At 39.7% G+C, this 1101907-nt stretch overlaps 2 protein-coding genes, 3 long non-coding RNA genes and 1 other non-coding gene across 10 annotated transcripts; 4 read left to right on the forward strand and 2 right to left on the reverse strand.

The window, feature by feature from the left end:
* Positions 1-33587: 33587 nt before the first annotated feature.
* lmbrd1 (LMBR1 domain containing 1) lies at positions 33588-116400 on the forward strand. The gene is made up of 16 exons (XM_003215503.4): positions 33588-33744; positions 37750-37926; positions 50469-50529; positions 58151-58248; positions 59937-60004; positions 70397-70485; positions 71611-71684; positions 85668-85793; positions 86275-86427; positions 93833-93897; positions 94693-94795; positions 95990-96094; positions 99201-99350; positions 101423-101501; positions 113137-113228; positions 115033-116400. The coding sequence occupies exons 1-16, from the start codon at positions 33679-33681 to the stop codon at positions 115150-115152; spliced, it is 1626 nt and encodes a 541-aa protein (XP_003215551.1). The 5' UTR covers positions 33588-33678; the 3' UTR covers positions 115153-116400.
* On the forward strand, positions 112140-112271 carry LOC134295797 (small Cajal body-specific RNA 15). The gene has a single exon (XR_010002403.1). It is a non-coding gene; the product is annotated as a small Cajal body-specific RNA 15 (non-coding RNA).
* A 40370-nt stretch (positions 116401-156770) lies between the features above and the next one.
* Positions 156771-159845, forward strand: LOC134295570 (uncharacterized). The gene is made up of 2 exons (XR_010002199.1): positions 156771-158481; positions 159629-159845. It is a non-coding gene; the product is annotated as an uncharacterized LOC134295570 (long non-coding RNA).
* A 29227-nt stretch (positions 159846-189072) lies between these two features.
* LOC103280302 (uncharacterized) lies at positions 189073-191122 on the forward strand. The gene is made up of 2 exons (XR_010002330.1): positions 189073-189528; positions 189663-191122. It is a non-coding gene; the product is annotated as an uncharacterized LOC103280302 (long non-coding RNA).
* A 39970-nt stretch (positions 191123-231092) lies between these two features.
* adgrb3 (adhesion G protein-coupled receptor B3) lies at positions 231093-909145 on the reverse strand. Of its 5 annotated transcripts, XM_062969067.1 has the most exons (32): positions 908943-909128; positions 905014-905782; positions 885746-885997; positions 669713-669823; positions 656825-656986; positions 651995-652159; positions 645805-645969; positions 641199-641363; positions 627160-627261; positions 626591-626697; positions 607457-607651; positions 580180-580248; positions 576078-576186; positions 553751-553897; positions 552297-552372; positions 541996-542098; positions 523620-523663; positions 401441-401567; positions 399785-399888; positions 396984-397086; positions 299732-299882; positions 298605-298674; positions 294771-294837; positions 288917-289002; positions 281866-281964; positions 281311-281482; positions 270783-270878; positions 264949-264988; positions 262431-263074; positions 246540-246575; positions 235839-235943; positions 231093-232564 (listed from the first exon to the last, which is right to left on the reverse strand). In XM_062969067.1, exons 2-32 carry the CDS (start codon positions 905765-905767, stop codon positions 232373-232375), a joined length of 4818 nt encoding a protein of 1605 aa, XP_062825137.1. In that variant the 5' UTR covers positions 905768-905782; positions 908943-909128; the 3' UTR covers positions 231093-232372. The 5 variants fall into 5 exon arrangements, with proteins under 5 accessions (XP_062825137.1, XP_062825138.1, XP_062825140.1 ...); XM_062969068.1 differs by lacking the exon at positions 246540-246575 and having other exon boundaries at positions 908943-909145; XM_062969070.1 differs by lacking the exon at positions 281866-281964 and having other exon boundaries at positions 908943-909131.
* On the reverse strand, positions 508159-523612 carry LOC134295700 (uncharacterized). Its single transcript, XR_010002331.1, has 2 exons — positions 518665-523612; positions 508159-511510 (listed from the first exon to the last, which is right to left on the reverse strand). It is a non-coding gene; the product is annotated as an uncharacterized LOC134295700 (long non-coding RNA).
* Positions 909146-1101907: the final 192762 nt, after the last annotated feature.

A 1101907-nucleotide genomic window follows, 5' to 3' on the forward strand; every position in this document is an offset into this window, starting at 1 on the left:
TATATTTTACTGTTCTTTGGCTGTTCCCAAAAGTGAGGAAAGACCTTTGCCTGCTCTCTAAGCCAACTGAACTACAACAGAAAAAATATCTGATACAAAAAGTAGGCCTGTGACATGATCACATTCCTTCTATTATTCGTTTTAAAAACATCTTTCCCCAAATGAAGAAGCCAGTTAAAAAGTTGTCTGATGTATTTTCATCTTTTGATTGGCAAATAAAGGTATTGCTCTTTTGTGGATTTTATTGTATTTTGCTGCATGACCAACACAACTATTCCTGAATGTGTTTCCTTCTTCCCATGGAGCTCAAGGCAGTGTACGTGACTTCTCTCCCCCCCCCCCCCCAATTTTGTCCTCACAATATATCTCTATCTGGTAGGTGAGTCGGTGTCTCAGATTGTCTTCTGATATTGTTGTTGTTATTGAGCCATGACACCCAACCCTCCCACCCCCGAATCAAAGATTTCTAGAACATAAGACATCAAGTAAATAATAGGATTTTTTCTTTTTATTAAAACATTTTCCACAGACTTGGAGTTGCGAAACGCCAAAGTGCTAGAGGTTCCGGAACTGACCCAGCAGCAGCTGTATGCTGTAAACTGTGGTGGAATCTCTTTCTATGGAGGTTTTTAAAGAGAGGCTAGATGGTCATCAGTTAGTGTCTTGTGTATTCCTGCATGGCAGGGGATAGCCCTTGTGGTCTCTTTCAACTCGATGATTCTCTAATTTCAGAGGTGAAAACCGAGACACATGTAGCCAAGTAGCATCAGAATCAGAGGCAGTTCAACCACCAGGCCAACTAGGCAGTTGCCTGTGGCGCCATCTTGTTGGGGGCGCCATTGAGGCAACTCCTGTCTCCTGCGGCCTGCCTCCGCAAGGTATTGAACTGTTTTTTTCTGTTGATTTGTTGTAAAACATGACGTTTTAGTGCTTAATTTGTAAAATCTTAATGTAATTGGATGTTTAATAGGCTTTTCCTTAATCCCTCATTATCAAACATTTTCGCTTATCCAACGCTTTTATTTTTCAGTGATTGGTTGGGGGGGGGGGGGCAAAATTCTGTTCACCTACACTTGAAAAATACCTAGGGCCGGCTCTGATCAGAATATGGTCAAGATAGCAGAGGTTATTCCTAATGAAGAATGAACTAACTAGGTAATGCTGAGGTAGCTTGCTTTTGCCTGAGCCTACTAAAAGACACAAGATTCATTCCCCTTCCATTATTCCTCCCAGCTGTGTAAACTGCATGCAAACTAGTTTTGAATTTTTAACTAAGTCTGCAGCAATTGTAGTAAGCGCATGAGAAAATAAGGAGATAAAGAAACTAATACATTTTTATAGCAGCTTGAAAGGTAAGATGACAGGGGATTAACCAGGACTCTCCTAGTCCAATTAGGACTGTTGTAGGATATGGTTCAGCACTACAGTCATATTGGATCTCATCACATGGATGAGGCCCAGGGCCATGATTTGCCAGCCTTTGCAGTGAATCATGGTAGCAATGGAGCAGCAGTGGGACAATCCTGCCCCAGCTGCCAGCTGATGTTTCCCCATCCTACATGGAGAAGTGTTGCCACTGTGCCAAAACCCTGTTGTTCCTTATGGAACATAGGATGGCCTCTGTGTTGGTAGCGCTGTCCCAGCATGCTGCCACACTAGTTTGCCCATGGAGCCCCACTAGAAGTCACCGTACACTGTTTGATGGGTGGCATGGGGCTCAATGGGCTAACTCAGGCAGAAGCATCCGACGGAGCTTCAATTGCCCCATGTGATGAAGCTGTATAATACATCAGTTCTCTTCAGATGAGGGAGTTGTTGGTACCATTTTCATTTCCAGCTTTCTGTTATCTAGAAATGCATTGCTTTGGGTATAAAAAGCAATGTAATCACATATTCACACATTCAGGTGTTTTAAAGGAAAGGCAAGTGATAATGGCGCATTGAATGTGTCAACACACTTTATGGTTATCCTATGGTGCAGATGTTTATCCCACACATGCCAGCACATCTCATATCAGTCCATGGACCAAAGCCTGAAAATCTTCAAAAATATGCGGGTTACCTTTTTGCTGTAAATGCATCCATTTTTAATAACCAACAGTGTGAAAAAACAAAACCATTGCAAACAAGCACTATTAGGCTTGTTTTATTTGCATGCTGCTGCTGCCAGGCATCATTACAGCTCCAGCAATTTATATTAAATAAATCCAATTTGTTATTACATAGCCTAAAATCAGAGGCGGTCCAACCATAAGGCAAACTAGGCACTCGCCTGTGGCGCCATCGTCCCGGGGGCACCATTGTCCTGGGAGGAGGGCACCACTCTCCGCCTCTTTCTCCTTCGGGCCTCCCGGTGGCTGCGCTGGGCCTTCTGTCCAGTGCAGCTTGTCTTCGCACCACGCAAGCCCACCTTTGGGGCCTTCAGAGATTGTGAGGTCTGTGGGAACTTGGAAGCTAGGTAAGTGGGGTTTATATATCTGTAGAAGGTCCAGGGTGGGAGAAAGAACTCTTCTTTGAAGCAGGTGTGAATGTTGTAATTAATCACCTTGATTAGCATTTAATGGCCCTGTGGCTTCAAGGCTTGGCTTCTTCTTGCCTGGGAGAATATTTTTTTTGGGAGGTGTTAGCTGTCCCTGATTGTCTACTGTCTGGATTTCTTCTGTTTTCAGAGTGTGTTCTTTATTTATTGTCCTGATTTTAGAGGTTTTTTTTAATACTGAGGGCTATCTGGGTTATCTAAGTCCACACTGCCCTATATCCCTGTTCAATGTTTAGTGCTAAATTCGCAAATATAGTAATTCCTACATAACATGACCAAGTATTGAACTGCTTTTTCTATTGATTTGTTGTGAAACATGATGTTTTTGTGCTTAATTTGTAAAATCATAATGTAATTTGATAATGTAATAGGCTTTTCCTTAATCCTTATTATCCAACATTTTCGTTTATCCAACGCTTTTCTTTTTCAGTTATTGGTTTGGGGGGGCGCCAAAATTCTGTTCGCCTACACTGGAAAAATACCTAGGGCCGGCTCTGCCTAAAATGCACCACATTTTATCATCTAACAAATGCACCTATTGCCCTTCAACTAATTCTATGAATTTTGTGAATTGCCATGAGGTAGACAGTACAAAATAATAGTTATACAGTATTCTGTATCAAACTGTAGCTTGCTTTTATTGACCTCCAGAGGGAAAAAAAATAACTGGTGGCTAGTAAGATGAGAGTGGAATGTGTTGCTAATATTGTGCATGCATATAAATAAAACAATTTAAAAACCTTGTCTTGGGGTGGGAAAAGGTAATTGCAGGATTTGATATTCCATGCCATATTTCAGTACCAGACAGAGATGGAAGAACCAGATTCAGCGGTATTCCTGGCCTTCCGTTACATGGAGCTAAAATCTCCACGTGCAAGAAAATCTGAACATTGCTCCATTCATGTGCTGTAAACTGACCTACTGGACTACACCCACAACAGATCAATGCCACCAGTAAGGCTGTTTATATGGCTATTTTGAGGATCCTAGGAACTTGTAAACTAATATACTATGACAGTCACATGTGTTGCATATCATCTTTGAGATAATGTGATTGTTTGGCTGTTTTCAGTCAAATTAAACTAACAATAATACCTGAACTTTTTAGTTTTATGAAGTTGTTTGATCTAATATACATTTTAGAAATTTTAGTCTAAAAATCACCTCCCCAATTGTTTTATTCATGGGTCATTCTGAGTGAAATATCTTCTATCTCTATCTCTATCTATCTATCTATATCTATATCTATATCTATATCCATAATAAAAGTGAAAACCCGTACGTGTGTATGTGGCACGGGTGTCTGTTCACACAGACAGCCTCCGGCCTCCACAAACAGGCTACAGTTCCCAGTGCTGAGAAGCCAGCCAGTCACTCTTTTCCACTGACATTGCGGTTACAGCAAGTTCCATGAACATGTAGCCCAAACCTTGCCAATGTCCTCCCCAAACACTATGGTCCACCACCCAAGGAATGCTTTCATTTGGGGATCATTTCATCCTAGATTTTACATTTTCCTCCACCACAGGCAGGCATCCCAGGGTTCTCCATTGCTGCGGAATTTGCATGACCCCGCCTACTGCCCTTCTCTTTCAAATCTGCACACCAGAACTGAACAGCAACTAAACTTAATGGAGGAGTTTGGGGGATTGACCCCACATGGTGGAAGTTGTAGTTCACCCTGCATCAAGTCAGAGCACTGTGACTCCTACTGGGGAATTTAGAGGAGTTGTAGTTCACCTATACCCACAACACTATGAACCCAAACAGTGATGCTCTGGGCCAAACTTGCCATGCATACCTGATATGCCCAGATTTGAATACTGGTGGGTTTGGAGGGGAATTGGCCTGGACATTTGAGAGTAGTAGGTATTGGGATTTATAGTTCACCTACAATGAATGAGCACTCCAAACCCCTCCGATGATGGACCAGGACCAAACTTGGCACACAGAGCCCCCATAACCGACAGAACATATTGGACAAGTTTGAGGGAAAGGGAGTTATAGTTCACCTGCATCCAGAGAAACAGTGATCCCCACCGACAGTGGACCGGGACCAAACTTCACACAGAGAAGCCTCATGACCAACTGAACACACTGCAGGGGTTTGTGGGAATGGGCCTTGAATCTGCGGGTTGTAGTTCACCCGCATCCAAAGAGCAATGAACCCAGCCAACGACGGATCTGGATCACACTTGGTACAAAGAACCAAAATGGCCAACCTTGAATACTGGCAGGTTTGGGGAGGATTGACCCATGATTCTGGGAATTGTAGTTCACCCACTCCAAACTGAGAATACCTAACATTCAAAGACAAACAGTGCCTTTCTCAAATGACCCGGGCACCGCTGGGTCCCCAAGCTAGTTTATATATAAAAACAAGCCATGCATTTCTTTGAGTAGAATGGCAAAATGCAAGAGCTCAGTCTGATCCAAGAGAATCTAAAAGAAGCATAGGCCTCTTTTACTCTCTCCCCCACAGCTTTGCTTCTGACCTTTTTGAATGTCTGGGTGCGGAAATGGTAGTGACACCCAGGAGACATTGGCATTGAGACAGCATTGGTGCTTTCCCTTTTCCACAAAATGACTCTCAACTTATCCATGAATCTATCAAAATCCATAATTTTGGCCACAAAGCCTTCCCTCAGTTTATACATGAAGTCGACTTATACATGATACATATGGTATACGTAAAGTTACTCCTCTATCCAGGGTTCATTGAGATCTGCGTTCTTGTGGGTGGGTGGGTGGGCGGATTGATAAGAAAGAATTTGGAATATGCTCATCAAATAATAATTCCTAGGATTATTTGGCAGAAGTGATGAGAGTTAATCAGGTATAAAACAAATATGTTTTATACACGTGCATTTAATCTACTCAAAACAAGGAAGTAGGAATAATCGCATTATAATTAAACCTTAAACTCTTTTGCCACAGTTGCACACAGGAGCACTTAAGCACTTAAATCAATGGCCTTCGAAATGCCTGACGGTACTGGAGAGGAGCCAAATCCTACAAATAGTGTCTTCTGCATGTTTTGACAAGCATGCAATCAAGACTGACAAACAAACGGATGCTGTACTTCTGCAGATCCGCCTTGGTGAGACTTTGTGTCTTTTTCTGTCTTGATGAAAACAGCTGTTTGGCGACTCAGAAATCCTGGAAATCACTTTCCAATCCACAAGTGGGAACTGGGCTATATCTGACAAAGCCAAGAACCGTTCTTCCATTTCCAAGTGATGCTTAAGTGCCATTTCTTAGTTATTCTCTCTCATGATCAAAGCCCTTCCCACATATTTTGAAAAGCATTCTAGACAATATCATGCAATCTTGACAAGGCTTAGATAAAACTTGAAACCACACTATGGAGTAATGTTCATCAATATAAGTTAAATATAAGATGGTGTGTTTTACCATCTTGTCTATGCATTATCCTAGGGCTGCTTTCTCCAACCTTGTGTCCTCCACATGTGCTGCATTATATGTTAGCTATGGGAAACAGGATTAGTAGTACAACACATTTGGGGCAGGTTTCAGAGTAAAAAAGACTTATGGTTTCATTCTAGGGCACTATAAAATGATAAACCAAAGTGAATCCACTGAAGGGTGCAATATCCAAATCTGTCAGTACCTGCCCCCTTTATCATTTAGGTTGTTTTTGCAGTTTTGTGAAACTCTTTTGTACAAAGTCTCTTTGTAGAGATTTATACCAAAAATATGAGTACAGTGAGCCCCTGGTATCCACTGCGGTTCGATTCCAGGATTCCCTATAGATATCAAAATCCATGGATGTTCAAGTCCCAGTATATACAGTGCCACAGTAAAATGGTGTCCCTTGTATAAAATGGCAAAATAAAATTTTTCAAGCTGTGGATGACTGAATCCATGGATACAGAATCTGTAGATAAAGAAGGCTGACTATATATTATATAACATTAGGATTCAGAAGTTAATTGCAGTCAATAGGATTTATTTGGATTCAAGATCCATTCATAATAATTCAACCAACATGCTGTTAACATGGCAAAACTTCAAATTTAGAGATTCCTCCTCAAAACCAAGGCAATTATGTTCTATTTTAGCAGAGAAGGAGCTTTTAAATGATCCTCTTAAAACCTTTTCTCTCAAGATACACCTCTAGGAACATTCAAATCAATTCCCATTAGGAGCTGGAGTAATTATACAGCACAGAAACATAATGTGTGAGACCTCTGCTGGGCAAAGCATAAAATACCCCACATTCTTTATGCTAAATTCAAAATAGGACTTGTGATTGTGTATATATAGTGTTGCAATAAGGTAGCAGGTTATTTCTCAGACTAAAGGTGCTGACAACTCAGATGCTAAGTTCCAAGGAGGGTCAAGTAAGCCAAAGACCACTAATCTGAAATGACGGAACAGGACTGTGACACAATCACTTGGCAAATGATATACTGAGAGTATTACCAGATATGTTCTCTGGGTCAGATAGTCCAGGACTAAGAAACAAACTCACCAAGTTGAAGACAAGTCACACAGGTTCAATACGACAAGAAGGATGCAAGTATAAGCAATTTGTTTCAAAAGGTGCAAGCATAAACATATAAAGAAATGCAAGACATCTTATACAATTCAGACAGCTATGCAGGCTTCCAACTCCCACTCCTGATTGGCTGAGAAAGAGGCCTGTCAGTATTTGCACTGGAATTGGCTGGGGATTCCCTTGACGTCACAGCATACAAGCGGGGATTTCTATGGCATGGAGAATGTCAGTCGGGGAAGAAGCCACTCCGCTACAGTGAAGCCCCAACTCAAACTTCCAGTGCTGTGTGAAAGGTGTAAAGCTCAAAAGACAAAGATGCCAATCTTAGGCAATCAAGGATTTGGCTGTCTGTATAGAAAGTTAATGAATGCCCATAACTGCCCTGAGTCCCTACGGGGAGATAGGGCAGGATATAAATCAAGCTTTTTATTATAATATTGTTATTATTATACTAAGCCCACTCTTCTGTAGCAGTGGCAGACTCTCAGCCTCAGGTTAATATCCCGAGCTTATCTTGCTGGTAAAGAGGATCATCTATATTTACATACATACAGTGGTTCTGATAGCTATCTGGCTTGGGAAATAGCTGGAGGGATTTGGCCAACATCCCATTTCTCAGATTATGTAGACGGGGGCATGAAGAGGTGGCTGTCTCCAAGTTACTTTCTGATACATATAAGGAACAGTTTGTACATATAATAAATTGATATAGTACACAATGAGAAAGATACAAGTTACACAGAAATAATCAAATTGATACAATTTATTAAAGGATTATATTTGGGAAAGTTTGGGCGGTAGAGCTATAGCTAGGTTCATTTCTGATCCTCTAAATCTTTGGAATTTCACAACTTGAACCTCTGGAAAGAGTTTTTAATAAAAAGGAAAAATCATATATTTATTTGTAGTCTCTTAATAAACTATAAATCTTGGGGGGGGGGGCTCAATAACAGTTCCATATATTCAGATTTTTCTTGCTGGTAAAATCAATCTCTTTGTAAACCTTTACACACTACAGTAAGGTTACTCACACCCTCCTTATATTTACACAATGCTATGGACATGCCATTATTGGAGAGTCTTTTGATGGGTTCCTGCAAATTGATTCACCACCAACCTATCACCGGTATTAAAATGTGTTCAGAACTGTTTTAAGTTAGTGTTTTTAATACAATTGCTTGCTTAAACTTATTTTTTGAAAACGTTGATATTGTACAACCCTTGTATCTGTGGGACCAGGAAAGGCAATTTCACTTACCTACATCTTTAAAAAAATTCTCTGTAGATGTTTTGTAGGTTCCCCAGTGTGAATCTATTGTATGCTTCCACCAAGGATGATGATAGAGTTACTCCGGAGGACCTAGAAATGCTAGAGATATTCTTTCAAGGCATTTACTAGGTCCTCTAACATGACACTTTGAATGAAAGTCATTCAGTTCAATAGGGTTTGCTATTATCTGCTGTTTTACATTTCCACAGTACATCCAGGACGATCCTCTATGTCTGGACTCATCTCATGAGGTAAGACCCAGGACCATGGCACTAGGTAGGTGGTAAACAGGCAGTGGGTATGCACAACTGTATGATAGAGACTTTCATCAAAAATGCAATCCTGCTACTGTGCTGGCTTCCACTTCAATGCGATAAAGTCCTAAATATATAAATTTAGATATCAAGTGTGAAACTACTTGTAATTCATAATTCAGCCTATGTACCGATCTACTTCTCTCTAGTTCAATGAGACTCCAAGGACGGTGAGCATAGCCTGTTGAAGAAAGGCACCTCTATACATTTTATTTCTATGCTCTGTTATAGTGACAAGTCATCTGAATCAACAACAATGCCTCTAATGAAAACTTGTCCAAAATGATGAATTAACTGAGGGTTTAGTTTATTGATCTATTAATTAAAATTTCAGCCCTATGGAAACTCTTTTGTGTCATTATGTAATCTAATTTTTTTATGATTTTTGAACTGTGATCATGTCATCTTTTACACAGTCACCCCAACATCCACTCCCTGCATTCCACAGACTTAGTAGCCTAATGCTGAGGTTCAGATCTAATAAGTGATAAAATAAAGAAGGCGTAATTGTCCATGCCTTTATCCATGCCCTGAATGTCTTTTGTATTATACCTGAGACTATATCATAAAGTTAGTGCACAGACAATGATTTCCTATTATTATGAAGTGCTAGGCATCTCTCTGTTGCTATGAAAGAAATTCAATGAGCTGATAACAATGAGATTGTTTAGGGGTTGAGACACTCCCTTTCTGCATTCTGCATTTACACATCACACACTTCATGCACACATATGCAATCTGAAATTCATTTTGCTAGACAAGAAGTGGTGTCTGTTACTAAAACTGAGGGTTGCTGATCCTTGTATGCATAAAGTCAGTCAATTGTGCTGATTTCTACTTTTCCTCTTAGCCATTTTCTTTTTTAATGCTTGCTGAGATTGGAAGGATGTGTGCTTTTCCAAATGAATGGTCAGGTTGCTCCATACAATTTGACCTTACCCACAGGGTATGTTTAAGAAGGTGAAGAAAGAAAAGGCATGGGCTGTTCTCCAATGACTGTTTGTTTCCTATCCAATAAGAAAAACAACTTCAATAGAAAGAAGATACTGAACACTCCACCAAAGGCTGGAAAATTATACATTTCTAAGGTCCAAATAACTTCATAGTTGGGTACAGTTTTTAAAAACTTCCACAAACAAATCCTTTATTGAAAAGTAATAAAACAGCTTTTAAAAATTATTGAAAGAATACATTTAATGATGCAAGCTCGTGGCCTTTAAAAAACCACTCTTCCCCCATTTTCATCACTATCGGCTCTGTACTGTATTCACAACAGATCTGGCATATGAACCATGTGATGTTACTTTTACATTACTACTGAGTAAAGCCACAACCCTGTCACTTTAAAAGCAACAAAAATATTTCACTGCAAAAGTGAAGTTGTCCCTTATTAAGTTCTAAATGAAACCTAACCTGGGTATGACTTGGTTATCACAAAAATGATTAATCACAGGGAACTACCAGTTTCCATCTCTTACCTTTTGCAATATATATCAAAAGATCTCATCCTATTTAGAAGAAAATGTAGCCAGTAGATCACAGGAAGACAAAATTGTCTTGAGGACCTGCAAAAGTGTTTTATCCTTACCATACATGCAGAAGGAGGAACCGGTGTGTGTTTTAAGCCTCCTCTAGACATTTGCTTTACAACTTACTTTACATACTTTTAAATTCTTTATTATAAGCCCCTACATTGCCCTCTTTCTATAAGGAACTGAAAACCTGGTGGTTCTGGCAGGTCTTTGAACAAGATTAGTTTCAGTGTTCAACAAAGCAGACACTATTCACCCCTTGGCCCTATGATAGGCTGATGTATAAGTCTTTATCTACCCCTTATAACTGGATCATGTCTGCCTCACAGCCCTGACTACTGGTTCTCGATTCCTTGATAGAACGTACTGACTGAAACTGAAACTGTGCCCATTTTAACTGAACTGGTTTTAGTTTTTGATATGATGTTGTTTTATTATGTTTGCTATGTTCAAGTTGTTGTATGATGGTTCTGACAATTGACTGTTTTTGCACACATGTTGATAACTGCCCTGAGTCTTTGTGGGGAGATAGAGCAGCATATAAATAAAGATGATGATGATGATGATGATGATGATGATTATTATTATTATTATTATTATATATCCTCTGAAGATGCAGCCGAAACATCAGGAGAAAATAGTGCTATAACATGGCCGTAAAGCCCAGAAACCACACAACTACCCAGTGATTCCAGATGCAAAAGCCTTTGGCAATATCTTTTTTTTCAAGCATTTGACTTTATTTGTCCTTAAGAACGTCAGAAAAACATTTTCATTAATCCAGATGCAGAAAAGGGTGGTCACTTTCGAAGGCTTTGATTCTGACAAATTACCTGCCAATTTTCATAGTGGACTGTTGTGACTTTTTATTTTTGTGGCAAATAAAAGTAATTTTGTAGTGCTGCATCTGATGGGGACAGGGACAAAGTGCCAATGTGTTTTGTCCCATCCCTCACATGCGATGGGGGAAGCAAGAAGGTCACATGGGACACCATGAGGCACCCCTTGCGACTGCTGGTGAAATGGCACCCTCCACACACACACATGTAAAGAGGTACCTAGGATCGTCCAGAGTTTCAGTTAGATTTAGCTGGACTTGCAAGTCCACAAATGGTCCATTAGGTATACTAGCAGATTCCATAATCACTCCTCAGCTAGACTAGTGGGCAACTGGACTGGCTTTAAGTTGGTACAAAAGACAAAGAAAAAATAATACCAGTAGTGTCACTAGGATTGGTATCACCCAGTGTGGTAACTCATGGTGTCACCCCTATGGGCCTCCACATATACCATACCAATCATATCATAATATTGTAGCTGATCTATCAGAATCTTCAAGCATCCATCCTCCTGCCCCTCCTGCATCCTAAGATTGTGCACATGTATACAAGGACAGACACACATACACACAAACACAGTGCCCGGTTCATTGTTCCTGATGCTGCCCAGAGATTACAGCAGGAGTAGCAACAGCGAAACAAGTCCAGCCAGCAAGAGAGCCAGGAAAGATCTAGGAATTAAAATCTGAATGGGAATCAAAACATGCTACAGAAAAGCATGTGGGAAAAATACAAGTGGTTGTTGTTGAAGATTGTTTAAAGAAAAGAAGAGATGTTGAATGAGAGGAGGCAAGGTGGAAAAATTAACCCGAGATGGGAAGGACTGAGGTCTCCTCCACCAGCCTTCAGTAAGTTGAGGGATCAAAGATGGCAGTTCAGCATTATTTGCTACTTTCCTCCCCAACTTGACCACCACTCTCCCAAGCCCCCATGGTTGGTTTTACCCCCTTTGATGATGTCACCTTATTGTGATTCTTGTTCTTTGCACCCTGCAGTGACGCTACTCACTAATACTAACACATTTATGTCCTCAATAGGTTCAGACTTGGGCTTTGGAAGCAGTAGTGCCTAGCACATTGGATTGCTCTGGTTGTTGATTTATTGCAAAAAAGAAAATGTTTTAAGAATTACAATATTTGCAAAAATCAATTTTGTTTGTAGGTGTTTCCACAATAAGTTATATGGCACAACTCTCATGGTTAATTCAAATGAAAGTATCTCTATAAAATTTATCTTAAAGTTCTAATAATCCTTTGCTAATTATCACTTTTCTCTGCTGTTTTATTGGTAATATAGACTTTTCCTGTCCTATTTCTACTCTTAAAATGTTGATGTAGGGACATGTATATTCCATCCTATTCCATCAAACTCAAAAAAGAGCAATGATCATGGTGGACGCTTTTTTTAAAAATCCATAATATGTTTGGTTTTACAAAATGCATAATTAATTACCCATAATGATATCAAGGGAACAATTTCCTCATGGTGATTTAATATTTATAAATTAATGATTAGAAGCACAAGGATGCCAGATTGGCTATGTATAAAAATAATTGGGCAGATTTTATTTTTATAAGTAATAATGCAGAGCAAAAACATTCATTTTCCACAATACCAATTTTCCTTTCCAAATATGCTTTGTTACTGAGGCAGCTTTCCATTGTTGTTGCAATGTAATGTAAATCTTGCTAATTACCAGGCTCTAACAATGAATCTATGTCACTGGGGTGAAAAAGCTCTCCCGGATTTTAGTCCAAATTGTACAGAGCTATCTAAGACAGTAAACTCATTTTTGGACTACAGTTCAGTATCTAAGATAATTCCTTTAAATTTTGGACTAAACCTCAGAGCAAATGCACAACTTCACTGATACGGAGTTCTTTAACCATTGCTGGTATATAGATAGCATTGAAGTGTAGCTAGCAGTACTTGCTTCTTCTGATGGCTGAGACCTGACTTGGAAGAAAACTGCCTGGAAAGGTGTGCACAGGCATTCCCTGGGTTACAAACACCTGACTTACAAATTACTCATAGCTAAAAATGGGAGTGAGGCAACATGAAATGAAAGAAATCTACCTCCCGAAAGGGAAATTCACTCCTGAAAGAGTTATCATGGGGAAAAGGTGTCTGCACTGAAGCTTTAGCACCAATCCTTGTTCCCACAACCAAAACCAGCCCTAGGTAATTTTCAAGTGAGCAAGCAGTATTTTTGGTGCCCCCCCCCCAAAAAAAAAACAATCACTGAAAAATAAAAGGTAAAAGGTAGGGGTGAATAGAATATATGTGTGTGTGTGTAACACACACACACACACATACATATAGTCCCTGCATATGTGTTTCTATGTGTGTGTGTGTGTATTATATATTATACATAGACATACACACAATGTGGAGAATATGTGGTAAGGTAGGGAGCCACGGTGGAGGAACCTTCCCGGAAGAAGGCCTAATAATAATAATAATAATAATAATAATAATAATAATAATAATAATAATAATAAACAAAAAAACAGTACAAGAAAGCCACACTACAAACTAGAGCTGACAGCTGGCACAACAAAACATTGCATGGGAAGTTCCTTGACAAAATTGAAGGAAAAGCTGATAAGGAGAAGATCTGATTTTTTGTCTGCTCTTCTTTGAGGAGTTTCTGATTTTTGACTTCAATCAAAGCAGGTTCTTCACTTTGCTTTACATATTCTGCCAGGGCATGTTCTTCTTCTTTGACTGCTTGTTTGACTTGTAAGAGTCCTCTGCCCCCTGATCTTCTAGGCAGATATAGCCGGTCAACATCACTGCGAGGGTGCAGTGAATGATGAATGGTCATGAGTTTTCTTGTTTTTCTGTCCAAATTGTCCAATTCTGCCTGTGTCCAGTTTATGATGCCAGCAGTATATCTTATGACAGGTATGGCCCAGATGTTTATGGCCTTGATGGTGTTGCCTCCATTGAGCTTGCTTTTGAGAATTTTTCTGACCCTTTGTGTGTATTCTTTGCTGACCACAATTTTCACATGTTCATGCTTGATGTTGTCCAGCTGTAGTATGCCCAGATATTTGTAGGCCTCTGGCTGGTGACACTTTATTGTTTGGCCATTAGGCATATTTATGCCCTCACTTTCAATGATTTTTCCTTTCTTCAATGCCACTGTCGAACATTTGTCTAAACCAAACTCCATGCTGATATCAGTGCTAAAAATTCGGACAGTGTTGGTCAAAGACTGGATTTCAGTTTCTGTTTTCCCATACAGCTTCAGGTTATCCATGTACATCAGATGTGAAATTTTGTGAGATTTCTTAGATGTTTGATAGCCGAGATTTGTTTTTTGTAAGATTGTTGACAGAGGGATCGTGGCAATAATGAAAAGCAGAGAGGACAATGAATCTCCCTGGAAAATTCCTCATCTGATGTTAACAAGTCCATAGCTTTCATTTCCAACAAACAGTTCAGTTTTCCAGTGCTCCATCATGTTTTCAATGAAGGTGCCAACGTTTTTACAAATCCCGATGGTGTCCAGGCACTTGATGATCCAGCTGTGTGGGAGTGAGTCAAAGGCCTTTTTGTAGTCAATCCACATCATGGTGGTGCCACCTTGACGTGGTGGGGGGCTTAACCACTCCAATGATGACTGAGGGCTGTGCTGGCGGTAGGTCCAACCAAGCCAGAGAGGCCTCAGCTGAGGAGTGGAACTAAGTGCACCTAACCCATTAGCATTATGGAGAATCAAACCAAAATGAAGTCTATACTGGCTCGGTCGTCGCCCAGGATAAAAAGGACCGCGGTGGACGCTGCTGATTCTGGACATCCATCGACAAGTGAGCTACGGAATCAAAATACAAATGAACAGTCACAGAAGCCGCAAAAATATACAATGCCAGAAAACCGCACAATTATTATTATTATTATTATTATTATTATTATTATTACTATTTTCTAACAAAGACTGCTGGGATCTCATCAAACCACAGCTCCCTTGATTCCATAGCATTGAGCCACGGCAGTTAAAATGGGGTCAAACTGCATTAATCCCATAGTGTAGATGTCCCCAAAGAGAGAGAGAAAGAAAGAAGAGGCAGAGCTCTATGTCAAAGGGATGGATAAACTGGTTTTTGCAGATGCTGTGTGTTTGTACAAAGAGAGAAGTCATAGTGTTTAATAATCAGGTATGTTTAATGATAAGTCTTGCTACAAACCTGTCTGTTGGTTTTAAGTGACCCATGCTTTGCTAGCCTTGGCTTCAATGTGCTGATTTTAATCCTTGCCTACTCAGTCAGGTTGTTGTAAAGTGTATTTTAGTATCTGAGGGAGAGAAAGCAGTTCCATAAATCTGGGCTTGTTTGAAAAGTGTGCAGCATGGCAGTAACCACTGTCCTGGTTTTGGAGTGTTTTAATGGTGGGAGCCAGGTTTTGTTGATTTTCAATGGTTTATATACCTGTGGAATAATGTCCAGTGTGAGAGAAAGAACTCTTGTCTGTTGGAGGCACGTGGGAATGTTGCAATTGCCCATCTTGATTAGCATTGAATGGCCTTGCAGCTGCAAAGTCAATCAGGGAGGGTCTCTGCATAGAAGTCTGTTGGAAATGAGGCAAGTGGAGTGTATATACCTGTGGAATGATGTCCAGGGTAGAAGAAAGAACTCTTGTCTGTTGGAGGCAAGTGGGCCATTGGCCAGATTGATTAGCACTGAATAGCCTTGCAGCTTTAAAAGCTGGCTGCTTCATGCCTGGGGGAATCCTTTGTTGGGAGGTGTTAACTGGCCATGATTGTTTCCTGTCTGGAACTCGCCTTTTTTTTTTAGTGTTGTTCTTTATTTACTGTCCTGATTCTAGAGTTTCTTAAATACTGGTAGCCAGATTTTGTTCATTCTCATGGTTTCTGCCTTTCTGTTGAAAGAGGAACACCTCCCAACAAAGGATTCCCCCAGGCAGGAATCAGCCAGGTCTTGAAGCTGCAAGGTTTTTCAATGCTAATCACAGTGATTAATCACACTTGCATCCAACAGATAAGAGTTCTTTTTCCTACCCTGGACCTTTCACAGGTATATACATCTACCTTGACTAGTTTCCAACAAACCTCACAACCCCTGAGGATGCCCTGAAGAGGTGGTGCCCTGAAGAGGTCGGGCTGTGGCAGTGGTGGCGACAGAGAGGGAGGGAGTCTGCGCACACGCACGCCCCTCCCTTCCCCTCTTCTCCAATAACGAGGCCTGGAGTTTGCTGGCTTGCCTGCCCGCATGCACAAAACTGTTGCAAGAGCAGGCTTCCTTTCCAACTCCTTCGCTTAAAGCGGGGCAGGGAGCCAGATCAGGAGGAAGAAGCCAAGCTCTTTCTTTCTTTCTGCCCCTTAGTCTTCCTTTTCCCTCCCGCCACGAGTGCACGAGCAGGCCTCCCCCTCCCAAATTCCTTCCCAGCCGCGAGCAAGTGCACACATGCTTACCTGTGGGTGCCCACGTGTGTGGGGAGGGGGAGAGGAGGAGGAAGCAGCGCAATGGCACCTTTTCTCCAGGTGAGGATTTTAAAAAGGGGGGAGGAGGGAAGAAGAAGATGATAGGGGGGAAACGGTGCGTCTCTGATGTTATGCGAGACTGCGAGGAGGAGGCAGGGGTGTGCACACGGGAGGGGGAAGGTGAGGGGAGGGGGAAAAAAGACAAAAAGAAGCTGCTCATTAGGGCACCTGGATGCTCCTCAACTGCGCCCCATAGAGGATGGTGCCTTCCGCAACCGCATAGTTTGCCTACTGGTTGAACCGCCCCTGTGCACAACTCACCTTTTTCAAAATTCAATTCTCAAAAGGACAGAAAATGAGGTGAACTCTTCTTAACTGGGGTGCAGACAGCAAAACAAACACAACAGTGTGGTTAACCCTTCCATATGCTATTCAAAGCTCTCTCTCTCTATATATATATATATGTATGTGTGTGTGTGTGTGTGTGTGTGTGTGTCTGGAGTTACATGTAAATAATATACCTGTTCTGACTTACATACAAATTCAACTTAAGAACAAACCAAGAGAACCAATATTGTTCATAACTTGTGGATTGCCTGTATTTTTGAAACAGATCTTTTTTGTTTTGGAAAGATAAGTGCCTCTCCAGTGCTCCTTGTATCTTGTTGTTTTTTGCTACATCTGCATTCACTCGTTGTGTTTCCTTTTTGGGGTGGGTGGGGTGGGGAGAGCTCTTTGTAGTGATTTTGTGGATACGCATTACAGCACTTCTGAAATGTTTTCTTTTTAGTACTAATGGTTTGCTCCAGTGGGCATGGTTTGCTCCAGTGGTCTATGATTTGAAGGACAAGTTTTTAAAAATCTTTGTTATAGTCATAGAGTTCTAGTGTAAAACTCCTATTTGACTGATGCTGTATAGCACCATAACTCTAAGAAACATGAAAGAGAAAAGAAAATACATGGCTATCATGTCTCCTCTCAGCCTTCTCTTCTGCAGGCTAAACATGCCCAGCTCTTTAAGCTGCTCCTCATACGGCTTGTTCTCCAGACCCTTAATCATTTTAGTTGCCGTCCTCTGGATGCTTTCCAGCTTGTCAACATCTCTCTTCAACTGCAGTGCCCAGAATTGGACACAGTATTCCAGGTGTGGTCTGACCAAGGCAGAATAGAGGAGTAGCATGACTTCCCTGGATCTAGATGTTATGCCCCTATTTATGTATGCCAAAACTCCATTGGCTTTTTTTGCCGCTGCATCATATTGTAGGCTCATGTTTAACTTGTTGTCCACGAGGACTCCAAGATCTTTTTCACACATACTGCTGTCGAGCTAGGTGTCCCCCATTCTGTATCTTTGCATTTTGATGTGACTCAACACAGCAAAGTAGGTGAGATGAATGTTGCAGGATGGGAAGATATTGATGGGGTTTACTCATTAATAACTAGTGATAAGAAAATCAAGGGGGCAGTGGCAGACAAGCAGCTGGGTGCACATAACACCATTGGTTGCAATGCTCATTTGCTTCCTGGTATGATAAAGTCCTTAGTAACTTTTTACAATCAAGCGGAGATCATTTTAATATTTAACCTGAAATGCCACAACCTCTGGATATATTTGCTCCAACTAGAGGCACAACAACTGTGCAAAGATATATTTTAGATTCTTATGTATGCATCCTTGTCATGTGATTTCAGCTCCACTAAATCGTGAGCTCTGGGCCTGGAGTGCCTAGCTTCCAAAGGATTGAATGAGACACAGATGGGTTGAAGACAAAATTAGAGGTTTTATTCTCAATGACCAGAGAGGATGTCAGTGGAGACAGCATTCCAAAGAACTGAAATACCTTAGTGTAAACATACAGAAATATGTATTACACTTTAACAGCAGTTTGAAACAAAAGGACTTTTGTTGCTCTGACTGTCAATTAGTCCAGATCAAAGCAGGCTAGAATATGCAGGCTGGTTGGCTGGGATGCATGGTTGGTTATTGATGCAGATTGGTCTCTAGGTTCTGAGGAAAATTTAATAAACTATCATTGGTATATTTGAAGGCTTGTGTCTGTTTATTGAACCAACCATGAGAGGGGCGAAATTGGAAAGGAATGTGGTGGGGCAAATCATAGTGGGCTGAAATGGATCTTAATATTCCATCTCCAGTTAATACAATGGGTCCCAGTCAGAAGAACAAAACGGTGTTTAGGATGCTGGTCTCATCAATGGAAGCCCCAGGGAGAAGTCCAGTTTGGTGACAAGAACAGGGACGTGTTCCCAGGAATAAATCAGTTCAAGTTTAACTAATTTACAACGTTGGTATGAGGAAGTGAGGAAGTGCCATCAGAGGGATGATGAAGCAGCTGCTCCCCCTGTGGCCAGAATCGAACATCCCCTCAGGAGAAGGTTAAATTGCCTCTGCATCTGTCTGTCTGTTGTCTCTATCTCGGTTCGATGTGTTTATGGGCATTGAATGTTTGCCCTATATGTACATAATGTGATCCGCCCTGAGTCCCCTTCGGGGTGAGAAAGGCGGAATATAAATACTGTAAATAAATAAATAAATAAATAAATATCTGAGACGCACAGGAAAAAGGCCCCTAGGCTCCTGCACGAGCCCATTTTTGTTGCTTCCCCCGAGTCTCCCAGTGTATTGTGAAAGGATTATGGACACTGGGGAATTGTTTACTGAGGTCCAAGGTAAAAGTAAAGGACACAAACATATCTGGGAAACATAAATGCTGTGACATTTTGACTCTGCTTTAAAAAAATCCCCCAACTTAACCCTCAAGGATTCAGCTTTAGCTACAAGATGCCAGGGGAACAGTATCTTCTTCCCATACTTCAAATACTTTGCCTGAAAGGATATCACTAGTAAGAAGTGAAAGAGGAGAACATGGGTCCAGTTCCCAATTGAAAATTATCCTGTACAGTTTTTTTAAGGCACAGGAGAGCATGCATAATCATTCTAAAATCTCCAAGGAAATATCAAAGTGTCATGTGCCATAAGTATCAGAAGAAACCTAACTTTGTGAAATCTGTTAAAAGCCAAATGATTTTGGAAAACGTATAATGACATTGCAGCCCTTGGATACACTCAGTTGGGGAAGAAAATCACATAGTGCCATAAACTCAAGCACTCCCCCACATTCTCTATATATGTCTTTGTCTGGTTTTGCTTAAACAACAAATTGCTGTGGCATTTCCTTTGAATTCTGAAAAATTTACAGTGCTTTGAATTGCAATTAGGGCCAGATATTCAAATGGTCTCTCATGACTGTAGGCATACATACAACATGACAATTTGGTGGGCCTTCCTTTCAAGTAAAGGTTGACATTCCAAATTCTATGTGCTTTTTTCAGTGATTTCATCATAGTTCTTGACTCCTCTTTACCTGCAAAGAAAAGGTGTGCTTCTAAATCTGTTGTTACTCCACTTCTATGTCTTTGACTCTGCTAGAGGCAGGCAGAAAAACCCATATGGAAATTAAGAGGCAAAAAAGAGCAGATGTGTGGGTGGGCATATATTATGCGTTCCACGATACAAAGTGTCTTCTTGCAGCCTTAAATGTGTCAGGAATGGATAGTTGTAGAGGCTGTAAATTCTTTCTCTTCCAGCTGAAGGGGAAAAGTTCCCAGTGGCCTGACTTTTTTTCCTTTGGTATTTATTCTCATACTAAAAACCTGGAGCATCAAACTACTGGAAGATTTTTCTTCGACAAAGCTGTGATGTACAATTTTTGTGGCAGGCGAGAATTTCCATGGTGTATATTCAGAAAAGCAGTTATTCCTAAAACTTATGCTGCCACAGGAAAACAGTGATGATAAAAATTAATCCAGATCAAAGGCATTTGGACATTAATTCACTTTTGTGCCCCTTAATTTATTTTCTTCCTCTTCCAGCAAATGTTCATGTAATAGCTTCAAATGTGTACATTCCTTATCTACTTAGGTTCTCCACAGATTTTGAAACTTTTCCTTTTTTGGATTACAAATCCCAGAATGTTACTTCTACCATGGCAATTGGAATATGGCCAGGCTCTGAGTCTATGTGCGTATGGGCAACCTTTAACATTTAGAATTGGCTATTAGGTATTACTAATTAGGATTGGCTATTAATTCTCTGTAATACCAAATCATAATATTAGCTTTTAATTTTGAAAAAGGCTAGGCTCCCTTCTTTTGACATATTATATCTTTGAATCCACAACACTAGGTCTTTTATATGCATTTTCCAGAAAGACTAATCCCAGTCTGTTACATCAAGCAATGTCTTTCATCTGCTAAAGAGCTATTTTGGCAGAAAAATTAAGACTCATGCTGTAGTTTGATGCTATTATGTGATGTGGGCTTTTTATCTCTTAAAGATAGCTAAACTTGCAATATCCTAAACTGCTAGATCAATAATGGCATAATATTTTAGTTGCAATAGTTTAATGAAATTATTCTAATTTATAGGTTAATCGTTTCATTATTTTTGTTGTAGAGTTGGATTTTGTTGAAATATGTATACGTCTCTGTGTGTGTGTATGTATGTATATATATATATATATATATAGAGAGAGAGAGAGAGAGAGAGAGAGAAAATCCTCAAATCACCTCAAGTAGAGCTTTGATATAGCTTTATCATCTGATAATTTGATTAAGATACTGATTTAGTGTAATATGATTGCCAAATAATATATTCTGGGGTAGCTGTGTTGGCCAGATAGCATGATAAAATTCACAAAAGAACAAAAAAATTAATTGCCAAGCAAAAGGCACAAAAAAACTTAATGCAAGCTTTCAAATGCCTTTCAAGCTTTTGGTACCTTTGGTTGGCCATTTAATGCTTGCTGAATTTATAAGACATGTTTATAAATCATACAGTAAAATAAAGGAAAAGTGGCAGTGCTGGAGTCACGTACGTACGTTTTGAATCAGATGTGATTTCTGTTGTTGTTCAATTTGCTGGAAGGCATTTCAGTTTAGGCAGAGGCCAACTCTCCCTGTTTTAGACCATGTGGGGATGGAGACAAAGGAGAGCAAAATGTAAATCCCATTAGCAGCAGTAAAGCAACTCCTCTTGGGATCCATGATGTCTGTGGGTGCATCTACATTGTAAAGTTTTAGATTGTAAAAAGGTTTGACACCACTTTAACTGCCATGGCTTAGTGCTTTTAAAGGTTTTACTTTTACAGGGTCTTTAACCTCCTCAAAAGAGTGCTGGTGCCTCATCAGGCTACAATTTCCATGATTCCATAGCATTGAAACATGGCAGTTAAAGTGGGGTCAAATTGCAGCAGTTCTACAGTGTAGATGCACTCTCATTCTTTTGTGAATCCATAGATACTTTCTTGGACAGAGAACACTGGCTCTCTAGTGATACTGTGATGAGGAAAGGGGTAAGATCTCTCCAAAGGATCTACAATCTCATCACATGTGCTTATTGTGCTCATGTCTAACAAACATCTACTTGCTTTGCAATACTCACAAATCATCATGGACATTTTTTCACAACGAAAATTCTTTCTTGACCTTGTTTCATTTCTGTCCTATTCAATTCAAAAAATGAGCAGTGTTTGATTTTCTAGTCTTGTTCTCATACTATAGGAATGAAATATTTTATGCACTGTTTAGGAATCTTCTTTTCTTGTTTGATTTACATTCCACCTTTCCCACCATATAGAATCCAAGGTTGAGTACACTATAAATAGATAATATGTATAAATATGCAGTGCATTTAGCAGCTCTGCAAGTACCGGCAGGTCTTTCATGTTGTGTTGTTGTTTCATGTCTGCAAGTCATTTCTGACCTATAGCAACCTAAAGACAAACCTATTACAGGGTTTTCTTGTCAAGATTGAAAAACATTGCCTTGCTATCAAACAGAGAGAGTGTATGACTTGCTCAAGGTTAATGAACAGGGATTCAAAACCTAGTATCCAGAGTCATAATGCTTAATCGCTACACCCCACTCGCTTTCTCACCCCGTCCTCTATAGCTAAAGTCTGTATCTAAAGGGAAAGGAATTCTTATATGTGTGGTGTTTCCACAGTTAGCTTTAGTGCTATCAGTCACAAAACACTGTACCACTATTCTGTTTTTTCTCCCTCAATTCTATCCTATCCAATTTCTCATTGATCCGCTCATTTGGGCTTCACGCAAATCTACCATTTGCCAAAATATATGATTCCGTGCTTTTCTTTTCCATTCCTGGCCAAATAGCTTAACCATTGCTTTGTCCCATCAAATGAGATCTGCCCAAGGACTGCTTGTGGTTTCTTGGTATCCATTTCATTAGTCGACATGTCCATTAGTTGTCTTTTGTTCGTGCTATATGCCCTGCTCATCTTCTTTTCCCCCCTCAATGTGTGAGTATAAATAGAAAAGACATAGGAAACAATGAAAAGGGCAAAAGTAGGTCACAAACGGAAGACAAAATCATCTGAATTCTGTGGATGAGGTAAGATGAATTTTTGAGCAAGTCTCATCAGGAGGATCTTTGGTCTAACTTTTATTTCCAAAAAGTAAAGTTATATTATTATGATCCTACTTTAATTGCTATGGCAACATTCAATGGAATCTTGGTGCTTGTAGTTTGATGAAGCAATAGAGCTTGCAATAGAGCTTGCAATAGACTGCAAACAATATGATCCCACAATATCCAGCCATGGCAGTTTGAGTGGAATCACAATGCTATAACTATATAATGTAAAAAAAGTCACTATACTCTGGTAGCCCTGTTGATCTGAATATAAAAATGTTGTTTTCACTTTTGGACAAAATCTTGATCATTTCACTATCCCTGCAGTGAAACCACAAAGCTATTTGAGATTCTATCACTTGCTTTGAAAGATCATGGGTGGAGCATCAACATAGAAAATAGCTTTCTGTATTGACAGCAACAAATAGACCACTTGAGATTGAAGCAGGGCATGTTTCAAGACAGTATGTTCCTTTTTCAAAAGAGGCAAGTGAAGGGTATAACTTTCACTAAGAGTATCATGTGTATGTACACATATTTCATAAGGCAGAGTTCTTAGATCAGATCTTTAATTTGTGGCAAAAGTCCATTCTCTGTTTCACAAGTTGAGGATAGTCTTCCTGGTCTTCCTCCCAACTGCATGCAGTAGAAAGGGGAATTGTCAATCAAGCAATGCAAATTATATGTCTGATATTCTAGCCTGACAAGATCAGAGATGAAGAAAAATGCAAAGTCTTATTTGCATCACTAAACTGCCCAGTCTAGAGAAGCACTTTTGTGCACCAAGATATTTCACATGAGGAGCTTCTCAGTTTATTCAGGTAAGATGAGACAGTTTCACCAACTTTTACTGGCCAGCTTTGTGTAACAGATCAACATTTAGTTTCTGAATACACTTGCAAGACAACACTAAGGACCTCTTCACTCGTTGCTTATTTTCGGTAGCTTGACGGTATTGTCAGCCTTCAGCCATGGGGCTTGATGGCTCCCATCACAAACCGGATAACTACTTCTAGGATGGCTATGTGGCTGAAATGCTGCTGCCGCTGAAAAAAATGGCAATGGCAGACAACGGCATGCTCTTCGTCTTTCCACAATAAAAGATGGGTCGAGCCGCCGAAAAAAGGGCTTCCCCCCATGTGGTGACAAAATGGGGCATGGGGCGACAGGTCCCAACACCCCTGCATGACTGCGTATGGAATGCAGTGATCTGGTACATCTTCGGTGGCACTTGCATACATATAAGAAGCATTTGGAAATGGGTAATTCTACTCATGCCTAGGGAATTCTACTCATAATTCTACTCATGCCTAGGGAAATAGCCAAAAATCCCACAATTGGAGTCAGACCGAATTTATGCATCCCAGATGGGAAGACAGGACTTGAGAATCCACGGATTTTGGTATCCACAAGGGTTTCCAGGAACCAAACCCCAGTGGGTAATGATAGCCCACTGTGTGTTTTATCAGATCATCTAGTGTTGTCCTTTTAGTCTTTTGTCAAGATGCAGCCAGTGAAGAAAACCATAAAAATATACACCACCTTGCTGTATATTTTTCTTTGTAGCAAAGCAAACATTTTTAGATACTAGAAGCAGCACTGTGTCATCTGTGCCATGAGTTCTGTCCAGAACTCCTAAGTAGTTTTCAGGTATTGGAGATGACACTGACCTATCATCAGCATTAAAGTAAGATTTAACTGCGGGTCCTGCTGGCTTCCCTTGATGGAATTGGTTGCAAATGCTTATCTCTTCCTTCGCCTGAGGCAGCAAACTGTTTTGGGCTGCCCTGAATGATGCTATTAATCAGTTGGATAGATGTAACACTTTTGAAGATCATATAAAACTAGGAAAGGAACAGAGAAAAACAAACAAGCAAAATGTGATCACGTCACCTCATAGGAATATTTATTGTACAAAATATTAAAAATACGACAGCTCCTCAGTTTTTAAAAAAAAGATAATTCACTAGAAATACGATATAGGTATATGAAGCTATAAAAGCTCTTGAAAATGCTAACAGGCAACAGCTGTTCGCTGTTCTACACAAATATAGAACAAGAGGGCACCTGATGGATTTAACAAGTTAACAAAATGAATGTTTTAAAATGACATAATAGACAGCTGATATGTAACTTAATGTGCATCTGGAAATTAAAATATCCAAGAGTATACATGAGAGAAATGGCCACAGATTGCTTCCATTATTCAAAAATGTTATTTCAAATATACAATATACGTTGTCAGGAAACTTTCCTCTCAAAATGATATAACATTAAAGTGAGTTTTGTTCAATGAAGCTTCAGTCAGATAGATATAATAGGAATATGAGGGGCATCTTTATTGTCTTTGAGCCTTTGAAGTTCAAGAATGCAGAATTCCTGATTCTGATTAGTTACAGCTTGTGCTTTCCCAAAATCTGGAAACGAGCATACATACAAGCATGTATCCATAATCATTTACAGTGACTGAAAGCAGTGAACAAAGAGAGAAAGGGGCTTCTTCACTGTTTTTCTCTCCTTGCCTTCCTCTTAAAGGAGCAAATAATCCAAACATGAATAAAGCATGTATTAGCATTCAGCCCTTCTGAATGAGGAGGAATGAGTCTTTGATTGCAGCAGAGCATTTTTTTTTTTAGTTCAGTTATACTGTGGCTGCAGGTACTGAGGCTGAGGAACCCCAGAGGAGAAATTGGGCCTGGGTCCCATCAATGAGATGGCTAAGCCTTCTACTTTTAAGCTAGCCAAGCCTTGGCGTTCTTAAATTTTAGGCCTTTGTGCCTGTGACAACCTTGGCATCTCTAAAACCTGGCCCAAACATAAGACACACTGCTTACCTCTGGGAGTGCAATTCTTAAAGCTAGCACACCAATGCAGGAATAAGCCTGGCAAAGGATCCCAGACAGGTGACAAAGTGCCAGGCTGCAAGCCAGGGAGTTTGTACTTTCAAATGTCTCCATTTGGTGGGATGAAGCGGTTCCTGGATGCAGACGTTCTGGTCCAGCAGTGTAAGAGTACTTAGTTCAGCTGCAGGCATCACTAGAACAAATTACTTACTTGACTTGCCCTGTAGGCTCCCACCACCCGCCTGAACACCACCTTTATGTTCTTATTTCCAGGCACAACTATTTTGTTCTTCCTTCTCCTACTTCTTTTATTGATCTTAACTTAAAAGCAAAACAGAATTTCTCCAGATGGTTGGCTCTTTCTATTACAGCATATACAAGCCTCACAACTCTGCAAGCCCTTGGCTTTTGATTTCAGATCAGCTGGCACTGCTCAGAAGTGCAGTACTAACTGAGTATTGTTGAAGGCTGATGACAGTGGAAGTGGGCTAAGTATGAATCCATGCATGATGTCCCTTTCTACCCATAAAGTAATTTGACTACTTTAACAACTTTCCTTCTCAAATATTTGGAGGTGGAAGGGGATGCAGATTTCCCTGAGCCAACACCATTTCGAATCCCCAAGGCATTCAAAACCAGCACTTACTTGCTTGCTCTCTTCTGGTATATGTTCTGATGCCATATATGTCCCAGGTAGTTAGCAGGAAAGGTGAGTTGGATGTGGTCCTGGAGTAGGAGAAAAACGTGCAAGGATAAAATCAGTCCTTTTGGAGACAACTGTATTTTATTGTTGCATAACATTTCTACAACATTGCTACAGCAAACCAGACTATAGGAACTCATAAGATCCTAAAGGCATTAACAGCATGCCTTAGCGTACATATCTCCTATTAGCTTACGGTCTTTTAATAAATGACAGAACAAGTATTTGTAGAGCTGTCTTTGTGTTTTATTGACATATATAGTTACACAAATTAACTGTACTGCACCAGCTGCTGTGGACAAGAAAGAATTATTGATTGCTTCAATTAGCAGGCCTGGTAATCCTGCAGGATGTGCACCAAGAACATCAACTCCAGAATACTCAACGAGAGATGCTCCTGTATTTCTATCATTATCAAGAAATTCAGAAAGGAATGTCTTCTCAGCAGATTAACATTATGATGCCACACTAATCCATTTGCACTCGGGACCTTGTATGACACAGGCCCATTGACTTAATTGATAGATGAACAATTCCACCTTGTTCTAAATCAGTGGTTCCCAACCTTTTTTTGACCAGGGCCCACTTGACCAGGGCCCACTTTGAACAGGGACCACTTTGACCAGAGACCACTCTCCAACTTTAGTACCAAAAGGGTTACGAATCAGTTTTTGGTCAACTTTAGATTTGGTCTGGTTATTTGGGGTGCTGGTTCAGAAAATTGCATTGGATAGACCACATCAGCTCTAGTTTCTGTTACAGAACATATGCTACCTAGTAGTTGCCATCTGCTCGCCCACAGAAAACCATATTTAATAATCTAGAGCGCGGTCCATCCAATGCAATGGTCAGCTCTGCAGAAAGGAGTGGAAATAAAATAAAATAAATAAAGAGGAAGGAGGTTTGCGGCCCAGATTTTTGTTCTTGCAGCACACTGCTGAGCTGCGGCCCACAGGTTGAGAACCACTGTTCTAAATCAAGAAAACCAAGAAAACCTGATTTATTCATTATTGTGAATGAAGCCTACTCTCCAATGAATATGTGCTGAAAGAGAAATAGCCACAAGAGATTTCATATAAAGTTGATGGGGTGTAATATTCTGCCAGTGACTTATGTGGAGTGTGTGGTTTCTGACAGAGAGGAAGAACGGAGCCAGCCTAGTAGTTGTGTGAGACCATTTTCTGAAATTATTTCTCACTGGTTCTTTGGGTAGGATGCTGTACCCAGAAAATGGAGAGTTGGTTAGGAAGTACTGTCCCAAAGTTGGAAAAAGTAGAATTGCTAGTGCAGCATGGAAGGGACAAATAGCCATTGTTAATTGCTTTGCATTGAATTTGCTAGTTGCTTTGCCAGATTGAATTGTTAAATTGCTGTTGATTCAGGCAACTTCAGAGAAGGGAGCGGGAGCCAAAGTGTCAGTAAAACAATGGGCTTCACATGCAGCTCTGTAGTGTGTGCAGCCATTCAAATGAAGCCATTCAATTCAAGGTTAGCTTCTGACTGAGAATAGAAACTACCTAGCTAGATAAGATAAGGTCTCCAGTTGCAAGTTGAAGGAACAATAGCTTTATTGAGATTTGCAGCACATGCTCAGTCGGTCTGGAAGGGGGTGGAGCAGGAGGAGAAGTGAAGTGAGTGTATGTGTGACTTAAAACTTCTCTGTACTGCTGACATTTTGTTATTGTGTGTGGTACTTACCTGGCTTGTTTCAGAGAGCCAGCCCTTAATTACTCTGCAGAATAAATTATTGTAATCACAAGACTCTCCTCAAATGCTAGTCTTAATTGGAAAGATAGGCTAGGAATATTTAAGGCATGGTGCTTTAACAACACCTAAGGCCACATCATCTGCTTTGAACAGGAATACATGGCAGTGTGGACTCAGATAACCCAGGACAAAGCAGATATTGTGGGATTTTCTGCCTTGATATTCTGGGTTATATGGCTGTGTGGAAGGGCCCCAGGACACAAAGTGAGATTAGAGAGACCATAAATAAAAGAGAATTTGCTTAAGGCCAAATCGAAATCATTTATTAGCTATATGTGTCAAAGTAACAACAAATTTAAATCACCATTAGGCCAAATAAGGTTTTGGTTAGATGACTAGGGTAAGATATATCTATTATTAAGGAAACTAGATAACTGAGTAGAGAATACTTTATGAGTTAGAGGACTGATAGGGGCCCCTTCTACACTGCCATAGAATCCAGAATATCAAGGCAGATAATCCACATTATCTGTTTTAAACTGGATTATATGAGTCTAAACTTCTATATAATCCAGTTTAAAGCAGATAATCTGGATTTTATATGGATGTGTAGAAGGGGCCAGGGATGTAGTATGTAAAGATCTGTCACTTAGGAAGGGGGTGGATGGGATAATGAGGAACTGTAAATAGTGCTTTGTAAATGTATTATAATATTGTGTAGTCAATTGTGACCCCTCCCCCCCAAAATAAAAGATAGTTTATAATCAGGGAACTTATAGTTTTGCCAAGGACACCAGGCTGGAATAATATAATAATAAGAGTTAAATCTTGGATAATTTGCAAAAGGGACCAACAACCACAACAATGAACGCTTCCCATATTAAATCTGTGTACATTTGACCAAGTTTTGCCAAGTTTGAGCCACGCCTGAGCTAAGAATTTAATAACTGTTAATTGTTTCCTACTCCAGTCAATGGCTCTCAGACAAAGGAACTGTAAGGTCTTTGTGTAAGGCTGGGCTGAGGAAAATTTACATTTCTAGGCTTTAGGCTAATATATATTTATTACAATTTTGCCCTTCTCAAATTTGAAATATATTATTTTGCCTCTCTGCATCACCTTTGACACACATTTTTCTGTTCCCTTGATGCTGATGCTAGATTCTACTAAAACATCATCCATCAGATAGTCTTTCATAAACATCCCAAGCCCCATTTTGCTTCCTTTTCCCCTTGTCGTTCATTTCCCCCCTCTCCCTCTCTAACTACCTAACCCATAATCCCTTCCCTTGTGCCAGATTCCCTATCCGGGCCCGGGCTGTGGCGCAGGTTGTTGAGCAACCAGCTGCAGCCAGCTGGAACAAATCACTCTGACTAAGAGGTCATGAGTTCGAGGCCAGCTCGGAACCCGCGTTTGTCTGTCTTTGTTCTATGTTAAGGCATTGAATGTTTGCCTTATATGTGTAATGTGATCCGCCCTGAGTCCCCTTCGAGGTGAGAAGGGCGGAATATAAATACTGTAAATAAATAAATATCCTATCACCTGTATCAACCCAACCCCCAGTGGATATGGAGATCTAGATGGTCTCCCTCCTTCAATCCCTCAAGGGCAGCCTGACTTCCGCATGGTATGGGTCCCCAGGCTACTCCTTGAATCCCATTCTGTTACCCCAAGAAATTCCATATTGGGAGGCCTCTGCTTGTAGGGGTACCTCTCCCTTCTATGGTCACCTTATGTGTGATCACACATTATCTATTACTTCTTTCTATTATTATTTGTATTGATGTATAAATGTGAAGCAGGGTGACCCTGTTGTGAACTCTGGCCAGAAATTCCAAGACCTAAGTGACCCAGGTCGCCCAGGTCATTATCTTTGCCGAAAGGACTTCCATGCATCCTACACAACGGACAATAGACTGTTAGCTTTTCCTCCCCAAGCCTCGGAGAGTTGGAGACCAGGCCACTTGGGAAGCTGAAAGCTCTTGGACATGTTAATCATTTTTCATAAAGGACATTTCCTCTCTGCGGGGAGCAGGGAATGTTGCAGCCTTCCCGACAATGTCATTTCCCCTTCCCAGGAAATCGGATCATCAGATCCCATCAAAATGTCAATATTACAGCTTCTGGCACAATGGAACTGGCACTGACCTGCCCGACTTGTTATTTCAAAACTTCATTTCAATTATCCAGATGGGCTGAATGACTCCCAGCTATCACCCAGATCCACTTATCAATAGGGCCCAGGAAGGGCCAGGTAAATCCAATCATTAAACAAATATTTCTCTTTGTACTGCTGCCATGCCTCCCCAACCACCATTGGCTGAGAGGGAGGCAGCGTCACAAGCAAGGCTCAAGCTCTCATTGGCTGAGATGCACCAGCCTCCAGCTATTCCTCCCGGCTCGCTGATGTCAGGGGATTCCTGACCAATCACAGCAAAGTCAGCTCGGGGAGGCTGGCACAAGAATTTCAAATGAGAAAACTGTATAAAAGTGCATGTTTTACAGAGTTATGTATCTCAGCCTATTTTGGTGAATTATCATGGGCTGGCATCACTTTCAACTGAAATTAAATAAAATCCTCAGTGGCTTCTGCTTCAACTTGGTGAGATCTGTTCTGGAATATTGGCTTCTTTTCCTCATCAGGCTTAACCCACAGCGGCTTGGATCTCACTGTCCACTGCTGCTCTAAATTGCTCAACAACAACCATATCTAATGTGCAATAAAAACTAAAATGAAAAAAAATGTCCACCATTTTCTCTTTTCTGCTACCTCTGCTTTCTCATTATAGTCAGTTCTCGGTATCCACCAATTCAACCACCCATGGCTGGAAAATATCTCCCACCAAAGGAAAAGGAAAAGAAAAACTCCCGTTTACCACAACATATAATGAAACTTTTTCCCCTTCCACTCAGCTGAATAAAATCCCACATTATCTGCTTGGAACTGGAATATATGGAGTGTGGACTCAGATATTCCAGTTCAAAGCAGATATTGTGGGATTTTCTGCCTGATATTCTGGGTTATATGGCTGTGTGGAAGGGCCCTTTAGCATCCCATTTCTGGCTCAGGAAGAAAGATGGTTGCATCTCAACTTTTCTTTCCTCCTTTTAGGAAGCTGCCTGATCCTTTTCTCACTGGGAAGGGATTCGTCTCATTGCATTATAGGAAATATTTTTTGAGTGTAGTTATTTATTAAGTAGGTTAAAGTAATGGAGAACTCAAGCGTGTGATTTCATGTAGCTAGAAATAATATCTGGGGGAGAGGGAACAGGCACCATTTAAGTGGGAAAATATTTTTCTCATGTAATCTTTGGAGTAAATATACCTTGCCTGAGAAAACTATAAAAATCCTGGGTTTGTCATGAAGCTTTCCTTCTACATAAACAGTCTCCGACTAAAGTGCCTTTACAATGGGAGTGGTTGCACTGAACACATGTTTTATTAACTCACTAATGCATTTTTTCTTTTATCCACCTATAAAGCCATTAAGGGTCTTTCCACACAGTCATCTAACCCAGAATATCAAGGAAGAAAATTCCAAAATATCTGCTTTGAACTGGGTTATCCAAGGCCTCTTCCAGACAGCTGTCTTGATATTCTGGGTTATGGAGCTGTGTGGAACGGCCCTCGGTTATCTGAGTCCACACTGCCATATATTCCAGTTCAAAGCAGATAATGTGGGATTGTATTCAGCTGTGTGGAAGGGCCCTGAGTCCACACTATCATATAATCCAGTTTAGTGTGTGATTTTATACAGCTGTATGGAAGGGCCCCTAGACCCCTTCCACACAGCTGAACATAATCCCACATTTTCTGCTTTGACGTGTGGACTCAAGATTACCCAGTTCAAAGCAGATATTGTGGGATTTTCTGCCTTGATATTCTGGGTTATATGGCTGTGTGGAAGGGCCCTGAGATGAGTATTCATTTACTCAGTTTTATCTGAGTCCACACTGCCATATAATCCAGTTCAGTGTGGATTTTATACAGCTGTGTAGAAGAGGCCAATCCTAGAGGATTAATGCAGTTTATGTGCCATGGCTGAAGGCTACAGAATTATAGGAACTGTACAGAAAACCTACACACACTGATAGATACTTTCATAAAAACTCCAACCATCACCCAAGTCAAAAGAAAAGAAAAGAATCAAATTAAAGCCCTGGTGAACTAAACCAACTAAACTGGGCTCTACAGGCAATGGATACTCCACCATGGACATCAGAAGAGCTACAAGGCCAAGAACAAGCCAGGAGAGTAAAGACAAAGATGGGAAACTGTTCTTACTATACATCTAGGGAGCCACTGACTGCATAGGCAAGCTGATGAAGAAACACAACCTACAAACTATCTACAGACCTACCAAGAAATCCAACAAATGCTACATTCAGCAAAGGACAAGAGGGATCCTTTCACCTCTGCAGGAGTCTACCGTATGCCATGTAGCTGTGGACAAGTTTACATAGAGACCACCTAATGCAGCATTGCCCAAACATGAATCAAGGAACTTGAAGTCAGGCATAGCAGAGCACTTCATGAACCAACCTGGACACAGAATATTATTTGAGAACACAGAAATGCTGGACCACTCTAACAACTACCATGACAGACTACACAGAGAAGCCATTGAAATCCACAAGCATGTGGACAATTTCAACAGAAAGGAGGAAACAATGAGAATGAACCAAATCTGGTTACCAGTATTTTAAAAAAATTAGAATCAGGATAGTAAATAAAGAAAACAGGAGAAATCTAGACAGGAAACAATCGGGGCCAGTAAACAGCTTCCAACAAAGGATTCCCCCAGGCAGGAAGAAGCCATAAAGCTGGCATGGCCATTAATGCTAATCAAGGTGATTAATTACAACATTCACACCAGCCTCCAACAGACAAGAGTTCTCTCTCCCACCCTGGACCTTACACACATATACAAAACCTCCCTTGCTCAGTTTTCCAATATACCTCAAAACCTCTGAGGATGCCTGCCATAGATGTCAGGAGAGAATGCTTCTGGAACATGGCCATACAGCCCGGAAAATTCACAACAACCCTATAGGAACTGTAGTTTTGCAAGATCTTTAGCCTCCTCTGCCAAAAAGTGCTGGTGCCTCACCAAACGACTTGCCCCATAATTCCACAGCATGGAGACAAGGCAGTTTTAGTCTTGTCACATGAACTCTGCAGCGGAGATGCACCCATAAATTTTTGCATCCTTGAAAGTTTAAAAACTAAATTGGCAGCAGCCGCAAGTAATCCCACCCCTCAAACGTGATAGGCTAGCTGCTTCGCCTTCGCCTTCCTTATTACAGCCTTAATCCACGAAGCCAACCAATCGCCTTCTTTGATTTCCCTCGGGGGCGTTGCGGCGTTGTTTTACAGTTCCTATAGAAACCTAGTTCGGGTTGGTTTGACGTCACTGCTGTGGCCCCGCCCAGTTCGCTGGCCCCTCCCCTCTCCCTCCCACGGCGGCGCCGTCGCCTCCTTGCTGCCCGGGTTGTTGCCGGAAGTTAAGATGGCGGCCTTTACCGCCCAGACGGATCTGGTGACGGGCTGGTGCCTCTTCGGCCTGGCCTTGCTGGTAAGGAGCCTTCCTTTCAGAGGCCCAGTCTCCCTAATAACTCCCTTTATGTTGTCTGATGGGACTTTATGGGTGGCAAGGGCCTAAATGGGTTCTTTCTACTTAAGATGGTTGGGCTCAGTATTGCGCTGTTCTTAGCAGGCATGGGCAAACTTCGGCCCTTCGGGTGTTTTGGACTTGAACTCCCACAATTACTAACAGCCTACCGGCTGTTAGGAATGGTGGGAGTTCAAGTCCAAAACACCCGAAGGGCTGAAGTTTGCCCATGCCTGCTATATAGCCTTTCTTTTGTGTGAGTCTTTAACACCCAGGTGAGTCTGGAGTTGTAGAACTTTAAGCCCGGACTCTTACACTGCACTTAGACACCACTTTAACTGCCATGGCTCAATGGTATGGAATCCTGGGGTTTGTAATTTGTTGAAGGCACCAGCACTCTTTGACAGAAAAGGTAAAATACTTGTTGTCGAATTCTTTCATGGCCAGATTCACTGGGTTGCTGTGAGTTTTCTGGGCTGTATGGCCATAGCAGAGCACTTAATGAACCAACCTGGACACAGTATGTTTTTTGAGAACACACAAAAGCTGGGCCACTCTTAACAGCTACCATGTCAGACTACACAGAGAAGCCATTGAAATCCACAAGCATGTGGACAGTTTCAACAGAAAGGAGAAAACCATGAAAATGAAAAAAATCTGCCTACCAGTATAGTAGAGTCTTGCTTATCCAACATAAACGGGCTGGAAGAACATTGGATAAGCGAAAATGTTGGATAATAAGGAGGGATTAAGAAAAAGCCTATTTAACATCAAATTACTTTATGGTTTTACAAATTAAGCACCAAAAATAATGTTTCACAACAAATCGACAGAAAAAGCAGTTCAATACGCGGTAACGTTATCTATTAATTACTGTTATTTACAAATTTAGCACCAAAACATCTCAATGTATTGAAAACATTGACTACAAAAACATTGACTATTAAAAGGCAAACTGCATTGGATAATACAGAATGTTGGATAAGCGAGACTCTACTGTAATAAAAAATTCTAAAATCAGAACAGTAAATAAAGAGCAACATTCAGAAGACAGGGAAATTCCAGACATGAATCAGCCAGGGCGAGCTAATACCTCCCAACAAAGGATTCCCTCAGACAGGAAGCAAGCAGCTAGACCATGAAGCTGAGAGGCTGTAATGCTAATCAAGGTGGCCAATTGAAACATTCACACCTGCCTCAAACAGACAAGAATTCTTTCTCCCACATTCCACAGATACATAAACCCCACTTGCATAGTTTCCAATACATCTCACAACCTCTGAGGATGCCTGCCATATAGATGCAGCTGAAATGTCAGGAGAGAATACTTCTGGAACATGGTCATACAGCCCGGAAAACTCACAACAACCCAAGGCAAAACAGCTATGTACAGTAATGTAGTTTAACTGCATTCTGAAATTGCATGATATGGCAGTGTGGATTGAGGCCTGAGATTGAGAAAGTGTGACTCACCCAAGATCAGGCAGTTGACTTTATGACCGAATGCAAATTCGAACCCTTGTTTCTCCAGAGTTGTAGTTCAATGCTTAAATTATTACCTCGTGCTGGCCTTCCCTTTATGAGTAAATAATTGTGTGTCTCAGTTAAAGCAGATTGTCATTATAATGGAATTGGCCTTTCGCTTAAAAAAAATCCTGAAATATAATCTGGGCTTCTTTGCCATTGGGGCAGGAAATCCATTCTAGGTTTTACTCTGTTCTTCAGAGAGCAGGCATGGGCAAACTGCAGCCCTCCAGGTGTTTTGGACTTCAACTCCCACAATTCTTAACAACCGATAGGCTGTTAGTAATTGTTGGAGTTAAAGTCCAAAACACCTGGAGAGCCGAAGTTTGAATTGCATTATACGCTCAGTATAGAACCATATAATGCAGTGCAATATAGTTCAAACTGCATTATATGGTTGTAATCTGACCATATAATGCAGTTTAAACTGCACGATTTGGAACCAACCAAAGATCCTGTATCTGTTTGGAAATAAGGGTCTGCACCTTGGCTACCTCCTCCAAAAGTCTGACTGAAACAGGGTCCATAATACCACTAGCATGGAAACTGCTAACCACCACTAACTTCATGTGCTTGAAATGTGGGCAGCATTAATCAAACCAACCAGAATATAATGCTGTTTCCATATTTTGAGCTGATTGCATAATCTAGAATTCTCAATTAGCGATCTAACAGATATTAAAGAGCTGGAATTCATTTGTTGTTACTGCCAACCCTTGGAAAAGTCCAGTATGGGTGGGCGGAGGGGAGGATATTTGGATGAGATTGAGTACATTTATTTTCTTGATATGACCATCACCTCCAAATATTTTATCATTATGTTTGCATGGTGTACCTGTAAAAAAAATTTTCAGAAATGTGAAACAAATCAGGCATTTCAAGATGGAGGGCTGGCTGGTGTGATCTCAGATCTCCTTGTCCTCTCTGCTTTGCCAAGCATACATCAAACATCCCCATAGGAACTAACTGCACTCCATGGGGAATGTATTTTCCAGTAATGTTTAATATTTATTCATTTAAAGTTACGGACTGTGCAGTTTCTTTCAGTTAATTGGCTAGAACTTTTTTATAAGACTTTGTGTGCACCTACATTGTCGTGGCTGAATGCTAGGGGAGTTGTAGTTTGCTGAGGCATCAGCACTCATTGGCGGAAAAGGCAATAGAACTTGTAAAAACCACAGCTCCCATGATTCCACAGCATTGAGCCATGGCAGTTAAAGTGGTGTCAAGATGCATTAATTCTACAGTGTAGATGTGCCCTTAGTGTGATTCATCACATATCACTGCATTTCTTTTAATTTTGCAATACATGACAGCTATATTCTTCATAGTCTCATTTTACTAATGGGGATCTTCAAAAGTATACCTACTAAGCAGATAATCCAGCTCTACTCCAAAACAGAACCTTAGTTACTGTATCTCATTGATCCTTAAATGTTAACCACATGATTTGCTTTGGTTATTTATGTCTTGGGTATCATTCCCTGGAGGAAGTTCTGATCCTCTTTCTTATGACTGTTTAAATAATAGTAACCATATTTTCTTCCATGACCAAAACATAGTTCCTGTAATAATAAAACCTCATGGTAAAATTCTCTGTGTTCATTAAGAGCAAATGTGAAAGTCAGTCAGATGTAATAGATGAAATGTTGTACTTGGAGAAGGGAGGCTTGACTTCACTTTCCTCCCAGACATAAATCTTATTAAGTTGTATTGGTCAACTGCTGGTTGTTACATCAGAGAGTTAAAAATAATGGGATTACTTTGCACAAGACTTCCTGAACTTCTGACAAATGTGGCACCTGTATAATTTTGCAAGTATAACAGTTCAAGGGGGCCTTCAATAGATCATTCACTCCCATTGTTTGTCCACATCAACACTCTTTTGTAGTAAAACTATAAATTGAGCAAGTATGACCAATTTCTTCATGCATAAGATTATTAATATATTCTATATAACATTACTTCAGTTTATGTGTGTCCAAGATGTATATGAAACATACATGGATTTTGTGTTTACACTTGGGCCCCATCTCCAAGATATCTCATTATGTATATGCAGATATTCCAAAATCTGAAAGAAAAGACCAAAAACCAAAATACTTCTGATCCCAAGCATTTCTGAGAAGAAAAACTCAACCTGTATTAAAATTTACTAGATCAAAATAAAATTAATAGATAAAGCTGATTAATTTGGAGGCGTGTCAATGTTTTATGGGCTGAATCTACTCTTACAAATAGCGATTACTGTACTGTATTTTTCTAACACTGAGCTGCAAAGTACAGTGATTTCTAGGGGAGTAATCTCAATAAACTGGAGCACAATTCAAAAGCTGTTCTTAGTCTGCAGGGAGTTTTCCATGAACTGTTTTGAACTGGTATTAAAATATGTCACGATTGTGTCTTTCATCAGGGTTGTGGTAATCTGTTTCTCTTTTCTTAAAGGTTATCCTAGCGTTTTGCTGGGTTTATGTCCGCAAGTACCAGAGCAGACGGGAAAGTGAAGTAATTTCCACTATAACATCAATTTTTGCTCTGGCCATTGCACTTATTACATCGGCACTCTTACCTGTGGATATATTTCTGGTTTCTTATGTGAAGAACCAAAATGGGACCTTTAAGGTAGGTATTGATTACCACTTCCTGCTATAGATGTCATGTAATCTCTTACAAAAGTAATTTCTGTTCCTGGATATGTACTGTGAATTCTTCTATTAAACACCCTAAATATCAAAATCCTGAATCCCTTGAAGTACAATCCTAAATCCTGTTACTAGCAAATCAACCTATTTGAATGATAGGATTTAATCATATTTTTATCAATTCAGTGACACATATTGTCAAGGACAGAACGCCACGAGATTCAAAGTAACAGAGTTTATTAGGTTACAGAACTCAAAACAAGCCCGTAAAACACAAGGGCCAGGCAGTATTTGCCTTTAGGAGCAAAAAGGGGCAAAATAAATGTTCAAAAGATAAACCGGATTAAACCGGAGTTTAATCTGGGTAAAAAACAAACTGCTTGCTTCAGCCTGAATATAAACAAAACGAGAGCCAAGAACAAAAGATACAAAGAATGCAGCTAATTGGCAGCAGATTCCTCTCTGCTGCCAACACAGTGTTTACAGTAACTTGCGTCGCTCCCACACACACACAGCAGACAGGATTTTCCAGCACGAACAAATCAGCCAGGGAATGCAACAGTAGAGTAGACCAGTTCCGTTCCGTAGTTCAAAGCCAGAAGCAGACGTTTGTAGTTTTCCCAAGTCCAAGAAGGGGATGAAGCCAAGCCGTGGTCAGTTCAGTCCGGGTATTCAAAGCAGGAGATGGCGTCCGTCAAGAAGACGACGGAAGGTCAAGCTAATAAGAGTAAGCACAGGTTTGCACAAACAAATGCCCACACAATCCCTCCCGCCGTCTGACCCTGGATTCCAATCAACTTACGTCTCAGCACAGGAAAGCACACAAGTCTTCAGGGAAGCGTCCCACACACACACGGATCCCAAGCATTTGCCCAGATTACCTTGCCCAACGCAATTTGCAATTGCTCCCAAGCCCCATTTTATGCCAGTTACAAATCTTCATCACTGTCAGCTGTCCTCCTTAACCCGGGCGTTTCCTCATCACTTTCCTCGTCAGAGCTGGAACACCTCTGACTACGCCCAGCAGCATCTCCAGCTGTGGATCCCGTCCCATCCCTCCAGCTAAGCCATGGATCTGATCCTGAAGGTCCCCATTCATCTTCTGCCCCATCATGGCCAGTGGCACCCAATTCCTCCCTTACCCGAGTCCAATCCATCTCATCCTCCTCCGAGCTAACCTGCCCCTCCTCCATTCTCTCCGTAAACCCCTCGAAAGACTCTTCATCAGATGGTGCTGCAAATATGTCTCGCAGTCTTTTTCTCTCTCGCTCCTCGAGAGTATCTGACTCTCGAGGAGTCTTACGCCCACGCCTGTCAGTAACAGAGCCACGAGGCTCAATCATAACACATATTTTCTAGATAGATTACAAAAAGCTAATACAATGAGATATGAAAAAAATGTAGTCCAACAATGACAACAGAATATATGAAAGCAGGTTGTGGAGGTGTTTCAGTGTTGTCACCCATAGTGAGACTATTACCAAGGAAAACCTAATTGTGGTGGAGAGTTTATTATAGTAGAACTCTCATTGCCAGTAACTGATTTTTGGGGAGAATCATCTTTAATAACTACCCCTAAGTGAAAGCTTAAAATTTTTTCTCCCAATTTTCCCTTATTCCAGGTCTTATTCCACTACCAGAAAACATCAATTGACTTTAGTCATCATTAGTCCTATACAGGATTTAGTCTGGTGTCAAAACACCTCAGAAATGCTAATAATTAAAATGATGAGATAGCACCTTTATTTAAAGCAAATGTGATGATTGCAGAACTTGGTAGCAGTTAAATTCACTCACAAGGAAAACTTAGAAATCTCTTTAATGGTAGGTTACTACTATACAGCAAAGTTACAAATGAAGAAAATGTGGACAATTTCTCAGTTTCAGTCCTCAAAACCCCACCCCCTCAGCTCTGGAAAGTTCATCCAGCCTTCAGGTTTTTCAATTTACAGATTTGATTATTTGCAGATTCAATCAGTATATTCTCTCTAGCAAGCTCTACATCTTCCAGAATAACTATGGTAATCTTCCGACAGAAGTTGAATATATAGCTGTGCTGGAGGACCTAGAAATTCTTAGAGAAAACACTTCTATATACATTTATAGATCATCAGAAACAATTGGAAAAGTTGCACTGGAGAACCTAGACATTCTTAGATAAGTGTTCCCTCAAGTAAAATAAAGAGTTTGTTTTATTCTCAGTTTTTCCACTTTCACAAGGATCCTGCTCCCCAAATCCTATTGAATGTGAAGAAAGGACTGTATTTATCTACTATAACTGAGGTCACTATAGCCTTAAGAAGCTCTCTTTGTTAAAGCAATATATCTTGCATAACCAACCTTTAGCAAATACCCTATGTAGTTGCACCTTTAACTCAGTGAATGACTCAGAGAATTATTTGCTCTCTTTATTCTCTAGGAAGGGTTGTGGTTTACTTAAATACATTTACATCTTCTCTCAAGGCTTCTTCTTCAGTTTTTGACACAGCAATCACTCTCTTAGGCCCCTTCTATACTCCTTATATACCAGGATCTGATCCCAGGTTATCTGCTTTGAACTGGATTACATGCGTCTCTACTGCCAGATAATCTGGGATAAACAGATAATCTGGAATCAGATCCTGGGATATATACTGCAACCCAGAAGGGACCTTAGAAGGGCAACAGTTCTTTATTGACAACCTGTATTTTTGCTCTACTTCTGCTTTGCTAAAGTAATTTCAGACTTTGCTTGGGTCTTCCCTGAACATCTGTTGCTCTTAGTGTTGTGACTGCGCCTTCGGGGATTATGGTTGATGGGGATGGAATTCGAAGAGGAAGAAAAAACCCTCGTGATGAGGGTTCATTGGAGGAGTTACGCAGGAAGCGACTTAGAGAACTATATGGGGGATCTTCTGAGGAAGATTCAGATGGGGAGATGGATGCTGAGGAACAGGTGGTGGCTGGGGAAGCGGGCACTGAATGGGCACAGCCACCGGAGATGTCTGGGGATTTGGGGTCTATGGATACTTCTGAACCTGGGGTTTCTGCAGGAGCTGATCCCAATTGGGATGCTTGGAGAAGGGAGGATGGTTCTTTAAGTGTTCATGGGGCTAAGTGTGGGCAGGATGATTGGGACTCCGACGAATTGCTAGGTACTCCAGAACCACGAGCTCTAGCTGTGTGGAGCTCCGACTCTGAGTAGATTTGGGACACCTGGTGTTTGGGTGTGAGTGTTTGGTCACCCAGGAGGAAGGGGAATAAAATGGGAATGTTTGGCCACTGCACTTTGCGTGTGGCAAGGTGTTGCTGAGGCGCCATTGGGATCTCTGTGTTTCCATGAAGACTGGACTTGGACTATGATTTGAATCTACTGTTATCATCTAGCTTGGCTCTCGCTGTGTCTTATCGTGGACCTGTTTTGGATGACTGCACCCTCTTCAGACCTTGGATCGGAATTTGACCTTGCTACTGCCTTTGTGTGATGACTCATGGGCCTTGTAGTCCTGCTCAGGACATTGTAATTCCTGATGAAGATGAAAACTTGGGTTTTTTACCTTCCCAGTCTGAACTGGATTCCTCTCAGCCAGATCTTTCCCAGGCAGATCTGGGAACCTTGCACCTGCAAGAAAGTTGTCTCCCAGAAGTATGTCAAACAAGCCCAGAGCCTACTTCTCCCGTATTCTTGCGCCGGGAGTTTTGTAAACAACAGAGAAGTTTAGATTCAGCTTCGCGCAGGAGTGCGAGGATTGCAGCTAAGAATGTGGCCAATTAAGACTGCTTCTCGTGAGAATCTTTGGGGAGTCTCACATCTGGTCTCAGAGTTAGCTTTCGGTTCTGATTCCCAGAGAACTGCTTCGGCGGGAAGCTAGACTCTATTTAGGTGTTTTACCCGCGTAGTAACTTCGCGGAGTCAATTCGTCAGCCTACGGAGCGAGTTGTGTCTGGACAGCGCGCTCCGGTTCAAGCCTCGCTCCTGCTCAAGCCTTGCCTTGCTATCCAGCCTTCGCCTTGCTTCCCAGCCTTTGTTTATCTACGGACTTTGCCTTGTTTCCCAGGATCAATCCTTGCCTTGTTCCACGGATTTATCAAGTTATTCCACGGACCTTGTTCTTGTTCTTAGTTACCTTGTTCCACGTTCAAGCCTTGTTTCAAGTATCAAGTTATTTCCTAGCCTCGCTCAAGTTTCATGGACTAAAGGACCTTGTCATCTCCCCTCACTTTGCTTGGCAAAGTGAGTGTTTCGGTTATTGGATTACAACTTTGGACCTTAATATTTCTTATTGGACATTGCTTTTTTGGACTAATTCTGACCTTTCCTGAAAGGTCTAATTCTGGACTATTTTCTACACTTGTTTTTATTAACTTTATATATTCCTACAATAAAGATATTAGATAGATTCTGGCCTCTGTGTATGGTTATTGGTGCTCTGCAGCCTGGGTCGTGACACTTTGCCCTGTGATTGATGACTACTATCGGCTTTTGACTCCTGGCTTGCTCTTTGGACACCGCTGTTATCTCCTGACCTGACCTTGGAATCCCGGACGACGTCTTTTCACCATCCTTTTGGAGCCTTCGGCTTTATCCACATTGTGGAAGCAGTCTACTGCATTCTTAGTTTGTTTGTTTGTTTCCTGACCAATTTGGTGTTTTCTTTTGGGAACTGTTCCTTTGAAAACTACAGAGCCGGCTGGCAGGGCTTGGACTCAGAAAGTGCAGTTTGCACTAAGTTTGTTTAGCTTTGTTTTTACCTGCTTGTGTTGCTGAATTATATTTTTGTTTGAACTGCTCTTGAAGCACTGATAGTGAAGGGTTTCAAGGTTTTTTCTGTGTTAACATTACTTTTTGGCTTATCTGCTGAATAAACTCTATTTTTGTTCGCTAATTGGCGTCTGACTCTTGACACTTACCGATATTTCTGGTCCTACCTAGTTTCCTTTCTGAATTCTTTTTTATTTCTTTTCCCCCATTGAGCTCTACCTTCTTGTTCATTTATTTTAGTCTGTCTGTTGTCAGTATGGAATTATTCCAGCCAAGCTCCACCCAAGACAGTCAGTCAGTCTAATAAATTAGTGGATTTTAATGAGTAGAACTTCACAGACACATATGCATACACACATACTGGTACACAACTTTGCACCGCCCCAAAATCCAGCCGATGGAAATTTACTATATGTGTAAGGTGGACACCTCTGCTCTAATATAAGCTGTTCTTTATATAGCATGCGCTATAAAGTGGGAGTTCATCTAGATTTCAGTCAAACTGGCATTTTAACATTGCCTATAGTGTTTTTTTGAAATGACAACTGAAAAATAAAGGGTTAATTGTAAAATGAGATAAATGAAACCTATCAACACATCTTTGCCTGATGCTGAAAAATTATCAGTGTAGATGCCTAGTAGGAAGTGTGTTTGTCAGTAGCGCATTTCTTGAGGAGGACATTGCAAGTGAGAATGCTTTGTTTATTACAGTCAACTACCTATGGTGTTTTAGCGGTGTGGATGGGTTCATATAGGAAGGAATGTTATTTCAGATATTCTATTGCTTTATGAAATGCAATGGCTTTCCTTCTTATTGCATGCCCAGTTTGAAATGTCATGTTCAAAATGGTAATACATCATATTCGCCCTGGATATGAAGTGTGAATCAGTGTAGGCATCACATGTTCATATTTAGAAGTTCCAGTTCTTAACCTGAGATCTGGTGTGGTAGAGAATTGGATTACAACTGTGGTGTTCCGCAAGGGGAGCATTATAAATATGAATACTTGGTGTTTTTTGTTGTTGTTGGAACACACTTTCTCCTTCTACTGACCCTTCTTGAGGGGAACAGAAGCAATAATTTGTAAACTTGGCAGGATGTCTTGAAAAATGTCTCCCTGAGGCGTATGTAACTGACTGGCTGAAGAGACTCATCAAGTTCATTGACCACCACCCTTTCCTGTTGGTTCATGTAGGAACCAACGATACTGCAAGGCATAGTCTTCAAAAGATCAGAAAGGATTTAAAAGCTTTTGGAAGAAAGCTAAAAGATCTTAATGTACAGGCTATCTTTTCACGACATGGACCAGGAAGGACGAGAAAATGTAGAGGTGAATGACTGGCTCCACAGATGCTGTCAGAAAGAATGATTTGGCTTCCTGGAGCATGGTCTGCTTTTTCAGGAAGATTGGCTTCTGGCATGGGACAGACTGCATCTTACAGAAGTTAGAAGTAATGTTTTTGCTGAGAGACCCACAAACCTAATCACGGGACTTTAAATTAAGTTGTATTGGGGTGGTGACAATATCCTTAGGAACAGTAGTTTATCAAGGCCTGGAGGAAGCAATCCAAAGCCTAAGAGAGGGTTGGACAAACAGAACAAGTGCCAAGTAGCGAGAGGACAAAAATCTCAAAAAGCTATACAATAACGTACAAAGCATGGGAAATAAACAAGATGAACTGAAGCTTCTCGCACAACACAACAAAAAAGTTATGAAGTAATAGGCATAACCGAAACCTGGTGGGATGTCCTATAATTGGAGTGTAGTAATGGAGGAGTACAACTTGTTTCAGAAAAGCAGACCAAACAGAGGAGGGGGTGGAGTAGCATTATATGTCAAGGATGTTTACAGTTGTGAAGAGATGCAGGACTTCAAACCTGGAAACCTAAAGTGGGCGATTTCAACTGTTCTGATATTTGTTGGAAAACAAGCTCTGCCAAGAGTACAATGTCCAACTAATTCCTCACTTGTCTTGCAGACAGTTGTATTGTCCAGAAGGTGGAAGAGGCATTAAGGGGATTAGCTATTCTAGATCTTACCTTAGCAAACACTGACGACCTGGTAGATGGAGTAGAAGTGGTGGGATCCTTAAGTGGGAGTGACCGTGAACTCCTGGAGTTTATGATATAGAGGAAAAGGAAAACTAAGAGAAGTCAGACATGCAGTCCAGACTTTAGGAGAGCTGACTTCAGGAAGTTTAAGGAAATACTGAGTACGATTCCATGGACAGGAATACTAAAAGAGAAGGGAGTTAATAAAAATGGGAGTTTCTGAAAAGTTAATTACTGAAGGCACAATTGCAAACAGTGCCAGCAAGAAGAAGAAGAAAAAAGAGAAATCTAAAGAAACCAGAATGGATGTCCAAGGAACTTTCAACTGTGCTAAGATTTAAAGGAGACGCGTAAAGAAATGGAAAGGGGGGAGGGGATCACCAAAGAGGAATTCAGATGGGATAACCAATACGTGTAAGGAAAAGGTCCAAAAGGATAAAACACAAAATGAGCTCAGGCTTGCCAGAGAGATTAAAACTAATAAGGGATTCTTTGGTTATTTCAGTAGAAAAAGGAAGAAAAATGAAACGGTAGGGCCTCTATGTGGAGAAGGTGGTGAAATGCTAATGTGATAGAAAAAAGGCAGAACTAACACCTGATTTGTCTCAGTCTTCTCCCAAAAGGAAATCAGTATTCAGCCTGAGCAATATGGGGTGAACAAGGCAACAGGATATGCAACTCAAAAAAGGTAAAGAAGTAGTCAAGGAATACCTGGCTCCACTAAACAAATTTAAATCTCCAGGGCCAAATGAACTATATCCAAGAGTATTGAAGGAACTTGTAGAACTAATTCAGAACCCCTGGTAGTAATCTTTGAGAATTCTTAGAGAATGGAAGAAGTCCTAGTAGACTGGAGGACAACTGTTGTCCCTATATTCAAGAAGGCGAAAAAAGAGGGCTCAACCAATTACCATCTAGTCACCCTGATATCAATATCAACAAAGATTCTTGAGCAGATCATTAAGGCGGCAGTCTGTAATTTGCAATCACTTAGAAAAGAATGCTATGATCACTTAAAGTCAACATGGATTTCTCAAAAACAAGTCATGCCAGACTTATCTAGGGTTACAAGCTTGGTAGATGCAGGGAATGCTGTGAATGTAGCATATCTTGATTTCAGTAAGGCCTTTGACAAGGTTCCCCATAATCTTCTTGCAAACAAACTAGTAAAATGTGGACTAGAAAATATTACTGTTTGGTGGATTTGTAATTAGTTAAACCAGTGAGCCCAAAGGGTGCTCACCAGTGGTTTCCTTCACCCTTGAAATAAGTGACTAGTAGAGTGCCATGGGGTTCTGTCCTAGGCCTAATGCTGTTCAGCATTTTTATTAATCATTTAAACCAGTGTTTCCCAACCTTTGAGCCTCCAGGTGTTTTGGACTTCAGCTCCCAGAAATCCTAGCCAGCTTACCAGCTGTTAGGAACTGTGGGAGCTGAAGTCCAAAACCCCTGGAGGCCCAAAGATTGAGAACCATTGATTTAGATGAAAGTTTAGAGGGCCTGCTTATCAAGTTTGCTTATCAAGCAATCCCAAATTAGAAGAGACAGCTAGTACTCCAGAAGACAGGATCAGAATTCAAAATGAATTCAACAGATTAGAGAGCTGGGCCAAAACTAACACAATTAATTTCAACAAGGACAAATGTAAGATACAATACAGTCGGAAAAAATGAAACGCACAGATACAGGATGGGTGACAACAACAGTACATCTGAAAAGACTCTTTGAGTCTTCATGGACAACAAGTTGAACATGAGCAAACCATGTGATTCAGCAGCTAAAAAAGCCAATGGGATTTTGGGCTGCATCAAAAGGAGTATAGTCAAAAGGGAAGTAATTGTACCCCTCTATTCTGCTTTTGTCAAGCCTCACCTTGAAATACTGTGACCAGTTCTGGGCACCACAATTAAAGAAAAGTTTTGACAAACTGGAAGATGTCCAAAGGAGAGCGAATAAAATGACCAGAGGTCTAGTGACGATGCCCTATGAGGAGTGTCTTAAAGAGCTGGGGATGTTTAGCCTGCAGAAGAGAAGGTTGAGAGGAGACATGATAGCATGTATAAATATGCAAAAGTATATCATAAGGAGGAGAGAGCAGGGTGTTATCTGTTGCCCTGGAAACTAGGACTTGGAGCAATGGGCTGAAATTACAGGAGAGGAGATTCCACCTGAACATTAGGAAGAACCTTCTGACTGTAAGAGCTGTTCAGCAGTAGAACTCTCTGTCTTTGAGTGTGGTGGAAGCTCCTTTCTTGGAAGCTTTTTCAACAGAGGCTGGATGGTTATCTGTCAGGGGTACTTTGTGCTTTTCCTGCATGGCAGGGGGTTGAACTAGATGGCCGTGTGGTCTCTTCCAACTCTATGATTCTATGAAAAACGGACAGCTAGGCATTGGAATTGTTTTAACTCTGTTGATATATACTTTTAATATATGTCAACAAAAAGTCACCCTAATTTGTAAGTCAATAGCAGGTTTTACGACCAGAATTATGGATTTTGAAATGACCTGTTTGATATGTCATTCCATGGAGAGGGAAAAGCCATAATTCCGTGTTAGGAGCCAGGTGTGATTTTAGTGCCTGGGCGTTTAAAAAGACCAGAAGCAATGCCATGGTAAAGCAGATACTTCTTTTAGGTTCTTCTGGGATGAACTAAACTCTTACCATTTGCTACTCAGAGAAAGGGATGGTTCCTTTTTTTATAAGAGTTAAGGCACAGTACTCACATTGGTGATATGACTAGGTGTATCAAAGTTGCAAACAACCCCTGCAAAATTCTGGTTTACTGCATAAAATTATCTAAGAAATCTTAGCATTATTTAGAGGAAAATATTAAACTGCCAGTCAAGCTGGGAGAATAGTTTATCAGGGAAGCTTTTATAATCCTAGCTTACTTATATTACAACTGCAAATACAAGATTTGCTCTCCTTGTAGTGTTAAGAAATGTTGCTTCCTATAAGCAAGATACTGACTTGCTGCTTTTTCCTGTTCTGTCTTAATCTTACAGTGTAATGTTCATTTTCAGTAAGGGTATAAATATTCCTAAATTGAGTTTAATTCCAATAACCTGTTAATTCCTATAGCCTGTTATATGAAGTTTCATTTCTAATGTATGAACAGTTATGTTTCCAACACTGAAGTTTGTTCCCTAGAAGTTTCCTTGGTAAAATCAAAAGAAATTTATTTGGGCTATACTGTGCCCCATGTGTTTTTGTGTTATTCTTACTTTTAAATCCTCTTTCCTAGAAACATTTTCAGAACAATTTATCTTGAGAACACGGAAAGGCAAAGAAGAGATTTATATTTACGTAAAAAAAGCAGATAAGCAGTACAGGTTTAATAGCAATAAGTCCAAAGGCAAATTAGGCAGGACTAGAATTTCAGGGATGTGAAATACTATACAAAAGTATGTATGTCTGTTTAGATAAAAGTTTTAATACATCCAGGTCTGCAAAGCTAGACCTTGGAAAAATTACTGTTTGGGCCTAAGACTCCTGGTGGTTTTCATGGCTGAGTACCTCTTAGATGTCACTGACATTGGAAAAAAACGCTGAAAAAACCCCCACTTCTCAAGCATGCATAAATTTTAGGATTGCAAACGCAGCTCAGTTCTGTGCATATTGTTTAAAATGTTAGCCCTTGCAAATATCTCTGAACAATAAAATTTGCAATAGCAGCAGTGCCTTTGGACCAAACAAAAACGTCCAAAACCTACAAAATAGGATTACGTTTATTAGTGCAACTCCAAATCATAAAATACATTATGCAAACTTTCAAAACTTTACTGGCTTTCTTACCATGCAAAGATCTTAAAAACCACACAGGAGAAAAAATGTGGCTGTGTTAGTGTGACAGACTTTTTTTCTACCTCAAAAATTTTAATTACCACTAGCAACAGAAAAGTGACTTTTCAAAGGAAATTCTGTCTTTCTCTGCCCTTTGTACTTGGACAAGAAGGGAAGAGACCTCTTCTTGCATTGAAATCTCTCGATGGCTCCATTTTGACTAAATAATGGAGTGATACCAGAGACGGAATATAGGCTAATATTGTCATTTTTTTTCACCAGTGCAATGTTTTTAACATCTTTGCCTGATGAAGAGGCTGGTAAAAGTTTGACTGCTTGTATAATGTGTTTTATCTTATGGAATTGGGCTAATAAAGGTATCACAGCTTTGGGAATTTTTATATTTTGCTGCATGGCCAACATAACTATCCCTGCAGAAGTATCCTTGAGCAGGTTTCAGATCACCTTTATCAGTGTTGCTATGTTCTTAGATCTTCATTTATTACAAGGTGCAGCCTTTCTTCCATCAGCAAGGAGTTGTTCTAGGGTGCATTGTGGTGCAGTACTTTTCTTCCAACTACTGCTTTGCCCATAAGCTTTGCTATCTTTTTTTATTAACCCCCTTTTTTTGTTGTTGAACACCATTTGATTTATGTTCTCTAAGGAGATCAAATGTAGGGGTTAGTAGGATGACTAGATAAAAGATGAGAGGCTACAGAGATTAGTGAAGCAATTTCAAATTATATTGTTATATTTAGCATTTGTTCTAAAATATCCTCAAAGAAAACGGGTTTTTAAAAATTAAACAATATAAATCAGATTTTTCTGTAAATCTATTTTATGCAGGTTTTGGAACGTTCTGGTTTCTCCAATGTATTCTGTATGCTTTCTAGTGTGTTCAAGTCGTTTGTCAGTTCTTCAGATGAATGCATGTTTTAGAATTGTCCACTGTAATCTCTGGTATAAAATTTTTCAGCCATGTCATTCTTTGTGTTGTTTCTGACGAGTAACTGAAAATAGAACCAAGGTTTTTTCCCCGACTGATCATTTTGTCTTTGAGACATAGTACAGCATGACAGAAACAATTTTCTATTGGCTTTTTTAAGTCTTTGGGATTTATTGCTGGATGTCACCAGTTCCTGGCTCATTTCCATATGACAAATTGGGGTTGAGGTGTGTTCTGTGTCAGAAATAAAATGTATTATTGTTATCATCATCTTCAGGCTTAGAATAACTCCTTTATACATAATACTAGCTTTGCCCGGCCACGCGTTGCTGTGGCTTATGCTTTCAGAGTGTTGTTCTTTATTTACTGTCCTGATTTTAGAGATTATATTGTTCTGTATTATTATATCACAGTAATTATTACATATTATATTTATAATCTTATATTATCTGCTTAGAACTGGATTATATGAGGCCCCTTCTTCACAGCTGTATAAAATGCACACTGAAGTGGATTATATGGCAGTGTGGAGTCAAGATAATCCAGTGCAAAGCAGATAATATAAGATTATAAATGGGTTATATAGCTGTGTGGAAGGGCCTTGAGTCTACACTGCCATATAATCCAGTTCAAATCTGATAATCTGTATTTTATAGGCAGTGTGAAAGAGGCCTGAGTGAGGCCTAACTCTGCCTGTCTCCTGGGCTGAGTGGGTTGCTAGGAGACCAAGTGGGCAGAGATTAGCCTTCTAACTGGCAGCAATTGGATAAAAACAATTCTTCCTCTCCCTCTAATTAGGACTTTATTTTTCTTTTCTTTTTGTTGTATGAACGTAGAGGCATGGATGAGGGGTTGTGCTGCCAAGTTTAGTGTTTCTGGGATGTGTAGTTTTGTTGTTTTGTCCTAGGCCAAAATTTCATTACCCTTATATATATATAGATGTAAATGGAAATTTAATCTAATAGTTGTGTTTTTCTTCATTTGTCAACATATTCAGGACTGGGCTGATGCAAATGTTACAAGACAGATTGAAGACACAGTTCTATATGCATATTACAGTGAGTAAAATAATGTTTTGAATTCTTGTAGAGATGTTTCCTGCTTTTCGTGTGCTTTCAATTACTTTCTGTTTTAAATTTGGTTTATTTTTGCTGTTTTCTTTGAGAACTGGAGATCTTTACATCCAACCCAACATTGCAGATAAGAATATAATAAGTTCCATTCATCTTGGGGTTGCAATGATGGCATACTTTGTATTTGATATGAATTCCACAGTGAGAATGTAGCTCAATAATAAGTTGCAGCCATAATGAAATGATTTCTCAGAAATTGCTTTTTGTCTTACACGTGGGTCCAGGTTCTGATTCTAGTTAGATACACTCACAGCCCCAGTGGAATAGGAAAAAGTGGGCACTTTGGTGTGTCTGTCCTTGGGAGCCTCCCAGAGGCTTCATAGGCATCAAGTAATCCTTAAAAACAAAGAAACAAAAATAGAAATGGCTGCCAGTATACTTTTAGTTTTGGGGGGAAAAAGTTAAATAGTGTTGTGGGCAGGGAGAGGGGAGCTGTAATTTGTCCAAAAGATGAGTTAGTGTTTCTTGAGACTCCCGAGAATGACAATTATATACCTCCTTACCCAACATAGTTTGGGAAGCCAGAAAACAAGTGGTCTGGAGACATTGTGGGGTACCTAAAGACCCAGGCAATTGTGCAGCTCATCTCAAGAAGTGTAGAAAGATGGGTGTTGTTTTGTTGCATTTGGATTGTGTCATACCATGATCATGTGACCAATGAGGCATTTCAGGCACTCTTAGAGTTCATTTGGTCACTGTAGATCAGGAGCAGGTTTGGAGACTACAGTTGACCCCTCCACCAGAATTGCTGCAGATCACCCTGCCAAAACGTGTGTCCTCACTCCAATACATACATACATACATACATACATACATACATACATATATATAGCACAAAGTCAGAGGTGATGGATTTTCAGGAATTGAAAAACATGTGTAATAGTATTTTGAGAAATTGTTTCCTTATTCAAACATATGCTGAGCATGATATTCAGAGATGTCTGACAGTATGTGAGCAGAGTTGCTTCTGGATTTCAGTATCCGTGGCTAAATAGCCATTTCGTTTTGCAGTGTTTACATTTTGCTTTCCTGCCAGGTAAAGAAGCTATTTATGTAAATGGCTCTTCCAAGCTGAGCAGATGATATTTGGTTCCAGGAAGGGAGAAAAGAATTGGCTGCAATTTGAATGAAGTATACTTCAGTGTTATATTGAAGAACGTGGGAGACCTCAGTCTGAGCATAGTGAAGGTTTATTGACTTTCACTGACTGCTTGGATAGATTCTCCTTACTTTCCAGTATTTGTGGGAAAAGATAACTGTTTCTGCATTTGGGCCGCCTGTCGGATAAGCTTAGAAGCTTAAAATATGACACTCATACTTGCAGATGTAAGTGAAGTTGTAAGTAAACACCTCCTTGGTACTGAACCAGTGTTTCAGTATTTTAAATTAAACATTACTTCAAGGAGTTTTCAACGTCTATGAATGCAAATATCTAAAGAGATTTCATGTTTTCCAAAAAGTGGGTACTTTTGATATAATAAACTCCTTGGATTCTTGCATAATACTGTACTATTTTAAGAGGGCAGTGACTCAGATGTGGCGGCCAGGTAGATTGCTTCTCTATGCAAATCTGGCATATCTGCATGAAATGTAAGGCTGAATCATTTTTTATTGTGGAGAAGAAAGAAAGAGCTGCTGTTTGCACCTCTGTTTTAGTCCTTACTGCAATAAGGAAGAGACCACTGAGCATATTCAGTGATGACTGTTGAGATGGGGATTACTTACTTGCACATATGAGGAGTCTCCTGAGGATATAGAAACCATATCCTGTTCGGCAGTGGAACTCTCTGCCCCGGAGTGTGGTGGAGGCTCCTCCTTTGGAGGCTTTTAATCAGAGGCTGGATGGCCATCTGTCAGGGGTATTTTGAATGAGATTTTCCTGCTTCTTGCAGGAGGTTGGACTGGATGGCCCGTTAGGTTTCTTAAAGTCTTATTTAGCTTTCACACACTCGGTAGGTTTACATGTAACAGATATCTTGAAATATCAAACTGCGGATCCACTTGCTGAAGCATTTCTTTCCCTACAGAGGCCAACTAGATGCCCTCAGAAATCCTCTGATTCCAGTTCCTAACTTAAAACCAAAATTATAACATTTTAAAACTACATTATTCTGGTTTACATTTCAGCGAATCCTAATATTGTCAGTCCTGTGTTCTCATTCTTAACATGCGAATAATATTAGATCTGCTTAGTCTTTACTGCAGAATATATAAGTCCATAAAATAATGATAGATATCTAAATTTCTCAGTTTGATTCTTTCCTGAAAGCAAGACCTAATGATATAAATGGATCTAAAAAGTTATAATTTCTGCATTAAAATGTGCATATTGCCATTAAAGATTTTTCGGATGTAAAGATTTAAAAAATAAAACTAATGGGCCAGTGCTTTTACTTAAGCTAAAATGTCAAAATAGAGATAAAAGTGTTAGAAGTACTCCTAAGCAGTTCGTTAAGCCTTCTGTTCAAGCTGGGGAAGCGGGGTAATGACTAGGCTGTGGTGAAAAGGCCCATACCTGCATCATGAATTCTTAGATCACAATTTTTTTTAAGAGGGTTGTTCTAGGGGGCGTATGATTTAGCAGATTGTCCATAGCCAATAAGAGCTCCGGCTTTGAAAGTTTCTTTTTGGACTATAGAAACTCTGTGCTGAATTGGACAAAGAAAGATAATTTGTTGAAAACAGAACCTTCCCATTCTCTTCATTGACCCCAGAAATGTTGAAGGAAGTCCTTATGCTGGCTATAAAAGCTTATTAAAGTTGCATAAAATAAGATTAGAAATTATTCCACTGAAAATGTTAAAATACTGCTAATTTCTGCTAAATAGAAACACTGAGATTCCCTATCAAGAAAAAGGGGAACAAAGTTGGAAACATAGCTTTACCTAACCCACATGACATATCCAATACAAGTGTTATCATAAAAAAATAATTTTTCCTCATTCTAGAATCTTTCTCCTTGATGCCTAAATTCAGTTTTGTCTAAAATTTTACATAGTTGTATAAAAAATACATATATTGTGGGGTTGGTCATAAACAAATACAATTTTTAACGTGTTCAATAAAATACATTTTCATTATACTTGGTGTTACTGTCCCTATACAGTATTTGCATTCTGGAAATATTGCTTGGGTGAATGGATACCTTATAAATCCATATGACACAGCCATAGATCTTTCAATGAAATTGTCTTCTGTGTCTTTAGACATCAACATAATTTGAAGATTAATATTTAAAAGCATTTATATTTCTCTGAATGTTGTGCATGCCCAGCCTAAACATTTTAGACTTTTAAAGTGATGTCCCCATCCATATATTGCAGTGTCATTTCTTTTTTGATGCTATTACCTCATGAAAGACAGAATACAAAAATGGGAAATCTCATTTTCTGTTGAAAACAGGATTTTTTTAAATGAAAGCCACATGTAATTTTCTACTTTTAGGGGCATTATGAATTTTCTTAAAATATGGAGTTTGTTCTTTCTGTTTTGAAGAAAATGTTTTGCAGTCCCTAGGTTGAATGCTGTTGCATAGATCAACCTCCAGATGGTGGTAATGGTTTGAATATAGACAACAGGCATATATTACCAACCATTCAAAATGTCTGATTAATGAGAGAGGTCTTAAATAACTCAAAGGCATTGAATTCTGACTGATCTTGGAAGCTAAGCAGGGTTAATACATGCTCAGTACTTGTGTAGGAGACTGTCAGTGAATACCAGGTGCTGTAGGCTGTCTTTCATTGGAAGGAACTAACACAACCACCTCTTAAGTGTTCCTTACCTTGGAAAATCCTATGAAATTGATAGGGTTGCCGTAAGTAGGCAGATGACTTGAAGACACCTACAAGCACACACACACTCACTATTGGGCATTCTGCTTTGAATTATGCCATGAGTTAGTATGATGACTACTGAAATACATGATAGTATGAATGAGAAAGCTAAATATTACTTGGATAGTAAATCTTGTTATGGGTACATGTGAAAGCTGATGTGAAGATTTTAAGGAAATCTAAAATGGCCAACTGTTTCTGTCCATTTTAGACAGCTTTTCATTAGACAGCGTCTCATTTTCAAAGAACAAGTCCTGATTTTTAGATGAAGCTAATAGTTTAGTCTCCATGCTTGTGCTTATATTATATGCTTTTTAGTTGGTTGTTAGCTTATGGTGCCCACATTTAATAGGGTTTTCGTAGGCAAGGAATAGTCAGAGGTGGCTTTGGCAGTTCCTTCCTCTGAAATACAGCCTACAACTGCTAGTTGTTGGTGGGTGATCTCCCATCCATCTGATCTTGGAAGCTAAGCTGGCCTTCTTAGCTTCCAAGATCACAACGGGCCAGGTACCATTAGAGTCTTTAGGCCCGTTTAGTATGTATAGAAATCAGCTTTTTAAATGGATTTGTTATCACTTCATTGTGCCAAAAGCTGCATGTGTTATTGAGGATTATAGTGCTATTTAGTTGTTTTGAGAAACAAGAGATGTGTTTTGTAGTGGGGTTGTTTCATGGCCACTGGTTTAAATAAACATTTGTGAAAGAATCAGACTTGAATTATTTACTGTGTGGAAGAACTCTGCTGTTTTCAGTTGGAAGAGGAATCATGTTCACTGTGGACCTCTCAATACTGCTCTCTGTATATTTGGAGTTTCATTTTTATAGGTAATCCCCCGTACTTTTCAGAGTTAGTGTGGACTCTGTACTAAGAGAAGTTTAAGAGGTGGAAAAAGTTATACTCAGTAGACTTTCACAACTTGTTTCCTTTGCTGTATAGGAGGAGATTGACCCTCTAACTGGTGGTTTGAATTTGTGTTGATTTATCTAGGAGACTTATTTGAGTCTCTGGGAAGTCTACGTTTGGGAGTCAAATCCAGGAACCTTTTGCTCTAGTTGTAAAATTAAGTTTTGTATGATGTCATCTTTACTGTATTTAGAACTTTTGCTTTAATGTGATTAGATACTTAATAAGATGCCTTGTTGACTGAAACTCCAAAGATACTTAAGGAATCAGTTATACATTTAAGCTTTCTAATCAAAGATTAATGTAAGTTCATAGCCTTGTATATATTATTTGGCTTTACTTATATATATAATCTTAGGGCTTATTACATCTAGTTAATGAGAACAGCTTAATATGTTTAAAACTTATTGACTCTTCACAAGTCTTCAAGCACATCTCTGAAACCAAATGAGTTTTGGCTGAAAATACTAAGTTGTTCATTTGGTAAGATCAAACAAATCAGCTTGGATGATAGCATAACATTTATTTAACATTGGATTATAGCATATTGGGAAGCCAGACAATTGGAATGCTTAAGCATATTTAGCAAATATTTTATGTGAGTGTGTGTGTGTGTGTGTGTGTGCGTGCGTGCTTTTTTTTTTTTTTAAAAAAAACCATTCCTTTCCAGTGTGTACATTTTCATTGACCTTCACTCAATGCAGAATCTGTAGAAGCAACTGCCAAGGGCCCACTCCAGTCCACAGTTCTGCATATGTTCTCATGTGCCTACAGGTCTTGTTTAGTTGTTTCAGTCAAGGGGTTGGGTGGGAAACCACATAGACCACATATCCAAGAACCAGTTCTTGGGTAAAACTGGTTTTTTCATTAAAATGACTGGATCACACTTGAGGATAGGAAATCTCAGGGTGTATTCAAGAGACTGTAGGCAATTCTGGATTATGAACAGAATATATAAAAATATTATTGACTAAGGTAAAGGTAAAGGTTTTCCCCTGACGTTAAGTCCAGTCGTGACCGACTCTGGGGGTTGGTGCTCATCTCCATTTTTAAGCTGAAGAGCCGGCGTTGTCCATAGACATCTCCAAGGTCATGTGGCCGGCATGACTGCATGGAGCGCCATTACCTTCACACCGGAGCGGTACCTATTGATCTACTCACATTTGCATGTTTTCGAACTGCTAGGTTGGCAGGAGCTGGGGCTAACAGTGGGCGCTCATTCCGCTCCCAGGATTTGAACCTGGGACCTTTTTGTCTGCAAGTTCAGCAGCTCAGCGCTTTAACAAGCCGTGCCACCAGTTTAGTGACTGCAGCATCTTTTTTTTCTAACTGGAGCTTAATCTTATAATTTTAAAAACCCCACCTTTTTATTCTATCAACCTGACAACAGCATGTTTTATATGAGGCAGATATCATTTCTAAATAACCTTTGGTAGAGATAAGTCAAAATGATTGTAGAACAAGAAAGCTTTGTTCTGTGGATGAAGTGCAGTGTGATCATATCTGGATTTCTTACATGGTCACCAGTGTTTATTTTTCTTTATTAAACACACTGCTATGAAAGGTTTCACACTTGAAAAAGATTAGACTGAAACCTCCTTTGGCATTGTCTGTTATTTCAATAGAAATATATAAGTGAACCAGATATTCCTTTCACTGCCTGAACTTAAAACACAATTGTTTATGGGACAAATTTCAATGATTGTTGATTGTTTGAGAGGGTGTTGTACTAACTTCTAGCTGTAGGGCTGTAGCAGTGTAATACTGGTAGTTGTAGCACAGAATTGTTTTCTCTTGTTCCTTAAGAGTTTGTTTTGTTTAACAGTATAGCTTCTAGGTTTATTCTTAATTTGAAGTTCCAAGCTGCCACCTTGGAAGTGTTCAGGAAGAGCCTGAAAACCTGGCTCTTCAAACAGGCCTTTGATGAAGTACCGCCCAGTGTTCGCTAAACCCTGGTACTAGCGGGTTCTTCTGACCAGTTGTACCTGTTGGTTAACTCCCTGACATAGCCTCAGTGTCCACCCCAGTCTAAGGCTCTTCCCATGACCTTGTAGCACCTTAACTTCCTTCTTGTTTACAAGTTCCACTCAGTGCACATTGCCCAGCTCATTTTATGTTTTTATTGCTGCGTTTCTCAAGTGTTTTATAATGATTGTGATTTTAATGCCTTTTAAATTTATTTGTGTGTTTTTGTATTTGATACTATTGTATGTTGGTTTTATATCTGTAAGCCGCCCCGAGTCCCTCTGGGGAGATGGTGGCGGGGTACAAAAATAAAATTATTATTATTATTATTATTATTATTATTATTATTATTATTATTATTATTATTATTATGTATTTCAGATGGCTTCTTTTTCATCTTCCCTAGAATGTTCAATGATGGGATTTACTCTAGCTTTTTCTTGGGCATAGAAAAAACCCTGAAATGAACTCCAGATGTCTATATAACAACATTTGTTGGCATCAGTTCCATGTTAGTTATGCCCCTCTTTCTCTCTTCCCCCTTCTGCCTTTGTTCTTACAACTAATTCTGTTGTGTGCTGATCCTATAACAATGATGTTGCCTTTAGTTGCTTTCATGTGTAAACCACTGGATATATTGGTGGCACTGAATTAATATATTGCATGTTTTGTGCCTTTTGAGGGAAAGCTAAAAAATCCCACTTCAATGGATCTTCAGGGCTTTTGGGCTGATACTCTATTACATAAATAAAACAATATTGTTGTGGTAGTGGTTTTAAGTTCTAAACCTCATGGGAAGAAAGGTTCAGGACATAACTGTATTTTCATTTCTCCACTTTAGCACTGTATTCCATCATACTGTTCTGTGTATTCTTATGGATACCCTTTGTCTACTTCTACTATGAGGAGAAAGATGAAGATGATGCCAACACATGTTCAGTAAGAAGCCTTTATTTATTTCCATGACTGTGTGTGCGTGCGTGCGTGTATGTGTAAATATATATGTGTGTGTGTGTGTGTGTGTGTGCGCGCGCATATCCTTGTTTTAACACTTGTTGCATTATTTAAATTGTCAGAACAGACAAAAGTGACATAGTATTACCATGAAGTTGTCGTAAGGAAGAAACTGGTTAGGCATGTAAAACATGCATAACCATGTAAGAAACTATTTCAGATTAAGTACAGCCCCAAGTAGAGTAAATCATGTGAACCAGTTGAATTTGTTTGAGGCCATATTTCATTTAATATATACATTCTTGTATACACTTACAATTGCAGTCAGGCCCAAAATACTACCTGTCCTGGTTGCAACCTGATATTGGCACTTATATTCATGTGTTTACTTGCTTAGGATAACCTTGTGGTAGAATAATGTCAGATTTGTCTGTTTTAATACAAGAGGTTTTCTAGGGTTTCAAACTGTGGTCTTTCTCCATTAGTTATAACTTGATGCTCTTAATTGTAAATATCAGGACTTGAACCTGAAACCTTCAGTATGCAATAAATGTCTGTAGAAATCTCTATATAGCCAGAACATAAATGCTAGTCCTTTTATAGCACTAGAACACTCATAGTCAATCTGTTTCTTTGCCCTCTTGGCAAGTTCATGTTGAAACAGAAACCTAAAGAAACAATTCAGTAAACTACATTTCCTTTATACTTTACTGCTGCAGTGTTTTCAAAGACTACTTCTAGGGGAAGCAGCTGGAGAGGCCCTGCTCTCGGTCCCACCTGCCTCGCCTTCCCTGGTGGGAACGAGGGTCAGCAGGGCCTTCTCGGCGGTGGCTCCCTGGCTGTGGAATGCCCTCCCCAGTAGTGTTCGACAAGCTCAGACTCTCCTAGGTTTCAGGAAAGCTGTGAAGACATGGCTATGTACTCAAGCATTTGAGGAGTAACATCTGAGGTCGATATGACATGAATTAAGGGGTACGCGAAGGTGTTAGCGGACAAATTTAACTATATATGCATTTTAAATTTTATAATTCATGGTTTAATAGAGTTTAATTAGAGTTTTAATTAATGCAATACTGTTTTATTGTTTATGGATTCTTTTACTGTTTTATTGAATGTATTTTGGGCAATATAAGTGCCGACTGTTGTAAGCCGCCGAGTCCCTCTGGATGAGAAGGGCGGGGTAAAAGTGATGTAAATTAAAAAAAAAAAATAAGCAGCTGTGGCCACCATATCATTTTCATATTCTATGCTTCTGTGAAACTGTGTATAAAGGATTCTCATCAGTGAAATAGTAGAACAAGAGCGAGAATAATGTAATACATTAAATAATATTGCCAATTCTCATTTTGAGCAGTAGTGCCCCTGGGACAAGAAAATGAAAGAGAACTAGAAAAATTGATATTAAACTGGTTGAAATAAATAAAATTACTATTTAGGGGCTAAAGCAAGAAAATCAACTGTAAGAGAGATCCTGTGTCATACTGGAAACAAATGTAAATTTTTTGGAAATGATTCTAAAACTTCAGCTTCTACAGAATGAAATCAAGATTCTTGAAATGAATTCCAATGTAGACCAATTAAGCTTCTTTGATGGGAAAATTGTGCTCACTGCATGAATTAGCACGAAAAGATTATACGTATTTCTGAAATCGCTTATTACTTTAATTTTACAGCAGGTTCAAACTGCATTGAAATACACACTTGGGTTCCTTCTGGTTTGTACTGCTCTTCTGATAATTGGGTAAGTATTTGCATGTATGTATACAAGTGTATTAGGATATCATTCTTAATTCAAATTTTATATACCTGCCAGAATGACACATCCTCACCTCATCTCATTCTGCCCCAAATAGAACGTCATACTTTATTCAGTTAATTTACTTTGACCAGAAAAATAACATTTTCATTATTTAATACTCATGATAATCTTACTCCTACCTTTTCCCTGATCTTCCTCTCAACTTCCTGTTTTCTTTTTCATAACTTTCTTCTATGACATCCCATTTGCTTTCTTCATCATCCCATCCTTGAGTTTGATTAAACAGACTTCTAAATCCTAATGAACATATGTTCCTCATCTAAGCACAAATATAAAATAAATATTCAGAGATGACTCTCTCTTTGTTACATCCCTTGGGAACTTCCCAGAGGAGCAGTTCACCTATTAAGTAGGATCCCCCATCAACAACACCAATTTTTCAAAAACGGAAGGAGGCTCCTGGCTGCTTCTATGCCTTTTCCTCCATTTTGGAACAATTTTAGCAATTCATGTGACACTGGGACACTTGCAGGCTGAACACTGGCACCAGGGCCACCCGTATTTGCCTATTTCTGTGTACATTTGTAGAATTGGTAGCTGAATAGAGTTCTGCAAACATTGACTGGCTTTGCCAAAGTTTATACAGGCAGGATGTTGGAAATAATCTCCTTCCTGTATAAAAGTTTCTGAAGAGATCTGTGGCTTATCCATATAATTCTTAAAGTCACAACATAGTTGATTTTCTGCCCTCTGTGAATGTGGTGGGGGAACTCGTCTGCTCATAGAAGAGGTTCTCATCAGAGTTGGTGATACATGTTTGTTTACTTCCTCTATGAACCCACGCGATCTCTGAGATCTTCTGGGGAGGCCTTCCTCTCGCTTCCATCTTCCTCACAATTACGTCTGGTGGGGATGAGAGAGAGGGCCTTCTCGGCTGTGCTGCCCCGACTCTGGAACTCCCTCCCCAGGGAGATTAGGTTAGCTCCCTCGCTACCCTCTTTCAGGAAGCAACTGAAGACTTGGATGTTTCGGCAGGCCTTCAGTGAGACAGTCATTAATTAATCAGCCCCAGATGATTTTTAATAATCTATCTTGTATTTATTATGTCCTTACCACTTATGTGTTTTAAATGCAATTTTTTTATCCTTGTACTGTTGTTTTAATTGATTTTAACTGTTATAATACTTTTGTTTCATATTGTATTACTGTTTTATCTTTTTATATTGTGATTTGTATTATGTTGTTGTTTATTTGTCCTTTTGTTGTTTGGGCCTCTGCCCCATGTAAGCCACCCCGAGTCCCCAGGGAGATGGTGGCGGGGTATAAATAAAATTTTATTATTGTTATTATTATTATTATTATTATTATTACTTTTTCATGTTCTTTTGGCTCATATATTTTATTTATTACTGGAGGTGGCCCTTGGTATCCACTGGGGTTTAATTTCAGGTCTCCTTGAGTGTATCAAAATCCTTGCATGTTCATGTCCTATTCAATAAAATGGTGTAATAAAAGACATCTGTTATATAAAATAGCAACACCAAATCCTGCTTTTTGGATTTTTTTTTCTTTTTTGTGTGTGTGTGTGCGGGGGGGGGGGGATTTTTTGATTATTGTTTGACAGCATAATCATAATTTGACAATAATGATTTGAAAAGGCTTACGTTTTTATAGTACGTTGAGCATCCCTTCTGGAATTTTGAACTACTCCAAAATGTACACAAAAATATAAAAATAGGTTGTGTTTATAAGGTGTGTGAAACTTTTTAAAAACGATTTGCGTCCCATCTCTAAGATATCTCATTATATACAGAGTTGCAAATATACTCATATAAAAATCTGGAAAAATCTGAAGCATTTCTAGTCCCAAGCATTTTGAACATAGTATATTTAATCTGTATATGATAAATGAGAGCCAGAATAGTGTAGTGGTTAGAACACTGGAATACAGCTCTAGAAACAAGGTTTTGAATCTCCACTCAACTGTGGAAACTCACTGGGTTTGGGCAGGTCACACTCTCATCAGAGGAAGGCAAAGGCAAATTACCTTTGAACAAATTCTGCCAAGAAACCTCCACCTTGGGGTTTTCATAAATTGGAAATGTCAGGAAAATTGGAAATGGGAAGAAAAAAATATAGTGTTTGTGGAGGGAGAACCTTCAGTGAAGCAGCTGGTTTTGTACCACCACCATAACCTCAGTAGGGTACCATAGATGTGGGCATAAGGCAACTCCACCTCTTGCTTCTGCTGGTATATTAATTTCTTGGGTCACTCCCACCAATGAACCTGAGAGTGGAATGGAAGAAGAGTGCAACAATAAGAAGAGAAGCTAGGTGCTCCCTCCTTTCTTTTCCTCTTCCTCTCTCTCTTCGCATGTCAGAAGCAGGTCGAAGAGAAGGAAGAAGGAAGGCAGAAAGGTGCTGGTGACAAAAAGTTTCAAAATTTGAAATAATTTGTATTTTCAGATAACGTTTGCTCAACCTGTATATGGTACCTTTCAGCATGTCAGTGAGATTTCATATCTGCAGGAAGTTATTTGAATGCCCACCTATTTAAAAAGATCTTCTATGTGATGGATGGGATTCCATATGAAAAACAGACTTTAAGGTTATAGGGAGAAACCTCAGTAACATTCCTTTAAATTTTCAAAACTCTTCAAATATGGATGTAGTTGTCATTGTTTCCACAACCAATTGATGCGTTTGCTAGATGAATCTCTGAATGGTAGTTCTTATATACAGTTGAATAGCTGTTCTCTTGTATGATACACATGTGTGTATTTTAAATTATACTTCATGTTTAGTAAATGTTTGATGCTAATTTTATCTCTATTTAATCCTTTTTTGCTGTTGAATCTGGAGAGAGAAATAAGTCAATATTTGAATACATCTGACTGTTACTTTGATTTTGTATGTTGCAGAAAAGATTTGCTTGACAACCATAGTGTTACTTTAATCATGAAGATCTCAGATAAAAACTAATATGTTGTTTAAATTGGTGTGCTACAATTGTTTAATGAAGCAAATACCTTTGGAGACATATGTGTTGGTTAAAAAGTATCTTATAAAAATTCATCAGTTGAAAACAACAGTTTTTGTTCTGTTTTTACTAACATGATAAGAACTTACAGATAAGCCTTGCTAGGAAGTTCACTATGATATTATTACAAATACCTTCATAGAGAAGAAATAGCCTTCATGGGATAATATCATCTTAAAAGCATATCACCATATATAGATTATCTGTAAAACAAACTGCCTTTAGCTACCTTGAGAGACGCCCATTATTTTCCACATACCTTGTCTTCCTTAGAATTTAAAATACTTGACCCAAATAAAACTGCACACAGAAATGTGCAGATGCTTTTATCTTAATATAGCTGTTACGTCTTGAAATGACTGCAGTTCAAAGCACATTCTTGCTTGAAGAGAACTACTGATCCTGCTGTCTATCACTAGATATATTCTTTCAACTTTTATGCTATTTATTAGAAAAATTCCAATTATTTTGTAACACAGTTATAAAATAACATAGTTTAAAATATAGTATATCTAAAATCAACCTTAATACTAACAAATTTAAATAAAATATATTAAAAACAGTATTGAATTAAAATCCGCCATGGCACTACATTTCTGTGGTGGTAGGATTGCATTCTCCAGTGAGGCAAGAGGTTATGCTGATGGTAGTGCTGCTAATAGGTTTCTCATATCAGATAGGCTTTTGCCAAACTAAGAGTACATTTGCACTAAAGTGCGGATGTATCCTAAATCTGCCAAAAAGCTATGGAGCAGCAGCATTTGGGGTAGGGGAGGAGGTGGCACATGTGAAATATGTCTCTGAGATAATGGCAATGCTGCCATAACTAACACTTAGGAATACTGTGCAAAAATAGGCAAGGTAAAAAAAAGACTGGGTGCCCAGAGAGGAAGACAGCCTTCCCTTCCTGTCACACTCACTTTCACTCTTTCTCTCCACAACACACTAATACACACACTCTTCTCCCCTTGGAGGCTCACCCTTTACACAAAAGAGGGGTGTATGGGAAGGGAAAGGGGGTACATTTGAGATGGGGGCGGGGAGAAAGCTGAGAGGCAGATGAAGAGAGGAGATCTCCCCTTCCTCTTCTCTTCCGGAGGCAGAAAGTGAAGGAGAGACAGAAAACATTTGGATCCCAAAAGGGTTGACCTTGGTCAGGATGAGATGGTGGATGGGAGAGAAAAAGTGTATCAATTAGACCCCGCATTGCCTACTCCTGATATACAATCCTAGAGTTGGAAGAGACCTCCAAGGGGCATCCAGTTCAGCCCCCCTTACATGTTGGAAGGCACAATTAAAGCACTCCTGATAGACAGCCTCTGCAGAAAAGCCTCCTGAAAAGGAGACTGCCAGGCAGCCTATGCCACTCTCCAGGAAGTTCTTCATAATTTTTTCAGTCAGATCTCTTTCTCTGCCATATGAACTCATTGCTCCCTTGTGCACTGGTCTCTAGAGCAGCAGAAAGTCGATTTCCCCCCTCATCCTCAATCTTGAAACATGGTTCTCATGTTACTTCTCAACCTTTTATTCTCCCAGCTAAACATCCCAGGATGAAAGGAGGAAGGAAAAAGAGAAGGGAGGAAAGAAGAGAGGGAGGAAGAAAAGGAGGGAGGGAGAAAGAGGGTGGTAAGGAAGGGAAGGAAGGAGGAAACAAAGAGAGAAGGAAGGATAGGATGTTGAGAGAGAGGAAGACCTGAGAAAAAAAAGCCAAAGGGACCAGCATCTGCCCCCCAGGTCTAGGTTTGCCCATACCTGGTGTAAATCTGTATTTAACTGCTTATATTTTTATTCTGTTGTGTTGTTGTGTTTTGGCATTGAATTCTGCCAGTTTTGTAAGCCACCTTGAGTCCCTTCAGGTGAGAAGGGCGGGATAGAAATGATGGAAATAAATAAACAAATAAATCCTGCCTCTGGAACAGATAAACAACCACAGATTTTTATCAATGGGTTTACTGCAATTTTGGAATTTGACAGTACCTAGGTCTCTGACTTGTTTCCCCATCTTTCCTAGAGAACCAAAAACTCCCCCCCCCCCCAAGAAAACCCAAACCATTGTCACTTTCTTTTGATGGCAGGAAAGAAAGTAGGAGTGATCAGGCAGCATGCTCATACTTGGTGTAGCAAACTTCCCACAGATTGTTACGTTTCAACGCCACTAAAATCTCATCTGTGCTCTATTGCCTACTTTTCAGATATTGTGATGAATTCTCTGTATAAACAAAATTTAATTATCTATCATCATTTTCCTGTGCTGTTTTGAAGTGTGCTATGACAAAGTAAGGCTGCCTCCTCTAACAGAAGCTGCTCAAGCTCATTAGTGTAAATTATGTGGGCATTGGCGACACAGCTGCTTGGACAGATTGTCATCTGAAATGCTTGCTTTCAGTCCACTACAGATGCATACCTGCTCCTTTGACATACATTCCTTCATTTTAGTCCTGTATAACTGTCTGTGTTTGCTTTTCGTTGATGGGGAAGAATCCCCAACTGATTTCTACTAACTTTTTCTGAAGTATGGTATAACACTGTTCAGATGTTGAAAAGTATGACATTATTGCCTGGTATTTTTTAAAGATTTATCATTATTAATCCTAATTTGAATTAATAGTGAATTATATGAAAACTGTCTCATTTCAATAACGTATTTCACAAGTCCTTAAATTAAATATTATTTCTATTATTTTTTAAAAAGCTATCAAACAAAACACATGTTAATGGTGGACCTTGGTCTATTAGTCATTCTTAAATTTGTTGTCCAGCATCTCTTTGATCCTAACAGTAATCTGTTTTCAATTCTGTAGGAAATATTGTTAACTGTATATTAAAACTGTATATAAATCAACATTTTTAAAGTCTACTAATTCTTAAATGCATAACAGGAAATTAAATCAAAAGCAGCCAGTATTGGATCTTTACGACAAGAGCTTTAAATAACTTGATAACAGCCAGACTGGAACTAGGATTGGTTCTCTGTTACTGTATGGTTCCCCTATTTGGAATTCTGCAATCAATAATCATTTAATACACTACATTTCAAGTTTCTCCAGAAACTAATGGGGCTTCCTAGATGCGTGCCTTACGTCGATCTATGCACTGAGACAGGTCAAACCTTAGCATAGATGAGAGCTATAAAATTCTAGCTGCATATACATTTTCAAGCAGACCCCAATAGCTATATTCCCTCTCTGTTATCAGATCATTTTATTTTAGAATTCTATTCTTTGATTTTCAGAAAGATCAAAGCAATTGACCTGTCTTTGGAAGCACTCTTAATGCTCACAAATGTGGAATCCTGAAAGTCAGTCAAGAGGAGACTTTTGGATCTTGACTTCCATAATCTGAGTCTTGCAGCAAAGACAACCTGTTCCCCTACCACATCATTAATTCCATACAAGCGTAGAGTCATGGTAGCATATCTCCGCATTTTGAATAATGCTACTTTTGTGACTGCAAGCTGTAATGTGCTGCCATGAGTTCTTTTGGATGAGAGATGTAAAAAAGTGGAATGTTCCAAAAGGGTTTGTTCTTGTGACGCAGTCTCTGTTGAAAAACTTTATCATTCTTTGTTTGTTTGCCCCAAATATGATAATATATGGATGAAATACAGGAATTCCATTTTTTCACAGTGTTCTCAATGGCAAGGGTGTTATAAAATGCCATATCTTCTGAACAACACTGATGCATTCTTTTGTGAGTCTGTTGCAAATTTTATCCTTGAGATTAGTAACTTTTAAGTATGTTTTCTTTTTATCTGTGATTTCCTCTTGTTGTATATATCTGTGTTATATGCCAATTTTATTGTTGTATGCCAATAAAGGCTGTGTGTGTGTATGTGTGTGTCAGTAGCATGATATGATTAAAAGTAAAATTCTGCTGCCAAATGAACATGTATCCGATAGGGTTGTCCAAATATTCGTTATGTTTCTCGTTTCGTAATTATTTCGGATTGTTCTCGTTTTTTGAAACGAGTATTGAAACGTTTTCCCTGGGCGCAACTGGCAATGTAATTCGAACCATCATTGGCCCATTCTCTAATTGTTTCTTAAAATTTTCGTTAATTTTTTTCCTTCCAAATTTTTTTTTTAAATATTTTTAAAAAATTATTTTTTATTTATTTTTTTTGTTTCTGCAACCTAACATGAATGGGAGCCTAGCACAGCCTAACATGGCCGCTCCCTGGCCAATCAGAGTCTTCCACGATGGCTGCCAAAGGTGGGGGCTAGTGTCCTCCATGTCCACGTGGAGGATCTCTATAAAAATCCCCAACCGCAGCCGACCCAAGCCATTCTGGGTTGGGATACCGAGGAGAGAGGGTGTTTGGCGCGTGCTGGGAAGCTGCTGCTTGCTTGTTTGGGGGAGAGAGGGCTAACTGGGGGTAGAGTGTTTCTGTTGTTGCTGGTTCGATATTGTGTTTTTTTGGGGGGAAATTGGCTGGGGGCTTGGGGCACAGTCCTTGCTGTGGCTGGCTTTAGGGAACTTTTTTTTCCCCAAAGGACGTCTGCATTCCAGCAAGTGCATTGCTTCCTTCCCGCTCCGTTTGTAATCCCAAGCCCCCGGGCTGAGTGTTATTGCAGCAATCACAAAGACACACATTGTTTTCAAACCTAAAGGGTACATTGGAAGAAATAGTTTCCAAAGGACGTGGGGCACCCGCCAAGGCATTGCTTCCCTCACGCTCCATTTCTATTCCCAAGCCTTGGGCTGAGTTTTATTTCTGCAATCACAAAGTCAGACATTGATTTGATTCAATAGAGGGTCCACAGCAATTTATAGTTTCCAAAGGACGTTGCCAATCCTGTCAAGGCATTGCTTGGCATGTGCTGCATTTCTAATCCAAAGTCTACACAAGTAGAAGAGGGACTTTTACAGTGATAAGAACCCAATTGAACAGGAAATAAGACTTTCAAACCAGGAACAGGTTTCTTCAAATATTGAAAAATAGTGTATTATAAAAAGTTATGAAAATTCGCCAAAAATCATAGGAGACAGGAAACATTTTGCAATTTGTTGAGCAAAGAGTGTGGAATGTGTTCTCCCACTGTACCAAATTTGATGAGAATAGCTCAAGAAATGAGGGCGGGAGACCCCCAGAAAAGTCCCCCCCCCCGGTTTCCTGTTTTTTGGCGATTGCGCATGCGCGTCCGCCATTTTAGAAACATTTTAGAAACATTACGAATTTTCAGAAATATCCGAAAATTTTGGGTGAAACATTAAGAAATAATTTCTATATCGAAGAGCCGGCACCCCCTACTTTAGAAACGAGAATTGAAACATTTTTTCCATCGATCCGAATCTGGAGAAGAGTCACTATTAAAGAAAATGTGAAACCGAGAACCTGTCTGTGGAGGTCATTAGTGCAGACATAACTTTAACTTGACAAGGTAGAGCCCACCCGTAGAGGCGAGGTGGAGTTGTGGGCGGTGAGCTGCCAGTCAACCATGTGGTTGCATGCAATGATTCACTTGAAAGAAGAGGTTGCAAATTTCAACAGGAGAAAACAACCCCTTTAACAAAAAATACTCGGAACCAATTAATGAATTACCTGACATGTTTTCTGGCAGAGAATGACCCAAAACTACAGAGCATTCGAAATGTTCTGAATGAGTCAACTTCAGCAACACAGATTTCTCAGTTCAATAATTTTGAAATGACAAATACCATTAGAGCACTGCTTCTTAAACTGTGGATCCCAACCCCAAATGGGATCTCTTTAGCTCAGTGTTGGAGTCCTGAAAATCTGGCAACAGTAAAGGGTTTCTGAATGCTATTGAGACATTTACACGAATCTGTTAGCAAGAATGTTCATCGTTTACAGTGGTCTCAGAAGAAAATGCTTTAGCTGTACTTCATAAAAAGGAAAAACTGCCTGTTTTGCAAGCCTTGCAAATAGTAATTTGTTATCAGTAAATGTTTGATATTTATACCTATTTTATAAATCTATATACCCAGGGTCTCCGGTGGCTCAGTGTGTTAAAGCGCTGAGCTGCTGAACTTGCAGACCAAAAGGTTGCAGGTTCAAATCTGAGGAGCAGAATGAGTGCCCGCTGTTAGCCCCAGCTCCTGCCAACCTAGTAGTTCGAAAACATGCAAATGTGAGTAGATCAATAGGTATCGCGGGAAGGTAACGGCGCTCCATGCAGTCATGCCGGCCACATGACCTTGGAGGTGTCTACGGACAACGCCGGCTCTTCGGCTTAGAAATGGAGATGAGCACCAACCCCCAGAGTCAGACACGACTGGACTTAATGTCAGGGGAAACCTTTACCTTATACACCCAGGTTTTTGTAAAGATTTCTTGGGGGTAAAGGGGTCACAAATGGAATTTGGGCATACTCTGCCAGATTAATGGCTACAACAAAAGCCTTTATTGTAATGACTAGGGTGAAGATGTTTGGACAGCTGCTAGATGGAAGGAATCTTCCACATTCATCAGACACAACAAAGTGGACAAGTTCAGATCAAATCAGTCAGCCTTTGAGAGAACAGTTTTGCAAATGATGATGAAAAATAACAATAGTCAGGCCTTGTCCTGGAGAAGATGGCTTGGGTATATCCCATGTGTAGTGGATTGCTCCTTCAATCTGTATGGAAATGAGAGATTGATCCTTACTGTGAATGGTCATCCTAGGGAGGGTGTGAGAGTAATCCACACCCACCCAGGGGAAGGGAATCATCCGGGAGGGAAAACATTTTCTATCTATTCCACCATTGCTCAATGCATCACGGATCATTAACGCTATATGATCAAATTGAGAGGAGAGTGTTTGAGGAGGCACGGGTTACAATAGACTAGAATTCTTCTGATTCCTGCCTTAATCAGGTTGGCATGAGGTGTTAACCCACATGTACTGGATTGCTCCTTCAGTCTCCTAAGAACGACTGCTCATAGTAGGTATTAATCTCGTATTTGCTATTACTAGCTTGAATCATTTTTGGTCAGGTAATAGTTTAATATAATTTAATATTCTAAACCACAATTGAACTGTTATTCAGAAGTTTTAGTTTTGTACTCTTCAGCTTGTCTTAAAAGGTCTAATTTATCTGAAGCTGTGCTAGCCTCGATAAATTGTTTACATTCCCAGTCTTCGCCTGTCTTTCTGCAAGGTTCCAATAAGTCATGAATCCATTGTATGATAGTATAGAATCAGTTTCAAAAAATGGGTTGAACAGAGAAACAACTTATTGAAAGAAAACGAATTGCTTTTCAATTTAGCGAAGGTTCTTGAATTTTCCATGTAATGAACTTTGCTCCCAACATCATCCCAATGTATCAGATCAAATGTTTGGAAGATAACTTTCAGAATAGAAATTCTCATTACTTTTTCTTATTGCAGAGCCTTTGTTCCACTTGATATTCCCCATAAGAAAAATTCAACAGAATGGGAGAAAGTGAAACTTCTGTTTGAAGAGCTTGGAAGCAGTCGTAAGATATTCTTTTTTCTACAGATAATGAGACAAAACTTATTCAAAGTATTGGCTTCTTTTAATGTGTTGTCTGATTTTCTTGCTAAAAAAAGCCACTGTATTTTGAAATAAGTGCATGTTAATTGGTAGAAAATGTTTGAATTCTTTATTTAAAGGTAATATTGGTTGACAAACAGAGAACAGTGATTGCTTTGTCCTGCTTGTAATTAAAATGTCATGAATTGAATGTCTTACATACAGTCTCCCTCCACACACACACACACACACACACACTTGTGGGTGTTAGGGGCACAGAACCCCTGTGAAAGTAGAAAAACTCATTATATCTCTGGGAAATGCAAACAACAAATACAGATGAACATTTCTGAATAAATATTTCAGTAGATTCAATTTTTGTATTGAAGGCCTGTACTTAGACTCAGGATCATTCTATGTGTGTGTGTGTATTTAGTGAATTATACTGCTGATTTTTGGACAGTTCCCAAAAGACAAGGAGGACTTACTGAAATACACGAGTGGTCAAAATATAGGAATCTGATATCATAAGGAATTTACCACATCAAAAATTCTGATAGTAATCTTACACAACAGCAACAATAAAAATGCTGCTAGACTGGAATGGGCAAAGCGTAGCCCTCCCAGTGTTGCTGGTATGTAGGTCTCTGCATTCCTCACCACTATCTGTGATGATTTGGGCTGATAAAAACATATAAAGAGCCCTAATTTCCCATCCCTGTGCTATACTGGTGCTGACATTGATTTAAAAGCTTCATAACAGACTGGAGAATGTATAACCCTTGAGGTAGTGATGGAACAAATCTTCCATGGCAATGGGAGCCCAGTTTCCCTCTTAAGATCATAATAAAATACTCCTTTGCTTATGCTAATGTGTTGCAGAATGGTGAAATGTTGTCAATATACATGTCAATTCATTGTCCTTGATGGGTAATTTAACAATTTCTACTTTAAGCTTTTATTGTGTGTGTGCGCGTGTGTGTGCATATGCATGCATGCATTCACTAAAATAGCTTTCTTAAAATAGATACAAAACAAAATATGAAACTTGGGTTTAAAGTGTTCTTAAATGTATGTTTCATTTGAATTTCTGTCATTTTACTTATAGATGGTTTGGCAGCACTATCATTCTCTATAAGTTCTTTAACCCTTATTGGAATGATGGCAGCGATTACTTATACAGTAAGCATCCAACTTCTTATCTCTATTTTAAAATTTGTTTCTATTCTAACAATATGCAATCTTATCACATCTTAATTCAGAGATACAGGTAGGCAATCTGGTGTTCTCTAGATGTTTTGGGCTCCAGTTCCCATTAACTTGTAACCTATCTAATGGGTGTGAGTTATGGAAACTATAATCTTAATCATCATTATTTTAATTCAGGAGCAGCCTCTCAGACCTATTAACTAAAGGTATCTAAACGAATGAATGTACAGTTTCATGAGTTTGAAAAGTTTTTTAAAGTGGTAGTAAATGTTTATTGCAGTTTGTCAAAAGTTTGCATACTAGCTGACAGGAGTTTTTAAATGAATTGTGCAAATGTGACTTGTCTTCCTGACTCAACACTCTAGTCAGCAGAAGTTTCATGCCATCTCTAAGTCATTGTGTCAGAGCCTGGGGATCTGATGTGGGATTACTGCTATAGATCTTTGTATCCTAAATATTGAACTTCTCAGCATCTTAGCCAAAGTCTGTTTCTAATTAAAAGTCTTTAGTATAAGAAGCTCTATTCTCTTCCAAAATCTTTCCATTATTATAGCTATAATAGTTTATACCTCATCAAAATAACACATCAGTGCACTAGAAAGCTAGTCACTAAGTGGCAATTGCACTTCTTCTTAACCCCTCATCTTTTCACCCCACCTAAGCTTTTTTCTTGATTCTCATTTTGATGAGATAACGTATTTGAAAACACTTGAATGACTAAAATGACACTAGTGTGGCACTAGAACAGTTTATTTTGATGCATTCCCATTGAGTGAATAGGAAATTTCCATGCATTTGGCCAACTCATATGGATGTTCACTATGTATATATGTATTTCCCAAGTGGGATGGGATTCCACAACTGGAAATTGGCTTCTGAGTATGGGAACAGTGTCATACTACCAATTAGTCAATGTATTTAAGTGTATGTTTTTCCTTTGCTGTGGTAGGTTTCTTTTGTGTATATTCATAACTTCTTTGACCCTTTCTTGTGAACCCAGGCCAATGATTCTGTTTCCTTTCTGTGAGGCTTTCTCTTAATTTAATGCCATAATCTAATCTTCTTTCAGAAGTGGGCGGTATTTTATTTGACACTAAGAAATGGGATGCTGTGACAGGTGGATCCTTGATTTTTTCCAGTTGTGCTCTTTATAGGATATCCACCGTATATTGTGGGTTGTGGGTTGTTGATGGAACCTTTTAATTAGCTTCCTAAAATCAACGTCTGAAATTTAGAAAACCATTCAGTTAAATTTGTGCTCTGCACTTGAGTTAAAGGAATTTCTAAATGTACAAGTTTTTCTTAAGAATGCTTGATTCTTGTAGAGTTGCTGCACATAGCCTGCTGCATTGGATCGTTGCAGCATTTAACAACATGTACATAAGCTCTACCTGTGTCTGATCTTTTCATACACATAAATTATAAAACTGAGTATTTCCTATGGTGACTTAGTGGAACTAAACTGTGTAGTGTATCTTTTTTAAATTTAGAAAAAGGAAATGTGGTCCTAAAAAGTGCCACAAACCTATGGCTGTTTATATCTGTTGCTTGCTATGCTTATAAGAACTCATTAATATAGTTTGCATTTAAATGATTTTATATAGCCTTGGGTAAAAACAGAGATGATGGCATCTTTTCTGTGTTGTTATTTGAAGTCAAGGTAGGTTATTAAACCTCTCATGACAGGCACATTAGCTTGAGTTACTTTATTTGGGATCTGTTGTGGATAACTATAATTGACACTATTTCCCCCCAAAGATTTGTATTTGCATCTCTGAGTTAATATTGTTGTTTGATTGCTCTGACTTTAAGAGAGAAAAATGAAATGGTGTATTCTCTGGGAGATCTTTTGTGAGGAAAGTTGATGAGATTGTGTCATTGGTGAGAGGATGTGATCTCAAATCAGTGAAGAGTCGCTTTATTTCCAGGTCTTGGCTCACACTGCAGGAAAAACTTTAGTACTGATAAGCAGAACTTATCATTTATCTTTCATGATCTTTTACAAGTTTTTACATGTAGCTCATTACTACATCCTGAATTTCAATGTCCTTCTCTTTTCAGTGTTCTGTGACTTTCTTAGTTTTTTTTTTTAAAGAGGTGCTTCACTTTTCTCTATTTGTTTCCCTGTCTCCCTCATTGACTCTTGTAAGGGAGACATGAACGAAATTATGTAAAAGCAAAAACAATAACTCTGCTCAGGTTGAAAGTCAAATGGTTTGTTTCTCTGAGCACCTGTGATGTTCCTTATTCCATCTATGATTCCAGGCTTCAGTACACCAGAAACCACCACTGCTAAATAACTGCTAAGCAACACAGATGAAACTGCACTTTACAAATAAAGATCCAAGAGACATTGCCTCACATTGACTCTAACAGTCTAGCTACATCATGTGGTAAAGCCAAAGAAGAGCCTAGCGAAAGAGAAGAAAGCAAAGGAGAATGGATTTCCTTTCTTGGTTTTTAGAACCTTTGTAATACAGTAACCTCACGTAGAATTTTTCCCACATGTGACAATTTTGCAGCCTACCTTCCTTTAACTTTAATGGCCTGTCTTGAAGCAAATCAAAACCTAATTCACTGCTCTCATGTTCACAGGCTCCCATATGCTCCCAAAGAGACTTTTTGGGGGCTAACCATCTACACCACCTCTGTACTAACAGCACCTTTTTAAAGTAATCAGAAAAAGGGACGTCTCTTCTAGAGACATCCAAGAATAGCCATTTACTTTTTCATTGAGTTGCATGGTTGTTCAGCAAATTTAACATAAAAGATACTGGATTTTTAAAACAAAAAGTAGACTTTGGATCACATCCGTCCTTTGTTTTGTTTTTCACTTTCGGTAGTCAATGTGGTTTCTGTACATTTCCTGAGTCCAATAATATCTTTGGGGGTCTGGCTTTCTTCCCCAAAATCAGATACTCTGTCTTAACATGGATTTCACTCAAAGAGACATAAATATCTTGAGGCTGTAGAAAAATCTTAAAATTCCACTTATAAAACAGAAAACTTTGTAGATGGCTAGCTAACTACAGGGCCCTCCAAAAAGTGAATGAGGGCTATATATGACCTATTGACTTCATTTTGTCCATCTTCTGCTCTTGATTTTCAGCTCACACTAAACAGGATTCATATGTTCCTATAGTGGTCAGCCCTGTAACAGCCTGTTCATAAAGACTGACTTAGAGTTTTTATTGACCTAAAGTCTTTTGCAAAATGAATTATTTGAAAGCATCATTAGAAAAATTTTTAAGAGTAGTTACTTTTGCTATAAGTACTCCTCTTAAAGATTTTACACTTTACTGATGCTTTTACCAAAACTCTGTTGATCAAGAGGAATTAAATGACATGAAGGAAATGTGAGGAAAAACAAGTTGGGAGAGGTGTAAATGCACCTTCTTTATAGCTCTGGGAATGTTCTAATTTTTTATGGAGTTGCCTTAAATTGATGCTTTTCCTTAGAGGTTTGCTGAAATATAATGGGCAGGCATCGACTTGGAATCGTACTTTAATTTAATCTCTTGTCTGCCAGTAAAGGATAATGCTACTTGTAAGCCTGTGTGATATCTGTGCTGCACATCTGCTGCTTAAATGGAGCTCTTCAATCTTTGGACTCTAACCTCTTTGATTATGTTTCTTCTGTAGAGAGGCGTAGAATCTTGTAGATTCCATCTGGTAGAGTCTTTTTTTATCCATTCTTTCTCATGCCTGGCAGCTTGCTTGTATCTCTAGTGGTTATTTCTGCCTTGTGAGAATGTAAAGGCACTATAAAGTAAACAATAGCAAGAAATGCATCTATTATTGCACGTTTGTATTTTTGCCTCATATTTTACATACAAGGGCACAGTGCTTGTCCAAAACTACACTATTAGTGATACGCACCGTCTTCACTTAATAGTAATAATTTAATATATATAACACAAGATTAACAAACAAACATGGAGAAAGTAGGGAGGGTTAGAGAAAGACAATGGAAAGTGAGAGCAGTCCAAATGTGAATTAAAGTAAGAAAATGTTGTAGGATGAGAGATAGCGAGTACCACTGGAAAATCTTTTGGAAGGTTGTATAAGAAATATAGCTGTTCAGAGAAGACTGGGTTTGGTTACTTCATTGAAAAAGAAAATGAGACCTAGCATCATATGTGTAATAGAGTTGCTAAACATGGAAGTCCATATATTTTTAAAAGAAAGGGGGAGGAACTGCCACTGGTTAAATGGGCCCATTGCTACTCGCGCTGTGAGACCTCAGGTGGCGGCACGCTTGTGTCTTATTAAATACAGTAGAGTCTCACTTATCCAACACTCGCTTATCCAACGTTCTGGATTATCCAACGTGTTTTTGTAGTCAATGTTTTCAATACATCGTGATATTTTGGTGCTAAATTCGTAAATTTGTAAAATCATAACCTAATTTGATGTTTAATAAGCTTTTCCTTAATCTCTCCTTATTATCCAACATATTCGCTTATCCAACGTTCTGCCGGCCCATTTATGTTGGATAAGTGAGACTCTACTGTATTTAAATAAATGAAAAGCTTTCTGTACATCTTTGCAGAAGGCTCTTCTTCTTTGTGAAGTGCGGTTGTTTGCGAATGGCAGCATAACATTCTTTGTTATGAATGTCCCCTCCTCCCCCGTGTAGCCAAATAGCTTTCATAACAGTTTTTTGACAAGTTTTCAGTAGCAAACCACTCAAGATGAGATCACACTGCCATTATTCTACTGCAGTTTGATGTTTGTACGTGGAAAATTTGGGAGATTCTTGGGGGACTTCAAGGAGGCAAAAAAGGGGTTTGAGGCTGAATGTAGCCCTTGAGGTACACTTCACTACCCTTATTTTATATTAAGGAACTGGATCTTTCCATTTTACTCTGTTATTCTGATTAAAATAAATATCATTGGCATGTTTTAAGATCTGGGCATTTTGAACAGTGCAGCTTTAATATTTATGAGCTATAATCTTCATTGCAGGCTAGCCATAGCATTTAGAATTTTGTTTATTTTCCTGTTAAAGAATTACTAGAGTAGCATAGCTGAGACACCCTGGATTTTATTCATAGCTTTTCCACTGGCAGTACTACTTGTGCATTGTATACATCTTCACTAGAGGGCAGGAGTAGGCAGCAAATATATTATATCTTAAAAGCATCTTCTTAGCTTTAGTGGTTTTAAATATCTAAAATGGGATGTGAAACATTCTTAACAGATGATTTCCGTTCAATGTGAAGCCAACAGTTATTGTTAATTAATTAACAATTAATTGTTTGTAGGCATTACTACTACACTGCTACAACATTGTTAGTTATTTACAAGTACTGGAAGAAAAAAACCATAAACACTATAGTTTCAATTAAGACTAAAGATGGGTACCACCATAGGAAACATAATTTCTTAAGCTCCGCATCTGAGATGCTCAAGCAGCCTTTTGTTATCAAGCTTTGATGAAGAATGAGTCAGGTTGTTGGAAGAACTGTAGCTATGACTTGTTAGCTTTAGTTTTGGTAACAAAAGTACAACACAATCAGGATGACATTAGCTCAGAACGTCTGAACAATTCCTGCCTTTAGTGTAAGTTAGTCTTAAATGTTAATTAAATGTATTTTAACACATTGTCAAAAATCTATTGCTGCTAAATTTTTGTTGTTATTGGTTCCAATATTGAATGAAGTGCATTTTGGCATCTTTGCTGTTGACCAGAGCCCATATCTAACTTCTGCTCGCTCTCTGTAGGGAAGAGCCTGTATTGTAGGCTGTTATTTACTATCGTGTGTGCAAGTGCATGCTTTATATCTTTTTTATATGACTGTGAAGATTTTATATTTTATTTTATGAATTTCTCAGCTTTGATTGAAAGATGTGGGAGGATTTCAATACATTCCAGAGAACTCTTTGAGAAACCCAGCAGTGTTCAAGTTTTCTGAAATGAGGTCATCATAAAGCAACTTGTTTGTCATGCAATTACATGCTTAAAACATCAAATACATGGAGAATGGTGAACATTAATAGGTGTCTCCAGATCCTTTTTATCAAATCTGAATGAGGGTGTGGGGCCGAGAGAGAGAGGCTAATCAAACAAGGTGGAGCAGGGAAGCAACGTTTGGTTTGCTGTTAAATACGACCTCTTATCAAATGAGGTCTTCAGATTATTGCCTGAACTCTGTCAGTCCTCTAGCCTTCAAAACTACTTAGAATCAATGATTAAAGCTGTCATGAAGTATAGATATGATTTCATGACAAAATGTCAGTGTACAGAGTGAGGGTGAAGGATCCAAAGAACTTTCATTTCAAAATAATGCCATTAACTATTTGTAGGGTTTTATTCCACCTTACCACCATGAGCTAAAGGCAGAGTATCAAAGAAATAAAAAAAACGGTTAGAAAACCGGGAGGCTTGAGCCCATGTTGGGCCTGCGCAGCGCCCTGCAGGCCTGTTGCTGCCGCCCGTGCGAGGGCTACCCCGGCGTCAAGGTCCAGGACCTCAGTAGCTCCTTTCGCGATGGGCTCACCTTCTGCACCATCCTCCACCACCACTGGCTCGACTTGCTATGAGTAGACCCGCCCCTCTAGGCCTCAACAGAATCCCCGGGCTTGCCTAGGCACAGCGGCCGGCTGTGGGGGCTGCCCCTTTCTTATTCCTGGCGCATGGTGGCTCGGGGCTGTTCGGGAAGATGGCGGCAGCGTCGGGGGCAGGAAAAGGTGTGAGCGTAGGTGCGCCCGTTGCGAGGTGGGGTGGGGATTGTTCTGTCCACCCGCGGGCTCGCTTTTGGCGCAGGAGTAGATGGTTTGTTGCCTTTTTTTGGGTTTTTTAAGCCCCCTTTTAGGTTCCAGCTGTGATTTTTTGTTGTATGAACCTTGAGGCAAGGCTTTTGTGTCGTGTTGTCAAGTTGTGGTTCTGGGGCATATAGTTGTGTTGCTATAGTCACGGCGCAAACAACTTTATCCTTTTATATATACAGTAGAGTCTCACTTATCCAACACTCGCTTATCCAACGTTCTGGACTATCCAACGCATTTTTGTTGTCAGTGTTTTCAATATATCGTGATATTTTGGTGCTAAATTCATAAATACAGTAATTACTACATAGCATTAATGCGTATTGAACTACTTTTTCTGCCAAATTTGTTGTCTAACATGATGTTTTGGTGCTTCATTTGTAAAATCATAACCTAATTTGATGTTTAATAGGCTTTTCCTTAATGCCTCCTTATTATCCAACATATTCGCTTATCCAACATTCTGCCGGCCCGTTTATGTTGGATAAGTGAGACTCTACTGTATATAGATATAATGTATATATATCGGGCATGGGGAAATTGTTTGACGCATTGCATTTTAAAATTTGACAGATGGGCTGGGCTAGTGGCAGATGGATGGAGAATGTTTGTGTAAACTAATTTTAAAAAAAGAATAAATTCCTATGCCCTTCACATATCTCTTTTGTAGTGTTGAAACAAAAGGAAAGAAAGAAAGAAAGAACACAACAATATTTAAAATGAAGAACAATTTTAACCAAAATAAAGTTAGCAGTATTTCAGTGAAAGACCCTATGTGCCATCCAGTTCAACTCCCTTCTGCCATGTAGGAAAAGCACAGTCAAAGCACCCCCTGAGCAGTGGGAGGGAAACAGGGTTTTGGAAGCAAGCAAGGTGAGGGGGAAAGGATCTGGGTGGCGAGGAAGGTGAGGAAAAATGCTTTTAGTTTAAAGTGGGGGCAAGGAAAAAGGCTTTTGGTGGCAAAGCAGGCAAGGAAAAAAGGCTTTGGGTGGCGAGGGAGGCGGGGGAGGAGTAGGAAAGAGGAGGGAAAGCTTGGAGGGGGGAGAGGAAGGAGGGAAGTGCGGCCCCCCTCAGTATGCTTTGCAGAGCCCCAAGAGCTCCATGGAGCACACTTTAAGAACCGCTGAACCAAAGAGCATTGGTGGCATAGTGCCTGACCACAACACTGGACACAAATATTATTTATTGCAGCAGTTCATTCTCAATGACCTCTGCCTTTCCTATTTATTTATTTATTGCTTATGTAGGGCTCTGAAGCCCTATTCTGACCCACAGGAAATATTATGTAGACATCTGTTTGACTTCTGAAATTGTAAGCAGTAAGTTTGGATGTTCCTTGATATATATATTTTTAATGAAACTGCAAATTTGCAAGAAGCTGACTCCCATACTACATTGTGCATGTCTGTATAACCAAGGAATATACCTTGTGTTGCCTTGACATAATCACTTATTCATGCCAACCTTTTATTTGTTACACTGATTATATACCATTTTACTTTACTGCAAAACTTGCCAGCTTAATTTATTGTTTCAACAAGGGCTAAGAAAATACTGCCCTTTGTCTTCATTATTTGTATTGGTCATCAGGCCACCTTTTGTTCTTATGCAATGCAGTTTGTCTTCTGTGTTGACAGAGTAGCATCTATTTTGCTGATGGCAAACAGTGACACATGCAGATATGACACATGTCCTAGTTTACTGTTACAGATGAAAATTTCAGATTCTACACTCATTGAAGTATTTTCCTTCTAGCAAAACCTTGAATCAAAAGGTCAGTACAGAATGCTTGCTGGAAGACTTGCCCTTCTTTTGCTCACCGGAAGCAATATACTGAAGCTCCTATAGCACTAAGTTGATAGCAGTGTGGCTTCATAAGTTGGCAGTAATTTAATTTTAACACATTTTCATATTAACCTCTGGGCTGGATGAAAAATAACAAATAATAAAAAACATCAGTCACTGATCACATCATCTTCTTTAATTTTATAGTTCCTGTGTCCTAAAGATAGCAAACCTTTAGAAACTCCCCATGCATGCGTCTTGCCCACATAATCACATCCGTCTCCATTCTTAACTTTGCAGGTATTACTTCCCATGGGCTTCCTTTGTACAGAAAGCTGCTTGTAGAAGAAGTATAGTACAACTCATATGGGTAGTCTCCTAGGGATTTTTGGTAGAAGACCTCATTTGGACTACATGAGTACAAGAACATTATCTAGATTGTGCCATATTAATTATGTCTAAGAATTAAATCCTTTTACAAATTTGCCTTTGTGACCAATTGAGGTTTGCTTGTCTAGCTGAAATAATACTTTCTTCTGCTGAAATGGGAAGATGTTTAATTTTGTTTTCTAAATTAGTTAAGAGCAAAAGAGTATTGCTGTATCAAACTAAAGGTTTTTTATACCCCTTCCATTCTTTTGATGCTAAAAGTCATATCCTTCGCTTTCAGAGGAGTTGTATGCACCCTTTCTTCAAGGTGTTGTTCTTACATATTATATTCTAATTGCTCAACTGCCTTGTAGAATTGCTATTAAAACACTTTTGAGCAACAGAAGCCATTTTCCCACAAAAATATTATTTTGCATCCTTTTCTGAATGTAAAAGCAGTATACAGGAATCTTTGAACACCTTCTAGGCACCACGAGTTCCCATTCATATATCTATATATATAAATGAGTGATGGCATCACGGCGACCGACAAAATAACAAAACTACAGGCCCTCCAACCTCGAAATTTGACAACACAACCCATCATCCACACCTCTAGGTTGATACAAAAAAAAGAAAAGAAAAACGAAGTCCCAATTAGAGGGAGAGCAATAATTGTTTTTATCCAATTTCTGCCAGTTAAGAGGGCTAATCTCTGCCCACTTGGTCTCCTAGCAACCAACTCAGCCAAGGGATAGCCAGGGTTCAGTTAGGGGACAGGCAGACTTAGGCCTCAGGCCTTTCCAAGGATTATCTAATTTGCACTGGATTATATGGCAGTGTAGACTCAAGGCCCTTCCACACAGCTATATAACCCATTTATAATCTTATATTATCTGCTTTGCACTGGATTATCTTGACTCCACACTACCATATAATCCACTTCAGTGTGCATTTTATACAGCTGTGAAGAAGGGGCCTCATATAATCCAGTTCTAAGCAGATAATATAAGATTATCAATATACAGTAGAGTCTCACTTATCCAACATAAACAGGCGGTCGGGATAAGTGAATATGTTGGATAATAAGAAGGGATTCAGGAAAAGCCGATTAAACATCAAATTAGGTAATCGTTATACAAATTAAGCACCAAAACATCATATTATACAACAGATTTGACAGAAAAAGTAGTTCCATGCGCAGTAATGCTATGTAGTAATTACAGTAGAGTCTCGCTTATCAAACGTTCTGGATTATCCAACGCATTTTTGTAGTCAATGTTTTCAATATATCGTGATATTTTGGTGCTAAATTCATAAATACAGTAACTGCTACATAGCATTACTGCGTATTGAACACTTTTTCTGCCAAATTTGTTGTCTAACTTGATGTTTTGGTGCTTAATTTGTAAAATCATAACCTAATTTGATGTTTAATAGGCTTTTCCCCTTAATGCCTCCTTATTATCCAACATATTCGCTTATCCAACATTTTGCCGGCCCGTTTATGTTGGATAAGTGAGACTCTACTGTACTGTATTTACAAATTAACCACTAAAATATCACAATGAATTTAAAACACTGACTACAAAAACATTGCTTATGAAAAGGCAGACTGCGTTGGATAATCCAGAACATTGTATAAGCGAATGTTGGATAAGTGAGATTCTACTTTAATATGAAATAATTACTGGGATAGAATAATGCAGAACAATATAATCTCTAAAACCAGGACAGTAAATAAAGACCAACAGTCTGAAAGCAAGGAAATTGGAAATTCCACAAAGGAAACAATCAGGGCCAGCTAATACCTCCCAAGAAAATATTCTTCCAGAAAGGAAGCTGAGAAGGGAGTGAAGCACTGTGTATTACCAAAGTCATTATTATTACTATCATTACTATTATTATTATTATTATTGTGTTGCGGTCAACCATGAAAATGAATACAATCTGGCTCCAAGTATCCAAAAACATTAAAATCAGAATATATAAAAATTAATGTCGTATAATGAAACAGAACAATACAATCTCTAGAATCAGAACACTAAATAAAGAACAACACTCTGAAAACAGGGGAATTCCACACAGGAAACAATCAGGGCCAGCTAACACCTCCCAACAAAGTATTCCCATCATCAAAGTCTGGCAAATCCTCTGTTTTCTCAGGGCCACAGACAGTAGAAGCACATAAAATATCACAAAGAACACCACTCTGAAAACCAGGGAATTCCAGACAGGAAACAATCAGGGCCAGCTAACACCTCCTAACAAAAAATTCACTCAGGGAGGAAACAGCCAGACTTTAAAGCTGCAAGGCCATTACATCCTAATCATTTTTCCTAATTGCAGCATTCATACTTGCCTCCAATAGACAAAAAAAAATCAGAAATATTGTATAATCACAACCTTTAGGAAATAATATCCCCTGATGGTGCAGCATGTTAAAAGCGCTGAGCTGCTGAACCTCTGGACCGAAAGGCCGCAGGTTTGAATTGGGGGAGCGGAGAGAGCCCCCACTGTTAGCCCCAGCTTCTGCCAACCCAGAAGTTCAAAAACATGCAAATGTGAGTGCATCAATAGGTACTGCTCCGGTGGGAAGGTAATGCCGCTCCATGCAGTCATCCCACATGACCTTGGAGGTGTCTACGGACAACGCCGGCTCTTCGGCTTAGAGATGGAGATGAGCACCAACCCCCTGAGTCAGACATGACTGGACTTAATGTCAGGGTAAAACGTTTACCCTTTACCTTAACTACCACCAATTCCTCAATACTTTATTTCCCATACCACCATACTTCGCCACAGCAATGCGTGGCCGGGCACAGCTAGTATTTTATATAGTACAATCAGCCCTTCGTATCCATAGATTTTGCATCCACCAATTCAACCAACCAAAACTCAAAAATACTTTTTAATCCCTCCCAAAACCATTGATTTTGTTATTTTATATAAGGAATGCCAATTTACTACACCGTTAGATAGGTTGGGACTTGATTATTCCTGGGAAATCCTGGAAACAAATTATAGTGGATACTGAGGGCCCTGTACCTGTTTTTAGTTGAAGAAAAAGAAATAAAAATTTCTTTTAGTGAGGGGAAACACCTGCATAACCATAATAGCACAGGAAGAGTATGATACTAAAATATATATATTATATATGTGTGTATGTGTGTGTTTGTATGTGTATGTGTGTGTGTATGTGTTTGTGTGTATATATATGTATGTATGTATGTGTGTGTATGTATATGTGTGTGTGTGTGTGTGTGTGTGTGTGTATATATATATATATATATATATATATATATATTAGAAATATAACTCCTGAAATAAAATCTAGAAAAACGTCAGCATTAAGTTATAGTATTGTTTATATTTTAAATCAGTTCTGGAATTGAATGTGTGTATGATTTTTTTTCATTGTGGATTTTAGCTGTTACTAAAACATAACAAGATCATATTAAATCTATGTAATTCAACATTTCTGTAAATGACATTATAATTCCTTTTGTACCAAAGACCAGTTGGCAGCCATTCGATTCTGTACTGGTTTCTCCTTCTGAAATGTTTGACTGAGCAATATTGACATCCATGATCTCATTACCTGTTATCTGAATGGTTGATACCCTGTTCCCTCCCCCAACGTGTGGAAGTTTATTTTTCAGTTTCGTGTCATCATACTGAGTCTGAAGCCTAAAGTGCCCCCCCCCCCCCCCGCACCACTATTTGCTAGTTATGCTTCAAAAATGTTTATTTTTTTTTGTTTTCATTATGTTTGAACAAAGGAATTATGGCTTAATGCAGTCCATGCCTTTGGCATTTGCAAATACCTCTTCAATCTGCTTTTAAAATCATACATTATTTTTCCGTTCCTCACACACTTGTGTCTCAAGGTTTTCATGGAAAATTGTTAGTACTCAAGCATAGTGCATACAATTTCCCCCTTCTAACTAGATCTGGATTATAGCAATTTTCTTTGTTTTTACTTCGATAGTATGTGCATTGTAAATATACCTTTTCCCCCATTTCATAGGCTTGATTCAATGAATTCTACAAAGTATGCCAATATTACTTGCAAAAATTTAACTTTTGGTGGGCTTGCTTCCAGCAGTTTAGTAGGTAGTAACAAGAGATAGGGCTTTCTCTCCAGTAGCTAAGATTTGAGAATTTGACCTGCAAGTCTAATTTGTGTCTAGTTAAAACTCATTTCTTTTCCCAGACCAATTGTAATGAATAATATTTTTTCTGCTGTTTTTTAACTGATTTTTGTATTTTAATTGTGCATATCTTGTTTTGTAGCTTCAAACTGGTTTTATAAATCTATCAAAATAAACCTGAGATATTAATACTTCAGGTTTTTAAAAGTTTCATTTCACTTCATTGAAGCCTTTGTAATTTTGTTCAAAACTGCAGCTCTCTGGCTTGTACACTTTAGCAGGTAGACGACCATAAATAATGCCTTGTTTTTTCTTTTTTTGTTTCCTCTGCACTGCTCTTATAATTTCACATTTGCTTGCCACCATCTCCCTCTCAGTCTTACAAATTAGACTGCAGTTCAGCATGTAATCTTCTGTGTGCAGTAGGTTTTTTTCAAAACTAAAAGCAATGATACCTCAAATTGACAATTTTTCTTGTTCATATACAGCCTTTTCTGGGAGTGTAGGCTCAGTGCTCATCTATCCCTTTTTAAAAACAAAAAAGTTACATTTTCATAGTTGAGGAATTTGATAAGTGTTTTGTGGCTGGGTGGAAATTTCTACAGAGATAGAAAGCTTTGAATGCGATTTTCCTGCTTCTTGACGGGGGTTGGACTGGATGGCCCACAAGGTCTCTTCCAACTCTATGATTCTAGGATTTTACGTCCAACCTCTCGTACTTGGTATTGCAGCGAGATAAATTTACATGGAATAAGAGTTAGCATTTGACTAAAATATTCTGAATGTTTGATCTGGTACACTGATTAATGTCATCCATCTTAAGATCATTAGTTAGAACTAATACGTTCAATTAACGCATTCTTATATTTTTCCACAGGCTTATGGCATGTCAGCTTTGCCTCTAAACCTTATAAAGGGGACAAGAAATGCTAGTTATGAACGCTTGGAAAACACTGAAGATATTGAGGAGGTGGAACAAAATATACAAAGAATTAAATCCAAGGTTTGATGCTGTTTTGAAACATTATTTGGTTCTGTGGTCTGTCAAACTCATCTAATTTGTATCAGTTCTTGTCAAAGTAGTGAGAGGGGGTATTCCTCAAAATTAGGTATTATCTCAGTTAAAGAAATTGCAAAATCTGAGTGAAAGCTAAATGTAAATCTTCCCATTATTGACTGTTAAGCAGATTCTTTTTTAAATAAAATAGTGATGGCATTTTTTATACATGGCAATATTTTTATACATGCGTGAGGGTCGAACACACAAGTGTTTGTTTACTTTGGATTGGTAAAACTTTTTAGCTATGATAACTGGGCCATCGCTGATCAGTTAGAAAATTGCTTGCCCAAGCAGAACAGTGTTTTAAAATGACACTGAAATGAAATTAGAACTGAATTCCAATCCTGTAGCTTTTAACTGAATTAATTGAAATTCAATTTCTCATTCTTTTGGTTTACAAATCCTTGCCCTCCCAACCTATTAGTGCAAAGATGGTCGACCGTTAGCAATTCGAGAAAGGCGCACATTGCAGCAACTTGAAGATAAGCTAAGAGGTCTTCGAAGGAGAGGACGTCGCCTGGAATATATTGAGAAGAGCTGTTGGACGAAGTTCTGTGGAGCCATGAGGCCACTAAAAGTAAAGTTCTTTTGTCTTTAGCATTTCAGAAAAACAGTCTGGGTGTACTAGTGTCTTCCTAAATTCATAATTACTTAGGAATGGAGGATGAGAGCTAGTTTGACTATCCTCTTCTGCTCAGTGACTCCAGCAGGGAACTTCAGCAGAAAGACATCTTGAAAGATTACTAATTTTGAAATCTCAAGGAAAAAGCAGATGAACCAAAATGGCCCTTTATTCATTCAGGAGAAGAAAATCTAACACCCAATAAACTCTGTTCATCTTCCTGCCCCCTAGCCAAGCTTTAAGTTCCTTGTAATTTCTCCCTGCTCCTGGTGAAGCTTTTATTTCCTTGTAATTTCCATTCTGACTGTTGCTGAAAAGGGAAAAATGCTAGCCACTCTGCCACAGGTAGAACTCAAGTTCTGGTGCCTACTTGCAAAACTTAGGTGCCTTCCTTTAAAAAGGTTGTCAGCCTGTTAAAACTCTCAGGGCCTATTTTCTATAATTGATCGAGGAGTGATAGCAGCAGCAAGGTAAAAATGGAGAACTTACACCTGGCTGACATACCCTCTACTTCAGAAGAAGTTAACACAGTTTCTGCCAGCCTCGTTCATAATTTCTTTTCACCAGAACACCAGACAGTTCAGCAATAAGTAATAGGTTTATTAAGAAAATAATATACAGTAGAGTCTCACTTATCCAACATAAACGGGCCGGCAGAATGTTGGATAAGCGAATATGTTGGATAATAAGGAGAGATTAAGGAGAAGCCTATTAAACACCAAATTAGGTTATGATTTTACAAATTAAACACCAAAACATCATGTTAGACAACAAATTTGACAGAAAAAGTAGTTCAATGCACAGTAATGCTATGTAGTATTTACTGTATTTATGAATTTAGCACCAAAATATCATGATGTATTGAAAACATTGACTACAAAAATGCGTTGGATAATCCAGAATGTTGGATAAGTGAGACTCTACTGTATCATCGAAAAGGCAGTTTCAAAGATGAATAGGCAATAGTCCAAAAGTCATTCTAAAATCAGCAGACTAAGCAATCACTAAGGTACAATAAAAAACCAGACTAAAAGCATTTTCAAAGTTATATCCATAAGCTTGGTATTCTTGAGTGTAACCAATAGCAGTGAGCAACTCTGAATATGAATTCAAAATCCCAAAAGGTAAAAACAAGAAACCATAATCCAGGGGTTTCAACACTTAAAGCAAAACTAGATTCAAAGGCTCGAAGACTTGTACAATAGCTTAAAAACTTGAACCAAGAATTGTAATCCAATCAAGAGGCATTAATCTTAAACAGGAAAGAAAGATACATTACCAAAGACCAGAACTACTCTAACTTGGAGCTCCCGAGGCAGGTGACTTGACCCATGAAAATCTAACCTTGATCTCCCATTGAACATTTTCTCAAAACGCTTAAGAATTATAATTCTTACCCATGATATCACCTTTTCTCACACCTGGGTTCCTTTTACTTATGTTTCAGCCTCTGGGAACAATCTCTGCTTTTCACTATCACTTTGTAAATGTAATTGTTGAATTATAGGCAGTGCTTCTGTCTCTTCCACATTTCTTTCAGAGCCAATCCCTGACAGACTCTCATGAGAACCACTTTTTGTTTCTCTAACAACAGATCTAACCAAAGCATTCCCATCATCAGGAGGAACACTTTTGTTTCTCCCCACAGAAGTCACAGGGTCATAAGTAAAAACCTCTGACTCCCACCAAAAAGTCCCCCTCCTCATCCACAGAGACTTCACAGGCCTCAACAACAGTTTTGCTCACCAAATTTCCAGGGCTCAGGAAGAGCCCTTCAAATCAATCACTTCCTGCTTCTGAATGTCCTACATATTTCATTCTAAACATAGGAAGCACGTGGCATCCAGATATTGCTAGATTGCACATACCAAGTCAGTGTTGAGGGATGCGTGGAGCTTCAGTGCCAGGGCAATGGGGGGCTGCCAGTCCCTACCTCTGCTTTATACCCAATTTTTTGTATAACAAATTGGGGAAGGATTTACTGCATATATTTCAGGAGAAAATTGAAATGCTCCTGTAAGTCAAGTAGATTTGCTTCTTTTTTATCTTTTGGGTTCTTATTTCTAAAAGTAGTAAAGGGAAGACAGGCTCTAAAGCACCTGACATAACCAGACACTTCATATCTGCTTGTATTCATTCACCTGAAAAATCTAATTTATTTCTTTGTAAAGGCTAAATTTCATCTCAGTTGCAAATTACTACTGCCAAGTATCTGCCCATAGAACCAAATCATGACCAAGGGACTTCAGTTTAGGACCCATTTTCTCAACCTTCGTAGACACTTAGAAAGGCAAATAAATGAACTGATAAATTCAGTGGGGAATAATTTCAAGACTAGATGTTCAATAACTTTGGCTATGTACTATTATTATTTTAGGCCATGTCATTCTGTATTAATATCTTGGAGCCCATAATCCACTGCTTATTTCCTTTTGTCCATTTCTAATGGATATGCTTTTTAAAAATGCATTTTCTAGATAAATTGCATTTTCAAAATAAGGTGTTTTTAAACCCTTATGTGCTTTTGCCTATATATATATATATTTTAATAAAAATACAAACAATCTTGAATCTCAGCTAGGGAAATAGGAGAGCCAAAAATAGATACCAGGAACACAATTCTTCTAGAAATTCAGCATCTGCAGAAGGCTGGACTTTTTCTACTGTCCTTTGAAACCATAGTTAAATTTTGATGACCTGTCCACCTGGACAGTAGAAAATGTAACAATTGTCCACAAAGTTTCTGCGCTTTTATTCAACAAGTGGCAAGGAACCCAAAGCTAACAGTGGTCTTCTTCTGTAGTCATTGTAGTGAAAATCTCTGCTTGGGGAGTCGCAAAAAAATCCCGAGCTTCAACTCTCAAAGTGTGGAAAGTCTCCTGTAGTCATACTATGAACTGCTGCCACCTTCACATTCATTTTAGAGTTTTCTTGCTTCAGCTGGAAGATCAGATGAAACTGGTTTCTGAAAAATGGAATGAAAATTATGGTCTCAGCTGTTTCCCCTAGTACTTACGTAGCAGTAGTACAATTCTTAAAGGACATAGCAGCTAATAGGATGGCCATGCACTGCTTACACCCAAAAGACCACTGTAGATGCCACTTTTATGCTACATTGGTTCCCTACAGTGAGCTCTCCTATTTGGAAGAACATGCTTTGTTCTTCTGCCAACACAATTAAGATCAAAAATAGACTAGTGTTCCCTCACTTATCGCGGGGGTTAGGTTCCAGGACCACCCGCAATAAGTGAAAATCCGTGAAGTAGGGACACTATATTTATTTTAATATTTATACATTATTTTAGTAGTTATATACTATTTTAAGTTTTTATCAACCAATTGTGTGTCGATAAATCACCTCCTTCTCCTGTTGCCGCTTGGGCTCCTTTTCTCTCCCTTTGGCTTCTCCTTCCTCTCTTCCTTAGACTGTAAATTGTAATTTTTTATGATTTATAATAGTCTTTTAGAGTTTATTCAAAAACCGTCAAACAGCAAATCCGTGAAAAGCGAACCGCGAAGTAGTGAGGGAACACTGTACACTGAAGTAGCAGCCATATCACAACCACATAATATTTCAATAACTTCATCCGGAGGAGTTTGGCTAAACCATATTCTTGACAAATACTTTCACAATACATTTTAAATCACATAATGGTAACAGTAGCTTTGTTGATGAAGCCTCTGAAGAAAAGTGCTTAGCCAATTCCCTCCTCTTCTGAGAGGGCCCAATTAAATCTCTGGTTGAGGATTCCTCTATTGAACAGGTACTTATTGGTACTTGGAGTGAAGACTTTTTAGTGTTTACAGTCCAACACCAAACCCTCTAAAACAGTAGTTACTCTCACTAACACATCTTATTGATACACCAACAAGATATTCTTTTTATCCTTTCTCCTTTAGTCCCAACTCCTAATCACTTCTATGGCTTTTATCAACTACACAAGGTGTACAGATTTTACTATGAAATGGAATGAGGAGGATAAAATTATAGGAGAGAGGAAATTACAAAAACATGTTTCCTTATTTTTAAATGCTAGGAGGTGTTAAGCCATTATTAGATACTTTTGTGCTAAGTCAAAAGAAGCCTTTTGTGGAAAATAATATTGTTCCATTTTTATGAGATGTTCCTTTCAGTTGACAAGATGTGAAGAAGTAGGGTCTGCTTATTATCTAGATGGACTACAGGTTATTAAATAAATAGTTAGGGAAGCTCACCAATCAACATTACTTAAATTAATGCACCTTTGGAAAAAGGTTAACTTTCTATTAAGTTTATTGTGCATTTAGGTCACTATGTTTGAAATACATATACAGTATTATAGATACACTTCATTATAGTTCTGCTCTTCCACAGTTGAACAATATTAGGACTTAGAAATTTAGGTAAAAACAAGATGTAGAAAATGAGGGTACTCTAATGGAATCGAATAGAAAACAATGACCCTGTTCTTGATTCTTACCCGAAAGTAAATTATCTTGATTTACTTGGGAACCAAGTCCCTCAAAATGGAGTGCAGTCAGTGTCAATTGTGTAGCGCCATAGGTTCAGATTCTATTTAGCAACTGTATAAACTAATTTAGAAAGAGGAGCAAGATTTATGGTTGAAGTTACTTATAAAATGGGACAAATAGTGGATCAAACTAAGACGACTAGACAGCTGGAGAAAGGTTTGAACAGACCTGTAAGATGAACAAATAAGCAACAAATTGAATTTAGTTTTGGAGAAATATCAACAAAGAAGTAAAGGTATGCAATAGAACATAGAACTAAAATACACATGTCACTAGGGATACCAAATTTAAATAACTAGTATTCCACCTAAAAAGTGCTAAAGGTACACTGCTGCTTTGTAATGTGGACTGTGTAGCCAAGAGCCTTTTTACACATTCAAGTGTAATTGCTGCCAGAAAAATGTTATTGCATGCTAAAAATGTCATGTCCAAAGGTTTGCAGCTTTTATGCAACTGATAACTAGAAGATGACTTACAGTATCCTGATTGCTTGTGTTTGGAACACTGTGGTGAAATTTTGCTTGCATACTGTATGACCTGAACTTGCACTAACACACTATTCCAAAGAGGTAAATACTCCACTTTGTCAGCACAGATTTCTAAGCAATATGTTGTTGTTTTTTCTTGTCAAGTAGGCTTTGACTATGAATGAGAGACTTCTAGAAGGTCCAGTGCTCAATAGATTTTGTAAATTCCAAACTGTGCCTTCCATTATTGAATCAATCTATCTTGGATTTCCTACTGCCACTTACTTTACTGAGCATTATTTTTCCAAAGTACAACAGTCTCGGTTTAGCCATTTGGTTTCTCATGAGAGTTCATGCTTGATTTGTTCTTAGTCCCATGTATTTGTATTTTAAGCAGTCCATGGCATCCATACAACATTCCTCTAATTTTCTGTTTCACACCTCTTTTCTCTGTGTCTAAATTAACTTTTCATATATGTTCATCATCAGATAGGATGTTAAAATTAAGTTTTGCTTCCCTCCTTGGTAATTGGAGACCATCCTGTTTCTCCATATTGAGTCCTGACAGTGGACTCTTGTAAGCAAAAAGTTGTGACACACTTGTTTCCTGTAGAGTAATTCATAGCTTCTTATGTTCTACACAATATATGTTTTAGATTTGTTTTAATCTATACATGTTTGCAATTACTTTTCAGAACCTAGCTTACACTTTTAACTCCATATGCGACAAAAGTTTTCGCTTAAAATATTGAGCATTACTTTATTTCATGGGAGATTAATGTAGTTGATCATTATTATAATCCCTAAGCTTCATTAATTCACTTGTTCAGTGGATCTCAGAAAAGATAATATCTTTCCACTGTACTTTTCAGTAGGAAACATCTCTTCCTTTCCCCACTGCTTTCTGAACAATGACAGACATTCTTGGGAGCCATATATGTTTGAGCTGCGTTACATAATAATAATAATGATAATAATGATATTCTGATTTATAAACAGTTGAGCATTTTAATCACTATACTTAGCTCATTAATAGACTTGTAAATAGAACCTACATTGAGCTCTAATTTTCTTATTAAATAAATAAATGTTTCAATTGCTCAGAGATAATTGCTTTAAAAATCAGGATTGCCAACAAATGCCGAGAGTTCATTCGCTATGACATATGAAACGCTTTTAGATTTGTTACTGACCATTGACCAATCATATTGCATAACTTTACTGCTTAAGATAAGATGCATCTACACTGTAGAACTAATGCAGCTTAACACCAATTTAACTGCAGTGGCTCAATGCTATGGAATCCTGGGGGCAGAGCCAACCCTAGGTATTTTTCAAGTGTAGGTGAACAGAATTTTGGCGCACCCCCCCCCAAACCAATCACTGAAATATAAAAGCGTTGGATAAGCGAAAATGTTGGATAATAAGGAGGGATTAAAGAAAAGCCTATTAAACATCAAATTACATTAAGATTTTACAAATTAAGCACCAAAACATCATGTTTTACAAGAAATCAACAGAAAAAGCAGTCTCGACTGCACCCCTGTATGTTTTGCGCCCGAAGCGACCGCTTAATTCGCCTCATTATTGGACCGGCCCTGCCTGGGGGTTGTAGTTTGGTGAGGCACTTGCACTATTTCATCAATACTTTGTAAAAATACAATTCCTATTATCCCATAGCATTGAGCCCACGGCAATTAAAGTGGTGTCACACTGCATTAATTCTGTAGTGTAGATGCACATGTAGATGCTTAACATTTTTACACACTTTACATGGGCAGTCTTTCTAGCATTCTCGTGCATTTGTATGGAATTGCTACCCATTTCTATTTGTCTTATTCGTATGGCCCCATTTCCATTTCCGTCTGCTGCTTCCGGCTATAGGCCCTGCCTGCCGGGCGTACAAGCGTCGAGCACCCCGCTCTTGGCTGTGTGCCCTGCCAGCCAGGACCTACAGCCAAGCATCAAAAATAAGGCAACCAAATTGCTACCATTCCCCCTTTTTTTGTTTCACTGCTCTATGATCCAGAGGGGGTTGTACCATTCCGTGCCATCCGAATGGACAGAATGGTACAAAAACATGAAAGAAACAGATGAAATGGTATTTGGGCCCAACTCTACTTTCTAGCTTTGTCTTCTTGCTCATTCTTATTTTGGGTGGGATTAAAATCAGATTCTGGTATTGATGAAGACCATGGATGCAATATTTTGTGTATGTTTGTGTGTGTTGGGTGTGTGTGTGTGTGTGTGTGTGTGTTTGGGGAACTTTTTACAGTAGACTTCCCAAATTCCTGTTATGGACTTATTACAGGGCTTAAGTAGCAAAATAGTTTTGGGAGAGTTGCTAAGTTGTTTTTTTAAATATTCTTTGTCTTTTTCAGATTGTGTGGGGAGTTTTCTTCATCCTTGTGGCCCTGCTCTTCACCATTTCCCTCTTCTTGTCAAAGTATGCATATAGCATGTGTGATATTTTAAAAGTTGGATATGTTATTTCAGATTTTAAGTTAAGAATCTATACCAGCCTTTTAATGTGATGTTAGTTCTGGTTTAACTTGGTGGATTGTGTTTGCTTGTTCACCCCCTTCCTCCAGTGCCCTACCACAGTAAGCAGTCTTGTGGCTTGAAACCAGAACTCAACAATCAATTAAGTAAATTGAGATTAACAAGTTAGTAAATAAGAGCTCACATTTATCTTTTCCATATTGCAATGCATAGCTCTCTGAAACAAGCAATTGCTACGCTGCATATTCAGTTCACAATAATGTTTGTGTGCATTGAAGTGTAATATTTGGTGTAAAACATGCATAATTGAAAACTGACAAATTAAAGAGAAATGTGTGGCTGTTTCTTGACTGTAGACACATTTCTAGCAAGCCATTCCTGATTTGCTTGCAGGGTGGGTGGCTAGCTGTTACCTATAAAAAGGTGACTTAGAATTTGCAAGGGTGAAAGCACATTAAAATTGAGAAGTATGCTATGTGCATGGAGAAGAAGCATTGTTATGTAGGAAATAGCATTTGAGATGTATGTAGAAGCTTGAATCTTTGCTCCTGCAGAGCTGAAAAGATGGAATGAGTATTGTTTTAGGTAGGTCAAGTACACTGCATAAATAATATAGAAATTTCCCCAAAATACTGATATTACGTTTAAGAATATAAAGTTCTCTGTGGAATAGATATGTGAATAAATGCAAAGTGAAAGAGAGGAAATAAATCAAAATTTATTTCTGAACTTACTACAGCTTGGATAAGGCCCTGCATTCAGCTGGGATAGATTCTGGATTTGTCATCTTAGGAACTAATTTGACCAACCCACTGAATATGCTGTTACCAGTTCTACAGACTGTAAGTAAAAGATAATGGAAACAGATAGAAAAATATTACTTGGAGGAGGGGGGATATTTTTTTACTACCATGAGACTTCTGTAGTTGAATTCCGTAATAAAGTGCTTATGTTTAATTTTTAATACTTCCAAACATGTTTATTTTTTTAAAAAAAACACACTGAGGATAGTGATTTCTGCTGTTAGTACATCAGTAAGTATAACTTGGTACACTGGACATTTCATACTTAATTTTTGTTTCTGGGTTTTGTACTTCTTATGAGGCTTGCAGACATTCCACTCCACTTTGGCTTTTCCTCGTTTTATTGTGTCACAACCTGTAATTGAAATCGATGTAATTGTTGTTACCTCTTGATGTACCCAAAATACTCAACACTATAAGATCAATAATATTACTAAGATAGAAGAAAAAGCTAAATAAATAAAAGCTAATTTACACTTGGTGTATGTGAAGTGGCTATTAAATCAACTTCAGGTTGTTAAGATAAAATATGGAAGAGTTGACTATGACAAATACTTCTGCAAGAAACTAGATTTCCTATACTATTTCATTGTGTGTTTTGTGGTTATATACCACTTGGGTATTATTTTCTGATAAACAATATAGAAATTCTGCTTATTGAAAAATAACAAGGACTTAGTAGGTTTCGTTAAACAACATGCTAGAACATTTTGTGGTTATAAATTGACCAGAATGCATTCTACTCATTTCAGAATGAAATTTGTAGATATATTTTATTCCTTTTTATTTTATCTAGATAAAAGAAAAGTGTTGGAGCACTAGATATTTCTTTTGTTAAATGCAATGACCATCCTAAGCCATTTTGATTGTCTCACTTAGAGTGGGCCAAATGAATGAATATAAATGATAACCTGATAAATTTACACTTAACGTAGATTTGCCACATTCAGTGAGTCTTTTATAATTGGGAGTAACAATCGAAAGGATGTAAAGGTACTAAAATGTTTCCTTCTTGAAATTTGCATTCTGTTGCTAGACAACTCTTTGACTGTAAGACATGCTATAGTTTCCTTTTTTGTCTTTAAATATTAAAATGTAATGAAACTAATATTTTTCTAATGCCATTTATTTTACCATTGATGTTTTATTTCATATTATGATCAAAATTTTGTCATATAATGACAAAAAAGTAATATTTTGGTCTTATTAGCCCTTCATTTTTTAAAATTGTAGGTGTTCCCCCTTGATTATATCCTCATTACTACTATCATCATGTATTTCATATTCACTTCAATGGCAGGAATTCGAAACATGGGAATATGGTTCTTCTGGATAAGGGTAAATAATTTTTATGTCCTTTATATTTTGCCTGGTTTCAAGGAACACAATATGTAGTACAATGCTGTTTGATAAACATGTTCTCGGTTATATAAATCAAAATATAAAAATATGTAGAGGAAATACATAGAACTATGTAGTGTTCTTAAAATGCTAACTAGATTACTACTGTACTGTACACTTTAAGACAATAATATGCAAAGGGATATTGTAACACCTTTGGAGACTGAGATAAAGAAGTCTGTATCATATGATTTCATAGACTGAGCCTGCTTTATTACATGCCAACATTTATGCTACATACGTCTCTCATGCATACTCAAAGGTGCTACAGTATCTCTTTGCACACTGATCCAGACTAACGTTTCTGTGTCTTTGAATCAAGTCAACTATAGAAACTTTCAGGTACCACATATTTGTGAGGCTTCCTCTCCATTATGGGCCTCTATTACCCATCCCATTATAAGTGATCTTTCCATATTTATAATGTTTCAGATGACACACTTGGTTCTTTATATGGTCACGTTTATATGGTGACGTTTTTGTAACATGTGGTTCTTGAGTAATGAGGAATTTTCATTCTGATCCATGTGTACTTTAGGAGACAGAGGCTTGTTATAACTAACACTTTTACATTCTAGTTTTTTTTTTTTTAAATAATCAGTTTGGCCACAAAGTGTCATTTCCCCCTGAAACGTTCGCTTACATATTCCTAAAGCACTACATATTAGCCTTCAACTGCTTTTTCAGCACTCACCAACTTGTATTCCTTCAGGGGCTCTCTGATTTTGATAGCCTAATCTCATTTCCTCCCCAGAGACATGTTAGTGCATTGTTCTTAAATTTTAATTGAAGCTGCCTGCCCATGTTGAATCTGTACAACTCCATACTCTCTAACTACTGCTAGTGATATTGCCTTGTAGAAGAATTTTGCTATAATGCCAAGCTCTTAGCTCAGTTATACTATAAGATTTCTCTCTGCCTGAGCAATCTGTCTTCAGAAAAGAGAAAATGTTAATACATACAAGTGGACTAAGCTTTTGATTAAGACATTGAAAAATTAAGGCATTAGCGCTTGTATTTCTTCCATGCATTTGAAAACCAAGCTTCTCTCAAAAGACTGTCAGTTCTCCTCCGTTGGGGTATTCTGGAACAAACATTGAGAGCATCCATGTGGAATTGCCTCCTCTGCCTTCAGCCTGGAATATGTCCTGAGTAACCTAGAGACCAATTTGTATGAAGAAGATGAAAGGAGCTCGCTGTGTTTAACCTGGAAAAGAGACATTGAAGACGCAATATGAAAACCATTTTCAAATAATTGAAGGGCTGTCACCTAGCTGATGGAAGAAATTTGTTTTCTGTTGCTTCAGAGTGACTTGAACCAGCAAGTTCACATAACAAAAAGAGGATTTTGACTTTATATTAGGATGTGCTTTCTGATGGTATGACCTGTGTGACAGTGGAACAGATTACTTCAGAAAGTGATTGACTTTTCTTTGTTAATGGTTTTTAAACAGAGTGGGATGTTCATTTACTAGAAATGCTCTGGCAGGTGATTAGACCTTTGATAGAAGTCCCTTCCAGCTATATGGTTTCATCTCCCTAGAAAATATGAGAAAAGTCTGTAATAAAATTATTTAATGGAATCCTTACCTGCAGCGATGAGAAATTAAATGAAAAGTATCTTACATCTCTTCTTATTTTTGATGCCCCCAATACACACACACACACAATTTGTACTTCTTTATGAATCCCAGACCTTATTTGTGCTTAAATTCATAGAATCATAGAATCATAGAATAGTAGAGTTGGAAGACACCTCATGGGCCATCCAGTCCAACCCCCTGCCAAGAAGCAGGAAATCGCATTCAAAGCACCCCCGACAGATGGCCATCCAGCCTCTGCTTAAAAGCCTCCAAAGAAGGAGCCTCCACCACAGTCCGGGGGAGAGAGTTCCACTGCCGAACAGCTCTCACAGTGAGGAAGTTCTTCCTGATGTTCAGGTGGAATCTCCTTTCCTGTAGTTTGAACAAGCTTGCTCCCTCCTCCCTATGACTTGCCCTCACATATTTGTACATGGCTATCGTGTCTCCTCTTAGCCTTCTCTTCTGCAGGCTAAACATGCCCAGTTCTTTAAGCCGCTCCTCATAGGGCTTGTTCTCCAGACCTTTGATCATTTTAGTTGCCCTCCTCTGGACACATTCCAGCTTGTCAACATCTCCCTTCAACTGCGGTGCCCAGAATTGGACACAGTATTCCAGGTGTGGTCTGACTAAGGCAGAATAGAGGGGGAGCATAACTTCCCTGGATCTAGACGCTATACCCCTATTGATGCAGGCCAAAATCCCGTTGGCTTTCTTAGCAGCCGCATCACATCGCTGGCTCATGTTTAACTTGTTGTCCACAAGGACTCCAAGATCTTTTTCACATGTACTGCTGTCTAGCCAGGCGTCCCCCATTCTGTATCTTTGCATTCCATTTTTTTCTGCCGAAGTGGAGTATCTTGCATTTGTCCCTGTTGAACTTCATTTTGTTAGTTTCGGCCCATCTCTCTAGTCTGTTAAGATAGTTTTGAATTCTGCTCCTTTCTTCTGGAGTGTTGGCTATCCCTCCCAGTTTGGTGTCATCTGCAAACTTGATGATTGTACCTTCTAACCCTTCGTCTAAATCGTTTATAAAGATGTTAAACAGAACCGGGCCCAGGACAAAACCCTGCGGCACATATTTTACCTGTAAAATATAGAGAATGAAATACAGATCATATCCTGTGGGGAGAGTCAGCATTATGTAGTTGTTTGAGCATTGGACTATAACTCTGGAGATCAGGCTTCAAATTCCCACTTAGTCTTGAGCAAGACACACACTCTCAGCCTCAAAGGAAGCCAAAATATCTTTCTAAGAAACCCCTGTCATCAGGTTGCCATGGGATAGCTTTAATTACTTGGAAATGACTTAGCAGCAATCTTAAAGGTGTGTAAGCTCTCTTTAACCTTGGAAAGATAGCTTAGACATATTTTTAAAACAAATAGCACCTTCTAAAAAGCATGTTTGGTAAAATTCAGGTTTGAATTTGAAGCCTAGCTCATACTAGCCATTTTGCTTTTAGCTGTACAAGATCAGACGGGGGCGGACTCGGCCTCAAGCGCTTCTCTTCCTGTGCATGATACTTCTGTTGATTGTTCTTCACACCAACTATATGATCTACAGTTTGGCCCCTCAATATGTTATGTATGGGAGCCAAAAATATTTAATTCAGGTAAGATTTCTTTTGTGGGGCAAGGGGGAAGTGAAATATAAACACACACCTCCAGGACAACACCCTGAGGAATATCCTTAATTTGCTTGCTAAAAGTGTAGGCTGAAGGGATTTCCACAGAACTTGGCATAGAACTGGCACATAATATGATGTCATTGTTCAACTTGTTTCTGGCAGTTCTGTCATACCATCAATTGAATGAAACCCCAAATTTAGCCTATCCTTGAAGGCATTGGGTTCGGCTCAAGTGCCAGCAACCTAACAGTAAGTTAACCTACAGTAAATTAGAAATCTGCAATGAGGCTGCCAAAATTCTGGTCTTAGGATAAGCTTGTGTAACTCTGTGTTTTTAGAATAATTCTCATAATTTATTTTGTTTCTGCTATTACGCAAATAGCTTTGACCTGATGCAAAGAAGTGTATTAATTAATGTTTCTTACCATAATCCAGTGTGTGACTGTGCACTTTAATGAGCATCTCTGCAAGCATAAGGACTGCTGCATACCTTTTGTTAGAGAAATAGGCAACTTTTAGGGCTATATGAATGCCACCACATTTTGTTGATGTGATAGAAAAAAATGCATTTCTGTTTTCACATAAAGCAGATGGAGATTCTGTGCTTTGTTTGAAGCCAGATTTTACTACTGGGGACATGATTCAGCTTCATGGCATGTACTCTTAATCCACATTGTTGTAGTGTAAAAGTACAGGTTTTGTGAAAAGAGTGGTAGAATAGTTGGAGAAGTGGCAAAACTCAAACTTGGGCAGAGTGTATGTGATTCCTGGATCCCATGTTTACCTGCCTCTGCCCTTTAGGAATGATTTGGGAATTGTTGCCAAACAAAGCCCACCTTGCTTAAGAAATGTGTATACATGTGAAGCTTGCAGTATGTTTTACTCACACCGTATTATGTAGATATTTTTGAAATGCTAGCAAGTGATAAACACAACTGAATACATAAGCATCCTTTAGGGACAAGTTGGTGCAAAAGATATGTACAGACATATGTATGGTTAGAGAAAAAAACAAGCAAGTAAATACATACAGAAAACATGAAAGGATAATCTGGAGATACCCTTTTCTCTATCCTACCTCTTTCAGACACTTGTTTGTTGGAAACAAGAGATATGCCTTCTTTGTGACTGCTCCCAGACTTTGGCGTTTGGCCTCCCTTCAGTTGCTGGTCAAAACATTTCTGATGGGCTTTTAATGCTGTGGAGTGCTGTTTAAATTGTTTATTTTTTTATTAAAAAAAAAGCTTTCAATTTTCATTTTTTCTATTGCTTTTAATATGCAGTGTTTAAATATGCTGTTAGCAGGAGGACCTTGTTAATTCCTAGACATTATACTTCTTTAGGAGTCTCCTTGGTCCTTCAGTGTGACTCTGGTAACTTCCAGCTGAAGTTGTTCATTTCAATAGGGCTTGCTATTTATTATGCTGACTAACACACATTTTGATGCCTCAAATGTTAGCCCTGTTTCTGGGTGTATCTGACCTGCTGATTCCAAAAATAGCATTATTTTCCCACATCAGCTCTAGTCTTTGATACTCAGAACATATGTCATCTACCAGTTGCCATCTGTATGCCCATTAAAAAAAATCATGATAACCATATCTTAGAAACTAGAGATGGTGTGGTTTATCCAATGCAATTTTCTGATTCAGCACCCCAAATAACCCCAGGAACAGGCCTAAAAATCAAGATACCAAGAATAAATATTTGTGAGTGTGTGAGTGTGTGTGTGTGTGTGTATGTATGTGTGTGTGTGTGTGTGTTGAGCTGTGTTTTCTATAGTTTTCAGTTTCCACAGTACATTTGGGAACATATCCCATGTAGATATAGGCATTGTACTGTAGATGGTTTTGAAGTGCATTTCCAATGTGAAATGCTGACATGGAATGCAATGGCAATATAGTTGTGCTAACTAGACAGAATCCACGTATCAGAGGAAAATCAGGGAGGATCTCCTGTGGCCAGAATATGTGACAAAATAAAATAGATGATCAATCTGTAGCATTAATATTATTACTGTTATATGATTAATCTTCAGTGAATATATTTTTATGCAGAACAACGTGACCATTGATGGACACCTGGCAAATATAACAACATGGGTAGCTAAAGTTTGCGATGCAGATGCACCTGAAGGTAAGACAGTTCATACTGAGCTCCACTTCAGGATCAGAAATAAGATACGCAATTTCCTTGCATTAAAGCCACAAAAAGTTGACTTAATTTTGCCAAATTCCTATCTTAGTATTTTTAATAGAGAACATATTAAGGGATGGCCAAGTTGGTCATGTAGCAAAGTAAAACAAAATCCACATTTTGGCCACCCAAAATGCACAAATCCTTCGTACAAGTTTTCAAAACTCTGTTGGCTCCTTCATCAGGCAAAAGATGTTTAAAAATCATACATGAGAAGAAAAGTGACTGTGTTTGAGTCACAGACCTACATTTTGTTTCAGATACTGTTTCTGTTGTTATTAAAAATGTTATCCTGTGACAACATCAGATACAAAATCTAGACGTGTCTCTAATGCAGTTGTTTTTCTTCCTCTGTGTGTTTTAAAACATATTTTCTCGATGAAGAAGCCAATAGATCTACAAAAGCTTACATAAAGTATTGTGTGCATTGTGGTTGACCAATAAAGGCATCACTTTTCTGGAATTTTCCATTTTTTCATAGAGAAGTGCCTTAATGTGTTTCATTTCTACTAATAGATGTCAGAATTAAAGCAGAGTAATTTTATCTTTTTTGTCTTTCACGTAATTTATTTGTAAAATGAGACACTTGGTATAGATTGAAGGCAAATTAGACAATTGACTGGCTTTTGGAAACCAGACAAAAGTACTATTATTATGACTGGTGAGGCATCTTCCTATTTTGCAAGGTTGGTCTAGTGTCCATTGTTCTCAAATAAATTGTCAGGCTGTACTACTTATCTTTTAAAATATTTGACATTCATGCCTTCAAATATTTTTCTAAGAAGATAAAAGGCATAATTTTTTCTCATTTGTGCTGACAGACTTGTGAACACAGTACATCCCACTGCAGAAGTCCTGCTGTTGTCAATTGATAACTTCTCTAATGCTACAGCATGTGTTTCTATGTAACAAACAGCCAATTCTTTTGATGTAGGTGTATAAAGGTGCTAAGTCTGAGCCATCACAATTATTTTGAAGGCTGTGTACCAAATGTGTGAAATAACTAAGGAAATTTCTGGAAAAGATGCAACTTGGTCTTTGAAAGTCCTCTCGTATGTGAAAATGAGATTGCAAACTTATAAGATGAGGAAGACAAAATTGGATGGTCGTTAAATTATCATAAACACTGGAGACCTTCTCTGTCTTTCTGTCTTTGTTCCTTTCAGGAGAACAGCTCTTCTAAAATTGTTACTTTGTTTCTATTTTTTCTCCAGTCTAGGAGTGGGTTTTTAATAAGAGGTAGTTTTTAATGAAGTTGTATAATTTCTCTGATGTCCTATCCTGCAGTTGTGGTACTTGTAAAATCATTGCTATCCCTTGATCCATACAGGTGATTGCCCTTCCATACAGTCAGAGACCATTTTTTTAAAAAAAGTAAAATTGAAAAAAAGTTTTACATAAACATTAGACCTAACAGAACTAAAACTACATTGCTATAAAATTCATGGAATTTCTTCTATAAAATTAGTGTGGTTTCTTGGTTTATTTGCTTATTTTATGCTTGCAATCATGGAACAGAAATGATAATTTGGTAATTAATTGGTCCACTTATTACTTTTCCTATCAGCTTTTGAGAAGGAATGAAACATTGTTGATATGAATGAACATTTAATAAAAGACACTCTATAATCAATTTTTAATTTATTGCTTTGGCTGTAACTATTTTTGCAGCTAGAATTTATTCATCTTAAACATTATTGATACAGTCTGCTTCTCTATATTATAGTCATTCAGTGGGGTTTTATTTGCATTCTTTCAGTATTCCTGGTTTGGATAAAAAATGTATTCGCCTTCTTGGTGATACTGTCAGGAGGGCATAAAAGCATTTCTGACATGATTGCACTTGACTTCCAGTTTCTATAGAAGACTTAATAAAGGAATGACTGAGTGAGAGATGTTGTTATGGTTACTAAATATCTAAAAATAAGTTCTAGGATAGGGCTTCTTAAAATTTTTCCACTGGTGACCCCTTTTCACCCAAGCAATTTTACACATACATAGGTATATAAATAAGTAAAAAAATCAAACCTTTACTGATAATAAATAATAAATAAATTTATATTTTAAAACAATTCTTTGGTGTACATAAAGTTTTGCCATTTCTTAAAGACAAAAGAATATTTGCGCACTAATGAGATGGATGTACCTGTTTATCTTCACATGAAGAATTAAATCTTGGCTGAATATTTGATACTGCAGGATGTGAAGCACCTTCAACATTTTTCATGGCATGCTGGCATGCTTGGTTTGCAGCCTCACTTGGCAGAATATACTCTGTTGGCTCTCCTTTTTTCCCTCCTGAGTCGGGTGTTTTAAGGCTCCATATCTCCATCTTAAAAGGTCCCAGGCTGCACAGTGTGTGCCTGAAATTGGACTCACACCCACCTCACTCTTGTTCCCATCATGGTCTGTTCACATGTATCTGGGCCAGTGGTTCTCAACCTGTGGGTCCCCAGATGTTTTGGCCTTCAACTCCCAGAAACAGCTGGTAAACTGGCTAGGATTTCTAGGAGCTGTAGGCCAAAAACCTGGGGACCTACAGGTTGAGAACTACTGATCTAAGCAATCCATATCATTTCCCTCCCTCTACAAAACAAATAGATCAGGCACGGGCAACTTTTTAACCTTGGGGTCGCATTGTGGGACAAACGGAGAGGGCTGGGCTGGGAGGGAAGGCAGCCAAGCATGTGCTGCATGGGATGGACCCATGAGGGAGAAAGCCTGGGAGAGGGTGGGCCCGGAAGGAGGCAGGGCAGGGCCTGGGTTATTCTCAGGTTTTTTTCCTAATATAAACATGGGGCTGCTCACCCTAAGTCCCTTTGGGGAGAAGGGGTGTGTACAAATAAAGATTATTATTATCATTATCATTATCCTTATGCCAGGAGGAAAATGAGACATATAGCAACTACCCCGATCCTCCTCCCTGATCCTCCTCCACTGCTGTCCTCAGCATTATGCTGAGAGGAGGGCAAGACAGGCGATAGCCAAGAGCGCTCAGGAGGGCTCTCAGCTGCTGTGTGCCTTCCTCAGGCCATCCTCTCTGCATAAGGATGGGGCGCTCACACTGTTGTTATGCCAGGAGGAGGGCGAGACATGCAGTGACTGAGAGTGTTTCATCAGGCTCTCAGCTGCTGTTTGCCTTCCTCCACTGTCCTTTCTGCATAAGGATGTGGCAGGCCACCGTGTCCTTATGCTGGGAGGACAGGAAAAATAAAAAGGGCCTGAGGTAGGCGTCCAGGGGGCCGAATCTGGCCCCCAGGCTTTAGTTTGCCCATGCCTGAAATAGGTGGTATTAACCCACAGGCTACAGGGAAATTCTTGAACTTTTAATGGCAGATGACCGAAGTATTTTACTCAATTGAGTGTGGTGTAGGAATCCAACTTAGTGTTTTAGAATCAGAATTTGAAGGGATATGTTTCTGAAACTGAAAAGATAGCCATCAAGCAAAATCAGTGTTTACAAAGCTTGCTAAAAAAAGGCAGGCTGGTTTCATTTTTTTTAAAAAAAATAAAGTACTTCTAAAGCATTTGCTGCTTGTTCATGTAAATGCCTAAAACAGCCATTAGATGGCAAGCTACACCAATATTTCACTACCCCCTCATTCAGTTAGGGGACCCCAAATGAGGTTGCAACATACAATTTGAGAAGCTTTGCTCTAGAGCAGGCTTCTTCAACTGTTGATCCTCCAGGTGTTTGTGTTTCCAACCCCCAGAAGGCCTAACCAGCTTGTGCAGTGGTCAGGAATTCTAGGAGTTGAATTCCAAAACACCTGAAGGGCCGCAGGTTGAAGAGGCCTTATCTAGAACATAAGAGCTGTGCTGGATCACATCAAAGGCCTGTTTACTCCAGCATCCCGCTTTCCACATTATTAGCTTATTGGTAATGGAGTACAGCCCTTTCACATTGTTTCCAAACAACTGGTATTCAGAATGCTGTCTCTATCTTGGAAGTAGAATGTAGACATGATAGCCTTATCTTCTATTAACTTTAAATTTCACCTTTGAACTGTTCCCATAGTTGAACGGTATGCTGTGTTAGCATTTAATTTGGTCTGTTTTTAATTCCCAGATATCACTTTGGTTGAATGAGGATTTTATAGGTGAGGAAGAAAAACATTCCTGTGTTCTTTCTTCAAGTCATAAATGATTTTATGCAGCTATGGCATGTCCCCTCCCCCTATACATCCTTATTACCAGTCTAAAAAATACTGCACATGTACTCCTCTAAGAGTTTCCAGTCCTCTGATTATTTTGGTTTCCCTTTCTCATTTTCCCCATCTCAAATATAGCCTTTTTGAGAATCAGTGAACAGAACAGTGCAGAGCACTGAAAGTGTGATTGGAACATAGATTTGTATAAGGGTATTTTGATACTGGCAATTTTATATTTCATTCTGGTCCTAATGACACATGGAATGGAATTTTTCTGCAGCTGTACACTTTGTTGACATTTCCATTGAACAATTTACCACAACCCTTGTTTGGTTATGTACTGTCACTTCACATCCCATCAGCAAAGTTAGGATTCTCTGCCACAATATTCAGTTTGCTGACTTCTATCTAACTCTTCCATTTTATTGTCAATTATCCAGTTTAGCCTCCGTTGAAACTCCCATAATACATTTTCATTATTACTACTATGCATAATTCGATACTATCTGCAAACCTGACCACCTCGCTGCTCGCTCACAATTCATTTATGAACAAGTGAGACTTCATGCTTTCTTTGCCTGGAAATTGTTGCCATAGATCTACCAGGGAAATTAAGTAGTCTGTAATTTCTGAAATGCATTTCTAAAAATAATGTTACATAGATTGTACGTGAATCCGTTGGTACGAAGGCCAGTTTTATGGGTGATACTGTTCTCTTAAATGTCTGTTATATCTTGCATGACTATCCAGACCTGGCTTGATTTACTTATGCTTTAATTTCTCAGTAGGGATTGAAACTTCACCCCTTATGACTGCTACATTTGGCACAGTTTATATACATCTTTCTGGGAAAAGTCACTTCAGGCTTCATTTTCTGCCCTACATCTTCCAGCTAAGCTTCTGTCTTGAGGTCACTGCCAAGGTCTTCTAAGAGCACTGCTACTCAACATGGTGCTCCCTGGGCTGGTTGCCAGCCCCTGAACCATTGGCTCCCAGTCCCGGAACGTTTCCAGGAAAGAAAGAAACAGTTGTACCCAATGGGCACAAATTTAGTGCCATTCTCTAGCACACTGGAAAGTAGTAATTCTCGGAACATGTTTTGTCACATGTTTAATATATAATGTATTTTATACAAATCTTTCTTGGTAAATTTTGTTTGTCAAATGGGCTCATCTTGTTTAGAAAACATTTTGCTTGGTTTTGCTGCAAATATACACTATGTTTTAAATAATTCAGTCTGAAGCATAAATGTACAGTGTAAATTAATAGTTCACTTTTATTTTTCCTTAGAGAATATAGAGATGTGTGTGTGTTTCTTCCTCATGCATAAATGATGACTGTAGTTCAGAGAGTCTCAGGCCACGATAATGTAAGTGACTCACAACAAGCAGTATAACAGCCAAGAAGGGAAATGTGTTTTTCAACTGAGACAGAAGAGAACAGGCTTCCATTGGTATTATCACTCGAGGGGTGGCAAACTCTGTAGCAGTCTCTAACATGGGTATTGTGTCTCTCAATAAGTATTGAATATTCTGTGTATTGAAGCATTGCTATAAGAAGAGAACAAACTATTATGACAGTATTACTGCAAATCTTTTATTGTGAGTGCATGCTTGGGGAGGGAGTTGACAAATTAATAACATTGAGCATATCCTCCAAGCTTAAATGCTCTTGGTAGTGTTGAAAGGAAAACGATGTTTTCCCCTACAATAATGAAACTTCGGTCTATTCGGTTTGAGGAATAAAATTACTAGTTGTTGTAGACTGCCATACCTTTGGTCAAAGTAGTGTAAACATGTTGAAATGTTCAGACTACTTTGACCAAAGGTCTTTAATGGGCAGTTTTCTCAGCATTAAGTTGACACATATCCTAATCAGCAGCAGCACTCATGCTAGTGATAACTCTCCTGTGATAACTCATGATGTCACTCCCATGGCCCTCCCCCCACATTAGCTCTTATTACAATATTGTTGACAGAATGGCAGAAAAATTGGCAGAATCGGTGATTATACAAAAAAAATCAGAAGCAAATAAAAGTTGCGCATGCTTGTAGCACATGCAAACAAAACCATGTGATTTGAAGCATCATTGTAATTGGCTAGTGATGTCAGCTCTGACTGGATTGCATATGCATTAGAGAGTTTGGAAAGTAAAGTAGCATAGAGTCTTACCCTTATTGATGTAGCATATGTAAGGCAAGCTTATGAAAAACATTATTGTGATTATATCTAACTATAAGAATATTTTTATTAAAAATGAAATTCTGCTGAAACACTGTACACAAAAATAGATGGTGTGATGCACCATATGTATGCCTCTGATGGTTTTGCTTGGTGCACTTCATAATACACACACACCAAATACATAACTGCCTCCTTATTACTGCCATTGATATTAATGTTTATCTTCTCACCTCTGGGGCAAGGTCCTTAATATGTGCTTGTGGATTTAGATAATACATTGGAGGTGGCTTAGGGCATGGGTGAATTGCCAGTCTTATTCTATAATGCTCTATGAAATGGCTTTGTAAGCCAATTGGTGACAGCCCTACAGATGCCACATAAAATGTTGAGTGATATGTGTTTATTATCTGTTCCCATTTTCAGCTCATTGGCCCATTTGGCCAGGATTTTCTAGTGGTTTCTGTAAGTTTTGAGGCAATTTCTGTGCCAAAAGATCAAACCTATTATGTACCTAAATTATTTTATTGTCTTTGAAATACTTATTGGTGTGCTTTTTAATGGAAGACTTGGGGTCTAAACTGTATTGTATAACATGATGTTGAACAAATGGAATTGTCTCCCTAGGGAAAGAAGCAAAGACATCATAAGTGAGGCATTGAACTAGTGTTGCATTTCATTATAACATTTCTTGAAGGTCAAACAGGTCCAAAATATCTGCTATAATTTGTTTAGTCAGATTACCGTAGAGAGCCATCTGTAGGTCTGTTCATTGCTCTTTAATTCAGGTGAGCAGCTGGAGGGGTTACAGATGGTGCTGAAAAATGCGCTGTCCTGATCTACTAATTAAATGTTTTATTTCCTCTTCTCATGTAGGATATAGTAATTGATTCAGGAGGTAATCTGTTTCAAATCTAAATTAGATAGTAACCTATATTTATTTTCTAGAAATTTCATTGATAATTTCTTTGTCCCACCATTCAGTTCTCAAAAGAATCTACAATCTTACAACTTCAAAATCAACCAGTGCTCCAAAGGGCAAAAATAAAGCAAGGAGAAAAGAAATGCACATTACAAGGAAAGATTTGAAATGGCTCAAAAGCTGTTGGGAAACATGGTATTCCAAATACTTGACAATGTCATAAATGATAGAAAGGAGTCCCACAATCAAGGTGGTGCAACCACAAAAGCTTAGCCAATCTTTTAGCTTAGTTAATCTTTCTATAACAGATATTGTTTATTTTTATGCCAGCATCTGACAAAATAGTTCTGGGATAGTCAAAGGACAAAGGTGTACTTAGACCATACCACAGAAATTTTTATTTTTGCATGAAGTTTGTAATACATCTAGGATTCTGAAACTACTCAAGAAAATTAGTCAGGAGTTCAGGGGATAGCTGGATTGGCTCATCCACAGTCTGGACAATCAGAGAGCTCATCTCTCTTTTGCTGTATTAGAAAAACAATAATTGACAGCATGATCATAGCTGATGCAATTAGCCGGGCCGGGCTGTGGCGCAGCTGGCTAGTAACCAGCTGCAATAAATCACTACTGACTGAGAGGTCATGAGTTCAAAGCCCGGGTCAGGTTAAGCCCCCGACCATTAAATAGCCCGACTTGCTGTTGACCTATGCAGCCCCAAAAGACAGTTGCATCTGTCAAGTAAGGAAATTTAGGTACACTTTATGTGGGAAGCTAATTTAACTAATTTACAACATCATAAAAAAACTGCCAGCAAAACACGAGGAAAGGAATGAGGAAGTACAGCCACTAGTGGACAGTGAAGCAAGAGCTCCCCCTGTGGCCTGAATCGTTAAGCTGGAAAAAAAAAAGTTAAATGCCTCTGTGTCTGTCTGTTGGCATTGAATGTTTGCCATATATGTGTTCATTGTGATCCGCCCTGAGTCCCCTTCGGGGTGAGAAGGGCGGAATACAAATACTGTAAATAAAACAGAGCAGGTGACTTCCATAGGACCAGAGACCACATTCTGCTTGGGTGAGCACTTATGAACAGGATGTGCTAATTTTCTAGTGTAGGGAGAGTTAGACAAATATACGTCTTTGAGTAGACATATTTCAACAGCTTGGTAGAGGCCTGGCAAGGCTACCATACAAAACCACCTTCTTTTCTCCCAGGCCTTTCTCAACTTCTTTTTTTTTTTTTTTTAAAAATGGCAGTAATATATTAAGAAGAATAAAAGTTGTCTCTCTTTCAATGACATTTTGCTAGTAATTCAAAGAAGGAGTTGAATGTGAAATAAGGTCTAGATTCAGTTTTAAAATGTGCTTCAGAAAGTTAGACGTTTGGAAGATTAAGACATGATTCATAGCAGTCTAAAGCATTTGCTGTTCCTTATGAAAACTTGCTTTAAATAGCTTTTTTTGGATTTAGACTCCTAAGGAGACTGTATGTCAGATCACAACTCCCTTGGACTTGTTCCTACAAAGTCATTGCATCTTTTTAGAAGAATTCTGGCTGGTGAGAACTTTCCTCTCTAATTCCTGCTGGGATTCTTTCCCCAGCAGGCATAGCCATTTGTTCTTCCTTCCACCAGCTTCACCTGAAGACCATCTTCATTTTTGGCTACCCGTTTAAGATTATAATATCTTGACCTCTATCACAAAATCTTTTATTTTAGCAATTCCAAGTATTTCCCTATATATGTTTCTAAGCCCACCAAATAATACTTTACTTAGAATCTCCACCGTTGAGTAGTTGTTAATATTAAATGTATTATGGTGCAGGTGAGGGACATCTCTGCAATGGCAAGATACGAACTAGGCAACCAAGGACCTTTTCAGATTAATATTTTAGGTTTTCCAGAGCTTTTTTCTATTTATGTGATGCATCACTCTTGAGGTTATTACGGATTTCCATAGCAACAGTTCCTTACTCTTTGGCTCTCCTTTGTTTAAGTGAGAGAAAAGCAGGTAATCAAGTTGACTGTCTTCATGGCTTGTTGGTGGGGGAGGAGAAAAGAGACTGAAGGCCATTGTTTACCATGACAGATCTACTTCTGAAACACGGATGCTTTGAGCGGTATATGAAGCATATATCTGAAGCTGCAGACAGCTTGTCAGTGGTTGATATTTAGTTGTGGGAGTGGGTGCTTTTAAGGTCTGTTGCATGGAGACAGCTTTTAAGGCTCTGTAAGACACCAAAAGAAAAAATAGCCATGGAGGAAAGAAGAATGGTTGGCATTGGAGCAAACTGAACAAGACTACTTTCAGACTAAGGAATGATCTCAGGCTGAGTTAAAGAAAGTCTCCTTTTGCCTAGCTCATTTATGTTGATTATGTGTGATGTAATAGGTTTAACCCCTAACCCCAATGAAAGAGTATATGAAGACAAGGTCTTCATTGGAGGTACATCAGAAGTGATGGAAAACCACGGTGGTACATTACCTGAAATTTGGGGCAGAGACTAAGGGATTCGGAGTCAAATCTTGAAATTCAGTAAGTGACTTTGAACTAATTAATCACTCTTAGTCTACCAAGTTTTTGAAGCTGTTATAAGAATAAAATGGGTGGAGACAGAGAGAAAGGGATGTTAGAAATTTTAGATTCCTAAATTACATTCCTCACTTGACATACCATGTTGAAATGTCACATCACCATCCCCTTGCTTTTTGCCTCTAAGCACATCCTGACACTGAACATGGAAGAGCTAGGTTCTCTTGTGTTTTCCCCTCCCTCACTGTCTTTAATAAAAAAAATTACTGTGACAAAATCAGAGCTCCTTTCACTAATTTGTGAATAAAGATAAAGCTATCAAGCACAGCCTAGATGAATTTATTCTTGGGAGTATCAGCAATACACAGTGGAGAAAATCAGGCTGTAGCAGCTCAACAAATAATGACACCAGTTTGGGTGGGTATCAGTTTAATGTAAATAGCTTCACTTTTGTCTAATGCTAAAAGGGATAGTTAACATAGTTGATAATAAATAAAGTAGCTGACCAACTAGATTTATTGCCACTTGCCAGCAAGATGTAGTGGCATGTGAAACCTAAGGGACATGAATCTGATCTGGGGTGGGGACGGCAGTTTTGATCCTTCCCTAAAGCCTGGAATGGTAATGAATTTCATTTCCTACTGTCAAAGTGAGCACTACATCTTTGCTGTTGTTTTCCCTTCCATAGAATTCTTTTAAATAGAAGCAGATGTACGTGTTAGCTTGGTTTCTAAAGCCATTTTAGAAGATTTTTTCCCCAGCTGTAGTCTGTAAATAACATCTTAAATCCTTTTGGAGGACCAAGAAAGTAGAACCAGTGAAGTCATTTGGCTCTACTGATACTATCCTCCTAAATTAAATGGTAGATGAACAAGGTCCTGTCTATGACATATAGCATAGCCTTACTACTATCTGCCAACAATACCATTTGCCAAAACTGAAAATTCCTACCTTGAAAACAATTATATCAGAGTAATGTTCGTATATGAAATACGTTCTGTGTTGAACTTGTTAAATATAATACATCTATATTAAGATGAGTCATTTGCCATTATTTCTATACATTTGTTTACAGTTGTTATGTACATGGATACGTTCTCATCCTTTCAAGCAGGACAAAATATGTCAATACTTAGTATGTGTAAAACCTTCACAGAGCTGTTGATAACATGGAGACTCCCGAGTTTCTCGCCTTGCTCAAAATCAACTGGAGTATAGCTTATGAACCAAAATGTATAGAACCACATTTTACCTAAAATCCCTCTTAAGGGGTTTAGGGGCATTTGCCATGGGGGTTTTTTTTGGAAGGGGGGTGAACCATTTTAGTCTAAGACATTTTGTTAAATTGGAAGTGACTTCTGGTTATTTCTTATTTTTAAAAATGACCTATCCTGGGCCTAAAACAGCCTGGGGTGGATTAAAAACATGGCAAGAATACTCCCATAACATTGTAGGGGAATTGGGGACCATGTTTTGGTAGTGGCAATGTGACCCTCCAAGTTCTCCTGGGGGACATATGCAGCCCTCTAGCCTCCCACAGTTTCTCGCCCTTCCTTTAAAGCATGGCATGGAATACGTGATTTTCAATATGTTTTTAGCTCAACTTTCATCAAATCCAAGTGGTCAAGCATGGTAGAAGTTGGAGCCGATCAATGCCTGGAAACTCACAAGTTCCCTCTTCTTGTTTCAACAAGGTGTATCCATCTCATCATTTCAAGCAGGACAAAATATGCGTAAAAAAATTGACTAGTTTATTGATTATCTCAATTCCTGTTTTCTGTCCTTTCAGATCAGTGTACAGTTACTCGGACTTACCTATTCCTTCATAAATTTTGGTTCTTCAGCGTTGCATATTATTTTGGCAACTGGGCTTTTATTGCGGTAAGCTATCTTATTTGAATGCCATAATAAAAATAGCAATGGTTTTATTTACTTTGTTAGAAGTATTCTTATTTGGATGTCATCAAAAATCCAACTTAGTGATTTAATATAATTGCAGCTATCAATTGTCCCATTCTAAAACTATTACAGTAAAACCCCGCTCGTTCGAGCCCCGCTCGTTCGAGCCTCCGTGCAATCCGAGCAGGTGAACGGGGAGGGCCGCAAAGGCCCTCCCCGTTCACCTGCTCCCTGGCGTGCGTGTTGCTAGGTAGATAGCAAGCTACCTAGCAACATGCACGGGGCACTCGCCCCTTGGGAGGTGGCCCCTGCGTGTTGCTAGGTAGATAGTAAGCTACCTAGCAACACGCAGGGGGCACCTCCCAAGGGGCGAGCGCCCCGTGTGTGTTGCTAGGTAGCTTGCTATCTACCTAGCAACATGCACGTCCGACTCCTTCACCACGCCGGGGTGTTGCCGCCCCGGCGTGAGGAAGGAGCCGAGGCACGGGCGGGTGGGTGGGTGGGTGAACGGGGAGGGCTTTTGCGGCCCTCTCCATTCACCCATCCGCCGAACGAAGGGGCTTTCTTCCTTTGGCGAAGACTTGGAGCCAGTGAAGCGGGAGTCACTTCCCTGGCTCCAGGCCTCCACCAAAGGGAGGGAGAGCCCCTTCGTTGCGGGGGTGCTCCCAACCGCGGGGAGGCCTCTCCGTGGGGACCAGGGCTGGATCAGAAGGCGCTGCAAACGCCTCCCGGTCCAGTCCTCGTCCCCATGGAGAGGCCTCTCCATGGGGACGAGGACTGGATCGGGAGGCGTTTGCAGCGCCTCCCGGTCCAGCCTTCGTCCCCACGGAGAGGCCTCCCCATGGGGACGAGGACTGGATCGGGAGGCGTTTGCAGCACCTCCCGGTCCAGGCTTCGTCCCCACGGAGAGGCCTCTCCATGGGGACGAGGACTGGATCGGGAGGCGTTTGCAGCGCCTCCCGGTCCAGGCTTCGTCCCCACGGAGAGGCCTCTCCATGGGGACGAGGACTGGATCGGGAGGCGTTTGCATCGCCTCCCGATCCAGCCTTCGTCCCCATGGAGAGGCCTCACCACGGTTGGGACGAGGGCTGGATCAGGAGGCGTTTGCAGCGCCTCCCGATCCAGCCTGCGTCCCGCCTGGTAATCCGAGTTATCCGGTTGACCGAGTTGAGGTCCGCCCGTTTAACTCGGACTACCGGGGTTCTACTGTATTTGCATATTCCTTCTGCTCAAGTGTGTCAAGCTTATTTTCATTGAGGGCCACATCAATCTTATCATTGCCTTCAAATGGCCACTGAATCCATTGATGGAGAAGCTGTGATACAGAGGGCCAACTATGTATTTTTAACATAGTGATTGGTGCTCTTTAGCTTTTATCCAATTTGGGTCCGCAGATGTTATCGAACGGCAACTTGTATATATATATATTATTATCCACCATGTGGACTGGGGATAATGGGACTTGCAACCTAGTAGCACTTGTGCTCTGAGGTTGAGGAAAGGTTAAAGGACATTTTAAAGTCAGACATCATATCCACAAACCTCGTCTCTGAATTCAAACCCCAGTATCCTGACTGAACAGAAAAAACTGCAGCCTTCCAGATCTCACTGTATCATAGCTCCCATCAGCTTTGGTCTAATAATGAGGAATATAGGAGTTGTGATCCAGCATCTGTAGAGCCACATAAAATGACATGGCAAGTTGGATTTGGCCTGCGGGCCTTGAGTTTGACACATGAGCTTTAGCTGATGAACAGTAATACATTATATTAATTTAAATTCACAGGTCTTCTTGTTTGGATTAATTGTGTCGTGTTGCAAAGGAAAAAAATCAGTCATTGAAGGTGAAGTGGATGAAGATGATTCAGACATAAGTGACGATGAGCCGTCTCTCTATTTTGGTTGAAAAAAACCATGGTCCCAAAGGTTAAAGCCCACCGTGTAAAACTGTGAAAATGTTATTTTGGTTTGGACTTTTGCCAATGTTAAAGAGGCCAAGGGATGTAAAGCAGAATTGGGAATTTAAGAATCTTACTGTTTTATAGTTAATCTAGCATGTACATATACAGTCACAGAAGAGCTAACTATATGAAGGAATGATTAAAGAATATTATATTTTGGGTGTACACTCTGATGTTGTGATGTCATTTAAATTACCTTTCCGTTGGTCTGGTTTTAAATTACATTATGCCGAGTTTCTTTTGGCAAGCTTAAAAAGAATGAGTGCAATGATACTTATATCTTAACTGAAATCAAAAGTTTGATATTGCCAATGCTTATTGATATACAACAAGTGTTAAAAATACATCTGACACTAACTAATACTTAAACTGTAAGAAATACTAGATGGGAAATATTTTCCACTTCCATTTCATATGCCAGTACATAGAAATTGGGAAGTAGCACTCATATTTCCTCTATCTTCCAGCCATAGGTGGCATATAACCACAGTGAAGGATCCCAAATACATTTGAACATGGATTTCCCCATAGATCTGCCATATAGAGCATGCTTTTTGCATGATTAAGGAGACCCTGATTGAGACAAATTTAAAAGATCTTTTATATACACGTTAGCTCTGGGTCATTTTAAGCTTGGTGGGACAGAAAGGAGGAGGGGAGTGGAAATACATCTTGCCAAGCGTCATGAAGAATGTGGTGGAGAATAGATTTCTGGATGGGCCCTTTAATATATCTTAATATATCCAGATGTGTATGTAAAGGGAAATAGTAAGGAAAATATTCCTTTTTTCTTCCATTTTGAAACTACCATCTCTGCATGTTCTGCACCAACAGCTACTACATGCTATTGGAATTCCATGTTCAGAAGCCCAGGCCAGTAAGGCTAGCGGTCAGGAATTCTTGAAGTTGTAATTCAATGTTTTGGGTACCCATCCTTGGAAACCATTGGTATGAATTAACAGTACTTGAATTTTTAAAATATGTTGGCTGTTAATCACATAGATTACCTACTGTTCTATGTTCATTGTAATTCAGCTTAAACATACCAGATATTTTGAGTTGATTTTTTAAAAAGTTGTTGCGATCTGTCCATTTTCATTTTGTTCAAAGTTATAACTAAATGTAATATATAGATATTTAAAATCATGCAAGAATTTTCTGTATCATTTTGTAAAATAAACTGATTGACTACATAGAGCTTTGAAATATTCTTGCAACTTCAAACATTTTATTTAATATTCATTAAATAAATTGTAGCCAGAATTGAACTATTTTATGTTTTACACTAATTGGCAAACAGTGCCCTATAAATAGTAAATTCTGGCACCCAGGGATATATTGTATTAGCTAATAGTGTTTCAAGGGTGTAGGATTTATAGGAAAAGATATCTGTTATATTTTACTGTTTGTTTTTATATGAGCCAATTACTTATTCTGGAATAATTTTCATCTCTGATTCATCTCACATTTGTTGTTATCATTCTCTATGGCTTGCCTGAAGAAAACCTCTTAATTGCAATTGTTGTATAGGTCTATCTCTGTGTCAGTTATACAAATCTAAAGACATTTTTTTTAAAAAAAAATCTTAAAACTAGCATTAAGTCATCTCTTAAATAACACAGTAATAACTATCCTAAGGTAAAATGTTTGTACCCATAGGCTTACGATAAAATTGTACAGTAATAAGTTCACTCAGTGTTATCCCATCTAAAAGTGATGCCCTCATAATCTTATATGATTTGCCTACTTAATGTGAAAAATAATGTGTATTCAGTCATCAAAATTCATCAGCTACAGTCTTGATAATATAACTATCATCTTTTTATCTGACAAAGTGCACTCTATTAATTTTTCTTTTGAATGATAGATCAGGATTGTCAGATATTTCAAAAACATATTGTCAAATATTATTTTGGGGTTTGTATTCAGGCCGGAACAAAAAAACAGAGATATGTGTTCTTTGACAACAGAAGTAGTTTTTTATGATGAATTTCAAAAATACCTTCTGTTGAAGGTTTTATGTGCATTAATATATGCATTTATTGTAATATCATCTATTCTAACTGGAGCTAATTATAGGGAGCAGGTAATCGCCTACAAAGTCTAAATGGTTTGGGTCCTGCCTATCTTTGCAACTGCATTTTCCCTTATGAACTGGCACGGACCCTAAGATCTTCCAGGGAGGCCCTTCTCTTGCTCCTGCCACCATCACAAGCGTGGTTGGTGTGGACGAAAGAGAGGGCCTTCTCGGTGGTGCCCCCCCCCCCGGCTATGGAACTCTCTCCCCAGGGAGATTAGGTTAGCACCCACTCTGTCTACCTTGCATAGGGAACTTAAAACATGGATATTTCAATGCACATTTGCAAATGATTAGGCCCCTGTCTATGACTGCTCAGATCTAATTAACTGTCAGAATGAACTCAGCACTTTAGCCCTGGCCCTACAATTTATTTTTGCACAAGCCCATGCCCAGCCCCCATCCTCTAATTCTTGATATGCTCATTATAGTCCCGGTTCTGGTTAGTGAGAATGGTTTTGATTTATTTTAATGATGTTTTTATACTTTATTGTTTTTATTGTTTTAATGAGCTTTGTTATATGTTTATTTGCATTTTAAAGGTGTGTTTATTGATTAACTCTGTTATTATTGGGCTTGGTCCTGCTTGTAGGCCGCCCCAAGTCCATTTGGGGAGATGGTGGTGGGATATAAAAATAAAGTTGTTATTATTCCTTAAGGAGACAGGTAGCTAGATTGAGTGTGCCTGTTGAAGGTAGCACATGCAAGTTGCCATCTCAGTTGTGCAGGTCCCTTAAAACAAAATACAAAGTAACAAGAGTTTGAATTAGTCTTTGTCATATCCGTGTAATTATACCCACAAAATGGGTATGTTGTGATCTGCCACTGAACAATGGTGCATCTAAAATTTCTCTTTTGTGTTTTGCACTGCAGTGAGTATTGAAAAATGTTGCAATCACAAATTGGGGGCAGAGGATGCTTCCAGAGAGAGCCCACTGTTACCACTCAGAAACCATGGAAGTAATCAAGTTTTCCATTATTTTCCCCCTAACAAATGGAAAATTTAGGAGAATTGCAAATGGAAAATTATGACAATTGATCCCTTGCAAAAAATAATTTTGTATATAAAGTCAAATCCTTAATGTTTAAGCTCTTTCCGTTGAAAAGGATGAGAAGAGTAGTCATGCGGTAGAGCTCCCTTACAATGTATTCTTTCCACAGCCCTATTTGTCATTTTTCTCTAAACAAAAATGGAGAACAAGGCATCTCCTCCCTGTTTGTGTTCATGAGGAAGTTTTGAAAAGGTGAAGTGAACATGGTGACAGCTTCATGTGATTGGCTGGCCTCTATTGTCATGGTCCGAGGTTGTGTAAATCCTGTAACCAGGCCATTCGACTACATGGTAAAAACTAAGGTCTGGAAGGAGTTGAGCTGGAATAGTAATGGTTTTGGTTTTATACAGTTTGAACACTACAACTTCCTTTCGTTCATTTTTTTCCCAATATAATAATTTTTATTTACATACAACTTACAGTGAAACAAAACACAAAAACAGTGAACATTTTACAGACATATAACCCCACCACCAAGGCCTGAACAGGTATCCTTTACCATATAATTCATAAATCAACCATTAAACAAATGTCATATCCAAAATTCTTGACCAGCAAGATTGTATTGTTTTCCTTTTTCACTTTCTAGAACATATTTAATAAAAACTGACCAGTATAAATCAAAATCAGATCTATTAGTTTCCCCCCTGAACACTCTCATTTCCATTGATAGTTTATCATTTAAGGCTACATTCCATACCTCCCCATACCATGCTTCCAGTGTAAGAATGGTTTTTCTTCGTGTACTCTGTGAATGCACACTAATGGAGAACGCTGCGCCTGCGCAGGCTCCAACGGATACTCTTCCAAGCTAAAGTTTGAAATTTGGCGGTAACCCCGCCCCTCTTCCCGGAGGGTATAAAGGGCGCCCTCCGCGCCCGCTCTCCAGTTCCTTTTTTTCCGCCGCAAAGCTCACTTCGGACTCTTCGTTCTTATGTCAACCACGCGCTTTAAACGGTGCACTCAGTGTGCCGCTAAGATTCCAGATTCCGACGGCCACGCTAAGTGCCTTTTCTGCCTTGGCGAAAGCCACGTCGTCGGTACCTGCCGTTTTTGCCTGGCCTTTACAGCTCAGGCCAGAAGAAATAGAGCTGCGAGACTCCGCGCAGCTCTTTACGAAAAAACTCTTGCTCCTGAGGCTTCTACTTCCACCTCGGCCTCGATGGCGTCCAGGCCTGCTCCGTCGGTGTCATCTAAAACCTCGAAAACCTCGAGACCGCGACCGACCAAACCGCCCTGCACGGTGACCACCGCTACGGTATCCACCCGATCGGGCAAGATGGGCCCTTCATCAACTTCGAGTTCGGTGGCTTCGGCCATTTCCACTCGATCCCGCCTGGCTGCGCCGCCATCTTCTTCCGCCATGAAGATTGCCTTCAAGAGGGCTCAGGAGGAATCCAGACGGGCTCAATCTGACTCGGCAGCTGTGTGCCCGATTCCCCCGACGCCGGGAAAATCGCTGAGGGTCGCGTCGAAACAACCCCCAGCAAAGAAAAGAATGATCCAGAGGTCGTCCTCCTCAGCGTCTTCGAAGAAGGACGTCCCCTCCTCTGGGCCTTCCTCTAGGAGATCCTCTCCTATCCAACCGGCACAATGCCTCCGCTCCTCTTCCTCTCCTCATGGTCAGTCCTCGGATGTGGACGCTCAAGCCTCCCCCGACCGGTCGGTCAGGACGGTTATTAAGGCTCCCCAGCCGGCACCATCTCGTCTTCCGGCTCGACAAGAACTCTTTCCCCCGGCTCAAACACCTGAGAGGGGTAGACAGATGACGCGCTTAGCCCGCGCCGCCCAGGCCTCCGCGTCCAAGGGCGTTCCTCCACAGCCGGCTCTCCCTGCTCCTGAGGTTATACCTCATCAGGACTCTGTGCTTGTTTCTCCTCCCCGGTCCCCTCAAGGGCCCGAGGAGGATGACCCCGATATCGAACGCCCCGAGTCGATACTCTCCGCCTCTGTGGTTTCTCTCGGTCTCGACCTCTCCCCGCCTCACGACGCCTACGAGGTCGACCCACCTTCCCCGACGGATAATATCCGGGCTTTCTCCGACCAGATGGTCAGAATGGCAGACGCTCTGGGGATGGAAATTAAACAAACTTCAAAGGCTGTTACCGACCCCGTTTTCAAGAGGGTTCAAGCCCAAGCCCCGCCGGCCACCTTGCTGCCTTTTCTTCCATACCTCCTGGACGTCATCCAGGCATCTTGGAAGACTCCATCTTCGATACCTCCAACCTCTAAGAAAATAGAGGCCTGGTACCGAACCGATGACGAAGCCTTGGAATGGCTCAAGCATCACCCTGACCCAAACTCCATGGTGGTAAAGGCCTCCCAATCGTCGGGTCGACAATCCAACTCCCCGGCCGACAGAGAGGGCAAACGCTTCGATGCGGTAGGCCGCAAGTTGTACTCCGGTGCTCTCCTCCTTTGCCGCATGGCAAACTACGGGGCCTGCATGGGCGCTTATCAACAGATCCTCTGGGAGAAAGCCCAACCTTTCTTCGCCAAACTTTCTGACGAAGACCGGTCAGTCCTTTCGACCCTCCAACAGGAGGCGGACTCTCTCGCACACCACCAAATTCAAATGGCTAAGCATACCGGTGATACCGCCGGAAAAATGATTGCCCACGCGGTCGCGATCAGACGGCACGCATGGCTTCGGTCCTCAGGACTCTCTTCTTCCTCTCGACAAGTGATCGAAGACCTTCCTTTCGACACCCAGGGCCTTTTCAATTCTGGCACTGATGACAAACTTAAGTCCAATCACGACTTCAAGATTCTTGCAACAAAGTGCGGGACCGATCAACCTCAGGCTCAGCGGACCCGATGGTTCCCGCAACGGTACCGTCGCTACCCTCAGCCTTTTCGTCACCAGCCGTTTCGACGCTCGTCGAGCTCGAGTCACCACAGTCATCACCAACAACCTCGCCGCCAGCACCAGGTCCCGAAAGGTCGGGGCAAAGGTCCTGCAGCTATGCCACAACCCCAACGTCGGGCCTGACGCCTACTCTCTCGGGGATCTTTCTATCTCCACTACTACTGCCACTACCATGCCGTTCCTAGGCCCCGACCAGATCCTTCCTCTCTGCTCTTTCCTCGACCGCCTAGCTCCTTTCTACCGCGAATGGGAGTCTATCACCTCAGATGCCTGGGTTCTTCGCATTGTCAGAGACGGCTATGCCTTGGAATTCGAAACTTTGCCACCCACGGGTCACATCCTCCACACCGACCCTTCACCGGAAATATGCGCCGAGGTCGACTCCCTTCTGGCGAAGGGCGCAATCCAGCCTTCTCCTTCCGAGCAGGACACTCGAGGTTTCTTCTCGAGATACTTTACGGTTCCCAAGCGGGGCGGAGGCCTTCGGCCTATCCTCGATCTACGGGCTCTAAACCTCTTCATTCTGCCTTCAAAATTTCGAATGGTTTCAGTGGCCTCCATCCTCCCGATGCTCCGACACGGAGACTACTTCGCCTCTATAGACTTACGCGACGCGTATTTCCACGTCTCGGTGCGTCGATCCCACAGACGCTTCCTTTCCTTCAAGCTCCTGGGACAATCTTACCAGTTCACAGTTCTCCCTTTCGGCCTCGTCACGGCCCCAAGGGTCTTTACAAAGGTGGTCGCCGTGGTGGCAGCGCACCTCAGGAAACAGGGCATTATGGTCTTTCCTTATCTGGACGATTGGATGATTGTCGCGTCCGATCCCTCATCCCTTCAAAACCATGTCTCACAGACTCTTTCTCTCCTGCAACGGCTGGGCCTTCAGTTGAATGTCTCAAAGTCTCAACTCCTCCCAACCACAGAAATCCGTTTCATCGGAGCTCTCTTCAACTCCATCACGGAAACCGCCTCCCTACCGAAGGACAGGTTCCTAGCCCTTCAACAGCACCTTTCCCTCCTCCTCCGCAACCGCAGGATCCGGGCCCACGCGGTCCAAGTTCTCCTGGGTCACATGGCCTCCACGGTCATGGTTACTCCTTTTGCCAGACTACGTCTCAGACCTCTCCAAAGATGGTTCATAGACTCTTTCAAACCCCATCGGCACCCGAGCTCAATGTTTCTCACGGTACCGAACCAGGTTCGCCTCTCCCTTCGCTGGTGGCAGGACCCAGCGAATGTTTGTGTGGGACTTCCCTTCCATCCCTCCCTTCCGTCAGTCACCATCACGACCGACGCCTCCAATTTTGCGTGGGGAGCCCACATGTCGAACCTCACCGTCAGGGACCTATGGTCCACCCAAGAAAGGTCTCACCACATAAACTTTCTAGAACTGTTATCAATCTTCAAAGCCCTCCGGGCGTTTGCTCGCTTTCTTCCCCGCAAGACCGTTCTGATCCAAACGGACAACGTAGTAGCCATGTACTACATCAACAAACAAGGGGGTACGGGCTCGAGAAAACTCATGGCTCTCTCGATGGACATTTGGCTATGGTGCATAGCGAGACACATAACTCTGTCGGCAGTTCACCTTCCGGGGGCTCAAAATACTTTAGCAGACTCTCTAAGCAGAATAACGACCTCCCCCCACGAGTGGCGTCTCGATCCCGAGATCCTGAAATCCGTCTTCGACGATTGGGGCTGGCCAGCTCTGGACCTTTTTGCCTCCCCCTCGAACGCTCAACTTCCTCGATTCGGAGCGAGACTACCTCCATACTCGACTCCGGGCTGTCTCGGAGACGCGTTTCTCCTCGACTGGACTCTCGAACCCGTCTATCTTTTTCCTCCCTTCCCTCTCATCTCGAGAGTGATAGAGAGACTCTATCTAACACCGACATCGGCCATCCTGATCGCCCCTGCATGGCCATGCCAGCCGTGGTATCCCACGCTGCTCCGGATGTGTGCGGATCCCCCCCGCACCCTCCCAATTCTCCCTCATCTACTATCTTCACAGAAGGGACAGGTTCTCCACCCCGACGTCCCGTCCCTGCACCTGACTGCCTGGAGGATACTTCCTTAAACTATCTCCACCCAGACCTGCAGGCGATCCTCCGCGCTGCTCACAAACCGGCCACATCGAAAGCCTATGCTTACAAGCTGGCAAAATTCCAAACTTTCCTTCGGGACCGACGCGTCGATCCCGCCTCTACTTCGATCCCGCTGGTCATGGACTTTCTACTTTCCCTTGCGGATCGTCAACTTTCTCTGGCCTCGATAAAATCCTATCTCGCTGCTCTCTCCTGGCATTTCCAACGTCAGGGACAACCCTCTCTTTTTTCTAACAACCTCATTAAGACCTTCCTTCGAGGTTACAACAACTTGCATCCTCCAGTCCAACCTCCGACTCCCGGATGGAGCCTCGAACTCGTCCTTTCTCAACTAGCTTCAGCTCCCTTCGAACCTATGGCCTCTGCAGACCTTCACCTTCTCTCTTGGAAGACTGCCTTCCTCATCGCTATCACCTCTGCCCGCAGGCCTTCGGAATTGGCTGCTCTCCGGGTGGACGAACCCTACCTTCGTTTCCACCACGACAGGGCTGTCCTTCGCCCGGACATCACCTTCCTACCTAAGGTGGTCTCTGCTTTTCACCTGAACCAGGACATAATACTTCCTGCTTTCTTCCCCAATCCTTCTTCTTCTCTAGAACGGAAACTCCATCTCCTCGATGTCAGGAGAGCCCTCCTTTTCTACAAGGACAGGACTAAGGACATACGTAAGTCACCTAGACTTTTTGTGGCTTACGCTACCCACAAACTGGGCGAACCTCTTTCTTCCCAAAGACTCTCACACTGGATTGCTCAGACCATTGAGCTCGCTTATCAGCTGGCCAAACGCCAGCCCCCCTCTTCGATCCGCCCTAGATCTACAAGGGGCCTTTCCACCTCTACGGCCTTCCTGAGGGGCGTCCCTCTCGACTCCATCTGTCGAGCGGCTATCTGGTCCACTCCATCCACCTTTGTTTCACACTACAGGATGGACTCAAAGAACCTCAAGGACTCGGCCTTTGCCAGGTCCGTCCTTTCCTCCTGCCTTACCTAATGTTGTTGCCTTACTCAAAACCAGTTTTCGGGTTTATCCTTCTTACAGGCTGACCGTTGTCATCCACCCCGTTTGTAATCGATGTGCTCAGGGTTTCTTTAACATAGTGCTTGTGTACTATACTTACCCACTGCACTGAAATGTAATTTTTTCTTTGAATGCTTCTCCCTCTGTTTTTCAGAGAATGACTTTATGCCTACCTCTGTATTTTCTTACAGACTTGCCCACTTACTATGTTATGATCGTGTTCTGGATCCTAACACAAGGATCGGTTTTATTGCACTATATGCTATTGCATCGCTTACTTCACCATTGCATTTGCCTGTTTTTTTGCACCTTGTGCTCAATAAATGTGTTTGGACACTAGACTGGTTATCGGGTTTGCTATCCCACCTACCTACACCTTAGCTTGCTAGTCTCCATTAGTGTGCATTCACAGAGTACACGAAGAAAAAGGACAGGTTGCTTACCTGTAACCGTGTTTCTTCGAGTGTACTCTGTGAATTCACACAATCCCGCCCTTCCTTCCCCACAGGCAAACCTCTCCCTTTCTCGCTGCCTTTGCGGCGTAGGAACTGGAGAGCGGGCGCGGAGGGCGCCCTTTATACCCTCCGGGAAGAGGGGCGGGGTTACCGCCAAATTTCAAACTTTAGCTTGGAAGAGTATCCGTTGGAGCCTGCGCAGGCGCAGCGTTCTCCATTAGTGTGAATTCACAGAGTACACTCGAAGAAACACGGTTACAGGTAAGCAACCTGTCCTTACTATCTTCCAATTCCTTGCAATTATAAGTCTCGCCACTGTAAGTAAAATAATCACCAATTCTTTCTTTTCCATTTCTAAATTCAACTTTGTGGCGTCCATTAATAATGCTAACCTAGCATCCGGAGTGAAGTTTAATCCTATAATGTTACCTATTTCTATAAATATGTTATTCCAAAATCTCTTCAACTGGGGGCATTCCCACCATAGATGAAAATATGTCCCTTTGTACATGCCACATCTCCAACAGAGGTTACTTTGCTTCCTATCCATCTGGTGTAGTTTAACCGGTGTGGTATACCACCTCCATATGACTTTGTATACATTTTCTTTTAATCTTATTGACAAATTCTTAACTACTCTCCACTTTAGAACCCTTTTCCAATCAAGATCCATCAGAGACCCCAGGTCTCCTTCCCAGACCTTTTCTAACTGCTTCAGCCCTATTTCTTCCCCTATTAATCCATTGTATATTTTCCTAATTAATCCTTTCCCTGAAGTTTCTTGATTTTTAAGTTTTCTTAGCCATTCTTCATATTTATTCAGCTTTCTACATCTGGGATTTCTACCTAATCAATCCTTTTTCCAATTATATAGCTGTTGCCTCTCAAACCAGTTCAGCACACCTTGTTCTAGCTTGTTAAAGTTGCCTATTGAATTTTGTATCCATTCCTTCCAAGAAAGAGCAGTTTCCAGCTCCACTAATTTTTAATTTTTAAATTTAATTCTCAGATCTTCTGGAAAAATGTCCAGTAGAACTATTGGGGTTATAAGAGAAACTCCTGGAAATATCTTGTTTCTTAACTTAGCCCATGTCTCCATAACCTCTTTAGCCAGGTTGTTTTTACACCCCTTGATTACTTTGCCAGTTTTTGACAAGAAAAACATATCCCCATAATCTCTTTGCCAACACTTTCCTTCCAGTTCCCGCCAGATTAATTTAGGTTCCGAGGGCAGCTTAAACACTCCCTTTATTTTATGTGTCTCATAATAGATTTTTAATTCTGGTATTCCTAATCCCCCTAATTTCTGTGGAATATACCATAAGCCTCTCGGTAGCTGAGATCTTCTAGTTCCATTACAAAATTCATTAACTAATTTCTGCCATTTTTAAAGATCAACCTTGGTAATTTAATAGGTAACATATTACATAAGAAGTTAAATTTAGATAATAGTTTCATTTTAAAAATTGCAATTCTACCAAACCATGAGAGATTATTTTTTTTTATATTCCAGTATTCGTTCTTGGATTTCCCTAAATAGTCTATCAAAATTTAATTTTTTTAACTCTGAATAATTTACAGGTATTGTAACTCCTAAGTACTTAATTTTGCTTCTAATCTTAACCTTAAATTGATCCATTATTTTCTCTTTGTCTTTTCCCTCCAGGTTTATTGTCATTACCTCCGTTTTCTTCCAATTCATTATTAAATCTGTTATTTTTCCAAACTGCTTTAAATGTAGATTTATCCAGTCTAGTGCCCTATCTGGATTCCTTACGGTCAAAAGTGTAGCATCTGCAAATAAGCTAATTTTGGTTTTATTGTCCCCTCCCATTCCCTGTATCATCTTATCTTTCCTAATCGCAGAAGCTAATAATTCCATAACTAAAATAAATAATACCGGGCAAAGAGGACAACCCTGCCTTACTCCTTGTTTAATACTAAAAGGTTCAGTACCTGAATCATTAATTATGACTTTAGCCCTGGAAACCCTCTCCAACACCATATTTTTAATTAGAGATTTTAACACTACCCAACCTACTGTATCAAAGGCTTTATATATATCCAGTGCAAAAATGCCTACCTGAGCTTTCTCGTTTTTGGCATTCTCTATAATATTTATCACTCTATGGACCAAGTCAGACATTTGTCTTCCCTTAACAAACCCACATTGGTCTGAGTTAATATAATTCTCAACAAAATTCTGTAATCTATTGGGCAAAATTGCCATGAAAATTTTTGCGTCTTGGTTAATTAGAGAAATAGGGCAATAGAGTCTAATATTAATTTGTCCTTACCAGGTTTGGTATCAATATTATCCTAGTATGTTTCCTTGAATTTGGTATGGGTTTTCCCCTCAATATTTCATTGAATAATCTCTGTAATTTGGGTACTAGAAATTCTATATAGGTTTTATAGATTTCAGATGGCTTACCATCTTCGCCTGGCAACTTACCCTTCCTTAATTTGTTTATTGTGTCTTTAATTTCCTCTTGTGTTATAGATTTCTCCATTTCCTTACTGTGTGTCTCACTTAATTTCTTGCCTAAATTTTGTTCCAGATATGTGTCCAGCTCGGCTATATATACTTCTTTCCCTCTATACATATTGGAATAGAAATCCTGTATTGCTTTGATTTTATCAACCATTCTGGCACATAAGATACCATTACTATCCTTGATACTTCCAATCTCCCTTTTTTCCTTTTTTGTCTGTGCTATTTTTGCCAGCAGTTTTGAGCTTTTATTATTAAATTCAAAATAATGTCTGTTTGTATACATCATGTCTTTTTTAACTTTTTCTATATCTTTAGCTTTTACTCCTTCTTTAATCTGGTAATATTACTTATAATCTTCAGATCCTTTGTTAACAAGTACCTTGATTCAAGATTTTTTATTTCACCTATAAGTTGGTTCTCATGTTCCCTTTCCTGTTTCTTCAGTATACCTGAATATTTACTAAACAATCCTCTTAAAACTGCTTTCATTGCATCCCAAAGCACCTCATATGAAGGGGGTTCCCTTTCATTCAGCTCCCAAAATTCTGCCCATTCTCTTAAAATATTTTCCCTTATAATTTTTTTATTAATAATCTTTATGTCCATCCACATTCTTTTTAGTGACTCATAGTCAATTTGATATTTTAATACCATATTCACATCTCAGTTGTCACTTACAGAATTTAAATTTACATTGACTTCTTTAACATATTTTGTTAGGGGTGGTGTTATGAATATATAATCAATTCTTGTGAATACCTTATGCACTGCTGAATAATATGTATATAGCTTTTCATTGCCTTTCATTATTCTCAATACATCTTTTAAATTGTAATTATTAATCAACTGTACAAAGCCATGTCTTGCTTGTAAATCCCCTCTCTTTTTCCTTTCGTTCATGTATAGAAAGTAAATGAATAGAGCTATTTGCTAATAAACTTGTGTATGTACCTTTAAGTCAATTTACAGCAATCCCATAAATTTCATAGGATTTTCTTAGGAAAGTAATATTCAAAGGTGCTTTTGTCAGCTCCTTCCTTTGTAATATAGCCTACAGCAACTGGTTATTCCTTGACCGTCTAACATCAGAGTATCTACCAAGGCTGACCCTTAGTTTCCATGACTGGTTGGGATCAGGTACCTTTAGGGTATTAAGGCCAATGCCCTATGCCTATGCTAAAATTGTTTTCCTGGTTGTGTTTATATTTATTGTCTGGTATAAAGTTTAATTGACATTTATTCCAATTGTCCTCACAATTATATATGGAACTTTGTTTTTCCTGATCTCATTCTGCCACTGTAGTCTGTGGAAGACAGATTATGCCTTTTGACATGGCCATTATTTTGGAGCATTGTTATGACTGCACAGAGATTGGGGTGGGCATGTTCTCTCAGTGTCATATTTCTAAGACACATGTGCTTCTTCTTTCAGAGCCAGTTGGCCTTTAATTATTATGTTCATTTTTTCTTATTTCCTTCCTCTTAGAGTGCGTCAGCATTTCTTTCCTTTCATATCAGGATTCTGAGACGCTTTATCAGAATTTCCCAGAAATTGTGTTTTATGCATTTGCCCTGCATTTTAGAAGAAGTATACCACCAAACTATCAAACACTGGGGGGAAATTTCGTATGAAAGACACTAGATCCAAAAGTCATACTTCAAGCAGCATAATACTGGTCCTGTTTTTTTGGTTCTAGCAGTATTTTGCTGCTTAAAGAAGATATTTTAGGTATTTCATGCAAGTATTTTTCTGCCTATTCACATTTGGTCTGCAAGTTCAGCAGCTCAGCGCTTTAACACACTGCGCCACCACCAGGGGCGAATAGATCAATAGTGTGCATAGTGTAAATAGATCAAGAGGTACCGCTCCGGCGGGAAGGTAACGGCGCTCCTTGCAGTCATGCCGGCCACATGACCTTGGAGGTGTCTACGGTCAACGCCGGCTCTTCGGCTTAGAAATGGAGATAAGCACCAACCCCCAGAGTTGGTCACGACTGGACTTAATGTCAGGGGAAAACCTTCACCTTTACCTTTACTATTTTTCTGCCAGAAGTTTGATAATGGCAAATGAAACCAAAACATATATTCATCCTGCAATGTTGTCATAAAATACAACATGTAAGAACCTATTTCAAGATTGTAGGTTTTCTGCAAGTTATGAAATTCATAGTATGTTCTGGTTTCATAAATACTGCTCATAACAGCAAATGACTAGAAACCAGTTCTTATTTCTGTTGTGTCTTTTTGAAGGATATTGATTGTATTTTTAAAAATACGTATATTTATACTTGGCTACCTTTTTCTATAGAAACTGATGGCACAGAATTTTAATCGAATGGAGTGTTCAGTTTTGCCAAGATAAAGAATAATGCATATATAATACCCCACGAGAATGAAGCTGATTCAAACTTTATCTTATAATTCACAAGTGAACACGTTTCCAAACACAATTGTTCATTTCAGAGTTTGGAGGAAAATTATTTCAGTGATTTATTATTCTGTTATATGTATATGGGGAAACAATCTATCTTTTGCATACATTTTTGAAAGGGAGCGGTGCTTCTACAACATGTAGATGTTTTTGATTGCTTGCTGACATGTCTGTGTAAATTTAGAATAGCACTAATGGAGCCCCCAGTGGAGTAATGGGTTAAAGCCTTGTGACTTGAAGGTTGGGCTGCTGATCTGCAAGCTGCCAGGTTCGAATCCCACCTGGGGAGAGCGCGGATGAGTTCTCTCTATCAGCTCCAGCTCCATGTGGGGACATGAGAGAAGCCTCCCACAAGGATGATAAAACATCCGGGCGTCCCCTGGGTAGTTTCTTGTAGTTTCTCAAGTCGCTCCTGACACACACAAAAAATAGCACTAATAGGGAATAACTGCAAGGTGTGCAATGTTATGTTTTAGTTTGCGTTATTTAGCAAACTTTTATGCAATTTCTGTGTCTATACATTTTTATTTTACAATTATATTTCACTTCCAGCAAACTCAGTGGCTTTTTTGACTCTTTATGCTCACACAAAAGCTGTAGCCAAGCTGTAAGACTATGAGTGGCTCCATGTCCACAAGTGAGTTTCATGAATCAATGGGAATTTCCATGTGGATCTTTTCAGTCGTTATCCAACATTTACCTCCACTGTGCATAGTCTCTTAATATGTACCTTAATATGTACCCAAGAAACACACCCTCCTGATCTCAAGGTACAACAAAATCAAAACATATGAACATAAAAATATGTAATAAATTATATAGATAAAAACAAAGCAATATAAAAAAACTTGCACAACACAAATACAGAACTGGCATATAGTAGCAATAGAATGTAAATAAAAACTCATTGACTGAGTAGACCTGCTGGAAAAGATGGGTCTTCAATTGCGTTTTAAGCTTGGACAGTTCGTTTAGCTGTTGGAGCTTTTCTGGCAGGTCATTCCACAGTCGTGGGTAGCTGATGAAAAAGTCCTCTGGGTGATGGTGGCCAGTTGGTTTTCTGGGTGGTTGTAGCAAGCATCCCACAGAGGACCTAAGTATCCTAAAGGGCAGATTGTGCGGGAGAAGGCGATCCTGTACGTAACCTTGGACCCAAAGCATGTAGGGCTTTAAAAATCAAAACCAACACTTTGTACTTTGCCTGTAAACAAAAAACTTTAGTTGAATGTTCTATCTAAAGTACTTCCACTCTTTTGCATTCACATTTTTGTATCTGAATGGCTTTTAGGGAATGTTGATTTGTGACAAGTTTTAAGTCTAATGGCCGGGCTTTAGCACAGCAGGTTAATCATCAAACTGCAGTAAATCTTGCCAACCAGAAGGTTGAGAGTTCGAAGCCCGGGTCAGGGTGAGCTCATGACCTTTAGCCCAGCTTCTGCCTACCTAGCAGTTCAAAAACAAATGTGAGTAGATAAATTGAAACCGCATTAAGGCGGGGAGGTATTTAAGCTCGGCATTTCGATCAGAAAAAAAGGAAGTTTATGAACAAAGAAAGCTCTTCGACAGGGAGATGGAGCGACAGCATCCCTCGACGGCCGGAAACAAGCACAGCCTCCAAAGATGCTGAAAGATGGGAAAGCCTATATATACCTCTATCCGTTGTCTGTCTTATTGTTATAATTGGCATTGAATGTTTGCTGTATCTGTGTTCTGTGATCCGCTCTGAGTCTCCTTCGGGGTGAGAAGGACAGAATATAAACACTGTAAATAAAATAAATTATGACAAGTTTGTTGTATCCATAGAAGAGCATGACAGAATATGACAATTTTATTGTTTATAACTGTTCTGTGATCAAATTTGCTCCCTTTTCCATAAGAGACGGCTGCAGGTAATTGACTGAAATTAATAACCAGAAACAGTGTAATATTTCCATTTAAACCCTTGTACACAATTATCCATGGTCTGCTGAAAATACAGATCCCTCTGGAATGATTTTGCACCACTTAATCAAACATAAGACATGATAAAATTTGGTCAAAAGTTGAGAGTGAAGGGTGTTTGTGTCGCAGCAATCATTCTGCTAGATGTAAGAATGCTCTTGGAGCCAACTGTAAAGAATGGGATGATAGGAAAGCTCATGATACAGGGTGTACCAAAATGATGAATCCAATTCCAAAGCAGTATAGCAAAACTGCAATGGCAGCACGTTACAATTACGCAAAAAGTTTCAAATGGTTTAATGAGTTATCAAGTTTAACCATTTTGAGCCACAAACAAATCTAAAAAACTACTCTTCAAATTGAGAATATCTCATTAGGCCTTATGGTGTAGGATTTCTGTTTGTGCCCTGGGAGAAAAATCTAGTAAAACTCATTTGAAACTCTATTCCCCACACTTTCAAATGATAAAGAGTTTTATTCAGGGGAAGTTTGTGGTTGCAGAGATATAGCAATTTCAATGTGTGTCATATTTTTGAAACGCCCTATACAAAAAATACTGTTTGAATAGCATAACAAAATTTTGGCAATTTCGGAGGAAGTCCAATTCCTTAAAACCGTTTTGAGGTGCTGAAATCAAGACCTTAGGAAAGCTATGGTCCTTTGGGAATATTTTTAAATTGAACAATTTTTCAGTCACAACTGGTGCCTCTTCAAACAAACAGAAAACCTTGCCTGCAAGTGTTACCACATTTTATGCACTGATCATGCTTCAAATAAGCCTCTGATTTATCTTGTTCTCACTAATTCCTGTTTTGGGCTAGTCAGTATTGAATAAATCATTAGTCAACCTATTGATAAATGCATTAACCCTGGGAAGAATCATACCTTTTTTAGACAAAATGAGATTGGATGAAGAATGAATAAGGGGATACAGATTACAAAATCTTCTGAATTTTAAGGGTCCTTTAAATGTTACCTTCTTAGAGTTGTTTCTGTGATCAGTGTAATGTTTAAATGATCCATCTGAATGTCAGACCTCTGGGATGGATCTTTTTCCCAATTGTGCCAGTGTTCAGCAGTCCTTCAATTGGGCTTCACTAACAGACTTATGATATAACCAGCCATCAGTCTATTATTATTCAGTGTTGGTCACTACCCTCTTTACCCTGAAACTATTGAAATACTATAGGTATCCCATCATTGTTAAATGTTTGTCTTGGGAACAAGATAAGACTATGCATTTAGACTTAAACCGCTTTCAGTAATTGTGAATGTTAAAGGACTACAAAGTTCAAAGAGGACACATGCAAACAATAATTTTCCATGCTATATAGTTCTTCTACAGAAAGTTAATAAAAAGTTTGTTCCGATATCTATCCCTTAGTGATGATTAACAATAACTTCTATTTTTTAAAAAAGTCTTCCATTCTTCTAAACTAGTGGTTCTCAACCTGGGGTCCCCAGGTGTTTTTGGCCTTCAGCTCCCAGAAATCCTAACTGTTGGTAAACTGGCTGTGATTTCTGGGAGGTGTAGGAAAAAAAAAATTGCGGATCCCAGGTTGAGAACCATTGTTCTAAACTCATAACTCCTAAAAGTTTGTGTTTAAGTATTACAGTTAACAATGTAACATATACATTTATTCTAATAGCTTGCATTTATGCCTTTTCTATACCTAAAATCAGTTGTCTCCATGGTATAGCTGGATTGTAACTCCAACATAAAAATTAATATATGTTATTAAATCAAATGCTTTTTTCTCCTTTTAATTAGCATTGTAATGTAACAGTAAAGTATATTTAATAATCATCCTCAAGATTCAGGTGAACAAAGAAACAAATCCTACTTCAAAACCATTTGGTTAAACCTTTTAAACCCATGTTAATCTAAATTGTACTTTAATCTTAACATGCATTCTCCCTCCCCCAATCTGGCAAAATACAGATTTAGGTGGGCATCACATTTAATAGTACGTACATTAAATATGCTTTTGCACACCATTTTCCTATCTTAATCTCTACTTCGATCCTTAAAAAAATACCAATATCCCCCTCAGTCTCATGCCCAATTTCTTTAATCACAGCTTCACCGTTTTCAGACATAATTTTCATACTTCCAGTGTTCTCAGTCATATCAGACTGATCTTCAATCATTTGCTTGTTAAGCTTTTCATCTCATGTTGATATTGTCCCACGTTACATGGACTTCTTCATTTTCTTTCTCCTCGCTGACACCATATCTTGCTGTTCTAATACATCCAAATCTTTTGTTGATTCAGCTCTTGTTCTTCATTGTTGATACATCTCTTCCTTTTCACCATCTTTACAGTCCTCAGTTGTTCATAACATATCCTGTTCTTTAGATTCAATTTTCTCTCTAAAAGACTAACAAGTATTCTGACATTGAGTTTAACATTCATCTTAATCCTCTCAGTTCATCAAATATTACTTGATGAAAAGCTACCCCTGTTATGTGCAGAGTCCCCCTCCCCTTCTTTTCTTAAGGCGGGCATTTCTCCACATCCACCACTTTCTTTGCAGAGATTTCTTGACATTTATATAAAATGGAACAATATTGACAAAATGCTTTTATATACTTTAGTTTTCAATTATTATTTCCTATCCCTTCTATAATATTAGAAATGTTTTATTTTCCATTTCTTTCCTCAACATATAAGTCTATTGTTCATCATAATTCCCCCCCCCCCTTTTTTCTGTCAGCATAGATAATTGCCTTTGCAACATCCTGATTTGGTTGCTAATCAGAATTCTATTTCAAAATTTCTTCCTTTTCATCTCATCAAAAATCAATTGAATCTTCTCTTTTCTCTTTCTTTAACATTAAGAATTATGTTGTATGAAACGTTCTCTCAAAAAAGCCTCACTAGTATCCCAAACCATTCTAGCATCAGTATTTTTATGCATGTTATTTATTTTAAAAGCCTTCAACTTCTTGCAGTTCCCAAACACCTTTTCACTTTATTTATTTATTCATTATTCAAACTTATATGCCGCCACTCCCCTAGGGCTCGGGGTGGCTTTGTCAAAAGTATTTTCAGTGTTTGAATTTTTTTTTATTTCTCAGAATCAATTACAATAGATTGTGACCCAGAAAGTCTTTGGTAAAATTTTCACTTTAAATTTAAATCCTTGTTACCGAATTTTTGAAGACTGAACCCTCTCCTTTGAAAATAATCTATGCCTTTCAGAAAAATATGTATATTCTTTAGTATGATTGAATTTTTGTCTCTTGTATCTACCAATTCCAAACTCAATTAAGTCAAAGAAACATGCCTTTGATACCTTAATATTCTTTTGTGAACCTTTGTCTTGAGTCAGTGTCACCCCATTCCAGACTCCCATCAAATACCAATTTTCATATGAAAAATCCAGCATTATGTTCAGAAAACTGCTAGAAGATTTTCATGACAGTGAAACCCAGTTACACTGACCACATATTGTGAAAGGGGCCCAGATCAATTCTGTGGCAGCCAAATGCCACAAAGAGCTGATCTGGGGTAACAAGGGCAAAGCCACTTTAATGTGGCCTTGTCCCACATTAACCAAAGTTGGGGGATAGCCCAAATTTGGAGAAGCCCTTGACTTTGAGCCCGTCTGAATGGAATGGAATCAGCCACAACTGTTCTCACTGCCATCCTGTGCTTCATGGGCTCAGGGTAGCACTTACCATCTCTTCCATGTTTTCTGGGTCCTATTGGTCAGCTGTCGCCTAGAGTGATGGGGTGAGAAAAGAAGGGGGACAGGATGAATTGCCCCCTCTTCTCCCTGTCCCTTCTCCCATTGTCCTGTCTGATATCACTGCAGGTGACAGCCAGCAGGTAGAACCCACAGAGGATGGGAGAAGACAGTAAGAGTCCATTTGGCACTGCTGGGTGGTTAAGACACTCCCTTCTCCACAGTGGCCAAGGGAGTGGCTCTCTGACCTATCCCTCATCAATCTTGTGTACTGCACACTGGATTGGCCCCAGGACAGCAAGTCTGTGTAGATCCACCTGGTATCTCCATTTTTATCACTACATTACTATCCTCCCATGTGGTGGTGGTGATGATTGCAACTTCAGCCTGATAGCATCAACACATGAACAAATTGATAATCCTTTGGTTTTTTTGGTGTCCCTCAGCATCATCCTCCTCTCCATCTTTATCCACATGATACCACTTAACAGAAGTTAAGGGGGGGGGGGAGAGAATTAACATTATTTTGTCAACAAGGAACAGTTATTAAAAAAACATTTACAGTCTAGCTTGGAGGTACTATTCAGCTACATTAGATTCAAGTGTCAGTTTAAGAACACAGATATGTATAGACCAGGTAGTCAGAAAAAGTAACTTGAATGGCTCAAGTTTATCAAATTTATGCATGCAATGTATCTATAGTAGCAGCTGTATTATTTCCGGCCAGCATAGATGCTCCCTACGCATGAAGAAAAAAAGAAGGGGGGAGGGGAGGGGAGGGGAGAGGCGAGGAAGGAAAGGAAAGGAAAGGAAAAGGAAGGCTACATTGGATATAAATGACTGATGAATGAGAGGCAAACAAAAATAAATTGGAATGGGAAAAGAAACACTCTGGGGAAGAAACTCCCCATCAGTTATGATGACACAAAATCCTTAATGGAAAACATCTAAGGTAGAACAAACATCTTTTAATAAGAAAGTGAGAAATTCTGTTAAATTAAGGTGAGATATAAAGAAAATAACGAGAAGGTTGATTTTTTGTTCTCTCTGGAAAAATCTGTTCTGTTTAGGATATTGAAGGGGAGAAAAGCATAGGATTGGATCAAATTTTGCTCATAGAATAGCTTTCAATCATTAAAGAGAAATGGGAGAGAAGGCAAAGAAGACATAATAATCTTTGCCATGTTTTGATCACAAAGATTTATAGGAACTTTCATCCAAAATTACCGGTAGTTCAATGTGCCTGCCTGGTCTGCCAAGCATTTCCAAAACCCCAGAAGCTGCAGTTTCCAGATAATAGATTTGAATGTTTTCTACGTAATAACCCTGTCATCCCATCCCCATCCTGTCTTGCTTTGGTATTAGTTGCTCCTAACCTCATTTTAGTCAAATGTTTGGTCAAGCACCGAAGCAGAAACAATCAATTTCAAGTTGGATCTGACTTACTGGGGCCGGGCTGTGGCGCAGCTGGCTAGTAACCAGCTGCTATAAATCACTACTGACCGAGAGGTCATGAGTTCGAAGCCTGGGTCAAGTTAAGCCTCCGACCATTAATAGCACCGGCTTGCTGTTGACCTATGCAGCCCCGAAAGACAGTTGCACCTGTCAATTAGGGAAATTTAGGGACGCTTTATGCGGGAGGCTAATTTACAACACCATAAAACTGCCAGCAAAACACGAGGAAAGGAATGTGGAAGTACAGCCACTACTGGACGGTGAAGTAACAGCTCCCCCTGTGGCCGGAATCGTGAAGCTGGAAAAATGTTAAAAATGCCTCTGAGTCTGTCTAATGTATGTTGTTTGTTTGTTGGCATTGAATGTTTGCCATATATGTGTTCATTGTAATCCGCCCTGAGTCCCCTTCAGGGTGAGAAGAGCGGAATATAAATACTATAAATAAATAAATAAATAAATAAATAAATAAATAAATAATACTGACAATTACTGTGAACTGGAGCTGGGCAAAGTGGAACTGTGAGCAGAACTTCCTACCGTAAGGAAGTTTCTGGGGAGATGATGAGCAATTTCTTGTCGCTTTCTCACTTTATGCCAGAAAGAAGTGGTACTGTTCTGAAGTAGTCCCACAGATCTTACCTTCAATTCCAAATGCTTTATGATGAATCGTCTTGAAGATCTAAAGAGATGAATGCTATGAGATTGCCCCATCAATCTCTAGGCAAAGCCTGTCAACTGAGGCCATTAAAGTTCCATAGCAGGGTCAAAAGTCAGACTGGTGGCTGTCCAGATATTAAATGGTAGCCCCATGCACTTAAATCTAGAGAAGGACTACTGTTTCAACAATCATCTCATAAACATGGCTATGACATTTATATCTGAGACAATTTGCTTTATTTTAAAAGAAAAACAAGAACTTCATGTTTCTATTCGTCTCATGCCACAGTTTCTTTGCACGTGGCATTTAACACCTCCAGCTGCTCTATCTTGAAGGCATCCAGTAGCACGGAGGAGTATAAGAGCTAGTTTTCAAGCAATTATCCAGAGCATTTATTTCCTTTAAAGAAAAAGGCTAATTGAAACTAACCCAAACAAAGAAAACAAAACTGATCCTCTAATGCTTCAGACTGTAAGAGAATTTGAAGTGACAGTCTCAGAGTCAGTCTGAATACTCGCAATGCTGCTTGCAAAGTGGAGTCTAAAGCCTAGGTCTTCTAGTAGAGGCAGTATCTTTTTGCTGCATAAACTGGTTTTATTTGCTTGTCGGAAGAATCTTTGATCCATGCGCTATATTTTCATTTGAAGTAGCAACACAAAATTCACTATTGACAATCGAGGTCTTAAGTTAGTATGTTTTAAATGGCCAAAAGCCAGAAATTTATTTTAAATCCTAAAATAAAATAAAAAGTATTGAGCAGTGTATCACTTGGAGGTAATAGGGTATATAAATTGTTAATTGATTGGACACTGTCAGTTGTTCTTAAAACAACTTCACTTAAGAAAAATTCTCACATCCCTCGCCAACTGGTTCTCTGGCCAGCTAAGACAACATCAGCAACATGCAGTGCGGCATGGGGTAGACAGGAAAGCCGAAGTTGGGCAGTCCTCAGCTTCTGTGGTTCCTTTTCCCCATCTCTCCTGCTTCCCATCCCACCCTATTTGTCAGGAAAGGGGAACATGTCGTTCTCCTGAAGTTTTGTGACTACAGAACCCATCAACCTTACCCATCAACCACCATACTAGTGGCAAAGAATTATGAGAGTTGGAGTCTACACTGGAAATTTCACACATCCCCCCTCTTTGATCCATAGCTTTGGAGTTTTATAGACATAGAGGGGCATTGGGAATGCAGAAGAGGAAAATTTTCTTAGTGAATTTGCACATGTTCATTTATCTTAGGAGCCTTCAAATCCATGCAAACAGATAACTGCCAATGTCATAGGTTTAAATTATGTATTTTCCTAAACCTTTGGCCCATGCTATTTGCATTGAGGCAGGCTTAGTTAAGATTAGTTTTGTTTCACATAATATTGCCATGTTTTATATAACACTGAAAAATAGACTCTGTTTGATGTCTCATAATGCTTACTTCCCCATCCGTCCTGAGAATACATGTTCCATTTGCATTAGTCTGACTGGCGGCCAGTCTTCTCATAAAAGTTACATTGTCCATTTACGAAAAGAAAACTGGGCTACTGCCAAGCCAGATACCCAGATGGTGTTTTGTCCCTGTTTTCCATGAAGGGTGGAGTCATAAATAACAGCAGTGTAGGAAGACAGAATGAGCCAAATTAAATCCAATCTTTCCCTCATTATATATGCTCATGTTCAGAAAACTAAAGAGAGGCAGCAGTTTTCAGTTTTCAGAACCGCCTCTTGGGGAGAAAGGCAGGAGAGAAATGACTCATACACCTCTAGGAGAAGGCTCAAAATGAATCTGTTAACACAGGGTTAGTGTCATAAACTCTATAGAAAGATTGGGGTGAGTAAGGCAGAACACAGAAAGGAGACAAGCGTCTGTCACGGTGCCATTCCAGATACAGCTCTGTCTGAAGGTGTCAGCTCTGGGTTTTAATCCCCAGTCAACCACATCATCTCACTGGGTAGCCAACCTCTTTAGGCTTACCTACAAATCAATTATATGGATAAACGTGCAACCAACTGTCAAGCATTCCATATGTTGAAAACCATAGCAAAAATTAAATGTAATAAAAGATTTGCTCAGGACATCAAGTACTGTCTTTGTAGAGTTCAGAGTAAGTGAGGTTGCCAAGACCTTATGGTGGCTATAATACTGGAAACATGCCTGTGAATACCACTATGTGTGTCTTGTGGTTACTGAGGCCAGCAGGATTAAAGAAGGATCATATAAAAGTTGCAGATCTGCACATAGAGATGCTTTTGAACACCCAATCCCTGTTATTTTATCGTGTGCTCTTTCTAAATGCTAGAATTTATTATAGCTGATACGCTTCCAATATCCTAAACATCATTAACTTGTAAGACACAGGGTAGGCCTAGGGGCCTCTGTGAGTCAACTGATTCTGAAGAGGGCTCTGTGTGTCAAAAACGTTGGGAATCACTGATCTAAACCAAGTACAGAGAACTACACAGATAGGTGTTTGCATCTGTGTAGTTCTCTGTACTTGGTTTAGATAAGTGATTCCCAACGTTTTTGACACACAGAGCCCTCTTCAGAATCAGTTGACTCACAGAGCCCCCTAGGCCTACCCTGTCTTACAAGTTAATGGTGTTTAGAAGTAGTGTTACTGGGGGGGAGGAAGAGGAGACAGATAGCAAGGGAATGTAAATGAAAGAAATATCTAAACAATTGTGCAATTTCCATGCAATGAAATTGTATTTTCAAAACTTAGAAATTTACCATATTTAAATTTATTCTCAACTACCACCAAATACACGTTATTGTTAAAACTTGGCCATACAGAAAAGAATTTTTCCAAAGTTCAATAAATCAAATCATTTGCCTTGCAACAGATCTAGAGTACACTATAGTGCAACAGTAGGCCTGAACTGAGGTCTACTTTTTGTTTCTTATTCTTTAATTTCCTTCATTATTCCTAATCTTAGCTTAGATATGGGGGGGGGGTGGCATGAGAGAAGCCTCCCTGCAGGATCGTGACACATCTGGGTGTCCCCCTGAGCAATGTCTTTGTAGATGGCTGATTTTTTCACAACCAGAAGTGATTTACATCATGCAACCAAACAAACACCCTTGGTTCGCTTCTGACATGATAGATAAATAAATAAATAAGCTAAGATTAGCCCTACCCTGTCCGCCTTCCAGACAGACTTGAAAACTTGGATATTCCAATGTGCCTTTGAATAATAGTTTAGCTACTGATAGGTTTGCCTAGCCCTAATTTTCTGTTTTGAATCTCCAGCACTTTATCTCCTGTTCCAACCATACAATTTGCAATTGCACTCACCTTTGTTCTGCTCCCTCAATTCTGAACATGCCCACTATTTTATTGTCTATATTTTAAATTGTGTCTCTTTTTAATTATGTACCTTGTTTATACTGGGCTTGGTCCCCTTGTAAGCTGCCCCGAGTCCTTTAGGGGAGATGGTGGTGGGATATAAGAATAAAGTTGTTGTTTATTTTTATTTATGTTATTTTCCTGAAGTGGCTGTGGAGCCTCTGGAAAGTGCATGCGGAGCCCTTAGGACTCCACAGAGCATAGGTTGGGAACCACTGGTGTAGATCATAACATCATTATGCATAGATATTAGCTACCTTTTAATTGAAGAAACCTTGAAAGAGCTTGTAAACTTTATGGTTTATTATAAATATAGAAAAATCAGTATTTTTCTTCTTCTTTTTTCTTATTTTGGATTGAAACGGTGTACCATGCAGTGTAAATCTGTGCCTGGTAACTTAGTTCCATCCTGTTAAATAGGATTTTCCAAGGTCCAGCTTGATGTATTGGTTTGAGAATAGGACTACACCTCTGGAGAACAGGGTTCAAGTCTCTGCACATTGAAACCTCTACCCAGAAAGCCCAATGATAGGTTTGTGTTAGTGCTGCTATAAAACTATATATTTTACTAAAATACACTTCAGGGAAATTTTGATCCATCAATGTAAACATTTTTCAAACACATTCTAAGATTTAAAGGCAATAATGCTTATAATAGCTCCCATTAAAATCACAAAATCAGTTTCCTAGCAACATTTTCTCCTCCCTTTCCCCCATAGCCCTTTCTTTATATCTTGTGCTTAGATTTTAGGCTCAAAGACTATGCTCTATTCACACTTGTGAAAAGCTGTGTATGAACATCTTTTAAAAACCCAGCTTTCAATACGTTAGCTAGTGACCTCCGAGGAAGCCTTACATTCTGGTCAATTTAACGGGCTTTTTTTAAAAAGGGCCATAAAGTAGAGTTGCCATGGTGATGAATTTATGTGGATTTTTGTAGATCTGCTTACATTTATAGAAATCAAACCAAATTGCTTTACTAAAATTGACTTTCCATGATAATTCACACTGGATACAACACAGATGTGTCTTTTCTGCCTAAAACATGATGTCAGGTAACAGCTTTTGGAGGACTCTTTATGTTTTTGTTCCTCAGTACATTCTCTTAACTATCGTAAAGTGATTTTTAATCTTCTAGGGATCTACAAGACTAAAATACAATAGTAGAATTTAAAGATCAGCTAATAATGCATTGTGATCCCTGTTCACAAAATTCTCAGTTTATATTATTTCCAAGGTTTGAAGACTGAGCAATGCAAATAAGAGGTTCCTATGATCCAGGTTAGTTCAACAAACTACAACATGTTCCGGGTGCGGCATCATGGGTTCCGGGTGCGGCATCATGGCGACCGGTAGTGTGTCCTGAGGGCTCTCAGGGCAATAGACTCTTCATTGACCGAGCGGGGGTTGGATACACCCCTAACTCTGGACGGATCGAGTTCCGGAGGCAGCCAAACCACCGTAACCCGGTCGAGAGACCCAGAGGTCGCTCTCCCTCAAGGGGAGTGACCGAGAGGTCTGGCAAGGGTGGTGGTAGCAGGTCTGAAGAGATCAGACGGGACGAAGTGGCCCGAAAACGGTCGCCGGCCGTACTTCCCAAATTTGGGAGAACCTTGGCAAAAAGAAATCTCACAAGAAAGGATCGATGCACAGTGTCCACGGTTCTAGTACCGGACATAGAAACGAAGAAAGAAGAGCAAAAGAACGACAAAAAAGAACAAGGTATGCTACTCTCCTCCCAAGAGAACTCTCTTAACTCTTAACTTCCCTAATTGACAAAAGAAAAAGCAATAAGGGACGGGAAGGAGCGAAATTTTGGTCAATATAAGCTATAATCTATATAAGAAAAATCGCTGACCAAATTAGAAGAAAAAAGACGAAATAAGGCCAGACTCATTTATTGTACGGAAATAATGCTATATATATATTAAAAAAAAAACCTACTTGGAGGATTGCCAGGCAGGAGGAAGAGAAGCAGAGGTTCGACCTTGAGGCCGGATTGTTTGGTCTAGAGGAGTGCTGACGTCACGGAGAAATCTGAGTCCCCGGATGGATGTGAGAGAGCCGGAAGGGGAGTGAGCCGGAAAGAGAAACAGTGGAAGAAATAAAGAAAAGAGGAAGTAAGGAAGCAAGGAAGTACCCTAAGACTCATGGTAGGCCAACCATAGAGTCCTGGCGGACTGAGGAGTTAGGATAAGCGGGAGCCTGCGGAACTCGGAAAAGCGGAGAGAAGGGAGAAAGAAGTGACAGGAGAGGAGAAATACGTAAGAGCCTGTGTCGAGGACGAGAAGTAGACGACTCGACGGAGAGGAGAGAAGTGAGTGATAAGAGGACAGTCGACCCAGGCCCAGGCGGGAGGCGTGCGGAGGGAGACGGAGGGAGACGAGGACGAGAAGCAGACGAAACCGGCGGTGCAGCGGACGGGGAGAGCGAGGAAAGGGAGGAAGGGAGGTGAGAATCGAGGACGAGAAGCAGACGGAGTGGGGCCAGTGGAAAGAGGAAACGGTGGAAGAGAAGAAGTATAAGAAACAGACTGAACGAGGAAAAGTAAATAAAAGAATCTGGTCTGGAGTGGGACGGAAAATAGATAGGAGGGATAAGGAGGGAATAAGAAAAGACTCTATAAAATGATAACAAGAGGGGCCAAGTAGGGGAAGAGAGGAGGAGGGTAAGAGAGAAGAGGAGGAGGAAGGGAAGGGAGGGGAGGAAAGAAGGGGAGGAAGGAAGGGGGAAAAAATTGTGATTTGGATATATACATCATTTTTATCTTCTAACACAGCAACCCTATACAGTTTACCTCCCCCCCCCCCAGACTAAGTGTGACACTTGGGAAAAAGGGGTAGTGACTCTTTCTCTGACTTTTCTCTCCCCCATAACAGACAAATAGGATCAATTGGTTCAGTAGAGGAATATTGTTAACGATTTAACATTTAAATTTGCCCAATTGATCGAGGAAAAAACAAAGAAGACAGACCACCAAATAAAGATGGCCACCCCAAAAATGAAGATGGAGGATAAAAAATCTGCCTCAAGGAGAGGATCAATTCCAGAGGAAGTAAATTTGAAAGATGTAATGAGAGAACTCCAGAGAATTGTTGATAATCAAAAAATATTTCAGGATCAAATGTTAACAATGAAGAAGGATCTAACAGAAGAATTCACAGAAATGAAAAAAGAAATGAAGGGTCTGCAGGAAGATATCAAAGAGATTAAAGAGGACAATAAGAAACTAGAAAAAACACAAGACAATTTCAAATCTAAATTAGAAAAATTGGAATTAAAGAGTGCCAAATTAGAAGAAAGACAGGAAATTTTAGAAAGGAAAGAATTAGAGTATCAAATAAGAATAAGAAGCATAGTAGAAGAACCAAAGGAAAATATAAAACAAATTGTTACCCAAATTCTAGCAGACCTACTACAAATTCAGGATGAAGAAATGGAGAATAGCATAGAGAGAGCATTTAGAGTTACCACTAACTTATCTAAGAGAAACAAAGTAGCTAGAGATGTGGTGGTACAGTTTGATAGAAGGAAGATAAGAGAAGAGGTATTGAGACTTAGTAAAAAAAACATTATTAGGTTTAAAGGAACAAAAGTAACAATTCTCAAAGAATATTCATCAAGTTCGATGCAAAAACGGAAGAAATACCTCTTCCTCACGGAAGAACTCAAGAGACGACAAATTAGATTCAGGTGGGAAAGAAAAGAAGGTATTATGACCACCTATAAACAAGAACAACATTGGATTACAACTGAAGAAAAAGCCAAGGAATTTTATAAAATGATAATGAAAGAAAAAACGAAACCCAACCCAACCATCAGCCCACTGGAAGAAGAACGAGAAAGAGAAAAGAAAAGAGCGAGAGCCACCTCCCCAGAAAAACATACTACCAAACTCGGATCACAGCCGCCAAACCTAATAGATTTAGAAGAACTAGAAGGAAAAGAAGACTAGAAACAAAGTATGGAATTAAAATGTCACTCAAATAATATTAATGGATTAAATTCACCTAATAAAAGAAATAGACTATTCAATCATCTAAAGAAGTCGAGATTTGATTTAATCGCCCTCCAAGAAACTCACATCAGCCATAGACACTCCGCACTGTTATCCCAAAAAAGATTAGGTATAGAATTCTCTTCCTCCGCTAGGGAAAAAAAAGGGTGGGTAGTCCTATACATCAACGAGAAATTAAACCCGTCGCCAGCCTTTAAAGATGAGGACGGCAGATGGGTGGGCGCAAAAATCAGGCTACATAACCAGACAATTCTAATTTGCAACATATACGCACCAAACGGTTCCAAAACAACTTTCCTCGAAAATCTAAAAAAGGAAATAGAGGAGCAAGAATATGACGATTTGATAATCTTAGGAGACTTTAATGGAATAATCGACCCAGAACTAGATAAAAAAGGAGACTCGTTAAAAGCAGAAAGGAAAAGGAAAAGAAAATTAAAATCAGGAAAACTGCCAAATAACTTCAGGAAGGCATTGTACGAATGGGAATTAAGAGATGCATGGAGGTCTCATCATGAAAAAGAAAGAGATTTTACCTATTTTTCGAGCAGACATTACAGTTGGACCAGAATAGACATGCTTTGGATGACCCCCCCCCACTGATCCTCAAATTAGGAAAAATTAAAATTCTTCCCCGATATATCTCGGACCATTGTCCAATAGAATTCATAATAAATAAGACACGGAGAAACTTTAATTGGAGACTAAATGGAAATCTTATCAAAACAGAAGAAGATATAAAAAACAAAAAAATTCTCAAAGAATATTTCGAAATAAACAACACAACAGATGTCCCCCCACAAACAATCTGGGATGCGAGCAAAGCATATATGCGTGGACATTTTATCCAACAAAATGCCCAGAAAAATAAACTAAAAAACGAGACAAAGAATAAAATATATGAAGATATTACTACAAACGAGAATAAATTAAAACAGGAACCAAATAATGAGAAAATAAAACAAGATCTGGAATCACTGAAAAAACAAATGACCTTCATAGATTTAGAGGTAATAGCCAAAAAATTGAAATTTCTTAAACAAAGAGAATTTCAAAATGCTAACAAGCTGGGAAAATGGCTGGCCTGGAAAATTAAAAAGAAAAAACAGGATAAAACTATAATGGAAATAATTTCGGATGAAAATTCATACACATCAGAACAGGAGATAGCGGCCGAATTTAACAAATTTTACAGCAAATTATACTCAAAAGACCATATTAGAAAAGATAAAATAGGGGAATTTCTTAGTAAGCAAAAACTAGCGAAAATATCAGAAAAGCAGAGAGAATTTCTAAATAAAGAAATAACGGAGAAAGAAATCCTAAAAGTGATAAATAATATGGAGTGTAACAAAGCTCCCGGGCCGGATGGACTGAATGGACTATATTACAAAACCTTCGCGGAAGAAGTGATCCCATTTTTAAAGAAAATCATGAATGATGTTTTGGAAAATAAAGAACTACCAGACTCTTGGCGTTATGCCACGATAACAGTAATTCCAAAAGAAGGTCAAGACCCCAAAAATGTTAAAAGCTATAGACCCATATCCTTATTAAATTCGGATTATAAAATATTTACAAATATACTTGCAGAGAGAATGAAGAAATTTCTGATGGAATGGATAGGAGAGGAGCAAACGGGTTTCCTGCCCCAAAGACAAATGAGAGACAATGTGAGAGAGATCATAAATATAATTGAGCATTATGAATGTATAAAAAAAGAAGAATTGGCTTTATTAACAATTGACATGGAAAAAGCATTCGATAAGTTAAATTGGGATTTTTTCAAATTATTGATAAAAGAGTTGGACATGGGATATAAATTCACTCATGCGATCAACCAAATTTATAATAAGCAAGAGGCTAAAGTAAAAATAAATTCACTCGAATCCCAATATTTCAAAATTCAGAAAGGAACAAGACAGGGTTGCCCGTTGTCTCCTCTCCTGTTTATTTTTTCGATAGAAATTTTACTAAACACAATCAGAAAAGATCCCCAACTAAAAGGCACTAACATTAGGAAATACAACTACAAAATCAGGGCATTTGCAGATGATTTAATCTGCATAATAGAGGACCCAATAAAAACAATGAATCTATGGCTATCCAAATTTAAGGAATTCGAAGAAATCACAGGACTAAAAATAAACATGGATAAAACTATGATATTAACCAAAAATATGACAGATTCCAGACAAAAAGAGTTGACAGAAAAAACGGGTATCCAAACCAGGAAAAAGATCAAATATTTAGGTATATATTTAACGGCTAAAAACTCTCAACTCCTGGAAAACAACTATGATACCAAATGGAAAGAAATTAAAAAAGACCTGGAGAAATGGAAACAGCTTAAACTTTCGTTACTAGGGAGGGTATCAGCAATAAAAATGACCATATTATCAAAAATGACATTCCTGTTTCAAAATATTCCAATCATAAGAAGTAATCAAAGATTTAAAAATTGGAACAAGGACCTGAGTAAATTTATTTGGATGGGAAAGAAACCCAGAATTAAAAGAACATACTTGACAGACGAGAAAAAAAGAGGGGGATTGGGTCTACCTAATCTCCAGCTTTACCATGACGCATGCGGATTAACTTGGATCAAAGATTGGGCCACACTCCAGAAAACGAAAATTATAACGTTAGAAGGGGCGGATTTAAGATCAGGGTGGCATGCATACCTATGGTATGATAAAAAATTAATAGAAAAAAATTTCGGAAATCACTTCATTTGATCCTCGTTATTGAAAATTTGGGACAAATACAAAAGAAGATTTCATTCGAAGACACCACTATGGATCTCACCACTTGAAGCACATCAGAGAAAGGAATTAGGGAGAGAAAATTGGCCAAGATATAAAGATATTTTAATTAGGGTGAATAATAACTATAAGGTAAAAAGCCAGGAAGAATTGAACAATCAATTCACAAATATAGGTTGGTTCCAATATATTCAGATAAAAGAATACTATAACAAAGATAAAAATCTAGGATTTGAGGACAAGGAAGGTTACTGGGACATGATCATGAACTCAGAAAGAAAAACGATATCAAAACTTTATAAAAAACTATTAGAATGGGAAACAGAAACTGACCAAGTCAAGGATTGTATGTCAAAGTGGGCAAAAAATTTTGGAAAATCAATTCAATTAGCAGATTGGGAAAAAAGTTGGAATACAAGGCTCAAATTCACTTATGCAACTGATATGAAAGAAAACTGGGTCAAAATGTTTTATAGATGGTATTGGACACCACAGAAAATTGCTAAATTCAATAAGAAAGCATCAAATAAATGCTGGAAATGTGGAGTAGAAGTTGGGACATTCTACCATTGTTGGTGGACATGCAAAAAAGTGAGAGCCTACTGGAAAGAAATACATTGGAGAATCCAAAAGATGTTGCAAATTAGAATTGATCTGAATCCAAAATATTTTTTCCTGGGGATGCTAGACATAGATAAAGATAGAAACAAGGAAATCTTATTTAATTACCTAATCACCGCAGCTAGAATGAATTTGGCCAAACTTTGGAAGGATAAGGAGATGCCGGGGATAAAGGGATGGATAAATAAAGTCTGGGAGATTATGAGTATGGACAAATTAACATATTTACTACAAAATAACCACGGCAAACCGATGAAACAGACAAATTGGGAAATGGTCAAAAACTATCTGAGGGAAGAAAAATATAATGTGATTATTTAGAATAGAGTATAAGATAAGAATTATAAAATACCGAATTAGGTGTTTTAAGACGAATCTATAAAGTAGAGACACCAGAAAAAATTGTCCGAAGGACTACAACACGGTTTAGAATTAATTAAGAATTTCACAAGATACTGTGCAAAGATGGAAGTCTATGTTATTTTAAGCCGGTGTGGTGGTTGGGTTCCTCTGTGTTTGTTTTGGTTTTGTCTAATATTACTCTGTTATTATCCCAATTCCCCATTTCCCCCTTACTGTCACGTGTTTAGGTATTTTCGATTTTCTTTTTTTATTATTACTTTGTTTGTTAAAAACACCAATAAAAATTAATTTTTTAAAAAAACTACAACATGGAGCAATGGATTCAAGCTGTTGGGGGAAAAAAGATTCCACTTAAATGTTAAGAAAAACTTATTGATGGTAAGAGCTGCCTCGGTTTGTGGTAGAGTCTCTTTCTCTGGAGGTTTTTAAGCAGAGGCTGGATGGCCATCTCTTTGATTGTGTTTCTGAATGGCAGAGGGTCAGGCTGGATGGTGCTTGTGGTTTCTTCCAGCTCCATGATTTTGCTATTGAAAAATTACCCCTAAACGATGGCCTTGACATGAATTCCAAAGTCAAATATGATTTTTTAATTTTACTTTTTATAAAGTTGCACAATTCTGAAAGCGTTGTATTCACTGTCCCCACCTTTTGCCTTATTTCCAGTAAGGCAGAAAGACTATACATTCCAAAAAAAGATTAACTTACTTTGGATTCAACTGATCCATAGACTATTCAGATTCTCCTCTCATTTTGCCATTACTACCATTGGTGCATAAAGAACGGCCTTCCATGCAGATCCAGAGGAGGCTTGCAGGAATGGGTTTTCCCCTCTACAAGTGGAGCAGATAACAAGACCACATTGCTTTATAGCCCTCAGGATGCCCATTGAGAGATACTTGGGTTATACTGTCTATCTGCACAGTGCCCTGTATAGTATACTGAGAGTTTGTGCATCTATCCTAAGATTAATTTAGAAACAATATAAAGCTCATAAAACAACACAAGGCCATTTTTGCTTCTTCTGGGACCTTCATCTTTCCCATCTGGATGAAAACTTGAAAGACCAAGGCACAATATGGGTCATTCAGGATAATCTTCAGGCAAGCACATTTTTTATTGATTAAAATATTTATGTACAACTTCATATCAAAATATTTCAAGGCAGAGTGGCACAACAAAAGAATTTAAAATAATGTTATTATTGTGCAGCAATGTGAAATAGTATAAAGCTTTTGAATGGTATAAAGCTATTTCAAGCCATTTATCGACTATGCTAATTTGTGGCATTTCACCATATTGTTACGAATCGTGGGGCACATTTGTTAAGGTATCAGATTTAGCCCCCAAGTTCCTGGCTCTGTAGAGATCACGCCAACATGCTATAGGCTTAACTCTGATCTAAAACCAACAGCCTTTAGATCATTGGAATAAAATACTTTCATGACTAGAATGGGAAATGATTGTGCTGCTTTAGAAAAAAGCATTGCATGGAATTAGCATGGTGGATTAGACATGGGAGTTGGCTTCAAACCCCAAATCACTGATTTTCACATCCATTCTCTGCAAAATGAGTATTTCATTGGCCTGCCTCACAGTTTCATTTTGAAGATGAATGTTGTAAGGATTCTAAAGGACTCTTCAGGCTGAAAGAACTAGAGACATAACCAGTGAATGCTATACTTTAATTCAGTTGCTTGCTGTGACAGTGTGATAAATTTCAGGGTCAAAAGCTAAGAAATTACAACTAATGCACTTGTCTCCTGATTATTGACAAACAGACACTGCCTTAATGTGGTTCAATTGCTTTTTTGCCTGTACATTTAGGCAGCAGGAACAGCAGGAGAATATAACAAAGGCTTTGCTGCAGGTCAAGTGGACCAGAATTCTTCAGAAGTTGGACATTTTATAAACACAAAAATAGCCATCTCCTATTTGACACAACGTCCCAGGACCAACATTTGCACATGTCATGCTCAAGAATTGGTAAGCTTCAGTGAGACCAACCACTAAAAATAGCCCCTGTCCTGTGGTCCCGTAATACAATACCCTAGTATTTCCATCTGCATTTAATAAGTGGACCTGGAAGTTGCTATTCTGATTTTTTACAACATCCCAAAGTGACACTAACCTTCTGCAGGCATTCATATGTTTGTTTGTTGGCCTGGGGAGGGCACTCCCTAACACTGTTTCAGTTTTTCAAGAACAGTTCTAATGAATCTTGTGTCATTTCTCTTTTCCAGCTGCTTCTGAAGTATCCCAGTGTCTCTTTTCTCATCTCACTTTTCCCATTTGTCCTCAGTTTACCCAATTGTTGCAAACTGAGTTTAAAATGCAAAAATAGCTTGCATTCCATTAACCTGAGGAGAGATGGGTGACTGTGCCAGTCTCTGCTAATATGCCTGTTTTTCCTCATTTGTAACTTTCCCCATCTTGACCACATGCTGATGTCACTTAGACACTTTTGCCCTTGTCTGTGAAACACTGGAGGAAATGAAATGGGGATGTGGTTGTAGATATAACTTTTTCATGTCAGGAACAACTTAAGAAACTACCCCTGATGGCGCAATGGATAAAACCCTTGTGCTGGCAGGACTGCTAACCAACAAGTGGTTCGAATCTGGTGAGCTCCCTCTGTCAGCTCCATCTCCTCATGTGGGGACATGAGAGAAGCCTCCTCCAAGGATGGTAAAACATCAAACATCCGGGTGTTCCCTGGGCAATGTCCTTGCAGACGGCCAGTTCTCTCACACCAGAAGCGACGCATAGATATAACTGTCAGCCATGGATATTCTCATTTATCTGGAAACTTACCAAATCTTTGCACTGAGTGGGAAGATCTACCTAGGGCTCTGTAATGATACTCATTTGTTTAGTGCCCTGAAGTTATGTTTGGAGACAGAGTTCCTCTGAGTGGGAAGTTAACTGTCCTTTAAAGGAAAAAAATTGAGAAAGATGACCTTCAAACTTTGGCTTTTGGCCAAGGAGTGAAGTTCTCTTCCACTACAACTTGATAGGGAGAAGAACGCACATTCTTGTCCTCTCTTTGTACTAAAGCAAGTTCCTCAAATCCATTCTCTCTTGCTCTTGAAAGCTGCAGATTCTGTCACACCTGGTCTGGTTCTTGGAAACAAAAATCAGGGTCAGAAGTGTGTAAATAAAAGAGATTAGTTTTGCAGTAAGTATAATTCAGTTCTCAGTGGCTTCTACTTAGGTCATTGGAGGAAAGCAAATTTTACTGCCAATTGATGCCCCAAAAGAGAGAAGAAAAAAATTTACACCTCACCTCTGACACTGTGTTCATCCCCATTGTATATTGGTTTACTAAAAGCTGAGACTTTTCTTTACAGGGGAATAATTGAAGAAAGATGCCCCATCATTTTATCTTTGTTCTACATGCTACAATACTGCAACCCCAGAATCTCATTTGATAAAATATATAGAATAATTGCCATTTGGCTTCTACCAGCTATTAGTGGAAGAGTAAATAAACACATAATAATGAGCAAAAATTAACAAGTAAGCAATCCACACTTAAATGAGCTCCCAATAAGCCCATGTGTTGTCTGAAATAGGCTCTTTCGAATTTCATAGCATATACTGATTTTCTCCTTGCTCATGTGGGCAACTGCTGCTAATTTCCAGGCTGCTACTAATTAGCTATTATAATAAATTTCCATAATGATGGCCCAAGAGTACTCTTTCATTTTGGAACAAACCTTTTGACCTCAATATAAAGATAAGCATTTATCGCTATATTCAGATATAAAGTAACACACTGCATCAATAGTTCAATTCAATTTTAGGACAAGAAGTCAAGATCCTTTGGGAACAAATTTATCCACAGTCAAATACAAAAGTGGTGTTAAGTGTAACTTCCAAAGGGACACTAGTATCTACTCTATCTCTGTTCTTTATGCCAAAAAGCACAATTTCTGTTCATTAAGATTATAACCCAGTCTTTGAGATAAATTATATGTTAATGTCTGCAATATTTTTTCCATTGATTTGGCAAAAAATGTGACTGTGAGAAGGGCATTTATGAATGGATGACTTCCACATAGAAATATGGTTCATAAATGAACAGGACTGTAAATAGCTGCCCCAAAATACAAGAATACCTTTAGCTGAGAGTGCTGTTGGGAAAACTACATTAGCCAAGTATGCCAGGGCACCAAAGGGAGCCAGCACCTCATTTTCCCTATAAATTTAGCAGATTGCTGCTAGGGCCACAGGCATTTCCAGCCCCACTAAGTAAGCAAAGGTTAAAAGGTATGTGTTTTCACATTACAGAAAGAAAAAAAGAGTACAATCTAATAACAATACTACTGTACTTAATAATCCACCTCCCCTCCCAGCTCAAGACAAGATACAACATAATTAAAACACACAGATAAAACACAATACCATTAAAATATAAGGATAAAATTAAACATCAATACTAATAAAATGTAAAATTAAAATTCATTGTTTAAAAGTGATTGGGTAGGCTTGCTTGCTCGGAATCAAATCTCGTTTATTTCAATGGAGCTTAGTGTAGATCCCCTGTGTTTACAATGCAGCCTGAGTCATTTCTTTCTTCCTTCAGATTTAGGCTTTTGTCCACCAAACCAGAAAGCCATTGCCAATGAGCACATTGCATTACAGCACTTGCTGGTATTGGACATATCAATTTCCCCTGTGAATTATCCCTTTCCCCTTAACGTTTCGAGCTGTGCATTGAAGTCTTATGCCAAGCTGCCGGGAAATATTTCTCCCACTGGTGTCCCTATGCTTTACGTCCATTGATCTAATTTTACAACCAACATCACAGCCAATAACTAGAAGGCAAGCTTTTTGGGCAAATTGCCAGTTCATGCAATGGAATGACTTAAATGCAGAGATGTTAGAATCATTTTTAAGGATTGTATTATTGCTTAGGTAGAAGATGACTTTTCTCTGTGTGTGTCCTTTCCACACTAATCCCAAGATATTTACATATTTTCTTTAATTCAGAAAAAGAAATGCCACCATCACCCTGACACACCCTTTTGGAGGAAATCCACTGTATGCAAGTGCCAATTATATACTATGTTGCTTGAAACTTTGTCCCAGATTAAAATTTGTGGCCACAGCATTTTAGTTTGCTTTCTGCTCAGTGAACCGAAATCGCTTTTCCTGTTTATCATTAACAGAAGTCTGGGACTACAGAGGAAAGTAGAAAACATGTCTGATGGTGACAGTTGCTGATTTTTCTCCAGAAATTCACACACAACCTGCAATCTTGCCATTGCAAATATTGATTTTTGTAATATTGCTTTGCTGGAGTCATACATTTGTCATGTTTTTCTTCTTCTTCTAGAGTTAGATATTTACTGGAAGATAACTATCACAGATAAGTTATGATGGTTGGTCTTCCAAGGACAATAAAAAAGAAATATGTAGCTTCAGTAATGACACTCTGTTTTATTATGATTTTGTTCCCCTTAAAGAAAAGGAAAGCATTCAAGGTAAGTGTGAAGAATGCACTTTCAACTGAGGTTTTGTTTGTACTGACATCTGTCATCTTTGGACATGTGGACACTGCAAATATCCATGACAGAGTAGGCTTCACTGATCTTGTCCTGAAGTAATTTGCAGTATCCAAGTTTACATCACCTCTGGGCAAGCTAAGAGTGATAAAGAAATCATTCTTTATCCGTGTTAGTTTCCCCATTGCAACAGTTTTGCAAGCTGAAGAACATAGTGCCTCTTTCCAGATTTTGGAAACCATTGGGCTCCTGCTACTCACCCTGCCTTTATCCAATGTAATCCCTTCCTGGATTGAACCTCAGGGTGACCTGTCAGTGGTTCCCAAACTTTGGTCCTCAGGATATTTTGGATTTTATGTCCCAGCACACCTGGCAGTTATTTAAGCTGGCAGTGGTTTCTGGGAGCTGAAGCCCAAAACACCGGGAGTACCAAAGTTTGGGAGTACTGTGGATGAGCTGGTTCATGGACCTGTTGTGGTGAGTTGACCACCACATTAGGCTTGATACAGACAGACAGGTAGTTTAACCAAAAACACAAGTGGAAATTTAGAAAGACACAGCTAAATAATACTACTACATCAACCACAGCCTCCTAAAGCCATAGTCTACTCGTTCCTGCCTCTATAACATCAGGTCCCTATCCCCGTGTTAGCTTTTTCCTATCCCTCTCAAATCCAAACCCTCTCTGGCATTTTACAGAGATAAACTTCTGGTTTCTTTCTTACAGTTCTTCCCAGTAGACCTCCTTTCATATCATTCCCTGAGTTGCTGTTGGTTGCCTTGAGGCAGTCTTGCCTAGCTTCTCATTCACATTTGCTTTGAGATAATATAAAACCACAGCACTCTTGATAGATTGCTACCCAATCTTTGCTTTGAAGCCTCCAATGAAGAAGAGTTCACCATTCTTTAAGGCAATAGACTTCCAATGTTGAACAGGTCACATAGTTAAGGAAGTTATTCCAAAGTTTAAGTGGAAATTTAATTTCTTATAATTTGAATCCATTGATTTGTATTCTAGTCTCTGGAGTAGCAGAAAACAAATTTGCTTAATCTCCTATATGACATTCCTTCAGGTGTTGAAAGATAGCTATCATGTCATTTCTATGTCTTTGCCTTCACAAATTGGATTCAGCATTCCTGTGACGTTGGGTGATTCAGCATTCCTGTGACGTTGTGAATCAATGTAGTTTCACACCACGTTCATGGCCATGGTTCAATGATATGGAATCACAGGGGTGGTAGTTTGTGAGGCATCAACACTTTTTGGCAGTGATGGCTAAAGACTTTGTAAAACTACAACTCTCATGATTCCATAACATTGAGCCATTGCAGTTAAAGTGGTGCTGAACTGCATTGATTCTACAGTATATAAACTGTCACTAGTAGAAATGCAAGGGTTTTTCTAATTCCTCTTTGTGCTTAAGTGCCCATATGTTCCCTGAAAAGATCCTGCTCCAAAGCATTGCAATTGGGGTGGGGGGTAAAGAGAGAGATGTTGTGGGAAAGGGAGCTCTATGGAGATTTTCTAAAATTGTTTCCTCATTCTTCTACACTGGATTTCAGTTCCTCTTGTTTAAAAAAGAAAACTTTGGTCCCTGATTCAAAACCTTTTAAATCCATGGGTGATTGTTAAATGTTCTCAAAGTTTATATGACATAAAATGCCCACTTTTTTGTTTTTGTTTTAACTTGTAGGGGGGGAAAAGCTGTACATAGGTAAGCATTCTCAACTGTTGCCTGAAGTACTACAGACTAATCTACTACAGGACTTTGAGATTCTATCTACTCTCTCAGTTAAATATGAATTGATTAGAAGCTCTTATGAATACACTTGACTAACACAGTTACTGTTGTTTCTAGAATAGCACTTAACATTTTCTTCTTTTTCTTGACCTCTTGCAGAAAATTACACACATATTTCTAGTGTTTTTGCTTTGCCTTACAGATATTTTTATATGACAGTTAAGTTTGCAGAGGATTTGGAGATACTTTGGTGTTGTATAGAAAGAAAATATACATTTTTTTATGAGAAATGAGCTTTTGGACACTTGTGTGTCTCCACAGCCTAGGGAAAGTATTCCTCCTTCTCCTCTGCTTGCACACTCTGTGTAGTACAGATATTTCTGTTCCACAACTTTTGTGTGTAATTTAATCAAGGTTGCACCACATCAGTAGCCATTAAAACCACTGCAGGCTTTGTAGGAGTTCTCCAAGGTGCTGAAAACAATTCCTAACTAAGTTCATCATATTGGATATGTCTCAATTAAAAAACATACATATCCAACACCTTGAATAGATTTTGCACCCCACTGACATGAGAGTACTGCAAGTGCCTCAGACCCTGGCATACCTTCTATCATTCCTTGTTCAGGTTCAGATATTGTCTTCTGCATATACATTCAATGTACACTGAAGTGTAGAAGGGAGTTTCTAACAAATGTCCAGTTCAGACAATCTATTCTGTCCTTTGTCTTCTTCTTTTCCTTTTTTTAAAAGCAGGGACTAATTTTTGGGTAGCCCTGTCTGATCATGTTTTTGTATTGCTCATGCATACACATGGGATTTTGATAGGAAGTGAACTGGCCCTATCAGGAAAAAGTTCAGAGTTGGTCTAAAACAATATCCATCCATCAAACCATTTATTGCTCTTTTATAAAGCAGCTATTTAAAGAAAAATCCTTTTCTTGCGGTTTCGACTTGATAGCGATTTGACAATGAAAAAAATCTTTCTGAGATTAGCTATAATGAAATAGAAATCAAATCCCTGATATCTACTGACTGATGAGATATATTTTCAACAGTTGTGGGTGTATTTTTATCCATTTACCCAGCTGTCTTTTTTTTTTTTTGAAGAAAAGCAAGTTAATTGCCTAGAAACTTGGGAAAATCTAAAATATGGCAGCCGACCCATTCAAAAATGCTTTTCCTCATGTATCCAACATTAATATTTTGCTCAGGGCTATAGTAGTACCAAAAAGGCATCAGAAAAATCCAGGTCGGTGTGTTATTTTTGCAGCTCAGTCAATGGATTTAGTCATCCTGAGCTGACTGGTGCGGTGATGTGGAAGGAATGCTTTAAAGCAACATGTTGTATCTTCTGGGGTTTGTGTGTGTGCCAGTTAGTAGTTGAGGCCACAGATGTACTGCTGCAAAGCATTCTTTCTATCTTTCCTTTTGTGCATATGTTTGTGTGTATGTGTGAGAGAGGGGGGCAACTTCTTTCATATTTGACACAATCCCATTCTTTCTTCTCAAAAGCACACAATAGGACTTATTTTATATCTAGTCTTTTTTAAAATTGCAGAATTGAAATTTAGTTGGAGTTGTAATTAGGTTTTAAAATATTCATTCATGTGTTCTTCCTGGGTTTTTTTTTATCTTCCTTAAATCCCAGTTCTGGCTACAACATTTTATTCCCACAGCAGAGGATAGCTTTTTTTCTGTCCTGGGAGTTTCCATTACAAACCATGGTAAATGTCACACATCAGTACGTTGTCCGAGATAGCCATTTTGGGTGACTTCATGGATGGGAAGTTATGCTCCCCCTCTATTCTGCCTTGGTCAGACCACACCTGGAATACTGTGTCCAATTTTGGGCACCACAGTTGAAGGGAGATGTTGACAAGCTGGAAAGCGTCCAGAGGAGGGCGACTAAAATGATTAAGGGTCTGGAGAACAAGCCCTATGAGGAGCGGCTTAAAGAGCTGGGCATGTTTAGCCTGCAGAAGAGAAGGCTGAGAGGAGACATGATAGCCATGTACAAATATGTGAAGGGAAGTCATAGGGAAGAGGGAGCAAGCTTGTTTTCTGCTGCCCTGCAGACTAGGACACGGAACAATGGCTTCAAACTACAGGAAAGGAGATTCCACCTGAACATCAGGAAGAACTTCCTCACTGTGAGAGCTGTTCGACAGTGGAACTCTCTCCCCGGGGCCGTGGTGGAGGCTCCTTCCTTGGAGGCTTTTAAGCAGAGGCTGGATGGCCATCTGTCGGGGGTGCTTTGAATGCGATTTCCTGCTTCTTAGCAGGGGGTTGGACTAGATGGCCCATGTGGTCTCTTCCAACTCTACTATTCTATGATTCTATGATTCTATGATTCTATGATTCTATGGTATCATCACTGATCTCATAATATAGGATTTCAGCCAGTATTCAGGGCACAACTGGATGCAGAAGCAGAAACAACAACTGCAAAATATTGCAACGAATGAAACAGAATGTCTCCAGCATTTAGTAGAAATATTGGTCTGTCTGAAGGAGCCTAAAATAATTGTTTGAGTCCAATCCATGTCCATAGGTCATATAAAATATATATCATATATGATCTCCATGAATGAGTCAGGGACCCTAGATCTGGCCCTGAGTCTGTGGGGAAATGAAGTCCCCCTCTCCCTAAACTTATCTTTTGTAAGTAACGTTCCATTATCCTTTATATGAAACCTGAAACTGATTAATAAATTCTGGTCAGGGTCTGTTTAAATAACACTTGATTCAGATTAAGTTCTGATTGCATCAACATTTCATCAAGATAAGTGGTGCTAAGGGATAGGGCCTGCAGGACAGAAGAAGGCACTTCATTAATTGGAAGAGGGACACTCCAGTCTCATTATTTGACTGCTCCCAGCATGATCACACTATAGACAGCTAGACATCCCTTTGGCTTTCCTGCACAGTTTCTTCACTATATCCCCATTGATTTGGATGAAGCCACATCTTAGGAGGGCAAAATAGCTTCATGCACAAATATCTAAAAATAAAGACTATGGTGCTGATCCTTGCTTTAAAAAAGTTCCAGCAAGTTCCATTACTTCCACAGTGAATGAATATTACTTATTCAACACTAAGCCAGTCCCAGATACTTCACACTATTTCAGAAATGCCTCAAGACTATATGGCAGCTGGGAAAATCCATTTCCCCTCCTTTGAGGAGTGTCAAATCACATAATTCATTCATATCAGTGCTAACTTTTTTAAAAACAATGTACAGTATGACCCTCATGTCTGTGGGGGATCATTCCAAGACTCTACACAGATACCTGAAATCACAGATAACAGTAAACGCTGTATTTTGACTATGAAGCATATAATAGACAAGTACTGGAGGAGGATGAATGGCCCACAAATGGGAGTATTTGTCCTCTGGTGCTATTCTATTGTATGCTGGAGAACCTAGAGAGGCCAAAAACTCTTTGGGGCAGGGGGGGGGGGGAGGGTGAGTTGGAACTGGGGAGCATGGACTCTGTGAAACCATGAATATAAAATCCATGGATAACAAGCTAATTCTGTAAAACTTTTGAGAGAACCAGTGCAATGTAGTGATCAGTACATATCTCCCAAGTAAATATCACCCATTGAACTGTTCCATCTCTCATAATTTCTCATTGCGTTTAGCAGACACCTTCTTTTTTGTGTCCTCAAGCTGAATTGTTAACTCAATCAGGAACTCATTTACATGCTTCCACACTGCATTCCGGGGTTTTGGAGGAGAAACAAAGAATGGACTAAGACTTTAAATTAATTAATTACATCTATTTATTTTTTTTTCTCACCATAGGGAAACACCAACCAGCAATGAAATCAGAGGGAATCCCCAGCCAACATGAGCCTGGGTTTCAGCCAATCAAAGCAAGCCATGATATTCCAAATGGCTGTCAAAATGAATAAATATTCTGTATATGTTTCTGTAGGGTATGTTGGATCTTTGAGAGCATAGACTGTATTCTGACATCCTTTTGGGCCTGAAAGAATAAAATCTCTTCTTTTGCCTTCAACCTGACTCATGTCCAGATTTGACAATTGGTATAGTGTAGCGTGCCAGGCTCCAGACCCATGATCTTAGCAGATACTAAAATTTGTTGTGGATAGCTAGGACTGTGGATAAAAGGATCAGTGCCCAGTGAGCACAAGCTAAACCGAATGGGCCAGGGCAGAGAAACACTCACCAGGTTGAAGACAAGCCACCGATGTTTGCCTGGGCATGGTCGACTGTCTCTGCCGGACGATGGTGAACAATAAACACACTGACAAAATAACTGTTTGGGTAAACTGGCCACAACATTTTATTGGTTACAGGAATGAAGGGTTGGCTGCCCTGCATGGGCATTGCTGCCTGATCCAAACGAGTCACGGCGCAACCGACACCTGGCCTGGTAGTCGGTCTCCAGCGCCACCTGGTGGTACCTAAAATATCCCCTCCCCCCTGATGCCAATGAAAAGGGGGGGGGGTGGAGTATTTTACGAGATCCGAGACCCATGTCACACGCCAACAACAGTTGTGACAAAACAATGAAAACATGAATACATGCAGGGTGGGCGGGATGGCAAGCTGCAACCCCGAATGGCTGCTGTTGAGCTTCTCGGGGGCGGAGCCTGGTGTGGCCCCACCCACGGAGGGGCGCTGACCAATGGCAGCCTGGGAGTGCTGGCCTGCCATTGGCCAGCGGGTGCTGGCGGCGGGAAACATTCCCGCCACGCCGAGGGGGCTTCTGGGAACAAGAAGCCCCCCAGCCCGCCGCCATGATGGGAGGGAGGGAGCACCCTTCCCAGCAATCTGCACGGCCCGGTGAGTCGGGCCCTGCCCTTTGCCTGGGCATGGTCGACTGTCTCTGCCGGACGATGGTGAACAATAAACACACTGACAAAATAACTGTTTGGGTAAACTGGCCACAACATTTTATTGGTTACAGGAATGAAGGGTTGGCTGCCCTGCATGGGTCCCGGATCAATGATCTGACAGCCCATTGCTGCCTGATTCAAACGAGTCACGGCGCAACTGACACCTGGCCCGGTAGTCGGTCTCCAGCGCCACCTGGTGGTACCTAAAATATCCCCTCCCCCCTGATGCCAATGAAAAGGGGGGAGGGGTGGAGTATTTTATGAGATCCGAGACCCATGTCACACGCCACTCTCCTTGCCGCCAACCCTACCTTCCGTAGCCAACAAAAGCGATAACGTGAATAACGATGTGTGTAACTGACAACGCTCCCCGACATGGATACCGATTAACCCAACAGTGGGCCGCGAGGCGCTGCCATGCAGCTATCCGACGACCTGAGTCCTATCCCGCCTCGCAGCTTGATGCGCGAGTCCTCATCAGTCCGTCCAGCGCTTAGGGGGTAATTTCGCCTTCCTGTGGCGGCCACGGCGCTCGGTTCCCCCCAACCGACCGCTGCTGGATGATGCCATCTCTCTCCCATTGACTGATCTCCTCGACTCACGGCGGCGCACCTGAGGAAAAGGAGGAGAGGGGCCGGCAGACCTCGTAGCCTCCAGGAGAAGGCCGGGTCTGATGTATGATGAGTAAGCTGCCGATTTCCACGTCCCCATGGCTTTTTTGATGTCCACTGGCACACCTCCCACCGCTGCAGTGGTGGCTGCTCCTATCCTGAATGAATGCCCTCCGTACTCCGCAGTGGGAAGGCCCAGGCCTAGTAGGGCGCTGCGGAATATTGCCATGAACTGGTACCTAGATAGTGGGGTACCATTGCGATGGATGAAAAGCGTTCCCGGGGATGACCTACGCATGTGTAAAAATTCAGAGAGTGCCCTGACTGGATATAACCGCCCCGGTTCTAACCCTTGGATGTTGAGGGATGCCCCTCTTCCCCCTTGATCAGTCTTGGATTGCCTGATCCGAATAACCAGTGAATTATGCCTGATAGAAACATCCCTGAGCTGTAGTGCCCTCCCAGAACCATCGGACTTGGAGTCGGCCACCACCTCCCCTAGTCTCAGTGCCCCGAAGAAGGCTGTGGTATAAGCTGCTGTGAAAAGTTTCACCTCATAACGTGAAGCGCAGATTCCCTTCAGTGACGAGATGAGCCTGCTGAGAGTGTTGTAAGAGAGGGGGCGTCTTCCATCTTTCTGCTTCGGTGCCCGCTTGCTCCATCCTCTCAATAACTTCCTTGTTCGGTAGTCATTGCATGGGTCCCCCCATCCTGCCGCTTTGCTGTGGAAGGCAATGCCTGCCAGTTGCCGCCGCATGGCGTGTGCTGAGACGTTGGCCCTCCTCTGATGAATGATGAAATGTAGCACCTCGTCCTCGCTGGTTGGCCATCTGCTGCCGTACCCCGCTTCCAGCCTGAATTTGATGAATGTAGTCATAGCTGCACGGTAGGCCCTCCTGGTCGCGGGTGCAATGGTTAGCATCAGTTCTGACCAGGCTTCTCCTCTCCAAGGGTCCACAGCTCCTGTGGGAAAATGGTGGGCTAGAGGTCTGCTTCTGGTGCTAGCGACCGAAACCTGTCGTCCTGGAAACGGGACAATGCATCCGCTACTTCATTGTGAACACCTGGAATATATTGGGCTAAGAAAGTGATGTTAGCTTCCAAGCAAGTTAGTACAAATTGCCTTACAAGCCTCATGACCCTAGGAGATTTAGATGTTTGTTTGTTGATGACCCTGACTACAGCCTGATTGTCACACCAAAATCGTACTCTCTTGTTCCTGAAGTGGTCGGTCCAGGTTCGCACGGCCACTAATATGGGAAAAAACTCAAGGAAGGTGAGGTCCCGCAGTATGTTACCTCCCACCCAACTGTCCGGCCACCTGGCCGCGCACCAGTGCCCCTGAAGAAATACTCCGAAGCCGCTGCTGCCTGCCGCATCGGAGTGTACCTGGAGTTCATTCCCTGGCTCCCATCTTTCTTGCCAAATGGCAATACCATTGAACCTGTCCAAAAATTCCAGCCATACCCTCAGGTCTTCCCGCATTCCTTGCGTGATTCTGATACGGTGATGCGGGGCGCTGATCCCTGCAGTGGCCCGCGCTAAACGGGCACAGAAAGGCCTCCCCGGTGACACCACTTTGCAGGCAAAGTTGAGGTGCCCTAAAATGGCCTGTAATTCTTTGAGCGTGACCTTTTTCTTGCCGATGGCCTCGCCCACTAGTCCTTTTAGCTTGGACAGTTTGTCTTCAGGCAGGCGGGATACGCCCAGAATGGAATCTAATTGTATACCTAAGTAGGTGATACTTGTTGAGGGGCCCTCGGTCTTTTCTTTCGCCAATGGTATGCCAAAAACCATGGTCATAGCCCTGAAAGTCCGGAGAAGGTGTGCGCACTCGTCGCTGTCCCTGGCGCCCACAAAAAGAAAATCATCAAGGTAGTGAGTAATAAACTTGGAACGAGCAAAAGTACGTGCCACCCATTCCAAAAAGGAACTGAAGGTTTCAAAGGCAGCACAGCTGACTGCGCAGCCCATAGGCATGGCTTTATCAAAATACCATTTCTCATTAAATTTGAATCCCAGCAAATTGAAGTCCGCCGGGTTGACGGGGAGTAGCCTGAATGCGGACTGGATGTCGCATTTTGCCATGAGGGCGTGTGGACCTTTCTCGTGTACTAAGTTGACAGCTTGGTCAAATGAGGCGTATTTGACTGAACAGAGCTCGGGGGGGATGGCATCGTTGACGGATGAACCTTTTGGGTAAGATAGATGATGGATAAGGCGGTATTCGCCTGGCGCCTTCTTGGGCACCACCCCTAGCGGGGAAACTCGAAAGTTCACGAGAGGTGGCGCCTGGAAAGGTCCTGCGATCCTGCTTGCCTCTAATTCTTTGGCAATTTTGTTGCAGAGGACCTCGGGCATTTGCGCTGCCGATTTTAAGTTGCCCGAGGTGAATGCGGTTCTGGGACCTACTGCTGGTATGCGGAAGCCGCGGGAAAAACCCTCACGTAAAAATGATGCTGCAGCCTTTAAGGGATACGCCTTCAGCCATGGCTGCATGGCAGTGAGGCGCACTGGGGTGAAAGCCAGTGTCCCGATAGAGTCGCGGGAGTTACTTGGTGCGAGCGGAGCTGCTCCCGTTGGATGCTCCACCTTCTTTCCTGAAACCGGGCTGGGCACCAGCCCGGCCTGACCGAAAGGGCTGCCCGTTGCTGCCAAACTTCCCGCAACTCATCTTGGTGTGGTTTCCTGAGCAGTATTCACAAACATGGTTGAAGCGGCAGCGTGCCCGTTGGCATTTTCCTAGGTTGAACTCCCAGCACACCGCCCGCCTGCTGTCCTTTCTGCCCCAGCCTGACCTGCCCGCATCTGACTTGCTTTTTATGCTGGGGCCGACTTCGGTGAGCCATATATCATTATTTTTGAGGTCCCATCTAACCCTGGCGCTCTGGGACGCTCTTTTTCTGAAGGCCTCATCATATGCAATGGCCGCTGCCTCGCCTGCCATCCTCCTAGCCTTAACAACCGTCTTTTGATGATTCGCAAGGTGCCACGCCCGGTCAGGAAAGGACGTGGCCACTACCCCAAGGTATTCGGAAAAACCAGCCATCCAGTTAACAAAGTTCTGTTCCACCGGCTTATCCTTCTCCCCTTTTCTGCGCCGAATGGCTGCTGTTGAGCCTCTCGGGGGCGGAGCCTGGTGTGGCCCCGCCCACGGAGGGGCGCTGACCAATGGCAGCCCGGGAGTGCTGGCCTGCCATTGGCCAGCGGGTGCTGGCGGCGGGAAACATTCCCGCCGCGCCGAGGGGGCTTCTGGGAACAAGAAGCCCCCCAGCCCGCCGCCATGATGGGAGGGAGGGAGCGCCCTTCCCAGCAATCTGCACGGTCCGGTGAGTCGGGCCCTGCCCTTTATTCAGTTTGGCCAAAAGGGATGTACAAGCAGAGGCTTCAAAATGTACAAGCAGAAAACATAAAGAGAAAGCAAGACGTCTTATACAGTTTGACAGCTATTCAAAACTCCTGCTCCTTTCCCTGATTGGCTGAGAGTGCTGCTTACATTGCCACCTCCAGGTGGGGATTCCCTTTTGTGGGGAAATGACAGCTAGGGGTTCGCTGGCTGGAAAACCAATCAGCTGGTGGAACACCTTCCTGGAGGAGGTGTCTTCCACGAAGACAATGTTAGGGTTAGATCACAGATGTTTCTTGTATCAAAGGAAGATTCACTAAGCCTAACACATAAATAGAATGCCATAAAAAAACAAGCCAGCAAGAGAATAAGAGTATGTCCATATACAATAGAGATAATAGCAGACTGAATTCTTTTTAACCATTCTCACTTGGCCATTCAAACCCACTGGGTGACACTTTCTGGGTCTCAGAGGAAGGCAATGGCAAACTCCTTCTGAATAAAACTTGCCAGGAAAACACAGTGATAGGGTTGCCTTAGGCTCACCATAAGTTGGAAAGGGCTTAAAGCTGCACAATAACTTCACCTTTCCAAATCCCACAGCTAGAATGTAACACAATTAACAATCCAGAGCAATTGGGCAGAATGCTAAACTTTCACAAAATCTGCATTAATCTTTTAATCAAAACCCAGCATTCTGTCCCCAGATCAATTTGTGGACAGAAGATTTACTGGAATGAATGTCATGCTTCCCTCCACCCTCCCTTTAAATCTGAAACTTAATGATGGATTAAATCATTAACACAAAGTTTGGGGGTTAACCTGTCTTTAAAAAGCAACAACCAAGAGGAGATTTTTAAATCAGAAGAGCTGTGCTCTTGTTGGTTCAGTCATGAATCTGAAATTGAGCTTCAGTCTCCTAAACTTGTTGATACATATATCAAAGCAGGACTTGGAGGTAAAAGTTTATGACTGAAGTCAAGCTCAGTTAATTGCTACCCAATGAGCTGAATCCTTAATACCCCGCAGTCAGCTTTAATACATGGCTAAAGCTGATTAATAAATAGAAAGGCTAGACAAGCAGCTGATGAAGGGGATTTTTAACAAGCGAGTGGAGGTGTGCCATGATTGGGGCTTTCTATCGTAATGATTACTCCTGCATTTGAGGTTAATTTGAGAAAGGAGAACTTACCTGAGAATTCCAGTTGCTAGAAATAAAACACTCTTTTCATTTTCTAACTTTTATCCCATCTAGGCTGAAGAACTGGAGTGCCTCCCTTGTTTGTAATGTTTTAGTGAATGAGGGTACTAGAGAACCACAGATGTTGCTTTTACATAAGACTTAGAGTGCATCTACAATGTAGAATTAACCCAGTTTGACACCACTTGTACTAACATGGCTGAATGCTATGAAATCCTGGGAATGATAGTTTGGTAAAGTCCCAGCCCTGTTTGGCAGAGAAGACTAAAACTTTGCAATACTACAATTCCCAGAATTCCTTAGCATTGAGCCATGGCAGTGTAAGTGGTGTCAAACAGTATTAATTCTACAGTGTAGATGCACTCTAATTCTTAGCTAGATGTAAAATCCATGGTTCTGTGTTCCTCTGAGGCTGAGTGTCGTCACCCAAGGCTACTCAGGAGATTTTCATGACTGGGGAGGGATTCAAACCCTCCTCTCCAGAGTAGTAGTCCAATTCTCAAACCCTTACACCATGCTGGTGCATGACTATAGATAAATAGATTAAAGGCATGATTCATTTTACAGTTTTCTTGCTTCCAAAGTCATGTCTTCTCATCGCAACCAAGTGTCTGGGTGCCATTTGAATCATGTCAGCGGCTGCACCTAACACACACCCAGTATATATGAGACAGTTGGTTTTGTTCCTCTCCTTACATTTTTTGCCATTTGAGTGGCATAACACTTGTTTCATCCACAAAAAGCTATTGTGTGCCTTCCTTTTATAGAACACCCACAGATCCATTGTCAAGTTGTTATTAAACTTTGGGACTTTAAAACCTTGCATTGTTTATGCAACAGGTTAGAACCTTTTCTGTTCTCTGAAACTTTTATTGAGTGATGTGTGCCTGCTTCTATTATTGTCTTTTTATGACTTTTCATAGCTTTTGCTGCTAACAATTCTTTATTCTTTGAATTATTTTGCTTGTGAATATTTATATACCCTTTATTCTCTAACTGAAAGGATAGCTAGCTATTTTAATATCCCTTCTTTCTCCCAGTAGAGTCCACAAAGTGGCTTATGATGCGAATTTACTAAAATCACTTCCAACTTTTAAAACAATTAAATTACATTTGTCCTTTTCTTGAATGTGTCCTCTTTTTCAGAGCTAAAATTTATATCTGGGTAGATTCCTTAAATGCTCTGGGTTTTTTTAAAATAAGGTCTGGGCTGGATGAAATGGACAACCAGGGAGTAGAGCTCTGAGAAGGAGGGAAAGGAACATAAAAGATTAAATAAAGCAGGTAGAGAAAACTCTTCCATAAATGTCAGCCCAATGGGGTTTACAAAGTGACTTATTGGCTTCTAGCTGGGACAGGGCTACCACTGCCATTGTCTATGTAATTGTTATGCAGTCTTGTACTATATCCCATGCCCTCATCCCATGGTTGCAACTTAGCGCTTATCCCATTCCCTTGCCCATTGTTTACAGCCTGGCCATGTTTACAGTAGCTTCCTGCCAGATGAGCGCCATTTTAATTGAATTTTAAGTTGTTGTTTTATATGTCTATTTGTTTTATTTATTTGCATTTTATATTGTGCTTTATTATGCTCTGTTTTTAGGCACTTTTGTGCCATGTGTAAGCCGCCCTGAGTTCCTTGGGGTAGGTGGTGGTGGGATATAAGAATAAAGTTGTTGTTGTTGTTGTTGTTGTTGTTGTTTTATTATGACACAGCAAACAAGATAGATATGCTGGATTTCGTATCACAAAATCACAAGTCGAACACTTCTCAAGTGTCTAGGACTATGTGATGTATTTTCAGATGATGCATGCAGATCCCAGTAAAGTGGTCTTTTGCAGTTGGCAGATTGTAATTTTGTCAATGTCTATTGTTTCCAAATGCCGGCTGAGATCTTTTGGCACGGCACCCAAAAGATCTATTATTATTATTATTGTTATTGTTATTATCTCAGTTCCAGTAGTTATGTCACTCCACCCTATTTTAATATCGCTTGGCTGGCATCCCATTCAATATTTCTGAGGAATAGAGAGGTGCCAGAAATTGGGTCCCAATTCAAAATGCTTCAGGATCTCTTCAGTTACGATGCTGCATGGTGTAAGCATTGCCAGCTTGCAGGGTGTCCTTCTCTGGATGTCTTCAAGAAGAGGTTCTACACTCAGCAGGGGGCTAGACTTGACGGCCCATAAGGTCTCTTCCAACCATGGTTCTATGATTCTAACTTCTAAAGGGTTATTGTGGTCTGTACCCTATCTATGTTTGAAGCCATTATTTTCCATCAAGCTTTGATTAGTGTAGCTTGACCAATTTTAGTTTAGGGATGTTATCACTAGGTTTGTTCTCACATATAGCAAACATATAAATCAATAAATATTTTAAAAAAGGCAATAAGTAACTTTACTATTTCCCCCTACTTCAAGAAAGTCCTTTTTTAAAAAAAGATTGTTTGCAATTTGGGACTTATATGCAAAGTTCAGACGTTATTGATTTGCATAGAAAATAGCATTTCCCGCATGGATAAATTATTTTTAATGCAGAGGTATAAATTGCTGTAAAAATATACTATTTTCAGTGGAAATCAACTAGTTGTGAACTTTCCTATTTCATCATCTTTTTGCAGGAATTTATATCTCTTTGAAATAATATTTCTATGCAGAAATGCTGTTTTCAGTTCAGAAAATATGCACAGTCATGTGGAAATTTTGTGAAAATTAAGTCCTGAACTGTTAAGATTCTCAGTATGGGATTCTTTTCATCAGAGTTTCTCAACACTCAAAAACATGTTTGTTTATCATTTTTTGAAAAACATTTTAATTTATTCATCCTTATTTTAGTTAAAAACAAACAAGATCTTATAAACAAAGCATTTTCACACCTGATCTAGATTGCTCTTAAGTATTACTATTTCATTCCTTATCTTGTAAGAATATTCAAGAAATCTATAGGTGTATGAATTCTCTAACTACCTTAGATATATATATATATATATATATATATATATATATATATATATATTGACTCAGCAGACTCCCATACAAATATTATCTAGATTTGCATATCATTAGCTTCAGCATTGGGTCAGTGCTAATTATTTAACACAAGTCACTCCAAGGGTTCAAGATCAGAGAATTAAAACAGGAGTGCTGTTCGTAGAAGGGATCCATGACCTTAAGGTTATCAGAGAAAACCCATAGGCTTATAATAGAAGATTCAGAGACTTGATGTCTTGGTGCTTTTTTTTTAATGGAGACTGGAAGAAACACATTACACAAATCTAAAAGAGGAATATTTTACAACACATCTTTCCACATGTCTAAATGACAAGGTCACCTTTTTCAGGGCCAGTTTCAGAGATGAGAAAGCTGGCAGCAGTGTTTTATAATGTTTATCTATAATATACAGATTGGCTAGGCGGAGGGGTGTGAAAACATGTAGGCTTAGAAGCAAGCGCTTTTAGTCTCTTGGGCTCTATCAGTTGTCTGAATGCAAAAAGCCCTCCACGTATGAGCTTATGGCTGCTGCTTACACACCCACACAAACACACCGCAGCCTCGGAAACATAAACTTATTGTTTCCCCACCTAAATTCAGGCACAAAAATGATTCCCCTTGATCCCCATCTGGGTAGGAGGATGTGACCTGCATTCCCTCTTACTGGTGCTTGAAGTGGCTGTCAGTGGCTCTTAAGCAATTATCATCAGTTAAGAAGTTCTGCAAAACACCCAGAGCTCAGCCACCTCTTTAGTTTGCACAACAAAAGAGCAGGGCTATGATTATTTAATCAGAATTTCTGTGTGGGTGTTCTGGACAAAAGGGATACAAGAACCTTAGCTAAAATCAAATTGTTCATCTTTTCTTCCACTGACAGCCTAAAGCCTAGGATCCTCCCGCACTACTGGTCTTTTCCTTCCCTGTAGATGATAAAATCGCTTTATAAAACATGTACATCAGGTCTGGTTGACAGAGATACTTTCTCCTCCCCATGTATGCAGTCCTTCACATCATCTTGGCGTATAGGGATGGGGAGGATTAAGCCTTCCTGGCCAACTGTTTGAGATTGTGCTTCCAAACATAATCCAAACGCAGCATTGCCCAAACACAAATCAAGGAACATGAAAGGCACTGCAGACTAACTCAACCAAAGAAGTCAGGCATAGAAGAGCACTTGATGAACCAACCTGGACACAGTATAATGTTTGAGAACACAAAAATGCTGGACCACTCTAACAACTACCATGTCAGACTACACAGAGAAGCCATTGAAATCCACAAGCATGTGGACAATTTCAACAGAAAGAAGAAAACCATTAAAATGAACAAAATCTGGTTACCAATATTTAAAAACTAAAATCAGAACAGTAAATAAAGAACAACACTCTGAAAACAGAGGAATTCCAAACATGCATAAATCAGGGGCAGTTAACACATCTGAACAAAGGATTCCCCCAGGCAGGAAGAAGCCAGGCCATGAAGCTGGCAAGGCTATTAATCCCGATCAAGGTGATTAATTACAACAGTCACACTGACCTCCAACAGACAAGAGTTCTTTTTCCCACCCTAAACTTTCCACAGATATATAATCTTCCCTTGCTTGGTTTTCCAATATACCTCATAAGCTTTGAGGATGCCTGCCATAGATGTGGGCGAAACATCAGGAGAAAATGCTTCTGGAACATACAGCCCGGAAAATGCACAACAATCCATTGTGCTTCTTCTGATTTAGCTGGAAAGCATGGCACAAAGGAACAGCACTGTGGTAGCAAGTGTACAGTAGTATATGTGGTCATGGGGAGATAGGTCCCCAATGGTGAGCTCAATGGGATGGGGACAGGGTTGGGGGGACGGAGTGATGCATGTGGACTGCAATGGGATGGTTGATTGTCACTAGTTGGTAGCCTTTTGCCTGCTGAATAAGATTTTTGTACTGGTCTCTAGAAGTTAGACATATCAGATGGAATAGTTGTTCCTGAATGTCATCAAGACTTGGCCAAACCCATTGGGTTTGGCAGGCATTGTTCTTGTATTAGTTAGAATTTTAAAAATATTCCGATGATTCACCATCCATCCTGGTGCATTGAGGATTCGCTTTCAATTGAAGGTAGATAATGTGTTGTCCTGTCCCCTCAACCTCAGTTGTAGAAAATTCCAAAAATATGCAGGGGTTAATTTTCCACTTCTGACTTGATTCTCTTAGTTTTTCTCAAAGATCTGAGCAATGGATGGGGATGGACTCTTTCCTGTGGTGTTTCACCTTTGATCGCCATTCCTTCATGCTATGCTAAACCAACACAAAAGCAAGCCCCATTATATTTAGGTACCTAGATAAAGGAGTAGGAATATCTGATATTGGACGTGCTACTGACCCACTCATCTACCAAATCCCAGAGCCTTTGGCTAGTCTACCCATAAGATGTGTGCCTCAGAAACATCATGTCACTGACATCATGTGAAAAATGGCAGATAGATAAAAAGGGTCAGTTCACATATGCATCATGAATACCGCTGCTGTTGTACAGCTGTTGCAGAATGTAACAGCTCATCTCCTGATATCTCTAAGAAGAAAATATAATCTCCAGCCACAATCCTAGTTTGGATCTCACAAACCTTGTATGACAAACTTTCTCCATATGAATTTTGCCTGTATTTAAGTTTCTGAATCAATTTTCAGTCTTCTGCTGTTTGGTATTTCTTCCATGAAACAAAGAGAAGAAATTGGTTGTTTGTGTCAGTGCTAGAGGGCAGGAGCACAAATCTTTTGTTAGCAGCTTCTGTATTGTACAAGTAGTTCCCCAAATAGTTTGTACAATGTCACAGTTTTCTTCTCTGAAGTAGCAATTTTTTTTATAAATGTGAATTGACCTTTTCTTGTTTTTGAAAAGGATTTGGTGAGATACTTACTATAATGATTCGTAAATGTTTGAATATTGTGTAGCTATATTTTATGTCATGAAAATCTTTCTAAAGTCTTTCTAAGTAATATGAAAAAACAGCCAATTAATAGTGCTTCCAAATTCCCTGAACAGTGGAATTTTGTTTAAAAATCAAGCATTCCACTCAGGACTCATTTGCAATGCTGACTAGATTGATCCCTCCCTCCCTTTCTGAAAGCAGGTCTCCTGCTCCTGTAAAAGCTGAGATATTGGTCAACATGTAGAACCATTATTCTGTTAAACCTTGGGTGATGCTGCAATGAAAAGCTAGGGCTGACACTTTCCTTTTCTTCCCCAACATGAATGGGGCTAGCTGGACTGGAGTAGGACTTTAATACTTTAAGCCCCAATCTGCTTGTTTTTTAAAAATGAAAATATATGTGGAAGAGAGCTTTATATTATTTTGGGAAGTTAGCAAGTAGCTATTATTGAGGTAGAATATAACATCGCTACAGTCAATTAATGTTAATGGACTAGGCTGGCTTGGCTGTACCTGAAGGACTTCCAAATATGTTCTGGGTGGAAGCATGTGGCCACTACCAAAAGCCCATACTTTCCAATTGAGAATGACTTTCTCCTTTTACCTGCTGCTAAACTGAGTGCAAACTATCCTTTCATTTTATACTGACTTTAAGCAATGGATGTAAGATGAGTATGAAAAGAAGAACTGGGAGGAGAAAGAGAAATCAGGATATATTTTTAAAAGCAATGGAGAATATAGCCAAATTGGGACAGTTGGAGAGCATGATAGTCCTTTGAGCCAAGCATTTTCCAGCTTGCTTTATTTTATTTTTTATTGCTTGCCAATCAAAATTAGTCAAGTTTTCTAGCAAATTTCAGCAGCATAGCAGGAGCAATGGGTATCTCACTAGAAGCGAGAGACTGGGTGTCTCTGTATCTGAAATTCTGCCAGAGCTTTCCACTTTTATGACAGGTCTTACCCAGACATTATTCTAGACTGATTATTCTCAAGGTCTTCCATCTTCTGGCCCTTGCCTGTCAGACCCCATTTTTTTCATTCAGAATCACAGCTTATAATAGAAATGTCTCAGTTCTTTAAAATGATTTCTTCTGTTTAAAAAGAAGAAGAAAAAGGGGAGAGAGGAAAAAGAAATATTTCAGGTTACCATATGTGTTTATCCATTCAGTCGCTTCCGACCTCATGGACCAGCCCACGCCAGAGCTTCCTGTTGGCTATTGCCACCCCCAGCTCCTTCAAGATCGAGTCAGTCACTTCAAGGATACCATCTATTTATCTTGCCCTTGGTCGGCCCCTCGTTTCCTTCCATTTTCCCCAGCATCATTATCTTCTTCAAGCTTTCCCATTTTCTCATTATGTGGCCAAAGTACTTCATCTTTCCTTTAATATCCTTCCCTCCAGTGAGCAATCGGCCTTTATTTCCTGGAGTATAGACTAGTTGGATCTTTTTGTAGTCCAAGGCACTCTCAGAATTTTCCTCCAAAACCAAAGTTCAAAAGTGTCTATCTTCCTTCACTCAGCCTTCCTTATAGTCCAGCTCTCACATCCATAGGTTACTATGGGGAATACAATTGCTTTAACTATGCAGACCTTTGTTGCCAGTGTGATGTCTCTACTCTTCAATATTTTATCGAGGTTGGTCATTGCTCTCCTCCCAAGAAGTAAACGTCTTCTGATTTCCTGGCTGAAGTCTGCATCTGCATAATCTTGATTCCTAGAAGTACAAAGTCTGTCACTGCCTCCACATTTTCTCCCTCTATTTGCCAGTTATCAATCAGTCTGGTTGCAATCATCTTGGTTTTCTTGATGTTTAAGTGCAACCCAGTCTTTGCAGTTTCTTCTTTCATCTTGGTTACAAGGGTCCTCAGCTCCTCCTTGCTTTCAGCCATCAAAGTGGTATCATCTACATATCTAAGATTGTTAAGTTTTCTTCCAACCATTTTAACTTCAACCTTGGATTCAACAAGCTCTGCATGTCACATGTGTTCTGCATACAAGTTGAGTAGGTAGGGTGAGAGTATACAACCCTGCCGTACTCCTTTCCCAATCTTGAACCAGTCTATTGTTACTTGGTCTGTTCTTACCATTGCTACTTGGCCATTATACAAATTCCCCAGGCAGGGCCAGCCCTAGGTAATTTTCAAGTGTAAGCGAACAGAATTTTGGCGCCCCCCCCCCCCAAACCAATCACTGAAAAGTAAAACTGCTGGATAAGCAAAAATGTTGAATAATAAAGAAGGATTAAGGAAAAGCCTATTAAACATCAAATTACATTATGATTTTACAAATTAAGCACCAAAATATCATGTTTTACAACAAATCAACAGAAAAAGCAGTTCAATACATCGTAATGTTATGTAGGATTTACTATATTTGTGAATTTATCACCAAACGAACTGGGATATAGGGCAGTGTGGACTCAGATAACCCAGTTCAAAGCAGATATTGTGGGTTATTCTGCTTTGGTATTCTGGGTTATATGACTGTTTGGAAGAGCACTGAGGGTCCTTCCACACAGCCGTATAACCCAGAATATCAAGGCAGATAATCCACATTAACTGCTTTGAACTGGATTATATGGCAGTGTGGACTCAGATAACCCAGATCAAGGCAGATATTATGGGTTATTCTGCTTTGATATTCTGGGTTATATGGCTGTGTGGAAGAGCCCTGAGGGTCCTTAGGAATCCCTAGGAATTAAAAGGCCACCGAAAGGGAATCTGGCCCCTGGTATTAAAAAAACCTCTAAAATCAGGACAGTAAATAAAGAACAACACTCTGAAAACAGGGGAAATCCAGACAGGAAATAATCAGGGCCAGCTAACACCTCCCAACCAAGAATGCCCCCAGGGAGGAAGCAGCCAGGCTTTGAATGTGCAAGGCCATTACATGCTAATCAAGCTGGCCAATTGCAACATTCACACTAGCCTCGAACAGACAAGAGCTCTTTCTCCCACCCTGGACTTTCCACAGATATATAAACCCCACTTACCTAGCTTCCAACAGACCTCACAACCTCTGAGAATGCCTGCCATAGGTGTGGGTTAATCGTCAGGAGAGAAAGCTTCTGGAACATGGCCAGGCAGCCCAGAGACCTGGCCTCGAGGGCAAAGGCCAGGGTGCGGCCACAGAAGGAGAGGAAGGCCACACCTGGGCAGAGGGCGCTGCGGATGGAGGACTAGGAGGGAGGCCCAGGAGCAGCCTTCCTCTCCTTCCGCTGTTTTGTCCCCGCTGCCTCCGCCTATTCTGCCTCCTCCTCCTCTCAACGGCAGTGACTTCCAGGGAGGGGGAGGAGGTCAGAGGGCGCAAAGAGGGCGGGGGAGCCAGGGAGGGGGAGGGAGGCAGGCTGCGTCCTTCCGACTCATGGCACCTTCCGCAACTCCATAGTTTGTCTAATGGTTGAACCGCCCCTATCCCCAGGAGACAGACATGGTGACTTGGTATCCCCATATCACCAAAAATTTGCCTCAGGTTACCACAGCCATTTTTTTTTATTCTGTTCTAAAGGTCTGATCTGCTGAAGATAGGCCTCACTGAGCATATCAAATTCTTTTCTTGTAATTGGGACATTAATATTTCTACTCTTTCTCGGAACACAGATTTCAATTAGTCTCCACCAGTAATTTGGCCGGGGGGGGGGGGGAGGTTGCCAGTTGACAGCCAGGTTCTGGCAGGCTGGAGTAGACACCACACAGAAGACCTAAGTGTTAAAGTGAGAATGATTGTATATAGAGTTGTTTAAATGTAATTGAGTCATGGTCGTGCAATGTGTGCTGGAGATTGCATCATACATTGTGTGCTGCTTACTATGCAAGCGTGTAAAGGGTTAAACTTGGATTGCATCAGACAGCAGAGGATGAGATAAATAGCCCTCTACTTCCTATTTTTTCTCTCTGTCCCTTCCCGTGTGTGCCTGCGTGAGAGCTGTGTATTGTCTTGTGAGATTTCCATTTGTAAGTAAACTTTTGATAGATAACTGAAGACTGCAGCGTCGTTATTTTTCCAGAGCTTCCTCGTCAGTGACTTCTGCTGCGTGTGTGCCTAGGAAACCCCTCTGACACTAAGTGTGTGGGGCAGATTTTATGGGAGAAGGCAATCCTGTAGGTAACCCGAACCCAAACCATGTAGGGCTTTAAAGGTCAAAACTAATACTGTGTACTTTGTCTGGAAACTAATTGGCAACCAGTGGAGTAACTTTAATAAGGGGCAATATGCTCACTTCTAGATGTTCTTGTAACTAGTCTGGCTACCATAATTTGAACTAACTGGAGTTTCTGAACTTGGTACAGATGTAGCTCAATGTAAAGTGCATTGAAGAAGTCCAACCTTGAGGTTACTAGTGTGTGCACTACCTTCTTAAGGTCCTCCAAATCTAGGAAGGGGCGCAGGTGGTGTATCAGTCAAAGCTGGTAGTAAGCACTCCTGACTGTCCCATCTACTAGTGCTGACATTAGGAGAGACCGATCCAGGAGTACTTCCAAGCTGCAAACACAACCTCCACCCCCAGATTAGGAGCCTTGATGGCAAGCACCTCTGTCTTATCTGGATTCAGTTTCCTCACCCAGTCCATTACCTCCTCCAGACATTAATTCTATCCTTAACTGAAGCTGTTTTTGAAGGCATAGAGAAATATTTGGGTATCATTGGTGTATTGATAGCACCCCCATGTCTCTGGATTATCTCTGCCAGCTGCTTCATGTAAATATTAAAAAGCACTGTGGAACACCACATCACAGCTGCTCCTTTTTTGAGGAGCAGCTATCCCTGAGCACCACCATCTGGAACCTTCCTGAAAGGTATGACCAGAACCACTGCAAAGACAGTGCCTCTGATTCCCATCCCCTCCAGGTGTTCCAGAAGGATACCATGGTCAATGGCATCAAAAGCTGCTGAGAGATCTAGGAGCACCAATACCCCTTGTCAGTATTAAGACGGAGATCATCCACTAAGGCGACTATAGCAGTTTCAACTCTGTATCCTGCTCTGAAGCCAGTTGGAAATGGGTCAAGGAAGTGTGGGTCATCCAAGACTGCTTGGAGTTGGAGGACAACTGCCTTCTCAATTGCCTTGTCCCAAAAGAAAGGTAAAAACTGCTCTATAATTATTAAGGTTCAGGGGATCCCAGCAGTGGTCTAACAATAATGTAATATCTGTGAGAGTGCAGACTTGTGAAATATGCAGTGCTAATGGTCTAAAGATCCCCAGTTCCAGAAATAGTTTCCTCACGGTTCATCCATCTATGATTGTTTGCCTCCCACTTCCTCTTTTAGAGTAAAAGTACGTTCCCCAAGGATCTGGGTTTCTGGCCAGAGTGGCTAATTAGCTTATTTGCTTCTTTAATGTCCTAGCCTGGCAGTGCATTTCAAACTATCGGATGCTGGGGTTGGCATTTGTTTTCGCAATATACCAGGAGGATGTACCATATTTGTGCCCATTGGCTAAAATTGCTTCTTTTTCTGGTAAATTAATCTAATGACTTGTAAACAAGCAGTAATCAATGGACTCAACTTTGAGTAGCATTATTTATTTATTGTTTGTTTGTTTGTTTGTTTGCTTGCTTGCTTGTCTGCTTGCTTTCTCTTACTAGGAGTACCATTCTCTCCACCTTCTTGCTGGGAACGGACAATGTGAGGAAGTACTTTTTATCCCTAAAATCTCTATATAGGGCAATATTTTTCCTGAACATAGCATGACCCTCCATCGACCTCTCAATTTTTAAAATGCAGAGTATTCATTTTATGTGGAGATGGGGGCAAGAAACACAAGATTTTTGTATTCTATTATCTATTTTATTTTGTTTTAGCTTGGAAGAAGTCAGCAATGCCATCAGCCAACAAAAAAACAACAACAAAGCCAGTGGACCTGATGGGATTTCTGCTGAAATCTTCAAAGCGGGTGGACCTGAGCTGATACAACAACTCCACCAGCTCATTGAAAAGGTGTGGATGACCGAGAAAATCCCAGCAGACTTCAAGGATGCCACCATCATAACCCTTTTCAAGAAAGGGGACAGAACAGACTGCGGGAACTATCACGGTATCTCCCTTCTATCCTCCGCTGGGAAAATCCTCGTAAGAATCCTTGCAAACCGCCTTCTCCCTGTCTCAGAAGACACCCTCCCAGAATCCCAGAATGGCTTCCGCCCCTCCAGAGGAACAGTGGACATGATCTTCACTGCACGACAGCTCCAAGAAAAATGCAGGGAACAAAACCAACCTCTGTACATGGCATTCATTGACCTTGCAAAGGCATTCGACACAGTGAATCGCAGCGCTCTCTGGACCATCCTCCAAAAAATCGGGTGCTCTGACAAATTTGTGAACATCCTGTGGCTCCTCCATGATGACATGAAGGCAACAGTCTTGGACAGCAATGGCCCCCAAAGTGACCCATTTAAGGTGGAATCAGGTGTCAAGCAGGGATGTGCTATTGCCCCTACCTTATTCTCCATCTTCATCGCTATGATACTTCACCTTGTTGATGGGAAGCTTCCCACCGGTGTGGAAATCATCTATCAGACAGATGGCAAGCTATTCAACCTGAGCAGACTGAAAGCCAAAACCAAGGTCACCACAACATCTGTTATAGAACTCCAATATGCTGATGACAACGTAGTCTGTGCGCATTCAGAAGAAGACCTACAAGTCACTCTAAAAACCTTCGCAGAAGCATACGAGAGGCTCGGCCTCTCATTGAACATCGAAAAAACCAAAGTGCTCTTCCAACAGGCACCAGCTAATCCCTCTGCAATGCCAGGAATACAACTTAATGGTGTAACATTAGAAAATGTCGACCATTTCTTCTACCTTGGCAGCCACCTCTCCACAAAAGTCAACATCGACACTGAAATACAACACCGCCTGAGCTCTGTGAATGCAGCATTTTTCAGAATGAAGCAGAGAGTGTTTGATGACCAGGACATCCATAGAGAGACCAAGGTGCTTGTTTATAAAGCCATTGTCCTCCCAACCCTGCTCTACGCCTGCGAAACGTGGACGGTCTACAGACATCACACAAAACTCCTGGAGTGTTTCCATCAGTGTTGCCTCAGAAAAATCCTGCAAATCTCTTGGGAAGATAGGCAGACAAATGTCAGTGTGCTGGAAGAAGCAAAGACCACCAACATTGAAGCGATGCTCCTACACCATCAACTTCGCTGTACTGGCCACGTTGTCCAAATACCCGATCAGCGTCTCCCAAAGCAGTTACCCTACTCCGAACTCAAGAATGGGAAACGGAATGTTGGTGGGCAGGAAAAGAGATTTAAAGATGGGCTTAAAGCCAACCTTAAAAACTGTGGCATAGACACTGAGAACTGGGAAGCCCTGGCCCTTGAGCGCTCTAATTGGAGGTCAGCTGTGACCAGCAGTGCTGCGGAGTTCGAAGAGGCACGAATGGAGGGCTTAAGGGAGAAACGTGCCAAGAGGAAGGAGCGTCAAGCTAACCCTGACCGAGACCGCCTTCCACCTGGAAACCGATGTCCTCACTGCGGGAGAATATGCGGGTCAAGAATAGGTCTCTTCAGCCACCTAAGAACCCACCCCCAAGACACCAAGGATGGAAGACAATCGTCCTCGAACTACGAGGGATCGCCTAAGTAAGTAAGTTATTTTGTTTTATTCTTGTTTTCTGTGCCACTCCTTCAAAAATCTTACACAAACTTGCAAATGCCCCCGCTTTTGGAAACTGTTACAGACACTTTAATTTCTCTTTAGATTTAAGTGATAAGCAAATTCCTCTTTGGATTGAATCTCTTTTTTAATTGCTGCAGGAACAGAGAAAACTTTTTTGTTTTGTATAAAAAGTATTTTTCATAACACACTAGTAGGTCTCTCAAATTCACTGCACAACAGCTCAAAAATCCCTATTACAGATGGTCACAAAGAGAGCCACAGTTTTACTTGATGTGAGCACAGTAAAAATGCCATGGTTTCCCTTGATCAAAGTTTCATGGAAGATGTAATCTGTTTAAGCCTTCTTTAAGTGGAGGTAGATATATTTTTGGAGTCCTGGAGGATGAGATTTGAAATCAAAACACATTTAGGGGACATTCTCCATCCTTGCTGTTCAGCCTCTACCACCCCACATTCTGTAACACCCACAATTCCTTGCAGAGAGTGCATGACTATTAAATTCTTATGAGTTTGTAAAACAGAGGCATTTTATTTGACAGGAGATTTGACAATGGGGAAATAGATGAATATTCACAGTTTCCTGCCCTCTCAAAATGTTGCTAACATCAGAGGTGGATTGTTCACTGCCAGCACCACATAGAGAGACTCAATGAGAGCTTTTATTCTCTGACCTGTTTTTTATTCTGCACAATGTCAGAAGCAATAAGGCATTCCCCACATCAGATGGTTGCTTGGTTGCAACACATTCAGTTCAGATTACGAAAGGGGAAAGAGAGCAGAGATTAAAAAGACCCTTACCATCTAAGTTGCATTCTGGCAACATGTGGCTTTGAAGTTGAAATTGTTCGACCTGTCATAGCTTTTCTGCTACATTATTTGAGCAGTCCTAGATATCTTTAAAACCTGAAGAAACATTGAAATACTAATAGGTGCTACCCCCACTGCCATCTCGAGATGGAGCACAGTAGCAATGGAAGATACTAAACATGGGGAAATGATTTCTTCAGTACATCTCTGGGCAGGGGTGGCTGGTGGCAACCCCAATGGTAGTGGAGCAACAAATTGGTTCTGCTGTCTGATCTGCATATTTAAAGATCTATGAGGTGCTGAATTTATGTTCAGAAAAGTATTCAGAACCTTGGATAGCTCTTTCAATTCTTAATTAAAACCCAGTTCAGATCATTTGTTGCACTGACATCTGAGTCACCAGCCACTACTGACTTTGTCACAGGGCCCAGCAACCCCAATGTTTATCTTCCAGAAATGTTGTGTAGCAAATGGATCAGGGTTTATTTCTTACTGAAGATCACTGAAGAAAAGTGTTTTCTTTAGTCTATGATGTTTCATTCTTGCTGTGTAACATTTCTCGACATTATAAAGTGGGAGGATGTAGCTTGGTTGTGCTGCCTCCTCTCATTTAAAAGTTTCCAGTTCCTTTTCTTTTGTCATATGTTTTCCAGTTTTATTATTTTTACACCGTGTTGTGAACTCATCTTTAGTCATACTTAGAGTAGATCTAATAAAATCAAAGTTAGCCGTGACTAATCTGTCTCACTGGTTTCAGTATATTTATGCTAAATACACTTATGGCAACATCTGGATGGGGAAAATGCCCTGGAAGTTCTGGGTTTTTTTCCACTTTTATTTTGGAAGCCCACATGGCATTTCCTTCATCCCAAAGTTTTTCCTGGGTGCTGCTGACATTAACAAGGATTTTTCATTCCCAATTCACAAGTCAGTTTAAAATAAGCCAAAATTTTCTGTAATGAAATGTATTTGTACTTGTCTCGTATGTTTCTAAATTCTCAGAACTACTTAAGATGCCCACTGCAAGTAAACCTAGTTATTGTTTCCAGGACACAGATTCAACAAAATCCAGGGCAAGATGAATGCTACCAGTAAAACAAAATGATTAATGCTTAATTACTGGATAAAATTGCCAAAGGAGTTTGAATAGAACAGCAACAGCAGCAATTGCTCAGTGGAAATTGGTGAAAATCAGTTTCTGAAACGTGGCATGAGACTGGATATAATAACATATGTTCAATGGGGAAGCAGGAGAGGGAAAACCTAGAATATTTCAACTTGTGAATAAGCAGCCACAATAAAACCAAAAAAGAATTAGAAATTCTCAGTATTTCAAGAGTTATTTTTCTGGGTTGTTGTATGTCTTTCGGGCTGATATTTTTCTATCTGGTAGTGCTCTAAGTTGGGATGTTAAACAATGACATTGCATTATATGGCATTACAGGAATAATGAAAGGAAGAATTGCTCCTAGTGTCTTGCGTGTTTCCACATTCTCAGAACTAGTTAAGATGGTCTGATGAGGAGTTGAAAAAAGGGGTGAGGAAAGGGAGGTGCAGAGATGACAATGAAAAACTAATATCTCTGTCGTCCTCTCTTCATTCATCCATAAAACTTGTTTGCAAAGATGACACAGGTAGAAATCAAATCTTGTGATTTGCTAAAAGGCAGACTGCTATATAATTGTCTCCTATCAATTTGATACTTTTTTGATGAGCTTTTATGAGCACTTTCTTTTTGCCTCATTCATTTGAGCAATTTTCTTCATTTCGCTTCAGATATTGATAATCCCAGAGTGGCAAAGATACTTGGTTTTTATTCAGTTTAAAGAAAGGTTTTCCTACCTCTTGTGAGCTGCAGAAAACTACAAAAAAACTGCCCTATGATTCCAAGTGAGAAGGGGCTGTTTGTATATTAAAAGGAGATATTTAAAACATTCATAAATGGGAGTTGGAACCAAACAAAAATATCTAACTTATGCTGGAGGAAGAGATGCCAATGCATAAAAGCTGGAAACAATTATGGGATGTGTCACATTGCTCTTATCTGATAAAGGGAAATTTGAGCTTGGATTTTTCCAGGAAATAAACATGTCTTAGAGAACTAAACACCTTGCTTTCATTTTAATGCTATCTTATGCTCATCATTCCACAACCATCCAGGGATTATCTCATTGATTACAGAAGAGTTTTATGTAAGACACTCACAAGAGCTGTCCCTTATCTACTGAAAGTCTTGTTAGATAAATATATTAAAAATAGTCTGTCGGCAAGGAATGTTTCGATGAACTACAAAGGCTTGGTCGATTTTTGAAACTTAGCACAGTAACTACCATATGAACTTGGAGAAGAGTATAATGGTAGTAGGTACTGTGAATTTAATAGACACTTAACATCATTCTCTGTGAACAAATATACAAAATATATCAAAATTATAGGTCTAAGATCTGTGAAGAATGCTTGGAAAGTATGCACAGAATTGCACTTCTCTACATATACTTTTAAATTTCTTGTGATTCAAAATATTATTCATTACTTGAGAGATGAAGAGGAAAATCACCTGAGGGTGACTGAGGAGTGAAAGACTGCCACACTGGCAGGCAGGGAGATCTACTGTCAAGCTGGTATCTGGATTTCTAGAAGTCCCTGGGAAAGGACAATAATGATAAGTATACTACTAGCAATCGTCTGATTTATAACAAAAACCAAAATGGCATTTCTTGGGTGCCTTGGGACTAGATGTCCTCCTGATATGCTCAGATCCCGCTTTGCACTCCCTCTTATACTTTTGGATTCCCAACACCAAAAACTTTGATCCTGTATGGCCAATAGCCATGAGTTGTAAAAATTGTCATCTGGCTCAGCTCTTTGCTACTTCCACTCTCATTGTGGTAAACCTTGATGAACATGAAGGAAGAAAGGAGGAAAAGCCACCCCAACTTCTGTCCTGGCTTCAGTAAGTCAGAAGGTCTATGGATATAGCGCACTCTTTGCTGTGGATTGTGCTCTCACACTAGATAAATAGGATTGCTCTCCACATACTTAACATTGTCTGTTCACTCTGAGATTCTATCAGTGCAATACTTGCAGAGTCCTTGTTTGGACTAAGACTTGCAGAATCCACCATCAGTGTGAAACTTCAATTCACCATCAATATGTAACTTTTCCTAGCTTTGAATCTTATACATGTTACTCAGAAATAATTCTTGTCATGGGCTTGATCTCTTAGGTAAATGTGTTTAACGCTACAACCTTAAATGTGATTAAATCATGCCCAATGAAACCAGCAAGGTAACATATTAACCAGACATTATAGGAAATAAATGTCTTCGGAAATATCTAATGATAGCTTTATCTGAGAACTGTGGTATTTCCTTTTTAGCATTATTTACAGTATTCTTATATAGAATAACAGTTGTCTAGAGCTCAGGACCTCTTGGACATCATGGAGAAGATGGTTTGGAGATCTTTGATTTAGGGATTTCTTCCCAGTCCAGCACAGAGATTTACTTATTAGAAGTATCAGTCAGTCCTCCTCTTTGCAGATTCAACAATTTATTGGAACTCTGTCTGGCTGCTTCTATGAAGGGACAAATCTCTTACCTATCCTGATTGGGGTTTCTGAGGCTGAGCAGACTTCTGGGAAATGTAGTTTAGGGCAAGGCCTTTTGAATTCTCTACATTGGGTTCCTTGTCTTCCCAAACTACATTTCCCAAAATTCTGTACTCTCTCAGTCTCTTTCCCAGTGAACTCTATGTTCTCTCTGCTGCTTCCCTCTCCTAATGGCGAGAAGCCATTAATTTAAAGAGGAAAGACAGCCTTTTTGGCTTTGCTTTGCTTGCTCACGCTGAAAATGAAACTGACTTTAGGAGGCTTCCGAGATTTACAAAATTCAAACGAAAAAGTATTGGGTAAGTTTTCATTCTTAAGTTTTTGGTGCAGACCATGCCTGCGCATCAGATATCACATCATAAGTAATAATTTAACGAATTTGATATGATTTACAATGAGTAACAAAAAATTGCATGCCCCTAACAGCTAGAACTACACCCTCTAAATCAGTGTTTTTCATAGAATCATAGAATCATAGAGTTGGAAGAGACCTCATGGGCCATTCAGTCCAACCTCCTGCCAAGAAGCAGGAAATCGCATTCAAAGCACCCCTGACAGATGGCCATCCAGCCTCTGCTTAAAAGCCTCCAAAGAAGGAGCCTCCACCACAGTCCAGGGCAGAGAGTATCACTGACTCTCCCTTTCAACCAACTCTCCCTGAAACCTAAGGTTCCAGAAAAGTTTGCTAGGGATTCCTCAGAACAAGGCAAGGCAATTTTTTAGCAGTAGATGCAATCATGAAAAGGGTTTCTCCAAGGCACAATAGCTGAAAAAGCTTCTCTAAACTATACTGCTCTCCTAGGTATAATGGAGATCCCATGATTCAACTACCAGACCAGTTGGTTCTATGCCTCAGATGATGGAGGAGAATGCAATTTTGCCTTTTTCCTCAGGCAGCAAAAGATTTTGGGAAGACCCTATTGATCTTACTGTATACTTATTAAATGTTTATACTCCACCCAATATGATGAAATCTCATGGTGGCTTACAAATAACACTAAAATGGGTCAAACAGGTAGTCATTTTTCTTGCCCCATTTGGGTTAGTATAAATATTATATGAAAGTGCTTATTTTAACCTCCATGCAGCCATTCAGTAAACAAGAGCATATGAATGACAACATGGAGGCTTATTCAGATTGTTACTTGCAAAGACATTTCAAGTTCTATTGGATTTCTTCCTGCCAGTTACCTGAGCCATAGTTTGTAATTTAATTAATTACTGTCCAATCTCTGTCACTATAGTTTACTTTATTAAGTTGGACAACTGCTTTTCCTTAAAAGATCAGCTAAATTCCTAGAGTAATAGGAAACTGTGTAACCTAATCCAGACCCTTATAAAAGGAATATCATGTTCTTTTTTCACAGACTATCAAGGATGCTTTTTTTCAATAGATGCTCTGTGTTTTATTCAATTGGAAACTGAACTACCACAACATTTAGAACTTTCAGAAGGAAGACTTTAAACTCCTTAGGTCTTATGTCACAAAGGTACATTACAAAAATTGTGTTTGTCTATTTTTATTTCCTTAGAAAAATAAATTGATCTCTCTTGTAGGAGTCATACAATGTACTGCTTGCAATTTGGTGCTCTCTTGTGCAGTTACTAATGCTTAGTGAGATTTCATGAGGATTTAGGAATATCCCTTCAGTCTGAAAGGGATATTCCTGAAAGGGTTGAATGGCAGACCGCATGCTTTGCATGCTTAAGGTCCTTAGGTTTTACCTCTGGCAACTTTCAGCAGGGCTGCCAAAGACTTCTAGCTAAATTCCCAGAGAACCATTTGCAGAGTATAGTCATGTCACTTCTCACTCTTCTCTTCACCAAGCTGAACATACCCAGCTCCTTCACCTTTTCCTCATTTGTTTTTCTCTCCATACCTCTTATCACTTTCTGAACGTGCAACAATGTCTCTATATCAACACGAGGCTGCCAGAACTGAATGTAGTACTCCAGATTAGGTTATTACATCCCTCATCTTAGAAGCTATGCTTCTATTAATGCAGGCTAAAATAGCATTTACATTCTTTGCTGTAATATTATACTGCTGATTCGTATTCAATTTATGGCCAACAATAATCCTGAAGTTCTTTTTACATGCATCCCATGCACTGAGCCACAAATCCCCCATGATATCTGTGCATTTGTTTTTTGTGGTTTAAATGTAGAAGTTTGAATTTCTTTCGATAGAATTTAATATTCTTAATTTCTGCCCATTTTTTTTTAGTTTATCCAGGTCCCTTTGAATTCTGTCCCTATATTCCATAAGCTGCTGAACTTGCAGATTGAAAGGCCACAGGTTCGAATCCGGGGAGCAGAGTGAGCGCCCTCTGTCAGCTCCAGCTAGCGCCAACCTAGCAGTTTGAAAACATGCAAATGTGAGTAGATCAATAGGTACTGCTCCGGCAGGAAAGTAACGGCAGTCCATGCAGTCATGCTGGCCATATGGCCTTGGAGGTGTCTACGGACAATGCTGGCTCTTCGGCTCAGAAATGGAGATGAGCACCAACCCCCAGACACGACTGGACTTAACGTCAGGGGAAACCTTTACCTTTACCTTATCATCTAAGTAATAAATAAAAATGTTGAAGAGTAAGAGTATAAGGATCTTATCATGCTTACCTTTTTTAGTGTCCTAAGACACTAAAGGGATGGTGGATTGATGGATGGGCACACTGCCCATCACATGATGTCACTGGACTTCCTGTTGAAGCCCCACCCCCAACGGGAGTGGATGTATTGTAGAACACTTCCCTCCTAACACAGGAAGGCTTCAGCAGTGTACAGTTTTACTGTCTCTCAAGAGAAGTTTCATGAGGGACAAATCTACACTGTAGAATTAATGCATAACTTCAACTGCCATGGCTCAATGCTATGGAATCATGGCAGTTGTAGTTTTCCAAGGTCTTTAGCTTTCTCTGCCAGAGTGCTGGTGCCTCACCAAATGACAAATCTCCTGATTCAATAGCTTTGAGCCATGGTAATTAAAGTAATTTTAAAGGGTACCATTTCTAGTATAGATGTACCCAAGAAGGCTCAAGCCTCATCAATGTGATGCAGAAGGGACTCTAGCCTAGAAATTGAAACAGACTGTAAAAGAGAAGCAGAATATATGAGTATGTCTAATGAAAGCCATGCAGTTGAGGGAACAGAGGGAAGATTTCTATTGCAAAGAAGTGAGACAGCATTGAGAAGGAAAAAAGAAAGGTAAGATCATCAGGATGCCCTCCATTAGGCTCATTAGACAGATAATGTATGGCTGCTGTTCCTCACCAGGATTTGGGGGTGAGTAGGTGGGGGTGAAAATGTTTCTTTAAAAAAAAGCCCTGTGTTTTCCAAAAAATATTGTACTGTGTCTCGCCAATATCTGTATTGGCGAAAAGAGAGGTTTACTTCCCACATGGAACTTGCTCGGCTGGCAAATAGCACCAAAAGAATATCTTCCAGAAAGCATTCAAATGTGGTGGCTGTATGTGCTTTCAAATGCAAAAACCCTCCCACTTGCAAAAACATGCATATTTGCTTTGGTAGATAAATATCCCAACAATTTATTCCAAAATCCACAGTAAGCCAATACATTCATGTGTTTATAAAAGCAGAAATACCCACACACAAAACAAAGTGTTGCACACAGCTTGACTCGTATTCATAACTTGACTCATATTCAGGTTTGAGCTTGGCGATCAACTCAGCAGGTAGCCTTTAGCTAATCACAGTGGCTCTCTACCTGGCCTGTTAGGAAAATTCTTGCAAAGGTAAACAGGAGCAGTAGTGCAAAGCATGACAAACAGCAGGGTGGTTAAGGAAATAATTGATATAGTCAGCCCTCGACATTCACTGGGGTACACAAAAGTGAAAAACTGCAAATAATGAAATCAGTATTTTCTTTATTTGTGAGAACAATTCTCTAGGAATTTCTAGGTTTTCCAGCATTATTCTATAGTCATCTTCTGCTGGAAACTGAACATAGAATCGCATTGAAAGACCTACGGATTCCTCTAGAAGTGTTCTCTTTAGAAATTTCTAGGGATCTCATCATACAGGTGCCCTCCTCTATTTTGTTCCAATTCACCAGCAATCACCAGGGAAATGGAAGGTGTGTGTGGTGTCTCGAGAGACCCATGCACCCTCCCTGCTTCTCCCATCATATGGGGGCATAGGGGCAAGACACATAGCCCCCATCCCTCCCCCCATCAGGTAGGGGAAAGGGTGGCAACGCGCATGGCCGCATTGTCCTTTCCCCCATCAGATGGGGAAAAGGCCTGAAAAACATGGATAGCTCAATTGGAGCTATCCAAAAGATGATTTACCTCCCTTTATACCGCTTCACGGCCTGTGTCATGTGATGGCGCTCGGTAAGCTTCACGGCCAAAGATGAGCAAGGGGCCAAAACCTACTTGTGTGATGAGGTCATAGGTCTTCCAGCATGACTGGAGGAAGTTGTCCATAGAGTCATACGGGAAGACCTAGAGATTCCTATTGAAAATATTTTAATCAAATCTGTGAATAATTAAATCCACAAAATTCAAAATCACAAATGTGGATAGATAAATATGTGCTTTAATAATGCTTCCCAACTTCTTTAGAAGAGGATGCTTCCACAGCCATTTAAGGATGTTGGAAAAGACTGTGGTTGCTGTGAGATAGCCAGTTAGCATTAGTTTCCCATGCTTTACCAAGCATTAACTTAGTGTCATAGATTTGTGTAGCAGCAATGTTTCAGTGATGTTCCAATGGCAGCTCTGGGTTGTGTGGGGTGGAGTTATCCCTGCATACTAGCTAACGAAGTGAATAGGAAATTGCTTGAATCTGGGGATATAGGCCACCTCCTTACACCTGTAAAATTGCATTCACTTCACTAAGAATTATATCAATATAATACCTCAACAGGGTCCCAACTGTAGTGTCAACCAGCTCTAGTCTTGCCAGTTAATACAAGCACCTTCCTTCATAATGGGAAACAGGAACAGCATTTCCAAGCAAACAACATGTTCAAGTATGCATAAAGATTATTACCTTTGAGCTCATGTTCAAGTAATGGACAATCTTAAAGACAAATAATCAGATCAAGTCTATTTTCACATGAAAAAATGTAGAATTTGACAGAAAGCACACGTGACTAAATCATATTCTGTATAACAAGGGAAAGTATTAAGCATAACTGTGAACACCTTTGTTTGTATATCTCTTTGGCTTGCAGCAGTGGAAACAGGTGGGCATAATCTCCCCTCTCTGTTGCAGCCCAGTGTACAGCCCTAAAACCTACTCTAGAAGACTAGAGGCATCCTTATGTGTTTTGACTATGTTGTAACCTGCTACGAGCCACAAGGAGAGGCAAGTAAAAAAATAAAATTATTGTCATCATCATCATCATCATCATCATCATCATCAAAGAGCATTGATTGGTGCAATGGGAAACAAAAAAGAGTAAGAAAGTCTTATCCATTTTACAGCTGCCACAAAAAGAAGACTGAGAAAGGCATTTATCAACAGAGTGCAGGGTGAAGGATTTTCTTTTTGACAACCTTATTCTTCTACAATTCTTCTACAAAGGGAGTCTTTCTGGACCTTTAAATTAAACTCTGTATTCCGCAAAGGGCTGAATGATAGGATTGATTTCACCTGTTATCTTTAGTGAGTAGAGTATTTCAGTTCACCATACAAGCCATAGGGCACTTGCAACTTTGAAAAAACACAGAGCCCTGCAAGAGTAACAATGTGTAAGTCAATTGTATTTTTGTAAACTCTTTTATGTACTAGATTAAGAATTGGAAAACATATGGGGTGTGTATATATATCTATTTTGGTATAACTATCATAGTTACTATTAGTATGTACCTATGTTTATGTTTAGAAATTGACTACATTGAAAGGCCTTGAACTGAAGCAGGACCAAGCAAGTAATTAAGATTAAAGAGACAGCAATATATCCGCAACATACCGTAGAAGATTCTGAGAATCACAGTAAGAAGAAAATTGCCATACATCAAAAGACTGTTTAAGATCTCACATAAATATCAACAACCTGAAGAAGGACTTCCCGAAATGAGGCAGTGTACCGGGATTACTTGTTGTTGCATAGTTTTGTTTATACACACACAACAGCTGTGGACTGTTTTCCGTTGAGTTTGATGTATGCTTTACTTTATATGTTACATAATAAGGTTGTATAATTGTATATATACCATATTTGTGGACTGTTTTCGGTTGGAGATTTATGTGTGTTTTGCTTTATATGTTTCATAATAAGATAGTACCCAGTTGGGACTGTAAAGAAAATACTCAATAATACTAGCATACCATAATACACACGTTAAAACCTACATGAGAGTATATACATTTAAGTTGTTTTTTTTAATATATGTATACCATTCTTATAGCAAAACAGAGACTATCCCTTGATGTACCATCACTTCTGTCTTGCCAGTGTGTGAAGACGGAGAGAGGAGTCTATTTTCAGGAGTTGTGTGTTCCCCTACTGATTGAAGAAAGCAGCGGGAAGCAGTGGAAAATGGAAGAAGATGGGGAAATGATGTGGAATTGCTGCCCATCCCCAAAGATGGATCTTGTTGGGGTAAATCAGGTCCCCACTCTTAAGAATGCTTTCCCCTGCTAGCCTCCCCTTCCCCCCTTTCCTTCTTCCCATGGGATAGTCCCTAGAGAAGTCATGTGAAATCTCCCACCCTATTCTTGGAGGAAATCTGTCTCTCTTTTTTTACATCATTCATCACCTATTTCCTATTCCTCTCTCAACAACCTGTTGTGGCAGAAAAGGGGTTGTTATTGGGAAATAATCAATTTCATCACACGGAAGTCAATTTCATCACATGGGGGTCACAGATAAACTCAGAGAGAACAGCCAAGTCTAAAAACAGGGCTGGTGACACCACAATCCTTGCTAATCAAAAGTCCTGGAGTTTTACGTATGCCTCCAAGACTTGGATCCAGTGCCCCAAACAAATTCAAGCACCCGATATCCTTAAGATAAGCAAGGTTAGACTTTATTAGTATTTGGATGGGATACCATCTGGGAGTGCCTAGGTTCTCCAGGTAGGATTAAGAAAGAATTCTTCCTGAAACTTTGGAAAGTGACCACTGTCCAAGTTGACAATAATGGGTGGATAGACCAATGTTCTGATTCAGAATAAGTTCCTACAATATTATGATGTTGAGATATTATTATTATTATTATTTGTATTTATATATTGCCTTTTCTCTCCACAAAGGAGTCTTAAAACTGCTATATTGAGTTATGTTGAATATAAAGGCTGTAGAGACAACTGAAATTTTAATAAAGATTGGCCTGATGGCTTTTGCTTCATGGTTGTGCTCATTGTAACCTTTCTTTCTACCCTCAGAAATTGTTTAATAAACTACCCTGTTTTCCCCAAAATAAGACAGGGTTTTATATTAAATTTTGCTTCAAATGATGCGTTAGGGCTTGTTTTCAGGGGGAGTCTTATTTTTCCAAATTGACTTTTAAAAAAACTATAGCTAGTTTATCATGATAGGTCTTATTTTCAGAGTAGGTTTTATTTTGGGGGGGAAAGGGTATTATTTCAAATAACTGTTGTTGCCGATTATCATAAGTCTTAATGAAAAATGAAAGCTTTTAACGTGTTTATTTCAAATGTATTTTCCCTTTGAGAAAGGTATTAACAATAAACAGTTTATTTGATTTATTATGCGAGCATTTATCCCAAATTGTTTTAGGGATAAAAAAGAAAATGTGAACATTATTTAACTACTCCACTAGAAATAGACAGTTTAATTCTGCTTGAAAAAGCTTGTTCAGTGAAACAAGGTAATTCTTACACTTAGGGCATACTCCTGTAATCAGAATCCACTGTTTGATGTGTTTCCTTTCCAGCAAGCATTTGGGAATCGATTTTTTAAAAAGAAAAAAGAAAGCTCTCTTTATGGTGCTGTACTATTTTAAATCTTTGTTTTAAAGGAAGGCATTAAATGGTTTTAATCATGTTGTTTCTTAATACTGTTCCAATCTCAATTTTGCATGTTTTGATTTTTTCACTGTAATTTTCTGTGTTTGTAAACAGCCTTGAGTACCAGTGTGTGAAAAAGGTGAGATATAAATAAAATGGTGGATGGATGGAGATGTAGCTAGGTCAATGGTTCTCAACCTGTGGGTCCCCAGGTGTTTTGGCCTACAACTCCCAGAAATCCCAGCCAGTTTACCAGCTGTTAGGATTTATGGGAGTTGAAGGCCAAAACATCTGGGGATCCACAGGTTGAGAACCACTGAGCTAGATGCATGCTTCCTGATGCAGGATGTCAACCACTTTTTATATGGATTTTACTTCTGAGTAGATATGTAATAGGTTGCTCTGCTAATATCAAAACCTAGAAAATTTTATGCATAATTTATGTTTTCAAGAAATTGCTGGAAGCACTGATTTTTCATCTTTGTTGTCATGCATTGTGTCTCTGGACACTGCAGCTTGCACCAATGATTTATTTTGTTAATAATAACAGAATTGTAGAGACTGTCAGATGCAATATCTGTGCTGTTTCACATTTAATGAAATTCTTTTGGAATGAGATTTTTTTTAAAAAATAATGTCTACTAATTAAGCCAACATGTCTAAAACATCATTTAATCAATTCATAGATATGAATCTTGATAATCTCACACTATATCACATGCAGCACTGGCAGTGCTGTATGTGGTACACATTGACAGGGTCTCGTGCTCTGGAAACAAATTGTGCTGCATGTGTTTAGTATTATTATTTGCCTATTGTTTTTTATATCCATCTTATCATGGACTTTATTATGACCTCATCAGATGGGCTAATTTGCCTGTTGTACATTGCTTGCTTTCCACTTCCGTCATGGAGCCCATTACACAACACATATGTACTTCTGCCATGGATCTGTGCTGAAAGAGGAGAGCAAGCTGGGGGGGGGGAGTGGTGATGCTTCCCCCTGTGGAATAGGAGTCAAGGTAAGGTGGGCAATGTGGGGCATGGAGCTATGGGTCTCCACACACCTCACCAGGACCTCATAGTGAAGCCATGGTGATGAGATCCTTAGTCACCAAGGGGCATGTGATACAAGAGAGGGCATCTTTGAATACAAATCTTGTCAAGTAGAGAAAGTAGTTGGGGTGGGGGGAGAAATATCACAGTGATTATGTGCCCCCTCACAAAAAAATGAGGGACCTTGAAGAAACGGTCAGCCCCCTCCCCCAAATTCATAGAGGCCTAAATCTGCTTTCAGTGATCTTGCTGAGACCACACTGCAGATCCCCCTGAACTAACATGATCTAAGCCATGATCTACCATTCATAGAATGCTAGCCTTAGAAGTATCTGCTGAGCAAATAGCTTCAGGTGAGTAACAAGAGAGACGTATGCTGTGTTTTTCAAAAGGAAGGTGGCGAGGAACAAATAGAAAACAGGCTTTGAAAGGAAATAAAATGACCTCCAGGATATTGTTGAACTGCTGATCACAAACACTTGAAGAATAAAATGCCATGCTGTATTTTTTAGAGTTTCAGAGCCATCAATAAGTCAGCCTCTTAAGTGACTTGGTGCTTGTTGAGGGCCTTTTTAGGAATACACTGCTAGAAGGATGGGGGAGTATAAATAGTGCAACAGAGCAGTGTGGGGAGACATCACTTTTTAAACTGCACATTAGGGTATATTTTCTTGCAGTGCAGAGGACTTCTACTAAACTATGAAAATGGTCTAATGATAATTCACTTCTGTATTAATGACCTGTTGGAGTGATAATTCTCCTTTCCGTCTGACTAGCAGAATGTGCTGCTCTGATCTATTTTGGTTCTAAGGGAGAATTCCTTTCTATTTAACATGCACAGCCTTGAAATGAGATTGATGCTTTGCTGCTGAAATTTATGTAGACCAAGACTAGGAGCTCCTTAGAAGTCCTTTCTTCATAGAGCAGCTGCTGTGTAATACATTCATTAATTTGGAGTGTTGCTTTTTGTACTATAACTCCCAGAATCCATTGGCTGGGGCGATATGGAAAGTTTTTTTTAAAAAAAGTTGCTGTGAAGGAGGCACTCGGCAGACCTGGCTTGAAGGCAGCCAATCACAGGTCAGAGAGGCTCTGAAGACAGGCTTTGAGGAAACAGAACATACCAAAAGGCAGAGGATTGCTTCTGTGAGATGCAGACAAGGTTTTGAATTGGCACTGACAGGGTTAGGTTGACACAGGCAGGACTCTGAACAGACAAAGACAGGGATTCCACCTCCTTGATGGGGAATCTCAGTCTAAATTCTTTGAGAGAACGTTGAAAGAGCTGCATATGTTCAGCCTCCAGCAAAGCTAAATAAGAAGCATTAGGGTAGCCATTTCCAAACATTTGAAAGACTGCCACATAAATGGCAGAGCATGCTTATTCTCTTTTGCTCCAGTGCGGGAAATTACTTTTGAGAAGAATGGATGTAATGACTTGCTGAAGGCATCCATCACTGAGCAGTGATCGGTTTATGCTCTAGATCCATCTGGGATGCCATTTGGCTGCCATCCCAGATGGGGTAGAAATTGTGGGGGAAGAATCAGCTGGGACAAACACTTTTTGATCATCTCACTACACGGGCTAATCAACTCATTGGAAGTTGTCGGCATTGCCATCAAATTTATCCATTTGTGCATTTATTTGGTTATTGGTCTATTTATTTAGCGTATTCAAACTATTCATACCCTTCTGTTCAGCTACAAAAACTCCCAGAGCAGCTTACGAATCATTAATTTGATCATTCTCTGCCCTCGGGACTACCATCTAAATGAGACACAACACATAGGAAAAAGGAGGTGGTGGGATGAAGTCTAGGGGACACTGGCTCTTGGTCTTTCAGCTGAGGCTATAGCAGAGACTCTCATTAGCCTCTGGTGCCAAGCCATGATGGAACTATGCCGGTCTGCTCATTTTTCTTTCAAAATCCAGACCTTTGTTGGACAACCTGTGTCCCTACAGTTGTTTTGGACTTCAGTTCCCAGAATTCCTGATCATTGGACAAGCGGGTGATGACTTTGGGGAACTGGAGTTCCAAGCACCTGGAGGACCACAAGTTGTGCACTACTCATCCAGACCAATGCAGCTGTTTATGACAAATTATTTGGGTTCTTTGCTCCAGATGTAACTTTTACATCTCTATTCCTCTGCCTCTCTTGATTTCAGACATCCACTGACTGAATAACAGTTGAATGATTCTAGACAATTAGCATTGGGGTTGTCACCGTTTGCATTACTATTACTCATTTTGCATTACATTTCACATCCTTACCCCTATACTTGTGCATATATGTCTGACTGCTGAGCCTATATTCCATGTGTCTGATGAAGTGGGTTGCAACCCATGCAAGCTTATGCTGAATAAAATTTATTATTCTTTAAGGTACCAGAAGAATTTCTGCTGGAACAGATTAACATGCCTATCTTCCTGGAATGCTCAACTGGTAAGGAATGTGTTAAGTTGCTGCCAGTGCTTCATCTCTGTAAATATTCCTCTCACCTCCTTACAGGTCATACCATGTTTCCCCAAAAATAAGACAGTGTCTTATATTAATTTTTGCTCCCAAAGATGCACTAGGTCTTATTTTCAGGGGATGTCTTATTTTCAGGGAAACAGGGTACATGGACGTGGATATGTTTACAATACTCATATGCAATGGTACTGTTTTAGGTTAAGAACATTGTTGAAAGGGAGTTTTGAAGAATTTGTCAATGCCCATATGCTTCAGAATACATAAAAGATAGAACTTCTGCACACTTTCTAATCTCTGAGCTCTGAAAGGTGACAAAAGGTAATGTTCACCTACTGATTGCAAGATTGTAGTGGTTTCTCTTTCTGCTTTTTTTCTTTTTGAAAAATACCTTCACGACCTCTTGGGCAATTCTTTTATTATTCTGGAGCAAAGCAACAGAAGCCTGCCAACAGAAAAAAGTGCTTTGAAAAAAGTAATAATGACATTCACATTGTAACTTATTTTTGTATTTAATGGCCTGGTCAATCGAAATGGTTTTAGGTTCTCAGGCAACTCATTTCCATGGGTGAAACATAGTGTTTTTTCACCTACTATTTATGTACGACATTGACTCATATGGAATAGTAGCTGTTTCATAGATTTATAACCTTTGCATATTGATAGCTGTAGACTTTTGGTTTTAAGGATGTTAATCAAAAACCACTATCATATTCCATTGCTCTGGCTGGTATTATTATATTTTAAATTCAGTAAATAAATTACAGGCTATCTATTTGCCATTAAACTCAGACAGATCAAAGGAAATGAGACTTTGGTTTCTATAACAGTTATGTCAATATTCTTATTTAAAGTGTACATTTTTCTCTTCTGTTACATAAATCTATATATTTAATTATGGTTTCACTTCAATTGGTGTGTTATCTGATGAACCAAAATAAAGACTTAATAGAGAATTTGGACTTGGTCCACCAATGACTTTGCTCAATGGCTTTTGAGCAAACACCTCAGATTTCTGTTTTTCTTTTGCATTTGAATTCACATTTGTGCATTGATGTTGGCAAGATTTGTTCATGGGTTGACATCCAAAACATTTCATGCAAATCTGGAGTTGATCAGCAAACTTCAGGTATTTTTTTGCAGGAGAAGGAAGGTGGGAATTAATAGTGTTGAATCGTTTTTTTGCAAATAATTGCACTGGAGAACCTAGAGATTCCTAGGCAGAATATATTACTCAAATCCACTAATAATCTAATTTGCATAAACTAGACCTGCAGATGTGAAGGGATGACTGCATTTGTTTGGTGGATCCAAAGGAAACAAGATAAAACATGGTCGGAAAAAGACTGAGTCTGGGAAATCTCAGGCTTAGTAGTATGTGAGATCCTAGTAGTAGTTACATGATAGAACACCATGACCAGTGAAATAATTGCTTATTGACAGCCAAAGTTGAAAGGAAGTCATTTTACCTTTACCCAACCTTCATATTGGGGAACATATGCTGAAAAAAGTGGCAAGTGTTCATCTGCTCTCATTTATTTGGCTCTGTAGAAGAACACAAGAGTCTCTGGTATGCAACCATAAGTACAGCATGAACTGTTCTAATCTGAATGTGTTTGAAAGGAGCAAATTGAGGTAGAAGGTTTCTTTCTGGGTAGATTTAAAGTACAGTTTTTCTCAGGGCTTGTTTTCATTCTGTTTCTCCTACAAATCTTCCAAAGTGTCCTGCAAAGGTCTAATATGCATGACTGAATGAGTCTTTACTGCATGCCAAACAAACTGAAGTTATTTCAATAGCTAGAAGATTAGACAAGACAATAACATTTCCAAAGGTCATACCCAGTACTGCAATGAAGAGTGAAGTTTGCCCCAGTATTTTGCCTTTCTAGGGGCATGCTACGAAGAGCATGCACCTTTCTGTTGCTAAATAAAGTTCTGAAAGCCATAAGTCTTGCTATAAACATGTTCACCTTGTTTTTATTGGATGCAAATTGAGCTCTCCTTGTTTGCTAAGAAAATAAGAATGCAAATGGTCCTTTAATGCTCTGTTTTTGTAGGTTGGGTCTGAAAGCTTTTTGGAGGCAGAAGCAGGACAAAATCCATGACATGTTAATAGATTTGAAAAGTACTTAAACATGCCTCACTTTCCTGGGTTACAGAAATCAAATCAAGGGTATGTCAATGAAACTAAGTACTTTTATCCCACTACTGACAGATCAGCTTGAATTCTCAGTCTGTACGTGCTATTAAATAGATTGATTTCAGCAGTACAACAAGAGCAGGAAGATAGAAAGAAAAGTGTTTGGGTCAAGAGAACAAAGAAAGCAAATCACTGGGGCGCATCAATTAGCAGTGAGAGATGGTGGGAGAGGAAGGCAAGGAAAAGCTGGAGAACCACATGGGACAAGCCCTGACCTCCCTGACGCCTCCTCTCCAACAGTTTTAATGGGCCCAAGTATTGTGGATGCTTTTAAAACTAGCTGCAGTTATTCGATGAATAACTTTTGATGATGAGATACCCTTTATTTAATGGGCAATGACAGACAGTGGTTTTGGGACACCATCCAAGTTCACATGAGTGTCCAGAGATAATGCAGTCAGCAACAGAAAAGTTAACAGTGTATGAGAAAAGGCCTGTATTTGTGAAGCTGGAGTTAAACAAGTGGCCTTGAGGATTTTTAAGTAGATACAATTTGCTTTCTTGAGAGAATTGCTGCTGCTTTATAAATTAGCACTGTGGGTCTGAGTGCTTGCTTGCTGCCCAAGGCACAGCATGCATCTATGAATAGGTAGATATCAAAGTGCCATAAAGCGCCCTAGCATTTTCATTGCATTTCATGTAATAGAACGTGCCCAGATCGTTCCATGCCTCATCGAAAGGGAGACCTGAACACAAAGCATAGGGGCTAGCAACAGATTCCATTTCTATTTTTTTATATAGAGGAGCAACCTAAGACACCAAGCTCCTCTATAACAAATAATAATAATAATAATAATAATAATAATAATAATAATAATAATAATAATAATAATAATTATTTATTCTTATATCCCACCCCATCTCTCCGGAGGGACTCGGGGCGGCTCACATGGGGACCAAGCCCAAAACACAACATAAAATACAACAGCAAAATGCATTTAAAACATATAAACATATAAAACATGGAGTCTGCCTCTAGCCCCTGTTCCTTTCTGCTCTTACAGAAGCTACCAATATTCTCTGTAATCCAAGAACTGCTATGATAAATTTAGCATCTTCTCAAGAGTAGGAGCATGAAAGACCTTTGGATCAGAGGATGACACATGTTGAACACTTTGTAGATCTTAGTGCAGAAGAATACTCTAGGAACAAAACATGTATTATACTCAGTGAGTGGAAATTCACAGCCCTTCACTGTCTGCATTTCTTCTCATTGGGTGTGCTGTCTAGTGCAGCAGGAAACTACAACAACATTTTGTGGGCAACACAATCCCCATTCTTGTAGCAGAGGATGCCTGGTTTTATGATAGGGACAAAGATAGAGCAGAATCCAACAATGATGAACACCCTCCTTAACTCTGTGTGCAACTTCAACAGCTCCCTTACTCTCGGGTGTATTTATAAAAGAGAAGAATCAATTTCTGGGAAGAGAACTGAAATGAAAACACCAGTGGCTGCACTGCCATCCAGTCTGTTGCCACTGCAGTAGCAGAGAACACTGCAGCACCATGGAGAGCAATGGTGGTAGCTCTCCATGGTGCTGCAATGTTTAGGAGAACCACAGAATATGATTAAAGCACAAGGTTAAATCTCTCCTCCTATTCTTGCAGTAATAGGAAAGGGATAGAAAAGAAAAGAGAATGTGGCAACAGTTTTGCTAGTAGGGATCATTGTGGTGGGAGCTGCAACAATTCTGTCACTATAGTGTTTGTGTGTTTGAGAGAGCGAGGTAGTGACTGAGTGTTCGGGGTGCAAAATGTTTAACCTTGATTTGTTCTGTTACATCTCTGGCTGAAGTCTGAAGGAAACTATAGTGATCACATACACTGCATTTATTTCTTTATGCCATCTATAATGTCTAATCCAACCTGAGATACAAAAAAAGTGACAGTTTTAAAGGTCCCTAACTTTAAAAAATGAATTATTGCAAACACTTGAAAGGGGGAAAATGCCATAAAACATCAATCATTGGTTTTTGCAGTGCCTTTTGGAAAGAATTGTATGTGTGTGTGTGTGTATGCATCTTTTTTATTATTATTTCTCTTCGGCTGGTGAAATTTCAGGCTCTTGTTGAATTAAAGCGCTTAATTGGAAATAGACTATTTTCATTAGCTTTATAAAGACTGCTCAGGGGATCTATTGTAGAATAAATTACTCTCCTCTCTTCTGAGCCGCAAATTTAAACATTTCAGTTTCACCTTCAAATATCTCAGCTTCAATCATAAGCTTGTGCCTGCTACCCCAATCACGTTTAACCTCATTTTTCTTTGTTTAAGGAATCTTTCTCTCATAGGAAACATATTGTACCACCGCCATCCCCTGCCACAACCTTTTTTACTCACATACAGCTAATGAAGTGATGCTGTGCAAGAAGTGACAGATTACTAGTTTGTAAAAAGTAAAGCTTTGGAAGCAAGAAAAGATGTGACAAGGGGCAGTTCGAAATGAAAACACCAAGCAAATGTACCAGGTTATAAGAAGTCGGTCCTATGGCAATAAGAAGGAGCTGGAGTGATGGACATAGTATCATAGAATCATAGAATCATAGAATAGTAGAGTTGGAAGAGACCTCATGGGCCATCCAGTCCAACCCCCTGCTAAGAAGCAGGAAATCGCATTCAAAGCACCCCCGACAGATGGCCATCCAGCCTCTGTTTAAAAGCCTCCAAAGAAGGAGCCTCTACCACGGCCCGGGGGAGAGAGTTCCACTGTCGAACAGCTCTCACAGTGAGGAAGTTCTTCCTGATGTTCAGGTGGAATCTCCTTTCCTGTAGTTTGAAGCCATTGTTCCGTGTCCTAGTCTGCAGGGCCGCAGAAAACAAGCTTGCTCCCTCCTCCCTATGACTTCCCCTCACATATTTGTACATGGCTATCATGTCTCCTTTCAGCCTTCTCTTCTGCAGGCTAAACATGCCCAGCTCTTTAGGCCGCTCCTCATAGGGCTTGTTCTCCAGACCCTTTATCATTTTAGTCGCCCTCCTCTGGACGCTTTCCAGCTTGTCAACATCTCCCTTCAATTGCGGTGCCCAAAATTGGACACAGTATTCCAGGTGTGGTCTGACCAAGGCAGAATAGAGGGGGAGCATGACTTCCCTGGATCTAGACGCTATTCCCCTATTGATGCAGGCCAGAATCCCGTTGGCTTTCTTAGCAGCCGCATCACATTGTTGGCTCATGTTTAACGTGTTGTCCACGACAACTCCAAGGTCTTTTTCGCACACACTGCTGTCAAGCCAGGCGTCCCCCATTCTGTATCTTTGCATTCCATTTTTTCTGCCGAAGTGAAGTATCTTGCATTTGTCCCTGTTGAACTTCATTTTGTTAGTTTCAGCCCATCTCTCTAGTCTGTCAAGATCGTTTTGAATTCTGCTCCTGTCTTCTGGAGTGTTAGCTATCCCTCCCAGTTTTGTGTCGTCTGCAAACTTGATGATCGTGCCTTCTAACCCTTCGTCTAAGTCGTTAATAAAGATGTTGAACAGAAACGGACCCAGGACGGAGCCCTGCGGCACTCCACTTGTCACTTCTTTCCATGATGAAGACGACGCATTGGTGAGCACCCTTTGGGTTCGTTCGCTTAGCCAATTACAGATCCACCTAACCGTAGTTTTGTCTAGCCCACATTTTACTAGTTTGTTTGCCAGAAGGTCGTGGGGGACTTTGTCGAAGGCCTTACTGAAATCCAGGTAGGCTACATCCACAGCATTCCCTGTATTGACCCAACTCGTAACTCTATCGAAAAAAGAGATCAGATTAGTCTGGCATGACTTGTTTTTGGTAAATCCGTGTTGATTATTAGCAATGACTGCATTTGTTTCTAAGTGTTCGCAGACCACTTCCTTAATGATCTTTTCCAGAATCTTTCCTGGTGTCGATGTGAGGCTGACCGGACGGTAATTGTTTGGGTCGTCCTTTTTTCCCTTCTTGAAGATAGGGACCACATTCGCCCTCCTCCAATCTTCCGGGACTTCTCCTGTTCTCCAAGAACTCTCGAAGATAATTGCCAGTGGTTCTGAAATAACTTCCGCTAGTTCCTTCAATACTCTTGGATGTAGCTGATCTGGCCCTGGGGACTTGAATTCGTTTAGAGCGGCCAGATGTTCCTGGACAACTTGTTTCCCTATTTAGGGTTGGATTTCCCCCAATCCTTCGTCCATTCCATGTTGCTGAGGTTGAAGATGGCTTTCTTTTTGTGAGAAGACCGAGGCAAGAAGGCATTGAGCAGTTCTGCTTTTTCCCTGTCCCCTGTCGCCATCACCCCATCTTCTCCTTGCAGTGGCCCTATCACCTCCTTTTTCTTCCTTTTTCTACCAACGTAAGCAAAAAAACCTTTTTTGTTGTTTTTTATGTCCCTGGCAAGCCTGAGCTCATTTTGCGCTTTAGCCTTGCGAACCTTTTCCCTGCAGATGTTGGCTATACGTTTGAATTCTTCTTTGGTGATTTCTCCCCTTTTCCACTTTTTGTGCATGTCACTTTTGAGCTTTAGCTCAGTTAGAAGTTCTTTGGACATCCATTCTGGCTTCTTTGCACTTGTCTTATTTTTCTTCTTTGTTGGCACTGTTTGCATTTGCGCCTTGAGTATTTCACTTTTGAAAAACTCCCATCCATCCTTAACTCCCTTGTTTTTTAATACTGGCGTCCATGGAATGCCGCTCAGTAATTCCTTCATTTTTTGGAAGTCAGCTCTCTTAAAGTCCAGAATGCGTGTTTGACTTGTCTTAGTTTCAGCATTCCTTTGTATTGCAAACTGTAAGAGCACATGGTCACTTGCCCCTAAGGATCCGACGACTTCAACTGTATTGATCAGGTCTTCCACATTTGTTAAGATTAGATCAAGAGTTGCTGATCCCCTTGTTGCCTCTTCTACTTTCTGGACCATAAAATTGTCTGCAAGGCAAGTGAGGAATTTGTTGGACTTTGTACTCTTGGCTGAGTTTGTTTTCCAGCAGATATCGGGATAATTGAAATCGCCCATGACTACTATATCTCTTCTTTGTGCCTGTTTGGTCAGCTGTTGACAGAAGGCTTCATCGAGTCCTTCATCCTGACTTGGAGGTCTGTAGTAGACACCCACGACAAGATCTTTTTGAGTCCCGGTTCCCTTGATTCTTATCCAGATGCTTTCAAGCTGGTTTCCCGGATTACAGTCTTGCATTTCTTCTGCAACGTAACTGTTTTTGACATATAAAGCTACTCCCCCTCCTCTCCCCTTTGTTCTATTTCTGTGAAAGAGGTTATAGCCCTCAATGGCTACATTCCAGTGATGGGAGTCATCCCACCAGGTTTCAGTGATGCCTATGACATCGTATGTGTGGTGCTGTGCTAAGAGTTGGAGTTCGTCTTGCTTATTTCCCATGCTCTGAGCATTGGTGTAAAGACATGTAAGCCCCTGTGACCTCCCCTTGAGCTGTTTATTTGGGATTATTGTGCTTTCCGTACTTGGTCCTTGCTGTGTTTGTGCAGCCCTCCGTTTAGCCTTTCGACGGTTCCCTGTGTTCATGGGTAATATAGTGTTTGCCAGGCTGTTGTTCCCCTCCCACAGTGGATCTAGTTTAAAGTGCGCCTGATGAGGTTTGTGAGTCTGTGTGCAAAAAGATGTTTTCCTACTTTTGTGAGATGCACCCCATCACTTGCCAGTAGTCCATCCTCTTGGAAGAGTAGACCATGGTCAAGGAAGCCAAAATGCTCCTCTTGACACCATTTTCTGAGCCAGTTATTGACCTGTACTATTTTTCCGGCCCTTGTAGAGCCGTGTCCTACAACGGGGAGGAGGGATGAAAAGATAACATGTACATTATACAGTTTTAGCTTTGTTCCCAGAGCTCGAAAATCATTTGTGATCTTTTGAAAAGTATGCCTAGCGGTGTCATTGGTACCTACATGAATCAACATAAGGTGGGGAGGGTGATTGGGCTTTAGGAGCCTGCTGAGCCTCTGAGTAATATGGTGTATTTTTGCCCCCGGGAGGCAGCATGTTTCTCGAGCCATCCCATCCGGTCAGGGAATGATGGCTTCCGTTCCTCTAAGGAGAGAGTCACCTACTACCAAGACCTGTTTCCTTTGAGGATTGACAGGGTCCCTTTTGTGCAAGACAGTGTGTATGTCCCCTGAAGAGTGTTCCTGTTGAAGTGAATCATGTAGGTGTAAAGTGTTGTCCTCCTCCTCAACATCCCCAGTGCATTCATCAATGACAATCCATTGAGATACATCCGAGAGCCCATTACTCTCCCAAGGATGTTCCTGTTGCTCCTGGTCTACGATTGGTGATGGAGCGTTTGCATGATTACATAAGTGTGAATGTGGTGATGCACTGTCCCCATCAGGGCTATCCCCTGCACATTGATCAAGGGTGGCCCACTGAGTGGTATCTAAGAAACTGTGGTCCTCCACAAGATGAGTTTCCTGATTGTATGTTAATGATGTAAGAATTTCAAATCTGTTGTGTAAATCCAGCTGAGCAGAGGAGTTCTGCGGAGGCTGCCTGGTCCTATGTCTCCTTCTATGGGTGACCTCCTTCCAAGCCTGAGGGTTGACTACCTGTGAGTTGATCTCCCCATAAGGTTCCTGATCATGGTCATGGTGGTGTTGGTGTGATGCAGGTTGCAGATCTACAGCAGAGTGTTGTGCAGTGTCCAAGAAGAGCTCGAGTGCCTGAATGTCCTTAAGGGTCTTAATACGGTGCTCGTATTCATCAGGAAGAAGTCTCTAGTTTTCTTTTATCAGAAAACCATGTGAAAAGTTCAGGGTTAGAAAAACATGGGAAACCACTGGAGACACATTTCAAAAAGGAGTGGATGAAATCCAGCATCATAGAAGCACAAATCAGCTTGTCCTTTCTCTTACCCAGTCAGTATCATGTACCATGCCCCTTACTGTCTGCTTTGGATAGTCCCTTTCCCAACACTTTAAAACAGTTTATGAGACTACACGGAGAGGAACTACATGAATAAGGAGGAACTACTGCTAATCCATTGATATCTGCAGAGATCTGGGCAGAGGAAGCTGTCTTGGACTGAATTAAAACCATTTGCCCATTTCTCTCAGTAGTGCTTGCACAGATCAGTAGCTCTTTAGAGTGATTTTCAAGAAGAAAAATTTCCAAGTCCTACTTTAATATGACAGAGACTAAAGATGGGAATTTCTACAGAAATAAATAGAAAAGGGAAAATTGAGCTATGTCCCCTATGCCTAAAGAAACGAATGGAGAAAGTAGCAGGCTTAGATCCCACAGCCTGGAGCTCTAACTGTAATATCAAAAGAAGGGAGGCAGGCAGAGTTTCCCTTTTGGTGCTGTCTAAAACAAACTCCAGCATTATTAATATAAACAGTGCCTGCCTTTGATTATCATGTTATTTGCCAATAAAGAATCCAGTGTGTTTCATCCAGGAAAGGAGTAAACTGGATGTTATATTTTCAGAAATAAGGGGGGAAATCTGCCTTTCTTGACAGTCAAAACAGTATCTGTATTTAAAACATCTGTTCAGATTTCTCCTTCCCATTATTTATTTATTTTATTTATTTACAGTATTTATATTCCGCCCTTCTCACCCCAAAGGGGACTCAGGGCAGATCACAATGCACATATACATGACAAGCATTTAATGCCATTAGACAATACAACATATATAGACAGAGAGGCAATTTAACATTCCAGCTTCCGGCTTCATGTGGGTATGCTTGATTCCAGCCACAGGGGGAGCTGTCACTTCACCATCCACTTGTGACACCGAGTCCTTGATGGAGTACTTCCTTATTCCACACACTGCTGGAAGGTTTTATGGTGTCATAAATTAGTTAATTGCCTCTCCGCATAAAGCAGTATGTACATTTCCTACTCAACAGATACAATTGTCTTTCGGACTGCATAGGTCAACAGCGAGCTAGACTATGAAATGGTTGGGAGCTCACTCCAATCTGGTCTGAATTCGAACACGTGACCTCTCATTCAGTAATGATTTATTGCAGCTGACTACTAACCAGGTACACCACAGCCCAGTCCATTCCCTTCCCAAAACTCTGATCTTGCAGACACTATAATTTTAGCATTGTTACCATTTTTTCCTCCTATCCCACCTCATTCAGAGCTGACTAGGCCAATCTGGCTGGGGAATTCTGGACTTGTGAACCACAAAGCGAATCTTTCCAAGAAACATCTTGCTGGAGTTCTGGAACTCTTAAAAGCTGGCATATTTTGAGACCCCCTGATTGTCTTAATGAAGGACTTTTACTAGTGTTGGCCAGCAGCCTGCTGGGGCATCACTTACGCCTGTGGCAATTAGAATTGCTCAGTTGCATAACATCCATATCCAGTATGTTGTGTCACTATGCAGCAGAGCTGACAATATGACAAAATCAGGACAGGACTGATGTACAATGGAATTGATGCACAATGGACTGAGAAGCATTGGGGCTTAATGCACAATGGGACCAGTGCCCAATGGACTGATGAGCAATGCACCTGATTTGAATCACATTGATTTTAATGAGCACTAGGCACCAATGTAAAGCAGAACTCTTGACAGTTTCCCATTACACATCTTCACAATTCAGTAACTAGGTTTCTTTGTGTCTCTGCTATATGCTTAAATATGTACAAAGATTCATAACACAACAGGCTAAATGGGATTGTGGGAATTGGTTTGGAATTTCAATGGTGAGCCCACACTCCAAGTCTACGGTATGGCTTGTCATTGCAGGGGTGGGACTGTTAATGACACTGGCCAGGTACTAGTCTCTGTACTGTTCAGAATTTTAAAGTCATTTAAACACATGCTTTTTGACAGAGAAACATATTTGCATGTTATCAAAGCCTCAGCACAGGTGCCTTTTGTGAGACATTGAAGGCAATCTTGCTGAATCTTGTTGCCATTGTTCTGGTTGGAAATTTTAATGAGCAACAGTTTCAGTAATTCCAACATGCCCTTGTTTTATCAGAGGGTGGGACTATTCCTCCTCTCTCTTTTTTAAATTCTCCCCTAGGAAACAGTGATTGCCTTAGGAATCCAAGTCTTGTACTTGCAGTAATAAAAAAAAACATACATGAGAAAGTGCATATTAATCTGCCTACTCATTCCTCGTGGCATTGTGGTTCTTCTTTTTCTTTAAACAGTAGGGTAAAATGTTTCTCACAGAAAGAAGTACCTCCTGATGGAGCCATTGACGTCACTTTTCATATTAGTCTGTAGTGCAAGGAACACAGAATATGGCTTATTAATGCCAAGTCCCCCTACTTTTAAAAATAACTTTTATTTAGTTTTTTTTTTAAGAATGAAGCTAGTAATTAAGGCTTTTCCACCCATGTGGGTCAGAGCTGGGAAAGATTACCACTATCTCCACTGATGGCTGGTAGTTTCTATGTCAGTAGGAATAATGACTCTTCCCTGGATTTTAGTCTGAACTTTTAAGAAGCTGTGCAAGACCTTGAACTCTATGCCTCCCAAACAGGTTAAGCATTTGGACAACTTCTTCAAAGATTGGACTAAAATCTAGAATGGAAGCTATTGTTGGCATAAGGTAAGAATTCCAGATTCAGCTGGCTTGTTATAATTGGTCCGATTAGCTCAATTTCTTCCGTAGCTGACATCTCACCCATGACCTGTATGGCTTTGCTGAGCTCTGCCATTTGTGCTGTGCTATAAATGCTATAAATGCTGTAATTGCAATAATATGTGCCCAGGGCCACCCTAACTGACGTCATGGTCACAAAGCCAAATCCCGAGAACATCCTTGTAGGTAACAAACCATTTTTGTCTACATCCTGAGTGGATCACAGAATTACTACATATGTTTTAGATATTGTTCAGGTGCACTTTGTCTTTTTCTTCAGTGTGCTGACATTCTATAAAATACTAATACTTGAAATAAACTCTAGCTATTCCAACCAATGCTGTTAATAGGTTGGACGGAAGGAAGTTTCTTTGGCCCAATTTGTTGTTTGTTGTCTCTTTGCATTCATGGCCAGTTCTAGGGCTTATGGTCCCATCCAGGGCTGTAGCCAATTTTTTTAAGGTTTTTTTTTTTAAACTGGTTTACTCATGAATTTTAACTGATTATCCAAATCCCTATGAGTGTCCACTGAAGTTTATCTGTCTTGAGTGTCCACTGAAGGTTATCAATGGAGCCTGATTTCTAAATTATTTTGCATTATGGAACTACTCTTCATGATTCGCTAAAAAAAGTTTTAAACACCCCCATCCCCAATTTTTTCTGGCTATGGCCCTGGGACTCCCACCTGTGAGGCTGATACTTCAGTTATAACCAACCCTGCCAACCACCACAAGTTCTACTCCACCTGGAGGATGCTGGAAGTTGCTCCCCCCCCCCAAGCAACTAATTTATCCAAACCCCTGCCTTGATGTTCCCCTTTCTTGACAAATCAGTTCTACTAGGGCCTGTGGGCCCCCAGATGTTTTGGCCATCAACTCCCAGAAATCCTAACAGCTGGTAAACTGGCTGGGATTTCTGGGAGTTGTAGGCCAAAACCCCTGGGGACCCACAGGTTGAGAACCACTGTACTACGTCATACTGAAGATATAGCTACATTACATAGTTGTAGCAGTATGATACTCCTTTAATGGTCATGGCTTTCCTATGGAATTTTGTGATTTATAGTTTGGAGAGTGGTTTAGGCATCTCTACCAGAAAACATTAATTCAAGAGAATGCTGTGGAACACCAAACTATAAATCCCAGAATTCCATCAGATGGAGTCAACGCATTTAAAGTGTGGTCAAGCTGCTATAAGTACACTGTGCAAACACACTCTGACTTCAAAAAGCCTTAGACTGTGTCTTTAGTGACTTACAGATACAAGAAAAAGGATGTGCACCTGATATAGATGTTATTTAAAAAGCTAAGAAGACCTTAGCTTGGATTTTTAAAAATTCCAACACTAACTCATTTATAGCACGTTTCAGTGATGGATTAGAAACAGAGATGAGTCACAAAAGGAAAAACTAACTATACAAAGAATTAAAGGCCATTAATGAGGGCTCTGTGATCGGACCACTTGATGTCTTTTAAAGGATGTTTTAAGACTGCTGTGAAGATAATGGGAGTAGCAGGCGAGCAATGAGCGAATGGCTTTAGGCAATAGTGTTCAGGGAGAGAAGAGTATCACTTCAAACATGAAGAGGGAATTACTTTTTTGGGCCACAAGTCCCAAAATCGCATAGCCTGTATGATCACAAGTCAAAATGGCTATGGTTTTGGGGAATTGTAGTCCATAAAAACCTTTTACCCATTCCAGTACTATTAGTAGCTGAGCCGGAGAAAAGAATTGGCCTGATAGAGGTGCTACTTGTCATTCTCTCATCCTCCTCAGTTCCTTGTGGCAGAAAAAAATGGCCTTATTGTGTGCCATTTTAATTGAAAGTAGTGTGTGTGCGCGCAAAAGAGAAATTTAAACATACATTCTTCCAATGTTCCTCTTTTGAAAGTATTTACTTTTGCTTCTGCTCTTGAGAAGATTTGGTCAATATGGTGTTCTTAAAACATATATATATATATATATATATAGGCACATAGAATCTCAGCTGGTGCTGTTACATTTCAACACAAACGTACAGATTGATCCTGACTATACATGCACACAAGTGTTTTTGGTAATGCAAAGATGTCAGCATTTGTCTCTTCTCTCCCTCCCACATGCATCTGGAAGGGAAAGTGAGCATCATGTATACTTACTGCATTTGCATTCTCATAATATTTCACCCAACCATATTATACATATTTTATTTAGGGTTGCTAACTTAATTGGTAGATTAATTAACTAGAGCTTTCATTGATTAATCAGTGGGGAGCAATTTTAATTAGGGAGGGTAAATTTTAATTGGTGAGGCTGAAAGTTAACAGCACATTTTTGTGTGTGCTGCTGCTGTATTACTATCAGAAGGATTAAAAATTGAAGTATTAAAGACAGCCTATTCTTCTAACAATAAGCAGTGGCTTATCTCAAATATCCACACACTTCAGCAGGGCTGATGCAAAGTGTTAAGCCAAATGAATCAAAGGACAAGTATAGGATATCATCCTCCCTTTCATGTACGCATGTTTGTGAAGCTGATAGCTGGAACTTACTTCAACAGTGTCAATGGGATAGTGTATTGTCCTTTCCCATTGATTTCTAAGACATCAGGTTTGCATGGGGGGGGGGATAGATTGGTGAGAGCATAAACAGCTCTTCCTAATAGAAGGTGATGACGTACTGTTGACTAAGGCCCCATTTACACTGCCATTTAATGCAACTTAAAACTTCATTATATGGTCAGTACTGTATAGAGTCATATGATGCAGTTTAACTGTACTGAACTGTATTATATGAGTCTACATTGACACTATATTGCAGTTTCAAACTGCATTATATGGTAGTGTAGCTGGGACCATACTTTGCCTAAAGCAGTGGTTCTCAACCTGTGGGTCCCCAGGTGTTTTGGTTTACAACTCCCAGAAATCCCAGCCAGTTTACCAGCTGTTAGGATTTCTGGGAGCTGAAGGCAAAAACATCTGGGGACCCACAGGTTGAGAACCACTGGCCTAAAGGGTAGGGCTGAGTCTGTACATCATTCATCACCCTAAATCCTATTATTTAGTTTCAACTACAGTGAGCCTATTGAATCAATGGGAGTTAGCTAGCTACGTGTTAGGATTCAAACCATTGCATATTATCAGTGATTTCAGATTCTGAAAGCTTATTCTAAAGGCAAAGCCCACAAGATCTTTGGCAATGCTAAATGATTCACTATTAAAAAGACGTATTTTAACATATGTGCTCATTAAAAAAATAATTTCTACTATTATTACTGAGATGCTTTTAAAACTATTTTAAGTTCAGCATATTGTAATTGCATGTTAATATTTATAATTTACACTGGTTTTTACTGCTACATGTTGGTCCCATAATTTTATTCATTGATTGCAACAAAAATAACTATGAGAAATATATCACCACAAGATATGTTATGCTTGTTTTAAGCCACCTTAGATTGTTGTTCTTGGAGATAGAAATGCAAAAAATCAAATAAAATCATATGAAATCAATAAATGAGATAAATCCTGTCATTTTCACTATTTACTTAAAAACACAGGACAGCTATGGTCATCTTCTGTTTTCAAAACATAGTTATAGATGAAGTGGGAACCAAATCTACAAAGGTGAATGAGGATGGGCAGGGGACATGAATCATAGAATCATAGAATAGTAGAGTTGGAAGAGACCTCATGGGCCATCCATTCCAACCCCCTGCCAAGAAGCAGGAAATTGCATTCAAAGCACCCCCGACAGATGGCCATCCAGCCTCTGCTTAAAAGCCTCCAAAGAAGGAGCCTCCACCACAGCCCGGGGGAGAGAGTTCCACAGCCAAACAGCCCTCACAGTGAGGAAGCTCTTCCTGATGTTCAGGTGGAATCTCCTTTCCTGTAGTTTGAAGCCATTGTTCCGTGTCCTAGTCTGCAGGGCAGCAGAAAACAAGCTTGCTCCCTCCTCCCTATGACTTCCCTTCATGTATTTGTACATGGCTATCATGTCTCCTCTTAGCTTTCTCTTCTGCAGGCTAAACATGCCCAGTTCTTTAAGCCTCTTCTCATAGGGCTTGTTCAGAGCCAGCCCTAGGTATTTTTCAAGTGTAGGCGAACAGAATTTTGGCGCCCCCCCCCCCCCCCCAAACCAATCACTGAAAAATAAAAGTGTTGGATAAGTGAAAATGTTTGATAATAAGGAGGGATTAAGGAAAAGCATATTAAAAATCAAATTACATTAAGATTTTACAAATTAAGCACTAAAACATCATGTTTTACAACAAATCAACAGAAAAAGCAGTTCAATACCTTGTGGAGGCAGGCCGCAGGAGACAGGAGTTGCCTCGAAGGCGCCCCCAACAAAATGGCGCCACAGGCAACTGCCTATTTGGCCTGGTGGTTGATCCGCCTCTGGGCTTGTTCTCCAGACCTTTGATCATTTTAGTTGCCCTCCTCTGGACACATTCCAGCTTGTCAACATCTCCCTTCAACTGCGGTGCCCAGAATTGGACACAGTATTCCAGGTGTGGTCTGACCAAAGCAGATTAGTGGGGGGAGTGACTTCCCTGGATCTAGATGCTATACCCCTATTGATGCAGGCCAAAATCCCATTGGCTTTCTTAGCAGCCGCATCACATTGCTGGCTCATGTTTAACTTGTTGTCCACAAGGACTCCAAGATCTTTTTCACATATACTGCTGTCTAGCCAGGCATCCCCCATACTGTATCTTTGCATTCCATTTTTTCTGCCGAAATGAAGTATCTTGCATTTATCCCTGTTCAACTTCATTTTCTTAGTTTCGGCCCATCTCTCTAGTCTGTCAAGATCGTTTTGAATTCTGCTCCTTTCTTCTGGAGTGTTGACTATCCCTCCCAGTTTGGTGTCATCTGCAAACTTGATGATCGTGCCTTCTAACCCTTCGTCTAAGTCGTTAATAAAGATGTTTAACAGAACCGGGCCCAGGACGGAACCATGCGGCACTCCACTTGTCACTTCTTTCCAAGATGATGACGGTGCATTGGTGAGCATCCTTTGGGTTCGTTTGCTTAGCCAATTACAGATCCACCTAACCATAGTTTTGTCTAGCCCACATTTTAACTAGTTTGTTTGCCAGAAGGTCGTGAGGGACTTTGTCGAAGGCCTTACTGAAATCTAGGTACGCTACATCCACGGCATTCCCTGTTTCGACCCAAATCATAACTCTATAGAAAAAAAAGATCAGATTAGTCTGGCATGACTTGTTTTTGGTAAATCCATGTTGACTATTAGCAATGACTGCATTTGTTTCTAAGTGTTTGCAGACCACTTCCTTAATGATCTTTTCCATAATCTTGCCTGGTATCGACGTGAGGCTGACCGGACGGTAATTGTTTGGGTCGTTCTTTTTTCCCTTCTTGAAGATAGGGACTACATTCGCCCTCCTCCAATCTGCTGGGACTTCTCCTGTTCTCCAAGAACTCTTGAAGATAATTGTCAGTGGTTCTGAAATAACCTCAGCTAGTTCCTGCAATACTCTTGGATGTAGCTGATCTGGCCCTGGGGACCTGAATTCGTTTAGAGTGGCCAGGTGTTCCTGGACAACTTGTTTCCCTATTTAGGGTTGGATTTCCCCGAATCCTTCGTCCATTTCATGTTGCTGAGGTTGAAGATGGCTTTCTTTTTGTGAGAAGACGGAGGCAAAGAAGGCATTAAGCAGTTCTGCCTTTTCCCTATCCCCTGTTGCCATCACCCCATCTTCTCCTCGCAGAGGCCCTATCGCCTCCTTGTTCTTCCTTTTTCTACCAACATAAGCAAAAAAGCCCTTTTTGTTGTTTTTAATGTCCCTGGCAAGCCTGAGCTCATTTTGTGCTTTAGCCTTGCGAACATTTTCCCTACAGGAGTTGGCTATATGTTTGAATTCTTCTTTGGTGATTTCTCCCCTTTTCCACTTCTTGTGCATGTCTCTTTTGAGTCTTAGCCCGGTTAGAAGTTCTTTGGACATCCATTCTGGCTTCTTTGCACTTGTCATATTTTTTTTTCTTTGTTGGCACTGTTTGCATTTGCGCCTTGAGTATTTCACTTTTAAAAAACTCCCATCCATCCTTAACTCCCTTGTCTTTTAATATTGGTGTCCATGGAATGCCACTCAGTATTTCCTTCATTTTTTGGAAGTCAGCTCTCTTAAAGTCCAGAATGTGTGTTTGACTTGTCTTAGTTTCAGCCTTCCTTTGTATTGCAAACTGCAGGAGCACATGGTCACTTGCCCCTAAGGATCCGACCACTTTGACTGTATTGATCAGGTCTTCCACATTTGCTAAGATTAGATCAAGAGATCCCCTTGTTGCCTCTTCTACCTTCTGGACCATAAAATTGTCTGCAAGGCAAGTGAGGAATTTGTTGGACTTTGTGCTCTTGGCCGTGTTTGTTTTCCAGCAGATATCAAGGTAATTGACGTTGCCCATGACTACTATATCTCTTCTTTCTGCCTGTTTGGTCATCTGCTGACAGAAGGCTTCATCAAGTTCTTCATCCTGGTTCGGAGGTCTGTAGTAGACACCCACAACGAGATCTTTTTGAGTCCCGGTTCCCTTGATTCTTATCCAGATGCTTTCAAGCTGGTTTCCATGATCAAAGTGTCTGAAATTATGCTTAGTACAAAGAATGTGGACAGGGAACAAACATTCAAATACCTGGAGGCCCAAGGTTGGGAATCACTGTCCTAGGCTTTACTTAGCCATACTCCAAAACAAATTCCTTCCCTAGAAGTATTTGTAAGCCTGCCTAGCTCCTTCAATGCTATGCTTCTCCCCCAAACAGACCATAGAATAGCACTGGAGAACCTAAAAAGGACCACAAACAGAAGTGCTGTTGCATGGTATGCTTTCAACCCAAGTATAGTCGAAATATAAGGTTTAATTATCCACTGTTTCAGGTATCTACAAGTGTGTGTATGTGTCTTGGATCATATCTCCTGAAGATGTAGAGGTCATACTCTATATAGTGTCCACTACCAGAGGTAGTAGATATCTCAGTACCAGTTCCTCGGTAAGGTACTAGTTTATGCTCATGTTCTGCTGATGTGCAGACAGTGTGGGAACAGAATATATAAGCACTGGTCTCATCCAGTATTACTTTTCTAATATTCAGTAGCTTGAATATGAATCATGGGGTGAACTTCCAACACAGAATACAAATCTAGGTGCTACACCAATAACAGTCTTTCCTGAATACTCAGTAAACACACACCTATGATTCTATGGTTCTACCTATAAAGTCAGCTCCGTTGCTCTTGTTTCTGACTTCCATATGTACATCTAAAGATCCAAACAAAGTAAAGATGCCAATTATGTGCCCTCTTTAGATGTTATTGAACTTCAGATCCCAGCATTCCCCTTTATAGTGATGATGGCTTCTGAAAATTGCATCCAACAACATCTAAAGGCCTCATGATCCCCATTTGATATACAGTGGATGAATTATTATGGTTCTTCTCTTCTTGATGTGGCAGAAAATGAATATTCTTTCACAATATTGTCCATGGGTTTGATGACCCAAATGTCACAGAGGAACTATCACCAAGGCATTGAATGTTTGCCTTTTTGTGTGTGCTTAGAATCTGCCCTGAGTCTTCCCTGGGAGATAGAGTGGCCTATAAATAAAGTATTATCATTATCATTATCATTATTATTTTGCACAGAAATACATGGGTTTGGGGTGTGGGAGTTTGTACTAAAACATATTTGCTGTACAGGAAAAAAAGATTCCTATACAGAAAACAGTGTTCTCTGTGTTGCAAAAGGTTTTTGCACAGGAAAAAACTTTTCTTAGACAAAAAACCTACATGTTTTTAATGGGGAAGAATTCCTCTGCAACATTTTGAGATGTCTGATTCCTTGGAGAAAATTGCACACATTTTTCTGCTGGTGTATTATTATTCCTGATGGTTAATTTTCCAAACTCTCAGGAAACTCTTTTTTTACTTGGGAAAGAATAATAACAACAAGCATATTGTATACATGTACTGTACAGTCTGTAAAGAGGTAATGAGATGAACCGATATTGAAGAAAGGTATAATTCTTTAAACTCTTATTCATTGCAATTTGTTATCCATTCTGGCCTTGTACAAAAAGTTCTATCCACTCCATGTAAGGATAATTGAATTTGGTCTTGCACATTTACCACTGAAAAAGACTTTGAGGCTTTCTACCACCAGATTAAAAGACAGCTTATTCTTTCCTTCCGAATAGTGCTGAAAAGCAAGACTGAGTCACAGATGCATGTACTCTTCCTTTTGTTACTTCCCAGCTCTCCTTGATGAACATACAGTCACCAACTGATGCACGTGCATAACCTAACCAGTTCTCATTCAACCAAAGTCATACATTTTAAAAGATCCCTGTTTTATAGATGAAGAACAATTTCATCCTCGTTCTGCAATGACTATGCTCACGATCAATTTACCTGTTTCTGGTATTCAACAGCCAGCAGAAGGCTGTGGGACAGATTTTCACACAGAGCTCACTGATTCATTGTCAGATTTGGCAGAACGTGGGCAGCTAGTCTTGGCTACTTCCCCAGCGCTTCCCTGTGAAGAGACAAAAGCAGTCAAAATGATTTGCTTGGCTCTCCAGCCTTTCCACAAATTCACTTGATTTAGCACAATCAAATGCAAGCCTCACACTGGTCTGGATGTTGGTACTTCATTTCTAAATATATTCCCCTTCTTTCAACTCATTTAAGCGAGAATGTATGTATCTGCACACAATTTTATCTATCTTTGTGTCTGTGTAGGGACCTGTCTGTGTAAGAACCTAATGAAGAAATAATTTCAAAGGTCCCTGTACTTATGCCAAACTGCAAGACTGGCACAGGATCGGCTCAGAGATTGGGCAGAGTCCCTGGTTGGCGCTCATAACTTGACAGCAAGCCAAATCAGTCTTAAAATGACAGGTGGGCCCCATCAATATTTTATGTTGTATTGTTGTTGTGGTTGTTGTGACATCTCAGTCATGTAGCAGAAGCACACAGGAACACTTTAGGCTAGGACTGGGATGACAGGTCAAATGTTATCAACCATGTCACCAAAGATTTATGTATTTCATGACATTGGACAAACCAACTTGGGTTCTTTTTAAAACATTGTGCTAAATTATGTTTCTACTATATTAGTAAATTGAACTTTACCTTTTCAAGTAAAGGTAGCATTTTGCATGCTTTTGTTCAATCTGTGTGCACACACACAAATACAGAACCCAGATATAGCAAATGAATGATAGTTGAACTTCAGGTTAATTTAAATCAATGGAGAAATATTTGTCCTGACAAGTCCTGTTAAACGCCCACAGGACAACAATGGTTTGTGAATCAGTGCTTTAATCTTTAGTCTACAATCCTATATCTACTGATATATGAATAAGGAATTTGATGGGTGGAATTTAGGTTTAGTCATACATACAAAATCAATGAAACTGGTAGGCATTTCAGTGTATCTGCGTTACATATGAAAAAATTGAATCCCATCCAATTGAAGGAACTGTAGAGCAGGCATAGACTGTAAATCTGTTCTGCTTAGGTCCAGTATCTCCTCTTGCAAGCTGTTCTCTATTTTCTGCAGCTCAGCAAACTGGCTGAAAGTTGACTCTGTTGTGTGGCTGTATCTCTGTCCTCTCAAGTCAGGATTGCCAATGGACCAGCCACCAGAATGGGCATGAAGAAGTCACTGCTTAAGTATGCCAGTGAAGCATAATTGTCTACAAACATTTAACAGAATTTGGTTATACATACTATTGCAGACACAGAAAGAATGTCATTTTATACCTATAAAGTAAGCTGGTGTTATTCTCTCCATAACTGGACCTGATCATCTACCACCTCATCACACAGCAGTTTTTTGACCCCTTAAGCCTCCTCAGCCTACTAAATGCCATCATATAGCTGAAGTGGTGACGAAGCATTGCAAGAAGCTTCCTCGCCAACCATGGTGAATAAATCATTTTTTAAGTAGCTCTGATGGAGTTACCAGCAGTTATTGGGCTTTCCCCTCAGCTGATGGGAGAAGGAGGTAGGATGTGTGGGTAACTGCAAGGCGCTGTTTGCACTTCCGTTTCCTCAGTGATTGTCACAAAAACGTAACAAAAGAGAGGGCGGGGGGTGGGTGGGTTATCAATATGATGAGGTCATAGTGTTGGTAGCTACAAAAGTAGATGAGTCTCTGCCTGCTCTGATGATAAGAAGGTGAAATGTTTGCATTGCTTTTCAATAATTCTACAAAGCTACCTCTAGTCAAGGCTGCATTACATCCATGAAGGCAAATGATCATCTATTTGAGAGCCACTTATTCATAGATTCAATGTCCATGGTTACACTTTACCCACACGCCAAAAACTCCTTCCCGGAAGTGTTTGTGGACCTCTCTAGGCTCTCCAGTTTGATTCTATGGCATGCTTCCAGACTAAGTATAGTAAAAATATAGGCTTTGCTTTTATCCACAATTTCAGGTGTCCTCTGCGTATATGGAGCCCATACTATATTTTTCCTTGTACTCATTTCCAGGTTCCAAGCTATATCTGTCTATTTCCATTTGAAGAGGCCAATCCCCTTCTTGACCTTGTGGGTACCATGTTTTTTATTACCTTTTGTTCCTGCTTCCCACATGCCAAAGAGAGGGAGTGGTCTCTGTCTTCATTCAGATTCCTCACTGAAACTAAGATGGTCTTATAACTGACAAGAGTAACACTGGAGACAAAACATAAGCCTGTGATTCTTACATTGTCACTTTTTATTTTGTATGATTTTAGCATCTTTGTCTGATGAACAAGACAGTGAAACTTTGAAAGGTTTCATGATGTTTTTTTTTTTTTTGCATTTTAGTTGGCCTATAAATGTATCACTCTTTGTGGCTTATGGATTTTGTTGTATTTTGCTGTATGGTCAACACTGCAACCTCAGTATATGTCTTCTTAATCTATAAACATCTGCTATAAGACACATGTATAGGACTTCTTTCCTAGTGCTATTGATTGTAATACAAATTTCTCATTGGTTTACTACTACTTCAAACCTAAGAGTTGATGTTATACAAATATGATCATAATAAGGATGCCCCTAGCAGAAACATACTACAATTGGGCCTTAGGGGGAAATAGATCAGTGAATGGTCTTGCTAACTTATGATGAAAGCTACAGTAAATAAATCTCAGTTTGGATGGGAGCCTGCTTAGGGACTCTCTGCACATTGCTCTGAGTTTTACAAAGGAAGAGTGGGATGCCACTATCATGAATAAGGAGCCTATTGTGTTTGAAGAGGCCTGATACATTAGATTCCTATTTGGTCATGACAAAAGTTTTCTCCACTGGGCCAAATGCAGGTTGTCTGGAGTTAGTCTATCAATAACACCAGTGCCTATATACAATCCCCATCAGAACCAAGAGATTTACTTGCTATTGGTTTGAAGAAGAGGGGGTGATTAATATTATTTCATTCCATTTCACAAACATCCTTGTGCATGTGTACTGAGTTGGCAATGGACAGAAGAAAAACAGATTGGAAGGATCAGAATGGAATTATAACTTCTTAAAAAATAAATTCCAGCCATAATCTTTTATAGTTTCATCTCCAGTCCTTCCTCAAAGTATTTAGCCTTGGCTGCATTTGTCATTTTTATAAGTAACTTTTTACTTATAGTTTTAAGTCAGTATTATGCAACTATAGATGTAGCTAAAGCCAGTTACAGTTATCTCACAAAAGATATGAAGTTATCTTCAGAATGGTAGGTAAAGGTAAAGGTTTTCCCCTGACATCATGTCTAATCATGTCCAACTCTGGGGGTTGGTGCTCATCTCCATTTCTAAGCTGAAGAGCCGGCATTATCTATAGACACCTCCAAGGTAATGTGGCCAGCATGACTCCATGGACTGCCGTTACCTTCCTGCTAGAGAAGTACCTATTGATCTACTCACATGTGCATGTTTTCAAATTGCTGGGTTGGCAGAAGCTGTGGCTAACAGTGAGAACTCACTCTCTGGATTCGAACTGCTGACCTTTTGGACCACAAATTCAGCGGTTTAACCTCCTGCACCATCAGGGGCTCCCCTTCATCATGGTAGTCATATTATAACTTAACAACACCTTAGCTATTGCCAAGAAAGAATGAATTGCAGTGAATATATGATGGTAAGGCCCTGTCTAGTGGTAAATGGAGCTGGAGGACTTTCACAATCCTTTTGTAGTGCCTAAACTAGGGCTATATAAAATACATAACTTGTCTGATACACATTCATACCTGCCCAACAGGAATGTAGCCACACTCTTCATGATCTTCCTCAAGTTATTGCATTAGAGCTCAAGTAGGCAAGTCTGAAATGGAGTCATGTTTTCCCCAGGCACTCAGCATCAGGGAAACGGACCTTTGCTGTGTGATTTCGCAGTTTATAAATCTGTAGTTGGATGCGGTTGAGAAATTCATGATTCATTTCCACAGTGATAGTCTCATTAAAGGCAGGCTTTCCATTTGTGCCCACGTACCATTCATGTAGATTTGAAATGTTATTGCAGAAACAAAATCCAATAGAGATTTCAGCTAAAGCTATTGTGGAAGAAAAACCACCATTGGAATATGACAGGCATGACTTCTGGAAAATGTTTTATAGTAATTTTCAACAGGACAAAAGGGAGGATGCAACACATTAAGCATGAACAGGTTTTATTTAGCATAACTTTTCATGGACTTCAGCCCACTTCATATTCATTCCTTATACAGCCCTATCATTAGGCAAAGTTAGATAACTGATTCAGGCAGCAGATTTTGGGTATTATTGAAGGGCAGCAAGCTATTAATTATTTAAAATAACTATTATTGAATGATTCGATCCTGTCTGAACTTGGATGCTAAGCAGAGTCAGCTAGTTAGTACTGGGATGGGAGACTACCAATGAATACCAGGCCTATTGTGACAGACCCCCTTCCAGGCTGGCCCTGCAGTTGCAATCTTTGGCTCCTGTCACTCAACTTTCCCAATTTCCCTTCAAGATCCGTCCTTGGATTGGGTTCTTCATCCTCAAGATAATCTCTATGTGGAGCAGTAGATGTGTTGTTCTGTGGGTTCATAGTGTGACGTGTGACCAGATCTCTATCAAACCTAATAAGAACAGCCAGACACAACTGTAAAATAAATAAATAAACAATCAGACTTTTTATTTATACACTTTTGATCATACATTAGTTCCCAAATTCAGTATTTAATCATTCATAGCTATCTCAAATTCTACTCAGTTCTTCCCCTTGCTCAGCTGACTGTCCTGTCTCTACTATAGCTTTTCCCTAAGTCATCTCTTCCATATCTTTCTACCATTTTTCCTATTTGCCCTCTGTCTCAGTTTGCTACCTTTCTCCCCACAGTACCACCTGGGATTGTCTAGCTTCTCTCCTCGAAGTTATATTTCAGAAGAAAGAACTGGCCAAACCTGGTCTGAGTATCCCTTACCTAAGAATTCATGGGTTTTCTGTTTGGATACACACACATGTACACACTACTAGCAAGAGGAAGAGGCGTTTGAGAGATTTTCTGCATCTAGCACAAAAATAATATGGATTTCTTTGAGTACTATTGCCTTGATGTGGGCATGGGATCCTAACTCATCTAGGTTAGGTAGTAAAACATCTTGAACCTTGTCTGGGATCTTCAAATAGAGTAGGAATTGCCAGATCAGACTTTGATAGGATGAGGTCGTGTGTAGCTCTTTGCAAAGTATAATGAAGGAATTGTTGAGGAAGAGACATTTTATAAATTAATGTCCCTCCTACACTAACAAACCTACTACTGGAATCTCCTCCTAATGGAAATGCCTCATTAGCTATCAATTAACAATGGTTCCTAGTCAGAAAGTTCAATTAGTATCCTGTTCCTAGGCAGCCTCTCCAATCTACACATTTTTGAGCAGAATGCATCAATATGTCCAAAATTTGGAAGTGATGGGGTATCATCATCAAAGCTATTGTATGAAAAGGCAGTGAATTTATTTGTGTAATGTTCCCTTTCCTAGCAGTAGGATGGTGTCAAGAAATACAGTGATTTCTGATGCTTCTACTCATTTCCTCCCAACTGAAAATTGGTATAATGAAATATGGTTGAGAATCTTTATCCTCTTATTGAAGCTCTTTGTATAAATGATGCTTTAAATAGGCTTTTGTATTTCCTGGGCCTGTGAATGGAATGATAACTGTCTTGTTAACTAGAATGTAGATTTTTAAAATGTCTCTCAGGGGAAGTGAAATTAGCCGTCTAAAATGGATGTCTTCCCCTTGTGTTCTCCCGCTCGGCCCCTGGATGGTGCAGTATATACTCTCTCAATGTGAGTGCAAATCTGCTAAGATCCCAGAAGGCAAAAGACAGAGGCCCTTGAAATTCTTTGAAAAAAATACTGGGAAAGTTTTCTGCAAATGGTTTAGAGGGCATAGCGGGATGTTATCAGTGCAGCCAATATGCCATTGTCTCTTGAGCCCTTGCCCTCAGATATGGATTAAGGACGGTCTCAGCTCACTTTTTGGCAGGATGTAAAAGGAGTGAGAGACAACATAGCCAGGTTCTGTCAAGTGGGTAGGCTTCTCTGTTTTTCTTTTCTGTTTTTCTTCAAGCTTTTCATTGGAAAAAAAAGCTTCCTCGCGGCCCCTCTATCCACATAGATATGTTCCAAGATCCCCATCCCATGGATATCTGAAACCACGGGGAATATATTTTTTTAAACTATACTTGGGCAGGAAACATACCATAGTATCACACTGGAGGGCCTAGAGAGGCCTGGGAAGAATATTTTTTGGAGCATGGGTAAGAAAACTATAGACATAAAATCCATAGAAAAGGTGGTTGCACTGTATTTATATGAGGTAACACGGTAATCCTCAAAAGATGTAACTTTGGTTAGGAATTCATTGTGAACTTTATGTTAAGTTGAGATAAATCTCTGGTAATTAGAATTGAGCTGTTCCACAATATCTGTATTCAGCAAGGGTTTGCCATGATATGACTACATAGTGACAGCTGCACCTCAGGACTAATGCTGATGAGTATCTGACTCTCCCAATGGGCATTGGTGCCCTGAAATGTGTTTTTGCAATTCCCTGGAAGCTGAGTATGCATAAATTTATGTAGATTCTGATGCAGAATCAGCCATAACTTCTTGTTGTTGGTATTGTTCATATACACAGGCTTACAATCTAATCCAGTAACTCTAGTCCTCCAGGTGTTTTGGGCTTCAGCTTCAGCTGTTTTGTTCTATGATCAGGGATTCTGAGCATCCAAAACACCTGGAAGACCAGAGATCTAGCCTATTACAGGAAAGATATATTTATTTTGCATGAAGAGAAGATTGATGTTGCTTGAAATACTGCAAGAAAACTTCCACACATGCAGAAACGTTGCCTTTAAAAATAGATGATTGGTAGAATCAACCAGGACCTGTTACATTATAAAACTTTATATATATCAAGCTACATAGCACTACAAAACCTCTTTATTGAATTGTAACAGATGTGTAACCAGCAAGTGCATTGGTGCCCGATGCTCATGAGGACCAATGTGTTGTGCATAGGGACCAATGCACGTGGGTCCTATTGAGCACTGGATTTGTTGGGCAGCAATGCACCTCAGGTACCTGGTTAGTTTTGCTATGTAGCAATGTAACAGCAGCTGTCTACTGGATATGAACATTATGCAACTGCACAATTCTAATTCCCACCTATGAAGACTTAAGTCCCCAACAAGATTCCAACAGAAAATGTCATCTCTTAAATACCAGATGTTTTCTGAAAAGCTGATTTAACAGCACTCTTCAGTAACTCAGAAAGCACAGAGTTGTTTGAAAAAATGATTCCCTAGCTGAACCTTCTTGATAAACACAACCTTTTTCTTGTATAATGATCTATAACTTAAACTCTCCACTCATAGAGATGGAATAATGATAATACTCAAGTCAGGCAAAGACCTCATTGCTGAAGAATTGTACTATCCAAGAATCCAGACTTCCTCCCTAATGAGGACTACATTTCTAAGAAAAAACATCTTTGCCACAAAAACAAAAATAAATTTCTGCACTGTCTGTCCAAAGCTTTGTCATACCATATGGTCAAAGTTTTTCTAGCCAGAAACAGACACAGGCATGAACATGCTTTAGGAAGCAGACAATATTATGCAGGAACAAGCCAGAACAGGTAATTACTAGTTACCTGTAATTAATTCAGTCCTCTAATAATGAAGACATACCTAGCTCACAACACATACTGTCATTAAATGAGAACAAAGTTACTCCTTTCAATGTAATTGTAACTTTATGAGATAATTTTACAGAGCCCCAGGACATGTTTTTAACTTGGGGGTGGCATCAATGTTGACAGGCAGGTCATTTATTCCTGTTGATATATTGCAGATATGTTGTTACAAAACAATAAAGACACAAAATATGTTACACTAAAACAATCAACACAAAATGAATCTTGTAACAATATGTGTACTATGAAAGAAATAGCCAAATAATGATAATTTAGTAGATATCTGAGGAAGGCCAATATGGTGAAGTGGTTAGAGCAGGGGTCCTCAATCCTTCAGACTGTGGAGGGGCCGGATTATCATTTGAAAAAAAAAATACAAACAAATTCTGATGCACACCGTACATGTCTTATTTGTAGTGCAAAACAACAACAACAAAAGAACAATACAATATTTAAAAATGAAAACAATAGTAAACAACATAAACCTATCAGGATTTCAATGGGAAATGCGGGCTTGCTTCTGGCCAATGAGATAGTCAAGTTAATTAGGATTGTTGTTGTTGTGTGACTTCAAGTCATTTCAGACTTTGGGCGAGCCTAAGTCTAAAATAATTTATTTATTCATTTACTACATTATTTATTACATTTATATCCTGCCCTTCTCACCTTCTCACTCCAGAGCAACTGTATGTACATACAATATATTATATTATTAGCATAGGACAATATTAGCATTATATATTACTATATTGAACTATACCACTATACTGTAATATTATATGTAATATATAACATATAATTAATATTATTATATGGTATTATTAGTATTATATTGTATGAAATGATAATATTATTATCAATATTATATGTATATACAATATATTATATTATTTAAAATGATATAAAAATATTCTATTATAAATGAGGGCAGGGGCCAGGTAAATGACCTTGGAGGCCGCATCCGGCCCCCGGGCCTTAGTTTGGGGACCCCTGGGTTAGAGTGTCTGTCATTTAGCCATTCAAACTCCTTAGGCAAGTTTCAAAAGAAAGCAAGAACACCCTTTGAGAGGCAACCATAAATTAGAAATGATGTGGAAGGCACACAACAACAGTAATATATATTTTTGACCAACAATTCTTGAGATGGCTCAACATCTTGGAGTCTTGGTGGTCCAATTTTGCCTGATCATTTTGTAGGATGGTTGTGCTCAGCCCACCTTGCTATATCTTAAATGTTTAGCTAGTTTTGAGAAATGGAAAAGAAAAATGCATGTTTTTACAAACCATAACCACTATGACAAACTACTTAAGGAGAGGAGGAATATAATCACAGTGGCAAACTAGTTAGATTTAAATTTAAATGTCCAAGCTCCACATATGTCCTAAATCATCATTGCTGGAAACCTGTAGAGTCCTTATGTCTTCATAAGTGGACTTCTGCAAGAATTAGAATTGTGTGCAGTTGAATAATATCAGTATCCAATGAGCCCTGCTTTTATGTTACTAGGTAGCAGAGCTCAGAAAATGTGCATTGCTATGCACACATACTAATGTAGTGTGTGTGCACTGCACACCAATGCCTAATGCACATTGATGCATAAGGCATATCAGTGTTCACGACACAATAGTGTGCAATGCAGTTATGTGTATTTCTCAATGTCCCATTATGCATCTCTGCAATTTAATAAAGGGGTTATATCTATTATATCTATCTATCTATCTATCTATCTATCTATCTATCTATCTATCTATCTATCTATCTATAGCGATACACACACACACACACACACACACACACACACACACAAATATAATGTGCCATATAGGATTTTGGTGCTTATTATTATGACTGGATCTTTGCCTTGACATTTATTTATTTATTTATTTCCAGCATTTATACCCCACCATTCTCACCCCGGGGGACTCAGGGCGGCTCACAACAGTTGGCAACATTTAATGCCAAGAACATAATAAAACAGAAACAGTACGTATCATCAATTAAACCTATAAAAATACATCATTAAAATACATTATAACAATTAAAACTTATATAAATTAGATCCATTTGTCTAAAAACCTCATGCTTCATCCTTCAATCGGATCATGTCAACATAGGACACTTATGAGACTTTATTTTTTGTTCTGTTCACATGACTATAAATCTATGGAAAAATCAGCTGAGGTCAAAAAGTCAAGACCTTTAAGCAGATCAAAAAGGTACAAAGAAGAGTGTTATGAGATTAGTCTAGATGGCTCCTGGGACCTTGACAAGCCTTCAGTTTTGTGATTCAGATATACTCAGAGAAACACAGTGCAAATGCTGCATACATCTGTTGAGAGGGAGGCAGTATAGGAGGAGGAGAATTTAAACATGAAAGCCAAATTGTTCTGTGGTCTCCCCAAAGGACACTACATAAAACAGAAATGCCTAACGTATTTAAATATTGATATGCATGTTAGCTAAGCAATCTGACTCCAGTATCCAGAGAGAATTAGACCATCGATACAGATTTATATTCAAGTAGGGAGGGAATACTGTGCAACACCAGGGGTGATGTAAGTGCTCAAACATCTTTATATAATTTTATTTAACAAACCAGAAGCTTACATTTATTGCTGAGAAGTCCAAGCTCTAGCTGCAAGAATATCCCTTTCTCCCCAAGAGATGGTGACATTTTTTCAAGAACATAATGCTACATCGTACAAAAATGGATAATAACTTTGAATCTCAAGCTGGGTAAAGGCTTAATGAGAAATTTTACACCCCACTAGCACTGAACCGAATCTCAACCTTAAAGTCCCATGCAAGGGCTGCGTCTGAAGTGTATCCCATTGTACCACTCCCTCAAACGTTGAAATAGTTCTGCTCAGAAATAAAAATTAACCAGTTAAAATCAATTATGTTGCTAATTAAGTTCCAGTATTCTAACATAAAGGGGCAACTTCAGAAAAACACTTTTGTTAAATACTAAAAGTAATTAGGTTGGACTTTCAACACTTAGTTTACGAATTAAGACAAAGATTCAATTCAGTGCTAGTAAAGTGTAAAAGTTCCCATTAAGTCTCCCGCGCAACCCCAGCTTGAGCTTCCCTGGTGCATTCCATGGCCAGTCTCTGGTTTGAAGTACAAGAGGTTCCCAGGCATCATCCAGCTGTAGTTTTTCATTTGGGAAAAAAGATCTCTATTCAGTAGGTGGGAAGTCCAACAAGCCATCAGTAGCAATGAACAAACAAGTACATACATTGGGATATTAAAGGTTCAAACCTATGTATTTCATCAGCAGTATTCTGGTCTAAGAATGAAATCTGAATACTTAGCCCTCCTGAGTTCAATGGAGATTGTTCTCAGGTTTAGTGAGTACAGGATTGCAGTCTAAAAGGAGTTAACTTTGACTGGTTTGTGTTCACACATTTGCAATGAAAACAAGGCTGGAGGTGAACTGTGTGGTCTGATGATAGCACAGGCCCATGAAAGATCTTGGAAATGTCCTAGAGCCCATTTACATTGGCACCTAAATATGGGGTTGGTCCAGAGCATTGCTGCATAAAACTGGTCCTGGATTTAGCAAAAATGTTTACAAACTTTTCTGAATTGAGGAGTGGACTCCAGGCTGTTCAGTTGGATGGGACCCAGTTGGTTACCTTTAACTTTGCTATTGTTTGTCACTACATTATTGGCCAAAGAGCACCTGGCTATCACTGGGTATCTTTGCTCACAATAGCAAAGGTGTCCACTTGACTTTGGAAAATGAGGGGAGAATGAGGGCCAATCCCCCTCTCTTACAAAGTTTGGGAGGGCACCTTTGCTCATATGATGTCCAGGAGATCCATGGCCACTGATGTGGTAACAAACAATAGCCCAGGTAAGTTCCATCTACCTTTCTCTGCTCAGGTAAAATTGAATGCTGATAAAAGCCGATTTAGACAGTAAAACTGGTTCAGATTTGAAGTGGTCCAGCTATTCACATCAGCTCTGAAGTATGTGACTTGGAGCATTCCCTGACTTCTGCTAACATGGGGCAAAACTGGGCTAACCGGTTTTACCATGTGTTTGTGGTGCTCCATAGATTGGTGGATATCAAGGTATTACTTCCTGGAAAGGAACACAAAGTGTAATTGGGAAATCAATCAGATCCATGCTTTTTCTTGAAAGCAACGTAATGCTGTTAACAATATTCTGATAGAGATATGTGTACTTTGCCGCACTGGCCGCCCATGGAATTCCTATCCAGCAAGAGGTGAATATGCACATGTCCTCTTCCACAAATATATTTTTTCCAGGTTTCCAGGTTTTCCAGTAGAACAGTCCCTATAAACAGAGGCTGGATGTCTATCTCTCAGGAGTGCTTTGATTGTGCTTTTCCTGCATAGCAGGGGGTTGAACTAGGGACCCCAGACATAAATGATGCCTGCTTTGGAGCAGGTTCAAGAAACTCGCTACCAAGTGGGTTTAAGTCCCCACACCCTTGGGAAAAAAAGTAATTAAAAAAACAGGGTTTACCTGCTTTGCCTCAAATTACTTCACTTTTACCTGACACGTTGTTTGGATGCCTCAGGTAAAAATCCGACAAGGACCGGGATATGGGTCTTGTCTGGAAGGGCCCTAAATGGCCCATGTGGTCTCTTCCAACTCTGTTATTCTGTTTATATTATCCTATAATGCAAATCAGGTACATGATACAACAACTCATAACATATTCTTTATCATATCACCTCCCATAGCCTCTAAAGGAAAGAATATACCTAGCACAAAAATGTTTTGATTGTGGGGATTTATTAACAGAGCAATGGTATGCTGAACTGCTCTACTACACAAGGTTGGTTGGCAAGAAGACTACAACATGAGAAAAAAGTGGTGTGGAACAATGAAGAAGCTAAGGCGTTCCAGTTCCAAGCTCCCATCCTTCTCCCTGATCCTTCAGGCACCTTTGCTAATATCAACAAAGTGCCCTGTGATAGACAGGAGCTCTCTGGAAGTCTGTGACTGTCTGCCACAATGATGTTTTTATTTGTGTGTGTGTGTGTGTGTGAGAGAGAGAGAGAGGAGCCTAATCCATCTTCTTTTCCATGCATTGCCAAGCACAAGGAAAAAGGGACGAAGGCACTGGCCCATGTGGACAGTGGACCAGTTCACTTTGGAGTTGGTTATGTTGTCCACGTTCTGTTTGAAATGTGGGACTGCCCAGAGTTTTTCCAAAACTCCAGAGCATTCCTTATCTTTGTGTTAAACTGGTTCAACCTGTTTTAACTTGTGTTAAGAACTGGAAGTCCCTGGACATCGAGTGGATACCCAGGATCAACTTCTACTTTAGGTTTTAGAGCTAATGTGGTCAAGCAAGGTAGTCCTAAGCAATTTCCATCAGTTTTAGGCTGTTAAAGGTTTGCATTACGCAGTTTCAGCTGGCCTAGTTTCAATACAGCAGGCAGTCTTTGCAACTTAAGACTGAACTTTTATTTTATATTTTACTGCTTTAAAAAGCACCCTTTTTAGGAAACATCTTTCTACTGTCAAAGATGATACTTTTCTAGGTTAGTATTAAGCCAGCCAAATAAATAATTGAGAGCTTTGTAATATGACATGCTTTTAGAAAGCCCTACAAATATTGAATATCGTGTTACTATATTATAACTTTGGGCGGGGGGGGGGGGGGGGGTGGAGTAAAGTCAATGATTGTCAAAGTGGAGAAGTAAGTGCAGTGGTTTTATTTTCTCCTAATGAGCTACTCAAATAGCCGTCAATGATTTGAGAGCTGACAGTCCAGTCTGTTGCAAAATGATCCACACTGTTATGAAGTTGCAATTCTATGGATTACTGCCACTGTTTTTGCAGTTTCCAGGTGCAAAGTAGTAGCACATACCCAAATTTGTGGTGATAGCATGATAGTATGATGCCATCTATCATGTCTATTCTGTCTAAATTTTTCATTGATGATGTGTGTTTATGTATATATTTATTCTGTTTTATTGTGATTATCTGTGCTTGGCCTCATGCTATACAAAATCCCAGAATACTTGTAAAGTATCTACACAAACACAAGATGGTCTATGTACAAAGAAAATATGTCCAAATAGCATATACTAAAGTTCCCCGTACAAAGCTCAATTTGGTAGTACCAGACAAAATGAAAAAAAGTTATCCAAGTCTGATATTGGTTCCAATGTATATAGGCTTCAGGGAGACATCATCAATGAAAATATCTTCCAAACAAAGTAAACAGACGGTTGGTCATGTTGCTGTATACTGGAAGGAAGAAAATAATGATGGAGCACCATTCTCAAGAAAGTCTTCGCAAGTAAAGTCCAAATAAAGTCCCAAGTCTACAGGGGTTCCTGGGTATTTTTGTACCCTGTTTCGGGTCCATCATTATTTTCTTCATTCCAGTATACAGCAACATGACCAACCGTCTGTTTACTTTGTTTGGAAGTATTTTTCATTGATTATGTATTCCTGAAGCCTATATACATTGGGACCAATATCAGACTTGGATAACTTTTGTGTTAGAGCTGTTGCTCTTTTTCATATTAGCCGCCCCTAGTCCCTGCGGGGAGATGGAGGTGGGACATAAAAATAAAGTTGTTGTTATTGTTGTTGTATTATTATCTCCATGGCATTTTAGTCATTGTAGAAACATCTAGTTATAGTTGCTACATCCAAATAATTTCACATGCACCTCCACTTGTTATTCATGATGGAACATGTGCTAATAGCACACAAGGAGGGCTGATTCTACTTGAAATCTCAATCATGGGCAAAGGATTAAATAATATGGTCTTGATTCACCTCCCCTTCTATTAGCTTTTTTTTTTAACAAGCAAGGGATAACTATATGACAAATTTCAAAATTATGTCATCATTCAGGGAGTATAAAAAGTTAGTCAGTAGCTGCATCTAAAATATCTCTTAAAGATCTGCAATTTCCCTGATGCATTGTTCCAACCAATAGACATCATGGATGAGATCCTATATCAAGTTCGCAATTTTGTAAATGTAGCTATGAATGACCTAAGAAATCAGTTCCTCAGCTCCCAGCTTAAACTCTATGGATCCACTTTGTGTGATGGTTGTCAGTGGTTGGTCAAGTGGGATGCTTCAAAATGAGGCAGCCAGCCCTCTTCCACCACCAAAGTTGTAGTGCAATGAGGAGGAGGAACAGTGTTGCTTCTCCTGTGGCTCAGGGGTAGAAGAAGACTGGAAATATCATTCCCAAGTACCCCACTAGACTGTGCTGCAGACTTCTGTTAGATGGAGTGGCTCCCTGAAGTTCAAAGTGGGATTCAGGGGGCATATATGATTGTGGCAATAGTGTTGCAATTGTGAATACATAGCATCATTGAATACAAGACTATAACTACAATGTTAGATGCCATCCCACAAGTATCCAATGTATACTTGACATGGCCAGTTTCCCACCTTGTTCACCATCATTCTGTTGCCATGGTTTTCCACATTAAGTTTGACAGGCACATGGATAGAGGCACACTATTCACCTTCAAGGCTACATTTGAAACCTATTAACCAGCTTGGATGTAACCCTGCAGAGCTCATGTGGAACTGGCATAGCCTTCAAGAACCCAAGGTCACCTTCATGTCAGGATACAGTGTTAGAGCAAGACTTTGTGAATGGTACTTAAAATATCAGGTAATATTTCTGAAAAATGCAGTATGAGAAAGAATAAGGGAATGTCAAACAGCCTCTTGGCAGTATTTGCAAAGGCATAACTTTTCCTACCCAAGGAAGCTTTAAAAGGAGGAATGATATCTTTCAGAATGATAAGTGCTAAAGTATTACAGCTAGACAAAGTATTTTACATTTGAATCAACTTTTCCTCATCAGTATATTTTCATTTCACCACGCAGGCCAGTTGGATAATATATTTATTCAGTACTGCCTTTTTTACATACTATAAAATCTGATTCATAATACAAAATATTGGGTAAAAATCTTAAATTCTGTCTGAGGTTAAAAGGTGATTTGCCATCGTCTTAGGTAGTGGTCAGATATCCACTCATTGCATCTTTTTATGGAACATATTCATTCTTTTTTCTTGCAGAGAATCATGCTGTGTGTACCTCAGTCCTGAAGGAGGTCATCTTTTAAAAAAGAGATGATGAAGAAGAGATGATCTGAAAATTACATTGTAGGATCGTGGAAGTAAAAGGAGAATTTCTCTCAAACACGATGCATTGAAACCTGCACAGTGTTTGTCTAACAGTTGTCTTGCTGCAGCAAGATGGAAAAGCATAAGATTTACATATAACAAAACTAATGTAGTAATGCCATGGCAAGTTCAATTTACATTGTATGTTTAGATTAGGAAAAAAAATAGAACAGCTATGCAAACCTATTATTACATTTGAGAAATCATTAGTCTCAAAGGAGTAATAACAGTATGCTATTAAAATTCCGAACACATTTTCAGCTTTTGTGTTGTTAAAGAAAACTTTATAAATATGCAAATTTCAGATCAACAAATCCAAAATAAAATGCACTGAAAATACTGATATGTAGACAAAAGTTTATTTACACCATACAACATTTTAAATATTTTATACACAGCTGCAGCAGGAAAAGCTACTCTGAGCTTCCCAGAGAAAACTGCAATAATAAAGATGTGAAATATATTATTCATATAAAAGTGAGATTATTACTTTATTGCATTTAAAGCAATGAAGAATGTAGCTCAACAGACATTCATTTAATGACGACAAAACTTTGCTTTTTTATATTATAAAGTAAAAAGTGTAGTAATGGCCAAACAGACTGTTATAAACTTTAAAAACTGCATAAATATATACATTGTGCTTCATGGTGAAGTTTTTTGAAAACTAAACCAGATGAAGCTGTTACAACATGAACCGTTGCTTGAGGTTTATCTATAAAGATTTACCTTACAAATCCATTCCACGGGTACTTACAAGACACGATGGTAAGAATTGTACACCTGGGCTCTCCACTAGGTTGGCTAGTGGGAATATATCATACGAAAAGAAACCACTGACAGTTTGGCACATGAAGGGGCTGACAAGCCCTAGTCGCAATGTTCAAAGAGGCATGTCAGGCTCCCCGAGTCTCTGGAGTGTCAGTGCAAACAAAATTGTTCTATATTTTGCTTTCGATTCAGTTTGTTTCGCCTTTCATTAAACCTCCGTTTGAAAATCACCTTCTTGTACATCTAGAGGCAAGTTCAGACACTTCTCCCATTCTGATGGTCTTAGTTCTAAAGCATCTTTTGCCTCTGAATCTAATACATTTATTGTGGTATAATGTTGGTATTCACTTGTGTTTTTGAAACTGTCCCAGGGAGCCTTGCTGGATCCTGATGGATTTTCCTGGGAACATGAAGAAGAGGGGGAGGGCGGAAGGGAAGGACAAAAAAAATTAATATTTAAAATCCTATTTGGATCATTCGAAACATAACAGAATATACTGATCGAATAGATAAAGTCACATTGGTTGTCAGTGAGATAATTTTCTGCAACCCTTTCTATAAGCTATACCAGAAACCTTAGTTTGGCATTCAGAATTGCAGCAGCAGACTTGGAACACCGTAAGTCAATGACAACTGTACCTTTCGTTGAACTATCCTGGAAGAGTAGATAAATATATGGTGTGATTGGCACTCCCTACTGCACTGAGTAAACCACAGGTTTCACATCTTGGTGGATAATTATGGTTGAGAATGTGCTTGAGTTAGTAGTGGGCCATGAAAGAAGAAAGGTCAAAAACACAATTGTCAAAGACACTAGAAACATCCACTGAAGGCACTATATCAATATAAAGAGTATAGGCCTTTGGTACTTTAGATTAATTGTATATGTGACTCTTGAATTAGAAATATTTCTTATCTATGAGAACTTTAGAAATTCATCCCTTGCCTAACAAAGCCCTATGAAATTCATGTGGTCACCATAAGTTGACGGGTTATTTGAAGACAAATACCCACCAAAGACTCTCCTCATCTAGGGCCTTGCAGATCTGACAGACCCTTTTTTCTTTCTCACCACAGTCTTGATATTTCACTCTTCCTAGATATGTCTGAGGTGAAATCAGCTTGTTCTTGAAAAATTGAAAGTATTACAAAAGCAACAGCTTGGTATCAAATCCAAAATACTCCATAGTATTTGCTCAGGAGAAGAACAAGAAGGTCTCTCATCCTATTGTATGCATAAAAGCTTGTCAATCAAATCTTTCTTTATAACTGCTGGTGGGACAATATTTTGTTTCAGGGAAAACTTGCATTCCCTGAGTATAAGATAAAGTGAGGCAAGCACCTAAGGCAGCAGATACTGAGAAGAGCCAGGAAGGAGAAAGCAGTGTCTTACATGGCTATGCTATGTCTCCTAGACAACCTTGTTACTTTCAGCTGCTTTGCTATATCTGGACAAATGGTGGCAGGCATTCTTTGGGATATCACAGGAATCTTCCGATGGTCTCTGAAAGTGATGTTATTGCTGTGCATTCAGAGACAGGCATTTCTCTGCCACTCTGACCACTCTGTACTAGCCAGGAAATGGTTATATTAGGGAGTCAACATTTTCCTTATATATTTCAGATTTCAAAATTAATGGCAAAAATATGTAGTATGATTTTACATAGGATTTTTGCTACATTAGAACAGTAAAGACAAATATCATTTAAGTAAAGGAAACATTAAATATTAAATAACCAAGGAAAAAGGGAGGGTTTGTTTAAAACTGGGTGGTCCATGGCCAGTACAGAATTCCAGCCTCCATAACAACTGATGCAAGTACAATGGTGCAAGTTAATTTAATTCACTATAACTCATCAACAAACTGTCACTTTATAAATAGTAAAAATAAAGTATGTCCACCAGTTATAATGTCATTGCTTCTCATGGCAGCAAAAGCAGAGCTGGTTAAATGAAGGGGCATCTATACAGAAGAATTATTACAGTTTGACACCACTTCAACTGCCATGGCTCAATGCTGTGAAACCGAGAGAGTTGCAGTTTACAATAGCATTATCCTTTTCGACCTCAGCAAACTACAAATTTCAGTATTCCATAGCACTGACCCATGACAGTTAAAATAGTGTCAAATTACACTAGTTCTCCAATATAGGTGCACCTAAAGAGAAAATATTCAGCTGGTGAATCAACAGAATCAAAAAAATTAGAGGAGACCTTTCAGTACTTCCCTTTGTATAGGGAAGCAATCAAGTACATAAATTTAATAAAGTGTCTTGCTAATCTTGAAGATTTTCTTTTAAGATGGAATTCCTTTTAAATTCCCATGGAAATGGATAAATATGTACATAATGAAACTTCTTTTGAACATGAAGCCATGTGCCATCAAAGCTGATTCCACACTGACAGCTGGGAGATATGGAGCCTATTTCAGTCTCATTTAAAATGTGGTAATTTGCTCACGGTGCTACTGCAATAAGCTATGAATTGCTCCCTCCCCCTGTTTCTATTAAATATTTGTCTTCAGTGAATTTTGATGTCAAATATTTGTACTCAGGGTGACTGGTTTACCGTTAAGACTATCTGACTTGAATATTGGATAGCAAAAACCAATATTTACAGTTTTTGGATTTGATTTGTGTTCTTTTAAAAACTGCAATCCTGCAAAGGTATTCATGTACTTTATAATCTGGGAAGGACAAATCCTTGGAAAATGAAGGAAATGAGTTCTAGGATACACATGTTGTGTGCAGAGAGTTACATGCCCCCCACCTAAGCAAGTTCTCCACTTCTGTCAGCCTCTGCATGGCATACAATAATGCTAAAATTTGATAAAAAGTAGACATTTTGTATGTTTGATTTGCATATTTGTACACAATTTCATTTCTTCATATTTCCCCAGTCAAGTTTAAACAATGTATTTAAATCTACACTCTACAACTAATGTACAGGGTGTTTGAAAAAGGACTCCCAAGTTTTAATGTGTTTTAACTTAAAACTAGGGAGTTCTTTTTCAAACACCCTGTATTTTAATATTTGTTCCATGTATTTTGTATGTGTATTTTATAGAAATGGGTATTTTATTGAATGTACTTTATTATGACATTTAACTGTATTGTGTCCTGCCTCGAGTCATGAGGAGAGGCAGGTAACAATTATTATCATCATCATCATCATCCCTAATCCATAACTGTTTTGTATTTCTTTTGCATTTTTCCTGCCAATTTTTTATACAGTAGAGTCTCACTTATCCAAGCTAAACGGGTCGGCAGAACCTCGGATAAGTGAATATCTTGGATAATAAGGAGGGATTAAGGAAAAACCTATTAAACATCAAATTAGGTTATGATTTTACAAATTAAGCACCAAAACATCATGTTATACAACAAATTTGACAGAAAAAGTAGTTCAATACGCAGTAATGTTATGTTGTAATTACTGTATTTACGAATTTAGCACCAAAATATCACAATATATTGAAAACATTGACAACAAAAATGCATTGGATAATCCAGAACCTTGGATAAGCGAGTCTTGAATAAGTGAGACTCTACTGTATATTCTCATTTCACAATGGTACTCATTTAAATGGATTTTTTCAATACTCAAAATATAATATATGAAAAATACATTAGAAGATGGCATAGTTATAAACATATGATAGAAATGATACTTACCATACTTCCTGATTTTGGTACATCTCGAAATCTGTCTAGTGTTTGAAATTTCTGATTTAATTCCTGAAATAATTCCATGTGCCTCTTCCTCGTATGCATGACCTTCTGCAAAATGAAATATGACTGCTTAATATTGTATAATGAATCATGGAATAGTTTTAAAAGAACCATTATTTCCCCCAACTTAATAAAGCAAATTGAATATAGCTAGACTCTTTCCTATAGACAGAAGGAAAGCAAATCAATTCTGCCACCCTCTATTTGATATTTGTAATGCACTTTTTGGATATAGAGCTATGCTCCCCCCCCCTTCAGCTCCTTCCTGAATTCCTCAAATCACGATTTCTTTTATGATGCTGCAAATGTGGCTGAATACAGCAGCCTGTATTCATAACATTGTGAGCAGACAAAATTGTTTGTCAGTTAAAACCAATTTTGAAAGAGATGAAGTAAATGGTTCTCCACCCCTCTCCTGGGGGAAACTCAGAATTTAATAGTTTGAACATGAAATATCCAATTATCCTATTTGTTTCTCAACTGAATGCTCTCTGACTGGAATATAACATTCAGAATTGGTACTGTGATCAAAAGCCAAGTTATCATTGGCTTCTTACAGAAAGTCAGAGTGTAAATCTCCACCCAGGAGTATCTTGGCAACTACCCTGATTTAGTGGACAAGAAGGCTAATGTGACTGTGCCTGCATTCAACAGGACAACTTGATCCAGACCAAAGGAAGTAATAGTGTCACTAGTGTTACTCTATATTGGCTTTGGTCAGATCTCACCTGATACTGTGCCCAGTTGTGAGATCATGGTAGAAGAATTATTTAGAAAAACTGGAACGTATCTAGAAAAAGACAATCTAGATGTTCAAAGGTCTATCAAGAGATGATGTAGGATGCTTTAGTTATGTATTCTTGCATAGCCAGAGGCTGAGATAGATGGCTCCCTCTGGTGCATTCCAAGTATGATTTTACCCTATAATGTTAGGTCATGTTGAAAAGAAATGATATTGCTAAAGTCAAACACTGAGCTTTGCGGATGAATGGGCTTTTGAACTCAAGTCTCCACAAACTCCTGTGTTCAAGTCTAGTAAGCTGACCAATATTAGGTCTAAATTCATAGTTGTGAGATGGTAGCAGTTTGTATTCTAGAAATGTTGTTAGCAATTTACTGGTCAGTTTTATCTCTGGCCAGAAAATCATGAAAAGAAGAATGTGGGCTTCCCCCCTCCCCCCACACTTTATGGTCAAGTAATGTAAAAGTACATAGAACAAATAATCTGGTACTATTCTAAGAAATTGGAGCCCCGGTGGCGAAGTGTGTTAAAGCACTGAGCTGCTGAATTTGCAGACCGAAAGGTCACAGGTTCAAATCCCGGGAGCAGAGTGAGCGCTCACTGTTAGCTCCAGCTTCTGCCAACCTAGCAGTTCAAAACATGCAAATGTGAGTAGATCAATAGGTACCGCTCCGGTGGGAAGGTAACGGCGCTCCATGCAGTCATGCCAGCCACATGACCTTGGAGGTGTCTACGGACAATGCCGGCTCTTTGGCTTAGAAATGGAGATAAGCACCAACCCCCAGAGTCAGACATGACTGGACTTAACATCAGGGGAAACCTTTACCTTTATTCTAAGAATCTGTGACAGCACTATATGCATTAGAACATGTCTGCACCAGACAAAACCATCACAGATTTGTATCAGCTTGGACAGGCAGCCTTTTCTAAAAAAAGGATTTGCATCTATTGTTCCATTTTGCCAAACTACTCCTGATACAGTTCGGCAAACACCAAACGTCCAGGTCTTTTCCCTTTTTAAAAAATTGGAACAGCAGTCACTTATCAATTGGGAAGACCATAAATGAAACAGATGTTCCTTCTCCAGAGAGAGAAAAGAGTTATTTGTGAATGTAATGATTGAATTTATTGGATAAAATCTCTAAAATATTGCAGTAGCCAGCTACTTGCTTACAGAACAAATGGGCAGAACAGAAGCTCCACATGTTGCTTTGTAATTCAGTTTCTGTAGAAAGGGGGGGGGGGGTATACTACATTAAGGAAGGTTGTGGACTATTGCATGAAAATCCATCATTACAAAAGCTATAGAGAAGCTAAGCTTCTATTAATACAAATTCATAACCTATTGAATAGAACTCGTGCTTCATGGACACATCAAGGACTATGTTCAAATCATGAAAAATTCTGCAGAAGCAGCATTAGATCAAATCTAGCAGCATGGTCTATCTAAAAAGTATTTCTTCCAGAGCAGTGCAGAGAAATTGATTCTGTTGTCCAGCTTCTCTGTGAAAATGGTTTCACAGATTTTTCAAAATGCCTTTCTATCTACCTTGATGCATGCATGTTCGTATTCATGTACATTAAATGAAATATATGGGGCCATCAGCCTGTCTCCCATGATGGACACTTTGATCAGAGTTATCAGAAGAGCTGTGAATTTGAGGAAGTTTCTTGATAATAGATTAGATTTCTTAAACCTTGAAGAAATAGCTGCATGAATCACAATATGGGCAATAGAATGTAGAAAGCAATTATAAACCAATTAACCTCGCAAGTATTGTGAGGAGAGAACAGGAAATAGTTTTTCAGGATTCAGTGAGTTCTTTCTTGCAAAGCTTAATTTGCCTAAGAGATAGTTGACCTAGATTTATAGAGGAAGTCTTGCCTAAGCGACTTTCTAGAGATTTGCAAGATACTAATCTTACAGTTGCTAATGCAAGGTGGCAAAGTCAGCCCCCTCTTCATTCACCCTCTTGCACGCACATGTGGCAAAAAACTGCTTTCACTTCCAATTGCCCTCTTATGGAGGAAAATTATTTAAAAAAAAGACTTGTAAGTATATCAATGATTGGATTGTGGAAGAAAGGCTAAAAACTTAAATGTTGTCATTGAAAACCTTGGGACCTTCCCTGAGTAAATACAGTACAACATGGCTGTAAGGCTAGCCCACTTATAGAGGATACTTCAAAATAAATCTTATTGATTTCAGTGGCAGCTAAGTGTGCTTAGCTGGCTAGAACAGTAAGCGGGTAGAAGTGATACTGAATGCTTTTATTTATTTGACATATTTATTTATCACTTCTAAGCCTGTCAGTGTTCCCAAAGTGATGCACAACAGATAAAAACAGATAAAATCAAGATTTAAACCTACCCCCCCCCCCTTTTTTTAAAGTGGACAATTTAAATACAATAAGACCCATTTGTCTATGGGGGATACACTCCAAGGTCCCTATGGATATCCGAAACCTTGGATAATAGAAAAACCTATAATTTGATTATACTTGAGCTGGAAGCATATATAGAATTGCACTTGGAGGATCACAAACACTGCTGGGAGGGAATATTTTTTAGAGAAAGGGTAAGTAAAACTGTGGATACTGAATCCACATGTAGTGGGGTTGTACTGTAGTCTCCATATTCTGGTTTTACAGACCAAAACCATCTATATAGTGCCGAAGACTTTAATGGCTGGAATCACTGGATTGCTGTGAGTTTTTCGGGCCATCGTTATATGTATATGCTGGAGATTTCACAACTCAATCACAGGGATAACAGCAGGATACAAATAAATATATCATCAGCATCATCTTGACTCATTGAGACAGAATACCAAGGAGTCTCCAGCCCTTTTGAGAGAAAAACAGACTCTGTGTGTGCATTTCATTCTGTTTTCCACACTTTAGGTAACATATATATTGGGTAAAGCTGTCTTTCTGCACAAAAATTATGTCTTTTTCCTATTTGTGAAGCTAAGCACAAATACAGCTAGCCCAGGCTCTGAAGGATTGGCAAATCATATAGGCGTATTCCCTGGAGCACACAAGTTATGAGTTGGAGGATTGAGTCCATCTTTCTTATAATGGCTTCAGTTTACAGATAAGTGCAATTTTGTCTGTGTCTACTGACAAGAAAGTCTTGTGAACTTTAATGGGAATAGTTGTGTATAGGGTTGTACCCCTAATACAGTTCATGTGTGGTAGAAGCTGCTTCCTTTGAGGCTTTTAAACAGAAGTTGGATGTCAAACTGTCGGGGGTGCTTTGATTGTGCTTTTCCTGCATGGCAGGAATGAAAACTCATGTGGTCTCTCCCAACTCTATGATTCTATGGAAGGAGCATTTCTTTCATTTCCCTTCCCTTCCCTTCCTCTCTTCTTTAACTACTGATAAACCCCTAAAATCCTCTCCAAAGGATTGGTTAGGGGAGAGTGGAGTCTTTCTGCCCATAGCAGGGGAAGCGAGGACATGGGAAATGTCCTTAGTTACGTTAACTTATCTCCGCAGTAGCTCCTCACATTCCCACTCCTTATTTTCCAAAGATACTCTCTGGGATTCTGGTATCTGTAGAGAAGGAGGGGAGACCCCAGAAACATTTTTTTCCATGGATTTTCTTAAGTCACTTTATCTGAGGATCCAAATCAACATATTCAATATCTGTATTTCATTGGTCAAATAAATCCTTTATGGCAACATGTGAACACCTCACCTCAGTAATAAAACTTTGCAAAACAAGCAGCAGTTAGTAATTTGGCAAAATGTGCATAAACTGATAATAAATAACTGGATGACAGATATGAGAGAACAGAAGGTTTGGATGTGTGCAATATAATCTATATTTCATCAGATACTAAAATCTGCTTGCTTGGTGATAAGGTCTCTTCGAATCAGTTGCCATAGAGAGCAAGATTAAAAAAATGCACTACACTGAATAGCTGATCTTGTAAATGGCATCATGTGACTCACCAGATTTGCTCAGTGCTATGATTATATAATTTCTCCAACTATATTTAAATATTTTAATTGCCTTTTGGTAGCTTCATTTAGCTGTTAATGCATCATGATCTTCTTACTTAGCATATGCTTTGATTAAATCTGCTAAGTAGATTTTTTTTTTAAAAATTAATGTGATAGTTTTATGGGATGGGGACAGTCAAAAAGCAAGTGCAACGAGGACCAGTTACTCTAGAATCTGAAGTCCTCCAAATCATACTTTCACCTGTACTTTAGTGAATACAAGATATTTGTACAGAAGAGAATTAAAGGCAAATCAACAACAAACAGATGGAAATGAACTTGTGCCTGCTGGCCTTGCCCCCAACATCTATACCATGTGCAGCAAAAGTGCTGGAAGTACTGGCTTCCATGTCAGTGGGTAAGTGATTCCTGTCCGACTTTTAGTAAGAACTTTGAAAGAGCTATCCAAGGTACTACACCCAACCCTAAACTAGATTCGGCACCTTGGATAGCTCCCAAACAGTTCAGGAGTAGATGTTGCTGGATTGTAACCTCTATTATCCATATCTAGCAGGTAATGGTGAAGTATCATAGCAGTGCAGTCCAACAACTGCTGAGCAATTTGTTTTTTTACACAAATCAGATATACTGCTTGTTACGCTTTCCCTAGGGGTAACTATTAGTTGCTAACTAACAGGCTGTTAACTGGAGCTAGTTACAGGGAGCAAACAATGCCTCTACTGAAGCAGCTCCACTGGCTGCCGACAAGTTTCTGGTCCCAATTCAAAGTGCAGGTTATGACCTATAAAGCCCTAAATGGTTCGAGTCCTGCTTATCTTTGTGACCATATCCCTACGAACCGGCGTAAACTCTAAGATCTGCTGGGGAGGCCTTTCTCTCACTCCCACCTCCGTCACAAGCACAGTTGGTGGGGATGAAGGAGAGGGCCTTCTCAGTCGTGGCCCCCCGGCTCTGAAACTCCCTCCACGTGGAGATCAGATTAGCCCCCACCCTGTCCACTTTCCACAAAGACTTGAAAACTTGGCTTTTCCAACGTGCCTTTGAATAATGGTTTAGCTCATGATCATGGCTGCTCAGCTCTAATTTAATGTTTTCTCCAGCACTTTATTTCCAGCTCCGGCCCTATTGCTCTGCGTTTTGTACAAGCCTTGCCCTTCTCTCTCATTTCTGAACATGCCCACTTTTTCCATCACTGATTTGATGTTGATTGGTGTATTTTATGATGTTTTTACTTTTTGGTTTTTAATTGTTTTAATTATATTGTTTATTTGTTATATATTTTAATTATGTAACATTGAATTCCTTGTTTTATGCTGGGCTTGGTCCCCATGTAAGCCGCCCTGAGTCCCTTCTGGGAGATGGTGGCAGGTTATTATTATTATATATTATTATACAGGAAGGGAAAAGTCCTTTGGTCTACACTTACCCACTTGCCACTTTTCTGTTTCTGAATCAGTGCATTAAACAAAACTCACTTATTTTATCCACACTTTTCTGAATTTGGGGGTCCAATTTTCCAACGAGCAATGCATATATTAATTAATATAATGCACCAGGGAAATTGTAAAAATGTCTATATTAGTAAACAGGAATACAGGCTCCAAGATACTGTATTTGCACATAACTCTGTAAATGCAGTTCTGCACCTATCCATATTTTTGCAGCTATCAAGCCCTGGTAGGGGCTCCTGCTGTTTTAACTTACTAGCAGGGAAGGCAAGGAGAGGGAAAACGATTTAGAACATGTAGAAGAAACTGGCCCAGCTTAGTTGAAGAGGAAGGCACAGGGGTGTGCTCTAAAATGGAGTGCAATTGTCCAGAGCAGCCAGATATGTAAGATCGGAATTGCTCCCCCCCCTTCTTTGTCTGTCTACATATACAAAAGGCCATTAGGACAAAAATAGAGGTTCTTTCTATTTGTCCTAATGTAATGTATTAGGAAAAAGAGAAAGCATATGAAAAGGTCCCATTCCATTTTTCAACAAACCACAATTTAGCAAAACAAAAATAAGAAGCTTCCATTGTCAGTAAATTACCTTCATTTAGAACAACCTATTTCCCCCACATTCTAATGTGAGAGGCACATTCAATGGGGTAGGAAATGCTTCCCCACTATACAAAGCACTACTTTTATTTCATTTGATGTTATTTTACTTTAATTCTGTCTGGCATTTTCTGGCTCTGAGCATTTAACTAGAACTCACTTGACTGTGCAAATAGAAACCCTTATTTGGACATAGGACATTTTAAAATGCACAACATACTAGAATTTTCATTAGGGCCATAAAACACTCCACAACTAACACAGTGCAAGGGTTTTTTCTTCTTCCAGAAGCTGGGGGTGGATTAGGATGCCAATTTCTGGCTAATAAAAGCTTTACTGTCTTAATATCTATAACAAGTATGGGTATAGCTCTTCACTCATCTCTTATGCAACACTAAGTGCTGTTTTGGTTACACTGGTCTTTTTCTTTTAAGAAAGGATTATCTTAATCAGCAAATAATTGGAGATGTAATACTGCTAATGCCCTTAACACATACATTTTGAAGTTGTCCCATTGTTGCCTCTTTTGGGGTAGAAGTAATTAGATGGATAAATGTGGTGCTGGAGAGCTCGTTAATATTTAGAGAAGTGCATGTACTTTGAATTATTTACTTGTGTCTTGGAAACTAACAAAGGGCCAGCAGACAAGGATTTTTCATGCCCTCTTAACTGCTAAAAGATTAATAGTTTGATATTGGAAAGATAACTTTTCCCCTACTGCTAGTCGATGTACCAACAGCATTTGCAATATTTGAAAGAATAATATATAGACAAAACCGACAAATGGACTTATGTTTGGGCATTTGATCAGTTTTTATAGAAACTTATTAATATTGTTGTTACTTCTTTGTGTTTTCATTTTTCAGCTTTGTTATATTGCAATATTAGAGCATGTAACTGAGAACCTTCCTTGTGTACTTGTATCATGTATTCAAAATATATGTACAAGGAAACAGGCACAGATTATTTTGCTCCTTGGAAACAATTTGAGAGAAGGTATGAGGATTAAGAGAAAGGCTAGTATACTGGTAGATTCACATAGTTTGTATAAATGTATGTCCATGTGCACATACCATCAAGTTGTCTGTTGATTTATGGTGACTCCATGAATACTCAAAAGGGAATTCTGTCAGTTCTTTACTCTAAAATATAGCCTACCTGGTATTTGTTGATAGTCTCCATTTAAGTAATAAGAAGGGTGGACCTTGCTTAGCTTTCAAGGTCAGATGTAATCTGATGCCTTTAGGGTATTTAGGCCATAAAAATGGTTGAGATTATGCATCACCAGATTATGATGCCAGGGTGCCATTGCTGTATTATGTTTCTGGCCAAAAAACTATCTTTTCAACCTGGCAGCATCCCAACCAAAGGGTTTTTGAGGTGCTGCAAATTGGGGACTCTGAGAAGTGACATCTGCAGTACTTTCCTATTTGAGGCGCACATTGAGAACAGCCAGCCGGAATAACCCTTGTTGTTCCTGCCATACTTGCTTTCTCCAATGTGTCCCCCAGCAGGGAGAGCACTGCAGTTGATTTCACATCCCATTATCCTAACTTTTTGCAGCAGTTCAGAAACTCATCACTTGGGGTGCTGGCAAACTGAAAAAAAAAAAAGGTTTGGAAGAGGGGTCACATTCATTCATTCATAGCCATAAATGTACATATATTCCAAAAGTTACATAATCATAAGATTAGTTTATGATCTTGGAACTGTAGAACAAGGTGCCAGCCATTCTGTATTCAAAATTTGTATGCATACCATGCTCCTCCCTTGACTGGATGGCAATTCCCTGTCACTGTGAGCTAGATGGGACTATTTATTTCTTAGCTTTGATGGATTTTAAAAGGAGCCGTTCAGGAGATTTTGCTAGGCAGTTTTTAAACATCATTTTTCTCTGGGAAATTATAATGATAAACCACATTCTTCTCTCAAAGGCAAGAAAGCTGGTTCACGGAATATCTTGCGCTGCTCTGTGCCCATGCACATTAATATGGATGGTTTTGCAAACTGCCGTTAGTACATGCTTCTCAAATGATGATAAAGTGGTCCTAAGTGTATATTGCCTATGCAAACATGGTGAGGCTTCAGCTTCACAAGAGGAACACATAATTAATTATATCAGATAGTTAACTTGCATGAACAGGAAGCTCATGCATAAGCCAAGATTCTACAAATCATTAATATTCCACTGAATAGACAAAGAAATTCTGCTCTATGTAGAAAGCTTATTTCCTGAAAATAAGGGCTTAGGCTCAAGTTAGCTAGATGCTAATGCTATATAGTATATTTCATCAATCTGAATATTTTTTCATAATGAGAAATTGTGTTTACATTTAAAATAAAATACGATTCGCCTGCACCAGGGAATAGAGAACCTTTGGCTCTCCTGAGACCCCACAACTTCATATTGACTGCTATGGAATCCTGCAAATTTTTGATTAGGGAAGACCATTTAGAAATCTCAGCCCGACATCTCTAATGTCTCATAAAAATACACCCCCTCTACGCTAATTCCTCAAGATGTGGCCATGGCAATTAAAATGGAATCAGATTGCTATAAATGTGTAGTCTGAAGAGGCCTAAGATGTTTTGGAGTATAACTCCTACAGTCCAGCATTGGTTGCACTAGATTAATATTGCTAAGATTTTTAGACCAAAATTTCTGAAGGAGCATGCTTCCTAACACCTAACCTTCAAAAATCAAGTACAGTTGGCCATCTATAGCCTTGGATTCTGTATCTATGGATTCAACTATCCATGGCTTGAAAATAGTAAAAAGAAGTTCAAAAAGCAAAGCTTGATTTTGCCATTTTATATGAGTGATATCATTTTGCTATACCACTGTATATGATGGGAGTTGAGCATCAATGGATTTTGGTATCTCCAGGGAGCTATCGAGCTAAACCCCAGCAGATGCTAAGGACCCATAGTACAGACAGTACAGGCAGTCCCTGGGTCACAAACAAGATAGATTTTGTAGGTTTGATCTTAAGTTGAATTTGTATGCAAGTTTGAACAGGTACATTTTTAAGTGTAACTCTAGCCTCTTTTTAGTTTTGGCTAGTATAGAGAAGGGTTCAAGATCCCTGTAACATTTGTTTTGTTGGCTGTGCGACTGTTCAGAGGATTTCAGCTCACTTTCTGTCCCTGTGATAATTGGATTTTGAAAATTTTAGGTTGTTGTGGAAATAAGGATTGATGATAAAGCTTCAGTAAAGACAGCCTTTTCCTGAAATAACTCTTATAGGAGTGAATTTCCCTTATGAGAGGTAGATGTCCCCTCACTTCTTGTAGTATCACCCCCATTTGTAACTAGGAGTCATATATAAATTGGATGTTTGTAACTTGGGAGATGCTTTCTGCAAATAAATATCACTCACCATACAGCTTAAAATAGCACCAAGGGAAATGAATCTCCAAAGCAAAAACTTAGGTGCTGCAGAACAACGTCTTATGGAGAAGAGAAAAACCACTACTGAATGAAAGAGGACACAGCTTTAAGAAAAGTGGGAGTCCCAGAATAACAGGGAATGGGAAGCAGAACAAATGGACTAATAGGAAGTGGAGCCCTGGATGTATATGTCTGCATGTCCCTCTGTGTATGCATTTCTCTTTTTCTCCATCTGTATGTCCCTCTGTGTATGCATCCCTCTTTTTCTCCATCTTACCGAAAGCTTTTAAAAGTATCAACATCTGGAAAAGTGCATATTTCAAGGAACACTAAAAAGGAACAAATTTAGCAAGGCATCAACATTATATACTTCAGCACATAGTTTAAGTGTTTCCTCGTGTTTTATAAAAGCTGTCTTAAAAAAACTTCTTCAGCTTCACCTTGCTTTAAATTAAGCACAAGCTAAAGTAAGTAAAAATAATATAGGGAAACTTACTTCAAAGTCGAGGTCAGAATAACGTGATTTTCTTCTCTATTAAGCATTAGGAGAAAAAACAAAGACACAAACAATTGCATATTAGTTTGGATGAAAGAAATAGTATCTATTTCTCAACAGAGTTACACCCTTCATCATATTTTTAGTTTAACCTTTCATGGAACATTGGGGAGGATCCAGACATAATCAACCTATGTCCTATTGCTTTAAATGAATCTAACATGAGTGTGAAAAGGCATAAATCTTATTCAGTGTTTAGTGGAACCATCTGCTTTCCCATTGTGCACTGATCTGACAAAAACAACAGAAACAAGAAAAACAAACACAAAATAAAGAACCACTTTCATCTCTATACAACGAGTGCTCAGAATTTAGTGAAACTGATAACTTAAGCATGGGTTTGCAAGCCTTTGGGCATCCCCTTGTCATGCTAATCCTTCTGAATCTGGGCCTTCTCAGTGCAGACATGCTTTTGGATCAAGGGTAATGCTTTTACAAAAAGTATAAGAGGTGATACAATTTTTAATTTAAACCAACCATAGAAACCTGGTCATTGTTGGCCACACATAGCACTGGATATCATCTGACAAGGAAGCCTTTCACTGTTGGCTAAATATGACTCATGTACAGGTTTCAGTCATGTTTTGGGGGACACAAACCTAGGATTTAGTGGACAGGCCTTCAGAAGAGACTGATGACTAAATGATGTGGTCTGGGAGACAACTGTGTGGCCAAATTAAATTTCCTACAAGCATATATGTAAATATTAATGAGAGCAAATGGTAACCAAAGCAGCTAGAAGACTAACAATAAGTTTAACATTCTATGTGCATATTTTATACTACTTAGAAAATTCTGGTCCATTTTAAAACTGATGAACACCAAGCACAGGGAGAAGTGACTATTCATCTGATGAAAACAACACACCATAAAGCTGGGATGGAGATATTAGAAAGAAATTAGTGTCAGGAGAAGCAAGCTCAGAGTGCACACATGAATAGAGCCCCTCCAAAACATGTTGGACACTTCTTAAATAAAACATAGGCACTCTAGAAAAACATATTCCTCCCCAGTGAAGTTTCATTTATTTATTTAAACATTTTGATTCTAAGTAGAGTTCTCTACGGCAGCTTGGGCAGTAAGTGAATCTGTAGCAAAGTACTTGTAAATAGGAACAATATTGAAAAAGTAGAGAGTGAACTGTAAAACAATGGTATTGTTAGCACTTGTGTACACAAGATACAATGGGACCTGGGTATTTGGTTCCAGGACTTCCAATGGATACCAAAACCCATGAATGCTCAAGTTCTGCTATATATAATGTTGCCATAAAACAATGTGTCTTTTAAAAAATGGTGAAATCAACATATGCTTTTTGGAATTTTCTTGTGGGGAGCTGGATATTTTCATGATGCAGATAATTTAATCCATGGATATAGAATCTTTGTACACTATGTTGAATTTTGTTTCTTTCAGTGTTGTGTTACTATGTAACTATTTCATCCCTTTACAGTGTCCAGTATCTTGTATACATTTGGTGGTTGCAAACGCAGCAAAGTTCATTTCTGTTCTAGGCTGCAACACAACAAAATGTGCCAAAGGCAAGAGGATTCATGTGAATACTTCTGCAAGGCACCATAATCACTAACCTCACTTTTACTGGCAGCAAACCACAATGAAATAAATACATGAATACTTGCCCCTCAGTGTATCATTTTATTGCTGCCAGAAAGTTACTCCTTGAGACCTACTTAACATTGAACACCTTCAAATTTTGCTGTACTCACTCTCCAGTAGTGATATTCAGAAGAATTTCTGAAATTCACAGATACTCCCTGTAACAGTTTCCCTAGTCATACTCTCAAAAAGAATTCAAAAAGGCAAATAGGTGCATTGATCTACATCCACAAATTTGCTGTAGTGATTTTCATCACCACCAGAAGCAAAGGGTCTTAATGGTCCAGTTAAGCTATTCCAAACTACTTTGAATAAAGGTAGGAATAACTCATAATCATAAACCATTGGCATGAGCATTAATCCCCCCACCCCAGGCCATTACTGTGAAGGGAATAGCAGATGCTTTAAGGCTATTATTGTCCTCTATGATATCACATGTGGAAAAAAACTGAAACACTTGGACCTTTCTCCTTACAAACCCTGGCTTCACTACCCTATTGCTCTCAACTATTCACAGGAATGCAATTTTATACTGCAGTCCTATTGATTATGTTTAGTGAAGTTCAGCATGGTGTCCTCCCAGGTTAGTAAATATCGTATTTAACCCACTGAGTTATAAAAGACTTCGCCCGAAAAGCAAAGCCTGAGTTTTACTCTCTCTTTTTTGATTGACTAAAGAGGACATCTAAGAACAGTCCACCAAATTCAGATGAGGGTTGGGGTAACTGAAGAAAGTTGAACAAAGGAAGAATATGATTTTACAAGATAGCGATTTTATGTGGAAACAACAATATGCTAAAATCTGAGCATCAAACCCATCAGATCTGGCTTTATGGCCACAGAAAGAAAACAGCTGATTGAACAGTTAAGTAGGTAATTAACATTGCCATTTAAGAACCATCACACAACAATAAATTTGTTTTAATTAAATTACAGCTGCCATTCAATTAAATATTTAAAGATGATGTCAGCTGAAATCTGAGCTTCAGGACATGGACCACAAAGTGGTCAGAATCCATTCTGTCCTGTTCCAGCTTATGAGCAACACATGAGTCCTGTGGCATTTCATGATGTATGTGGAGAAAAGTGTGATTAGGCTTACGTGCCCCCAAACCATTAGTGTCTGCTTAAGCTTTACAGTAAAAATGAGTTAACTTTCATACTGCGCCAACTTCACTGCAGTGCAATATGTTTAGATAAAGGCCGTGGCTGGAATGCAGCAGATGAAGTGCACTATTCTCTGAATGCTGTGACTCAGAAAGAATAGCCATGTTATAACCCAACATGAGCTGCATTTTATTCTGCAGCAAAGCAAGGCCAAGTCTGTGTATTTTGGCTTTTATAGTTGCACCTGATGAGACAATTATCTATGAAAAGAAATCAATGGAACAGTCAATCCTTTGCTTCAGGATTCCAGACCTTCCCCTTTAAATAGACTGGGTTTTTTTTTTCAAGAAAAAGGTATGTTAAACTACAACTCCCCCCACTCAAGGGGAGCCTATGCAGGTCCATTTTGTTGCACCAGGAAGGATCAAATTCCATTGGTGAATGGTGCCAATATTTTCTCTTGTCCACTTGGTTAGTGGCTGTGCAGTCTCATTTTAGATGATCTGGGAGGGGCATGATGCTATTCTGGTTTTGGAGGTAGGAGTTTGGAAAGATGTGGTGAGATTATATGCCCCAATGGTACAGTTGTTGGTCATGTATTAAAGAAAATACTCTGTTTGTCCCAAAATGGCCCAACATGTCTTTCCCTCTCATTGGGGAAAGCTTATTTTCTGAGGATATGAACTACAGTAGTTTGATGTTGGTGTGTGAATGGCATTGAATGTGATTAATCTACAAATAAACTCTAGAGGCAGAGAACTCCTTCACTTTACCACCTAAAGGGAGAACTACTAATTAACCCACTTAATAACAACCCACAATTTCTAAAAAGTTACAAGTAGGGCTGACCATAGAGATGGGTGAATTGGATGTTCTTTGAGTGCATTTGTCTAAATTAGACACAGCAAACCAATATAATTTACTACAGAATCATCTGGTCCCTTAGATGTTCTTGAGCTGCAACTCCCAACACCCCTGGTCATTATACATAATGACAAATGCTGCAAGTTGCCATTCAATGACATGTAGAAGGTGGCATATTTTTAACTCTGTATAAGTCTTGACTTATCATTCAACCATTGACTCAAGGTTCATTGAATGTGGGACTCGCAACTGGATTTAGACCAGATGAATTAAGACTAACAATAAACTATGGTATGTTATTATGTGAGAAAATCTGGTGAGCCTTGGGTTCATGTGTTAGTTTCTGGCTGCAAGGAATTAAAAGTTTTCTGAGTAATAGTGTTTTGACCAAACTGGGGCAATTCGTCATTACCTTTAGCTGTGACTTAATGAGGCAAACTTATTGCAAACCTTTGTTTATCTAGTTAGCTTGTTCTAAAAAACTAAAGCTAAAGTTAATCGCCATTTAAGATCTGATAAGCTGCAGTTAGTTGAAATGGGAAGTGAAAACATGAGAAGTGAGGGAAGTGTGTACAAATGATTCAGGCCTGATTCAGGTAATGATGACTCACACTTGATTGATATGTCTGGAGCAGTTGCAAAAAATACTGCATATTTTGCGTGATTTTGGTTTCAGTATATTTTCAATAGGAAAACAAAAAAAAATATGGGAAGACAATATTGAAAGAATCAAAATAATTGTCCTACATTAGGGGAAAGCTGGAACCATTTTTTGATATTTATTATTTACTTTAAATTCGTGAATCCATAAACATTTGTGTATAGTGGTGGTGGCAACTTAGCACCACTGAGTTTGGCATTTTTTTAAAAGTCAAATGGTGCATAGAAATAATTACAGAACTTTATGCCACCTTCTATTTCCAAAGGAAGTAGAGCTTACTTAAAACAACACAACTCAGGAACCTATTGTTTGGGAATGTCGAGAATGTCATTACTGTCACAGTATGGCATGCGCTTTGATGGTAGCTCAGGGAAGCTAATACATACAACTAACTTCCTTGCTCATTATTGTTATAGGAAGCAATTGGACAATGTTAACTAAAAGTACTGCTGGTTAAAATGATACATGTCTATTAGTGAAAAGAGGAACCATATCTATACAGTTCAGTAGTCTCGGAGTTTATTCGCATGTTATAATGTAGGGATGTAATTCACTAGGAGTGTTCTTGGAGGAAGCAATAAGTAATGTTAACCATTTATTCCAATTGCAAGAATTTAATCAAAATGTTGTTTTCTCTATGCAAAATAACTGTGTAAATTTTATGCAAATTACTCATGTATAAGCCTAGAAATTGTCGTTTAAAATTGCCCCCCAAAATTTGGGCAGAATTATACATGAGTCAATATAAGTAGTGTCCCTTAATTATTATTTTAAAAACCATCCCTTTCTCTGAGTAGAGTGGGGAAAGGCAAGAGCGTAGTCTTTCCCATGATAATGCAAAAGAAGCACTGATCCATTCAATCTTTCCACCATGGCTCTGCATCTGGCCTTTTTGAATGCCTAGGCAGGGAAATGGCAGTGTCAAACAGGTATGGTTGGCCTCCTGAGCCAATGCTAGTACTCTCCATGGAATAATCTTGAATTTACCTACACGTTATACCAAAATTTCATAATTTTGGTTCCCAAATCTTCCCTCAGCAGTATATACGATAAGTTCTGAATTTCAAAGATTCTAATTAGTCCAGTTTTTTTCTCACCAGGGTTTTACAATACTAAAAAGAAAAAAACTGTTTGTGGGTTGTTTTGGTTTTTTTTTTATTGGTTTCTAAACATTTTCAAATATACTTTTTATCCCATTTACAGTGTTCCACATAAAAGGCAAAAGAGATCATGCTCTGCAGTGAAATCCCTGGAATTCACTAGAGAATTTGTGTTTTGAATAATGCAAGCAAATGAAAGAAGTGTTAGCCCCCCCCCCCCCAAAAAAAGAACATGATTTAATAAATAAGGGGCCATCATACAGCCTGAGTCATCTCTAAAGGCAAAGAGAATTGTTGGTGACTTTGGGAAAAGCAAAATGTCAAGACTAATGTAGACAGAACAGATACACAAGCAAATGGCTGAATTAATAAAATGCAACTGAAAAAAGGGTAAAAGAGCTATCCAGATCTTACTATAGGGGAAGTATTGGATATGAGTAAACACCCATTAACAACAGTCATTAGGCACCTATTAAGGTAGTTGGTGTTCAAGCTGTTCATTAAGAATAATAGCACAAAAGTAAGAAAACAGTAACTCATCTTGAATTTCAGATGAGAACATTATCATTAGTTGATTTGAAGGATCAAAAACTGGTCACAGACTTACTACAATATCTGGTTGTGCAAGTTGTATGAGACTGTGGGAGAGAGCAGGGGAAAATGAAATCTATTCACATTCCAACATTGACAGAAGATGACCTGATATCACTTTTCAGCTTTTCTGTTTCCTTGGTTAAATGATAGTGAGAAAGCCCAGATCAACGCTAAAAACCCCATATGCTGAAAGCAGACACAGGGGTGGGGAGAAGCAAGATGAAGAAAACAGCACAAGGAAAGGAAGACTGCAGCAATAATTCATTTTGAGTCAATTTGGCATTGAACTAATCATGTAGAGCTTTCTCTGTATAATTCCAGAACAACTTTGAACTCTGTTCGCTGGAGGACGAAAATAGAACAGCGCTGAAGGATAATTTTTGTAAACCAACCTGCATTAAGCTGCTGGCAGCACGAAGATGCAGCTCCCACCCAGTGACTAATGCAATCCCTCTCCTTCAAAGTAAAACAGGCTGGATGATGCCTACTGTGCTCCAAAGTCTAATCGGCAACCTGATTAAACCGGTTAAGACAGTGGTCAGGACACACAAGGCATTGCAGGGGCTAATTGAAACAAGTGATATAATGTTCTGGAGGAGCTTGTATCTATGTTTCCATTTATATAAATCCTGATTAGCAATAGTTCATAATTTGCTCTGAGAGTAAACTTGACATCCAGCCCCAGAGCAGATTTCCTTTCCACTCCAGAAAATTAAAGGGGGAAAAACCATCTATCCTCTTTTGCCATTTTAGAGATTTAAAACTGCATTTGGACAGGTGATTTGCTTCCTCACAACTTAAATATCCTTTAATGTGCCTATCTCTTTCTTGGGAACACAGCTTATGTGGACTGAATATAAGATTTGCAGTCTATTAGTCACTAATATAGGCTAGACATAGTGGAGCGATGTGGCATGAATGAAAATGCTGCACCTCTTGATGGCTGGAAGTTACTTTACTACATGTCTGAAATATATATGGTGGGGGTGCACCAACTGAAAACTTATTGGTGCCACATGGGAGAGTTCCACTTGTTTACACAAGAGACTACAAACTAATATTTTAGAAATGATTAAGTTTGGGATATAAGCTGCAGTAAAAGTCTAAAGCTGGTGAATGATGGCAGTCAGAAAATCTATGTTCTGTCAGTCTTTTAAAAATGTTTCAAATAAATACAAACATCAATCAAACTGGATTTTTGTCATAACATGCTTCCACAATTGCTTTGAAACTTGTCTTTTTATTTGAATGCACCATATATTATCCATTCACTTTTTATGTAGATAGAATTTAGATAGCATCATTGACAATGCATTGCATTCCTGTGTCTTCTGTGTTGCCCTACCATCTATTCTCTTTGTAACAGAATGCAGTCACGACACAGTTTTCTCAAAATGAACAGGGAATTTGATATTGAGACTTTTGTGGGTACAGTGTCCTTAATCAAGTGCTTCCGGTTTGCAGTTTTAAAGTCTTATATTATTTCCTGCAGTTTTGATGTGTATTTATAGTAAAAAAAAATTATAGGAAGAAATCAGTATTTATAGCCCTCTGTTATCCTACTCTACAATAGCAAATGGGAACTGACATTGAGGAGTGACTAGGAAAGGAGATTCAAGGAATAATTACTAATCTATTCAAAACCAGTCCTTCAACCATGCTTACCAGAAAGCAATCCAACAGGAGCTTTTAATTAACATCAGAAAAAATTCTTTGCTAAATGGGTTGGCTTTATCAATAGAGATATAATGAAAGGTGTATGGAACCATGCTTTTAATCCCACTCCCAGCTAATTGTGCAAAAGCATGCTTTCATTCCTGGTAAAGGGCTCTAATGCAGAAGGACTGATGACTGAGAACAAGTAAATGACTCAAAGGTATTCATACTGAGTGTGATTATCCTGAATAACAGATTCTGATTGTAATTGCATGAATTAAGAATGGATTTCTGAAGTGCTCCTTGTATCTTCATGTAACCCTATTCCTGAATGCATTTGGTATCAACTATCTTATCTCTCTAAAACCTCCCAGTTACTCGCTTCTACATATATACAACCCATCCTTTCAGCATTTTGGAAAACTTATTTACAAATCCCTGAAGTTTGACATATAATTGATTTGCATTCAGACATTGATCTGGTGACGTCTGAACATCTAAAAGCCAAGTGTTTGTCCGCCTGTGTGTGTGTATGTGGGGGGGGGGGGGGGCGGCAGCAGCTATCTGATTGCTTTATGTCCCTTACACACTGCATTAATAATAGACAGAACTACTGTATTTACTCGAGTATAATGTGCACCTCAATTTAGAAGGTGCACATTATGGATTTGCCATTGAATGTACTGTGGCCAATGATGCAAACATAGTGCCTCAGGGAGGCAGGCAACAAGAATGTTGCCATTTGGGAAGCAACCATCCCAGATATGAATTTGGGCTTCGTAATGAAGGAAAAAAAAAGATTTTGTTTCCATCCATCCCAATGCTAAACACCTTTGGTAAGTTTTATTTTTAAAGAGAGCATACCTCCAGGGAAATGTGCTTGATTGCAACCTTAATGTAGTACATTTTCACTTTGGGGGTTCCTTACTCTACACTTTTGATAAGAATGAGCTACTGTTTTTCCCTGAGGATGTCTGGGTACCTTAATGCAAAGGCAGTGAGCAGAGACCTTCTTTCACTTTTCTACATTATTAAAAGAAAGATATACACTTAATTTGGAAGCACCTAGCAAAAAAATCTGCATTTCTTTCAGACTTTTCACCCTCCTTTCATTTACGAATCAAAAACACGTGGGAAGTCACTGCTTAAAGTAATTTGCTTTAAATGAGAACAGTTGTCTGTTTGTGCTCCTTCAAAGCACAACCCGGTTCAAAGGGATGCAAAATGATTTTGTCAGGAAAACTGAACACTTTGAACTGAAGAAGTACACTCCAAGAGATTTTCTCTGAAGCCAAGGAAGTTGAACCAGCTTCAATCTGTTGAGATGGAAAATGGCCAGATGAGAGCAAGCTTGTAAAAAAAACAAAAAACAAAAAAACAAAAACAAAACAAAACAAAAAAGACAGACAGACAGTCACTGGGGTTGTGATGGATGCTAGAAGAACTTCCTAAGTTTTTAATTAAACTACAGTTGACGGATAATAAAATATTATGTTTGACTGACACTTATACTTAAAACCAGATGGAATGCAAAATAATGGCTTGTTCTTGCTATTGCCTCATTAGGACTATTCCCGAGTCTTCACTTTGACCTGTGAGCTTCGTGAGGTAGAGATGAATATACTCCAAGCATCAAAATAGAGGTCATTTTCAGTTACTTCAGGTTTTTTGATGAACCACTTAGTTCTCAGGTAGTGAATTGAACTGATGTTTTGGACAACCACATATATAGTCAAAATAATAGGGTTCACTCTCACCCTTGGTTTCAAGTACCTTGGGGAAGGGGTTGGATGTTGAATGCATTCCATGTGGATATGGGGATGATACTGTGCACATTTTGAAACATAAATGACTAAAACTCTACTCAACATGGAAAATATGTAAATTAAGTTGATTGCACTTATCAGAAAACATGAAATGAAAAAATGCACATGAATTTCCAAGTGACCCTTTTGCCCAAGTATTAAGTAAGTTGATGAGGTGACAGGTTCAGTTTTCAAGATGTCTCTTGGGCTACAAAGAAAAGGTGGGAAAATGTTGCCTAAAGTAAAGATGGGTAGATAACCAGATGAATCGAGTTATTGAAATGCAGCATGACTTTGGCTGGGAACCAGAAAGGGATGTGATAAACTGGCCAAGAGAGCACTCATTAGACTGGAGCGCTAACTGGTGTTAATTGTGGTGTGCCAGAAAACCATTGCCTCTGTTCAACCTACTGTCAATGGTCTATAATTTGTGGAAATAATTGAGTTCTTCTGAACCAATATAACTTCTTGCAGATTGGAATCTACATTTAGTATTTCCAGTTCGTTAGTTGTTTTTCATATCTGTGGATAAATTTTAGATAGATCTGAGTGGATTCTGTGACAGTTGCTTTACACAGCCCTGATGAAATCTGCTCCTGGTGATTTATTTTTCCCAAGTGCTTTGAGCGCAGCTTTTACATCACTTTCAAAAATTGTAAGTTCATGTTCAAATGGTTCTTCCTTAATGAATCTGCCCTCCTTTTACCTCTTTTATATTATATTATTTCAATTAGCTTTCAAATTTTACTTTATGATGTATCTTCCTGCTGGTGGTAGAGCATCCTCATTCTTGCTTTAAATTTCCCTTTCATTTCTTAGATCTTGTGGAAGATGTCTTTTGTTCTTCCTTTTCTTCTGTCATCTTCTATTTCTCTACACTGACTATTGTAGTATATCTCTTTGTCCCTGTGCACACATTACAGAACCATTGCATTCAGGGTTCTGACCCTATTTTTGTCACCTTTTACTTTTGTGTCCCTTCTGTCTCTAGAGGTTTGAAGATTGTAATCTGTCATTAAGTAATTTGGGGTGGGGGGGGGGGGATTGAGGATTGTTGCATTACTCCCTGGCTTCAGTTCAGCATTCTCCTGGCTCTCAGTTAATTAAGACTCACTAGTGTAAATCTATTTTTCATTGTCTTTAAATTCTACATGGATATTTTTCAGACTGCTTTGGCACAATTATTAGTTTAGTGTTCTTTTTTTTAGTTTTACTCTAAATTTTTATATTCCTGGTTCATGTTTTGTGTCAAACTCCGCTCATGGTCTTGTTTTTGCAAAGAGAATTGAGCTTCATTCTCTTCCGTTTCCTACTGTGCAATCTATTTGATATCTATATTGACCATGAAGTGAAATCCATGCATATAATTGACTTTGGTTGTCTGAAGAGTGTACTGATGATAAACAAACTGTTGGCCTTGCAAAAATCTAAAAGTTACTCTCCTGCTTTATTTCTTATCTCTAAGCCAAATTATCCTACAGTCTTTGGTTCTGGAGGTTTTCTACTTTAGCATTAACAAACAAGGCTGTATTGGTGTGTAGTCAATTTCTTTCTGGACTGCAGCATAGAATCATTTTCTTCCACTTTTGCTTTTCTAGTTAGAGCATAAATTTGGTTTATAGTTATATCAATGGATTTTCCCTGAATTCTAATTGATATGTTTAGACCGATTTGTTTATATATATTCCTTGATCTCTTCTTACTACTATTACAATCCCATTTATTCTTAGATTTTCATTTCTTGAGTAAAACACTGTATAATAATTGAACTCAAACCTTCCCAATCCCATCCACTTAGCTCAATATATTCATTCATTTGTCTAAAATTTTGAGTAAAAAATAACCAGCCCAAAACTGGGTTGACTTATCCACAGTGAGTATAATACTTAACTCTAACCAAAAAAGAAACCCTTCCCTTCTCTGAATATAATGGCAAAAGGCAAGAGCTTAGCCCATCCCCAAAAACCTAAAAGAACTACCAATTCCTTCTTCCCTCTCCACCGTGACACTGCTTCTGACTATGTTGCAAGCTTGGCTAGAGAAATGGTGGTGGCAGTCGCTAGGGGTGCCTGGACCCCTGAAGTGGCATTGGCACTTTCCCGTCTCCATGGAATAACCCTCAACCTATCCAAGGGTCATATCAAAATTCATAATTTTGGCATCCAAAACTGCCCTAAACAAGAGATATATAAGGCATTTAAGGCAGTTTTCTAATCCCAAGTATTGTAATGTTTATGCATCCAATTTCTTCATTTACATGCCTTGGTTCGCTTGATTCATGTTTCCACATTTCTCTAATAGATTGTGCAGCTTCAGACTTTCCTTTCAGCTGTGAGCATTGCAGCAGTTGTTTGTCCTTTCACTTTAAGTTCAGTTGCATCATAAGTCACAACACTGCTCATAGCTGTTCTATGCTATGCTCTAGGAGCTTGTTGAGTGCCATCCTTCTTTGGAGTTACATTTTCTACTGCTAGCTCTAGCTTTATTTTGGACTGTATCATCATAGGATTTTCATGGTAAAAGACATTCAAAGAGGATTTACTAGTGCCTCCTTCTGTGCATTACTAACAAGCACTAGCTACAGTGCCACTGATGTCTCGGAGAGATCTGATGCCCAGTGTTACCCTCTACTACTGCTGCTATCCAATAGTTTTTTGGCACATGTGGAGACTATCACACTGGGAAGGGGTGGGGTGGGGAGAAGCGTCATATTACCATGTTGTTATGTCCCATAGTGTTGTAAAGGACATCCTTCCATTTCTCATTCCTCTTCACACATTGTCTTTTCTTGCCAGTTTTACCACTTTATCCCACAGGCCAGTGTAGTCCCCTCCCATTTCATTTTTAAAAGAAAAAAACTTTGGGAAATAAGCTTATGGGATACTTGACTTTCCCCTTTGATCCTGCTACTCTAGATTCAAGCATCTGACTTTAAATATGACACCACTTGAGGAGAAACCTGACTTTCCCCACTACTCTGCAATAGACCCAAGAAGCTAATCTTACACCAGACACCACTTGGAGGGAAACATGACTTTTCCCTGTGTTGGGTTCAAAATGTATTCAATTTGCAGAAAGACTGCTTTGTATTTCGCACTGAAGCAATGCATAAGGCAAGTGAAGTTAATCCAAATATGTCTATCCATATTAGCACGGTCTTCCAGCAGCACCATGAGAATTGTGATAGTATCTGACTTCATATAGCAGTAATGTCTATCTTCCCTCTGTTCATGGTTCTTAGGGTGCGATTGAACTATTTATCAGGACAGAATGGAAATGAATTTCCAATGACTAATATTATAGAGAATAGTTATAAAAATTGACCTACATTTTCTGCAGCTGGGGTAATTCGGCAAGGTCTATTTGATGCTTGCAGCAAAAATACAGGATCAAAGAAGAGGCACTAAGAATTCATCAGATTCTTTTCTGAACTAATATTTGATTGCTCCAATATTATCTGTTTCTGCATACTGAAGCTGAAAATGTTTTGAGTATATAAACCATGCTCAGAAAAGTAAGACACTGATCAGAATCCCCATTGAAAATGGCAACTAGAAAGTCTATTTATATTACGGTAGTTTAGTAAGTAATTCTGAAGTTAAACAATTCCCTTAATTACCTTGGCAATCTTTCCTCGCTTTTATTATGCATTCAACAATCCATGGTATTGCATTTTCAGATTTTAAAATTGATGAGTGGAAGCCACAAATCACACAAGTGCCCTTTACTGACATGACTAATTAATTACATGGAAGTGATGATAAAATGGCAATGTAAATTATGCAGAAAGCTATCATGATAGCAGAGGTTATGATTAGAATGAACATTGGGGAACATTGTTTTCTGGCATCTGTTCAATGCCATGTTCAATGGTGGATTCTGCCTAATGGAAGCACTTCTCTTTTCTGACTTGTGCAAAGGGGACCAGAGAACTGAAAATTCCTGCAGATGTAATGAACTGATCCAGAAATGGTACTAATGGGCCACCAGTATACTATACTTGTTTCATTTAAATGAAATGAAATTGGTGAAAAGTCTAAGGCAGGCCTGCACAACATACAGTCAGATGTGGCCCACAAAGGCCTTCCCTGCAGCCCATGGATGGGCCTGGGCTTCTCCTTTGCTGGCCTATGTAAAGGACAGGCTGGTAAAGGAGATGCCCAGGCCCTTTGTCAGCTTGCCTGCCTGCTGAGCAAGATCTTGTAGCTATTGCCAGCAGGTGCACTGGTGGGTGAAGGGTCACTTGCTTGTACACCTGCCAGCAAGAGCTGTGGGGCCTGCCTCTCTCCTCCCCAAGAGCTATATCTATGGAGACTTGCCTTGCCCAGCATGGGAACAGTGCGAGGCACAATATTCCCTTTCACAGAGAGGAGGATGGCCCGCAGAAAGGGGGGAGGGCTGTTGGCCCTTTACAAAGGCTAAGTTGTGTAGACCTGGTCTAAGGTCCAAACCCAATAGAATTATTACTGCTTGCATGATGATCTGGTATGTAAGCAGTTTTATTTTTTGCCCTTTGTGCAAGGATGAGGTGGTGGTGAGGAAAGGGGAAGGCTACCAGTTCTGAACCACCCTTGGAAGCAAGAACTGGAGATCTCTGTATTTCCCCTCCCTCCAACTGTCACCATTGACACCATTACCATCTTTGACTCCACCATATATAGAATCTTAGCCTCCCCTTTCTTGTGCTTGTAGTGCCATTGTGGGTACAGGAAAGTCGAGAACCATTTGCTACACTTGTACTCACAAAGGTCCTAAGGTTAGTTAGTGTTTGAAAAAAGTAACCGTTCCCTTTTACATTATTCAGTGCTCCTTACTCCTAGGTAAGTGTGCACAGAGCTAGAGTCTCTAACATTTATAAATATGTAAAAAAGTATTTGACATTGATATTAATGTTTTTTAAAGTCTCGGCCAATGAGCAAAGCAATATCTCCCTTCAAGTTACTAAATATTATATAAAACATTAATGAGCTTTACAACCTCTTTTTAATGGTATACCATACTTGGGAATTGAGGGTCAGGATCACTGGGTAGTATGAGAGGTGCAAAACATAGAAAGTTGTCTTCTACTGAGACAGACCACTGGCCCATCGATCTTACTGCTTTATGGCATAGGCTCTCCTGGATTGGCAGGACCTTTCACATAATGTGGCTTTTGAACACACCACTAAAGTCTTGGAAGCACAAGGCCTAGGCAGAGCACTAACATTCACCACTTTGTTGCTGTTTTCTCTCAATGAAAACTTTAAGCTTATACCTAGACAAGGCTGATCAAATCCACAAACCAGTTGCCACCATCTCATGGCATAAGGAATAGAATACGAGAACACAAGGTGCCATAAATGATAAAATTATTATGTGTCAGAACTGATAGTCTTGCCTCTGAAGGCAGCCAAAGCAACAACCTGTCATTCATTAGTCAACATGACAGTAGCAAGAAATCGGCATACTTCTGTAGCTATCCACCAGGTACTGACACATTATCTCCAGAAAATAGCTTTGACATTTTTACCCATTTTGTTCCCAGAACACCATTACAAGAGACATCTTGTTTTATTCACTTTCTGACATTATCTGCTTCTGGACCTTGGCACTGAGCACAAAACTGCATTCTATAGTCAGTCTCTTTTTGTGTCCTCTAGGCCTACAGGGTAACCCCAAACAGTTAGGAATGTTGTCACCTAGCAACACTTGCCCTAACAGCCACAAAATATGATTGCTGTAGTTAAGTGGTAGTGAATTTTAGACAACCCCCCTAATTATTCCAGGCACCCAGATAGCCTAAATTGTATTGGTCATCTGTACTGAAGCAGACTCATTAAATGAATGATTAAGTAGTGAATCAATCAGCTCTGCATTTAAAGGATCTACTATAGCTAAAATGAACAAATTGGGGCCAGGGTATCCCCTTCACAAAGGGGGCAGAATCATCATACTCAGATTATACAAATCTAAATCTTCTTCCTACAGCTGTTTTCTCTTGTCCTGCTGGAGGATACCAAAGACCAATTTGCCCCAACACCCCACTTCTAACCATGACTAACTAAATGCCTGCGGGAAGTCCCTAAAAAACCACATGATGGCAATGGGACTCTTTCAGAGTTTGCTGCCCCAAACTGATAGTTTAGTGGCCTGGTGCCTCTGGACTTCAGAAGGTAGACAACCTTGATGATTCTGCCCTCCATGAATTTGTAACATATTAACGGACCACACTGATATGGTTGATTCTGTAAAACCTCTCTCATCAGATCAGTGTCCTACTAGAAGCATGTTGATTACTACCTGGTCATATATGTGGTCACATACCAAGATATTCCATTTTTTGCCAGTATGTGTGGGAGGTAGGTGTGTCATATTCAAGAATCGTGACTATCTCTATTTAATATTTTTAGAAAAGAATGTCACATGCATTAGTTTCTGTAATACTGACCTCCAAAGAACTCATTGATATAGTTGATCCAGTTTCACTCCTTGCAAGTCCTGTGCTATCATCCAACTCTGAAGCCATGAAATTCTTCACTGCTGTGCGAGGTTCAAAAGACAAGTTCTGCATGTGTTCCTGGGTAGGGAGATGTTGATCTAAACTCATACTGAACTGGTCCATTACACTGGGGCTCATACTAAATTCAGGATTAACTTTATAGTGCAAAAGCCTTTCATGAGGCAAAGTGTCCATGCCTATATTCAACTTGCTGTCATCCTTCAGAGATGCCTGTGTGTTCATGGAGCCTCTGGGCATGACAATATAATCACTCTCCATCATTCTGTCCTGAGGGTGGACCATGTCCATATCTGCACCTCTCAGGTTGTCATCCGTACATAAATACACAGTCCGCCGCAATTCTGAGTTGTCCTTTTTCAGACACTGATTGGCCAGTTCGCTCATGCTCATGGGCATATGCATGCCTCCTGACTGCTGAATGATAACTTTAGAAATTATATTCCCAGGCAATGTTGAGTAGCTCATTCCTTCTGGGCTTACTGCCTTCTCCTCTTCATCGTCGTTCAGGGAAATTCTAGAAAGAGTTCCTGTTATTGTTGCTGCTCGACATGGTCCAATGTCCTTATGGAGAACTGGAAATTAGAAAGCAGGAGCACACACTTTTAATATGCCCAGGAATGGGTGTTTTTACTCTGGCTGCAAGTATGTTGTCATCCCAATTGAGGATAGCAGGGCAAGTTTAAACTATAGATGTGCAAATAGAAGTTCTCTAGATGTAGCTCCTAGCAGCCCTATCCAGCATAGCCAAAGGAAAAGAATGCTAGGAATTACTGCCAGGCAACATCTGAGATACTTAAGTAGCTCACATGTATTTTAATTGATGTAATAATACTGTACCAGATTATATCAAAGAAAGTTTTAGCATTTGAGTTTATACAAGGAGAGAAAGGATAATCCTTAAGGAATTGTTCTTTTTGTTCTTTGTAATGGCTAAAATTAATAAAAACCCAGATATTACAAATTATACAACTACATAGAGGTATTCATGAAGATTACTATTTTATTAAGACGTATGCAGTTGCCTTTCCATTTTCAATTAAAGAATAATATTTTGCCTTGAAGAAAGGATATGCATGAAGTAGGCTTGACCATTTAAACTCTCCTTACAGCGTAGTACTTAACTAAATGGAAAAAAATCCTTTTTAAAAAAATGGAAGCTGGTCATTACATTGCTTCTAAGCCACATGTCAAAATCACTTCACCCAGTCACATTCTATTAAATCTCTCATTTAAAAAGTCAAATTAAATCCCTTAATTTCAACACAGAAAGTCTGCCCTAAACTATCCTCTTTTCATGTTGAATATTTTAGCTTCTAATTATGAATCTTTCAAAAAGGAATACTACATTTACGTGACCATTAGGGAGTTATTCTCAGTTCATACGTTCTGTCCACCTGGTGTTCTGTTGCCACCTGGGAGCGGCAATAGCAGCAACACAAGCATAGTTCATGGAGGGGATTGAGTGGTGCACCATTTGGACAGTAGACTAGTATGTATCAGACCCAATCCACAATCCACACTTGCCCGGAATACCCCAAATTTTCCCAACATGAGGCCAAACTGGACTAATCCTGTTTCACCCATGATACTTACCAGAAGTGCGGAAGCGTCATGGGAACTGCCAGAAATGAACTCAAGATGAGTCTGGGTTATAATATTCATGTAGATGAGAACCTAGGCCCTTTCTATACTGCTATATAATTCAATTCAATGCAGATAATCTGGATTTTATATGGCAGTGTAGAAGGGGCCCTAGTTTAGCTGCATACAGGAACTGTGATGCATGTTGATTGGATATCATATCTTACACGAAGCCCACCCCCAGTCTGATATATATAGGGATTTTAAATTGGAGGTATATCACGCCTTTCCCTTTTGTATGATTTGGGGGTGATCCCTTCCCTCATGTTGATTGGGCCCCCTTCTACACTGCCATATAATTCAGATTACCAAATCAGATAATCTACATTATCTGATTTGAACTGGATTATATGAATCTACACTGCCATATAATCTACTTCAAATCAGATAATCTGGATTTTATATGGCAGTGTAGAAGGGGCCTGGCTTGCCATGCTCATAAAGATTTCAACCAATTGAGCTTTCAGAATGCTCTGCTAGTAACAATGCCTTCATTTTCTTATATCTATTTTCCATATCAAAATGTATTTTTGGATATCAAGTATTAATAAGAATTTAAAAAGTTACTTTTTGGATTAAAACTTCAATGTGCATCGTTCAATAAATTATAGTTATTGAGAGTCTGGAAATAGTAATTTAAAAATATACTTTCCTAAACTCAGATTGTATATCCGTTTCAAAAATGTATAACATGTTGTAAAATAGCTAGGTGTGCCTGAATGTTTATTTGTCACTTAGAGGTTATAATAGCACATTAACTTTCATTTTATTTTTCTGCATTTACATAATGATATGACCACCTTACCTGACCGACAGGCAATGTCCACATCTTTTTCAAAATCTGTCTGTAACAATAACAAATAAAAGCCAAATAAGACAACCATTATTAGTCATCAGCTAAAAGTCAAACTAGATGTTGAATGACACACATAGCTACTGCTTGCTCCTTCTTATCAGGGCTTAGAAATGTTATTCTTCTTGACTGCAGCTGCTTAAAGCCCTCATCCAGCAGATCTATAGCCTGGGGGAAATAAGATCATCATGACTGGTCATGTTGATAGGAGATTAAATCCAAAAAAGGTAACTTTCCTAACTGCTCATAACATCTAATATAAGCAATACATGTATCTTTTGACATCAATGCATCATTACATTTTTGTACAAAGTAACAGAAGGATAATGCTGCATTAATAGCATTTAAAAGTCTTTATTGTATATAGTTGATGTTTCCTCAAATATATCTAAGATCTTATTTTTCCATTCTTATAGCCCAGAGTAGGGGAAACTGTGGTCTTTCAATACTGTTGAAGTGTAACTCTCATCTGCACTGACCAGTAGCCATACTAGCCAGGTCTGGCAGGAGATGGAGTCTAAAATAATCTGATAAACCACACGTTTCCCAGTTCTGGTAAATCCCATTGTCAACTTAATTACAACAAAGTGGGAGGAATTATGTTGACTCTGAGCCTTATTTATACCTAATAGAGTTCCATTACTTAAACTGACACCCTTATAAAGGGATTTATAAAAAGGATTTTGTTCTTGTTGAATTATGTGGCCTGGATCTGAGACATTTAGCGTAATATATTTTGTGGATAATTTCTTCTATTGAAATCAAATTACAAATCATACTGTGTCCCAGTGTTTGATATATTTTATTATGGGATTGCTGGAAGGTCTTTAAATGTTTGGAAATCAATGCCAGAGGGCATATTTTATTAACAATATTGTAAAATTAAAACATGAAGTAACTGGTAGAATGGCAACAGTAACTTTAGATGGCAAAAGAACAAAATATCAATTAGAAATTCATATATTATTTGTTGACCCCTAATGATGAATGCAAATACTGTACAGAAGAGAGAATGAAATAAATTCCTTGTATCTACCTAACTGGGTTTCCTGGTATATTTAAAAGTAGTGCCTGCTAACTTTGGAAATGCTAAGATGGCTTAGCAAGATGCAGGAAAAATTAGGTTGTATCTACATTGTAAAATTAATGCAATTTGACACAATTTTAATTGCTGTAGTTCAGTGTTATGGAATCATGGGTGTTGTAGTTTTATAAGGTCTTTAGTCCTCTCTGTCAATGAGGGCTGGTGCCTCATCAAATTACAAATCTCAGGATTCCATTGCATTGAACCATGACAAGTAAAGCGGTGTTAAAGTACATAAATTCTACAGTGTAGATCAAAGTTTCCCAAACTGTGTGTCATGACATATTAGTGTGTTAGTTGCAATGTGTAGGTGTGTCATATGATTATAATGAGAAACCTCTGAGTCTATGTGAAATAAGGAATAAATCTTATATTTGTAAAAATATATAAATAAAAACATTTCATGAGATATGTTGTCTCCCAATACATTTCAATATTACGATTTATGTATGTGTCTGTATAATAATATAATAATAATAACTTTATTTTTATACCCCGCCCCATCTCCCCGAAGGGACTCGGGGTGGCTTGCATGGGGCCTTGCCCGATAAAACAATCAAATATCAAAACACAGCAATAAAACAGTTATCCAATAAAAACATCAATTACAGTAAAAACAATCGTTAAAATCAACATAAAACATACAATATTAACACTGGAGACTAATTCATAGAACCCAGGCAAAGTGCAACATGTGCCAAAATGGGCCGAAATGGGGAAGGTAATTTCACAGTTGAAATGGACAAAGTGCAATATAGCATTGGCAACACCTCGAGAATGGGGTATAATAGTATAAAATGGGCAGATAGATCAGTCTGACACCAAATTAAGTATCAAAGGCCTTTTGAAAGAGCCAGGTTTTTAAGCTCCTACAGAAGGAGAGGAGGGTAGGGGCCTGCCAGATCTCTCTAGGGAGCGAGTTCCAAAGCCGGGGGGCCACGACGGAGAAGGCCCTCTCACTCGTCCCCACCAACCGCAAGTGCGAGGGTGGTGGGAGCGAGAGAAGGGCCTCCCCCGACGAGCGAAGAGAACGTGCGGGTTCGTAGGGGGAGATGCGGTCTCTAAGGTAGGTGGGTCCCAAACCGTTTAGGGCTTTGTAGGTGATAACCTGCACCTTGAATTGGGCCCGGAAAGTAAATGGCAGCCAATGAAGCTCCTTAAACAGAGGCATTGAACGCGCCCTGTAATTTGCTCCGGTTAGAAGCCTGGCTGCCGAACACTGTACTAGTTGTAATTTCTGGGCCGTCTTCAAAGGCAGCCCCACATAGAGCGCATTGCAATAGTCCAGTCTAGAGGTAACTAAGGCATGGACCACCATGGTCAGATCAGACTTCTCGAGGTATGGTCGCAGCTGGCGCACAAGTTTTAATTGTGCAAAGGCCCTCCCGGCCACGGCCGACACCTGAGCCTCAAGCGTCAGCCCCGAATCCAGGAAGACCCCCAAGCTGCGGACCTGTGCCTTCAGGGGGAGTGCGACCCCGTCAAGCACAGGTTGCCACCCAATACCCCAATCAGACGTACGACTGACCTGGAGGACCTCTGTCTTGTCGGGATTGTCTCAGTTTGTTCACCCTCATCCAGGTCAACACAGCGGCCAGACACTGGTCCAGAATCCGAGGGGCTTCCTTGGATTTAGGTGGAAAAGAGTAGTAGAGTTGGGTGTCATCCGCGTAGAGATGGCACCGTACTCCAAAACTCCGGATGACCTCTCCCAGCGGTTTCATGTAGATGTTAAAAAGCATGGGGGACAAAATAGAACCTTGCGGGACCCCATAGGTCAATGGCCAGGGGTCCGAGCAGGTGTCCCCCAGCTTCACCAACTGGGAACGACCCTCCAGAAAGGACTGGAGCCACTGGAGAGCAGTACCCCCAAGGCCCATCCCAGAGAGCCGCCCCAGAAGGATACCATGGTCGATGGTATCTATAAGAGGTTGATTTGATCTCTGGTTGCTAGTAAATCTGAATTACTGTGTTGTGAAATGATGCATGTCTAAAAAGGTTTGTCACAAACAAGAAATGTTTGGAGAGTTCTGGTGTATATGCATCCTTAAATACATGGGTTATGTTTTTATACATTTCTGAGAATGGTATAGAAATAACCACAGAGGTATTACGACTGTATTTGCTTATAATTTCTGCATGTGTGCATACACATGTGCTGAGAACTTTATTCCCTGTGTCGATGCTAACTTAAACTGAAGACTGACTTATGAAGCTGTTCACAAATAGGTTTATCAAATGGTAACTTTATTCCCCTTAGAAATGGATGACTGTGGCTTGTATCTTATTATAATGCAAAGCCCATTATGCTGGCAGTTGCATATTTTGGAAGTTAGGACAAAGGAGATGTCCAATACAGTGTTCATGGTGCAACTGTTTGCACAGCTTTTTATACAACCCATTGCAAAACCTCTTGTGAAACTCCTTTGGACAACTGCCTGGGGAAAGATATCACCAAGACCATTGCCTGTGGGACTTCTACTCTAGCAGCACTGCATTGGATTTTGGCATTGGTTTACAGGGGAATACCAGGCAGATTTTCAGCATAAGCAAAAGAATTCAGCAGAATAAAGTCATGCTGTTGTTGAGGGCACCAGAAGAAAATTTAGTTTTATGATTATGTGACACAGTCCTGTAATTCTGAATTTGTACTGCCACAAAAGACAGCAATAGGGATATTCCAACTCCCTGCCAATGTTGCTGCGTTCGGAATGAGTTCTTATAACAAAACTTCCACACATGACATTCAACATAAACTTAACAGCGTAGACACAAATACATAGATAAGCAATTTTTTAAACTACTGTTTTGGCAGCATTTTCAGTGGTGTGCTGTTTATTCAGAAGGCCTCACTCAAAAGACTTTCAACTGTTCCATTGTGCATTCACAATGTGTACAAGTAATTGGTTGTTATGCAAAGCCTTGTTAGAGCAATTTGCCCACTATTAGTGCAGAATTCTAAGGGAGCTGCTGGGATTCAGAAGGCTTGTTCTCTACTGCAAGCCTTCTAACTATCTATACAAAGCATACCATCTGCATACTCATTTCTGGTAGTCCCTCGTGATACTTATTGCAATGTTCCAAGCTACTGCAAAAAGTCAGTGTGGAGTTGGCTTGACTTTAAATTCACTGGAACTTTAAAAATCCCACATTCTTTGGGCTAAATAACTTAGTTGTTCCTTTTTATAGAGTTGAGCTGTCTTGTCTCTTACATCATTCATATATACAAGCTGTAATTCTCTTTGATGGATCTTATCTTTGAGAAGTAAAGAATAAATTGCTCCTGTGTTATCATACCTTTTACTCCGATTCCCTTCAGTTGGAAAGGCCTTAATAGCCTATCTCTCCTTTGATTCTGTGCTTGGCCCACTGGTGATCTCAAATGTCCTTGCTTTGTGTGATGTTACGCCCCCATCAACCTCCACCCTCAAAGGCAGGCAGACAGGAATGGGTCTGGGCCCTGTGCAATTTCTAGCCAACTTTGCCACCTATGTCCTCAATAAAACAAACTGGGTTCCTTGCATGCTACACAATTATTCCACTGCAATTTTATTGTAAATACTTGAAAACATTCTATAGAATTCTGGGGCTTGTAGTTTGGTGAAACACTGAATCTTTCTGTTTAAAACACCCCTCTTTGAAATGCAAATCCCAGGAATCCATTGGATGAAACCCTATAAGTGGAAGTGGAACCACAACACTGCATTTATTTAGTGTAAAAGGGGTCTTGGATCACCCATAAATCACAGAAGTGTGTTTCATAAATTCTCTTTAAGTCTTATCGAGTAGAAGCTACAAAGGAAGTAAAGTGTTTGTATGTGTTTCACCTATTTGCCTCATTTCTTCACCCTGATATCTAATTTTAATACTTCAAAAGCTCGTGGATTTTCCATTTGACTGCATACTTTGAAGAGCTAAGAATCATTCCCTTGTGCTCCAGATCACTCATTCATTCTATGTGCCCAACTAAAAGAAAAAAGCAATAATCATCAGGCTAGATATCGAAGCAGACAGTTTCTCTCTTCCAGTAAAATCCCATAGAACTTGGAGCTTCCCTTGAAGTTCAAGAACTGAATGGTAAAACCAAGATGCACCGCAGATGGCAGATTCTGGCCCTGGAGCCTGGCAGAAAGCTAGATAGCATTGGAAAATCAGTTACCGAATGGGTTGGTTTCTATACAATAAGTTGGAAGAGTACATTTAGTCTTTCTTGTCAGATAGTAAATCATTTAAAGATGGCTCTGGCTAGTTGGAGGCTTCTTCACAATATATAAGCTGATTTTGCCAAAGTAAATTTTCTGGGATTTTTTTTTGAAGGTTAGAAAAGCATTAGCCTGCATATGTTGTGTGGACACATATGGGCTAATGCAACTCTACATTGCATTGTATGGCAGTGAAGGGCTGCTCTAAATTAATCTTTAAATGAGATATTCAAGGTGTTGAACCTATCTTAGAAACTAGCCTGAACACGTTGAGTCCTTTTAAAGTTGAGGCATAAAGCTGGAGCAGATTCAGCACTCCACTGAGGCATCAGGACAAACAGCTACCACACACACACATATACACACCACCAAATGATGATGAACTTGTATTTTGGTTTTCCGCCCCACTTTTATTTAAAACTGTACATACTTGCTATGCTTATTATTTGGTTTCAGGTGTGCATCCAGAACCCCTGAAGAAGGGTAAAATAAATACTAACCATGATCTGTGCATGTCCATTTGGAAATGAACTTGAAGAATCTGCATTGATTGGGTCTTGGCAGTTTCTTAAACGACATCTAAATGCATCTTGAACCTGTAAAGAGAGAGGAAGCTTTCAGCATATCTGTATCTATATCTCTAAATATGAAGATTAAAAATGCAATAACCACAATACTTGAGTCATCTTAATTTTTTCCACTCAAATGAGGTATTGTATAGAGTCAGCATATATAATGCTATTTGTGCTAATGCAGTGGAATGAATTACTGCAAATGAGATGGTATCACAATTATATCATACAATTTTATATGTGATTACTCAGATTTAAGCCTAATTGAACTCAACAAGGTTTACTTCCAGGTAAATGATTATAGGATTACATCAAAATCTGATTTGTATAAGCCATCCAAAACGGCTTTTTAAAACAACTCTGAGAGAAGAATAAATGCACTCAGCCTTAATAAATGTTGTATTTAAGACTACTTGGAAAATTATCAAGAAGATATCCAGGGGCTTATTTCCATATAAATGAACTGGGGTCTACAGCCCAACAGAAAACAGAGTACCACAGCAATGGCACAATTGTAGTCAATAACGAAAGAACACAACAGCTCTATGGTAGTCCTATAAGAAATACAGCTGCCAAAAGCAATCTGCACACTGTGTTCTCAAATAGCCTTTGAACAAATACTGAACAATAGTTTTTTATACCCAGTGCTGTATTTTGTTATTTTCCCAATGTCATCATCAGGAGGGCACCCAGTTTTAAGCTGAAATCCTATACTTACATATCTCAGCAGTGCTTATTTCTAACTAGATATTCATAGGATTTCACTATACATTGAGTATATGGTGAGATTTGTCCATAGAGCATTAAACTGAGAATAAATGTTCTTCCTCCCAGTAAACTTGAAGCGTTTGAATTGAAGAGCACACCACTATCCTTTACTATCCTCTAAAAGGGTACCCATCTTGAAGTTTTCATAATTGGCAAACACATTTAAATGTTACTGATTTAATTGATTAAAAGACAGATGGTTTATCAACTTAAAGTGTAATTAGCTGACAAGCCTAATCAATCTGCAATGAAGAGATGTTTTTCATACGCACCAAGGATAAAGCAAAATGGTTTTGAGAATCTTAAATTTAGACATTTGTATAGAAACAGAATGTGCAACTGGTGTGTACCAACACTGATATTGGGATTAGTTCCCCAAAAATATGATCTATTCAAGGCAACTGCAGGAGTGGGAGAGGAGGAATTTTGCCTTTCTACAAAAGGGGATTTACTCTTCCAAAAGTAATTTTCCTTCAATCCCAAATTGCTAGCACTACAGAGATGGAGGCACTGAACACTGTACACAACTAGCCTTTATATTTGCGGTGGTTCCATTCCTTAGGAAGCTTTGACTGCTCCATTTCTCTCAGTACCTAAACTGTCTTTCTGCTCAGCTGAAGCTTGGAGCTATTGCAATGCTAAAAATTTGGGGACAGACATTTTGATGGGGCAACACTGCACAAGTCCCCTTTGGTACCTTTCTGTAGTAGCTGTCTCACAAATTCACTTATCCCATCTCATTTGAATAAAAGTAGGTTTCCAACAGCCAGCACCAACCCTATTACTTAGCAAAGTGAGGTGGTTTATACGTTGAGCACATCATTTTGAAACACCCTAAATTCTGAGTGTCATGAAAAGGTGCCTATTGCAAATTACTTCATTTGCTGTTGTTCTTATTTTTTCAGCTATTAGGCAGTGAACACACTATGTCTTAAAAACCAAATATCCAGAATAACTAATTCCTATCTATGATTAATGAAGAGCTTGAAATGAAATTGTTTCACTGTATTGATTACTGTATATGCTCATGTGTAAGTCTAGAAATTTTAGTAAAAAAATTGTCCCTCCCCAAATTGGGTCGACTTATCCATGGGTCAGTGGAAGTATCACTTCTCTAATCTTATTTAAAAAGGAGTCATAACTGAGTAGAGTGGCAAAAAGGCAAGAATTAAAGTCTGTCCTGCGAGAACGTAAAAGAAGTACCAGCCCTCTCCTTTCTCTCTATTGGCTCTTTCTTTTCCCTGCAGAATGAACCTCAGTTTATCCATGAGTCATATCAAAATCCATAATTTTAACCCCCCAAATCTGCCCTTGATTTATACATGAGATTGATTTGTATACAAGTATATACAGTATGTGTCAATAGCTACCCCCTTCAGCTGAGAAAAATGTAACATTTTAATTTGTAGGTTTACAGCACTCATTACCAGAGCTTGGAAATAACTAGTTTAATTGAATTTAAGACAGTTTGCTTTGCTACACTGTGTAGGTGGTGATCTCAAGAGGAGGGAGGATTTAGATCACTAGAAAATGGAGGTGGGAAGAACTTGAACTTGGGGTTCCAGCTATTCCATGGAACAGCATTATACATAGCAGCTCATGCTTCCTGGATTTAAGGGTTCATTGTTGCAGAGAAAAGGTTCTGCATACCTCGGAGATTCTCAAAATATTTCAAATTAGATATTCTCTATTCACTAACTAAAAACCACTTTGCAGCCACTTGTGAGTACACTTTAGTATTGTGGTGAATGACTGCTCTCCAATTGGAAAGTATAGTCTATTCCATTTCTTCCCTTTTCAATTCAAACAAAAATATGCAATATTTGAAGGGCGAGTAAACAGCATACAGGTGTGAATGTGTGGAGGGAAGACTGAAAGAAGTGGGATATACAGTAGTATTAACCACTCTTAATTGAACAAGCTATTATTTTTGTTCTATTCATATATGTCCTGTCTTTCACCTGATAACAAGACTATATAGAGCTAACAATATATTCAAAACAATGCAAGTTAAAACAATTCAAATAAATATAAGATTTAACCTCCCCAAATAATGTATAATTTAAATAATTAAACGTTAAAAGTATTAAAAAGCAGCAATGTATGTGCCTCTTTGTAAACACATGCATATATCCAGAGAGAGAGAGAGAGAGAGAGACCGACCTTTAAAAGCCTTGAAAACAAGCCAACACAGTATTAAAACCTAACCCTTGTCAGTTTATAAAAGGCTGGTGGCACCAAAATGGTTTAACCTGATGATGGAAAGAAAGCAAGGAAGGGGTAATCCTGGCTTTTCTAGGGTGGGATTTTCAATGTTTGGGAGCAGCCACCAAGAAATGACTCTCATCTCCACCAAATGAGTTTGAGAAGGTGGTAGGACATAGAGAAGCTCTTGATGATCTTAGGGTTCTAAAGGGAGATATGGTCCTTCAAATAATCTGGACCCAAACCATATAAAACTTTAAGAGTCAAAACCATCCTTTTGAATGTGCCTGAAAATGAACCAGCAGACAGTGAAACTGTGGTAACAAGAAAATTGCTATTAGATCACATGCTTTAGGACAGCCTTCTTAAAGCTGGTAGTTTCCAAATGCATTATACTACAAATTACACCATTGCCAGCAATCAATTGGATTGCAGTATTTATAGTACAATACATCTGGAAAATTCTAGGTTGGAGAAAACAACTTTAAAACTGTAAAAACTGCTAGTTTCATGGAGCTAATAATAACATTATCCATTAGGGGATGACAAACATACAAGTCTCTGGAAATCCCATATTTTCTTTCTTTTCTTTTCTTTTTTTAAATACCCCCCCCCCCCCAAAACCTAATGATTTCATTAGCTCTATCATACCAAATTAAAGTCTGTTTTCCAACTTTAAGAATGAATGAATTTCCCCAATTCCAAGTATCATTAATTAATTAATTTTTCAATCTCACATTATAAGCTCTGGATGTTGGGTATACCTCAAGAAAATGTTTCCTTCCCATTTTATTGAGTGCCATTCATTGTGTACACATAGCCTTTTAAATAAATTCTGTGGAAGCCTTATTGATGAGACAAGTTGAAGTTTATTTAATATGCTGAACTATTTATACCTTGCCTTTCCATCTTAAAAGGACAAGAAAGGTGATCTAGTTCAGTGGCAGGACACATCACTTTTTGGCAAGTCCTAAAAACAAATGAAGAGAAAATGCCTTCTGACAGAGATTTCAGAGAGACAATCCTGAGCTAGAGACAAATTGTCTAGGCTGGTATAAGGCAGATTCCTTTGCTTTCAAGACTCACAAAGTGACTCAACCTTCACTCCAAAACAACAGTGCTGCTTAGAACAAGTTCTACAGAAAGAGATTTTGGAACAAATTGCAGCACAGCAGAACCTCCTCACTAAAAATGAAAAGACAGAAAAAGAAGTCACCAGAGATAGATAGATAGATAGATAGATAGATAGATAGATAGATAGATAGATAGATAGATAAACCCTATCTTCCAAACCAAGGAATGCATGGCACAAGGCCAATAAAGCCTTTTGTAAAAAGGTATGCTCTAGCTCTGATGCCACAGCTAAGAAATCCCAATCCTGCATGGATACATTCCATGGCAGGGGACACAAGAGAGGGCTTCTAAAGGTGAGCAAAACTTCATTTTCAGTTAATAAAAAAATAAAATCACTAATGTGCTCTAATTTGTTTATATTTAGGATGTAAAGGAGATTGATGCAGAAGATCCCAAATTGTCTATTGAGTCCCAGGGCTTTGAGTGTGTTACTTACAAAGGTTTGGATCTTAATATCTGTGAATTGCACCATGTAATTGTGAATAAAGTTCTCCCTCCTTCTTTTGAGAGCAGAGCCTCATCCTTACTATCTATAAGGAAGACAGGTAACATATGCTTCTTTCTGTCCTGGGAATACCATATCTATTTGACTTTAATTCCATAAAGGGAGCAGGGTATTCATTTCAATTTGTTTTGAGTAATTTTCCTAAATTCTGAAATTTAACCTTCAACTATGGAAGTGTGAGGCTTAAAAAAAATACAGGATCAAGTGTATTTGTTATCCATACTGATGTTCTTCTCAATGAGCAGGTAGGTATGCATGGCTTGAGTCAAATACCCAAGTTCAATACTATTTAGTGCAGTGGTTCCCAACCTTTTTTTGACAGGGACCATTTTGACCAGGGACCTCTTTGACCATGGACCACTCTCCAACATTAATACCAAAAGGGTTACGAGTCAGTTTTTGTTCGACTTTAGATTCGGTTTGGTTATTTGGGGTGCCGATTCATAAAATTGCATTGGATAGACCACATCAGCTCTAGTTTCTGATACAGAACATATGACATCCAGTAGTCGCCATCTGCTCACCCGCAGAAAACCATATTTAATCAGCCTGGGCATTATAAGAGGGTATCGCGAGACCAGTCGCTCTCGTTGCAATGGTGTAGTAACGGTGAGGCTGCAGACCATATTTTAATTCTTACGGACCACAAGGTTGGGAAGCACTGATTTACTGGCTTAAAAGCTCAAAACATTGTTTTAGACTAAGCTTGAAAACAAAGAACTAATCTTGAAAACAAACCAGTACGCAGTAATACGCAGTTTCAAAGTAACACTGCCCATGTACATCCTTATCCTGCTAATCACCTATGACTGCATTTTGAAGAAATTAATTTTCAGACTTTTTTTCAGAGATAGTCACAATCACATCTGTCTAATCTGGCAGTTGCTGTGATGTGATAAAAAGTAGTCAGGCTTATCTTTTCCAGAAAAAAAATGCAGTGAGTGAACAAACCTAAGCTGGTAAAAGAGACTCATAGATATTGTGACCACCTGACTGTTCAAAGGTAGCGAGGGGTCCGATAGTACGGTCGGCCCTTCACATTTGCAGGTTTCATTTTTGCAGATTACAAATTTGCTTACTATATACTTGCTAAGAATCTCTGGATCCACCAGCCTGATTCTGTGGTCAATATTGCCAGACGTTAAACATAGAGTCATGCTGGAGGATCTAGAGATTCCTACAAGAAACGTCTCTCTAAAAATTTCTAGATCTTCCTGCATGATTCCAGCATATGTTAACCACAGAGTCATGCTGGATAATCTAGAGGAGTGGTTCTCAAAGTGTCTCCACAGAGCTCTTGGGGCTCCACGAAGCTTACTAAGGGGCTCTGTGCTTCCCTTCTCCCCTCCAAGATTTCCCTCCTCTTTCCTGCTCCTCCCCACACCTCCCCAAGTTTTTTTTTCCTCACCTTCCTCACCATCCAGATCCTTCCCACCTGCCACTTTGCTTCCTTTCAAAACCCTATTTTCCTCTCTCAGGGAGTGCTTTGTGCTTTTCCTGCATGGCAGAAGCGAGATGAACTAGATGGCCTCAGGGGTTTCTATTATTATTATTGTTACTACTACTACTACCACAATAAAGGCTGGGTGGTTGGACTGGATGGCTTCTGGGGTCTTCCACTGAAATACTGTTAAGCTTGTGTTGGTTACATTTGTTCTTCCTTTTAAATATTGTATTGTTCTTTCTTTTCTTTCTTTTTTTAAACAGTTTTTCCATATCTGATATGTATACATTATATATAATATAATATAATATAATATAATATACAAACATTTCTTGGAGCTCCACAAGAAACTGATGCTTCAAAAAGGGCCCAGTGGCTGAAAAAGTTTGAGAACCCCTTTTCTAGATAATTCTACAGAGGTGTTTACTCGGATAACACAAATGTGTGTTTTTTTATTTGTAGTTGTTCCACTTTCATGGGCATTTGTAGGTCCTCTAGCATGGCATTGTGGCTAACCTCCAGCAGAAATTGACCACAGAGTTGAATTGAAGGGTCTAAAGATTCCAACAGAGATATTTCCTCAGCTAAGAAAATAGTGTGCTTTGTTATTTAAAGATTTCCCATTTTCCTGTGCCCCTAACTTCAGTAAATGTGGAACGATAATTATATCTGCAAACTAGTTAAAGGTAAAGGCTTTCCCCTGATGTTAAGTCCAGTCGTGACCGACTCTGGGGGTTGGTGCTCATCTCCATTTCTAAGCCGAAGAGCCGGCGTTGTCCGTAGACACCTCCAAGGTCATGTGGCCGGCATGACTGCATGGAGCACCGTTACCTTCCTGCCGGAGCGGTACCTATTGATCTACTCACATTTGCATGTTTTCGAACTGCTAGGTTGGCAGGAGCTGGGGCTAACTGCGGCCGCTCATTCCGCTCCCGGGATTTGAACCTGGGACCTTTCGGTCTGCAAGTTCAGCAGCTCAGCGCTTTAACACACTGCACCACCACCAAGGGCCTACAGAAGTATATACTGAACTAAACAGATGTTATCTATGAGGATGGGAAGGAGAAGGGAAATACTGGCATTTTGGTCTTTGTTTGCTGGCTTTTACCAAGAGGTTAAGAAGACCAATAAAACAATTGTCCACCTGGTAAATATTCCCCACAGGTGCACAAAAGCATCATGTGGGAATGCTGAGTGAGAAAGTGAAAAGGAAGCAAGAAGGAGAGCTAAAGAGGGAGGGAGGCAGAGAGCTCTTTGTGATCTGAGCTCCCTCTCCAGAACAATGGGATGCTGGAACATCTTAAATACTCCCTTGCCTTCCCTTTTGCTTTCTTCATATTGCTACATTCAAGCACAGATGATATTACATTCCTTTAAAGCATCTCCTTGCATCTCCCTCCCCCTGCCTGGCATGAAGCGGCAAGATTGTCTTGGAGCCAGACAGAGCAAGAGAGACAGATGTGCTGAACGTGCGGGTACCAAGGAAGTGGTTTCCTTAGCAACAGTAGCCAATTCAAAGCGCTCACAAGTTGCCCTCTCTCCTCACATGTATCTATCTGTGTGTGTGTGTGTGTGTGTGTGTGTTCGTGTTCAGTTTATTCCATGCAATTCTGATATGAAGGAGACTGTAGATTTAGAGACTAGCAAAAGATCAAATGAAAAATACGCACCCCAATCATTAACGACAGAAAAAAAATAAGTGAAAGTAAATGAGTGCTCCTCCTTTCATCATCAATCTTCAGAGTTTGACATTGTTTGAATTAGGTTTAGAGTAGGCTGTGTTCATATATGCCATCTCTCCCTCAATCTCACTACCTCTCCCCTCCTCCTGTTTTCAATTTCCTTACAAGTGGCATCCACATGTAATGGGAAAATCATGCTTTAATATATTGGTGACAAATGTTTAGTGCTCCAGATGTTTTTGGACTAGAACTCCCATAGTCTGTTATAATTGGTTATGTTGGCTATGGTCATGGGAAAAATGTGGGTCAAATAGAGCCGGAAACAAATTTCAATGTCGTTTGGCTCGAATGCAGCAGAAAATGCGGAACCAAAGTAGAAATTTTGGACAACGTATCATGTGATATCATGTGAACTACATGAGAGGTGAATAATTTAAATGGATTCTTGGATACTCTAGTAAGAATATTCTGGTGGGATAAAGAAGGAAAGCAATCAAGAATGTTAGTCAAGGAATTTGAGACGATTGAGTGATTTTTGCAATGTTGTAAATAGACTAGAAGCACGTTTAATCGTTGTAACCTTAAAATATCTAATATTTTGAGCACAGCCGCCTACCTTAAATGCTATAGCTAGATTCTTGCTGGTACACAGCACTAAAGTAACAGCCTGTTCTGGAATTGGTTGCAGTTTTTTCAGACATAAGCAGGGAAGAAGAGATGGTAGTAGAGCTGATTGATCCAAGTCATTTCTCCAATGAATGGCTTCTAGGGGAGGGTTGCTGAAATGTTTTGAGGGCTTACTTGGGCAAGTGCCTATCATATGGGATAAGCAACTGTTCGAGTCACCTTTTCTAGGGCACCTTAAGTTCCAAGGATACCCCCTGGCAGCCATTCATTGGCAAAATATGTAGCTTAGCAGTCCTTTCTTCAACTGTGCAGCTGTCAATATCCTTGGTGGATGCTTTGAATCACTGGTTGAAGCTTCAGGTTGGGTCTACTATATGTCTTTGCTGCCTTCTCAGTATGCAAAAGGCGAACAAGAAGCAAAACCACCTCACCTGAGGCTCTGACGGGAGAGATGCATTCAGATGTAGAAATCTGGCCCAAGGGGGTGATCTGGTTGGGCTTCCCCATAGTAAGAAGCACTAGGGTGCCAGGATTTGTTTTCAGCACCAGAAACAAGTTCAAAAGCCTTTCTCTCACAAAGAGTGACACTTGGCTTTTCCCTGAGATTTCTTTGCTATAGCAATTTAATGTGAAGAACAAAGGAAGGCTTTTGGTTATTTTGATTTTAAACTATTGTGTGTCAAAAAGTCAAACCACCCTGAGATCTTTTAGAACGTCTTAATTTACTTGCTGTATGCTAGCTGTAGATGTCTACTTAGAAACAAGCCTCACTGAGTTCAATGAGATTTAATACCAGGTAAATGAATTTAGGCTGACATCCATTTAGGTACTACGATAACTGTAAAGTGACTTACAATCACATAAAAGGGAATTGCAATGTTTGTATTCTCAGAAGGGGAGCAGAGATGTAGCCAGGTCTCCAGGATCACTGCAAAAATGGAGGCTTCAGCACAGTCCTTGTGCAGTCATCCCAATGCATAATGTACAATATGTCCAGATGCACAATGGGGCATGCTGTATATTGGGGCAGGTTGAATATCACATCAGGGCACATTGTGCCTCAAGACTTGTTGATGTGTGAGAGCTATTTCATTATCAACACTAAGTGAACACTGTAAAGATCTGAAAGACCTGTATCACCTGGCTCAGTTCTTTGAAAATTTAGGACAAGGTCATGATATTCATCTTTCTGGATCTTAGTACATTCCATCCCATTCCGACAACTTTATAAATAGGTTTTATACTTGCTTTATACCAAGAAAAATCAGTGATAAATTCACCACAAAGACTGTACCTCACACAACAACAAAGCTGTCACATACTTCTGACAACATTTATGAACTGGCAAAGCCTCTGAATATTCTTTAACTAACAATCAGTCAACAGGCAATACACAGTAAGACACCTCTTTAAGTGTTTTCAAATCTCCTCAAAATACAATTTTCCTCATTTTGCACAAGACATATTTTGCTTTAAACTTCCATATCTGCATAAATCTGTTGTCTTTTCCTTTTATAAAGCTAAGCCCAATCAACATAATGGCCACAACAGAGTAGACCCATTGATCACCAGGACTCAAGGAAAGCATTCTATGCCATTATTGCTACAAGTTCACAGAATAAGACAATATGTATATTTTCTAGAGGTATGTGTTATATATATATATATATATATATATATATATATATATATATATATACGCACAAGCCACTAGCAAAAATGCACACATTTTCTAGGATAGACCAAAAGAAAAAAATACTTTTCTCATTGCAGCTTAAGGCAAAAACATACGTTTAGAAGGCTTTCCATTTGTTGCATAAAAACAAATCAACCCAGGATTTACATCCCTGAAAAGATGCCTAAATTCTAAATTCTGCGTATCCTGCATTTCTGTAAAATTTCATAAGTTACAAAAAACAACAACATTGCTCCCAGTTGTTAGTCTCAATGGGAGCTTTTTAAATCAACCCTTATGTAAATTCCATGGAACTTGTGTAAGTGTTGACTAACCAAGATCCTTTTAATTCCGTGCATCTCCTCTAGTTGAGAACTAACAATTGGATGTAACAATTCACAGAAACAGTTTCTTACCTCTCTTCGGAGAATGCAGTGGACCATGACAATGACAAAACCCTGCAATGAATCAAATACGGCAAAGAGTATCTGAAATAATATCGATCGTTTGTCGGTCATTGCCAGAACAGCAGACATCCAAGTGAGAGCCAGGAGAGGCAACACAACACAGGAACTCCAAAGGGATGCCCTAGACAAGGACAGAGAAAAAAAAAAGAAAACAGCAACAACCATGTTGTAGAGCCACCAGTTGACAAATACAACCTTATCTTTACAGAGATATATCTATAGAAATCTTATTTAAAGATGGCAACTTGTTAGTTAATGTGAAAAACCAATGACAAATATCAAAAATATATAGATATATAGATAAATAAGAATGGATTGCTTATTTTCTAAACATTAGCAACAAATGGAATTAAAATGTGTGGTTGCCATTTCTTTTTTTCTTTTCTTTTTAAAAATTAACTCTTTTCAGTATTAGCCATCATTATTTTTCATCACTGTATAGATTTTTTTTCACATGCACTGTATAAGATTTGTAACAAGAAGATGTAAATGATTAGGACTAACATGGCATTACTGGCGGTGGTGGCTGACAAAGCTGTTGTTGAAACTACTCCACACTTGGCACATTTGAGCGTCAAACCGCTATGAGGCTCACTCATCTGACTGCAAACAAACAGAACACCCACAAAAAAGAACAAAATATTGAATTGTTGTCACCAAAAAAAGTCGCTACTGAAATTTAGCTTTTTAAATATGACGTCATGCAAGAAAATAAAATAGCAAGTAGACTTATTCAGGATGAAATGCTCTAACTTATCATCAAGCTCTGTTTTTATCATACATTGTTTGTTTAACATTTATTTGTCTTTTAGAAAAGAATTAATATTATTTGGAGGACCACGGCTTCATTTCATGCAATTTGTCAATTTAATTTCTTTTAAAGTCCCCCATTGTTCAGAGATTAATGTCAATTGATAACACAGATGTAAACAAGCACGTGCGAGTGTAAGACATATGAAGTGAAATTCCTCTATTCAGACCATTTAGAAAATCCATGTGCCCATGGTCATTTCAAGAACAAGGCAGATTGGTAGAATGGGTCACACATCTCTAATTGAATCAAGAAACGAAGATGGAAAATCTCAACTTGTCAAGTTGGTTTAGTCACTGTGCCAGCAATATTACGGAATTGACTGCAGGAAGTCTGATGTAATATTGAGCAACCTCTTTCTTGGTTTGCTCTGAATTTATGTTAGGTCTGGATAGAGGGTTGGAAATGTATGGAATTCAATGAAAATATTACTTCAAACTAGAAAATTACACATTGAATCTCATTTTTAATAAAACACAGTACACAAGCATTAAGATTAACGCACACACACACACACTTTTCACTGGAGAGCACATCACAGCATCTAGCAACTGATTCAGTATTTCTCCTGTATTATAGCAAATGCACAGCTTCACTATTGCTGTCTTCTATCTATCCTGACAATTCCTCTGTTGTCCAGTGATAAAGCAGAGTGAAAGAGGTTTTTTTCCCCTAATGGATAGAAGTAACTATTTTTACATAATAAAATGGGGGCTCATGTACTTAAGCAGAAAAAACAATTTCTTCCCCAATCTGTTCATGACATCCAATACATCCCAAACTGCCTAAGGCTCTTTTTTAAAGTACATGTTAAAAATAAAGGCTGGCCATGTTGGCTAGGTGGCAAATTCTGGGAAACGTAATCCAGAGCACTAACATTAATAGGGCCCCACTAATAGGACTGATAGTTTTGGAAATGTTACCATGTTTCCCCGAAAATAAGACCTCCCCAAAGAATAAGACCTAGCAGGGGTTTGGGGGGATTGCCAAATATAAGGCCTCCCCTGAAAGTAAGACCTAGCAACTAAGGCTGCAGCAGAGTTCCATTGGGAAGCATGGCTGCAGGGCAGAAGCAGCACTCATTCATACACCGGAGGGAGGGAGGGAAAGTGCTTGCTTTCTGTGCCTTGCCTTGCCTTGCCTGTCCCCCAGCCGAGGCTTGAAAAACCTTCCGTGGCTGCTACTGCGCTGCCGTTTCTTCCTTCCTTCCGTCTCCCTCCTGGCCATGCTGCCTTGCTTCCCAGAGGCTTCTGATTGGCTCCTGGAGCCAGGGCAAGGGAGGGTGGGAGGGAGGGAAGGAAGAGGGCTTTTACTCCTTAAAGGTACAGGACGCATTGGGATTCTCCTCTCATCTTCCTATCCTATGCCATGAAACTGATTATTTTATACTATTATTCTATTGCCATATTATTATCATCATATTCTGTTACTATTATTATATCCCATTATTATATTATCCTATTAATATATTTTAAATCATTATATTATATTTTTCTATTATTATTATTATATCATTATATTATTATTCTATTATTATTCTATTATATTTTCATATTATTATATTATTATTCTGTTATTATTAAATTCCATTTCATATTACCCTATTAATATATTTTATATCATTATATTCTATACTATTATTCTATTATATTATCATATTATTATTATTTTATTATTAGCATATTCTGTTATTATTATTATATTCCATTTTATATTATCCTATTAATATATTTTATATCATTCTATTCCATTCTATTATTCTATTATATTATCCTATTATTATTATATTATTATGCTATTCTGTTATTATATCCCATTATTATATTATCCTATTAATACCATATTATTATCATTTTCTGTTATTATTATATCCTATATTATATTATCTCATTAATATATTGTATATCATTATATTATTATTATATTATCATATTATCATTATAGTATATTACATTATTCATCATTCATGACTACATTGAAACTAGAATAGAGAGAAATCAGCGTGGAAACCTTGTGAAACCTAAATTGCAAGAGGTACCATAGATTGTTGTACATGTAAATAATGGTAGTAACAAGAAATTCTTGATAGGATTCATAGTTTGTCTGGTTATGCTGGTTTGTGATGACAACTACTTTATAGTATATAATAAATGTTCATTTTGTTGTTCAACAATAAATGTGAGCTCTTCTTCATGGAAAAATAAGACATCCCCTGAAAATAAGACCTAGCGCATCTTTGGGAGCAAAAATTAATATAAGATCCTGTCTTATTTTCGGGGAAACAGGGTAATACTTTGTCCTATGTCAAAAGCACAAAACAAGAATTTAGAAACTGAACATTTGAACAGAAGCACATTACTCTTTCTACCTAGTGTAACGGCACAACTATTTGGATGACCAACTAAGAGAACGATTTGAATTCCTGCTAGCCAATGGATATTACACATTTCCCACTGTATAATATAATAATATCTTATTTAAATAGCAAGACCTATTTTTCAGGAATAATTAAATCCACAGTTAAATATAATGAATCAAATTTATAAATCTCAAGTGAGATAAAATAAATTGCTGGGGAAAAGGGAGATCTCCCTTTCTCATCAAGATGGCCATCCCTGGCATAATCCTGGAGAAAACAACATCAAGACTTTTTAAAAAAAGCTGATAAAAATTACTAAAATCAACATAATAATGTTCAATGTTTCTTTTTTCTTTTTCACAAAGAAGGGTTATCGCAAATGAAAGGTCTCGTTTTACATTCACGTCATTTTTTGGACAAGTCTCACAGAGCAGTAGATAAGATTTTTTTAAAAAAATAAAGTCAGTGTAATACAGTGGTTCTCAACCTGTGGATCCCCAGGTGTTTTGGCCTACAACTCCCAGAAATCCCAGCCAGTTTACCAGCTATTAGGATTTCTGGGAGTTGAAGGCCAAAACATCTGGGAACCCACATGTTGAGAACCACAGGTATAATATATATACAGCCCATGAGAATATAGGTTAGCTATTTCTACCTCATGGTACTTTCAGGGTGATGATCCACTGAATTGATCAAAACTACATTTACTTATTCACCTAATTTGGAAGCATATCTCATAAAAGAAAATGGGGCTCAGTTTTGAGCAGCTTTGTATAGAACTACTTACACTAACCAATTGTTTGATGCCATATTATCTATAAAGGTTCACTGTAAGTGGAGACTGGTATCTTCCTCAATAAGGAATTTTTTCATATGAATAGTTTCTTCTTACTCTAAATAACATGGCTCCAAACAATTGTTCTGTTTTTCAGACTTTGATTAGGGGATGGCAGGTAAAAGGTAAATATTCCAAGGCCTATAAGTGTTTAATGCCCCAACCAGTTGAACTGAATGAAACCACACAGAACAGCTGTGGAGCCGTTCTGCAACATGGAATTGACAAAGCTGCCTTACAGGTGCTAACTCAAGTAGCCATTTCTGTCAGATGCAATAGCAGTTCCAACAATTGTAATTGCTGTCATCTTAAGAGTACTAAATTTATTGTGGCAGAAATTTGCATGGATTAGAGCCCACTTCACCAGACTTATAAGGGCATTATATTTAGTTGGTAGGTGTGCATATTCGTAGGATTATGGATGTGGGATAAAATGACAACAATTATGATATTCTCATTACAAGAAACAGTAATCGGCAATCTCTTTGATTAAGAGATCTATCTCGGCATGTTAATACAGTGTGCTTTCAATAATGTAATCCTATCAAGAACAGTATTAATAATGGGCAATGAAATTCCATGCTGCATAAGCCAGCCAGACTTCACTATACATTTCACAAGGAGAGTACTTGAATGGATTTCAAACAAGTGAAGACCTACAGTATGTTACAGACTTCAGAGGTCTAGGAGAAATACCAATTTTACATATATTCTACTTGGCTTTCCATGAGTTTTTGTTTAAGTCTAACATGACTGAGATTGACCTAGTAGGGGCAACCCATTTCTTTAAAGATAAAAGTAAAGCTGAATTATATATCCAGTGTAAGTCCTATTCACTTCAGTGGGATTGATTTTTCAAGTACAGACTTGTGTTTTAAGTATCATCTTCTTCCTTTTGCCATTATAAAAATGGGTTTTGTTATATTAATTAAACTATCTGTAGAGTTATGTCTACTATGATCAGGGTTTTATTTATGGATAGGGATGAGTTCAGGGAGGTCATTTTTTTCGAAACACTCCCTTCCTCCTACAGACCCTTGCAGTATGTTATATACACCCAAAGCTCCATAGGAGGTGGTGCAGGATACTGGAAAGAAAAGGAAACAAACTGCATTCACATTTTTTCCTTCTGCGAATGGGACAACCTATGGAATCCATACTCATTTGGGAAATTGCCTAGTAGCCATGGAATTCCAAGTTGGTGAAAGAAAGCAATTTCATGTGGATCGATGTGGCTGGTAGAAGAGTGATGGAGCACTTAACTGCTCATCCACACCTCCAGGAGAAAAACCAAACCCAGAGCTTGGAAGTATTAGCTTTAGTGCTAAAACTTTTTGTTGATGTTAACTGCCTTCAAGTCAGCTTCAACATATAGCAAGCCTACGTATAAGTGGCCTCCAAGTCACCTTATCTTCAACGGCCTTGCTCAGATCTTGCAGACACAGGACTACAACTTCTTTAATTGAGTCTTCCCTGTTTCCCCGAAAATAAGATATACCCATAAAATAAGCCATAGTAGGATTCCTAAGCATTTGCACAATATAAGCCATACCCCGAAAATAAGACATAGTGATAGATGTGGCTATGCAGCATACTGGCTCGGAGTGGTAAAGAAGATGGACAGCCCTTCACATCTTCTCCATCGTGACAGCTGCTATTTCAGAGGTTACCGGAGAAGTGCAGGCAGCCCCATCAACAAGGGTTACATAAAATCACTGACAGTGTTGTTGCCAATGTACACCAAGAAGGTTACATGGATAAGAACTGTTCATTTAATGAGAGCTCTATTGCTCGACATGAAAGATTGGGGCCAATGGTTCTAAAGTAAATGGAGTCACAAGAAATTTAGGATGGAATTCCAGTTTTGGGAAGTTATGACAATGTTCCAGAAGAAGACGACTTAACTATATTTGAATAAATGTAGATTGTTGTACCATACTTAATAAAAATAAGACATCCCCTGAAAATAAGCCATAGTGTGTCTTCTTGAGGAAAAATAAATATAAGTCAGTGTTTTATTTTTGGGGAAACATGGTATCTATGTGAGTCTATCCTTCTTTTCCCACTGCCTTTCACTTCACCAAAAATTATCATATTTTCTAGTGAAGAATTGTTTCTCATAATATAGCCAAAGTATGATATCCTCAATTTAGTCATCTTGGCATCTAGGGAGAGTTTGGGTTTGACTTGTTCTGGGGCCCATTTATTTGCCCACCGTCTCCACAGAAGTCTCCCCCAGCACCTGTCAAATAAGTTGATTTTCTTTCTATCAGCTTTTTCCACCACATTGTACAATCAATCTTTTTAAAACAGTTAATCTTTTAGTCACTCCATTGGCGAAAAAACTAGAATGACTACAATGACTCAAAATTGTTACCATCTTCCAAAGTAAACCCTTCCCCTCTTAACTAACTGGAATAACAAGAAATTGTAATTTTTTTTTTAAAAAACTCAACATTGGTGAGTTATGACCAAAAGAGTGAATTTTAAGTTTGTCACTGAACATGTTTGGGGATGTATTGGGGATAATGGATTAAATATTAACAAATTTGTCAAGAAAGCTACCATATGAAATGTGGTATTCTACTCTGTGTCTACCACCACTACCACCACTAAGGCCATCCATTCTTATTTTTGCAGCCAATTTTGCTGACTTCTTGCAACTGTTTCAGACCTTTCCTTCAATTAAAGAGACATTCCACATATGGTATGGCTACTCTGGACTGTACCTCTGCTGCGCCTATCACATCCCATTGAATGTGATGTATTTCCGCTCACAGGTCCCATCTATAATGACCATTTAATGCAGTTTCAAACTGGTATTGAAGAAAGCAAGTTCTCTGTACAAATAATTACACAGGAAATCCTGGAACCAGTTTGAAGCTTAGATGGTGATTACACAAACCACAGAGCACATTTTCTCACACAATTTTATGGGAGTTTGTTGTCTGGCCACTGCAGCTTGAAGATAGCTTTGAACTGCATTAAATGGTCAGTGTTGATGGGGCCATAAAAAGAACAAAGTTCTCCTGCTTACCTTGTGATCACAGACTATGACTACAGAAAGCAGCAGTTAGAACTACATTAATTTCAATCTTCCAGAGATATGTTACTTGCTGGGTTATAAACTGATATCTTGCAGTCTTATTTGTACACACAACCAGACCTACCTAACCTTCTTAAGCTATCAACATTACATGTAACTCTGAATGTCCATCCATACCAAATCTTTCTGGATTTCCACAAATCAAAAAGTTTGATGTGTTGAATTATTACTTAGACTTCTGAATGACTTAATAGAACTATATTTAATACCACTGTACTTGTGTTTTATTATTTCACTGTTGCTCAGTCACATTCCCTCAGGGTAATGTGATGGCAGCTTTCAAGATGAATAAAATCAGTTAGATTATTAAACTAAGACAAAAGTTTTACAATGCAATCAAATAAATCCATATTTGGTGAAGATAATATACAGAGACACAGTGAAAATTGAAAATAAGTAATAGATCTTCCATAGGCCTGGGGGGAAATCCCAACATCTGCTTACCCCGCTCTGTGTTTGAGCTTTTTATCTAGGATTCCATCTCTGGAAACAAGTTTATTAAATACCAGAATGCCAATCACCATGTTGACCTGTTAAATATAAAATAAATAGACACAAAGAGGCATTCTTTTAGTGAAGATAAATGACATTCACTAATTTCAACAGCTTTGACATCATTTTTTGAAGTATGAACAACAGCACAATAACAACAACAGGCTGAGTATTCTGACCCAGCAGTTACTTGGCCTACAAAAAGAACAGATGCATGGATTCATCTGAATGTAAATATTTATACTATATGATGCTATACATAAGTAATGTAGCCAAGGTACACCTATGAATGCAAATGAGGACCCCACAAACCACATCAGAGTATGATACTTGTTTGCAGGCACGTCTTACAACTGCTGGATAGCTTTCAAAATCCTACACAGGACAGATACATTCTAATCCTATTCAATTTTGATGTATGTGCAGAGTTTTTACAGAACAAAAGATTAGGAAGGTGGGAGGATAAGGCATAAAGCAGTAGGGTGCTTATTGGGAAGATCATACCCTAGTAGGGATTCTCTGTGGGTGTATCTTGCAGATGTGTGGCCTCTATGTGCAATATCATGGGATCTACAGTGACTCAATTCCTTTCTCCCCTTTTCCCCTGGAGATTTCCATATCACCTGAAAATCTGGACAGTTGAGCAGACAGAGAGGAGAACCCCTTCCTTCTGGTTCTGCCAAAAGAAACAGTTCCAGCAGCCGAACCATCCTACTGGTTTCTGGTGAACAGCCAGAATTTGTCATTGCACACAACATGTCAATGATGTTAATAAACGTCTGGCTAGACAGAGGATGACAAGGGTAGATATAAAAATACTTTGTAAAATGGGCTTTCACAATCAGAGACTTCTTAAACTGAAGTATGCCTGTACTTATGTATACACAAACATACTTATCTGGAGAGAGCCTGATGTTTTGACCAAGTCAGGATTGATTAATACAGGCAAGTAGCTTAATCAAGCAGGTTCATCATGATGACAATCAAACTACCTAGATTAATTTTCCTCATTGTTTGGGAAGTATTGTTGCATTTGGCTCTCACTTAGGATATTGAGTGTCAAAGTTAAACAGTCACTGAATTTATGAAAGGCAAAAGGCACCCACTTCTGACAAGGGGACGACTGATAAAAAGTGGCACTGTTCTTTTTCATATGGATTACTGGAGTGTATAAGATAGTTAAGGATTATTCCTTGTGTAGTGTCTTAGTTAAAAAGAAACCAGGCACAAATATAGATTCTTTGGGGCCTGAAAGTGCCTCAGAGCCAATAAATATATGGTGGGTTCAGCACCAAGTCAATTCACTTCAAAAGGATTAGCAAAACTGGGAGGCAGATCTGCATTCAAAATATCCAGAGGATCAATAGACATGTAGTCAGCATTCTGTGCATGTGCACAAGTGGGAAAAGGAGTATTAAAGGCTTCTTAAAATGTTGGTGCCTTCTCTTGGATTTACTGCTACAGAGGAAAGAAGGAGGAAGATAGGTAGGTTTGCATCCTTTCTTGCTTTTCCTGCTTTCCTGAATTTCACCTCGAGGTGACCCTCTCTCCCCATCCCTAACAATCAGTTAACACACCCTACAAGAACTCACAAAGGAATGGAGTACACACTAGAATTTCAATCTAATGATAATGCAATATGGCTGGAGTCCTAAAAACATTTACCTGGGAGTAGACACCCCAGCAAATATAAAGCAAAATAGTCTTTGAGAAACATGCACTTTCTGGCTTATTAAAATCAGTAGTCACATTCAGATTGGACAGGAAGGTGACCGATGGCTGCTTCTACCAGTGGACATAGATTGCCACAGAGGCAGTGATAAGATTATGTTGAATGAATCCCTTCCTGGATCCTGAATAACAAATATCTGGGTGGACAAATTTTCCCCTTTTGGGGTAATGTCCTGGAGCAGGTGGTTGCTGAAAGTCTCCAGACTCTCTTTGGTGGAACTGGTATCCAGGAAGCCTGGACCTCTTGTTTCACCTGAATCTCTCAGAGGTTTTGGATGCCACTGATCCTTTTGATCCTGATTTGGGAGTTGGTATACTGCTTTGTTAAGGGTGTCTTCTTGCTTGGATGGTTAGTTCCAGAAGACAGGGTTGCTGTTGAACCTAGCAGACTCTTCAGTTTGTGGTTTCCAAGAGGTCAAATGTATCCCTCAGTTCAATTTACAAATATATGAAACTGCTGAGTAGAGTTTTAGACTACAGGACCATCCCTTCACATTTGTTGTATTTGCAGGGGTGCAGGAAAATTGCAAATGAAAAAAAAAACAACAACACTTATTACCTGAGAGGTCTTCTCTCTAGAAATCTCTAGGTCCTCCAGCACAACTCTATGGTCAACTTCTGCTAGAAATGAACCACATAATCTTTTCCCTGGGAAAGTTGACTATAGTGTCATCCTGGAGGACCTAGAGATTCCCAGAGAGATCAATTTAATCAAATCCACAAATTTTACATCATCAAATGCTTTGTTTCAACTGTATTTACATCATTACACTGATAACATGGAGCTCCATTTTTCAGGATGCACACTGGATGTGTGCTGGTGTCCCTGATACTTCCCTGTCTGGGTAGGGACAATTTACTTTTAGTGGTCTTTGTTCTGGCAATCACAAGTTTAGAATACTGCATTGCAGTAAAGTTACCTATGAAGAACATTCAGACAGTGCTCATAAAGCAGAATGCAGTAATCAGATTAATCAGATGCACCCCAAAGTGCTTGTTTCATTGTGACCTTGCCCATGATTTGGGATTAACACAGGCATTTGCAAAGGAGGCCACGTGGTGAGCCTGAGCAGGCTGGGCAAGGCAGACAGGGAGGTAATAGGGAAGGGGGGAGGCTGAGGGTTGGTGTGTGGAGGGGGTGAGGGAAGTTGGTATGGGAGAAGGAAGGCTGGGGGGGGGCAGTCAGCATGGGGGGGAGGGTTTCACACGGGGTTGCTTGCTTGGTTCCACGACTGCCTCCATGCCTGAGCTCCACCCACAGGGCATCAGCAGTCCTGGAAAGAGATTCTTCCTGGCCTTTCTGGCCTGTGCCTTGGCTTCCACTGCCATAGGATTTAGCTGCTCCTTGCCAGCACGCTCCCCTTCATGACTTCCACTTCTGGAGATGAAGAAGGAGGCTCTTCTTCCACCTCTTCTTCCTCCTCTGTCTCTTGCTTCCTCAAGGGCAAATTCCCCCTCAGAAAGAAGAGCAGGAGGGGAGGGATTGAGAGCCCTGCGCAGCTACATGTGCCTGCAGGGCATGTTAAATTCTCATCTCGGTAAATGGCTGCCTAGGGCTCTCCCTGAATCCCTTTCTTCTTGCTGCTGCTCTTCTTTGGGCAGCAGCATGGGCTGCCTCCTGAAGGCATGCTCTTCAGGGAGGGACTCCAGTGTCCTCTGGTTAAGTCAGTGCACCTTCCTGGAGTGGCTTTCCGAGGTGAATTTGCCCTTGAGGAAGGTGGCAGTAGCAGAGGAGGAAGTGGAGGAGGGGCCACCCAACTTGTCACTGGGGCGGAGGCCCAGAAGAAGGGGAGAACACTGGTTCCGTGCATGCTGGCGAGGAGCAGCTGAGTCCCGTGGCAGTGCAGGCCTAGGCACAGGCCAGTAAGAGGTTCGGTCCGGGCTGCTGCTAAGGCTGCATATGACTGCCTTGGCCCTCCTCTCAGCATGAAGATGTGGTGATCTGCAGCATTCTCATGCTGATATAACAGTAAGAGAGAGGAGAGCCTGAGAAAAGAGCCCACGAGCCTGGGTTTGCCCATACCTGGGTTAACATCTGGGCCTTCTTTCAACTACAGTAGAGTCTCACTTATCCAAGCTAAACGGGCCGGCAGAAGCTTGGATAAGCGAATATCTTGGATAATAAGGAGGGATTAAGGAAAAGCCTATTAAGTATCAAATTAGGTTATGATTTTACAAATTAAGCACCAAAACATCATGTTATACAACAAATCAACAGAAAAAAGTAGCTCAATACACAGTAATGTTATGTTGTAATTACTGTATTTACGAATTTAGTACCAAAGTATCATGATATATTGAAAAAATTGACTACAAAAATGTCTTGGATAATCTAGAAGCTTGGATAAGCAAGGCTTGGATAAGTGAGACTCTACTGTACTTCACATACTAGTGTCAATGGAAACAGCCTTTTTGACTGTGGGGTTACCTGAGGAACTCTGCCCTGTGAAGAATTGGCCCTGATATTATATTTTCAGCCATTTGATGAGATGTAATTGATTAATTTTTAAATAGTGGCCATATGCCATTTGATTATTCCCAATGGTTGTTCCTTGGTATTGTTTTATTTTACATATTGTTTCTCATATTTTTAGTTTGAACAGTACTTTAGTTTTAAATTTAGATTATGTTTATGATTTAATTGTAAGACACGATCAGTTTTTCTTACCAAAAGCATTTCAGAAGATTAATTATAATACTACTACAGTAATAATATCACATTGCTTCACAAAGTGTGGCTGTGGACCGCTGGAAAGAAACTTTCACTCCTTCATGAAATTTATGTCAGGAAGCAATCAAACTGCCTACAGATGAGAAAGGCAAGACACTTCTGTCTTGAGAAAGTCACATGATCTTCAGCTCTTTTGTAAGGCAGTCAAAATGTAAACACACTATTTGCAAATATTTTCAAAGATTGGACATCAATGTAATTTGTTCATACTAACATCCTAGGTATTACTGTCCACACAGTGACACGATCACATTGATGGAGGAAAGTAGTCCTGATAATTTAGATACATTGTAGGGATATCGATTGGGTGGGGGAATGAGAGCATTGCCCCAAATAGGAATTACATTGACCAATTTCTATCATTGCAGAGAGTGAGACATTCAAATTTATGTTTTGAAATCTTTTATCTGCTGTATTGATATTCTCTTGCTCCTTTTTCTTTGTCTATACTTCTTTGTATATTCTGTACTTCTAAATGCTTGACTGAAGTTTTAAGTTCTTGCAATGCTACAAATTTGGGAGTAGAAGGAAAAATTCACTGAAGCGGGACATGATATTTATTTGAAGGGACAATATCATCATCCTTCCCATCTCAATAATTACACCCTTGGCAAATTGGCTCCCAGTTAACTCCTGTCTGGCTTCCTATCTTCTTCCTAGGATGTGTGTGCAAATAGCATACATTTGATTGAGTCTAAGGAAGCAGTTTAATACACTGGTTGATTATAATGTTTACATCATAAAACTGAATCCATAACTGGGAGACTGGGGTACTTTATGAGAGAAACTGGTATTAATAATCAGAATACTATAAAGGCAAAGGGGTGGGGAGTGGAGATATAAAGAAAGGAGGGAAAAGAAAGAAAAAGAAAACTGGAAGTTTTGTTACAACTGGATTACTCTGTAAAATGCAGCATTTGTTGTCAGTGGAACAATGATTTTTGTGACAAAAGGAACTGCAGTTACCAACATATTCTGACAAAATTTTCACTATATGTTTGTTTACTTTGGAAGAAAGAATAGCAAACAATCTCAAGAAACTAATATAAAAACACAGATTGGACATATACTAAAAGACAGTATCACTCTGCAATGCTGCCACCCATACACATTTACCTGGGAGTAAAACTCATTGAGTTCAACACAATGAGACACTTCTAGGTAGATATGCATGGAGTTATGTCTGCATATTCACCCCATTTAGCAGAAGACTAATCAACTTAATACTGCTTTCACAATTTTCCAGATTAAAATTGTCACACTAATTTACTAGCCACTTAGAAACTTAGATACATATATATTACTATGGCTACTTAAAAGACCGAAGGTGAGTTCAATGTTTACCAGGACAACGGCAGCTGCAGGTCCAACAAAAGCATACAGGAGTCCTCCTTCAAGAGACAGCCAGCAACTGGAAAGGACATGAGAAAAGAACTAATACAAATTAATAAGGTGTAGCATCTCTATTTCTGTTTCTCTTTTCTTCTCTCTCAAACTATGAATTTTCAATAACCCTCACTCTTTGGCATATGAAATGTGTAAGATATTTTGGGAAAACCCCAGAAAACTTACATTCACGACACATGCTAACTGTTGTAATTCTTTTTGTAGGATATCTGGAACTTTTGAGAAGATAAAGTTAATTTTACTTTTTATGCTTATTCAAATTTTAATGTTTATATCCTATTTGTTTTAATTTCTAAGCTTTGTTTTCAAATGCTTATTCGTTTAAACATGTATTTTAGCTGTGTGATGCCTAATTTGTTGTAATGTTTCACTATTGTCTTTTGTTGATGTTTAATGTGTTATTAGTAGATTTATGGTTTGTTTGTTTTTGGTCGCACTTTACAGCATTGAATGTTTGTGGCTGTATGTTGTGAATCACCCTGAGTCCTCATCAGGTAGATAGGGTGGGATAGAAATAATGTTTTGTTTTATTATTATTATTATTATTATTATTATTATTATTATTATTATTATTATTATTATTATTATTTTATTATGACACAGCAAACAAGATAGACATGCTGGATTATTATTATTATTATTATTATTATTATTATTATTATTATTATTATTATTATTATTTTATATATATAATCCCATGCCTACTAAACTATTTAAAGGTAACAGAGTTTCAAAAATAAATGTATGTAATTTATATTATTTATTTATATGCCACCTTTCTCCCAATCTCTCATATCAAATAATTAAAACAATGCAATTAAAAACAAAAAATAAAATTATTCTTAAATATACAAAAGTGAATCAGGTACAAAAATAGTGCATCCAGCTTAATTACCTCCCTGAAAGAAATTACATATTAAAGCCGTGCCTGAATTAAAAAAAAAATTATGTCATTTTAATTTAGTGCTTTTCCAGTTATCAAACTGTGACAGAGAATAAACCTGCATTTTTTTTAAAAAAAATTTCGTTTTTCAAGGAGGGGGACTCTACATAGAAGCTTTTAAAACTTTTTGTCTTAAAATTACCCTGCTGATTTCAAACAACCCACATTGTACTGAAAGCATCTTCTAAGGATTGTAACTAATGCTTGGATGAGAGGAAGGTAACTCATAGAACCAATCTTTTTAGTCTCCCTGTTTGATCCTGAAATTCATTTTCATAGGATTGTGGGAAGAAAGAGCTCTCCTGAACAGTGTGGACTGCGCATATAATTGCAGTGTAAGAGTGTAATTGCTCAAACTTCGACATAAAGAGCTTGCAGTAATGAAACCCTCCCTTCTCAGTTTATGGTTATGCCCCTTTTCCTGTGGTCCCATGCCAGACAGTCCATAATCTTTAGGAGACCCACCCTCTCTAATCCCTCTGAAAAGGATTCAGGGTATGCCTAAACTGCCGTCTGTTTGTACAACTACTAGGTATGACCCAAATATTCAAATCCAATTGCTTGTCCCACTGGTATGGGCCCAATGAATGAAGTGCTGAATGGTAAATTAATTCACCCTCAGTGGGACTAGTAATTGGATTTAAACCAAAGTAGCATTGAGAGATTAACCATGTAATCCTATGGCAAGTCTTCTCAAACACAGTACTCCTGGAGTTCAGTGAGGCTTTCTCTCAGGCACCTGGGTATAAGTTTGCAGGATGAACACATTGATTGAAATAGTTTTCTCTTGATGCTTCATTAATAATTCACTGTTCAAAATACTTTATGGAACAGACACTAAAGGTATGAATAATTTGCAGTAATATTAATAACTTTATGGAATATGGGTAACACATTCTTAAAATAAAAATAGTACTCTGCATTTCTTAGGGATAGAAATCTTTCATTATTTCACTATAGTAGCTTTCTCTCAGTTGCAGCAGAACATGAATATTACTCCATAGTATTCTCCCTGTATTCCAACATTTTGACATGTGGCACAGGAATTATTCTGCAGAGAAAAGTACAGGATTTTGAAGGTGCATGTACACATACAGATTGGATTTCTGAACAGCAGGCTATTCCTGTGCACAAAACACACTTTCTGCAGAGAAGAAAAAAGAGAATTTTACACTAAAAGTGTATTTTTAGTTTCTGCAGAACAGATCCTGTGAAACATGTCAGGGTTTTAAATACCAGAAATAAGTTATGCAGAATTCTTGCTGGCCCACTATTTCTCCTGACTGGAGTTCCTGATTGTTGGGCAAACTGTTTTTTTGATCTGCAAATGAATAATTGTGAATATTGTTTCTATTCTTGATCCAGGTGTTTTTAGGAAAAATGTGTGGTGTCCTTTACTTTTCGGGAACTTCAGTTAATTTGTCCATCATTTGGGGAAATAATCGGCAGGATGATTAATAGGCCTTCACTCACTTTTCATCTAATGCTAATGAAACTTCCTGAACTTCTTTACATTGATTCTCAGCTAAGGCAAGAAGGTAATATGGATACTCAGACGACGGGCTTTTCATCCAGATAGCACAAAAACCAAACCTTGTTCTGTGTTCCTCAATGCTGTATCTCTAATGGTGCCACAACAGAGTAAATAGTGCCACAATCCCTATCAACCTATGAAACAACCCTGTTTCAATGCTGACATGCTGACATTATTAGACCTCAAGGCATCGAAAGTGCTGCTTAGCTGCAATAATTCCCACCTAATGGTAATTCTCCCCTATCAAATCTTGTTGTCTTTCCATCTTAAGTCCTGTAGACCCACAGGACTGGTTATATTGAGGTTTAGGCAGCAGATTTTGAGTGTCATGAAAGTTCAACTAATTGTTGGTTGTGTTCTTTGTTATAAAATATGTCTACACTCAGAGCTGGGGAATGATTTTTATGGAGTTTTTTGGCCTCATGTGTCACAAAAACATCACTAGTCTCTTGATGCTCTACTGCAAATCACACACTATTTGGGGCCAAGTTCTGGAGTTCAGCTAAGATACCTCAACAATTTTGGTGCCTGGATCTTGTCATGAGCAACATATTATAATGTAGCAGATTATTGCCACTAAGAAAAAATTTCCCTCCACTGGACTTACTTAAAAAAATTTCACACCAGTGCAAGTGGGAAAGCAACATATTTTCCTCCTTTCATTTATTCTATGTACAGTGTTCCCTCACTTATCACGGGGGTTACGTTCCAAACCACTTGTGATAAGTGAAAATCTGCAAAGTTGGGATGCTAGGCTTCTCCTTAGGAAGGAAGTATAAAGAGGGAGGAAGGGAAGGAGGGAGGGAAAAAAGAGGCAGGGGAACATGGTGCTGCCTCCTTCTACTCCCACTGCCGTTTGGGCTCCTTCTCTGCCCCACCGCCTGCACCCAACTGAGACCACTGCCACTGTAAATCATATTTTTAAATTATTTATTATATTATTTTAGTGTTTATTAAAAAACTGCAAAACAGCGAGTCCACGAAAAGCGAACCGCGAAGTAGCGAGAGAACACTGTATTCATTTTATACCTTCCTGGCCTGGGAAGCAAAATAGTTTATAATAATTGAAAATCAAAGTTTAGCTAAAATTGTGTTTTGCAAAAATACAAAACACAGCAAGAATATTTAGAAATATAAGATTAAAATCAATTTAAAATATGATTAAAACATAATTGACAAGGTACAAGATAAAAACATTGCACAGTACTTTGAGCACTGGTCTGAACAACAAAAGTGAAAGAAATTACATGTAAAATAAGGCATATCACTGGTGTATTATTACAGAATGACTTACTAGTTACTGGTTCCATATCCTTTTGTCTTGGTAAAACCTATTGATATTGCCACGACTAATGCTGGTAAACCTGTAAGAGAAGCCCTGGTAATTACTATTTTTAAGCAGATAGTGACATAGGCTTTTGATAGCTTTGATGCAAGGTTACACATTTATCTTTGAAGTTCTAAATTTAAATATTTTTTGGCTAAAATTGGAAAATACAGCTCTGCTTCAATAATTTATCCAGTACAGTGGGCCCTTGATATCAATGGGGCTTGGATCCAGCCGTCCATCTCCTCTCACACACACACACACACATCCCGCCCAATACCAAAATCTGTAGATGCTCAAGTCCTTTTCTATACAATAGCATACTAGAATAATGTCTTTATATAAAATGGCAAAATCATGGTTTGCTTTTTGGACTTTCAGATATTTTTAAAAATATTTTCAATCTATAGATGGTTGAATATATGGATATAGAATTTGTGGCTACAAAGGTCAACTGTAATAATTATTTCTGGGAGCCATGACACATATTGCTCCTTTCATCTGGATGGCAAAAAAAGCAACAAAACAAAGCCATTGTATCATGTTAGCCCCATAAAGATTATTCTCAAATGAAAATAACCTTTTCATCAGCATAACACAAATTCATCCTTGCCCTACAAGCAGACTATTGATACTTGAGAAGACCTTCAGTCATTCTGCTTCTACCCTACTATACATCATCTTGATGTTGCTATGAGATAGTATAGAGTGAATAAACTGCATGAAGATTTGGTGTATTTTGTTAAGGACTTTCTATTTTAATTTATTTTCTTTCTTTCTTTTCTTTCGTTTTTGAATTGATGTCCTTTAATAGAACATCTGCTAAAAATGATAAGTTACAGTCTGATAAAATATCATAATTGATGGCCATTCATCATCAGCCATATCGAGAAGCAGATCAATAGAATTAAATTATATCCCTGATTGCCATTCTATAGGAGATAGCCCAGCACTAATATCCAGTTTAGAAACAGTAGTGCAATCTACTACTGTCAAGATTATCAAAACAAGCATTCTTTCCCAAAGGTTAGCCATGCATGAAACATTAAGCTGAACAACAACAGAGAAATCTTAGCTGAGTCATAGGAGCTCACCCCATCCAAGGCATAAAAAGCGCTTCCTTATGAGCCGTGTCCTAATTTTTCCAGTAACAGCCATGTAAGACTGCCAAGCCTCTGTCAAAACCCAACAAAATGAAGCTAAGAAGAAGAAATGTAAAAATGCGGTGGTCGTGGTACAGATGCCCTGTAGAAAAGAGAGAATGATTGTACTGATTATTCAGTATTAGTCTATTTATCAATGTTACAGTTCAGTAGTATGTCTTTTACTACAGAACAAATAGTGCCTTTACATCCAATAAAGCTTAAATATTATGCAGACTCTACAATGTTACTCAGAAGGAAGTCCTTCTCTCCTCAGAAGGTCTTACTTCTTTATAAATGCCTCTAAGATTGCAACATAAATATAACCATATAGGGTTCTTTGCACTGTATTATAGTACTACAATTCCGCTTTAACTGCCATGGTTCCACTTTACTGAATCCTAGGATATGTAGTTTGGTGAGGTACTTAGAATTTCATGTTTGCCAAATGTATTACTGGAATTTAAGGGAGTATACTAAGTCTCTCTAGAAAAGGAGAATAAGTATCTCACCAAACTACCAGAAGCCTGTATGATGGATCCATGACATTCAAAGTGGTATGAAGGTAATGCCATTGTACAGCTGCATACAACAAATAATGGAATGGGAATGTGTTCATAGGTCTTCTGTTCAGAATGTGCCTTCAGACAAATCTTCTTTTAAGCTGTCTATATCTCAAAGCTTTCCTTAACACATTTATGGCAAAGAATATTGAGAACATAGCGATCCGTTGGCCTGCTAGTCATTCCTATTTTTAATCCTTGGGTTTTTTTTTTCAAAATTTCCAGCTTTTTCTGAAAGCCTTCCTGCCTGCCTTGACTTTGCAGGCAAGAATTTGAACACCAATGTGTATAAATTGGTATGCTTGAATACTCTTTCCACACACTGGATATTTGTTCCACCAGGTGTCTGACATACTCTCTTGCAGGGTACAAGGAGATCTCAATGTGAAGTGGAGCTCCCGGGTGTTTTTGAGGCAGGACAATCTCTTGGGAACTATCCCTGTACTCTACCGAATCCTTGGTTTGGCTTGTTTCAGCATGAACCCAGCCAAAAGGGACACTGTGACATATCCTTCTCTCCCTCTCCCTCTACGATGAAACTGATTTTTTTTTTTTTTTTTTAGCAAGAAGGCTGTTTTGTTCAATTGCCATAAGAACATCAAGCCGCTCTGGTTCTTGCAGCTCTCAAGTGTTTATTGTGAGTGAGAAATATAGCAGCTTAAAGAGCATGTTTCCTTTTTGGTCTTCATTTGAGCTATCAACCCTTGCGAAACATACTTGGCACAATAGCTGTAGCGCATTTTAGTTTCAGAACAAAACACAAGCAAACAAACAATCCTAATTGTATGTTTTCTCCCCTTTATGTGGACACATTGGAAGTATAAATTGGAACTCCAGGGGGAACACTAAGCTTCTTTCTTTATAGAGATTTTGATGCAAATTTACGATGCACTGCAACCCACAGGAAACTATATATTCAGCTGCTTTATCTGTCTGTCTATATGCTGAAGTTTTGGTTTAAGCAACATAAAATCCTCTGGAGTTATTTGGGTTATTGTTCCTATATATGTCAACTGTCTAGCACCTGAGAAATGCTTTGAACCTATTGACAGAAAGCTTTCTACTGACACTGTACGGCTTAATTAAACTTGACTTATATGGTTCATATAAGTGAGTTTGACTTTTCTGTGAAAGTAAATTATGATCTATCATTCCCTGCTTTCCACTCAGTATGGAGCCCTAGAAACCGTTGGATTCATAATACATGGGATGATATAATAGCACTCTAGCATCAAAATAATGCTATAATTTTCAGGATTCGCTACCCAGTTCACATTTCCCAGCAGTAAACACTGTTCTGCAATGAATAATATACATTTTGAATTATTACCAGATTTCTTCCTTCTTTACCCACAACTGTGTGCAGGGAGAGTTGGGTTTGGCTATTATGTTAATCATTTAGCTCAGGGGTGGAAAATTTATGAGTCTTCTCCAGCAGTTAGCTAGTATACAGCTCTAGCTAGTATAGACAATGATGAACAACCATGGGAGTTACAGTCCAACAACATCTAAAGCAGGGGTCCCCAAACTTTTTAAACAGGGGGCCAGTTCACGGTCCCTCCGACTGTTGTAGGGCTGGATTATAGTTGAAAAAAAAACCTATAAACAAATTCCTATGTACACTGCACATCTCTTATTTTGAAGTAAAAAAACCCAAATGGGAACAAATACAGCCTCAATGTTAATCATAATCATAATAAAATAATAAAGAGGGTTGGAAGATACCCCTTAGGTCATTGAGTCCAACCCTCTTCTACCTTTGTGCACCAAAAGCACAAGCAAAGCACCCCTGACAGATGGCCACCCAGCCTCAATGTTGTTAATAATGATAATAATAATGCATCACACAGCCCTAAATGCTTGGGAACTTGTGATTTGTGATACGAAATCCAGCATATATATCTCGTTTGCTGTGTTATACTGTGTCTTTGTGTCAATAATAATAATAATAATAATAATAATAATAATAATAATAATAATAATAATAATAAGAGGATTGGAAGAGACCCCTTGGGCCACTTAGTCCAGCCCCCTTCTGCCTTTGTGCACCAAAAGCTCTAGCAAAGCACCCCTTGACAATTAATTAATTAATTAATTATTAAATAATAATTAAAATACCATTATAAACAAGCAAAGCTCCGGAAGGTGCGCACCGGGCAAGGGAGGAGGCGGGGGCCGGATAAATGGCTTCGATGGGCCGCATGTGGCCCCCGGGCCTTAGTTTGGGGAACCCTAATCTAAAGCATCAGAGTTGCCTATTCTGATTAGCGTAATGGGAATAAGCAAACCTTGTTTCCCACCATCTTCCAACTCTGCTGTGAGAAAATGCCATATGAACTAGATCAACAATTAGTAATTTGAATGATGGGTTGATCACAATAAGACAACATCAAAACATAAATCTATCTTTTTTAAATGAACTGGCTTATTTAAACAAAGCCTAAGGTTCAGGCAATATGACAATTATTTATTATTTATTATTTATTTACAGTATTTATATTCCGCCCTTCTCGCCCCGAAGGGGACTCAGGGCGGATCACATTATATACATATAGGGCAAACATTCAATGTCCATATACACAATGCCCTGTGGTTAAGTGAAATGAGAATTAAAACATCCTGGATTCCTCTTTGCAGATGTGCTGGAAGAGAAGGGCACAAAGGCATGACTCCAGGGCTTGCGTCTCATCTCCCTTATGCTAAACTAGGGTTCAGTGTGATGCCTAAATGCAGCCACTGGGAGCTCATGTGGTGCAAAGGTTTATGCATGCAGATGCAAAAGCAGAATTGGTGATTCATTCATGTAAAGAAGGCTAGTTCAAACACTTCATTTTCTATAGTTTTGAATCAGCATTCAATCCAATTCCACTGAACAGTGCTGCTTGACTTCCTAAACCTAAATATGTAAAATGATGCAGCTTCCTGGAGCATTTGTATAAAACACAACATGTTACAATACAAAGAGGAGAAATTATTCCTAACCATAAGCAAAAACACTAGAACAATAAAAATGCCAAGGTAAAACCATAACAGTTCAGTATCACAACACACGCAAACAGGCTCAAATTAATAACATATTTCTGTATATAACACAAAAAAGGCCTATTCCAAGATTCACTAGTCAAAAACCACAATTTCAAAATAAGTGTTTTCCAGAAATACTAACCTTCCTGTAAATCATAATGAAACAACACAGTGGTCTGAAGTGAAAACTGGATGGAAGATCTATGCACCCAAATTCAAATACCACAGAAATCCTCTGGACTAGATGATGTAGCTTCTAGGAAAGCATGCAAAAGGCAAAGCAAGCCCCTTTGAACAAGGAGAACTCTGTCCCTGTCCTCCATCTGCCCTGTCCCCCATCTGTCCTGATAGAAGCCTCTCATTTCAGATATGTCAAACATGTGGTTTGACGGTCAAATGCCAAAGCAAATTTGAATATCCAAGGGTGCTTTTTTTGATAAACATTTCTGTAAATGATTTCATTTTGATTCCCCTCAAACTGGGAACAAATGTATTGTCAGCAGCAATTAATGAGCTATACCTACAAATACTGGCAGTAATCTGCAAAAGTTATGGGACTAGACAAGGAAAAGATCTATAACATTGTTGCTATAGTTCTTCATAAGCAGCCATAGTAGGTGATGTGAAATCTCATTTTCCTAAATTAATCTTTATGTTTTATAATTCCAGCATATCAAATCACCATTTTAATTATTTTTTATTTGTTGCCTGACTGGTTGGAATATTGCAATATAAAAGCTTGTTGACACAAAAAATGGTTTTGAAAGTCAATCAAAGAAACAAAAATCCAGTTCATGTCAAGTATACTTGAGCTATTAAGATTACAAAGAACAAAAAGAAACCAGCCTTTAGATGAAACCCAGGGGGCAGATATTTATGATAACATAAAAGATGTGTGATTTTTTTCTTTAAAAAGTAAATTTTAACGACAAAATGCTCATTCCCAGATTTTATCTTTGAGAAGTATGTTTGAAATCCACTCCTATGTTTGATTTTTTATCAGTAACAAAAACACTCTTCTGAATAAGTATTTTGAAGATAATTAGTATATACCATGACTTCAAGCTCTAGAATTTCATAAAGCTAAAGCCTAATGTTGGTTATTAAATGGGAATGACACACACATATCATGCACACCCCCTTTTAAAAATCATTTGCAGCCAATTTCTTTCATTTCATTGTCCTGAGGCACATCTGTTTTTGGGGAAACTCAGGATTGGATCCTGACACTTTCTCAACCTTCAGAGGAAAAGGAAGATTCTTGTTTCAATTCCTGTTCTATGTAGAATGCTTCAGAAGACCCAGGATAACACACTTACCCTGAATTTAGCTAGATTAAACCTTAGAAATCTTTTCCAATGGAAGAGTCATCACACCCTTTCAGATCGGACTAAAAAAAGCAAATGATACCTCTCAAAGAATTGTGTGTAGAAATCTTTTCCCACTTTTCCACTATTCTAATGAGGCTTATGCATGAAGAATTGCCCTGCCTGACTTACCAGGCAGGGAGGTTGCGGCGGCTGGTGCACCTCCCCTACCATCCTCTCTCCAGGGTTCTCCTTCCCAGGAGGCCCTGCGCCCTGTGCTTTTTGGCATGCTTGGCCAGGCAGCCAATCGGGTTTGCTCCAGCCTGTGTCCAGATCAGCTGCACATGGGCCGTGCTTTGTTCTGCCAGCTCAGACAAAGCAGGGGCAGACCAGCACTGGGTGCCGGTTGCCTCTCAGCTGTCCCATCCCTCCCACCCTGAAATGGTATCATTTTATGGATTTATTTTTCGATTGCTCAGCATTTGCTTTTGTCACAACTTGGGGGCGTATGGCATGGGCCCTGGATCTGGTTTGTGAACCCCCCCTTTATTGGTGAGGGGGGAGTGTCCTTGTGCTGTAGGGGTGCAGCAGTACTAGTGTCCCAAGCCAGAACTGGTCGGCTCACTGCCAGGGACCCCTACTGTTGTGAAGTGGCATCGGTCAGCATTGGGCTATCTGATTCTTGATCCTGGACCCATGCATGGCTGCCAACCCTGTTTCTCATTGTAACCAATAAACAAATTGTGGCCTTTGGTTATCCCATGCCTATTGTATCTGTCTTTCTTTGTGGGTTTCTGGTGGGGGGAGGTTGGTCGCCACTGCCCACGCAAAATATTACAGTCCACAGGAAAACACAAAAGCTAGTATCCTGTGATATAAACTTCTTCCATGAATGGCTGCTAAACTCACTCTATAGTCTCGGGTCCATTGTACCTTGTGATGACCAGATGGGGACTGTTCTGGTATATAGTCTGAAGAGAGGGAGGTAAAAAGTGTTCAGTATTGTCTGCATAAAGTCAGTGCTATTTAGCAGAATGATGCTCTTAAGTGCATAGGTGGTTGGTGATATCCATATCAGCAAGGCTGCGCATTTGCTCCAGGTTTTATCCAAAATATAAAAGAGCTATACACAGCACTGAACCTGCTTAAGGAACAGAGCTCAGTTCCTTTGATAGCCATGGTAAAACTCAAAGCTGATTTTCTGCCACACTGACTGTGAATGAATTAGGTTATGTAGCAAATGGTTCAGAAACGGATGCACACATGGGTCATTGAGGCTGTACCATTCATGGAAAGTATCACCAGACATCACTATAAAGACATTTCTCTATGATTTTGCAACAAGCTCATAGGAAGTTCTTGTGAAAAGAATACAAAAACAAAAACAAAACCCTGAGAATGCCTGGATTTACATGCAGGCAATATGTGCATTAGGAACTGTAATACAAAGTAAATGTTACAGTTACCACACACCTATACCCCAAACTAGAAAAAAACCAATTAAATCAGTGTTGATATGAATTAGTCTTTTCTTCACAACACAGGTCTGTATCCAGTGTTACAATGGCTGACCTGGATTGTTCAGGAAACCCAAAAACAATAACCTCTCAGAAGTTCATTGGTGGCATATAATGATCTAAATATAAATATTGTAATAAATAAAAATAAATAAATCTCCCCATATAAGAACATGATGGTGAAATATTCCATACTAAAGCCCTCTGAATAGTTAAAGTTGCATGAATTAATCATAATAATCTATGGCATTCAGTTCTATGTGGTTTGTGTAGAACTTCCATTTAGTAGATTATATCTCCTTTCTCTGGAATGATTTATAAGGAATGCGAGGATCCCAATAGGACCGCAAATCTCAGGTTTAAACTGCAGCCTGCTTTTCCTGCAATATAATAACCTCCTAGCTAGTGCCATAGTATCAGTTTCACACAACACTTTCTGTGGTTCAATGGAGCCAGATGAATGACAATTTTCAGCATCAGCAAATAATAAAATAAGAAGAACACTAACAATAAGCAGATAATGCATAAAGTGGCATGTATAAAAGAAATGTGTTTTGAGAATTAACATGGAATTAACGACATGTAACAATTGATTTGTAACAAGCTACTCCCAAGGAAAAGGATTAGTACCTTTACATAAGTGAACAGTAATTTTACTTTCAAATACTGTGGCTGCTGTGTTTCAAAGTGAGCAGAAGTTCAGTGGAACATGTGAAGTGACTTTATATTGAGTCAGGTCAAAATTCCTTCAAGGAATATTTCCAAGTCCCAACTGGAGATGCTGAAGAACCGAACCTGGGAACTTCTGCAGGGAAAGGAAGAGTTCTTCCACCAAGCTATGGCCACTTTCTAACTTGACTGAGCATGGGCTCAAGATGTGAGCAGTGAGCACGCTACATTTTCATCTGGAGGGAAGACTGGCTTCTTGTTACATTACAAACTGTACCTGAGTACAATAGGCCCTTGATATCCACTCGGTTTAAATTTCAGGATACCCCACTAATACCCAAATCCATAGATACTCAAGTCCCATTATATGTAACGGTGTAGTACAATGATGTCCATTATATGCTGAAATCAAGTGTGGGAGTCCCTGACATATTTATATGTGGGAATTCAATTAAACCTTTGAGATAAAACTGTACTTTTAAAGAAGCCACCATCGTTGGCTTGTGACTGCTATGACTGTAGACTGGATTTCCACCTTTACATTTTTATTCCACCTCGTTTCAGGTGACATACTCGATGCACTCTTCCTGCCTAATATGCTCCTCATAATAACCCTGTGATGGATGTAAGGTTAAATGAGAGTACAATGTATGGAAGATGATATTACTTCTAAAACATGCTTTTTAAATCCAGAGTTCAAAATTCCAGTTTTGACCATACATGTAATACATCAAGTTGACAATCCGTGATACACTATGTATAATTTGCAGTAGGTGGGTGGGTGTTTTAAAGCTAAAATGCCTGCTTAAAGCTTAATCAATCTGTCCACCCTGATCTGTGCAAGAAGAATAGCAATATGTCATTATATTAAATTAAAATAACTATGGAGGATTTGTTGGGTAAAGGTGAAATTTGATCACCGATTTGCCCAGTAGTTCTTATCACAGTGACAGAACTGCTAGAGTGGACAATTATGGATAATATAACCCTTTTGTGGTGGTGGTTATAAAATAAAATGAAAACTTTACCAGAAAAAATAAATGCCCATTCCCATTCTAGGTTTATCAAGTAACACCTTATTGGTTGACTTGGACTAGTCACTGTGTCTTAGCCTAATTTACCTCACATTGTTGTGAGATTAAAATGTAAGGGGAAACAATATGTCCTATTCTGGCATCCTTAGAAAATAGGTAGGAAGTAAATAAGTAAATTTCATGGAACTGGATCATGGGGATGTCTATTCCAAGATCAGCATCTGACAATGATTGAGATCCCGCGTCATCAACTGGAGTGTAAGACTCAATTTCCACAGTTCTCTGTTCTGCCTCCCAGCCCAGGAGGGGCCTTGTTACTGCTCATCAAAGTGTTGGGGAAGGCCATTGATATAATGCAGAAAAAGCTTTGATTTACATATGTCACTGTGATGTAGTGGCTTGAGCACTGGACCATGACTCCGAATACACACTTAGCAATGGAAACCCACAGGGTTATTATGGACAAGTCAGACACACAGAGCTTCAGAGGAAGGCAAAGGCAAATCCCATCTGAATAAATCTTGCCAAGAAATCCCATGTTTTAGGGTCAGCGTACATTAGAAATTACCAGAAAACACACAACAACAACAACAGCAACAACAACAATGTCACTAACAGGATTCCACCCATATTTTCACTAAGAAATAGAATTGGGTTAAATCCCTTTGAGAAGGTTATTAGTTTGTAGTGGTACAGCACATGTTCAGAAAGATATTGAGCTGTACCACTAAGCTCTTTGGCATCTTTAGATGAGGATAATAAGAACCCACCTGAAACCAGAAAACTACCATCTAACCATATAGACAATATTGGGCTAGGAGGACCAATGGTCTGGCCTGGCATGAACCTGGAAGTTCTGGCCTCCCAATTATGAATACTTCATTTGAGAAAAGTTTTGGGTGGTTTGGTCTTTCCTCTGTATTCTAAAGGAGCTGGTTTGGCTATGTTTGGGTTCAGCAGACTAGATAATTATGTCTAGTATTGTTTTGGCACTTGATGTTTTTCACAATCATGCCAGGTGGGCTGAGGGAATGAGTGCAGTGCCTTTGTCTTAAGACAACCTGACAGCAAAGTATGTATGTATCGTGTGTGTGTGTGTGTGTGTGTGTGTGTGTGTGTATTAGTATTCTTATCCTGCAGATACTACAAGGGGCATAATATTGGCTTCAGTTTCCCCAGCAGCTGCCTTTTGCATGACTTCTCTTGTTCTCAGGGCATCCCGATCTCTGGAAGACTTAATTGAGCTTTCAATGCTTAACTTGCATGAATATCTGAGTAACCTGATTCTTCCCTCTTTAATAAACAATTTGCTTTTGAAGACAGGCACCTGTGTCAGTTTGCAAATTATTCTGTTCTTTTAATGCTTCTGGGAGATCCAGTCAGAGAGAAAGAAAGGGAGAGAGGGCAAAAGATTGCTGTTGCATAGTTTATTATATAAGTAATAGTGAAAATAAAAAATAACTGATTTTAAAAGCTCTTGGGGAAAAGATTTTAAATACTATCTGGAAGATTCATTTGTTTTCATTAGTGTTCTGAGAGATCAAATTTAAACCCGGAATATCTTCATACTCCCTCTGACCCCAAAGTTATCCAAGATTTTGGACACCTTACATTATTAACTTTTCTTTGGTTTGAGAATAGAAGTGAAAACAACAAAGACCTTTGCGGCATTATATTCTTGCTACAACAGATGAACATAGCTAGTTGTCTGGAATTTTTACAATGTAAGTCCTACAAGCTCCCACAGTATTAAACAGAGAGATAACACATAAGACTAGGCTATAACCTTTCCTATTCATTTGTTCTTTCAGGTCGCAGCGTGAGCATGGAATTGGATTCTCCAAAGCTCTCTCAAGAACCAAAGCTCATAGCAAAGTGACATTACAAAGTATATGACATGCTCATTCTGATCTCTTCAAAAACCTGAAGCTGATTTGATTTTTTAAAAAACAAAATCCTATAAAAATAATTTTCTTTTGTACTGTGTGGAGCTTTGAGAATAATGTATACTACTCAAAACTCCTTCAGAATTGCAGCATTGCCTGTGAATTTTTTCTTACTTCTCTTTTCATTACATAGTACCTTCTACCTGAATGTGACAATGCCTCATGAAAGCCACCTTGAATGCCTGGAAATGAAACAGAATGCACTTTCATTAGCCTATGTGTGTGAGTTGTCTATATATATGAACATATGTGCATGAAACATTTGCTTGTAAACCACTTTTGGTGGCACATGGGCCTGTTTTTCTGCTCCTTTGGTCCTATGGTGATTATTTTAAATCCATGAGGAATTGTTGCTAGAGGAACAAGGATAGGCAATAACTTGGTAGAACAAGGATATGCTTTGCATGCGGAGGGCTCTGCGAACTGCCGTTAAAAGGAACAGATGGCAGGTGATGGAAAGGGGTCTCAGACCCTGAAGTTTCTTTGTCAGATGGAGAAACTAATCCTGAGTAGATACATAATCAATTTCAAGTAGACCAGCAGACCCTGTATAAGGCATTCTCCTCTATTCCATTTAGCACATTCTCACTTCTGAATAGAGAACTAAGATCCAAACTATGGTCACTACAGATAGTATGTTAGGGAACTACATTGTAATGGGTTTATGCTAGGTAAGCCAAAATGGGTGAGTAAAGGATGGATTTATTGTTCTTGTACCACACGTCTCAGATTCATTACCATCATCTAGGGCTGGTTTACATCCTGTGCAAAGAAGAGGTGAACCTCTTAACCCAGCTTCTCAAATGCAGAAAAAACTTCAAGTGAGATCTAATTTTGGTTTTTGAATTTCAAAGGGAAGCCTGATTCACTCTAGAAAACACTTGTACCTAGTCATGAGAGTCTGCATCACTTCAGACTTTGTGCCCCATCTAAAGCCAAATCACATCCATTATAGGCCAGGGATGGCAATGTAATTTGTTTCCTTCTTTCTTTAGTATGACTCAATAAAATTATCACTTCCCAAAGTGCTGTGCAAAGTGGACTGGGGTTGTCTTAGTTTTCTAGTACAGTAGAGTCTCACTTATCCAAGCTCCACTTATCCAAGGTTCTGTATTATCCAAGGCAATCTGCCTTTTAGTAGTCATTGTTTTTGTAGTACATGTTGCAATGTTTTGGTGCTAAATTCGTAAATACAGTAATTACTACATAACATTACTGTGTACTGAACTGCTTTTTCTGTCAATTTCTTGTAAAACATGATGTTTTGGTGCTTAATTTGTAAAATCAATGTAATTTTATGTTTAATAGGCTTTTTTCTTAATCCTTTCTTATTATCCAAGATTTTTGCTTATCCAATGTTCTGCCGGCCCGTTTATCTTGGATAAGTGAGACTCTACTGTACTTCAAATGTTGTGGTGCAATTCTCAGATAAATAACAGGAAAACATTGAGAATATTGTGCACATTTTCTGTTTCTTCCCAAAACGCCTTTTTCCCTCTGATACAAGTTAAGTGACAACTATAACCTTTTAGCAATTCTTAAATTTTAATTTTTTTAGCATCAAGTTCTAGATCAACTCATGGATAAAAGCATGTACTTGAAGAGGGATTTTAATGTGAGCTGTGCATGCTCTCTTTTGCACTGTTTGATTGGGCAGCATTAGCAAGCCAGTCTATTGAGAAAATCAGGCAGCTTTCCTTTGGGATTTTTGTTCCCTTTGAGCTTTGGTTACTGAAAGTGAAATTTAATAGCTGACACTTCTTTCAAAGAGGCAAAGATCTGTTTGTCCTGCCTTTTTATCAAGTTGTTTCATGCTGAGATAGTGGAGGCAATGGATGCTGTTTCAATTACTGTTGCATCAACGGTAGAATTGCTCAGTTGCCCTGGCATTTTTATACAGTAGAAGAGCAGCATATTTGATATGGCAGAGGGCTCAACTTATGCAAAACAAAACAAAATAAAACAAAATGAAACCCTAAAACTCTTAATATGTGTTTAATGATTACTCTGATGTATCCCTTCCTAGATCACTATAGAGACTGCCTGTTTCTATTGGAAAGTATTAGCTTTTTATACAAAGAATTCACCCACTCTGTAGATTAAATGCCTAAATATGCTGAAGGCACCAGATCCTGTCTGATCTTAGAAATTAAAAAGGAATCAGGCTTGCTTAGTACTTGAAAAGCAGACCACCATGGAATACCAGGAGTTTCAGAAGAAGGCAATGGCAAACCACTTCTAAGGATTTCTAAGAAAGCCCAAAGAAGTTGGTCTATGCCAACAGGCAACTTGAAGCAACATTACTTATATGCCTGAAGTAGTATTTTGAATGCTGTCACTTAATATTCAGGTTTCTCAGTTAAAAAGAAGGAAAACAAGGAAAAGGAGGAGGAGGAGGAGGAGGAGAAGGAGGACAATGACAATGACACTCCAGTGAAGTAGCCCTGGATACTGAAAATGCTTTAAGAGAGATTGTTATCCTAGGAAGGCAGTTCCTACTGGAGATCTCTCCCTCTTCCCTTGTTTTCCCCCTAGACTTTTATATATCTAGTTCCAGTTATGATATTTTGTTTGAACAGCCTGCTGTTGTATGCCTCAAGTTGTTTCTAACTTATAGTGACCTAAGATCAATCAATCAAAACTTTATTACAGCCCAAAGACACAAATAGCTCACTGGTAAAAGGTACACAAAGTGTGGACAGATTAATAAACTGATTAAAACACAGGACAACGTGCTATGCAAGGTGAATATGAACAAGAGTCAGAACACTGGAAAAAATACAAGGCAAATTTCAGCTTGAGTCTAATAAAGGAAGATGTCTTATCCTGGCTACCTTGGAGAAAAACTTACCAATGGCCAAAGTCACGTGGGGGACATTATCTCCTAATGAAAATATTACATAGAAATGGGCTGCTCTACCAGCTACGTTTTTCAGTAGTGAGTTAATAATATGTTGTTGAGCCTGTTTATAAAAACTGCAGAACAATAAGATGTGACACATACATTCAAGTTCCTGGTTATTGAATGGGCAAAGTCTTGCATTATATAGGACTCCTGCAAATCTACCTCAAAGCAATTCATAGAAGAACATCTAGCTTTGGAGAATAGGCAACGATATACGGTAACAGTCAAGTTCTTAAGATAATTTGCTCCATGTAGAGGCCCAGCATAGTATGTAAACAGTGCACTTGGGGAAAAAGAAATATATGAGAGAGGATACAGCTCACATAAGGCAATGACTCACAGTCTTCGTTTAATAATTTAAGTGCCATTTCAAGGCCCAGGTAAGTTAGAATTAAGCTTCAACCAGGTACTAGTGTGCTCATCCTGGGCTAGATGATGAATTAGACCTGAGCCTAAACTAAAAACACTGACCTTAAACCAATATTTAAAAGTCCACCACCAAGCTCTTGTTGATAGGGGGATTTTTCAGATTTTAGCAGCAAGACACAAGATAGCACACATCTGGGAAACTGGAAAAGGATCCCCAAAAACCATGCTTGTTGCTTGACTATATTAGATGTTAGACCACCAATCCAGATACTGGAAGCATACAGCATCCCCCATTGGGGATCAATATCACGAGCGAACCTGAACATTAAACAGCCACTAAACCTAAGATGAACCTATCACAGGATTTGCTTGGTAAGGAGTGGTTGCCTTGTCTCTGATGTTGAGTGAGACTTGTTTAAGGTCACCAGTGGATTTCCATGACCAAATGAGATCTGAAATATGATCTTCAGAGTCCAAACCATAATGTCATGCTAGCTTTCAAAAAGCCCTTTTCCATTCCTATTTGAACCCAATAAGTCACAAGCCTACTCTTCACTTATGGGAATAGTGTACAAAAATTATGTTTCATTTTTAAAAAATAAATGTTATTGTGTTGTGTAAAAAGCATACAATCTGTGAAATTCAACAATCAAAGTACAAATATTATTTCCTCAATTCCAGCACCATCCTGTTACACCTGTGAACCCCCACCCAAGACTTTCAACAGCACACCATATGGAAATACTATCTAACAAAATTCCATCCTTATCATTACATGAAGAAACTCCCTGTGCAGCTAATTCAAAATCTATTTTTGTGTTCTTTTTCCCATCAGCAGTGACAGAGACAGGTATAGGAAAAAGTACTGGGTTTTTTTTAGAGCAATTGAACACAGCAATAAAAAATTGGAGGCTAAACAAAAGTAAAACGAAAGCTCTTGCTTTCGAATGTAAACATGACATCGACCTATCAGAAATGCTTCATGAGATTAAGGCATGAAGTAGGATGATGTTTCATACCCATAGTATTTGATACAGTTTATGTTAAAGATATTGATTGGACTCTATCACTTCATATAGTCACTTATTTACAGATGTCTACCCAACCTTTCCTCTTGGAATTCAAAATTGTATATAAAGAGCATTTGCCCGTGGTCTTCAAGCCAAGTGCTGACAAAACCTAAACTTGCTTAGATACAGAAAAAAGTTGTGGTTTATGTGCCTTCTGTCCATGCTTTCAATAATATAATCTCAAATCTCCTTACCTCTTATGTTAAAATTTCTCTCTGCAAGGTAAATGACAACATGGTAATATGACCTTGTATTACTAGTCTGTGTTTAAAAATATACATGGTTGCAAAGAAATCACAGGGAAAGAAATGAAAAGGGAAGCATATATACCACTGGAACATAAAATAAAAGCTTCTTCACCAAATATTTCCTTGTTGTAAGAGTGGCTGTATCTGTTCACATTATGCTAGAGAAGAATAGGTGGTGGCAACTGTAATACTGCATGACTGTGACACAAAGCATGTTAAGCAAAAAGTTGAGCAGAAAAGGAAAGAAGGTCAAATATCTGCAGAAGGTTTGAAAGTTATTTAAAACTACAGTAACTGAATCTCAGATTGACTAGATAATTCAGGTCATGGATGGTACCACTGAATACAATCAGTCTTCCGTCTGCATTAACAAGCAATGTCAATGTAGCAGACAACTTAGGTTTTCTTATGAAAATGAAAGTATATAACCCATATGAAGGGAACCAAAGAAAACATAAAGTTAGACTCCAAATAAATGCAATAAGGGTGGTGATGTAGATGTTTTCAAGAACAACCTTGTCAAGTACATTAAGACCAATCACACAGATTTCTTTGAATGCACCAAAAGCAGGGAAACATACAAGAAGGGAAATGGGTCACTGAAATAATAAAAAAGGAGGATAAGGATTCTCCTGGGTTCAGTGTAGGAAATTAAAGCCAGTGTGGTGTAGTGGTTTTAGCAGACATGGGTTCAAATTCCCTGGTCTTGACTATGGAACCCTACTGGAGGACATTTAGCAAGTTGCACTTAGCCTGTAAGGAAGGCAATGGCAAACCTTTCCTGAATAAAATCCTGATAAGAAACTCCCATGATAGGTTTACAGTAGGGTCACTATAAATTGGAAATAACTTGAAGGCAGATAACTAAAACAACAATAAGTAGGAGTTGGAAGGCTGATTCTCATGCTGGAATGGATAGTTTCAGGAATGCTGTCTAAGGAATTGAAACAAACAATGCTGAGAAGTGATTATACTTTATGGAAAAATGTAATATGAATATATCCATAGGTCCAGATACTCTCAATCTGAGGGTTCTTAAAGAACTCAAATGTAACCCTGCTAATTTAAAAATAATGGGTACCATGTCCACAGGGTGATTACCAGGTGATTGAAATATGTATAACATAATGGCACATATTACCTATCCTTGGTAATCCAATGGAAAATGTTAGTATATATAACATTATTCCAGATAAATTATGTTATTTTTACTAACATTTTCCATCTGATTATTATGTGCCATTATTTTGTATATATTTCAATCTCATGGCAACCAGCCTGGTTAGATTATTAGGATAATTGGGGTTGATGTGTGTTTTCCGGGCAGTATGGCCATGTTCCAGAAGTATTCTCTCCTGACGTTTCACTCACATCTATGGCAGGCATCCCCAGAGGTTGTGAGGTATATACCTTACAACCTCTGAGGATGCCTGCCATAGATGTGGGCGAAACATCAGGAGAGAATACTTCTGGAACATGGCCATACTGCCCGGAAAACACACAACAACCCTGTGATCCCAGCCATGAAAGCTTTCAACAACATATTAGGATAATAGTTTTATAATTTCCCAGATCACCCCTGGATTCCTTTTGAAAAATCAACATAAACTAAGTGAATAGACAAAATGGCAGACAAATTTTAAAGTAAACGAGAATAGAATGATACACAATGGGGAAACATTCCCAATAAATACAGTTATAGTCAGAAATACACTGATAGAATCTGAGCTGGCAGCGATAGACCAGAAAAGGGATTTTGGAGTTATGATAGATGGCTCAGTGAAAATGTCAATTTAGTGTTCAGCAGTTGCTGAAAAAGGGCAAATTCTGTTTTGGTAATAAGTAGGAAAAGAATTGAAAATTAAACTGCCAATGTCATAATGCTGTCTTAGAAATCTGCAGAAATTTGGACTTGTGTATCATTTTGGTCACCTGACCTCAAAAGGGATGTTGTATTGCTGGAGAAGGTGCAGACAAGGGCAATAAAATTATCAAGGAAATTGAGCCACATCCCTACGAGGAAAAAATGAAAATTTGGCAAATGCTTTTCTTAGAAAAAGGGCCAGTGAAGGGTAAAATGATAGAGTTGCATGTTGTCCAGTTCTGGGCACCACATTTCAAGAATGATATTGATGACATGGAATGTGTCCAAGGAAGTGCTATCAAAATGGTAAAAGATCTGGAAGCAATGTCCTATGAATAGCTCAGGGTGCTGGGTATGTTTATCCTGGAAAAGAGAAGATTGAGAGGGAACATGATAGCCATGCTTAAATATTTGAAAGAAAGTCATGTTGAAGAGGGGAAGCTTGTTTTCAGCTGCTTCAGAGACTAAGGATTTATCTAAACTGGGCAGTTTAGCCTGTGATAAACATGCTCCCATGCTGTTGTTCAAATGGCCTGGAACTGTATCTGCTTCCCTGAAATGGCCTGCATTTCACCTCCTCCATGTTGCCACTATGGCCGCTTCTAGCTGACCACATAACTCAGTCTGAACTCCTGGATTTTAGAACAGGGCACCCACACGACCAACAAGAAGGAAGCGTTGGCAAGCATTGAGATATGGAGCAACAGATTCAAATTACAGGAAAAGAGATTCCACCTAAACATTAGGAAAAAAATTCCTGAATGTAAGAGCTCTTCAACATCAGAAAACATTCCTTGGAGTGCAGTGGAGTCTCCTTCACTGGAGGTTTTAAAAAAGGCTAGATAGTTATCTGTCAAGTGCTTAGATTATTTATTCCTGCACAGTAGAGTTGAACTGGATATCCCTTATGGTATCTTCCAACTCTATCATTCCAATTATTTAGTATAGAAAAATAGGTAAAAAGAATGCTACTACTCAGGGTGATATAATGAAAGATTCAATGTGCATAAAAGAAAATACTTTTTTCACATAGAGATTATGAAATGCATTACCTCAAGTTGCAGTGATGGTGGCTAAAAAAACTGCCCTACTAGAGGACAAAGTAATGGTGAACTGGGGCATCAGTGGCTGTTAGTCATGGTGGCTATATATTCACAATTTGAGGCTGTAAGCCACTCAACATTAGCAGCTAGGGAACATGAGAAGGAAGATGATGCTAGATTCCTGTCCTATTTGTTGGCTTCCCATGGGCAACTAATTGGCCACTATGGGAACAGAATGTCGGACTAGATGGGTCTTTGGTCTAACCCAGCATGGTTTTCTTATATTCTTATTTATGTAGGACCCCTAGTGTGTTTCCTGAGACTTTCAAAAAATAAAGTATGTAGGTCAGTGGAAATACAATCTTAAGAAAGGAACATCCCACTTATTAAAACATCTGATTTATTAGCCTAGTTAGGAAGTCTTGACAACACAGTTTAGGGCAACAGAACCTACTGTATAAGCAAAAATGAGTTTATACAGATAATGGTGAAAATGAAGCACCATGCATATCATTCTGTAGAGTTTTCCTGACAAAATTGCATCTCATTGGTGGTGTTGCACCCCAAGGCAGCGCGAGCACCCGAAAACCAGACTGGAGCCACTATAACACACAAGCTGTTTATTAAAGCAGAATATATATATCTATGCACATTTAAGGTGGAAAGTCAGAGTAAGAAATAGTCCATAATATATAGTCTATTGCAATTCAGAAAGAGTTTATCAATGTCTAATTTGTAATCCACAAGTGAAGCTCGATAGCTTCCTTTAGAAATTAAAGTTTGTCCATGAAGCAATAGCGGAAACAAAGCGCTGCAAATCCGCTTGTAAAGTCCTGTAGCAAAGTCAAAGAAGCAAGGTAAAGAAAGCGAAGTCAATCTTGATTCAGGAACAAGGAAGTCGTGGTAACAAGGCAAGGTCTACTCAGGAGCAGCTCTCCTGGAACTGGAAACTCGGCACCGATTCAGAAGACAAAACAAGGAGCTGGAAACTGGAACCTCTTCCGAGGAAAGGCAAAGTTGACACCGCAACAAGAATACAGTGAGGGGCACTTTTAAGGAATCCCAAGCCTGTAAGGTTAAGGAGTACAGGACCCCCGAAAACTTCCCTTGAGAAAAGTTAACCATCCGACTTGTGAGCTAATCTTCGAGACCTTCTCACTCTTTCTTGCTTCTATCTCTAGTAACAAATTCCTTCCGATTAAACATCTCATCTTAACCCAGGTCAACACCATCTGGTGTGGGTAATGATGAAGAGACTTCGGAATGTCTGCCAATTAGTGGGTCTTCTGAAATCACCATATCAGGCATTTGCAAGGTCATGGGGCCTCGGCTTGAAGCAGAATTGTCTGCAAAATCCTCAGCCTCATCTGTTTCCAACTCCATCTCTTTATGGAATACAGGCCATGATGGCTGATCTACAACAGGTGGTTTTCAAAAATGTAACTGTAAATGTTTGAGACATACTTTTGGGATTTAGAAATACTTCACAATTCTTATTTTCTCTTAGATGTGATTGAAGGTTACTACCATTGTCTCTGTGTAAAATACAGTCCAATCTCAGACCACAAGGTGACCATGAAGGCATAAATGTGAACTGAAACACTGAATGCCTATAAAGTCAGTCTCAAGTGCAATGTGCTGGGAATTGTACCATGAATCTATTATTGGAGATGGTGCATATGAAGGACAAGAAGTTTTACAGATAATCAGAACTGATTTTCTCTTTCTCCAGAGACAGTAGAAACACCTTCAGTTTGGGTAAATGGAGCTGAATAATGTAAGATACTATAAACCATGAACAAAAAGATGATCATATGCTCAAAGGCCTCAAGTAACACAGAGGGCAGACAAGGTTCTGTGTAAATATAGGATAGGATCCAGTTTCCATCTCAGAGAAATGAAAAGGTTCAGATGCTTTTACTCTATAGAAGGAAGGCATGAGAGAAGGCATTTGTCACCAATTCCACCTTTAACATGCAACCTGCTCCCTTGCCCCATGCCACTATCTCTTCTGGAGTCTTCCTTAAACACTTTGAGCAGATTTTAGGTGACAACAGGGGCTGCAATCAGGAGGGAACCAGTGAATTCTTCTACTAACTGTGGAATCACAATATTTTTGGAATGTCAGTTTAAAGCACATAATCCAGGCAGTTATTTAGTGTGTAATGAGGTAACTGAATCAAGATATTTGCTTCCTTTCCTGAAAAGTTGATCAGCAGGATATGGACCATCGTCAATTGAATTGTGCTGGAGTATTGTTTTTGCTATGCAGAGCCTGTCTACACATTTACTTCTTCACTGAGATGGAAACAGGTGACTAGAACACCCCCCCCCCCCCCAAGCCACATCTGTTTATCTGAAAACTAGCTAGGTTGGGGCATGAGCCATTTTCCACAGGACACCTTCTTTTTCCCTTTCTCTGGCAGCTAAAGATTTTCAGCAGCTCTCTGGAAGCACCCGCCAGAACAGGTTTTTGTTTGTTTTTTTGCTCTTAAAGGTATAATTCAGAGAAAGGAGAAATGCCCTTGACAAGACTGCTATTTTATTTTTAAATGAAACTTCACAATTAAATATTTAGACTATACAAGGCTGACAATGGCATATTGGAAAGGTGCCACAGCTTAGTTTAGCTAATTTAATAAAGATGTTCTAGTCTGCAACATTCACCAGTAGAACAGACAATTATAATAATTTAAGATTTGCATAAAGTAAATGCAACACAGGTTTCAAGCCATCATATTTTCCCAAACTACTTCTAGGAGTAGCTAAACAGAAGGGAAATATAGGATGTCTGGAACCAGGTGAATTTTTAAGAAACATCTGCATTTCAGAATCCAAGAGCTGAGGAAATGAGAACAATGCAAGGGCACAGATACCACCTGCAAGAGCAAATGAACTACAAATGGCACAGAGTGATTTTTTTCCTTTTCTTCTTTTTGTGGGAATCGGGGTTAGGATATGTATGCCTAGTTACATTTGTGGATATTCATTTTATCCATCTTAATGTTGATCTTTCAATCTTCAATATACCAAATAAAGAGCATTAGATGAGAGTGACTGCAAGGATTGCAAAATTTTTGCACATTAAAAGGAGGAAAGAGTTAACATCTGTTTGGCAAATTTGGTGTCAGTGGGGATGTCCAAAGATATGTACTCCTCTTTACTACTGATTTCATTGCAAATAAAATGAAGCTTGTGGTTAAATGTCTTCTGTTGTAACAAATGGGGGAAAATACATAGCTTTGGCTAGAATGTGCCTATTATTGTATACCAAGTACAGTCACATTTGTGGGTCTCACTTTTGCAGATTTAATTACGATGTTGTCTCTAGGAATCTCTAGGTCAGTGGTTCTCAATCTGCAGGTCCCCAGGTGTTTTGGCCTTCAACTCCCAGAAATCCTAACGGCTGGTAAACTGGCTGGGATTTCTAGGAGTTGTAGGCCAAAACATCAGGGGACCCATAGGTTGAGAACCACTGTTCTAGGTCCTGTAGCATGAAAATCTCAACTAGATGTTGACTGTTGTACATAGTTGTCATAGATTCCTAGAGAAATGTTCTATTTTTTTAATTCATTTTTTTCCAGGGGTCATATACCCCAGCCACCATGAAAATGGAGGGTCTACTGTATTTCTTGACTTACTTAGTTTGGTGTTCTTCATTAAGGGCCACTGCATGACATTTCTCTTGCTGAGGTAAAAGACGAAATGGTACCTCCCCTCTCTAGTTCTTTGGAAGTAGCTAACTAGTCTGATAACTATATCCTATAGTACAGAAAGTTAACTCAGGCCCCTTCTACACTGCCCTATATCCCAGGATCAGATCCCAAATTATCTGCTTTAAACTAGATCATATGAGTCTTCACTGCCAGATAATCTGGGATAAGAAGATAATCTGGGATCAGATCCTGGAATATAGGAGCAGTGTGGAAGACGCCTCAGTTGGTTCACAGCAGGCTGAATAGTACACACACATCTTGCCATTTGAGGTAGCCTTCTCATGCCCACTCATGGTAGCATTGGCACTGCTTGTATTGCAAACACATAGCTCACCCATTTTTCTTTGATTCCACATACTCATCCCGTTCCTTGAGTATGATTTCTTCTATTGATAGGGAATGGAGTGTATCCCCACATTTGGAGTGCTCTCCAATGGATTGGGGGTGTACAGCTCATCAAACTGTATGACTGCCTTCTCAATCATCCTTGAAAACATTTGAGGACATCAACATTCCTATGATTGGCATGGCTAATATTGTTGGATTTTATGAACAGATCAGGTTGAGGGTTTGGGATGTTTCCTTGGTAATCAAACTGATGGCTAGAAAGAGAAAATCGGCAGCAATTCCATTTCTCACTATTAGTGATTAAAATAAGTTGAAGTAGCAGCAATCTAGTTTTATTGCATGGCATCCTGCCACGATGTGGGATTAAAATAGTGTATTGATTTAAATTGTACACTTTACTGTACCACCAAAGTCCTCTAGCTACAAAGTCCTCTAGCTACAAAGAAAAGGAAAGATTTTTAAAAAACTCCAAAGGACATTTTCCACAGGAAAGGCCCATTTCAGTACGCTTTGCATATGTCATTCCTGGAAGAACAGCTGGAACAAAAATTATTAAATACTAGCAACTGTTTAGCTAGATAGCACATGTAGTTTTCAGCGCATTTGAACACTGTTCCCACCATAGATCTTCTAGCTTTTCCATGCCATGTCTTCTTTGCTGAAAATATAACACATGCTAGAAATTTCTTCAAGTAACTTATAACAAGAGTTTTCCCTATTTCAGGAAAAAATAGTGGCATATTTATATTACACATTAAAACACATAATGTTCCGATGCCTGGGATCGGAACATTTCACTAACTCTGTCTCTCAATGCTGTTATTTCACATTTTTAGTTGCTATATCTAAACTAACTCAAATGGGTATCTAAGGACACTAATTCAAGACAATTCGTTCCTCTACTATGTACTACAGACTGTGAGTGCATTACGACCTGAAATGATAAGTAAATGATAAGTCCATACATGTTGCATCAAGTTTAGAAATGTGTTGAGTTTTCTTCTGCTCATCTAAGCTTTTGTTTACTCTGTGCTTCTGGACAGCACCTCCATGCTTGAAACAAAAATACCCCCTCCATAAAAAGCATAAACTCTCTTTTGAATATTAAGGTTCTATTGGGACAGAACCCCATGAGTTACTGAAGGCAATCCGGATACAGATTAATGTATTCTCCAAGATCATGTATACATAAGAGTACTTGTATCTCAAGCAAGAAGGTTGGGTCGAGCCCATCAGGTAGTTCCTTTTTTCATAGGAGTTAAGGTACAGTCTTCATCTTGACCCATGGATAAGTTGACTCAGGGTTTCTCAGTTGATATTTTGACTACAATTTCTAGACTTATACATGACTATATAGCAGGCACAGGCTATAGTCCCCACTCTGAGGGCGAGAAGAGTGGGGTAGAAATAAAGTAAGTAAATAAATAAAAACCCAGGCCCACGGGCCGAATGAAGCCCTTTGGGCTCTTTGCTCTGCCCCACATCTGCTCTGGCCTAAGTCAGAGACACACCACTGCCAAGAACTCTGCCTGACAGTGGTGCATTTGTCTCCCTCCTCTGGGCCCGGGGAAGGTAAAATGCTGCCTTCCTAGGGTCCAGAAGAACCGGGGAGACAAACATACCACCACCGCTCGACGGCCGCATATTTTTCTCCCCAGAGACAGACCTGCCCCTTCCCTCTCCTGACCCTTGTCTTTCCCGGACCCAGGCCTGCCCTTCTGGCCCTGGCCCTGCCCCCTTCCAGCCCACAACTTTTCTGGCCCCACCTGCACTCCCTCCTGGCCCAGCCTTTGCGGCCAGGCCCACAAGGTGGCCCCAGGGTAAAAATGTTTGCCCATGCCTGCTAAATAGGGTAGTTATGTTAGTTGTGATATTTCCTAAGAAACAACACCAAGAAAAGATTCTCATATTTTGCTTGGCTTCTATGCATTAAAAAACCCCCAGATAATCTCAAGACTCACATGTCATGTATCTCCTTAGCCTGCTGGATTTTGGGTGTATAGATTTCAGTCTTGAAACATTGATGGAAGCAGACAGACAGTCACACACACCCTTGTGCATACATGTGCATTATTATATGTCCTGGCAACATGACAATCATCCATATATGTCGGCACTTGCTAGTATTTGGAGCACAAGGTGCATTCTGCTACTCCTGACTTTTAAGACCTTACAACTCCTGCTTCACTTCCTCCTGTCTACTTGAGACAGTGACATCATTCACTTTGATTGCAGGGCTGGGACTTTATATCTCTCTACTACCAAACGAAGCATGATATTTTGTTTTCTCTAAAGTCTCTCTGTTCTAGAATTCCATACAACTTTAATCTTACTTCCAAATTACAAGCAAAGGCCCACATATGAAAAGTTGGCCTAGAATACAGACTCCTTGGTCTTTTGGGGGTGTTAGTGTGTGTTTGATTGATAAACTATGGCAGCTAACACACATTTGTATATATAGATAGAAGATTCATGCTCAATAATGAAGTGTGATTTGTCTTCCTAAGAAAATATATGCAATTACTGCACCAAAAGGATATATGTATCCCGTAGTTGGCCTTGCACTAATCTACCCCAAAAGGGAGAACACATTTAAATTTATATGGCTTCTAATTTAGAACATTAAATCATGCCTGAGTTGGCTGGCTGTTTCTTATTTAGACTGCAGTCTCCTTGAGGAAGGACCAATTTCTCCTCTTAGCTCATACATAACAAAACATTCCAGCAGCATTCAATACATTTGTGTTATTAATCAGTTACACTATAAATTAGGGTGATACCATGATAATGGTTTAATTTCAGCATTGTCTTTCCGTGGTGATGGGGAAGAGGGGGGTGTTTAAAACATTATTAGAACAACTCCTGTGGTTAACATTTTGTTCTAGTGGTCTCCCCTGAGTCCTGTGCCCTTGTAGCACCCCCAATTTCCTCCTCACAATCTCTTCCATTATACATATAAGGGCTGAATATTCAGGAGGTGTTCAGTTAAATCTGTCACTGCCTAACCAATGACTCATTTATTTTTTGCATGCCTCTGATCATTGATTTTTAATCCTGCTCTCTTTAAACATGCTGTTATACACCCCACTCCACCCCCCACATTCCTTTCCTCATTAATATTCCCTTCCCAATGCAGGACAAGCATAGCATTTCAGGAGATAAATTGTTTTCAATCCCTCAAGGTGTTAACACCATGACAGCTTTATGGTAAGTCCTTGTCACTAATTATTTTAGAAGTAGGGCTGCGGCAACATCTGGATGAGGCTGAGATTTTGCGTCTCTTTCTCCTTTCTCTCCATAATTGTGATGAACCATGGGCCTTGTAGTCCTGCTCAGGACATTGTAATCCCTGATGAAGATGAAAACTTGGGTTTTTTACCTTCCCAGTCTGAACTGGATTCCTCTCAGCCAGATCCTTCCCAGGCAGATCTGGAAACCTTGCACCTGCAAGAAAGTTGTGCCCCAGAAGTATGTCAAACAACCCCAGAGCCTACTTCTCCCGTGTTCTTGCGCCGGGAGTTTTGTAAACAACAGAGAAGTTTGGATTCAGCTTCGCGCAGGAGTGCGAGGATAGCAGCTAAGAATGTTGCCAATTAACATTGGTTCTCGTGAGAATCTTTAAGGAGTTTAACATCTGGTCTCAGAGTTTAGCTTTCGTTTCTGATTCCCAGAGAACCGCTTTGGTGAGAAAGTTGGACTCTATATAGGTGTTTTGCCCGCGTAGCAACTTCGCGGAGTCAATTCGTCAGCCTACGGAGCGAGTTGTGTCTGGACAGCGCGCTCCGATTCAAGCCTCGCTTCAGCTCAAGCCTTGCCTTGCTATCCAGCCTTCGCCTTGCTTCCCAGCCTTTGTTTACCTACGGACTTTGCCTTGTTTCCCAGGACTAATCCTTGCCTTGTTTCACGGATTTTACCAAGTTATTCCACGGACCTTGTTCTTGTTCTTAGTTACCTTGTTCCACGTTCAAGCCTTGTTTCAAGTATCAAGTTATTTCCTAGCCACGCTCAAGTTTTATGGACTAAGGACCTTGTCATCTCCCCTCACTTTGCTTGGCAAAGTGAGTGTTTCGGTTATTGGATTACAACTTTGGACCTTAATATTTCTTATTGGACATTGCTTTTTTGGACTAATTCTGACCTTTCCTGAAGGGTCTAATTCTGGACTATTTTCTATACTTGTTTTTATTAACTTTATATATTCCTTCAATAAAGATATTAGTTAGATTCTGGCCTCTGTGTATGGTTATTGGTGCCTCTGCCGCCTGGGTCGTGACAGTTTGACTCCGCCACCCATAAGCACCAACTAACCGAGGCCAGGATGTCTACCGGAGCCGCGCCGGCTGGACAGCCGCTCAGCTACACCATCAGCAAGGACGAAGTGGACCGCATCCGTGACAGACTCAACGCGCAGGATGGAGAAATAAAAGGGTTGAGGGAGCGCGGAGTTCGCCTCCCGGCCATGGCGTTGCCTACCAAGTTTTCTGGAGAAGCTGCTAAGGTTCATGTTTTCCGCCGCCAATGTCAAGCTTATCTAGAGGCCCGTGATGCCGAGTTTCCCCAAGAAGACATCAAGGTGGCGTGGGTCTACAGTCTTCTAGACGGACCAGCGGCTAGCTGGGCGACGGCCCTGTTTGATCAAGCCTCCCCCCACCTAAGTTCAGCACAACGCTTCTTGGATCACCTTAAGGAGACCTGGGGAATCGAGGACAATTTGGAGGCAGCCGGTCACAAACTCCGGCGCCTCCTTCAAGGAGACAGACCCATGTCTCAGTACATAGCCGAGTTCCGCGTGCTGGCCCACAACACCGGCTGGAACGATGTAGCCCTCAGAGGACAATTTCGGGAGGGTCTCAACATTGAAATGCTGGAAGAAATCTCCAAGGTGGATCCTCCCCAGACCCTCGAGGCACTCATTGATCAATGTTTACGGGCTGAAGTCATGATTGCCAACAGGAAACAATGGGTTCGAGGCCAGGGCGGTAGAGCCGGGGCAAAACCCCCCGCTCCCGCCAGTGTTCAGCCACGTCCGGTGTGGAGACCCCCGCCGCCAACCCCATACCCCAGAGGAGGCGAGGAGGTGCCGATGCAGTTGGGCAATGTGCGTCCCAGACTAGATGCCGCCGAGAAGGCCCGTCGTCAACGCTTGAACCTCTGCTGGTACTGCGGGAACGGGGGCCACTTCGCCAGAGAGTGCCCAGCCAAAGGGAAGCCTGCCGCCCGTCTTGCGGCGGCGTCCTCCACGGAGTCGAAGGCGTCTGAGCCGACTGGCACACAGCCGGCGGGGGAAGCCAACGACCGGGTGTAGAGAGGCTCGCCAACCCGGTCAAAAAATCCATCCAAGAGCCGCCAACCGGGGTCCTGTTCCTTCTCGTGGTCACATTATGGTCAGCAAAAAGGGGACCCGTCATGATCCACGCCATGATAGACTCTGGAGCTACCAACAATTTCATCGATAGAGAGTATGCCGACTCTCTGGGATTACAATATCATGATTTCAAGAATGCCCGTGTGGTGCAAGCCATAGACGGCCGTCCCCTCAAGACGGGCCCCGTAAGCCAGTGGTCGGAACCCACCAGGATGTGGATAAGGGAACATATGGAAGAGATTTCCTTCTTTGTTACCGAGGTCCCCCATTTCCCTGTGATTTTGGGAATTCCATGGCTGACACTCCACGACCCTAACATCTCCTGGTCCAACAGAGAACTGCAGTTTGCTTCACCGTACTGCCAAAACCATTGCCTCGTAGCCAAGGTATGCCATGCCACAGACTCCGAGCCCATCATCACCTTGCCAAAGAAGTACTCCGAGTATTGGGATGTATTCAATGAGAAAGAAGCCGAAAAATTACCCCCACATAGACCTTATGACTGTGCCATTGACTTGGTGGAGGGGGCCCCGATCCCGCGAGGGCATCTCTACTCCCTGACTGAACCAGAGCAAGAAGCTCTCAGGGAATTCTTAGAGACAAACCTTCGCAAGGGGTTCATCAGACCCTCTCAATCCCCAGCCGCCTCCCCAGTGATGTTTGTGAAGAAGAAGTCAGGGGAATTACGCTTGGTGGTGGACTACAGAGCATTGAACAATATCACCAAGCGGAACAGCTATCCCCTGCCCTTAATCTCGGATCTACTGGACCGACTTCGAGGAGCCAAGGTCTACACCAAGCTGGATCTTCGGGGGGCTTATAATCTAGTTCGCATCAGAGAAGGGGACGAGTGGAAGACCGCCTTCCAGACTAAATTCGGATTATTCGAGTCCCGAGTTATGAATTTCGGTTTATGCGGAGCTCCCGCAACGTTCCAGCATTTTGTCAACGATATTTTTCAGGACTATCTAGACAGATTCTTGATAATCTACCTGGACGATTTTTTGGTGTTTTCCAGATCACAATCAGAACATGAGAACCACGTCAAAATGGTGTTGCAACGACTGCGGGATCATGGACTTTATGCCAAGCTAGAAAAATGCGCTTTTGATCTACAAGAGGTAGATTTCCTTGGCTACCGCATCTCGCCTCTAGGGCTTTCCATGGATCCAGCCAAAGTTTCAGCAGTATTGGAATGGCGGGCGCCAACTAACAAGAAAGAGGTGCAGCGTTTCTTGGGGTTCGCGAACTACTACCGCAAGTTCATTCCGGATTTTGCCCGCTGGTCCGACCCCATCACTAGCTGCATCCGTGGAAAGCAGCCTTTCCGCTGGACTGATCAAGCAGAGAAAGGGTTCCAGCAACTGAAGAAACTATTCACCTCCCAGCCAATTCTACAGCACCCAAATCCTGGAACCCCTTTTGTGGTGCAAGCGGACGCCTCTGATGTGGCAATTGGGGCTGTACTCTTACAACCGGTGGGAGATCACCTCCACCCCTGTGCCTTCTATTCTCGTCAACTAACCACACCAGAGAGAAATTACACCATTTGGGAAAAAGAACTACTGGCCATAAAGGCAGCCTTTGAAACTTGGAGACATTGGCTAGAAGGGGCCAAATTCCCCATTGAAGTCCACACTGATCATCGTAATCTAGAACATCTAAGAACTGCCCGCAAACTAAATCAGAGGCAGCAACGTTGGGCTTTATTCTTTGAACGTTTCAACTTCCAGATCCATTATGTGACCCCAGCTCAAACCAAGCAAGCAGACGCCCTGTCACGTAAACCGGAATACGCTGCAGGACGCAAGGAGACCTTTGAATCCCAACTGCTACAACCTGAGAACTTTGCCACGCTCACAGTGGGGAACACCAAATCCAGTCCCATTGGTTCAACTTCCCCTACTCCAGGACCCATCTGTGCTCAAGAAATCAGGGCTAGTCAGCAAGCAGATGCCTGGGCGCAGGACCAACTTCGCCAAGGTCTGCATTTTCCCTTTTCGCTTAAAGATGGGCTGCTCTGCTATAGAAATCATGTTTATATCCCACCCGGACCGGGCAGGGAAAAAGCGCTTCGTCTGTGTCATGACTGCAAACCAGCAGGACACTTCGGACTATTTAAAACCATGCATTTGATCCTAAGAGATTTTTGGTGGCCCAAGATCCGCAAGGATGTGGAAAAATATGTCAACACCTGCCCAGTATGCCAGCGCTCCAAGATACGAAGGGAGAAGCCCTCAGGGCTTTTGCACCCCCTTCCTACCCCATCTCGCCCATGGGAAATAATTTCCGCGGATTTCATCACTGACCTACCACCTTCCTGTGGATTCACCACGATCTTAGTGGTGGTGGACCTATTCACCAAGTTAGCCCATTTCATTCCCTGCGAAGGCCTCCCCACGGCCAAAGAAACTGCGGATCTATTTCTTCAGCATGTTTTCAGACTACATGGATTGCCCAAGAGTTTAGTCACAGACCGTGGATCTCAATTCACCTCTCGTTTTTGGAAGGCACTACAAAAACTACTGGGCATAGACTCTCGCTTATCTTCAGCTCATCATCCCCAAACAGATGGGCAAACGGAGCGCACCAATGCCACTTTGGAGCAGTATCTTCGCTGTTATGTAAACTACCAACAGGACAATTGGGCTTCTCTGTTACCACTGTCTGAGTTTGCCTACAATAATGGAGTTCAAGCTTCTACAAAAGAAACGCCGTTCTTTGCAAACTACGGTTTCCATCCACGTTTCTTTCCCCCTGTCATTGAAACTTCAGAAGTTCCCGCAGCAGAGGATTGGCTGCAGGAACTCACAGCGGTGCAACAACTTTTGCTCCAGCAACTGGACCAAGCCAAGGAGGACTATAAACGCCACGCTGACAAACACCGCCAGCCGGGCCCCGAAATCAAGGTAGGAGATCGGGTTTTTCTGTCCACTCGCTTTCTGCCCTCCCACCGCCCATGCCGGAAGTTAGATGCCCGCTTCATTGGCCCCTATCCAGTGGTGGCGCAATTAAACCCCGTGACTTTCAAACTCCAACTTCCGCGTTCAATGCGCATTCACCCAGTGTTTCACCGTTCCCTGCTCCTTCCGGCGGATGGTGTGCGTCCTGATACAGACCAACCGGCCCCCCCTCCTGTTTTGATGAATGGGGAGGAGGAGTTCGAGGTTGAGGACATTTTGGATTCTCGCTTTCATCGCCGCCGCCTACAATATCTCATTGACTGGGTGGGTTTTGGGCCTGAGGAACGCTCTTGGGAAGACGCCTCCACAGTCCATGCTCCTGATCTAACCCGTCGCTTCCATCTGACCTATCCCACCAAACCGCGACCTCGCGCCTCGGGGAGAGGACCCCAGTTTGGGAGGGGCCCTGAGGAGGGGGATAGTGTGATGAACCATGGGCCTTGTAGTCCTGCTCAGGACATTGTAATCCCTGATGAAGATGAAAACTTGGGTTTTTTACCTTCCCAGTCTGAACTGGATTCCTCTCAGCCAGATCCTTCCCAGGCAGATCTGGAAACCTTGCACCTGCAAGAAAGTTGTGCCCCAGAAGTATGTCAAACAACCCCAGAGCCTACTTCTCCCGTGTTCTTGCGCCGGGAGTTTTGTAAACAACAGAGAAGTTTGGATTCAGCTTCGCGCAGGAGTGCGAGGATAGCAGCTAAGAATGTTGCCAATTAACATTGGTTCTCGTGAGAATCTTTAAGGAGTTTAACATCTGGTCTCAGAGTTTAGCTTTCGTTTCTGATTCCCAGAGAACCGCTTTGGTGAGAAAGTTGGACTCTATATAGGTGTTTTGCCCGCGTAGCAACTTCGCGGAGTCAATTCGTCAGCCTACGGAGCGAGTTGTGTCTGGACAGCGCGCTCCGATTCAAGCCTCGCTTCAGCTCAAGCCTTGCCTTGCTATCCAGCCTTCGCCTTGCTTCCCAGCCTTTGTTTACCTACGGACTTTGCCTTGTTTCCCAGGACTAATCCTTGCCTTGTTTCACGGATTTTACCAAGTTATTCCACGGACCTTGTTCTTGTTCTTAGTTACCTTGTTCCACGTTCAAGCCTTGTTTCAAGTATCAAGTTATTTCCTAGCCACGCTCAAGTTTTATGGACTAAGGACCTTGTCATCTCCCCTCACTTTGCTTGGCAAAGTGAGTGTTTCGGTTATTGGATTACAACTTTGGACCTTAATATTTCTTATTGGACATTGCTTTTTTGGACTAATTCTGACCTTTCCTGAAGGGTCTAATTCTGGACTATTTTCTATACTTGTTTTTATTAACTTTATATATTCCTTCAATAAAGATATTAGTTAGATTCTGGCCTCTGTGTATGGTTATTGGTGCCTCTGCCGCCTGGGTCGTGACAATAATTAATCTTGCTATTCTTAGCTGCTAACCACAAATCTTGAGCTGGGGTTCTTCCCTATTTAGGCTGTGCTGTATTGGATGACTGCATCATTGTTTCTGATCCATAATATAGTGCATTATCATTGGCTGATATTATTGTGCATTGATTAATTTTCCTCATTCTCCTTGCTCTCTGATGCTGGTGACACCCCTCTCAATTAATCAATTGATCTCAGTAGCTTGTATCCGCAGAATCATTTCAACAAGATCTTACATTTCCTCAGCTCTGACACGCAAATCACTTGCACACTGAAGAGGAACCTTTAATTAAGGAAATACTAGATTTTAGCAGATTTGTAGCATATTTGCTGGCCACTAAAAGCTGGAGTGAATTCTGGCAAATAATTCCTCCTGCCCTCCAGCGTATATCAGTGCCTCATGTCAATCACCCTGATAACATTGGAAAATGAGACACAGCAGATGACAATGAGATTTGCCGGTGATAGATACAGATGAGAAAACTGAAATTAAAAAAGAAAAGGAACTTGCTTTCTATTCTCTTGATTTTTTTTTTAAAGGCAGGCTTCCTGTCATTAGTAACAGGCTGGGAGCACTCTAGTGTAGAAGAGAAGATCAAACACTGTCAGTGATTAAGCAGATGGTGGTGATATGCTGAACATCTGAACAGTTAACAGAGCTTTGGAGACAGCAAGGAAGGCTGGGATGAATCCCAGGGCTGGGCTGCCCTAGAACTATGTTTGAAATGTGTTTCCTGTGCAAGCCTCTCTTACCTCTAAGTAAGAATGCTGCATAAGTCTTTCTTATTGTGAAAGTTTTAATGTAGGATTTTTTTATCCCAACCCTCAGATACAGTTTTTTGTTCATCATTGATCAGATACTTGAATCCAAAAAGGTTTGAGCTACATAGTACTCCTCTGGCATTTGTTACACATCATGCTTCTAACATTCAGAATGGTGGTGCACATTGACAAGCCAGCCAAGTGCTGACTCAATATAGGCTGTGCCTGATCTATGGGACTGATCATACAATGGGCATTTATCCAATAGGAAAAAAAGGTTTCTTGAGGATTTATGCCACTTTCAGATAATTTTAAGCGAGTCAGTGTGAAGCCATGGTCACCGGAAAAGAGTTTAGGTTCCTGGTTCTTGTCCAGCAGAAATCTCCCTGGAGATACCTTACCAGGAACCTAGCAACATTTTGCTTTGCCAAGGGTTGATTCAACCTGCTATAATCACCACTACATAATGACCCCAAAGTAGCTCAGTAAACAGGAAGTGTTAAGATTCCTTAAAAACTAAAACAGGGCCAAGACTTTTAATCCAGACATGCAAAGCATAACACAATATATTTATTGATCTGCACCTTCCTGTATCAGTATGGCCATTTTTTCTAGACACAGGAAAGACAAATGAGCCATCTCAGCTGACTGGTTGCCCCCTTCCCTTTCTCTCCCTGGCCATTTAATGGCTGCAGCAATGGTTGCAAATGACTTGACAGTTGTTTGATAGAGATTTGAGATGATGTGAAAGAGACTAGTGAATTGCCCTTTGCACCTCATCCAAAACAAGACATCCCTGTAAACTTCAAGTCTTTGTCACCAATACAGTTCTCACCATGACCTTATAAAAGACATTGACAGTATTTTGATTTATGTAGTAACCAAAGCAACAACATCCCAAAATGATAACTATAAAGCATGCAGAATTTATTACCAGTTTCTCCAGAACACGATCTATTTGCAAATTCTTGTCAACAAAATAGACGAAAGAATATAATGCCATTTTAAGGAGCCAGACACAAACACAGTTGACCATGGAAAATGCATTTTGTAGTAGGCAGCATGAAAGCTTTAGCATCTACATATTTTTTGCCTACGCTACTCAGAGGTAAAGCTAACTGATGCCAATGTTCTTCTTTCTGATATTTGTTTATTTTTTTAAAAGGTGGGGGTGTAATATAATTTTTGGAAACAGATATATGCTGGATCTAAAATAACATGTGGTACACTCTACAAACCAAATGGGACGATTGCAATGGTAGTTGTCACTATGCAGGAAAATGTATCTGTGAATTTGTTTTCTCTATTCTCACCTTTCTCCATTTATTGTCTTTGCTGGATTGATCATGAAAACATTCTGAAAGCAAACAGTCAATTTTATTCTTTGTACACTATTAATCGTTGTTGATATTATTCTCCCTTTCTTAAAAGGAGCTCAAGACAGCACGTGTGGCTCCCCTGCATCCCTTTGTATCATTACAACATTCCTGGGTGATAGTATAGATGAAGAAAGTGTGTGACTGTCTTAAGATCACCTAGTGACTGTCACTGTTAAACAGGGATTTGAATCTTAATCTATCTAATCCGAGCCCTACACTTTAATCACTATATTACATTGAAACTCAGCAAGAGCCCTTCAGCTAAGCGGCTGATCTCCAAATCAGCAGTTCTCTAGTTCAAATCTGACCTCTGCCATGAACTTACTAGGTGAGCCAATCTGATTCAGCCTAACTTCTTTTGCAATAAGGGATAAGATCACAGACAGTTGTCACTATTTTTAAATAAGTCACATAAACCATGGAGAAAGCTTTTTTGCTCCAGCTCCAGAGAATAGGACAATGGGTTCAAATTACAAGAAAAAGATGTCACCTAAACCTTAGGAAGAATTTTTTGATGGTAAGAAGTGTTCAACAGTAGAATAGACTGCCCCATAGAGTGATGAATTCTCTCTCTTTGTAAGTCTTTAAACAGATGTTTACTGTTGGATGATAACTTCTCAGAAAGATTTTAGTCATGTATTCCTGTGTGGCTGGAGGTGGTAGTGATTGAGACTGGATGATCTATTCTAGCTTTGTGACATGCTTTAAAGGGGTGAAAGGATTAGATCAGGGGTGGGTAATGCTGGCAGTTCCAGTAATCAGTTTCCTATAATGTGACTTACTAGTCCTCCCTCCATTCATAAAGGACCCACCAGAGGCCATACATAAAGGTCACATGCATAAAGCAAACAACAATAACAACAACAATCAAAACTGCTAATGACCGGAATAGCAAACAATTTTTTTCAATACATTTTTTGACCAGAAGAGATTTAGAAAGAACTCAAGGGCTGCAAAAATGGCTCAGGCTTATTCATGACACACAAACTGTACATTGCTCAGTTTACAATAAGATAATGCACAAAGGACTTTGAATACTTAAAATGTTACATAAATGATGATAATCTACAATAACAACAACAATGAATGAAGCAATAACAAAAGGCTCTCTGAACAAGAGGGCTAATGAGATGAGAGCCTGCTGTGTTTTGGAAGTAGATATTCAAACATTCTGGGTATGTTTTCTGGTTCTAATGAAGTCATGTTATGAGGTAGATATGAGGTTGATAATGGGATTTAGGCTCCACATGGCAAAGGGTCAAACTAAATGTTACATGGAAAATCCATGGCTTCGATCCAGCAGGAAAAAATATTAAAAATTTGTATACATTTCAAATGTGTCAACTTGGTAACCCTAAATTCAACATAATGGGATTGCGCTCCTATGCCTGATGTGTACAGATCATCCGGGCCCTCTAGTTCAGGCATGGACAAACTTTGTCCCTCTAGGTGTTTTGGACTTCAACTCCAAACTTCCATAATTTTTTAAATGTACAAATTTATTACAAAATCATAACAAAGACTGGTACAAAACACTTGGAGAGCTGAAGTTTGCCCATGCCTGCTCTAGATGGTCAAGTGTTATATGTGAACATTAGTTTAGAGTACACCTATGTAACCTGCCATAAGCCAGTACCCAGAGAAACTGACTAAAGAGACTTGCTGAGTGTCTTGTGTTTACTGGCTGTCTGAGAGCAAATAATGTCTGATAGAAAAAGCTATATTCAGCTTGTTAGGCCTCAAGATGTGCAACACTTTTAAAATCTTTGATCATATCTTTCTTATAATAGATACACCCAAATGTGCTCTAGCTCAATAAAAGACATTGGTTGCATGTCTTCTTCTAACATTCATTTGGCCCACCCAACAAACTGGACTTTAGGGAAAAGGGAATTAAATAGTGGGGAATCTGAGAAGGGAGCCCATGAAAGACACCTTGGACAAGGGTCTCACAAATTTTTACTCTGGTTACGCTTAGACACAATGTGATGGTGCCAGTGCACCTGAACTATGAGCAATTCAGCAAAAAGCAATCATGTATCCCTTCAGCACAATTCTAGGTAGGAGCAAAAAGAATTTTCAGTACTATAAAAAAATAGTTGAAACAACTTATTTATCAAGTGTCAAAAAGGACTGATGAGAATCTGCTCAATTTGAGACTTATGTGGTGCAACATTCACATGTGGTTATTTTACACAGAAAATGCTATTTCTCTGCAGGAAAGAGCATTTTCACAAGGAAAAGTATTTAAATATATAACTTCTAAGTGCTGTGCAGAATCTTTTTTTCCTGGCCAGAAAAATAGCTGTAATCATGAATTTGTTCTGCATAAAACTTCTATAAACTATATTTAAAAAACAGCATATTCTGTGCAGAATACAGCATTTCTTTGCTGGAATTAAGACCTCTGTATTACATTTTTTCCACACAGAAAATGCTGTTTCATATGGAGAAAATGCTGGTTTTTTGCCAACAACAGCTATGTGTGAATTTTATGCAAAGTAAGTCCTGAATTCCAAATAGCCTTCAAAAACTGTATGGTTTTCACAGTGGGAAGAAAATTGCTGAAATTACTTGTTGCTATCTTTGAGAAGAAACTAAGGTGTATATACACTGTAGAATTAATGCAGTTTGACAAAACTTTAACTGCCATGGCCTGATGCTATGGAATCATGGGGGCTGAAGTTTTACAAAGTCTTTAGCCTTCTCCGTTAAGGAGTGCTGGTGGCTCACCAAACCATACATCCCAGGGTTCCATAGAATTTGGTTAGGGTAACTGAAGTGGTGTCAAATTGCATTAATTCTACAGAGCAGCAAATGCAGCCTTAGTGAAGAACCATATGGCTATTTATAAATGACTTACATTTAGCAGAAGACAAAGTATTCCATTTCATTTTTCATAGGATAGAAATATTAACCCTGGAAACTTAAACTGCACTTGGCAAATCCCTGATTAACTTTCTCCCAAATAAAACCTTTGAATACCTCTGTATCACTACTGCAAAAGTTGGCAGAGGCTTTACAAAGCACTTAGCAAAGGCACTGGTGTGAATTTCAGTGGTTTATGGCTTTTATAGTTGCTGACACCGTACAAGTGGGATTAAAGTGACAGTACCCAACCAATTAAACTTAGATAGTAAGCCAAGGAGCTCTGGTCTGTCCTATTGAAACAACAGGGATCAATTCTTTTCATTAGTCAGGGAGGACTGAACAAGAAGCTTAAATTACAGGGAAGAAAATTAGGTTAAATGTTTGGAGGGGGAAATAGTAGTCTTGGCAATATTGCTCCTTGGACGTATTGTGAAATTGTCCTTCTTCTGGCCTTAAGATTAATTCTCTCAATAGTAGTTTAGGAAGAATAAAAACAGACATAGTCAAGGGTGATTGAGATGGTAACATATCCAAAGTAGAATTTACTGCACTAATTAATTAAAGAGGGTTCCCATACTTATGGATGGTGGCCACTAAAATCTCTTATATGAAAGTCCTCAAAAAGTACTTTGTTGGCACAAGCTGAACTACAGGAGTGAGCTTTATAATGGAGGAATACTGCCTTGACAATCCAAATGCCTCATTTCATAAATTCTTCATTTAGAGAATACTTGGTACTTTGCAATGCATGAATATTCTTGCATCCCTTAATTTCCATAAAAATAGAATAGGCAAAAATGCAGATAGTCAATCCTATAAATTGACTGTTTTTAAAAAACAAAACCTCTCTCTTCTCCCCCTGAATATGTTCATGAAAAGACAATAAAATATAGCTTGCAACGTCCTTTGATGTTTGGCAATTCTTTACTCTGGTCTCGCTAATCAATTGTCTTTTGTCTATCAGTGTTATGTCTTAAATAAGATTTCACGTGTTTGCTTATACTTGGCCTTATGTTAAATTAGCTTTAATTTTCCAGTTCTTATTTAGCCTTTGTAATAAAACACTTCTTTCCTTAAATACATCAGCAAAAGTGTTTAAATGGCATTCTCTTTTGTTATCAAACCCCACTCCCCACCCCTTGTTATCCTTTTAGCTTCACTTGTATTAGGCATTTTATTCCATCAGTAGAGAACGACTTTGAGAGACTAACTGAACACATGCCAAGTTCTTGAACACAATGGCTAAAAAAAGAACAAGACAAGTTTAAACATCTTTTTTCTCTCTGCAGTCATACCGAGGGCCCTAGTCCTTTCACCTGCACGCACCAGGCAACCCTTTACTAACCTCTGGACAAGATCCTGTCTGCTTTTATCATAGCACAAATATATACCATTGTACAACTGTAGGTAGATCCTGCAGTTGTACAACTGAATGCACAATGGATGATTCTTTTGCTGCAACCAAGAGAGTTAAAGTGAGCTCAACTGCATTAATTCTACAGGGTAGATGCAGCCTTAGTCACTGAATGAAAAATGTGAGAGAAGGCTATGTGCATGCTTGTGGAACAATTGACTGCACTAGAGCCCGTTTGCCATAATTTGGGAATGTGCACTTGCTTGTGTGATGGTTGCGTGTAAAGCAAGAACTCCTGTAAACAAGGAATCCTGGTGGTGAGTCCCAAGTAGATCAGAACCATTAAGTCATTTGTTGAAGAATGGGTCAGTACACAGGTCTATTCCATTGATTCAATGGTTCTACTCTAGTCAGGACAAATAATAAAATTCAGACCAAGGAACATTATTTACTGGGTTGCTGTGAATTTTTAAGGCTGTATGGTCATGTTCCAGTAGCATTATCTCCTGATGTTTCACCTGTATCTGTGGCTGGCATCTTCAGAACATGGCCATACAGCCCAAAAAACGAAGAATATGGCTACTGAAACATGGCCTGAAATCTCACAGCAGCCCAGTGATTCCAGCCATGAAAGCCTTCGACAACATTATTTACCTTTCTGGGTACAGAATGAACTGTAGCATAGTAGTAGTAAACTAGAGTATAGCAATATAGTTGTATAATTACTGTAATGGAGTGGTATACTTATTGACCAGTTTGGGTCATTGTTAGATGTTAGGTGGTCACATCCGCTGCCCATCGAACCCTGTAGGGCCACATTCCCATGTCACCATGCTCCAAACCAACCTCCAAAATTCACCCATTCCATTTTTTCTTCAAAATGCTTCCTCAATGCCCTCTAGGTGGGGGTGGTGGGTGCAATTTCACCATATTTTGGGATGCCCTGGGCCATTTTACAGTACAATCTGACTCTTAGGCAAAATGTCTAGATAACCTTCCTGTAAGCCCTTTCTCAGCTCTAAAAAAGGCCCCAGCTCCTGCAATGCAACAAAACCCTCCTGATACCCTCTGACCTGAATTAGGAATTCAAGTACTAATTGTTGGGCAAACTTCAATTTTCCTTTGTTATAATTCTTTCTCTTTAAACCAGATTTGAACAGGGTAGGTGCTGAAATAAAGAGCTATCTTAGGGTAGTCTTCAAATGAGCAGCCGTTCTTTATAACTCATGGTCCTACAAGTAAAAGTGTGTAGGATTGAAGTCATAGTCCTATAAATGTATAATAATCATTTGGCCTCTTTCCTGCACAAGACATAATATCAACACCTGGAGCTGTTTTCCCCTTTGTGCATATGCATAGATACATGGAGGAAGAGTGTAAAAAGGCTACTGTCAGGAACAACAGTTTTATTCTTGTCCAACTCTTTCTTCTGGTGAGAGTTGGATCTTGAATAACATTTAACTATGCAGAGGAAAGCTCCCACAGGATTATCGGAGATATGTACCCGGCTCCCCAGGACTTGGTAGTGTTCTACTTTTATCTCTATCTTCTGAGGCAGAGGAAGGGGAGAAAAAAGCAATCCATCTGCATTCAGGTGCTGTGTGTTCTTTCAGGCTGGAAGTATCCTTTCTATATGTCTATGTTTGATCTCCTAACTGTCTCAGTTGGATGAGTGTACTGAGAGACCTGAAATCTGAAAACCAGAGTATATCTACCTTACAGCATTACAGGACTTTGATTATTTGTCATGGCTTCAACCAAAGGAAATCTGAGGTTTGTTATTTGCAATTCCAGCTCACCAGTTTTTGATCTTCAACACTAGTGTTCTGTAGCAGAAAATCCTAAGAATCTCATACATGCATTACTTTATTGCAGTCAACAGACCATTAAAACAGCATGTTAACTACATTTTAACAGCACATTAACAGATTCACTTTCTAAGACCCCCATCAAACTAAAAATTCAACCATTCTACAGAATGAAGCCATGGCAGTTAAGCAATGACTGTAATGTGACTCTTAGAGCTGTACTGGTCAAATCATAACAAAAGTGTTTAGTACAGTTAAATTAATAATAGGTGAATGATGATACTTATAAATATATATTTAGATAAACAGCACTTTCTTCACCAGGAAATAAATATGCAGACAGGGAGAGCAAGCATGGATTCTGTAACATATAACCATGGCTACAGCTGTATTGAATAGTTACAGATATCTTCTCCAAGATTCTCCATTTGGGTCAGCAAAAGCTTTGAAAGGTTAGAATTTTCACAAATGCTATCTGTATGCACGCTTACATAGATCAAGCCAAAATGGTAAAGACACAAATTGAATTCAGTAGAAAGAAAATAGCTGGGAATAACATCTTGGCCACTTGTATAAGAACTCCATCACAATTGGCAAGCCAAAGTCAGCTGAAAGTGAGAGTAGATGGGCTGTCAAAGGAAATGGGTGTGCAAAATGATTATATACTAAAACTCTTCAGAACTATTCTGAAGTCTCTGTTTTATAAACTTTTCTTCTAGTTATAAGAACAATATCCACTATAATCTGTATTCCACACCAACTACTAAGTTAAGTAGTATATATTTAACTTAATAACCTTTCTTGGACCAATCATCTCAAACCTAATGGAAATGTCATCTATCCATGCTCCAGTTGCTAGAGAAATGGGACTCATTTTCCAAATCAGCAAAAGGCCAGTAAAATATATTATGACGAGCCTCTATGGACATGGCAATAGTGTCACAACTGTGGCTAAATAGAACAGTTACCTAGATGCACTCATCCATAACACTTCTGTATTCACAATTGCTATTGCTAGAATGGTTAGTGCCACAGTATTTATTTATTTATTTACAACATTTCTACCCTGCCCTTCTCACCCGAGGGGACTCGGGGCAGTTTACAACTGGCAAAATTCAATGCCACACAAAATCAGTAAAAAACAACAACATATTTAAAACCATTAACAATAATCCATAAAATACATTATTCAAGCTTAAAAGCATATAATTAATTACTTCCATTCTTCCAAAAAAACCCAAAAACAAACCTTGCACATATACCTTAGTTCAGACCATGTCACTATAGTAATGATGATCTGGCATGAATTGGCATTGTTGGTGTTCTTGATCGGGTGACTCATGATATAGATTGTCAGGGATTCCTCTTCTTCAAAAAGTATTCATGAATTCGAGGGTGAGTTGGAGTCTGAGGAGGAGACTTTGCTAGTACCCTCATTCCAGGAGAGGCAAAAGGAAACAGAGCAGAGATGTCGTTCAGCTAGAGTAGCTGCCAGAAATGCAGCTGAATAATTAGGAACTGCCCTAGCAGCTGTGTGGGGACCCAGGGCTATAAAAGCAGAAGCAGGTGCAGCCAGCTCTTGCTGGTAACAAACTGACTCTAACGCCTTCACTCTCTGTGTGCCTGCTCCAAATCTACATCTGGATTTATGCCTGTTTCTTTGTCTGAAGTAAGACTTCCTGGCTTTCTTTTGCATTATTTCACTGAGTGTACTGTACTTTATGTTTTTGCTGAAGTAAAGCAGTTTTCATTTACTTACCAGTGTCTTAAGGCTTTTCTTGAAAGACAAAACAGGACACAGATGACCCGGATCACATTGCCGACCTTTTTGACTCTGTCCGGGACATAGCTGGGGTCGCAGATGAGCTGCTTGCAGCAGGCAATCTCGCCTTCTGACTTCACACCAGCCACTTTGCCGTTTTCTATGACAATTTCTTCAATGGGCTTGTTCAGCATGTAGGTCCCGCCATAGATCGCACTTAGCCTCGCAAATCCCTGGGGCAGCTCCCCCAGGCCATAAAGTGGATACAGGTAGGGGCTTTTCCCGTATCTAGTAGGCTTGCTCAAATAATTCGTTTTCCCCGTTAACCGTTATTAATTCGTTATTTTCGTTAGTTTTGAAGCAATATTGAACCTTGGTTGTCCACACGTCTGGATATCGCGGTTTCGAATCGCGAGAGGCCGTTTTTCATTATGTCGTCGTTTTTTTCGTTAGGAAAAAAAAGCTTTTGCAAAAAAAAAAAAAAGCCACCCGAAAGGTGGCTACTCTCTGCGGGCCTCCAGGTGCCCCCCACGGACCCATACACTTTGCCGCCTTCCCCGGCAGCCGGAAAGGCCGCGGAGGCTCCAGGCGGCCGCTGCACATCCAGGCCTCAATTTCCGCCCTTCCCCAACAGCCGACATACATACACACGCACACACACACACACACATCTCCATATCCATGTACACCCGCCCTCCTCCGCTACCTCCTCGCCCCTTCCCGGGAGGGCATCTCTTTCCTGGGACGGCGTCCTATGTGAGGCCAGTGCTTGGCGCCTGGCTAGGCCTCGCCTCCCTTCTCAGGCAGCAGGCCCAGCCAAACCCTTCCTCCACCTTTCCCTCCTGCAAAGGGCAGCCGCTCGGAAGCCCAAGGCAGCAGGATGGCGACAGAGGAAAACCACCCTCTGTGGCTGTGCTCCGACCTCAGCCAGCAAAACATTCTGGACTCCAACTCCCAGAAACGCTTGCAAGCTTCTTCAATGGCTATGAATTCTGGGAGTTGAAGACCCAAGCGGTTTCCAGCAATGCCAATGGATGGCGTTCGGGACTCCAACTCCCAGAAACCCTCGTGGATGGTTCAAAGACCAGGGATTCTGGGAGATGAAGTCCACGGTACCGGTTGAAAAGGCCATTGGCCAGGCGCCAAGGGAAAAAGGACGGCAAAAACAAAGTCACCCTCCTTTTCTATATGACTGGCCTTCATGGTCTCTCAATTAGCAATAATAATAATAATCTGTGGAAGGTCCAGGGTGGGAGAAAGAACTCTTGTCTGTGGGAGGCAAGTGTGAATGTTGCAATTGGTCACCTTGATTAGCATTGAATAGCCTTGCAGCTTCAAAGCCTGGCTGCTTCCTACCTGGGGGAATTCTTTGTTGGGAGGTATTAGCTGGCCCTGATTGTTTCCTGTCTGGAATTCCCATTTTCTGGGTGTTGTTCTTTTACTGTCCTGATTTTAGCTTTTCTGTAGCTAAAAATGCATATAAAATTGATTCTATAGGGAGGATAAATGATTGGATTTCAACTCCTACAGCTTTGCTTTCTCTGCCAATAATGGTACCATATCAAACTAAACCTCCCAAGATTCTGTAGCAGTGAGCCATCTTGGATATTGTAAGGGATTTATTATTATTATTATTATTATTATTATTATTATTATTATTATTATTATTATTATTAGACCTTGCTCCCAGGAAGGTGCCTTCGCTGTGGCTCCCAACTTATCTATCTACCTTTCCACATATTCTCCACATTGTGTGTATGTGTATGTATATTATATATACATGAGCCCCGATGGCGAAGTGTGTTAAAGCACTGAGCTGCTGAACTTGCAGACCGAAAGGTCCCAGGTTCAAATCCCGGGAGCAGAGTGAGTGCCCGCTGTTAGCTCCAGCTTCTGCCAACCTAGCAGCTTGAAAACATGCCAATGTGAGTAGATCAATAGGTACCGCTCTGGCGGGAAGGTAATGGCACTCCATGTAGTCATGCCGGCCACATGACCTTGGAGGTGTCTATGGACAACACTGGCTCTTGGGCTTAGAAATGGAGATGAGCACCAACCCCCAGAGTCAGACATGACTGAACTTAACGTCAAGGGATACCTTTACCTTTACCTATACACACACACACACACACACACACATTATGCAGGGACTATATATATATTACACAGTATATATCACACACACACCAATTTAACAAAGTTTCAGCCACAAAAACAAAGTTTCTGAAGTAGAACAATGACTTTCACAGTAAAGACAACCCAATTTAACAGGAAATAAGACTTTCAAACCAGGAACAGATTTCTGCAATTATTAAAAAATGGTTTATTATAAAAGCTATGAAAATTCGCCAAAAATCAGAGGATAAGGGAAACGTTCCAAATTTTGGTGAGCTATCAGTGTTAAATGTGTTCTACCACTGTACCAAGTTGAAAGAAGATCACTCAAAAAATGAGGGTGGGAGAGTCCTGTAAAGTCCTCTCCCTCTGTGCTGTTTTTGGGAATTGCGCATGCGCGTCCGCCATTAACGAATTAATTTCGAAAATAATGAATTTTCGTTAATTTCGAAAAATTTTGGGGACAAAATTCGTAAATAGCAACAAAAACGAAAAACTGCCCCCTCTAGTTTTGAAACGAGTTTAGAATCAAATTTTTCATGGATCGATCAAGCCTAGTATCTAGCTAGAGACTCGGTGTACAATTTAATTGATTCATGGCAGGGTTGGGCTAGGTAGTCATCGGTCCTGTAAAGTACAAGGGCATGGCCGGTGAAGTCTATGACGTCTTGGCTCAAGTCAAACTTCTTGTACACGTCGCGCATGGTGTTCTTCTTGGGGTTGATGCCTTCAAAAGTGTGGAAATCATTCTCATTGAAGTTGGCGACGTACACAAGGAATTTCCTGAAGCGCCTTTTCTCAAGCAGACCCATCAGACTGAATGCCAGGGCTTCTGCCTCAGTTGAAGAGACTATGTAAATCTTCCCTCCTTTGTAGACAAAGATTCCTTCAATCACTTTGAAGTCCAAGTAGCGAGTGACTTCTGTGTACATCAACATCTTGACCAATTGGCCATTAGCCATAAGGAATTTGGGGATCAGGTCCACGTTCAAGTCTTTTCCTCAGCCCATCGACTCAGGTGGAGACCCTGGCAGGCAAAACCTTTTGTATAGATCTTCCAGGGGGGTAATGGATGCACTTTCACCTCCACAGTAAGCATTGCCACAATGCCACAATCATAATTGTTGTGGTCCACTCTTCCAATGATAAGTGATATTTCCCTCGGTTTTTATGAAGGGTTTTACCAGGAGAGGTTATATAATTAACTGATACAGAATATTGGCTGCTGCTGCTGATGATGATGATATGCTTCAGATTCTATTTATGAATCCTTATATTCCAAGTATGGCAGTAAGATCTACTATATTGGTGTACAATTGCATGTATACTGAAATGCAGGACCTTTGTCTCAACACTAGTCAATAACATGTCAGAACAGATTTTGCTTCCTTATTAGCATGCCTGAACAATCAGTTGCAAATCTGAAATGACACTCCATGTGGAGTGTTACATATGCTAGCTTGGGATCCCGAACATTTGAAATTACCATAGAATATAAGCACAAATTCATTTGTCTTGAGTTTGCAGAAGCTGTCTGGATGGTTCCTATTATTCCTGAATTATAATCTGATCCTCTCTGCTAACAAGCATCTTTGGTTGTCATACACAGAGAACAAGCATTGGAGCTTAGAAACTACTTTCCTGCATCATTGCTCATTCTGCCAGTCTCAACAGCTTACATCCCCAAAAAGTTAAATATGACCCCTCTTATCCTTTAGCATTTGAGACTACAGGAGTCAACTCAGAAATCTTGAAAAAGAATTGCATATTTACTTTTTTTTTTAAAAAAAGCAACAACAATCAATTACATTTGACTCTAGGCTGAATTACCCATGCTAAAGAGATCATATATGGAAGGATTTCAAGTCAGGTTAGATACCAATCTCATCTGTGTCCTAATCAACTAAATGTTTATTTTAAATGCCATTTAGCCTCTAATGACTCTGTTTCTCTCTTTCTCATCTAATTACCCAACACAGACATCTCCGTGAAGCTGCTTGGTGTCTTTTTTTTTTTTTTTACAATGTTCTGCGTAAGAATTCAATCCAGGGAAACCTATTAGCTTTAAGTAAGACTGAAGAGTACAGAAGTATTTCTCACTGCTACTACATACTCATTTAAAATGAGACCAATTAATTTGGTTTGTTCACAGTGACAAAATTAACAACAATTCTGATCCTGATGCATTTCAACAGTCTGGCTCAATAGTGCTGGCATGAGTCTAATTCCACTTATGGTTCTCTGATATTATTGCTTCATCTGTTGGCAACAAATAAGATTTGGTAGCAACAGCTGGTGCCTTTGGAAAAATGACAGAACTTTTGTAAATTTCTTCATATTCAGCTCTTTCAATGAAACTGATATTTAGTTTCTTGAGCTCAAAATTACCTTATCATCTTTTTGCAATGGTTGTTTCCAGTGGTAGAATAAATATCTGAAAGTAATCTTGGTAGAAAGGGCACTGCTTTTTGTGAATAATATTGGGGGGAGAAGGTAAGGAGGTTGCATAAACAACTTTTTTCTCCTCCTCCTTAAATGTCCTCAGATTCTAAAATCTCATGACAATTTATTATACTCTTGCTGAGGTCTCTTGGCATGTCAAGATATCCTTTCTCATCAAGTATAAGAAAATCTGTGAGTATTTTTAAAATCTGTATTGAAAAATGATAAAGATGATAAGCTTATATTGGGAGTATATTCACTGTCGACATGCTTCCAAAAAGAAGGCTTTTTTATAGCAGCCACCATCCCCACTTCACACAAGGAGCCTGATGAAAGGGATCTTAAGGCCAGGGTAACGATACTGAAAAGAAGGCAATTTTTCTGACAAGCTGTTCCTGAGCTGTTAAGAACTTTAACATTCAAATGCAGCACAGTAAATTGAGCCTGGAAACGGAATGGGAGCTGGTACCTAAAAGCACTGACATGAAATGATACTTGATTTCTAGTCTGGACTACTGGCCATTTTTACACTATTTTAAAAGGCAAAATCCAAATACAGCACATTGAAATAGTGTAAACCTCAGAGTACTAGGGAATGGGTGGCTGTTGCCAACCTATCATCATATAGATATGGTTCTCTCTGTGGCATATCAGGCACAACTAATGAAAGACATTTCAAGTTACAGCAGTCTATTGAGCCTTGAATGATAATTCTGCATTAAGAAGTACCCTAAGACTGCAAACCAGATCCTAAAAGACAGCAATGGGAATCCAGATTTCCTATGTTCCTCATCATAGGCTATACTGACTAGTCTGCTGGGAGTAACACTCTATCAACATGTAGAGGACCATATGTTCCCCTGTCCCAGTTCAAATGGAGTACCTCCTCCTCCAGAATTATACAAAAACATACATTGGGAAGAACACCACATCCATTAACATCACTTACTTAACTGCTGCGCCTAGGTACTGATTCAGCACACCAACAACCTTACATCTCACTCACATCAGACAGAAAAAAGAGAAACCAGTGGCACGTTAGTCCAAATTTCTGGGTGATTCCATATAGATATTAAAAAGAACAAAACCCAATGGAAACACAAAGCATAATTCCAAGTAGTCAAGCAATGCCTTCACTATCTCCTCCTGAAATTGACCCTATATATATATGTAATGTGTTCCCAAAACTGAGATCAGAGAGCTTATCCAGACTGATGTCATGACTGATGTTATAAAAAGCTACTGACAAGTGCAAGAGACTCAACAAGGTTACACTCTTCCTCTCTCTATCTTAGCAAAGGTTATTCCACAAGATGGCCAAGACAATTTGTCTCTTAAAGTTGAGTCTAAAGGACAATGCAAATAGAACTAGAAAATTAGATTCAGCTAGGTGTGCCTGGAGTTGATTGAATGTTGCTCTCTGCAACATTTTGCTGAAGAAGGGAATTTGACTTTTTTTAGATCATGAAAATGTTAATAAGTATAGTGGAGTCGCCAGGGCTGGCTCTAGGTAATTTTCAAGTGTAGGTGAACAAAATTTTGCCCCCCCCCCAACCAATCACTAAAAAATAAAAGTGTTGGATAAGTAAAAATGTTGGATAATAAGGAGGGATTAAGGAAAAGCCTATTAAACATCAAATTATATTATGATTTTACAAATTAAGCACAAAACATCATGTTTTACAACAAATCAACAGAAAAAGCAGTTCAATACATGGTAATGTTATGTAGGAATTACTATATTTGTGAATTTAGCACCAAACATTGAACTGGGATATAGGGCAGTGTAGACTTAGATAAACCAGTTTAAAGCAGATATTGTGGGTTATTCTGCCTTGATATTCTGGGTTATATGGCTGTGTGGAAGAGCCCTGAGGATCCCCCAGAATATCAAGGCAGATAATCCACAATAGCTGCTTTGAACTGGATTATATGGCAGTGTGGACTCAGATAACCAAGATCAAGGCAGATATTGTGGGTTATATCTGCTTTGAAGTGGGATATCTGAGTCCACACTGCCACATATTAGCGTTCAAAGCAGAAAACGTGGGATTTTTATCCAGCTGTGTGGAAGGGGCCCCAGATCGTTACTGCTATCTTACCTGTGGGACCAACCAACACAAGAGCGGTGGGGTGACTTCAAAAAGTGAATGGCTTGCCCTGGAGCAAAGAAGTGGAAAGAGCCAGCCACTGCAATAAAGGGGGAAAAAACTGCATCCCTCTGGTGGGCAGGAGGAGGAGGAGGAGGAAGGGAGGAGATGGAGGGCCAGAGCAACCCCCTTTCTGAAGGGCGCTTGCACACCTCGGTTGGACACCAGCAGCGGCTCAGGGTGCAGCAGTAGGAGAGAGGGCTCGCATTGGATGGCTCCCCCCAGGCGTCGGCAGGCTGCACAGGAAGCAGATCAGCGCCCCAATGAGCAGCCCCAGCCTCACCACCTAAGCAATGGTGCTCTCCCAACAGCCCACCAGCCCGGGTGCCTCCAGAAAGAGCAGGGGGCACTGGCAGCAGGTAGGTGAAGGAGGATCAGAGGAGGAGGAAGGAGGAGGGGCTGGCAGTGCCTCACGCCACCCAGGAAGCCGCTCACCCCCTCCCACTCCCTCCCCTTCTCCCTCAGTCCCTAGCCTTGAGATGCAGTGGCTTTGGGCTGGCCCTGGGAAGCTCAGCGGTGCCTGGGTGGGATGAGGAGGAAGTGGAGGGAGGGAGTGGGAGGGGGCGACGGGCTTCCTGAGCAGCGTGAGGCGCAGCCAGCCCCTCCTCCTTCCTCCTCCTCTGACCCTCCTTCACCTACCTGCTGCCAAGAGGTGGGCCCAGGACGGGCCACAGAGGCAGGTCCAGGCCACGGAGGTGGGCCAGGCCACGGAGGGCACTGTGGGCGGAGTACCAGGAGGGAGGCCCAGGTGTGGCCTTCCTCTCCTTCTGCTACTTTATCCCCGCCGCCTCCACCTATTCCGGGAGGTTGTAGGTCGGAGGGTGCAAAGAGGGCGGGGGAGCCAGGGAGGGGGAAGGAGGCAGGCTGTGCCCTTCCAACTAATGGCACCTTTGGCAACTGCCTAATTTGCCTAATGGTTGAACCGCCCCTGGGAGTTGCTAAATTCCCTTCCTGATTCTTTTGAAAAAAACAGAGGCCACTTCTCTTCTCTGCAGCTTTCCAATCAGCTGGATATTACTTTCCTGCTATTTGGGGCAAGGACTGAGCACATAAGTGATCTGAAGGATTTGAGCAAGTTCCTTTTCTGCCTCTTTGGGTCCTAGTAACTGAAAATTATCCAACAAAACTGGACCACATGTTGCTCTGGAGATATTCATTATCAATTATCAATATTGCATTAACTATAGAAACTTCAAGATAAATGCCTGTATTCTCAAACTATCTTGCAAATGCATTATATCATGCTGCTTAAAATCTACAAAGTCTTTCTTTGGGTAAAATAACTCACACTGCTTGAGAAAGCCCAGCTGGATTTTACTGAGAGGCTGTAAGGGTGGATAAGATGTTTTGTTTTTTTCCTTCACTACCAGCACAGAACTACAGGCTAAATTATTCCAATCTAATTGTGACTTTTCTTCAATTTCCCAATTTGTGAACTTCTTACTGTTAGTTCACATTTGCCACAAGGAGCTCATGGGCTTTGCTCTGTGAAAAGAGCCATTTGAGAGGGATCATGTTGTCCACTTGAACTTCCTCTGTATTCAAGTCAGTGAGGACATTTTTGGTAGAAGCAGCAATCACATCACCTTTCAGATGCAGCAAAGCCCCCAAGAATTTGTTGGAATCCATTTTAACAGCCTCCCTAAACTTGTGGCAGCTTAGAGACTCAAAATGGCAAGGAAATAGATATAAGATCCTCTGCTTTTAGATCCTACTCCTCCTGTCCAAATAAGAAAATAAAATCTAGTGTGTATGCGTCCTGACACAGTAGGACCCCCATACTTGCAGGGGATACATTACAAGACCATCAATGGATATGTGAAACCATGGAGTCCTAGGTTTCGACTATATTTGGGGTGTAACCATGGTTTAAAATATCCATGGATAAGGGTATTGCATATCTGTTGGGACATACTGACATTTTGGGATACACCACTATTTTTCATGGTAACCATGGAGTATCCTGAAGTGCTTCAGACAAGATTGTGGCAGTATGCATTTTAAAGTTCTCCTGTATGGCCACCCTAGGAGCATGCAACAATAAAAATCCACCTTTAATATGGACACAAATAGTGGCAATGGGCATGAGCTTACTAATATCAGAACAGAATATCCATATGGCTGGAAACAACATTATCTGTGAACATCATGAAAAACAGAGCCTAAGGAATATGTGTGCATCAGTTATTGCTAATATTAAATGTACATTAACATTCATTGCCATACATAGGTAATTTTAGTGGCTTACAATATTGCCAAGGGATAATGGACTCGCATTGCTGGATAAATCTAGAGGAGATTTTGCTTTCAAAGCAAAAGACATTTAGACTCTGACAAAATACTTAATCCATTAATTAATTTTACTATACCAAATGATTAGACAAACACATAAAAGGCTGATGGAAGGTGGTGGTATAGTAGAATAATGCAGATTATACCGTTGAATTTATTTTGCTTAAGAAGGCCCATATTTCACCATCAATTCTATCAGTAAAACTGAGATCTAGGCGCTTTGAACATTAAGGAAACAAGGCAGGTAGGGAATGGCTGTAGCTTAGTGAAAAACGTATTTCCTATAAAAGGGTTCCAGCTTCAATTCCTGTCACCTCCAAGGTAAAATAATCATAATGATAGGACAGACCTTTGCCTGAAACTCTTGAGAGCAATTGCCAGTGAGAAAATACCAGGCCCGATGGAGCTCGAATAAGACAATTTACTTATACTCCTGTCCTAAATATCTGCACTGCCATCTCTATTTTCAACGCCATCAACCAACACAAATATAGGCAGTCAAAAGATCATTCCGATTCAGCAAGGATCATGGGGAACTACTAGAAATTGGGGGTTTAAATATCTATTCCTAGATAGACAAAGAATCATAGATGCAAATTCAGTTTAATTTCCAGTTTTGTCAATATGAAGACTACTATCCCTCTTCATCCTTTTGTTCCATGCCAATATGGAGTCACTTTGCTTCTGCAAAAACAATGGCCAGATCTCAGATTTGTATATAGAGAAGATATTTCTGTCAGCCTGGAAAAACAGTAACCACAACATAAAAGGGATTTTTTTGTAGGGAGTGTGCTTTTTCATTTTCCTCCTTCATACCCAACATTTTGCGCTATCTAGCCTGAAGAAGAACCCAAAAGCTCACCACGACTGTGACAGAACCCCACAGTTTGGTATCAACATATTAATACAGGTTTTGCATATAAATGTTCTTGAGACATAAAACTCCCATGCTATGTGAATAATCCCTATATAGCAGTGGTTGGTGGATCTCATGTTAGTGGGTCACTGTACCAAATGATTTACCAAAAATGATAAATTCTAGCTCTGGCTCCATTAAAATGTATAAAACTAAGTTGACTGAATGACAAATGGGTGGGGTTATTTTTTATTTGCATATTAGCTGGTTGTTGTTGTTATGTGACTTCAAAACATTTCCAATTTATGGCCACTGTCAGGGGAAGCCATTATAGGAGTTTTCTAGCAAGATTTCTTCAGAAGACATTAGCCAATCTTATGTGGGTCTATGACCATAATAAAGAAGTTTCATTTCTTTCATTAGCTATTGCCTTCCTCTGAGAATATTATTTGCCCAAAGTCACCCAATGGGTTTCCATGGCTGTGTGAAAATATGAGTCATTTTCTCTTACTTCTGTACTACAGAAACTTCTGTATTACACTGGCTCCATATTAACTGGTGGAGTTCTTTAAGTATATGTATACTATTAGCCATCAGTTGTATTTGCCTTTTTTGTTTTACTAGGAAATATATCTAGAATGACTTGTCTTAGAGTTAATTATTTTGCTTGTATTTTGAATGAAACAAAAGTTTCATACAAAATAATGTAGGAGCAATCGCTTCTACGTTATTTATCTAATTCAAAAGGGGCCAAATCTATAATTTTTCAAGGTAGAAAAAATCCCTAGAGTTACACGTTTCTGATTGCTTCCTATGGACAATCCCTACATATCCCTTTAGCTAGAGGGATATATGCAGGCTGTGACAATCTCCCAGCCCCCATTTACTGATCAGGAAATAGCTGGCTGATGTTCTCACCCTATGTACTGCGAGGGTGTATTGTGACAGAGATGCTGTTCCTGCCTCCCACAATGGAAATCGCTTCCACAAGGGGGTGGGAACATTAATCAGCCAGGACCTGAGCAAGTGGGGAATAGACCCTCAACAACTGCAGCACCTGCTGGCCGATAAATAGAGATTTGGGAGGGTCAGGCTGGAATTCCCTATGTAACTACATAACTACTATGATTATATAAAAACATAATGCCTAGAGTATTCTGGCCATCATGTTTGCTCGGTGTTCACTGACACATCTCTATTCAAGAGAAAAAGAATCACATCAATCCAAAGTGTGTGTTCAGGAGCTAGCCAAAGGAGTTGACAGATCAGGTCAAAACTTCACCATGTATTTTCATTTGGTTTGACTATATAACATTCAATGACTATGTGATCAAGCTTGCCAATTTTCATCGTTTGACAGATAGGTACTTCACTCTTCAGATGGTGTACTCCAGTACCCATCATGCAAGACATCGTGGTTAATGGTAAAAAACGATGAGAGTTTTAATCCAATGTCTAGTCCCTTATCTTTGTTGTACAGGTTCACTGAATTTATCTGTCCCCTTGCAGGGGAAAAGCAGGTCACTATATTATATCATTATATTTAATTATTACAGCCTGTCATGTCCTTTTAAATGTACAATCTAACTAGGTCTATTTTTGTTTTCTAACGTTGTTGTTATGTGATAAATGAAATAAAAGGAGGAACCTTTTAAATTATGAATACATGGTGTTTCTATACTTTGATGTTTCTGACCTGGCATATGCAGATGTTATTTATTTTCAGTTGTTTTGGCAACTGATTCATCATAATAAGCATGACTGCAAACACACAAACAAAGAGATACTGGGCAGAGACGGCTGTGTTGAAAACATTTTGTCTACCAAAACAAAAAGCTGACAGCTCATCAGCATAGATGTCAAGTGTACACATAATGTATGAGAAGGTGCAGAAGGTGTTGGAATGCACTGCGGATTATACAATATGAAACTGATGATAAATAGCTGATTATACTGGTGGCTGAACTGAAGTTCTTTAGCCAATATCGCTGATATAAAATCCTTCCGCAGAGCATGTAAGATATTTCCACATTTTATGTGTGGGCAACTAATGCCAGGAACAATAGCCCAAGATTTTTTTTTCTGTCTGAAACAAAAGAAGGTATGGCTCTCCCACCCACCAAGACAAACAATGAGAGCTGACTCTTATCTCAACATAATCATACTCGGTATTTGGGGACAGCAAGATGTTTTTGGAATGTAGGGTGGGACATGGGGCGCCTTGCTGCTCCACTCCCAAGACATCTGTAAAAAGTCAGGGTGAATTATATGGGCACATTTTGGAATTTTGAAAGGACACCCTATATTCTTATGTATAAGTCTGTCATGGGACCGATTCCAAGAGCTGAGTCTGCAAGCTCTTGAATCGGAGCCATAACAATACGCACTTCTCGATAGCTCCTACGGACACCTGGCATCAAAGCATGGGAAATTCTGGAGTGGGAATCAAAACAATTTTAATGAGTAGTTTGTGTTGTGGTGATTGTCATATGATACATGGGGTGGGGTTTGGGTGATGATATTTACGTGTGGTGTGACGTTGTAGCAAAGGTAATAAAAATGATTGTATGTAAACATTATGTCATTCTCGACTTTTCCAAGTTGTGTGCTCTTCAATAAAGATTGGTTTTGATAGCAGCTACCTTTGGTCTGTGTTCATGCTGATCGTTTGAAGTAAGCACGACATTAAGTCGAGAATCCCATTCTCACCCTCCTGCGGAGCCGCAGTGAAGTGAATATGAGTGGAGGGGGCGATCGGAGCCCGAGGGGGGCAGAGGGCCCCTTACCAGATGTCCGGCCGCTGGGAGAGGAAACGCTACAGGCCATCGCTTCCTCCACCGGCTACCCCAGGCCGAATGGAGTGACCCAGAGGATCCCCAGAGGAGGGAGAGGAGTCTCAGCGGCTGCGGAGACCAGTTGGGGGTCCGGGGGAAGCATGCCGGAGACCGTGGCGCTACGGTTGTCCATCTTAGAGACCAACTTGTCACGGCTGTCCGAAACCGTGGGGAGATTGGTGCCGTTGTTGGAAGAGAATCTCCAGAGGGAACCCACCCAGTACGGCACCGACAGAGGACCGGGCAAAGATGAAGCCTGGAGCCAAAGGGGCCAGCGCGCGTCAACGCAGAGTCCAACGGCAGTAGGCGGTGATGGAGACGAGGAGTATTGGCAGGAGCTGGAGTTCCGAGAAAGGATGGCGCGGGAGGTGGATCGCCAGCGAACCTTGGGAACTCTGAGGCCGCCAACCCCAACAAGGATCCCAACCCCCCGAATTGGTATCGGAGTCGAAATACCGCTGGGACCCGGGATCGGGTCCAGTGGGTTGGTGGAGGAGGGCGGAGAGGAACCGGAGACCCACGGGGACGGAGAAGATGCGCCATCCGACAACGGAAGACGGGACGAAGGGGCTACAGCAGGGCCTACATTTAGATGGATAGGCAAGATAGCAGAGGAAGAGAGTGAGGGAGATGAGTCGGAAGAAATAAGCCCAGGACTATTGCCCCCCGGAATACAGGGACTTTGTGGATGTGTTCAATCAGAAAGAAGCGAGCAAATTGCCTCCCAAAAGGAATCTAGAAGTGGGAATTGAAATAACCCCAGGGGCAAACTTACCAAAACCCAAAGTTTACCCCATGTCTGTCCAGGAAAAAGAGGAATTGAGGAAATATATTGATAAAAATCTGGCACGGGGGTTCATTAAGCCCTCCAACTCCCCTTTGGGAGCCCCCGTGCTATTTAGGAGAAAGAAAGACAATTCGTTCAGACTGTGCATTGACTATCGAAATTTGAATGCAATTACGAAGGATAATAAATACCCTATGCCCTTAGTAAAGGACCTAATTACAGTGTTGAAGAAAGGGAGCATATTTACCAAGCTTGATTTGATGGAAGCTTATCATAAATTGAGAATCAAACCCGAGGATACTTGGAAAACTGCATTTTCCTGCGCTTTCGGACTTTTTGAATATTTAGTTTTGCCTTTCGGATTAAAAAACGGCGGCTCCTGCTTCATGCAGCTCATAAACGAGATCCTACGCCCACTGTTATACCGGGGAGTATTTGTATTTTTAGACGATATCCTTATCGTGAGCGAGGACAGAAAACAGCACACTGAATTGGTCCGGGAAGTCTTGCAAAAGCTAAGGGAAGCTAAACTGTATGCAAAATTTTCTAAATGTGAATTCAATAAGACACAAATTGACTTTTTGGGGTATCGGATATCTTCGAATGGATTAGCTATGGACCCGTCCAAAGTATCGGACGTAAGGGAATGGGGAGTCCCTCAAACAAGGAGACAATTGCAATCGTTCCTAGGATTCGCAAATTTCTATAGATCGTTCATAAAGGACTTTGCTCAACTGGCCGCACCCCTTACCGAACTTTTGAAAACGAAAGGGAAAGGGGAAACGGCAAAAGTAAAAGCCCCTAGCGCTAAACTGAGTTGGACGTCAGAATGCCAAAAAGCTTTTGAGACTCTAAAAGGACGCTTTACGGAAGAACCCATCCTAAAGCACCCAGACATGCAGAGTCCTTTCATAATACATTGTGATGCTTCGGACTGTGCATATGGGGCAGTATTATTGCAAAAGGACCAAAATGGGAATTTAAAACCATGTGGGTATTTATCACGGAAGTTTAGCGAAACTGAAAAATGTTGGCCCATATGGGAAAAGGAAGCGTTAGCTATACTGAAGGCATTGGAATGCTGGAGGCACTTCCTCGAAGGAAGCAAAATCCCATTTGAAGTCTGGTCTGATCATAGAAATCTCCAGTACTTGAAGTCCCCACGAAAATTATCTCCCAAACAAATTAGATGGGCACAGTATTTCAGTAGGTTTAATTTCCAATTGAAGTTTTTCCAAGGGAAACAAAACATTCTGGCCGATGCCCTTTCACGCATGCCTCAACATGAGAATATAGCCGCAGCAAAGGAAGGAACTTTATTTTCCGAAAAACAATGGGGGTTAGCAGTCAGCACGAGGGCACAAACGGAAAGAGAGACCTCGGCTGCAGTCAAAATTAACGAAGGAGGTATTTGGGAAAAGGAACTGGAGCAATCATACGAAGGAGACCAATGGATTTTATCCAACGCAGAAAAGGGGGAACAAAAGGGGGGATTATGGTTTGTAAAAAGGAAATTGTACATTCCTGCGACATTGAGGGCTAAGATTTTGCAACGTTTTCATAATAACCAGAGCGCAGGACACATGGGGATTACAAAAACGACGAAATCCGTGGTGAGACATTGTTGGTGGCCAGGGATGAGAAAGGACATAAAAAACTATGTTACCCAATGTGACGATTGTGCCATGAATAAATCGCGGGGAGGGAAACCTATGGGACTTTTGCAACCTGTGGCAGAACCTACCAGACCTTGGGAATGTGTGGCCATGGACTTTGTGGGGGAATTACCTGTCAGCAAGGGGCATCGTTATATATGGACTGTATTAGACTTGTTTTCCGAACAAGCTCACTTTATAGCGCTTGCAAAGCTACCATCAGCAGAGAAACTAGCTGACTTATACATAAACCACATTTACAAACTACACGGATGTCCTAGCAGGGTGGTCAGTGACAGGGGTGTCCAATTCACGGCAAAATTCTGGGGGAAATTCTTAGAAATATTAGGGGCAGAAAGGAGCATGAGTTCCGCTTTCCACCCTATGACAAACGGTGCGGTGGAACGTACCCAAGAGACACTTGGGCAATTCCTTCGCATATACTCAAATAAGAGACATAACGATTGGTCTAAGTGGCTAGCATTTGCCGAACTAGCCTTTAATTCTACAATCCACTCCGCAACTAATAAGACTCCATTTGAAGTAATTTATGGGCACGAAATTCAGCCGTTGCCCCAATTGCCAAAGTGGCCAGAGAATGGAGAAACAGGGGCGGGGAAATGGAAAACTCAGATGCAAGAATGTTGGGACCAAGTGACTGCATCCTTGAAGGAAGCGCACAAAAAATATAAAACCTTCGCAGATCGGAAAAGAATGGAGGGCGATAAATTGGACAAGGGGGACTTAGTATGGCTAAGTACAAAAAACATAAAACTAGGTCTGCCCTCAAAAAAGCTGAGCCCCAAGTTCATCGGGCCCTTTAGAATACAGGAAATCATAAACGAAGTGACTTTCCAATTACAATTGCCAAAAAGTCTAAGGAAAATACACCCTGTGTTCCATCGCAGCTTATTGAAAAAGTATATGGGTACTTTGGATAAAATGGATGCATAGTGTTCATGTTTATTCTGTTTCAGAGTCAAGACGACCGAGGTACAGAAGAAGAGATCGGCGAAAGGGGGGGCACCATGTCATGGGACCGATTCCAAGAGCTGAGTCTGCAAGCTCTTGAATCGGAGCCATAACAATACGCACTTCTCGATAGCTCCTACGGACACCTGGCATCAAAGCATGGGAAATTCTGGAGTGGGAATCAAAACAATTTTAATGAGTAGTTTGTGTTGTAGTGATTGTCATATGATACATGGGGTGGGGTTTGGGTGATGATATTTACGTGTGGTGTGACGTTGTAGCAAAGGTAATAAAAATGATTGTATGTAAACATTATGTCATTCTCGACTTTTCCAAGTTGTGTGTTCTTCAATAAAGATTGGTTTTGATAGCAGCTACCTTTGGTCTGTGTTCATGCTGATCGTTTGAAGTAAGCACGACATAAGTCTATACATTTTAGACAAAAATCAACTTCAAAAACTTGGATCAGCTTATCCAATGTGAGTACTGAATCATAACTCTTGTTGAAAAAGGAACCATCCCTTTATCTGGGTAGAGTGAGGAAAGGCGGTTGCTTAGTCCATTCTGGAAGAACTGAAAGGAAGAACCAAATCTCTCTACTCTCCCCACTGTGGCACTGCTTCTGATTTCTGAGTGTCTGGGCAGGGATATGGTGGCAGTGACCATGAATGGCTTGCCCCTGAAGAGCACTGTTGCTTTCCCCTATCTGCAGAATGTCCCCCTGTTTATTCACAGGTCATATCAGAATTTTGGACCCAACAGCTGCCCTAGACTTATACATGAGATCAACTTATGCATGAGTATGTGTGGTATTTCAGAGGTTGAATGGAAGCGTGTCCTTTCAGAAATTGTATTTATACAATTTGCCTGTATGAGATAGTAATTATGTGGTCGAATTCTGAGATCACAGAGTAGAGATTAACATCTCAGTCTTTGGTGGTGGTGGTGGTGGTGAAGCTGATTTGAATGCTGTTGTATATGCAACATATACCAGATATACTGCAAAATTAGCATAGCAAGGGTATGCTTGAGCTATAATAGTTTTCACTTAACACTGAATATTTAACACTGTATCCTTATGTTTGCTTTGTGGAAATGTTTTAATATATGTATTTTATGGTGGATTTTTAAATGATTATGTGTTTGTTTATGTTTTATAATAATGCTGTAATTCACCTCGAGCCATGAGGAGGGGGCAGGCAAGAAATAAAATTATTATTATTATTATTATTATTATTATTATTATTATTATTATTATTAAATTGCATCATATCCTCCAACTATTCTAATTTGAAAGACTGTTCCAATTCATCCTCTGTCATCCCACTTTTCCCCACTTTCCCCTTTGTCCTCAACTTATTTCATACTATGTCATGCTGGATCAGAAATTCTAGATGACAATTCACAAAGAAACTTTTCCAAGGTACTTTGAGCACAGGGTATATAGATGCCTACAAATATGTAATATAACGCCCACACACTTGGGAGTGTGTCCAAAATAGTTATCCTACCAAAATAATAAGTCTGAAGGTCTTGCAATGTGAAATAGAGGCATGATACACTCTGGGACTGATGGACAGAAATAGAGAAGACAGTGATGGAGGGAGGCAGAGGAAACTGCAGAAGCATGTGTCAGAATGATGCACCAGAAGCCTAAAGTGCTTAGAGGATCATATTGCACATATCTGTTCCTACTGATATGATAGTCTGACATTTCAGCGTAGACAACATATTTTACTGAGAACTGTATTTGCTCATTGGGATGGCAGAAGCTCTAGGCTTTTTTAAAAAAATAAAAAGTCCTAGTAATCTAATACTCATTCCTGAGAAGAATTCACTGATGGGAGCCTCATGAGAAAATATCAAGCAAAATGGAGAGGCCCATGTATCATACACTCATAACTAATTCATCACATTTTTTTAAATATTCTGCTATAAATGTCATAATGTTGAGATGGGCGCGAGATGGTGTGAGTAAGAACAAGGTGAAATTTCACATAATGATGCTATTTGAAAATGAGGCTTAATAATGGTAACTGCTTTCATCTGCTTAATTGTATAGTCCATAACAAATCTTTGGCCATTTGGGGGAATTTTAGACCCAGAGGCACAAAGGTGACCTGTTAGATGGCATGCTCCTTCTGGATTCTCTTTCTATTTCATCCTGCCTAGAGTGCATGCTGTGTGCATTCTCTGAAAATAAAGGAGGATGGGGAAATCAATAAATTAGAAGAGGCGGGATGCTGGAAAAGCAATGAAGCATTGACAATGTTAATAACTGCAACAGAGCTGTCTTCATCTTGTTAGACGACTTTCCTTATACCCTTCAACAAATGATATAACCTATTCTTGCAAATGTAATAATGTGGGTTTTTAATTTTATCTTTACAGTCCATCTCTGCATTGGATTTGTAACTTGTAACGTTAATAAAAAATGAAATACAACACTTGTTGACATCTTGAGAATTGGGAAAACACAAATAAAAACACACGTAATGATTAACCCAGCCTTACTGCTTTTCTTTGTTTCAGATGACAGACCAGAGGTCTGATACTAACAGCCATAGTGACCAGCCCAGTAGAGAATGTGATAAAGGACGCCAATAGAGAACAACTAAAAATCTTATTTTTTTAATTACGACTGCTTGAATTGCCTCAGCCAGCAAAGCAATAGGCCACATTCGCCAGGAGGCTCCTCAATTTCTCATCCCAAAGAACAACTTTTCTGAGTTCTTCTGGAAAGGATGTTGCATGTTGAGGAAGAGAGGAAGATGGTAGGAAAATGAAACAAGAGGAGATTAATGTTGGATTAGAAAAAGAAAAGGAACAGTAAAATAGGCCCTTAAACTTCTCGCATACCTGACCAACCTGTTGTTATCCATGAGTAAGGCTGATAGCATCGTTGACAATTGAGAATCATTCTGCAGCTACCTTATTTGAGAATGGATTTACCTAGTCCTGCCTCTTCAGTTACGTTGAGGCTGTTAAACATTATGTAATGTTATCTCTACAACAGGAGAATCCAGGAGGTGCAGGCATTCTTAAAAGTTTCATCCCTGGCTTTTTTGGTATTTTGATTTTTCATCCATTAACTGGAAGTTGTATGGTACCAGGATAACTAGAAAAATTATCTTCAGTGTACACTTCTTGATCAAAAGAATCCTCATTGAAATTTCTAACTTTTTATTTCTTACTGGGATTGCTAGGATTCCAAAACAAAGAAAAGTTTCACAATAGCCCTGTTCAGCCAAAAGAAACAATTACCAAAGGTGTAAATGTTACTGTTTATAAGGAACTAGTTATTTTACTCACTATTTTACTCATTACTATCACTATCCAATAATCCAACAGATTGATATTTTCATTGCAACTGCAGTGCAGAAAGGTATGTCCTGGACAATGGGTTACACATTTTTGTTAAAACTGTGCCATTGATAAGAATCTTTGAAAATCTGAAAAAAATGTAGAAAACTTTACAAAGGAATCCTTCTCTTGATGGACACAACCATCTAATCAAACCTCATTGGAGATGGGATTTCTGTCTTCATAAACTATACATTTTTGCTAGACTTTCAAAGTCCCTATGCCTTTCTGGTTTTCTAGGAGTCTGGGAATTGCGTAACAATGAATATGGTGAAACTTCTTTATGTTCCACTAGCTGTGCCCGGCCACGCGTTGCTGTGGATAAGTCTGGTGGTATGGGAAATAAAGTATTGAGGAATTGGTGGTAATTAAGGTAAAGGGTAAAGGTTTCCCCTGACATTAAGTCCAGTCGTGTCTGACTCTAGGGGTTGGTGCTTATCTCCATTTCTAAGCTGAAGAGCTGACATTGTCTGTAGACACTTCCAAGGTCATGTGGCCACTGGCATGACTGCATGGAGCGCCGTTATCTTCCCGCCGGAGCAGTACCTATTGATGTACTCACATTTGCATGTTTGTGAACATCTGGGTTGGCAGAAGCTGGGGCTAACAGTGGGGGCTCACTCCGCTCTCCCAATTTGAACCTGCGACCTTTTGGTCTGCAAGTTCAGCAGCTCAGCACTTTAACACGCTGCGCCCCCAGGGGATATTATTTCCTAAAGCTTGTTAATATACAATATTTCTGATTGTTCCTTTTTTTGTCTGTTGGAGGCAAGTATGAATGCTGCCATTAGCCAAAATGATTAGCATGTAATGGCCTTGCAGCTTTAAAGCCTGCTGCTTCCTCCCTGGAGGAATTTTCTGTTGGGAGGTGTCAGCTGGCCCTGATTGTTTCCTGTCTGGAATTCCCTTGTTTTCAGAGTGGTGTTCTTTGTGATATTTTATGTGCTTCTACTGTTTGTGTAGATGAAGAAGTACCCATATGCATTGCTTGAGCGCACACACTAAAAAAAAGGCTGTGACCCTCAGAAAACAGATGATTTGCCAGACTTTGGTGATGGAAATACTTCGTTGGAAGCTGGCTCTGACTGTTTCCTGTCTGGAATTCCCCTGTTTTTAGAGTGTTGTTCTTTATTTAGTGTTCTGATTTTAGAGATTGTATTGTTCTGTTTTATTATACCACAGTGATTTTTATATATTCTGATTTTAGTGTTTTTGAATACTTGGAGCCAGATTGTGTTCATTTTCACGGTTCACAGAAACACAATAATAATAATAAGAATAATAATAATAATAATAATAATAATAATAATAATAATAATAATGACATTGGTAATACACACTGCTTCTCTCCCTTCTCAGCTTCCTTTCTGGAAGAATCCTTTCTTGGGAGGTGTTAGCTGGCCCTGATTGTTTCCTTTCTGGAATTCCCAATTTCCCTGCTTTCAGAGTGTTGCCCTTTATTTACTTTCCTGATTTTAGAGATTATATTGTTCTGTCTTATTATACCACAGTAATTATTACACATTATATTTATAATTTTATATTATCTGTATAGAACTGGATTATATGAGGCCCCTTCTACACAGCTGTTTAAAATCCATACTGAATTGGATGATATGGCAGTGTGGACTCAAGATAATCCTGTTCTAAGCAGATACTGTGGATTATCTGCCTTGGCATTCTGGGTAATATAGCTGTGTGGAAGGGCCTTGAGTCTACACTGTCGTATAATCCAGTTCAAATCAGATATTCTGTATTTGATAGGCAGTGTGGATCAGGCCTAAGTGCCTGCCCACTGGGTGCCATCTTGGGTGAGGGAGTTGCTAGGATACAAAGGGGGCGGGGCCTAAAGGCAGCGGGGGAGGGGTAGCTAAAGGCAGCAGAGCCTACCTTTCCCTCTTCTGAGGGGGAAAGGGGCCGAGGAAAGGGAAGCCCCGCTCACCATGGCAACATTTTAAGGAAGTTGGATTAGCCTCTGCCCACAGGTGCAAGGTCCTCTGGGTAATGTAGTTGTTTTAGTTCAGGGGCAGCTCTGCGCTTGCATGGTAAGCAATGGGTTTCTTATTTCGTCTTCATTTTGTTGTTTGGTCTTTATTTTTTCTTGGTTTTTTTGAGGTCTAAACACAGCGGGGATGACCATGTGTTTTGTGGCCAAATTTTGTGGGTTTTCGTTTTAGTTTCGCTGTTTACTTTAAGTTAGAAATGGTCAGAACATTTTTATATATGTAGATGGAGTGATCTTCCATCATTATACAGCAAAAAGTAACTAGTTACCAAACTCCTTAAAAGAGGTTACTTCCTATGACTTTCTAATATCTATGTGACATGCTAAAGATGTCACTTCCAGCTTTGGTTAAAGAGAAACCATATCAGTTCTTTCCTACCCTAAAGGCTGCTGAGCTTTTGCTATGATAAGAGTAACGAAGAACAGCAACTGAAAACCTAGCATGTTAAATCTCTTTCATTTTTTCATAGCAAATCAATAGAAAGTTTCCATTCCAATAATAGATCTCCTGATGTTTTCTAGGCCTCAGGAACAACGGGGATAACTGCTCTAGGGAACAAACCTGCCATCATGACTGGAATATCCATAATGATTCAGATGCCCATAGGCAAATCAATCCACCCTGCCTCTACTGCTTTCAAATGTTAACATGGGAGCCTTGTCAGTATTGTGACTGCTGGAGAAAAAAGCTTAATAAAAAGAGGAATACATCAGCTGGATGTAATGTCACAGCTGCTTAATATGAAATATATTTTTGACTCTTGTGTACTGCCCCCCCCCCCCCATCAAGAAGATTCAGTGTGCACTATAAACCGAAATGGAGGCCGCTTGCAGCTGGAAATGTTCTTGCATCTTGGAATTGATTCAGTAACACTCTTTTCTTTGCTGAAAATATCACAGCTATATCACAGGGACCTGAGGCATCAAAAAACAAAGAAATCTGCATACAGAGTAAACAGGAAAGCAAACAATATGTTGTTATATTCTTCATTGCATTAGCATGGCTAACACAACAAAGGAGTTTCAAAATGTTCTTTCTATGCTTATGCAATTAGTGGACAGACTACCTAAAGTAGTAGTTTTCTCCATTAAATCCTCATTGCTGTGGGCAATGGGAATGACTCTAGCCACATTTTAGGATCAAGAGTTGGAAGAACTGTTCTGAATAATGTTTTCAGGTCTAAATTTTTGCTTAAAATACATTATATACCTTCAATATATATTTCAAAAAGAACAAAAGGAAATTATATCCTAATTTATGATGACCCATAGATTTTTTATTCTTAGCAAAGAATAGTCAAAGGCTGTTCGCACTACCAAACAAAATATTTGCCAAGGAACACAAGACCCATGATTACTTCCATCGACTGACTCAATAAAACATTACTGTTATTATTTTCAAATGTGAACACATGACACACTTTAAGAATTTCATGTAATTATGGGTGTGTCTGTTTTCAGGTGAGTCCCACTGATATTTTATTATTGTATTATTGATTTATATCCCACCTTTTCCCCATCCCTGTGTGATGAAAATGTGAATGTACTTGTTTCCAAGCTAATAATAATAATAATAATAATAATAATAATAATAATAATAATAAAATAACAGCAACAACAACAGCAACTCGGGCAGCTTACATGGGGACAAGCCCAATCCAACAAAAAATAAAACCAAACATAGATTAAAACATATCTCAATAAAATGAACAACTTTACAACAAGACAATAACATAAATGGGAGGTTTGTGTTTTGTGTGCTTTTGCCTTTGAGTTGCCAGTCAATTTATGGCAATATCATGGATTTCATAGGGTTTTCTTAGGTAAAGAGTACTCAGAGGTGGTTTAGCTAGTTGCTTTCTCTGAACTACAGTCTACCGCATCTAGTATTTCAAGTACTAACCAGGGTTCAGCATGTTTAGCTTCCAAAATTAGGCATGATCTGGTGCCATATAGGCATATAGGGAGGTTTATAATAGCACAGATTTGATTCAAATGCTGTCTCTATGAATCTCTAAGTCCTCCATTGTGACTCTATGGACAACTTCCTCCAGTCCTACAGGAAGGCCTACAGATTTCTAGTGAAAACACCTCTCTAGGAACCTCTAGGTTCTCAGATGCAATGCTATGAGCGGCTGAAAGAGCTGGGCATGTTTAGCCTGCAGAAAAGAAGGCTGAGAGGAGACATTATAGCCATGTATAAATATGTGAGGGGAAGTCATAGGGAGGAGGGAGCAAGCTTGTTTTCTGCTGCCCTGGAGACTAGGACGCGGAACAATGGCTTTAAATTACAGGAAAAGATATTCCACCTGAACATTAGGAAGAACTTCCTCACTGTGAGAGTGGTTCGGTAGTGGAACTCTCTGCCTTGGAGTGTGGTAGAGGCTTCTTCTTTAGAGGCTTTTAAGCAGAAGCTGTATTGCCATCTGTCAGGGGTGCTTTGAATGCGAATTCCTGCTTCTCGGCAGTGGGTTGGACTGGATAGCCCCTGAGGTCTCTTCCAACTGTATGATTCTATGATTCTATGCCATTTTCCAGCTGAAATCAACCATACAATGATACAGGAAGAGCTAGAAATTCCTAGAGAGGTGTTCTCTCAGGTAAAAAAATAGCAATCTCCGTATTTGTGAATTTTTACTCCTAGCCCCAGCAAATGTAGAGAATTGACAGTAACTCATTTGGAGTTTTGGAAACTACACATCTCCAAATGGGTTACAAGAGATAATACTTTTTGAACCCCATGATTTAAGCTATAAATTTGTGCTATAAAAAAGATCTTAGAGTCATGAGAGAGTCAATACTGAGGCCTTTCAGAGCGCTAAGGTAAATACATGATTGAGTTCATGAATACAGCAGTTGAGCTGCTCTGCTGTAAACCAATATAGAATCTATTACAGGGTTTGTTTCCTAATCCTGTATAAACTAATCTGAAGCATGTTATCAATAATACAGTTAAAATAATGTACTCGGAACTTTAACTTTCACCTCTTCCCCTTACATTAAAATACCCTCCTCACCCTCAAAACACAAAGCTGGACAGGGGCTGCTAAGAATAACACAGCAATTGAGCTCTAAATTAACAGACTAACACCATGACAAGTACAAAATCTGCTTTTATGCTCCATCTGTTGTAATTAATCTTTTATGGCATTATCTCTTAAGTATGTAAGAGTGCTCTCTGATGCTCTCCTTGAAGTACTTCATGCCAAGGGGTACATCAGTAGGATCAGTTGTCTACCTCACATTAACATGCATGCCAATTTCTAGACTTCCGCCCAAAATAAATACATAAAATTTTCCCCCACACTGTTCAGAAAACACCTTTCATTTCAAGATCACAGCACTATTTGATTATAGGCTATTCCCACTATAACTAGACAGCTATCACAATTTCAAAGCCCAAAGCAAAACTTAGGAAATGCCGCCATTTCAGTTCCTGAGAGATGATTGAGCTCAATGCGTGATTGTTTTGCAAGGATTTAGACTTGGCTGCTACTGAAGATTGGCAGAAGAAGCCACTCGTATGCTTGGGCTGCTCCTAGTTGCTCCAGTGATGCAAGGCAGGCCCTAACCGGGTGCCTAATCATCCGGTTAAGAAAGGTATGGTTTTTGTGCATCAGCAGAGCAGTGAAAAGTGACAGTCTGGGTGACTTTCTCACCGCTTAACTCTTTACATATAACTGTATCAACGAAGACCAAGAAAGCATTCTCCTATTTCAGGCTAATGCTCTATGTGAGAATTAGAACAGGGCTGAGGAACTGCACTTCTCATCTTTCCTTCATCATTGTATAGCTCATGCTAGCTCTTCTCCAGTTTAGTGAAACCTCTGCTGAATTCTTAAGCATGTAGGAAGCTATACATTTTAAATCTCAATATAATACACTGCAAATGACACAATGAAGTGAGGCAGAACAAAAAGCATTGGTCTATAACCCTACTGTACTTCTATTGCTCCTTCGCTGATACAATCCATCTATGTAATATTATGATGACAATGACACTGACGGTGTGACAGCAGTTGGCCTTCCACATGTGTGGGTTAGATTTTAATGGTTCTTATCATCAACAAATTTGACAAAAATGTCTTCTCTAGGAATTCCTAGGTTTTCCAGTGCAAACTCATGATCAAATTCCACTAGAAATAGACCATAGACTCATACTGGAAGACATAGAGCTTCCTAGAGAGAACATCTCTAGGAATTTCTAGATTCTCCAACATGATTCCAGCAGAGATTGACCATAGGGTCATGCTGGAGGACCTAGAGAGTCCTAGAGAAGTGTTCTCAGGTAGAAAAAAACAACACTTTTTATGTGTGATTTTTCCACTTTCACAGCAGTCCTGCACATTCTTCCATAATCCCAGAGAAAATAAAGGGCTGACTGTATAATATTATGTAAGAAAGTTGGGGTCTCGGTTCTGGTCTTTCAAGATGAGTCCATGTGGTTGATCAGCTAGCCTTGTCTAATAGACAAGAAGATATATTCTCTTGGAAAATAAGGCAAGAAGAAAAGAAAGAACTTGATTTCCAAAACAATGTTAATATAGTACAGTCTCGCTTATCCAACTTTCGCTTATCCAACATTCTGTATTATCCAATGCAGTCTGCCTTTTAGTAGTCAATGTTTTTGTAGTCAGTGTTTTCAATACATTGCGATGTTTGGTTGCTAAATTCATAAATACAGTAATTACTACATAACATTACCATATATTGAACTGCTTTTCTGTCAATTTGTTGTAAAACATGATGTTTTGGTGCTTAATTTATAAAATCATAACGTAATTTGATGTTTAATAGGCTTTTCCTTAATTCCTCCTTATTATCCAACATTTTCGCTTATCTTTTCTGCCGGCCCATTTATGTTGGGTAAGTGAGATTCTACTGTCATCATCATCATCATCATTTATACCCTGCCCCATCTCCCCGACTTATATCACGATTAAGTATAATGACTAATATATGCAAATTAAAATAAACCAGATAATAACATGACAAATCAATATAAAGCAAAACAAAATAAACAAATTAAACAACAGGCAGTATAAAACATTAGTTAAAACAGAGTGATTCCTATAAGTTAAATAAAAGCCAAAATACCTGAGTCGTATATTCATATAACAAAGACATAGTCCACATTAAGGGGGTGTTAACTAATCATTGCCAAAGGCCTGTTTGAACAGCCAGGTCTTCAAATCCTTCTTAAAAGTTGTAAGGGTGGTTGCTATTGAGAAGGCCCTCTCCCTCATCCCCACCAGCCTCGGGTGTGATGGGGGCAGGATCAAGAGGAAGGCCTCCCCAGCTGATCCTAAAGCCTGAACAATGTTGTATAAATAGGCAGGACCTGAACTGTATAGGGCTTTATAGTTTATAACCAGCACTTTGAACTGGACCTGGAAGCAAACAGTGAAGCTGTTTCAGAAGGGGGGAATCATATGTTCTCTATAACCCGCCCCAGTCAGCAGCCTGACTGCAGATCTTTGAACCAGTTGAAGTGTCCGAGCCGTCCCCAAGTAGAATAATAAAATCTATTAGCAGGGAGAAAACTCAAAATTCTGTATTGTTGTTCTGTATTATAATCCCTAGTAATAATAATATCAAAGCATATCTAGGGCTGAATCCACATCTGCAAATTATTCATCCTTATCTTGATCTAGACCCTGGTTGAACTCATGGCATTTCTCTAGTTTCATAATGAAAGCACTTCTTTTAGATAACTCAAGTCTTAATTTTTTTTAAAAAAAGGTTTTACTCTGCAGTTTTTCTTTTCTTAAAAAAAATAGCTTTTTTACATGTGTGTCCTGCAAGCTGAAACAGGATTTGAGTGGAATCAGAGGACAAGTTGGTAGGTGTACTTTGGCATCCTCATCTGGCAAGCATGGTATCACCATTTATTTTACATTCAGAGCATGTAAGCAGATAACTGCATATTCAAATATCCAAAGGGCTGATATTCTCATGTGTGTGTGCATTACATTTTATTAAACTCAATGGGAATTTAATTCTCAGTTCCAGTAAAGATGTGTTGGACCAGGATATGTATTTGATGTCTGCATATTCAAATACCCGAAGGTCTGAGATTCTCTGCTCATTGGAGTTTGTGTATATTACATTTTATTAAATTCAATGGGAATTTAATCCCAGGTAAAGACATCTTAGATCAGTGTATGTGTGCTGATATCTGCATATGCAAATACCCAAAGGTCTGAGATTCTCTGCTTGCTGTGTGTTACATTTTATTAAACTGAACGAGAATTCAATCCTGGGTTTCGGTAAAGACATCTTGGATCAGGTCACACTTCTAAACACATTAGTTGGAGGAAAGTGAAGTTCATTGTCATAAGCATTTATGCACAGTTAAGGGCCAGAGGGAAAACATGAATGCTCAATTATTCTGCTTTACTCTTCGTTTACAGTGTGATATTACTACACAGAAGTCCAATAGAGATGTATTCCCAGGTAAGATAACAGAGGATTTTAACCTTATTGAATAATAAATTTCTTTGGACATAGCAGGAAATAAATTCAAAGAGATCTGGCTATAATTTCTGCTGGAATGGGCAGATGGGGTTACAAACCAGATGTTCTGTTCTAAAAGGGTTTTTTTATAAGTTAATCTTAAGGAAAGATAATGTGGAGAACTTTAAATGTCATGGCCTAAGCTGAATAAGGAGTTATTTAATTCTTTCAAGAGACACATAAACATGCATGGGATGGAGAGGTCATAGGGTTCCAGAGGGAAAAGACTTCCCAGGCTCCCTCACTCAGCTTTCCTTTTCTTTTCCCTTATAAGTCTACAGGTGGGTGACAGGAAAATCAGGAAGCCATGAAAGGCTATTGATTTCTACAAATATGTGGCTATATATGTATATCTGCATGCATAATTGGAAGGAAAAACACAGCTGTTCATGTTGTATGACCTAAAATACCCTGATACAGTGATCATGTGAATGTGGAAACACCCCTTTGTACCAATGTGACTTCAGAGTGTGGAAACTGTATAGCTTTCAAGATCAATTTGAATTTAGATTAAAATTGGTGAGTGTGACATTAATAGTATCAAACTGGGGCAGGACACGGTGCACTGGAGCTAGGATATAGCCTGTGTAGGGATTCAGCCTGGATCTACTAGGAGGAGGCCTCTTTTGGGATGCTCACACCATTGGTGATTCAACTTCCAAGAAATATAGAACAAGAATGTTGACATACCTTGTTGATCTATATGGCATATGATACCATTTTGGGCAGCCTCCACTGAATGGGAATTGTTATTCATTGGGAATAACATTTTATATGGTGTAAAGTCCATTGGGATAAGCTGGGCCAAAACAACTCCAAAGTCAAATAAAATATGATTTACATGAAATGTACAGCTATTATGAAATACTAGTTTTCCAGGACTACAAAGAGACTTCTAAATGAAAAGGAAAGCGTAAACCAGGAAGATAACTACAGAAAAGTGTACATGAGAGAAAGTTGTTGCTGTGGGTTCCTGTTTGTCATGGTATTAAAGGCAATTCAGCAACCTGTCTGTTGTCAAAAAAGGTCTATGTGTGCATGTAGAGGGGTTTCATCTATGTTGTTTTCTTATTGTACAGTGATAAAACAGGTCCTGAGCTAAGCATAGGCAGACATGAGTCAAGTTACCACTTAATTGAAACATACTTTCACTTTCACTTTGACTCAAGAATCATATGGCATGGATTTCAGCTGCCCCACTGATTTCAGTAGGAATAGAAAAGTTATTCCTCAAAATAAAATCAAAACAAAACACTTGAGTAAAACGCACACACACACACACACCTGATACATAAATGAAGGTGCCCCAAGAAAAACCACATGAAAATTCACACCCAGGGTGAGGATGGCCTGGAACAGAGATCTGTGGTGGACAAAGGGATTTTTTTTTCATAAAGCTCTGACAAAAGTGTTATGATTTTTTAAACCATTTTTGGAATGAATTTGAAATCTCCACATACAAAGGAGACTTAAAGAATGTTTTTTTGAAAATGATTGCAAATGTGCTTCATAAGTACATTTGTATGTACAACAGAGGGCACAGTACAAACCACCAGCTCCCCTATCACATTCCTGACTACTAAGTAATAAATAAATAAATACTTCAAGCCACAGTGCTTTAAAGAGCCTTAATATGAATTAATATTGCAGAGAAAGTCCTGGGAAATGAAACTAGCAGGTCGCTTTTTTGCATCACTGGCTCCTCAGAACACATGGAAGTGACAGGAGGGCAGGGAAGGGATCCAGTGCTCAAATTACATGAGTTACTTATCATGCATGTTATGGGAGGAAATAGTCTTTTAGGTAGGGAAAATCTCTCTAGTAGTTGTATATCGGACCAGATTTTAGTCATGTTCTTTTCAACAAAAGGTTGAATATCCTTTATATAAAATTCCAAACTCTGAAATTCTGCAAAATTTTCTGCAAGGATGGCAGAGATAGTGGTCCATTTTGCTTTCTGGTGATTCAGCGTACACAAACTTTGTTTCATGCACAAAATTATTATTTTTGTGTATAAAATTACATTCCAGTTATGGGTGTAAGGTGTACATGAAACATACATGACTTCCCCATCTCCAAGATATATCATTATGTTTATATTCAAGTATTCCAAAACTAAAAAACAGAACACTTCCGGTCCCAAATATTTTTGGTAACAGGATACTCAACCACTAGAAACCATTAGGAAATTTCTCCTTGTAGGTTTTGTCTAATTTCAGTTTGGCTCATTCCTAAAACAATTATTTTTATTTATTTATTTATTACATGCATTTATACCCCGCCCTTCTCCCCGAGGGGACTCAGAGCGGCTTACATTCTGCCACGAGGGCCAGCAACACCACGAGGGCCAGCAACAATGATCTAAATGTATCCACAGAAGTAAAAGCAAACAGGTGTCTAACAGGCCAATCCTATGGTTGGGAGAAGCTAAGCAATGATGAGCAGAAAAAGACTGCCTGAGCTGCAGTAGCCTGATTCTAGCAGGTTAAGAAACTCTAGCAAGTTCTTCTTTGCCTGTATGCCACTTAACTTGTACCTCAGTCTATTTACTAATTGTTTCCACATTGGCATTCAGCCAGACCTTGTGTGAGATACTGTCACACACGACAATGTGTAAGACATTCATATATTATGTTGCCAGTTCTGCTGAACTCTCCCATTTGTATCCAAAGGAAAACATGTGCAAGTTATGTATAAAGTCCCTGACTTCTCTAGTTGTCAAAAATCAGAGAAAGATGGAAGAGAAAGGCCTCTCCTTGTGTCACTGAAGATAGGTGGATCATTGAACTGAAATGATTTAAGGATGCTGTTTGTTCATTTTATTGTTTCAAAAGACCATCTACCTTCCTTGTATGTTGCCCTTTTATTTCACTGATAAAACCCCCAGTGAATAAAACACATGGCTGATGGGTAGTTAGCAGTGTTTAGCTTTGACTGCTAAAACTACAGTTTCCCAGATAGGGATCTTCTCTGGGAGTTTGCTAGTTCTTCTGATGCAACTCTATAGTAACTTCCAGCAAAAGCATAGAATAGAACTAGCTTGAGGTCCAAGAAAAGTCCAAGAAAAGACATTTTGTTGGAAGGGGGTAGGTGAAAGGTACAAGGATCGTATTGTATATGAAAATGATGATTTTGATGATGTAGGGTCTAAATACTATAAAGGCTTGAATCTTGTGTGATCTTAAAAGTTAAGCAAGGTAAGTTCTGGTTTGAACTTGGATGGAAGACTACCAACAAATATAAAATGCTATAGGGAGGTCTGTAGCCAAGGGGGGTAAAAAAAACCTGGTTTACTCATGAATTTTAACTGGTGAACCAAATCCTCATGAGTGTCCACTGAAGTTTATCTGTGTTGAGTGTCCACTGAAGTTTATCAATGGAGCCTGATTTCTAAAATGTTTTGCGTTATGGAACTACTCTACATGATTCGCTAAAAAAGTTTAAACCCCCTCCCCCAATTTTTTTCTGGCTATAGGCTATATTTTAGAGGAAGGAACCAGCAAAACCATTTCTGAGGATTCTTTTCCCAAGAAAGCCCTGTTAAATATATAGGGGATATACAGGGGAGTCACCTTAACTTAACTGTGACTTGAATGCGCTCTCACTTTCTCTCACACACTGCTGTTTGACAGAGATGTTCCTACACAGTGCAGATGTACTAGTAGCCCTCCAGCTTCTCTGCTATCCTGAAACATCCTTCAATAAGGACTGCCTTGTCTTTCCATTGCCATTCAGTAACAGAAACCCACTGATTTCATATCAATCATCTCAAAAGGTCTGCGGTTACTAAACCAAGAATACTCATTTTAAAGCAATCAATGCAGGTTGTGCTGTGTTCACATAAAATCATGCTGTGCAGCTGCAGAGCTATGTAACAATCTTTCTGAACACAGTTGCAACAGAATATTAGATTAGCTGGACACTTGTTCCATTTTTATCTAGCCAGGTCATTCCCAGTGTTTGAGACATAATACAAGACAATAAACAATTGGTCTGATCTCATACAGCAAGGTAATTTGTACACTACTATCTTCACTCTTATGATGGAAACATAGAAAGCACTGAAGTAGACCATTTAGAAAAATTAAACAACCTGGGCATCTTGACTCCCACAAGCTAAAATTACAGGCTCTGTTTTTTTGTGAAAGATGATGTTTGCACTCAACTGTGTCAGGACATAAGTAGAAAAAGACAAATAGACCAACATCCTATTAGTGGCATATACCATTATTGTTGATGTTCCTGTTGATGTTGAGATTGTTATCAAAGCCCACATCCTCTGGACCATTAGTTCTCAACCTGTGGGTCCCCAGGTGTTTTGGCCTACAACTCCCTGAAATTCCAGCCAGTTTGCCAGCTGTTAAGTTGTCTGGGAGTTGAAAGCCAAAACATCTGGGAACCCACAGGTTGAGAACCACTGCTCTGGACTCACCACTTAGCTGCTTCGCCTTTCTACAGACATTTAGTAGCTAGTGGAGAGAGCAGCGATTAGAGATCCGAGAAGTATCCGAGTAAATCCCCATAGCCAGAAGCATAATTATTACATCATTTAGAGAGAATACAAGGGGATCTGAGTGGATGATATCATTAGTCTGCATCTCTCTATGGATAGATTGGCAGATGATTTTCCAACGCCCCCCTCCACCAGCTATTGAGTAGCTGTGTATGTATGGGTAGGTGGGTGCATGGTTAAACATTGAGTTTGGGGGAGAAGAGTTGAAAGGAGATATATAGGGTAGTTCTTCATCTGGCAACTTTGTTACAATATGCAAAACAGGCTATTAATCATAGTTTCATGTAATGAGCATAAATAGAAAGATGCAGGAACAGTATATATAGAAAAGATGAAACGTCTTGAATCCAGCACCACCGCCAACATGTGAATATATGAACTTAGACTTTTCCAACACTGATGTGAAAAACTCAAAAACAAGCCACTGAAACAACATCTCAATACACAGAAACATCAACCCAAAACAGGTACAAAAATATTTGTCTTGTTGTTACAAAATCTGTCAAGAAAGCTCAAGAGAAAAAAAATTTAACAAGGTAACTTCATGAACGTCTTTAATTGTTGGTTTTCTTTTCTCTACTGTATTCTCTTCCTTTCAGAAATTTCTGAAAGTATTATCTAAGCTAGAATAACGCCTAAATAGATTCATTTTATGTTATTGTTTTCTTATTCTTTCTCACTTCAAAAGAGGAATGTGTGAACTTGTCCATTAGTAGAGCAAAATGAAACTTGAAACTAGGAGGAATAAATATATAAAACATTAAAGAGATAAAAATGTAGCCTCACAAAATATGATTTCTTTTCTCACCATCCCCATCAAATATACACACTAACAAATCCATGTATTTTACTGTGCAGTTGTTGCAGAATTAAGTCACATTGTGTTAAATATGTCTCACTCTTGTGGCCTCATGAGATGAGGCAATTTTAGAATCCTAAGATGCTTCCAACCTGTTTTGGGGATGGAGCCCCATGTTGGCCATCACATGATGTCATGTGACTTCTGGCGGAGGCCCTGCCCCCAACTGGGATGGAAGCATCCTTGGATGTATCTCCCCCAACAAGGGAGCCTGCCCATGTTGTGCTGGCAGGTTCACTTGGGGTATGGGATAGGATATAATGACCAAGCTAGAAAAAAAACCCACTAGGCAACCAAGATGCAGTGATTTAAATTTGGATGGGGTTCAAAGAAATACCAGTAACTTTAGGTTATATCTGGGGGAATCACTGGTTAACACCTCTGATCCTTGTGTAAGAAAATCATATAAAATTCATGGGTCATCATAAATAGAGGATGAGTTGACATATTTTAGGAATTCTGTAGCTATGTATTTCTGAAAGTCATGAGGTTATTATTATTATTATTATTATTATTATTATTATTATTATTATTATTATTATTATTATTATTATTGGTAGTAGTATTTATATCCCACTTTTTCTCCACCAAAGAAGATTCATAGTGGCTAAAGGACACTCAAAGGTTGGACCAAATGGTCTTTGCAGCACATGTCACTCTAGGATTCTCTGAACTGAGAAATCAACTTGAAGGCACATACACACTGGAAAAGTAACTGGATTTCCTATCAGCATTCTAGGAGAAATGCTTAAAATAAATTTGCACAAGCAAATGGAACACAGTATATACTATTGGGTTTTGCATAGATGATGCTGTATAAATTGTACAAATAACCAAATTTAACCTACTTGATTAAACTCCTATTACAGCAATTGTTAACCAAATTGACTAAAAATCTAGTATTTCAGACTAATTGTGTTGGACAGACTTCATGTTCCCTTGTTCATATAATTAATTATGGACTTTATTGTAATAAACTCTGTTGTTGCCTTGTGAGGCAAGTTGGTAACAAGTCCCTGCAGTGTGGTTAGTGCACCATAGAGCAATCTTGACCAACTTTGGTCACAGAGAGTCCACATTATTATGCTTTCCCTTTCCATCATTGCTCAGGAATGGAAGCATGAGGAGTTGTTGGGGTTATTCCTTACATGCAGCTTCAGATTTCCAGAAGCAGAAATTCATGGGGAAATGGCATGTTAAACTGATACATGATAAAGCCAATAGATATGGCAGATTTACAAAGAATGTCAGCCTGTCAAATGAGAACAATGGACATGGAGGAGGCAAGGAGATAGAAGATCTGTTGCATATCATTCCAGCGCTACCTCTATTAAAACAACAAACGTGTTCCCTCCTGAACAGAGGTATTTACTGAAGTCACATAGCTGCTTTTAAAGCTTCTCATCGTTAGTGTCTTCAAATTCCCTTGCTTTAAAAATGCATGTTTTATTCATATGCAAGCAAAAGAAAAAAGTGCTGTAATGACTTCTGGCTAATGAATACAGACATGGAATTCAGATATTTATGGAATTAGTTATTAATTCATTATGCAGTTTTTAAAATCTGGATGGAATATGTTAAGATAGCCTCTGAATTATATTAGCTGCTGTATGAGTCTTTAACTAATGGAAAGCCTCTGGAATATGTTTCATTGCTGCAAATAATGTTACCTGCAATAATCCATCAGGGGAAAAGGAGGAGGAAGAGGAGGAAGAAGTGGTGATGAAGGAAGAGGACAAGGTGTTTTGGAAGGTGCAAAAAGACAGTTATGTCTAGGGAACTTGTTTTATTTTCTACTTTGTAGATGTTTGCTGTTAGCTTATTTCTCTACTCTTTTGTTTCCTCAGTGTCATTTTCCCGTCCCTCACCATGTGATCCTAGCCAATTAGGGACCACACAGTGAGTGAAATGATGTCATGACACTACATATCCAATTAGATTTGCTTGCACAGCACAGGAGCAGAGATCAAGTGTAACAGAACGAATGTGTGACGGTGGGAGAAGGGAACATATCCCATGTTGCCAAGGCAATTGGAGATGTGCTGTATCCCTCTACACTGCACTGTGGAGGCAGTTTCATTGCTTGCCCTCATCACATATCTCAGTAAAAGACAGAGTGTCAACCAGTTGCCTTGGAAATGTAGCAATGTATTAACTCTCTTGCTGTGCTGCAAAGGTAAGGAACAGTGTCACCCTTTCAACAGAAGAGAGAAGAACCATTTCTACTGATCTGGACTGGATCCACTCCAAGCCTCACTAAAAGAGTAGTACATTAACCAAAGGTAAAATAAGTGACTCATCTGAAACAAGGTTTTTCTAATGATTAATGGATTCATTGGGTATTTCACAGAAAGGAAAGCCCAGTACTTTATTTACCACGGATGGAGAATTCCTATTCAGAAGAGAGCATGAACTAGAGGTCACCATGTTCCTAGGCATATGTGCAATATCTAAGTCCTGGGGGAAGCCAAGGTATGACTATTGGTTGGGGTATTTAAAGTGTTGCCAAACAAAATAAACCCTCGTACTTCCAGAAGCCTTCCAAAAGCCTCCTCATTCCTACAGCCTGAGAAAGGGGGGAGGAATGGCTTTCCAGCTCACACTTTCTTTGAAATGTTCAGCTGCGGGGTGAATAAGAGGTCAATGCAGTCTAACTGCTTTGTGTTGACTAATGGATGAGCAAGATAACCCTTCCATGTCTGTTACAGGTTTGGTCATGGCACATGCTCATCTTTTACATGAACATTTTTGCCGGCTGTGCAATCACCCATCGTCGCCCACTTGCCTTAACAACGCAGTGTGTGTTCCCTTTATCCATGGAAACAATCTTAGCTTTCCAATCTACTGAAAAGCAGGCAATGAAAGTTACTGTGGAACAGAATAATCTGTGATAATAGCAAAATCAGATGGCTCATTGGCTATCCTTCTCCAGGAAAGAAAGAAAGAAAGAAAGAAAGAAAGAAAGAAAGAAAGAAAGAAAGAAAGAAAGAAAGAAAGAAAGAAGCAGACAGACAGAAAGGGAAAATATACCATGCCAAAACCTTGTGACACACCGTTCTGTTCATCTAAAGCAGTAATTTTCAAATTCAAATCAGAATTCTCCATTATATGCTTTTCCATCTCCATCTCTAGAGGATGTCCTTCTCATCTTTGAAGGAAGACAACAGCTAAAGGAAAACTTGAAATATATGCAAAGAACAAATATATGAAATATATGGGAAGAACAAAACATTCTTGTTCTCATTATTTTGCCTAATAACTATTATTTGGGAAGGAAGTGAACTCCAGTAAGAAGCTGTCTTACTCTTTACTCTTTCCTGCATTAGGATGCAGGTCTGGATGTGCATGGAGACAGACATTTAAGAGGGCAATTCAGGCTGATTCTCAATGGGATGTACACAGAAATCTGTATTCCAATGTATATTAAGCAAGTGCTCTCTGATAGCTACTCTGCAGTGGTTTTCCTGATGCATCAAAACAACCTGTCAACTCCATATTCAAAGTAACAGGGTTTCTTCCTCTCTCATCAGACAACAAATAGCTAAACATGCTTTGAAGTACCACCATCCCTTTCTTCAGTTCAGTTCTGCTATTTATGCAGAAAGGGAACAGACTGGGCAATCTCAACAATCCTGGGAGCTAATAAGTGGTTATTTTTTGTACCTAGGACACTCTGGTGATTTGTTCTTGCTGTATTATTATAACTGTTTCAAAATGTTACCCATGTAATCAGTGAGGTTAAGACACAGTTTTTAAAAACTGTGAAATTGATTTACTACATTTCTTAAAGACATTACACACAGTGTCTTCACTGCATAGGGTAAAACATAATAAATAAACAGAATAAAACAAAATTGTATTCCTTCAGTTATGTTCCAGTGAAACTATGTCCTATATTAATCATTTGGTTCAGAGACAATGTACTGCAATGCTTAATCTATGTTTAGTCATTAGGAACAGCAAGACAAAGCTTTTTATAGTGGCAATTAGACTGGTAACACTCAAACTTGAGTTCTGATTGACATAAAATGCAGGCAGGCAGGCAGAGGCTTGAAAGCCTTGCTGAACACAAGATACATGAAATCCCAGTGCAAAGAACAACAGATTTAACTTAATCTCATCTTCTTAAAACTCAGGTTTCAATAGCAGAATGCATTTTGGCTTCCTGAGTTTAGTCATCCCTGAGAAAGCTTAAGTCAAGATGGTTAAAAACACAAGATTTTGATTCTGCACCTTCACCTAACTGTACATTAAGCTCAGGAGATTTGCACCGACCCCCCAGAGATTTGAGATATTGCTTTCTAAATGGAGTACATTTAGAGTCTTGCTTCAAATCATATGCATTGTTTGTTTTTAGAGCCAGATATATAACCAATAGTTGGTTTGTGGTTTTCTGCCAAAGTCAATTGCTTTTCCACCCAGCTGTTGAGCTCCTCATACCAGCAGACACACTGCAGTTTCCATCAAGGAGAGAGCCCAAAATGTGTTCTTTATTCTGGCTTTAAAACTCACTGTCCTGAACTTTCTGACATCTCCAGAATTCTATCAAGCTAACAGCTTGAGGGCTCTTTATCACAATGATTCTTTCATTATTTAAAAATAAAGTCAAATTAAGGTTGCCCTCCTGGAATCAGAACAATTTACTGGTTAAATTTGTTAAGCAAGCCATGATTACTGGAAAATATCATTCTTCTTAAGATGTACAGTTTTTCTTTCACACTTCTTTAGACAGTTGAGTACTGAAAACAGCACAACAGGATTCCATTACTTGACTACAGTATTCTTCCTTGTCATGATACTGACAACTGCAAGAGCAGATAAGCAAAAACAAACTGTAGGTGTTTGTGTATAATTTTTGTTTCAGCTAAGGGCCAGTCTACTATCTCTATATATAAAAATGTAATGGAATTTGGGCCTAGAAGTAAACAACAAAATTAAACACCCCAGAACCTCGAAACTTGGCAACACAACCTGCCGTCCTTGCCCCTAGGTTCCGACAACAAAAAGAAAAGAAAACTAAAGTCCTAATTAGAGGAAGAGGAATAACTGTTTTTATCCAATTGCTGCCAGTTAGAAGGCTAAGCTCTGCCCAATTTGTCTCCTAGTAACCCACTCAGCCCAGGGCCTCTTCAACCAGGCTTCTTCCCCGCTGCCTATAAAATACAGATTATCTGATTTGAACTGGATTATATGGCATTGTAGACTCAAGGCCCTTCTACACAGCTATATAACCCATTTATAATATTATATTATCTGCTTTGAACTGGATTATCTTGAGTCCACACTGCCATATAATCCACTTCAGTATGCATTTTATACAGCTGTGTAGAAGAGGCCTCATATAATCCAGTTCTAAGCAGAAAATATAAGATTATAAATATACAGTAGAGTCTCATTTATCCAACATAAACACCCCGGCAGAACGCTGGATAAGTGAATATGTTGGATGATAAGAAGGGATTCAGGAAAAGCCTATTAAACATCAAATTAGGTAATCATTATACAAATTAACCACCAAAACATCAACATATACAACAAATTTGACAGAAAAAGTAGTTCAATGCGCAGTAATGCTATGCTAAAATCAGAATATATTAAAATTACTGCGGTATAATAAAGCAGAACAATATAATCTCTAAAATCAGAACACTAAATAAAAAACAACACTCTGAAAACAGGGGAATACCAGACAGGAAACAATCAGGGTCAGCTAACACCTCCCAACAAAGTATTCCCATCACCAAAGTCTGGCAAATCCTCTGTTTTCTGAGGGCCACAGCCTTTTTTTTTTTTTTTAAATGTGTGCGCTCAACCACTGCATATGGGTACTTCTTCATCTACACAGACAGTAGAAGCACATAAAATATCGCAAAAACACCACTCTGAAAACAAGGGAATTCCAGACAGGAAACAATCAGGACCAGCTAACACCTCCCAACAAAAAATTCCTTCAGGGAGGAAGCAGCCAGGCTTTAAAGCTGCAAGGCCATTACATGCTAATAATTTTGGCTAATTGCAGCATTCATACTTGCCTCCAACAGAAAAAAAGGAACTAACGCTGCGCCCTGGGGGTGCAGCGTGTTAAAGCGCTGAGCTGCTGAACTTGTGGACCGAAAGGTTGCAGTTTTAAATTGGGGGAGCAGAGTGAGCCCTCACTGTTAGCCCCAGCTTCTGCTAACCCAGAAGTTCGAAAACATGCAAATGTGAGTACATCAATAGGTACTGCTCCAGTAGGAAAGTACCCTTCTAAGCTCTTCGGCTTAGAAATGGAGATAAGCACCAACCCCCAGAGTCAGACATGACTAGACTTAATGTCAGGGGAAAACCTTTACCCTTTACCTTAACTACCAACAATCCCTCAATACAGTAGTGTCTCACTTATCCAATGCTCGCTTATCCAAGCCTCTGGATTATCCAACGCATTTTTGTAGTCAATGTTTTCAATACATAATGATATTTTGGTGCTAAATTCGTAAATACAGTAATTACAACATAACATTACTGCATATTGAACTACTTTTTCTGTCAAATTTGTTGTATAACATGATGTTTTGGTGCTTAATTTGTAAAATCATAACCTAATTTGATGTTTAATAGGCTTTTCCTTAATCCCTCCTTATTATCCAAGATATTTGCTTATCCAAGCTTCTGTAGCCCATTTAGCTTGGATAAGTGAGACTTTACTGTACTTTATTTCCCATACCACCATACTTCATCACAGCAATGCGTGGCGGGCACAGCTAGTGTCCTTATATTTCTGGTTTGTCCTGCATCCAAGAGAATAATGTACAAAATAACATACTCCCAGGAGTTTTGTAACGACCAACCGTAATTATTTCTACAGAATAACTGGGGAGGGGGTGGTATCTATCACTTGATATCGTTACTCTGACATGGAAGGAACTTCATGTGAAGATTTCTCATAGGCTAAAGGTTCCATTCAGAGCCTGAATATGGTAGATAACCAGAGTGTCTCAAGGTAAATACTCCTGGGATTAACCTGTGGTAGCATGAACAACAAAACCACATCTTGGAAATGTCACTCTTTTGGATTGTTATACCTCACAAAACCTTCACACCAGGATGCCACCGGCCATGATGGATTTGTGGAGATCAAGTAAAAGAAATCCACATAACTATTGTCTCATTCAGAGTAGAATAGTAATCTATGGACTACTCATAGTCTTAGATAGATTGTCAGCAAAACCAAAATCTGCTGATATGATCCCTGGATGTGGGCAGGATTCATACAATTCTTGATTATAAATTCTTGAGATTTAGTGTAGAATTCTTCCCCCTTCCACAACATTGTTGTTCACTTCCATTAAGCTCAAAAAGGTTGAGAAGACAATTGCTTCATTTTGTAGAAGCTCTATCAGGTGATATATTAATCAGAGAAATTTTGACCAGTTCAGCTTTATTCAGAGTACAGCTTTGAGCACATTATTTTAGCTCCAACGTTCCATTTTAATTTCAACTATAAGACATTGGTCACGACAACACATAAATTTGAGGATTCAACACTGTTGGGCAGGGACGACTCAGTTCAGTGGTAGAAAGTTTTTTGGGTTTTTTTGCACTCCGAAGGCACTTGGCCTTAATTGGGTATCAGGACTGAGTATATCTGTCCTGAGACTATGGAGGTATGCTGCCAAACAATGTATCTGTTCTTTTCTGAGATGTCAGGATGACATGGTGCCAGGCCCGTAACCGGGGAGAAAGGGGCTTGAGGGGCTTCAGCCCCCCCCCCCCCGAAATTCTCAGGGTGGTCCGAGAGAAGGCCCTACATTTATTATTTAAACTGTTATGTTTATTCATATCATGATCTGATCACCATGCTCAATATATCCCATATGCATGGGGGTATTGGGATAACCATACAAAAGGTTTGCTAGGGTAGATCCTCCCTCACTCAGACTCAACCCCCCCCCCCTTCCAAATCAAAATCCTGGCTACAGGCCTACATGGTGGTAAGGAAAAAAAAGATAACTGGATAGATAAAAGGGTCCTGGCAAAAAGAGGACTCAGCTTCCATTCCACTCAGCTTTCATGCCAGCTCTCTGGCTCTGATGGCTATGTCCTGTTACTCATTTTTCTATGAGTTAGCAATATTTTTCTTGACCTCACCCCCAGCAGCACCATAATGAATGAGATGGGCCAATAGTGTAACGGAGCTTCTTATGTTGCCTTATTTGTTATTATGATTCTTCAAGACATTTCTAACTTATTGGGGATCCTAAGACGAACCTATTCTGGAGTTTTCTTGGCTAGATGTGTTCATGGTGGTTCACCATTGCCCTCCTCTAAGGCAGAGAGAAGGTCATTTACCCAAAGTTACTCAGTGGGTTTCTATGGTGGAGCTAGTCCCTGGTTTCCTTATGCTCTTGTTGAAACTCAAACCACTACAACGGAGCTGCCTCCCTGTATCCATTCAATACTTTCCAAACAGTGACATTATATTTAAACTGCTTAACAACTCCTATCTGAAAAAGGAGTATTTGGAGGATAAAGGGAGAAGAAAAATTATCTTTACATCCCAAAACACCACACTATGTCGATGAATAGTTTATTGTACTAGCCATAGGCCATGACATCAGTAATGTACAACCTTTATAAGCACTTTCCAATATAAACATTAAAACTTGTTAAAAATTTAAAACTAGCTCTTTAAAATTATGATAGCAGCAACATAACAATGACAGTGTCTGATTTGTATCATCCCAAACCATCACCATTTCCATTTCTGTCCTCAAGTCTGGATTTTGCTACTTTAGCTCTGATTTTTGGGCTGCAATTGCAAATGTGGCAACTTTTAGTGTTATATTTTTGGAATAATCTGCTAGCAAGTCACAGATCACAGCAGATTGTTGCCATGCTGCCCTTTCTTCCAAGAGTGTTCCCAGGAGATTTTTCCTAGGATCATTATACAAGGGGCAATGTAGCAGATAGTGTGTTAGATCTTCTTTTTCCCCTGTGCCACAAATGCAAAGTCGTTGGACATGGGGGATCCTTCTGTATCTTCCCTCTAGCCAGTTTGATGGCATTGTTTGGAAGCGCAGAGCTGTGAATGCTTTCCTCAGGACTGCAGACGTTAGGTCTTGAAGATATTGCTGACAATATTGGTCACTCTTTAGTTGGGGATACCAGGTAGAGAAGCCTTGCTGTTTACTAATCTGCAGATTGTCAGCTGCATCCATCTCAAAGATTTTGTCTCTGATCGCCTTCTTGTCCAGATGCATTAGAGTTGTTGTTGACCCATCGAAATACTGATGGAGCAAGGCTTGCCAGTATTGAACCCATCCTCCTTGCTTATACTGCTCCATCATGCATTGCTTTGTTATACTCTTGTCCTCCATTCCCAGAAGTCTCTTCCCGTATGAGATGTTAAGCTTATGCATTCTGGCCTTAAGTGAGGGAAGATCCAATTCAAGCCTTAACAAGGCGGCTGGAGTCCCAGGGGGAAGGGCTAAAAGAGCTCTTGCAAACTTATTCTGAATACATTCAACCTGTTTTGTATTACCCTGTCCCCAAATTTCTGCTCCGTATAACAGTTGAGGTAAAACCTTAGCAGCAAAAATCTTTACTGTGGGACATACCAAGGAGCCTCCCTTTGTTTTCCCAAAGGCTAGGATTGATTTCACTGACCTCCAGGCAGATAATTTGGCTGCCTCTATGTGGCTCTTCCAGTTCCCATTATATGAGAAGTGTATGCCCAGGTATTTAAAGCTATGACACTGCTCTATTGAGTGGCCATCCAATTTCCATTTATGTATTTGCTTCCTTTTGGAAAATACCATCACTTTGGTTTTAGAGTGATTGATTATCAGCTTCTCTTGTTCACAGATTTTACTTAGTGACCTCAAAAGTCTCCTGAGACCTATTTGCGTAGTTGACAGGAGGACCATGTCATCCGCATACAACAAGACTTGGATTTTCCTACTACCTCCTAATGGAGGGAAGTGGTCAGTGGAGCTCAACTCGGCAACTAGATTGTTTATGTAGAAATTAAACAGAAAAGGTGCTAGCAAACAGCCTTGCCTAACTCCTCCTTTTGTTTCAATGTTGCTCGATAGCTTGCCTGACAGACCTAACCTCACTCTTAGGTCTGTTCCCGAATATAGCTGATGCAGTAATAACAACAGTCGTCTATCCACATTAGTCTTTGCCAACTTTGCCCACAAACGCTGTCTGTCAATTAAGTCAAAAGCTGAGGTAAAATCCACAAATGCCGTGTATAGGCATCCTTTTGGTTTCTTCAGACTATTTTGGATTAGGTGCGACAGTACAAAACATTGGTCTATTGTGCTATTTAGCCTAAGGGAACATGCTATTAAAAATAGAGCTGCCCCCAAAGTTGATGATTATTCCAGAAAGTCTCTGCTGGCACCTTCCCTGAAAGCAACTGGCAATGGCCTCTGTGTAGACCTGAATAATGTACTAAACTGACCACATATCTTCCTCAGTGTGACAGCTCCATTATCAAGTGTTTAGAAATATTTTTCAGCCACGGCTCCTATACAAATGGAGGCTTAAAATGAACTGCAAGATAATAGTGAGGTCTCTTTGTAGCTTCAGGTGCACAGCAGTGAAATCTGAAAGAATCTGCTGTCATACTGGCATAGATGGAAGTCAGAGAAACCTGTCAAAAATTTAGTGCTTGATCCTTCCAGCCATTTTGGGGGGTAGTATTTACCAGCAAGAATTGGTCAGTATACCAGAGACAGAAAGGGAAAATCAGCTTTGGTATTTTAAGATTTGCTATATCCAAACCATCCAAGGTGTAGAATTTATCAGTCTGAATCTTTAAAACAACAGTGGACATGGACAACGGTTTACACAAGAGACAAATATTACATTGGGTTCTTGAAATGAACTACAATTTGGTTCCAAGGACCTTCCCCCATGGATACCAAAATCTGCAGATACCCTGGTCCCATTGTATACAATGGCATAGTAAAAGGGTATGCCCCTTATATAAAATCGCAAATCAAGGTTTGGAATATTTTGAGGCTGTGGATTATTAAATCCATGGATGAAGAATCTATGGCAATAGAAAACCAACTGTATTCTCATGCTCTTAATGGGCCAACAGTTATCTCTATGTTAGAAACTGTAATTGTCAGTGCTAGGATTAGTTGTCTAAGAAGCTATTACTAAAATAAGGAGTACAAGTCCTGCAAACACTCAAAATATGCACATACACACACACACACACACACACACTACATCCCTCATTTGCTGGACATTGTTCCACTCGTGTTCCATGCATTTACAAAGATATATAGGATGGAATCCATCTTAACTTGCATAAAAAGAGACACTTGCATAAAAGAGAAAGAAAATATGATTGTAATTCCTCAGAGGTAGTATAAGTGTGGTTCCCGGAAAACACAACTATTTCATAGGTATGCACACATACATACACGGCCTTCTTGCTTTTGACTTGGTGATTGGGGAACTAACTGACGGGCGAGCTCACCAGTTATGCTCAAATGGAGGATCCAGAAGAAATATGCTTGTGTATATATTTGTTATACTTGAAATATATAAAATCTGTGTCATAGAAACATAACTCAGAACAGTCACAGAGAATGGATGGCACTCAATAACCTTGCTATGCTAAGTGTGAACCTTTGTGTCATTCACAGCTATCCTTCAGAATCAGTGGTGTCAACCTTACATGTTTGCTTTAGAATATCTATTTTCAAAAAAGTAAAACCTAATTTCCTTCCAAAAGCTTTTACTGATCTCTGTAATATGTTATGTTGTGAAGAAAAAAAGACAAAAAGCAATCACTTCTCTTCAAACATTTCTCTTGTGTTGCCAGATTGTCCATGCAAATGGTGGTCCATTGCTAAAATAATTACTTTGTTAAATCCAGCAGTATATATTTCCATGGACTTGGATGTGCTATAATGCCTTTTTGTTGATAATTATGGGTGCTTCCTAAATAAATTCCTCTATGTAACCCGGGATAGGAAAATTAATAACACATGAACAAAGCTATCTTAGATACTGGCTGGCATCAGCTTCCATGACTATAATTCTCCTTCTGGAGATAACTGTCATCCCTTCAAAAATGCAGCCAGCCAATAACCACAATTGCCCAGGTCACACATTATATTTATGCATGCAAGTGTCACCTTGAGAAGGGATTACATGAAAGACAAACTCAAATTCAGTATGAACAAGGAAGACAAGCCTGATCAGACTCAGTATTTACAGACCCCTGTAAAATCAAAAGGAAATGATCCTTTTCAATTTGGTCATTTTCTCACTTCCTGTTTTTTGTTATTTGAACTGGATTCAAAGCAAATGTAAAAGCAATCAAGGCAAAGAGAAGGGAACATCAGAAATAGCTTTTTTGAGTCATCAACAGATTGCCTGAAACTACTGTAACAGGTGCCTGAGAAGGGATGTGTTATTACTTTTTGGAGTTGTGGTATGGGGATGATTTTCAGAGTAGAGACCCAATTAAAAATAGATGCCTGAGAATGTCAGTTTGATCTTCAGACATGATCCTGATCACAACTAGTACACAGTTCAGTAAAATATATAACATTAAATAGCTTCCAAACTGGTATAATCTTCTCAAAGACCCCCTGTTTAGACACAGGAGAGTCTAAACTATATCAGCTAATGGTGGATAATGATTTCATCTTTGTGCAAAGTTCAGATGTGATTGCCAGTACTTATAAACTAACTATAGTATTAGCTTGACAAAAGAGGGCAGCATCAGAAGGCTCAGGAAGACCCAAGGTTACCAGTAAGAAAATGTTAAGAAAAAAGCCTATGACATGGAGAGATACTGCAAAAAACATTCCAGTAATGACTAAGGGTGTAACTACACTGTAGAAGTAATGCAGTTTGATACCATTTTTAACTTCCATGGTTCAATGTTAGGAAATCCTAGGAGTTGTAGTTTGATGTGGCACCAGCACTCTTTGTCAGAGAAGGCTAAAGACCTTGTAAAAGTCAATTCCCACTATTCCAGAGCATTGACTCACAACAGCTAAAGTGATATCAAGCTGCACTAATTCTACAGTGTAGATACATCCTAAGTGTATTCCATGACCATCTAATGTGGACTGGCCAGTTATGGATGTGTGGTAAAACTTGATTGGCTGGCTGAAATAATAAAAAGGTGATGCAGTACTTTCCACCCTATTTTTGAAGTTCAAATTATCAACATGCCCAGTGCGGGAATTTGAATATAATATTGGCTTGGAGCCACTGTTATCTAGTGGGTGATGGCTTTGAGGCATACTCCTTTTCTCCAAGTGTTTCCTGCTTTCATTTTTCTGTGCAGTGAAAAATCACCCTCTGTAATCTATCCACACAGTGGTTTTCCATTAAGAATCCAGTTACTGGCTATAAACATGGGGAAAATATTTCAATAGTTCTGATATAATATGTCACTGGGTAGATCAAATATATTATGAAAAAATATAATCTCCCAAATGTTATTGTACTACAAGTCCCAAAAATCTTTACTAGAAAAGTCAGGGGCCATAACTCAATGGTGGATTGCATATATTACTGCCTGAAAGCCCTGGAGAACATCTGCTAGACAGGGTGGAAGCAATGCTTAGCTATTTAGACTAGAGGTCTTATCACCGATAAAGAAGTTTCTTATATTCCCAGGAAAATGGTAATAGGATGGTTTAGTATTGATGAAGGCCATACAGGGGACTTGTAAAACAAGTCAGGAAATGATCTAGATTGGACCTCTAATAAATGCCACCATATCTCTGCTAACCCAAATCTATCCTTCATTTCCAGAGTTCTTTTTTTGGGGGGGGGATTGCTTTATAATCTTTGTATCCTAGCAGTGCTCATAATGTCCAACTGCATAACCCACAGGTGCACAATCTTAAATAATAGTCCCCAATAATCTTAACTAGAGCATAACAAATGCCGTTCTATAATTAGATACACAAGATGCAGGATTTGACATGTGTTGCGACAAGCTACCTTGCATTCTGCCTTAAAAGATAATGTGCCATGCAAACTCCCTTTAAGGCACAAGGACATGTCAGCAGCTCGAGACACAGGCCCACCAAGCAAGCAGCAAAGGTGCAAGGGGATTCTCTAGTTGCATTTGCCTTGAGGCATTTTTGCCTTTCACTTCAAATGTTACAGTCTAGTTGTCTTCACAAGGAAACAGGGAAACTGTTTTGTTTTCTTCAGATGGCTAATTTGTTTTTATTTATATTGCCATTGCTAATGAAGTTGTAAGAGGCAGTTTCAGAATATGAAGAAAATAAAGGAATGTATACAGATGCACAAACCATCTCTCCTTTTACAGGCAGATATTGCACATACTGTATTTAAGAAACTCACTGAAACCTATTACTTAGGTGTGTACCAATCCCTGTTCCAATGGAGGAAATCCCATTTTGTATGAAAGGTAGAACATAAATCAAACAATTTATACCACTAAATTCCAAAGAATGTCAAAATGCCACAATTTTTCTCAGGGGCTCAAAAACAACAGCAAACAGATGATCATATGGAAAGACTTATACCCTCCAATTGAAAGAGTTGTGAACCACCCACCCCTCTTTCTGACTCAACCTCTTTTGGAAATGATGGGATTCCATGGGGGGGGGGGGGGCTTTGGTATGCAATGCTAAGAACTTCTCAAGACATGAGGACAAGTAAGGCTATAGACCTGTGTGTCAGGCCATGAGTGTCTAGTAAAGAGCACTTAACAATCACTGTATGGAAGAAGAACCTGTATCCATACTGATTCTGGTTATTGGGATTCAATGGAGATACAGAGGCACACTGGCATGGTACAGTTGCACAAGTCTACCAGCCAGATCACAAACCCAGTTCGGCTCATGAAATGTAAGCCAATTTAGTTCAACCAAGATCAACAGCACTGTATCAGTGCAAATCCAAATGCAAGATTTAGTAACTGAAAATAACACTTCAAATAACCACTCTATTGTGGTCCCTGGAGATTCCTACTACAGTGGCCATGACCATGAGTTTTCTTTCAGTGCCAACAGCCATTGTTATTTAAACATATTTAGAACTAAAATGTCCACAACACTGGCTGTGTGCAGTGTTTAAACTTTTAACTAGATTTTCCCATTACTTTTCTTTTTTTTTTCTTTAAGAAAGCCGATATAAAGCTGGTAATTTCCCCATTTGGTTTTAAGCAAATGATCAGCTTACTTGTGTAAAATAAAATGGGAGGGGGATCCTTCTGTTGATCATATACGTTCTTCCAGTCTAAAGCTCTCTACAATCTACATCAATTGTTCCCTTTATGTACTACACAACTTTCAAAAGAGCTAAAAAGCTATGTGATGAATACTTCTGAAGAGTAAGATTGAAACACTAGTTCATAGACCAAGGACTTTATCACATCAACAGCAATTAAGTGCTGGCATGAGCAGCCATGCAATTGCACATGTTTTCATTCAAGCAACAATGCCAATTCAGTGACCCGTAATTCCGGACTCCTACTTCTGCATAACCTCATAACTTCTGCTGCTCCATAATTTAAAAAAACAACATTTAAAGCAATTTTGCAATCCCAGCAATAGTTAATAAAAAACCAAATAAAACTTCTAATAAAACAAATTGGAGCAGGAGGGCTTGAAAGTGGGAGGACTGGAGAATCCTGTCTCTGATTTGACTTCAGTGCCAGGTATGCCAGCACAGAAGTGGAATGGCCCCACTGAATCAACTAGATAATGGGAACATGGCACCATTTGCAACTATTGACATCAATAGCCAGGTATGGACTTATCATGTCAATAGCAAGGAATGTCTTTATCATGGAAAGAAGACAGACTGGCAATGGGATGCAAATGGTGTATGCATACTTTATATGATAAAATCCCAAGAAAGTAAGAGAGTGCATCTGCACTGTAGAGACACCACTTTAACGGCCATGACTCAATACTATGGAATCATGGGAGTTGCAGTTTTACAAGGTCTTTAGCCTTCTCTGCCAAGCTGCAACTCCCAGGATTGAGTCATGACAATTAGAGTGTCATCAATCTGCATTAATTCTATAGTGTAGGTGTACCCTGAAAGAGGCAGAGATAGAAAATCAAAGAAATGTCTCTTTGCTAGCAGTATGCACTTGAAGTCATTACAAAATACTTCAGCTTTCTAGAATCCATAGTGATTCTGTAGGCCCTGTCAACACAGACAGGAATCTCTTCTTCCTGAGGCACAGATACATCGCAACCTTGTTTGCAATGAAGGAGACAAGAGGTAATTTAAGCAGGCAAACGAACAGTCTCTTGAAGTCCTTCAGACTTTGTATCCTCTTAATTCACTCAGGGAAATTGTATAAAGCTAACAGACAGATAGTCGTAATGCCTGATACATGAGAACTGATGTTTAATATCACCCCAGCTGCTTCATTGCTTGGCATTCTTGTACTTCCCTGCAGACCTTCTAAAATAGCTATATCTTTTGCAACCACTCCCTGGTAGTTGGCAAGGACAGCTAATCTGTATCATATATATTAATTACTGAATTCAACGCTTTTAAAAAGGGCTACAAAACAACATTCCCCAGTATTTCAGAGATTAACGGTCTTTACATCCAATTGTTGCTTCAGTTCAAAAATAAGCATGATAATGAAATGTATCTTTATGCTTTTAGCATAAAAGTGTTGGTGATCTTTTGTGGAAGATTGAAATAATGTGGAAGAGGCTTCTTTGGTATTCTTTGTATCAGATTGTACTTTATTTTATGTTTTTAGAATTGTGAATTCTATTTTATATTAAGTCAGGCTCGAAATGAAGACTAGGTAATAAAGTAAGTTTTGCTTTTTGTTTGTTTTTTTGCTAAAATACAGCAATGTAACATTTTAAAGAAATTATCTGGCAAATTCATGCAACAATTGTTAATGTCTATGTGGACTGTTCTAAACACCCTCACATACAACTGTTAAAATGATAAAATGTAGGGTATGAACATAAAACCACAGAGTAGTCACTGAAATTGTCACTGGAAATTGTCACAGCCTCAATCACAAGAGCTGCTGTGGACCAAGACCCATGATCACCTGATAGCTTGCTACATGGGATTGTGGGCCCAAGGATAGTCAAGCTAACCATAGGAACAGCAAGTCTATTATATGTGGCTGCTCTAAAAGAATGCTTTAAAGAAAGGAACCAAAAGCAAGGTCATTGCTGACACTAGAGAGTGGATAGTGTCAATTCCATACAGCAAGAAGGGAGATCAACTTCTCTAGCCACCACCTATGGCATCTTCCCTCTACCTGGTACCTTATACATTAGTGGTTCCCAAGCTTTCATCACCAGATGTTTAAGACTTCAATTTCTAGATATCCACAGATTGGCCAACATTCAGGAATTCAGGGAGTCCAAACAAGTGGAGGACCAAAGTTTGGATACCACTGTTCAACATGTTTAGGCAGTTATTCCCATCAAAACTGGTGAACAGCTATGTAGGCTGACCATAATGGGAACTAAAGAAGGTTAAAGGGCATGGGAGTGGGGGAAGCAAAGCAATGACCATGGAGGAAATAGTGTAGGACAATATGTTTAGTAATCATATTTATCCTATGCTTGTCTAAACGAAAACAGGTAAGATGAGACTCATGTACTGCCACATCATCTCTAGTAATATTAAAATAAAGGGGGCGAAAAGTTAAATGCAATAGTACAGTGCTTCTCAACCTGTGGGTCCCCAGATGTTTTTGGCCCTCAACTTCCAGAAATCCTAACAGCTGGTAAACTGGCTGGGATTTCTGTGAGTTATAGGCCAAAAACATCTGGGGACCCCCGGGTGAGAACCACTGCAATAATAAGAACCTGCCCCAATATTTGGGAAATGATGTTTCTCCGCAACCATTTCCCTCTCCTACAGTGGCTTCAGACTCTGTGAACAATCACTAAAATAATCATAAAAACACTACTGCTTTGGAATTTTTCCCACATGCACCCTTATTCAGGCTGGCAAGGGTCAAAGAGAGTCCAGCAAGTTTAGGAAGGTCACATGTTCCCTAGGCCTTCCTCAGTGTACATTTTAGAATGGTACTGACATACTTACTAAGGAAAATGAAATAAGGAATATTACTTTAATTCTTGGCCTTGGCTAGTATACTATTGAAAAAGAGAGGCAGATTTGTTTGCTTGTTGTGTGTTTTAGTGCCTGCTCTTTATTCATGATGGTGTGGTTTGATGTTGGACTAGGATTCTGGCACAAAGTGGTTTGAATCCTGATATCTGAGGTGATATGGCTGAATCAAGGCATATGCGAAAGGCATCAGCGGATGAATCTAATTACTCATGCATTTTAATATTTTTGTAATTCATGTTTTCATAGAGTTAATATAACTTTTAATTAGTTTTGGTATTGTTATTGTTTTATTGGACTGCCACTGTTTATTGAATGTGTTTTGGAGCAATGGAATTTGCCGACTGTTGTAAACTACCCTGAGTCCCTATGGGTGAGAAGGATGGGGTAGAAATGATGTAAATAAATAAATAAATAAAATCCCTGCTTAGCCAAGGAAACCCACTAGGTGACCTTGGGTATGGGACATTCTCCTAGCCTTAAATAAAAGCAATGAAAAAAATCACCAAGACAACACTAAAACCTATAGTTATACTCAAATTGGAAGGTATATAGCAAAAACAACCCCTTTATTCAAGGACCTGGAAATAGCATATATTGATTGATTGATTGACTGATTGACTAACTGACTGATGGTATATGGGGTTGTTGTATGTCTTGATGGTATATGTCTAATCTGCCAGTATCCCTGAGGCAATCTACAACAGGTGAAAAAATTAAAACTTCAAATACCGAATTAAAAAACAACACAGGCTAAAACTACTTTTCTTAAAATAGCTTTGAAACCATAGACCTTTAAAACTGCCAGATCAGAAAACTCTGGCTTTAAGGTCCAAAGGCCAAGTGATGTAACAGCCAGAAGCTCAGAAAGGATATAGCCAGTCTGACTTCCCTTGGGAAGGTACAGCTTATAAATAGACATGATTTATTTTACCTGCATAATAGACATAGTATGTAGCATAGACTGATAGTAATCAAGGGCACTGCAGAATCACTGTGACCATTTGGAATATTAATTTGCCTTTCTTGCATCTAGTTCTAACTCTGCCTAGACAATAAAAACAGATCCATGTAGAGCATAAAAATGGGTTTGGGGGCATTTTTGGAAGGAAGATATAGCCTCATTTTCAGAGCCATACTTAAAGTTATCTCTTTTAAGATGGTCCAATAAAAACAAAAACCTATGTAGACCCAGAACTTGGGAAAATTAATATTTTGAAATAGTCCACAAACATTACCCCTTAAAAATCCTGAAGTCATCACAAATGAAAAGGGTTATGGTCCCTTCCAACACCAAGTTTCCATAATTCTATAAGTAAGATTATTTTAGAAAACAATAGACAAGAATCCAAACAAACAGATAGACAGACAAGCCCACATTGGAATCATGAGTAAGAATCTGGTTTTTGTACCAAATGCTCAGGAGATATCTTTAACTTATTTTTGTGTTCACCTACTTTATTTCTAGGCTGCATTGGAGCCAGGCTACTTTTAGACTTAAATGTTCTAAAGCAGATAATTAATATTGCCAGAGAAATATGAGCACAGGTCTAGTTTCTGCACTACACTGTGAATTGTTACGAACACTCTCTAATTTTCTCTAGATTGGAATGGCAACAGCAGACCATTGCCAAAGTATAAACACACAACTTTGCTATATAAGGCAATTTGATGGGAAATGCATAGACAGAACATAAGACATAAATGACAGTTTCAGAATATACTGGTTGGACAGTAAACAAAATTATTAAAACAATTTTTCTGGTAAAATCAATGTTTTTTCCTACCCCTCATCCATACCATTAATTTTTCAGATATTTAAAAAAGGACATATGAATTAAGAAAGAAAGGTAAGAAGAAAATACACATTTAGGTAAATGCATTTTACACTACAGCATTTTTGCCTTTATTTTAAATGCTTTTATTGTTTTTTTGGAAGATGGTGATGGAATGGATAAGAGATAAAGCAAAGCATACAAGGCAAAGCTGTACATGTCTAGTAAGGAGTAAATTCCAGTCTACTCAAAGAGGTCATAAACTACTCAGTTCTCAAAGGCAACATATTAAATCTCAAAATAATTTGAAAGAAGTGGCAGAATGGGTTAGACAAGTGGTATTTTTTTCTGAAAACTGTTGACTATCAAAATAAGTCAGGAACACCGCCCTCTTTATAAGCCCAATCAATGGCCTCTTGTAGACAAGACAATAATTGGGTAGGAATGGCCCAAACCATTGGTTCCAATTCTTACAGGTTCCAGAAAATTTACTTTTTCATCTTCAGTTCCTAGATTGTCCAGTTACCATGGCCAGTACTTGTTAGAGGGGGATTTTGGGAACTTGAGTCCTAAAAGATAACCTTTCGAGTTTCCATTTGGAATATCTGCAGTGAGGCATCATGCCAAGACCCCCAATACATTCCTCCATCTTGAATTTCTTTCTCCATGCGAAGGGGCCCATGTAATTCTGTTCCCACATGCTGTTTCTGAATGTTGATTTGCATACTAGGTTGAACTCACTAATCCATTACTAAAAATGTTTCCTTCTCCCCAACCCTGCAGCCCTCTGTGCCACCTGAATATCTCCTCTAGAACTCCTGAAGCAGATTCTGATGGTGCACAGAAAGCCAACAGAAACATTTTGGTCATTAGAATAGAACTCAATTATATCCACTCCATTATGTTTAGGATTAATAATCTACACATGGACAACCATGGCTAGTAAAACATAAGAGGAGGAAACCCATGCAGCCATAATGGGATTTCAGCTTTCTAGCACCCTCTGTTCACATCAGGGCTGCTCGGGTTCCTTCCTCCCACACTGAACACTGACACATGCTTGCACTGCTAAACACGCATACATAATGTAAGAATCAGTCTTAATGAACCTCTAACAATACATTAAAATTAGAACAATCATAAAAATAAAATAGCTTAAGCAGCCAGTGCCAGACAGCTAAAAGTCCCTCATAGGCACACAGAGGGAATTTGAGAACATTATGAATGTATTTAGTTCTCCTTTCTCTATCTCTCTCTTTTGAAACCAGGAGGAGCATATCATTAAAATCAGTGGTAGATTTTCTTATGATTTTAAAATATGGGGGAAACACTTTTCTTGGGTATACCCTAGAGAGGGAAACTGTACTATATGAAAGCAAAAGTTTAGGGAATTCAATGACCCCAATTAGTAGTTTAAAAAAACTTCTAAAAATCACGTTATGTATTCATGCATGTGTGTAATCATGTGATGATCCTAATCGTCAGTGTGACTCACAGAGCAGAGAAGCACAAAGTCCTGATCTTAGCTCTTAAGTATTGCAAATACTGCAATATTTGCACTGGAATAGCCATTGCAACACAGGACTCTTGTAACTAGCACAGCTCTAAGAGGGAACACATTTTGAGTGCCTTTCTCATTAGGGATTTGCGTATTAGAATGGGGCAATGAATCTTAGGGATCCGATTAGGAATTTCATCAAGGGCCTTCCCTTCCTTCCACAACCAATCTGCCAACAACTGAAATAGTGCCATGATCAGAATACTACAGGATTTACAAGAGTAAGACCACAGATGATGAGGATTCACACAATAAACCCGTACAGATTTAAGCACTATATCTCTAAACCCTTTAAACCATTCTGCTCACAAGGAAATGTTCATTAGTTGTTTGCACAAACGGATGACCATGACTCATAGCTTAGTTGTAACTCCTCAAATAGCATTGAATCTCACTAAACAATATCAAAGTTGATGAATTCAAGCAAAATTATGCATTAAATAAACTTTATTGACTGAAACCAAGCTGTTCAACACAGGCTTTAGGATCAGAATGTTAGCCCTGCTATATGACCCCAAGAACGTCAAGTCAATTAGGTTGAGTAATGCTTGATAGTCCACAGTCATCAACAGAATCTATTTTTCAATACTCAGTCAGTACACTCTTTATAGCCAGAAAATAACATCTACTATAGACCATAACTGATCAATAGATACACAGAAGACACATTTTCTCATGACCAGTTTACTTTAGCAGTCCCCTGACAGGGTCTCCTCAAATGTTGTAACAGAATGCTCTAACTCCCAAGTATTTTATACTTCCCTACTCAATGTCAGTATGCTAATAAAGAAGACAAAAACATTGTAGCACAATCCTATTGCAACAACCATAATGAGGCAGAATCTGAGCTTTTGATGTATCTCTTCTTTGAACTTCTTTAGCTTTGAAATTTACACAAGTTTGCTACAGGAAAAACATACACGCACACTAATTATCCAGAGGGAATGATACCAAATGGGGGAAGATGAACTTCCTAGGAAACATGTTGAATCATTTCTTTGGCTTTTATTTATTTCACCAGAGAAGATGTCAGATTTCTGCAAAGGAACTTCCTTTCTTTTGCCAAGAAGAGAAAGGCATTTGGCTATATAAAAACAGATTGCAATTAATTTCAAAAGACAGTTTAGTCATACCTTATTATGGGTCTGTGTTTGTCCAACCAATATTAGGATATTTGATGAGATAATAGATAGGCAGAAATTAATTAGAATTATTGACCTCTCAGATCTGATGTACCTGTCCAAATAAAAACACACAATGAAAGGCTTTCAAAATGCATGGCATATCAGTTTTTGAAATTCTTATTAAAAACAAGCCATTACTGACATTGATCATTCTTTAGTGTTTTCAGTAACACTTTGAACATATAAAGGCTTCAGAAGTCTAATCTGAACCTTAAAACCCACACTTATACATACAATTTTAATTTGCTCTGTCCGTGTCAACAATAGCTAATTACAGCATTGCACAAAGAATGAAAATGAAGCTCATATATTTTAGAATATTCCTAAAACCTCATTGTATTTCATGTGGGATACAAATATCATAATTCTTCTCCGTGGACTGTGCTTACAGGTGGGACCTGTAATGGAAAACATATGGAAGACACACACTTGACTTAGATTTCAGGGATGGCCAACAAATAGACCCTTTCAGATGTTGCTAAGCATCTCAGTTAAAGAGCTGACTCAGAAACAGTCTCACTTGTTTCAGAAGGTCATACAGAGATCTAAAAGACGAAAATGGGGAAACAGCTTCCTGAGCTGCTGAGGTCATAAACTATGGCCCTTGCTAATATCTCATATAGTTTGCTGCCACACTAGCAGGGAAGAAGAGCTAAAGGGGATTCAGGACTCCAACTTGGTTGCTCCCACCAGTACTGCTCTCTCTCATCTTCATCTATTTGCCTTTGTGACTGCAATCTCCTACCAGTATTTTAGGAAATGGCAATAACAAGAAAGGGCATTGTCACTCATTTTTACAAACGTTTAGTAGGGTCAGGTGGACAAGATCTTCGTAACACAGATCTAGTCCCCAAAGAAACGCCACCTTTCCTTATAGTCCTCCAAGACTGAAACATTCTACTCTTTAATGTTACACCTCTATTGGGTTTTCTATGGGATGCCCTGGACATGCCTGACTGGAGTGCCCCCATAATTATGAAGCCACTATGGCTTGATGATAAAACACAATGATAAGAAAAGGGTAGCTTATGTGACAAAGCACATTTTTATCTCATAGACCATTATCCAGGGGAAAAATGACCTCTGAAAATCCAATTTTGTTTTTATTGTAGATAGGATTTCCCCCCTAAACTTGAGAAATTTCATATTTATTCTCTCTTCTTCATATTTATGCTCTACTGCCATTAGTGCACATTATAGTGCAGTCATTACTTGTCAATTTTCAACACAAATGTGCACATGTGCACACACACACACACACACACAGAGTAATTGAGTATAATGTTGATGGAGATAAATACAAACAGGTTATTTTTAGCCTGGTCTTATTTTTACCTGGTCTTATTTTTACCTAAATAATAAGGTTAGAAGATAGTGTGTAATATCTTTATTACAATATTTCAGTTGTTGTTGTTAAAGCATTGATTTAGATAAATATGTAATGATGTGTTTTCACAGTGAGGTGTGGGTTGGATGTGTGTGTGCAGATTTACTGTGTAAATGGGAAGCGATTTATGTGGTCCACAGTTTATGTGATCTGATTATATAAATATATTCCTTTCTGCATTTTTTTCTTATGCAACAAGATGAGTATTGAAGTAATTATTTGTCTTTGGAACTTTTAATAATTCAAAGAAGTATCTACTTATTCATATATCACAGAAGAAGGTACCTCAATCTCACCATCTCTTCTTTCCATTCATTGTTTGATGCAATTTTTCTTTCTAAATCAGTGGTTCTCAACCTGTGGGTCCCCAGATGTTTTGACTTTCAACGCCCAGAAATGCTAACAGCTGGTAAATTGGCTGGGATTTCTGGGAGTTGTAGGCCAAAACACTTTGGGACCCACAGGTTGAGAAACACTGTATTACACTGACTATATATTACATTGCTCTAAATGGTGATGGCTGGGCTCATTTCAGTTGGATATCCAACATGACCTTTTTTTCTGGAAGCCAGTTTACACAGTTCATTTTGTGTCTACATGTTAATCCTTGAAGAGGCACTCAGAATGTGAATGTCATGTATTAGTGAACATTTCATCTTCACAAAGGAACCTCACTGTGTATAAGACATTCTTTTGTGCAAAAGTATCCATGGGAACACTTAGAGATCATGGGCTTCAAGCAAAGGAGTGTGTTATGTGAAACCAGGATGAAAGTTGTTGAGAACCCTTTGAGTGAGGAGCAGGAGAAACATCTGATTGTGCCACTGAATCAATAGGATCAAGGATCAAGTTAGAGAATAGTGGGAGGGCTTTGGAGTGTGGTCACTCAGCTGCTTCTTTTTAGGGGAAATCCCTTATCAAAAGTATGATTGTACAACAGTCACCCCAAATCAGAACTCCATAATGTGCCATGTTGGATATCAAGATCTCTTATGGGTATATGCTTCTGAACTGAAAAGGAAGGTCCACACATGCTTCTCCAACATAAATGGAAGAAGGAGTCTTTGGAAGTGGGAGGAACTCCAGTCTTCATGCTAATTACTTCACAAGATCAAATATCATGGATGCCAAAGATGAGAAAGTGGGGGGGGGGGGGGTTGGGAGGGAGGGGGGCACCCAAGTAAGAACGGAAAGTCTGTGATCCTAATCAGAAATGTTCCCAGATTCCATGATCTGGTTGACAACTTCTTCACAGCAAGGGTGTTCTCAAATTATTTTAAAAGGACAAGCTTTTTTGTTCTTCCCCTCTTCCCAGCTCAAAATCATGGTAGGTTTCTTTAAAAACTGCTCATCAATTACCTACCTCCATAGTGCTGCATAGACAACTGCTAGGGTGATCAAAGCCAAACATGAAAGGCCACTGCCTACTATAAGGGTGACTGAAGGAGTACCAGCTGATTCCATGATCTGTGGATCGTAAGAAATATCTATCAGATCAAACCACATTCCAGCAACTCACAAACAAAACCAAAACCAATGAAATACACATCTAACTTGGTTAGAACAGCTACCTGCCCATAAGCCATCACTTCACCTTTCTTTAGCTTCACTTTGAGCATGTAATATTGCAGGGGCCCTGGCACTTACAGAATACCAAGATATTATCTCTGTTGGTCATTTTATCCCACCAGAAAAACAAGGCAAAAAATAAGATAAAAAGAATAGTGAAGATTAGTGAAGTCTTATTGACCTTAAAGAGCTCCTTAGCTTACAAAATAAACACAATAAAATAAAAAATAGATTTACCTCTTTGATAGCTAGAAATATTTAGAAAGCAGTGCTAAACCAATAAAATTTGGTTTATTCTGACAAAGAAAATGCCATCCAATTTCTTTAGCCAAAATCAAAAACTAAACTTTCTGACTTTACAACAACTTTGTCTTAATACCAGCATAAATGTTCCATGTGTCTTTTATTCAGGTAATTTTAAAACAAAATAAAAATAAAATAAAATTCATTCATTACTTGAAAGACGGGACCACTAAAACAAAGGTGCTTCGAGCATTTAATATTTATTGGAATTTAAAAAAAATGACCTTGAGGTAGGAAAACCTTTTTTCATGCTGTTGAATATGCCCCAAAGCCTCCTCAACATGCCTTCTTAAGCCAGCACACATTTCACATCAAGGTTTTTTTTCTTGTTCCAAAATGTACACGGTACAAGCTAAAGCTAACAAAACAATTAGACCTCCAAGTTTGCAGTGATATGCTGCTGGATTGAACAGTGTGCTGCTGAAAAGATGCCTCAAGGCTCCAGTATAAATTACATTTTATCAAGATATGATTTGTCATCCAGGCACAGAAAAAAGGGTCTCTCTTGCCCTGGATTTGGGGTTTATTTCAACCAAACACTGTTTGGATGTGCATTTAAAAATCTATTTCCTTTATGCTTGAAAACCAATTTAACAGGCAGTCACAAAGAAGAACTATCCAACAAGCGATTATACTTCGGAGTTCCTACATTATATATATATATATTCCTTATTTGAGGCAGATTAGATTTCCTTCCTTATAAGATGCCAATAGACAGCACAGATGCCATATATACTGAAAATGCCCAGTGCAGAGCTGCAATCTGTTTCAACCAGAGTCGCTAGCTCCTTCCTTCCAGTGTCAAAAGCAGCAATAACTACCGTAAGAAACATCCTCCCACATGTATTTGAAAATGAAAAATCTGCAATATTATACATTCCGGACGCTAAGTTTTCTCTGTGAAAACAGGACTTCTGGGCATCTTGAACTGCTCAGGATGAGCAAAATCCCAAACCCATCCTCAACTGAGCCAGATCAAAGAGAAAAAGCCAACCTGCAACGCTTCTATGCCATTCCCCGATGCAGACCATCTTCCCAGAGTTAATACCAATGTTTTATCCCCCTTTCCTTCCTTCCTTCCTTCCTTCAAAAACCCCCAGCCTTTGCTTCCCAGACCCTCCCCTCCCCTCCTGGCTTTGTGACTTACTATTTCTCGGGGTTGCTGAGCCAAAATGGCGAAGGTAGAGAGTCGATCACATAAGCATTTCGTATGGGATGCATCGGTAAGCACGGTTTTACATCCTTGGCTGGACCAGGTTCCCAAAGAGTCGTTCCTGCAAGAAGGAGAGAAGGAAGGAAAGAGGGAGGGGAGGAGGCAGGAAGGAGGGAGGGAGGGAGGGAGGGAAAGAGAGAGAGAGAGAGAGAGAGAGAGAGAAGGAGAGAAAATGGGGATAATTAGGGCTGACGGTCAGTGATGCCGCGAAGAAGACAACATGCACTTGAATTGGGAGCCCAGCCTACTGTGGGTTCCCGGGCAGACGCGGTTCTACTTGTTGTTGAATAGGACTTAATTTAGATGCCTCTCCAGATGTACAGTAATGCAGGAGGGAGGGAAGGAAGGAGGGGAGGAAGGGCAGGAAGGAAAGGAAGGAAGGAAAGGAATTATGCCATGCCAAAAGCTCGTGGCACACCTTTCTGTTCAAGGAGAGAGAGGAAGGCAGGCAAGGAGAGGGAGCTGTCCAGCGCTGGAGGTGCTGAAAGCGCGGCCCAGGGTCCCCCTCCTCCAGAGCTCCCTCGCGCCCTGCTCCGAAATGGCGGCAAAAGGGGGGAAAGCCCTCATTGGTGGGGGGAGGGTTGAAACAAAAGACCTCTGTGGCTCCCTCCTCCCTCCCTCCCTGCCTGCCTGCCTGCCTTGAAGCCCCCTTCCTTTTCCTCCACCCGCCAGGCTCTCTCTCTCCTCCTCCCCCCGCTCTTTCTTTCTTTCTCTCTCTCTCTCTTTCTTTCCTTCTCTCGTTCTCAGGGGCGCAATGCAATGCGGAGGGCGCTCCAAGAGCCCCTTCGCCGACGGAAGAGAGTCCTTTCCAGAGGGAGAAGAGACTGAGGGACACACACACACACACACACACAGAGGAGGAGGAGGAGGCGGGCTGTTCCTCTTGGGGGACTTTTCGGGCTCAGCCCTTGCGGATTTCACCCTGGAAACCAGCAGCAGAAGCAGCAAAGAGGGCGCTTCCTCCTCCAGCAGTCCTTCCTCCCCCTCCCCCTTTTTGTTGCTTGAGCTCCAACTCTTTCTCTTTTTTTGGCCTGTTAGTCCACTCCCTTTTGGGTCTCCTAAGATCCAAATCTTCCCAGTTTTTGCCTGCGCTTCCCCCACCTCCCCGCCTTTTTGCTTGAGCTCCAAAGTCTTCCTCCTTTTTGGGTTGCTGAGAGTTTTCCGAGCTGTATGGCCATGTTCCAGAAGCATTTTCTCCTGACGTTTCGCCCACATCCATGGCAGGCTTCCTCAGAGGTTGTGATGTATATTGGAAACTAGGCACGTGAGGTTGATATATTTGTGGAAGGTCCAGGGCGGAAGAAAAAAAAACCTCAAGTGTTAATGTTGTAATTAATCACCTTTATTAGCATTGAAAAGCCTTGCAGCATCAAAGCCTGGCTGCTTCCTGCCTGGAGGAAACCTTTGTTGGGAGGTGTTAGCTGGCCCTGATTGTTGCAGGTCTGGAATTCCCCTATTTCAGGGTGTTGTTCTTTATTTACTGTCCTGATTGTAATTTTTTTTTAAAAAAAAATACTAGTAGCCAGATTTTGTTCATTTTCATGGTTTCCTCCTTTCTGTTGTAATTGTCCACATGCTTGTGGATTTCAGTGACTTCTCTGTATAGCCCGACATGGCGGTTGTGGAGTGGTCCAGCATTTCTATGTCCTCAAATAATAGGCTGTGTCCAGGTGGTCTAGTTTCTAATATACCTCTCTTGCTTAGTTTCCAACAGACCTCACAACCTCTGAGGATACCTGCCATAGATGTGGACAAAATTTCAGGAGAGAATGCTGCTTCTGGAACATGGCCATACAGCCCGGAAAACTCACAACAACTCAGTGATTTCGGCCATGAAAGCCTTCGACAACACATCTTCCTTCTTTTTGTTGCCTGAGGTCCAACTCTTTTCCCCCTGAGCTCCTTCCTCCTTTGTTGTTGTTGCCTGAGCTGCAATTTGACCCCCAAGCCACGCTTTTACCTGAACTCTTCTCCTCCAACTCTCTCCTCTTTCTTTCCAAAGCCGCCCTCCAAGCCTCCTTCCTTCCTCCCTCCCTGTGTGCAACGTGTGAGAGTGGGCGGGGAGGGGGTTTCACCAGGGGTTTTCTCATCCTTTCGCTGTGAAACATACACGCCCCCCCCCCCGCCCCGCCGCCGCCTCTAATCTCTCCCTCCGCCTTTCCCAAAGCCCGCCTGCGCCTCCTCCGACAGAACAATGGAAAGGAAGTCAAGCCACCCGCGCTGCTTTCCTCGCGTGGGAAGAAGAAGGGACGGGTCTCTCTTCGTGCGGATCCAAGGGGGTTGGGAGCCCCCCCCCCTCCCGCGGTCAGAATTTGCCTTAAAGGGAGACGTCGCTTTCTTGGAACCCCAACCGGGAGCGAGGCTTCAGGGGTTCGCGTGAATCTGCGCCTCCTCTTCCCTCGCCTGCCTTCGCCTTTCCAGTGCCAGGCTCCCTAGGCAGATAGGGCGCTGGGACTGCCTTTGGAGGGCAAAGCCTCGCCCCACTTGCTCAAGAAGAAGGGGAAATTGGCCAGGAGGGGAAAGGAAAGCGAAGGGATTGCAACCTTCAATGGGATTTTGGCCTGCATAAATAGGAGTCTAGTGTCTAGATCAGGGGTCCCCAGGCTTTTTTAACAGGTTCACAGTCCCTCAGACCATTGGAGGGCCGGACTACAGTTTTTAAAAAAACTATGAACAAATTCCCATGCACACTGCTCATATCTTATATTGAAGTAAAAAAAAAAAAGGAACAAATACAGCCTCAATGTTAATAATAATCATAATCATAATAAAAATAATAAAGAGGGTTGGAAGTGACCCCTTGGGCCATTTATTTCAACCCCCTTCTACCTTTGTGCACCAAAGGCACAAGCAAAGCACCCCCTGACAGATGGCCACACAGCCTCAATCTTGCTAATAATAATAATAATAATAATAATTTAAAAAATCACACAGTCCTAAATGCTTGGGAAGTGTTCAACTTGTGATTTTGTGATACAAAATCCAGCATATATATCTCGTTTGCTGTGTTATAGTGTCCTTCTGTCAATAATAATAATAATAATAATAATAATAATAATAATAATAATAATAAGGATTGGAAGAGGCCCCTTGGGCCATTTAGTCCAACCCCCTTCTGCCTTTGTGCACCAGTTTAGATTAGGTATGGGCAAACTTCAGCCCTCCAGGTGTTTTGGACTCCCATCTTGCTATTAGGAGTTGTAAGAGTTGAAGTCTGAAACACCTGGAGAGACAAAGTTTGCTTATGTCTGGTGTAGATGCAAACCTTAGCAGGGGACCCTTCTGTATATACAAGACAGCCCCAAGATACAAACAAGATAGATTCTGTAGATTTGTTCTAGAGTTGAATTTTTTATGTAAGTTGGAACAGGTACATTTTAAAGTGTAACTCCAGTCATATATAGTCTGGAATCACACATTCACTCACACACACAATAGAGAGAGTGATCTTTGGATAACAGGATTGGTCATAAAGCTTCAGTGAGACACCTTTTCCCCATGATAACTCTTTCAGGAGTTAATTTCCCTTCCAAGGGGTAGATTTCTCTCACTTATTTATTTTTATTTATTTACAGCATTTATATTCCGCCCTTCTCACCTCAAAGGGGACTCAGGACGGATCACATTACACATATAGGCAAACATTCAATGCCTTTTTAACATAGAACAAAGACAAGACAAACATAGGCTCCGAGCGGGCCTCGAACTCATGACTTCCAGTTGTCTCGCCCGCGTTTTTAACTATGAGTCATCGATGCACTTGGTGAACCAACCTGGACACATCATATTATTTGGAAACACAGAAAAGCTGGATCACTCTATCAACCACCATGTCAGACAACACAGAGAAGCCACTGAAACCCACAAGCATGTGGAGAATCTCAACAGAAAGGAGGAAACCATGAAAATGAACAAAATGGCTACCAGTATTTTAAAAACTCTAAAATCAGGATAGTAAATAAAGAACAACACTCAGAAGACAGAGAATTCTAGACAAGAAACAATCAAGACCAGCTAACACCTCCCAACAAAAGATTCCCCCAGGCAGGAAGCAGCCAGGCCATTCAATGCAAATCAATCTGGCCAATTGCAACATTCACACTTGCCTCAAGCAGACAAAGAATTCTTCCTCCCATCCTGAACATTCCACAAATATATCAACCCCACTTGCCAAGTTTCCAACAGATCTCACAACTTCTGAAGATGCCTGCCATAGATGTGGGTAAAACGTCAGGAGAGAATGGTTCTGGAACATGGCCATACAGCCTGGGAAACTCACAGCAATCCCTATGAGTCATTTGTAAGTCAGATGTTTGTAACTCTGGGACTGCCTGTATTGTGCACTTCAACATGCCCACTTCTTGTAATACTGGCCTTTGACACAACTGCCCATTCAGGCTAACATTTGGAGTGCAAAGCCTTTCATTGCCCAATGAAGCTTATCCAATCTTAAACACACACATTCATGCACAAATTAGAAGCCTCTCCTTTTCAACCTAAAGCGAAAGGTGGGTGCAGGACAAGTTGCCAGCAACCTCTGCTATCGATCAACCTCTCCTGTTACATTTATTCCCCCCCCTGTGAATCTTCTCTTGTTGTGACACTCTGTTAAAGCACAAATGAAATACATTTATCAGAGGTGATTAAATATTAAAGAAGAGGGGAGCTTGAGGCAAACTGACAGGGCCTAACACACAGAGGCAGTGGGATTATCTGTTTGAAAATGCTCCTGTGTGGAAAGTAAGGCAGAGCTCCCTCGATTGGTATAAGGTTAGAAAAGATGGGATGTCCTGCTGAATGGCTGCTATTGCTAAACATGAGACCCAGATTATTACTAAATATTGCAGTAGTTGGGGGTGCAGCACATTTCACAAGGTCAAGCAGAAGGAAGTGGATCACTCAAGGAGGTGATTTGAACTTCAGAAGGGATTCTACATTCTGATAAGTCAAAAAATCAAGACAAAAAAAACCTTCATTGTATTCATGGATTAATGTGAGTATTGTACATTAACTTCGATAGGAGCCACCCCCTTCTCCAAGTAGAGTGGCAAAAAGCAAGAGCTTAGTCCACCTCGAGATAACCTGTAAGAATTATCCACACTTCTACTGTCTACAAGATGGCACTGCTTCTGGCTTTTTCAATTGCCTGGGTGGGGTAGCAGCGTTTGTCAAGGGCGGCTGGACCCTTGAGGCAGCACTGATGTTTTCTTCTCTCCTTATACATGGGTCATATTAAAATCAACAATTGTTGCCCCAAAACCTATCCTCAACTTATACATAAGGTTGATTTATACATGAGTATATATGGTAATGCAACCTGGGGTGCAAGATTGCTTTATCCTACACTTAAGAAACACAATGTATTGGCACTCCCCCGCAAACCTCCTTGGGCACAGACAATGTTTTGCTGACAAGTCTTGGAGTCTTCAGTGTAATTTTTCTCTCTGCTATGGTAGACTGGACACTTCCACCCCCTCCCTACAGTCATCCTTTTAGAAACAACTTGCTTGGTAGCACAGAGCAGGAGAAGTGTTGGCTGTGCAGAGTTATTCTGCAATGCTTTGGTTAAACACTTTAGCCAAGCAAAGGTCTAATTTACAGATCACTTTAGTGGCATGGTTTTCTTTGCAAAGCCACTTCTTCAGGGCCTCCTTTATGGTCTATATGGTAAATTTGGAGATAGAAAATTTCTGTGGTTCCCAGCCCCCCTTTCCTTGATGCCCTAAACACTAGTATATTTTGCTTGATGGTTAATTCTACCTTGTACTTTTCTGCTGTGCCTCATGTCTAAGACAAGGAAAATCAGCGTATTTCTCCTGCTTCAAGAGAGGCTTTGAAATAGGTGTGGCAGTGGTCGGGAAAATAGCCCTGCTATGCAATCAAGGAAATAAATTTGGTATAGAACTTCAGCAAGTTTACAACAAAATATGGGGTCTACTATCAGGGGTTTGAAGCAGTAAGAATGCTGCAAAGGTATCAGAAACAAAGCCAGCTTAGATAGGTTTCCGCTGACATGAAGTCTAGTTGTGTCCGACTCTGGGAGTTGGTGCTCATCTCAATTTCTAAGCAGAAGAGCCGGCGTTGTCCGTAGACACCTCCAAGGTCATGTGGCTGGCATAACTGCATGGAGCACCGTTACCTTCCTGCCGGAGCGGTACCTATTGATCTACTCACATTTGCATGTTTTTGAACTGCTAGGTTGGCAGAAGCTGGGGCTAACAGCAGGAGCTCACCCCACTCCCCAGAATTGAACCACCAACGTTTTGGTCAGCAAGTTCAGGAGCTCAGCAGTTTAATCCGTTGCACCACCGGGGGCTCCAGAATACGCGAATAATGTAAAAAAATGTCTTTATTCAGTATGAAGAGCAAGATTACTGCATTCAATATTAAAATGATGCCATCTTGGTCCATAAGATTCACAATGGAAAGTAAACATTCAGTATTTTAATACTTAAATGGAACTGTATAATTCTTAAATGGTTCCACAGAAAATAGCAATTTTTGTACATAATTTTTAGCATGGAAAATATTTCTGTGCAGACATCTTGTTTTCTATGGAACCATTTAATAATTTTACACAGTCCAAATCCTCCATTACAGCATCTTCTGTACAGAAAACAGCATTTTCAGTATAGGGATTTCTATTTCTGCATGTGAATACTATTTTCCACTCAGAATAAAATCTGTTTTCTATGCAAAACAGCCATTTGTGGAACTGCAAAGATTTTAGTCTGTGCAGGATTCTTTTCAATAGGGTTTCACAAACTTGAAGTGCACTTTTAAAATATCATTTCAAATATTTCTGAATAGGCAGTAACAAATCCCTTCTGAGTATTTCTTGCCTAAGAAAGTCCTTTGAAATTCATGGGGTTCGCATGAGTCAATAGATAACTTGATGATAAACACACACACATTTCTTGCTTGCCTTCTTGGAATATCTGATGTTAAAATGACGAAGATTGGGGATTATATATGAGTCTTGTTGAAACATTTTGAGAACAGACATTTAGATCTTAACACATTCAGTTTGAAGGTCTGAAGAGGGTTTCTCTGCAGAGTCAGTTGAATTCTAAATCCAATTATAAGTTTCTACAAGACTGGCAAAGTAAAGGAGATTTCTTGAAAGAGTTCAGCCATCTAAATACATTTGACCCAAGCCTCTGAGAATCCCTTTTGAGGTCTTCAAGGTGAATATCTGAATGCCTCAAGAATGATATTTCTACCCCTCCCATATTCAAGCAAATTATTATCAATTGTTTATGTCTCATAAATTGTAGTTTGAAGAAGAAATTTTTCATTTGGAAAATGGTAAAACAAAATCATGGCAAGTCTTGCAATTTTTAAGTGCACTTGTGAAAACATAAAAAGTTAGTCCCACCTGCTGAATAAAATGAGAATAGCTAAGACTGTGTACTAACAAAATTAGTTAATTTAAGCTATACCAACCGGAAAATGATAAGATTAACAAAGACAAACACCCCAAATGGAAAATGTAACAAGTAAATTAATTTCACCTAAAGCTACTTTTAAATCTCAACATTTAAGTAGTTACTAGAATGAAAATGAGATCTTAAGGAAGGGATCTGTATAAGGAATTGTGTGCTACACATTATGCTTATGACAACATGTTAAAATAGCAACAACTCCTTTCATTTTCTGAACTTACTCTGTTTGTTTTCTCCTAATAAAAAACATTCTTGTCTCCAGTGTCTGGAAAAGAGACGCTTTTGAACTATGGTGTTGGAGGAAAATTCTGAGAGTGCCTTGGACTGCAAGTAGGTCAAACCAGTCAATACTCCAGAAAATAAAGCCTGACTGCTCACTGGAGGGAAGGATATTAGCAGCAAAGATGAAGTACTTTGCCCACATAATGAGAAGAAAGGAAAGCTTGGAGAAGATGATGATGCTGGTGAAAATGGAAGGAAAAAGGAAGAGGGGCTGACCAAGGGCAAAGTGGATGGATGGTATCCTTGAAGTGACTGGCTTGACCTTGAAGGAACTGGGGGTGGTGACGGTCGACAGGGAACTCTGGCGTGGGCCGGTCCAGGAGGTTATGAAGTGACTGAATGAATAAACAACAGCTCCCCCCCCCCTCCACAAACACTCAGAATGGGACTTCTTCATCTTTATGTTTTCATCCACATTTACATTTTCTATTATTTCATTCTCCTGCTGGATATGCACTCCTCTGTTCTGTTAAATCTCTACTTAGAACAATCAACCAACTGTATTTGGGATACACATTTTAGATTGAAATGAGACCTGGTGGGTTATTATGTTGCCTCTGAGCACTTTGTGTAGCACTGAGACAACGGCACCAAAACTGATCACATTGTAATGGCCAGACTATTCATGATATGCTTGCAGCCACGTTTTCCTTATTCTGCAGTATACAGGAGGCAATGTGACGAAGTATGCCCACACATGATTTTTCATGCTTACTGGAAATATGGGGTACAATGTCATATCAATTGCAGCACTGTTTTGTGTAATTAAAAATAATGATTACTATCAATGTGCTAGGCATCAGTGTAAAAAAACCTATTCATGTAGCAATGCACTTATCACATAATGCACACCAATTAGCACAATATTTTCCTCTGATGATTCCTTGCCAATATAAAGATGGGGAGGGGGTTAAGTTTTGTTTATTACCGAGTGGGTTATTACTCCCTTACTCATACTGGTGATTCCTAATTCCAGTTACTAATTATCTGAGCAACAGCACACCAATGTGCTTACAGGATATAAAACCTACCTTTATATGTGCTCTGGGTTTACTTTAACAGTGCATGGCAGTTGGCACAGCGTCTATTGTAGACAGATTATTGCTTTTTAAAATATTGTTTTAAAATAAAATCTACATAAAATAAAAATGAATATAATTTATAACAAAAACTACCAAATACTATACATACAGAATACAGACAAAAAGAGATATCCAACTTAACAACGAATCTACAAAGAAACCTAAATTATCTAAATATTAAACAAAAATTACAACAGTCAAAATGAAGAAAGAAATGTGACTTCCAACTATCCTTTCTGGGGATATATTTTAAAATCTTGTTATCTCACGTCTCCCTATATCTTGAAAATACACTCATATTAGACTCAACACTCAACTGTTATCAAATTATCCTCATTTCCCCTCCCTGCAAAAAGTCACTCAGAGGTTACTGATCATTTTTCTCCAGTCAAAATAGGCAATTTATCAATTATTCAGTATTAATAAACAAATGTCTTTAGTAGATAGTAAATCATTCCTATCTGAGCATATAATATTTTTGCAGCTGTTGTCATATATTGTAGTTTTCTTCCATGGATCCATTCTACTTGATCATTTACCAATCCCGAAGAAAATGTTCAGGTTCTAATTGAATATTAATATTTAAAATGTCTGTTTGAGGGTATGAGTTTGGATCCAATATTTTTAGTTGTCACAATGCCTAGTCCCTAGTCACAAATGCCCAGTCTCTAGGTTCCACAGAATATGTTACTCTCTTCACTTTATCCAGTACCCGGCCCTATCTATGCTGCTTGCACTGCCCCATGCCCAGCCCTTGTATATCCTGATCACACCCATTGTACTATGGCAACTGGGTTCGCTGAGTATTGTTACACTGACATTTTATATTCTTATGTTTTATTGAATTTGTGTTTAACTGTTTTGTTATTTTTAACAATGTTATTGCTTGATGGATTGTTTGTATTTGTGTCTATGGGCATTTTGTCCCATATGTAAGCTGCCCCGAGTCCCATGTGGGAGATGGTGGCGGGGTATAAGAATAAAGTTTATTATTTTTTATTATTTATATTTACAAAGCAACCCATATGATACAAGTACCTTCTTGTTTTTCATATTTCCAACATGTATTAGGAATTTCCTTATAAATCTCAGACAGTCTCTCTGGTTTCATGTACCAATGACACATTATGTTGTAAAATTCTCTTTGAGATAATAGTGTAAAGTAAATTTCAAACCTTTTAACCACATTCTGGTTGATCCTTTTGTTAATTACATCCAAAATTTCTGACACATCAGCCAGTTCCAATATGTCCATTAAATGAAAACACACCTATGTTCATCTACCTTGGAAGAGCTTATTCTTTTTATCTGAAGCATTGTCTCTTTCAGGAGGCACTGAAGTATGGCAGATCAAACAGTTTGTCCCTAAGGTTTGCAATACAAATCCCCGTCTTTACTTCTCCCACCCCAATTACCAAAGTATTCATCCACTAAAATAAATCTGCATATTTCTTATCAGTCAAAATTAACTCTGTGCCCAGAATAGGATTAATATACTATATAATACCACACTATTCATCTTGTCCTATTTTTAAAAAGGTTTTAGCAATGATTTGGCATAGTTTGGGCAAAATGTTCCTTTTTCTTAAGATACAGTTGCCCCTCTAATCTGACCCAGATTACTATGGTTTAAAACACCACCACCCCCAACTCAGGGCATGAAACTATAGGGAGGTCAAGGACAGATGACAGGAAATCTGTCCTATAAGGAACCACAAAATACTAACAAAAATTATTCAGTTACAGGGCAAATGTAGAGACTTTGCCAAATCCAAAGTATGAAAAATTACAGATGTGGAGATGCAGATGATATTTTATATATTAATTAACATGTTTGCTCAGCTGGATAGTCCATAATGTTCAAAATGATACCTTGCTACACTCAAGTTTCGTAACATTCTTCAGACTGTAACCCACATTATTTGATCTTTTCTGATGTTTATATGTTCCCAGATTAAAACTCTCCTCTCACTTCTAGGCATGTTTTGAAAGAGAGGAGAAAAAAAATCCCATCATTCAGTCATGCTGCGTTTGGCTTGAATCCTAACATTCTCACCCCATGAAAAAAAGCATTTTCTTTTCACAGAAAGAGTACTGTGCTTGTGGAACATATTCTTCCATTAGAATGATTCTCCTTTTTTGAATGCAAGCGTCTTCTATTAATGGAAGAAAAGATTAGGACTCAAGCATATACATCTAACAAAGATGCTAAAGGAATTCAAGGGGCACCTGATCTACACTGGAATTGCAATCTTGAATGCACCACTGGCACCTCACTGCAGACAAGCAGGCTGAAACCAAAAGCATACAGTACTGAATTCCAAAAGATCTTTAGTACGAGTATTAGGCTGCAATACTATACACTAGTGAGTTTATTATCTATGAAGGGGTAACATTTAAATTTTTTTTTCTATGTTGCTCAAACAGTCCCACTGGCTTAAGGATTGCATTCTTTGCATGATAAAGCAAACAATGTTTAATGAAAGCATGCTGAAAATTTTAAAAATAGGCACAACCTTTCCAAACTCAGTCTTCAATTTAGGTTCATTTCAGGGCCGATATACTTTTCTTAATTTAACCTTTGACTTATCGATTGATATATTGATGGATCTTTCTGTAATTTGTTGGCCTTCACTCATCACATTCTGTAGTCATGTGCTTATTTCAGGATATCTAAAAAAGAAAATTCAAAAACTTTTCCTGAAAGTTAACGATTCTGGATTTGCCAATTAATGACTGGTGAAAATCTGCTGCTATTAATTTTCACCAATGCCATTAAAACCCTACCATGGATAATTATAAAATTTGGCAGAGTAGATAAGTTGATCCTTTTATACTTGAAACACAGACATACATTATAAATAGATGGGCACAATGCATAGGATCTATGGCATGTGAAACATATTCCCTATGCATCTTGAGCTGCTATTGCATTTAAAAAAAATTTAGTTTTCTGAGTGAACACATTGGTAGTGATAGGAAATTGCAGAACAAGGCCTTTGCCTGTAAACAGTATGCACCTTTTTTGTCTACAATGAAGTGTACTCAAAGCTTGGGTGTATGCCCGCTTAATCCCAAATTGGTAGAAAGTGCTTGGCAAGGCCAGTCATAGATAAAGCGAGACAATCTTTTCCTTTAGTATTTCCCAGAAGTATATGCTGTTATTGCCTTACATAACTCAGATATACACCCCTGTGCCTTATTGATTTGCTCTGCATAACAGTGTTCAATGATCATTCCTGTCCTCAGCAGTCCTATTTTTCAAAACTGTAACAATGCACATTAGAAAGAGTACGCAATAGATATATTAGTTCAATTGAGGTGATTACTGATATATGAGGCAAATTCATATACTGTTAATGATTTTTACAGGGGAAAGGGGAGTGTTGGTTAATATACTATTAATGCTAAATACTAATAAAAATAATTTTTTCAAAATCCTTTCTAGTTACAGATTTTGGGGAGGCACTACCAGAAGTGGCAGGTACTTGCTCACTTCCTTTGAGCTCACTGGCCAGCCTACGATATTGGAGGGCAGGATTGAGTGTGTCCTATGACTAAAATAACATACTTTCCCCAGATATGTTTTTTTTTTGTTTCAGTAGCAAATTGAGAAACTGCAAGTTACTTCTGGTGTGAGAGAATTGGCCATCTACAAGGACGTTGATCAGGGGACGCTTGAATGTTTGATGTTTTACCATCCTGTGGGAGGCTTCTCTCATGTCTCCACATGGGAAGCTGGAGCTGACAGACAGGAGCTCACCCCACTCCCCATATTTGAACTGTCGACCTTTCGGTCAGCAGTTCTGCCTGCACAAGGGTTTAACCCATTGCGCCACCAGCGGCTCCTAAATATGGTAGTGAACACTGTCTCACTGCAAGCACTGAAGTGAAATTCACATACCAAGTCAACTCATTTCTGCAGGGGAAGTAGAACTGCCTCAGATAATTTTGTCAAAATCTTCTCCTTAACAAAATGTTTGAGGTCTGCAGCTTTCAGTTTTTTGTTCCATTGCACACACTCCTCTTTACTGTTGAAAAATATGAAGTTAACTCCCAACACTAATTTGAGCTTAGTAACTATGAGTCAATCTGCAGAATCATGCTAAGCACTTTTATTCATGCCTTGGGTCCGTACAGGGAGAAAAGTGGAATAAAACATAATGAACAAATACATACTTGAACGAAAGTGCCACTGTACTCAACATTTTGTCTGAGTTGTAGGCTTATGAGACTGAACTGTCAGTGACAAAAGCATCCAGTGCCACAAGGGAAGAAGAAAAGACTGCAGTTCAGTGGTAAACTACATGTTTTACATGCAGAAGGTCCAAGGTTCAATTCCCAAGGAGGATTGTGAAAAGTAAACCTGCCTAAGATTCTGAAAGTTGTTGCCAGTATCAATAGCAGTAGGTCATATGGACCAAATGGGCTGATTTAGTGTAAAACATAAGTATGTGAAAATATCAGAAAATATCTGTTATAGTTCTTAATATAAGTAATTACGGGGTTTTTTTATAACCTTAAATCTTTAAAGTACTAAATGCCAATGAGGTGTTTTTTACACAATGAAGATCTAGTTCACTTATACATTTCTATGCAAGAGTTAGATAGAATACCTGTTCATTAAATTAATCAGTCAATTTAAGGAGTATGGGATGTGTAGCAATACCAAAAGCAATACAGTAGAGTCTCACTTATCCAAGCTAAACGGGCCGGCAGAAGCTTGGATAAGCGAATATCTTGGATAATAAGGAGGGATTAAGGAAAAGCCTATTAAACATTTAGGTTATGATTTTACAAATTAAGCACCAAAACATCATGTTATACAACAAATTTGACAGAAAATGTAGTTCAATATGCAGGGACCACATAGAGACCCCTAATTTCTACTTACTGAGTAGCAGCTAGTTGACAGCCCTCCCCCAGCACCTTTCCCCATCTCCAATATAGCTTAATGCTTCTGACTCTGACTAGAAATATTTTAAAGAGGATATTCCACCTTTGTGAACCTCTTCATATGTCTCATCCTAACTCCACTCAGATAGTTGAATTCAGATACACATAATATATACAGTACAATCATAAAGACATTCTTGACAAGCTATAAAAATCATGAAGGAATCTCAAATGAGGTAATTTTTAACGCAGTGAATTTCTGTCCTCCCACTTCCTCTGGAGGGATTTTTGATCTAATGTATGCAATTCTGTTAAAATATTTCCTGCTACATCAAAACAAAACAAAAAAACCCAAGATAAAAAAATGGCTGGAGTTGGAATGAAACCTACAATATGTTGATTGAAGTGGACAGACTGAGATGGATATGAATTGCAGTGTTTCAAAGCTCACTCTCATCTCTATGAAACCTCCTACCATACCTAAACATGCATGCAATTTTTTATTATTAGTATTGATGGCTACACTTAGTTCAAAACATCAATCAGAGGATTTAGCGGCAATGTATGCAGAACTGTAAGAAAGCAATCTATCATACCATTAAATGACTGCCTTTCAAATTTCCAGAAGCATAAACGCTTATTGCCTTGATAATCTCCCAACAACAAAAAATTGATAGAAACAATGATCTGTGATCCAGGATTGTTATTGTATGCCTTCAAATTGTTTGGCAACCGTAAGATGAACCTATTATGGGATGCTTCTCTGAGAAAGGTTTGTTCAGAGCGAGGGTGACATGCCCATGCCAGACTGCATTAGAACCCCGATTTCCACAACACAGCCCAACATTCAAATGTGGCTCTTGATCTAGCATTATGTGATCCAAATGGTGCTCTCCTGAAAAGATAAGCTTCAGATATTGGTGTTGTCCTTCAGGCTAAATCTGCCCAAAGACAAACAGAAAGATAGGTTACCCTACTTGAATTATATTTGGGTTATGTAATACATAATGTTAATTATCCCAAATAAAACTCCATAATGATGTACATAAAATGTTGCTTGAGGATGGCAAGAGGTTGCTCATTATCCTCTGAGAAATTTCATTTGACTCAATATCTCAATTTATGCTAGATGTGGCCCCCTGGGCACTTATCTCAGACCCTCCTAATTTTCCCTGTCCTCTTGGCATAAAGCCATGGCAGCGTTCTACATCCTTATGCAAGAAAGTATGGGGAGGATGGCACACAGCAGCTGAGAGTCCCCTGGAGTGCTCTCCGCTATTGTGTGTCTCGCCCTCCTCCTGGCATAAGGACAATGTGAGCAGCCCTGTCCTTATGTCAGGAAGACGACTTGAGAAAGGCATGCAGTGGTTGAGAGCCCTCTTGAGTGCTCTCGGACTCTGGCTATCTCGCCCTCCTCCCAGCATAATGCCAAAGGGACAGCCTGAAGATCGAGGGAGGAGTATTGGGGAGGAGGATCGGGGCAGTCGCCACATGTCTTGTTTTCCTCCCAGCATAAGAATGGGGTGAGCAGCCCCGTCCTTATGTCAGGACAACCTGATGATAATCCAGCCACTCCTGGTCCTGCCCTCTCCCAAGCCCCCCCCCCTCCTGGGTCCATCCCACCCAGCATGTGCCTGGCCACCCTCTTTCCCGACCTGGTCCTCCTGGCTGGGTTTGCAATGCAGCCACAAGGCAAAAAAGTTTGCCAATGCTTAATCTAGGCAGAGTAGATACCTACCCCCAATTCATATGCAGAATAGGGGATGAGTATCCTTACAGCCATGCCATGCTCCCCAGTCTCAGAAGCCTGAAGATCAGGGTGACTGCCCCTCCTTCCCTTTCTACCCCAATGCACCTGATATCTGGCATCTCTATCTGTTCGCAAGGCTAAAGCGCAAAATGAGCTCAGGCTTGCCAGGGACATAAAAAACAACAAAAAAGGCTTTTTTGCTTACGTTGGTAGAAAAAGGAATAAAAAGGAGGCGATAGGGCCATTGCAAGGAGAAGATGGGGTGATGGCGACAGGGGACAGGGAAAAGGCAGAACTACTTAATGCCTTCTTTGCCTCGGTCTTCTCAGAAAAAGAAAGCCATCTTCAACCTCAGCAACACGGAATGGACGAAGGATTGGGGGAAATCCAACCCCAAATAGGGAAACAAGTTGTCCAGGAACACTTGGCCTCTCTAAACGAATTCAAGTCCCCAGGGCCAGATCAGCTACACCCAAGAGTACTGAAGGAACTAGCGGAAGTTATTTCAGAACCACTGGCAATTATCTTCGAGAGTTCTTGGAGAACGGGAGAAGTCCCAGCAGATTGGAGGAGGGCGAATGTGGTCCCTATCTTCAAGAAGGGAAAAAAGAACGACCCAAACAATTACCGTCCGGTCAGCCTCACATCAATACCAGGCAAAATTCTGGAAAAGATCATTAAGGAAGTGGTCTGCGAACACTTAGAAACAAATGCGGTCATTGCTAATAGTCAACACGGATTTACCAAAAACAAGTCATGCCAGACTAATCTGATCTCTTTTTTCGATAGAGTTACGAGTTGGGTCGATACAGGGAATGCTGTGGATGTAGCGTACCTGGATTTCAGTAAGGCCTTCGACAAAGTCCCCCACGACCTTCTGGCAAACAAACTAGTAAAATGTGGGCTAGACAAAACTACGGTTAGGTGGATCTGTAATTGGCTAAGCGAACGAACCCAAAGGGTGCTCACCAATGCGTCGTCTTCATCATGAAAAGAAGTGACAAGTGGAGTGCCGCAGGGCTCCGTCCTGGGCCCGGTTCTGTTCAACATCTTTATTAACGACTTAGACGAAGGGTTAGAAGGCACGATCATCAAGTTTGCAGACGACACAAAACTGGGAGGGATAGCTAACACTCCAGAAGACAGGAGCAGAATTCAAAACGATCTTGACAGACTAGAGAGATGGGCCAAAACTAACAAAATGAAGTTCAACAGGGACAAATGCAAGATACTTCACTTCGGCAGAAAAAATGGAAATCAGAGATACAGAATGGGGGACGCCTGGCTTGACAGCAGTGTGTGCGAAAAAGACCTTGGAGTCCTCGTGGACAACAAGTTAAACATGAGCCAACAATGTGATGCGGCTGCTAAAAAAGCCAATGGGATTCTGGCCTGCATCAATAGGGGAATAGCGTCTAGATCCAGGGAAGTTATGCTCCCCCTCTATTCTGCCTTGGTCAGACCACACCTGGAATACTGTGTCCAATTTTGGGCACCACAGTTGAAGGGAGATGTTGACAAGCTGGAAAGCGTCCAGAGGAGGGCGACTAAAATGATTAAGGGTCTGGAGAACAAGCCCTATGAGGAGCGGCTTAAAGAGCTGGGCATGTTTAGCCTGCAGAAGAGAAGGCTGAGAGGAGACATGATCACCATGTACAAATATGTGAGGGGAAGTCATAGGGAGGAGGGAGGGGGCTTGTTTTCTGCTGCCCTGCAGACTAGGACATGGAACAATGGCTTCAAACTACAGGAAAGGAGATTCCACCTGAACATCAGGAAGAACTTCCTCACTGTGAGAGCTGTTCGACAGTGGAACTCTCTCCCCGGGGCTGTGGTGGAGGCTCCTTCCTTGGAGGCTTTTAAGCAGAGGCTGGATGGCCATCTGTCGGGGGTGCTTTGAATGTGATTTCCTGCTTCTTAGCAGGGGGTTGGACTAGATGGCCCATGTGGTCTCTTCCAACTCTACTATTCTATGATTCTATGATTCTATGATTCCTGGTCCCTTGCTATGTGACTGGGGAGGAGAACTTAGGCAGAATGGGAGAAGGCAAACTTAATTTTGCAAGGTTTGCCTTCTCTATAGAAAATGCTTCATCAATATTTCATAAAAAAGAAAAGCAGCCTGTGTTTAGCAAGCCTTGTAAATGATAATTTGCTAACAATAAATGTTTTATTTTGTACCAGTTTATACCCATTTGTATCAATGTATACCCAAGGTTGCATAAAAATCACTTGGGGGAGTGGTTACTAATGGAAAAAAATTAAGAAAGCCTGGATTAAGGTATGTGGCTATGATTTATCAAGTTGATGAAGGATATATAAATAAGCTTTTTTTTTTTGAGTATTTTAACCCAGTGTTACACTTTCACTTTATGGTTGCACCATTACTAAAAGGTACACACATGAGACATACAACAGCTGGAACATCTGCCTCTTTAGGACAGAGTAGAGAACCAACTGCCCCTTGGTTGGATCCAAAAATTCCAAACTCCAAACTGTATCAGGTTATTCATTTGTGAAAACGTGTGTAGCCTATTCTTTGAACTCAGTGCCTCCATCCTTCTTTAAGTCATGTTAACCACAGTTGAACTATAGTAGCTATTTTCATATGAATTATCCCTTTGGCACTCGTGCATCTCGGTATCATGACCCACTTGATACAGATGTTAGAGAAAACAGGAAAAAAATGTTCTTTAAAAACACAATATCTGTAAATATCCCTTCTGTTTGTAGATGTATGTGTATCCTTTTCATTTAAAAAAAGTCAGATCTTAAAATGGGATTGCTCGCAGCTCTGCGAGGCTGGAAGCTCCCCTACACGGCTAATCAGAAAGCAGACTCTTTTTTTACACATTTGCTTCTTTAGTCCCTGCAGGACTGCTAGTTATAGTACTTTAAAGCTGTGACAATTTTAGGAATCTGTTGAGATGGAGGCAGCACACGGGAGTCTTCCCCATTCAGGTTTTCTTGGAGGCATGACTCTGAAGAAGATTTTGGTTTAAAGTACATGCTTAACATAAAGTGCTCTTTGACCTTCAGTCACATATCTTTAAAGGAGAAGCAAGTGAGAAAGAATCATCCTGTCAATTCCAAGTTCTTTTTTTTTTTTTTAAAGAGAGCTCATTTTCCACACTTGTCAGAATATCATTATATTTTGTCTATTGGTCTACCAAGTTAAGGCACAATGTAAAGGAAAAATTAGTCTTTAGTGTATTTATATAAGAATTTAACCTTCAGGTAATAGCCTGAAGATGATTTCTGAATATAACTGGTATAGTTCTCTTTCTGTGCCATTTCTATTCAATTTAAATCCAGCACTGGAAGTGCAACAAATGTTTAAGAGTACAATAGCTTTCTCTTTTGGATAAATACAACAGTTATTTGACAATGTAGCACTTTGCAATAGCAAGCAATTTTACCATATCTTGCTGGAAGTATAAAAGGAAAACCACAGAACTGAGCTGCTACTGTGGCCTAATTTAGGATTCATGGAAATCAACAAGAATTTGACTTGTACATGAACGGAATGAGCTAACATTGCTGATAAACTCTCTCATCCAATTAATAAAGTAAATCTTTTTTCTTGCAATGATTAAACAGTTACCAGAATGATAATAAACATTTCTTGGCCTGGTTTAGATTTATTCTCCGGGATTCAACCCAAGAGAGTGTTTCTTATTGTTTTACCTCTACAACCAGAGGCGGTCCAACCATAAGGTGAACTAGGCATTTGCCTGTGGCGCCATCGACCCGGGGGCACCATCGTCCTGGGAGGAGGGCGCCACTCTCCACCTCTTCTCCTTCAGGTCTCCTGGCGGCCGCGCTGGGCCTCCCACTGCCCGCGCTGGGCCTTCCGGCCAGCGCGGGCCCGCCTTCACACCACGTGAGCCCACCTTTGGGTCCTTCAGAGATTGTGAGGTCTGTGGGAACTTGGAAGCTAGGTATGTGGGGTTTATATATCTGTAGAAAATCCAGGGTGGGAGAAAGAAGTCTTCTTTGAAGCAGGTGTGAATGTTGTAATTAATCACCTTGATTAGCATTTAATGGCCCTGTGGCTTCAAGGCCTGGCTTCTTCTTGCCTGGAAGAATCTTTTTTTGGGAGGTGTTAGCTGTCCCTGATTGTTTACTGTCTGAATTTCTTCTGTTTTCAGAGTATTGTTGTTTATTTATTGTCCTGATTTTAGAGATTTTTTTAAATACTGAGGGCTATCTGGGTTATCTAAGTCCACATTGCTCTATATCCCTGTTCAATGTTTAGTGCTAAATTCGCAAATATAGTCATTCCTACATAACATTACCATGTATTGAACTGCTTTTTCTATTGATTTGTTGTAAAACATGATGTTTTGGTGCTTAATTTGTAAAATCATAATGTAATTTGATGTTTAATAGGCTTTTCCTTAATCCTTCCTTATTATCCAACATTTTCACTTATCCAACGCTTTTATTTTTCAGTGATTGGTTTGGGGGGGGGGGGCGCCAAAATTCTGTTCGCCTACACTTGAAAAATACCTAGGGCCGGCTCTGTCTACAACTGTTAGGAGACTTTCATCTTTTGAATGTATCTCAGGGCTTAAATACCCATCTGATCCCATCTGATCTTGGAAGCTATTCAGACTTAGTCCTTGTTAATACTAGCATGGGAGACTGCCAACAAATACCAGGTGCTGTAGTTTATATATTAAAGGAAGGAACTGATAAAACCAACTTTTTTTGCATAGAAAAATGCGATGAAATTCATAAGCTGATATGCAACTTAAAGGCACAAACACACAACCTTACATTTTCCCTTTTAAAACTCATGTTTACTCATTGTCCTCTGGTGTATCTTGCCCCGATAATTCCCTTGGCTCTAAAATATGAATGGGCTTATACCTAACAATGTGGAAGTAAAATGATGCCATCTCAAAATAATGTTATGGTTTCTGCATATTCTGTAGTATACCTGCATTGTACCCGTTTTCATATCAACAAACAGTGGCTAAAAACTCTTTGATAGTTCTAAATGAATGGAATTGACATACATATTGGTACTTCTTCCCACAACCAAGATGACGGGGGCCAAATATTTTTATTAAATTAAAATTATATCAAAAGAGTTCTGGAAGGCTCTTCCCAAAGAGATCAGATTGCCCCCTACTCAAATGACTTTCAGAAAACAACTGAAAATGGATTTGGAAGCAGAGTTTGACAATAGCTGACTATAACTGAAGTGTTGTTGAAGGCTTCTATGGCCGGAATCACTGGGAGTTCTGTGTTTTCTGGGCTGTAAGTGATGGAGGCTTGTAAATTTATTCCAATACCAACTGGATTTTAATTGTTTATTAATAGGAGCTGGTTTTCTGCCTCTTATGCATAATATTTATTGATTTATTTACACTATTTATATTCCACCCTTCTCGCCCCGAAGGGGACTCAGGGTGGAACACACTATACATATACATGGTAAACATTCAATGCCATTAGACATACAACATACAGGTACAGACAGAGGCAAAGACACAGAGGCAATTTAACATTTTCCAGCTTCCAGCTTTATAAGGGTATGCTCAATTCTGGCCACAGGAGGAGCTGCTACTTCATCATCCACTGTGACACTGTGAGTCCTTGATGGAATACTTCCTCATTCTTCCGCACGCTGCTGGACGTTTTTATGGTGTCGTAAATCAATTAAATTAGCCTCCTCGCATAAAGCGGTACCTAAATTTCCTGCTCGACAGATGCAACTACCTTTTGAATTGCTTAGGTCAACAACGAGCTAGGCTATTTAATGGTCGGGTGCTCAATCCGACCAGGGTTGGCTCGAACTCATGACCTCTTGGTCAGTAGTGATTTATTGCAGCTGACTACTAATCAGCTTTGCCACAACCCGGCCCCGTTTTATTCCAGCACAAATTTTATACTTTGTGATGTTTTGATGTTATGATTTAATATTTTTTATGGCTGCTTTTGTTTTGTATTACGATTTGTTGATCTATATTGTTTTGGTTGCTATTATGACTATGAATATTGCATTTTTGTTGTAAGCTGCCCTGAGTCCCTTTTGGGAGAGGGGGTGGGATACAAATGAAGTTGTTGTTGTTGTTGTTGTTGTTGTTGTTGTTGTTGTTATTATTATTATTATTATTATTATTATTATTTGACTCCACTATCACCACAACTACAGTATATGTAAAGAATTATAGAAAATTACTGCTCATTTTTGTGGGGAGAGTTAGTACATCACATTTTATTTCTTTTCTCCCTTGGATGAAATTTACCACGCAGTAGCATTCCCATGAAGCCTTACCACAGATGAATTTGCAGCTAGAACAGAAAACCAGTTCTACAAATAAATTTGTAACTGTGAATGCTCATGATCCAATCCCAGATCTGTCTGTCTCATGTGTGTTTTGGACATCACTGTATATTTTCCATAAGAGAAAAGCTGCCTTCTTGCTCGTTGGGAGGTAAAATAAGCACGGCTGGTGGGGACGAGGGACAGGGCCTTTTCGGTCGTGGCTCCTCGGTTGTGGAACACCCTCCCCAGAGATGTACGACAAGCCCCAACCATTTTGAGTTTTAGAAAAGCCCTGGAAACATGGCTATGTGCCCAGGCTTTCGAAGATTAAATGATAAAGATGACCCGGACTGATTTACGGCCACAGCACGAGGATTTTGGATGAACTGATTTTTAACCATATGTTTTATATTTTTATACTGTCTTAATTGTTTTCATTGCTATGTTTTAATTATGTGTAGGCATCGAATTGTTGCCAATTGTGTACGCTGCCCTGAGTCCCTTCGGGTGAGAAGGGCGGGATATAAATGTTGGAAATAAATAAATAAAATAAGAATCTCTTAAATTCCCGTTTTTCAAGCTGTCAGGAAGGCAGTCTTCCTCTGATCCTGGGATTTGTTTATTCATATGCATGACAGCAATATTTGGCAACCTTGCTATGGCTCACGAGGGTGTGTTCGTTTTCTCCACTGAATAACGATTTCTAATTTCATTTTACTGATATCATGGGCAATCACTTGAGGCCAAGTATGATTAGTATGATTCTCTTCCTGAGGTAGGGTCTTATGACCTCATCATAAAGGTCCATGGATTCACCCCGCATTGTGGAGAATTCATGGGCTCCAGATGGAGGGTGCAGAGAATGTGTCACTCCATGACCCACATTTCCCGGCTTACTGTGCCCCTCATCCCATAGGGGGAAGTGTCACCACCTGGCTTCACCCCCATTGATGGGAAGGCAACAGAGGAAGGCTCCTGTGTAGCTGCGGTGGCAGCATGCGTCGCTTCCCCTCTTTCAGCAAGGATCCTGGCCGGAAGCTGATGTGCATGGTGGGAAGGGTTCTGTGCTGAAAGTGGAGGAGTATGATGGTCAAATTGGCCCATGTGATGAGGTTGCTGGTGGTGAATCCATAATGACTGTGAAGACCTATTCTGGATCCACATGGTCTTTCACATTGATAATGCCAATTTCCAGATGGAAGGTGGTAAAGACAAGGGTTTGTTTGATGTGCCTTTCTCTTGGCAAGTTTCTTCCTTCCACCTTATATTCGAGCTCTTCAAAATCCATAGTATTGTTCATAACCTCCAGGCTTTCCAGTTTCCTGTGTTTATATCACATTCTTTAGATTTGCTTTAAGCCCATATTTAAATCACTTTTGTTGTCCACTGACTGATACAGTTTCCAATTGGTGTCTAGTAGCCAGACCCAAGGAAGAAAGGGAGTCACTTTTAAAGAGAAGCCATTCATCATATACCCATTCATCAAATTGAGACATTAAGTAGAATGAATGGTGTGATCCCACAGTGGCTTAAATGGTCTGCATAGAACTGCCCATAAAATGGTTTTCATGTTACCTTTGTCTTTCTTTCCACTCTAAAAAAGTTTGCATTCATGAGTCTGAATATTGTTGATGTTGCTGCTGTTGTGTGCCTCCAAGCCACTTCCAACATATATCATCCCTAAAGTGAACCTATCACAGAGTTTCTTCTTGTCCAGAAGGGATTTGCCATTGCATCCCTCTCAGAATGTGTGACTTTCCCAAGGTCACTCAGTGGATTTTGTAGCCGAGTGGTATAGATGTGCTGTTCTTCTGTCCCTCAGACATAAATTGCACTTACCTGTGTGGCAACGACTCATGAGATGTCTACTCTTCCACCTATAAATATATTAGCCAAAAAAGGTTTATCTCCTTCCTCTAAGAATAAACATTGGTTTTCTACATAATGTTCAGGCAGTGGTCTCACCCTTTAGTTTGGGAATCCCAGATGGATGGTGAGATTAGCTGTTTTAATTAATGAACAGGAGATTTATATCGTTTTGGTTACTGAACTGGCACACTCAAGGCACTCCAAGCTCTAAGAAAGAAAACAAAATAAAACAAAAAACACCTCCCAATGCCTCACTTGCAGAGGTTTGTCTATCAACTGCACACAGCAATCAATTCAAAAGCATACCAATAGGATATGATCTTAAAGAAAATTGTAAACCTCCTGTATTTTACACAGTTTAGTTTTTTTAAAAGCCCAATGATCTCCAATTCTATGCTTTTCAGAAGTATACATATTAAAACTTTAGATTTTAGCTCATCCAGAAACCAGTGGATGTTGTCCTTGCAGTTCCTAAGACATAACTTTGCATTTTCCTGTGACAGCAAAGCTTTTTAGTGCCATTTAATGATAGCAAACTCTAAATCACACACTTGTGAACTGACAAGCTCCAATTTTCTTCAGCACTTTTTTCTCCCTCGGTCCCAACTTTTTTGTCATTTTAGTGGATGCAGCATGGCTTGAGTGGTGATAAATAGGTTTTTAGAGTTTTTTTTGTTTCACATATGGTCCAGATGGAGCACTCTCTCATCTCTGGAGTCATTTTAATTGTCCGTACTTGTACTCTTGTCAAGCTTTATTTTTATCATATGCTCTTTAAAGTTTGGACTGCAGTGCATATTTTCAGAGCACTTGGTAAAATCAGACCTTGATGCATGAAAAAGACTTATGAGCGTGACATTAAAAAAAGGCACATATGAAAACCAACATGATATGGTTTATTTCTAATGGTATTTTAATAAATGACTGCATATGCAATACAAAGCTCCTTAGATGAAAGCAGAAGATGGCCAACATGACATGAACCATGTTTTCTATGGCAAGATCCTGGAGCCAAATGAGATAACAGATGTTCGCTGACATATGACTCCAGTATGAAAATAAATATTCATTATTTATCTCTGTATGTGGAAATCCTTAAAGGAACCTTTGTTGGGGGGGGGGGGACATAGCCACCGAACTGAGTGGGCCACTTCAGCAGGTGATCAAAAGAGTTTTAGTCAAAAAACGACAAGAGCACTGGGAGCCCAAACTGTTTTGCTACATATTTATGTAATCAAGTAAGGATTGCATAAGAACAATTATATTCCTTTCAAGAAGTGTTCTCCCAAGCGAAAACATGTTCATTTGAAGGAAAAACAGAAGTTAAATTTCAAATGATGTAGTGATATAACTCAAAATGGCAAAACAACTGAAAAAGGACTGGAAGTAAGGAGATGGATTATCATGGGAAGTGTATCTACCTTATTCCATGACAATAACAACCATTATTCATTTCATGAATTATTCAGGAGAAGACTATGATTTCCAGTGGTATTGGCAGAAATCCTACATTACATTACGAATTCATATCTACATTGCAGAAGTACAGTGAAGCCCTGTTAGTGAATTGCAAAGATACACATCTGAGTAAGAATTGTCAGAGGCACATTGGGTGCACGTAATGCATATTAGACATTTCAGATGCACATTAGACACTTCTGCAATTAATAGTTGTAATGTGCATAGAGCACTTATAATGCACATTGGACCATTCGTAAATGCAGTGGAAATTTCTGCACCAACATTTCTAATGTGTCAGGGTACCTTCAGGGACAAAACTATTTCCTGCACATGTAAGTCCACTTACGAAGACAAAAGGAGACTTATAATTATTTGCCAAGCTCCACATTTTTTCATCATTTTTAAACACATTCTCTGTGTTTAATATGGGTGTGCTATGAATGAGAAAGTCTAGATTCTTTGAGATAGGGATATTTATAAAATAATCTTTTTATTGTTGAGAAATCTTGGCCTGAAAATCACTTAGAATCATAGAATCATAGAATAGTAGAGTTGGAAGAGACTTCATGGGCCATCCAGTCCAACCCCCTGCCAAGAAGCAGGAAATCGCATTCAAAGCACCCCTGACAGATGCCCATCCAGCCTCTGTTTAAAAGCCTCCAAAGAAGGAGCCTCCACCACAATCCAGGGCAGAAAGGTCCACTGCTGAACAGCTCTCACAGTGAGGAAGTTCTTCCTAATGTTCAGGTGGAATCTCCTTTCCTGTAGTTTGAAGCCATTGTTCCGCGTCCTAGTCTGCAGGGCATCAGAAAACAAGCTTGCTCCCTCCTCCCTATGACTTCCCCTCACATATTTGTACATGGCTATCATGTCTCCTCTTAGCCTTCTCTTCTGCAGGCTAAACAAACCCAGCTCTTTAAGCCACTCCTCATAGGGCTTGTTCTCCAGACCTTTGATCATTTTAGTTGCCCTCCTCTGGACGCTTTCCAGTTTGTCAACATCTCCCTTCAACTGCGGTGCCCAGAATTGGACACAGTATTCCAAGTGTGGTCTGACCAAGGTAGAATAGAGGGGTAGCATGACTTCCCTGGATCTAGATGCTATACCCCTATTTATGCAGGCCAGAATCCCGCTGGCTTTCTTAGCAGCCGCATCACATTGCTGGCTCATGTTTAACTTGTTGTCCACAAGGACTCCAAGATCTTTTTCACATGTACTGCTGTCTAGCCAGGCGTCCCTCATTCTGTATCTTTGAATTCCATTTTTTCTGCCGAAGTAAAGTATCTTGCATTTGTCCCTGTTGAACTTCATTTTGTTAGTTCCGGCCCATCTCTCTAGTCTGTTAAGATTGTTTTGAATTCTGCTCCTATCTTCTGGAGTGTTGGCTATCCCTCCCAGTTTGGTGTCATCTGCAAACTTGATGATCGTGTCTTCTAACCCTTTGTCTAAGTCATTAATAAAGATGTTGAACAGAACCGGGCCCAGGACGGAGCCCTGCGGCACTCCACTCGTGACTTCTTTCCATGATGAAGACGACGCATTGGTGAGCACCCTTTGGGTTCGTTCGCTTAGCCAATTACAGATCCATTTAACCGTAGTTTTGTCTAGCCCACATTTTACTAGTTTGTTTGCCAGAAGGTTGTGAGGGACTTTGTTGAAGGCCTTACTGAAATCTAGGTACGCTACATCCACAGCATTCCCTGTATCGATCCAGCTTGCAACTCTATCGAAAAAAGAGATCAGATTAGTCTGGCATGACTTGTTTTTGGTAAATCTGTGTTGACTATTAGCAATGACCGCATTTGTTTCTAAGTGTTCGCAGACCACTTCCTTAATGATCTTTTCCAGAATCTTGCCTGGTATCGATGTAAGGCTGACCGGACGGTAATTGTTTGGGTCGTTCTTTTTTCCCTTCTTGAAGATAGGGACCATATTTGCCCTCCTCCAATCTTCTGGGACTTCTCTCGTTCTCCAAGAACTCTCAAATATGATTGCCAGTGGTTCTGAAATAACTTAAGCTAGTTCCTTCAGTACTCTTGGGTGTAGCTGATCTGGCCCTGGCGACTTGAATTCGTTTAGAGAGGCCAAGTGTTCCTGGACAACTTGTTTCCCTATTTGGGGTTGGATTTCCCCCAATCCTTCGTCCATTCCGTGTTGCTGAGGTTGAAGATGGCTTTCTTTTTGTGAGAAGACCGAGGCAAAGAAGGCATTGAGCAGTTCTGCCTTTTCCCTATCCCCTGTTGCCATCACCCCATCTTCTCCTCGCAGAGGCCCTATCGCCTCCTTTTTCTTCCCTTTTCTACCAATGTAAGCAAAAAAGCCTTTTTTGTTGTTTTTAATGTCCCTGGCAAGCCTAAGCTCATTTTGTGCTTTAGCCTTGCGAACCTTTTCCCTACAGGAGTTGGCTATATGTTTGAATTCTTCTTTGGTGATTTCTCCCCTTTTCCACTTCTTGTGCATGTCTCTTTTGAATCTTAGCCCAGTTAGAAGTTCTTTGGACATCCATTCTGTCTTCTTCGCACTTGTCATATTTTTTTTCTTTGTTGGCACTGTTTGCATTTGCGTCTTGAGTATTTCACTTTTAAAAAACTCCCATCCATCCTTAACTCCCTTGTCTTTTAATATTGGCGTCCCTGGAATGCTGCTCAGTATTTCCTTCATTTTTTTGGAAGTCAACTCTCTTAAAGTCCAGAATGCGTGTTTGACTTGTCTTAGTTTCAATCTTCTTTTGTATCACAAACTGCAGGAACACATGGTCACTTGCCCCTAAGGATCCAACCACTTTGACTGTATTGATCAGGTCTTCCACATTTGCTAAGATTAGATCAAGAGTTGCCGATCCCCTTGTTGCCTCTTCTACCTTGTGGACCATAAAATTGTCTGCAAGGCAAGTGAGGAATTTGTTGGACTTTGTGCTTTTGGCCGAGTTTATTTTCCAGCAGATATCAGGATAGTTGAAATTGCCCATGACTACTACATCTCTTCTTTGTGCCTGTTTGGTCAGCTGTTGACAAAAGGCTTGATCAAGTCCTTCATCCTGACTCGAGGGTCTGTAGTATACACCCATTACGAGATCTTTTTGAGTCCCAGTTCCCTTGATTCTTATCCAGATGCTTTCAAGCTGGTTTCCCGGATTACAGTCTTGCATTTCTTCTGCAACGTAACTGTTTTTGACATATAAAGCTACTCCCCCTCCTCTCCCCTTTGTTCTATTTCTGTGAAAGAGGTTATAGCCCTCAATGGCTACATTCCAGTGATGGGAGTCATCCCACCAGGTTTCAGTGATGCCTATGACGTCGTACGTGTGGTGCTGTGCTAAAGGTTGGAGTTCGTCTTGCTTATTTCCCATGCTCTGTGCATTAGTGTAAAGACATATAAGCCCCTGTGACCTTTCTCTGAGCTGTTTATTTGGGATTATTGTGCTCTCGGTAATTGGTCCTTGCTGTGTTTGTCCATTTAGCCTTTTGGCAGTTCCCTGTGGTCATGGGTAATATAGTGTTTGCCAGGCTGTTGTTCCCCTCCCCCAGTGGATCTAGTTTAAAGTGTGCCTGATGAGGTTTGTGAGTCTGTGTGCAAAAAGATGTTTTCCTACTTGTGTGAGATGCACCCCATCACTTGCCAGTAGGCCATCCTCCTGGAAGAGTAGGCCATGGTTGAGGAAGCCAAAACGCTCTTCTTGACACCATTTTCTGAGCCAGTTATTGACTATTTTTCTGGCCCTTGTAGAGCTGTGTCCTACAACTGGGAGGAGGGATGAAAAGATCACATGTACATCACACAGATTTAGCTTACTTCCGAGTAACTGTGGTCCTTCACAAGATGTGTTTCCTGATTGTATGTTAGTGGTGTAAGAATTTGGAATCTGTTGTGTGCATCCAGCTGAGCAGAGGAGTTCTGCGGAGGCTGCCTGGTCCTATGTCTTCTTCTATGGGTGACCTCCTTCCAAGCCTGAGGGTTGTCTACCTTTGAGTTGATCTCCCCATTAAGTTCCTGATCATGGTGGTGTTGGTGTGATGCAGGTTGCAGATCTACAGCAGCGTGTTGTGCAGTGTCCAAGAAGAGCTCGAGTTCCTGAATGTCCTTAAGGGTCTTAATGTGGGCCTTGAGTTGTTGGATCCTCTGCACCATCAGAGTCATCTGTTTACACTTGGTGCAGGTGTAGCTGAGTAGTTGTTGTGCAAACAAGATGAACTTGTGCATGTGGTGGCAAGTATTTGCTGTTAATCCATCTCTTGGTGAGTGAAGTGACCAAGCAGGATCATGTGTGTTATGGGCAGATTGCTATCCACCTTCCTGTGTGTGTGTTTTTAATGTTGTTTTATTTATTGTATGTACTGTAAGAACGTGTTTTAGTGTAGGCGCGAGCGATGCTGGCTCAGAAAGGTTCAACAGGAAGCCAACACTTTCAAAACAATAGCCACGCCTCACCTTCCAAACAATAGTAGAGCAGCTAGCCTTAATTACGGCTAGCCCACACTCAAGAATCAGCACAGACTCAGGTTTTTTAGGGCAAAGAGTCCAACAGACACAGGGTTTTAAGGCTATCTAAGAAAAGAGTAGGCAATCTAAGAAAAGAGTGCACACTCTCAGGTTTTTAGGGAAATCTTAGACAGGCCTTACCTAAAGCAAAAGAGCAAGCTGCCTTCTTGCTTCCTCTCCTCACCTCTGCATGAACTCAGCTGCCACTTGAGTTCAGCTTCTGGCTCAGAAAACTTCAACAGGAAGCCAACACTTTCAAAACTATAGCCACGCATCATCTTCCAAACAATAGTAGAGCAACTAGCCTTAATTACAGCTAGCCCACACTCAAGAATCAGCACAGACTCAGATTTTTTAAGGCAAAGAGTCCAATAGACACAGGTTTTTAAGACTATTTAAGAAAAGAGTAGGCAATCTAAGAAAAGAGTGCACACTCTCAGGTTTTTAAGGAAATCTTAGACAGGCCTTACCTAAAGCAAAAGAGCAAGCTGCCTTCTTGCTTCCTCTCTTCACCTCACTTAAGTAATGAGAATTTTTGCAGTCTGAGATTTATTCTGCACAGAAGTTGCATATGGCTGTTTTATGCAGAAAATAGCATGGTTTGCTCAGAAAATAATGTATCTATGCAGAAAAATTATTTTCATGTGAAAGATGCTGTAATAAAGCATTTGTAATAAGGAATTTGTTCTGTGTAAAATTTACATGTGATCGATTTGCATAGATAATAGTAAAGGTTTTGGAAAGGAACAGTATTTTTTTTGCAAGAAATAACTTACTCTGGAACTTACTCTGTATACTGTCAATATATGGTACCCAGCTTGAAGTAAAACTAAAATTTGTAGCATATACTGTAGAAACTAAACAGATGAGCTTGCTTTTTAAAAAGAATTGAACCTGATTCTCCTGGAAGAGGGAACGGGACAAAAGTATTACAATATATTGAAATTTCATTTCATGACCATACAAATCTTGTTTAGTTTGTGAGAATCTACCAGGCATTTCCCATATCCTTTCAAGTATATTTTCTAAAAATTAAACTAAACCAAATCACTTTTTTCTTTTCCCCTGAGAGAAAAAGAATATCTAATCTGCATACACTGTTCATTTTCCTAAGGAGACGAAGAACAAAAAGTGCATTTCAGCACTCTGTGAAGACTAGAACTGGCAAAAATCACAAAAAATACTTCATTTGTCTTGGGAACAAAATAAATTTTGGAAGAGGATAGTGAGATCTTGTGTGTATGATATTTAAATGTAATTTAAAAAGTGTTGTGTTTTATCTTTCTGTTTCAACCCAGTTGTATTCCACCTTGAGCCGCAAGGAGAGGCAGATAATAAATGTATTATTATTGGGAGTAGTAGCATTGTATGCCTCTTTCAGCACTCTCACATTCACATCAGATGATAAGAAAAATGCATGTCCCCTATAATTAACTAATATTGCCTCTCACTGAAAGTTTTCTCAGAAATACCATTGACTGACACACACAAAAAGCATATTAAGTATACACGGATATCTGGCAATAAAAGATGTTCTAGAATGGCCATCATTTCTTTCATATATATCCTCAAATGCTGTCCAGCAAATAGTATGAGTTGCCAGCATATCTAGTGATCATGGAGAACACAGTGGTGGTACAATTCTAGGAAAAGGCACCCACAATCAATTAAATGGCCAGTTAAGGAACAGCCACCCATCCACCTCTCAAATCAGAGAAAGAGATACATCTCATGGAGGATATACACACATACACACACTCTCTTTTTTAACGTACTCCCATTAGGAATTACAATAAATACACAGACCATCTAGAACAGTGGTTCTCAACCTGTGGGTCCCCAGGTGTTTTGGCCTACAACTCTGAGAAATCCCAGCCAGTTTACCAACTGTTAGGATTTCTGGGAGTTGAAGGCCAAAACATCTGTGGACCACAGGTTGAGAACCACAGATCTAGAAAGGGGGGGGGGGGGGCTAAAGTCAATTTAAAAAAACATAGAGAAAAGATGTTTTAAAAGTCAGAATAAAATGTATATAAAACACAAAGACTAATGTGTAATGTGTTAAGAGTAAAGTAAAAATGTACGAGCTACTTTTTGCCAAACAACTGTAATTAAAAAGAGGGAACAATAGAACTAGCATTACACTCACGGATTGGGTTCTCACTTCTCCAAGGTACTGATCCTATTTGCAGGATATTGTCCAACAACTTGAATTTCTCATTTAATATTTGGATCAAAGCCTCAAACATATTCATTAGGAATGAAATGGAAGTTACCAGCCATCATTCCATGCACTGGGAGATGGCCTACAGAAGAGAGCTTAATCAAGATATGTAGCTTCTCAAGTGCTCTCTTGATTTAAGACCCTGCACAGTAAGAAGATTTAAACCAGAGGGCAAACTGAGGCCCAGAGAGCATTGTCTCCTTTTCAGGTTCCCTCCTTCTGTGTATGGAAAGACAGTGGAAGGGGAAACTGTGGCTGTCAGCAGAGGTGTCTGTCTGGCCATTAGATATATCCTTTTTTTACCCACACAATTACATAATGTGGAAAATTAGGAGCTATTTTAAAAGATATTGTTGACTATGGATGTGGCATATAAAATGAAGCATTACTAAAAGAACCTTCTGCATTTTGTTCCCAAGACATGCATATACATGCATGAATATGCAGTACCTAAAAGCTTAATTGTTCTGGACTATGTTCTCCAGCTGTGCTCAAAACAATCAAAAGTCTTATAAGAGTGAATTCATATTTGCCTGTTCCTGTTTATATTTGCCTCAAATTAAGTTATTGGTCAATGTGCTGTGGTAATAAATGTGCAATGGCATGTATTTGATATGCACCTCTACTGTATTCTTTCAGATCTGGCTGACCTTCTCCACATCCCCAAGTTGGTGCTATGGGGCATAAAGATACAACATCTACAGATTGGCTCCTAACTGAATTTATGCCTTTCTTGAATGAGACAGATGGCACAATGAGAAAGTCCATTAAAATTGTATAATGACTATTTATTAGATTTGATTATCATGTTGGAAAAACTGAAAGAGTCAGGAAAACAAGGCTATGCATGTATGAGTAGGTCTTTAAAGGATGAGAAATGTCTAGTGTTTGATCTGATCAGTAGCTGAAGTGATTTTCATGTTCTATTTGCTGCTGCTTCTAAAGAAGTGTGCTATATCTAGCAAAATTTATTTTCACTTGATAAGCGGCAGAGAAACCCATATTTTAAAAACACCGGGCCAACAAAAGCATTCCCATAAGCACAGCAGACACAAATGGGAATCTAGAATCTATGGTATGCCCAAAGTGAATAACCGACCAAGAAAAAATGGCAGTACAGTGTTTCAGATCTATTGTTCTTGATCTTGCTTCTCCTATTGTTGGCTTCAAGGGCAAAACCAACCATCAGACCATGGCATAATGACTGCATGGAAACAGATGTTAATGCTATTTACATAATTACTAAATATGCAAAGAAACACAAGAGGCAATCCTAAAAACTCCTAACAATTGGTATCCATTAAAGACAAATTTGAAAAAACAGTTCAGTTGCATGCTATCTAGCACTGCCCAGTTGTAAAGAATAGTGGGAGTTTCAATATAGCAGGTTCTGGGGACTACAATTCTTAACCCTGATCCAGGGTGCTGCAGCATTTGTGGTTTCTGGCTTACCATCAAGGGAACACTATCACTGGTACTTGACCCTCCATTATAACACTAAAATGATGATGATGATAATGATCCCATTTTCCTTTCTTAAACAAGACTCAAATATACTTTTTTGTTGACAGAACTTGGAAACATTACTTTTGAACTACAAATCCCAGAATCCTCCATAGTCATTGTCTGAAGATTTGAGGAATTCTAGTCCTCAAAATAACTTGTCCAAGCTGTGATTATGTGCAGTAAAATGACAGAGCAACAAAAAGTCTAGTGACTTAACAAAACCTTCATGGGTCACATAAAAGTAAAATAAATCCTAAAAAGTGTAAAATATTAGAGTTTAAATAGTCACAAAACTCTTCATTAGGTTTAGGGTGAGAGATTTAATGTGAAATATCCTATTATTTTCTCTTTATTACTAAATGGAACCAGGGTGATCTGCCCAATACTCCTTGCCCCTTTTTCTGCCTTCCTCTCCACATTTTTTTTCTGACGTCACCACCATTTGTGCAGTTTGTTGGGGGCAACTCACTATATACAGTTTTCTTAAAAGAGCCCAATATTTTCTGCAATTTATGATGATGCTCAAGCAGTATTTTTAATGAACCCATATCTATGTATCCATAAAAAAACACTTATATGTGTGCCTGTTCTCTGTCAGTCTTTCTGTCTGTCTTCCAAATACTAATGCATTTCTATTTCAAGCATAGGGTCTGAATTTCTTAACCTTAGCTGTCTAAATTCAGTAAAGTTTACAGCCTGTTTACTCAATGTAATATATCCCCATGGTATAGCTTCACCATCTGCTTTGGGCTTTGTAAAGACCACTGGCAAAGAAACATTCGCTTCAGATCATTTGTTTCTCAATACATATGCCTTCAACCCCTTGCACATCCATCAGGTCCTTGTGTCCTCAATACTAGGTGATTTTTGTTTTGTTTTAACCATTTGGCTCCAGTCTAGCAATCCCTCTCCTCTATGTATGTTAGTTCCATTTTTTTTGTCCAGATGTCTCCACATAGGCCCCTTTAATATAAAATCCAGATTATTTGCTTTGAATTGGATTATATGGCAGTGTAGACTCATATAGTCCAGTTCAAAACAGATAATATGTATTATTTGCTTTGATAATATGGATTATATGGCAGTGTAAAAGGGCTCCCAGTCTCATTTTGCACAATAGATAATCCCTGTGACTAGCTAGTGTGGCCATGTGCAACTTTCTGAATAAATGAATCACATTCTCTCCCTCCCTCCCTCCCTCCCTCCCTCTCTCCCTCCCTCTCTCTCTCATGTTTTGAGAGAGAGAATAATCCACTTTTTTCAGAATCTACACAAAATCTGTTTTTGCTTCCCAATGCAGACAGAGACTTTGAGATGTTTCTGTGAAGTTCAAGTTTATAAAGGTTCCAGAGAAATAGGAAGGAGTGATAAAAACCTTCATCTCATTCTTAAACCATTACTGTTACTTAGACAGAAGACTTAATAGAAGAGTTTCAGGAAATATTTTATTCATTACTGAGGCCTAAACTGATTTCCTATAGGAGCTGCTTCCTAGGGTGCATTCATATACAAATTTGGTACTGCCTAGATTAGGGTCATACAACTATGTGAACTGGAGGGTACCTTTGATCACTCAGGCCCTGAAGCTGGTGAGACGACATCCTCTACTGACATCCAATATTCCCCAGCATACAGGATTTTGAAGACTAGGTAGATATTTAAAACAATTGCATTATATTTTAAAACTCAGTTTTAACTGTGAAGACGTGCAAAAAGAGGCATGTTTGTGATACACCTGGTAAGATGCTGTGTATATTTCAGTACTGCTTGTGTGTACTATTGCATAAGGTAGCAGTGAGCCAACAATATTTTTGTGAAATATTAAGGTGAACCCCATTCAACCAATGGGTCTACTTTAATTGGCAGTGTTTTGTGCTATCTTCTAAAAAAAACAAAAAACAAAAAAAACAATTGGACAATGAAGCAGAAATGCTGGCCTGGGGGAAATTACAAAAGAACATTTGAATTGGCTAGAGCCAAAGAGAAAAAGGAAAATGGAGGAATTAGATGTAGAGCTGGATGGGGCCAATTAGAAAGAGGGGGATAAAAGAATGTAAAACAAGGGTCCCCCTAAGATGAACGTGTGGAACCACATATTTAGAATGGTGGTCTCCTTGAGGTCCAAATATACATAAGATTTTAATGGTAAAAGGGCAAGATGAGAGATAGGAATCCAAAAGCTGGAACTACAGGGCTAACGTGAGGAGGAGATCTGTTACAGTTGTCCCATGCTTTGGTACTGTAGGAAACTTTTTGGGCTCTCATGAGTGAATGACACAGTTTTTGCAGCCTAAGAATCCATGCTTAGAACATTGATATGAATATGAGAAGAAAGAATGGTGGCTGGTTGCTTCCATGTAAGTGTGTGGTGAATTTCTGATAACGACTGCATCACAGGGCTCAAAATAAGCTTCCTAGGATGCTTAGAGCCAGCTTTGGGGATGAAGCCCCAAAACGGCAGGCATAAGACATCATCATCTGTGGCTCCGCCCCCAATTGGGGTAAAAGCATCACCAAATGCTTTCCCAAATGCTTTTATCTTCCCGTGTTGTGCTGGCTTCAATGGAGTCAGCATAGAGCCCCCCCCCCCCTACAAGGGCAATGCTTTCCTCGTGTGATGGAGAAAACATTGTGAAAGGGAACTACATGCAAGATGACAGATTTGCCCCGCTGCTCCCTCTTTCCTCACCGGAAGCCAGACAAAGCAGGATGCTTTGCCTGGCCTTTATAATAAGGTAATAAATCTCATGGAGCCACAGGTGGCACAGCAGGTTTAACTGCTGAGCTGCTGTCCGAAAGGTTGATCCAGGGAGCAGGGTGAGCTCCCGCTGTTAGCCCCAGCTTCTGCCAACCAAGCAGTTCGAAAACATGCAAATGTTGGCTCTTCGGCTTAGAAATTGAGATGAGCACCACCCTCCAGAGTCGGACATGATTGGACTTGATGTCAGGGGGAAACCTTTACCTTAATAAGTCTCATAATATTAAATGCTCCCTTTAAAATTTAGAAGAAAACCAAAGTGGATACACCAAGTTTGCTGAGAAGTCACTAAATGCAATGGCAGTTGTTTATGTAGCTGATAGGTCATCTGTCACTCCTGGATGGCATTCACTTTTCTCATATGCCCAACTTTTTAACAAAAGTTGAAGAGGATGGCTTTCTCAGTGTTCCCACAAGAAAACAGCATAGACTATTCCAAATAGTGGCTGGAAACAACTAGAATATGCCTTCGAATTCCTATCTATCTATCTATCTATCTATCTATCTATCTATCTATCTATCTATCTATCTCAGGAATACCCAATATGCCCACCACACATGCATATCCAGGAGGACACAATTAAAAAGTGTGGTGCAGATTAAATAACCACTTCCTTCCAGTGGGGCTTGAGAGCTAAACCCAAATGCTGGTTTGGGAACTAGTTTGAGAACTATCCAGAAAAGTGAGTCAACATTAATATTAATATTCTAGCATCATCTACACTGGCATCTGCAAAGGAATGAAAATCTTGAGAAGTAAAGTCAGCACACTTCATTGTTCTCTTAGGAATTACAACTCAGAAGCAAAATGGCTCAAATGTCCAAGAGCTATAGATGTGTAACTCCTTGCCCATGTTTCTATTATTGTCACGATTTTTTATCCTTTTACATATAGATCAAACACTGGGAATGTTTTAAAACTGTCCACTGTTTTGAGCCTATGAAGAGATGGGATGAATATTGTTAAATAAAATGATACAATAATTATGAATTGCCACATGCAAAAGGAGGGATGGGAAAGAGAGGCAGGCAAACTGGTCTTCAAATGCATTTTTTTAAAGCCACATATATTATTTTTTATTATTCATTTCAGAATTGATGGAGCACTTTGGGGCCTAATCTGAATGAAATGTTAGAAAGGAAAATGTAAATAAAATGAATGTATAAAGGCTAGCATTGTATGTAATCTTATGCATACTAATGTAGGAATAGAACTCATAGAACTTAATAGAATATGGGTTCAATATATAGGATTCACGGACATACATGCAATGACAGTACATGAGGAGACTCATGGATCATTTCCTTTGTTTCAAGATAACAACTGTAGTTCCTGAGATATCTTTTCTGGGCCTATTAATCTAAATATTCATAGCTCCCTGTATTTTCAAATTCAGGTTTTCAATATGAGGTCAAGAAAGTTTCAGCATGTCCTACATTTCCTTCTGTTTGCAATACTTAACTTTCACAAGTGTTCATTGCTTCACCAGTTATTTGCTCTACATTTTTCAAGCTGTGTTTGGATTTAGGAGACAATCTTGCACACTGGCTTTTTAAATTCCAAGGCAATGAGAGTTAAACAGCCTGTACAGCTTTAGTTTACATTGCCTTTTGAATATTTAGCCTAGCTATTCACACTGCCTGCTAATTTACTCTTCTGACAGCTATCTTTATTCCCCTCCACATTCAATATATACTATTTGATCAGTCGTGATCCATATTTCAGTGGCACCTCTTTGACTGTGAGTTGCTCCTGAAATTTATTTCTTATTTTTAAAACCTAATGTAGTTTTTTCATAAATGTTTCTACTTTCTATGAAACAATAACATCTATGCCATCATGGAAAAAATATAATATAATGTTACTGTATTATACCTCCACAACCAAATTGAAGCAATCCAAAAGGGTTAAGAGCTGCAGTGCTACTCAGCCCTGATATTTAATATTTATCTATCATCACTCTAGCATTTAACACAGGCATGGGCAAACTGTTGTGAATGCGCCTTCGGAGAGTGTGAATGATAGTGGTGGGATCAGGAGAGGAAGGAAAAACCCTCGCGAGGAGGGCTTTTTGGAGGATTTGTTTAGGAAGAGGGTCAGGGAGACTGATGGGGAGTCTTCTGAGGAGGATTCATGTGGGGATTTTGAGGTGGATATGGATGCTGGGGAACAGGTATTAACAGAGGAATTGGGCATGGACTGAGCACGGGCACCGGAGATGCTTGGGGAGGACTCAGGGCCTATGGATGCTGCTGATGCTGGGGAAGCTTGGGTGTCTTCAGAAGCAGATCCCACTTGGTCTGCTTGGAAGAGTGAGAGTGGGTCCACAGGTGTGGATAGAGTTGGGCGTGGGCAGGATGATTGGGACTCCAATGAAGAATTCAGGACGCCTGACCCAAGGGTGTTGGCTGTGTGGAGTTCTGATTTGGATTAAGGAGTTGGGACACCTGTTCTTGGGAGTGAGTAGTTTGGACGCCCAGGGAGACCTGGATATATTGGGGTTGTTTGGCCACTATACTTTGCGTGTGGAAAGGTGTTGCTGGGCGCCACTGGGTTTCCTGTGTGTGTGTTACTGAAGACTGGACTGGGACTTTACAACGGATGTAAGTTTAATACGGGTTATTCTGCAATGGAGGGCTGGAATTGTGTGGGTTTTCCTGGACTGCACTGTTATTACTGTTTTGCATTAGCTGGGGCTCGCCCTCGTTGCTTTGGCTGTCTGTGCCATTTCGTGTTGTGACCATCTTGGATGACTTCAACCTCTCGGACCTTGGACCTTGGACTGGAACTTGACTCAGCTTTGCTCTTTGTTCTCCATCTGCGGTTTGGCGTCGTTCTCAATTCCGTGGCTGTCTAATTCCTGCCTACATTCCTGACGCGGACGCTGACTGCTTATCCCGACTTCGGACCGGCTTGACGACGTTTTCCTGCTCTGCCCCTTTAATTCCTGGCGTGGTGTTTGCTTCTGCAGTGACTGGACGCTGCTAGCTTATCCTGACTTCGGACCGGCTTGACGACGTTCCTCTGCTCTGTTCCTTTAACTCCTGGTTTGGAGTGAGCTTCAGCAGCGGTTGCTGAGGGCTTGCCAGTGACTCGCTCTCCCGCTAGCCTTGCTGCTAGCGACTGAGAGTTCGCCAGAACGGTTTGGGCGTTTGTTTGTTTTTGGAATCCTTTTTGAACCTTTAAGTTTCTAGAAGAACTTGTGGGCTTTCATTCTGCTTGTTTTAGCTTTTGCCTCCATTGCTTAGCCCATTGTGAACTTTTGGGTCAAGTCCAGGAACTATAGGTTTCATCCGGATTATATATCTGGTTAATCCGGATTATTTGCTAGCTTTTGTTTTTGGAGTTTTTCTTGCTCATTTTGCTTAGTAACACTGAAACTTAAGTGTTCTAAGTCTTTTTGTGTTTATTGAGCTATTTTTTGGACAATTGTTAAATAAACTCTATTTTGCTCTCTAACTGGCATCTGACTTTTGACACAAACTTTGTCCTTCCAGGTGTTTTGGACTTCAACTCCCACAATTGCTAAAAGCCTACCAAAACACCTGGTGGATCAAAGTTTGCTCATGCCTGACTGAACATGACATTGAGGACACCACAAACAACACTAGGAAGGTATCAAAATTAGACTAAGGGCCCATCCAGACAGGCCTTTAATCTGGAACTTGTCTCGGTTTTACTGGAGGGATTTCTTGGAGATGGCTATTTGTCATTTCTGAACACAGGGAAGTAAAAGATAAAGGCCTCAATTCCGAATACCAGCAGGATGCAGACTATTAGCTAATCCTTAATGCTGCAGCAATAACCACAGCTACAGATTTAAAGAGGTTGAAAGGGTATATAAAAATGTAGAATGGCACTGTGTTCAATATTTACTTGATTCATTGTTGGATCATGTAACTTTGGGGATTCACATTTGCAGTTATTAACTGAAGATAACTCCCAAAACTGACTATTTCCGCCAATCAGAGCTCCAACCAAAGGATTTCCATGATGTTGCAGATTGGGACACTGGTAAATGACTGCAGTGTTACCCTGATCATGGACTCTCTTGAGAGAAGTAGCTGAGGCAGGACCTTGAGAGATCTCTCCAGCTGCTTTCCTAGGCTGGAGAAGCACTACAATCCCCATTTCTCAGCTCCTCAATCTAGAGCACCTCAGAAACCCACCAGTTGGGGTATTGCCTAATTTAAGAGGTAGGTGTTTTTTGCAGCAGTAGAAAAATCTATGATGGTGAAAATCCATTAAAGCTACAGTATGTCCACTGAAACAGGATGTAAACTGTAAATGTAAAAGGTAATCATGACCTTTGAAAAAAATTAGATAAGAAACACTGGTCATTATTATCCTGTTTCAGGAGATGTATTTATTTATATACTTACACCTCACCTTTCATCTGGGGATCTTGGGGTGAGGGGGGCATACAATAAAATCAATTTAGAAAAATTCAAAATAATATTCTTGATATTTTTAAAAACAGTTATAAGAGCCAATACCACTCAAAACAAGGCAACTTATAATCATTTAAAACAATTTGAAATCATGCAAATTTGATAAAATCAAGTCCTGAATTCAAGGTGAACCCAGTTTTTCTGAATAGAGCAGATAAGCCTTCAAAGAATTAATTTTAATAAAAACTCAGTTGTTACTTTTGATGGATAGTACCTTATTATAGCATGTCTTCAATTACTTTCCAAGTTCTGGTGACCCTATCACAAGGTTTTCTTGGCAAGATTTGTTCAGAGATTTGCCTTTGACTTCTTCTGAGACTGAGGGGACGTGACTTGTCAAAGCTCACCCAATGGGCTTTTCTGGCTGATCTGTATTGGCCTAAAAACCCTAAAGGTACCATGTCCCGTATGATCTTGGAACCTAAGTATGGTCAGCTCTAATTGCTACTTGGACAAGTGACCACCAATGTATACCAAGTGATTTAGTACATATTTCAGAGGAAAGCAATGGCACACCACCTCTGAATGCACCTTACCTACAAAAAACCTTAAGAAATTTATGGGTCAACATGAAACTTGAAGGCACATATGCAGACATTCATAGTGTAGATATGCCACTGAGTCTCTTCTTGGAAATCATTGCTTATACTTAATATAAACATCTTACTGCATAAATTCTCTTGATTTTTTAATTGGTGGAAATATATTCCAATAACTTACACAGACTGAAATAAACCTGTTGCTAAATCATTTTGGCAAGGCTGGAAACAAAATAATTAAAATTCCTTGTCATCAGAATCATATTTTTAGGTTCTGGCACCAAACAGTTCCAACTTCTAATCCTCCTGAAGTAGGAATGAAACAAATATATATCCCACATTCCTAATCTCTAACCTCAAGTCCTTAGATACCTGAAACAATTTCAGGGAATAGTTTTCTTATCAAAGTGGCTCTAGCCTGCAATAAGCCTTTTGTAAACTCCACCTGTGACCATCATAAGATGAAGAGGAAGTTAATGGAGAGGTTATTTCTTTCTTCCCATTCTTTCAAATGATTCAGAGAACTGCTAACAGGCTGAATCAAATGTCAGCCAAAATCAATACCTGGAGGTGAGAGTGTCTATGGACTAAATCAACCTCAATGGAAGGAACAAAGTGGCCATGGGAGACAAAGTCCACTTAGAAAAGCGTATGTCCTCCTCTCTTACTTAAAAGAAATTGCATCCTGCAGTTATGGAGAGGGGCCATAGGTTATGAGGGTTAGAAAATAGCCAATTACACCATATTGGACAACTTTCTAAATACTATATGGATCTTTCATGGTATTAAAAGCTTGTATGGAGCGTAATAAAAGTATCCTAGAATTTTTAAACCCTTCTGTTGGAATGTAGGTCTGAAATCTGTGTGACAGACAGCTTTAAAACTAGTGTTGCTGAAAGAAAATCCACAAAGTGTAACCCCTCCAGACTCCCTTCATAACCTTTTTGGACCAATAAAAGAATGAATTGCTTCTCCCACCTATTAGCACAAGAGGGAATTCACCTTTTCAATAGCTTGCAGCCTTCTCTGCACTATTTAACATGAAGAATAGCGATTTTCAAAAGCAGGACTGGATCTTTGGCCACTCTGGGGTTTTTTGTATGTGGTGGTGATGTTTTTGGCAGTTCATGTGACTCCTGGATGATGACAAGGAAAGATAATAGCCTCCAGATCTGTCCCAGTCCTCAAACTCATGTCAAAGGATGCAGTCATAGATCTTGACTTGAATGTAACTTTTGTAGCCTTATCGTAGCCAAAGTTTTTAAGCTGATGACTGGGATCTTAAGAAATATGAGTGACATCCCACTTGTTTTTTTAAATATAAGGAACAAAAATACACTATTGGAGATTACTGGACTTTGCACCTACAAATTTTGGTATCTATAGGGGTCTTGGAACCAAACCGAAATAGATACCAAGTGCCCATTGTAATCTAGTGCTGGAATGTTCCTTTCTTTCACTCTGCATTCTCTTAGGACCTCATCACATTGAGGCTGAGAAGCCCAGGGACAGCAGGGGGAACTGTGGGGCAGCGTAACGCTGCATTCCCTTATCATCATGGGATCCCTTCCCACAACATTTCCCAACTGTCCCTGGCTTCCTCCCTGGCTTCTTCTATATGGAGTTGAATGTATACCCAACTCATCTAGGTTCTGTTTCTCTGCACTGCCAGCATGCTGCCAGCACAGAGCCCAATGTACCCTGCCGGAAGTAGTCCTGTGTCATCTGATGGGCTCTGGGGGACTCCATGCTTGCAGCACAGAGAAGTGCGTAGAAGATGTTTCTTGACTTCAATGTAACAAAGTCCTTATTCAATTTCACTTTTTGAAAAAAAATATAGACCACTTAACACAGAAGAAAGCAAAATAGTCTACAGTGTAGACACAATAGCCACTGTAACTAATAGGGGGAGGCAACCATATACAACAGGGCAGAATGTACCAGCCTGCTATTTGCAAATGACATGTTCTGACTTACCATTTTGTGCAAACTGGGTGAAAGAGAGAAAGAGAAAAAGAAGTAGGAAGGATTTCCCCTATTCACCCCATCTATCTCATGAAGAATGTTCTTGCTGTAAAAGCTTATGTCTCAAAAATTCACCTTTTATGGTATTACAATGCTTTGTTCATTTTCTAGGCAATGAAGTCAGCTTCTGATGGTGATGGCAAGTTCCCAAACTCATAATCATACCAATGCTAATGATTCCTTTAATGTCAGCAGTTTAGATCCACAAGCACACAGAATGTATGGAAAGATGCAAAAGTGCACTGTGTTTTCATGCTTCCACATTGCAATAATTCTGGTGCCAAGTGAAATTTTTAGGAAAAACATGCATGGGCTAAATAATAATTTATTTATTTATTTTTATTTATTTTTCAAACTTATATGCCGCCACTCCCCTAGGGCTCGGAGCGGCTGAATAATAAAGTATTCATCAAAAAAGAACAAAATGTTTCACCAACCCCTTGGTATTTCAATGGAGTGATGTGCAGAGAACATATTGTTATTTGCTACTAGCTCCAACAAGTGTACAGAAGGACAGTTGCCATTTCTCTCAGTAGCTGCTGCTTTGCCTGATACAGATAAAGCATGAACAAATGGTGGAGTAGGTGGGTGTTGCATGCATTTATCTATATACAATACACAGGTACAATCTGCGAGCTCTGTTGTCCTCAGAAGCAATCTGTGCTGGCAAGCTAAAAACTATGGATTAAAATAATGGAAAAAGAATTAACGCCACCTACACAGGCTCTCATCCGTCAAATTTCCATGCAACTTGTCTCATTTATTTAGCTATATCTTACATTTCCACCCAAACTATTTCCAAGGGCTTCATGTGGTTTACAATTGACACAAAGAAACTATTTTGATAATTAGTTCTTTGGAATATATTCAGAAAATGAAAACATTTAAAACCTACATTCATTGAAAGGAATGCATTACAATGTAATTTCAAAGCAGATCGGGATTTGCTTGTTTTCCCTTTGCAACTGTTTTATTTTGGCTCATAAAAACCTTCTGAAGGAAAAAGGAATTACAGTGTCACAAAAACTGCAGGGTTTGGACTTTGGCAGTCTTTTTTGCAAAGAGAAAGCTGTATCTGTAAGATCAGTACAAAAAATACCTTGAAATGCATTGATTTGCAGCCTAATACACATGATCATTTTAACAAAGACTGTAGCCATTCTTAAAGTTTTTGAATGTTACCATTCTCTCCGAAATGTGGGTGAGAAACACCGATGAAACAAGAGTGGGAAACAGGAGTGGGAAACATGCATGAGTAACTTTGGAGGTACCACATTATGAAGACAATGGAGGCAAACACAGCATGCATGGTGGCTATGGAGGAAAGATATGCCCTTTTTCACATCATGGGCTGGATTCGTCAAAGTATATTAGTTCATTGGGAATGTTGCATGCCTTCATTTTAGTTAATTCAATGCATGCAGCTTAAGATAACATAACAAAAAAATCTATTCATGTATTTGTTATTTTACTTTTCCTCCAAGGAGCTCATCTATGGTTCTCCTCCTAATCTCTATTTCTACAACAGTCCCATAAAGTAGTGTAGACTACGGAGAGCGGCCCAAGATCGTGCAGTGAGCTTCTTGGCTCAGTTGAAGTTTGATCTCAGGTGTCCTTAGTCCTATTTCAATACAGAATATTGGTTTTCAGTACATCAGCCTCATCCCATTAAAACAAGCTGTTTACTTTCTGAAAAGATTTGGAATCACTGGAAGGTGCTTTTCTAATTTGGGTAGCAAAATACTGAAGAGTCTTACAATAGCATCCTACTTTTTAGGCAGTCAAGACCTATGCTCTAGGCTCGTCCGATCGATGGAAAAAATGTTTCAATTCTCGTTTCTAAAGTAGGAGGTGCCGGCGCTTCGATATAGAAATTATTTCCGAATTTTTCACCCAAAATTTTCGGATATTTCCGAAAATTCAAAATGTTTCTAAATGTTTCTAAAATGGCGGACGCGCATGCGCAATCGCCAAAAAACAGGAACCCGGGGGGGGGACTTTTCTGGGGCTCTCCCGCCCTCATTTCTTGAGCTATTCTCATCAAATTTGGTACAGTGGGAGAACACATTCCACACTCTTTGCTCAACAAATTGCAGAACGTTTCCTGTCTCCTATGATTTTTGGTGAATTTTCATAACTTTTTATAATACACTATTTTTCAATATTTGAAGAAAACTGTTCCTGGTTTGAAAATCTTATTTCCTGTTCAATTGGGTTCTTATCACTGTAAAAGTCCCTCTTCTACTTGTGTAGACATTGGATTAGAAATGCAGCACACGCCAAGCAATGCCTTGGCAGGAGTGCCACTGTCCTTTGGAAACTATAAATTGCCTTTGAACCTTTTGATCAATGGTGCCACTGGCTGACCTTGTGATTGCAAAAATGAAACTCTGGCTGAGGACTTTGGATTAGAAATGCAGCACATGTCAAGCAATGCCTTGACAGGATTGGCAACGTCCTTTGGAAACTATAAATTGCTGTGGACCCTCTATTGAATCAAATCAATGTCTGACTTTGTGATTGCAGAAATAAAACTCAGCCCAAGGCTTGGGAATAGAAATGGAGCGCGAGGGAAGCAATGCCTTGGTAGGAGTGCCCACGTCCTTTGGAAACTATAAATTGCTGTGGACCCTCTATTGAATCAAATCAATGTCTGACTTTGTGATTGCAGAAATAAAACTCAGCCCAAGGCTTGGGAATAGAAATGGAGCGCGAGGGAAGCAATGCCTTGGCAGGAGCGCCCACGTCCTTTGGAAACTATAAATTGCTGTGGACCCTCTATTGAATCAAATCAATGTCTGACTTTGTGATTGCAGAAATAAAACTCAGCCCAAGGCTTGGGAATAGAAATGGAGCGCGAGGGAAGCAATGCCTTGGCAGGAGTGCCCACATCCTTTGGAAACTATAAATTGCTGTGGACCCTCTATTGAATCAAATCAATGTCTGACTTTGTGATTGCAGAAATAAAACTCAGCCCAAGGCTTGGGAATAGAAATGGAGCGTGAGGGAAGCAATGCTTTGGCGGGTGCCCCACGTCCTTTGGAAACTATTTCTTCCAATGTACCCTTTAGGTTTGAAAACAATGTGTGTCTTTGTGATTGCTGCAATAACACTCAGCCCAGGGGCTTGGGATTACAAACGGAGCGGGAGGGAAGCAATGCACTTGCAGGAACGCAGACGTCCTTTGGAAATTATTATTTTCAAGTCCCCCCCCCTTTTCAGGATTGCAAAGAAGGGCTGATGTGGTGATTGCTAAATTCCAAAAAAGAAAACAGAAAGGCAAAGGGACTCCCTCTGGAGTAGAAAAGTAAAGCACCCCAAGCTCTGCACTTGCAGGAACGCAGACGTCCTTTGGAAAATAAAAGTTCCCTAAAGCCACAGCAAGGACTCTGCCACAAGCCCCAAGCCAATTTCCCAAAAAAACCCCACAATATCGAACCAGCAACAACAGACAGACACTCTACCCCCTATAGCCAGAACAGTCACTTAGCCCTCTCTCCCCCAAGCAAGCAAGCAGCTTCCCAGCGCGCGCGAACCACCCTCTCTGCTCAGTATCCTAGCCCAGAATGGCTTGGCTCAGTTGGGGAGGGGATTTTTATAGAGATCCTCCACGTGGACGCGGAGGACGCTAGCCCCTTTTTTCAGCCATCGTGGAAGTCTCTGATTGGCCAGGGAGCGGTAGCCATGTTAGGCTGCGCTAGGCTCCCATTCATGTTAGGTTGCAGAAACAAAAAATATATATTTTTTTAAATATTAAAAAAAATTTGGAAGGAAAAAATTTAACGAAAATTTTAAGAAACAATTAGAGAATGGGCCAACGATGGTTCGAATTACATTGCCAGTTGCGCCCAGGGAAAACGTTTCAATACTTGTTTCAAAAAACGAGAACAATCCGAAATAATTACGAAACGAGAAACATAACGAAAATTTGGACAACCCTACTATGCTCAGGCCCTGATGGTAAAAGGAAAAAGTGCAACCTTCCCTTCTAAATATCCAAGTGCTTCCTTCTTAGCTACTTAAGAGCAAAATCAATAGTGCTACATGACCTCTTATCATAAAAGGCTTTTTGCTGTGGAGAAAAGCCTCCTCCTGTTATATGTTATGAGAGAAAACAGCTAACATGCTTCTCTTAACTTTCATGCAAAGCATTTTTCTAAATGGAAAAGTAACTGACAATAGATGTTTTTGGAGAGCAGAAATCCCCAAGAGAAAGGTGCACTATAAAACTCACAAAAATAAAAAGATTCAAGCAGTGTTACTAAATACAAAATTTATCAAAAGATGACAGCAGCGTGCTTGTAATGTAATGTAGCCCGGTTATGAATACACTTACATAATAATCCGGGAGCCAATGTGATATAGTGGTTTGAGCGTTAGATGACAACTCGAGAGACCAAGGTTTGAGTTTTTGCTCAGCTATGGAAACCCACTGGGTGAACTTTGGTAAGTCACCATCTCAGCACCAGAAACCCCATTATAGGTTTGCCATAGGATTGTCGTAAGTTCAAAATAACATGAAAGCACACAGTAATAGCAGCAGCAATAAAACAACAACAATAACAACAGCACAGTCATATCTTGTCCAATTGAGACCAACCCTGGAAAAAAAATGAATGATAATTCATTGACTACAGCTGACTTCATCAGATGTTACACATTGCAGTCATCATTTAAGATTTTTCAGTATCTCTGGATACTACAACCCTTTTCGCAATGTTCTTAGATTGTAAATGTTCTGATGCATCCTAAAACAATATTAGTTATACAAAGTGTACAAGCCACTTGGTTATTGTATGCTTGGACTATACAAGCAAATCCATGTATAAGTTTTAATACCAACACAGAAAACTGATCAAATATCGCAAGAGAAAATTGATCAAACAAATGGAAATACTGTATTTGTGCAAATTACAGTGAATCTCCTGTATCTGCAGGACTGGAACCAGTCATTTCATTCATCTACTTCCAAAAGTTGTCTCTGTAGGCATTTTCTAGATCTTCCAGCATGACTCTATGGTAATCTTTGGCCAAAGGTCCTTCATATCACTAGCATTAAATATAATCTGTGTTTTTGTGTATCCACATTAATTCCAGGTATATATCCAATGAGAATGTGAAGTCCATAATATAAATTTATTAATTTGGTAAATTTCCCACTCTTGCTACTGAAGTATTCATGCAAAAACATATCTGTAGCACACAATCACTAGTTCTAATTCATATTTCAAAAACAATACTATTGAAGATGGAGAAAATGAATGCGAAGAAAGGTCTTAGCATAACTTCTAGAGAACAAAGGATGTCCTTTAGCAAAAAGCTAAGCTTCAACTCTAAGTCCTGAATTTTCATGAGGGAGTTTTACTTTTCAGGGCAGTATCTTAAATAATTTATCCTGGACACAACCTATTTTAGATTAACCATTTTGCTTAAGACAGAATTTTGATCACAGTCAAGCTGGCCATGCATGTCTTTCAAGTTATTTTTCAAAACAGCAGTTTAAAAGCAAAAGGAATCTAGTAATATCTTAAAGCAATTTGTGGTGAAAATAAATTATATTTAAGTCACTCCATCCTACAGCATGTTCAGGACAGTAGTTTATGACAAAGGAGTAATATAATTCTCATGTATCTGAAAGCCTATCTCTGCAAAATGAAAGATAACATTTGTTTTACTGAAGGATTTCTGTTTGTTTGTTTTAGAGACAGGATTAGGATCAACCTTTCCATTAGTTCTCTCTTCCTTTTACATACATCACAGGATTCCGATTAGCAACAAGAAATAGCTATTCACAGTTCATATATGATTACTTATGTTTTTCCTGACCTTTTATTTTAACAGGTTATGTTGGTTGTGGCATTGTGTATGTTAAATGAAAAACTACTGATGCTATGTAATTTATAATAGATAGCATAGAATAACTCTCAACAAAAGCATGATGAAATAACAGATAAAACTAGCATGTTTTATTGGATATTTCATGATAAAATCTTATAATTTTAGGGTGGCCGGAGGTAAGATGACGAAGAAGAAGTTTAAGGGCTGTTGTGGGTTTTCCAGGCTGTATGGTCATGTTCCAGAAGTATTCTCTTCTGACATTTCACCCACATCTATGGCAGGCATCCTCAGAGGTTGTGAGGTATACCTCACAACCTCTGAGGATGCCTGCCATAGATTTGGGCGAAACATTAGGAGTGAATACTTCTGGAACATGGCCATACAGCCCAGAAAACACACAACAACCCTGTGATTCTGGCTATGAAAGTCTTCGAGAACACAAGAAGTTAAAGGTTTTTAGTAAATTAAATCTGCAGAGCATAGATGATTTAGTAAGATGCAGGAGTTCAGGTGGACAAATATTTTGCTGTTGTAATGACTAAAAGGGAAATAAAACATACTTCTATGGCTTGATTTCTGTTGGTTGGTCCCAACACAAGTAAACCTACTGACTCATTTGTTGAATGATGTAGATAATTTGTAGATAAAACCCATGGATTCAATTGTTCTACTATAGCTGGAACCAACAATAGGGTTTGGGCGTATACAGTATACACATTTATTTGCCAACATGATTTCAAACTAATGCCTCAGGTTATTTGGCAGATAATATAATCCTATATGACCTGGCCTAGGCTCTGAAATCATCAGGAAAAGCCCTTCTTCTAGCCTCATTACTGGAGCCAATGCAACACGGGAAGTGTCCCACGTTTGAGGGAAAGTGTCCAGCAAAACTTTCACCCATTTGGGGTTGGGGCCCCTGCTGGAACTCACACAATGTTGTGTGATGTCCAGCAGGGGTCTTCATCCTTTAGGTGGGGTAAAAGCAACCTAAGATGCTGAATTCACCTCGAATGATGAGGTCTCTGGTCCCACCACCATCAGTTAGTGGGGACACAAAAAAGAGCTTTCTTAGTGTTTGCCCCTGGGACTTTCTGCTTAATGAGGCCAGAATGGCCTTCTCTTACTGTCCTTCCAGTGGTAGGCTAAAATCGTTTTATTCAGGCAGGTTTTAAAGCTGAAAGTTTATAAGAATGGACCAGGGAATGCTGCATTCTTTCAGTTCAATTTTAATTGCATTTTAACAGCTTTACATTGTAACTAGACTAATTATGTTTTAATATTGATATTCTGTATGTCTTAATTGTATTGCTTTGCATCCCAGTAATAATATTCTTGCTATTAGCTCTCACGGTCTGGCTCCAAGCCTCCAGTTTTCGTAGGTCATCTCCAAGTGAGATAAAAGAGTACAAATTCTGTGCTCAGTTACATGCAAGAGAATACAGTTGTGTGCAAATCTCTAGTTCAGGTATTAAAGCAGCAGCTTGCTATACTTTGCCAAGCTGAACTATACCATTATTTTGACTTGCAAAGACTCTTTAGAGGGCTTGGCTGTTTACTTATAAATTCATCACACGGCTGCCGAAAGTGTCCCACATTGCTCCGCTTTGCCACAGGGTGTGGGGAAGAAGCCACCCCATGCCCTGCATCACTGGGCTCCTCTGCCAGCTGATCCCATGGGGGGAAGAGTGGTGTGCACGTGGAGTGCATGGCTCCCTCTTTCCCCACTGGCAACATAAGGAGGTTACTGTGGTGCCACAGCAGCGACAGCACACCAGTTCTGCCCTCCTTCACCCATGGAGCAGGCGCAATATCATCTAATGGGAGCCAGGTGATTCCGTTGGTGACCGGGTTAAGATTGGCATATGCCACTGATTTTAGCCCCGTATGATGAGGTTATTTGTTAGCTTTTTTCTTCCCATCCAGTTGTTGTCTATCCAGAGCACACCCTCAGTTGTGCTATGCACCTATTTTTTGGCTAGAAGCAAATAGGGAGGGGTAAATGTTCCTTATCCCATCTCCCTAAGTAAGTGAGAAGAAATAATTCCCACATTTCACATTGATCTGCAAACAGCCTTTGAACTAAGATTTCTATCTTAATTTCCAAACAGGAAAATATGTTTTGTGTATGTGTGTGTGTTTGAATGGCAAGCTGTGACCAAGTGTGATTTGTATTGTATACATTTTATACATGATGTCACCAGTGGGCCATCCCTTCATTTGGCCCAGAAACCTCAGAACAGGCAACTCTAATTTGAAGAGATCATAACTTAAATCCACTCACTGAATAACAAATTGGAAAATGTTAACTATGCAATCATATTGTTGCCAATACTGTGAACTGCCCTGAGTCCCCCTAGGGGTTGAGAAGGGTGGTATATAAATACCGCAAATAAATAAATAAATAAATATTAAAAGCAAACCATGAAAAAAATTACATCCGTGTGGATTTCAAGAAAGAGCGGGTTCTGCCTGCATGGAAGGGAAGACATTGATGAGACAGAAGAAAAAGAAGGAGAGAAGAAAACAAAAACAATCAATCTTGTATGCACTCCTCCTCTTTCCATAGAACCAGAATATATGGACCCAAATTTAGAAACAGGCTGCTTTGATGGACTTAAATGGACAGACACCTGGCACTGAAAAGGGATTGGATGTGAAACTTGTAAAAGATTAATGAGCATTAAAACAAAACAAGTACAAATCCAAAGAGCTAAGAAGTATCTTTTAACTGAAAGCAGTCCTACTCAATCTAATTAGTTCAGGCTTTTAGCAATGGTAGTTTCTCTTTTAGACACCAGCATTAGATGGTCTGATGGAAGACTGGTAAAAATGCCTCCCAACATACACTTGGAAGATGGATGTGCTTGGCCTTGGAGGTTAGCCATTTTTTAGATAGCCAATGCAGCTTCAGATATTTCTAACAGTGCAAAAACATTTCATCAAAATGAAATGGGTTGGGTCCTGTGATGCCATGTTGCTTGAGTGGGGGGTGATGTTGGTGGTGGTTCATATTGCCCTGAATCTTGAGGATGGAGTGTCTATGAGCAGACTGGTTTGATTCAGACTTTGTTTCTATAAGCAAGAATTCCTATTTAGAAGAGATTCCTACTGGTAGAAAGCAGAAAGTTAGCTTTTGACAATTCCACCATTCCCGTGCAGTGCCTCTTACACCCTTTTAAACGCTTGTTCTGCAGGTCTAAGGATCACCATGAATGATATGGCACTGGGGCCGTAAGAGGGAAGGTTGGATTGGCAAAATAACCACCACCTCACCTTTTGCTGCTGGATCAAAAGATATTGGTGAGTGGAAGGAATCCTTTTGCTTGCAGACAGTGAAGTTTGCTTCCAGCTCACATATAGGATCTTAGCCACCAAGTGGAAGATTTGGCTATTGTTCCCTGTGAGTGCTTATGCTCCCCACCTTCTCACCCATTTTCTTCCCTTTTTTATAATGGGTTAACACTTTTCTAACTCAGCTTGGGTTTTTAAAAACATTGTCTCATTTTTAGACCTAAAACTTTAAGCAGAAATGTTATTAATTTTGGATTTTCAAAAGATCGCTTGCACTAAAATACAACACTTGCCTTGTTCAATTAGGTGTGAAGGGATAAGTACAAATTTTTCAAACTTTTCTAACCATCACAATACACATGTATTTGTTAATTAAAAATAGCTCCCTTTCATCAGGTTAAAGCTAACTTCCTAAAACAACTGTACAGAAAACTTATGATGCCTCTGTAATAACAGTCCTTCCAAAAGTGACCCCAGGCAGTATTTTCTTCTGGAAAATCTAATGTCTTTTCTCTTTGACATGTGCGCCATACTATTTTTTATTTTTGTCTGGAAATAACATCTGCCTTTAGGACAATCACATGGATCTACCTGTGTCCTTCAATGCAGAGTCCTTTGCAGGTTCATTTTGAGTCTGTGTCTCTAACCTGCCTCCTTTAAGAAGGATTTTGGTTAACTCTGGCTAAAGGAATAGTTCCTGTAATCATGGAAGACACTTCCAAGTTCATTGTACAAGTTCTACTTCTCAAACAATGTTAATAGTGAATAAAGAAAGCCACATTCTTTTATTCAGTATTTTAACATTGTCTGGGAAGTAGAAATTTAGATGAACAGTTTCTTCTATTAAAGTAGAACTCTTAATCCAAAGCAGGGAAGGAGCCATTTCATGTATTGATAGAAACAAGATTCCCAGCCAGCATTAAAGGTCTGGATTTGGAATGTACTTGATATTCAAGCACATTTATGGACACATTTATTCTGAACATGTTTATAATCTCTCATAGGAAACCAGAGAAAACAGTCCTTTTATATTGATATATCTGCATTTATTGCATCATATATATTGTTACATTACGAGTGCTTTGTAAGCCTCCCCGAGTCCCTTTTGGGAGATGGTGGCAGGGTAGAAATAAAGTTTTGTTATTATTATTCTATTACTAATGTTTGACAAACAATGAGAAAAATTATTTGACTCTTTCAAAGCATATCTAATGTATACTTGTTAATACACACATATGGAGAAAGAATGAGTGAATTAATCAGGAAGATATTTTGCACAGTCCTGATGTGATCTAAAACATGGGAATCTGTAAATGATTTGCAAACCAAGTGGCTAGCATGGGGTTTCCCCCTATAGCGACCCAAGCCAATTTTTTTGAAATGGAAAAGGCAAAAACTTCATTGATTACAGCTGAACAGAACTGGCCCACAGCATGGATGCAGGCATCGAATGACAACAGATGGCAGCCCATTCATCCAGCCTGCTTGCTGGACAATGCTGAAATGAAAGACACAAGCCCTTGTCATGTTCTTTGCACCTGGAGATGAGGCAGAGCTATTCGACCCGAAGTCGGGTGTGGCTGTCACGACCCAGGCTACAGAGCACCAATAACCATACGCAGAGGCCAGATTCTATCTAATATCTTTATTAAGGAAATATATAAAGTTAATAAAAGCAAATGTAAAAGTTAGTCCAGAAGCAGACCTTTCAGGAAAGGTCAAAATTAGTCCAAGGAAACAATGTCCAATATGAAATATTAAGGTCCAAAGTTGTAATCCAATAACCGAAACACTCACTTTGCCAGGCAAAGTGAGGGGAGATGACAAGGTCCTTTAGTCCATGAACTTGAGCAAGGCTAGGAAATAACTTGATACTTGAAACAAGGCTTGAATCGTGGAACAAGGTAACGAGGAACAAGAACAAGGTCCGTGGAATAACTTGGTAAAATCCGTGAAACAAGGCAAGGTTTAGTCCTGGGAAACAAGGCAAGGTCCGTAGGTAAACAAAGGCTGGGAAACGGGAGCGAAGGCTGGAAACAAGGACAAGGCTTGAGCAGGAACGAGGCTTGAAACGGAGCGCGCTGTCCAGACACAACTCGCTCCGGAGGCTGACGAATTGACTCCGCGAAGTAAAACACCTATATAGAGTCTAACTTTCCCGCCGAAGCAGTTCTCTGGGAACCAGAAACGAAAGCTAAACTCTGAGACCAGATGTTTGACTCCTTAAAGATTCTCACGAAAAGCAGGCTTAATTGGCTACATTCTTAGCTGCTATTCTAGCACTCCTGCGCGAAGCTGCTTCCAAACCCCTCTGTTGTTTACAAAACTCATGGCGAGAGAACACGGGAGATGTAGGCTCAGGGTTTGTTTGACATACTTCTGGGACACAACTTTCTTGCAGGTGCAAGGTTCCCAGATCTGCCTGGGAAAGATCTGGCTGAGAAGATTCCAGTTCTGACTGGGAAGGTAAAAAACCCAAGTTTTCTTCTTCATCAGGCATTACAATGTCATGAGCAGGACTACAAGGCCCATGAGTCATCACACTATCCCCCTCCTCAAGGCCCCTCCCAAACTGGGACTCTCTCCCCGAGGCGCGAGGTCGCGGCTTGGCGGGATAGGTTTGATGAAAGCGACGGGTTAGATCAGGAGCATGGACTGTGGAGGCGTCTTCCCAAGAGCGTTCCTCAGGGCCAAAACCCACCCAGTCAATGAGATATTGCAGGCGGCGGCGGTGAAAGCGAGAATCCAAAATGTCCTGAACCTCGAACTCGTCCTCCCCATCCACCAAAATAGGGACAGGGGCCGGCCGGTCTACATCTGGCCGCACACCATCCGCCGGAAGGAGCAGGGAGCGGTGAAACACTGGGTGAATGCGCATTGAACGCGGAAGTTGGAGTTTGAAAGTCACGGGGTTTAATTGCGCCACCACTGGATAGGGACCAATGAAACGGGCATCTAACTTCCGGCAAGGGCGATGGGAGGGCAAAAAGCGAGTGGACAGAAAAACCCGATCTCCTACCTTGATTTCGGGGCCCGGCTGGCGATGTTTGTCCGCGTGACGTTTATAGTCCTCCTTGGCTTGTTCCAGTTGCTGGAGCAAAAGTTGTTGCACCGCTGTGAGTTCCTGCAGCCAATCTTCTGCTGCGGGAACTTCTGAAGTTTCAATGACAGGGGGAAAGAAACGTGGATGGAAGCCGTAGTTTGCAAAGAACGGCGTTTCTTTTGTAGAAGCCTGGACTCCATTGTTGTAGGCAAACTCCGACAGTGGTAACAGAGAAGCCCAATTGTCCTGTTGGTAGTTTACATAACAGCGAAGGTACTGTTCCAAAGTGGCATTGGTGCGCTCCGTTTGCCCATCCGTTTGGGGATGATGAGCTGAAGATAAACGAGAGTCTATGCCCAATAGTTTTTGTAGTGCCTTCCAGAAACGAGAGGTGAATTGGGATCCACGGTCTGTGACCAAACTCTTGGGCAATCCATGTAGTCTGAAAACATGTTGGAGGAATAAATCTGCAGTCTCTTGGGCCGTGGGAAGGCCTTCACAGGGAATGAAATGGGCTAACTTGGTGAAAAGGTCCACCACCACTAGAATCGTGGTGAATCCACAGGAAGGTGGTAAGTCAGTGATAAAATCCGCAGAAATTATTTCCCATGGGCGAGATGGGGTAGGAAGGGGGTGTAGAAGCCCTGAGGGCTTCTCCCTTCTTATCTTGGAGCGCTGGCATACTGGGCAGGTGTTGACATATTTTTCCACATCTTTGCGGATCTTGGGCCACCAGAAATCTCTTAGGATCAAATGCATGGTTTTAAATAGTCCGAAATGCCCTGCTGGTTTGCAGTCATGACACAGACGAAGTGCTTTTTCCCTGCCCGGTCCGGGTGGGATATAAACATGATTTCTATAGCAAAGCAGTCCATCTTTAAGCGAAAAGGGAAAATGCAGACCTTGACGAAGTTGGTCCTGCGCCCAGGCATCTGCTTGCTGACTAGCCCTGATTTCTTGAGCACAGATGGGTCCTGGAGTAGAGGGAGTTGAATCAATGGGAGTGGATTTGGTGTTCCCCACTGTGAGCGTGGCAAAGTTCTCGGGTTGTAGTAGTTGGGATTCAAAGGTCTCCTTGCGTCCTGCAGCGTATTCCGGTTTACGTGACAGGGCGTCTGCTTGCTTGGTTTGGGCTGGGGTCACATAATGAATCTGGAAGTTGAAACGTTCAAAGAATAAAGCCCAACGTTGCTGCCTCTGATTTAGCTTGCGGGCAGTTCTTAGATGTTCTAGATTCCGATGATCAGTGTGGACTTCAATGGGAAATTTGGCCCCTTCTAGCCAATGTCTCCAAGTTTCAAAAGCTGCCTTTATGGCTAATAGTTCTTTTTCCCAAATGGTATAGTTCCTCTCTGGTGCGGTAAGTTGACGAGAATAATAGGCACAAGGATGAAGGTGATCTCCCACCGGTTGTAGGAGCACAGCCCCAATTGCCACATCAGAGGCGTCCGCTTGCACCACAAAAAGGGTTTCAGGATCTGGATGCTGAAGGATTGGCTGGGATGTGAATAATTTCTTTAGTTGCTGGAACCCTTTCTCTGCTTGATCAGTCCAGCGGAAGGGCTGTTTCCCACGGATGCAGCTGGTGATTGGGTCAGACCAGCGGGCAAAATCTGGAATGAACTTGCGGTAGTAGTTCGCGAACCCCAAGAATCGCTGCACCTCTTTCTTGTTGGTTGGCGCCCGCCATTCCAATACTGCTGAAACTTTTGCCGGGTCCATGGAGAGCCCTAGAGGCGAGATGCGGTACCCCAGGAAATCTACCTCTTGTAGATCAAAAGCGCATTTTTCCAGCTTGGCATAAAGTCCATGATCCCGCAATCGTTGTAATACCATTTTAACGTGGTTCTCATGTTCTGATTGTGATCTAGAAAACACCAAAAAATCGTCCAAGTAGATGATCAAGAACCGATCTAGATAGTCCTGAAAAATGTCATTGACAAAATGCTGAAACGTTGCGGGAGCTCCGCATAATCCATAATTCATAACTCGGGACTCGAATAATCCGAATTTAGTCTGGAAGGCGGTCTTCCACTCGTCCCCTTCTCTGATGCGAACTAGATTATAAGCCCCCCGTAGGTCCAGCTTGGTGTAGACCTTGGCTCCTCGAAGTCGGTCTAATAGATCCGAGATTAAGGGCAGGGGATAGCTGTTCCGTTTAGTGATATTGTTCAATGCTCTGTAGTCCACCACCAAGCGTAATTCCCCTGACTTCTTCTTCACAAACATCACTGGGGAGGCGGCTGGGGATTGAGAGGGTCTGAAGAATCCCTTGCGAAGGTTTGTCTCTATGAATTCCCTGAGAGCTTCTTGCTCTGGTTCAGTCAGGGAGTAGAGATGCCCTCGCGGGATCGGGGCCCCCTCCACCAAGTCAATGGCACAGTCATAAGGTCTATGTGGGGGTAATTTTTCGGCTTCTTTTTCATTGAATACATCCCAATACTCGGAGTACTTCTTTGGCAAGGTGATAATGGGCTCGGTGTCTGTGGCATGGCAGACCTTGGCTACGAGGCAATGGTTTTGGCAGTACCTTGAAGCAAACTGCAGTTCTCTGTTGGACCAGGAGATGCTTGGGTCGTGAAGTGTCAGCCATGGAATCCCCAAAATCACAGGGAAATGGGGAACCTCAGTAACAAAGAAGGAAATCTCTTCCATATGTTCTCTTATCCACATCCTGGTGGGTTCCGACCACTGGCTTACGGGGCCCGTCTTGAGAGGGCGGCCATCGATGGCTTGCACCACACGGGCATTCTTGAAGTCATGATATTGTAATCCCAGAGAGTCGGCATACTCTCTATCAATGAAATTGTTGGTAGCTCCTGAGTCTATCATGGCGTGGATCATGACGGGTCCCTTTTTTGCTGACCATAAGGTGACCACTAGAAGGAACAGGACCCCGGTTGGCGGCTCTTGAATGGGTTTCTTGACCGGGTTGGCGAGCCTCTCTACGCCCGGTCGTTGGCTTCCCCCGCCGGCTGTGTGCCAGCCGCCTCAGACGCCTTCGTCTCCGTGGAGGACGCCGCCGCAAGACGGGCGGCGGGCTTCCCTTTGGCTGGGCACTCTCTGGCGAAGTGGCCCCCATTCCCGCAATACCAACAGAGATTTAGGCGTTGGCGGCGGGCCTTCTCGGCGGCATCTAATCTGGGACGCACATTGCCCAACTGCATCGGCACCTCCTCGCTCCCTCTGGGGTATGGGGATGGTGGTGGGGGTCTCCACACTGGGCGCAGCTGAACGCTGGCAGGAGCGGGGGGTTTTGCCCCAGCTCTACCGCTCTGGCCTCGTATCCACTGTTTCCTGTTGGCAATCATGACTTCAGCCCGTAAACATTGATCGATGAGTGCTTCAAGCGTTTGGGGAGGATCCACCTTGGAGATTTCCTCCAGCATTTCAATGTTGAGACCCTCCCGAAATTGTCCTCTGAGGGCAACATCGTTCCAGCCGGTGTTGTGGGCCAGCACTCGGAACTCGGCTATGTACTGAGACATGGGTCTGTCTCCTTGGAAGAGGCGGCGGAGTTTGTGCCCGGCTGCCTCCAAATTGTCCTCGATTCCCCAGGTCGCCTTAAGGTGGTCCAAGAAATGTTGCGCTGACCTTAGATGTGGGGAGGCTTGGTCGAACAGAGCCGTCGCCCAGTTAGCCGCTGGCCCGTCTAGGAGACTGTAAATCCACGCCACCTTGATGTCTTCCTGGGGAAACTCGGCATCACGGGCCTCTAGATAAGCTTGACATTGGCGACGGAAAACATGAACCTTAGAAGCTTCTCCAGTAAACTTGGTTGGCAACGCCATGGCCGGAAGACGGATTCCGCGTTCCTTCAAACCCTTTATTTCCCCATCCTGTGCATTGAGCTTATCACGGATTCGGTCCACCTCATCCTTGTCGATGGTGTAGGTAATCGGCTGGCCGCCCGGCACGGTTCCGGTAGACATTCTGGCCTTGGTTAATTGGTGCTTATGGGTGGCGGAGTCAAACTGTCACGACCCAGGCTACAGAGCACCAATAACCATACGCAGAGGCCAGATTCTATCTAATATCTTTATTAAGGAAATATATAAAGTTAATAAAAGCAAATGTAAAAGTTAGTCCAGAAGCAGACCTTTCAGGAAAGGTCAAAATTAGTCCAAGGAAACAATGTCCAATATGAAATATTAAGGTCCAAAGTTGTAATCCAATAACCGAAACACTCACTTTGCCAGGCAAAGTGAGGGGAGATGACAAGGTCCTTTAGTCCATGAACTTGAGCAAGGCTAGGAAATAACTTGATACTTGAAACAAGGCTTGAATCGTGGAACAAGGTAACGAGGAACAAGAACAAGGTCCGTGGAATAACTTGGTAAAATCCGTGAAACAAGGCAAGGTTTAGTCCTGGGAAACAAGGCAAGGTCCGTAGGTAAACAAAGGCTGGGAAACGGGAGCGAAGGCTGGAAACAAGGACAAGGCTTGAGCAGGAACGAGGCTTGAAACGGAGCGCGCTGTCCAGACACAACTCGCTCCGGAGGCTGACGAATTGACTCCGCGAAGTTACTTCGCGGGTAAAACACCTATATAGAGTCTAACTTTCCCGCCGAAGCAGTTCTCTGGGAACCAGAAACGAAAGCTAAACTCTGAGACCAGATGTTTGACTCCTTAAAGATTCTCACGAAAAGCAGGCTTAATTGGCTACATTCTTAGCTGCTATTCTAGCACTCCTGCGCGAAGCTGCTTCCAAACCCCTCTGTTGTTTACAAAACTCATGGCGAGAGAACACGGGAGATGTAGGCTCAGGGTTTGTTTGACATACTTCTGGGACACAACTTTCTTGCAGGTGCAAGGTTCCCAGATCTGCCTGGGAAAGATCTGGCTGAGAAGATTCCAGTTCTGACTGGGAAGGTAAAAAACCCAAGTTTTCTTCTTCATCAGGCATTACAATGTCATGAGCAGGACTACAAGGCCCATGAGTCATCACAGTGGCCTAGTTGCTTACACCAAGATACATCTGGGTATAGTTATTTATTATTTATTTACAGCATTTATATTCCGCCCTTCTCACCCCGGAGGGGACTCAGGGTGGATCACATTACACATATAGGCAATCATTCAATGCCTTTTAACATAGGACAAAGACAAGACAAACATAGGCTCCGAGCGGGCCTCGAACTCATGACCTCCTGGTCAGAGTGATTCATTGCAGCTGGTTGCAGCTGGCTTGCTCTCCAGCCTGCACCACAGCCCGGGTATGATGGACATATGGTTCTGTCTCTAACACCATATCCAATCTGGTCCCCTTCCCCCATGGCAACCAATGTTCGCAGTGTGATGCCACCAACAAAATAATTATCTAAACAAAAACCCAAATACTGATGGAAGTTGGTAGATATGACAGTCAAAACTATCTGACTGTAGACATAGTGTGGAAAGAGTCCTATATGGATTGGGAATGAAATTGAATAAATATGTACTTCACTTACCCCTGAGTCTTGTTTTATACCAACACCTGAGGAAACTACATGGACTTCTTGGGAAAGTTAAACAGCCTTGGAACCTGGAACATGACATCCATCCTTGTTTCATCTGTAATCTCAATCTACAAATTGATGTTTTTGATGACTCAAGAAATGCACATCATCTTTAGTAACTGCTGATTAATTCATTTGATCTTTTTGCCCATAGCTATGCCCATTGGAGAAGAGAAAGAATATTCCAGGAATGAGCTTACTAATGTCATGTTATTTATTACATTGTTTCAATTCTTCATTGCTGTTTTATTATGTTGTTTTCTTATTATATTTTATTGTTCCTGGTGATTAGCTGCCTTGAAGCTTTGTTAAAAGGTGTAACATAAGTCCGTAAATGAAGAAACAGTAGGCAGTACAATCCTATCATGCCACTTTCAGGAATACTATTATTTCAACTTGCATCATGACCTTTACTGCAACCATTTATCACTGCCACTCCTATGTCACAATGATGATCTGTTACCCTAGGTAGTCCAATTTGGTGATTCACGCCATTGCCTACAACTGGCTTGTCAAGTATGAAACTGATGTCTGTGCAGTAATTTGATCAACTCTTCATTTGTAGGCTTTTCCAAAACTAATAACCATATCAATGTGGGAGTATTAAGAGGGAGGTTGTGTACTGTCTATGGCATTGCAGGACCATCCAGACAAACAGGATGGTCATATGACCCCCTATTTCTATAAGCCCAGATTGACTGTATAAAACTTTTCTTTTTGAGTCTTTATTTCCCAGGTCCAAATTATTCACAGGAGTGATAATTACACAGAAAAGGAGTTTGCAAAATCGTATCAATCAACTGAAATATGACTATATATAAATATTTTGAAGGCTGGTGTTGTTTTGGTTTCCTCGTATTGAAAATGAGAAATAACTTCCTTATTTTTTAAATAGTTGAAACTTCGTCAGAAATCATACTTATTCTCCTCATCAATGGCTAGGTTAGGAAGACCTGGTTTGTTTTTAGATAAGTCCACCATTAGCTTCAACACCTAAGAACATAAAATTTTAGCTAGCTGTGTGGGCGGCATAAGATTATAGCCTCCCTAAATCACTGATCGCAAACATGAAGAGTGCTAGGAAGGAGAACCCTCTAGATCAGTGGTTCACAACCTGTGGGTCCCCAGATGTTTTGGCCTTCAACTCCCAGAAATCCTAACAACTGGTTAACTGGCTGGGATTTCTGGGAGTTGTAGGCCAAAACACATGGGGACCCACAGGTTGAGAACCACTGATCTAGAGGGTTCTCCTTCCTAGCACTCTTCATGTTTGGGATGTCCTAAAATAAACAGCAGTACAATAGGAGCCCCTGGTGGCAAAGTGTGTTAAAGCGCTGAGCTGCCTAACTTGCGGACCAAAGGGTTCCAGGTTCAAATCCCGGGCGCGGAATGAGCACCCGCTGTTAGCCCCAGCTCCTGCCAACCTAGCAGTTCGAAAACATGCAAATGTGAGTAGATCAATAGGTACTGATCCAGCGTGAAGGTAACGGCACTCCATGCAGTCATGCCAGCCACATGACCTTGGACGTGTCTACGGACAACGCCGGCTCTTCAGCTTAGAAATGGAGATGAACACCAACCCCCAGAGTCAGTCACGACTGGATTTATCGTCAGGGGAAAACCTTTACCTTACCTTTACCTTTACAATAGGAGCATCAGGATGTATCACTGAATATTAAAGTTAGAATAGCCCTTGCCATTATATTCACTATTTCCATTTTACAGCTATGAAAGCAGGAGAATGATAAAAGCTGAGAAGAAAAAAATAAATTCATTTTAAATGTGATCCTGAAGACTACTTCTGCAGATACAATGGATTTCTGACTGGGTTCTAGAACAAATCAACCCTAATATCTCCTAGAAACCAAGAACTGAGGTTGTTTTACTTTGGCCACGTCACAACACAAGATCATTCTCTAGAAAAGCCAGTAATGCTTGGTAAGTTAGAAGGCATTAGGAAAAGAGGAAAACCACATTCCAGATGCACAGATTCAGTCAGGCAACCAGTGGCCCTGAACAGCAAGTTGTGAACATTGCTTTTGAAGACAGGGTGACTTGGAGATCTCTCATTCATAGGGTTGCCAGAAGTTGAAGACAATTTGAAGGCAGTTAGTAACAACAACAGGAGTAACAAATGTTGTTGGATTGCACTTCCTATTATCTGCAATCAGCATAGCAAATGATTCAATCAAGCAACCACTAGAGGAGTTACACATCATCCAACCCTGATGTAAGAAATGTTTCATAGCATCGCTGTCTGAAACAAAAGGCTCACAAGGCATTTTCAGAGATAGACCACCAATGAAACACTGTCAGATTTTGTCATGCAGTGAGCAGTTTCCCTGGTTGGACAATAAAAGCCTCTTTCCAGAGAAAGGAACAGTGCCGCTCAGGCTTATCAATGAAACCGGTGCTAATAGGGTAGGCAAAGGCTTAACACTGTACAAATTTGTTATGGGACATGTAGCAGTTACTAGAATTAGTTATGATCTGGACTAGATCTCCATATGATTAGTCTTATGGTTCCAATTTCTTCCACCTTAATAATCAACAAGTAAATATTTAAGGTGTTTTAGCCCTAGACATTCTAAGCTAAATCTCATTTATTATTTCTATCCATAGATCCCGTCTCTTTAGGTCAGGTTCTGTCATTGATCATATTTCACAATTTACAGCAAATATTGCCTAGGATTGAAAAAAGTAATGAGCTGGGTTTATTCCATTGCAGATCATTAATCAAGATATTAAATAATTTCTAACTCTGTCATTCATCTCTGAAGCACAGGTTTTGAAGTGCCCTTATTATTTATTTCTGGAGTTGTTGAAATCATTTTTTCATGAATAATCACAAACAACTCCAATTATAATGTGCAATTGAAGATCTGAAAAGATGCTGAATCAATTGCTTCAAGAAAACCTAAATATATTATAGATGCCTAATTCCACACACATCCATTAAATTTGTGTGTGTACCTCAAAAGTAACAAAATCTGCATGATGAGAAATATTACTTTTGTCTCTGATTTTTTTGAATCGAGACAGAGAATGTAAGGCTGCAATTTTATGCAGCTACTTAGGAGGCTAAGCACTACTGAGCTCAGTGGAACTCATTTCAAACTAAACATGTAAAGGATCAGCATGCACACGGGTTGGAAATGCATTCATCAAGTCTTCACTTTTTTTTTAAATAGACCATGCTGATTTCTCCAATGAACCAAGGCTTTTCAATACTAATTAACAGTGACTGTAGCCAAGGAAATTTCAAGAGCCTAGGAAATATTTCATCTAGGCATAACCGTATACATCTGAATTACATGCACTTTAACCTCCTGGAAATACACATTACGAGTTCTTCTTTTTTTAGCCAAAAGTATGTTATGAATCTGATCCTTGGAGCTTGCTAGCAGCAAATTTCGAACAGTTATGTCCAATTTTTAATCTGAACATAGCTATAAAACATAGCTTTTATTTATTTGCCTCTACTACATAATGAAGCAGCACTCATGCTAATAATGTTTTTCTCTCGCTTGATATTATTTTAAAAGTCACCTTCAATTAAACATTGGAGCAAGAGAAAATACACTGTAAAGAACACTATCTTCTTAATTGACCATAGATGATATTTCTCCAAATCTATCTATTTATTTATGAAACTGTAGGCTACTTCATACTATAGTGTTCTTGGATGAGCTGAGAGCCTAAATATGGAACAAATAAAACATAAAGATAGAAATCCATTCAGTTGTGTATAACAGGCTTGTGATGGATCCCCTCCCCAGTTTGCTTATTCAGACACCAGCTCTTGGGCTCCTGTCACTTCACAACTTTTAAAACCCCTTCCTGGACAATAGTTGATAATGGTATGACCAAATTTTCCTTTAACCATTTTAATAACTTTATTTTTAAAAATAATTTTATTTGAGATTTTTTAAATGTAATACATAAAAAGGAACACAACTTTGGCATAGGGTAAGGATAAGTGAGGAACGGGGTGTAGAAAAGATAGAAGGGAATTGGATTTTGAAGGGAAAGGGGAAATATCTGAGTGATGGGACAAGGGCAAAAGTGTGAGGTTAGGAAAATGGGGAAGGGGTTATAGGGTAAAAGTTTATTTTGGTCTTCCATTCTTTTCACGTTTTTAATCTTCTTAAAATCCTTACTAGTTATGTTGCTAGACTCCTCAATTTTTCTTTTCACAGATACTCCTGCTTAGATCTTGATTTTTGCTTTCTTTTGATAGTCTTCAAATTTCTTCCAATCCATCATTTTTGATGATTTTCCTATTCTCTTTTAACAAAAACGTTAATCTGTCCAGATGTCAAGATGTTATCCTTATATAAATTTGACCAGTCTTTTATCCAAGAGAGTGCACAGGCATCAAAATATAGTTTTAAGTTTGGGAGTCTGAAGCCTCCCCTTCTTTTTAAGTCCGTCATTATTGAAAATTTAATTCTTGTTTTCCCCCCTCCATACAAATTTTGTAATCTCTTTGTTCCAATCAGTTAATGTTTTCTTATTGCAAATTATTGGCAAATTTTGAAATAAATAAAATAATTTTGGTAACACCTTCATTTTGATTATTGATATTCGGCTCGATAGTGACATTTTTAAGTTTTTCCATTTTTGCAGATCTTTACTTATTTCTTTCCATTTTGCCTCATAATTGTTTTTAAATAACTGTGCATTTTTCACCATAATCCAAATTCCTAAGTATTTCATTTTCATTGCTATTTGAATGCCTGTCTTCTTTTGTAATTCTTCAAGAATCTTTTTGGTATGTTTTTTGTTAGCAGTTTTGTCTTATTTTTGTTTAAGTAAAACCCTGCTAAACTCCCATATTCCTCAATTATCTTTATCCATTGTACTATTTTATTTCTTGGGTCTTCAATTATACAAATAATATCATCTGCAAAAGTTCTTGCCTTGAATTTGTGTTTATTCACTTTTGTTCCTTTGAGTTTCTTATCTCTTCTAATGTTGCTTAATAAGACTTCAAATGCAAAAATAAAAATTAGGGGAGACAGCGGGCATCCTCTATTTTAATAACTTTATTGACTAACAAAAAGTTTAAACATTTAGCATGTAGCATATAAAAACTCAGAATCAAATGAACAAAAATTGTCTGAAGTCTTTATCCAGTGCATCGTCAAAGATGCTGTATCCATGAATTCAATCTCCATTTTCCACAAAAAAATCCATAATGCAAGCCTTGATTTTATTTTATTTATTTATTTACAGTATTTATATTCCGCCCTTCTCACCCCGAAGGGAACTCAGGGCGGATCACATTACACATATAAGGCAAACATTCAATGCCTTAACATAGAACAGAGACAGAGACAAACACAGGCTCTGAGCTGGCCTCAAACTCATGACCTCTTGGTCAGAGTGATTTGTTGCAGCTGGCAGCTGGTTGCTCACCAGCCTGCGCCATAGCTCGGCCACTTTATAGAAGGGAAAACCATGTTATTGTGCCATTTTATATAATGGGACTTGATTTTGGTGCCCATGGTGATCCCAGACCGAAATCCCAGCAGACACCAATGTATTACTACATTCTATCGCTCATCTAACTAAATATCTGTTTCTATCTGACCTATAGATATCTATTCACAATTCAGCATTTCACCAAGGACCTTCTCAGACATCAAAGACTGATAACGCCTTCTCATATGGGGGCTGGGCGTAGGGGAAGCATAAGAGCTGAGGAAATCTATCCATGCATTGAATGCTGTTGGACAATCCAATCTTTCTTAGGGCCAATTCCATTGCTATCTGCATGCTATTAATAACCTGTATCTCTGAACCAGAAAATATAATCAAGGTGCTGTGTCTGTTGTGTTATTATCTCTACTCGTTTTCTGCTGAAAAGCATAAAACTAAACTGCTTTTATAACAAATATGTGGACTATTTTCCTACTTGCCATAAGTAAAACTAGTGCCTAAATCATGTTTGTGTTAGTCACAGCAGCTGAAAGCTTAGGGCAGTTTCACACACTAAGTGGAGAAAAATACAGTAGGCAGTAGGCAGAATGTGCCACAGGGAACTTCTGCCAATCAAGAACTCCCTGTAGCACATGTACGTATTGCAAACAGACATTAAAACATGTTTTAGTATTCAAAACAAAGATAGGAAGGCAATGATTTTTTGCCAGTTTGTATTTCTCTTCACCCCTCCTGTTCCAGTGGGTTAGTAATTCTTCTGGACAGCAAAGGAGCTGAGCCTTGCAGGTTGCTGAGGGAAAGGCTATGTTAGAGCAGTATTTCTCAAACTGTGATTCTCCGGGTGTTTTGGACTTCAGCTCCCAGAAATCCCAACCAGTTTACCAGCTGTTAGGAATCGTGAAAGTTGAAGTCCAAAACATCTGGAGGAATATAGTTTGAGAAATCCTGTGTTAAAGAAAAATATTGCCCTGTTCCATTTCAATGCAAAAAGTTTCTATGGGATTTAGGTTCTCGTGATAAATGGAAGGAGCATCTTTGTATGTGGAAAGGCAAGTCTGGACTTTAACGTATGCCCAGAATTTTCTGTTGTGGTCTATGTCATTCAATTTTACTTACACTTCGGACTTCATCACATGCAATAAAATCAGTGCCCTTCACACGATGCAAGCTTCAAATGTGGGGTAGAGATGTTTTGGGGTTTCTAAAGTCTGGGTTTTCATGATGATTCCTAAACAGATTGGCAAGCAATTTATTCATCAATTCCCCACATAGAGACATGTAAAAATGCCCAATTTAACATGTGATGGGAATTTGTGCTTGCCCACTTGTAAATATAACAATGGTTTCACAATGAGGGGAAGAGCCGAGATGGACAGTACTGATTCCTTTCTTCTGCCATTACCATTTTGGGACTGAGGAGATATAGCAAACATTTACAGATATCAAAAACATTCAGGAAAAACATAGCAAAGCATGCAAATCCTGCACTTGCCTCTGAGCTCCCTCTTTCAACATTCCCCCCTCTTCCTGTGTTATCTCCTTTCTCATAAAAGTCGTTTTGAACTCTTATCTACTGTTTTCTCAATTGCCTCTTAAACTCCTGTCAGGCTTTTGTTTTGCCTATCAAATGGCTAACAGAGAGATATAAGAGAGCTAAAGCTTTATGTTCTCCCTCCCTCCTGTTCTCAATTCTGCAACGTAAGAATAAACCCTCTGTATATGTTGTTGTGAGGTTTTCGGGCTGTAAGTTGAATTCCATAGATTACAAAGACAGCAGTTTTTGTTTCTAAAAAGAAAATGGGGAAGGACAGTGGGAGGAAACAAGTCTTTATCATGTGATAGCACATCAAACAGATAAATCTTAAATAAAGCAGAGAAGGAGAAGGGTGTGATGGGAAGGGGCAGGGAAATCATCCATTTAATTTCCGAATGAGGCTTTGCGAAGCTTAAGAGAAAACCAACTATCCCAAGCGCTTTACATATCCCATGTGATGAAGTCCTTAGTAGAAGTACTAAGAAACCCCATTAGTGAATTCTCAAGATGCCAGAGCACCAACAAGAGTTTCTTAATGTACATCATGTGTATCATTGTCTCCCAGCTAGTGTCCCAGTGTGCATCGGTCTCACTGTACAATGGTCCTGTTCACATTGGTCAATTCACTGGCTTCCCTATATAGTAATGTCATAGCAACCCATTGCTGCATATGGATGTTGCAAAACTGTTCAATTCTATTTCTTGCAAACATTAAGTCAACTTATGAAGATATACAGCACATTCATTATTTACTTCTGGTCTATATTTTTTAGCATATGTAGCATAGGGTCAAAACCTGGGATTAATATGTTACCAGTAGCAACGTTATCTGTAATATGCTATTGGGTGGAGGTAATAGTGATACTCTATCCTCAAGTGATCCTACACCAGATTGCTCCCTCCTCTTGTTTCTTTCCAGGGTCAATGCAGATTAAAAATGTTTTAGGTCACATAAAGTAGTTCTTGTTTAGCTCAATTCCCGGTGTCTAGTCTCATTATTCCATGGTTGAGCAGGAACAAGTTTTCCCTTTTAAAAATTTCTTTCTAAGTCCTTATAGCAACATGCAAAAATGAAACTACAGGCAGTCTCCAAATTATGAACAATATAAGTTCTGTAGGGTTGTTCTTAGCTTGAATTTGTTTATTATTCGTAACAGGTAGATTTTAAAAGCTTAACTCCAGATATATCAGATAGATAGATAGATAGATAGATAGATAGATAGATAGATAGATAGATAGAGCGGGCGCTTTGGGTAGCATAGGGAAGGGTCAACACCCCTGTAGTGTTTGTTTTGCTGTCTGTGCCCCTGTTCAGAAGATTTTGGCATTTTATTTGGTTTAAATCTGTTTAATTGATTGATTGATATGAGTTTTAATTGTTGATTGTTGATATTTTGTCGAGATATATTTTAATGTTTGTAAGCCACCTTGAGTCCCCTCTGGGATAGAGAAAGGCAAGATAAAAATGAAGTAAATAAATAAATAAATTTCATCTTACTTTCTGTCCCTGTAATAATTGGATTTTGAAAAAATTAGCTTGTTGTGGAAAAAAGGACTGGTGATAAAGCTTCAGTGGAGATACCTTTTCCCCATGATAACTTTTTTAGGAGTGAATTTCCCTTCTGAGGAGTAGATTTCTCTAACTTCTTGTTGTCTCACCCTCATTCTTAACTATGAGTCAGATGTTTGTAATTCAGGGACTGCCTGTATTTAGAAGTTTTTTTTGGCTGCATTCAAAACCTATTTACATAAGAATAATTTAGAGAAGATATTATGCTAAGAACTGCATATCCTTTTTTGGGGAGGGGCAACTTTAGGCAAATTTTTACTATTAAAGTCAGAAGGGAAAATGTATTTTCTTCTGGTTAAAAAATCCTCTGCAATTTATATTTTTTCTCCTTGCTAATTAGCATCTTGACTTCCCCTTGTTTTTTATGGCCTTGTTTATTCCTACACAGAGCAACAAGAGCAATACATCAGCATCCTTTTTTCTGAGCAGGAGTCAAAGTTGTTCTCTACACTGCTCAAAGCTAATAATAGGGTTTTTTTTTTCTTTTGAGAAAATATTTTTATTTTATTTTTTGTAAAATAATATATTATAAAGCCACTATTTGCAAAAAGTGATTTAATGCTGTTGTGATGGTACATCCCACTGATAGATATTATGTTCTCACATACAATCACCAGTACTTCAAAGTGTTGCCATTTGGATTGTTGTCTATATTATTGTTTTATTTTCTTTTTACGGGGAATTAACCCAAAAATTGTGTAGCTCTTAATACTAGATGAGATTCATAGCATTTTTGAGAAATACAAGGTGCAGCTTGCTAAATTGCTCATCATATTCAAAATAATGGAAAACACATTCAAAATTCTGTGCTTGTCGTGAAAAAAAAACTAAGAGAGATAATAAAAATACTCCTGTCTAACTACTAGAGTTTTTCCTCTCAATTTCTTGGCAGATAGATACAATGTAATTTTGAAGCATTACATGAAGCATTCACAAATTACAGTTCTTTATGTGATTTCAACTGATGCAGCATTAACAAGGAGCATCTTCTTTTCTTAAATCCTTTCATAGTTTTAGTGGCAAAATCTAAATGAATGTGTCTAGGATCCAAGTAATAATCTACATCTTGAACCCGAGCCAGATACCATTAAAGAAATAAAATAAAGCATCTGCTGGAGATTGGGAAACTCAAACAAGTAATCTTTGGGTATGCTGTTATAATTTTACCAAGAAAAGCAAACACACTACCTCCAAAAATCCCCACAATAGTAAAGGTATTGAGAATTTTAAATAAGTATGCAGAAACTAGAATTTCACTGAATCTGTTCTGAAGCCTATAGCAAAAACAGGGGTAGGAATTATGCAGCCTCCTAGATGTTGGTATGCAATTTCCAGCAGCTCTAATCAACATGGCAAGGTAAGGCTGAGAAAAATCACCAAAATCTGGAAGATCTTGTAATTCCTGTCTGTGAGCCAAAACATGGTAGATATGGCTTCTCAAAATTCTCGAATGGTCCTAATCCTCTGAACTACTGTGCTGCAGCAAAATAGTAACTTATTTCCTTTCAAGATTATTCAGAATGGGAAAAATTATGGAAAATATGTGTAATATAGTTTGAGTAATTTAAACAGCAACAAAACCAGCATGATACATTTCTTTCCCAATTCTTTTTCATTCACCGCTCACAATTAAAGAGCGAACAATGTTTTAGCCATTGTTAGGCCATTTGGTTGATGTCCCAAGGGGGCAATTGTGTGTTTGGGGCCCTGGCAACTTATGTAACTGTTGACCATTTGGGTTTGACTTGATGTGCTAGCATGACACAACTTTCTCTACCTGTGCCCTATCACCACTGGTTACTGCCAATGCACACAGTAGATGGTACAAACTTTGACATCAAGAAATAGAATAAAAATAAGATATGATAGGCCCTTTTAGTGACATCTTTTCATTTGATCTGTATTGTTTCAGTTACTGAGTTGGAGTCAGATACATCCTTTCCTTTCAATTCCTAGATTAAAGAGATTTTAAGATGGGGCAAACTTTAACTGGAAGAAAGGGAAAGGTCCCCCCCCCCCCCCGCAACTTGTTTGAGGGCTATGGGACATTCCAGAGCAAGAAGACAATTCTAGGATATGCAAGGATTGGCAAGAAGAATTTCACTACCTATTTCAGTGCAGCTTCCAATGAACAGAACTTCACCCATAGTAAGTCAAGATCAAAGCTTGGAAAATTACTTTTCAAATGACAACTCTCAGATTCCTCTAGATAGTACAGGAAATGAAAATTCTGGATGTTGTGATACAAAAAGTAACATTTCCAGTCCTGCTTGCTTCCCTTCCCCATGCTTTCCAACTTGCTTCCCTTGCCCATGCTTTCTTGCAATCCATTCCTGCTTTCAGAATGCTTCTCCTTTTAATTTACATCCTTCTTTCCCTCTGAAATAAAGCTTTTTTTAAAAAAAGCTTTATCTACTACTGATGAGAGACTAATAAAGCACTTATTCATATATAGGAAACTAGGGATGGTGAGTGCCTATAATTCAAATAAGCTTTTAACATCACACACCTTTCTTTTTTGAACAGAACATTGCTGTAATAATTCCAAGTCTCCCATTAGGTATAAGGAGATGAAATATGTCTAAGACCATTATGACATGAAATAGCATTTGCCCCAATAGAGATAGCATCAACTTACTGAGTTGATCATCTCCCCATTGCATCACTCCACAATAGCGCCAGTTTAACGATTCACTGCTCTGTGGTCCCATGGCTGATAACCTTCCTTAAAGGTTATAACTCTGCCCTCCCACAGTTCCACTACTCATTTCATTTTTGTAAAAAAAAAAATTGACAAGCTACTTTGTATTTCTAGGGAAGGTAACTTTTGTAACCATTTAATTGCTGAGTAAATGCAAGGGGGAGTGGGGCAGAGTGGGAAAGAGAACAATCCTAGCGGTTGATGTCACTTCTGTGCTGGGATACCAGGCTCATGGCACCAGGTAAGTGACAGGATTATGGCAGATCAGGGACTATTGATGGTGTGAAGAGATGGTAGACTGGCCATGGGTTGTGCATTGAATCATGCGATAGGGACTGTCACCAAAGGCAATGGTTCTGCTTCAATGCTGCTTTGCCATCTTTGTGGGATAAAGTCCTAAATTACAGTTTTTCCCAATCTATGGAAACCTAAGTCAACTTTATTCAAAAGTCTGGATATTTCATGGCTGCATTTTTTTGCTTACTTTTTTCAGGAGTGGGTTGCTAACTGCAATGTGATTTTATGAGAATATTGTATTTTAATTCCAGCACATCTCCAAAGTGCTTGGAGTGGCTTACAATATTTCCTACTCCTTCATTATATTCCATTTAAGGTGGTTTGGGCTGAGAAGGAGTATCTGTCCCAGGTTTATCCAGTAAGCTTCATGGTCTGAGTGATAACATGAACTCTAGATCTCCACAACATAGCAACATGTACAGTTGTTTGCTTTATATAGAATGAGTGAGAGAAAGACAGAAACTCTAAACAGTCAGGTTAGAACAATGGATTAGATACTGTCTGCATCCATTTTTTCTTTATTGTCAACTAGAAAAAGAGAATCATTGGAAGTAATTTCTTTAGAGTTATCATTATATCTCTAGGTTTGCTAGGCATTATCAGATCTTACATAATACATTTTTCCCTCACATTAAGGATGGCAGACTTACATAAAAGCCAATCTTATGTGAACCTGTGCCATTCAATATCATTTAAACATATAGTTTCTCGAAGTACAAGGTCTGTGTGTTCTAGTAAGAAACAAGCTACTTTTAAAGTAAAATGCGTACATGAAAAACCTACATGAATCCATGAGTACAGTGTACGTGTATTTTAAAAAAATACTGTTTCTGTGCCAGATTTCCTTTGCTCTCTTTATTTGTCTTCAGTCCCAGATGCACATGCACATCCAGTCAATATACTCATACACGATACACATGTGTACACACCCTGAGGCTGGCCACCACATTGACAGTGCTGCATATAAACTTTCTCTGCAAAACTCATTTCCACCCAAAGCATATTCTAATCCTTTTCAGGGGGGTAAACTGAGTTAGACAAGTTTATCCACAAGCTAAGGAAGGTTGGGAAATGGTCTGGAGTTTGGGCACAGACCAACCCTGCACTTTGGGCAACGTCTACAATTATGTCCAATATGGATTGGTCCACTGATCATACAGGGCTCTACTATCATCCCCTGCACTCATCAGCACAGGAAAAGGAGGTGGATTTGGCACGTGTCACCAGCATCATCACTGCCATATGGCTGCAGAACTCTATGAAATCTCGTGGACATTGTATCAGCAGAGGTGCCTGTGCAACCAGTGAGAAGGAAGAGGGATTGCCTCCCACCTGGTCATATGATATCAGCACAGGGCACCTGCAATAGCCAAGAGCTTTCCCGGTGCTCTGCAGCCATCTGGCAGTGGCGACACCAAAGGGAAGGGAAGGCCTGGTTTCAGTATGGCTGGACAAAGTAGATTCCACAATGGGTCAGGAATGGAATGTGTGGCCACTTCTGGAATCAGTCTGAAGCAAATTAAGTGCCACACACACACACACACCCTTTTATAGGTTACATGCAGCCTTCATTATTCCTTAATCTCCTCATTTGTTAGTAGGGAGCTTCATAGTGTATATAACAAAAAATCTCAATATTTATCTGCCTGAAAGAAAGTAGGAGACATGCACAGAAGGTGTTGAGGAGATATTCATTTACTATTACTTCCTTTATGACAGTGAAGACTAATGGAATGATCTATCAATACAGTAGAGTCTCACTTATCCAACACTCGCTTAGCCAACATTCTGGATTATCCAACGCATTTTTGTAGTCATTGTTTTTAATACATCGTGATATTTTGGTGCTAAATTTGTAAATACAGTAATTACTACATAGCATTACTGCGTATTGAACTACTTTTTCTGTCAAATTTGTTGTATAACATGATGTTTGTTGTGACTGCGCCTTCGGGGATTATGGTTGATGGGGATGGAATTCGAAGAGGAAGAAAAAACCCTCGTGATGAGGGTTCACTGGAGGAGTTGCGCAGGAAGCGACTTAGAGAGCTATATGGGGGATCTTCTGAGGAAGATTCAGATGGGGAGATGGATGCTGAGGAACAGGTGGTGGCTGGGGAAGTGGGCACTGAATGGGCACAGCCACTGGAGATGTCTGGGGATTTGGGGTCTATGGATACTTCTGAACCTGGGGTTTCTGCAGGAGCTGATCCCAATTGGGATGCTTGGAGAAGGGAGGATGGTTCTTTAAGTGTTCATGGGGCTAAGTGTGGGCAGGATGATTGGGACTCCGACGAATTGCTAGGTACTCCAGATTCACGAGCTCTAGCTGTGTGGAGCTCAGACTCTGAGTAGATTTGGGACACCTGGTGTTTGGGTGTGAGTGTTTGGTCACCCAGGAGGAAGGGGAATAAAGTGGGAATGTTTGGCCACTGCACTTTGCGTGTGGCAAGGTGTTGCTGAGGTGCCATTGGGATCTCTGTGTTTCCATGAAGACTGGACTTGGACTATGATTTGAATCTGCTGTTATCACCTAGCTTGGCTCTCGCTGTGTCTTATCGTGGACCTGTTTTGGATGACTGCACCCTCTTCAGACCTTGGATCGGAATTTGACCTTGCTACTGCCTTCGCCCTGTGATTGATGACTACTATCGGCTTTTGACTCCTGGCTTGCTCTTTGGACACCGCTGTTATCTCCTGACCTGACCTTGGAATCCTGGACGACGTCTTTTCACCATCCTTTTGGAGCCTTCGGCTTTATCCACATTGTGGAAGCAGTCTACTGCATTCTTAGTTTGTTTGTTTGTTTCCTCACCAATTTGGTGTTTTCTTTTGGGAACTGTTCCTTTGAAAACTACAGAGCCGGCTGGCAGGGCTTGGACTCAGAAAGTGCAGTTTGCACTAAGTTTGTTTAGCTTTGTTTTTACCTGCTTGTGTTGCTGAATTATATTTTTGTTTGAACTGCTCTTGAAGCACTGATAGTGAAGTGTTTCAAGGTTTTTTCTGTGTTAACATTACTTTTTGGCTTATCTGCTGAATAAACTCTATTTTCGTTCGCTAATTGGCATCTGACTCTTGACAATGTTTTGGTGCTTAATTTGTAAAATCATAACCTAATTTGATGTTTAATAGGCTTTTCCTTAATCCCTCCTTATTATCCAACATATTCGCTTATCCAACATTCTGCCAGCCTGTTTATGTTGGATAAGTGGGACTCTACTGTATATCAATTCCTGTATTTATTTAGTGGGCCGTCTCATATTTGATTAATCTACTTAGCTAGTCCATAGAAATAAGACAGAACAAAAACACTAAAAATTCTGTGATGTTTTCTTTCAAAATACAATTGAACTGTAAACTCCGCTGCCCTGCCAGCTACTCTCCTCTAATAAGGGAATTTATTATTGCCTCGGGGTCTATAATGTACTTGTTTTCCAGATGGGATATTTGGACTGGCTGACATTGCTGACTATGACATTAGCTGCAAGGACGATGTTGATTGTTTTGACTGTATAATAATGATCAATGTCCCATTTGCACCATATCTTTAAATAGCAAAGTCCACTGGCTGGGTTTGCCATTGGTTAAAGGAGAAAGATTTAGAGCTGTTTGTGCCTGCATAGTATAAGCCAAAGGAGTGCTAGATTTGGTTATGAGTTTAAATCTGACATTGGCTAAATTAATTGTATCTCCAAAGGTTTTGTGCAGCTTGAATACTGCTCAGAGTTCCTTGGAGAAAGGGCAGGATTCCAATCTTTGACAAATCCATTAATCACAAATCATTCAATTGTTCAGTCTGTTTGCATAGATGCCGCTGCTTGGAAACTACAAAACCCTGATGGCCTTAGAAAAGAAACTTTGTTGCTTGTGAAGAGGTAAGGAGAGTATACATAAGGGATGAGGAATGTAAAAAACCCTATGATTCTGCTAAGACTACAGTTCCTATCACCCAACATTCACCTTTCTGGTTAGAGTTTATGAGAATTGCAGTATGAAGACATTTGGAGAACCACATGTTCCCAATTCCTGGCCTGCACAAAATTAAATTTCCAACTTTTGTGGAGCCAGAATATAGCTACCATGGAAACAAAACGAGGGCTTTGTCCGCCCCAGTATGAATTCAGACCTGGCAAATGAAAATTTCCTTCAACTCGCAAATTTCCAGCAATGCAGAGGTGAGCCGCTGCAAATTGTTCATATTTAAAATAGTAAACCTGCCATGTTCACATTTCCTTGGTAGCTTTGCTAGTCTTTTTTTGCTGAATGTTTAATCTCTACAGTATTTCTAATGCCATAAGTTTAACAAAAATTTTAACTTGCAATGCTAGAAATTTAGGGATTGATGGAATATTTTGTTTAAGGAGCAGAACTCCTATTGTACAAAATATCCCAATTTTGGGATATCTCCCCCACCACCCCAGTAGCTACAGCCCAATGTGGATGGAAAGAAAGAAGAAAATTTCTTCACTTATTGGCCCAAAGGCAAAAATTTCATGTTATTCCAGCGCTAGAGCAGTGCAATCAATAGCCTAATATCAATTGCTCATCCCAAATAGAATATGCACATTGATTTAATAGTATATATACATATAAAGTTTGTGTAACCACCAAGCTATTGATTCATTGGATCTACCCTAGAACTAGTAATTTGAGATTGATCAATATAAATCCTCAGAGATTGTTTATTTCCATATCATTTTATCTGCAGAAGGATGAATAGAGTCTCCATAGTCTTTAAATAATTATGTAGGAATCCCAATGGTGTGTTGTTACTGCTGTGTTAACTGTTGTTACAACTTTGATTCAGTTTTAGAAATATTTAGAACAGGGATGGGGATGGGATAGAAAGTGGACCACATGTGGCCTCTAAATCCTTTTTTTAAGTCAAAATGTCTCCATTCTTTCTAGGGGACATGGCAAATTTTTATAGTATTTTCCCCCTTCCCAATTTGTTTTAAACTGCAAGATTTGAAAACTAAAACCGTAACAGTGCATAATACTAAGAAACACAGCTGACTTTGCACAAGTTGGTATCTTATCAATGCATGCAGCAATCCAGTGACAATTGATTAGTAGGGAGAAAGAGTTAGATCAATAATTCCCAAATGCAGGTTACTAGATGTTCATGGACTAGCACTCTCAGGGTGCATCTACATTTTAGAATTAATGTACTTTACACTACTTGGTTCAATGTTATAGAATTGTGGGAGGTATATCTTTCTTTTTTTTTCTCTGTGTGTCAGGGGCAACTTGAGAAACTGCAAGTCGCTTCTGGTGTGAGAGAATTGGCCGTCTGCAAGGACATTGCCCAGGGGACACCCGGATGTTTTTGATGTTTTACGATCCTTGTGGGAAGCTTCTCTCATGTTCCCGCATGGAGCTGGAGCTGACAGAGAGAGCTCATCTGCACTCTTCCTGGGTTGGATTCGAACTGGAAACCTTCAGGTATAGTTGGGTGAGGCACCAGCATTCTTTGGCAGAAGAAGCTAAAGATCTTATAAAACTGCAACTACCATGGCTACATAAGATTGAGCCGAACTGCATTAACTCTATAATGTAGATGGATGCACCCTAATTCCCTGACCAAATACCATGCTGTGTCTGTGAATTGTAGTTACATAATGTTTGGAAATTCAAGGTTTGGGATTATTGACTAGACTGTCAAGTTTGAACTTGGTAGACTCTGACAGTCACTCATTGATGAAACGTGCTGAATGACTATGGGACAATCACTAACCCTTGGCACAAACAACACAGGTTTGTAGTGTGGCCAAAATAGGTATACTATCTTGAGCTTCTTTGGGGAAAGAAAAAAATATAAATGCAAGTTTTAAAATATTACCTCCCCAGATTTCTTTTCTGAAGTGTAGATATGATAAAATGAACTGATCTAGTAACTCAGATCATTTGGAAAAACTAAAATAGGAATAGGAAGACTAAGAATGGAAAGAAAAATTTAAAATATTCAGAAAATATCTGCGAAATGTGTTTCTCAAGTGCTGAGAAACACATAAGAACAAGAGTCTTCATGGTTCAGACTTCTTTTGCACAAATTTAGCACAGATTATTTTCTGCACAGAAATATTTATGCTTCCCCCCCCCCCCCCCCCACAAAACAACTATATGACATTTTTATGCAAAAGACGTCTGGAATATGAATAGTTTTTGAAAACTCTACTATTTCCAAAGCTATTTTCCCAGCTAGACGAAAACTGCTAAAACTACTCATTGCTTCTTTCAAGAAAAAATAGCAAAGAATTACTTCACTAGCAAAAGCCTTTCTGAGTTTAGGGGGCTGAGGTAGTTTTTAATGAAAGGCAGCTTCTGCGATGGTGGTTGTTGTCTAAAACTGTTTTCCCAGACATCTTCATCTAACTGTGGCATTATCTTTGCTATCTTTATGATGCCAGTGAAAATCTCTCCTCTTTTTGTGTGCTTTTAATGGAATTCAAGCTTCATTCAAAAGCAGAAGCAAGTAGCTTTTACTGAGTTTAGTGCTTCACTGTTTACTGGGCTGCTTTGGTCTGTGTTTTTTTTAAAATGTTCATTTTAAAAATAGCATTTTAAATGTATTTTAAATGAGCTGCCTTTAAAGTAAGATAATGGGATATACATGAGTTTATAGTGCAAATCTATAAATGTCCACTCAGAAGTGAGCTCAGCTTAATTAAATGGGACTTACAGCAATATAGTACTGTAAAGACTACTGCCCAAATAAATAAATGGTATTTTCTTGCTTATTCATGTCCTAAGTTTGAGCTTTATGTGTAATTTTTTTACATTTTGCCCAGGTGTGATTATTTTTTGAGTTTTAGACAGTCATTACAAACAAAGCTGGAAAGAATGGTAATGGTTCTCAATTATTATCACATTAGGGATCACAGCATAAATGTTTAGAAGAGTTCAGACGCATATGAAATCCTTGTGCTACTAAAGATTACGTTAGGCAATCTATATTATTAGCACAGCATAGAAAATATGAACTTACCCTGTACTGAAAGTGACCACTGCTATGACTTTATCTTTTTAAAAAGATGTGCATTTCCTTCTCTTCAGGGCAACATTTCTAGTTTGGAAATTCAAGGGTAAGCAGAGAAGGACAAAACAGCTTGGGCAATCCTGCTGCAGATGACCCTGAAACGCTCCCACAGGCCACATCACAATTACCGGCACATCTATTAGAGGAGTCAGCCTCGGAGCCAGATGCTCCTGCTAGACTGTAGCCCTGCCTTTGGGTCTTGAAGTGTCAATCAAAACTTTTTGTATGACCTTGTAATGGCTCTTTCCTTGGAGGAAGTAGAAAGCTAGAAGGATCTGCTTGAGGCAAAATGGAATCTGCCTGTCTTTATTTACTTTCCTGCTTCAAACATGACATGCTATGAGATCCATGCATGTTGGCAAGCACGAGAAAGCAAACATGGGATAGTTGCGCTTCTCCCCCTCTTTTCCTAGTTCTTTCAAAAAAAGGAAGTTGGGCATAGACTAGCTTTTGTTCTAAGGTAGCTGATTTTATCCACACACTTGAGCTTTCCTTTGGATACAAAAATGAAAAAGAGCTAGATAACTGGTGCATCTATGCTGTTGATTTAATGCAATTTGATACTTTAATGATCATGCTCAATGCTATGGAATCATGGGAGTTGTAGTTTGGTGAGAGACCAGCACTCTTTGTCAGAGAACAATCAAAACCTTTTAAAATTATACCTCCCATGTTCCCATTGCATTGAGCCAGAGCACTCCAAGTGGTGTCGGCATTAATTCTGCAGTGTAAATTCACCCACATACATGTAATTTCTTGACTGTCCATCAATGCACTGTATATGCATCATATTTGATCCTAAATGCATCAAATCAGGTAATAAAATATTTCAACTAGATTTGGTAAGGAGATATCAGGGAGATCTTTGACAATACGTTTTAGAATTAAGCACTGCTCTTTTTACGACAGCTCTTTCACAAACTCTTACTTGGGAATAAGTGCCACTGTTTCTACTTCTGTATGGGCATCTCTGCGCAGGGTACCCATGAAGGCCAAGAGCTCTCCCAGAGCTCTGCGGCCATCCAGCAGTGGCAATAGCAACAGGGAAGGAAAAGCGACCATTGAGTCAAGACAAATTGGTTTTGATCTGGCTGGATTATGTAGTCTCTGCCCTACCACAGGTCAGCCATGGAGTACCTGAACACGTCTGGGCCAGTCCAGAGCATTTCTACTCCAGACTGCCCAAGCAATAACGGACTGGTGTAAATGAATCTTCAATATAGTTAATTCTTGATCCAACCCATTTATAACCAAGGAGGAGATGAAATGCTCCAGGACCAAATTATCCTTGTTGGGCTTTGCATCATAAGGTGATGAGGAAGGGTTTTGCTACTCTCCCTTAAGCGTCACAGAGTCTCAGATCATGGGAAAACTCCATCCAGACTAGTTTCACCGTAACTACTATGTTTTCCTTTTGCATACTAAATTCATGACTGTAAATCTTGTCTTTGAGAAACCCAGCTCAGTGCAAATATTGTGCAGGCTCTCCTCCTAAAGCAATTTCCGAAGAAATTATTATTATTGCCAAGGAAGTGCTGACAGTGTGAAATGTAGATTATATCCGCCTACCTTTCTTTAGACTTCCAGGATAATTTATTTGGAGCAGAGAGCTTGATCCATTATTATCCTATTTTCTGCGCATGTAGTGGCTGCTCTGATGAGTTCTGACTACATCATAATATGAAACTTAACTGTCAGCTGAATAACAGGACATTGATGTATATGCAGGTATTCAATAACATCTTTTGAGTGGATAACATAGTCCTCTGTATATTCTGGGGTGAGTTCCATGGCTCTTGTTAATGGCTTGCAGCATAGCTCCATTCACTAACAATATTTGTTGGCAAGGCTACAATTTCAGTTGCCAAACTCGCTCTGTTTCTAAGGAAAGGGGGGGGGTGGATTTTGGATTGCTATCTGCCCTCCATTTCATTCTAAATTAGTCCTCAGATCAAAGCAGAGGTCATGGGGTGCTCCAGAGGGACTGACACATAATATCTTGCTCTGAGGAGTTATTCAAGTGAGTAATCAGGTAGGCAATACCTATATGCATAGTAGAAAAATATCACAGGTTTTGTTCTTCGAGGCAAGTATGGAATTACATTTTTTCCTCCCTTGCTGGGCAAGGTTATGAATATTTTGATGGCTCTTGTCAAGATCCCTCCTTCTCCTTTTTGGAACATTTTGTGAAAAAAAATAATTTTGTTTGCTCAGAGGAGAAAAATTGATTGTGTGTGCAAAATGCATTGTTTCTGTGCACAATATTATTTGCACTTTTTTTCACAAAACAATCCAGAAATGCAATGAACTCACTCGAAACTTGCAGATATGAACACAGTAAGACACCCTCTCCCATCAAGGGTAATGGTATCAACTCAGTATTCTTTATGTCCTTGGTGTCAGGCAGTCAGTCTCCAAAGAATTGTGTTTTCTGTAATGCCTGGGGGAAGACATCCTCAGAGCCAGGCATTTCAGCTTGGCTTGCTCTTTGGAGAGTCTTCTCCCTTTCGGTGAAGGCATCTTCAGAGTGAGACAGAAATTAGGGCACTGACAACAGTGACTCAGATGTATAACATGTGTCCTTCTAGCTCCTGCAGAGAGACAGCTTGCACTGCTCTTGTCTTAAGTAATCTATAACGTCATTATTTTTTTCATTTCCGGGGAAGAAGCTGTTCTGTGAGCATATCTGAATTACAAAAGTGGTTTAGACAAAATTCACCCGAATTGAAATGTCTGTAAGAGAATATTGCTTACCTCAGCTTCTGCTGATAAGAAAAGGAAAAGTGTGTTTTGTATTTGCAGCAATTTGAAACAGATGACTTAAAAAAAGATGATGCAAAATGATTTATTTTTCAATTTTCCTGAAAGAGTTTAAATTTGTTATCTGCAATCCTTACTATGTCATAAAAGGCTGACACTGGAAGAAAACATGCACACATAAACACACACAGAGTACGAAAGAGACCAATGAACTGAAATAGCACACAAATGAATCATAAAGAACTTCATTTTCAGTATACTCTCCTACAGTAATTAAAAACCTTTACAGGTTCTAAAACTGAAGATTCCTGATGGTTTCTAAAACTAAAAAAGCCAAAGGTGTGTGCCTGTCTGTTTTGACATGTTGATATATTAACAAACATTTTTTTAAAAGAAACTACAGTCAGCCCTTCACACTTGCTGGGGTTAGGGGCACAAGATCTCGTGAAAGTGAAAAACCACTAAAAATTACTATGTTTTCACCTGTGAGAATACCTCTCTAGGAATATCTAGGCCTTCCAGCACAATTCTATGGTTGATATCCACTGGAAAATAAACACAGGATTGCACTGGAGAATGCAGAGATTCCTAGAGAGATGTTGTCTCTAAAACTCCCTAGGTTCTCCAGCATGATTGAAGGAAGATGACCATTTAGTCACATTGGGGGACCTCTGGACTACTACAGAAAACCTTTTTTAAAATCAAATATGTGAAAAATCAAATCCGCAAAAGTGAAAACTGTATATCAGGAGGAGCAACTATAATGTGGTTTAAAAATGCAACAATTTCTCTTGGTGACTGTCAGTAATCCATAAAAAATTGGGAAAGATTATTCTGTGAATAAAACTGCTCTGTTCACAGATGGGATTGAGAACCAACAGAAGATCCATGCAGTCTTCCTACTGTTTGTTGCAGATTTTCACAGGTTACAAAGGGGGAAACAGTGCATGTTAAAATTATCCTTTCTTGAATTAGGTTGCCTCATATGGCAGATCCCCACAGGCAAATACTGGCTTTAGAAGACAGAGCTATATGTGCTTTACACAACCTGCTTTATGACCCTTAAACTGGCCTACTGCCTTCAAAAAATAAACTAGGATTGAAGTGATTGGCCTTTTTGGTAGTCTACTTGACATGAGCTCTGTATATGTACATTATATTCAACAAAGACAGCAAGACGTCTTGAGGCTGCTCTGGTTGCAGAATGGAAATGCATAATAAATATTACCATAAAAATCCTTAACACTGTTTATTTTAACCACGGATACAAAAAATACTCATTATAAAAGAAGATATCCCTATCTAGTTGTAAATCCTTGGAAATTATATATGATGGTTGCATTCATTTTGACTATTCGCACAGGGCAGCAGGCTTACAAGGGTAATGCCAGGGTTTACAACATATTTGAAGCTGCTATTTTTTTAAAAAAAACATGGCCTCATTACTCTTATAGATTAAAATGGAATCTACTGATGAATTTAATGTGATTTTCAGCTGAAATAATTAGGTCTGATTTAGAATGTGTTTGTGTATGTAGGAAATTCATATTAATCTCAGCAGAGTAATTTCTATATAAATGTCTTCTAGGATTTCCATATACAAGAGCCTGGAAGTCACTAATTGCAAGCAACTAGTAATGTATTAGTAACTTTTTCACATCATGATGGCATGAAGACATTGTAATAGTAACAATGGGAGTAGCTTAAGTCTGAAATGAAGACTTGATACAGTTATGTTGAATTACATCAAACTACATCTTTCTTAGATGAAGCAAAGGCTCAAGAACATTTCCAGGAAAAGCTTATAACTGGCAACTAAACACAAATTTAGTTGAAACCATCCCTTTCAATTTCTCCAGCTGGTGGCTTTAAGAAATCGGGATTGACATTCTTGCCTTAGCAGACAGTGCCCAAGGCTGTTCACCACTCCTCCCAGCCTTCATTCCCCATTTGATGTGGTGTTATGTTATGTAAACCAAGCAAAGAGCATTCAAAGTCAATTCTTCTTTTCATCAGTATGAAGTAGCCAAAAAAGAAGTCCCAACAGTCAACTGAAGGTCTGCAGGTCAATGAATAATTCCATACGGCTTTAAATTTCAAGATGAGCAATTAGGCGAGTTGTTAAGAAGCACAGGAAGAGACCAAGGAGACCCAATATGGCTAAGTTTTGTGAAATCTGAATGTTTCCACAGACCTGGATGTTACTATATGACCTAAAGTCTCACATGTGTCACCCCTACCATAAGGCTTTGGCCCCATCCACACTGCCATATATGAGCTGCATTGAACTGGATTATATGAGTCTACAGTGGCATATAATCCAGTTCAATCTGTATTCTAATGCCAGTGTAGATGCGGCTTTCATTATGGTCAAGAGAGATATAGGTAAAGCAACTCCCAGAAAAGCACCGGAGAGCAAGCTTGTTAAAAATAGTTTTGAGGATCTGGCCTCATTTAATGGTGAAGAATGGTTCAAGTGTTAGGGTCAAAACCTGGGAGCACTATAAGTAGCAACATAGTCTGTAATATGCTATTGGGCAGAGGGAAGAATGATACTCTAATCAAGTGGTTCCCAACCTGGGGTCCCCAGATGTTTTTGGTCTTCAACTCCAAGAAGTCCTAACAGCTGGTAAAATGGCTTGGATTTCTGGGAGTTGTAGGCCAAAAACATCTGGGGACCCCAAGATGAGAACCACTGCTCTAACCTCAAGTGATCCTGCATCAGGTTATTCCATCTTCTTGTTCCTTTCCAGGTTCAACACAGATTAAAAAAGGTTTTAGGTCAAATAAAGTAGTCTTTGTTTAACTTAATTTCCTGTCTCATTCCATAGTTGACCAGTAACAAGTTTCCCCTTTTAAAAATTGCTTTCTAAGTCATTATAAAAAGGTAAAGGTTTTCCCCTGACGTTAAGTCCAGTCGTGACCGACTCTGGGGGCTGGTGCTCATCTCCATTTCTAAGCCGAAGAGCCGGCATTGTCCGTAGACACCTCCAAGGTCATGTGGCCGGCATGACTGCATGGAGCACCATTACCTTCCCGCCAGAGCGGTACCTATTGATCTACTCACATTTGCATGTTTTCGAGCTGCTAGGTTGGCAGGAGCTGGGGCCAACAGCAGGTGCTCATTCTGCTCCTGGGATTCAAACCTGGCACCTTTTGGTCCGCAAGTTCAGCAGCTCAGCGCTTTAATGCACTGTGCCACCAGGGGCAGCATGCAAAAATATAACCATAGGCAGTCCCCAAGTTACAAAGAAGATAGATTCTGCAGGTTTTTCTTCTTAAGTTAAATTTGTATGTAAGTAGGAATTGGTACATTTTAAAGTGTATTCCATTTTAAAGTGCATTTGAAATGTATTATTAGGATAGCAAAGGGAAGGGTTAACACTCTTGTGGTGTTTATTTTGCTATCTATGCCCCTGTTCAGAAGATTTCACCTGCCTTTCTGTCACTGTGATAATTGGATTTTGAAAAATTTGGATTGATGAGGAAACAAGGACTGATGATAAAGCCTCAGTGGATACACCTTTCCCCCATGACGACACTTACAGGAATGAATTTCCCTTCCTTGGGTAGATTTCTCTCACTTCCTCTTGTCTCACCCCTGTTCTTAACTTTGAGTCATTTGTAAGTTGGATGTTTGTAACTTTAACAGCTTTAGCCATCTTGACTACACTCTAATGCTTTTTGGCCAAACATGTTCCATTTTAATCTGTGAAATGTAGGAGGGCATGACAAAGATTCCCCCCCCCCCCCCTGTGTTTCAAATACTATAATGAATGTTATTGATTTTCCTTTGCATTACTAATGTAAGGGCCTTCGTATTACACTACATTTAATGGAAAATAATGTTCATAGAAATATTATATCATTCTTAGATATAATTTAATTTAATAATGTTTAATAAAAGAAGAAATGTGTGATTCTGTGTAAAGCTTGCACATTGTAGAAATATATGTTTTAGAGGATGATGGAAATGAGAATAACCAAAATCCATTTCCTTCCAAGCATTTCCATTTGAAAGAAAAATCCTTTCCATTTGAAAGCAAACCTTGAAAATGGGAGAATTACCCACATCTTCTTGATACATAAAAAGATTATTAATATTTGTCACAACACAGTAAACTCTTGTTATAAGAGCTTGTGATAATGTTTTGTTGTTAATTATTTCCTTGCTACACAGTTCTGACTGTTTACACAAGTAATCCATACAGGGAGACTGTTTTCAGTTTAATAGCTTTTACTGTTTATCTGTGAATGTTATCATCCCTGTTAAATTAATTTTAATATACATGTATATAAACATGGTGGTTTTATCAAGCTTGTGAAGAAGAAAATAAGTGGCACAAGGCACTTCATTTTCTTGGGATGTATATCTTTCACAATATTAAGAGAGACAGCTGAATGGCTACTCAGCAAAGCTTGTGGCTTTGGAAGATGATTTAAAGGTCGATCAGAACTATTGGAATGCAATTGTTATTCATAAATTTGAGGAGGCTGGCTTTCTTTGCTTTTGTCACCAAGCAAAACGAGGGTGAATTTTCTGCTTCACAATTTTTCGGCCATGTCATTATTAGGAAAATATGACAAGGGAGCAGTAGAACTCAGATATTTAGTCTGATTGAGTCTTTGCCCATATAAACTGATAAATAGTGCACACTTTTTATGACAGGAATTGAGACCCGGGAGAGGAATATTGTTGAGAAGAACACATAAAAAGGCTTAGCAGTTCCCAGATACATATCATTCAAGCCAGAGAATGGATCCGTTTGCATGTTAGTAGTCCAGGATGCAAAGTCCTACATCACCTTAAACATAATTTGACAGTTCCATTGAATCCTGAGAAGGGAATTTGCAGAGGGCTAGAAGATTGCTACAGAAGTGAATTAATATCTGACCACTTTCCATTCTCGTTACAGCCGTTGTCATGAAAACAGATTGATAGTGAACTATTTTCTGATTTGCTGTAATTTCTGTTCTGTAACAGGAAATACACAAATCAAGGTGGCAAATGTTAGAAGTTTAAGCACTGAAATTGTTCTATATTGGCAGAACAAAGGAATTGAACAAAAGGTGAAACAAGAGATCATGTGATGTTTCTCAGGCAACCAGAACTTGCAGAACTCATGCCTATCTTCCAACAAATGCATAACCAACCACTAGTCAATATGGAATTTTGGGGAAACATCTTTATATCAGAGAATTGTCTATTACCTCCACATCAATATGTAGACTAAAAATATTCTTGATATCATGGTCAAAAAAATAATAGTTTTCAACAGATAAGATGCAAATGCTAAATTCCATAGGGCTAGAGTAAAAGAATGATAAGTGGAAGAAACAGCTACTAGTACCATTTAATACAAGTTTGCAAAAATGCATATTTGAATTCAACCCTGGCTAATTATTTTGCTATACTCTGCATAAATCTAGCAAAAATACTCTTTTCCTTTGATTCCACTTTTCTTTGCTTGATAGGTTGTGTCATGCCCCAAGCATTTGCTTGAATATGCCCTATGTAAGTATGGGTGTGAAAACATCCCTTCCATGAAGGTAAGATAGTGATTGCTTCCATTGATCCCCATCTTGCCACCAATGGGTGGACTTCCTTCTGTCCTACAGCTGGTGACAATCAACTTTGTTGACCTCTTACATATCTTTGTGACCTTTGTTTGAGACTGGATTCCCACTGGAAACCACTACCCTTCATTAGCAGAGGCTGCAACAGATATTGCATGTCTGAACGTAGGTTTACCAATATCTGACATAGCATTCTCTGAGGCAATTGTGTATAATACAAAAAATACATTAATTTGAGTGTAACATCAAAGATTACTTATTTGATATATCTAAATCACACCTCTTATTCTCTCATACACCTTGCCTTGCTAATTTTGACTCTGACACTAACTAATCTCTAGGCCCCTAAATCTCACTAACTACCACATATGTTTTATTGATTAGCCTATTGGTCGTATCAAAACATTTGACAAACACATTTAACACATACAGCATACAACCAACATTACAACCAAAGTTAAAATAAACCTCACTAATTATTAATCTTGGCAGATCCATTTACAAACAACTTTATAAAATCCCCTCAGGCACCCCACCAATAATCATTCATAGAATCATAGAATAGTAGAGTTGGAAGAGACCTCAAGGGCCATCTAGTCCAACCCCCCGCTAAGAAGCAGGAAATCGCATTCAAAGCACCCCCGACAGATGGCCATCCAGCCTCTGCTTAAAAGCCTCCAAAGAAGGAGCCTCCACCACAGTCCGGGGGAGAGAGTTCCACTGCCGAACAGCCCTCACAGTGAGGAAGTTCTTCCTGATGTTCAGGTGGAATCTCCTTTCCTGTAGTTTGAAGCCATTGTTCCGTGTCCTAGTCTGCAGGGCAGCAGAAAATAAGCTTGCTCCCTCCTCCCTATGACTTCCCCTCACATATTTGTACATGGCTATCATGTCTCCTCTCAGCCTTCTCTTCTGCAGGCTAAACATGCCCAGCTCTTTAAGCCTCTCCTCATAGGGCTTGTTCTCCAGACCCTTAATCATTTTAGTTGCCCTCCTCTGGACGCTTTCCAGCTTGTCAACATCTCCCTTCATCTGCGGTGCCCAAAACTGGACACAGTATTCCAGGTGTGGTCTGACCAAGGCAGAATAGAGGGGGAGCATGACTTCCCTGGATCTAGACGTTATTCCCCTATTGATGCAGGCCAAAATCCCATTGGCTTTTTTAGCTGCCGCATCACATTGTAGGCTCATGTTTAACTTGTTGTCCACGAGGACTCCAAGATCTTTTTCGCACACACTGCTGTCAAGCCAGGCGTCCCCCATTCTGTATCTTTGATTTCCATTTTTTCTGCCGAAGTGAAGTATCTTGCATTTGTCCCTGTTGAACTTCATTTTGTTAGTTTCGGCCCATCTCTCTAGTCTGTCAAGATCGTTTTGAATTCTGCTCCTGTCTTCTGGAGTGTTAGCTATCCCTCCCAGTTTGGTGTCATCTGCAAACTTGATGATCGTGCCTTCTAACCCTTCGTCTAAGTCGTTAATAAAGATGTTGAACAGAACCGGGCCCAGGACGGAGCCCTGCGGCACTCCACTTGTCACTTCTTTCCATGATGAAGACGACGCATTGGTGAGCACCCTTTGGGTTCGTTCGCTTAGCCAATTACAGATCCACCTAACCGTAGTTTTGTCTAGCCCACATTTTACTAGTTTGTTTGCCAGAAGGTCGTGGGGGACTTTGTCGAAGGCCTTACTGAAATCTAGATATGCTACATCCACGGCATTCCCTGTATCGACCCAACTCGTAACTCTATCGAAAAAAGAGATCAGATTAGTCTGGCATGACTTGTTTTTGGTAAATCCGTGTTGACTATTAGCAATGACCGCATTTGTTTCTAAGTGTTTGCAGACCACTTCCTTAATGATCTTTTCCAGAATCTTGCCTGGTATTGATGTGAGGCTGACCGGACGGTAATTGTTTGGGTCGTTCTTTTTTCCCTTCTTGAAGATAGGGACCACATTCGCCCTCCTCCAATCTGCTGGGACTTCTCCTGTTCTCCAAGAACTCTCGAAGATGATTGCCAGTGGTTCTGAAATAACTTCCGCTAGTTCCTTCAATACTCTTGGATGTAGCTGATCTGGCCCTGGGGACTTGAATTCGTTTAGAGTGGCCAGGTGTTCCTGGACAACTTGTTTCCCTATTTGGGGTTGGATTTCCCCCAATCCTTCGTCCATTCCATGTTGCTGAGGTTGAAGATGGCTTTCTTTTTGTGAGAAGACCGAGGCAAAGAAGGCATTAAGCAGTTCTGCCTTTTCCCTATCCCCTGTCACCATCACCCCATCTACTCCTTGCAGTGGCCCTATCGCCTCCTTTTTCTTCCTTTTTCTACCAACATAAGCAAAAAAACCTTTTTTGTTGTTTTTTATGTCCCTGGCAAGCCTGAGCTCATTTTGCGCTTTAGCCTTGCGAACCTTTTCCCTACAGGAGTTGGCTATACGTTTGAATTCTTCTTTGGTGATTTCTCCCCTTTTCCACTTCTTGTGCATGTCACTTTTGAGCTTTAGCTCAGTTAGAAGTTCTTTGGACATCCATTCTGGCTTCTTTGCACTTGTCTTATTTTTCTTCTTTGTTGGCACTGTTTGTATTTGCGCCTTGAGTATTTCACTTTTGAAAAACTCCCATCCATCCTTAACTCCCTTGTCTTTTAATATCGGCGTCCATGGAATGCCGCTCAGTAATTCCTTCATTTTTTGGAAGTCAGCTCTCTTAAAGTCCAGAATGCGTGTTTGACTTGTCTTAGTTTCAGCAATCCTTTGTATTGCAAACTGCAGGAGCACATGGTCACTTGCCCCTAAGGATCCAACCACTTCAACTGTATTGATCAGGTCTTCCACATTTGTTAAGATTAGATCAAGAGTTGCTGATCCCCTTGTTGCCTCTTCTACCTTCTGGACCATAAAATTATCTGCAAGGCAAGTGAGGAATTTGTTGGACTTTGTACTCTTGGCTGAGTTTGTTTTCCAGCAGATATCGGGATAATTGAAATCGCCCATGACTACTATATCTCTTCTTTGTGCCTGTTTGGTCAGCTGTTGACAGAAGGCTTCATCAAGTCCTTCATCCTGACTCGGAGGTCTGTAGTAGACACCCACGACAAGATCTTTTTGAGTCCCGGTTCCCTTGATTCTTATCCAGATGCTTTCAAGCTGGTTTCCCGGATTACAGTCTTGCATTTCTTCTGCAACGTAACTGTTTTTGACATATAAAGCTACTCCCCCTCCTCTCCCCTTTGTTCTATTTCTGTGAAAGAGGTTATAGCCCTCAATGGTTAAATTCCAGTGATGGGAGTCATCCCACCAGGTTTCAGTGATGCCTATGACATCGTATGTGTGGTGCTGTGCTAGGAGTTGGAGTTCGTCTTGCTTATTTCCCATGCTCTGAGCATTAGTGTAAAGACATGTAAGCCCCTGTGACCTCCCCTCGAACTGTTTATTTGGGATTATTGTGCTCTCTGTACTTGGTCCTTGCTGTGTTTGTGCAGCCCTCCGTTTAGCCTTACGGCGGTTCCCTGTGGTCGTGGGTAATATAGTGTTCGCCAGGCTGTTGTTCCCCTCCCCCAGTGGATTTAGTTTAAAGTGCGCCTGATGAGGTTTGTGAGTCTGTGTGCAAAAAGATGTTTTCCTACTTGTGTGAGATGCACCCCATCGCTTGCCAGTAGTCCATCCTCTTGGAAGAGTAGACCATGGTCAAGGAAGCCAAAATGCTCCTCTTGACACCATTTTCTGAGCCAGTTATTGACCTGTACTATTTTTCCGGCCCTTGTAGAGCCATGTCCTACCACGGGGAGGAGGGATGAAAAGATCACATGTACATTATACAGTTTTAGCTTTGTTCCCAGAGCTCGAAAATCATTTGTGATCTTTTGAAAAGTATGCCTAGCGGTGTCATTGGTACCTACATGAATCAACATGAGGTGGGGAGGGTGATGGGGCTTTAGGAGCCTGCTGAGCCTCTGAGTGATATGGTGTATTTTTGCCCCCGGGAGGCAGCATGTTTCTCGAGCCATCCCATCCGGTCTGGAAATGATGGCTTCCGTTCCTCTAAGGAGGGAGTCACCTACTACCAAGACCTGTTTCCTTTGAGGATTGACAGGGTCCCTTTTGTGCAAGACAGTGTGTATGTCCCCTGAAGAGTGTTCCTGTTGAAGTGAATCATGTAGGTGTAAAGTGTTGTCCTCCTCCTCAACATCCCCAGTGCATTCATCAATGACAATCCATTGAGATACATCCGAGAGCCCATTACTCTCCCAAGGATGTTCCTGTTGCTCCTGGTCTATGATTGGGGATGGAGCATTTGCATGATTACATAAGTGTGACTGTGGTGATGCACTGTCCCCGTCAGGGCTATCCCCTGCGCATTGATCCAGGATGGTCCACTGAGTGGTATCTAAGAAACTGTGGTCCTCCACAAGATGTGTTTCCTGATTGTATGTTAATGATGTAAGAATTTCAAATCTGTTGTGTAAATGCAGCTGAGCAGAGGAGTTCTGCGGAGGCTGCCTGGTCCTGCGTCTCCTTCTATGGGTGACCTCCTTCCAAGCCTGAGGGTTGTCTACCTTTGAGTTGATCTCCCCATAAGGTTCCTGATCATGGTCTTGGTGGTGTTGGTGTGATGCAGGCTGCTGATCTACAGCAGCGTGTTGTGCAGTGTCCAAGAAGAGCTCGAGTGCCTGAATGTCCTTGAGGGTCTTAATACGGTGCTCGAGCTGTTGGATCCTCTGCTCCATCAGAGTCATCTGTTTGCATTTGGAGCAGATGTAGTTGTCTAGTTTTTGTGTGAAAAAGCGGAACATGCGACAGCTGGTGCATGTGATGGGAATGTTTTGCTTTTGTTGCATCTCTTGGTGAGCGTGGTGGCCAAGTGGGATCTTTTTACAGTTAAGTAATATGCACGCACTTTATGTGCAGACTGCAACAAACCACGTCTTTGTGTATTTGTTTATGTTGCTTTGTTTCCTGTATGTACTGCAAAGGATAGTTAGTAAAGGTGTCTGGCAGATAGTCTGGTAAAGGCTCTGGCAGAAACTCACACTGGCAAATAAAGCTTTCCCAGAAACTCAATTAACAGGGGACAATGCCTGCTGTCAATCAACTTAAGTACCTGGCTCTCTTTCAACACAACAGTCACACAACAGTTAGACTTTGACCACAGGAGCCAAGCCCAAACTCAGTTTAAAATCTTAGCCAAATCTTAGCCAAATCCTACCTGAAGCCAGGGAGCAAAAATGTCCTCCTGCTTCCTCTGCTTCTGCGAGAACCAACTGCCCTTCTGGGATCAGGCTCTGGCAGAAACTCACACTGGCAAATAAAGCTTTCCCAGAAACTCAATTAACAGGGGACAATGCCTGCTGTCAATCAACTTAAGTACCTGGCTCTCTTTCAACACAACAGTCACACAACAGTTAGACTTTGACCACAGGAGCCAAGCCCAAACTCAGTTTAAAATCTTAGCCAAATCTTAGCCAAATCCTACCTGAAGCCAGGGAGCAAAAATGTCCTCCTGCTTCCTCTGCTTCTGCGAGAACCAACTGCCCTTCTGGGATCAGGCTCTGGCAGAAACTCACACTGGCAAATAAAGCTTTCCCAGAAACTCAATTAACAGGGGACAATGCCTGCTGTCAATCAACTTAAGTACCTGGCTCTCTTTCAACACAACAGTCACACAACAGTTAGACTTTGACCACAGGAGCCAAGCCCAAACTCAGTTTAAAATCTTAGCCAAATCTTAGCCAAATCCTACCTGAAGCCAGGGAGCAAAAATGTCCTCCTGCTTCCTCTGCTTCTGCGAGAACCAACTGCCCTTCTGGGATCAGGCTCTGGCAGAAACTCACACTGGCAAATAAAGCTTTCCCAGAAACTCAATTAACAGGGGACAATGCCTGCTGTCAATCAACTTAAGTACCTGGCTCTCTTTCAACACAACAGTCACACAACAGTTAGACTTTGACCACAGGAGCCAAGCCCAAACTCAGTTTAAAATCTTAGCCAAATCTTAGCCAAATCCTACCTGAAGCCAGGGAGCAAAAATGTCCTCCTGCTTCCTCTGCTTCTGCGAGAACCAACTGCCCTTCTGGGATCAGGCTCTGGCAGAAACTCACACTGGCAAATAAAGCTTTCCCAGAAACTCAATTAACAGGGGACAATGCCTGCTGTCAATCAACTTAAGTACCTGGCTCTCTTTCAACACAACAGTCACACAACAGTTAGACTTTGACCACAGGAGCCAAGCCCAAACTCAGTTTAAAATCTTAGCCAAATCTTAGCCAAATCCTACCTGAAGCCAGGGAGCAAAAATGTCCTCCTGCTTCCTCTGCTTCTGCGAGAACCAACTGCCCTTCTGGGATCAGGCTCTGGCAGAAACTCACACTGGCAAATAAAGCTTTCCCAGAAACTCAATTAACAGGGGACAATGCCTGCTGTCAATCAACTTAAGTACCTGGCTCTCTTTCAACACAACAGTCACACAACAGTTAGACTTTGACCACAGGAGCCAAGCCCAAACTCAGTTTAAAATCTTAGCCAAATCTTAGCCAAATCCTACCTGAAGCCAGGGAGCAAAAATGTCCTCCTGCTTCCTCTGCTTCTGCGAGAACCAACTGCCCTTCTGGGATCAGGCTCTGGCAGAAACTCACACTGGCAAATAAAGCTTTCCCAGAAACTCAATTAACAGGGGACAATGCCTGCTGTCAATCAACTTAAGTACCTGGCTCTCTTTCAACACAACAGTCACACAACAGTTAGACTTTGACCACAGGAGCCAAGCCCAAACTCAGTTTAAAATCTTAGCCAAATCTTAGCCAAATCCTACCTGAAGCCAGGGAGCAAAAATGTCCTCCTGCTTCCTCTGCTTCTGCGAGAACCAACTGCCCTTCTGGGATCAGGCTCTGGCAGAAACTCACACTGGCAAATAAAGCTTTCCCAGAAACTCAATTAACAGGGGACAATGCCTGCTGTCAATCAACTTAAGTACCTGGCTCTCTTTCAACACAACAGTCACACAACAGTTAGACTTTGACCACAGGAGCCAAGCCCAAACTCAGTTTAAAATCTTAGCCAAATCTTAGCCAAATCCTACCTGAAGCCAGGGAGCAAAAATGTCCTCCTGCTTCCTCTGCTTCTGCGAGAACCAACTGCCCTTCTGGGATCAGGCTCTGGCAGAAACTCACACTGGCAAATAAAGCTTTCCCAGAAACTCAATTAACAGGGGACAATGCCTGCTGTCAATCAACTTAAGTACCTGGCTCTCTTTCAACACAACAGTCACACAACAGTTAGACTTTGACCACAGGAGCCAAGCCCAAACTCAGTTTAAAATCTTAGCCAAATCTTAGCCAAATCCTACCTGAAGCCAGGGAGCAAAAATGTCCTCCTGCTTCCTCTGCTTCTGCGAGAACCAACTGCCCTTCTGGGATCAGGCTCTGGCAGAAACTCACACTGGCAAATAAAGCTTTCCCAGAAACTCAATTAACAGGGGACAATGCCTGCTGTCAATCAACTTAAGTACCTGGCTCTCTTTCAACACAACAGTCACACAACAGTTAGACTTTGACCACAGGAGCCAAGCCCAAACTCAGTTTAAAATCTTAGCCAAATCTTAGCCAAATCCTACCTGAAGCCAGGGAGCAAAAATGTCCTCCTGCTTCCTCTGCTTCTGCGAGAACCAACTGCCCTTCTGGGATCAGGCTCTGGCAGAAACTCACACTGGCAAATAAAGCTTTCCCAGAAACTCAATTAACAGGGGACAATGCCTGCTGTCAATCAACTTAAGTACCTGGCTCTCTTTCAACACAACAGTCACACAACAGTTAGACTTTGACCACAGGAGCCAAGCCCAAACTCAGTTTAAAATCTTAGCCAAATCTTAGCCAAATCCTACCTGAAGCCAGGGAGCAAAAATGTCCTCCTGCTTCCTCTGCTTCTGCGAGAACCAACTGCCCTTCTGGGATCAGGCTCTGGCAGAAACTCACACTGGCAAATAAAGCTTTCCCAGAAACTCAATTAACAGGGGACAATGCCTGCTGTCAATCAACTTAAGTACCTGGCTCTCTTTCAACACAACAGTCACACAACAGTTAGACTTTGACCACAGGAGCCAAGCCCAAACTCAGTTTAAAATCTTAGCCAAATCTTAGCCAAATCCTACCTGAAGCCAGGGAGCAAAAATGTCCTCCTGCTTCCTCTGCTTCTGCGAGAACCAACTGCCCTTCTGGGATCAGGCTCTGGCAGAAACTCACACTGGCAAATAAAGCTTTCCCAGAAACTCAATTAACAGGGGACAATGCCTGCTGTCAATCAACTTAAGTACCTGGCTCTCTTTCAACACAACAGTCACACAACAGTTAGACTTTGACCACAGGAGCCAAGCCCAAACTCAGTTTAAAATCTTAGCCAAATCTTAGCCAAATCCTACCTGAAGCCAGGGAGCAAAAATGTCCTCCTGCTTCCTCTGCTTCTGCGAGAACCAACTTTCACCCCCAAATTTCAATTCTCTTGCCTCCTACCAAAAGATCCTTACTTTGTTAACATCTACCACATATCTAAGAACTACAACAATATTTTCTTCATCAATCCAAAACATAACAAAGTTATCCTCTATATCCAGGAGAACACTACTAGATAAATCCATTGCAGATATTCCTGAAGCTACATAAGAAATAAACATAAAACGAACTGCAACATTCGCAGTTCTTTTCTGCGCCCTTTTGTTTTATTTCTGAAGAAATCCATGCTGGTATTTTAATCAGAGCAGAAGCAAACGAGACATGAAAACATTACATTTTCCTACATGTTTCTAACTGTAGTTTCCAACACTTCAAATGACAAAAAGACTCTTAGACAGACAGGCTTGCCAAACAATATAACTGTGTTTTTGATTTGATTTTCAATACAGTGACAAACATCTGGTTAATATTTTGGAATACAAAAATATGTCTTTGAGCAAATAGTTAATCCACAAAAGTTCTCTCTTAGTGGGAATTTAATTGCCTTATACTGTGTCAGTTGTACCTCTTTGCTGGTCTTGTCATATGGACAATCTGTTTCATCTGGCTGATTGCTCATAATATAGCCTATGGATAATTTCCCCCTGATTTCCACAACTGTCAACCACAATTTGGTAACAAACAAAAATAGCTTCTCTTCCAGTGACTTCAGCTTGCAATAACTAAGGCAGAATCCCTCAACCTTTTTTGGGGGGTGTGTTGGGGCTGCTTTATACCTCGTATCACTTCAGATGATTTCAAGACATTTAACCTATTTTTCATAGGAGATGAATCCTGCACAATCATGGTGGTGATGACATGCTTCTGTGTGATATGGATGGATATTTTTGAAAAGTAATAAGCAACAATACATTATAATTTAACTTCATTCACTCTGTGATAGGAATTTGCACATTTCTACAAACAGTGTTTGGGATGTTGAAAAACATCCATAAGATTCTAATAGCTCATTGATGCTTATTACTTTTCAAGAGCATCCATCCATATCACACAGAAGGATGTCATCACCACTTCAGTTGTTCATATCTGACCCTCCAGATGTTGTTGATCTGGAACTTCCAGTAAAGCCAAACATTAAAGAATTCTGGGATTTGCAGTTGAAGAATATCTGAATGGCTACATAATCTTTACTTCTGATCTAGGCTCAGAACTTTGAGTGCTTCACTCATACAGCATTTTTGTTCCATTTGGAGAAAATGACTTGGACAGCTGGCAAATGTACTTTTGCCAATGTGTGTCATGAAGTTGCTTAGTTGCACAATGTGCCTATATAATTATTTCTGGACTTCTATATCTATGTATGCACACACACACACACACATCTTTAAAAATACCGCTTCCAAAGAATCTGACCTTGCAGAGGTTATACTCAGTTACCAATGCCCAGGCAGAAGAAAATAGAAATTGTCCTGACTCCTTACCACTCTCCAAAAGTGTAAAGGTAACGGAACTAAAGATTTAATTCAACCCAAAACATGTGTTGAAATGAAAGGGAGAAATTTTAGTGCTCTGCACTCGTATGAAAACGTTTCGTAAACTCTAAGATGAATTCTAAAAGAAAGGATTTGGCTCTGAACAGTGTAATTCAATTCTTGTGGCTAGATAAAAATACTGAGACCCAGGAGATCTTTCTTTTTGGTGTTCTAATCTCAGCTGTATCACTGCTTCAGACTGCTTTTTATGTTTTCTATTGGTTTGTGGTGACCCAGATTGAAAATTGAGATATAGCGGTAAAGCTCAGGAGAAATGAAAAGTTACAAGTCTGAACCCCTTTTAGATAAACAATTACAAAAAGAAAGAAGGTAGTTTGTTGGAAGAAGCTTATAATAGACTGGGGAAAGGGAAGAATATTTGTTTGTATAATGTAAGGGTTTTTTTTACAATTGCATTTATAATAAACCTGATGCCATAACACTTTTAAAAGAATTCAATCTGTTCACTAATGTTATCTTACTTTGCTTGTCCAATCTATTGTTATAAATTATACATTTCAGTTTTTCACGTAACACATTGAACAGGTGGGGGAAAGCTTCCTATTATCTAATGGTATTTGGCATTGCTACAGGGCCTAAATAAACCTCTTCTATCTTTCTTTGATTAATGTTGCTACCTAACTGAATTCAGCATAAGTGTTTATCCACAGACTCCCTGCTTTGTTCCTCCATCCAAGCATCAGATATCTCCCAATAACTAAATGAAGCAACCTGCGAGATAACATTTCATACCCATCAATCTGGTTTTTTTTAAGTGAAAGAATTATACAAAGCTTGGGAAAGTTACTTTTAATACTACAGCTCCCAGAATCTCTTAGGAAGCATGGCGATATGGCCACTCAAAAGGTATCTTTCCCAAATATTATTTTTCAATTTCACATTTTATAACACAATATGTCAAGCCTATCTTAAGTCAATGATTTTTAATTCTCTTTATTAACTTCAAATAAAGAAGAAATAAAATTCCTTTAGGCAAACATTTGCCTGCCCTTCAGAAAGATCTGTCATAAATGTTTGATAGTGTTACAGAAAATTGGTGGACCAATTTCACACACCATTTTAATTGTCCATTAAATGACCTTGAAATTATCAAGGATATTTACATTTAATAAATGAGTTCATACTTAAACATAAATGATAATAATTTGCTACCATAGGGATGCAGCCAGAGCATGAAGGGATAAAGGAAAGCACAAGACTGAGACTTGCTAATGTTTTGCACATACACTAAACAAATATGTCTTCTTTTACAATAAAATCATAACAGAAATATCTTCGTGGGGTGTAATGAAGCATGAATTTTTGGTTTACAGATGTCATGTTTAATTGTGTATTTGTGTTTTAAAAAGGGTAAGTATTACAGTTATTGCATCTCAGCACTCAGAGGCTGGTTGACATGGAGAAGTACGCGGAGGCAACTGCCGTTTTGTTGAAAAAGGCAGAGTTTAAAAAGGTGATTCAGTCTGTGCTCTGATGAGGCACAGGGAAGATTGATCCTAGGTTGAGGGGTTCAGGGAGGCTCAATTGTTCATTTTGAGTCGGTTTAAAATAAGTCTGGTGACTTATTTAATGTAGTCTGTGTTCTGGTAAGGAACAGAGAATCTGTGATTGTATATCACAAGGGTGACTATGGTTTAAAAGTAGCAGAGGAAGAAGTTCTAACTACTTTAAGTAAAAGAAACGTCTTACCTCATTCTAGTATTGTAACTGTTAATAAAAGTGCCTCTAAGTGAGAAACAAAATTGTAACCACTAAGCTCTGTGCCTGAATAAACTTGTTATTGTTCCTCCAACATCTAAGCCTCTGTTGCATATATTATAAACCAAGTTGTGTTACCATCTAAAGTGAATAAGAAGAAGAAAGAAAAAAAAGCAAATTAAAAGGTCTCCTCTCTGAATCTTTGGTGGTTGAATCTTTCCAAATTGGTGGCAGTCATTATTAGTTCTTTACAAATTTAGGGCAGTGGGTGGGATAAAAAGATTTCCCCCTGCCTGAAGGAACCTCAGTCGTTATTAGTTCATTACATGGGGAAACTCACTTCCATACAATAAACTATTCCTATGCACAAGATTTCTACACTGATTGATCTCATTGAAGTCTCTGGCAAGCCATTATCAATGCTAATGGATTGCAAACATGTCTGTCTTAAGTTGTGTTGCTGTGTGCTCTCAACAGTTCTGACTTATGGCACTCCTAAGATCAGTGATTCTCAACCTGTGGATCCCCAGGTGTTTTGGCCTACAACTCCAGAAATCCCAGGCAGTTTATCAGCTGTTAGGATTTCTGGGAGTTGTAGGCCAAAACATCAGGTTGAGAACCTCTGCCTAAGATGAATCTATCATGGTATTTTCTTAGCAAGATTTGTTCAGAGGGCTATTGCCCTACTCTGAAGCAGAGGGAATATGACTTGCTATGAGTGCGGTTTGAACCTTGGAATCCCAGAGTCCTATTTCAATACTTAAACCACGACACCACACTGGCTCTCTATCTTATGTTACATTTTATCATCATGACCAAATTTCAATTTGAAAATATTTGATAATGACATGTTATTTATTGCTATTCTAACTGGGATGCTGAATAACTTAATTCAAAATGTGATTCCATGACTTCAAAGATGAACAATTCATGTATCATCACATATTATGAAATAGGCTCCTATGCAGCCTGTTACCACAACTCAGTAAAGAGGGATCCCATCTCTTGAACTCCCTCATTTGTACATCTTAGAAATAGGTTCCATGTCAACCTAGGAGTTGGTTCATAATGTGCTATCCACATTTTCCTCATAATCGATGAAAAATAACCAAGCTTGAGAAAGGCTTGATGGGATATATCATCGACAGAAGCCTTGCTAAAAGTCAATGCACCGTGAATTGAGTGCAACAATAAGAACAGCACACAGTCTTTCTGGCAATAGCAACACCATATGGGATTTAGATTCCCAAAAGTCTTTTCTTCACTGCTGAAAAAATGATATAACAGATTGGTAAATGTTATCCTTCGGGACAGACATGTCAAGTGATATGCATATTTCACTCTATGTAGCTAGCTAATTAGCTACATAGGACATTCCACTTTAAAAATCTTATTCAACATTATTAAGAAGATGATAATATTTCCAAAAAGGTCATCACAATGATGTGATGCTTTCAGCAATTTTTTAAAAAATATTCATTTCCTGAATCTGGCAGTCATTCAAGAGGGTGCCTTTATAGTGAAATTGCTTTGCTTGGTGGTGTTCATCTGGCAGTAATACCTTCCATTTAAATATGTTTAAATCTCAAGACACTTTTGCATTAGTCTTACAAAACAGGGCCACCCTGCATAAGCTTAATAAAGGATTTTCCAGTCATATTGAGTACTAAGCGGTGCAAACTACTGCTTTAACTTACCTAAAGAAAATATTCTGACTACATGGGGATAATACACCAACATTTTCTCTTGCCTTTTATTTTAACAACTTTGATTGAAATGGAGTGGGGAATTTGACTCATATTTCTAGGGAATATATTCTTTTTGTGTAACACTAGGGGAGAGCGTCCTGGCCCCTAGTATTTATCTTTCAAAAGGAATTAAATCAATCGAACCCTCATGAAGAATTTGAAATGACTTAAAAGGATGGGAGGAGAATTAAATGCAAATTGTTTCTATTGCTCCTGGGAGGCAATTGAGTGCCGAGATAGAATCAGTGCAGTAGTTCATAAAGCTGGCTATACTATAAGAACAAAAATATCAATTTAATTGTGGTAAGGTAAAGAGAAATTGAATACAATTTTTCAATTTTGGGGCAGAATTTTTTTTTAAACAAAATAAAATATCTCATAGTGGCATTACTTTAGAAGACTGATACTTGTTTTTTTCTGATTCAAAAATATGCATTTTCAAGTAGTAAAACACTGAAGGCATTTTGTGATACAGGCCTAGTGTCCCAATAAGAGACTTCAGTGAACTTGCGAGCCAACCTGCTTCCCACAAAACCCACTGGGGACTTGAACCTCTTCCCACCATTTTAGCACATAATGTCTGCTTTATCCTTCAAAGCACGATGCATACAGCATCTATCCTTGTTTCCAAGGTTAACATGTTCCACATCTACCCACAGTTCTGTTATGGTTGGAAGCAAGGATAATAGAAACTTTGAGAAGCATCTAGTCTTATAAACAAGGTATGTGGACTAAAAAAAGCAGAGGAGGAGAGATTTTACTGTTGTCACCATGGAAAATTCCTAGGTAGGGATGTAGAGGGGGGGGGGTGCTTAGAGGCAGAGGTAGGGGGTGTCCTTTTCCCTTGGCAGCAAGTGAGCCATGGTGGCAATGAAATACAATGAAATTCATTCATATCTGCCCAGAGGTGTCTATGGCAGGAGCCGGCACAGTGTGCTCTTGGTTCTCTTATGTTCCAATCTTAGCTGCTTCTTACTGCTAGTGGTCCAAAGTTTATACCTTTGGCTTCCTTACAAGGCAAAACATTCAGTAAATTTCCTATGGACGATCCACATTCTTCTTCCCTTGGTAGGCACTGTACATGGCCAACACCCGTTTTCCCATTATTTCCCAGCAGCTAACTGAAATGTTTGGAAAGCATGTGAAATAATGCCTCTCATGGGACTGCCTCAGAATGCAATAAGGATTCATTTTTTTTGTTTTTGTTTTTGAAATACCATAGGGCACACTCTTCCCACATAGTGACACTGGAAGCAAAACTAGCTCTCAGCTTGAACACAAATGTGAGACATGCTTTTCTGACTGTACACTGGATCATGGAAGGATTCATAATGATTCATTTTTTAAGTGGCTTCTCCGTCTTTCTATTATGTCGCCTATTTCTGCTGGAAATGTATCTATGTGTTTTAGAGCTACCTACTCTGGGACAGTCACTTTCAATTTAATAAAACCGTGCTACAGCAAATGGATGGTGGAATGGAATATTAAAACCCTGTTAGCTACTTATGTATAGACCAGTTTGCATGCAATTTCGATCCCTCTGTGTTTGTCTCTGTCTCTTATTTGCTCCCCATAACCCCATAGCTTTGTGACTGTAATATTCCACCAAGGCAACAAGAAATAGGAACAGCCATCTGTCAGGTTGAGAATTAATCCATGTCTAGCCCCATGTAAATTTGTTTCATTGTTTCCTCTTTTCTGCATATTATTCATGGAAATAGCCAATGAGGTAAGAGAAATTCAGAGTGCCAGAGAAGACTGACCTTTCAGACTTAGTCCTAATATGATGTTGACTTCCTGAGACTCCAAATAAAGCCCAGGGAACTACTTGTTTTGGTATGGAATACCTAGAGGCAAGTTACTGAAATAGCTTAGGATATAATTTGTAAAACTATAGGATGTGAAGTCAATTTCTGTCCAGTGATCCTTGGCAATACACTTTGGCCACCACATTGCTTCCATTCTCAATTTTAGCCTACATTCTGTCTGGAAACAAAAGACGGGGAAGAGTCAAAACGTATAAAGGCATTTGCTTCCCTTTGAGGGCAGATTTATACAGTTTGAAGTAGAAAAATCATGTTAATTTTTGGAGGACAGGGCTTTAGAATACTTCAGGGGCTACAAAAGTGGGGCTTGTGGACCACATGTTCATATTATGTCAGATCAATTGGCAAACCCACTTGCTAATGGCATTATAGCAAAGGATTTGATCAATGTTTCAAAATTTTCTTCTTAGATAACAGAGAAAGCCTTGGTGTTCCTGTTATGCGTTGTTATGTGTGGTGCAAAAGAGACGGTTGGATCCTCTAACTATAACAGCAAGAGCTGAGTTTTAGTACATAAATGACATTTTACCACTGGGTCCAAATGATCTCACCAGTCAAAGTGGGGCAACCCTTGTATAAAGAAAGGTCAATACCACACTGTAGAGGCAATTATATCTTGCTATGCATCTTGAGGGCTGTATTTGAAAGACTCATCTTCATTTTGCCAACCCAGTTCCCATTCTAGAAACAGAGTGGGAGCAGTAGAGTTTGATGGAATGATATGCTGGTTTTCCAAAGTATGAATATAAATATACTTAAGGATTACAAATTCCAAATAAATAAAACCATGCTGATCCAGGTACTTATCTTTAACCTGACTTTTTTCTATTAAAGTAAATACACTTTCTTGACTTCTTGGAGCTTCTAAAAATATGCATGTTAGTTGAAACCCTGTCCATGTTGTTATGGCATGCAATGAAGTGTAAAATTAACAAACATACTCAGTGCAAAATTGTGCACCATTCAGCTGGCTCATAAATCATTTATATACATGTTTGGTTATCCTGTCTCTTACATTTTCATTCAAGGTTTCAACTGGACTACTTATCTACATTTTTCTTTTCATTTTTTTCTGTACACTCAATTATTGTGAGCTTTATGTATGAGGTTGATAAAAAAATAAATTGTAATGTGTAGAGGCATACGATCCAGTAGGTAAGCACCTTAGTAACAAGAGAATATTCTCCTCTCCTCATCATCATAATTTATTATAATCACCAATGTAATTACTGTATAACTGTTATCATTTTTATTAGATGGCACACATTCTACATAAAGTAGTGTTTAGGATGCAAAAACATCCATATTTAAGTATCATTGAACAGGCTGCATGGTATAATGGTTTGAGCATTGGGCTATGGCGTTCAAATCCCTGCTCGGACATGGAAGCTCACTAGGTACTTTTGAGCAAATCATATTTTCTCAACTTCAGAGGAAAGTGCTGGCAACCCCCCCCCCCCCCCGAACACATCTCACCAAGAAAACCCCCATACTAGGTTTGTCATCATAAGTTGGAAACAGCTTAAAGTCACACAATGAATTGTCTCATTGAAATGAGTCCTTCTTCTGAGTCAACAGGAATGTCATTCTTATACTGTATCTGTAATTCACCTTTCTTCCAATGAGCTAAAGATAGCACACACTACTTCACTCTAACCCAGTGGTTCTCAAAGTGTGCTCCATGGAATACTTGGGGCTTCACGAAGCATACTGAGGGGCTCCATCCTTCTCTTCGCTTCAAGCTTTCTCTCTGTTTTCTTGATCTTTCCCCTCCCTCGCCTCCCATGCTCCCAAAAAGCATTTTTTTTCTTGCCTCCCTCATTGTCCAGATTTTCCCCCCCTCACCTTGCTTGTTTCCAAAACCCTGTTTCCCTCTCACTGCTCAGGAGATGCTTTGACTGTGCTTTTTCTGCATGGCAGTAGGGAGTTGAACTGGCTGGCCCCTGGGATTGATCCTATTACTACTACTACTACTACCACCATGTTTTCCCCAAAATAAGACACTGTCTTATATTTATTTTTCCTCAAGAAGACACACTATAGCTTATTTTCAGGGTATGTCTTATTTTTATTAATTATGGTACAACAATATGCATTTATTCAGATACAGTGGTGAGTAAAATGGCAGCCACAGCTTTACTTCTTTTCTCTGAGGACACACAAAACCTAAAGCAGAGCGTTTTGCTCCTCACTTCACTGAGGAGACTTCTCGGGGAAGTAGTGCTGCCAGCTGTGGCCCCGTTGGAGCCAGTGATTCACTCCCTCTCTCACTCACTTGCCTTGCTTGGCCTGGCCCGAAAGGAAGAAAAAAACAGAAGTGGAAGGGGGAAAAGAAAGAGAAGGAGGAGTCAGGAAGTGAGAGGGAGGGAGGCCCGAATTCGCCTCTGCTACAGAAAGTTCTTGCATTTTACTTTCTATGTCCTCCTCTATGCCTCAGCTTCTATCACTATGTCTTATTTTAGAGGTATGGTTTATATTATGCAAATGCTTAGAAATCCTGCTACAGCTTATTTTATGGGTATGTCTTCTTTTCAGGGAAACATGGTACTAATACAAAGGCTGGGTGGCCACCTGTTGGGGGTACTTTGATTGTGCTTTTCCTGTATGGCAGAAGAGGGTTGGACTAGATGGCCCCAAGGGTTTGAAATACTGTTAAGTTTATGTTGGTTAAAATTGTTCTTCATTCTAATTATAGTATTATCCTTTCTTTCCTTTTTTTGTGCTACAAATGAGATATGTGCATACGAATTTGTTCATTTTTTTCCAATTAGTTTACACAAACGCTCTCCACCCATCTACCAATGGACAAGCCCATCTGTCAAATTTTAAAACACAATGCTTCAAAAAGTTTGCCCATGCCAAATGGATACACACTCTCTCTCACACACACACAATATAATATAATATAATAACATTCCTTGGTGCTCCACAATAAACTTTTGCTTCAAAAAGGGCTCCACAACTGAAAAAGTTTGAGATTACTGCTCTAACTAATAAAACACACTGGCTCTTTATACATGCTGCTATAGGACCAAGTTGTTACACTCATTCCCTGAGGTGGGAGAATTAAACACATTGTTTAATATCCTTTCTACTGGACTTTGAATCAACAAAATTCAAAGTTTTGATAAGCAAGTCAGGTAGATTAATTGCAACATCATGGGCCAATATACGTTAGTTCTTCAACCTCATCTTCTGTCCTCACATCTCCTATTAGGCATTGGCAGAGAAGACTATTCTCCAACTGGTCCCAAGGCACATCTGTTACGCCAGAATAATGCATTCTATAAAGTAGAAACACACACCCCAAAGTGGCCTAATTTGTCTGATTCATTCAAATTACCAAATTGTATGTCAGGGAATTCGGATGGTTTTGGCAAACAGATATGCAGTAAAAAGAGTAAGGAATAAATAGGGATAACAGGTGTAGGAGAGAGTATATTAGGCAAAGGGTTTTTTTTTAATGCTGAGAGAGAAAGGGGAAACAAAACGTAGGCAGAGATGTAGAAGTAAAAGCACCTGTTCCCAGACTGTCATAATAATGTCTTCTGTTTTTTAGGAGTGACAGCAATTCTATTTTTATTATTTCAGAAAGGGCAGGATTTTGATTTCAAGATGGTGAGTATTTAACACACACACACACACACACACACACACACACACACAGTACTGCATGAACACTGTGTGTGTGTGTGTGTGTGTGTTAAATACCCACCACCTTGAAATTAAAATCCTGCCCTTTCTGAAATAACAAAAAAATAGATTTCACCATGGAACATAACAATAAATTGATTCCTCTGAAGCCTCAACCTGCATTCTGGGCTGAGATTGTTCATTTGGAAAACATCAGTGAAAGAGATTTGATCAACACCAACCTGAAATACAACTTTTTCAAACACAGCTATAGATGTGCATAAGACTACCAAATTGTAGTTATTTACCCAAGCACTTACTTCTCTTTTGTTAGTTGCTGTCCCTCCTAAAGAACAGGATCAATTCACTTAAAATGGTGCTGGCAAGTAATGGATAAAATTCACAGCATGCAGTTATAATGTTAAGATTGTGCCAAACAACCACAGCAAGAAGAAATCCTACTTGCTTATTATGAATCAACCTGCTTCTCCTCTTCATGGTGTTATTGATGGGGAGTAGCTGAGTTTTTAAGCTTTTTTGCCTCCTTGCCTGAGTACAATTCAGATGCTCTGCAAGCTCATCAAGAGCTGTTTTGAGTGGGTCTCAATAGTGTGCTGACAGGGACAAAACTGTCTTGGCCCAGAAGGTATAATATGCTAAATGAAGCCTACACTGTTCACCTATTTAAAAACAACTGTGCTAAAGTCATAGCCTTAAGGTGGAAATCCCTCTTCCAAAACTATTAGGACAGAAACATAATCCAAGGAAGAGCTGAGGGTACAAACTGTACCAAAAGATGGAAAGTTTGGTACTTCAGATATTTTATGTCTGAGTGGAAGGCATTTTTCTGCTTTTGCGATGTTAATAACTACGTTCAACAAAGAATTAAATCCTTGAGAAGCACTTTGAGCAGCACATGAGTATAGTGATTCAGGGCAGAAGTGCTTCACATGTGATGCTTGACATTGGGGTACCAATGAAAATTGCAATTTTGTGTCAAGTTCTCCCCTCTTTGAGGATATCTGGTTTTAAAGATGTGATTCCTTTTACAGGCTGTTCCTAATAATAATGAACAAATAAATGAGACACCTAAATGAAAATAGCACAGAGACCAGAATGCCACTTGAGTTCTACCCTCATACTTGATGTCAATAGGAGCCTAACAGTGTCAACAACGAGCTAGGTTTTGGACTCACTTGTACCATTGATCCCACCATCTGGATTTTTGCATGAATAATTCCTTTTTTGTCCTTTGACATCAGTGTCAATTCTTAAGTTCTTCTACAGTCCAGATAATTGCATTCCTTAGAAAGAGCAAAAAGGATATCCTCTACCCTGTCTTTTACATGGTATTTTATTATTCCTCTGCAGAAAAATGCTTAGCCCTACCTCCTTCATCACTGCTTTTCTTACTCAGAAAGTGGGACATCTTCTTACATGGATCACACTCAGTAAAAGTACTTCCAGGGCGGCTCCAGGCAGAACTAGCACAACACCCCTGCCACCACTGTCAAATTACCGGTGGTAGACAATGGCAGGCTTCCTGTCTTTCCATTTCCATCTTAAACAGGCTTACCCCACTTGTGATGAGGTAGGGGGGAAGCCGGGACGGTGTGGAGCACAGTGTGGGCAGGTTCCACCAACCTCACCGCGATCCATGGCAATATTGGCCGATTACCACAAGGTCCTATGTAAAGTGGAAGCTCCTTTCTTTAGACACATAGCTTATTATATGAACAACGTGATGGTTGAGAGGCTGGGACTGATCATTCCTATACATCCTATTGAAGAAATTAGGGTGTGAAATACCTGAACAAGGCTTTCATCTCCAATAATTTAGCCTACACAATAAATGGTCCTTGTTATGTGCAAATAATTTACTTTACGTTATGAAGCAACTGAATTTGTAATCCTGGCACATAGCTAGCATACACTGTCGTCTGAGTGAATATTTGGATCTCACCGCATCCTGCAATTCTGCCTGTAAATATCAGTATCTATTCACTTTCCCACTACTGAAACATGAAAGGGCATTGCTAAGTAAGAGGATTTAGGTGCTGGATCACAGTATCAAAACTTGGCAAATGTTGTATCCTGCTTTTTGTGGCCATAGCACAAATCACAATTTGCATCACTCCAGCCAAATAACAAGTCTTGGGATTAGACTGTCTCTCTGTCACAATGTCTGGTTCATTTTCTACAATTAAGCCAGCAGAGATTGGTGATAAAACTGCAAGAATCAGAAAAGGTGTGGGGTAAAATAATCTGTCAGGCTTAGGAGGAGGAGAAGAAACTGATCATTTACATTACAAGAGAACCATGTTAATGGATGCAAGTGTACTCTGTAAGTTAAATGGCTCAACAGACAAAAATGAACAGCTGGAGCAACTGTTTCACATGCAGCAAACTGCTGTTGATACTGTTCCCTTTTGTTTGTTTGTATGTTACTACATCAGTCTGTGGAAAGGATGGGGAATACTGCATCTGCTTAGCTCACATATCTAATTCATTAAGATTACCATTAATAAAAGCTGAAATCTGCCTGGCAACAAAGGCCAACCTGCCTAATGCTCTCTGCCTGACAGTTGTAATATGCAGTAACTGATTTGGATGGATGATGTATCAAAAGAATCCTTATACCTGTGCCATAGCATAAGTGATTGTCTCTTTTTCTTGCCTTAGAGACAACCATTTGAGAAAAGGTCAGGACTCTCATGTGGTTGTTCCTGAATGATAAGCGAGATAAGATGAAGTGCTGAAATCTACAAAGGCAGACTGGGAGGAGAGAAAAAAAAAAAACTACAGATCCCCAAAGTAATAAAGAAAAGAGTCAGCTTGATAAAAGCTCACAGTTCAAACTCCTGAAATTCAATCAATAGCTTCAGGGAGGGGAATTTTAATGAGACTATGGCAAGGAGATAATGGCCCTAATTCTTTCTTATTTGCCTTTTGGCTCCACGTTCTTCTCTGCTATTTACAAAATAAAAACATGCACATTAATTTCATTAGTAATACTTATTGATTTGTTTATTCAAGATTTTTTAATCTACTTTTCCTGAAGGATCTTAAGATAGAGTATAATATCAAAAACATCATAATAAAAGCAGTGCACCATAACACATCAACCTTTACGTGACCATAAAGCTACCTCCCCTTCCCCACAATGAAACTATAAAGCAGAAGTGAATCCATACATGCTTAGGCCTATATCAATAGTTTCGTCTCATAATGAAAAGGCTGCAGAATGGGCATCAGTCCCCGAGAAGAGGTATGCAAAAGTGGTGCTGCCTCTTCTTTGTATACAGTGTATTTTACCAAATAATTGTATTTAAAGAAGGGACACACTGGAAGATCTTAATGCTTAGTGAGGATGGTATAGATAAATGTGTTAAGTATCTGTAACCCAAGATATTTAGCACTTAAAGGTAAGTGCCAATATCTTCAATTAGGATCAGAACTAAACAGGCTACCTGTTCCGTCCCCCAGGACGATGGTTTGCCTTACTTATTGGTCGTTTGTTTGTTTTCCCTCCTTTGCATTTTGTTTCAGCCTCTGGCTGCAAAGCCCAGGAAAGGTGGCTTGAAGTCTGCAAGAGCTGGCTGCAGTTTTCTTTGCAATGATTGGTCAAAGAGTACAACATCTTAGGACCGCCCTTTTTACCAGGGTCTAGTCTCCATTTTAGAGTTTCATTCTGGCTATAGTCTTCCAACGTGCTGGAGCTGTGCAAGGCTAACTGGGACAAATCATCCTCAAAACCAGGCCAATCTAAGCCTATCCAAATTAGATAAGTATTGAATTATATTGATCTGGAATAGGAAATCTAGTTAGAGGTGCAGGGTTATTCTGTCGCTTCTAGAACTAATCTTTGCTGTAAAGATAGGGAAGGAAAGAGTTTCTCCTTCTAATATAGGCAGCGTGATTAGGGTATAGTGGTTTTATAATCACCTTTGCCTTCTGGAACCAGGGATAATTCTGCAACTAAAACCTATGGAAATTTGTTTCATTTTCTGCAACTTTAAGATCTGTGCCAGGTTTACAACCTTGTATGAATAAACATCCTTTTTGAAGTTATCCAGACTCAGTCGTTCAATATCTATAGGACAGCTTATAGGGATTTGCAGTTCGCCCGGATAAAGGACAGCACGTTTCAGTTTTATAGTTTTTTATTGTCCGGCGGACGGCACAGTTTTGAGGTAGATCAGCGGTTTTTCCGCTTGAGCTAGCTTGCACGGCTTATAGTTTTTTATAGTTTAGGAAGTTTAGTTTAGGCCGTGGCTTTTCCGCCTGAGCTCAGTCTGCATACCTAAAGACTCTACCAGCGTCTGAGGCAGTGGAGCCCGCTCTCAGACCTGAAGGAGTCAAATAGTGGGGCTCTATTTCCTTGCTATTTGGCTCGCGTGTGCGCACGTGGCCCAGTGGCTTTCTGGGTTTGCACAGGCTGTGCAGTTCCCAGCAACGTCCAGGGCTCCCTCGGCGGTAGACCTCGAGCCGCGGAGCACCAGCGACAGTTCTTTGGCTGGCTCTGAGGCGTGAAGCCCACCAGAACCAGGCTAGAACCTGGACAGGCCTGGCAACGCTGCTGCGAGTTCGGCCGGAGCACTCGGCCGGCTTCGACCTGCCTCATCGTCCTGCGGTGGTGACCTGCCTCATCGTCCTGCGGTGGTGACCTGCCTCATCGCCTGGCGGTGGTGACCTGCCTCATCGTCCTGCGGTGGTGACCTGCCTCATCGTCCTGCGGTGGTGACCTGCCTCATCGTCCTGCGGTGGTGACCTGCCTCATTGACCTGCGGTGGTGACCTCCCTTCACAGCGGGGAGGAGGCGTCTCTTCTCTCCTCCTTTCCAAAGCCAGCCTCGGTGCTCCTTCGGCGGCAGGCCTCGAGCCGCGGAGCACAAGGTGCTTGAAAATTTGGCGAAGTCGCCATTTTGGCAGTTTACGTCACTCGGGCAAGGGAGGTATCAAGTGGCAAGTTGCTGTCAGTTGGCATTTTGCAGCTTGCCTACCAAAGTTTGGCGCCAAAGGTCACAATCTTTGTAAAGTATAGTTACTTAGTGATATATATTGCTATGGTTAAGTGCTGTGAATTGTATTATATATTGAATTTGCTTTTATTGTAAATTTACTTGCAGGTATATTGCATTTGCCTTTGTTGTAAATTTACTTGCTACTAAGAATATATAATGTCTATGCAATTTCAAGATGATACAGATGGTATATCTCCTCCTGAGGCTGAAAGTAGGAATGAAAGGCCCCAAAGGATAAAGCACCCTTCAGCCAAAATGCTAGCCCATCTAATAGACGAAAAGGAGTTCCTCCATGTGAGGTTAGGTTCGGCATGGGAGCGCATCACAACATTGATGGGCAGAATAGAGAGCTTGGGTATTACAAGGGTGCCATCCATATTACAGACAGACCTCGAAGAGACCTTCGGTCTTTGGAGGGGTTTGGTGTCTAAGATAGTCCAGGTCCTCGAGCGCATTAACGCCAAGGATTCAGAGTTAGAAATAGTGAGTGTCTTAGCTGACACTAATGAGAAAGAAAATAAGGTGAGGGCAATTCTAGATGCCTTGGAATTTAGTTCTCCATCTGTTAATCTAAGGTCTGAGCCAAAAGGAAATCAGTCTTCCTTATGCAGCCATGAGACCAATCTTTTAAAATCACCTGCTGTGGCACTTAGTCTTAAGTCCAACCGCTCTAGCCAGGTATCTAAGCTAAGGGAGCGTGCATCGTCTAAACACAGCCACTCTAGCAAGTCTTCTGCTGCTGGGAGTGCCATCTCTTCCCTAGCTGCCTTGCACATTAAGGAGGCTGCACGTCTGGAGCTACAGAGCAAGGTTGCGGAGGCGGAAGCTGATGCAAAAGCAGCTGACCACACTTTCCACCTTAAAGAGGAGGAACAGCGACTCCAAATAGAACAGGCCCAAAGGCAATGTGAAATAGAAATGCTTAGAATAAGGATGGATGCTACTGCCAAAAAGGTAAAAGCTGAGACTTTGGCCAAGGTCCTAAGTGGGCAACTCACAGAAGAAAATGTAAGTCAGTTGCCAATGCAGGACCCTTCCTCCAAGGTGCTTGTGCACCTTAATAGTTTAAACAGCCAGCTTTCTGACGAGGAACATGAAGACTTCTCTCTTCGGTCAGAACAGGGCCCTAAAGTTGCCTTCGGGTTGCCTAAAGTTCAGAGCATCATAGCGGGGAGCTCGTCTTTGCTCAGGTTGCCTGTGCCTCCTACTAAGATTCCTGAACAGTCAGCCAAACCATCAAAGCCTACCACCAATTGGGCCCTACAAGCAAGTCCAAAGGGAACCATCGGTCCATCTACAGACGATGTCATCCCTCCAAAAGACCAAAGGTCGACGCAAGGAGTATGGTGGGATTTCTCCCCACAGCAGCCAACGCCACACTTGTTCCCGTCGACGCCAGAATCCCAACTCGTCTCGATCCTTAGAAGTCCCAAAAGAGACCTCAAAGACAAGGGAGTTGAAAAGTTTTCAGACAAGCCTGAAGAGTTCCTTCTCTGGAAGGTTACCTTCAAGAGGGCAATTAGAGACTTAAAGTTGTTGCCTGAAGAAGAGCTGACCCTGCTAGGCGCCTGGTTGGGTCCAGCATCATCTTCTCAAGTTAAGAGAATATATTCAGCCCACGTAGCCGATCCCGACAAAGCCCTGGAAAAGGCCTGGGCCAGGTTGCAGCAGAGGTATGGAGCTAGCACGGAGATTGAAGCATCTCTAATGGACAAGCTGCAAAGGTTCCCAACCTTAAAGCTCAAGGACTGCAAGCTCTTGTGGGACCTCAGTGATCTTCTTGCAGAGTTAGAGTCAGCCAAGGAGAATCCAGAGTTGCCTGGACTGCAGTGCCTCGATCAGCATCTGTCCCAGCGGCAGATTCTGGACAAACTTCCCTTTGCCCTGCAGGAAGACTGGGGGAAACAGGTTTTTAACTACAAGGAGGCCCATTCTCAGGCGTACCCACCGTTTTCCCATCTGGTCCAGTTCATCACCAGAGCGGCCAGGGAAAGGAATGATCCACAGACGGGCCTGCCCACCTTATATCAAGGGATCCATACAGGGAAGGCGCCTGAAGTGGACAAGAAACCACCTAGAGAGGCCAATAGACCTGTCAGCGTAAAGGCAGTCGAAACTCAACACAAGACTGATGAACCCAGGTCGGAGGTAAAAGAGTTGCTTTGCCCTATCCACCAAAAGCCTCACAGCTTGGCCAACTGCAGGGAGTTTAGTAGAAAGTCATACAAAGAAAGGCAACAGCTAGTTCAAAAGCAGGGAATCTGCTTTAGATGCTGTGGAGCAACTCCACACTTTGCGTCCAACTGCAAAGAAAACGTCAAGTGTGAGAAATGCAACAGCCTCAAGCATTGCACCGCAATGCACAACTCCAGTGTCATCTCCCACCCCAAAGGGAACGTTTCACCAAAAGAAAAGTCAGCAGTCGAAGACACCGACAAGCCAGTCGTACCAGAGATGCAGGTGGAGGTTTCAGCAGTCGCCTGTACAGAGCTGTGTTCTGACTCGCACCAGTACAGAGTTTGTCATCCTATCTGCCTAGCGGATGTATATCCAGCCAAGAGCCCTTGGCTTAGAAAGAGACTCTATGTGGCCCTGGATTCACAGAGCGACGCCTCCCTGGCTACTCCAGAGTTCTTCCGCATGTTTGACCTTAAAACCAAGATGGTTGACTACACTATGACTACGTGTGCAGGAAAAAAGAAGTTGCAGGGTCGCATAGCATCTGGCTTTGTTGTCTCCTCTTGCGACCAGAAGAGGCAGTTCAAGTTGCCAGACCTGATTGAGTGTTCCTCCATCCCTCGGAACAAAAAACAAATTGTAACTAGAGAAGTTGTGGAGGCTCATCCACATTTGCGACGATTAAAGAATGCCATACCTGCTTTCCGTCCAGATGTGGACATTGCCCTTCTGCTTGGTGCGGACTGTCCGAACTTGTTCTATGTGAACGACCAAGTTAAGGGACCTCCAGGGGCGCCCATTGCTCAGCTGCTACCACTAGGCTGGACAGTTACAGGCCCAGTGTGCATAAACAAGATGCACCCACCATCGTCGTTGGACTCCAATCAAGCACAGGTGCTTAAAGGTGGACGTCCTACACTTGTGCGCAGTTGCCTAAGTCACATCTCAGTCTACTGCCAAGCAATAACTCCAGAGTATTCCTCCATCTTCAAAGTCTCTGAGAGAGACGAAGCCACAGCGCTCTCGAAAGATGAGCAAAGGTTTTCGGACATTATGAATGCTCAAGTCTCACGAAGTGCAGAGGTGAAAGCCTGCAAATCAACCACAGAAATCAAGATGGGCCAAAGATCTTGCCTGGAACCACACCGTTTTGAATGTTTTTCGGAGTGGCACAGTCTTCTTAGAGCAGTAGCTAGGCTTATACATCGTTTAGCTTGCAAAGATAGTGAGCCTTTACAGGTCCAGGATATGATAAAGGCTAAGAGCGTCATATTCAAGTCAGTGCAGAGATCTGCTTTCAAGCAGGAAATAGCTAGGCTAGAGCAAGGGCTCAACATCCCTAATCAAAGTCTTCTAAATGAGTTAAACCCATTTCTAGACAAGGAGGGTATTTTGAGAGTTGGAGGAAGGTTAGCCAAAGCTAAACTCAAGGCGTGCATAAAAAACCCCATCATCATACCCCCTAATAGTCACACTGCATTGCTGCTCGTTCAGCATCACCATGAAAGGATCCATCATCAGGGTAGAACTCTAACTGAGGCAGCCCTTAGAAATGAAGGTCTGTGGGTAGTTAATGCCAAAAGGTTGGTCAACAGTTGTATTTTCAAATGTGTTAAATGCAGGCGCCTTAGGCGAAACTGTCAAAGTCAGTTGATGGCAGAACTACCTCAGGATAGGACTTTGACAGACCCACCCTTTTCCCATGTGGGAATCGATGTGTTTGGTCCTTGGGAGGTTGTCACTAGGAAAACCAGGGGTGGTGTTGTAAATAACAAGAGGTGGGCAGTTTTGTTTACTTGTTTAGTAATACGAGCTGTCCATATAGAAGTCATAGAAGGGATGGACACTTCATCATTTTTAAACGCATTGAAAAGGTTCATAGCCCTCAGAGGGCCAATTAAGTCAATTCGGTCGGACTGTGGCACCAATTTTGTAGGTGCGACCAAAGAACTCAATTGTGTGTCTAGGTTTGGGAGAGACCCAAAGGTTCAGAACTTTACGAATACTGAACAAATTATGTGGACTTTCAATGTTCCTCACGCCTCCCATATGGGTGGTGTTTGGGAGAGGATGATTGGTATTAGTCGCAAAATCCTTAATGCCATGTTTTTGAGTCATAGGTCATTGACGCATGATGTTTTGGTGACACTTATGGCGGAAGTTACCGCAATTATCAACAACCGGCCGCTGGTTCCCCTTACCAGTGACCCTGAGAACTTACAACCACTGACTCCTGCACTTATTTTGACACAAAAGGTGCCAGGATGGAAGGACATCATGTTGCCAGTTCCGGACGGAACTCACCGTGCCCTGTGGAAACAGGTGCAGTCCTTGGCCAACCACTTTTGGAAAAGGTGGAAAGCTGAGTACTTAAGCCAGCTTCAAGCTAGAAGAATCTGGCAAAGCCCACAGGACAACATTGAGGTTAACAACGTTGTGTTGTTAAAGGACAAAGACTTGCCCCGCCATGTGTGGCCCATGGGCATTGTATTAAAGACCTTTCCTTGCCCGGACGGTAAGGTCAGGAAAGTTCAATTAAAGACTTGCAACAGAGCCAAAGTGTCCATTTTGGACAGACCAATTAGTGACCTCGTGTTGCTTATTGGAGATGTTTAAAGTTCTAGTGTTTGTATTGTCATATGTGCAAAGGTGTTTGTATGTTTTTGAGTGGTAAATTCCCACATCCTGGGAATTTAAGCGGGGAGTGTTCCGTCCCCCAGGACGATGGTTTGCCTTACTTATTGGTCGTTTGTTTGTTTTCCCTCCTTTGCATTTTGTTTCAGCCTCTGGCTGCAAAGCCCAGGAAAGGTGGCTTGAAGTCTGCAAGAGCTGGCTGCAGTTTTCTTTGCAATGATTGGTCAAAGAGTACAACATCTTAGGACCGCCCTTTTTACCAGGGTCTAGTCTCCATTTTAGAGTTTCATTCTGGCTATAGTCTTCCAACGTGCTGGAGCTGTGCAAGGCTAACTGGGACAAATCATCCTCAAAACCAGGCCAATCTAAGCCTATCCAAATTAGATAAGTATTGAATTATATTGATCTGGAATAGGAAATCTAGTTAGAGGTGCAGGGTTATTCTGTCGCTTCTAGAACTAATCTTTGCTGTAAAGATAGGGAAGGAAAGAGTTTCTCCTTCTAATATAGGCAGCGTGATTAGGGTATAGTGGTTTTATAATCACCTTTGCCTTCTGGAACCAGGGATAATTCTGCAACTAAAACCTATGGAAATTTGTTTCATTTTCTGCAACTTTAAGATCTGTGCCAGGTTTACAACCTTGTATGAATAAACATCCTTTTTGAAGTTATCCAGACTCAGTCGTTCAATATCTATAGGACAGCTTATAGGGATTTGCAGTTCGCCCGGATAAAGGACAGCACGTTTCAGTTTTATAGTTTTTTATTGTCCGGCGGACGGCACACTACCAATATAATTTTTAAGAAGTGGTTACAAAGAGCTCCATCTAGCTGAATGATTTAGAATTCTAGCTACTGAATTCTTGAAGCAATTCAGGCTTCCAAACAAATATACAATCCATTACAACAACTTAAGTATTGTTTACCAGAACATTGATCACTATGGTCAAGCAAGTCTTCATTCACACAAATACCACATCTATACAAGGGTCCAGCATTTATACAGCCACACTTCACTCAGATGGAAAATAGAAGCCAATACCTTGATTTCCTCACTATACCAGGAACTTTATACAGATGAAAAAATAGAATGAAGAATGAGAAGAAACTTTTTAGGATCCAACAGTCCCAAGTGTTCTCATTACCTTGACTTCCAGTAAAAATATTTGTAACTGTGCAACTATTACACATAAACACACCATTTTTGTTCCTGTGTTATAATGTCAGTTTCTAATTGGGTCTATCATAAAAACATGGAAAAAGTTTATTAAACTGCAAAACCTTTCTTTTTGTGGGATATCCTGCAGTACATTTTGCTATAGCTTTTCAATGAATATCTCATAGAGTTTCAACCAATTCAACATGGTTTGTGGCAGCCATAAAATAAAGTTTCTGGAGCATAACAACTGCTTTCAAAGTAAGTACAACACAATTAAACAGGAAATAACACTTGCAAATCAGGAACACATTTTTTTTTCAAATTTTGTTACATGGTATTATTACTACCCTCAAGATTTGGTGAAGATTTCTCAAAGTGTAGTAACAGGATCACTTCTTTCAATATCCCTCTCTCAAAGGGCTCTTAAACCCCTCGCCAATCCACCAAGTCAATTCTCTTCATCATGATGTTACCACCCTGAATTAATTGGAATCAAGCATGAAGGTGGTCTGCAAAGCACATTCTCCATATGTTTAGACTCATAAAGTGCAGCTGATCCCATATAAGCAGGCTAGTAACCCTAGGTATTTTTCAAGTGTAGGTGAACAGAATTTTGGCGCCCCCCCCCAAACCAATCACTGAAAAATAAAAGCGTTGGATAAGCGAAAATGTTGGATAATAAGGAGGGATTAAGGAAAAGCCTATTAAACATCAAATTACATTAAGATTTTACAAATTAAGCACCAAAACATCACGTTTTACAACAAATTAACAGAGAAAGCAGTCTCGACTGTGCCCCGTATGTTTTGCGCCTGAAGCGACCGCTTAATTCGCCTCATTGTTGGACTGGCTGTGCCTGAAAGGTACCACAGGATGATGGCATGAAGGTGACAATACATGTGAGTGACTTTATCCCCAATAAGCCTTATAGGAGGACTCTGAGCTTTTTGAAATACCCATTCCACTGAGTAGACTACTAGACATAGCAATCTGTGGCGGCAGTAAGATCACTTTTGTTACCATCCCTGTAACAATGTTGGTATGATCACATTCTTTTCTTTGTATCTGGCAATAGTCATTGTGAAACTTGTACCATTTAAATTCTACTTGTTCTCCATTTGATATCAGTGGTATAAATTACAATAGTCCAAAACATGAAATATTAAGCAATTTTATGGTTATAAGTTTCTAAAATCTTTCTCCAGTTTTATGCAGTTAGTGGTGCATAATCAAGAACTCTGAGCTAAAAACTATATTCTTAGTGGATTGGTCCCAATGAGACCATCAAACATAAGCTCCAAAACTCCATTCATTTTTGAGGATGTGAAGACATCCTAGTTTTATATGATTTAGGAACAGTGGATCAAACTCTCAATCTGCCATATATGGAAAATCTGATGCTACAGAATGGAGTCATAGAAGAAACACAGAGTGATGAAGAGCTGGAGAAATATCCATGGCTTACTATTATACATCTGCTCAATGGCTCAATGCTGCACATTTTATTTAGATTTATAAATTCTAAGTATTTTTCCGTTCCAGCACACTGGGAGCTCTCACAGTAATTTAAAACCTACAGTATCAGAATACAAATTCTGTAACGTAATCAAATAGAGTAAAATGCCCCATCATAAATCACCACTGAGGGGAGAAGAGGGAGAGTAATGAATCATAAAACACCCTCAGTTAACACAATGTCCCTATCTCCGTTTCCCCTCTCAAAATGTGCAGAAAGAAAGTGATAGCAAAATGTAAGGAAGAAGAAAAGAAGAATCCTTTTCTGACCTCTTGTGGGTGATCAGCTTAAACTCTGAGGCAGAAACAAAAAGTACTAGCCCCACAGAATGTATGAGCAGCAAGCAGAGGATGAGGGCTGTGTAATAAATTATGGAACTATAACAAATGGTATTTAGCATCAATCTTTTATGGTTCCACCTACTCTCTGATGACTAATCCATCTCTCCTTGGATTGTTTCTATTATTGAAAATCTTTAAGGAGCTTCAAGGAGCAGCCATTTTAAAACTACCAGTGAAAAATGTCTTTCCCTGAAATTTGGAACACTTTATCACCCCAAGCTATTTCATGTCATTTTCAGGGATCCCTAAAACATTTTGACTGACAGGCAGAAACATCTTGTAAAGAAGCCAAGAGAAGAGACACTGACCCAGCAGTTTGTACAAGAGACTCCTAAGAGGGGCAAACTGTACAAGCTCCCCTTTTATGCCTTTATGATACATCATCATAAATCTCTATATAGGAGTGAACTCTTCTGCTTCTGAATGTGCTTTAAATGCAGATGTGTACTACAGAATTGCACTTTATGAAGGTATCATGCTGAAAAGTATCAAGGAGTTCCGAATAGCTTGTTAATGTTTGATGTGTCATGACACTCTCTTGGTGTTTACTACAGGTTGCTTTTTCAAAGGCATAAAGGAGGAACCTACATATTAGTAGAAATGTAGGGCTGTCCCTAAAGTGGCAGTCTTGTGGCAAGTTGTTTTCTTCTACCTCTAGAATATATACTTTGCATTTAGAAAGAGTTATGCTATATTTCTCTACTTGTACTCTACCACATTGGCTGCCTCCAACAGATAAATGTGCTTGCTATGTAAGTAAAAGAAAAGCTGTGACACAGAATTTAAGATTTTCAGTAGAAGCCAACATTTCTTGCCCACAAATAGAATTAATAGCATGGCATTTCCTTCATTCTCTGAACACACAAAAGGAAAATGGGTGTGCATAGAGGTTATTTGTATGTAATCTCATCTTACACACATAAAATCAGTTTCACTTGGCAGGAATTAGATCTTTTTCCATATGCCAATAACAACATGGAGCAAATTGCATTCATGAATTACAACACAGCAAGATAAAAGCTGGGCTATTTTCACCACCTCCTTCCTATAGTTCTGTTCTTGCTCGTGAGCGGTTACAGCAGCTTTTTGCATTTATGAAGTTTATATATTGGATGTAGGGATATACCTTGGTTGACCCTAACATGGTACCCTGATGGTAATTAACTACAACCCTTGTGTTGTTACCCTTCAACTCTACTGTCCACAGCATCCAGTGTTGAATGCTGAGGATACGAGCCCCATTGGTCTCATATTTTGACAACTCACTCTAGCACTTCTTCCATATGCGGTTTCATGTCATATGTAGTTTCATTCCTCTCTCTAGTTTATTTCTTATTCCCCAACACTGATCTTCATACAGGAGCATACACATATTTGTTTGAAATAAGCAGGGATCTGCACTCATGTCCTTCAGTATTTCCTTTATTCCCCTATCTAAAAACTGCATCAACTGGGCAACTGAACAAATCTTTCTGCAACTGAATCATATTCAGGGCTTAGTTGTTTACAAATTAGGACTTCCTCCAAGAAGATTACAGAACTGGCTGTCTCTTGAGTGTGCTTCCACTGTCAAAACACTAGGCATCACCCTTTTATAAATAGGCCTTAAAGGGATAAAACATATCATTTCATAGTAATGAAGTAGTGTGGTTTTCTGATGTATTCATGGAAAGGTTTATAAGGAGAATAAATGACCCCATACTTTCCCAAAAAAGAGCTCAATTAAAGAAAACTTATTCCCCAACACTGACCTTCATACAGGAGCATACACATATTTATTTGAAAGTCAGCTTCACTAAAGTCAATGGAGCTTCCTTCCAGGAATGTATGCATAGACTTAGAGCACCTTGTGGAAGAATCCAATGCATATTTATTCAGGAGAGTTCAATGAGGCTTATTTACTAGCATGTGTGCTCAGAATCACAACCTTAGCCAACTGATTAATTTTAATGAGAAACAGTCAGAACAATCCATTGTGTTCACTGATGTTGGAATAAGGACTACAGATGACTGTATTATGAATCCATCACATCCAAACAGAAAACACCTATTAACACTTCCACAACACTTGCAAAATACAGAGTCATTTTCATTTTGTCCACAGGGATACAGGGGACAGTCTATTAATACTGGAAGTCAATCAGTATTAACTGAGGAGTTTTTTTTATGGAGATATCTATTTTAGGATATCATTTCTGAAATCAAAAACTATATTGATCTGAATTCTGAATAAAAGAGCTCACTAATAGATGAGTTTTAGAACATCAGCTTTGAAATCAATAGCTGAAACCTATCTGATAAATCAGAAGTATTAGAGATTATTATTTAAAAAGATAGCAATAATATTCTCCAGCAGCAAACACTTTAGTAATAACAGAAGAGAAACAGATTTAATCCTGAAGAGACATTTTAAAATCACATGGTTCTCTAAAGATTTTCATGATTCTCTAAGGACTCCTGTGAACCATTTAGAGATAATAAGTTTCTAACAGATCATTGCTGTAAGAAATGATGACAGGGAACTTCTTGATGCTTTGGCTTTTTGTCTAAAGTGAAAATATAGTTTTAAAATCAGCACTGCAACCCACATTCTCATGTATTTCATTTTATGGACAGCACATTTTCTGAGGCTCATAATCATGTCTTTTTATCTAGTGGCTACTCAAACATTTTGATGTGATGTAGAATTTTAAATCCCAAATAATGGCGGTAAACATCTGTTACTTACATTTTTAAATCATCCCACACTGCGCAATAAGGATTCAGCGTACCCTGGAAAAAAGAAAGAGGAAACATACATAACCATCAAAATATGTTATTTGCTTGCAGAGATAATAAAAATGCAGAATGTTCTCAATCTTGAATTTTCAAAAGTGAAGAACTTTTTTACACAGCAACTAATTTTACAACCCTTGCTAACAACAAGAACACTGCACTGGTGGATTTCTTTTTCCTGGATTACAAGTATGGGAACCAGGATCAAGGATGTGAAAATTTCTAACATCTTCAAGGACAGTATATATTCTGTTTTGATTCAAGTAACTAAAAGCCAAATTCAAGTGTTGTCTAATTATTGGCCATTATATGCAGATTCCAGTAAATAAAATGAACTGCATAATTTTCAATTTTGTGGCATTTCAGAAAAATGCCACAAGATACTGTGACTGTATATTTAAGAGATAATCATTTTTTTCACACCTACACCATGTCAGGTAACGGGGGCAGCTTGGGTGCTACTTGTATGCTCTAGGACCCTTTGGAGGTCACATAGACTGTGTATGCACATGCCTTCAAGTTGCTTGTTGATATAGGGTGACCCTAGACCAGGTGTGTCCAACTCAATTCACCAAGGACCACATCAACCTTATGGTTGCTATCAAAGGGTAATTGTAAGACAGTATAAATGTCACTATATAGAATCATAGAATCATAGAATAGTAGAGTTGGAAGAGACCTCATGGGCCATCCAGTCCAACCCCCTGCCAAGAAGCAGTAAATCGCATTCAAAGCACCCCCGACAGATGGCCATCCAGCCTCTGCTTAAAAGCCTCCAAGGAAGGAGCCTCCACCACAGCCCGGGGGAGAGAGTTCCACTGTCGAACAGCCCTCACAGTGAGGAAGTTCTTCCTGATGTTCAGGTGGAATCTCCTTTCCTGTAGTTTGAAGCCATTGTTCCGTGTCCTAGTCTGCAGGGCAGCAGAAAACAAGCTTGCTCCCTCCTCCCTATGACTTCCCTTCACGTATTTGTACATGGCTATCATGTCTCCTCTCAGCCTTCTCTTCTGCAGGCTAAACATGCCAAGCTCTTTAAGCCGCTCCTCATAGGGCTTGTTGTCCAGACCCTTAATCATTTTAGTCGCCCTCCTCTGGACGCTTTCCAGCTTGTCAACATCTCCCTTCAACTGTGGTGCCCAGAACTGGACGCAGTATTCCAGGTGTGGTCTGACCAAGGCAGAATAGAGGGGGAGCATGACTTCCCTGGATCTAGACCAGGGGTCCCCAAACTAAGGCCCGGGGGCCGGATGCGGCCCTCCGAGGTCATTTACCTGGCCCCTGCCCTCAGTTTTATAATATAATATATTGTATATACATATAATATTGATAATAATATTATAATGTAATACAATATAACTAATAATAATACCATATAATAATATTAATTATATATTCTATATTACATATAATATTACTAATAATATTACAGTATAGTGGTATAGATCAATATAGTAATATATAATGCTAATATTGTGCTATGCTAATAATATAATATATTGTATGTACATATAATTTGTAAGCCACTCTGAGTCCCCTTTGGGGTGAGAAGGGTGTGATACAAATGTAGTAAATAAATGCAGTAAATTAATAATAAATACATTTTAGACTTAGGCTCACCCTAAGTCTGAAATGACTTGAAGGCACACAACAACAACAACAACAACCCTAATTAACTTGACTATCTCATTGGCCAGAAGCAGGACCACACTTCCCATTGAAATCCTGATAAATGTATGTTGGTTAAAATTGTTTTTATTTTTAAATATTGTATTGTTCTTTCATTGTTGTTGTTGTTGTTGTTGTTGTTTTTGCACTACAAATAAGTCATACATCGGAATTTGTTTGTATTTTTTTTCAAATGATAATTCGGCCCCTTAACAGTCTGAAGGATTGTGGACCGGCCCTCGGCTTAAAAAGTTTGAGGACCCCTGATCTAGACGCTATACCCCTATTGATGCAGGCCAGAATCCCGTTGGCTTTTTTAGCTGCTGCATCACATTGTTGGCTCATGTTTAACTTGTTGTCCACGAGGACTCCAAGGTCTTTTTCGCACACACTGCTGTCAAGCCAGGCGTCCCCCATTCTGTATCTTTGATTTCCATTTTTTCTGCCGAAATGAAGTATCTTGCATTTGTCCCTGTTGAACTTCATTTTGTTAGTTTCGGCCCATCTCTCTAGTCTGTCAAGATCGTTTTGAATTCTGCTCCTGTCTTCTGGAGTGTTAGCTATCCCTCCCAGTTTTGTGTCGTCTGCAAACTTGATGATCGTGCCTTCTAACCCTTCGTCTAAGTCGTTAATAAAGATGTTGAACAGAACCGGGCCCAGGACGGAGCCCTGCGGCACTCCACTTGTCACTTCTTTTCATGATGAAGACGACGCATTGGTGAGCACCCTTTGGGTTCGTTCGCTTAGCCAATTACAGATCCACCTAACCGTAGTTTTGTCTAGCCCACATTTTACTAGTTTGTTTGCCAGAAGGTCGTGGGGGACTTTGTCGAAGGCCTTACTGAAATCCAGGTACGCTACATCCACAGCATTCCCTGTATCGACCCAACTCGTAACTCTATCGAAAAAAGAGATCAGATTAGTCTGGCATGACTTGTTTTTGGTAAATCCGTGTTGATTATTAGCAATGACCGCATTTGTTTCTAAGTGTTCGCAGACCACTTCCTTAATGATCTTTTCCAGAATTTTGCCTGGTATTGATGTGAGGCTGACCGGACGGTAATTGTTTGGGTCGTTCTTTTTTCCCTTCTTGAAGATAGGGACCACATTCGCCCTCCTCCAATCTGCTGGGACTTCTCCCGTTCTCCAAGAACTCTCGAAGATAATTGCCAGTGGTTCTGAAATAACTTCCGCTAGTTCCTTCAGTACTCTTGGGTGTAGCTGATCTGGCCCTGGGGACTTGAATTCGTTTAGAGAGGCCAAGTGTTCCTGGACAACTTGTTTCCCTATTTGGGGTTGGATTTCCCCCAATCCTTCGTCCATTCCGTGTTGCTGAGGTTGAAGATGGCTTTCTTTTTCTGAGAAGACCGAGGCAAAGAAGGCATTAAGTAGTTCTGCCTTTTCCCTGTCCCCTGTCGCCATCACCCCATCTTCTCCTTGCAATGGCCCTATCGCCTCCTTTTTCTTCCTTTTTCTACCAACGTAAGCAAAAAAGCCTTTTTTGTTGTTTTTTATGTTCCTGGCAAGCCTGAGCTCATTTTGTGCTTTAGCCTTGCGAACCTTTTCCCTACAGGTGTTGGCTATACGTTTGAATTCTTCTTTGGTGATTTCTCCCCTTTTCCACTTCTTGTGCATGTCACTTTTGAGCTTTAGCTCAGTTAGAAGTTCTTTGGACATCCATTCTGGCTTCTTTGCACTTGTCTTATTTTTCTCTTTGTTGGCACTGTTTGCATTTGTGCCTTGAGTATTTCACTTTTGAAAAACTCCCATCCATCCTTAACTCCCTTGTTTTTTAATATTGGCGTCCATGGAATGCCGCTCAGTAATTCCTTCATTTTTTGGAAGTCAGCTCTCTTAAAGTCGAGAATGCGTGTTTGACTTGTCTTAGTTTCAGCATTCCTTTGTATTGCAAACTCCAGGAGCACATGGTCACTTGCCCCTAAGGATCCAACCACTTCAACTGTGTTGATCAGGTCTTCCACATTTGTTAAGATTAGATCAAGAGTTGCTGATCCTCTTGTTGCCTCTTCTACCTTCTGGACCATAAAATTGTCTGCAAGGCAAGTGAGGAATTTGTTGGACTTTGTACTCTTGGCTGAGTTTGTTTTCCAGCAGATATCGGAATAATTGAAATCGCCCATGACTACTATATCTCTTCTTTGTGCCTGTTTGGTCAGCTGTTGACAGAAGGCTTCATCTAGTCCTTCATCCTGACTCAGAGGTCTATAGTAGACACCCACGACAAGATCTTTTTGAGTCCCGGTTCCCTTGATTCTTATTCAGATGCTTTCAAGCTGGTTTCCCGGATTACAGTCTTGCATTTCTTCTGCAACGTAACTGTTTTTGACATATAAAGCTACTCCCCCTCCTCTCCCTTTTGTTCTATTTCTGTGAAAGAGGTTATAGCCCTCAATGGCTACATTCCAGTGATGGGAGCCATCCCACCAGGTTTCAGTGATGCCTATGACATCGTATGTGTGGTGCTGTACTAAGAGTTGGAGTTCGTCTTGCTTATTTCCCATGCTCTGAGCGTTGGTGTAAAGACATGTAAGCCCCTGTGACCTCCCCTTGAGCTGTTTATTTGGGATTATTGTGCTCTCCGTACTTCGTCCTTGCTGTGTTTGTGCAGCCCTCCGTTTAGCCTTTTGGCAGTTCCCTGTGGTCGTGGGTAATATAGTGTTCGTCAGGCTGTTGTTCCCCTCCCCCAGTGGATCTAGTTTAAAGTGCGCCTGATGAGGTTTGTGAGTCTGTGTGCAAAAAGATGTTTTCCTGCTTGTGTGAGATGCACCCCATCACTTGCCAATAGGCCATCCTCCTGGAAGAGTAGACCATGGTCAAGGAAGCCAAAATGCTCCTCTTGGCACCATTTTCTGAGCCAGTTATTGACCTGTACTATTTTTCCGGCCCTTGTAGAGCCGTGTCCTACAACGGGGAGGAGGGATGAAAGGATCACATGTACATTATACAGTTTTAGCTTTGTTCCCAGAGCTCGAAAATCATTTGTGATCCTTTGAAAAGTATGCCTAGCGGTGTCATTAGTACCTACATGAATCAACATAAGGTGGGGAGGGTGATGGGGCTTTAGGAGCCTGCTGAGCCTCTGAGTGATATGGTGTATTTTTGCCCCCGGGAGGCAGCATGTTTCTCGAGCCATCCCATCCGGTCTGGAAATGATGGCTTCCGTTCCTCTAAGGAGGGAGTCACCTACTACCAAGACCTGTTTCCTTTGAGGATTGACAGGGTCCCTTTTGTGCAAGACAGTGTGTATGTCCCCTGAAGAGTGTTCCTGTTGAAGTGAATCATGCAGGTGTAAAGTGTTGTCCTCCTCCTCAACATTCCCAGTGCATTCATCAATGACAATCCATTGAGATACATCCGAGAGCCCATTACTCTCCCAAGGATGTTCCTGTTGCTCCTGGTCTACGATTGGGGATGGAGCATTTGCATGATTACATAAGTGTGAATGTGGTGATGCACTGTCCCCGTCAGGGCTATCCCCTGCGCATTGATCAAGGGTGGCCCACTGAGTGGTATCTAAGAAACTGTGGTCCTCCACAAGATGTGTTTCCTGATTGTATGTTAATGGTGTTAGAATTTCAAATCTGTTGTGTAAATGCAGCTGAGCAGAGGAGTTCTGCGCAGGCTGCCTGGTCCTGTGTCTCCTTCTATGGGTGACCTCCTTCCAAGCCTGAGGGTTGTCTACCTTTGAGTTGATCTCCCCATAAGGTTCCTGATCATGGTCATGGTGGTGTTGGTGTGATGCAGGCTGCAGATCTACAGCAGCGTGTTGTACAGTGTCCAAGAAGAGCTCGAGTGCCTGAATGTCCTTAAGGGTCTTAATATGGTGCTCGAGCTGTTGGATCCTCTGCTCCATCAGAGTCATCTGTTTGCATTTGGAGCAGATGTAGTTGACTAGTTTTTGTGTGAAAAAGCAGAACATGCCACAGCTGGTGCATGTGGTGGCAAGTATTTGCTGTTGGTCCATCTCTTGGTGAGTGAAGTGACCGAGGAGGATTGTGTGTGTTATGGGCAGAATGCTATCCACCTTCCTGTGTGTGTATTTTTAAAGTTGTTTTGTTTATTGTATATACTGTAAGAATGTGTTTTACTGTAGTGGTGGGTTCGCGAGTGCCGTTAGGCGCGAGCAACGCTGGCTCAGAAAGCTTCAACAGGAAGCCAACACTTTCAATAACAATAGCCTTGCCTCACCTTCCAAACAATGGCAGAGCCTTAATTACAGCTATCCCACACTCAAGAATCAGCCCAGACTCAGGTTTTTAAAGGTAAAGAGTCCAACAAACACAGGTTTTTAAGGCTTTTAAGGCTATCTAAGAAAAGAGTAGGCAATCTAAGAAAAGAGTGCACACTCTCAGGTTTTTAAGGAAATATTAGACAGGCCTTACCTAAACCAAGGAGCAAGCTGCTTTCCTGCTTCCTCTCCTCACCTCTGCGTGAACTCTGGCTCAGAAAGCTTCAACAGGAAGCCAACACTTTCAATAACAATAGCCTTGCCTCACCTTCCAAACAATGGCAGAACAGCAAGCCTTAATTACAGCTAGCCCACACTCAAGAATCAGCCCAGACTCAGGTTTTTAAAGGTAAAGAGTCTAACAAACACAGGTTTTTAAGGCTTTTATATATTGCCCTAGCGGGCCACATATAATGATGTGACAACTCAGAGTCAGCCCATGGGCCTTGGGTGCCTTAGACATTTCATGTAGTTTTCTTGCCAATTCCTTCCCTGAAATATAGCACCTGTTCTTCACAGACAGAATACAAACCCAGGGATCTTGGATATATCAAGGGCTACCAAACATTATTGGGGGCCATATGTAGCCAGGGCTGTATTTTGCCCATCCCTAACTTATCCTGTTGATAGATCCTGCCATAGAATCATAGAGTTGGAAGAGACTTCATGGGCCATCCAGTCCAACCCACTGCAAAGAAGCAGGAAATTGCATTCAAAGCACCCTCAACAGATGGCCATCCAGCCTCTGCTTAAAAGCCTCCATGGAAAGAGCCTCCACCACACTCTGAGGAAATGAGTTTTTCATTGAGGTTTTCATCTTTCATGATGGCCGATTTTCACTTTAGCCTCAACTTTAGCAGAATCACTAATTGGAACTTACATAAGTGTTGACTTAGCAAATTCCCCCTGGATTCAGTGGGTCTGCTCTAGCTGGGTGTAAACATTAGATTCATGCCATTCTTTGTAAACAACTGGAAGCTAGACATACTGGCTGATCTCCTGCAAATCTCTCAGAGATCTATTAGTGTACCCTGTTCTATTTTCTGCACAGCCCTGTTGCACATTACAAATGTGGAATAAATTTTACATCATATGCCTAACTAAGCTTAAATTGTGCTCTGATTAGGGACATGTTTATTTACATTATTAATCCCCACTGGGAGAAACAAATAATCTACTCAATTTTATCCCCACTGTAAGAATAGCTTTCAAACACATTCTCCCAGAAAAGAGAAAGTCTTTCTGTTTCCCAAATCACACCTTTTCCCTGCCTCTCCTGACAGAGCAATACAGTAGCTGGGGGAGGCAGCCAAGGGCATCACTGGCCATGTTCAGCCACCGTTCAGGACCCACTGGCCTGGGGAACTCAGGAACAGTCCTTGAGTATTTGAGGATTCTCACCTTTGAAGTTTCACAACACACAGGAAGCCTACTTTTTCTATCTCCCCCAAAGTCAGTTCTTTCTGGAGAGGAAACAACCAAGGGTTATCATTGGCCATCTTCCAGGACTCACTAGCCTGGGGGCATCAGGAATAATTTGAGAATTCTCATCTTTGTGGTTTCACAACACTCAGGAAGTCCACTTTTCCCATTCTCCAAGTTTTCAAATACTGTTTCAGGCTATAGTTCTGATGCATTTTTATTTGAGGATGGATGTTTCCTCTTGTCTTCATCTCTCAGCAGCTCACTTATTGTACTAAAAGCATTTATGTCTCATTGCAATAGGGAGCTTTTAAAAAATGACTGAAGGTAGTCGGGAAGGAACAAAGAAATGCCCACACAGAGCTGGCTGTTGCCCCCACTTCATAGAGTAGGGTCACAGAGTAAGCCAAGCTTGGCCACTATCATTAAGAAATGCAGCAGAAAAAGCATCTGGGGAGATCGGTGTAAACAGCTCCTCCTGCACCTCCCCCAGCAATTCAGTTTTGGATGCAATCCAGGTCGGTCTGACCCACATTGCAGAGGATGTGCATGAAAGCATTTCTCCGGCCTCTGCCACTTTTCTTTATTGATTGAACACTTTATATCCTATGTACTCAAGCTGAAGAAATTCTAGTTGTTTATATGCCTTTGCTTAGCTAAATATCTTGGCTCGAAGAGCAGTTCTGTGGAACCTGAAATATAGTTTTCTGAGTATCATCATAATGTCTACCTTGCACTATAAATAGCATAATTATATCAGGTGATATTATGAAAAGCACAGTAATATCTCAAAGAGGTCCTCTTTCACTCAGATTGTGTTCCGGTTGTACTAAAGCAGAATTCTGCATGATTGCCAGACTGATTAAAATGGAATAGATGGAAACACCCATCAGATACATCCACAATTGGTTGGAAAACTGTGGTCAACAATTGTCATCAGGGGCTTCATTTTAAACTGAAAGGAGATCTAACCCCAAAGCTCTGTTCTGGAGCCAACACTCCTCAATGCTTTTATCAATTATTCACATGACTGGATGAAGGGAATCCTTATCAAATTTGTGGATGAGACAGAACTGGGAAGGGTAGCTAATGCAATAAAAGATAGGAAAAGAATTAAAATAAAACTTGGAAACTCGGCTGAGATTAATAAAATAAAATTCAAAAGAGAAAAACACAAAATTCTACATTTAGCCACAATAACCAAATGCACAGGTAGGGGATAGGGGATAACTGGCCAACAGTACAATGTGTGAAATGGGATTATTGATAATCATAAATTGAACTTGATGCAGCAACACAGGCAAATGGCATCTCAGCCGGCATTAATGGAACCACAATTTCCAAGTCAAGGAAAGTAACACTCCACAGTTGAAGGGAGATGTTGACAAGCTGGAAAGCGTCCAGAGGAGGGCGACTAAAATGATTAAGGGTCTGGAGAACAAGCCCTATGAGGAGCGGCTTAAAGAGCTGGGCATGTTTAGCCTGCAGAAGAGAAGGCTGAGAGGAGACATGATAGCCATGTGCAAATACGTGAAGGGAAGTCATAGGGAGGAGGGAGCAAGCTTGTTTTCTGCTGCCCTGCAGACTAGGACACGGAACAATGGCTTCAAACTACATGAAAGGAGATTCCACCTGAACATCAGGAAGAACTTCCTCACTGTGAGGGCTGTTCGACAGTGGAACTCTCTCCCCCGGGCTGTGGTGGAGGCTCCTTCCTTGGAGGCTTTTAAGCAGAGGCTGGATGGCCATCTGTCGGGGGTGCTTTGAATGCGATTTACTGCTTCTTGGCAGGGGGTTGGACTGGATGGCCCATGTGGTCTCTTCCAACTCTACTATTCTATGATTCTATGATTCTATGATATATTTAGCATTGGTCAGGCTTCCTCCGGAATATTGATTTTCATTTCTAGGGGCCTCATTTTTAGAAAGATATAGGGAATTTGGAGCAAGTTTAGCAAGTGATGATAGGAGATATAATTAAACATGATGAAAAGTTGAAGGAGCTAGGCATGTTCAACTTGGTGAAGGGAAGACTAAAAGGTGAGGTGATTGCACTCTTCAAATAGCTCAATGGGTGTCACAGAGGGGAGGGGACAGGTTTATTTTTTATTGCCTAAGTGTAATGGCTTTAAGTCACAGGAGGACAGATTTCTATTGAACATTAGAAGGAACCTCTTGACAGTGAGAACAGTTCAGCAATAGAGCCAATTTCCTAGAGAATTGGAGAGGTCTCATTCTCTGGACATCTTCAAGAAAAGCAATATGCAGGTGGTGCTCTAGCTAGAAATCCTGCATTGGGCAGTGGACAGACATGATGACCCATAGGGCCCCTTCCAACTGTATGATTTTTTGATTCTATGAATAACTGCATCCAGTACTAGGGATTGTGCAGTTTCCAGTTAGAACTGAACTGTCTAAAAGATGTCTGACATGATCAGCTTTCCAGAATAGGTTCTGGACCCAATCTCAACTTTTCCACCATTTGAAAAAAAATACCATCAGTGCAAAACTAGCCTCTATCATAAATCTTACAGATGGCATTACATGGAGGTATAATGTCTCTTGGTCCTAGCTAGTAATGAGTCGGAAAAGGTCTATGTTGTAGGCTCTCCATCAATTGAACAAAAGATCAAAATCAAACATATAACACATCTCTCCTTTGATAGGTGATATTTAGTTGTGCTTAAGAATGCTACTTGTAATATTAAGGGCTTTTTCAGTGTTTAAGTGTTCACTGTCAAGGGTCATGGAAATCTGAATGCTTATCTTCAGTGGTGATGAGATTTCCAAGAAGTTTTAAGTTCTCTGGTAGTATTTGCTCCCTGCTGCTTCATTATTGCAACATAAGACATTACAATACACTGTGATACAAACCATTGTAGTGATTTACTCTTTTGAAAAACCATAGTGGTAGCCTGTGAACCAAGTAGTGGGGTCAAGAGGGGGGGTCTCCTTCATCCTGAAATAGTGGGGAAGAGCACCCCTCTCTCAGTCTACATCAGGGGCCCCCAAACTAAGGCCCAGGGGCCACATGCCCCATCGAAGCCATTTATATGGCCCCTGCGGTGGCAGCTCCCTCCTCCTCCCTTGCCTGGTACATGCCTTCCAAATCTTTGCTTGTTTATAATGGTATTTTAATTATTATTTAATTATAATTAATTATTAAGGGGTTGCCTTTCTAGTGCTTTTGATGCACAAAGACAGAAGGAGGTTGGACTAAATGGCTCAAGGGGTCTCTTCCAACCCTCTTTATTATTTTTATTATGATTATGATTAACATTGAGGCTGTATCTATTCCTGTTTTGTTGTTTTACTTTAAAATAAGATATGTGCAGTGTGCACTGCATAGGAATTTGTTTATAGTTTTTTTTTTAAAACCTATAGTCCGGCTCTCCAACAGTCAGAGGGACCATGAACTGGCCCCCTGTTTAAAAAGTTTGGGGGCCCCTGGTCTACATGTTCCACGTGGAATCAATAATCTTCAACTTGTGTGGTGTGTGGCTTTGAGAATAATGGGATCAGGGGAATAAGTCAAACAAATCTACTGTAAACTACATATTCCAAAATATGAGATCAATGGCGTACCTGAATACTAACCTATCCTATAAAAAAGTAGTTTAGCATATGCAGAAAACTATGGGAATCAATTTTCCTGCTTTGTGGGAAAGTGCCATGCAGGCCAGCTAACTAGAAACAATAATTCTTTTGGGGAGAACAACTTGCTTATTATATGCAGGAGCCACTAAAGATTAGTGAGATGCAGGGAGATATGATTATTAGACAGCTCCCTCCTGGGGAGCCCTTGATATGTGAGATGATTATAGGGAGCAGAACCAAGCATAAACAAAACCTTTACAAAGCATTAATGAATAAAGCACAACATAAAAAAGGATTAGGGTCTGGGATAAGAAACTGTGTAAACCAACAGAAAGGAATATTAAACAGGAATAATTTTAGACACCTGAGCTTTACTCAGGTGTGTATTGTTGGCCTTTAGGAGGAAGTAAGAATACTAAACAAATTTTAACCTCTTCCTACTGCATCAGTTCATATATTATTTAGGTCAGGCATTGGTATACTAAGGCCCAGAGGCCAGATGCGGCCCCCTGCCTTCCTCATTTTCCCTATCCTCTTAGCAGAAAGACATGGTGGCCTGCCATGTCTTTATGCCAAAAAGATGAGGGAGGAAGGCACATAGTATTTGAGACCCCTCTGGAGCACTCTCAGCCACCATGTCTCTTGCCCTCCTCCTGGCATAAGGACGATGCAAGTGGCCGCATCCTTATGCCAGGAAGATGGCTTGAGGAAGGCACGGGGTGGCTGAAAACCCTCTGGATCCCTCTCAGCCGCTGCCTCTCTTGCCCTCCTTCTGCTATAATGCAAAGAGGATAACCTGAGGATCATGGGAGGAGGGTCGGGTCAGTCACCGCGTGTCCCACCTTCCTCCCAGCATAACGATGGGGCAAGCAGTCCCGTCCTTATACGGGAAGGACAACCTGAGGATGACCTGGTCCTGCCCTGCCCCCTCCTGGCCCCAGCCTCTCCCATGCCCCCCACCCAGCATGTGCCCGACCCCCTCCCTCCTGACCTGACCCTCCTGGTCAAGCCTGCAATGTGGCCCCAAGGCAAAAAAGTTTACCCATGCCTGATTTAGATGCAATCCTGGATCTAGATTAGATAAACTTGATCATGGCAGAAGGACATGGTGAGTGTGACCTTGACAGTTTTTTCTGTTGCCTCTCAGTATTTATTTGGAACCACTTAATGTAAATGTTCTGAAGATCAATAATTGAAGTTTAATCCTAGTATGAATTGGGTGGAATTGTAGCAATAACTGATCATAGAAGCAGTTCAGTCTTTTCCCTTAAAAGAGGAAGTTATCTTATACAGTAGAGTCTCACCTATCCAACATAAACGGGCCGGTAGAACATTGGATAAGTGAAAATGTTGGATAATAAGGAGGGATTAAGGAAAAGCCTATTAGACATCAAATTACATTATGATTTGACAAATTAAGCAATGAAAGATTATTATTTTTACAACAAATTGACAGAAAAAAGCAGTTCAGTACATGGTAACGTTATGTATTTATTATTGTATTTACAAAGTTAGCACCAAACCATCACAATGTATTGAGAACATTGACTACAAAAACATTGACTACTAAAAGGCAAACTGTGTTGGATAATCCATAACGTTGGATAAGCGAATGTTGGATAAGTGAAACTCTATTGTATTACTGAGATTCTAGATCGGTGGCAACCATAGAAAAGGGCTTTTAGGCTTCAGCACTTAAATTTGAATTTACCTGGCACTTATTTTTGAAAGACCTTTGGCACTAGGTGATGATTTTAATTTTATCTTTTTGTACTTCCTGGCATATTAAAAGATTCACCTGTTTGCTTTTTGCTTTGGTTTTTATTCTTTTGTTTTTCTAATTAAATTTATTTTAATGCTAAAACCAAAAACATTTCTTCACAATGAGGTGATATATATAACCTGCTAGTGACTGAGGGCCTTACAAAGGGAACTCAATATCATACACTTACGGTACAACTCTTTTGAAAAGAACAGTGGTGGCAGAATCCTGCCTTAAAAGTACTTAGATGTGGAATAAAACAAGATTTGTGCAGCAAAAGATACTGTGGTCCATCAGTCCATGGACGGAAGACCACTGGGGTACCAGTTCTATTATGACTTTTACTATACTAGTATCTTGGTATTATATTTATTTTTTAATCAAAACTGGTTTCTCAATAAAGCTGCAGCCCCCCACTAAAGTTAGTTTTAAATCTCTTATATTCATTTGATCATGTCAATGAAATTAAACAATAAAGGGATGATTTAGTAAATTATATATCATAGTGAACTGTTATCCCTGTAACATGAGAAAAGAGTAATTTAATGAAAGTACAGGATTTTATTTCTCAGTCAGTAATTTAATTAAATAATTACCCTGTTTAATTGCAAGGATGAACATGAGTACTTTGTGAGCCATTGATGTAAAACATTCAAGGCCTACAGCTGAAGCAAAATTATCTTCATCTTATTAAATAAATCACAAAGTTCAAAGACAAATTGTGCTGAATAAAGACATTTTAATTACAAAAATACTATCTGGTCTTAAATTCAGGTAAATTATTGTGAAGGAAAAAGAGAAAAAAATAAGAAGCAAATGGGGGAAGTGATACTGATTAATTAGCACGACATTTCCAACTAATGTTTTTAATCTGTTTTTCCTTCATTCGAAGCAGTAATAACAAAATTCTTGCAATAAGACTTAGCAATATTTCAATCCCAAACATGCAGATAGACAGTTTAAATAGAGTATTGATGCCACATCAGTGCTGTTTCACTAAAATAGTGCTACTTATCAATACTTGGAGAGTGACTCTGAAATCTGGAGTTTCAGATTATTAGGTTTTGTTACTGATGTGAATGGGGCCCCTGGTGGTGGCGCAGTGTGTTAAAGTGCTGAGCTGCTGAACTTGCAGACAGAAAGGTCCCAGATTCAAATCCCAGGAGCGGAATGAGCGGCCGCTGTTAGCCCCAGCTCCTGCCAACCTAGCAGTTCGAAAACATGCAAATGTGAGTAGATCAATAGGTACCGCTCCGGTGGGAAGGTAACGGCGCTCCATGCAGTCATGCCGGCCACATGACCTTGGAGGTGTCTATGGACAATGCTGGCTCTTCGGCTTAGAAATGGAGATGAGCACCAACCCCCAGAGTCAGTCACGACTGGACTTAACGTCAGGGGAAAACCTTTTACCTACTGATGTGGAGCTAATGCAGGAATTTTACATGGCTCCATTTATATGCCCAAGTTTGTTTGGTTGTTTCTGTTTTTTAAAAAGCAGTGTGTAAACATAACCATTGTCACACTCTGTTTTCCTTATAGTTTGAACAATATTTCTAAATACTTTGATACAGCAGAGATGGAAAGGGTTGTGATTCTGTCCACCAGTATTTGAAGTAAAAAAAGTATGTGCTCCTGTGTAATGTATGTGTGTATGTACATGTATGGCAGAGAGAAAGAAAGATAGTGGGAGAGCTGAAATATTTCCATTCTACCATCACAATGGCCTAAATAGTAAATAGTAAATACTCCAAGGTCCCAGCTTCAGTCTGATCTTGGAAGCTAAGCAACATCATTTCTGATTAGTACTTAGATGGGAGACCGTCAATGAATTCCTGGTTTTGTGGGCTATGTTTCAGAGGATGGAACTGGATAACTACTTCTGAATATTCTTTTCCCAAGAACCCCTATTAAATTGATGGGATCACCATAAGTCAACAGGTGACTTGAAGGCACGTGCATACACATAGACAACATATTCTGGTCTAGAAATATTGGTTCATCACTACGCCATTGGTATGCCAAATATGATCCTCTGGATGTTGTTGAGCTGCATCTTCCACCATTTGTTAGCATTGGCCATGCTAGCTATGGCTTCTGGAAGTTGGTGCTCAAAAACGTTTGGACTTTGTCAATCTTTGTTCTAGTTAATATTTATTTATTTATTTATTTTTACAGTATTTATATTCCACCCTTCTCACTTACTAATTGGCAAGTGTAGGGTTAGAGCCTTCAAAAGCTATTATTTTTGTTTTGTTTTGATCAAAAGCTATTCTGGCTTCTTTCCTCTGAAAGATATAGTCCAAAACAGTAACATTCCAGATTTGGAGACAAAGCCTTTAGGAAGTCGAAATTAGGCAAATTCCAAATGTGAAAAATGCCAATGATCCTACTGTCTCTGGTCAAAAGCTGTTCAAATCTCGTTCCAAAGAGCTTCATATTAAATTCTAAGGGTGAGTTTGGTTGGCTTTAATGAACCTGAGACTTTTGGAACTACTGTATTCTAGAAAATAATTCCAGCATAGCTTGACTGTGTCTGTTTGATGCCTCCTGTCCTTTCTGCTAGCAAGATCTCTTGGAAATGAAGACAAAATCAGGCCTGTGATCTGCAGAAAGTGGATAATTTTGGATTCAAACATAGCCAAATGAATACAGCAGCTCTTCCAAGATGTTATTGACAAGGCTATTGCCTTTCCGGCTTGTCAGCACTTCCTGGCCTTGTGCTAATATGGTAGTCATTAATATCCTGTTACAGAAAGGTGGACAAAGCCAAATGACAATCAATGTCCTGCAATTCTTGCTGCCAGAACCAAGCTAATAAACATTTTAAAGAACTGGCAAAGAGGCAAACGCTATGTCAGTAGATTACTGAAAAGAGCAGTAAAATAAACACCTGAAAAATAGCTTCCAAAAATGGCTCCTAAAGACTTTCTCCCCTAACCTTCCTCTGGCCTTGATGGTTCATGTCATTCTTTTAAAAATACTTTTAATGAGTGGATTAAAAGCCTGACATGTAGTTCTATAACATTTTATCTCTTTCTTTTTTTTCTCAACATGGAGGCCAAATTCATTAGAAACCAGAGTTGTTGTATGTCTTTCGGGCTGTGTGGCCATGTTCTAGAAGTATTCTCTCCTGACGTTTCGCCCACATCTATGGCAGGCATCCTCAGAGGCATCCTCACAACCTCTGAGGATGCCTGCCATAGATGTGGGCGAAACATCAGGAGAGAATACTTCTGGAACATGGCCACACAGCCCGAAAGACATACAACAACCCTGTGATCCCAGCCATGAAAGCCTTCGACAACTCATTAGAAACCCTTCTACTAGTCTTCTAACAATCCCATTTGTTTGGAATTGATCCCTTTACATTTCCGTATGTATGATCCAGTAGCATAATTGAAAATGTAACCTTGGCTAAGTTAAATCTTAAATTTACATCAGGAGGATAATTAAGCATGTGCTAAAGGGTCTTCAATTAGAATAAATAAAATTAAGATGTGATCGACATTAGATGAATGATACTATTTCAACGCTATCCTCTGTGGACTGGAGTCAGGGGAATGCAAAATTGTATATCATGCAGCACTCCCAAAGCCCTGCTAATGTACATTATTGGAGCAATATATATTTGAAGTGATCCAATTTGATCCAATTCCAATGAAAGATTTGGTGAGTTGTCCTACTAGACTTTTGCATCTAATCCAGTAGTTTTCAACCTGGGGTCTCCAGATGTTTTTGGCCTTCAAATGCCAGGAATCCTAACAGCTGGTAAACTGGCTGGGATATCTGGGAGTTATAGACAAAAAACATCTGGGACCCCAGGTTAAGAACCACTGATTTAATTTAACATAAGATGTAGGAATTCTATTTGGTTATCTTCAGGCAACGAAGACCTATTCACAATATTCCTTTCTCACATAAAGGAGGAGAAATATTAGTTTTATGGGTACACAGATTTTTGTTGGTGAACATTTTCAATTTTTTTTCTGTTTTAAGAACTTGGTACTACACTAATGACCTCTTCACATGGCCCTTTTGGGCTGTGCCATTTTGCCGGCAGTTGCCGGCAAAAGAGAACATGCATGGGGCAGCTCGGGGCGCCCAGCCCACTCTCCCTCCTTTCCCCATCATATGGTGGGGACGGGAAAGATGAGAGAAAGGGTGGCAATGCACGTTGCCCCGCTGCCCTTTTCCCCATCATACAGGGGAGTGGGAAGGAAAGTGCGGGTAGCTTAGTTGGAGCTACCCAAAACACACTTTCCTCTCTGTAGTGGTGGAGGAAGCACGTTTTGGTGCTTCCCCTCCACTTTGGAAGAAATGTGGGCAGGGTCTGCCATATGTTGTGTGATGGCACATGGCAGGCCCTGTCCAAGCATTAACACAAAGTGAGAAAATGGGACTAAAATGCCCTGCATGAAGAGGTCCCAATTCTTTTGAATCCATATGCCAATTTAAAACAATGAACTAGGGAATTTTCCTCATATTATAAGACCATGTGATATTTATACTTTATGCATGTGATATTTATACATATTTATACTATACAAACTTCATTGTATCAATATTTATCATGCTAGATGTCTGAGGCCAAAGTCTTAGCCAACATCTTGAAAATGTAATAATTGTAAGATTTAACAAAATAACCTGTTTTCTTATGATTGACTGAAACTATGCTGCTCAGTAGGCACACAATTAGTCACACAGCTTTAAGTTTTATGTAATGGTTATCATTATGCAACATATAACCATTGTAAGTTACCAAACTGCATGCAATATAAAAATAATGATCCCTAGCCTAACTTTACAGAGGAAAGCAAAGCAAATCAACAGTTAAATTATGCAAAGACACTGAAAACTGTTCTGATGATATAGTTGTTCTTTCTTTCTTTCTAAAAAGTAGATTATGAAATACACACCTGCAAAATTGGAGGTCCAAAACCTTTTAAACATATATACTAGTTTTATAGGAATTTGGCATTCTAAACCCAAAGATTATCTGAGATTTATTCCATATAAGTATTTTTCACAACTTTTCATTTTTATTATGTGAATAAGATTTCTTTGTGGATTAAGAGTTAAAAGGAAAAAAGGGGGATAAATCCTTCTAATAGACTTCCAAAACACTTTAATTCACTGATATTATCAGTTCAAAAACACAACAAAAAAAATCACCCTGGAGCACCAGTATCCATACTTAAAAACGAGTAACAAACAAATTGATAAAACTATCAAGTATATGAAAGAACTGTGTGTGATATGGTATTTTTATTGGGTTTTTTTCAAATTTGGCACCCCCCCCCAAAAAAACAAAAAAACAAAAACAAAACCACACACACTAATAACAGCTTTAATATTGAAAAAGGGTTTTTCATCACAGGCCTTTGTAATCAGTATATCTGTTACAAAAGCTCACATATATAGATATAGGAACAGAAAAGATAAGGTAAAATTCATTTCATTCTACTTGTATTACAGAAATTATTTTACAGATAATAGCTAAGTAAAGCAAATAAATTAATAGTAAATGTATACAAAGACATTAAAAATGTCCTGGTAACACATTTTCCAAAAAAAACTCCACTAAAGGTAATGGATATAATGATAATAATGAATATATACTAAATTAATACTTACATTAGCCAAATGAGCTAACTCTATCTCTAGAAAGGAATCTGATGTTTTGGGCTCAGGTCTTATGGTGACCACAATGATTTTGGAATTGACAACTGTATAATTTCTGCAGAGGGTTAAAACACACATAGTTAGAACACCACATTCCCTCAAATGATAATTTGAGGCAATAAAGCAAAAGAGAAATATTATGAACATTTTGAAAATATAACAGGCTTGACAAGATCTCAGTTCCCTTCCTTACATGCAATTTGTCATAAATAGAATTGTCCCTGCTATCAGACAGGATAAAGATTAAATAGAGCTATTGTGCTGATCCAAGTGCAATTTTTTAAAGTCTGATTCATTGATTAAAAAGACAGATTGACAACACAAACCTTCAGGCAAACCTTTCCAGGACTGTAAATTCATTTATCTCAAGGTGAACCACATAGGCTTGTTTTACACAAAATAAAACATATTTCTTGCAAAGTTCTGGCATGGCTGTTTTGCTGACTTGTAACGGAAAAAAAATGTAAGATGGATGATAGCACTGAGAATTTCCTTGGAATCATATTTTTATATCTATAACTTAGGAGAGCGTTTTAAGAAACCATACAGTTTAAAATATCAGTATGTCAACAGGATTGCTCAAAAACTATCTCAGGGATCAATTCATGGATCTTTTACAGATCCGGGGCTACTACCTTCCTGAGGGATGTATTTTTTAAAGTTGGGAGCTTGTCTTAATGCCCACTGAAAATGTTAGAGAGTTAATACACAGTTATGGCTTGACCCCCTTAGGTAGCAATCATCAAACCACAGCTATCCAATTCATTTCTAAAATGCTGTTGTACAGATAATATTTTTAGGGTAGCAGCACTAATAATGTACCTTATTTTTCAGAGCAGTTCCTCAGATTAATTCCTGTTTATTGCTTTCTATAGTTTATGCTTCAGGGTGCTCTGAGACAATAGCTACTCCAGCGCACTATTTGAGATTATCAGCATGGAGAACAATTTTTCATGATGTGCATGTGTGTTATTGGTGAATTCAGAGATCTAAACGTCAATATTTTAAAAGTTCATTCTGCCTGCCAATCCCCTCCAAAAAAACCCAAAAAACAAAGCAGAAGCACCAATATATTTTGAACACATATGATACATCCAAAATTTCTCTCATCTGAATTTCTCCCTTGATGTTGGTGTTCTCAATCCCCTGACTAGCGTTTTAGGCATTCTCAACTGTTTCCTTATTTATTTCCAAACGTAAACCACTATGTATGTCCCCATGTGTTGCAGATTTCAGTTCCTTCTATTTTTATTTCTGTCCTCCCACATCACCAGTCTCCATGAGCACATTGATAAACTGCAGGAAAACATTTGGATGTGATCATATGGGCAGCTGTACACTATTCTTTTTATGTTTTTTATGTGCAGAAATAGCAGCAATAGCACCAAGCAAGCGATGTGGTTATATACACAGTTGTGTCAACATTTTGGGGGGACTACATATGTACATCAGTAAAACACCACATGAAACAGATGGCTACTTCATGATGGCTATAATGTTTGCTGGTTTTCTTCATCCAAAGTTGGATCTGGTCTTTGGCTTTGGATTCATGAAGGGGGCTGAGATCCAATACAGGCTGGAGAGAGGAGAAGGGTCATTTCCCCTGATTTCCTTTCCATTATAGCCCGTCAACTCTCATACAACTCTCATAGAGAAGCAGATTTTCAATTGGGAGCAGGAGAGTGGGAGAATTGACAAGTACTATTTCTTCCGCCATGACGACCATGGGACTGTACCAAGTAATATTGGGTCCCACTCATCAAGCTGGACATACACTCGACCTAGTTTTTGTTGTGAGCAATGGTTTGATCGGAGTGGAAGCGCAAACTATTCTTCTATTGTCATGGTCTGACCATTATCTGATCAGTTTAAGACTCACCATGACCTCAACTTGTGCAAGGGTGGGAGACCCATTAAGATGGTCCACCCCAGGAGGGTTATGGATCCTGATGGATTCCTGAGAACTCTTGGGGATCTGGCTGCCATGGAGGCTGACGATCCTGTTGATGCCTTGGTCCTTGCTATAATAGCGAGATGACCAGGGCAATAGACACGATCGCCCCGAACATCCCCTCTCATTGCTTTGAGTCGCTCCAGCGCCCTGGTTCACCAGCCAGCTGGCAAAGATGAAACGTGCGAGAAGGAGACTACAGTGCTGCTGGTGGGCATCTCGCAGCATCTCTGACCGAGCACAGGCTAGAGCCGTTATTAAGGCCTACTCCGTGGCATTGCGGGCAGCCAGGAAGGCTTTCTCGACTGCCCGCATCGCGTCTGCAATGAACAGACCTTCAGAGTTGTTTCGGGTTGTCGGGGAGCTCCTCCACCCTCTGAGGTTAGAGGGGCACCTGAGGACTCGGCAACTCGGTGTACTGAGTTCGCTCACCAGTTTGCAGACAAAGTCGCTCAGATTCGCTCCGACTTGAATGCCGGTGTTGATGCAATACCAGAGTAGGTAACCGAGGCATCTATTTGTTCGAGCTTGTGAGATTCGTTTCAGCTTGTGCAACCTGATGACATGGTCAAGATCCTTGGAGCAGTGAGGGTGACCACCTATGCCCTTGATCCTTGCCCTTCCTGGCTTTTAAAACAGCCAGGGTTAGTAGATTGGTTTGTGAGGATAATTAATGCCTCCTTGGAGCAGGGCAAACCCCCATCTTGCCTTAAATTCCCATCTTTCCTTAAACAAGCCATAGTGAGGCCAGTTCTGAAGAAGACCTCCTTGGATTCCAACGTCTTAAGTAACTTCAGACCAATCTCTAACCTCCCTTTCTTGGGCAAGGTCCTGGAGTGGTTGGTTGCCTCCCAGCTCCAGGGATTCTTGGATGACACTGATTTTCTGGACCAGTCGCAGTCTGGCTTCAGACCTGGATACAGTACCGAGATGGTTTTGGTTGCCTTGGTGGATGACCTCCGCAGAGAACTGGACAGGGGGAGTGTGACCCTGCTGGTTCTCTTGGACATCTCAGCGGCTTTCGATGCCATCAATCATGGTATACTTCTGGGATGACTCTTTGGATTGGGCCTTGAAGGCACAGCTCTGCTGTGGCTCCAGTCCTTTCTGGAGGGTCATTCCAAGTTGGTGAAGCTGAGGAACAAATGCTCAGACCCCTGGCCATTGACCTGTGGGGTTCCGCAAGGTTCCATTTTGTCCCCCATGCTTTTTAACATCTAACGAAACTGCTGGCTGAGGTCATCATATGTGATCTTACTTATTTTTATTGATCTGTTTTTATACTGTTGAGTTTTATGTTGTCTGTTTTGCCTGGGCATGGCCCCATGTAAGCCATCCTAGAGTCCCTTCGGGGAGATGGGGCGGGGTATAAAAATAAAATTATTATTATTATTATTATTATTATTATTATTATTATTATTATTATTATTATTAGTTTCCTCTGGTCCACTGGTTTGGCTTCAACACACAGCTTTTCATTACTGTACACATGATCACTACTGATGCACATGGAGGACAAGATCTAAGCCATTGAAATGCACCAGATCTAGAAATCATGGTTGAAATTCTAATTAAATAAATATTAAGGAGGAATCCTGCTCTGCCAGCCAGGAGGAACAAGATATTGAATGTGGTAGACAAAGTGAAAGAGGACTTGTCTTTTCAGTGATAGATTTCTCATATACATTGGATACATAATGATTTAATTATAAATATAGGTATTCCTCAGGAATAATTCATGTATTCTGAAACAGACCATCTTGGATCCAGTGTGGATGGGAGATGAGACATAAATTAAATAAATACACACAGGGAGGGTATAATATCATCTTTTTAACAGAAAGTAGTGTATTTGATACAAAACACATTTGTTTTTGCACAAAATATTGGAATTGTGTTAGTTCTTTGTGCTATGAATTTTTTAGAGTTGTAAAGTGCAAAACAGTCATCAAAAGGAGCAAAAACTCTCATAATCCCACCCATTACTGTGATGAAGTTACTATATAAGTACCATGTTTTTATAAGGCCTTAGACAGGAGTGTATTACACGAAATACTGGCTGGATATGGCAAACTCATTCATGCACTGCTTGTGGTCTTCCCAGTGGTATCTATCTATTTCTCCACTGAGGTGAATAAGAAGTTGGATTTGTTGCCTGGCCCATCAATCCTCTTCTGAATATCACAGGTCCTTGTTTGTTGTTGTTCTAATTGTTTCTGGCTTATGACCACCCAAAGGCAAACCCTATCATGGGATTTTCTCAACAAGATTTGTTGGGTTTGCCATTCTTTTATCAGAGGAAGAAAGAATATGACTTGTCAAATGTCACCCAGGCCCGTAGCCAGAGGGGGCAGGGATGAGGGTTCAACCCCCCCCCCCAAATGTGTTAGGTTAAAAAAAAACAGGTGTACTTATGAATTGGTTAACTAGTTAAAATTCATGAGCAAACCAGGTTTTTTTTAACTTGACACATTTCGGGGAGAGAGTTGAACCCTTAACCACCACCACCACCCCCCGCCCCCAGCTATGGGCCTGAGGTCACCTAGTTCATTTCCACAGCCAAGTGGGGATTGAATGTCAATATCCAATGCTCCAGCTATTACACCATACTGACTCTTGTGGTTTTATAGGTTTGCATGAATTTGGGGAGGGGGGGGGGCTTTGTCTTTCATTAAAACATTAAATTGTGCCATCACTTTGATTTTTTTCTAATACTACAAAAGACATGAGTTTGATTTTTATTTAGATAGAGACCTATTTCAGCCTTTGTTATATGTTTTCAGTCTCCTCCCTCTATTTTTAAGGCTATTTGCCACATATTTCTGCTACTGTACTAAACAGGGGAAAATATTCCTATCATATGTATTGCATTGTGAATTGTTTTTATTGCCTTGGAGATAAATCCTGGGCAATATCTAGCAATCACTGAGTAAAGACTGTAATATATATTTTCCCCTGAAGAATCGTTGGAAATAGTTTGTAGTTGTTCTTTTAAAAATTAGGCCCCCCCCCGTTTTAAAATTCTATAACGCAGTGTTCAGCCTTCCCCTGGTAATCAAATATCTTAAATAATTTATTAATGATGAAAGGCAAATTTTCAATGCCACACATAAAGGCACTTGTGAATTATTATGAAATACTACAACTGAATATCTCTGTGCCGTGCAGAAAAAGTGACTTGGGAAGTGACTCAAGTGCATGCAAAAGCACATTGGATTACAATGCGTAGTACTGACTTCTTATACATCATACAGGGCATAACACTGTCTGATTAGCTTCTACATTTTCCATCACCCTTGATCCATTTCCATAAATGAATGGTGTAGCTGTTTATGGGCCTTGTCAAACCTTGTGAGTGAGTAATGTTTTCTAGCTGGATTTCACATCTTCACAAATCTAGCCCTTTCATCAAAGTACGTAATGTACAAAACTGAACCCTACTGTTTTTAAATAAAGATGGATGTTTTAGTTATTCTGCAAGAGTTTCTGGTTAATGAGCCTCCACTTATTGTTTATGAGTTTGTGAAATGCCTCAAGACACTTCTGACATGAAACTTATGGTGAACAGGAAACAAGTTTCCACTGATTGCAAAAACAGAACCTGTATGATCACTGATGTATCAGTAAGTACAAATTATGCCATGCTTCAGTATTTTCAGGATTCATCTACATTTGTCTTGTTGAAGAGGAATACACATAAATATGATATGAAAGGCCATCCAGAGATGGAAACGCATGATACTATGTTTATGTTAGGAACCATCAATTAAACTCAGTAGAAGTTTTTTCCAGGCTAAGGAAGATGAAGGCAGAGGTTATTTACCAGTGAAGATGAAATAAAAACATCATGGGAGATTTATTTCAAGTATGAAATATATGAAAGTCTAATCCAATTTCAAAGTATGTTGTTGTGAAGACAGCTATGCTAAGGGGATATCTATTTATTTTAGAAGATTTTAAAAATCTTGTTACTGCCTTACTGTATATCAAAAGTTTTCAAGTTGGCTTACAGAAACAGAAACTAGAAAAACAGAAATACCGGCTAGAATCCTATGTTGCTATATAACCATGGTAGTTACACAGATAAGAAGTAAAACAACAGCTCATCCCCACCCTCATCTCCACTTACTGGTCAGCATTCACTGCAATTGATGGGGTCTGTTTCCCAGTAGCTTGGAAAGTGGTTGTTAGTTTTGGGAATATGGTACTCCATGAGTAGGATTACATGGGACGAGTTTTAGTTAATAAGTACTGCAGATTTGAACTCTTAGGATGAGTAAAGAGGACAACCTGTCCCCTCAATCCCTTTCCTTTTGAACTGGTCATCCAAGGATGAGATGTAAACAGATTTCAGTTGCAAAGTATTATTAATGCATCTCTTGGGGATGGAAGTTTGGTATATTGTTTAAAAGAAGCGATGGTTCAACCTCTTCTCTAAAAAGTTTTCCTTGGATCTTCTAAACTTTAATAGATTAAGATCAAAATAAAATCTTACTGTTTGGAGCAAGGTGACTAGTTGCCTTCCAGCTCAGTCAGTCTTGGTTAATAAAGGGTTTCTAGACCCATTTCTATTCAGCATTAGAAAAGGCTATGTTGTTGAGGCTACTATGGTCACCTTATTGGATTATCTTCACTTGAACACTAACAAGGATAGTGCTCTCAGTGTCACTCAATTGACAATGGTATTCCTCTGGAATGCTTGTGAGGTTTGGAAATTAGGGATAGTGGGCTTCAGTAGGTCCAGTTCTATATCTTGGGTAGGTTCCAAGTGGTAGTGTTTGGAGAGGATTGCTATTCAGAAAAGAAGCTGTTTTATGAAATACCGCAGGTGCTATTCTGTGTCTAATGCTGTTGAAAATCTACATGAAACTGCTGAATAAGACTGTCTAAAAGCATGGGGCAAGGTGCTATCAGAATGCCAATCACACCTAATCACACTTCTCTATGCCTTCAAAAATAGCATCAGCAAAGGACAGTGTGCTTCTTCTGAATGAATGTTTAAAGGTGGTGATGTCCTGAAAGAGGAAAATGAACTATAACTGAATACAGACAAAGGAGCCATGGTGGCACAATGGGTTAAACCCTTGTGCACTGCTGAACTGAAGGCTGAGTTGCTGATCTGAAAGTTGACGGTTCGAATCCGCGAGATAGAGTGAACTTCCGTCTATCAGCTCTAGTGGGATCATGAGAGAAGCCTTCCAGTTAACACATCCAGCGTCCCCTGGGCAACGTCTCTGTAGACAGCCAATTCTCTCACACCAGAAGTGATGATGCAGACAAGATAGAAGAACTTACTCTTAAGGGTCCTAACTTGTGATTGGCAGTGTCACTACTTCATCACATGAGGTACTTTTTGGTGGCATGTGCCAATTTGTCTATACCTTTATGACAGAGCCCTCTGGCTCCCATCCCACGATGTAGAGCAACTTCCAGAGGGGTTCCAGTGAAATAGTATAGGCAAACCAGTGCATACTGCTATGGCAGCAACACAGGAAACTTCCCGTGTCTAATAGAAGTCAACGGGGGGAAGTTGGGTAGGTGACACTTCCCCCCGTGAGACCGGGTGACAGGTGACGACAGGTTCCTCATATCCTCTGAAGGGCACCACCTGATTTGTCATGATGCATGGTGATTCTGGGCGCCCATCTGATGAGGTTGTATGTACCCTTAAAGACTATTTTCACAGCTTGGAGTGTGTTGAGGCCTGTGAAACCTCTGAGGATGAGGACAAGGATTTTCTGGTTGAGCTTGGTGTTTCTGTGGGGGAAAGCAAAAGTTGTTTTTTTTTTTTTTTTGAGACAATGGGAATGTTTTGGGTAAATCTGTTGTCAGGAAAACAGGCAGTGATTCTCATGAGAATCAGCCAGGGATTGACTCTAAATGGAATGTGGAAGAGAAAGGAGAGTTACAGATAACCCAGCATTTATAGATCAGAAGGGATAGTGTGGAACAGAGACAAATCTGGTGTTCCCAGAGACTGAAAGATAATAAAGGGAACCCAGGTGTGAGAAAGAGTGATGTCTTGGGCAAGAGATAGTATTCTTAAGTAACTGGAGTCAATGTTCGGTGGGGATATCAACATTAGATTTTCATGTGTCAAGTTGTCTGTCTTGGGAGCTACAAGTTAGGAGTTCTGTTCTTGGGTTCATATCTTGTTTTCCTGTTTAATTCCATGCCTCCTGTTTGGATTACAAATCCTGTTTCAAGTATCAAGCCTTTGGACTATGGTCATGTTCATGCCTACAAGTTTTTGGATATAATTCTAGTTTAAGTACAACAAACCTTGGATTACAGTTTCATGCTTTTGCCTTATGTGATTTTTGGAATTCCTATTCAGACATGGTCATTGCTTTTTGTTAAGCTTCCAGAAATCTAGCTCATTGATGCATTTTGAAACAGTTTTTATATTAGATACTCTTTTCTTAATAAACATATTATTCTTGTTCATCTCTGTGGTGTTTGCGTGAAAAAGGGATCAAGTAGGCAGCTGGATTGCAACAGAGTGCTTCTGGATTCTTTACTCCAAATGACAGTCCAGATAGATGCATCAATGAGCAGTGCTTGCTATTAACTTCAGCAGCTATACCAACTGTGCTTCTTCTTAGAGGCTGGAAGACCTAAAGGAACATACTGATAATCTCAAGACTGGAATTCTCCAATGTATTGTAAATTGGGATACCTTTATACCAGGGGTTCCCAAGCTTTGGGCCTCCAGATGTTTTGGACTTCAACTCCCAGAAATCTCAGCCGGCTTATCAGCTTTTAGGAACTGTGGAGTTGAAGTCCAAAACATCTGGAGGCCCAAAGCTTGGGAACCACTGCTTTATACCAAGCTTGGAAACTACAGTTGTTGCAAAACATGGAAGCCAGAGTGGCTACTGTTACATCTAGAAACTGGCTGCCAATTTATTTCCAGGATAGATACAAAGTGTTGGTTGTTATCGTTAAGGTAGCGCACGGTTTGGGTCCAGATTATCTATATTATTGCCTTCTCCTGGATGGCATTTACTTCAGTCAGTCAGGACCAGTCTGTCAACTGTTAAGGAGATGAATTTTTCATCAATCATCTTCAAAATGTGGAATGGCCTTCTGGAAGAGGTGGAATAGCTAGATATACTGTCTGAGTTTAAAACAGCATTAAAAACCAATCTCTTTTAGCAGACCTGTCTAGATGGGTTTTTTTTAAAAAAAAAAACATTGAAAGTTTTTAAATTATGCATTTAACATGTATTTAAGCTTTTAAAATGGATGTTATTCTCTTTTAACTGATTGCACATTTTAATTGATGTTTGTGCTTTTAACTGTGTCACATCACATTCCTTCGAGTGAACCCTTGACTTATCAGGGCTAGAGGCTTTCCAAACCTAGGTTTATTTTGAGTTTCAAAGCCTTGACTACATCTTGCCATGACTTGTTAAGCATAGCAACAAAACAAAGCATTAGAGAAGAGTGTTGGTCACAGGGAGAAAAGAGACCTCCTCCATATACTTCGGCTATTAAGCAGCCTTCATTTTGAGTAGATCAATTGTGCTGAGATGCATGAAGTAACCCTTCCATCAATAGATCAATAGAGTTAAGGATGCATGAATGTATTTTATCAAATAAAAGCTCTTCAACATTTCTTTTTACTATACACAATAATTAGTCATCATTCAAATTGAAGCACTATATAGCCCAATTATCATTTTAAAACTACTCACTAGTTTAGGTATTCTCAGGGGTAATATTTCAACTAAGCTGTTCATTATGCTGAAATTAAGCAAGTCAGTTGGAAACTGTACAATGTACATAGGTTCCATCAGAGGCATAATGGAAGTCTGGGTCTAAGATGCATGAATTGTCTATTAAAGTTAAGGGCAATAAAGGCCAGGGTCTGTTCAACTCATGAGCATGAATAATATTCTCAAATGCTCTCATCCTTCACAAGAATGGGTGATGACAAAGTAACCATCAAAAATGTTTTCATCTTCTATAAACATTTTACCTCTTCATAGAAAAAAGAGAGCAACGCTCACCTCCATCTTCAGAAATAGCAAAGACAGTTATAGCATAAAATATTATTCATGAAGGTCCTGCAGATAAAGTGCAAAAGCGCTGAAAAAGCCCCTCAAAATAATTTCAACATTATGGTCAGCAAGGAGAAAACTTTAGAAATGCTTGATACTTTTCTGATACACAACTTTCTGCATCCCTAGCCACCATGGTCAATTAGAGTCCGGGATGTAACTTTTCCAAGGTCTGCAACTGCAAGGATCAGCTTTCTGCTGATCAAATGGCTGTGTCTACTCAAGTTGTAACTCACCTTAAAGTGGGTAAAATGAGCTCTAAATTTTTGTATAGCACTGCTCCAAGCACAAATACAGTGGATTCATCTAGTTCTAAAAGGGAAAAGGAAATAGGAGAGAGGGAAGACAATACACACATTAATTCCCTTGCCTTTCTGAGTCTTTGCAACTTAGTCAGCATACAGGTGCATGGAATAATATTTATCATTGTGAAAGAAGTTTCATCTTTAAGGAAATCATCATTATAACATGAAATATATTTCACCACATTCTGTCATGAAATGTAATGTGATATATTATAAGAAGGGAAAAGAAGATCTATATAATTGGGGCATCGAACATGATTTAAGGCATTCAATAAAATAGCTCCTGTATGAAATTCATCATTTGTGACTAAACTGTGCCAGCATTTTATGTTATATTCTGCCTTTATTATGAAAGATCCATGGGAGTTATTTTTAGAGGACACCTTCCTCTTCATAATACTAAAGAGGATGGACTCTCCATTGCAGATACTACACCCATCAAGTTCAAAACCAATGTATTGGGCCTTGGAAAAATTTTCATACTAAGATAATACACAGACTGTTCAACACATAATGAAGGGGGAAAACAGGTTTACCAGAAAACAACAAGGAACCATAGTCAATACTGGCTAGGGTACATGACCAAAAACAATGTTTGTTGCATTCCCAATTTACACGTTTAGCTGCAGGCAGCTAAAAAACATAAATCCATGATCCATTCATCTGTGGAGAATGGTTAACCATAAGAGCTATAAGGGTCTTCTTCTCCTTCCAACTAGCTCTCAAACATGTGCTCATAAAGAACAAGAAATCTGGCTGTATTTTACAATGACAGACTACTGAATGATGTTAGCCACGCAATCCCAAGGAAATATTTGCAAGTTACATGACTCAACCAGTTGCAAATTCCCAGGACTCACTAGAAAACTTAGGAGGATGGGAGAGGAGGAACTGGGTTTAACACTGCAAACACTAGGCAACTGATCCTTTTGGCAATCACCAAAGCATTAACTAAGTCATATTCATGAAGAATCCACAGATATTTGGGGCTTATCCCTGAGGCTACCTCTTTGCTGCCACCACTGTAGCTTTGATCCCTCATTTCTTTTTGGCACCAATACAAATAGCATCCAGGGACCAAAGGGAGGTCTTCAAAGAGTAAGAATTGTATGATGCGAAATTGTAAAAGATGAGCCTTCTCCAGCCATTCATAACTATTTTAGCTTCAGGGGATCCTTTCTAAGGTTGTTGCCTCAACCACAACTATGCCTGCTAGATATAAGGAGTTTATGCACAAATAAACATTTTAAGATTGATCTATAATGCTAATCTTCATATATATTACCTAATATACTGATAATAAGCACACAGTCTCAGTTCAGATATTTCATACTCTTCACGTTTTACTTCAATGTATTAGATGGGGTGCTTTTTGTGTATTTTACCTGTTGACATAGGGGTGAAGATATTTTTTGGAATGACAACCCTGTCCTCTGAGTTCCGTGCCCATTCGACCATTCCTTTCCTTCCTTTCATTGGAAAATTGATGTCAGTTAGAACAGATGCTGCAGGAAGCTTCTGAATGCTAGCCACTATTGAGAAAAAACAAACATATGAAAACAAGAGTTCACTGTCATGTTACGAGAAGTTCATACCTGGAAAAGTAAATATGGCTATGAGAAAAAGGACTTATCATAAAGTTTATGATACTCTGGCCTCATCATCCACAGCTGATCTTGATCTCATTTGTGGACCTCGCCTCTCATCCCTCCAGTCCCTCCATCTTTGTTCAAGACTTAGATCTCCCCATGTCCCAGGAGTATGAGAGGCTTGCCAATCCCCTGATGCAGCCCCATGAGCTGGCTCATCATCCACATTTACTTGAGTCCAATCAACATTCTCCATCTCACACCCAGACCCATCATTCCCAGAGAACCCCTCAAATGTCTCCTCATCCGTGGGAGCAGTGAGTATATCCCAGATCTTTTTCCTTTCTCTTTCCTCATCCGACTCCTGCTCTCGAGTAGACCTTTTAGTTCCTCTACTCTCTGTGAAACCATCATCCTCCAGCATGGACTCCTCATCACTAGAAAACCCATAAAACGTCTCATCCTCTGAAGGAGACATAAGTATTTCCCGGACCCGCTTTACTTGTTGTTCTTCATCAAGCACCTGCTCTCTATTAGCCCTTTTTCTCCTTCCAGCTGTTTCACCCATAGAACCATTACTGCCCCTTGGCCCAACTACAACAATTATGACCTTAATTCTCTCACTTGTCAGTCACATTCAATATCTTAATCAAAATTATTCACTTTGTTGGCTAATGAACTGAAATTCATATGGAAGGACATAGTGGAGCTGTGTCTTTAGAGCATATTCTGAACTGATTGAAAATGACAGAACTAAGAAGAGGATATTGCAAATTGCTTGGGGAAATATAACTTCTAGAACCAAGCTAATGAAGTAATAACAATGCTGCTACCCCTTGAACCAGCATAATAAGATTCGAAAACAAGCCCCATTAAGTAGATTGACATATTAGCGGCCCCTAGTCTGTTTCTGGACAAAGCAAATATAGAAACTAGTATCTCAGAAGACATTTTCCATTACTCCTCACTGTGAAATGTAATTATTACTATCTTATTACTCTTTCGCTCAGCACATTTAGCAAGTGAAGTGTCATGGAAACCTTATTTCATTTACCTTCACTGTGACAAGACAGGATTCAGCTTTCCCAAATTTGAAAGAATTGTCCACCATCAGGATGGAAAGAATGAAAAAGTTAAAAACAAAACAAAAGCAAAGATGGGGAACAATAAAAATTGCCAAATATATATTGATGCTATCTGGGGGCCTTGAATCCTTGGTTTTTTGTTTGTTTGTTTAAAAAAAAAAGAAAAAAAAAGAAATCTGGCTTGAAATTCCCCTGAAGTGTCATCAAATTTCATGCCACCTGGAAACCACTATTAATTGTTAATATTTCAAAGAACCAAGGTCTTCTTTTAACTTATCATCATCATTGTTAAATATGGGTGATTATGTCTTTGCTTCCTTTAATTCCACTCCCATTTCAGAAGACTAATGTGGAACCAGTTAACTGCCCAGACAGTAGATGTGAAACAATGCAATGAACTACTCCATGCCAAGAAAACAAGATGAGACCCTGGCCTCACCTATACTGCTACATAATGCAGTTTGGAACTGCATTATATGCTCAGTGTGGATATATACAATGCAGTTAAACTGAATTGAAGTGCATTATGTGTGTCTAGGCTGACCACATAATGCAGTTTCAACTGCACTTTATGGCAGTGTAAATGGGGCCATAACAAACCACACTTAATGAAAGCAAAGATTCACAAACCGTTTGAAACTGCTGCTTGTGATTTGGATATTTTGATTCCAAATGTATCATGATTGTCATATTCAAATATAGAAACAAACAAACATTGTCTTATACCAAACATTCTTTAATACCGCATTTGATGCAAAACACGGTGGTGAGATGGGTCTTACTCCCTTGCTCCTTACTCTACTTCTCCTTTGACATTTTTAGCAAATGTGTTTAGGATAGCCCATGGTTCTAAATGCACTTACTCACCAGCAAGTGGTATTGAATACTCTGGATTGTGATGTTAATTTACAAAATCCAATAAGCCATTTAAGTGAGTTTTAATTCTATGTAGAACATTGTAATATACACCAAGCATATCAGCATAATATACACCCAGCTTCAAAAGCAAATACATTATTTTTAATGGAAATGCATAAACACTTCTCTGTTGCCATTGCTGCAGGGGTGGAGAATAGCAGAAATAATAATAGCAGCCCCATGCTGACAGAACTACACTGAAATTTTGTTTACTCATTTCCCCCTATTTATAATGCAGTTATCCAGAAATCACTTTTATTGTGGCTTTAGTAATCTGAGTGTGATTCCATGGCAACACTGCCAGTTTCAAGTATGATTCAGGCGACTTCTAAGCCTGCATGCCATTATTCACATTCTCAGAGATGATAAACAATCTGTTCAGCGCTCTGTTTCTAATGTGAGCCAGGGTGATAATTGTTCTTTGCACACTGCTTTTTCTAATCATTTTACAATAAGGGTAATAGGGTTCATGCCATATGCACATTGCCTCTTTAGACAATAAATGTGCATATCCAATTTGCTGCAAGTGCCCCAGAGAGGGGTAAAAGAGAAAGGCAATGGGGACACCTCTAAAAGCAGTCAGAGCAGCAGTGTTAGTAGAAAATAATTTAGCTTCTCATAGGTGGATTGCATTTCAAAGGGAAGTATCATTCAGTTCACGAGACAGGGAAAATTAAGACAATATTAGCTCTACAAAATATATTGCTTGACAACTGGAACCTAGTTCTAAATTATGTATTATAGCATCGCTTCTACAAGGTTGAATGCAAGTTTCTTCCAGGCATTGATGGCTCTGTTAGATCGGCAGGCAAGCAGATTGGTAGGCAAGCAAGTAAGGATGCCAGGGGAAACTGCCGTGCAATCCATTGTTACCAAATTGTCCCTGTCTGAAGAGGTAGCATAATCAATGTTGGCCTACTTCGCCTCAACAGGGGCAAAGCCAGAAAAGATCCATTGCCCTTGATGTTTTGGAGGTATTTTTTCAAGAAATTTCTGGAGATATGGATCTGTGAAAATATTGTTTTACTCCTGAAAACAAAAAGTAAAACAATATTTTCACAGATCCATATCTCCAGAAATTTCTTGGAAAAAAAAGTGGTGCCCCCAATGGCATAGTGGGTTAAAGCCTTGTGACTTGAAGGCTGGGTTACTGACCTGAAGGCTGCCAGGTTTGAATCCAACCCGGGGAGAGCGTGGATGAGCTCCCTCTATCAGCTCCAGCTCCATGCGGGGACATGAGAGAAGCCTCCCACAAGGATGGTAAAAACATCCAAATATCCAGGCGTCCCCTGGGCAACGTCCTTGCAGACGGCCAATTCTCTCACACTAGAAGTGACTTACAGTTTCCCAAGTCGCTCCTGACATGAAAAAAAAAACTTCTGAAAGCAATAGACAGTGATGTATCTTACCTTTCTCCCAAAATTAGGACTCAAGACACCATCACAAACACAATTGGTGAGTACATGAGAGAGGACCTTTTTGTCAGCTGGCCCTGGACTCTGCAACTCTCATGTGCTCATCAGCTGTGAGACACAAGTCCCTCTTGACATCAGGGCTCATATTAGCTCATATAGGGAGATACAGTCTGCCAGAGAGCCTTGACCTGAGCCATGTAAATCTCTATAATGCCTTTAATTGTGCCCTTAAACAAACTGGACCGAAGGGAGCTGTGGTAACAAGGGAATACTATGGTATCTGTAATCTGCCCCAGTTCATCCACTCAGCTAGTGTCCCTCATTCACACTGAAATTTCAAATCACTACACTTAGGTTGAAGAATACATGGGGGGGGGGGGTTAATGTCATAATGGAACAAAATATCTATATAGCTTTTGAAGAATAATTCTATAAACTGAATGTAAAATTTATACAAAGTCATAATGTGTACTTCACATCCCTGTTTTATTCATTTGTGGAGGGGAAAAGCAAATATAATCTGCCCTGAGCATAAAAAATAAAATTAATTTAATTTTCTTTTAGTGAGAAACACTAGACCTTTTGTAAATTCAGGCTGATAGAACATGGGTACTTGATAACTTATTATAATACCCATATTGCTAAGCAAAACAATATTCACATACACCAATGCTTTACTATATTGGTTAAAATGACATTATTTCTTATTTTATAAATAATTTCTGCACTGGCAAACACAATATCGCTTTAAAAAGATAATAAAGAAAGATCTATTCTTTAGGACAAGAGAGGCACAAATTAGTCCTAGGATTTGTATTATAGAAAAAAATACCTTGTTTCAATTATTAATGCTGGAACAGGAGTAATGGATTTGTTTTGCACATACAGAACAGACCAATCACTTGATATTGACAACACATAATAAACAGCCATGCTTGGAATTCTTATTCAAGTTAAAAACAAAAAATGGCTGAAGATGATATCTTTAATTAAAACTTTCATTATTTCAGTTCTTCTAAAAGCATTTTGAACAATTAGGGGTTTTACATTGTACGCTTTCAGTTTGAAATAGAAGAAAAAAGGTTTGGTGTGACCTAGAATAATGGAATCATAGAGTTGGCAAAACCACAAGGGACATCCAGTCCAACCCTGTGTCATGCAGGAACACATAATAATCAAAACACTCCCAGCCTCTAAGAAAAGAGACCCTACCACACTCCATGTCAGCATATTCCATTATCCAGCAGATCTCACCATTAGGAAGTTTTTCCTAATATTTAGGCGGAATTGCTCTGTCCCCTAGTCTCAAGAGAAGCGGAAACAAGCTATCTCCATCACCAATCCTTTCAAATATTTAAACTTGCCTCTCATATCACGTCTTTTCTTTCATCCAGATTTGATTTCTTGAAATCTGTTTTCTCTTGTGACTAGGAACAAAAGTAAAAACTGGGAGAGATTATACTTATTGGAATAGAGCTCAGTTCACCTAACCTGCAACATATGTGACTCAGATAGCTAATCTTTCAAGTATTGTTTGTGATGATGATGATGATGATGATGATGATGATGATGATGACAATGACGACTATTCCACCTTTTCCCCAGTGAGACTGAAATGGCAGTCTGAATTCAAAACAGATGAAGCTAAAAAAATTAAGCTATTTAATTCAATAAATGGTTCAAAGCACAACAATTTTGTAAAAAGAAAAGACTTCAAATATAAACAATAGCATACAAAAGACTCTTTCACCCACAAAGGCCTGCTAAAAGAAAAAAGGCCTCCAACTGCCTATGGAAGGATAGCAAGAAGAACTCCAGTCTAACCACTCCAGGAAGGGAGTTCCAAAGTCTAGGAGAAACCACTGTGACCTTCTCTTGGATTCCTGTCAGATGGATCTGTGAGGATGGTGAAGCCAAAAGGCCTTCCCAGAAAATATTAAGATATTTCTTAAAAATTATAAATGGTAAAATGTCTTGCAGAATCTTAAAGGCTAATAATTTATTAAGGCGCAGGTTTTCACAGATGAAGTGTTTAATATCAGACATGCCTCATTTAGCATGTAGTGGTGAGGAGGGCAGTAAAAGCAATAGGGTCAAACATCATGTAAAGTTGAAAAAAGAAGAAGTCTGTGATAATTCTGTTGATTCTGTTAAATGGTAGCTTATACCTATCCACAACGCATATCATGCATCCGAACAAATGAACTCTACTTCATCAAAAGTTTATGTCGTAATAAATAAATTATACTTTAAGGCATTATTTGTTGTTTTGCTACAAGAGCCTAACATGGTGACTCACTTGGAAACTGTTAAATAAGCACAATAATGAGAGCAGATTAAACGATCCAAATTATGGGCTCAACTGGTGGTGGAAGATGTCCCCAAAGTGTTGGGAGCTGTGTCCTATTGCTCAGTCCAAGTATGACCTGACAGGCACATCGGGTGGGAACCTGGGAGAGGAACTTCTCAGTGGCTATCCCAAGACTCTGGAACACACTTCTCAGATAAATTAGATTTGTACCATTCCCTACTTTCTTTTCACAGACAAGTAAGGATTTTTCTGTTTTGATAGGGAATTGATGATTGGTCATATAAGGCCTGCCTCACCTAAATAATGCTGTGGATCCTACTAACTGCATAAACATTATTTATGTACAGTTTTATTTGTTAAGATATACATTTAAAACACAGCCACATAATGGACAGTTTGTATCCTACAATCTTGTGGGCACATAACCTATTAAATTGAGGGGAAGAAAATAATTAAACATTTGATACTGCCTCTGCACATTCTTTGCTTGAGGGAGAGGGACCCAGGATAGAAGTTCAGATGTCCCTTTTGTGTGAACTCTGACTTCTTCCACCACGATTCATATCCTGAGCAAGTAATATTTGCAATCCCAGCATATTTGTTGGTTGGAGAAGGAGGACACAAAGGACAAAATTAAACCTGTCATACAGCTCCTAAGATACAGCTTCATTTGTAAAACACAAATTTAATTTTAATTACATCAGATGTCCTACTAGTGAGAGTATTATCATGCTGTGCCCTCTGAGGTCCTCTTTACACAAACATTGGACTCATGATGGCCACTTTAAATTGAACTTTTAATTGCATGATCCCAACTTGCATTTCGATTTCACATGCTGAAGAATACAACCTTAATGCATTCCTCATCAGAACATGAATTTCATTAAATACTTACGTGTTAATATAGTTAAGATCAGACTGTGCTGCATATACCATTAATGTATCTTAATATAAGATGCTACACAAAATTATGTGGGTGTTAAATTTGTCATATTGCAATTCTATGAGTTTTCAATTAGCTTAATGTGTATTCATGTTTAAGTGCCTTTAAGTCATCTGATGACTTGTGGCAACCCTATGACTGTCATAGGACTTTGCTAGGCAAGGAATACGTTCAAGTGTTTTGCAAGTTCTTTCCTATAAAATATAGCCTATAGCATCAAAGTATTAGCAGTCTTCTATCCACAAATACTTAAGGCTAACTCTGCTTAGCTTCCACAATCAGAAAGGATCTTTGGATATTTAGACATGAAGCCATTTGTGTATTTATTTTTCTATTGCTTCAGATATTTATGTGTACCAAAAATCCTTATGTGATTATGTTATTTTAAGGAAGACAAATAGATCTAGTTCATTGCAATACATTTCGACTAGAATCTATGGAACTTCACAAAACCATGAACATGTTCTCATGCTGATAGCAACAGGACTGCTCTGTCCTCCCAATGTGCTTCTATTTCTATTTATGGAAAGCTTAGTACATGCAAAAACAACAAAAAAAATCTCCCACCAATCTGGTAAAAACATCAATTTTACCACCTCAGGATTCTAACACCTCATTCTGCTGCATGTGAACTTGGTCTGCATACAAAACAAAGTGCTAGTGGATTGTACCATTCCAGATTATGAAGGGAATGTTAGTTTTCAAGGCTATTTCATACTGGGAAATTAAACCAACTTGATGCAATTAAATTAATAACAAAAAATAAGTGTCTAGCGTAATCCACTCCTTTATGGGCCAATTTGTGCTAGCAAAAAGGGTTCGGATTCTGGGAAGACATCAGAGAGTCTATTCTAACACAACAGTAGGATTCTGGTTTAATTAGTCTTTCAAACTCCTTATTCTACTACAGGTATAGATGAGGTCCTATAAAGGGAATTTTCTCAGCAACATTTTGGAAAGGATAATGGCCAGAAATAAGATAGAGAAATATGCAGCTAGGTAAATAGAGGCAGCCTTTCTTGTCTCCCCACAGATGGTCACCCCCCAAAATGTGAAACCCCGCTGGCTGAATGGGTAGTGGTGGCAGCTAGTAGGTTTCCATATCAGGAGGGTAGTAAATTTGCTCAGTGTTTCATCCAACCTTTAAGGGCAATCTCTAAAGTGGGGAACCAGTTTTATAAGGAAGAATTGATGCAAATGTCTGGTTTGGTAAAATGTTCTTCATATCCCTGGCTGTACCAAAGGTCAACCTACTTCATCTGCCCCTTCAAATCTCCTCTCAGGCCAGGTCTAGCACCTAGTTGTATGCAGAAACAGCATATTTCATTACACAGTTTGGAAAAATTACATTCTTTGACTCAGGGCCCTCCTACACAGTCCCTAAAATGTGAACGGAACCAGGATAAAAGGGGCAGGGTGCCTAAATGACATTTGCTGAAAATGCACACTGGATCATATTAACTGCCAAAAAAAGTGTTAAAATGCACTTAAAATCTGATTTTTCCTGAAAAATGTGAATTTGCACAACTGTATATCCCTGCACACAAGGAAAACATGTGACTTTGTTCCTAATGCTGGTGTGGACTGCTCCAGTGCATGTCCACATTTTAAAATCCCAAAAATGCTGGTGAGGGATGTAAACAAATGGAACCACGGACACAGAGGTGGCTAAATGGAAGCACAATTGGAAAGCAATTCCCATGAGAAATCTTGGCAACCATTCCTTTGTTTTGATGTCTTATGAAATTAAATAGCATTTGAATTTATACAGTAGACACCAGCATGGGAGGCAAGCGACCCCAAAGGGAAACAGGGTTCATGACGGAAAAAGTAAAGGCAGCAGGAGGGTGAGGAGAGATAAGGAAAAGAATTCTGCTTGTGTGTACATTGAGATATCCACACCAGCGCTTATGAAATCCAGCACATCTCAAAGAGTCATTTTTTAAAAGTAAACTTTCACTGGATTTCCCTCGTCCATATTGCAGATTTAGAAAATCTGCTACAAATGAATGTGTCAGGATATCAGGGAAGCATTTACTGGGACTGGCAGCTCTGTGTTTGCATTTGCTGTCAGGTATTGTGATTTTTTTACCCCACTTATTTGTTCTGGATTATGAGGCTGTCTGGAAGTGCCCGCTGACTTCCATATTTCTCCTGACTTGATTGGCTGAAGAATTCACTGACTCACAGGCTAAATAGCTGTACTCTTAAATGCTGAAACTGTATGTATGTGATGCAAAACCCATGTTATATCAGAGAGGTGTCTTCCTTTGAAACTACTTTCTGTTTTAAAGTTCCCTGAGGTTCAGATAACATTCACACACATAGTTAAGCTACAGCATTATGTTTCATCCCTCTCCAATTCGCCATCATAAATAATGTCAGGAAAATATTCATTTGATTACGCATGAGTGAAAATGAGTTGGCCAAATGATCTGTGAACTTCTCTTTTCTGTATGATTTTCAAAATGTATTCATACATATTTTGCCAAGAAGAAACTGCCTCACTGCACCAATCAATATTTAACAAATTGCCACTTTTAGCTGTATATATAGGGAGATAAGAGAGCAAAAGAGAGCATTTATCTATCTGTTCTTCTGATTCACAATTCAATTGACTTGCCAGCTAAGTGATGTTTAGAGATCTAAAACATAAAGTAGACACTTCTAATAACTGGATGAAACTGTTTAGTACTTATTGTAAATCCCAAAGTTACTCTAATACCTGACATTTAAGTTGATGAATAAGGGGAGAGGCTACTTAATTATTCACTTGACTGATATTTTTCTCTTCCACAGTTGATTTCCCACAGATCCCATATTCACCTATGGTCACATAGGTGGACAAGGCAGTCTACTCCACAATCTCAGAACTGCAAGCAGGAAAACTAGTACCTGAAATCAAACATGGTGTTGGAAGCCCTGAACTTATAGGCTTCAAGGCTGCAGGAGACTCAACTGATAACTCTGTGTGCACAAGTTTACTTTTAATAACAACAGTTAAGTGGTGGAGTGAAGTTACTTATTTCTGTGTGCAAAATCCAGTTAGGTGGTCATGCCATAAAACTTACACACACTACCTTCACTAGCATTTCATGTCGATGACACAAATCTATTTAGATATACATCATTTTGCAACTCAGTAATTCAGATTTTCTAGCAAACCGGAGGCCAAACCACCCCTATAAGAGATACAGAGACAGACATAACTTGTAATAATGAAATGTATGGAAACAAAATCTCTCATGAAAACCTTTCCTTTCTAAATACACGATTTAATGCTTTTTCACATCAGCTGGATGTACACTGCGAAATAATGCAGTTTCAAATGCACTTTAACTGCATTGAACTGGATTATACGAGACTACACTGACATATAATGCAGTTCAATGCAATTAAATTGCATTCTGAAACTGCATTATATGGCCATGCAGAGGAGGCCATAGACCCACAGGATTCTCGTTACATTCACAGAACACACCTACATACTGTAGCCGACACAGTAATATGTCACAACACACAATTTGGAAAGCTCTGCACTATAAGATCATATGATAATTTCACTTTCATTGCTCATATTTGCAATGAACCTCTGTGATTAACTTGTAATCTCCCAATTCATGAAGGACAATGATGGGGTAGAAAAGACTTTCGAGGAATTTTGTAGAAAGGCAAAACCTAACAACACACCATTAAGATTTGATTTGGAAAAGGATGCACATTACTTTTGTCTTCTCTCCAGCTCTACAGTTCTGCAACCTGTTAGTCTGGCTCCAGTTAAGAGAGTGTCATATTATTGTTTCATATTTTATTCTATGCATATTTTATTTTTTTAAGTATCAAAGCTGTAAATGTTTTGGTATAAAGATGTGGATCTTTGCCAGCATAAACATTCCTTATTACATGTGTTTGAATTTACATAGGCTTGCAGGCAGTTTATGATCTATCCAAATGCTGAGATTAAATAGGAGGGAGGGATATTTTTAGCAGCAATTTTTTTGACAATTTGAGAAAGAGGATGTGAAAGTCAATAAAATACTGAAATTTTAAGATGTTTGTTTTTGTAAATCCAGGCTTTTATGCACACAGGAAAGAGGCTTACGAGTATGTTTCATTGCTCATTAGCACAGAGCAATGAGCTTTTTGAAATAATCTTTTAATTCTGTGGTTCTTTATAAAGCCAGCTATTTACATGCATCAGTACACAGCATGAGGATTTTTTTTGAAAGTGCATTTCCATGTGTGCTTACCCAGAAGGAAATATTACTGTGTTCACAGAAATACAGTCAGAGATGTCAGTGCACCTGGGACTGTATAGGATTACATACTATTTCAAAATGGTGGACCTAATTTCAAAGCAGTATATGTTTTTCACACTTACAACATGTTACAATTACAAAAAAAAAATACAAAAAGGTTTAATGAGTTATCAAGTTATCAAATTTTACTAACCATTCTGAGCCAGAAACAAATCTAAGAAACAATTCCAAAAAAAGAGAATGTTACTGCGTATTGAACTGTTATAATGGAGATGAGACTGAGAGTCCTTCTCTGTGGCTCTTGGCACACTGGCAGGTTCATAAAGGGAGATGTGGTCTGAACCTGAGTTCAGACAGGATATTTCAAGAAGTATGCTGTCTTCTTAGGGCAAAAATCCACCATGAAACTGACCAGCTGATTAGACCACTGACCATCCCCCTCTTCTGTTGGTTCCTGGGGGAACCAAAGATGCTGCAAAGCATAGTTTACAAAATATCAGAAGGGATTTTGAAGTTCTGGGGAAAAAACTAAAGGATCAAAACATAGAGGTTGTCTTTTCATCTCTCTTGCCAGCTGAATGAAGCAGCCCAGGAAGGGTGAGAAAAATAGTAGCGGTGAACAACTGGCTCCCTAAAGACTGTTGCTAAGAATGATTTGGCTTCCTGGACCTTTCCAGTAAGATGGGCTTCTGGCATGGGATGGACTGCACCTCACAGAAGCTGAAAGGAAAGTTGTTGCTGAAAGACTTGTAAACTGAGTTTTGTGGGGGAGGGTGACAATTTTTGGGGGTACAGTACTTTACCAAGGCCTGGATGAAACAGCCCAAAGGTTAAAGAGAGAGTTTGACAAACAGAACAAGTACCAAGCAGTGAGGAGACAGTAATCTCAAACAAGGAGCTAGGGGGAATATCCCATGAGCTTAAATGTCCCTACAATAACACAGAGAGCATGGGAAATAAACAAGATGAACTGGAACACTTAGCACGACAAAACTGTTACAATGTAATAGGCATAACTGAAACCTGGTAGAGTGGATCCTATAATTGGAATTTAGTAATGGAGGGATATCACTTATTTCATAGAAATAGACCAAATAGGGGAGGGGGGTATCATTATTCATTAAGAAAGTTTACATCTGTCAAGATATGCAGGACTTCAATTCTGACAATCAGGTTGAGAGTATCTAGATAAGAAATAAATGAGAGAAAACTGAAAAAGATATAGTTCTGGGGGACTACTACAGACCTCAAGGTCAGACTGAAGAACTGGATGAAGCCTTCCTTGAGCAGATGAGCAAACATGCAAAAAGAAGAGATATAGTAGTAATGGGATATTTCAACTATTCTGATATTTGTTGGAAAACTAACTCTGCTAAGAGTAGAAAGTCCTACAAATTGCTCACTTGCCTTGGAGATAATTTTATTGTCCAGAAGATGGAATAAGCATCTGGTCCTAACCAACATTGAGGACCTAGTAAATGGAGTGGAAGTAGTGGGATTCTTAGGTAGGAGTCACCATATGCTCCTGGAGTTTGTAATACAGAAGAAAGGGAAAACTAAAAGAAATCAGACATACAATCTAGATTTTAGGAGAGCAGGAAATTTAAGGAAATACTGAATGTTATCCTATTGATAGGAATGCTTAAAGAGAAGGGAGTTAGTGATAGATGGAAGTTTCTTAAAAGCAAGATACTGAAGGCATAAATTCAAACAGTGACAGCTAAGAGAAAAATAAGACAAGTCTAATGGATGGATATCCGAAGAACGTTAAACTCAGCTAAGATTTAAAAGGGAAAAGAAATGGAAAAGGGGGTAATCATCAAAGAGGAGAAAAACAAATAACCAACACATGTAGGGAAAAGGTCCGAAAGGTTAAAGCACAAAATGAGCTCAAGTTTGTCAAAGATAGTAAAAACAATAAAAAGAGGTTCTCTGGTTATGTCAGTAAAAAAAGAAAGAAAAAAGAAATGATAGGACCTCTATGTGGAGAAGGTGATGAAATGCTAACAGAGGATAGAGAAAAGGCAGAGCTGCTCAGTACCTTTGCCTTAGTCTTCTACCAAAAGGAGATTGGTGTTCAACCTGAGCAATATGGAGTGGATGAGCTAATAGAGGAAATGCAGCCCAAAACAGTTAAAGAAGTATTCCAGAAATACCTGGCTACTCTAAATGAATCCAAATCTCCAAGGTCAGATAAACTACATCCAAGAGTACTAAAGGTAAGAGCAGAAGTAATTTCAGAACCATTGGCAATAATCTTTGAAAATCTTTGAAGAATGGGAGAGGTTCCAGCAGACTGGAGGAGGGCAAATGTTGTCCTTAACTTAAAGAAGAGAAAAAAGAGGACCCAAACAATAACAGTTCAGTAAGACTGATATGGTAAGTGGGCGTGCTTATCAAGTTTGTGGATGACACTGAATTGGGAGGAAGAGAGGGATCCTGAAGACAGGATCAGAATTCAAAAGGACCTCAACAGATTAGAGAACTGGGCCAAAACTAACAAAATGAATTTCAAGAAGTGTAGGATGCTTCACTTAGGCATTAAAAAGAAACACACCGATACAAGATGGGTGACGCCTGGCTCAGCAATAGTAAATCTGAAAAAAATCTTGGAGTTTTAGTGGATATGTTGAACATCAGCCAACTGTGTGATGCAGCAGCTAAAAAGCCAATAGGATTGCAACAAAAGGAGTACTCTAGACAGGACCGGCCCAAGGAAATTTTCGGGGGTATGCAAAAAATTTTTTGCGTCCCCCCACCACGCCGCAGGAGGCGTGGTCAGATCTGGCCCCGCCTCCCATGCCGCGCACAGGCGCCCTGACCCCGCCCCCATGGGGGCGGCGCAGGAGGCGGGGCCAGACCTGGCCCTGCCTCCCACACTGTGCGCGGGCACCCTGACCCCACCCCCCACAGCACAGGCAGTGCGGGAGGCGGGGCCAGGGCGCACACGGTGGGAGGCGGGGCCAGAGCTAGCCACGCCTCCCACCCCCCGCACCCTGTCCCAGGTAGGCTGCAGCGGGAATCCGGTCCTTCCAGGCCGCGGTGAAGGTCCAGCCGCAGCCTGAAAGGACTGGACTCCCGCCACAGTCTGGCTGGGACAGGGTGCCCACCGCGGGAAGCGGGGCTGGCCACGCCTCCTGCGGTGGCCACCCTGTCCCAGCCAGGCTGCAGTGGGTGCCGCAGGAGGCGGAGCCAGACTTGGCCACGCCTCCCACAGCGCGGGAGCGCCTCCCAGGGCGCCAAGTGTGGCCCCGCCTCCCAGGGGTCCCCAACACGGGGGTGTGGCTAGCGTCCCATGTTGGGCCGGCCCTGACTCTAGATCAAGGGAAGTCATGGTTTCCCTCTTTTCCACTTTGGTTGGTTTTCACCTAGAATATTGTGTCCAATTCCATTCCATTGACAAGCTGGAATATGTCCAGAGGAAGGCGACTAATATAATCAAAGGTCTGGAGACCATATCCTATGAGGAGCAGCTTCAAGAGCTGAGGCTTTTAAGCCTGCAGAAGGGAAGGGTCCGATTTCAGGTTATCTTCTTATCCCAGATTATCTGGCAGTGGAGACTCATATAATCAGTTTAAAGCAGATAATCTGGGACCAGATCCTGAGATATAAGGCAGTGTAGAAGGGACCTGAGAGGAAACATGATTGCCATGCTTAAATATCTCAAAAGAAGAGGGAGCAGGCTTTTTCTGTTGCCCTGGAGACTAGGACTCAGAGCAATGGGTTCAAATTACAGAAGAGGAGATTCCAACTGACCATTAGGAACAACTTCTTGATCAGAAGAGCTGTTCAGCAGTGGGATTCTCTGCCTCGGAAGGTAGTGGAAGCTTCTTCCTTGGAATCTTTTAAACTGAGGCTGGATGGGCATCTGTCGTAGATGCTTTGATTGTTCTTTTCCTGCATAGTAGGGGGTTGGACTAGATGACCCAAGTGGTCTCTTCCAACTCTATTATTATATGACTACCACAGGATTTGTTGAATAAAGACATTTTTGACTCTTCATTTTTTATTTTTACATTTACATTTATTTATTTATTCCCTCCCCCCCCCAATCACCTAAGAGCCATTGGATACCTGATATGTTATTTTATTTACTATTTCTGGATTTTTAGACAGAGATATTCAAATTTTGTGTACAGTTTGAAGATATCAGATTTTTGACTTATTCAAAGCTAATTTGCTAACAGCTTAAATTAAATTAAAATTTTAGATTTACTACGTAGTTATTAAAATTAGATAAAGGATTTTTAAAATATTGTAATACATATAAAATAAAATTATTAGAGATACATTTAATAGATAGTTCTTGAATTCTACTTAAACAAATATAAAACTGTGTTTTAATGAAGAGGAACTGAAAGAAGACACTAGAAGATCGTGAGATAATGCTAGAAGACGATACAGCTATTGGTGATAACATAATTCTTCCCTTTACTATAGTAGATGGATGGAAAATGTTGGTATTTTATATAATCATTGTCATTCATATGAAAGATGTATTAAACAGGGAAAAAACGGCTCCCCCAATGTAATGAGGACATTAAGAAAATTTTGTACTTTAATAATTGTCTTTCCTCCTTTTGTTCAACACCTTCCCTCTAATTTTGTGATATATTTAACATTTGTTATGATTTCCTCTAATAACAATAACTCTACGTCCTCCCTTTTTTTCTCTTTTCTTTCCTGTTTTCCCCTTTCTTCTTTTTCATTGTATACATTGAATGTTTTAAATAAAAAAACTTATGGAAAAAATTATTTGTTTACATGTATGGCCAAAAGTCTTTCCATAGCTTTCCCAGCTCTCTTTCATGACTCTATATACATTTGAGTTAGCTTTATAGCTTAGGAAATTAAACAGAATTTGTCATTTAGAGAGGCTGAAAGTAGAATGATCACTGGCCAATTTCACTTTACTTCTTAAATATATAGGAATCTTTTCTGCTACAGGGAGCCTCAAGAGTCTAACAATAATAGCTTAATTATTGCTGTTTCTGATTCCTCTAGGTCTGGAACAATAAGTGTCTGCCCAACAGACTTCCTAAGCAATTTAGCCAATATCGTGTATTTTCATGGATAAGAACATTCCAGTTGGCATTGTTACTTATAGATTTTATACTTGCTATGGTTTCTTTGTTGTACAGGATTGAGAAAGCTATATTGCAAGTCTAGTTTTCCTTTTCTGTCTCAGTTCTATCCAGCTTCCACAATTATTATTTTTAAAAAATCTTGGGCCTTAATAGGAATTAAAGAGAAAATTAAAAATCTAAGTTAACCAAACATGAATGTTGCAAGAGTCACAGTAAACATCATTACAAACAATAAAAGCTTTGTTATCTACAATCACAGGAGATTATCTTAAAAGATCAAAGCCATTACAATTGTCTGGGGGGGTGGGGTGGAGAGGTTTAGTGGTCTCAAAGTGGTCAGAGCACCATGGTTATAATTTTATGTTCCAGGGGTTACCATTACACATTTACTGAATTCATTTAAGACTCTGAGAATATCTGCATCTCCTGTCAAGCCCACTGCCATTTATGAATATAACTGTTATAATTTGTCCATCATTAATATTTTCCATAAGGTGAACACTTTACAGTTCAACAATGGCTCTTCGTAGATCAACAGTGTATTATCTCCAAAGCATAATCTCTCTAAAGCTCACAAACAGAAGGCACAAAGAATGTATAAACCCCCATTGCTCTTTACTACAAACAATGGTGCAATAGGGAGCAAATAAAGTAGGCGATTATATGTACTGTACATTGTGTGTGTGCATACAAAATCCAGTTTTCATGATTTTTTTTACTAATCTCAGATCTCCCCCAGCATTATTATTTTACAGGGATTGTCCCACCCAATCCCCTGACATAACACTTTTTAAGATGCTTTGAAAATGGCCCAGTTTCTCATTTCCCCTCTAATGTTCACCTCCAGCTTCCTACAATTGCTGCAAACTGAATTCAAAACTTGCACTTTTAAATCAGCAAGAGGGGAGCAGGAGAGAAGGGACAAAATCTCATTCTTATCAGTGGATTCAGGCAAAAGCAAATTGCTGCACTCAATAACTGTAGAGGAGGCCACACCATTTGACTGCCAACTTCTGACAGTTAGCCCTGACCAATCACAGAGAGGACATCTACACTGACCATTCAATGCAATTTCAAACCAGTTTTGAAGAAAGTGGTTTCACTGTGCAGATGATTGACACCGGAAATCCTGGAATCAGTTTGAGGCCCAGATGGTAATAACACAAACCACAAAGCACTGATTAAGAGCTTTCTTTTGTGCATTTTTGTGGAAGTTTGTTGTTCGGCTGCCGCAGCTTCAAGCTGCAATAAAAGGTCAATCCAAATGAGGTACCTGGGGAATTAAATATTTCACAGTATGATCCTATTCAGTGCTACATCGTTATCATCATCATCATCATCATCATCAACATTAACCATCAACTCATGTACTTCTGCTAAAAAAGTATATCCATGGTAGCCCAGTCTTGGCCACTCTGGATACTTTTGATAGAAGAGTAGGAGATGATGATAGCAATGATGATAATTTATGTTTACCAAGATGCAAGTGGAGTATAAAGTCATGTGAAAAATCTCTGTTTCAAGTTCATTGAGTTTTCTGTATCTCATGTGTGTTTTTTTTTCTTTTTGCCCATTTCTCATCAGATTGCAAGGCTTTGTTTTGTATCCATACTGAACACACAAACAATTGTAATACATTTTCCTCATTTGTACATTTAAATCAGGGGTTCTTAACCAAGGATTCATGGATCCTTTGGGAGTTCGTGGAAAGATTTCAACGGGTCTGTGAGCAACTTATCTTTCTTTTCTTTGACCTTTAACTTGCACTGACGTTACTTCAATTGGGATGGTTTAATCTAATTACGAAGACTCAGTCCCGACGCTGCCACCAATTGTGCTGGTGCTAAAGCCAATTGGGAAGACTCAAGCCAATTGTAATGGTGTCAAAGCAAATTGTAAATGCTGTTTCCACTACTGAGGGGATTTTTGAATCTTTTAATCCCTCTAGATTATATAAATATCACCTTTATATGAGGGGAAGAATTACAGGGGGTGATCTTTATTTCAAGATCCCAGCCTCTGTCTCTGTAGTTAGGGATTTCGGTGTTGTTGTTCCCTTTCTGAGACTGTGACTATTACTCTTCCCCAATTAGGTGATTTATTAAGGTAACTGCCACCAACGTGAGGCTTTTGAATTATCACCGAAGAAATTTGGCTCCACAGACGCAGATGAGATTTAATGAGTTAGTTGTTAGTAAAGAACAACAAGTTTATTGCGTACAAAGCTTATGGTTGCAGGTTGATTGATTTACTTATGGAACTTTAGATAAACAAGTGGTTTAATAACTTTTATAACCACCACACCAGTAGTCTCTGGTGTAATTCCACTCTCACTCTCCTACTGATGATATAAATTGTAGTGAACTCTAACCTCAGCTGAGCTCCTCAGTGAACAATGTCCCAACTACAATAAAAGCCTTTAATTTGATCTACTACTGATCAAATTCCTGATCACTAGTCCTTCCCAACTAGAGATCTTGACTAGGCTCCCTTTAGTCTGCCTTGACTAAAGATTTTATGGCCAGGCCTGTCTCCTCAGCCCTTCTTGACTGAAAAGCCTCCCGCCACGCGCACACACTGGCTTCTTTTTTTTAACTCCCTCTTTTTCCTTTTCTTGGCTCCGCCCACTTCTCCCTCTGGTGAGCTAGCCAGCTCCGTCTCCTTGGTAACAGCACTACTGTGGATTGAAACAAGATGGCTTCTGTTTCAGCTCCTGTGTCAACTAAACACAAATACATACTCTAACAGTTAAAATTAAACATAATAACTATGACTTCTCCACAAACTGAAATCTAGCATTTTCTTCACTTATGAATGAATGTATTACATTACAACAATATTCATTTCATATCACATGACAACTGCTGTATATCTCAGAAAATCACTTACACTCATCCATACTTTGAAATTATGGTAGCTGTTAGACCTGATGCTAGATCTCAAGTGATCACAGTCCTGCTGTGTACAAACTAAAATTTAATTTAATGACATGCCAATGTTGAGTGTCATAAAACTATCTGTCACGATATTCTGAGAAGAGTTCCATGCCTTCATCTGACTGGCAAAGAGGTCTGTGGAACAAAAAAGGTTACATTTAAATGAACAATGTACCCAATCTACACAACTATTCCCTACTGATTAAAGCATATTTTTGCCCTTCTGTCTGTCTGTCTGTCTGTCTGTCTGTCTGTCTCCATACTGAAATAGCAAGGATCAAACTCTGGCATTCAAATCAGAGATAATCTGCATGATTTCATTCACAAAGTGGTGGGTAAATACTTTGCAGCAGGCTTTTCTTTTCTTTCAATCTTTATATGATGCTCAGGAAAGCAATCTCAACTTCTATGACATCCGTCTCTTGTTAAAAACAAAACACAAAACTTTGATAGGCATAAAAACTGTGTCTGCATTAACTTTGTTGCTAAGGTTTATGATAGTCTGAGAGCTCATAGATTTCTCCTGCAAGCATTTGCATTTCAAATATGCATTTCAAATCTATCTGCACGTTAGCTATAGCTATTCAAGCAAGGGTCATCACATCTCTCTTCACTCTTTGTTTATAATGTCCAGAGAAGCAACTTCCATTGTCTTCTTAATTAGTACTTCCAGAACTGTCTTTAGCTCAGAAATTATTTTGCTGACCTTCTGGAAATTATGAATAGTGCCAATTTACCTCTTGCGGGATGGTAGGTACAGGAGCAGCAGTCTGCAGTTCTTTCATCATCAGTGAGGCATTTTATAATATGATTGGACTTGTTGCTTGGTGCAGTATCTTTAAAAGCAATGTCCTTTTCTTTTGTTTAGTCCCTTAAATTATCTACTAACTGACTGATTCTATTAACCTCAAATGTTCAAGGGCATTTGAATCCCAATCCAGCAGATCTTCATGTGTGCACAGCTACCAAAGCACATGTCAACAGGTTGCGCCACCAAAACTTCCTCCTTCCTCAACACTACTGCAAGCTAATGTCTTCCACTGCATACATGTACATTGCCTTGATGTTAATACAGATGGAGGAATCCCAACTAAATGAGACAACAAACCCATAAAACTAATAAAAAAAGGTTGCCACTAATTGATCATTTACAGCAATAGTCAATTTTGTTACTACGATTGGAGAAGAAATACTGCTGTGATTTACTCTTTTATCACTACAAACCACAATGATTGGATAACCAATACTGTGTTGGAAATGCTTGCTCCTGTAACTGACACTCCCAAATGGTTTTCCAGAGAAGGATGAATCTCATCATGGCAAATTTGAAGATTGGGAAACATAAGGATATTCCAGAAAGTAGGAGAATGTTCATAACATTTGTAAATGGTTGAAAATTCTGGCTGCTTTATTGTTAAGTGTTTGAAATCCACGAAGAGGGCCTGGCTAAGATCTTCATAGTTCAGGGCATATTCTACACTTATTCTGCACTTTTTTACCCTCAAAAAAGCAGAATTTTCCATTCAAGAAACAACATTTTCTACATAGCACATTCATACACCGGTTGCTGTTATGTATAAGAATACCTTCTGTCCTGAAGATGATTTACCATACATTATGGCTGTGGTCTTCTGTCCATTTAGCTTGGAATAAGGCCCATTTCATTGAATGTATGCAAAAACAAAGAGCCCATCTACACTGTCATATGACTGAGTTTCTGAATCCAGATTATCTGATTTGAACTGAATTATATGGCAGTGTAGACTCATGTAGTCCAGTTCAGAGAAGATAATCTGGGTTCAGAAACTCAAGTATATGGTAGTGTAAATCCAGCAAGAGAGGAACTAATTGGAACTGCTACCTTCTTCTGCCATGGAGTTGTACCACACCACATACTGCTGTTGTTTAGGAACACCATCATGTATTGAGAACCAAGAAATGGCCAACTAATACTCTTGATGTACACTTGAGGGTAGGTGAGCAATTTAATATACATTCAGAAGCAGACCTTAAAACCTTGGTGTAATCATGTATCCCTATCACTTGGAGTTTCTTATTTAAATCGCAGTCATGTTTTGAGCTTGGAGTGGGTTGGTGATGGTGGTGGTGAAAACAGAATTTGGCTTCTAATAATTTAGCCCCTTCAATAATAATAATAATAATAATAATAATAATAATAATAATAATAATAATAATAAATTATTTATATTCCACCCTATCTCCTCAAGGAACTCAGAGCGGTTTCCAGCATAACAGGAAACATACAATCAGTTAAAACATACAGCAATTAAAAACATTATACACATAAACAGCATAAAACAGATAATCATAAAACACATAACCAAAAATTAAAACCTAATGACAGGGCTCCTTTTGATTCACATTCAAAAAGGCAGTACAGTAGGAACCAATAATTTCTGAATTATTCCAGTCTAGTCATAGGAACTTTGGCTCCTCGACACCCAGAACTGAGATGCAGTGTTTAACTGCTGATTCATATTGGAGGAAAACTGGAATCTGGGATTGAAAGATTGCAGCCAGAGCATCTCTAAAATAAAAGCACACTTTTATGCAACACTTTAAAAATCATTGTGTTTTTATTAAAACCACCAAGGTAGCTCTCACACAGGCAATACTCTATTTAAATGCAAATATTTACATAGGATTTGAATAAGGGGAAAATAAGTGTAAGACCACAAAGCTGAAAAACACATCGTTACCATGGAATATAGGGCTAGCCTCCCTGGCCTATTTAAGTAACAATTGTTACATACTCCAAACCACAAAAACAGGTAACTGCTTCTCAGAGAAGATAGTTTTGGAACCAATTTATTTTAGCCTTCGAATCACCATATGCAGAATATGATCAAAACCTGAGTAGAAATTCTGCAAAAGTAATTTCTGGATAAGCATATTTATTCCTCCTTGTAAATGTGTACTTGTATCAATTCAGAGTATAACTAACGGATGGTAGTATATTTTACTCTGTATTAATCACACTACTTCTCTAAGATATATCCACCACAAATATGATATATTATTTCATGATTTTGTTTTTAAGTTTGGAAAATAAAATACGTCTCAATTCTTGTTGCAATACAAATATTCATACAATGCATACTTGCAATTTTTCAACATATATATAATTAAAAAAAATCCTATTTCTTACCTACATTTCCAGTCATTAAGTATGAATTCTGAAAGTCCATCATCCCCATGCCAACAATGTGTATAAAATCTTCAATCACCTGCATTAGTTCTATTGAGCCTGGATAGATCTAAACAAAAAATGAAGGTCAGACACACAATAATTACAAGACTTCAAGCATACAATGAAACCAAAATTATAAGCATTCCCAGAACAACAACATTAATACAACCTGGAACTCACATTCAAATTAATATTTAAATCTAAACAGTCTTTTTTGGTGGTTTGGTTGCTTGCTTCATATTTATGGTGGTGTGTCAAACAAAGCAGCAAAGCATAATCTCATGGACTTCACTTGGTCATCACAAACAATATTGTCAAGGTTGGCCATTGCTCTCCTCCCAAGAAGTAAACATCTTCTGATTTCCTGGCTGCAGTCTGCATCTGAGTAGCCCTCTCTACATGTTGCAATGCCCACAAATAATGAACTCTGTGCCTCGTTTTGATGTGAACTCAAAGACGAAGAAGCAAATAGTACATTCAAGCATCACATTTATTTTGGCTCTTAGAAACTAACATGCAGAAATTTTAGCAAAAGGGTGGGAAAAAGTCTAAAACATTGCTTTAGTGTATTGCCAAAGGCTTTCAGGGCTGGAATGACTGGAGTGTTGTGCAGTTTCTGGGCTGTATAGCCATGTTCTAGCAGCATTTTCTCCTGACATTTCACCTGCATAAGCCTTTGAAGATGCCAGCCACAGATGCAGGCAAAAGGTCATGAGAAAATGCTGCAAGAATACAGCCATACAGCCTGGAAACCACACAACACTCCAAGTATTTTAGCTTTTGTGAAAATCCAAGGTAGCAGAAATGGTCGATACTCCATGGTTGCACCATCCTCATCCTACCAAAAGGAAGATATGTTAGCTAAAAAAAGTATATACTTTATTTTATAATATATAAGAATGGATCCTGACTGCATGCTTCATGAATGCCTTCCCCCCGCCTTTCCTCCAGCACCCTGTATCCTCCTATTCTCATGCTCAGTGGCAGTGGATCTAAAAATATTGGATGCCAGGAAACATCCTCTCACAAGTTATGTATGTATGTATGTATTTATTTATTGATTGTGTCAGAAGCTAACTGAAGATACAGTTATAATGTATTTAAACACAACGTTAAAAACTTGGCACTCACAAGTGAAAGGTCATTTTTTTTTAATGTATTGTCAAATGTTTAAGGGGGCATACTTGCCATACTGCAAGTTGACACCCTGGCCAATCCACCACTGCCCATGCTCAGGAACACTTTTCAGGAGAAATTGAAGGCTGCAATAGGGATAGCAGCAATTGTCCCCTCATCTTCCAGTATGAAAAGAAACCTTGCTAGACATTTCTCTGCATAGAAACCTGCAGCAAAGCCTTCTAAAGTGATAAATCCCTCTGGAAGGACTTTTGAAAGTCCTCATGCTAAGTTCACCTACCCGCAGATCATAAAATATGAATGTGTGGATTATGAAAGACAATGAATATTTCACCTAACCTAAACAGTAGCAACTTGTGAAAAGTGAGCTCTTTCCAGCTAAGCAATCTCATTTTGTTTTCTTTCAAGCACATTGAATAAAATATGGGATAACCTAGGAGAATATCATCTTGTCTTCCCAGAGTATGACATGACTTCCTTTGGCTCTACAGACTGTAGTTGGGTGCAGCTTTGAATCACAGAAATAATATGTAAAATGGCCTGTTTAGTAGTAATCCACACCCAACCTTCTGTCAGAAACGTATATATTTAATTTTCTTATTCATACATGAAAAACGTATCCCCTTTCTTACAACCCATTACTGCCATCTGGGGGACTTTGTAAACAAAAACGGGCAAAAAGTTAAAATATGGAGATTTTATCCTGATTTTCAGAAACATCTAAAATATACAATATGATCCCTATATCATGTCTGACAAAATATGTCTCTCTTGAAATTTACTAAGTGTTCCAGTGTGATTCTATGGTATTCTTGGACCGAAGACCTTTATTTCATAGGGTTCATGATTATCACTGGTTTTGCCTATCCACTTGAAATACAGGAATAGGTTTTGCCTATCCACTTGAAATTACCTGGATAGGAGGGTCATATTGGAGTAATAAAACAGAAGGACTAAAATGTTCAATGATACAAAGGATATCATTACATGGGTGTCCTTAAGTTGGGGGGGGGGGCAGCAGGGGAATCTGTTGGACAGTGGGGTGAATCTGTGGGGCAATTGGGGAAACAATTAGGCAGTGCTCCGCATTACCCCCTTACTATCACAAGCTGTTTCCCGTTTGTCCCCGACTTGGTCCTAAGCTGTTCCTAACATAGTCTATGAGAAGACAGGTAGTAACCTGTGTTCTCTGGGCTGCGTGTTAACATGCTACCAAGATGCAGTGTGAATGGAACCCCGCCGGAAGTAGCCCTGCATCATGCAATGGGCTTTGGCGGTCTCTGGCTTGGCTCTGGCTTGGAAGCATCCTAGGCTGGGTAAAAAGCCCCATGTGATGAGGTCCATAGCCTTGGCTAAATATTTCAATCAGCTTAAAATACATGGATGATATTTCAGTTATGAGGAATGTGTATGTATACAAAGTAGTGTATCATAATAGGCTTTAATGCCTATGTGAGCAAACTGTGATTCTCATCCTGCTCTCATGTGGCCTACAGTCTCATTAGATACAAGCTCTTGCCCTAATTTCAAAAGCCTTAGTTTCCAGCAAGAAAGAAGGGGAGGAAGGAGAAGCAAGGCAGAGAGAGAAAGAGGGAGAAAGAAAGAGAGCACACAGCAAGAAGAGTGGCAGGAGGCCTGCCTACTTTGGTCTTGCCTATCGCTGGCATGAAAACACTGATGGACTGGTTCCAAAAGAACCAGTCCCCAGTAGAATAAATGCTGACAATTTCTTCTTCAAAATCCATATTTCAGATGCACCCTAGGACTCTGGTAGACTAGGATTCAAATCTCCATTCAGCCATGAAAATCCTCTAGGTATGGAACTCTCTTATCTTTAGAGGAATCCAATGGCCAGCTTCATGTGAAGATGTGTTGGAAACAAAACCCAATGAAAAGGTCACCATAAAGTGGACAAAGAGAATTTTGATCTTTTGGTGATGCTACTGAAGTAACAGCAGAATATATATATATATATATATATATATATATATATATCTCCTATGCATGTGCCTAGTTTAGTTTATTCCTAGTATCAAAACAGTGGTGCTTCTGAGAAACATTGTCTTTGTGGACCACAGAACTACATAAGAGAAGGTGCCTGTGGGATCAGACTGGAAAATATCTGCCACTCTATCTTGCAGAAAGGCCAGCCAGATTTTTCTAAGAAGCCCCGAAATAGGGCAAAAAGGTGATAGCCACAATTGTTCCCAATGAATATCAGCATAGTCAATCTGAACTGTAGAAACATTTACGTATTAGGTCTCATTCCATATTATTTAGGATAAGGCAAACTTTTTTATTGTTTATGATGGTTTGAATGGTTATTCCTGGAGATGGGTGCCAGATTTGGATACTATACACCATCATCTGGAAAGGGTGATAATGCCATTTGCTATTGACACAATAGCACATGTGAGGGTTATTGCACATCAGCCAGTATCCCTTACTAATGACATATCAGCAGGTGGTTATATAAGGAAGATGAAAGAATCCATCTTTCTCTCTCCTGTGTGACTCGGAATGAGTGCCTATGTTGTATGTGACTATCTGATTACTCTGATTATTTGCAAGGGCTGAAGCATGTTTATGCTGTGAAATAACTCTGCTCTCTTTTTGCTTGCTTCTGGGACACTTGCTATCCAGTTTGCAGCAGTTCGGGGAGGTCATGATTTGGAAACTATAAATCACTTCATGACTAACATCTCATGACAAGGTGCACTCCGAAACACTTAAAGGGTATACAGTGGATTCTGCATCCATATCTTAAAATGTATTTTTTAAAAATGGACTTTGAGCAACCAGTGATTTTCATATCCATTTTAGCTCCTAGAACCAAACCCTCTCACAGATACCAAAAGCCTACTTTCTACAGTAAGGGGTGGGATCATCAGTGCTAAATAAGTAATTATCTACAAAGATTTACCTGTTGTGCATCTTCCCATTTCTCTTTGTTCTCTTCATCCAGAAGGTTGCTAACTGTTTGAAAGAAGTTCTGAAAATTGAAGAAGACAATGAAATTAGTTGAAAGACTGCATTGAATGCAACACAACAGATACTTGGTACATTTGGTGATGTCAGACTTATAGCTTAAACCTGATTACAAGATTTCACATGCAAATAATAGATTTTAGCACTATTGGAATACCTCTGGCAAAAATCAGATGTACCGGTCATGGATCCTTTAGTTCTGTTGTCATTAAATTGTGTGGGTTGTTGTAATTACCTTAATGTTCAAATGTAAGTATCTGTTATTATAGATACAATCTCATGAGTGAGATTTCCTGGGAAGTAGATGCATGATTTATTATCATCATTATTATTTTTATAGATTTACAAGTTCATAATGCATTACCATTTGAAACCAATATGTTTCAAAATAATATAATTCAAGCTATTTGAATGTATATAACTAGCTGTACTTTTCATGGATGTGACCAATGAACTGCTCACTGCATCTGATGAAATGGGCTCTGGTCCACGAAAGCCGATGCCAAATAATTATGTTAAGTCTTCAAAAATACAACAAGGAAACAGAGACTGGTGGATTTCATGACAGGAGGTTGGTAAAGGTGCACTGAGTTTCAGTTTGAATTTAAAAGAGCTAGCTAACTAAACCTGTTTTAAGGATAGGATATGCTTCCTTGGATAGCTTCTTTAAAAGGAGACTGGAATCCTGTGTGGTTTTACCAACCTGCTGACATGGGAAGCAACAGCCACCTCTGTAATAAAATGTCAATGATTCAGCCTGACTCAGTGGAAACTAGAAGTGAAGTCTCCCATGTCCACTATGTCATACTGCTGCTTCATGTTCTTCCAAGTAAGTCTATAGCTTTAAACTGCAATTCTAAGCATACTTTATCAAAGAAGTAAGTCTCATTTAGTTCAGCAGGCATGATTTCAACCAAATGTGCACAGTAAGGAACGCTGAAAAATTGGATGCAATTTACCCGAGGAAAATATGAGGTTCATTTTGAATAATCATGAATAGGATCTTGCTACCTGTTAAAGCATCAATAATCAGTTTTGCCTAGTCATTTGCTGTTGGGGAAACTAGAAAGTGAAATAGAAAAGATAATTCGCCAACATTTTGACCTCAAGCTTTTACTTTCTGTATGTTATTATCTTCTCTGTTGGAATATCTCTAAGTGAATCACATATCAAATACTGAGAATCATATTGGACAGCTTTTAAATAACATGTTTTCTTTCAATATTTTTTTTCAAGTGGATCTCAGAACTTTATTTCAAGATATTGTCTAGCACAGTACTACTTTTATTATTATCTCTAAAAGATGGGTTCATTACAGATATCTCTCCTTGACCCCTTTAAAGTAATTTAGATTTATCTTTAGTCTGCTTTCATACTACATTTTGCTTTTAAAAATGCAGAACTTCAACTTGACCCAAGCTTGGTTTTTATTAAAAGAATCAGACTAAACTGGCTTTTATAGAGTACTTGAACCAGGATAAACAAAATAGGTTTAATTTCAGAGCAATGATGCATGTATGTGCTGGTACAGTTGTACCAGAAACTTCAACTTTATTTTCTTGCTGCAAATGTTTGCAATCATAGTACAGGCTACCTGTCAATCACCATTAAGTTTGGTTCCGCCCCTTGTTCAGGGCTCTGGGAGGGAAGGAGCCATTTTTAAGTTAGTCTCACTTAGGAAGCTCAGCTATAGGACATAGACCAGCTCGTCCCGTAAAAAGCTTCCTATTTCAAGAACACCAGGGATATTGACCATCCGGGGATACAGAACAAAAGCACAGAAACATCTGCAAGCCTTGGCTGGTAGGTCCACTCGACACCCAGACGCACTTGGAGTCGGCAGTGGGTCCCAGACCAGCTAGGCCCAGATAATAGATAGCCTGGGAGAGGTTATAAGAGGGTTTTCACAGTTATTCAAAGCCAATCGCCTGTTCCGTGGGGACAAGACTCCTTGAAGATTTATTATTTGTTCGTCAATAAAGACTTTGTTATTTCTTTAAAGACTCAAAGACCATATTTTCAGGGAAATTCCTCAACAACCTTTCTTTAGGCACCCTGGCTTCCCGCTGGGCGTAAAGTGTACGTCCTATATAATAGACAATCAGTTACAGGCCCAGCGCGTGACAGAACAATGTATATTGTCGAAGAAATACAGTTTGATACCACTTTAAGTGTCATGGCTCAATGCTATGGCATAATTGAAGCTGTAGTTTTACAAGTTCTTTAGCTTTAATTTGTCAAAGAGTGCTGGTGCCTCACCTAACTATAACTCCCATGATTTTGTAACATTGAGCCATGGCAGTTAAAGTGGTGTCAAACTGCAATAATTCTACAGTGTAGGTCCACTCTTCATCAGTATAACCCCCCGAAATTAATGAGACTATGATTAACTGATGTCACCTTGATTTTGAGGTGTTTGCTCTAATGGTCTGGGTACAAATTCAGTTTTTGTTTTACTTTTATGCTAATAAATCACCTCCCTCCCCAAATGTAAACAGGACTGAATAAGACATACGAGAATCCAGTTGCTTGCCAAATGCCTGCAAAGCATTGTGGAATGTCAAAATTAGAAGTAGGGAAGTGAATGATGGGAAGCATTTAAGTCTTTGTGTGCCTGAAGTTTTGTCTTCATCCCCACAACTGTTCCAAGAGCAGCTTTTGGGAGGGCCACATCAAATGTTCAGAAAATTAAAAAAGAAACAGGAAAGCATGTATACCTCTTACCCTTATCACATTGGGACAAATTGACCCCTTGCAACACTTTGGGGCCTGGGCCTGGTGACTGCCATCACATGACACTCGGCAGGCCTCACCCCATTGCATCTTGTGAGGAAGCATCACACGATGCTTTGTTGACCAAGACGGGAAAGTGTTTTTTGGGTAGCTTCAACGAGGCACCCACATTTTTCACCTGTTTTCCCATCTGATGGGGGAGAGAGCAATGCAGATTGCATTTTAAAAGATAAGCTTTCAAAAGAAATCTGAATTTGTGAAGCAAGAACATAGCATTTCATACTTAAATGTGACTGTGACAAGGTGAGTGTTAAACTGATAATAAATTTGAATTCAGATTCTGAATATTCATTTGAAATTGGAACTCTTCCCTTGTGCATCATACAAAAGAATATTAAAAAACCTTCACTATCATTTCTATATTTCATACTTTCGTAACTCCATGTGGGATAAAGCCATTTACATCACTCAAAGAATTTGCTATACTAATTAAGGTATTGACTCTAATCAGCAACAAAACCCGCACTCCAACAGAGATATTCTTGCAGTTGATTTCATGTGAGCCTCATCAGACAAAATTACAGGGAAAATCTATGCATTTTCAAAATAAAAAACAAGAAACGATTAGGTATATCTTTGTGGGAGCCATCATGCAACGAAATGTTCAAAATGAAAATCACTGTTATGTACAATCGTGGGAATAAGAGCCACCTATATAAATATGGGGGGGGGGGATATAGTAAACATGGATAGTGCTGAACTGTGAAATTAATGCAGGGAAGACTTTAATACTTGTGATCAAATATAATCTTCTCTCACTAGATATCTGGAGCACAATTCTCACAATCCTTCGCTATGGTTTATAAATAATTTTATTTTAAAAACTAAGAAAATGGCACAGCCTTTTCTCCAGAAATAACATATTACCAGGAGCATCAGCCACATTCCTATTTAGTAGTTATGAATAGTTACATCTTCGTGACTGCTTGGTATTCACTTTCAAGGTGCTGTGTGGGAGGGTTGTGACAGGGACTCAGTTTTTGCCTGTTGCAATGGAGATGCTCTTGTGAGTGGATGGCATTAGTCAGCCACTTTCCAAGGGCCAGGAATCACTAAGCAGTTATACAACTACCATGATTACGTAGTAACATAGTGCATAGAGGACACAAACCATCATTCTTTCAAAGTTCTGCACATTCATGATATCAAGGCAGCTCAGCCAATTGTTGTTAGAATATTGGCCATTGGAGGTCCTCAGTTTTCAAGAGGTATGTGCATACTCTCCAGTTCTGATATTTATTAATGTTTCTTTCTAGATTGGAAGTCCTGTCTGAAGAGGTAGTGTGCCCTGATCAATATCTATGTATAATCTCCAGTACAGTATACTGGGCAGTGTGCCAGATCCAACATTGTCAGTTTGGGTTCAACCAGGATAGAGTGAGTATGCCAGAGGGCAATGGCTCTGGAAAAAAAAAACTTTGTTGGAATGATTTGTTGGTTCTATTATTTGAGGAATGCAGTGGGCCTCCTCATATGTTTTAGGACCTCATCACATTGAGGTCTCCAAGCCAGGGGAAAGCAGAGGCCTCAATGGGGCAGCAAGGCAAATCTGGAGGGCAGTGTGGGAAACCATTGCCCTATGTTCCACATCACCCCCTTCTCCATCCCACGGGGAAAACTGTTACTGTCTGGCTTCCCCCCATGCTTTCCCTGGCTTATCTTATGAGAACACGGGAAGTGTCCCATGTTCTCAGGGCTCCATCCCAGGATGCTTCCAGGATCGAGGCAGGATGGAGCCCTGCCGGAAGTAGCCCTGTGTTATGTGGTGGGCTCCAGCAAGGCATCCTAGGACAGAACCCAGACCTTGTGTGATGAGGTCCTTAGTCAATCACCTTGAGGGAATGACTTAGCTTGATGAAAGGCAAGGGTCTCATTCTGCAGGCTTTGCATAATATCCAGGTCATTCATAATGTTACAGAATCATAGAATTGGAAGAGACAACATAGACTATCCAGTCCAACCACCTATCATACAGGAATACACAAAGGACTAACAATAGATGGCCACCCAATCTGTTTTTTTTTTAATGACAGTGCATTCCAGTGCCAAACAGCTCTTACAGTCATCTAATATTTAGATGGGATATCTTTTTTGCAATTTGAATCTATTGTTCCATGTTCTAGAACAGCCAGCCATGCTCCATCTCCAACATTCCATTCAAATATTTAATAATGGCTTTATATCACCTCTTAACTTCATCTTCTCCAAGCTAAACATACCAGTTACCATAAGATATGGCTTTCGTACTTTTGATTATTTTGGTCACTCTTCTCCAGACACTTTTCAGTTTGTGCAATATCTTTCCTAAACTGTGGTGCCCAGAAGGGGCCATAGTATTCCAGGTGAATTCTGACTAAGGAAGACTAGAGTGTTAGTATTACTTTCCTCCATCTATTCTAGACACTATCCTTCTATTGATGCAGCCTAAATTCACACTGACTTTGTTAGCTGCTGCATCACACCTGTCACGACCCAGGCTACAGAGCACCAGTAACCATACGCAGAGGCCAGATTCTATCTAATATCTTTATTAAGGAAATATATAAAGTTAGTAAAAGCAAATGTAAAAGTTAGTCCAGAAGCAGACCTTTCAGGAAAGGTCAAAATTAGTCCAAAGAAACAATGTCCAATATGAAATATTAAGGTCCAAAGTTGTAATCCAATAACCGAAACACTCACTTTGCCAGGCAAAGTGAGGGGAGATGACAAGGTCCTTTAGTCCATGAACTTGAGCAAGGCTAGGAAATAACTTGATACTTGAAACAAGGCTTGAAACGTGGAACAAGGTAACGAGGAACAAGAACAAGGTCCGTGGAATAACTTGGTAAAATCCGTGAAACAAGGCAAGGGTTAGTCCTGGGAAACAAGGCAAGATCCGTAGGTAAACAAAGGCTGGGAAACAGGAGCGGAGGCTGGAAACAAGGCAAGGCTTGAGCAGGAACGAGGCTTGAATCGGAGCGCGCTGTCCAGACACAACTCGCTCCGGAGGCTGACGAATTGACTCCGCGAAGTTACTACGCGGGTAAAACACCTATATAGAGTCTAACTTTCCCGCCGAAGCAGTTCTCTGGGAACCAGAAACGAAAGCTAAACTCTGAGACCAGATGTCTGACTCCTTAAAGATTCTCACGAAAAGCAGACTTAATTGGGTACATTCTTAGCTGCTATCCTCGCACTCCTGCGCGAAGCTGCTTCCAAACCCCTCTGTTGTTTACAAAACTCATGGCGAGAGAACACGGGAGATGTAGGCTCAGGGTTTGTTTGACATACTTCTGGGACACAACTTTCTTGCAGGTGCAAGGTTCCCAGATCTGCCTGGGAAAGATCTGGCTGAGAAGATTCCAGTTCTGACTGGGAAGGTAAAAAACCCAAGTTTTCTTCTTCATCAGGCATTACAATGTCATGAGCAGGACTACAAGGCCCATGAGTCATCACACTATCCCCCTCCTCAAGCCCCCTCCCAAACTGGGACTCTCTCCCCGAGGCGCGAGGTCGTGGCTTGGCGGGATAGGTCTGATGGAAGCGACGGGTTAGATCAGGAGCATGGACTGTGGAGGCGTCTTCCCAAGAGCGTTCCTCAGGGCCAAAACCCACCCAGTCAATGAGATATTGCAGGCGGCGGCGGTGAAAGCGAGAATCTAAAATGTCCTGAACCTCGAACTCGTCCTCCCCATCCACCAAAATAGGGACGGGGGCCGGCCGGTCTACATCTGGCCGCACACCATCCGCCGGAAGGAGCAGGGAGCGGTGAAACACTGGGTGAATGCGCATTGAACGTGGAAGTTGGAGTTTGAAAGTCACGGGGTTTAATTGCGCCACCACTGGATAGGGGCCAATGAAACGGGCATCTAACTTCCGGCAAGGGCGGTGGGAGGGCAAAAAGCAAGTGGACAGAAAAACCCGATCTCCTACCTTGATTTCGGGGCCCGGCTGGCGATGTTTGTCCGCGTGACGTTTATAGTCCTCCTTGGCTTGTTCCAGTTGCTGAAGCAAAAGTTGTTGCACCGCTGTGAGTTCCTGCAGCCAATCTTCTGCTGCGGGAACTTCTGAAGTTTCAATGACAGGGGGAAAGAAACGTGGATGGAAGCCGTAGTTTGCAAAGAACGGCGTTTCTTTTGTAGAAGCCTGGACTCCATTGTTGTAGGCAAATTCCGACAGTGGTAACAGAGAAGCCCAATTGTCCTGTTGGTAGTTTACATAACAGCGAAGGTACTGTTCCAAAGTGGCATTGGTGCGCTCCGTTTGCCCATCCGTTTGGGGATGATGAGCTGAAGATAAACGAGAGTCTATGCCCAATAGTTTTTGTAGTGCCTTCCAGAAACGAGAGGTGAATTGGGATCCACGGTCTGTGACCAAACTCTTGGGCAATCCATGTAGTCTGAAAACATGTTGGAGGAATAAATCTGCAGTCTCTTGGGCCGTGGGAAGACCTTCACAGGGAATGAAATGGGCTAACTTGGTGAAAAGGTCCACCACCACTAGGATCGTGGTGAATCCACAGGAAGGTGGTAAGTCAGTGATAAAATCCGCAGAAATTATTTCCCATGGGCGAGATGGGTTAGGAAGGGGGTGTAGAAGCCCTGAGGGCTTCTCCCTTCTTATCTTGGAGCGCTGGCATACTGGGCAGGTGTTAACATATTTTTCTACATCCTTGCGGATCTTGGGCCACCAGAAATCTCTTAGGATCAAATGCATGGTTTTAAATAGTCCGAAATGCCCTGCTGGTTTGCAGTCATGACACAGACGAAGTACTTTTTCCCTGCCCGGTCCGGGTGGGATATAAACATGATTTCTATAGCAAAGCAGTCCATCTTTAAGCGAAAAGGGAAAGTGCAGACCTTGGCGAAGTTGGTCCTGCGCCCAGGCATCTGCTTGCTGACTAGCCCTGATTTCTTGAGCACAGATGGGCCCTGGATTAGGGGGAGTTGAATCAATGGGAGTGGATTTGGTGTTCCCCACTGTGAGCGTGGCAAAGTTCTCGGGTTGTAGTAGTTGGGATTCAAAGGTCTCCTTGCGTCCCGTAGCGTATTCCGGTTTACGTGACAGGGCGTCTGCTTGCTTGGTTTGGGCTGGGGTCACATAATGAATCTGGAAGTTGAAACGTTCAAAGAATAAAGCCCAACGTTGCTGCCTTTGATTTAGCTTGCGGGCAGTTCTTAGATGTTCTAGATTCCGATGATCAGTGTGGACTTCAATGGGAAATTTGGCCCCTTCTAGCCAATGTCTCCAAGTTTCAAAAGCTGCCTTTATGGCTAATAGTTCTTTTTCCCAAATGGTATAGTTCCTCTCTGGTGCGGTTAGTTGACGAGAATAATAAGCACAAGGATGAAGGTGATCTCCCACCGGTTGTAGGAGCACAGCCCCAATTGCCACATCAGAGGCGTCCGCTTGCACCACAAAAAGGGTTTCAGGATCTGGATGCTGAAGGATTGGCTGGGATGTGAATAATTTCTTTAGTTGCTGGAACCCTTTCTCTGCTTGATCAGTCCAGCGGAAGGGCCGTTTTCCACGGATGCAGCTAGTGATTGGGTCAGACCAGCGGGCAAAATCTGGAATGAACTTGCGGTAGTAGTTCGCGAACCCCAAGAATCGCTGCACCTCCTTCTTGTTAGTTGGCGCCCGCCATTCCAATACTGCTGAAACCTTGGCTGGATCCATGGAGAGCCCTAGAGGCGAGATACGGTATCCAAGGAAATCTACCTCTTGTAGATCAAAAGCGCATTTTTCCAGCTTGGCATAAAGTCCATGATCCCGCAATCGTTGTAGCACCATTTTGACGTGGTTCTCATGTTCTGATTGTGATCTAGAAAACACCAAAAAATCGTCCAGGTAGATTATCAAGAACCTATCTAGATAGTCCTGGAAAATGTCATTGACAAAATGCTGGAACGTTGCGGGAGCTCCGCATAATCCATAATTCATAACTCGGGACTCGAATAATCCGAATTTAGTCTGGAAGGCGGTCTTCCACTCGTCCCCTTCTCTGATGCGAACTAAGTTGTAAGCTCCCCGAAGATCCAGCTTGGTGTAAACCTTGGCTCCTCGAAGTCGGTCTAGTAGATCCGAGATTAAGGGCAGGGGATAGCTGTTCCGCTTGGTGATATTATTCAATGCTCTGTAGTCCACCACCAGGCGTAATTCCCCTGACTTCTTTTTCACAAACATCACTGGGGAGGCGGCTGGGGATTGAGAGGGTCTGATGAATCCCTTGCGAAGGTTTGTCTCTATGAATTCCCTGAGAGCTTCTTGCTCTGGTTCAGTCAGGGAGTAGAGATGCCCTCGCGGGATCGGGGGCCCCTCCACCAAGTCAATGGCACAGTCATAAGGTCTATGTGGGGGTAACCTTTCGGCTTCTTTTTCATTGAATACATCCCAATACTCGGAGTACTTCTTTGGCAAGGTGATAATGGGCTCGGTGTCTGTGGCATGGCAGACCTTGGCTACGAGGCAATGATTTTGGCAGTACTTTGAAGCAAACTGCAGTTCTCTGTTGGACCAGGAGATGCTTGGGTCGTGAAGTGTCAGCCATGGAATCCCCAAAATCACAGGGAAATGGGGAACCTCAGTAACAAAGAAGGAAATCTCTTCCATATGTTCCCTTATCCACATCCTGGTGGGTTCCGACCACTGGCTTACGGGGCCCGTCTTGAGAGGGCGACCATCGATGGCTTGCACCACACGGGCATTCTTGAAGTCATGATATTGTAATCCCAGAGAGTCGGCATACTCTCTATCAATGAAATTGTTGGTAGCTCCTGAGTCTATCATGGCGTGGATCATGACGGGTCCCTTTTTTGCTGACCATAAGGTGACCACTAGAAGGAACAGGACCCCGGTTGGCGGCTCTTGAACGGGTTTCTTGACCGGGTTGGCGAGCCTCTCTACGCCCGGTCGTTGGCTTCCCCCGCCGGCTGTGTGCCAGCCGCCTCAGACGCCTTCGTCTCCGTGGAGGACGCCGCCGCAAGACGGGCGGCGGGCTTCCCTTTGGCTGGGCACTCTCTGGCGAAGTGGCCCCCATTCCCGCAATACCAGCAGAGATTTAGGCGTTGGCGGCGGGCCTTCTCGGCGGCATCTAATCTGGGACGCACATTGCCCAACTGCATCGGCACCTCCTCGCTCCCTCTGGGGTATGGGGATGGTGGTGGGGGTCTCCACACTGGACGCGGCTGAACGCTGGCGGGAGCGGAGGGTTTTGCCCCAGCTCTACCGCTCTGGCCTCGGACCCACTGTTTTCTGTTGGCAATCATGACTTCAGCCCGTAAACATTGATCGATGAGTGCTTCCAGCGTTTGGGGAGGATCCACCTTGGAGATTTCCTCCAGCATTTCAATGTTGAGACCCTCCCGAAATTGTCCTCTGAGGGCAACATCGTTCCAGCCGGTGTTGTGGGCCAGCACTCGGAACTCGGCTATGTACTGAGACATGGGTCTGTCTCCTTGGAAGAGGCGGCGGAGTTTGTGCCCGGCGGCCTCCAAATTGTCCTCGATTCCCCAGGTCGCCTTAAGGTGGTCCAAGAAATGTTGCGCTGACCTTAGATGTGGGGAGGCTTGGTCGAACAGAGCCGTCGCCCAGTTAGCCGCTGGCCCGTCTAGGAGACTGTAAATCCACGCCACCTTGATGTCTTCCTGGGGAAACTCGGCATCACGGGCCTCTAGATAAGCTTGGCATTGGCGACGGAAAACATGAACCTTAGAAGCTTCTCCAGTAAACTTGGTTGGCAACGCCATGGCCGGAAGACGGATTCCGCGTTCCTTCAAACCCTTTATTTCCCCATCCTGTGCGTTGAGCTTGTCACGGATTCGGTCCACCTCATCCTTGTCGATGGTGTAGGTAATCGGCTGGCCGCTCGGCCCAGGTACGGTTCCGGTAGACATTCTGGCCGAGGTTAATTGGTGCTTAGGGTGGCGGAGTCAAACTGTCACGACCCAGGCTACAGAGCACCAGTAACCATACGCAGAGGCCAGATTCTATCTAATATCTTTATTAAGGAAATATATAAAGTTAGTAAAAGCAAATGTAAAAGTTAGTCCAGAAGCAGACCTTTCAGGAAAGGTCAAAATTAGTCCAAAGAAACAATGTCCAATATGAAATATTAAGGTCCAAAGTTGTAATCCAATAACCGAAACACTCACTTTGCCAGGCAAAGTGAGGGGAGATGACAAGGTCCTTTAGTCCATGAACTTGAGCAAGGCTAGGAAATAACTTGATACTTGAAACAAGGCTTGAAACGTGGAACAAGGTAACGAGGAACAAGAACAAGGTCCGTGGAATAACTTGGTAAAATCCGTGAAACAAGGCAAGGGTTAGTCCTGGGAAACAAGGCAAGATCCGTAGGTAAACAAAGGCTGGGAAACAGGAGCGGAGGCTGGAAACAAGGCAAGGCTTGAGCAGGAACGAGGCTTGAATCGGAGCGCGCTGTCCAGACACAACTCGCTCCGGAGGCTGACGAATTGACTCCGCGAAGTTACTACGCGGGTAAAACACCTATATAGAGTCTAACTTTCCCGCCGAAGCAGTTCTCTGGGAACCAGAAACGAAAGCTAAACTCTGAGACCAGATGTCTGACTCCTTAAAGATTCTCACGAAAAGCAGACTTAATTGGGTACATTCTTAGCTGCTATCCTCGCACTCCTGCGCGAAGCTGCTTCCAAACCCCTCTGTTGTTTACAAAACTCATGGCGAGAGAACACGGGAGATGTAGGCTCAGGGTTTGTTTGACATACTTCTGGGACACAACTTTCTTGCAGGTGCAAGGTTCCCAGATCTGCCTGGGAAAGATCTGGCTGAGAAGATTCCAGTTCTGACTGGGAAGGTAAAAAACCCAAGTTTTCTTCTTCATCAGGCATTACAATGTCATGAGCAGGACTACAAGGCCCATGAGTCATCACAACACCACTGATTCACATTCAGTTTATGGTCTATTGAGACCCCAAGATTCCTTTCACTTGTACTGCTATCAGCACATCTTATATCAGAGCAAATGGCCTTGTATGATTCGCCATTTTGCCATACCAAGTTTAGTATAGTGAGGTGGATCCTCCACACAAAAAAAACCCCCTGCTGGACACAAGTAATTAATAAATATGGAATCGGGCAAGTATGGCTAAGTAAATAAGACGCATTATATCAAGTGAAAATGTAAAGCGGAATTTAATTATTGAGATTTGTATAATTCTGCTTGTGTTAACAATCAATAAAAAGACTTTGAAAAAAGGGGGGAAAGGTGTCTTAGGTAAAAAAGAAAGAAAGATCCAAATGCATTGAAAAGTGGGCAGGGCCACTTACTTCCATATCCTGTCATAAAGGGGTTTTTTTGTGGGGGGGGGGCAGAAGGGAAAGACTTTAATCTTGACTTGGAGGTTTTACTCACTCTTTATGTCCTAAAACTTGTGGGAGAGTCAGAGTGCCATGGATCTGCCTTCCAATAAGTAGCTAACAGAGAAGAAACTTAGTTTTTGGATTGCTTGGATTGCCCCCATGGCTCAGATGTGTCCGCCAATGGAAGGCTGAGGAGATTGTCAATTGACGACACCTGGTTTCAGCTGGTCGCACATTGTGTTATTCTCCCTGCTGCCCTTTTCCAGGTGCAACCCAACTTAAACAGGATTTAGGTCATATGCCCTTGCTTCAATCCAACTAAAAGATATTAAGATTGGTTTGATGAGAATGATAACAAGATCCAACATATAATTGATAAGAAATGGAAACCTTCCAAATATAACAAAGAAACACCAATTGTGATGATAAGAAAAGGATCTATGCTAGCGCAAAAACTGAGGTCCAAAGGAGTAAAATAGAACTTAAGAACATTTATTGGACAAAAACACTCAAGAAATCCAACACATTGCAGATGTCCATGATGTATGGGATTTTTTAAAGACACAAAGGTCATTTATGATCCAGCAAATCATGACATACAACCTCTATGTTCATTAGATAAAACCAAAATTCTAAAGGAAAAAAATGTCACCATGTTGGAAAGAGCATTACCATAACCTTTTAAACTACAGCTGTTGTTGTTATATTTATCATATTTATTTATACCCCACTTTATTTCCCCAAATGGGACTCAAAGTAGTTCCAATGTGAGAGAAGGGATTTTTTTGCAAGTCCCACAACAAACCAGGGATGAGCTTGCAGCACTGCCCAGTTTGGAGGAAGTCAATAAAACCATTAACAAATGAAAAATACAAGTAATCAAAGAAATGTTTCTGTGCAGAAAATATTTTTAATGCAGAAATCAATGTGGTATTTCTGCATGGGTAAAAGCATTTCCTGTTAAGAAAGCAGAAATTGATTTCTGCACAGAAAACTCTGCTTTTCCCCCTGTACAGAAATACCGCGTGAATTTAACACATAATAATTGCCTATAAATACTCTTTGGAGACTGCAAGTTCTTTAATATTATTTATATTGTTTTATGATGCTGCCTATGAATTCTAAGATGTTGTATTTTAACTGTTGATCAGGCTCGTCCCCATGCAAGCCGCCTCAAGTCCCTTCGGGGAGATGGAGGCAGAATACAAAAATAAAGTTGTTGTTGTTGTTGTTGTTATTTGTTTAAATATTGTCTCATATTTTAATTCCTGCTATTATGTGTTTCCTTTTTAAAACTCAGTAGAAATGTACATCTCACTATATCACCTTTATCTCAACCACTTGCCTAAACAGAAAGAAACATGAAGGATTTCATTTTGTTGTATAAACAGAGTTTCCAATGGGCTTCCTAGTTGCTGTTTTTATTATGGTCGGTGCTATTACTGAAATTGATCTATTTTGTGCCCTCAAAAATGATTATTGGTATTATCTGCCATGACTGATGATGGGTTACCCAGGTTTCACACAGGATTCCTTCTCTACTTAGATATCCCAAGTCTAAAGCCAGGATCTTTTGCGTACAAAGCAGGTACTCTACCACTCAGCTATAGCTCTTTTCCAAGGCCGTTGGAATGCATTTTGGTGGCATGATGGAGAAAATATTTAATTAGAAAAGTTATGAATGTAAATAGAGAAAGCTTAGTACATTGACTAATTAGAAAATGAAAAGAAATGGTGGGGGGATGATCGAATCTAATGTTCAGTGAATATAGTGGAGAAGCTATCCAGCAATTTGTGAAAAATGATGAATCAAAATTCTTAATATCTATGCCAGCAAATGCATAATACATTCTTCTAATATTCTACACCGCATCACTGGAATGGCAATTATATACAGTCCATTATAGAACAGAGCATGAAAACAAACTGTAAAGGAACTTAACCTAAAATAGTTCTCTACCCTTCCTAAGGGAGATAACTCCATTTATATAATTCTTCACTTACAAGCACCACTGGAAGTATATGCTATATATACCTGTGTACAAGTTGACCTTCTGTATAAGTTGAGGACAGGTTTGGGGGGCCAAAATTATGAATTTTGATATAACCCATGAATAAATTGAGGACTCTTTTACAGAGGGGGGGGGGTGGCCTTGAGGGGCCATCTGCTCCTGGCTGCCAATGCTATATTCCCACTCAGGCATTCAAAAAGGCCTGAAGCAATGCCATTGTAGATGGAGTAGAAGGGTTGGTGCATCTTTATGTTCTGAAACTTCAGAAAGGAAAAGTGTTACTATCATGGCCACACATGTCAACAATGTTGGATTTTTTTAGTATTTCAGCATTCTGTATAAAGTATGATCACCCCTTATAAATAAGGCCTTTCTGCCTAAAGATTGGCTGTAAAAGTGTCATATATCAGTAATAACATTATACCACATGATCTTCTACTTGTTATGGTGTTGATTTTCATCCTTTAATTTTTACAAATCCAGTTCAGTTTAAAAATGAAATTAGAAAATAATTCCACTTATCTGGGGCAGAACTAGGTGGCGTCATCCACACTTACGTTTTAAAACTTTTTTATATTAATGTGGAAGTAAATGTGCTGAAATACATTTGAATTTGGCAAATGTTTATAAATATTGTTTGGCAAACATTTGAGTAAAAGCTGGAAGTTCATGCAGGGATCTCTATAAATTAGTTGGGGAAAGACACAAATGCAGACCTATCAAAAGCATGCTTATTGATACCAGCATGTCAAACATTTCATGCCCAACCTGCACTGGAAAACTGGTTCTGAAATGTTTCCTTGTCCTCTGAAGCATGCTTTGTGGTTGTATGGAGGGGTGTGGTAGGAAACTGAATAGCTTCCACATTAGTGGAACTGTAAATCGACTCCAGGTTTTAGTCTAAACTTTAAAGGAGCTTTCTAAGAGGCTGAATCTAATTCCAGAAACAGATCCAGCCCCTGAAATATCTCATTGCAAAACTGGATTAAAAACTTGGAGCAGTTTTACTGCCTACAGATATTGGCCCCATTCCTGTGTCTACTAATGGAAGGAGATCTGCCAGAAAAACTAAACATTAAGATTCTGGTCATATTCCTTCCTTTTCTTTCCAACCCCAAATATGAGTATGCCTTTGTTTGTGTACTTACCTTCACTTTTTCAAATAGTTTTGCATTTATATGAATAGTAATTGCAGATGAATCACAGTGATGCTAAATATCATTCAGAGAGTACATTATGGAAGGAGAAACTGGATAGGTAAACAACATGTAGTCTGGACCAGGTTGTTCTTTTTAAAGACCTGAGCCTAAAAATAGTTTTGTCATTATCTGTGTATTTGGTTGGCATTTGCTCTACTTTAATTGTTTGTATAGAATGAAAGGGGAGATTGATTCTATAAAAAAACGAAAAAATGAAAATCACTTTTCTTAAGACATTATTATACAAGGCTCATAATATGAGATACAGCATCCCCAACCATGACCAGAAACACTTATTATTGCAAGACATCATCCTATACTTATTCCAACCCAATGTGCAACTCACCTACAACCAATGTTTTTCAAAAAACCGGGAAAGCCCCTTTTAAAGGCAGCTGATATCACTTTGAATCTGTGTTTTCAGATATGTAGTAAATCTGACTCTGATCCTGCATTTCTGATCCACAAATAAAAACACTTTTGATTTAACAGACACTCTCACTAATGGAAAAGCAGAATATATCTGAAGGCACACATATCACCCTCCAGCCATGCTAGGAAGCTCTCTCAAACTTCTAAAGTAGATTTCTGAAAAGGATATAAACCTCAGAGGTGATGGGAAATAAATTGCTTCTCTCCTTCTAAGGATGGAATTAAGGTTCCATAATTCCACTTATGCTGCTGTAAACTCCTATTATACTAGGATATGTTCTTTGTAGGTCATTGCATAGGGATATGTCTAGTACCTTCTTTGCACATTGATCTCCATGTACACCTAACCTATTTCTCTGCTGCTTGATCATTGGCCAGGAAAAGGATGACGAGATAGTGTTCAGCTACATTTCTGCAGTCTGAAGCCCAAATAAATTATTATCCTCCTAGACATCTTGAAGACTTGAAGACTAGAGGGACAAGAAGAAGATGTCTTCTTTGTGAATCCATCTACAAAAATACAGTTGGAACTTGATTGGTTTTACAGCCAATGAATGGCTATGTAGTGGATAGGCTCTAGCAGTGGATAGGGAGGATGAGATGGAAGTAGGTTTGAAGAAGCTTTATACTCATCCAGTCTGATGTAGAATCTCAGCCAATATCTTAATGTACAAATTTCTGCTAACTTTCTTCATGTCCAGATTTATTGTAAAATGGATAAGAGTCAAAAACATAATTGAACAACATAGTTGATTTTAATCTGCAGTATTCTCTTCTCCATGAATCATAAATGAAGCTTGGCAGCAGACGATAGAACCATCTTGCATCCTAAGTGAAGTTACAGTAACATCTGCTTCCTCTTTTTTAAAAAAATGCCTCTGATTTGGGAGGTATGAAAGTTTAAATGCATAGAGATATTTGTGATAGAACTGCAGCACCAATTTAAACTACTTAAATAATAGGCTGGCATAAAGCATGGATCAAAGATTTTACATTGAGATCCAATGCCCTTCTGCAGAAATAACAGTGAAAAACCGATTCAATCTATAGTTAATCAGAAACATTATTGTTGAAAGTTTGTGAAAAACTGCAGTCGGAAGTTAACTAGCTCAGGGTAAGAAATGTGCAGTATCAAATCTTACTTAACCAGTCAGTAATGATACACTGGTGTTGGCCCACTATAACTATAAGCAAAGATGGAATTCCTTTTTGTGAGAAGGTCATTTGTTTTCTAAGGAACATCACTGTTGTAGGGTGATACAGCTGAAGAACAATGATTCTGAATGGAAATATTATTAAAAAATTAATGAATTTTTTCTTCCAAAATGTTCAGGAAGGATCTGAAAAATGCAGCAATTTAAAGTTCAGACCAGTAATGGCCACTGCATAAAACCCAGGCAAAACAAAAAATAATCTGCATATAGATTCTGAGGACTTTATTGTATGAGCCTGTGGTATTGTAGGATTCATGTTATTGAAACAAATATTTACATATCAATGTGTTGTCGAAGGCTTTCATGGCCGGGATCACAGGGTTGTTGTATGTCTTTCGGGCATGCTTCTGGAACATGGCCACACAGCCCGAAAGACATACAACAACCCTGATTTACATATCAGTTTGAAATCAATCTCACACTGCTCAGCATTTACACTATTATGCTGCTTAGATGATTTGTAGCCCTACCCTCTTTCATATGCACTGCTTAGCTAACCCTGCCTTTCTCTCTGTGCAAGCCCTATACAACAAATGCATATTTTTTGTGAATGTGAAATTACAGCAATATGATAGAAACAATTTCATTACTGTTCAAATGATTTGAGAAAAATGCATTTTTTACTTTTGACAGAGAAGTTAACACTTGTTTGGCTGAGGCAATTATGGGCAAGGCAAGAGAGGCATTACTAATAGACTTTTATTTTTCCTGGAGAATGTTGAGTCTTCTATATTGAATTATTGAACACAGAGGGATTCCATTTTAAACATATTTATTGTCTTTTTTGCAATAAAGCATTTTGGTTAGGCTGAAGAAAATAGCGGGACAGTGTGTGCAGGCTTGATGGGCATGCTTGGATGAACAGCATGAAACAGACTCCAGTCAGAGGTGCTAGGTGTGGGTGGCTCCTTACTTGCTGCTGTCATGCTGTGAAAAGTGCTGAATGAAATGAATCAAAAAGGCCTTCCTCCTCAAGCCTACATCCAGTTTGGGTAGTGACTTCAACCCTATGCATCTCTCCCCTCTTCCCCTTAGTTGCTGTCTTCAGCCCATACTGCTGCCTAGCCAAAACTCTCTCACACATAGAGAGAAAATAAAGATACTTAAAATGGTATTTCTTTCTCATTCAATGCTGTAAAATAAATGGAAAATGAAAGGAAAGGGAAAATAAAGTAAAAGCAACCCCAGCCTGTTTGGAAATAGCAAGAGGGAGAGAGAAAGGCAGGGGGAGAGAAGTCATGCCCTCTCATGTCATGTCACCCTTGCTGTCTTAACTGCAGAGAAAAAGATCTATCACACCAAAGGCAAAGGTGGAAAAGGAGCAATATTTTTTTTTCCTATCAATGAAAAAGTGTGCTCCAATAACAATTGAGATGTGAACCAGCTACAGGGCAGTTATGATGTGTGATAGCTCCCCGCCAAACATGTTACTATTTGGCTATCATAGCGATTTCCCAGCTTCATGTGGAAAAGTCCTGGGTTATAGTTTCCTAATTTATGTGCATCCCTTTCATTGTATACTTCAGAGTGAGATTGCTGTATTTTGTGTTAAATCATTTATTATCCTAAGACACAGGTACACATTGTGATCTGAATCAAATGTTTGTTTTGGATAAATAAAATCAACACATAACTGGATTTCTAGCTATTTGTCAGAAAATTTTCTCTCCTGGTGCAACTCAGGGTAGATTCTCCTAGTGTGTCTTTTGGGCCTGTGTGGCATCTGTTTAAGGACAAAAAACTACTCTGGGTTTGATTAAAGCAGTCTTTCTTTGTTCTTTAGCACTAATTAGGAGGTGGCTTTATCAGATAGAAGTGCCTAGAATATACAGTCTGGAATTAATGATGTTGTCATTGTTATGTTTGTTTTTGTTGTAGTCTAACTGCCTGATACAAAAACTTTCTGAATCAGCACATTTGTTTAGCTAGTGGATTTGGGATGTACAAGCAGCTATCTTTTAGTTCACCCTTATTAAACAAGTAATTATGTTGGTGATGCTTCTCTTGCAGGCAAATATGCCAGTTAAAGAGTGTCATTTTGTTGTTAAATACCTGTGAATGATGATGCACTGTAATATCTCTTGCCCCAGTAATCATTCACTATATAGTTTAGAAAAAGAACTTGGTTACTATAAAGACATCAATTTTAAACTAATTGGAGCCATGGCTTCTCTCTTCCTTCTGTGCTTTTGAAATTCACCAATCCATAAGCTAACACATGCTTGCAAAACAGGTGGAGACTTTACAGATGAGGGATTTATATTTTTCTTCAAGAAGCTACTTCCCAAATGTCAAGAAACAACTTCAAGATTCAAAACTTTCACTGAAGCTGGAAACTATACATAACTTTTCAGAAGAGCTGCCTGCATACATGATGCACAGAACATTTTACATTATTCATGTGAAACTATCAGCCTAAAGAACTGAATTCATGTGAAATAAAAACTAAATTTCAGTGCAAATACTAGTCTAATTGCATCTTTTCTCTGGGGTAATTTACTGCCTTCTATGGCTCTGCCTTTCCTTTTATTTTCATGGAACATTTCTCTTTTCCAACCCCTGGTCTTTGATATCCATGGAAATTCTGTGTAGTGCTTCACTGGAGGAGATGCTGGCAGAAATTGGATGAGCATCAGCAAAATGCATAATCTAACAGAGATTCTGTCATTTCCCTTTGATGAAATCTGCATTCAGTTCCTGTATCAATTTGGGTATACACTCCTAATCTTAAAACAACCACCATTTATTTAGTGCACAGCTTTTCTTTATATTCTTAAGGATAACTTGGGGCTGAGTAAATTAGACAGAATTTGCTGGATGGTAAGTTCTAGATAACTACCAGCACAAGTGAACCATCTGTAATAGAGCATATATCTGTTGGGTAAAACCTCCCTAGCCCTATAAAGTTTTTTCAGAGAGTTGTTGAGTTAAGGCTGTTGTATCTGTTTGGGTAAGACAGTTAAGTTGTTTGAGTTGGGAAAGGCTTGCTTGTCAATTCATTACTGCTGTATTGGTCTATTGGGGTTTGTGAGCCTCTGTCTGTAGGGTTAAGGCAGATTGTGTGATCTGAGTGAGATTTGCTTGTGCGCTCATTAGTGTTTTCTTGTTCTTTGGTGCATAGACACAAGTCTTTTGCCTGACTAGATAGTGTCAGGGGATAGGGCATCAGCTGAGAGGAACACAGGTTGTCATTTTGCCTCTCTTCTCAAATGGAGGACACATCCCAGTAAGTAAGAGAAGAACAGTAGAGATGAGCAACTTGATCCACTGATGGTGGTGACAGGAATTGTTTGTCTTATTGGATCATAGTAGCAGTTTCACAAAAACAGACCTCTTACAAGTGATGGGCTGTACCAAGAAAAATGCAGGTAACAAAATCAACCCCTGTACATGGCATTCATTGACCTTGCAAAGGCCTTTGACACCATGAATCACAATGCTCTCTGGACTTTCCTGCTAAAAATGGGATCTCCTGATAAATTTTTGAATATCCTGTAGCTCCTCCATGGTGACAACAGTCTTGTACAGCAATGTCTCGCAATGTGACCCATTTAAGGTGGGATAAGGTGTCAAACAGGGATGTGTTATTGCCCCAACTTTATTTTTCAACTTTACAACTATGATTCTACACCTTGTTGATGGGAAGCTTCCCACTAGTGTGGAAATCACCGATTGGACAAATGGCAAGTGCTTTATCCTCAGCAGAATGAAAGCCAAAAGTAAGGCACAACAACTTCTGTTATAGAACTCCAGTATGCTGACGATAATGTAGCATGTGCTCATTCAGAGGAAGACTTACAAGCCACTTTAAACATCTTCACAGAAGCATAGGAAAATCTTTGCCTCTCACTGAACATCAAGAAAACCAAAGTGCTCTATAAGAAGGCACCAACAACCCCCCCCTTCAATGCCAGAAATAAAGTTTAATGGTGTAATACTAGAAAATGTGTACCATTTTCACTACCTAGGCAGCCACCTCTCCACAAAAGCCGACATTAACAATGAAATACAACACCATCTGAGTTTTGTCAGTGCAACAGTTTCTCAAATAAAGCAGCGAGTATTTGAGGATCAGGAAATAATAATAATAATAACAACAATAATAATAACAATAATTTATTTATTTATAGGCCACCCTATCTCCCTGGGGGAATTCAGGGCGGCTTGCAGAGAAAAGGCAAAAATTCAATGCCTTGGTGATAAACACCTAAATCAAAAACAATGCAAGGTAATGTCATTATAAACTCATAAATTACCAAACAAGAAAATGAAATTATTAATTAAATAAGCATAATTATCTAAACAGAAACATGAGCTCCATAGGAATGCCAAGATGTTTGTTTATAATGCTATTGTCCTTCCAACTCTGTTGTATACTTGCAAAACATGGACTGTCTACAAACATTGCTCTCAACTTCTGGAAAGATTCCATCAGTATTGCCTCCAAAAAATCCCACAAATTGGGAAGGTAGGCAGACAAACATCAGCGTTCTGGAAGAAGCAAAGACCACCAGCAGCGAAGTGATGTCCCTCTGCCATCAATTTCATTGGACTGACCATGTTGTCTAAATGCCCAATCACCGTCTCCCAAAGCAGTTACTTTATTCTCAGCTCAAGAATGGAAAACAGAATGTGGGTAAACAACAAAAGAGATTAGAAGAGATGGACTTAAAGCAAACCTTTTAAAAATATGAAATAAACACCAAGAACTGGGAAACCTTGGCACTAGAGCATTCTAATTGGGTGACAACTGTTACCAAAAGTCCTGTGGATTTGGAGGAGGCACAAATAGAGGATAAAAGGAGGAAATGAGAAAAGAAGAAGGTGCATCAAGCAAACCCTTGCCGGCACAGCCGTCCATCTGGAAATATGTTTCCTCACTGTGAAAGGCCATGTGGATCCAGAATAGGTATTTACAGTCACTTACAGACCCATTACCAAGACTCCACTTATGGAAGACAATCATACGCATCCACAAGGGATTGTCTATGTTGATGGTACCTCATAGCACTTGGCAGGAACATTTTGCTAAAGGTCTCACAAGCTTGATCAGGAGGGTTTTAAAATGAATTATGTGAGGGAGGGAGACAGTATTAAAATAATGGAGTCAGTGAAGAAGTACTTCCCTACATAATAAGACTAAAAGATGGTGCAGACACTTATAAGCAGATAGTCTCTGATGATACTTCCAAATGCATGTATTTACTTATTTATTAGCAGCATTCATTTGCTGTGGCATAGCAAAATGTTCTCTTTGTGGCTCACAGAATTGACTTTTAAGACCTCACCATCCAATATAGTGGATATTTCCCATTAATATGTCTCTGTTGTTTGTATTCTGAACAACTCAAAATGGTGTGAACATTGTAAAAGATGTGTCTTCCTGGAAGAACTGGTTACTTAAATCCGAGGCTCAATATAGGGATGAGTCAGTTTGCCTGGATGTTTTTTTTTTTTTTTTTTGCTTTTTTATTTTAAGTTTGGATTGTAGGAGTAGGGGAAAATAATGGAAAAGGGATGGTGACAAGTAGGGGATGGGAACGGTACTAATAAGGTGTAAAAAATAGGCAATGCCGGAAAAGGGTGAATATATGTGGAACTTTCTTTCTTTCTTAGCTAAATTGGAAATATAATGTATAGGTTATTTATTTATTTATTTATTTATTTATTTGCAACATTTATACCCCGCCCTTCTCACCTGAGGGGACTCAGGGAGGCTTACAAAAATTGGCAAAATTTAATGCCCGAAATGCAATCATAAAAACAAAACAATATAAACAGATCCATTAATAACAGTGTTAAAATACATTATAAAAACCTTAAAAACGTATATATAATTAATTCAATTCGTCCGAGATCCTCATGCTTTATTCTTAAATCAGGCCATGTCAACTTTGTCATTTACTCATCAAAAGGTTGGGCACATAACCATGTTTTCACGGCCCTTCTGAATACCAGCAGGGTAGGAGCCTGTCGGATATCTCCAGGACGGGCGTTCCACAGCCGGGGAGCCACCACCGAGAAGGCCCTGTCCCTCGTCCCACCAGCCACGCCTGTGAAGCAGGTGGGACCGAGAGCAGGGTCTCTCCAGATGATCTTAGTGATCTTACTGGTTCGTAGGAGGAGATACGTTTGGACAAGTAGATTGGGCCAGAACCATTTACGGCTTTATAGGCCAAAACCAGCACTTTGAATTGGGCTCGGTAGCATATCGGCAGCCAGTGGAGCTGGCTTAGCAGAGGAGTGGTGCACTCCCTGTAAGCTTCCGGGCCGTCTTCAAAGACAACCCCACGTAGAGCGCATTGCAGTAATCCAAATGGGATGTAACCAGAGCGTGGACCACCGTGGCCAAGTCAGACCTCCCAAAGAAAAGGCGCAGCTGGTGCACAAGTCTGAGTTGTGCGAATGCTCCCCTGGCCACCGCCGAGACCTGGGGCTCCAGGCTCAGCGATGAGTCCAGGAGAACACCCAAACTGTGAACCTGTGTCTTCAGAGGGAGTGTGACGCCTTCCAACACAGGCAGTAACCCTATTCACTGTTCAGCCTTACGACTGACCAGGAGGACCTCTGTCTTGTCTGGATTCAATTTCAATTTGTTCGCCCTCATCCAGTCCGACACAGTGGCCAGACACCAGTTCAGGACCTGAACAGCCTCCTTAGTGACAAGTGGGAAGGAGTGACAGAGCTGGACATCATCTGCGTACAGATGACACCGCACCCCGAAACTCCGGATGATCTCTCCCAGTGGCTTCATGTATATGTTGAACAACATGGGGGACAGTACTGAACCTTGCGGGACCCCACAAGACAACGGTTGTGGGGCTGAGCAGGTGTCACCCAATGACACCATCTGGGAACGACCCTCCAGAAAGGACCGGAGCCACTGCAGAACAGTACCCCCGAGCCCCATCCTGGCAAGGCGCCCCAGAAGGATACCGTGGTCAATGGTATCGAAGGCCACTGAGATGTCCAGCTGAACCAGCAGGGACACACTCCCCCTGTCCAGTTCCCGGTGTAGATCATCGACTAAGACGACCAAGGCTGTCTCGGTACCATGCCCCGGCCTGAAGCCAGACTGCGCCGGATCCAGAAAATCGGTATCTACCAAGAATGCCTGGAGTTGTGCGGCCTTTATTATCTTGTTATTTTTTTAAATATTCTCATGAGCAAAGGTGGTTAAGCTTGCCTGGATGTGATGAAAGTAGAATCATAGAATCATAGAATCGTAGAGTTGGAAGAGACCTCACGGGCCATCCAGTCCAACACCCTGCAAGAAGCAGGAAAATCTCATTCAAAGCACCCCCGACAGATGGCCATCCAGCCTCTGCTTAAAAGCCTCCAAAGAAGGAGCCTCCACCACAGAGAGTTCCACTGCCGAACAGCTCTCACAGTCAGGAAGTTCTTCCTGATGTTCAGGTGGAATCTCCTTTCCTGTAGTTTGAAGCCATTGTTCCGCATCCTAGTCTGCAGGGCAGCAGAAAACAAGCTCGCTCCCTCCTCTCTATGACTTCCCCTCACATATTTGTATATGGCTATCATGTCTCCTCTCAGCCTTCTCTTCTGCAGGCTAAACATACCCAGCTCTTTAAGCCGCTCCTCATAGGGTTTGTTCTCCAGACCTTTGATCATTTTAGTCGTCCTCCTCTGGACGCTTTCCAGCTTGTCAACATCTCCCTTCAACTGCGAAGGCCAGAATTGGACACAGTATTCCAGGTGTGGCCTGACCAAGGCACAATAGAGGGGTAGCATGACTTCTCTGGATCTAGACGCTATACCCCTATTTATGCAGACCAGAATCCCATTGGCTTTTTTTGCCGCCGCATCACATTGTAGGCTCATGTTTAACTTGTTGTCCACGAGGACTCCAAGATCTTTTTCACACGTACTGCAGACGAGCCAGGCATCATCCCCCATTCTGTATCTTTGCATTTCATTTTTTCTGCCGAAGTGAAGTATCATGCATCTGTCCCTGTTGAACTTCATTTCGTTAGTTTCGGCCCATCTCTCTAATCTGTTAAGATCATTTTGGATTCTGCTCCTGTCTTCTGGAGTGTTAGCTATCCCTCCCAGTTTGGTGTCGTCTGCAAACTTGATGATTGTGCCTGCTAACCCTTTGTCTAAGTCGTTAATAAAGATGTTGAACAGAACCGGGCCCAGGACGGAACCCTGCGGCACTCCACTCGTGACTTCTTTCCAAGATGAAGAAGATGCATTTGTGAGCACCCTTTGGGTTTGTTCGCTTAGCCAATTACAGATTTACCTAACCATAGTTTTGCCTAGCCCACATTTGACTAACTTGTTTGCTAGAATGTCATGGGGGACCTTGTCGAAGGCCTTACGGAAATCTAGGTACGCTACATCCATGGCATTCCCTGAATCTACCCAGCTTGTAACTTTATCAAAAAAAGAGATCAGATTACTCTGGCATGATTTGTTTTTGGTAAATCCGTGTTGACTATTAGCAATGACCGCATTTGTTTCTAAGTGTTTGAGGACCACTTCCTTAGCATCAGAAAGGAAATGAAAAGGGCTTGTCACAACTATAACAAGAGAAGGGAAAAGTAACACTCCTACAGTCAATGCGAGTAACAAGGTTCTTCATGTCTGCTTGTCCAACTGATATAGTTGTGAAATGTGGTGATCAAGTACATTGCATTCAGAAACCGTACTGTATACTATTAAGTGCTGTGAATCATAGAATAATAGAGTTGGAAGATGACCACATAGGCCATCTAGTCCAATCCCCTGCCATGCAGGAAAAGCACAAAGTACCCCTGATAGATGGCCATGCAGCCTCTGTTTAAAGGCTTCCAAGGAAGGAGCTTCCACCACACTCTAAGGCAGGGAGTTTCACTGCTGAACAGGAGCTTAATTACTATTTTTTAAAAATCAAATCTCATTATTTTAATAATATATTTAATCATTATGTTGAAACATTTTAATATTTAAAATGTGTGAACTGATATTCTACATCCTGTCCATCTGTGTTTTTGTAATTTATATTCCAGGGAATTGTTGACTCTGTCAGCATTCCTGATTTTACTGGAAATGTGAAGGTTTTAATAAAGGAATTATTTTTGTTTAAATTTGGGAATGTGTTCATGTTTAATAGCTTCTGCTAGACATTTTAGCTGCATGTCTTCTTTGGGGCACATTTAGTCTTGACGTCTACCATAAGAGAGGACTCAATGCATTTCAGTAAACATCTATAATTTAATATCAGATTGATTACATACCACTTCTATCATAATCTGAATTGTATCATTAATGTAAAAAGGTCATAAAATTCAGGTGTGGGTTAATAGTACACAACCCATAGTCATTCAGAAGTAATAGTTAACTCTGGCTTACATGAAAATGGGAATCTAGGAAAAAAAAAAGAAACTTCAGAGTTTACAGAAGTTGATTAAGCCATCATGTTTTTCTATTACTTCTGGACAGATCCTTAGCAGGTGAATGTTATCAGAAGAAAAATGTAACAAAGGTCTTCCCCCATATTCTGCCATCACACCCAACATAAACTTTATCATGGTAAACAATTGATACTGAAAGTTATAAGAAGTGTAATGTTTTTTCCAATCCTTTCTATACCAGTATTATATTATCTTGGGTTCTCTTGAATGGCCCACCAGGTGCATGAGAAAGGGGGGGGGGGGGGAGAGCACATTGTCTGAGTTCACAAACCACCCAGTGAAATAAAGGGGTTTCATTTACTGTGCCTCCGAGGACCCCTACAATGTGCCATTTATCACCAGACAACAATATCCACTGAGCAATCCATTGACAGGAATTAATTTATTATGAACATGTGAATCTCCCTTATACACATCTAACTCCATCCCACCTTTCTCATTGTTTTCATCTCTCTGTTTTAGCAGCTCTCCAAAATCACAGCTGAACCTTTTCTTGACACTATTTTAACTTTAGCAGAGACTGAACCTGGGGCATTTTATCTCAAAGCATGTATTCTATCTAAGGCTCTTTCCAGATTGTTATATTGCTTGTTATGTGTCTTCAAGTCATTTCTACTTTATGAGATCCTAAGGTAAACCTATCACAAGGTTTTCTGGACCGGGGGGGGGAGGGGCAGGGGTTGACCTCATCTTCTTCTGGGGCTGAAAGTGTGCGACTTGTCAAGGACAATTAGTGGGCTTCCAGGACTGAGTGTGGATTCAGTGCACGAAGCAAATGCTCAAACCCCCATCCCATGCTGGCTCACATTCTTTTACTATATTTTCACATACCTGGACCCCATCAGATGCAGGGATGTAACTTGCTCTTTTAAATGTATCTGTAACATTTCTGAGAATTTCCACTGAAACCAAGAGATCCCCTGCATAGAAGTTCTTCCTCTGTGTTAAATCCAGAAGGGTCTTTGTCACCTGGGACATTCCTTCACCAGCCAAAGTCCTCTGCCCTTTAGCAAGGTGTTCTTTAATCTGTGAAAATTAAAAACAAGACCAACTTTACCACATATTCAATAATGTTGCCAACAAATGAACTGAATTAGTTAAATATGATTATATTCTATAGAAAATAGAAATAATTTAGCTACACTGAAATGTAGATATTGGGCAAGATGTCATAGCATGCATGGGAGGTAGGTGGGTACAGAAATATGTTAAGGCTATTTCAGCTATCAAACTGGTGAACAAGTATATATATATATATTTAAAAAAACAGGTTCAGCTTTATAGTTTTAGCTTTCATATATATTTTCTATTGAAACTTCAGACATATTACACTGCTAAACCACATAAATAGCAACTTTATGATAGCAATCTATATCCCATTCAAGTCAGTGGCAAAACATTGATTTATAGGTTCTTTTGTATTACAGTGCCTTTGAGATAAGAGCTTAACTGTGAAAAGTATCACAATAGAATACAAACCTTTCCACTTCATTATGTTTTTCAGCAACTTACTTTCCCTCTTTCCAAGGAGATGCAACTTTTAAGGTTCAAAGTATGCTAGAACTTAATTTGGTATATTTTAAAAAAAAAACACCTCTATTTTGCACAGATGTTTCACGCTCTAAAGTCCCACCCAGGTGACAGAACAATGCAGTTGGAAGGGAATTGTAAATCATCTCATCCAGTGGCTGGCTGCTTACATTCTTTTGTCATCTAAGGTGACAGAAATACTGCCATGTCTCTTTGTTACTGTTAAGCTTCTTGTGTTCTAAGAAGAAGGCAGATATCCAATGGCCACTAGAGAAAGCAATCCTGGCTATACAATGTGGCCAGCACATCTTCTCATATTATTAGTCTGGCCAAAGTACCAACGTCTTAAGCACCCTTCTTCAGAACCAGACACTGTGGGTAGGACATCGTGAGAGATTACCATTGATAGCACAATCTCCAAGCATACCCTATTCACAATACTGGAGTGGTATTGGATGGGAATGGAAAGAATATTTGAAAATATTCAAAAACGCTTGAGAAAAATATGTTTCAAGTGTTGAGAAACCCTGATTCAGGAATTCTACACTAATGAGAATCTTTTCCGTTCACACCTTATTCTGTACAAAATTCTGTTTCGTGTAAAAAACCCAGTATTTTTCTATGAAAAAAATATTGCTATTGCATAGGAAATGCTGTTTCTGGGCAGAAAATGCTGTAATTGGGAATTTATTCAATCCACATGATTTTTTTTCTTACAAAACAATGTTTTCTCTGCAGAAAACAGTATTTTTACACAAGAAGTACTATTTTTGTATAGAAATTGTTTTATACACAAAACTACATGAAAACCTTGCATGAAATAAGTTCCAAATTGAGAATACTGTTTTCTTGCTATGGAAAGAATCATATTAAAAAAATACTAGTTGGTTTCGAAGAAGAAAAATGCAGAACTTGTATGCATATGTGCTAAATTCTTAGTTTCACTGTGAAGCATCCTGTACCATTTCATCTCTTGACTGAAACATTTGCAGCTGGTGTTCTTCTCTCTGTCCTATCACACTCTCAGGCCCCATCTACACTGATCATTTAATGCAGCTTCTAAAATCTCAGGGATGTCATTATTATTTAAAGCACAGATTTCCTATAATAAAATCAGTTCAGGCACCTTAAGAATTATCTTGGGTGCATCTATAGAATTTATGCAGTTGGGCACCACTTTAACTACCATGGCCCAATGACATGGAATCATGGGTGTTGTAATTTGGTGAGGCACCAAAACTTTAAGTGAAAGGCAGAGGTGAAAGACTTTGTAAAACTACAGCTCCCATGTTTCCATAGTATTGAACCATCATAGTTTTGTTTTTTTCATGTCAGGAGCAACTTGAGAAACTGCAAGTCGTTTCTGGTGTGAGAGAATTGGCCATCTACAAGGACATTGCCCATGGGACACCTGGATATTTGATGTTTTTACCATCCTTGTGGGAGGCTTCTCTCATGTCCCTCTCATGGGGGGCTGGAGCTGAAAGAGGGAGCTCACTCACTCTCCCTGGATTCGAACCACCAACCTGTCAGTCAGCAGTCCTCCCGGCACAAGGGTTTAATCCATTGCACTACTGGGGGCTCCTACCATCATAGTAAACATGGTGTCAAACTGCATTAATTCTACCGTATAGATAGCACTGAATCTACGCCCTTTATTCACCAACTTATAAAATTTCATGATAACAATCTATTTTGTCCGTTGTCTTTTAAAATACTATTTCTGAACCTTGAAATGGTGGAATAAAGCTACTTTTAATGCAATACTTCAATTGCCATCTTACCAACATAATAGACAAATGCACAAAAGTATACTTTTGGCACCTCATGGAGTTGTATCTTCAGAGACCTATTTTATCAAAATACAGTACGCAATCTAAAGTTGAAAGTGAAAATGCACTAAACAGCTACTTCACTCGAAGTTACTATGGTTACTGAAAGCCAAAGTAGGGTGATACATTATGAAAAGGATCCAAGAAATTATCACACAGATGAATTGTGTAACCTTTACTGCTTTGTTATATTTGCAAATTGCTTTCTGCAATATCTGAAAACCTTAGGGCAAGACTATGTGTGTTCCTAAATACATCAATAGAAGTTGTGTAGCTCTTTCTATAAGACTAATAGATACTGGCAGGTGGTGATCAAGATCGGGACTATGCGAAATGGAGTGAAAACAAATATTACATTTGCCCTTTCTGTGCTCCATATAGGAACCACACCTCGCTCATGACTCTTTTGTGGACTGACCTCCAAAGCCAAATAGGAACCAAGAGGGATTTTAGATACAGCAATGACATGGGAAGAATGATTTAACACCACTTTTTTCATAAACAGGCATCCCAGTATTCATAAACACAGCCCCTGGTGGTACAATGGGTTAAACTCTTGTGCCAGCAGGACTGCTGGCAGAAAGGTTGGCAATTCAAATCCAGGGAGCAGGGTGAGCTCCCATGTGTCAGCTCTAGCTCCCGATGTAGAGACACGAGAAAAGCCTCCCACATGATGGTAAAACATTAAAAATCTGGATGTCTCCTGAGCAACATCCTTGCAGATAGCCAATTTTCACACATCAGAAGCAACTTGCAGTTTCTCAAGTCGCTCCTGAGACACACACAAAATTTCCCAGTTCTGATCAGTGCCCATTACAAGGGGTTTTTCAAAACAAAGTGCATGTCATAACTTCAGTGATGTGTTCAGCAACAAATATACATCACAGTCACGTATGGTCCAAGTAATTTGGCAGAACTGCACTATAGTTGAACATGCATCAATTATTGAAATCAGAGAAATCCTCATTGCCACCCATAAAGTGATTATATCCTCTGGACGTCTCAGCAGATTATATTATTATCTCTCATCTGCCTTCAGGGACACAGCAGATGCTTCTTTAATTCCTTTCTCTCTTATACACACACTGTCTACGCGGCATGAAATGCCATATTGGATAATGTCCTTTATGGCCAGTCTGGGGGTGTGGTCATCAGTATGGAGGGAAGAAGAGAATAGTAATCTCCATATTGGCCATTGGGATACAGCAAAAGGTATAATGCTGAAATCCACCTACATATATCATTAAAGAGAATGCCAACCATACTTTGATCCTTGGCCCTTGCCTTTCAAAACAAAATGACAACATGTTCTAGAAGAAATATTTCATTTAGATTTTTTTTTAAAAAAAGGAAATAAATTATTCTTATTGATGCTTCTAAGAAAATGCTATATAATGTTATTGATGAATATCTTCTGATTTAATATCATATAATGCTTTACCAGTCCTAACTGTGGAAGAAGCTGTATGGATTTAATTGCCAATGCACAATATTTTACGTCCTTGTTGTTGCCATTTAGCAGTCATAGTCTCTGTAGATGTCTCAGGTTCAAATGCTCAACATGCCTCATAGCTTCAGGACCTAAACACATGCAATATTCAATGTGTGGCATGCAGCATTGTGTGAGTTTTTCCCTTTCCATTTTAAAAAACAGCAGCAAGTGCTATGCACGTGTCCAAATCTATATCCATTTCAAGAGACAGAGTGTGACAAACAAAGAGAAGTAATTTAACTTTCCTCTTTCCAGCTTCAGTACTGCCAATTATCAGGAGCTTGGAATTATTACTATTTATGCTGGAGCCTGCATGGTCATGACTCTGGCTGGAAGATTTTGAGAATGCTAGTCCTATATAAATTCCAATTTCTGTAAACATTGTCACATGAAATATACAATTCATCATAGGGATGTAGTGAGGAAAGCTTTCGGCAGCACTGTGGAAATATTTTTTTCTTGCTCCATCTTTAGCACAGGAGTAGGAGAAACAGTATTGTTCTTAATATCTCTGCAAAGAGGAAAATGTGAAATCTCAGAACGTTTATAGCAGTGGATACAGAAGGACCTATGCTCATCAAGAAGGTCTTAGAGGCTTGTCCCAATCAGCACACACACCCATTACAAATTCACATTTTGCCCCTAATGTTCCCAACACTTTCTAGGGACCATGGTGGGATTTCTTGATGTTTGTAACAACCTGGTCATTTTAGGCCCATGAAAACTTTTAGTTAAAAAAGGATGTGAATTTGAGGTAAACCTTATTTCAATTCCTGTTATTTAAAAAAGGCTTCTCTGGTCCCAAAATGGCTCAGCAGAGGCAAAGGATGGAGAAATTGTCATCAACAGACTGCACCTTCTTACTGATTTATGGGATGGTTGTAAGCCTTGCCTCTCAGTATCACTGCTAGGCATTAACTAAGCCTACTGACACCAGAAAGCTGCGTGAAGAATTTCCTGCTGTTGTCCAACCGTGGGATATGTCTTTAAGACTTTGCGTTCTGTCTATATATAATGGAAGTTGACAAAAGAGAGAATCAAGGTGAAGGAGATTGAGGACTAGAAAAGGCCCAGATATGTGCTCTCTCTCTCTCTCTTTTTAATATACTTTTATGACAGCCGTAATATAGCCTGAGGTTAAATTGAATGAGTCCTTGTATTCATGGAAGCAAAGCTTGGGGTTACACACAGTGAACGCCCTTCAAATGAACTCCACTTTTAAAGTTCTACTGTGTTATTTCATTTTCATATACAGGCTGATAGAAAGACAGACAGACTGTTAATACATGGACTGGGATTTGTCATAATTATTTATATGTAGTGAATTTCAGATCACAGATATAAGAATAGGCTATTAGACTAGCTAATGTTAGAAATGTTCTAAAAGTGTAATCTGCTTTTTTCAATCTAGGCACATCATTTTTGTTGTATTCAGTTTATTCAAATTATGTACATTCCTCTGTTTTACATTCTAATTATGCAAATTCAGTATATGAATTGCTGTTTTTTTCCCTCTTTCTACTGTGTTTCACCCAAGTTTGAATCATTACCAATGATTTCAAAGCATCAGTGGACAGCAATGTTTCAAATGTAGGACTTTGAACTGGGAGACTCAAATCTTTACTCTTGCATATAATTTACAATGTGATCTTGTAGATGCACTATGACTCAACTGACCTTCCACACAAAATGCTAGCTTCCAATGATTGCTTCCCTATCCTCCTCTTTCTTACTTCACTTCACCCTCTCACAGTGCCTTTCTGCCTTTCTTCTAATATGTCGCCACTCACACTGCTCACTCTGTCTTCCCTTGTACTCTACTCCTCAACAATGCAATCCTAGCAATGTACGCACTCTGTTTTTATATGATCCACTCACCACTTCTTCTTCTTCTTCTTCTTCTTCTTCTTCTTCTTATTATTATTATTATTATTATTATTATTATTATTATTATTTATACTCTGCTTTATCTTTCCCGAAAGAGACTCAAAGCAGCTTACATTAAAAATATTACCACACAATTTAAAATATTCAAATAGGAAAACATTAAAACAGAGTTAAACATAACAGTATTAAAAATCACAGTTAAAATCCATTAAACTATATTAAAAGTTGAAAATCACAAAACCTCATGACTTGATCTTTAAACCTTCTTTAAAGGTCTGTCTGAATAATAATGTTTTGGCCTGCTGCTGGAAGGACAGCAGGAAGGGTCATTCTGACTACTCTGGGCAAAAAGGACTTCCAGAGTTTTTTTAAAAAGGCCCGCTATCTCAATCCCACAAACTGAACTTGAGATGGAGGTGGGACTGAGAAAAGGGATGTTCCTGATGATCTCAGGGCCTGGGCTGGTTTGTACAAGGGGATGTGGTCAGCCAAATAGCCTGGACCTGAACTGTATAGGGCTTTAAAGACACTTTGAATTGTGTCTGGAAACAGACTTGCAGCCAGTAGAGCTCTTTAACAGGCGGGGAGGGGGGGTGTCCGCTACCTATAGCCAGCCCCAGTGAGTAACCTGTCTGCAGCTCTTTGAATGTACCTCTCTCTCTTTTTCTTCCTCCTCCTTCTCACACCTTAACTCACATCGTTGTATCTGTTCTTCCTTTGCTTCTTATATGCCACTGCTTGTACAATTCCCTTCCCTCCTACTTTGCACTGCACCCGTTTCTTGTTGCTTACACTCTACACTTACTCCATTCATTCACTCTTCTCTCCTACAGTCTTCCTCTTATCACCTTATGCCATCAAAGTGCAGTGTTCTTCTTGTGCACTACTCCTCACTATGCTCTCTTCCTCTTTCCTTACTTCCTCTGACATCTCATCTGATGGCTTTATGGTATGTGCCTCCCATCCTTCAACTACGAAAACAGCTCATTTCCTTTTCCTCCTACTTCCTTTCAGCACTGTTCCCCTCTCTTGCTTCTCGCACTGCGTTACATACCAACTCTATGTTATCTAAATAAAAATAATAAAAACTTTATTTATAGACCACCCTCTCTCCCCGAGGGGACTCAGGGCAGTTTACATACCAAAAAGGAAAGCATCCAGTGCCCTTCACAAATACAAACATCTCAAAAATATCAAATAATACAAAATAACCATATACTTGTGACAAAAGAGAATTTAACATCAAATAGAATATAAATAGTAAAAAAACCCATAATTTTACAATAACATAATTAACAATTAAGATATAAATCCTCCTATTTCCCTTCTTGTGTCACACACCCTTACCTGCTGTCTCTACATGTTTTATTGTCCTTTCCCTTCTTTTTCTCACTTTGCTTCATCCCGCTCTCTCAATGTTTCTCTCCACCTTGTTTTTTACATTTGACTAGTCACAATATTCTGAGAACCAGTATGGTGTAATGCTTCAAATTTCCACTCAGCCAGGAAATCCACTGGGTCTCAGAAGAAAACAATGGCTGCTCTCCTCTGAATAACTTTTGTTAAGAAAAAGCTATGATAATTTTGCCAGAAGAGTGACTCCAAAATCTGCCCATATATCGTCTCCTTTCTTTTGTTCATTTTAAAAAATGAAAGCTTGGATCTCAAATCAGATGATGGCTCAAAAAAAGCAACCCTAATCAGGCATCATGATTAGGCTGAAATAACAAACTTAGAATAAAAATTAAAATGAAAACAGCCAGTTGAGAAACATCCAAATTTTACTTTCCAGATTTTGTCTTTTCTATTCTCACACCATTCCTTTCTTATTTCCCTCTCCTCATTCTATCCCCATCAAAACTTATCAGGTAGAATTAATTCTTTATTTTCTTATGTATATACACATCAAGTTTTCCTAATATTTATTCAAAAATTCAGATGTCTAGGTTTTGATGGTTGTCAAGGGCAACCAGCCTGCCAGGCATTTTTAACATTACAGACTAACATTACCTTGAAATAATACTACAGCCCCATGTTTACTCCATGCTTTTGAGAAGCTGTTGCCTCACAATTGTGAGGAAGGCAATGCCTTATAATTCTGTTCCTCAATGTACTCCCACTTAACACCAAATGTCATATCCTGAAAAACCTATGAACTGATTAGGAAGTGGGGTTGTTGTATGTCTTTCGGGCTGTGTGGCCATGTTCCAGAAGCATGGCCACACAGCCCGAAAGACATACAACAACCCTGTGATTCTGGCCATGAAAGCCTTCGACAACACATTGATTAGGAAGTTCTGCCTCCAAGTGATGTAATGTGGTACTGCAGACTTCAAACACATTGACATTTAAATTAATTAACATCAATTGGTGCTTTTAAAATCCTTATAACATTACTAGGATTTACATAATCTGCATGCCAAATATTAGGTTTTGTGGTTTTGGAGGCAGAGGTCTGAAAGACAGAAAGATTATTTAAATTTTGGTGCCTTCTTTGCACTTCACATCAGGCAAAAAGATTTGAAATGTAAATATACCCTTCAAACTCCTCTCCTATCAGGATGGAACAATTGATATTCAGGACCTGTTAAAGCAGCTGTGACTGATGGCAGCTGTCACTCTTTAATACACACTGCAGCCTTTTCCTTCTCTTTAAGGGCAGAGTGGTATGTTACAACAGCTTGTCATCATCTCTTCCAAAGGACAGAAGACAATTTTAAAATACTTCAAAGTATAGTAGCAGCAGAATTCAGTAGAAAAATTATTTCTGTCTAGAGCTATTTAGCAGGTTCTACCTCTAGATAATGGCAAGCATTTAGGAAGCTGCTAAGCTTCCATGATCTTGTGATGCAGCATATGTCAAGCTTCCTGTTCACTGGCTGCATCTCTGCTGCACCAAAATAGAGCAAATCACAGACCACCAACATATGCTGAACTTAGGGTGGTTTATTTCTTTCCCCCAATGAACAAAAACTAAAAATGCCACACCCACTCTTTAAGACATCTTTCCCTATAATAAAACAGCTGGCAGGGGATTCATAATATGACTTGGGAACTGGGGCGGGGGGGGGGGGGGAGGCTAAACCTTTCCTACCACACTGTTTTCCCCACTTAATTTTTTCCCCAAAAGGTACAATATGTTTCTGTCTCCTTTTTTCTAACTGTTAGTTGAATTGTTGTTAGAGCAGGAACTATTTTTTGATCAGATTAACAAACATGGAAGTAAAAAAAAGATGTTGACAATTAATTTGAAAATGAGCTCTCAGGAAAAAACAAAGTAAGTAACCTTTTTATTGATCAGACATACACTAACCAAATTGAATAAAGGAATCTTGTTTATATATGACTGCATAACTGATTACTCCTAGGAGTGGATTTCTCCACTTCTAGCATATCTTATGGGGCATTTTGCAGTATCCTGTTTACAGATTGGTTTGAACAGCACCGTTGCTCAAACCAAGCTGTAAAAATGATACCACCAAATGCTCCAAAAGATATTTTAGAGGTGCAACCATTGTCAGAGTTTCATGATGCAAATAGCTATCATAGTGGGGGGGTTTTTCTAGAAGTGATTCAGCTCAAGGTATTCTGGATGACTTAAGACAGAAAGCATATTGCAATCCTGTATATTCCCACTCCAATGCTTATTTCCATGTCAAGACAAGCTGCATGTAGGCTTAATAAAATCTCTAGTCTCTAATATTTTTTTGCTGAAGTCCCTCCTCCCAGAACCATAAAGCCTTCCAATCTCTATTTACTTTTAAATGGCTTGAGTGTTATGCCCAGAAACCATATGTACAACTTCCTAATTTCATGCAGAAAGCCTCTTTGTGAGCCTCCTAGCATTTCTCTGCTACTCTTTAAAAAACAGTTGCTTCCAGTCACCATTTTCGGAAGAACTATAATCATCAAGACAATTATATTTGGGAGCAGTGTGAGGGGATGTGTAGTTGGGGCCTGGAGAACATTAGAGGGAAAAAAATTAACCCCTAGCCCTGTGGAAGTTGTCCAGCCCTAGCAAATCTGTTGACATGGATGCCAGCAGTGGTAGCTGAGGGCTTGCATGTCAACAGACTGGTAAAGGCATATCTTGTCTAGGTTGCACTCTGCATTTTAAAGGAACTGTTCAAGGTGCTGAATCGATTTTGAGGATAATATTGAACAGTGTTGAGAGCCCTTTTACTTTTTCAGACTAAACTCCAAAGTAGATTCAGCACAGCATTGACAGCTGCAACTGTGTTTGTATGACTGTAGCCTAAATGGTTTTACTCCTCTTTTCTAAAGAAATGTGTCATTTGACAGCAATTGGTAAGAGCACAATTGTTCCTGGCAAGAACATGAATAACTGTTAGAGCAGATCTCCATTTCCTCAATGCTGAGGGCAAGTATGAGATTTGGAAAACAAAACAAAACAACAACAACCAGGAAAAGCAGCCTCCCCTTTAAAACATTTTTGAAGAGGCTGAGGAGTACAGGAGAAACATTATATTAACTTATTGAAGGGAATTGTCTTAGTGCTGATTGATAGGTGCCTGTTAAAGGAAATATACTGAACTACAAATTTACAAATTGGCAAAAATACTTGTGTGGTGAGATGAGAAGACAGCTTCAGGGCAAAAGTCAGAGGTAAATCTAGCGAGTGGAGGCTGTAATTCCAGACTCCAATCTGTTCAAAATAAAATATTTTTTTTCCAGATGCTTCCTATAATAAACTATCAAGAGGAAGGAATAAATTGTGCAAAAGAAAACCTTTCATTCTCAGTACTTGAGCACTCATTTCAGCAAGGAAGAGAGAGAGGGAGAAGATGATATACAACCCTTGTAATATAATTTGGGCAAAAATTGAAATCAGCTCTAATGAGCTGCAGCTGAAGCAAATCATTATTCACCTCAGAGTTCTTTTGATCAAATTACATTTCATCTCAGCATTTGCAATAATTCAAGGAGAGAGTAAAAGCAAATGTACGGCATGAACTTGTGAGGGAATATGGAAATGTAACATTTCTGATAAGTGAAGACTGCATAGCGTCAAACACGAAATGTTGTGAATGAGTCTTCTGAGGCTGTGAGCGATAATGGTAGGATCAGGAGGGGAAGGAAGAATCCTCGCGAGGAGGGCTCGCTGGAAGATTTACATAGGAAGAGAGTCAAGGAGATAGATGAGGAATCCTCGGATGAGGATTCATTTGGGGAGTTGGAAGGGAATCCTGAGGTGGAAATGACTGTTGAGGACCCGGTGGTGGCGGAAGGGGTTGGTATAGACTGAGCATGGGCTCCGGAGGATCTTGGGGAGGAAACTGGGCCCATGGATGCTGAGGACGCTGGAGAGGCTTGAGTTTCTTCAGAAGCAGACCCCACATGGTCTGCCTGGAGGAATGAGAGCGATTCCGCAGGTGTGGACAGGGTTGGGCATAGGCAGAGTGATTTTGACTCTGATGAGGAACTTGGGACGCCTGATCCTAAGGCGTTGGCTGTTTGGAGCTCAGATTCTGATGAAGAGCTTGGGACACCTGATCCTAAGGCGTTGGTTGTTTGGACGCCCAAGGAAACCTAAATAAATTGGGGGGGGGGTTGCCATTGTCCCTTGCGTGTGGCAAGGTGTTGTTGGGTGCCATTGGGTTTCCTGTATTTGACTCCGAAGACTGGCTTGGGACTTTGCAACCGATGTAAGTTTAATCCGGGTTATTCTACGACGGAGGGCTGGAACTGTGTGGGTTTTCTGTGTGGACTGCATTGTTATTACTATTTTGCATTAGCTGCTGCTCGCCTCTGTTGTCTTGGCTTTGTGTTATCCTGCAACGTGGACCTTGCTGTGATGACTTCACCCTTTGGACCTTGGACTGGAACTTGACTTGGCATATCTCTTCACTCTTTAATTCAGCTTGGCATCATTCCCATGTTTGTGGCTGACTTCCGTGGCTGACTGCTGGCTTCGCCTTCAACTCCAACGCTGTTCTCCAATCCTGACTCCGGACCGGTTTGACTTCGCTACGTCTTGTTCCTCTGATATTTGGCTTGACTTTCAACTCCACAGCAGCTCGTTGCCATTGCCTCAGCGTTTTCCAGCATTGCCTCAGCATTTTCCAGCCCGAAAGACATACAACAACCCTTTTCCAGCATTGTTTGCCCGCCGCCGCTTTTGGTGAAGAACTTTAGCCCGGTTTGGGCTTTCTTTTTAGTTTTGGGTTTTTTTGCTGTACTTTTGGGTTTTGGGGAGGTTTTGTGCCTTTGGGAACTCTTGCCCTTATTTGTTTTGCTGTTTTGACCTTGCCTTGCAATTTTGAGCTGTTTTCAAGCACTTTGGTTTAATCTGGATTATATCTCTGGATATGCAGTAATGCTATGTAGTAATTACTATATTTAAAAATTTACCACCAAAATATCACATTGAATTTAAAACACTGACTACAAAAACATTGACTACTAAAAGGCAGAATGCGTTGATAATCCAGAACATTGGATAAGCAAATGTTCGATAAGTGAGATTCTGCTGTAATATGAAATAATTACTGTGGTAGAATAATACAGAACAATATAATCTCTAAAACCAAGACAGTAAATAAAGAGCAACAGTCTGAAAGCAGGGAAATTGGGGATTCCACAAAGGAAACAATCAGGGCCAGCTAACTCCTCCCAAAAAAAGGATTCTTCTAGAAAGGAAGCTGAGAAGGGAGTGGAGCAGTGTGTATTACCAAAGTCATTATTATTACTATTATTATTATTATTATTATTACTGCGTTGCTGTGAACCGTGAAAATGAATACAATCTGGCTCCAAGTATTCAAAAACACTAAAATCAGAATATATAAAAATTACTGTGGTATAATAAAACAGAACAATACAATCTCTAAAATCAGAACACTAAATAAAGAACAACACTCTGAAAACAAGGGAATTCCAGACAGGAAACAATCAGGGCCAGCTAACACCTCCCAACAAAAAATTCACTCAGGGAAGAAACAGCCAGGCTTTAAAGCTTCAAGGCCATTACATGCTAATCATTTTCCCTAATTGCAGCATTCATACATGCCTCCAACAGACAAAAAAAAAACAATCAGAAATATTGTATATTCACAACCTTTAGGAAATAATATCCCCTGATGGCGCAGCGTGTTAAAGCGCTGAGCTGCTGAACTTCGGGACCGAAAGGTCGCAGGTTTGAATTGGAGAAGCGGAGAGAGCCCCCACTGTTAGCTCCAACTTCTGCCAACCCTAAACTTCAAAAACATGCAAATGAGAGTAGATGAATAGGTACTACTCCGGCGGGAAGGTAACGGCGCTCCATGCAGTCATGCCACATGACCTTGGAGGAATCTACGAACAACACCAGCTCTTCGGCTTAGAAATGGAGATGAGCACCAACCCCCAGAGTCAGACACGACTGGACTTAATGTCAGGGGAAAACCTTTACCCTTTACCTTAACTACCACCAATTCCTCAATACTTTATTTCCCATACCACCAGACTTCGCCACAGCAACGCATGGCCGGGCATAGCTAGTTTTATATATTTTTTCAAAAGGATGTTCCCAGTTTAATTAACTATTTTAATTAAACATTAACCCTAAAACAGTGGTTCTCAACCTGTGGGTCCCCAGGTATTTTGGCCTACAACTCACAGAAATCCCAGCTGTTAGGATTTCTGGGAGTTGAATGTCAAAACATTTGGGGACCCACAGGTTGAGAACCACTGGCCTAGAAGGAAGTTTGGATTTTTGTGCTTCTGGCTCAGCTTATCTCCTCCCTTTTCAACACTACAGTATTGGCAAGACCTCTTTAAACCATAGCTCCTTATTATGATTCAAATGAATTCTGGTTTAAGGTTGAGTTTAAAAATAGACTCTTTAAATAAGGATCGATATGTTTTTAAGATCTTGGATAGGTAAGTCAACATTAATGAAGAATTTCCTGTTCCAGATATAGTCTGAGGCTCCAGTTTATAGAGACCAGAGATTTGTTCACATGGCACAATTACACAGCAATGATTCCACTTTAATAGCATCTGATGGACTATTGGGGTTTTTTTGTTTTTTGTTTTTTTTTGGGGGGGGGGTTGCATTGGAGAGGTACAATAGTTTTCTGGCTGAGAATTCTAAATGTCCCTTACAAATGTTAGCATTCCACAGAATTTTACAATCAAAATTAAAGGGGAATCATAGTGCTATAATTGTGCAGATGATAGAAGGTGGAGCAAGACAGCGAAATACTGGAGGAACATAACATTTCTTTTTGGTTTTTTAAATAAAAATGGCCAATATCTCTATCTTTTCTGCCTTAAATTAGAAACCACATGAATTTCCTTTTAAAAGCAACAGCGGAGTGCAAATCCAAACAGATACTCCAATGTATCTTTTAAAAACACGATTCTTTTGGACTGACAATATAATAATGAAAAATAGTAAATATTTGCTAGTGCAAGATTCAAATATTTGATGTTAAATGAGAATTTAAAATGGAATTGTGTTCTCTCGTGTTGGCTATTCAGCCATGGTAATGACATGTAGTAAGTGAACGCATTCTGCTTTGCAAAAACATATCTTTTAGCTATGGGTAGGGAAAACTGAGAGCTAGTTTTATGCTTTGGGAACCTTTGAAAATCTATAGAACAGCGGTGTCTAACTCATTTTCATTGAGGGCCATATCAGCTTTTTGGTTGTATTTGAAGGGCCATTGAAGGACCAACTTTATCTATCTATCTATCTATTTATTACATAGTGGTTGATGCTCTTTGGTTTTAACCCAATTTTGGTCCCCAGATGTTATTGGATGTCAGCTTCCATTACTTTTGATTATTCGCAGTGTGGACTGGGGATAATGGAAATTGCAACCCAAGAGCACTTATGGCTCTGATGTTGGGGAAAGGTTAAAGGATATGTTAAAGTCAGACATCATATCCACAAGCCTTGTATCTAAATTTAAACCCTACTGCAGCCTATTTCACTGTTTTTACTGTATTACAGCTCCCATTAGCTCTAGTCATGCCACTTCATCACATGCATTAAATTCTACTGAGCCACCCACTTAAGAAACAGCAACTTACTCTGTTCATCACATGATGTAGGCTTCAAATGTAGGGTAAAAATATGTTGGCATTTTTAACTGTGTTAAAGGATTATCTTTTCAGACATTTCCTAAGCTGGTTGGCAAATGATTTTTTTTGTAAATTATCCACATAGAGCTGGGCAAAATGGCCAATTCTGTCATGCAATGAATTCCTTGTTTTCCACTTTAAAGTGAAGTGATAAGTTAATTTCTGGGAGGAGCCGAAATGCCCTTTTGAGAAAAAGCTCTGCCATTTCCTTTTCCTCGCCTTTTACTCAAGGAGAGAGAGAGAAAGGGGGGAGAGGGAGGGAGGATGGCTGGCCTGCTGGAGGAAGGAAGTAGGATCATTGGCTTCATCTCGTGGAGAGAGAAATCTCATTTCTTTCCCTTCTTTCCCCTTCCTTCTGTTTTTTTCTCATTTGCAACCTTTTCATCCCTTTTCCTTCCCTCTCCTATTTCACCTTTCCTTTCTTTTCCCCCTTCCCTTCTTTCTCCCTACTTTTCCTTTCTCCTGTCCTTCCCTCCTTTCCCCCTCCTTTCTCATTTCCTTCCTTTCTTTCCACCTTTCTTCCATTCTTTCCTCCCTTTCCTTCCTTTCTCTTCCATTTCTTCTTTGTCCTTTTCTTCCCGCGTTCTCCCGTTCCATTCCATACCTTATTTCTCCTTTCCCTCCTTTCTTTCCACCTTTCTTCCCTTTTTCCCGTCTTTCCCTCCTTCTTTCTCTGTTCCTTCCCTTCTTTCTTTATCTCTTTCCCTCTTCTTTCCTCTTTATGGCCCTTATTTTCTGCTTCTGTACCATTCTTTCCACCTTTCCTCCCGTCCTCATCCTCCCTCCCATCTTTCTCCTTTGCTTTCCATTCTATTTCTTCTTTCCCTCTTCCAACCCTTCTGTCATCCTTGTCTCCCTTCTTTCATTTCCTCTTCCTTCCCTTCTTTCTTTGAAACCTTCCCTTCTTCCTTCTACCCCTTCTTCCCCTCCTCCCCTCCTTCTTTCATCCTTGTATCCCTTCTCATAGCCTTTTACCTGGCTGGATCCCACAACAGTGCCATTCCAGGCATTCTCTTGTGCTTTCTTTTTAAAATATACACATTGCTTCCCTTGAGCCTTTTCATTGTCATTGTGTTACATCTGTGAGCTTTGGTTGCTAAAAAGGGAAAGAGCTGAAGTTTGAAAAGAGCTCCAGGAGCTGAATTCAGAACAGGGATGGAGCCAATGTAGGTCCTAAGGAGAGAAGGAAAGGGGGGGGGGGGGGTCGAGCAGAGGCTTCTCAGGGGCTGTGGAGGGGTCCCATCTCATTGAGTGAGGACAGAGTTCCTCGGAACAGTTTCCACTAGAATGGAAGTGATTGGGGGACAGGTGCGGGTTCCTTTTCTCGACAGACTTCTTGTTCCCAAGAAGTGCATTCTGGGGAGTACAATGAACTTTAATTAAACTCTTGAAGATGTTTCAAAGCTTTAGGCCCATCTCTTCCTTCTTCACATCCACTTTAACTGCAAGGAGCTGCACTGGGTGAGAGAGATCTATTCTGTTGGTGATGCTGGTTCTGATTCATATGGGTTCTAGTCCTTTCTTACAAATGATTTTCTGACTAACAAACAGGATCACTAGTACAACCAATTTCTGTTGCTAAGCATAGCTCTTGGCTGTTAATTCAATTTGGGGAACCAGGGCAGGTTAGTTTATGAGTACATCTTACACTGTTGAATTATAGCAGTTTAACATCACTTCAACTGCCATGGATCAATGCTATGGACTGATGGATTTTAAATATTTGTAATGGTACATAACTTTCCATAATAGCAGCTATCTTTTACAGTCAACAATTTTCTTCAAGTTTTTCCCCACAAAGTAAACTGGGGAGGGACAGTGTCTGGGAAAAAATGATGGCAAATCAGTGGAGGACTCCTGAGTAAAATGGATAGATTGAAAAGCGTGTGATGAAGGTTGGAAATTAATCCATTTAATTTCAATGTCTAATGAGGATTTAAGGAGTTGTAGTGCACCATCTGGAGGGCCACATAAAATGACATGGCAGGATGCATTTGACCCCTGGACCTTGAGTTTAACACATGTGCTTTAGAAGATAGGGTCCACAAAAACAGCCTTGAAAGTCTCTATGCCAGGGCCCCCCAAATGAAGGCCCATGGGCCAGATGCAGTCCATGGGCCCTGCCCTAAACTTTAGGCTTACGGTCACCCTAAGTCTGAAATGACTTGAAGGCACACAACAACAACAATCCTAATTAACGTGACTATCTCATCAGTCAAAAGCAGGTTCACACTTCCTGTTGAAATACTGTAAGTTTATGTTGGTTAAAATTGTTCTGCATTTTAAATAGTAAATTCTTTCATGATTTTTTTTTTGCACTATAAATAAGATACGTCCAGTCTGATGGATCATGAACTGGCCCTTGGCTGAAATGTTTGAGTACTTGCTCTACGCAGTCCCAGAGCTTCACTTTGCTGACACTTTTTTCAAGCATATTGGTAATATTTTAGGCAAAGTCTAAGATAATGGTGTACAATATAGTATAATGTTTAAAAAAGGTTTTTATGAGTAGAACTAAAGGTGTATAAATTTGAAGATCATCATGTGAGGAAGGTGGTGCCTTATTTTTTTCATACCCATATCTGTTTTCTAAAAGAGTTTTCACGAAACAGTCTGAATCCCACCGTAATCAAACAGCTGCCCTCCTTTTTATTATTGTTTTTCTCCCCCTCAGTATTAATGGGGGGGGGGGATGAATGGGAATCAAGTGGAAGTCAATTGAAGGGTTCAATTAAATCAGTGGTTCCCAACCTTTGGTCATCCAGTTGTTTTGGACTTCAAGTCCCAGAAATCCCAGCTAGTTTACCAGCTGTTAGAAATTGTGGGAGATGAAATCCAAAACACTAGAGGACCAAAGGTTAAGAACCACTGACTTAAATGGACTAATGAAATCTGACAGAAATTCAAATTGGAACACATTTTCACCTGATAATGATCTCAAGAGAAAAGTATATATTTTAATGCAAAAGCCAAAAGCAAAGACACACTTATTTCATCATGTGTGCTATCATTTGCTAATAGCTGGAAATGGAGCCAGTCACTGGAGCCATATCACTACTGTCACCTTGCAGATTGGGTTACGATTGGCCTACGTTCTTCCTCTGATGCCAGTTCCTATGAAAAACCTTTTTAACCTGCTTGCTCACACAGAGAAAGAGCAAGGACAATTATGAAGATTGGAAGTGGTATCAAACTGCATTACTTCTACAGTGTAGATGCATCCCAAGGAACCATAGCGATTGTGGGTGGGTCTCCACAGGTACCAGACAATTCCAGCTACAATACCAGAGTGGTTGTGTATGCACATACAGGGCTAAGAAAAAGTTCAATTCATTTGGTATCGTCATTTCTCTATTAAATGGTTAATGAATTCCCATTTGTGGTAGCCATGTAAAGAAGGAAAAAATGTCTAGAAAATAAATTTTGGGAACTGAAAGTGAAAGGAACATGAATGAGAAACTGACGCTAATGGGCACTAATGGAATCCTGGCAAGAAAAGAATAAAAAAATACATTTATAAAGGAAGTACATTAATGTCTACATTAGTATATCTTATAGGAAGAAGAAAAGGCATTTTATTTACTTCTGAAAAGCCTTCAGTACTTCTGTCTGCATAGGTAGCCTGCTGTTACAGTCCTCCCCTATTTTCTAATTTTCTATGGTAATTTTATTCTGTCACATCCATTCCCAGCCAAAGTGGAACATTTGAACACAGAAAGACATCACGGTGTCACTGATTTATGAGCATGTCATTAAAGAGCTGAATGAGTTATCAAATGTTCTACTGTAGATGCAGTAAATCTAATTTATTCACTAGCACGTTTCTCAATAAACCTAAATATGTTCTTTGCCTTCCACTCCTTTTAAACATTTTATAAAAGGAATAATGAAAAACCCAGAACTAGGTATTGCTTTTTTAACAGCTATAAGGACTCTGATGGTGTTTTTTAAGTGGGTAGGATGAAAATTAATAGCATCTTTATATTTTATATTTTGATCTCACTAGGGATTATTTCCATAGCCCTCCTCATTCCCACCAATGGGCCTGACTGGAGGGAAAATGATTAATTCCATTAATGCTTATGTTTAGCAATGAATTAATAGAGCAAGTACTAAAGCTGGCTTTGCACCTACTGAATGCTGCAAGTGTCTGTACTCATTTGATATGCATCTAGCAAAGCTAGGTTGTTCCCAGAAGGCTACTCCATGAAGACTGAGAGAGCAGCGTCTGCTAGTGGTGCCTGTGAGTCACAAAGAAGAGAGAGAGAGAGGAAGAAAGAAGAAGAAAAAGAGAGAGTTTATGACATAGAAAACAACAGTCAGCATCAAAGAACCTTGTTCAGAGTCATCCTGTGTTTTCCCCCAAGCATGCATATCCTCACACACAATTTCATGCAAGGCAGCATTGACAATTATTCAAGAGCCATACAGATTTCTCTGCAATGCTTGACCTTTAAAGCATTCTTTAATTTGAAAGAGTGGTACAATTTCCAGCAAACTGGCTCAACTATACACTGCATCAATTACTGTCATTAGTGCTTAATACATGAAGCCAAAGTGTATAATGTGCAGATTTAACACATTTCATCTCAACGGTTAGCTTGATGAGAACTTAGATGAAAAGACCATTACAAAATTATGCAATAGAAAGAAACACTGTTATTTTACTATACTCATGCACGTTTTGAACAAACAAACAGTACCTGTAGCATTAAGAGGACACCGATTGAATGCCAGGTCCCCAGCTGGGGTCCTTTTCCAAACCATTGATATCAAATCATCTTCAGGACAGATTTCATAAGGTGCTGCAATTAAAAAAAATATAGAACATCAATACTATTTTTGGACTATGTGTAAAATCCAATATAAAACCTTAATCCTACTTCTTCTGAGTTTGTCCTCATGTGCTTTCGGCACTGAAATCTCTGAATGGTTTCACTATAACATAGAAATAGTATATAAATAGTTAATAGTTTAACAAGAGCTAGAGATGTCTAAAAGACAATATTTTGTTCCCTCAAAAAGCTGCTCTTCCAAAGTTTCGTGAGCAATCTTGAATGCTTTGATGATTACAACAAGTCCACATTGTCAATACTTTCTTAAACCAATTATTCAGTTATATCGCTAATGTCCAGACTTACTGTCATCTCACTGTATGTAATACATACATTGCATTTTTTATGAAGAAACTTCCATATGCACCATATGGAGAAAAGCAATCCATATTCCTGTTATGCTTCAAGCAAACATGCACTGAAGAAACACACTCTACAGGTCAACAATCTCACCTATTCTGGCAGATAAGGTGAAGAGAACAAAGTCTGCCACTTATTTCCCTTCATCACAAGTTTTAAGCAAATAGAGAAATAGAGACTAGGAATGGAAAGACTATTCAAAAATATTTGAAAAATAATGGTTAAAGATGTTTATCAAGAGTGAAAAACCCTGGGGAGAAAAAATACTGGACTGATGGGAATATTCTCAGCTAAAGTCTTACTCTACCAAAACTGCATTTGCTTTTGCACAGAAAGAAGCATTTTATGTACAAAAAAAATGTTTTGCAGAGCAGATAAATTTCTGCACAGAAAAAAAGTTTTCTGTGCAAAAAAGCCATATACAATTTTTGCAGAGTTAGTCCTGACTTACAAAAAGACCTCAAAGACTTCTGAAGACTTTCTTACATCAAGAAGAAAACTATGAAACTTACTCATTGCTTCCCTTGTGAAGAAAACACAAATAACAACTATATCCTGACTAGAGACTTGGTGTACACATAGCGTGCCATGGTGGTGCAATGGGTTAAACCCTTGTGAACTGCTGACCTGAAGGTTGGGTTGCTGATTTGAAGGTTGTGAGATGGGGACTAACTTGTGGGGACATGAGAGAAGCAGCCCAGTAACACATCCAGGTGTCCCCTAGGCAACGTCTCTGTAGACGGCCAGTTCTATCACAACAGAAGTGACTTGCAGTATGTTCTCTAGTCGCTTCTGACACAAAAAAGTGTGCATGTTCCAAGGCTAACTTCGATTTATATTACCCGTATGTCTTGGAGTATTTGGCCAGCTTAAACCAAAACCACAGTGCCAAACCTTCAGGACCTCACTAGAGCTGGGAAATTATCTTGAAAATATCTCGAAACCCATCACAGAAAAAAAACAGCTTTGAATATGAAGTTGGCATGGGAGAGATTAAGCTTCCTTTTCCCCCACTGAAAATAATAGCTTCAATTAAGAAAGGAGTGCACACAGTTGGGGTTTAATTGCAAGTCTGCAAGGTCTAATTTGTTTAATAACAATAATATTTCTTAATTAATTCATTTGGCACAGTAAAGAAGGGCACATGTGTTTGAGCATGCGTACGTGCATATAAACTAATCAGTCAGGCAATGTTATGCCCTCTTATTTCAGTTAAAATATCTCTGAAAATCTGTTTTACTATTTTTATATTTTTATGAGATACAACAACCTGACAGTCTATTCCTTACTGCAAGTTTACTATCAAAACATGTTTAATGGAATGGGTGAGACCTGTGGCAGCAGCAAGCATATGCTTTAATGGATGATAAAAGAGATCCCTGCAGATGTTTCACTGATGCTAGTGCTGTATAAGTGCATGAAGTAGGATGCTAAATATGCTTCAAGCATCAGCTCTCTCAAATTGTAAGTCAAGAAATCTGGCAGTGCCAGAAAAGTAAAAATATGTCTTAATGGTAAATACTTGTTTCCACTTGAACTTTAGCACTATAGAAAAGAATACAGTGGAACCTCTACCTAACAGCTTCTCAACTTAAGAGTGTTTGAGTTAAAACTTGGCCTGAGTTTAGCTTTGACATAAGAGATGCATTTTGTGTTAAGAGCTAGCGCAAGAGCCATGCCTTGTGCTCTTGTCCACTTTGGGAGACTGCTGTCTGCTTTGCTCTTGTTTGCTTTGCCTTAATTGATTTTGTGTGATTTTTATTCCTGGTATGTTTGTCTTCATGAAGAGAGAGAGGGGGAGAGAACAAGAGAGGGAGGGAGTCTGGAATGAGTACAGTATGAAGAAAACACTGCTTTTGTTTCTTCACTTTGTGCTTTGTCCTTCCTTGTCATAACTTTGTGTTTCTACCATTGTGCCACAGCTTTCTGCTTCTACCATTTTAAAGTTGATCATTCTTTTTTACTGTTTCATGTGAATATGCATTTATACATTATTTGTTATTTTTACAGTACATTTTTTTAAAATTTTAAAACACATTAAAGTGGGAGGGGGAGTTAGGGAGGCTGAACTGGATTAACTGAATTCCAAAGCATTTCAATGGGAAAATTTACTTTGAGATAAGAATTTCTGGAGTGAAGTGCTCAATCATAGAATTAATTAAACTCTTAAGTCAAGGTATCACTGTATTAGAGTAAATTATGTAAAACACGGATTTTAATGTTTTCCATTTGCATTAAAGCTAGGGCATAAATAAGACTGTCTATAGTTATTGAAATATCAGATTTTTATTCCATTTGTGTGGTCTGGGATTAATTCATTATATTGGTCCTTGTTTAAAAAGAACATACATTTGCAAGTTTGGCATTTACAGATTTGATTATTCATGGATGTGAGTAGTATGTTCTCTCTAAGAAACTTTAGGTCCTCCAGTGGTCATATAATCATGCTGGAAGACCTAGAGAACTTCTCTGGAGGCATTTATATGTCCTTCAGCTTGACTCAAAGGTCAACTTCCTCCAGATGGTAACCACAGTGTCATGCTGGAAGACTAAGAGATTCCTACAGATATGTTCTCTCAGATTTTTAAAAGAGTGTGGTTTTTTGTTTTTTTTGGGTTTTTTTGCTGTTCACAGTTTTTCCACTTTGTTGGTGATCCTGAGCCTCAGTCCCAGAAAATGTGGAGGGCAGGCTGTATTTTGGCTATAAATATACATGGAACAGTGGTTCCAATATGAAACCTAGAGTAGCATTGGAATTTTCATCCCTTTGCCCCAGAGCTCTCTCTAGCATAGCAAACATGCTCTCTGGCCCTCCAAAATGTTTTCAGAGTTGAAGGGCTAAAAGATGGAGGGAAAAATTGCACACATCCCCATATTCTCATGATCCAAAACTATGCTGATTCTTTACACATATTTCCATAAAAACATATCAAACACATACATGCATCACCTCGTTTTTTGAGGAATAACACTGTTTGGAAATATATTCAGATTTCCAAACATCTGAATCCACACAAAAGGCTGAAATATTTTTATCATTTATTTATGTTTGCAAAAACCACAGTTGCTATACTTGATAAGTGCTATTTTAGTACGCCAGACCAAGTGAGAGATTTTGAAGTGATGTCTATGTTCGCATTGGCCCAGGGACAGATCCTAAAAGAGAATGCTAAGTCGAGATAAAAAGAATATTGGCAAATCTTCTCATTTTTTAAGCAAACAAGCCAACACATAAATATTTTATAAAAAATAAATATATCAACTGCCTCATTTTTTGTATACTGCATTCTTGTCAAGAGTGAAAAATGTTTTTTTTTTCATCCAAATTTCAGTGGTTCTTTGTAAAGAAACATGTGTATGATCATTATATGATAAAAATAGGCAGTGCCATATACTATTCTGAGACCTTCCACAAACAGATGATGAATCAAAACACATTAAATATGAGTGATTATTGAGCCTAGTTTATCAGAATCCATGGCCTTATAATGTTCATCAACACTATGAACAAACATAGCAAATTAATGTTATTATATTGGTTAGCAAAACAATGTAAAAGACAGTTAACTCTTCCTAAACCAGATGTATAAAGAATTCTATCTTTTCCAGCACTCACTGCCTCTCTTGCTATGTATCTGCTTAACTATTTTATGTTAAGTCAATGAAATCTTTGTGGTTATGGCATACATGACCTATACACCTATTCAAAAGAAAGAAACCAGACATAAGAACTGGGTTACACTAGGTCTATGCTTTATCAGTTGTTAACAAAATTCGCAGAAGAGCTAAAATAAGGACACTGTTGGAGTAGTAACAACTTTTAACACCTATCCTAACCTCTCTGAGATGCAAAAATGATACCCTTCGAGATCTTTTCACCTCTATTCTATCAAATCTTTTATTCCCTTACTTCTATGACAAGTAAAATTAATTTAATTTTGTGTGTTTCTCTTTTCTCTCTCTTCTTTTAGAGTCCCTACAATCTTTAAGGGAGGACTTACAATAAAGTCTATTTTCTTTCTTTAGACACATACACATATCTTTATTCCTTAATCAGAACTGATAGCAACTGCACACACAGAAACATAATACAGTTCAACCATGTCATGGGTAAACTATGCATGACAATCTGCTATAGCTTATCATTAGTCAGCTATCCCATTAGGAATACCATCTCAGTTCACCAATCTCTGGCAAACAATGAGACTAAAAAAAGGAATATGTCCTAGGCAGATCCCAAAGGTTATTTTCTTGCTGAGGACTAAAGCAAAAGTTAGAGAAGCCACTTTCATTGTAAAGATGGCCCAGTGAACTTCTCATTCTTCTCTGGGATGTAACCCAATGTATTAACCTTCCAGCATAGCATACTCAGTAAAACAGCACAACCCTTACTTATATGTCATAATTGCCTACAAGATTCAGTTCAGGATGTTCTGTGTGGTGGTAGTAAGGAGACATAAAATGGAAGATGAAAATTCCTACCTGACCATGAAGCAACCAGTCAAAATCTATGTTCAATATTAGAGCAAGAAACAAATCAGGGCTGAGACAAGTGCAAAGGCTAGAGCAGAAGGAGGCACCATCCTTCCCTGCATGCTCTGGAGCAAGGATGTCCTGGTCCATGGTCATCCCTCTGCTCCTTTCAACAGGTTTTTCGACCAGAAAAAGTTCTGTGACCTGACAGGTGTCTTTTGCACAGCATTAACCAAAATTGTGTGTGTGTGTGTGTGTGTGTACACATACATACATACACACACACACTACCAACCAGCTTAAAATGCTACCATAAATTTATTTGTAAAAAGTTTGCAATTTTTTTCATGGCATTGTCCCCCCCCCCCTCCCCTTTTAAAAAGAACACAGTCAAGATCTTATCAACATGTCTCATTTCTATTTCATAATGTCTCTATAACTGTCATTTTGCTGTGATGGGCATTTATATAGTTACACAAAGATTTTTCTCTTCCTCCTTCATAGTAATATGTTATTCATAGAATCTCCTCTACTTGAATCTCTCTGCTGGTCTGATAGCTTGTTGATAAGTCCTAACTAAAGTAGACCCAGTCAATACATTCTTGAATGAAGAGTCAACATGTAAATAATCGTAATGAATTCAATAGGTCTGTCAATTCTAGCCTGGAGTAGAATAAGACTTGAGTTTTAGTTAGAAGTTAGCAAATGTGAATGTATAATAAAATGCCTATTTAGATGCAATAACAAAGCTTTTCAAGTATATATTTTAAATGCTTCCTCTTGTCCTTGCTTTTTTTGAAGTTAGTCTCAGAGGGATGTGTTAGAGGCTTATGAAATATATGTGCAAACTCTACTAAGAGGTCTTGTCTTTCCAATCTCAATACTTTCAAGAAAGATACTGATACCCTTGGGAAAAGAATATATCTAAAACAAACTGTATTATGTCTTCATGGACTGGGTGAGAAATTAAATAAAATATGGGCATGATGGGCTGTGATTTACACATTGTTTTTGTTGTTCAAGACTTTGACATTGCTTTGCTAGCTCTGTCTTTTTTATTCTGAAACAGTGCAATTCATTGCCATTACTGCCCACAAAAGGAATAGTTCAAGCAGTTTCTTCAACAGAATTCAAAGCCTAGAAGACATATCCCACTCTTATTACCATGTTCAGAGCATGGTGATGCTATGAAGCAGACTAACACCACCTCTGGAAAATGCTCAACCTGCTCCTCATTGCACATGGAGCAGGAAAGCCTTTTTGAATGTGAGATATTAATGCTCTCATTCATGTTCCTATGTCTGCCATAATGAAAGCTACCCTCCTTCCTGCACTATCTTCCATAGTATAGATGGAAGGGGTAGGCCAATAATCTATATATATAAAAGGGTAATGAAATTTCGGCCTAGGACAAAACAACAAAACTACACATCCCAGAAACACTAAACCTGGCAGCACAACCCCTCATCCATGCCTCTACGTTCATACAACAAAAAGAAAAGAAAAATAACGTCCTAATTAGAGGGAGAGGAATAATTTCTTTCATCCAATTGCTGCCAGTTAGAAGGCTAAGCTCCGCTCACTTGGTCTCCTAGCAACCCACTCACCCCAGGGGACAGGCAGAGTTAGGCCTGATTTAGGCCTCTTCCACAGATTATCTAATTGGCACTAGATTATATGGCAGTGTAGACTCAAGGCCCTTTCACACAGCTATATAACCCATTTATAATCTTATATTATCTGCTTTGAACTGGATTATCTTGACTCCACACTGCCAGATAATCCACTTCAGTATGCATTTTATACAGCTGTGTAGAAGGGGCCTCATAGAAGGGGGGTTAATGTCAGGGGAAAACCTTTACCCTTGACTTTAACTACCACCAATTCCTCAATACTTTATTTCCCATACCACCATACTTTGCCACAGCAACACGTGGCCGGGCACAGCTAGTCTATATATATAAAAGGATAAAGTTGTGGGGGCAGTGACTATAACAACAAAACTAAACATCCCAGAAATACGAAACTTGGCAATACAATGCAAAAGCCTTGCCTCCCGGTTACAACAACACAACCACACCACAAAACCACAATCCGGACCCACAAAACTCACAACACATTATGACTATAACAACACAACTAAACGCCCTAGAAATACAAAACTTGGCAACACAACGCAAAAGCCTTGCCTCCCGGTTGTAACAACACAATCACACCACAAAACCACACTGGATCCACAAAACTCACAACAACGCATCATGACTATAACAACACAACTAAACGCCCCAGAAATATGAAACTTGTCGACACAATGCAAAAGCCTTCCCTCCCGGTTGTAACAACACAACCACACCACAAAACCACAATCTGGACCCATAAAACTCACAACAATGCATCGTGACTATAACAACACAACTAAACGCCCCAGAAATACGAAACTTGCCACACAACTAAATGCCTCAGAAATACAAAACTTGACAACACAACGCAAACGCCTTTCCTCCCGGTTGTAACAACACAACCACACCACAAAACCACAATCCGGACCCACAAAACTCACAACAACGCATCGTGACTATAACAACACAACTAAACGCCCCACAAATACAAAATTTAACAAAACAATGCAAAAGCCTTGCCTCCCAGTTGTAACAACACAATCACACCACAAAACCACAATCCAGACCCACAAAATTCACAACAATGCATCATGACTATAACAACACAACTAAATGCCCCTGAAATGCGAAACTTGGCAAAACAATGCATAAGCCTTGCCTCCCGGTTGTAACAACACAATCACACCACAAAACAACAATCTGGACTCACAAAACTCACAACAATGCATCGTGACTATAACACCACAACTAAACGCCCCAGAAATATGAAACTTGGCACACAACTAAACGCCCCAGAAATACAAAACTTGACAACACAATGCAAAAGCCTTTCCTCCTGGTTGTAACAACACAACCACACCACAAAACCACAATCCGGACCCATAAAACTCACAACAATGCATCGTGACTATAACAACACAACTAAACCGGATGGCCATCTGTCTGAGAGGTTTGGGTGGGTTCTTCCTCCATGACAAAAAGAAAGAAAGGGGTTGGACTGGATGCAAACTACAAATCCCAGCACCCCATAGCATGGAGTCCATGCATTTCAATTAGTGGCCTCTTCCTTCTCCCTTTCCCCGGCATCCAACCCATTGACCCAGTTCCATGGCTCTGCAGGCAGGAAAGGCTGGGATAGAACGAAGGAAGGAGGGAGGGAAGGGAAGCGAAGGAACGCCAAGGACAAGAGCCCTCCCTCTCTGACCGGAAGGCCAAGAGCAAAAGGGAGAGAAAGACCATTGATCCGGTTATATTTACCCTCCTTTCTGACCAGTGTGTTCTTATCAGCGACCTCAGGATTGGAGCAGAGAAAGGGAACAGCATAGGAATAAAGGAAACAAGGAGAGCACCCACTCTATCTATCCATCCACTCATCTATCCATCCACTCACCCACTAATAATAAACACCTACACAGGCAAGAATCTGCCATGCACTGAGGCTACAAGGCCATTCAGTGCTCATCCACCTTCCCAATCCCCCCTACATTCACACTTGGCCTCCAAAAAAACAATTACAATGACAACAATAACAATAAGAATCAACACCATCACAGGCAAGAAGCAGCCAGGCACTGAGGCTGAGAGGACAGTCAGTGCTACACTGGGCCTCCAAAAAACAATACAGTAGCATCTAACTTATCCAGCCTTCATGACCACTACAACAACAATAATAATAAACACCTACACAGGCAAAACAAAAATAATAATAATAATATAATAAAACTTTATTTATACCCCGCCACCATCTCCCCAACGGGGACTCGGGGCGGCTTACATGGGGCCATGCCCAAAACAATACAATATAAACAGCATATAAAAGAACAGCACAACACAATACAATAAGCAATACAGTAAATAATATCCATTACAAAATAAAGCAAGAAGACAATAAAAACAAGGGCAGACCACATGAACATTAAGTTAAAACTCGGGGTGAGAAAGACATAAAAATAAAAACCACAGCGAACAGGGTCATAAGGGAGTGGGGTATTCTGGAGGATAGATATTAGAGGGAGCAACGGAAAAGAAATATAAAATGGTTACTCTCCAAAAGCACAGCAAAAGAGCCATGTTTTCAAAAAGACTATTGTACCACAATAAGATATAAACCGCACTCAGCAGAATCAGACATCACGATTAACAACAAACCAAAGACAATAGGGATCTCAAGCAATTATCAATCAACACAAAAATTGAAGAAGGTAACAGACTTCAAGTACTACTACTAATGTGAGTATAAAGAAGGGTGGAGGTCACAGCATAAATACAACCTAATGTAGACTGACCAACACCACCAGACTAAGCCACAGCAACGCGTGGCCGACCACAGATAGTAAAATATAAAATAGGCTAGGTGAGCACATAACATGCTCAAATCTCATCCTCTTCTTATTCATAGGAACACAACTCTATATGAAAACAACAAAAAGGCCATTGTGGCATCCTGAAGAGAGTATAGGGTTTGAAATGATCAGATCCATGACAGTAGCATTGCCAATCAGATGGCTTCCTGCACACCCTGTTGCTATAGGTTGATAAAAGAAGCCAGCATTATGTGATGGAACCAACGGGACATGGGCTCTCAAGCCATATAAGTATTTACTCATGAATTTTAACTGATTAACCAAATCCCCACGAATGTCCAATGAAGTTTATTTGTCTTGAGTGTCCACTGAAGTTTATCGATGGAGCCTGATTTCTAAATTATTTTGCGTTATGGAACTACTCATCATGATTTGTTAAAAAAAAGTTTCACCCCCCCCCCCATTTTTTTTTCTGGCTATGGTCCACTGCATGGGTGCTGGTGGTATTTGCAGGCATAAATAACTGCTGCTGTGTGAGTTGTTTCTGGCATTCTCTACCTCTGTTTTCCTGTCAAGCTGGAAGAGAGACCCAACACACCGTGGATTCTTCAAAGCTGCTAATTACTCAGAATACAGAAGATGGGAGTCAGGATGGGGAAATGCCAGAAATCCTGAGGCAGCAATAGCTGAACAGCAGTGCTATTGCAGCAACTGAAAGTAGTTGTAGTTGATGGGACTAAGGAAAATAATTATGATTCCTGATCCACAGACTTGATATCCATGGTTTCATGTCTCCACACTTCACTCTTCTCTAAAGTGTTTGTGGGATTCTCTGGTCCCTCCAATGTGATTACATGGCATGACTCCAGCCTAGCTATACTCAAAATATTCATGGTGTGTGTGTGTATGCATGTATTGAAATGTACATCCTATGGATACAGGGGGTCATAATGCAAGTGGGAACCTCACCAGAATTCAGCTAAATGTTTCATCCCACTCAGCCCAATTCTTTTATGGTTTCCATTCACAGTCCCATGCCTACATGCTAATTTGTCTGTTTCTATCTATCTATCTACCTATCTATCTATCTGTCCAAATTGTATGTAGGCATTGTCGTTGGCATTCCCTGAATGGTGGGCTATGCTAGTGTCCCCCTAGAGACACTGCAGGCATGTGTGAATTTTTGCATTTTATACAATTGTTTTTCATGCTTTCATGTTGTCTTGGCATCTACTGGATATGGCAGACATTACTTCAGCATGAAAAAAAATCCTGATATGATGTTTAAATAGGATTATCCTGCTAATCAATCTGAATATCATTAGCGATAGTTTATATGTAAATATATGGCAATGCTAATGGTTCTATACATATCAGTCTGAATTACATTGTTTATATATATTTCACATAACCATAGTGAGGTGCTCAAGGCATTAATGTTAATGGTGCATGACATTGTAAGCATCTTGATTGCAATCTAGATTGAATCAAATCCATAGACAAAATCAGATTACATTGCTAACTATTTACCATATACGCTCATTGTAAATTCATTGTAAAATACTGTATTGACAGCAGATGGCAACCTTTCAAAACTGTATTTGTTGAAAATATTTATTAAATGTTAGGGGAAAGTGCATTTAGGTTGAATGTCTTCTCGTTGAAAGGATTTACATCAATCCTATGCTTTCTTGAAAACTATCAATTTAAACATGTCTAGTTGTCATCTTCTCTCAGCTAAAGTTTATTTACTGCAGAAAAACCAGCTGTTAAAGTTCAAAAAACCTGCAGCAATGTAACAGAGATATGGACAAAGAAAGGAGTGGCTGACAGGAAGAGAAAAAGCGGAATATTGCGTGAAGTTACATGCTCTCCAACATTTCACAGATGAAAACTGGGACATGTGTGGCCAAGCAACATCACAGTGGCCATGCTGGCAAAGATTATACATGAGGATGGACACACAAAGTTAGGACAGGCTGAAAACAGTTTGCTTTTGCCTGAGGCTACAAAGAAAGAAGATTTCATCACCTTCACTAATCTGTATTCTGCTGAGTCAGCTGAGTGTAAACTACCTTTGCACTTTGAACTCAATTTGAAGCAATTGAAGTAAACTGAGGGGAGCAGAGATAATCTGGATCATCTTAAAAGCTGCTTTAAAAATGGGATGGAATGATTAATTGGGACTGCCCCTGCCCAATTGGGATAGTTGGAGAGTGGAGTTTCTAACCATAAGAATCATCAATTGAAAGGGATCTGATTTTTCATTTGTAGAGCCACAACCCCTTTGCATTAAGGTACATTGAATAATTTCTTTAAGTGCTCTCTAAGATTTAATTTTCTTATGTGGACTCACACTGACTATGGTGTGAACCTTTCTGAAGCCTCATAGCAGTGATCTATGTGTTCAGGTCTCTCTATCTAAGGTTGGCCTTCATTCACTTTTTATTCACACTCAGATGGGGAAAGAAAAAAATCCTTCCTTGGTACTTGACAATCTCACCTAAAAACAATGGTGTTACTGTTATGGTTGATCCTTATGGCTCCGATACTGGGAGACGTGGTCGTAAGACTCCTCGAGAGTCAGACTCTCTTGAGGAGCGAGAAAGGAAACGGCTGCGGGACTTATTTGCAGAACCAACTGACGAAGACTCCTTTGAGGGCTTTACCGAGGGAATGGAGGAAGAGATGGTTAGCTCAGAGGAGGATGACATGGAATGGACTCGTGTGAGGGAGGATTTGGGTGCCACCGGCAATAATAGTATGGAAGGCGACTGGGGGGTTTCAGGATTAGACCCGTGGACGAGCTGGAGGGATGGAACGGGATCCACAGCTGGGGATGCTGTGGGGCGAAGTCAAAGGTGTTTTAGCTCTGATGAGGAGGATGATGATGAGGCACCTGGAATTAGGGTAACAGCTGACAGCGATGAGGAGTTGTAAACTGGCATAAAATGGGGTTTGGAATCCAGGGCTAATTGCGTTGGGCAAGGTAATCTGGACGAACGCTTGGGCTCCTGTTGGGAACTTCCTGAAGACGGGTGTGATTCGTTTGCTGAATACGTAAGTTGCCAAGGACACTGGGCATGGACGGCGGGAGGAACTGTGTGGGCTTTTGTTGTGCAACCTGTGTTTAATCTTAATAGCTTGGACCTCCGTCGTCTTTTTGACGGACACTAATTGCCTACTCTGGACTGACTGACTGACTGACTGACTACGACTTCGGACTAACCTTCCTGTGGCTATCGTTGGAACTGGTGAATTAAGGCATCTGTACCTGGCTTTCGACCTTCGGACCGGATTGGGACCTCGCTGACCGCTGCTGCCCTGATTGATGTGTTTGAACCCGGAGTTCGCTTGCTGCTCGGAGGAGTAACTTCTTAGCTACTCAATCACAGCTTTTGGCAGCAGAGAAGTATCTGCTGCCAGTTACTTGTGCTTCTTTGAACCTTGTTTACCAGCTTTTGTTTGTTTATAGTGCCAAGCTGAAGTAAGCATTTTTGGTTAAACCCGGATTAAACTCCGGTTTAATCCGGTTTATCTTTTGAACGTTTTTTAGTATCTTTTCACCTTGAAGGCCAGTGTTTGCCTAGCCCTTTGTCTTTTACGGGCGTTTTTGGTTCTGTAACTTTAATAAACTGTGTTGAATCTTATCTGGTGGCGTTCTGTCTGTGACAGTTACCTTCTAAGGGACTTTTTTTTGGCATAGTGTTCATTTGTGTATGGTTTAGAGGAAACATGACAAACTTTGGTCACAGAATGTAAAAGATCCCTTTAATTACTAGCATCACCAGTTAATAGGATCAGGTGTGTGATTAATTAAAATTTATTTTATTTCAATTATTGTCCTGAGATTTTAGGGTATTGCCAGTCACAGTTGATGGTGGATTCAATAGATATGGTATAACAAATTAGTAATGTTTTTTTCACTGGATGTCCAAAAACTGATTACTAGTTTTGACAGATGACTTTCATATCAAAATGTTCACAATGCCAGATTAATTGCAGAAACTCCTAAGCAGTTCTATAGTTCTATACACATGAATGCTGACAATCATATTCAGATGATTGGCAAAATTCTCCACTGAATTGGTGGAGTTTTTTTAAAAAAAAAATCCAAAGTGTAGACTGCCATTATTCAAATATGAGTTTCATATATTTACCACATTTGGGGCACTCAAACCAATACTGCAGACTCATATAATCCAGTTCAAAGCAGATAACCTGTGATCAGATCCTGGGATATAGGGCAGTGTAAATCCAGCCTTAGTGAGCATGGCAGAACCAGTCTCTGCAGTACTAGAAAGACCTATTGTATGGAACCAAAACTGAATCAATGAATTATGATAGATATCTAACAAGATGGGGTTTTCAATTCAAAAATACAGCTGCTACTCCTTCGACAATGACTTAACCTTTGACAGCACTCATCTTGATGACTCCTTTGTTAAGTTTTGCACAATTATTTTCATTTTGAAAGCACACCAACTAATTATGTACACCAACAAAGCGTGTGGCTTCTTAAAAAAAAGGCTTTCTGGTAGATTGTATATGTTAGTGTTTTTTTCTATATAACATATCCTCTTGATATGAGTTCTGATAGTAATTGCATTCAGCTTAAATCTACACTCAGCTATATAGTCCTACTTCTTACCTGGGCATCGCTGTTCACTGCACCGTCTAATCTCCTCTCCCGTTCCTTCACATTGTTGTCCAGTGATAGCCACTCCTTGACATATCCTTATTCTCTTCTCCCAGCCACTATCACATGACTTGGAACATCCACTCCAGTGGCCCCAGTGATTCCATTGACCATTAGCTGCTTGGAAGAACTTAAAATCATCAGCATACCAACAAAATGCATACAAAAAACTGCATGATACAAAATTTAGAAAGGTAAAACAATATTAATAAAAAAAACAATGTTAAGTATGCTCCTGATCCAGTCACAGTTAGGAAAATTATAATAATCCTACTTGCTAAGCTTTAAACATGTTCTTCAATATACCATTAAGACACAGGAATTTAGTATGCTTATGTTGTGCCTTTTGTTTTGCTGTTAATGTCTTTATTAGAGAAATAAAGCTGAGATCCAATTGGGAGGCAACTCAATTGAAGAGAACTCACTTCTGTGTAGGCATGCTTGGATTGCACTGTAAACATGGTTTGCTGACAATCACATTTTCTCAGCTTTGCTGGCACCCATTATCACATAATATTTCAAAATAGCTGTCTAACACTATTTTTCATTTTGGCAGCTATGCTATGTTTTTAGCATCTTATTTCTAATGCTTTTGTTCCTTTGTATTCACCACTGCATGTTTTGTTCACCTCTATTATGCCTTTCTTGCATGGTTTTCATTAATATAACTTTGCATTGTTTGACATGAAACAAATATTCCTATCAAAAGTGTTCAGAAAATAAATCCCTATAAATCTATTCATAATGGTAGAAATAATTGCTGCTTGTAGCTTTTCCTTAATTTTGCAGATAAACCAGCATTATGTTACCCTTTCAAATTTCATATATATATATATATATATATATATATATATATATATATATATTAAAAATCTTCAAATATGTTTAGCAGTGCAAATTGCCTACATCTGTGGAGGAACCAGGGCTTTTCTATTCTCTTTGGCCCTAACGTTATAGTTGCATTAACCTAAGGGAGGCAATCTATGTTAGTCCTTCCAGCACCTGCTCTCAATTGTGGGACCAGAACACATTTGCCTAACCTCATGCTATTTCTGTCCTTATATAATTTTTATCCTGGACAATTATTTCAGGTTACATCCAGGCCAACCTTTTTATGCTGTGCTGTTTTGGTGCATGTTGACCAGCTGGTATTCTTAACTCATCCTGGTATAGCAGAGCTTCAGCCAACATAATCATTCTGTCTACATTTCTTCTCACCATCACCTTTCATCTCCAGATGAAGGGTGTATCCATGGGAGGGGAGACAAGGTGTGTCTTCCAGTATATTCTCACTGTCATCAGTTAGGTTACCAGCCATCTATTTATTTATTTAAGGAAAATAACTAGGATTTTATCGCATGGAAGTTATAGCAGCAAAAAAAGACATTCCTTTTCTATTAAAATTTCCCTGCATTCCATTGAAGTTTTCTTTTTGAATGTAGGAATGACAATGCACACTTTGAGTTTCCACAAACAGCAGTAGTTTTTGGAAGCAGGGTAATGATCAACCTTCTTCAAAGACTTCCTTCCAAAGGTCTTTCCAAACCCACTCAGCACCCAATTCTGTTTTTTCCTGAATCTTTTGAAGAAAATCTTTTCAAACCTTCACAGTTACACCCCACTGTGCACACATTTCTTTCATTTCCTTGCCTCCAAAAGGTACAAGCTATCAGTGTTTTAGATGTACACACTCAGAAATAAGTGTTTTCAGTGGTCCTGGGTAAAACTCTGAGCTCTCCCTTCACCTTTAGGAAAAGCTCCAAGCAAGGCAACATGAGGCTATGCCTGAGGCATAACCATTTGGTGGATTCCATGTCTGTGAGATGGCAAATCTGCCCCAGGTGTGAGTTTCAACTTCCTTCTCCAAGCCACATTCAACATATCCAAGAGCCTGAACTTTGTCCTTGGAAAAAGTTCTGCTTCCATGATAGACTCTTTATGGTTCAAATAAAAACATGGAATAGATTCACCACTTTATAGATATGCCAACTAGCTCTTCTGCCCCTGACAATAATAGAGGGAAGGAAACACGCTGGCACATGATTTCTTTGCAGAAAGGATTGGAAAATGCTTTTCTGGTGCAGTAGCAAAAGGGAACATAACGGTGACACTGGCTGGGCAGCTGTTGCGAACAAACACTCTTTATCTTCTGAGTTTTATCTTATTCACAAGGGTGAGATCTTGAATCTGGTGAGATCCTAGATTACTAATTACTGTCACACCTGCATGTTTTAGAGTTGAATTATCCATCTTAGATCATCGGGGGAGGCCCTGCTCTCGGTCCCACCTGCCTCGCAGGTAAGGCTGGTGGGAAGGAGGGACAGGGCCTTCTCGGTGGTGGCTCCTCGGCTGTGGAACACTCTCCCCAGCAACATACGGCAGATACCAACTCTCCTAGGCTTCAGGAAAGCCTTAAAGACATGGTTGTGCACACAAGCTTTTAATGAATGAGAACATGGACTTTATATGACCTGTACAAAGATTTATTGAGGATTCTGGATGAATGGATTCCAATCTTGGACATGCTTAAAATTTTATATAACGTGATTTTATTTTGCAATGGTATCTGTTTTATATGAATTGTTGTTTTGTAGATTGTTTTATATGAATTGTTGTTTTTTACATTGTTTTTAGGCATTGAATTTTTGCCTATTTATTGTAAGCTGCTTTGAGTCCCCTCAGGGAGAAAGGTGGGGTAAAAGTGATGTAAATAAATAAATAAATAATCAATTAAGAATATTGATAACACAGTATCTTAAACATCCTCCTACTACACAGCTCAGTTCATTTTTTACAATTAGAAAAGGCAGAGACCATCATTTTTGTGATATATTTTAAAGTTTCTCTCTCTCTCAATCACACAAACACACACACAGTATACCCTCATTCATTTCTGTGGCACTAATATATAATTACAGTATTGATATTTTATATATGGGTGTATAGACACACGTATTTGCTCTGCTTGTGTGTTAATGTATAGACACACACACTAACACACAGAGCCAATATGATAATTCTAAAGCCATGGTATAATAAGAATTAATATTATACTAATACGTAAAAAAAAAATGAAGGGAGATTTGAGAAGCAGATAAGTGTATCTCCTGTTGACTGTGGGGCATAGATCATGTGTTGGTGCTCCTCTGAGGCTGTCTGTAAATGAAAGGGGCAGCTCTTCTGCAACAGAAGCTGCTGCCATACCCAGCTGGACAGAGAAACATTGTGAGCTCAATGGCTCATCCTGAGTGCTAAATATGAACAAAGCCTAATGTATTATGAAATGTTTGTTAGAGTAGTCTTTGGTATAGAAAAAAGCCAACAAATAACCTGGAAAATCAGCAGTTAAGATATTCCCCATCTCCTGATACTAGAACATAATGGGACGGACAAGGACAGCAAGGAAATGACATTGACTTGCTAACTAAACAGTAAATAGAAGTGCATTTACTTCAGGTTGCCTGTCAACTTATTATGACTCGATGAACTTCAAAGAAAGAATATTCATAGGTTTACCATTATATTCCTGTGAAAGATAATCAGTGGTAATTGACATTCCTTGGTCTTCCATTTAAGTACTAACCATGACTGGCCTGCTTAGATTCCAGGTTCAGAGGGCATCTACCTTCAGTGTATTTGTATCAAATTGAAGTGTACTGGAGGTAGCATGTAAGAAAACTGAGAGGGGAAATCCTTTTTAAAAATAAAGAAAATCTCCTTTGAGGATTCTCATACATTAGATTGTCCTAATTCTTTTTTAAAAATTCAAGTAAGTACTTGAAGAGGGAGCAAGCTTGTTTTCTGCTGCCCTGCAGACTAGGACACGGAACAATGGCTTCAAACTACAGGAAAGGAGATTCCACCTGAACATCAGGAAGAACTTCCTCACTGTGAGAGCTGTTCGACAGTGGAACTCTCTCCCCGGGGCCGTGGTGGAGGCTCCTTCCTTGGAGGCTTTTAAGCAGAGGCTGGATGGCCATCTGTCGGGGGTGCTTTGAATGCGATTTCCTGCTTCTTAGCAGGGGGTTGGACTAGATGGCCCATGTGGTCTCTTCCAACTCTACTATTCTATGATTCTATGATTCTATGATTCTAGCACATGATCTTGGAGGTGTCTTTGGACAACGCCGGCTCTTCGGGTTAGAAATGGAGATGAGCACCAACCCCCAGAGTAGGACAAAACTAGACTTAATGTCAGGGGAAACCTTTACCTTTACTACTAAGTACTGCTTGTATAAGCAAAACCATAACTATAAAGGTACACAAATTTCAATTTTAATTGGCAACACTAGCTACAACTCTCAGAATCTCTACAACTCCCGGAATCCCTTTGCCAGCATTGCTGGATTGTAAGATTGTAGGAACAGAGTTTTAAAAAAGGAAACTTCTCCAAACTTTGGTTTAGAATGTTGGGATGGTAAACTTGGTTTCAGATCCCTACTCAGCTATCATAAAGAAAGATTAAGATTTATTTTAATATTAGTTTTTCCCACCTTCCCTAAATACACATACACAGCATACAAGAATGTATTTTATTTCTTGAGAGGATCTTATGTACCTGTGCATTCGGGGTTGGAGCACTCCCTGCTTTCCGCCCATGGACCTCTGCACTCGGAGCCTCCATGAGCAGCTGCCGTACACTGTCGGCTTCTCTGTTGTGTACCATTGGAACAGGTCACCGAGCACTGACTCCAAGCACTCCATTCTTGCCACTGGCCATCAACTATTGCAACACACACAAAACAGAAATAGAAACTCATGTTACCTGACCAGGTAAATCTAGGAGGGGATCATAGTTTAGATTATTGATTTTGTGGTGGAAATAACTTTTGTTCTCGCAAATCAGCTGTACTGTTTTTATACCACAATTCACATATATTCACATATATAATTTTCAAACTCTTTTTAGATACACTGTCCAGGCAATTTTGAGAACATTGCAACACAGAGATACAGATAAAATGACAGACACACAGCGCTATCATTCAAGACAGAAAACATATTAGAATATATTGTGGCAGCCAGTGTTCAAGTGTGACTATGAAGTAGGCTACCAAACGGAACAGTGATCCTTCTATCTAGTCCTACCTCCACAACACACTTTCCATAAAATCCTGGGCATTTTATGTAAAGTCTAGGCAGCATCCATGAGTAGCCAAGTGCTAGAATGAAGAGGAATGGGGTGAAATGCTAGATAATTAATATTATGACTTCTCTTTATAAATGGGTATGAGAAGAAAGGCCTCACTATATTCTGTTTCGATCCTTTTGAGTGGAATACAGCACTATCAAATATGCTTTTAGGATTAAGTATATCATTCCAGGGCACCCTTATCTGAAAATGAGTTCAGATAAAATTCCTTTTGTGCAAGTGTGCTTACAATTATGATATAATACTGTGAGTGTTCTTCCTTGATCTTACCTTGTTACATCTTACTAAGCTGGAATCTACATCTAAAGGAGATTTGTTTCACTTTTGCATGAACACATTGATTGGCATTATGACCAGGGAGAGGTTCTGCTTAGTTTACTATTCAATTGCAAAATTACCTCAGCACATTAATTTGTGATGGTGACATTTTGCTCTTAGACCATCTACATCCCTAAGCTACAATTCATGCATGCAAATTGGTATAGTTTCTAGCCACATTCTGCCTTTGAATGGCCACTTTTATTGTCCTTCCCATCCCTTATGGCCAAGTATGACTTTCCACTTCACCACCTACATATCTCACTTCACCAGCAGCCTTCGGAATAATTCTAATTCTCTAGGCACAGCTCTTATAGCACGATCAGCCAAAAATCCATCCCAGCATGTGAACTACAAGTGACCCAATGTTAATAATGATTCACAGGCCAGAATATGAGGCAAAATAATGCTAGGTCTGCATACTTGATTTTCAAATCACTACACTAAGAAATGGAAAGCTTCCAGTATGATTCTATTCTCTGCACAAAACACCAGCTATCTTTGGCTCTCTTTCAATCATTATCTAGCTGTAGCCTTTCTGGCAGACTGCAGTAGAAGGAAAGAAAAACAATAGCAGAGGCATATCAGCCTCTGCTGAGGACAGCAGCCATTCTAGTAGGACATCCTGTCTGTTTCCATTTAGCTGATGATACAAGAATGAAATTTTATCTTTTCTCTTTCTTCCCCACCCCTTGTACCATATATGTCATATGTAAAATTTGGACTATGTGGAATGGTGGTGTCTATTTATTAGACATTTTGGGGACATTTTTAATATAAAGTGTGCAGTATAATAGTTTAAAGTAATAGAAGGGAATATATCCACCTGGTAACTGAACTATTAAAGCAGCACCACTGGCTGCCGATAAACTGCCGGGTCCAATTCAAGGTGCAGGTATTGACCTATAAAGCCTTTATACGGCTCGGGCCCTGCCTATCTCCATGATCGCATCTCCCCCTATGAACTGGCGCGGGCCCTGAGATCGTCCAGGGAGGCCCTCCTCTCGCTCCCACCTTGGTCCCAAGCGTTACTGGTGGGGACAAGGGAGCAGGCCTTCTCGGTAGTGGCCCCCCGGATCTGGAATCTCCTGCCAAAGGAGATTAGGCAAGACGCTACTCTGTCCTCCTTTCACAAGGAGTTGAAAACCTGGTGGTTTTGGTGAGTCTTTGAATAATTTTCTCTGGTGTACTGCTGACCCCTGGCCCGTAAACATGTTGTACAAGGATCATCTATCCCTAATAACGGTCCATGTCAACCCATCTGATTATGAATTCTTGTTCCTTTTGGTTGTTGTGATTGTTTCTTATGGTCTTCATTGTTTTACGAGTTGTATAGGTCTTTAATTTTGTTTAATAATGTCTATATTGTGTTGCTTGTAATGTATGTTGCTGTTTTTATGCTTGTAAACCATCCTGAGTCCCTTCAGGGAGAGAGGGCAGTATATAAATAAAGTTTTACTTACTTTACTTACTTACTAGTATGTGCTGAAGCACTAAGTGGCCCTATCTTTTATTTCTGGCTTGATATGTGCCAGATTTGCCAAAATTGAATATTCAAAACTGATGTGCAGCACCTTCCATCAAGATCCCTCAGCGGAGATCAGTCTCTTTAATGTAATGAAACATGTTACATGAATACACATGTCATACTATCCTCTGACTATACTGAAGCCCCTGTGAGCAGTGCCAGGGCTAATCCACTAGATAGCTAAATCACATTTTATAGAGAGAGTGATGGTAAGACACCACTTTAGGTCAACTGTATGGAGTCCCATTGATGTGGCCTTAGGTTGCATTCCTGTTTCATAAATCCCATGCATCTCACAAAGTGGATTTCCAGGAAGGCTTGTGCTGTAATCAATTTGTTAGACATTAAAATGCAACAGGTCTGTTATTTTACTTCAAGTAACATGTACTGAAACCTATGAATATCTTTTCACCTTTAGCACACAATAACGATGAGGCTGTAGACTCAATCATACCAAATAAAGTAGGGCTTGGCTCATGAGTAAGCCTCCAAAGGACCATGATGCAGAACACAGTTACCAGGTGGATGTTTGGAGTTTATTTTTCCATTTATATAAGGAAGTAGAAGAATACTAAATGGATCTGTTACTAAGAAGAAAGCTAGACAAGCATTCCAAGACCAGAATACAAAATACGGTATTGGCAATCATGCCAACAGTATATAATTTTACATCACGATAGACACAAATTACCTTTTCCCCTTATAACATAAGACATTGTTCATTTTCTCTGATAGTTCAGGAGATATACAAAATGTTTTGACAGTAGAGGTTTGATAGCTGAAAAGGGTACTTACATCAGATTATGCTGACAAAAGGATTGAGGAGGACATATAACAACCACACTGTTACATGATATCCATCGATCTCCTTTGAGTTGATGGAATTCCACTCTTATTTTAAAACAACAGAAAATCAACACTGTTGATAGACACCTGATATTTGAATCTGGGTATATAATTTTCATCAGAGAAAGCTTGAGAATGCAGCTGTCTGCAGAAGATTTGGAAGGACTATTTCATTTTGATTGAACAGAAAATTGGAGAAGCTTCTCCAGATATGGATACCCACTAAAACATTTATTTTGCAGCCTCAATAAAGCTTTAGTTGCCTTTCTTTTCTTCCTAGATCATGTATAGGATATAGGTAACATGTCAAGTCAAACAGTATAATATGTTGTGTCTGTGAAATATGACTCTGCATTGTGAATCTGTTTGAAGTGAATGGCTGGTGGGTCATTCAACACCTCCCAGCCCTTGTTCTCCAAAGTCTGCCATTTTATTTGTGCCTGGTTTTACTATACTTGTTGGTAGTGTTTTGTCATTTATTACTGTATGGGGATTTTCGCAGCTGATTTAAGTATGTTTGAACTGCACTGTTCCAAGTAGCACGCTTATAAAAGATCTTTTTAACTTTTTATTAGTTCATGGGAAGAAAAAAATTGAGAAATAAATGTTGAAGAAGTAAAAATTGGACAGTAGAAGGAACATAGGTATTAGGCACACATGAATGAAGCTAGCAATGTCATCATATGGGGCTAGATTCAATAGCAAAGTCCCGGTCACCCACAGAGCTGGCCAGTTCCCATCAAAAGATGTCATGCTGTCTTTGTAGGTGCAGAGGGGTGGAACCAGCATGCCATCACCATCTAGCAACATGAGAGGCTTCCTGTGTTGCCCAATCTATGGGGGAAGCCTCAAGCACCACACACACACCACGCTTCTCCCATGTGATCACCCTCCAAGCAAGGCATGGGGTTCTGGATTCCCCAAGCCTCATGGTGAAGCACACCACTGCCTCCTTCTGTCATCGGCTGTCTGATGAGGTGGTAAGCTTCTTAGCAGACTATACTTATAGAATAACTGTCAAAGATCCCACATAAAGGAACATATTGATATTATTTGGGCATCATATTGGAAGTCCAAATTCCTAATTTGAGCTTCTTCAATCCAAAACATACTAAATGTTTAATACAGATAGATTGGCATCAGTGCCATTGGGTTATGCTAATATAGAATTTATCATTTGATAATATTGAGCAACATCAAAAAGAAACATTTTAAAATGCATTTTACATTGTGATCTTCCATCTTGCAGTGTATTTATTGCAAACAAAATCATTATTGTTTATTTCCAGGAGCTACTAACCAGCTTTTCTTTTTCATGAGATGACTGTAAATCACAACAACTTCTTAGCCTATCATATATATTCATGCATAAGTCAACCATATGTATAAGTTGACTGCAGGATTGGAGGGAAAAATTATGGATTTGGATATGATCCTTAAATAAGTTTATGGTCATTTCAGAGAGAGGGAAAAAACTCTACACTTCTATTTTTTTCCTCTCAGGCATGGGAAAAGGCCAGAATTGGTACCACAGAGAAGATAATATGTGGGACTGAAGCCTCTTTAGGTTCTTCTGGGATGGACTATATTCTTGCTTTTTGTTTCTTTACTCAGAGAAAGAGGTAGCTCCTTTTTAAATACGTGGTTTAATTTTATGATACAGTACTTACATTGATCTGGGAATAAGTCAACTCAGTTTTTTTTGGATTGATTTTTATTAGAATTTCTAGATTTATACATGAGTACATAGGGTGTATAGGAATGTTAGGAATTGTGGAAGTTGGACTCCAAAATGCCTGGAGGGCCAAAGTTTGCCCATACTTGGTCTATACTGACCATATCTCTGGCAATGTAGGTGGGGCCTCAATTCACATTGTCCATTCTAATGTGGATTCAATTCACCTTGGCATGTGGATTTCTAGAGGTAGTTGAGAAAGACAAGATGAAAGACTACTGGGAATGCTTGGGAATCACATTTTCCACTCTAGCACAATGGCATAATGACACATTATTTCTCCAACAGATTAGAAACTGTTCAGGTGGAGTAAGAATCCAAGTGGGACAACTTGGATATGTGTCCACTTCTGCTCAAGTTTTTGAGATAGAAGTGAGGGTGACACAACTTATCTCCTTCAGCTATCTATCAGGCTATCAGCCCTCAAAAAACAATGTGTCAAAAAAGGTGAGAGGCAGCAACCAGTGGAGAGCCTTGAGGTGCTAGTAGTAGTGGTACAGAAAATGAATTATGGTGTCTCTTTCCACTATGGGACCATGTGCTGGTCCCAGATTCCTTAAAGATAAATGTTATTCTGGCATTCTCCGGTCCTCCTTGTATTTTTTTTTAACCCACCTAACCTAGAGTACAGAACTGAAATCTGGGACACTCAGGTTTTATGACTTGTTGAACCACAAAACCCACTGTTCTAGCACTCTGTGTAAACCTGCCCTACTTCAAAGGATTATTGTGAGGATAAAGTGCAGGGAAACAGTGTCATGTATTCTATCTTGAACTCCATGAAAAATGGGGATGGGTTATAATAGGAGCAAATGCAAGCATATTCCTGTTTTCTTGGGGGCACAAAAGTAGATTGTGTAGGACCTTTGAAAAGTCTAACATTTCTTCCCTTTCAATATCACAGTGAATGGTGAGAGAACCTCTTTGGCAAATACCAGCATTGAACTTTCATAAATGAAGGGCATGAATGATGTGCAGGGCAAGTATAAGGTTGGACGTTTATCTCTAATAAGCCCTACTAGTACCCCCAAAATACTACAGTAATGCATCATCTTTTAATTTTTGGCCCAAACTGGAGAAAAGACAAACAAAGGTAACCACAAAGGAACTGCACTGAATAAACCAAACCAACTTCTTAAGTAACAAACAGTTAATCTATTTATGCTCACCAGGGCAAAGAGCAATATTGCAAGGCTTATGCTGTGTTTCAGGTCCATCACATGATCTTCCCCCATACTGGGGAGCTATACATGACCTTGTTCTAGTTCTTTGGCCTCGACCACATGTGAATGAGCACAAACTCCAGGGTGACCACTCCTCCCAAACTCCATGTACTGTAATAAAGCAAAGAGGCTTTAACAAGAAAAGAACACGAGTAAGCAGGTTCAAAACAATGGGGTTAAAAACAATCAACAAAGAGAGAAAAGAAAAAAGCATGTATGCCATTTTCATGTATACCAATTCACACATCTTTAAAGTGCTGCAGAATTTGGTATGCTAGTTCTGTTTCAAACACGGATCACCTACTGATTACTGTAGTTGAAAATGTACACAGGATTCATAAAAATAAGAATAAAATGCCATCAATGGGATTTAAGAAGCAGTAGATACAGAGGAGAATCACAATCTTTAAATTCATTCCAATGATTGCGTGTATTTTGAAGCATATACACCCCCCTTTCATCTGCAGTCTGCTCCATTTATTCCAATGAAGAGAAGAAATTTACATGCACAAGGAAACATTGGAAATAAATATGCTTCTTTCATTATAATAAATGAGCCTTTGTTATTGGTAAGGAACTCCAGGGGTGTACTGGAACATTCTGGACCTCACAGAAAAATCACAGCAGAGTTTCTCAAACTGTGCTCCTCCAAATGTTTTTCAACTTCAGCTTCCATAATTGCTAACAGTGGTAAACTAGATGGGATTTCTGGGAGCTGAAGTCCAAAACACCTGGAGGGGCACAATTTGAGAAACACTGCATTAGAGTATGGTCTCTGTCTTAATCAAAAATACTTTACAACAAGAGCTATTTTAATGTAGCCATACATAATTGGTCATATGACAGTTCATTATTTCATGTCACATATATCTAGTAGTAATCTGATAAACATGGAACAAAATGATTTTCACCAGGTGGGTAAATAAGGCTGAGTCAATGAGCTATAACTGTCTGCTACTCATTCTCATACATCAGTGAGAAAGTCTATTGAGTAGTGTTTACTGCACCCAGTTTCTTGAAAATTATTGACCTGAGTCCAGTTCTTATTATGAAAATTCTGGTGGGAGGAGAAAATGGTTTAAGCAATCATGTGACAACAAGGTTCTGTACAAAGTTTTTGTAAGCAGTGAAAGTATGACGCTTTGGTATGATCTGATTTGACTTTATTGTGCTCTGTTATGACATGTCAGACAGCTATCAATTTTCTCCAGTTAATGCATGAGAATTCTTGAATTGTTTTCTTAAATTTGGATGCAATGTAAACATTAGATTTTATATTTACATTTTCATATAAACTCATACGTAAGATAGTTAGTTTATTGTTTTTAAAGCAATGAGCACAATGAAAAGAACTGTATGCCTGACTCATTTAAATCAAGAGGCATGTGTACACATTTGTGTACATAATCACACATGAAGAAAACCTGTTTTAAGTGTGATATGGTGATGTAGCTGAAAAGAGGTGCTCACACCTGTTTCCAGGCTGATATGGACCCAAGTCCAGTTCAATTCTATGCCTCATCCTTGCCATAAAAAAAAAAAAACTGGGTTAACTTTGACATGATGGCTTGCCCACATGAGAGCAAACATTAAGAGGTTAGACCTTTTGATTGTGCCCAATGTTTCCATTAATTACTATAAAAGCAAGAGATATTCTTTAAAACCTTCTCTTTCCCTCTTTTGTCTCATTCATATGACCTATTAAAAAGGTAATGTTTGACATAGGGATGAACCTAACATTATGTAACTGGACTTCTGCTCCAAGAAAGGCAGTTGCTCCTTTCCCTCCCAGCTCTAGCATTTCCATTGTCAGCCAAAACTAGTTCAGAGAATTACCCAACGCTTTGGAGAATATTTGAAAATATGTATGCATGAGGCTTCATTTTATCAATTGAATGTATTCGTTCCACTAATTGATAATACTTAGCTATGCCCAAGAAATAAGACAACAATGGAGGGTTATCCAAAATGGAGACAGTAGGCAAGAATCTTGACCTAATTAAAATGATAGTTTCTTTGAAAATTCTCAAAGAAAGGGTGATAGTTGGTCTAAAATTAGTCCTGTTAAAAAGGGAAACACATGGAGTTCCCTTCTCTGGAACCACTTTGCACATTTAATGTGTAATGGGCTTACTTCCATGCAATTAGGGCAGACAGCTAGTCAGCCCTCATCACCAATGGTTCTCAACCTTTGGTCCTTCAGGTGTTTTGGACTTCAATTCTCAGAAGCGACAGCCACATGATCCATGATGAAGGAGTCTTGATATTAAAGTCAAAAATATCTGGAACATCAAAGGTTGAGAACCATTGTTCTTAAACTGGCTTACATCTGCATCACATTATTTTCAAAATACTCAAGGAAGTTGAGATCTTATCCTTTTTTTGAATTATGCTTATATTTAATGATACCCAGGTTAACATCTGTAAAGCACTAGCCTATTACGATATCCTTCTACAGAGATACTATATCCTGCCCAACTCACTGTGTCCATCTGATTAATAATTCAACTAGATTATTTTTGACTGGTATCTTGGTTAATGTCACTGGCTCTAAAGAAAATAAATAACTGATTTTTGAAAATCCATTAGTTTCAATAAAGTCAATGGCATTTGAATGCTAATGAGGCTTATGTGTATTGATGCTGTTAATGTAAAGCTAAGATATTTTTCACACTTTTGGAATGTTCTGAAGAATGATAGCACAGAAATCTTCTGACAAGAAACCCATGCTTTTAGATCATTTGTATTTTTCTAGCAGTGACATGATCTGACTCTTCAGTTGTACAAATACAAAATAAGATATCCAGTGGGTGAAATGATCTTCATAATCATGTCACAAACTACATGAGATCTTTGAATCCAAGTGAATCTTAAGTAGTTATTTTTAAAATATGTGGCACCAGTTCTGTTAAGAATTCCACCTTACCAATGGAGAACAGTAAAACAAGAAATAAAAATATTATGTCAAAAGAAAGTTGTACATATAGGGGTGCTATAAAAATAACACAATTTATTCTAACTGGTTCATGTTGAATTGTTAAAACAATGTTCAGAATATTGAACATTTCTGGTGTATGTAAAAGGAACAAAAATTAATGCATTTTTTTTTTAAAAAAACTTTCCAATTACAGTGAAGCCTCAAACCTTTTCTTATATTTAGAGTCTTTGAGCATATTCAGTATTGATATATATTTTTTGTCACAAGTAGCAGAACAAAAACGAAAACCGAAATTCTTAAGATTTGTGTTTCATACCAGCTTTCTGATTCTGTGATGATTTATAAATGTGCAGATATATGAATCAGGATTCGGGACTTAGCCTTAGAACTGAATGAATCCTTCTCCTACCCTTTCTTCTCTTCTTGCACAAACAAAGCTCTTCCAACTCAGAACTGACTCTAAACCAAATTTCAGTTTAGCCTACAACAACTTTAGATCCCAGTTAAATACATTTTGTTCTTCTGTTACCATTTACTATGCCAAAGGTTGATGCTAACCAGGACATTTATCATGGACCATTTGGTGCAATATGTCAGTGCTATAGTTGGACCAAGTTCCACCATAAAAGACTTTACAATTAGTAAATAATATAAAATGGAAGTATACAAAAACAAAAAAATCCATCTTTCTGTAAATTTTGTTTTATTACAAAAATATAATTTTATTTTGTAATTGACTGTTATTTATATTTTGAATTGGCTACATATGGGGACACCAAAATCTTTTAAACATTTAGGGTCTCTAAATGTCTTAATCCAACCGTGATGCTAACAGTTTCCTTAACCATGGTCAAATAGGAGGGGAAAATCACCCTTCAGTGTAGAAGGGATAGGAAAAAATAACGTGGTTCTGAGTTTGTTCACTACAGTTAGAAAGGAGTTGTGTTTTGTGAGCATCATCTCTCTTCCTAAGGAAAGATTATGGGTATGACAGATATTGGATGATAAAATAATATATTACTATTATCCACTATGACTCTTAGGTTATAGATACTTCATAATAGCTAACCCTGTCTAATAATTGTTATCTTGGCCACTAGTTCCATATATGAATGAAAAGGAAGGTGATAGCCGTTTCTGGCAAATATTTATCTCCATATTTTATGGTACGATAAACCCATTGCTACAGTAAGTCCTTAGTATCAGTTCCAGGATCCACCACAGATGCCTAAATGTGAGGATGTTCAAGTCGCATTATACAGAACAATGTAGTTAAATGGTTTCCCTTACATAAAATGACAAAATCAAGCTTTATTTTTTGGAGCTTTTCAAGAATATTTTCCAGTCTTGGGTGATTTAATCCATTGTTATAGAATCTGTGGACAGAGAGGGCCAACTGTATCACAATTTTGTGCTGGCATGGTTGAGCATTTTCTCATGTTGACTCCTATGTCTTGTTTAGATTACGAGGGTTATCCAAATTTCCTTCTAAGGTGACAGACATGGAGTTGTTACCCATGAGTTGTTACCCATTACCTGACTCAAAGAGTAAAGGGGAAAAAAGAAGGTGCCTTAAGGATTATGGTAGAGTTACAGCAGTTATTGCGAAAAAGTGGTGAAACTCATTCATTTTTAAATTTCCAAAATAATGACGATTTCAGTTGTCTCATCTCAAAACAGAGGAAACAAATACAGCAATTTTAGCAGATAACTAATAATAACATTCACTTAACCTAACAGAAATCCCAGTACACTGTAGCCACATATTTAAATAGGAGTGTTTAGCATTAAACAGTTCAATAACATCCACAATTTTATTTATTGGCTGCTAACACTACCTGGACAGAGGGCAGTGTTATTGCAAACCCTTGTTTCTCTTAAAGGGCCGCTGCAGTGTGTCCCGTAAGGTGATACACAAGTTCTGGTTCGCACCTGCGACCCTTGACCACAAGTAACAGAACATGAACTCCACTGGGCCCACTCTTCAACACCAGTTTCACCTGTATCCAAGACAATAAACAAAGATGAATACAGCAATGAGCATTAATATAGATTTGTAATAAAAGATTTGAATGGCATGCAAGTATCATTTAGAAATAATAATAATAATAATAATAATAATAATAATAATAATAATAATAATATATTTAAACAAAGGATCACTGAAATAAAGCATCTATGGAAAGATATGCAGTGAAATAGAAAATAAATACAAGTTAAAAAGTAAAATCATGTAATACATGGCCCTAAGAAGGAGAAAAAAATGATCTGATGCCTAATTGATAGTTTTAGTTTTCTGCCTTTGTTCTAGTATTTATATTACACCTTTGTACAAGTGGCTGCTCCAAATATTTCACCTCAGTTTGCAGACATATGGCCGTGAACTGACAATTCAAGTGATGGAGGATAGATTGTGAGACCTTATTCTCAACAAATTATTCAACTGAGATAACATTTACAATGAGCAGTGGCAATATTTATTGGTTTATATAATTTTGTAGCTGAAAAGGCCTTGGCAGTTTAGCCACCATTTTCCTCCTCCATAAGATCTTGAAACGAGTAAAACTGTGTGGCACCAGGCAGGAAAAGGTATTAGAAGCTATTAGAAGAAAATCTTTAAAGTTGCCCTCTTTAAGACGGGGTAGGAAAGAAAACAAATGAAATGGAGTGGGGGAGAGAGAAAGTAAGTATATACAGAATGTGTGTGTGTGTGTAAGTAAATGTATGTGTCTTTACAATGAGTTTCTGTTCACAGAAGATTTCAAAGGACTCTGTAACACCCCACTGTTTTCATGATGGGATTTTGTGAGTTTGCAACATTCCTTTGGCAAATTGAGTAGAAGTGGCATGGGAAGAAAATGGTGAAACTGTGAAAGTTGATCAAATCTTTGATGCGGTCAACAGGGAATTATTGAATGCCTATCACTCAGTAGAACTGCATAAAATCCATAATGCATAATGTATCCAAAATGTTATTGCCTTCTCTGATATATTACTAAGTGTTTAAATCACTTTATCAAATGTATTTTAGCTCTGAATATATTGGCTCCCCGTCACCTTTTTTTGTAATTTCATATCCAAAGTATTGCCTTAGTATCCCAGTATATCTTGGATTTTTGAAAATGCATAGATGTTATGGGACATTTTTTCTCTTAATACACATGAGCAGACCAAGGCTATGTTGCATTCGTTCCTGAGTGTCTAACAAAATGACTTTTCCCATATCCATTATTGAATTTCCTGAATATATTTGACTTGTTCTTCTTTCAAGGGAATACATTTAAGATTCTAATACTTTACTAGGAAGTTCTGTGCATTACTTCTGAGTAACTCCACATACGATTATGGTTCATGTATCTTTGTAAGATTGAGCACACTATTAAAATGTAGTTTTAGGCAATGTACTAGCTCATCCATTTCAGAAATCAAGGTCAGGAGTCTTACATATTCTATATGTTACCTTTTTTTTTTTGGCTTGAATTTGTGAAAAAGTTACTTTTTGGACAATATCTTCCAGAACCCTTCTGCCAGCAAGGCCTTTTCAGAATTCTGGGAGTTTGCAAAAAGTAAAAACTCAGAATTATAAAATAAGGAGGACACATTTCTGGAAGGTATAATAGTGCAATGGTTCAATAAGAAATGAGAGGTAGGTATAGTGGTTTAAGATCAGGGTATTAAATACTCTTTTTTTGTATAAGAACCTGACTTACATCTAATCAGACCACTGGCCCTTCTAAGTTGACACTGTTTACAACAGTCTTCCTGAAAAATGTGCCCCTCCCTATCCCCAGCCAACGTTTTAGACTGAACCCCTATTGGTCTCTGACTCAACACAATAAATGACATATTGCTATTGGGAGAGTAGGGAGAATGAGGTGGAGATGAAGCTCAAAACATCTAGAAGATACTGGCTTAGGAAGTCCTCTCTTTCAAATTTCAGAAGTTTTTACTTTGCTATGTAAAATTATGAGTGTTGTTGAACACTTACAAATATTGTGCGAATTGGTTTTTCTCTCTACTCACGACTCCTTTTTGCCTGATAAATGTTTATGCAACTCTTGGTATATAGGTATATAAAATAGCCATCAAGCAAAATCAGTATTCGCACGGCTTGCAAAAAAAGGAAGGCTGATTTTCCTTTCTTTTATGAAGTACAGCTGAAACATTTGCTGTAGGTCATTGCTAACACATCCATGTAAATATCCTAAAACAGCTACTAGCTGGCAAGGTACACAAATGTGTCACGACCCCAGCATTCTGTTAGAAAGTCCCAAATGTGGTTGCAACCCCCAATTTAAGAAGATTGGATCTAGGGAATGTTAATCTTGCTTTACTCTAATTAGCAGCAATTGAATTGATGTTAATCATGTCAAACTTGTCCCACTGATTTCCTTAGGATTTAAGTGTGAATGGTATTATCTGGATTCAACTCTATTCCTTTTCTAAAAATATGATAATTACTTTCTCTGATAAATTATTCTATACCTCTATTCTTCTTAGGGCTTTTATTTTTAGTTTTTTTTTACTTTAAGAAATTCTGACTGTCTTTTGCCACTGTCAAAGTCGTTTAAAAGAAAGATCATATGGCCAAAGATGTGCTTAATTTGATCCTGATTATATAAGCACTTCTGTATGATGTATGCAAGTTATTTTTTTCCCTTTATAAACCTAGTGAGGGCACACTGATATTAACATTTTATTATTCAGCTGTAACATATCACAATTCTTGAACTTATCACTTTTTCAATTTTTATTATTTAATTATCAAAATGCAGAAGGCGTATAATATGATATGTGCAGCTGATGAAAAGGTTAGCAGGAATGCAAATGGTACATCTAACTAGAAGATGGCCAGTGGTATTTATACATAAGATTGCGGTTATGTTTAGGAGTTCACAAAATCAGTATACGAAAGTATATTGAATTGCAGCACAGTCATTCCCTTAGTCTGTAGTCCTGCTTAGTCTTTAATTGTGTTAAAAACATAGGTATGCTCAATGCCTCAAAAGAGGATAGAAGGAGATTGAACATCTGTGTGAAGTGGTCCTATCACACATAAAATTGCGTATTAAAGCAGAGACGGAATCGCAGTAAACAAAGAATGCTATTGCCTAAGTAAGTATTTAAACCTGAACAAACATTTACTTTTTATATGGCAGATGTTGTTATATTGTGGATGATATTAGTACCATCATTAATTTTGCAGTGAAACTGAAGTGCTCTAGACAGGTATGGGTAAATCCAGGCCCGGGGGCTGGATGTGGCCCCTTGGGCTCTTTTCTTAGGCCCTCCTCTCTCACACCATCCTGCCCTTCTTTCATTCTCTCTTTTCTTTATTCCTTCTCACCCTCTTCCTTCCTTACCTCCCTCCTTCCTTGCCTTCTACCCTTTCCTCCCTCCTTCCCTCTCTCTCTTTTGCCTTCCTTCCCTTTTGTCTATCCTTCCTCCCCTCCCCCCCTCCACTCCCTTCTACTCTTCCCTTCATCCTTCCCATCCTTCCTTCCCATCCTTCCTTCCCACCTGCCTGCCTGCCTTCCCTCCCTTCCTTCCTCCCTCCCTCCCTCCCTCCCTCCCTCCCTCCCTTCCTTCCTTTCTTCCTCCCTTCTTTCTCCTGGGGGATGTTTAACTGGGCGAAGAGAAGGTAGAGAGGGAACATGAAAACCATGTTTCAAGATTTAAAAGGTTGCCCCTTGAAGAGGAGGGAAAAAACTGACTTTCTGCTGCTCTAGAGACCAGGGCACAAGGGAGCAATGGTTTCAAATGGCAGGGAAATAGATTTGACTGAAAAGATTAGGAAGAACTTCTTGAGAGTAAGAGCTGTTGGAAAGTGGCTTAGGCTGCCTCAAAGTGTGATGGAGTCTCCTTATCTGGAGGCTTTTCCGCAGAGGCCGTCTATCGGGAGTTCTTTGATTGTGCCTTCTTGCATGGCAGGGGGTTGGACTGGATGGCCTTTGGGGTCTCTTCCAGCTCTAGGATTCTTGGATTATATATTAGGAGTAGGCAATACGGGGGTGTACTGGATACACTTTTTTTCTCTCCTGTCCACTATCTTATCCTGACCAAGGCTAACCCTTTTGGGATCCAAACGTTTCCGTCATTCTTTCACTTTCTGCCTTCAAAAGAGAAGAGGAAGGGGAGGAATGGGCAGGGAGGGGACTTGGGGAGAACCGTCTCCCTCCTGGCCCACCCACCCCACTCAGGACTGCCATGTAGCCCCCCAGGCAAGAAAGTTTACCCATGCCTGGTCTAGACGATATTTATGATTTTTTCTTCCCCATCAGAACTTCCCCTGGATTTGGACCAAGCTCTAAATTATCCTGTGTTGTTTTTGGAGAGGCACTGATGATAAACATTTTGCCATTAAAAAACCCCCCAATACTTCTCAGATATGTCATAGCTTTCAGTTCACCCTTCCTTGTACATGTAATATCAATTTCCTGATGCATGTATGTTCACTAATGAAATCACATGGTGCAGAGATAGAGAGTTAGGAAATTTTAATGTGGACATGAAACTGTGTAAGTATTATTTCTGGTACGGGGTTTTAATCAATATGTCAGTGTATTCATACACAATGGTACATTGGAAAAAAATGTGGATGGAAAAACAGAAACAAACTGTGTGATTCAGAAACTCTCCAAACTAAACCAGAAGGTGGGCAACGAGGAATACAGAGCCAATCCACATACAATAATAAAATGGAACAGGACAGGGCATCTGCTCACTCCTAAACATTCATCAGTAGCAGAGTAATAGCTCAAGCAACAAAGAGCTGTTGTGGCATTTTAACTCAGCGTTGTGGCATGAGTTGTTATGAGTTTCATGAAGCCATTTCATTACATGAAACTGACTTTTGCCCATACAATTCATGTCACAAGACATTTGGTCAAGTGTCAGCACCATAAATTTAAACTAGTTCCATGTTCATTCCACTGACATTTGCTCCTAAGGAAAGAATCTTAGAATGACAGTTTTCCAAGGGAAAACTAAATGTATTTCAGGGTTAACAGTTTTTTGTTTTGTTTTTTAAAAAAAGACTGATAATTGATTTTCTCCACTAACATAGAATTTCAGCATTTTTAACATATTGCAAAACTGCTATTTCCAGGATTCTTGGGAGAAGGTGCTAGAGTTAAACCAGTTTAGTTTTAGTTTACATTTTCAGTACTACAAATTCCATCTATGCTCCAGGGGCCATAGGACTTCTTTTATTGTTGTTATAGCGTGACTATCTTTGAAAACCTAAGAAATTTTAATGTGGGAAGGATGAGGTATTTACTAAATAATAATATGGCAATCTCCCTAGTATATGTATTGAAGGAAGCACATTAGATTAATTTGTGTGCTAGGCTGAGATGCATATAGTCAGGCTGGCACAAGCTAAAACCTTCATGCCTCCAGCTACCTTTCTAACTTTTTTTCAAAATGTTATTCAGGAATCCTGCAAAAAGAGACAGAGAAAGCTGGAGGGAAGGAAAGGATTTTTGAATTGGACGTCCTTCTAAGCTAGTGGTTCTCAACCTGGGGTCCCCATTTGTTTTTGGCTTACAGCTCCCTGAAATCTCAGCCAGTTTACCAGCTGTTAGTATTTCTGGGAGTTGAGGGCCAAAAACATCTGGGGACCCCAGGTTGAGAACCACTGTTCTAAGCTATTTTTATTTCCAGGCAATTTTTTGCTATCCATCCCTTCTTCATCAAGGGATCCCACCAGAGCCTATCTCATTCATCTAATTTTGGCGCAGAATTTGTGGGGTTTTTTGTTGTTTTTTTGTGTCAGGAGCAACTTGAGTCGCTTCTGAGTGAGAGAATTGGCTGTCTGCAAGGACGTTGCCCAGGGGACGCCCGGATGTTTTGATGTTTTTACCATCCTTGTGGGAGGCTTCTCTCATGTCCCCGCATGGAGTTGGAGCTGATAGAGGGAGCTCATCCGCGCTTTCCCCGGGTGAGATTTGAACCTGGCAGCCTTCAGGTCAGCAACCCAACCTTCAAGTCACGGGGCTTTACTCCACTACGCCACCGGAGGCCCCTTGAATTTGTGGTGGATAGTGGGGCTATTTTGGGGAGGAGAAATACATTCATTTCCAGCAGTCCTGTTGCACGAAATCCAAATCCAGCAAATGGGTTCCTTGGGCTCCATCTACACTGCCATATAATGCAGTTTCAGAATGCAGTTTTCTCTAATATCAGTTGCTGCCGTGTATTCCCCCCCCCCCCCCTCCAAATCTCTTCCCAAAGATCCAAATTTAAATTATGGCCTACATCTTTTGCCCATTTGATCAAACATTCCTTAATTTGTTCTTTTTTTGTTACCCAGGTTAATAATTGTTGATGAAGTAATTTTATTAATTTTGTGTCTTTTTGCATTACAATGTCCCACATTCCATTTTCCTGATTGAATCCCTTTTTGGTGTCCTCCTTGTAACTTGCTTGTACTTGATAATATTGGTACCATGATATATGTTTGTGTGTTTTTTTTAATTTCGGTTTGTGTTTTGATTGTGAATTCATTGGGGTTTTTTTTAATAATTGGTGATATGTCAGCCAATTCTCTTTGCTAAACTCTCTTTTGTATTTCGCTTCTATGGGCGAGATCCATGGGTTTTGTTATAGAATCTGTCTTTATATTTTTCCCAAATTTTTATTATTGAGGCTCTTATAAAATGATTGCTAAAATTGTTCTCTGTTTTTCTTTTGTTGTACCATATGTAATCATGGCAACCTGATCTGAGGTCATGGCCTTCCAGAGTTAACAGTTTCCCATGTTTTAGGGTAGCCCAATCTTTCATCCATATTAAATTGAATGCTTCATAGTAGCATTTTAAGTCTGGAAGACCGAGACACCCCCCCCCCCCCCCCCCCCAGTTTAGTATCATCCCTTAGTAGGTTTATATTGATTCTGGCTTTTTTAAATTTTTCCATATGAATTTGTTTATATCCTTTGTCCAGATTTTGAATAAATGGTCTGTTCTTATTATTGGTAGTGATTGAAACAGAAATAATAATTTAGGTAAACCCATCATTTTTATTATGGCAATTCGACCCATAAAATATGTGTTAAAAAAATTCCATCTTTCTAAATCTGTTTTGATTTTTATCCATGTTACTTCATAGTTATTGTTTTTTATGAAACTGCATTATATGGCAGTGTAGCTGGGGTTTATTGAGCAATTCGGAGATTTTATTTCATTTCTTTTATTCCAATCTTCAGTATGGCTGTCTATCAGTAGGTCAGAATTGATTGGCTGTTTATTTGTCAGTAGGTTTGATGTACTACATATCATGTAAATCGAAGCTATGTATGTTTACTCAGAAGTAAGTCACAGTGAATTTTGTGGGTATAGTTTCAAGGAGGTGCTTTCTACATTGATTTTCTCCCCTTGATTCTACAACAATTCCCAAATCTTTCCACTGACAGAATTGCTTCCATCGTGGAGTAGCAGGCAATTGATCAAAATTTGCTAAGGAGGGTTGTAGGGGGAGAGGGGAGAAAAAAACCCAGCCTTGCAAGCAGATGTCTGTGTATACAATTTTTGATTCCATTTTAAGTTTTCTCAAAAGCACTATCTTGATATCATCAAGCTCAGTTGAAAAGGATACATTGAGTCTACTGCCACACTTCCAGTATGTATTGTTACTTTCATACAAATAAAATGGTGTAAGGCTGCAGCCTAGATGCGCAGAACACTTGAAGTGTTTAAATAATTGTTTCCTTCCCTGATTCAGCTGAGCCGGGAACTGTTGAAGACACTGTCACTTAAGGCTGGCATTTATTGGTTCATATTAGATGTGGAATATTGTTGTTGTTGTTTTTTATATAGCATTTTATTTTCTCAGAGGTGCAGTTCTTAACCACAGCACAGAAAATGGGTCGGGCCACGAATAAATATGTAATTACATTGAAATGATGGCCAAAGTATACATATTGATTGAAATAAACTTGAGAATTCTTGTGACACTTACCTGCATTATAATTCTAAAACTCTAAAACTCTAAAAAGAGGATAATTTGGAGGAAAACATAACTTATGGTTGGAGAGAAATCCACAATCATGCTGCAGTCATGTACTTGCACGGTCAATGCACATGACACTCTGCATGCAACAAGCTGTGGGCTTACTTTGACACATGGTGAAGTGATCATCAACTTTCTTCACCATGCAGCCAACTTTCTAGTTTAGCAATAAACTGGCAATATATTTCCAACCCCTAATTCCATATCCATTCCATCATACATTCAAAGGGAAGTAAGTTGCATGGAGATACTGAAGGATGACAGCTTCAAAATGTGCCAAAATCACACCATGTTCTAGCATGCACAGGAGTTGTGTCACCTCGCCCTTACATGTGCTTATATTTGTCACACAGTGCAATCTATAGATTTCCTCCTTCTACAAGGCTTTTAAATCCTCTTCGAAGTGGAGGGCAAAGACTTCATGAACTGAACTACTGCTCTATTCTTCCGCAAAAGCTCTGGGTGTGCATCAGAGAACTGCACAAGCTACTTTGTGCTGAGGCATTTAACTTCACTGGTATAAAGCAGTTAAAAATAGGGACATGAATGGAGAATAAGAATCCCCCACATATGTGGTCAACTTGCATTGACTGATATTTTTCCAATGTGGACACAAATTCATACCCGTACACATATACTTATACTCTCCTTCCAGATCTGCTCTTTTCTCAGTTTCATTGACATCTCTGGATTATTCTTCTCTTTAGAGGTGGGGAAGATGAGTGCATAACCATTAAAGCAAATCATATATTTGGAACAAAATTGGCCATTTCTCATAAATAATGTTATGACATGACACACAACCAAGATTTTATTATCTAGGCTTTTATGAATTTGCCATTCCATAAAAATTCAGTAAATTCAAGTCAAAGAAACAAAATGCCATTTTCAAAAGGCTGCATATCGATGTTATTAATTTCTGAACATTTACAGGTAGCTCAATGATGCATGTTAGAAGATCCTAATGATTCTACTGAAGCTGATACAACATTAATTTTACCACAAGCAAAGAAAAAACTGCACAGGAAACCACATACTTGATGATCAGTATAAAAACAAATAAAATAAAACAAAGATGGGAAAAAAGATGGAGTGAGTATTAGTAACTATGTCAAAAAGCCGAGCATAGTATTTCATAAAATAAACTACCCTAGCAGTATGCAAGCTACATGTTGTTTGCTCAACAACCGGCAAATGGATTTTGATTGATAAAGCCGATATAAGACACATGACAGAAATCGGAATTTTGGAAAACACATTCTAGGGTCAGGGTGGAGGGTATTTAAATTCTCACTGTCTCTCACAGTTTTCCTCAAGTTCATATTTTTAACACTGAAGGGAAGGTCCATTTAAAATGCAGTTTTCTCAAGACCAAAATCAGTGCATTGAAGTAGATCCTCAAGCACTCTTTGATCATGAACCTGAATATATTAAAAGAGCTACAACAGACTGTGGCATAGTCGTTTTGTACATAGATAGCTGGTAGTTAATGTCATAACTCTGTCTGAATTGTCAGAGGCCAGTAATGCTGGAATAGAAATATGTGACTAAAGATCTGTTCAAACTTGAAAGTATGATTCACAGCTTCATGGGGAACATTGATTCAACCAAAGAAAAACACTCTTAAACCCTGTAAGTTATGGAGAACACTTTTAAGCACACATTGAACTTTCCAATTCAAATCAAATGGGTTTTCACAGTGCTAAACCTTGGCTGGATCATATGGTAACTGGGTGTCACAGTATTAAGCCAAAATTCAGTGATCCTCCTTAAACATGTCTTATTCGAGCATAAAAGTATCAAGTTATTAATGAGAGATCTTTGAGGTTGCATCTCCAAGTTAAAAGCTACAGATCACTCTTAGAGTGAGGCTCTTTTTATATACATACTCTACAATACGGGAGTCATTTCAGTAAAATATGATGTTCCTGGAACAGACCTGTAAACAGGGAATAATCAGACATGTGGGGCTGAGAACATGAGCCTTGTATACCAACATGCTGATTACATGGGGAAGTTTCATATTATTAATTCTGCTTCTGTTGATGACATTACATACAAACCTGGAAAAGCTCCTATTCTTTAAACCGGACAAAGGTAATGTGTGCTTCCTTGGATGTTGCTGGACAAGCACACCCAATGGTTGGGTTCAAGGTGATGGGAAATATAGGATTGTAACATTTGGAGGAACCAAACATCCAATCTTTTTACATCAAAGGAAGCTTTACATATGCAGTTTTCCATGTTATGTCCCTAATGACAAGATTCTTGTGCCAGATGTATTAATTTGAATGAGATGACTGTCTCTTGTACATCTCACGAAAGTCAGCCTAACAATGTATATATACCTATGGAAAGATAACTTGTGCTATGACTACATGAAATCATAGCTCATTTTATGAGCTCAGTTAAGCAGGGATGTTGGATTTCAGTGGTTTTCTATATTTGATGCGCAGGAAAAAAAAATCATTGCAGCACACAAAGTGAATTAGGGCATTGTACTGTCCAAATTATACCTGTAAAGCAGCAGTGTCCAACCTTTGGTCCTCCAGGTGGTTTGGACCTCAGTTCCCAAAATTCCTGACCACTGGACAACCTGGCTAAGACTTCTGGAAGTTAGGAGTCCCAAACTCCTGGAGGACCAAAGGTTAGACACTACTGCTGTAAAGTGTTGCTTGATATTTTTAAACTTTTGTCATCCATCATAGACATATTTAAATATAAGATGCTACTGAAAATATTAAGCAATTACATGGCAAAGGATATGGGTTGGGGAAGCTAACATATGATTTAAAATGTGTTGGCTAAAATTTGAAAGCTGATGAAACACTTGTTCCTTGGAACTGGATGAAAGCATATTAATATTAAATTAGGTAAATGCTATGAAAAAGTTTTGTTAAGAGAGCAATATTAATCTTAGACTGTATTCTTTATACATTTGTCCCACCATTATATTCATTTCATGGTACATCAAGGAATAAATGGCTGGAAGTATGTGGCTTTAGCTGGAAAGCAATAGGCACACTGCCAACTGTACCTGCTCATGAATAAGCTCACTTGCACAGATGTACTCTGAAAGAAGTAGTTTAAGGATTGCAATCCTAGACCAAGAAGAAATTCTGGGGAGTAAGTTTCTTCTAAATTTATAAAATTGCATCAAACTGCTTGAAAAGCATTTGAGTCCCTGTGTGATTTTCATACATTTCTAACATTTAGTGGCCAATATGTGGAGCTTTTGTGCACTTGGTGCTTTGATAAAATTATTGGCTGCTGATTAAAATATAGTCATGAGCAATAATGTGTGCACAGCCTACAGCAGCTGCTGCAGATGTAAACTCCGATCTGCACTGCAGTGGAATGGAAGAGTACAGCCATATACACACTGGGAGTAGGAAAGAAAGATGCACTGAATGCTAGCACCCCAAGGCACATCAATGTGCAAATGCACATCCAATGAGCACTGGAATTGAGTTTTCATTTGCTGTGTGAATTCTCTCCATTTGGATTAGGGAGGCAAATCTTATGCAATTTCCAGGAAGCAAATCCCATGGAATGCAGTGACACTTGTTAGAGTAAAAACAAAGCATTGTGCATTAAGTGCAGATTCTCTGGTTTAACGAAAATGGAATAACCTAGGCATTATTGAAGGAGCCAATCTGCATCAAAATATATACCATCTTTCTTCGATTCTAAGATGCCATCAATTGTAAGACATGCACTAATTTCATTACCACACACACACACACACACACACACACACACTGTGATTCAAAGATGCACCCCACATTTAGAGGTGTTTATATGGGGGAAAGCGTATCTTAGAATGGAAGAAATACAGTATTTCAGATGATAAAACATTGTTTTACTTTTCTTCAATAGGATATTAATTGTCAATTAAAATTAACAGCATTAAAGGCAACAGGAAATACACATATATACATATATGTTTACAATAGTTCAATGAGACTTACTCCCAAGCAATGTGTATAGGAATGCAACCTAATGGTATTAAATGCCAGATGCATGCATGTTAAGACCACATAGTTATTAATGTACCTGATCCATGAATAAGGCTGAGATTAGACTTCAGATGTTCTATTTCCTTGTTTAATAACTAGCTTCACAGACCAGCTACTTTGAGGAGGGGTGGATTTTGATAGGCCAGCTTCCCCACACCCAACCAAAGATAACTGCTAGCATGTCCCATCGTCCTAAACACCCGCCCTTCATTACTGTCTTGCCAGTTGTGGCAAACAAAGAGGGCGGGGAGTCGATGGTACTCCTGAGGAATCCAGAGGTGGTCCTGGAGTGTGCCATTTTTACCCTTATTTATCTGTAGAAATTCTCAACAATGGATTTCTTTTCTGAATATCTATTTCTGAAAGTGGCTTGCTAATGTAACATATGTTACATTGAATTTGTTTCTAAATATATTTGTGTGATTTGTTTGATGGCTTTCTTTACAATATTAATTTAAAGATTAAAGGAAGTATTAGTTGGCTTTTCTATTTTTAAATAAAAAATACAATCTGTCTAATTCTCAGCTACTTTATTTATGGACTATAACTGGTGGTGAAAAAAATAATAAGAAGAAATGGCCTTTAAAAAGTATCAGCTTAGAAAACTGACAAATATGCAGCAAAAGATTATGGAGACATGCAGTGGCTTTGCTAAAATTAAACACAGTAAGTAGAAAAATGTAACTAATGTATTACCAGTTTGTGCCATAAATTTAGCAGCATCAGCTTGTTCCTGAGGGACCCTTTTCTCATGAACAGATCGAGGTCGCTGACTTTTAATTGTATGATCTCCCATCATTCCAAATTCTAAAGACAGAATAAAGGTTTATGAAAGCTTGTGTGTAGACATTTCTCAAAAGTTTACATACTATCTCATGCAATATGTTTTGTCAAAAAATACCTGAAGAGGGCACTGATAAAACTTCAGAGCATGGCATTTTAACATCGACTTAATTTGCTTGGCTAGTTAAAAAAAATAGAATCTTAAATTTGTATCTGGAAAGAGACTTAAACCAGAAACTTGTTTAAAAATATTTTTAAAATATAAACATTTCAGTATTGTGACACATTAAAAATCAGCTGTGGGACAAAAATCAGTTATTTAAATGGGAGACATTGTATTCAGAATATTTTAAATCAGTGCAAACCACACCAGAAAACTTCTGCCATTGAGTTTAGTGTTGTTGTTTTATGACAGAACCTAGCGTATCCCTTGGAGATCAATAGTTCTGTTCTGCTCATCTTTCAGGCTGATGGACTGGCAAGCAGGCTTTCATGAGAACAGTGCCAATGCCACAAAACGAAGTGTCCATAAATTGCAGAATGATAAGCTGGATACAACAGCAGCTGTGTCTGTAACTTTCATGGCTTCCGAAAACTCAGTTACAAAGCGTGTGGAAGGCCCTGGGCTTTTTACTGCTGTTGATTCTAAAACAGAACTCGCCTTTGATTTTAATAGAGAAAATCTATGCTAAAAACTCCCATGTGGGAATGCATGAGATGCTATTTAAAATAAAACACAGCTCTGGTGATAATTTTCTCTATCGCCTTTGGCAAATCACTTAACCTCTCACAGCATGAGCCTAAGATTTGCTAGGCTTACGACTGGGTGCCCCATCACCTACAGTAATGCACCATGACAGTGTGTGATATTGTTTCAATCATGGAGGCAGATATGCCATCAAAATTCACATCAGGATGCCAATCACATGCTCTGCTAATGGATGCCTTAGGTGACATACATGTAGGCCTTGAGCTCGGGAATATGCAGGACTATTAAAGACCACAGTCATCATGTGAAAACTCACATTGAGTTAGCAATCACCCCTGACCCATTCTCAAGCTCCTAGTTCACATATTAGGGTAATTTTCCAGTTTTATTTTTCAGATTTTTGTCCATCAAAATGCTGCAGGACTTGTTATGTAGAGGAACGGCACTTTAGGGCTTGTGGCTCGGTTCTATTCAGTTAAAATAGGTAGGTGCCAGCAGTAAAACCAAGAGTCTCCATGCTGTGATAAGCACAGTCACTCAAGAATTTTAAGAAAAGTTGTTTTTCTAGGCAGAATATAAAAAATTGTAAAAAAAAATTCCAAACCCTAGACACTAGTGTTGGCATGCCATTCTATAATCAAGTTGGAGTAGATGTACATATAATCTACACTTTTTGGTGATAGATCATGTTAGTGCAATCCAACCCACAACCCACCCCCAGCTGAATAAGTAGAGGCTGACTTTGAATCTACTCTATGTACTCATGTATAAACCTAGAATTTTCTAGTCAAAACTCAACTAAAAAATCCTGACTTGACTTATCCATGTCAGTGTAAGCACGGGACCTTAACTCTTAACAAAAAAGGAACCATTGCCCTTCACTGGTTATAGTGGTGAAAGGTGACAGCTAAATCCATCCTCTATACTCTCTGCTGTGACATTGCTTCTGGCCTTTTTGAATGCCCAGGTGGGGGAATGGCAGTGGCGATAAGAAGCAGCTAATACCCTGAACTGCCATTGATGCATTGCTCATTCATGAGTATCAAAATCTATAATTTTGTCCCTAAAATTTGCCTTGATTTATACATGAAGTCAACCTACATGTAAGTATATATGGTGCACTTGTCACTCCCAGATATCTATCAAATTTTGGTCTCTTTCTCTTTTAATATTTGACAGGTTTTATTTTCCCTAAATTGCATAATTTTCAGTGATTATTCCTTTAGTAAATAGTATGTGGTTTTTAATTTTTCTGAAAAACCTTGTTTAAAATATCTATATATTGTGCATCTCTCAAAAAATCTAATTAGTAAAATATGTTTATGAGTTTCTGGATGAATTCTATATGAATTCAAACACACTAAGAATACACAATTACATTATTGAACTGTTTAATTTTCTGACCCTCTTCAAAACAATTCATGTATAAGGAAAAAAGAGGGGGGTCATTGAAAAGAAAAATGAATCTCACCTCCACCTCTGCTTGTTTTATGGTGTTAAAATGGGACTATTCTGTGGTTCTTGCTGCTATTGTAATATCATTTATTATGAACTAATGTAAAAAAGGTGAAATTATATTAATATTGCATGTGCAGAGTCATTGGAAGTTACTCTTTCAGATTCGAGTTTCTAGAATCTGCATGGCCAGTGGTGACATAACAGGGAGGGTTCTGGGTGCTACTAGTCAAAAAGATAACTTTGGCAAACTCCAATCAAATATAGATACCTCAAACAAATACTGAACTTGCAAAGTCACGTACAACTTCCCAGTCAGAACTGGTTTCATGTTTGTATAAGGAAGAGCATTGAAAAAATGTTCTCAGTGGTTCCAAGTATGGCCACACTCTCCCTACCACTATGGTCAACACCTGCCTGTCCTCTCTGACTCAATAAGTAAAGAGATTACCATTCTTTTTCTCCCTCCACTTGTTGCTTGCTTGCTTGACGAGGGTAGGCTAACAAGCAACAAGAGCAAAGAAGAGAGGCAGGAGGTTCCAGCTTTGAGAGAGCCCCTCCTCTCCATTTTTGGGTCTCACAAAGTACCTACTAAAATTGATGTCTGACAGTAGTCCTGCTAGAAACCACTTCAGACCTGTCAGGTGTTGGACAGAACTCTCCTCCCCAGATTTATAAGTTTTATGCAGGCAGCAAACCCAGAACATGGAATCAGTGGTAGAAACATGGGTTCAATCAGGGTTCAATCCTGCTGTGAGATACATGGGAAAAGCAGGATGACAGCTGGCACAGAAGGGCAACTGGAGAAGGAAGGGACTCCTCCCCTTTCTTGCACCACACTGCCACTCCAGCTAATATCACTTTAGCCAATATCACAACCATTAGCTATTTTGCACCAGGTCATCTCCACTATGATGAAAACAGGAGGGGGTGGCAAGAGAGGGCATCTAGCAACACCAAATTGGCACTCCAAATTTTCCTTGGAATATTGTATTCATGTAGAACCATGTAAAATCCCTAAACGGTTTGGGCCTCGCCTATCTTCGCATTTGCATCTCCCCCTATGTCCCAGTGCGGACCCTTAGATCCTCTGGTGAGGCCCTCCTCTCAATCCCACCGCCATCTCAGATACGATTGGAGGGGATGAGGGAGAGGGCATTTTCAGTGGTGGCCCTCCACCTTTGGAATGCCCTCCCCAAAGAGATAAGACAAGCCCCATCATCTTTCTGTAGGGATCTGAAAACTTGGTGGTTTCAACAGGCTTTTGGAAGTGACTAACCTGAAGCTCTAGATGCCGCCTTAGCCATTATATGGAAACTTGGTGGTTTCAATAGGCTTTTGGAAGTGACTAACCTGAATCCCTAGACACCATCCTGGCCATTATATGATTCCTATTCTGCACTTTATCCACTTCCTTCGATTTTGTCATGGTGCTTGTTTTTACTAATTTTACCCGTATAGCTACGCAGTAGATTTGAAGTGGTGTAATCTTGGCCTATGTTCCTTGCTATCAGTCAAACTTTACTCCTGGCTTTATGCTATTTTTACTGCGTGAGCCCTACTCTAGCTCATAGCTGTCTTGTCCGATCCGGAAATTATACCCATTGGTTGTAGAGTCACCCAATGGAGGAATCTGAAATTGCTTTTTATATCAAATGTTTACATTGCTTTAAATTTTTTTATTATGTTTAATTTGTTGTTATTACTATTGGATTGTTGTATCTTGTATGATGCATGTTGGTATTGAGTGTTTACCATGTGTAAACCACCCCGAGTCCCCGTGGGAGATAAATAAAGTTTGTTGTTGTTGTTGATAAAGAAGCTTGGTGGAACTGGAGAAACCCAAACATTTAGTGTTTTGTTGCAGAAGCATACCTGTAGTAAACAATGCAATAAAGCTTGATCACCAAAAGGCAAAAATTTTACTCTAGATGGCCAAATTGTAGCTGTGTATACCTCCTTACAACAGGCAAGGCATGAGATGTCTGGACATATCACAGTATTTGTTAAAATGAGAAAATATAAGTATTTTTGACATCCCAAATTGCAGGCTATGTTGGGCCACATATCACAAGTGGTCACATGCCCCATGCCTTAATAAAGGAAATGGCCACTAAGGCTTTATCTGTAGCATTCTGATAATTCAAAGCTCAAATGTCCTGTCTACGTTTCAACATCAAGTGAGACTCAAGATGCTAATAATTACCCCAGATAGTAGATACTCATGTGTAAGTATAGAAATTTTAGTTAAAAAATCAACACTGAGTAGACTTGTACCCTTTATCTCCTCTGAGTAGAGTGGCAAAAAGCAAGAGCTTAGCTCATTCTGGAAGAACCTAAAAAGCACTGGTTCCTTCTGCTCCCTGTGCAAAAGCACCGCTTCTGGCCTTTTTGAATGACTGGGTGGGAAAATGGCAGCAGCCCTCCAGGGAAAGCTGGTCCTTTAAGGCAGCATTGGTGTTTTCCCATTTCTGCATAATGTCCCTCAGTTTATCCATGGGTAACATCAAAATCCATAAATTTGATCCTCGAACTTGCCCTCAACATATACATGAGGTTGACTTGTACATGAGTATATATGGCTATCGCAAAATGGTACACTCTTCTCAAACCTTTTGACTGCAGTGTGTGCAGTCAGTCAGTTAGCAGAGAGAGCTGGATTTGGGCTGAAATGTTTAGAAATTAGAAATGCCAAAATAATAAATAAACAAACAGATGATAGATAGATTGATGTCAGTTTTCTCAAAGGGGTGATTACTGTTAATTATGAAGAGCAGGGGTCCTTGTCGTGAATGCGAATGAAATTATGTAGGTCTCCAGACTATGGACCAATATTGGTTGCTTGCATACATTTTATCACCTTAAATGTGTGTGTGTGAGAGAGAGATAAATTGCCCTGATGGCCTTTAATATAGGGCTAGATTTAAATATTTTAGTGAATATCTTAAGATAATAAATCAATGCACTGTGGTATATCTCATCTCAAAAATACTTTCCTTGATGAAATATATAAATAACAGGACATATCTGAAAACTATGTCATTAAAATGCAGTTAAAATACACCATGGCCTGTCCGTAAAATCTACAAATAATCAGACATTATACTATCACTTCTAACATGATAGAAGTTGTTAAGCATCTATTGATAGCCTTCCTTTCAAGATAACTAAACTCAATAACTTTATCTATATTTCCAAAGAGACAGTGTGTAGTATTCAATATAATTTCTAATTGCTTCATATAGTGCTGTTTCCCCTGCCCCCCATCATTTCTATCTCAAACGGTGTTTCCATCACACTCACATCTGGCTGGTATAATTTGGTTTCATCACTAGATGGCAGGATGTGCCTTCACTTAAACTGCAAACAGCTGCAGTAAAAAAAGAGAAAAATCTAGCTTCTCTCTCTCTTTATCTCTATCTCCCTCCCCCGCCTTGACGTTTCCATGTTCTGTTCCAGCAAATCAAATCCAAAAAAATATCAGTAGAATATTCTCCTGAGTGCAGCCTCAGTGAAAACAGAATCCGAAGATTAAATGACCTAATAAAGGCCAAAGGAAAGATGGCAATTCAGAGAGCCCCAGTGATTTAGGATCTGCTTTGCTAAATTAAACCTACTGACGGAATAGAATTGTCAGAACACATCACTGCTCATTCCTGCTTTTTCTGAATAGCCTTGATTGCAAACGTGCAAAGTAAATCTTTGGCTATACATTCCCATATGTAATTCTCCCCAGAAAATTCCTTAGCATGAAGATGAAATACAGGAGATACTGTATATGTGGCTTTCAGTAGCTTTTCTGCCAAGCATAGCTGTTGGAGAGTAAGCTTTGGTTTATTAGAAGGGCTATAAAAGACAGGTGTGATCTATTGTCTCAAAGAAGGAGCAGAGTGATATACCTTCCAACACTTTACAAATCAAACTGAGACACATGTGGTCAAGCAACATTGGAAGCTGGTAAAGCAAATATTATTAACAAGGAAGGATAGAAAGGCTGCAGTGGTTAGTTTTGCCCAATTTTACAATGAATGGCAAGATTACACCTACCCTACCTCCTCCAAGTTAAATTACTTTTTCCCTTTGGACTCAGTTTGTACAAAAGGAGTAAGCTGAGGACAAAGGAGGAAAATGGAACAAGGAGAGAGAAACTGGGTTATTTTTAATCTATATATTTATTACTTTTTATTAGGCATGAGCGATCAATGAAAAAAATGGTTCTAAACTTGCTTCTATAGTAGGGGGTGCCGGCGCTTCTTATTAGAAAGTATTTCCGATTTTTCCCCAAAAAAAATTCTGATATTTCTGAAATTTCGTAATGCTCTAAATATTTCGTTAATGGCGGACGCGCATGTGTAATCGCGTAAAAAAAAGAACGGGGGAACTTTTACAGGGTTCTCCCGCCCTCATTTTTTGAGCAATCCTGATCAAATTTGGTATAGTGGGAGAACACATTCTACCCTGCCAGCTCACCAAATGGCAGAACATTTCCTTTACCCCCTCATTTTAGGCGAATTTTCATTGCTGATACATGAAAGAAACCCTTTTTTCCTTCATTGAAAGACTTATATATACTACTGCTTGCGGGGCTAAGGGATTCTCCACCCAAGGGAATAGATGGATGATCTCTCTTCATGTGGACCCGTAAGCCAGTGGTGGACAAATGCCTCAGGTCTTTACCTCTGCTAATGTTTGTCCCGCAGTGCCTGCACAGAGCCAAAGACGCACATTGGGAATGGACCGTGAAATGGTCCCAGAGGAAAGACTTCAGCCTTCCCAATGGTGGTGCCCCCTGTGGCCTTTGTGGGATGCTCACAGGGCACGGGGAGGAAGGAGTTGTTTGCAACAGAACATCCTCTGGGCGAACGGCACTACTGGCATGGTCATCTTCCTCCCCATCATCTGACGATGAAAGAGTTAGTGGTAGCCTATCAATTTCTTTCTTAACCACTATGTCTGGCGCAAGGACAATGACACGACCAAGTTCTGAGACATCAGTGGCATCCTCTGCCACAGTTGACTGGATTCGATTTTGGAGGGGACACATTTCCGCTGGCGATCCACCCGAACCCCGACCTTGCACATTTTCAATTTGCATGGGGCTGCCTTCGGGAGCCCCCCTTTGTTTCCTGCCAAGTGCCACCCCTCGTTCCTCGGCCTGCGGCAATGGCTCAGCCCGAACTCTTATGGGATGACCCACATCCCCATGAACGCTTCATTGCAATGGGCTCGCAGATGTGCTAACTGAAATCCCTTGGAATAGAAATGGATCAGTGTTTGAAGAAGGCAAGGCTATACCAGTGTGCAGTGCACATGTAACTTGGAGAACTATATATTCCTTTTTAATATGTTATTTTAAAAAAACAACTCGAAATGTGTAGTTGTGCTCGCTATGTGCTCTCAGATTTGCCAACCCTAATCCCTTGGATTGGAAATGGATCACTTTTCAAAGAAGGCTAAAGCAGCAGTATATGTAACTTGGAAAACTATATGTTCCTTTTTTGATATTTTTGCCTAAAGAACACTGGAAATCTAAAGTGGTTCTTCCAAAGCGCTACCAGAGTTGCTAAGTCACTTGCATTGGAAATGGATCACTGTTTGAAGAAGGCAAAGCTATGTAACTCAGAAAACTATATGTTCCTTTTTTGATATTTTTGCAAAAAGAACACTGTAAATCTATAGTGGTTCTTGCAAAGCGCTACCAGATTTGATAACCCAAATCCCTTGGCTTGGAAATGGATCACTGTTTGAAGAAGGAAAAGCTATACAACTTGGAGAACCATATGTTCCTTTTAAAATATTTTTGCAAAAAGAACACTGACGGGCCAGCAGCTCCACAGCGAGCTAGACCCTGGCACAGCCAACCTTGACAATAACCTCCCTTCAAGCCTACTCCCTTATCCAGCAGTGCAGCACCCAAGACATAACCGAATGCTCTGCTCTCCCTTCTATTAGCTTGGCTTGCCCTTGCTCTGCTCTTCCTTGTCCGCTTCCCAGTCCAAGAAGCCACCCTCTCGCTCTGCTCTCCCTTCTATTAGCTTGCTTGCAGCTTCGCTTCCCCTTGCTCTCGCCTTCTCTGACTGCTTCCCAGCCCAAGCCATCCGTCTCGTGCGCTTGCCAACCCCCAAATAGCTCTGGCCAGCACCAACACAGGCTTTTATAGAGGAGTGCTACATGGACACACAGAAGATATTTGCCCCCACCTTTGAGTCCACATGCACTCCCCTGATTGGTCGGGGAGCAGCAGCCATGTTAGGCTGGGCTGCGCTCCCATTCAAGATAGGTTGCAGTATCAAAAATATTTTTAAAAATATATTAAAAAATTTTTTTGAGAAAAAAAAATACATATTAAGAGCCATTCCGAGAGAGGGCCAACGTTGCTTCATATTACAATGTTTGATGCACCGTGATACCACGTGTAGGATAGCGGATCAAAAGGTGAGAACAAAACGATTTTAATCCGAAATTAGAGACAAATCAAGAATTTTCTCATACCTATTTTTTATACAGTTTTTGAGGACAGCAATTTCCCTATATATGACTTATATATCACATTAAATCAGCTTCCCCCACTAAAACAGTAATCAAATAATAAAAGGTTAAAATGGACTTTCCACCTCCCACTTCAAAGGCATGCAATGAAAATATTACTGTAATCCCACTAATCTATTATTTTAGAAAGGTTTCTTCATTCTACCTTGCATCCTACTCAATCTTCAACCCCCCCCCCCCCGCAATTTTTATATTTTCTTTTTTTTAAAAAAAAAAATACATGATAGAGCTCCCACTGTTAGCCCCAGCTTCTGCCAACCTAGCAGTTCGAAAACATGCAAATGTGCGTAGATCAATAGATACCGCTCCAGCGGGAAGGTAACAGCACTCCATGAAGTCATGCCAGTTGCATGACCTTGGATGCATCTATGGACAACGCCGGCTCTTCAGCTTAAAAATGGAGATGAGCACCAACCCCCAGAGTTGGACTCAACCAGACTTAATGTCATGGGAAAACCTTAATTAGAAATGTATGGTTTTGTTTGTGTTGTTTTAAAGAGTAGCTAAAACAATCAGGGCTTTTCCTTGCCAAATTGGGACACTTGAACAGTATGGAACTCTCTGGTTAAAATCTTACCAGACACACCTGAAAAGCTTTAACCTCAGCACACATGGAAGACTTTAGTCTTGGCAATCTCTTGTTATATTTTCCTGCTTCATAGTGAGGCTGCTGTTACTGCTGAATGGTTATGTGTTGGGTCCCAAATCTAATTCAGAAGAATATAAATTCATCATCTTCTTTTGTTGTTGCTCCTGCTATTACGACTGTAACAAATGTTCACTATTTCCCACTGGCATTGTGAACAAACTTGTTTTCTAATATTACGCAGGAAAGTCAAATTTGAGTTCCAATTGTTATATTGACATTCATGACAAATGTTAGAAGTTTATTTATGATAAACAAAATGGCAGATATCTACATTAATGGTGGGATGCCTGATGGCTGAAAGTGAGGAAGAGCTGAGGAGCCTTATCACGAAGGGGAAAGAAGAAAGTGCAAAAGCCGGGCTGCAGTTAAACATCAAGAAAACAAAGATCGTGGCAACCAGACCGATTGACAACTGGCAAATAGAAGGAGAAAACGTGGAGGCAGTGACAGACTTTATATTTCTAGGTGCAAAGATCACTGCAGATGCAGACTGCAGCCAGGAAATCAGAAGACGTCTACTTCTTGGGAGGAGAGCAATGGCCAACCTCGATAAAATACTGAAAAGCAGAGACATCACACTGGCAACAAAGGTCCGCATAGTGAAAGCAATGGTATTCCCCATAGTAACCTATGGATGCGAGAGCTGGACCATAAGGAAGGCTGAGCGAAAGAAGATAGACGCTTTTGAACTTTGGTGCTGGAGGAAAATCCTGAGAGTGCCTTGGACCCCAAGAAGATCCAACCAGTCCATCCTCCAGGAAATAATGCCCGACTGCTCACTGGAGGGAAGGATATTAGAGGAAAAGTTGAAGTATTTTGGCCAGATCATGAGAAGACAGGAAAGCTTGGAGAAGATCATGATGCTGGGGAAAATGGAAGGAAAAAGGAAGAGAGGACGACCAAGGGCGAGATGGATGGACGGTATCCTTAAAGTGACTGGCTCAACCTTGAAGGAAATGGGGATGGTGACAGCCGACAGGGAGTTCTGGTGTGGACTGGTCCATGAGGTCACGAAGAGTCGAAAACGACGGAACGAGTGAGACGACGACGACGCCACCATGTTATACGCCTGTGAAACATGGACTGTCTACAGACATCACACTCAACTCCTGGAAAGATTCCATTAGCGTTGCCTCTGAAAAATCCTGCAAATCTCTTGGGAAGACAGGCGAACAAATGTCAGTGTGCTGGAAAAAGAAAAGACCACCAGCATTGAAGCGATGCTCCTATGCCATCAACTCCGCTGGACTGGCCATGTTGTCTGAATGCCCGATCACCGTCTCCGAAAGCAGTTACTCTACTCCCCACTCAAGAATGGGAAACGTAATGACGGAAAAAGAGATTTAAAGATGGGCTCAAAACCAACCTTAAAAACTGTGGCATAAACATCGAGAACTAGGAAGCCTTGGACCTTAAGTGCTCTAATTGAACGCCAGCTGTTACCAACAGTGCTGCAGAATTCGAAGAGGCATGAATGGAGGGCTTAAAGGAGAAACTTGCCAAGAGGAAGGCACGTCAAGCCAACTCTGACCGGGACAGCCTTCTGTCTAGAAACTGATGTCTTCACTGCGGAAGAACATGCGGGTCAAGAATAGGTCTCCACAGCCACCTACACATCCACCACCAAGACACTACACCTGGATGACCATCATCCTTGAGCTACAAGGGATCACCTAAGTCAGCCACCATTTGTCACGAAGGAGAATTTCCATCTGGATCATGGCTAAGGAAATGTCAAACTTCTTTGCAGTGGCTCTGACAACCCACATGTCTAGGATTAATTGCTTTAAAAATCTGTGATATCATAGTACATCAGTGTCTCAGACATATCTAATAGGGTTGAGCAAATTTTTCGTTAGTCCATTTGTTTAAAATTCGGTTCGAAAGCACTTTTGAAGTGATTTTTGAAACATCTGCTCACTGCCTTCCAAATATTACGAATTTGAATCAAAAAGTACATTTTTTTAATCTGTTTCTGATGTCTTCGTATGTAGCTGTAGCCCCTCTGAGAGGAGAAGCCATGTCGGCATGCCTCTCAGCCAATCAGAGTGAAAGGATGAGAGAAAGAGAGGCAAGGCCATCGTTCTGCTAGCATTTTTTAAAAAATGTTGTTTCAAAATTCCCCAAAAATCAGTGGATGGGTCAAACATTATGAAACTTGATAGGCAAAGAGTGGTTAATTTTTGCTTCCATTCTGGCAAATTTCATCTCAATAGCTTTAAAAAAGCAGGAGAACGAAGCCTCTGAATTTTCACCATTTATAAAAGCATTGGGCTGAATGCGTTTCTCCAATAGTACGATGCCCGCTTTAAAACTACATTTCCCAGGTGTCTCAGGCCCTCTCTCCTCTTAACATTCCCCACCCCCTTTTGTCCTCACTTAGAATCATAGAGTCATTGAACAGTAAAGTTGGAAGAGACCTTGTGGGCCATCCAGTCCAACCCCATTCTGCCAAGAAGCAGGAAATCGCATTCAAAGCACCCCCCAACAGATGGCCATCCAGCCTCTGCTTAAAAGCCTCCAAAGAAGGAGCCTCCACCACAGTCCGGGGCAGAGAGTTCCACAGCTGAACAGCTCACAGTGAGGAAGTTCTTCCTAATGTTCAGGTGAAATCTCCTTTCCTGTAGTTTGAAGCCATTGTTCCATTGCGTCTGCTGCAGGGCAGCAGAAAACAAGCTTGCTCCCTCCTCTCTATGACTTCCCCCCACATATTTATACATCATGTCTCCTCTCAGCCTTCTCTTCTGCAGGCTAAACATGCCCAGTTCTTTAAGCCGCTCCTCATAGAGCTTGTTCTCCAGACCCTAGATCATTTTAGTTGCCCTCCTCTGACCATCTTGACCTTCATACGGTATGTGAATTCTTGGAAGGTATGAAAAGTTTAGAGAGAGAGGGGGGGAGGAAGAGAGGGAGGGAGAGAGAGGTTTGAGTGTTGGACTCCGATTGTGGCTTAATTCCCCACTCAGCCACCCACTTGGGCAAGTCACACACTCTCAGCCCCAGAAAAGCCAATGAAACAGGAAATAGCACTTTCAAACCAGGAACTGATTTCCTTATTCAGAGGCTGATGGAATGATTTGATGGTGTACTATGATTTCTGTTCCTGGGTGATAAATGTCATTTCCTAATTGGTTCTGTCATAGAAACAAGGCAAAATCTATGACACTGCCTGAACTTTGTCTTTGTGCAAGTGACATGGAACACATTATGGTTTCCTGAGTCCACCAATTTAACAAAGTTTCAGCCACAAAAACAAAGTTTCTGAAGTAGAACAATGACTTTCAAAGTAAAGACAACCCAATGAAACAGGAAATAAGACTTTCAAACCAGAAACAGATTTCTGCAATTATTAAAAAATTGTTTATTATAAAAGCTATGAAAATTCGCCAAAAATCAGAGGATAAGGGAAACTTTCTGAATTTTGGTGAGCTATCAGTGATAAATGTGTTCTACCACTGTACCAAGTTTGAAGAAGATAGCTCAAAAAATGAGGGCGGGAGAGTCCTGTAAAGTCCCCCCGGTGCTGTTTTTTTTGGCCACTGTGCATGCACGTCCACCATTAATGAATTACTTTTTAAATTAACGAATTTTCGTTAAATTTCAAAATTTTTGAAGGCAAAATTCAGAAATGACATCAGAAACAAAACGCTAGCGCCCCCTACTTTTGAAGTGAGTTTAGAATCAATTTTTTCATGGATTGCTCAAGCCTAATATCTAGCATTGCTGAAAGTTAGTTAGCTGGAGTTACAGTTGACCACCCTCAACTAGACAGTTGTTACATTTGTAATTTTGTAAAATAATTTCTTCATTATTCAGAAATAATGGATACAGATAAGTTTAGTTATTTCTTTTAAAAAGACTGTTTGGTCTTAGCTAGACCCATATCAATTTGCTCCCCCCATTTCTTTAGTCATGCCCAGGCACAACTGAAAGACGCTATACCAATAAATTGGTCCTTGTTTAATTCAGTGTATCTGTGCCTGGTGTCATTGTTTCATGGTTGGTCATCAAATAGTTAGATGAGTAAGTTATAAATCATGCATTTGTTATAGCTTTGTTATTGAGAAAAGGAACTTCTCAATCTATTGTTAGTTCTTAGCATTTCTCTCTTTTACAGTTCCTTGTAGCATAATTTATTGTCTCTTGTTCTGATTTTGGAAATCAGCATTTTAGGAATATGGTCTGCACAAGAAGAAGACATAAGGGATTTTCAGTATTCTAATTTCCATGAGAACTATTAGAGGAGTAAAGGCAAAGCATAAAAGAAATTAGATCCCAACGGGTTGGAAAATTCAAGTGCAACTCTGAACTAGTTGCATTATATAAATATGCAGAGGATCCACACTGCTGGATAACCCAGCAGAGACCGTTCTTTATTTAGTTAGGTAAGGCTTGGAGCCTACTTAACTTTGACTAGAGTAAGTGCTGTTTGCTGATATGGCGGTCTGCAGTCTATGGTCCATGAGCAACAAATATCTGGTTCACCCGGAGTGCATCTACACTGTAGAATTAATATAGTCTGACAGCACTTTAACTACCATGGCTCAATGAAATGAAATCTGTAATTTGAGGTTTGATGAGTCACCAGTACTATTTCTCATAGAAGTCTAAAGACCTTATAAAACTACCACTCTCATGGTTCCATAGTATTGAGTGATGGAAGTTAAAGTGGTATCAAACTGCATTAATTCTACAGTGTAGATGCACCCTCATTCTAGCTAATAAGTGTCTGGCAGCTATAATTAAAACCCAGAGGCGGTTCAACCACCAGGTCAACTAGGCAGTTGCCTGTGGCGCCATCTTGTTGGGGGCACCATCGAGACAACTCCTGTCTCCTGCGGCCTGCCTCTTTCGCCGCGCTTCCCTCCGCAAGAAAGGAGCCGAGGTCGCTGCTTTGGGGAGCAGAGAAGTGGCGCTTTTCTGCTCCGCAAAGCCCTTTTCTGCTCCGCAAAGCCAAAGGTTCCTTCTCGCCAGGAAGGCGTTTGGGGCTTTGCAGAGCAGAGAAGCCGCCAAACGCCTTCCTGGCGAGGCCTTCCTGGCGAAGCCTTCCCCTTCTGCCCAGCGCTCCAGCGAGCACCGGGTGGCCCAGCGCTCACTGAAGCGCCGGGCCTGCCCGAGTGCCCACGCTGGGGCCGCCCAGGTGCCCGCGCCGGGGCCGCCTTTGGGGCTTTCAGAGATTGTGAGGTAAGTGGGGTTTATATATCTGTAGAAGGTCCAGGGTGGGAAAAAGAACTCTAATTAAACACCTTGATTAGCATTTAATGGCCCTATGGCTTCAAGGCCTGGCTTCTTCTTGCCTGGGAGAACCTTTTTTTGGGAGGTGTTAGCTGTCCCTGATTGTTTACTGTCTGGCTTTCTCCTATTTTCAGAGTGTTGTTCTTTATTTATTGTCCTGATTTTGGAGTTTTTTTTAATACCGGGGGCTATCTGGGTTATCTACACTGCCCAATATCCCTGTTCAATGTTTGGTGCTAAATTCGCAAATATAGTAATTCCTACATAACATTAACATGTATTGAACTGCTTTTTCTGTTGATTTGTTGTAAAACATGATGTTTTGGTACTTAATTTGTAAAATCTTAATGTAATTTGATGTTTAATAGGCTTTTCCTTAATCCCTCCTTATTAACCAACATTTTCGCTTATCCAACGCTTTTATTTTTCAGTGATTGGTTTGGGGGGGGGTGTGCCAAAATTCTGTTTGCCTACACTTGAAAAATACCTAGGACCGGCTCTGTTTAAACCCCTCTTATCTGCAATGAATTTAATTACTGCAGTGCTGCCTATGCAGTTTCCATTGAGAAGATTTAATGTAAACAGGACAGGACACACAAGCAGGCTGAATGTTAGCACAGGGCACATTGGTTCCCATTTTTACAGTATTTTTCCAAATTAAGTTACTTTAGATGGATAGGGTTACACAATTTTATACATTCAGTTAGCAGTTTTCTTGTTGGGGCGGGTGGCAGTGGTCATTTTTCAGTTTTGGAATTCTACTTTGCTCGTCCAGCCAAGCTACACATAGAGTCAATTTATTTCACTGACTCTGTAATCCTACATACTGCATTCCTAACTAGGAATTAGCCCCATAGAACCTCTGAGTATACACAGATAGTTATAACAAATGCTTAGTTCCCCACTGACAGAATGTATATATTTCTAAGTGCTAGACTAATTTCTTTTAAGTTGATTAATTAGAGCTAATTGGTAGCTGTTGTTTATACAGTATATATAATCTCCTTTTTATATTTCTGAATGTTTTGGATTGTTACATATGCTGCACCTAGTAAGCATTTGAATTCTTCTTCTCACTTATTTTGTATCTTCCTGTTTTCTGACCCTCCGGTGGCTCAGTATGTTAAAGCGCTGAGCTGCTGAACTTGCAGACCGAAAGGTCCCAGGTTCAAATCCGGGGAGCGGAGTGAGCGCCCACTATTAGCTCCAGCTTCTGCCAACTTAGCAATTCGAAAACATGCAAATGTGAGTAGATCAATAGGTACCGCTCCGGTGGGAAGGTAACGGCATTCCATGCAGTCATGCCGGCCACATGACCTTGGAGGTGTCTACGGACAACACCGGCTATTCGGCTTAGAAATGGAGATGAGCACCAACCCCCAGAGTCGGACACGACTGGACTTAACGTCAGGAGAAACCTTTACCTTTACCTATTTTCTCCAAATAGTCATTTGCCATAGACAAATATTATGTCCCCCACCCATATGTCTACATAAATCATATCAACTTTAAAGGAAGGAAAGAACTGATGTCCACTTTCAGTTAGCATGCCATTTCCACCCAGCAGTAATACACAGAAATAATTAGTAGAGTTTCAAGTGAACTTAAATCTAAAGTATCTTTATGAGCATTTGCGGAAACACCCCTGTAAGTTACATTGCCTTCCAATCCCATCTTCCTTGAAACAATACCCTTCAGATGTGTCAGATTCCTAATCTACATAACAATGCAGTTTTTTTAGTGTGACACATCTGTAGGATGACAGGTTGATGAAAGCTACCCTAATTACATTTGCCTAAATTGTAACTTCATGGGGATGGCATCTACAATCTACATGCTGCTTTTATCAGACATATGCAGCAGGGTATGAATTAAGCCCAATTAATTATATTTTACATACTGCAGAATAAACAGTTCATGTACACTAGTCAGTAAATCTTGCACTGCAATATGATCTTGTACCTTGTTGAATTCTGTTGTGATCAATGATCAGACTTCATGCTATTTGCCGCACAACCTCCGCAAATGAAGAGGCAACACACATGAATGGGCAATTTTTATTAATGTTACCTAATTAACTCTATAGATTTTGAAATCTATTTTAAATTTATTTTAAAATCAATGTAAAAATATGAAAATCTATAATGCATAATGAACTTGACCATGAACTTGGCATTGACGGTTATTGTTGTACTTATGTTTTTATGATTTCTGTTGTTGTTTTATTGTTTCAATTATTGATATGTAATATTTTTAATTTGTGCTATATTTGATTTCTGTTGGGCTTGGTCCCCATGTAAACCACCCTGAATCCCTTGGCCTTTGTGACAGATGGTGGTGGGATATAAGAATAAAGTTAAAATTCTGTTCCCAGAATTATTGATGTCATATTCTCCTATTCCTAGGCTATTTGCTTTCACCCTCTCCTTCTTCATTTACAACATAGAGGAGGGTTGCAGCTCCTGGCCTACACTCCAGATGGGTGCCTTAGTTGTTCATCAAAATCAATTCCCTTGGTGTTTTCAGGTATGCCTATTTAACAGCCCCTACCTCCCAATTTGCCCTGCAAAATCTGTAAAGAGTAGGGGAAAACCCCACCCTATAAAGTAGGGGGTGAAATCCCCCCCCCCCTCGGTGGTGACCACTTCAGTTATACTGTTAAGCGGTGGGAGGGTTGGGTCACCATTAAGAACTGAAGAGGAGGGTGGATTGCCCTCTATAGCTCTGCCCTCCCTGAAAGCAGTCTCCTCTGGGACTACTTTCACCAGCCTCTTCTGCGGAGTAGGTGGCAAATTCCTTTCTGCCCTCAGCTTCAACCGGGTTAGAAAGGGCATTTTGCATAGCTTGTACTGCTCAATCATAGTAGAAATGGAAAAGCTATAACTTTAAAAACAATTGGGTAGAATTTTGTATCTGCATGTGATAGACAAGATGCCATGCTCAAAAGGAGAGCAATGCACTCCTCAGGGAATATAGCTTTACCTGTTGCTGTTTCTGTCTGAAATTCTAAGGCTTCAATATAAAACACACATAGGAGTAAGACCCACTGAATACAGTGGACTTTCTTTTTAAAAATAAGCATGAACAGGATTATACTATCACAGTTCAACCCTCATAACAAAGCACACCCCACTGGACTCAATAGAGTTACTTCCAGATAAATTTGTGTAAGAGTTCAAGACACAACTGTTCACACCATCCTTTTCCAAGTTGTTGTCTTTCATTTATATTGAAGTACACTGCTCATTACTGCCAATTCTACTAACCATGCTGGTTGGGGATGGTAGGAATTTTAATGCAGCGCACCTAAAAGTAACCAGTATAGTTAGGACAGGTCAAGATAAATATAGGCAGATATGGTCTTATTTGAAGGATTTAAACTTATGGTGAAATAGTTAGGAGTTAAGCTATCAATAAGCTCCACTGGTTGCTGAGATCACCTTTAACAATATCAAAATCTAAATCCAACTAGCTAGTAACTTTTGTTTAATCTACAGTAGGACCTTTAGATATTGCTGAGCGGAAACTCAATTGATGACTCACCATTGGCCAGACTAACTGGGACTGGTGGGCACTGAAATCTGACATTTGGAGGGTCCCTAATCCTACTATAAAACAAGTTCACAGTATCATAAACATTTTAGAAGATCCACAAATTGTTAAGATGCCCTTTATTATTCTAGCTATGGTCCAATGCTTCCATTATCTTTTCATATAAAGGTATTTCTGGTGACTTAGATCCAATTAATGCACCCTCTTACTTTCTAATAAAAAATAATCTTGAATTATATTAGGATGGTTTCCTAATTTTTAGTTGATAGCAGAGGTTAGGAATGGAATTTAACAGACTGCTCCTCCTAATGCTCCTTTTAAAATGGTAAATATAGCCATGGCCTTGCAAGACTTTATCCTCCTTTATACAGTAGAGTCTCACTTATCCAACACTCACTTATCCAATGTTCTGGATTATCCAACGCATTTTTGTAGTCAATGTTTTCAATACATCATGATATTTTGGTGTTAAATTCGTAAATACAGTAATTACTACACAGCATTACTGTGTATTTAACTACTTTTTCTGTCAAATTTGTTGTATAACATGATGTTTTGATGCTTAATTTATGAAATCATAACCTAATTTAATGTTTAATAGTCTTTTCCTTAATCTCTCATTATCCAACATATTCGCTTATCCAACATTCTGCCGGCCCGTTTACCTTGGATAAGTGAGACTCTACTGTATTTTCTGTATATTTCACTTTTCCACTAAATTATTTCCTTTTTACTATTTTTACTTTGCAAGATGGCCACTGCACTAACATGTATTTAAATCTAAATATGAGAACCGTTCTCCTTATACTGCTTTGCTTTATTTGGGTCCATCCACATCCTGATTCTGCAATGGGTCACAATTTGATGAGGATTGTTTATTCAAGGTGAAGCATGCTCAATTCCAAAGCCCAACCTATACTCTCATCACAAAGACCAGGTGAATCACTCCAGTTCACCTGGCATCTGAGAGGAAAGAGGGTGCAGTGGGCTGAATCTGTCACCCAATGCACAGCTCCCTCTCTGTGATGCTTTCCACATTATATAAGGAAAAGGTCAATCTCGTGGAAAGGCCTCACGCAGGCTCTTTGGAGCCAGCACTATACAGAAAGCCTCCAACAATGTTTTTCACCCCAATTGGGGTGGGGGCCTTCACCAGAACTCACACAACCCCGTTGTGTGAGTTCTGGCATAGGGCTCCATCCTCTAGACAGCGTGAAAACATCCTAGGATGCTGAATTTACACCATCTGACAAGGTCCCTAGTAGCTAAATACACAGAGACAATCTTATTGAATAATTGACAGTAATACTGTTGCTATCCAAGGGCAGGAACACGGGTCTGGGTTTTATTGTCTTGTTCCCACCTGAAAGCTATCAATACAATGCAATCCACATAAGTTAGGTTCCAACTATACAGGCAGTCCCAGCTTTCAAATTACTCATAGTTATGAACAGGGGTGAGACAGCAGGAAGTGAGAGAAATCTACCCCACGGAAGGGAAATTCACTCATGAAAGAGTTATCAGAGGGGAATTGTGTCTCCACTAAAGCTCTATCACCAATCCTTGTTTCCACAACAAGCTTTGAATTGGATGATATGGCAATGTAGACTAATATAATCCAGTTCAAAGCAGATAGTCTGGATTTTATAAGGCAGTGTAGACAGGCCTTAGTTTGATAGTAACACAACAGATGAAGTTGTTGCTGATTTCCCTCTAACCTGACAGTCCAGAAGTAGAAATAGTCTACTTATTCTTGATTTCTATTCAATAGTAAGCAAGTCATGGTCACCCATAAGATCATGATGTATTTAAATAAATGTTGCCTAGTATATATAAAAACTGGATATGATATTCCTAAATATAATAATATTATATACCCTCCAATGTCTCACACTGGCATAAGATACATTTCTCTGTACTTTTCAGGGATCCTGACTTCCCAAGACTCTATATCAATATTCAGACTAAACTATCAATTGAAAATGGGTGGGTTCTATGTTGTCTACATATAGGTGAACCTATTAAAAGATTTGACATAAACTTGGAGTATCTAAATTGCTAAATATATTTTGGTGATAGTGCTTAGCACCTTGAACAGCTGCTGTGAGGAACAGCTTAGGGTAGAGCTCATATTAATATGTAGGTGTGTCACATGAATGCAATGAAAAACCTCTGAGTCTTTGTGAAATAAGCAATATACAGTAGAGTCTCACTTATCCAACATAAACGGGCTGGCAGAACGTTGGATAAGCGAATATGTTGGATAATAAGGAGGGATTAAAGAAAAGCCTATTAAACATTAAATTAGGTTATGATTTTACAAATTAAGCACCAAAACATCATGTTATTCAACAAATTAGACAGAAAAAGTAGTTTAATACACAGTAATACTATGTAGTAATTACTGTATTTACGAATTTAGCACCAAAATATCACGATGTATTGAAAACATTGACTACAAAAATACATTGGATAATCCAGAGCGTTGGATAAGTGGGTGTTGGATAAGTGAGACTCTACTGTATTGTATATTTTAAAAAAATATAAATGAAAGGATGTCATGAGAATTGTTATGTCCCCATATATTTTATCATTACAATGTATGTATGCCTCCGTATCCATGCAGTCATGCCGGCCACATGACCTTGGAGGTGTCTATGGACAATGCTGGCTTAGAAATGGAGATGAGCACCAACCCCCCAAGTCGGTCACGACTGGACTTAACGTCAGGGAAACCTTTTATAAGGGATTGGTTTAAACACTGATTTATTAGTAAAGCTGAATGCCTATACCACTAAATGATGTGTATCTAAAAAGTGTGTCACCAACATGAAATATTTGGTAAGGATAGGGAGCTGGGGACTATTAGCCTGTAGAAATGACGGTTGAGAGGTGACATGATATTCATGTTTAAATATTTGAAAGGATGTCACACTGAGGAGGGAGCAAGCTTGTTTTCTGCTGCTCCACAGCCTACAACATATAAAAATGGTTTCAAACCACAGGAAATAAGATTCCCCCTAAACTTCCTGATGTATTGCAGAAAGGGAACTGTGCACAGGGTGACAGATTCATCCCACTGTTCCATCATTCCTCCCAGATGCCAGGTGAAGTGGGACGTCAACTTGCCTCAGAATGTGATGCAGCCTCCTTCTTTAGAGGTTTTTAAACAGAGGCTGGATTGCCACTTGTCAGGAGTGTTTTGATTGTATCTTCCTGCATGATAGGAGTTAGGATCGGATGAATCTTGTGGTTCCTTTCAACTCTATGATTCTATAAATTGCTCTTATGCATAATGTAACAGCTACCTATTTTATGTTCTGCAAAGATTGGATGTCCTCTTCCAACTCTATGTTTCTATGATTCTATTATTCTTTCAAGTCTGGATTAAAACCCAAAACAGATTTAGCACCTCACTAACACAGAAATTACTAGCTTCCACTGGGAGCATCTAGGCCTGAAGAGAATGTGTCCACCATTTGCTAGTAGTACAATCTCCCTCTATTTTCCATTGCTACCATTTCTACCACTAGCATTACCTCATTTTTGGAAGAACAAGGCAAGCACTAAGAAATAATACCCAAGTGTCTTGTTTTCTGATAAATTTTCTGTATCCTGATCAACAACCCAGAATAGATTCTGGAACTGCATAGAATTAAAAATATAGTCCAAATAATAAGGGTATCCTCTACACTGAAGGTAGAAGGAAAATTTTTGTTATAAAGATATTAGGTACTGTAGACCAAAATATTGTTCGAATAGAAATTGTCATGAATGGATCCAGATCCAAAGAGCACTGAATTTCTAACAAAAACATGGTGCCCTGAATTTATTCTTGACCACTTTTCATGGTAATAAATTGCTCAATGGACAGCCCTTAACATTTGGATGCTTGCAGGAATGTATACAAACAAATTTCCAGTACATCTTGCATTGAAATCAGCTCAGTGGGATCCACAAACTTAAAAAAAAGCACCATATATTTCATCTTTGTAAAAAAAAACCCAACCCCATTCCCTTCAAAAAGGGTGCATGCTAAGTTAATTTTAATGAATAATTAGGTATATACACATATATATTTAAAAGGTTTGCATGCTAGTTCTATCGTTTTCTAAGATATCATGACTTAAAGGAATTTTTTTTTGTGCAAATGAAGAATCAATGTGATCATTGTTTTCAAATATGAAACCTGTTAAGCAAAATTTTTCATTTTCATTGTCTGAAAATAAAACATTAATGCTTGCCCAGTAACTATCAGGCATTTTCTTTACCTGTCAAACACCAGTACTGTTTTTGTAATGGCGAAGCTGTTCGAACAGGATGAAATAGAAAGAAAAAAGAAATATGTCTAGTATAGAGCCTCCCATATTCTCATAATTACAAGTCAATTTCTCTCCTGAAAGCATTTGCTTGCTTAAAATAACCTGCCGTATTCATTAATGGATCCTAAGGTTCTATCTGTTTTCCCTTTCATTTTAAATGCAAGATTTCTGACAGATTTGCTGTGACACCAGCATGCTCAATAAATTTCAGTTCAGTTGTCTGGTATGTGACAACACAGAGCTCTTCAACTGCAATTCTCACAGATGCAGCTGTTAGCCTCCCAAGAGCAATATGGTCAATGTATCTACCAAAAACAAAGGTGCAAATATATCAACATAAGCAAAGCACTTTGTCAAACTCATCGTGTATAAGGCGGTTTGACCTAAGGTAAAACATATGGAGTCAAATGACAGCAGATGCCCAGCTTTGAGTCGCATAAGGTCTTTGATCTAATGTGCAAACGTAATGATCTGCCTCAGCTAGGAATAATAATGTCATTTTAACTTTTTTCCATCCAAAAGAAGAGGGAAACATCCAACTCACAACACTTTTTTTACTGCTTCCTTCAGAGACCATCTGAAAGGGGCAGTTGCAGAGGATTCTGACATGTGAAAGCCAAGGCCAGTAGGCTTGTATCTACAAGGGTTTCCAACAATGTCAAGCACTTCCATAGTTAGTAGCTTCTTTAGAGATCTACACACATAAACATCCATGCTCAATGCATTGATGAGAATATGAGGGACAGAATGCCTCCGAAGTGAGTCTGAAAAGTTCAAGATTGTGCCACAAAAAAGACTAAAGTGCAATATAGGTATATGAAAATAAAAGGAGTTATGAGGTGGCACCATCTCAGTGACTACCATTGAATATTATGGGTGAAAAGAAACTCTTTCCATTCTGAAAAGCTTATTGTTCAAGTCAGCTCTCAATCAGAAGCAGAAGAAAGTTTGGGGGTAATAGAGGGTGGTCTATGTGCACCATTATTTATTTACTATGACAAAAATTCAAAGCTGTCATCCACTTCAGCGAGGAAAAAAATAACCAGACTTAGGGTAATGTCATAGTAAGGGCAGAGAGCACCTGGAAATACCCTACAGGGAGGAATAATATCATTTAACATCTAAATCACAACATGTTGAGCAACAGTTATTGTTTTTACAGAACAATTCCTTCCATACTGGAAGTATAAAAAGGGCATGACTCACCCTTTGCATGACTATTGCATTTCTTCAGTTCCAAGACACACTTTTACCCCCTTATAAACATCTCCCCGGACACACACACACGTGTGTGTGTGTGTATGTGTGTGTGTGTATTTCTGTTGGTGGTAATGAAATTAGTGTGTATCTTACAGTTGATGGTGTCTTAGAATCGAAGAAATATGCTACTTTATTTTTATCCTGCCTTTCTCCAGAAATGGGGATTCAAGGTGATTTGTAGTCATATTTTTGTTGTGATACTTTTATTAGATCAATCAAAATGCACAATGTGCATCATACCAGCGTTCAAAGTCCATTAGCTTCATTATTAGACAGAAATAGCAGGAAATAATTACTCTATGTTCAGGTCACTTGATATATGTTCTTAATGTGGTATTTAGGCGAACAGGGAGGGAGCCCAAAAAGGTATCTCTTGCTCTTTAGATAATTGCCATATGTGGCTAGTGGAATTTCCCATGGTCAGGATTATGATATTCATAGTATGAATTTTCATACGATGGGAGTCATTCTGGGTTTAATGGTGGACAAATCTGTCAATTTTGCTTTCTATTGAAAAGTTTGCATATATCTGTTGAGTATTTTTTCAAATTTTGGTAAATTATGCTCAAAACATAAACTGAAATAAATGTCTTTGGGGATGAATGACCCCATTAGATGTTGAAAATTTTGATTTAAAAGAAAGCTGAAATGGATTTTGTGCAGAAACTAGCTTGGTTGTCTTTGCAATGTAATGGTGACCCAGTATATGCTGCAGGGAATTGACCACTGATATTTGAAACCTTGTATTCCAAATATTTCAACTTCCAGATGGAACATCATGTGAAATCACTCTCCCTGTCCTGTATTTTTAGTTTCTTGTAAACCATCTCTCAGCTAACTAAATGCAGTTATCTCCTCAGGTATTTATATTGCTGTTTTGCTGAGCAACAGAGGCAGCCAGAGGGTGAGAGCTCTACTTTAGAACTTCTGCCTGGGGCCAGCCTCACCAAACATACTGGCCGTGCCCCCCACAGCTGTGCTATCTCACCTGAAGCCAGCAGCAGAAAAAAACGCCATCACTGGCCCTTTGTCGCGCCCTGTCTTGCAGATGTGCAATTTTGTATTAGAGACTCACCGTCTTTGTTAGTTTTTGGATTTAGGGAGTTTTACCATTACCTTTGCAAGGGTTTTTTTGGAGGGGGGGTCTTGGAGGGTGTTTTTGAGTTCAGGGTGGGTTGGGCTATTTTAGTTTGGATCTGGGTTGGGGTGGGTTGGACAAGACCTGTGGACTACACAAGCTTAAGACTCTGGGTTCATGTGCAATCCACTTATGTTAAGCCAATCAATAAGATCTTGGCACTCTGGGACTTTTACCAACATGGATAGAGACACCTCACCATGACGGGAAAAAACACCCCCATCTACTTTCCCAAGGACCTCATATCACAGTTTACACCGCCCGCCCCCTCCCCTGGGCTGTGCCTGAACAGTATCCAGAGGAGTCCTTATTTGTGATGATCTGGGAATCTTTGGGAGAGCATAAAGACTGGGGCTAGACATTATGGGGAGGGAATTGGGAGGTAGGTGGGGGAGGGGAATGGTAACCAAACCTTTTTAACTTGGTCCTTTTTAACTTGTGGAATTGTTCAATATAATAATTCTAATTCAGCCAGCACTGTAAATACTCTTGACACTATATCTGCCCCGTTGGCTTGTTGCAAACTGCCTTTTTACATTTAATGTTTTAACTGTTTACTAATATTAGATCTATTAGTAAACATGTCCTAAATGTTTGATTTATATATTTAAATTTCTATTTTTGTTATTTTTGAGTTGTTTGATAAGTACACCTGATGTTATTCATTTTGTTGTTTATGATTTGATCTGTTTGTTATGTTTCACATGTATGGTTGGCATTGAATTTTGCCATTATTATGTTGTAAACTGCTTTGAGTCCCCCCAGGGGTGGGAAAAGTGGTATATAAATGCAGCAAATAAATAAATAAATAAATAAATTTTGTAGTAAGTATGAAATTTTGCCTTCAGGTCTTACAACAGTAATCCATCAAATGTAGAGCTTCTTGTTAAGCTAATGCACCAGCCCTATAGCATACATATTGGTTCCGTTGACTTCTTGTTTAATATGTTGTCCCTGTCACTTTGTGGGATGATGGTCTCTACAGAACCAGTGGGGCTGGAGTTTGGCCTGGTGTTGTGATTTCAAAGCCAGCTGTTCTTTGTGATCAAATGCTCCATCCCTTGGCCTGCCACACTATGCTTCCATCCGTTCATTGTTGCAGCTGTTTGAGCATATGATCACTGGACAGCCCATAAATCATCTTTCTTTCTCTTTGTGTTAGTGCAGAGAGTGCCTCTGGCTGTCCTACAGAGTATGTCACTTGTGAATATGCCCTTGCCCCAAATGTATCAAATCTAAATATTGTATTTCCCTATTCTATTTGTGCTTGTAGCAGATTAGAGATATTGCCCCAAGGAGAATTAGTCATGAATATATGAACGTTCACAGAACATTCACTGCACAGCCCGAAATGAATATGAAATAGTTACCTTTTATATAAAAGAGTCAACATAGCAGCTAAGGAAAACTGTAATTTTTTTTTACCTAGGTATTTGGTAAGGGGAATTAAGAATGTATTCAGAGAAAAGTGACCAAAATGATCAAAGGTTCGAAGCCTATGGGGACCAGCTGAGGGAGCTGGGTGTGTTTGCTTGGAGAACAGAAGGCCAAAGGGGGCAGGATATCTATTTAAATATTTGAAAGGATGCCACACTGAGGAGGCGGAGGCAAGCTTGTTTTGTGCAGCTCTGGAAACTAGATATTGAGCATTCTATTCAAATTGCAGGAAAAGAGATTCCACTTAAATATTACAAAGAACTTCCTAACGGTGAAAGCTGTTTGGCAGTAGAATCTCCTGCTCTGGAGGTTTTTAAGCAGAGACTGGATGGCTATCTGTCAGGGGTGCTTTGATTGTGTTTTCCTGTATGGCAGAAAAGGGCTTGTACTGGATGGGCCTTGTGATCTCTTCCAATTATATAAGAATTAATTGGCCCCACACATTCCACTTTTGAGCTGTAGTGATATAACTCTGACCAAGGTTGCATATATACATTAGAATTAATGCATTTTGACACCACTTTAACTGCCATGGTTCAATGCTATGGATTCCTGGGTTCTGCAGTTTGTTGGGACACCAATCATCTTGGGCAGATAAGGCTACAGTGCTTATAAAACAATAACAAATGTAATGATTCCATAGCATGGAGTGGTTTCAAACTTCATTAATTTTACAATGTAGCTGCACATTGATAACAACTATCACCAAAAGCTTCATTTCTGTTTCCCTATAATTTCACTCCACTTTGGGCAGAGTACAGAAACATATACAGCACACCATCAATGCATTTTTGGACTTCAATTTGGAATTTTATCTTTTTCATGCAGGCAGGGCTGTAGCCATGATGAGCTGTTGAAATCTGACAAGAATTGCTTCGGGTTAAGGCTCCTATAGCAAGGCCATACGGTCCCAAATTAGGGCATGTTTCCTGAAAAATAAAGCACTTGGCTGGACACAATATAGAATAGAACCTAGAATCCTTGGAGACCATATTTTCTTAAAGAAGACACAACCTGGTGATAACACAACCTATTTTGCTGTCAGTTGGCCGAATGTTTTTGTTAGAGAAGTTATGGCTCCTGTGTTTGACAGCATTTACTAAGGATTTCTGTACTCTGTCATTAACATGGCAAGCCACTTTAATAGATGATGCAATAATTGTATCACTAGATGTACACTTCCCATAAAGGTTTAGAACTCTGCTGCATAGTCTTGTGTCCCTCTGTCAAGGGCTACTTACCATTAGCCACCTTTCTCATTTAAGAACATCAATGGTTCTCTAACCTTCTCATAATCTTCACCACTAAGGTGAATTGTCTTTATATTACACTATACATTGCAGTAACAAATTGTAGATCATTTAAATATCTATAGACCAAGATAAGCTAAATCAGTGTTTCCCCTCTTTTCTGAAGGACAAAATAAAAAGGCATCTCACTTCACTTCCCTTAAAACCATATAGAACACCAAGACATATTACAAGGGCAGGTCTTGGGGATGTGCTATAAATCTTGTCTTACCACCTCAATAAAAGTATGCATCCTAGTTACTCTTGACCAAGAATGAATTCTCTATGTGCAATCTGCAATTTGCCTTAAGAATATTACTGCTAAATTCTAAAATGTATCTAAATCTGGATTGGCTAAAAAGATATGACACGTAATCATAAAAGCACTTTTCACTTTGCTATGATTAGATTTACAAATGGGTTCTTCTCTTACCAATCACTGTAAAAATAGAAATACAGTAGAGTCTCACTTATCCAATGTTCTGGATTATACAACGCATTTTTGTAGTCAATGATTTCAAAACTTTATGATATTTTGGTGCTAAATTCGTAAATACAGTAATTACTACATAGCATTACTGCATATTAACCTACTTTTTCTGTAAAATTTGTTGTATAACATGATGTTTTGGTGCTTAATTTGTAAAATCATAACCTAATTTGATGTTTAATAGGGTTTTCCTTAATCCCTCCTTATTATCCAACATATTCGCTTATCCAACGTTCTGCCGGCCCATTTATGTTGGATAAGTGAGACTCTACTGTACTTGTGACATCTGCATAACACTGACATTTGAGTTCAATGCTGAAGTACAGAATTAACAAACCAACAGTTAATTTAAATCACATTTAGTTAACAAAGCTCAATCTTAAATATGGAATTGGTCTTTGCCAATTTGGAGCTTTAGAGGACCCAGGCAGCATCTACACTGTCATATAATGCAATTTGAAACTGCATTATATGTTTTGTGTAGACTCGTGTAATGCACTTCAACGCAGTTAAACTGCATTTTACGAGTCTCCACTGACCATAAAAAGCTGGCAGTGCAGATGGGGCCATAGACATGCCTGCCAGAAATCAGTCCCAGTGATTTTAACAAGGCTTGTCCTTTAGATATGGAATTGAAGCCTTAAAGGTCATCTCAACTTACTGGTTTTGTTTCCTCCTACTATGCTTACAACAGTCCAAATATCCTTTTTGTTGCTACCAGAATAAAATCCAGTGAGTTATGAAGATCAAAGATTTTCAAATTAAGGTGCCTCATTTATTATTGTTTTATATTGAGGGTATAATGTGGATGGCATTGATGGATAAAATATCCATAATATTCCTCATACAATACTAAAGGATTGATTAAATAAATTAATAGCCAGCTAATCAGCCTTGCATCTGGTTTAGAGGAAGGGAGAATAATCATGCCACAAATTTCAAGTGATACTCAACAGTGGTTGTTAGCAATAATGAATTATTTCTGCTTCTCCTAAGGTGGCCATGGGTCTCATATTAAGTAAGACTATTTAAAAGGCCACAAGAGGCCATTTGTCTGCTTTAAAGGTCAAAACCATAGAAAGAGAGGGCATGATCATTAAAGATGCCCATCAACAGTGAGCATCTGGGCAGCAGTGGGAGTAGGCACAGAGGTCAACTGATCAAAGTTCCCCACTAAGACAAGATGAACTGCATTTCTGTACTTTCTCAGATTGCTTCTCTCCATATAAGTTCACACTCACACTTTATTGGAAGTACATTTACGTTCTTTTTTACTCCCCTCCCCCTTTCTCTTTTAGCTATGCATTATATCATCTTTGCTCATTCATACGCAGTTAACCTAAGTTCTACATTGCTATCTCTCCTAGGACCTCATCACATGGATGTTGAGGTGCATGAGCATTTGCATGTCTAGTGAAGGCAATCATCCCTTTCTATTGCCAATCATGCTGTTTCAAGTTTTGTCTTCCCATCATACGTGTTTGCCTCTTCAGTTTTTCCCCTGTTGTTGCTCGGTTCTGAATCATCATACAGGAAGCCTTTTCTCTGCCCTCTCTGTCTTACTATTAATTTTTTTTTAAAAAAAAAGAGGCAATATTCTCTTTAAAGAAAACAGAGAAATTACTTACCCCCCACCACATAGGATCACCTGCTCCCGCCTTTAGCTCAACCACCCGCTTAGAGGAGACACAAGGCATCATTCTTAAGACATCACTTCTATGGGCTGTTTTCCTTTACAAGCCCCATTCTTAAGACACTTCTATGAGCTACCTTCCTTTCTAAGCCCTGTTCTTAAGACAATTCCATGTGTGACTTTCCTTCCCAAGTCTTAAGACACATGTATGGGCTGTTTTCCTTCCCAAACACTGTTCTTAAGACACCCCCTAAAAGTCTGCCCATCAGAACACCCTTCAAAACATGACAAACAGGATGGGCAAGCTAGACACTTCCCATTCCACATGTTTCCAGCTGGAATTACGGATCTGGTGAACACTAGGAGCTCTGAATACGATTACTCGTCCATGTTCAGAGTTCCCTTCTTTCAGGACACTTCATGTACATTTCAAGAATTGAGGTACATGGGCGACAGTTGGAAGTAAGCTTACATCATGTGATGGGGTCTGTCCCTCTTCATCATTTAGCTATACATAAAGCATTTTACAATGGAGGAAAACCTCAATGTGATGAGGTCCTTTGTCCAGCATTCAAACCATGGCAGAGCAATCTGAGGAGTATACTCAGACTAGTCTGTAATGGTTTGAATGCTGGACTAGGACTCACATTCCTGCTCAGATAAAAAATCCACTAGGTAATCTGGAGCCAGTTACACTAGTTCAGGCTCAGGAGAGCTCACCTTCTCTGAACAATTCTTGCATATGTTGAAAGAACATTAAGGAAAACTACATTTCAGGAGAGAGGAAAGGCTGCAGCATCAGGAGATAATGTCATAAACAAAAATCTCATAAACCCTTCCTCAGGCATGACAATGTCTTATGGAGAGAAAGAAGTATAGGCCCTATTCTCTTCCTCCATGAAGAGGAGGAGTGATAGAGAGAGAACCCCAGGTATCAAGAGGAATAATATGAAGTCTCCTCTCCCCTTTTTTAACCTTTGGAGTTCTCTTTCCCACTTCTCCCTCATCCACTTAAAAGCCTTTTTTAAAATAGTGGTGGTGGTAGGTAATGAGCTAATTAAATAGAGTCCATTGGAGAAAAATAAATTAATTTGCACTGAGTTCAGTACTAGAACTTAATAGCAGTTAAGGAGTGCAAATGGAGTAATGAAACCTGGGTTTCTCCTTTAACCGAATGTTTAAAAGTTGCAAAAGAACATCTAAGATTTATAGCTTCAGCTCCCCAAATTATTGGGCTCTTACATTAATGAACCCATTACCTGCTGCTTCTTAGTGTGGTTTAAAACTATCCTACCTTGATGTACTACATTTGGAATGGTTCTTCAGCTATGTTTAAAAGCAAACATAAAATGCTGTCCTTATGCTTAAAACATATCTTACCTTTAATGTATGAGTGGTTCGAATAAAGCAGTTAATTCATCTAAAATCTCATGGTTGGTATTTACTGTGGAAAGTCTGTCAATATCTGCTGTTTGTGTTAATGATTCAAAAATTGAAGGATCGCAAAGAGTATATGCAGTATTGATTCACAAAGCAAAAGCCTTTGGTTTCATGTGAACACAATGTTGTTTTGCTTTGTGTGGAGAGAATGCTGATCAGGCTACATCTGTTGGCATTGCTGTTTCTCAGCAACAATTTCTAACTGAGACGGGGAATCAACAGCTGTCATTGGTACCTGAACAAAATGCAGAAGGGTCACTCTGTTCCCCTTTAAAACTGAAAGACTGAACAAAATATTGTTAAATACCATTCTAATACCATCCACCCCTAAGGGATTATCTAACCCGGAGAGGAAGAAACAATTTTTTTTTGCAAATCAATACAATAATTTAGGAGAAAATATGCATTAGTAGAATGGCAAACTCCCTGAATGAAACACATGCTTGTTTGACATGTGTCAATATTAAAGCCAAAAATAGTGTTTGCTTTTTCTGCACATGGGTAGAAAACTGCTGATGGAGTCAGCTAGCCAGAAGAAAAGGTCACAGGCACAGCTATTCTTAGGGAAGACTAATTCTGTCTATATTTAGCTGTATCTCAAAAAATGTGTTGTAGGAAATGCAATGGATGAACCTATGATATTTAGAAAGGGAATGATGAAAACTTGGTTTTCTTGTAATAATGGTTTCTACACATCTGCAGTATTACATACTGCCTTCTTTCATTGAGTAATCTTTGAGGAGGGAGGAGACAGGCTGACTACCATTTCTTCATACTGGCATCTCCCCCAAAGGCAACTTCATGTTTAGAAATATTAATATGGACAACTTTGAGTTAGGAAGAAAATGGTAGAGGAAGAGCTCATATAGCCTCACAGACCTAAACAGCAAACACATTGGGGAATAAATAACCTGACTTTTCAAACTCAAATATTCATGCCAAAATTGTGCCTCCCACCATACATATTCCACTTTTTTTGTGGTGATTTGATATCAAATATTTGTGTTTATGTATCGAAGCTCATGCTGGTACATTATTCCTCCCATGCTGATATAATTAAAATGGCTGATAGTGTGGGCTGTTGCTGATAAAAACCTGCATAATAGTAAGTTAATCCTGCTGCTTCTTTCATGAGTTTTCTTCAGAATCATCATTTGAAGAGGATGGAGTTATTCATTCTATTTGTTTTTGGTTTGCATAGCTATATGTACAAGTCAGCAACTGCTATTTGGGACAACAAATAACAGGATTCAACTCATTAAAAGTTATCTCAGTGGGTTCTGTCTGTTTGTGAAGCTCTGTTAGTTACATGGAGAATGGAATAATTTATATTTTGGCACAGTTGCTTATTATTTTAATTAAGGTCTATCACCAACTTGACTTGTTTTGTAGGTATGTGCAATCCAGAAGAAAATGGTTCTAAACTCTGTTCGAAAGTAGGAGGCACTGGCACTTTGTTTCTAAAGTTATTTCCGAATTTTGAAGGCAAAAAGTTCAATACTTTCTGAAATTTCCAAATATTCGTAAGTACCTCATTAATGGAAGACGCGCACATGCATGAAAAACATTACTGTCAATGGGGAAACTTGAGGGGCTTCTCTCTCCCTCATTTTTGAGCTATCCTGATGAAACTTACTACAGTGGTAGAACACATTTACCACTGTTAGCTCACCAAATTTCAGAACATTTGACTTATCTTCTGATTTTTGGCGAATTTTTAAAGTTTTTATAAAAAAATTTAATAATAACAAAAATCTGTTCCTGGTTTGAAAGTGTTATTTCCTGTTTTATTGGGTTGTCTTTACTTTGAAAGTCATTCTATTTCAGAAACTTTGTTTTTGTGGCTGAAACTTTGTTAAATTGGTGGAGAGAGACTTAACAAACCATAATGTGCTATTTATAGGACAATGTCCCTTGTGCAAAGACAAAATTTTGGCAGTGTAATAAAGCTTTGACATGTTTTTATGACAGAACTAATTAGAAAATGACAATTATTACCCATGAACAGAAATCATAGTACACCATCCAACCACTCCGGGCAGATGGCCATCAGCCTCTGAATAAGGAAATCTGTTCCTGGTTTGAAAGTATTATTTCCTGTTTGATTGGGTTTTCTAGGGCTGAGAGTGTGTGACTTGTCCAAGATCACCCAGTGGGTTTCCATGGCTGAGTGGGGAATCAAGCCACAATCATAGTCCAACTCTCAAACCACTACACTGCACCATGCTCCCTCTCCCTCTCCCTCCCTCCCTCCCTCTCTCTCTCTCTCTCTCTCTCTCTCTCTCTCTCTCCTTCTCATACCCTCCAAGAATTCACAGATGAAAACCACCAGGATATCTATGGCCAAGCAACATCCAAGTTTGTTCAAGATGGTCAATGTTATTAATAAGGAAAGAGTGAGAACAAAAGAGGGTGGGGAATGTTAAGAGGAAAGAGGAACTGGGACATCTGGGAATTGTAGTTTTAAAGCGGGCATATGGTTCCTCCGTTACTATTGGGGAAACTTCAGGGACTGCTATCTCCCTTATTTGTAAAGCTATTGGGGTGAAACTAGCTACAGTAGTAGGACAAATTTACCACGTTTTTCCCATCAAGTTTCATAATGTTTCATTTATCCACAAAATTTTAGGGAATTATTAAAACTTTTTAAACAGATCTTCTCTGCCCCCTTCCTCCTCCATTAGCCATGATTGGCTGAAAGGCACAGGTTTATTGACACACAACCACATAACTTTGCATAGGTTTATATACTATTATTTCCTTAACTCTGCTTTGCAGATTCCATTATTGTATATATTATAATAATTAGACTGTCTCTCAATGCCATAGATAGCTGCTCCAGCCGAATGCATTCTGGTAAATGTAGTTTAGTGCAAGCATGTGGCTTCTCGCTTGGGGAAAATTCAGAGGCTCCTTTCTCCCTCATTTTTAAAGCTATTAGGGTGAAACTTGCTACATAATTATCTCTCTTTGCCTATCAAGTTTCATAATGTTTCACCCATCCACTGATTTTTTGGGAATTTTCAAAGTGTTTAAAACAATTTTTTAAAAAGATTACAAGAATGATGCCTATGCCTCTTCCTCCCTCCTCTGTCAGCCCTGATTGGCTGAGAGGCATGCCAACAAGTTTGGCTTCACCTATCAGTGGGGCTTGGTCACAGCTACATCCATGACATCTGAGACATAAGAAACGAAGGCTCCTTTTGATTCAAATTCTTAATTTTAGGAAGGCAGTGAGCAGGTGGGTTGGAAGTCCTTTAGATCCGAATTAGATCCGAATTTAATGAAAACATGAACAAATTACACAAGCCTATTATTTTGTCCTACCATCTCAAACTAGGAAGTGTGTGTAGAATTATAGAATCATAGAATAGTAGAGTTGGAAGAGACCTCATGGGCCATCCAGTCCAACCCCCCGCCAAGAAGCAGGAAATCGTGTTCAAAGCACCCCCGACAGATGGCCATCCAGCCTCTGCTTAAAAGCCTCCAAAGAAGGAGCCTCCACCACAGTCCGTATCTATATATATGCATACATACACAAATATAAGCAATATACAAGCAGTCCCTGAGTTATAGACATCCAACTTACAAGCAACTCACAGTTACAAATGGGGCTGAGACCAAAGGAAGTGAGAGAAATCTTTACCCCTAGGAAAGAAAATTCACTCCTGGAAGAGTTATCATGGGGAAACGGCATCTCCACCGAAGCTTTCTTGCCAATCCTTGTTTCCACAAAAGTCAAAATTTTCAAAATCCAATTATTACAGGGAGAGAAAGTGAGGTGAAATCGTCTGCACAGACATATTTATGTTTGGCTGGAATTACACTGAAAAAATGTACTTGTTCCGATGTACATACAAATTCAATTTAAGAACAAACCCACAGAAACTATCTTGTTCATAACTTGGGGACTGCCTGTATGAGAATCTGTGGTGGTTTGAGTGTTGAAGCAGAATTCATCCCACTCACCCATGGAAACCTACTGGATGACCTTGGACAAGTTAGGGCGCTTCCAGACAGCACTAAAATTCATGTTTTAAATGAGGGGTAAAAAATCCTGGGACCTGACTGCAGGTTCCCACACAGACCCAGTAGGTCTGGGATTGGGCCCCCTGCTATTCTTATGGGCTTTCTCTGTATCAAAACAAGATGAAGGATGGACAGGAGACATCAAGTGGAAGTTTTTTTAAAAAAAAAACCACTCTGTTATGAACTGTACTGTACATGCACACATTTATTTATTTATTTATTTGCGACATTTATATACCGCCCTTCTCACCCCGAAGGGGACTCAGGGCGGTTTACAAGTATATATACATACAATATATTATATTATGTGAATATCTTAATATAAATATAAGCAGATTCACATGTGCACATATGAGGTCCAGCCTAGAAAGGAGTGAATTAAAAAAAAACTTTCCCCATTTTTGTTGGTTATTCCCCCTCCCCCATTCCCATATCATAAATTAGTGTTATTTCCATGACTGGGACATGGGTGGAGGGAAAACAGGAAAATGGGGAAATGATTTTACTCCTTCAACCTCCATAAAATGGACTATCCTTCTCTCTTTAGTGCCCCCCTAGTGGCCTCCACCCAGATAATGGAATAGTATCTTATAAAGTTATCAAGCTAATGGAACAGTGTCTTATAAACCACCTGAAGCCTAAAGCTGCCAAGACACAAGTATGTGCTTTCCACCTAGGTAATCATAAAGCCAACCGGAAACTGCATGTTACCTAAGAAGGCCAAGAGTTTGAACACTGTTTCCATCCTAAATATCTTGGTGTCACCTTAGATCAAGCACTAACATATAGGAAACACTGTATGAATACCAAGCACAAAGTTGCTGCACACAATAACATCCTGAGCAGGCAGTGCATGGGGTGCAAAGCCATAATTAATAAGAACATCAGACTTGGCCTTGTCTTACTCAACTGCTGAGTATGCCTGCCCTGTCTGGCACAAGTCTGTCCATGCAAAGCAGGTGAACATAGCACTGAACGAAACATGCAGAATAATCACAGGTTGCCTTAAACCTACACCTGTTGATAAACTCTATAAGCTAGCTGGCATTGCCCCCCTCCCCCAATATGCGATGAGGAATTGCTGCTAACTGTGAGAGAAATAAGGTTGAACACTGTGAAAGCCATCCTCTGCATGGCTATCAGTCTCTTCCCAGTAGACTCAAATCAAGGGAAAGCTTCATGAGAACCATCACTCCTTTTAATTTTCCTCCAGTAAGAGCAAGAGTATCCCTCTGGGCAGATAAACCAGACAATCTCCCTGAACAGACTCAAAAGCGAAGTAGGCAGGTCAAAAGACAACCAGGTAAGATGACACTACCTGGAGGAATCTTCCACCTTGTGTGACTGTGGAACAGAACAAACAACATAGCATCTGTATGCTTGCCCACAATGCCTTGCCTCATGTACAGAGGAAGAGTTGCTTAAAGCTACAGACAATGTGGTCACTGTTGTCTGCTTTTAGTCTAAAACTATTTAGTTGCTTGTGATCCCTTTATTTTGACTTTTTAAAACTTATTTATTACGCAATGCTTTTGACACGAAATAAATAAAATCTTATAAAGTTTAAAATAAAGAGTTCTAATTGCTTTCCATTTGTACCTCCCTTGAGCCACCTGTGTGTCCATTTGACAGCTCAATCAGCTGATTAGCTGTTTGAGCTTTTAAAAAGTGCACATGCATTGGAGAAGTCTACACATGGTAAAGGGAAGGGAAGCACATGTTTTACATGATTGCAGGGATATACAGTGATGTGAATAGGTGCATTTTCTGGCCGGAACCAGGATATAAATGCATCTTTTTGGCACATGTTTTTTGTCTGTTGTTGCTAATCACCGCAGATTTAGTCCTAGTGTCATGTAGCCACTACCCCTTTTAACCTGGCAACTTCTATGTTTTAGGTGTTGTGTAGAAAGGCCCTTAGACCCTCTTATCCTCAAAGGAAGGCAATGACAAACCTTATCTGAATAAATATTGGCAAGAAAATTCTAGGACAGTATTGCCATAATTCTGGAAAATATACAGTTGACCTTTGGTATCTGCCATGGTTTGGTTTCATGGCCCTGCTCACCCCCGAACAAAATCTGTTGATGCACAAGTCTCATTATATATGATGGCTTGGTAAAATTGTGTCCTTTATATAAACTAGCAAACAACTCAAAAAGTGCTAGAGAGAGCCTGAGTATTTGTGAAATGGAAGAAGGCTACAACAGGGTATGTCTACATTTAGGTGTAGTGCTTAGGATGTTACAAAATCAAGCTTTGCTTTTTGGACTTTCAAAAAATATTTTCAAGCTGAGATTGGTTAAATTTGTGGACACAGAGTGAATGTATAGCAAAATCATACACTATAGGCAGACGCAGAACAGAAAAAGAAAGAGAATATGGTTGCGTTGTTTATAAATGTCATCATTTGTTGACATGGCTTCTAAATAAACCTTTAGTAAAAGGTAAGAAATAAAAATACAGGTGCCATCGAACAACCTGATTTGAAAATGTTAATAACTACAGAGCACATTAGTCTAATTTCTCTGTGAAAACTGAGGTGCAGGGAAATACAATATTCAGTACATAGCAGAATTTAATAAACATTTGCCAAGAAATTAATAGATATATGCAAACACAAATCTTATTTCAGTCAAAAAATAAAGTGCCCGAACAAGTACGTTAATCTTTTCTCCTACATGCTGAAGATACTGAAGGAAGTAAATAATACTTCAAATAATTCTGGAAAGCTATTACTGCAAATAGCATTCACCTTGTAATATTTGAAAGGGCTGATAAGAAAAAAAATCTGAAATAGAGATTAAAAGAATATTTCACAATGCATCACTGCCAGCATTATACCCTATGACTTTATTCTTGGAAAAAGAAACGAAGCACCCTGTAACCTTGCCACATCTACCCTTTGCTTCATAGCCCCTAATTTATAGCTATGAAGTAATATAAAAGCAGTGTTAAGTTGATACTTTTTAATATTTGATGTACAAACTACCATTATTATCTTAAGCATTTTATCCTCAACATGAAACTGCATCCTTCCTTCATAACTGCATCCACAACTAAAAGCAAATCCAAGCTAGGCATGGGGAATAATTTTTTCTGGAGATGAAGAAAATATTTCTATGGTACCAAGAGTGAATAGCATGTCTTCTTAACATATGATGAAACCTCTGTGTACAGCTTTCATTGCAAACAATGCTATAGGCATTCATCTAGTTGCAAGATACATCCTTATGTAGATAAAATATTTCTGATCAGTTTTATTAAAGCCCTCATTAAGATGTTTGGCCAAGAAGGGGTGCCCTTTCTTTCCTTTGTTTCAGCATCTCTGCTCTATGCACATGCAGTATTGAATGAATAAACTATAAAGACCTTGTGCAATAAGGATTTGGCTGGAATGACTGACTCAAATCAATGCCGAAACGATAAAACCAAATGAAAAATGACTTGTAGCAAACCTAGAATGACCTTTCCTAAATTGACCAGGTAATTTAGATAAATGCAGGTTACTGGCAGTCACCATGAGATGACAGTTCTATAGACCATCAAGTGGCTAAAATGGAGTAACCAACTGACACGCACACACACACACACACACACACACACACACTTCTTTTTCTGCCCAAGAAAAATAGAGAAATACTCTCTAGAAACAAGCCAAGTTGGTCCAGGGTACAAACAGACAGTCTCAACTTTCATATTGTAATCTTTAAACAGGTGTTTTGCTTTTGTTTCTTTTTCAGGGAGGAAAATGACAAAGGCTTCATATCTCTCTTTCCCATAGATAATTAAACATATACAACCCACTTTTTATAAAAACTTTATATACCTAGTTGTGTCTTATTAGTAAATGTGTTTGTGCAGAGAGACACATAAGTCTACAAAATTAATCCTTGTGTGTGTTCGTGCATGCATGCATGCATGTGTATGCATGCATATCTGTAGCTTTGGTTAATTCAAAATGTCCACAGTACCTTTAGACATCGCAAGAGTGACAGATACATAGATACGGTGTGCAATGTACATTTAGAGACACACCCAGTAAATATTTCTCTGGACCTGTGCATGTGAATACACATGAATGTCACAAAACTAATTTAATTGCTGGTGTATCTGCAGCCAGGAAGAATGGAAACAGAGTATGTCTGTATTTTGTTGATGCTAGCTGCCATAAACATGGCTTCAACTTTTGGTGACCTTATGAATGAAGGACCTCCAAGACACACTGTCATTAACACTTCTGCTCAAATCCTGCAAGAATATGGCAGTGGTGGTTGCAACCCAGCATCACAAATTCAGGGATATCTCACATACTAGTATATCATAAAATCACTAAAAATTTATTTAACAAATCCTTGGATGTCTGCTAAGAAAGTATGAAGATAAGAGATAGTAGTATCTTTCCTTCAAAATGGGGAGAGGACTTCAAGGATATCTCAAATCACAGAGGAGCTAGGATGCTGGGGAAATGGTGCTGATTCAACAACAACAACAACAACAACAACAACAACAACATAATTGTGAGTATGAGGCATGTTTTTCTATCTCTCAGACAGAATTTAGGACATTAATTTTCTCTATCAGTGCCTCAGATGTAACTTCAGAGAGACCATGGTCTTCAAAAGCAAAGTTTTCGGGAAGCACAAAGAATACCTGGAACATGAAGGATCGTATCAAGTGTTAGTGATTTGTACAGAACATAATGTATTTAAGGTAATGACCCCAAGCAATGAGTGCAATTCTACCAGTTTCTTCTTGACATTGTTTTGTTCTTGCTGTTATTCATCCCTACTCCACCAAATATCCCTCCTCCTGATCCATCCCAGTGTGATTATTTTTCTGTATAACAGAGGGAACAATAATTGCTAGAACACACTTGTCTAGTTTGGGAAAATACGTTCATCCTACTTCAGAGAAAATCAACTCTCCTGCAAACCCAGCCCACACAAGATATTTGCATCATTCTCCATCCTTTTCTTTGCCATGTTCTATTTTCCTCCTGTTCTAAAAGATCTAATATATATATATATATATAAAGGTGACAAGTAGTATGCCCAAACTACATATGAGTTAAGGGAGAGATGAGAAATGAAACAAATTGAAATGGCCCTCACAAGAATAAATACACAAAGGCAAGTAGAGGAGAGGCAGGAAACAGACAGGAAAGCCCTCAAGCCAAATAGACTGGTTAAGGCAATGGGAGGGAAGAGAGAAAATCTCTTCCCAGTCAAAACAACAACAGTGCCTCCAGTCTTGCTCTATGCAAGATAATGGATGGTTTGCTGAGCTAAGGAAATAGCTATACCCTAGAAAGATACAAAACTACACTAATAATCCAGTTTCTTTTGTTAGAGATTTTGTGTTATAGGAGGGTATTTTCAAACTTTACCGTAGAGGGAATCCACTGAATGCTATTCCTTTACATCATGAATTGTTCTTTATCTTTCTTATTTCTTAAAATAGCAGCCAAAGCTTAAGAAACCTATCAATGTTATTATCATTCTCACAGGAACTCTGGAACTGCATTTACAATGTGTGTGCATGTGTCAATTTTGCCTACTTTGTAGGCAGTCCTCGAGTTACAAACATCCCAACTTACAAACAACTTACAAATGACATAGTTACAAACGGGGGTGAGACAATGGGAAGTGAGAGAAATCTACTCTTTGGAAGGAAAATTCACTCCTGAAATAGTTATCATCGAGAAAAGATGTCCCCACTGAAGCTTTATGACCAATCACAACAAGACAGGTTTTTTTTTTCAAACTCTAATTCTCACAGGGACAGAAAGTGAGGTGAAATCTTTTGAACAGGAGCACAGACTGAAAAACAAACACTACAGGGATGTTAACCCTTCCCTCTGCTATCTAAATATATATTCGGCTGAAGTTAAAGTTAAAAATGTACCTGTTCCAATTTACATACAAATTCAGATTAAGAATAAATCTACAGAGCCTATTGTGTTCATAATACGGGGACTGCCTGTACTACTTTACAGGTAATAGAAATTCATAATTCTTTAAGCATCCTTGAAATAAATTCTCACAAGCAAAATGTGTACTCAGAAGTGCCTTGCATGTTCAGTGCATTTTACTCCCAAGTAAATGTATATAAGATATTTTGCAGACAGACTTTTTTTTGGGGGGAGGGCTTAATAACAACAGCTGTCTTAATATTTCTTAATGCTTGATCAGTGGGTGGCTGGGTGCCATTCTAGTGTAGAATTATTGAAGAGGCTCAACTACATAGGATTACTGGCTCAATGTAGCTAGGTTATTTGGGGAGGGGGAAGCTATGAATTCCCTAAGCAAATGTAGAATGCTTAACATATGTATCCTCAGTAGCAATATGTCATTTCTCCTCCTAAATCTATTTTATTTATGAAAATCCTTAGTATCTAATTTCCATGCAATCACATGTGTGAGTGTGTGTGCCTTCTAGTTACCTGTTGACTTTTGGCAACGTAGGTAAGGAATACTTGGAGGTGGTTTTGTCACTTCTGGTGATAGGCACAAATATACACTAAAAACCTCTTTCAAAGCAGCCAATTGGAACTGGAAAAGATTTATAACTACTGGCAGAGGAACAAGGCATTCTACAGACAAGGGTTGAGTGGCCACTGAAGTCTTCTTTCATGTTATCATCAAATGAGCATCTGTAGAGAGACTAAAAAGGGGCCTCCAGCAATAATCTCAGAAGTCTGGCAGGTTCATATGGGAACATCTAGACATGGCTATAGGTCAAACCAGATGGATTCCATCAGGCCGTCTACCCCAGTTGTAATATACTTCTGTCAATGCAACTTTGAACTCCTTTTAAAAAGAAATCATGGTAAAGGGTTTAATTTACCAATTCAGTTATATTTCTTCTGATGGATCTCTAAAATTATGGCCTGCCTGTGACTTAATAATAGGCAGTATGATTGGTGCTGGAAATTGAATCTATAGTGCAGTGCTTGTTACATGGTAACATGTTATCCCGATGGTTTGGTGTGCCTGGCTACCATGTTTATCATTACCTCCACATCATTGGGAAAAACGTTCTACCATGTTAGCTTTCTTGACATTTGAAGTAGGATTTGAGGAGGAGATAAATAAAACCGGCATCCCATTGATAATAAAATATTCAATGCTAGATATCAATAAATTGCACTTTTTATTTATTTCACATCTTTTAAAAAAGAATCAAGGCAGCATACATGTAGGTATAATAGGTATATTTTAGTACTTTTTCCTTCTTTAATTTCAAACATTTTTTCTCCCCACTGCAGCTATTTTGATTGCTTATGTATTCACTGCTTTCCTTTCTTTCTTCAAGTTCTCATATTCAAAAATTTGATGCACCGCTGTTGTGACTGCACCTTTGAGGAATGTGAAAGATAGTGATGGGATCAGGAGAGGAAGGAAAAACCCTCACGAGGAGGACTCGTTGGAGGATTTGCACAGAAAGAGAATTAGGGACCTTGATGGGGAGTCTTCTGAGGAGGATTCAGATGAGGAGTCTGTGGAAGAAATGGATGCTGGGGAACAGGTAGTGGCTGAAGAAGTGGGCACTGACTGGGCACGGGCACCGGAGATGCCTGGGGAAGAATCGGGGCCCATGGATACTGCTGACACTGGGGAAACTTGGGTATCTTCAGAAGCAGACCCCACTTGGTCTGCTTGGAGGAGTGAGGATGGATTTTCAGGTGTGCATAGAGCTGGGCATGGGCAGGTTGATTGGGATTCTGATGAAGAATTTGGGACACCCGACCCACGGGCGTTAGCTGTGTGGAGTTCTGATTCGGATTAAGGAATTGGGACACCTGCTCTTTGGGCATTGGTGTTTGGACGCCCAGGGGGATTGGGATAAATTGGGAATGTTTAGTCAATTTACTTTGCATGTGGCAAGGTGTTGCTGGGCGCCACTGGGACTCCTGTCCGTGTTATTGAAGACTGGACTGGGACTTTGCTTCAGATCTGCTGTTGCCTCCGTTGCCTTGGCTCTTTGTGCCATTCCGTTTCGTGGACCTTAAATTGATGTCTACAACCTCTGGACCTTGGATTGGAACTCGACCTTGCTTCTGCCTTCGCCCTCAAGCACTACTTGGCATCGCTCTCTGGTCTGTGTCTACCTACGGCTCCTGACTCCTGGCTTGTTTCTTGACCCCGTCGCTATCTCCTTTCCAGACCTTGGACCGTCCTGATGACGTCTCTCTGCTCCACTCCTTGGGCTCCTGGTGTTTGCTTAAGCTCCTGTAGCGAGTTTTCGCTGCCTTTCGTGTTTCGACTCCGGACTGGTTTGACGACGCCTCTTTGCTCTGTCCCTTTAATTCCTCGTCTTGGTGCTGGCCTCCATAGCGGCTTGGAGCCGCTTTCCCTTTTGCACCAGCCTTCAAGTTTGTTTACTAGTTGCTCTCAGTGGAGAGCTTCTTTTGCCCAGTTTGGGTTCCCGTTTGGGGCTTTAAGTTTGTATCGCTAATTTGGGACTTTGGGGAGTTTTTTTTGGGAGTTTTCAAGTCTTTGCTTTGTTTTGGCTGCTTATTCCAAGCCAACTCAGAACGTTTTGAGTCAAATTGAGGAACCTTTAGTTTAATCCGGATTATTTGCTTGAATAATCTGGTTTATTTGTTAAAACATACTTTTTGCCATATTTTTATTTGGACTGCTTAACAATACTGAAAGTTAAGTGTTTTAAGCCATTTGTTTATGTTTGACACTAGTTTTTGGGCTATTTTTTGAATAAACTCTGTTTTGCTCTCTAATTGGCATCTGACTTTTGACACCGCTCAGCTTTTTTGATTTGGTAGTCTACAGATAGGACCACAAAATAGCCAACAATGACAGGGCATGTTATATTACTCCTGTAGTTGAGCTTATTTATTTATTTATTTATTAGACTTGTATACTGCTACTCCTAGTTTGGCTCGGAGCGGTTTAGAGAAATAGATTAAAACAATACACTTAGCTTTAAAACAACCATAAAAACAACAATAAAAACAACAATAAAAACAGACATTGTAAGAGCTTCTGCTTTCTTTTACATATTCACACTAGTGGCACAGGGAGGACAAGGAGCAATAGAAGACAAGCATAGAGATTGAGGATTAATCCTGCTTTGTTTCATTCTCTGACCTTGCAAAGTAGTATACTATCTATCCCTGGCTGGTACTTTTTGAAATGGGGTTTACTAGAGTTAAACAGAACTATTAGAGCATACACATGAAGCAGCAGTATAATACTAGAATAGGCCTGGAATGTGGATTTTAGCCCCCAAAACTTGCTACTATTATCTTGATCTCAGGCATGGTCTCAGAGATCATTCTACATATACTAAAAACTAAAGGTGCAAATCTAACTAACCTCGCTGGCCAAGAAGCAGATGAATCAGGATTAGGCGAACAAGTTGTGCTGAATTCTAACCCCTTACAGTCTACAAGTGTTGCAAATTACTTAGGATTATCTATAATGTAGGGTCAATAACAAAAGGCATCAGATCCACTCTGGTCTTAGAAACTAAGTATTTAATTAGTACCTGTAGGGAAGCCTGCCAACAAATATCAGGTACTGAAGGCTATAGTTCAAAGGAAGAAACTTGCAAAATCAACAAGAAAACTCTATGAAATCCATAAAATTACCATAAATTGGCAGGTGACTTGAAGGCACATATATACACATACACATCATGATTGTGGTCTGTCTTTTTGATGATTTTCTGGATATGTTCCTGGACTGGAAAATATCTCAATGTGGCATGACTCGGTTATTTCATGCATTGCTATTTCTCTTTGGCAGAAGACTAGTTCTACTTTTTTTTAAAAAAAGTTTTATAGTGAAAAGGTGGTATACATAATGAAAAAGAAAGAGAAAAAAAATCAAATAATATAATACAGACACGTCGCTCCACCAAAACCACCCCTCCTCCCACTCATGAACCATTCCCCATGACCTCCGACACCAGTCAGTGTGAATCTCATAAAAAACCTGCCCTTATCTTTATATTAATACATTTTCCTTGCAGCTACTTTAAAGTCTACATATTATTCAAATTCATCATTTCCTCCCCAAATATCATTGGAGAGTTTGGCCATTTGAATACAGTCTGATAATTTTCCTCTCCTGTGATTTACAAGTAACTCCCCCCCCCCCCTTTCATGATTTTGTGGCAGAAAACTAGTTTTATTAACAGCAGAAAAGGATTTCTGCCTGCAGAAGTGGTTTATGCCTAAACACTATAAGCAGGCACATCCTTGAGTAATAATTCCATTGTCATTTCTATAGAGAAGCCATATAATTCGCCTCCTCCCCCCTGTTTCTTTGTGTGTGTCTCAAATACCCAGCATTCAAGGCAAAAGTTACAATTTGGTGGCAAGGCTTCCTTTTATCCTTGTTCCACAAACCTTTGTTTTTTAGAAATCTAAAAAATAATACTAACTTCAGTTTTTCTTGCAAGCATGATTAAAAACAGAATCTCATTGAAAATCAAAGCACTTTGCCTAGTATTTTTAATTTGCCATTATTAAAAAGGCATAATGAAGAGTTGCTCCTCAAGTCAACTTCCTTTTTTCTGCAGTGCTGAATGCCAGAGTAAAATAATATAATCAAAATACTTATGCTTCCCTTCTTACCAGAGTGAGCCTACAGTAAAAGGACATTTCCAATCATGAATGTAAAATGAAAGTAAAGCAGTAGCAATTTTGCAATCCAACTTCCTCAAGTATCAACACACTATCGGCTCTGCTATTATCAGACTTCCCATTTGATCTCTTTGAATCTCTAAATCCCATCTACACTGCCATATAAAATCCAGATTACCTGTTTTGAACTCGATTATATGGCAGTGTAGACTCATATAAACCAGTTCAAAACAGATAATGTGGATTATCTGCTTTGATAATAAGGATTATATAGCAGTGTAGATCCAGCCTATGAATCCATTGATTGAGCCTTTCACTCTTTTCTTCTTGATCAGAATAATTTATTTACCTACTCTTTCTTTGTTGTCTGCTCATGGAAACCCCCATACATTCAAGGAACAAATCTTTAGGCTCACATCTACACAACTAGGGCCCTATTTACACTGCTTTATAAAATCCAGATTATCTGATTTGAACTGGATTATTTTAGTCTACACTGGCGTATAATCCAGTTCAAAGCACATAATCTGGATTTTATATGGCAATGTTGATGGGGCCTATAATAACATATACGCACTGTGCATTTGATCCTGCATTTGTGATATTCCCCCTCTTCCGGTAATTATTGCAGGGTATACCAGGTTAATCCAGTTTAACTTTGTGTTAATAAAGTCAGGGGATGCTAAGATCTCTGAAGCAAATCCATCGCTTTGGCCCGGTATGCAGTTATCAGGGCACTGCCATCAATCATGTTTTTCCTGCACTCATCAGTGCAGAAAAAGGAGACGGATCATGCCTATGCCACCAACATCAATACTCTTAGATGGCCACAGAGCTCCATGAAAGCTCCTGGGCATTGTAAGTGTTGCTTTCTGATATCAACAGAGGCACTCACAAAATCAGGAAGAAGTGGGGATCAGCTCCTTTTTCTTCCTGGTGGTTGTGTGGCTGTCTCTAATAGCAGCCCAAGCACCTACAGTAGCCAGGAGATCCCATGGGAGTGATGACTGTGACATTAATGAAAAGGTGATGGTCCAGTGGGGCTGGACCATCTGGACTCTGACCTACTGTCACTGCAAGTATGAGATGGTGAGGGGCCAGGTTAGTCCACATTTCAACCCTGGATTAACCAAGCAGTGTAAATGAGGCCTTTTGTGGAAAAGGTTATCTTTTGTGGAGAAAATCTTTGTAGGAAAGACTTGTCTGTTGAATTCCACAAAGACAAATCTGAGATATTGTTGCTAGAGGAAGCTGGCAAACACCCCATGGCCCATTTATAAGTAGACAGGCATCTTGGGAAGCTGTGCCACCTTTGCCATAATGGAGCAGCCTTCACCGGGCATACCAATAAAAAGCTGCAATGATAGCTTTTCAATTCTGACAGTCTACATCTGTGTCACTCAAAACAACTGCATGACCTTGCATTAGAGTTTCCAAGACAGCACTGAGTTATATTGAATTCTCTGCATGTTATTTTTCCATAGAGGTGACATGCTACCCATTTTTCAAAACAAAAGCATGAGTTGAACATCTGTGCTGCACTATTCATATCAATACCTCAAATCTTAATGAAATCCAAGAAAAGAAGCTTATCTGATATTACTTATGAATACACAATTCAGAATCAGAAATCTCTAACCCAGATTCAACTTCAGACCCATTGACCTTAATAAGACAATGGGTTGTACATTACAGACAAAAATAACTTTTTTAGTGACATATTTTTGTGGGAAAACATAGGAAAAAGGAAATTGCATCCAAACTAAGTGTTAGCAAAAAGATACAAGTAACAAGGAATTGGCTTATGCAGTGGTTATGATAAAAGGAAAACAGACAGTCCTCGGAGCTATGGAATATGGAACAATGGACTATGTGCTTGAATAGAATATGACAGAACAAAATGTGTACAGAAACACGTTGTATGCACTGAGAAAGTAATTGATTGACATGTTATAAATAAAACTGTTCAGGTTTATGCTTTGTGTTATAATACTACTTAGGAACATTAAGGTGCCTATTCAGAAGCCTTTCATTCTCCTGCTTTGACAATTATGAGAGAGGCCAGAAAGGTGTCCATCAGAAAAAATGTGTTGCTTGATTTTGTAATGCAGAACACATTACTTGTGCTTGCAGCAGAACCTGAGTGCAAAAATGTGGTAGACCAAAAAATGTAAGTACAATATATTTTCTTCTGGGAACAGTGTGCACTCAAAAACCATAATTTCATGTTCCAACAAATGGCACATTCTAAGCAATTACTAGGAAATAAGCAATACACAATTACAAGGACTGGCAATAACACAATGACCTATGTATAGCTCTCTTGTATAGAAAAAAAGGGGTGAAAACACAAACACAAGCCTTCATAAAGTCTGTGTATGTTAGCTTATCTACATCTTTTACTTTTAACTACAAAGTTTAGAAGGCTTAAGGCAGTAAAATCAATTCATCATAAATAATAAATTAAGCCAAGTTGTAATGCAATTTAGATATTTATGACCCAATTCTGTCCTGCTCTGACTTCAGTAGATTTAGAGCTGAGGGCTAAATTGGGCCAAACCCTATTTTGTTACTTATGTTGATGCTCCAAGCTGGAATTTATAGATTTGCAGAATTCTTTTTGTTTATGTGTGTGCATAAAACTCCAGTGTCATCACAGTTATTTTCAATGCTGAAACTCTGACAACATTGTAAAGATATCAAAGAAATACACATTTTAAGAATGTGATGATCACAGGACCTTTATTATGGCACCTGCTCTCACAACGATATGTGACAAGGAAAGGGATTTTCCTTGTTGAGCTGAGAAACATGAAACAAATGATATTTTGAGTAGAACATTCTCAAGAACTTCTTCCCGTTTGGCTATTAGCACAATTTTAAAGTTTTTAAAATATACTCATATCAGAGAAGTGATATTTAAAAAAATAAAAATTTACTTCCAAAGCAAATTTCTGCTCAGTTGGATTCCTATCTTTTTTTTTAATTTCTTGCCCACAGTGTTTTTCCAGGTGGTGGCAGCAACTCTTCTCAAATGCTGCCACCAAATGGCTGAAATGGGGTACTTACATCCCAGAGTAGAAAATCGTAAGTCAAAACTAGTGGTTTGTAGAAGATACTGGAATGCACGAAATCCAGCAATTAATAATAATTGATAATGCCTTTCATTCTTAGTCTTAATTCCAACTTTATTATTTATAACATCTAGATCTAATAAATTATTTATGTAACATTAAATCCTTTTTTATAAAAAGTATCTGTGTTTCAAGGAAGGACGTAACAATATTATTGTACCAGTGAATACAGCAATTGATCTACTCCAACATATCTCATGAATCTGAAAGAACTTCACACTAATAGGATAGCAACAGGTTTAAATCTTGCCCATGGAGGATTGGATATGGATGCATCCACAAGAGCCTTCCCTTCACTTTAAGAACAGACCATAGTTGTATGGTAGTCTTTACACAAAATATTACCAAGGTTTCATCCCTGGTGTCTTGAGCTAAAATGATCTGATGATGTGAAAGGCCCCTTTAACCTTGATACCCTGACAATCACAATATAATGTACAGGCTTGAATGAGCCAATTGTCTCTCCTGGTATAAAGCAGCTTCCTGAGTATAAAGTGCAAGCGCTTTGAAAAGTGTTGTGACCTCACAGGGCCACCGTGTAGCACTTGACACTCTTTTGGGTTTTACTACAAGCATCTTGTTGCAAGTTGCTGCCACTCTGCTATATCCTGCTTATGCAAGTCTGTGCAGATTCTGGCAACAGATAGGGAGCAATTGTGTCCCAGTTAAAGGCTACAGAATACATCAAAGAGTACATATAGTCCCAGTGTGTATTTGTGTGACTGTGGTTATACGGTATATCACCATGCATATATACTGTAAAACTTACTTTAACATGGTGGCTGAGGATTTTCCCCTCAGTGGCAACATCCTGATCACATCTTCAGCAAGCCAATAAGAAAATCGGCCCATGAAAAATACTCTGCTCATTGAAAAGCATATATACTGGGCGTTTTCTAGTGATAAACAGTAATAGCACACATGGAACTGCGTGTGTGCACAATGCAGTCCACTATTTTTCTCAATTCTCTTTTACCTACATCTACCTAGCTTATATATGAGGTTGAGGCCTTCAGATTACATGTCAACATATATTACATTGTATATTTCTAATTATTATCTTTGTGTAGATAATATTTATTCACATTTGATCAAATTAACATTTTGCCTGCCTCTTGTTTAATTCTCCAACTCCATTCTCTTATGCTCCCTTACTATTTTTATGATTCCAAGACCAATGGCAAATGTACATAAAAACAGAAAGACGTGTTTAAATGGTATTTTAAAACTGTTGGCTTCCATTCAAAGTTGTTATTCACACTTAGTCCTCATGCCATTAAGGGGATTAAGAATACATAACTCAACAACTGCAATTTCAGTAGATAATGAAACACGGACTAAGTGAAAAACAAGTATTTTATATGCTGCAGGCTTCTAGTAAATAATTTCACTGCATTGAACAAGTAAACATTGCTTACTCCATATCCATTCCCAGCATTTGTTAAAATCTAAAAATATCTTCTTCTTTTTTTAAAAAAATGTTCCTTTTAAATAAAGGTTTGCTTTTTTAAAAAGTCATTAGGTTGTGCTTTGTTTTAAAGATTGAAGAGTGGGAAACCAGTTCTGCAGACTGAAAACTGATGCACATAGGCAGTGTCTGCTGTCCAACTGCATTTTCATCTCATCAGAAAGAATAGCACTAGTTTACAAGTTCATCAGACCCTTGCCAGGGGGTATGAGTCAAAAAGCAATGAGAGATGACTGCGTAGATGCTGCAAAAAGATAGACTTAGATGGAGGAATAATTCAAATAAGACACCAGGGGTGGAAGTGGTGGTGCTATTGGAAATGTTACCAGTTTTAAGAAAAGTACTGATTATCTGTATAGGTTCCAGATCAAATAGAGAGCAGATCCATCCTATCTGAATCCTCTTGGTTAATTAACCATCCTAGCTATATAGTTCTCACAGAATAGAGCCCCTTCAGACTGGAACTGGGTAAAAATAGCACTATGTCTATCAAAATGTTTAGATGCTCCTCAGAAAATACAGCTAAATATTCTCTTTGTTTATTTCTAATTGTTGTGGTTTTAAAAAAATAAAAAACCACAATATGGTACACATTAAAATTATCAGCTAGAGTTACCTTCTCTCTCACACACACATACACACAGCAATTTGTTCTTTTTATTCAGTCCCTAGTTCTGTTAGCAGTTTACCATTTCTTATTTATTTTACACGTATGGCATTCCACCCTTTTTTCAGTCAAATTCTCTCCTTGTGGATATTTCATTTGAACCATTGATAGATGTGCTCTCCACAAATTTGTCCAATCTGTATCTTAGCTACTTAACAGGGAAACCATGTTTGGCTCTTTTAAAAACAAATCTGTTTAAATGGGTTTGCATGCACTCTAAAGTGCAATGTTTTATTTGAGAATACATGAAGCAGTGATTTCTAAAGAGAGGGGGCACTGGAGTGAACTGAAAGCATTCTTCATTGCCTAATTACCTCATCAGACAGCTGGCGGCAAGAAGCGGCGGTGCTCTGCTTTGGGGCATGCAGAGTCCCACGCCTCACATCGCCTGGATCCACAGAAGGGCAATCATGTGGGGGGGGGGGGAAGAATGAGCACGTGGCTTCCCTCCATAGAGTTAGTGGCAACACAGAAAGCTTCTTATGTTGCAGTGGCAGTGGGCCGGTTCCACCCTCATGGGAGTCAGCTCGCTCCATGGGTGACCAGGGCTAGATTGGCATATGCCACCAATTTTAGCCCCTTATGATGAGGTCATTAGATAGCATGTTTCCCCAGTAAGGTCCCAGTTACAAATTTCAAGAACTATCCCTATGGGTTGCACCTAGCAGATCAATTGACTTTCATGGAAAAGATTCAATTCATGGAATGAAATTCATGAGATTTTTGCTCCTTCTCTCTGTTTTCTCCCTTTTCCCCGAGGGCTGCTATTCTTCTTTGTTCCTTGTTTTTCCAGAACAGTATATGACACAGAAGATTTTCTGAAGGGAGAAATGGGTGCCACAGTTTAGGGAAGTGTTTTTTGTTAGGCCAACAACACCTCTGTATTTACCTCTGCATAAAATGCTGTGTGGTTTTTCAATGCTGAGGACTGTTTATTTTCCAAACAAGAGGACTGTAGAAGTAGCTGAGATTGCCAAAATGGTGAGTTGTTTAGCAGTAGGCATGTTAATGATTTACCATGTGATCCTTCCGGAGTTGTCAAATGTATGTATTGTAATGTGTTTCTGGGGAACAGGTCCTATTGCAAAGGAGAGAAGCAAGAGCAGGTGGCAATTAAGACCAAAGGCAGTGCCTATATTATACTAAAAAAAAACCCAATGCCTTTGGGGACAGCCCTACAATCTGGAATAGTTTCCAAATCCAGGAAAATGTTTGTTTCGTGTCTATCAGTAGGTCTTCTTTTCATTGTGTAGAACAAATGATTACAGTCGCTTTATGAATTGAGTTGGATTAAACCCTATGGATTAAATTCAGCCAGAGATTGACAGTTTGGGTGATTGCTACTGTGAGTGCCAAGACATTGTTCATACCTATAAATCAAGTCTGAGTACAAAGGCAGCATTTCTATTTTTCCTCCTTTTAAAACATGATCATCTGTGAAGTTGTCAGATCCATCTCTTAAAATACCTTCTTTCTAGGTGAATGTCAGAGCTCTGTGAAGGCAAACTCGATTCAGTCAAAAGTGATTCAGAGAATGCCAGCCAAACTAAAAACATGGTCAGTAAGTGTCACCTTAAAGTCTTACTTTTTAACAAGATTTCCTGAAGTATGCAATGGAACCGGTAACTGCATCAATATAATGTATGTATGTGTGCATTCATGGTTTCAAGTCACCTGTCAAATTATGATGATGCTGTGCATTTCATAGGGTTATCTTAGGCAAGGGATACTCAAGAGGTAGTTTTGCCAGTTCCTTTTTCTGAAACAGACATTACAGCACCAGGTTCATTTTATTTTCCTGTCTAAGTTCTAACCAAAACTATCCATGTTTAGCTTCCTGAATAAGGAAGAAGCACAATCAGTAACATATGTAATTATGACAACCTTTGTGTCAGGACATTGACAAATAGGAAGGGGACAAATAGATGCCACTCATGCAGGGATAAATGGCAGGAAACTAGAAGGTTTTATAAGCATGCAATAAAATAAAGATCAACTGCTCTGATGTATGGGGAAGGGTAAATCAAGTTTAGACATCAGAGGATTTATCTGTTTATGACATTATGTGTGATGGCCTATATATATATATATATATATATATATATATATATGAATGAGTGATGGCATCACAGCGACCAACAAAACAATAAAACTACAGGCCCCCCAACCTCAAAATTTGACAACACAACCCATCATCCACGCCTCTAGGTTGATAAAACAAAAAGAAAAGAAAAATAAAGTCCTAATTAGAGGGAAAGGAATAATTGTTTTTATCCAATTGCTGCCAATTAAAGGACTAATCTCTGCCCACTTGGTCTCCTAGCAACCAACTCAGCCAAGGGGACAGGCAGACTTAGGCCTCAGGCCTCTTCCACAGATTATCTAATTTGCACTGGTTTATATGGCAGTGTAGACTCAAGGCCCTTCCACACAGCTATATAATCCATTTATAATCTTATATTATCTGCTTTGCACTGGATTATCGTGACTCCACACTACCATATAATCCACTTCAGTATGCATTTTATACAGCTGTGAAGAAGGGGCCTCATATAATCCAGTTCTAAGCAGATAATATAAGATTATCAATATACAGTAGAGTCTCACTTATCCAACATAAACAGGCTGGCAGGATAAGTGAATATGTTGGATAATAAGAAGGGATTCAGGAAAAGCCGATTAAACATCAAATTAGGTAATCGTTATACAAATTAAGCACCAAAATATCATATTATACAACAAATTTGACAGAAAAAGTAGTTCCATGCGCAGTAATGCTATGTAGTAATTACAGTAGAGTCTCACTTATCCAACACTCGCTTATCCAACGTTCTGGATTATCCAATGCATTTTTGTGGTCAATGTTTTCAATATATCGTGATATTTTGGTGCTAAATTCATAAATACAGTAATTACTACATACCATTACTGCATATTGAACTACTTTTTCTTCCAAATTTGTTGTCTAACATGATTTTTGGTGCTTCATTTGTAAAATCATAACCTAATTTGATGTTTAATAGGCTTTTCCTTAATGCCTCCGTATTATTCAACATATTCGCTTATCCAACATTCTGCCGGCCCATTTATGTTGGATAAGTGAGACTCTACTGTACTGTATTTACAAATTTACCACTAAAATATCACAATGAATTTAAAAAACTGACTACAAAAACATTGATTACGAAAAGGCAGACTGTGTTGGATAATCCAGAACATTGCATAAGCGAATATTGGATAAGTGAGATTCTTCTTTAATATGAAATAATTACTGGGATAGAATGATGCAGAACAATATAATCTCTAAAACCAGGACAGTAAATAAAGAGCAACACTCTGAAAGCAGGGAAATTGGAAATTCCACAAAGGAAACAATCAGGGCCAGCTAACACCTCCCAAGAAAGGATTCTTCCAGAAAGGAAGCTGAGAAGGGAGTGAAGCACTGTGTATTACCAAAGTCATTATTATTACTATCATCATCATCATTATTATTATTATTATTATTATTATTCTGTTGCAGTCAACCGTGAAAATGAATACAATCTGGCTCCAAGTATTCAAAAACACTAAAATCAGAATATATAAAAATTAATGTGGCATAATAAAACAGAACAATACAATCTCTAAAATCAAAACACTAAATAAAGAACAAAACTCTGAAAACGGGAATTCCACACAGGAAACAATCAGGGCCAACTAACACTTCCCAACAAAGTATTCCCATCATCAAAGTCTGGCAAATCCTCTGTTTTCTCGGGGCCACAGACAGTAGAAGCACATAAAATATCACAAACAACACCATTCTGAAAACAAGGGAATTCCAGACAGGAAACAATCAGGGCCAGCTAACACCTCCCAACAAAAAATTCACTCAGGGAGGAAACAGACAGGCTTTAAAGCTGCAAGGCCATTACATCCTAATCATTTTTCCTAATTGCAGCATTCATACTTGCCTCCAACAGACAAAAAAAACAATCAGAAATATTGTATATTCACAACCTTTAGGAAATAATATCCCCTGATGGCTCAGTGTGTTAAAGCGCTGAGCTGCTGAACTTCTGGACCGAAAGGCCGCAGGTTTGAATTGGGGGAGCGGAGAGAGCCCCCACTGTTAGCCCCAGCTTCTGCCAACCCAGAAGTTCAAAAACATGCAAATGTGAGTGCATCAATAGGTACTGCTCCGGCGGGAAGGTAACGCCGCTCCATGCAGTCATGCCAGCCACATGACCTTGGAGGTGTCTACGGACAATGCCAGCTCTTCGGCTTAGAAATGAAGATGAGCACCAACCCCCAGAGTCAGACATGACTGGACTTAATGTCAGGGGAAAACGTTTACCCTTTACCTTAACTACCACCAATTCCTCAATACTTTATTTCCCATACCACCATACTTCACCACAGCAACGCGTGGCCAAGCACAGCTTTTATATATATATATATAAGTTTTAAGGGGGATTCATGTATTCTGAACAATAAATGTGTGGTACTCATAAGCTTCTGTGTGTCTTGGAGAATGCCTTTCACAATAACCGTATCTCCACAGCAACACAGCCGATGCACAAAGGAACCTTGCAAGCACATGTAATTTTGTGAACTCAAAATTACAGCAGAACAAACCATTATTTTTTCATGAAAATATATTATGTGAACAGCCTGATCACTGAATGGTGCCCCCGCCCTCTATCTCTCTCATTCATTAGACCTCCTTACCTGGGGTGTGGTGAAGCACCCTGACCTACAAACTAGGTCTTTCTGTAGTCTCCTTGTCTGCATTTGTCAGACATATTCTCATGGCTTCTTAAAGGCCAGTGACTCAACATTCTTACTCCTGCAAGTAGAAGAAGTTCATCTCCTTCCTGTCACCTTAAGAAATCTCTCCAGCTCAGGTGCAAATCATCTATGGTCTGGAGTTCCTCACCTCTGTCAAAGGCTCTTAGTGATTTCTTGGAACTTGAAAAATTCTGCATTCCTTGCCTCTTGTTAAATGATTTTTGAGAAGATATAGGATATAGAGTGTGCAACAAAGAAACAGACTTCTTGTTAACAGAGTGAAGTTGGCACCACTGCCTGGCACTTTATGAACACATGTTAATCAATGCATAGGCCAAAGGGGAGGACATGAAATTGACAAGCCTCCATGCCCACTGTGGTGTAGTGAACGAAAAAGAACCAAAGGATTAAGCAGGAGTGGCTATGGTCATTCGGTCCATATAGAAGATGGGCTTCCACCAACAAGAAAAAGAACAGTATTGATTTAGATTATTTTATAAAGATAATATTTATCATTTCTATATATTTATATTTGTGGGAGCACAGTAACCAGTTTGTGAGAATATTTCTACATGTATATGACAAAAATAAAATCATTTCATATTTGCTCACTCTTCAAACTCATATTTCACATATAAATGATAAATAGTAGAATAAAATGGATGAAATAGCTGTGCTAAAATGAGATGCATTTATTTGTGTTGTAAATCTAAATCAAGTTTTACCTCATTTGCAGTATTTATGAATTGAATTGTCAATTTGCTTTTGCTATGCAAATGTTGTTTACTTTTTGTCTTTCCTGCTGTATGGTCCCCTGTATCACCACATGCTAAACTTTTAAAATAAGCCTTTGAAGCTTTTGAACAAATGTTAAACATTTCTTCCATGCTAAAAAGCCAAAAATCCTTGGCTGTTAATTTTGGTTGCTAATATAGATTTTTTTTTCCTGTAGTGCAGTTGAAAGAACTTCCTGTAAATCAAACATTTAAACTAGAATGTAAATTATTTTTTACATCATTGATAAAATATTTGATTATACAAAGAAAAACGACAATCTATCCAACAAATTGAATTTAACAGCCATCTGTATGATTGTAGATTCTGATTATCAAAATTCCCAATATGGCTGTTCTCCAGCAGAAAGCAGTGTGCACTGGAGGACATTTTCAGAACACTTTATACAGTATTAGCTGCTGAACTTGCAGACCGAAAGGTCCCAGGTTCAAATCCCGGGAGCGGAATGAGCGCCCGCTGTTAGCCCCAGCTCCTGCCAACCTAGCAGTTCGAAAACATGCCAATGTGAGTAGATCAATAGGTACCGCTCCGGCGGGAAGGTAATGGCGCTCCATGCAGTCATGCCGGCCACATGACCTTGGAGGTGTCTACGGACAATGCCAGCTCTTCAGCTTAGAAATGGAGATGAGCACCAACCCCCAGAGTCAGACATGACTGAACTTAACGTCAGGAGAAACCTTTACCTTTTTATGCTTCTCACAGTGAAATCCCATGTATATCTAGTCAGACATAAGCCCTATTGTATTGAGGAAATCTGACTTCCACGATAATGTGATTTTTGTTGCAGGTTCACAGTTGCGAAAATATGTTTAATATGAGCAACTCTATAACTCAGACAATCAGTCAGCTTAATTGTTCACCGCCATGTTTTCAAGAATCACTTTTCAATGTGCTCTAGCAAATGTGTATTTTTTATATCCCAAAGAAACTATCTTCTGGAACTTAAATTATTCCTATCATACAAAGCATTAAACAAGCAGCTGTTATACTTTGCAAAAAAGCAATTTGCAGAATCATAGAGTTGGAAGAGACCAGTCCAACCCCCTGCCATGCAAGGAAACCACAGCCAAAGCGTTTTCAACAGATAGCCATCTAGCCTCTGTTTAAAAACTTACAAATAAAGAGACTCAACCACACTCCAGGACAGCATATTCCACTCCTGAAGAGCTCTTACCATCAAGAAGTTTTTCCTAATGTTGAGGCAGTATCTCTTTTCCTGTAGTTTGAATCCATTGCTCCATGACCAAGGCTCTAGAGCAGCAGGAAACACGTTTGCTCCACCTTCAATATGACACTCTTTCAAATATCAAGCCTTTCTTTCATGACACTATGTAACCTTTCCTCCAAGTTAAACATCTTCATCGCTTTAAACCTCTCCTCATAGGGCATGGTTTCCAGACCTGTGGTCATTTTGGTCGCCCGCCGCCAGACATGGTCCAGCTTGCCAATATCCTTTCTGGAGCCCAGAACTGAACATGGTGTTCCAGGTGAGCTCGGACCAAAGAAAAATAGAGTGGTACTGTTGCTTCCCTAAATCTGGTACTATAGTCAGGTTTTAGCAGCCTAGAATGGCATTGTTTTTCTAGCCACCACATCACACTCTTGACTAATGGTCAGTGTGTGGTCTATTAAGTCTATTAAATCTCTTTCACATATACTGTTGGAAAGCCAGGTATCAACCATCCTGTATCTATGCAATTATTTTTTCTGCCTGAGCCTAGTGAATTACATATTTCCCTGTTGATATTCATTTTATTAGTTTTGGCCCAGCTCTCTAATCTGTTAAGATTATTTTGAATTGTGATCCTAATTAGCTACCCCTCCTAATTTGTTGTCATTGGCACATTTGATAGCCTCAGAGAAAAAGCAAGATACAAACACTACTACCAGTAATAATCTTTGCCACAGACACTCCAGTGAGAACTTAAAACCACATGGATATCTCCAGTAGTGTAACTGCTATTTGTGCCCACCCAACACTACAAGCAAATGTCCCTGTGGCTTTTTAATCCAGAAAAAGCTACTGTAGTTGTTATTTCAAGTCCCCATGAGGGTGTCTCTATCTCAGGTGCCAGCAGGCAAAGAGCTTTTTGTTCAGGTCTGTTTTGGACAACTGCTTCTTGCATTTCACTAGGTGAGTGTTGTTACCACCACCTTTACTGATATGTTTAAACTTATTGTTGATTTTTTAAAAAGAAATTGCAGAATGTTTTACTCATGTTTGTTACAGAATAATTGAATGAGTGTTGTATTTGATTTTATTGCTGGCCAGTAAAAGTCTCACATCAAGAAAAGCTGGGTAGAAATCAAATGAATGAATGAATGAATAGTATGTGGAGTCAGCTACAAATCATGCAAACAAAGCTGTACAATTCTGGCTTTATGTAATGCATATCATTCTGAGTGGAACTCTTAATGCTGTTCTTATTATGTGTGAAAACCCACTTCAAGAACATTTTCATGTGCACACCCAGCAATCACACTAATGGTAACAGTGGAGGCAATTGTGTAATATAATGTATGTATTGTGGTTTCCTTCAACCTCAACAGAGGCTCTGTGCATGCATTCATATTACACATGCAGATATGATCCTAACACAGAAGTGAATGACAAACACATGAAGACATGGGCCCCATTTATCCTGCCATATAACACAGATTGAAACTGCATTATATAGTCAATGTAGACTCATATAATGCAGTTACTGAACTGCACTATATGAGTCTATACTGACCACATAATGCAGTTTCAAGCTGCCTCATATGGCAGTGTAGAGGGGGGCATGGTTTGTGTGCATTAGAGCCCAAGAGCTTGGATCATAGGTTTAATAATGTGTGCAATCTGGAGATAATTACATTTGCTCAATATTTTTATTGTACACTCTGTTCTGATAGCCACTTTAACTACTGTATAATATTCTAGATGGAAATACTTCATGACCAGTACTATACAGAGGTAGTGATATTTGAACAGGCAAATGTTGCTTCCCAGCATTGGAGTAGCTTGAAAATCTGCTTTTAAATTGTAACCAGAGAGAAATAACTTTCTAAGTGCTGCTGGTCACATTGCTGCTTTCAGTTGGTGACAGCAATAATGTTGCATGGAGCACTTCAATCTAGCATGCTGATAATATTCATAGAAATTCTATTAAAACATACTACAATGCAGCTGTGAGAATACTCCGTTGAAGAAATTGTCAAAATAGCACTATATTATAGCACATATTCTAAACTTTCATACTTTACAGGCCTCAATTTAAGAAATGATAGATTCCTACCAAACACCATGTGTATGATACCAGGATTTCCTTTGCATTCAATTTCTTTGCACTGGCACAGTTAAAATGATAAGCCACTTAGGCAAACTTTTCAGTTTCAGGACTAAACCAAAGATAGTAAAAAAGAGGAAAGAGAACTTTGTTCAGTAAATTGTGGTTATTATAAAATAAGAGAGTTTCTCAGTAGGATGCATTATTGGCAAATGCTCCTTAACTTTGCCTGAACTGTGGCATTCCATTTGTGAAGAAGGGAAGCAATTAGAAACAACAGAAACACCTAGATAAAATTTCCAGTTCAGAGATGTACAGGTGCAAAAAAGAAAGGAAAAGAAAGATTCAAGATTGCAAGCTTTGGCTAATATCCTATATTGCTTGGTTGGAGCATAACCCTACCTGGGCATCACATTCTTTCCTAGGCCACTAAATGGCTTCTCCTAACCATTTAATCACCAGACTATGCACACACACATATCCCCAACAAGATGCTTGTTTAGGTGCATGCTTCAGATTGCTATATCTTTGTGCAGACAGTATTATTTGTAAAGAGACAGTTGCACACTTGCAAGTATCATGTAACATTTGATACATATTTAAGAATCTTGTCATCTTTGATTATCATCTCAGGTGCATCTTCTTGGTGCCACTTTTCTGTGTTATGATACAGGAATATGACAGTTGCCCAGATATTTTGCTGTCAGTTCAGAAAAAAATGATACAGCTAGGATCACTGCAAGACTAGTAAATGCCCTGACAATGTCATACACTAAAGAAGGAGGGGCTAAATAGCAACTAAAACAGAGGTTTCCACACATTTCATGTTGGTGACACACTTTTTAGACATGCATCATTTTGTGACACAGTAAATTGTAATAACGAAATGTATGGGGACACAACAAATATCATGAAAATGTTGTTCCATTTATCTTTTTAAAATATATAATATATTGGTTATTTCACATAGAAGCAAAGTTTTCTTGTTATGTTCACATGACATACCTACACACTGCAGCCGACATCTAATGTATCGCAACAAACAGTTGGGAGCTCTGAGCTAAACAGTGTTTTGCCTGCACCACATATATTTTTAAGAAGGTCTAAAACAGTGATTCTCAACCTATGGGTCCCCAGATGTTTTAGCCTTCAACTCCCAGAAATCCTAACAGCTGGTAAACTGGCTTGGATTTCTGGAAGTTATTGGCCAAAACACCTGGGGACCCACAGGTTGAGAACCACTGGTCTAAATTTTCAAGAAGGTCTAAAGCAAGGGCTCTTAACCTTTTTTGTTCCATGGATTCCTTTGCCAGTCAGGTGAAAATCATGGACATCTTCTCAAAATGTGGGGGCAAGTAGTTTTATGACACTCAACATCCAATGATCTCACATTAAACTAAAATTAAATGAAAAAGCACCTCATTTTTTAAAAAAGAAAACTGGTTGGTATTTCTCAACACTAATTGCAAATAACATTCAATAGATTATAGTGTCCCTGACCCCTGTGACTTTGAATTTCTTTTGCATCCATGCCTTCTAGAAACATTTACAATCAAACGTGCCAGAAGAAACAAGCTGTCTTTTTTAGAATGCACAAACTAAATCTGCAGACTTTCCCCCAGTCACAGACTATCCTTAATGCACCATCTATCCTTCTTTGCAGTAAAATATAAATATTTGGAAGGGAGAAATGACTATCTTCTTAGTTACCTCTAGGCAAATACCAGCCATGTAAGCTGCCCCTAGAAGGCTTTAGAGGCTAGGGGGCTTCAAAAGGCCAGTATTGCAATGAAAAAATGCTGTTGTAGTAGAATTAGATTTTTAAAATTAACATTTTACCCCAAAAGTGTGTTATGTAATTAAATCTTAATTGCTCTATGAACTACACCACAGATGAGTCATTTTGCTTTACTTTCTTAATATAAATGAACAGTTCCAAAGTTGCATGGACTACTGCAATTATGTTAAGCTCAATCACAATGCAAAAAAGAAATAAATTAGAACAAGAGGACATAACTAGTTTCTGGGCTGTCACTTAATTGTAACACACCATACTGAATATTTTTTTTTATATTTTTCAAACGACCACTTCCCTCATATAAATATTCCCTAGCAATAAAATCTGATGAATGAGTGAAGAGGTCACATGCCCATTCTACTATGGGTCCAAATCTCAGTTACATCAAAAAGCCAATTGAACAATCCTGTATCCGATGTAGAACTCAGATCACTGTCACATTAGTGAGCTGATTTTCACTCACACTATGGTTTCAAAAACCCCAGAGGAAATCCTAGAATCATACACGTTAGCAAAAGCTTTTTTTCACAAAATTTCTTAGCCGTTGCCTGCACTGTTTCTTATCCCAATGAAGATATTATCTTATTCAATATAGTATCTATGGTGTTTTCATTAGTTCACTTTATTAGAAAACACTGTATTTATTAACAACACCCAGCTAAACGTAACCCATCCCATATGCAGAACAGATGATCAGTAATTGAGTGAGCACTTGATATGGATAGACACACTTCTCTTTTCTGACATCTATTACAAGTCAGTATCACATCATTAACATTTACAAATGCTCATTTGCTCACAGTGTAAATTATCCCTTTCCCAATTGTACCATAATAGAACTATTAGAAACAACATATGTTTCATTTATACTTCCAGTAAGTGTGAGCAGACATAACATGCTTTTCTGCTAGCATGAAGGCAATTTGTCCCATCAGTCTTTAACATTCTAAGCAATCTTGTGGTGGTTTCAATCTGGCGAGGGTCATTGCTTCTTTCTTACTAATGGGATGTTTTTCATTAAATGTAATTCTATTTAATAAATTTTAATGTTCAAGTTATGACTTTGTTATAAAATATGTAAAAATACATATTATTTTAGTGGCAAGTTAAGATTAACTTTTAATAAAGAAATAAACAACAACACTGCATTACATTTAAAGCTCAATAGTGCAACAAATAGCACATTCTTATAACCACATGGACCGACTCAAAGAGAGAGGACCAGAATAGACTACTTTCCATTACCATCACAGTACTTGGTCATTTAACAGCAAGATACAACAATTGAGAGCGGTAAAGCTTCTAATGTAATGATAAATACTTGTTAGTTGCTTCCAATGAATGCTCTGGTAACTTCACTACACTCTAGCAGCAGTGTTGCTCTCCATGGTCCTGAATGACAATCCTTGTCTAAAATCTATGATGCAATTTGAGTCTCTCTAATCTGAAATGAATGGGATTAGATATTTTTCAGATTTCAGATTTCTTTTGGATTTTGCAGTATCTGTACTGGAAGGGAAGGCAAAGGGGGCTAGTCAGACATCAAACCCCCAGTGAGTTTTTCTTCAAAGAGCCCTGATGGAAGAAAGAGAAGAGGAACAGGGGACTTCCAGACACTTTTTTGACAGTGTTCATGGTTTCCATCCTTTTAGAAAAGTAGCCAGAAAAGGAGAGCGAAATCCACCCCCCCCCCCCCGTGAGTCTTTTTCATTCTCTCTGGGATGGATATAGGTGGTAGCCTTTTCTAGGTTGTACTACCATTGGTCAAGCGGAAGACGAGTATGGACGCTTCCTCATGTCATGCCCCTATGCTTCAGCTGTTGCCTAAATAAATTGGTGGGATCAATAACAGAGCAGTTTGAGACTGTGATTTCAAAAGTTTTTTTTTGTTCAGATTCTAGAACTTCAGTGGAGGGCCTCCTTTTCAGAGACCTATTTCAACAGGAATATCAGACAAAAGAGCTTCCAAAGAAGTATAACAATACAAGATTTCAGGGGATACATGGCTTCGAAGCTGTGAACTATTGAGGTTGTACTGGTCTTATGTATAAAAAAGGAGGACATGCATGAAGACAGTAAAAGCATGGATTGGGGTGAGTCATCTCCCTGCATGTGCAGTAAGGTCAACAAACTCAAAGTGTCTGCAAAAAGGAATTTTGTAGTAAGAAGAGGGGCATGTTCCCATCTCAGTCAAGAAAGCATTACCAAGGGAGAAAACATTTTAGGAGACATGAGTGACAATATCTTTCATCTTTGTCTTTTAGCATAGCTGACTTCCTGCACGAAGTTTGGGACTGATTTCATTCTTCATGGGTCCTCTTCTTTTCACACCTCCTTTATCTTTTTTTGTCTTTGTTTTAATTCTGCCTCTTCCCTAGTATCAGAGTAGATAGATTCATCTGCAAATAATATTTGCTCAACCTTAATACCACTAGTTATCTGTTCCGGATGATCTCTGGTTGCTTATCTTGGCTCTTTATTCCTTGCTCTTGAAATATATGCTTTGCCTAAAAATATCTTGCTCAATCACACATCTGCATAGCAATTAAGAAAGTGCAAAGTGCTTTATTTCTGACTGTATTTCTACCTAAGTAGTTGCCTTGGATATGAATGCAGCAGCAGCAACAACAAGAACAGGGAGAGGATGAATGGATAAGCAAGTTCGTAGAAATTGCAGAGATGGACAAGTTAACTCAGCTATTGAAGGATATGCCTATTGAACTGTCTGCCCAAGAACCTGCTGACAATCTGTTTGATGCTAAGTGAAGGGGAGGTGATGACAGCAGACTTTGAAGAGTAATTGACCTTTATTTAGTTTAAGAAAGAGAGAGAATTATGAGGAAAGGTTTATTTTTGTTTAGGCTAAGGTGCATCTACACTGCAGAATGAATGCACCTCAACCCGACTTTATTGCCAAGGTTGAATACATTGGAATTGTGGTTTTATGAGGCCTTTAGTGCCTTTGCAAAAGACTTCTGATGTCTCAACAAACTAGAAACCCCAAGTTTCCATAGCCTTGAGATATAGCAGTTCAAGTAGTGTCAAATTGCATTAGTTCTACAGCGTATATGCACCCGTGTAAAGTGTATAAGGAGCCCTGGTGGCGAAGTGTGTTAAAGCACTGAGCTGCTGAACTTGCAGACTGAAAGGTCCCAGGTTCAAATCCGGGAGCGGAGTGAGCGCCCGCTGTTAGCTCCAGCTTCTGCCAACCTAGCAGTTCAAAAACATGCAAATGTGAGTAGATCAATAGGTACCGCTCCATCAGGAAGGTAACGGCGCTCCATGCAGTCATGCCAGCCACATGACCTTGGAGGTGTCTACAGACAACGCTGGCTCTTCGGCTTAGAAATTGAGATGAGCACCAACCCCCAGAGTCAGATATGACTGGACTTAAAGTCAGGGGAAACCTTTACCTTTTATAAAGTGTAGATATGAAGAATAAACAATATACGAATATAAGATATATGTTGTGGCTCAGCCATCATAGGCCAGGTTTCATCGAGAGTTAGAGTTAGAAACAGATGAGTCGATGGATTTCGAGGACATTCCTGCTTCAGTTCCAGGCCCCATGGCCTTGCAGGTGCCGGATATTGTGATATTACAAGATCTGCTAATTGACAAACATTCCAAATCTCTCCAGTGTTACCCGTACCAGATGGTACAGACGTGGGGAAGAATGGAACTTTTAATCTGAGAGATTTTGTTACAAAAGATAGAAGCAAGAAACAAGGGGTGAGAAGAAGTCAAAGACTCGCTCTCAAATTGGATAATGATTAAATTTCCCATGAGAACTTTGTGGGTCCTGCACTCCCTAATTCTTCCAGACTTGGGATTCTGTTAAAAGTACTCCTCACTCTATGCTGATTGCGGTGTCAACTTTGCCTTTTCTCAGAAGAGGTTCCAGTTTCCAGCTCCTTGCCTTGTCTTCTAAATCCGTGCCGAGTTTCCAGTTTCAGGAGAGCTGCGCCGAGCCGCAACTCCCAAGTAGACCTTGCCTTGTTACCTTGGCTTCCTTGTTCCTGAATCGAGATTGACTCTGTTTTGTTTACCTTGCTTCCTTGACTTTGCTACGGGACTTTTCAAGCAGATTTGCAGTGCTTTGTTTCTGCTGTTGCTTCATGGACAAACTTTGATTTTTAAAGGAAGCTATCGAGCTTCACTTGTGGATTACAAATTGGACATTGATAAACTCTTTCTGAATTGCGATAGACTATATATTATGGACTATTTCTTACTCTGACTTTCCACCTTAAATGCGCATAGATGTATATATTCTGCTTCAATAAACGGCTTGTGTATTATAGGCTCCAGTCTGGTTTTCGAGTGCTCGCGCTACCTTGGGGTGAAACAATATATAAGGAATAATTAAAGCATAATATTATATGCTATTTCTTGACAAATGGGAAGTCAGTTTTTTAAGGTGGAGGATGTAAAGATGGGTTAAGGCTGGGTACAGTTGGATTTGTTTAATAGTGGTGGTTAGTAATTGATGTGGGGGCTCAGTCTGTGTCAAACAGAACTTTCTTTTTTATTTTTGTTTACTTATGTATTGCTGTGCTTTGTGTTGTTGTTAGATGTTTTCTATATTTTCAGTTTTGTATGTGTTTATGCATTTAATATTTAAATTTTAAAAATGGAAAGAAATTTCAAATGAAATAAGTGAAGTGGAGAATGTTTTTAAAGGGCTGAAACAAGACTGTGGTAGGATTTTCACATGCGTTCATATATAATTATTTTGGCAATTCCAAATAGCTTCCCCTTGGGATTCTTAATAGCACACATCATAAATCCCATTGAGGTAAATTGATATGTATTATGGCCTGAAATGGGCTTAATTAAAACTATATTATGTTGTCAACTAAGAAGCACGTTTAACCAGCAAAACTGCATTGAGTGCTGTGTGTGCATGTTTATCCTTTAAAATGTGAAGACTTTCATTTTTCTACAGCATAGAAAGACTGAGGAGAGATACATTTCCCCTCTTCCCTTAATATTTTAGAGGAAAACAATATTTTCAAAGCATTGCAGAAAATAAATCTGAATGCTTTCATGAATACAGTATTTTACAATATGCAAATCTCACTCATTGCATTGACTGTCAACATGGTCAATCCTGGGAGCATTTTCAGACAAGAGCTATCACAATATAGATCATAACTTTAAAAAAGCAGTGCAGGAGATTCTCCATTGGAGAGATAAATCAAAATGCCCACGCTACTGTAAGCAAACCACTATAACTATAGAGAAAAGCAAGCCAAATTGATCAGGCCATTGTTTAATTTCAGTATTTTAAAAAATAAAAATCAGTACAGAAGAGTTTTAATTTCAGTGTATTAAAAGTGTAACTGAATTTCAGATTCCACTAGAACAACTGAATGTGGAGACTAAGGGCTAAGCCTCATTGCTAGTTCCACTACAGCAGATCCACTGCATCAATGAAATGTATGTGAGTGTTGACATACCATGTTCCCATTGATTCAGTAGGACTATTCATTATTCTTCCTCAACAATGCTATCATTAACTTTCCAAGAGACAAAACAAAATTCCTTTTTTGTATTTTGTTGTAGAGGGAACAAAGTGAGCATGATGACATGCATCACTGTGAAGGGGATCTTCTTCAAAAGGATTCATTAAAGCAATTGTTACAAGCTAATTAACCTTTAAGGTAACAACTCAAAAGTATGCAAGCAGCCTTCAAAGCAGCCACACAAAAAGTAAAGAAAAAAGAAAATGAAGGGAGAGAAAGTGCAAAGAGATTGTGTGATTTCTGCCTAATGATTGTTTATATCCCATAATATTTTCCCCAACAAAGTAGCTAGAAAGCATTCTACATCAGACTTATTGTGCCCACTGTCAGGATGCTAGTTGTGCCCCTGTGCCCTCTCATCTATCCATTATGTTTTTAACTTTATTGCACATTGCTGGTATAGTAACTTTAAAAAATTAATTTGCAGCACAGCCAGTGTGCGGAAAGCTACAGACATTAGATTGTAACTGCAACAGTATCAACCAATTTCCTCTACTCTTCATGAGAATTGATTCACCTCAGCTTAACAGGACACCAAGAACTATATCAGCATTAATTGCTAATTAATTATTAAGAATAGGTTATTGGGCATTTATTAACCCAGTTTCCCTCATGACTTGCATTCCCCTTTAACAGCATATGCTACATTTTAAGAGTATTATTTAAGGTATCGTCCCAGGTAACTACAAGGTAAACCCACTTTTAAAGAAAAGTACTGGGGGGATAGTACAAATGAAAAAAAACAACAACATTATAACCTTGCATATGACGTTTCTAACTGTAGGTGGTAAAATCAGTTTTGAGTTCAATAGCCATATGCATAGCTCCTCTCTGTGACCAATACTCCTGACTTCTTTCTTATGTGCAATAATCTTGGTGCAGACAGGTCACAAAGTTGTACAGAGTTGTTTATATCAAAGTGGAATGAGACTCATGGCTGGTAATGAACCACTTCCCTCCCTCTATGTTCTAGTCCTAATAAAAACAGCCTGGCCATGGTTTCTAATGAGGCATAAAGTAGCTCATAAAATTTGGCCCCAAGTCCTAATGAGGGATAGGAGAATCGGACAAATCTAAGCTTCCATCTCAAGGCTCATTTCCACTTGAGTCTGTGAAGGGTTGTAATGCTCTTTCTTGCACAGACATTCATTTAATGACTATTCTTTGCATTCCTGGTAATTCATGGGAAGCAGGGTTTGGTGTAGTGTCACATTAAGGTGTTCTGTTTGGAGAAAAACAGTATAGTTTTCTGTTCAGAGAAAACTCTTTATAGTATAATATATGCTATAAATAAGGCTATGCAGGATGCAAGCTGGAGTAAAAATGGTAAGAACTACTGCTGCAGCTGGATGCAATTTTTCAGCACTTTGACTTCTAAAATCTGACCCTTCTAGCCCCAAAATATTATACTTCCTGTAATATTACAAAGATTTCCCCTGTTGTTCTGTCTCACATTTTAATTTAAAAAAATCTCAGGAACTTGGAGACCGCTGTCCTCACAATTCGAGTGACAATGACTATTCTTTTCACCAATAAGATTTTGGCTGCAGCTTTCAACACAGCACTAAGACAGAATCTCAGCTCTGGAAAAATTGCAGGCTGTAAATAAATAATGGGAAATCACTCCGTCAAATGCAACGTGACTTAATCATGAGCAAACATGGATAGTGTAGTATTCCGCACTTAGTTCTGGGTGTTTGGTGGTATATGAGAAGACAAGAAACAATTGAAGTCAGGTTAACCTCAAGTAGTTTCCTGAATTAAGAAAAATAGATCTTAAAACATGCCATAGCACCTTGGGTTTGCTGTACAGAGAAATCTAATACACTCTATGGCTCTAATTGTATAATACAGATAAACCATTCCCACTTGAGGAAGAAGGAGCATTACTGCTACAATACATGTTAGCCCACATTTCTCACATACTACATGTATGATTGGACTGCACACATAACTACTTATGTCTGGACTAATTTAATTTTTGCTTATTTCATGATATCAAAAGTCAAGAAATTCCATATTAATAAAAAACAGAGATGGGGAGAGAAAAAGAACTAAGTATTGAGATAAACCAGGATTCATAGGAACAACAAAAAAATCTTTAGAAACAGAAGTTACATGGGAATATATGTGTGCATTTATCAGGCTATTACCTCCTAGCTTTCCAACCAATGTATCAGGATAATTTTACTTAAGTGCTGAATTGTACAGAAATAGGTTGCTTTGTGCTTGGGTTGCTTGCCCTTTTTATTCCATTTCTATACAGCAAAATTGAACTTTGCATTATTGTTTATGTTGTTACTGTTGTAGTTTTTCTATATTATATCACCAAGAGTACTCCCCTCCCAATACAATAATAAGTATTGATAACTTTGCTAATACCCTAAAGGTACTAGATCCCATCTGATCTTGGAAGCTAAGCAGGGTCTGTCTTGGCTGGTACTTGGATTGGCGAGACCACCATTAAATACTAGATGGTATAGGCTATATTTCAGAGGAAGGAATTGGCCAAACCACACCTGAATAAGGAAAGTATGAAATTCATGAAGTCATCACAAATCAACAGACAAATTGAAGACACATACACACAGTATTGCCAACACCAATTCAAGTATTAACCCATAATGATACTTCCAACTTCTTTTGCTTCAGGTGCTTCCTGCTCATACAATGAATCAGATGAACACAAACCTCTGCTCTTGTTAAAATACATCAGGGATAAAGAGCATTGACCTTATGTAGAGACATCCTTAAGTGTATACTTGCAAAAATCAGTGGCAATATTAATAACATCATAAAGCTTTGGATTAAGATGCCTGTATTTAAAGCGATGTTCTAGATCAATTCAAATGTTTATAAACATTATAAACATAGTCGTTCTATGAACATATACTTGAAAAAAAGTTTCACAAGAATCAATGGAGTTTGTTTTCATGGATAAAACAGGTTGTTAGCTTTTAACAACTTAGGTCTCATTAACTGTGTAGAAAGAGGAGAAAATTAAAATTAATTACAAAGCAAATTGCACTGGGATTTTGTGGTGATGTGTCTGTGTGTCTTTTTATTAATTGTTTGGCATTTTCCTTAGGCCCGGGCTGTGGCGCAGGCGGGAGAGCAAGCCAGCTGCAATTAACTACAATGAATCACTCTGACCAGGAGGTCATGAGTTCAAGGCCCCCTCGGAGCCTATGTTTGTTTGTCTTTGTTCTATGTTAAAAGGCATTGAATGTTTGCCTATATGTGTAATGTGATCCGCCCTGAGTCCCCTTCGGGGTGAGAAGGGCGGAATATAAATGCTGTAAATAAATAAATAAAATAAATAATGTTTGCTAGTTTAACCAGTGCCCTAAGACTTCAACATCAAAGGGTACACCCAAATGATATTTTCCTTTTCAACATAATTGTACAGCAATGTTACTTTTTAAAGAGGCAAGCCGTGACATTTGAAATCCTTTTTTCCTTCAAATCGCAGCCTTAAAAATGGAAGAATGATTTTTTCGATTATTTCAATGCTATAATGAAAGAAATAAAATGTTGAGAGAAGTGACAATAAAACTGACAGATCTTCATCATAATTTCATGAATAATGTAAGAATAATGTAAGATTTTCAAGTACCTGCAAACATAAGGTAACAAAAAACCCACAAATGCTCATTTAAAAAGTAGCACCTTTCCTGTGTTTTTGTAATCTTGAATAGTAAAACAAGAGCAATTTATACAACATTTAAATGATTACATGAACCACATTGAGTCAAAGTGATAGACAAGTTTCAAAACCTGATAAATTATCTGTGGCAAACCGAAAGCAAGTAATCTAGCATCAGCATCAATGTAACTTGTCAGAATGGGAATTGGATGCTATGACAAAATGAAGAACCCTTGCTTTCTCAACCTTAAATATTTTAAAATGTGAATAGCCAGAGATATTCGAATAATAACAAATATGGATCACTGAGCATTATACTTAAGATCCCAAACATAAAACTACAAAACTACCCACAGTGGAGGGAGCTAATGAAAAGGGTATGTATAAAGCCACAAAGTTAGATTACCTATGTCAATTGGCTGGTCAGTGCTGCTAGACTCCCAACCATGGACACAGACATGATATAGTCATTATTAGTTTGAGCATGTACAAATGTTTAATTTATGACACTGAAAATGATACCATTTTCTTTTGTCTTCTCCTTGTCACTAAGAATCTTTTGAAAGGGATTATTGATGAAATTATGTTCAGAGGCACCATCTCTAAAAACCTGTCTCTTAAGGCACAACATTGATATGAAACTTTTCCAGTGCTCTTTCTATTGAAATATGGGTTGTTGAAGATCATTTAAATAAAATATGGTGAGTCATAACTAACAGTCTGTTATAAACTCTTTTGAAAAGAATTGACAAATATAGGGAGAATTAAAAGGCAATTGCTAAAGAAGACAGGTAAAAAGAAAAAAAATAGCCTTTCACTTCTCCTTTGACATCTAAAGGTTAAAATGTAGAGCATGTCAAATATCTAGACAAGTTTCTCTTTGTTTTTATTGCACAAACCCCAATATAATGAGTCACGGTGCTGGGCAAAGTTTGAACTATCAACCTGGAGCTACTAACTTGCCAAAAATTTACAACCCATGAGTAAAAGAAAGGAGTAAAAAGCCTCCACTGGCATTGAGAAATCAAAAAATGGCCCTTGCAGTGAGAGGAGCAGATAAGAGATGTGACAATAAATGGGTTTAATATTTATTTATTTATTTGCAGTATTTATATTCCGGCCTTCTCACCCCGAAGGGGACTCAGGGCGGATCACAATGTACACATATATGGCAAACATTCAATGCCATTAGACAAACAACACACAGACAGACAGATACAGAGGCTATTTAACTTCCCAGCTTCTGGCCTTGTGAGGGTATGCTCAATTCCAGCCACAGGAGGAGCTGCTGCTTCATCATCCATTGTGATGACGAGTTTTTTTTTTTGATGGAGTACTTCCTCATTGGGTGTTGTAAATCAGTTAAATTAGCCTCCCTGCATAAGTGGTCCCTAAATTTTCCTACTTGACAGATGCAACTGTCTTTCGGGTTGCTTAGGTCAACAAAGAGCAGGGCTATTTTTTATTTTAATTGTCGAGTGCTTATTCTGACACGGGCTGGCCTCGAACTCATGACCTCTTGGCCATAGTGATTTATTGCAGCTGGCTACTAACCAGCCTGCATCACATCTTTCCTGTACTGATGAGTAGAGTGAAAAGATAATTCTGCCAACCCAGGTGGACAGCGCTCTGGTCTGCATAGGCTCCAGTTCTGCTGTCTAAATTGTGTCCAAACTGCTGGATTGGCTAAAGTTTCAGCCAAACTCCTAATAATAATAATAATAATAATAATAATAATAATAATAATAATAATAACTTTATTCTTATACCCCGCCCCATCTCCCCGAAGGGACTCGGGGCGGCTTACATGGGGCTATGCCCGGACGCAACTGCACAAAATCTAAACAAAAACAATAAACAAATCAGCCAACAGTAAAACATCAACATGGATAAAACAGTCATAAAAGGTCAATATACAAAATAATGTTAAAATCATGAGTTGGATCAAAAGATCTGGGCCAAGGTGCAGAAAAAATGTCAAGTCATCAGAGAGGGGTAATTACACAGCAGGTGTAGTAATTAAAGTGCTAAGTGTAATCCTGAGAAAGCATACCTGAGGGTCTATTGCTTAGTAGGCAAGTAAGTCGATCCTACAAGGATCAATCATCAAAGGTCTTCTGGAAGAGCCAGGTTTTCAGGCTCTTCCGAAAAGAAAGGAGGGTGGGGGCCTGCCTAATCTCCCTGGGGAGGGAGTTCCAAAGCCGGGGGGCCACGACGGAGAAGGCCCTCTCTCTCGTCCCCACCAACTGCGACTGCGTGGGAGTTGGAAGCAAGAGGAGGGCCTCCCCCGACAAGCGAAGGGATCGTGCGGGTTCATAGAGGGAAATGCGGTCTCAAAGGTAGATGGGTCCCAAACTGTTTAGGGCAGCCAGTGGAGCTCCTTAAACAGTGGCGTTGAACGCGCCTTGTAATCTGCCCCAGTTAGAAACCTGGCTGCCGAGCGTTGTACTAATTGTAATTTCCTGGCTGTCTTCAAAGGCAGCCCTATGTAGAGTGCATTGCAATAATCCAGTCTAGAGGTAACTAAGGCATGGAGCACCATGGTCAGATCTGACTTCTCGAGGTATGGTCGCAGCTGGCACACAAGTTTTAGTTGTGCAAAGGCCCTCCCGGCCACGGCCGACACCTGGGCCTCAAGTGTCAGCCCTGAGTCCAGGAGGACCCCCAAGCTGCGGACCTGCGCCTTCAGGGGGAGTGCGACCCCGTCAAGCACCGGTTGCCACCCAATACCCCGATCAGACGTGCGACTGACCTGGAGGACCTCTGTCTTGTCAGGATTAAGTCTCAGCTTGTTCGCCTTCATCCAGGCCAACACAGCGGCCAGACACTGGTCAAGTATCCGAGGGGCTTCCTTGGATTTAGGTGGAAAAGAGTAGTAGAGTTGGGTTGTCATCCACGTAGAGATGGCACCGCACTCCAAAACTCCGGATGACCTCACCCAGCAGTTTCATGTAGATATTAAAAAGCATGGGGGACAAAATAGAACCTTGCGGGACCCCACAGGTCAATGGCCAGGGGTCCGAGCAGGAGTCCCCCAGCTTCACCATCTGAGAACGACCCTCCAGGAAGGACTGGAGCCACTGCAAAGCAGTACCCCCAAGCCCATCCCTCAGAGCCTTCCCAGAAGAATACCATGGTCGATGGTATCGAAAGCCACTGAGATGTCCAAGAGAAACAACAGGGTCACACTCCCCCGTCCAGCTCTCTGCGGAGGTCATCCACCAAGGCGACCAAAGCCGTCTCGGTACTGTAGCCAGGTCTGAAGCCAGACTGCGATTGGTCCAGAAAATCCATATCTTCCAAGAATCCCTGGAGCTAGGAAGCAACCACCCATTCCAAGACCTTACCCAAAAATGGAAGGTTAGAGATTGGTCTGTAGTTACTAAGGCTGGTCGAATCCAAGGAGGCCTTCTTCAAGACAGGCCTCACTACAGCTTGTTTTAGGCAAGATGGAAATTTACCCTGCTCCAAAGAGGCATTGATTATTCTCACAAACCAATCAGCTAACCCTCCACTGGCCTGTTTTAAGAGCCAAGATGGACAAGGGTCAAGGGCACAGGTGGTCGCCCTCACTACTCCAAGAATCTTGTCCACATCATCAGGCTGCACAAGCTGAAACGAATCCCACAAGCTCGAACAGACAGATGCCTCAGTTACCTCACCTGGCATTGCAACAAGGCCAGCATCCAAGTCGGAACGAATCTGAGCGATTTTGTCTGCAAAATGGTGAGCGAACTCGCTACACCGAGTTGACGAGATGTCAGGTGCCCCCCCCCAACCTGAGGGGGGTGGAGGACCTCCCCAACAACCTGAAACAACTCTGAAGATCTATTTGTTGCAGACGCGATGCGGGCAGTCGAGAAAACCTTCCTGGCTGCCTGCAACGCCACGGAATAGGCCCTAATAGCAGCTCTAGACCGTGCTCGGTCAGATACATCACGAGTTTTCCGCCAGCGGCACTCTAGTCTCCTTCTCGCACGTTTCATCTCCGCCAGCTCCCCAGGGGGAGCTGGGGCAACTCCACGCAGCGAGAAGGGACGTTCAGGAGCGATCGTTTCTATTGCCCTGGACATCTCTAATGTTATTTAACGTAGAAGTAGATTGGTTTAACCCTGTTTACTCCCTGATAAGGACCAGAATTGGCCAAACATCATGAACACAGCAACGAACAAAAGTACAATGGCTATTTTAAGCCTGTGTAAACAAGCCCTTCAATCCAAACTCTCCAAAGGGTTCAGACCATTAGCAGCCTACTTTTATATCCAATTTAACCCCATGGATGAAGCAGAGGGAGGAAGGAAAGGGGGGGGGGACTCACCTGGAACCAGTGATTGAAAATTCAATACCAATCTATTTGTAGAACCATCATTTTTCACAAAAAGGTTTTAAACTTTTGAAAAATATTGAAGCATCTAAAAATAACCACACTCAAGTGAGATTAATGTGTACAAACAAGAAAACAATAGTTCTATTTTACCATCTTCAGCACTGAAAATATTATGGCTAGTACCACAGTAACTTTGATTTGTCACCACTGTAAAGGAAGAGGTCATCACTAAAAAGTGTTGGAGATCAAATAAGAAAATGCTTCAGATTGCCATCTACAGTGCTCAATAAAAGTTAAATGTCTGCCCAGCCCCATTATCAAACACAGGAGACTAGGAAAGAATTTGTGAAAGTATTGTTTAAATGCAAGTCAGGAGTTTGCAGTCCTTTGTTTGAAAAAAGGAAACCTTATTATTCTCTACTTTGATGATGATGATGATGATGATGATGATGATGATGATACTTTATTTATAACCCGTCCTATCTCCTCAAGGGGACTCAGGGTGATTTCCGCAAAATAAACACAATGGCAAACATTCAATGCCAAGATGAATATTCACAACAGTGGCAGACCTCAACCAACTGAAATAGTTTATGCTTTTTCACTCTCCTAAATCATCTGTTGGAAAGGCATAGATGCCATAGATTGCAATGATATCTGTAGCATAAACTGAAAGGTTGTTATTGTTATTGGGGCACTTAGCAATCACTATCTCTATTTTCAATTCATCATGTATTCCAGCTGGCCTTTGCCCTGCATCTGGATTTCTGGGAGAGTTGTAACTGGCTTAACACTGATGAAGAGAAGGAAAAGCAAAAAAAAAATGCATGTTACAATTTAGCAGGAGTTGGGGGGGGGTCACACAAATGATTGGGGGCCACACACATCTCACCACCACCCATGCCAAATGCAAACAAATGAACCCCTAGAATTTTCCCTTTAAAGAAGGATCCAACTCGCTATGAAAAAAATGCTGGTTTAAAATGTCTGAGCATTTATTTTCAAATTTACATTTTCCCCCGAAGAGAAAGCCATCCCTTAAGGGAGAGGAGGATGCACGTATACTTCGACCCACTTTTAGGGATTTTGATAATAACTGAGAGAAAAGTTGATAGCATAAGCCAACAAAGTGGTTATATGCAAATGAAAAAAATGTACTCATCTGTATTCAAGCTCTGCATAAACACATGATGTACAATCGTTTTAACACTGGAAGTGAGTTTTATAGGTTTTAAGACTTTTTTTAAAAAAGACATTCACTTCTTGATCTGCAATTTCCAAGGAAACCCTGTTTCTGGGGTGTCCATTTAGATCAGGGTGGGGGAGATTGGTGGGTGGCAAATATCGACATTTTAAAAACAGATTGGATCCCTTATCACGGACAGGGAAAATAAATTGTGCCTTTTACACTTGGGCTGCTGAAGTATTGCCACCACCTTCTTGCCAAGCACCTACCTGCCAAAGTGCCACTTGTGAAATTGCTTGTTTTGAAGTCTGAATGAGACACTCAGCCATGAAATCAATGGTGGAATGGGGTTGACCATTGATCTTATTTGTGGCTGGACTCAGCTGGGGAGTGGGTGGCGACCCTCAGGTAAAGGAGGAGAAAGCAATGGCCCCAATATGAATATGGACAAGTGGAAATGAATGGCCATCAATACAATATCCGTGTGGTGTATTATGAGTAGGTGGGGTGCTAAGATGGAGGAATCTGGGGTAGCTCCAAGGCAAAATACCCTGACTTGCGCCTGACTTACTTTGCTAGCTGTAAACAAAACCTAACCCTTCACTAATTGCATCTTGCATCTGATAAAGTCGACCTAGTCTACGAGGTGTTATTTCCAAACTGATCTAGACTTACATGGCCATGTCTTTGAATTCTGGGACATACTGTTCAATGGACAGATCTCAAGCTCAGTTGCTCTCAGTATAAGTCAAAGCCATCAAGGTCACATTGTTGTATTTCAGTTTTAACATGAATACAAGAATCCAAAATATGTTGAAACAACAGTTGTATAGGTAAAAGTCACAAGTGTCCAATATGGAATTTCCACTATATAATTTGTGAGAAGGGGAATTCAAATGTCATGTACTGTGTGGGCACATTTTATTTGGCTCTCCACAAATATAGTGATCATAATAAATATGAATATAACATAAAAATCAAGTATGGTTACTTCTATAGTGATATTAAATGTCTACCTGCCTTTCTCTTGGTCTCCTTCCAGATTTAACTACCATCACTCTCTAAACTGAAATTATATACTGTTGCATTGGGATTGGTTTTATGCTAGCATCTGATGCAAAGTTGCTGATGTACTTTGGAAAAAACTAGTACAGTGTTCACTCACTACTTCGCGGTTCGCTTTTTGTGGATTTGCTGTTTCGCAGCTTTTCAATAAACTCTAAAAGAATATTATAAATCATAAAAAATTACAATTTATAGCCTAAGGAAGGGAGGAAGGAGAAGCTGAAGGGAGAGAAAAGGAGCCCAAGTAGCAACGGGAGGAGAAGGAGGCGATGTATCAACACACAATTAGTTGATAAAGCCTTAAAATAGTGTATAACTACTAAAATAATGTATAAATATTAAAATAAATATAGTGTTCCTACTTCGCGGATTTTCACTTATTGCAGGTGGTCTTGGAAAGTAACCCCCACGATAAGTAAGGAAACACTTGCATCCCTTTTCTTTTCATGATTCATTTGCTTGCAAAATATTAAGAGAACATTTCTCTTCAATTCTTTTTTGATAGATGGTGAATAGTTTTGAGCCTGGAGGAACCCAGCTTTTACTTGCTGTCTGTCTTTTGTTTTATAACTGTGTGGCAGATCTAGATTGGTATCAAGAATCTTTTTTACAAGTGAATGCAGGGCTTGTATTGATTCAGCTCCATGTGTTGTCCTATTAATAATGTATACTCTCCCAATCTCAACACAGTTGTCTAAAGGAATCACAGCAGACACACCTTTCCCCTTAGCTCATTCTTATTGTTGTTTATTGTATAGCCTCTGCAATGTGTTGTGACGTTTAAGCTACAGTTGTACGGAAAGCTCTCTCTTTTATCAGCGTGTGCCAGACTAACCTTTGTTACAGTTTCTTAACATAAAATGTATATAATGTGTTGTCGAAGGCTTTCATGGCCAGGATCACAGGGTTGTTGTGTGTCTTTCGGGCTGTGTGGCCATGTTCCAGAAGCATTCTCTCCTGACGTTTCGCCCACATCTATGGCAGGCATCCTCAGAGGTTGTGAGGTATACCTCACAACCTCTGAGGATGCCTGCCATAGATGTGGGCGAAACGTCAGGAGAGAATGCTTCTGGAACATGGCCACACAGCCCGAAAGACACACAACAACCCAATGTATATAATCCTTGGACAGGGGGACACTCCTGAAGTTTTAGAAAAGTCTTATCAATTTTCTTCCTACTGTATGGTACTTTTAACTATAAATATTTATATTTGAGAGACAGAAGCATATATCTGTGATTTTTAAAAAATAATTATTGACTGGTTGGTTTGTGTATTCCTTTTTAGTAAGAGTTTTTTTTATAGAACTAAGGCATATTATATTTCACCCAGCAGTCTTAAACATGATAGATAGATAGATGACACATAAACACAATGTTGCTTCTTTTCCAAAGATACAAGGAAAACAATCATTTCTGAGCATCATCATTTGGTTGGTGACTCATAAAGTTATTCTTGAGTTTGCCAATATGAAGGGTTTTTGCAGTTAGGCTCATGGTAACAATAGATCTGTCCACTATGCTTAAAAGGAACTCTTACTAAGGGAGCTATAAATGTAAAAAATGTGTTTGAACTTCGTATGCACTGCAGATGATGTAATCAGAGGAGAAAAAAGATTTAGCTGATTTCAAAAGGAGTGACTTGTTCGCCCCATCTGTACTGACCATTCAATGCAGTTTGAAGCTAGCTTTAAACTGTGGTGGCCAGACAACAAAAGAATGGGAAAGAAAGCCCTTAATATGTATCAATGTTCTGAGCCTCAACTGGTTCCAGGATTCCTACGTAATCATCTGCATATCAAAACCGCTTTTTTCAATAGTGGTTTGAAACTGCATTAAATAGTCAGTGTAGATGGTACCCAAGTTGCATGTCTTCAAGTAATTTCTGACTTATGGTGACTCCTATGTGAATTTGTCACACAGTTTTCTCAGCAAGATCTGTTCAGAGGGAGCCTGCCTATGTCTCCTTTTGAAATTGCCCAAGGTCACCCAGAGGACTTCCATGGCCGGGCAGAGATCCAAATCCTGGTTTCCAAAATTCTAGTTCACTCGTCAGATTGAACATTATAATGCAGTAGTGGCATGTAAGATATTGCAGGTATAGGAATGTACACATTCATTTACAAATAATATATACAATATAGAAACAAATTTCTATATGAATTCTTTGTATAGTATAGGAAATGGGACATTTGATGCTGAACAGAAGACTCAAAAGAGAATAGCTACCTAATCTTTTCCTTGTCAGCCATGTGCTCAGCTTGGTATCTCTGTTCAGAAATACTGAATTCCCAATGTCACTCAGAGAAAATACATTTATGATTGATATACATTATAGGTATAGAAAGGTTTAAGTAACCTCTCCTTTTCCTCAGAATTTTACACTCAGCCTTGAAGCCATGTATAACTGAATTTCATTAGGGAAAGAAAAAAGAGAAATAAGATCACTTAGGGAGAGCAAACATTAAACTGCTCGTCCTATGTTATTTGGCCACAAGACCCTGTTTTAACAGATCGGATTTGAATCTTCAGCTACTGCACAGATTGTCAATTAGCAGCTAAAATGCATTAGTATTCCAATAAATGGTGAGGGGAGAAAAATAGTAATAAAACCCATCTCACAGATAACAGGTTAGACTCGTTTATGACACTGGAATACTACCTACGAGGCAGTGTCAGCACAACACACATTCCAAATACTACATATTAATTACACAAATAACTTATTTTGCAATTACATAATTTTGTGTAACTTCTGAAGTGGCCTTCAGTGGGCAGCAGAGGATCATCACACTGTACAACAGACTAATCAGAAAACGAAAGGCAGAACCTTGTTATTATATTGCCATAGAAATGTCAAAGGGTTACCTTTGTTTTCTTTGAATTTCATCCTGTATTGCAGGGATGGGCAAAAGATATATTCAGGACATACTGATGAATCTGGTTGTGATTGGGAAGGAATTTCTGACTCCCAATTATCTGGCAAAATGACTCTCCAAGCCCTGAATTATTCAACAGAAACGAATAAAAGCTTTGAGTGGGCAAGATATGATGCTTGTTAGGAAAGACTGAGAGCTCTACTTATACTGAGTACTCAAAATACATTCCTGCCCAAGGAATTCTTTAACATCGTTATATGTGTATCTTTTTGACATCAAGCTTCAGTAAGTGGATGTTGGGATTCTAGAGAAAAAAAACCCAAGTCTTAAATCCATTCATGCCAACTGGATGGCAGCTGCATCCTAGAGGATAATTTTGGCAACCATTTTCCATTCAAAACTCTAATGCAGAGTTTTAGATTTTTCATTTTTAGTCAATTGAAAATACTCAAAGGTTGTTGATGCTTGCCTAAATCTTACACGATTCCAAAAGAAAGCTGTATATACCCTTAATTTATAGAAAAAGTAAGAAAAAGACACTCAATCTTTGCAAGCTGGAGACTCAGCCCCTAGAAGAAATATTTCAATTTTCTCTTAAGAGAGAATGAAAAATCAGACAGCTGGAATATCTCTCTCTTCCCTTGCCATGTTCATTTGTTCTTCCTTGACAATGCATAATGCTTCTGTTTAGCACTGAATATGGCTCAGAGTAATTTAAAAAGTTATATAGAAAAATTTCAAAATTGTCAAAAGGCTTTTATTGACTTAACCCATAATATTTGAGTTATGTTTTCCCATGTATTAGTAGCCTGCTCCATTGTAATATGAAGAAGTAGGCCCATGCTTTCATTGCAGAATGCTACATTTCAGATATATTCCTGGGCTCAGCTACATTACTCATAGTTTTTCTTCTTAAAAACATAACAGCAATTTGTCCAGTTGCACAAAAGGAAATGCATTCTTTATGTTAATATTTAACATGGCTGGGGTGGGGTAGTCAGATGTATCATATTTTAAAAAAGCAATTTATTGTCAGAAACTGCAATTTCATTCCAAAATGTGATGATTACAGCAGTAAACTGGTCCTGGAATTCAGAGAAAATTAGTTACACAAAGTGCTCACTGAAATCAATGGGAGAAAAAAATGGCAATTAACTTAAGCCCTATTGATTTCAATAGGTCTTTAGAGGACACCTAACTTTCTTTGGACTGAGATCAGGTTCAATGATTGCATTACAAAAAATCTGTGCAAAATTAGTTCAAAATGGACCACAAAATGAACAAACAATCAAAGCAAATTAACATCGTCACATGGCCGTTCTGTTACTGCATTTCAAGAGGGAAGATTCTATACAAAAGTTAATTTCAGGACTGTGGGAAATATAATCTGGGAGATGGAAAATGAGAAGGAGGGAGTTCTATAACTGTCTGAAGCCTTCTGACACATAATCATGACTAGATTAAACATTTATCAGGGGAAATTGTTAGTTAACCTATCAGGAAACAGGTATTCTTAGTGATATAGATAGAGATGGAGTCTTTTTGTTCACAATATGTTTGAGTAAATTGTCTGACCTTTCCATTCTGGGGTGGATCTTTGCAAAACTGTCACTGCTAAGATTTTATTTCTGTTTTTGTTGTCCAGTGGAACCAGACAGTTATATATAGAAGAGCAACAAATAAAGCTTGCTCAAAATGTGGAAATAAACCAACAGGTTTTGAAGCAAATGCAACCAACCCATCATAAATAAATATTTCCCATGTTTTTATTTTTACATCTTCAGTCTCTGGGGAGAGCGGAATAAAAGCCATCCTCACCTTGCATGAAAGCATTTAGTCATTCCAAGACAGGGAATATGTAAATGGATGAAAGTTAACAAATGCTTTATTCACTATCAAAAACCATCCGTTTACCAAGGTTTTTTTTTTTTTAAGAACTCCCAGACTTATGTACAAGAATGCCATTAAATGATGGAAACATAGGAAACTATCAACTGGGTCATGTACAATTATTGCCCAGGATCATTTATATTTTCAGTCAGCTCACAGGTTCTACACTATTATTATTTACTACTACAAACACTTAAATGGGCCCAGATACTAGGTGTGCATGCTGAATACAGTGTTCCCTCATTTATCGCGGGAGGTTACGTTCCAGGACCACCCGCGATAAGTGAAAATCCACGAAGTAGGGACACTAGGCTTCTCCTTAGGAAGGAAGTAGAAGGAGGGAGGGGGAGGGAAGAAGGAAGGGAAGAAAGAGACAGGGGAACATGGCTGCCATTTGGGCTCCTTCTCCACCCTACCGCCCACACCCGACTGAGATCACTGCTGCTGTAAATCATAATTTTATTTTAATGTATAATATTATTTTCGTGTTTATTAAAAAACCGCGAAACAGTGAATGCGCGAAAAGTGAACCATGAAGTAGTGAGGGAACACTACATAGAAACTTATGTGCTAAGAAATAAGGAGGTTGTCTGACGTGACATCTTTCCCCAGGGGATTGCTTCTTGCCCTCCTTTAGGGAAGCTGGAACTCCCAAGGATCAAAACACTGTAGATAACTCAAAACTGGTTTTATTGTTTCAAAAGATTATCCCTTTAAGGCAATAAGCTGGAAGTTTCAAAGGGGTAAAGGAAAATATACATTACAGTCTCTGGTTGTCTTAAGTCCAAGGAGCTATGCAGCTGAGAAGCTTTTCCAGGTCCCTCTTTCTCAGTGGCTGTGAATGCTGGAGCAATCCTCAGCCTCAGTCCTTATGGCCTATGTTTGAAGACACAGTCTTCCTCTGGTGCCAAAGAACTGATCTGAAGGCGCTTGAGAGTCCTCAACATCGTCCAGGTTGGCCTGAACATGAAGCATAAGTCTCAAGGATAAGAACCTCAGAATTGGTGCTGAGAGGTAACTTAATCAAGGGCTTTTAGAGCCAAGTCTCTCTCTCACATCCATCTGATAGAAAGCTTGATGGTGGAATGAAAAAGGAAACACTGATCCACTCCAGGAAAGGGTGGAGTCAAACAATTGAGCTGAGAGAGCAATATAACTGGTGCAAACAACATTGATTGACAGCTATAAATACCCAATCAATCCAACTACATTTACAGGGTAAAGGCAAAATCAGGCAGGATACAACAATTCAAATCTTGCAACTTACAGTTCGACATATAGATGGCGTCACTCGCACCATCACACTCTTTGTATCTGAGAATATTCCCCACCAAAATCCCCAACACTCTTATAAGACCAGCGTCTTATAAGCAGGCCGATGATAGTTGTCTGATCCACCTCTGGGCTTGTGGTCAACTCCTTTCGTAGGAATAGTCTCCTGGATATCAACCTGCACCTTTGATGTAACAGACTGAGATGTTTTCCTCTCTGCATCTTCTGCTCCCACAAAAGCTTCCAACAGTACCACTGCCGCTTCTAGAGTATTAGGCTTATGACATCTTATCCAGTTGCGAGCTTCTATAGGCAAAATATTTACAAATTGCCCCAGCATGATTTGCTCTGCCACCTGCATGGCACTCCAAACAGCTGGCTTAAGCCATCGCAGTCCATTAGCTCTCACTTTCTGAGCCACTGCCCTTGGATGCCTGCCTGCCTGATATTGTATCTCTTTCAACTGGTGATAAGTGTCTTCAGATACAATCAACATACTCAGAATTGCCTCCTTGAGCTTATCATAATCAGCAGCCTCAGCTGAGTCCAAAGAATCCACAATCTCTTGAGCTGGTCCTATCAAACATGGTCCTAGAATAAAAGTCCACTGTGGTCGTGGCCATTTGGCTGCCATGGCCACACGTTCAAAAGTACTTTTAAAAGCCTCTGGATCATCCTCCTTACACATCTTATTCAGCTTAATCAGAGGAGGGGTTTGAAACATAGGAGCCTCTGTTTGGTGTGTTCTGCCTAATTGTATAGCAGCCAACTGCTTTATCATCTCACCTTGAGCTTGTTGCTGATTCCCCATTAGCTTCTCCACGATGCTAGACTGTTGGCTGTTCAGCTGTTGTATAAACAGCTGTTCAGCTGTTTGTTGTTCTGCCAGCCATTCCAACATCTGCTGCGTAGGGTAGGGTCTTGTCCCTCTGGCTGGGCCTGGGCCCCAGGTTGAGCGCCAATGTGAAAGGGTCCAGTGTTATCTATTCCGGCAGTTAGTTGCAACAAACAAGACTCTGATAGCTGCTGGTAATCTTCCCAGTAACTTCTTTATTTCAGTCACACCGACAACTCAAATCCAACGGAGCTCCCTCTTCTTCTCCCACTCTCCCTCTTATCTCCCTCCTTTCACTCCCCCCTCCCTTCTTCCAATTACTCCACATCTGTCTCCATGCTTGCATTGATTCAGCATCCTTGGATCTTACTGGTGTTTTAAAGGAAGAGCTTCTTTCTAACTCCAAGATGGGACCCTCCACTGTCTCCCCCTTACACCCCCATTCAGATTTTGACCATTTAATCTCAAGAAATGAAATGTTCTTGATTTGAAAAGCCCATAGTTTGCTATTCTGTGTGAATTGAATATATGCTATGATACATGAAACCATCAATGTATTTTTAAAACATGAGTGAAACTCATGTCTTTCATGAGCAAGGACCCTCAAGAAAATTTAGGCTGCAACACCCATCATCCCAACAAAAGCTCATCTTAATAGGAGAAGATAGTGGAAGAGAAGAGACATCACTTATAGGGAGCCTACTATGAACATCATTCAATTATGAACGGCACCAGTAATGAAGAACTTGCAGTAATAAAGGCTTGCAAACCTCCCTCAGAATCCCAATTCATTTAAAAGCCACCCTGCAATCTTCCACTTAGGGCTTTCCTTGTGACATAGCAAACTCTTCCCTTCCTTCATAGCTATTCAAAGAGTTTATATTTAGTGACACTTATTCATTTTGCTGTTCAGACCTTATGAAATATACAACTGTATATTTGTTGTTGTTGTTTATTTATTCAGCCGCTTCTAACTCTTCGTGACCTCATGGACCAGTCCATGCCAGAGCTCCCTGTCGGTCGTGGCCACCCCTAGCTCCTTCAAGGTCAAGCCAGTTACTTTAAGGATAACATCCATGTATCTTGTCCTTGATTGGCCCCTCTGGGTTCTCCTCGGCAAAAACAAATGTATTATATAAAGAAACTCCTTCCTCTCCTGCACAATGTAGCAGGATAGCTATCTGCCGCTTCTTTGACACATTCTCAAGTCCCGCTGCAGCAAGATACAACTGAAAGGCCTGTTCCCACCGTCTCCAGTTCTCAGCCAAATTACCTTGCATAGCAAGGGGAGGAGGAGGACGAAATGACTCCATGTCTAAACACTCCTTTTTCGGGGGACGCCAGCTTCCAGGTTGTAGCACAGGAGAGGTTTGTATCCCACCTCTGACACCATGTAGTATTCTTCGTATGAAGGAAGCTCAACAGCCAGCAGAGTCTTGTAGGAAAGAGTTTATTCCAAACATTAGGAAGGCTACTGAGGCTTTGGGTGCACAAAAGCTATATATCCCAGCAATCAGTAGTTCTTACATTACAGCTGTAACAACCAGAGAGTGTGGCTTAAAGGCACAGTATACCACACCTGCTCAAGAGGGCGGGGCTGAGCGTCTCCCCTAGTCCAAGATGCAGGGCAGGGAGAGGGAGGGGGAGGTGGGCGGGGCCACAAATGGGCAGCCAGGACTGGGATGGGCGGAGTTACAACCTCTGAGGCAGGGCTGAGCTTCTATCCCTGTCCTGCAGTGCCTTCCAGGACACAGGAGGTGGGGCTAGAGGAGGGGGCGGGGCCTCTTCCCAAGTGCCTGATGGGGCTGAACCTCTATACCCTGCCCCCGTGTTCTAACAAGCGCCTCAGGGGAGGTATACAGAGGCTCAGCCCTGTCTTGCGCTCTTGGGAAGAGGCCCTGCCCCCACCCCACCCTCGCCCTTTAGTCCTAAAACTCCTCTCAGGAGAGATATAGAGGTACAGCCCTGTCTTGGGCTCTTGGAAGGAGGCCCTGCCTCGTTTCCTAGCTCTGCCCTCTGTGTCCCAACAAAAACCTCTGTATCCCAACAAGAGGTATAGATTCTCAGCCCTGTCTCGTGCTCTTGGGAAGAGCTCTAGCTCCGCCCCTGTGTTTCCTAACAGGTGCCTCAGGTGCTCAGCCCTGTCTCCAGCACTTGGGAAGAGGCCCCGCCCCTCCTCTGGCCCTGCCCCCATGTCCTAATAGGTGCCATCACTGCCCCCCTGGATCACTCCAGCGCCCACCAGGGGGCGGTAGCACCCACTTTGGGAATCAGTGGGCTATACTGTTATCAAGCTGAATATTAACACTTTTAAAGCAAAGCTGAGCATTTTGGGTTCTGTTGACCATTCAATGTGCAAAGTATTGTCTCCTTTGTCAAAAAAACGCATAGGGGCTCTCTTCCTTAATAGCTATTCAATATTCTACTTTTTGTGAACATAAAATAGCTAATTTTAAAGAAATTGTTTTAAGATATAGAAAATTGTATCAAGCAATGATAGTCAAATGGTTTTATTATTACTATTGTTAATTGTACTTTCTTTTAAACCAAGCAGTAGATGACACTTCCTTTCTTCCTGCGTGTTCAAGGTCAAAATCAGATTACGCATTTTTTGGTTGAAGAACTCAGGAACATACTAATTTCGACACTCTTATGTTTGCTTACCCAGTAACATAAAGTAGCATTCTATGAAATTGCTACATTCTTTTGTTAAATTCCACATCATGTAGCATTTATCTAAACCCTGTTCCATTATGCTGATGTGAAGAGGATGATCCTAGAGCTGCTAGCAAATACCACATGCAGGGTCATGGAATTGTCAAACATAATAAATCAGTATTAGGCCATAGCAAAATTACACCTTTTATTTCTGTACTATGGGTACTTCTTAAAAAGCAATAACAGTTTTTGTAGTAAAAAAAAAATCAATGGAGACAGACACCCAATGCAGAAGAAAATAAAGATTTTGATTTTAACAAAAATCTCATCAGTTAGTATCGTTCTGAAGGACAAAGTTTAAATGCTTTATGCATAGCCATTTTACAGATTATATGTAAGGAACTACATAGTTGCCTGTTTTTGCTCCTTCTTACGCAATTCTATTCCTGCTAACTGAAAACTGTATTCAAATTCAGTTAACCAGAAATCTATCTTTATAGTCATCCCAAAAGAAGAATACACAAACGTTTTGTGATCATTTGTATCCCTCCTCTTGCTTAATTTCTCTCTCTTCCGCACTAACCCACACAGCCCTCTTACTGTTTGAAAGCTACTGTGCCTGCTCTTAGGTGACCTATACAAGGCAACCCACAGAATGTATATGTCATTCAAATATGACTCCACACATTAAATCACATTTTATGGACTGCAGTTTCCTATGACTGAGCATTTTCCTTTTCTGCGCATTTATCTACTTTTAATACACTGCTTGATATTATGAGTCATCATACCAGTGACTGGCAGGAGAAAAACATCCTTCTAAAAATATCCATTACCACTTTTCCATTATATTGCCATAAAAGCGATAAATACTGCATTTGTAAGGCTGGAAATAGGAGAGGCATGGACTCCAGCTGTTTCAGATCCTCGGTCTCTCTCCAGCCTTGTGTCTCAGATACAACACAAATGGTGAATGAACAAGATATGAGGCTGGAGAAAGATGCAAAAATCTGTGAAACGATGGAAGGCATATTTTGTGCCAAGCAGTAACTTGGATTCTGCTATTTCACAGATCTTAACTATCTCCAGCTTTGCACCTCATGTATAATGTAAGTAATGAGCTATCAAAAAGCAAATCCATGCCTCCTGCCATTTACCAGATCCTCATCTCACACTAGGGCACCTGTTGTAAATACGGCCACAGCAAAGTGGGTAAGCTAGACAATGGCAACAGTCCATTGTCAGAAATGCCAGATACAAGAGTCATTGGAAAGCAACAAAATGTCCATAAATCCACTCCAAAGTCAGAAACACAAAGCACAAGCAAAGACACCAATGCCAAGATTCAGAATCCAGAAGTCAAAGTCAGAACAGAGTCAGGACCTAGGTCAAGAGCAAAATGGGCATTGGACTCAAGCCAAATAGGGATGTTGCCTTCAATGAGAGAGCTTTATATCTCAAAATCCCAGCTGCTGCTTGATTAATGGGTGCTTTCAACTAATCTACGAGACCAGTGGAGATGTGCCCACTCTAATCGCCACTCTAGAGGTGTGGATACAGACAGCCCCCGAGTTACAAACATCCAACTTACAAATGACTCATAGTTAAGAACAGGGGTGAGACATCAGGAGGTGGGAGAAATCTATCACTAGGAAGGGAAATTCACTCAACTGAAGCTATCTCACCAATCTTGTTTCCACAATAAGCCGCATTTCAAAATCCAATTATCACGGGAACAGAAAATGAGGCAAGATCTTCTGGACAGCCAGTATATTTAATCCTACTGTAGCTAGCTCGGACTTGATTGCTTCTGCTTCCTCTATATAAGCTTGTATGCTATGGAGTGTTTGCTTCAACTGTTTGCTTCATCTTTGGCAGTGGCTGAGCTAGGTAGTAGCTGATGGCCTTCATATCCTCTGCTGGCTCTAGCAACTCCTAGTCCTTGCCATCTGAGTTGGTCTTGATAGCACCCAGCTACATGACCAGGAAATGGAACATCACCAGTAAGTCTCTAGCAGGAAGCTTCTTGTGGCTGGCCAATGATGAGCAATGGCCCTGATGCAATCTCAGCCCAGCTGTGTGGATGGCAAATGGCTCCAGGGATGCTCTTGGGCTGCATTGAGGCACCTCTGGAGAACTTTAATCCAGATTAATCTGACAATTACAGTATAATTCCAAACTCAAAATTCCAAACTCAAAATGTGGGGTTGTAAACAGTGATTCCCCTTTCACAGATAATATGATTCAAATTACTGTAAATTAGAATAAATACTATCATAAACCTTAAAAAGAATATAAAATGGACAGGCAATAAACGACTGGGATTTGACAGTACCACAAAATAAATATGTAATCATAACGCAGTCCAGCATGCCTTTATTAGAATCTTTAAATCCATGAAATGGCTGTTAGGTAATCCCAACTGGAAGGGACCTATTGTGAGATCAACTGTGGGATAGTGAGTCAACACATAGACAAACTTAGTGGATTCAATGGGCCTACTCTAATTAAGATTAACACAGGATTTAGGTCAATGCAGATATAAAACATAGAGCCTATATTTTAGAACAGAAAAATGGCCTTTAGCAAGAGTACCGTAAGTCAAGAAAGTTATTACAGTGTACTGAATAGGAGTGATATGATTGTGTGTGTGTGTGTGTGTGTGTGTGTTGGGGGGAGGGGGGATCTTGACATAGGACCTCATCACATACTAATTTACTCTGGTTTTGACCTGTTCCCTACAGTTTCTTGAGAGTTCTTTCGCATAACGCATTGTGTGTGCATCCAGTATGAACCCATGCATAAAAGATGTGCGAATAGAAGTTTTGGGAAACAATATTGGCATCATTTCCAATCATCTCTTTTTCTTCAGTGTTCAGCAAAAGCACAGCATTTGTCATGTGAGCATAAACCATTTTGAAGTCTGCACGCAGTCTGTCACCTGAGCCTCTGAAAAAAAATCTTGTGAAACTTCAGACCTCTGAGACTTCAAACCTCAAAACCTCGCTGTCACTTAATGCTCAGGTGTCAGCGGTGGCCGGGAGGGCCTTTGCATAGCTAAAGCTAGTGCGCCAACTGCGACCGTACCTCCGGAAGTCTGACTTGGCCTTGGTGGTCCACACTCTGGTTACCTCAAGGAGGGATTACTGTAATGCACTCTACGTGGGGCTGCCCTTGAAGACGGTCCAGAAATTGCAGTTGGTACAATGGTCGGAAGCCAGGTTACTAACTGGAGCTGCTTACAGGGAGCGGTCAACCCCCCTGTTCAAGCAGCTCCACGGGCTGTTGACTATATTCCGGGCCCAATTTAAGGTGCAGGTTATTACCTATAAAGCTCTAAACGGTTCGGGACCTGCCTATCTTCGTGACCGCGTCATCTCCTATGAACCCACCCGATCACTGAGATCTTTCGGGGAGGCCCTTCTCTCACTTCCACCCTCCTCACAACTGCATTTGGTGGGGACAAGAGAGAGGGCCTTCTTGGCCATGGCTCCCCGACAAGGGAACTCCCTCCCCAGGGAGATTAGGTTGGCTCCCTCTCTACCTTCCTTCAGGAAACAACTGAAGACTTTGATGTTTCGGCAGGCCTTTGGATATACAGTCATTAATTAATCCGCTCCAGAGGGTTTTTAATAATCTATCTCGTTTTTATTACGATTTTACCATTTATGTGTTTCAAATGCATTTTTTTATCCTGTATTTTTGTTTTAACTGATTTATTGCATTACTGTTTTATCTTTTTATAGTGTGATTTGTATTATGTTGCCTATGTTTTGTTCTATGTTGTTTGGGCCTCTGCCCCATGTAAGCTGCCCCGAGTCCCCGTGGGGAGATGGTGGCAGGGTATAAATAAAGTTTTATTATTATTATTATTGGGGTTTTAAGGAGGATAGGAGAAAGAGGGAAAAGAATGAGAGGGAGAAGAGAAGATGTCTGTAGTGTGATAAGTTGAAGCAAATTACTTTTAAAAGGTACGGCTCGAGTAGAAAATAAATTGGTGTGATGGGCTCTAGAGTGCATTCCATCTGCACATAACAGTAAAAAACTATGGATAGAAAACAGATATACCCTCTCTCATCTCAGGTGTGATAGAAACAAAATAAGTTCCTACCCCCATCCCCCATAACACTGTCACCCTTGGGAAATAATAAGATTCGCTAAACCAGGAGATAGCATGCTCAAAATGAAATGAAATTGTGCCTATTGTCCCATAGGCTGGATTTTGATGGAACAGACTTCTCAAAATTCCTGTATTTCTTTAATCTTCCTCAGAATCTCTGATGTCATATTGTATTTTGGTAATTAGTCTTTTTCCACCAGACTGCTCTAATCATCCATATGGGAGTTGGGATCCTCAGAGACAAGCATCTTGGTAAGTTTTCACTTAACAAGCTGCTCTGCTCATCACTTTTTAAAAATATTATTTTACAGCAGTCCACTTCTCCTTTCTTCCTGACAGGTTGCCATCTTCTCTTTAGGCTGCACGATCTCACAAATCCAAATCACCATTCCAAAGATGCTGCAATCATTAACTGATTTGGTCTATTTACATTCTGTTTTTCGCTGTGGTAACCATGCAAGATAGGAGGATGTTCAGCCCACTAGTTAACAGTATTTATATGTGGCTTAGGCCCCACCTACACTGCCAAATAATGCAGTGTAGCTATCACATTAACCTGGGATGTCCAAATGAGGCACCCAGGCTAATATGTTTTAACCCACAGTAAGCTTTCTACTTTGGTTCATACCAGCAAAAATCCGGATCTTCTGGTATGGCAGTGGAAACAGGCATCTGGAATTGCCATGAGCACCACAAGGTGGGATGGCAGTGCCTCTCAAGCCTTCCTGCATCCCTATTCCATGCAAAAACAAGGGAGAATCGCCCTTACCATCACAGGAGTCTGTCTTTTTTTTGGATCATGTCACTCCTGCCCCAAAGCTTCATTGCATCCTGAATGGCACAATCCAAGAAGAGAACAGGATTCCTGCAATGATAAAGGAAATTCCCCAACACTTTTGTGGGGAAACTGGGTGCAGGGAGGCTTGAGTGCCTGTGCCCATGCATATGCCCAGCCATCCAGAACCGCCATAGGCAAGACTGGGCTATGTGACTGATTCTTCCACCAATTAGCTTTTAGCAGTCACATGTAGCCACAGTGGGGCTCCAAACTGCCATTTTTGTGCCGTTTTGAGACACATTTATACATATACAGATATACAAATATATCATGGTTATTAATGTAATTATCTGGTTACATGGGTTGCAAAAGCATTCATATTTTTGAATATAATTAAACAATTAAAATCAAAGGGCATACATATAGTCTATATATACAAATAAGTGATGGCATCACGGCGACCAACAAAACAGCAAAACTACAGGCCCCCTAACCTCAAAATTTGACAACACAACCCATCATCCACACCTCTAGGTTGATACAACAAAAAGGAAAGAAAAATAAAGTCCTAATTAGAGGGAGAGCAATAATTGTTTTTATCCAATTGCTGCAAGTTTAGAGGGCTAATCTCTGCCCACTTGGTCTCCTAGCAACCAACTCAGCCAAGGGACAGCCAGGGTTCAGTTAGGGGACAGGCAGATTTAGGCCTCACTTAGGCTTCTTCCACAGATTATCTAATTTGCACTGGATTATATGGCAGTGTAGGCTCAAGGCCCTTCCACACAGCTATATAACCCATTATAATCTTATATTATCTGCTTTGCACTGGATTATTGTGACTCCACACTACCATATAATCCACTTCAGTGCGCATTTTATACAGCTGTGAAGAAGGGGCCTCATATAATCCAGTTCTACGCAGATAATATAAGATTATCAATATACAGTAGAGTCTCACTTATCCAACATAAACAGGCCGGCAGGATAAGTGAATATGTTGGATGATAAGGATTCAGGAAAAACCGATTAAACATCAAATTAGGTAATTGTTATACAAATTAAGCACCAAAACATCATATTATACAACAAATTTGACAGAAAAAGTAGTTCCATGCGCAGTAATGCTATGTAGTAATTACAGTAGAGTCTCACTTATCCAACATTCTGGATTATCCAACACATTTTTGGAGTCAATGTTTTCAATATATCGTGATATTTTGGTGCTAAATTCATAAATACAGTAATTACTACATAGCATTACTGCGTATAGAACTACTTTTTCTGCCAAATTTGTTGTCTAACATGATTTTTTGGTGCTTCATTTGTAAAATCATAACCTAATTTGATGTTTAATAGGCTTTTCCTTAATCCCTCCTTATTATCCAACATATCCGCTTATCCAACATTCTGCCAGCCCGTTTATGTTGGATAAGTGAGACTCTACTGTACTGTATTTACAAATTTACCACTAAAATATCACAATGAATTTAAAACACTGACTACAAAAACATTGATTACGAAAAGGCAGACTGCGTTGGATAATCCAGAACATTGTATAAGCGAATGTTGGATAAGTGAGATTCTACTTTAATATGAAATAATTACTGGGATAGAATGATGCAGAACAATATAATCTCTAAAACCAGGACAGTAAATAAAGACCAACAGTCTGAAAGCAGGGAAATTGGAAATTCCACAAAGGAAACAATCAGGGCCAGCTAACACCTCCCAAGAAAGGATTCTTCCAGAAAGGAAGCTGAGAAGGGAGTGAAGCACTGTGTATTACCAAAGTCATTATTATTACTATCATTATTATTATTATTATTATTATTATTATTATTATTATTATTATGTTGCGGTCAACCGTGAAAATGAATACAATCTGGTTCCAAGTATTCAAAAACACTAAAATCTGTCAGATCCGAGGCAGCAGGGCACCAAGAACCATACACGGAGGCCAATCTCTATCTAATATCTTTATTAAGTAAATATATAAAAGCAATAAAAACAAGTGAAGAATATAGTTCAGAGGCAGACCTTTCAAATAAGGTCAAATATAGTCCAAAAATGTATTGTCCAATAAATGATATTAAAGTTCAAAGTTTTAATCCAAAACCGAAACACACACTATTGCCAAGCAATAGTGTGGGGAAATGCCAGAGTCTTAGGAGTCCAAGGTAGCTTGACAACAAGGCTGGATACAATCTTGATTCTTTAACAAGGTCCGTGACTAGGAACAAGACAAACAGTGATTCTTGGAACAAGATCCGTGGTTAAAAACAAGGCGAGGCAAATCTTGAATACTTGATCCGGGAAGCAAGGAACTGGGGTTGCGAAGTCCACACACGATCTTACTCCTGAAGCTGCTCTGTTGACTCCGCAAAGATTCTCCCGTGTCAGGCACCTATATTGGGGTCTCGTTTTCCCGCCAACAACCTCTTTCCCTAGAGAACGGGAAGCGAAACCCAACTTTGTCCAGATGCAAGACTCCTTAGAATTTCCCAAGGGAAGCAGGTCTAATCAGCCTGTTGTTTGGCAGCAATTCGTAAACTCCTGCGATTTTGTTCCCTCACTCCTCTGTCTGCAGCATAGGACTCTCTCCTAGGGAACGGAGGAGATGAATGCCCAAGGTCTGTTTTACTGGGTTCTTGGGTACAAACATCAACATCCGGCAGGTGAAAAGATTCCGGCTCTTGTTGAACCGGCGAGAACCCCATGTTTTCATCTTCATCTGCCACGATGGCACTAGGAATAGGACTACAAGGCCCATGAGGCATCACAAAATCAGAATATATAAAAATTAATGTGGTATAATAAAACAGAACAATACAATCTCTAGAATCAGAACACTAAATAAAGAACAACACTCTAAAACAGGGGAATTCCACACAGGAAACAATCAGGGCCAGCTAGCACCTCCCAACAAAGTATTGCCATCATCAAAGTCTGGCAAATCCTCTGTTTTCTCGGGGCCACAGACAGTAGAAGCACATAAAATATCGCAAACAACATCACTCTGAAAACAAGGGAATTCCACACAGGAAACAATCAGGGCCAGCTAACACCTCCCAACAAAAAATTGACTCAGGGAGGAAACAGACAGGCTTTAAAGCCGCAAGGCCATTACATCCTAATCATTTTTCCTAATTGCAGCATTCATACTTGCCTCCAACAGACAAAAAAAAAAAAAACAATCAGAAATATTGTATATTCACAACCTTTAGGAAATAATATCCCCGATGGCGCAGCGTGTTAAAGCGCTGAGCTGCTGAACTTCTGGACCGAAAGGCCGCAGGTTTGAATTGGGGGAGCGGAGAGAGCCCCCACTGTTAGCCCCAGCTTCTGCCAACCCAGAAGTTCAAAAACATGCAAATGTGAGTGCATCAATAGGTACTGCTCCGGCGGGAAGGTAACTCTGCTCTATGCAGTCATCCCACATGACCTTGGAGGTGTCTACGGACAATGCCGGATCTTCGGCTTAGAAATGAAGATGAGCACCAACCCCCAGAGTCAGACATGACTGGACTTAATGTCAGGGGAAAACGTTTACCCTTTACCTTAACTACCACCAATTCCTCTATACTTTATTTCCCATACCACCATACTTCACCACAGCAACGCGTGGCCGGGCACAGCTAGTAACTTTATATAAAAATATTTCCTTTTCTGAATAATAGTCCCTCTTGATTTCTGAATAGCAATGTTTCTGGTATACCATGGGACCTAATCATCCCAAATGTGCACTCTTACAACAGCAATAACCTTCAAAAATATTTCTACTCTTCTTTACAGATGCCTCTGAAAGGCCAAGTTTCGACATATCAATATTCCATGGGAACTGTTCTTTTATGTATAGAACCTTGCTCAAACATCAGTCCCGTTTCATTTATTTAGACTCCTCTTTAACATTATAGAGACATCTCCTTTCTACTCATGCTTTCATTTCTATAATGTGGCTATTTACACATTGTCCTTCCCCTCACCTTCAAAAGAAAAAAAAATGCTGCAAGGAAAGACAGTATTTCGACAAATCGTGCATAAACTAACATATTTATAGAATATGTTAGTTTATAAGAAAAGTTATAAACATTTATAATTTTAACAAAAATACAAAAAATAGAAGGAGGAACTATGACCAGCTATTTTTTTTCCTAATTATGAGCAACTTCAACATTTTTCCATTTCATAGTTCTTTATCTTTTAACAAGACCTTGATAGGGTAGCAGCAACATATTCAAGAATAGATGTATCTATAACACAGGATGCATGGCCATCCAATGAAATTTCTAGAGAATTTTACTGTGGTTACATTTAAGACGGATTTTGATGGAAGTGGAAATTCAAAATGGATCACAGTCTACAGTTTCTAAAACCACAAGCCATCTACAGTAGAGTTCCGGTTATTTGAGAGTCCGTATTATCCGAGGTGTGGGGGCTTGGCCAGGCTGTGGGGAAGGTGCCTCAAGGGAGGGAGGCAGGCTCCAGAGGAAGTTCCAATGGAAGATTTCTTCTCCTCACGCCTTCCTTGCTCACTTTTGAGGAGCTCAAAGGCTCCCACTAGATGCTCTGAGGCGGCGAACAGCAGGGCAGGATTTGTTAGGGAAAGTTAGGGAAAGTTTATCATGCCATGTCTCCATGCTGTGCAGTCCTTATACCAAGGTCCATAGTCTTTTCTGGGTGCATTTAAACTATAGAATGCATGCTCTTGGACTCCACTTTAAATACCATAGCACCATACTATGTGTTCCTGGGAGTTATAGTTTCTCAAGGTCCATACCCTTCTTGGGTGTGTCTACACTGTGGAATGAATACAGTTAGACCTTACTTTAAATGCCATGTTTCCATGAGATGGTCTTGGGAATTGCAGTTTCCCAAGGTCCATGAACTTTCTCTAGGTGCATCTACACTGTGAAATGAATGCAGCTGGACCTTACTTTAAATACCATAGCTCCATATTATGTATTTTTGGGAGTTATAGTTTCTCAAGGTCCACACCCTTATCTGTGGGGCTGCTGAGAGAGTGGGGGCGGGGGGGGGAGAGAGTGCATCACCACCTTCCCTCCTCCCTCCCTTCGGGAGGTGGTGGAGAAGTGGATTTTTGGGGAATGATCCAGATGAAGCGTTTTGCCTTCCCCGGTGGGGCAGAGGAGAGAGAGGCTAGACTGAAAGCTCAGGGAATTGAAGACACATAACAGCTGACATTTCAAAGAGATGACGTTATCTTTTTCAACAAAGAACACTGGGGGAGGGATGGTGGATGGGGCCAAATATCTACAGTATGATGGCAAATGAACTGAAAGAATACTGAGTAGAACTGATAGACTTAACAGTGTGATGAACGTAGGGAAATCATCCATTTCATTTTAAAACAGAGTATGCCTGAGCTCTATGATAAACCTACTCTTCCAAACACTTTCCTACTTCAGTATGATGAAGTTCACAGATTCTTTTTATGCTCTTATCACTTCAAGCACATTATGCCTTTTCATTTGAACTCCCTATAAGAAAACATAGGATCACATTAAGGCCCCACCCAAAGGCATTTCCTTCACTAGAGGAGATGGCTCCCAAATTAGAAATACAAATAAATATTGGGGGGGGGGGGGGAGAGAGTGAGAGAGAGAGTGAGAGAGAGAGAGAGAGAGAGAGAGAGAGAGAGAGAGAGAGAGAAAGGGAGTTTCCAGAGAGGCAAAGAAAAGGAAGAGATCTCAGAGAAAAGGGAGAGATCCTGGCAAAAAGAGAGAAGTCCCACAGCAGAAAAAACAGCAGAAATCTCAAAAGTCCCTTCATCCAGAACCTGAAATTGCCTCCCTGCCTTATTTGGATTTTTCTACACGTTAAATGGGTGAGAAAAATACATGTGTTAGTGTGTTAGTCTGAAGCCCCCATTAGCTTAGCTGCACCATCCATGGCTTTCTTAGATTGAGTTAGGAATAAGTTTTTTTAGCAACTGTCCTTAACTGGTATCTTTTTCAGTTTTCTTAATTAAAAGGTGACTGTTTTTCATTTACCTGACATTATCTTACTGGAGTCACTTTTGAGTAAACTGCCTTATTTTAAAGCCTTTGGTCTCAAAGATCCTGTAGAGACTGCCTGAAAGAGATTTGCTCCCAAACCAGTAAACCCAGGCATTGCTCTTATCACTTCAATAGTTACACATCTGCCATTAGTAATCTTTGGTTCCCTTCCCCCGCCTTCTAAACTTGTAGAGGAGCTTTTGCTAATAAGATTTAGCTGCAGCTCCTTGGAAGAATACATTTCTGAAAGGGTTTTTGCTTTTGTCCTCAAAAACTGCCACTTCAAATTTATATTCACTTTTAAACTGATGGCTTCACTTGGATGATTTCACACATGGGATAACAAAAGCATACCAGAAAATGCTCATGGCTCACTAGCATGAAAGCAAAATATTGCAGTTTCTGCTCTGAAAAAGGGTGGTGCTTCATGATGAGTTTTCTAAATTTGATAGCAAATTGGATTCATAACATTTAGAAGGCTAAAGATCTGTGAAAAAGAAGTAACTGCATTCAACAAGAGATGTTTATATATATTTTCCCTGTACAAAAGGCCCTACTATGGCATAGGAATAAATGTGTAGAAGTTACAATTGCATATATCTGTTCCACAGGGAGAAGGACCTATAGCAACAGTTATAGTCATCCCTGACCATTGATTATCCTAAGTGAAGCTCATAGAAGTTATCGGTCATAAATTCAACTACCAGTGGTGGCTCCTCAGATGCTTCACAAAGAGGACATGAAGTCAGCAGTTTTTTGTCCCAAGAATTCCATGCATGCATGGTACAAACATATTCAATGTTAAACTAGTGTATGTTCATCTGTAACTTTCTGGCATATTGACAAGATGTCTAGTTTTCAAAAATCTTTATTTTCTAAAACATAAAGTGCTTTCCCTTACCATTTGAAAGGCTGGGTCATACAGTTCCAAATGATTACTGCTAGATGCCTCTCCCAGAACACAAACAGCCTCTAGCCTCAGTCATTCATATCATAGTGATCCCGCACCATGAAGCCCAATGAGATACGTTCCATTTGCAGGGCTATTTTTTAGATTTATTTATAGCTCATAAAAGGATTAGTAAAACTTGGTAATGCATTAAACCATTTGTAACTTTTTGTGTGTAACTGTAACATGTTATCATTATGAAATATACTGTTTTGAAACTGGGACCATCATTTTAAAACACTGTATTTAAAAAAAAACTTTAAAAGAATTCAAAAATATTTATCATTATGTTAAGCTTCTTAAATGAATATGCTCTACGAGGTTAGTTAAAATATTTAGATTTTTAAAATTGCATGCTACTCTGTCGCAAACAAGAAAAGATTTAAAGAAACTTCTTAGCCAATACCATTCAGAAGTATCCCAGGAGCTTTCTAAAATCCTACATCAAAAGGAACAGCTTGAGCCACTGTATTTATTCTTTAGTAAACATTTTCCTTTACACCCCAACCTCCTTCCCAAGGCAGACATCAGGTTTTTGGATTTGTCTGATTCCAGCTAAGGAAATACAAGAACAGCAAAAAAAAAAATGTCTTGCACCAGAGAGTGACGAGCTAGGACAAGCTTTTATCCCTCCATGCCACTCCAGATCCTGCTTTTTCAAAAGAACCAATGTCCTTTCTTGCTTGATATTCTGTGTTTTGTTTCATTATATATATAAAACAATTTGCCATCTCCCTTTTTGTTCTTTTCCTTAATATGATGCTAAAGATTATACCCCCACACACTGAGTGGTGCTCATGTACTGTGCATAGTTTACAGAGAAAAAGTAATTCAAGCAGCTGGATGAATAATGGCTAGCGCTATGCAAGCCAAGAGCTGGCAGATCCTTCACTCCCCCATCTGCAATTTGGGAATAATAATACTGACTACCCACAGGTAGCTGCAAAAAATTCTGGGGTAGTGTACACAAAGCATTTAGAATGCCTGAAATGTGCTATGAAATGCATAGCATTGTTGTTAATGTGCAGTTCCCATAATTCTTTCTATATTATTAGTTAAGTAATGGTAGGAGTGATTATATGAAGGACTTAATGTTGTGACAATGACTCCAAGCAGTCATGACATAGGTTCATTTCCATTGGACATCCCACTCCAATAAGGCCACCCTCTGCTATGTGGCAGAAGGACATTTAAAAAATAAAGAAATAACCTTAAATGTATTGTTTTTGAAGTTAAGACATTCCTTCCCAATATTTCATCCATGAACTGTCAGTAATTTGCACATGGAAGTTTATCCCAAGCATGGGTAAAGGCATCCGAGGTCTATAGTTAAGTTGTGTGAAATTTTCTATTTAAATATTTATCTGGACATGTGTGTCATTCTAGCATTCGAGGCCCTTGTGGTCTCTTTCAACTCTATGATTAGATGATTTACAGTACAATCCTATGCAGATCTATTCAGAAGTTCAGTGGGATCTACTGCTAAGCAAGTATTTATAGTATCCCTAATATGTACGGACATGCAACCATGGAATGTTACACTATCCATGAACACTCTTGCATCTATATCTGAAAATGTGCATAACTTTCATTACTTGCAGTGATGACTTAAGTGATATTTCGTATTCTGTATCTTTCATATTTATGAAAAATGTTTACATGCTATTTAACTTTTTAATGCCTCTTGAATAGATTGGATAAGCCGCTGTAGAGCAAGCAGACTGGGATGCATGCAAAGCAGGGTGCCTCTGCTGCATTAGTTTCAACTGGTCATTTTTATATATACTGCAGGCTTTCTTTTTTTAATTGTTGGTTTGCTAAAAGTGACTTGTTTTCTCACAAACAGTGTTTATCAGGTAATAGTAGGGGTGGGAAACTGTGATCTTCCACATACAGGAACCTCCCCCTCCCCCCGCACGATCGACCCTGATCCGTGGCTATGCCAGCAGAGAATGAGGAGTGTTGCAGTCCAGAAATATTTGGAGAAAAATCATATTACATTTTCTTCTAAATTAAACTTTATGCAATTTAAATTTGTATTCTATAATTCATGATTAACCAAATCACCATCATGTTTTCTCAATATAGTCTCTTGTTAGGAGTGACATGCATCCTAGACTAATTTTATTCTTTGTGTGGAATGAAGACTTTAATTCATTCTCAGGGACTGTGATACTTTTTCAAATATGTTATGTGTTGGACCAAACATCCTTACTCCTTTTAAGAAATGCATAGAAACAAGTTACACAAATAGACCAAGCATATATGAAAAGCAGGGACTGCATAGCTATCTCTTGGGCAGGGGTGGGAATAATATTAATTACTTTTAATTCATGTCTACAGATGAAAAGCGGGATGCATGTGACCAACCAATAGCAGGTTATACAACATACTCCACAACCACACATGTATTTAGGTATTCCATAAACTCACCATCCATCTATTCATATTCCCAACAATGAATGCGATATGAGTATATTGCATCTTTCAAACCAACACAAAAACCTAATCCTTGTGGAGGAAAATTAAGCCAAATAAAGCTTTGATGCGATGTCTAATTATTTATTATTTTAGCTAGAGGCAACAATTTAGCATAAACTTCAATACAAAAGGTCTTATGAAATTGGATATTACATTACATCCTCCAGGTGCAAGTAAAATGATGGATGAGCTACACTCAGATCCATTTAGAATTCTTTTTTTCCAACAGATGACAGTTCTAAAAAGGTGAAAACTACATAAATACCGACCTAGTGGATTGCACCATTTAACTCAAATGATCTTTAGATTGAAAAATCAATCTTCCAGGAAGCCTCTCCAGACCATCTTCTGAAAATTCACTGTCTCTTTCTCTTTCAGACCAGAGAATAAAGTCTATATTACTGAATACATTACTGAATTACAGGAATGAAAAGAAATGCTTAGAAATATATTGTAATGACTCCCTGACAATAAAATTTTATGATCATAAAAAGCATAGCTCAATTCTATCTGCATATATACTTTCCCAACAATTGTAAAATTATGATGGTTGGCTAGTGAATAATATTCGTGTTAAAAGGGACCTTCAAATGATACTAGTCCATACAACCAGTCATGAGTTGCTTGAGTATAGTTCTCCCAATTTTCACTTATAAGAATACAACTGTGGATGGAATTTCAAAGTATTTATTTATTTGTCACATTTTCATTCTTAAACTCATGTGGCATCCCATTCTGATTTTACAACAAATCCCACAAGATGGTCCAGATAAGCTTTCAGACTCAGCAACATAATAAGCAGGTTTCTGTTTTAAATTTCTGCATCTACTTTATTGTATAGCTATTTGAAACAAATTATAACTTTTCTATAATTCGTTTCTGTTTATACTTTGTAAAAGAATAATTAGGATGTTAAAAGGGTTTTTTTCCAGTAGCAATTACTGTTTTACATTATAATACATTAATGACTGTTCTTCCTTCTAAATAATTTCTGGTCTTTTGAACATTTGTTTCTACTTATCTTAGGATCAAAAATGCTAAAACAGTCTTCCATCCCAATTTTCCCAAATTATTTTATATTTGAGAACTGATTTTGATTTTTGCCCATTATAATCTGTGTGCAAAGGTGAATGAGAGTAAGAGCATGCATACTTGTGAACCTCCATGTGCAAAACACGCATATGACCATATTTCAAAAAGTATATTTTCTTCAAAGATATATGTTTATGAGTAGCAAAGACAGGGTTTTTTCTTTGTATTTATGAATTTTTGTAAGAGTTATATGAAATATTTTAAAAGTAATCCAATGGTGGCATTGTTTTCATGTAATACGTTTTTGCTTTACTTTATATCTGGTGCAATGATAGATACAAAAGATGTGTAACAGATTAATGGAACGGCCCAGACTACGCCTATGGATCACGTGATTTACTTGGTTGTATGGAGTTAAATGCTTTTAACTGTTTTTAATTGTATTTTAATATTTTATTTTATTTAAATTATTTTTGTACTCTGTTTTCAAAGGCATTGAATTGTTGCCATGTTGTGAAGCTGCCTTGAATCCCCTCCGGGGTTGAGAAAGGCGGGGTAAATGTACCGTAAATAAATACATAAATAAATATTGTTTCCAAATGGCATTTTTCAATTAGAACCATTTCAAATCCCCCCCCCCCCCCTCAGGTTGGGTGGTATTGTTCTAAACAATCCATGTTATTTGAAAACTGAAGGAACAGCATTTATATTAAGATAAGGTACGGGTAGGGGAAAAAGATGCAGTAGATCAGTGACAAACCTTAATGCACAGGTTGCTAAATTTCTAAGCTCAAGAGAAAGCAAGCATATTATGTTTTCTCTACTAACATTGTAATGCTTTCAAATTCAGCTTATTGCATCATTCAAGTAAGTAAAATTGAGTATGTGTCCAATTGTATTACTTTGCTTGTTTTTGGGTTTAATTGTTTGCACTCCATGCACCACAGTACAATAATAATATTGACAGCCTGGAATATGTCCAGGAAAAGGTGAGCAAAATGATAAAGGGTCTGGAACCAAGCCCTAAAAAGAACATTCAAGGTAACAGGATAAACATGAAGAAGTGACTTAAACACACACACACACACACACACATTTCCAGTACTTGCAGCATTCACTATACAGTTGCTTTCCTGAGATTTACTTACTTCTTCGCTTTGTAGTAGATTCATATAAATCTCATAGCTAATCTCATCTCTCCTAAAAGGAAGGGTTACTGATGAGCCACAAAACATTTAGCTAGCAGGGAAAATCAACAATAAATTCCAATTCAAAAAAACCTTTATAATGGATGAATTGATACCCACTTTATGCTAATTGCACTATTTCCATTTGTATCTACACTAGCAGATTAACTCACACATCTCATTAAGCCTGAAATGGTCCTAAGTGATCTTTATCACATAAAGAGCAAACTCAGGAAACAAAAGATCTCTGCAAAGTGGTAAAAAGAAAAAGAAAAAAGGTAAATCTGCAAACATAGGAATTTCTAAATTTCTTTTTGAATTATATAATTGGTTTTTTTTAAAAAAAAATCACTGCTTCAGTAGCATTGTAGGTGTTGTATTAGAAACCAGGATTATTTTTGGGGTTGTTGTATGTCTTTCGGTCTGTGTGACCATGTTCCAGAAGTATTCTCTCCTGACGTTTCGCCCACATCTATGGCAGGCATCCTCAGAGGTTGTGAGGTATGGATAAACTAGGAAAGGAAAAAATATATATCTGTGGAGAGTCCAGGGTGTGGCAAGAGTCCTTTGTCACTGGGAAGCCAGCATTAATGTTTCAGTTAATCACCCTAATTAGCATTGGAAAGGTTTTTGTCTCTTGCCTGGGGGGATCCTTTGTTCAGTCAATAGCCGTCCTAGGGGCTCCTCTTCCTTCAGAGTGTTGGTTCCCATCTACTGTTTTGATTTTAGAGTTTTTTTTAATACTGGTAGCCAGATTTTGTTAATTTTCATGGTTTCCTCCTTTCTGTTGAAGTTGTCCACATGCTTGTGGATTTCAATGGCTTCTCTGTGTAGTCTGACATGATAGTTGTTGGAGTGGTCCAGCATTTCTGTGTTCTCAAATAATATACTGTGTCCAGGCTGGTTCATCAAGTGCTCTGCTATGGCTGATTTCTCTGGTTGAGTGAGTCTGCAGTGCCTTTCATGTTCTTTGACTCTTGTCTGGGCGCTGCGTTTGGTGGTCCCTATGTATACTTGTCCACAGCTGCATGGTATCCGGTAGACTCCTGCAGAGGAAAGAGGATCCCTCTTGTTTTTCGCTGACGGCAGCATTTGTTGGATTTTCTTTGTGGGTCTGTAGATAGTTTGTAGGTTGTGCTTCTTCATCAATTTGCCTATGCGGTCAGTGGTTCCCTTGATGTATGGTAAGAACACCTTTCCTCTGGGTGGATTTTTGTCTTGACTCTCATGGCTTGTTCTTGGTCTTGCAGCTCTTCTGATGTCTGTGGTGGAGTCTCCATTGGCCTGTAGAGCCCAGTTTAGGTGGTTTAGTTCACCTTGGAGGAGGTGAGGTTCGCAGATTCTTTGTGCATGGTCTGTCAGGGCTTTGATTGTGCTTCTTTTTTGACTTGGGTGATGGTTGGAGTTTTTATGAAGGTATCTATCAGTGTGTATAGGTTTTCTGTTAACTGTGTGGCCCAATTGTTGATTATTTTTGTTCCCAAAAACAAATAAAGACTACGAACCAACAGGGTGAGGAAGTGGGATAGCTCCTCTTTACTTTTGTCATTAATTCTGAAAGCACTGTTCTCATACTCCTAAAAGGTTCTTACAAACTAGAATAATTAGGTAAGAGCAGTTGCACATTAGATCAATTAGATTAGGACATTTCCAGTTACTAATAATACTAGAGTTGTGTTGGTCAGAGGTTGTGACACACTACAGATCAGCTTTATATAAAGTAAGGAAATAAATACTGTATTAAAAAAAACTTATACTGTGGCACTTTTCATTAGAAATTGAACAGATTTACTATATAGTGCTTATACGATTATTTTGCGAGGATGTGTGGCTGCTATGTCTTTAGCTTTCAATCAGAATATTTCAAATAAGTGCTGTGAGTTCTGTTCTTTTGTTTCAACATGTTCTGCTGTCCAGATTGCTGATACTTTTGATTTCACCATTTTCTGCAGAAAGAGTATTAGCCTATTTGCTTGCCTGTTTCCAATGCGCTATGAAATGGGGAAGAATCACTCAGGACAGAGAGATAATACAGAGGGCAGCAGCGACTGAGCAGCAGCTTGTCCGGGAATGAAGTCTGTCTTTTGCCAATTTCAGATGTTGACACAACAGCAAGAGCAAATGTTTTATTATTCATAGTGCCATTCACAAGCAAATGACATTTGCTCTTGGATTCTGTTACACAAATTTGTGGAATCAGGGACTGCATATCATGGCAACAACTCTCCATTATTCTATTCATCCATTATATTAATCTTTCTTTCCCACAGTTATGCCATTTTTTCCTCTCCATGTGAATGTCTTGTATTAAAGCTAATTCTGTTTGAGTCTATTAAAAAGGAACACAAAATTCAAAATATTATCTGAAGCTTTTATGTTTAAATGTTCTAACCTCTTGGTACTTCAAAAGGTCTAATTCATCTTAAAACTAGGGATTTTACTTTCACAGATAAATTGGATTATGGTTCAGACTATTTTATCTGAGTCATGAAATCTCCTTTCTTAGATTTCCTACAGTTCCATTATAGCCAGCAAAACTAGACAAGTAATTCTATTCCCATAGTGTTACTGGCTGAAATATGGGATATGGCTCCTATATCTTTAATAGTTGTGTAAAAGTGTGAATTTTAGCAGGTGTTGTTTTTGTGCACCTTTTTAAACACAAGCAGTTCCCACACTTTTACACAACTATTAAAGGTATAGGAGCCATATCCCGTATTTCAGTCAGCAGTACTATAGGAATATAATAACTTCAATCTGATGCTCATTTTTATCCCAATAATTTCTGATATCTTGGAAGTTAAACATGGTAAAAGGAAATTAATCTTCATTACTTTATGCTTTACTGAGTAGATGAATATGAAAAGCTCTTATTTATGCATCTATTAAATATATCTGTCTGCTTGCTTACAAATAATATTTAAAATATTAGGGACTGGATTATCTATGCTTAGTCATACTTAGAACAGATCACTTGAAACAAATGGAATACACAAATTAGACAGATCTGTTCTGACTAATCCTATATTGTTTTTAAAATGATGCAAATAATATCTGACATGCATATTCGAACAACACAGTAAATCTAACTAGGCTGTAGAAAAATCAAATTACACTCTTATATTTTCACACAAAAATACAAATAAAAGTAATTTAGTCTTTTTGGTTGACATGTGGCCTTGCTTGAAGCACTTCATGCCATTATTAAAACAAGTTTGCCCAGGGCATTGTACATCCCATATAAACATTAATAACTGCACGATAAAATAGTTGGACCTTTTTTAATGCTCTCTTTTATTAATAGTGGTCTAATAAAGTAACACTAGATGATCTCCTATGATATGACAAACAGAAGGAATTTTGCAGAAAATCTTTTGGCATCACAGATACATACTATGATTCTGATAAAACCATTAATATTTTGTTTTTCTTTTAGATGTATTTAGTATCCAAGACTACATAAGCCCTTTCACTTGACATACGTATAAAACTAAATGTGTGAAACTGTGACCCCCATCTACACTGACCATTTCATGCAGATTGGAGTCAGCTTCAAAGGGCAGCAGCCGTTCAACACAAGTCTTGGAAATGCACTGCAGTATACCTTAAGCCAGGCATGGGCAAACCTTTTTGCCTTGGGGCCGCATTGTGGACCCAGCCAAGAGGGCCGGGCCAAGAGGGAAAGGGGGCCGTTTGCACATTGGATGGGGTGGGCCCACGAGGTGTAGGGCCTGGGAGAAGGTGGGGGCAGGAGGGAGAAGAGCCTGGGTCATCCTCAGGTTGTCCTCCCAGCATAAGGGCAGGGCTGCCTGCCCCATCCTTATGCCGGGAGGAAGGCAGGACACATAGCAACTGCCCTGATCCTCTTCTTCTGCTACTTGGACTGTTTTCTTGGCATTATGCCAGGAGGAGGGTGAGATAGGCGGTGTCTGAGAGTGCTTCGGAAGGCTCTCAGCTGCCATGTGCCTTCCTTGAGCTGTCCTCCCAGCATAAGGACGGGGCTACTTGCACTGTCCTTATGTCGGTAAGAGGGTGAGACATGCGGTGGCTGAGAGCAGTTCAGAGGGCTCAGCTGCTGTGTGCCTTCCTTCCCCATCTTTTTGGCATAGTGACGCAGCAAGCCACCATGTCCTTATGCCAAGAGGACAGGGAAAATAAGGAGAGCATGAAGTAAATGCCCGGTGGGGGGGGGGGGGCGCATCCAGCCCCAGGGCCTTCATTTTCCCATGCCTGCTTTAAGCCCTTTAAATGGAAATAAGCAAAGTCCTAAAGAAAGCCCAATGAAAATCACATGAGAATGCTAATTGCTGTGGGGATAGGCGAAGCACTCTGCTGAAGTTCACATGCACATTCTGGTGGTGGAGGGAATTTTAAAAAACTGCATTCTCAATGGATTTCAAGTCATGGGTGTTGCAGATCCTGTAACCAGTTAGTGGCCACCCTCTGTGGTTGTATAATCACCATCAGGGTATTGAACCAGTTCTATAGAGGTCAATCTAATCACCCCCATCATAAAACTGGTTTTTGCTATTCCAGTTTGGAACCAACCTAAGTGGTCAGTGTAGCTGTGCCTGTGGAGGAAAACTGCATTGATCAGCTCTTGCTCCAGTCTCTGCACATTCAACAGAACTTCTATATAAGTACATATATGCAAACAATATACACAATTTGTATCTCTACCACTGGCCAATAAATACTTTTCAGAGAATTTGATAATGCTGGGATGTTTTCTTCACTTGTGAATATAATACAATGAAGGGCTTCCTTTTTTAAAAAAAGAAAAGAAATATTGACACTGATGCTTTTAAAACCTTTCATATCCAGAAGTCATAAGGTCTGATCATTAAATCAATAGGAGGTTTTTGCGAACATCCCCCATGTGATCAGTCACTTCGCACCTGATTAAACGTAGTCAGCATTATTGTAAAAATATACGAAATGTTAATCTTGTCCTTTTGTGCAGCATATATTAAGCTTTAATATGCTCTGGGGGTTACTACTAAAACTACAATAATTATACCTAAAACTTTGCTTTGCTCTTCCACTTATAATTGATAGATAAAGTAAATCTTCTCTAAGACATTTTTAAAGAACAAAAAATATAGAATGTTAAATTAAACATTTCTCCTGCAAAACTCAGTAATTATTAAATACATTATAGCGGCCAGAATTGTAAATATCACTTTTATCATTAGATTTGCCCACACCATCTGATAGAGCATAAGTTATGGTCACCAAAAGGCAAACTAAGTAGTGTTAATTTCTTATTTCTAATCACAATCCAGTCTTCCCTTAAGATGTAAGCCTTTTCTTTTTTTAGAAATCAAATACCCAGCTGCTGACAGTATTTCCTAATTTACACTGAAATTTTGCTAGTAAAGAATCAATTCCAACATTCGGAATCTTGAGTTCAAGATTCAAAGTTTAAGATCCAGATAATTTTTTCACCTATGCTCCACTTTCAGTAAAAGCACTGAGGGAAATATAGAAGTATACTGCCATTTGCCCACTTGATGAATGAAAATATATTAACACATACATTTAGGCTTTCCAGAAATAAACCGGTAAGGAACGATCTAGATTTATTGACTTGTCCTTGCCATGCTGGAGAGGAGATAAGGTTACATATTCAGTATATACACAAAGCAGATCAGGATGAAAAAAGGTTATAAAGAGGCTCCTGGTTTAGCCATATATTTTGCATGTCTGCTTCTTCATATCAACTGGATAGGCAAAATGCTGTTGCTTTCCTCCAAGTTTACACACCTTGATTATTCTTAAAAGTCAAATTTGTTTTGTTTTGAGAGGAAAGGCTAAAGTTCTGATACAACACTGAAAGATGTACCCTTCACGTAAGGCATTGGAGACAGAACGATAGAAATCCTTTACTTAAAGATGTAGCTTTTCAAAGAATGGAGGACGTGAGAGGGTGGTGCAATTAAAAACTATTTTGGACTAAAATGCTGCACTTATTGGAGGGAGGGGGTATCTCCAAATCAGAGTTTATTAAACACATAGAGAACAGCAGCCGAATAGTCTGCAGAGGTATTCCAAAGGAAGATCTTGTCCCACAGGTGCAATATAGTCACCTCTGCTGCTCACTCACACAATGCAAATGTTGGTTTCAAGGCTTACTACTTGTTCTCCTCACTATCTCCTTCTAGTCTTCTTCATTATGGCATCCAAGAAAAACAAATAAAAATCAAATTCCACACTACCATCTGCTAGCTCTGCCCAAATAGCAAGCAAAGTAAATCTGGCTGGTAGTTCTGTCACTGCACTATTTTGATAACAGGCTATAGATGCATACCCTTCTGAACATATGAAGGTCCCCAAGTCAGATCAAATCAGATCTGCTCTTTTCCCTTCTTTCTACATCTTTTTGCGTTCATGCCAACATGAACCTACATTTGCATTTTCTTTTTGCATTTGTACCAACATGAACCTACAGTAGAAGGGCACTTACAAATATCAATGTAAAAGTGGGAATAAATCTACTGCATCCTAGCAATTCAAGCCCAGGTATCAGAACAGTAGGCCATTTGCCTGGGGAAGAGATTTCAGAGCTCCCCTTCTGAGTCCCTGACTGGTCAATTACTCCGCTACAATACACTGACCAAATCAGTCAATCTTTTTCTTTCAGCCTCCCAGCCCTTATGGAGAAGAAATTTATGTCCATGAAAACCATTCTGAGTGTGAGGCAACCAAAGTGGAAGGGGATTTCTATGGCTGTGAACCTTTATATGGAGAGACTTGCTGGTGAGTTCTGCAAAGTCAACACTTACCTTAAGTGCTATCTTATCTTAAAAAACACAGATCAAGTCAATAACACTCTATGGGCTGATGGTAAGTAATGTGGCAGCAAAGAATAGGCTGACTAGAGAGAGCCTGAGTTGGGGGGGGGGGGGGCAGTATCACACTTCCTGTAATGGATTAGATTCCACAGTATTGTTAATCACTCAGAGTGCAACTAGTAAGCTTGAGTATAATTTACACGCATGTTGATGTTGCATAGTCATTCCTAAAGCCTAGGGGCCCTTCCACACAGCCATATAACTTAGAATATCAAGGCAGATAATCCACAATATCTGCTTTGAACTGGGCTATAATCCATTTCAATGTGAATTTTGTACAGCTGTGTGGAAGGCGCCTTAATTTTCCTCTTCCCATCACAGAGGTCATAAAATCAGGAAAAGGAAAAAGTTAATCAGACATATTTATTTTTTCTTAAACTTTTAATTACATAGTGTAATACCTTGCCATGTGTATTCAAAAGAAAGGGCTTTTGTCTATAATTCTAGATTTTCTTAGACTTCTCTCTGTAAATCTAATAAATTGTCTTAAGTACAAATATAAATCCTCAATTCATTCTCACACGCAAGGATGAATAAATATGGTAGTTCTTTCCCCACAGTAGGAGAAAAAAGAATATTCCTCTGTCAGTGTTGTGAATGAGCCTTCTGGGGTCAACGATACTACTGATAGTAGCAGGAAGAGAAGAAAGACTCCTCGGGAGCAAGACTCATTTGAGGAGTTACAGAGAAAGAGGATTAGAGAGATATTTGAGGAATCAACAGATGAGGAGTCATTTGAGGGTTTTGAAGGGGAGGATGGGCTTGAAATGGACGTTGGGATGTGGTACGGGCAGAAGAGGATGGCATGGAATGGACACACGCTCCAGAGGGTTGTGATGGGGAGACTGGGCTCACTGGTAATGGGGACGCTGAGGAAACATGGGGTCCTTCAGGATCAGACCCAAGGTGGTCTAATTGGAGGAGTGGGGATAATTCCACAGCTGCGGGTAGGTCTGGGCGTCAGCAGGATGGTTCCAGCTTGGATGAGGAATGGGAGCAACCTGTGGGAAGGGCGGTGCCCGGCTCGAGTTCTGAAGACGAGTTGTAAATAAATTGAGGGCATTTGGCCATTGGGCCCTTGCGTGTGGCAAGGTGGTTGTTGGGCGCCATTGGGTTTCATGTTCATGTTCCCGAAGACTGGCTTGGGACTGTGCAACTGATGTAAGTTTATTCTGGGTTACTTCTACGACGGGGGCTGGAACTGTGTGGGTTTTCCTTAGACTGCATTGTGATTACTGTCTGCATTAGTTTGCCTCCGTTGTTTTGGCTACTTGTGTCAACCCATTGATGAGGACTTTGCTGTGACGACTTCTCAACTTGGACCTTGGACTGGACATCGTTTCAGCATTACTCTTCGCTCCCTATTCCGGCTTGGCTTCGTTCTCAACCCTGTAACTACCCTCTGTTACCGACCGTTGGCTTCGTTCCTGACCCTGAAGTAACGCTCTGCTCCCAATTCCAGTTTGTCTCCTGGTTCTGCAGTTACGCTCCGTTACCGACCAGTGGCTTTGTTCCTGACCCTGAAATAACGCTCTGCTCCCAATTTCAGTTAGACTCCTGGTTCTGCAGTTATGGTCCGTTACTAGCCACTGGCTTGGCTTCTGATCCTGCAGTAACTCTTTGCCCTTCATTACTTTGTTTCTGGCACCGGTTTGTTTGCGCTGTTTCTGGTGGCAAAGTTTGGCCTGGTTTGGGACATTGTTTTGAACCTTAAGACTCTATTTTGTAACCCAGTTGGGATTCTGTTTATTTTGGACCCTTGGGAATTCGGTCCGCAGTTTGTTTTGCCTTCTTCAAGTCATCCTGCAATTTTCAGCTGAATCTAAGCGGTTTTGTTTTAATCTGGATTATATCTCTGGATAATCCGGATTATACTCCGGTTTGGTTTTTTTTGGAGTTTTTTCAGTTTTAATGTCTTTTTCACACTGAAGTTTAAGTGTTGCAAGCTCCTGTGTTTGTTTTATGAGCTTTTTTGAGTTGTTTATGCAATAAACTGTATTTCCATCCATTGGCTGGCGTCTGACCTTGACAGTCAGATTAACATTTTGTAAGTTGTACTGGAAGCCTTTGTGGCTGAAGAACAGGGTATAAATACTAATAAAACTAACACTACTATTACTATTGATAATTTGTCTACAGTATTATCCCCATATTAAAATGTTCTGTAGTCTTGTGGAGCAATTATTCTGCAAAGAAGAAATCGTTTTTTTAAATTGCACCAAAAGTTGCTTCTTGCAAAAATTATATGTGTTTTCCCCACAAAATATTTCCTCTACAATACTTTGGGACATTCAAATTGTGCAAAATTAGTCTAGTACTTTTTCCAAATGGGTGTTCCCCCTTTTAACCTGGTAATAAATAATTATAAATACAGTAGAGTCTCACTTATCCAACACTCACTTATCCAACGTTCTGGATTATCCAATGCATTTTTGTAGTCAGTGTTTTCAATACATTGTGATATTTTGGTGCTAAACTCGTAAATACAGTAATTACTACATAGCATTACTGTGTATTGAACTACTTTTTCTGTCAAATTTGTTGTATAGCATGATGTTTTGGTGCTTAATTTGGAAAATCATAACCTAATTTGATGTTTAATAGGCTTTTCCTTAATCCCTCCTTATTATCCAACATATTCGCTTATCCAATATTCTGCTGGCCCGTTTATGTTGGATAAGTATTCTCTACTGTATTCTCTCAATCTCTAGACCTAATGGACAAAAATGCATGAACACACACATTCCAACCAAAAACTTAAATGTATTCTTTTCTAACCATTAACGTCTTTAAGAATATACTCATTGCTTTTGTATGGTCCATTTAATTGTTAAACTGCATAAGAGAAATAAACATCCACCTAAATCTTATAAATTCTTCTATAGTGTACAGTGTAGGTTTACAAGCATATTTCAATATGTTTTAAAATAAAGTAGCAAATACATCCTCCAAACATGTCCTACATACCCTACGTAACATGAGCAATGCTGAAGTTTTTAATCCAAACTTCTATATCTTTTAATACACAGTAATTAAGAAATTAAACATGCATTCCACTAACTTTCTGATCATTGCTGCATAATCTAAAATGTAAAATGGTGGGTCACATTTATAGGTTCCCCAAATTAATTCATCAAACTTCTCTTTTAAAACCTGAATGGCATGCTTCCATAACTTACCCCATTGCCCCTTTCATATTAAAGTAAGTTATAAATTATTAATATCTTATACAAAATCAGTAATATATTCACAATTTTTGCAGTGTCCCACATTTCATGAAAAATCCTTTGTGAGTCAAGTGACATTTTAAAAGGTGAAAGTCTAAAGTTAGGTACTTTTATCTATATTTAAACACTAAGCTAGGCAAGAGGTTTCTTAAACAGTTCTGCGAGTCTCACAGACCCAAGCGAGATCAATGCACTTTGAGAATCTGAGCCTGAAGTTTCAAATGTGATTCCCAGTGGCCTTTCCTATTGCAGACACAGTTCCAAAATGAAAAGGACCTTGGCAATGTGGAGCTCCTTTAAAATACGAAGTACTCATTTATCGTTAAAGTAGCATTAAAATACATTAATTTAAGTATGGCAATTATTAGCAACAAAAGTGTAAGCTTCAACCCAGAAGTCATCGCTGTTCTTTTGCCATGGTTTAAGAATAGTGACCTTCAGTAACTGTGGAAGGCTTATGAATATTTGAAGGTAGAGAACAAAGGAATCTTTTGCAAGGACTATTCCAGTCCTTGATCCCAGCCATGACTCTAGAGTAGCTAAATTGAAGGGTAGTCTTTCCAAGGTCATCTAAGAGATTAGTAGAATAAATGGCATCAGAAGATGAGCCAGGAAGTACCTTCATAGCTTGATAGAACTGAAGGTCACACTACTTCAGAGACATAGGTAGCAGCTGTTTTTCCCCTTACTGAATAGTACTCCTAACAGATCTAGATTCAGGATTAACTCTCTACCCATCTTTGCAATTTGTATTACAATATAACATAACAGGAAGGAAATATACACTGGATATGGAAAAAAAAATAGCAGCTTGAAAACATGCAAATATGAGTAGATCAATAGGTACCGCTTTAGTAGGAAGCTAACGGTGCTCCATGCAATCATGACCTAGGAGGCATCTACGGACAACGCCGGCTCTTCAGCTTAGAAATGGAGATGAGCACCACCCCCCAGAGTTGGACTCAACTAGACTTAATGTCAAGGGGAAACCTATACTTTTACCTATGGAAAAAATATTTTGCTTTTATAGATGTAAAAATTCAGTCCTACAGAAAAGAATTTTCTCTTTTAAAATATATTACAACTATTTTGAGCTACTTGAGCTGAATCACACAGCACGATCAAGTTAAAATTAGGTAAATTAGTTTCAAATGTCAAATAGTAATCTTTCATCATACTAATTCAAATGGTAGACATCTGCATGTAAATATTGCCAAACTTCATTTAGGTATGTGTGATAGACAAAAATAAACTTAGCACCAGAGTCACACTTTATGTAAAGAAATTAGACTGTACTGACTTTTGGGAAGATTTCCTTTAATAAAAGAAATTTAAACGGGTTACTATATCCTATTAGCTTACTAGCTAGAGGGCCTTTTCAAATTTGACTTAATTTGATCTGTGTATATAGCACTTCAATCTCACATATATATTTAGTCACAGAGAAAAGCAGAATAATTTCTCTTTGATTAGAAACTTGGAATTTGACACCCACGCACACCAACAGACTTTAGTAGGCCTGGCACCAAGCTGAATTTTCAGCATTGCAGCTTAGGTGGTGTCACGCCTTGTAGGTGAGATTATTAGTTCTAACCGGGGCTGCTGTTTTCTGCAGATTTGTTCTTCTCCCATTTTTTTCAATTACTGTTGCTAATTCAACCAAGGTGGTTTACTTAATGCTGTCATTAAACCATCTCTGAAATCGATGAAGAGCATTCCCTTTAGTTAAATTGATTGCTCTGGGTCACAACAATGTAAATAGTCTCAGCAATATTAGAAAATAATATTGGGGATTATGCTAGGAGGGACAGGTGCTGTGACATAAGCATAGTTATTGTGTGCGCGTGTGTGTATGTATGTGTAGTATGTATGTGTATGTATCTAGAGACACACACACACAACCTTGATATTTTTTCCTTTTCTGCCTTCTGAAACCTTCCCAGATTCTAAATGGCATTATAAAGGTCCATCTTCCACTACACATAATCTGTATGCCAACTTTTTTCTGTCTCTTTCATTTTGTAATAGAGACACTGAGATTGGAATTAAATATTTGTTTGTGCACAACATTAATCTTTGTTTGTGCACAACATGATCTCCCTGTATCTTTGCAGCATCGCTACTTAGACCCCTTTCACACAGCTGAATGAAATCCCACATTATCTGCTTTGAACCGGGATATATAGCAGTGTGGGCTCTGATAACCCAGGGCCCTTCCACACAGTCCTATATCCCAGAATATCATGGCAGAAAATCCCACATTATCTGAGTATGGACTCAGATAACCCAGTTCAAAGCAGATATTGTGGGTTATTCTGCCTTGATATTCTGAGTTATATGGCTGTGTGGAAGGGCCCTGAATGTTTCCCTAGTTTTAACAGTATGTGAGTGCCTCATCAGGTGATCCGTCAGGATTGCTTTCACTTTAGATTTGATTTAAAGAACAGTGACCATGGTCAGGCTCCTTTAAGATGTTTATGGCACACAGTCTTTTATAGCACATACATCAATAGATACAGTAGATGGGAAGTTTGATAACGACATTAAAGCAGTAGCTGCTCTGAAATGTATTTGGGGAATATCCAACTCATATGAGAGAGCATGTTCCTGGAGGTATTTGAGCTATAAACAGGGAACGATTCCCTATTTGAGCCTGATCCTTTATGCCATGGAATATCAGGAATGAATAGGAAAGCTTGATGTTCACGTTTTGAGGAATTAGATTTGCGTCAGGCAATGATCTCATGCCCTAGGTATGCTTTGACACAGTGAATTAAAATCAATTAAAATATTAATTAAGTTAGAAATTTTTAAGGTAACAGGGCAATCTAATTAAGTTTATTTTTAACATTTGATTGGCTTCAGTTAGATTTTCATCATTACAGAACTAAGTTGTTAAAGTTATTTAGTCATAAAATGAGACAGTTAAAGAAGCAACAAAATTCATATTTCCCAGCTAGTTCTTTATCCATGTCCTAGTTCGTTCTTTCTCTCTCATTCTGGTTTTTTTTTTCCTCTGAAAAAACTACTCCTTTATTTTATCATGGAAACAAGGTGATCTCCTTTACATCATAATGGCCCTCCAATTTTGAGTACTGGACACTCAACAGAGGTACCTCACTTTTCATAGGAAACTAAATTTTAAAGCTCTCAACAATGGATCACTGTGGAATTAGTAAATTAAAGAAAGTGGGGAAGGATAAAGAGGTTAAATGTTAGAAATGGAGAAAGGGGGAAAAGTAAAACAAAACAGTTTGATAGGCTGGATGGGAAATGGAATTTTATCAAAATCCAGGCAGCAATTTTCTTCTTTCACAAATGTAAGGCAGACAAAATAACACAATGAGTAAAAATCTGAGAAGGCATTTTTACCTCCATTCTGCAATGGCTTTAGTACAGGCATGCAATCTAACACAAAATAATTATTTTCTCTTTCATTACATGTAAATAATGTAATGTAATGCAATTTAATTTGATTGTTAAAGCTTATTCATGATTGAATTCATCAATCCTTTTCTATTAAGGTTCATATCACTGCTCTAGTAAAACCTGTAGCCATTACTCCAAAGAAGCACAGAGTTGTTCGGAAACCTTGGTTTATGTGTCATTAGCCTGCTTCTTGGAACAACATTTGGGCACATCTACACTGATCACTTAGGCTGGTGTGAAACTGGCAGAGGTTGAAGCAGTTTGGATGCATAAATGATTAGATGGGAAGCCCTGGAGCTCATTTGAGGTCTGGATGGTGCTTCTATGCACTGCAGAGGCTGGCCATGAACCAGTTCCAGGATCTGCTATATCTGTGGGTTGACAGCTATGGAAAACACAAGGTATTTTCCTAACTCCCCTTGCTGTAATTTGTGGATCACCAAGGCACCCTGTTCCTTAATTGCTTTTGCTAAGCAATGTGGTTTAGACTAAAACACACTGATGCACATTAAGGGCTCTATTTTTGAGTATTTCCCAACTTATCTCAGTTGAAAGACCTTAAAGGGCATTGCAGCGCCCATTCACAGTGTGCATCATATAAACACTGTGCTGTCAAGCTGCCTTCAGACTGCACTAAATGGTCAGTGTAGGTATACACATAGCTCCTATTCTGCCGACATCTTATTCTAAAGTTAAGCTGGTGCACATGGAGATGATGCCACAAAGTGCTTGGGACAGGACTAATAATCTAACTCGGATAGATGGATCATAGGTAGCATGGAAGAAAGAGATTCACAGGTTACACTATTCTGTTCACAATGCAACATACTGACTATAAAGTCCAATAAGGCTTGGGTCAAGATCGTCTGAAAGATCATATTTGATTATATAAACCTGCCAGAGCTTTAAGATTTGTCAGTGGGTACTTAGCATATTTGACATGCAGAATGAATAACAGCCACTTCCATATGACAAAATTATTTTCAGAAATAATTATGAACACAGAACAACAATTAAAATTAATGAGGAATTCCAGGAGTTGCTGTTCAACCACATGTGAAGGGCTGCATGATTCTCACTCCAGATTTATATCATCGCAGTATTAATAAATGAATGTAGTTTTCAATAAACATATCAATGATGGGCTGGTCTTAAAGCTGAAGAGTGGTTGCCAGCCATGGTAGTTCCAGTCAGCACGTGACACAAGGAACCAGGTAGTTGGAGTGAAAGAACTGTCAAATCTACCTGAGGGAGATTTTAGGGGAAATTATTTTTTTTAAAAAAAAAATGCAATTTTAATATTTTATTGAATTCTAACTGTATTTTAACTTTTGTATCTATGACACAAATATTTGATTTTTTAAAAATATATATTCATATGTATATGCATTTGCCTTGTTTTGAAATTCTACTATGTTTTGTCATACCATTGTTTGCCGTCTTGAGTTCTTATAGGGAGAAAGGTGGGATAAAAAGGAAGCACATAAATTAAATAATTCAACCAGATCAGTCCCAGGGTATTCAGTAAGATTAGGGGAGAGGCAAGAGAGTGGTCACTAGCTAGTCAAGACATGGTTCTGCAAATCAGTAGTCCAGACAAAGAAAGCCAAAAAGAAGCAAAACACTTGTAGCCAACAAATTATAGACAGTCCAAGGTCGTGAATACCACAAAGTATAGTTAGTAGCCAAGAAGAAGGATTGAAAGCAACAAAGCTACCTGGAAGTGGTTGGAAAATTTACAGTTAGCTGTTTCAAAGAAGCAGGTGCATAAGTAGGTCAACATCTCCACTTAAAAACAGCTGGGAATGACTTAATGAATGGTGGTAGTGGGTATTAAGGATATGCAACCTCCTGCTGTGGAGTAGGACCCCCCCCCCAATCACACACACACACACACCCCAGATTAAGCACAGCGGATTCAAGATAGTCCCCTTCAGGGTGAGAAGGGTGGGGTATAAATATAGTAAATAAATATCATTTTTATAATGATATGCAGATTCCTGGAAATCTGCCTCCTTCTCTTTCTATGAATCTTCCAACTCCAGAGAGTAATTTATGGTAGTCATTTGCAAACTTTTCAAGCTGGTAAGGCAGGTATGAAGAATTGTTGTATGAGGAAGATGGCTGGGCATGCAGGCAGGCGGAAAATGGCTAGTAGATACTGGCTTCCCTGCAATGCTCTTATCCAGCTTCTCCAAAAGTTCTCATTCTTAGAGATGTTGAAGTGGCTCCTTGTTCAGGCACTGGGTGAGGAGGCAGCACAGCAGGTCTCAGGCATAAAAAAGCTAGGTAATTACACTGATGATGCAGGAAATCACATCTCTCTGCCTTGAAGGAGTAGTGCTGCTGCTCACTGCTCCATTTGAGTGGAGCTTTGTGGGCAGTCAGGGAATCCTGTTGCCATGTTGTTGGGCAAGACTAGCTTAATGTATTGTCGAAGGCTTTCATGGCCAGAATCACTGGGTTACTGTGAATATTTTGGGCTGTATGGCCATGCTTCTGGCTCATGGCCATACAGCCCGAAAGATTCACAGCAGCAACCCAAGACTAGCTTACTTCATCCCTGTTCTGGCTTGTCACTGGGTATACTGTACCTCATTATTGCCCACATTAGACTGCTTCCACCACCCTTTCCTTGTTTTTGGGGTGCCACCAATGACATAGGTACATTACATCATCTCCATTTGAAACTTCATCATCTGGTATGTTTTACATGGAGGATGTGGAGAGGTATGAGGCAAGATTTCCTTAAGGCAGTGGTTCTCAACCTGTGGATCCCCAGATGTTTTTGGCCTTCAACTCCCAGAAATCCTAACAGCTGGTAAACTGGCTGGGATTTCTGGGAGTTGTAGGGCAAAACTTCTGGGGACCCACAGGTTGAGAACCACTGCCTTAAGGAAATCTTGCCTCATACCTCTCCACATCCTCCATGTAAAACATACCAGATTATGAAGTTTCAAATGGAGATGATATGCTTGCCTCATCAATGGCACAACACACTAGATCAATCCAAACCAGATAATTAAAGGCTTAGTTTCATTAAGATAGATTTCTCTGGAAATGAGAATGGGATTCTGTACAGTTATTTTCTTCAATAAAATTATGTCTTTGCATATAGCTTGTAATTCCGGTTTTCTCAAAAAGATCTCTGAGCTCACACAGATAATTTGTATAACAAATGAAAAAAAAAATCTAAATTACATCACACGGGCTATCTTACTGAAGAAGTTTATATTTTCTCATACATTTGCACAAAAATAAGTATAAGTGGGACAACATAAGTAAGGGGAAATAACCCAGATTCACTCTAACATAGCATGTGCCTGAAAGCATACTGTACTTATATAGATTAGCACTGAAAGGACAGTTTCCTAATCCTAGGCAATATGCACACATGGATTTTAGTGCTTTAAGAATAAGTCAGCAATATGAAATGAGCAAAGTCAGCAATATTCTGAACTGTGCATTGCACAGAAGGAAGAAAAATAAACTTAATTTTAACGCATACTGGAATTACTCAGCAGCACTTCTAACCCCCTTTTTCAATCAATCAAAATTTTATCATTATTCATATACCTTTAGATTCCAAATAGGATTAAAAATACAATCAAGTGGAGCCATATATGTTTAGAACAAATGAAAATCTGCTATTCCCTTTGAAGTTCACAAGAAACACCAATTTTGGATTTTTTTTTTAAAAAAAACCCATATAATTAAGTATAGAAACATAGGCAAATTTACAAGTTTATAACATCAACTCTGTTAAATAGTGATGCTACTTAAAGCTCGTGTGCTTTGACAGTATTATATTCATTATGAATATGCAATATAATGACCTTGGGCAGTTCTACATGGACACCAATGTTGAACTCCAGAATGGTCCCAGGATGGTTCTTACAGCCAACCACCAAGGTGCCCAGATCAGTGCCACTGGATGGCCACACTAACCATCCCCCTCCTATTCTTGTTGTAGTGGAGACCACTGAGGATGAAATAGCTGGTGGCCATCACTCATTGCCTGGAATGATGTCAGCTGGGGCACCAAAGCAACCCAGGAGAAGGAACTGGTCCAACTGTTTACATAGTCCCAAAGTTGTGGTTTGCTACAGATTCTAAGAGAAACTCTGAACCAAGCTAAGTCTTTTATTAAATACGGTTCAAGGCAACATTAAGTGGACTTGTGGCATGTATCCACCACAAAGCTGATTCGCCTCCCTGCTTCATGGTGATGTATTCATTCTAATACTTCAATGGAATAAAATTAAGGAAGCATAAAACTATGCTATTAATTGTAGAGACTGGGAAAAGTTCAAAATGCAAGCAAGTGAAAATGCCTAAAAATAATTACATAACAAGATAATGGTGTATACTTGAATTCCAATAAAGTATTTTACAGGATAAAATGTAAAGTCAAGAGAATACAACATACATATTGGATTGTATCTAGAGTGAATCATGCTTCAAGTAGACACCACTGACATTTATCTGACTGGTGATAACTGTCACTAACTTGTCTCATTGATTTTACTCAGAGATTTTATACTATTTGGCTTGACTTTGGATCCAACCCTGTTTTTGTAAAGCAAACATATTGCTAATTTGTGAAGTATTTCTTTATGCACTATATTTTCTAACTGCTAAAAGTTGTCTTAATAATTTCTTTCTGGATAGTTCTTGACCTCTGTCTCCTGTAATTTAGTAATGGAATCTCAAATTCAGACTTATTTCCCTTCAAGTATTATTGAGCGTGTCACTGTGTGCAGCAGACATTGGAGAACTGACATCTAGGCTGTTGGCACATCTAAAATAAAATGACAACATACTAGCTCCAAGCTGAGAACAGTGTGTGTGTGTGTGTTTGTTTCTTTTTCTTTTCTTTTTTTTTGGGGGGGGGCAAAGAATTGTCTTTCCATTTCTTTTTGTTACTCAGTTCTGAGTATTACGCAAACTAACCAAAATATATGAATCTAATGCTTTGCTATTTTTTTTATCTAGCCTAATACGGGGAGAGGCCAGACACAATTTTTCTTTCAGAGATTTTTGTCTTCTTAATCTATAAAACAGGGCTACTGTGAAGCTCTCTGCAGGTCTCAGAATCAGCATACAAATAACCAATAACCTGTTTTCATCTGAGAGATGTAGCAGTCAGTGGCAATATAAAGATGCACACAGAAGTCATACTGAGTGAATACAAAATCACATTGACATCTATATAGCCTTGTATGTTGGCTTTTGTTAAATCACACATTGGGGGGGGGGGGCTGCAAATTTTGTGCTAAAATTGCTGCCTGTAACTACTGAATGACACTTTCATTTAGGTGAAGTGCTGTTATTTAATGTAGACGGTGAAGTGTCACTTTTAGAGGAATAAAACTCAGCTTAAATCATTACAATTCCTTTAATTCTTATGGTGCTACATCGGATGCCTCCTTAGCTGATTAATTACTTACATCAAGCTCATAAACTATAATCCTATTAATGTAACAGAGTGTTTATTTACTGCACCACAAACTGTGACCTATTATCAGCAAAAGCAATCAATAAATGACAGCAGACTACAATTCACACTGTGAGTAACTTGCAAAATGTTATCCATAAAGATGCATTCACATTCACATGACACTGAGAAAGAATAACAGCAACCACAGCTAGAATGCAGCACAAGACACAGAGACATATAGTTCGTGGAAACAAAAAAAGTTCTCTCACAAAGCTCTTAATCTATGTACAATTTATCCTAGTTCTAAAAAATCCCAAATCCGCAAACAGTGATCCAACTAAAAAGCACAAATACCAAATGCAAGCAGTTGAAGCTTCACTGGTTTCTTCATCAGTCAAAGATGCTAAAATTACACAAGAGAAGAGAAGGGACCATGTTAGAGTCATAGGCTTACATTTAGGGCCCTTCCACACAGTCATATCACCCAGAATATCAAGGCAGATAATCCACAATATCTGCTTTGAACTGGATTATTTGAATCCACACTGCCATATAATCCAGTTTAATGTGGTTTTTATACAGCTGTATGAAAGGGGTGTTAATCTCAGATGTTACTTCTGTTGTTAGTTTAAATGGTCTAGGAGGTTGGCACATGAAGTTTATGTGTGCGACTTTTAAATTCCCTTTTTCTACTTTTATTGATTTTATTTTCTGTTTTTATATCATTATTTGGAGCAAGCTGCAGGGAGTCCAAGACCTCCCACACACATGCTCAGAAGTAGAAGTCTTCTTAATTCAATAATGCTTACTCCCAGCAGGGTGAACATAGGTTTGCTGCATCCACTTCTAATAAGCTTCCCCATTGTTGAACCCACCCCAATGATCCAGCGGAGAAATCCTTTTGTTTCTAAGGTATTCTTTCTTTTTCATACTTCAGTCAGTTTATTTTTCCAAGGCAGAAGATGACAGAATGCCTACAGCAGAAAATAAACATGATTTGAACTTAAGAATCTTGGGTCCCTTCTACATTGCCATATAATCCAGATAATCACAGTAAATAATATTATCTGCTTTGAACTAGATTATGAGTCTACACTGACATATAATCCAGTTCAAAGCAGATAATCCGGATTTTATATGGCAGTGTAGGTGGGACCTACATTCCTATTATGTCAGCATAATAATAATTAGGTGAAGTTTTTGATTAGCAGTAATTCAGTTGTGCAAAAAAATGTTTTGCATATGCTAAGTAGCATTTTTCTGTCAGCTTATCCACCCATTTTTCTGTCAGCTTATATGGCCCTTTCACACAGCCATATAACCCAGAATATCAAGGCAGAAAATCCCAAACTATCTGCTTCGAACTGGGTTATCTGAGTCCACACTGCCAGATACTCCAGTTCAAAGCAGAACATGTGAGATTTTCTGTGTGAAAGGGGCCTGAATGATCTTTGTAGCCAACTACATCTCTGTAAATGTCATTGTCTGTTGTGAAAACTTACATTCAAGAATGGAAATCTATCCATTTAAATTAGCAGTAAGGAATGAATTTTTCAATTTCAAATCTTTAGGTGAATTAATGGTCAAGCCTAACAATGTAAGATTTTAAATATTCTAGAATCTCAAAAGTAACTATATATTGTGTTATTATCAGCCTATATTTTTCAATATAAACTACTGGAATGAGAAGTAAAAGTGGAAAATGCAACAGAAGGCTGCAGTGGCATCTCAGTGACCAGTCAGCAAGGATTCCTCAATCATAGAGAAAAGCAACATCTTCCTTGATCCATGAGCCAAGTATGGAAGAAGTAAGTTATTCCACTCAAGGATGTACATATATGCACCTCTGCATAGAGGGGACTTTTCCTTTCACCAAATGATGCTTAGTTATTCATCCCATTCTACTAATGAGCTTCTAGTGTACATTACACATGAAAATGTGTAAGTCAGTTGAGAGTGATCAAAAGAAGACCAATGTCATATTTTTATTCTGCACAAATGATCTTCTGGACGGAGCCCCCAGATGGCGTAGTGGACTAAGTGACTTGAAGGTTGGGTTGCTGACCTGAAAGCTGCCAGGTTTGAATCCCACCTGGGGAGAGTGTGGATGAGCTCCCTCTATCAGCTCCAGCTCCATGCGGGGACATGAGAGAAGTCTCCCACAAGGATGGTAAAAACATCAAAACATCAGGGCATCCCCTGGGCAACGTCCTTGCAGACGGCCAATTCTCTCACTCCAGAAGCAACTCCGGTTGCTCCTGACACGAAAAAAAAAAAATCTTCTGGACTATGATCCCCTGATTGCCAACTATTGCTTGGGGACAGGTTAGAGTCAGTTGGAAGGTAACTTACAGAGCCTTTATGGATCCCTGACTATGGCAGTATTTCTCTTAAACACAAACTTTGTCATTAAACGTATTATGATTAAATTCTTCAAGGGCCCCAATCATAGCAACAGATACTCCCCCAAGGGCAGGTGACATAGATATGGCAAGTAATTGTCCCTAGGATTGCCAGCTATTACAGCTTAGTTTATCTTCACCAATTTTCAGAGCAAGAGTGGGGGGGAATTTAGAGTTAGAGCAATGCCTAGAAAGTTGTGGGTACTATACTATTATTTATCCTTCAATTTAAATGAAAGATTTTGGGAAACTATAGTTCATGTTTAATGTATCATGATTAATGACATCATAAGGTGATGCCCATTTGACAGGGCCCACAAAAAGTTGTCCTTCATCACAGGTTTGGCCCTGAAATCTCAAATGCTAAGATAATCCTGCCCTATCCCTCATTGCCACACATTACTTTCCTTCAGACATGATTGGAATAGTGCAGAAAGCAGCAACACCAAAGGGATTATTTTGCATTCAAATAATACAGAAAGTAGATCATAATTTTTGGAATGTTGCTGTGGAAAAACAAACATGGAAAAGTATTGTAACTAGTAAAATGTAATCAGTTGTTAACATAAATCCCCTTTTACCTATTCCCTCCTCAGTATCATGTACATTTTAATGCCCTTGTAAAACAAAGCCCAATAATTTAATAGCAATAAATAATGAATAGTTTTAGCAGTATAACTATACAGATCAAGAATATCCTTATTAAAATTACATATAGTTCTGCCTAGAGTGCATAAGTAATGCATTATGGATATTATCATACATTTTTGAAAACATTTATAAACTAAAGTGTTTGAATATGTTGTTGAGCTCAGTATCTAATAATGTACTTCATTATTTCATCTACAATGTTCCATTTTTGTATGCTGTACACTGAAATTACAAAAATCATCTTTATTATTAAACTCATATTTTCATTATCTTTTAAAAAACATTTCAATAAATCATGTTTATTATTTGGAGAATAGCTCACATTTTATTACAAAACCTCTAAGCCTCGGAGTCAAAAGTCAGTCTTTCATGCCATTGAAATATGTATAGCAGATGAATAAATGCATATTTAAGAGATACTGCAATATGAAGTTTAAAAAAAAATAAAAATACATCAGTGAAGTCTATATAAATGAATATCTGATATAATAATCATTATAGGTGATATAGCCATTTTGTTAATTACTTCTTTGCTGAGTACTCATCAAAATAAATAAATATGTCTACACTGAAGCAGATTATAGTTTCAATCATGGTATATTATATTATCTAGGGCAGTGTTTCTCAAATTGTGGCCCTCCAGGTGTTTTGGACCACAGCTCCCAGAAATCTCAGCCAGCTTACCAGTTGTTAGAAATAGTGGGAGATGAAGTCTAAAACATCTGGAGGAGCACGGTTTGAAAAACCCTGCTCTAGGGCATTAGCCTCTAGCATGCTAGTTTCTGATTCAATTGACCTACTGCTTACTTAGTAGAATTGTTAGTAGGATGCTATTAAATCGACTAGGACCTGTTATCGAACCCAAGCTTATTGCACAACAAGCAGGTTTCAGACCAGGGAAAAACTGTACAGGTCAAATTCTTCATCTGACTGAACATATCGAGGAAGGCTACGAGAAAGGCTGCATTACGGGAACAGTTTTTGTGGACCTTACGGCAGCCTATGACACGGTGCAACATAGAAAAATGCTGCATAAAGTCTACCATATCACCCGGGACTTTGACTTTACAAAAACTGTCCAGTCCCTCTTAGAAAACCGCAGCTTCTATGTGGAGTTTCAGGGCCAGAAAAGCAGATGGAGGAGGCAAAAGAATGGTTTACCCCAAGGCAGCGTTCTTGCACCGACCTTGTTTAATATCTTCACGAACGATCAGCCACAACCACCACTCACAAAGAGCTTTATATATGCTGATGACCTTGGCCTTACAACACAAGCAAAAGATTTTGAAACAGTTGAAAAGCAACTCACCAATGCCTTGAAAGATCTCTCCAGCTACTACAAAGAGAACCACCTGAAGCCTAACCCTGCCAAGACACAAGTGTGTGCTTTCCACCTACGTAACCGCGAAGCCAACAGGAAACTGAAAGTTACTTGGGAAAGCCAAGAGCTTGAACACTGTTTCCATCCTAAATACCTTGGTGTCACCTTAGACCAAACACTAACATATAGGAAACACTGCATGAACACCAAGCACAAAGTAGCTGCACGCAATAACATCCTGCGGAAACTGACTGGCAGCACATGGGGAGCAGACCCACAAGTAATAAGAACATCAGCCCTGGCCTTGTTTTTCTCAACTGCAGAGTATGCCTGTCCTGTTTGGCACAAGTCTGCCCATGCAAAGCAGGTGGACATAGCACTGAATGAAACATGCAGAATCATCACGGGATGCCTTAAACCTACACCTGTTGATAAACTCTACAAGTTAGCTGGCATTGCCCCTCCTGACGTGCGACGGGAAGTTGCTGCTAACGGTGAGAGAAAAAAGGTCGAACATTGTGAAAGCCACCCACTGCATGGCTATCGCCCTCCTCCCACCAGACTCAAATCAAGGAAGGGCTTCATGAGAACCACCACTCCTCTTGATGTTCCTCCAGCAACAGCAAGGGTGTCCCTCTGGGCAGCTAAACCTGGCAATTCTAACTGGATGGCCCCCCAAGAGGGTCTTCCTCCAGGGGCAAACCAAGAATGGGCAACTTGGAAGTCCCTGAACAGACTCAGAAGTGGAGTGGGCAGATCAAAAGACAACTTGGCAAGGTGGCACTACCTGGAGGAATCCTCCACCTTGTGTGACTGTGGAGCTGAACAAACAACTCAGCATATGTATGCTTGCCCACAATGCACTGCCTCATGTACGGAGGAGGAGTTGTTTAAAGCTACAGACAATGCAGTTGCTGTTGCCCGCTTTTGGTCCAAAACTATTTAGTTGCTTGTGATTTCGGTTTTTTTAATTTCCATTATTTGAAATGTATTTGTTGTACAATGCTTTTGACACGAAATAAATAAATAAATAGTAGAATTGCTTTATAAAACACACCTTTCAATTTCTTTTAATTATAAATTTTGCAATTGTAAGTTGGGCCAAGTGTTCAATCACCAAAACCAAAGAGAAGAATCATAGCCAACACTGTGAAGATTATAATACATAATTACAATGGATTTTAATGCCTAATGACATGGATCTACAATAGGAGTTAACTTGCTTGTTTCTGAGTCAGCGTGGCATATGAGAATTGGACCATGACTTTGGAGACCAGGGTTTTGATTCTCCTTTCAGCCATGGATATCCACTTGACAACCTTGGGTGAGTCACAAATGATTAGCCCCAGAAACCCCCCTGATGGGGTTGCCATAAATAAGAAATGACTTACAGACATAGAACAGCACAAGCAGCAGCAGCAGCAGCAGCAACAACAACAACAACAACAACAACAACAACAACAACAACAACAACAACCTGTTTCTAGAATATCAGATTTGTTGAGCCTGAAATTGTTTTTGTTACTCTAATAAAATAAAATCGAGAACAATAGGTTTGATATATTGATCAACAAGTTTGTTGATCTACTAAATATAAAAGGGTTTTTTGTTTTAAAAAACTTCAACTTCATCTGTCCGTTAACTAAATCTTTTTTTTTTGGCCCAGTCAAATAGCACAGGACATATATTGTTCTGAAAGGAAGAAATTCCAGGAAAAGACACAATGTGTATTTCCTCTGAATTTCCAGTGTTGGACTGCTGGGGAGGCATCCAGGTACCATTTAGAATTCTCCTTCAGTGCTATTGTGTCATGTTGCTGTGCTCTGTTAAACAGAGACTGTGTTCTAACTGGAAAGGTAGTTGAATTTCAGTGATGCATGAAATAATCTATCTCTGCAGTTTGTAAAGCACTTAGAGCTCCTTTGGGATAGAAAGCACTTTAAAATGTAAGACATTGTTATTTCTTATGTGTTTAACTTGTCAAGTCATTTCACTTTCCCTTGATTCAAATAACTGCCTAAAAATAATTTCTGCAGTGAAGCCCATTGCTGTTCATTTCTCTGAATGGAAATCACCCCTGCCCTCACTTGTTCTCCATCCAGTTAATTCCCAGAGGGGCTGGGGCGGTGTGTCTTCTGATTTGGTTTAAGATTGCAGACTTTTTCATTTAATTTGTGCTACACAGGGTGTGCAAGGATGCCGTAGGTGGAGCATTCAATTTGGCTGCTTAGCAGCTAAAGAATTCTGACTCAGTGTTTTGGTTTTTAGCTGTTTTTAGTCTTCAGTGGGCATTTGTGGTGGCACAGAGCTATCACTTCATAGCCTTCAACATGTGGTTGAACACATTCAGAGAATGGTAAAAAGAATGTGATGAAGCAACAAAGGAACAAATGTTATTAATGAGGAAGAATGGAAAAAACTACTGTTTGAAGCAAAAAAAACTGCTAACATCCAGGTGTATATTGCAATCAACAGTGGGTTAGGGAGGAAATTAAAATCTGACTTTGAACCAGCTTTAGCTGAGTCCCAGCAAATCATGTGGTTCAAAACTTGTCTGCTATCCCCATTTTGTTGCTGGAGAAGGGGTAGAAGAGTTTAGTTTCCTTTTCATTGCAGTAATATTAAGAAGCATCACAGAAGTGAAGAGGATGTTTAAAGTCTGTCTACCAGCCAGGTTTTGCTTCTGAGTGCCAGCAATATTGAGCAGTCAGAGGAGTGGGGAGAAGATTTAAATATTGCCTGCTATCAGAATTTTAAAAGTTCCTTACTTCTTTACAACAATTGGTTTGCTTCCATTGCAACTGGGAAAGGCAAGACCATCGTCTTCCTCTTCAGAGCACAGTTAACTCCCCTGCTGAGTTAATTGGGTACAAAATAATTTTACTTTGAACTCAGAGCAGAATCCATTGGATCAACTGAGAAAGGAGGAAGGGAAAAGTGGGCCATTTTAAAAACATCAAAGATTCAGTTTGGCAAACACCTAAATGCAGCTACTTACCTAAATCTGGACAGTTGAAGGATGTGTTATGTAGGGCTCTAGGAAACACTTGCAGATAACCACATACAAATGATTTACTCACCTAGAGCAATGATTCCCAAACTCTGGTCTTCCAGATGTTTTGGACTTCCTCCCAAGACTTCTCTCCATTGCCAAAGTGGCTGAAGCTTCTGAGAGTTGAAGTCCAAAACACCTGGAAGACCAGAGTTTGGGCATCACTGATCTAGGTCTTCCCTTCTACTCATACAATGGGAAAAATTTTGAAGAAGGCAAATATCCTTCAGGCTTGGCAGCCAAATCATTCCAATGAAGCAGCTAGAACAGCATCACACCTTTGGGATGGATGTGCAGGCATGCATTTCTATGCCTATCTGAATATCAGGGTTCCCACACTATTTGGATTTAACCTTGTAAGATCCTTGCTGGAGATTGTATTTTATTAAATCCATGATTGTAAAAATAATTCTGTAACAGTCTCCGCTGTCTTCATTTCAGATGAGAGGGCAATCAGTTCATTTCCCTAGATCAATTATCAGACAATGTCCAAGGATTCTAATCATTTTAGTACAATCACAAATAGAAAACCAACTTTGGAAACAAAATCAAAATTCATAAGAGGAAAAAGAAGGTGGAGGCAAAACAGTAGAAGAAAAATAGATTAAAAAAGGGAAAAGGGAAAAATAAATATATAAGTGACTTCTAATTTTCTCTTCTGTGATTATATTACCAAAACAGTTGTAACATATATCAGTACCCTTTTTTATACAATAATTCCACACTTCCTTTCTATAAGATACAATTATGGGTAATACAAAATAAATCTTATATCCTTAGCTGTTTCCTATAGAAAGTCCATTGATTCTATGTATTATTAATTATATTGTCACCTGTTTGTGATTCTATTTCCCTCTCCTAAAAAAAACTATAACATCTTGCTTCTTAAGTATATTAAAATAATCAAATTAACCCATCTCAATTCCCCACTTAAAGTCAATCTATTGTAACTTCAGCTATAACTTTCTGGCTTCCACAATGAAACAAATTAGATTCTTCCCTTAAAAACAGTTTTCAGATCAACATTTACTAACTTACCACAGACTTCTAGCTCTGTTTAAATTATTTTTCAATGTATACAATTTACAAAACTCCATATAATCGAACCTTTTTTTAAAAGAATCTCTTCTGTAGTTTGTTCTTTTCCCTTAACTCTTATATCTTGACCTTAAACCCAGAGACAACATATTATTGTTGTTATTATTATTGTTGTTGTTGTTGTTGTTTATTTATACCCCACTTTTTCTCTCCCCAAGGAAACTTAAAGTAGCTTACATTAAAAGCATTTCAATACAATTTAAATGGGGGTGGGATAACTTTACTATATTAATCCAGAAAATATGGACCATATTTCTTTATTCTTCTTACTTAAATGTCACCTTGGGTTTCTTTAGAAATATTTGCAAATGTTCAAATTGAGCATTGATATTGGGGCAATTTTCCATAAAAAGCACTTCTGTTGACTCTCCCAACCACCCTTATAAGCACTATTTTCACATTGTATGTCACTCTTGTAGATGGGAAGCTTTGCACTAGTGTGAAAATCGCATTTCTGACAGATGGCAAACTATTTAACCTCAGCAGACTGAAAGCCAAAAACTAATGTCTCAACAATGCCTGTTATAGAACTCCAATATGCTGACGGTAATATAGTCTGTCCTCATTCAGAAGAAGACCCACAAGCCACTTAAAACACTTTTGCAGAAGCATACAAAAAACGTGGCCTCTCACTGGACATCAAGAAAACCAAAGTGATCTACTAGCAGGCACCAACCAATTGTAGGGAAACCAAGATGCTTGTTTATAAAGTTACTAGCTGTGCCCGGCCACGCGTTGCTGTGGCTTAGTCTGGTGGTGTTGGTCAGTCTACATTAGGTTGTATTTATGCTGTGACCTCCACCCTTCTTTATTAGTAGTAGTATTTGAAGTCTGTTACCTTCTTCAATTTTTGTGTTGATTGATAATTGCTTGAGATCCCTCTTGTCTTTGGTTTGTTGTTAATTGTGATGTCTGAGTCTGCTGAGTGCAGTTTATATTTTTACTGTGGTACAATAGTCTTTTTTTGTTTTGTCTGTGTAGGTGTTTATTATTATTGTTAGTGTTGTGGTCATGAAGGTTGGATAAGTTAGATGCTACTGTATTGTTTTTTGGAGGCACAGTGTAGCACTGACTGGCCTCTCAGCCTCAGTGCCTGGCTGCTTCTTGCCTGTGATGGTGTTGATTCTTATTGTTGTTGTTGTCATTGTTATTATTGTAATTGTTTTTTTGGGGGCCAAGTGTGAATGTAGGGATTGGGGAGGTGGATGAGCACTGAATGGCTTTGTAGCCTCAGTGCATGGCTGATTCATGCCTGTGTAGGTGTTTATTATTAGTGGGCGAGTGGATGGATAGATGAGTGGATGTAGATAGAGTGGGTGTTCTCCTTGTTTCCTTTATTCCTATGCTGTTCCCTTTCTCTGTTCCGATCCTGAGCTCGCTGATAAGAACACACTGGTCAGAAAGGAGGGTAAATATAACTGGATCAATGGTCTTTCTCTCCCTTTTGCTCTTGGCCTTCCGGGCAGAGAGGGAAGGCTCTTGTTCTTGGCGTTCCTTCACTTCCCTTCCCTCCCTCCTTCCTTCGTTCTATCTGTCCCAGCCTTTCCTGCCTGCGGAGCCATGGAACTGAGTCAGTGGGTTGGATGGCACGGAAAGGGAGAAGGAAGAGGCCTCTAATTGAAATGCATGGACTCCATGTCATGGGGTGCTGGGATTTGTAGTTTGCATCCAGTCCAACCCCTTCCTTTCTTTTTGTCATGGAGGAAGACCCCACCCAAACCCCTCAGACAGATGGCCATCCAGTTTAGTTGTGTTATAGTCACAATGCATTGTTGTGAGTTTTGTGGGTCCAGATTGTGGTTTTGTGTTGTGGTTGTGTTGTTACAACCGGGAGGCAAGGGTTTTGCGTTGTGTTGTCAGGTTTTGTATTTCTGGGGCGTTTAGTTGTGTGCCAAGTTTCGTATTTCTGGGGCGTTTAGTTGTGTTGTTATAGTCATGATGCGTTGTTGTGAGTTTTGTGGGTCCAGTGTGTTTTTTGTGGTGTGGTTGTGTTGTTCCAACTGGGAGGCAAGGCTTTTGCATTGTGTTGCCAAGTTTTGTATTTCTGGGGTGTTTGGTTGTCATGATGCGTTGTCATGATGCGTTGTTGTAAGTTTTGTGGGTCCGGATTGTGGTTTTGTGGTGTGGTTGTGTTGTTGTAACCGGGAGGCAAGGCTTTTGCATTGTGTTGCCAAGTTTCGTATTTTTGGGATGTTTAGTTTTGTTGTTATAGTCACTGTGCAAACAACTTTATCCTTTTATATATATAGATTGTCCTCCCAACTATGTCATATGCCTGAAAAACATGAACTGTCTACAAACGTCACTCTTAACTTCTGGAACGATTCCATCAATGTTGCCTCAGAAAAATCCTGCAAACCTTTTGGAAATACAGACGGATAAATGTCAGTATTCTGGAAGAAACAAGGACCACCAGCATTGAAGTAATGATCCCCCCACCATCAACTTTGCTGGACTTTCCACATTGTCTGAATGTCTGATCAATGTCTCCCAAAACTGTTACTCTACTTTCAATTAAAAAACAGAAAATGAAATGTTAGTGGATAGCAAAAGAGATTTAAAGATAGGCTTAAAGATAACCTTAAAAACTGTGGCATAGACAACAAGAACTGGGAAGCCCTAGAGCATTCTAACTGGAAGTCAGCTGTTGAATTTGAAGAGGCACAAATGAAGAGTGAAAGAGAGAAACGTATCAAGAGGAAGGTGTGTCAAGGTAACCTTTGTTGGGACTGCCTTCCATCTGGAAGTTGATATCCTCACTGCAAAAGAACATGCAGATCCAGAATAGGTCTCTACAGGCCCACTGCCAAAACTGTACACTTGGAAGGCAGTCATACTTGGCCGTGAATGATAGTCTATGATGATGACTCTTTCAGACAATGATGCCCCATCTTCTTTGCCTGGCTCTTTCAAGGTTGTCTCCATGATTCCCAAATCTTCCCAATCCAAGTACAAACAAGTGCTGCTTCCCATTTTTCTGATTTCAGGCTAACTCCTCTTATCCTTCTCTCCATATCAGGTCTTGTAAATTCTTCCAGTTCTCTCACTTCATCTTCATCTTCCTGTTCCTCAGCTAGATCACATTCTAAAATTTACCTTCTAAAATTCACTCCAACATTGTTAAAATCATTTTTCATCCATTTGTATTCCCCCAAGCTCCGTTGCCACATCTCAACAATTTCATATCCCAGAGGTTGCATCTTTAAAGTTCTTCTGTTCATATCTTAGCACTGAAAGAGTTAACACACCTGTCTCTTCAAATCCTCCTCCAAAGCGATGTAGAGATAACACATCCAAGCACTTGGCCTTTGTTCTTATTCCAATTGGTTTCAGTGAGCCATCTCTTCCAGACAAAGAAACCCTCTCTTCCAAAGCAATCCAGTCTCTTTCTTTAGACCCATTTTTAATTATGAGGTGGCACACAAACACCAGAGCTTCTAACTTAAAAAATTATTTCACATTACTATGTCTATTGTCCACTTAAGTTTCATCTTGTTCTTTTTCACACAATATATTAAACTTTCTAATTTCAGTCTACAACCTTAAAACATTTTGAAGATAGTCCTAGTAATGATCTAAATTAATGTACATTCAAAGTGACAGTGAGTACATCCAGGCACGTTTTATTCTGCTGCTAATTAAATTGTATTTTTTCTACGTTTCTCAACTGGGTACACAATCTCCCCATGTCATTCTTAAAATATGGGTACAAGCATAATCTCGATGATGTAATCAAATCTTGGTATAGACTCTTTGTAAAACCATCTACACAATATATACAACTAACTAAAGGAAAACAATGCCAGACATAAAATATAAGATATATGAATTATCTTCTATATTTCGGAAGAGCCCTACCGGATCATACAAAAGGCCTATCTGGCTCACCATTCTGTTTCATACAGTTATCAACCAACCACAAGGAGATGATGTGGGCACCAGCCTTTTGTTACTATTGCTCTGCCTCAACTGGTATACGGAGATATGCTCTCTTCCGCTGGAGGCAGTATATAGGCACCAGGGCTATATAGTGAAGATCTAGAGCTTAAATGGGAGTAGGAGAAGAAATCTCAGCATCATGAATAAGGCCTTATTGCACTGGGATATGCTGTGTTTGAATCAATATGCAGCCCGTATTTAGGACTGGATGCATACTGTTTTCAGACAGGATGCATACTGACCTCCTCATACCTAATTCTTACATTTTGAAAATATTAGACTTTGACTCATCACACCATGGAAGGCTAACTCCTCCCAATCCATCCCTACATCACTTTCTTCTTCTTCTAATATTACACAGTGATGTAGGGAGTCTTGAATTATTGTTCTCACGAGACTTTAGCTGACGTAAGGCATTCTAATTTTACAATCAGAAGTAAAAAAAAAAGTGCCTCAGAACTGTACTAAATTAAAAACACGATTATAATCCCGTGTGCAATTACTAATTTACTGCAACATTTTTCAGACAGATTCCAACAGATTACTGACTGAATAGGACAAATGTCATGTGAAATTTTTTGTTTCTGCTTTCTCTGCGTCATACATAGCATAATTTTATTCAACTGTCATTTCTTCCCTCATTCATTTTTTTCCTGTGCTACAAAGTCGTAAGCATTGTAACTTCTGCAGCTCTACAATGTCCTATTTTGTGATATAACAACCAGAACTGCATACTGTATTCTTCTCTCTCTCTCTCTCTCTCTCTCTCTCTCTCACACACACACACACACACACACACACAGACAAACAAACATTTCAGTAAGTTTTTCTTTAAAAAAAAAGAAAGAAAGACAACACTGGGGTTTGTGAATGTGGTCAGGTCAATAGAAACAAAAAACCTGCTCTTAATGCATCCCACATCTCATATTCCCACCTGCCTCCAGCACTTTCTGTGCACATTTCAACACTGACTTCAGAATAATAACCCAGCAAAGAACAATATATTTCACTGTAATGAAATAACTTATGTTGTAAATAACTCTGTGTTGTATACAAGCACAAATGTTCACAGCTTGGTCTTCACCACCCCCAGTTGCTTTTCCCCTTCCACCCACAGTGGTGTACTACCTGCCCTTCAGCCACTCCCAAGTCAACCCAGACACCCCTTTTCATTCCTTACCCTCCTACCCGCTAAAGTGAGTTTTCTATCCACAAGCCTGCTCTAGTGATCTATTATTTCTCTTGTCTTTGGATTCCTCCTGTTTCCTTTTCCTTTTCACTAGTCTTTATCTCCTGTCATTCAGGGCTTACTCAACCTTTTTTACTACGCACTCTTCTTCCCCGTTTTCCAGACAATATAATATTAATTCTCTCTCTCTCATTCTATCTGTTTTTAAGGATATGGAAGCACCCTCACCATGTCATTTTTTCCTATTCTGCCTCTGACCATTTGGAGCTGCCTAGAAACTCCCAGGAGAAATAAATAAGCCAGATCTCAATGTAGCTTCCTATTAGCTCATTAAAATACTGTCATTTAGTGACTGAAGACAACATCCCAGGTCACAGAGAGATTAAAATTTATCAAACCATTTTACGAAAAACTAACCCTAGTGTCATCTTAGTGAGCCTACTGAGATTCAACTGCCTAGTTTCATGGCTCTTGAAAGTAGGAGTAGTGATAAAATGGCTGCACAAGCCAACACAAGCACTTCTTTATTAAAATCAGTTAGACAGCTAAGTGATTTAAATATAATTTTTGACATTATTTTCTCATAGCAAAATGTTGTCACCGAGGTCTCATTGGTTTCGGTACCTAGAGTATTTCTCAGACTTCCTTTTACTTAGTAAGTTCAAACTGACAAGAAATTGGTGACAGCTTGCCTGCATCAACCCAGAAGGTGAAGAAGGGGATGCCATCCTCGTTTTTTGGCATGTTGGGAGCTAATCCACCATGTGTGAATTAGACTGACAGTGGAAACACCTGCTTTAATAAAAGGCACAATATTAGTAAACGTTATAATATCCATGTCACTATTATATATTCTGAAAAGAAACCAGCAATACATTCAGAGGAATGATAACCTGAGAGTCATTTAAAATGCAAAAAGATATTAAAAATGCAGTAAATTCAAGCGAAATGAAAAATGAACGAGCCTATGCCTTATGAGGTTGTTTTTCTCCTCTTTTTTGGATGCAGCATTTCATAAAAATCAGTAGGAATAGTTTAGTCACATTATTCATTCATTCAGTAGGAAGTTTTCTATTGCAGAATCTTAAAAAGGATAATGTGGCTTATAGATTGTGGTTAAAATAAGTATCCAGTTACCTATGCATATTTCTGTTTGATATCAATGGTTGTTCACATGTATGTGACTAACTTTTCATTGTTAACACAGAGCACCATTTCTGTGCTATTCAGTGTGTTTCATCATGTGGGTACACTCCCCTGTGGCATCCAAAACCATCAGCCAAATATGTAAATGTCAAGTATTTTCCTTTTAAATCTGTGTGTACAAGTCTCAGAAGATGCTTAATGTCAGTTAAAGGTAGTTTTGGGTAGTATAATTCTCTTTAATTCTGTCCATTTGCAGTCCTTTGATACTTTATGAATTACTTATCTCCCATTAATAAGGCTTAACATGGAGTATTAACCTCCTATACATTCCTAATTAGTTTTTAATGAATTTTAGGTTCCTTGTAAGAAAAAGAGCTAGCTGAATAACTACCACAAATTTAATCTCCATTACTGCAGCGTAAGACAATCACCCTTGGGGATATATGTCCTTGAACTTTTCAAGTTAAACTGGCAGCACTGAAAAATGACTCAAGTAAATGAAAATGCACCTATGCTTATATCCCATCAGCTTTGATTATGTAATGAGTTTTGAAAAAGAGAGAGTTAATAAAAATATGCTGCCTCAGCTTTCAGAAAAGAAACCAAATGCACCTATAAGCTTCAAATCCAACTAAAGCTGTCTCCACTGTTTTCAATAGTACGGCTTCACTGCAACTATTTTTCCCTGTTGGCTTTTTGGGAATTCTTCAATTCATTTCAAAGAGATTTAAATATAACCCAGTTCCCAGAGACTGGAAATTTTATGTATAAAAACATGAAACAGCAACGCTCATGTGTCACTAGGAATGACATAAACTGGTGAGATTTTGTATCTATCAGTAATGGATACAGCTGTGCACAAAAAGGAAGACAAAAATCCTTTTAACCATCTCCTTTCTATCCTTCAAACACATAATGAAAGAAATGCAAAACTTGGCAAATTTCATAAGGGATGAATAGGAAACTCATTCAATTTGCATTTCAGTATGAATTTACCACAACTTGTAATTCTTCAACATAAACACAGACATGAATGCAGTTCATGTCGCTTTCAGAAGTTTGCACACAGTTCCGCTGATCCTCCTCTCCCCCTAAATTATGAATTTCATAAATGTTAAAGTGTGATAAATAGGGAGAATTCATTGCATTTGGGTAATACACATTTTCCTTCTGTTGGAAAAAAAAACTCTTAAAATACATATGTATGCAAAAGATGCCTACAAAATTAATGTGTATAAAGGAACTGCAGTAATATACATCGGTTTGATCATAATTAAAATGTAGTTGAAAATTAGAAGACTTGGATGTAGAAAAGAACTAGAGAAGTAGCTCAGTATATCTAAGTGAATACCAAAATCAAGATCATCCATGCTATGCTATTTCTTATTTCTATGTATGTTTGTGAAAATTACACAGTGAAGAAAGTTGACACAAGGTGAATCAATTCATTTGAAATGTTGTTCAGGAGGAGAGGTTTACAAACACCATGGACTGCCAGAAAGAACATTTAATGTGCTTGGAGCAAATTAAACCTGAACTCTACCTAGAAAGCAAAAAGACTTAACTGAAGCAAGCATACTTTAGTCATGCAGAGGGCCCTTGGTATCCATTAAGGGTTGGTTCCAGTACCTGGTGTGGATATCAAAATCTGTGAATGCTGAAGTCCAATGGCATAATTAAAATGGTATCCATTATATAAAATGACAAAATCAAGTGGGTTTTTTTTGGGGGGGGGGGTTGTGAAGACGGGGGAACATTTTCAAGACATGGGTGGCATGTATCATGAGATGACATGATTCATTAGAAAAGATGACAATGCTTGATGAACTGGAAGGAGGAAAAGAGAAAGACAGTATTATGGTGGCTAGACATTGAAGAACTCACAGCCCTGAGTTTGCAAGACCTTGGGAGGGCTGTAAATAATAGAATGTCTTGAGGTCTCTCATTCATAGGGTTGCCATAAATCAAAGCTGTCTTGATAGCAATTAGTAACGATTACAGTTAAATTGGCCAGCTTTTGTACCAAAGTGCTAGCTTGTTGGCAAAACATGACATCATAAACTTAAGGGAAGTTTTACCTGTATTTAATGGTATTTGTTTTTGTATGATCTTGTTATTGATATTGTTTGTTCAGTTCTGCTTGTTTTGTCTGATCTGTTGATGGTAATAAATTTCATTCAGTACTGTACTGGGAATTTATTTTCAATGCAACTGCATACTGGGGCAAAATTAACTCTGAACCACCTACTACACTGAAGCACTACTTCAGAGCCATCAGATATATTTGAAGGTAGAATTCCTTTCTTCTTCCCCATGCACAATTGATTACAATGACTCCATACTTACAATACACATTATACAATTAATTTCTTACAAAAAAAATTCAATTGCCATTTTAATGCCCATTCAACTGACCTGGAGACCTCTTTCTGATCCTCCAGCCCCAACACAGATCATCAGTGAAAAGTTAAAAGGCAGCAGACCCTCTGTTAAAGCATGTGGGGTCACGTCTATTACTTTCCCCACCCATTTTCCTCCCAATTTTTAACCAGTTGATATTTTCTTTCCATTTACACATACTGGAAATTGTCAACTTTCTCAAGAACCCATGCTGAAGGATGTTCTAAAGTGCCTTTAGGAGAGATTTGTGTAATGTATAATGCTATCACTCATCATTCTTATCTATAAGTTACAACTTTATAAAAACTAGTGGCCCTGTGAACTATAGCCTTACAGCATTTCAGAAATATTAGATACTATGTCCTAATTCATTTGTTGTATTTGAAATGGAATATGTAGTTAGTAACAGAATATGCTTTCTCATAGTCTTTTAATGTTGACATAATACTAGCAAAAAAGAAAAGCAAGATTGCATTAGCATCAGAATGGTGAAAAGAAGAGCAATAGGTTGCAAGGGTTTGAATAAAATGAAGATTTTCAAATTACCAATTTCTAACAGGAGTAGTACTTGATTCTGAATTGGAAAGCACATAGACTCTAGTCTACACAAAGCAAGCTATTTAAGCTGCCGGGCTGTGGCGCAGGCTGGTAAACAGCTGCTGCAATAAATCACTCTGACCATGAGGTCATGAGTTCGAGGCCAGCCTGTGACGGGGTGAGCACCCGTCAATTAAAAATAAAATATAGCTCGTTGCTGACCTAGCAACCCGAAAGATAGTTGCATCTATCAAGTAGGAAATAAGGTACCACTTATAAAAGTGGGGAGGCAAGTTTAACTAATTTACAACATTGGAATGAGGAAGTGAGGAAGTGCCATCAGAGTGGATGATGAAGCAGCTGCTCCCCCCTGTGGCCAGAATCGAACATCCCCTCAGGAGAAGGTTAAATTGCCTCTGCGTCTGTCTGTCTGTTGTCTCTGTCTCAATGTGTTTATGGGCATTGAATGTTTGCCCTATATGTACATAATGTGATCCGCCCTGAGTCCCCTTCGGGGTGAGAAGGGCGGAATATAAATACTGCAAATAAATAAATAAATAAATATTTTTCCAGGTAAATAAACCAAACAATGTCAATTGTTTGAATATCATTTAAAAAGAAATTAAAAACATGGCTGTAGTTATTGATTGAAAACTTTGACTTCCTCCAAAACATTGACCATAAATGGTTAGCTAATTCAAGCCTTTACAAAGCTGAAATAATTGATTAATCCTTTTGATTTCTTGGAAGTGATTTTCAAACAAAGCTTTAAGAACCTGTTCTTAGTTACATTTTAAAATAAATCTGCCTTACTATGAGCATATTTCAAAGTCTTCTATACAGTTGAAAATGCAAAATAACTAAAATAAAGACATGACTCAAAGAGAAATATATAGCCTCCTTCAGTGTTTTGTAAAATGTTTTCCTACTGAAAATGAGTACTTTTGAAATCTGAGTTGAAAAGAAGGTTCCCTCTGCTCAGATACAAGACAGGATTGACCATGGCTAACTCATCAGGATAACATCCTAAACCAAGGTGAAATATTTGAAAATATTAGGAAAATGGCCAGAAAACTGATTTTTATAGTGTCACTGACAAGAAGAAACCTAGACAAGCAAAACCTTGTAATTCAAGATTTGTTCTGCATGAAAAAAGCACATGAGATGTGCAGAAAATAACACTGCTCTTGCACAAACCTCACACAAAAGAGCATTTCCTTCACAAAAATGTACTTTTCTGTGCCTAAGATTATTTATTTTTTCTTTTAGGAAACATGATTTCTGTGTAGAAAAGGCCAATTTCTCGGGATTTTATATGGCTTTCCTAAGGTGAACAGAAAAAAACAATAAAATTATCAATACCTGCCTCTGAGAATGTAGTATATGAAGTTTTAGATCCCTAAAAAACTTAGAAATCATATTGGCTTTATGTGCTATTGCATGACCATCTTCGCTTGCATGTTGGCTTCACCATTTGCTCCTAGTCTTTTTTAATTACAATTTCTCAATACAGCCAACTCAATGAGTATTTATTTATTTATTTATTTATTTATTTATTTACAGCATTTATATTCCGCCCTTCTCACCCCGAATAGGACTCAGGGCGGATCATATTACACATATAGGCAAACATTCAATGCCTTTTAACATAGAACAAAGACAAACAAACATAGGCTCTGAGGGGCCTCGAACTCATGACCTCCTGGTCGGAGTGATTCATTGCAGTTAATTGCAGCTGACTTGCTCTCCCGCCTGCGCCACAGCAGGCGGGAGTACATATTTTTTGCATTCTTCACAAAAAAGCCATGAAAATATTTGCCATACAGATCTAAATAGACTTGAGTGGGAATAATCTGGCCCACCGAATCTTGTTGGATTGTTAATATCAACATTCTTCACCACTGTCCAAGATGGCTGGGGTGACTGGGAATTACAAGCTAATAATATGATACCTTGGATGCTGTATGTTTCCCACCTCAGTGGAGAAAATATCTGTGAAACATGAGAATCAGGGGAGGTGAAGCAGTGCATTTACTTCAGGTTTTATTCTGAAATTTAAAAGACCTATGGAAGACCTTATCTCAGCCATGTCAACATCCACTGACATGAAAGCCACCAGCCATCATTGGAGAGGAGGATTCATTTGAAAATCTTGCAGTATATCTCCTCCTTCACTACAGAATTAATTCCATCCTGGAAGAATACACACACACACATACAAGGCAATAAAATGCAAAATGCAAAAAAAAAAAGTACCCCAAGCCTTGTTCATTAGCTTCTCTTGGTTGCTTTCTATCAAGTAGACTCCCTGTAGTACTCTAACCTGAAGGCTAATTTAGATTTGTGCTCTTTGGGAATCGACTGATTGGAAAAATATGTTGTCTTTGTTATCAATCTTATCATCTCTGCTTAAAACAACAACAACCAAAAGCTTATACTCTGAAATAAATTGCAAACAAAAAAAGGAACGGGAAGGATAAGTTGCGCTTTAACAAGATGCATAATTACTATACTAGTGCAATTAAGATGCCAGAAGCACAACCTGGATTCCCTACTGTGAGCACTTTCTCATGCTATTAGTGCCAGGGGACAGCTGCACATGTCACTGCTCATTAGAAAGAGAAGGCGTTATGCATAGTTGAGATTCAAGCCATTAAAAGGTATCTGAAATAAGTCTGCTAGTACCGCAATTCTTTAGGTAAGCAGCTCTTTTATTGCAGCAAAACATGTTGAATTACTGTTTGGCTTGGTATTATATCCAACATAATTATTTTTATTACCCACAACCCACAGCTCTATATGTACGTTTTAATACATTTTTAATATTCTTTTGCAATCCTAAATAGATACCACCGCTGTAGCATCTTAACTACCCCATTTTTTCTAAGCTTGCAGCAGTAGTGAAATTACTATTTCCACAAAAGTCTATACTAACTTACCGTAGTGATTAAAGTACAATGATTTATTACACTTTTGCCATACAGTTTTCCCCCTGACAGTTGTAGCTATATTAGCTAAATTCACATTATTATGAACCATATCTTGATGCAGTCATTTTAAAACAACTTTCATTTGGTACTAAAGTATTTCACTAATATGGATATAACAGTGCCAATAAAATTTAAATACTGGGAACTATTGAGTTCTGCCAAGTGGTAGACTAATGCCTCAATACACTATGTTGCCAACACATACTTTTCGCTGGCTACTCTACAACCTTTTCAAATGTTTAGAGACCATTACAAAATGTGTCTTATGCTTCATTAGGTTATTTAATTCTTTAAACTTGCATAGATATGCTTACTTGCAATTCCAGTTGAAGTTAATCTTAATGTATTTTAATTGTTTTTTTAAAGATGTGGGAACTATCTGGACTACCTAGTGTAGAAATGCAAGTTACACCATTTCTCATCACTGACTAAGGCCAGGCATGTAGCTGGAGGGCGGGGGGGGGGGGGGGGGGCTTGAGGGGCTTCAGTCCCCCCCCCCCAAATTCTCAGGGTGGTCCGCAAGAAGGCCTTACATTATTATTTAAACTGTTATGTTTTTTGATATCATGATCTGATCACCATGCTCAATATATCCCAGATGCATGGGGGTATTGGGATAATGAAACAAAAGGTTTGCTAGGGTAGATCCTCTCTCACGCAGACTCAGCCCCCCCCCCCCCAAATCAAAATCTTGGCTACGCTAAGGCTGTTGGGAGTTGCAGCTAAACACAATTCCCACCCACGTTTAAAAAACAACCACTTTATGTCCCACATGGGGAAAAGGAATGAAGGAAGTGAAGAAGGGAGAGAAGAAGTGAGGGAGGAAGTGAGGGAGGAAGGAAAGATTAACTGGCAGATGTTCCTTGCTGCAGCAAGAATGGATGGTAGCAACACACAAATGACTCTAGCAGTAAACTTGCAGTCATTCCCCCAACACTGCACAATATAATGTTGTTTATAAACTGCGTATTGAATTTATTATTTTGTTTGTCTGTCTCTAGGAGTTATCACACAGCACTTGTAATATGACCCACTTACATGTTCACAGAGCATGCATCTTGCTTGCAAGGCAAATTAGTCAGCTGTGGTTTCCTGATGTGGGAAGAAAGACAATTCTACCTTCATGTTTCAGTGTTCAGAGAATAAATAATGAAGAAACATCCAATGACTGGAGGTTCATTCCCCCTTTTGAACTTTCAGAATCATCCAGCTAAAATGGCCAGTATTCAATCGACCTAGGGTTGGGAGTTTGGGGAATTGTCATTTGTAAAGCCCTTTCCTGAGATGTGTAGCAGTTTGAGGGGGCTGCAGGGGAGAGGTCTAGGCTGCAGGAATGTGCACAGAAATGTCCTTACATGAGCAGTTTTTTGAGAGGAAAATACTCAATACAACCATTCTTATTAGAAATTCCACTGTCAATCTGCCAGGCTCATAAAATCACTAGAAACCCACCATAATTGCAAGGTTTTCAGAATACTGTTACAAGGTGAGTTGATATGCAGGGCTAAACAAAGCTGTCAGCAGAACAAAACTTCTTTAAAAAACAGTCCTTGCTAACTGGTATTCCTTCAGATAAGGAGAGACTCCTTCCTTTGTTAGCAATTTTAAATTTAGAGAAAATAGAATTATATATGGTCTACTTCTCTGCTTGTTGTTAATTTTATGCATATCACATTCTATTATACAAACACACACTTCTTGAATGCTCAGGTTTTAGACTTCCTAGAAGGGCAAGAATAGCCCTTGCACACTGATACATAGCCTAATTCAGCCCCAAGTAATAGGATCAGAATTGATGAAATCATTTTGATCCCAATGAATAAAGTCCTAGTTGGAACTGTGTTGAATTCAAGCTAATTCATGAGGATTTTTTGATAACAATAAAAAATAATTAGATCATTTCCAATGTTTCTAACAGAAGTGCAATAATGTTATTCCCATATTTCGGATCTAAAGCTGAGAAAACAGAGGTAAGTTCACAACTAATCCTATTAGCGGCTGTAGCAGTTTTTACCTTCTCAGTGGGAGTTTGTCAGCTCAGTGTGATTGTACACAACAGACATCTAGAGCATGCATGGATCTTTTAGAGGTAAAAACTTTGAGTCAATCTTAATAGTCAGAATCAAAACAAGCTTTCTGATTATCATAGTTAATCAGTGCATAATGAATCCCTGGCTCACTATGCAAAAAAATGGCAGGGATATTATTGCTAACAGAATAGCATGTGATGGAAATATAGTTTTTATGGATGAAAACAGATATTATAAATTGCTATTTCAACATCAGGTCACCAAATGAGCAGATCAAGACAAAAGAAAAGATTTGACGATAGTGGCTAAGACTGCAAACTATAATTAGGTTAGGAAAATCAAAGCAATGTGATTTAAATAGCTGCTGCTTTGTCATTTAGCAGATGATCAAATGATCGTATGAATGAGAGGCCTCCAAGTCCTCCTATAATCAATAGCCTGTTCAGATCTTGCAGGATCACATCAATGGATTCCTTGTTTGAGTCTATCCAAAGAATTTTCCTCTATTCCTACTATCTTAGAATCATAGAATCATAGAATCATAGAATAGTAGAGTTGGAAGAGACCTCATGGGCCATCCAGTCCAACCCCCTGCCAAGAAGCAGGAAATCGCATTCAAAGCACCCCTGACAGAGGCCATCCAGCCTCTGTTTAAAAGCCTCCAAAGAAGGAGCCTCCACCACAGTCCGGGGGAGAGAGTTCCACTGCCGAACAGTTCTCACAGTGAGGAAGTTCTTCTTGATGTTCAGGTGGAATCTCCTTTCCTGTAGTTTGAAGCCATCGTTCCACGTCCTAGTCTGCAGGGCAGCAGAAAACAAGCTTGCTCCCTCCTCCCTATGACTTCCCCTCACATATTTGTACAATGCAATCATGTCTCCTCTTAGCCTTCTCTTCTGCAGGCTAAACATGCCCAGTTTTTTAAGCCGCTCCTCATAGGGCTTGTTCTCCAGACCTTTGATCATTTTAGTTGCCCTCCTCTGGACACATTCCACCTCGTCAACATCTCCCTTCAACTGCGGTGCCCAGAATTGGACGCAGTATCCCAGGTGTGGTCTGACCAAAGTAGAATAGAGGGGTAGCATGACTTCCCTGGATCTAGACACTATACCCCTATTGATGCAGGCCAAAATCCCGTTGGCTTTCTTAGCAGCCCCCATTCTGTATCTTTGCATTCCATTTTTTCTGCCGAAGTGAAGTATCTTGCATTTATCCCTGTTGAACTTCATTTTGTTAGTTTTGGCCCATCTCTCTAGTCTGTTAAGATCGTTTTGAATTCTGCTCCTTTCTTCTGGAGTGTTGGCTATCCCTCCCAGTTTGGTGTCATCTGCAAACTTGATGATCGTGCCTTCTAACCCTTCGTCTAAATCGTTAATAAAGATGTTGAACAGAACCGGGCCCAGGACGGAACCCTGCGGCATTCCACTCTTGACTTCTTTCCAAGATGAAGACGATGCATTGGTGAGCACCCTTTGGGTTCGTTTGCTTAGCCAATTACAGATCCACCTAACTGTAGTTCCACCTGGGACAAAAGGCAGTAGGAAAAGAGGAAGACTGTGACGCACTGCAGTATTTGGCAAGATAAGGCACAAGTTCCATCATGTGAGAAAACAAAGCTAAGGCTGACTTAATGTCACTTTATAGCTATATTGTGCTCCATAAATACATTGAACTCTAGTTTTATTAACTGAAGTCAATAAGTACTTCTTCAAACAGTTTGCTGTGTAGTTACTAACATATACAAATATATTGATATTGATATCTATATTTAGTTTTACGTACGAGTACTACAGCCTGCATTCCAGAAAAAGAATCTATTCAATGCATTGTAACCCTAAAAGGATATGGTTATGTTTTCATGTTGACCTATTCAGTTTGCAAAGTGCCATCTTCCTCTAATTTAGAAGTGGGAAACATTTTTAATAAATATGGGTTTGAATTACTCCCTATAACTATCGATCACTACCTCCTGGTTGTCATTTGACCCAAGGCCAGTGGAGACTAGAGTGCTTTCCCTATGTGCAGGAAGAAATTATGGAGTTGAGCTTCAATGCAGTTGAGCTTTCTGCTGTAGATGAGTCAGGCCTCAGCCACCCGGAACTAAGTTCACCTGTAAAATCTGGCTCAGAGGCTCCTTAGCTCCTGTGCCCAGAGTAATCAAAGCACACATTCAAAAGTTGGGTATCCCTTATCCAAAATGCTTGAGACAGAAGTGTTTTGGATTTCAGTTTTTTCCTAGATTTTGGAATACTTTATTTCAATATATGGCGATAGGACATTAATCTATAAACAAAAATAATTTATGTTTTATGTACACATATATACTGAAGGCAATTTTGCACACCTATATGCAAAGTATGCATACATCTTGAATGTAGGACCTAAGTCTATACACAAAATTCATGTACGTTTCATATAAACTGTATACACATAGCCTGAAGGTAATTTTATACACAATATAGACTCATACAATCATAAAGAGACAATGAGGGCCATCCAGTCCAACCCCTGCCATACAGGAATACAGAATCAAAGCATTCCTGACAGATGCTCATCCAACCTCTGCTTAAAAACTTCCAGAGAAGGAGACTCACCAAGGCAGCATATTCTACTTCCGAACAATTTTTACCGTTAGAAAATTCTTTCTAATGTTCAGGTGGACTCTCTTTTGAGTCCATTGCTCTGTGTCCTAGTGTATAGGGCAGTAGAAAACAAGCTTGCCCCTCCTCAATGTGACATCCTTTCAAATGTTTCAAAAATAGCTATCATGCTCCCTCTAAGCCAGTGGTTCTCACCCTGTGGGTCCCCAGGTGTTTTGGCCTACAACTCCCAGAAATCCTAGCCAGTTTGCCAGCTGTTGGGATTTTTGGGAATTGAAGGCCAAAATATCTGGGGACCCACAGGTTGAGAACCACTGCTCTAAGCCTTATTTTCTCCAAGCTAAACATATATAGCTCCCTGGGTATGTTTAGCCTGGAACACAGTTTGCGTACACTGAGCCATCAAAAAGCCACCATGCTTCTATCTCAGCCCACCATGGGAACAATTTTTGATTTTGGAGTATTTTGTATTTTCAGAGAAGAGATGCTCAATGTGTATTTGATTATTTAGAGTTTTCTACCTTACTTAATCCACGCACGTGCAACATATATTTAGTATTTATTTAGTAGGTTTCTCTTTTAATTTTACCTATCAGTTTCTCCTAATACAAAACATTAATATTATGCATTTTTGTATTAGTCCTATCTGCTATCACTACCATTTTATTAGATTTTTTTAAAATATGAAAAAAGAAAATAGTAACTACCTTGGTGATGGTGTCTTTGACTACAATTTCAAAATAAGCAAGTCAATGCTGTAATTATTTGACCAACTTGATCAACAATCACCTTTGTTGGTTACTAATATGTGGTATGATCTGACAATCAACCTTTGCACTGATTTCTGATAGCCTAATTCATTTTATCCCCCCCCCCCCAAAAAAAAAAAAAAACCTTACATGACTGCCTCATCAAGGCCTCATTAAGGAGAAAGTTAATGTTTTAGGTAGGCATAAACTGCAACAGTAAACCATAAGGGTAAATACCTTACAGGCACCAGATCCTGTATTAGAAACTATCAAGCAGGGTCATTCTTGTTTAGTATTTGGGTGGAAGACTAACAAATTCCTATATTTCAGGCTATAATTCAGAAGGGAATGGTAAAACCACCTCTCAGTACTCCTATGAAAACCCTATGAAATTCACACTTTAAGGCACACACAGTGTCAGACAAACTGTAGAACTGACCTGCAGCCGAGGCTCCATCTACACTGACCATTTAATGCAGTTTCAAACTGGTATTGAAGAAAGTGGTATCGCTGTACAGATGATTACACAAGACATCATGTAATCAGTTTGAGGCTTGGATAGCAATTACACAAACCACAGAGCACAGAGTGCATATTAAGTACTTTTCAATGATCTTTTTTGTGATAGTTTGAAGCTAGCTTTTAACTGCATTAAATGGTCAACGTATATGAGATCTGACCTAGAAGTGGGTTAAAAAACAAGTTTTCAATATAAGATCCAAATTAATTATTTAGACTATTTGACAATGAACAACTTTTTAAAAAGCTTATAATTATTTTTGTTCAAAGCTAAAATATTGGCCATGTGTGATAATGGTTTATGCTTAAAGTGAACTATTTTGAAAATCCCATAAATGCCAAAGAACTGAACTGGCTTCCAGTGACTATTTCATTTCTTGTACTTCTTCTGCTTTATGAGTCCTAAAACCTCCAAGGCTTTCTTGTTTATAATACATACTTAAAAGGAAGTTTTATTGATTACTTACTTTCAGCATAAGCTGGTTTATGACCTTTTCAAAAGCAGAATTAGATTCACAGTTGTGTCTACTAAGTTATTTTATATGCCTTCAGGTCAGCTGTTGACTTATGATGACCCTAAGCATTTTTATAGGATTTTCTTAAGAAAGGAATACTCAGAGGTAGTTTTAGCAGTTCCTTCCTCTGAAACATAGCATATAACAGAACTTCTTAAACCTTTCTGCTCACAACCTCTTTTGGCTCAAGAAGTTTTTATATGACCTCAGGTATAAAAGCCAAAAACAGCCACTAGATCAGTAGTTCTCACCTTATGGGTCCCCGGGTGCTTTGGCCTACAACTCCCAGAAATCCCAGCCAGTTTACCAGCAGTTAGGATTTCTGGGAGCTGAAGGCCAAAACATTTGAGAATCACTACACTAGATGATGTTCAGAAATCTTTTACTGTTGCCAGATTTTTCAGGACCCCAACATTGAGCTAAAGAGATCCCATTTGGGGTTGGGACCCACAGTTTAAGAAGCATTGGCCTATAACACATGATTCAACGTTGGCAGAATCCAAGAACTAAACAGGGCTTGACCCTCCAAGGTCAGGTGGAATTTGTTACCCATAGGGTAAAGATGCAAAAACGGAGCAACATTCATTGTGTGTTAATTCTATATTTGACTTAATTCATTCTGTAGAACTGAATGATTTTCCTACAGAAACAATGGTAAAGTAATTGTAATCTTTTGAAGTTTCCCAAAAATGTCATACACATCCATGGAACCTGAATTGAGAGCTTTATCCTGAAGCAAAATGTAACATTTCTGCTTGGCACACACGCTACTTGAGACACTGCTAAAAAAATGAAAAGAAAAAAATGTCATTTTTCAGGCCGTCATCTTTTTTTGCTTGGCACCATAAGGATAACAAATATAAAAGTGGGAGGAGAGACAACTGAATTCTATCACTTGTTCAGCCTAATGTCTCAGTCCTCCATTTGCATCCTGCTTCTAGGGAATTCTGACGAATTGTGTACCCTGGGTTTCCAGATTGTCTACTAGTCAAAACAGTATAAATTGCTCTGCATGTGGCTAATACACCACCTGCACTTCTGCAATTCTAGCCCTGGCTGTGAAATGATTTATCTTGTTTTATAAACATTGACTTTATTAGAGGCTACATTTGAGGCAAATCTGTGCCATTAAAGTAATAGCCTTTGCACAATTGGAGGACATGGCAGGATCCAGTCTAAGTTAAGCACTTTTGAAGTGCCATCAGTTTCAACTGCAGCTCTTCCCCCGTTGAAGTCATGGGCTTAAGTGATAATGATTTTTTATTAGATTGTTCTTCATAATAATGAACCGACACACATGCACACAGACCTGTGCATTATTATTGTTTCATCATATTGGCATGGAGTATAAATATAGAGAAATCAACAATATCTATTAGAGCATGATGCCTACTGATATCAGAAAAATCACCAGAACAAAAGGGCTCCCCTTGAAACTAGATGTGCAATTCAGCAGTTCTGGATTTAATAGTACAAAATGTCACAGAAGTGATTAACATCTAATAATGTCTCAAATGGTTGCTATGACACTGCAGGAGAAAGGGGAGGAAAATCCAGATTCACAGTTATTCAAATGGTACCTTGGAATCTGGGGGGGGGGGGGGGGGGTCTTGTTGTCTTTCAAAACAGGTATATGAGTGCCACATGGGGAAGGGGCTAGAAAAAGTGCCCTAAACATAGTCTGCCTTTCTTACCCTGACTGGACTGCCGCGTCCAGAAGGGTCACCACTCTGCGGCCAAAAAATTAAAATGAACTTTGGAACATGGAACGTACGGACACAGTTGGATAACACTGACAGCAAACGCCCCAAATGCAGGACTGCTATCAGTGCAAGGGAGCTGGAATGCTTTAAGATCGACATAGCAGCCCTTCAGGAGACCCGGAGAGCAGGAGAGGGACAGCTGAAGGAAGAAAAAGGAGGCTACACCTTTTTCTGGAAGGGACTGCCTGAAGAAGAGTGAAGAATACATGGAGTTGGCTTTGCTATCAGAAATAACCTGGTGAAGCACCTGACTGAAGCACCCACTGGCATCAACGAACGACTCTCAACCCTCCGAATTAACCTTGCCAAAAACCAACAGGCAACCATCATATGTGCCTATGCACCAACACTAGATGCTGACGAAGACATCAAGGAAAATTTTTATTGTCAGCTGGACTGCATCCTATCGGAGATACCTAAGGAGGACAAAATCATCCTCCTGGGGGACTTTAATGCAAGAGTCTGACAGGACTCTGACCTATGGCCAGGGATCATAGGAAAAGACGGGGTTGGAAACAGCAACTCGAATGGCATCTTGTTTCTCACCAAATGTGGAGAGCACAACCTTGTTATCACCAACACACTCTTCCGCCAGAAAAACAAGTTCAAGACATCAAGGAAGGACCCCTGGTCAAAGCATTGGCACCTCTTGGACTATGTAATTACACGTGCCAGAGACCACCGCGATGTGCTTCTCACAAGAGCCATGACAGGTGCCGATGACTGCTGGACAGACCACAGGTTAATTCGATCCATGATGGCTATTAACATCGTCCCCAAACGCAGACTCCAAGGAAGAAAAACAAGGCATAAAATGAACACCCAAGCCCTTCAGGAGCCCTCCAAACGAGCCCTTCTCCAAACAACACTCAAAGATCATCTACCCACAGAACACTTCGAAAATGTTGAGGAACATTGGAACAAACTGAAGACCTCCATCATCACAGCCTGCGAAGAAACCATTGGATACCAAACTAAGAAACATCAAGACTGGTTTGACGATAACGACAAAGAGATCCAACAGCTAATTGATAACAAAAGGAAAGCCTTCCAAACATGGCAGAGAGACACCAACTGTGCTGCTAAGAAAAAAATCTATGCCAGTGAAAAAGCTGAGGTCCAAAGAAGGACCAGAGAACATCTGGTGGACAAAGAAGGCTGAAGAAATCCAACACTTTGCAGACACCCATGATGCTCAGGGATTTTTCAAAGCCACAAAGATCATCTACGGACCAAGAAACCATGGCATACAGCCTCTACGTTCATCAGATGGAACCAAACTTCTGAAGGACAAAACATCAATTGCACTACGTTGGAAAGAGCACTACCAGAACCTTCTGAATTGCAGTTCCAATGTGGCTGAAGAGGCCCTCTCACAAATCCCACAACAACAAACCAGGGATGAGCTTGCAGCACTGCCTAGTTTGGAAGAAGTCAGCAATGCCATCAGCCAACAAAAAAACAACAAAGCCAGCGGACCTGATGGGATCCCTGCTGAAATCTTCAAAGAGGGTGGACCTGAGCTGATACAACAACTCCACCAGCTCATTGAAAAAGTGTGGGTGACCGAGAAAATCCCAGCAGACTTCAAGGATGCCACCATCATCACCCTTTTCAAGAAAGGGAATAGAACAGACAGTGGAAACTATCAAGGTATCTCCCTTCTAACCTCCACTGGGAAAATCCTCGCAAGAATCCTTACAAACCGCCTTCTCCCTGTCTCAGAAGACACCCTCCCAGAATCCCAGAACGGCTTCCGCCCCTCCAGAGGAACAGTGGGCATGATATTCACTGCACGACAGCTCCAAGAAAAATGCAGGGAACAAAACCAACCTCTGCACATGGCATTCATCGACCTTGCAAAGGCATTTGACACAGTGAACCACAGCACTCTCTGGACCATCCTCCAAAAAATCGGGTGCCCTGACAAATTTGTGAACATCCTTCTGCTCCTCCATGATGACATGATGGCAACTGTCTTGGACAGCAGCGGATCCCAAAGTGACCCATTTAAGGTGGAATCAGGTGTCAAGCAGGGATGTGTTATTGCCCCTACCTTATTTTCTATCTTCATCACTATGATACTTCACCTTGTTGATGGGAAGCTTCCCACCGGAGTGGAAATCATTTATCGGACAGATGGCAAGCTATTTAACCTCAGCAGACTGAAAGCCAAAACCAAGGTTACCACAAAATCTATTATAGAACTCCAATATGCTGACGACAACGTAGTCTGTGCGCATTCAGAAGAAGACCTACAAGCCACTCTAAACACCTTTGCAGAAGCATACGAGAAGCTCGGCCTCTCACTGAACATCGAGAAAACCAGAGTGCTCTTCCAACAGGCACCAGCTAACCCCTCTGCAATGCCAGGAATACAGCTTAATGGTGTAACATTAGAAAATGTCGACCATTTCTGCTACCTTGGCAGCCACCTCTCCACAAAAGTCAACATCAACACTGAAATACAACACCGCCTGAGCTCTGCGAGTGCAGCATTTTTCACAATGAAGCAGAGAGTGTTTGATGATCGGGACATCCGTAGAGATACCAAGGTGCTTGTTTATAAAGCCATTGTCCTCCCAACCCTGCTCTACACCTGCGAAACATGGACGGTCTACAGACATCACACTCAACTTCCATCAGCGCTGCCTCAGAAAAATCCTGCAAATCTCTTGGGAAGGCAGGCGGACAAATGTCAGTGTGCTGGAAGAAGCAAAGACCACCAGCACTGAAGCGATGCTCCTACGCCATCAACTCCGCTGGACTGGCCACGTTGTCCGAATGCCTGATCACCGTCTCCCAAAGCAGTTGCTCTATTCCGAACTCAAAAACAGGAAACATAATGTTGGTGGGCAGGAAAAGAGATTTAAAGATGGGCTTAAAGCCAACCTTAAAAACTGTGGCATAGACACTGAGAACTGGGAAGCCCTGGCCCTTGAGCACTGTAATTGAAGGTCAACTGTAACCAGCAGTGCTGTGGAGTTCGAAGAGGCACGAATGGAGGGCTTAATACCAATAGGAAGGCCCGTCAAGCCAACCCTGACCTAGACCGCCTTCCACCTGGAAACTGATGTCCTCACTGTGGGAGTACATGCAGATCAAGAATAGGTCTCTTCAGCCATCTACGGACCTACCCCCAAGACCCCACAGGTGGAGGACCATCATCCTCAAACTACGAGAGATCGCCTAAGTAAGTGTTAGCTAGTTTGATGTCATCTGCAAACTTAATAATTATGCTCTCTAAATCTTCATCTAAGTCATTCATAAAAGTGTTGAATAGCGCTGGGCCCAGGACCCTGAGGCACCCCGCTGGTCATTTCTTTCCAGGATGAAGAGAAACAATACCTTCTATAATAGTATTGTATTTCTTCAATTCCAAGACACACTTTCCCCCCATATAAACATATCTAAAAATGAGGTGTATCTTAGAATCCCAGGTGCATCTTATGGGTTTTTGTTGGTGGTGGTGGTGATGCTACTGAAATTAGTGTGCGTATTCCAATCAATGGTGTCTTACAATCAAAGAAATATGGTAATTTCACAATAGACCTATTTAACAAGCTTGTCAACAAACCATATTCTGAGTTCTTCTCTAGTGCTACTATAAAAACGGCTGTCTTTGAAGGGTAGAGACAATCATCCAACAGGGGAGCTATAGTTTAAAGCAGGGGTCCCCAAACTAAGGCCCGGGGGCCACATGCAGCCCATCGAAACCATTTATTCGGCCCCTGTGGCAGCGGCTCCCTCCTTTGTCGAGGAAGGTGCGTGAGGCGCGGGGTAGGAGGGAAAGGCATGCACCTTTCCCATGTCCTCCCTTGCCTGGTGTGTGCCTTCCAAAGCTTTGCTTGTTTATAATGGTATTTTAATTATTATTTAATTAATAATTAATTATTAAGGGGTACTTTGCTAGTGCTTTTGGTGCACAAAGGCAGAAGGAGGTTGGACTAAATGGCCCAAGGGGTCTCTTCCAACCCACTTTATTATTTTTATTATGATTATGATTATGATTAACATTGAGGCTGTATTTATTCCTGTTTTATTTTTTACTTCAAAATAAAATATGTGCAGTGTGCACTGCATAGGAATTTGTTCATAGTTTTTTAAAAAACTATATTCCAGCCCTCCAACGGTCTGAGGGACCGTGAACTGGCCCCCTGTTTAAAAAATTTGGGACTTCTGGTTTAAAGCTTCCTATAAACCAAAAAGAAACCAGTCCTGGTTTGTAGGAAGCCTTACATCACTGGAATTGGCAAGGCAACAGACATAAACTTCCAATGATCCATCACAAACAATGAACATAACTAGAAAAAAGGTGGAGAAAAAACATGCAGCACATTCCACATTTTAATCTTACACAGTTTGACTGAAAGCAAATAACATAACTCCCAGGTAAATTTACATAGGATTGCAATATAAACAACTGAATCTCATAACATATTCAAGATTCTAAATTCTTATCTTGCTTAAGTTCTTTTTTATCTAATATTAAGTTATTATTAGTGTGCAACTCAAGTGAAAAAATTGTGTGAGCTACAACAGCGGTGTTGTTATTATCTAAACAAAAGGCAGCTATTGCCCTAAGATTTCATTTGCTTTTAGATTTGATAACGATAGAGAGGTATTTTAATTTTATTATTGCCATTAATGAAGCAAATAGATGAAAATGGCCAGGACATTGAACTGAAAAGATAGAGCAAACTATCTTTTATATGATCAGCACAACTTAAATGAACAATTACTGCTCCAATGAGCAACACATACCCATTTTTAAAATATAATTTTATAAATGGCAAATTATATAAAGGCCAACATGGTCACTGAATACAGATCCCAAATGACAAAGATTTTCCATTTCAATCTTGACTTCATACTTTTAAAAACCAGCAAGTTGAAATGTATATTTCTTAACCATGTTCAATATTTTAACTCTCTTGTAGATAAGCAGAAATATTTAGATTTATTCATTCAGCTTCTCTGAGCTTCAGTGAGCCTAAAAATACCTGAGGACTAGATTAACAAATGTGTGGATTATTGTTGTGACTCTGCCTTTGCCTTTGTGTGACTCTGATGTACCTTTGTGTGACTCTGATGAGGATTCTGGGTTATATGTGCATAATGATGGGATTCAGGATGAATTTGAAGATGACTCTGATGTTGGGATTTATAGGAGCGTTCTGGCTGTGGGAAATGAGGAGCAGGGAGTTGTTCCCATGAGAATGAATCATGATGTTGTTTCTAATGAGGAATTTCAGGTGCAGGAAGCAGAAAGGGAGCATAGCGCTTTGCCTCCGCCTGATAATAGTAACGAGTTCAGTGGCCTTGACTCCGAGGATCTTGATCAGGCTACAAGACTGGAATTGAGAGTGTTGCGGAGAAGTCTTCACATAGCTAATAAACGAGAGGTCAAAGGGCAAAGAAATGCCTTTATGTCATGCTTTTAAAACTGTCTGCTCGTAGAGAGCTCTCTGTCAATGCAACTCCATCGCTTGATCTAGAAGCAAGTCTGCTTTCCTGTGTCAAGTTTGCTTTCTTGTAATATCTCGTGGATATATTATGTTTGCTGGGACTTTTGGCTTCTATGAAAAGGACCTTGTTTTATGCTCTATGTTTCTATGGACTTATTGCTTACAGCCTTGCTTTTGTACCTATCCTTTGGAACTGATCTTTTACCCTTTTATGAACTATCTTTTGCCTGTTTTCTAAATAAACTACAAAAGACTACTTCTGTGTGTGGCTTGGTGTCTTTAGCAAGGTGAAGTTAACCTGAGGTGCAACAATTATATTAGAAAGGAACCTGCTGACCAGAGCATCCAACTGACCATGTGTTACTCAGAAGATCTGGAGCTTTCTTTACAATTCCTTGAATTAAAAAATATGAACATTACAAGGCTATTTTCCTGGTTGATAAACCATCTGAAATAGCAGTAAATCAGCATAAGAATATTCTTGGTACTACAGGCATTGCATGGTCAGATTTGTGCACTGCAAAAAAAAAAAAAAAAGATTGATGTTGCAAAAATATGTGATGTTTCCTGCAGAAGTGATGCAGCATGAGTGGTACCTCAGACGTATAACCTATGGCATTTCTCCAATTTGATTCAACACAAGAATTCTTTATCATTTAATCTAGCTCTCAAAATGCTATGGTATGTTTGTTTTTTTCATTTATACCACCTTACAGTAGAACTAGGCTTATAACAAATTAGTTTATTCTGTTTGTTCTCAATGCAAATCATATCCTCTACTGTTCAACAGAGATACATAATTGTTATATGTCTGAAATCAATAGGGTTGCCAGGCTAGGAATATCCTAGATGTTAATTACTTCTTGAGATTTCAAGGCAAAAACTGATGCCTAGAGATGGCTTCTTATGATTTTGCATGGAGTGGGTCTTGGTGATGTCGCAACAGTCATATTACAATTTATTTATTTATTTATTTCCATCATTTCTATGCCGCCCTTTTCACCTGAAGGGACTCAGGGCGGCTTACATATTACAAGAGATAATCCATGGTAATGTCATGAAGCATCAACTACAGCTGCAACGAGACAACAATTTAAACAAATAACATCCACATGCATGGTTTTCAAAGAAGCAATCTTACTGTAAGATTCCTCTCTTTTACACTAAAAACTAGAGAAAAGGGTGCAGGCCTTGGGATATGGGAACTGAATCAGTAGAGATAATTGGTTGTATGCAACACTGTGCATAAGTATCCATATGCATCAGATGCATGTGACCCAGCCCACAATGTTTAGCTCTTTGCTGGACAAGGCATTACTAGGTATTATAGATAAGTGTTATAAATATACGATAACAATTATAAAGTGAGTTTCCAAATCTATACTTGGTTTAAAAGTGAGCCCCAAGTCTTAAAAGACAGATGATGACTTGTTTAGACAGTGCCAATCCAAGACAGGCAACACCCACACACAAAAATAAAATTTCACCACTATATAGACAAATGTTTAACTATACGCTGTAGAAATGTACTGGGTTGGATCTAGATTTAGGCCACATCTATACTGCAAAAAAGACATACTCACCCTAGAGATGGTAATCACAGTCCAGACAATGTGCAGCAACTTGTTTCCCAGAAACTTTTGAATGACCTTGGGTTCTTTTGCCATGTGGACAGCTGGATCAGGGCTGATTTCGCTCATATGAGTTGTTCACACGGCATAAGCCATGACATTCCCCTTCCTGATACAATCCACATAGAGGGGGAAGAGTGTTCCCTCCTTGTTAATCACATTCCAGTCACCAATTTCTCATTTCAGCAAAAGTGATAGCAACTGGGCAGACTTTCCATTGAGCTCCGAGGATGGTAAGGAAGCAGAGGCAGCAGAACCAAAAACAGGACAGGCCAGAGGGGCAGATATAGGGCCAGCCCAGCTGCTCTGTGTAGACACTGATGTTGCATTGCACAGAACTCAATCTGGTGCATGTGGAGGGCTTTTGCGGCCCTCCCTGTTCACCCACCCGCCGAATGAAGGGGCTTTCTTCCTTTGGCGAAGGCTTGGAGCCAGGGAAGCGGGAGTCACTGCGCGGGTGCTCCCAACCGCAGGGAGGCCTCTCTGTGGGGACGAGGGCTGGATCGGGAGGCGCTGCAAACGCCTCCCGATCCAGTCCTCGCCTCTCCATGGGGACGAGGGCTGGATCGGGAGGCGTTTGCAATGCCTCCCGATCCAGCCTTCGTCCCCATGGAGAGGCCTCTCCATGGGGACAAGGATTGGATCAGGAGGCGTTTGCAGCGCCTCCCGATCCAGCCTGCGTCCCGCCTGGTAATCCGAGTTATCCGGTTGACCGAGTTGAGGTCCGCCCATTTAACTCAGACTACCGGGTTTCTACTGTATTAAAATTTCACAAAAAGTGACCCTTAAATTAAAATTGAGAACATGTAAGGTACTGAAATATAGGGTGTCCCTCAAAATACATACATCACCAATAGCTTATACAGTAGAGTCTCACTTATCCAAGCTTCACTTATCCAATGTTCTGTATTATCCAATGCAGTCTGCCTTTTAGTAGTCAGTATTTTTGTAGTAAATGTTGCAATGTTTTGGTGCAAAATTTGTAAATACAGTAATTACTACATAACATTACTGTGTATTGAACTGCTTTTTTGTCAATTTGTTGTAAAACATGATGTTTTGGTGCTTAATTTGTAAAATCATAATGTAATTTTATGTTTAATAGGCTTTCTTCTTTATCCCTCCTTATTATCCAACATTTTCGCTTATCCAATGCTCTGTCGGCCTGTTTATGTTGGATAAGTGAGACTCTACTGTAATTCTGAAATGTATACATAGAATTATAAATTCCAATTGTAAAGAAGTATCATGAAATTGCAAAATAAACTTTTAAATGATGTTTGTAACTTTGTGTTTCGCTAATGCAAGTATGTGTTGGGCAGGTATGACAATTTGAACATAAAATTATAATTCAAATTGGAATTTGTAACTCTGAAGAAATCTTTATTATAACATTCATTCTTCAGTACTTAAAATAATCATGATAACTATACCTATTTGCATATACACATATAATGAAATATCTTGAAGATTAGACCCAAGTTTAAACAAAATTATTTTACATTTCCTATACACTGTTATATACATAGCCTGAAGGAAAAATTATACAATATTCATAATAAAGTTGTCCAAGAAACAAGTTTTGTGTACGTTGAACCAACAGAGAGCAATGTTGTCACTATCTTAACCACCTGTATGGGTATTGTTGGGGTTTGGAATATTTTGGATTTTAGGATGCTCAACCTGTATTAACTATTAAAGGGTGTATGCACTTTTTTGAGACATCCTGTATATACTGTAAAAAAATGTTAAAAACATTTTAAGAGAGATTGTTCTTTTATAAAGTAGTTTTTCCTCCTGTTTGTTATTTTAAAGTTTCAAAAACAGTTTTATATAACTTATCATCGTCAGTTCCTTAATGAGTTAGCCTTCCTTCACACACCGTCAGTGACATTCCCTCCTGCTTATGGCTTTCTTTGGTTCATTAAACCTCATGGGCTGCTTCACTCTGATGGGGTAAGAAGAATATAACAGACTGAGCGTGGGAAGCAGCTTATTTGCTTCAGTTCTTTTCTGGATGGTTCCAAGACTCCCCCTCACTGCACTTCTTTCCTTTTGTTTTTCACTTCTCATAATAAGCCAAAAATCTCCTCTCTGCCTTGAAAGGCTGGGGTGGTTTCATGCAGACTACACAAGTGTTTATTTTATTTTATAAGGGATATGTATGATCAATTCCAATTTAATTTCTGAAGCCTATTGATGCTGGGAATGCGAGTCTGCCTTGGTCTTCCTTTTATCCTGTTAGACACGGCATTTCAGTTAATTTCTGACTGATGTTGTTTCATTTGTCAAATGCATATTGTTAAATTTGTTAAATTGATATTTCCAACTACAAAAGTAGGATCAAAGTTGCTAAAAACAATTATTAAAACAATGAAATACAAGACAGCAGAAGTCAAGGTAAAACAATGAAAAATACAGAAATAAAACTCTAGTGTCTCGTGCAATGTAAACCTAGTCAAAATGAACAACAGCAAATAATGTAGCCTGTGTAAACAAAAACACATTTGCCTGGCTATAGAAGAACAAGGACTTTACTTGAAGCAGGCAAATCAGCATTGCTGCTGTACTATGACAGTCCCTATCACACAACACTGTATGCATCCTAGTCAGAGCCGGCCCTAGGTATTTTTCAAGTGTAGGCGAACAGAATTTTGGCGCCCCCCCAAACCAATCACTGAAAAATAAAAGCGTTGGATAAGCGAAAATGTTGGATAATAAGGAAGTATAAAGGAAAAGCCTATAAAACATCAAATTACATTATGATTTTAAAAATTAAGCACCAAAACATCATGTTTTACAACAAATCAATAGAAAAAGCAGTTCAATACATGGTAATGTTATGTAGGAATTACTATATTTGCAAATTTAGCACTAAACATTGAACAGGGATATAAGGCAGTGTGGACTTAGATAACCCAGATAGCCCTCAGTATTAAAAAAAACCTCTAAAATCAGGAAAATAAATAAAGAACAACACTCTGAAAACAGAAGAAATCCAGACAGTAAACAATCAGGGACAGCTAACTCCTCCCAAAAAAAGATTCTCCCAGGCAAGAAGAAGCCAGGCCTTGAAGCCACAGGGCCATTAAATGCTAATCAAGGTGATTAATTACAACATTCACACCTGCTTCAAAGAAAAGTTCTTTCTCCCACCCTGGACCTTCTACAGATATATAAACCCCACATACCTAGCTTCCAAGTTCCTACAGACCTCACAATCTCTGAAGGCCCCAAAGGTGGGCTTGCGTGGTGCGAAGGTGGGTCTGCGCTGGCCAGAAGGCCCAGCGCGGCCGCTGGAAGGCCCGAAAGAGAAGAAGGTGGAGAGTGGTGCCCTCCTCCCAGGACGATGGTGCCCCCGGGACGATGGCGCCACAGGCAAATGCCTATTTCGCCTTATGGTTGGACCGCCTCTGATCCTAGTAAGGGTTTGCCTCGACTGTCAATATCTCCCAGTTCCACAATGTTTCTTGGTGCATGTTTGCAGTAAAATATCATGAGATGAGAGAATGGATTCTCTTCTTCATTGTTCCTAAGGTGTTTTTCCCCCTTTATTTTATATTTTATATTTATATCCCCCCACACACTTTTGTTAAGGAATTGTGCCATTGCACAAAAATCATAATAAATAAAGGAACCACAGTAATGCAGGAAGGTAAGGTTATAAGGGTGTGTAGATGTATAATTGCAGGAGCATGGAATGACAAATTGGTGCAGTTGTGATAATGAAGAAATGTGCAATATTGAAGAAAGCCAAATTTGATTAGTCTCCACAATTCAGAGCAAAGGAAGAAACACCAGAAAGTCTTCATTCATGTTCCTATCACATGTATCTCTGGTGGCAGTGGGCAGAAAAAAAGGTTTTTCCTCACTATCTTAGGACCTGGCCAGGCTCAGAAGAGAGAAAATTATCCTAAGTCAAATGTGGCTATGCAACCATTATTTTGAATTGCATTTAGAAAGAGGATTGTAGCCTTCACACATTAGCAAAGCTGTGCTGGCCTCACTATTTTGGACTAGCTGAAATTTCTGAATATTTATCATAGGTATTTCAAGCAGAGTTCACTATACCAATTCAAAAGAGACATATTAAATGATGTGTCCCAGACTAGGAATGCCTGTACTGTTTGGGAGTACAAACACACTCTAGGCCCCTGTCAAAACTGGGTATCTCGGTTCAGGGCTGGATCCAGAAATAGACCCAATATGAGAATCTGATCCTTCTGAATGGCTGTCACCAAGACTTCATATTCCGGGATCTGTGTTTTGTTTATGTACACACAATATATGGCATACATAAAAATAACAAAAACATTTTTTACAAATTGTTTTAATGGAGATGTTATACTTTTATAAAAATGTCAGATATTTGTCCAAAGCACCAGCCATGTGTTTTCTTTTATGTAATTATTCTAGGAAAGGCAACACCAAGGCAGTAGCATAACCCTGTCCATGACAGTGAGAGTCAAAGCATCCATAACTGCCATGCTACTGCTAAGACCAAAGGAAAGAAGAACATAATGGGAGGCAGAGTTTCTTTGTCCTTGTCCTCCAGCTAAGCTCTTCAGTGTTGGCTTTACTTCGTCATCCTTTCCTCTGTTTCAAGCCCAATAGGTTTTGTCCATACTCAGACGTAAAGGATTTGGTGGTGCTACAATTACCTTTATTGAAACTGTTGGAAGACAGTTCTCTCCTTGCTTTGTCCTTTCTTGATGGGACTTCACTAACACCCAACATTTTTACTGCTGGTGGCCCTCTATGGCATGTATAGGTTTCATTTCTAGCAATTTCCATGCTTTAGCTGTTAAGGAGGAACTTTCACTCACAAAAGATAGCAGCATATGCTTGATTCCAGATATGGTGTTAAGCAAGCTTCTGCTTACCAGTGCATGCTGAATAAGGACATACAAATGTTCACTTGTACTGTGTAGAATTAAGAGTAAAATTACTGCATTACAAAGCTGCCCAACCATGAATATGTGCACACAAGCACTACTGCAGGCAGCAAAGGTCCTAATTTTAAATCTCTCTTTGCTTCTCTTGATATAATTTCCCCTTAGGTACTAAAACATCTCTCCACACACACTCCATTTCTCTGGACCATGTCTTCATTTGCTTGACGGGAAATTTTCTAGGGACGTTTTTTCCTTTCTGGCCAGGTCTGAATTTTTCATAATTTCATTAAATTTATTCAAGAATTACAAAGAAAATAGAAACAGATGGGTTTGGAAAAAAGACTTAAATCAGCTATCAGAAGAATAAACATATTAATTGTTCCACATATACATATTTATAAGTTGTCACTGCTAGGTTGTGGCAAAGAAATAGAGGTAGGTGGTCTGAATCTAGATTAGACTGAAGTAGATAAGTAGTACAACCACAGAGGTTGGGAAATACCTGCAATAACTGTAACTTGGTTTGAGATGCCCACCATTACTGGGTTCTAGTTTTCCTTGATGTTACATACCTGTAATGAGCCACTTCTAGAGAAATGGACATACCATTTTCAGCTTGTAAGAAGGTGTGCATTTCACTCATCTTCATGGGGCATGATTTTTTTTTCTTTACATAAAACTTGGCAACATTAGTTCACATTGATGATACATCAAGATTAAGCCATTGTAATTTTAGCCTTTAGGCAACTAGAAATATTCAGTTGTTACATGGCAGGCTGTCCACTCTTTGGACTGGCATAGTAATAAAAACAACTTCAGAGTTTCTGCTGGCTTTGAGGAACATAATTTGAAAAGCTAGTTTGGGCAAGCTAAACCATTCACACATGTGAATGCTTCCTATGTATCATCATTGTGAAGATAGGTTAAGAACACTCTCATTGTTGAATATTACCTGAATAGATTCTACAAAGAAACAATCTTTATAATTGTTCTATATGCCTTTGTTTTGATTTATTCCAGAGTTTTGTTCTCTGTCAATTTGGTTAACATTAGTCCTTGTGATCACATTATTCCTGTCCTTCCTCAATTGTGCGTCCTCACAGTTCATTTCCAAATTCAAAGCCAACTATATACCTTCTTTGAGACTATCGAGGCCCGCCTACCTGTGCTCTAAGATGTTCAGTAGGGGGCTTTGTTAGGGGTCTCCCCAGTACCTGAGGTGGGAAATAACTTTCTCAATGGTTTCTCAAAATGTTGGAGAATTCTCCCCAAGAAATGTAACCTGCCTCCTATCTTGATGTTATTATGATGCCAAGTTTTTCAAGCTTCTTACACTAATATTTATATTATAAGATGCGGAACAATGGCTTCAAATTACAGCAAAGAAGATTCCACCTGAACATTAGGAAGAACTTCCTCACTGTGAGAGCTGTTTGTCATCTCTCCCCCGACTGTGGTGGAGGCTCCTTCTTGGGAGGCTTTTAAGCACAGGCTGGATGGCCATCTATCACGGGTGCTTGGAACGTTATTTTCCTGCTTCTTGGCAGGGGGTTGGACTGGATGGCCCATGAGGTTTTTGTCAACTCTATTATTCTATGATTCTATGATTATCATCATCATCATCATCATCATCATTTCTTCTAATAATGTTATATTATTCTTTTACATCACATTGCTAAGAAGAGGAAAGTGACACTATAAATGGTAAATGATTGCACATTCTTTTTAAAAGGAAAATTTCCTATGTGCAGATGTATACATATTCCTACCAAATGTTTTAGAATGTGTTTGAATGCATTAAAAAGGAAAGACGGGAAGAAAGAGGGTGTACATGTTATAAGATACAGCAAGCCTCCAGGCAGTTCTAGCTTGCATGATTGGTTCTTACACAGCAGATCATTCTGGGTCTTGTTGACCTTGGCAGCTTTATGGGGGTCATATTAGTACACAGATGACATGTTCTTGAGCAATTTCAGCTATGAATTAGGCTCAAAAGCTATTCTATTTTTCTTGTCAATTTTCCTCCTCAATAAACATGTTTTAGGTGCATTAAGAAAACAGATAGCCTCCTCTAGCTTTGTCTCCCCATTATTTTCTCAGCACATTTTAAAGACAGAGTATAATCAACTTCATCATGTTTGTTTTGGAACATTTTTTTTTCTTCCAGTGTATTGCCATTATGTATCCCACTGTTTTCTAGCATAAGCTTTCTTTCTGAGGAGATGTAGATTAATTACCCTCTTCTTGGCATGTGATCATCTCTTGCATGCCCCTTTCTCTCTTACCTGAGGGTCACCAGCAGCAAAAACAAGAGGTATTAGACTTTAGGAAGCAAAGTGATTGGTAACACTATGAGAGGAGACCTATTTCCCAATTAATTCAAACAGTTTCTGTTCACTACCCACTGATTAAATCTGTTGCTTTTTGGCTGTGAACCATTTAAATGGAATATTTCTACCATCCATGCTGTTCTTCAAGAGGAGGAAAGGGGGGGGGGACCAAAAACTAATTTCCGACAGGAAACAAATTGTGCTAGTAATGAAACATGCGTTTTAGAGTGCTGACAGTCATGTGCAGAGCAGACAGGATTTAACCACACATGAGTTGCCATACAGGAGTTTATATCAAGAGAAACAGCTGTTTTGCAAATGAGATGAGGTTCCTGGCTGGCTTAGCAATGCATTTTCCAGCAGAAAGGGAGACCAAAAGTAAATGCAGTATGGCATGTCGCAGTGCTGCCAGAGTGAGAAAATCTGCATTCTGCCAAATGTCCCACTACTCCACTGCAATACGACTGACAAAAGCATGTGAGACTTGCCCTATATTGTATTTCATTACCCATAAGGGAAAATGGTTTTCTAGAGGACTCCTATTAATATGTGTTAAGGAAATTGAAGTTGTAGACTTGATGGCATATGTCCTTAAAATATGTGGTATAGTAGTTGGATTAGGACTTGTGTGGTGTTCACTATATGGTGGCCTTGGTCTGTAGCCATGTGCAGAATAAGCATCCACACAGTGAGTTCAGGAGGACCTGAGGCAAAGGACAAAATGGATCATACAAGGGGATGTGGTCAGCCATATAGCCTGGACCTGAACTGTCTAGGGCTTTAAAGGTCATAACCAGAACTTTGAATTGTGCCCAGAATCAGACTGGCAGCCAGTGGACCTCCTTCAACAGGGGATTGTCCGCTCCCTGTAGCCAGCCCCAGTTAGCAACCTGGCTGCAGCTCTTTGGAGCAACTGAAGTTTCTGAGCACTCTTCAGAGGCAGTCCCACATAGAGCATGTTACAATAATCCAAACGGGATGTAACTAAGGCATGGATCACCGTGACCAAATCTGGCTTCTCAAGGAATGGGTGCACTTGGCACACAGGTTTTAATTGTGCAAAGGCCTTCCTGGTCACCACAGATACCTGGGCCTCCAGGCTCAGCGCTGAGTCCAAGAGTACCTGCAAACTGCAGACCAGTGTCTTCAGGGAGAGTAACCCCATTCAGCACAGGCTGGATTCTTGTTCTTTGGTATGCCTTCAGACTGACCAAGAATACCTCTGTGTTGTCTGAATTAAGTTTCAATTTGTTTGCCCTCATCCAGTCCATTACTGATGACAGGCATTGTTTTAGGGTCAGGACAGCTTCCTTGGCATTAAGTGGAAAGGAGCAGTAGAGCTGGGTAACATCCGCATATAGGTGGCACTGAACTCCAAAATTCCACATGACCTCTCCCAGCGGTTTCATGTATATGTTAAACAGCATGGAGGACAAAACAGAACTCTGATGAACCCCACAGGACAACGGCCACGGGTTCGAGGTGGAGACCCTCAGCACCACCTTCTGGGTACAGCCTTCCAGGAAGGCAGGAGCTACTGTAAAACAGTGCCTCCCAGTCCCATCCAAGTGAGATGACCCAGAAAGATACCATGGTCATGGTATCGAAAATCACTGAGAGATCCAGTAGAACCAACAGGGACACACTCCCCCATCTAGCTCTCTGTGTAGGTCATCCACCAAGGGGACCAAAGCTGTCCCTGTTCCATAGCCAGGCCTGAAACCAGATTAAAATGGATCTAGATAATTCATATTATCTAGAAATCCCTGGAGTTGGGAGGCCACCACACATTCCAAGACTTTACTCAGAAGGGGGAGGTTGGACACTGGCTGATAATTATCCATTATAGAGGGGTTCGGGGATGGCTTTTTAAATATAGGCCTCACAACTACCTCCTTTAGGCATATTGGAACTTTGCCTTGTTCCAAGGAGGCATTGACCACCACCTTCACCCACTCTACTAGTCCCTCTCTGGCCTGTTTAATCAGCCAGGAAGGGCAAGGATCTAGAATATATGTGGTAGCCCTCACCTCTCCAAGGATCCTGTCAACATCCTCAGGCTGCACAGACTGAAAGGACAACATTGGACAAGCAGGAGCCAAAGTTACATCCATTAGAACTGTATCAATAACAGCATTCAAGTCGGAATGGATCTGAGGGACTTTATCTGCAAAGTGGCATGCAAATTCATTACAGCGAGCTGCTGAATGGTCAGGGATTTCTCCTTGAGGACTAGTATGTAATAGCCCTGTGACCACTCAAAACAGCTCAGCTGGACGATTCTTTGCAGATGCAATGTTGGCAGCAATGAACAATTTCTCTGCTATCCGCATTGCCACGGAGTAGGCTTTCAAATACATTCTAGCCCATGCTTAGTCAGATTCGCTTCAAGTTCTCCATTGACATTGCTCTAGTCTTCAACTCATTTGCTCCATCGTCGCCAACTCCTTGGAAAACCAAGGGGCTCATTTGGCTCTGCTCCGTGAGAGGGGACATTCAGAAGAGATTGGACTGGGTTATCAAATCAAATAATTAATTTCGGTCATAGACCAGCACAGGAAATAAAAGTCACAGTTTCATACAAACTTGGTATGTTTAGCACAGTTAAGGTATAAAACAGATACTGAAGCACAATGGGGGGGGGAGGGGGGAGAAGTGGAGGGAGATATTGTGTCCACTGCCCTGGCAATTTCCCCATTCCAAAGGTCAGTCAGAGCTTCAACAGAATTGCCTGCCGAGGTGATAGGAAAATCCTCAAGACCCATCAGGAATCCATCCAGAACCGTAAGCCTCCTGGGGTGGACAATCTAATCAGTCCCCCATCCCTGGGGAGTTTTGAAGTCCCAGTGTGTCTAAACCTGACCAGATAATGAACGGTCCATGACAACAGAACTGCGACCAGTTCCTCCACACCTTAGCCAGTCCTTTTAAAGTTCAAATTAAACTCTAAATCAAATCCATCCTGTGCTGACATTAGAGTCATCAGTTGCCACTAACTGTTATACTGGATCTTTTACAGGTTCGGTATTCCTTATCTAAAATGCTTGAAAACTTTTATATTTTTGATAAGTTTGAGATTTTGGAATACCTGAATTTGCAAATACTGATAGTTAGATATCTTGGAGATGGGGTTTAAGTCTAAAAATGAAATCATAATAAAATGATAAAGGATAAGCCAGAGCTTCGACAGAATTGCCTGCTCAGGTGACAGGAAATTCATATCAACATTAAAGAACTCACACTGGGGAGAAACCCTATACATGTCTGGAGTGTGGAAAGAGCTTCACTGTGAGCGGAAGTCTACATAAACATCATAGAACTCACACTGGAGGAAAAGGTGATATTTGACACCAGATTGACTCTAAGACATAAAAAAAGCAATTCTCAAAACTATTGAAAATCAGAGCATAATGTTGTTGGGCTGTTTTATCATATTCTACATTTTTGCTATTTATTTGGTGGATGATTTTAATATTGAATGTAATGATTTAAATGTTTAACTTGTATTAATTTTAATTTAATCTATTTTTAAGATTGATGTTTTGTATGTGTTTTAAGGCATTGAATAATTGCCATATGTAAGCCGCCTTGATTCCCCTTCAGAGTAGAGAAAGGCGGGGTATAAACAGGGTAAATAAATAAATAATCAGCAAACTAGTGCTCTTTAAATACTATGGATATTATCAATTGGATAACAACTTCCACAGTCTCCACTCATTGGCTAAATTGGGTGGCTCAGGAATTTAGCACTGATCAAAACAATGATATCCCTTATTTCAATTTCATACCCCCATTACTGGTCAACACATGCCATGCTAGTATCACAAAATGTTCATTCCCCCAAAATCTATGCAAGGATTCACTTAGGAAGAGACTACCCATGTTCCCATGAGGTGCTTCCATGATGCTCCAATTAGGAGGCTTCTTTGGAAACCCTTACATTCCCAGGAGGAGGATCTGCCAACTGCTGTTGTGTCAGCAAAATTAAATGAAGCAACTATGATAATCTAGCATATACAATTAATTTGTACCTGGTGATTGTATGGGAGAGCAACCTACTTTTAAAGTAAGGGAGTGGCATGAATGAAAATATGATAGAGTACCCAGGGCAAAACAGCCACAAGAGGCACTACTGTAATTTGGTTAGTAGATAACAGTAAAACAGAATGAAGAATGAAGGAGTTTGATCCTTCAAATGCAAACATGGCCTTGACAAAGCAAAACCTTTTGCTTGTTTACAGTAGGCCCTCTGTTTCCATTGGGATTTGATACCTGGACACCCCATAAATATCAGAATCCATGGATGCTCAAATCCCATTACATGTAATGGCATTGTTAGAATGGTATGCCCTATATAAAGCAACAAACAACTCAAGTGAGTTCTGAAGTTTATTTATTTCTAATATTTTGGAGCTGTAGTTGGTTGAATCCATTCCCGGAAGATATGCATTATTAGTCCAAGCACACAACTTTCTTTTCTGTTTGCCTATCCATGCTAAATGCAAAATGCTTTGTCATTGGGGAAAAGAAATAGTCAAGGCATTTCCATTTCTATGCAACAATGGTAATTTTGCACCTCAGAATCTATCAATTAATCAATCAAGGTTGGTTCTCGCAGAAGCAGAGGCAGCAGGAGGACATTTTTGCTCCCTGGCTTCAGGTAGGATTTGGCTAAGATTTGGCTAAGATTTTAAACTGAGTGTGGGCTTGGCTCCTGTGGTCAAAGTCTAACTGTTGTGTGACTGTTGTGTTGAAAGAGAGCCAGGTACTTAAGTTGATTGACAGCAGGCATTGTCCCCTGTTAATTGAGTTTCTGGGAAAGCTTTATTTGCCAGTGTGAGTTTCTGCCAGAGCCTGATCCCAGAAGGGCAGTTGGTTCTCGCAGAAGCAGAGGCAGCAGGAGGACATTTTTGCTCCCTGGCTTCAGGTAGGATTTGGCTAAGATTTGGCTAAGATTTTAAACTGAGTGTGGGCTTGGCTCCTGTGGTCAAAGGCACCTTTACTAACTATCCTTTGCAGTACATACAGGAAACAAAGCAACATAAACAAATACACAAAGAGGTGGTTTGTTGCAGTTTGCACATAAAGTGCGTGCATATTACTTAACTGTACAAAGATCCCACTTGGCCACCACGCTCACCAAGAGATGCAACAAAAGCAAAACATTCCCATCACATGCACCAGCTGTGGCATGTTCCGCTTTTTCACACAAAAACTAGACAACTACATCTGCTCCAAATGCAAACAGATGACTCTGATGGAGCAGAGGATCCAACAGCTGAGCACCGTATTAAGACCCTTAAGGACATTCAGGCACCCGAGCTCTTCTTGGACACTGCACAACACGCTGCTGTAGATCAGCAGCCTGCATCACACCAACACCACCAAGACCATGATCAGGAACCTTATGGGGAGATCAACTCAAAGGTAGACAACCCTCAGGCTTGGAAGGAGGTCACCCATAGAAGGAGACGCAGGACCAGGCAGCCTCCGCAGAACTCCTCTGCTCAGCTGCATTTACACAACAGATTTGAAATTCTTACATCATTAACATACAATCAGGAAACACATCTTGTGGAGGACCACAGTTTCTTAGATACCACTCAGTGGACCACCCTGGATCAATGCGCAGGGGATAGCCCTGACGGGGACAGTGCATCACCACAGTCACACTTATGTAATCATGCAAATGCTCCATCCCCAATCATAGACCAGGAGCAACAGGAACATCCTTGGGAGAGTAATGGGCTCTCGGATGTATCTCAATGGATTGTCATTGATGAATGCACTGGGAATGTTGAGGAGGAGGACAACACTTTACACCTACATGATTCACTTCAACAGGAACACTCTTCAGGGGACATACACGCTGTCTTGCACAAAAGGGACCCTGTCAATCCTCAAAGGAAACAGGTCTTGGTAGTAGGTGACTCCCTCCTTAGAGGAACGGAAGCCATCATTTCCAGACCGGATGGGATGGCTCGAGAAACATGCTGCCTCCCGGGGGCAAAAATACACCATATCACTCAGAGGCTCAGCAGGCTCCTAAAGCCCCATCACCCTCCCCACCTTATGTTGATTCATGTAGGTACCAATGACACCGCTAGGCATACTTTTCAAAAGATCACAAATGATTTTCGAGCTCTGGGAACAAAGCTAAAACTGTATAATGTACATGTGATCTTTTCATCCCTCCTCCCTGTTGTAGGACACGGCTCTACAAGGGCCGGAAAAATAGTACAGGTCAATAACTGGCTCAGAAAATGGTGTCAAGAGGAGCATTTTGGCTTCTTTGACCATGGTCTACTCTTCCAAGAGGATGGACTACTAGCAAGCGATGGGGTGCATCTCACACAAGTAGGAAAACATCTTTTTGCACACAGACTCACAAACCTCATCAGGCGCACTTTAAACTAGATCCACTGGGGGAGGGGAACAACAGCCTGGCGAACACTATATTACCCACGACCACAGGGAACCGTCGAAAGGCTAAACGGAGGGCTGCACAAACACAGCAAGGACCAAGTACAGAGAGCACAATAATCCCAAATAAACAGTTCGAGGGGAGGTCACAGGGGCTTACATGTCTTTACACTAATGCTCAGAGCATGGGAAATAAGCAAGACGAACTCCAACTCCTAGCACAGCACCACACATACGATGTCATAGGCATCACTGAAACCTGGTGGGATGACTCCCATCACTGGAATTTAACCATTGAGGGCTATTTCACAGAAATAGAACAAAGGGGAGAGGAGGGGGAGTAGCTTTATATGTCAAAAACAGTTACGTTGCAGAAGAAATGCAAGACTGTAATCCGGGAAACCAGCTTGAAAGCATCTGGATAAGAATCAAGGGAACCGGGACTCAAAAAGATCTTGTCGTGGGTGTCTACTACAGACCTCCGAGTCAGGATGAAGGACTTGATGAAGCCTTCTGTCAACAGCTGACCAAACAGGCACAAAGAAGAGATATAGTAGTCATGGGCGATTTCAATTATCCCGATATCTGCTGGAAAACAAACTCAGCCAAGAGTACAAAGTCCAACAAATTCCTCACTTGCCTTGCAGATAATTTTATGGTCCAGAAGGGAGAAGAGGCAACAAGGGGATCAACAACTCTTGATCTAATCTTAACAAATGTGGAAGACCTGATCAATACAGTTGAAGTGGTTGGATCCTTAGGGGCAAGTGACCATGTGCTCCTGCAGTTTGCAATACAAAGGAATGCTGAAACTAAGACAAGTCAAACACGCATTCTGGACTTTAAGAGAGCTGACTTCCAAAAAATGAAGGAATTACTGAGCAGCATTCCATGGACGCCGATATTAAAAAACAAGGGAGTTAAGGATGGATGGGAGTTTTTCAAAAGTGAAATACTCAAGGCGCAAATGCAAACAGTGCCAACAAAGAAGAAAAATAAGACAAGTGCAAAGAAGCCAGAATGGATGTCCAAAGAACTTCTAACTGAGCTAAAGCTCAAAAGTGACATGCACAAGAAGTGGAAAAGGGGAGAAATCACCAAAGAAGAATTCAAACGTATAGCCAACACCTGTAGGGAAAAGGTTCGCAAGGCTAAAGCGCAAAATGAGCTCAGGCTTGCCAGGGACATAAAAAACAACAAAAAAGGCTTTTTTGCTTACGTTGGTAGAAAAAGGAAGAAAAAGGAGGCGATAGGGCCATTGCAAGGAGAAGATGGGGTGATGGCGACAGGGGACAGGGAAAAGGCAGAACTACTTAATGCCTTCTTTGCCTCGGTCTTCTCACAAAAAGAAAGCCATCTTCAACCTCAGCAACACGGAATGGACGAAGGATTGGGGAAAATCCAACCCCAAATAGGGAAACAAGTTGTCCAGGAACACTTGGCCTCTCTAAACGAATTCAAGTCCCCAGGGCCAGATCAGCTACACCCAAGAGTACTGAAGGAACTAGCGGAAGTTATTTCAGAACCACTGGCAATTATCTTCGAGAGTTCTTGGAGAACGGGAGAAGTCCCAGCAGATTGGAGGAGGGCGAATGTGGTCCCTATCTTCAAGAAGGGAAAAAAGAACGACCCAAACAATTACCGTCCGGTCAGCCTCACATCAATACCAGGCAAAATTCTGGAAAAGATCATTAAGGAAGTGGTCTGCGAACACTTAGAAACAAATGCGATCATTGCTAATAGTCAACACGGATTTACCAAAAACAAGTCATGCCAGACTAATCTGATCTCTTTTTTCGATAGAGTTACGAGTTGGGTCGATACAGGGAATGCTGTGGATGTAGCGTACCTGGATTTCAGTAAGGCCTTCGACAAAGTCCCCCACGACCTTCTGGCAAACAAACTAGTAAAATGTGGGCTAGACAAAACTACGGTTAGGTGGATCTGTAATTGGCTAAGCGAACGAACCCAAAGGGTGCTCACCAATGCGTCGTCTTCATCATGGAAAGAAGTGACAAGTGGAGTGCCGCAGGGATCCGTCCTGGGCCCGGTTCTGTTCAACATCTTTATTAACGACTTAGACGAAGGGTTAGAAGGCACGATCATCAAGTTTGCAGACGACACAAAACTGGGAGGGATAGCTAACACTCCAGAAGACAGGAGCAGAATTCAAAACGATCTTGACAGACTAGAGAGATGGGCCAAAACTAACAAAATGAAGTTCAACAGGGACAAATGCAAGATACTTCACTTCGGCAGAAAAAATGGAAATCAAAGATACAGAATGGGGGACGCCTGGCTTGACAGCAGTGTGTGCGAAAAAGACCTTGGAGTCCTCGTGGACAACAAGTTAAACATGAGCCAACAATGTGATGCGGCTGCTAAAAAAGCCAACGGGATTCTGGCCTGCATCAATAGGGGAATAGCGTCTAGATCCAGGGAAGTTATGCTCCCCCTCTATTCTGCCTTGGTCAGACCACACCTGGAATACTGTGTCCAATTTTGGGCACCACAGTTGAAGGGAGATGTTGACAAGCTGGAAAGCGTCCAGAGGAGGGCGACTAAAATGATTAAGGGTCTGGAGAACAAGACCTATGAGGAGCGGCTTAAAGAGCTGGGCATGTTTAGCCTGCAGAAGAGAAGGCTGAGAGGAGACATGATAGCCATGTACAAATACGTGAGGGGAAGTCATAGGGAGGAGGGAGCAAGCTTGTTTTCTGCTGCCCTGTAGACTAGGACACGGAACAATGGCTTCAAACTACAGGAAAGGAGATTCCACCTGAACATCAGGAAGAACTTCCTCACTGTGAGAGCTGTTCGACAGTGGAACTCTCTCCCCGGGGCCGTGGTGGAGGCTCCTTCTTTGGAGGCTTTTAAGCAGAGGTTGGATGGCCATCTGTCGGGGGTGCTTTGAATGCGATTTCCTGCTTCTTAGCAGGGGGTTGGACTAGATGGCCCATGTGGTCTCTTCCAACTCTACTATTCTATGATTCTATGATTCAAGGTGCAGCACATCTTGATTCAGAAACTGCCTTTTTTGCAAGTCTTGTGAGGCGCTTGGGAGTGGGAAATGCACACAAATCCTTGTGCATGACATTTTTAAAAAAATAGAACGTGTATGACTTTCATTGAAAATAATAAAGAAATATAGAAATGAGCGCAAGCAGATTTGATTGACTTTTAAAAGATACAAAATCTGTGCCAATGGCAGTGGAAGGTTGAAAAGCTCACCTAGAATGAGACCCACAGATTTCCAAATTCCTTATTACTGAGTTATCACCTGTGTTTTTGTCCCATGCTAAATATACTCATGTGTGATTTGAGTTCAGTGCTGGGACACAATTGCCTGGAGAACTATCAATTTTTGTATTTGTTGAGATTCTAATTTCTGGTGAGTTGGTAGAGCCAGGAATTGCCTGCAGCTCCTAAATTACTTTTAAGAACATTTTCATCAATTCTGGTATCTACATTTTGGGATTATGTTTAGGAAAGTGTAGAAGTAATGCCAATGGAAAGAATGAGAGTCCAATTGAGCTGGCTGCCTTCATCACCCTTGTCAATCTTTTTCCTTTCCTTTTTCTATCATGTTTATGTCAGCACTTGCATAACCAAAAATTCTGCTGATGCAAATGCTATGAGCTGGCATAATATTTCTTATGCCAACAGAAAGAAGTTAGTATCAATCTTATCCCAAGAATTTTAAGAAAATGATAGTACAGTAGAGTCCCGCTTATCCGACTTCCGCTTATCCGACGTACCGTATTATCCGACGCAAGTCAGCTCAGTGGTTGCTCTAGCACAGCAGGCCTCTCCCATCGGAGCATCCAGCCTGCACTGCCGCGTCTCGCCCTTCCTGGCAAAATGCAGCGGGCTTCTCCACTCGTCGGGAAGGGCGGGAGGACCTCTGCATGTTGCTGATACTCAATCAGCTGCTCTGCTCGCTGGGGGGAGCGGGGGGCCTTCTGCATGTTGCTGCTTAGAGAAACTTCCCTAAGCAGCAACACTTTCGGCTTCACCAGTCGCCAGGAGGAGTGGAAGGCTGTCTGCATGTTGCTGCCTAGCAACACGCAGTCACCTGCTCCACTCCCCGGGAGGCGCAGGGGGGGGGGGGATCTGCATGTTACTGCATAGAGAAACTTCTCTAAGCAGCAACACTTTCGGATTTTCCAGTCGCTGGGAGCGGAGGGCTCCCTGCATGTTACTGCATAGAGAAACTTCTCTAAACAGCAACACTTGGCTTCCCCAGTCGCTGGGAGGAGTGGAAGGCCATCTGCATGTTGTTGCCAAGCAACACGCAGCCAGCTACTCCACTCGCCAGGAGGAGGAGGGGGGCGGGGGGGGGGGGCTCTGCATGTTACTGCATAGAGAAACTTCTCTAAGCAGCAACACTTAGTCGGCTGCTCCATTTGCCAGGCGCTGAACAGGAAATGAGCTACAAAACATTCTTGCATTCATCTTATAGGAAGGGATGGCTGTTTTCACTCTAGTGTTCACATAATATTGCTTCTTTCCCTTTTAGAGAAATAATACCTGTCCTTTATTTTGGTTTATGGTCAGGCATTCATATCCTAAGCACTCAAGTACTCCAGGGCAGTGGGAAAGCAGATGAGATTAAAACTACAGTATGCTCACAAAGTAGGACTGAACCTGAAGAAAAACTGTTGAGTTAATGCTGCTTTATTTCTCCATATCTGACTCCTTACACTTCCAGAGGCCCTATTTATTGAACTGCTTTTTCTGTGGATTTGTTATAAAACATGATGTTTTGGTGCTAAATTAATAAATACAGTAATTACTACATAACATTACCATGTATTGAACTGCTTTTTCTGAGGATTTGTTGTCTAACATGATGTTTTGGTGCTTAATTTGTAAAATCATAATGTAATTTGATGTTTAATAGGCTTTTATTTAACCCCTCCTTATTATCCAACATATTCGCTTATCCAACGTTCTGCCGGCCCATTTACGTTGGATAAGTGAGACTCTACTGTACCATTAAGAAAATAATATTTCCATATGTATCTTAAAAGGTATAATCCCTATAATTCATATAATTCATCACTGTATATTCCTTCTATCCATGTTAAAGCAGCAACCAAGCAGCTGCATGGTTTACAAAGAACACAGGACATGATAATTCTAGTAAAAAAAATTCAATGAAGGTTTAGATAATCTAGTCCTGGTTCTTAATGGAAGAACCAAAATATTAGTTAAGTGAACTGTGGGAAAACACCATCAAAAAGTATGGAGACAGGAAACAAACCAACCCGCCCTCGAGAAATAGGACAGCTATTTTTTTAAGGAGCAATGCTGAATTAATAATGAAGAGTGCCATTTATTACTGCATCACATTTTAATGTTCTAGGGATTAAAACTCAATTTCGCAGACACAGTTATGCTACTGAAGTCCTACTGAAGTTTGGCTGAATAAATAAATAGCCTGGGAAGTATTGCAGTCTAAAAAGATACTCTTGCTCTCCCTTGCTTTTATACAGCATATGACAAACACAGGGCCTTGAAAACTAGGTTCTGAAACTCTTGAGGCATCACATTTTTATTGCCATTCAGGAACATTCTTCAGCTGGAATAATTATTTTGCTTACTCTGACCCCTGGATTAGATCGTCTTTGCTTCAGTTCTCTGCAGCTCTTGATGTCACAGAGACCTCATGAGTCTCTGAATTAATCCCAAAATTGTTTATCCTTCCAGCTCTGCTGTCAGAGATATTTCTTCAGTCTTTTACTCTAGATTAGCATGTCTAATATGTGTATAATTAATTAGGGCCTCCTTCACTCATATTAGGCATTACCCCAAAGCAGTAGCCCTGATCTTGGTTGAAGTGGCAGCGGGGAAGATTTACTAGCTGCTGTTTCCTAGTTCTGGTTTCAGATGCATTAGCGATCTTCATTTATAAAACAAAGTATATTTTAATAACTCTAAAAAATCACTGGATGAATCTCAAGCCAAGCAGCAATTACTTCAGGGCTAAACATGACATGAATTCTTACATGGTTGTATTTGCACTTCATTCATTTTGCTATTTGAAAGGTTGCTTTGAAAGATCACGCTTGCTATGGATTCTGGGAGTTGTGGTGCAAAAAGGTAACATTCCACTGCTCTAGGGAAAACAAAATGCATGCAAAAGATAAAACGATTTAGAGTCAAATTGCATATTCTATAGAAGGTTGGCTGGAAGAATGTTGTACGTTGTGAAGCTCTCTTTTTGCTGACAGAAAGGAGATCTGCTGCTGGAGGTCCCTTCTAGACTGTGGTGGTCCCACGCTCAGTGAAGCTGAAAATAGGGTAGTTTATTATTATAAACCACCCTATATATATATATATATATATAGTATTTATATCCCACTTCTTCTTTTCCAAAGGAGACTCAAAGCAACTAACACTAAAAACCATATAATATGTAAATTAAAACCTGTTAAAAATACAAAGTTAAAACCAATAAAACCTGGTGCATGGTGACAGTGCCTCAAATTCCATGGCATCTGTTACACAACTAAGCCCCAAACAGAGCTAGAGATAACATGAGCCTGACATCTGGTATAATTATTAATATGACTTAAAAGGCAACAGGAATGAGGGGTGGTAAGAGAGACCCCACTAGCTGGTGTAGGCTAATAGAGTTTACGAAATGGAGCTCCTTACCATCACCACTACTGCTCTGCAAAATTTATCACAATTAAAACTCGTCATTAAAATATACAGCATAGCCCTCATGTCTGCAAGTTTCCAGATGTCATATAGTTATATAAAACCATGGATAATAGCAAGCCCTAATGAAATGAAGAATCTTTGAGCCAAGAATACCATAAAGGCATGGTGGAAGACCTAGAAAATGCTAGAGAGGATTATTTTGTTATACATAGTGAGGAGAGCCCAAATTGTGGTACTCAACTCAGGCAGGGGGAAATCCTTTTTCTAAATCCCACTGCTGCCTCCAATTGAGGAGATGTGCGCACGTGTGAGAGGAAGGGATGGAGGATGTGTGAATGTATGACAGGGAGGATTTAGTGGATAAGGAAGGATAACGGAACTGATAGGGTTTAAATGAGTAAAGATGGTAACTTATATAGAAAAGTATGGTAACTTATATAGATAGGTACGGTAACTGCCACCAACGTGAGGTAACAGGCTTACAGAGAGGCAAGGAGATTGATCTTTGTGAACAATAACAAAATTCAATCTTTATTTGTACATAAGCGTATGGTTCCAATACATAAACGTTTCAGGATCTTAAGTTACAATGTAGTCTTTCTTGAATGGATATATCTTAAATAACTTCTCTTCAAAACAGTATACTAAACTCCCGGTCAACTTATATTCCCAGCCTTTCTCCTGAGTGACCATTAGCTGCCATCTGCTTGTGACCAAGCCTCTATTTCCTAACTACCTAAAACTGTCCAAGAGCAGCGTCTCTTTTTTCTGATTCCCCACAGCTCCTAACTTCCTTAGAAGTCTAACAGCAAAAACTGGTTTTTTTCAAAAGGCACAGGCTTTTTAACTGCCAACTAAGCCACGCCCCCTTCTCCTCCAGAGAGAGGTTACATTGCCATGGCAACCCGCTGAACACAGGTGGCTTCCATGTGAGACCTGTCTTCATCAATACATAACTTCCCCTTTTTCCTTTTAATAAACAAATAAAATCATATCAATAATTCCCATTAACTCATAACATCCTTACACGTAGATAAATAAAACCACAGATACCAGGGGATATTAAAATCTAGGAACATGTTTTTCAAAAATGAAAGTCTATAAAACATTTTAACTCAGCCAAAACAAAAAGATCACAATATTTTCAGACTGGATCCAATTTTTACAGGCTAAAATAAAAAATCCAAAAGCAATCATCTAAAAGGAACATAGAACAAAAGGGCAAATGTTATGAAAGCAAGAGGTTTACAAGCTAGAAGGCACCACTGAAGGAAAAACATTACCATTCAATAATTATCAAAGATAACAGGAATACAAAACTATCAAAGCATTAACAGTAATTTTAAAGGAATCTGGCCAGAGCACAAGTTGAATGTTGAAGCTGTTAATTTTGTAACAGAAGTAGTTATAGAAATATCAATGAGAGTATTCAGCAAGCAAATACTTAGGCAGCAAAGTCGTTTTCTTACATTCTACCTTGCCAATGTATTCACAAACATGCAAATATTGTTGTTCTTGTTTGGTTTTAACAAACAAATATGCAGAATTCACATTATGAAAGTGCATTTGCTACAGTAACTTAGAGATTTTTTAAATTATTCCATATCAGTAAATTATATTATGAATTTATAATATTCTCATATATTTGTAGAGACTTGAGGAACTTCATAATAATGACCCAGCATTTGGTTGATAGGGAGAAGGATTTCCATTGACCAAATCATGCTGTGCCTTTAAAGTTAGAAATATTACAGACACATTTCTTTTCTCACTATGATTTCATATGCCCCTCAAGACCATGCTTTCCAAGTGTCCCAATTTTCCAAGGAGAGTCCCAATTTTCCAGAGTGTCATCCCACTTTTCACCTTTTAAAATGTTCAATTTTCTCCCTATTTCTCTCAGTTTCCCTCTTTGCCCTCAATCTACTTTGATTGTTGCAAAATGAATACAACATGCAAAAGCAGTTTGTACTCAATTAACTCAGAAAGAGGGAGAAAGGAGAAGGAGGAATCCTGCCATTCCCTGAATGCTCAGGCAAAAGTAAACTGCTGCAGCCTTCCCTAACTTGACTGTTCTTTCCCATTAATAATTTTTGCTATCTTGACTACATTCTGATGTTGCTTGGCCACACCTATCTCATTTTAAAAAAATTAATTTTCATTTGGGGAAAATTGTATTTGCATAAAATAAAACGTTAGCCCAGATGAACCAGATGGTTGGGGAAAGGGGTGGGGGAGGGGAAGAGGAGAAAGAAAAGAAAAGAAAAAAAGAGAAGTGTGAGGGTTAATATAGGGTAAAATATAGAGGGGTGTTGTTGATTCCCAGTCTCTGCCACCAACTGTCTTCAATCTTGTCTTCAATCTATCTCAATTTTCATTTGTGAAATATTGGAGGGTATGCCTGGGACTCATACGTCATCTTTAACATCTCAGGCATGATAAAGGCTCAAAAGCCAGTGAACTTCCTTGAAATAAAGATAGGAAGAATATCTGAATTTTCAGTATTGAGAAACACTCAACTCATGAGAAGCTTACTTTTTGTATTGGGGTATTAATTATAAACAGAAAATGCCATTTTCTGTACGGAAAATTGTGTTTTCTTTGTAGGATATCAAATTTTGTTGTTTTTGAATACTTATTTTACAGTAGGAAGAAAAATGTTGAAATTACTTGTTTCCTTCAAAAATAAAACTTTTTTATTTCATCATAACCACCTACAATGTAGAGAGTACTAGTGGATAGATTGAAATGTCATTTGCTCTATATTGAACAGAGGGTCCTGCAGTGAAATAATAGAAGAAATTCATGTTATACCCTGTTTCCCTGAAAATAAGACAGGGTCTTATATTAATTTTTGCTCCGAAAGATGCACTAGGTCTTATTTTCAGGGGATGTCTTATTTTTCCATGAAGTAGAGCTCACATTTATTGTTGAACAACAAAATGAACATTTATTATATACTGTAAAGTAATTGTCATCACAAACCAGCATAACCAGACAAACTGAATCCTATCAAGAATTTCTTGTTACTACCATTATTTACATGTAGAACAATCTATGGTACCTCTTGCAGTTTAGGTTTCACAAGGTTTCCACACTGATTTCTCTCTATTCTAGTTTCAGTGTAGTCATGAATGATGAATAATATAATATACTATAATAATAATATGATAATATAATATAATAATAATAATATAATGATATACAATATATTAATGAGATAATATAATAGGATATAATAATAACAGAATATGATAATAATATGGTATTAATAGGATAATATAATAATGGGATATAATAACAGAATAGCATAATAATATAATAAGAGGATAATCTAATAGAATAGAATAACAGAATAGAATAGAATGATATAAAATATATTAATATAAAATGAAATATAATAATAACAGAATAATAATATAATAATATGAAAATATAATAGAATAATAATATAATGATATAATAATGATAGAAAAATATAATATAATGATATAAAATATATTAATAGGATAATATAATAATGGGATATAATAATAGTAACAGAATATGATGATAAAAATATGGTAATGGAATAATAGTATAAAATAATAAGTTTTATGGCATAGGATAGAAATAAGAATGAGAGGAGAATCCCAATGTGTCCTGTACCTTTAAGAAGCAGAAGGAGCAGGATGAGTGGAAAGGGTGTTCAAGCCCTCTTCCTTCCCTCCCACCCTCCCTCACCCTGGCACCAGGAGCCAATCAGAAGCCTTGGGGGCGAAGGGAGCATGGCCAAGACGGAGCCTTGTCTCGGAAGGAAGAAACGGCAGCGCAGCAGCAGCGACACAAGCCGTGGCTGGGGGACAGGCAAGGCAAGGCCAGCAGGGAGGCACAGAAAGCAAGCACTTTCTCTCCCTCCCTCCGGTGTGTATGAGTGCTGCTTATGCCCTGCAGCCATGCTTTCCAATGGAACTCTTCTGCAGCCTTAGTTGCTAGATCTTACTTTCAGGAAAGGCCTTATATTTGGCAATCCCCCCAAACCCCTACTAGGTCTTATTTTTTGGGGAGGTCTTATTTTAGGGGAAACACGGTAAATGATATATTAGAGAAAACAAAGACATGTAATAAATGTGCACCCACGTTCCCCTCAGTCTTTGTTTACAGTAAGAAAAATGTTTGTACAATAGCTGAATTTAAGGACATTATCTTTTACTGCATGCGAGGGAATGGATAGTGTTCCAGTAATAAGATCACCTGAAGGAGGGATAGAAAGCAAAAGCCAGTCTTAAGATTTAGTCCAGGAAAGGTAAAAATAATAATAATAGTGAAAGTAATCTCTTACACGTCATTGATCTGAATCATTTCCTTTGAAATGACACCAATCAAACTGAGCTTAAGTGATGAAAACTATTACATCACATGTAAATTAACCAGAATTCATGAGTTTGATTCTTTCGTAGAGGAGTGAAGAAGACAGGCTAAACAGCTCTGAAAGCATCTTAGCATATTGCAATCATACATCACTGACAGAAATCTACCAGGGAGTCATTTATTGTAGAAGTAAAATTCACCAGAAACATAGTATTGGACACTGTACAGAACAGAGACAAAGGGGAAAGGAAAGATGTACTTCTGAATGGGCTTGGTATGGTCTGCCATTTTCATTCAGTGACAGACATTTGAAGTTCAAGACAATTAAATATTTTCTCCAAATCAGAGCATGTTGACTTTTGATAGCATAAATTATTTTGACAGACACTTCTAAAATTTCAAGTTTAGTTCACAATAGATATTGGTCTCACCTTCAGTGTAGTGTCACTATTTCTGCATTCCATTGATGGGCCCATTCCACTTCATGGAGTAGTCAGATCTGAACCTGAAATCAGATTGTCTACCTTCTTCTCCACTTATTGTCAAACTTCCTGCTTCTCAGTATCCTACCATTATAGAAAGGGTACTATTTGATATATATTGTTTATACTTGCTAGTCTGCGATTGCACAAATTTCATTACATCACCATCACAGAAGATATGGTTTTGAGCTCCTGGCTGGACCTAAAAATCATTGAAAGATGTAACACAGAGCAGAATCACATCAGTATTGTTAAAAGTGGCTTGATCCAGTAAGGATCTCTTAGTGCAATGGGTAGAATCAGGATATCACTGTGAGTTTCACTGTTTCTATGTTGCAGGCTAATCCAGATTCCCCCCTGAGAAATACAGACTATGAGAGCACCAAAGACTTGATGGATGTGTTAATCCTTATTTTATTTTGCTGCTCACACATTATATCTCTGAAATATCCAACAGATATCTCTGTTCATTTTTAAAGGATGTTATCATCTAATGATTGACAGCATTGCATCAAGATATAACCTTGCTACCACTTTACTAATTAGGTTGCCTGCCTGAAAGAAAAAATGAAGTAAAAGTACTGTGTTGCCTCTCTTGAAAGGACACAAGTGTACTTTGAAATATTGTCCTCAAATAAGCCTATGCTTCTACCTTCAAAGGTAGTCCCAAGGACAAATAAACCCCACCATTTTTGTTAAGGGAGAATGCATATAATTTGATAAGTGCTTTGACTAAGCACTGCAGTAGTTTTATGCATATGGTGAAATACTGAAACAAATGTACAAATATTTTGAAAGGAATGAATGACTATTTGTTATAGCAGAATATATAAAGTTATCAGAAGTGCATATGATTCACAATTAATTCCTGAATGGGAGATTAAAACAAACATATTTTATTATTACAAAACCAAACAGACATTTGCATTCTTATCCTCAGATGTAAAAAGGTAAAAGCCTAGAGCTCCTCAGAAATGTAAGCTATTCATGATGGATATGTTATGATCTGTCTGTTCTTTAACATGTACAGGCAGTCCCCACGTTACGAACAAGATAGGTTCTGTTGGTTTGTTAGGTTGAATTGGTATGTAAGTCAGAACGGATAATTTTTAAAGTGTAACTCCAGCCATGTGCTTTGCTAGCATAAGGAAGTGTTAATACCCCCTGTAGTGTTTGTTGTGCTGTCCGTGCACGTGTTCAGGAGATTTCACCTCACTTTCTATCCCCCGTGAAAAATCAAGTGTGCTGCTTTGTGTTGTGCAAAATTGAATAGAAGGAGCACTTACACTAACAAAGTAACTAACTAAAATAGATAAATGAAATTCCTCTGGTGCACCTATTGCAGAAGTAATGCAGTTTGACCTCACTTTAACTGCCCAAAGAATCATAGAATCATAGAATAGTAGAGTTGGAAGAGACCTCATGGGACATCCAGTCCAACCCCCTGCAAAGAAGCAGGAAATCGCATTCAAAGCACCCTCGACAGATGGTCATCCAGCCTCTGCTTAAAAGCCTCCAAAGAAGGAGCCTCCACCACAGTCCGGGGAAGAGAGTTCCACTGCCGAACAGCTCTCACAATGAGGAAGTTCTTCCTGATGTTCAGGTGGAATCTCCTTTCATGTAGCCCATGCTATTGATTCCTTGGATCTGTAGTTTGGTGAGACACCAGAACTCCTCAGCAGAAATGCTAGAACTGAGTCATGGCAGTTCAAGTGGGGTCAAACAGCATTACAGTGTAGATACACCTCCTGTCTTAAGGCCCAAAACCTGAGAGGAACTGAGGCCCCACAGCTGGACCAAACCCTGCACGCACGCACACACACCCAGCCACCATCACCCATTTCCCCTGAACACTAATCAGAGGGGGCTGGATTCATGTGTAGGTCCTTTGAAGACAGTTTTTGACGCGTCCAAATTACATGTTGGGAAGTGGAAGGTAGAGGAGGGATTTCCCAAAGAACCAGAATGGCAATGGGGTTTGACTCCTGGGATTGCGGAACACATTCGTGGGAGTCAATCCCCACAGGGCTACATCTGGAAAGATCCAGACCTTTCAGTAATGTCCGGATCTTTTCAGGTGTTTTATTAATCTGGAGTAAACTGGGTAATCCAGTTTACTCCAGATTAATCTGGGTTCACCTGGGGTGTCGTTTGGATGCCTCAGGTAAACCCATGACTCATCATGGGTTTTGGAGCCTGTGTGAAAGGGCCCTCACACTACTTCCTTTTCTTTCCTAAAAGGAAAAAAAACTTTAGAAATCGTGCCCCAGCACTAATAAATCACAAATAATAAGACTTGACTCATTCAGGTGAAAACTGATAACTGGACAGACAGCCCTCTTTTATTATGACAAGGTTAGGTTGATGATAACAATAATATTTCAAAGTGTTAAAACTGTGTTGAAAGTTCAAATGGAAACTCCAAGTTATCCCATGGCCCAGTTAACTAGACAAGACTTGTTGTTGTTGATTATGATTGGATATTAGTATCTTCAATAATTATTTTTTCATTAACCCACCATCAATTACGTATAGTCCATAAATTGATTTTATTAGTTAGCTATATGCAAAGTACATTAACAATTTTGTTATATTTTAATAGGTTAAAATAAATGTAGCAACGAAAAGTTCAGAGACCCACAGCAACCAGAATTTGCATGTTATTTACCTGGCTTAAGAAGTCAATTTTTACTTAAATTTTTGAATCAATTGCAATTATATGTCACTAGGAAATCAGCATATTTTTGTTCTTGTTCAAATTACTATAACGTACGGCAACTCTGTGGCATGGAGTTTGCTTGAAAAGATTTTGCCTTTTCCTTTGCTTTTGCCTTCCTCTGAGGCTGAACCTAAAATCACTCAGTGGGTTTCCATGGCCAAATGGGGATTCAAAGCCTCTTCTTCAGAGTCATAATCCAATACCCAAAGCACTAAATCATGTTGCCTTTCAGAAAAGTTCACCAGTTAAAGTAATTGTGTCTTTTGCATTTACAACCTTTTAAGATAATTATTGGATTAATTAATCATATCACTGCACAACTAAAACATATTTCTATATAAAAATGATCAGAAAATGAGGGGAAAATCCATATATTACACTTTGTTAAAGCCTTTTTTTACAAGTTTTATTATCAAAATGGATAAAATATCCTAGGGGTAGCAGTTAAATTGTTTTTAAGTCAAGCAATATGGCTACTGCTAGGTCGCAACAGAAATTAGCTTGAGCTAAAGTAAATGAATGCTTAAATGGAAGCATCACAGTCTTTGGTTTCATATATAACAATTTCACTTTTTAGTGACATCTTTATTATTGGACTTCTGCATAAATTTCAGTACTTTCCCACATCCTAAAGGTAGCTAGCTGAATCAAATACCTGGAAATGCAAAAGGAATTTAAAGTGGAATGTTGTGCTGGTCTGTTAATTTTTAAGGACTACAATGTGTTGGAAATGACAACCTTCTTCAAGCCTTCTCTAGTAATGTTTATGTATGAGCCTGTTGCTTACTGTTTTCTGTATGTATGTTCTGATATGCAGTTTCCTTTATTGGGTTGTTGTGTTTTCCGGGCTGTATGGCCATATTCCAGAAGTATTCTCTCCTGACGTTTCACACACATCTATGGCAGGCATCCTCAGAGGTTGTGAGGTATATACCTGAGGATGCCTGCCATAGATGTGGGCGAAACGTCAGGAGAGAATACTTCTGGAACATGGCCATACAACCTGGAAAACACACAACAACTCTGTGATTCTAGCCATGAAAACCTTCGACAACACAGCTTCCTTTATTCTATGGTTCCTAAGAAATTATAAAAGGGGCTACAGACCACATGATCACTATAGCCAACTACAGAATACTTCAGACATCAGATCACACGCTTGCTGTTTTGCTGTAAGAGATGCCCTGGCCAGCTGGCACAGAGAACTATCTCAATGATATTTGAAACTGGAGTGAGTTTTGTACTTGGGTATGCTGAACATATGAAGGTTGTGAGTAAACCAAATATGTTATTTTTATCAAAGTCTACTTCATTTTTGTCCATGGAGTACATGATATAAAACAAGTTGTTTTATAGGAGAGTATATATTTTGGACACTAAAAAACACTTCTAAAGCTCTGCTGTTTTTATGACTGGCAAATCTCTGTTTTTCTAACAGATCAGAGATAACAGGTTATTCAGTCTAACAACTGAAACCATTGCCTTGCACAGAAATGCTCAAAGTGGAGTAGGATGCTCTCCTCTTTTGTTTCATCGAGACCCAGAACCATTCCATTTTCTCTTTTCACACAGATCAATAATATAGAATCTATAGAGTTGTCATTTTACAAGAGCTTTAGCCTCCACCAAAGAGTGCCGTTGCCTCATGAAACTACACATCCCATGATTCCACAATATTTATCTATGGCAGTTAAAGTGGTATCTAACTGCAGTAATTCTGCAGTGTAGCTGCACCATTCGTCTGAAAGCTCATGTTACCAACTTCCCTCACTCAGTTTCAAAAAGGCTACAAATATTCCTTGGTGTAATGCATTCTGGTGTGTTTAGTAATCTCTCTTTACTCCCCCTCGTCCACCCCACACATTTTTGGTATTTAAATGTAGTTTGGGATGGTTTCCTTCTGCTGAACTGTTTATTCATATTATTTAGCATTTTAAATAAGGAGATTGTTTCTGATTTTATATTATGTTTTAGATCCCACTCCTTTTAAATATTGGTATTTGTTTTATTGTAAATGCCATCTCCTTGGCAAAGAACATGGAACATAAGTTTGGAAATAAATAAATCTGAATGTCCTGAGTAACCAGCTTATATTTTAGCCTGCAACAAGTAATAAAGGCGTCCCAAAGCTTTGCAAACAAAACTGTATTTCTCCTGCCACCTGGTAGTGTGAATTGTATTTGTGTACCACATATATGATGATCTACAATTGAAAAGGTCATGAGATAAATGGCAGTAAATTGCAATAACAACATAGTTTCAAATAAACAATCTTAGTTACACACCTTATGAGACCCCTCCATTCAATCACTAAGAGCTTATTCAGAGATGGAAGCCAGCCAGCCCTTTTGTCTTCCACAAATAGCTGTGCTTAATTCCAAACCAGTTCCTTTTTAAAATATTAATTCCAGTTTAAATTTCATTTATGGATTGCTGCCAACTTTGCTTGTTTGCCGATCATTAAAAAAGACAAAGTCAACTTGACTGTCAAGTGAAAGACAACATTAACAGAAATGTACAAAGTTACCTTGGTTTTTAATCAGTTGACTAGAAAAATCTATAATTAAATAATACAATGGATTTCACAAAACTAATGGTCTCAAGAATATATAATTCATATGTAGAAGGTCATTTTGTCCTTCACATCTCCCATTAAAATATCTCATTTCAATGGTCTTAGAGGAACTGTAAACTAATACTCAAATACTATTTGCCATACAACATCAGGAATCCTTTGTAGTTGTTCTTGACATGTTAAAGCTATACTCCTGGGGAGGGCAGTGGAGAAAACTGCATTAAGACTATCCAATTTCTTGCTGTTCTTACTGTTTCCAACATGTAAATGCAACTGTTGGCAGAAGATAGCATGTCCCTTCAACTGAGGCTCCCCTAGAGATGTTTAGAGCCTAGGGAAATCAGGATTATAAAATCATATGGAAAGCCTCCATGAAAAGGGCATGTTGTTTTCTGGTGACAGATGCCTTCTAATTTTAGAGAATGACACAAATGACAATGGAGGTGGGTAGAGACTACATGTTTGTCCCTTTTCCCTCCACTGTGTGTAGGCTTCCCTACTGAGTGGGGTCAGTGAAATGTTGTAGTCTTCTTTCAAGTATCCAGTTGTTGTAGTGTCAACATGTTACATCCAATCTGAGATCATATCCAATAACACACAAAAACACACCCATCTAAATAAATGCCACTTTCGAAGTACTGGTTGAACATTTCACCCTAGATGCTGTATATTCTTCATGGCATCATATTTTATATCCTCCCAACTTACTTTCTCAAATGTAACACTGTTTTGAAGAAATAATAATAATAATAATAATAATAATAATAATAATACTTTATTTATATACCGCCCTATCTCCTCATGTATATGGGACACTTCACCACTTTATTTTCATTTAAAGAAGACAAAATTTTCATTTTCTGAAGATGGTTTTAATTTTCCAGACTTGATTTGGCATCATAATCTTCTGGTTTATACAAACAGCTGGCCACAGTAATTTCATTTAAATACTACTCCATGAGCAATTCTTGAACTAATCTATTTGGCACCTCTTTTTTGGAAGTGGAATTGATAATTTCTAGGGATAGAGCACCCCAACATTCTTTGGGGCCAGAACTGGTTTATATTTTTCACTAATTGACCCTATGGGGTAATTTTGATTTGGAAAGGGCAAGACAACAACTTTCAGGGGTGAATGTGATGATTATGACATATATGTATATATGCATGAGCTGTGTTCATGGAAGATGGATGAGGAATTTAGTAACAGAGTTTCTCAAACATCATACAGGCCTCCTATATAACTACACCTATATATGTATTGATTACATTAAAGTTCTTGTCTCATACTTTAACTCTACTGAAGTTACTTTGCAAAATTTAAACATGCAAATGTGGAGAGAGGGCCAACTGTATACAGGGCCGGTCGGAGATAAATTTAAATATTAAGCGGGGGCGCTGAAAAGCGCCCCCCGCCGGCCCCGCCTCCTGTGCCCTGGCCCCGCCTCCCAACCAGCGTGCCCTGGCCCCGCCTCCCGCGCTGCGTGGGAGGCGGGGCCAGGGCACGCTGGGTGGAAGGCGGGGCCAGGGTTGGCCCCGCCTCCCATGCTATTCGCCCTGGCCCCGCCTCCCACGCAGCGTGGGAGGCGCGGCCAGGGTTGGAAAGAGGGAGGCTTCGCCGCCCGGGGAGGGAAGGAGGGGATCCCTCCTCCACTTCCCGGGCGGCGAAAGAAGCAGGCTTCACTGCCCGGGGAGGGAAGGAGGGGATCCCTCCTCCCCTTCCCGGGCGGCGAAAGAAGCAGGCTTCACCGCCCGGGGAGGGAAGGAGGGGATCCCTCCTCCACTTCCCGGGCGGCGAAAGAAGCAGGCTTCACCGCCCGGGGAGGGAAGGAGGGGATCCCTCCTCCACTTCCCGGGCGGCGAAAGAAGCAGGCTTCACCGCCCGGGGAGGGAAGGAGGGGATCCCTCCTCCCCTTCCCGGGCGGCGAAAGAAGCAGGCTTCACCGCCCGGGGAGGGAAGGAGGGGATCACTCCTCCCCTCCCCGGGCGTCGAAAGAAGCAGGCTTCACCACCCGGGGAGGGAAGGAGGGGATCCCTCCTCCCCTCCCCGGGCGTCGAAAGAAGCAGGCTTCACCGCCCGGGGAGGGAAGGAGGGGATCCCTCCTCCCCTCCCCGGGCGTCGAAAGAAGCAGGCTTCACCGCCCGGGGAGGGAAGGAGGGCATCCCTCCTCCCCTTCCCGGGTGGCGAAAGAGGGAGCCACAAGGCCAGGGCGCACTGGTCGGGCGGCGGGGCACCGTCAGAGCGGTGCCCCGCCTCCCTCCCAGCCTGACGGCGCCCCCTGGGACCTGCGCCCAAGGCGGCGGCGTCACGTGGCCTCTATGGTGGGGCCGGCCCTGACTGTATATGATCCTAACTTGGAAAGGATGGTCCTTGTCTTGGGAATAGGGAATGCTGGTGCCTTTCCTCAGAACTTGAAATCTTATGTAAATCTAAGAGAATGGTTCAATATGTTACAGTGAAACATATCTGCACATGATGTTGTATCAGCGTTTTGGCCAAAAAAAGGCACCAGAACTACAAGTAAGTATTTTGCCACAGTTCAGTTTATAGTCATAACCAATAATTATATTGTCCTGTATGTATTTCTCTTTCCCCCTTTCCTTTTTTTTTTTTTTTTTGCATTTTAGTCAGCAAGTTAATGCATAGTACCAACAGCACTCATTCATCCATTCATATTTGTTCTCTTTAATTTCCTTTATCAACTCACATGAATTTATATTTTTCTCCACATTTCTCTGTACATCTTGTGCCCAAACTTTTATTACCATTGATCAAAGTTTGACTGAGAATCTACGTATGCTTTCCTGGTCATTAGAGCTAAAAATAATGTAGGCAATGAGTTAGAAAAATAGATACATTTCTGAATTTCGATATTTAACAGGTGTTCAAAGAATTCCAACTATGAATGGACACCAAACAAGTTCTCTTTTTGGCACCAGTCCCTTCAAACCATTGTTATAGTTTAAATAGTATGAGTAATCAAAAATAAGTCTAAAAGATCCTTTTATTTACATAAGAAGCTTTGTGAATCTAAAAGAGGTCCATGGTTCAGTGATTTTAATAACACCTATTGTTGAATCTAGTGCAAGCTTTGAGAGAGGAATTGAATAACTCAAAATCCCAATCTCTCCTGGAAGAGGAGAAACAACCTAGATATAAAGGATATTGTGGTCACAAAATCCAATTACCTAATTTAGATCTTAAAACAGAAGGAAAATAGGACACACTGATTTTAAATGGAGCACACTAAAACTTGCATTCATAGCAGATCCAGTGGTACAGGCCATTTCTATCTCCATCAAGTATTTTCTTATTCACAAAAATGGGGTCATCTCATCCAATCAAATGACATTCCACATGCTATAAGAGGACTACCATGTTTCCCCCCAAAATAATACACTGTCTTATATGTATTTTTCCTCAAGAAGGCACACTATGGCTTATTTTAAAGGGATGTCTTATTTTTATTAAGTTTGGTACAACAATCTGCATTTATGGGATGATCTCTCTGAGCTCAGTAACAGACTGCTTGCTGAAGCTTTTCCACTATCCCCTGGTGTTTGTGTGGGGTGGGAGAGATCCACAGACTGTTGCTGATCAGTGCTGGGGAGCTGCAGCTTTACTGGTGTTTGGGGGGGGGGGGAGAGACCCACAGACTGTTGCTGATTGGTGCTGGGGGAGAGAGACCCACACTGCTGAGGAAAATGGTAGCCAGAACTTTACTTCTTCCCCCCGAGGACACATAATACCTAAAGCAGAGCGTCCTGCTCCTCACTTCACTGAGGAGACCTTTACTTTCCATGTCTCCCTCTATGGCTCAACTTGCAGCATGCACAGAATGACCAAGACCTGACGGGGAGCTGACCTTGTATGCTGTATAGCCACACCTATCACTATGTCTTATTTCCGGGGTATGTCTTATATTGGGCAAATGCTTAGAAATCCTGCTACACATTCAACCCAGGGGATCTTAAACTGGATATTTTATTCTACAAATTTTGCAGCACATGGTACCAACCGGTTTTTAATAAATATTTTCATATACTGTATATGTGTGTGTGTGCTTATTTTGAAATGACAAGAAGACCAGAAATATTAAAGTAATTTTTAAAACCATATCTATTTAGAATATGTATTTTAAAAACAGGTTCACACCAGTATACAGATATTAAGTGATGGCAATTTTCATTAATAGATACAATGAATTATTTTCCTAAGTGAGGGAGCATGGAATTGATAAAGTTATCAATGAAAAACAAAAAAAAAAAGATATGAGTTATTTAGTTTCAACTTTATTTCCACCACCAGAAGAAACTCTGCTGATGTTATAATGAGCATATGCCTATAGCTTTTTATTTTTGGAAAATGACCTATACTTCACCTATCATGGGAAACTTCCCCTGGTCCAAGTGCCACAAACATCCATGATGGACCAAGGAGGGTCACATCTCCCCATTACCCTGGTTCCTCAAAATTGTTGGCCACCCAAAAATTATGTTACCTAATCCCCCATACGTCATGAGGAAGCAAAAATCCAATTTCTCCCAAAATAACATGTTTCATTAAAAAACAAAACAATTTTGCTTACATCCCTTCTTCTTACACATATTAAAGGATATCTCTTTGAAAACTAATCTTGCATTTATACGCAGAAAGTGAATACTGTATAATGCAACTGTCAGCCCCTCGTTGCCTCTTTGGATTTGAAATAATTTGTTCCTGAGAGAGCATTTCCTGCTATTGACATTGACCTCATAGACTTCTTCAAAGAGAGGAAGCAAGAAAAGGCATGATCTCCTGCTCCTTGTCACTCTATATTTTCTACTGTTACAGAAATGCACATTTTTTATCTTTGTCATTCAACCCCACTTCTGACAATCCTCTCCTTCCACACTGTCCTCTCATGCACACACACACAGGCATACATACAATCTCCCTCTCTCTTATTTCTTTAGCTAAATCTCACCCTCTTCCCATGGGAAAAATCTTCTTTAATATTGTGTCTTGGATATACATACTACTAACCACTACTGTGTGTTTCAAGTGACCATGTATACCATGTTTAAAGTCTCACATTGAGCAGTTGTATCTACATAGGGAACCTATATTACAAAGTACAACGCTACTGCCTACATCAAAAGACCAGCTACAACTGAAATCACTTACTGGACCTGTTAGCAGATATGTAGGTATTTAACTTACAGAACGTGTTTCCCACACACCAGGCATCCACAAATGACTAGAAGATCAAACAGATATGTTTTTGGCTTAATGCTAAGTTAACATTTTCTTTTATCATCAGGCTGTTGCCAAGGTCAAATTAGAAAAAAATGTGGAATACAGGAAGATATATGAGCATAATCACGTGGTCTTTTTACTTAGTAGAAAGGAGTGTCTCTGCCACATGCTGCCTCCCCTGTATTCACCTGTCATGGGAAACTTCCCCTGCTCCAAGTGCCACAAACATCCATGATGGACCATCTCCCCATTACCCTGGTCTCTCAAAAGGGAGTTCCAAATTTTGGAACATCTCTTCACCTTTTTTAATTCCAACAAAAAGTTGTTTTTTCTTCCCAAGCATGAAATACGACAGAAAAACAAGTAGGTAGAAATATTTGAAGAGATGAAGTCAAAACACAGGCATAAGTCGTCACAGGATACCAGGACCAGTCTGGAACAATATTATTCCCAGCAACTTTGACGTCTTTATGGCAGAGTTGCTTAAATCATATCTAGAGCTCTGCTGTACATACTCCTACATTAAGGCTTCCTGGAGGGAGGGCCCTGTATTGGAGGAGAGTTATTCTGCTCCTCTGTAGCAAAGTTTCTGTAGGTCTCCAGTGTAGTCAAACACAGAACTAAGCCCATGTTTTCATATGACACTACTAATATGGGCCGGAAAAAATGAGCTGGCCTCCCATCTAATTCTGAGGTCAATCTAAGGGCCGCTGGAGCTACCAAAGATGGTGGCAATTCCGGCAGTGTCCTTCAAGGGGCATGGGGAACTCGTTGCCCCACACCCCAAATTGCCTGACTCACTCGAGTCCCCATCCCACAGGAAGCATCTGTTGCCCAGCTTCCCCCGCTTGATCCAAGGTAACACAAGAAGCTACCCGTGTTGCTGTCATGGCAGTATGCACCAGTTCGCCTTCCTCTTTATGAAGGAGCCAGAAGTTGCAGTGTGTTGTGGGATGGAAGCTGGCAGGCAGCATCGTAATAGCGAAGGTGAACCAGTGAATGTTGCTGATTTCACCCCCGCCTGATGAGGTCGTAAGAGTCACATATCTTCAAGGACAGTCAATTTTTCAATTTTGGTGGAGAAACATGTCCAAAATAAATTGATTTGTCTTATAGTTCTCTCCTTGCATCTATTCTCATATCCCTTCCCTCCTATATGGATGGTCCCCTTGGATTTTATATGAAATGTAATACAGTAAAGTCTCACTTATCCAACCTTCGCTTATCCAGTGTACTGTATTATCCAATGCAGTTCGCCTTTTAGTAGTCAATGTTTTTTTAGTCAATTTTTCAATACATTGCAGTTTTGGTGCTAAATTAGTAAATACAGTAATTACTACATGACATTATTGTGTATTGAATTGCTTTTTCTATCTATTTGTTGTAAAACATGATGTTTTGGTGCTTCATTTGTAAAATCATAACGTAATTTGATGTTTAATAGGCTTTTCCATAATTCCTCCTTATTATCCAACATTTTTGCTTATCCAATGTTCTGCCGGCCCGTTTATGTTGGATAAGTGAGACTCTACTGTATATGTATTTTTAAGAGTAGAATCCCCTTCTCCAATTTCCTCACTCACCTTACAAACAATTGATAAAATTTACTTTGCAACATTCCTCCAATATAATGTAATAGCATATGCTAAATCCCCATAATTAGAAAAAGGAAAAATGAATATGTTTTGCTCCAAAATGAATATAATATTCAGTCTTTGCAGCCATGCACAAATGAGGTTTCATAACAAACTTCTGTAATGGCATTCAATCCATGGCTTGCAGATTGTAACTGGTGCCTAGCGGTTACTAGTTTTTGTTTTCTAACACAAATGCTTTCAATTAGTTTTTCATGCCAGGACACTTAAAAGCCTCATAGTGCTGTCACACAGAAGAAAGAATTAGTTTGACATCACCTGAAATAAAGCTAGAGTTAGGGAAAATAGGAATAGGAAGCATATTGCATAGTATACCCATGACAGCTTGGAGGACCTCATGCAATTTCACTTTCCCTAAGAACAAGGTAACACAACAAAGTAAGCCTAACTTTAGTTTATTTTAATGTAACAATTTTGTCCTCACAGTTAGGTAGAAATGTTTGTAAGAAGAAATGAAACAAATTCCAAAGGCTAATCATGAAATTTTACACATGTCAATTCAGGTGAGAGGGAAGAGAGTATTCAGTTGATCCCCAGTATGTATTTAGTCTTGGAGATGGGATCCAAGTCTAAACTTGAAATTCATTTATGTTTCATAGAGACCTTATACACACAGCCTGAAGGAAATTTTAGGCATAATATTTTAATACCTTGTGCATGAAACAAAGGAGAGCAAAGAGGTCATTGATCCAGCCACCCATGTGGACAATTTTGAACTTTATTATTTATTTATTTATTTATTTCTCACATTTATATTTATTTATTTCTCACATTTATATTTGGAGTATTTCAGATTGTGGAATGCCAGATAAAGTATGCTCAACTTCTCTAAGATTGTGACATGATTTCATTTCTGCAGTAAAAGTTAGAAGCAGAAAGATTTATTCCAGTTCTGTATGTATGTCAGTACCTCCCATTTCATCTGCTCTCACATCAATGCCTAACATATTAGCATGGAAAAAGCACCATTGATTTCAGTATCATCTACTTAAAAATAAAAATGCTTAAGAAGTACAGTTGAAGATAAAAATGCCGGCGAGTTGATTAGAAGGATGTCTAATGACAACAAAGCTCGACAAAGCTGGAAAATTGAGTGACAGCATCCCCACCCCTCATGGCTGGAATTGAGCACAGCTGCCAGATGCCGAAAATGGAAAACATGGGAAAAGACTTTACCTCTGTTTATGTATTATCTGTCCTTGTTAATTGTATAACTGCATTGAATGCTTGGCATATATATGTTCTGTAATCCGCCCTCAGTCCCCTAGGGGAAATTGAGCGGAATAAAAATAAAATATATTATTATTATATTTATTATAAAATCATTTTTAAATCTACCGTTCTGGCTTTTAACCTTGCTATTTATTGTGTTTGTGATTTGTATTGTAGTGATTTGTCTTCTATATATAGTTATGATTAATTGTTTATATTAATTATTTGTATTTTTAATTTATTATGCATTGTGTGGCATTGAATGGTTTATTTTGTAGTGCAGTCTTCTTGTACTGATTCTTTGTCTGCTGTGCTTTATTTGGCTGGACTTACACTTACAAAAAATTAAACTTACATACAAATTCAACTTAAGAACAAACCTACAGAACCTATCTTGTTCGAAACTTGGGGATTGCCTGTAAATGTTTTCAATGGGTGTTTGAAACTGTGTACTTTCAAATTCTCAAACCACATGGTGGCCTGTTTGAACTGGCAAATATCAATGCTGAGAAAGCTGCTTTTCATGCTGTCATATAATGGAATTTCACTGGCAACTAATAACACCTCTATTGAGAATCACAGGGGTTGACAACCAATATATGGGCACATTTAAAGAAAAGAGATCTGCTGAGTCAATATCCCTTTGATTGTGGGTTCATGGCAGGTGGTTGGACTAGATGCTCCATGTGGTTTCTTCCAACTCTATGATTCTATGTTTTTATGTGCTCTTAATCCTGTGATTTTTCAGAATGTGCATTTTACACATGAGCTTAGAAAAAGAATTGTATGCAACAGTCACATCTGGTTTTCACCAGATGATCAGGCTAGAAATATTTGAAGCAATGTTATTTAGTTAAATAAAGAAACCTTAATATAGCACCATTTTTGTACAACATCACTGGTAATAATTTGTTATCTTTTGCTAATCTACAATTCCTATTACCAGGACAAAAGGTGTCCCAATTAAAAAGAGTTTCTCAATTAAGATTGCAGGATTAACAGTGGTACTGATCTGACAAAGAGGAGGCAGAGAGTTGTAGTCTGAAGCTCTAGGGATTTCCTCGTAAAAGCCTTCTGGTTGTCTGATAGAAGAAGGAAGGATAAATATAATAAAATACAAATCTGGCTGAGAACCATCAACGTTATGGGTCACTAGTAGACCAACTAACCTATTGGTTCTCCTGTCATGAATATAACTGAGATCTGGGATGATGGATATCTTCTTGCCTTTTTTGTTTTGCACAAGTCAAGAAACTATTTAGACTAGTCTACTGATGTCATTTGGAATGCCTATTTCAGGGTATTGATGCATTGGCCTATGATGTTCACAAGATCTTGTTTTTATTTTGTCTTTGTTATCATTTGTTTTCATTCTAGCAGCCTAAATTTGGACTTCTGTTGAACACCCTGAGCTTTCATACAGGTGACTGGAACAGAAAGTGTTTTCATTCAGTTGAACTACTGTTTGAAAAACAAGTCGAATGAGTGATGGAAATACTGCTTTAGAGTTGGAAAAGAATTGCTCTGAATAGATGCAACGTATTTTGAAATAATAACCTCTGATATATCGAGGTTATGGCAGATTGGAACTATGGTTGTGGATTTGTTTTGCCCTCTACATATTTTCCCCATTAAAATACGAATTGGTATTTTACACCAGGGATGTGGTATTTCTGCTAGAGGTGTAGATCTTAGGATTTTGTGCAGTTTCCAAATGACATTAAGATTTAGCCCTCAAGATTTTGAAAATTGGCCAGTTCTTCTTTATATGCACATTTTTAGAAATCCTGATTTAAATGCATTATATCTATTTGTATGGCATACTTTAAAATATTTGGTTCTAGCTGGGTTTTAGAATACAATTCCCATAATCCCTTGCCATTGATCATGCTAGGTTTGGCTCATATGGTGGATGGTCAGAGTAATTGCAGCGCAGCAGTAGTTGGTTGGAGTCAGGGGAACGCAGAACGAAAAGACATCAGAGACGCCAGAGTCAGACATGACTGGACTTAGCGTCAGGGGAAACCTTTACCTTTACCTTAGAAAATTACATGAGCTTTAGCATAGCCTTCTTGCTGTATGGTAGAAAGTAGAATGTTGTCTCCTCCTCAAAAATCTGCTCCAAAGGTTTTGGGGAACTATAGAACAGTATGCAAAGTAGTGCTGGGTTCTATAAGTGAATGTGAAATCAGTTAAACTTTCCTGTATTGGTAACTTCTGCTGGATCACATATCCTTTCACAAATGAAAGGCAGATTTCCATGCGCAGAAAAACAGGCCAGGATCCAATAAAGGGCTCTTCCTTTTTACCTCAATAAAACATATAACACCAACAGGTACAACTTGTCATGTCAGTAAGATGAACTATGTTCAATGTGATATAAGCAAAGTGAAAATACTGTACTTAATTGACTCTAAGGCACACTTTTCACATTTAAGGGACCCCGGGGGGGGGTCACGAGGGGGGTGTCAGAGGGGTCACCAAAGACCATCAGATGACATATTTCTGATAGTCTTAGGAACCCCTTTGGCAGAGAAGACTAGATGGGGGTGAACTACAACCTCAGAACTCAAGGTCAATGCCCACCAAACCCTTCCAGTATTTTTTGTTGGTCATGGGAGTTCTGTGTGCCATGTTTGGTTCAATTCCATTGTTGGTGGAGTTCAGAATGCTCTTTGGTTGTAGGCGAACTATAAATCCCATTAACTACATTCTTCTAAATGACAAAATCAATCTCCCCCAACCCCACCAGTATTCAAATTTTGGCATATCAGGTATTTGTGCCAAATTTGGTCCACTGAATGCATCCTGCATATCAGATATTTACATTAGGATTCATAACAGTAGCAAAATTACAGTTATGAAGTAGCAACAAAAATAATGTTATGGTTGGGGATCACAACATGAAGAACTGTTTCAAGAGGTCATGGCATTATGAAGGTTGAAAACCACTGAAGTAAGGCCTCTGCCAAACATTTTTAAGCAAACATTTTTAAGGGCACATAGAAAATTAACGGCGCTCCATGCAGTCATGCTGGCCACATGACCTTGGAGGTGTCTACAGACAACGCCGGCTCTTTGGCTTAGAAATGGAGATGAGCACCAACCGTATTTTTACTTTACACATCACCATCACCACAGAGAAGGGGCTCTAGCCCCAATGGCTTTTGTCAGGCCCTGCCATTTTGTCCTCAGCCTTAGTGGCAGCCTTGACTATGTACTTTCTGGCTGAGCTCCTGCTTCTGCTGCCTCCCCAACAGGTCCATAGACTTAGTAAAAAAAATGACTCATGCAGACAAGATGACTTGCAGATTTCTTCAAACTCCCTCCTCACCCTACAGAAAAGACTACTATACAGCAGCATTAAAACAAAAATAAAGGTATTGTGGATGCAGAGGGAATTCTAAAAATAATTCAAAGAAAACTGTTTTTGCCTAAAATTGGAGCTTCAAAAAAACCCCTTACATTCAATGGTTCCTTAGATTCAATAAAATATGGCATTATGACAAAAATAAGAGAGAACAAAAAAGTTTTAATGATGGCTTGTTTATGCTTTAAGTACAGGTAAATCCATACATTACTGTGTGACTCATACATATAAACTTCTTCCAATAATTTTACCTGCACGTTGTATAATCCTTTTATTTCTGAAAATGATGCAGATGTTTTTTTCCAAAATGTATTGACTCTGCAGTTTTGCTATTGACTTGCATACTTTAGAGAAAATTAAATTGCTGTGAAGCTTTTCTGTAACTGTTTTCATTCAGAGCATTTTATCACTTGTAAAGGTTATTGATGTATTATTTCATCTAGCTGTAGGCATTTCAAGTCTCATAGATGCAGAATATTAACAGATTTTATTAACATGTTGTTTATAATCAGGGAGGGGCATAAGAGTGAAATATTTTTCTGTGTGCATAACAGCTACCATGTGCCAGAAGGAACAAGTCTAAAATGCATGATTTGTAATCATCTTTCTGAGCCAACACATTTGGCTTGTACAGAAATGAGCAGGAACTATTGACAATAGTGCAGAAGTTATTTGATATTTGTTTAATACAAGCAACATTTGTTGAGCCATCAAAGACAGCAGGAGATGATTTGTGGACATAAAAAATGTGATACAGTTCCCTTTTCTCAGTTGCACAGCATTCTAACCATAAGAAAGAAAGAGGATGTTTTCATTTTAGGCCAGATGAGCACATCATTCTTTTGGAGGAAGACTTCTGGCAAAAAAATTCACAGTGTGATGGTCATAACTGTTTTGAGTAATGAAAACCAAACAACACAATGTTATGAACCATTGCCCAAAAAAATAAGAGTTTGGGATAAAGTACAATGGTATCTCTGCTCCCAGAATGGCCACAGTCCAACACATTCTTAGAAATCAGTGGGTTCAAGTGTGTCTAATTCTGTGCTGAAATGAAGCTAGTGTCGTCATTACCTGCAACACTATGAGAGGTCTCCAAAGGCTGCCTTGGCACAAAAAGTGAAGGTTTGTGTTAAAAAGAGCCCTCTGCATTGCACAAAAGGCATAGTGGACTATCATGCAAAGCTGCTGATTGGAATGCAACTGAGAGGAGCACAGATGAAGATGTAAAGTGGGGAAAGCCAAAGCTCCAACCATGTTGGAAATCAGACTCATCGGCTGCTGTCAAAAAGGAAAGAGAATATGGTCTGGCATAAAGTCAAAAGTTCAGACAGAACTTATACTTTATATTAGTAATCTATATATATAAAATGATAAAGTTGTTTGCGCAGTGACTATAACAACAAAACTAAACATCCCAGAAATACGAAATTTGGCAACACAATGCAAAAGGCTTGCCTCCAGGTTACAACAACACAACCACACGACAAAACCACAATCCAGACCCACAAAACTCACAACAATGCATCATGCGATAACAACACAACTAAACGCCCCAGAAATACAAAACTTGGCAACACAACGCAAAAGCCTTGCCTCCCAGTTGTAACAACACAACCACACCACAAAACCACACTGGACCCACAAAACTTACAACAACGCATCATGACTATAACAATACAACTAAACGCCCCAGAAATACAAAACTTAGCACACAACTAAATGCCCCAGAAATACAAAACTTGGCAACACAACACAAAAGCCTTGCCTCTCAGTTGTAACAACACAACCACACCACAAAACCACAATCTGGACCCACAAAACTCACAACAACGCATTGTGACGATAACAAATACAAAATTTGACAACACAACTCATCCACCTCCCCAATCCCTACATTCACACTTGGCCTCCAAAAAAACAATTACAATAATATCAATGACAACAACAACAACAATAAGAATCAACACCATCACAGGCAAGAAACAGCCAGGCACTGAGGCTGAGAGGCCAGTCAGTGCTACACTGGGCCTCCAAAAAACAATACAGCAGCATCTAACTTATCCAACCTTCATGACCACTACAACAACAATAATAATAAACAGCTACACAGGCAAAACAAAAAAAAGACTATTGTACCACAATAAAAATATAAACCGCACTCAGCAGAATCAGACATTACAACTAACAACAAACCAAAGACAACAGGGATCTCAAGCAATTATCAATCAACACAAAAATTGAAGAAGGTAACAGACTTCAAATACTACTACTAATGTGAGTATAAAGAAGGTGGAGGTCACAGCATCAATACAACCTAATGTAGACTGACCAACACCACCAGACTAAGCCACAGCAACGCGTGGCTGGGCACAGCTAGTATTTTATAAGCAGAATTGGCATAAGTAGGCTATTTTACATAATATGCATATTAATGTGTATAATACAAAAATGGTGGAATTACATGTCTATAATTACATGTTCACCGTAAAACTAGTTATATAGTAATCTCTGTTCTGGGAGAGCTGTTATAGTGTCATAGTTAGAATTCTTGGAAATGGGAAAATATATGTTGAAATAATATTTTTCACACAGAAAATGCTGTTTTTTATGCAACTCAACCACATGCACATTTTAAGCAGAATAAATACCCAATTATAGCATTTTCTGTCCATTAATTAATATTTCTGTTTTCTGCACAAAATAATGATGTAAGATATTTATTTCTTTATTGCAGAATAAATTTCAAATCCCAAATAGCTTTTGAAAATTGTGTGGCTTTTGAAAACGATCTCACAACAGGAAGAAAACTTATGAATTTTTTTGCTGATACCTTTGAGAAGAAACATAGTTTCTTTTGGCATCCCTAACTATAGTGGAAATACAACTGATAGACAATGTAGGAAGATGGACATGCCAGTTTAAAGGCCAGTTCCAAAATCTGGTCTCGAACTCTTAAGGATAATCTTATTCTTCAAGATGACTCTTCCTTAAAGATCCAGTAAGGGAGGAAAGTTGAGAAGGTTCCAGTTTTCCTTTTCTATTCACACACATGTGACTTCTTATCCTTTCTATTAATTCCTTTGCTCCTCCTCACCCAACACTCTCAGATAAAACAATACTGCTGCATCCCTTGTTTTGCACACTGTAAGTTTTAGAAAAGGAGTCATACATCTCCCCTTCCCATTCTGAAACATGTTTACTTTGGACACAGTTTGTACTCAGACTCATTTAAATCTACAAATTTGGTTAGCTTCAATTCAGGATGCCACTAGCCATTATATATTTTCTGAGCTTGTGCAAGGAACCTCGTGTAAGCAGTTTTCGCTGTTTGTTCAAGAGTCAGCTCACTTTATGTTAGACTGGATCTGCATTGTCATATAACACAGTTTCAGAATGCAGATTAACTGCATTGAAATTGAGTATATGGCAGTGTAGACTCATATAATTCAGTTCAATGCTGTTAATCTGCATTTTGCAACTGCATTATATGGTAGGGCAGATCCAGCCGCAGACAATCTGATGTGAGCCAGTTAGATGTTTCCTGCCTCTGTCTCATCCTAGTTCTCTCCAAATTACCTAAAACACATACTTTTTGCTCTACTAATAGAACATCTCATTTTTCCCCACTAAAAATCAGGAAGAAGAGAAGTCTGACAAACCTTAGCAGCAACTGGACCTTCACTGATGTCATCCAGTAACAGCTAAGGGAAGTTGGATGAATCCATGTCCAAGAAATCCACAAATGTGCTGAAAGGGCATACATTCGTCAAAATTAGGTTAGGTTAGGTTTTCCCCTGATGTTAAGTCCAGTCATGTCTGCCTCTGGGGGTTGGTGCTCATCTCTATTTCCAAGCCAAAGAGCCGGCATTGTCCGTAGACACCTCCAAGGTCATATGGCTGGCATGACTGCATGGAGTACTGTTACCTTCCCGCTGGAGCAGTACCTATTGATCTACTCACATTATCATGTTTTCGAACTGCTAGGTTGGCAGGAGCTGGAGCTAACAGCAGCTGCTCACGCCGCTCCCGGGGATTGAACCTGGGGCCTTTCGGTCTCCAGCTCAGTGCTTTAACGCACTTTGCCACCGGGGCTCCTTTTCGTCAAAATATACAGAGGAAATTACATAAATACTTTTGTGGGTTTTTGGGTTACTTTTGAAATTTCTGCTAAACTTCAACTTTGGTTCCATACTTTGGTTATGGAGTGGGAGCAGCTGCTGGCTGCCAGGATGATTAATTGTACTTTTCCTTAGTAATCTACCACCATCCATCATCATCCTTGCCTATTCCTTATCCTCTCTTCCTTTCTTTATGAATACACAGGTAGACATCACATGTGAGAAAGCCTTTGCCCTTTAAAACACTCTCCCTGTTTGTGTGCATGTGTGTCTATCTCGTTTCAAATAGAAAGTCACATTAGAAAAGGACAGCAATGGCACCTTTTAAACTAAAATATTTACTTTAGCATATACTTATGTGGACAGTGGGCTATTGCCTCAGACAAATTGCTACAGTACAATATGGAAGCTGAACCAGATTCCTCTCCCCTTTTTTATCCTGAAATGACCTAACAGAGCCATCGCTTTGAAATGTGTGCATCTTTGTGACTCTAGCTTTATAATTTATCTGTGTTTGTGACATCCCTCCACACAGAAAGACAGAGAGAAAGAAAAGGGTGATGGAGAAGAAGGCAGAATGAGAAAAATGGAATAATATAGAAAGAGAAGGAAAGCACACATTTTCACACATAATACATTTTTAGTATAATCTCAATTCCGCTATGTACACAGATATATAATTCATGTACAACAACAACAAGAAGATGGATGATAATACCAAATCAGAGGTAGATTTATGTTAAGTCCAGGGGAGGGGGATTATTATACTAGGAACAGGCCCGTAGCTAGGATTTTGTTTCAGGAGGGGCTGGGATTTTTGTTCGGGGGGGGCTGAGTCTGAGCGGAAGAGGGTCTACCCTAGCAAACCTTTTGTATCGTTATCCCAATACCCCCATGCATATGGGATATATTGAGCATGGTGATCAGATCATGATATGAATAAACATTACAGTTTAAATAATCAATGTAAGGCCTTCTCACGGGCCACCCTGAGAATTTCTGGGGGGGGGGGGGCTGAAGCTCCTCAAGCCCCCCCCCCCCCCAGCTACATGCCTGACAAGGAACAAGGGTCTATGGAATGGACTAAATGTTTTATTGGTTCCTGTTTGATTGGGTTTGAGTGAAGCAATTCATTTTTATTGGTTCCTGGTGAAAAGGTGAGCACACACTAATCAATGGATCTGATATAAGCAAGACCACAAATCATCACAAGTGTTATCATTATCATTTAATTTCTTACCCACCTCTCCTCGTGGCTCAAATAAATGACTACTGTGGTGACAAGTGTTGACTCAGCTACCAGTCAATAGATGAATAAAGAGATTTTCACTTTACTTAAAAACATCAGATATTCAATAGCTATATGCCCATAAAGTACCCTGATAAGACCCCACAATCATGTTATTTACCCCGAGGCAAAGGGATGTTGTTTCTGAAAGCAAAATACTTAAGTAGGGCAATGTGCTCCCTTCAATCTTAATCTTCCGTCTCCCAAACAAAATCGCATTTTAACTAGAAAGAAAGTAAGTGACCAATTAGAAGACAGGAACATTTAAAAAGAGAGAATCGGTGGATCAAAAAACAGCTCAGCCCTGCTATATAGACATTCTCTTTTCTCATTTTGATTTTACTTTTTGTTGATTCTGCTTAGGCTTCACTTTCCCCCCTAACTCTGTTTTCCTCAGACTTATCTTTAGCTATTTGAATTTTTCTGCATCAGTCTTCTTCCATATTTTCTTGAATCTTTAGCAATCTCCTTGTTGGAACAGATAGCGGCCTGTTTTCCTGAATAATGTGTATTACGCTTTAACTAGTGGTCTGCTGGATGAATAGAACCAAAATATATGGTCTTTAAAATGGCTACTTTTGTACATCATAAATCTTGCATGTAAGAGTCTACATCTGACATTTTTAACAAAGTTGACTTAAATGTTGCTATATCTTCTCTCAAATTAATCGCTTTTCCTTTGATTTTTGGTATACTGTGCCTTGATCTCGGAGACTTGATTCCTTGTTTATCAGCAATGATCCAAATAAATATTTAAAGGTATTGCATCCATAAACAGCCTGCACTCATCTCTGGTTATGCCATCATCCGCTGGGGCAAGTAGAGAACATTGTTTTTATTTCATCTAATCAGTAGTTACAAATAGTCCATTTTCTGTATAGAAGATTTTCATGAGGAAATATAGAAATGCTACCCGATTTACTGACATATGACATATGTAATGTCTGAAAAGAAAAAAAAAAAACCTCTCATTACTATTTAGCAAACTGAAATTATAGTCAAAACTTGTGTGTATCTAACCGTAAGCATTCCATTATGTACAATAAGTTATTCCCCTTAATTGTTTGCATTTTATTTCTAGTAATTAAATGTGACATTGTAAGAATAAAATGCATCACACGAGAAAATACACTGACTTGGCTTGATGGAGCCCTTAAGTGAAGTTAGGCTAAAGAGAGTCTGCTAAGGCAGCCTTACTTCATGGCTTGCATTCTAACTACTATTTGATAAATTCCCTCTTGTCATGAACCATAAAATGTAAAGAGGGAAAACAAAATCTCAAAATCTTTGAGATACTAGAGAGCAAAGTAAATAAGGATTGAAGTTTTATAATTTTAAATACATAAAGTTAATAGTTTCAACCATTTGTATTGTGAATTTTGTTTTATGAGCCAGTGTGGCATTGTGGTCTGAGTGTTGGAGACCAGGGTTTGAATTCTCACTTGGTCATGGAAACCCACTGGGTAACCCTAGGCAAGTTGCCTCTCTCAGCCTCAGAAAACCCTGTGATAGGTTCAACTTAGGGTTACAGTAAGTCAGAAATGACTTGAAGGCACACAACAAAAACAACAACAAGGTTTCTACTTAATATATTTTGCCTACTTTACGACTTAGAGTGAAACAGTAAATTATTGCGGAATCAAACTTTTACTCAGTGCCATTAAATCAATCATGTTTCAAGTCTATTCAATCATGTCTTCATGTTTGCCTGTCATGTTATGATCAATAGCTTTTCCTTTTTGCAGAAAGTATTTCACACAATGATGGATATCATGCTTTTGTATGCAGTTCTTCATGTCTTCCTGACTCATTATTTATTACATTCAAGATTCCTCTAAAATGAGGTCAAACTAATAAGCTCTGAAATGAGTAAATGTGCAGAAACTATTTGCACCCATGACTGACATAGTACAGTTGTCCTTTCATATTTGTGGGTTGAACCTTCATAGATTTGATTATCCGTTGACTATTTGATGCCATCTCAGGTGTCCTACACCATTTTAAGAGACTTCAATCATGTTGGTGTTCATTTTCAGCTATGTTCCAATTATGACAGACTTAGTCATAGTTTGATTTAGTGGTTACAGAGAGGATATCCAATTGGTGGAGTGACAGGGCCAGGCTGCATGCCTGTTCCCACTTTAACTTAGGTAGGTGAGTATGTAAGGGGGGATATGGGAAGCATGAGGAAGGAGGACATATGTGAAATACCTTGTGTATTTACTTGCTGAAGTGGATACAGGAAAGAGATGGAATATGAGAAGGGCCAAGAAGGAGGGCATGCATGTGTATTTTCTCATGCACTTACTCAGTTGAACAGGTGTGTGTGTGGGGGGGGGATATCGGGTGTATGAAGAGGGAAGATAAGATGTGTGCACCCCCTTGTGCAGTCATGTGGGTGGGGTGAAGGGGATGGAATATGGGGAGCATGAGAACAGCATGTGGATTAGGACGATGGGAAGGGATGGTACGTGGGGAGCACATATAGAGAGGGCAGGTAGTGTAAAGGTCTCTGGGACAAATGAATGTAGTGGGAAAAGGAAGGGGAGATTGAGTGGGCTGGGACGGATGGGAAGAATTGTGTCAATTTTGGGAGGAGGACAAAGATATTGGGATGGATCTGCAGTAACTGCTCTATGGTGGTAGCACTACTTCCATCTGCCCCAGAAACTTGAACACCTCCTCCTTCCCACTCTCTTCAACCCATTGCCTACTCCCTGCCTGAGGGAGTGAGTACACAAGGGAATGCATACATGACTGGACCCAGTCACACCACCGGTATAGGTTCTTTTTCATGTATGTTGAATACCATTTTTCCATTTTTGCAAGAGTCCTTTGCCGCTAATCCCTGCAAAAATGTTGTATATATATTTTAATATTGTTCATTACGCACAACCAAATTATGTATTTCAAAATGTAAACTTATGCAATACCTTTTTAAAAGCATACAAATGATTTAGACTTTCCATGTTTACCCAATTATTATCTATATTTGTTAACTTAGAAATGGAGTTCAATAGTCAAAAAAGTTATTTTTCTTCCAGTTATGTTAATATGTATTAACTTAATTACAATTACTGCATCTAGTTTATAAATGTAGTACATTGGAATTTCCTCTAGTGTCTGCCACAATACAATAGTTCTTCTATTAATCAATAAATTCAAACATATGTGTAAATATAACACTGTATATTTTATATTGTAAGCCGTCCTGAGTCCCCTTTGTGGGTGAGAAGGGCGGGGTAGAAATGTAATAAATAAATAAATAAATAAATAAATTTTACAAGTGCATTCCATCATGATTAATTTGGATAATAAAATATTTTTAAACTGCCCCCTTATTTATGTATTTAGTAAGTTAATTATTTTGCCAGCCTTAATTTGATATCTAACATTTATAGAAATTTATTTAGAATTATGTAAATTATTCTGTAAGAATGATTTTATGTGGGCTTTTTCTGAGTGTTGCAGCACAAGTCTTCTTAAGGTTGTCCAAGCCAACTATATTTGCTCATGGCAAATCATTCAAAAAACTTGTTTGGTACAGAAGATGAAAACATCTGCCAGGAAAACAAAAGAAGTTTTTGGATACATGATTAAAACTAGTTTTCACAAGGATCAGTAGAGCCCACTTTGAAGTAAATGTGCCAGTGATAATATCACTTGGTTTTTTTATTAACTAAATTTTATAGTGAACAAACAAAACCATTTACAGATTTATTTATATAATCAGGGCTTTTGCTATTTTCATTTAGTCTATCGTACTATCCAAAGTGTATGTTTGTGTGTGTATTTAAACAACTTAACTGCTTGAAATGCTAGACGCTTTTAGATAATTTCCAAATGTGTTTTGGTGTCTTTGACAACATTTTTAAAATTATATCTTTATGAAGAAAATTGTACAGGATATTTCCCAGAAAAAGCAACACAACAGTTTTCTATTGACAGTACAGTAACACAGTCAGAATAGTTCCAATCAAAGCAATTAGTTGATTGCTTAGTAGTTCTGGGGCTAGCTATTTAAAAACCCAGTTGGTCATATAAAGGATATAATTTCAAATATTCTACAACACTTGCTCCAAAATTAATTATGGATTATGGCATAATGCAACATCTGCAGTAAGACAAATGGATGGACATTATATGAAAAAAACAATTATACAAGCTAAAATCGATGAGTAAAGTACCTTGTTCCCAGAGTTCAAACTGTAAGCTCCATGTTATTACTCTAATTTGTATGCTGTTCTGCTTGTCACTTGATTTTCTCTATGCTAACATAAGCGTCAAAACACTCCATTTCCAGTAATCTAGTGCACTAAACATAGCCGTCTTTCATAACCTAACAGTGAGATCCTCTCACATGTCTACTAAGAAGTAAAAACCATTGAGTTCAGTGGATCTGTTTATTATTGCATCTTACTTTGTAAAACAATTGAAACTGACATACTTTTGTTATTGTCACTTCAATTTGCTAAACAATATCACATACACAAGAGCCTAAAGAAATTACTATATAGTAATTTCTTTAGTCAGAGTCTGGTGGAGCCTCCGGTGGCCTAGGGGATAAAAGCCTCATGACTTGAAGGTTGGGTTGCTGACCTGAAAGCTGCCAGGTTCGAATACCAACCGGAGAGAGCACGGATGAGCTCCTTCTATAAGCTCCAGCTCCATGCGGGGACATGAGAGAAGCCTCCCACAAGGATGGTAAAACATCAAAACATCCGGGCATCCCCTGGGCAACGTCCTTGCAGACAGCCAATTCTCTCACTCCAGAAGCAACTCTGGTTGCTCCTGACACGGAAAAACAAAAAGTCAGAGTCTAGGCCAAGATTCCTTATAACAATAGCAAAAGTAAATACAGAGTTGATTCCTAATTCAGAAGCACTTGAGATTTCCCAAAATGAGCCTGGTACTGAAAAGGAAAGCTAACATTTAAAACTTCTATAGGAAATTACCTGATAGACTTCAGGCAGCATCTACCAACCTGTTATTTTTCAAATTTATTGGACTACAGGTGCATCGACACTGTAGAACTGATGCAGTTTGACACCACTTTAACTGCCATGATTCAATGGTGTGGAATCTTGGGGGCTTTACGTCTTTAGCCTTCTCTACCAAAGATTATTGATGCTTCACCAAAGCATAGCATTGGACCTTGGCAGTTAAGGTGCCTTCTATAGTGTAGATGCAACATGTACTGCCTTCTTATGGAGGGTACCAGGTTGAGGAAGATGTAACAAAGGTGTGGATAAAAACATACCTATGCTACTCTATCGGCTATGGTATAAGGTTTCTTTCTGAACACCTGAGAGAGTTTTGATCAAGACTCTAAATCTAAGAAGATAGTGGAGCTACTAATCTCAGTGGAATTAGGAGTAAAATATCTCTTGGAAAGAGAGGTCCAGTTTTTGAGGTATGGAGGGAGGGATTTCTGTTGCAGCAGACCACCTGTCAGGGGTACATTGGTTGTGCTTTTCCTGCATGGCAGTGCCCATGTGGTATCTTCTAATTCTATGATTCCATATTATGTTGGGTGGTAGGAAAAGGTATGGACTCTGTATGATCCCAGAATATCCTATTGGGTATCATGGATTGGTCCCCCCCCCCCTCCGCTGCTCTGATGTTGTTTTTTTCACAATAGGTATCCACACAGATATTCGTGTACACAGACTGGTCAATGGGATGATGATGTTTTCATGTATGATGTCTTTTTTTTCTATTATGGTTTGATTAATTTTTGTAATTGGTTATTGTTGGTTGTGTATTTAATTTGAAATATTTGTTTTATTATATATTTTATGATTTTACATTGCAGTTAACCACTCCGAATCCCTGTGGGGAGAGGGAGCAAGATATAAATAAAGCTATGATCATCATCATCATCCTCCCCAACATAATCAACTCCTAAAAACACATATATTAAAAAAATCTGGTCATGTCTAATTGAGACTTATCCCAAATATATTTCAGAAAGGACTTTCTTTGGGGTTCTTTTGAACTCTATGTTCCTCAGATCCTCCAAAGACGCTATTCACAGATGCAGGCGAAACATCAGGAGAATAGTTTGCTAGAACACAGCCACACAGCCTGAAACCATACAACACTCCTGTGATGTCTCAGGGACCCTCGAGTCATGACCCCGCAGCCATTATGGATGAGACTGAAGAGGATATGTGTGATGTCTCATGGGCCATGTAGTCCCCTTCCTAGTATTATTGTGGCAGACGAAGAGGAAAACTTGGGTTTCCCACCGTTTCAGCCAGAATTGGAGCCCCTGCACCTGCAAGATGTTTGCCCACAAGAAGTCAGCCAAACAAGCCTTGAGCAGAAATCTCCCCCGTTCTCTCGCCGGGATAATTATAATCGAGATAGAGGCGCTAGGGAGGCGAATCGCCGAAGCGCCAGAATCGCTGCCAGACAATTAGCTGATTAAGCCTGTTTCCCTTGGGAAATCTTAAGGAGTCATGCATCTGGACACAGTCTGGGTTTCACTTCTTGTTCCCCAGGGAAAGTGTTCCTTGGCAGGAAAACGAGATCCTATATAGGTGTTTACCCGCAAGGGAATCCTTGCGGAGTCAATTCGTCAGCTTCAGGAGTGAGATCGTGTGTGGACTACGCTACTCCAGTTCCTTGTTTCCAGGACCTTGCCACGGACCTTGTTCTAGTTCCAAGCCTGCCTTGTTCCCGGATCTCGCCACGGACCTCGTTCTTGCTTCTTGCCTCTTGTTGCCTCGTATCAAGTCTTGTTTGCCAAGAATCTAGTTTGCTTCCAGCCTTGTTGTCAAGCTCCATTGGACTAAAGGACCCTGTCATTTCCCCACACTTTGCTTGGCAAAGTGTGTGTTTCGGTTATTGGATTATAACTTTGGACTCTAATATCACATATTGGACATTGTTTTCCTGGACTATATTTGACCTTTCCTGAAAGGTCTACTTCTGAACTATATTCTTCACTTGTTTTTATTGACTTTATATATTCCTTTAATAAAGATATTAGATAGAATCTGGCCTCTGCGCATGGTTATTGGTGCTCTGTAGCCTGGGTCCTGACAATATGGGGTTTGTGCCGCCTCAGCAAGATTCTGCTCCCTTCCAGATGTTCCCTGTTGACATTTTGAGCCCAAAGCTAATTACGAAAGCCCTTGAAACAGAGCCTGGTTCCCCGGACAGTGCTCCTTTTGATAGGAGATTGTTTCTGAAAACATTTAACTCTGAGAAGGAGAATCGGAGAAGCGTGAGATTAGCGGAGAGAGAGGACGCTAATTAAACCGATTCCCTTGAGAGTTTCCAGGGAGGGTTGCATCTGGCAAGTTGTTGTCTTCAGTCCGTTTCCCTTGGGAAAAAGTGTTCAGGCACCTGGTTTGAGGGGAGATTTGAAGTCCCATAAAAGTTCTGCGCACAGGCTAGCCAGCGCGGCGTCAACGTGTCAGTTGGAAGGTTAACATCTACTCTAGTTACTACGGCGCGCTACTCTTGAGTAGACCGCGCGTTGCTTCTTGGCTCCCTGTCAAGTCTGGACTGCAGATCAGTTCCACCACGACCAACCTTGCCTTGCCTTGTTATCCCAGCCTTGGACATTGAACCTGGAACTCTTTGAAAGACCTTGCTTTATTCCCCACTCAAACTGCTTGGAAGTTTGAGTGTGTTTCGGTTATTGGATTTGAACTCTAATACTGGACATCTAACTTTATATTATTGGACTATTTTTTACCTTTCCTAAAAGGACTATTGCTGGACTATATACTCTGCTTATTTTGTTTGACTCCTTTATTGCTTTAATAAAGATATTAGATTGTTTATTGGCCTCCGTGTCTGGTTTCCAGTGCTCGCGCAGCCTAGAGGCGTCACAACTCCAGTGATACCGGCTGTAAAAGCCTTCAACAACACATTAATTCGATAGTTTTGATTCAATGTATGTATATTGCATATGGTTTGAATGCTGGAATAAGACACTGGGAGACCAGGGTTCAAATCTCTGCTTAGCCAAGGAAACCTATTGGGTGGCCTTGGGCAAATTAAAAAATTTCAACCTCAGAGGAAGGCAAGGGTAACCTCAATTGATTTTATTGTCAAGAATTACCTGTGAAATGGTCATTTTAGGTTTGCCAGAAGTTAGAAACAGGATCCCAAAATTATCAACAAAGTTCTGTTACTACTTGTAACATGTCTTTCAAATTTGTTTTTAGTTCTCTGCAATGTATCCCATAGCCAGAGTTTGAGAGGATACCATTTCAGTTAATAACATGAAAACAGAAAAATGTGTACACCAAGTGTGTTAAAGATTGTACCTTGTAGTGTCTCATAACACATTGAATGAAAAACAGAGATTGTATAGTAAATGTTCTTTTACTTTTTGATGAGCATGCAAAAGATGGAAGCATATAGACGTAGCAGATGAACAGCACAACTATGTCTTGTTCACACTAACTTATTAGTATCATGCCACTATATTCATTTAGACTAGTCCCAGGTGAGTATTCACAGAATTGCAGACTTCGATACCTTCCCCAGGGCCCCTGTAAAATTAATCTCCAAATCAGATATTAGATGCACCTTATTTCTGTGAGCATGTGTTGATACAAATGAAGTAAAATGGCTTGTTTTATAACACTGCATAAGATAATCACGTTTTACAACTACATTGAAAATCTATTTCATATCATTTGTCTCCTGAAGCTAAATCTATATATATAAAAGAGTGATGGCATCACGGCGACCCACAAAACAACAAAACTACAGGCCCCCCAACCTCGAAATTTGACAACACAACCCATCATCCACGCCTCTAGGTTGATACAACAAAAAGAAAAGAAAAATAAAGTCCTAATTAGAGAGAGAGGAATAATTGCTTTTATCCAATTGCTGCCAGTTAAAAGGCTAATCTCCTCCAACTTGGTCTCCTAGCAACCCAATAAAAAATAATAAAAAACACTAAAAAATTAATACAATAAAATACTATAATAACAGAAAATAACTAAAAATAATACAAGAAAATAATAAAATATAATAAATAAAAATATAACTTACAATAAAATTAATAAAAATGCAATTAACGTCAAATAAAAATTACACAACAATTTTTAACCAATACCACCACCACTTTGCCACAGCAAAGCGTGGCCAGGCACAGCTAGTGTTTTATATGCAGAATACTCCCCTAATCATCTCTCTCTCTCTCCCCCCCCCCACCCCAGGGGAGGTTGCTTTGGACCAAACATGGCTATGTGCCCATGCTTTCAACGAATAAACAATAAAGATGATACGGACTGACTCATGGATAAAGCACGAGGTTACCGGACGAACGGATCTGACCATACCTATTTTTAAAATTTATATACTGTAATTTTATACTGTATTTAATAGTTTTTTAACTGATTTTATGTATTGTTGATTTTGTATAGGCATGTAAGTAAGCCACCCCGAGTCCCTTCGGGTGAGAAGGGCAAAATATAAATACTGGAAATAAATAAATAAATAAATAATTCTCTTCTGAGGGAGATCAGCTCCAATAAGGATAGTTAAGATTTAGAAGAAAAGAGAAGATGATTTCTTCTACACAACACATCATATGTAGTCCTTTCCATATTACTATGTATTAAAATGCACATCTTTATCAGCAGGTTGTAGAAGCAACATGAGTTTACACTGCTCCAAAATAAAATAATAAATAATAAAAACACTTGAGCATATTAATGCACATCTGCAGATGGACATATTAATGCACATCTGCAGAACAATGCATTCCTACTCAGTAGGGAGCTTCAATTAGTTCAGTGGACTTATTGCTATCATAGAATTTTGATCTAGGCCTCACTGACAATCAGTGGTATGCCCTAAACTGACAATAAAGGGCTTAGATTTAATATTGAACCACAACATACATCAACATTAGCATAATTGAATGTTCCTTGCCTCTTCCCATTTCAGCTTTCCTTGCAACCCTAAAAATCTGTTCTGAAAGGTTTCCCAACCCTCAAAAGAAATAGTAAAAGTTCAGTGACAGAAGGATACAAGGAAAGGAGAATCACATCCCTCCTACGTCCACTACCAGACGTGAGAGCATTAATGCAATGATGCTACATTGCCAGCCCAATAAAAGTTGGTGAGCTTACTCACGTGCAGTGGTACCCTCTAGAGGTGTGTGCAGTATTTCTTCCATTTGTTTCATTAGGATATTCATTTTGTACCATCCATTTGGATAGCACGAAATGAAAGAGCCCATTTTCGGATTGTGGATGAGTCCTTTGTTGGTGCTGCCTGGCTGCCGGGTTTGCTGCTGCTCGCTCAGCTCACTCAGTGTCTCTATGTGCTTGCTTGCTTGCTGCCTTCCTTCCTTGCCTCTTGCCTTGCCTTGCCTTCCATGCCTTGCTGCCAACGGAAAGAGAATTGTTTATATTTTAGTTTTCCCCAAGATTGGCTGCTTGGCTTCTATTTTTATTCTTTCTTTGAAGGGAAGGCGGCTGGAATTTCTGATGGGGTGGGGTGGCAAGGGTTTGGCTGGAGAATGCACACAGGGCTTTGGGGGTGGAGGAAAGAAGGGCATCTCTGTAGCTTCTATTTGCAGTACTGTAATATTTTTAAATCTTTTTCTTAATTCTTTGTTTAAAATCCCCTTTTTCCTCGCCCTGGGTAGTATTGGTTTTTTTAAAAAAAAAAAATCAAAGGAAAAATTGTTGGGCTTCTATCTTCTCCATTTAGAAAACTTTTAAAAAGTTGCTGGGCTAAAAGGGGTTGATATGCTCTCCATGTATGGCAATTTTCACCCCTGTAGCCCAAAAACTGAGGGGAGGTCGAGCCTTGGAAGCCTTCCCATTGCCACCAATGGTCCAAAAAAATTTGGTATTTTGGATGCGGGATGAAACTCCCATTCAGATAGTTGCCCCGTCTTCGAAGCGGCAAATGAAAATGGGGCGAAACAAACAAAACAGATAGTGATTCCATACAAATGCACAAGACTAGTACCCTCTACCAGCCAATATTCATGAAATGTGGATATTATGATGTGTCCCGTTGTTATGTGAATAGCTTTTGTGTTCTGAAGCTTCCTACAATAAGCCTACAGGAATTGCTTCCAAATTCAATTGTCATGGAATCTGTCAAATCTTGAAGAAAGACGTAGAACTACTTAGCCTATAAACATAATACAAACATGAAAAATATACTTACACAATGCAAATTGTATTTACATTTTCCATCAAAATAATTATTTAGAAAAAATATGTAACAAAACATTTAATTACCAGCATAGGCATGAATCACTTATACATAGTTTGTAAATGCACACTTTCCCTGCCATACAATGCCTTTCCTCACCTTGTTTTACATTTCTTGTTAACTGTAAACACAAATAACTCCCCATAGAATAGTATTGTGACCTTTTATTTTATTGCAATTAATGTCGACTTACAGAGGAACAGCTAAACTTCCACTTTATATTTAAAGAGCTACAACAACTTTGAATCTGGATGCTTTGATAGCACCCATGGAGTATGACTGAATAAGCTTAGTAAAAATTAATTCCCTTGAAAGAAAGAACTCTTCTCTGAATAAATTACTTTCTGTATATTGAAATGTTAAACAGATCATTCTAGGACAAATTAAAACTGAAAACTGAGCACTGAAATGCTGATATTTCCAGATGATAATATTAAAAATAACTTGGGAGAATAAAAAAGCTCATACAAAAGGAATAGAAAAGAATACTTTTTATAGAACACTGTGCTGTCATTCAATATGTGCAATTGCCCAAGGAATTCACTGGCAGTTCTGTGCACATGTCATCTCGAACAAGTTTCATTTTTCTCCAACGCAACAAAAATGATGCAACCTCAAATATACCATGACAAATGTCATTATTATCCCAAAGTAACGATATAGCAGAAGGCTGGACTTTGAGATATTCAGCAGAAGTCTTTGTTTCAGTCCTAACCTTCTTTAAAGGTGCATCTGGTAAGGGTGAAATACAAGGTCTCCTCAGTGGCTGTTCTTTGCTTCTAGAGGGAGGCCATAGTGGCCTTCTTCTTGCTATCCTTCTGCTGTCAGGCATTTAAAAAAAATCCAACTAAGGTTTTTTTTTTTTTTTAAAGAAAAGCTTTTTAATAGAATGCTGCTTTTGATTGTGCTGTTTTTAAAAACTGTTTGGCAATTATGTTTTGTTATGCCTTAAATGGTCGTTTAATTACTTTTAGTGAAAACAATTTGTATATTTCTGATAAATTGTATTTACATAAATTAATATGAATTACAATTTTGTAAGAAAAACAAGATATAACATTCAGAAAAAGAAGACGTATTAAAACTAAGTAATGTCATTGAGAGCAAGGCTTTTCATTTTCCTATCTTTAAGAATAGCCAGACTAACAGACACAAGCTGTTGTTGATATTTGGCAGTAAAACCAGGCTTGTGGAATTTGTCCCTTTCTAGTGTGTGTCATACCTTGTCTTTGCAGTTTTTCATAAAAGTCAAAAAAATTACACCAAAACAGGACGAATAGCTTCCTGTTAAGACTGGCTGATATTATCTTATTTATAAATGGAGCTTTTTGGCCCATGATTCAATGTATATTCTCGGTATGGCACAACAGACATATAACACAGAATGCACAATTGTTACTGAATGCAATTATCCATAACTGAAAACAGGAAAAATTTAAATAATCATACTTTGCATTTCTGGCATCATATACATATAAATACCTGTAGTATTTCTCCATATACTACTTCCGCCATTTCAATAATTCTTCTGCAATATTCCCATGTATGGTAATATTAAATTAAATCCACTCCTTCATTTCCTTTGTTTTTAGTGAAATCAAATAGAATAATGATAATTAAATTTACTGTATAAATCATGCGTATTTTATTGAAAGTTAGGTCCATTTATATTGTAAACATATTGATGGAACGAAATGGAGAAAAATATGCAGCTAGACTAGAGCAACTCTGGGTCTTTCCAGCACCTCTTTTCTATCAGGAAATATATAAGAAGGTAAACACAGGTTAGTATCCAGTTGCCAATGGAACTGTTTCTGCCAATGGACAAGAAAGGAAGTGATTTCCTATTCTACTTGCATCATCCCAGGCCTCCTCAAAATTTGTTCAATTGCACTGACGGCCATATAAATCAGATGGAGAGCGGGCATACAGGAGTCTCCAGTGCAGAATAATGTAAATAATTATAGGCATACATCCTGTTATGGTTGAGCCTTATGGCTCTAATACTGGGAGACGTGGTCGTAAGACTCCTCGAGAGTCAGACTCTCTTGAGGAGCGAGAGAGGAAACGGCTGCGGGATATCTTTGCAGAATCAACTGACGAAGACTCCTTTGAGGGTTTTACCGAGAGAATGGAGGAAGAGGTGGTTAGCTCAGAGGAGGATGACATGGAATGGACTCGTGTGAGGGAGGATTTGGGTGTTCCTGGTAACGATAGCATGGGAAGCGACTGGCGGGTTGCAGGATCGGACCCGTGGACGAGCTGGAGGGATGGGACGGGATCCACAGCTGGGGATGCTGTGGGGCGTAGTCAAAGATGTTTTAGCTCTGATGAGGATGATGATGATGAGGCACCTGGAATTAGGGTAACAGCTGATAGCGATGAGGAGTTATAACTGGCATAAAATGGGGTCTTGAATCCAGGGCTAATTGCGTTGGGCAAGGTAATCTGGACGAACGCTTGGGCTCTTGTTGGGAATTTCCTGAAGACGGGTGTGTTTCGTTTGCTGAATACCTTGGACCTCCGTCGTCTTCTTGACGGACATTATTTACCTACTCGGAATTGACGCTGGACTGGCTGACTGACTGACTGACTGACTACGACCTGGGACTACCCTTTCTTGACTATCGTTGGAATTCGTGGAATCTAAGACGCCTGCACCTGGATATCGACCTTGGACCGGATTGGGACCTCGCTGACCGCTGCAACCCTGATTGATGTGTTTGGACCCGGAGTTCGCCCGCTGCACGGAGGAGTAACAACTTAGTTACTCAACCACAGCTGCTAAGTAGCAGAGAGGAATCTGCTGCCAGTATTTATGTTTATTTGAATCTTTGTTTACCAGCTTTTGTTTGTTTAAAGTGCCAGGCTGAAGTAAGCATTTTTGGTTTAACCCGGATTAAACTCCTGTTTAATCCGGTTTATCTTTTGAACCGTTTTTGAGTGACTTTTCATATTGAAGGCGAGTGTTTGCCTAGCTCTTTGTTTTTTATGAGCATTTTTAGTTCTGTATCTTTAATAAACTGTGTTGAATCTTATCTGGTGGCGTTCTGTCTGTGACAGATTGCCCAACGCCAGAAAAAAGTTTTTTCTAGTTAGGTAATTACGTTTAGAAGACGATGGAGGAGCTTAAGGCTCGTTTTGACCAGCTGCAGGCTGCATTTTACGCTGCACAAGCAGCACAGCCAGCTAAAGGACATGTAATGACTCCCGAACGTTTTAACGGGTCTCGAAATAAGTTGCCTACTTTTTTGGCGCAAATTGAACTTTATTTTTCCCAAATTAGTGCTCAGGCTTTTCCTACGGACACCAGTAAGGTGGCATTTATTTTGAGTTTATTGACCGGTCCTGCGGGACAATGGGCCACTAATTTAATTTTGGGAAACGACCCAGTCAAGGACAATTTAAATGATTTCAAGAAGTTACTATCTGACACTTTTGGGGACCCTCTCCGTATGGAGAATGCTAGCTGGGCTCTTTATCGGTTGAAACAGGGAAAGGGGTCTGTTTTGGACTATTTAAACAAGTTTAATTCTTATCGCCATCAACTTGACTGGGGAGAGAATGCGTTTATGCTTTTGTTTATTGCGGGCTTAAATGATTATCTCCAGGATGAATTAGCGCATTTAGAGCCGGCAGAAAACTGGGACGCTTTGGTGGCAAAAGTTTTACGTTTAGACGCCCGGTTCGAATCTCGCAAACAGTCTAGAGCAATGTATGCGCCAACTGTATCTGTGCCTAGGGCACCTGTAGCAAAAGGGGAGGAACCTATGGAACTTGGGGTGTTTAGAAAATTATCAACGGCAGAAAAGGACCGTAGAAGACAATTGGGACTGTGTTTGTATTGCGGGAATGCTGGGCATTTTGCTAGAAATTGTAATGTTAAGCCTTCTCAGCTTTCGGGAAAAGGTCAGCCCTAGTGCGACGTGAGTCCAACGCACTAGGGCTTCTAAAGCAGTCACTTGAGGGGAAGAAACATGTCTTTGTACCCATTTCTTTATCTGTTGGGGGAAAAGAACTTGCTTCTACTCTGGCACTGCTGGACTCAGGGGCTACGGTTTCATATGTGGATGTTGGGTTTGCAAGGAAGCATGGGCTTCCTACAGTACGAAAAGCATGCGATATATGGGTGGAAGGAGCAGATGGGAAACTGCTGGAGTCTGGGGTGGTTAATCGTGAGACCTCAGAAATAACGTGGGAGGTACAAGCAGTAACGGGAAAGTTTGTTTGGGACATTACACATTTACCAAGATATAATGTAATCCTGGGAATGGATTGGTTAACTTTGGTAAATCCTCAAGTGGATTGGGTGAAGCGTACTATAGCTTTTAACAGGCAGGAATGTTTTGCTCTTAGTCCTACTCAGCCTGACATGGAGGGTGTGCCTGTTGATTATTAGGAATTTCAAGATGTGTTTTGTAAGAGGGAAGCAGACAAGTTGCCGCCTCATAGACCATATGATTGTGCGATTAGACTAGTAGAGGGCGCTAAATTACCAGCAGGAAGGTTGTACGCTCTAACAGTACCAGAAAGACAAGCTTTGAGGGAATTTCTTGACGAAAACCTAGCCAAAGGGTTTATCCGCCCATCTAGCTCTCCAACTGCCGCACCTGTGTTCTTTGTAGCTAAGAAGACGGGAGAGCTTAGACTAGTGTGTGATTATCGGGTACTTAATAAAAACACCATTCGTGATAGGTATCCGCTACCTTTGATTTCGGAATTACTATCGAGAGTGCAAGGGGCTAAGATCTTTACCAAGCTTGACCTGCGGGGGGCGTATAACTTGATTAGAATACGGGAAGGTGATGAATGGAAAACAGCATTTAACACGTGTTTCGGATGTCACGAGTTCCGAGTAATGCCTTTCGGACTTTGCAATGCGCCCGCGGTCTTCCAAAGATTCATAAATGATGTGTTTAGAGATTTAATTGATCAATTTGTGGTGGTTTATTTGGACGATATATTGATTTTCTCTAAGGATGAAAAGGAGCACCAGCAGCATGTAAAACAGGTACTGCACCGTCTACGGGGTAATGGGCTTTTTGCCAAGGCTTCCAAATGTGTGTTTCATGTGTCTGAGGTTGAGTTCCTGGGACATGTAGTTTCGGGAAAGGAACTCAAAATGGATCCGCACAAAGTTGACGCAGTCAACTCATGGCAAGAACTCAAGTCTAAGAAAGACGTACAGTGATTCTTGGGATTTGCTAACTATTACCGAGAGTTTATCCCAAACTTTGCCAAACTCACTGTACCTTTAACGCAACTTTTGCGAAAGAAACAACCGTTTGTGTGGGGACGGGAGGCTCACGATGCATTTCTACAGTTGAAGTCTAGTTTCCAGGCTGACAACATACTAATCCATCCGGACATTAATAGACCGTTCATAGTAGAAGCAGACGCTTCTAGTTATGCATTGGGGGCTGTATTATCTCAGAGGGATTCTTCAGGGACTTTGCGTCCCTGTGGATTTTACTCCAGACAACTAACACCTTTTGAACAAAACTATACCATCTGGGAAAAAGAATTGCTGGCTATCAAGGTGGTGTTTGAGGTGTGGCGGCACTGGTTAGAGGGCGCACGACATCAAATTGTGGTCAGATCTGACCATAAGAATTTAGAACATTTACAAACTGCCAAGAAATTGAATCAACGTCAGATTCGATGGGCTTTGTTTTTCTCCAGGTTCAATTTTAAAGTTCAGTTTGTAGAAGGGAAAGAAAACTTGCGGGCAGATGCATTATCTCGTAAGCCGGAGTTCAAGACTTGCGAGCAGCCAGTGTGTCAGACAGTTTTGCCTACTGCCTCTTTATGTGTGGTGGACAATGAGGCTGGGTTACATGCTCAAATCCTAGAGGCTCAGAAAGATGATAATTGGACCCAGGAACAACTCATGCTACTTTCGGTAGGAAATCGTACTATGCTGCCTCATTTACAAGACCAGGAGGGGGTATTAGTACGTAATGGTCAGGTTTATGTACCGGCGGGGGCGCTTAGGTTAGAAGTTATTAGGGCACATCATGACGAACCAATGGCTGGGCATTTTGGCAGATTTAAGACCGTACAACTCATTACCAGAAGCTATTGGTGGCCAAAGATGCGTCAGGACATTCTCCGCTTTTGTGATACCTGCGCCGTTTGTCAACAGAGTAAGACGCCTGTCGGGCGCCCTAGGGGGTTATTATCCTCCTTGCCTGTTCCTGAGAGACCATGGCAGATTATTTCCATGGATTTTATTTCTGACTTGCCTAGGTCTGGGGGTTATACATGTATTTGGGTGGTGGTGGATCTATTTTCTAAAATGGCTCATTTTATACCGTGTTCAACAATTCCTGCGGCTCCTACATTGGCTTTACTATTTACCAAACATATCTTTCGCTTGCATGGAGCTCCTGAGGTTATTGTTTCTGATAGAGCTCCTCAGTTTGTGTCTCGTTTTTGGAGACACTTCCATGAGTGTTTGGGAACCAAATTGAATGTGTCTTCTGCTTTTCATCCACAAACAGATGGTCAATCTGAAAGAGTGAATGGGCTATTGGAACAATATTTACGTTGTTTTTGTCTGGAGCAGCCAACTGTTTGGGTTAAGTGGTTGTCGGTGATGAGTTCGCCTATAATAACGCTGTACATACGTCTAGTCAACACACTCCATTTGAATTAACTTATGGCTTCCATCCGCGGGGAGGGGTGGCGCCGTCAACCAATGTGGTTTCCTCTGATCCGGTGTACCGTTCGTCTGAAATGGCTGCCTTATATGATGTTGCTCGCTGGCTGTTGTTGGAAGCTAAGGCAGCGCAGAAGACTCAAGCCGACCGCCATAGACAAGCCGGGGAGGAGTTGGAGGAAGGGGATCTGGTTTGGTTATCATCTAAATATATTAAACAGGCTGGAGGAAAGTTTGCGCCACGGTATTTGGGACCTTTTCCTATTACTAAAAAGATTTCTTCTGTGGCATTTAGATTGCGTTTGCCTTCTTCTTTTAAGATCCACCCTGTCTTTCACCGTTCCATGTTAAAGTTAGATACTTCTGGGCGCCGTAACACTGTAGCTGAAGACATCACTGCTGTATCTCCACCTTTGGAGGAGGAGGCCTTTGTGAGAGGGGATAGTGTTATGGTTGAGCCTTATGGCTCTAATACTGGGAGACGTGGTCATAAGACTCCTCGAGAGTCAGACTCTCTTGAGGAGCGAGAGAGGAAACGGCTGCGGGATATCTTTGCAGAATCAACTGACGAAGACTCCTTTGAGGGTTTTACCGAGAGAATGGAGGAAGAGGTGGTTAGCTCAGAGGAGGATGACATGGAATGGACTAGTGTGAGGGAGGATTTGGGTGTTCCTGGTAACGATAGCATGGGAAGCGACTGGCGGGTTGCAGGATCGGACCCGTGGACGAGCTGGAGGGATGGGACGGGATCCACAGCTGGGGATGCTGTGGGGCGTAGTCAAAGATGTTTTAGCTCTGATGAGGATGATGATGATGAGGCACCTGGAATTAGGGTAACAGCTGATAGCGATGAGGAGTTGTAACTGGCATAAAATGGGGTCTTGAATCCAGGGCTAATTGCGTTGGGCAAGGTAATCTGGACGAACGCTTGGGCTCTTGTTGGGAATTTCCTGAAGACGGGTGTGTTTCGTTTGCTGAATACCTTGGACCTCCGTCGTCTTGACGGACATTATTTACCTACTCGGAATTGACGCTGGACTGGCTGACTGACTGACTGACTGACTGACTACGACCTGGGACTACCCTTTCTTGACTATCGTTGGAATTCGTGGAATCTAAGATGCCTGCACCTGGATATCGACCTCGGACCGGATTGGGACCTCGCTGACCGCTGCAACCCTGATTGATGTGTTTGGACCCGGAGTTTGCCCGCTGCACGGAGGAGTAACAACTTAGTTACTCAACCACAGCTGCTAAGTAGCAGAGAGGAATCTGCTGCCAGTATTTGTTTATTTGAATCTTTGTTTACCAGCTTTTGTTTGTTTAAAGTGCCAGGCTGAAGTAAGCATTTTTGGTTTAACCCGGATTAAACTCCTGTTTAATCCGGTTTATCTTTTGAACCGTTTTTGAGTGACTTTTCATATTGAAGGCGAGTGTTTGCCTAGCTCTTTGTTTTTTATGAGCATTTTTGGTTCTGTATCTTTAATAAACTGTGTCAAATCTTATCTGGTGGCGTTCTGTCTGTGACACATCCACTTGTACAGAATTCAGCTTTACCCATAAACCAATACCATAAATTGACCAACATCATTGTAGTAGGAATAAGATGGAGAAAAAGTTGCTGACACCTTACTTGGGAGGAGCAAATTTCCAGTACACAAAGGAACATTTAAATTGGTTTACAAAATCAACTCTGAGCTTTGTTGGAAATAATATTTTTAATTTGAAGTGAACTTGTTGAGTATTTGGCTGAATAGATCAAATTTAAATTTAGCTGAGCAAAGCAACAAACCTTTCCTCATAGCATTTGTTCTGTTAAAGGTAAAAGTAAAGGTTTTCCTCTGACATAAAGTCTAGTCGTGTCTGACTCTGGCGGTTGGTGCTCGGCTGGCATTGTCTGTAGGTACCTCCAAGGTCATGTGACCGGCATGACTGCATGGAGTACCATTACCCTCTCGCCGGAGTGGTACCTATTCATCTTTTCACATTTGCATTTTTTGATCTGCTAGGTTGGCAGATGCAGGGGCTAACAGTGGGAGCTCATCCAGCTTCAAGCCGCTGACCTTTCAGTCAGCAAGTTCAGCAGCTCAGAGGTTTAACCTGCAGCACAATTGGGGGGGGGGGGTCTTGCTTTGTTTGTTTGTTCTGTTAGGAACTAACTATTCTTTTTAAATGATTTACATAGGAGGTGCCATGTGTGGAAAGATGTATATAACTTCAGTGGCAAACTGCTGTAGAATAATCACCATGTTCTCTTCATACTACATTTGCTTCTGGACTGAGCTCAAAAGAAAACAAATGCAGTAGGCTGAAGCATGTCATGGTTTGCAAAGATACTACAGTAGAGTCTCACTTATCCAAGCCTTGCTTATCCAAGTTTCTGGATTATCCAAGCCATTTTTGTAGTCAATGTTTTCAATATATCGTGATATTTTGGTGCTAAATTCGTAAATATAGTAATTACAACATAACATTATTGCGTATTGAACTACTTTTTCTGTCAAATTTGTGGTATAACATGTTTTGGTGCTTAATTTGTAAAATCATAACCTAATTTGATGTTTAATAGGCTTTTCCTTAATCCCTCCTTATTATCCAAGATATTCGCTTATCCAAGCTTCTGCTGGCCCATTTAGCTTGGATAAGTGAGACTCTACTGTATATTGTTTTTTAACTGGAAAATAAAATGCATGAAGCCGATTGGCTAAGTTTGCAAGGACCTGGGGAATTGGTTTGTAACTGTTGCTGTCCTGTTGCTGGAGAACCAGTTTGAACAGGTTTCTCTGTGTGTGTGCGAGTCTACTGAGTACTGGCTAAAAAGAAGATGGCTCTGTACTCAGAGAGGCCTGACTATTTCTGAGACTTTGTTTGCTGTTGATCTTCACTGAAGCAGATTTATGGACTAAGAAAGGACTTCTTATAACTGCTGATTTCTGTAAGCAATCAGAGGGACTATTGTACATATCATTGTTCTGTTGATCTCTTGGATTTAGTAAAAGTTCCTGTGTTATTTGTTCTGCAAAACTGAGTGGTGCATCATTCTGCAGGGTGACTCTGGGCTCACAGGCACAAGTAAGAGCTTCCATCTATCATCTACAATCTGCAACAAAGCAGTAGCTAGCTGCTCACAGTACTCTTTGACTTGATACTGTGATATCACAAATAATCTTTTTCTATTATTATAAAGGATCAATTTTTAGTTTTTTAAGGCAAACAATGAATGTTTAAACAGCAAAGCCCACAAGCAGCATTTAATTAATGGAGGAGGAGAAAAAAGAGGAAGAGGAGGAAACATCCACCTGAAGTATGAGAGGAAGAGTAATATTGAACATTAAAGAGGCAGTTGATTCCAAAATCTCGTTGCTTTTGCTGTGATGGCAACAAAGAGCCATGCTTACTACATGAAGAAAAGTCACATCCACTCATATTTTGGGGGTGTATTGATGGAAAGCTCTTTGATACAACATATACTTCTGTTGTCATCATAAGAGAACTGATTTTCATCAGTTCCTGCATGTCAATTCTTATGCAGATTAGAATTACTCCCAGACATTATGAAACAGTTTTGGGATGGGATGCAATGGCTGTAGAATAAGAAGGAATTGGCAAAGTTCCAATTTTCTCCTTGCACCATTTGAAATCTTTTCTGAATCAAAGAACCTTTGAAAAATAGAAGAATAGCACCAAATACACTCTGTAACACAGTGTTTGTTCCTGGGTTATAAATGTCATTTCCTAATAGGTTCTATCATAAAAAAAACATGGGAAAAGGTTATTAAACTGCAAAAACTGTTTTTGTGGTGCATCCTGCAGCACATTTTGCTATAGTTTGTCAATTAATATTGCAGACCCCTTGTACACTGCCATATAAAATCCATATTTTCTGCTTTGAACTGGATTATATGGCAGTGTAGATTTATGTAATCCAGTTCAAAGCAGATAATGTGGACTATATGGTAGAGTAGAAGGTGTCTCAGGGGTTGGATCTGATCCCAGATTATATGCTTTGAACTGGATTATATGAGTCTACACTGCCAGATAATCTGGGATAAAAGGATAATCTGGAATCAGATATAAGGCAGTGTAGATCCAGCCACAGTCTCAACCAATTCAACCAGTCACAAACATCCAATTTACAAACGACTCATACAAATGGCTGCCCTGGTGGAAAGGGCTTAGCAGCAGAGGAGCTATATATGCAAAGGTGAGACAGGAAGTGAGAGAAATCTGTTAACAAGTGTGTATAGCGGAACCAGCAGCATCCAGTTAACACCATGTGCAAAAGACTCAGACCAGGCAGAGGAATTGAAAGAACAAAGGAACTTTACTTGTTGAGTTGAAGTTAAATAAACAGTTCAGCAATCGTACAATGTCCTTGTAGTTGCATAGGATCAATAACTAATCAATCAGCATTCAATATACCCAGCATAGCATATTTAAACTGCTACTTGACCGTAGCTAGAGAGCTTCTCCATTTCAGTGCTCTCCTTGCAAGCTCAGATTCCCAACTGACAAACTCAGTCATCTGCCAGCAAACCGATACATTGTTTGAGGCGTGGCTTGCCTCTGCAAAAAGCTGAGCTCCCTTTTTGCAGAGATCTCTTGCAAGTAACTTTGCAAGGATTTCTTTACACACACACACATAGCAATTTGGCGCAATAAAATCTACCCCCAGGAAGGGAAATTCACTCCTGAAAGAGTTGTCATGGAGAAAAGGTGTCTCCACTGAAGCTTTCTCATCAATCCTTGTTTCCACAACAAGCCAAATTTTTCAAAATCCAATTATCACAGAGACAGAAAGTGAGGTGAGATCTTCTGAGCAGGTGCACAGATATCAAAACAAACACAAGGGTGTTAGCCCTTTGCTAGCCAAAGATATGTGTGTGCGCGCGTGTGCTAGAGTTAACTTAAAAATGTAACTGATCTGACTTACAAAAAAATTCAAGTTGTTCATAACTTGGGGACTACCTGTAGTCCTGAGGCACCTGAAAAATTAAAATAATTGTCTTTCTCTTTGTATTCCTGCAGACACTTTTCCAAATGTGAGAGTCTCTGTTGCCAAGCCCTTTCCATCAGGGCAGCCCAGCTTTAACTGGAAAAGAGTTATTTCTATGCATAAGTCTCAGTGCCCTGCTTTTGTGAGCTGAACTGTACTTTACCAGATGAACTTGGGAGTTCTCTGGAAACATCAAATCCCAAAGATGATTACAGTATTTTTTTTAAAAAAAAACAAAAAAAAAAAAAACATTGGCACATGGAATAGAACAAGACTTTATTTTTGACCCAACACAGTAATTTCATCTGAAAGAGAGCCCTCAATATGATGTTTACTTTATTTTACAACATATTCAATTCTTTTATCGCCCTATACTATACAAAATAAATTCAGCATGTGTGGCAGACTGTTATAATTGCAGTTAATGCAGAGCATACATAAGGATCTTGTTTAGTTGAATGGTTGATTCTACTTTGAATGATAGAAAAGGATTCCACTTAAAAGCAGCTGAAATCAAGAGTGGCTGATCTTAGTCAAGCCTCCACCCACCATCATTTTCCATTCCGCTTATGGCATACTCCAAATCTCTGAGCCAAAGTGCCTTCCCCTCTATCCTCCCCTCAGTTATCATCCTTACTTTTCACTCCCTGGAAATAACAGTGATAGTATATATGAGAGAAGAATGTCACAGCCTACAACATTGGTTTGTTGAGTGAACAACTGCCTGAGATAGGACACAAGTTGCTATTGTCATCAGGGGTGGCCTCCATTCAGCATCCATCTCTTGCAAAGTACTGACTGACCTATACTATCATCTCCTTTATCCATCAGTAATTTTATCTAGCAGACAGGGATGCTACTAATCAGATGACTGAATGGGAAAAATCAGAAAAATAGAACATAGCACCTTATGCTCCATTTTCAGCATAACACAGCCCAACAACAAAACTTTCTTGGTGTCTTGGTTTTTAGGCCTGTTCCTGGGGTTCAGAAAATTACATTGGATAGATGACATCCGCTCTGGTTTCTTAGATGTGGTTATCATGATTTTCTATGGGTAAGCAGATGATGACTGGTATACAGCATATGTTCTGTATTTCAAAAACTAGAGCTGATGGGGGGAAACTGATGCCATTTTTGGAATCAGCAGGTCACATATTTACAAGCTTATATTTTTACGCAAATCTTGCACTAATTAATGAAATGAATGATTAAATTTTCTTCCTTTAAGCCAGTAGTAAATTAACCTTATTTTGTATGGAGCTACTTATTAAGTTCAAATAAGATTGCTTGACTTTTTGCATAGGATAGTTCTCATCTTGCTGTTACCTTACCCGAAGCTTAAGAAATAAATTATCTCGCCATTTATTCCAGATAACAATTATCTCAATATTTATATTCAATGGTTTCAAAGTATGAAAATATAAAGTAGTTATCAGGTTAGTTTTTATGGGGTAGGAACTAACTACAGAATAACAAAAAAGAAGAAGAACTTGGAGAATCACTTTGCTTCCTGTACAGTATATTGGATTTAATGGCCATTCTAAAATAAATAACAACACTTATATAATATTGAAAGTAACCTATAGTTCCAATTAGTTACCATCATGTAAACTTCGACTCAGTAAGTGAAGATGAAAATACTGCTCTGCAAATCACATAGTTTGTGAATAATCAGCTTTCTTCATTTGTAGTACAAGAGATGAAGGTCAGGTCTTGGCGTGAGGAAGAATATTATGGCAGTCAGGTAAGTTTAACTTTATTTTTACAAAGAAATTTGAGGCTGCGGGGATGGGCGTTTCAGGAGCCCAAAAGGTTTGGGATGGCAAATTGGAATTCACCCCCGGGCAGGAAGGGACGGATCTAATGAGGTATTTAATTAATTCAGAATAACTTGGGTTATTCCAAATTAATTCTATTTTACCAGAGGCGTCATCTGGACACCCCTGGAAAAACCCCAGACAGGACCTGCGTTTGGGGCTTGTCTGGATGGGCCCGAAGTCTCTTAATGTGAACAACAAAGACTCTTTTGGTTTATTTTAAAAGTATTCATTTTCTTAATACTGTATTTGATGAATCGACCAAAATGTGTTCTAAACTGATATAAAAAAAACACAGTTTATTTTATTTTAGTCATAGGAAATAACTCCTGAAAAATAGAATAGTATTTGTTTATATAATAATGTATAGGTATCAACAAGTTTTGAACTGACAGCTAACATAAAAGGAGAGACATAAAGAGCCTTCTTTGGTTCCCTGCTATGTACTCATCACACTGAAAATGTTTTTTTAGGCACACTGACTATCACAAGGCCCCTGAAGAACAGAATAGGTCTTAAAGCATCTGATCAAATACTGAGTCTGTGATTGGTATCTCAGTATTGTTTTTTACAGGCTGTGAAGGCTGAACTATCAGAACTAGAGTGACACCCTTGCCCCTGTGATTTCAAACTTTCAGCTTTCAAATTCATGTTTTAAATAATTACCAGACAGTAAGAGATTGACAATGATATCCAATTAATTCTTCCTGCTGACAAAACAGCTTCTGTCAGTGAAATATGAAGTTATTCTTTTCTATAGCTCCCACTCCCCACAAGCTCTCAAAATCTACTTTGGAAGGTTTAGACAAGATTTTGAGGGCATGCGAGTAATTGTAGTGAGGAGAAACAAACTCCCATTTCACAACAGGAAGTGTATTCCAGGCACTAGCGTTTGTGCCTCTTGAGGAATATGTGTGTGAAGAGAGAAAAAGAGATGAATATGCTGCCTCAAGTTGTATATACAGGTTGAGCACACCTTATCCAGAATTCTGAAATCCAATATACTCCAAAATAGTCCACATGGGTGGCTGAGACAATTTTCTGATGGTTCAATGTACACAACTTTGTCTCATGCACAAGATTATTAAAAATATATTGTATAAAATTAACTTCAGGCTACGTATATAAAATGTTCACTGAAACATAAATGATTTTTGTTTTTAGATTCGGGTGCTATCTCTAAAATGGGAGTTTGGGATTACTTGTTGGATGTATGTGTCACAAGTATCTCCCAACCCCTAAAATCCAAAATCCCAAACACTTCTGGTCCCAAGCATGTTGAATAAGGGATAGGCAATCTGCAATATGATTAACATGTTGTCAATATGATATCTAAACATTAATCTTTCTGTGATATATGCCTCAAACAAAGAAAACCTGAGAGGACAAACATATGGAACTGGATTCTATTTTCATTAAAAGTTGCATTCCATAGCTGATAAAATAGGTTCCGCTTCCAGCGTTATAAAAATACATTTTCCCCAGATTCCAACTCCACATAAAAGAGATCTTAAACCCACACTAAAAGAGATTAAATAATTTATGTTCTGGAAAATTACACAGAAATGTTTGTTTTTATGTTAACATGACATCCAGTTTGTTAAAGTCATGACATATTAATGACAAATAGGAATCAGCACAAATAAAATATAATTGAAAGTCAAAGTATAATTTATTTTCTATATGCCATAATGTTCATGTTTTAAAACACAGCAATCAATTCCAGTTTTCATTATGCATCTATATTCTACTGGCACATTACCCCAAACACTGAATCACAAAAGTAGAAACTTGTATCTAGGAAACAAAATTATCACCCACACATGTCTTTATTTTCTATGTACCCTATGGCTTAACTAAATGGATGCTTAGAGAAGCACGTACCACAAGAGGAATAGCTTCTCTTTTGCAATTAAAATTTAATTGCTCCCCGTATACAGCATCAGAAAGTCGACACTATAAATGCACTTGCTGCATCCCTTCTGCATTTGATGAATGGCTTTCCCATCTAAAACTCTGTGGGGACAATAAACCTCAGTTTGCCAGTGTGAACTGGGTACCTGTCAGACTAACCTAGAAAAGTTTTCAAACATGCAGATTTGACTTCTTAAATTATAGGAACACTAAGATTACACGATGTCCTTCATCTTAAGGCATGCTTTAAAACAACCTTTGTTTGCTTTATTCCCAAACAGGGAATCACTGGTGTGTGCACAATGCTCCATGGCAAAATTCTTGAATGTAGCTTTATAATCTATGAACCATAAAATCCAAGAAAACTAGAATGCAATTAACTGCCTCCAGAAACCATCTTTACCCAAGAGTATTTTCAATGCCATCACATGTTTTCAGTGTTTGTGCCTCTTTTTCTAGCATGGTTCAAATCAATGGAAGCTATGGTATCTCTCTTTTAACTTCAATTAGGCACTAAAAAGGATCTGAGCAGCCCCGTTAGAGCAGCCCTGTTAGTCACAATCGTATCAATCCCAAGCCTATCTTTATGTGTCCATCACAAAAACAACCAGCCAGCTGTCTGTAAATCCACCCATCCACTTCCAATTAAGTTAACCAGAAAAGTAGCCTGCCAGCTGCTGCTTTTCTATAAAAACTGCCCTTTGGAGAGCTAGATGGGTGGATGGAAGACTCTAGCTTTCCTCTAGTCGTCAGTGAAGGGTTAATGCCAGAAACAGTTCCCAGAAACAATTACAGCCTTCAAATGCTAATAGGTTCCCAGTCTCTTAGACACTTTCTGCAATTTAATTGTCCTAATAGTCAGCTTCAAGCATCTCAATGGAAGGAGGGGGGATTCTTATTCTAAGGGACATTAATTAGGTTTAAATGATGTTAAATACCATCCCTGCCATTAAAAGGGCTTCCATGGGATCTTTACAAGAAAGAAGCATTTAAGCAATTTAAAACCACTTTGTGGTCTTCATCTTTGCTGTAGACTTTATATGGAAAAAAAATTAGTGACCTGGTGGAAATCAAGGCAAGACTTGCTCCTTTACTACTTCACTTTGTAAACCTTCTCTCCCTCCCCTCAGAGAGGCTACCAACTTTCATTTTCCTTTAGTCTCTGTGTAGCTGAACTACGTTCCAACCCCCCACTCAGTGCATCTTTGGCAGCTCAGCAGTTTGGGTAGCTTCAGCTTTTCTTCTCTCACACCACTCAGCCTTGGCTGTCCTTAAAGAAAATCCTCACAGAACAACGTGTCAATTTTGCATTCCTTTACAAAGGCAACTTCTATTTGAGAGACCAGGAGCTTGGCTCTGCCTCCCCACAGACAGAGAGCTTTGTGACCATCTAGAAACCAGGGAGAGAGAAAACATTTCCTGCATTAAAATGCAACTTCTTCCACACAGAGAACTATGCTTGGACGGGGGAGAAAATATCTGTTCCCCAATCTCTAGCAAACACAAAAATAAATGGATATGCACATCCACATTGTTTTCAGACATCCAGCACAAGAAAGAACAAATCTTCTCCCTTTGTGAATATTTTGATCATACTATGGAGTATAAAAGCATATACTGCATCATCTAAACTTCTGCACTAGTATTTTCTGTACTGATATCTCTTGGCACAGCCTCATTTTTACATTTAGGTGTCTCTATTCTACACTTTAAAAGTTCATTTTCTATAGCTTTCAGATCCTGTTATTTCTTTCTCTACGATTTTACAACATCTGAATTCCCTTCCTCTTTGCACCTGTCCATGATGAGCCAGGATAAAAATGCAAGCAAAAGGAGAGAAGCAGCTGAATGAATATTTACTATGGGATTTAATTCATGGTACTGAATGTATCTTGATAAAAAGTCCAATTTTAGCTATCTACTTCATTCTTTAAAAAAAAAGGAAAAAGCAGCAGTGTTATTAAAATACAACATAATGTTGTCATATTTCATTTTCAGACTTTTATCTCTGTAGGAACTTTTTCTGCCCAGGGTTTAAAAAAAATAAAGACACAGATGGTTCTTTTCTGAATGTCTCTACAGAAGAGAAGATACTAATGTTTCTCTATCTGTATACATCCTAAACTCTGACTTACAGTTACCAGATGTCTCTCCGTGATAATTATCACCTCAAATCCATGCTGGATGTTGCCTTGTTTTCAACATACCTCAAAAAAAGTCCCACATGGTGCTGTATTTTAAAACCTTTTTTCTTCTCAACAAGACTAATCTAATGTCAAATATTGATACTAAGGTTTCAGAAACAACTTGAATGTGGTCAAGGTCGTCCATTTCCTCAGCCTCTGATGTTCTGGCCAATCTGAACCTTTGGAACTTTGTTCAAATTACCCACATGCCTTTGGAAATATCTTCCTTGCAATGCCAAAACAACAGGATCATGGGTGAACAAGGGTAACTTAGCTGGGTGGTTGCAGTAAGAACAAGAGAGAATAACATGGCTCCCAACGTTTAAGTATATCTGGGAACAAAATGAGAATTCTTCAAGAGGTACAAGGAAGCCCTTTAGTGGATTAAAAAAACACTTCAATATCAGATTAAATGAGAGAAAATTCAATCTTCCCTCTTGGAAGAAATCCAGAGGATAAGTATCCATAGACCTTCAGAAATCCTTTCATGCAGGCAACTGGTGTGGAGTGCAACTCAGATAGACCCATATATCAGATAAATCAAGAGCAAGAAATCGCTTTAGGGCAGCTGGGCCCTCCTGGAGTACACCTACCTTCTTTCGGTGGCCGCTTGGCTTCCCTTGTTAGATTGCAGACCTGGGTGGTTTGCAGCTCCTGGGTGAGACAGCCTTCCGTCTGCTCATTGAGCGGCAGCACTACATTATTGAGCAACACCAGGGAATGGTCATCTCCCCCCCATTCTCCCAAGTGTTGAGGGCAGGTGCATTTTGTATACATGATCCCACAGGACTCCGTTCTCCCATTCTCAGATTTCAAGCAGCTCTCCAGCCAAGTGCATAATACATGGCAACCAAATTGGCTTGGGCTCACCTTGTTCAACACCAAAAATTCAAAGAAAGATTTCTGATCATCTTCCTTTTTGTATAATCCTATGAAATCGAAGGGGTAGACTCGGCGTATCTGAATGAAATTCTTATCATACTGCAGGAATACAAAAGCATTCTTGGAATCACACAGCTGCATTATAGAGTGGTTATTCTTTAAGAGATCCTTAATTTTTTCATGGGAAAAATGATCAAACTGATAAGCCAGCAGGGAAAAGTTAGAGCAGCTGAAGTCCTTTTTGGAAAATTTCAGGTAAATGCTATATTTGGTTGGATCTGGATTTTCCAGCGTCCAAGTGCAGTTTGTAAAGTTTTTGGGAAACATTTCGCTTACAGAATATGATCCATAAATGACCCCCTTCACCAGCGTCGAGCACCAGAAGTCTTGGGCAGCATTAAATCCAAACATAACCAGTAGATAGGTGGAAAATATATAAATCAGCAAATTACGAACAGCCTTCATCCTATGTCATTTGGCCTGCAGGAAAGGAAAGGACATTTAAAAAGGAGGTTGGATGTTTTGCGCAATAATTTTTTTTCAAAAACTGCATGCTGTTTTGAAAATTGAATTCATGTAACCCCTGTATGTCCACGTGAACACACACACACACACAGACAAAAGGCCAGATTTTTCTTAAAACCCGAACAGAAGGAAATATTAGATGCTGTGTGAACAGTGCCACCATGTGGCCAGTCTAGCTGTCAAATTCCCTATATTCAAAATTTTAAAAATAACATTTGTTACATTATTAATTGGAATCCTCTCATATAGAACATATTAGCCTGGCAAGGCCTGACACTTTTAACCCTAAATTAAGGCCCAGTGTTCTTTCTCTAAGACATCAGAAAATGATCATCAATTTATTTTTAAGCTATGAGGTTTATAACTATTTCAGACACAAGGGGAGAAAAACTGAGAACAGCTATTATGCAATATCTTTCCTCTTAGATTTTTAGTAATAATTGTGAAGCACAGTCATTTTTACGTATTTTTTAAAAAAATTAACAACAAACATACAAAGTGTTTGCTACAGATGGGGCATTGCCTCACATATGGCTGTGTGCCATTGTAGTAACAACCTGTTTATATTAAAATGCCACTTACAAAGAAAATATAAAATGATATTTCAAGATTCAGCAATGGATATTTATGTTGGAAGAGAAAAAAGCTAGACAGACAGCAGAGCCAATCCCTCTCTATCAGTAAAACTGAGACTTGGAACCCAGAATATTATCTTTTCTGCCACTCGGAATACATGAAATTTGAAGAATAACATATTAAATTAACTAGGCTAAGGAACCAACTATGTTATAACTTCATATTAAAATATATCTAATTTTGCTCTCTTGGTTGTCATTTGCCCTCTGTAATGCCAAATATTTTGGTGATAATTGGGGTTTTGTGTTGGTTTATGAGAGATATTATCATCTCATCTTCCTACCAGTTCAATATCAAAATACAGCTGTTGTGTCCTTATAATTACAATCTTTGCTTGTTGTTCTCTGATACAGATGTAACTGAAGGAAATAAGTCTTGCAAAGACATATCTATTGAAAATGTATGTATCTTTAATTTGTTTGAGAGGACACACACTAAGCCATGATCTGTACGAAGTTGTTCAGCCCTTAGTAATGTTTTAGCCCACAATATTATTTGCTTCATTTATAAATGTTAGCTGATCAATATTTTCAAACTATTTCATTGGCTCTGGCAGCCTTTGCCATTCTCCTCTGGAAACATAAAGAGCTGCTGAGCTTTTGACCCAAGACTCCTGCTTGACTCTAGTTTTTTTCCTCTCCACTTTGAATGACCAGGCATCTCCCACCCCCAATTGCGTAATGCTGAACAAGTCAGAGGATTCAGTTCTTTCAAAGAGATTGTACGCAGATTATAAATGGTATGCTCTAAACATTGACTAGAGGAAACCAGTATTGACACTCCACTCCCTTTAAATCTGTAGTTTTAATCTGGAGAGGGGTGGAAGGTATAGTTATGAAAGCTTCCTGGGAATTACCCAAGCTATTTTTTGTTTGCTTCTCCCTGCTGCTCATCTCAAGCAACAACAAATGGCTTCTGTGCTGAACTAGGCTGATAGGCCATTTTGTACCCTTAGAAGTGAGAAACTTGCTTATGGTTAAACCCTGCAAACAGCCACCTACTCTTTCCAAACGTTGCTGGAGTACTTTGCAGGCATTGCAGCCTGTGCAGTATTATTTGGGAGGGTCTAGGCATCTATGTGACATGAAAGCCCTAAATTAAAAACCCCATCAGTAAGAAGGGGATCTGTCTCAGGATCCAAAAGGGATGCGTTTTCCTTCTTTGAGAGGACAGGAACAGCCTGCGGAACTGTGGGGAGAGAAGAGGCAGTAGAGACAACCCAATACAATAAATGTGTGTGGGGTTGTTTTCTTTCAAAGACACAAACTGCAGCACCAGGGTTGCTTTCCACTTTGAGGCTTGGTCAAAAGAATCGCAAGAGGAAAGAGGTGACCCTCAGTCAACTCCATTAGGGCAACATTTTAGTGCGGGAGATGAGAGTATTTTGGGCAGCGATGCAGCAAACGCCAATGGATGACAACTTCACCATGTCAGGGAGAAAAGGAACAACTCCTGAGCGAAGGGGGAAACATCAATGGGGGCTGGAGGGGGGTAGGAATAGATCAATCCCTTCCCTCAAAATTTAAGGGTAACCACTGGAGGGGAGGGGGGGATAAATCCTTTCCACCTAAAAGCATCTTTCCTAGGTGACACTGTGTTTAACCGAACCTAGACGGCGCCATCACTCCACCGATCAGCTTCACAAGACTCAGACTTCCCTTAAACTTACTATTAACCTCAGGATATGGGAGAGGGATTCTTGCTTTCTTTCTCCTTTCGACCCCACAGAATTACCCCCACAAAGAAGGATGCTTATTGGTGTGCTCTGGGTGGCAATGATCTCTCTCCAACAAGGAGGTCTAACTTTTGGGACAGCACTAAGGTTGAAAGGATGCTGTGAAAAGGGTGCACCCTAGGTTGCTGTGAGTTTTCCAGGCTGTATGGCCATGTTCCAGAAGCATCCTCTCCTGCCATTTCACCCACATCTATGGCAGGCATCCTCAGAAGTTGTGGAGTCTGTTGGAAACTAGGCAAGTGGGGTTTATATATCTATGAAGTAATGTCAAAGGTGGGAGAAAGAACTCTTGTCTGTTGGAGGCAAGTGTAATATTGCAATTGGCCACCTTGATTAGCATTGAATAGCCTGGAAGCTTCAAAGCCTGGCTGTTTCCTGCCCAGGGAAATCCTTTGTTGGGAGGTGTTAACTGGCCCTGATAAAAGACAGGGGAATTCCAGGCATGAATCAGAGTGTTATTCTATATTTACTATCCTGATTTTAGAGGTTTTTAAAATACTGGTAGCCAGATTTTGTTCATTTTTATGGTTTCTTTTCTGTTGAATTTTTCCACATGCTTGTTGAACCAACCTGGACACAGCATATTATTTGAGAACACAGAAATGCTGGACCACTCTAACAACCACCATGTCTCTCTCTCTGTCTGTCTGTCTCTGTCTCCTTCAGTAACAGCCTGGCTTTCCCTATCCTTCTCTTTCCCCATAACCCCTCACCCCCACCCACCCACCGTTTTCCTTGCCTTACCTTCCACTCCGAAAGCAGGCCGGCTAATTCCTCTAAGAAGACCCTCTTGGCACCACAGGCAGCACGCGTCCCGAAAGAAGAAGAGGAAGAAGCAGCAGCAGGCACGATGGCGAGGCTCCCTTTCGGGCCGAAGCAGCAGCGCCGAGGAGGAGGAAGAGGAGGAGGAGGGTGCCCATTTTCCTCAGCAGCCGTTCAAAAAATTAAAGCAGGGGAGGGATGTCTTTGGGAGGGGGGGGGGGGGTAAGTGTGTGGGCAGGGGGGAGGTTGGAGGGAGAGGAAAAAAATTAAACCGCAGGAAAGGAGGGAGGGAAGTTCAGCCACAAAAATCCAAGGGATGAGGAAAGGGAGGGGGAGGGACCCGAAAAAGAGAGCAAGGAGGAGGCGGGGGAGGGAGAGGAAGGTTGCAGGGGAAGAGATGAAACGAACTTGACTGAAAGGCTCTGGTTTGGTGTGACTTGAAAATAAAGTCGAGGCAGAGAGAGAAAAGGAAGGAAGGAACTCCGAGGGCTCCTCAGTCTTGCCCTGCTGCGGGCTTGTTGGCGGGCTTCTGCTCTTCTTGGTGAGTGGGCAATCCGTCGCCTTCGCCCCCCTCCTCCTCGCTCGACTCTCAAGTACCAGAGGGAAGGACAGCGACCGAGAAAGAAGAAGGAGGGGTGTCAGTGTTTCCGTCTGTATCCTCGGCCAAGAGGGAGAGGGAGATGGACTCGGCAAGCGAGCGCGAGCAGGTTGTGAGAGCGCGGGAAGAGCGAGCCACACAGTCCGCGCGCGTCTGTGCCTGCCTGCCTGCCTGGGCGAGGGAGTCTCTGTGTGTGATCGTGTTCCTGCGCGCGCGAGCGAGGGACCGAGGGAGCAAGAGCGGGCTCTAGGCTGTATGTGTATGTTTGCGTGAGTGAGTGAGAGGTGGAGAGAGAGTATGGGAGCGCTGTGCTCCCTCGCCGGCGTTGGAACCAAGGAACCAGAGAGTGAGCGAGCGAGGAAGCAAGCGCGCGCCCTCTTCCTCCTCCTCCCCTCTCCTCGCGCCTTCTCCCTTGAGGCGAGTGCGCCTTGCTCTGTCTCTCCGGTGCGGCGCGCGCACGCACGCACGCACTGGCGGTTGGGCGCGAGCTCTCCCCAAATCCCCCCTTCCCGCCGCATACACACACACACACACTCCTTCCCTTCTGCGCGCGCTCCTGTCTTCCCTCCCCTCAGCTCAAACCCTCTGGCGCCCTCTCTTTCTTTTTCCGCTTTGGGTCTCTTCTTTATGTGCGTGTGTGTGTGTGTATGCGCGCGACACAGATGTGTGCGCACGCGACAAAGATAGAAAGAGAGGCTTTTCCCTCCCTCCCGGCTTGGGCAAGTGGGGCCGCTGCTCTTGCCGCCGCGGTTTCGACTTCACGCGTCACAGCTACTCCCAATCCCAAGCACGTCTTCTCGCTCACTCTCTTTCCCCTCCCCTTCTTTCCCGCCTTCCCACAGCAGCCTGGTCTCTCCCTCCCTGTTTGCCTCCCTCTGCTTGCTTGCTCGCTCCTGGGAGGTTTCCCCTGCCTCAGTTCCCACACTGAGGCTTGGAACGCGACCGTTAAACCGCCGGCTGAGGGGGAGGAGGGGGCGAGGGGAGAGGAAGGGGAGCTCCCCCCCTGCTTCTTCTCCACACGCTCTTCCCAATCCTTCCCTCTTCTCCCCCCCCCCCCCGCGCTATTCTATTCTCCCCACACACACACACACACCCCGCGCGCTCTTCCACCCTTCTCTCCCCACTCCCTTCTTTCTCTAAAGCGCCTGTCGCAGAACCAAGAGCTATCCGTTCGCGGTGCGGCTTTAAATGACCGGGCGCTCCGAGGAGGAGAAGGATAGGGTTGGGTTAGAAACACCGCCACATCAACAACAACACCGTCGCCGTGGCACTCAGCTTTCAAACGGCCGCCTTCCACTCGCCATTTCCTCAGCGAGGCATCTATTCATTCACACCTTCTCTCCTCAGGAATGAGCACTGGAGGATGCCACCAGCCTGCCATACATAGCAAGGGATTCAGGATAGCTGTGCTTTCCCTAACCCCCTTTGCCTTTCAAGTTGAAAGTCTCTGGGAGATTTTGCTTTTGGGGGAGGTGGTGTTGGAGGGAAGATTTCATTGCCCTGGTGTTTTGTTTTTGCTTTTGTGGCGACCTGCTTTAATGTAAGGGGATCAGAGAAATCAGAGGATTTCTTAATTTTTCTAGTTCTCTTTCTCTCCCTCAGCGCTCCCGCACGGGGACATTTGAAGACCAAAGAAAAAGCAGGGAAAAAATCCCGAACTGAAATGAAGAGCCCTGTTCAGAATGATTCCTGGAAGCCCAAAGGAAGGCTGCTGAATGACAATAGTCACGAACCGGCTTTTAAAAAATGCATTTGAACTGCACTGCAGAAGAAGGAAGAAGAGAAGGCAGGTCAGCCTTCTTCGCAAGAGCCCCCAGTTTGGGCAGCAGGATTCGCAGAAGGGCACTAAGCTGCTGGGTGTTAGTGCAACTGCAATCAGCACAAGCAATAAAGTGAGAACAAGGAAAAAATAACCAGGGCTGATGGAAACAGCAGGAAAGAAGGAATACCAATAAGGCAAGGGTAGTTGACCAAACTCTGATGGCAAGGTATCCAGACCAATATTAGAGCCTCTAACTGGAATGAAGTTGCCTCCAGGAGAAGGACGGACAGGAAAGATGGTATTCACACTGGAAAGGAAAGGAAATGTCAGGGTGGAAAAGTTGTATAGCAGCATGGAGCATAGTGTGGCAATAACTTAGGGTACATGTACACTACAGGAAAGGAGATTCCACTTGAACATTAGGAAGATTCCAAACTACAGGAAAGGAGACTCCTTTCGTTTTTTTATTTTTTTTCTGATGAGCTTTTCTGCACCCTGCTGACTAAGACACGGAACAATGGCTTTAAATGAGATTCCACCTGAACATTAGGAAGGATTTCCTCACTGTGAGAGCTGTTCAGCAGTGGAACTCTGCCCTTGAGTGTGATGGAGGCTCCTTCTTTGGAGACTTTTAAGCAGAGGCTAGATGGCCATCTATTGGGGATGCTTTGAATGCGATTTTCCTGCTTTTTGGCGGGGGAAAGGGGGTGTTGGACTGGATGGCCCCCAAGGTTTCTCCCTAACTCTATGATTCTATACTGGCCACAAAAGGCAGAGTGAAATCAACAGAAGGAAACAATTTCAAATTGGACTTGATTATACAGGGAGCCCTGGATCCAGGTCCAGGCTTGGACGATGCCTATGAGCACCACAGAAGTTGACTTCAACTGTTCTGGGGATTTGCAGGATTTGTGGAGAATTTGGGGTTGTTGTTATCAAACCCCCACCTCAGTACATGTGTTGGCAAGCCAGAGTGCCTTCCCTTAATTAGTTTCATCATGCAATGTGGTTTACACCTAAGCATGCTGATGCGTGTTACAGCAATTTCGGAGTATCCCGCAGTTTTGCTTATCCCAGTTTAAAGCCTTTAATTTGCATTGTTGCATGCATTTGCACCATGTGTCATTAAAGCTCTACATTTTCAAGATACCTTCAATCCACCTAAGTGGTCAGTAGATGTACCCATTGTTGCAGTTGTTTCTTAATTTATTTGTATCCCATATCTGTATTAATATTTGGATAAATACTAAAACCTGAACAGATGAAGAACATAGCAAAATAACAAAAAAATAGTTTACAGAGGACAGCTATATTAGTCTCCCCCTCTCTCTGCATACACACAAACATTGAATGCATTTTCCAGAAAGAATGGCAATGGCCATACTCGGACACAAGAAGGGCCAAAATGAAAAGTCCTCAGATAGAACAGCAACAGATCCAATGGGGATGACTCCTTTAGTCATAAAGGCAGAGCTTTGTGAGGTGAAAGCAGAGTATAATCTTGTGGAGAAAGCAATAATATTGTCCATGTGGATAGAATAGAGCCACAGAGACAGAATCAGCTCTGGGAGAAGGTGAAAACTGTTCTGAATTGCTTAAGAGAATGAAAGCTACCGTTAGTCCAGTTAAATAGGCTGAATGCCAATGATGGAGATCAAGCTAGTTGAAAAGAAATGTGGTGGAATTAAAAGCAGAGCTGCTCGATGTGGATCTCTCAACCTGAACAGAGAAACTTCTGACTGAATTAGATGGAAGAAAAGAAGATCACAGAATAAAGGTCATGCCAACTGAAATAAGAATATCGAGGAGGAGGAGGCTCTAGAATAAGTCTGCTGAAGCAGGAGTGAATATGTGTGTTCCTTGGGATTGAATGAAATGCCACAGACTGCCTCACTATTTTCGTGGTTAGGCAGAAAGAGGGAGACAGAGAGAAGGACCTGTTCAGCTTTGTTGGGAAATGGTGGCATGGCCAAGGCGATCTGGACAGGATAAGAAAACTCTGAGGAATTGACGAGATTACTGGGGAGGTTAGCAGGGTCATGAGGGAATAATAAAAAGCTTTGTGCTGCAAATAGATTGCTGAAGAATATCTGAAAGAAGGAGAAAAAAATGATTAGGCACTAGCCACATGACCTAGTTAAACATGGTTAAATTGGAAGAAATTAAGAGGAAGCTTATAGGTATGTACATATATATGTCTACTTCAGGATGGAAGCAAAACTGATAGATATTTTGTAGGAGGGAATTACAAGCAAGCCATGAATCTCTTTGGAAGCTATAACAAGTAGTAGTGGGAACACCCTATCAAGAGAGGCCTCATGGAAAATATATGATAGATGTTTCCAACAGTACATCCATAAATGACCCATTTTCCGTTACTAACTGCAGCAAGAAAAAACAAACACTTTTGTTATTCCTGCAGTTGAGCTGAAGTAATAGTCGGCCTTCTATAGCTATGGATTCTACATCTATGAAATCAGCTATCTATGGCTTGAAAATATTTTTAAAAGCACAAAAGGCAAACTTTAATTTTATACATTTTGTACAAGGGATGTCATTTTATTGCACCGGTGTTTATTATGGGACTTGAGCACCCATGGATTTTGTTATCTGGGGCAGGCAGGTGGACTAAAACCAAACCCCAGTGAATACTAGGGATCCACTGCATAATCACTGGCCCTTGCCCAGGTTATTTGAAGGACAATATTCCCCCATAAAACCCTGCTTAATTTTGGGGAGGCCCTTTTTCTGTTTCTCCACCATCACAAGTCTAACTGGTGGGAGCACAGAAGAGGGCCTTTTTTGTGGCAACTCTCATATTCTTTTCCATAGAAGCTGGATTTACTTTATTTTATCAGACAACAAAAATGTGTCTTCTTACAATCTTTTTGTAAGCAGGTGAAGACCCGTATATTCTTGCAGGCTTTGTGGATTTAAAAAAAATGCAGGAAGAGGTCGATATAAAGTTCAGGACTTCTATTTTATCGTTGCTTTTAATATTTTATATTTTAACTGTTTTTAAACTTGTTGATAATTTAATTGCTTTTTGCTTTTTACTTTCTGCATGCTGTGAATTTTTAATGTTTATCTTTTGTAAGCTGCTTTTGAGTCCCAAACTGGGAATTAGGTTGGATATACATAAATATAATGTCAACATTACCAACAACAATACAGAACACTAGTGAATAAAAACACAATCTTTAAATTAAAAATAAAATCTACAGTCGCTGTCTGTAAAAATTCACACACATTCATTCTGTGTATAAGGTCTTGGAATGTATTCTAGTTGTTTTATTTTTATTCCTCTTCAGAGAGCTCAGAATACATATTTTATCCTCAAAATTTCCACTTTTTATTCTCACAACAATGCTATGAGGTAGTTTAGACTGAGAGACAGTAACTGACTAGCTCTAGCATTTCTCTGTTTACTATAGCACAGTAGATGAACAAGATGAAATCTACAGTAAATGAAGCCCCACCTATGAGCCCACCCATTTTCAGGGTGATGTCACAGAAATAAGTCTGTCTAAATTGCTATTCCAACATTTTTTTTAAATATTGCATTTCTCTCAGGAGCTGGCATTTAACTGTGGCAGCTGTCATTATACCCTGGACACTTGCCACACAGCTCAGCTCTGTGTCATTTCATTCATTTGCTATGGCTAAGCTTCCACTTTGCATTGGCACTTTTTCCCAACCTTCCCATGCCTATTTCTAACAATCCCATAGTTGCTTTTACTCAGCTCTTTTTCTGCAACACAAACTAGATAAGTGTTTTTAACTTGTTTGGTTTCTACTCCTTATTTTTTTTTTCAAGGATCCTGCAGATATATACATGACTGTAAATGGATATTTGTACATTTCTGTAATATGTCTAAATGGGTATTTTTAATCCCCTTGCCTGCGTTAGTTCAGGCTGGGAGTCTCAAAAGAAGTAATAAAACTGAACCATGTGGCCAGAAGCAACAGTTAGAATGGGCATGCCTAATATACTGAAAACTAGCTAGTCTTGTTGATGTTGAGCCAGCAGTTCTTGTCTCTCTTGCTTTTCATTGTTAGTTCTATCTGACTTTATCTTCCTTTATCTGATTCTTAATCCACAACTGTTTAGATACTAATTGAGAGAGGGGGAACCCCTTTAACAAATACTATTCAGCTAGCATGGGAATTATTTTCTAGCTTGCTTGTTTCTGCTAAATTTTGCACAAGGTACAGAGCCTTTAGAAGGAGCTTTGCCAAATGTGGCAATGCCCCTACAGTTCATTTGTGTAGCTGCAGAATGTTATTTTTTACTGATTGAAATAATATCAGGGAAAAGGAACCATTAACATTCCTCTTAGCATACAAACCAATTATTTACATAATCACAATAGTCTTGAATTTTTGAAAGGGAGATCTGATTGTTGCAATTATGTACTGTACGAATTCTGATCAGCAGTATTACTGATCACAAATACTTTTGTCCCAAGGAACTGGAAGATTTTCATTCTTCTTCAATATGTATGATTTTGGAGAATAGATGCTGCTTTTACAAATGAAAGCAACAAATCTGTTCACTCAACTTCATGGCCTTTCAGTAACAAATAAATACAGTACAAGATATTAGGCATTGTATAGCTTAATTGTATGGATAATTAGTAGATTTTCTTTCAGTTCATTGATCATAAGCCAGAGCTGGTTTCCTTGTCTTTATGTTTTGTTTCTTTGGGTATGAGAAAGTACACTCTTTCTTATCTATATTCTACCTGTATCTCACAGGTCAAATATTGGAGGAAAAACTGCTTGTTTGTATTATGGTGACAGAATGTGTTTAGTGATGGGTTTACATAGGTACTTGTAGATCCCAAGCCTCAAAATTATAGCATAATGCATGATATAGTGGATAATATCACATCTCCCCATCATCAATTAACTTAGTTAAATTATAAATTCTACTAAGAGAGTGTGTGTAATTTTTTGGTGCAGCAACACTTTTATTTGAGACTGGCTGTGCCCGGCCACGCGATGCTGTGGCAATTTGCGGTGGTGTTCGAAATAAAGCATTGTAGAATTGGCGGTAATTAGTATATGTGAGTTAGTAAAGTATGTGATTATGTAATATTTTTGGTTGTTAGTTGTTTTGTGTGTTGGAGGGAAGTGTGAAGGTCGTAGTTTTGTAGTATGTTTTGGATGTAATGGGGTTTTAGCATGAAATTTTGGGTGCTTTCTCCCTGGGGAAATGTTTTGTTGGGATGGTGTTAGCTGGCCATGATTGTTTGATGTTTGGAATTGTCCTCTTGTTAGAGTGGGCAATGGTATTCAGTTGTGTGGAAGGGACCGTAGATTGTTGTGGTAGGTAAATGATAGTATTTGGTTTGAGTTGGGTTATTTGAGTTTAGAGTGGCGTATAATGTAGTTTAATGGGCATTTTATTGAACTGTTGAAGGGAGTTTAGGTATTTTGCCGGGAATATATTATGTGCGTGGTTTGAGAGTAGTGTATTAACGTTTGGTGTGAAGACCCTTCATTATTAGTGTTTTATTATTATTATTATTAGTAGTAGTAGTATTAGTAGTAGTATTTTTTGGTGAGGCGAAGGATTGTCCGATTCGCCTTTCTATCGGTTGTATATTATTATTATTAGTGGTATTGTTATTTTTGTTATTCTTGTTTTTGTTGTTTGGAAAGATCTCTCATTTCATTTTGTTTTGGTACTGTGTTCATTTTGGTGATGGGAATAGTTTTTTGGCCCTGATTGTTTTTTGTGTGGAATTGCCCTTTTTTCAGAGTGTGGTTCTTTATTTAGTGTTTTGATTTTAGAGATTGTATTGTTTTGTTTTATTATATCATAGTATTTTTATATATATATATTATATATAATATTTATCAATTTAAATTTGTTAATACAGTAGTTAGTAGATAGTATCAATGCGTTGTGACCCACTCCCTGTCCTGTTCAATATAGATATATAGTATTTACATGTATATACCCACTTCCCTTGTGCAAAATAGATATACAGGATAAAGATATACATAGAAACATCTGCCTTGTGTAATACACATATATAGTATATAGATATATATACTCACCTGCCTTGTTCCATTTCGATATAGCCTATGTCCATGTATGTACATATTTGGCCTGTCAAATATATATGCACACTGTTCCTTTTTTAAATTAAGCTTCTTGGAGATTGAGGTTGTGGGTCATCCAGTCCAACCCCCTGCAAGAAGTAGGAAAATCTCATTCAAAGCACCAACAGATGGCCATCCAGCCTCTGCTTAAAAGCCTCCAAAGAAGGAGCCTCCATCACAGTCCGTTTTGGGGAGAAAGAGAGTGAGAGTGAGAGCGGGAAGGATAAGGAGGGAGAGGTAATAAAGTGGATGAGATGAGTGGAAATGTATGTTTAGTGAGGTTGTTTTGGACCAAATGGGGTCTGGATGTTTAGTGATGAGTTTTTGTGAAAGATGGTGGTGGTGGAGGCAGCGAGAGAGGGTGAGCGAGGGGGTGACGGTTCTGTGTGTGCTCGCGGGCCGCGCATGCGTACATCGCCTGTTGCGGGTTTTGGCCTTTTTTTGGTGGTGTGATTGTGTTTTTAGTGTAATTGTGTTGTATCATACTTGACGCGGGGATGATGGATTTTGTTGTAAATTTTCTAGTTTGGGGTTTTTTTGGGTTTTGCTGTTTTGTCCATTGCCGTGATGCCAAAATCCTTTTATATATATAGACTAGCTGTGCCCGGCCACACGTTGCTGTGGCAAAATGTGCTGTTGCTGTGGTTAAAAATTGTTGTGGAATTTTTATTTGATGTTATTTGTATTTTTAATTAATTTTATTGTAACTTATCTTTTTATTTATTATATTTTATTATTTTCTTGTATTATTTTTAGTTATTTTCTGTTATTGTAGTATTTTATTGTATTAATTTTTAGTGTTTTTAATTATTGTTTAGTGTTTTTAATTATTTCTATTGTATTATTTGTATTTATTTTATTTTTTATTCTTTTATTTTTATTTTTATTATTTTATTTTATTATTTGTATGTATTATATTTTATTATTTGATTATATTATTTTTATTTATGTTTTTTAATTGTATTATTTTTTAATTTGTTTTTTGTATTTATTTTAGTAGTTTCTCTTTGTATTGGGTTGCTCTGAGTTGTGTGGTCTGCCTGGTCATGTTCCAAATGTATTGTCTCCTGATGTTTTCCCTGCGTGTATGGCAGGAATCCTCAGAGGTTGTGAAATGTGTTGTAACGAAAGGAAGTGGGGGTTATGTATCTGTGGAATGACCAGGGTGGAAGAAAGAACTGTTGTCTGCTTTAGGCAAGTGTGAATGTTGGAATTGGCACTGAATCGCCTTGTAGCTTCAAAGCCTGGATGGTTCCTGCCTGCCTGGAATGAACAAAATGTGGCTCCCAGTATTTAAAAAATCTGTGAAATCAGGACAGTTAACTAAAGAACAGCACTGAGCAATCAGGGAATTCCAGACATGATGTATTGAGGGCCAGCTAACATCTCCCAACAAAGGATTCCTCTCCGAAGCAGGAAGTAGGCAGGCCTTGAAGGTGGAAGGGCATTCAACGGCAATCAAGATAGGGAAGTGGAATATTCACAGTCGCCTGAGACAGGTAAGAGTTGTCCCATCCTGGATATCATTGGTGAGATAAAAATAAAAATAAACATCCCACTTGTCTGTTTTCAAACAGATCTCATAATCTCTGAGGATGCCTGTTTGTTGTCGGAACGTAGGGGCAAGAATGGTGGATTGTGCTGCCAAATTTCTAGGTTCTGGGGCTTGTACTTTTGTTGTTTAGTGGAAGGGGAGGACACCATTTGTCTTTTATATATATAGATGGACATTTTAAATCCATATTGCAATGTTTCTTGAATTTTATTTTAAATATCCATTTTGATTATGCAGGAAGGACAAATTATAGTGATGGAATTTCTTTTCTAGGTTAAAACTAGAACTTGGCTATTTGGAAGAGGTTAGAAATAAAACAGGGAGCTCTGGCATGAACTGGTCCATGAGGTCACGAAGAGTTGGAAACAACTGAACAAATAAACAACAAAAAAGAAATAACATTATTTGGAAGAGGAAGTATAATGAACAACTCAATAATTTGATAGTAGGGAACTAGAATAAAAAGTTATGAAATAGTTCCATTTGTGTTAGGCACTTCCTTTTAGTTCATTGAAACAGTACTTTAGGAGACAACATGATGTAGTATTTTGAGTGTAATAATAATAATACTAATAATACTTTATTTTTCTATCCTGCCACCATCTCCCTGAAGGGACTCGGGGCGGCTAACATGGGGGTGCAGGCCAAAACAGAAACAAAGTATACAGTGTTCCCTCACTACTTCACTGTTCACTTTTCGCGGATTCGCTGTTTCGTGGTTTTTCAATAAACTTTAAAAGACTATTATAAATCATAAAAAATTACAATTTACAGCCTAAGAAAGGGAGGAGGAGAAGCCAAAGGGAGAGAAGAGGAGCCCAAGCGGCAACAGAAGGAGAAGCCCTGACAGACCGTGCACAAAGAATCTGCGAACCTCACCTCCTCCAAGGTGAACTAAACCATCTAAACTGGGCTCTACAGGCCAATGGATACTCTACCACAGACATCAGAAGAGCTGCAAGGCCAAGAACAAGCCATGAGAGTCAAAACAAAGATCCACCCAGAGGAAAGGTGTTCTTACCATACATCAAGGGAACCACTGACCGCATAGGCAAACTAATGAAGAAGCACAACCTACAAACTATCTACAGACCCACAAAGAGAATCCAACAAATGCTACGGTCAGCGAAGGACAAGAGGGATCCTCTCTCCTCTGCAGGAGTCTACCAGATACCATGCAGCTGTGGACAAGTATACATAGGGACCACCAAACGCAGCGCCCAAACAAGAATCAAAGAACATGAAAGGCACTGCAGACTAATTCAACCAGAGAAATCAGCCATAGCAGAGCACTTGATGAACCAGCCTGGACACAGTATATTATTTGAGAACACAGAAATGCTGGACCACTCCAATAACTATCATGTCAGACTACACAGAGAAGCCATTGAAATCCACAAGCATGTGGACAACTTCAACAGAAAGGAAGAAACCATGAAAATGAACAAAATCTGGCTACCAGTATTAAAAAACTCTAAAATCAAAACAGTAGATGGGAACCAACACTCTGAGGGCAGAGGACAGCTAATGACTGAACAAAGGATGCCCCCAGGCAAGAGACAAAACCTTTCAAATGCTAATTTGGGTGATTAACTGAAACATTAATGCTGGCTTCCCAGTGACAAAGGACTCTGGCCACACCCTGGATTCTCCACAGATATATATTCTTTCCTTTCCTTACTTAGTTTATCCATACTTCACAACCTCTGAGGATGCCTGCCATAGATGTGGGCGAAACGTCAGGAGAGAATACTTCTGGAACATGGCCACACAGCCCGAAAGACATACAACAACCCTATTTTATGTTTGTTTGTTTGTTTGGCCTCAAGGCAGTGCGTGTCCCATCACTCACAGAATCCCTCTCTGCTGGGTGCTCTAAGTCTGGGGAACTTGGCCAAGTTACATTGGTGAATCCTTTGGGTTCAACCAAGGCCCTGCCTCTTTTGTGTGTGTGTGTGTTTGTTTGATTGGCCTCCTCAAGGCACTGTGTGGGACTCATTTCCAGACACCCTCTGTGCTGAAGTGGATTCCCTAAGTCTGGGGACCCCAGCCATGTTACACATAGCTGAATCCTTCTTTGGGTTCAAGTTCCCAAAGTTCAAGTCACAAACTCTCAGCCCCAAAAAGCCCTGTGAAATGGGAAATAACACTTTAAAACCAGGAACAGATTTCCTTATTCTGAGGCCGATGGGCATCTGTCAGGCGTGGTTTGATGCTGTGCTATGATTTCTGTTCCTGGTTGATAACTGTAACTTCCTAATTGGTTCTGTCACAAAAACATGGCAAAACTTTATTACACTGCCAGAACTTTGTCTTTGTGCAAGGTACATCATGCTATGATAGCATATTATGGTTTGCTGGGTGTCCACTGTCCATCAACTTAACAGAGTTTCAGCCACAGAAACCAAGTTTCTCAAGTAGAACAATGACTTTCAAAATAAAGACAGCCCAATGAAACAGGAAATAAGACAGGAACAGATTTCTGCAATTATTAAAAAATGTTTTTATATAAACTATGAAAATTTGCCAAAAATCAGAGGATAAGGGAAACTTTCTGAAATGTGGCCCTCCATTGTGCATGTAGCAGGGCCCAGAATACACTGTAGTAGGTGGTCTGTGGTTTGCTCCTCTCCATAGTCACATGTTGTGAACTCCACTTTGTAGCCCCATTTCTTAAGGTTGGCTCTTGATCTCGTGGTGCCAGAGTGCATCTGACTCAGCACATAGAAGATGGGTTTGAAAGGCAGCAGATTACAGGAGCTGACTTCATAGACCTGACAGCAGATTATGACACTGTAAATCATCGCCTTCTCCTGAGTAAAACATATAATAACACAAAGGACTACCACCTCACCCTCTTCATAGGAAATCTGCTAGAAAACAGAAGCTTTTTAGTTGAATTCCAGGGTCAGAGAAGCAGATGGTGAAAACAGAAGAATGGCCTCCCTCAGGGGACCATGCTTGCTCCATCAATGTTTAACATTTACACAAATGACCAACCACTGCCAGAAGGGACAGACAGTTTTATTTATGCTGATGATCGTGCCATCACCCGCCCAAGCAGGGTTTTTAAAGTCTTAAACCCACTTGGAACTTTTAGAATTATCATTGTGCACCTTAAAAAATACTTGGGGGATGAGGAGAACATGGCAGTGAGACCAGTTGGAGAGATCGATCTGCTCCCAACAGCAATGATTTAAAGTGCCTTCCAAGTACACTTAAGGATCAGGAAGATCACCTAGGCTAAACAAATGGTCAGGGGTGATGTGTGAACTTTTTGATCAGAGGTAGCTGCACTGGAGGAGCTGAAACCCTGTGGAATTCCCCATGAGAAGGACACAGACTCTTCAAAAGCGAAAAATCTGGAAATATTTAAAAAATATTAACAAAAACATACTTGGGGGATTGGAAGGCATAGACTAGCCCTCCGAATGCATGCACTGTCTTTCGCCACAGCTGATAGTTATTAGCAATGAGAAAGCCGTATGATTTATATATTTCCCTTACAGAATTGGTAAATATTCATAATAAACTATTAATTTCAGTGGTTCAACAAAAAGTCAGTAGTCATGTAAATCACTGAGCACTTCCTTGATTTTAGAGCTGGAACAATGAATACTACCATCACCATGAATGTGCACAAATATACTAGATACTGGAAACCAGTTAGTTTATGTCCTTGCAAGTGTTGCATAAATTAATTTTATATATTACTAGCTTTGCCTGGCCACGCATTGCTGTGGCTTATGGGAATCATTGTTGGTCAGGTGGAATAGCAGTGAATAGCCTTGCAGCCTCAAAGCCTGGCTGTTTTCTGGAGTAGCTGGAGTAGCACCCTCAATCAAAGAGCCTGGCTACTTCCTTTGTAGGGGAATCATTGTTTGGCCAGATTGAATTGCACTGAATAATCTTGCAGCTTAAAAGCCTGGCTGCTTTCTACATAGGGCACCCTTGCTAGGCCAGGTTGAATGGGATGGAGTAGCCTTGTGGCTTCAAAGCCTGGGTTTTTTTTTTTTACCTAGGAGAAACCTTGGTTGGCCAGGTTGAATAGCACTGAATAGCATTGCTGCTTGCAAGCCTGACCGCTTTCTAGCTTGCAGAAACCTTGGTTGGCCAGTTTGAATAGCAATTAATAGTTTCGGTGTGGCAGGTATGAATGCTGCAATTAGGCACTTTGATTAGCATTTAATGGCCTTGCAGCTTCAAAGCCTGGCTGCTTCTTGCCTGGGGGAATCCTTTGTTGGGAAGTGTTAGCTGGCCCTGAATGTTTCCTTTCTGGAATTCCCAATATCCCTGTTTTCAGAGTATTGCTCTTTATTTACTGTCCTGATTTTAGAGATTATATTGTTTTGTATTATTATACCACAGTAATTATTTCATATTATATTTATAATATTATATTATCTGCTTAGAAGTGGATTATATGAGGTCACTCTACATAGCTGTATAAAATCCACACTGAAATGGATTATATGGCAGTGTGGACTCAAGATAATCCAGTTCAAAGCAGATAATATAAGATTATAAATGGGTTATATAGCTGTGTGGAAGGACCTTGAGTCTACACTGCCATATAATCCAGTTCAAATCAGATCATCTGTATTTTATAGGCAGTGTGGATCAGGCCTAAGTGCACTCTGCCTGTGCCCTGGGCACCATTTTGGCTGAGGGAGTTGCTAGGATACGAAGGGGGCGGGGCCTAAAGGCAGCGGGGGGGGGGGGGCTAAAGGCAGCGGAGCCTACCTTTCTAACTGGCAGTTAGGGGAGAAAGGCTCTTCCTCATCCTCTGTAATTTGGACTATTTTTCTAGATTTTTTTGATTGAAAGATATTTTGAATGACTATGTCTTTTGTGGCCAAATTTGGTGTGATTTGGTTTAGTGGTTTTCTTGTTTACTCCATAGTAAAACAAACATTACATGTATATGTGTGTGTGTGTGTGTATATATGTGTGTGTGTATATATATGTGTGTGTGTGTGTGTATATATATATATATATATATATATATATATATATATATATTAGTTGTGCCTGGCCACGCGTTGCTGTGGTGTTGTCTGGTGGTGTTGGTGAGAACTTGTTGAGGTAGTGGTGGTATTGAATGTCTGTTGTATGGTTGTCTTTATGTTTAGTATGCATTTCGTTGTTTGTGTACTGTGAAAGTGGTGAGGGTAGAGGCGGTCTATGTCCCTGTGTAGTATTGTATAGTATTTATACGTTGTCCATGTGTTGTGAATGCTTGGATTGTGTCCTGCTGCATAGTAGAAAGGGTTGTGCTGGATGGCCCTTAGGGGTCTCTCCAAACTCTTGGATTCTATGTTTCTATTATCATCATCATCATCATCATCATCATCTTCTTCTTCATCATCATCATTATAATGTAGAAGCTGTATATTGTATTTTATGACTATTTTATGACTGTTTTAACTGTTTTAATCATTTTAGTTTATTGTATATCAGTGTAACGGCATCAATTGCCACTTGTAAGCCGCCCTGAGTCCCCTCGGGTGAGAAGGGCGGGGTATAAATAATTGAAATAAATAAATAAATAAATCTGTCAGGAGTGCTTGGATTGTGTCCTCCTGCATGGTAGAAGGAAGTTGATGTGGATGATCCTTAGGGGTCACTCCAAACCTTAGGATTGTATGATGTTGTTATTATTATTATTATTATTATTATTATTAGTAGTAGTAGTAGTAGTAGTAGTGAGAGGCTGGGTGGCCATCTCTTGGGAGTGCTTGGATTGTGTCCTGCATGGCAGAATTGGGTTGGACTGGATGGCCTTTAGGGGTGTCTCCTAACTGTCTGATGCTATGATTCGATGTGTATTATTATTGTGCAGATATTGGATGGCCATCTGTCAGGAGTGCTTGGTTTGTGTTGTCCTGCATGGTGGAAGGAAGTTAAACTGGATGATCCTTAGAGGTGTCTCCTAACCTTATGATTGTATGATGTTATTATTATTATTATTATTATTATTATTATTATTATTATTATTATTACAGTAGAGTCTCACTTATCCAACATAAACGGGCCGGCAGAATGTTGGATAAGTGAATATGTTGGATAATAAGGAGAGATTAAGAAAAAGCCTATTAAACATCAAAATAGGTTATGATTTTACAAATTAAGCACCAAAACATCATGTTATACAACAAATTTGACAGAAAAAGTAGTTCATTACACATTAATGCTATGTAGTAATTACTGTATTTACGAATTTAGCACCAAAATATCATGATATATTGAAAACATTGACTACAAAAATGCATTGGATAATCCAGAACGTTGGATAAGTGAGACTCTACTGTATTATTATTGAGAGGCTGGGTGGCCATCTGTTGGGCGTGCTTGGATTGTGTCCTCCATGGCAGAATTGGGTTGGACTGGACTACCACAGTAATTATTTCATATTAGAGTAGAATCTCACTTATCCAACATTCGTTTATCCAGTGTTCTGGATTATCCAACGCAGTCTGCCTTTTAGTAGTCAATGTTTTTGTAGTCAATGTTTTAAATTCATTGTGATATTTTGGTGCTAAATTTGTAAATACAGTAATTACAACATAGCATTACTGAGTATTGAACTACTTTTTCTGTCAAATTTGTTGTATAACATGATGTTTAGTGCTTAATTTGTATAATCATTACCTAATTTGATGTTTAATCGGCTTTTCCTGAATCCCTTCTTATTATCCAACATATTCACTTATCCAGTGTTCTGCTGGCCTGTTTATGTTGGATAAGTGAGACTCTACTGTATATTTATAATCTTATAATATCTTCTTAGAACTGGATTATATGAGGCCCCTTCTACACAGCTGTATAAAATGCACACTGAAGTGAATTATCTGGCAGTGTAGACTCAAGATAATCCAGTTCAAAGCAGATAATATAAGATTATAAATGGGTAATATAGCTGTGTGGAAGGGCCTTGAGTCTACACTGCCATATAGTCCAGTTCAAATCAGATAATCTGTATCTTATAGGCAGTGTGGAAGAGGCCTGAGGCCTAACTGTGCCTGTCCCCTGGGCTGAGTAGGTTGCTAGGAGACCAAGTGGGCAGAGTTCTAACTGGCAGCAATTGGATAAAAAACAATTATTCCTTTCGCTCTAATTAGGACTTTATTTTTCTTTTCTTTTTGTTGTATGAACGTAGAGGCATGGATGAGGGGTTGTGTTGCCAAGTTTAGTGTTTCTGGGATGTGTAGTTTTGTTGTTTTGTCCTAGGCCGATTTTTTTTTATCCTTTTATATATATATATAGATATAGATATAGATATAAAATTAATAAAGTTGATTCTGATTTTTAATACACACACCACATTTATAAATTGGCCTTTTCTCCCCCCCCCCCACCAGAATATTTTGCTTTGTTTCTAAGCATGTAACCAATAGCCTGAAAAAGTGAGCAAAATCACTTTGGAAATGGAAAAAGGCACACAAAGATAGATTTTGTAATCTGAGTTAATATTAAGCCTCAAGATATTCCTTTCTGAACAGTGTCTTGCTGTGATACAGTACTATCTCACATGTACTAATAATGAGCTCAGAAGTGCATGGAGTCAGGCAATATAGAAATGGATTTAAACTTTAGCTTTAGGAATTGTGCTATAGATTAGAAAAACTCTGATTTTATGACCAGAAACATGTAGAAACTTTACAGTGTAAAAAGGCAGGCCTGGGAGTCTCTGGCCTTCCAGATATTGTTGAACTCTGGTTCCTATCACTTCTACACCAGTTTGGTCAAAAATTAAGTATGATAGACATGGTCATTTATCACAGTCTGGAGAGCTGAAAGTCCCTTGACCCTGCAGGAAACCCTGAAGACCAAACTACTGTATAAATATTAGGGCTGTGCAAAACATTCGAACTTTGTCATATCTGTTTTATAAGATTTGTACATACAACCAATGTTTAGAAATGTGAGGGGCGGCCATGCCAAAAAAAAAAAATCAAATTCAAAACATGGACCTATGATTTTTGGATGAGTTGTGTAAGTCTCATAAATGACTTCAAGTTTCTGTTGTGGGTGCTGCTTCTCCCCCAAAAAGGCTGGGTTTGGTTCCTGGAAAGGGCCCTGAGGAGGATGGTGAGGCTGGAGGAAGAAGCTTTGCTCTTTCCCCAAAGGGGGTGGTGAGGGAGACCGGCAAGCAAGAGGCAGGGATGCCTGGCTGCATGGCCGGGCAAGGAAAAAGCCCCTCTGCCACATTGCTAGCCCAGAAGAAAAGAGGCAGAGACCACACTCACATTGAAGCTTTAATGTGCAAAGCGAGCAGAATTCTGGAAAATGTAGTTTAGAGTGAGGAGTTCTGAATTCTCTGCCACAGGGGGCCTTGCCTTCCCAAACTGCATTTCCCAGAATTGTGCTTACTGCCTTGTGCTGCCTCCTCCTCCCTGAAAGTTTTGGTGAGGAAAAACCAGTGTTCATTCTCTAAAGGGATTCTGAGATGTTGGGGAATCTGAGCTGTTAGGTTCAAAAATAACCCTCAGTTAGGGTAATTCCACCAAAATATAGCAGAGTACCAGGAGTAACCAGCAGAAACTTATGTGTGATGTGTAGTGGTGAATGAGTGAAATGTTCTGAAACTTTTTTTGGGGGGGGGGGTTTACAGTGGTAAATGTGTTCTACCATTGCAGCAAGTTTCATTTTGATAGCTCTAAAAATGAGGGAGAAAGGAGCCCTGGCAGCTCATCTCCCCTTGTGCAATTACTTAATGAAAAAGTAACGAAAAAATCATTATACCATTATAGTTGTAATACAGAACTCTAACAATAACTAATTTAGAAATGAGTATTGCAACATGTTTTTCATTGATCGCACTGGCCTAATAAATATAGTGGTAGACTTTTGCCAGAATCCATGCCCAAGTGTGAAAGTTCGTTATGAATCTTTCATGTCTTTAAATATGCTTATCTCCTCCTCACCACCATCACCAGGTTATCATAATTGTCACTGAATTCACAACAAATTGGCAGTGGGAGTATAAGGCAAGCATGAGAAGAAGAACAACTTGTAGCATAAAACACTTCCAGTGTTGGAATCTGTATTAAACGCAAATTATTTTCTGATATGGTTATCTTTCCTTCGCTAGTTATTTCCTATCTGATCAAAGAAAAGTCATCATATTTCACATGAGCTCTTTGGAAGGCCTTTTTTTGATCAGCAAGGAAATGTTTTCATCTTTTTAAAAATCAGTTTTAAAATTCTGTTTCACAAGTAGTTTAACATATTCCAGTGAAATGTAGAAAATTAGTCCTTTATTCCCTCCTTTTAAGTGACTTTTGCTTTCTTTGGACACTGGGGCTCTGCTGCTATTGAACATGCTGCTTTTTACTCCCTCCAAAGGTTGTTGAGTTAGATGAACTAATCAATGAATGAAAGGCAATTATGTTCTGTGTTCTACAAGCAATTATTTCCAGCACAGAGAGCAGAATTTCAGAAAAATCCCTTGAGGTCTACGATATCTATGTTTCAGTATTTCACCTTTTGCTATTGAATGCTTGATCTACTGTAGCAAGGTGCCATGAAATAATCCACATTCTACAGTGGGGCTCAACCAGGTTTTTCTTGGCCATACTGCAGTCTGAAGCTAGAGATGAATGGTTTGCAGTCAGTAGATAGATGTCATGGGTTTAATCTTTCTCATATTGACTAACTAACGGTTATGCAGGGATGGATAATATAAAATGGAGTCCCTGTTTTCCTGTTAATTATCTAAATGCATCCAAATCCTCTTTATAGTAAGAAGAGGACTATTTTTAATGCCCTTTCATCTCTGATATTATTAATAATCTCTTTTGCCTGCTCATTCATCAAACTAAAGTATAATAAATATATACATGATAGTGTTGTTTTTTTTTAAAGCATCTGTGAGTTTGATTCACTTCAACAGAAATCTGAGGAAGTCATCATTAATATTGAATTGGTTTTTTTTTTCATATTTTGCCTCAATTTTGTTTATAAACTGTACAAGTCATTCAGTTGAATGAAGAGTGTTCTTGAATTTCATGTCTCTGGGATTTCGATCTCTTGCAAATACTAGAGATGATTTGAATTTTGCCATCTCCAAATATAGAATCTCATTTTACTCTCCTTCTTGAAGTGCCTTTGATGTTTCCAGTGAACTCATAACCATTGGGAAGTAGCCTACTGAGCCTCTTTTGATGGTCCAGAGCATACCATCACAAAACAACATATACACTACATTATGTCATCATTTCCCCTTCCCTGTTCCCTAACTTCACCTGATGAAAACATGTGGGAATTTTAAAAGCTTGCACAGATAATTTATGACTTTCTGATTTACCTAATAAAACTATTGCAGAAATCTTGACTGTCATAACAAGGACTAAATGAGCAGTAATGACACATCCTCAGGCAGTCATAGTGCCCCAGTTAAAATGTATACTTCCTAAGGCATAATTTGAACCTGGAAATAAGAACACACTCCCTCCTCTTTATATGCAATCTCAACTACAGTAGGATTTCACTTATCCAACACTCGTTTATCCAACATTCTGGATTATCCAACACATTTTTGTAGTCAATGTTTTCAATACATTGTGATATTTTGGTGCTAAATTCGTAAATACAGTAATTACTACATAGCATTACTGCGTATTGAACTACTTTTTCTGTCACATTTGTTGTATAACATGATGTTTTGGTGCTTAATTTGTAAAATCATAACCTAATTTGATGTTTAATAGGCTTAATCCCTCCTTATTATCCAACATATTCACTTATCCAACATTCTGCCGGCCCATTTATGTTGGATAAGTGAGACTCTACTGTACCTTTTAATTTAAGGTAATTCCCACTGTATCAAAATTTGGGAAATATAATTCAGTGATGTTTTATTAATCAGGATCTTCATTGCCTGTTGACCTATGGTGATCCCATGTATTTCTTGGGTTTTCTTAGGCAAGAAATAGAGGTTGTTTTGCCAATTACTTTCTGTGAAATAAAGCCTACACCACTTTGTATTTGCTGGAAGTTTCTCGTCCAAGAACAAACAGAGCCAACCCTGCTTAGCTTCTAAGATTAAATGGAATCTGGAGCCTTTATGGTATTTGAGTCTTATTATAGCACTACAATTCTATGTTAACTGCAATGGATGCAACCTGTAGTTTAATCAGAAACATGACAATTCTGTTTCCTCAATCTATCTATGTATAAAATAAAAGTGAATGTAAGTATCCTGTTTCCCCAAAAAGAAGGCATACCTATAAAATAAGCCATAGCAGGATTTCTAAGCATTTGCGCAATATAAGCCATACCCCAACAATAAGGCATAGTGATAAACATGGCTATACAGGATACTGGCGCAGAGCAGTAAAGAAGACAGGCAGCCCTTCTCATCTTCTATGACAGCTGCTATCTCGGAGGTGACCGGAGAGGTGCGGGAAGTCCCATCTCTTCTTTATTCGGCCAGTTGTTTCCGACTCTTCGTGACCACATGGACCAGTCCACGCCAGAGCTCCCTGTTGGCCGTCGCCGCCCCCAGTTCCTTCAAGTTCATGCCAGTCACTTCAAGGATACCATCCATCTCACCCTTGGTTGGCCTCTCTTTCTTTTTCCTTCCATTTTTCCCAGCATCATGATCTTTTCCAAACTTTCCTGTCTTCTCATGATGTGGCCAAAATACTTCAACTTTGCCTCTAATATCCTTCCCTCCAGTGAACAGCAGGGCATTATTTCCTGGAGGATGGACTGGCTGGATCTTCTTGCGGTCCAAGGCACTCTCAGGATTTTCCTCCAGCACCAAAGTTCAAAAGCATCTATCTTCCTTTGCTCAGCCTTCCTTATGGTCCAGCTCTCACAATCATAGGTTACTATGGGGAATACCATTGCTTTAACTATGCGGGCCTTCGTTGCCAGTGTGATGTCTCTGCTTTTCACTATTTTATCAAAGTTGACCATTGTTCTCCTCCCAAGGAGTAGATGTCTTCTGATTTCCTGGCAGTCCCATCAACAAGGGATAAAATTGCTGAAAGTGTTGTTGCCAATGTACTCCGAGCAGGTTACATTGACAAGAGCTGCTCATTTAATGAGAGCTCTATTGCTCAACATGAAAGATTGGGGCCAATGGTTCTAAAGGAAATGGAATCACAAGAAATAGAATTCCGGGTTTGGAGAGTTATGACGATGTTCCAGAAGAAGACAACTTAACTAGATTTGAATACATAAATGTAGATTATTGTACCATACTGAGTTCGAAGCCAGCCTGGGTCAGGGTAAGCTCCTGACCATTAATAGTCCAGCTTGCTGTTGACCTATGCAGCCAAAAGACAGCTGCATCTGTCAAGTAGGAATTTAGGTACCGCTTATGCGGGGAGACTAATTTAACTAATTTACGACACCATAAAAATCTCCAGTGGCATGTGGAAGTATGAGGAAGTATTCCATCAAGGACTTGGTGTCATAAGTGGACAGTGAAGCGGTGGCTCCCCCTGTGGTCAGAATCGAGCATACCCTCATGAAGCCAGAAGCTGAAATATTAAATTGCCTCTGTGTCTGTCTCTATGTGTTTGTCTCTATATGTCATGTGTCTAATGGCATTGAATGATTGCCATGTATATGTGCATTGTGATCCGCCCTGAGTCCCCTTCAGGGTGAGAAGGGCGGAATATGAATAGTGCAAATAAATAAATAAATACTTAATAAATAAAAAAATAAGACATCCCCTGAAAATAAGTCATAGTGTGTCTTCTTGTGGAAAAATAAATATAAGATGGTGTTTTATTTTTGGGGAAACATGGTATGTATGTGGGTGGTGGTCCAGAAACTACTTTGACCCCCACCAATGATGGATCTGGGCCAAACCTGATTTACAGAACCCCAAGGACCAGCAGAACATACTGGAAGGGTTTGTGGGGGAACTGACCCACCTGGGTGGGAGTAGGAGTTCACCCTGCACCTAGAGAACACTATGCATCTCACCATTGATGGATCTGCACCAAAGTTGGCACACAGAACCCTGATGACCAACAGAACATACTGGGGGTGGGGGGGGGGAACTGACCCACCCGGTGGGAGTTGTACTTCACTCTGGACTCTGCACTATGAATCTCACCAATGACGGATCTGTACCAAACTTGGCACACAGAACCTTGATAACCAACAGGACATACTGGAGGGTTTTTTTTTTGGGGGGGGGACTAACCCACCAGGTGGAAGTTTTACTTCACCCTGCATCCAGAGCACTGAACCCAGCCCATGTTGGATCTGAATCAATCTTGGCATATAGACGCAACATGGTGAATTTTGAATACAGATAGGGTTTGGGGGTGATTGACTTTGGAATCGGGAAGTTATAGTACACCCACATTCAGAGAACACTGAACCCAGCCAATGACGGATCTGGACCAAACTTGGCACACAAGCCCAAATGGCCAACTTTGAATACTGGTGGGTTTTGGGGGTGTTTGACCTTTCATTCTGGGAGTTGTAGTTCACCCACATCCAGAGGAGACTGAACCCAGCTGACGATTAACCTGGACCCAACAGGGCCAACTTTGAATACTGACAGGGTTTGAGGGTGATTGACCCACAATTTTGGTAGTTGTAGTTTCTAATGGGTGGATTCATTAAAAACAAAAGCAAAAGCTAACCTTTTTCTAATAACATTAGCAATTACCTAACTCAGTCATCACCAGGTACCTAAGCTTGCTGCATATAAAGCAGGAAAGGCCTTTTAAAGCTCTGCATTAGAAATAAAATTACCAGTATGGTTCAAGGCAGACTCAAGTTGTCATATTTTTGGCTGATTTTTCTATCTAATAATATAAAAAGAATGGAAGTTCTAACAAATAGCACACACAAAAGAATGCGGGGGGGGGGGGGGCTTTTAAACCTCTTTCACACTCCATGATCATTTTCACTTTTTAGCTTCTGGTGTATTGGGTAAGTGTGGTGCAGGGGATAGGATGATATGTTTCTAAACCAGTAATATCTATGAAAATGCATCTTTCCTCAGAATCAATTATTTTAGCATTGTTTCCTTAAGAGCTGTTTAAACAGGCTGGTCCCTTGAAATTTGGCAAAGTTTAATCAACTCCTCATGCAAATGAAATCACACTGAATTTCAATGGGATCACCATAATGATGCACTTTCTGTTCTTACCATTTTTGTCTTTCAGTATATGCCTTTCAATTTTTCAATTTCATTTTAGTAACACTGCATGTCTCAGAGGCAATGCCAGATATATGCAATAGGCATTTCCAAGTTTTATATTCACTTCAGACTTCTGAAGAAAATTAAAGCTTCCAGTTATTTTTGTGGGATTCACTCACACAGAGTCAGGGTCAAAGTCTGGATATAAACTGAATAACTAAGATGAAGTAGACAGAATAAAACTGATCTACATCAACCAAAATGGGAATATCCCGAGAATGTTGATGACCAACTTCAAAGTGCATCATTATGCAAAAATGTGGTTGCCAGTACATCTAGGACCAGTCAACATGATTTCACACTTTTAGCATGTCCTGATGACTCAAGACAGAGCACCCAGTTTCCATAGCAAGCATAGATTTTAAAATAGCCTTTGGATCTTAGTTAAGCCTTGTTCAGAAGAGATCAACAGCCATCACCCAATATATCATGAAATAATGAAACAATTCAAGGACCTTCTTAAGACTAAGTTCCCCAGTTAATTTATCTAATTAATCTTATTTCCGGCATCTTAATTTCCCCAACTAAGATGTCAGAAATAAGATGGGAAAAACTGCCTTTACCTCTGTTTGTGTTGTCCGTCCTTGTTAATTCTATAATCACCTTGAATGTTTGCTGTATGTGTGGTCTGTAAGCCATGTTAAGTCCCTTTTGGGGTGAGAATGGTGGGGTATAAATACTGCAAATAAATAAATAAATAAATTACATTCATCTCCTTGCAATGAGACTTGGAACACAAGTTGTCAGGCAAGACCTGCTTTATTTTTAATTTTGTATAATGTTTAGTGACTAATAATATGAATCCCTCCTCTCTGAGGAAAGGTGTGTGTGTGTGTGGGGGGGGGGGGGGGGATGAGTTTAAACCAAGTGTCTGGTTTGTGAGAGAAGAACACACATCTCTGGCCTTAGTGAAAAATGGCCCAGAAGTCAGAGATGTGTGTCCTTTTCCTTCAAACCAGACACTTGGATGGAACCAATGGCCCCCATCCATTTGAAATATGTCCACTCTGCAGCAGTCCAGGTGCCGCCACACCAACGCACAACAGGGGCTGTAGGAGTGGTGAAAGCTAGGCCGGCCAAGGAAAAGGTTGCAGAGAGGAGTGGGTTCAAATTTTACCAGAAAGCGAGGCATACTTCTAGCTTGCCCCCACCTGGCTGTCCCTCCTCAGTAATCCTAACTGCAAGGCACACATGGCAGGCAAATCCATAGCTCAGGGGGACAAAGGGCAGGACTGAGTGGTGGAAAGGGATGAAAGAGACACTGAGTTGAATTGAGCCAGAAATCGCAAGTGGAGAAATGCAGTACCTTTCCTGGAGGAGAAAGGAGGGATGCCTTGCAGCTTGTGGGGCTCAGAAAATGGACCTTCCATTGTTTTGGGTCCCTGCCACTCCTCAGACTTTGCGCGACACACTTACACACTGCAGCTGACACACTACTGTGTCATGACACACAGTTTGGAAAGCTCTGGCCTTGATGGAACTGTTGGCCTTGTTGAGATCATACCTACTTTTGAATTGAAACACTACTTACATCATTCATAATTAGCTGTTTTATCTTATTTATAGCCTACCTTTCAACAAAAGAGAAGAAAGGGAATCATAGTAGTCACAGTAAAAAGATCATACTTCTAAAAAAAATTAATGTGTACCCTTTTCTGTCAATAGTCTTGAGCACACTCAATCTGCCAAATGATACTGGAGTCTATTATTATACATCAGTGCTATTAATAAATTGTACATTTTAGGGCAAAATGTGTTAGGGATTTTTCTTTTTGGGTTCATTTGTTTTTAATGAAAAACATTCAGAATTTTTTCTAATAGAAGTGTGTTTTTCTAGAACTTCCTTTTTAAAATGACCCAAATGAACTGTTCTATTTCCATCAGATTTTCAAAGAAAGCATTTTCCACACTGTGATGTCCACCTCCCATCTACAGCAATTAATATGTTTGCTTATAATTCTTATTTAAGAGGTTAGCAAGCAGTAAAACAGTAATACAAGCAAACATCTGAGATGAGCCCTGAGCTGTCAGCTGAGAGCCATAGAAGGGATATCCATATTATCAATTTTTCCTGTTTGATACCAATGAGCAGATCAGTTCAAGGGGCTTGGCTGTAAAGGTACTAACTTTCTGGAGAGAGCAATTCAGCTTTTCCCTAAACTTAGGTGCTCACCAGTTGAATGGAAATATACCACCATCTATGAATCCTACTGGAAAGACATGATGGGAATTTATTTCAAACCATCTGGAGGGCACCAAAAAGGTAAAAAAAGAGACCTTATGTACAAACCAGACACATAACCAGGGGGTGTAACTGAATGAATATTGCTCTGAGGGGAAAGAAGAACTGAATACAGCTCCAGTAAACATTTGCAAATAAACCATCAGTACAACTGCTGATGTTCCTACAGGGTCTATGTGAGTACAGCCTCAGCTTTTGAACATGACCACAGATTAGACGTACAACACCAGTTTAAAAAGATGAAGAACAAAGAAAAGGACAGGAAAAGGGAATTTTGTAGCACTTTTAAGACCGGTTTATTTTATCACCTGTTATTATGGACTGAAGTACAATTAGACTGTTAGTTATCCATCTTTTCTCTCAGCCCACTTCTCCCCTCCCTACTCTTCTTTTTAAATAGTTTATCTATCTTTATTCAGGTCAAAATTTGCAAAGGAAAGCCTGTAAGATAACATAAGAAAGGAAAGTATAGATCCAGTGTAGATTACATAGTCTACCTAAGGTGGGGTGGGTAGTGGTGTAATTATTAGGAACGTCATGCTGGGTCTGGAAATGTACCTGCAATCAAACATGTAAAATAGCCAATCTTAGGCACTCTGGAAAATTAGCAAGCTATTGTACTTTCTTTGATTTGCTTCCTGCTGTGTCACTAAGGTATGGCAATAGAAAATAATATGTTGGAAGCCTCTTTTTCTGCACTTGAGATCTCCCAAAGGATAGATTCTGCAATGATGCAGAATCAATAATGAAGTATATTCTTGCACTACTCTTTCCAGAAGACCTCTTTTATTGCCCAAGAGAAAGGCCCTTAAGATCTGCTATAATACCATGTCTGTGAAAGCCATTGCTATTACAATGGATGAATCAGGTCAAGCTAGTTGTGATTACTGTAAGAACTTGAGTCCCCACGGGTGAAAAAGGCGGGGTAAAAATGTTGTAAATAAATAAATAAAATGGATGGTATATTGACAAATGCCATAATCATAGTAATCTATGTCAAATTTACACTAAGATAGGTACACTAAGATAGGTATAACCACAGGCTTTTCACCAGGAATTGCTGCTATTAGTGGAAGCTGTCAAGTGAAATGCTCTAAGTCAGTGGTTCTCTAACTCTGGTCCTCCTGGTGTTTTGAACTTCAGCTCCCGCAACCCTCAGCCAATTTGGCCAACTCTCATTGAGAGTTTCCCGCTATTTTGTTAGACAATCTTGTTGGAGCTCAAGTTCATCTCTGGACTGGGGACATTACATGACTACTCCTAAGTTGCCCTTCTCATGGAGTAGAGGTGAATCAGACCCTTTATTTTCTGAGGAGTATGCAATGAGTGAGTTGGAGACTACAGAGACACTAACAGAAAATTCAGAAGGAGTTTGGCCAAAAAGCCTTTCTAAAAGCCTATGGCAAGGCAATAAATATAGCAAAAAAACAAAACAAAACAAAACAGAAAAACCCCCACAAACTTTTTTTTATTTGGCAGCCACTATTGTAACATGAAATCATCCAGTGGATATGTTTCAAGAAGTCAGGGATCTGTTACAATCAAATTAAAAAAATGCTCCCAGATTTTAGAACTTTGTCCTGAGGGAGGGTAGGATGGATCCATTTTAGCTATCACTCCAACAGCATGTTAAAATATTTGTCTGTTGTCAGGGTTTTAGAAACTGACTAGGGTGGGCTTTTAATGCTATGTGATTTTGTTTTTGGTGTTTGTTTCTAGTCTCCTAATTAATTTTAAGGTTTTTGTTTATTTTCATAGAATCATAGAATCATAGAGTTGGAAGAGACGTCATGGACCGTCCAGTCCAATCCCCTGCCAAGAAGCTGGAAAATCACATCCCTGATAGATGGCCATCCGGCCTGTTTAAAAGCCTCTAAAGAAGGAGCCTCCACCACACTCTGGGACAGAGAGTTCAACTGCTGAACAACTCTCACAGTTAGGAAGCTCTTCCTAATGTTCAGGTGGAATCTCCTTTAAGCTTTGAAGCCATTGTTTTGTGTCCTAGTCTCCAGGGCAGCAGAAAACAAGCTTGCCCCCTTCTCCCTATGACTCCCGCTCACATATTTATACATGGCCCTCATCATGTCTCCTCTCAGCCTTCTCTTCTGCAGGCTAATCATGCCCAGTTCTTTAAGCTGCTCCACATAAGGCTTGTTCTCCAGACCCTTGATCATTTTAGTCGCTCTCCTCTGGACAAATTCCAGGTTAACATAGTTTAATTGTTTTTAAATACTTTCCATGTTTTTCCTTTGGCTGAGCATTTTTATACTTTTATCTGTACTGTTTTATACATGTTTTAGCTCCCTAAAATCTCATTTTTGAGAAAAAGTGGGATATTAGTGAATTAAACAAACACATAAAGATTTCCTATCAGAGTTAACCCCATCATCTGAGCACTGCATGGAACACAGATTCTTCTCAAAAGGACTAAGAGTTTTGACAGGCAGCAACTGCAAAGGCTGTGGGGCACAGCATAACCTCTGCCTACTTTAGTAGCTATTTAAGAGAAGATCTCACTGTTTTGACAGGAAGGACTGTAACTCAGAGGTATAGCATTTGCTTTGTGTGCAAAAGATCCTAAGGTCATTGTGTGGCATCTCAAGGTAGGGGTAGGAAAGATGTCTCTTTACAATTCTGGAGAGATGCTGCCCATTATTTTAATTAGGTGGGTGACCAGTGGCCTGCCTCCAAAGAAGTCAGATCTATGTTTCTCTGATGGTTGCCATCAGAGATTTTTTTGAGGAAAAATAAGTCTGCCAGTATATATTCTTAAAAATTGATTTATCTAACTCACAACTTCTGGACTGATTATGAAAATATACCCAATTTTCAGTCAGCCATGCAATGTATTCCATGAGAGAGAAAAAAAATGTGTTTGACACCATGTACTCATTTGAAAAATATGCAAAAAACAAAAATACCACATACTCTACCACATTGCTGAAAGTATATAAATGCATGGTGTGGGAGGGGAGTATGGCCATTAATGGATATACAAATGTGTTCATTTATATATATAAAAACACAGAGAATATCTGCAGGTATTTTTAATTTTTAATCCACTTACAACAAACATGGATCCAACCCAGAGGTTGGAATGGGAAGTAGTCTACACAAATGGATTTGAAATGGAAATGGCCTCTGCCCACTCCTAACTACTAGCAATATTTTCTTTTGTTGGGGATTAATTTGCTTTATATATAAAGTTGTCAGTCAGTCAGTCTTGGAGGTGTAGGACAGCATTGTTTTCCCCCTAGAGAACTGCATGCTTTGCAGGTGAACTATAAATCCCAGTACCTACTATTCCAGGCCAATTCCCCTCAAAACCCACCAGTATTCAAATCTGGGCATATCAGGTATGCTTGGCAAGTTTGGCCCAGACCCTTCATTGCTTGGGTTCAAAGCATTCTGGGTGTAGGTGAACTACAACTCCCCTACATTCCCCAGTAGGAGTCACCGTGCTCTGACTTGATGCAGGGTGAACTACAACTTCCACTATGTGGAGTCAATCCCCCAAACTCCTCCAGGAAGTGTAGTTCTGCTGTGTTTGTTCTGCAGTCAGATTGGAAAGGGAAGGGCAGTAGGCGGGGTCATGCAAATTCCACACCAATGGAGAACCCTGGGATGCCTGCCTGTGGTGGAGGACAATGCACAATCTAGGAGGAAATGGTCCCCAAATGAAAGCATTCCTTGGGTGGCGGGCTGTAGTGTTTGGGACATTGGCAGGGTTTGGGCTACATGTTCATGGAGCTCGCTGTAACCGCAATGTCAGTGGAAAAGAGTGACTTGCTGGCTTCTCAGCACTGGGAACTAAAGCCTGTTTGTGGAGGTCGGAGGCTGTCTGTGTGAGCAGACGCCTGTGCCACATATACACATATGGGTTTTCACTTTTATTATGGATATAGATATAGATAGATATAAAGGGGAGAAGGCATTCCTTAAATTATTCACTGGAGTCCATCAATATGCCTCCCAGATTGCCACTTTTCCTTTCTGGCACAGCTTTTCAAAGCTTTCAGAAAGGCTGAAATGCAGGAGGGAATGTTTGTTCAACACTGAGTTCACCATCACAAAGAAAGTTCCATCTGTTGAATTTCTGCCTATTGTACAACTGTTGGGAGCCTAGAAGCCTTGCCAGGAAAATGTGACAATCTGATTTTTTATAATCTTTATAGTCAAAACACAACTTTGATTCCCATTTTCTTCTAAGTCATTGGCTTCCATGATTTACTAACTGTCAGCGCATCATCAGCTGGTGTTAATTTGCACTGTATGAATTAAATGAGAATAATAAATACTAAAAAGGCCTTCATGTATGACCAATATTTCAGTGAAAAATATAATCTGTAGTTGTTTAATTAAGAAAATTGAAGCTTTAAAGTAAAAACATTACAGTAAGTAAGTCCTCTCTTTAAGCATAATAATATATTCAGTGATACTGTGATACTCCTTCTGATTGTACTATACTAATTGTACTTCGATTGTACTAAAACTCATACTTGTCATATTCTATGTATGATCAAATTGGCACAGATTTTATTTGTATCCCCTAGTTCAGTGGTTCTCAATCTGGGGTCCCCAAATATTTTTGGCCTGCAACTCTCAGAAATCCCAGCCAGTTTACCAGCTGTTAGGATTACTGGGAGTTGAAGGCCAAAAACATCTGGGGATCCCAGGTTGAGAACCACTGCTCTAGATCCCCTTTATACACAATCTATATTGATGTTGGAATTGTGCAGCTATTCAGATCTTGTTGAATTGTATTTCTCAGCCTTTCTCATCTTTAGCTATGCTGGCTGCTAGGACTTTCAGTTAAACAACAGCTGAAGAGCCACTTGATTCCCATGTAAAATATGCATTCTGGGGTCTGAGTTACTTTTCTGTGCCATGTTTGCTTCCACCACATCTCCATCAATGTTTATTTCCATGTAGATTGCACATAGGAAAATAGCACACAATTATGGATTGTTCTACAGATGGCATAGCATCTCCCACAAAAGCACATCTGCACTGTAGGTACAACATACATGAAGCTATAGTTGAGAAGGAGAGGAAGAGGAAGGGAAGGGAACTTTTATATCAATGGCAAATTATCCTAAATCTGGTGTGACACTGTAACTCAATCCACCATATCTTAACAAGTCTTCTCAGTAAAGCTTTCTAAATACAAACCAGGGTCATCAGGGACAAGTCATTTTTAACATCCCATATTTTTAATCCACACTTCTCCAATATGGTTGTCTTCTGATGTTTGGAACTCTTAACAGCAATCACCATTATAGTCAATGCTTACAATATGAAAATTGTCACCCTGGGAAGATAGGGCAACCTATAAATAAAGTTTTATTACTATTCTTGTTGTTGTTGTTGTTATTATTATTATTATTATTATTATTATTATTATTATTATTATTATTATTATTATGTGAGTCTTATATCATGCAAATCATGTTAATTCAACTCTCCCAATTTGGGAAGGAGAATCCCAATTAATCCTCTGTCCTCTCACTTTTTCACCTGTTTGCAAAATGTCCAATTTTTGCACTCTTCCTTCCATTTTGCCCTTGGTCCTTGGCTTATGTCAATAGCTGCAAACTGAATTCAAAGTGCAGCTGTAGTTTGTACTCAATTGTCTAGAGGTGAAGTGGAAAAGGGAAGGCAGAATCTTGCCCTTCCCAAGAGCCTTAGATAATAGCAGATTGCTACACCCCTCCTAGCTTATTGGTTCTTTGACATAGCCTTATTGGCCACTCTGATGTCTCTTGACCATGTTTCCTAGTTTTTAACTGTGAACATTTGGAGATATGTTTAACTCATGTGAAAATATGTTCTGTGATATTGGTGGTTCTTTTTCTGGCCAGGCTCTCATTATTATTTATTTATTATTTACAGTATTTATATTCCACCCTTCTCACCCCGAAGGGGACTCAGGGCGGATCACATTATAACACACATAGGGCAAACATTCAATGCCCATAAACACATCAAACAGAGACTGAGAGACACACGCAGAGGCAAGTTAACGTTCTTCTGAGGGGATGTTCAATTCTGGCCACAGGGGGGAGCAGCTGCTTCATCATCCACACTGACGGCACTTCCTCATTCCAGGTCGTAAATTAGTTAATCTTGCCTCCCCACTTATAAGTGGTACCTTATCTCCTACTTGATAGATGCAACTATCTTTCGGGTTGCTAGGTCAGCAACGAGCAGGGGCTATTTTTTATTTTTAATTGACGGGTGCTCACCCCGCCACGGGCTGGCCTCGAACTCATGACCTCATGGTCAGAGTGATTTAAGGCAGCTGCTCAACAGCTGCGCCACAGCCCGGCCCCCGTCTCATGCCATTTATAATTGTACAACTCACTGATATGGTAAGATAAATGCCATGAATTGTTAGCAAAGTTTAAGTCTCACCAGGAGGGTAAAATTTTTTTAAAAAATCCTTGCATAACTCTGTCTGGGATACTTTAAATGTAGAGTGTCTTGTGTGAGAACAAAACATTAGATTAGATTAGATTAGATTATCCAGTGATGATTTTTCTCAAGGTCAACTATTTTTAATGTAATGAAAACGATGCCGATAAATCTACCTTTGAAAAGATTATACGTACATGGCTGTCAATGTACAGTTTTAAGAGAACATCTGTTAAATGGTTATTAGAGAAAATTATAGAAAAATTGCAATTTTAAATGGGTTTGAATAAATCCAAATGTCTAAGGGAATGAGTCACTAACATGAATCACATTCAGCAGGTTGATATTAGTTACTTTTTACAATCATACTCAGGAAAACAATGGTATATGGAATGCAACTGCAAAAAACTAAAAAGATCATGCTTGCAATGAGGCTGATGAATACATTTCTGATGGAAGTGTGTGTGACCTGTCTAATGTCACCCAATAAGTTTCCATGGCTAAATGGGGATTCAAGTTTTCCAGAACATAGTTTCCATAATACCTATGAGTATCAATTGACTTTAAAGTGCTCGGGTCATGGTTTTTAAGAATGACTACATGCAACTTTCTAAACCATATCAGCTCCTAAATTTAGCTTCAACAGCCTCTTCAAAGGGTCTACTACCAGAGGCGGCCCTAGGTTTTTTTGCTATGTAAGCAAACCTAGGGCCGTGCCCCCCCCCTGAAATTATGCCCTCCCCCAAACATACCAGTGGCGGCAGTGGCGGCGCACTCTCCAGCCGCGGAACTACGAAGGCCTCCAGGAAGGCCTCACTTTCTCACGAGATTTCGTGAACTCCCCCAGAAATCTTCAATATTTCGCGAGATCTCACACTGTAAATATCTTGTCTCTAATGCAAAAAAAGACAAAACCGGAAAGAACATTACAATTGTTGTGACTGCGCTTTCGGGGATTATGGTTGATGGTGATGGGATTAGAAGAGGAAGGAAAACCCCTCACGATGAGGGCTCATTGGAGGAGTTGCGCAGGAAACTGATTAGAGAGCTCAATGGGGAATCTTCTGAGGAAGATTCAGATGGGGAGTTTGGGGAAGAAATGGATGCTGGTGAACAGGTGGTGGCTGGGGAAGTGGGCACTGAATGGGCACAGCGACCGGAGATGTCTGGGGAATTGGGGCCTATGGATACTACTGAACCTGGGGTATCTTCAGGAGCAGATCCCACTTGGGATGCTTGGAGAAGGGAGGATGGTTCTTTAAGTGTTCATGGGGTTGAGTATGGGCAGGATGATTGGAACTCCGACGAGCAATTAGGCACGCCTGATCCACGAGCCCTAGCTGTGTGGAGTTCTGATTCGGAGTAAGATCTGGGACACCTGGTGTTTGCGTGTGAGTGTTTGGACACCCAAGAGAAAGGGGAATAAAATGGGAATGTTTGGTCACTTCACTTTGTGTGTGGCAAGGTATTGCTGAAGCGCCATTGGGATTTCTGTGCATTCAAGAAGACTGGACTGGGACTTTGCTTCTGATCTGCTGTTACCATAGTTGCTTGGCTCTTTGTGCCATTTCGTGGACCTGGTTTTGATGACTGCACCCTTTTCGGACCCTGGATTGGAATTTGACCTTGCTTCTGTCTTCACCCTTTGATTGATGACTTCTCTCGGCTTTTGACTACTGACTTGCCCTCCGGACTCTGCTGCTGTCTCCTGATCTGACCTTGGATCCTCCTGACGACACCTCTTCACCCTTCTCTTGGAGCTCCTGGCATTATCTGCACCGTGGAAGCAGTTTACTGCATTTTTAGTTTGTCTTCAGATCAGTTTGGTGATTCTTTTGGGAACTGTCCCTTTAAATCCACAGAGCCGGCTGGCTGCTACAGTAAGGGCTTGGACCCAAAGTGCCTTTTGCACTAGCTCTAAGTTTGTTTTGCTTTGTTTTCCTGCTTGGAGTTCCAGATTTTAGCTACTCATTGCAGCTCTTGGAAGGTTTCAAGTCCTTGTTTGTTTTGCCTATTTTTTAGAAGCCAACTCAATATGTTTTCTAAGCTGAACTGAAGCGTCTTTTTAGTTTTATTTGATTGCCTGCGTGGATAAATAGGTTGGCTTGTTAAAACATACTTTTGAAATATATTTTTGTTTGGACTGCTTTTGAAACACTGATAGTTAAGTGTTTCAAGCTATCTTCTGTGTTTACGTTTACTTTTTGGCTTATCTCCTGAATAAACTCTGTTTTGTTCGTTAATTGGCGTCTGACTCTTGACAACAATATTTTAAATTCAGAACAATGTTAACCAACATAAATTTACCAGGATTTCAATGGGAAGTGTGGGCCTGCTTTTGGCTGATGATATAGTCAAGTTAATTAGTGTTGTTGTTGTTGTTGTTGTTATGTAGCTTCAAGTGATTTCAGACTTTGGGTGACCATAAGTCTAAAGTTTAGGGGGGTGGAGAAATGACCTCAGAGAATCAATAATCAATAAAACAGTGGATAGTCAATAAAATAATACAGTTACAACTAAACTAAAACATTAAATACATACACATACCAGCTAAGACCCTGCCTTGGTAGATAGCTAGCTACATCTCCCAATGCTGCCTGTCCCCTAAAAAACCATACCTATTGAGCTGTGCATCCTCATCCCCAACGCGATCATTTCTGAATTGCTAGAGAGCATAGGAGTGAGCAATGATGCATCCAGCCCTCTCTTGATAGCTAAGTATACTGGGCAACTTCAGGGACTGTGTCCATACATTTTATGGGGAGAAGACAGGATGCATCATCACTTACTCCTCCTCTCTTTTGGTGACTCTGAAATGGCTGAGTTGGGGGTGGCTGCACAATTTTTAAAAATACGTAGTTTACTTGGGGGGGGGGGGCAATTGTAGCAATGACACAATAACAGAAAGAGTAAATTCTGATTTCATTAGTCAGACTTAAATCATTATTACTTAATAGGATGCTATCACCATTTGCAAAATGAAACAAAACAACAGTTGAACAAAAGTACAGTACTTCTATATATGCAGTGGCCACACATGATGCTGTCTCTGCAGGAGACACCTGCATGGATGCTGGGCTGCCCACAGGAAAACACCATCTCAAAACAACCTAAAAAGGGAGCATATAACATCTGCATGTAGCAAGCAGATAGTAAATAGTAAATAGTATGAACTCTAGGATATTGAATTATTAAGGTTAGAAAGGAATGCATGGACGTTTATGCAACCCATCATGGTTTTGTGGGAAATGCTCTTTGTCAAACAAATTTCATCACATTTTTATAAGCTACTATGGAGTTTTCCCTGACTACACTCTAGTTATATTTTTCAGTGCTGTGCAATATCATTATAGCAGCATCATTTAAATGAATTAACAAGTAGCTAGCAGACATAGCTCCACAAGTAGCAGCTAATGACAAATTCTTGCTAGATTGGAAGGATGATACATCGTCTGGCTTTAAATTCAGCATCAGTCAGTAGTGAGTAAGTGATCTCAAGAATGATGCAACATATGTAAAATTTACACATTATGTGAATAAAACAGGAGGATGACATTAAACAATATAATTAGGAGGATTGTTTCTTAAGCTACTTTTATTTCAGTGCTATGATTTTTAATATATCCAAAGTGAAATGAGATGAAGTTGGAAATGGTGAGAGACAGGGCCACAAACACGATCTTATATCAGCTAATATTTGGTGAAGGAAGCTGCTTAAGTTCTTGCCTATGACATAGACATCTTGGGCTGAAGATTACAGCAGGGAAGTAGCATTTTATTTTGTTCAAAGCACATTTCTATAGACATGGTTAGTACTGAATTATTAAAATAAATTGGCAGTAGTCTCAAGCAGTCTTTTAGAAGTTTTATCATTACTTAACATATTTATTTACCATTTAAAATATTTTATCCTAACTTTCAAAATATGATCATTTTAGATCAACTTAATGAATGCATTGAGTCTTTTTAGAGAGAAAAAGTGGGATAGAATAGAATTGTAGAGTTGGAAGAGACCTCATAGGCCATCCAGTCCAACCCCCTGCTAAGAAGCAGGAAAATCTCATTCAAAGCACCCCCAACAGATGGCCATCCAGCCTCTGCTTAAAAGCCTCCAAAGTAGAAGCCTCCACCACACTCTGGGGGAGAGAGTTCCACTGCCGAACAGCTCTCACAGTGAGGAAGTTCTTTCTGATGTTCAGGTGGAATCTCCTTTCCTGTAGTTTGAAGCCATTGTTCTGCATCCTAGTCTGCAGGGCAGCAGAAAACAAGCTTGCTCCCTCCTCCCTATGACTTCCCCTCACATATTTGTACATGACTATCATGTCTCCTCTCAGCCTTCTCTTCTGCAGGCTAAACATACACAGTTCTTTAAGCCGCTCCTCATAGGGCTTGTTCTCCAGACCCTTAATCATTTTAGTCGCCCTCCTCTGGACGCTTTCCAGCTTGTCAACATCTCCCTTCAACTGTGGTGCCTAGAATTGGACATAGAATTGGACAGGTGTGGTCTGACCAAGGCAGAATAGAGGGGAAGCATGACTTGCCTGGATCTGGATGCTATACCCCAATAATAATAAATATTTTTTTTCATGTCAGGAGCAACCTGAGTTGCTTCTGGAGTCTGCAAGGACGTTGCCCAGGGGACGCCCGGATGTTTTGATGTTTTTACCATCCTTGAGGGAGGCTTCTCTCATGTCCCCGCATGGAGCTGGAGCTGATAGAGGGAGCTCATCCACTCTCTCCCCGGGTGGGATTCGAACCTGGCAGCCTTCAGGTCAGCAACCCAATCTTCAAGTCACGAGGCTTTAGTCCACTACTCCACCGGGGGCTCCTATAAATAATAGTAATAATAATAATAATAATAATAGCAATAATGAAAATGCAGGTATAGGTAGTGCTTCTCAGTAAATGGTTAAATCTGGGAGAAAAATCCTGGCAAAACTTTTCTTACCTGTCCCCCAAAAGTAAATAGTTCTGATACAAGGAGAATTAAAAAAAGTCAAGCTCTTCCCAATTTTAATCATGGATTTGCTCCTCTTTTGGCTAAAATCTTGGCCCAATACTATTTAAATCTATGTCTAACAAACAAAAACAGAGGTGAATGAACAGCAGGTTTCTAGGATGTATCTTGAAAAGTTAAAAATTGCATAAGACTATTAGAATTAAAACATTTTAAACCCAAGGATTTGCTCAGAATACCCAAATTAAACAGCGGTCACAGTCCTCCAACAGCAACACCTCCTATTCTATAACTTTATCAATGTCACCAGTATAATTTATAATGGAAGAGGATCATTTTTTCTGCTATTGTTAAACAAGTTAGGAGTAAAATCTTTATTAAGTATTTCCAAACACGCCCCAAAAAAATCCAACTATGCAAATGTACATTTAAAAATGAAAAAGAGAGAAAGGGACAAATAAGCACAGCACAGTCAGAAACAGAGAAACAACAACTTCCAACTTTTTCCAAAAAAAGGTTATAAGTCTAAATATATAAAATCTTACTTTTCCAGCTAAGATTTACTTTATACCTTTCCCCTAATCCAAACCTACTAATGATCAAACATCACAATAATCAAATCATTATTCCCCCCTCCAGTTTTTAGCACTTAATTTAAAAAGCAATTTCCCAAATATACAATTTGATTGATTTTGAATATGTGTTTTTCTGTAACTTATCTCGAGGATTATTGTTTTTTTCTTGCATGGATAAAATTTGGCTCAGAATTCTATTTCTGCATACAATTCAAAATATGGTTTAGAAAAGACAGCTGTATTCAGTGCTGGATTTAGGACAAATGTGCCACTGTGCTAGTTAAGTTATGAGGTCCCCTATTTGGGCCTGAAGGAGATAGGTCTGGTAGGTCTACACTGCCTGCTTTGTGCCATACTCCCATAAGCTATCAACACTATCATTAGTCTGGAATTGCTACAAAACAGAATGCCTTCAAATTTAGAATTGCACCACATAAGCAAAATCCATTAGAAAAAGTGTTTTGGGTCAGGAAGATGCTTTCCCCTCACCCCCCCCCCCCCACTCCCCCAGCCAATGGGGCCCTGTGCTTAAGCACACCTAAGCACAATGGTAAATCTGACACTGCTTTTATTTACAGTCCATGACTTTGGTAAATATGAACATAATCAGTCCAGTAGTAATTTCCCCTTAATGGCCAACCTTTTGGAGCACATAAGCAGGACATGTGGACCACATTCCCCCTCACTCCCAGGCTACTTAACATCAAATTGATTTTCAACCTATTACTGAAGCATGGCAAATATGTAAATTGCAGTTTCAATATGCAATTGATTCATCAGTTCCTGATTTAAAATACTTGTACAGCTGGCTAAACAATACCATGAACAGGCTGGCAATCTAAATTGGGTTTTTTTTTTCAAAGGTTTATAAAAAGATGACCGGCCCTTTTCTCTTACATTAAAAGGAGTGCCTCTTATAAGATGCCTTCTTTTGTGATAAAATACTACACTTCTGCGCCTTCAAGTTGTTTCTGCCTCATGGTCACCCTAAGGCATTATCATGGGGTTTTCTTGGCAAGACTTGTTTAAAGGGTTTTTGCCTTCCTTTGAAGCTTGAGAGAGTGTGACCTGTTTAATGTTACCTAGTAGGTTTCCATGACCGAATGGGGATTCAAGTTCTCCAGAGTCATAGATCAATGTCACGCTACATCTAAAAAATGTGGGGAATTAGTAATATAGGGCCCCATATAAAGTTTTACAAGGATCTTGACCTACTTTCAAAGTATGCCTGATTTGCTCATTTGGCCAATATTTATGGCTTGGTTCCACACTTGTTGACTTTGACTTCACCCATTGCTGGCTTTTGGCTTGGCCCATCCTCAGCAAATGGGACCCACAGGTTTTGTCAGATGGGAATAGGATCTCCCCTTGAGCAAATACAAACAATTAAAAGATGCTTTGTACTATAGAAATCCATATCCCAACATAATTTAATTGTTTGCATAATCAATCCATTAATGTAGTCAATATACCTTTCCATTGGAATGTAGCCCTGTTTTTAAAAGGTCTGGTGTATTGCACTATGTAAAACAGAACAAATATAGTACAGTCTTAGGCTTAAAAATAAAGAAATGCTCTTTTGTTACTTTTGCTAGATGATATACAGAGTACAACAAGGCAAAGAAGATTTCCCTGAAACTGACATCAGCTTCAAATATACCTGCTTACTGGTGGGGAAATCATTCAACAAATTTACTCTTGACAATCTGGAGTGTCATGGAGCATGGATGGAGCATGAAAATGAAAGGCAGAGATTGTGCCAGGAGAAAGGAAGACTATGAGTCTTGAAGCTTCATTCACAGTTAATAAAGAAAAGGCTGCAAAGTACATGAACTAGATTTGCTCTTTTTCTTGTTCCCTATTGATCTAAAGCCCAGAAATGAAATCTTTTTAAAAACACAGTTATAGGAACTTTCCCTCCCTTTCCTTTCTTTTATGAGTATACGTGTGTGTGTGTGTGTGTTGTGACACACACACTTATATAGAATCCTTTTGTCTTCCTGCATAATGCAGCATGGGTATGTGATTTCATTTACGAATAAACAAACAATTGTAGTTATAGTTAATATGTCACATTTATTTTGGATTTCCATTTGTTCTGAAAGAAATACAGAGACACTTGAATGATTAAGGTTTTTCTTTTTTTTTTGAGGAGGACATGTCCATCTAAACTGCTGAAGTGTTAATCCTGACAACATAAGTTCTCTGCATGCATCTTTGGATTTGAACTGTTTATACGCAGATGAGCTATAGTGGATACTATGGCTTGATTCAGAATTTCTAGTGAGTTTTTAACCTGCAATTTCCAGCTGAATGCGACTTGGAAGTTGCATTGCAGATACACATTTTGTAGATACCTCAACTTCAACCTCAAGGCAGCTTCAAGCTGGATTTTAGTCATAAGGAAGAAGAAGAGGAAGAGGAAGGAGGAGGAGGAGGAGGAGGAGGAGGGGAAGAAGAAGTTGTTTATTTCTAATCTGCCCTCTCTCCCCGAACAGTCTCAGGGAGGCTTTCATAAACAAAAACAGCAAACATTCAATGCCGTGTACAGTATAAAGTGCAAACATTTAAAACATACAATTAAAACAGAATTAAACACCTTGGCTAAAAACATATAACTATAAAAGCATATAACTCAGTCAGTCCAACATCATAAATAATATAATCCCACAGTTAAAATCTTTATAAAATGTAAAAATATAGCTCTTCAATAAATTAACATAGTTGTTGTCAGTGGCTATTTTATCTGGGGCCTAAGTTTGCTCATTGCAGTTGGCTCACACATTTATCTCCTAATGAGACATCATACAAATAGAAATCTTCAGTTACCTATAGAGGTTACTAATTTAGTACATAAAATGTTGTGGACCTCAAGCACTCATTTACTCTTGTTCTCTTGCATGATGACAGCTGCCTTTATGCACTCATGTGAATTTAGCAACTATATCACTCTGATCTGGTGTCAGGAAATTTAACATGCATAAAGTTTGCTTTTGGTTTTGAGTTCCGCTTTCAAACTGTCATAGTCATGTAACTCAGGGATATAATTTTACCTGAACATTCTGTGCTGCAAGAGCTTGTCAGTATTTTTTAAAAATCATATTGTATTCACCTCCACATTTTTATAGTATCAGAACATGAAGTTCTGCCTTTTAAAATTAGTAATGAAGAAAATTACACTAGCATTATTTATTAAATGAAAATGGTGAATATGAATCAGCAGGATATCAATGGTGCATCTTTCACTGATGAGAAAATTATATTCATGGTTCAGTGTAATTCATTCACTGGTTTATGGATCACAAAGACCTTCAGGCAGTACGACAAATCCATATAAAGTCCCTGAGTGATAGATTTTGCATTTTGTAGATGTGTTAAAAAAATATTCCCCATGTAGCTCCCTGTGGCTAGACATCTGAGAAATCTCATGAGCATAATGTGATTCCAGCTAAAGCTGGCAGTAATTTATACTCAATGAATTGGTTCCATGTCTGCCTGTTTCAAATTATTTTAGAAACAAGGCTTTCAGCTGAATGCATTTACCTTTGGTCAAATGGTGCATTTTAAAGAAGATTTGCCATCATGAATGAAGATTATGTGTAGATAAACTAGTGACCTTGTTACTACTTTTCTCCCTATCAACGTAATGTCATTGCTTACAGATCGTCATGCTTCCCTGGAAAAACTGGAAAATAGAGCACTGGCAACTCTGAAATTAAACATTTTTATTTTTATATTTCTGCAGGGTTGGCTGTTTTGGGAATTTGCAGTGTTGTTTACCTTATCCTAACCTAAATTCACATGGAGTCCTGAGTGCACAATTAAAAGGTTAATCCTTTAAATCCCAAAAACTCTGTTAAATTGAAGATCAAATAATGCATTCACTTGATAGAGGTAATAGAAGTGATCTGGAAAATTATTTGGGAAGAAATTTATTTTATCAGAGACTTTCTTTTGAAACATCACATGGATCCTAACAAGTGGCAGGATAATTTACAAATGACCTCATCACACAGGGCTTTTTCAGCATTTTAGGAAGCTTTCCCACCAGTCCAGAGATGGATGGGCATATTGCCATCACATGACATCGCAGTACTTCTGGCAGAGGCCCTGACCGTGGAAGTGTTATATGACCCTTCCCTTGCAACATGGGAGGATTCCCATGTTGTGCTGCCTTCTGTGGAACCAACACAGATTCCTGCAGCTTCAGTGACACTTCCCACATGTGATGGGGGAAGCGTTGCCACAAGGGAGAGGGCAAGGGGTGACAGATTCACCCTGCTGCCTCTGAGTGCACTGGCGAAGATGCTTTACCTGGCTAATGGGATAAGGTCCTAAGTCTACTATTCTGTTGTTTTGTGATATCTATCTATCTATCTATCTATCTATCTATCTATCTATCTATCTATCTATGTATGTTTGAGGCATTACAGTATTATGAACCTGACTGAAACAGCCACTAGCGTGCTAGTTCCCCCTTGTTCCCCCTTTGGAAACATGCAAGATATTTACTTTATTTTACTCCAATGCCCAAACAAAATAAAACTAGAAAATCAACAAAAACTGAAGTGGAAATGATGTCAGGCAACTCTTGGTTTCTGTGTGGCACTGCACTGTGGCGCTGCCAAACTGGGCAGCTGGGGATTGGAGTAAATAGCTTTCATCTCTGCAGGTGGATATAGGTTTCATTTCTGGTATAGTTCCCCAATCCTGGGTTAGAGGGATCATTGTTTTCCTTATTATTGCAGGCCTTTAAGTCATTTTTGACTTATGATGACCCTAAGGCAAACATACCATGGGGTTTTATAGGCAGGATTTGCTAAAATGAGCCATGCCTTTGGGTTCCTCTTAAGTTAAAAAATGCAATTTGCTCAAGGTCAGCCAGTAGCTGGGTGGGGATTTAAACCCTGTTTTCCGGAGTCACAATACAATTCTAAAACCACTACAACACACTGGCTCCCACTAAATGCAAAGCAACATCATGGTTTCACAGATGCAAGTTACAAGCCACATGCCACATGCCACATACCACCAAGCCTCTGTTTCCTGCACCATCAAGCCTGCTAATATATTTTGCCCCCAGCAGGATTCAAATCACAATCCCAAAAGAAAAGAAAAATACTTCTGTAAAACCACCAGCCATGTTTTTTTCAAACTGCGACACACTTTGAAAAATAAGCTTGTGCATTTCTAATTTTGAATGGATTTGCAGTTAGCAAGAGCACGTCTGTACAGGTGCATCCTTCACCTGTTATATGTGACAATATGTTGTCACTATCAACCCCCAGTGCCTAGATAGACATATGCATTTGAAAAAAAGAACATTTTTAAACTCTTCCGCACTCAACATGAATTTCAAGACAAAAGTTCTTATAATATATTTTTAAAGCTCAGTAGGAACTTATATACAAAGAGCAGCTCATGGACTGGATGAGTGATAGTTGCTTCTCTTGAAATGTTCAGGGAACTTGGTCCAAGAACCATCTGTGCTGATATGTGATCTAAAAGGCTTAATGTTGCTTACTGAAATGTTATAGAAAACAAGACCAACCTTTTCAATCATATGTTCTGTATTTTATGAGCTAATTATTACAGCTCATCCAAATAGCAAGTAGTTTACTAGATTATTTGTATATAGAAGTAATTAAAAGATAGGTCTACAAGTTCACAAGTTAATATGAAAAGGACTATCAAATTATGGAAACACTTGAGGAAGATGAAAGAGCACTAAAAATGTATTCTTCTACTTCAAGAGAAGAGAAGGGAAAGTATAAAAATATTACACCGAATTGCTTTGGATTTCCTGAATATATATTTGTAGAAATGATGTAAGGGTGTTGTTATTTTTTTAAAAGGCATTTTACTTAATTTTTTATCATTGTAAAGGCACAATTTACATAAATTTTGGCATCCTTGCATTGCAGTTTGTATGACCTATTTTGCTAGGGTATTATGTCTGTGTTGTATTATTTTACCATTAATATGCATAATTATAATTGGAAGTTTGAGTAACATTAAAGGAAAAACTTAATGTTGAAGCCAGCTCACATAAGAAACAAACCTTTGAAGTTTAAAATATTTATATTAAAAATAGCCACAATTATAGCGCCATGTAGAATCACGGAGATTAACATTTTTCTTTAAGGAGTGCTTTAAACAACTTGTATATGAATCTTCTCTTGTGTCTCCATTCTTTTTTGGTCACGTTACAATAAGAACCCTTCCACTCTACTTGCTACTAGTTCCATTTATTTCATTTACATTGTATCTCAGGTAAGTGGATATGGGGTTGTAGCCTTGGACTATTAATTCATTTACCATAATTTTTCAAGACTCCATTGTGAAAACATAAGTTCTAGATAAGATGTTCACAGCAGATACACTTAGACCAAGAGCCAAAGTTTTATTTGTGTGTAAAATATGTATATGGTACTAATATTTTGACTTGGTTAAATTAGAGAGGTGTACAAAAATATAAAACAAGTCACATAAAATTATAACAACTCCTCTCAACACATATAGCATAAATCAAATAATACAATTATTTAAACAACAGTAGTAAAAACTAACAGTCATCAGTTCATAAAGTGCCAACTTCATATGGGCCCATTCAGTCTACTCAAGGTCAAAAGTCTGTTTGAACATCTATGTTTTCTGGTTGGAATGGAAAGATTGGAGAGTAAGAGTCAATCTAATCTCTTTTGGGAGGGTATTCCAGAGACAGGGAGCCACCACAGAGAAGGCCCTCTCTCTCGTTCCCACCAATCGTGCTTGAGGCGGCGCTGGAACTAAGAGAAGGGCCTCCCTTGTTGATCTCAGAGCCTGTGCCGGTTCATAGAAGGAGATGCGGTCACAAAGGTAGGCTGGACCCGAATAATAGAGGGCTCTATAGGTAATAACCTGCACCTTGAATTGAGCCCAGAAACTTGTCAAAAGTCAGTTGAGCCGCTTTAATAGGGGTGTGGTATGTATCCTGTAACTAGCTCTGGTTAGTAATCTAGCAGGGGATCTTTGCACTAGCTGCAGTTTCCAAACTGTCTTCAAAGGCAGCCCCATGTAGAGTGCATTACAGCAGTCCATTTTGGATGTAAGTAAGGTGTGGACCATTGTGGCCAAGTCTGGCTTTTTGAGGTACAGTCGCACCTGGTGCACAAGTTTTAACTGTGCGAAGGCCCTCCCAGCCACTGCCGACACCTGATCCTTAAGCATCAGCGATGAATCCGGAGGACCCCCAGACTGCAGACCTGTGTCCTCCGGGGGAGTGTAACCCGATTGGGGTATAGGTTGCCATCCTATACCCCAATCGGTCCCACAACTGACCAGGAGGACCTCTGTCTTGTCTGAATTAAATTTCAGCTTGTTGGCCCTCATCCAGTCCATCACAGATGCCAATCATTGGTTTATGATCCAGGGAGCTTCCCTGGAATTAGGTGGAAAAGATGACATAGAGATGACACCCAACTCCAAACCCTGGATGTCCTTGCACAGTGGTTTCATGTAGCTGTTGAAAAGCATGGGGGAAAGAATGGAACCTTGTGGGACCCCACAGGTCAAAGTCCAGGGATCCGAGCAGGTGTCCCCCAGCATCACCCTTTGAGTGTGACCCCCCAGGAAAGAGCAGAGCCATTGCAACACAGTGCTCCCAATACCCATTCCAGAGAGCCCAAGAGATGTCCAAGAGAATCAACAGGGACACATTCCCCATATCTAGTCCTCTGTGGAGGTCATCCACATCTGGCGATGAAAGCCATGGTGACTAAAATCAGACTGTGTCTAAATTCCTGGGATATAGGGCAGTGTAGATCCAGCCTACATAATCCAGAACTGTCAGTTTCCCCAATTCCACTATCTGTTGTGACTCAGCCTTTGCCTTTGCATGACTCTGATGTGCCTTTGTGTGATTCTGATGAGGATTCTGGGTTATATGTGCATAATGATGGGATTCAGCAGATTCGGGATAAATTTGAAGATGTCTCTGATGCTGTGGGAAATGAAGAGCAGGGAGTTGTTCCCATTGGAAGAAATGAGGAGGTTATTTCTGATGATGGATTTCAGGTGCAAGAAGCAGAAAGGGAGGGTAGCTCTTTGCCCCCGCCTGATAACACTAACGAGCTCAGTGGCCTTGACTCTGATCATAGAAGTCTCTTGATCTCGATTGGGCACAGTCTGCTGAAAGGGAGATCTCTGTCAATGCAACTTCATCGCTTGATCAAGTAGCAAGTCTGCTTTTCTGTATTACCAGGTGGATATATTCTGTTTGCTGGGACTTGTGGCTGCTATGACCTTGTTTCATGCTCTATGTTTCTATGGACTTATTGCTTACAACCTTGTTTTGTTCCTATCTTTTGGAACTGAACAGTTACCTTTTATGAACTACCTTTTGCCTATTTTCTAAATAAACTACAAAAGACTACATTCTGTGTGTGGCTTGGTGTCTTTAGCAAGGTGAAGCTAATCTGAGGTGCAACACTATCTGGGACCACTCACCTATCATATTGAAATACTTAAACAAATAGAACAAGTCTAGCCCAGCATGACCTTTTCTGTTTATGAAATAGAGAAAAAGATCTGGTTACCATCAGCATACTGGTCACTTCTGATCTGTTTTAAAAAGTTATTTGGAACCTGACACAAACGTGGAGCCCCACAAAATAAACTAGAATGTCATCAGCCTACTGATGGCACCTCACTCACAGCCTTCTAAGAACTGTTTGAATGTAAATATTAATTAGCATCAGTGGCAAAATCATCCCTTGAGGAACTCCATAGCATGGCTGTTTGGAGGGACAGGGATGCCCAATGTGGTTCTCTGAAACTTTCCTTATATGTAGAAATGGAGCCACATTAACATGATGCCCTCAACTCTAGTGCTGAGAGCCAAGCCAAACAGATAGTATGGATACAGGCAGAAAGAAAAGGATATTAATAACACCGACAGTAAAGATCACAGTGACCAAGGGCCCTTCCAGAAATGACTAAATCCCGGAACTGGGATATTATATCTCAGGGATATTATATACCAGTTTCTCCCTGGATTGAGTCCCTATCCCCAACCCAAACCCTAGGCATTCCCTGGGGGGAGAGGTGACTACATGTTTGATCCAAGAGAGCATGTGTGGGGCCTGGCTGCATTCTCAGGCCCCTCTGTAGAAAACCCCATACATGTCAAAATGATGTGTTGGGGGAGGGAGAGGGGAATTCCTTTCCCCAAACCTTCCAGCATGTCATTTAGTTGCACTAAGGGCTTTCCATGGAGGACCCTGAGTGTGCAATCAGGCCCCTCATGTAAATGTGTGTGTGGGGGGGGGGATGGGAGGGGAGGGTGGTGGCACCATCCTGCTTTTTTGGGCTCCAGGAGCCCAAAGGAGCAGAATGGCAACATCACCCTCCCCTCCCAGCCCTCATGCCCCCTCCCCCCAAATTTATGTTTAGGGATCACATTAAGGTCCAGATCTTTCTAGGTGTTTTGTTAACTGAGGGCTCTTCCACATAGTAGTATAACCCAGAATATCAAGGCAGCTAATCCCACAATATCTGCTTTGAACTGGAATATCTGAGTCTGCACTGCCATATATCCCAGTTCAAAGCAAATAATGTGGGATTTTATTCAGCTGTGTGGAAGGGGCTCTAGAGTAAACTGGGAAATCCCAGTTTACTCCGGATCAATTCAGGTGTACCTGAGGCATCATTTGGGCAACTCAAGTAAACCTGGAATAGGTCCCACATTTTGGACTTGTCTGTAAGAGCCTCAAGGTTCATACTATACAATGACAAAACCAGAACCCAGAATACAATGCATCTAGATTACTGTCATCCGCCACACAAATATTTATTTGAGTTAGTTTCCACCGTGTTCTTACACTTTGAGCACCAAAATGGGATATTTGTTATGTGGTCAGTAGTTATTAAACCTCTGGTTCTAGTAAAGCTTTTGTTTGTCATACCACAACCTTTTAAAGGGCAAGTGGGCCTTTCCGTTCCATATTGATTCACAATTATATTTCAAAAATTCCCTTGAACTACCTACTCAATCTGCCTTGGGGTAGCTAAAATACCATCTCCAGAAGTTTCAGTGGCACCATTCATCCAGACTATGTCAACCCAGGAAGATACTGTTTTAGAAACTGTAATTGGCTAGATGCATATTCACCATCATTTCACAGATGGAAATTGGCACATATGTTGCTCCTGTTCAAGTTGGCTTTTAAAATGTAACCAGGATAGCTTTTATGGGGCTACTTTATTATTTGTTTTTCCAAATTATGAATACTTTAATTGTATTAGAGGATGCCTTGGATTCCATTTTGGGAGAAAAGCAGCACGCAGATATAGCAAATCAAGATGCAAAAGTTCTTCTAACACACATGTTAGAAGAGGCTGAAGCTGTTTGCTTTTGCCCAAATCTATTGGGAACAGCCAGGTTTCCGCCTTTCCTCTCCCCCCTGCTGAGTTGATTGAGTCCAAAATACTCAGTTTGTACTAGTGAAAGTAAGAGGATTAAAAAAGGTGAAAGTGGGGGAGCAATAAAAAATTGAGACATTTTTAAAACTGGTTAAAAAAAAAAAGTGGGACAAAGAATTAAGTGGAATATTCCCTGCCAGATTGCAATAGTTGGAGAGTATGCAGCTGTTCATTTATTATTTTTCAAGCTATTTTCCAACTGAAAGAGAGCTAGAGCCCCTCAAAATAGCCCTCATACACAAGGCTTGCTACCTGGAATTGCTATATGCAATTTTTCTACAAACACTGGTGTGTGTGCGCGTGTGGGTGGGTGGGTGGGTGGTGTCAGGGCTAGAGAGAGTTAAACAAGAGGCATATACCACCTGCCTTTGTCCACCTTTAAAGTGGAGTTCTTGTAATTTGCCATCACATTCACTCTGATTTATGATGACCCTATAGATAAGAGACCACCAAGAATCCTGCTAATTAACTGTCCCTAGCTAAAGTTTCTTATGCAACTAATTGAAATTGATAAATACTAGACAACACATTTCAAAAAGATTAGTTCATCTTTATTGACTATAAAAATAACCCCTCACATCACCACCAACCCCCATCTGGCCTAAAAATGTTTTGGAAAGCCAGTTTACATTCCAATGCCTTTCCTACAATTGATAACTTCTACATAAGAGTTACTTCTCCTTGCCCACAGTTTACTCATTTTTTCTTTTTCCATTCTTTCCTTATTTGTTGTTTTCTTGCATCAAACATATAAATAACTAGCTGTGCCCGGCCACACGTTGCTGTGGCGAAGTCTGGTGTTCTGGGAAATAAAGTCTTGAGGAATTGGTGGTAGTTAAGGTCAAGGGTTAAGGTTTTCCCCAGACATTAAGTCCAGTCGTGTCTTACTCTGGGGGTTGGTGCTCATCTCCATTTCTAAGCCGAAGAGCCGGCGTTGTTCGTAGACTCCTCCAAGGTCATGTGGGATGACTGCATGGAGCGGCGTTACCTTCCCGCCAGAGCAGTACCTATTGATGCACTCACATTTGCATGTTTTTGAACTTCTGGGTTGGCAGAAGCTGGGGCTAACAGTGGGGGCTCTCTCCGCTCCCCCAATTCAAACCTGTGGCCTTTCGGTCCAGAAGTTCAGCAGCTCAGCGCTTTAACATGCTGTGCCATCAGGGGATATTATTTCCTAAAGGTTGTGAATATACAATATTTCTGATTGTTTTTTGTTTGTTTTTTTTGTCTGTTGGAGGCAAGTATGAATGCTGCAATTAGGAAAAATGATTAGGATGTAATGGCCTTGCAGATTTAAAGCCTAGCTGTTTCCTCCCTGAGTGATTTTTTGGTTGGGAGGTGTTAGCTGGCCCTGATTGTTTCCTGTCTGGAATTGCCTTGTTTTCAGAGTGGTGTTGTTTGCAATATTTTATGTGCTTCTACTGTCTGTGGCCCTGAGAAAACAGAGGATTGGCCAGACTTTGATGATGGGAATACTTTGTTGGGAGGTGTTAGCTGGCCCTGATTGTTTTCTGTGTGGAATTCCCCTATTTTCAGAGTGTTGTTCTTTATTTAGTGTTCTGATTTTAGAGATTGTATTGTTCTGTTTTATTATACCACATTAATTTTTATATATTCTGATTTTAGTGTTTTTGAATACTTGGAGCCAGATTGTATTCATTTTCACGGTTGACCGCAACACAATAATAATAATAATAATAATAATAATAATAATAATAATGGTAATGATAGTAATAATAATAACTTTGGTAATACATAGTGCTTCACTGCCTTCTCAGCTTCCTTTCTGGAAGAATCCTTTCTTGGGAGGTGTTAGCTGGCCCTGATTGTTTCCTTTGTGGATTTTCCAATTTCCTTGCTTTATTTACTTTCTTTATTTCTTTATTACTGTCCTGGTTTTAGAGATTATATTGTTCTGCATTATTCTATCCTAGAAATTATTTCATATCAAAGTAGAATCTCACTTATCCAACATTCGCTTATACAATGTTCTGGATTATCCAACGCAGTCTGCCTTTTCATAATCAATGTTTTTGTAGTCAGTGTTTTAAATTCATTGTGATATTTTACTGGTAAATTTGTAAATACAGTACAGTAAAGTCTTACTTATCCAACATAAGTGGGCTGGCAAAATGTTGGATAAGCAAATATGTTGGATAATAAGGAGACGTTAAGGAAAAGCCTATTAAATATCAAATTAGGTTATGATTTTACAAATGAAACACCAAAACATCATGTTAGACAACAAATTTGGCAGAAAAAGTAGTTCAATACGCAGTAATGCTATGTAGTAATTACTGTATTTATGAATTTAGCACCAAAATATCACGATATATTGAAAACATTGACTACAAAAATGCGTTGGATAATCCAGAATGTTGGATAAGCGAGTTTTGGATAAGTGAGACTCTACTGTAATTACTACATAGCATTACTGCGCGTGGAACTACCTTTTCTGTCAAATTTGTTGTATAATATGATGTTTTGGTACTTAATTTGTATAATGATTACCTAATTTGATGTTTAATCAGCTTTTCCTGAATCCCTTATTATCCAATATATTTACTTATCCTGCTGGCCTGTTTATGTTGGATAAGTGAGAGTCTACTGTATATTGATAATCTTATATTATCTGCTTAGAATTGGATTATATGAGGCTCCTTCTACACAGCTGGATAAAATGCACACTGAAGTGGATTATATGGCAGTGTGGAGTCAAGATAATCCAGTGCAAAGCAGTTAATGTAAGATTATAAATGGGTTATATAGCTGTGTGGAAGGGCCTTGAGTCTACACTGCCATATAATCCAGTGCAAATTAGATAATCTGTGGAAGAAGCCTAAGTGAGGCCTAAATCTGCCTGTCCCCTAACTGAAACCTGGCTGTCCCTTGGTTGCTAGGCAACCAAGTGGGCAGAGATTAGCCCTCTAAACTGGCAGCAATTGGATAAAAACAATTATTGCTCTCCCTCTAATTAGGACTTTATTTTTCTTTTCTTTTTGTTGTATCAACCCTGAGGCATGTGTGATGGGTTGTGTTGTCAAATTTCGAGGTTGGGGGGCCTGTAGTTTTGTTGCTTTGTCCGCTGCCCTGATGCCATCACTCTTTTATATATATAGATGCAACTACTACCCAATGTATTTTTCTTGCCCATAGATGAGCTAGTAAAATGTTTGAAATTAAACAAACAAAGCAAGTGACCTTTTTGTTAACAAATGGAATTTTGTATCTTGATTTGTTTTTGCTCCATTGACTGAGACCGTCTACCTGTAATGTGGTCTCCCTTCTTTTCCATGCCGTATATTTTATCAAGCATTACAATATTTTCCAATGAATGACTTCATCTTTCTTTCCTTCTTTGGCAACACAATATTATTTACACCAATACAGATGTTTCAACCTACTGCTACTTTATTCCCTTTCAAAATGCTCCCTGTGCTAAACAAATTAGTTTGATGAGCAATCAAAAAAATGAAATAAAACAAAAATCAATATTGAAAATTTCCATCTTACAGGGAAAAAAACCACCCACATGAACAAAACAAATGACATCGGATGTTTTACAGTGAGAAGGTAAATTACTGGCTAACCAGGTATGATAGCCCATTCTTTCTTGGGGCTATAATCTGAAACTCACAATGTCACCCCTCATCAATGATAAAAGAAGCATATGGGGCTGCAAACGCTGAGAGAACCCATGCTAAAATGCTGTATCTATTTTTCAAGTAAGGTTTTGAACAGTTTCACTCCATTACTTTCAAGGGTTATGAGTCTATTACATGTCCATTAGGGCACTTACCAAAGACAAATCAAAGAATTATATCCGCAATTCATGCCTGTAATGGCTAAGAAAGCCACAAGAAGTTCCAGATGGTAAATGAATGAAACAACCTGTTGTCAGAAATGAAAGAAGATCACAAACTTTAGATTTTGAACATATGGAAACATTCAATAAACGCAGAACACATCAGTCTATCACTTTAAGTTCACAGACCATTTGTCATTAAATAGTTACTTGCTCTAGCAACAGCACAAGGAGGAAAATCAGAAGGTGAACAAAGACAACTGGCTAAAGCCATTTTGGGGTTGCAGTACTAAAGTAATGTGGATTCTAGATCATACACTATTACCATATTTATATTTTTGAACACTGCTGTAAGACAAATTGGCTAAAGTCACTTTGTGGTTGCAGTACTAAAGTAATGTGGATTCTAGATAATACACTATTACCATATTTATATTTTTGAATATTGCTGTAATGTTTCCAAGCATCTCCATATTAAGTGAATAATATCCTTGACTACTTAGCGATACAGGCAATCCCTTACATATTTCTACTTTCTGATAGCAAAGGTTATTCCCATGGTATACAAAACTGGGGTTCTGATCACTCTTTGATTTTTCCTATTTTCTTTCATTCATGCGAGAGATAGTGCTGGAACAAGAATATGTTCGAAGCATTCTTTGCTCACCTTGGACACTTCAAACACTTGCTGGTTTGTTGTGAAAGTGTACCTGTTTGTAACCAACACAGCACTATTATTTTGCATGCATTTGATTGCAAAGGGGTCATGAAATATTATCATACCAAACAAATATTTGAGTATCTTTTGTGGATCTGAACTGAGGATAAAATATTATCATATCTTGTAAATACACCTTTCTCCTTTTCAAAGACTTAATGCCATGTATATCTCTGTCTCCACATATATACACAGTCTCTATTTAATGCCTCTTGAGTTTCTGAAGGTTCAGTATTAGCTTTAATACTTTCAACCTAATTTCTATTGCAGTAATTAAAACACTTGAAGCTCTTAAGAGAAATATCATGTTTTAAGCTTTGTACACTGTTTTTTAGTTGATTAATGTTTAGATGTTTTAAATATTTTATGTTTTATATTATTACTGTGTTTGGTATTATTGGCATTGAATTTTGCCAGTTTTGTAAGCCACCTTGAGTCCCCTCGGGTGAGAAAGGTGGGGTAAAATGCTGTAAATAATAAATAATAAAATAACAGCCTTAGGGTGTCTTTTAAAAAAGTAACAAATAGTCTTGAACTAATTTCAAAATGATGGCAATCTAATGGAGAAAACTGCCTTTAAAGTATTAAAACTTTTTCAAAGTGATAGGCAAGAAGTAAAGTCAATAGCCAAAAAATATATCCATTTGAATATGAACTATGCATATTCTGTACTCATTCACAGGCCACATTGATTTGAAGCCTGTTGAAACAGTCTTTGTGAAATAATTCTGCCATGACAATTTTTAAAAAATTAAATGAAACACAGGCCTGGCTTTACACATTAGATAACAGAAGTAGGGATAGGTTCTAATAAAAAGGCCTTCTTAATGATATCCTCCCAAGATAACCTCAATTTCTCCAGTAAATCAAACAAGAAGAACTTTTTATAACATAGAAAAAAGTAATTATCACAGGACTGTAGTTCCATTGACTTCATTGTACTGGCTATCAGACTCAAGCACTAATTAAAATGACATAATATGCAATTTTTGTAGCATATTATGTCACTTTAACTAGTCCAATTCAGGTATATGCAAATCATTGTTGGCCATGACCTGATGTGTATGACAATTCACAAGAAAGTCATTCACCATTCATGGTTGTGCTTTCATCGTGGTCATGCTGCCTGCCTAGGACAGCAAAAATGGGACTGCCAAGCTCCTAACAGACTATAAGACCTTGACAAGCAAACTGTATTTGACATGCAGGCTGTGTGACTTCTTAATAGAATTTGATCTCTAAAATTTTAAATGCCTCTCTATTTCGGGGGTTATAACAAGTACAGTTTTATTTCCATTTTTAGCCAGAAGGCATGACAGGAATGCAAGGTACAATGCATTAAAATGATTAACAACATATCCTACAAATTATTATGGGAGACAGAAGTCAGCCCAGTCAAAATTGATTTACTCCTCAAGTTATGCATATGTTGCTAAAGAAAACAAAACACCTCTGGTGCTATTCTCTCCACTCCCACCCCCCCTCCCACTTCTGAGTCCACCTCCAGGCCCCTCTGGTAAGGTTTTTGGGTGAAAATGGGGGACTGACGGGGGCTGGATACCATGCTGGGTCAACCATCTAGCCACATCTCAAGGGAAAGCCCGGGATTTGAGTTTGGGTTGTGAACAGAAACCTGGGAGAAAGCAGGTCTTTTTTGGCAGAGAAAAATAGAGCAATGGTAAAGTAGCTACTACTTTGTTACCCTTTAAATGACACTCAAAATCTTCAGCTTGACATTTACCCTTCACTTTATCTAATGGCATAGCCAGCTCCGTGTACTAAGATGTACTAAGTCATGGCAACAGGAGCTGCGACAGTATAGAAAATGTAGTGCCTCAGTCTGAGGAGCCTGGACATTCAGTATATTATTTCTCAGTTCTAAATTAATTGGTTACTGAGCTCACAGGAAAACTGCTCAACCTTGGGACAAGGCTTCTTTTTAAAGTGCCAACTGGAACATGGAAAGTATAAGAAAAAACAATACATTTCATATATTTGTTTAAAATCACTATTACTGGTAATCACAATAATTCCTTCACTCTTTAGTTATTTGAAAAGAGATTCTGCAGTTTCAAGCAACTTAAATTCAGTGGGTATTGTTTGGCCATTCAGATTATTTTGGACTACAGTTGCCAGAAACCCTTGCCATCACGGCCAGTGGTGACTGATGCTAGGTGCTGGAATCCTATAACCAATTTAATCTGTCCTTTTTCTAATGAATATAGTGAAAGCAGGGGGGGGGGGAGGGGGAGTGGATCTAGCCCATGTGGATAGCAGACCTGCCTTCTTTATGCCAAAGCTTCAGGATACTCCAGTTTGATGCATCCTCTGACTTCTCTTAACATGAATTTGCCCCATGATAAGGACTGGAAGTGAAAGACATACAAGGACAATCAGATGTGACTGCCCTTAGAAAGCCAAAACATGTATTAGAAAGTCAAGAATAATGTTGAAAGCTTATGGGCAATTGTTTCTTTACTTTTAAAGCATAGGTATTATTTATTTATTTATTCATTCATTCATTTCTATCCCGCTTTTCTCCGGTGGGTGGGATTCAAAGCGGCTTACAACATACAATATTCATACAAATACATCCATAACCATCCACAGCCATAAGATATCCATAATCTCTGACCACTGAAGTTATTTGTCAAGTATTATCAAAACATTTTCTCAGACTGGCAGTGCCTATTTTTATTCGTCTAGGAAGGCCTGGCTCCACAGAAAGGTTTTAATTTGTGAACAAAAGGCCAGTAAGGAGGGGGCGGATCAAACCTCATTAGAGAGGGAGTTTCAGAGCTGCGGGGCCACCACCGAGAAGGCCCTCTTTCTTGTTCCCACCAAACACACCTGTGATGGTGGTGGGACCAAAAGAAGGGCCTCTCCTGAGGATCTCAGGGCTCGAGTGGATTGGTAGAAGGAGATACCATCCCTCAAGTAGACTGGGCCCAAACTCTGTAGGGCTTTGTAGGCTAAAGCCAGCACCTTGAATTGCGCCTGGAAACAAACCAGAAGCCAGTGTAGCTGCTTCAGGAGTGGAGTAGTTCTTTCTCTATATCCCGCTCCCGTGAGCAGTCTAGCAGCTGACCTTTGAACCAGCTGAAGTTTCCGAACGCTCTTTTGGGGCAGCCCCATGTAGAGTGCATTACAGTAATCTAGCCTGGATGTGACTAAGGCATGTACTACCATGGCCTGATCGGGCTTTTCAAGGTATGGACGCAGTGGGCCACAGGTTTTAACTGGGTGAAGGCCCTCCTGGCCATTGCCAACACTGGGCCTCCAGACTACGAACCTGTGCCTTCAGGGGGAATGTGACTCCATCCAGGTACCTTTTGCATAGTGTAGTTCATAGCTGGGATTTCTATATTTCTGTCAGAATGGCCACTCAAAATTCTGGGAAACAGAGACGTTTAAAGGAACTTTCAAGTGCAGGACTAATTACTTAGATTATTCACATCTCTCTTTCACAATTTAACTTAAAACCCTCTTTTGATTACTCCTTTGAATTTCTTTTTAAATGTATAGGAATAAGAAAGGCAATAAAACAGAGTTTTTCAATGAAGTAAAATCTGCTACCTGCTTTTATAATGGATTTTTCCCAGTTAAAACTATTTTATCCCCTACTTTGTGAGATTATTGGCATTATTTAAATTATTGTCTGCTTAATGTTTTTTCTTATTTTGTTGTTTCAAAAATTAACATGAGACTTCAGTGTAAATAATTTGATTGCTAGTGAATGAGCAGTACAAGAAAGTTATAAGTAACTAGCTGTGCCCGGCCACGCGTTGCTGTGGCTTAGTCTGGTGGTGTTAGTCAGTCTACATTAGGTTGTATTTATGCTGTGACCTCCACCCTTCTTTATACTCACATTAGTAGTAGTATTTGAAGTCTGTTACCTTCTTCAATTTTTGTGTTGATTGATAATTGCTTGAGATCCCTCTTGTCTTTGGTTTGTTGTTAATCGTGATGTCTGATTCTGCTGAGTGCGGTTTATATTTTTATTGTGGTACAATAGTCTTTTTTTTGTTTTGCCTGTGTAGGTATTTATTATTATTGTTGTTGTAGTGGTCATGAAGGTTGGATAAGTTAGATGCTACTGTATTGTTTTTTTGGAGGCCCAGTGTAGCACTGACTGGCCTGTCAGCCTCAGTGCCTGGCTGCTTCTTGCCTGTGATGGTGTTGATTCTTATTGTTGTTGTTGTCATTGTTATTATTGTAATTGTTTTTTTGGAGGCCAAGTGTGAATGTAGGGATTGGGGAGGTGGATGAGCACTGAATGGCCTTGTAGCCTCAGTGCATGGCTGATTCTTGCCTGTGTAGGTGTTTATTATTAGTGGGTGAATGGATGGATAGATGAGTGGATGGATAGATAGAGTGGGTGCTCTCCTTGTTTCCTTTATTCCTATGCTGTTCCCTTTCTCTGCTCCGATCCTGAGCTCGCAGATAAGAACACACTGGTCAGAAAGGAGGGTAAATATAACTGGATCAATTGTCTTTCTCTCCCTTTTGCTCTTGGCCTTCCGGGCAGAGAGGGAGTGCTCTTGTCCTTGGCGTTCCTTCCCTTCCCTCCCTCCTTCCTTCGTTCTATCCGTCCCAGCCTTTCCTGCCTGCAAAGCCATGGAACTGGGTCAGTGGGTTGGATGGCGGGGAAAGGGAGAAGGAAGAGGCCACTAATTGAAATTCATGGACTCCATGCTATGGGGTGCTGGGATTTGTAGTTTGCATCCAGTCCAACCCCTTTCTTTCTTTTTGTCATGGAGGAAGACCCCACCCAAACCCCTCAGACAGATGGCCATCCGGTTTAGTTGTGTTTTTATAGTCGCAATGCGTTGTTGTGAGTTTTGTGGGTCCAGAGTGTGGTTTTGTGGTGTGGTTGTGTTGTTACAACTGAGAGGGAAGGCTTTTGCATTGTATTGCCAAGTTTCGTATTTCTGGGGCATTTAGTTGTGTTGTTAAAGTCACAATGCATTGTTGTGAGTTTTGTGGGTCCGGATTGTGCTTTTGTGGTGTGGTTGTGTTGTTACAACCGGGAGGCAATGGTTTTGCATTGTGCTGCCAAGTTTTGTATTTCTGGGGCGTTTAGTTGTGTGCCAAGTTTCGTATTTCTGGGGCGTTTAGTTGTGTTGTTATAGTCACGATGCGTTGTTGTGAGTTTTGTGGGTCCGGATTGTGGTTTTGTGGTGTGGTTGTGTTGTTACAACCAGGAGGCAAGGCTTTTGTGTTGTGTTGGCAAGTTTTGTATTTCTGGGATGTTTAGTTTTGTTGTTATAGTCACTGTGCAAACAATTTTATCCTTTTATATATATAATTATTATTGAGAGGCTGGGTGGCCATCTGTTGGGCGTGCTTGGATTGTATCCTCCATGGCGGAATTGGGTTGGACTGGATTACCACAGTAATTATTTCATATTACAGTAGAATCTCACTTATCCAACATTCGCTTCTCCAGTGTTCTGGATTATCCAACACAGTCTGCCTTTTAGTAGTCAATGTTTTTGTAGTTCATTTAAATTCATTGTGATATTTTGGTGTTAAATTTGTAAATACAGTAGAGTCTCACTTATCCAACATAAACGGGCCGGCAGAATGTTGGATAAGTGAATATGTTGGATAATAAGGAGGGATTAAGGAAAAGCCTATTAAACATCAAATTGGGTTATGATTTTACAAATTAAGCACCAAAACATCATGTTATACAACAAATTTCACAGAAAAAGTAGTTCAATACGCAGTAATGCTATGTAGTAATTACTGTATTTATGAGTTTAGCACCAAAATATCACGATGTATTGAAAACATTGACTACAAAAATGCGTTGGATAATCCAGAACGTTTGATAAGCGAGTGTTGGATAAGTGAGACTCTACTGCATAGTAATTACAACATAGCATTACTGAGCATTGAACTACTTTTTCTGTCAAATTTGTTGTATAACTGTGCTTGTCCCCTGGGCTGAGTAGGTTGCTAGGAGACCAAGTGGGCAGAGTTTAGCCTTGTAACTGGCAGCAATTGGATAAAAACAATTATTCCTTTCCCTCTAATTAGGACTTTATTTTTATTTTCTTTTTGTTGTATGAATGTAGAGGCATGGATGAGGGGTTGTGTTGCCAAGTTTAGTGTTTCTGGGATGTGTAGTTTTGTTGTTTTGTCCTAGGTCGATTTTTTTAATCCTTTTATATATATAGATAGTTTCACTCAATATGCTAATACAATTAACATTTGTAATTTATGTTCAAATAAAAGAAATTATGAACTCCATGTAAAACTATCAATACAGCACCCATGCAACCAACTTCTTCAATGTTTCCTTAGTCTCATTTCAAAAGGTCACACCCTCTGAGCCTCAGAGGAAGGCAATGGCAAACCTTCTTGAACAAATCTTGCAAAGAAAACCCTGTGTTAAGTCTGTGTTAGGATCCCCATATGTTGGTAATGACTTGAAGGCACATAGCAACAACATTGTTCAACAACAGGAAGTGCAATCCTAACCTCCTGTCACTGATTACTCAAATGGTGTAGAATATGGTGGAAATACTTCTTCACAATCTTGTAACAATGGCAGCCATATTGGCAGAAGGGTTATTTTAACTCAAGCGGCATCTACACTGCCAGAAAATGCAGTTTAGGAAAGGCATTAGCCTGGGGTGACCAAACGACGCACCCAAGCTAATGCATTCTAACCTGGATTTTTTTTATCCAGCTTAATTCAAGGTTGAAATAATACTAGGAGAAGTGCTAATATTACAGGAAGATTTGCACCTTCCCTTTTGGGGGGCTGCCATTTTGGGTCCCCATGTGGGATACAAAATTGCATCCCCAGAGTAATCCTGCATCCCCAGACTCAGACAGTAGAGGGAGGTGGGATGACAGTGACTCCCAGGCTCCCTGCTCTCCCCCCCCCCCCCCCCCAATGCCCAGAAAGCCTCCTTACTATCCCTGGAGGTTGTCCTCTTGCTGGATCTGCCTCAGTGATGATGGAACAGATCTTTTGAGAGGGGAGGGGTGTTACCGCTCAAAAGGTCCATTGCATCATCGGAGAGGATGATTCCGCAAGAGGAAAGCCTCCAGCAATGGTACAGAAGCATATGAGGGGGAAGGGGCTGTGAAGTATATGTGGGGGCTGTGAAGGGAGGCTTGAGAGGCTGTTCCTGTATTCAGCCATGCTAAGCCGACTGCTATACTCTATCTCCATGAGGTACCATGTAGTAAGCATTTCTATGATGCCTAAAAATTGCTGAGGTTTAAAATACTTAACTGCAACTGGATTGTGACTTAGGGCCCTTCCACACAATCATATAACTCAGAATATCAAGGCAGAAAATCCCACAATATCTGCTTTAAACTAGGTTATCTGAGTTCAAACTGCCATATATTCCAGTTCTAAGCAGATAATGTGGGATTTTATTCATCTATGTGGAAGGGGCCCAAGCAGGCATTGAAAAATTATCAAAGCAATATGATTGCTTTCATTGGGATCCTGTTGCTCCTTGCTACAGAATAAGAGATCTACCTATGTTCAGGAATGGAACTGTGTTTATAGGCCTTTAGGCAATGTGGCTCCATTGACTTTTTTTTAAAGAGACAACAGTCTTATGAATTAGGTGTTTTATTAGCAATTGTTCATTCAGCTACAAAGAAGAGAGAAGCAAGGTAATGAATAACACACAATTTAAAAATATGATGCATAGACAACCTTCCCTCTTTTCTAATTGTATCCACCCACTGCTACAATGTAGGAAACCTGTCCAAACATCTGGCACTTTCTGTGGATTCTTAAGGTAAGGAAGACTATGATAGTGAATGAGCAGGAAGGATGATTTGAAAGGTCTGCTTCCTCCAAAGCCTTGGGGCTTAAGGTCACATTGCAAAACTGGGAATGATCCTTTCTCTATAGTCTCTGCCAGCACTATGAGCAAAACTGAAGAGAACACTGAACACAATATTTCAAGTGCTGGGCCCCTTTTTGCAATTTTAAATAGTGGGAAGATGGCCAATTTCTAATGGGCCACAATGGATTCGGAAGGAAAAGTAACCCTTTCTTTTCCTCCTTGCTACTGCCATATGGCTTCCATTCCCTCCTGCCACTGCTATTGAAGGAAAGCTTCAGTTGATGCCAATCCAGGACCCTCTGCCCCAACAACAAATACTGGAGTGGAGTCAAGATTGAGAGATTTGCTTTGGAACTATGGAGAGGTGAAGAGTCTGATAAACAAAACATATCAAAAAGCAGAAGAAATTGGTGCAAATCATGAAGTGACTCATACAGCATTAGGGCTTTTTTTCCTTGAAACTGTGAAGATATTTCCCCCCTCTGTTTAGTATACTCCATCACTTGGTTAAGTATGATTCTGCACGATTAGTATTGGTGTGATTGCACGAGCAGAAAATTGCACCTCCCTCCTTGTCTGCCTACCTTCCTTCCAACTCTTGGTGTGTGTATAATATTGTCTTGTGGGTGGGATTTGATATGGGAAATGGGAAGGTTTGATACTGCCTCAAGGCTTCTTTCATCATTCTGCTGGGTAGCTACATCTCATTTACTGAATGTGTTAGCCCCTACGATGCTTGTAATCTCCAGTCTTCCATGCGGAAGATGATCGTCAAACTGCAGGTGAGAAGAAAGAATGCACAGAATATACACAAATTCTAAATCACTAGCAGTCCCCCCACTACTTAATATGTTTTTCTTACACCAGGACATCTTTCACAGTGGAGATGCATCATTCTTTTCCCACTGCTCATTGATTTCCGCTGACCCATTCAAGATTGAAAACCCAAGTGACTCAGCTATCTTTTCGGGTGAAAAAAAGCACAGAGAAAAACATCCTTTAACTTTTGCACATATTTAATAAACTCTGGCATTTTCCATTTTCTATGATCTTTCTGTTTTAGAAATTAAAATATTCTTAGGGGATATTTTGAAACAGATGGGGTGGGAAACATTGTAAAAGCCAGCCTTATTTTGATTTGTACAAGCTGTGTAGTATCAGCAGAAAACTGATGCTTTGTACAGACAAGAAGAATGAATGAAAATACATTTCTTATCTGCCGCCAAGGAAAACACCAGCACTAGAATATTTACAAATTGTGACTGTTGTCACTCTGCAATGATAAAGGATGAAACCCTGATGCAACAGTCTTAGCCAATTAAACAGATATATAAATGAGCAACTTAATCAATTAAGAAAATAACAAAAGAGAGCATTTTCTATCGCATGAAAGAAACACATTGAAATTGTTTACTTGTTTCCTGATACATTTTCCCCTCTCATAAGTGATTGTTTTCAGGTGCATTTAATGTGCCTGGAAAATATGAAAATTCCATTGCAAGGAAAATATCTGCCCTGAAGACATGAAGCTTATACACAGAGAAGACAAACAACAAGCAAAGGGAAAGTACTGTATTTACTCTAATCTAATGCTCACCTTTTGGAGCTAAATGACCTTCCCAAAATTATGGTGTGCATTAGACACATATCATACAATCATCTTAGTGCTGAGCCAAAGCAAAAGGAGAAGCTACTTAAGAGCTCCTCTTTGAGGGACCTCATCTCTAATTTAATAGCCATGGCCCAATGCTATACAATGCTGGAATTTGTAGTTTAGTTGGGCATCAGCATTCTTGGCAGCCCACATAATCCTAAACTACAGCCCCTCATGGGTCCATAGCCTTGAACCAAGGCTATGGAATAATGGTGGATCCATACAAAGTGGTTTCATTCTACAGCTTAGATGTCCCCCAAGGTTTTATTTTCCATTTCTGGAAGCACTTCTGTTTTTTTAAAAGGAATTTTAAATAGACAGCAACTATAATGACCAAATTATAAACAGTGCATTTTTGCCCTTGTGCATTAAATTCATCAGGAAATACTTTTATTGCTTTCAGGATTTTGAAAATGGAGGTGCCGATTAGATTCAATGGCGTATTAGACTCGAGTAATAACTGATAAATCATTTTCTATTTTTTTCCCTAATTTAGGGAAGGAAAGGTGATTTCAAAAATCTACTTAGTATCAAATATCTTCTTAATATTCATTCTGCTCTTTGTGAGACCAAATGTAGTGGCATACTACAATAGATGTCACTTCCCATTTGGGAACTACTATGTAATATTTTTGAATGCAACACTTACTCCTTTAGAATCTCCCCTTCACCTGCCCTTTATGATTGCTTGGAGGATTAGAAAAAGAAAAGTGTGGGAAATCTGAAAAAGGTTTCCTGGGCATATAACCCCCTTGCAAGAAAAATAATGCAGAATGTTGTTGTTGTGTGCCTTCATGTCATTTCTCACACTTATGGTGATACAAGATGATCCTATTATGAACTAGTCTTTATTGGCAAGACTGGTTCAGAGGGGTTTGCCTTTACTTTTTCTGAGAGAATGTAACTTGCCCATGGTATCAGAAAAAGGAACACTTACAATCTTCCTCTCAGCCCCCTTACAATGATAGTAAGAGAAAATGCCTGGTTATTTCTGTCTTTGAATGTAACAGGAGTTCATGAAAAGTCTAGCATTACTGCTGGAGTTAAAGCATTTTCTTAGAGGAATGAAGGTTCTATTCAGGTACATAATTGCTATTACTAGTCTCAGAGTCTCAGAGAACATGCCAAAACAGAGGTGCAACACAAAGAAGTCAGACTGGATGTTTGTTTTCAGTTCAGAACATCATGTTTCCACCTTACATGGCAGAGTTCACAAAGCAACAACCTTTTTTGGTGTGATTGTGTATAGGGTAATATTTGCCAATTTATTCAGACCTATTTGTTCCTCATGAAATGCTAAGGTAATTTGGGGTGGTAAGAGAAAGCCGGAGAAGTAGTTTGGTTTGTCTCTCTGTGTAATGCGGTATCAATGTGTCATTTTTAAATCACACAAGCCCTCTTTTCTGATAAAAGGAGAGATTCTCTGCATGGATCCTCCAAGTCTGGATCCTTTTCCTGGATTGTTTATGGAATTATGGAGTAGTGATATCTACATTAATTCTGAAGAGGATTTACAAAGGAAAATGCAAAGGACAATGACCTCAACAGGATATTTTACACATGGGTCCACAAGAGGAGAATCTAGACCAATTGACTCATTGCTTTGAAGAACTTGCCTAGAACCTTGCAGATAAATTTTCTTGGATGTATTTAGAGAAGGTCCAAGGAAATTTTCAAGTGTAGGCGAACAGAAATTTTGCCCCCCCTCCCAAACCAATCACTGAAAAATAAAAGCGTTGATTCCGATCATGACAACACACAAAATATTATTATTATTACATTGTATGATACAGCAAACAAGATATGCTGGATTTCATATCACAAAATCACAAGTCAAACACTTCCCAAGTGTCTAGGACTGTGTGATGTATTTTTGGATGATGCACGCAGATCCCAGCAGGGTGGCCTTTTGCAGCTGGCAGATCATAATTTTGTCAATGTCTATTGTTTCCAAATGCCGGCTGAGATCTTTTGGCACGGCACCCAGTGTGCCGATCACCACCAGGACCACCTGCACTGGTTTCTGCCAGAGTCTTTGAAGTTCAATCTTGAGGTCCTGATAGCGGCTGAGTTTTTCCTGTTGTTTTTCGTCAATGTGACTGTCACCTGGGATGGCAACATCAATGATCCAAATCTTTTTCTTTTCCACAACTGTGATATCTGGTGTGTTGTGTTCCAGAACTTTGTCAGTCTGGATTCGGAAGTCCCACAGTATCTTTGTGTGTTCATTTTCCAATACTTTTGCAGGTTTGTGATCCCACCAATTCTTTGCTGCTGGGAGGTGGTACTTGAGGCATAAGTTCCAATGAATCATTTGGGCCACATAGTTGTGCCTCTGTTTGTAGTCTGTCTGTGCAATTTTCTTACAGCAGCTGAGGAGATGATCAATGATTTCGTCAGCTTCCTTGCACAGTCTGCATTTTGGGTCATCAGCTGATTTTTCGATCTTGGCCTTGATTGCATTTGTTCTGATGGCTTGCTCCTGGGCTGCAAGGATCAGGCCTTCTGTCTCCTTCTTCAGGGTCCCATTCATGAGCCAGAGCCAGGTCTCCTTGTCAGCTTTTCCTTCAATTTTGTCAAGGAACTTTCCATGCAATGTTTTGTTGTGCCAGCTGTCAGCTCTGGTTTGTAGTGTGGCTTTCTTGTACTGGTTTTTTGTCTGCTGTGCTTTGAGGAGTTTCTGATTTTTGACTTCAATCAAAGCAGGTTCTTCACTTTGCTTTACATATTCTGCCAGGGCATGTTCTTCTTCTTTGACTGCTTGCTTTACTTGTAAGAGTCCTCTGCCCCCTGATCTTCTAGGCAGATATAGCTGGTCAACATCACTGCGAGGGTGCAGTGAGTGATGAATGGTCATGAGTTTTCTTGTTTTTCTGTCCAAATTGTCCAGTTCCATCTGTGTCCAGTTTATAATGCCAGCAGTATATCTTATGACAGGCATGGCCCAGGTGTTTATGGCCTTGATGGTGTTGCCTCCATTGAGCTTGCTTTTGAGAATTTTTCTGACCCTTTGTGTGTATTCTTTACTGACCACAGTCTTCACATGTTCATGCTTGATGTTGTCCAGCTGTAATATGCCCAGATATTTATAGGCCTCTGGCTGGTGACACTTTATTGTTTGGCCATTAGGCATATTTATGCCCTCACTTTCAATGATTTTCCCCTTCTTCAATGCCACTGTCGAACATTTGTCCAAACCAAACTGCATGTTGATATCAGTGCTAAAAATTCGGACAGTGTTAGTCAGAGACTGGATTTCAGTTTTCGTTTTTCCATACAGCTTCAGGTCATCCATGTACATCAGATGCGAAATTTTGTGAGAATTCTTAGATGTTTGGTAGCCGAGATTTGTTTTTTGTAAGATTGTTGACAGAGGGATCATGGCAATAATGAAAAGCAGAGGGGACAATGAGTCTCCCTGGAAAATTCCTCTCCTGATGTTGACAAGTCCATAGCTTTCATTTCCAACAAACAGTTCAGTTTTCCAGTGCTCCATCATGTTTTCAATGAAGGTGCCAACGTTTTTACTAATCCCGATGGCGTCCAGGCACTTGATGATCCAGCTGTGTGGGAGTGAGTAAAAGGCCTTTTTGTAGTCAATCCACGTCATGTGAAGATTAGCTTTTCGGCTTTTACAGTTCTCCAGAATCATTTTGTCAATCAATAACTGGTCTTTTGTGCCCCTGCTTTTCCGTTTGTTGCCTTTCTGTTCATCTGGCAAGATGTTTTTTTCTTCAAGATAGTCTTGAATTCTGTCAGCTATCATGCCAGTCAGTAGTTTAAACATAGTGGGCAGACACGTTATTGGCCTGTAGTTTCCTGGTGCTGCTCCTTTTGCTGGATCCTTTTGTATCAGGTAAGTTCTTCCAGTTGTTAGCCATTCACTGATACTTCCTTTCTGCAGCATCTCATTGAATTGTTGGGCCATTTTTCCATGTAAACTAATCAGATGTTTGAGCCAAAATCCATGAAGTTGATCACTACCAGGCGATGTCCAGTTCTTGACTTTTTGCACTCGTTTGCTGATCATTTCAGTTGTTATTTCCATCTGTTCCATTTTGTTCTGTGAGAATTTTCCTTCAAACTCCTTTATCCACCCAGCGTTTTTGTTGTAGTTCTTATTATTTTCCCAAAGCTCTTTCCAGAACTTCGTTGTTGCAGTTTTCTCTGGCTTTATGGTTACTGTGTCTGTTGTTTGGTTCAGACTCTGGTAGAACCGTCTTTGGTCTGATTGAAACAGTTGATTTTGTCTGTACTGGATGATTCTGGCTTCATATCTTTCAATTTTTCTGGCTGTTGCTGTAATTTGTTCTTTCACAATTTCCAAAGCTTCTTCAATTTTTCTGGTGTTCAGCCAGTACTTTCGGATAAGGTATTGCTTGATTTTGTCATTCTTCAGTTTCTTCTCTTTCATATTTTTCAGGTTACTTGCATCTGATCTAAGCTTTTTGATTTTCAACTCTAGCCTGACCTTCCACTTTGGTTTTCCAGTCGATTTTCTTTGGGGCTGCCTTGGTTGTAGGAGCCCAAGCTCTTCTGTTACTATCACTGCTGCACTGTAGGCATACTGGTTTGTTTGTTCAATTGATGTTATTTGGACAGTGGAGAGTGCTGCATTCACATCTTTCATGAGAGGCGCCAGGTGTCTCTTGGGCACTGTTTTTAGAGTTGGAAGCCGCTGTCTTATTGCATTTGCTGCAGCATGAGCCATGATCTTATCCTTGAGCTCTTGTTGTCTTGCTGTCAAGGTTCCTGGTGGTTCAACAGGTGTTTCAAGTGCTGGTTCATCAAATTCTTGCAAAAGCTCCACACTTTCTTCTGGTTCAATCTGTTCCACCATTCCAAGTGTTGCTGGAGTCTCTGCTGCTGTCTGTGCTGTGGTCTGATGGTAATTTGCTTTGCAGATTTTCTGGATTTCTTCGAGTTCAACTTCACTGAACACTTTGTTTCTGATTATGAATCTTCGTTGGTCAGCCAGTTGGGGTTCTGTTATCTGTGAGTCAGGGTACTCTTGTTTCCATAGCTGATGCATCCTTTTTTGGTAGCCGCGCTTTTCAGGTTCAGAGTTGTAATAGCATTTCATGACTGTGCGGTTTTCTGGCATTGTATATTTCTGCCGCTTCTGTGACTGTTCATTTGGGTTTTGATGATTCCGTAGCCCACTTGTCGATGGATGTCCAGAATCAGCAGCATCCACCGCGGTCCTTTTTATCCTGGGCGACGACCGAGCCAGTATAGACTTCGTTTTGGTTTGATTCTCCATATGCTAATGGGTTAGGTGCACTTGGTTGCATTCCTCCGCTGAGGCCTCTCTGGCTTGGTTGGACCTGCCGGTAGTTACACTACCGCCAGCACAGCCCTCAGCATCCTCGGAATGGCTAAGCCCCCCCACCACGTCAAGGTGGCACCTGCGGGGGGGTTATTATTATTATTATTATTATTGTAAGACACAGCAAACATTATTATTATTATTATTGTATGACACAGCAAATTATTATTATTATTATTATTATTATTATTATTATTATTATTATATTATTATTATTAAAGATCCAAAGGAGCAGGGTGTGAAAATAGCTCACATTCCAGGATCCCATCCCAGGCTTTGGGTGTTAAACTGGATTATATGAGTCCGCACTGCCAGCTAATCTGGGATAAACAGAAAATTTGTGATTGGATCCTGGGATGTAGGTCCTGTCTGGAAGGGCCCTAAGTGGCATATAAACTTTGGCAAGCTGGGCATTCCTTCTGCATGCTACAGCAGGCAGAAATGCAAATCATGGGTCAGTTGAGCAACATGACAAGGAGGCAAAGAGAGAGGGCCCTTGCACACAGCCATATAACCCAGAATATCTGCTTTGAACTGAGTTATCTGAGTCCACACTGCCAGATATTCCAGTTCAAAGCAGAAAATGTGGGATTTTATTCAGCTATGTGTGGAAGGGGCCAGAGGGAGGACCCTTCCAGAGCCCTGTATCCCACAATATCTGCTTTGAACTGGATTATCTGAGTCCACACTGCCAGATATTCCAGCTCAAAGCAGAAAATGTGGGATTTTATTCAGCTACCCTGTTTCCCCAAAAATAAGACATCCCCTGAAAATAAGACCTAGTAGAGCTTTTGCTGAATTGCTAAATATGATGCCTCCCCTGAAAGTAAGAACTAGCAAAGATTTTGTTTGGAAGCATGCCCAATGAACAGAACACCAGCACATGCAGGATCAGTAAATGTACATACCATTGATTCTTGTACATTGAAATAATGGTAGTAGCAAGAAATTCTTGATAGGAATCACAGTTTGTCTGGTTATGCTGGTTTGTGATAGCAACTACTGTACTGTATATAATAAATGTTTTTGTTCAACAATAAATGTGAATTCTTCTTTATGGAAAAATAAGACATCCACTGAAAATAAGACCTTTGGGAGCAAAAATTAATATAAGACACTGTCTTATTTTTGGGGAAACACGGTATGTGTGGAAGGGCCAGAAAGAGAACCCTAGATAACCCAGTTCAAAGCAGATATTGTGAGATTTTCTGCCTTGATATTCTAGGTTACAGTATATGGCTGTGTGGAAGAGCCCTGATGGTCCTTCCACACAGCCATATGACCCAGAATATCAAGGCAGATAATGCACATTATCTGCTTTGAACTGGATTATATGGCAGTGTGGACACAGATAACCCAGTTCAAAGCCCATAGAGGACACATTTTGTCAGATGCAGTTATGTTGATGTTTATTATCGATGTTGACATAACTGCATCTGACAAAATGTGTCCTCTATGGGCATTTCTTAGATACTCCTGCATGATTCTATGGTATGCTTCTGCCTGAAGTCATTCATTCAATAGGATTCAGTATTATTATTATTGTTTACTTCAGGAACATATGGCCTATGGATATGGAGGTTGTACTGTATATATCATGCACATGGAGGCTCTCTTGTAGCAGGGGGACCTTTATGTATACAAGGGACAGTTAAATTGCAATGGTCATGTCATAAGTATATTACCAGAATCCAGCTCTAGTCTTCAAAGTGCTCTAAGTGTCCTTCCACACAGCCATATAACCCAGAATATCAAGGCAGAAAATCCTACAATATCTGCTTTGAACTGGGTTATCTGAGTCCACACTGCCATATATTCCCGTTCAAAGCAGAAAATGTGGGATTTTACTTAGCTGTGTGGAAGGGGCCTAAGTTTAACCCATAATCACACCTTTGCTATTTTTATCTAAAACCTTTTTGGAACTGATAGAAAACCTATTCGGCAACCTCATCACCTTTAGTTTCAAGTGTGTAATTTTGGTTAGTTCAATGGCACTAAAAATAACCTATTTTATTCTTTAAAAAAAACTTGGTGACTTTCCTGAGCATATTGGTTGGAGGGGCAAAAAAAATCCCACTCACAATCAGCTTAATATTTCACTTTGAAATAAAAATATCAAAAATTATCACAGACCCCTAAATTAGCACTAATAAATAGGGACATGATTTTATTAGAGGCTAAATTTCTCACAGAAGGAGAGGAAAAAATACAGCCAGGACTGTTACTGTGACATGTATTGCTGTTATCAACCTAAGGAACAAACAATTGTTTAAGGAAATGGGTGATGTTCCTTGTACTCTTGTGCTCTCTCCAACTCATTCATGCAGGACTAATTTCCTGGCTCTGTCTGAATACTTATAAAACGGTACTATAACTGCTGCTGACAATGAACTAGTGACTGGAAAAATGAGTCTTAAATACAATCACGTCTCTTTGACTGTTTAAATCCTTTTCACAAACTATGTTGATCTAAAGTACTGTAGCATCTTACATATATAATACTAAGTGCTAGCAGGGAAAAATAGTTTTAATGCTTCTTATTTCCTACAGCAATTGCTTGGTAACCAAATGTGCTTTCAATAGATTTTTGTTACCATCCTTGCATTATTGACACTTTCCACCCTTGAAGGAATTACTATTTGTTTCATATTTTAATACCATAGGCCACAGTTTTGAAACACATAATTGAAGAAATATGCCCTGTCTAGCAAATTACAAAACCAAGACAACCCTGTTTGTTCATGATGGATATTGAAACATGCTTTGGTTAGTGTGCTATTATGAGAACCAGCCCTACAATCCGTATAGTTTTGTGTCATTTGGGTTGACACTAATAGAAGGATTGTTGTAGATGATGATGATTTGTAATGGGAAAAGTGATGTGGATATTTCAGCATGCAGAGCTTATCTATAACTCCATGGAGGTCTGAAACAAAATAATATTGATGCAAGAAAGAATATCACATTCACCAACCTCTAATAATTAGAACCTTGAGAAAGGTGTGAAATGTAAACATGATCATTGACACATACCCCACTACCTACCTGACCCATGAGCAGTTAAAATCAGTTAATTTAAATCATACACAAAGTTTATAGGAAAAGAGTAGGTGGAAAGAATAGAGAAAGGACTTTATTGCATGAGAGAAGCAAACTGGTAATGGTCCATATCACATGATGCCATGCACATCTTGCTGGTCTACTGTCTTCTTGTAACCCATCCCCCACTACTGACGGGCAAACTCCATCAATAGGCGTCAGTCCTGCAACACTTGTGGCATCTACCTAGTCTGCTGGAACTGCTCCTCTTTTGTGCCAGTATCCTGGCATGGAAGTAACATCAGGGGCATGGCAAGAGGTTGGACTAGATGGCCCATGTGATCTCTTCCAACTCTATTATTCTATGATTCTATGATTCTCTTTCTCTCCCACTGCCTCTCCCCAACTCACCATTTCCTAACTATTTATTTTTTTAAAGTACAGTGATATTTACCTTTTTTTAAAAAAAAAAAAATTAACCATTGCTTGAACTATGAAATTGCTTTAAAATATTATGGAGCATCAGAAGTGTAGGAAGGTTATGAGGACATGTGGAAGTAAAACTACAGGATCACAATTCAGCTAATTGGCACTATTGTGTGATTGGAGAGAGATGCAACAATGAGGGTGCTCATGCTGATATATAGCTCCTGTCGGTATTCAGATGTTCACTCAACTTGGTTTGATAAATTTCAAAGATTTTTACTGCACAGTTTCTCTGCTATTTAGATATTTGTCTAGACATTTTTTTTGAATGATATCATCAACAATAAGGTGCGAGAGCCTTAAATTCAATGAGACCTAAATTCATCACTGGGATAAAATGCAGTACTTGAGGAAAAACAGATAACCTACATCAAGGCTTAGTGGTGTACTTCAAACTGATATGCAATTGAAGGCTTGGACAATTTGTGATTAGTGCAGTTGATGTTTCTTTTTTTTCCTGGCTCTTAAAAATGCTGAAAAGGTATACAGACAGGACTTACACAAAATTTAAAATGAGCCTGCAAAACATAAAGCCACCAGATAAATTACTCCCAACAAAAGATGTCCATCCTAAATTATTTATATTCACTTCTGCTGATAATACCAAGTGACACCTTGTAAGATGACTTTTCCTGCATTAAAAGGGAGATCCAACCTCCTCCTCCTCCTCCTCCTCCTCCTCCTCCTCCTCCTCCTCCTCCTCCTCCTCCTCCTCCTCCTCCTCCTTAATAGTAGAAGAAGCCATTCTAGAATAATTAACTTCTAAAGCTGGAATTAGCTTGAGGAATTTTAATTATCGGTTTCACTCCTGTCTTTGGCAACCTTTGATTTGAAGAAGTGGTGATTAGCTAGGCAGGGCTCAGATGTTGTTGAAAATAAACTCTCAGAATACCTAACATTTGAACATGCTAACCGGGATTGTGAAATTATAAATCAAACAGCTGGAAATCACAGCCCAAGCACTGAATTGGGAACCATCCATCTTTTTTTTTTTTAAAACAGGCTTAAGGAGCAGTATCAGATGTTGGCCTTAATGGCCAAAGTGTAAAGTGTAGGTGTTAATGGTAATGTCACTCCATTTCACACTGTGATTTTAAGGAATATATCTAAGGTTGCTAGAGGGAAGCAGTTCTTATACCTTTATGACAATTGTGTAAAAGAGAGAATTTCTACAAGTGTTATGTTATGGTGTTGCAAGCAACTCATGCTGAAATTCCTTTTTCTGCACAACCACTGAAATATAGGAGCCGTCTCCAGTTTTCGCTCTAAAAACCCTCCCTAAGATCCCCTTTCCACACTATCAATATAAAAACTGGTGTGACATTTCCTGGTTTATTTTGAGCCTGAGGATCTATCATCCCTTAAAAATATCACTGAACTACAAACTCAAGTTATGAACATTCTTGTGAAAAATGTGATGTACTTATTTACTAATTTTCTTCTTGAAAGAAGCAACAAATAATTTTAGCAATTTCATTATGCTAGAAGAAATTATTTGAAAACTATGAAGTTTTTGAAGTCTATGTGCAATTTAGAATTTATTCTGCACAAAATTCATATACGATTATTTTATATAAGTAACAGTATTTCATTTATTCTCTACACAGAAAAACAGGATGTTCTTTATTTTCTGTTGAGTTTTGTGCACTTATGACCATTGACAGCCACTTTCTTTTTACAAGAAAGTTTTTTATGCACAGAAAATAATATTTATTCATATAAATATTATTTTCTACCCAGAAAAGTGCTATTTCCTGGCAGAAAAAAACTATTTTTTGTGCAACCACTTGCAAAGCTTGTACAAAATCAATCCTAAATTGTGAAGATAGTTATCAGTTCAGGATTCCTTTCAGCAGGATTCCTCAACACACAACATATAAGTTTATGCCCATTCCTTCCATACTTAGGAAAGCAACATATTTTGCATCTCTATTTTCTTGTACCTTTCAGTTTTTTTGCAGATTCAGGTCTGAGATCACTGCTTTAGGTAGTATCTGGTGTGGAGTAATGGCAGCAGGCTATTCCTTCCAACAAAAGGAAATGGCCCCTTTAAAATAGCCTGGCATGTATGGTACAGTGGAGAATGCTATTTTTAATTTATTTTGATACTGTGACTCAAGTGCTAGTCTTTTGGTTTTTGTAGGGTGACATATAAAATGGGTGGAGAGTCTATCTTGTCCTTAATCAGAAACAGAAAAATGTCTTGAGCTTTTGTATCACAAAGTGCTATCTCTATATTTCTGTTACCTTGACATAGCTGTCTTGTTCCACTGAAGTGGAAGAGGAAGTATCTGAAGGCAGATCTCTGTCTGTCTGTCTAGCTGTCTATCTATCTATCTATCTATCTATCTATCTATCTATCTATCTATCTATCTATCTATCTATCTTCATCATCATCATCATCATCATCATCATCATCATCATCATCATCATCATCATCATCATCATCATATCTCTCTATCTTATATCTATGTTTATTTGTTTCTGAAAATGCCAGTTCTACTAGTAGCAAGTGTATACTGGGGTATTTTGATTTATTTATTGTCTGAGAATATTCTTACATGGATCCAAGGAGAACAGCATGTATGTATTTGGAAAACTGATCTTGTTAGCAGGCCCATTAAATCAATTTTTGAACTTTGTATCAATATCAAGGGAAATCAGCTTAATTGCATTTGTTCTGATGGCTTGCTCCTGGGCTGCAAGGATCAGGCCTTCTGTCTCCTTCTTCAGGGTCCCATTCGTGAGCCAGAGCCAGGTCTCCTTGTCAGCTTTTCCTTCAATTTTGTCAAGGAACTTTCCATGCAGTGTTTTGTTGTGCCAGCTGTCAGCTCTAGTTTGTAGTGCGGTTTTCTTGTACTGGTTTTTTGTCTGCTGTGCTTTGAGGAGTTTCTGATTTTTGACTTCAATCAAAGCAGGTTCTTCACTTTGCTTTACATATTCTGCCAGGGCATGTTCTTCTTCTTTGACTGCTTGTTTTACTTGCAAGAGTCCTCTGCCCCCTGATCTTCTAGGCAGATATAGCCGGTCAACATCACTGCGAGGGTGCAGTGAATGATGAATGGTCATGAGTTTTCTTGTTTTTCTGTCCAAATTGTCCAGTTCCACCTTTGTCCAATTTATAATGCCAGCAGTATATCTTATGACAGGTATGGCCCAGGTGTTTATGGCCTTGATGGTGTTGCCTCCATTGAGCTTGCTTTTGAGAATTTTTCTGACCCTTTGTGTGTATTCTTTGCTGACCACAGTTTTCACATGTTCATGCTTGATGTTGTCCAGCTGTAATATGCCCAGATATTTATAGGCCTCTGGCTGGTGACACCTTATTGTTTGGCCATTGGGCATATTGATGCCCTCACTTTCAATGATTTTTCCCTTCTTCAATGCCACTGTTGAACATTTGTCCAAACCAAACTCCATGTTGATATCAGTGCTAAAAATTCGGACAGTGTTGGTCAGAGATTGGATTTCAGTTTCCGTTTTCCCATATAGCTTCAGGTCATCCATGTACATCAAATGTGAAATTTTGTGAGAATTCTTAGATGTTTGGTAGCCGAGATGTGTTTTTTGTTATTATTATTATTATTATTATTATTATTATTATTATTATTATTATTATTATTATTATTAAATCCTCTTGATTCAACAAGTTTATTTTAGTTGAATGTAAGAAGGGTTTTAGGCTAGATGTGAAAAGAGCTTGGACTCCTGGACTGTCTCAATTCAAAATCTGGAAAGTTACTTTTAGGAGAATCATTCAATCATACTTTTGTAACAGTGTGAGCCACCCCGAGTCCCCGCGGGGAGATGGTGGTGGGGTATAAATAAAGTTGTTGTTGTTGTTGTTGTTGTTATTATTATTATTATTATTATTATTATTATTATTATTATTATTATTATTATTATGACACAGCAAACAAGATAGATATGCTGGATTTCGTATCACAAAATCACAAGTCGGACACTTCCCAAGTGTCTAGAACTGTGTGATGTATTTTCAGATGATGCGCGCAGATCCCAGCAGGGTGGCCTTTTGCAGCTGGCAGATCGTAATTTTGTCAATGTCTATTGTTTCCAAATGCCGGCTGAGATCTTTTGGCACGGCACCCAATGTGCCCATCACCACCTGCACTGGTTTCTGCCAGAGTCTTTGAAGTTCAATCTTGAGGTCCTGATAGCGGCTGAGTTTTTCTTGTTGTTTTTCGTCAATGCGACTGTCACCTGGGATGGCGACATCAATGACCCAAACCTTTTTCTTTTCCACAACTGTGATGTCTGGTGTGTTGTGTTCCAGAACTTTGTCAGTCTGGATTCGAAAGTCCCACAGTATTTTTGCGTGCTCATTTTCCAATACTTTTGCAGGTTTGTGATTCCACCAGTTCTTTGCTGCTTGGAGGTGGTACTTGAGGCATAAGTTCCAATGGATCATTTGGGCCACATAGTTGTGCCTCTGTTTGTAGTCTGTCTGTGCAATTTTCTTACAGCAGCTGAGGATATGATCAATGGTTTCGTCGGTTTCCTTGCACAGTCTGCATTTTGGTTAAGCCACGTCAAGGTGGCACCTGTGGGGGGATTATTATTATTATTATTATTATTATTATTATTATTATTATTATTATTGTGATGAATCCTAGCCCCTGAATAGGTTCAGCACCTTGCCGAGCCCCGTCAACATTTGGAATTGATTCATTATCCCACTACATTATTTCTGGCAGCTGCCACTGGAAATGAGATTTTATAAATAACGATAAAACCTAATGCTTTATGGTTTTATTGTTTATATTGGTTTTATTGTATGACTGTTTATTATATGTTACATTGGGTTTGTTCCCCATGTGAGCCGCGCCGAGTCCCCCTGGGGGAAATGGGAGCAGGATATAAAAATAAATTATTATTATTATTATCATTATCATCACTGATTGGTTATGGGTGGCTTCTGCATGTTACATTTATTCTTCTTTGGTGCAGCTGATGCGTGAGTTGAGGAGAACTGTAGAAGTCCAAACTTCCACTGTAGAAAGAGTTAACAGTTTCATGACCATTCTCTTGTATCAACTTTTATTTCACTTTTATTTGCTGTTCAATATGATACAACCTAAGCTGACTGAAAAGACATATCAATAAATAAAAGTAAACATCTCAATCCCTGAGATTTCCAGAACATCCAGCTGAAAAGAAATGCTGGAGGCAGCAACAGTAAATAATGTCATTTCACAAGTCGATAATTTAAACAGACTTATTGAAGTTTTAAAGCTTGATGTCAATAGATTTGCATAGTGACTAGTCCTTTGGGAATCTGACATTTGCAATTCTTAATACCACCTTCTGAAATTTACAAAAATTCTTTCACATCTCCATTGCTGCTGTTGGGGAACAGGTGTCAGGTCTTTAGAGGTGTTAGGCAAACCAAATTAGTAACCATAGAGTAGGCCATTTGATTAAAGTGGGACAGCTTTATGCAAACATTTGCAAGCAATGTGGGGGGAAAGCTCCCTATTTGTCTCCAGAGAGCATGTTGTGGCCAGCCCAGTGCAAAGAAGACATATGTCAGATGCCTACTCCTCTTCTTGGAGATTGCATGACCACAATATGCTGTCTCAAAATACTTATTTACTTCTTTATATCTCCTATTACAGCGAAGCAAACTCCTCAAAATGTAGAAAGACCAGAAGAGCATTCCCAAATGATCTTAAGAGTCAAAGTAATCTGCATAATTCCATGTATTATTTCCCCCAAATTTTTACAGTGACTGTGTGTCATGGGAAAAAGATCAGTTATTGATATGAAATTAATCTGAACAGTGGCCATTTACATACAAAAAGAACAAAAAACAACTGTTCTGTCCCAAAGTCATTGAATAATACAAAGATACCTTTGAAACAGTAAATTGATTGTATAGAAGGGAGCATTTTTCTTATCATAGGGTCATCCACACATGCAAGTGTATTTTATATGTGTGGATGTCCTTTATAGGTGCTATAAGGTCTTGTCCTCTTTATGCAAGCTTCCCACACCCTGACTTACTTTACACCTATGATCTCAATTGCATATGCATGCATATCATATGATCAATTGCAGTGCCTGTCTCTTAATCATCTGTTACACTTTTGAATAAGGTAAATATTCTACACAGGTGCTAAAATTCGAGGGAAACTGGGATAAAAGGGGTTGGGGTGGCTCAATGACGCTTGCCAAAATGCATACTGAAACACATCATCAGCTTAAAAATATGGGTTGAAAAGTGATCTTAAAATCTGAGATCACCTCAAAAATGTGCATATTTGTATTGCTGTATATCCCTCCACTCAGGAAAAACATGGGACTTTGCTGCAATACACTTGTGTGAACTGCTGTAGTACATGTGCATATTTTAAAATCCCGAAACAGCTGATGTTTCGGGGCTGTAAACTGATGGCACCACGGACACACAGGTGGCTAAATGGAAGCACAAATGGAAAGCATTTCCCATGAGAGTTCTCTGCAACCATTCCTTTATTCTCATAATTATAACATTTAACAAAGCTTGAATTTACACAGTGGGCACCAGAATGGCAGACAAGTGACCCTAAAGGGAAATGGGGTTTACGAGGGCAAATGTAAATGCAGCAGGAGGGTGAAGAGAGATAATGACAGAAAATTTGCTTGTGTGCACATTTGTAAATCTGTATCAGCACTTATGAGGTCTAGCACATCTCAGTTAATAAAAAATTAAAAGAAAACTTCTAGAAGATGTTCTGCGTCCATTTTTCAGATTTCTAAAATATGCTACAAGCAAACCTTTCAGGACGCCAGGGGACTATTTGTTGCAACTGACAGCTCCATTTTTGGACTTGCTTTCAGGTACTGTGATTTTTTGTTCCACTTCTTTATCTGATGTTTTAATTCTGTGTTGTGTTTTTCCCCTATTGTGTATATTTTATTATTGGTTTTTGTTTTTGTCCTTTGATGTTTTATATTTTATCATTGCTTGTATTTTGATTTTGCTGTAAGCCGCCCCAAGTCCCCTTCGGGGGAGATAGAGGCAGGATATAAATAAACTACTTCTTCTTCTTCTTCTTCTTCTTCTTCTTCTTCTTCTTCTTCTTCTTTTTCTTATTCTTCTTCTTCTTCTTATTATTATTATTATTATTATCCCAGTTTACGAGGCTATCTGGACGGGCCCTCTGTTTTCTAGTTTATCCCTAGCTCTTTCTTTAATTATCTTACTGGCTCTGTCTGGGTTGTTTCCATGGTCATGTCATTCTTTCAACAGAACTGAGGTGGACATTCGTCATGGAAGTGGGACCACCTTTCAGGTTTGCCTAATGTACTGCTTTCCTTCTAATTTTTCTACAGTTTTAAAAATTAAAATATATAAAATAACTGTATATATCTGTAGATAAATTTAGCTAAAATTAATTTGAAATCAAACCTTCATTCCCCTACACTTGTTATTAACAAATAGAGTCAAATTCTTCACTCACAGTCAATTATTTTTACTAAATGTATATAATAAATGTTACTTAAATTGCAATTAGTTAATACGATATTGACAATCGAATTGAACTAAATGGAATTAAATTGACTAAATGGAATTAAATGGATTCACCATTGTAGATTTCATTCTTTTCCCCACTGATTTCATTGTAAGGTAAGGCAAGGTTTTCCCCTGATATTAAGTCTAGCCAAGTTTGACCCTGGGGGTTGGTGCTCATCTCCATTTCTAAGCTGAAGAGCCAGTATTGTCCGTAAACACCTCCAAGGTCATGTGGCTAGTAGGCTTGAGCAAATTTTTTGTTAGTTCGTTAAATTCGTTTAAAATTCGTTTCATAATTACTTTTGAATTGATATTGAACCATCTGCTCACTGCCTTACAAATATTACGAATTTGAATAATAAAAGTACCTTTTTTTCGTTTGTTTCTGATGTCTTCGGATGTAGCTGTAGCCCCTCTGAGAGGAGAAGCCATGTTGGCATGCCTCTCAGCCAATCAGAGCGGAAGAGGGAGGGAGGGAGAGGCATGGCCATCGATCTGCTAGCATCTTAAAAATGCCATTGAGACGCGGCCCCATAGAAGCCTTCCGCATTGCTCTCTTCCCTTCTCTCCCCTCCCTGCTTCTCTCTCTCTCTCTCTCTCTCTCTCTCTCTCTGAGAGAGAGAGAGAGAGAGAGAGAGAGAGAGAGAAGCAGGGAGGGAGGGAAGAGAAGAGAGAAGAGACATGCCTGCCTGCGCTTGGCCTTCTCTCCTCTGGAGCCGCGTGTTTGGTTTGGCTTCTTTCCAGACTTTCCAGCCACTGGCTTAAAGGGGAATACCAGAACCAGGCTTGCCTTCCTAAACAGAATCCTTAGAGCCAGAGGATATCCCTTTAAGAGATATCTCCACTGAGGAGATCTCCCGGAAAGGATTATGGCACCAGCTCAATTGCAACAGATTCAGTGCCATGTAATCATGTGAGCTGTAGTTTTACAAAGTCCCTAGCCTTCCCTGCAGAAGAGAGCCAGTACCATGCCAAACTACAACTCCCAGTTTTCTGTCAAATTGTTTTGGATTTCAACTCCTACAATTCCTAACTCCAGACATGGGCAAAGTTTGTCCTTGCCTGGTATAGAAGCATTCTATTCTTCTTCTCCAGACATGGCAACAGTATTAAGTGATAAAATCTTGGGCATTTTTTCCTTTAATGCTAAAAGTTCATAGGTTGTTCAGCAACAGCCTACTGGCTGGGTTGCTATGAGTTTTCCGGGCTCTATGGCCATGTGCCAGAAGCATTCTCTCCTGACGTTTCACCCACATCTGTGGCAGACATACTCAGAGGTTTTGACGTCTGTGCGAAGCTAGGCAAGTGGGGTTTATATATCTGTGGAAGGTCCAGGGTGGGAGAAAGAACTCTTGTCTGTGGGAGGCAAGTGTGAATGTTGCAATTGGTCACCTTGATTAGCATTGAATAGCCTTGCAGCTTCAAAGCCTGGCTGCTTCCTACCTGGGGGAATCCTTTGTTGGGAGGTATTAGCTGGCCCTGATTGTTTCCTGTCTGGAATTCCCATTTTCTGGGTGCAGTATAGAGCAGGCATGGGCAAACTTTAGTCCTCCAGATATTTGATGATAATAATAATAATAATAATAATAATAATAATAATAATTGTTATTAATCTATTTCTAACCTGCCCTCTCTCCACAAAAGGACTCAGGGCAGCTTCCAAATGCAAAGGCAAATATTCAATGCCTTATACAATAATAAAAACACAACACAATAAAATAGCAAATAAATCATAGCTAAAAATGCATATAAAATTGATTCTATAGGGAGGATAAATGATTGGATTTCAACTCCTACAGCTTAGCTTTCTCTGCCAATAATGGTACCATACCAAATTAAAGCTCCCAAGATTCTGTAGCAGTGAGCCATCTTGGATATTGTAAGGGATTTATTATTATTATTATTATTATTATTATTATTATTATTATTATTGTTATTATTAGACCTTGCTCCCAGGAAGGTGCCTTCGCTGTGGCTCCCAACTTATCTATCTACCTTTCCACATATTCTCCACATTGTGTGTATGTGTATGTATATTATATATACATGAGCCCCGATGGCGAAGTGTGTTAAAGCACTGAGCTGCTGAACTTGCAGACCGAAAGGTCCCAGGTTCAAATCCCGGGAGCAGAGTGAGTGCCCGCTGTTAGCTCCAGCTTCTGCCAACCTAGCAGCTTGAAAACATGCCAATGTGAGTAGATCAATAGGTACCGCTCTGGCGGGAAGGTAATGGCACTCCATGTAGTCATGCCGGCCACATGACCTTGGAGGTGTCTATGGACAACACTGGCTCTTGGGCTTAGAAATGGAGATGAGCACCAACCCCCAGAGTCAGACATGACTGAACTTAACGTCAAGGGATACCTTTACCTTTACCTATACACACACACACACACACACACACACACACACATATGCAGGGACTATATATATATATATATATATATATATATATATATATATATACACACACACACACAGTATATATCACACACACACCAATTTAACAAAGTTTCAGCCACAAAAACAAAGTTTCTGAAGTAGAACAATGACTTTCACAGTAAAGACAACCCAATTTAACAGGAAATAAGACTTTCAGACCAGGAACAGATTTCTGCAATTATTAAAAAATGGTTTATTATAAAAGCTATGAAAATTCGCCAAAAATCAGAGGATAAGGGAAACATTCCAAATTTTGGTGAGCTATCAGTGTTAAATGTGTTCTACCACTGTACCAAGTTTGAAGAAGATCACTCAAAGAATGAGGGCGGGAGAGTCCTGTAAAATCTCCCCTCGTGCTGTTTTTTTTTGCCACTGCGCATGCGCGTCCGCCATTAACGAATTACTTTTGAAACTAACGAATTTTTGTTAATTTTGAATTTTTTGGGGGGCAAAATTCAGAAATGACATCAGAAACGAAACGCTGGCGCCCCCTACTTTTGAAACGAGTTTAGAATCAATTTTTTCATGGATCGCTCAAGCCTAGTGGCTAGCATGACTGCATGGAGCGCCGTTACCTTCCTGCCAGAGCAGTACCTATTGATCTACTCACATTTGCATGTTTTCAAACTGCTAGGTTGGCAGAAGCTGGAGCTAACAGTGGGAGCTCACCCCACTTCCCGGATTCAAACTGCTGACATTTCAGTCAACAAGTTCAGCAGCTCATCAGTTTAACCCACTGCATGGGTTCCAGCGGGCAATCTCTTGCTTCCTGTGGTCTACATCCCCCTCACAGTACTCCCAAAAAGTCCTGATTTCTTCTGCAGTTCCTCTTACAATGGCAACTGGAAATGACTTTGCATAACAAAAAACAGAGATAGTAAGGGACATTGGTGAGTTGGGTGAATTCCATGGTAGTGTTTTTGAGTGTGTTCATACATTAGGTGAGCTTTTTGCATAGTTTTCAGAAAACCACCCTGAAAATTGGACATTGCAGGACTTTGAGGATGATGAAGAATTTCAAGGGTGAGCTCCAGGTTCACATATTCTCCATCATTGTTTGATGCATGTAGAATTGCACCACTGAATGCCAATGACAAAGCATAATGCCTTTTATTTAAGCAATTATGGGTAGTGACTAGGAAGGAGGGCACAAAAATGGAGGGACATACAGTAGAATCTCACTTATCTAACACTCGCTTATCCAACGTTCTGGATTATCCAATGCATTTTTGTAGTCAATGCTTTCAATACATCGTGATATTTTGGTGCTAAATTCGTAAATACAGTAGTTACTGCATAGCATTACTGCGTATTGAACTACTTTTTCTGTCAAATTTGTTGTTAAACATTATGTTTTAGTGCTTAATTTGTAAAATCATAACTTAATTTGATGTGTAATAGGCTTTTCCTTAATCCCTCCTTATTATCCAACATATTCGCTTATCCAACGTTCTGCTGGCCCGTTTATGTTGGATAAGTGAGACTCTACTGTACCTAGTACATGGACCACATATGTCAGTAATGTTTTGGAATTTTTTTTCTTTCAATTTTCTTTTTTTCAAGCAGTAGTTTTACATGTTTGTAACATAATAGGGACAACTGCTAATTAGCCTGGAAAAATCCATCTAGATCTTTATTAAATTTTATCTTATTTTGCATTGAATTGAATAAATGCTCATCAGACATCACCATGCTTTCTTCACTCCATTATTTTCCACCCACTGCAAAGTCTTTTTGAATCAGCAGCAGAAATGAAAATGACCAAATCAGTAGAGCTGTGAACATTTCAAGATGCGGACAGCGACAACCATAAGATGCATGAACGCTTGGTGAACATTAGGAAATCTGTCATTAAATAGCAATCAGAAGTGACACATCTAAACAGAACAGGAATTCAAATGTTAGCTTCCTTTCAGGCATGAAACTTTAAGAAACTTAGATCCCAGTTCTTTATAAAGGATTAAGTGAATTAAAATGAGACTACTTAAAAGAAATGCTTTCTTGCTAAAAGCATTAAGACATTTGTCAAAACACCTCTTAAAATAGTATCATTATTTTTCCAACTGCAGCAAGGATTATTTTTTCGTGGTCAATCATTATCATACTTAATCACCTGCTCACTTCTTGTTCACAGCTGAATTTGGACCAGTTACTCTTTTCTCCTGAGCCCCAGTGGCGAAGTGCGTTAAAGCACTGAGCTGCTGAACTTGCAGACCGAAAGGTCCCAGTTTCAAACCCCGGGAGTGGTGTGAGCGGCCGCTGTTAGCCCAAGCTCCTGCCAACCTAGCAGTTCGAAAACATGCCAATGTGAGTAGATCAATAGGTACCGCTCTGGTGCAGTCATGACCTTGGAGGTGTCTATGGACAACGCCGGCTCTTCGGCTTAGAAATGGAGATGAGCACCAACCCCCAGAGTCAGACATGACTGGACTTAACATCAGGGGAAACCTTTTCCTTTACCTTTACTCTTTTCTCCTTTGTCAAAACTTCTTCCTGAGGAGGCTAAGCATACACTTCTATGACAACTATTACTTTTTCATCAAAAATAGTGCTTTCTTCACTCTCTGGGCCTATTGATACATTGTGTGGTCATGATGGATCATTGGAACATTGGTAGTTGTCTATATACCTGGGATGTGGAAAGGGGTCTGGAAGATACTGTCCATCCCAAATGCTAGTTTGGAGGCCTCCATACCGCCAGCTCCCCCCATTTTTATTTTCTGACATTTTAAAGCTAAAAATGCTACCTAATTCTTCCTATTGGCTGAGGAAACAGTCTTACCATATTTGGAATCTCATGATCTGTTTTAGGTTCAGAAGAGGACTTCATTTAACCAAATAAAAGCTAGACATAAAAATTTATCTGGACTTCAAACAGCTCCAAAATTATGAAATTTCCCTCCTATAGCTCATTGGATATATGTGAAATATTCTTAGTGACAAAATATTTTTTTAATTGTAAGACTGTATAGATTTATTAGGCACATAGGGATATTGGCTGGAATCATCTATGCACTACATTGCTAGGTAAATATGGTAAGTTATGTAGTAGCATAGTGAATTCATGCCTGAGTCTCATTTATTAGTCAGCACCCATTCCAATAGATGGGTGTCTGTTCCCTTGTTGGATAAGAAGTAGCTTACTAACTTTTCCACCTTTTTGTGTGAGAGGCCAAGAACAAGCCATGAGAATAAAAACAAAGATCCACCCGGAGGAAAAGTGTTCCTACCATACATCAAGGGAACCACTGATCACATAGGCAAGCTGATAAAGAAACACAATCTACATACTATTTACAGACCCAGTAAGAAAATCCAACAAATGCTATGTTTAGCGAAAGACAAGAGGGACTTTCTCACCTCTGCAGGAGTTTATCTTATACCATGCAGCTGTGGACAAGTCTCCATAGGGACCACCAAACGTAGCATTGCCCAAACACAAATCAAGGAACATGAAAGGCACCACAGACTATCTCAACCTGAGAAGTCAGCCATAGCAGGGCACTTGATGAACCAAGCTGGAGACATTATATTATTTGAGAACACAGAAGTGCTGGACCACTCTAACAACTATCATGTCAAACTACACAGAGAAGCCATTGAAATCCACAAGCATGTAGACAATTTCAACAGAAAGGAGGAAACCATGAAAATGAACAATATCTGGCTATCAGTATTAAAAAGCTCTAAAATTAGAACAGTAAATAAGGAACAACACTCTGAAAACAGGAATTCCAGATATGAATCAATCAGGGGCACCTAAAACCTCTGAACAAAGGATTCCCCCAGGCAGGAAGAAGCCAGGATATGAAGCTGGCAAGGCCATCAACAAGACTTTTGTGTGAGTGATCTCCAATGTGACAGGTAAAAAGAGGGTCCTTGCGGATCACTTGCAGGCATGATGGGTTTGAGAATATTACAATTGCCACTTCTTGAATTGAAGGAGAAGAAGACCCCATTAATTGTTGCAGCTGCTGACCAATAAGGGGAACTTGGGGACTATCACAATTCTTGTGTGTCCCTTGAACTAGGAAATGCTATAGATTGCCAAAGCAAAAAAATAATGAGCGCATCACTCTTGGTTACACATTTATTACCTTTTGCATTTTCAATTCACCCATTACCTTTTGCATTTTCAGTTCTTCAAACTCATAGTTTACACAAATCAATATTCAAGAGTTGTGAATTAATTTTCATTAAATTATTTTAAGCTACTGTAGATGTAAGCTCCAGCAAAAGCAAAAAAACCCAGGTCTCCAATCAAGGAAAAGCTACCAAGTATGCACAGTTCAATGTGGAACAATTTCACACTATATAGACATGATTCCAGTTTAACTGCTATTGCAACATCCTGTGGATTTTTAGACTTTGGTGTGGCATGGGAGGAGGCACTGCTACGATTACTGGAACTTTATTTGCAATCTGTACTGCAGAATTTTGACTTTGTTGTTGTTAATTGTGTCAAGTTTCCCAAACTTATTGGTGACTCTATGAATGAGAGGCCTGCAAGTCACCCTATAATCAACATCCCCTGCTCAGGCCCTGCAGACTTAGGGCTATGGCTTCCTTCATTGAATATATCCACCTGTAATGTGGTCTTCCTGCTTTTCCACCATTAGGACAAATAATGGAGAAACAGAATGTTTATTTCTGACAAAAAAAACTGTAAATGCAGTTGTGTCATACTTTTTTAAAAACCTGATCTCTCATATATTCTTCCTGATACCATTCTGAAAAACAGAATTCTAATCTACATTACTATTTTTGTAAAGCATATAAACAATAGGAGAAACTTGCTCAAGAGTTTACAGGAACATAAATGTCCTTCATTTATCATGAATGATCATTCATTTTATTTAAAATGCTTCTGCCAAGATCAAGAGGAACAAAACACAGCATCTTATTCATGTCATAATCATGGCACAAACATCTTATAATCAAAAAGGATGTAGCAAGTTGACATATTTAATTGATGGGGTATAATTTCTTTCATTTTTTTTCTGGGATGGGACTGTCAACAAAAACACACACATACAGAAATTCACATCCTAGTAGCTTGTATAAAGTAATTATTTTGATGAGGCAGTTTTTCATTTCAGATTTCAGCTTTATTGTTGACATCTCATATCAGCTTCTTTTTTCAGGCTTACAGACGTGGGGGGGGGGCGGTGAACAAAATTAACTTTATGCAAGTATATTTAAAAAGCACTATAAAGTATCTAAGGACCTCATGAGAAATGGGATGCTTTGCCTGGCATTGCAGCAAAAAGAGAGGGGCAGTGGGGCGACATCGGAAGCATCGCCTTTTTGTAGAGGATCCATGCTGCTTCTATTAGAGCCAGTACAACACAGGAAGCCTCCCGTGTTGTGGGGGAAGCCCCTGAAGATGCTTCCATCCTGGCTGGAGGTGGGACCTCTGCCAAAAGTCACACAATGTTGTGTGATGGCCAGCATGGGGCCCCATCTCCAAGACAGGGTGAAAGTGTCCTAGGCGGAAAATGTACTTCATCTAATGAGGCCCTAAATTAGAAAAAAGAGGTAGAGGATCTAGCATCTATAAAGAGAAGGTACAGTTATCAGTAAAGAATGCATGTTCTACCTTTCAAAAGAGTAACCATTGAAAAGACTATGTGCTGGTGGGACAAACAGTTAAAGGCAGGACGTTTTTAAAAATTGTATCAGTTTTTGACGTGTGAGGAATCCCATCTCTCTTGTTTTTCTGGAACCTTGCAAAAGAATACAAGATTGAATAGACTTACAAAATCTTGGGCCTCTAGAACAGTGACCAGCACACTCCATAGCCCAAAGGCTATCAGAGTCCCTCTGGAAGCCTGGTGGAGGTTAGCAGGGATCCAAAATGTGTGGTTTGTGGTACACACAATTCATATTCCTGAATTTGCACATCTACCACTGTAATCTTTCTGTCTTTCTCAAAAATATGTATTCCACTAGAACATTTCACTGATAGCCCTATTAAAAAGACTACATAAATAAGAGGCTAAAGCACTTTAAAATGGTGTCTATGTCTGGTGGCTACCATCATTTTCATAGTAGACTGTAGTGGTTCCAAATAAGCCTCTATGTAACAGAATGGAACTCATTTGCACATCACAATTACGTTACTATTACTCTTCCTTATGTACCATGGTAATATCACATGGAATCTTGGAGTTTGCAGTTTAGATAAAGGTATTAAGAATTTTAGTCAGATACCTTTAGTGCCTCGTCAGACATGTTTTCCATAAGATGCAACCATAAAATCATAATGAAATCATAGTATTATCAGTGTGTAGTGCAAAAAAAGGCATTACTACTATTATATAGTGTGAAAGGTTCACAAAAGGGACATCAACAGAGGAGCACAGCATGGATTTTCAACTAGTGATAGTTGCTGCTAAAGGATAAGGAATGCACAAACCCTTCCAGTAAATGCCACCTGTTCTTTATAATAATTGTGCCACTGTTTGTGTATCCCATGCCATTCCCATCCTAATTAATTCAACTTCTTTTGTAGCCTTTTAAGCCCAGATTAATAAAATAGGGGAAGAAATTGCTAACAATTGAAAATTAGTAAAACAAATACCACCTGGAATAATCAACTAGTATTGAAGTGAAATAAATTTATCTTTTGAATATTAATCATTGAAGGAAAGGGACGTCTAATGCCGTATGTAACAGATTACTTGCATTAACACGTCAATTTTAATAACTCTTTTCAGTACTTTACTTCACCCTGTAGCTTGCAAGAGCACTTTATAATCCCCTTAAGAGAGAGGCAGGGGAGTACTTAACACCTAAATATTACAGAAAATAAATTCCTTTACTTGAGGCGTGTAAAATAAGACTTTCTCATTTTGCAAAAGAGCTTTGGCTTTTTAATTAAGCCACTTTCCTTCTTTTGCACACGGTCATTTTCTCCCCTGATCACTATAAAAAGGTCAACAGAGCTATTGCTTGAGACAGATGTTACTGACAGATACAGCTATTTCACATCCAAATTTTGATTTTAATACTGATTTTGCACTAGTTCTTTGTCAATTAGATGGCTTTAAAACAGGATGTTATCAAAATGTTAACAAGAACGGTGGTTAATCTGTCAGATTTATTGAAACCAAATACTTTTACAAGTTCCATCATAAATCTAGGTCAAGTAGTGGGAGACCTACCTTATTTCCAATAAAACAGTCATTTTATCACAGGCAAAATGGCATACTGAGCTAGAACTCAATCTCATCAGCTTTCTTCATGTAAATTGCAAAACTGTATTGTTCAGCATTTTGTGAAGGGTGTCTATATGGAGGATGAGATGTTTCACTAAAACCAGTAAATCAAAGTTGGAAAATTGATGCATGTTTCTGGGAGAATGAATAGGTGAATGTGACAGTAGTATGAAATTCATATGAAGGAGAGGATAGTATTGTGATAGCCCTGCCTAAATATCCTAAACACCCCAGATCTTGTCTGATATTGAGATCTAAGTGAGATCAGACCGAATTAGTACTTTGATGAGGAAGAGCAGGAAGAGTCAGAAGAATTGAAATCCTGGCTGCCCTCCTCTGGCCCTCTTTCTGCTCCTTTTAACCCATTCTCCCACTCACATTGCAGTGTAAGTTTTATCTGGTTCCTATTGGAGCTGGGTAAAAATTTTTCTCATCTTTGGGGGGGAGGGATTGCCTACCCAATAATGTCTCTGTGGATAAGCGTCCAGAGGAGGGCAACTAAAATGATCAAAGGTCTGGAGAACAAGCCCTATGAGGAGAGGCTTAAAGAACTGGGCATGTTTAGCCCGCAGAAGAGAAGGCTGAGAGGAAACATGATAGCCATGTACAAATATGTGAAGGGAAGTCATAGGGAAGAGGGAGCAAGCTTGTTTTCTGCTGCCCTGCAGACTAGGACATGGAACAATGGCTTCAAACTACAGGAAAGGAGATTCCACCTGAACATCAGGAAGAACTTCCTCACTGTGAGAGCTGTTCGACAGTGGAACTCTCTCCCCTGGGCTGTGGTGGAGGCTCCTTCTTTGGAGGCTTTTAAGAAGAGGCTGGATGGCCATCTGTCGGGGGTGCTTTGAATGCGATTTCCTGCTTCTCGGCAGAGGCCCATGAGGTGTCTTCCAACTCTACTATTCTATGATTCTATGATAATGGGAATTGACTCAGGGTGGTATCTTTAAATAGGTTTCAGTGGCAGGTTTGAGGGAGAATACCAAAAATCATGTACATCTTGGCACCATGTGAGTGAAGGATTGGCCTCAGGAACAACAACTGTGGGTTTTAGGTCTGCCTTCCAAAATATGACCATCTTGGGTGAACAGTAATAAAAGGCTGTATTAACCTCTGATTAGGTGTTACACTCCCCTTGAAAGTCTGTCTGCACCTTGGGAGTCCCTCTGGATCTGTCTCTCCAAATGTCAGCCCATGTAGATGCGAGGGTCAGGGGTGCTTACTATCAGCTTTGGCTGATCCACCAGCTGTGTCCCTTCCTAAATTTGGAGGACCTGAAGATGATAATGCATGTACTGGTAACCTCAAGGTTGGACTCCTACAACACACTCTACATTAGGCTATCCTTGTACCAAGTTCGGAAACTACAGCTGGTTCAAAATACGGCAACCAAACTGGTTACAGGAACATCTAGGAGTAAGCATATTACACCAATCATAAAGTCACTCCACTGGCTGCCAATTAGTTTCCAGGCAAAATACAAGATGTTGGTTTTGGACTTTAAATTCCTACATGGTTTGGGTCAAGGTTACCTACAGGATCGCCTTCTCCTGTACAATCTGCCCCAAAAACTGATGCCTTCTGGGCAGCAGCTACTCCAACCAGCCACTCAGAGGACATTTTCATCGACCGTCCCAAGACTATGGAACAACTTGCCAGAAGAGCTCTGACAGCTAAACGAGTTGCCAGAATTTAAAACCTATCTAAAGACCTATCTCTTCCGGAAGGCCTACTTAGCCAGTTTAAAGCATGAATTATAAACTCCTGTCCTGTGTTTTAATCTCTCTCCTGTGTATTCAATATGTATTTTTTAGAATTCATTTTAATATGTGTACTTTTAGAATTTTTGCAATGTTTTTGTGTTTGTGCTGTGATTTGCCTCAACCCACAAGGAGAGGCAGGTAAGAAATAAAATTATTATTATTTATTGTATAACACAGCAAACAAGATAGATATGCTGGATTTCGTTTCACAAAATCACAAGTTGGACATTTCCCAAGTGTCTAGGACTGTGTGATGTATTTTCGGATGATGCGTGCAGATCCCAGTAGGGTGGCCTTTTGCAGTTGACAGATCGTAATTTTGTCAATGTCTATTGTTTCCAAATGCTGGCTGAGATCTTTTGGCACGGCACCCAGTGTGCCCATCGCCACCGGGACCACCTGCACTGGTTTCTGCCAGAGTCTTTGAAATTATTATTATTATTATTATTATTATTATTATTATTATTATTATTATTTTCACCCAAGGGAAGACTGAGGAAGTTTGCCACAGGTAGATGACTGCTCGACCTAAGAACCCAACCCCTCTAGAAAGTTTTCCAAGTTTTACTCTTAATTAGTTAATACTTCAGATAAAGTGGCCCTTATTCCATCCAAATTCATATGTCCAGATTCAGTATTTCACGGTTGCTCATTAATATCACCAATGAATACCAGCTGCTGTAGGCTATATTTCAGTGGAAGAAACTGGTAAAACCATCTCCATTTACAGAACTCTCATGTCGTTACTGGCATTACTGACACTGGCATAGAACACCAACAACACCATGTTGCTGGTGTTCATGTGATTGGAGACAACTAAATCTTCAAGGACAGAAACAATTCTGCTAGCACTTAAGAAACACCTGCTACATTTTTCAAGATCACTCTGGCATAGGGAACTTTGGATGTCAGAATACCTGCCAGGAAACTGAAATGCTATATAGTGGGGCCTTGCTATCTGCTGAGGTTTGGCTCCAGGACTCTTCCCACTGTGAATACCAAAATCCATGAATGCTTAAGTCCCATATATACAACAGTGCCCTACAATGGTGTCACTTATACAAAATGGCAAAACAAAGCTTTGATTTTTGAGATTTTGGGGTGGGTTGTTGGGTGTGTGAATCTTTCCAAGGTGTAGACGGTCTAATCCATGAATGTGGAATTCAATAGATACAGAAAACTGAGTATGTATCCAAGGGTCCCTCCATCAGAAATGGTGTGCAGAACATCTTTAGTTTTCCTGTTGAAATGTTAGAAATAGCAGACTCAGTTCCTATCAGCAGAAGCTACTTTGCCAAATATTTTTATAGCAATGCCATGTGAACCATAGTATTAATTTCTTTGTCCTTGGAGAGAAGGAGAGAAGGATGGCATTTCCCAGAACTGAAGCAAGTATTCGTCTTAGATTATGAGCAGAGCTATCTCTGATTCTGCTTTTAATAGAATAACTATGCACCTCTACTCTATATAAGTCTCTTTAAATGGTCTGTTTAAATAATCCCAGGCCATAGTCCTTTATTTGTTAATTTACGAATTGGGAAATTGTGTTTTGATATTATAATGCTGGTATTATTATTTGAACCAATCTTTTAATCTTGTGAGCCACAGGCATCATTAGTATTGTAAAATGCTATGTTTCTTTTGCATATCAATATTAATCTAGAACCCCTTTTTTCATTAATGTGTTTCCTCTTTTTTGGGTAATGTGTAAATGGCTACCATAGCTTGTAAGCATTTGTAGGAGGGAGTGCTTTTCCACTGGAACGGCTTCTCAAATGCACATGAAATCTGCTAGACAAGCATACATCTCCTAAACACATAAGGAGAAGTGACTTTGATTAAAACTCTGCAGATTTACAGCAAAATTAAGGTTTTCCCACAACATACTAGCCCTTTATACTAGCTTTTTTGGTGTGCTTTAATTTCAACCTGTAAATCTAGAGAACACTTTATATTTCACCTTCTTACAAGTCAGCAAATGAGAAATGGAAAACTAATTAGATATTTTTAGGATCTCAGTATATTAAGAGCCATCTTTCTGTTTAGTATAGATGATATAAATTTAGCTATGCATGGTGCTGTTAGAAGCTTAATGGTTTAATTGAATGCAAACTTTTAAAAATGGAAAATAATCACTTTCAATGAAACCTTTGAGCTAATAATTAATACTTTCCAAATTTAACAAAAAAGGGAAAGGTGCTATGATCTGTCAGATCTAAAGATGAGGTCTTTCATTAAAAAAAATTGATATTGATTGAGATATTCTGAACTGAGCTTCAACAGAATTAAATGTATCAATTGGGCAAAATTCCACTTACTTTAAAATATTCAGAAAAAGATAATGGCAATTATTTCTTGTATTACTGGCCAATATGGTATCTTATCTTCCTGCTGATTTTGATTTTGATTTCTGCCTGTAAAAGAAATGCTTTTTGAATAATGATAATGTTATCTTTTGAGCCATCTACACATTCTCATTGTACTGGCTAACACACATTCTTTTCTGCCCCCTGAAGATTTCTGTGGACCTAGTTTTTCATTTAACAATTGCAGCTTCTTTTTATTTTATGAATGTCAATGAATATCTTTTATTATTTCTTCAGATACTCATATCTTTTTGGAACATTTGTGTCCTTTTCTGAATGATAAAAAGCATGCCCCTAGGATCTACGGTGTAGATAATCTATTACTGTACATTCTTCATGATGGGTTTGCTAAAAACAGTGTCTAGTGTTCATATATTGAATGCAACCCTCACTAAAATTTATGGGTAAGGTAGCCATAATTCATATCTGGCATTAACTGGTTTTGGGGTGCATTAGATTTATGGCATTATGAACTGATGACAACAATCTAAGTACTTAACTTACTAAGAGGAATATATTATATTGATTTTGTCATCATCAGTTCAACATACAAGTTAAAATAGGGTGAGTAAATATATATCAAGTGAAATATATAGGGGTTTTAAAGCATACTTGTTCTATGCAAAGCCAAAGTTGTAAGGAGGGTTTGACTTTGACATTTGGAGCCTCCAGTGGTGCAGTGTGTTAAAGCACTGAGCTGCTGAACTTGCAGACTGAAAGCTTATAAGTTCGAATCCTGGGAGCGGGGTAAGCGCCCGCTGCAGGGGCAGCTCAATCATTAGGTGAAGTAGCCAGTTGCTGAAGGCACCATCCTCTAGGGGGCACCTAGGAGGCACCGTTGAAGCACTTCCGCCAGGTGTGGCCTTCCTGCCTCTGTGGCAGCCGGGCCACCATGGCAGTTAAAAGTGGCGCTGAGGCGCCTTCACTTTAAAGCAGAGATGCAGAGTCACTTCCTTCAAGTGCTTCCCAAGCTTCGGTGGTGACCCAGGTGTTTTGGACTCCAGTTCCCACCAACCCCAAGCATCAGCCCAAGAAGTGAGGCTGTTGGGAGTTGAAGGCTCCTCCCTGGGGGTGTGACCTGAGGAGGAGGCCACTCAAGTTCGGGCGTGTGGGCCACAGCTTGCTCCCAGCGCTGGCGAGAGAATGGAGGGTGGCGACGTGGAAAGTGGGGGCCAGGGCAACGGGAGCGCCTATGGAGCAGCCAAGGCGGGCAGCCCCTTTGACCTGTGGAACTTCCTGCAGCAGCCCCAAGTCTTTGCCCGACTCCTCAGCGCTGTAAGCCGGGACTCAGGATGGGCGGGGGGTTCAGGAGAGGGTTGAAGGAGCTCTCCGAGTGCTCCCTGGGAGGGCTGAGGTGCGGCCTCTTGATTGGTTGCTTCAAATACCTGGGCTTGAGGGAGGAAGTCACCGGCTCGAAGACTTTCTGAAACTCCCAGGATTTTATAGGATTGAGCCATGGCAGTTAAAAGTGCTGCCAAGTTGCATTTGTTTACTTTACAGCAAATTTCTGCCTTCTGGTTGTTTTGGGCTTCAACTCCCACAATTCCTAACAGCGAGGGGTAACCATGAAAACTATTTGCTCAACTATCTATGGCAGGCATGTGGCAAACTTTGTCCCTCTGGATGTTTGGACTGCAACTCACACAATTCCTAATAGCCGGTAGGCTGTTAGGAATTGTGAGAGTTGGAGTCCAAAACACCCGAAGGGCCGAAGTTTGCCTCATGCCTGATCTAAGGCAAACAATTGGCATAATAATGCATAGTGGGTTCAAGTTAACTAGCAAAGAAAGTGGGATGATGGTCATATGGGGAGTCAAGGCTCTTCTGGACTCTTGGACCAGTCCTTAAACACGCTTCGTGTATTCAAAGTAGACTGAAACATACTTGTGGATTATCTGCCTTGATAATCTGGGTTATATGGCTGTGTGGAAGGACCCTCAGGGCTCTTCCACACAGCCATATAACCAGAATATCAAAGCAGAATAACCCACAATATCTGCTTTGAACTGGGTTATCTGAATCCACTCTATATCCCAGTTCAATGTTTGGTGCTAAATTCGCAAATGTAGTAATTCCTACATAACATTACCATATATTGAACTGCTTTTTCCGTTGATTTGTTGTAAAACATGTTTTGGTGCTTAATTTGTAAAATCATAATGTAATTTGATGTTTAATAGGCTTTTCCTTAATCCCTCCTTATTATCCAACATTTTCACTTATCCAACACTTTTATTTTTCAGTGATTGGTTTTTTTTTGGGGGGGGTATGCCAAAATTCTATTCACTTACACTTGAAAATTACCCAGGGCTGGCCCTGGCCCACTGTTAGCTCCAGCTTCTGCCAACCTAGCAGTTCAAAAACATGCAAATGTGAGTAGATCAATAGGTGCCACTCCGCCAGGAAGGTAACAGCGCTCCATGCAGTCTTGCTGGTCACATGACCCTGGAGGTGTCTATGGACAACGCTGGCTCTTCAGCTTAGAAATGGAAATGAGCACCAATCCCCAGAGTCGGTCACGACTGGACTTAATGTCAGGGGGAACCTTTACCTATGAATGACACCCAGTTATCAACCGTCCTGCTCAGATCTTGCAGACTCAGGTCCATTGCTTCCCTGATTGAGCCCATCTATTTGTAATGCAGTCTTTCACCTCTTCTGCTTTCTATCTTACAAAACCAAAGCATCCTGGTTTATATAGAAAGGTCTAGCTTGATTTGTTCCAGGACAAAGTTATTTATCTTTTTAGCACTTATACAGGATCTATAAAACTTTTTTCCAGCACCACATTTCCAATTAATTAATTGTTTTTCTATCAGCTTTTTTCAACGTCCAGCTTTCAGAAGCATAGATAGTTTTGGGAAACCCTAACTGATAGTCATTTTTGAACCTAACAGCTGAGATTCCTCAACACATAGAAATTGGAAAACAATGGCACTGACACTTCTAACTTTGGTATTAAATGATATATCTTTACACTTCAAATCTTTCCTTGTTCCTTGGTAGTTGTTCTTCCATGTCTTACAACATCAACACTTCTGGCTCTGTCCTAGGAGGCTTTCAGGAGAGAGCCCACCATAGCCCTTCATAAGATCCAGGGCTACTTCTGGCAGGACTCTGTCCTGGCTCCATCCTAGGACAGAGCACTGAGAACACGAGTGGCTACCCGTGTTCTCTTAGTCTACAATGGGGCCAGTGTATGTGTGTGTGTTGGTGGGGGGAGGTGGAAACTGAGTGGTGATGCTTTTCCCTGTGTGATGGGGAAGGTGATGATGTGGGACGTGGGGCGACAGTTTTCCCTGCTGCCCCATGGATTTGCCATTCTGCCTGGCAAATTCCCATGCAGTCATCTGTGTTAGGGAACTCAATGTGATGAGGTCCCATGTCTTCTTCTGATGTGACTGCAGTTTCCATTCTGATTTTCAATATACTCTGGACTTCTTCTTCTTCTTCTTTTTTAGGGATTTCACTACATGAGATCCTACAAGCGAGTTCTGGTGTTGTAAACCACACACTTTCCAATGCTTCACTTCTCTATAGCCAAGCTGCTTGTGATTATACTCCTGGTAAGCAACCAAAGAGTATCTTTGACTGCAAAGCCATAGCTTCCCACTTTCACCCTGTTTCCTTGCTTTTAATAATAATAATAATAATAATAATAATCCCCGTAGGTGCCACCTTGTCGTGGTGGTGGGGGCTTAACTGTTCCAATGATGCTGAGAGCTGTGCTGGCGGTAGTGTAACTACCGGCAGGTCCAAACCAAGTCAGAGAGGTCTCAGCTGAGGAATTGAACTAAGAGCACCTAACCCATTAGCATTATGGAGAATCAAACCAAAATGAAGTCTAATAATAATAATAATAACAACAACAACTTTATTTTTATACCCCACTCCCATCTCCCCAGAGGGGACTCGGGGTGGCTCACATGGGGGCAAGCCGAGTTTCAACATACAATAAAATACAGCATAATTAAACCAATGTAAAACAGGTAAAATAGTATAAACATACAAACCAGCATAAAACATCAACATCAAAACATTAGAACATTAGAGTCTGAACATAATATACAAACAGTAAGATAAAATTCAGCAGACTCTACAAGAGGGAATTAAGGATCTCATTACAGAGTTCAACCAATAAAAGTGGAGTGTGATAAAGTGCAGTAGTTCTGGCAACTAATAACTAACCGGAACTATTTATTCGAATGCACATCAAAATAATCATGTTTTAAGGTCCTTTCAAAAGATGGATAGTGAGGGTACCAGTCTGATCTCCCTGAGGAGGGAATTCCAGAGCCGAGGGACCACCACTGAGAAGACCCTATCCCTCGTCCCCACCAACCGTGCCTGAGATGGGGGTGGGAGCGAGAGGAGGGCTTCCTCAGAAGATCTCAAGGCCCGTGTGGGTTCATAGGGGAGGAGACGGTCACAGAGATAAGCAAGTCCTGAACCGTTTAGGACTCTATAGGTAATAATATCCTAAGGGCACCTGGTAAGCAACTTTTGGTTTGAAAATCTATTTTGAGACCCACAATCAAGGGCTAAATAATGTGGTCTCGCAAGTCTTTTTTTATATGAATACCCCAGCGATCTAATTGGGGTTTATATGCCAAGATCTCTTCCAATGTTAAATAGTCCTTAAAAGTAATTATAAAAAATGAAGACCGATCTCGGCTTTGATGTTTTCTGCGGAGCCAATTTACTGACATAATTTTAATCTCCGCAGGACACCTTCTTAGGATCTGACTTAAAGACATTCTGAATGTCTTTAAAGAGCACCACCTACCCCTATTAATTTGGTAATCTGTGACCTCAACTGCCAATTTATTACACCTACCCCTTGCAGAATACCCTAAATAAGAAAAGGCTAAGAACTGCTAAATGCATCTGTATTCTTTATTGTTTTAATGTATTTGGAAGGACACTGTTTGTGTAATAGGGAAATGTAGAATTCTGAATTTGCTCAGAGATAATAGCAAAGTTGTGTGAGAGCAAGTCAAATCTAAGAGTTGTGCAATTTTTGCGACGAACGCTGTGATAGAAAGAGTGGCTATTCTGGTGTGTTTTGGTTGACATTTCTTCATCATATATGCTAGGTATCTTTGAGCATTGCTTTGTCTGTATGGGAAATTATAAAATGGCCCTGTATTATTTGCAAGGCCTGGTGTCCCCTTTCTTGGGATTAGAATGTATATTAAGCATTTCCAACCTGTAAGGTATTGTTTTGTTTTCCATATTGACTTCACATTTGTTGTCAGATTCCATACTTGCTTCACACTAGTTGAAGTTAGCGCAGATTCTACCTCTGTAGCTTGAAGCAGCTTTACACTTCATTTACAGAACAACAAATATAATACAGCTTACTACAATTATTTGCTTGTAATGTTACTGTTTTTAGAAGCATTGTACTTTTATAATGTTATACTCTGATGGATTGTACTACATCCTGGATGGGTTGAAAAGTTGTATAGAAAGAAATATTGTCTTTTCTCCAAAGAGCTCAAGGAGGCCTAAGATGGGCATTTGGTATTCACTGTGGGTTGATTACAAGACCTTCTATGGATACCAAAATATTGTGGATACTCTACTCCTATGTCATAGTAAAATGATGTCCCTTATACAAAATGGGAATAGCTAGCATTTGGATTTCCACCCCCACCCCCAATATTTTCAAGATGTGGCTGATCATATCCATGAATGCAGAACCTATGGCTACAGTGGACTGAAAATATTTAGTGATTTCCTTCCTCTCCTCTTTATCATCACAATAAAAGCTAAGTAACTGACACAGATCACTTACTGCCATGGATCACTACTTTCAAAGTCCCATTTCAGTACTCTAACAATACATCATAGTTTTATGACAAAGTAACGTAAAATTGTTTTATTTTGCTATTGGGGTTGCCTTTCAAACCCTTAGGGAAGAAGTGGATGTGGAATGGCCACCAGAATCACTTTATTTCTAATGCAGAAACAGGTTGGGGTTCAATCTACACTAACCATTGAATGTAGTTTGATGCTAGCTTCAAACTGTGGTGGCCAAACCACAAACTACTACAAAAGCATGTAAGAGAAAGCTGGTAATGTACAGCAGCTATCCCAGCCTTGTCACACAGCCACCAGAGGTGCTCCACTTCGTAGAGTGGTGTGGGGAACCTGGCGCCTCCCGCTCTGCATTGCCTGGCTCCAGCTGAGGGCAATCAGATAGGGGAAAATGTGAACGCATGTGGAGCACAGGCATTGGCAACACAGGAGCTCTCCCATGTTGCCGTAGCAGCGGCATGTCCTGGCTCGACCCTCTTTCAGCCATGGAGCTGCGCCGGCATCATTTGATGGGAGCCGGTGGGCTCCGTCGGTGACCTGGGATAAACTGGCACATGCCGTCGATTTTAGTCCCGTGTGAAGAGATCATCTGTATGAAGTCCTACCACCAAGCAGAGTAGGGCAGGATTTTGAGAATGGACAGCAGTTGTTTTTTGCTTTTATATTACATACTTTTTTTAATGGCAGGAATGGGGAATGTAGCTTGTTAGACTCCCTGGCTTGTATGCCAAAAGAGCTGGCTTTAGCTATGGGATTGTTTGATCTATGTTTGATAGGTGAGTTATGAAGAATATCCTTTTCTGCTTCATCTCAAGAAACAAGATGTCTTGTTTGGCCATCAAATTAGAACTTGTGTACCTAAGGAATGGACTTAAGGGTATTTGACCAGACACTAAGACATTATCTATAATGCCAGTGTTAACCCTTATCAACAGATAACAGCTAGTAGTTAGAAACTGAAAAAAGGACCTATCTTGAATTATCACTGAAATAGGCATGATTTGCTTAGATATGAATTCTTGAAACTTAAGCTGCTACGGGACTTGAGCTAGTTTGCTAGAGGATACTCAGCTCATTAAGTTTATTTTAGAACACATCTGTAACTTTACCCTGACCTCTAAAATGATAATTGAGTAGGAGGAAAATCCACATGGGATGCTGCTGAACTTATTAACTCAGTGAGAGCTTCAGTTTGCCCTCCACTGACCAAGAACAAATCGGGGCAAATCCTAGCTGGAATTGGTGAATATAATGGGTGGGGGTAGGAATAGTGGGAAATGTTCATTGAAACATGATATCTTTATGACAGTCTTCTCAATTTGAATCATTCCCCAGATTATAGATGTTCTAGGTTTATCTGATTCAGTTTGTGGAACAGTAGTGTAATCCAATATTGGTTATGGGGATTTTTTTTGGGGGGGGGGGGTGCTGCTGTTATTTTTAGGTTTTTATAATCTGCTTAGCTTTTCAGTGTGTATCACAAATTTCAAACTAGCTTTTCCCAGGAGCATACTGACCCATGTTGATTCAACTACAGTTGCAAAAGGAATGCTGATGTAAGTGTGTAATGGCATCTGCATTATCTATCTAGCACTGTGACTTAGCCAAGGCATATCGCCACTATAGTAACCCTAATTTTCTTTTAGGTAGTTCAACTTGTACTTCAGCTTTCAAGAACACTGGCAAGAAAACACATTTCTTAGTGTTATTTGATTGTCAAAAGTATTTTGAAGTTAGAAAGAAGGTTGTGGGAGGAAGAAAAGAGACCCAAGTGACCACTCAGAGCTTGAAAAGCAGCTCCAACTCCAGCAAGCTTCAACAGGATCAAACATAAAAGGATGTTAATTGTTGCCTAGGTTATCGTATAGTCTCTGTGTTTAGGATGTCCAAACACTAGTGATTCTACTTCATGTAGCCAAGAGTGCATCTACATAGACCATATAAGGCAGCTTGAAGTTTGGTCGAGGGTGGGGTGTCCACAAATGACATGTCCCCAATGTGAGATGTAGTATGTATTAAACTCGAAAAAGTTTGTTGAAAAACCCACAGGAAAGTGCAGAACAAACCGGATAATGTGCTGTAGCTGATCGGAATATATCTCATGTAGGACCTGAAATCAAGATAGGAAAATATGTATTTGTCAGGATGCTGGTAGTGCTGACACAATTTTAAAATGCTGAAACTTCTTCTTCTTTATTCGGTCAGTTGTTTCCGACTCTTCGTGACCTCATGGACCAGTCTGCGCAAGAGCTCCCTGTCGTCTGTTGCCACCCCCATTTCCTTCAAGTTCATGCCAGTAACTTCAAGGATACCATCCATCCATCTTGCCCTTGGTTGGCCTCTCTTCCTTTTTCCTTCCATTTTTCCCAGCATCATGATCTTTTCCAAACATTCCTGTCTTCTCATGATGTGGCCAAAATACTTCAACTTTGCCTCCAATATCCTTCCCTCCAGTGAGCAGCCGGGCATTATTTCCTGGAGGATGGACTGGTTGGATTTTCTTGCGGACCAAGGCTCTCTCAGGATTTTCCTCCAGCACCAAAGTTCAAAGGCATCTATCTTCCTTCTCTCAGCCTTCCTTATGGTCCAGCTATCGCATCCATAGGTTACTATGGGGAATACCATTGCTTTGACTATGTGGACCTTCGTTGCCAGTGTGATCTCTCTGTTTTCACTATTTTGTCAAGGTTGGCCATTGCTCTCCTCCCAAGAAGTAAACATCTTCTGATTTCCTGGCTGCAGTCTGCATCTGCAGTGATCTTCATGCCTAGAAATATAAAGTCTGTCACTGCCTCCAAGCTTTCTCCTTCTATTTGCCAGTTGTCAATAGGTGTGGTTGCCATAATCTTGGTTTTCTTGATATTTAACTGCAGCCCGGCTTTTGCACTTTCTTCTTTCACCTTGGTGATAAGGCTCCTCAGCTCCTCCTTGCTTTCAGCCATCAGAGTGGTATCATCCGCATACCTAAGGTTGTTAATGTTTCTTCCAGAAATTTTAACTCCGGCCTTGGAATCATCAAGCCTTGCACGTCGCATGATGTGTTCTGTGTACAAGTTGAATAGGTAGGGTGAAAGTATACAGCCCTGCTGCACTCCTTTCCCAATCTTGAACCAGTCTGTTGTTCCATGATCTGTTTTTACTGTGGCTACTTGGTCTTTATACAGATTTCTCAGGAGACAGACAAGGTGATTTGGTACCCCCATACCACCAAGTACATGCCACAGTTTATTATGATCCATGCAGTTGAAAGCTTTAGAATAGTCAATAAAGCAGAAGTTGATGTTTTTTCTGAAACTCCCTGGCTTCCTCCATTATCCAGTGGATATTGGCAATTTGGTCTCTTGTTCTTCTGCCTGTTCTGAACCCAGCTTGGACATTTGACAACTCTCGCTCCATGTATTGCTGGAGTCTTCCTTGCAGGATCTTGAGCATTACCTTGCTAGCATGGGAAATAAGTGCCTCTGTATGGAGGTTTGAGCATTCTTTAGCATTTCCCTTTTTTGGTATGGGGATATAAATTGATTTTTTTCCACTCTGATGGCCGTTCTTATGTTTTCCATATTTGCTGGCATATGGCATGCATTACCTTGACAGCATCATCTTCCAAGATTTTAAACAACTCAGCTGGGACCCTGTCGTCTCCTGCTGCCTTGTTATTAACAATGCTTCTTAAGGCCCATTCAACCTCACTCCTCAGGATATCTGGTTCTAATTCACTCACCACACCGTCAAAGCTATCCTCTATATTATTATCCTTCCTATACAGATCTTGTGTATATTCTCGCCACCTTTTCTTGATCTCTTCAGCTTCTGTTAGGTCCTTGCCATCTTTGTTTTTGATCATGCCCATTTTTGCCTGAAATTTGCCTCTGATTTTCTGGAAGAGGTCTCTTGTCCTTCCTATTCTATTGTCTTATTTCACTTCCATGCACTGCTTGTTTAAAAATAGTTCTTTGTCTCTTCTGGCTAGCCTCTGGAATTGTGCATTTAATTGGGCGTATCTCCCCCATCACTGTTTCCTTTCGCCTTCCTTCTTTCTTGGGCTACTTCCAGTGTCTCAACAGACAACCATCTTGCCTTCTTGGTTTTCTTTTTCTTTGGGACATACTTTGTTGCTGCCTCTGAAACAATGTTGTCGACTTCTGTCCATAGTTCTTCAGGGACTCTACTTATTAAATCTAGTCCCTGAAATCTATTCTTCACCTTCACTGCATATTCACTAGGAACATTTGTGAAATCATATCTAATTGGTCTGTGTATTTTCCCCATTCTCTTTAGTCATGATCTGAACTGCAGTCATCTCCAGGTCTTATTTTCACCAACTGGATGGATGTCCGCTACCTTTGGCTGCAAAGGATGTAGTCAATCTGATTTCGGTATTGACCATCTGGTGAAGTCCATGTATAAAGCCGTCTTTTAGGTTGTTGGAAGAGAGTGTTTGTTATGCACAGTTTTCCTTGCAAAATTCTATCAGCCTACATCCTGCTTCATTTGGTTGTAGACCATGCTTGCCTGTGATCCCGATTATCATCTGACTGCCCACCTTAGCATTCCAATCTCCTGAAACATAGCTGGCCGGAAAGTGAATAACTACTCCTCTGAGAGAAAAACCACATAATTCTCATAGATAATCTTGCTTTCTCTCTTTGTTTTTATTTCCTGTGCTCTACCATGGGCCAGCATTGATCCTGAACAGAAATGGATATCTGCATCAGTGCATTTCAGTGGAATGGTTAAGAAAAAAACCAATTCCTGGATTTGGTTCCGATCTATAATCAGCGTATACTGCGGCCATTATTCCAGCCTCAAACTGGTTCCTGGAGTGTCTATGTAGATTCCAAACAAGTGCATTTTAATCCATCTCAAAGTTGCGTTCTAGTATCAGTATAGAAACATCCTAATAATACTGTGATAACTCATCACTAGCAGATGCAATTTCAGTGATCCTTGGTCATGACTAAAAGTTTCTGATCAATCACAAATGGCAATGATCGTGGTTGTATGCAATTTTGGGACCACTAAGAAGAAGAAGAAAAATCCCGAAGATAAGTACAGATGTGAAAATGTGAATAAAAATGGCTGATCTCAGAATAATGAGGTGAGAAATTGTTAAGCACATTTGAGGTTTCTTAATAAATTAAATTACTAATATTTAATTGTTAAGGGCTTTTTTAAAAAAGGGCTTGTAGTAATTTTCACATCTCAGTTCAATAGAATGAGAGATCATCTTTCTTTGTTTTTATAACTATCTTAATAAGTTCTATAGTTCAAATTTGAAACAAAATTATGAGATATGTTGAGAAGTAGTAGTGACCTGTTTAAATGTTGAGGAATACCATATTTAATTAAGTAGCTTGCTTTGACATATAAGAAGATCCCCAGATGACAGGGTTATGTATTTGACTTGGTTTTCTTAGTAGTTTTATTAATAAAGCAGTTTTTCATGCATTTAACTATGTAAAAGAATGCTTGATAAATTTCTTAGGGCTTGTCTACCCAAACAAAAGGTTGTCTCCATGATGCAGAGCAATAGCCGATGGATTTTTCTTTTTATTGGGGGGGGGGGGGGGGCGGCGGCGGTGGTGTTTGCTTTAAACAAAATTTGCCCCACTATGGACAAAGTTACTTAATACCGTAAAGCAGACCTGCACAATTTGGTAGTACTGAGGGGCTGCAATTAAAATAGGCTACAGCTATTTGGGCTATAAATATGTTTTTAGCGCCCAGAGGTAAAACTGTTGGAGGAGGGAATGGTAGATTCTGATTGCTACTCTCCTATAGTGCTGAGTGTGACCTCTGTTTCTAAAGTTTAGATTCATAGTCTCTGGAAGCTGCACCAAATCCTTGTGAGGGCCACATCTGGCACCCAGGTCACATGTCTTGCGTAGCTGCTCTAGAGTTTGCTGGAAACTCTGGAGTACCCATGGCTTTAGCACAGTCTTGACAGCTGGATCAGATCTGATTTGACCCAGTCCATTGTCCAGATACTGGTACCACCATCCTTTCATCCTTTCAGAGTGCAGGATTATAGATTTCATGAAGTAAAATTTCAAGCACTTGTAGCAAGTAGGAAACAACAATTCAATTGTATTTAACAATAGGTGTTCATCTTAATGCTGTTTCTTGTACTTTAAAGTTGAGAAAATGGTGTTCACAATGGCCACCTCCACATAACTAGAAAACTCGCCTCTTCAGACACATAGCTTCCCATGTGAAAAATGATATGATAGAAAGGATGTGGCATAGTGTTCAAGTGCTCTCATGTTCGTCAAGTGCAGGGAATAATGTTGATATCCAGACAATCTGCTGACTATATGAATCCAGCAATATATTCTCAGAAATAATAGATGGGCACAGCCAAAGAGAAGGGAAATAAACACATTAGCTACAATTGCACTATATTTTCATTTGAGCAACATAGCATCATGGAGAGCTTAATTATCATCAAAACTTTAATAAATTAATTATAAATGATGTCAATAAAATAATAGGTTTCCACATTAATAATTATTTACAACATTTCTACCCTGCCTTTCTCACCCGAGGGGACATATTTGAAATGAGATACTGTCAAGTTTGAGGGAGCCCTCGGAAGGATGATTTCCACAGGGTAGAGTGTCCAACCTCCCTCCCTGCCACAGAACCTTTGTGGCATAACTGCTGCAGCAACTCCTTTGCCACTGCCAAAGAATATGATGCGAGTGGTCAATTAAGGCTTAAGTCCCATCACACATTTTAAGTCAAAAATTTTTTTTTGCTAAGTTTGAGTGCCAGCAAACGGAACCAATCACCTGTTGCTTTTATGAATATGTGGCCAATGAGGGATCAAGATCAGTGAAGGTCTTCTCAGTAATCTAGGGACAATTTTACTGCTGTACTGTATAAATGTTGTTGCCTGTTACAGGATCATTTGCCCCCTGCTTTCTTTGAACCATGCGGCTCCAAACTTGGTCCACTTTTTGCAATGCTGTTGCTTTTGAGTGGTCATTAAGCTCTGTGACTTTTATATCTGAGTAATCTTTCAAACAATCAGTACAATTGTCCACATATTATACTGATATTGAGAGATAATAGCTTGCCTAAGGCTGTATTGTGAGTGGCAAGCAGTTTACAGCTAGAGATCAACCTGGACTGTGGTAGCACAAATCACATTCTAAATGATTCTGTTGCACAGGTCATCAATCTGGAGCAGTATGCTCAACATTTCTTTATAACTGGATACTTTGCATGTGCTTGGGAATGTTTAAAACAGATGCTGGTCTAGCAAGGCTGCAATCATTTATTTAAGTGTGAGTTCCACTGAACTAAATGGGACTTCCTGATGAAGACACATTCATAGCATTGTTTTGTTAAATAAGGTAATCTAGGACTTCATCGGAGCCCCTGATGGCACAGCGGATTAAACCACTGAGTTGCTGAACTTGCAGACCAAAAGGTTGGCAGTTCAAATCTGGGAGAAGGTGAGCTCCCGCTGATAGCCCCAGTTTCAGCCAACCTAGCCGTTTGAATACATGCAAATATGAGTAGATCAGTAGGTACCCCTCTGGTGGGAAAGTAACGGTGCTCCATGCAGTCATGCTGGCAACATGACCTAGGAGATGTCTACAGACAATGGCGGCTCTTTGGCTTAGAAATAGAGATGAGCACCAACCCCCAGAGTTGGACACTTTATCTTTACCTAGGACCTCATCACATGGATGAAGTCCAGCATTGTGGTTTGCCATCCTCTGTGGTGAATCTGGGCAGCATCAGGGCAATCCCAGCACCGTGGCTGTCAGCTGATGCTTCCCCATGCATATGGGAAAGCGTCTCCAGGCAGCTTGAGTCTATTGAAGCCTCGTTGTTCCTTACGGTACATGGGGATGCTTCTGTGTTGGCTGCTGCCCCAGTTCATCCACAGAGTCCCACCAGAAGTCACCCTACATTATCTGATGGGTGGCATGGGGCTCCATGGATGAACTGGGACAGAAGGATCCTAAGAAGCTTTTTTGCTTCATGAAAAAAGGCTGTTAATCTCTATGTCAGAAGATCAGTCATATACTTGATCTTAGCAATTCTGTGAGAAATCACTCTGCTAGCAACAATTGTTTAGAATAATATAATTTGTAATTTATTAAACTATATTTTTCATGTTAGTGCTGGTTGTAAATCACTAATTATGATGAATGGAAGGATGTTCTAGGGCAGCAGTTCTTAAACCTTTTTTGTTTCATGGACCCTTTTGCCAGTCTAATGAAAACCCAGACCCCTTCTCAGAATGTAGCAGCAGATCATTTTATAACACTCAACATTGTCATGTCTTTAATTTAAATTTTTATGTGTACACATCAGGATTATGATCATATGTGATTTAGCATTCAGTCTAACAACTACAGTAATTACCAAAGTATCAATGACTGACTGCATTTTTTGAGATATGCAATAACTGTAATGTGATGTGTAGTTTACTGAGTATTGATAAGTGACATAAATTACAGATTTCAGTTAAAGATTTTTTTTGAAAAAATTCAAGCTCATGAATCCCCTGAAATCTTTCCATTGAACCCCAAGGGGCCCTTGATTAAGAACCCCTAGACTGCAGAGACACCTCAGAACCATGCTGGAGCCCCAGACTATAAGCAATGTAAGTTGTTTATTAAATAATATGTAAGCAATAGCAAATCAAAGTTTAAAGTCAATGAAACAAGGTTTTATCCAACAGCTACAAGATACTTGAGAATCTTGAAGCAAAGGTCCATGAAAATCAAACACAAGAATAAACTTCAACAAGATATCAAAATTAGTCCAGGGAACAGGATCAAAATTGGAAAAAAGAACAGGATCTTTAACTTGAACAAGGGATCCAAACTGCAAAACTCTCAGGAACAATGACTGGATAATCCAAAATTCCCCAGGAGCAATAACAAGAACTGGAACAAAACTCAAGATACAAGGCTACAGGAACTTGGCATGAAAGTCCACAAAACATGAAACAAGATTCCACGAAGCATGAAACAAGAGTCCATGAAACAGGAACAATACTCTCAATGAGCAAAATTATCACCTCTGAAAATCTCTCTCAGAAGCGGTTCCTCTTAAAGCTGGAATCAAGGCCTCTTTCCATGGGAAGTTTGCTCAAAACCCTTTCTCATTAGCAACCGTCTGCTCCTTCTCAAAACCTTCCTTTCTTGTCTTTGCTGACATATTGCTTTTTTCTGTCAACCTCATTACTCTTATCACAACTGGAATGGCCATCTCCCAAGGGATAACTCAACCTTGAATCTCCCAAAAAATATAGTTCAAGCTGTCTGCTTGAAACCATTGTATGCCTGCTCCCAGAATCTTCTGGAACAAACTCTGGCTGTCCAGGAACAGCAGCCTCATCCAACTCTGGCTGCATGGGAATCCTAGGCCCCAATCCAGATTCACCTGACATTTCAGGTGCAGGTACATTCACAGGCTGAACAGGCTCAACCTCAGGCTCATCTGACAGCTCAGGTGCAGGCTGGGATACAACAGGGACATTCACCAACAGAAAAATGAAGACAAAATATGATAACAGTTCAAAAGAAAACAAAAATAGAAGCAACGAGGGCTAAAAGACAAAAACATAGTTTTGAAAATTGCATTAAGAACCATATCATTTTATTTTGCACCAAGTATTCTTGTGGACCTCTAAAAATAGTAACCAAATGGACTTATGAATGGAAGGTATGATATATTTTCAAGGTTTACTCATTAGAGACATCCATCTTTTAAAAGAAAGTTCTACCTAGTTGCGCCAAAATTATAGGAAGGTGACAAATTCTCTCTCATTAAAATAAGAACCTTAAGTGTATGTTGCTCAGGAAGTCATTTGAAATAGAAGAATACTTATGACCCAAGAGATTATTTAATTTTAAAATATTGATGTTCTCTGTTTAAACAAGTGACACTTTTCTAGGAAAGAACATTAAGAGCCATATTCATCAATATTTGACTCAACTGCCTGCATTTCTATTTCTATGAGCACTCGATATGGATGGATAGGTGAGTTAGCAGTAATGCAAAATTATACGTGGAATACCAACCAGTTTACTGGAATCTAACATGGGAGAGGGAAGTTGAACTGTTTTGGATCATATTGTACAAATATTTAGAATCTGTTCTTATGGGGAAAATCAATCTCAAATATCCAGATGGTTTTTAGCTGTGGCTTACATAGCTTACATCAGTTCTCTGAGTCATAATGTACCCTGTATAAGCTGGAATGTATATGTATCCCATAACTGTGTGGAAACAGATGAGACTCATCAATATGTGCTAATAATTAGAATCAGGTGTTTTATTGGTTAAAGTGTTGGAATAAGTGCTGGAAGACCCAGATTTTATTTCCATTTGAGCTATTAAAATCACTGGTCAGTCACAGATATGTTTCAAGGATATAGTGGAGAAAAGGCATATCTTTGAGCTTATTGGAGCCATACAAATTAACTATCTAACTAATTATTATTTAAATTATTTATTATATAAATAATCATAGACTGGGGAAGGAGGAAGTCTTTCACATAAGCTTAAATAAGGCTATGACATGGATGTACAGAACTGGGTACCCCTGTTACGAGCTGGTCATTGACCGTAATAAAAGTTTCTACTTCTTAATAAGGCTATGAGTAAAGAAGGCATCAAAACTCCAAATATATTCATCATTCCAAACACTCTTGACTTTCCCTCCTTAGCTAGGAAGTTCTGTATGAAAAATGTATGGAAATATAGCTACTGCAATGGACTGTTGATCACTCGACATTCCCAGCTTCTTCATTGTTGCCAGCTGGCTTTGCCACAATTCCCAATCTGTGATCACATTCTTCCGTTTCAAGGTGATTATTTCTGTGATCCTTCATTTTCTTTAAACCCTTATTTTCATTCTTTCCTTTCCTTAGGTCTTTCCTACTTCTATACCTTATCTCCTTTCTTTCTTAAGCAGCCACCTGGTCAGTCTATCCTTCTTTTAGTCTTCTGGCCTGTGCTTCTTCAATATCTTTTCTCTAAAACTGTTTGCTTTTCAGATATAAGCCTTTCCATTTTAATATGATTCCACTATACTTTCAATTGCTCCAGAGCAAATGTTGCATAGATGAACTATGTGGAGGCTTCTTAGCCTACACTAAGTGTGTTAGTTATGTGAATCACAGATAGCTTGGAACCTTGGAACCAGCCTGGAGTCACCCACATAAGCTAGACAGCAGGAGCTAGTAAGGGTCAGTAACTTGCTCTGCAGGGGGGGTGGGGGTGGTGGTGATATTGAATTGTACATTACACTGCAGAACTTTCACATTACTTGATATAGCTTTGACCTTAGTTCAGACCCCATGTGTCTATCTGCTGTCTTCATAGTGCAGTTTGAAGGCAAACTGCATTGCTGCTGTTCTATTTAAAATCTATACATAAAGAAATTGCTTGTGTAAACCATAACTTGGATAAAAATGATCTCTTCTTCACACATAAGTAACTTCCTTTAACAACAAGGAACCTGGTAAGCAAATTACTTCTGATATTAGGCAAGAACAGGAAATACGTGATCCTCCAGATTTTAGATTGCAACTCTCTATGAAACATGCTGGCTAGGCTTGTTGCATATCAGCAGCTTCCCAGAGAGCCATATATTCCCCACCTTTAACATAACAAAACCACTAGGTTCAACCCTTTATTTCTGCACATCTCAGAAAACTAGGTATGAGTCGGAACAGTGGTTGTTAGCCTTGGATGCTCAGATGAAAGATCATCACACAAGGACTGGTGTAATCAGGGAGTATTGGTAGTTTTGCCTGTCAATGCTAGGGGATGACTGTGTGGGGAGATGGCAGACTGGCAATGGGTCGTGCTCGGCCTTGTGATATTTGCCACTTCTGTGTGATAATGTCGTACATGTTTGGGTATTATGTCTGTCTTCTGGTCTTGGGTCATAACTTGAAATAAAACAAAAACATTCAGACTTTTGTTGAATAAGCATTGTTGGCATTGTATTACCTCTCTGCTTTTCAAACTATTCATTGTTCCTCATCATGTCTTGGACCTATACTCCAGTCCTCAGCGTGTTACTGCGGAGTAAATTGCACTGAAAACAGCAGGAAATACATCCAAATAATATATCAAGATGGGGGTGTTAAATTTTCTGTGGCAACTTATACGTTTCATATGAAGCATGTAATAGAGCCATGATAATAGGTTCTTTGACCAACACAGCATGGTGTTTTTAAATCTTGTGCATGCAGTGAAAATTCTCTGATGGTAAATAAGTTTAACATGGCTATTATTCATATGGCATTTTTCATCAAAATCACACATGTAGTAAATTCACACACCATGTAAGATTTTTTTAAATGGGGAAGCTGACAGTAAAATAATTATTTGTGGAATTTGAGAACACAATTCTTTTCATTTTCTTTTCTAAAGTAGCAGAGGAAATGATTAGTTACTGACACCATAATATTAAACAGATCATATTTTAATACATCAAGTAAAGCATCCTCATATGATAACAGTCTCTAAATAATATATCTGAATTCATATTTGGCCTAGATTCATCATGTTAAATTTTAATGGCTTTTCATAACAAGACATAGTAATGAATATAATACCTATCCAGAGTGGGGGTCAGAAGTTGGAAACATCCATGGTTTTATTACTTTGTCTAATTACATACTATAAAGAAATATATATACAATATATTTCAGTATAGAAGTATTGTCCCTTCTAAATGTACAGAAAATTGTGTGTATATACAGGGCGGGGGGAAGCAAATTAATGACATCCCATTTGTGCTTTCCAGTGATTTTACTAAACAAAATGCCACTAATTTAGGTCAGAATTATGCAAATACTTCCATAAATCAGTTGTATTATTGTAAATCACATTGTCTGTATGAAACTAGATGTTCAAAGTTAAAGTCAGAACACACAGATGGCATAAATTCCCAACACAGTTAGAAAATATTCTAGTTATCATGCTGTGGGAACCACTTATTTGTTAACTCAACCATTTAAGAGTTGGATATCCAATATTATTTACTTCCCAAACCTTGAAAGCTAAGGAAACCAGATTTAAGCAGATATTACTGTTTTTGTTGTTAACTGTCATCAAGTTAACTTCAACTTACAGTGATCCTATGAATGGGAGACTGCCAATGTGCCCTATCATCAACAGCCCTGCTCAGATTTTGCAGACCCAGGACCGTAAATTTGATGGTTTTCTGAGCTGAGTGTGTCATACCTTTTGTTTCATTTGAATTGTCTCCTCATAGTGTTTTCATGGTTAAAAAATATTTTACTGTGCCTCTTTCTGTTCAGTACTAATAGGAGTATTATTCATGTTACAGTAGCTGTTTGGAACATTTAGTCTGGCTCTCTTCAAAAAACCTATCTGACATTGGAGACCTACCATAAGTGCTGCTGTCAGCATACCCTTTTGCCTCACAGAAGCACACAATCCCACCATGGGAAAGATAATTGTCTTATATGGAAAGATAATTGTCTTATATTCTACTACAAGTACAAAGTATGAAATGAGGACCACCATCAGGGCATTACCCTGTCACTTTTCCTCCACTCCTAGAGAAGAACCTTCTCTAACAATATCTATAGCAGTAGAAGGCAACCAAATGCTGTTGCATTGCAATCCTCACCATGCCTTACTGTTGGTCATACTGGTTAGGGTTGATGGTGATTGGATTTTGATCATATCTAGACGGCTACAGGTTTCACAATCATTATTTTTAAGTCATGTCAAGTTCCTATATTCAGACCCATTTCAGCTAAACGAAGCTGTAGATATTCAAGAGGTAGAAAGAGATGAATATAACAAAAAAGGGCTTTCTTCTTTCATTGTTGTCCTCTGTGGTACAAGATGGGAAGGCACAAAGTCCTAGGAAGATAACACTTCTTCATCACTCCTGCTGTTCCTGATTTGAGCTGTCTCCATGAATGCAGAATGTTAGCTCTCTCCAGTCATCCCTTTGTTGTGAACTTCATAAGCATGTGCACCCTGCAGCACATGAGCCTGAGGGAAAGGAAATGGCAGGGAGAAAAGGTAGACTCCTAAAAATGTCTTTCCTCTCATTTTCACACGGATAAAAAGAAGCTCCAAAGACAGTAGAGAATAATTCTGTAGATGATGAGCCTTGCAGATGTTCTCCACATCTAGCATGGGTCTCTGTAGGACTTTTTCTAATTTTGTCAAAACAACATGATAGTATGTGAGTATGATTCAGATATATATCAAGTGGTACAACACACCTGTACAATTTCCTTGTGTGTATTCTAAATTCCTTAGAGTTACATTCAATTTCATTTAGACAACTTTACTGAATAAGAAAAATCCTAAGAAAGGAGAAGCAATAATAGAACAGAACATTATATTCAGGGTTAACACAAGGGGTTGTGTTCAATCATACTTGGTTATGAGTGATTATGATTATGATGATTCATTACAATATTATAGGAAGTACCTATAAGAAAATGTCTAAAATCTATGGCTGGAATCATGTATTAGCTTACATGTAAGTCCTGAACTAAATAACGTTTCCTGGCTTGACTACTCCCCACCCCAAATCTAATGGAAACATCACTCAACTATGTTTTGTTTGTTGGCAGAATGACCTTCCTTTTCTCCAAGCAGATGATGTCTTGTAAAATAGTTGTAGGACAGTTAAGTTATGATTATAGCTGTATTGCCAAAATTGTAACAAACTGTGTATACAAAAATGTTACAATTAGGTAGCTGTTTTGTATCCACAATCACTACTTAGTCAATTTTGGCACCACTGCTATGATTGTAACTTCCCTCCCAACCTACTTTACCGGGGATCAGTTGTGGGGGATGAAGGAGGGCATTCTACTGACAATCAGTGCACAGTTGAATGATGTTTTCTTCAGGTTTTTGGAGATCAGACCAGCGACCTTTTCACATGCGCCACCCGAATCAGCCAGTCTTGCCTGCACAGGGGACATGGGAACCTGTCACCCCACACTGTCGTGGCCTCATCACATGATGGGAAGCCTCCTAAATTCATCTTGACCTATCTTGGCTCCGGGGCCGAACTGAAAAAAACAAAACCCTGTTGCCACTGAAAATAAGTCGGCATTGGCCATTAGGAAAGATAGGGAGCTTCCCGTCATCCACTGCCGACTTATTTTCAGTGTCAAGAGGGGGTTTTTTTCCAGTTCGGCCCTGGAGCTACCCTGGAAGTAGTGGTATTGGGTGTGATGAGAGCTGTTGGGCTCTGTGGATGAACTTAAAAATTCCCATCACTGCCGCCAAAAAGAAGCCCATGTGAAGAAGTCCCAGAAGTTACTTAGGTAATTAGTATAAGTTGATATAGGATTCTGGCCTTCAATAGTCCTCTTCCTTCCATTCCCCCTTATTAATAAATAAAGTTGTATTATTGCTAATTCTGCTGTTTCCATAAAAAACGGTATGCAAAGTACAATATTGATAAACCACATCAAAGATGACCACTAAAATTTGTTTGATACGTTCCTATAGAATTTTGCCAAACAAATGCTGGAGATGTGAAACAATGAAAGGTACGTTCCTCCATCAGTGGTGGCAATGTAAGAAAATCCAGAAGTTCTGGGAAGAAGTTAGGACGAGTATGGAAGAAATCCTCCAAGTCAATATTAAAATGAAACCAGAATAATTCCTCCTGAATATCACTGACATCAAACTAGACAAAAACCAAGAGAAATTGTTCTTTTATCTAACCACAGCCGCTAGAATTATCATAGCCGAAAAATGGAGACAAAGAGAAATACCAGACATATATGAATGGACTACTACTACTTGAGATTAGGCAAATGGACATTCTGACGGAAAAATAAATTTAGGACATAAAATAACAGACTGGTCAAGAGTCAAGGACTTCCTAGAGAAACAACGAACACCAATAATTATAGAATCAATATGAGAAGTCAGTAAGATAATGATACTTATAAACACAAAAGATAGAAGGTGGAAACTATATAAGATGGTTATGAAACATGCCTGAAAGGAATGAATTGGAAGGCAAACACACACACACACACACACACACACACACACACACACACACACACACACATATATATATATATATATATATATATATATTCTTTTTTTTCCTTTTTTTGCCTCTCCTAATTTTTTTTCTTTTTTCCCTTTCGCTTTTTTTTCTCATTCTATCTTTCCTATACCCACCATTGTTCTCACTCTTTCTATGTATAGAAATACTTAATAAAAACATTAAAAAAAGATGACCACTAAAATGATCAAGAATAGCAAAAACATTAATGTGATATAGAAAACTGAAACAATTACTGGAGTTTAGATGCTTAATATATCCCATTCTTTTAAAATAGTCAGTCCTCCCAAAGATGTTGCAGCAATAATAATAATAATAATAATAATAATAATAATAATAATAATAATAGTATTTCCCTCCTCATTTGGGTGACATTCCAGCCAATTTGGCAAAAGAGTTCAAATATGACATTCCCTTAAGAGGTACCTCTGAGAGAGCTGGAAGTAAGACCTCTGGGCCCATGAAAGTTTATAGAGGGGAATATATTCCTTCTGCTAATCTGGATTTGAGTCATGCAGAGCATATTTATCTCATATGGGGGCTAGAGACTTTAAAAAAAGGAATGAACACTGGGAGTATGGTAACTATAGCATATCTGGAGAGTGAGACCATTGTTCTCCTTTCTTATAACATTGATGAGGAGGAAGATAAAGATGGTGATGATCATACCAATGACTGAAACCACTTGTTGTGTGCCTCCAAGTCATTTCTGACTTATGGTGAACCTAAGCCAACCCTATCATTCTTTCTTCTTGGCAAGGTTTCTTCAAGAGGAGATTTGCTCAACCTTCCTCTGAGGTTAAGGGACTGTGACTTTGCCAAGGTCACACACAAGACATCCATGGATGAACAGGGATTTGATCCCTGGTCTCCAGAGTTAAAATCCAACACTGAAGCCACTACATTAATATCACTATACGTATATTTATTTGAAAAAGCACTGTTTACCAAAAAATATTCATTATAGCTGACTTATACAATCCATTTAATGTGACCCTGGGTGGTTAGAAAAACAAACCAACTGCAGACTTCATACAAAAGAACCACAGTCAGCATATTCAAATAAAACCCTTATTTCAATACACGATTGAAGCTCCCATTTCACATTTACTAAAAGCTCCCTGCCATTGTAGATAGGCAGACAGAAGAGTAGGAATGAATGTTAAATTTCATATTTAAACCATACTATTAAACTATCATCAGGAGGTTTCAGATAAAAAAACATGATATCTAATTGCGAATGTATTCGTTGCAAATGGAATTGCTTCAACTAGATGTGAGATGAATGCTCTAATCCCATGATGTAGGAAATAGTTGTTTAAGGGACATATCTGTCTCAAATGAACAGTCACACATGGTGCATAACAGGTGAACCTGCCTATGGCAAGCAGGGCATTATGCTCAGAAATTATGATGCTTGGCATTTTTTAATACAGTTTAGATTCATAACGGCTTTGTTTTCACTAACAGTACTTATTCACAATTGCCATGAATATCAATGCCCCTCAAACTCTGCTAATAGTTAGCAGCTCCTCTGAGTAATGGGAGTCTCTGTTGAATTAAAATATACTACATTGTATGATTTTGGCCACAATATTGCTTCATGCTCAAAAATCGAAGTAAAATGGCAGAGATGGACAAAAAGAAATCTGTATATATATATTATTTTAAAGATTGGGTATCATTTGTATCTTATAAAAAGAAGAGAGAAAGAATAAGAACACTCATGAAATTTTAAAGCTAAGTTTTATTGTTTGATTTTCAGCAGAAATGTAAATTTAGTTAAGTAGTAATTATATGTTTACTGTAGCTTTTTTCCAGATGGGAAGTCAATTATTAATATTTTAGGTATAGTGGGATTTAATGTGATGTAGTAGTGATCACCTTGTTTAATGGTCCGGGTATTGGTTTTTCAATATGTTGCTGTTTTTTGTTTTGTTTTTTCTCCCCCTCGATGGATTGTCACCTTGCCGTGGTGAGGGGGCTTGCGTGTTCTGATGAACCTGTGGGCACAACCACTGGAGTGATGCACTCCCAGGAGTGGCCGCAGGGGAGGTTCCAGACCAAGCACAATCCGAAGACCCAAAGACCTCAACGGCGGAGCAGGCGGAGGATAACATGGTACATGTTACAATGGCTGTGAAGGCAGAAGAAGGCTGCAACAGACTGAGAAGCCACTTTCGTTGTGTTAACCACACCACTGCTGGAACCTCACTCTGTGAAGACTGTGTGTTGACTGGCCGTGCACCGATCTCCACACATTAAAAAAAATCACGTACAGGCATCTTCCAACAAAAATAAAAACAAACCTACAAAAGTCCCATGGCGATCAGCGAGTGGCGACGGGGGCAGGACTGTGAAATCTGGAAGCCCCTAGTCACAGACTGGCACATGGGCGGTGGATATGGACTCAGTCATTCTACCTCAAGGACCGAAGCAGTTGAGTAGTCCGGCAGCTGTATCCATGACTGAGCAGCCCTTTTTAGGATCCGCTCTGCTCACCCCACACAGGGAAGGGGCTAGAAAAGGTGCCCTAAACATAGTCTGCCTCTCCTACCCTGACTGGACTGCCGCATCCAGAGGGGTCACCACTCTGCGGCCAAAAAAGAAAAATGAACTTTGGAATATGGAACGTACGGACACTGTTGGATAACACTGACAGTGAACGCCCCGAACGCAGGACTGCTATCATTGCAAGGCAGCTGGGACGCTTTAAGATCGACATAGCAGCCCTTCAGGAGACCCGGAGAGCAGGAGAGGGGCAGCTGAAGGAAGAAAAGGGAAGCTACACCTTCTTCTGGAAGGGACTGCCTGAAGAAGAGCGAAGAATACACGGAGTTAGCTTTGCGATCAGAAACGACCTGGTGAAGCACCTGACTGAAGTACCCACTGGCATCAACGAACGACTTTCAACCCTCCGAATTAACCTTGCCAAAAACCAAAAGGCAACCATCATATGCGCCTATGCACCAACTCTAGATGCTGACGAAGACATCAAGGAAAATTTTTACTGTCAGCTGGACACCATCCTATCGGAGATACCTAAGGAGGACAAAATCATCCTCCTGGGGGACTTTAATGCAAGAGTCGGAAGGGACTCTGACCTGTGGCCAGGGATCATAGGAAAAGACGGGGTCGGAAACAGCAACTCGAATGGCATCTTGCTTCTCACCAAATGCGGAGAGCACAACCTTGTCATCACCAACACACTCTTCCGCCAGAAAAACAAGCTCAAGACATCATGGAAGCACCCTCGGTCAAAGCATTGGCACCTCTTGGACTATGTTATCACACATCCAGAGACCGCCGCAATGTGCTTCTCACAAGAGCCATGACAGGTACTGATGACTGCTGGACAGACCACAGGTTAATCCAATCCACGATGGCTATCAAGATCGTCCCCAAACGCAGACTCCAAGGAAGAAAAACAAGGCGCAAAATGAACACCCAAGCCCTTCAGGAGCCCTCCAAACGAGCCCTTCTCCAAACAACACTCAAAGATCATCTACCCACAGAACACCCCAAAAATGTTGAGGAACATTGGAACAAACTGAAGACCTCCATCATCACAGCCTGCGAAGAAAGCATTGGATACCTAACTAAGAAACATCAAGACTGGTTTGATGATAACGACAAAGAGATCCAACAGCTGATTGCTAACAAAAGGAAAGCCTTCCAAACATGACAGAGAGAAACCAACTGTGCTGCCAAGAAAAAAGATCTATGCCAGTGCAAAAGCTGAGGTCCAAAGAAGGACCAGAGAACTCAAGAACATCTGGTGGACAAAGAAGGCTGAAGAAATCCAACACCTTGCAGATACCAATGACGCTCAGGGATTTTTCAAAGCCACAAAGATCATTTATGGACCAAGAAACCATGGCATACAGCCCCTACGCTCATCAGATGGAACCAAAATTCTGAAGGACAAAACATCAATTGCACTACGTTGGAAAGAGCACTACCAGAACCTGCTGAATCGCAGCTCCAATGTGGCCGAAGAGACCCTCTCACAAATCCCGCAACAACAAACCAGGGATGAGCTTGCAGCACTGCCTAGTTTGGAAGAAGTCAGCAATGCCATCAGCCAACAAAAAACAACAAAGCCAGCGGACCTGATGGGATTCCTGCTGAAATCTTCAAAGAGGGTGGACCTGAGCTGATACAACAACTCCACCAGCTCATTGAAAAGGTGTGGATGACCGAGAAAATCCCAGCAGACTTCAAGGATGCCACCATCATCACCCTTTTCAAGAAAGGGGACAGAACAGACTGCGGGAACTATCGTGGTATCTCCCTTCTAACCTCCGCCGGGAAAATCCTTGCAAGAATCCTTGCAAACCGCCTTCTCCCTGTCTCAGAAGACACCCTCCCAGAATCCCAGAATGGCTTCCGCCCCTCCAGAGGAACAGTGGACCTGATCTTCACTGCTCGACAGCTCCAAGAGAAATGCAGGGAACAAAACCAACCTCTGTACATGGCATTCATTGACCTTGCAAAGGCATTCGACACAGTGAATCGCAGCACTCTCTGGACCATCCTCCAAAAAATCGGGTGCCCTGACAAATTTGTGAACATCCTGCGGCTCCTCCATGATGACATGATGGCAACAGTCTTGGACAGCAACGGCTCCCAAAGTGACCCATTTAAGGTGGAATCAGGTGTCAAGCAGGGATGTGTTATTGCCCCTACCTTATTTTCCATCTTCATCACTATGATACTTCACCTTGTTGATGGGAAGCTTCCCACCAGAGTAGAAATCAATTCCACCAGTAGACTGAAAGCCAAAACCAAGGTCACCACAACATCTGTTATAGAACTCCAATATGCTGATGACAACGTAGTCTGTGCGCATTCAGAAGAAGACCTACAAGCCACTCTAAACACCTTCGCAGAAGCATACGAGAAGCTCGGCCTCTCACTGAACATTGAGAAAACCAAAGTGCTCTTCCAACAGGCACCAGCTAATCCCTCTGCAAAGCCAGGAATACAGCTTAACGGTGTAACATTAGAAAATGTTGACAATTTCCACTACCTTGGCAGCCACCTCTCCACAAAAGTTAACATCGACACTGAAATACAACACCGCCTGAGCTCTGCGAGTGCAGCATTTTTTCGTATGAAGCAGAGAGTGTTTGACATCCGTAGAGATACCAAGGTGCTTGTTTATAAAGCCATTGTCCTCCCAACCCTGCTCTACGCCTGCGAAACGTGGACTGTCTACAGACGTCACACCAAACTCCTGGAGCGTTTCCATCAGCGTTGCCTCAAGAAAATCCTGCAAACCTCTTGGGAAGACAGGCGGACAAATGTCAGCGTGCTTGAGGAAGCAAAGACCACCAGCACTGAAGCGATGCTCCTACGCCATCAACTCCACTGGACTGGCCACGTTGTCCGAATGCCCGATCACTGTCTCCCAAAGCAGCTCCTCTACTCCGAACTCAAGAATGGGAAACGGAATGTTGGTGGGCAGGAAAAGAGATTTAAAGATGGGCTCAAAGCCAACCTTAAAAACTGTGGCATAGACACTGAGAACTGGGAAGCCCTGGCCCTTGAGCGCTCCAATTGGCGGTCAGCTGTAACCAGCAGTGCTGCGGAGTTCGAAGAGGCACGAACGGAGGGCTTAAGGGAGAAACGTGCCAAGAGGAAGGAGCATCAAGCTAACCCCGACCGGGACCGCCTTCCACCTGGAAACCGATGTCCTCACTGCGGGAGAATATGCGGGTCAAGAATTGGTCTCTTCAGCCACCTAAGAACCCACCCCCAAGATACCAAGGATGGAAGACTATCGTCCTCGAACTATGAGGGATCGCCTAATGAATGAATCAATGTTTTTTTCTCATTATTTCAATACACTATTGAAGTTCACATTTTGCATTTACTAATAATAAAATATTACTAAAATTATTTTCTTTCACTTTTTTATTAAATAAATTTTATTAAAGGTTTATTAACATAAATAAAATCGGGTAAGGAGAGATTTGGGGAGAGGGAGGAGAAAAGGGGATGGTTAAAATTATTTTTTAAAGAAGGAAAATTTATCCTGCTGCATTTTAATTGCTTGCAGAATAAACATCCATTGCATGTTGTGACTATTGGCTGTTAAGGTAGTTTTGGGGTCAAGCAAGGAGACATTGCTTACAAGTAGTTCTGCATTTGCAACTAAACATAAAAGATCTTGTTGGCTGGGTTATGTAATTTTGAAAAAACGGTTTTAAATGCGGCTTTTTTAATGTATGAAAAAGAGAATGTGGGTAGCAAAACAGATAGTATAACACAAGAAGGTAAGAATACCGGAAGGCTTGGCAACCACAGCAATAATTTTGAAAATAAATTATTATGCAGGGTCTTGAAGGAATCATAGGTTCTAAAATAGAACTTATTTCAATGGTGACACAAAGAGACAACAGGTTTTCTCATTTTAGGATGCATCTACACCAAACATTTTAAACAGAGGGCCGGACAATAGTTTTAAAAAAATTAAACAAATTCCTATGCACACTGTACATCTCTTATTTCTGGTGCAAAAACCATGAAAGAACAATACAATATTTAAAATAAATAACACTTTTAGCCAACATAAACTTAACAGTATTTCAATGGGAAGTGTGGGCTTGTTTTTGGCTGATGAGATAGTGAAGTTAATCAGGATTGTTGTTGTTGTTGTGTGTCTTCAAGCCATTTTAGAGCCGAAGTCTAAAGTTTAGGATAGGGGCTGGGTAAATGATCTCGGAGGAGCGCACCTGGCCCACAGGCTTTAGTTTGAGGAACCCTGACCTACACTGTAGAATGAATGCACTTGACACCAGTTTAACACTATGGAATAATTGGAGTTGTAATTTTGCAACATCTTTTGCCTGTCTGCAAGAGAATCTGGTGCTTCACCAAACTACAATCCCATGATTTCATAACATTGAGCCACAGCAGTTAAAGTAATGTCAAATTGCATTAATTCTACAATGTAGATGCATTCTTAGATTCTCTTCTAGAACATCAGAAGGTGACAGCAATGGGCTTTATTAATTTCTAGCAAATTAGAAATGGGTGGCTATAAATGCTTCAATTTTAAAAAATAAAATGTAGATAAAGTCATTGGACCAGGTGGTTGCCCTGCCCAATTCTGCTGCCATGGAGTTCTGCCACACGTTCTTAGTGACTCCTACGGAAAAATTTTGCCATATTTTCTTTTATTTTTTGACATACAGTAGAGTCTCACTTATCCAAGCTAAACGGGCCAGCAGAAACTTGGATAAGTGAATATCTTGGATAATAAGGAGGGATTAAGGAAAAGCCTATTAAATATTAAATTAGGTTATGATTTTACAAATTAAGCACCAAAACATCATGTTATACAACAAATTTGACAGAAAAAGTAGTTCAATATGCAGTAATGTTATGTTATAATTACTGTATTTACGAATTTAGTACCAAAATATCACGATATATTGAAAACATTGACTCCAAAAATGGCTTGGATAATCCAGAAGCTTGGATAAGCGAGGCTTGGATAAGTGAGACTCTACTGTATATCTTAAAAGTATTTCTATCTATCTATTGGTCTGATTGGGAAGCAGAAGTCTACAGTATGCACTAAAAGCCATGTTGAAGGCAGGTTTCTTTAAACCTAGAAGAATTGTTTTTATTTAAACCAATTAATGCAATGCTTAGTATCTTAAAGCATTCAGCTTTGCTGTTGGCTATTCTGGGTCTCTGAACAGAAAAAAAGCAATGTTGGGACACATTTCGGAACTGAATGTCTCTCTTCCTTTTCTTTTATTGTGCAGACTAGTGGTGCAAGGTTTGGAAAATTATTAAGAAATCTGCTTTGCAAGAACAGCTCACAGAAAATGGAATGCTATGATCTCTGAAAAATTACACCTGCTGTGCTTGTCAGAGCTGGAGAAAGCAATTAATAAATTTGTCTCTCATTGGAATCCTTTTATGTAATAGTGAAATAAGAAATTCATACATAATAATGTCACCCTATGCATTTGTGCTCTACTGTGGTTAAACTGGGAATGGTGAAAGAATGCTGCATCTTTCATTCTGGGTCAGTTTTGCTTTCTTTTTTTCTTGGACGCACTTTATGTAAACTTAACAATTATGACAAGGGTTTTGGTTTCATGATCCTTGAATCCAGAACTCTCCCAGAGGTTGAGATGCCCATGGCTCTAATTCAGGAGACCCTGGCATCATAGGTTATTATTGAACCAGTGTCCCCTGAATTCAAAACCACATCTGGACCCATCAAGGGCCCATCCTCCTTGTCTCCATAAGATTCCAATCCACCATGCCTGTGCATTAATATGGACAGTATCCACCACCATGAGTTCATGGAGAGACAAAAGAGTCTCAACTTTCAGATTAGAGGATGCCCCTTAGTACTGTGCACTCCTTAGCAAGGGGCATAGCCAGAAAGATGTAATCTCTTAACCCACCAACATCTCCATTATATCCCAATAGAATATGCATCCAGGAGTTTTGTACTGTTTTAGACAAGACCTGAGAAGCAATGAAAATTAAAGTTTAGAACCATAACATTTACTGTTATGACTAAGTGCTATATGTGATATGTAGCACCCTTAAAGGGATTAGGTTTGTATCATTGGTTCTAAGAGGAACAATTTTTGTGACACTGAAAATCTAAGGAATTACTTGGAATGGGACAAAGGAAAAAAGGGAGCTATGCAGTTTGGAACAGTATGGTGTATAGAAGAATAAAAACGGATACAATTGGAAATGGAAATAGGATATACCATGTTATCTCTCCATGACATCAAATATGGAGACATAATAATCTCACTAGAAATGAGTAGAATGCATAGAAGGATATGCGTAGCAAACAGCTGGAAATTTGTTTGAAACCAATTGCACATTTGTGAAATCTTCCCCTTAAACCTGAGGTGGGACTCATGCAGCCCTCCAAATATTGTTGCATGACAACAATCAGGAATTCTAGCCAGCATGAGAAACAGCAATGAATGCTGGAAGCGGCAGTTCAACAATATCTGGAATGCTACATATTTTGTACCCTGTTATTATGGAATGACAATTCAACACTTAAATACCACAGATTGAATTGTGTAACTCCACTTGAAACAAATTATTACTAATCACATTGCATTGGTGCTTCAACATCATGAGCTCTGGTTCCACTACACACAAACCCCCATTCTTCACAAAAGTCTGCAGGTTGTACACAGCAGTTTGTTGTTCACCATCAGGATGAGAACTCATCTTGAATGCAGTCAACTAGAGAACATATGTCATACAATTTTCAGAAAGGCAAACAAATTAATAATTCAATTTACACTGTGGAAAATAATTAGATGCAACCAGTCCAAGTTAACACTTATTAAACCAATACGTTAATTTGATGAATTAACTCATTTCAATGGCAGATAAGTAAGAACTGCATCAGACAGAGCTGGGAAAAATGAGGGAAAGCAGGGGAAATAATCTCCCTTGCCTGTGCAATCCTCTTCTTTGTGTGGTGTTTCATCTTTAAAGATGTTGAAGAATTTGCTTATGCCCATCACACATTATTGGCCCCTCCCAGTTCAATCATCTGCTTAGAAGAGATAGGAGGCATTGTTTTATGCTATTTCTATCCATAGACTCCTTTGCTCTCCCTCCCAATGCCCTTACTCTCGAGGAGACAGGAGGCACCGTTCTTAAGGCAGACCCCCCTTCTCTGGGCTCCTTTACTTTTTTCCAGTCTCATTACTCTCAGTCATGGAAATTTGAAACAAAGTTTAAAAGCTAGCAGTAGTGCAATTTTGAAAGCCAAGATTACTATGAAGGAGAAATGACAGGAAAAAAGATGGTAATAATTTGAAATTTTGGTATTTCTAATTATTAAATTAATGTTTAAAACTTACCATGCAAGACTCATGCAGCATGATTTTGGGAGAGAAATGCCTCTTCTTGGTAGGAGATTGCCCATAGGAATGCCCATTACTCTGTGTCACTGAAGCGATTCAACACAGGCAAATTTGACAGATCCCATCCCACATGTTTTCCCCTGCTTTATCATGTTTCCACACCAATCATGAACTCAGAAGTTGATTTCTCCCTGTCTCCTGTGCTGCTACCCCCATTTCTTAACAAAACAATTTCATGGATGACAGGCAGAAGTCTGTGTATTTGATGGGCTCTGTGATGCTTCACGAGGGAACTGTTTTAGAAGTGTTTCAAAATGCCGGGAGGGGGGTTGCATGTGCTGAGGCCCCAAGTCTGAATCTAACCCAAAATGCAGGTGCAAAAAAGTTCGAACACATTGATTTCAGTGTAAAATCATGCTGGAATGTGGAAGAGTAGAGCAAACAAGGATTTAGAAAGGAAGAGTGATTGCTTCAGAATGGCCTTGCAGAAAATCTTTGATTTACATTATTATATCCCATCTTCCAAAAGGGTTTAAACAGCCCTATAAGTGTTGTTATATTAAACCTTCCCATGTGTTGGAAGATTCAGACATTGGCTGAGGGACCACCCTGACCCACCTATTCAAGACAAGGTTTGTCATCCTGCTGAGTTCAGTAGGTGTTAGATTGACCACATCAGGAAGAAATTACATATAATTCAGCTGCAAATGATAGAGTTGGAAAATGAAATGGAGACACCATGGAGAATAAGTAATAGAAAGGAAGAATATGGATATAATGACATGACCACATGAGTTCAGATTTCAAGATTGAACCCATAGGGCTATTTTTAAATATATATAAAATACAGTTTCTGATATATTATTTTTATGGATCTCTGAGGCAGGCTAACTGATAAAAATCACTTATGTTACTTACTGCCTTATACAAGCATTTTACAAGACAGAATATGCATAGACATAAAACAATCACATTTTATTGCACATGCTCAGCAACTGTATGAGTGTGCAATGTAATCAGGGACTACATGAAAAACCAGCAATAAAAATGGATGGTAATGCTGTAATAAATTTCAGTGGGTAGAAGTTCAATTCAGTGTGATTGATATTTAATTCTTTTCCTGCAGAACCAATCAGAGTCATGATAGCATTTGATCTTCTTGGAAAGTAATTCGCCCTCCTAGGGCTGCCCTCTGAATGTATCAATTAAGTACATAAATAAGGATCAATAATCACAATGCGTGATACAGCAAACATTTTAAAAGATGTAGTTAATTTTGTTTTGTTGACACATGTTTTATTTCTGTCTGAAGAACCAAAATATGCACCATTATTAAAAGCAGAGGTGTACATCAACCATCTATCTTGCACTTGTTCTCTCTCTCTCAATCTCTATTGTTCATTCTTAAAAAAGAGAAAGAACAGTATGGGTCTCCATCAATCACACAATGTTCTTTATAACTTGCATGGTCTTGACAGCAAAATCTGTTTGTAGGGTTAGTGATGATTTAGGCTGAGGGAGTATTCGGGGTTTGTCTACATGAACAAAAATACAACACTTGTGTTCACTTTGAATTCAGTACTTGTTGTCTTCATGATGCATGGGGACTTCCAGTATGCCTCCCGTGTTTTCTGCCTGTACCCTGATTTTACTCAGCTTTAGGTAAAGTCAGGGGATGTTCTGGAATATCCTGGGGTTTTGAAGCCACCTGGAAAGCTTGATTGGGTCTGCTTCAGTCCTATCCACTGTCCAAACAAACACTACCACCATCACCCAGGGAAAAGGTGTCAGATTTCTAAAATTGGGACATCACCTCTATCTTTCAAATTGGTTCTGTCTTCACATTTATTTCTTTGTAGATTTTTAATGATTCAATATGTGTCACCTCTCGCAATATGTGATGCCATATGTAGTTATTAACTGTATTGTTGTCCATAAGAAGGATAATATTGGCAGCATTTTTGCCTATTTCAACAAGTGCTGGGAACATCTCTTCACAATGTTTTTCCTCCCATTTTCAAATACTGTTCAAGTATTGTTCAATTATAACTTATTTTTCTGTGTGATTAAAATGTTGGGTATTCAAACTGGCATCAGTTCAAACACCACAGTTCATTAAATTACTCTGGAGACTCTTGGGCTGCAGTCAGAAAAGCCCATGTGGTAAAATGAAATGTTCTATTCATCAAATTGTACCCTGCTGTGCTATTCATTTGGTAATAAAAACTTTATTTTCTCCACTTGTGTCCTCTCTTATTAATGAGATAAAAAGCATAGTCAGGTATCTGATTTGTATGAGTATATGAATAATCAATCACTGACATGTAGTATATAGATACCAGGGCCAAGCAAGCAAGAGAAAAAAGAAAGGAAGGAAGGAGCTCAGTGTTTATTTTCTCAGAATTGAATAATTATGGGTGCAGGTTGAGCACCCCTTCTCTGAAATTCCAAAAACAGAAATACTCAAAATCTAAAATTGTACATATGGATGGTTGAAATAGCAACACCTCTGCTTTCTGATGGTACACAAACTTTGTTTCTTGTACAAAACAATTAAAATTTTACATAAAATTACACTCTGGATATGAGTATAAGATTTATATGAAACATAAATGAATTTCACATTTAGACTTGGGTCCCATCTCCAAGAGTTCTCATTGTGTATTCCAACACAACATTAAAAAAAAACTGAAATCAAAAGCACTTGTGCTTTCAAGCATTTTGGATAGGGAATACTCAACTTATATATTTGTCTTCCTATTCCTTCTGTTTATGACATTTATTTCTTCATATGCACTAAATAGATTCATTGCAATTAAATATATGGATGAAAATATTGGGCATATTCAGATGTTTAAGGATGTAGTCCTATTTCAATGATCCAGGGCAATCCTAACTCAAAGATGTGCTGGAGGTAAGTATTTAGGACTGGGTGGAAGGCTCTTCTGTTTTCAGAAATAGCCTTCTGCCAGCGGATTTCAGGGATCTGGCATCAGAATTATGTTTCCAGATTAACTCTATTGGCAAAAGAACCAATAGGAATGATTTGATGGGGGAGCCGAGTTCTGCCAGATCCAGATCTCTCCATTTCAGGGACACAACCACAGTGCAGGCACAACCTAACCTGAAACAAGCACAGGAGTGTGTGGGATGTGAAAACATTGGCCAAAAAAGTTTCTTCTCAACAAGACAGCCTATTTTGACACGTTAAGACAACTTGTTGAAACATCTCCAGACACTGTTTTCTGTCATTTGTGTAGCACATTAGCTGAAAACTAGCATTCTTTGTGAAACAAGCCACATGCGCGCACACACAGAGCAAACACACCAGGACTCGCTGTGTGATGAAAAGGATGCAAACAATGCATCCATTGCAGCTAACTTGGAAATGTCTATGCATCAGTGATCATAGTTCTGTATAGTTTGTGCAATTTTCACAATTTGCACACACAATCATTCTTGCAAGAGCTTTCACAGATGCCAGCAGAATTTTTTTTACCATCTCTCAGAAAAAGGGACAAATGATGTAGTTTCTTGTTTTCACACATGAGAATAAGATAAGCTAGGAGTTATACTCCTAATCCTAAATGATTTCCAACTGCCTTTTCCTGAGTGGCTTTGGGTGATACCTACTATGACTCCCCACTCTGCTCCCTCACCGGCTTTTCTGTTTCCAGATCTTAGCCAGCAAAGCTTCATGGCTTCAAATCACCTTTAATTGCTTCAATTCAGCAAGGCCAAGATTAGTCAATCCTCTCCTCATCCACTTTCTTAAAGATGTCCCAATTACTACCACCTCTTTCCATGTTCCCTCTTTTTCCTCTGCAAACTTTGTTACTGCATCCTGAATTCAAAGGACAAAAGCAGCTTGCATTCAATGAATCAGAAGAAAGAAGAGAAAAAGTGGGCAGACTTTGTCCTACTGGATCATTCCCGCCTCCCACTTTTTACAGACTTTCTAGATAAATTCCAATGATTTTCTGCTTTATATAGTAGTTTTCTGTGCAATTGTTTTCTCATTAATATTTGTAGCATCTCGTTGCCTAACCATATCTACCTGACCAGACTGTGATGTTTCTCAGCCACACATATTCAGATTTTCATCTGTGAAATGTTGGAGGTTAGACACAGTAGCTTTGGTGGCAGATTGTTTTATTCATATGGACTGTGAGATCTGTAGAACATTTCTACCAGCACAATTTAAATTTGTTTTTAATAGTTGAAACATTCACCATGTATTAGATATTTCTAAATACTTTATATATTCACAATTTTGTCATGGTATTGATCCTCCTTTTCTGTTTTAGGCTCAGAAGAAGTCTTTATTTAATTCAGAGATAAACTCAATGTTAAGTTTTGACTTTCTTCTTGGTTTCTTCTAGACCTCAAAAGCCTGTGGGGATTTAAAATGTTGTGAAATTGCTAGGGTATGTGTGTGGGTGTTTTGAATCCATTTTTTTTAAATCCAAGAATGAATGTTGTGTTGGGTAACACAGCCAGTGTTTGGAAACTTTGAGAAACAACAGCTAAAGCACATTGAGAGATGACACTGGTACTTGTACATATTTCCCATCCAGTATTTCAGTGCTAGTTATCAGGACACAGTCTCCTAAAAAGTCTATTTTAAGTAAATAAAACTAATTTTTAAAACAAAAGCTCAGCAGGTTTGCATGACTGATATTAATAGAGCTGTGTATAGCAGAGTTTGATTAAAAGTGTTAAAATGTGAATAAATGGCAAATTTTACTGAAAGTAGCCAGTACACTGGCAATGGTGCTTGTTATGAAATCTTACAGAAGCGGAGAAATGAGTAATGAAAAATGAATGTTCACAGAATCGGATCACAAAGAGAAACCACTTTCTGTTACAGGTAAAGAGCTGAAACAAAATGAAATGGAATAATACATCTAATGCAATGTTTTAACATTGCCATAAGCACACAGAATTCCAAAATCAGATGAGGATAAACCTTAAATAAACAAATAGTTGAATTTATTCCATAACGCAAAAGAACTCAGAACATCAAAGAGTTTTTCTCAACAATGTTGAATTGTTCAAATGCCCCCCATATCACCATAAACCTAAATGCCTATGTCTACATTGGTCAAATAAACAAACTCACTACTCCAAATAGCCCACAGAAATGACTGATTCCTCAACAGAGACACTACTTCCAGATGTTAATGCAGCCCTCAGGTTACATTGGTTTTTTATCTGCTTAAGCAGACTTGATTTGGCATCCCAGACATCGAATCAAGCCCATTTTGCAGCCTGATAGAGACTCCCAATGCCACCTCTGATGCAGGAGGGAGCCCCTATAGACTGGCACCGCTGGTTTGGATCTTAATGGGGACCCTCGCCCACTCCCCATGTTGCAGCTGGAGAGTGTTACAACATTTCCACTTACTTTGCAATCAGAGGTCTGGCAGCCTTCTGACAGGTCTCAGGCGTAACTAAGGAGAAGAAGTGGCTGTGTCATGGCTGGGGACAGCTGAGATAGGAAAGGAAGGGACAGTCATCCTGTGTCCCCTGGCTGCCTGAGCTTGGGCAACACACAGCAGCTGTTGGGACACCCACCACTTACCCCCCCTCCCCGACCAAGGTTTGTTTTAATAGTAGTCTGTACACTTTTGAAAAGTGTGAATTTCTGTGTATGTATTTAAAATAACACTGGCCAACACACATTTTTGTGTCTCAAATGTATGTCCTGTTTCTGGGTATATCTCACCAGCTGATTCAAAAAATGGCATCACTTTACCACCATCAGCTCTAGCTTTTGAGATGCAGAACATATGCCATAGCTCAATGGACATTTGATCACCAAAATAAAATTAGGATAACAATATCTCAGATGCTAGAGCTGATGTGATCTTTTCAATGTAATTTTCTGAATCATCACCTCAAATAACTCCAGGAGGAGATCTAAATTCCAAGATACCAATAATTTTTTTGTTGAGCTGTGTAATATATACACCCACAACCTGCCCACCAGTCTGATAATTCAATCCGGGCTGGGGATGAGCGGGAACGTGTGATCTGTTCATGAGACTCAAAAAACTCACAGCATGAAAAGTCTTCTACCAATCTGCAAAATAAAATGTATTGCAATCAAACTTTTCAGTACAAAAGAAAGAAACGTCTACATGGATTAGGCTAGTGAATCTCCACTAGCAAACCATTCCAAAGGAAGAGTACTTGGCAGGCAAGATGACACTCACTGCAATCCAGGTTTTGTAGAAGATTTGAGAGAAAATGCTGGACACATTTAGTGTGCTATTCCAAAAGGCTGTCATTTGTCCTGTTTAAGGCTATCAAGGAGCACACAGTCAACAGAAAGTGGCAGGGGGAAACCATGCCAGTCCCAGGATTTACACAAGGTTACTACTGAAGTGTGGCCATTCAAAGAAGGAAAAAACAGCCATAAACAAGAGTACAAAGTCAAAGCAGCCCTCAGCAGAATCCAAAACCAAGAAGGGTGTTACCAGAAGATTAATAAAAGAAGTATGTGCTGAAGATTAGAAGTCCGCAAAACCAGAAATATCAGATAGTTTTGGACTATGTAAGAAAATTTGAAAGATTTTCTATTTCCGGTTTGAAAGTGTTATTTCCTGTTTAATTGTGTGGTACTTACTTTGAAAGTAGTTGTTATACCTCAGTTGTTATACCTGGGCACTGGAGCAGTCTACACGGGGGGGAAGGAAGGAAAGCACGTGCTTTACATGATTGTAGATATATATAGTCATGCAAAGGTTCATTTTTTGAGGCTGACTTGTGTTTTAAGCCACCTTTTTAATCATTTGGTTAATGATTCTTGTTAGTCTTTCACTACATGGTATTTTTAATTTCTTAATCCGCTTCCTTCTGCACTTTGGCTAAACATTGTTAAGCCACCCTCCCTTTTAACCCAGTTACTTTCGGGTTTTACAGCATGTGTAGAAAGGTCATGATTTCAAGTAAGACCCATCATCTCCAAGAAGACCTCCTCTGAATAAAACTTGATCTCACACTGACAAAAATTGTCCCAGCGGTTTCAAAATCAACAGGCAATATGGCTATGAATACCAGGAAAGAGGTTTTCAAAGCAGACCTTCCATTTCAAGAATACCCACCACTTCTGCTTAATCAGAAATCACCTTAATAAATCCCATGCATGTGTCTAATGCCTTTTTTAAAAAATGGACTTAGGCTAATTCCAGGGATAGAAAATTTGACAGGCTGATGGTTTGAAAGATTTAATTTCACGTCACGGAGAGCCTTCTGGGTCTGGCTTTGTACAACAGTGCATCCAATTGAGCCAGATTTGTGTCTGGTGTTTCATTCTTGCATTCATTTACAGGAAATGGAAGGTTTTACCTTTTCAGGTTGATCCTACTTAAGAAGACAGTCCTTCTGCTCTATGCTAGCATAAGGTCTGTGAAAATCTCAAAAGCTTAAAATCAGTTTTTTTCCTATAGGAAAGATTTGTCTAATAAATTTTCCTGCTTTAGATCTCAATTGTACATTCTCGACCAGAAAACTCTAAATATAACCAAGGTCTAGTGTTTGCCAAATCTTGGGAAAGTATTTCAATTTTCCAACAGTCTTTGGAAAGGGTGTGTGTGCTCTCCTAAATAGACTGTATGGGATGCTTTACTTCTTCCTGCTCTTTCCTCCCACTGCCTGCTGCACTAAGACCATAACTTTGATGCATTACTATTAACAACCTAAAATGACCATTCCCATTGGTAAGTGTTTGGCCAAAGGAGCAGGGAACAGCTGGCCAAAGATATTCTTAGGCAAAATGCCTAAGCCAAGTGAGTTGACCAGAATTGCTAGGAAAGACATTAAGCAATAAAATGCAATAAAATGCAGCTGGCTGTTGCCGTGACATGAGTAATCTCCAATGTGAAAGGGAGAAAAGAATCAGTGGCCTGACAAGGGGCACAATGAATTTGGACACATGAGCATTCAAATACTGGACCATTAACATGTTCCAATCAGATTGGAGACAAGAACCTCACAATTAGCCGTTTCACTGGATTACATTTTTTGTTTAAGCAGTCTACCTGTGATGAAAGAAAGAATAAATCACATTATATGTGTAGCAACTAGGAATAACAGATCCATGGTTGCTTTTTCAACTTACAAGGGATTTTCAGTTCATTAGTCTGGGAGTTAGTTGGAAAATTTCTAGAGAAACTAATAGCTGTTATTTAATTAAATTCCCTGTACGGTAGAAACCTCTTTATTTTCAAATGAATGTACAGAGATTTGGTTAATGATTCTAGTTAGTCTTTTGCTACAGGGTGCAAAAAGTGTAAGAAAATAAATATCAATATGGAGCTAAATCCCTAAATGTGTTTTAACACTACACCTATTTGTGATGGCACACTGCTTATATATATTGAAATCTTCCAGTTTAACCACTTTCGCCCTTACCAAGTAGAGATGTACACTTGTTAGACTGTTGAGAATGAATTTACCTGCAACATAAACATTTGTTTAGGTGTTTATGTTTTCTTGAAGGTATCAGAAATTTCAACAGACCTTGCCCTAATTCTTTCTTAGGAATATTGGCTAAACATGGGGATTTTACTTGATGAATCCAAAGTATTTGGTATATATGTATTTTATGATGGAGACTCCATCTTCAGTTTTCTTTGAGCAATATATCCAAGAGTTTTAATAATTGGTTTTAGCTTATTAGAATTTAAACTTTTAATCAGCCTCTTCTTGGGACTACAACTCAGAATCTTTCAGCCACTATTCACCATGCTGCCTGGAGGCTTTTGAGAGTTATAGTTCAATAAATAACTTTCCCAAGCTTCCGTCATGCTGATTTATCTCCTTCCACATCACAACAGGTGACACTAACCCAGTCATTTTTAACCATCCATATTGCCACCCATACCAGGTTGAGTATCCCTTATCCGAAATGTTTGAGACCAGAGGTGTTTTGGACTTCTTTTTGGATTGTGGAGTGTTTGCATATACATAATGACATATCTTGGAGGTGGGACTCAAGGGTAAACACCCTAGTCATATAACCTGAAGGTAATTTTCTACACAATATTTTACATAATTTTGTGCACACAACAAAGTTTGGACACATTGGACCATCAGAAAACAAAAGTCTCACTATCTCAGCCACCTATGTGAAATATTTTTGATCATTTCAGATTTTGAATTTCCAGATAAGAGATACCCAACCTGTACCATTTAACAGAATTAAACTTTTACAACAAATACCGTAGCATATTTCTACATGAGCCACGTTGGTCCTATGTTAAATTGGATTAGTATCAATGAGTCATGCGACTGTCTTCATAACAGTTGTACTAAATTCTAGAACTGAATCACAAATGTTTTTAGAAAGGCAGCTTAGTCCTGCTGTTATTGTTTTATAATACTGTGTGCCAGCTAGTAGAAGTGTAGTTGAATCTGACCTGGCTTTTCACAATCTTTTATTTGAAAGCTGATCAGCAAAAGATTCAGTTTAAAGAACAGAAGGGCATGGCTGACCATTTTGCTGCTGGAATGCTTCGAAGTGGAAGCAGTTCACTTAATTGGACAAAAAACAAGTTGACAAAATTTTACACTTGAGTAACTGAAAAATAGGCCCTTGTTGCCTGTCACTGGGCTGCCAACAAGTTTTTGACACTGATAATTGCTGACAGTCTGATGACATATAAATTAGTGTTATGAAGGCAAAGAAGCAATGAAATCAAACTGACTAGAGATGGTTTATATTAAGGCTTCTCTGATACCCTGTTATTCTTCTTTGACTTTCTCGTTGTGACCATTATTCCAAGCACTCTTGTGGTACTGATTTTATGATTGATCCATTTATCCTCTTTAAATGGTTATTGTGAGATGTAATATACAAATTTAGAGTTCATTAGGTTGAGGCTGGAAATGTTAACCTTTTATTAAAACTCCTAGAAATGCCCAATGGGAGATTCTGGGTTCTATGTTATAAAGACAAACGATGGCAGGGGGAAAATCTTTTATTAAGACTATTATCCCACCACTGCCCCCAATATAAAGAAACTGAGCGAGCGGGGAGAGGCTAGGCTGAGAGACTAATTATAACAGATTTTCTTTTAAAACTGGTAGCTGCCACCAACCTAAAATGTCTTTAGGATTTTTGTTGTTAAATGTGTCTGAGGCAAACTTCTCCCATCTTCTGCCCACACCGCCTTCGCCCCAGGCTCCCAAACTGATGTTCACTATGAGGCTTTTCTGTGGTATTTTATTGTTGTATTGCTGGAAACTTTATTAAGACTTCTTGATGGAAAATATACACTGTGGAGGCTCTTGAAAGTTGAAAAATAGAATAAAAATTTATTTTCTTGAAAACAGGTAAATGATTACTTCAGAGAGGTTCACAAGCGTAATTGGTTACAGCTTAACTTAGTTGTATGTTTCAGATTTACTTCACTTAGTTTCAAACAGTTCCAACTAACCAATCTATCTATTGGTCACAAAAACTCTATTTGCTGAGAATAGACACGAGTTCCCCTGGGTTGTTAATTAACTCTAACCTAGAGTCCTTCTATTAACCAGCCCAATATTGAGAGACAATCCCTTGAGTTATCTCCCCCAAGAGATCCAAGCTGCCTGACCTAGCCTGTCAGTTTCCACAGCTTTCAGTTCTCTCTCACACACACACTCTCCCAACTCCAAAACCAAACTGCTCTCTTCAAACCCTCAAACAAAACTCTCTTCTTCAAACCCCAAACCAGAACTGCCTGGAGCTTTTTTTTCTGCACTCTGAGACTTGGCTCCTCCCATCTGCTCTGGTTGGCCAATCCTAAGAATCTCTCTCTAAGCTCCTCCCCCTTTCTAACCGCACTCAAGATGGCTGCCTGGCCTTCCTCAACAAAATGGAGGCTGCCTCACTCACTGTTACCAAGGCTTAATTCCAGGCCTAATAGGTAAGGTTCACTACATTCATTAGGTTGAGGCTGGAAATGTTAACCTTTTATTAAAACTCCCAGAAATGCCCAGTGGGAGATTCTGGATTCTATGTCTCTAAATGCACTGGACTTAATCACAAAAACCCATTATTCCATTACAGTGTTATTGTTGATAGCAGATACATATGGCATAGAGCACCCTTGATATTGCACCTCTCTTAGCAAATTGCCAGCAATTTGCCAGTTTATAGTTTTGGAATTGTAGTTCTGCACACTCTCACAACCCCACAATTCCTCACTACTGATGTTCTTAATGGTTTGTTTCTTGCAAAATGTCAACATTCCAGCATTTAAAAATAAAGAAGGAAAATATAAATGTAGAACATTTAGAAAAAGGAAAACGGCCAGCTTGGGATAGTGAGGGGGAGTGGTGAATCCTGTATCCTGCTGTCACTTTACTGCCAGCCTGCCAACACAGAAGAAGACAAGACCCATTGCACTATGGTAAACAATTGGAACATTGCAAGATTGGGACCTAGTGACAGGTATTACCTAATAATAGCTAGAGATGGACAATTATGGAGAGGAGGGACACTGGTAGGTGGATGCACATATTGTTATACAATGCCTTCCTTGAGCAATAAAGCCTGCTTTTTCTGTTTTGTAACTAGATCAGGCATGGGCAAACTTATTTACCTTAGTGCCACATTGTGGGCCTACCTGAGAGGATAGGGCCAGGAGGGAGGAGGGCCGGGCACACACTGGGTGGGGTGGGGCCAGGAAAGGATGGGGCAGTGCAGGGCTGGGGCTACTTGTCTCATCTTTATGCTGGGAGGAAGGCGGAACATATGGTGACTGCCCCAATCCACCTTCCCATCCTCCTCCTCTGATCCTCGGGCTGTTCTCTTGGAATTATGACAGGAGAAGGGTGAGACAGGCATGCTCCAGAGGGCTCTCAGCCACCATGTGTTTTCCTCAAGCCATCCTCCCAGCATAAGGATGGGGTCATAGAATCATAGAATCACAGAGTTGGACGAGACCTCACAGGTCATCCAGTCCAACCTCCTGCCGAGAAGCAGGAAAATGACATTCAAAGCACCCCCGACAGATGGCCATCCAGCCTCTGCTTAAAAGCTTCCAAAGAAAGAGCCCCAGTCACACTCTGTGGTAGAGAGTTCCACTGCTGAACCGCTCTCACAGTTAGGAAGTGTTTCCTAATGTTCAGGTAGCATCTCCTTTCCTGCAGTTTGAAGCCATTGTTCCATGTCCTAGTCTGCAGGGCTTGCTCTCTCCTCCCTATGACTTCCCCTCACATATTTTTACATGGCTATCATGTCTCCTCTCAGCCTTCTCTTCTGCAGGTTAAACATGCCCAGCTCTTTAAGCTGCTCCTCATTGGGATTGTTCTCCAGACCCTTGATCACTTTAGTCGCCCTCCCCTGGACACTTTCCAACTTGTCAATATCTCCCTTAAATTGCGGTGCCCAGAATTGGACACAGTATTCCACATTGCTCACACCGTCCTTATGCTTGGAGGAGGGTGAGACACACGGTGGCTGAGAACGCTCCAGAGGGCTCTCTCAGCTGCTACATGTCTTCTTCAAGCTGTCCTCCCAGCATAAGGATGGGGTCACTCATACCATCCTTATGCTAGGAGGAGGGTGAGACACACAGCTCTTAGCTGCTACGTGCCTTCCTCCCCCATCTTTTTGCCATTAGGATGAGGCAGGCCACTGTGTCCTTATGCCAAGATGGCAGGGAAAATGAGGAGGCTCTGAAGTAAGTGCCCAAGAGGCTGCATCTGACCCCTGGGCCTTAGTTTGCCCATGCCTGAACTAGGTCTAGACCACTTGAATGACCGAAATTTTAGGACTTTTTGATGAGGACATTTTTGGTGGCTTATCCCAGGCTGCAGAATTTCCGTTCATGGAAAGTTAGTCTAAGGGTGCTTCCAGACAGCGTCAAAATGCGCTTTAAAATGTGGGTTTAAAAATTCTGGGACCTGACAATAAGTCCAGACACAGACCTGCCAGTACTAGGAAAGGCTCCTTCACTGTCCTAACACTTTCCTTTGTAGCAGATTTTACAAATCTGCAAGATAGAGGGCAGACAGGGGACATCTGGTGGAAGTTTTTTTTTTTTTTAAAAAAAATTATCTCCAAGATGCACTGGACCTCACACACATAGATTTCTTATTCTCTCTCTTCAGCCAACTATAAATTCAAGCTCTGTTTAATATTAACAAAATCAGAACAAAGGAATGGTTGCAGAGAGTTCTAACTGTAATTGCTTCCCATCTCAGCTTCCATTTAGCCACCTGTGTGCCAGTGACTCCATTTTTTGACAGCTCAATCAGCTGTTTTGGGTTTTTTAAATGTGCATGTGCACTGGAGCAGTGCACACAGTGGGCTCAGAAAGAAGTCTATTGCTTGCATATTCAATAAACAGCTCGCTTTGCTTATATTCTGGGGCTCCAGTGTGGTTTTGAGGTGCTTCTGCAGCCTAGGGGTGCAACAGGGGTATACAGTCATGCAAAGATGCACATTTTTGACCGGAATGGGGTTTTAAGCACACCTTTAAACACATTTTACATGCTAACCCAATTCCACACACACTTTCCCAAAACATCATTTAGTCACCCCCCTCCCTTTTAATCTCAGTTTCTTCCAGGTTTTTAGGCATGTGTAGAAGAGGCTTTCTGTTCTCTGCTTTCCTTTCAGTGTTATTAAAACAGGCATTAGGTTCGCTAATTTGCTATGCAGTGAAGTTTTTAATGGAATGTTTGTGCTGTACTCTTGCTCTTACTGTTATTGTCATGATTTGAAGGACTTTGTACTAAAGTATTGATATTTTAATATGGCAGCTTAATTGCCCTTTCATCTTGTTTATTATTAAGGTTGTTTTAAATGATGTAACTTCTTTTATATTTTAATGTGAGCTGTTTTCAGTTTCATATTAAGGGAGTGGAAATTGTCTGAACATGTCACGACCCAGGCTGCAGAGCACCAATAACCATACACCGAGGCCAGATTCTATCTAATATCTTTATTGAAGGAATATATAAAGTTAATAAAAGCAAGTGTATGAAATAGTCCAGAAATAGACCTTTCAGGAAAGGTCAAAATTAGTCCAAAGAAACAATGTCCAATATGAAATATTAAGGTCCAAAGTTGTAATCCAATAACCGAAACACTCACTTTGCCAGGCAAAGTGAGGGGAGATGACAAGGTCCTTTAGTCCATGGAACTTGAGCGAGGCTAGGGAGTAACTTGAAACAGGGCTTGATACAAGGCAACAAGGAACGAGGAGCAAGAACAAGATCCGTGGAATACTTGGCAAAATCCGGAAAACAAGGCAAGGCAGAGTCCTGGAAAACAAGGCTGAGTCCTAGGAAGCAAGGCAAGGTCCGCGGAGGTAAACAAGGCTGGAACGGGAACGTAGGCTTGGAAACAGGGACGAAGGCTTAGAAGCGGAGTAGCGCTGTCCACACACAACCTACTCCAGTTGCTGACGAATTGACTCCGCAAGATCCCTTTGTGGGCAAAGCACCTAAATAGGATCTAGTTTTCCCACCAAAGAGCAGTTCCCTGGAGAACCAGAAACGAAAGCTATTCTCTGAGTCCAGATGCATGACTCCTTAAAGTTTCCCATGGAAAGCAGGCTTAATCAGCTGAATGCTTAGCAGCTATCCTAGCACTCCTGCGGGACGCCTGTTGAACTCCCCTCTGTTGTTTACAAAAAGCATGGCGAGAAAACGTAGGAGATTGTGGCTCGGGGCTTGTTTGACAGACTTCTGGAAGACAAATCTCTTGCAGGTGCAAGGTTTCCAAATCTGGCTGGGAAAGTTCCAATTCTGGCTGGAACGGTGAAAAACCCAAGTTTTCCTCTTCATCTGGCACCACAGTCCCAGGAATGGGACTACATTGCCCATGGGTCATCACACTATCCCCCCCCCTCAAGCCCCCTCTCAAAAATGGGCTCTCTCCCCGAGGTGCGGGACCGCGGCTTAGCAGGGTAGTTCTGATGGAAGCGGCGGGCTAAATCGGGGGCATGGACTGCGGAAGCGTCTACCCAAGAGCGTTCTTCGGGGCCAAAACCCGCCCAGTCAATGAGATATTGCAGGCGGCGGCGGTGAAAGCGAGAATCCAAAATGTCCTGAACCTCGAATTCTTCCTCCCCATCCACTAAAACAGGAGTGGGGGCCGGCCGGTCTGCATCAGGGCGCACACCATCCGCCGGAAGGAGCAGGGAGCGATGAAACACTGGATGAATGCGCATAGAGCACGGCAGTTGGAGTTTGAAAGTCACGGGGTTAAGTTGCGCCACCACTGGATAGGGGCCAATGAAACGGGCATCTAACTTCCGGCAAGGGCGAAGGGAGGGCAAAAAGCGAGTGGACAGAAGAACCCGATCTCCTACCTTGATTTCGGGGCCCGACTGGCGATGTTTGTCCGCGTGGCGTTTATAGTCCTCCTTGGCTTGGTCTAATTGCTGGAGCAAAAGTTGTTGCACCGCTGTGAGTTCTTGCAGCCAGTCCTCTGCTGCGGGAACCTCTGAGGTTTCAATAACAGGAGGGAAGAAACGTGGATGGAAGCCGTAGTTTGCAAAGAACGGGGTTTCTTTAGTTGAAGCCTGGACACCATTGTTATAGGCAAACTCTGACAGCGGTAACAGGGAAGCCCAATTGTCCTGTTGATAGTTTACATAGCAGCGAAGATATTGTTCCAGAGTGGCATTGGTGCGCTCTGTCTGCCCATCCGTTTGTGGATGGTGAGCCGAAGATAAACGAGAGTCTATGCCCAATAGTTTTTGTAGTGCTCTCCAGAAACGAGAGGTGAATTGGGACCCACGGTCTGTGACCAAACTCTTGGGCAACCCATGCAATCTGAAAACGTGCTGAAGGAATAAATCTGCAGTCTCTTTGGCCGTGGGAAGGCCATCGCAGGGAATGAAATGGGCTAACTTGGTAAAAAGGTCCACCACCACTAGGATCGTGGTGAATCCGCAGGAAGGTGGTAGATCAGTGATAAAATCCGCAGAGATTATTTCCCATGGGCGAGATGGAGTAGGAAGGGGATGCAGAAGCCCTGAGGGCTTCTCCCGTCTTGTCTTGGAGCGCTGACATATTGGGCAGGTATTGACATATTTTTCCACATCCTTGCGGATTTTAGGCCACCAGAAATCTCTTAGGATTAAATGCATGGTTTTAAATAGTCCGAAATGCCCTGCTGGCTTGCAGTCATGACACAGACGAAGTGCCTTTTCTCTGCCCGGTCCTGGGGGAATGTAGACATGATTTCTATAGCAAAGTAACCCATCCTTAAGCGAGAAGGGAAAATGTAGTCCTTGGCGAAGTTGATCCTGAGCCCAGGCATCTGTTTGTTGACTGGCCCTGATTTCCTGAGCACAAAGGGGCCCTGGAGTTGAGGGAGTAGATTCAATTGGGGTGGATTTAGTGTTTCCCACTGTGAGCGTGGCAAAGTTCTCGGGCTGCAGCAATTGGGACTCAAAGGTCTCCTTGCGCCCTGCAGCATATTCCGGTTTTCGTGACAAAGCATCTGCCTGTTTGGTCTGGGCTGGGGTTACATAATGGATTTGGAAGTCAAAACGCTCAAAGAATAAAGCCCAGCGTTGTTGTCTCTGATTTAGTTTGCGAGCAGTTCTTAGATGTTCTAGATTCCGATGATCAGTGTGGACCTCAATGGGAAATTTGGCCCCTTCTAGCCAATGTCTCCAAGTTTCAAAGGCTGCCTTTATGGCCAAAAGTTCCTTTTCCCAAATAGTGTAGTTTCTCTCTGGGGCAGTCAGTTGACGAGAGTAAAAGGCACAAGGGTGAAGATGTTCTCCCACTGGTTGCAAGAGTACCGCTCCAATTGCCACATCGGAGGCGTCCGCCTGTACGACAAAAGGGGTTTCAGGATCTGGGTGCTGAAGGATTGGCTGTGACGTGAATAATTTCTTTAGTTGTTGGAATCCTTTCTCAGCTTGCTCTGTCCAGCGGAAAGGCTGTTTCCCTTGGATGCAGCTGGTGATTGGATCAGACCAGCGGGCAAAGTCTGGAATGAACTTGCGGTAGTAGTTCGCGAACCCCAAGAAGCGTTGCACCTCTTTCTTGTTGGTTGGCGCCCGCCATTCCAATACTGCTGTTACCTTGGCCGGGTCCATGGTGAGCCCTAGTGGCGAGACACGATAACCCAGGAAATCTACCTCTTGTAGATCAAAAGCGCATTTTTCCAGCTTGGCATAAAGTCCATGATCCCGCAATCGTTGTAACACCATTCTGACGTGGTTCTCATGTTCTGATTGCGATCTAGAAAACACCAAAAAATCGTCCAGGTAGATGATCAAGAACCGGTCTAGATAATCCTGAAAGATATCGTTGACAAAATGTTGAAACGTTGCGGGAGCTCCACATAAACCGAAATTCATGACCAGGGTTTCGAATAAACCGAATTTAGTCTGGAAGGCAGTCTTCCACTCGTCCCCTTCCCTGATGCGAACTAGGTTATAAGCTCCTCGAAGATCCAGCTTGGTATAAACCTTAGCCCCTCGAAGCCGGTCTAAGAGGTCCGAGATCAAAGGCAGGGGATACCGGTTTCGCTTAGTGATATTGTTCAATGCTCTATAGTCCACCACCAAGCGTAGGTCCCCTGACTTCTTTTTCACGAACATCACTGGGGAAGCGACTGGGGATTGAGAGGGTCTAATAAACCCCTTGCGGAGGTTTGTCTCTAAGAACTCCCTGAGAGCTTCTTGCTCTGGTTCAGTCAGGGAGTAGAGGTGTCCTCGCGGGATCGGGGCCCCCTCCACCAAGTCAATGGCACAGTCATAAGGTCTATGTGGGGGTAGTCTCTCGGCTTCTTTTTCATTGAATACATCCCAATATTCTGAGTACTTCTTGGGCAAGGTGATAATGGTTTCAGCGTCTGTGGCATGGCAGACCTTGGCTACTAGGCAATGGTTTTGGCAATATTTTGAAGCAAACTGCAGTTCTCTGTTGGACCAGGAGATACTTGGGTCGTGGAGTGTCAGCCATGGAATTCCCAAAATCACAGGGAAGTGGGGAACCTCGGTAACAAAGAAGGAAATCTCTTCCATGTGTTCCCTTATCCACATTCTGGTGGGTTCCGACCACTGGCTTACTGGACCTGTCTTGAGGGGGCGGCCATCGATGGCTTGCACCACCCGGGCGTTCTTGAAGTCATGATATTGTAATCCCAGAGAGTCGGCATACTCTCTATCAATGAAATTGTTTGTGGCTCCTGAGTCTATCATGGCATGGACCATGACGGGTCCTTTTTTCACTGACCACAAGGTGACCACTAGGAGAAATAGGACCCCGGTTGGCGGCTCTTGAGTGGGGTTTTTGACCGGGCTGGCGAGCCTCTCTACGCCCGGTCGCCGGCTTCCCCCGCCGGCTGCGCGCCAGCCGCCTCAGATGTCTTTGTCTCCGTGGAGGACGCCGCCGCCAGACGAGCGGCGGGCTTCCCTTTGGCTGGACACTCTCTGGCAAAGTGGCCCCCGTTTCCGCAGTACCAACAGAGATTTAGGCGTTGGCGGCGGGCCTTCTCGGCGGCATCTAGTCTGGGACGCACGTTGCCCAACTGCATTGGCACCTCCTCGCTTCCTCGGGGGTATGGGGCTGGTGGCGGGGGTCTCCACACAGGACGCGGCTGGACGCCGGTGGGAGCGGGAGGTTTCGCTCCAGCCCTACCGCTCTGGCCTCGAATCCATTGCTTTCTGTTGGCAAGCATGACTTCAGCTCGTAAACATTGATCAATGAGTGCTTCAAGAGAGTGTGGAGGATCCACCTTGGAGATTTCCTCCAGCATCTCGATGTTGAGACCCTCCCGAAATTGTCCTCTGAGGGCTACATCGTTCCAGCCGGTGTTATGGGCCAGCACTCGGAACTCGGCTATGTACTGGGACAAGGGTCTGTCTCCTTGGGAGAGGCGCCGGAGTTTGTGGCCGGCTGCCTCCAAATTGTCCTCGATCCCCCAAGTCGCCTTAAGGTGGTCCAAGAAGTGTTGCGCTGATCTTAGATGTGGGGAGACTTGGTCGAACAGTGCCGTCGCCCAGTTGGCCGCTGGCCCGTCTAGGAGACTGTAAATCCACGCCACCTTGATGTCTTCTTGGGGAAACTCGGCAGCACGGGCCTCTAGATAAGCCTGGCACTGGCGACGGAAAACATGAACCTTAGAAGCTTCTCCGGAGAACTTGGTTGGCAACGCCATGGCCGGGAGACGGATTCCGCGCTCCTTCAAACCCCTAATTTCCCCATCCTGCGCATTGAGCTTGTCACGGATGCGGTCCACTTCGTCCTTGTCAATGGTGTAGCTGAGTGGCTGGCCACCCGGTACGGTTCCGGTAGACATTCTGGCCTAGGTTAATTGGTGCTTAGGGTGGCGGAGTCAAACTGTCACGACCCAGGCTGCAGAGCACCAATAACCATACACCGAGGCCAGATTCTATCTAATATCTTTATTGAAGGAATATATAAAGTTAATAAAAGCAAGTGTATGAAATAGTCCAGAAATAGACCTTTCAGGAAAGGTCAAAATTAGTCCAAAGAAACAATGTCCAATATGAAATATTAAGGTCCAAAGTTGTAATCCAATAACCGAAACACTCACTTTGCCAGGCAAAGTGAGGGGAGATGACAAGGTCCTTTAGTCCATGGAACTTGAGCGAGGCTAGGGAGTAACTTGAAACAGGGCTTGATACAAGGCAACAAGGAACGAGGAGCAAGAACAAGATCCGTGGAATACTTGGCAAAATCCGGAAAACAAGGCAAGGCAGAGTCCTGGAAAACAAGGCTGAGTCCTAGGAAGCAAGGCAAGGTCCGCGGAGGTAAACAAGGCTGGAACGGGAACGTAGGCTTGGAAACAGGGACGAAGGCTTAGAAGCGGAGTAGCGCTGTCCACACACAACCTACTCCAGTTGCTGACGAATTGACTCCGCAAGATCCCTTTGTGGGCAAAGCACCTAAATAGGATCTAGTTTTCCCACCAAAGAGCAGTTCCCTGGAGAACCAGAAACGAAAGCTATTCTCTGAGCCCAGATGCATGACTCCTTAAAGTTTCCCATGGAAAGCAGGCTTAATCAGCTGAATGCTTAGCAGCTATCCTAGCACTCCTGCGGGACGCCTGTTGAACTCCCCTCTGTTGTTTACAAAAAGCATGGCGAGAAAACGTAGGAGATTGTGGCTCGGGGCTTGTTTGACAGACTTCTGGAAGACAAATCTCTTGCAGGTGCAAGGTTTCCAAATCTGGCTGGGAAAGTTCCAATTCTGGCTGGAACGGTGAAAAACCCAAGTTTTCCTCTTCATCTGGCACCACAGTGCCAGGAATGGGACTACATTGCCCATGGGTCATCACAGAACAAGACACCCACAGCTAGGTGATTTAAACCATAAGAGATCTACATTGAGGGTGCATCTATATTGGTTAATTAAGATTACTTTAACTATTATGGATCAATGTTATGAAATTCTGGGAACTGCAGTTTACTGAGTTTCCAGGATAATTTTGCAATGAAAGGTAAATACCTTGTAAAACTAGACATCACATGATACCATAGCATTGAGCCATAGCAGTTAAAGTGATTTTAAACTGCTTGAATTATACAGTGTCAATGCATCCAGAGAGAACTCATTCACCTTTCCCTTATTCTGTATGAGAAAATACATCCTTTGACCAGGTTATTTCATAAAATAATTATTATAAATGCTATGACTTAATTTCTTACAGCCTTCTAATATCTAACACAGGCATCCTCAAACTGTAGTTCTCTAACTGTTTGGGCTTTCAGCTCCCAGAATGCTAACTATTCACACGCAGGATAGGGTTTCTGGGGGTTGGAGACCAAAACAGTTGGAGCACTTCAGTTTGGTGATACCTGCTCTAATGTCTTGCAATGCTTTTCTTAGTCTATATGGAAAGTGCAGTGCCTTAGAACATCTTTTGAGACCACAGCATGTTTCTTCTTTGTTCCAGGATTTAGAAATACCTTTCAAACATGACTAATGTGGTTCAAGGGTCATATTCAGTTTAAGCTGCAATTTAAAGTCCCTGACACTGCTGCAGTGAAAAATGGCAAAATCCTTTTATTGCCCTCCCTACCACCTCATTTTTATTCTTAGTATTCTTTGTTGGGATATCTCTATTGTTGCCAGGAAATATTTCCATTGAAATATGTAATGGAATTTCCTACAGGAAGAGAGAGAGAAACAGAATTTTGCTTATCAGAAGTGGTCCACAAATTGGACTTGAAAGATTTTTATCTGTCAAGGGCAGTGACTTGCATGAAGATGACATAAGCCGATCCTTAGATTAATAATCAATGGTGACACATCTGAAGATGCAGAGGTGCTGAAGGGAATTTCACAGACCTACAGCCAAAGTTGGAACATGTGAAATAATCATTGGGAAATAAAATGTGCATCAGAGAATATGGTTTTTGCATAGTGGATAGCATGGACTTTTATCAGAAACAGTACTATTAAAACAAATAGATAAGAAATTTTAAAAAATAAAACAAAAGAGCGCTGGTACCTTCCAGTGTTTATAACATTATATTAATAGTGTAACATTGGAAATAACTACTTTACTGTCCCTCTGGGACCAAGGATGATACATGCATGAAGGTCTCTCTAGCTTCTTTGGATTAACTGCATTGCTGCAGATATAGCACACCAAAGCAGAGCTACAGGCTTTATTGGAATCAAGAAAGTCCTTTTTTCTTCAACATATTTTGTAACAACTTTTAGCATTGCATCTGTTTGGTCAGTTCTGGCTCAGTTCCCAGTGTCATCACACCTCAGGACAGTCAGTATCTTAATGCTATGTCTCAGCGAGGCTGTCTCTATCACAGGCAAGCAGCACATGGTGCCAAATAGATTATGGAAAAGTGTTTTGGCTTATTATGTGCTAAATGGGGGGGGGGGGGCAGGGTAGTAAGGAGCCAGCACTAAAACAGCTTAAATCTCTGTGGGCTGCAGATAGCTTTTTAGCACCTCAGCAGACTACAATTTCCAGGAATCCATAGTACTGAGCCATGGCAGTTAAAGTGATGTCAAACTGCATCAGTTTTGCAAAGTAGATGAACCTTTAGTCTACTATATCATGCAGTGCTTCCCATTAATTAATTAATTCCACAGTGAAAAAATTCTAGTGAGTAGAGGTACTGCTACTACTGGGGGCAAAGGGGAGGGGGGCAAATCAGGCAGACAGGGCAAGAGCCAATAGGGAGCAAAGAAGACCTGCCTCCCCTCACTACAAATGACCCTCATGGAACTCTCTCTACCCTATGTGCACAGGCACCACCTAATTTGAAAAGAAGAGCAACTAGTGCCACCTGTTCCTGAAGGTGCATCCAGACAGCACCTATAGTGCATGCCATCCTGCGTTTCCCCCTGGGGTGTCCAAATAATGCCTTAGGGAAAAACGAATGCTTTTGGCACAAAGCAGGAAAACCCTGTTTTGTGCCAAAGTAATTTGTCTGCCAGAAAGACTCGGGTCTTTCAGAAGACCTGGATCTTTGCAGCCGTAGGCGCTGTGTAGATGGCACCAGGAATCATGCCACGCGACTTCTGGTGCCCATCTACACATCTGTCTCAGGTTTCTTGGGCTCCTGGAGGCAAAGAAACTCAAGACAGTCCCCACCCCCTCCCAAAACCCCCCAGAAAAGCCTTTAAAATGGAAAAACTTACCTGGCTGCCATTCCCCCTTCTCTGTAGCTCTCCTGGCGCATAGAAGGAGAAGGGGGTGGAGGAAGAAAATCGCTCCTGCTCCCCCTTTCATCTAGCAAGCTGAGGGGAAACAACTTCAGTGTTTGCTACTGTGAAAGCTTCAGGAGCTGTGCACATAAGTACTCAGTTTGGGAAAGGTGTTCCCCCCCCCCACCCCCAAGCACTGGTTAGTCAGCAAAGCCATTCAGACAGGCAACAGAAGGGCATTGTTCCACTCCCTGGGGTAAAGGTGTGACAAGAATGAGTGAGGATGTGGAACAATGGCTTTAAACTACAGGAAAGGAGATTCCACCTGAACATTAGGAAGAACTTCCTCACTGTGAGAGCTGCTTGGCAGTGGAACTCTCTTCCCTGGAGTGTGGTAAAGGCTTTAAAGCAGAGGCTGGATGGCCATCTGTCAGGGGTGCCTTGAATGCAATTTCCGGCTTCTTGGCAGGGGGTTGGACTGGTTGGCCCATGAGGTATCTTCCAACTATGATTCTATGAGTGATGGAGCTGCAAATCTTCTCTTTGGTCCACCTTTTGGGGGCCAAATATGGCTCCCGGACTGTATGTTGTGCAGGTCTGGAATAAGCCTTAGTGGGAAGTAGGAACTGGGTCTCTTTTATGCATGATTTGCTCCCAAACACAGAATTTGGAGGTTCAAGAGATTGTGCATTTATCTTGGAAGAGATAAATGCAGCCAGGAAGAGTGTGAAGCAAACAACAACTTCTTAAACTTCCACTTAACTCCCACTGGATGGGAGAAAATGGGGACTTGTCAGACAAATCATCCCCCCCCCCCCCAAGTAAATATTATGTCCAGTGGAACAAATCACCATAGAGCCCCATTGTTAACATTCTACCTGAGAACACGTTTTTTTGCTTTTTTGGGGGTGTGTGTGTGTGTGGATATTAGTGTTTGGCAGATACCTACAATTCTGTTTCATAATTCTTCCAGTGGTGATATGAAAACTGTATCATGTTTGCTTTTTTAAGTGGGGGCTCCAGCTTTTCTATTACGTGGCAGTGTCCTGCAGAATTCTGGGGCTTGTAGTTTAGGGAAGCCAAGGAACTCTCTGGCTGAAAATTCCCAAGGCCCTGCCCCTACCAAGCATTTCTATAGTCCACATGTTATTACTGACAACTGTGCCAATTGTTGTAAAAACAGTTAAAGGTTTACAGAGCCTATTAAAAAATAAAGCAAAACAGTACCTACTCTAGGAATGGAGGGATATAAGAAGTAGTTTAATTGTGCCTGTTGTCCCATATAAACCAAATTTGCTTGCTAGTGCTCATCTTGTTCCCTAGTCTAAGTTCTCTGCCTTGTCAGTGCTTATCTAAGGAGACAGACATAATATTTCTTTCCTTGACTGTTTTTTTCTTTTAAAATAACTTTTGACATTGTGGAGAAAAAGTCTATGGAAATCAAGATAAGAATACACTCACCAGCTGGACAAGTTTCTTTTACCAAACTATAGTAGATTTTGGTGCTGTGTATTTGCTGCTGCAACACAGAATCAAATTATTATCCCCATATGCAAAATGATCTCTACTCTTGATTAATGTTTCCTGTATCTATACGGTAATATAGGAGAGGGCAGTAGGGCATGTTAATGCAATAAGATTGAAAAAATGTATGTTTCATTCAAGTTTATTTCATTAAAATAGAATTAATCTCTCCTTTTAGAGTCAATGTGGTGCAATGGTCTGAGTGTTGGACTATGATAATGGAGACCAAGGTTTGAATCCCTACCTGACTATGGAAATCTTAGTCAAATCACACTTTTTTGACTTCAGAGAAAGACAAAGCAAAACTTCCTCAGAACAAATCTGATTAAGAAAGGTTTGAAATAGATTCATCTTAAGTCCGAGATTACTTGAAAGCACACAACAACAATAATACAACGTTAAGTGCAATGTTTTAAGCCATAAAGTATTAAAATTTAAGATGATGTCTTTAAAAATGTAGAATGTGAGCATTAAACTCATGCCTTTTAATACAGTTCTTAAGAACCCTAACTAACTACTATAGTGACAAAGGAGAGATGGTGATATATTATTAAGACTTGTCAAGTTTTTGAGAAACAACAGAATATGGGCCCTTTTACATTTACCGTATATACTTGAGTATAAGTTGAGCTTTTCAGTCCTTTTTTATGACTGAACCCCTCCCCACCCTCAGCTTATATTTGGGTTGACTTATACTTGAGTATATAGGTAATCAGAGTTAGACAGTCTTAACTTATTAAAGTCTATTATCTTAAATTGCAGAAGGATTAAAAATCAGGAGCCACAACTATAAACCGAGAGTATATGCAGATGATGTAGTCTGTATTATTGAAAATCCGGCTAAGAATATCAACATGTGGCTGGATAAGATAGAAAAATGTGAAAAACTAGCTGGATTCACGTTAAATAAGCAAAAAACTAAGATATTATCTAAAAATATAGATGGAGAAATAAAAAGACCACATACAGGCAAAATCAGGGATAAAAATAGAGAAAAAACATATCTAGGAGTGATAATGACATCTAGTAATGCAAAATTGTTGAAAAACAACTATGAACAACTTTGGATCAAGATAAAGCAAGATATGGAAAAATTGAAATACCAAAATATTTCATTATTACGTCACAGAGCTATAATAAAAATGTCCATTCTGCCTAAATTACTTTTTCTTTTTCAAACACTACCTATAATCAGGAATGACCATCTTTTTAAAAAATGGAATGTCGACTTAACGAAATTTATATGGAAAAATAAAAGACCAAGAATAAAGCTAAAAATACTAATGGATGACAAGACGAGAGGAGGACTGGATCTCCCAGACTTCAAATCATATTATGAAGCTTGTAATCTGGTATGGGTAAAGGATTGGGCCACATTGAAAAATACCAAATTGTTAACACTAGAAGGACATGATCTGTGCTTGGGGTAGCATGACTACCTGTGGTATAACAAAAGGAAGACGGAGAAAAACTTCGGAAACCACTTCATTAGAGCAGTATTAATTAGGACTTGGAAAAAATATAAATTTAGACTATATGAGAAAACTCTGGATCTCTCCAATTGAAGTGAAACATAAAAGAGAATTGAGCACAGAAAATTGGCTTACTTACCTACAAATCTTGAAGAAAACAGAAAATAATGAATTGGCAATAAAGACACATGAAGAAATTAAGCAGGAACACCAAAAGATAACTTGGTTCCAATATTATCAAATACTCCAATGTTATAAAGAAGATGCTAAAATAGGCTTCAACCAAAAAAGGGGACCATGGGAGATAATTATGCAAAAGGGAGAAAAAATAATTAAGACAATATATCAAATACTATTACAATGGACGACAGAAGAAGAACAGGTTAAAGACTGCCAAGTGAAGTGGGCTAAAGATTTTGGGTATAATATAAATCTAAATCAATGGGAAGAAATCTGGAAAAAAACTGAAATTTACCACAGCTACCGAGATACGAGAGAACTGGTATAAGATGCAATTCAGGTGGTACTACACCCCAGCTAAAATAGCCAAATTTAGTAAATGGTCATCCAACAAATGCTGGAAATGTGGCAAAGAGATAGAAACCTTTTACCACCAATGGTGGAAATGCAAAAATGTCAAAAAGTATTGGAACAACATACATCAAATAACACAAAAAATATTACAAATTAAATTTCCACCAAAACCGGAAATGTACTTACTAGGCATAACAAGCCCGAAATTGAATAAAAATCAGGATAAAATGGTTTTCCTAATGACCACAGCAGCAAGATTAGTTCTAGCCAAAGTTTGGAAACAAAAAAAGGTTCCCTCCACTGATGAATGGATCCTAAAATTATTAGATTTAATACAAATAGACATTTTGACACAAAAGTTGAGAGATGGAAAAAAGAAAACGGATTGGTCAGGTTTCAGAGACTTTATTCAAAACAGCGGAAATACATTTACATTAGATCTATCTGACGTATGAAAGAAAATATCTATGGAAGTGTTGACTGGATAATAAAACAGATATGGAAAAATCTCAAAACTAAACTCCTCAGGAGGACAATGGGAAGTTTATAAATTTTAACCCACTGGGACAAGGTGGTCCTCTTTTTTTTCCTCTTTTTTGTTTTTGTTTTTGTTTCCCCCCCTTCTCTCTGCTGTCCTTTCACCCACTTTACTCCTAGCATCTCTCTACACTACCCCCACAGTTTTGTTTTCCTCGCTTTCGCTGTAAATATCACTTAGAAAGTAATAAAAATCTAGATTTAAAAATTGCAGTTTAATATAAATATTCAAAAACATTTAGCCTACAATTAATATAATTTTATGAATATCTATTTTTATTTTTATATTTGAAATTTACCACTAGCTGCTGCATTTCCCACACTCATCTTCTACTTGAGCCAATAAGCCTTTCCAGTTTTTTATGGTAAAATTAGGTGCCTTGGCTTATATTCAGGTCGGCTTATACTTGAGTATTTACAGTATCTAAAACCTAGGAGAAATCAGGTTAAAATAACCCTCTTGGGTTTCAGTCCCTACCCCCTCCCACAACCCCAGGCTTTCCCTCAGTGGATGGCTAGATGCCATCCTGGGTTATCCAGCCACCCCACTTCTCCCCCCAACTTACCTGAGGGGCCTGCTGTCAGGAGGTGGGGAGGGGCACTTACTGACACGTCATCTCCAAGCGTCAGGAAGACTGTGCAGAGGGGCCTGTGCTGCTGGCAGACCCCTTGGGTATGTTTTTTTTTGGAAGGGAATGGGAGAATGAGGGACTCCTGCTCCGTTGGGCTCCAGGAAGACTGAAGGGCTTGACCCCTGGGATTGTGGAGTGTGGTCCCGGAAGTCAATCCCCATAAGCCTAGCATTTCAACAGAATGCGACCTTTCAGTAAAGTCAGGATCTGTTGACTTTAAGTACAGTTGGCTTTGGATTAATCCAGGTTTACCTGAGACATTGTTTGAACACCTCAGGTACACCTGAGAATCTCCATCGGGCTGCCATATGGGGTAATCTGGTATCCTGGATGCCAGATTTGCCCCTCATTTGTGGTCAGCATAGCTGGGCCTCAGGCAGAATTAAACAGGGCACCATGCAGAGTGAATATCTTCACTACCTTCCCTTTTCCCGAGCACACTTAAATACTTACACAGTACCCCCCCCCCCCAATATTAATAATTAATAGTAGCTATAGTGATTATTTGAAGGTTGCATTTTATTGAAGTATAAATGTTACAATAATGATTTCATCAGAGTTACAAATTTCATCTTAAGTTATAATACATCAATTGTTCAAATGGTCATTACTGCACAGAAATGTACTGCTCACACTATCAAAACACAGAGTTAAAACTTCTCTTGTAAAATTGTGGCACTTAGCTAGTATTGTAATCTTTCATCCTGTTAAGGGTGCATACATTTTTTGAGTGTATGTATGTGTATGTGTGTGTGTGTGTGTGTGTGTGTGTGTGTGTGTGTGTGTATATATATATATATATATATATATATATATATATATATATATATATATATTGTTGATAGTGTATACATTTTTGAAACTCCCTGTGTATTTGGTTGTCAGGTGAGTGCTTTCCATTAAAACAGTGGAAACATTCACTCTGTTCCTTGTTAATGAAAAATAATGAGCTTTATAATCTGCATCAGCATGTGAACAAACAAGTGTGGCTATTTGAATTAACTGAAAGGATGTTAATACAATCCTTCATACTGTGATAGCCTGATTCCCAACTTGAAAATGTACATAATTGCTCATGCACATGGCTTAACTCGATTTTTTTAAAATAAAAAACCCCAAAACAAAACCCATACAAAACAAAGGAATGAAAGGCTGTCAGTAGTAAACAGTTTATGCTTCATGATCTTTAGAAATTCTGGAAGAATACTAGAAAGCAAGGCCATTGATTGCTTTGCATCTGGGGTGATGTAAATAGAACAGTTCACTCTGGAAGTAGAAGGGCAAGAAAGCATTGTATGGATGGGCTCTCATTAAACTGGAATCCTATACTTACCAGGGAGTAAGCTCCATTAAATTGAGACGTATTTCTTGGAATGCATACCTTGGATTGTTTTGAAAGGCGGCAATATGCGTATGTGGAAAAAATTACTGACCTTGCTCATGACAGCTTGTGCTTCATGTGTCAAGGTAATGAGAGAAACAGAAATGCACTGTTATTTGCTGATTGATTTGGGAAGATATGTCACTTATAATTCACTAGATAGCAGTTTGTAGTAGCCACAGAAAACAATAACAATCGAGGACCTCATCAGACTCAAGGTGCCCCCTGTTTCTACACACTTAAAAACAGTTTAAAGACAAGGTCCCACAGAACATATTCTACAGTGCCAGGCTACTTTGGTAGTTCCCTGTGGGACTCCGTCTTTAAACTGTTTTTAGTGTTTTAAGTGTGTAGAAAGTGAAGTTTTGCAGTCGGGGAGCAATCATTTTTCAGAGCTTCCTATTCACGCAGAAATAGTTAAAGGCACTTATTTTAACATGGAATGGGAACTGTCAGATCCCCCTGTATTAGATCACTGTAGTGACATCAAAGTGTGGGTATTCAGGGTGTCTGTGTGTCTCAAAATGTGCCTCCATGCTCCTTTTCTTGCCATTAATCCTCTTGCATTAAACTTTTATGGTCACTTTAAAAATAATTTATTCTTCAGGATTGTGCAATTTTGATATATTACCAGTTTGCTATTTACCCTCCTTTTTAGACCTAGATTTTGGACTTCCACAATTCTGAGGTTTCCCCTTTTTAGTTTTTTTTTTTTAAAGAACGTGAAATGGGTGGGGACTACACTCACCCATGTGTTAGCTCAGAATATGAAGAATTTCATAGAAATAGATAAAAGGACATCATGCGTGATGGGGTGAATATATTATCCATTTTCCTTATAAACTGACCCGAATTAAATGCTACAGTAAAGAAGACAATTCCCCTCATCATGGGATGAAGTGCCTAAAAGCAAATGAGTGAAATTGCACCTTTCTGTAGTGATCATTGAATTTCAGACTAGAATAACAGAACTACACAAAAAGGGTGATATCTGCTTTTGATCCACTATGGCATTAAAAAAAAAGACTGATCTTAGTGTAATAACAATGTAAGCAGAATTGTTTGTGCATCTACAGCAATTATCTGAGTCTGTAGAAGGGTTCTCACTTTTATGATGATGACCCCTGCTGTTAATCAACTAAATATTAATGAACACAAGAGCTAATGACTGAAGTATTCCTCAGTATAGTGGCCTTGATCCTTAAGATCAATACAGGAAATTCACGAAGGAAGATGCCAAAACCTTTGTTTCCCTTCACACAGTTGTCTGTGCATCTGAAAAGTTATTTTGAAGGGCTGCTTAAATAGAAAGAAAGGGCTACACAGGATTTTTTCTTCTATGAATTTCCAGAGTTAGGTTTTTTTTGGAGTTCCACAGTGTTTCTCCTTAATAAATAAATACAATCCTCAGGCAGCATCGGCCACAGACTGCTTTGCCTTTTTGCTGCCAATTCTCTGCTACCAAATCACCGTATCCAGCAATAGGAGACTTAAAAAGAGTAGCATTTTTATATTCTGAAAATGAAGTTTCAATTACTTCTAATTTTTGAGTCTTCAATATTTCTTACCTGCATATGGTCTTGATAAAGTGCAGGCTTTTTTCATTCCTTTTTCTCTTGATGAATGATAAGTGGACATAATTTGTATAAAGTCCAAGACTTCACTTTTCCTTCTTCCTGTTGCTGCATTGTATGTTCATCTGTAAATTTCAGTTGTTCTGAAAAACACTAAAGTACATTTCTTCATCAGTTTGTTCTCCCCTTGTAAATTTTCTTTTTTGTTTAACACCCCAAATTGATATGAATTAACCTGGAAGAATTGCATGCCTTTCAAAATGCCCTCTCAAAACTGTACACTGAAGAGTGCATATTAACATCTCAGCAAGGAGAACACTCAGACTTTCTTGTCCACTTTATACCTGCAGAACCATAAGTGGAGGCTAGCAATCATTGCAATTTTTCCAGAGTTTGGGATTGATTTGACTATGTCTCAACAATTTTTGTCTTTCTTAAGGGATTGCTTTGAGAGTTACCACTCCCTGGGTTTTTTCTCTCTCCTTCCTTTCTGAGCTATGCAGTTGTCATTTTTAATGTTGCTTAACATGAGAGAACTTCATCTTGAGAAGACTGGTCAGAGCAAATGGAACCTTGGCTAAAGATTTGGAGGTCTCTCTTTCAGCTTAGAAACTTGACAATCCCTGATGAAAAAATGTGACTGTTCGCTTCACCATGAGTAGCACTGAAATGATGCTATTGACTGGAAGAGGTTATCTTCCAGTCAACATCATTGGGGAAAAATTTGTTTTGCATTTTAACTCTATTCCACCCTTCCCAAAAGACATTTAGAATAATTAATACTGATGCAAAGGTTCTGATTTCTAGGCACAAACAAAGCTCAAATACATATGCCATCCAAGTCTGTATAGTTCCACAGTATTCCAGTGTTCACTGCTATTGTTGAATAGAGCATGGCTGGATCTAAACAATTTCAAAGATAATAGAATGTCTATGCAATCTCGGACAAAAAAAAGGAAAACAAATACAGCATTCTCCTTCTGACTTAACTGAGTCTCAATGAAATGCTGTGAATTCATAAACCAACATTGGATGGTGATGGTGATAATGATGGTGATGATAATGATTTTAAAATAGTTACTTGCCATAGAATTGTGAGTGGGTGTTCTGAAAAAGAGATTAATTGGATATATCATCACAGGGTCTTTTACCCGTAACAGACAAGACTGATGGTTAATGCTACATTGAACTAATTTACTTTGCACAGAGCAGGATAACGAAAATAGTTGCAGTTGATACTGCAAGTTGAAAGTTAGGCTGGGGTGCACTGGGAATGACACTCATGGCAAAAGAAACAGAAATCCCAAGCAAATCTAAAATATTAATAGCCACTTCACTTGAATGGCAAACCAGACTGTTTCATTGCAAGAACATATGGCATCATGCAAACGAACTGAAACTGAATGATTAAACAGGCGGGATGACTGTTTAAATGCAAAGCACAAAGCCTGTAGCCTTTTCAAAATCAAAGGAGAATACTCTTTCTAAAAGCTAATGAAATCAGCAGTTTCCCTCTTTTCTACCTGAATGTAAGAAACATAACGTGAAGACAGAGCCGGCCCTAGGTATTTTTCAAGTGTAGGCGAACAGAATTTTGGCGCCCCCCCAAACCAATCACTGAAAAATAAAAGCATTGGATAAGCGAAAATGTTGGATAATAAGGAAGTATAAAGGAAAAGCCTATAAAACATCAAATTACATTATGATTTTAAAAATTAAGCACCAAAACATAATGTTTTACAACAAATCAATAGAAAAAGCAGTTCAATACATGGTAATGTTATGTAGGAATTACTATATTTGCAAATTTAGCACTAAACATTGAACAGGGATATAAGGCAGTGTGGACTTAGATAACCCAGATAGCCCTCAGTATTAAAAAAAAAACCCTCTAAAATCAGGACAATAAATAAAGAACAACACTCTGAAAACAGAAGAAATCCAGACAGTAAACAATCAGGGACAGCTAACTCCTCCCAAAAAAAGATTCTCCCAGGCAAGAAGAAGCCAGGCCTTGAAGCCACAGGGCCATTAAATGCTAATCAAGGTGATTAATTACAACATTCACACCTGCTTCAAAGAAAAGTTCTTTCTCCCACCCTGGACCTTCTACAGATATATAAACCCCACATACCTAGCTTCCAAGTTCCTACAGACCTCACAATCTCTGAAGGCCCCAAAGGTGGGCTTGCGTGGTGCGAAGGTGGGTCTGCGCTGGCTGGAAGGCCCAGCGCGGCCGCTGGAAGGCCCAAAAGAGAAGGAGGTGGAGAGTGGTGCCCTCCTCCCAGGACGATGGTGCCCCCGGGACGATGGCGCCACAGGCAAATGCCTATTTCGCCTTATGGTTGGACCGCCTCTGCGTGAAGATGCTGAATGTGTCCTGATTACCTCAATTAGTTTCAATATGTGAGCATCTGTTAGTACTTCCTAACTGAGATACAGTAGGTTTCCTTGTGAGAAACACAAGGTAATGCATAGATAGGAAGGACCAAAGGGATTAAGGGGAAATATCTATATAGGACTGAATTCTGCCATGATGGATGGATGGATGGGAAGGTCCATGTTCACTTCATCCTATTAACCAGAACTCTTCTCCTCTTCCTAATTTTCTTTTATTTAATGTGATTTGGGAAAATATTACTGGAATGGGGGCAATTTTTAAATGCATTGGCAGTCTTGCTGTATATTAATATCAGCAGAGGAGAGCGGCTCTCTTTCCCATCTGTGAGAAAAGTTCCTTATTTATTTACAAAAAAGGGTTTTCTTTGTGGTGGTGGTGTTTATCTGTTTGGATTTTTCAAATAATTTTTATATCCTTTTGTAGGAGATATGCCAGGTATCAATATCTTTTAAAATTAAAGAATCTTTTCATTAATCCAATATTTAACTCTCTCCCTCCCTCCCCCCCCCCATATTCTCTCTCTCTCTCTCTCTCTCTATATATATATATATATATATATATACACACACACACACACACACACACACACACACACACACACACACCTGATGTTTATGATTTGTTCTATTGGTGTTTATGATTTGCTCTGATTCTGTTGGCCTGAATATTTAATCTTTTATCTGAACTAAAGAATAAATAAGAACAAGGAAAGGTGGATATGGCAATGATACACCTCTGTTGGACAAATTATGACTCTGAAATTCTGTATAGCTTCTATCATTCTTACTTCTTACTAGGAACTGACGTATAGTCTAGAATCTAGAAATCTTTTAAAACTGTGGCTGGATCTAAACCATTTGGGGTCCTCTAATTGAATGTAGGGATTTTGAAAAAATTGCATACCTTGGTGCTGTTTAACGGCCTCTTCACAAGGCCCTTGTCAGTAATCTGCCCTTAAAGGTTCGAGAAGAATTTGCCTGCAATCTGTGCAGGGAGGGAAGGGTTAACACCACCTATTTGTTTTTGGGAGGGTCTAGATAAAGTAAGTTCTTGATTAACCCCTTGACATGTTCTTCAAATTGTCTCAGACTCTATTGTGTTACTTTTCTTCACCAAGTATTGGCTTGTTGCTCATTTCTCTTCTCCAGATGGATGGCCATATGTTGGGAGTGCCTGTTTGTGTATTTCTGCATGGTAGGGAGTTGGACTGAATGGCCTTTGTGGTCTCTTCCAGCTCAATGATTCTGTGATTTCAGATCTTCTTCATTCAATGTCATTTCTAAGCCATCTCTGATTAAAAATAATTTTTGAGTTTCATGCACAGCACAAACTTAAATATGTGAATTAGTAATGACAGCTGTAGCATATAGGTATAAAATTAGCTATAAAGACATCTTGCCATTACTGAGACTCTAATCAAGATTGTTCGTCTTCAAATGATAACATACTACCTTGAAGAGTCTGCTACTTCCTACACAAAACTTGAGCTAAAGATGGCACTTTTCCCCATCACAGTTTTCTTAATTTTATTTGTCTAAAACTCCTCTTTGCATGCAAAACAGATGCTTCTTTCCCTTTTTCGAAGCTAAGTGCCCAACACAGCAAGATCAGGAAAATAAGTTGAAAGATTTCAATGGCACAAACATCCCATCTAATACTGCGATTTGTACTAATTCATGTAACTATGCAAAAGTTATTTCATTTCACAACTGAAATGTCCTAAACATTTATTTATTTATTTATTTATTTATCGTGTTAGAAGCGAATTGATGATACAGATATAATGTATAAAAAACCCAAACAAAGTAAAAAACTTGGCTGTAAGAAGGTCCGCCATTGTGCATGTGGCAGGGTTCAAGCTGCATTGTAGTAAGTGGTCTGTGGTTTCATCTTCCCCACACTCGCATGTCATGGACTCCACTTTGTGGCCCCAATTCTTAAGATTGGCTCTGCATCTCATGGTGCCAGAGTGCAGTCTGTTCAGCGCCTTCCTAGTTGCTCAGTCTTCTGTGTGCCCAGAAGGGAGACTCTCATCAGGTATCAGCCACTGATTGAGGTTCTGGGTTTTCACCTGCCACTTTTGGACTCTTGCTTGCTGAGGTGTTCCTGTGAGTATCTCTGTAGATCTTAGGAAGCTATTTCTTGATTTAAAGCATTGGCTTACTGGCTGATATCCAAACAGAGGATGGGCCGGAGATGTCAATGCCTTGGTCCTTTCATTACTGACTGCTAGTTCCCAACGGATGTCAGGTGGTGTGATACCGGCTAAACAGTATAATTCCTCCAGTGTTGTTGGGTATAGACATCCTGTGATAATATGGTATGTCTCATTCAAAGCCATGTCCCCTGTTTTAACGTGGTGAGATGTATTCCACACTGAGCATGCATATTCAGCAGCAGAGTAGCAAAGTGCTAGGGCAGATGTCTTCACTGTGTCTGGTTGTGATTCTCAGGTTGTGCCCATCAGATTTCATATGATATTGTTTCTAGCATCTACTTTTTGCTTGATAAAGCACTAATGAAAACATAACTTTCCTTGAAGAGCAACAAGACCAAAACCCCTGTCATCTCATTGAGTGCATTTGGAGCCCCTCATGGTGCAATGTGTTAAACCCTTGTGTTGGCAAACTGCTGACCAAAAGGTCAGTGGTTCAAATCCAGGGAGTGGTGAGAGCTCCTGTCTGTCAGCTCCAGTTCCCCATGTGGGGACATAGAATCATAGAATCACAGAATCATAGAATCATAGAATAGTAGAGTTGGAAGAGACCTCATGGGCCATCCAATCCAACCCCCTGCCAAGAAGCAGGAAATTGCATTCAAAGCACCCCCGACAGATGGCCATCCAGCCTCTGCTTAAAAGCCTCCAAAGAAGGAGCCTCCACCACTGTCTTGGGGAGACAGTTCCACTGCCAAACAGTCCTCACAGTGAGGAAGTTCTTCCTGAAGTTCAGGTGGAAACTCCTTTCCTGTAGTTTGAAGCCATTGTTCCGCATCATAGTATGCAGGGCAGCAGAAAACAAGTTTGCTCTCTCCTCCCTATGACTTCCCTTCACGTATTTGTACATGGCTTTCATGTCTCCTCTCAGCCTTCTCTTCTGCAGGCTAAACATGCCTAGTTCTTTAAGCTGCTCCTCATAGGGCTTGTTCTCCAGACCCTTAATCATTTTAGTTGCCCTCCTCTGGATGCTTTCCAGCTTGTCAACATCTCCCTTCAATTGCGGTGCCCAGAATTGGACACATTATTCCAGGTGTGGTCTGACCGAGGCAGAATAGAGGGGGAGCATGACTTCCCTGAATCTAGATGCTATTCCCCTATTTATGCAGGCCAGAATCCCGTTAGCTTTTTTAGCAGCCGCATCACATTGTAGCCTCATATTTAATTTGTTGTCCACAAGGACTCCAAAATCTTTTTCACATGTACTGCTGTCGAGCCAGGCGTCCCCCATTCTGTATCTTTGCATTCCATTTTTTCTGCCGAAGTGAAGTATCTTGCATTTGTCCCTGTTGAACTTCATTTTGTTAATTTCGGCCCATCTCTCTAGTCTGTCAAGGTCATTTTGGATTCTGCTCTTGTCTTCTGGAGTGTTAGCTATCCCTCCCAGTTTGGTGTCGTCCGCGAACTTGATGATCGTGCCTTCTAACCCTTCATGTAAATCATTAATAAAGATGTTAAACAGAACCGGGCCCAGGACGGAACCCTGCGGCACTCCACTCATGACTTCTTTCCAAGATGAAGACGACGCATTGGTGAGCACCCTTTGGGTTCGTTCGCTTAGCCAATTACAGATCCACCTAACTGTAATTTTGTCTAGCCCACATTTTACTAGTTTGTTTGCCAGAAGGTTGTGGGGGACTTTGTCGAAGGCCTTACTGAAATCCAGGTAGGCTACATCCACGGCGTTCCCTGTATCAACCCAACTCGTAACTCTATCGAAAAAAGAGATCAGATTATTTATTTTATTTACAGTATTTATATTCCGCCCTTCTCACCGCGAAGGGGACTCAGGGCAGATCACATTATGTACATATAGGGCAAACATTCAATGCCCATAAACACATCGAACCGAGACAGAGACAACAGACAGACAGACGCAGAGGCAATTAACCTTCTCTTGAGGAGATGTTCGATTCTGGCCACGGGGGGAGCAGCTGCTTCGTCATCCACTCTGATGTCACTTCCTCACTTCCTCATTCCAATGTTATAAATTAGTTAAACTTGCCTCCCCACTTTTATAAGTGGTACCTTATTTCCTACTTGATAGATGCAACTATCTTTCGGCCAATTCTCTCACACCAGAAGTGACTTGCAGTTTCCCAAGTCGCTCCTGACATGAAAAAAATTGAGTACATTGGGTTTTTTTTTTTTAAAAAAACTGTCTTCTTTCCTGTTCCCAGAAAAATCAATTGAGACTTTATGTTCAGTCACCCAAGTGTGTCATCATTATGCAACTGTGACATAGGAATATGCCACTGTAAATACTATGCTATACCTAACCTCAGCATGCAGATTTTCTATTATAAGGACATACATGTGATGAGACATTCATTTTACCAATCACCATAAGCATTGTTAGACTTTTAATCTTTGTTAAAAAGCATTGCACATCATCCCCCTGGAATAGCTTATTACAGTGGCATGTGCTGTACAAGAAAATGTACAAGAAATGTATGTGTGTATGCCTTCCAGTCACCTATTGACTTATGACAACCCCCTGAATTTCATAGGGTTTTGTTATGTAAGGAATACACAGGCTGACTCTACACAAGGCCTACATCCTGCCCTGGTTTGATGTTGAAAATGTCATATTCACCTGTTTTAATCCAAACTTAAATTGGTCTTGAAAGTTACACATTGGTACAAAAGGGTGTTTCTACTGTGTTGACACGATCACTGTATCACAGAATCATAGAATAAGATAATCATAGTATCAGATTATTCTAGATCATACAACTGAAGTGGCTCCGCTTTCCTCTTCCATCATGTATGAACATAAACATATACAGTATATTCATATAAACCAATAGCTTTTCTTGCTTTTCTGTCATTCTAACAACTTACTTGCACTCCCAATGTCTGGCATATATACAGCTCCTTCACTGAACTCCCTCACTCTGTTTTCCTTTCCTTTCCCCTTTGAAACCCCATGATCTCTCCATCCCACTGAACTCAAGTCCCATTGATCTAAACTGGACTAAATTCTGTGTTGGACTTATATAATCATAGTGTTGATGAACAGTAGGGCAGAAGTGTTGAGAATTCTGGCTCTTACATAGACATGAGTGCCTGAGACAAAGAACTCCACTCCCTTCCAAATAAATGGATGTAGAATTCTCATTGAGTTCAATCAAATCTAACACACACACACACACAATGAGCAGAGAATTTCAGATTTTTTGGTGTTCAGACATGTGGATATCAGCATACATATACTGATTCATGACACCTCTACTAGAACCTAGTATGCAATTTAATAAAGTGTTACACCACTCTGGGTGAGCAAAGAATTGGATATTGGAATAAGTCGATAACTACATACACCCACCAAATGTTTTTCTGGAATGGCCGGCTTGGAAAATCGCTTGTGCCACTGAGCAGACAATTTTATAAATCATCCTGGCTCAAGGAACTCTCCCAAAGGCAGATATTGGAGAATTGATTGGAACCCCCCCCCCCCCCGTTTGCTACTGCTCCATTGCTCCTTTTGCCTCTTCCCTTCATATAATTACGTCAACAAATAAGATCTTTGCTATCATGTTTAGGCAACATTTTCCCATATGGACTAATGAGGAATGGAGAGAACAGTTGTCTGGTCCTTCAGTGCTCCTACCACCACTTTTTTCCTTTTTGCCTCCCTTCAGTATCTTGAGAAGCAATAAACTGGAGAAAACTTCACAAATGTGTAAACCTATTTAAATGGTTCAGGAAAGATCACTTGTAATCACCTATTTCTGTCCTCTGTTCTTTTAGTTTTTGCTTCCAGGGAACATGTGCTGTTGCAGTTCAGCAGCCTTTAAGTTTTCTCTGAACAAATAACCAATGTAGTGCTAAAATAACTCCAGCTACTTGAAGTTCTCACATGAACTGGGATGTTACTGCAAAAAAATATTGAAAAAAGCTAACAGCTGCTTATACTCTATCAAGAAATCTGTAATTATCTATGCTGTTGGGGTTGTGTATTTACTTATTTGTGAATTTACGAATTCTTGCTATGCATCTTGAATCTTTGCCTTCTGGATGCAATTTATGACACCTAGGGTCTTCCCTTCACCCCTCCGCCCGTATGACAAATGATGAATTTCAAACATGAGACATTTCTATCACATCCAGTTTTATTCTGACCTCACAACCTCTGAGGATGCCTGCCATAGATGTGGGTGAAACATCAGGAGAGAATGCTTCTGGAACTTGGCCAGACAGCCCAGAAAGCTCACAGCAACCCAGTGATTCCAACCATAAAAGCCTTCAACAAAACATTTTTAGTCAACCCAGTTGTCTGCCCTTTGTCTTCTTTTTTATATGTTTTATTGTAAACACACCTGTAGAATAATAACAAAACCATCACCATTGCAATATACATATCAAATTATATATTCTCAGTAACATTACACTTGCTAATTCCACCTTTATCTCCCACTTACGTCAATTGGTTTTTCACCCCTCCCCCCCACCCTCTGGGAACAGTACTTTCTTTCATTCAGATATTATTTTAATTGGTCAATCCTAAATAGAGAATGATTCAATTCTTTATATTTTCTTTGTCCTTTAACTTTATCTACTAATCTTTCTCATTTCAGATCCCAGTTCTTTTTGATTGGTCCTGATATATATTTAGTTTTTCTTTCAAGGATGTAATCCTTAAGCATATTATTATGCCCTTTGTCTTCTGACCATTACTGCATTTACTTATTTGCCATAGTGACAAGTCCATATGCTGTAGTCTGCAACCCTTGGACTTTATCCCACAAGGCGGGCAAACCAGCATCGCAGCTAAACTGCCACCTCCAGTGATTGTTCCCACTGCATGATACCATGTGCATCCCACTGCTAGTCTCCCTACTCCCAATGATTCTTCCATCCATAGCTATTTAAAGGTAAAACCCATCAATAGCTCCCAATCGGATGGAAGTTGACATAGTATAGTATGGAAGAATTAAGAATTGCCTAGGGTAAACTTTTTTGGCCACATATAGGACAGCAGTAGAGATGGTGGCAAATGCAGAGGGCCAAAGGTGGCAGTCTAGCTACTGTGTTGGTTTCCATCTCTGTGTGATAAAGTCCTTAGTCTACAAAAACTGATTGTACCAATTTCATTCTCTCATTTAGTCCTTTTTCCTACTGATACTCCAAACTAACATAGCTATACTTTTTAATTCTGATGATCTACACCTTTGTGCTGGTCATAGACCGTAATAAAATGTTGTTATTGTACTGATCTACACACCCATAGTAAGTACACAAATCTTAAAGAGTGAAGAGACCCACTCTGGATCTGCAGACATCCTGGAGTTCAGCTTTTTCCTTGTCATGAGGGCACTTCTGCTGATGTCAAAACAGGACCCACGATGGCCAGGAACTTGCATGGAGCTTTTTGGCTGGTGACAGAGACATAGAAGAGGTTATGGTTGAGAAGAACTGATGTAGGCTTGGTCCAGTTGGGATTGTGTGAGCATCAACTCACTGCCATAGTGGGTTAAGCAGGGTGCTATTCCAGGGCATTTCTGTTCCAGATTAGCCACAGATTTACCAGATAGTGTTGACATGCCTTCATATGCTTTATACTAAGTTCATACCTTGAAAATTTACTATTTGCCAGGCAAACTTGACATTTTATTCTGACAGTGCCCCCAGGAGCAAGGCATCCTCTATTGTTATATGTATTGCTTTCATTTGAACTTAACCATTGTGTAGATGTCATCTTTTTTCAGATTCAATAAAAAAAAACCCTGCCACTGGTAGTGTTAACACATAATACTAATTAAATTGCACCACATTACTCAGCAGTACTTCAGACAGATTTAGGAAAAAAACTCAGGTAAAATCACTAATTACCCGTCCATGACATATTTTCAAGTCTAATGGGAAATGTATGTGTTGTTGAACTTGCATTGCTCCACCTTACAGTAGTTGTTTTTCATGAGGTTAGATAAATCACATCAGCAGCATAAGGAGAGAGGGAGCGACTACGGATTGCAATTACACTAAAGCTTTTTATTTTTGCAGAAAAGCAAAATAAGTAGATCAGGCTGTCACCTTGGCTTGCTGACTGTTTTGATTCTGTTGGGATGAAGAGAGGTTTTCCTCCCCCCAAAAATCAGAAGACAAGTAGAAGGGACTGCTTCAGATAGCATGTATACTCATTCTAATATTACTTCTGGTTAACATGTTTTGACGGGCTGTGTTCTTTGAAAACTTACAAAACCTGTTTTTCTTAGGTGTCATCATTCTGTAGGCCTAGACTTAACACTACACAAGTGTGTCTATGATTTGAAGATGGGGTAAATTTCAAGGTGGAAAACCAATACTGCAAGCTATTCTCTCAGGTTTTCCATTGTGGCTCCTCAACATTTTGATTTCCACAGAATGCCCCAATACATTAAATACAGAATTCTTTTATGTGGCATTCTGGATTGGGAAGGAATTGTTACCACCTTTAGAATAGTATTGTGTTGTGATATAGCATAAGTACATGCTGGAGTATATCAAAATTACAGAAAGCAGGAGGAAGGACCAAAGGGAACACTGAAAGTGACTCTGAGCCTTGGAATTAGTCCTCTTGGTTCTGAAATGGAAGAAAGGCCAGTTTGATTGTTTCTCCATCTTTACTTTGGCACACATGTTCAACTATCTAGTCAAGCAAACACTTTCATTTGATAACTTTCACCTGAATTGGGCAGGAGGGGTTCTTTTGCCCTTCTCCTGTCCAATTAAATTGAACGATCCCAAATGAGGACTTTTGGCCCAGTATGTTTGCTTGACTAGATCTGTCAAAGAGCATGCCAAAGAAAGAAGGAGATATATAATGGAAGCCCATTCTCAAAATTCTTTCTGTTCTCTCAAAACTTTTTCACCCTTATTCTATCAACTTAAAGTTTCTTCTTTCTTAGTATTTTTGTGAAACTGTCCTCTACCAATTTACCTCTCATCTCACCAATTGCTCCCTTTTCCATTTATTTTGAGGGCTCTTTGCCTTAACCTCTTCTGCTCTCCAAAGAGGCCCTGGAAGGTTCATTTCTCCATTGTCTATTTTTCCCCCTGTGCTGTGTTCACTCTCACAGGCTGTTCTCATTAACTCTTCTGGCTGTAGGTAACACTGCAACTGTGATGATTTCTAAATCTATTTTATATCCTGATTTCTCAGCAAGGGTCAGTTATTCTTCTTGTGCATTGAAGGACATGCCCTTGGAAGACCATCATAACAGAACATAAAAAAGGAATCTATACTAAATGAACTCTTGAATTAATCCCCTGCCCACACCTAAAATTGTGATTTAATATGTTGTGTTAAAGGCTTTCTATGTCCATTGAGCTCAAAAAAATGGCATGGGACTATATCTGTCAGGGGTTACTTCTAAATGTGCAATGTTAGTTTTATTTGCATGGTTGTTGTTGAGTGTCTTTAAGTCCTCCTACCACCTAAGGTGACTCTATCGTGGTATTTTCTTTGCAAGATTTTTTAAGGGGTTCACATTTGTCTTCCTAAGAGTCTGAGAGAGTGTGACTTGCCTAAGGTCACCTAGTGCATTTCCATGGTTGAACGGGGATTTGTACCCTGGTTAGCCCCAATGCTCAAACTACTGCACCACCAGGCCTGGTTCTTTATTGAGGTCCATGAAGCTGCTGCTTCGGGCGCAGCCCTTGCTGGGCGCACTTGAAGCGGTAGCGGCAGCGGGCGGCGGTAGCAGCGGCAGCGGTGGCGACCCTTGGATTGCTTGCCGCGGAACAAGGAAGTAATTGATATTCTCGCAAGATTTTGCAAGATCTCGCAGAAATCTCGTGAGATCTCATGAGAATACCAAGTACTTCCTTGTTCTGCGGCGAGCGACCCAATGGTTGCCGCCACCGGTAAGTTGGGGGTGGGGGGCATATTTTTGGGGGTTGGGGGTGGGGGTGGGTGCGCGGCCCTAGGTTTGCTTACATGCTGAAAAAAACTAGGGCTGCTCCTGTGCACCCCAGTTGTTCTCTTATTTGCTTGATAGTTTCATTTATGTGGACTACGTGTGCTTACTTTCATAGAAATTAGATCAATTGCTTTGTCACATGTTTTCAATGGTGAATATGGGGTCCCTGGCCCTTTGACAGTTTGCTGTGAGGCATTTGCTCGGTTCTTTGTAGATAAAGTTGCTCTGATCTGCTTCGACCTGGATGCCACAGTTACTGCAGTCTCTGAAGAGGTAGAGAGAGCACCTGCTTGTCCAGTTTTAATGGATTCATTTCAATTTGTGCAACCCGAGGACATGAACAAGGCTCTTGGAGAGGCGAGGATGACCACATACAGGTGTTGCTGGGGGACACCTGCTCAGCCTCACAGCCATTGTCCTGTGGGGTCCTGCAGGGTTCATATTGTCCCCCATGTTGTTTAATATCTACATGAAGCTGTTGGGTGAGATCATCCAGAGTTTTGGAGTCTGATACCATCTGTATGCACATGACGTCCAACTGTACTACTCCTTTCCACCAGATGCTAAGGAGGCTGTCCAGGTCTTGAACCGGTGCCTGGCCGCTGTGACGATCTGGATGAGGGTGAACAAATTGAAGTTGAATCCAGACAAGATAGAGGTCCTCCTGGTCAGTTGCAAGGCTGAAAAGGGCATAGGGTTACAGCCTGTGCTAGATGGGGTTATACTCCCCTTGAACACGCAGGTTCGTAGCTTGGGAGTCCTCCTGGACTCATTGCTGAGCCTGGAACTTCAGGTTGCAGTGATGGCTAGGAGGGCTTTCTCACAATTAAAACTTGCGCACCAGTTGCACCCATACCTTGGGAAGTGAGACTAGGCCACGGTGGTCCATGCTCTTCTTACATCTAGGATAGACTACTGCAATGTGGTCTACGTGGGGTTTCCTTTGAAGGCTGTTCACAAACTTCAAATATTCTAACAAGAGGCAGCCAGGTTAATAACTGAGGCAGCCTACAGGGAACACACAACTCCTATATTACGTCAACTCTACTGGCTGCCTGTTTGCTACCGCGTGTAATTCAAAGTGCTGTCTTTGGCCTATAAAGCCCTAAACGGCCCCAGTCCGATCTACCTGTCCAAAACATCTCCTTCCATGAACCACCACAGAGATTAAGATCTTCCAGCAAGGCCCTGATCTCTGTCCCGCCACTGTAACAGGTGAGATTGGCAAGGACGAGAGAGAGGGCCTTTGGCTATGGAACTCCCTCCCTAGTAGGATTAGATCAGACCCCTCCCTCCTGTCCTTCAGGAAGATGGTCAAAACTTGGCTGTGGGACCAAGATTTTGGGACAGTGAAATAATGGCAGCAATAGGAATTTCACCTGACTGACCATATCCGGTACGGCTGACTTGAGATAATTTTAAACAACTGATTTTAAGTGGAGATAACTGTTTTAATGTTTATGTATTTATAGCTTATTTAATGTTCTGTCATTGAATGTTTGTTGTATATATGTTGTGCTCCGCCCTGAGTCCCCTTAGAGGTGAGAAGGGCAGAACATAAATGTTATAAATAAATAAGATCCTGGAACTAATCATAGCATAGGATACTGTACCAAAACTTTGCCCAAAAATGCACCTGATAAGGAGATGGCCTTTCATGCTTGCAATTTTCTATCATTTTAGAACTCAATAAAATATAACTTACTGGCAAAAATAGTCTCTTGTCTCATAGAGTCATAGAATCATAGAATAATAGAGTTGGAAGAGACCTCATGGGTCATCCAGTCCAACCCACTGCCAAGAAGCAGGAAATCGCATTCAAAGCACCCCCGACAAATGGCCATCCAGCCTCTGCTTAAAAGCCTCCAAAGAAGGAGCCTCCACCACACTCTGGGGCAGAAAGTTCCACTGCCAAACAGTTCTCACATTTAGGAAGTTCTTCCTGATGTTTAGGTGAAATCTCCTTTCCTGTAGTTTGAAGCCATTGTTCTGCATCCTAGTCTCCAGGGCAGCAGAAAACAATCTTGCTCCCTCCTCCCTATGACTTCCCTCACTGGTGGGGGCCCAGTCACCCAGCACCATCTTAGACAGCCATGGAACATCAACAACAAGGAGCTTGGAGGAAAGGGCAGTGTTTGTTTGCTGCAGGCTGCCTTTGACCTCAGCTCCTGGTGGCTGGCTCCTTGCAGACTCTGGCCCTGACTGCCTGGCTGAAGAAAGGCCCAGCAGAAACACCTGCTGCCTCCTATGGCTGGGGCATAAAAGGAGGATGCTGGCAAGGGCCCAGTGCATCCAAGAGAGTCAAAGAAGACATTAAGACCATGAAGGGGGAGGGGGAGGTGTACCCAGATGCTGTTTTTATATTTTTATGTTTTAATATCTTAATGTTAATGGTTTTAAATTATATTTATATTTTATTTGTTTCTATTGATTTTTTGTTATGTTTTATTTGCATTGTATAATGTGGCATTGCATTTTTGTCTAAATATATGTTGTACGCCGCTCTGAGTCCCCTGCGGGGTGAGAAGAGCGGGATAGAAGTGAAGTAAATATACATAGCTATCATGTCTCCTCTCAGCCTTCTCTTCTGCAGGCTAAACATGCCTAGTTCTTTAAGCCGCTCATCATAGGGCTTGTTCTCCAAACCCTTAATCATTTTAGTTGCCCTCCTCTGGATGCTTTCCAACTTGTCAACATCTCGCTTCAATTGCGGTGCCCAGAATTGGACACAGTATTCTAGGTGTGGTCTGACCAAGGCAGAATAGAGGGGTAGCATGACTCCCCTGGATCTAGATGCTATACTCCTATTGATGCAGGCCAAATCCCGTTGGCTTTTTTAGCAGCCGCATCACATTGTTGACTCATTTTTAACTTGTTGTCCACAAGGACTCCCAGATCTTTTTCACATGTACTGCTATTGAGCCAGGCATCCCCCATTCTGTATCTTTGCATTCTAACCTTTGTCTAAGTCATTAATAAAGATGTTGAACAGAACTGGGCCCAGGACGGAGCCCTGCGGCACTCCACTCGTGACTTCTTTCCAAAATGAAGACGATGCATTGGTGAGTACCCTTTGAGTTCATTCGCTTAGCCAATTACAGATCCACCTAACTGTAGTTTTGTCTAGTCTACATTTGACTAGTTTGTTTGCCAGAAGGTCATGGGGGACTTTGTCGAAGGCTTTACTGAAATCCAGGTACACTACATCTACGGCGTTCCCTGTATCGACCCAACTCGTAACTCTGTCGAAAAGAGAGTTCAGATTAGTCTGGCATGACTTGTTTTTGGTGAATCCGTGTTGAGTATTAGCAATGACTGCATTTGTTTCTAAGTGTTTGCAGACCATTTCTTTAATGATCTTTTCCAGAATCTTGCCTGGTATCGACGTGAGTCTGACTGGACGATAATTGTTTGGGTCATTCCTTTTTCCCTTCTTGAAGATAGGGACCACATTCGCTCTCCTCCAATCTGGTGGGACTTCTCCCATTCTCCAAGAACTCTCAAAGATGATTGCTAGTGGTTCCAAAATAACTTCCGCTAGTTCCTTCAAGTACTCTTGGATGTAGCTGATCTGGCCCTAGCTACTTGAATTCGTTTAGAGCAGCCAGGTGTTCCTGGACAACTTGTTTCCCTATTTGGGGTTGGATTTCCCTACTCCTATGTCCATTCCATGTTGCTGAAGTTGAAGATGGCTTTCTTTTTGTGAGAAGACCGAGGCAAAGAAGGCATTCAATAGTTCTGCCTTTTCTCTGTCCCCTGTCACCATCACCCCATCTCAGATGGAGGGACATCAGCTGTTGCTGCGGGAAACTGCAATATATTAAAAAAATAAATTAATAACATTCCTCCCAAGTTAGCCCTGGATCCCAGAAACATGCAGTTAGTCATATATACACACATATATGTATGCACATATATGTGTCAACCAATAGTGAGAAATATAGCATGAACAAAATGTTTCAGCTTCTTCACTAGCAGCCTAAGTAGGCAAAAGTTGAAACAATTTTGTAATTTTTTTTTGGTTTTGCTTTTTAATTGCTTCATTGAACACACACATTGTATGCCATGGGGTAGAAGATCTGGGAAAACAGGTATTTTATGCAGCTTAATAAGGCTCCTGTGGTTCTTGCTTGACTGGTATAGTAAAATCAGAACGCTTTTTAGTACCTGCGATTAACCCACAATAGATGGCAGTTTGTGGGTTATGTTTGGCTTGGTAGGACACATTTTGTACCAGTCTGCTTTAGAATATCCCTGTCAGCTACAGAATGGGTAGTCTTGTCTAGCAGTTATAATGTTATATTTGGTTTTCATAAAGATAGGATTAGAGGACTCCATCGTTTGGGGTTATGATAGGAGAAGATGAAATTAAAGGAGATCTAGGTCTTTGTAATGTACATAATATTGATTGTAGCATTTATAAGCCTTTATTTTATTTAATATATGCTGTGTATTGTGTAGGCAACATAAGCACTGAGTCATTTCAGCACAAAACAAGAATAAGTAGATAAAGACAACTGACTTGCTCATTTGTAAGATTTTCAATACAGAATGTTAGTATGCACATTCAGATGATTCAGGTTTCTAATTATCTATCTATAACCCAATACAAATCACAAAGTAATTATTAAAAAATGCTAGACTATGTATTCTAGTGCATTAACTTGGAAATCAGATATTGTCTAGAGGTGATTCTCCAATGAGATAGACTGAATTGGTGCTTCTGGTTGCAGATTCAGATAGTAGTAAATCACATCCTCTCTTCAGTATCTGCTGGTATTTTCTACTGCCATCACTGCAGCACATCCATGCATAGTTTTCATTAGTGGCTTGCACTAATAGCACACTAGAAAGTCCCACAATCCACAAAAATAACTTGATAGGGCAAAATGTCTTGCTCTGAGACCAAAATATTATAATTGAAACATTGCGACCTGGACTGTCTGGAAATTTCCCATGGCAATAGGAGGTGGGGGAATAGAGTTGGGTAAGAAAGGGGAGGTGCAGAGAGCAGTTGCTATGAGAAAATATCACCTTCTGGATCAAAGACAGCAAAAGCTGTGCAAGGTGTGTGTGATTTTCCTACCCTGCACCTGCCTGACGGGTCACATATTTGCATATATATGAAGTATGTATAGGTCACTGCAACACAGCATTTTGGCAATTAAAAATTGTTTGTGTTTTGGGGAGATTTGGGGGACTGGAGGGTCAGGTAGCAAATAATTATGGTTTGGGCATTTTTTAGACCATTTTAGAAAGCTTTAGGGCAATATTTGGAGATCCCAAAGACAGCATGCAGCCTGGACTACACTTTACTCACCCCTGAGGTTGAGGGACACCTACATTTGCTGTTGTAAACAGGAAGCAGAACTGTAGGCAGGATTCTTATTTCTGATTCCATTGTAATGCCTACAATTATGCCAATTTCTCCCAAAATAAGATTCTTGACTTTTTCCTCCTTGCTTTCTTGTTCTGGTCAAGAAGTGCTTGTTTTCCTTTAGTCGATCACTTACTCTTAGGGTTCTTCTACTCTGTGCTAAAACCAGTGATGGATCATGGGTCTACCTGAGGCATCCAAATAATGCCTCAGGTAAACTCAAATTATTCTGGAAAAAATGGGATATCCCAGTTTTCTCCTGGTTAATTTGATACTAAAAATCCAGATCTTAAGCTAATGCCCAGATCTTTACAGGTGCTGAGCCTGTAGTCCAGGACTTCTGTAGTCCCAGGTGTCAATCCTTCCTGGAACCTGAAGGAGCAGGATGGCACCCAACCCCTTCCCCCAGCCCCCCATTTTCCCCTTAAAAACCTACCCAAGGGGCCTGCCAGTAGTACAGGCCCCTACAGCGAGTTCTCATGGACAAAAATGATGCGTCAGGAGGTTGGGGGGGGGGGGAGGAAAGATTTCCTCCTCTGGAATGGGGGAATCTTTCATGACTCCCATTCCATTCCCAGGTCCCAGGAGCTGAAGAGTCTGTCCCATCGTATCTGTCACTAAAAGATTGCCAAAGTATACACTGTATTATTATATTCTCTCCCCACCCTACCAGAAAAAAGGGCAAGCTTATGCTTAGCCTTTTACCAACTAGGCTATCCAATGAAATAATTCCTGTTGCAAAAATCTAATAAAAATGAAAAAATAAATGAAAAAATAAATTAGCATAACATATTTTTAAAATATATACAATAATAAAATAACTCCGCAAGAAGCCCATAAATGAATACCGTCAGCCCTCTAGACCTCTAGCTGATGAAAAATATTAGGAAATGCAAAAAAAAAAAAGTTCCCATCCTCTGTGTAAGGCATTATTTCTCTCTCTCTTAGTTCTCTTTTGGCTCATATGAAGACATTGGAGATCCCACTCACGATGCCAAATTTGGTGTCTTAACCCTAGGCAAACTGGTCTGGATGATACTAAAATCATGCAGAGCTTCTAGAATGAGGGCCTTGTATACTTTGCCTATAATCAGACACAGCATGAACTTTTTTTTTCTGCAGAACTATAAATTGACTGTACACCAACCTCCACATGTCAGCTTTGCTTACCCACTTCCAGTTGTCACCAGCCTACACAACATTTTATGAATACTGCTTTCTGGCATGCATGTCGGCATAGATGAATAGCCTCTTTGATTAATGGAAAAATATACTCCAAATAAACACAGATTTCTTCATATGATTATGAATAAATAAATAAATAAAAGCCAGATACTTAGAAATTCTTCACCTGTTAAGAATTTGCCAGCTATTAAATCTGCATACATTTATCTTTAATTTTATTCTATATCTGATAATATAGTTCTTGTAGTGAGCCTTGATAGACTTCAAACACTTCACTTAGTGCTAATTTAGCCATACACATATTTAATTGCTTCCAAAGCTTGTGAAGTTCCAGTTGTTATAAACCTGTTTCTGAAATGTGACAGTAATATTGCTGAGGAATACCTATTTTTCATTAATGAATACATTTCATGGGCAAACCAATTGTCATTCAAACAGAATGTTTCACTGAGAACATTAATGGCTAAACTGTATTGCTTCCCTATGTTGCTTATGCCATGGGAGGTCACGTTTCGAGAAGGCTGTTAAATTGGAAAAAGAGAAGAAATTACTGGGCTATATGCATATATATATGTGTGCTCATGTGTTTGTGTGTGTATACACGGTAGAACTTCTACATAAGAATGTCCCAACATAAGTATGTTTTAACTTACAAATCCTCACTCGGCCTAGAGTGAAGTTTTGACATCCAAATGTGGTTTTGACGTACAAACAGTGCAAAAGATGTCTCTTTGCCACCTAAACCACTTCTAACAGCAAGACAGAAACAAAACCTGGACTGGGTTCCTAGTTGGAGCAGCTTTGGCTCTTCCTGCAAGGCAGAAACTCTAGCTGCATGAGATTGCTTCCCTGAACATTCTGGATGGAATCTGGAGATTTCATTCCAGAGATTGCAGTCCACCGTGGTGCAACAGAACCTCATACTGCACAGCAAGTACATGGCTTCCAGTAAACCAGGGCAGCCATTGTAACTCGTGGCTCAGCCTTCCTGCCTGCCTGCCTTTGCCTGCGTGCTCTTCTCTGCTTTTGGAGATTGCTGTCCACTAAGGTAGTTTGGGTTACTTCACTTGTGTGCTTTTTATTCCTGGCACTGTTTGTTTCACTTTAAGAAGAGAGAGAGAGAGAGCAAGAGGGGGAGGGAGGCAGGCAGGCTGGAATTACAGTATGAAGAAAATGATGCTGTTTTGCCTTGCTGTTACACTGGCCAACACATATTTTCTTGCAATATGATGTCAAAAGCTTTTGTTGCCTTAAATGTGCTCCCTTTCCACAACGGCTGGATGGAACCAAGCACTGCCTGTCTCTGAACATTTTATACATTAGTTGTTATTAATAAAATACATTTTCTTATTTAAAAACACATAACAAAAATTATGTGGATTTTTTAAAAATTATTTTTATTAAGTTTTTTTTATACACAATAGGTTAAAAGGGGAGAGGGAGAAGAGAAGGAAAAAAAAAAAGGAAAGAGGGAAAACGGGGTGGGAAAATGGGGGATTTTGTCAGTCTTCCATCCTCGTTACTTCGGTATGGTTTACCACTTAATTCCCTTCTACATGTAGTACTGGGTGGATTTGTTACTTATTTCTTTTTTGCCAATCAAAGTTTGTTGCTTAATTAATTAATTAATTCTTCATTCTTTGTTGCTTGTATTCTTTGTAAAATGGATTAATTACATTTCAATGTGAAAATTCACTTTGAGTTAAGAATGTTTTGACTTATGAACATGGTCACAGAATGAATTAAATTTTTAAGTTAATGTATCACTGTGTACTGTATGCGTGTGCATGTGGGTGTGAATACACACACATACACACACATAAAGAGAGAGGCAGAGAGAGGTTTTTGAAGATTGAGCAAAGTTCAAAAAACATACTTTATTTCAATTATCTTAAAGTGATCTTGCCCCTGGACATAGTATCTAAAGGAAAGACAATACTTTCTGAACAAAATTATCACTGACAGGTTTGTAATAGGTGTTAAAATGTTCCAGTGATAGGTGCATAAATTATGCATTTAGATCTATAATTCAAGACTACAAAGTTGCAGCAGTTACAAATGCTCAACTTTCAAGGAAATCAGTGGTAATTACATGCTTGCAGTAAAATATATGGAAGTAGCATATAAACATATGAAGAGAACTGATGAATCATACCAAAGGTTGATGTAGTTCAGCATTCTGTCCCAAAGTTGCCAACCAGATGTCTCTAGGAAACTCCCAAGCCAGACATGAGTGCACCATCCCATCCATGCTACCCAGCAGCTGACACTGAGATAATGATTGGCAATATATAGCTATCATGACCTGGAGCCATTCATAACCCCATATTTCGTTTATTTTTGTATTCCTCCTTTTCAAACCAGTGAAGTTTTTGGTCCTCCTTCTATAGTTTATTTACTGGGCAAAGAGGTTTCTTCTTATCTCTTTCAATCTCCTACTATTCAGGTTGATTGGAATGCTCCAAAGATTGTTACCAGAGGCAGTGGTGGAACTGAATAAGTTTAAATCTCGACTCACTTGTTTTTGAGATGCAGGCGGGACTGCAGATGACTATTGTATTTTGTCATCAAGAACAGCTTCATGATTTACAGTTTTTTCTGCATTCCTGTGTTAGAGGGGGGAAATTTTAAAAATCCCAACTACTATAAAGCAACTAAATGAAAAGAAATGAACCCTGTTTGTCAATCCTGTTATGCAAAATATGCTCAAAAGAATTTTCCATTTTGCATTTGATTCTTGATATTGTTTTTTGCTTTCACATTGACTTCAGGTAATGAAACCCTATAAATAAGAGGTCATTGAACTGAACCAATAAAATACCATAATAAACAAAAGCTTCTGCTGCCCAAGTGCTAACAGTATTTATGTACATGAAGAGCAATGCTTCATGTTTGTTTGTAAGTACAATATGAACCCCCCCCCCCCAAATGAATATACATTGATTCATTTATACACTTAGGCACTTCTAAAGTTTATTATTATTATTATTTTAGAAATTATAACAGATATTCATGAAAGTGAAAAACAAGAAGTAAAATAAAATACACACATATAAAAAAAGAAAAAATACAGAGAGATATAAATATTTGCACTGTAGTGTACAGCCAGCACTTGTTAAACTAATGGATATTCACAGAGTGGCTGTACCGTTGTTATACCTTAACTTATCCTTGTCCCCCAAACCCCTCACCCGTGAACCCAACCCCCTAGACCTCCAATACCCCTCAGTAAGTATCACATAACTAACCATAAACTACCCATGTATCTTCTTTCGCTAAATCCCCTTTATGGCAGTCATCAAATCTACCTTTGTCTTCTTTTCCAGATACCCAAGTGCCAGCCTCCATTTGTTTACAAAATCCTCATTATTTCCTCCTCTGTTGCTATTTGTCAGCTTGGCCATTTGGATATATTCCCCCAGTTTATCTCTCCAGTCTTTAATACCTAGCTTTTATTTCCCCTTCCATGTTTTAGCTATTATTAGTCTTGCTGCAACAAAACAATATTGGCAAATTTCTTCATCTCCTGCGCTAATACGCCTTCTAAATAAACCTAATAAGCACATTTCTGGGATTTTCTTGACCTTTTTGGTAATCATATTGTTTATTTCTTTGACCACTTTTATCCAGAATTCTTGAACTCTATTACAGGACCACCATATGTGGAAAAAGGTTCCTTTCGCTTTCTTGCATCTCCAACAGACCCCTCTTTCTGTTTTCTCTATTTTCGCCAGAAGCTCTGGAGTTATGTATGTTCTATAAAACATTTTAAACATATTTTCTCTAATTGAGCCATTCAGAGAGAATTTAAACCCCTTTTCCCAAAGATGTTCCCACTCTTCTAGATCTACGTTTCTACCAAAGTCTTTGGCCCAAGAAATCATAACAGTTTTCATTTGATTGTCTGCTAAGTTGTAGTCTAAAATAAATTTATAGAGCCTTGAGAGTAAACCTTTGTTACCTCTGTCAAAGATACATTCTAACTCAGATTTTTTGGATGCAATACACTTAGGCACTTCTGTACAGCTACTCCCTCTTCTTGGTCTCTCTACAACATTTGTTTCATTGAAAATTTAGTTTTAGTTATTATCCATGGTTTTATGTTATCAAGGTCTGGAATATGGGGGCCGTACTGTTGTTACTTTAAAGTTCTGCTTTATCATACCACATACAATTAGTGAGGATTTGTTTACTGAATCATCAATATTTTTCCCAACAAGGAAGCAAAACAATTTTATTTTTAGCCCATAAGTCTAATTAGTTAGTTACTGCTAATTTCCATGTAATCATACCCATTTTAGAATATAATCCTCTCTATATTTACTGAGACATAACTCCCATTATGTTTAATGATGTTTATTTGCAAGAAAGAACTTTTCAGGGTTACCTTATTAATGCATTAATGCATTTTTTATGATTTTCAGTCTATCTTCTTCCAATTTTAGCTCCAGATATATATGGCAAAATATGATGGTTTACTGCTATTTCAGCAGGCAGAATTGTTTGATCTCATTTGACGTCCCTAAATAAACAACTACGCACAATGGCACGATAAAATTGAACTGCTGATTTAAAATGTTTTTTAAAAAAATAACTACAATCCTCACAACTTTGATCACTGTCTGTTCTGAATGCTGGGAGTTGTAGTCCAAGAAGTAAAATTTTAAAGTTCTGGTCAGAGCTACAGTTGGGCTGTCAATTGAGGCTGCTGAAATATGAATTCTAACAAATTTCTACTTTAAGGAAGTCACATTAACCTCAGTGGGATATATTAAGACATGGAAGATGGGGAAGTTAAGAAACAGAATTGTAATACAGTGATATTGCCCAACCACATAGAATCATAGAATCATAGAATAGTAGAGTTGGAAGAGACCTCATGGGCCATCCAATCCAACCCCCTGCCAAGAAGCAGGAAATCGCATTCAAAGCACCCCCAACAGATGGCCATCCAGCCTCTGCTTAAAAGCCTCCAAAGAAGGAGCCTCCACCACAAATAATAAATGGCAGCCAAAAACCAAAATGAAAATAGGGGAGGGACCAGAGCTAATTGACAGTAATATGTAGTTACAATTATAGTTCCAATGATTCCTTGGTAGTAATCAGTGTGTTTATGTTTTAAGAAGTAACTCATTACTTTTCCATTTCCCAAAAGTAACTGATCAATTTCATAACTTTTTTTAAAAGAAAAGTCTGAATGCTGCTGTGTCAGACTATGGTACAAAACACTCTTTCTTCATGCCCACCATGCAGTCGCTTCAATACTCATATTCCGAAACATGGGACGCAGCACTTGAATCGTGTGATCTTCTTCCATCATGTAATGAGGCCATCCTCCTGTAACTATAAGAATAGCTAAGAGTTTCAGTTACATAGCAAAAAGAGAGAAGGAATCCTTTGTTAATGTACTATTGTAAAGTGATGTATTGATATAGATTATTGCAAAAAAGAACTATTGTAACTACTTTTGACTCTGGGAAAGAAGAAGGGCTCCATGACTAGATAAAAATAAATATTAAAAACAGTTGTGTTTTCTGTTATGCCCAGGAAAGACTTATCTTTCTGGCCTAGTTTATAGTTCATGTGTTGGCCAATGGGTATGTGTTGAGGACTTGTTTGCGCCTTGTAATCTTCCTAAGGTAGAGCAAACAGACATATGCAAGGCAAGGAACCCATAGATTCATCTGCAACATATCTTGAGGGCAAAAACTTGGTTTGATGGGATATCCAAACTCAGCCTCTTCTACTTAGTCTGTTATCCAAGTATCAAAGCTTGATAGTCCTAATGACAGTTTTGTAGAGAAGAAAAAATGAAGAAGATTAGGTCACCAAAATTCAGCTGATGAAGAGCTTTTTCCTTCTACAAAGCTGGTGTTTGATGGACAGCATTAGCATTTCTGTAAAAAATTTATGTAAATATTTCCCTGGCAGTGAAGTTACAGCATATCTTGGCTGCCAATAGTATAGACAAAAACCACATGTTTCTTGCTGTCTAGATTTTAAGTAGAGACTTGACAACTATGAAATAATCTGAGACTGCTTGTAGTAGTTGAGTATGTTCTGCATAAGAATGTAAACCCTTTATTTATAGTGCTTTAGTGACAAATATGGAGAGTCTTCATATTTTGTACGTATGCCCCACCACCTCAGCTCAGCTCAGCAATCTTTTTTCTGTTCTATTCTTTATCTTCTAAAAACATTTTGACCTTGTGTGACAGCACTGATTTTGTCTGCCCAGAATGAAATGTACAAAGGGATGGTATCAGCATACCTATACACAGAGTATATAGGTACCTGGCTTGCATCACTGAGACTTGGTTGGATGAGCTGGGTGGGGTAAATCTCACCCAGCTCTGTCCTCCGGGTTTCGGGGTGCAACAGCAGGGCAGATCTGGGGGAAGGGGAGGCGGGGTCGCGGTGGTCTTTTGGCAGTCCATCTCCCTGGTCAGGTGTGCCGTCCCGCAATCTACAGGTTTTGAGTGTGTACATCTTAGGGTGGGTGCCTGGGACAGTCTGGGGATTCTGCTAGTGTACCGACCACCCCGCGACACTGCAGTTTCCCTGCCTGAGCTAGCAGAGGTGATCTCTGGTGTGGCGTTGGTCTCCCAGCGACTGGTAGTGCTGGGGGACTTTAACATCCATGCCGAGTCCACCTTGACAGGTGCAGCTCAGGATTTCATGGTTGCCATGACGACCATGGGGCTGTCCCAAGTGATATCTGGTCCCACCCATCAAGCTGGTCACACGCTCGACCTGGTTTTTGTTACGATGGACGGTGAGGTTAGAGTGGAAGAGAAAAACATTCTTCCGTTGTCATGGTCCGACCATCACCTGATCAGTCTAAGACTCACCGTGTCCCCAAAAAACCTCCACAGGGGTGGGGGACCCATTAAGATGGTCCGCCCCAGGAGACGGATGGATCCTGATGGATTCCTGAGATCTCTTGGGGATTCTCCTGTCTTGGGTGCTGACAATCCTGTTGATGCCCTAGTAGATCACTATAATAGCGAGATGTCTAGGGCAATTGACACGATTGCCCCCGAACGTCCCCTCTCTTTGCGCAGAGTTACTTCAGCTCCCTGGTTCTCAGAGGAGTTGGCAGTGATGAAGTGCAAGAGAAGAGGACGAGAGTGCCGCTGGCAGAAGATTCAGGACGCCTCTGACCAAGCACGGGCTAGTGCTGCTATTAGTGGCTACCTTCACGACCTTCATGACTGCCCGCATAGCGTCTGCAACTAATAGACCATCGGAGTTGTTCCGTGTCGTCAGGGAGCTCCTCCACCCTCCTGAGGGTGGGGAGGCACCCGAGGATGCTGCAACTCAGTGCAGCGAATTCGCGCACCATTTTGCAGACAAAGTCGCTCAGATCCGTCATGACTTGGACGCTAGCTTGGATGCAATGCCATGTGAGTTAACCGAGGCACCTGTCTGTCCTATCTTGTGGGATTCGTTTCAGCTTGTTCACCTGGATGACGTGGACAAGATCCTTGGAGCTGTGAGGCCGACCACTTGTGCCAAGGATCCTTGCCCTTCTTGGCTTATAAAATCGGCCAGAGGAGGATTGGGAGATTGGTTTGTGAATATAATTAATGCCTCTCTGGTTCAAGGCAAATTTCCATCTGCCCTAAAACAGGCTATAGTGAGGCCAATTTTGAAGAAAGCCTCCCTTGATTCGACCATCCTAAATAACTACAGACCAATCTCGAATCTTCCTTTTTTGGGCAAGGTCCTGGAGCGGGTGGTTGCCTCTCAGCTCCAGGGGTTCTTGGATGACACTGATTTTCTGGATCCATCACAGTCCGGCTTTAGACCTGGGCACAGTACCGAGACGGCTTTGGTCGCCTTGGTGGATGACCTCTGCAGGAAACTGGACAGGGGGAGTGTGACCCTGCTGGTTCTCTTGGACATCTCAGCGGCTTTTGATACCGTCGACCATGGTATCCTTCTGGGACGGCTCTCCGGGATGGGCCTTGGGGGTTCTGCTCTGCAGTGGCTCCAGTCCTTCCTGGAGGGCCGATCCCAGTTGGTGAAGCTGGGGGACACCTGCTTGGACCCCTGGCCATTGACCTGTGGGGTCCCGCAAGGTTCCATTCTGTCCCCCATGCTTTTTAACATCTACATGAAACCGCTGGGAGAGGTCATCCGGAGTTTTGGAGTACGGTGCCATCTCTACGCGGATGACACCCAACTCTACTACTCTTTTCCACCAAACTCCAAGGAAGCCCCTCGGATGCTGGACCAGTGCTTGGCGGCTGTGATGGCCTGGATGAGGGCGAACAAGCTGAAACTTAATCCCAACAAGACAGAGGTCCTCCAGGTCAGTCGCATGTCTGATTGGGGTATTGGGTGGCAACCTGTGCTTGACGGGGTCGCACTCCCCCTGAAGGCGCAGGTCTGCAGCTTGGGGGTCCTCCTGGACTCATCTCTGACACTTGAGGCTCAGGTGTCGGCGGTGGCCGGGAGGGCCTTTGCACAACTAAAACTTGTTCGCCAGCTGCGACCATACCTCGTGAAGTCTGATCTGGCTACGGTGGTCCATGCCATAGTTACCTCTAGATTGGATTATTGCAACACACTCTACGTGGGGCTGCCTTTGAAGATGGCCCGGAAACTCCAACTAGTTCAGCGGGCGGCAGCCAGGTTCCTAACAGGAGTGAATTACAGGGAGCGGGCTACTCCGCTGTTCATGGAGATCCACTGGCTGCCGTTCACCTTCCGGACCCAATTCAAGGTGCAGGTGCTGACCTACAAAGCCCTGAATTGTTTGGGACCCACTTACCTTTCTGACCGCATCTCCCCCTACGAACCCGCACGATTTCTTCGTTCATTGGGGGAGGCCCTCCTCTCACTTCCACCTCCGTCACAAGTGCAGTTGGTGGGGACGAGGGAGAGGGCCTTCTCCGTAGCGGCCCCCCGGCTTTGGAACGCGCTCCCAAGGGAAATCAGGCAAGCTGCCACCTTGGAAGTGTTCAGGAAGAGCCTGAAAACCTGGCTCTTCAAACAGGCCTTTGAAGAAGTACCGCCCACTGTATACTAAACCCTGGTACTAGCGGGTTCTTCTGACCAGCTGTACCTCTTGGTTAACTCCTTGACATAGCCTCAGTGTTCACCCCAGTCTAAGGCTCTTCCCATGACCTTGTAGCACCTTAACTTCCTTCTTGTTTACAAGTTCCACTCAGTGCACTTTGCCCAGCTCATTTTATGTTTTTATTGCTGTGTTTCTCAAGTGTTTTATAATGACTGTGATTCTTAATGCCTTTTAAATTTATTTGTGTGTTTTGGTATTTGATATTATTGTATGTTGGTTTTATATCTGTAAGCCGCCCCGAGTTCCTCTGGGGAGATGGTGGCGGGGTACAAAAATAAAATTATCATTATTACACATGACTAAAACCTCTCTGTTATGTGCTAGAAATTGCATCTCTAACAACAAAGAGAAAATAGTCTAGAAAAATGCATTTACAAGTGTAGGGTTAGATCCAATAGTTTCCTTCTTCAGCTAGATGGTCATCCATGGAGGATCTCTCATGGCTTGAGAAGACTTTTGATCCAGGGAGAAATCTAGCTTGTAAAATTGGTGGAATTTCTCTCTTTCTCTGTGCTTCCCTGTGTCTCTCATAATAACCTTATCTAGAGGGCTGGAGCATTTGCCAAAAGAGAGTGCAAAATGTTGATGGTGAAAGTGATGCTACAAAAAGAGGAAGAATTGGCAGAGATAATCTCTTCCCTCCTTTCTGCTGGTGGGACCATTCTGAGCATAAATAACTCAACTTTGGAATGTTGCCCCCATCAAACAAAATTATCACTTACTCTGTTATTATAGAAATTCTTTTTTAAAAAGCATTTTATACCACCTGCATCAACATCTCTAAAATTAACTTGGTTGGGTTCTAAGATAGTTCTTGTCCTCTGAATCATTATGTCTTCTTACTTATGCAGTGAAAAGCAAGAAGAAACCATCTCTGTTGTGGCTCCCTGTTGGTGGAATTATTACGCTAAGGAGGCTTGCATGGAAAAACTCCAATACCTTGAAGATATTTTGTTTTAAAAATTGCCAAAGATATTAAGGATATTTTTTTTAAAAGTATATGCTTTTAAAATATAATCAAAACCAAATCAATACAACCACTAATCAGGGATCAAACTAGGTGCTGCAATTTATATTTTTCTGTATTAAATTGGATTTTTCTGAGTGGAATGGACCTGTTTTCCATTTTTCTTCTTCTACATCCTGATGGAATGGTAAATGGGTGTCAATTAGCTTGGCCTTTTAGAAGGGCATATGTGAGACCCTTCTTTCCTTTCATATCCCTGCTTGGCTTCCTTCAGGTTCTTTGAGCTTTTTTGGGCGAAATGGCTAAATAATAAAGCCATTTCATAGATGCACATTGTACTCCAATCATATTTTAATATAATTTGGGGGTGGGGGTGGGAAGAGAGGGGGAGGAATTTTTTTCTGGCTCAGTAGAGCAAATCATCACTCTCAGTTCTTGAACTTTCTCAGAACAGCACGAGAGGGCACTTACAGCTAGAAATTGCACCACAGAATAGAATATCGAAGTACAGAAGGAGGGGAATGAATCAGTGATTTATAGGAGATTATGAATGTTTTATCATCCATCACATTGCAATGGTGCATTAACCCTGTTACATTTCACATCTCAAGAGTGATCTAACAATTAGGTGGCAGTTTCTCATTTATACCTCCAATATACGACCAGCCTGCATCTGGAGGCTGAATTTCTCAAATAACCATCTTTAATTTAGGAAACTCCCATTTTTATATAAAAAATAGAGTCATCATGAAGGCATATTACGAAAGTAATTTCTGAGCAATAAGGATTTAACTTTTATATAAAGGAACTTAATTGATACCTTGAAATTACATTATAACAATCGACTTTAATTAGTATGCTGGTTTAGAATTCTCCATGATTTTTTATTTTTAAACTGGAGGACAACTAAAGGGTAGTCATAAGAGAGCTTAATGCTACAGTTTTGCTTTTCTTATCCATTAGGGTTTTACCACAATCAGAACTCCAGTGAATTTTTAATCAAAGTAAGATACTTGGAGTGCATGCCCTGCTACTAGTGCAGGCATGGGCAAACTTTTTTCTCTTGGGGCCATGTTGCAGGCCTGGATGGGATTGCTGGGCCAGGAAAAAGGGGTGGGCCTGGGAGGAAATGAAGAGGGTGGGGCCAGGTGGGTGGCAGGACAGGGCCTGGGTCATCCTCAGGTTGTCCTCCCAGCATAAGGATGGGGATGATTGCCCTATACTTACGCTGGGAGGAAGGCAGGAGACTCAACAACTGTCCCAATCCTCCCCCACAATCCCCCTCCCCATCCTTCTTCCTGATCTCCAGGCTGTCCTCTTGGCATTATGTCAGGAGGAGGATGAGACAGACAGAGGTTGAGAGTGGTCCAGAGGGCTCTCAGCTGCCATGTGCCTTCTTTGAGCCACCCTCCCAGCATAAGGATGGAGCCACTTGCACCGTCCTTATGCCGGGAGGAGGTCAAGACACATGGTGGCTGAGAGCTCTCCAGAGGGCTCTCTGCTGCTATGTGCCTTCCTCCCCCATCCGTTTGGCATAAGGATGTGGAGGGCCACTGTGTCCTGCCAAAATACAGGGGAAATGAGGAGGGCCTGAGTTTAGCATCCAAGGGGCTGCATACAGCCCCTGGGTCTAAGTTTGCCTATGCCTGTATTAGTGTCTTCACAACTCGCTAATAGAGTTTCTTATCTCTTTTATGTCATTAAAGCCTCATGTACGCTGACCATTTAATACAGTTTGAATCTAGTTTCAAACTATGATGGCCAGACAACAAGCTTCCAAAAAAAAATGTGAATGGAAGCCCTTAATGGGCATCAGTGTTCTGTGGTTTGTGTCATCACCATCTGGGTCTCAAATTGGCTCCAGAATTTCCTTTGTTGTCATCTGCACAGCAAAACCATTTTCTTCAGTATTGATTTGAAACTGCATTAAATGGTCAATATAGATGGGGCCTATGTACATTTCCACCCAGTGTTTTTAAAGCTTTTTATTTCTACACTATCTCAGGAGCCTTTGTGGTCTGGGAAATGATACAGAGATACCTTAAATGAATGTATGAATGAAATAATGATTTTAAAAGATGTAATTTTGATATGGCACTAATTTCAACATCTGGTTTTCTCTCATCTTCAGTTCAGCTCATTACTCCATTATTTTGCTGTACACAAATTTAGATGGACACATTGGGTGCAAACGCACCCAGAAGATAAAAACATGCAAGTCCTAATGATCCCTGAAGGAAACAAATTGGGCTATAATCATTTTACATTTGGCTGTGTGTTGTCCAGTGTGTGCATATGTTTGTCACTCTCTTATCAGTGCTTTTGGTAGAGTGATAGGAAATGTAAATACTCTTCCTGTATTACTAATGTTTCTGTATATATAAAAAGAAATTGAAAATTTAGTGTCTTTATTGCTGATGGTAGAAACTGAAACTGGAACTTGTAATATGAAATACCAACAAAAAGTTCTCAAATTTCCATCTGTCTGGAAAGATGGATAGCTTTTTAAGAACAACAAAACCAAAGCTCCTTCAAATTAAAAAAAATCTATTCCAGGCATTTTCCCCAGCAGATTGTATGCTTACTTACATGTAATGGAGTGAGGAACAGATGTGATCATTTAGAAGGCCTATCTATCAGATGGTCATTCAAAGAGTGTTTCATGCACATTCACACTGTAAACTCAAGATTTATAGAGACTAGTTGAGTGGTAAATACGTTAATTACAGTTTTTTTTGTTTGTCATGACATTTTGTGTTATGCTATAATTCAAAAGGAAGTATGGAACATATGGTTTAGGGAGAATATCATCCATTTGGAAAAGTGGCTTTCTTCCATTGCTGGCTTTGTTGAAGTTTATTCTCTAAGAGACTTCTCTTATTCCAAAGACTCAGAGTAGGTTATATATCTCGGTACTGTTTATAAAGAGTATGAGAGTGTGGGTGCTTTGGTGATGTGTTCCACTTTTTTTGGACTTATTTTTAGACGTTTCATAGCGTTTCATACTGCAGGGTTGCCTCATCATAGCATCTGAATTCTCTGCAGCTTGGAATGAATATCTTGTTAACCTTTATAAACACCTAGAATGAGTAATTCTCTCTTATCACAGTAGACATCAGTGGGAGTGAACATCACTTCAAAGGACAACCAGATTTTACCACACCAAGTTTTCACACACTAATTTAAATGCTGGAGTTTTATGCAAGACATTGAGTTCTTATGTTTAGTCACAAATAATATTAAAAAGGAAAGAACTCAACAGAAATAACAATAGAGAAAACTCCTATAACAGTAGCTAGCTAACAAATAAAATTACTACATTTCCATTCATTCAAGCCTCTTTCTTAATATGATCAGAGTTCAACATCTCTTTCTAGGTTGAGAAAAGATTGTGGGTGACCAATTATACACTTTTTCAAAAATGCAAAGAAGCTTTGGTGAACAACAATAGTTTTGTGGTAAAGAACATGTTTTGCAGGGGGAAAAGGAAACAGGGTCCATTTTTGGTATCTTCATTTAAAGGTGGACCGCAGGTGGCAAAACTGAGAAAGCCTGCTGCCTTAGAGAATAAATACCAGTCAGATGATCTACTACAAAATAAAGTGATATCACAATTCAAGAGTAGACATTTTTTTTCTTCGAATTTATGTATTTATTTATCCCCTTCCGAATATAAATATTTTAAAAACTGTGTTTCACAACATGCTAAACACATAATTCATATTAGCATTTCTTCTAATCTTATTTCCTCTCAACACACATTAAAGTAGGACCACTTTACTAGAAAAGAGAGAGTACTGATTCAGTCTTCACTACAGATAAAACTATTCAGTGTCGCAAATATAGGAAATTCATAAAGTGTGTTTCCCATTACTCAAAACTACTTTCTCCCCAATGTCCAATATTATAATTAAATATTATTTACTGCATAAGTCATATATATTATTTTTCTCTTTGCTGGGGTTTATACTGTGAGTGTATCGGGTAAAACATGGGATATAAATAAAAATCACCATCACAATCTTCATTTTCCGCAAGAGGTCTAAATTAACTTTAATACTTTTCAGCTTGCAGATAATCATAATGATGCCCCTTGTGCATTTCTGGGTTTTAGAGATGGTTGTCCAGCCTATTTGTAATTTAATGGTCAGCCCTCAATCAAACTATGCATCTGCACAGCGGTTGGAAGATTGCTGAAATTTAGTCTTATCAGAAAATAGTCTAAATTGGCAATTTCGTCAGCAAGGACTGAGAACTGAAGCTCAGCTGTATTTCATACCAAAAGAACTTGAGTGGCAACATCACTCATATTCTGAGAATGTTATATGTGCACAGCTATAGCACATGGTTTAAGGGAGGAACATGCTAAATCCTGTACATTCCTTATCAGCAAAAACACACACATGTGCCAGATGTGTGTGCCAATGTGTTGGATCATGGCAACTTGCAATTGCTTTTAAATTTCAATATTTTATTTTATTTTACTTTATTTTATGTATATCCCACTTTTCTCCTAACATGGGACTCAGCGTGACTTGTAGTTAGATTAAAATAATGTACACCTTTATCCTGGATATTGGATAAGAGATTATTGAGAAATGACAAACATTTCTAAATACTAGTATAGTAGGTGGAAGACGGCATAAGCCCGTTTTCTGCTGCTCTATAGGATAGGACTCAAGTCTATAGCTTCAAACTGAAGGAAAGGAGAATGACTAAAGATTAGGAAGAACCTCCTGACAGTAAGAGCTGTTTGACAGTGAAATATACAACCTGAAAAGAAATGGACGCTCTTTCTTAGAGGGTTTTTAACCAAAGCTCAGATGCCTACCAAGCTCAGGCATGGATCTCTACACTATCAAGGAGTTGGACAAGATAACCTCCCTAGATAACTTTTAATTTCATAATTCTGTGATGCTATGCAAGAGTTGTAGCTGGTAGAATGGATAATTATTTCCCTTTGCACATATGTGCTTCTGTGAATGATGTCTTGAATACCTATTCTTAGTTGTTGCTAAAGAGTAGGGAGAACTAGAGGGTAGGGTATCTACAGTCATATAGACATTTTTGTCATTTGATCTGTGTAAATTATATGTATACTAGGTTTAACTTTTAGAAAAGAGCCTTTGGAATATACATATTATAACTACTACATCTTGAGAAATAGCATGCAGTATAGAGTGTTTGCAACTTAGCAGATCTAGGTTCATATTCCTTGAACCCAATGATGGCACTCACTGCATGGCCATGAGATAACTGGAGTATAAACAGGATATAAGCATGGTTGAAGAAGGAAGGAAGGAATCCTTAGGTCAACCACACAAGCTTCATTAGACTAGAGTTTAAAAGCAGGCACCCCCACATTCTTGACGTCTTCTGCTTCCTGCAGATTTTTGGGAAACGTAGTTTAGGGTGGGGCCTTCAGAATTCTCAGCTACAGAGGTCCTTCTCTTCCCAAACTACGTTTCCCATAAGTCTGCAGGAGGCAGAAGATGCTAAGATTGTGGGAGTGCACACTTTAAAACAGTCTGATAAGGGCTTATATTCTAGGAATTAGACATTAGGCTTGCTCAAATAATTCGATTTCCCTGTTACCCGTTATTAATTCGTTATTTTTGTTTGTTTTGAAGCAATATACGGCCTTGATTGTCCACACGTCTGGATATCGCGGTTTCGAATCGCGAGAAGCCGTTTTTTCTTATTTCGTCGTTTTTTTCGTTAGGAAAAAAAAGCTTTTGCAAATCACCCAAACTCCCACCATTCAGGCCCTTTCCTTTTGCCCCTCAGCAAAAGGGGCGTCACGGGCTCAGCCAATGGGAGGGGGCGAGGGGGAAGGAGGCCGAGGAGGAGGAGGAAGACGGAGGGGGGAAATGGCCGCCGCCGCCGCCTCGCCTCAGCTCAGGCCTGGTGTCTCTCTGTGAGGCGGGAAGGCGGCGGATAGAGCCGGGAATGGAGAGACCGAGAGAGACAGAGAGGGGCCCGGCAGTGAGGTTTTGACTTCTGTGCGAAGCTAGGCAAGTGGGGTTTATATATCTGTGGAAGGTCCAGGGTGGGAGAAAGAACTCTTGTCTGTGGGAGGCAAGTGTGAATGTTGCAATTGGTCACCTTGATTAGCATTGAATAGCCTTGCAACTTCAAGGCCTGGCTGCTTCCTACCTGGGGGAATCCTTTGTTGGGAGGTATTAGCTGGCCCTGATTGTTTCCTGTCTGGAATTCCCATTTTCTGGGTGTTGTTCTTTTACTGTCCTGATTTTAGCTTTTCTGTAGCTAAAAATGCATATAAAATTGATTCTATAGGGAGGATAAATGATTGGATTTCAACTCCTACAGCTTGGCTTTCTCTGCCAATAATGGTACCCATCTTGGATATTGTAAGGGATTTATTATTATTATTATTATTATTATTATTATTATTATTAGACCTTGCTCCCAGGAAGGTGCCTTCGCTGTGGCTCCCAACTTATCTATCTATCTACCTTTCCACATATTCTCCACATTGTGTGTATGTGTATGTATATTATATATACATAAGCCCCGATGGCGAAGTGTGTTAAAGCACTGAGCTGCTGAACTTGCAGACCGAAAGGTCCCAGGTTCAAATCCCGGGAGCAGAGTGAGTGCCCGCTGTTAGCTCCAGCTTCTGCCAACCTAGCAGCTTGAAAACATGCCAATGTGAGTAGATCAATAGGTACCGCTCTGGCGGGAAGGTAATGGCACTCCATGTAGTCATGCCGGCCACATGACCTTGGAGGTGTCTATGGACAACATTGGCTCTTGGGCTTAGAAATGGAGATGAGCACCAACCCCCAGAGTCAGACATGACTGAACTTAACGTCAAGGGATACCTTTACCTTTACCTATACACACACACACACAAACACACACACACATATGCGGGGACTATATATATATACACAGTATATATCACACACACACCAATTTAACAAAGTTTCAGCCACAAAAACAAAGTTTCTGAAGTAGAACAATGACTTTCACAGTAAAGACAACCCAATTTAACAGGAAATAAGACTTTCAAACCAGGAACAGATTTCTGCAATTATTAAAAAATGGTTTATTATAAAAGCTATGAAAATTCGCCAAAAATCAGAGGATAAGGGAAACGTTCCAAATTTTGGTGAGCTATCAGTGTTAAATGTGTTCTACCACTGTACCAAGTTTGAAGAAGATCACTCAAAAAATGAGGGTGGGAGAGTCCTGTAAAGTCCTCTCCCTCTGTGCTGTTTTTGGGAATTGCGCATGCGCGTCCGCCATTAACGAATTAATTTAGAAAATAACGAATTTTCGTTAATTTCGAAATTTTTTGAGGGCAAAATTCGGAAAAACCTTCAAAAACGAAACGCTGCCCCCCTCTACTTTTGCAACGAGTTTAGAATCAAATTTTTCGTGGATCGATCAAGACTATTAGACATCTATATTCTTCAGATGCTGTATGATTTCTGTCTGCTTAATTACAGGTCAACATGGGATGGTTCTACTCGGATATTTCTTACCATCAATCCCCGAGCAAAGGTTCTTGGGCTGTTGTGCAGATAAGGAGTTTCTAATAATCAAACAGTACCAAACTCAATTCAGTGCTACTGGATGGCCACTCTTACTGTCCTCTTCTTACCATAGTGGCAGATACCACTTGAAAAATGGCTGCTGAATGTCATTTGTTGTTTAGAACTCAGGCCATGGTACCTGAGTGATGTGGGAGAGAGGAAAGACAAGAGAAAGGCTTGCCTTCTCCTTTCCCCCCGATTTCTCCATAACACCCTGTCTGATGGCACTCCAGGTGATGAGCAATGCCCACCAGCCATTTGGTGCCTGGTGACCATCACTATGGTGAGAATAGGAGGAGGACGGGGGCAACTCGAGCCATACACAAACTATGCATTTGCGGAAGGCACAATCCTCTAGGGGTGCAATTGAAGTGCGTCTGGTTCAGCAGAGAGTAGAGTAGTGTTAAATCGTTATACTATTGACGGTGCTCGATCACTATTTATGTCCCCCTTCGTGGCTTTAGACATGGAAAGCAGTGACTCTCCCCTCTCTCCTTACCTTTTTTCTTGCTGGACTTGCCCAGATTTTTGCCCCATAGTGCACGGCACTCATCGAGATGCATAGGCACACAGCCTCTTCCTCTCCTCCGATTGGCTGATGGGCTCATTCACTCCTCCCCCCCCCCCCATCCACTGCTATTCCTGCTCTCCGGCTTTCCAAAGTTCTGCCCGCCTGAAAGGACCCCAAGGGAAGAGGAGGGCTGTTTATCTTGCCGCTTGACTGCTTTTTCTGCATCCTGCGCCTGGAGGTCCCCCGCGTGGCCTTCTCCTTTGGCTCCTTCATCGAAAAGCAAGTCTTCCACAAGATACACCTTCCCTTTAAAAAAGTCCTTGACAATAAGTGTAATCGTTCATATTGGTCTCCTTTGTGAAACAAAGACATATTATATATATATATATATATATATATATATATATATATATATACATACACACACACACACACACACACACACACACACACACACATACATACACACACACACACACACACACACACACACACAGATATAGATATATAGATTCATATTTAAGATCAGGCATCCTCAGAGGTTGGAAACTAATCAACTGGGGTCTATATATCTGCAGAAGGTCCAGGGAGGGAGAAAGAAAGAACTCTTGTCTGTTGGAGGCCGATGTGAATGTTTCAATTGCCCACCTTGTTTAGCATTAA

This window comes from Anolis carolinensis, chromosome 1 (assembly GCF_035594765.1).
Source record: "Anolis carolinensis isolate JA03-04 chromosome 1, rAnoCar3.1.pri, whole genome shotgun sequence".
NCBI classification, from domain to species: Eukaryota; Metazoa; Chordata; class Lepidosauria; order Squamata; family Dactyloidae; genus Anolis; species Anolis carolinensis.

What these genes read in the sequence shown, in the direction of transcription:
- lmbrd1 (XM_003215503.4), top strand. Translation starts at nt 33,679, where the DNA reads ATGGCGGCCTTTACCGCCCAGACGGATCTGGTGACGGGCTGGTGCCTC. An exon ending in ACCAAAATGGGACCTTTAAG is followed by an intron (nt 37,927 to 50,468) that starts GTAGGTATTGAT and finishes CAACATATTCAG; the next exon opens with GACTGGGCTGATGCAAATGT. An exon ending in AGTTCTATATGCATATTACA is followed by an intron (nt 50,530 to 58,150) that starts GTGAGTAAAATA and finishes TCTCCACTTTAG; the next exon opens with CACTGTATTCCATCATACTG.
- adgrb3 (XM_062969067.1), bottom strand. Translation starts at nt 905,767, where the DNA reads ATGAAGGCTGTTCGTAATTTGCTGATTTATATATTTTCCACCTATCTA. An exon ending in CTCCAACCCCGAATGCACAG is followed by an intron (nt 641,364 to 645,804) that starts GTACATAAGATC and finishes TCTTCCAAGCAG; the next exon opens with CTAATGGTCAATGGAATCAC. An exon ending in GGACATTGCCTGTCGGTCAG is followed by an intron (nt 263,075 to 264,948) that starts GTAAGGTGGTCA and finishes TCTAATTTCCAG; the next exon opens with TTCTCCATAAGGACATTGGA.